This window comes from Pinus tabuliformis, chromosome 3_2, assembly GCF_031772625.1.
Source record: "Pinus tabuliformis cultivar Carrire ecotype Pingquan chromosome 3_2, CPIR1, whole genome shotgun sequence".
In the NCBI taxonomy this organism is placed as follows: domain Eukaryota; kingdom Viridiplantae; phylum Streptophyta; class Pinopsida; order Pinales; family Pinaceae; genus Pinus; species Pinus tabuliformis.
In genome coordinates, this window is record NC_142302.1 from 158,639,818 (window position 1) to 159,793,250 (window position 1,153,433).

Genomic DNA, 1,153,433 nt, shown 5'->3' on the forward strand with positions numbered 1-1,153,433 from the left:
ACCTCCCTCCTGGAGATGCCTGGGCTATCATGGTGAACTCTTGCTCAATCTTCACGACTACAACCTTCATATCATGCTTCTCATCCTTTTCCTTCTTCCTGAGAGGAAATTGTGTAGCGTAGTGATCAAATTCACCACACCTGAAGAATTTAATCTTTGAGGCGTCCTTCTTCTTTCTCCACTGCTCTTGTTGCCCCTTCAATGCAAGGCTTGCATTCTCTTCCTCCTCCTTGGGCCTTGACCCATTGCTGCTACTCCCATCAAGTTTACACTTGACAAGTCTCTCCTCAGCTCTTCCTACTTAAGAGATGCCCACATTCCATCCCAGTCTGGAAAATTCTCTTTGCCAAGGATGCTCTCGACAAAAACTTGCCACTCCTTAGAAACTGAATTCAGGGCCAATCTTACCATCTCATAAGCTTGAGGTGTTGACCCTATAGCTTCCAGCTCATCTCGGGTCTCCTGAAGCTTAGTAAAGAACAAATCAATGTGTTCCCCCTTCTGCATCTACATAGATCTCATCTTCTGCTCCAAGTACATCTTCCACTACTCAAAAGATCCCTGATATAGTGTTGACAAGGCATCCCACATCTCCTTGGCAATGTCTCTTCCAGCGATGTGACAGACTACATGAGCCTTCACTTTGTTAAGGATCATTCTCTTGGCCTTTTCCATTTCTCCCTTGTACTTCTTGAGTGGATCTGGATCCGTGGGCTCAGCTACCACGCTATCAACGTAGATCTTGAGAAAATGCTCATCTAGAAGGCACAACATTCTTGCCTTCCATATCACGTAGTTGGATGCCCCATCCAACATATCCTAATCTCTTAATCCACTGGTTGTCATCTCTGCCAATCGAAAAAGTCGAAATGACCTCCTCTCTCCTACTGCTACTCAACAAATAAGAATTTGAATTCCATGGCTAGGAATTCTCTGAGGAAGAAATTCCCTTAGGTGTCTCTTTTCTTCCTTCTGACGTCTTTCTGCCTAGAAACTGATCGAAGAAACTACGTCACACCAGGAACCCCTCTTCGCTGAAGCTATTGCTGCAATGCTCCCTCTGTCACTGACATATTTTGATCTGGAGATCCTACCTCTCTGTCGACTCACTCAAAGAGAGATTTACCACGAAAATCTACCCCTCCTGGCTTGAACTACATAATCCCTCTAGGGATTCGAATTGCTGCCGCTGCAGGAATTTCTAACTCCCTTCCTCCTTCAGCACTGGGCTCTTCTAGAACTGTTCTATTGTTTCACCTTCAGCTTCGATACCATGTGAAAAATTGAGAAACCCCGAATCACTACTGCAACAACTGATTAAGTTCCTTCTTTGTTGATTACTGAACAAATTATTTATTGTTTCCTACAGTAAACACCGAAACTAATACATTGCAGTCTTCAACAATTAAATTATAAGTGGAAACAAGAAACCGAACAAGAAATAAATACACAACACATCTAATGTTTATTTTTGGACAAATGTCCCCGGAAAAACCCAATGTAGGAAAACCAGTACAACAACTGAGAGTCTGTATTATTAAGCAATAATTTTCTGAATACAATCTTTGGATGCCTTACTGGATACCCAATATAGAGAATCTAGCTGGAAAAATATTAGTGAGAAATACCTCACACTATCACTGGCGATCCGACACTGATCCAGGCCGTGGATGGTTGACCCCACGCTGGCTCCGCATAGCTACTGCGTCAACATACGTAGTTCTACGTCAACCTCTCTACAAATCTACATTCCCAGATCTCCTGTTGTCTGGAGCTTCGTCCCTCTGTCTCTTTGGTCTCACACCCCGGCTTCTGGCTTAGGAAATCAACTTCCCAACTAAATTTCATACTCTCTTTGAAGCTCTGCAGTGCCTTTGTGTGAGCTTACGTTGCTCAATGTGGCCTTTACGCTGCCTCTTATGGATCTCTCTTTGCCTCCTCTGCTATGTATTCCCGGATCATGAAACTCTCCAACCGAAACTATCCATGCCCCTCACTGCAAGAAATCACTTCTAACAACTGTTGCGCTGCCCTCTCTAAGAAATTCGATCTCTTGATCTCTCTCTGATGTGTTCTCCAAGTGCCCCTCAAGCCTCTTCTTATATCTTTCTGTTGGACAATCAATGTCCTAGATTAACTTCTAATCAATGGCTTAGATCATTTTTTCTATATCCTCGTCTTCTTCTAGAAGTTTCACCCACAGTTAGATTAATACCCTTTATTTATTTTAATTTCCTAAGTTTAGACTTAGGGACCCATTAAAAATAATTAATTATTTTAATAAAACTGTCTCCGGGTGGACTTTCCCAAAATGATTTCTCAGTATTGGAGAATGCATGTGTCTAAGCCTCCCTGCAAATTTTGAGACTTAGCGCACATCCGATGCTACTAGAAATCAACATATTTGCACTGGGAACACTTGTTTGAAGTATTTTCCTACTTGAATGGTTAGAATTTATCCATGCCCTATTTGTATATGCCAACTTTATTAGGAATTCAAGATTTCTTGCAATTGATATAGCTCTCTTGGGTTTCATTTAGATCCATTTACATTGTCCCCCCAATTCAAACTCTAGGAAACATTTGTATTCTCTTTTTGATCAGTCTGTGGACCGGATCATAGTGACGTGCATCGAATGATTTTGGATAAATTATAAGAAGATCAAGTTGAAGCCAAAATATGAACCTTTTTAACTCAAGGATGTTCAAAATCTCAAATAATTACCATACTCTACCACGCGTATGGTAAATTTGAATAATGAAGATCAACACATTCAGTCTTTGAATCCTAGAAAGAACTGTGAGCCTAGACTAGGATACCAAAGCCCTTTTAATTAATGATATCAACAACCCACTAACAAGTGATTAAAGTTTCTTTGAAAATTCAAATGTGTGTCCAAATAAAAATCTTCATGAGTTCACTTTTAACTAATAAAGCTTTAACACAAAACAACCTTCAAAAAAGATACTAATTAGTTAGCTCATGCTCCTTGGTTGTAATTTTTTTTCAAAGCACTTCATGTAAAAATAAGGTACCTTCAAAATTGTTGAATGAATTTAAAGAGAAACACTTCTTTGAAAATTTTGATGAGATTTGTAAAGGTGGACTTGGGCTTCCAATTTGTACAGGTCAAGATTCCTTGGTTCTAATTTTCTTTTCAAATCACTTCATGAAAAAATAAATTTACCTTCAAAATTGTTGAATGAATTTAAAGAGAAACACTTCTTTGAAAATTTTGATGGCATTTGTAAAGGTGGACTTAGGCTTCCAATTTGTACAGGTCAAGATTATGAACCACTTCAATGTTCTAACAATATATAATTGACACAAATTTTAAGCTATCATTAGTACTTTGTCTATCCAAAGAGACTAAGCAGTCGTTGATTCATTTAATTGAATGATTAAGCTCCTTCGACTTTTCAACATTCCTACTAACGTTATTACAATGGATCGCTACAGTTCCTTATTCATACAACATTGTAATAGTAATTTTGATTGATAATATCAACTAATACAAATTTGGAAAACATAATCTCTCACATCCAACACTAAATAAGTTACAAGTTAAATTGCATCCCATATCAAAAGAATCACAGATTGACAAGCATGTGCGAAAGTTAATTTTTCAATGCAAGAGATACAAATTGATCAAGTAAAAACAACTCACTGTGAAGTTATATTGATTGATAAAGAAACATTATACAATTCGAGTCAAACTGTAATCCATTTTATACTCTTATCAGGTTTAATTAAAACAATAAAACATGTGATTATTAAAAAAAAAAACGTATCTTGAATCTCTGTAAAAGTTGTTGCTTTAATAAAAAATAAATTGCTGAAGAAAATATGTGCATTTTTATTGTTTTATTACTTTAGGTTTAATAATTTATTCAATAAGAGGAGAGCATATATTTATCCTTCATAGTTTCTCTAAAATAAGTTTCTTATACCAACATGGTTGCATCCACGTTGCCATTATCACTGGTCAATGATTCCACAATATCCTCAGAAATAGAAAATGATTTTTGCTCATCTCCCCATCGATACTTCATAAGTGGAAGCAATGTATTGTTGTTTCTGTTGCAAGACTAAAATGTATTGAAGTCGATGCTCTTAGACATGGATCTCTTCTGGCCAATCTTAGTAGAAGATCCACCCATTGTTTTTGTTTGTGTCGCTCTGTGATTCGTTTCTTATTTGTCTTTTGGCTTTACCTCTGTGAAATCCATGTGGCCGCTATCAGTTGTGAGCATCAGGGAGCTTAGAAACAATAAATCAGAATCTTCGATATCGCTCCATTGATGTTGACACATGACATCAGCCATGAATATACGGTGAGAAAACCAATGAGAGAATTACAGCTTCTTCGCTACCTCTAACGAGAGAATCACAGTTCCTTCGCTGCCTCTAAGATCAGGAGCTCTTCTTTCTCCCACTACTAAAACACCCAATCATAGATCCCACATATTCTGGTAGTCCAGGCTACTAGAAATTGTCTTCCCTTATAAATCTCAACGACTCAGATTCTATTTCCTGGAGTAAATTTTCTCTCTGCACAAAAGGCTTGCAGGAGCTAAGGCCCCCTTTCCTCCATTATGTTGGCTTCTTAGGCAAAAATTGCAGGAAATATGGACCTTTGAATAAGCTTAGAAAGAACACACATTCTAATCCCTCTTTTAAACCTTGCAACACCCCAAATTTGTACACCGGGAGTGTATCTATTACCAAATGCTCAATGCTCAAGTCCCTTAGTGGCAAGATCCCCCATAAGAAACCAACCAACCATGGATTGGGTGGCGATCGACCATGAATCCTCTGCATTATACTCCTCTGTTCTAGCCCACTCCACGCTGCCTGATATACACAATTAGGAGGAACGCAAGCGTGATTAGGGCCATTGGAATAACTAAAGTCCCACCGGAATTTAGTAACTGTCTAGATATGCCTGATGGAGGTACAACGATATTCACACAGAATAGAATAACTAAAGTTAGGTTTAGTAACCACCTAGATATGTCGAGTGATGGAGGTATCAATTTGACGGTAGAAGATAGTTCTATCGTCTAACATAGAGAATGGACAGCAGACAACGGCAGACATTGGTAGCTAGGGGAGTTGTTTTCAAAGGGAAACCCCTTATGGCATAGTTACATACTTTTTTTTATCAATTACAATTTTATTTTTTTTGGGAGAAATATCCATATACTAACAAAAAAACATAAAAAATGGCTTACTAAGATTTCAATATGCAAGAGACTATGCCACATAACTAAATTATAACTTTATTTTATATTTATGCGTAGTTTAACTTATAGACGAAATGACTTTTTTCAAGACCATTTTTCTGGTTAATTTTAATCAAAATCTGATAAAGATTTTTAAAAACTCGAGTTTAAATTGCTTAATCTGCATAATCCAAGTGCTCCACGAGTTTTCAAAGGTGTTGAATCCATTTATGCGCTCAAAAATATATTTTAAACAACAAAAAATCTTGAAATTGTATTGTCGGATTTTGGTGAATTCCGGTGAAAAAGGTTATTTCGTCTATAAGTTAGACTATATATATATATATAACCATCATAAGACCTTATTATGTAAGACTTCATTATACAAGACCTTATATATAATATTTTATTATGTAAAACTTCATTATGCAAGACACTATGCCACATAACTAAATTATAACTTTATTATATATACACACACACACACACACACATTTAACCATCAAAATTCACCCTTGCTTTACCATGAATATTCTTAACTTTAAATATTCTTTGTTATAATTAAAAGTAATGCCATAACGTAAGCTTTATTATAATAAGGGGCTAGACAACAAGGATTTGTATGCGTCTTTAAAGCAAGATATTTCTGCGTACTCTCAGCAAGGAGAAGTTCTTTTGTGGGAGATTTCAATGCTAAAACAACAAATCATCAAGCTAGTTTTCTTTGTTGCAAAGAGGATCACAATCCTATTTGGCTCATTGAAGAGGAGAATCCCTAATGGGTGAGGTGTTCAAAAGAAGACAAAGTTAGCAATCATTTTGGAGAGGAGTTGCTTACACTATGTGGTGCTTTTGACTTAATTATTTGCAATGGTCTAGATAGATGGAAAAGTTTTTGGAACTTCACTTGCAACACATACAACGGGGCAAGTGTCGTTGACTATGTGATTTGTTCACAAAACTTGATAGAAAAGATAGATGAAGTTAAGATTGGAGAGCATATTTGGGACTTAAAATCGCACCTTAACCCAATTTATATAAAGTTACCATTGTTAAAAGAAAGGCAACATAGGAGGAAAACCCAATGCTCTCGGCAATCACTAGCAAGGGGCAAAATTCTTCTAACACAAGAAAATTGTACTATCTTCAAGACAATGTTAGGGAGATTAACTCAGAAGGAGAAAATTGGTTTCAAATGCTTCAATAGGCATGAGTTAACAAATATAATTCAAAGTGCACTTGAGAAGTGCAAAAGAGCAAAAAAATATGAAATCATAATCAAATTGTTTTCCTGTAAATGCTTGGTTTGACAAGGAAGGCAAAATGTGAAGGAGAACCTTGAAAAAGGCAGGCAAGGAGAAGATGGATGTAAAAATATATAAGCAAATACTAAAAAGGAAAAAGTATGAGTTCATGCAAACAAGGTGAGAAGAGTTAATATATCTAAGCAAGAATAACCCAAAGTTTTTTTGGCAGGAAGTTTAACCAAGGAAGAAGCAAAATGAAAATAATATTACAACCAATCAATGGTTTGAATGTGCAAGACAATTCTATGAGAAAGAATGAGAGGCGGAGCCTCCCCCAAGGATCAACAGAACTACCAAGCTCTTCACGTTACAGGAGGTGGAGATTGGAATTAAGAAGCTGAAAACAGGTAAGGCAAAGGATTTGGTTGAACTTCAAGAAAAGTATCTAAAATGTGGAATGAACACTCTTTCACCGCACATCATGGAAATATTCAACAACATCATTCAGCAAGGATTCCCAAGAGACTGTACAACTAGCATATCAATACCCCTTTTAAAAGTGGAGACATTAATAACCTTCCAATTATAGAACCATTATGATCAATCCTCTGTTTGCAAAGCTTTTTGGCAGCATGGTAGAAACTAGAATTAGTAAGTCGGCAGGAGTAAAAGAAAAGAGGGAAAGAGGACAAGCAGGTTTTAGGACGAAACATTCTACAGTGGATCATGGTATCATGTTGAGACACATTGTTGAAAAGGTTTGGGAGGACAAAGAAGAAGTGTTTTGCTGCTTTGTTGACTTCAAAAAGGCATTTGACACAATCCCTAGAGATAAGTTGTGGCGTAGAATGGAAGAACTTGGAATTCCTTAGCATTATAGAGTTGTTGTCCATAGACTTTATGAAGAGGTGAAAGTCAAAATTAGAACCTCAGCGGGTATTTCAGAAAGATTTAGAAGTGACATTGGAGTCAAGCAAGGTTGCCCTCTATCCTCTATTATTTTTTGTTTATATATTGATAAATTGGAAGAGTGGCTAAATATGCAAGGTGGAGATGGTGTTCAGTTGGGGGAGTTTGTGATAAAGCTTCTTTTATATGCTGATGATCTTGTATTGATTTCTAAATCGGCCCATGGATTGTAGATGCACCTATATTCCCTTGAGCATTTTTGTAGAGAAATGGGGATGCAAGTCAATACTAGCAAGACCAAAATAATAATGTTATCTAATAAAAGGAAGAAGAGCCAACATATGTTCTTATTTGAAGGCAACATTCTTGAAGAAGTAAATGAGTACAAGTACCTCGGGATTGATTTCAACAACAAACTTAATTGGGAGGACTGTAAAAAGAAGGGAATTTTAGGAGGGTGGAAAACATTATATGCTCTTTAAAACATATGTAGAGAGGTAGAGTTATGGGATTGGAAAATGATTAAAGTGCTTTTTGGACTCCTAGTTTGTTCAATGATGCTATATGGCTGTGAATTGTGGGCTAGCGGCACCCCTATCTCAAAATGGAAACAAATTGGGAAAATCCAGAAACGCTAGATCATGAACAAGTTCAAAATAAAATGGTTGGTATCTTATGAGATAATGTTGAGTGAAACATGAGCAATTCCCATCAAAGCAATTGCTATGGTGCAACTCATAAGATATATAAAAAGAATTGAGAAAATGGGAGTAGGTAGATGGCCTAATGTTATCTTCAATGAAGGCATGAGTGAAAGAAAGAAAACATGGATGAGACAAAACTACACATGGATGTAAAAATGAAATATATACCTCAATGCCTATCCCACAAATAAAAAGGAGCTAAAGAATTTTGTTATGGAGAAGTTTAGTAAACAGGTATGGGGAAAAGAGTTGGGTAGAAAGAAGAAGTACTACATTGAGGAATTTAACCCTACGTGTGTTCTACAAAAAAAGAGTTCTTTGGAGCTAGCATTTCGTGGAGGGCAAAGGTTCTTATTGCTCAATTAAGAACCAACTCGCATCAACTTTGGTGTGAAACAGGACGGTGGAAAAGGCCTAAAGAAGCTTGGGAAGAACGGGTGTGTAAATTTTGCACGTTTGGGGCAGTGGAATCGGAAAAACGTTTTATTTTGGAATGTGATGCATTCAAAGACATTAGAGAAAGTTATGGGAATATGTTAGCATCAGTTTCTTGGCATTGTCTTTCCAACGAGGGGATTGTTGGAGGTTGGGCCAGCTCATCATCAATTGAATAAGAAAAGGATAGAATTACAAAAGGCGAAAAGCAGGGAACTCACAGTCCCATAAACTATTTTTAGTCTCGTGGATGTTAAAATATCATTTCAGTTCATTTTAATACCATAACATCAATTTCCTTTAAAATTTTAAAATTTAATTAAAAAGTAAAAAAATGCATAACTATCTTTCGAGATAAATTTTTAATCTTCATCTATAGCTGTTATTAAAAATATTTTAATACATTCTCCCCGATGGGGGTGAGGAACATAGAGGAGGATGTTCCCGAGGGAACGCGTGGGTGCCTATGGCAAGCACATGGCTACAGCATGGCAGGTTGACCTCACGACCCTCCCATATTACCTTGTGTGCGAGAGACAATAAATACCGATGTGGTAAACCTCAAGTCACATTAGGTCTTATGAAGGGTGGTGAGCACATTAACGTTATGGAGGGTGGCGGGGGTGTTCGATGGTCATTCTGCAGCGGAGAGAATTTTGGAGCCTGTGTGTGGAGTGTTGGGAGAAGAGGAGGGTGTTGCAGAGGTGCTCTAGGTCGGCCGAAGGGTCGGCATTGATGTAGAAGGTTCCACCCTTGCTGGTGGGTGTGGGTAGTTGTTAATAGCCGAATTGGGCTTGGCAAAAGCAAGTATGCAAGGAACATGGTGTATGTGTGTTTGACAGTGGTGGTATGCTATGGCTTCTGGTTTGTTTAGTGTGGGTTCAGTCCAGGTTGGTTGCGAATTTGCCTTTGGTGGAGCGGGGTTATTGAAGTGCACCTCCCCAACCAGTTCACAGCATCTTGGGCTGTGGGGTGGTTCCATTGGCGAGCTTGTCGTGGGTTTTGGTTTGCTGGAATTGTGAGGGGTCACTTCAGGGGGGGTGTATGTTGTTGGTTCAAGGTGGGAAATAACTTTGTAAGTTGTGGGTGCCCGACGCCGGAGGGAGAGGAGGTTCAGTCGAAGTTGGTGGTCTTGATCCCTGCGTGGATTGTTTGGGAGCTATTGGAAGGGTGGTCTTCATCTCACTTAGGTGGTGTTGGGGTTTCAAGCATGCAGCCAGTTCCTCGCTCAGGGTAGTCCTCAGCCCCAGTGCCACCTAATTCGGGCAAGTTAGGTATGGCTAAGTCCCAACCTCGACTCGAGCTAGTGTTTGGCAGTGATGGAGGGAGTCTCGAAGGTCTAAGTGTAGAGGGTCTGAGTCGTGCAACTTCAAGAGGCAAAGGTGGTGGCTTGTCGGAACGTTCTGGACGTGTGGGGTCAACAACTCAAGGTCGTAGATGCAGAGGCTCAGCGGGGTGATCCAGGTGGATGTTGGTGGCCACCCACCTATCCCATTTGGACCCCCACAACTGTCTCTTTCAGTCTTTTCAGTTTCCTAACTTGTATCACAGTTTACTATTTTTAGCAGTTTTTTGGGTCCTGAACTTCCGGAGCCGTTTTGAGGCCCTAAACGAAGTTTTTTTGGGAATCTGGGGCAAGTGGTAGTACTCGGATAGATCTTTCTAATGAGCTATCGTACGCGTCAAACGGAGATCGTATGCCAAAGTTACGACCCCGGGAAATTGATGTACCAATTTACCCAAACGGGGCCCACAATTTGGCGTTTCATCTTCTAGGGTTAGGTTTTGGGATGTGGAGGGTTTTCTATTGTTTCTCAACAATAAATAGGCCTTCGAGCCTCATTGTAACACAGTTCGGAACAGTTCAGAGGCATGTAGCCACCACATCTCTTCTCAGAGATAAGCTACCATCGCCCTAGCTGGTTTATTTCCATTTCTGGTTGTAAGCATATTTCAGTATTTTCCATTAATGAAATGAAGTATTATTTCCACTGCATATCTATGTTTATGGTTATCTCTGTGTTTTATTGCGTTCCTGTTTAAATCTAGATCAGTGGTATCAGAGCGGTCTGCTTTTTCTCTGTTTTTCTTTGCATGTCCCCAACGAGGTCAGGATATAAGGAGTTAGGGCTTGAACTGGTCGAACCTTTGCAAGACCAGCCTCGCAAATCCCGACAGCCTCCCATGGCGGATGAGAAGAAAGATGAGGGGGCAGGAGATCCTATCAAAATCTTGCTTGAAGAAGCGCTCGAGCGACAAAGGAACGCGATGATGGATAGCTTTGCGCAGATCCTTCAGCGGCTACCCAGAGGTGACGCATCAGCTTCCAACAGCGACTCTGGAAACGCCACACCGTTTAAGGTACAAGTTAATTTTGAAATCCCCATCTTCGAGGGTCAAATAGACGCAGATGCCGTAGATAAATGGTTAAATCTGCTAGATGGGTATTTTTCTGTTCACGAATTTTCAAGTCAGGAGAAGATTGTTTTCGCTCTTCTCAAAGCAGCCCCTCACGTCAAGGACTGGTGGGAAACCTACTGCGAGCAGAAGGATGAAAGTACAGGCTCACTATTTTCAGCCGCACCCACTTGGAATGACTTCCGAGATGCCATCAAGGAGCAGTACTATCTTGTCGGAAGCTATGAGGACAAATACATCAAATGGACCACACTGCGGCAGGGACGAGACCAAGATGTGCTGGAGTTCACAAACATTTTTCATACCCTTCGCACACAGTTGGGTATTAAAGATTCTAGGCTGCATCTAGTACTCAAATACCGCGGCTGCCTACACAGATACATCCAGGAAGAGATGGGGTTCTTGAACATCTCCTCACTCGGCACAGCATACCGCTACGCTGTCAAAATCGAGCAAAAGTTCAAACAGAAGAAGCGAGACTTTGGATCTACAAATCCGAAGCCCAAAGGACAAAGCCAAGGCGGGGTGACCCAAGACAACCCGTCGAAGCCGCAAGAAAAGAACAACACCACGAAGCCGAAGAAGGACACAGGAAAGTGGTGTGAGTTCCACAAGAGTCCCACTCATAACACAAGTGAGTTTCGGACCAAGCAGTCGTTGGTGGCCGAGTTGAAGGCTTCCGAATCAGATGCACGTTCTGACCCTGAGCTAGAACCTGACAAGGGGAATGGCAAGGGAAGCAGATCATTGATGCGGATCCCAGTGCCACTGTTGCCACTGCCAAGATCCAGAAGAATGAACCTGCAGATCCAGAAGAGGGGGACCGTCTTTTCCACTCACAGATGTGGGTGAAGGGTTCGCCGCTGCAATTCATTGTCGACAGTGGCAGCCAAAAGAACCTCATTTCAGCAGAGATCGTGAAGCAGTTGGGCCTACTGACTACACCGCACCCACAACCGTACAGTATCGGGTGGCTTCACGAAGGACGAGATCTGAAAGTTCACCAGCAGTGTCGCCTTCCCTACAACATCAAACCCTTCACAGACGAGGTATTGTGTGATGTTACACCTCTGGATGTTTGTGATGTATTATTAGGCCAGCCATACTTGTGGAGGTGACATGCTGTGTATGAGTCAAGGCCTCGCGCTATCATTATTTCTTTGGGTGATTCATTATACAGGATACCGGAGGTAGCCCCACCTACCGCCACCTCTTTGATCACTGCTAAGAAAGGCAGCAAGCTCATCTCCCAGACCAGGAAATTCATCTGTCTGGCTCACTCCCAAAGTAAGGGGAAGATCGTTGCTACATCCATGACCCCCGCAAAGGGTTCCTCCACGCAGCAGCAGCAGCAAAGGGATACAGTCATGATAGAACATAGGAACAACTTCTCCTCACCCACAGGGTTTCCACACAAGTTTCAGGTGGGCGACAAAGTTTGGTTACATCTGTAGAGAGAGCGTCTTACCAGAACCCATCAGAAACTCAGACCACTTCGACATGGTCCTTACACCAGTACCAAGGCTACGGTCAACAATGCTTCGAAGCACAAAATTCCTCCATTCCTTGGCTTGCACCGAGTGTTCAATGTGGATCGTCGTCGACCATGCTTCCCACCATTTCTGGACACATCAGAGATTGCAGAACAGCTCACCAGAGACCCAGATCAGCAGAAGCTTCCTCATCTCAGGGATGAACTCAACACAATGGAGACCATTGCTTCCTAAGGGGGGGGGGGGAAATGATCCAGGTGGATGTTGGTGGCCACCCACCTATCCCATTTGGACCCCCACAACTGTCTCTTTCAGTCTTTTCAGTTTCCTAACTTGTATCACAGTTTACTATTTTTAGCAGTTTTTCGGGTCCTAAACTTCCGGAGCCGTTTTGAGGCCCTAAACGACGTTTTTTTAGGAATCTGGGGAAACATGATTCCATGGACCCATGTTGCCTCCCAAAGTGGTAGTACTTGGATAGATCTTTCTAACGAGCTATCGTACGCGTCAAACGGAGATTGTATGCCAAAGTTACAACCCCGGGAAATTGATGTACCAATTTACCCAAACGGGGCCCACAATTTGGCGTTTCATCTTCTAGGGTTAGGTTTTGGGATGTGAAGGGTTTTCCATTGTTTCTGAACAATAAATAGGCATTCGAGCCTCATTGTAACACAGTTCGGAACAGTTCAGAGGCATGTAGCCGCCACATCTCTTCTCAGAGATAAGCTACCATCGCCCTAGCTGGTTATAAGCATATTTCAATATTTTCCATTAATGAAATGAAGTATTATTTCCGCTGCATATCTATGTTTATGGTTATCTCTGTGTTTTATTGCGTTCCTGTTTAAATTCAGATCACGGGGAGTCAGGGTTGCCTTGCTCCATCTTTTCTGCAGTGAGGGGGTTATGTTCATCGTGGTGGTTCTAGGCGTCGTGTGCTGGTCCGTCGAGGTGGCCGCGATCAGCGACAAGGTTGTTGCATGGAGCACTTCTAAGATGTGGTTCAGTCAATTCTGGATTGTCTAGAGAATTCAGAGCAGGTTAGACAGGAGGAGCATGCCAAATTGATAACAACTCTGAACAAAATGCATTATTTCCAATGTCATACCCGGGAGTGTGTTGTGGTGGTCTGGCGCGGCTAGAATTTGCTATCAGAGAAGGTCGAGAAACTGGAGGCCTGGATGACCCATTTCGAGGAGCATGTCCAATGCTCCTTTCGTCCTCTGCCACCTCCTAGTACAACTCCGAACAACCCAACCTCCATCACCTCTGATGACTAGCATGGATACATGTTCTTTATATGTTCTGTCTGTTTACTGGAGCCTATGGCCTTTAAAACAGTGGACGATGTCTATCTTTGTTTTTTGGTTTCATTGTCATATGCTTTCGGCAGTAGTCAACAAACCTGGCCAGAGTGAGACTACCTGTGTTTTTCCTCTGACGTATTTCCTTTTGAAACTATGAATAAAAATATAATACATATATTCTATAAAAATTAAATTCTATCATCTACCTAATAATTATTAATTAAAACTAACAAACACATTGATATAATAATTCACTATAATATTTAAAATTACATTTTCTATTTTTAATCTTTACCTATTAAATTCCACCCATTTAAATATTTAATAAAAAATAAATTAATATCCACATACATGGTGTTTAAACATCCTAGACAAAACTAGGTTAATGGAGTTAGTCACTAAACTTCCATGTTTACAACGAAAATTGATCGCCTACAACCACAGCAACCCCACCAATTCATAACGCCCGTCGCTACAAACGTTTGTGATTGTTGGAGTTTTAAGTAAATTTATTCCGCGACTCGACTTAGAATGAGAAAAAGATTATACATATTTCACTGAACACATTTAATTAAATGCCCAAACGTGAGGAGATAGACACTTACCACGTGTTTGACAAACAAGCAAGAAGAGCCTCACGTTTCTTGAATGTATTACAACCTCAGACATCAGCTTCCGATGGAAATCATGAGCTGAACTCTGAATAATTTTGTCGTTAAGGTAATATTCAATATAGAGAGTGTCTACGTGTACGTAATTATCTATCTGTGAATGAGTAGAACAACTTATTTATATGCAGAATAAAGGGCAGGCTGTGCAGGTTCATCCATAGACCAGTTGAGGTGGAAAGAAGGGAAATCAATTGGAATTGAAGGTGACATGGCCATGCCTATGCTTGCCTTTTAAAAGAATCAATCCCTCGTTGTACTTAAACTTGGTGAGTACGGCGAAGAATAAGCTATTAAGTTGCCATGCAGGCTGTTGGAACACTCGTTATGGGTCTGCACCAAGGTCCAATCAACACCTGCATTTCAAGTCCTGCAGGTAGTCTTCCACAATTCAATGTCTTTGTTTAGCTTCGCATTATCTACGCCATCGCTTAATTTCCTTTTATTTTTCGCGAGGCAATGAGAGGACAGATGCAATTGAAGCCAAGGAATTAATGTTATTCTCTATCTCTGCTAGGGATGATCATGCCCATGGCCCAAAGGTATTCAATTATGTTATGAGTTTGTTGTGAACTATATCTTCTCCTTTCCTCTCCTGCCCACCAGTGCTGGTGTTGGCGTCTGAATGGGCTGGCTGGGCTGGGCTCAACTTTATCGATATATTGGCGACTTCTCAGTGCCCATGTGACTTGCAGCTTTCCTGCTAATTATATTTTTTCCGAAAATGTTAGCCTTTTCAACTTCTGATTGCAAACTCGCTTCCCTCTCACTCTGCAATACAATTAAGCAATATAATTAAGCATTTAGGAGTCGTCTATTTTGGAATAGGCTTTCAAAATTTCCATTTAAAAAAAATACAAAAAATTATGGATTTTCCACATTTAATAATCTGATAATATGAAATCGAACCCTCCAGCAAATTTTGGACCTGTCTTGGTACTAGATCTCACTATGCTTTGACCTGTCATCACGGTCATAACCTACACTTGATCAACCAATCCTGCAAGTAGTTTCTGAAGACATACTGCTTCTCAACTCGCTAACCAAGCTGCAATATACTTGGCATTTGTAGTACTGAGTGCGGCAGATGTCTGCTTCCTGCTCATCCAATAAATCATAATGGAGCCCAGACTGAAGCAATATTCTGATGAACTTTGTACTCTCTGCCCAATTTGAAGTTGTGTGTCCATGCAACTGTACTTCACTGTTTGAGACATATCTCAAACCATAATTGGTTGTGCCATAACAGACTGTACCATGTTGGTATTTCAACACACCTTGAGCCACATGCCTGGGCTCAACCATAATTTGATCAGCGACTTTTCAGTTACCCTAACAGAGTGTTCTTTCTGAAACAGATCCTGTTGTGGCAATCTTCGCTGCTTCCTCTGCTATTGAAGCTTTCTAGTTACTGTAGCATATTAGCTATCTAGCCTGAAAATCTCAATGACAGTCCATCATCCCAAAAATCTTTGAGGGATATCAATATTATGCTTCAAGGAGGTAATGCATCAAATCTAGGTCCTTCATATCGAACTCAAAGGTCAACTCCCTCTAAAGCTAAAAAATGCTCCTTGGCTGCTCCCTCTGATACGAGTCCTTCTGCTTCCGTCATAAACAAATCATATAGGATCAACCTTGATCCATCAATCCAAGTCTGAGGTACAATCTTCTATTTGCAAGCAGGAGACTCCTTCATGACCCTCAAAGCCTTGAGGTGGTTCCATGTACACTTCTTCCTCAATTTCTGTCAACTGGAGCAAATGTCTTTTCATGATCATCTCCCTCATTTTGGGATAACCCTCTAGTCTCAAATCTCGCTCTATGTTGCCATCTGCTGCACGCTAAATCTTGTAGATCTATTTGGAAGTCACCACTGACTTCCCTTTGGCACAATCAAGGTATACTTCAAACTTGTTGATTTGCCTGCTCCTATTGAGCTCAGATCTCATCTAGTACAATATCTCTCAACACAAATCACCGATTCTGGGAGAGTCCTCTTGTCACAAGTTTTGCTTTGTTCTTCCACTACTTCCACCTATTGCTAGATCATTTGCAGCGTTCACTATGTACCTGCAATCCTCACTAGGAGGTCATGGAAGAAAAATTATAACCAAGTAAAGATACAAAGACAAGAGACTAACTAATGGTAAAACAATAACAACAATAATCAAGGAAGAGAGATATAAGTTACTTATCTTTTGAGGATTATAGGGAAATGTCATCTTCCTCTTGATCTTAGCTTGGTTTTCTTATTTCAGCGGAAGCATTAATCTAGGTTCATCTCTAGGGTTTTATCCACAAACCCTAGGGCCTTCTAGTCTGCTAGGGTTTAAAAACCCTAGAATTTTCATTTACATCTTTTGAAGGTCCACTAGACTTTGTCATCTGCAAAAACTCTTTTCCATATTCAGATGTTCAACATATATGATGAAATTCATCATGTCATCAACCAAAGGATGTTCCATCTCAATCTAAATAAAATGTGTCAAGATCGGGGATTTTCCAATGAGTTGTCTTCATTAAGAAAAATATGACAAACCCACAACATACTTGGTTATTGCTTCATTACTAGAAATCATATTCTAGCAACCATGTATTCTCAGCTAAACATTGATTTTGATCCTTTTAATCCAAGTATCTTGTACTTCATCATAATAAGAACACTTCTAGTTCTGCAAGTGACTCATTTTTCTCAAGATGACTTCAGTCTCCAATCCTGAAGAGGAACTCGGCCTCTTCTTCATTGTAAGCTTATCATGTCAAAAGTGAAGGTAGTATCTAATGAACTTGCTTCATCAAGGTGTGCTTTCTTCAAGACTTGTCTAGGGTTTACCTATTAGATATTCCAAAAGTGTTTTAATTCTTCTCAGCTCCCTCTGTTTCTGGAGCATCTTTCTTGATTCCAATCAATTTGATCATTTTTAAAGTCTGCAACTTCAAGTTAGTACTTATGCTGATGAACACATATCTTACAATATGATGCAACTTGGGTTCAAACAATGACATTAATACAAATGATCTCTTTCAGGTCTTCAAGAGTTTTACAAAACCCTAAGTTTATCAACTCTTTAAGAATGTGAGAGTTCCTTTAGGCTTATGACAACATATTCAGATCAACCTTCTTTTAGAAAATGTCTTGACACTATTCTTGGTTATGCCTATAGATGGCATCTTGAACAGGATTCAACACAGTCCTTGGAGGTTGTTCAAACAAGTCGAAACGAAAGTCCTTGTCTAGGCTCTAATTTGGTTTCATACAGTCTCATACTCACTCTTAAATATTTCCAAGGCAACATATTACTTTCTGCAATCACAAAAGGTATCCCTCTACACAGGCTTGTACACAAACTTCAACGTAACATTACCTTGTCTTACCTCAATATAAGATCATTAAATTTTTGTACAAATTTCTCCTTGCTGAAGCTGATATGGATAGGACACCATAAGAGGATACAAATGTGATATGGAGATTCATGCATTTGTATTGAAGATTTCATCACATTTATAATGATGAACAAATAAGTCCAAGCGAATGAGTAATGATCCTTTGACAAAATATTGCAAGATTTCCATAAAACTTGTTCCATAAACAATCTTCAATTGAAATCGTTATTCACACGTATTGTCTCAAGCAAGAATTTTAGCAATATAGTTTATGAATACAAGGCATCAATCAGATGACTTACAAGAGTGACTTGTATACTTAATCCTCCTTTTATCAGACTTCACATGGAAAGACTATTTCACTGGAGTTTGGTCCTTTCTCAATCCTTCTTAACTTGCCAGTCTTTTGACTGAGATACTTTGGATTCCTTTTGACTAAGGCATTGAGAAACTTCTTCAATTTATTTTGTGGCCTAGATCTAAGATCCTTCGGTCCTCTACTAAGGTTCTGAGATGTAGCTGGAGAGCAGTTCCCAAGAGGCCGAAGATCCAAAGTCAAACTCAGAGAAATTCCCTTCTGGGTTTTTTCTGAGTTTTGTCCAAGGAGACTAAGGCTAAAAGGGCATAATTTTCTGGGGAGTTTTTGGGCATTTTTCAACAGGCCAAATTCAACAGATCAACAATTTACTGGGACAACGTAGAGCATAGTAGAGCTAGTAGAGCAGCAACTAAACAACCATCTTTCCAGCTATTCTACCACTTGGGTTTGGTCCATCTTGTCCTTGAGACAAGCCCAGGTGCACTACTCCATTTATATATTGTACTCATGCTCTCATATTTCATAATATATGGCTCAACAATTCCAGTATTACAGTGTTTCGTGGGTGTTTGCTAAATGTTTTTAATTTTCCACTGTTGCACTGTTTGTTTAATCGGTTTATCACTTAAATTCCTATTTAGGAACATTACATCGAAAATCACTTGACCGTTTGCTCAAGCTGCTTAACTGAGTCAACTAGCTGCTTAGCCACGAATCTCTCAAGCGGGAGATTCAACCTTACCTTCAAGGGATTTCAAGTGCCACCCTAGGAAGGCAGTTTCATAGCATCTTGAGGAGCACCAGGGAGTATCCATATCCAACACATTCAGCCACCATCCAGTAGTGCATATTTCTGGGACAGCAGAGAAGGGAACATGCAATTGTGCACAGAGCTTCATTGGGCCAACACTAGCCAGAGGAACCGGGAGAGTTCAAGGACATTAGGATATCAACACTTGGGAGGAGTTTTGGAGCAGGTGGGTGCAACAAACAGGTAGTTCGAAACCCAGCCTTGGAGGATAGTGCAGAGGGCCAGTCTGGGCATCACGTGGGTCTTGAGAGAAAGAGCCACATCACCAGAATCACAGTTTGGGAGGAAGGAAATTCATAGGAGGTCTCATCCCAGTGATTTGTAGTTTTGGAGAGCTTTCCCAGCTTCATTTAGGCAGGTCGAGTTTGCTAGTTTCAGAGAAGACGGGCTCCTTGGGGGTCGAATTTCAAAAGTCTGAACTAGGCCCAACCCTTCCTGGGTTTTGGTGGGTTTTGCTGCAGATCTGGGAGCTGAAGTTTTATAATTTTTTGCGCACGGGAAGCAGTGATTCCAGCCATTTTGTTCCAACAGATAGCGTAGTTTTTGGGCAACGCAAATAAGTTCTAGTGCAACAGTTGGGCAGCCTTCAGATCAACATTTTCTCACCTGGGTTTTGTCATGCTTGTCCTTAGAGACAAGCCCAAGTGAACCATTCCATTCACTGTTGTATTTGCCCTTGATGATTTAATAAAATGGCTCGGCAGTTCTCTATTTCTAGCGTTTTCATGGGTGTCTGATGTGTATTTCGCATTTCTAATTGTTGGAGGCAGAATATTACATACAGGAGGCAGAAGTACCAAAGCAGAGAAAGAGAACTGGAGATTACTCCAGACATGGAGGATAGGGGGAAGGCAGTAGTAGCAGTGGAAGACATGGGAGAGCCCAAGAGCAGGGAGGAGATGGCTTTTGACAACCTCTTGAAGGATTTGAATGATCTAGCAAAGGGGCAGAAGGAGATGCTAGAGGAGATTAAAATGCAGAACCGGGAGAGAACCACCCCTAGGGGATTCTTATTTGGGGAAACTTTTGGGGCCTCTCAACAATTTGATCACCCTTCACCTACAGCACAACCTCCATCAGCGAGTGGGCCAACTCGAGCCACACTGCCCTCTTTCGTGCCTGTGGCACAGGTTGAACCAACAGGGACTGAAGACCCTTCACAGATGGGAGAACACTTTAGAATGATAGTCCATGGGTGCAGACTTCAGGGAAGCACTCTCTTTCAGAGATTTCTGCAAGCTCAAGTAGAATGAGAAGAGTAAGGGTCATGGAGTACAGGGCATGCAAAGCTATGAATTGCAGAGGACAATAGGGAGGATGTACTTCCCTACATTCGATGGCACTGCCAAGTGCACTGCTCGGGCCTGGGTTGAGAAGATGGACACGTATTTCCAGCTTAACCGGATGACAGAGCTGGAAGCCATCAAGATGGCCACGCTGCACATGGAGGGGGAAGCCCACGACTGGTGGTTTCATGGCTTGGCCACCTTGGGGCATGCCAATGTGGCTTCATATGAGGATTTCACTAGGAGGGTGGTGGAGCGCTTTGACTATGAAAATTTGTTGCAATAATTGATTTATTTCTCCTACTTATTTATAATAAGTTATTCACTAAAGCTTCAGTAAATACCAAAATAAATTCAGTTGCAGACTTCACAAATTAGAAATTGAAAATTAAGAGGCAAGAGAAACATCAGCATATGAACAATCACATTGACACACTTGTTTTTGGACAATCGTACCCGGAAAAACCCAACGTGGTAAAACCGGTGCAAGAGATCTGAGGATTCTTATTATTGGCAGAAATATCTGAATACAATTTGGATGCCCTAGAGAAAAATGACAATCCACTTAGAGAAGATAATTGAGAATTCTCTCACACTAATTCTGGAGATTTTGCTCTATCCCTAGCCCATTATGCAGTCCCTACGTGATTTTTGCATGTAGGCTCCCTTTGATTGCGTTAGCCTGGATTGCTGCTACTGAACTTTGCTCATCCCCAACACTTCTGCGTCAACCTCCTCCAAATTCTGCATTGACCCTCTGCGTCAATCTCCTTCAGCTGCTGCGTTGTCCCTTCTTGGACCAACGCTGACTCTAATTTCCCTCTCAGTGTATTCACTGGAACATAAATCATTTCCTTCTAGTGTTGCCTTTGATCCTCTCTGCTTGATCATTGGTTTAAATTCCTTAGCAAACCCTGCCCTAGGAAAACCAAACTGACTGATCAACTCTCTGTGTGTTTTCAAGTGAACCCCAAGCCTCCATCTTTTAATTTTCCTGTTGAGTCTTCAATGGCCGAGATTAAGTCTCTAATCAACGGCTAAGATTAAAACATGACTTGATCTACCTTCTAGATCATTCTCACCCATAGTTTGATTAATACCCATTAATATTTTAATTTCCCTAAGTTTAGACTTAAGAACCCCATTAAAAATAATTATTATTTTAATAAAATACAATCTAGGTGGAATTTCACCAAGCGGTTTTTGGGTTATTTAGAACTCATGTGCCTTAGCCTCTCCACCAATTTTCAAGGCCAGATCGCTTCTGATGCTACCAAAAACTAACACTCCCTCTTAGCGAGGAAAGTGCTCTAGCAACAATGTTCACTTGCATGCTGCTCTGTTTTTGAAGCACTTCCTTTCTGCACTGTTGTTGCCACCAACACTGTGCTACTGTTGCTACTATACTGCTGCCCATGACACTGCTATCGTCATTGTTGCACCTGTACGACAACTCCCTCTCAAATGCTGCATCATTCTATTGAAAGGGATTTTCCAACATACCCATTTGTTCCTGAAATTGAACAAACTCTTCTCTTCCTAGAGCCTTGGTAAGTATGTCTACCACCTGATTTCCTATGGGAGTGTATTCCAACTATACCGCTCCACGCTGAACATAGTCTCTGATAAAGTGACACCAAATATCGATGTGTTTGGAGCGATCATGAAATACTGGATTTTTAGAGAGCTTGATACAACTCTAATTATCACAGAAGATCCTTGTCGCTTCCATCCTTCTCTTGAATAGATTTACAAGCAGTTTCCTGAGCCATATAGCTTCACATGTTGCTTTTCTAGTTGCCATGTACTCAACTTCAACAGAGCTCAGAGCTACAAACTTCTGCTTCTTACTGCACCGGAGGTCATCCCAGATCCAATACCGAAGCAATACCCAGTGGTACTTTTCCTGTCTACTGAACTTCCTGCCCAATCTGCATCAGTGAATCCACTCAATTCGATATCATTGCCCTTGGTGTACCTTAATCCAAAATTGACTGTTCCCCGCACATATTTGAGAATGTGCTTTGCTGCTGCCCAGTGCGCCCTTTTTGGTTCCACCATGAATTGACTAAGGGTGTTGACAACATAACACAAGTCTAGCCTGGTGTTGACCAGATACATAAGTGACCCAATGAGTTGTTTGTATAAGGTGGGGTCCACTTCCTTGTCTCTCGAAGCATCTATTTTTGTTGAAGTTTCTAAGTTTACTTAGTTAGAAACCCTCCATGCACTTTATCTGATTTATTCTTACCTACTTTTTATTTTCTTTAACAAGTTATTTACAATGTAAATACTGAAAATAAACACTAGTGCATGCTCAACATATTACAGATCAGAAACTAAAGGAAACAAAAACAATCACACCATATGACACCATTATTTTTGCATTGATGTCCTTGGAAAAACTCAATGTGGGAAAACCGGTGCAGTTATTTGGGTTTTCTTATTAAGCAATATCAGAGTACAATCGGGGTGCCGAAACTAGCCTACCCAACAGAGAATTTCCTTGGCAGTAATACCTCTTAGTTTCTGACAAATCTCCTAGCTGAAACCCCGGATAAACCTTCCAGCAGCTATTCAGCACAAATCTGCCCCAAAAACCCCAGTGTCAACCTCTCTCTGGACTACGTCAGCCCCTCTCTGCCCAGCGCTGGCCCTACGTCACCCCAGATGGGTCTGCTTTAGCCCTAGGAGGCCCTTCATCAGTCCTCTGGCCCTCTGCGTCAGCAACGTTGGCCTCTTTGAGGCTCTGCGCAGCTCCCGACTGCCTCTGCGTGGCCCTGCGTGAGCCCTGGATGGCTCTGCGTCACTCTCCCCGGCTACTGCGCTGCTCTCCCGGCACTATCTCTGCCTCTCTATCTCTTTGTACTCAAATGCCCCTTAGCTACATCTCCCGATCACTAATTCTATCTCTCTTAGCAAACCCCGCTCTAGAGAATAGAATGACTGATCACTCTGGTGTATTCTCCAAGTGACCCTCAAACCTCCTCTTATACTTTTCCTATTGACATATCAACGGTCGAGATTAAGTCCCTAATCAACAGCTAAGATTAGATCTGGCTTGATCCATGTCTTTTGGACCATTCTAACACAGTTTCATATTAATACACATTAATATTTTATTTTCCCTAAGTTTAGACTTAGGGACTCCATTAAAAATATTAATTATTTTAATATCTCCTGAACTGTTTAGAATTTGCCCAAACCCTTTTTGGGTATTGGAGATCTTATGTGCCCCAACCTCTCCACCAAATTTCGTGGCTAGAGCACATCCGATGCTACCCCAAATCAACAATTTTCTTCCAATTGGTAATCATCGACATCGCCATAGGTCAACAATCCTGCATTCTGAATCTTTTTAGAATTTCTGATGCATATCTTCCTTGGCCAAGGAAGATCTGACCATCCTACTGCCAAACTTCCAATCCCAGAAAATAGTGCATTAGCCCCAAATCCTTCATATCAAACTCATTTTTCAGGTTCTTCTTACAATCCTCTATGAGTCTAGATGATCCTGTCAAAAATAGATCATCCACATACAATACCAAGATTAACGGCTCACCTTCTACCAACAGATAATAAAGATTGGGATCAGCATTGCTCTTGATGAATCCCAACTGCTGTAAGTAGCTATCAATTCGACAATACCAGGTGCTTGTTTTAGCCCATACAAGGCTTTCTTCAACCTGCACACATGAGTTCTCTTTTCATGTGTTTCGAAACCTTCTAGTTGTTCGATATGTACCTCTTCTTCTATCACCCCATTCAAGAACACTGTCTTGACATACATTTGGTGAATCTCCCATCCCATCTGAGCTGCAAGGGATATAATGGATCTAATAGAGGTATACCGAGCTACTGGGGCAAAGGTTTCCTCATAGTCTATTCCTTCCTTTTGTGCATATCCTTTTGTGACAAACCTAGCCTTGTACTTGTCTACGCTGCCATCTGCAACATACTTGATCTTGTAGATCCATCTTGAACCTACAACTAATCTATTCTTTGGTCTTGGTACAATTTCCCAGACATCATTTGTCATGATAGAACTGTACTCTTCTACCATGGCATCCACCCATACCTGGTGTTGTATGGCTTCTTGAAAACTAGAGGGTTCTTCGACCTGAGCTACCAATGCTTGGTACCTATCAGGTTGTCTACGCTGCCTTTTCTCGGCTCTAGGAGCTCCAACGAATTCCTCTGCGTCCCTCAGAGTCTGTCGTACTTCTCGGCTAGTTCTTCCATTGGTGGTGGGAGGTTCCATCTATTCCTCTTCCTGTTGTTGTACCTGCTGTGACACTCCTGGCTCCTCTTCTCTTGAGGAGATGCTAGTACTGGTTACTGTGCTTGAAGTTTGAATCAGACCCTTGTCTTCTTGTCAGATTTGATGCCTGTTGCTGGACAAGAGGAGCATCCTCATCCTGTTCTTCAAACGCCATCTCACGAGATTTCCTGAAGGCTCTATCTTCCATGAACTTTGCATCTCGTCTTACTAAAATCTCCCTACTACTTGGAATGTAGATCCGATACACCTTTGAAGTCTCGCTGTAACCTACCAAATACCAACTTCGACAGTCTGCTCTAACTTACTCCGCTGCTCTTGTGGAATATGGCACTAATCTACACTTCCAAATATCCTAGGGTGACTTACTTCTGGCTTCTTTCCTGTGAAAACTCCCTCTGGTGTCTTCTTTGCTAAAGCCCTGTGAGGAGTCCTGTTTTGAATGTGTACAGTTGGGCTGCATGCTTCTGCCCATAAAAACTTGGGTAGATTATGATCATATAGCATCACCTTTGCTACTCCAATAATAGTTTTGTTCTTCCTTTCTGCAACTCCATTCTATTCTGGATTATAGGGTGCTGTCCATTCTCTTCGAATCCATTCTTTTGCACAAAAATCAATGAAGTTCTTATCCATGTATTCTCTGCCATTGTCTGAGCGCAATATCTTGATCTTCCTTCCTGTCTGGTTTTCCACTAGAGCCTTAAATGCTTTAAACCTGATCAAAGACCTCATCCTTGGTTCTTAAAAAATAGATCCAAGTTTTCCTGGAATGGTCATCTATGAAGCCACTGCTGGCCCTTGTAGACATCGGATCGCAAATGTCTGAGTGTATTAACCCCAATACACTCTTAGCTCTTTTGTTGCTTCTGGAATATGCTGCTTTGGCATACTTGCCTAGCACACAACCTCTGCATGTGTCATCATGCTTGGTAGTAAGTACTGGAACCCCCGTAACAGTCTCCTTGAGCATCCGTAACGCCCCATGATGTAAGTGACCCATCCACCTATGCCACAACTCATTTAATTTTTTTCCCCATCGACATTACTGCTTATCAATGCCATTGGAGACTTGAGTTGCAAATTGTATAATTTGTTGCTTCGAGTTCTAATTTGGCCCTCTTTTTCCACTTTGGATGCTTGACATATACTCTATTACCAATGAAGTATACATCATATCCCTTATCTTGTAATTGAGAGACAGAAATCAAATTCATTCCCATACTTGGCACATGCAGTACATTCGTGGCCCGAAGACTATCTCCTGCTGCTATCTGGAATATAATGGTTATGTTAGTGTCAGTGTTTGCATACTGCCATCAGTGATCAAAACTCCTCTTTTCATATTCATATTAGGGTCTTGCTCAAATTTTTTTGTCATTCCACCTAGGTCCTCATTCAAAAATTTACTCACCGATGGTAGCCCTAGTCAAAAAACATCACTCTCCCTTAAATTTCATTACTTGCTGGCACATTGTCATACCTTGCTGAATGTACATCAGTCATGAGGTCAAAGTCATCATGTCATCATATCAGTCATGACACCATCAATTCTGGTCAGTCAAGGTTACCATTAGGTCCTAGGGTTTTCAAGGTCCAATAAAACACCATTTCCATTGCATAATGTCAACAAGTCTCATAGTGATCAAATAACATCTCTTCACTATCTGAGGATGATTTGTAAACAGAAAATCTTGTTTCAGCATGTAATTTTGATTTCAAATGCCAATTTTTTATATTTTCAATATGTAATTTTATGTTATTCAATTTGTAATAAGTTCATGACTCCCAAGCTACCAACTTAGAGTTCCACATGCCAAGCATCAAAATGTCAAATTCAAATGACAACTAGACTGGAAGAGCTTTCCAATGAGCTATTATGAGCTCAATTTGGAGTTGAGGAAGACCTCCAAAAGTTTCCTGCAAGAGCACATTGCATTTTTGCATTTTTTGACTAGTCTTGGGAGAATTGATTTTTGAGGGGTTATACTTTATCATTTTCAGTGCTTGACAGGTCCATTGTGTAGCCAAGAGAGATATCTTTCTAACGAGCTATAATGAGCTCAATTTGGACTTCGGGAAGGCATTCAAAAGTTTATTTGAAGTATGCATTGCGCGCCTGTTCATTGTGTTGCACACCTGTGTTATGCGCTGCGCACCTGGCAGAAGGAGGGCGCACTTGTTCATTGCGCTGCGCACCTGCCTGAATTGCTCACCAAGCTTCAAAACAGAACGCCATCACTCTAAACTTTCAGCAAAGCCTTGTTTCATCATCTTGCAAGTGAGTATGACAAATTTCTTGCCTCCTTGCACTTCTAAACAATGATATCATGGTGTTTTAATGTTCTATGCAAAATTTGGTGTCTTCTTTGCTATAAACTCTAGTTTCATTCCTAATGCTCAAATATACTTCCTAAGACTTTCACAACCCTTCCTACATATCTAAAAACCCTATCCCTACCCTTACACTACCATTCCCTTTCCCCAAAGCCCTTTATCCCCTAAACCCTAAGACCTAGGTAATTCAATTTCCTAGGCTCCCATATCCCTATACCTGTAATAAAATTCCTATTCCCAAATCCCACAACATTTCTACTCCCTATCACCTCCCTCAATTTGATAATCCCTTCCCCCATCTCCCTAATTTTTTCCATCCCATTCCACACTCCCTAAACGTACATTTCACTCCCAATTCATCTCCCTAGGGTTTTAGACACCATGGCAGAAGAAGAGAACATAAATTACAGTGAGGAGGAAGATAGATTGGAGGAGGAAGATAGACAACAGAGAATGACATACAAAGGAGGATGGCAAAACACTATGCCAAGAGAAACAAGATTGCAAGGTCAAAACTTAAGAAAGGCCAATGCAAAAATTGAAACCCTAAAAATGCAAAAAGAGGAAGGGAGGCTTGATATCCTTGCTGAAGCCTCACTCCATGCCTAACCCTCATCATTATTCATCACTCAACAAATTTTGACAAGTTTTGCTGCATTTTGGAAATTTTGTGCATTTCAAGACAGTTTTGTGACAACTAGAATGCGAGGCACGCAACGCGCTTTTGTTTGAGGCACTTTTTGGCCAAATGAAGACCACCAGTAGATGCAAAATGATGAATACATTCCAGAAAACAACTTTTCTAGGCTTGGTTTGCACAACTGGCAGGTGAAAAGGTGAAAAAAAACACAAAAAATCAATGTTCTGCCTCCTTTTTCACCTTGGCGCTGCGCGCTGAGCAGTCTTGGGAGAAACACTTTTTGAAGGGTCAAACCAAGTCTATTCTACAAACTAAAGACATATCTGGAAAGTAGACATGATAAGCTTTCCAATGAGCTATCCTGCACTCAATTTGGACACCGAGAAGGCACTCAAAACTTGGCTGCAACATGTAGAGCACACCTGGCAAAGAGATGGCACGCCTGGCACAAAAATGGCACATTTGACAAATGTCTGATATTTTTCAAATTTTCACTGCATTTTTTACTTCTATCTTGGGAAATGATGATTTCACTTATGTAATTGATGAAGTAAATGTAATTATCATGTTTTTACTGTTACCTATATAGAAATTTCTGTTTTCCCACCCCGGTTTTCAGTTTCACCTTAGTTCTCCCATGTAGTTAAATTCCCTTTCCCATAACCATACATTTAACAAGCTGAAAAAAATAAATATTGCTGAAAACACAAATTCTGGAAATTTTACGGAACACTGGAAATTGCAGAAATAAAAATCAGCAGTAATAAACAGCCATTAAAACACATTTAAACACTGAGATTTTTGGTCAATGTGACCCTAGAAAAACCCCCTACAACTCTCGGGGAAAACCAGTTTGAGAGCTCTTCTTTATTTCTGAAAATGCATTTTTCACAGTGAGAAATATTCAACAAAAAATCAGCAAGCAAATTTACAACTTATCTCTTTTCCCATGCCTCACAGCAAACTGGAAATTACAGCAAACAGGACAGCAATAAATGTTGTACGGCCTCCTCGATTTTCGTGCCCACTTTCAGCATTAAATGCTGCTGTACGGCCAGCATTAAATGCGCTGTACGGACTGCAATAAATGCGCTGTACGACCTGCAATAAATGCGTTGTACGGCCCTCATTTTGCGTGCAGAAAAATCAGCAAACTGCTCCTCGATTTTTGTGCAAACCACTCCTCGAAAATCGTGCCAAAATCTGCCTTTCACTGTGTGCTGAACTAGCTGTACAAATCTGCTCAACTGCTGCCTTGGAATGTGTGCCAAGCTGCTGTCTCCTTCTCCTCCCTGCTCAGAAATCTCTCTTGCTCTCTTGCTTTCCTTCTCCCAATCTGCTCATGAAAGAATGAATGACCTTTTCCTCTTTAATCTAATCCCAAGTGACTTTTGGGTGATCCAAGTGACTTTTGGGTGATCCCTAAATCCAATGGCTGAAATAGATTGAGATCTAAGGCTGAGATTAAATGCTCATTTAAATCTCACTTTTTATTTTTTAATTAACCCCACTTTAATAAAGACCCACTTAGTCATTTATTTCCAAAGTCACTTTTCCTTTCTAATTTTTCATTGACTTTATAAAAGTCACTTTAAAATTAGACTTAGTAACTTTATCACATAAAGTCATTTCTAAATTAGATTTAACTTTATAAAAAAAATTACAAAGTCACTTTAGGAGAAAAATTAAATTCTTTTGGACACTTTTCCCTAGGCCAAAGATCAAAGCCTTAGGGAACCACCTGTCATCTGGTATCAAATTTCAACACTCCCTCTTACCGAGGAAGGTGTTCCTCACCACACCCATCTTGTCTCTGAAGTAGACATGCTTGCCCCGTGGTAAGGCTTTGGTAAGAATATCTGCAACCTGCTCATCAGTGGAAATATACTCAAGCTTCACAGCTCCCTTCTGAACATAGCCTCTGATGAAATGATATCTGATCCCGATATGCTTTGACCTGTCATGAAATACTGGATTCTCCGTGAGTTTAATGCAACTCTGATTAACACAGTAAATCACTGAAGGTCTCAACGGCTGACCAATTAAGCCAAACAACATCTTGCGAAGCCAGATAGCCTCACAACTAGCTAGACTAGCTGCCATATACTCTGCTTCTGCTGAACTCAGTGCTACTGACGGTTGCTTCCGGCTGAACCATGACACTACTGCTGAACCCAACCCAAAACAACACCCTGAAGTGCTCTTCCTATCAGAAGCACAACCTGCCCAATTAGAATCAGTGTATCCTGCCAATCTCACTCCATCTCCCTGCCTGTTGTCCAGACCATAATCCACTGTCCCCTGCAAGTACCGCAAAATGTGTTTTGCAGCCACCCATTGAACCTTCCTAGGCTCACACATAAATTGACTCATCGTGTTGACTACAAAACAGATATCTGGTCTAGTGTTGACCAAATACATCAAGGAACCAATCAGCTGCCTGTACAATGTGGGATCCACCAACTCAGAATCTGAAGCATGAAGCTTCTTCCAGTTGGTGATCATCGATGTCGACATGGGTCTACAATCCTCCATGTGGAATCTGCTAAGGATGTCCACAATATACTTCCCCTGCCCCAGGAAGAAATGCCCCTCCTCCTGCCACACCTCCAAGCCCAAAAAGTAATGCATCAAGCCAATGTCCTTCATCTCAAACTCCGTCGCAAGATCTCTCTTGCAGTGCTCTATGAGTCTCTCTGCACCTGTAATGACCGAGTCATCCACATACAACACCAGAATGAGAGGCTCCTCACCAATCACAATAAAGTAAAGGTTCGGATTTGCCTCACTCTTTGTGAAACCCATCCCCTGCAAATATGTATCTATCCTGGAGTACCAAGCTTTGGGAGCTTGCTTCAGGGCATAAAGGGCCTTCTTCAGTCTGCACACATGGGACTCCTTCCCATGCACCTCAAAGCCCTGTGGCTGCTCAATGTACACCTCCTCCTGTATAAAGCCATTGAGAAATGCGGTCTTCACATCCATCTGGTGGATCTTCCAACCCATCTCTGCTGCTATCGATATAATGGAGCGGATCGAAGTATATCGAGCCACGGGAGCGAAGGTCTCCTCATAATCAACTCCCTCTACCTGGGAGAACCCTCTAGCCACAAACCTTGCTTTGAATTTCTCAATGCTGCCATCTGTAGCATGATTTACCTTGTAAAGCCATCTGGAAGTAACCACGGATTTGCCCTCAGGCCTCGACACCACCTCCCAAACATCATTCTTCATGATAGAAGAATACTCCTTCTGCATGGCCTCTCTCCAGACCTGCTGGCTAGCTGCCTCCTCATAGCTAGAAGGCTCAGAGTCAAGGATGCTGGTAACCATCGCCATATAGCTACAAAACCTCTCAGGTGGTCTACTCTCTCTGACTGGCCTCTTCGGCTCAGCAACAGATGTGGCATCTCTCAAGGTGTCCTGAAGCCACTTGGGCTTTCTCTTCCCTGAGCATGCTTCTCCCATAGGAGAATGAAACTCCTCCTCCTCATCACCATCTGTAGCCTGAACTCCTGACTGTCTGTCTGATGTCCTCCTGCCTGCACCTGAACCTGTAGAAGCTGAGGTACCATGTGAACTGTCCATCAGTGGACTCCCTAGTGAACTGCTCTGTGAACTGCTCGGCATGCTGCCCGGAGCACCACCCCTCTGGTTCGGCAAGCCATTGCTCACTGACGGACCTGACATCCTCATAGATGTACCTCCTGATCCCTGCCCACTGGATCCCTGCGACTGACTCAACTGCTGCTGAGGGTCTGGCTGATCCAGATACTCTAACTCCCGTGACCTCTTGAAGGCCCTGTCCTCCTCGAACTTCACATCCCGTCTGACAACAACTCTCCTCTGTGCAGGAATGTAAATCTGAAAGGCCTTTGAGGTCTCACTGTAGCCCACAAAGATACCCTTCTCTGCGGTGGGCTGTAGTTTGGTCCTCTTCTCCTTGGGTATATAGGAGTATGTAATGCATCCAAAGATATGAAGATGACCAATATCAGGCTTCTTCCCAGAGAAAGCCTCCTCCGGAGTCATGTGCCCCAAGGCACGATGCAGACTCTTGTTCTGCAAGTAAACAACTGTGTTGCAGACCTCTGCCCACAAGAACAATGGCAACCCCTGATCATGTAACATGACTTTGGCAGCCCCTATGATGGATCTGTTCTTCCTCTCTGCAACCCCGTTCTACTGGGGGTTGTAAGGAACAGTGAACTCCCTCCTAATGCCTGCCTCCGCACAATAGTCAACAAACTCTCCAAGGGTGTACTCTCCTCCATTGTCCGACCTCAGGGACTTGATCTTTCGACCTGTCTGTGTCTCCACAAGAGCTCTAAACTCCTGAAACCACTTGAAGACCTCACTCTTGGTCTTCAAAAAATAAATCCAGGTCCACCTGGAGTGATCATCAATGAATAAAACATAGTACTCATATCCACTCAAGGAAACATGAGACATCCGACCGCTCACATCGGAATGAATCAAATCAAGTATCCCAGTCGCTCTGCTGTCACTGCTGGGAAAAGGGGATTTGGCAAACTTCCCCATCGCACAACCTTTGCAAATATCAAAGTGATCAGTACTGAAATCTGGCACACCTGTAGTGATCTCCTGCAATGTCCTCAAGGCTCCATGATACATATGTCCCATCCTGCGGTGCCAAATATCACACAGCTCAGAACTGCTAGCTCTGCTGTCGGTACTACTGCTCAATGCCAAAAGGGGCTGGAATGCAAACTTGTACACCTTTGCATGGCGTACACCTATCACTCTAGCTGAATCAGCTAGAGTGCCCCTGGGATACATCAACACCTGTCCTCCCCTGAACAGTACCTCATATCCTCTGTCCTCCAAAGCTGAGATGGATATGAGGTTCTTCCTCATCCCTGGCACATAAAGAACATCTGACACTTTCAAGGGAGGTTTGGACTCCCTCTGAAATGTCAGTGTCCCCACCCCGACTGCTCTAACAACTCTGTCATCACCGAGTACTACCTCTATATCAGTGCCACTCTCTGAAAGCTCTGAGAAGTACTCACGGACTCCTGTCATGTGACGTGAAGCCCCACTGTCCACATACCAGATACCTGAAGATGCTCTGCTAATCGAGGGAAAAACATGCTCCCTTTGAACCTGTGTAGCAGGGGATCCTGCACTAGAGGACTCACACGTAGTGAACGCAAACTCTCGGTCAAAACGACCTGCAAAGTCCTCAATCTCTGCTGAAGCTGCCACGTCCTGGTTCTTCCCCTTCTTTTTCTTCTTTTTCGGACACACATCTGCATAATGTCCCATCTTTTGACAATTCCAACACTTCACCTTGGAATAGTCCTTCTGTGTGTTACCCTATTTACCTTTACCTTTGCCTTTGCCCCCACCACTGCTTGTGGAAGCCTGCTTCTTCCCTTTGCCTTTCTTGCCTCCTGCCACCAGTGCTACATCCTCATCCTGCTCAACTGGCTTGGCTGCCCCAAGCTGACCTTTCCTGATCTCTGTCTGAATGCAATCATCCCAAAACCTCTCCCATGTGGGAAGGGTCTCACGTGCACAAACCCCATCAGCAAAGTTCAACCATGAACGGGGGAGGCCATTCACTGCAATCCGCACCAACTCAGTGGGTGGAATGGCCTCTCTAATCGCTGCCAACTCATCTCTCACATTAGTAATCTTTGTGAGATATCCAGCTGCACTATCATTACCCATCTTAATGTTCTTCAGCTTCTCCTTCAGGACCATCTTCCGGTTCTCATTAGTACTCTGGTAGAGATTGGACAATGCTGTCCACATCTCATGGGCATTGCTCTTTCCTCTCACATGAGGAATGCAATGGTCTTTGATTCCGTCTAGAATCAGCCTCTTACCTTTGTTGTTCTTTTTATTATAAGCTGTCAACCGAGTAGCATCAGTAGGCACAACAACATGGTTCTGTGTGGTATGCACCATGATATCCCAGACTTCTGCCTCCTCAAAGATACTCTGCATTCTCTCCTTACAAATGCTGTAATTTGTATGCCCATCCAGCCTATCCTCCACCCTCAATCTCAATGACATCCTGCTGTCCTAAAACTGAAAAATAGCACTGCTGTAGTAAAGATAAAACTGCTGTTTATGAAAAAATCAGCTTGCTGAAATTTTCTGAGTGAAAAATCAGCAGCTGTAATTTTTCTTTTCGCTGTCCCAAACTGCCCTTCAGCACTCAAGCTCTGATACCATGTAGAAATTTCTGTTTTTCCACCCCGGTTTTCAGTTTCACCTTAGTTCTCCCATGTAGTTAAATGCCCTTTCCCATAACCATACATTTAACAAGCTGAAAAAAATAAATATTGCTGAAAACACAAATTCTGGAAATTTTACAGAACGCCGGAAATTGCAGAAATAAAAATCAGCAGTAATAAACAACCATTAAAACACATTTAAACACTGAGATTTTTGGTCAATGTGACCCTGGAAAAACCCCCTACAGCTCTCGGGGAAAACCAGTTTGAGAGCTCTTCTTTATTTCTGAAAATGCCTTTTTCACAGTGAGAAATATTCAACAAAAAATCAGCAAGCAAATTTACAACTTATCTCTTTTCCCATGCCTCACAGCAAACTGGAAATTACAGCAAACAGGACAACAATAAATTCTGTACGGCCTCTTCGATTTTCGTGCCCACTTTCAGCGTTAAATGCCGCTGTACAGCCAACATTAAATGCGCTGTACGGACTGCAATAAATGCGCTGTACGACCTGCAATAAATGCGCTGTACGGCCCTCGTTTTGCGTGCAGAAAAATCAGCAAACTGCTCGATTTTTGTGCAAACCACTCCTCGAAAATCGTGCCAAAATCTGCCTTTCACTGTGTGCTGAACCAGCTGTACAAATCTGCTCAACTGCTGCCTTGGAATGTGTGCCAAGCTGCTGTCTCCTTCTCCTCCCTGCTCAGAAATCTCTCTTGCTCTCTTGCTCTCCTTCTCCCAATCTGCTCATGAAAGAATGAATGACCTTTTCCTCCTTTAATCTAACCCCAAGTGACTTTTGGGTGATCCCTAAATCCAATGGCTGAAATAGATTGAGATCTAAGGCTGAGATTAAATGCTCATTTAAATCTCACTTTTTATTTTTTAATTCACCCCACTTTAATAAAGACCCACTTAGTCATTTATTTCCAAAGTCACTTTTCCTTTCTAATTTTTCATTGACTTTATAAAAGTCACTTTAAAATTAGACTTAGTAACTTTATCACTTAAAGTCACTTTTAAATTAGATTTAACTTTATAAAAAAAATTACAAAGTCACTTTAGGAGAAAAATTAAATTCTTTTGGACACTTTTCCCTAGGCCAAAGATCAAAGCCTTAGGGAACCACCTGTCCTTTGGTACCAAATTTCAACAACCTAGGGTAAATACATTAGGTAAATGGACTCAATGAGGTGTAATGAATCAATTTCATTGTAATTAGGGATGAGTCACTTTGACCACCATATACTCTAGCTATCAGTTCAGATTTTTGTGGATCTTTTCCTCAATTGAGGGATTCGACCCCCGAGGATGGGAGAGTTTGTTTGAGGTCTATATCTTGTACTTTTTGACTCATTACACAGGGGGAATCAGTTGGATGTTGGCATATTGATCAGAGACTCTATTGTAATCATTTTGGCAGGAACTTAATAAAGTGTTGCAGCTATTTCTTTGGGATACCTGTGGTATGGTTTTCTAGCATTGTTTTTTCTTCAGTTTCATTTGTATGAATGTATTGTTGGTCCATATTCCATTTCATGTCTATTGTATGATCTCTTTCAAGTTGATAAACATAATTCATCTCACATGCTCTGTTTTGGGGAAGTTTTCATTTTTCTTCAGTTTAGGAAGAATTCATCTTTCACGCTCTTCCTAGCTCCTCACTTGTCTGAATCATCCCATCCCAAGAAACCCTAATGTGCTAGCCTACCTACCTACCTTGCCCCATTGAATGGACTGTAACCCTAATCTTATTTGCCCTGACCTAGCCTCTTTGACCTAATATCCTCATCCAGCAAAAACCCAATCAAATCAAATCAAAACAACCTCTGCACTCATAACTAGCCTAAAACCCTAATTCATCCAGCCCTCTTGGCTGTGATTTTGTGGAGAGAGCCCTCTCCGACTTGGTAGGGCTAGATACCAAGTCAAAAGGTTGGTCTGCGGTTACCTCAGCTGGACTCTTCCTCAGCCTCGGAGATCCGGAGGAGTGATAACAGGTTCTTTTTCCTACTGGGGTGCATTTCGTCCTGTTACCCACTGTGATTTGGAAGTTCATCTTTTCCTCCTGATAGCTCGAGAAATATTCTCGTTCTCTAGTCATATGAGCTGAAGCCCCGCTATCAATGTACCAATCCTCGGCTGATGTAGAACTTGATAAGCAAGCAAACTCCTCTTCCAACCTGGAAGCTAATTCATAAATATTTTGATCCCTATTTTTCTCCATGCCCTTTTTCTTTGCTTCCATCTTGCTTGAACCTCGTTCGGATACCATGTGAAAATTTGCTGCAATAATTGATTTATTTCTCCTACTTATTTATAATAAGTTATTCACCAAAGCTTCAGTAAATACCAAAATAAATTCAGTTGCAGACTTCACAAATTAGGAACTAAAAATTAAGAGGCAAGAGAAACATCAGCATATGAACAATCACATTGACGCACTTGTTTTTGGACAATCATCTCCAGAAAAACCCAATGTGGGAAAACCGGTGCAACAAATCTGAGGATTCTTATTATTGGCAGTAAATTTTTGAATACAATTTAGATGCCGTAGAGAAAAACGACAATCCACTCAGAGAAGATAAATGAGAATTCCCTCACACCGATTCTGGAGATTTTGCTCTGTCCCCAGCGCATTGTGTAACCACTGCGTGAGCCCACACAGGCTCTGCGTGATTTCTGCGTGGAGGCTTCCTCTGACTACGTCAACCTAGACTGCTGCTGCTGAGAAATCGAGATTTCTCCTGCCAATCATCCACTGTGATTCCCAGCACTGAACTCTGCTCATCACCAGCACTTCTACGTCAACCTCCTCCAGATTCTGCGCTGACCCTCTGCGTCAATCTCCTTCAGCTGCTGCGCTGTCTGTTCTTGGACCAACGCTGACTCTAGTATCCTTCTCTGTGTATTCACTGGAACTAGAAATCACTTCCTTCTAGTGCTGCCTTTGATCCTCTTTGCTTAATGACTGGTTCGAATTCCTTAGCAAACCTTACCCTAGGAAAATCAGACTGATTGATCAACTCTCTGTGTGTCTTCAAGTGAACCCCAATCCTCCATCTTATACTTTTCCTGTTGAGTCTTCAATGGCCGAGATTAACTCTCTAATTAACGGTTAAGATTAAAACATGACTTGATCTGCCTTCTAGATCATTCTCACCCATATTTTGATTAATACCCATTAATATTTTAATTTCCCTAAGTTTAGACTTAGGAACCCCATTAAAAATATTAACTATTTTAATAAAATACAATCCGGGTGGAATTTAACCAAACAGTTTCTGCGTTCTTTAGAACTCATGTGCCTTAGCCTCTCCACCAATTTTCAAGGCCAGAGCACTTCCGATGCTACCAAAAACTAACATTGACCAGTGGGATCAGAAGCCTCATTTTAGGGAGTTAACTCAATTTCGCCAAACACGCAACCCAGAGTAGTACATCTCAGAGTTTTTGAGAGTTTCAGTGTTGGTGCCAGACCTATCAGATGCTTGTAGGGTATACATCTTCATAGAGGGCTTACTTGAGCCCTTGCGTGGACTGGTGAAGTCACGCAGACCCTCCACGCTACAGGAAGCAGTTATGTGCACCAGAGATTTGCAGGGGGTCATCCCCAAGACACGAGCACCCTTTCCTGCACGGACCCCTTTTCCTCAGAAGGGGCATGACACTAGACCCCCACCTCAGAGAACCACCCAGGGACGGGGACAGCTGGATGATGAGACATGAAAGGACCTTAGGAGGAGGAAGTTGTGCTTTACTTGTCGGGAGCCCTGGGCACCAGGTCATTGGTGCACTGCTGGCAAAGCACATTACATTGAGGTCTTTTCAGATAGTGACCAAGAGGTGGAGTAGGAGTTTTGTATGGGAGACAGTGAGAGTCCGACAGAGAGGGGACCACCACCACCACCTCCACAAGGAGGGGCATCCTTTGCCCCATGCGGAGGAGTCCTTGCTTCTTTATGCGGGGTCACCAAATTTCTGGCATTAAGGATTAGAGGCACTATACAGGTGCAACAGTTGTTGATCTTAGTTGACAGTGGGGCTACCCACAACTTCATAGATGCCTAGTTGGTTCAGAGGAGGGGCCTCACCACGACCGAGTTTGAGGGCTTTTCAGTCTTGGTACCAGGTGACTGTACCATGCAATGCACTCGGTATGTGCCCGCTTTGACAGTAGTTATGGGGAACTACTCTATGACGAACCATTTCTTTGTGGTCGATGTACTAGACACCAACGTGGTGATGGGTGTCTAGTGGTTGTACTTCCTTGGGCGAGTTACTATTGATTGGAAGAAACTGGAGATGGAGTTCATTGGCCCAGATGGCAAATCAGTGGTCCTTAGAGGCATGCATTCATACCCACCCCAGACAGTCTCAGCTCGTGTGGAAAAAGTCTGCAAAAAATCGGGATTAAATCCTAAAATTGTGATTTTTTCATCAAAACGGTTTTCATCCTCCGATTTTTGCAGACTTTTTCAGAAATGAAAAAATTGTGATTTATTCGTTTTATGCCCGATTTTATTGGGAGTCGACCCAAAAAGTCGGCCGTCCTCCCAGGCCGCAGATAAAGAGGCCTAAAAGGCCGAAAATGATATCATGTTCTTCTGTTTTTTCTCCCATTCGGCACTGTGGAGATTCATAGTTGTTTGCCATTGCCCTAGAGGAGAATATTTGTGAGTTTTGTGGTGGGGATTTGGATATTTGTCCACTACTCATCGTGAGAGATTCAAAGTGCCGAATCGCTGCTGCCAAGTATGTATTTTAATTTCTCTCTTAGTTTTTTTTACACAAATGGCTTCTTAAATCTTTCTATACTTCTCTAAAATTCTATTAGTTTGTTTATATCTTATTTTTGCCTAGAATTTTGAAAGGGAAACATTGTTTAGAATCTAGATTGAAGCAAAACTTCAACTTTCAAGAATAAAATGACAAAAATTCAAACCCTTGTTTACTGAATTTGAGTGTTTTCAAGTGACTGAGAAGAGGCATTTAAAATCTAAAATCAACTATTGCATTTGTGTTTGCTTCTTATGTGATGGGAAATTTTTAATTTGTTTCAAAAAAAAATTGTGCCCAGGTTTAAATTCAAGTTCAAAGTTTAAAACAAAATGCCAAGGCTTTTGGACGCTATGTGGGAATATGGTGAACCTGATACTATACACGAACCTGGGGGGATCAATAGAATGTATTTGACTTTCAAGTTGTGTGGCAGCCTATGTCAAGAGGTATCAACAGATTAAAATTCCATTTGGGGCAAATTTCGAGGCAAAATGTTGACCTTTGCCCAAATACAACTCCAGAAATCATCTGACGGGCCATTCAATCATTGATGGATAAAGAGGAGGGAAAAGACACTAGGACAGCACTAAAATTCCAACTTGTAGGGCTCTCAAGAGTGGGGGGAATTGAGAGTGGCAGTGCTTCTTCAGCATCACCTTCCTGACCTATATGTCCCAACCCCTCATCCATCTCATCTTTTTTTGTTCCTAGAACCACACCTGGTGCACAACCTGGCATCAAATCAGCACTTAAAAAAATCAAATCAGAACTTAAAAGAAAGGAAAAGGCAGAAGCTGATAGGTTGGTCAGTAAGTGTCTTCTATGGAGTGATGTTCCTTTCAACATTGCCAAGACAAACCCATTCTACCAGCTTATGTTTGATGTTGTTGTTGTCGTTGACCCAGGGTACAAAGCCCCCACCTTTGCAGAATTGAGCGGGCCTCTTCTTCAAGATGAAAAGACTGATTGCGCTTCTAGATTGGAGGAGTTTAGGGCATCATGGGATCAAACTGGATGCACAGTCATGTCAGATGGTTGGACTAACCAGAAGGGTAGGACCCTTCTTAACTTCTTAGTTAGTTGTCCCAAGGGAACAATGTTTATGAAATATATTGATGCATCTACACACATTAAAGATGCACGTACATTATGTGAGTTGTTGGACCTCTTCATTTAGGAAGTAGGCCCAAGCAATGTTGTCCAAGTCATATAGGACAACGATGCAAATTATGTTGTAGCTGGCACACTGATTATGGAGAGGTATCCTAACTTGTTTTGGACACCTTGTGTTGCTCATTGCATTGACTTGATGTTGGAGGATATAGGTAAGATTCCTATTGTGAGGGATATTGTTGAATCAGCCAGGACTCAGGAGCATAACAAAATTTATATATAATCATGCATCTGTGCTTAGCTTGATGAGAAAATTCACCAAAAACAAAGAGTTGGTGCGTCTTGCCATTACACGATTTGCCACTACTCTCATATCTCTTCAGTCTCTATTGAATTCTATGTGGGATCTAAAAAGCATGTTTCTTTCACTGGATTGGCGTGCTTTATCTATTAGCCACAAACCACAGAGAGAGGGCATATGAAGACTAGTTTCATATGATCAGAGCTTTTGGGCAAGAGTAGAGGAGGTGTGTGCCATTTCAGAACCTTTGGTAAGGGTTCTTCGGTTGGTTGATGGAGACAAGCCCGCAATGGGCTACTTGTATGAGGCCATGGATAGGGACAAAAATGCCATTCGTGCTTATTATGAAGATAAGGGAGACGAGGGGTTAGAGAAATAACAGGCCATATGGAGAGTGATTGATGAGCGATGGAACAATGCCCTCCATCGCCCCATTCATGCTGCAGGTATCTACCTTAGCCCCGCATTTGCTTACGCCTGTGGTTTCAGATTTGATGCCGAGGTGATGGATGGATTCTTCACTTGTGTTGAGAGGATGGTGTCATCTGAGCAAGAACGTGAAGATATTTATAAAGAAATGGAGGTATATAGAATGGGAGGTGGCACATTTGGTTTTACCATGGCTATTAAGAATAGGACGACCAAAATGCTAGGTAAGCTTCAGTTTGTTTCAAACTTTCAAGTTTAGAGTTTCAATGTTTTTTTTATGTTTCTCATTTTTCTTTTAACTTGTAGATGCTTGGTGGAAAAGATATGGTGCCAGAGTACTCCATCTCCAAAAGCTTGCCATTCGAGTGCTCAACCAAACATGCAGTTCCTCTGGGTGTGAGCGCAACTGGAGTGTATTTGACAAAATACACAACAAAAAGCGCAACAGGTAAAAAAATTTCAAATTAAATTTTTTGAATTCATTTGATTATTTTTAATATTTAAATTTTCTAAGTACTAATTTACAATCTATGACCCTAATACAGATTGGAGTCCCAACGCCTCAATGACATGGTCTACGTCTACTACAATCTTCGATTGTGGGTGAGACAACTTCACACACCTACTGATGTGGAAGCCATCTCATTGGGCAATATTGATACCACCGCTACATGGAGGGTCGAGACCAGTGTTGTTAAAAGCGCGCGTTTTTGACTGAGCCAATTAAAACCCGCGTTTTATACCAAAAAAGCGCCGGTTTTTTTATACTGCTTTTTTCCGAAAAAAGCGCGCTTTTTTCGAAAAAAGCACGCTTTAAACCGAAAAAAGCGTCGAGGGCGCGGGCAGCGGGGTTATAACAATGAAAATTGATTTTTTATTTGTCATTTCTGACTGTCGCCGCGTGGAGGAGGAGGAGAAGCCTTGAGGAGAAGAGCTGAAGGGTTTGGGTCCACTTTGGGAGCGAATCCAAGTGTTTTTAGGAGAAATCCAAGACAAGATCACCAATTTGTCCATAAAAACGGTATGTAGATTAATTTTTTTTTGTTTTCCTTCTTTAAAAACTTTGTTTTTCATTGTTTTTGGTTGGGAAAGTTGGAAACTTCATATGGGCACCATTTTCCTTTTGTTTTCATTGTTTTTAAAGAATTTTTTGTAATTTTTCATTGATTTGGGATGGGTAACTTGGTATGACTATGGGAACCAATTTTTTATTTTATTTTTTCATTTTTTTTAAACATTATTTATCTTTTTTCATTGTTTTTTGGCATTTGCCATTTGGTTGGGTAACTTGGGTTTGGAAATTGGGATTTTGTAAATTTGTAACTTGTAATTTTGTAAATGCTAAATTGTAATTTGTAATCCTAAATTCCTATTTCCTAATCCTTATTTTTCCATAGGTTTGCAAATTCAAAATTCAAAAACAAACATGCCAAGGAAATTGGATCCTTTCTGGGAATATGGTGAACCTTTTGCTCCGAATGATAGACAAAACTTGTATTGCAAGTTGTGTGGAAAGGAGATACGCGGGGGGGTGTACAGGTTGAAGTATCACCTTGCACAAATCCCTGGACGTGATGTGGGGCCCTGTATAAATACAAATCCTGAACTTATCCAAAGAGCCATGAGAGCATTGGGAGAATTAGAGCACACTAGAGAGGCCAAAGAAGAACTTAAAAGGCAACTAAAAAGGTCAGCTGAAGGAAGTGGGCCAAGTGGCACTGGTTCTACTGCAGCGTCAGTCAATCCGGTAGCTGCATCATCATTTTTTGTTCCTCGAACCACACCTGGTTCACAACCAACTATCGGTTCAATGCTAAAAAGAACTGAAAAAGAACAAGCTGATAGGTTGATGGCAAAATTTCTCCTCTGGAGTGATATTCCTTTCAGCATTGTAAGGAATAATCCATTTTTCCAACCTGCTGTTGATGCTATTGCCAGTGTTGGCCCGGGGTACAAAATCCCTTCTTATCATGATTTCAGAGGCCGGATTCTTCAAGATGAAAAGCGTGACTGCACCCAAAGATTGGAGGATTTTAGGGCATCATGGGCACAAACAGGATGCACTGTTATGTCAGATGGTTGGACTGATTAAAAGGGGAGAACCCTTATAAACTTCTTGGTTAGTTGTCCCAAGGGGACTATGTTTATCAAATCTATTGATGCAACTCATCAAATCAAAGATGCAAGAACTTTATGTGATTTGCTGGATGTGTTTATTTTGGAGGTGGGTGTAGAAAATGTTGTCCAAGTCATAACGGACAATGCTGCAAATTATGTTGCTGCTGGTAGAATGCTTATGGACAGGCATCCTACTTTATTTTGGACACCTTGTGCTGCCCATTGTATTGATTTGATGTTAGAGGACATAGGGAAAATTCCCTTTGTCAAAGATATTGTTGACTCATCAAAAAGCATCACAAAATTTATTTACAATCATACATCTGTGCTTAGCTTGATGAGAAAATGCACCAACAACAAAGAGTTGGTGCGCCCCGCCATTACATGGTTTGCGACGAGTTTCATATCTCTTCAATCCCTCTTGAATTCTATGTGGGATTTGAAGAGAATGTTTCTTTCAGAGGAGTGGCGTGCTTCGTCAATGAGCCGCAAACCAGAAGGAGAGGCCGTATGCAGACTAGTTTCATACCAGGAAGACTTCTGGGCGGGAGTGCAGGAGGTGTGCGCCGTTACTGAACCTTTGGTAAAGGTTCTTCGGTTGGTTGATGGTGAGAAGCCCGCAATGGGCTATTTGTATGAAGCCATGGACAGGGCCAAAGAAGCCATTCGGTCCTACTATGATGATAAGGGAGATGATGGGTTTCAGAAACAACTCCTTCTATCGGAAGTGATTGATGAGCGATGGAACAACACACTCCATCGTCCCATTCATGCTGCTGGGCTTTTCCTGAACCCTGCATTTTCTTATGCATGTGGGTTTGATTTTGATGTTGAGATCATGGATGGATTATTATCCTGTGTCCAGAAGATGGTGAGATCTCCAGAACAACGTATAGAGATCTCTAAACAAATTGAGACATATAAGATGTCAGGTGGCACATTTGGCTTTGAGATGGCTGTCACTGATAGGACGATTAAAATGCCAGGTATTTTTTAGTTTGTACTTTGTAACTTTGTTTCAAATTTCATTGTCTCTTTAAATTCCATTTTTTTCTTATGTTTATTTAAAATTTTATTTGTAATTTTGTTGTAGACGCATGGTGGAAGATGTATGGTGGCAGAGTACCCCTTTTGCAAAAGCTTGCCGTACGCATCCTCAGCCAAACATGCAGCTCCTCAGGATGTGAGCGCAATTGGAGTGTATTTGAAAAAATACACAACAAGAAGCGCAATAGGTTAACACTTAAAAATTTAAAATATTGCAAATTTCCAAATAAATTTTTGAATTCATTAAACAATATTTTTTTTATAATATTAATTATTAATTATTATTTCATGAACTTTGTACAGGTTGGAGTCCCATAGACTTAATGACATGGTCTATGTCTACTACAATCTTCGATTGTGGGTGAGGCAACTAGAGAGGACACCTGATATGGATGCCATCTCATTGGATGGGATTGACACCACTGCTGAATGGAGGGTTGAGACCGAGAGGCCTCTCATGGATCCCACTGATGATTGGTTAGTGCAGGATGAGGGGGAGGAGGAGGGGGAGGAGGAGGAGGAGGAGGAGCAGGAGCAGGAGGAGGAGCAGGTGGAGGAGGAGCAGGAGGAGGAGGTGACACCGCCTACCCGGGCTACCACTACCACCAGTAGAGGACGTGGTCTCCGTCTACCTCCTGTAGCTGCTACTACTAGTTCTTCAGCTTCTAGAGCACGTCAGACTCCACTGCCATTTCCACCAGCACAGGCACCAGCTTCTACATCTAGAGGGAAAGAGAAAGCTGTGACATTTTCTCGCAAGAGGGGCAGAGGAAATCAATAGGATTAGACTTTCATTTTATTGTATATGACATTATGACATGATGAGATACATTATCATATTTTTTGTTGATATTTTGAGGCTGAGTTGGGACTCAGGACTTACTATTCAGGACATGATTCAATGTTATGTGTGATTTTAGCGCTAGAAATGATATTAAACATCTTATATATTAGTTTTTTTATCATATTTATGTGTCAATGTATTTATTTTATGTTGTAGATGGTTTAGATATTAAAAAAATTGAAAAAAAATGAAAAAAAATGAATATTTTTGTGCCAAACGCTTTTTTCTGCTTTTTTCCCGCTTTTGCCGATTTTTTCCGCTTTATTCCCGGCGCCGATTTAATCCCGCTCGCGCTTTTAACAACATTGGTCGAGACTGAGAGGCCGATCATGGACTCGATCCCAGATTGGTTAGGTGTGGATCTAGAGGAGGTAGCAGTTGCAGGGGAGGGAGAGCCAGAGGTAGAGGAGGAGGAGCAACATCAGGGTTAGGAGGCAGAGCTGGTTGAGGATGATGAGGAGGAGGTGACACCATCTAGGATGGGCAGCAGCAGCATAGGACAGAGGCCACCTCTTCCATTGGCTTCTAGAGGACGACTGACTCCATTTGTATTTCCAGGGGCTGGGCCTTCTTCCTCTAGAGGAAAAGGAAAAGCCATTCCATATTCCCGTAAAAGGGGAAGAGGATCTTAGTGACTAATTACTTTATGACTTTTAGATGACTCATGATATACATTTATTATATTTTTTGTTGATATTTTGACTCTTGAGAGTTGAGACTCAGACAAGACTCGAGATTCAGGAGTTGATTCACTATTTTGATATGTGATGTAGAACTAGACTTCATATACATATTATATATTAGCTTTCTTTACAAGTTTATGTGGAAATGCATTTATTTGATGTTGTTGATATTCTAGATGAAAAAAAATAAAAAATAGAATGAATATTTTTGTGTTTTTTTAATTTTGCCGACTTTTTCAAAAAACTCCCGACTTTAACGAGTTTTTCAACTTTTGGACCCTTGCCGAATTAATCTTGAATTCGACTTTTTCCACATTGGTCTCAGCGCATAGGATGGAGGTAGATTTGCAACATGGGGACATAGCATGGGTAGTGGAGCTGAGGGTTTCAGAGGTTGGAGGGCAGGCCCAGCCACCACCTCCAGACATACAGGCCTTGTTGGGCAGGTACTCAGTGGTATTTGGAGATATCCCACTAGGGCAACCACTAGATAGGGGATTCAAGCACACCCTCAAGTTGGAGCCGAGTGTACATGCGGTGATCAATACCCCTTATAGGTATCCTAAGGCCTATAAGGATGAGATTGAGAGGGCCATCAAGGAACTGTTGGCATTGGGCCATATCAGGCTGAGTTCCAGTCCTTTTGCTTCTTCAGTGGTGTTGGTGAAGAAGGATGGAATTTTGCGCATGTGCATTAACTACCAGGCTCTCAACAGGAAGACACTGAAAACTGGTACCCAATTCCCCACATCGATGAGTTGATGGATGAGCTTAGAGGAGCCAAATACTTCTCTAAGATAGATCTACCTTCGGGGTACCACTAGATCAGGGTGAGGGATCAGGACATCCCCAAGACAACTTTTCAGTGCCCCTATGGCACTTTGAGTTCTTGGTCATGCCATTTGGGTTGACCAACGCCCCGACTACCTTTCAATCTTGTATGAACCATGTGTTTCGGAGGCAGTTGAGGAGGTTTGTGTTGGTTTTCTTCGACGACATCTTGATTTACAACAGGACTTGGGAGGAGCATCTCCAACACTTGGAGGAGGTGCTGCGTATTTTGGAGGAGCAACAGTTCTATGCCAAGTTGTCCAAGTGTGAGTTTGGCCTGACCAAGATGCTCTACTTGGGGCATATCATTGGCGCAGATGGGGTGAAGGTCCATGAGGAGAAGATACGAGCTATCCGTGATTGGCCAGTACCCAGAGATGTGACAACGTTGAGGGGCTTCTTGGGCATCTGCACCTATTATCAGAAGTTCGTGAAGGGATTTTTGCAGTTGGTAGCTCCCCTCACAGATTTGACCAAGAGAGGGGCTTTCACATGACCAGATGGGGCACATGCCTCTTTTGATCGCCTCAAGGAGGTGATGAGTAATTGTCTAGTTTTGGCACTTCCAGACTTCTCCCAGCCCTTCACTGTGGAGTGTGATGCATCTGGGGAGGGAGTCGGAGCAGTACTATCCCAGGATGGGCATCCCTTTGCTTTCGAGAGTCGGAAGCTCTTACCCCATGAGAGGTCATATTCTATATATGACAAGGAGACACTGTCCATTATGCATGCCTTGGCCAAGTTTCGACAGTATTTGGTGGGAACAGGTTTCAGGTGAATACTGATCACAACAATCTTCGTCACTTCATGGGGCAGCAGGGCCTCAACGACAGACAATAGAGATGGGTCAGCAAGGTACATGCCTATGATTTCGACATAGAGTACATGCCTATGATTTCGACATAGAGTATGTGCGGTGGAAACACAACGTGGTGGCTAATGCCCTATCCCGGAGACCCGAAGACCCACAGGGCTATCACTTATGAACATCTGCCATGATTGGAAGGCCCAGTTATTGGTGGAGTATTATAAGGATAGGAGGGCATGCGAGATTCTAGAGGGTACCCACACAGATGAGCGCTACTAGGTGATGGACGAGGTCATCTACTATAAGGGGCACATATTTTTGGTTCCCAACTTGCAGATGAGGGAGACAATGCTCCAGGCAGCACATGACTCGCCATTGTCAAGGCACCAGGGGTTCAGGAAAATGTACATGGTAGTCAAGGATCGCTTCACATGGAAGGGCCTTAAGGGGGACGTGTTGAGGCACGTACAGGAGTGTGAGGCATGTCAGAGGAACAAAGGGGAGTTTATTCATCCTGCAGGATTACTACAGCCGCTCCCCATCCTCGAGGGGAAATGGGAGAGTATTTCCATGGACTTAATCATGGGGCTCCCCACAATACAAGGCAAGGATTTCATATATGTAGTGGTCGACCGGTTGACCAAGTATGCCCACTTTTTCGCCATCCCTACCAGATATTCGGCTTCACAAGTTGCATAGTTGTTCTTTAGGGAGATCTTCTGGTTACACGGGCTTCCTAAGAACATCGTAGGTGACAGGGATAACAGGTTTATGGGAGGCTTTTGGCAGGAGATCTTCAAGTTGGTTGGTACCGATCTCACCCCTAGCACGAGTTACCACCCCCAAACAGATGGCCAGACTGAGTGAGTTAATCAGTGGCTGGAGGGGTACCTGAGGAACTACGTGACTGGGTAGTAGAGGGCTTGGATTTGGTGGCTGCATTTGGGCGAGTATTGCTACAACACCACCCATCACATGTCCATCGGTATGACTCCTTTCTGTGCCTTGTATGGTTATGATGCATTATCTTTTGCTGATGTTGTTTTTGGAGATAGTCGGGCCCCAAAGGCCAAATATTGGATCCAAGAGAGCCAAGACATCCTCAAGGCTCTCAAGGATAACTTAGTGACAACGCAGAACCAACAGAAGGTGTACGCAAATTGACACCGAATCAGAGACATTTCGAGGAGGGGGATTTGGTGTACCTCTGGTTACAACTATATAAGTAGTCCACACTGAATCAGAAGGGGGCCGAGAAGCTACAACCCCATTTTTATGGGCCATACAAGGTAGTCAGGTGAGTTGGGGAGGTGGCCTACGAGCTGGAGCTACCTCCGGGGAGCAGGATTCACAACATATTCCATGTCTCATGCCTTAAAAAGGTGTTGGGACAACAGGTGACAACAACAGTAGAGTTACCTCTGTTGGATGATGAGGGCCATCTGGTTTTGGAGCCTGAGGCCATTTTGGAGAGGCGGGAGAGGAAGCTGAGGAGCAGGACCATCAGGGAGTTCTTGGTACGCTGGAAGAACTTGCCGGATGAGGATGCCACCTGGGAGGGTGAGCACATTCTGGAGCACCCAACTCTGAAGTTGCTTGAGGGAAAGCAACATTTGGAAGGGGAGGACTGTCATGTCCCTTCCCAAAAGAATTTGTAACAGGTTTTGTCTCTCCACAATTTTGTACAAATTTTGCTAAAGAAAAAGTTCCCAAGCAATTTTGACTTAGGAACTTAGGAGAAATACGGCCAAATTATTTTGCTAGTGGAAGGTGGGGCCACCCACGTGGGAAAGTGTATTGGGCAATTCGAATTGCCTTGGAGGGAATTCGTATGGTTGTTGGAGGGGCCCACATGAGGCAAAGGGAGGCCCACGAAGTCATAAGGAGGAAGAGCTCCTCACTTGGGGATCATTCATTCTTGCATATCGAAAATCACTTGATTGTTTGCTCGAGCTGCTTAGCCGAGTCAACTAGCTGCTTAGCCACGAATCTCTCAAGCGGGAGATTCAACCTTACCTTTGGGGGACTTCGAGTGCCACCCTAGGAAGGCAGTTTCATAGCATCTTGAGGAGCACCAGGGAGTATCCATAGCCAACACATTCAGCCACCATCCAGTAGTGCGTATTTCTGGGCCAACAGAGAAGGGAACACGCAGTTGTGGACAGAGCTTCATTGGGCCAACACTAGCTGGAGGAACCAGGAGAGTTGAAGGACATTAGGAGATCAACACTTGGGAGGAGTTTTGGAGCAGGTGGGTGCAACAAATAGGCAGTTTGAAACCCAGCCTTGGAGGACAGTGTAGAGGGCCAGTCTGGGCGTCACGTTGGTCTTGAGAGAAAGAGCCACAACACTGGTATCATAGTTGGGGAGGAAGGAAATTCATAGGAGGTCTCATCCTAGTGATTTGGAGTAATTTTGGAGAGCTTTCCTAGCTTCATTCAGGCAGGCCGAGTTTTCCAGTTTCAGCAGAGGACAGGTTCCTTGTGTTGATTTGGGGTAGCATCGGATGTGCTCTAGCCACGAAAATTGGTGGAGAGGCTAAAGCACATGAAATCTCCAATACCCAGAAATGGTTTGGGAAGATTCTAAACTGTTTGGGAGATATTAAAATAATTAATATTTTTAATGGAGTCCTTAAGTCTAAACTTAGGGAAAATAAAATATTAATGTGAATTAATATAAAACTGTGTTAGAATGGTCCAAAAGTCATGGATCAAGCCACATCTAATCTTAGCCATTGATTAGGGACTTAATCTCGGCCGTTGATTTGTCAATGAGAAAAGTATAAGAGGAGGCTTCAGGGTCACTTGGAGAACACACCAAGAGATCAAGATTTCGACTTTCTGGGGCTGGGTTTGCTGAGAAAGTTGAGAGAGTGATCAGAGTTGCAGCTGAGGAGCAGTGAATACAAAAGCAGAGAAGTAGAGATAGCACTCGGAGGATCAGCGCAGTAGCCGGAGAGAGGGACGCAGAACCAGCCAAGGGTTCACACAGAGCCATCCAGGGCTCACGTAGAGGCAGCCAGGCGCTGCGCAATGCCTCAAAGGGCCAGCGTGAGTGACGCATAGGGCCAAAAGATTGACGCAGTGCCTCCAGAGGCTGACGCAGGCCAAGCCAAAGTGACGCTGGGCTAACGCTTGGCCAAAGAGAGCTGACGCAGTCCCTAGAGGCTGACGTTGGGGTTTCGTGGGGTAGATTGGAGCTGTGAAGCTGTTGGAGTGATTCTTCGGGCTTTTAGCCAGAATATCTGCTTCCGAGTAGAGAGGTACTATTGTCGAGATTTTTCTCTGTTGGGTGAGCCAAATTTGGCACCTAGATTGTATTCCGAAACTGCTTAATAAATCAAACCCTCAGATAGCTGCACCGGTTTTCCCGCATTGGGTTTTTCCGGGGACATTAGTCCAAAAACAATGGTGTCACTTGTGTGCTTGTTTCTGTTTCCTTCAGTTGATGATCTGTAATGTGTTGAGCATGTACTTGTAGTTATTTCTAGCGTTTACATGGTAAATAACTTGTTAATTAACAGAACAAGTAGGTAGGAATAAATCAGTAAAGTACATGAAGGGTTTCTAATTGGTTAGACTTAGAAATTCCAACACCTTGGGGGTCGAATTTCAGAAGTCTGAATTAGGCCAAACCCTTCCTGGGTTTTGGTGGGTTTTTGTTGAGGATCTGGGAGCTGAAGTTTTATAATTTTCTGAGCACGGGAAGCAATGATTCCAACCATTTTGTTCCAGCAGAGAGCGTAGTTTCTGTGCAGCGCAGATCAGTTCTAGTGCATTAGTTGGGTAACCTTCAGATCAGCATTTGCTCACCTGGGTTTTGTCACGCTTGTCCTTAGAGACAAGCCCGGGTGCACCATTCCATTCACCGTTGTATTTTCCCTTGATGATTTAATAAAATGGCTGAACAATTCTCTATTTCCAACGTTTTCATGGGTGTCTGATGTGTATTTCGCATTTTTGATTGCTGGATTGTTTGCTTGCTTTGTTTATCACTTAATTTCCTATTTAGGAACATTAAATTTAGCCTTCTTTTGGAGTGTTCCTCGAGCTTCATTGTCTAGGACTTTTAGGGCTAGAGACAGAACAAACCCTAGAGTATAATATCTTCTTCTCCAAGGTTTCTCTTTCACCATAGCTTTGAAACCATGTTGATTTTTTATAGGTATTCTAAACTGATAATTACATTTTATGATTTCTTAGGTTAATATTTTCTTGCATTCATATTTATCATAAAGTAATTACATAGAAGATCTCAACAATAGAAATAAAATGCAAGTAGGATCTGTAGCCACACAATCTAGTAGGGGTCCTAAGAGGGGTACCTAAGGGATAACTACTAGACCAAATGACAACAATGGAACAAAGACCCACTATCACCTTGGTTAGTGTCCCCTTCTCTTTATGAACTTTCTTTGATGGGAGGAGTCCTGATATGAGGGAAATCACCAATAATGATAGGAATAATGAAAAGGTATGACGTGATGTCCAAGGCCCATTCAAAGGAGAGGCTCAAATAAGGTCTCAAATGCTTCAAGAGAAGCTAAGGGCTCTCCAAGAAAGATCTATGATGAAGACCAAGACCTGGGGTTAAGGATATTCAATAATGACAAGAATGCCTAAGGTCAAGGCTCCAAAGATGATTAGGACCTCTCAACAACCTTTGCATGATGATTATATGCCTTTAAATAAGCTTTTTCTATTCTTGAGAAACCTAGAATGGGAACACACGATACTTGGGGTTTATGAATAACCCTGGGAAGAGACCCTCCAAGGAGTTCACTAGGTCAAGGTAGTGTAGGGAAAGGGTTTATAATGATTTATTCCACTGAATAGTATGTGGAAAAACCTTCAAGAAGACCTTTCACTATGACGTTCAAGATGGGCATCCAAAGTCTGAGATAGGGCTTGAGTTTTCTCACAAACCGACTGTGGGAATTGTTCCAAAACAGGAGGATCACTAACGGAGACACCAACGTAGAAGTCTATCCAAACGAAATGAAAAGATCACTCCCCTAATCCAATTCGCATGGAGCCCTAGCTACGTCGTCTAGGAGAGAGGCTGAAATTTTAGGAGGAGAAAAAGAGAGGTAAAAGAAGGGTGACCACCAAATTTTCTTGGACTAGTGCCTTACCCTTGGGCTATGGAGTCTATGTGATTTGAAATCCAGACTCTATCTCGAATTCCCGAAAAATCACCTCCCAATAATTTCCCTGCAAGCCCTAGATTTCCACCCTACTTTTAGGGGACCAAAATTTAGAAGGAGAAAATTATGGAGAGAAAGAGATTTGATCACCAAGTGGCTAGGACCAATTCCTTGTCCTTTGGGCCTATTGAGTCCTAGATGCTTTAGATCAGCCAAAATCGTTATTAAGGAGGTCAAGAATTGATGCTCTAGATACCAACCCTCAACAATTTCCAACTCAAGAATTATGGAGTTTTATGAAGACAAACAATATTTCCTCCACTAGGAACATTCATCATTTGCCATACAATGAATAACATATGCAATTGTCAACCAAATAGCTTTCAAAATTATCTTCAATAAATTAGGGCATAATAGCATTAACCTAGTTGTAGCAATTCCATACATTAGACATATTTCAAGAGAAAAAATTCAATACAAAGCACATACAAGATGACAATATGATATATCCATCCACAATCCAAGAGATAGATCCAAAGAAGATCAATATTTCAACTCCAAATATCAAAATGCATCCAAGAACATCCAATAGCCAAAGAAAAAGTGTGAATTTGCTAAGAAGGTCGAAATTCCCAAGTGTGATGATGATGTCTGATACAAATGAGGGTTACTTTATTTACATGAGCCTCTAAGTGTTAGAATGAACTCTAGCTCCATCACCTCGTAGCTTCAAACTTAGAATATCTATCATAGGTGATCATAATCATATCGGGACTCCTCCCATCGATGAAAGTCCATAAAGAGCAGGGGACTTTGGTTGTGGTGACAATGGGTCATTGTCCCATTGTTAGCACTTAAGTCTAGCTCTTCATCCTATAGGTTTTCCCTCCTTAGGGCCCGCTATGTTTTGTGGTAACAGGATCATAAAGAGACAACCAAACAAGAGACACAATAATTTACCCTGGGAAAACCCACATGGGGGAAACGCAACAATCTTTTCCTCAAAGAAATTATTAAGTTCAACAAAGATGCATCTAATTCTTCTAGTAAAATACAAAGTCAAACTGACTAGCAATATAGTCTTGGTCAAACCTGGTCAACTAGCCCTCATGTCAAGTCACCAATCTACCTAATAAACTCAGATTGATCTAATTTGCCTAAGCTGAAATTCGGCCTCCTTCTATGCCTAGAAATTCGGTCCTGCTGCTACTAGAAATTAGGACCTCTACACGGAAACTACTACCCATAAAAATCACACATGCAAAGTTGTTGGAAGAGAGAGAAACAACACGTGCGAGGTCAAAGAGATAGAGAGAAGAAGCTTGAGATGATTTCATCCTTCTTTGTCCTTGTTTTCTTTTTCCTTCACTTGGATGTAGAGAAGATATCTTGCATGTGTGAGATTGAATCGCTGCCTTGAGGAGGAGGAAAAATGCCTTATATATAGACTTCTGTGAGGCTGAATGGTTGTCTCTTCCAACTGGGCCAACTTGACATTAGGAGAACTGACATGACCTTATTTGGAGCCCAAAAGTTCAAATTTAAGAATTCAAAATTTTTCTTTTGAAAATGACATGAAGAACATGTCTTATATTTTTCATTATATATATTTCAAGGGATAAAATATGAAATATGAAGACCGACCATAGCTACAAAATTCAACACTAGGATCATAGGATTTGAAATCAAATGTAGTGATCCGATCATCTTCAAAATGATAAAAATTCAATGAATACAATCCACTTAGAGGAGGTGAACTCCTTTTACAATGAATCCAATACAAAAAACAAGATGATATGATTCTACAACTAGGCATCCTTGGTATATATATAGGAGACAAAGAGTACAATTATAATAAATGGGTACAACATAAGGTTCTGGTAAACATAATTACATAACAATAGAAATGTAATAACTCAATATATGTGGCTTAATTAGGGGTTTTATGTGCTTAACAAGTTGCATCATAAATTTATTTCTTTAGAGTTAGTTGACTAGCCTTTGAGATTGAAAGAAAATCTAAATGGGGGACACAATGTTATTATGAGACTACTTGCATTAAACTGAGTGTGTAGGATGATGTATGCAACAAAGTTACTCATTAACAAGAAACCATATTCAAGCATACAAACAAATGAATGAACCTGAGTTTTCCACAATGTTGAACCCTTCAGTGCTTTGAATGGTGGTATAATCATGATTAAGCCAATCACAATTCTGCTACATTTCAGAGCATGCACCAATTTCATATAATAGTGTGTAACTTGTCTTTTACTTTATTTATATTGTTGAGCTATTGCAAAATTTATCCCAGTATTTATTGACATTATCTCCTATTTTATTCCTGTCCTAATTTCAAGAATCATTTCTTGTTATTAGATATTTTCTTGGTTGAGTTTTGTTTACGTTGCCATTTTCTTTTTGTCATTTTCATTTTTACAATATTCCTCATAATTGGATGGTTGGATACCTCCCAAGCTTCATCTTTTTGGGCAAGGCATGTTTCCATAGCTTGCTTAAGAAATGGTTCCAATCATAAAAATATTTGATGATGTCAATTTTGGCTTAAACAGTGGAGGAAGCTATTTCAACACTGATGATTGATTAGCCCAAGATATTTGTGCCAAAAAGATGGATTCAATGAAGATGATATTTATGCATTTGGAATCTATTTTTGGACTGTTACCCACCATTTTGTGGGTGATATCCCTAGGAGAATTTTTTTCTCCAAGATGGTCCTTAGTCAATAACCAACAACCCCTTGCAGCCACTAGCTAGCTCATTGTGCCATTTCTCTGCCACCTGAGCCAGTCATGTGGTCCCTCTCCCATCTACCGTGATCATATGTTTGAAGGTGGGCCTCCTGAACATAAAGGTATGCCTTGTCTTTTGGAAATTGGGTAGTGTAGTTTGCTTATCATGGACACTTCTGGGCATGGATTAATGGTGGAATTCAGCGGAAAGAACGGGCTAGGTCTATGCTCTTGTCCCCTAGACCCCTTTTAAGTATTAACCTTGGATTCTAGTCCCGTGGGATCTCTTTTATTGACCATTTGGCTCTAGAGATGGTATTTCTTAGGAAACATCGATTTTGGTTGCGTGGTCTCGCTCCCTTTTCCACTTATATTACCCCCTTTCCACTCATTATTACCCCACTCATCATTTCTCCCACATGGGTGCACCAATGTTTTAAAACTCCAACTCCGACTCGGAAACGGTCGAGGGTCGACTTCGACTCCGACTCCGACTCGGCCGGTTTGATTTCAATGACTTGGTCGTTGTAAAAAATACATTAAATATTTATTTTTTTATAGAAAAAACATAATTTTAAAGATTTTCATTCATGTTTCCAAACACAAAGCTTTAGAATATAGATACAAGACAACATATGAACAAAGTAGGCTCATGAATATATCCATATATCAAAATGTCACCCAGTGCACTGTCCAATACATACATGATGATGATATAGAGATCAAAACAAAAACACATAACCAAGGAGGCTAGAAATGACTTTTACAACAAAAGTAAACTATGAAACATCACTAGTCACCACTGACTAGTACTATTGGCTATTGCTAGAGGAGCCAACATCATTTGGCTCAACCTCTGAATCAGAGTCAGACAGGGAAACCCATGGCTGATCCTCATCATCACCTCCAACTGCAACTGTAGTAGTGGTAGCACTAGTAGGTTGTGCAGAAGCTGCACGTTGAGATAGACGAGATATGCGCTTCCATCATGGCTGAGCAGAGGAAGTGCCTGCAACTGGAGGACTTGGGGCTGGTACAAGTGGATCTGCATTCAACTGAACATTTTGTTCAAGTGATGCCACCGCCTGTAAATCCAAATCAAGATCCTCATCAAAATCAAACTCTGCTGGATGACTCTCCACTACCCAATCTGATGTTGGATCAATATCTTCCAACACAATGGGATTTGAATCAGGTTTTTTGTTCAACAATTGGTTGCGTCTGAGCCGGAGGTTGTATTGGACATAGACTAAATCATTTAACCATTTTTTATCCAAATGGTTTCTCTTCTTCGTGTGAATTCTCTCAAAGACAGACCAATTGCACTCACACCCAGTAGCACTGCAAGTTTGACTCAAAATACGAATTGCAAACTTTTGCAATTGAGGACAATTGCTACCAAAAGCCTCCCACCATTATGTTGCAAAAAAAATAGTAGTGTAATGAGATAGGTCAAGTTTCAAGTTTCAACAAATTATATCCAACTTTCAAATTATAAACAATTTAACAAAATAAGTATTAAGTGTTGGAATTTCTAAGTCTAATTGTTAGAAATCCTTCCTGTACTTTCTGATTTATTTCTTCCTACTTGTTCTGTTAATTAACAAGTTATTTACCATGTAAATACTGAAAATAAATACAAGTATAGTCTCAACACATACAGATCATCAACTGAAGGAAAAACAAGCACAAGTGACATTGTTATTTTTGGACTAATGTCCCCGGAAAAACCCAATGCGGGAAAACCGATGCAACTATCTGAGGGTTTTATTATTAAGCAGTTTCAGAATACAATCTGGGTGCCAAAAATGGCTCACCCAATAGAGAATGCCCTCGACAGTAGTACCTCTCAATTGGAGAGATATTAGCCCCAATTTGCCCCACGAAATCTCCCAGCGTCATCTTTTACGGTCTGCATGAGCCTCTTTGGCCTAGTGTCAGCCTATTTGGCCTAACGTCAACCTTTGGAGCCTCTACGTCTCTTACGCTGGCCCTCCTCAGGCTTTGCGTAGCTCCTGGCTGCCTTTGCGTGGCCTCTGGCTACCTCTGCGTGGCCTCTAGCTGGCTTTGCGTCAACCCTCCCCCCGCTTCTGCGCTGATGCTCCCGATACTATCTCTGCCTCTCTGCTACTGTATTCACTGCCCCTTAACTCCAACTCTGATCACTCCTTCGATTTCCTCAGCAAGCCCTGCGCTAGGAAATCGAATTCTTGATCAACTTGGTGTGTTCTCCAAGTGACCCTCAAGCCTCCTCTTATACTTTTCTCGTTGAAATTTCAATGACTGAGATTAAGTCCATAATCAATGGCTAAGATTAGATCTGGCTTGATCTATGACTTTTGTTCCATTCTAACTCAGTTTTATATTAATTCACATTAATATTTTATTTTCCCTAACTTTAGACTTAGGGACTCCATTAAAAATATTAATTATTTTAATATCTTCCAAACTGGTTAGATTCTGCCCAAACCATTTCTAGGTATTGGAGATCTCATGTGCTTTAGCCTCTCCACCAATTTTCGTGGCTAGAGCACATCCGATGCTACCCCAAATCAACACTCCCTCTTAGCAAGGACTGTGCTCTAGTAATACTCCTCACTGAGCATCACCCTGATCATCCAGCATCGGTCCCTGTGCTGATGCTAGGCCTGCTGCCCAACATCCTTTGCACTGCTGCATCATGTACTGCTACCCATGGCCCTGCCACTGCCACTACTGCATATGTACAGAAACTCCCTCTGCATCCGTGCTGCTGCCCATGGCCCTGCCACTGCCACTATTGCATCTACACTGCAACCCCTCTCATCATGTTGCATCATGCTACCCATAGCACTGCCACTGCTAATTGCTGCATTACAACTCAGTTATTGAGAAGTAAGTAACTGATCTCCCAACTCTGACATCTCCGTCAGGCTAGAAACACTCCTGACGCTGATGCTATCTCTGTCACTGACAAGTGCTCCCTCTCTGACCTTTGTGTTGCTACAACAACTCCGTGCATCTCGCACTGCTGCCTCGCGCTGTCCTGGGACTCTTGCACTATAGCTCCCTTTGTTGCTCCATCCACATTCGTCTCTATCAACATTCGCCAGTCCTACTACTCCTATTCGGGGCTCCCGTAGCAAGGTATAATCCAACAGGTTGGGTACCTCGAGGATCCTGCCCCTCATCGCCTATAGTTCATCTGAATACAGCTCGATGTCTCCCTACTTCCTCTCAAGTGGCGTATGAGCACTCATGGCACAATCATCATCTGTCTCCACGTCTTTCTCCGCCCTTGCTGGCGCAGCCTTGGTCTCAGAAGCCTCTTCCTTGCTCTTATTTCTCAGACACTGGCTCGCATAGTGACCCAGTTCCCCACAGTGGAAGCATTTGACCTTGGAGAGGTTCTTTTTCTTCTATTTCTCCTGCTTTCCCTCAGATGCTAGAGCAACATCCTCTTCTTCATCCTTCTTGATTCCGACCCCCTTGCCGCTGCTTCCCGCCTTGGTTAGCCTTATGATCTCTTCTTGACGAAGAGCCACCCACAATTCCTCCCAATCTAGAAGGGTCGACCTGCCCAGTATGCTTTGGACAAATATCTCCCAATCCTCTGAGACTGTGTTCAATGCGGTCCTCACCATCAACTCCTCATCCGGCGTGGCCCCTATGGAAGTCCGCTGATCTTGGATCTCCTTCAATCGACCGAGGAAGGTGTTTATTTGTTCTCCCTTTTGCATCTGGTATGACCGCAGCTAATTTTCTAGTAGCATCTTCCTCTGCACGGAAGTATGCTGATACAATTTCGTCAGGGCCTCCCACATCGCATTTGCCGTGTCCTTTTCGGCAATATGTGGTACTACATGGTCCTTGACCCCGTCAAGGATGATGCTCTTGGCCCTCGCCATTGCCTCCTGGTACTTTTCGTTCTCAGCCGGGTCAACTGGGATCGCTATCATGTTCAAGGCGAAGTGCTTGAGACGATTCCTATCTAGAACGGACAAGATCCTGGCCTTCCAGACTACGAAGTTTGAGGCTCCGTCCAGTCTGTCCTGATCTCTTACCCCATTCACTGCCATTTCGCTGCTCCTCTTTCGACTCTTCCGAGTCTCTCTACTTCCCTCCTGGAAGTTCTCGGTGTGACTCCCTCTGAGCCTCGATTTCCCTCTTGGAAACCCCTCTGCCAATGTCGAGATGCCCCCACTACGATCGTTAGTGTAGCTGCACCACTGATCCAGATTTCTTGGCTAGAAATCCTCGGCAGCAAGTCCCTCCTCCTTGGTCTTGCCCTGTTAGGTACTGTTCTGACCACAGTACCCCACCAGCAACTTACCCACAGCCTCCTATGCCCCAATAAACTGAAGGTTAGAGCCTCTAGGCTTTGCGCAATCCCGACACCAGCAAAATCTGCACCTCCTAGCCACGGGCGTCAATCCTTCCTCATTGAGAAAGATGACAGGGCACTGCGTAGGTTAGGTCTGCTCCTCTTTGCCACTGCGCTGATCCTCTTCCCGGCTCGAACTGATGATGCAAGCACTGCGTCACCCCTTCCTTGCTGTTTTTTCGCTAGGGACAACTTTTGTCACTCGGGACATCTGTTTCTATTGCTGTTGCTCTGCTCGGCTGATGCCCTCAGTTATCCTGTGATCTGCAACCACGCTTTGATACCATGTTGGAATTTCTAATTGTTAGAAATCATTCCTGTACTTTCTGATTTATTTCTTCCTACTTGTTCTGTTAATTAACAAGTTATTTACCATGTAAATACTGAAAATAAATACAAGTACAGTCTCAACACATACAGATCATCAACTGAAGGAAAAACAAGCACACAAGTGACACCGTTATTTTTGGACTAATGTCCCTGGAAAAACCCAATGCAGGAAAATCGGTGCAGCTATCTGAGGGTTTTATTATTAAGCAGTTTCAAAATACAATTTGGGTGCTAGAAATGGCTCACCCAACAGAGAATGCCCTCGACAGTAGTACCTCTCAGTCGGAGACAGATATCAGCCCCAATCCACCCCATGAAATCTCCCAGCGTCAGCGTCGAGGGTCTGCATCAGCCTCTTTGGCCCAGTGTTAGCCTTTGGAGCCTCTGCGTCTCCCACGTTGGCCCTCCTCAGGCTCTGCACACCTCCTGGCTGCCTCTGCGTGGCCTCTGGTTGCTTCTGCCTCTGGTTGCTTCTGCGGGGCCTCTAGCTAGTTGTGCGTCAACCCTCTCCCGACTTCTGCGTTGATGCTTCTAATACTATCTCTGCCTCTCTGCTACTATATTCACTGCCCCTCAGCTGCAACTCTGATCACTCCTTTGATTTCCTCAGCAAGCCCTACCCTAGAAAATTGAATTCTTGATCAACTTGGTGTGTTCTCTAAGTGACCCTGAAGCCTCCTCTTATACTTTTCTTGTTGACATTCCAACGACCGAGATTAAATCCCTAATCAACGGCTAAGATTTTATCTGGCTTGATCCATGACTTTTGGACCATTCTAACTCAGTTTTATATTAATTCACATTAATATTTTATTTTCCCTAAGTTTAGACTTAGGGACTCCATTAAAAATATTAATTATTTTAATATCTCCCAAACTGGTTAGATTCTGCCCAAACCATTTCTAGGTATTGGAGATCTCATGTGCTTTAGCCTCTCCACCAATTTTCGTGGCTAGAGCAGATCCGATGCTACCCCAAATCAACACTCCCTCTTAGCAAGGATTGTGCTCTAGTAATACTCCTCACTGAGCATCACCCTGATCATTTGGCATCGGTCCCTATGCTGATGCTAGGCCTGATGTCCAACATCCTCTGCACTGCTGCATCATGTACTGCTACCCATGGCCCTGCCACTGCCACTGCTACATCTGTACAGCAACTCCCTTTGCATCCGTGTTGTTGCCCATGGCCCTGCCACTACCATTGTTGCATTTGCACTGCAACCCCTCTCATCATGCTGCATCATGCTGCCCATAGCACTGCCACTGTTAACTGCTGCACTGCAACTCAGTTACTGAGAAGTAAGTAACTGATCTCCCAACTCTGACATCTCTGTCAGGCTAGAAACACTCCCGATGCTGAAGCTCCCTCTGTCACTGACAAGTGCTCCCTCTTTGACCTCTGCGCTGCTGCAACAACTCTGTGCATCTTGCACTGCTGCCTCACGTTGTCTTGGGACTCCTGCACTATAGCTCCCTTTGTCGCTCCATCCGCATCCGTCTCTACCGACATTCGCCAGTCCTACTACTCCTCTTCGGGGCTCCCGTAGCAAGGTATAATCCAAGAGGTTGGGTACCTCGAGGATCCTGCCCCTCATCGCCTGTAGTCCGTCTAACTATAGCTCGATGTCTCCCCACTTCCTCTCAAGTGGCGTATGAGCACTCATGGCACAGTCATCATCTGTCTCCACTTCTTTCTCCGCCCTTGCTGGCGCAACCTTGGTCTCAGAAGCCTCTCCCTTGCTCTTCTTCCTCGGACACTGGCTTGCATAGTGACCCAATTCCCCACAGTGGAAGCATTTGACCTTGGAGAGGTTCTTCTTCTTCTGTTTCTCCTGCTTTCTTTTAGATGCTAGGGCAACATCCTCCTCTTCCTCCTTCTTGATTCTAACCCCCTTGTCATTGCTTCCCGCCTTGGTTAGCCTTCTGATCTCTTCTTGACGAAGAGCCGCCCATAGTTCCTCCCAATCTGGAAGGGTCAACCTGCCCAGTATGCTCTGGACAAATACCTCCCAATCCTCTAAGACTGCGTTCAATGCGGTCCTCACCATCATCTCCTCATCCGGCGTGGCCCCTATGGAAGTTCGCTAATCCCAGATCTCCTTCAATCGACAGAGGAAGGTGTCTATCTGTTCTCCCTTCTACATCTGATATGACTGCAGCTGATATTCTAGTAGCATCTTCCTCTGCACAGAAGTATGTTGATACAATTTTGTCAGGGCCTCCCACCTCGCATTGCCGTGTCCTTTTCAACAATATGTGGTACTACATGGTCCTTGACCCCGTCAAGGATGATGCTCTTGCCCCTCGTCATTGCCTCCTGGTACTTTTCGTTTTCAGCCGGGTCAACTGGGATCACTATCGTGTTCAAGGCGAAGTGCTTGAGACGATTCCTGTCTAGAACAGACAAGATCCTGGCCTTCCAAACTACGAAGTTTGAGGCTCCGTCTAGTCTGTCTTGATCTCTTACCCCATTCACTGCCATTTCGCTGCTCCGCTTTTGACTCTTCCGAGTCTCTCTACTTCCCTCATGGAAGTTCTCGGTGTGACTCCCTTTGAGCCTTGATTTCCCTCTTAGAAACCCCTCTGCCAATGTCAAGATGCCCCCACTCCAATCATTAGTGCAGCTGCACCACTGATCTAGATTTCTTGGCTAGAAATCCTCGACAACAACTCCCTCCTCCTTGGTCTTGCCCTGTTAGGCACTGTTTTGACCACAATACCCCACCAACTTCACTCCGCAACTTACCCACAGCGTCCTATGCCCTAGCAAACTGAAGGTTAGAGCCTCTAGGCTTTGCGCAATCCCGACACCAGCAAAATCTGCACCTCTTGGCCACGGGCGTCAATCCTTCCTCACTGAGAAAGATGATCGGGCACTGCGTAGGTCAGGTCTGCTCCTCTCTACCACTGCGCTGATCCTCTTCCCGGCTCGAACTGATGACGTAGGCACTGCGTCACCCCTTCCTTGTTGCTTTTCCGCTAGGAACAACTTCTGTCACTCGGGACAACTATTTCTGCTGCTGCTGCTCTGCTCGGCTGATGCCCTCAGTTATCCTGTGATCTGCAACCACGCTCTGATACCATGTTGGAATTTCTAAGTCTAACTGTTAGAAATCCTTCCTGTACTTTCTGATTTATTTCTTCCTACTTGTTCTGTTAATTAACAAGTTATTTACCATGTAAATACTGAAAATAAATACAAGTACAGTCTCAACACATACAAATCATCAACTGAAGGAAAAACAAGCACACAAGTGACACTGTTATTTTTGGACTAATGTCCACAAAAACCCAATGCGGAAAAATTGGTGCAGCTATCTAAGGGTTTTATTATTAAGCAGTTTCAGAATACAATTTGGGTGCTAGAAATGGCTCACCCAACAGAGAATGCCCTCAACAGTAGTACCTCTTAGTCAAAGACAGATATCAGCCCCAATCTGCCCCACGAAATCTCCCAGCGTCAGCCTCTAGGGTCTGCATCAGCCTCTCTGGCCTAGCGTCAACCTTTGGAGCCTCTGCGTCTCCCACACTGGCCCTCCTCAAGCTCTACGCAACTCCTGGCTGCCTCTACGTGGCCTCTGGCTACCTCTGCATGGCCTCTAGCTGGCTTTGCATCAATCCCCTCCCGACTTCTGCGCTGATGCTCCTGATACTATCTCTGCCTCTCTGCTACTGTATTCACTACCCCTCAGCTGCAACTCTGATCACTCCTTCGATTTCCTCAGCAAGCCTTGCCCTAGAAAATTGAATTCTTGATCAACTCGGTGTGTTCTCCAAGTGACCCTCAAGCTTCCTCTTATACTTTTCTCGTTGACATTTAAACAACTGAGATTAAGTCCCTAATTAACTGCTAAGATTAGATCTGGCTTGATCCATGGCTTTTGGACCATTCTAACTCAGTTTTATATTAATTCACATTAATATTTTATTTTCCCTAAGTTTAGACTTAGGGACTCCATTAAAAATATTAAATATTTTAATATCTCCCAAAGTGGTTAGATTCTGCCCAAACCATTTTTGGGTATTGGAGATCTCATGTGCTTTAGTCTCTCCACCAATTTTCGTGGCTAGAGCACATCCGATGCTACCCCAAATCAACATTAAGAATTTGAAAATTGGAATTTTTGTTTACTTGGCTCATCTGCTTCCCTTGCAATCTTTGCTAGGTTTTTCCCAAAGGTACCTGTGGCTTTGTTGAAGGTTGTGATCTGTTGGTGTATCTCCAGCTGATCACACTCCAATGGGATCATGCGATCAATGCAGTCAATCAATCCATCTCTAACCTCCCCACTCAAAGCTCCTGCCGCCTGAGCTTTATAAAGATATCGTGGGTTCAAAAAATTCCCAGCTTTATGTATAGGGCAATGGAGTTGATTGTTCCATCTTTCCTCAATGATTGTCCAAATGGGACCATACTTAGCCACTTTATTCTTGTATGCCCTCTTTATTTTCTCCTTTTCTTGATCCATAGCCTCATAAATGAAGCCCATAGCCAATCTTTTCCCATCCACCAACAGCAACACCTTAACTAGTGGCTCAACAACCTTCACAATCTCTGCTGCCTTTCTCCAAAATATTTCTTCAATAACTTTCTTTTTCAATTCTTTGCCTTCTTGTTTGTTAGACCACTGGCTTTGATCCATTCATCACTGGAAAATATCTTTTGCAAGTTTCTATGTTGTGAAAGCATAGATTGCAATGTCAAAAAATGAGTTGCAAATCTAGTGATGGCAGGCTTAATAATATCCCTACCCCCTGTGTGTCCATTGTCTCTTCATTAGACTCAAAATCCATGAATGGTTGTAGATAAAAATTTTTATGCTTTTGGCATGATCTACAATGTTTTTGACCCAATCTAATTTGCCAATATCCTCAAGCATGAGGTCTATGCAATGTGCAGCACATGGGGTCCAAAAGATGGTTTTGTGTTTTTCCTCTAACAGTTTACTAGCAAGAACATAGTTAGAGGCATTATTTGTGATGACTTGAACAACATTAGCCACCCCCACCTCCTCAACAATCTCATCCAATAGCTGAAACAACAATTGCCCATCTTTCACCTTATCAGATGGATCAACTGATTTTAGAAACATGGTTCCCTGTGGGCAGAAGATAAGAAAGTTTATGATGGTACGGTTCCTTTGATTAGTGCATCCATCAGACATGATGGTACAACCTGTTCTTTCCCATAAGTCTTTGAAATCTTTCAAATACTCATTAATGGAGGAAATTTCTTTCTACAAATGGTACCCCGTTATCTCATGCATAGTAGGGCCTTTGAAGCCTTTTCCAGCAGCAAATATGGCATCAAACGTAGGCTCATAATATGGTGAACGGGAAGCATTGAAGGGGATATCAGCATCATACCACCATCTACATATGTAATCACAAGCAATCTCCTTCAATTCTTTCTTCCAATGGTCATCTAAAGTTTGATGCAAAGTTCTACTAGCTTTAGGACCATGTGCATCTGATGGAGAGGAGGGTGTGACAGTGAAATAACTTTTGATATTCATATCACCCTTATTTTTCATTTTTCCCTTACCCTTTTCTTGATTAGACTCCAAAGAGGGAGGAACATAGTGGAAGGGGTTGGATGCATCAGTACAAGGGATAGAAGAAGAACCCTCAAAATCAAAATGGGGGTTGGTAGCCATCATTTTTTGTATACTCCTCTTCCTCCCAATTTCAGCCTCTATTTCTTTTTGCCTAGCTTTTTCTTCTTTAATCTTCTCAAAGTTATTTAACAACTCCTTCCTAATCTCCCCAATTTGTGGTGATTCACATGGAGTAATTTGGCCTCTAATCCCTACCAATTGTTGTTTCAACCTATTAATGACCCCAGGACCATCCTTAATTTTTCTATGGCAAAATTTGCAATGCATTTGACTATCAACCATTTCAACATATGCCCAAGCAACATCTTTCACTCTAGGTGCCATTTTTTGACTTGGAAATGAAAGGAAAAATTCTGAAAATGAAAACAAAAAAATAGCATTGCTTCAATGTTCATTTCTTTCACAAAAAACAGTCTTTTCAATTTCCAGATTTGCACAAAAAAATAAATAAGCAAAAACAGATTTTTAGAAGTGAAAAAAAATACCTCTAGGCACAAACTACCTCCTCAAAGTTGCTCCAACAAACCAACTCCTCAATGTTGCTCCAATGGCTGCCCAAGAAGCTCCTCACTCCTGCTCCAATGCTTGCCCAAGACTCCTCACTGCTGCTTCAAAAACAAACTCCACAACTCTTCACAAATTCTCACTCAAATGCAATGAGATGGTTGTGAGGAAATGAGAGGGGTTGGGTAGGTTTTATAGGGTTTGGGAGAGGAAAATGGACCCCAAAGAACCCAAAGGCATATAAGAATGGACGTTGGGGTCCCCAAAAAACCAAAAATAAAAAAAATTGCTTTTTGGTTGCGCCCACCGAGCCGGTTGGTTGTTACTGAACCGAATTGGCCGGTTCGGTAACAACCCGGCCAGCTGAACCGTGCTGGCCAATGAGTCGACTCGGTCATGCTTTGAATCGGTCTAACTCGGCCGTTTCGGAGTCGGTTCGGCCGAATCGTAAAACGTTGGGGTGCACATAGGGTTAGCTTGCCCCTACCCATTGCCCACACCTTGGTTCATGGCCTGGAATGAAGGCCGAAGGTCGATGCAACTAAAAATAAAGATAAAAGTATGTATGGCCACATTCAACAGGAAAATGTACCACAAAATGCAAAAGATGGTCGAGACAAACACATTTAGCACGTGGGCAAAAGCCAATACATGAGCTCTACCCCATCATCATGGCCATCACCCTGGCCATCACCCTTGTTCCTACAAGTTCTACGAGCCTCCTTCATCGTATAGGACCCATGATTGTACCAACCCCTGGTGGGCAATGAACCGCCCCACCTTAAAAGGGGGATATTCACTGCTATATCTTATACATCATGCTCTTACCCCTTTAGCCCTGAGTAGTTAATCAAAGAAAATCATAGAAAGGCAAAAGGCATATAAAGAAGGGTGAAAAAATCAAGGCCGGGACACCTCATGTACCACAATTGCTCATTCCTAGACATTATAAACTCAAGTATGGGCTTCCCTCTTATTAGCTACCCTTGTACCCTAGCATGTGACCTAGGGCTGCCCTTTCTCATCCCTTATTTCATTCACCTATTTTTCACGTGCCACCACCTTTTGAAGGATGTACCTTGAGTATATTATTCCCTTTAGAAGTAGAAACCACCTAATAGGATTATTGGTTAACCCCATTGGGAGTTTAGGAGACATTGGCACATCCCAATGCCCATTATGGAAGAGCAAGCCATGAAATCTCCACTTGTGGTCCATGATTGGTAAGCTCATTTACTCGTTTTCTCTAATGACTTGTACTGGAAGGCTAGGGAAAACATTGGATCTTATGCAAGATTACAGATGGTCTTCACCTTGGATTTGGTCTCCCTATACGGGGTCCTAATCCTCCAAAGGGCTACATTGGCACATGTAAGGCGTGCATTGAGAGCCATGGGCCTCCACAGTAGCAGATAACACTCCATGGATCCCCACAGCTATTTATAGACTGCTCGTGGTTCACTTATTGGACGAGGAAGATGCACCTGATTCATCATGCCCAGCTGGCCCCAGATTTGCACCATACACTTGGCAGATGATTCAGTACTTGCATGATGATGTGGCATCACCTACACCATCATCTTAGCCCTTGCAGGCGATCTACAGGCATCTTCGATTTGTTTGGAGACCCATGAGGACACTTGTGTGCCCCCACATGTCATTTGGAGCACCACATGTTATTACAAGTGGCCACCCCCTTTTCCACTACTTTTGAGGGTCCTACTCTTCATTATGGCACCCATGGACCTCGTTAGGCCTCTTAGAGGGCCCTACGACATGCATAGATTATTATTTGACCTCTTGAGAGGTTTATTCTTTCATTTATGAGCTAGTTTGGTGGGCTTGTCACCAAAAGTTGAATTATTAAAACATTATTTTATTTTTGGGGCTTATGTAGGCCAAGGAGGCTAATTCGAACTCCTAATTTGTGTATAAATACAAGTGAGATGAGTTCATTTGCTCATCATCACTTTGGATTGGATCTCTTCTCTCTCTTGAGAATTTCGCACTTTTTCTAGAGGATGAATTGGAGCTTTATGGATGAATTTTGATGTGTGGATATTGGTCTATCTTATCTTGGAGCTTCTCTTTTGTCAATTGTGGATGGTTGGATATACTCTGTTACATGTAAGTACATGCTTTTAATGTTATTCTTGTTTACTTTGTCATATACATTAGACTGGGATTTTCGCTATTCTAGGGCTAATCGCTGCATGCATTTACTGCTTAAAATTGTGGAATTTTGTCTCTATTATAGCATCTCTCAATGTATGGGCCATGTAATATGAATGAAATCTCCTAGGGGTAATTCTATAAAATAATTCGACCTTGATAAGCCATCTCCTTTGCACATCGAAGTATAAAAGTTGCAAGATTGCTTCTCCTTGACCTAGAAGGCTAGCGAAGTGATCTTGAGGCCTCCTTGACCAAGAATCAAGAATCGTACTCATTATTTCATCATAGACTCCATTCTCCCAAGAATAAGGCGCTAATCTACCAAAAGGTGTTCACCAAAAAAATCACATCCTTTCCCCTTCATTTAGGTCTAACCAAGTTGGGGTACCTAGGGCATCAATTTCCTGACAAGCTAGCCCTCCAAAAAGTTTGATCTCCTAGGGTCTCCTATGCTAGTGTTTTCTCAAGGTCTCCTCCAATTTTGAAGCCATTCCGATGGTGGAGTTGGGAGAAAAGCCAAGCCCTAGATTTGGGATCAAACTTTTCCCTAACATCCTCAAAGGCTAGTACCTTATTGGATTAATTCAAACCTTTAAGTGGATATTCTTTCTTTGATCCATTTCCATACCTTGTCCAGGGACATCATCGGTTGCTATACTCTTCTCCCCTACCCTAGACTGGTTCCACTTGGTCCCGTTCCTTTGAAAAGACAATTCTTCAAGAACCATCCAGGATACCAATTTCAACAAGGATTTTAGGGATTGGGAAATTCCTTCACAAGTCATATCCCATAAACCTAACCCTTAAATCCTCCCTTCCTTTCCCTAGAAGACATTGTACCTTGCTTAGAAAGCAAGCAAGCTCTATCCTTCTAACTCTTCCGGGAAAGGGATTATTTGGGTCACTCCACATCCTTTCATTGACTTATCCTTCATTGGTGACTCCATAATATACCGGGTCTCCTCCCATCGGTGAAAGTCCGTAAATAGAAGGGAGCCTTAGCTGAGGTGACAGTGGGCTAAGTCTCCATTTGTTGCCCTTGGTCTAGCATTTGCCCTTTAGGGATCCCCCTTAGGTCCCCTGCTAGTTTGAGCGGTAACATGGACCAAAGAAATGGTTCTTCAAATTAGTAATTTGATCTTTGACATTGGAATTTCCAGTTTCATCCACTCTTCAAGAAGAAGCAAAAGCATTTTGTAGGCATTTATGAGATTCTTATCGAGTGTCTATTTAGTAAGTTCAAACATGTGGTGTAATAACATATAGTGTATTTTAGCATAAATAAGAAAGAAATAAAGAAATTATATCAATTCCCACTAGTGACCAAAGATAGGTCAATGGGACTTTAAATATACAAAATGTATTAATAGTCAAATGAGGAGTGCTTAGGGCATCTTCTTTGTAGAAAAAAGAAAACATAAATGTGAAATAGGTATAAAACTTAAAAATGAGGGTGAAATCTCAAACATGAAGTAAAAAAACACCCCTGCAAGGAAATACAGAGAGAGAAAACATGGTGATAATGGAGAGAGCAACATTACAATGTTAAGGATTACTCCTAAGAAATTAATTCATAATACAATTTTCCCTTCCAAAGTTAACTAACTGTCAATTGATTAATATTTTATAATGCAAATTCTTTCACTTTTTGATGTAGTGACAATTTCTTTTTTGTATTTTAGTAAATACTCTCATAATGAGTAATTTTGACTGGTGTAGTTATATGCATTTTCCTCACTGCTTCATGAAGTGAAAAGTGGGCATTTTATCAATGGGTTCACTGTAATGATTTTTTTTTCTACTACGTAATCCATGCTTATGTAAGTCATCTCTTCAATTCTAGTAAAATATTGTTGTGTTTTAGACAAACAGGACATGTTTTAGAGTCTTCTGCTCCATACTTACATATCTTCAAGTCATGAGGTCAACATCTCAAAGTGATTTGTAAATAACCACAGGGTATCAAATTGAGCGGGTTGCTCAAATTCATTGGGGAAAAATCAAGCAAAATAATAAATGGATACTAGTATCCGGGTCATCTTCATGCTGCAAAAGTTCCAGGATAAGAGTAGCAAAAGAATGGACAACAATAGATTTTCTAGCTACTTCTCATAATCTTAGTGACACTTTGGGAAAGAAGGTGATAAATTTGAATTCGAACCATGGGAGATCTGACAAATGGGTTAGAAAATGTTTCAGAGGTTTATGGTCTATACCAAGGGTTTCAGGGAAACCTGACTGTTTCCTCTCCTTCAAATCCAGTAATGTGGATCGGACAAAGGTTAGAAAAAGGAAGCTTGATGTTTCCTGTAACATAAAGTCTCAGCATTCCAGAAGTGTTGAAGTAGGTGATGGGAAATTTGATTCTCCTGTGGATATCACAAAGGATGTAGCTACACATCAGATCAAGTTATCGAAATTGGGTGGTGATTCTATGAACTTCAACAACGTATTAGATACTGTTTCACAGGAGGATATAGAAAAGGGAACTTCATGGTGGCAGGAGATTCCAAAACGCTGGGTGATAGTGGGACTTTGTTTCTTTGCTTTTCTTCTGTGCAACATGGATCGTGTAAGTTTTCTGCCCTAATCCCTGTTAAACAATCTGTCAAAATGTCTTCGCTTATACCAGTTTGCAATAGCTCTTTTGAGAAGTTCCTCTTTTCAGGTTTTCTGTTCAATGTCTGTTGAACCATATCTTAGACCATATTCAAAGGAATTTGAACTATAGTCAGCCAAGCCTTGGTGCTGATCAAAGTAAAGATTCATAGTCTATTGTTTTCATTCATATCGATGTTATTTATTTTTTATGAAAATGCTGTGACTTGGCAACTGAGCAAGTTACTTCAGTCTTGACACTAGATTGAATCTGCTTTCTGGCGGACTGCATTATTCATTTATTAAAGTTATTACACAGGAGCTACGGCAGTCAGAATCAGTAGCAGTCAAAACTAGAACTATGCTATCGATGAATTTTGTTAGAAGCTTGAATTGAGTCATGTAATATAGCATTAGCTATAGAGACATAAACCTTTGCTATACTTCATAGGCCAAAACCGCCCCCAAAAAAAATATAGTGCAACCAAGATGGATGGTAAGAATTTAAAAATCAGCTTATGAGACTCTAGAAGCACCAAAGGAATCCTTTTCAAGACAATGATACATTCCAACTTACCTGCACGGAATACAGGTAAATTTGATCAACCCTAAGCATCATAGATTCTCAATATGGGGATCTTAATATAACCGATATGCAGTGGAGGTTGATGCCAAAGATACAGGTGAAATGCTACAATTTAACTTCATAATGGTAGCTGCTGTTTCTTTCCCTGATAAGATCTTCGATAAGAATTTCTATCAATTACCATCGATAAGCAAGACTGTGGTCTATGCCCTCTCATCCATGATTATGCAGCCTGAAATATTCTCTACCAAATCTTAGGTGAATGACAATTGTGGATCAGGATTCTTGATGCAGATCTAAATTTGCAAGTCTGCATGGTTTCCTTTATGAGGCTTCATTTGTTTATGTTTCTCCTTTTTTTCCTTTTTTTGTAGATACTAAAGGTACATCCTTGATTGTATATACCAATCTATAATGTTTCAGTTCCACTAACCACCTTTTAGTCATCTGTGGAAATTGCTATAACATCTTTAGTTTTCTTGGACTTACTAGCTTTATTTTATTAGTTTTGGTAGAGTTCTTGCCAGAAAGGGAATACAAGAAAGAAATGACTAAACAAATATATTATTCCTTTTTACTTTACTATCCAAGCATGTTTTCTTCTAATACATAATCATCTTTTTGACATTTCTAACAGTCAGAGTCCAGGTTCAGGAGCTTTTGAACCAAAGAAACAATTAGGGTCAGTAGTGAGAATCAATCCAGACTTGGTTTCCTTGGACTGTGATTGAGAGTCGTCATTAAGATTTCATTACAATTTAAGTCCATGGAAGTATGTGTTAACGAGAACCATGACCAATACTATAAAAGTAATCTTTGTATGCATAATAAATCAATGTCAGTCCTGCAAGAACTTACGAATGTGTCTTGCTTTATTCTTTGGTACATTCTCTCCAAATGACATTGTTTATGTAACCATTGTGAAACCCATTGTCCTTATTTTTATATTGGTCAGGAATCTGAGGACAGAACTTATCACCAATAGATTGGACTCGAATTCAAAGAGTATGGCTTCTTGTCTTTTCCTAGATCATATGTTGTAATGAGAGTCTTCTGAATGTGGTATTTGGCATTCATCATTTAGCCCTTGAGAGTAAGTTGCAAATCTACTTTGTAAGAACACAAACCGTGAAGGGAGACTAAGGATCAATACTTATCTCTCTGCTCCTAATAAAAACTAGCCACTCAATTCTTTTCCACATGCCTTGTTGGTATATTATTCACTCTTCCTCGTACCAAATGATAAGGATATATGTTGAATTCTAGTTTTCATCTCAGTTTTCTTTGTGTGCACCTTGTTGCTGCACAAACTAGCAGGCTTTGTAAATAGGAAAAATCTAGAGGGCACAACAACACTTGGGACAGAGGCCCACTATGACCACAGCCTAAGCCCCCTACTCTTCTCGAAGTTTTACCGACAGGAGGAGTCCTAGTATGGCTCACTTGTGATAGAAATGTATCTATGGTAAGCGTGAAGTGTGGGAAGGTGGTGTGAGGCCCTAAATTAGGAATTTAACAGGGTGTAACCAGAATTAATGCTCATAATATCTGAATTTATCAATTTGATTATTGAGTACCTACTTGGGGTTTCTGTGGTTGAAGATGCTTCGGATTTTCCATAGCTCTCGCTCTTGGTCCCGTTACTAAATGATCAAAAGCTCCCTGCCAAACTGAGCACAATCTCAGTACTAGCTCCAAAGTACTTCAAATTCGAGGTACTCTGGCCCCCGTGCCCAAAATTTCAAGAACAATGAAAGCCCAATTCCCTCTGTAGTGACTTTGTTAGAAATTCCTCCTCTCTGTAAAAACCCCCCTTCACTTTCTGTCATCTTCGATTTCCTTATATCAATAATTCTTTCACCGCCTCCTCTTCCACCGTCTCAGTATCCCGATTTAAAAAGGGTTTTCTGGTTCAGTTGGTCACAGGTGGAGCGAACTCTCGTGTCTAGGGTGCTCTTTATGAAATTTAGAGGCGGTCAGGAGATTGATGGTGAATATAATATCTATTTTATTTAAGTGGCATTTTAATCCTATTAATATTCACTATTTAATATTCGTACTTAATACTTTATATCAAGTACATACATCACTACCTTTAAGTTATTGTAGTAATATAAGTTACTACTTTTATTAAATTTAAACAATTAATAAATTTATATGATTAATAAATGAATTTGTTTGGATTTAAATTATTAAGTTGTTTATGTTATTTGCCCATTTGAACATATATATATATATATATATTTCAATTTCCTTTTAATTTGCATCATTCATTGTATGTATTAGTTATATATTATGATGATGGTATACATATCAAGTACTCCAATATATATATAATTAGTTAGCATGTATACTAGTGCAGTGCCTGCAATGCATGCATATGTAGCTATCATATGCATGCCTCGTATGCATGCTAATATTTTTATGCTCCCTTGAGACTAGAGATGGGTTATTATAGGTGGCTCATTCAATGGAAAGGTTCAATGAATGTGCGAGCTTTGGGAGAAGCTAGTAAGACTTTCCACGAAAAACCCCTTGAAAAGAAGGCTACACGAGACCTAGGGTTGAGATATTTAGTGAGATATGAGTTCATCCAAGGTCAAGGTAGACAAGAGAAAAGGCGATTAATGATTTACTCCAACGAGTACTAAAGCAAATGCCTTCAAGAAATCCCCAAGTTGAAGGATTAGCTTCTAGGGTTCCCTCTTGGTGTGATAGCTAGGGCATCAAATTTATGGAGATTCCACCATAGGAAATTCACCAAAACTTGAGGATCACTACAGGAGACACCAAGGAAGAGTTTTATCCAGACGGAATTCAAAATCGTCCTCGTTTAACGGATTTCACACCAAGCCCTAGAGAGGCCTCCTTATCCTTAAAGGGATGAGGGAAAGAGGTGAGAGAGAAATGATTTACACGTATAATGTGATCACCAAGGATTTAAGATCAATGCCTAACCCTTTGGGAGAATTGGAGTCAAGGATGACCTTAATATGGCAACTCGCTTTTCAAGGAAACTTAGAGGCAACTTTGCTAGCCCTAATGGAGGCAGCTACATGACACTTCTAGATATTTATACTTCAATGGAAATTGTAAATGGAGTTTCAAGGATGCATATGCAACAAATCCCCTAGGAACATTCATTCATTCATTATCTATGAGTAACACATGCAAAATTTCCCAATAGTTTCAATGTTTAGACAATATTTCATGAATTAGAGCACATTAATAACCATGAGACAATATTCGATCCATTATAGATGAATCAAAATCAGAAATATATCATTAAATATCACTTACAAGACAATGAAGAATATATCAATCCATCACAATGCCAAAAAGAACCTCCAAGAGAAATAGGGAATTTATCCAAACATCAAAATTCATCCAAATTATCCAGATTGCTCCACAAATTGCAGGTCAAAAATCTCTAATGAGCTAGCCATCATCTCTAATGAGATGATGGATATAATGAGACTAGGTCTAATCTATTTATACATGAGCTATGATTTCAAAAATGAAAAGACAAATCCCCTCCAATGCCCAAAATGTCTCATAACCCACCCATGCTTACAAGCCAACCATGATAGCTCAAAAATTAAGTCAAATAAGCCTTCTTAAGCCCATGCAAGTCTGACGTGGAGGTCTAGAAGGGTAGTGTTGAGGCCTCATGTTCTAAGGCTGAGAGCGAGGGCCTAAAAAATGATGAATAAGAGGGGGATGCCCTTTGAATGTTGCAAAACATCTCCAAACCCCTATTTGGGCTTTGTGGGCTCCAAATGGGTCTCCAAGTGGTTCATAATCAAGTCGATGCTCCATTAATAGGGCTAGAAGATGACGCATTCCCTCCCGTGTCTCCCTAGGAAAGACATAACCTCCTCTTGGCCTTGGATCAACTACCAAGTGTCAGGTGCAATGTGTGGTCGGTTGGGCAACGTGGTCCAAGTGCATCATCATCTTTGTATAACTGGGGCATGAGCAAGCAAGTGGTGTTGCTGAAGAAGCCCATGGTGTGGCAGTCAATGCTCTGCAAGGCTAGAGGCCATTGCTGTCAACAGTCACCCTATAAATGCTATTGTGATCCTTTGGAGGGATTGGATCCCATATAGGGAGGCCAAGTCCAAGATGCAAACCCACCTGCAATCCTGTATAAGATCCAATGCGTCTCCTCACCTTCCAATACAATGATTCATTAGTGTAATTGAGTAAATAAACTTGCTAACCAAGAGAAGAAGTGGACACTTCATAGTGGCTTTCCCTTCCAAATTTGGGCTTTGAACATGTACAGGTGTTACCTTCCTTGACAAGAGAGGTTAATGAAGGACCCTATTAGGTGGTTTCAACCTCTAAGGGAATGACATGTCCAATGTACATCCATAAAGTGGTAGGTGTCATGTGAAATATTGATGGAATGGAGAAGGGGCTGTAAAGCCATAACTGTGCAATTTTAAACAGACAATGTAAAGCCTTAACTGTGCAATTTTAACCAGACAGTAACTGGAATTTAAAATTTGCAAGAGAATACCTGGAATTCGGTTGACCGTTGAAGGTGTTTTGGACAGTTGTTGTTCCCACTATTGCAGTTACCAAACCGCCCTTTTCCTTCCAGCCTATCTAGGGTCTACCTATATGTTCCCCATATCCAGAAGACAAGTCTTCTGGCCCCCGTGCCCAAAACCCCAAGAAAAAATAAGCTCAATTTCCCTCACTATTTGTGGCTCTGTTAGAAATTCATGTCTCTGTAAAACTCACAAAATCCTCCCCTGTTATGGTCTCCTCCACTCCCTTATATGCTCAACTCCACGGTCTCCCAACCTCCTTGTTGTCGGCCTACTCCATCCATTGTTTCCCCATTTCTTTTAATTGTCAGCCCCAATCTTCTTGACCCTTCTTTTCCTTTTGGATAGGGGTGGTTTAATTGAAATGAATCCTTGAAATGGTTCATTTATTTAGTTCAAGATTTAATAATATTTTATTAAATTTAATTTCCAATTTAATTAAACTGATTTATTTGTAGATTTAAAACAAATTGATTTATTTTAATATTTAAATAAATAATTTTATTTACTTTAATTAAATAAGTTAATTTATATTTCATTATCTTTATCATATATATATATAGATATGTTTTTTATTTAAAGGATTAATCATATATATATAGGTATATAAGGGTGGTACACATATCAAGGGCCCCACTCAATATATTTATTATAATCTGGTGAGTTAGGAATTTACTTTGATAAACGATTCATTAACCTAAACTTACACATTTTCTAATATTAGCTAGTATGTATACTAGTGCAATGCTTGCAGTTCATGCATATGTCGCTATCATATGGATTCCCCATATGCATGCTAATATTCACATTCTGTTTGTAATTGTAGGTGGGTTATTATAGGGGCAAAGGGGAGGCTCCAAGCCACATGCCATGGTACAAGGGTAGCTATGATGAAGGAGGCCCACACCTTGGGTGTATGAATGTAAGGAGGGAGAAATCGTGGTACATGAAATACATCAGAATTTGTTTTTCCACCCTTCTTCATTTGCCTTTTTCCTTTTATTGATTTTTCTTCATTTTATTGCTCAGGGCTCAAAGGGATGAGAGCATGATGTGTAAGATGTAGCAGTGATTACCCCCTTAAGGTGGGGTGGTTCATTGCCCACCAAGGGTTGGGACATTCATGGGTTCCTTAATGATGCAAGGGGCACACGTAGAGCTCATGCTTGGCTTTTACCCATGTGCTAAATATTATTGTCTTGGCCATCTTTTACATTTTGTCGTACATTTCCTATTGTATATGGCCATATTATGATTTTATCTTTCTTTTTAGTTGCATCAACCTCTGGGGCATCATTCTAGACCCGACCGAAGGTGTGGACAAAGGGAGGGGGACGCTAACACCTTGTGGACCCAATGGACAAATGTGGACCCAGATGGGGAAAATGTGAAAAGGGCTTGTAATGAGTAGAGGGAAGTGAGATATATGGTATCAGGAAGTGGGACCACGCAACCAAAATCAGGGTTTCCCATGTAGTGCCACTCCTAAAGCTAGTAGCCAATAAAGGAGATCCCATAGGATTAGGATACAAGATTAACTGCCCCAGTTGAGGTAAGGGAACAAGGGCACAGTCATGTTGATTTGGGGTAGCATCGGATGTGCTATAAGCCTCAAATTTTGCAGGGAGGCTTGGGCATAGGTATTCCAAAGAACCCAGAAAGTGTTTTGGGAAATTCCAAACAAAAGTGATTTTATTAAAATAATTAATATTTTTAATGGGGTTCCTAAGTCTAAACTTAGGAAAATTAAAATATTAATGGGTATCAATCTAATCACGGGTGAAACTTCTAGAAAAAGCCATGGATCAAGTCAAATCAATCTCAGCCTTTGATTATGTTTTAATCGAGGCCGTTGGTTGCCCAATAGGAAGATAAAAGAAGGGACTTGAGGGTCATTTGGAAAACACAAAGAGATTGAGAAAATCGATTTTCTATAGTGAGAAGTTCTCAGGAGGAAAATCGATTAAGGAGATCTTGCAGCAGAGGGGTAGTGAGAATCCGGGAGAAGGAATTTCCGGAGAGTACGAGGTAGAGGGAGAACAAAAAGACGTCCAGAGGAAGGCTGATGCTGGCCCACACAGTGTTGATGCAGAGGCAGTGCAGTCCTTGAGGGGAAGTCGAGTTCCTGTTGAGGGAAGTCGAAATTCAGTTGCCGGAAGCCAGGGTGTGAGTCTGGGAGGCAGAAAGTCGATTTCTCAGCCAACAGAGGATCCAGAGGAGAGGCAATGTAATACCCAGGAGGGGTGACGTAGAAACTGCCCAGGGTGACGTAGTTCTACGCAGAGGCCATGTAGAGGGTGACGCAGTTCTACGCAGAGGCCATGTAGAGGGTGACGCAGTTCTACGCAGAGGCCATGTAGAGGGTGACGCAGAGCCTCCAGAGAAACAGGATCAATCACTGATTCTCCAGTGACAGGGTGAGATCATTTCAAATTGTACTCAGAATTTTCTCTTGCATAATAATAAACCTTAAGAGCTATTGCATCGGTTTTCCTGCATTGGGTTTTTCTGGGTATTATTTGTCCAAAAATAACTGTAATATTCCTAACCCAGAATATTCCTCAAACGCCAGCAAAAACCCCAACCAAATATATGCAAAGGATATAATAACCCAGAAGTGATAAAATAACGGTGGAACAGCATATAATAATGTAAACCGGAAATATAAGCAGATACACAAGAAATGCAGCGAGAAATGCTAAGCCATTTTACTATACTGAGAAATAAAATGAGTACAAGATGTGATTAGATAGATGGCACCTTGACTTGCACAAGGCAAGTGAAGAAATACTCTCAGAATGACAAGAATGGCCTCTCTGCATGGATGTTGCTGCTATGTTGCTGTTGCTGCTAGAAAACAAATGATGATTTGGGGCTGCTCCCCCCCTCGGAAAAAGATGAAACTCTAGATTCGGGCTCTACTCAAGAAACCTAGAAAAACCCAGGAAGTTTTCCTGGAATGGCCAACCCCTTAAAAACACCCTCTTGGGGTTCTTCGCAGTTCCCTAATGCCCTGCGCTGCCACTGAAGAAAACCCCTCTAAACTCTGCCTGAAACACTGCCTGAAATCCTGCCAAAAATCCTCCAATGAGACAAGAGCTGGACCCCTGCTCAATCTCCCAGCATAACTCCACCTGTAAAACCCCAATCCAGCACTACAACCAGAAAGAACTGTGTCCCTCTCCAAGTGCTGCGCAGTCCTCCAAAATGCTGATGAAACTGCTGCTGAAATGCTGATAGAATTACTGTTGAAATACCGATGGAAATACCTTGCCCGAGCAGGCACTCGAAGTCCCTCGGGGCTAAGGGTGAGATCTCCGAACGGAGACACTCATGCACTAAACAGTGCTGCAGACCAACTAAACAGCCAGCGTGCTCAGAAGTCGAAACGACTAGTTCAAAATGCACATAGCTGAATGATCCAAAATGAGGGGGCTCCTCTCTATTTTATAGCCTCTGCCTCTCACAATCCCTAGGCTCACCTCCTCCTGCATGATTCCCCTCTTGCCATGTGTTCTTCCCTCCTGCGCAGTCCCTCCATGTGTCTGCGTGGGCCCCATTTTTGTGTCCCCCTTTGGCCCCCTTGGCTCCTCCTTAAGTCACAACGTTGTGCTACTAGGAAGTGACTTTTTATTCTTAAAGTGAGTTATGTCCCCCGTCCTCACTTTTTTTTATTTATGAATAACTATAGAAGGCAAAAATTGGGCAAAATTGAATATTTCAATTAGCCACGGCTAATTAGGAATATTACAGTCTCCCCCGGCAAAATGTTGTTTGTCCTCAAGCAACTGAAGTGATGGATGCTGCAAAATCTTCTCACTCTCCCAAGTGGCATCCTCATCCATCACATTCTTCCACCTCACCAAGAATTCCCGGACCGTCCTGCTCCGTAGTTGCCTCTCCCTGGTATCAATGATGGCCTCCAGCTGCAACACCAAATGCCCCTCGTCATCCATGGGTGGTAGCTCATCTGTCACTGTCACCTGCTGCCCCAATGCCTTTTTCAGGCATGATACATGAAAACGTTATGAATCTTGCTACCTTGGGGCAGCTCCAACTCATATGCAACCTGTCCAACCATGCGTATCACCCTGTACGGCCCATAAAAGCGGGGCTTAAGCTTCTCAGCCCCCTTCTGTTTTAGTGACGACTGTCGGTATGGCTGTAACCATAGGTAGACCATGTCCCCTACCTCGAACTGTCTCTCCACTAGCCATGTTATCCTTGAGAGCTCGGAGAATATCCCCACTCTCTTGGATCCATATCTTGGCTCTGGGAGCCTTGCTATCACAAAACATAACGTCAGCAAAAGATAAAGGATGATACCCATATAAAGCATAGAATGGTGACATACCAATGGACATGTGATGTGAAGTATTGTAGCAGTACTCCCCTAGATGCAGCCACTTCAACCATGCTCGCTGCTGCCCACTGACATAGTTACGCAAGTAGCCCTCCAGCCTCTTGTTAACTATCTCTGTCTGCCCATCCGTCTATGGATGATAACTAGTACTCGGTGTCAACTCCGTCCCCACCAACCGAAAAAGCTCCTGCCAAAACCCGCCCATGAAACGGTTGTTCCTATCACTGACGATGGTCTTAGGAAGACCATGTAGCCTGAAGATCTCTCTGAAGAACAGCTCGACCACCTGCGCTGCTGTATACTGTGCGGATATGGCAAAAAATGTGCGTACTTCGTCAGTCGATCAACGACGACAAAGATGCAATCCTTTCCTTGTACCATGGGCAACCCTGTGATGAAGTCCATCAAAATACTCTCCCATTTCCCCTCCGGAATGGGAAGAGGTTGCAATAATCCCGCGGGATGGCTCCTCTCTCCCTTGTTCCTCTGGCAAACATCGCACTCCCTGATATGCTGGAGTACATCCTCCTTGAGGCCCTTCCATGAGAACCTCTCTCTAATGGCCCTGTAGGTTTTGGTAAAACCCTGATGGCCTGCCAATGGTGAATCATGTGATGCCTAGAGTATCTTCTTCTTGAGCTGAGACCCCTCAGTCCAGAAGATCGTAATAGATGATCTCATCGATCACCCTGTACCTGTCATCTGCCATCTGCCCATCCAGAACCTCACACCACAAAAGAAGCAAAAGGACTCGTGCTCAGTCGAATGTGCCCAAGAGCCAGCAACTCCTGGATAGCCCGCTCAATCTCGTCCCGATAGGCCTTGGGGTGCCTATAGCGGGTGGTGATCACTGCCTAGATGCCCTGCTCAGGCTCGATAGTGTGCTCAAACCCCCGATCCGATGGCTGTCCTGGTGGAATCTCTCCAAACACTATGGCATACCGATCAAGGATGGACTGGATCTCTGGATGTACCGTCTGCCCTATAGTCCCTGCCTCTGATGCACGCAACTCCACTGCCCACTCTATGTCTCCCTTCTAGAAGATTGCCTCCATCCGATGAGCCGACACAGTCTGAGGTGGATATGTGTGTTGTCCCCGTATCTTCTCATGCCTCCCTGTCTTCTCATCATCCCACTCCATCTCTAGGGTCTTCCAATCCATCGTGACCTTCCCTAGAGTAATAAGCCACTGAACACCCAGTATCATGTTGGTGTTTGGAATATCGACCACGAAAAAGTGGTCAGTCAATGTGTAGGTGCCCATCGTCACTGAAAGCTCTGGGAAATAACGAGCACACGTCATGGTCTGATCTCCTAGGACCAATACTGAAAACCTATTGAAGCTCTTTGTCGGTATACCTCTCCGCTCAACCATCTGGGCATCAATGAAGTTGTGCGTCACCCCACTGTCCACCAAAACTGATACTCGCTAGCCACATACTGTCCCCTGTACGCATAGCGTCAGATATTTGGGTACTCCTCGCAATGTTGCAAGGGCCCCTTCGGTAGGTGCAAATGATGCACCTCCTGCTGCTGGTGGTGGAGGTGGTAAAGGTCCTTGTATGGCATGGCTATCTCCTGCCTCCCCATCATCCTCGTCATCCTCTTCTCCACTGCTCTCGGAGAAGACCTCAATAAAATGTGCTTTACTAGCAGCACATCTATGTCCCGGTGCCCACGGCTCCTGACATGTGAAGCACAACCGCTTCTTCTTCAGCTCCCTCCTAGCATCATCATCAAGCTGTACTCGTCCTGGATTCCCCTTTGGAGGTGGAATCCTCACGTCCTTCCCCTTAGACTGGAAAGTCTGTCTCTGGGGGTAAGGTGTCTGGGTCCTGGGTAAGACATCCTGTAAGTCCCGGGTCCTGTTGATAGCGTCCTGGAGTGTGGCTGGTCTAGTGGATCGGACTAGACCCCGAAGTGGCTTTGCTAACCCCTCAACATACATATAGACCCTCTGTGCCGTGGATAGGTCTAGCACCATCATGGAGACCCTCAAGAAATCTGCAATGTAGGTCTCTGGGCTCCCTGTCTGTTTGAGCCTCGTCAGCTCAACGAAATGTTGCTCTGGATCCCTCCGATCAAATTGCTCCATCAGTCTCCTGGTAAACTCGGCATATGTCATCATTGTGGAGTGCCCCAGTGTAACCATCCCATGAAACCACCAATCCTGGGCCTGGCCATCCAAATGCAATGTTGCCACCTTGATGGCCTCTGCCTCCGGCATCTGGTTAAGCTGGAAATAAATGTCCAGCTTCTCCACCCAAGACTTTGCCAAACTGTTTGATGACCCATCAAACGTAGGCAAGTGGAATCTACTCGCTGCACAGTGGGTGTCGCCATCATGGTAATGCTGGTACCCTCCGTGATGGTTGCGAGGTCTGCTATCCCGCTGGAGCTGAACAAAATCTCTGAATGAGAGGGCTTCCCTGAACTCTTGCCCATAGGCCTGGTACTCTGCAAAATAATCGCCCATATGTCCGGGCTCTGCCTCCTGCTGGGCTATGGCCCCCGTGTCTGCTCCTAAGAAAGTGGGCATGGTAGAGCGTGTAGGGGCATGTGAGGCCACCTGCTGCGCAGTATCACACTGCTCTGGCAAGTGATGGGATGCACCTGATCCCTCACCAATCTGAAAAACTCGTGGGCTCTCACGCTGTCTGGCCTCAACTGCCGTGAATCTCTGCCCCATCACCTTAATCTGCGTCGACAAATCCTGCACTAATTTGAGGAACATATCCGCAAATCTCTTCCCGTCCTCGTCGGCCATCTGTTCTGCGTCTATCACAGGCTCCACCTGTTCTGCGTCCACCACCAGAACACAGTCTCCCTCCCCATAGGTATTCTCCAACCTACGCCCAGTGTCTCTGTACCTCCTACCTCTGTAACAAATTTAGGGTTTTACCCCTAATGTCATAGATTGCTAGCTCCATAGGCTGAGCCAGATCTATGATCTGATACCACTGTAATATTCCTAACCCAAAATATTCCTCAAACCCCAGCAAAAACCCCAACCACATATATGCAAATGATATAATAACCCAGAAGTGATAAAATAACGGTGGAACAACATATAATAATGTAAATCGGAAATATAAGCAGATACACAAGAAATGCAGCGAGAAATGCTAAGCCATTTTATTATACTCAGTAATAAAATGAGTACAAGAGGTGATTAGACAGATGGCACCTCGACTTGCACAAGGCAAGTGAAGAAATACTCTCAGAATGACAAGAATGGCCTCTCTGCATGGATGCTGTTGTTGCTGCTAGAAAACAAATGATGATTTGGGGCTGCTCCCCCCCTTCGAAAAAAGCTGAAACTCTGGATTCGGGCTCTACTCAAGAAACCCAGGAAGCTTTCCTGGAATGGCCAACCCCCGAAAAACACCCTCTTGGGGTTCTGCGTAGTTCCTCAATGCCCTTCGCTGCCACTGAAGAAAACCCCTCTAAACTCTACGTGAAACACTGCTTGAAATCCTGCCAAAAATCCTCCAATGAGACAAGAGTTGGACCCCTGCTCAATCTCCCAGCATAACTCCACCTACAAAACCCCAATCCAGCACTACAACCAAAAAGAACTGCGTCCCTCTCCAAGTGCTGCGCAGTCCTCCAAAATGTTGATGAAACTGCTGCTGAAATGTTGATAAAACTACTGTTGAAATACCGATGGAAATACCTTGCCCGAGCAGGCACTCGAAGTCCCCCGGGGCTAAGGGTGAGATCTCCGAATGGAGACACTCAATGCACTAAACAGTGCTGTAGACCATCTAAACAACCAACGTGCTGAGAAGTCGAAACAACTAGCTCAAAATGCACATAACTGAATGATCCAAAATGAGGGGGCTCCTCTCTATTTTATAGCCTCTGCCTCTCACAATCCCTAGGCTCACCTCCTCCTGCGTGATTCCCCTCTTGCCATGTGCTCTTCCCTCCTCCGCAGTCCCTCCATGTGTCTGCGTGGGCCCCATTTCTGCGTCCCCCTTTGGCCCCCTTGGCTCCTCCTTAAGTCACAATGTTGTGCTACTAGGAAGTGACTTTTTATTCTTAAAGTCAATTATGTCCCCCGTCCTCACTTTTTTTATTTATAAATAACTATAGAAGGTAAAAATTGGGCAAAATCGAATATTCCAATTAGCCATGGCTAATTAGGAATATTACAATAACTGTGTCCTATGCGTTGCATTGTTCTTTCTTGCTCAGTATTTTGTTTCCGCAAATATATTAATTAAGTGAAGGCTGCAGATGTATTTACTTCAAAATTTACCGTAGAAGACAATAAATAACTTGTATGATTTAATCAAGTAGGAGAAGTAACATCAGTTTGCTGCAGTAGGGATTCCAGTGTAGGAATTTTCACATGGTATCAGAGGTGGTGCAGGTGAGACAAGAAGAGTAGAACCAGAAATCCCAGTGTAGAGCAGAAGGGGAAATCGAAAAGCTGTAGGAGGCAGCAAGTCAAAATCCTAGAGGGTTTGCGTAGTTCCTGCCAGAGGGTTGAAAATCCAAGGGAGTCTCTCTCTGAGTGAGTTGACGGAGAGAAAGAGCTTCCAGTTCGATTTTTGCAGTGGTAGAGGGAGCAGCGCTGAGCCTCAGCGTGAGGAGCAGCTGGTGGATGCAGATTTTTCAGTAGGCAACTTTGCTGGGCTGAAAAAGACATCAGAAGAAAGAAGCAGCAGAGCATAGTGAGGGAATACTTCCTCAGTGATTTCTTGTCGAGGAAATCAACATTTCTCAATTGTTGAGCAACAAAGGAGCAGCAGCTTACCAACTCCATCAAGGAGTGTGTAAGTCAGCCCAGGAGCTACGTAGTAGGGAGAAAGAGGGAGCAGTTCGACAGTTTTCGGAGGAGATGGCAACCAGTGGCTTGAGGGATTAGGAAAAGTTGGGCGGGGCTTCCAACTATGCTATCTGGAAGGCTAGGATGACCTTCCTGCTAGATGAGCATGCCCTCGAGATGTACATTGATAATGTGGTGGCTGAACCTGCGATGTTGTAATGTCCCAAATCAATTTTTTTTGGAACATGCAATTCATATAAAACTATCATGCATTTATCAGAAGATTGCCATGTAAAAATAAGCAAATAAAGCACTGCAATCCCACAACACGATGAACAGGAAAATGCCAGCTTTATTATATTAAATGAACTGGGGTTTACATTATCATACAACCCATATAGCTGAGATAATTTGACCTCAAACAGATCTACAATAATGCTGAAATCGACCTCCAAAAGAAACTGAAAAACAATACACTGCAACCTGTGAACCCTGAATGGATTCACCAAGGGAGGAGATGGTTGCTCGCCCACTCTCACTGAATCACCTGAGGGTTTCTGTCCTAGGGCTACTGCTGAAGTAGAGTACTGGGTTCTCAAACCTCTACACAAGAAACAATATCAAATCCAAGATGTCTCCAAATGATCTCCTCCTCCCCTTTTATAGATCTGATGGATAGATCTCCAAGCCTCCAAAAGCATCTTATTTTATTATTTTATTATTATTCTAGAAGCTCCTCCATTGACTTTATCTTAATTGACCTTTAATTTTATTTTATTTCACTTAAGTCACTTTTGGCCCTTTTTCTCCAATTAATTAATTTTCCTTAATTAAATGACTAATTAAAGTTATTTTTAACTAAGGAAAATGGAAAATCGCCCACCATACTCTCTTCGTCCACTGGAAGTCTCTTCTCAGCATCCCATCTTGTAGATCTTCTCGTTTTGGTTCCAACGAGCTATTACGCTGAGGTGTTTTGTCAATTAATCTCCCCGGAATTCCACCTCAAGCATAATTAATTAAGTTATGCCGATAATAACCCCGTTTTACGGGAATTATCAGAAAGTCACGGAACCAAAAACAAGATGTGCGAAACTGCTCATAATGATGAATATGTCGAGCGAATGCCATTGGAACCCATAAAAACTCCTCAAAACTCCATCGGAATCCCTGATGACATAAACTTGCTCCACTGACCTGGCCATCCCCTGCCTTGGAAATCCACCTTGGCTGTACTATGAAGAAGAATAAAAATGGGGACATTACAGTCCTCCCGCCCCAAGATTTCTTGCCCTCAAGCAATCCAAATCTGTGGACCAATCTGGTGGCCCAACACAATTGAGACCCAATGCCCGGATCCCATACAAACCACTGGTCCACGTCATGCCTCCAAGCTATCGAAACATGACTGGATCCTCCAATACTTGGATCCCATGTCCATCTCTAACTCAACCTACTACTAGTAGATCCACCTGGATCCCAATGCCACCAAGAAGGAGCATCAATGCTCCATGGCTCTTATTGTGCTATAGCTTCGACTGTGAATGTTGCCCCACCAACTGTATACCAGCTCATCACCTCCCTCCAATCCAACCTCAGGCATAGGCCAAGGTCATCCCCACTCTGCTGATGCAGGGCTAATGCTATGGAAACACTGGTGAATTGTTGGTCCACCTCCCACTGCTCACTGAAGCATATAGTAACCTCCTCATCTAAGTGCCCCTGCTGTATTGTGCCCCGAACTAAGGTTGATACTCCATCAAAAGGATAACAACTTATGATCTCCCGCCAATCTAATGTATGGACACGTGTGCAAGGGATACGTCTGCTATGTTGAAATTAGTCCATGCTCAACTCCTGAGGCTCTACCCAGTCAATCAAAACATGTCCGAGAAATTTTGCCTTCCTCCCTCTAGTGGGAAGAAGTGGGCACATTGTGCTGCAAGCCCTATCTATATACTCCTGGAGAGGGCTGCTCCCTGAAAGTCCTGCAGCTCTGCCAGCTGTCTGTGCATCTACCTGCACCTCATTAGTGGGTCGGCCCAAAGATGGATGTACCACCATCTCCAACAGCTCTTGCCATCTACTAGCCTCCTGCAAAACTACCCTATCAATCATCTCCTGGGGGAAAGTGTCTGCAAATACTGCCTCCCTGGAGGTTGCCTACACATCTGTCTGCTCCTCATCAATGGCTGGCCCCAAAGGTGTCTGCTCATCCTCCATCATGGGCTCAACATGAGCCACTAGTTGACTCTCCAACACTGGCTCATCCCGCACACTGTGCATATCATCCTCCTCATGTCCTTGCACCTCTGAGTGATCTTCATGCTGGGCCACCACCAATGGCTCATTTCTCAAATCTTCCTGAGTGTCTTCTCTTGGGCTTTCTTTATGCATGGAATCAAATTGTTGCTCACCATCTACAATCATCAAACATAGAGGCATAGGTAGGTTGCTATCACACAACTGTTCATGCTCCTCAAAGGTGTTTTCATGCAAGTTAAATCATTTTACATGCAGCTCCTGCTCAAACATGGGCCCTTCATTTCTTTGTTGACTTGAGTTTTTTGTCATTCCTCGCTCTTCTTTAGTTTTTGCTTCTTCGTCAGTTTTACATGTGTGATCTGGTGTCCATGCTCCTTGACATGTGAAGCAGATATGCTCTCTCCTCATTTGATTGAGATTGCTTCTGCTTTGGTTCGTCATCCTTCCCAAATCTGAACCCTCCCATAAATATTCTCATAAAATTTCTCCTGGCGATCGGGTCAAGCACTAAGGGCTACACACTGCCTTAGTGACTCATCCATGGGCCAATAAATTTTGAAATTTCAAGTTCCCTTTACTGCTATTGCAAAGGGCCAACAAAATAACCCAAATAATTAATTTGCACTGCCCAAATGTTGTTGCTGTTGAAGATGAACTAGCGTTTTTGCCTTCAATACTACAAAAATTCTAAAAATTTAGCCTAAGGCTCCTCACACCAAACCCATAAAAACCCAGAAATGGTTTAGCTTAAATCCAAGCCAAGATCAAGTTCACCAAGTGGTGTGAATTACCCAATTCACTGATAAAATGAAATGATGAAGGAGCATTGATTTACAACCTGCATACTACCTGGAAAATTCTGAAATTTTAACCACGAACTCTTCTCATAAAACCCAGAAAAACCCAGAAAAAATTTCGGTAGATTCCAGAAGACATAGAAATCCCCGATTTAGTACAAGTTTCCTACTCCACCCCTCTGCACATTGCAATGTCTCTTTTAATAATTTGCGCAAATAATAAAATATTTGGCCTCAAATAAATTTGACAGTTCAATGAAAAACCCTCAAATCATAATAGTTGCAACTAAAAATTGAAAACCCGCAGGTTGAGCCGAGATCAATGCTTCGATACCACTGTAATGTCCCAAATCAAAAAAATTTCGAACATGCACTTCATATAAAATTATCATGCATTTATCAGAAGATTGCCATGTAAAAATAAGCAAATAAAGCACTGCAATCCCACAACACGATGAACAGGAAAATACTCAGCTTTATTATATTAAATGAACTGGGGTTTACATGCACATACAACCCATATAGCTGAGATAATCTGGCCTCAAACAGATCTACAATAATGCCGCAAATCGGCCTCCAAAACAAACTGAAAAACAATACACTGCAACCTGTGAACCCTGAATGGATTCACCAAGGGAAGAGATGGGTGCTCGCCCACTCTCATTGAATCACCCAAGGGTTTCTGTCCTGGGGCTACTGCTGAAGTAGAGAACCGGGTTCTCAAACCTCTACACAAGAAACAATATCAAATCTAAGATGTCTCCAAATGATCTCCTCCTGCCCTTTTATAGATCTAATGGATAGATCTCCAAACCTCTAGAAGCATCTTATTTTATTATTATTCTAGAAGCTCCTCCATTGAATTTATCTTAAGTGACCTTTAATTTTATTTTATTTCACGTAAGTCGCTTTTGACCCTTTTTCTCTAATTAGTTATTATTCCTTAATTAAATGACTAATTAAAGTCATTTTTAACTAAGGAAAATGGCAAATCGCCCATCGTACTCTCTTCGGCCACTGGAAGTCCCTTCTCAGCATCCCATCCTGTAGAGCTTCTTGTTCCGGTTCCAACGAGCTATTACGCTGAGGTGTTCTGTCAGTTAATCTGCCCGAAATGCCACCTCGAGCATAATTAATTAAGTTGTGCCGATAATAACCCCGTTTTACGGGAATTATCTAAAAATCACGGAGCCAAAAACAAGATGTGCAGAACTACTCATAATGATGAATATGCCGAGTGAATGCCATTAGACCCCATAAAAACTCCTCAAAACTCCATCGGAACCCCTGATGACATAAACTTGCTCCACTGACTTGGCCATCCCCTGCCTTGGAAATCCACCCTGGCTGTACTATGAAGAAGAATAAAAATGGGGACTTTACAGATGTAGATTTGCTGAAAACGTAAAAGGCTGAGATGGCTAAGGCGAAGAGGACGATCCTGGATGGAGTCAAGGATCATGTGGTGTGCCACGTTGCTAGCGAAGGGATCACTAAGGAAATGTGGGATGCCTTGGCCACATTGTATCAGGGAAATTTCGAGCAGCGGAAGATGTACTTAGAGCAAAAGCTGAGATCTGCTCAGATGCAAAAGGGGGAGCGAGTGGATCCGTTCCTTACGAAACTGAAGGAGACCCGTGATGAGCTGTCAGTTGTGGGACATACTCCTCAAGACTCGAAGTTAGTGAGACTGGCTCTAAACTCTGTCTCAGATGATTGGTAGATCTTTGTCCAGAGTATCCTGGGTAGGGCAGCATTGCCAAATTGGGACGAGATGTGGGTAGCTTTGAAACAAGAAGAGCTGAGGAGAGACTTGCTCAAGGTAAAACTTGACGGGAGCAACAACAACAGTGGGTCAAAGCCCAATGTAAAGGAGGAGGATAACGCAACCCTTGCATCAAAGGGAAAGCCGGGGCAACAAAGACGTAAGAAGGACGTCTCCAAGGTGAAGTGCTTCAGATGTGGCGAGATGGGCCACTATGTAGCCCAGTGTCCATTGAAGAAAAAGGACAAGGATGAGAAGCATGATCTGAAAGTTGCAGCCGCAAAGATTGACGAGGAGGAGTTCGCCATGATAGCCGAGATACCTCCAGGAGGGAGGTGGGCTGATATAGAGCTGTAGTCGGGAGGACTGTAGATGGGCAGGATCCTTGAGGAGCCCACCTCTTGGATCATCACCTTGCTACGGGAGCCCATGTTCAGGAGTGGCAGGATGGTGGAGTTTTAGTTGGTGCCATGGAGTGTTGATTCGACAGATGTAGTGGCTAGGAGAGCCAGAGACTAAGCAGCGTAGAGCAGAGAGGCAGTAGTGCAAGGAGGCATAGTGCAGAGCTTCAGAAGCATAATGGCTTCAGAGGCAACAGTCAGGATGCCAGCACTGAGGAGTATCCACTAGATACTTGTCCAGTTTTGGGTATTTTCAGTTGCTTCTCTCAGCGATTGAGCTGCAGTACGGATGCAGTGTTAGTAGTGGCAGTGCTAGCAGCATAGCAGATGCAGCGTTTGAGAGGGAGCTGCAGTACAAATGTAGCATTGGCAGTGGCAGTGTCAAAGGTAGCAGTACAGTAGCAGTAGTAGCGCAGTGGTTGGTGGACAGCGGGTCAGACAACAGCGATGCAAAGACGATGCTTCAGAGTCAGAGCATTTTAAAATTGGAAACTAGGGCCAAACTCCACATGGGTCATATTATTTATGAAAGCTGATATTTTTCTTAGATTCCTCTCAGCGAGAGGTGTAGGATTGATCTAAAGATCATCCGATTCCGACATGTACAAATGAAGTTATGAATTTATTTTGATTATGGACAAATTGTCAAGGTTGGCCAGCAAACTTGTGGAGGCTCAGAAGCCCAACAGTCACATCTATTCATCCTCAACATTTGCTATAAATACATGATTCCTTAGCCTCATTTGGACACACTCGTCTTCACACTTCTCTCTTTCTCTCATCTTTGATTGGGTGCGGATTTCTGGGCCTCTCTCTCTCCACACGTCCGAAATTTCAGGAGAGCGAAATTTCAGGAGGTGGAAATATTAGGTGAGAAAAATTTTAGGAGGCCGAAATTTCAGGAGGTCGAAATAAAAGGCCAAAATTTTAGGAGACCGAATTTTTGGACAGTTTGACCAACTGTTGACCAGCATGCGTTTACCTCCTTTGACTACATTTTTGTGAGGGCTATCTCTGTTTGGGCAAGTTGTATTTCTAGGCATAGAAATCGAGGCTAAATGTTGGCTGTTGACCAGTGTTGACTTTTCTGGTTAGGGCTCTTTTGCTGCTGTTATAAATTATCAGATTTGTAAATTGTACTCTCTCTCTCGGCTGAACTATTGAAGACTATAAGAAGATTTGATCAAGGGTTTCCCCACATTGGGGTTTGTCCCTGGCTGGTGCCACATCGTGTCCTCTTGTCTTGGCTTGTCTTCTATTGTTTATGTTTATGTTCTTTTTGCATTTTACTATCATGTTGATGTGATTACTAATCTGAATATTGATACTAGGCTAATAAAGAAATTGAAGTAAAATTGCTCTAAAGCATAGAACATACCATTGTTGCCTAGAATTAACATGGTATTGGAGCTAAGGTGCAGACAAAGCCCAAGCGAGAGTGAAAGAGCAATCGCCAAAGACAGTTAGACAAGGAGAAAAGGTTCAATGGGTTCCTCATCCTACTTCTTGGCTGAAGACAAGACCCATGATAAATCTGACTATCATGGATGGAAGATGTCTCTTGATTTGACCTTTGAAGAAAAAGAAGTGATGGATTATGTGTAGGGTAAAATCCTTGAGCCTCCTTCAAATGCCGGCTGCTGCCAAGACCAAGTAAGATAGTGTTGAAGTCAAAGTGAAGAAGATTATCCAGGATTCCATTGACAAACATCTGGTGGCCTATATCTCTGAATTGAAGACCTCCAAGGAGATCTACGACAAGTTGGTCGGTATGTTCAAGGTTAGTAATGCTAATCAAATTCTATTTTTCAAGAATAAGTTGAAGGATATTAAGAAGGGCAAGGACAAGGACATTCAATCCTATTTCTTGAGGATTACTGAGATCAAGAATGATCTACTCTCGATTGGAGAAGTCATTCTTGACAGGGAACTTACTCTCACCACCCTTGGAGGACTTCCACCCAAGTGGTATGTATTTAGAACCACTATACTCAACAATGATCGAATTCCAGGGTTTGAAGAATTGATGTCGAGATGCATTCGAGAACCTAGAATGGTGGAGCAAGAAATGCCTTCTAAAAGAAGCAACCCCACTGCATTCTCTGCTCATGCCAAGAGGAGGAACAATGCAGGTTCAAAGAAGCAAAGTCAAGGAAGACCGAGATTTAAAAATGGAAGGAAGGGAAGATGCTTTGTTTGCAATAACTTTGGCCACTATGCAAGGGAGTGTCCAAATAGAAGGGACACATCGCATGATGATGATCACAATCATTCCAAGGGAAACTTCAACAACAACGATCAAAGGAATGGCAGGCCCAATGGCAAAGGAAAAGGAAGGCGGGACATCAAGGAAATGGTCGACCCTCCAAGAAATCAAGGAACTCCAGGTATGAAGAATCCAATGTTGTTAACAATAAGCAAAAAGAGTACTATCTTATATCGGCCCTCTCCACTGCCTTTGCGCTAGACACTTTGGGAAATTGGCTGATTGATAGTGGTGCCTCAAGGAACTTCATCGGATACAAGGAAGCTCTTTCTAATCTGATAGAAATGGAGACAAACTTGGAAATTATCCTTGGAGACGATGCCACCTATCCCGTGAAGGGAGTAGGGAATGTTACCCTTCAACTGAATCAAGGTAACACTATTCATTTGCAGGAAGTACTATATGGACCCGATCTCAAGAAGAACTTCGTGTCCATTTCGGCAATGGAAGACAAAGGATTCAAGGTGGCTTTTATCGATGGAAAGGTACGTGTTTGGAAAAGAATTTTTAAAGATGCTTTTACTCTTGGGTTTAGGGTTGACACTTTATATCAAGTTGGAGGAAGTCCATTGGGAGCCATGTCTTGCGACACATCTCTACAATCTGAGCTATGGCACCGGAGGCTTTCCCATCTTCATTATAAGGCCCTACCCGATGTGAGATAGATGGTGACAAGTATGCCCGAGTTCAAAGTAGAGCATGAAGGTGTATGTTTGGGATATGCCGAAGGAAAACTTACAAGGGGACCATTCTCCTCAAGTAATTGCAAGACCACAAACATATTGCAATTGATCCACTCCGACATATCTGGTATGGTGCCCATAAACTCTTTGGGAGGATACTTATATTATCTCACCTTTACGGATGATTATTCTTGCAAGACCTGGATCTACTTCTTGAAAAAGAAGGATGAAGTATTCACTTGGTTCTGACACTTAAGCTTTGATCGAAAACCAATCCGAGAAGAAAATCAAGATATTGAGGACTGATAATGGGACCGAGTACGAATCCAATGAATTCCAAGATTATTGCAGAGAAGCTGGCATTAAGAGGGAGACTACAACGCCATGCACTCCTGAGCAGAATGGTGTGATTGAAAAGAAGAATTGCTCTATTGTAGAAGTTGTCCATGCCATGCTTCATGATCAAGGCCTTCTGAAGTTTCTATGCGCTGAAGCTGCAAATACGGTCGTGTATGTTCAAAATTGGTGCCCTCATTAAGCACTGGACTCCAAGACTCCTGAAGAAATGTTCACTGATAAGAAAACCGATGTGTCTCATTTTAGAATTTTTGGAAGCCCTGTATATTTTCATGTGCCAAAAGAGAAAAGAAGCAAATTTGGTGCATCTGGGAAGAAAGGAATCTTTGTGGGCTATAGTGAAAATTCTAAGGGATATAGGTTGGTCAAAAGGAAGTTGAGATAAGTCATGATGTCACCTTCAACAAAGATATGGCCCTCAGGAAGATCAACAACCTTCCTATCCTAAGGAAGGACAAAGAAACTGACACTGGAAATTAGGGTGAAAAAGAGGATGAAACGATGCCTGATGTTGATGATCCTATGGATCCTATTGATCCTCCTCCTCATGAGCCCTCCTCCTCCAAAAGGAGACCCTCATGGCTTAGGGAGACTCTCGAAGATGCCGAGAGACACATTGCACCAAGGGGGACTTTTCGTGAAAGCAAGAAGCTGAACATGTATCAAGGATATTTGACCGCCATGGGCACTATCATTCAAAATGAGCCTCCATCATTCCAAGAAGTCGTGATGTATAAAGTATGGAAGGATGCTATGAATGAAGAATACGAGTCAATTATGAAGAATGATGTCTGGGATGTGGTCCCTAGACCCCAGGACAAATTGCTTGTCACTTCTAAGTGACTCTATAAAATCAAGCATGGTGCTTGTTGTCGCACAAAGTGTCTAGGCACCGCGACAACACTCAGAGTAAGGGTTGTCACTCTTAATCCTTACTCCGTTTAGACTCTCTCCTAGGCAAGTCAAGGGGGGTAGTCCCTAAGATAAATGGATGAGAAAGCCTGTGGATCACAGGCTCTAGTAGATTTTAATGATGGACAACCTGATGAATCTAAATGAATCTCGATTAATTCAGATGAATATATTAAACGCTAATGTAACCAAGATACGACCACAAGATAGAAACAATTATAAACCAGTGCCTTTATGATCAATTAACTGTAGATTAAGTAAAACAAGCTATCTAGAACAATTTTCCAATATGTGACGAATAATGACAGTCATGAATAATCAATACAAACACCCAAAACTGTAACACACAAGATATTCTAGATTTTAAATGATTTTCATCAACTGCCCAGATCTAGGATTAATTAACCTTTTCCAACAGTCAACATGATTTATCGCACTTTGACCATAGAAGAATCATAAAATTTAAGATTTGGCATTTAACATCAGAAACACCAAAGGACTTTAATTTCGGCAATAAACATTAATGAAGTAAAACAAATCAACGGGTTAAAAAATCGAAATTTTTAATGGGCCATCGGCCACATTAGAAATTTTAATGTTCAAGTGAAAACCCCTTAATTTATTTCATTTTAAATCCTTAATCACAAATTTAAAATTCTTTAGAATTTTTTAAAGATTTTTAAATGTTTAGGATTTTAAAAGTTTTTAGATTTTTATATTTTTAGATTTTTAAAGATTTTTAAATATATTAGATTTTTTTAAGTTTTATAATTTTAAATCAAAAAATAAAAATAAAAAAGGTAAAAAATCAAATGTCAAAAGAATTTTTATATATTTTTTATTTTTTTGAAATATTTTAGGATTTTTTAAATTTTAAAAATTTTTAGATATTTTTAGTGATTTTTTATTTTTATCAAAGTCAAAATAAAACAAAAAATAAAATCTAAATGAAAACAAAAATCGAATTTTGATTTTTAATTAAATCAAACTAAAACACACTTCATAAAAATTTTTAACGCTACCTATCTAAAGAAACTAAACGAAACTAAACCTAAGCTATCCTACCTAACCCCACCCATACACAAATAAAATATAATAAAAGGTAAAGCTTGTGTGTATTGAGTGCAGGTCTGGCAGATGGAGAACAAAGGAGGAGCAGCTCACGTGGAGAGGCCAGATGGACGAAGGATGCAAGGGAGAAAAGACGTAGAGTGAATGTGCATGGAGGATGGAGGGACGCGGACAAGTTCGATGGCAGTGGATGAGGAGATGGAGGCTGCGGGTGAGGAAGGAGGAGCGAGCAGCGGATTGAGGGTGCGTGAGGGTTTTGGAACTTGCAGACTTGGACAACAATGGTGAGAACGACAGGTTAGGAAGAGAAGACGGCATATGGAGCAGAGGGGCTGAGGCAGCGTGAGGGAAGGAGAACAATGGAGGAGACTGCGGGTTGCTGGACTGACGCAGGTGGGAGAATGAGGCAGCGTGGAGAGTGAGGATGAAAGACGTGGAGCTGGGCAGTGATGTTTTCCCTTTTTTTTATCTTATTTTTGTTTGCAAGTTTGGAGCGGTGAGAAAACTGTTGGAGCTGCGGATTTGTGTAAGAGGGGCAGCGTATGGACTACGGGTGAGACTGGCGATTCGAAGGGATGGAGCTGTAGATGGAGATGGGCAGAAACACAGGGAAAGGGAGCATGAAAGGAAATGAGGGTTCACTCTTTGCTTGTTTGCTGTGTATGCAGGTTTGTTGGAGCAGAAGCTTGGACTTGAGCAACCGATTAAATGCAAAAGACAGAGGAAAAACTTGAGGCAAACTGATGCAGGGCTCCCCAGCGTATAACCACACTTAGCCAAACTGATGCTAGGGTTACCCAACATATACCCACTGTATGCATTTAACACAATAATGCATCCACAACTGTCCCAGGTATTTCACTCTACAATGGAGTTAAATCTTCAACAATAAATAGTCAAGTGGCCCTTTTTATCAGTTCCCATGTATAGAAACTTCAATCACCCCGCCTGAAACCTCCTATCGGGAATTAAAACCCTTTAGAACCTTTATAATCCATAATCCATATATATATAACCTTCCCTCTTCTATGACCTTGGTTATATATTAACATATAAACCCCTCATATATATACTTCCTTTTTAAACCCTTTGTTGCGTATGGATTAACACACGAAAACAATATCGACGCTTTTACCCTTATAATCCTTTTATAAAGGAAAACATATGTTTACAAAGGAAAACCTCTACAAACATGCCTTTTCTGCCTACCGTACAGTGTCGCACAGATTTTGAGGTTAAAAACCTCTATCGCAATCGCTATCGGCTATTGGAACTTCCACAGGTCTTACCACATATCACCCCTCCGATTCTGATCCCCGACTATCAGAATCGTTACACCACTTTTGCGTTAAAAGCTCGACTCTATGTAAACTATTTGAATTATGAAACACTCGGAAATACAAAGGAATTCATGCCTGAACTCCATACGCCGGATTTCAAATACTATGCACCCGTATATATAATATCGTCGGTTCTACCCCGACGCTGATCGCCGATAAGTCCGACGCCGATCGTCGATAAGCCCCAACATCGATCACCGATATATCGCTATCGGCGATATCGCAACATTCTGAAACTGCTGACCCTTGGTGCCTCCGATCACTGATATGCGACTAAATCATGGCCGTTGATCTTTGAAGATCCAATGGTTGCTGAGCGTCGATTCTTTACTTCTCCGCTCGTCCCTTTACTTAGAATTTACGCCATTTTCAATGGTTTTTGCGGCTCTTTGGGTTCTTTAAAGGTTTCGGCCTTCTGCTCATTCGCAGCTCAATTCATTCTCGTTTGAGCTTAACTCTGCGGACTCCTTCTATCACTGTCCTTTGGGACTTTAATCGCTCCCTTGAATGGATTCAAAGGTCCGTGATAAGCCTCTGTTTCACTGCTTCTCCAGGGCTTCACTCTGCTGCTTTAATTAGACTCGATGGTCCATTTTGATTCTTATGAATCGATCTCCTTTCCCTCTATGTCCTTCAGAATTCTGTCTGTACCAGTACAGAACCTACGAATTCATAGTAAACTTATACATGGAATACTTCAATATTCTGACACAAATAGGAAATAAACTCTGTATATATATATTAATGTAAAAGCAATGATTACATTCGAGACTCCTCGGTCTCGCCCACACACACAGGCCTGATTCTCAACATTTGTGGCCTATTCCTATTGAACGTACAGGTTCACTTATTTATAAGAATGCATTGGATTGGATCATTGAAGGATCCGATCACTCTTCTAACAAAAGCCCTAAAGCTCTCTGCATGCATACATATGTGGCAGATAAGTCTCCTTGAGACTTTATCCATTCCATCTTTTCCTTTGTTTTAAAACAGAAAAGTCTTCTTATCAGCTTCCCATTTAATGCCTAAAAGCTTTCTCTTGTTCCTAGAATCATGGAACTATTTAAGAGTTGGATTTGACTTCTACCACTCATGTTCTCATTTATTCATTTTGAGATTATCTAATCACACTTAAAAGCCTAAATATTACAATGACTTGAGACTTAGGAAAACTATTTCCTAAAATGCATGACCCCCTATGTCTACTATTTACAATGATTTTCCTTGGGCTGAATGCTCTTGCATCAGACTCCCAAAGTAGAAAATACTCATGATCTCCTGATCATGTGTTTTTTGTTCTTGGTCTTCCTGGATCCCATACTTTGTTCAGTAACTGTCCAGATGCTTTGTTCCTTTGTTGTTGCTGCATTTTTGTTGTCTTATTCTTCTTGTCAATCAGATTCAACTTTTGATTGATCTTGCTTGCTGCTCCTACCATTTTCCTCCATTTGTTCTGCTTCATCATCAGCTCCCATATTTCTTCAATTTCTATGTCTAGCATATCTTTGGGCTGGTCCATATTCTGCTTTGTATTTCTGTCTCTTTCTCTTTGTTTCAGGTTACTGTTCCTTTCTTTTATTTTGTCTCCTCTTTTACTTGCTTCATTCTTTGGTTTACTTGCTTTACTAACTACCTCCCTATCATCCTTACCCTCTTTCATGATTAAATCATGACTGTTCAACATTCTTTCCAACAATTTAACTTCTCTGCTCCATGGATTTAATTCTTCCACAAAATCTCCTTCTTCCATCTCTATTTCGCTGTTCACTTGTGCTAAATCTCCTCCAGCATTTGCAACAAAACCTGCACACTCTAAACACTTGTTAAAATAAAAAACATAAGGCTGTTGTGCCTTATTTCCCTTTGGCAACAATTCAGTTTGTTGCTCAGTTTCTTCCTTCTCCTCTGTTAGCACATCAGTATGTTGATTCGAATTCTCAGCAGAATTCATGAGACTGTCAGTTAGTCTCTCTTTCACACCGTTTGTTCTAATGATGTCTTCCTGCTTGGGTTCACTGTAGTGAACTTCTCCTCTTTTAACCTTCTGCTGGTTATCTTCACTTTGAAATTGTTTGATTCCTACAACCTCGTTACCATATTCAAACAATCTCTGTTCAATCTCTCTGATCACGTACTCATACTCATTCATGCTTTTTAATGAACCTGCAAACAAATTATTGCATATTCCTGTCTCCATGGCTACTTGAGACACATCTTCTTCTTCAGAAACTGTAACTGAAACCTATGTTCTACAGTCAGGTTCTCTCATCAGTTTCTCCAGCAGTTTAATTTCGTCTTCACACTTAGCAAGCACTTCGTCACCATGCTCTCTTCTTCCAGCTTCATCCTTTACATGCTGTGTTACAGTATTAAAATATTGTCTTCCTTTGACCCTTGTACTCTCAAGGTCTTTTTGCTGTAGCAAATCACTACTTCCCTCATTCAAGAGGTCTTCTCCATTATACTCTGTTCTCCTAGAGTACTCCTCCAGACTTTTGACATCTTCAAAAGACTGTCCATCCTCTTCAAAACACTCCTTTGTTAGTGTTCCTTTTCCCAAGGTTAAATCCTTTGCATAGGGTTCCTCCTTCTTAACATCTTTCGATAGATGTCCTTCTTCCCTACTGTCTTTCTCAACAGTTTCCATGGCTATCTCCACTGTGCCTATCATCATAGTGAATTGATGATCCTTTACTATGTTTTCAGCTAACATAGTTTCTTCCTCAAGTTTGCCTTCAGTCCCTTGCTGTTTATCTCCTCTGAAGATATCTTCAAATGGCTGCTTTTCTCCTACAATATTTGCCATAATACACAAACTATCAGTTTTAAAAATATAAGACCCTATGGTCTCACTTGATGGTTCAACCATCATATCTCCTTGCTGTCCTAAATCATTCATATGACTCAAAAATTCTGCGATTGTCTCCTCTTCAATCTCTTCAAACCGTTCACTTGGTTGCTTGATATCTTCCTCCAGCTGTATATGAGATCTATCTATCTCATCTTCTTCCAGAACAGAATTTAGATTCTGTGGTCTTCTTCCTTCTTCATGACAATATCAGCAAATTGTCCTTCACCTGCAAACATACACAAATTGTTAGATTTAAAATCATCAGACCTTTTGGTCTCACTTGAAGTTTCAGTCTTCAAGTCTTCATCTTCACTTTCTCCCAGAAATTTTCCTTGTTCTGGTTCACAAATGGATTCTTCCATTTCTAACTCAACTTCCTTGAGTTTTTCCTTCAGCCAATTCACTTGCTTTTGCTGTAGCCTTCTCTACATCTCATGCCATTCCACTGGCTTCTTCCTCAAGACCCAACCTAGTCTCTGGCTTTCCTCAAGCATTCTCCTTAATGCATTGAGTTGTTCTTTTAATTCAGCAACTTCCTTGTCAATTTCTTCTTGATTCAGTCTCTTGCCATTTTCTTTGGCATCCTCTTTCTTATATCCTCTGTTGTGGCTTCTCTCTGAACGTCTGCTATGACTATCAGTAGTCATCCTCTTCTCTTCTTTCTTCATGAGCTCCTTTTCAACAAGCCTCTGCAACAACTAGTCCTCCTGACTGCAATCTTACCTCACTAAGCTCTCCTCACTCAGTCTTTTGGTAAGCACGGTCCTCTGTCTTGAACCTCTTTTTCTTGAGCAACACCTTTGCTCCTTCTAGGCTTCTGCAATCTCTCACTCTCTCTTGAGAACACTTCAATTGTCCTCTCTGTCCAATCTCTTGTTGGATTCTTCAGGTTCACTGCCACTTCCTTTTTAGAGTATTCTCCTTACTCTGTCTTCAAGAACTCACCTGGTTCTTCTCTCACAGCTTCTCTTGCTATCACCCGTGCAATAGTATAAAAAACACACTTTCTCAATTTAAAACAGAACATATTACCTCACCTTCAAGATCTCAGCATGATCTTGTTTCACCCATTCTTCTGCACTTTGAATGGATTGTCCTCTGTTTGTTTTCCAAGTCCTCTTTCCTTCAGAACTTCCATTAAGCAATCTTGCTTTTTCTTTCCTTTAAGGAATTCTCTGTTCCTGTTTACTCCAAGCCTCTGCTGGAATGCTATAGTCTTCCAAAAACTTCAAAAGTTCTCCTTTTACAAATTACAATCTGCTCTGATACCACTAATGATGCAAGGGTAAAGGTAACACCCGCAACGTATAACCACACTTAGCCAAACTGATGCCAGGGTTACCCAGCATATACCCAGAGTATGCGTTTTAACACAGTAATGTATCCACAACTGTCCCAGGGATTTCACTCTACAATGGAGTTAAATCTTCAGAAGTAAATAGTCAAGTGGCCCTGTTTATCAGTTCCCGTGTATAGGAACTTCAATCACCCCGCCTGAAACCTCCTATCGGGAATTAAAACCCTTTAGAACCTTTATAATCCACAATCCATATATATATAACCTTCCCTCTTCTATGACCTTGGTTATATATTGACACATAAACCCTTCATATATATACTTCCCTTTTAAACCCTTTGTTGCATATGGTTTAACACACGAAAACACTATCGGCGCTTTTAACCTTGTTGTCGCGCAGATTGACACGACAACGCTCAGACCGGGGGCTGTCACTCTGATCCCCGATCCCTCCGTTTAAGCCTGTCTCCCGCGGCTAAGGGGGGTAGACCCTGTGAGATGATGAAGACCAACTGCCAAACAGTTGGTTGGGAGACACGAGACACGATATGAAAAACACTAGATGGATTTGATTAATTTAGCAGACCAGTGCCTTAAGAGATTGTGGTTAAGATGATTACTTGTTAGAAACGTAAATCGTGAACAGCAATCATTTGTCATCGAAAGGTATCAGCTAAATCACATGACCAAAACGACATCCGGCAACTGAAAATTTTGAAGAGATAAATGCCTTAAAACACCACAAGAATCGTAAATCATTAACCAGATATCATATTTCGTATCTCGACTTGAAAATTTTAGATCTCAGCGTGAAAGATATAACATGAAAACAACTGAATCTGGCAAAAATAATTTTCCACAAAAATTTTTCATTTTTCAAAAAAAAAAAAAAAAAAAAAACAAAATAAAACAAAATTTTAAAATCTATTTAAAATCTAATTAAAATTAAATCTAGAACATAAAATTAAATCTAAAAAAACAAAACTATACAAATTTTTATTTATTTATTTTTTTATAAAAAAAGGCAAAATTCTTAAAATTATATTAATATCTAAATAAACTAAAACCTAGCTTAAACTAAAAGAATGAATTAAAATCTAAAGATATGAAATACGTGACTAAAATAAATTGAAATGTAATCTAATTAAAAAACCTACGCACGCTTTTTTTTTTTTTTAAATAAATTTAAAAAATGAAATTTAAAAATTAATCTAAAACTAAAAATAGAACTAAGCCTAAAATCTTTTTTTATTTTTTTGTTTTTAAAAAAAAATGAAAATTCTAAATCTAAACTTAAACTAAAAATTAAATTAAAAAATCTAACAAATCAAAATCTAAACAAAACAAAATCATACTAAAAAAACTTCTTTTTGATTTTTATTTTTTATATTAAAAACAAAAATTAAAACTTCATTAAAATCCAAATAAAACAAACCCTAAGCTAAATTAAAATCGAATTACAAACAATACGCTACCCATTATAATTTAAGAAAATCTTAAGGCAAACGAAAACGAAACTAAAGCAACCAAAGAATACTAAAACAGAATCGACGGCAAATACGCAGACATAAATTTTTTTTACCCTAAATGCGATGGAACATTACCTGCGTGAAAATACGATGGAGTCAATGTTTACCTCTCAGACATCGATCATATGCAAGGAACCAGTTCGCCGGAGGATGACAGTCGCGTGAGTTTCATTTGTGTTCAAACTCTGGCGTGATGGCCTTGATGAACCACGCTATATCCCTCAGCAAAATCCAAAAAAAGACGATTTACGAATTTATGTGTATCACCTGATCACGCTGAAGAATGCCGAGAGGGATTTGACTGAACTGAAATCCTGCTGGTGGCTCGAATGAGGCACGTAAAACTGCAAAGCTCGCTGACTGGTAACGCAGACACGCAAGATGCCCACGAAAAAATTTCTTCACGCTGGTGCAGTCATGTCTGGCGTGATGAAAGTAAATTGCTGGTCATCTTTGAAATATGCAGACGGCAATCACTCATACGCTCAGAAACCAGCATACGATGGCTTGATATCATACGGTGATAGCAGTGACAGGAGTGAAGACGCAAAGATAAATTATGATTTGGAGCTGAAGAATTTCTGTTGAATGACTTCGACTGGATTCAGATTTTACAGGGAACGCTAGCCGTCATATGAAAGTTGCAGGCAAATGGGCAGCTCTTCAACGTAACTGTGATCTCCAGCCCTTGACGGCAGAATGAGCAGGGCATAGGCAGTGGCGGCTTGAAATCATTTGCGTTTGATATCCAACGTCTGCGTAATGAGGAGAAAGGCCAGCGTAAAAAAAAAAAAAAAAATCGTTCCTTTCGTTGGCGGAGAACCTCAAGACCCAACAACCAAAGAATGCATCACGTTGAAATCTGCTGGTTATGCACAGTGTGTCGGCGTATCAACCTCGATGGTGATCCTGCAATTGCAAAAAAGACAAAACCCTAATGAAAACTGCATAAAGCAAAAACTTGAAACCCTAGATCAGCTGATTAATGTACAAACTTGGCCCCTTGACAGCCAGATTCAACAATAAGAACAGAAATATTTTAAAGAATAGAAATTTAAGATTGTCACTGTGAAGAACTTCAGAAAATCTCTTATGCAAATTAGAAAAATAAACCGAATGATAGACCCAGGATCAAATCCAACTGGGCTCAGCAAAAAATGCTTGCGGGAGTTGGCTGGTTCAGCCAAGAACTTCCCCGAACGCCCACAAAATTCCTTCAGAAAATGCTTTCTGCACAACTCAAAACAACCATCAGTAAGAGGGCAAAAATGCTACTAGATCTCAGAGAGTAATGGAGATACCTGCCATTACTTCAGAAACCCTAACAACACCCAAACCCTAGCAAGTGAACAAGATACCTGTGCTCACAATACTCTTAAAAAAGCTATTATCAATGACTGAAAATAAAATATGCAGAAACTAAAACAATCTCACAGCATTTTAAGAGAGTAACACCAGCAAGATATGGACCCCAAAGTCTTCTTTTATTAACCAGAAACAGATTTACAAGAGAGCTTCTTCAGTATCAGACTCACAGATCACATGATCTGAAAATGACCCCTAGCACCCTATTTAAAGGAAATGATCCCAACGGCTAGTTCGAGTGATCCATGTAGAAATGATCTCGACCGTTGATGAGGATCAAGACATCTCTTGATCTCATCCGTCGATTTATTCACTTAAAATATTATTATTTTATTAGTTAGGGTTTTTGCTTTATTTTTTAAATTTTTTTTATTTATTTCATTTTTAAATTTTTATTTATTTTATTATTTTTATTCATTTTTTAATTTCTTAATTCATTTTAAAATGGATCATCGAACTAAGCCTTCGGAAACATCACCTAGGACCTAGGACTTAGGACTCATGAGGGGATTTAAAACATTTTTCGACCCTCATGACACATTATATCATGACTTTTACAATTTACATCTTAAGGGAGAAAACCCCTTTAACATAGACCCTCACAAATCACCCAGTTCTGCGACACAACTATAATCTAGCAGATCAACACACTAGGATTCTCCTCAAATTCCAATGACAAAATCCATCCCGGCTTTGGGGTCAGGTTTGAAGGAAAACTCTGCCGATCCATGGATCGGTGAGACGAAAAACCTTCCGGGACGTAGATTACCACTAGAAAGTTAGGTCCACCTAGGCAATTCACATACATGACTCATATTTGCTAAGATTATTTACAATTAATACATGCAGACTGGGTTTACAATTAGATTGATCAAGCTGCTAATGACTGCTGGATGGCACGGACACGCTGATCAGGTGCTGCCCCTTTCTTGCAAAGAAAAAGGGGGTGTACTGCATGGGTAGTTGACCGGTAGAGGTCAACAAACCTTATAATCCTTTTATAAAGGAAAACATACGTTTACAAAGGAAAACCTCTGCAAACATGCCTTTTCTGCCTACCGTATAGTCTCGCACAGATTCCGAGGTTAAAAACCTCTATCGCAATCACTATTGGCTATCGGAACTTCCACAGGTCTTACCACATATCACCCCTCCGATTCCGATCCACGACTATCAGAATCATTACACCACCTTTGCGTTAAAGGCCTGACTCTATGTAAACTATTGGAATTATGAAACACTCGGAAATACAAAGTAATTCATGCCCGAACTCCATAGGCCGGATTTCAAATACTATCCACCCATATATATAATATCGTCGGTTCCGCCTCGACGCCGATCGCCGATAAGTCCGACGCCGATCGCTGATAAGCCCCGACGCCGATCGCCGATATATCGCTATCTGCGATATCGCAACATTCTTAAACTGCTGACCCTTGGCGCCTCCGATCGCCGATATGCGACTAAATCGTGGCCATTGATCTTTGAAGATCCAACGACTGTTGAGCGTCGATTCTTTACTTCTCCGCTCATCCCTTTACTTAGAATTTACGCCATTTTCAATGGTTTTTGCGGCTCTTTGGGTTATTTAAAGGTTTCGGCCTTCAGCTCATTCGCAGCTCAATTCATTCTCGTTTGAGCTTAACTCTGCAGACTCCTTCTATCACTGTCCTTTAGGACTTTAATCGCTCCCTTGAATGGATTCAAAGGTCTATTATAAGCCTCCGTTTCGCTGCTTCTCCAGGGCTTCACTCTGCTACTTTAATTAGACTCGATGGTCCATTTTGATTCTTATGAATCGATCTCCTCTCGCTCTGCGTCCTTTAGAATTTTGTCTGTACCAGTACAAAACCTACGAATTCATAGTGAACTCATAGATGGAATACTTCAATATTCTGACACGGACAGGAAATAAACTCTATATATATATTAATGTAAAAGCAATGATTACATTCGAGACTCCTCGGTCTCGCTCACACACACAGGCCTGATTCTCAACATTTGTGGCCTTTTCCTATTGAACGCGCAGGTTCACTTATTTATAAGAATGCATTGGATTGGATCATTGAAGGATCCGATCACTCTTCTAACAAAAACCCTAAAGCTCTCTGCATGCATACATATGTGGCAGATAAGTCTCCTTGAGACTTTATCCATTCCATCTTTTCCTCTGTTTTAAAACAGAAAAGTCTTCTTATCAGCTTCTCATTTAATGCCTAAAAGCTCTCTCTTGTTCCTAGAATCATGGAACTGTTTAAGAGTTGGATTTGACTTCTACCACTCATGTTCTCATTTATTTATTTTGAGAGCATTTACATATTCTCCCATTATCTAATCACTCTTAAAAGCCTAAATATTACATTGACTTGAGACGTAGGAAAACTATTTCCTAAAATGCATGACCCCCTATGTCTACTATTTACAATGATTTTCCTTGGGCTGAATGCTCCTACATCACAAACAAAAATTTCTAGATTTAAAAAAAAAAAATTTAAACCCAGATAAAAAAAATTCGAAATTTTTCCAGAAAACCCCTAAGCAGCAAAAAAAATGCATCCAGAAACTTAAAATAAACCCAAGAAAACGAATTTCACACTAATGTGTTTTAATGCCTCAGATTTATGAGTGAAACCCAGGTGAAATTATTTCCAGATTCAAGAAAAGAATTTAAAACCCTGGACTGCAAAATTCTTTTGAATAAAATCCCTACAAAAGGATATTGATGAACCCCAGAGATCCAGATCTTACCCTCCAGGGCCTAGATCTGGACTCTACACGGTTTTCTCCTTCAGATCTGTAGCTGCAATACAACAAGAAACACCCAAACGATATGTACAATGACCCAAAAAACACCCAAGTCAGAAAACTAAAATTAATTACAGATCTATATACATGAATGGAAGATCTATCAGATCTAGGGAGTGTGAGTCCAACTCCGCTCCCAGATCTGATAATCTAAGGCTCTCAACAGCCAAATCTATCGATTTAGCACAAAAATTAAATATTTTGAATTTTAGAGGAGGTACTGAGCTCAAAACCCTTCATGCATTACCCATAAAAATATCTTATAATAAGCATGGGATCAAATTTAAGCTGGGCTCTTCAAAAAACACGGGTCGAGAGTTGGCTGATTCAACCGAGAACTTCCCCGAATGCCCGATGATCTAATAATCAAGGATTTTTCTGCAAAACACAATTCAGCGGTCAACATAGAGCGAGAAAACGATAATAAAATTCAGATTTAATATAGATACCTGCTATTATATTCAAAATTAAATTATCATTCAAACCCCAGTGACTGAGCAAGATACTTGTACTCAAATCACTCTTCAGAAAGCTATCCTCAATGGCTAAAAAGAAATCTATGCATGAAAATGACACATCTTACAGTATTTCCACGAAGAGTAACACCAGCAGAAATTAACCCCAAAGTCTTTCTTTATTGCTCATTAAAAAAAGATTACAAGAGAGCTTTTCGCTTAGTACACAATCAAAAGATCGGATGCACTGACTGACAAATGACCTCCTATTTAAAGATAAATCTTCCAACGGCTAGTTTGAGTGATCCTCATCAAAACAATTTCGACCGTTGATGAGGATTAAAATTTTTTTAATCTTATTCGTTGAAATTTTAAATTATTGAGGAAATTTGAAATTTGAAATTAAATGCATTTAATTAATTCAAAAAATTAAATTTTTGAATTAATTTCCTCAAAATTTTGACTTTGACTTAACCGCAGGGACCAAAGGCTTAAAATTTAGCAACCTTAGTCCCCGGACCTCTTAAACTTTTATTTTTTAAGGACCAATGAATTTTGCCTTTGGAGAATTTAAATTTACCTAGGATCTAGAATTAATCAAATTTCTGGCTTAAGATTTTAATTAATTTTAGCCAGAAAATTTAATTAATTAAACTATGAGGGATAAATTATTTTTTTAACCCTCAAGACACTTTACATCATGATTTTTACATTTTTTACATCTCAAGGGGAAAAACCCATTTGCAAAAGACCCTCACAGACTACCCAGTTCTGCAACACAAAATATAATATAGTGGATCAAGCAATTTGTAATAAAATAACCTAACCAAATAGTTAGGATTATTCCCAAATCACGTTTACATAGACTCGATCTAAAACACTAGGACTCCCCTAAGATCCCAGTGACAAAATCCATTCCGGCTTTGGGGTAAGGCTGAAGGAAAATTCTGTCGACCATCCGAGAATGGATTGGTGAGACAAAAAACCTCTCGGAATGTAGATCGTCACCAGAAAAGTAGATTTACCTAGGTAATTACATACACGACACGGATCTGCTGAGATTATTTACATTATACACATGCAGATTGGGTTTACATTATAAGATGATGATCAAGCTGATGATGATAGCTGGACAGCACGAACACATCGATCAAGCATTATCCCTTTTGCGAAAAAAGGGGGTGTACTGCTGTGGGTCATTGACACGTAGTGGTCAACAGTGCTAATGGAAGTGCAGACCCTCTCATTCACGAATGCGAGAGGGAGTTGGATTTTGAATTTGAGATGAAGGACCTAGGACCGATGCACTATTTCCTAGGGTTGTAGGTCTGGCAAAAGCCAGGTGAAATTTCCCTCTCTCAAGGAAAATATGTTGTGAAGATATTGGAAAGATTTGGGATGGTGGACTGCAAGCCTGTGACTACTCCGATGTAACTTAACTTTAAGAAGTTATGTGGTAGTGCTGTGGACCTGAATTGGGGAATGCTTCTGAGTATTGTCAACTCATAGGAGCGGTGATGTTCTTGGTGAACTCCCTTTCGGACATATGTTTTGCGGTTAACACATTGAGGCAATATATGGTTGGGCCTCATCATATACATTGGATTGGTGCCAAGAATCTTCTGTTATATCTTCAGGGAATAATCTCTCATGGACTGAGATACACTGCCGGAGATGTGAGGCTGCATGGTTATTCTGATGCTGATTGGGCTGGCAGCATGGTGGATCGCAAGAGCACTTTTGGATGTTGTTCTTCTTTGAGTTTTGCTTCGATATCCTGGATGATTAGGAAGCAGAAATCGGTTGCCTTGAGCACCGTCGGGGCCAAATACATCGTTGCTAGTATGGCCTCTTGTGAAGTTGTCTAATTGAGGAAGCTCTTCAGTGAGCTATTTGGACATGTGCTGGATACCACCGTGATCTTTTGCGACAACCAGAGTGGGATCCAATTATTAGAGAATCCCATTTTTCATGATCGCTCCAAGCATATAGATATCATGTACCACTTTATCGGGATATGGTACAACGAGGAGCAATAAGGCTCCATCACATTGTGACTGATGAGCATGTCGCCGATATTCTGATAAAGCCCTTGGGGAAGGTCAAGTTCTTGGCCTTTCGAGAACGACTTGGAGTTGTGGAGAGATCCTCTTATGAGGGTCCTGAGCTCTAGGAGCTCTAGGGGGCTTGGGGTACTTCTTGGAGCGATGAGCAACCATAGGGTGAGTGGTTCAGCCTTCCCCTGTGATACCCCTTGGCGACATGTAGGCAAAATGAGTGGTTCATCCTTGTCCTGCTGAGACATCCTACCCATGCAGTTTGGGACTCATGGGAAGTACCTCTCATCTGGCCAATGAGTAGGGAAATGAGGATAGGGGCCATAGTACTACCGATGGACGCATTGTGTACTACTGTACTCCCTATGCTAGGATGACCGATATTGATCTGGGATTAATGAGAACTAAATTTGGGTTAGTAAGAGTGGTATGAGACACTCTCTTTTGATTGGAACTGACTTCGGGTCAGTAAGAGTGGTATGAGACACTCTCTTTTGATTGGAACTGACTTCGGGTCAGTAAGAGTGGTATGAGACACTCTCTTTTGACTGGGATTGACTTCGGGTCAGTAGAGAATGGTATGATACATTCTCGATCACTTCTTCTTCTTCATAGTTCAGTAGAGGAGAGCAGTATATTGATGGCAAAGAGTACAAATTGGCAGATGGATTAGTAGATGGAGTTCTCCCTAGTTGAGAGGGAGTGTTAAAATTGGCAGCTAGGGCCAAACTCCACACGGGTCATCTTATTTATGACAACTGATATTTTTCTTGGATTCCTCTTTGCAAGAGGTGTAGGATTGATCTAAAGATCACCCGATTCCGACATGTACAAATGAATCTATGAATTTATTTTGATTATTGACAAATTGTCAAGGTCGGCCAACAAACTTATGTAGGCTCAGAAGCCCAACAACCACGTCTATTCATCCTCAACATTTTCTATAAATACGTGATGCCTTAGCCTCATTTGGACACACTCATCTTCACACTTCTCTCTCTTTCTCCTCTTTGATTGGGTACGGATTTCTGGGCCTCTCTCTCTCCACAGTGCCAACAACCAGCGCAAAGCAAGGAGGGCATATTTCTGGGTAGCCAGGAAACATGCAAAGGGAGATTGAGGCTAGCCAAGATCATAATGCTTGTCGGGGAGTTATGGAACTCAGGGAGCAGCACTAGACCAACATTCTTGTTGGGTTTTACAGCTAGGTGAGCCAACATTCCAATAGTTCGAATTGTTGGGTTGAGGGACAGTGCAGTGGCCACTTAGCAGATTTTTGTGGAGCTTGGGAGTAGGTGATTTTGGCCAAGAGCTCATTCGGGAAGTCAGGGGTTGGATAGCAAGGGTGAACTCAACACCTTGGAGGAGTTTTCAAGAGGATTTACAGGCAGTTTCCAGCAGGTCGAGTTTTGCATCTACAGTTGAGGTGAGGCTCCAAGGGGTTCAAAAATCAGAGGTACAAAGTAGTGGAAATCCCTTCTGGGTTTTTCTGGGTTTAGGCCAAGGAGTCCGAGGTTAAAATAATACAATTTTCTGGGCATTATAAGTGCACTTTCCTGTCATTTGAATTTCAATAGAGAAGTAGTTTTCAGGGCAGCGTAGTGCAGATTGGTGTAGCAGCCGGGCAATCTTCAACTCAGCCATTTTCCCACCTGGGTTTGGTCCTGCTTGTCCATTGAGACAAGCCTAGGTGCACAATTTCATCATCTATTATATTTGGCCTTCAGAAAGTTAATGAAATGGCTCAACAGTGCCATATTTGTAGCTTTTTGTATATGCCTAAATGTGAATTTCGTTTTTATAAATTGTTGCACAGTTTATTTGTTTAATATCACTTGTATTCTTATTTAAGATCATTACATCCAATGACCAAGATTAAATCTTAATCGATGGCTATGATTAACTTGAAGTCTATCCATGAGAATTTCTAGAACATTCACACCTTGACTTAATTAATTTTGATTAATTAGTGATATTCCCTAAGTTTAGACTTAGGAAATATTTAAAAACTTACTAATAATATAATTAAGTCATTTCTAGGCGGAATTTCTAGAAACAATTTCTGGGTTTTGGAGATCTACTGTATTCTGGCCTCTCCACAAAATTTCGAGGCTAGAACATATCTGATGCTACAAAAACTAACACTCCCTCTTAGCGAGGAATGTGTTCTAGTGCTCTAGTGCAAATCCCGTGGCAAAACCATGTCTCTACATCATCTCCTGTCACATTGTTGATGTCTAGATTTGTTGCCCACCAACTACTGCACAACTCTGATATGCGCTGCATCTGTGCTGTTGCTGACCCTGCTTCCAACACTGCATCTACATTGCAAGTCCCTCTCATCTGTTGTTGCTGCAACTGCAACAACTGCAACTGAGAAGCATCCTAAATACTGAATCAACTGTGATCAATATGATGCCTCTGTCACCTAAGTCTTTGATTGCTTCTAGTATCTGCATTGTCACTGAGGAATCTGCGCTGCGGCTGACCTATGCATTGTGCCAACTGCACTGTTGCCAACTCTGCACTGCGCTCCCCAACATCTGACTGCTACTAGTTTCTACAATTGTCACTCTGGCATCTGACTGCATCAACTGTCACTAATCCATCCTGCTACTGAATACTGTGGACTCCTCAAGGATCCTGCTCATTTGTAGCGCTCTGGGGCTACAAAACCGAGTCACTCCACCTCACTCTTGGAGGTATGTCAGCAAACATGGCAGAGTCTTCCTCCATCGTAGAGGATAGCTTATTGATCTTTGTTGATGTTGCCTGTTGGTCCTGCTTCTCCTCCTTGTCCTTCTTCCTGAGAAGACACTGGGTACTGTAGTGACCGAGCTCACCACATCTGAAGCACTTGACCTTCGACAGGTTGTTCTTCTTCTTTCTCTTCTCCCCTTGTCCCTGAATGGGACCCTTAGATGCGAAGGCACATTCTCCTCCTCCTTCACCTGCGTCGATTCGCTACTGTTGCCACTGATGGAGCTCTTCAATAGAGCTCGTCTCAACTCCTCCTGCTGCAAATTGGCCCACATCCTGTCCCAACTTGGCAAGGTATCTCTGCCCAAAATACTTTGGATGAATACCTACCACTCCTCGGAGACAGTATTTAGTGCCAATCACACTAGCTTTATGGGTTGAGGCGCTGCCCCAACAACTGACAACTATCTTGGACCTCCTGAATCTTGGTGAGGAAGGGGTCTATGCTTTCCCCTTTCTGCATCCTAATGCATCTCAGCTTCTCCTTTAAGTACGTCTTCCGTTGCTTGGAAGTGCCCTGGTATAGCGTGGAAAGAGTCTCCCACATCTCTCTGGCAATACCTTTGCCAGCTATGTGTGAAACAATGTGATCCTGGAATCCGTCTAGGATCAACCTCTTCGCCCGCACCATCTCCTTTTTGTACTCCTTCATCTGATCTGCATCTTGAGGAACTGCTATCACTGCATCAATATATGTCTTCAGGCCATATTCATCTAGAAGGAAGGACATCCTTACCTTCGAGATGACATAGTTGGAAGCTCTATCCAACCTGTCCTGATCTCGAAGCCCAAGAGTGGCCATCTCAACAATGTTGAAAATATCCTCTTCCTTTTTGCTCAGTTGTTGATTAGCGATTCACACTCTCTTCTGGAGTGAGAAACTCTGCTCACAACTACTGCTGATTTGCAAGGGAAATCAAACTTCTTGAGACTAGAAGTTCCTTGAGGAAAATTTTCCCTCACTGTGTGCTCTCTTTCACCCGATGCTAGCTCTGCGCTAGGAAAATGCTGCAAAACTACTACGTCCAGCTAGAGATCTGGTTTGCGAAAATACTAGCCTGCTCCCTCTACCTTTGGAATCCCTCGATCCGGAGAGATCAAATTTTTCTGTCCGTCACTCAAAAAAATCAAATCTCCTCAAGAAAACCTCCCTCTCAACAAAGTGATTGTGCTGCCTCTGGGGTTTTGATCTGCTGCCCACACTGAACAACGAAACTCCTTCTGTCTTTGCTACTGAGCTCTCCAGATGATCAATTGTGCTCTGATACCATGTGAAAATTTCGAAAGCCGAAATCCTATTACAACGACTGGAAATTATTCTCCTAATTGTTAATTAAATTTAACAAATTATTTTACTGTTTCCTACAACAAATACTGAGTTACTCACATTGCAGCCTACACAAATAAAACTGCGGAAGAATAAACGCTAGAAGAAATGATGGCACACACACATAAAATAACACAGTTATTTTTGGACAAATGTTCCGGAAAAAACCCAACTTGGGAAAATCGGTGCAAAAACTGAGGGTTTTAATATTAAGCAACAGTGAAATAATCTGAGTACAACTGGATGCCGTAACTGACAATCCTATAGATAAATATTGGTAAGAAAAATCTAGCGAGGAAATCTCCTCACTCCACGAGCAAATCCTTGCTCTGACCTCGGCTCAAATTGAGTCGTCCAAACTGGCTCTGCACAGCGACTGTGTCACCCTAACATAGTCAGTTCTGCACTCAATTCGAACTAGATTCTCCTCAAGCCGTCTAGTTTGCTGTTGTCTCGGAAAATGTTTCTCCTGGCCTCTGGAACCTTTGCCCGGCTTCTGGCATTGAAACTCTGCTTTTCACCAATAGAGTCGAAATTGTCTCTAGAGACTACTGTGCTGCTCTGCGTCAGCCTCACTGTGGCTCACTTGCCTCTCTGCAAATGCACTCACTGGAATTGGAATCCTTCCTCCGGCTTCACTATCCTTGCCCTTCTCTCACTACTTTGATCTCTGACTCTCTCCCAGGCAACTCATTGGTGTTACTCAGGAAATCAATCTGCCAAGAAATCAAACTTCTCAAGTGTCTTCTCCAAGTACTCGTTATCTTCTTCTTATAATCCTCTGTTGGGACTCCAACGACCAAGATTAAATCTTAATCGATGGATAGGATTAACTTGAAGTCGATTCATGTGAGTTTTTGAAACATTCACACCTTGACTTAATTAATTATGATTAATTAGTTATATTCCCTAAGTTTAGACTTAGGAAATATTTAAAAACTGACTAATAATCTACTTAAGTCATTTCTAGGCGGAATTTACAATTTCTCGGTTTTGGATATCTCCCGTATTTTAGCCTCTCCACAAAATTTCATGGTTAGAACACATCTGATGCTATAAAAACTAACAGAGGAGTCCCAGTAGCTAGTTGCAAGTCACTGCAGTAGATAGTGAGGATTGGAAGTTGTGGAACTCTAGTATCGTTATGGGATATAGGGATCCAGTTGATTGGTGGGACACTCCATTTCTTAGTGAGTATGGTCAGGATAGCTGATGATCTGGTTCATTCTCAGGCTGACACATGGGAGATCACCGAGGTCTTCATCATATGGCGAGGTAGGTTGTTGCTCAAGATTGGGGCCTGTTGTCGCACAGAGTGTCTAGGCAGCGCAACAACGCTCAGAGTAAGGGCTGTCACTCTTAAATCCTTACTCACTCCGTTTAGATTCTCTCCTAGACAAGTCAAGGGGGTAGTCCCTAGGTAAATGGATGAGGATAGCCTGTAAAAAACAGACTCTAGGAGATTTTAATGACGGACAACTTGATGAATTTAAACGATTAAATCAGATTGATAGATTAAATGCCAATGTAGACAAGACACAACCACAAGATAGAAACAATTATAGACCAGTGCCTTCAATATTTGACTTAACCATCAATAAAACAAGCTATCCAGAACGATTTTCAATATGTGATAAGAAGTGACAATCATAAATATAAATGCCCAACACTGTATCACGCAAAATATTCCAGATTTCAAAATGATTACTGTTAATGACAAGATCTAGAACAACCAATATGGTTTACCACGCCTTGACCATAGAAAAATCATGAGAAATGCATTTAATAACACTAAGGAACTTTAAATTTAAATTTAAATTATTCCTTAGGCAATAATGTTTAATGGTAACTGAAAAACTTAAAATCTTTTAATGCGACGGAAAAATGAATCAAAAGGGGCTAAAAATAAAAATTTCAATGGGCCATAGGCCACATTTAATTTTTTTTTAAACATTAAAGTGCAAATCCCTTTTGATTTATTTTAAAATCCTCAGTCACCAAAATTTTAAAATTTTTTACAATTTTTTTAAATGTTTAGGATTTTAAATATTTTTTAGATTTTTTAATTTTAGAATTTAGAACTTTTTTAATGTTTTTAGATTTTTTAAAATTTCAAATTTTTTTAGGGTTGTTTAAAGTTTTTTAATTTTTTTAATTTTTTAATGTTTAGACTTTTTCATTAAATGACATGAGCTAGCCTAACTATATACAAACTAAATGAAAAGAAAATCAAATAAACTGAAAAGAAACCAAAATCGAAATATTAAAATAAAAAAAAGAAGACATGAGTCTAAAGATCTATATATATATATATATATTTTTAGAATCAGACCTAACTAAAAAAATGAAAATCGAAATTTTTAAATGAACTATCTAAACTCTAAACTAACTGGCATACATAAAAAAAAGGGGAATCGAAACTACGCTTGTGCTTTGCAGGTGTGAAGAAGGGGCGACGGCAGCGGAAGGGAGCCACTGAGATGAGGAAGTAGCTGCGTAGGGAGAAGGATAGCTGCGTGAGGCAAAGGGTTAGCAACAGTTATGGAGGATAGCATAACAACGAGGAGCAGGGATCCGAGGGAGATGAGGGTAGGCAACACGATGGTGAGGATGAGCTGTACGCAGGCTTATAGATAGCGTGAAGGCTGCGATGAGAGATTTGCTACGAGGAGAGGGATGAGCTGCGTAAGGGCTTAGTGAGGAAAGCCACAGGGATTGTGGGCAACAGCATTGAAGGCTGCATGGAATTGAGCTTGCAGGCAAGATTGAGCTTGACAGAAAGCGGAAATGGGAACACTGAGGGTTGACGAGGAAACTTGACAATAGGAAGAGCACGTGGGAGGCTGAGCAAAAGGTGTGGATGGAGTCGTGTATGGATAGCTGAGGAGATGGCTGACTGCGTGAGGATGGGAGAGAAATGACTTGGGAGTGGAGAGGAGACGAACGCAGGAAGGGCAGCATGAGAAATAAAGGCCACGGAAGTGAGAGGTATGCGTGAGGGTCAGGCAGTTGCATGGGAATGGACGCAAGGTTTTTTGGCAACAAAATTCGAAATTTGCAGCAGAAAAGGCCCCAGGCAGTAAACAAAAATTTAAAAAAATTTCCAGAGAAAGAAAAACGCAGCCAAAAGATGGTAAACCCTTAAAATTTTTTCAGAAATTTGCGATTAAAGAGATATTCTTATGCTTCAGGCTGCCAGCGAGGGTTTTGCACAGTTTGCCTTAAAAAATTTAGAAAATTTCCTGTAAAAATGAAACCCCAGGCAGCAGCAGACAGGTGGCTCAGAAAACCCTCAAAATTTCCCAGAAATCTTAAATTTTTTTTAAGTTTTCCTGCTTCAGATTTTCCCTGTAAGGACTGTAAAGCCATTGTAAATACAGTAAAGGGTTTTTCATCATGAGCCTGTGATAAATTCCCTGAAATCTTACAAATTAACTAACAGAATTGATGAGAATACCTACCTGTATTCCTGCGGTTGATGATGCCTCAAGCTACTCTGCTTCAGTTACCAAAAGACCGAAACCACCCAGCCAAACTGAGCAGAACCTAGCTACTCAGTCCAGTAAGCTTCTCAGTTGAAGCAGACTGTTTCCCCTGTGCCCAGAAACCTCAGAACAATCCGCGCTCCTTCTGTTGGTAACTCCAGTTTATGGATATCCTCCCTTCTTCAGTATCCCCTTCCTTCGTTCTTTCTTCTTCCTCCGGATCCCCTCCAAAATTCTTCTCTCTGGTTTATATATTGTTTCTTGGCGGTGGCCGCCCTTCCACCAGCAACCCACCGCTTTGCCTCCTCGTGACACCCTTCCATGTCACGTAATAAATATATTTCTTTTATGATTTAATAAAATACTTCTTTTTAATATAAAGATCCTAAGGTTATACTAAGTACCTTACCTTTAATTAATTAATTATATATATATATATTTAAGCATTCTATTAATTTATTAATATAATTTTATTAATAATCTAAAATATATAATTATATAACCAGGGACCTAAGATATAAAATTTAGCAAAATAATCAACTAACCTTAGTCCCTGGACCAGTGAAGATTTAATTTTTTAAAGCATCCACGAATTTTACCTCTGGAAAATTTAAATTTACCTAGGACCTAGGACCTATGAGGGGATAAATTATTTTTCTAACCCTCAAGACATTTTATATCATGATTTTTTACATTTTTTACATCTCAAGGGGGAAATCCATTCGACTAAGACCCTCACAGACTACCCATTTCCGTGACACAAATATAATCTAGCAGATCATTTGTAATAAAATAACCTAACCAAATAGTTAGGATTATTCCCGAATCACTTTTACATAGACTCAATCTAGCACACTAGAACTCCCCTATCATTTTGGTGACAAAATCCATTCCGGCTTTGGGGTAAAGTTGAAGGAAAACTCTGCCGATCATGGATCGATGAGACAAAAAACCTTCCGGAATGTAGATCGTCATCAAAAAATTAGGTTTACCTAGGCAATTACATACACGACATGGATCTGCTGAGATTATTTACAATTTACACATGCAGAAAGGGTTTACAATATAACATGATCAGGCTGATGATGATAGTCAAACGACACGGACACGTTGATCAAGCGCTATCCCTTTTGCAAAAAAAGGGGGTGTACTGCTATGGGTAGTTGACACGTAGTGGTCAACAGGGCCAACCATGGAGTGAGAGGCTCTAACATTGTTGAGTCGCTTGGGCATAACCTCGATCATCACATAAATTATGGTCGAGAGTTATAGGACAGGAGGCTCTAGTAAGGGCATGTTGGGCAATCAGTCATGATTAGAGTGTTGCAGGGTCAGGAGGACAGTTTCTTCCTGCAATGGGCATGGGACCTTAGCATCACAGTACTTGATAGTTCAACTACCCTTAGGGATGAGATGGTTTCGATATGGGGAGATCATTCTGATCTTCCATTGGATTTTACCGATTCACTGTTTGCGTGGGGGATTTCACCAGCATGGAGGGATGATCAGCAGGAGGAGATCAGGGGAAGCTCATGCGAGCGAGGATTCATCTCCACCGAGGTTGGATTGTATCTTCAGGATTCCACCCTTGGAGTGCATGAGATGGATGACTCAGTAGAGAAACTACATGATGAGTTTTTCAGGAATTTATATTATCATGATGCTCTACTTACTAACAGTATGCAGAGGGTTTTGCACACGTGTACCAGGTTGGACAGTGAATGGAGCAAGGGGTGCTTCACCTTGATTAGGATGGCTTGGAACTTTGGTATCGAGAGATTCCTTCATGACAGGATAGTGTTGGGGATAGGGATGACTTAGTGGCACATTTGGGACCCTGATATCATTTGTAGTAGCCATTTCGGTCAGTTAATAGAGAGAGTGCTTGTTTGTGCATTGCTTGAGGATAAGCAACTTTTGGCGGAGAGGATTGTAATATCCCCAATTTTGTGAGCATGAGAATTTTGCCCAGTTTTGGTAATATGAATTAAAAGGGGCAACTAGTATTTTGGAGAAATGTGGCAAGTATTATTTTATTGCAGATTGGTGGCAAATTATTATTTTATTAAAATGGTGGAAAAAGTAACTAAGTGGAAAAGGGCCCCACCAACAAAATAATATTAAAAGGAGTCTTGAAGGATGGAGAGAAAATATAAAAGGAGGGACTCATTTTGTGCATCATCTTTTGACTATTACACTTAACACTTCATCTTCTCTTGGAGTTGTTTAGCGCAAGGGTAGAGTGTTGTTTAGCACAAGAATTCCAGGGGGGATTCCACCCCATCTTTGGAGGACTTCGAGTGCCTCCCTAGTTGGGAATTCAGAGAGTCCATTGTTGCGCTTTCATTGGGAATTCATAGCAGTATTTCCAGCTCTGCGTATTTTCCAAGTGTAGAGGCAATTCGATTTATTCATTATGGTCCAACATATAGGGAATTGGAGTCTGGGTTATTTGCAGGAGGATTTTCCTAGTTGGAGCCGGGAATTTTGTGGTGATTTTGCAGGGATATAAAGCAACAAATCTGTGGGACGAAATTCTCTTCATTTGGAAGTGCATAGGGGTTTCTGGCTTAGCTTGCACAAGGGAAGAAGGGAGAAGAATTGTGGAGAGATAAGGGCTGGAGATTGGAGGTAAACCTCAAGGGAGAATTTAGCCAGTGGTAGATTTGGGCATAATTCCATAATATCAAACTGTGGGGCGTTTTTTGTCTAGATTTGGTGATTTTGCACTTGTTGGGGGTCGGTGGATTCAGCCCAAACCCTTTCTGGGTTTTTGTGGGTTTGGTGAGAGGAGTCCGGGGTTAATTTTGTAGAATTTTCCGAGCCGGTGTACTTGCAAATCTCTATATATTTCCTCAAGCAAACTTGTTAGACATATGTTGAATCAGATCACCTAAGACAGACCCAAAATATACCAATAGAATGGTCTTATCACCGGCAAATGAAATAACAAACTTATATAAAAAATTTAATACAATATAGGAAAGCACATAACCAGCACGTACCATAGAGCAACAAACAAAGAACACCATGAACTGAACCCAAAAGTCTTCTTATTATGATATCAAACGTTCCCAGCAGATCAATGGATCAATAGCAGCGTTACAAAATTACATAGACCAGAGCCAAAATTTTCATCATCACTTGAGAAGCAAAATGGATTCTAATTTATAGATAAATCCTCTGAAGCAACAAAACTTATAGCTTGTTGTCTTTAATGTAAAAATACACAAGAGGTATTTGTAATAATAATTTATTATATATAAAAATGTACAAGTGATGGTGAATGTTACAATGAGGACCCGCATATATACTAGGCGGGTATCTTTTCGCGATTGAACATGTCTTTGTAGACATGCCTTTTCACTTAACTTAATGAGTATTTAACATAATCAATATTTGATTATTTACATTATTTATATTCACTTTATTTTATGTAATTTATATTCGTAACAATGCCCCTTCCTTCAGAAGCTTTGTCCTCAAAGCTTGTAGCTGATGATTTTCTTCACATCGGTGTAGGTTATCTTCGGCGTGTATAATTCGTCATTAGTACCTTAGCATGTAGAATTCTCTTGTTATGTTGTCTTGAACTAGGTTTTTTTTTTAAATAATAATGTTCTTTTTTTCATTTATTTTTTATAATAATGTTGTTTTTTTTTCATTTTTTATTTTTTATAATAATGTTTTTTTTTTTTTTTTAAATAATAATATTTTTTTAAAGTTTTAATTAAATGATTAAGTTATAATTTAGACTATTCAATTATTAACTTATCCTTATAACTTGTTTATGAACTCGTATGTACCCGTCCACACCGCTGTCTGTCCTTCTTATCTGTCGCAACACTCATCACGTTGATATGTTCCTTGACTTTTCCCAGTTGATAGCGTATCCTTTGCAACATATATAACCTGTGTTACGCCGTTGACGTTTGGAGCCGCTGCTTGGGTCACGACTTCCGGTGGCACGCTACGACGAAACGACGTATCCCCCTGACGTCGGCCTCTTGAAGGGGTCACGTCTGTTTGAAGGGCTGCGGTGGTGGTATGCATAAGTTGGGGCAGAGATTTCCAACAGCGGCACAACAACAACAAAGAAGGGCCAGATATGGACACAGACGGGGAGATGGATGCTAGTCGAGCCAATGGAAATGTATAGTGCGTGGAATGAATGGCTAGTCGAGTGAAGGACAACATAACGGTGACACAGGGCATGAGAGATGAGCTTGAATTCTTGTAATAAAGCTGAGGGGAAAGGGGAAGAGGTTCCATCTTCAGTTCTTCTAACCAAGCCATGTGGCGTTCTATTAGCTCAGTGGTCTCTTTCAACGAAACAAATGCATCCTTTAGACCTTGCAATTGTCCGTTTCAGTTACTTTGTTCATTACATCCATCGCTGTCACTCGGTGGCTCATCATCATTATTAGCATTAATGTATCTCTGGCGCGCCTTGTTCAAGTGGCCATAGAGCACGTCCAACATAGTGGCATTGGAGCTTTGGGCGAGATGTTGATGCCAACATAGGAAGAAATTGTACTTTGTTTTGAGAATAATAGAAAAGGGATTCAGGGGACTTGCAATTGTCTGGTTTTGTTCCTCCTTCATATTGTTATAGTTTCCATTAGTGCATGGAGTTTCAGAAGGAGATGCCATCTTTGAGTGGATGGATATGCTTGCATCAAACTGTTCCAAACTATTGGATATCCATCGGTTCCAAACTGTTGACTTCTATTCAATTTATTTGCCTCCATATTTCCCTTTTTAAATTTTTTTGGTGCCATGCCTCTTCAACATTTCTACAGTGTCAGGCTGCCTCCCAAGCAATTCTGATTGTGCTTCTTCAATCTCATCCGCTGATATTGCCTGCAAAACTGTACGATTCTCTGCATCAATTTCCTCCATATCTGTCATTGGCATGAGGCCTTTTCTTTCTGCACTGTAGTTGTGAGCCCTCTCCACATGATCTTTCAGGACATTTTTCATGGTGCCCAATTCTGTGCTAACCTACAATCTATTTAAATCACTAACTATGCCATCACTCTTCATTGAAGTTGAATGTCCAACGTCTTCCTTTAAGTTAGTTTCTCTAGAGGATGGAACCAATTCACCTGGTTTCTTTGTGTTTCCAGCTAATGATCCTCCTTTCTATTGTTCATTACCTTCCTCCAATGAGGAATCTGGAATTCCTTGCTTTTCTTCTAACACAATGTTCTTGCAAGAAACATTTTCAGCATGCTTCTTGTTTTTTGTACTCTGCAATGGATCTGGCATGTCTTGGATTTTGTCGGGTATATCAACCTCCATCGAAGTGTCTGCAACATATTCTTTAACAGTTTCTCCTAAGCTTGGAATGTCATCTTGATCATTTTCTGCAACCTCTTCTTTTTTAACATTATAATCATCTAATGCTTCACCTTGTTTCGTTTCACCGTCGCTATCATATTCTTTATTATCGATTTCCTTTCGACATGCTTTTACCTCTGCATATGATTTTTCTAATTGCTGAAGTTTTTCTTGAATTTTACTAAATTGCTCAATGCATTCAGGGCGAAAACTTAATGGCATATTGTGCGGCGAACAACGTTCAAAGTCTCGCCTACGTTCAAAGACTTGCATGATTATGTTGTGCGCCATGGCTCTGATACCACTGAAGCAACAAAACTTATAGCTTGTTGTCTTTAATGTAAAAATACACAAGAGGTATTTGTAATAATAATTTATTATATATAAAAATGTACAAGTGATGGTGAATGTAACAATGAGGACCCGCATATATGCTAGGCGGGTATCTTTTCGCGATTGGGCATGTCTTTGTAGACATGCCTTTTCACTTAACTTAATGAGTATTTAACATAATCAATATTTGATTATTTATATTCACTTTATTTTATGTAATTTATATTTGTAACATCCTCCTAGTGGAAAATAATGGCTAGTTGGTTTGATCTCCATTAAAATAATTTCAATTGTTGATAAATATTTGATCACCTTTTAATCTCCGCCATCGAATATTTTTATTTTGAGAAAAATTCGAGATTTTCTTAAAATCCACTATTAATTAATCCAAAAATCAATATTTTGGATTAATTTCCTTAAATTTTCACTGACTTAACCACCACGCACCAAGGGCTTATTTTTCTTAAAAAATCCATTTTTTCCTTGGTGGGGGACTTCCAAAAATTAACTTCTTTTTGAATCACGAATTTTTGGTCATTTTCCATTTGGAGAAATTAATTTCTCTAAAAAAAAAATTTGACTCTAAATTAATTAATTTTTTGGCTTAGGATTTTATTTTATTTTAACTAAAAAAATTAATTGATTAACATAAGAGGGGATTAATTATTTTTTCCACCCTCAAATATTTTAGCTGTGGTCTCTAAGTATGAGAGACCATGCACTAAAATATTTTTTACATAAGATATTACAAATTCAACCCTCAAAATAATTACCCATTTCTTCGACACAATATGATCTAATAGACCAAGTGATCTGTAATAAAATAATTTAGCCAAATAGCTTAAATTATTCCCAAACCACTTTTACAAAGACTCAATATAACACTAGGATTCACCTAAGATCTTGTCAATAAATTCCACCTTAGCTTTGGGGTTTAGAAACACACATAATGCAGTGAGGTTAAAAAACTTCGTAGGATGAAATTCGTTGCCAAAATCAAAGGCTTACCTAGGTGTTGTTACATAAGTAAATGGTCATACTAGTCATTTACATTACAACTTGCAGAATTTGGGTTTACAATGATAAAATAATGTGCTGGCTTATGATTCTGATAGTTGAAAAAAATTGTACACTGCTCCCTCAGACTTGTAACAAAATGGATGCAACAGGTTGTTGTAATCATGTTGTTATCTGATCAACGAAACCTTTTTTCCAGCAACTACTCTAGGGATTCCAGTGCTTATTCAAATTATATTGCTGTTGCCGCTTGAACGAAGAGGATGTAAATGGCATCATATATACCCTTCTTCTTTTTTGTCTTCCCTTAACGTAAATATTTTTTTTGTAAATATCAGTTTTTTTCCAAAAAAGAATAATTTTATTTTTTGATACTCATGGATCCTAGCAGATACATTTCTTGTTATTGTTCCTCAATTGTTGCTATGTTTCTTTTTGGCACCCAGGCAATTATGAGTGTTCATTCTTGCTTGGTTTCTTAGCACAGTTTCTATTATTGCTTGTAATATCTATTTCACAGTTGTAATTGCTTTTCTTTTATTTATTTGCTCTGTCTTGAATGCCAAAAAATAATTACCTGAAAAAGCAGTTGATATAAAATGGTCTCAATTAAATGGAATATCTCATTTTTAGTTTTTCCTCTGCTCTATCCAGTTGTCTGGACCAAGGAAGGTATCTTACATGATCCCTAATATCATTGCTGTGCAGGTGAATATGAGCATTGCTATCCTCCCTATGGCTTCAGAGTTCAACTGGAGCTCCACAACAGTTGGGTTGATACAGTCTTCATTTTTCTGTGGATACCTTCTTACTCAGGTAGGTTGACCATTGGATATTGTGATTATAAGTGATAAGTTCCTCTGAAATAATGCCCATCTGAAGTATTGAATGATGGAAGTTGAGTATGGTGGACACCTCTATTGAGAATATAGATGGAATGGTGTTGTTTGAAGGTCTTATGTTTTTTGAATATTTTGAAATTTGAAGTATAGAGAGCATTGAAATGATACTTCATTAATTCACTGAAACAAAGGGAGCATGACAGCCCCTACCTGTACCCGTACCTACATGATACAGCATAAATACAACATGAGAAAGCAAGCATTCAGTAATGAATGCAAACCTTCTCAAGTCTAGGTGTATGTGATAGCAAAGACAATTTTGCTTGGTTTAATGCATTGTTAAGATTATGAAAGAGGGTCAACTCTAATCCTCCATAAAGGAGCATAACTCACACATAATCAACAGAATTTGATGTTCACTAGCATTGCTTTTGTGGGGGAATGCTCACTTTATGCCCCTAGAATCCACCATTTTTGTGGGCATAAAATGACTTCACTTCGTCACTCTAAAGATACTATGAAAGTGGGTAAGTGTAGCTGGAGGGGAAAAGTTCCATTACCTGGTTTACCACTCAGCATCAAAGCCAACTCCATACTTCATCCTTAGCCGCATCGTGTCACATTTAATAATGCACACAGATTTCAAACAGGGGAACCTGTTGAATAAAATATACTTTTATAAAGTACGATATGATGATTGCTTACAAGGGTCATTTTATGTATAAATATACATTGGAAGATAATTGAAGGAATGCACCTTTTCTTATTAGCTGATTCATATTCATTAATGTAATGTATATTTGTAATATGTATATTATATGTCCTCCCCTTCAAGGATTCCTTGTCCTCAAAGCATTATTAAAAGGAGATGCTACGGATGATTGCATCTTCTCGGAGCATCTTCCTTGGCATTTCTGTATTCAGTTGTGGAAGTTTCTCTTCGTTCCTGATTTGAGTTTGAATATTGGCAAAGCTTGCTTGTAGTATGAACATAATACTTTGAAGTTCTTCTTTCTCCTCTCAATGAGGCATCTTGATGTATGCTAGTATAAGGCTACTTAGATATCGTTGATGTGTGAATGTTTGGTGTTTCCTTGCAGTTTTATTTCTTTACTAACTAGAAAGGATATTCTTTGTGAGACACAGTTTCCAACCCATATAATTTATATTTTTCTCCCTGCCACTTGGATTCAATGATTTTTTCTTAGATATTTGTGGCATAAGTACCCCACTAAACAAACCATTGTACATGTAATATCATATCCATCCCACTAACTAGTAAGTATAAAATCATGTTTATAGTTCCAAATTTTATATTCATACAAAATCCACATGGCATCTTTCTACTCTTTTGGTTACTTGTCTATTTGCAATTGTGATTGTTACCCACCAAAATGCGTAACCCCATTGGAGAAAACGTTTCTCCTACATTTGATAGCCAGTCGGATAGCCAGCCAACCAACAACCCCTGACGACTGCTATTTGATAATGATATGCCATGTGCCTCTTCCCATCTGGCATTACCACTTGGATGAGGGTGGGCTGCTATTCAAAAGGTACTTTGATCATTTTGCAATTGGGTGCTTATGATTGTTTGTTTCGGGCATTAGTATGGATAAAGGGGTGATCTAGAGATTGACTAATCTTGACTGTAAATCTGTTCTCTCACCTTACCAGGGGGGTTAATCTTTAGCCCTAGTCCAATGGGACTTCCCTTGAGGCCTTAGGGTTATAGGAGGGGCACTACTTGGAAAACCCAAATTGAGATAGTGTGTTCATTATCCCTTATACCATACTTGACACTTTCCATCACACATTACAAGCCCCATATACCCCATCCATTCTTTGGGTCTAACTTGTCATTGGTTCTTTTGGATTCAGCACCCTCATGTCCATACTTGTTGAGTAGGGCCAGAAAACTGTAGCCCTGGAGGTTGATGCAACTAAAAGAATGGAAAAACATATCATGGCTGTTAAATTGGCAACTAGGGCCAAACTCCATGTTGGTCAGCTTATTTATGGCAGCTGATATTTTTATTGGATCCCTCTCGTCGAGAGGTGTAGGATTGATCCAAAGATCATCCGATTCCGATATGTATTTATGGAGATATTAATTTATTTAGGTTATGGCTTTATTATCTAGCCGACCAGCATCTTACGTAGGCTCAGAAGCCCAATAGACGTGTCTATTCATCATCTATGTTTTTAGTATAAATAGATGAATATTTGATGTCATTTGAACATGTATTCTTGAGTGATCTCCTCCTCTCCACGTCTTGGGTTTTTGGAGAAGGAGTGAGACACCAAGAGTAACATGCTTATACGTGGATGATGCCCTAGCTATATACGCAGCAAACCTGTTACATGCACAGCATGCCCTATAGTCTACACGCAGACATGCAACACAGCTAATATGGATCTATACGCAGCTATGAAGCCAGCGTAATGAAGCAAAGAATCAGAGTCATATAATATAGATCTATATGCTGGAATAAAGAAGCAGTCCATACGCTGGAATGAAGGCTATATATATATATACGCACAGTATGGTAGAGATTATAGTTGGAATGAAGACGCAGTCTCGTAGACTCCTTATACACAGTAAAAGGCAGCCACAATAATAAAGAGAAGGCTGCAGTCAATCCATAGTCCCGCAGGTATAGATGGTAGCCACAGTAATGAAGAAAAGGCCGCAGTCAAGCCACAGTGAGCCACAGTGATAAAAGGAACAGCCGCAGTCATAAGAAGAAGAGCAGCCGCAGCAAGCCGCAGTCAATGGAGGTTAAGGAGCCACAGATCAGTGGGCTATAGAGAGCCTAGGTATATGAAGCCACAGGGATAGAAGAGCCGCAGTCAGGTACATGGAACCACTGTAAAGACAAGTAGCCACAGTTATCTGCTGTCATGAAGAAGAACTGAAGTTACATGCGGTTATAAAGACATTCATACGCAGCAATGGAAACATATATGCTGATATATGTAGTCACCTATTGCGCTGTAAATGGTAACACCTTATACACAAGCAGAGGAAGGATTGCTGTAGGTAATAGCATGACAAATTAGGTCTGCTGGCAGCATGATGTATGAATGGACTGCATGATGACATGGAAAGCATCTTGAATGAATTAAGGCAGCAGCAATGTCACTTTGATTATCAGTCCCGGATGTCTCTGAGGTACAGTTGTAACCTAACCTAGGAGGTGTGATGAGGACGCTGTAAACAACAGTAATGAGGATTATGTTGGATGTCATCTCAATAAGTTTCAGTGTTTCTCATACCTGTAAAAGGAAACATACAGTCTCAACAGTCATTACTATATTTAGATCTAGTATCAAGATAACAAATCATGGGCAGCATGACAGATGAGATCATGGGCAGCATAATGTATGAGAGCATGGGCAGCATGAAGCAGGATGATTAGTGCAGCGTGGTGCAGTACACTGTAAGGTACAGCAAATGGACGAGATGCGGAATGATGATAGGTGAAGGAGTCACCTTGAGAATCAGTTGAAGCAGAATGTCTTCAACTGATCTCATCATTATACACTATGATCTATGCTAGATCTAGATAAGTCAAAGTGTTGACTTCTGTTGTAAATGTACTCTCTCTCTCTATCTCTTTCTCTGCTGAACTTTGAAGATAAAAGAAGATTTGATCAAAGGGTTTCCCCACACATTGTGGGGTTTGTCCCTGGCTTGCGCCATATCTTGTGTCCTCTTGTCTTGGCTTGTCTTCTGCGTTTTATATCTATGTTCTATCTGCAGTTTATCGTAATGGTGATGTGATTGCTAACTGTGAAAATTTAAATAAATTGCTCTAGCATAGAACATACCAAAAATTAACAATGGCCATAGCAAAATAAAAAGAAGAAAACAAAAATATGGCCAGGGACATAAATTAGCGCATGGGAAAAGACCTAGCATGAATTCTACCCTCCTCATATAGCCATCACCCGGTTCCTAAGCACATGATGCTCCCTCATGAAAAGGAACCCTTGCAAGTCCAAACCTTGACGAGCAATGAACTGTCTCATCTTAAGGGGTAATAAAAATGCTACATCATAAAGAGAAAGCTGTCATCCTTGAGCTATGTGCGGTAATACAAAGCATAATCAAGAACAAGTAAAAGGTGCTCAAGAGGGGTGGAGTAAGTATGACGAGTAGGGTAACTCATGCCTCCACGATTGCTCCCTCCTTTACATTCATACACTCAGGATGTGGACACCCATTAGTTGGTCCCCTTGACCATGGCACTTGGCCATGAAGCCCTTTCCCCTTCATTATCACATATTTACACTAGCACCTCATGATTGAAGGGTTGACCTTGGAAATGTCACTTCCACTTGAGGGTTGGAAACACCTAATAGTGTTGGTCATTAGCCACCTATATCGAGGTAGGGAACATGTTTAGGAGACTTGGTCTAGTTAGATATCGAAAGATGATACTTGTTTGAAGTATTAACATGCCCTTAACATTCAAGTTTGGTTCACTTAGATGCATATATTATCTTAATCTCCGATGGATGGTTGCTTTCACTTGAGTTTATGTTGATTTGTCAAGTGGTCCATTGCAGTCTAGGCCTTGAGGGAACCCACTCCACAAGTACCCAAGACTTTCAGGGAGATATTTGGCTTAGCAGATGCAATGTTGAGAGAGTTTTTTGATTTGGGGTAGCATCAACTGTGCTCTAGCCACGAAATTTGGTGGAGAGGTTGGGGCACATGAGATCTCCAATACCCAGAAAGGGTTTGGGCAGATTCTAAATAGATCGGGAGATATTAAAATAATTAATATTTTTAATGGAGTCCCTAAGTCTAAACTTAGGGAAAATAAAATATTAATTTGTATTAATATGAATCTGTGTTAAAATGGTCCAAAAAACATTGATCAAGCCAGATCTAATCTTAGCCGTTGATTAGGGACTTAATCTCGGTCGTTGATATGTCAACAGGAAAAGTATAAGAGGAGGCTTGAGGGTCACTTGGAGAAAACACCAGAGTGATCAGTTATTCTATTCTCTAGAGTGGGGTTTGCTAAGAGAGATAGAATTAGTGAACTGGAGATGTAGTTGAGGGGCATTCGAGTTTAGAGAGACAGAGAGGTAGAGATAGTGTCGGGAGAGCAGCGCAGTAGCCAAGGAGAGTGATGTAGAGCCAGCCAGGGCTCACGCAGAGGCAGCCGGGAGCTGCGCAGAACCTTAGAGAGGCAAGCGTAGCTGACGCAGAGGGCATCCCAGGGCTGATGTAGACCCATCCGGGGTGACGCAAGGCCAGTGTGAGACAGAGAGGGGCTGACGCAATCCAGAGAGACGTTGACGCTGGGGTGTCTGGGGCAGATTTGTGCTGAGTAGCTGCCGAAAGGATTATCTGGGGTTTTAGCTAGAAAATTTGTCAGAAATTGAGAGGTATTATTGCCAAGGAAATTCTCTGTTGGGTAGGCTAGTTTCGGCACGCAGATTGTACTCTGATATTTCTTAATAAGAAAACCCTCAGATAGCTACACCGGTTTTCCCACATTGGGTTTTTCCGGGGACATTAGTCCAAAAATAATGGAATCATATGGAATTCTATTTCTTTTAGTCGCTGATCTCTAATATGTTGAGTATGCACTAGTGTTTATTTTCAGTATTTACATTGTAAATAATTTGTTAAGGAAAATAACAAGTAGGTAGGAATAAATCAGATAAAGTGCATGGAGGGTTTTCAGATAAAGTGCATGGTATCAGAGCGTGATTTTAGATCACAGGAGGACTAAAGGACATCAGCCGAGCGGAGCAATAGCAGTAGAAAACAGCTGTCCTGAGGTGACAAAAGTTGTTTCTAGCAGAGCAGCAACAAGGAAGGGTGACGCAGTGCCTGCGTCATCAAGGGTGAGCTGGGAAGAGGCAGTAGAGGCTAAGGAAGGCAAAAGAAGCCTCACGCAGAGCCACGCAGTAGCTGGGAGGGCTGACGCAGTTGGCTGAGGAGGCCAGGTTGCTGGTGTTGGGATTGCGCAGAGCCTAGGAGCTCTCACCTTCAGGTTGTTGGGGTTTAGAAGGCTGCGGGAATATTGCAGAGTGGAGTTGGTGAGGTACTGTAGTTAGAATAGTACCTGACAGAGCAAGGCCAGAGGAGTTGCTACCAAGGGTTTCTAGCCGAGGAACTCAGATCAGTGGTGCGGTTGCACAAGACGATCAGAGTAGGGGGCATCTCGATAGCGGCAGAAGGATTTCCAGGAGGGAAATTAGGACTTAGAGGGAGTCTAGAAGAAAACTTCCAGACGGGAAGTAGAGACTCAGAGGAGTCAAACAGAGAACTTCCAGGAGGGAAGTAGAGGAGCATCATGGCACTACACGGAGTAAGAGACTAAGATAGACTGAACGGAGCGTCAAACTTCGCAGTCTAGAAGGCCGGAATCTTATCCGTACTTGACAGAAATCGTGTCGAGAACTTTGCCTTGAGGGTAATAACTATCTTAGTCAACCCCAAATAACGACAAATACGAGGAGGCAATGGTGAGGGCCAAGAGCATCATCCTTGACGAGGTCAAGGATCATGTAGTACCACACTTTGCCGAGAAGGAAACGGCATATGAGATGTGGGAGGATCTCAAGAAATTGTACCATCATACTTTTGTGCAGAGAAGAATGCTACTTGAGAATCAGTTGAGGTCATATCAGATGAAGAAGGGAGAACCGATTGACACCTTCCTCGGAGGACTGAATGAGATTCGAGATCAGTTGACTGCTATAGGGGCTATGCTGGATCAGGAGTTGATGGTGAGGACAACCCTGAATGTTGTCTCAGAAGACTGGGAGGTATTTGTCCAGAGTATGCTGGGCAGAGGGCCTCTCCCACCTTGGGACGAGATGTGGGCGGCTCTTCGCTAGGAAGAGATCAGACGGCAGTCGAAGACGGGTAGCAGCAGCAAGGGGATCAGAATCAAACAGGAGGAGGAAGATGTTTCCCTAGCATCTGAGGGAAAGAAGGAAAAGCGGAAGAAGAAGGATCTCTCCAAGATCAAGTGCTTCCACTGTGGGGCGCTGGGTCATTATGCGACCTAGTGTCCAAGGAAGAAGAGTAAGGGAGAGTCTTTCGAGACTAAGGTAGCGCCAGCACGGGCAGAGAAGGAAGTTTTGATAGACGATGACTATGCCATGAGTGCACATGCGCCACTTGAGCGGAAGTGGGGAGACATTGAGCTGTAGTCAGGTGGACTACAGGCGATGAGGGGCAAGATCCTTGAGGTACCCAACCTCTTGGATTAGACCTTGCTACGGGAGCCCCGAAGAGGAGTAGCAGGACTAGCTGAGTCGGGTAGAGATGGATGCGGATGGAGCGACAGAGAGAGCTACAGTGCAGGAGTCCCGAGACAGCGCGAGGCTAGCAAGCTGCAGTGGTGCGAGAGGCACAGGAGTGTTGCACCAGTGCAGGATGGCACAAAGAGGTGTGCAACGGTGCGAGATGCAGGGAGTTGTTGCAGCAGCGCAGAGGTCAAAGAGGGAGCACTTGTCAGCGACAGAGGGAGCTTCAGCATCAGTGGGTGTCTTTAGCCCAACAGGGAGGTCAGATTGGCAGATTAGTTACTTACTTCTCAGTAACTGAGTTGCAATGCAGCAGTGGGCAACACGATGCAGCATGATGAGAGGAGGTGCAGTGCAGATGCAGCGCTGGGAGAAAGGACCAGTAGCAACACGAATGCAAAAGGAGCTATCATACAGATGCAACAGTGGAAGTGGCAGAACCATGGGCAACATTATAGGATGCAGTAGTGCAGAGGATGTTGGGCAGGAAGGCCTAGCATCAACACAGGTACCAATGCTGGATGGTCAGGGTGATATTCAGTGAGGGGTATTGCTAGAGCATAGTCCTCGCTAAGAGGGAGTGTTGATTTGGGGTAGCATCAGATGTGCTGTAGCCACAAAATTTGGTGGAGAGGTTGGGGCACATGAGATCTCCAATACCCAGAAAGGGTTTGGGCATATTCTAAACAGATCAGGAGATATTAAAATAATTAATATTTTTAATAGAGTCCCTAAGTCTAAACTTAGGGAAAATAAAATATTAATGTGTATTAATATGAATCTGTGTTAGAATGGTCCAAAAGACATAGATCAAGCCAGATCTAATCTTAGCTGTTGATTAGGGACTTAATCTCGGCCGTTGATATGTCAATAGGAAAAGTATAAGAGGAGGCTTGAGGGTCACGTGGAGAAAACACCAAAGTGATAAGTGATTCTATTCTCTAGAGCGGGGTTTGTTAAGAGAGATAGAATTAGTGATTTGGAGATGCAGCTGAGAAGCATTTGAGTTTAGAGAGACAAAGAGGAAAAGATAGCGCCAGGAGAGCAACGCAGTAGCCAAGGAGAGTGACGTAGAGCCAGCAAGGGCTCACACAGGGCCACGCAGAGCCTTAGAGAGGCCAGCATAGCTGACGCAGAGGGCCAAAGGGCTGACACAGGGCATAGTGCCAGGAGAGCAGCACAGTAGCCAAGGAGAGTGACGCAGAGCCAACCAGGGCTCACGCAGAGCCACGCAGAGGCAGCCGGGAGCTGCGTAGAGCCTCAAAGAGGCCAGCGTAGCTGACGCAGAGGGCCAGAGAGCTGACGTAGGGGATCCCAGCGCTGATGCTGACCCATCTGGGGTGACGCAGGGCCAGCATGAGACAGAGAGGGGTTGACGCAGTCCAGAGAGAGGCTGACGCTGGGGTTTCTGGAGAAGATTTGCATTGAGTAGCTGCCAAAAGGATTATCCGGGGTTTCAACCAGAAAAATTGTCAAAAACTTAGAGGTATTACTGTCAAGGAAATTCTCTATTGGGTAGGCTAGTTTCGACACCCAAATTGTACTCTGATATTGGTTAATAAGAAAACCCTCAGATAGCTGCACTAATTTTCCAACATTGGGTTTTCCCGAGGACATTAGTCTAAAAATAATGGTGTCATATGGTGTGTTTGTTTCTGTTTCTTTTAGTTGCTGATCTGTAATATGTTGACCTTGCACTAGTGTTTATTTTCAGTATTTACATTGTAAATAACTTGTTAAGGAAAATAACAAGTAGGTAGGAATAAATCATATAAAGTGCATGGAGGGTTTCTAACTAAGTAAACTTAGAAACTTCAACAGAGTTGAGCCTCATGACAGCATGAGCAAATGTTACATGTCCCAAAGCATCTTTAGCCTTTAGGACTATTAGTTTTTGTAGATTGGATAGGTGTTCTATTCTCTATTGGTGTCTATGAGGCTAAGGAACACAGGAGGATAATTATCTCCAAGACCCAAAAAATGTTTCTAAGGAAAATGTCTTAATTAGATTAATTAGCTAGTTTGTAATTATTTTGCTAAGTCTAACCTAGGAAAAGTGGCTAATTAAATCATATTAATTGACACAAAATCAATTTTGCTGTAGTGAATTCTAGTTAAGTCATGAGAAGGGGTCAAGATGATCTTAGCCATTGATTGGAGTTAGATCATGGTCGTTGATTTGTCAACGAGAGATTATAAGAGAAAATTGATGGGGCACTTGGAGATCACATTCGAGACACAAAATTGCAGTGGCAGCAAGGGCGCAGTGATAGCATGGAGGACACCTACAATGGGGTTTCAACAGAGAAAATGAGGAGATAATTTCTAGAAAAATTCTTCACCGAGATTCTAGTATTCCGAGAAGAGAAAGGAGGATGAATTATTCTGCAGAGAGAAGGTTGAATTAGGTAGTGCGTGTAGCCAGTTCTACCAATGTGAGTAGCCAAACGTTTGATTCAATTGTCAATTGTAGGATATAATTCCAGAGGCAAAGCAAATGGGTTTATCAAGTTGCTGGAGGCAAGATTATACACGAGATTAATTTTCCCCGAGGCAGTATGAGTTTTTGGGTGGCCAGTTTGTACACTTCAGTCAGCGAGTGCAAATTTCTGGAGGAGGTGCAAATAGCTTGGGAGAGGCCATGCAGATTTGCAGAGGGAGACTTTTTTTTTCCAAGTTCGATTTTGCCAGTAGGAGTGGGGAAAAATATTTTCTAAGGCTTTGCTAGTGTTAAGCAAGCAGTGGTTGTAATTCTCAATTTGCTAAAGATTTATTATTAACATAAACCCTCATTTGCAGAACTAATTTTCCCCACACTAGGGCTTTTCCAGGGACTATTTGTAATATCCTTAAGGAAAATTAATAGTAAATATGCAAAGCAAACATAGACAAAAACACCATAAAACAGTGACAAACAATCAGATCACAAATTGGCACCAAAACTACACGTCTGAGCTCTTTTTATTAATGAAAATGGGTGTACAATAAGGTACTGGAATGAGTGCACCTAGGCTTGCTCAAGGCAAGCTAGCAAAGCCCCAAATGACAAATAAGACACCCTCCTCTGATTTGTTGCTATGCTGCTCAAGCTCTGTGCTGAAGATGCCCAGAAATACGCTGCTAGCTGAATGGATTTGTTGCTAGGGCCCTCTCCGGTGCTTAGAAAATTCTGGGAAATTAATCCCAGCCTCTCCACCAAATACCCAGAAATACCCATGAAGGAATTAGCCTTTGCTTGACCCACCTAAAATTTTTTCTGCAAATGGTCTCCAAAATGGCTGCAATTCTCCTCAAAATGTCCCCTAGGCCTTCACTCAAAGTTTCAGCCCAATCCCCAACTCACTCCTCCGCCTCTCGGAGTGCTCCCACAAAAGACTGCGCAGCCCCTGCGCTGTTGTAGTTGCCTCTCTCCCAGAAATTAGATCCTCTTGCTGGTAGTGTGAAAATGGCAAGGTGAAACTCCCTCCTTGGGCAGGCACTCGAAATCCACTGAAGCAAGGGCTGAGAACTCTGCTTGGAGACATTTGTGTGCTAAACAACACTTGCAGCCTTGGATTCAGCTCAAGCGTGCTCTTGTCTTAGACAATTTTGTAAATGATAGATGAATGAGCAAAATGAGTGTCTCTTCCTCCTTTTGTCCAGATGCCTCCAAAATTTCACATGTGGGCCCACATCAAATCCTCACACCAATTCCGCTCCAATGAGAGCCTACTTCCCATGTGGGCCGAAATTCTCTTGTGGTGGCCCCCACGCTCCACCAAAGCCGCAATTTTTCCTCTAGCTCTAATGTTTGAGTGCCTCTTAAGCCAAAAGTCAAATGTGGGACCTCTAAGCCCACTTTTCTTAAGTGCATCCGTGCAATAAACTAAAAATGAGCAAAATTGATATTTACTTAGCAAAATACTAAGTAGGGATATCGCAGTCTTCCCTGCCAAAACATTTCTTGTCCTCAAGCAACTGCAATGACAGATGCTGGAGTATATGCTCCCCCTCCTAGGTGGCATCCTCATTTGGCAGATTCCTCCATCAGATCAGAAACTCCTTAATGATCTTGTTTCTCAAATGCCTCTCCCTAGTATCGAAAACGGCCTTTGCTTCCAACACCAAATGCTCCTCATCGTCCATAGGGGGTAGCTCTTTCATTACTTGAACCTGTTGTCCCAATGCGTTCTTCAAGCAAGACACATGAAATATGTTGTGCACCTGGCTCCTTGAGGGTAGCTCCAGCTCATATGCTAGCTCCCCCACCCTCTGAGTGACACTATATGGTCCATAGAAGTGGGGTTTGAGCTTCTCGTCCCCCTTTTGTTTGAGTGTAGACTGCCAATATGGTTGAAGCCTCGAGAAGACCAAGTCCTTGTGAAAATTCCTACACTCTGAAGAAACCCCTACTACAACAAATCTGAATCTACTTCACCTACTTGATTTTTAATATACATTAACCAAGTTATTCCTCTGAATACTAAAGCAAATTACTTCTGCAGCCTACACTAATTAAATATTTTATTTCATGAAACAGAAAACAGAGCAAAGAACAAGATACATAGGACACTTATTTTGGACACAATAGTCCCCAGAAAAACCCAATGCGAGAAAATTGGTTCAGCAGCTTTGAGGGTTTATTATTATGCAGGAGAAATATCTGAATACAAATCTAGGATGCTTATCTAGGAATCCTTTACAGAGAAATACTAGCGGAAAATCTGAGTGAGTTTTACCTCACTTCACCTGACAGAATTTCGGTTGATCCGGCACAAGACTAGCTAACCCCGACTATTTCTGCGTCACCTCTTCTGCCCTCTACATTAGTTTTCCCGGCTATTCCGGCAGTTCCAGTTGTTCTCGGCAGTTCCGACTTCTGTCTTCTATGTCGGCTTTCCCGACTGTTCTGGGAGTTCCCGGTTGTTCCCGACAATTTCGACTTCTGTCCTCTGCGTTAGCTTTCCCAGCTGTTCTCAGCAGTTCCGGCTTCTGCGTGACAAACAATTTTCTGCTCTGTTGGATCTCTCTGCCTTTTTGTTTGTATTCTCCTTAAAGTCCTTCTCTCGAATTTTCACTGCCCCTCTGCTGCAAAATGATCACTTAATTCGAAATCTTTAGCAAACCCTGCCCTAGGAATCAAATTCTTGATGAATTCATTCTCCCTGTGTGTGTGTCCAAATGAACCCCAAGCCTCCATTTTATACTTTTCCTGTTGAGACTTCAACGACCGAGATTAAGTCTCTAATCAATGGCTAAGATTAAAACATGACTTGATCCACCTTCTAGATCATTCTCACCCATATTTTGATTAATACCCATTAATATTTTAATTTCCATAAGTTTAGACTTAGGAACCCCATTAAAATTATTAATTATTTTAATAAAATACAATCCAGGTGGAATTTCACCAAATGGTTTCTGGGTTCTTTAGAAATCATGTGCCTTAGCCTCTCCACCAATTTTCAAGGATAGATCACTTCCGATGCTACCAAAAATTAACACTCCCTCATAGCGAGGAAAATGCTCTAGCAACAATACCCAACTGCATGTTGCTTTGCTTCGGAAGCACCCCCATTCTGCACTGTTGTTTCCACCAACACTGTGCTGCTTTTGCTACTGTACCGCTGCCCATGACACTGCCACTGCCACGACTTCATTTGTACTACAACCCCTCTCAAACGTTGCATCTACTGTGCTACTAACACTGCCATTGCTAACATTGCATCCGTACTACAACTCAGTTGCTGAGAGAAGCACCTGAAAAACATCCAAAATTAGTTGAACTTAACCGTGTTCAACATAATACAGTGAATGTTGGAATCTGATTGCTGCTGATTTTGACCCTCTCAATCTTCTGCGTTGCGGCTAACTCCTGCATTGTGCCAATTGCACTGCTGCCAACCTTGCTCTGCGCTGACCAATCTCTGGTGCCAAGTTATTGCATATGTCCTCCAAACACTCCACTGCATCATTTGACACTAAGTCCATCTCGCTACTACTGGATCTTGGGCTCCCGTAGCAAGGAATTGATCCAAGAGGTGGACTCCACAAGGATCCTACCCACATGTAGTCCTCCCGACTATAGCTCAATATCGCCCCATCTCCCTCATGGAGATGCATGGGCACTCATGGCAAACTCATCCTCGTCAATATTTGCTGAAGCATCCTTAGGATCATGTTTCTCATCCTTTTCCTTTTTCTTCAAAGGACACTGGGATGCATAGTGGCCCAACTCACCACAACTGAAACATTTCACCTTCGAAATGTCCTTCTTTCACTTCGACTTCTGCTGACCCTTCAATGCCAGAGCTGCATTCTCCTCCTCCTCCTTAATCTTTGTGCCACTTCCACTGTTGCCACTGACGTTGACCTTCACTAGGTCCCTCCTTAACTCCTCCTGTTGAAGAGTCGCCCACATCTCCTCCCATGAAGGTAGTTTCTCCCCGCCCACTAAGCTTTGGACAAAAACTTGCCATTCATCCGAGACTCCATTCTGGGCTATTCTCACCATTGTAGTTGGCTAAGGAGTGGACGCCACTGCAACAAGCTAGTCTCTGGTGTCCTGAAGACGTTGAAGATAGAGGTTCACCCCTTCTCCCTTCTGCATCGAAGTCCGCTGCAACTTCTGCTCCAAATACATCTTTTGCAGTTCGGAAGAGCCTTCATATAGAGAAGACAAGGCTTCCCACATCTGCCGGGCTGTATCCTTGCCCTGTAAGTGTGAGACCACATGATCTCGAACTCTATCGAGAATCATTCTCTTTGCCTTCCCTTTCTTGGCCTTGTACTTCTCTCTTTGATCATTGTCAGCAGGAAAAACTACAACACTTTTGACATAGGCCTCGAGATCATATTCCTCCAGAACAGCGAAAATTATGGTCTTCCATACGACATAGTTGGAAGAACCTTCCAACCTGTCCTGATCTCTGAACCCATGCAATGCCATCTCACCCAACTGTCGAACTGACTCCTCTAGTCACTATTTTGACCACTACATCTCAACGACCCATAGCAGTACACCCATTTTTTCGCAAAAGGGATAGCGCCTGATCGATGTGTTTGTGCCGTCCAGCTATCATCATTAGCCTGATCATCATGTTATAATGTAAACCCATTCTGCATGTGTATAATGTAAATAATCTCAGCAGATCTGTGTCGTGTATGTAATTGCCTAGGTAAACCTACTTTTCTGGTGATGATCTACATTCTGGGAGGTTTTTTGTCTCACTGATCCATTCTCGAATGGTCGGCAGAGTTTTCTTTCAGCCTTACCCCAAAGCTGAAATGGATTTTGTCACTGGGATCTTAGGCGAGTCCTACTTTTATAGATTGAGTCTATGTAAACGTGATTTGGGAATAATCCTAACTATTTGGTTAGGTTATTTTATTACAAATTGCTTGGTCTACTGGATTATATTTGTGTCGCAGAAATGGGTAGTCTATGAGGGTCTTTTTCAAATGGGTTTTCCCCCTTATGATGTAAAAATATGAAAATTATGATATAAAGTGCCTTGAGGGTTGGAAAAAATAATTTATCCCCTCATAGGTTAATTAGTTAAATTTTTAGGCCAAAAAATTAATTAAAATCCTAAGCCAGAAATTTAATTAATTCTAGGTTCTAGGTAAATTTAAATTCTCCAAAGGGAAAATTCATCGGTCCTTAAAATTTAAAAGGTCTCGGAACTAAGGTAAATTAATTATTTTGCTAAATTTTAAGCCTTTGGTCCCTGAGGTTAAGTCAAAGTCAAAATTTTGAGGCAATTAATTCAAAATTTTAATTTTTGAATTAATTAAAATGCATTTAATTGAAACATTTGAATTTCCTCAAGATTTTAAAATTTCGATGGATGAGATTAAAAGAAATTTTGATTCTCATCAACGGTCGAGATTGTTTTGACGAGGATCACTCGAACTATCCGTTGAAGGATTTATCTTTAAATGGGAAGTCGTTTGTCAGTCAATTCATCCGATCTATAGATCGTGTACTAAGCTCTCAAGCTCTCTTGTATACTTTTTTGAATTAATGCAAAGTTTTTGGGGTTTCAACGTGTTGTAGTGTTCCTCTTCATGAATTTATGGTAACATTGTTTTAATTTCTGTTTAATATTATGTGAAAACTATCAATCAATAGCTCTATTAGAATAATTTGAATACAGGTATCTTATTTAGTTTGTTAGATCTAGGGTAACATTTTTAATTTTGATTGAAATAGCAGGTATCTCTATTTCTTCAAAATTTTATTGTTGTTCTATTTCTCTACTTGATTTGATGGTTGATCTAGTGTTTGCAAAAGATCTCTCAGGTTCTCATTGAGCGTTTGGGGATAGTCTTCGGTTGGACCAGCCAACTCTCAACACATTTTTTGAAGAGCCTACTTCGTATAAGCCTCAGGATTTATCTAACAATAATCTTTTTTCTGTAGGGTGTTTTTGGGCTAGTACTTCTCTAAAATCTCAAAATCTTTTAAATATTGTGGGAATTTTGATAGATCTAGCTATTAAGAGCCTTAGATTATCAGATCTGGGAGCGGAGTTGGACTAATACTCCTCAAATGTGATAGATCTATAAATTATTTGTATAGATCTGTAAATTATTTATATAGATCTGTTATTTACTTGTGTAGATCTGAAATTTTGTAACATAATTTTGAATTTTAATGCTTGGGTTTTTGGGATTTCCTATATTTTTGTACATTTGGGTATTGGGTTTTTCTCTTTTCACTTGTACAAGAATAGATCTAAGAAATCAACCAAAATAATCTTCAGATATGAGCTAGGTCTAGACTCTGGAGGGAAAGATCAGGGCTCAAAGATTGTTTGCAGGAATAGATCTGAGAAATCAGCCAAGTAAATCTTTAGATCTGAGATTTTTTCAAGCACATATGGGGGTTTTGAGACAGATCTAGGCCTTGGAGAGCAATATCTTGGCACAAATATTTTTTGCAAGTCTAGCCATTAAAGATTTTGCAATAAATTTGCAGATCTGAAGCAAAATAATTTTTTCAGAACAAGGGTTTCAAGTTTTGGGGCTCCTAAGCCTAGATCTGCCTCTCCTAGCCCAACGTTAGTTCTATTGGGCCTAGTGCTAGCTCTCATTGGCTCTAGATTCCCCTTGCTCCATTTCTGATTTGAATATTTGATTTTCTAAAGCTAATCATTGGTGGTTTTTTGCAGAAAATTTGGTAAAAGATTGTGTTTCAGGTATTGAATTTTTTTTGGAAACTTGGGCAAGTGATCTTCAAGGCCTAGGGCCTAAGGGTTTGATCTCTAAAGCATTTTTTTCCTCACCGTCTGCTATAGCAGTCATATACATTTCTAATAGTGGTGAAAAACACATCGAAGTGGCTTGAAATTAACAAAAAAAATTTGTTAAATACATTAATAAGTCATTTATGTTTGATGTGTCTCAAAAATTTGGCCTAGATATACATTTTGGGTGATTGTTATCTCTGAATAATTCTGTTTCCGAAGTCTGAAATATAACAGTGACAAAATTACATGTGAGTTAGCCTAAAATCAGTTCCTAAGTTGTCTAATACATAAAGGAATTAATTTCTTGAGTTGGGCATTCATCATTAGGCTTATTTCATGTTTTAATTGCTCGCTGTAATGAGTATATCAGATCTGATATAATTTTGGAAATCACATCATAACAGGCTGAATTTTTTTTATAATTCATGTGGGCAAGTTTGGAAAAAAAATCGGTAAATTTTTGGCATAAAGATATCATTGATAGCTTATTGTTTTCATTGTTATATAGCTGTTGTCATAAAGTTTTTCTTACTGTTGTCCTAAAAACTAATTTATGAAAATTAAGTACTCTATCATGGAATTGTGATAAAATGCATTTTTTTTTTTCATAAACTGAATATTTTTTGAGCATCTAATATTAATTTGTGAAAACGCCTTTGTTCTCTTTGAGCTATAGTTGCATTTGAAAGAATCTAGAAGATTTGAAGTAAGCTTGTGGTCTAATTATGATATTTCTATGAAGCTTATCTTTTAATCTTTGTCTAGTGAAATGAACATTCATTTTGACAATTAAGGGCTTTGATATATAACTCTGATTCTAGAAGATTTGAAGTAAGCTTGCGGTCTAATTATGATGTTGCTAAGAAGTTTATCTTTCAATCATTGTCTAGTGAAGTGAATATTCATTTTGACAATTAAGGGCTTTGATATATAACTCTGAATCAGATCATAAGCACTTTTCATCTTTGAATCTAACTTCATCTCATCTTCTAATCATCTCGTGCGTTTGCATATTAAGTTAGTTCTGCATAACTAAAATTTACTTCCAAGCTGGTCGATAGAGAGATAGGTGTCCATCCATCTTTTCTTGAGAAACCTTCTTTTAATAGTACTTAAAACGGTGACCTTGCAGTGGTCATAGCCACAGCTCTCTGCAGCGGGAGGCACCGGGTATGTTAGATTTTCAGGCGAGGTATCGTTAATCACACCTTAGCGTGCTTCACCTTATCTTCTTTCTCACAATTACTACGAAATCAGGCTCAATATAGAAAGGATCGAAGGGTTAAAACTTTGATAGGCATTTAACTAAAATTAACCAAGATTTTTGCATCTCATATTAGCTTTAGGATCTGCACTTTATATAAGATAGTCATTCATCCAAGCAGCCAGCGTGCTCTAAGTCGAAATGACTATCACAAATGCACATCACTGAATGATCAAAGTGAGGGGGCTCCTCTCTCCTTTATAGCCTTTGCCCCTCTCAATCCCAAGGCTCACCTCCTCCTGCGTGATTCTTTTTTTGCCACGTGTTTCTTCCCTCCTGCGCAGTCCCTCCATGTGTTTGCGTGGGCTCCATTTTCTGCGTCCCCCTTTGGCAAAACTTGGCTCCCCTTTAAGTCACAACGTTGTGCTACTAGGAAGTGAATTTTTATTCTAAAGTGAGTTATGTCCCCTTCCCTCACTTTTTATTTACAAATAACTATAAAAGACAAAAATTGAACAAAATCGAATATTCCAATTAGCCATGGCTAATTAGGAATATTACAGTCTCCCCTGGCAAAATGTTGCTTGTTCTCAAGCAACTGAAGTGATGGATGCTGCAAGATCTTCTCACTCTCCCAAGTGGCATCCCCATCCGGCAAATTCTTCCACCTCACCAAGAATTCCTGGACTGTCCTGCTCCGTAGCTGCCTCTCCCTGGTATCAATGATAGCCTCCGACTGTAATACCAAATGCCCCGCATCATCCATGGGTGGTAGCTCATTTGTCACTGTCATCTGTTGCCCCAATGCCTTTTTGAGGCATGATACATGAAAAACGTTATGAATCTTGCTGCCTTGGGGCAGCTCCAACTCATATGCAACCTGTCCAATCCTGCGTATCACCCTGTACGACCCATAAAAGTGGGGCTGTAGCTTCTCAGCTCCCTTCTGCTTCAGTAACGACTGTCGGTATGGCTGTAACCGTAGGTAGACCATGTCCCCTACCTCGAACTGTCTCTCCACCCGACCCCTGTCGGCATACAACTTCTGCGCTGCAACTATGTTATCCTTTAGAGCTTGGAGGATATCCTAACTCTCTTGGACCCAAATCTTGGCTCTAGGAGCCTTGCTATCACCAAACATCATGTCAGCAAAAGATAAAGGATGATACCCATATAAGGCATAGAATGGTGACATACCAATGGACATGTGATGTGAAGTATTGTAGCAGTACTCCCCCAAATGCAGCCACTTCAGCCATGCTTGCTGCTGCCCACTGACATAGTTACGCAAGTAGCCCTCCAGCCACTTGTTAAATATCTTTGTCTGCCCATCCATCTGTGGGTGATAACTAGTACTCGGTGTCAATTCCGTCCCCACCAACCGGAAAAGCTCCTGCCAAAACCTGCCCATGAAATGGCTTCCCCTATCACTGACAATGGTCTTAGGAAGACCATGTAGCCTGAAGATCTCTCTGAAGAATAGTTCGGCCACCTTTGTTGCTGTAGTGTGCGGATATGGCAAGAAAACGTATGTACTTCGTCAGTCGATCAACGACGACAAAGATACAATCCTTGCCCTGTACCATGGGCAACCCTGTGATGAAGTCCATCGAAATACTCTCCCATTTCCCCTTCGGAATGGGAAGAGGTTGCAATAAACCCGCGGGATGGCTCATCTCTCCCTTGTTCCTCTGGCAAACATCGCACTCCCGGATGTGCTGGAGTACGTCCTCCTTGAGGCCCTTCCATGAGAACCTCTCTCTAATGGCCCTGTAGGTTTTGGTAAACCCCTGATGTCCTGCCAATGGTGAATCATGTGATGCCTGGAGTATCTTCTTCTTGAGATGAGACCCCTCAGTCAAGAAGATCTGGTCCCTGTAATAGATGATCTCATCGACCACCCTGTACCTATCATCTGCCACCTACCCATCCAGAACCTCACATGCAAACCTATCCTTGGAGTACTCTACTAAGAGTCGAGCCCTCCAGTCTGTATCCAAGCTCATAAGAGACAACGTGGCTGGTCTATGTGAAAGGGCATCTGCTACCACATTGTTTTGACCCTTGACATACTCAATGTCAAAGTCATAAGCTTGGATCTTATTGATCCACTTCTGCTGCCTCTCCTGTAGCTACTTCTGCTCCAAAAAGAACTTGAGGCTGTTGTGATCAGTCCTCACCCTAAACCTGTTACCCACCAAATACTGTCGGTACTTAGCCAATGCATGCATGATGGCCAGCATCTCCTTGTCGTATATAGAATACAACCTCTTGTGTGGAAGGAGCTTCCGACTCTCAAAGGCTATAGGGTGACCTCCCTGCATCAACACTGCGCCGATCCCCTCTCCCGACGCATCACACTCCAAAACAAATGGCTGCGTAAAATCTGGCAACGCAAGCACTGGGCAGCTGCTCATAACCTCCTTGAGCCTGTCAAAGGCTCGTTGCGCTGTATCTGACCAACTGAATGCCCCCTTCCTCGTCAAATCTGTCAGGGGTGCAGCAAGCTGTGAGAAACCTTTGACGAACTTCCGATAGTAAGTACAAATGCCAATGAATCCTCGAAGTTCCATCACGTTTCTGGACTCCGGCCATTCTCTGATGGCCCTGATCTTCCCCTCGTGGACTCTCACTCCATCCACCCCTATGATGTGTCCCAAATACAACATATTTGTCAACCCAAACTCACACTTGGAGAGTTTGGCATAGAACTGCTGCTCCTGTAAGATACGCAATATTGTCTCAATGTGCTGGAGATGCTCCTCCCAAGTCCTGCTGTAAGTGAGAATATCATCAAAGAATACCAACACAAACTTCCTCAAGTGACTACGGAAGATGTGATTCATGCAGAACTGAAATGTAGCGGGGGTGTTGGTTAGCTCAAAAGGCATCACCAAGAACTCAAAGTGCCCATAGTGACACCTGAAGGCGGTCTTGGGAACGTCCTGCTCCGTCACGCGAATTTGATGGTACCTAGATCTCAAATCAATCTTTGAGAAGAACTATGCTCCTCTCAACTCATCCATCAACTCATCGATCCTGGGTATGGGGTACCTGTTCTTCAGGGTCTTCTTGTTCAGGGCCCTGTAGTCAATGCACATCCTCAATGTACTGTCCTTCTTCACCAACACCACAAAAGAAGCAAAAGGACTCGTGCTCGGTCGAATGTGCCCAAGAGCCAACAACTCTTGGATAGTCCGCTCAATCTCATCCCGATAGGCCTTGGGGTGCCTATAGGGGGTGGTGATCACTGCCTGTATGCCCTGCTCAAGCTCGATGGTGTGCTCAAAACCCCAATCCGGTGGCTGTCCTGGTGGAATCTCCCCAAACACTATGGCATACCGATCAAGGATGGACTGTATCTTCGGATGTACCGTCTGCCCTGTAGTCCCTGCCTCTGATGCACGCAGCTCCACTGCCCACTCTATGTCTCCCTTCCGAAAGACTGCCTCCATCCGATGAGCCAAAACGGTCTGAGGCGGATATGTGTGCTGTCCCCGTATCTTCTCATGCCTCCCGATCTTTTCATCATCCCACTCCATCTCTAGGGTCTTCCAATCCGTCATGACCTTCCCTAGAGTGATAAGCCACTGAACACCTAGTATCATGTTGGTGTCCGGAGTATCAACCACGAAAAAGTGGTCACTCAATGTGTAGGTACCCATCGCCACTGAAAGCTCTGGGACATAACGAGCACATGTCATGGTCTGATCTCCTGGGACCAAGACTAAAAACCCATCAAAGCTCTCTGTATGTATACCTCTCCACTCAACCTTCTATGCATCGATGAAGTTGTGGGTCGCCCCACTGTCAACCAAAACCGATACTCACTGGCCACGTACTTTCCCTCGTACGCGTAGCGTCAGATACTTGGGAACTCCTCGCAATGCTGCAAGGGCCCCTCCAGTGGGTGCAAAAGATGCACCACCTGCTGCTGGCGGTGAAGGTGGCAAAGGTCCCTATACGACATGGCTATCTCCTGCATCCACATCATTCTTGTCATCCTCTTCTCCACTGCTCTCGGAGAAGACCTCAATAAAATGTGCCTTGCCAGCAGCACATCTATGCCCTGGTGCCCACGGCTCCTGACATGTGAAGCACAACCACTTCTTCTTCAGCTCCCTCCTAACATCGTCGTCAATCTGTACTCGTCCTGGATTCCCCTTGGGAGGTGGAATCCTCACATCCTTCCCCTTACACTGGAAAGTCTGTCTCTGGGGGTAAGGTGTCCGGGACCTAGGTAAGACATCTTGTAAGTCCCAGGTCCTGCTGATAGCGTCCTGGAGTGTGGCTGGTCTAGTGGATCGGACTAGACCCCGAAGTGGCTCTACTAACCCCTCAACATACATATAGACCCTTTGTGCCATGGATAGGTCTGCCACCATCATGGAGACCCTCAAGAAATCTTCAATGTAGGTCTCTGGGCTCCCTGTCTATTTGAGCCTCGTCAGCTCAACAAAAAACTGCTCTGGATCCCTCCGATCAAATCGCTCCATCAATCTCCTGGTAAACTCAGCATTTCTCGTCGCTGTAGAGTGCCCGAGTGTAACCATCCCATGAAACCACCAATCCTGGGCCTCACCATCCAAATGCAATGTTGGTACCTTGATGGCCTCTGTCTCCAACATCTGGTTAAGCTGGAAATAAATGTCTAGCTTGTCCACCCAAGACTTTGCTGAACTGTTTGACGAACCATCAAATGTAGGCAAGTGGAATCTACTCACTGCACGGTGGGTGTCACCATCATGGTAACGTCGGTACCCTCTGTGATGGTCGCGGGGTCTGCTATCTCGCTGGAGCTAAACAAAATCTCTAAATGAGAGGGCTTCCCTAAACTCTTGCCCATAGGGTTGGTACTCTGCAAAATAATCGCCCATATGTCCGGGCTCTGCCTCCTGCTGGGCTACGGGCCCCGTGTCTGCTCCTAAGAAAGTGGGCATGGTAGAGCATGTAGGGACATGTGAGGCCACCTGCTGCGCAGTGTCACGCTGCTCTGGCAAATGGTGGGATGTGCCCGATCCCTCACCAACCTGGAAAACTCGTGGGCTCTCACACTGTCTAGCCTCTACTGCCGTAAATCTCTGCCCCATCACCTCAATCTGCCTCGACAGAGCCTGCACCGATTTGAGGAGCATATCCGTAAATCTCTTCCCGTCATCATCTGCCATCGGAGCCTCCTGCTCTGCGTCCACCACAGGCTTCTTCTGTTCTGCGTCCACCATCGAAACACAATCTCCCTCTCTGTAAGTGTTCTCCAACCTACGCCCAGTGTCTCTGTATCTCCGACCTCTGTAACAAATGTAGGGTTTTTCCCCCGGTGTCATAGATTGCTAGCTCCACAGGCTGAGCCAGATCTATGCTTTGATACCACTGTAATATCCCTTATCAGCAATATTCCTCAAACACAAGCAAACTCCAACTAGAGATGGACTAGGAGGGCATTTACCAGATATGTCGCCTTTGAAAAGAGGGCAAGATCCGGAGGCTACCTAGCCCTTTCCAGACTTTGTCTAAGAGTATAGGAGAAAACACACAAGTGGTATAATGGTCGAGAATGCTCAACGAGATAAAAATAACAATGGGCAACATATAACAATATAACCATAACAGATACTCCAGAAATGTAGAGAGAAATGCTAGGCCATTTTATTATACTGAGTAATAGAATGAGTACAGGAGGTGATCGGAAAAATGGCACCTCGACTTGCACAAGGCAAGTGAAGAATTGTCGTGCTGCTGCTGCTGCTAGAAATCAAATGAGGATTAGAGGTTGCTCCCCTCCTCAAAAAAGGCTGAAACTCTGGAATCAGACTCTACTTAGAAAACCCAGAAAATCCCAGAAAGCTTTTCTGAAATGGCCGACCCCCAAAAATCACCCCCTTGGGGTTCTGCACAGTCCCTCAATGCTTTGCGCTGCCACTGAATGAAACCGTCCAGAAATATGCCTGAAACCCCTGCCAAAACTATCCAATATGCAAGGGATGATTCCCTCCTCTATCTCTCAGCACAAATCCTCCTGCAAACCCTCAACCTAGACCCCTGCTAGAAAGAACTGCGTCCCCCTCTCAGAGCTGCGCAATCCTCCAGAACGCTGATGAAACTGCTGCTGAAATCCTGATGAAACTACTGCTGAAATGCCAATGGAAATACCTTGCCCGAGCAGGCACTCGAAGTCCCCCGGGGCTAAGGGTGAGATCTCTTAACAGAGACACTCAATGCACTAAACAGTGCTGTAGACTAGCTAAACAGCCAACGTGCTCTAAATCGAAATGACTATCACAAATGCACATAATTGAATGATCAAAATGAAGGGGCTCCTCTCTCCTTTATAGCCTTTGCCCCTCTCAATCCCAAGGCTCACCTCCTCCTGCGTGATTCCTCTCTTGCCCCGTGTTTCTTCCCTCCTGCGCAGTCCTTCCATGTGTTTGCGTGGGCTCCATTTTTGCATCCCCATTTGGCCCCCTTGGCTCCCCTTTAAGTCACAACGTTTTGCCACTAGGAAGTGACTTTTTATTCTAAAAGTGAGTTGTGTCCCCCTTCTTCATTTTTTATTTACAAATAACTATAGAAGGTAAAAATTGAACAAAATCAAATATTCCAATTAGCCATGGCTAATTAGGAATATTACACAAAATTTCATGTGGGTTAGCCTAAAATCAGTTCCTAAGTTGTCTAATACATTAAGGAATTAATTTCTTGAGTTGGGCATTCATCATTAGGCTTATTTCATGTTTTAATTGCTAGCTGTAATGAGTATATCAAATCTGATATAATTCTGGAAATCACATCATAACAGGCGGAATTTTTTTTTATGATTCATGTGGGCAAGTTTGGAAAAAAATCGGTAAATTTTTGGCATTAAGATATCATTGATAGCTTACTGTTTTCATTGTCATATTGCTGTTGTCATAAATTTTTTCTTACTATTGTCCTAAAAGCTAATTTTTGAAAATTAAGTACTCTGTCATGGAATTGTGTGAAATGCATATCTTTTGTTTCATAAACTGAATATTTTTTGAGTATCTGATATTAATTTGTGAAGACGCCTTTGTTCTATTTGAGCTATAGTTGCATTTGAAAGAATCTAGAAGATTTGAAATAAGCTTGTGGTCTAATTATAATATTGCTAAGAAATTTATCTTTTAATCTTTGTCTAGTGAAGTGAACATTCATTTTGACAATTAAGGGCTTTGATACATAACTCTGATTCTAGAAGATTTGAAGTAAGCTTGTGGTTTAATTATGATATTGCTAAGAAGTTTATCTTTCAATCTTTGTCGAGTGAAGTGAATATAATTAAGGGCTTTGATATATAACTTTGAATTAGATCGTAGCATAAGCACTTTTCATCTTTGAATCTAACTTCATCTCATCTTTTAATCATTTCGTGTGTTTGCATATTAAGTTAGTTCTGCATAACTAAAATTTACTTCCAAGCATAAGCTTGGTTGATAGAGAAATAGGTATCCATCCATCTTTGTTTGAGAAGCCTTCTCTTAATAGTACTTAAAACGGTGACCTTGAGTGGTCAGAGCCACAACTCTCTACAGCCGGAGGCATCGGGTATGTTAGATTTTCAGGAGAGGTATCGTTAATCACACATTAGTGTGCTTCACCCTATCTTCTTTCTGCCAATTACTACGAAATCAGGCTCAATATAGAAAGGATCAAAGGGTTAAAACTTAGATAGACATTTAACTAAAATTAACCAAGATTTTTGCATCTCATATTAGCTTTAGGATCTACACTTCATATAAGATAGTCATTCATCCAAGCAGCAGTTGCAAATCAATTACTTGGTCCTAAATTTTCTAGCAAGATAGTTGACTCCATAAGGCACTGGCATCAATTGTTTAAAATATAATCAAATCCTATAAATCTTGCTAAATCTAAATCATGTACTTGGTACCTTCACTGTGTCTCCTGAGCTGGTTGGTTTCCAACTAGTTCTCTGTCATTCCATTTTCGTAGGGTCCACCCCGTTTAACCTACTGTAGGGAAACAACTTAAACGAAGAGATTGGGGATTAGGGTGACAACCCCTGATCTGAGTTGTTGTCGTGGTTCCTAGACATTCTGTGCGACAACATTTTTTGGCGCCGTTGTCGGGGATATTTTATTCTCAATGCTTCAACGACATTTTATCTTCATTCTCCTCATATCATCTTTATCATTTTTACCAGCAACGCCAACATTTTTTGGTGTTGTTGCTGGGGATTGATTATTCTCGGCATTTCAACGACATTTCCTCATCATTCTTCTCATTTCTCATCTTTTCATCTGAGCCGACAACGACAACATTTCTTGGTGCCGTTGTTGGGGATAGAGTTTTTTCTGTCCTTGGTTTCTTCGACATCATTTTAATCATCTCATCTTTCCTGTCATACATTAGCTCGTCAAGCGGCACAACATTTTTTGGCGTCATTTGATCTTTTCATCGCTTCATCTTTCTTCATCTCATTAATTGTTTCATCTACGCTTTTAGCACCTGGACATATCGGTTCGTTTCTTGTTTGGGTGGAACTCCACTTATTCATCCATTATTTCTCAGACAAGAAGCCCTCCCTTGTATCCAGTTGTTTTTGCCTTTTGAATTCGAGTGCTAGATTCATGTTCAGGTGGTGACTCCACTTCTTTCATTTCTTACAAGAATTTCTACTAGAAGCTTGTTTCTTGTGCATCTGTTTATTTTCTTGAATAGGGGTCTCTCTCTAGCATCCATTTGGTCCCTCATCCCTTAAAGAAATTAATCATGGATGACTTGTTTACCCCATGTCATTTTACTAATTTTTTCCATGATATGTCGGAAGAGGCCATTTATAAATTACCTTTGTTCTCAGGTGGTGATTCAGTCGCTGCTAGAAAACATCTATCCAGGGTTATACAATATATAAACATTGTAGTTCTTCCCAATATAAACATGAAGATGTCAAGATGCGTCTATTTTCCTTTTCTTTAGAGGGTGATGCTTTGAATTGGTTTCATAATTGTCTTGAAGATTCTTTCACTTCTTTACAAGACATCATCAATGCTTTTAAAGATAGATACGGTGATCAAGGTGGCTCGCCTTGTGCCCCTAATACTATGCAACGGAATGAAAGTGATCTTGTAAAGGATCCAATTGTCAGCTAAAGATTTCAAGACAATTCCCCATATCAGAATGTGCCTTCCACTTGTACCATCGTAAGACAAATCCATGACAGTGGAAAAATAGGGACAAGTTGTCAAATCAATGTCGACAATGAAAGGGAAAATGATAAGCATATTATAGAAGAACTAACGCAGCTGGTAAAAAATATGGAGCTTAGTCAAGAAAAATTGATAGCTGATTACGCCAAGGATATGAGAACTTTATACACCTAACTGGAAAAACGTGATAAGGAGATGGAAATCATGAAAATTAAACACTCTGATCACGTAGCCAACGTAGTAGTAAAGTGTGCTCAAAATATGGAGGCTCATCATGAGAAAGAAAGGACTTCCATGCAAAACTATTTACTTGTCATGAGAGAAAAACATGCTAAGGAAATGGAAACCATGAAAGCTAATCAAAAGTAATAAAAGATATGGAAGCTGGTCAAATATGTCTTTAGAATAAGTTATTGACCATGGAGGAAAACCATGCCAAGGAAGTCAGTGCTATGAAGGTTGAACACTCTAACCAGATGGATGCCATAACAATACAGGTACAAAAATTTCAACGTTGGTCAGAGGATGAAAGAAACAAGGAAACATCAACAGATCAGAAGCCTCCTTGTCTATTGCAGTAAGCTCTATCTTATTATGAGTGGGTCATTTGTTCCATTGAAAAGTGGCTAATTGAAGGTGACCCAGATAAAATGGAAATTAATAAGAATCAAGTTGATGCTCACATGGTTAATCCACCAGTCATAAAAGATCAAGCTATAACTCATGACACATATGAGACTAATCCATCATTCTTGACAGAGAAAATGCAGAATGAAGAAAGACATGTCATGCATATTTTACATACTTCATCTGAGAGTTTTGAAGCAGAATGTTCCACATCATTAGTGATACAGCCTACCACAAAGAAAAAGCGCAAGAGAAAGAGAATTAGAAAGTGGTTTGTTGCATCTGATGGTCGCGAGCAGCATGATTTTCGGATAGGAAAAAGTCCTACCGTATGCAGGATTGGACATGGCACCCCTGAGAAACAACCGACAGATTTGCCTGAAAGCAGGCAAATGCTTAGCATGAACTATATTGAACACATCTGATGCCATGGTGCATCTTTTTTTATTGTATTTCTAACCTTATACCCTGTTATTTCACTATTTCATTTTGTAGTTAGATTTGTGTTTTTCATGTTATTAGGATAGTTAATAAATGAAGAGCTTATATCTTTCCTATGCTTAATGTTATATGATGATGTTTTGGATGGACGCTACTTGTGTTATATTTTGTGTTGCGTGGATGCAGATTCTGGATTCTCACATTCCTCCATTGCAGCGACGTGTCCCCAAGTAGAGCCAGATGTTGACCACTACGTATCAACGACCCATAGCAGTACACCCTCTTTTTTTCGGAAAAGGGATAGCGCCTAATCGATGTGTTCGTGCCATCCAGCTATCATCATTAGCCTGATCATTATGTTATAATGTAAACCCATTTTGTATGTGTATAATGTAAATAATCTCAGCAGATCCGTGTCGTGTATGTAATTGCCTAGGTAAACCTACTTTTTTGGTGATGATCTACATTTCAGGAGGTTTTTTGTTTCACCGATCCATTCTCGAATGGTTGACAGAGTTTTCCTTCAGCCTTACCCCAAAGCAAGAATGGATTTTGTCATTAGAATCTTATGCAAGTCCTAGTGTTATAGATCGAGTCTATATAAACGTGATTTGGGAGTAATCCTAATTATTTGGTTAGGTTATTTTATAACAAATTGCTTGGTTTGTTGGATTATATTTGTGTCGCAAAAATAGGTAGTCTGCGAGGGTTTTTTTCAAATGGGTTTTCCTCCTTATGATGTAAAATTATGAAAATTATGATGTAAAGTTTCTTGAGGGTTGGAAAAAATAATTTATCCCCTCATAGGTTAATTAATTAAATTTTCTAGCCAAAAAAATAATTAAAATCCTAAGCCAGAAATTTAATTAATTCTAGGTCCAAGGTAAATTTAAATTCTCCAAAGGGAAAATTCGTCGGTCCTTAAAATTCAAAATTTAAAAGGTCCTGAGACTAAGGTAAATTAATTATTTTGCTAAATTTTAAGCCTTTGGTCCGTGGGGTTAAATCAAAGTCAATATTTTGAGGAAATTAATTCAAAAATTTAATTTTTGAATTAATTAAAATGCATTTAATTGAAAAATTTGAATTTCCTCAAGAGTTTAAAATTTCGACGAATGAGATTAAAAGAAATTTTGATTCTCATCAACAGTCGAGATTGCTTTGACGAGGATCACTCGAACTAGTCGTTGGAGGATTTATCTTTAAATAAGAAGTTGTCAGTCAATTCATCCAATCTCTGGATTGTGTACTAAGCTCTCAAGCTCTCTTGTATACTTTTTTGAATTAATGCAAAAGTCTTTGGGGTTTCAACTTGTTGTAGTGTTCCTCTTCATGAATTTATGGTGACATTGTTTTAATTTCTGCTTAATATTATGTGAAAACTATCAATCAATAGTTCTCTTAGAATAATCTGAATACAGGTATCTTATTGAGTTTGTTGGATCTAGGGTAACATTTTTAATTTTGATTGAAGTAGCAGGTATCTCTATTTCTTCAAAATTTTATTGTTGTTCTATTTCTTTACTTGATTTGATAGTTGATTTAGTCACTAGTGTTTGCAGAAGATCTCTCAGGTTCTCATTGAGCGTTTGGGGATAGTCTTTGGTTGGACCAGCCAACTCTCAACACATATATTTTGAAGAGTCTACTTCATACAAGCCTCAAGATTTATCTAACAATAATTTTTTTTTTTTGTAGGGTGTTTTTGGGCTAGTACCTCTCTAAAATTTCAAAATCTTTTAAATATTTTGTGGAAATTTTGATAGATCTAGCTATTAAGAGCCTTAGATTATCAGATCTAGGAGCGGGATTGGACTCATACTCCTCAGATCTGATTTGTAAATTATTTGTATAGATCTGTAAATTATTTGTATAGATCTATTATTTACTTGTGTAGATCTGAAATTTTGTAACATAATTTTGAATTTTAACACTTGGGTTTCAGGATTTCCTTTACTTTTTTACATATTGGGTATTGGGTTTTTCTCTTTTCACTTGTGCAGGAATAGATCTAAGAAATCAGCCAAGAAAATCTTCATATCTAAGCTAGATCTAGACCCTGGAGGGTAAGATCAGGGCTCAAAGATTGTTTGCAGGAATAGATCTGAGAAATCAGCCAAATAAATTTTCAGATATGAGATTTTTTCAAGCACATCTAGGGGTTTTGAGACAGATCTAGGCCCTGAAGAGCAATATTTTGTTCCAAATATTTTTGCAAGGCCAGCCATTAGAGATTTTGCAATAAATCTGAAGATCTGAAGCAAAATAAATTTTTCAGAACAAGGGTTTCATGTTTTGGGGCTCCTAAGCCCAGATTTGCCTTCTCCTAACCCAATGCTAGTTCTATTGGGCCTAGTGCTAGCTCTCATTGACCCTATATTCCCCTTGCTCCATTTCTGATTTGAATAGTTGATTTTCTGAAGCTAATCATTGGTGGTTTTTTGTAGAAAATTTGGTAAAAAATTTTGTTTCAGGTATTGAAATTTTTTTGGCAACTTGGGCAAGTGATATTCAAGGCCTAGGGCCTAAAGGTTTGATATCTAAACCATCTTTTTCCTCACTGTTTGCTACAACAGTCATATACCTTTCTAATAGTGAGGAAAAACACATCTAAGTGGTTTGAAATTAACTAAAAAAATTGCTAAATACATTAATAAGTCATTTATGTTTGATGTGTATCAAAAAGTTGGCCTAGATATACATTTTGGGTGACTATTATCTTTGAATAAATCTGTTTCTGAAGTCTGAAATATAACAGTGTCAAAATTTCATGTGGGTTAAAATCAGTTCCTAAGTTGTCTAATACATTAAATAATTAATTTCTTGATTTGGGCATTCATCATTAGGCTTATTTCATGTTTTAATTGTTCGCTGTAATAAGTATATCAGATCTGATATAATTCTGGAAATCACATCATAACAGGCTGAATTTTTTTCGATAATTCATGTGGACGAGTTTGGAAAAAATTCGGTAATTTATTGGCATAAAGATCGTAGCATAAGCACTTTTCATCCTTGAATCTAACTTCATCTCATCTTCTAATCATCTTGTGCGTTTGCATATTAAGTTAGTTTTGCATAACTAAAATTTACTTCCAAGCATAAGCTTGGTCGATAGAGAGATAGGTATCCATCCATCTTTGCTTGAGAAGTCTTATTTTAATAGTACTTAAAACGGTGACCTTGCAGTCGTTAGAGCCACAACTCTCTGTAGCGCCGGAGGCACCGGATATGTTAGATTTTCAGGAGAGGTATCGTTAATCACACCTTAGTGTGCTTCACCTTATCTTCTTTCTGCCAATTACTACGAAATCAGGCTCAATATAGAAATGATCGAAGGGTTAAAACTTAGATAGACATTTAACTAAAATTAACCAAGATTCTTGCATCTCATATTAGCTTTAGGATCTGCACTTCATATAAGATAGTCATTCATCTAAGCAGTGGTTGCAAATCAATTATTTGGTCATAAATTTCCTAGCAAGATAGTGTTGAAGTTTCTAAATCGACCAGTTAGAAACCCTCCATGCACTTTACTGATTTATTCCTACCTACTTGTTTCGTTACTTAACAAGTTATTTACAATGTAAATACTGAAAATAAACATTAGTGCATGCTCAACTTATTACACATCATCAACTGAAGGAAACAAAAACAATCACACCAAATGACATCGTTATTTTTCGACCAATGTCCCCGGAAAAACCCAATGCAGGAAAACCGGTGCAACTATCTGAGGGTTTTCTTATTAAGAAATTTCAGAGTACAATCTGGGTGCCAAATCTAGCTTACCCAACAGAGAATTTCCTTGGCAGTAGTACCTCTCAGTCTGAGACAAATGTCCTGACTGAAACCCCAGATAAACCCTCCGGCAGCTCCTCAGCTCCAATCTGCCCCAGAAACCCTAGTGTCTGCCTTTCTGGACTGCGTCAGCCTCTCTCTACCCAGCGCTGGCCCTACGTCACCCTAAATGGGCCTATGTCAGCCTCTGGAGGCCCTGCGTCATCCTTCTGGCCCTTCGCATCAACAACATGGCCTCTCTGAAGCACTGCACAGCTCTTGGCTGCCTCTCCGTGGCCCTGGATGCTACCGCGTCACTCTCTCTAGCTCCTGCATTGCTCTGCCGAAACTATCTCTGCCTGTCTATCTCTCTATACTCAATGCCCTTCAGCTGCAACTCCAATCACTGATTCTATCTCTCTTAGCAAACCCCGCTCTAGAGAATATAATGACTGGTCATCTGGTGTACTCTCCAAGTGACCCTTAATCCCCCCTCTTATACTTTTCTCGTTGACATATCAATGACTGAGGTTAAGTCCTTAATCAATGGCTAAGATTAGATATGGCTTGATCCATGTCTTTTGGACCATTCTAACACAATTTTATATTAATCCACATTAATTAAAAATATTAAATATTTTAATATTTCTCAAACTGTTTAGAATCTGCCCAAACCCTTTCTAGGTATTGGAGATCTCATGTGCCCCAACCTCTCCACGAAATTTTGTGGCTAGAGCACATCCGATGCTACCCCAAATCAACACTCCCTCTTGGCGAGGACTGTGCTCTAGTAATACTCACTGAATATCACCCCGATCATCCGGCATCGGTCCCTGTGTTGATGCTAGGCCTGCTGCCCAACATCCTCTGCACTGCTACATCCTGTATTGCTACCCATGGCCCTGCCACTGCCACTACTGCATCCGTACTGCAACTCCCTCTTCATTCATGCTGCTATTAGTCCTTTTTCCCGACACTGCATCCGCACAACAACTCCTCTCATCATGTTGCATTGTGCTGCTCACTGCTGCACTGCAACTCAGTTACTGAGAAGTAAGTAACTGATCTCCCAACTCTGACCTCTCGGTTGGGCTAGAGACACCCGCTGATGCTGAAGCTCCCTTTGCCGTTGACAAGTGCTCCCTCTCTGACCTCTGCGCTGCTGCAACAAATCCTTGCATCTCGCACCGTTGCACACCTCTCTGTGCCATCCTACATTGGTGCAACACTCCTGTGCCTCTCGCGCTGCTACAGCCTGCTAGCCTCGCGTTGTCTCGAGACTCCTGCATTGTAGCTCTCTCTGCCGGTTCATCTACATCCGTCTCTACCTACATCAGCCAGTCCTGCTACTCCTCTTCGGGGCTCCCATAGCACGGTCTAATCAAAGAGGCTGAGTACCTCGAGGATCCTGCCCCTCATCGCCTGTAGTCTGCCTGACTACAGCTCAGTGTCTCCCCACTTCCGCTCAAGTGGTGCCTGTGCACTCATGGCATAGTCATCGTCTGTCTCCACTTCCTTCTCTGCCCTTGCTGGCGCTGCCTTAGTCTCTTACTCTTCTTCCTTTGGCACTGGGTCGCATAATGACCTAGCTCCCCATAGTGGAGGCACTTGATCTTGGAGAGATCCTTCTTTTTCTGCTTTTCTTGCTTTCCCTCAGATGCTAGGGCAACATCTTCCTCCTCTTCCTTTTTGACTCTGATCCCCTTACTTCTGCTTCCCGCCTTTGACTACCGTTTGATATCTTCTTGGCGAAGAGCCACCCACATCTCATCCCAAGGTGGAAGTGTCCCTCTGCCCAGTGTACTCTGGACAAATACCTCCCAGTCTTCTAAGACTGCATTCAAGGCTGTCCTCACCATCAATTCTTGATCTGGCGTGGCTTCTATGGTAGTCAGTTGATCTCGGATCTCATTCATTACTCTGAGGAAGGTGTTAATTGGTTCTCCCTTCTTCATTTGATATGACCTCAACTGATTTTCTAGTAACATTCTTCTCTGCACAAAAGTATGTTGGTACAATTTCTTTAGGGCCTCCCACATCTCATAAGCCGCTTCCTTCTCGGCAATGTGTGGTACTACATCGTCCTTGACCCCGTCAAGGATGATGCTCTTGGCCCTTGCCATTGCCTCCTCATACTTGTCATTATCAGTTGGGTCAATTGGGATAGCTATCGTCTTCAAGGCAAACTGCTTGACACAATTTCTGTCAAGTACGGATAAGATTCTGGCCTTCTAGACAGCAAAGTTTGATGCTCCGTCCAACCTGTCCTGGTCTCTTACTCCGTGTAGTGCCATGATGCTCTTCTACTTCCCTCCCGAAAGTACTCGATGTGATTCCCTCTGAGTCTTGATTTGCCTCTTGGAAATCCTTTTGGCGATGTTGAGATGCCCCCTACTCTGATCATCTATTCCACTGCATCACTGATCTGAATTTCTCGGCCAAAAACCCTTAGTAGCAACTCCCTCCTCTTAGCCTTGCCCTGTCAGGTATTGTTTTGACTACAGTACCTCACCAGCTCCACTTTGCAACATTCCCGCAGCGTTCTAAACCCCAACAACCCAAAGGTGAGAGCTCCTTGGCTCTGCGCAATCTCGGCACCAACAACTCGGCCTCCTCAGCCAACTACGTCAGCCCTCCTAGCTTCTGCGTGGCTCTGCGTGAGTCTCCCTTTACTTCCCTTAGCCTCTGCGCTGCCTCTTCCTAGCTCACCCTTGATGACGCAGGCACTGCGTCACCCTTTCCTTGTTGTTGCTCTGCTAGAAACAACTTTTGTCACTCGGGTTAGCTGTTTTCTACTGCTATTGCTCCGCTCGGCTGATGTCTTCAGTTCTCCTGTGATCTGCAACCATGCTCTAATACCATGTTGAAGTTATGAAATCTACCTATTAAAAACCCTCCATGCACTTTATTGATTTATTCCTACCTGTTGTCGCACAGATTGTCATGACAATGCTCAGACCGGGGGCTGTCACTCTGATCCCCGATCTCTCCGTTTAAGCCTGTCTCCTGCGGCTAAGGGGGTTAGACCCTATGGGACAATGAATGACCAACTGCGGACCAGTTGGGTTGGGAGACACGGGGGGAAACAAGCACTTAATTGATTTTATTAAGTTAATAGACCAGTGCCTTATAGAGTTAATGACTGAATGATTATTTATCAAATGCTCGCAGAAATATGAACTCATTAACAATCGTTTACCATCAAACAACTCAAACAAAGATTAACTTTTACCAAATGTGAGATAATCAATAAACGCTCAATGGCTTAACAATGCTCTAGCAATTAAATTTGTAAAGATCGAATATATTAAACCACGAAATTTAAATGCTAACCAAGCTCACGAAAAGATTCACCACTTTTCAATAGCTAATCTTTAAATAAACATTTAAGTGCTTTTAGCCATAGAAAAATGGGACATAAATACCACAACAGACTTCAAAAAATGAATTTTCAATTTTTTAGTTAAGATTTTCAATTTTTTTTTTCATATTTTATTTTTTTATTTTCTAAGAATAAAACAAAACTAACTTAAACTAAATGAAGCTTAAAACTTAATTTTAAAAGAACCTTTTTATTTTTTTTTAACCATTTATGAGTTTTTATATTTTTTATATTTTTATATATATATTTTTTAAATTCAAAATGAAACTAAACTTAAAATCTTAAATAAAATCTAATCTAAAAAAAACTAGCAAAACTAAAAAAGGAACCTTTTTATGAATTATTATTATTATTATTTTTAATCAAAACCAAAACAAAACAAAACTTAAAAAAAAAAAAATACCTGAAACCCTAAGCTAAACTATGACCAAAATCCAAAAAAGAACATTTTGATGCATTTTATATATTTTTTAAATGAAACAAGACTCAAAAGAAGAGTAAAATTTTAAACTAAATGAAACTTATAATAAATATAAATATATGCAATTAAACTGAAATTTAAAATTTAATTCTAAACTAAACTAAACTAAACCAAAGGGGTTTTATATATATATATTTTATATATTTTTCGTTATATTTTTTAATTTTTATGATTTTTTTTACTTTAAAATTAAAATGAAACAAAATTAAAATAAAATCTAATCCAAATATAACTAAACGTAAAGTTAACATCTAAGCTAACCTAAATCCAATAAACATAAAGAAGAAATTTAAAATCGATTTTTTTTTCTTTTTTTTTCAAATTTTCATATATTAACAAAAAATAAATAAATACGCTAACCTGAAACTAAACTCAATCTTATTCTAAAGCTAAAAAAAAATGAGAATCGATTTTTTTTTTTCTATATATATATATATATATATATATATATAAATACGCTAAACTAAAGAACAAAATAAAATTCTGAACTAAACATAAACTAAAACAAAAATTTTACTCTAAATCTCACGCTGATACATACGTTACCCTAACCATATAATCGAACCGCAGCATATGTAAAAAAAATTCGAATGTTTGTTTCACTGTTGATAATATCGGCGATATTCGAAAATATCGCGATATTTTCGGCAAAACGATATATCGCCGAGAAAATATCGCGATATTTCAAAATATCGGCAAATATCAGAAAATATCGGCAAAATATCGCGATATTTTGAAAATATCGGCAAAATATCGGCTATATTTAAATATCTGAAAAAATTATTTTTTATGCTTGCCGATATTTTAGCCGATATTGCCGATAAGATATTTTCTGGACCCTCGCCGATATTTTGCCGATACCGATATTTTGGTTGATTGCAGGTCTGCGTGAAGGTTGAAGCTATGGCAGTGGAAATGGCGAGGATTTGTTTTGTAGGTTTTGAAGCAGCGTGGGAAGAGATCGTATGGCAGCGGAAGGAAGAGAAAATGCGTGGGAGCGTATGGAGCAACCAGCGTGCAGGCAGAGAGAGACGGTTACAAATTTCTGGCAGCGTGGATTTGTTGATGGAATCAATGGATTTGCTGACTTGTTGTGTATGCAGGTTGCTGGAGCAGCGTGGATATGGGGAAAGCGCGAGTTTTTTGCAGGTATGGGCTGCAGAAGAGCTAAATGTGGACGAGAATTGCGTGGGAAAAACCACACAGAGGCAGATGGGGATCAAGCTGTAGGTTGAATGCATTGATAGAAGGCTGCGTGAATGAGTGCCGAGCGCTTTCAACAATTGTGAAGACCGCATAGATCAGGCTTGCAATAAAGTTGGGCAGCGTGATAGCAAAATGCCTTTTCCAGGTTTGGAAAATGGAGTCCAAAGGGAAAATGTGATTGCAGCAGCGTTAAGGAAATGAGATAGCTGCATGAGGACCAAAACCCAAGGCAAAATATACCTGAAAATAATTATGGGCAACAAAGAAGATCGTAGCTCAATGAAACCCCCAAAAATTCTAGATTAAATTTGTCTCAGATTTATTTGTGAAATCCTTGCAGACTTTTCTCCAGATAAAAATTTAAAACCCTGGATTGCAAAAACGATGCACCTGCAAAGGCTATTTTCTGGGGCCAGATCTGGCTTCACACACAAAAAAAATTCTTCTCAGACCTGCAACCTGCAATGGGAAAACAAAAATCCAGAAAATATATGCAAGGATTAAAAATAAAACCCTACAAACCAGCTACAAAATTACAGTATTTACAGATCTAAGGCTCTTTAGCAGCCAAATTTCTCAATAATCACAGTAATATTATCAGAATTTAACTTTAATGTGAGATACTTCAGAAAACCCTGCATGCATTCATAAAAAAAATTCAGATGATAAGCCCGGGATTAAAAACTCGCTGGGCTCTTTCAGAAAACACAATTCAGAAGTTGGCTGGTTCAGCCGAGAACTTACCCTAACGCCCGGTAAACTTAAAACTAAGATTTCCTGCATAGCTTAAAATCAACCATTAACATAGAGGGAGAAAACAATAGTAAAACCCAGATTAAATGGAGATACCTGCCATTATATTTCAGAATCTAAACTATCATTCAAACCCCAAAGATTAGACAAGATATCTGTGCCTAAATCAATCTTCATCAAGCTATTATCAATGGTTGAAAATAAAATTATGCAGAAAAATAAAACATCTTACTGCACTTTTAGAAGAGTAATACCAGCAAGATTTTCAACCTCAAAGTCTTTCTTTATTGCACAAAAAATGACTACAAGAGAGCTTTCTTTAGCACCAGACTCTCAGATCCAAATCTCCTCAAATGACCCTTAGCACCCTATTTAAAGGAAAAATTCCCAACAGCTAGTTCGAGTGATCCATGTCAAACTAATCTCAACCATCGATGAGGATCAAGATTTCTTTCAATCTCATCCGTCGAATTTTTAAATGCATTTTAATATATTAAAAAATTAAAATTCTGCATTTATTTACTAAAAAATTTGACTTATTATTATTTTATTATTTTTTTAAATTTTATTTTATTTTTTAATTATTTATTATTTATTTTTTTAATTTTTTAATTTTTTATTTTTGGATCCTTGAACTTAGCTTTTGGAAAAATCACCTAGGACCTAGGACTTAGGACTTATGAGGGGATTAAAACATTTTCTAACCCTCAAGACACTTTACATCATGACTTTTAAAATTTTACATCTCAAGGGGGAAAACCCATTTGACATAGACCCTCATAGACCATCCAGTTCTGCGACCAAATATAATCTAGCAGATCAACACACTAGGATTCCCCTAAGATTCTAATGACAAAATTCATTCCGGCTTTGGGGTTAGGCTGAAGGAAAACTTTGCCGATCATGGATCGATGAGACACAAAACCTTCCGGAACGTAGATTATCACTAGAAATTTAGGTCCACCTAGGCAATTTACATACACGACACAACTCTGCTAAGATTATTTACAATTCACACATGCAGACTGGGTTTACAAAACAATATGATCAGGCTGATGATGATAGGCATGGACACGTTGCTCAAGCGCTATCCCTTTTGCGAAAAAGGGGTTGTACTGCTATGGGAAGTTGACACGCAATGGTCAACATCTGGCTCTACTTGGGGACACATTGCTGCACTGTAGGAATGTGAGAATCCAGAATCTGCATCCACGCAACACACAACAGAAATAAGTAGCATCCATTCAGGAATCATCATATAACATTAAGCACATGAAAAATATAAGCTCTTCATTTATTAACTAATCTAACAACATGAAAAAAAATAAATCTAATACTAAAACAAAAATGAAAATGCTGAAAAACAAGGAGTAGGGTTAGAAATACAATACAAAGGATGCCCCATGGCATCAGATGTGTTCAATATAGTGTATACTGAGCATTTGCCTGCTTTTAGGCGAATTTGTCGGCTGCTTGTCGGATGTGCCATGTCCAATTTTGCATATGGTAGGATTTTTTCCTATCTGAAAATCAAGTTGTTCGCGGCCGTCTGATGCATCAAATCTTCTCATTTTCTTCCTCTTGCGCTTTTTCTTCTTGGCAAGCTGTATCACTGATGACGTGGAACTTTTTGCTTCAAAGCTATCAGATGAAGTATGTAAGATATGCGTGACATGTCTTTCTTCATTCTGCATCTGCCCTGTCAAGGATGATGGATCAATCTCACAAGTGCCATGAGTTCTAACTTGATCTTCAATGGCTAGTGGATTAACCGTGTGAGCGTTAACCTCATTATTAATCTCCCTTTTATCCAGGTCACCTTCAATTATCCACTTTTCAATGGAACAAAGGACCTCATAATAGGATGGAGCTTGCCGTAACGGATAAGGAGGCTCCTGATCTATTGACGTTCCCTGGTTTCCTTCATCCTCTGACCATTGTTGAAATTTTTGAACCTGTATTTTGATGGCATCTATCTGACTAGAGTGTTCAACCTTTATAGCACTGATTTCCCTGGTATGGTCTTCTTCCATGGTCAATAGCTTTTTCTGAAGACATATCTGATTAGCTTCCATATCTTTTATTAATTTATCGTCTTTTTCCTTTATGGTCATCAAGCAATGCTGCATAGAGTTTATCTCTTCCTTATGATTTGCTTGCATGGTAGCCAACTGATTATTATGATCGAATGTCATGATAGTCATTTCTTCATCCATAGTTAATAACTTGTTTTGCATAGAATTAATTTCCCTATCATGATTAGCTTTCATGGTCATCATATTTTCCTCTAAGCCTAACAACTTGCTTTGCATAAAACTAATTTTTGTGTCATGATTAATCTTTATGGCCTCAATTTCCTTAGTATGCTGATTTTGCATGATCTCCATCTCCCTATTACGTTTTTCCAGGTGGGTGCATAAAGTTTTCACATCATTGGCATAATTAGTTTGATTGATCTCCATTTTTTTTACCAGCACATTAGTTCTTGTATAATTTACCTTTGATCTTCCTTTTCATTGTCATTTGTCCCTGCTTTTCCACTATCATGGATTTGATCTGCAATGGTACAGGTGGATGGCACATTCTGATATGAAGAATTGTCTTGAAATCTTTCGTCGACAACTGGACCTTTTATAAGATTACTTTCATTCTTTTCCACAATTTTAGGGGCACAAGGTGAGCTGTCTGGATCACCATATCTATCTTTAAAAGCATTGACAATGTCTTGTAAAGAAGTGAAAGAATCTTTAGGACAATTATTAAACCAATTCAACGCATCACCCTCTAAAGAAAAGACAAAAAGACGCATTTTGACATCTTCATGATTATACTGAGGGGGTCTACAATATATGATCATTATACGAATAAACAAGCCTAGATGCCTTTTAACAGCGACTGAATCACCACTTGAGAACAAAGGTAATTTAGAAATGGCCACTTCTGGAATATCATGGAGATCATCAGTAAAATGACATGGTTTAAACGAATAATCCATGATGAACAATAAGGGATCAAATGGATGATAGAAAGAGATTTCTGCTCAAGAAAATTAAGAAATGAAAGAAGTGGAGTCGCCACTTGAGCAATGAATCTAATTCTAGGATCCAAAAGAAACCAACAAGCAGATATGAGGAAGGCTTCTTGTCTGGGAAAAATAAATGAAAAGAAATGGAGTCGCCACCCAAACAAGAAACGAACTGAAGAGTGATTGCTAATATGATGAAAGATAAGGCGATGAAAAGATCCAAATGATGCCGAAAAATGCTGACTCTGCCAGCTCAAATGAGAGATGAGAAAGATGAAATGATGAATGTCGAATAAACCAAGAACAGAAAAAACTCTGTCCCCGGCAATGGTGCCAAAAAATGTTGACGTTGCTGGGGCAGATGAAAAGATAAGAAATGAGAAGGATGATTGTCGTTGAAATGCCGAGAATAAAATGTCCCCGGCAACGGCGCCAAAAAATGCTCAAACAAATGATAGAAAGATGAACGATGAATGATGAAAAGTCGTTGAAACACCGAGAATAAAGTATCCCCGGCAACGGCGCCAAAAAATGTTGTCGCACAAATTGTCACGACAACGCTCAGACCGGGGGCTATCACTCTGATCCCCGATCTCTCCGTTTAACCCTGTCTCCCGCGGCTAAGGGGGGTAGACCCTATGGGACAATGAATGACCAACTGCAGACCAGTTGGGTTGGGAGACACGGGGGAAAACAAGCACTTAATTGATTTTATTAAGTTAATAGACCAGTGCCTTATAGAGTTAATGACTGAATGATTATTTATCAAGTGCTTGTAGAAATATGAACTCATTAACAATCGTTTACCATCAAGCAACTCAAACAAAGATTAACTTTTACCAAATGTGAGATAATCAATAAATGCTCAATGGCTTAACAATACTCCAACAATTAAATTTGTAAAGGTCGAATACATTAAACCACGAAATTTAAATGCTGAACAAGCTCACGAAAAGATTCACCACTTTTCAATAGCTAATCTTTAAATAAACATTTAAGTGCTTTTAGCCATAGAAAAATGGGACATAAATACCACAAGAGACTCCAAAAAATGAATTTTCAATTTTTTAGTTAAGATTTTCAATTTTTTTTTTTTAATATATATATATATATATATATATATATATTTATTTATTTTTTATTTTTTAAGAATAAAACAAAACTAACTTAAACTAAATCTTAAAAGAACCTTTTTATTTTTTTAACCATTTATGAGTTTTTTATATTTTTATATTTAATTATATATATATATATATATATATATATATATTTTTTTTTTTTTTTAAATTTAAAATGAAACTAAACTTAAAATCTTAAATAAAATCTAATCTAAAAAAACTAGCAAAACTAAAAAAGGGAACCTTTTTATGAATTTTTTTTTTAATTTTTTTTTTTTTTTTCAATCAAAACCAAAACAAAATAAAACTTAAAAAAAAAAATACCTGAAACCCTAAGCTAAACTATGACCAAAATCCAAAAAAGAACTTTTTGATGCATTCTATATATTTTTTAAATGAAACAAGACTAAAAAGAAGAGTAAAATTTTAAACTAAATGAAACTTATAATAAATATAAATATATACAATTAAACTGAAATTTAAAATTTAATTCTAAACTAAACTAAACTAAACCAAAGGGGCTTTTTATATATATTTTCTTATTTTTTTTAATTTTTATATTTTTAGTTATATTTTTTAATTTTTATGATTTTTTTTTTACTTTAAAATTAAAATGAAACAAAATTAAAATAAAATCTAATCCAAATATAACTAAACGTAAAGTTAACATCTAAGCTAACCTAAATCAAATAAACATAAAGAAGAAATTTAAAATCGACTTTTTTTTTTTCAAATTTTCATATATTAACAAACAAACAAAAAATACACTAACCTGAAGCTAAACTCAATCTTATTCTAAAGCTAAAAAAAATGAGAATAGACTTTTTTTTTCCTTCTATATATATATATATATATATATATATATAAATACGCTAAACTAAAGAACAAAATAAAATTCTGAACTAAACATAAACTAAAACAAAAATTTTACTCTAAATCTCACGTTGATACATACGTTACCCTAACCATATAATCGAACTGCAACATATGTAAAAAAAATTCGAATGTTTGTTTGGTTGATTGCAGGTCTGCGTGAAGGTTGAAGATACGACAGCGGAAATGGCGAGGATTTGTTTTGCAGGTTTTGAAGCAGTGTGGGAAGAGATCGTACAGCAGTGGAAAGAAGAGAAACTGCGTGGGAGCGTATGGAGCAACCAGCGTGCAGGCAGAGAGAGACGGTTACAAATTTCTGGCAGCGTGGATTTGCTAAGGGAATCAATGGATTTGCTGACTTGCTGTGTATGCAGGTTGCTGGAGCAGCGTGGATATGGGGAAAGCGCGAGTTTTTTGCAGGTATGGGCTGCAGAAGAGCTGAATGTGGACGAGAAATGCGTGGGAAAAACCACACGCAGGCAGATGGGGATCAAGCTGTAGGTTGAATGCAGTGATAGAAGGCTGCGTGAATGAGTGCCCAGCGCTTTCAGCAATTGTGAAGACCGCATAGATCAGGCTTGCAATAAAGTTGGGCAGCGTGATAGCAAAATGCCTTTTCCAGGCTTGGAGAATGGAGTCCAAAGGGAAAATGTGATTGCAGCAGCGTTGAGGAAATGAGATAGCTGCATGAGGAACAAAACCCAAGGCAAAATAAACCTGAAAATAATTCTGGGCAACAAAGAAGATCGCAGCTCAATGAAACCCCCAAAAATTCCAGATTAAATTTGTCTCAGATTTATTTATGAAATCCTTGCAGACTTTTCTCCAGATAAAAATTTAAAACCCTGGATTGCAAAAACGATGCACCTGCAAAGGCTATTTTCTGGGGCCAGATCTGGCTTCACACACAAAAAAATTTCTTCTCAGACCTGCAACCTGCAATGGGAAAACAAAAACCCAGAAAATATATGCAAGGATTAAAAATAAAACCCTACAAACCAGCTACAAAATTACAGTATTTACAGATATGAGGCTCTTTAGCAGCCAAATTTCTCAATAATCACAGTAATATTATCAAGATTTAATTTTAATGTGAGATACTTCAGAAAACCTTGCATGCATTCATAAAAAAAAATCAGATGATAAGCCCGAGATTAAAAACTAGCTGGGCTCTTTCAGAAAACACAATGTGGAAGTTGGCTGGTTCAGCCGAGAACTTCCCCTAACGCTCTGTAAACTTAAAACTAAGATTTCCTGCATAGCTTAAAATCAACCATTAACATAGAGGGAGAAAACAATAGTAAAACCCAGATCAAATGGAGATACCTGCCATTATATTTCAGAATCTAAACTATCATTCAAACCCCAAAGATTAGACAAGATACCTGTGCCTAAATCAATCTTCATCAAGCTATTATCTATGGCTGAAAATAAAATTATGCAGAAAAATAAAACATCTTACAGTATTTTCAGAAGAGTAACACCAACAAGATTTTCAACCCCAAAGTCTTTCTTTATTGCACAAAAAATGACTACAAGAGAGCTTCCTTTAGCACCAGACTCTCAGATCCAAATCTCCTCAAATGACCCCTAGCACCCTATTTAAAGAAAAAATTCTCAATAGCTAATTCGAGTGATCCATGTAAAACCCCTACTGCAATAAATCTGAATCTACTTGACCTACTTGATTTTTTATATACATTAACCAAGTTATTCTTCTGAATACTGAAGCAAATTACTTCTGCATTCTACACTAATTAAATATTTGATCTCATGAAACAAAAAACATAGCAAAGAACAAGATACATAGGACACACTTATTTTTGGACATAATAGTCCTCGGAAAAACCCAATGCGGGAAAACGGTGCAGCAGCTCTGAGGGTTTATTATTATGCAAGAGAAATATTTGAATACAAATCTAGGATGCTCATCTAGCAATCATTTACAGAGAAAATCCTAGCGGAAAATTTGATTGAGTTTTACCTCGCTTCACCTGGCAGAATTCCGGCTGATCCGACACAAAACTGGCTAACCTCGGCTATTTCTACGTCACCTCTTTTGCCCTCTGCGTCAGCTTTCCCGGCTGTTCTGACAGTTCTGTAATGTTCCCAGGAGGGGATTTAAGTGATATTCTAAACAAATAAACAATACAGCAACATAAAATTAAAAACATGCATTATACCCCCATAAAACACTGTAAATTTGGAACTGCTGAGCCAGATATTATAAAATTTGAGAGCATAGGTACAATATATATGAAGTGGTGCACCTGGGCTTGTCTCAAGGACAAGCTGTTAAAATTGGCAACTCGTGCTAAACTCCATGTGGGTCAGGTTATTTATGGCAGCTGATATTTTTATTGGATCCCTCTCGTCGAGAGGTGTATGATTGATCTAAAGATCATCCAATTCCGATAAGTATTTATGGAGATATGAATTTATTTTGACTATGGAATTATTATCAAGCCGACCAACAACTTATCTAGGCTCAAGAAGCCCAAACGTCATGTCTATTCAACCTATACATTTTTGGTATAAATAGAAGAGGATTTGATGTCATTTGTAACACATATTTTTGAGGTGATCTCCTCCTCTCCACGTCTTGGGTTTTTGGAGGAGTGAGACACCAAGAGTAATACGCTAGCCTAATGGTGATGCCCTAGCTACAGATTGATCTAGACAGCAATCAGAGCTCACTGTTTTGGAGTCTGAGTTGCTGGTAGAGGGGCTGAGGTCTCTTGGAGGAAGGTTGAGTTTGATGGGAAGTATTGTGGATCTGTTTGAGGGCTAGAAGACGGCTGTTTTGGTGCGCTGTTGGAGGGCCACAGCTAGTTGAGATGGGCTGTAGACCTGGCCTCCCAAAACAGGCCTACGTTGAGTTGTTAAGGGCTGCCATATACCTAGAACAACAGCTCACAAGAAAGGCTTTACTCCTTGCCTAGGCCGCAGTAAATTCAAGGCTGATTTGTGGGTTGAATGAAGGGTTGTTGTAGCAAAAACAAGCCCTAACTAGTCACAGTAAAAGACAACAGGTGCAGAAGACTTGGAGGGCAGCGTGTGGAGAAAGCATTGGGTCATAGTTCATGACCAAACTTGGATCAGTTTAATGGGCAGCATAATGATGATGCACATCTGTAAGGGCAGTATAATGATGATGCACATTAGCAAGGGTAGCAACATGATGATGATGCACATTAGTATGGGCAGCATGATAATGGATGAGATCATGGACATGAAGGGCAACATGATGATGGATAAGATCATGGACATGGGCAGCATGATGATAATCATGATTAGTGCAGTATGCAGTGGTGCAGCAAGAGGACCAGATGCAGCATGATGATAGGTGAAGGAGTCACCTTGGAGAATCAATTGAAGCAGAATGTCTTCAACTGATCTCATCGTTATAGGAGATGATCTATGCTCAGATCTAGATAAGTCAAAGTGTTGACTTCTGTTGTAAATGTACTCTCTCTCTCTCTCTTTCTCTGCTAAACTTTGAAGAACATAAAGGAAGAATTGATCAAGGGTTCCCCACATTGGGGTTTGTCCCTGGTTTGCGCCACATCTTGTGTCCTCTTGTCTTGGCTTGTCTTTTGCGATTTATATTTATGTTCTATCTGCAGTTTATCTTAATGCTGATGTGATTGCTAATTGCGAAAATTTAAAAAAATTGCTCTGGCATAGAACATACCTAAAATTAACATGGTATCAGAGCTGAGGTGAAGACAATGCCCAAGCAAGAGTGAAAGAGCAATCACGAAGACAGGTGGGATAGGACAAAAAGATCAATGGGTTCCACATCTCCCTTCACCAAGGGTGAAGTCGAAGCAGAGCATATTATTAGAATGGCGTTTCTGATGGCCCATCTAAAGATCACTTCATTGGGAAGTTCGGATCTAAGGGTGGAAGGAAAGGCGGATGCCTTGGTTTCAATAAGTTCGGCCATTATGCGAAGGAGTGTCCAAATGGCAGAGACACATCTCTTGATGAAGATAACAATCATTCCAGGGACATCTTCAATGATCAAAGGAATGTCACCGATCCCGAAAAGGGTGCAGGGAATGTTACCGCTCATTTGAATGAGGGTAACTCGATTCTTTTTCAGAATCTCTAATCGCAAGAAGAACTTGGTGTCCATTTCAGGAATGGAAGTCGAAGGTTTTAAAGGTGGTGCTCGTCGATGGAAAGGTACGTGTGTGAAAATCAAAAAGAGCATGAAGGTACATGTTTGAGATGTACGGAAGGAAAATCTTATAAGGGGACTATTCCCCTCATGCCACAGGTCCATAGGTTTGGAACAACCCGAGGAGTTTGAGATTCATGATCGGGAATCTCATGTATGCAGGTGGTAGAAAGCCCTCTATGGCTAGAACCAAAACACCCCGGGCATAGTATGAGAGGATCAACAGTTGTCTGATGAAGCTGAGATCCACTAGGAGTGAAATCGATCCAAACCATTACTTGAAGGTTGTGGATGATAGACCTCTCATACCGACACCTTTGTTTGATAGGTGCAGACCCTCTCATTTGTAGGAGACAGAGGGAGTTGGATTCCGAATGTGGAAAAATAAACTGCAAGCTTGTGACTACCTCAAGGATCTTAACTTTCAGAAGTTATATGGTAGTGATGTCAGACCAGATTTGGGAAATGCCATTGAGATCTCGTATGAAGTTGCCTGGTTGTGGAAACTCTTCAATGAGTACACATGATGAATACCACTGTGATTCTCTGTGACAACCAGAGGTGGGATTCGATTATTGAGGAATCCCATATTCAATGATTGCTCTAGTAGATAGACATCAGATACTGCCTTATCTGGGATATGGTAAGTCGATGAGCAAGGAGGCTCCAACGCATTGAGATGATGTATAGGTCGCTAGTTAGAGCCCCGGGGAAATATCAAAATTGTGATTTTCCCGAACAACTTGGAGTCGTCGAGAGACCCTTGTAAAAGGGTCCTGCATGTTGCATACATTGAGCTCTGGGAGCTCTGGGGGCTTGCGGTTCTTACTGGAGCAACATACGACCACAGGTTGACTTACCCTCCCCTGGTGGTGCGCACTGGGACAAGATGATTCGCTCTCTTGCGGGACAGGATGATTCGCTCTCCTGTGGATAGGATGATTCGCTCTCCTGTGGACAGGATGATTTGCTCTCTTGTGGGACAAGATGATTCGCTCTCTTGTGGGACAGGACGATTCACTCTCCTGTGGGACAAGATGATTTGCTCTCTTGTGGGACAAGATGATTCGCTCTCTTGTGGGACATGATGATTCGCTCTCCTGTGTAGTAGGATGATTAGTTCTCCTGTGAGGTCTGGATGATGTGTTCTCCATGACGATTATGTAGCAGGATGATTAGTTCTCCTGTGAGGTTTGGATGATGTGTTCTCCTTGACGATTATGTAGCAGGATGATTAGCTCTCCTGTGAGGCCTGGATGATGTGTTCTCCATGGCGATTGTGTAGCAGTATTATTAATTCTCCTGTGAGGATAGGATTGATTAAGTTCTCCTGTCAAGGCATCCTACCATGCAGTCTGGGACTCATGGGAAGTACCTCTCATCTGATCAAGGAGCAGGGAAATGAGGATAGGGACCATAGTAGTACCGATGGACGCATCGCTATATCTACCGTACTCCCTATGCTAGGATGACCTTCATTGATCTGGGATCAATGATACTGGTCTGGGACCAGTGGTAGGAGTTGTACCTACTATGACGCTGACTTCGGGTTGGTTGAGACTGGTCTAGGACCAATGGTACATACTCTGAGACTAACTTAGGGTCAGTGGAAGACTGGTCTGGGACCAGTGAGAATGGTACATACTATGAAACTGACTTCGGGTCGGTTGAGACTGGTCTGGGACCAGTGGTACATTCTCTGAGACTAATGATACTGGTCTGGGACCAGTAGTAGGGGTGGTACCCACTATGACGCTGACTTTGGGTTGGTTGAGACTGGTCTGGGACTAGTGGTACGCACTCTGAGACTGCCATCGGGTCAGTGGAGAATGGTATGAGACATTCTCGATCAATTCTTCTTCTTCTTGGTTTAGCAGAGCTAAGTTGAGCAAAGCAGAGCCAACAGAGCTGAGTAGAGCAGAGCAGAGCCAGCAGAGCTGAGCAGAGTAGAGCTGAGCAGAGCCAGCAGAGCGAGTAGAGCTAAGCAGAGCAGAGCAGAGCCAACAGAGCTGAGCAGAGCCAGCAGAGCAGAGCTGAGCAGAGCCAGTAGAGTAGAGCTGAGCAGAGCTAGCAGAGCTGAGCAGAGTAGTGCAGGGCACTGATGGTAGAGATAGTATAGTCGGACATATGGATTAGCGGATGGAGTTTTCCCTAGTTGAGAGGGAGTGTTAAAATTGGCAACTAGGGCCAAACTCCATGTGGGTCAGCTTATTTATGGCAGATGATATTTTTATTGGATCCCTCTCGTCGAGAGGTGTAGGATTGATCTAAAGATCATCCGATTCCGATAAGTATTTATGGAGATATGAATTTATTTTGATTATGGAATTATTATCAAGCCGACCAACAACTTATGTAGGCTCAAGAAGCCCAAACGTCATGTCTATTCAACCTATACGTTTTTGGTATAAATAGAAGAGGATTTGATGTCATTTGTAACACATATTCTTGAGGTGATCTCCTCCTCTCCACGTCTTGGGTTTTTGGAGGAGTGAGACACCAAGAGTAATACGCTAGCCTAATGGTGATGCCCTAGCCGCAGGTTGATCTAGGCAGCAATCAGAGCTCACTGTTTTGGAGTCTGAGTTGCTGGTAGAGGGGCCGAGGTCTCTTGGAGGAAGGCTGAGTTTGATGGGAAGTATTGTGGATCTGTTTGAGGGCTAGAAGAGGGCTGTTTTGGTGGGCTGTTGGAGGGCCACAGCCAGTTGAGATAGGCTGCAGACCTAGCCTCCCAAAACAGGGCTGCGTTGAGTTGTTAAGGGCTGCCATATGCCTAGAACAACAGCTCACAAGAAAGGCTTTACTCCTTGCCTAGGCCGCAGTAAATTCAAGGCTGATTTGTGGGTTGAATGAAGGGTTGTTGCAGCAAAAACAAGCCCTAACCAATCACAGTAAAAGACAACAGGTGCAGAAGACTTGGAGGGCAGTGTGTGGAGAAAGCGTTGGGTCATAGTTCATGACTAGACTTGGATCAATTTAATGGGCAGCATAATGATGATGCACATCTGTAAGGGCAGCATAATGATGATGCACATTAGCAAGGGCAACAACATGATGATGATGCACATTAGTATGGGCAGCATGATGATAATCATGATTAGTGCAGCATGGTGCAATATGCAGTGGTGTAGCAAGAGGACTAGATGCAGCACGATGATAGGTGAAGGAGTCACCTTGGAGAATCAGTTGAAGCAGAATGTCTTCAACTGATCTCATCGTTATAGGAGATGATCTATGCTCAAATCTAGATAAGTCAAAGTGTTGACTTCTGTTGTAAATGTACTATCTCTCTCTCTTTCTTTCTCTGCTGAACTTTGAAGAACATAAAGGAAGAATTGATCAAGGGTTTCCCCACATTGGGGTTTGTCCCTAGCTTGCGCCACATCTTGTGTCCTCTTGTCTTGGCTTGTCTTCTGCGATTTATATTTATGTTCTATCTGCAGTTTATCTTAATGTTGATGTGATTGCTAATTGTGAAAATTTAAATAAATTGCTCTAGCATAGAATATACCTAATTAAAATGGACCAAACCCAGGTGATGGAATAGCTGAGGTGATGGTTGCTTAGTTGTTGCACCACTTTGCACTGCGTTGTTCCAGTAAAACTGTTGTTCTGTTGAATTCGACTTGCTGGATTGTGCCCAAAAACCACCCAAAAAATTATGTCCTTTCAGTCCTAGACTCTTTGGACAAAACCCAAAAGGGAATTTCTCTGGTTTTGACTTTGGATTTTCAGCCTCCTTGGAGCCCCTCTTCTGCTGCTACTACCAAATTCGATTTGCAAGAACCAGCCTGCAAATCCAACTGGAAACACTCCTCAAATGCTGGGTTCACCTGTGATCACAAATTCCTTTCCCTCGGGATGATCCTTAGCCCGGATGGCTGCTCTCCTAAGCCCCACGAATTTGCTGTCGGAGGCCTCTGCGCAGTCCCTCTGCCCAGAAATGCATACTACCGTAATCATTGACTGGCTGGCTGCGAAACTCAGAGAAAATGTCCTCAGCTCACTACCTTTCCTGCTTCCATAACTCCCAGCAAGCTAGGGACCTCTCGGTTGGCTCAATCCTCTTCTGCATGTTTCTGGCTGCCCAGAAAGTACGCAGTCTCCTCCTTTGCGTGGTTGGATGGAATGTATGTTGATGTTGGAACTCCTGCAATCTCTGTGGAACAACCTCCCTAGGGCGGGCATGGATAGTCCCCCGAAGTAGAGGTTGAATCTTCCCCGCGGAAAACTCGTGGCTAAATAGTCAGTAGACTCGCTAAGCAGCAGAGCATACAAAGGTAAGTTTGTTTGTTAAATGATCAAAATCTTCCAAAATGAAAGCTCCTTCCTCTTTTATCACTTTGGGTCCCCTTAGCCTCTTGTGGGCCCCTCCTTCCACTAATTCGATTCCCTCCAACGCATTCCTTGGCCAAGTTCGAATTATTCATGTGGGTGGCCCCCACATTCCACTAGCTGCCAGAAATAAAGTCGAATTGCCTATAGTTCCTAAGTTCTGTGTGTGGGGTCCTCCTCCTAAGCCAAAAATGATGCCAAAATTGTGTAGCTGCACCTCGTGACTAATACATTTGAGAAGGGACATGACAATCCTCCCCTCCCAAATGTTGCTTGCCCTCAAGCAACCTCAAAGCCGGGTGCTCCAGTATGTGCTCACCCTCCCAAGTGGCATCCTCATCCGGCAAATTCTTCCAGCGTACCAAGAACTCCTTGATGGTTCTACTCAGTCTCCTCTCCCTGCTCTCCAGAATGGCCTTTGGTTCCAACACCAAATGGCCCTCATCATTCAATGGGGGTAATCAGCTGTCGTGGTCACCTGTTGTTCCAACACCTTTTTCAAGCATGAGACATGAAATACGTTATGGATTCTACTCCCCTGAGGCAACTCTAGCCAATGTTTTAAAACTCTGACTCCGACTCCGACTCTGACTTCGACTCCGACTCCGACTTGATATCGACTCAGTCAGCTCTATTTCAATGACTTGGTCGTTGTAAAAAATACATTAAATATATATATATATATATATATATTTTATAAAAAAACATAATTTTAAAGATTTTCGTTCATGTTTCCAAACACATAGCATTAGAATATAGATAGAAGACAACATATGATCAAAGTAGGCTCGTGAATATTTTCATTATATCTAAATGGCACCCAATGCATTGTCCAATACATACATGATGACGATATAGAGATCAAAACAAAAACACAAAACCAAGGAGGCTAGAAATGGCCTCTACAACAAAAGTAAAATGTGACCAGTACTGCTGGCTACTCCTAGAGGAGCCAAAATCATTTGGCTCATGTTGGAATTTCTAAGTCTAACTGTTAAAAACCCTTCGTGTACTTTCTGATTTATTTTTGCCTACTTGTTCTGATTAATTAACAAGTTATTTACTATGTAAACACTGAAAATAAATGCAAGTACATGCTCAACACATTACAGATTATCAACTGAAGGAAACAAAACAAGCACACAAGTGACACCATTGTTTTTGGACCAATGTCCCCGGAAAAACCCAATGCAGGAAAACCGGTGCAACTATCTAAGGGTTTTATTATTATGCAGTTTCTTAATACAATCTGGGTGCCAAAACCGGTTCACCCGACAGAGAATAATCTCGACAGTAGTACCTCTCAGTCGGAGACAGATGTTCCGGCTGAAACCCCGGATAATCACTCCGGCAACTTCACAGCTCCAATCTGCCCCACGAAACCCCAGCGTCAACCTCTAGGGACAACGTTAGTCCTTTCTGGCCCAGTGTTTGCCCAACGTCACTCTGACTTGGCCTGCATCAGCCTCTGGAGGCACTGCGTCAACCCTCTACGTCACCCACGTTGGCCCTCTGAGGCACTGCGCAGCGCATCGCTGAGTCTACGTGAGCCCTAGCTGGCCCTACGTGAACCATTGGCTGGTTCTGCGTCCCTCTCTCCAGCTATTGCACTGATCTTCCCGATGCTATCTTTGCCTCTTTGCTTCTGTATTCACTGCCCCTCAGCTACAACTCTGATCACTCTCTCAACTTTCTCAACAAACCCAGCCCTAGAAAGTCAAAATTTTGATCTCTTCGGTGTGTTCTCCAACTGACCCTCAAGCCTCCTCTTATACTTTTCCTGTTGTTCCTTCAACGATTGAGATTACATCTCTAATCAATGGCTAAGACTAGATTTGGCTTGATCCATGTCATTTAGAACCTTCTAACCCAGTTTTATAGTAATACCCATTAATATTTTATTTTTCCTAAGTTTAGACTTAGGAATTCCATTAAAAATATTAATTATTTTAATATCTCCTTAACTGAGTAGAATCTGTCCAAACCATTTCTGGGTCTTGGAGGTCTCATGTGCTTTAGCCTCTCCACCAATTTTCATGGCTAGAGAACATTCGATGCTACCCCAAATCAACACTCCCTCTTAGCGAGGACTGTGCTCTAGTAATACTCCACACTGAGCATCACCCTAATTATACAGCATCGGTACCGGTGCTGATGCTAGACCTCCCTGCTCAATATCCTTTGCACTGTTGCACCCTGTATTGCTGCCCATGGCCTTGCCATTGCCACTTCTACATCCGTACGACAACTCCCTCTACATTCGTGCTGTTGCTGGTCATTTCTCCCAACACTGCATCTGCACTGCAACCCCCTCTCATCATGTTGCATCGTGCTATTGCACTGCAACTCAGTGACTGAGAAGTAACTGATCCACCCAACTACTGACATCCCTATCAGGCTAGAAACACTCCTGATGCTTAAGCTCTCTCTACTGCTATCTCGTGCTCCCTCTACTGCCTCTACAATGCTGCAACAACTCTGTGCCTCTCGCACCGCTGCAAACCTCTCTGTACCATCCTGCACTGCTGCAACCTCCTCTGTGCCTCTCGCACTGCTACAACCCTCTCTGCATTGCATGGGACTTCTACACTTCTAGCACTCTCTACCGCTTCATCCTCAACCGTTTCTACCGACATCCGCCATCCTGCGACTCTCACTTCGGGGCTCCCATAGCCAGGTATAATCGAAGAGTTTGGGTGCCTCAAGGATGCTGCCCCTCATTGCCTATAGTCCTCCTGATTACGGCTCGATGTCTCTCCACCTCTTCTCTAGAAGTACATGAACTCTCATGGTACAATCGTCATCCTCCTCTAACTCCTTTTCCGCCTTCGCTGGCGCTGCCTTGGAGTTAGACACCTCTCCCTTATTCTTCTTCCTCGGACACTAGTTCGCATAATGTCCCAGTTTCCCACAGTTGAAGCACTTTATCTTGGAGACGTCCTTTTTCTTCCTCTTCTCCTGCTTCCCTATAGATGCCAGAGCTGCATCCTCTTCCTCTTATGTCTTGACCCGAGCTCCTTTGCTGCTACTTCCCATCTTGGTCAGTCGTCTGATCCCTTCTTGGCAAAGAGTCGCCCACAATTCTTCCCAATCTGGAATATTCGCTCTGCCCAGAATGCTCTGGACGAATGTCTCCCACTCCTTGGAGACTGCATTTAGAGCGGTCCTCTCCGTCAACTCCTGATCTGGCGTGGCTCCTATGGAAGTCAGTTGGTCCTAGATCTCCTTCAACCTGTTGAGGAAGTGATCTATTTTCTCCCCCTTCTGCATTTGGTATGACCGCAGTTGATTCCCTAGCAGCATCTTCCTCTGCACGAAAATGTGTTGATACAATGTCTTCAAGGTGTCCCACATTTCCTTTGCCATCTCCTTCTCGGCAATATGCTGGACCACATGATCCTTGACCCCGTCAAGGATTATGCATTTCGCCTTGGCCATCGCATCCTCATACCTTTCATTTTCAGTTGGGTCAACTGGGATAGCCACGGTTCTCCAGGCAAAGGCCTTGACGCGTTGTCTATCTAGAATGGGCAGGATCTTGGCCTTCCAGATGACAAAGTTGGATGCCCCATCCAACCTGTCCTGATCCCTCAATCCATTCATGGCCATCTCTCTGCTCTTCTTTTCGACGACTCTGAGTCTCTACTTCCTTCTTGGAAGTTCTCTCTTTGACTCCCTCTAAGTCGCTACTTCCCTCTTGGAAGTTCTTTGCTAGAGTCCCTTTGAGTCTTGATTTCCCTCCTGGAAACCCGTCTGCCAACTGTCGAGTCACACCTCTTCGATCTCCTATGCTCCTGCAACACTAATCTGGATTTATTGGCTAGAAATACGCCTAGGTAGCGACTCCCTCTACCTTGGCCTTGCCCTGTTAGGTACTATTCTGAGTACAGTACCCCACCAGCTCCACTTTGCAACTTACCCACAGCCTCCTAAACCCCAACAAACTGAAGCTTAGAGTTCCTAGGCTCCGCGCAATCCCGACACTGGCTGAAGTGCTCCCCTAGTCAACTGCATCAACCCTCCTAGTCTCTGCATGGCTCTGCATGAGACTATTCTTCCCTCCTCAGTCTCTGCGCTGGCCTCTTCTTGGCTCAATCTTAATGACGCAGGCACTGCGTCACCCCTTCCTTGTTGCTACTCTGTTAGGAACAACTTTTGTCACTTGGGACAACTGTTTTCTGCTGCTGCTGCTCTGCTCGGCTGATGTCCTCAGTTCTCTTGTGATCTACAACCATGCCCTAATACCATGTTGGAATTTCTAAGTCTAACTGTTAGAAACCGTTCATGTACTTTCTGATTTATTTCTACCTACTTGTTGTGATTAATTAACAAGTTATTTACCATGTAAATACTGAAAATAAGTACAAGTACATGCCCAACACATTATAGATCATCAACTGAAGGAAACAAAACAAGCACACAAGTGACACCATTGTTTTTGGAGCAATGTCCCCAGGAAAACCCAATGCGGGAAAACCGGTGCAACTATCTGAGGGTTTTATTATTATGCAGTTTTTGAATACAATCTGGGTGCCAAAACTGGCTCACCCAACAGAGAATAATCTTGGCAGTAGTACCTCTCAGTCAGAGACAGATGTTCCGGCTGAAACCCCGGATAATCACTCCGGCAGCTTCACAGCTCCAATCTGCCCCACGAAACCCCAGCGTCAGCCTCTAGGGACAACGTCAGCCCTTTCTGGCCCAACGTCACTCTGGCTTGGCCTGCGTCAGCCTCTGGAGGCACTGCATCACCCTCTGGCGCTCTGTGTCACCCACGTTGGCCCTCTGAGGCACTGCGCAGCTCCTGGCTGCCTCTGCGTGAGCCTTGGCTGGCTTTGCGTGAACCCTTGGCTGGTTCTGCGTCCCTCTCTCTGGCTACTGCGCTGATATTCCCGGTGCTATCTCTGCCTCTCTGCTTCTGTATTCACTGCCTCTCAGCGGCAACTCTGATCACTCTCAACTTTCTCTGCAAACCCAGCCCCAGAAAGTCGAAATCTTGATCTCTTCGGTGTGTTCTCCAACTGACCCTCAAACCTCCTCTTATACTTTTCCTATTGGTCCTTCAACGACCAAGATTACATCTCTAATCAACAGCTAAGATTAGATTTGGCTTGATCCATGTCATTTAGAACCTTCTAACCCAGTTTTATATTAATACCCATTAACATTTATTTTTCTTAAGTTTAGACTTAGGAACTCCATTAAAAATATTAACTATTTTAATATCTCCTTAACTGGGTAGAATCTGCCCAAACAATTTTTGGGTCTTGGAGATCTCATGTGCTTTAGCCTCTCCACCAATTTTCATGGCTAAAGCACATCCGATGCTACCTCAAATAAACAGCTCAACCTCTGGATCAGAGTCAGATAGGCCAACCCATGGCTCCTCCTCATCATCATCTCCAATTGCAACTGTAGAAGTGATAGAACTAGCAGGTTTTGCAGCAGCTGCAAACGGAGATAGACGAGATATGAACTTCTATTGTGGCTGAGCAGAGGAAGCGCCTGCAACTAAAGGACTTAGGGCTGAACCCTGAAGCTGGTACAAGTGGATTGGGATTTGCATTCAACTGAACATCCTGTTTGAGTGATGCAATCGTCTGTAAATCATAATCAAGATCCTCATCAGAATCAAACTCTGCTGGATTACACTCCAATACCCAATCTGATGTTGGATCAATGTCTTCCAACACAATGGGATCTAAATCAGGTCTTTTGTTCAGCAATTGGTTGCGTCTGAGCCGGAGGTTGTATTGGACATAGGCTAGATGATTTAACCGTTTTTGATCCACACAATTTCTCTTCTTCGTATGAATCCTATCAAAGACAGACCAATTGCGCTCACACCGAGTAGCACTGCAAGTTTGACTCAAAACACGAATTACGAATTTCTGCAATTTAGGACAATGGCTACCAAAATCCTCCCACCATTGTGCTGCAAAAAACATAGGAGTGTAATGAGTTAGCTCAACAAAATTACAAATTATATCCAACTTTCAAATTATGAACGATTTAACAAAATAAGTATTAAGAATTTGAAAATTGAAATTTTTGTTCACCTAGCTCATTTCTTCCCTTGCAATCTTTGCTAGGTTCTTCCCAAAGGTACCTGAGGCATTGCTGAAGGTTGTGACTTGTCGGTGTATCTCCAGCTGATCACACTCCAGTGGGATCTGTTATCGCACAGATTGTCACGACAATGCTCAGACCGCGGGCTGTCACTCTGATCCCCAATCCTTCCGTTTAAGCCGTTCCCTGAGGCTAAGGGGGTAGACCCTATGGGATGAAGGAAGACCAACTGAGGACCAGTTGGGTTGGGAGACACATCAAGGCGATACCAATACTTGATTGATTGTAGGAATAATGTACCAGTGCCTTATGGAGTCAATGATTAAATGATTATTTATTACATGTTGCAGAAAATATGAACCTTGTAAAACAATCATTTATCATCAAAAACCCAAGCAATGCAAGATATTCGATAAACGCACAATGATTTAATAGTGATCCAGCAATTAAACTTCAAGAAAAATCAAATACTTTGAGTGATCATAAAATTTAAATGCTGACTAGTTACCACTTTCATATAGCTAACTTTAGACGAACATTTAAGCGCATTTAACTATAAAGAAGTGGAACATAGATACCACAAAAATGAATTTTCAATTTTTTATTAAGATTTTTCAAAATATTTTTTAATTTTTATATATTTTTTTGTTATTTTTTCTTATATCAAAATAGACCAAAACATCTAAATTTAAGCTACATGAAAAATGGAATTTAAATATATACAAATGAAATGGAATTTAAAAATAAAGTCTAAAACTAAGATCTAAATTCTAATTTATATACACAATATAGAATCTAATTTCTAAATAAAACTCAGAAACCTTTTTTTTAAATGATTTTTGATTTGTTCTAAAAATAAAATAAAACTAAACTAAATTTAAAAAAAAAATGAGGACTAAATCTAAATTCTAAAGAAATAAAACTCAGACCTAAAAATAAATCAAATAAAAAAAACTAAACTAGATCTAAAATTTAATCCTAAAAGAAAGCCTAAAGAAACCTTTTTATGCCATTTTTTAATTTTTTTTTATGATTTTTCAATTTTATTTAAAATCAAACTTTAAAAAATTAAATCTAAATTTAAATCTAACTTAAAAGTAATCCTAAAGACTAACCCTTTTTAACCTTTTATTATTATTATTATTATTATTATTATTTTAATTCTAAACTAAGATCCAACACAAAAAAAGAAGGAATTTTTTATTTTTTATTTATTTTTTTATTTTAAGCCATTTATGATTTTTTATATCTTTTATATATATATTTTTAAATAAAACAGAACTAAAATAAATAAAAAATTAGAATCACAAAACTAAACTAAACTAAAGGACCTTTTATGCTTTCTGAGACTTTTTATTTTTTATGATGTTTTTGATATTATTTTTAAAATCAAACTAAAACAAAAATAAACTATAATATATCTGAAGACTATAAAATATGATCTAATATATGCAAAAGGGTAAAATTTATAAAATCTAAAAATTAAACTAACACTTTAACAAAATATGAAGGCTAACTAAATACAATTCAAAACCTAAAAAAATCGATTTTTCTTTTTATTTATTTTTTAAATATTTACATACTTCATATAAAAAAAGAAACATACGTTAACTAAAATACTCTATTCTAAACTTAAGATCAAAGCCCAAAAGAAATAAACTAAAGCTAATGCCTAATCTTAAAAAATGAAAATCGATTCACATAAAAACAATACGCTAACCTGAACTCATACGGCTTACCCAAAATCGATTTTTCTGTTTTGTTTTTTGCTGTTGCGGATGTGCAGGAAGCTTGACGGCGGCAGAAGAACCACTGAACGGAGGAGCTCGATGGTGGAGGGTTCGACACAGGATAGTAGGTTGAGAAGCCGCAACAATGGAGAGGGATGGATTCACGATGGCAGCAGAAGTGATCACGCGGAGAGATGGGCGCAATGCCAGCAAAGGATGGCAGCGTGAAGATTTGAAAAGAAGCGCTGGAGATGAGTGGGGTTTCAAGTTTGCTGGCAGCGGAATGGAGGGACTGCGTAGAGGATGAGGGAGCCGCAGTTGGGGTTCTCTGTGGGAGAAACGTAAGAATAGCAGCGTGGGAATGGCCAGCGAGTGGTTGATGGAATTGTTTAGTAGTGAAGAGAAATGGTTGTGCGAGATTTTGAAAGGACGCAGGTTCACTGCGCATGAATGGGCAGCGTTGAAGGCTGCGTTGAGGAGGAGCTGAGCAAAAATAGCAATGCTGAAACTTGGCACAATCCAGGAGCCTCTCCAAAAAAAATTTCAAAAATTTTCCTACAACCTGAAGACAATGGAAACAAACAGCCAGAACTTGAAAATGCAAAAAATAAATGAAACCCTAAAAACCCTAAAAAACCAGCTAAATAATTACAGTATTTACAGATTGCAGGCTCTAAAATAGCCAGATTTCTCGTTATGCCACATAAATATTTTCAGAATTTTAATTTAATGTGAGATGCTCTAGAAAAACCCTGCATGCATTCATAAAAAATTTCAGATGATAAGCCCGGGATTAAAACTGGCTGGGCTCTTTCAGAAAACGCAATCCAGGAGTTGGCTGGTTCAGCCGAGAACTTCCCCTAACGCCCGGTAAACTCAAAACTAAGATTTCCTGCACAACTTAAAATCAACCATTAACATAGAGGGAGAAAACAATAGTGAAATCCAGATCAAATGGAGATACCTGCCATTATATTTCAGAATCTAAACTATCATTCAAACCCCAGAGATCAGACAAGATACCTGTGCCTGAATCAATCTTCATCAAGCTATAATCGATGACTGAAAATAAAATTATGCAGAAAAAAAAAACAATCTTACAACATTTTCAGAAGAGTAACACCAGCAAGATTTCAACCCCAAAGTCTTTCTTTATTGCACAAAAATGACTACAAGAGAGATTTCTTTAGCACCAGACTCTCAGATCTGATCTGATCTCAAATGACCCCTAGCACCCTATTTAAAGGAAAAATCCCAATAGCTAGTTCGAGTGATCCATGTCAAACTAATCTCGACCGTCGATGAGAATCAAGATTTCTCTTAATTTCATCCGTCGAATTTTTAAATGCATTTTAATATATTAAAAAAATAAAATTCTGCATTTATTTACTAAAAAATTTGACTTATTATTATTTTATTATTTTTTAATAATTTTTTTTTTTTTATTTTATTATTATTTTTATCTTTTTTTTAATCAATTAATTTTTTTAATTTTTATTTTTGGATCCTCGAACTTAGCCTTTGGAAAAATCACCTAGGACCTAGGACTTAGGACTTATGAGGGGATTAAAACATTTTCTAACCCTCAAGACACTTTACATCATGACTTTTACAATTTTACATCTCAAAGGGGAAAACCCATTTGACATAGACCCTCATAGACCACCCAGTTTTGCGACCAAATATAATCTAGCAGATCAACACACTAGGATTCGTTTAAGATTCTAATGACAAAATTCATTCCGGCTTTGGGGTTAGGCTGAAGGAAAACTCTGCCGATCATGGATCGGTGAGACAAAAAACCTTCCGGAACGTAGATTATCACTAGAAAATTAGGTCCACCTAGGAAATTTACATACATGACTCAACTCTGCTAAGATTATTTACAATTCACACATGCAGACTGGGTTTACAACATAAATTGATCAAGTCGACGATGACTATCGAATGGCACGGACACATCAATCAAGCGCTATCCCTTTTGCGAAGAAAAGGGGGTGTACTGCTATGGGAAGTTGACACGTAGTGGTCAACAGGATCATGTGATCAATTTAGTCAATCAATCCATCTATAACCTCCCCCTTCAAAGCTCCTGTCGCCTTAGCTTTGTAATGATACTGTGGGTTCAAAAAATACCCAGCTACATGTATAGGGCGATGGAGTTGATTGTTCCATCTTTCACCAATGATTGCCCAAATGGGCCCATACTTAGCCACTTTATCCTTTTATGCCCTCTTTATTTGCTCCTTTGCTTGATCCATAGCCTCATAAATGAAGCCCATATCCAATCTTTCCCCATCCACCAACCGCAACACCTTAACCAGTGGCTCAGCAAGCTTCACAATCTCTGCTGCCTTTCTCCAAAATATTTCTTCATTAACTTTTTTTTTTCAATTCTTTGCCTTCTTGTTTGTGAGATCACTGGCTTTGATTCCATTCTTCACTGTAAAATATCTTTTTCAAGTTTCTATGTTGTGAAAGCCTAGATTGCAACGTCAAAAAATGAGTAGCAAATCTAGTGATGGCGGGCCTAATAATATACCTGCCCCCTGTGTGTCTCCTCATAAGGTTCAGAATCCATGAATGATTGTAGATAAATTTTGTTATGCTTTTGGCATGGTCTACAGTGTTTTTGACCCAATCTAATTTGCCAGTATCCTCAAGCATGAGGTCTATCCAATGCGCAGCACATGGGATCTAAAAGATGGTTCTGTGTTTTTCTTCTAATAGTTTACCAGCAAGAACATAGTTAGAGGCATTATCTGTGATGACTTGAACAACATTAGCCACCCCCACCTCCTCAACAACCTCATCCAATAGCTGAAACAACAATTGTCCATCTTTTACCTTATCAGATGCATCAATTGATTTTAGAAACATGGTTCCTGTGGGAAGAAGATAAGAAAGTTTGTGATGGTACGGTTCCTTTGATCAGCCCATCCATCTGACATGATGGTACATCCTGGTCTTGCCCATGAGTCCATGAAATCTTTCAAATACTCATTAATGGAGGCAATTTCTTTCGGCAAACGATATCCCCTTATCTCATGCATAGTAGGGCCTTTGAAGCCTTTTCTAGCAGCATGTACGACATCAAAAATAGGCTCATAATATGGTGAACGAGAAGCATTGAAGGGGATATCAACATCATACCACCATCTACATATGTAATCACAAGCAGTCTCCCTCAATTCTTTTTTCCAATTGTCATCTATAGTGGGCTGCAAAGTTATACTAGCTTGAGGACCATGTGCATTTGATGGAGAGGAGGGTGTGACAGTGAAATAACTTTTGATATTCATATCGCCCTTCTTTTTCATTTTACTCTTACCTTTTTCTTGAATAGACTCCAAAGAGGGAGGAACATATCGGAAGGGGTTGGATGCATCAGTACAAGGGATAGAGGAAGAACCCTCAAAATCAAAATGGGGGTTGGTAGCCAACATTTTTTGTATACTCCTCTTCCTCCCAATTTCAGCCTCTAACTCTTTTTGCCTAGCATTTTTGTTAAATTTGGACAACTAGGTCCAAACTCCATGTTCTGATGCTCAGATTAAGAGGCTAATATTTTTGTTGGATTCCTCTTTCTGAGAGGTGTAAAATCCATATAAAAATAGTCTTAATCCGATGAGCAGAACTTATATTTTGAATTTATTATTCTTAATAAATTATATGTGCAAGGTCAGCCAGTTTTGTAATGTAGGCTCACATGCCCAACAGATGTGTCACACACCCTCATTGATGGATATATATACAGGAAAAGTTGGAGAGAATTTCATCACAACAAAACTCACATCTTAGGGTTGTTGTGACACATGCTGGGCTGGCTGACCAAAGGAGACTTTGCTGGTTGAAGCATCCTGTTGACCGCCGAAACGATCACATACATTTTTCTTGTTTCTGATTTGTCTTCTGTAAGATCTGCTTATATGTTCTATCTGCATTTTTCTTATCTACTTGTATGATTGCTGTGAGAAAAGTGAAATTGCTCTTAGCATAGAACATCTACAAAACTTAACATGGAATCAGAGCCAAGTTGAAGACAAACTCTATCTATAACAATCATCTCTTGTGATCTCTCTCTCCACTTGTCTTTGGGTTTTGGTGGTGTGAGAGATCAAAAGGGATACGCTATCCTAAAGGATGCCCTAACTAATACGCGGTCAGGGAGGAAGGTTTCATAGCGCAGCAAGGGAGTGACCTAAACACAGGTCTAATGTTCCGTTGATTGGTTTGCATATCTACTTGTTCGTGGAATATATAAGTTCGCAAGACTGTCTCACATATGATATGACCGCAATCCCTTTTCGCATAAGGTATACCCGTGTATGTCACAATCTCTGGCCCGCATATGGAATAACCGATGACTCGCTGAAAAACACAGTCACGTTATCAAATTGCATTATATATTATCACCACATTGTGTATGGCAGGGTATGGCAAACAACGTATGGCAGACAATGTTTCTTTGACATGGCAGACAATGTCATGGTATGGAAAACATCATGTTGAAACATGATATGGCAAACAGTTCTTTGACATGGCAGACAATGTCATGGTATGGAAAACATCATGTTGAAACATGATATGGCAGACAGTTCTTTGACATGGCAGACAATGTCATGGTATGGAAAACATCATGTTGAAACATGATATGGCAGACAGTTCTTTCATGGTATGGCAAACATCATGTTCAAACATGATATGGCAAACAGTTCTTTGACATGGCAGACAATGTCATGGTATGGAAAACATCATGCTGAAACATGATATGGCAGACAGTTCTTTCATGGTATGGCAAACATCATGTTGAAACATGATATGGCAAACAGTGCTTTGACATGGCAGACAGTGAACAACATATATATACACGGTATGGCTGACAGGATTTTGGTATGGCTAACAATATATATATATATATATATATATGACATGGCAAACATAGTATCCATGACAGGGTAGTCTCCCTAGTGACATGATATAGTGGACGCAGTAATAAAAGGACACAGTCAACCGCAATCTAAATTCCACAGTCCTGAGGTGTAGCTGGAGTTATGTATACGCTGTGCAATTATACGCTGGGCAGTCATGTCATACATTGCAGTTATGGTTATATACATTCGCTGGACAGTCCTGTACACATCACATGAGGATATATATATGCACGCAGAGATCCTGTACACGTCGCAGAAGTCTTGTACGCATTGCAGAGGAGTTATATCAGCCGCAGAAGTTTTATACAATATTATATAGGTCACAGAGGTCCTGTACACATCGCAGAAGTCTTGTATGCATCGCAGGGGAGTGATATTGGCTGCGGAGGTTTTATACAATGTTCCTGTACACATCGCTGAGGTTATATATACACGCAGAAGATGCCAAAGACTTATATATACAAACAGAGTATGCAAATGTCCCTTATGTATATTCGCCGAGGCTGCGGAGGTTTCATACAATTGCATTGGTATATGGTCTCACATTCGTCTCTTTGATGTGGTATGACATTCGCATAATATCCCTGGTTATAATGGCAAATGATATGATCGCGATACTGTGATGATATGTGATATTGCTCTGGTGTGAAAATTGATACAAGATGTATGGCATCAGCGTTATATGACAGGGTCTCGATATATATGATCTTGCTCCAGCAGTATATAGGGTCTTAATATGTATCTGGTCTTGATGTGTATGGTCTTTATATATACGGTAGACTGTACTGACGATGGGCAGTAATCGCTGGACAATATACGCTATAGTACATAAGTTATATATATATGCTGGACATGTATATACACCGGGCAGTCATGATTATATATACACTTGTCATGGTTATTAATACCAGGACCAGAAATACCAGGTATGAGGAGTCTAATGTTGTTGATAAAAGAAATAAGTTCAAAGACTTTTGCAGAGAAGCTGGCATTAAGAGGGAGACTACTACTGCATATACTCCTGAGCAGAATGGTGTTGCTGAACGCAAGAATAGGACTATTGTGGAAGCTGCCCGTGCCATGCTATGTGACCAGGGTCTTCCAAAGTTTCTGTGGGGAGAAGCTGCAAATACTGCTGTGTACATTCAAAACCGATGCCCTCATTCCGCTTTGGACTCCAAAACTCCCGAAGAGGTTTTCTCTGGTAAGAAACCTGACATCTCACATTTTAGAATTTTTGGATGTCCTGTCTATTTTCATGTGCCGAAAGAAAAGAGAAGTAAGCTGGATGCTACTGGGAAGAAAGGAATGTTTGTGGGCTACAGTGAGACTTCTAAGGCATATAGAGTCTATGTACCTGGTCAAAGGGAAGTAGAGATAAGCCATGATGTCACTTTTGACGAAGATGCTTCCCTGAAGAAAGTAGTAGATCTTCATAGATCTGAAGAAAACCATGAAGAAAGACCTGGAAATCTGGAAGAACCCCAGGATGAGACTATGCCTGATGTTGAAGGGCCAATGGATCCTATTGATCCTTCCCCTTCTCTAGGAAAGAGGCCATCATGGCTCAGGGTCACCCTCGAAGATGCTGAGGGTCATGCTGCCCCAAGGGGAACATTTCGAGAAAGCAAGAAGCCGTGTAGATACCAAGGGTATCTAGCTGCCATGAGTACTATTATACAATCTGAACCTGGATCTTTTGAGGAAGCCATCAAGCATCAAATCTGGAAGGATGCTATGCATGAAGAATATGAGGCTATTATGAAGAATGATGTCTGGGATGTGGTCCCGAGACCGAAGGACAAATCTGTTGTCACCGCTAAATGGCTCTACAAGATTAAACATGGATCTGATGGGAGTGCTGAAAAGTTTAAGGCAAGATTTGTTGCCCGTGGCTTCCCTCAAAAGGAAGAAATTGACTATGAAGATATATTTGCACCTGTGGCTCGATATACCACCATCCGATCCATCATAGCCCTTGCTGCTACGCAAGGAGGGAGTCTTCATCAGATGGATGTCAAGACCGCTTTTCTGCATGATGCAATAAAGGAAGAGTTGTATGTAGAACAACCTCTGGGATTTGAAGTTCAAGATCGAGACACTTATGTCTGCAGGTTGAAGAAAACCCTCTATGGGTTAAAGCAAGCACCCAGAGCTTGGTATGAGAGGATGGATAGTTACTTGATGAAGCTGGGCTTCACTCGAAGCAATGCTGATCCAAACCTTTACTTTAAGGTTGTGGAAGGAAAGCCTCTCATTCTAGTGCTGTATGTGGACGACCTCTTCCTGACAGGTGATGACCCTCTCATTCATCAATGTAAGAGGGAGCTTGCTGCTGAGTTCGAGATGAAAGACCTAGGACTGATGCACTATTTCCTAAGCCTGGAGGTCTGGCAGAGACCTGGAGAGATTTTCCTTTCTCAAGGAAAGTATATTGTGAAGCTTCTGGAAAGATTTGGGATGGTGGACTGTAAGTCCGTGTCGACACCAATGGAACTCAACTTTAAGAAGTTGAGTGGCAGCGCTGCAGGGCCTATCTTGGCCAATCCTATTGAGTATCGTCAACTCATAGGAGCTTTGATGTTCTTAGTGAACACCCGTCCGGACATATGTTTTGCAGTGAATACTTTGAGTCAACAGATGGTTGAGCCTCATCATTTTCACTGGGTTGGTGCCAAGAATCTTTTGAGATATCTTCGGGGCACGATAAACCATGGGCTGAGATACACTGCCGGGAGTGTGATACTCCGGGGATATACTGATGCCGATTGGGCTGGCAGTGTGGTGGATCGTAAGAGCACATCTGGATGCTGTTTCAATCTTGGTTCTGCTTCGATCTCATGGATGAGCAGGAAGCAGAAGTCGGTGGCTTTGAGCACCGCGGAGGCCGAATACATTGCTGCTAGTATGGCCTGTTGTGAAGCAGTTTGGTTGAGGAAGCTCTTTAGTGAGCTGTTCCAACATGTGCTAGATACCACTGTAATACTCTGTGATAATCAGAGTGGGATTCGTATGACTGAGAATCCTGTGTTCCACGACCGATCCAAGCATATTGATATCAGGTACCACTTTATCCGGGATATGGTACAGCGAGGCGCCGTAAGGCTCGATCATATAGGAACTGATGAGCAGGTCGCGGATATTCTCACTAAACCCCTGGGGAAGGTCAAGTTCCTAACCTTCCGTGAGAGTCTTGGTGTCGTGGAAAGACCCTATGATGTGGGTCCTGTTGGACGATGAGCTCTGGGAGCTCTGGGGGGCTTTGGGGATAGCTTCTCAGAGCTATAAGCACTCATAATGCTTCTGCCCCACCCTTGTGATTATTGAGCTGGTTCGCCACTCATTTAATCTGTGCCCCGTATGCATCCTACCCATTGAGTTCAGGGCTCATGGGAAGTACCTCTCATTTGGCCAATGAGGTGTGGAAAAGCTAGAGACTATTAGCAAAGACTGATGGACGCATCAGAGATTGCCGTACTCTCTATCTAGGATGGCATGGTCCAACCACTTGATCTGGGATCAAGATTTGTGAGGTCTGGGACCTCTGGACTGATTATGTCAGTCGGGGAATGATGTCTTTGTGACTGACCCACTTCTGTTCTGAAATAAAGAAGCCAGCAAAGCAAGTTTCGGCGGGATGACTCACGATGTTAATTGCACTAATAGATGGAGTTCTCCCTAGTTGAGAGGGAGTGTTAAATTTGGACAACTAGGTCCAAACTCCATGTTCTGATGCTCAGATTAAGAGGCTAATATTTTTGTTGGATTCCTCTTTCTGAGAGGTGTAAAATCCATATAAAAATAGTCTTAATCCGATGAGCAGAACTTATATTTTGAATTTATTATTCTTAATAAATTATATGTGCAAGGTCAGCCAGTTTTGTAATGTAGGCTCACATGCCCAACAGATGTGTCACACACCCTCATTGATAGATATATATACAGGAAAAGTTGGAGAGAATTTCATCACAACAAAACTCACATCTTAGGGTTGTTGTGACACATGCTGGGCTGGCTGACCAAAGGAGACTTTGCTGGTTGAAGCATCCTGTTGACCGCCGAAACGATCACATACATTTTTCTTGTTTCTGATTTGTCTTCTGTAAGATCTGCTTATATGTTCTATCTGCATTTTTCTTATCTACTTGTATGATTGCTGTGAGAAAAGTGAAATTGCTCTTAGCATAGAACATCTACAAAACTTAACAATTTTCTTCTTTAAACTTCTACAAGTTGGCTAACAATTCCTTCCTAATCTCCCCAATTTCATCTGATTCACATGGAGTAATTTGGCCTCTAATCCCCGCCAAGTGTTGTTTCAGCCTATTAATGCCCCCAAGACCTTCCTTAATTTTTCTATGGAAAAATTTGCAATGCATTTGACTATCAACCATTTCAACATATGCCCAAGCAGCGTCTTTCACTCTAGGTTCCATTTTTTGACTTGGAAATGAAAACAAAAAAAATAGCATTGCTTCAATGTTCATTTCTTTCACAAAAAACACTCTTTTCAATTTCCAGATTTGCACATAAAAATTAATAAGCAAAAACAGATTTTTACAAGTGAAAAAAAATACCTCTAGGCACAAACTGCCTCCTCAAGGTTGCTCCAACAAACCAACTCCTCAATGCTGCTCCAAATGGCTGCCCAAGAAGCTCCTCACTCTTACTACAATGCTTGCCCAAGACTCCTCACTGTCGCTCCAAAAACAAACTCCACAACTCCTCACAAACTCTCACTCAAATCCAATGAAATGGCTGTGAGGAAATGAGAGGGGTTGGGTGGGTTTTATAGGGTTTAGGAGAGGGGAATGGACCCCAAAGAGCCTAAAGGCAAATTAGAAATTGATTTGGGGTCCCCAAAAAGCAATTAATAAAGAAATCGTTGTTCTGGCTTTTTCGAGCCGGTTGGATTATTACCGAGCCGGCCGAGTTGTTAGGCAACTCGGTTGGCTCGATAATAACCCGGTCGACCTTTCCGGTTCGAAGGCCGAGTCGACCCGGTGGGGGCATGACTCGGACCAACTCGGCCGAGTCGGTTTCGAGTCAGCCATTTTTCGAAACAGTGGCTCTAGCTCATAAGCCACCTTCCCAGCTTTCCTCGTCACCTGGTAAGGCCCATAGAAGCGTGGCTATAGCTTCTCGGCCCCCTTCTGTTTTAGCGTAGATTGCCTGTAAGGTTGCAATTGGAGGTATACTAGGTCCTCCTCCTCAAAGTGCCTCTCTATCCTGTGTCGATCTTCGTACAGTTTTTGTTGATTTTGGGCTAGCGCTAGATTATCCTTGAGAGCTTTGAGGATATCTTGGCTCTCTTGGAGCTAGTCTTTAGCCGTTGGGGCTCGACTATCTCCGAAAATAACATCAACAAAAGTTAGTGTATCAAAACCATAGAGGGCACGAAAAGGAATCATATCGATCGACATGTGGTGCATTGTGTTGTAGCAGAACTCGCCCAAGTGCAACCACCGAATTCACGTACTCTTCTCACCTGTCACATAATTCCTGAAGTACCCCTAACACCACTGGTTGACCCTCTCCGTCTGGCCGTTCATCTGAGGGTGATAGTTGGTGCTAGGAGTGAGCTCTGTCCCAACCAACCTGAAGAGCTCCTGCCAAAAGCCACCCATAAATATGATGTCTCTGTCGCTCACAATGTTCTTGGGGAGCCCATGTACCCTAAAAAACTCACGGAAGAACAACTCGACAACTTATGCAGCCGTGTATCTAGTGGGGATGGCGAAGAAGTGGGAAAATTTGGTCAACCTGTCAACCACTACATATATGCAATCCTTCCCCTGTACCATGGGGAGCCCAGTGATGAAATCCATCGAAATACTTTCCCATTTCCCCTCCAGAATGGGAAGTGGTTGTAGTAGCCCTGCAGGGTGAGTCAGCTCCCCCTTGTTCCGCTGGCAGGCCTCACACTCCCTTACGTGTTGCAGCACGTCCTCCTTGAGGCCTTTCCACGTGAACCTCTCTCGAACAGCCATGTAAGTCTTCTGGAACCCCAGGTGTCCGCACAGTGGTGAATCGTGAGCTACCTGGAGTACCCTCTCCCTCAACTGCGAGTTGGGCACCAAGTAAATGCATCCCTTGTAATAGATGACCTCATCCATCACACAGTAACGCTCATCTGCATGTGTCCCCTCTAGCACCTCACAGGCCTTCCTGTCCTTGGAGTACTCTACCAACAGCTGAGCCTTCCAATCCTGGCAGATGCTCATGAGAGATAACCCAGCTGGTCTCCTGGATAGAGCATCGGCCACCACATTGTGCTTGCCTCGCACATACTCAATGTCAAAGTCGTAGGCGTGCACCTTGCTAACCCATCTTTGCTGCTTGTCATTGAGGCCTTGCTGCCCCATGGAATGTCGAAGACTGTTGTGATCAGTCTTCACTCAGAATCGGTTGCCAACCAAGTACTGGCGGAACTTGGCCAAGGCATGCATAATGGCCCGCATCTCCTTGTGATATATGGAATATGATAGCTCATGTGGTAGGAGCTTCGGACTCTCAAAAGCTATGCGGTGCCCCTCCTATGACAATATGGCTCCAACTCCTACCCCTGATGCATCACACTCCACCGTGAATGGCTGGGAAAAATCTGAGAACGTCAGAACAGGGCAACTGCTCATCACCTCCTTGAGGCGATCGAAGGTGGCCTGTGCTCCCTCAATCTATGCGAAGGCCCCTTTCTTGGTCAAGTCAGTCAAGGGTGCTGCCAGCTGTGAGAACCCTTTGACAAACTTCCTATTGTAAATGCAAATGCCCAAGAAGCCTCTCAGTGTAGTCACGTCTGGGGGTACTGGCCAATCCCTGATGGCCCAAACTTCTCTTCGTGAACCTTCACCCCGTCTGCTCCAATGATATGTCTGAGATAAAGCATCTCTGCCAATCCAAACTTGCACTTGGAGAACTTGGCATAGAACTGCTGCTCCTCCAAAATGCGCAGTACCTCCTCCGAGTGTTGGAGGGGCTCCTCCCACGTCCTGCTATAGATCAAGATGTCATAAAAAAATACTAGCACGAACCTCCTCAGCTGCCCCCGAAAGATATGGTTCATGCAAGACTGAAATGTGGTAGGAGCGTTGGTCAGCCCAAATGGCATGACCAAAAACTCAAAGTGCCCTTTGTGGCACTGGAATGCTGTCTTTGGGATGTCCTAATCCCAGACTCTGATCTGGTGGTACCCCGAATGCAAATCAATCTTAGAGAAGTACTTGGCTCCTCTAAGCTCATCCATCAGCTCATCAATGCGGGGAATGGGGTACCAGTTCTTGAGGGTCTTCCTGTTAAGGGCTCTATAGTCGATACACATCCTGAGGGTCCCATCCTTCTTCTTCACCAGCACTACGGAAGAAACGAAAGGACTGGAACTAGGCCTGATGTGGCCCAACGCAAACAACTCCTGAATATCCTTCTCTATCTTGTCCTAATAGGCTTTGGGGTGCCTGCAAGGAGTAGTGATCACTGCTTGTATACCTGGCTGTAGCTCAATGGTTTGCTCAAACCCTCTATCTGGTGGCTGCCCTGGTGGAATGTCTCCAAACACTACTGCATACCTGTCCAGTAGAGCCTGTATGTCTGTTGGTGGTGACTGTGCCTGTCCCCCAACCTCTGAGATCCTCAACTCGACTGCCCATGCAATGTCCCCATGCTGAAGATCTGCCTCCATCTTGTGGGCCGAAACTGTCTAAGGCGGATAAGACTGCATACCTCTCAAGACCACCAGTTTGCCAGCTGGCCCCATGAACTCCACCTCAAGTTTCCTCCAATCTGTCGTGACCCGCCCAAGGGAATACAACCATTGGACACCCATCACCACGTTGGTGTTTGGCACCTTGACCACAAAGAAGTGGTCTTCATCGAGTAGTTTCCCATAACTACTATCAAGGAGGGCATGTATCTGGTACACTGGATGGTATGGTCACCCAGTACTAGGAAGGAGAATCCCTCAAACTTTGTTGTGGTGAGGTCCCTCCTCTGGACCAGCTGTGCATCTATGAAGTTGTGGGTAGCCACACTGTCCACAAGTACCAACACCCTCTGTCCGTGTACCTTACCTCTGATCCTGTGTGTCAAAAACTTAGGAATCTTGCATAGAGAAGCAAGGACTCTCCCTGATGAGGTAAGAGATGCCCCTCCTTGTGGAGGTTGTGGTGGTGGTCCTTTGTCCCCCGAACTCTCTCCATCTATCCCACCACAATCGTACTCCACCTCATCCTTCTGGTCACTGTCAGGAAAGACCTCAATGTAATGTGCTCTACCCGCTATGCACCTATGGCCTGGTGCCAAGGGCTCTCTGCATGTGAAGCATAGCTTCCTCCTCTGGAGGTCCTTCCGTGTCTCCTGATCTAGCTGACCCCTCCCCTATGTGGTCCTCGAAGGTGGGGGTCTAGTCTCATGCCCCTTCTGTGGGAAAGGGGTCCATGCAGAAAATGGCGCTTTGGTCTTGGGGATGCCCCCCTGCAAATCTTTGGTGCACACCACTGCTACCTGCAACATAGAGGGTCTGCGTGACTTCATCATTCCATGCAGAGGCTCAAGCAAGCCCTCAATGAAGGTGTATACCCTCCTAGCCTCTGACAGATCCTGGACCATCACTGACACACACAGAAAATTGGAAAAGTACTGCTTTGGGTTGCCTGTCTGGTGCAGTTGTGTCATCTCCCTGAAATATGCCTCTGGTCCCTCTGATCAAATCACTCCACCACCCTCCTGGTGAGGTCCTCATAAGAAACTATCTGGGCATGCCCCAAAGTGGTTAGGTCGTGAAACCACCAGTCATGGGCTTCCCCCTCCAAGTGCAGGGCTACCATCTTAATGGCTTCATGCTCTATCATCTGTTTGAGTTGAAAGTATGTGTCCATCTTTTCAACCCAAGCCCTGGCTGTGCATTTGGCAGTGCCATCAAATGTAGGGAAATACATCCTCCCTATAGTTCTCTGCAGCTCATAGTTTTGGGTCCCTTGTCTTCCGTACCCCTTGTTCCTCTCACTCTGCTTGAGCTTGCAATAATCTTTGAAGGAGAGGGTTTCTTTGAAATCTTCGTCCATCGCCTGCCACTCTGAATTAGTCCCCCATGTGGGGAGTGTCTTCCTCCCTTGCTAGTTCGGTTTGTGTTATTGGCACGAAAGAGGGTAGTGTAGCCCTAGTGGGAACACTCACTGAAGGGCGCTGTGCTGCTAGTGAGGGGTGATCGAAAGGCTGAGAAGCCCCGAAAGTTTCTCCGCACAAAAACCCTCTAGGTGTGGCCCTGTCTCTGTTATGTGATTTGATCTCCTCTAGCATGTCTTTTTACCCCTTGGCCAAGTCACTCAAATCCCTCAAGAGGCTATTGAAATCCATCTCCTCCTTACTCTTGGGCTCTGTCATTTCCTCCTCTTCGGCCACTGCTTTCCCTTTTTCCTCCGTGTCTGGTGTAATTTCTAGCTCCCTTTCTTTGCTCCTGTACCTTTGCCTTCGGTAAGTGATGTTCTCCCGGTCTTCTCCTCTCATAGGAAACCAACCCCACAGCTGAGCCAAGAACTAGGCTCTGATACCACTATAATGTTCCCAGGTGGGGATTTAAGTGACATTCTAAACAAATAAACAGTGTAGTAGCATAAAATTAAAAACATGCATTATACACCCATAAAACACTGTAAATTTGGAACTGTTGAGCTATATATTATAAAATCCGAGAGCATGGGTACAATATAAATGAAGTGGTGCACCTGGGCTTTTCTCAAGGACAAACTAGACCAAACCCAAGTGATTGAATAGTTGAGGTGATGGCTGCTTAGTTGTTGCACCACTCTGCATTGCGTTGTCCTAGTAAAACTGTTGTTCTGTTGACTTTGACTTGCTAGAATGTGCCCAAAAACCGCCCAGAAAATTATGTCCTTTCAGCTTTAGACTCCTTGGACAAAACCCAGAAAAACCCAGAAGGGAATTTCTCTGGTTTTGACTATGGATTTTCGACCTCTTTAGAGCCCCTCTACAGCTGCTATTGCCAAATTCGATTTGCAGGAAACAACCTGCAAATCCACCTAGAAACACCCCTTGAATGCTGGGTTCACTTGTGATAACTGATTCCTTGCTCTCCGGATGATCCTTGGCCTGAATGGCTACTCTCCTAAGCACCACGAATTTGTTGCATGAGGCCTCTGCACAGTCTGTCTGCCCAGAAATGGGTACTGCTGTAATCACTAACTGGCTGGCTGAAAAACTCAGAGAAAATGTCCTCAGCCCACTACGTTTCCTTCTTCCGGAACTCCAAGCAAGCTAGGGACCTCTCAGCTGGCTCAATCCTCTTCTACGTGTTTCTGGTTGCCCAGAAAGTACGCAGTCTCCTCTGCATGGCTGGATGGAATGTATGTCGATGCTGGAACTCCTGCAATCTCTATGGAACAACCTACCTATGGCGGGCACAGATAGTCCCCCGAAGTAGAGGTTGAATCTTCCCTACAGAAGACTCATGGCTAAACAGTCGGTAGACTTGCTAAAACAGCAGAGCGTACAAAGGTAAGTTTGTTTGTCAAATGATCAAAATACTCCAAAACGAGAGCTCCTTCCTCTTTTATCACTTTGTGTCCCCTTAGCCTCTTGTGGGCCCCTCCTTCCACTAATTCGATTCCCTCCAATGCATTCCTTAGCCAAGTTCGAATTATTCATGTAGGTGGCCCCCATATTCCACTAGCTGCCATAAATAAAGTGGAATTGCCTATTGTTCCTAAGTTTTGTGTGTGGGGTCCTCCTCCTAAGCCAAAAATGATGCCAAAATTCTGTAGCTGCACCCCGTGACTAATGCATTTGAGAAGGGACATGACAAGTTGCCTGTAGTTCCTGTTGTTCCCTGCAGTTCTGGCTTCTACCCTTTGCGTCAGTTTTCCGGCTATTCCGGCAGGTCCCGGCAATTTCGGCTTCTGCCCTCTGTGTCAGCTTTCCTGACTGTTCTGGCAGTTCCGATTGTTCCCGGCATTTCCAGCTGTTCCTGGCACTTCCAGATTCTGCCCTCTGTGTCAGCTTTCTCGGCAGTTCCCGATAGTTCCGGCTTCTACGTGACACACAACTTTTCTGCTCTGTTAGCTCTCTCCGCCTCTCTGTCTGTATTCTCCGGAAATTCCTCCCAGATTCTCACTGCCCCTCTGCTTTAGAATGATCACTTAATTTGAAATCCTTAGCAAACCCTGCCCTAGGAATAAAATTCTTGATCATTTCGTTCTCTCCGTGTGTGTTTCCAAATGAAACCCAAGCCTCCATTTTATACTTTTCTTGTTGAGACTTCAACGGCCGAAATTAAGTCTGTAATTAATGGCTAAGATTAAAACATGACTTGATCCGCCTTTTAGATCATTCTCACCCATATTTTGATTAATACCTATTAATATTTTAATTTCCCTAAGTTTAGATTTAGGAACCCCATTAAAAATATTAAATACTTTTAATCAAATATAATCCGGATGGAATTTCACCAAACGGTTTTTGGGTTCTTTAGAACTCATATACCTAAGCCTCTCCACCAATTTTCAAGGCTAGAGCACTTTTGATGCTACCAAAAATTAACAGTCCCCTACTTTGAACTGCTTCTCAACTCTACCCCTGTCTGCATAAAGATTTTGTTGGTTTTGGGCCATCCGCATGTTGTCTTTAAAAGCCCTAAAGATGTCTTGGCTCTCCTGTATCCAGTCCTTGGCCCTTGGGGCCCTGCTGTGTCCAAACATAACATCAGCGAAAGACAATGTATCATAACCATACAAGGCTTGGAATGGTGACATAGCTATGGAGATGTGGTACGTAGTGTTGTAGTAGTATTCACCCAAGTGCAGCCACTATATCCATGCTCTCTACTGTTCTGTCACATAGTTGCGCAAGTAGCCCTCCAGCCACTTGTTAACTATCTCCGTCTGCTCGTCTGTTTGAGGGTGATGGCTAGTACTCGGAGTGAGCTCAGTACCCATCAACCGAAATAGCTCCTGCCAAAATCACCCATGAACCGGCTGTCCCGGTCACTGAGAATGGTCTTTGGGAGACCATGTAGCCCAAACACCTCTCTAAAGAACAATTCGGCCACCTGTGAGGCCAAGTACTGGGCTAAAATGGCGAAGAAATGAGCAAACTTCATCAGGTAGTCCACCACTACGTAAATGCAGTCTTTGCCCTGTATTGTGGGCAATCTGGTAATGAAATCCATCGATATGCTCTCCCATTTCCCCTTCGGAATGGAAAGTGGATGAAATAGGCCTGCGGGGTGTGAACGCTCACCCTTGTTCCGCTGACATGTCTCACACTCTCGGATATGCCTCAGAACATCATCCTTGAGGCCCCACCATGCAAAGCGCTCTCTAATGGCCCTGTATGTCTTCGTGAACCCCTGGTGCCATACTAGTGGCGAGTCGTGGCCAGCCTGTAGAATCTTCTCCCTTAGCTGGGAGTTGGGTACCAAGTAAATCCGATCTCGAAAGTAGATCACCTTGTTCATCACCCTGTATCGGTCATCTGTTACTAACCCATCAAGGACCTCACATGTGAACCGATCCTTGGAGTACTCCACTAGTAGCTACACCCTCCAATCTGGGGCAATGCTCATTAGAGAAAGAGTGACTGGCCTCCTGTACAATGCATCAGCCTCCACGTTGTGCTTCCCTTTGACATAGTCAATGTCAAAGTCATAGGCTTGGAGCTTTCTCACCCACTTTTGCTGCCTCTCCTGCAACTATTTTTGCTCCAAGAAGAATCTGAGGCTATTGTGATCTGTCTTGACTTTAAACCTGTTCCCCACCAAATACTGCCTGAACTTGGCCAACGCATGCATGATGGCCAACATATCTTTATCATATATGGAGTACAGTAGCTCATGGGGCAGTAACTTCTGAATCTTGAAAGCTATGGGGTGCCCTCCTTGCATCAACACGGCCCCAACACCCACTTCTGATGCATCACAGTCCAACACGAAAGGCTGAGTGAAGTGAGGAAGTGCCAACACTAAACAGTTACTCATGACCTCCTTGGGGTGGTCAAAATCCTCCTGCGTTTTAGTGGTCCACTCGAATGCCCCTTTCTTCGTAAAGTCAATGAGGGGTGTTGTGGGTTGGGAGATGCCCTTCACGAACTTCCTGTAATAAGTGCAGATGCCTAAGAAACCTCTTAGCTCGGTCACATTCCAGGGCTCTAGCCAATCCCGGATAGCTCTGATATTCTCCTCATGTACTCTCACACCGTCCACCCCAATGATGTGCTCTAGATAGAGCATCTCAGTCAACCCAATCTCGTACTTGGATAGTTTAGCATAGAACTGTTGCTCCTCCAGAATCCGCAGTACTGTCTCAAGGTGTTGCAAGTGCTCCTCCCATGTTCAACTATAAATCAGTGTGTCATCAAAGAACACTAGCATGAACTTCCTCAACTGCCCACGAAACACGCGATTCATGCATGACTTGAAGGTAGTTGGTGCATTGGTAAGCCTGAAGGGCATAACCAAGAAATCGAAGTGTCCATAATGGCACCGAAATGTTGTCTTCGCGACATCTTGGTCCCTCACCTGGATCTGATGGTACCCCGACTGCAGATCGATCTTTGAAAAGAACTTAGCCCCCTCAACTCATTCATTAGCTCATCTATACGTGGGATGGAGTGGTGGTTCTTCAGTGTCTTCTTGTTGAGGGCCCAGTAATCTATGCACATACGTAAGGACCCATCCTTCTTCTTCACCAGCACAACTATTGAAGCAAAAGGGGTAGAACTAGGCTTGATATGCCCGAGTGCCAATAACTCGTGGATGTGCCTCTCTATCTCATCCCAATATGCCTTGGAATGTCGATAAGGAGTGGTGATGACGGCCAACACTCCTGGCTCAAGCTCAATAGTGTGTTCAAACTCCTGATCAGGTGGTTGACCCGGTGGTATGTCTCCAAATACAACTGGATACCTGTCAAGAAGCCTGTATCTCCAGATGTGGTGTCTTGGGCTTACCCCCAGCCTCTAAGATTCTCAGCTCCATAACCCACTCAATGTCCCCATGTCTCAAATAAGCCTCCATCCTGTGGGCCAAAACAGGTTGTGGTGGGTATGAGTGCATTCCCCGTAGCAACACTAGCTTGCCATCTGGCCCTACAAACTCCATCTCCAACTTCCTCCAGTCGGTTGTGACTCTGCCAAGTGAATAGAGCCATTGGACTCCCAACACCACGTTGGTGTCCGGTACATCTACTACAAAAAATGATCTGTCATGGAGTAGTTCCCCATGGTCACTGTCAATGTTGGCACATAGCGAGTGCACTGCATGATTCTGTCCCCAGGCACAAGAACTGAGAATCCCTCAAACTCCTTAGTTGTGATGCCTCTCCTTTGAACCAACTGAGAATCAATAAAATTGTCGGTAGCCCAGTAGCTCCAGTGTCCAATATACCAATGAGAGAGCACTATCTCCATGTAATGCCCTATCCGGTGGTCTGCCGATGCCACCTCCTCCTATCAGCTCCTGCCAGAGTAGGCTAATCACCCTATGACTCCATGCACAATCAATATGCCAAGACAACTCATGAAATTGGTCTGCTCCCTTGTCAAACCATCTTGTCACTAGTGTTGTCCCAGGCTCTGATGGAGATCTGAAAAAATGTGTGCGCCCACGTTGGATCCATCACGCAGCTACTACCGTCACCTAACAACTCTATGATGTGATGGGAAATCCCACCTAGATCCCAACAATAGTCTGGCCCTCGAGTCCCTATGGTTATCCATGGCCTCTGCTGAAATGTGGCCATGGATGTATCCAACCGCCTAGCCTGCTCCATCGAGTACCAGCTCAGTACCTCTTGCCACCCAATCCCAAAGGAGGGATCGAATGTACAATCCCCTGTGGAAGAAACAAGCCCTCCAAGCTGATGCAGTGTCATACTCAACTCATGTCGCTCAATCCTGCTAACCTGACCGTCCCCTAGGGTATGTCTAGACAATGTTGCCTCCCTCAATCCAATGCATAAGGGTGGGCTAATAACATTGTAGATCTCGTCAATGTGCCTCTGAAATGAACTGTGCTGAAATCCCAATGTGCGGCCTCTATACCGCCCCTCATCAATGGCTAGCCCAAAGGATGGTTGCACATCCTCCTCCATCATGGACTCAACATGAGCCTCCAACTGCTTCTCCATAGACAATCCCACACGCAATACATACTTGCCAATCCGTTGTAGGTGACTGTCGTCTGGTAACTCTCGCATAGATCTAGATGCCTCTGTACCTATTGGCTCCTCATCAATGGTGGAGATGTCTCCCAACACCTCATCAACCTGTGGTGCGCTACTATCACCTGAGTACTCAGTCACAACCCTAGATACCTCATCAATGGATACCTCAACAACAAATGGCACCTCCTCAATGGTGGACACCTCCGTGTCTCGTGGCATCTCGTTAATGGAAGGCCCTATGGGTGTGTGCTCTACTCCCTCCCCCAAGGTGTCAGCCAGAGCTATCAAAGGAATCTCCAACAAGGGTGACTCCTGCGTCACACTGGGGACATTGACATGCTCCTCACGCTCTAATGTGCCCAAAAAAACCTCTTCCTTAGGCTTCTGATATCTAAATCCAGGTCTCCACTAATAAAAGTGCTCCCTGGTCTCATACTCTAACTGTCCCTATCCTGTCTACTCCTTTTGACGAGATATGATGCCATGATTCTGTCGATTTTCCCCACACAATGTAGATGGTTGCACCCCCACAGCCTGCGCACCATTAATGTCTCTGCTATAAGGATGAGAATGGATTTGGTCTGACACCTTCCTCAACTGGGCCAATCTCTCATCGTTCTAATGGATTCCACCCCATAATTCCTACATACTAAATCTTCTTTGAGCCATAAGTTGTCTATGGTTTAACCCGTCACTGTGCATACATGCTCAAATCTTCCATGATCTAGATGGCTACCCCATAGCTGGCCAAGATCATGGCTCTGATACCACTGTAATGATCCTAAACAGGAATGTAAGTGATATACAAAGCATGCAAACAATCCAGTAATCAAAAAAACGAAATATACATTAAGCACCCATGGAAACACTGGAAATAGAGAACTGCTGAGCCATTTTATTACTTCTTGCTAAATTATCGTATGTTCTATGCTTAAGAGCAATTTACTTCAAATTTTCTTATTAGCCCAATATCAATTTCCAGAATTGCAATCATATCATCATGATAGTAAAATGCAAATAGAACATAAATGTAAATAGTAGAAGACAAGCTAAGACAAGAGACACAAGATGTGGCACCAGCCAGGGACAAACCCCAATGCGGGGAAACCCTTGATCAATTCTTCTTATATTCTTCAATAATTTAGCAAAGAGAGATAGATAGTACAATTACACAAATTGTGATTTTATAACAGCAGCAATAAAATCCTAACTAGCAAAGTCAAAGTTGGTCAAATAGGTCAGAAATGACCTCAAGTCAACTCGGCCTCCAACAACAATGATAGGCAGCCCAAAATAGTCCAATAATGATGGTCAAACAACAATCAATGCAGAACCAGCTCTGCAATCAACCCTCAACAGTCAACACTGGTCAAATGTATGGTCAAACAGGTCAATGCTTTGCTGCCCAGAAATGCGGCTAGCCTAGGAGAGGCTGCCCAACCCAAACCACAGTCAAACAGACCTCTTCGCTGGTCAATGCAGTGAAAATACAACCGTGTTCCTCCATGGTCAACCCTAGTCAATGTTGCCCTAGATCAGACCTGCGTCCTTCCTTCTTCCCACGTGTGAGTGCCATGCTCCTCCTACGCATACCCAATTAGACTAGGAGAGAGAAGAATGAGATGATGAGATGAGTGCCATAATGCCACAAGGTATCCTCCTTTTATATGCCACGTTGAGGATGAGCTGGGGGTGTACAACACTTTTGCTTGCTGGTCGACCTTGACAAATTGTCAAGAAATACAAATAAATTCATCTCTATATAAATACATGTCAGAATCGGATGATTGTTAGATCAATCCTACACCTCTCGATGAGAGGAATCCGAGAAAAATATCAGCTGCCATAAATAAGGTGACCCACATGGAGTTTGGCCCTAGCTGCCAATTTTAACACTCCCTTTCAACTAGGGAGAACTCCATCTGCTAATCCATCTGTTTGTCGGTACTATATCTGCCATCAATGCACTGCTCTACTTTGCTCTGCTGAACTATGAAGAAGAAGAAGTGATCGAGAATGTATCATACCATCCTCTACTGACCTGAAGTCAGTCCCAGATAAAAGAGTGTCTAATAGCACTCTTACTGACCCGAAGTCAGTCCCAACAAAGAGAGTGTGTCATACCACTCTTACTAATCTGAAATCAGTTCCAAAAGAGAGTGAGTAATATCACTCTTACTGACCCGAAGTCGATTCCAAATAAAGAGTGTCTCATACCACTCTTACTGACTCGAAGTCAGTTCCAAATAAAGAGAGTGTCTCATACCACTCTCACTAACCTGAAGTCAGTTCCAAATAAAGAGTGTCTCATACCACTCTTACTGACCCGAAGTCAGTTCCTTTTGATCCCAAATCAATGTCATCCTAGCATAGGGAGTGCGGTAGATACACGATGCGTCCATCGGTACTACTATGGTCCCTATCCTCATTTCCCTACTCATTGGCCAGATGAGAGGTACTTCCCATGAGTCTCAGACTACATGGGTAGGATGTCTCAGCAGGAGAAGGATGAACCACTCATCTTGCCTACATGTTGCCATAGGGTATCACAGGGGAAGGTTGAACCATTCACCCTGTACATAGAAAACCATTAGGGGAAGGCTGAACCACTCATCCTATGGTTGCTCATCGCTCCAAGAAGTACCCCAAGGCCCCTGGAGCTCCTAGAGCTCAATGTATGTATCATAAAGGACCCTCATAAGAGAGTCTCTCCATGACTTTTAGTTGTTCTCGAAAAGTCAAGAATTTGACCTTTCCCAGGGGCTTCGTTAGAATGTTGGCGACCTGTTCATCAGTCCCAATATGTTAGAGCCTTATTGCTCCTCGTTTTACCACATCCCGGATAAAGTGGTACCTGATATTGATGTGCTTGGAGCGATCATGAAATACAGGATTCTTTGATAAACGAATCCCACTCTGGTTGTCGCAGAGGATCACGTTAGTATCCAGTGTATGACCAAACAACTCACTAAAGAGCTTCCACAACCAGACAACTTCACAGGAGGCCATACTCGCAACAATGTATTCGGCCTCAGCGGTGCTCAAAGCCACCGACTTCTGCTTCCTGCTCATCCAGGATATTGAAGCAGAACCCAAAGAGAAACAGCACCCGAAAGTGCTCTTTCGGTCCACCACACTGCCTGCCCAATCAGCATTGGAATAACCATGCAACCTCACATCTCCGGCAGTGTATCTCAATCCATGAGTGATTGTGCCCCAAAGATATCTCAGAAGATTCTTGGCACCAATCCAATGTGAGTGATGAGGCTCAACCATATATTGGCTCAACATGTTGACTGCAAAACATATATCCGGATGGGAGTTCACCAAGAACATCAATTCTCCTATGAGTTGACGATACTCAAAAGCATTTCCCAATGCAGGTCCGGTAGCACTACCGCATAACTTCTTGAAGTTAAGCTCCATTGGGGTAGTCACGGGCTTGCAGTCCACCATACCAAATCTCTCCAATATCTTCACCACATATTTTCCTTGAGATAGGAAAATTTCTCCTAGCTTTTGCCAGACCTCCAACGCTAGGAAATAGTGCATCAGTCCTAGGTCCTTCATCTCAAATTCAGAAGCCAAATCCCTCTTACATTTGTGAATGAGAGGGTATGCGCCTATCAGAAAGGGGTCGTCAACATACAACACTAGTATGAGAGGCTTATCATCTTCAACCTTAAAGTAAAGGTTTGGATCGGCTTCACTCCTAGTGAATCCCAGCGTCATCAAGTAGCTATCGATCCTCTCATACCAAGCTCGGGGTGCTTGCTTCATCCCATAGAGAGCTTTCTTCAACCTGCATACTTGAGATTCCCGATTTTGAATCTCAAACTCCTCGGGTTGTTCCACATAGACTTCCTCTTTGATCGAACCATGCAAGAACGCGGTCTTGACATCCATCTGATGTAGGTTCCATCCTTGCGAGGCAACAAGGGCTATGATCGAGTGGATGGTGGTGTATCAGGCAACAGGTGCAAATATCTCATCATAATCTACACCTTCCTTTTGAGAGAAGCCTCGAGCAACAAAGCGAGTGTTATACTTTTCAGCATTCCCATAAGCACCATGCTTGATTTTGTAAAGCCATTTTGAGGTGACCACTGTTTTGTCCTAGGGTCTGGGGACCACATCCCAAACATCATTCTTCATGATGGACTCATATTCTTCATTCATAGCATCCTTCCATACTTGATGCTTCACGGCTTCTTCAAATGATGTAGGCTCGTTTTGAATGATGGTGCTCATAATGGTCAAGTATCCTTGATACCTGGTCGGCTTCTTGCTTTCACGGAAAGTCCCTCTAGGTGCAATATGTCTCTCGGCATCTTCAAGAGTCCCCCTAAGCCATGAGGGCCTCTTCCTAGAGGAGGAAGGGTCTTACGGAGGGGGATCAATAGGATCCGTAGGTCCTTCAACATCGGGCACCATTTAATCTTCCTTCTCATCCGGCTTCCTGGTGTCAGCTTCTTTAGTTTTCCTCAGAATAGGAAGATTGTCAACCTTGCTAAGAGCCATATCTTCGTCAACCAAGGATGAGGTTTTTGGTCTATTCAAAGAGTTCAAGACTCTAGTAGAGAATCTAAGAGGAAAGAAGATAAAAGTGTTGCGCTCAAACAATGGTGGAGAGTACGTTGACAAGGACTTCACTGATTGTTGTGCTAGGGAAGGCATCAGAAGAGAGTGGACAACTCCCTATAATCCAGAGCAGAATGGAGTAGCAGAAAGGAAAAACAGGACTATTGTGGAAGCAGCTAGGGTGATGCTGTATGATCAAGATATGCCCAAATTCCTATTGGCAGAAGTATGCAACACGATAGTTTATGTCCAGAACAGGATTCCACACAGGGAATTGGGCAAGATCACTTCGAAAAGCATCTTCACCAGGAAGACACCTAAAGTCAGTTATTTCAGGATATTTGGGAGTTTGACATATTGTCGTATACCCGAAGAAAAGAGAGAAATTAGATCAAACTGCTGCAAAAGGATATCTTGTGGGATATAGCGAGAATGCTAAGGCATATAGAGTCTATCTTCCAGGGAGTAGGAAGGTAGTAGTTCGGCAGGATGTAAAGTTCATGGAGGACAAAGCTTTTAGGAAATCCCGAGAAATGCCTTCCGAGTGGCAGTGAAAAGATGATCCGTTGGTCCAACCACTTCGATCAGCAGAAACTAGTACCAGCAATTCTCCTAAAGGCAAAGCTTCAGAACAAGAGGAATATCAGGAAGAGGAAGAGTTGATAGATGTACCCACTACCAGTGGAAGCACGAGCCAGGAACTCCGACAGATTCTACAGAATGTAGAGGACTTCATTGGTGCACCCAGGAATGATAAAAGGGAGCGAAGACAGCCAGACAGATACCAGGCCTTAGTAGCTCACGTTGGGGAACCCTCTAGTTTTCAGAAGGTCGTTCAGCATCAAATATGGGTAGATGCTATGGTAGAGGAATACAGTTCTATAATGGTCAATGATGTCTGGGAAGTGGTACCTAGGCCGAAGGACAAGTCAGTGGTAGGTTCAAGATGGATCTACAAAGTCAAATATGCTGCAGAAGACAGTGTGGAGAAATACAAAGACAAGTTTGTGGCTAAGGGGTATGCCCAGAAGGAAGGGATAGACTACGAAGAAACCCTCACCCCAGTAGCCAAGTATAATTTTGTTAGAACCGTGATATCCCTTGCAGCTCAGATGGGGTGGGAGATTCACCAGATGGATGTCAAGACAATGTTCTTGAATGGGGTGATAGAAGAAGAAGTATACATTGAACAACTAGAGGGTTTTGAGACACATGAGAAGAAATATCATGTATGCAGATTAAAGAAAGCCTTGTATGGGCTTAAACAGGCACCTAGAGCATGGTATGGTCGAATAGATGGCTGCTTGCAGAAGATGGGGTTCGTCAAGAGTGACATAGATCTTAATCTCTACTATCTTGTCGTAGAGAATGAGCCTCTAATCCTGGTGTTATATGTGGATGATCTTTTCCTGACAGGATCATCCAGGCTCATCAAAGACTGCAAGAAGAACCTAGCCACAGAATTCGACATGAAGGATTTGGGACAAATGCATTATTTCTTGGGGTTGGAAGTTTGGCAGCAGAAGGGTGAGATCTTCCTTGGACAAGGGAGATATGCTACAAAGATCTTGAAGAGATTCAGGATGCAGGACTATAGACCTATGGCTACTCCAATGATCACCAATTGGAAGAAGATTGATGCATCAGAAGATAAAGATGTTGATCCCACCTTGTACAGGCAGCTTATAGGGTCCCTGATGTATCTGGTCAATACCAGGCTAGACATTTGTTATGCTGTCAACACCCTCAGTCAGTTCATGGTGGAACCCAAGAGGGCACACTAGGCAACAACCAAACATGTTCTCAGGTATATACAAGGAACAGTCGAGCATGGACTATTGTACACCCAAGGCAATGACATCAGGTTGAGTGGGTTCACTGACGCAGATTGGGCTAGAAGTTCAGTAGATCAGAAAAGTACAACTGGGTATTGTTTCAACATTGGATCAGGAATGACCTCCTGGTGTAGTAGAAAACAGAAATCCGTGGCTCTAAGCTTAGTTGAAGCAGAATATATGGCAACTAGTGTTGATAGAGATTGTCATTGATGTCAATATGGCAATATTCTAGGAAGCAAGAAGCGATGAGGAGAAACCAGAGGAAAGCCAAGACAGTCAAGCCATTGGAAAGACTATCAGAGGCAGAGGAATTCATCAAAAGAGGAGTATTGTAGAATATAAAAGCAGAGCATATCGGAGGAGCAAAGCAGAGCTATCGGAGGAGAAAAACAGAGCTATCGGAGGTAATATATGCCACAAAAGAACTATTGGAATCCAAGGGAAGACCGATTAGAGGAGCATAAAGGAAGAGCGGAAGACATAAAGGCTAAAGGCAAAGGCGGAGCAGCGTATAATATATATATATATATATGCAATATACACTATCCGAGGCGGAATATATATATATATATATATATATATATATATATATATATGTAAGTGTTCTGAAGCATGCTTTTCAGTGTATTTAATATATTCTAGCTCTAAGCCTTGCTGCATTAAAACTTGTGAATTGCAACATATATATATATAACTATGATACGTTGCGGACCCGCTGCAATAGTATGAAAGGCTCTATTGTTATATCTCATCCGCCCATTAGAACTCGCATATCGCAATACACAAAGGGCTGTCACCCCTGAAAGCGCCGATTGCGATATATGTTGCGGACCCGATGCAACATTACAGTTTGACTAAATGCTATATCGCATCCGCCATGTCAGAAGTGATCCATTGCAAGTTATAAAGGGATGGCGCTATAAATTGCGATTGCGATTACACACGGACCCGAAGGGGTTATCAATTGCTGCTTAATATCATATCGCATCCACAGGAAATCGGCCATCGGCCATCGACAATGTCATGAGCTCGACTTATAAAAGACCTCTGGAAGCCGCGATTGCCGATTGCGATAATGTTGTGGAGGAGCGGACCCGATGCAGTTATAGATGCGGGTGTAATGATTTTGAAGTCTGCCCTTAAGTGTTTCGGTCGGTTTTTTCCATATATTCCTGTGTATTTCAATATTTGTATTGCCCGAGGTTTTTTAGGCCAAAAGCTTATAATAACGGTTCCGATAGTTCAGTGGGCCTGAATGATGGCGATTGCGATTGCGATGGTGACGTGGCAGGTGGGGCCTCCTGATTGGTACAGTCTCTCCGTAAAACAATAAAGTCCTGTGTATGCCTATTATTATTGAAAAAGGGGCTTTGTTACAGTTTTTAATATGCAACATGTTTTCTTTGTGTATTTCAGTCCTCTCTTATGAATTTACGTGTCCTTGGAGTGTTGGTGAACTCGAAGAGACAGAGGAAGCCGAAGGACAAGCCAGCACAAAGGAAGCCAAAGCGACATGAAGAATCGGGAAGCCGAAGAGGCAAGCAAGCACAAAGGAAGCTGAAGCGAGCGTTGAGGAAGCTGAAGAGCCAGCGGAAACCAACAGTCAGAGGCATTAGGAATACATAAAACAGGGAAAACAAGGAAAGGTGTGTGTGCGTGTGAATAATTAGAGTTAGAGGAAGCCGAAGTTCAGGCAGAGGCGGAAGAAGCAAGAGAACATAAGTGAATCATAAGCTCAGCAGGTTTGGGAGCAGAGAACTACAGCAAAACAAATTCTGACAGTTTACAATAAAGGGTTGGAGATAGTGGGGTTGGAGCCTCAGAACTGAAAGGATTGGAGTCCTTGGGAGTTGGTGCTCCTAAGTCTAGGATTGTTGCCTTGGCAAAACAGAGTTGGTGCTCTAGAGGTTGGAGCCTCACAAAAGTCCAAGTTGGTGCTTGGCAACTGATTGCAACCATTTATATATTGTATCTATTTTATTGCACAGATTATATTAATAAAAGCATTTATTCCAGCTATCTATTTCTGTGTTCCATATATAAATGTTTTTGCTGATAAAAAGAACAATTGAAAAGAAATACTAATTCACCCCCCCCTCAATATTTCCAACAATTGGTATCAGAGCGGGCTTCTTCATATTAGCCTAACAGCTTGAAGAAGGATTCGTAGTCATGATGAGAAATCACGAAGCGTCAGGAAGACCTCCTCTGTTCGACGACACCAATTTTGGTTTCTGGAAAAAGAGAATGTGTTAATTGTAGGTATGTTCTATGCTAGAGAAATTTATTTCAATTTCTTTTCCACATTAGCAATCACATCAGCATAAAGTAAACTGTAGATAGAACATAAATATAAATTGCAAAAGACAAGCCAAGACAAGAGGACACAAGATGTGGCGCTAGCCAGGGACAAACCCCAATGTGGGGAAACCCTTGATCATTTCTTCTTTTATGTTCTTCAAAGTTCAGCAGAGAAAGTGAGAGAGATAGTACATTTACAATAGAAGTCAATCACTTTGACTTTTGATATCGGCATGACATCAGTTGAAGACATATTGCTTCAACTGATTCTCTAAGGTGACTCGTTCACCTCTCATAGTGCTGCATCTCGTCTATTTGCTGCACATTACCGTGTGACACCTTGTTGTACCGTCACATGTGTTGAACCTTGATAACTGAGCTGCTCTCATCTTCATGCTGCTCATCATGCTGCATCTTCCATGGTCTTATTCATCATCAGCTGCCCATATTCATGATCTCATTTATCATTATGCTGCCCATGCTCATATCATCATGCATCATTATGCTTCCCATGCTCATATCATCATGCTGCTTATTATGCTGCCCATGATCTCATACATCATGCTGCCTTCCTTTGGAGACAGATGCTCCCGCTGTTTTGGCAGTTCTCTGTAGTTCTGGCTTTTCCGGCAGTTCCGAATTTTCTGGCAGTTCCGACACTTCTGGCATTCCGGCTTTTCCGGTTTTTTCTGGCTTTTCTGGCTTTTCCGGTATTTCCGGCTTTTCCGACATTTCCAGCTTTTCCGGCAGTTCCAGTAGTTCCGGCTTTTTTGGCAGTTTCGACTTTTCTAGCTTTTCTGGTATTTCTGGCTTTTCTGGCAGTTTCGACTTTTCCAGCTTTTCCGGCAGTTCCGGCTTTTTCGGATTTTCTGGCAGTTCCGGCTATTTCGACTTTTCCAGCTTTTCTGGCTTTTCCTTAGGATCTCTCCTCCTACTAAAACCCAAATACAAGTAGAGAGAGGAAGAGATCCAAGTGTCTGTAGAAATGACTTGAAGTCCTCTTCTATTTATACTAAAATGTAGAGGTTGAATAGACATGACTGTTGGGCTTCTGAGCCTACATAAGTTGTTGGCCGACTTAACAATTTGTCCATAACATAAATAAATTCATAACTTCATAAATACTTATCGGAATCGGAAAATATTTAGATCAATCCTACACCTCTCAATGAGAGGGATCCAATAAAAATATCAGCTACCATAAATAATATGGCCCACATGGAGTTTGGCCCTAGTTGCCAATTTTAACACTCCCACTCAACTAGGGAGAACTCCATCCATTGATCCATATGTCCAACTATACTATCTCTTCTATCAGTGCCCTGTACTGCTCTGCTCATCTCTGCTAGCTCTGCTGGCTCTGCTCTGCTTGGCTGGCTCGGCTGGCTCAGCTCAGCTCTGCTCTGCTCTACTAGCTCTGCTAGATCTGCTATGCTGAACTTAGCTCTGCTGAACCATGAAGAAGAAGAATTGATCGAGAATGTGTCATACCATTCTCCACTGACCCGAAGTCAGTCTCAGAGTGTGTACCACTGGTCCCAGACCAGTCCTCAACCGACCCAAAGTCAGTGTCATAGTAGGTACAACTCCTACCACTGGTCCCAGACCAGTACTCTACTGACTCGAAGTCAGTCTCAGAGTATGTACCACTGGTCCCAGACCAGTCCTCAACCGACCCAAAGTTAGTGTCATAGTAGGTACAACTCCTACCACTGGTCCTAGACCAGTACTCTACTGACTCAAAGTCAGTCTCAGAGTATGTACCACTGGTCCCAGACCAGTCTTCAACCGACCCGAAGTCAGTGTCATAGTGGGTACAACTCCTACCACTAGTCCCAGACCAGTATCATTGATCCCAGATCAATGAAGGTCATCCTAGCATAGGGAGTACGGTAGATACAACGATGCGTCCATCGGTACTACTATGGTCCCTATCCTCATTTCCCTGCTCATTGATCAGATGAGAGGTACTTCCCATGAGTCCCAGACTGCATGGGTAGGATGCCTCGACAGGAGAACTTAATCAATCATGTCCTCACAGGAGAACTAATCATCCTGCTACACAATCGCCATGGAGAACACATCATCTAGACCTCATAGGAGAACTAATCATCCTGCTACACAATCGTCATGGAGAACACATCATCCAGACCTCACAGGAGAACTAATCATCCTGCTACACAATCATCATGGAGAACACATCATCCAGACCTCACAGGAGAATTAATCATCCTGCTACACAATCGTCATGGAGAAAACATGATCCAGACCTCACAGGAGAACTAATCATCATGCTACACAATCGTCATGGAGAACACATCATCCAGACGTCACAGGAGAATTAATCATCTTGCTACACAATCGTCATGGAGAACACATCATCCAGACCTCACGAGAGAATTAATCATCTTGTCCACAGGAGAGCGAATCATCCTGTCCCACAAGAGAGCGAATCATCTTGTCCCACAAGAGAGCGAATCATCTTGTCTACAGGAGAGCGAATCATCCTTTCCCACAAGAGAGGGAATCATCTTGTCCACAGGAGAGCAAATCATCCTGTCCCAGTGCGCACCACCAGGGGAGGGTGAGTCACCCTGTGGTCGTATGTTGCTCTAATAAGAACCTCAAGCCCCCCAAACTCCAAGAGCTCAATGTATACAACATGCAGGACCCTTGTACAAGGGTCTCTTGACGACTCCAAGTCGTTCGGGAAAATCACAGATTTGATCTTTCCCCCGGGGCTTAGACAAAGTGTAGCGACCTGTACATCATCTCATAGCGATGGAGCTTCCTTGCTCATAGACTTACCATATCCCAGATAAGGTAGTATCTGATGTCTATTTGTTGGAGCAATCGTTGAATACGGGATTCCTCAATAATCGAATCCCACCTCTGGTTGTCACAGAGAATCACAATGGTACAAACAGCTCACTTGAAGAGCTTCCCCAACCAGGCAGCTTCATACAAGATCATACTCGTAGATATGTATCCGGTCTTAGCGGTGCTTATAACAACCGACTTCTGCTTCCTGCTCATCCATGATATCGAAGCAGAATCCAAAGAAAAATAGAACTAAGAAGTGCTCTAGTGATCCTCCACACTGCCTGCCCAATCAGCGTTCGAATAATCATGCAGTTTCATATTTCCGACAGTGTATCTCAATCCATGAGAGATTGTGCCCCGAAGACATCTCAGAAGATTCTTGGCACCAATCCAGTGAGGTTCAACCAAATATGAGCTCACCATGCTAACTGCAAAACATATGTCCAGACGGAAGTTCACCAAGAACATCAATGCGAATGAGTTTATGAGATTCAGAGGCATTTCCCAAATCTGGTCCAAAATCACTACCATATAACTTCTGAAAGTTAAGATCCTCGAGGTAGTCACAGGCTTGCAGTTCACCATTCCACATCTGGAATCCAACTCCCTCTTACTTCTGCAAATGAGAGGGTCTGCACTTGTTAGAAGTAAGTCGTCCTCATAAGGTGCTAGTATGAGAGGTCTATCATCCACAACCTTTGGATGGTTTGGATCCGTTTCACTCCTAGTGAATCTCAGCTTTATCAGACAACTATCGATCCTCTCATACTATGCCCGGGGTGTTTTGCTTCAAGCCATAGAGGGCTTTCTTCCACCTGCATATGCGAGATTCCTGATTATCAATCTCAGACCCCTTGGGTTGTTCCATACGTGTGGACCTGCTACGTGAGGGGAATGGTCCCCCTATAAGATTTTCCTTCGGTACATCTCAGACATGTACTTTCATGCTCCTTTTGAATTCAGGCATCCCTGTCACCATCTGACTCACAGACCTTCTGTGCTCCGTGACAATGGACATGGTCCCTAGTGGACTTCCTGCAATTTGATACAACCTTGAACTCAAAAACATCTTTGAAAATTATATTTCCAAACACGTACCTTTCCATCGATGAGTGCCACCCTAAAACCTTTGACTTCCATTTCCGAGATGGACACCAAGTTCTTCTTGCGATCAGGTACATAAAAGTGATTCAGGGTTCCTTGCTTTCTTTGAAGAGTCGACCATTTCCTTGATGACCTGCATTACCTTCGGACACTTCTTTGCATAATGGCCGAAGTTATTGCAACCAAGGCATCCGCCTTTCCTTCCACCCTTAGATCCGAACTTCCCAATGAAGTGATCTTTAGATGGGCCATCAGAAACTTCCGTTATGCCATTCTGATAATATGTTCTTCTTCGAATTCACCCTTTGTGAACTTAGAAGAGAGATGTGGAACCCATTGATCCTTTTGTCTTGTCCCTATTGTCTTTGGTGATTGCTCTTTCACTCTTGCTTGGTCATTGTCTTCACCTTAGCTCTGATACCATGTTAATTTTAGGTATGTTCTATGCTAGAGCAATTTATTTCAATTTCTTTTCCACATTAGCAATCACGTCAGCATAAAGTAAACTGCAGATAGAACATAAATATAAATTGCAGAAGACAAGCCAAGACAAGAGGACACAAGATGTGGCGCTAGCCAGGGACAAACCCCAATGTGGGGAAACCCTTGATCAATTCTTCTTTTATGTTCTTCAAATTTTAGCAAAGAAAGTGAGAGAGATAGTACATTTACAATAGAAGTCAATCACTTTGACTTTTGATATCTGCATGAGATCAGTTGAAGACATATTGCTTCAACTGATTCTCTAAGGTGACTCGTTCACCTATCATAGTGCTGCATCTCGTCTATTTGCTGCACATTACCGTGTGACACCTTGCTATACTGTCACATGTGTTGAGCCTTGATGACTAAGATGCTCTCATCTTCATGCTGCTCATCACGATGCATCTTCCATGGTCTTATTCATCATCAAACTACCCATGCTCATGATCTCATTCATCATTATGCTGCCCATGCTCATATTATGCTGCCCATGCTCATATCATCATGCTTCTTATTATGTTGCCCATGATCTCATACATCATGTTGCCTTCATTCGGAGACAGATGCTCTGGTTGTTTCGGCAGTTCCGGCTTTTCCGGCAGTTCCGACTTTTCCGGATTTTTCGGCTTTTCTGGATTTTCCGGCGTTTCCAAATTTTCCGGCGTTTCCGGCAGTTCCGGCTTTTCTTGCAGTTCTAGCAGTTTCGGCTTTTCTGGCTTTTCCGGTATTTCTGGCTTTTCCGGTAGTTCCAGCTTTTCCAGCTTTTCCGACTTTTCCTTAGGATCTCTCCTCCTACTAAAACCCAAAGACAAGTAGAGAGAGGAAGAGATCCAAGTGTGTGTAGAAATAACTTGAAGTCCTCTTCTATTTATACTAAAACGTAGAGGTTGCATAGACATGACTGTTGGGCTTTTGAGCCTACATAAGTTGCTGCCCGACTTAACAATTTGTCCATAACATAAATAAATTCATAACTTCATAAATACTTATCGGAATCAGATGATCTTTAGATCAATCCTACACCTCTCAATGAGAGGGATCCAATAAAAATATTAGCTGCCATACATAATATGACCCACAAGGAGTTTGGCCCTAGTTGCCAATTTTAACAAAATGACCTACTACTTAATGTCCCTTCGACTTGAAGTCTGGCATTCGGTTCTAAATGAGTACCCAATTCCTTCCACTCTTCCAACAGATCAAGACGAGAGGAAAGCCTACATTGCAAATGCAAAAGTCTTAAACTCCATCACTAGTGGAATCGCTGATTCCGAATTTACAAAAGTCATGAATCGTAACTCTGCCAGAGAAATGTGGGATAAGTTAATTGGCTTATACGATGGGGACTCAAAAGTCAAGAAGGAAAAGCTTCAAACTCATAGAAGGCAATTTGAAAGTCCGAAAATGGATGATGAAAAAGATATTGCATCATACTTTCTTTGAGTAGCTGAAGTGGTCAACTCTCTTAAAGGATGGACGAAAACATTGAAGAAAGTACCATTGTTCAAAGGTCTTAAGATCTCTCCCAGACAGATTTGACTCCAAAATAAGCACCATAGAAGAAATAAAGGATCTAGATACTCTCAAGATGGATGAACTCCATGGAATTCTCACTACCTATGAGATGAGAAAAGGTGGCCCAAGCTCCAAAGATGCAACATTCAAGGCTTCAAAATAAAAAAAGGGGAAATAAAGGAATGTCAGTAGTGATGACTCCGATGTGGAATCCGAATTGGCGCAATTTGTACAAAAGCTGATGAAAGGATCTAAGCTAAAAGGTAAGTACCCTCTTATTAAATGTGGAAAAATAAGTCATTATGCTGCAAAATGTCCTCATAAGCATGATAGTGATGATGAAGAAAATTCTAAAAGAATGGTATACAAAAAGAAAGGGATCAATAAGAAGAACCTCTTCTCTAAGCAAGATGAGTCTGATGAAGATGAATTTATAGTCATTAGAAAGAAATCAGATGAAGAAAGTGACCATGCTGAAAGCCAAGAAACATTATTCATGGCATTCACAAATGATGATGACTCAGGGCTAGAAGGAAATGTAGATGAATTGTTAATAAGTGTCATTGAAGAAAATGAGAAATTACGGAATAAAATCATTTCTCTCAAGGTAGAAAATGAGGAAACAAAAAGAAGGGAAGATCTCTTGGGAACAAAGCTCAAAAAAAAGAAGAAAGTTGCGAAGAACGTGAAGCCGAAATAGTATTTCTGAGGAAGGAATTGGAGCAAGTTAAAAAGGGTTGGAAAAGCTCTCAAATACTTGAGACTATCCTAAATAATCAAAAACCTCAACATGACAAATCTGGAATAGGTTTTAAAGGAGAATCATCAAGCACTAAGAATAGTGCGAAAAGCTATGCCAATGCACTTTCCAGCAACTCAATAGAAGAAAGATTATTTCATCAAAGGCTCATCCTAGATCCAAAGAATGAAGGGAGAATAACTCCAAAGAAGAATGTGGATTCGAATCATGGATATTACAACAGATACAAACCAGTATTCCATCAAAGGCCCATCTCAAATCCAAAGAATGAAGCGGGAGTAATTCCAAGGAAGAATGTTGATTCAAATCATGGCTATTACAACAAGTACAAAACTATCTTTTTTGGACATTGTTTCTATTGTAAAAATTTTGGTCATCAAGCCAGACATTGCATGGCTCGCAAGAATGAAACACCAAAACTAAAGGATCAAATAAACAAACCATATGGCCCCAAAAGGCAGGGACAAATCAAGACCTACAATTCGTTTGATCCCTTGACCAAATTTGATCTGATTTGCTCATTATGCTACAATAATGGACACTATGAACAAAATTGCCCACTCAAAAGAGGAAAAGCAAGAAGTGAGAATCCCAACGCAGATAAATGTGGCCTGGCTCTATATGCTCAAAATAATGAAAATCATTGGTTTGTGGATAGTGGGTGCTCCAGACACATGATGGGGGACAAAAGGAAGTTTGTCTCATTGAGCAAAAAGGAAGGAAATGTATCTTTTGGAAGTGGATTTGCTAGAATTGCTGGAAAAGGAACTGTTACTCTTATCAATGGAAAAGGAAAAGCTCAAAATTCTTTGCTAGTAAACGGTCTTAAGCACAACCTCCTGAGTGTTAGCCAAATCTGTGATCAAGGACATAATGTTGTCTTGTTAAATTGGCAACTAGGGCCAAACTTCATGTGGGTCATCTTATTCATGGCTAATAATATTTTTATTAGATTCCTCTCGTCGAGAGGTGTAGGATTGATCTAAAGATCATCCGATTCCGATAAGTATTTATGGAGATATGAATTTATTTTGAATATGGAATTATTATCAAGATGACTTACAACTCATATAGGCTTAGAAGCCCAACAGTCGCATCTATTCAAACATCAACGATGTGTATAAATACAGGAGGACTTTTCCTCATTTGCACTCACTCATCTCATCACATCTCGTTCTCTCTACTGCGCAGAAAAGGGTCTCTCTCTCACACATGTGGAAGGAAGCTGCTAAACCTGAAGCTGCTACTGCAGATCCAAAGTTTGACTAGCGTGGAGCATCAAACCTCCTCTTCTAAATTGCGTTGTAGGTTCATCTGAACCTCCTCTGAGAACTGCAACTTTTCGTGGTGGAATCAAGCCAATCCGACGATCGGTTTGTGAGATATCGACTGCCCTAGTTTTGATGATGAAGCCGCTAACGCTGATGCTGCTAATCTAGGGTTTGCTACTGCTGATATAAATCAGATTTATTGTACTATTTATCTCTGCTTAATTATTGAAGATAAAAGAAGATTTGATAAAAGGGTTTCCCCACACATTGTGGGGTTTGTCCCTGGCTAGCCGCCACATCTTGTGTCTTTTGTCTTGGCTTGTTTTCTGTCGATCGTTTAATGTTCTATCTGCACTTTACTTTATGTACATATGATTGCTAGAAAAAGAAGTAAATTGTTATAAGCATATGACATACCATAACTTAACATGGAATCAGAGCTGAGGTGAAGACAAAGCCCGAGCAAGAGCAAGAGCAATCACTGAAGAGAAGATTGGCGAGGCTATCCTAAAAGAACAATGGGATCCTCATCACTCTTTCCTGTTGAGGACAAGCTCCGTGAGAACGCTGACTATCACGGATGGAAGATGTCTATCGATCTAACCATAAGAAGATCAAGGAGTGTTGGACCATGTGAGAGGCAATATTGTTGAGCCTCCATCAAATGCATCTGTTGCTGCCAAGAGCAAATGGAAGACCGGAGAAGTTAAAGCAAAGAAGATCATCTGGGACTCTATTGACAAGCGCTTGGTGGCCTACATCTCAGATCTGAACACCTCCAAGGAAATCTACGATAGACTGGTGAGTTTATTTAAAGTTAATGATGCAAATCAAGTTTTGTTTCTTAGAAATAAGCTGAAGGAAATTCATAAGGGTAAAGATGAGAGCATGCAAGCATATTTCTTAAGAATCACCGAGATCAGGAACGATCTCCTATCTATTGGGGAGACTATTACTGATAGGGAAATGACACTCACGACTCTTGGAGGATTACCATCTGAATAGTACGTGTTTAGGACTACTCTTCTGAACAATCATGTAATTCCTAGTTTCAAGGAATTAATGGCTAGATGCATTCTAGAAGAAACAAGGGTAGAAAAGCAAGAAATGCCCTTGCTTAAAGGTCCTCCTGTTGCCTTTTTTTCTCATGCTAAGAAAAGAAATAATTCCGAGTCTAAATCAAAAAGAAAGGCTGGACCTAAGGGTGGAAGAAAAGGATGATGTTACATTTGCAATAAAACAGGTCACTATGCAAGGGAATGCCCTGATAGAAAGGACTCTCACCGTGACGATGATCAAAATCCCTCTCATGGTAATCGAAGGGATGGCAAATTCAATAGCAAAGGTAAAAGGAATGTTGGAAATCAAGGAAGAGGACAACCATTCAAGAAGGCTCGAAATTCCAGGATGTATTAAATGCACTTGATCTCTGAAAGAACCTGGTGTCCATCTCGACAATGGAAGACCAAGGCTACAAGGTAACCTTCAGCAATGGCAAGGTACGTGTATCGAAAAATAATGTTAAAGATGCCTTCACTCTTGGGTTTTGTGTTGATTCATTATATCAGGTCGATGGAAGTCCGCTAGGTGTCATGTGTTATGACACATCTCTTCAATCTGAACTTTGGCATCATAGGTTTGCCCACCTTCATTATAAATCTCTACCTGATGTAAGACAAATGGTGACAGGGATGCCCGAATTCCGAGTAGAGAAAGAAGGTGTATGTCTAGGATGTGCCGAAGGAAAGCTCAAAAAGGGGACCATTCCCCTCAAGCCAAAGCAAGACCTCTAATATATTATAGTTGGTTCACTCAGGCATACTTTAGGCTGGCATTAAGAGGGAGACTACTACACCACATACTCCAGAGCAAAATGGTGTGGCACCGTACGATTGAAGAAGCTGTCTCTATGGGTAGATGATGTAACAATGCCTGATGTGGAAGAATCGATGGATCCTATTTATCCACCTGAGCCTTCCTCTTCCAGGAAGAGGCCTTCATGGCTTAGGGGGATACTTGATGATGCTGAAAGACATGCTGCACCCCGAGGAACCTTCCGTGAAAGTAAGAAACCCAACAGGTATTAGGGATACCTGACCAGTATGAGCACAATCATACAAAATGAGCCTTCATCATTCTCAGATGCTATCAAGCATCAAGTATGGAAGGATGCTATGATCATTATGGAGAATGATGTATAGGAACTAGTTCCCAGACCCCAGGACAAGACAATTGTTACTTCAAAATGGCTTTACAAGATAAAGCTGCAACAGATGGAAGTACGGAATAGCATAAGGCTCGTTTTGTTGCTCATGGTTTCTCCTAGAAAGAAGGTATAGACTATGATGTGATATTTGCACCTATTGCCAAATATACGACCATTCGCTTGATCATAGCCATTGTGGCTTCACAAGGATGGAACCTACATCAGATGGATGTCAAGACCGCGTTCTTGCATGGTTTGATCAAAGAAGAGGTCTATGTGGAGCAACCCGAAGGATTTGAGATTTATGATTGAAAATCTCATGTATGTAGGTTGAAGAAGGCTCTCTATGGGCTGAAGCAAGCACCCCAAGCATGGTATGAGAGGATTGATAGCTACTTGATGAAGTTGGGATTCACTAGGAGTGAAGCCGATCCTAACCTTTACTTTAAGGTTGAAGATAACAAGCCTCTCATACTGGTGTTGTATGTGGATGACCTCTTTCTAACAGGTGCATACCCTCTCATTAACAAATGTAAGAGGGAGTTGGCTTCTGAATTTGAAATGAAGAACCAAGGACTTGAAGTGTGGTAGAAGCCAAGGGAAATTTTCCTATCTCAAGGAAAATATGTGGTGAAGGTTTTGAAAAGATTTGGTATGGTGAACTGCAAGCCTATGACTACCTCGAGGATCTTAACTTTTAGAAGTTATATGGTAGAGATGTCGGAGCAGATTTGGGAAATGCCTCTGAGTTTCAAAAACTTATTCGCACTGATGTTCTTGGTGAACCTCCGTCCGAACATATGTTTTGCAGTTAGCATTGTGAGCTCATATTTGGTTGAGCCTCACTAGATTGGTGCCAAGAATCTTCTGAGATGTCTTCAGGACACAATCTCTCATGGATTGAGATACATTGCCGGAAATATGAAACTGCATGATTATTTGAATGTTGATTAGGCAGGTAGTGTGGAGGATCACTGGAGCACTTTTTAGTGCTGTTTCTCTTTGGATTCTGCTTCGATATAATGGATGAGCAGGAAGCAGAAGTCGGTTGCCATAAGCACCGCCGAGACCGGATACATATCTACGAGTATGATCTCGTATGAAGCTGCCTGGTTGGGGAAGCTCTTCAGTGAGCTGTTTGAACACATACCACTGTGATTCTCTGTAACAACCAGAGGTGGGATTCGATTATTGAGGAATCCCATATTCGTCGATTGCTCCAGCAGATAGACATCATCTGGGATATGATAAGTCAATGAGAAAGGAGGCTCCATTGCATTAAGATGATGTACAGGTCGATACACCTTGTCAAAGCCCCGAGGAAAGATCTAATCTGTGATTTTCCCAAACGACTTGGAGTCGTCAAGAAACCCTTGTACAAGGGTCCTGCATGTTGCATACATTGAGCTTTGGGAGCTTTGAGGGCTTGTGGTTCTTACTGGAGCAACATACGACCACAAGCTGACTCACCCTCCCCTAGTGGTGCGCACCGGAACAAGATGATTCTGTCTATTGTGGGACAAGATGATTCGCTCTCTTGTGGAACAGGATGATTCGCTCTCCTGTGTAGCAGGATGATTAGTTCTCCTGTGAGGCCTGAATTGATGTGTTCTCCATGGCGATTGTAGTAGGATTGATGTGTTCTCTTGTGAGGCCTGGATTGATGTGTTCTCCATGGCGATTGTAGCAGGATTGATGTGTTCTCTTGTGAGGCCTGGATTGATGTTTTCTCCATGGCGATTGTAGCAGGATTTATGTGCTCTTCTGTGAGGCCTGGATTGATGTGTTCTCCATGGCGATTGTAGCAGGATTGATGTGCTCTCCTATGAGGCCTGGATTGATGTGTTCTCCATGGTGATTGTAGCAAGATTGATGTGTTCTCCTGTGAGGACAGGATTGATTAGTTCTCCTGTCGAGGCATCCTACCCATGTAGTGTGGGACTCATGGGAAGTACCTCTCATCTGATCAATGAGCAGGGAAATGAAGTTAGGGACCATAGTAGTACTGATGGACGCATCGCTGTATCTATCGTACTCCCTACGCTAGGATGACCTCCATTGATCTGGGATCAATGATACTGGTTTGGGACCAGTGGTAGGAGTGGTACATTCTATGACACTGACTTCGGGTCAGTTGAGACTGGTCTAGGACTAGTGGTACGCACTCTGAGACTGACTTTGAGTCAGTGGAGGATGTTACTAGTTTGGGACCAGTGGTAGGAGTTGTACATACTATGACACTGATTTCGGGTCAGTTGAGACTGGTCTGGGACTAGTGTTACATACTCTGAGGCTAACTTTAAGTCAATATGATACATCCTCGATCATTTCTTCTTCTTCATAATTCGGACAAAAGGAGAGCAGAACAAAACAAAGCAGAGCAGAGCAGAACAAAACAAAGCAGAGCAGAGCAGAACAAAGCAAAGCAGTATAAATCAGTACAGGGCAAAACAAGACAAAGCAGAACAGGCAGAATAGAGCAGAGTAGGGCAAGGGTCAGGCTATACAGGGCAGTGCATTTGATGGATGAATAATAGCGACCAATACACAGATTGCAGATGAAGTTCTCCCTAGTTGAGAGGGAGTGTTAAATTGGCAACTAGGGTCAAACTTCATGTGGGTCATCTTATTCATGGCTAATAATATTTTTATTAGATTCCTTTTGTCGAGAAGTGTAGGATTGATCTAAAGATCATTCGATTCCGATAAGTATTTATGGAGATGTGAATTTATTTTGATTATGGAATTATTATCAAGCTGACCTACAACTCATGTAGGCTCAGAAGCCCAACAGTCGCATCGATTCAAACATCAGCGTTGTGTATAAATACAAGAGGACTTTTCCTCATTTGCACTCACTCATCTCATCACGTCTCTTTCTCTCTACTGCGCAGAAAAGAGTCTCTTCTCTACTGCACAGAAAAGGGTCTCTCTCTCACACATGTGGAAGGAAGCTACTGAACCTGAAGCTACAACTGCAGATCCAAAGTTTGACCAGCGTGGACCATCAAACCTCTTCTTCTGAACTGTGTTGTAGGTTCATCTGAACCTCCTCTAAAGGCTGCAACTTTTGGTGGTGGAATCAAGCCGATCCGATGGTCAGTTTGTGAGATATCCATTGCCCTAGTTTTGATGATGAAGCTGTTAATGCTGATGCTGCTGATCTAGGGTTTGCTATTGCTGATATAAATAAGATTTATTGTACTATTTCTCTCTGCTGAATTATTGAAGATAAAAGAAGATTCAAAGGGTTTCCCCACACATTGTGGGGTTTGTCCCTGGCTAGCCGCCACATCTTGTGTCTCTTGCCTTGGCTTGTTTTCTGTCGATCGTTTAATGTTCTATCTGCACTTTACTTTATGTACATATGATTGCTAGAAAAAGAAGTAAACTGTTATAAGCATAGAACATATCATAACTTAACATGTCTTTAGCACCAAAGACTGTGAAATAAGGAACTCTTCCTCGGGAGAACTTGTGGCGAAAGGGGTTAGAACACCAGAAAACATTTACATTCTGAACAAGATTCAAGAAGATAAATGCTACTTAAGTCAAACAGATGAAAGTTGGTTGTGGCACAAGCGACTTGGACATACAAGCTTCAAGAACTTGATCAATATCAGCAAGATTAAAGTTGTACGAGACATCCCAAAGTTATTCAAACCAAATCAAGGAATATGTGGTCCATGTCAACATGGAAAGCAAACCAGAACCAGCCACAAGACCAAGGAGTTTTCTACATCAAAGCCTTTGGAGATCATCCATGCTGATTTATGTGGACCAACTAGAAATCCGGCACTCCAAGGAGAAAGGTACTTTGTTTTATTTGTTGATGACTATACTAGAATGATGTGGATATATTTTATAAAATATAAATTTGAAGCATTTGAGTGTTTTAAGAATCTTAAAGCTCTTGTAGAAAACAAAAAAGACTCAAAGATTAAGTGCCTCAGAATAGATAGAGGGGGAGAATTCACATCAAAAGAATTTAATGAGTTCTGTAAAATACATGGAATTAAAAGAGAACTCTTTGCTACCAGCACACCCCAGCAAAATGGGGTAGTTGAAAGAAGGAACCGAACAGTTCGAGAAATGGCAAGAACAATGTTATTAGCAACAGAATTGCAACCAAAATTCTGGAGAGAAGCAGTGGAGACAGCTGTCTATACCTCGAATCAAACTCAATTAAGACCAAATTATGAAAAAAATCCTTATGAACTATGGAAAGGAAGACATGCTTTACTAAAGTACTTCAAGATCTTTGGAAGCAAGTGCTTCATAAAAATCAATGATGGCTCACCATGAAAGTTTGATTCTCGGGTTGATGAAGGGATCTTCCTTGGATACTCTACATGGAGCAAAGCCTACAAGTTCTACAATAATCGACTAAGGAAAATAGTGGAAAGCATTGATGTAAAGATTGATGAAGACCTTCCAGAAAAATAAACCGAAGAACACAAAGTTGATCCTCTCATTGAAGAAGAAGAACCTGAAAAAGAAGAAATAGATCAAGAAGAAGCCAAGGAAAAAGAACCACCTCAAACCCCTTCAAAGATGAAGTTTCTCCAAAAATATCACCCAGAAGAGCAGATTATTGGCAATAGAGATGAAGGAATGCAAACCCAAAGAAGGATGATAAGTACACCAAAGAAAAACGATATCGCTCTTCTATCCATGATAGAACCAGAAACATATACTCAAGCAAGGATCCTCATTGGGTAAAAGCCATGGAAGAAGAAATGTCCCAAATTGAGAAGAATGAGACATGGGAGCTGGTACCTCGTCCAAAGGACAAAAACATAATAGGAACCAAGTGGGTATTCAAAAACAAAATGAATGAAGATGGACAAATCATCAGAAACAAGGCAAGGCTTGTTTGTAAAGGCTATTCACTAATTGAAGGAATGGAATTTGAAGAAACATTTGCACTAGTATCTCATGTGGAAGCTATTAGGATGTTCTTGGCATTTGCTTGCTCAAAAGGATTCAAAATCTATCAAATGGACGTAAAATCAGCATTCCTGAATGGGGAACTCAAGGAAGAAGTCTACATGGAGCAACCAGAAGGGTTTGATCTAACAAAAGGAAAAGACTTAGTCTGTAAGTTGAAAAAGGCATTATATGGGTTGAAACAAGCTCCTAGAGCTTGGTATGCAAGATTGGATCACTATCTACAACAACAAGGCTTCAAGAAGGGAGTGGCAGGAAGTAATCTCTACATAAAGACGGATGAGGGTAAGTTACTAGTCACACTTGTTTATGTTGATGATCTGATTTTTGCTAGCAATAATGATGAGATGAGCCATGAATTTTCTCAAAACATGTCAAAAGAGTTCGAGATGTCGATGATAGGAGAGTTATCTCACTTCCTTGGACTACAAGTATCTCAAACCAGAGCAGGATTGTTTATATCTCAAGCCAAATATCTTAAAGACATGCTTAAAAGATATGGAATGGAAGACTGTGCACCCATGAGCACACCTATGACCACAAATTGCAAATTGAGCAAAAATGATGACTCCTCTCCGGTAGATGCAACTCATTATAGGTCAATAATTGGAGCCCTTCTGTACTTAACAACTACGAGACCCGATATTATGCAGGCAATAGGAATGGTGGGACGATTTCAATTAGCTCCTAAACAATCCCATCTGTTAGGTGTAAAAAGAATTCTTAGATACCTTAAAGGAACTCCTGATTTCGGTCTTTGGTACCCTAAGAGCTCAACTCTTACTGCAACTGCATACATTGACGCTGATTAAGCCGAAAGTGTAGATGATCCAAAAAGTACTAGTGGAAATGCATTCTTCCTGGGAGACTGTTTAGTATCTTGGCTCAGCAAAAAAACAAACATCCATATCATTATCCACAGTCGAAGCCGAGTATATAGCTGCCACAGACTGTTGTACTCAAATACTATGGATGAAGGAAGCTCTAAAAGATGTCAACATAGGTACAGATCAACCAATTACCATCTATTGTGATAACACAAGTGCTATCAGTCTCAGCAAAAATCCAATGATGCACTCAAAGACCAAACATATACCAATCAAGTATCATTTCCTTCGTGAACAAGTAGCTAAACAAAACATCATCTTGGAATATATCAATACTAAGGAGCAGATAGCTAATATTTTCACAAAACCTCTTCCTCGAGAAGCATTTGAACATCTTCGTCAAAAGATGGGAGTTATCTCTTTAGCATCAATTAAGTTCATTCATAAAGATGTTGCAGGACAAGGGGAGCAGTTCGATATGGGGAGTCCTTATGCATTCCTTTGTCATTGATGTCAAAGGGGGAGAGAAGAAGAATATTGCCATCAATAGCAAAGGGTGAGATTGTTGATATAGATTGTCATTGATGTCAATATGGCAATATTCTAGGAAGCAAGAAGCCATGAGGAGAATCCAGAGGAAAGCTAAGACAGTCAAGCCATTGGAAAGACTATCGGAGGTAGAGGAATTCATCAAAAGAGGAGTATTGCATAATATAAAAGCAAGGCATATCGAAGGAGCAAAGCAGAGCTATCGGAGGTAATATATGCCACAGAAGAACTATCGGAATCCAAAGGAAGACCGATCAGAGGAGCATAGAGGAAGAGCGGAAGACATAAAGGCTAATGCCAGAGGTGGAGCAACATATAATATATATATGCAATATACACTATCCGAGGCGGAATATATATATATATATATATATGTAAGTGTTCCGAAGCATGCTTTTCAGTGTATTTAATATATTCTGGCTCTAAGCCTTGCCGCATTAAAACTTGCGAATTGCAACATATATATATATATATATATATATATATAACTGCGATATGTTGCGGACCCGCTGCAACATTATGAAAGGCTCTATTGTTATATCGCATCCGCCCATCGGAACTCGCATATCGCAATACACAAAGGGCTGTCACCCCTAAAAGCGTCGATTGCGATATATGTTGCGGACCCGATGCAACATTACAGTTTGACTAAATGCTATATCACGTGCGCCATGTCGGAAGTAATCCATTGCAAGTTATAAAGGGATGGTGCTATAAACTGCGATTGCGATTACACATGGACCCGAAGGGGTTATCAACTACTGCTTAATATCATATCGCGTCCGCAGGAAAATCAGCCATCGGTTATCAACAGAGAGGCTGAGTTCTGCAGTGCGAGTTGCCTAATTTCTAGAGCGAGTTGCTGAGAGAGGTTCAATTCAGCTGCTAGTGCTTGGATCTAGCACCGGGAGGCCCAACGAATTGTTTCTGGAGGCAGAAACAGGTAGGACGACTCAACTAGCGGGGTTTTCAGGGAAAATCGATTTACTTAGGAGAAACAGCGTATTTCTAGACTGGCTAAGGGAATTTTCCAGGGAGTACGAGTTGCTCAGTGAGGGCCAGGTGGAGTTGGGGAGGGGGAGAAATAATTTTCCCAGTTGAGATAAAAAATTTGGAAATTTTGTTGCATAATAAAATAAACCCTCATTTGGTGCACCGGTTTTCCCTTCATGGTTTTTCTGGCGACATTAGTCCAAAATTTTCTGTGTCAATTTTTGTGTGTGCATTTATTTCTCAGTTCCTGGCTTTTATTTTTTTTCCGATATGGGCGAGGGACCAAGATGTCTCAAAGGTAGGATTTCGGTGCCATTATGGGCACTTCGAGTTCTTGGTTATGCCCTTCGGGTTGACCGACGCACCTGCAACATTCTAGTCATGCATGGACCAGTTGTTTTGTGGGCAGTTGAGGAAGTTCGTGCTGGTGTTCTTTGATGACAGACTAATTTATAGTCGGACGTGGGAAGAGCATTTGCAGCACCTTAAGACAGTACTGCGCGTTCTGGAGTAGCAACAGTTTTATGCCAAACTGTGCAAGTGCGAGTTTCGACTGACCGAGATGCTCTACCTAGGGCACAACATTGGGGGTGATGGTGTCAGAGTACATGAGGAGAAGATCAGGGATATCCAGAGATGTTGGCCATCATGCATGTGTTGGCTAGGTTCAAGCAGTATTTGTTAGGGAACAGGTTTAAGTTCAAGACTGATCACAATAGCCTCAGGTTCTTTTTGGAGCAGAAATAACTACAGGAGAGGCAATAGAAGTGGGTGAGCAAACTAAAGGCATATGACTTTGACGTTGAGTATGTCAAAGGGAAGCACAATGTAGTGGCTGATGCATTGTCTAGGAGGCCAACCATCTTTCCTTGATGAGGATCTCCCCGGACTGGAGGGCCTAGTTACGAGTGGAGTACTCCAAGGACAAGTTTGCATGTGATGTCCTTTATGGGTTAGTGACTGATGATCAGTCTCAAGTGACGAACGAGGTGATCTATTACCGAGACTGGATTTAATTGGTACCCAACTCCCCGCTGAGGGAGAAGATTCTACAGGTTGCTCATGATTCACTATTAGCAGGGCATCAGGGATTCACAAAGACATATCAGATGTCATGTCCCTTCTCAAACACATTTGTAACAGGGTGTGGCTACACAATTTTGCACAATTTTGGCTAATAAAGAGAACCCATCATTTTTTACTTAGGGACTCAGGAGGCAATTTGATTTTATTTGGTTGCTAGTGGAATGTGGGGGCCACCCACATGGGAGTTCGAATTGGCCCATTTGAATAGCTTGGAGGGAAAGTCAAATAGGTGGATGGAGGGGCCCATATGAGGCTAGGGAGACCCAAGGAGTTATAAGGAGGGATCAACTATTATTTCGGATTCATTCTTACACCTTGCAATCAAAATTACTTGACTGTTCGCTCTGTTGTTTAGCTGAGTCAACCGGCTGTTTAGCCACGAATCTCTCAAGCGGGAGATTCAACCTCTACTTCGGGGGACCATCTGTGCCCGCCCTAGAGAGGCAGTTCCATAAGTATTTCAGGAGTTCCGGGAGTGTGTTACAACACTACCATTCAACCACAACAGGGAGTGCGTATTTCTAGCTAGCTGGAGAATACACAAGGGGAGTTTGGAGCTATCAATGATCAAGCATTTGCCGGGAGAGTTAGAGGATTGGGAGAGCAACAAAGGACCAACCTTTCTTGCGATTTTGGAGCCAGTAAAGCCAACATCCCAACAGTTCGATTTTCAGTTACCTGAGCCTGCGCAAAGAGGCATCACTAGGCTCACGCGGGAGTTGGAGGAAGGAATTGTAGAGCTGGAGCTGGCCGGAAGAAGTAGGATATCACTTGGAGGGCCATTTTAGGAGGATTGCTAGAGTTGGGAGAGCAAAGATTGACAGGATCAATCACAACAATAGAATTCGAAATTGGAGGAGGGCCAAGTTGTGAAGGGTCAATATTTGAAGTTTGGAACCAAGGGAAACCCTTTCTAGTTTTTTCTAGGTTTTGGGCAAGGATTACACTCCTAAATTTATAGAATTTTCTGGGCAGATCTAAGAGGTCAAAAAGGGGTCCCAACTTAGCGAAGAGCTAAGAGGAATTTGGGCGAAAATTCTGAGGTCAACATTTGGCCAATTCCTTCGTGGGTTTTTTTGGGTTTAGGCTAAGGAGTAAGGAGCTAAAATATCATAATTTTCTGAGCACGTGAAGCAGTGATTCCAACCCTTCGAAGTCAACAGACAATGTAGTTTTGCAACGTAGTTCAATTTGGTGCAGTAGTTGTAGAAGCCTTCAGTTCAACATTTTCTCACCTGGGTTTTGTCATGCTTACCCATTGAGACAAACCCAGGTTCACCATTCTATTTTACTATTGTATTTTCTCCTGAAGAAGTAATAAAATGGCTCAGCGGTTCTCTATTTCGAGTGTTTTCATGGGTGCTTAATGTATATTTCGTTTTTCTGATTGCTGGATTGTTTGCATGATTTGTATATCACTTACATTCCTGTTTAAGAACATTACAGTGGTATCAAAGCCATAATCTTGGCTCGGCCTGTAGGAAAGATTAGAATCAAACAACATGGCAGTCACCTGGAATGACGTGGTGAGGATACAACAAATGATGATTGACGTGGGGAAGAAGTTGATTCATTCCTTAGTTGGGAATCCGAACATGATTGCAACTGATGTGGAGTTATTGGGGGAAAACTGGAGGGCATACCAATCATTGGGTCATGGCATTTATGCATCCCTCTCTTCTTGGGAATTCTGTGAACTAAGGGGTATGCACAAACCAACGGAGATTCAATGGGATTTTGCAGGGACGATGAGAAGTATTAAGAAAAAGATGAAAGAGTAGTTGAAGGGGCCATGGATGGAAAAGAGATAGTTGAGCATACACCCATTGATGAGGCGTCATCAATTGATGAGGTATTTAGGGTTGTGACTGAGTTCTCAGGTGATAACAATGCACCACAGGTTGGTGAGGTGCCGGAAGACAACTCCACTATTGTTGAGAAGCTGATAGGTATTGAGGCCTCCGGAGCTATGAAGGAGTTGCCAGACGACAATCGCCTACCACTGATTGGTGAGCATATCGTGCATATTGGGTTGTCTATGGAGGAGCAGTGAAAGGCTCATGTTGAACCTGTGATGGAGGAGGATGTGCAACCATCCCTTGGGCTAGCCATTGATGAGGGACAACATAGAGGTCATGCATTGGGTTTTCAGCACAGTTCACTTCAGAGGCCCACTGGCGAGGTCTATAGTGTTATCAACCCACCCTTATGCATTGGATTGAGGGAGGCCAAGTTGTCTAGACATACCCGAGGGGGTGGATAGGTTAGCAAGATTGAGCTGAGCATGATACTACATTAGCTTGGAGGGCTTGTTCCTTCCACAAAGGATTACACATTTGATCTCTCCTTTGGGATTGGATGACGAGAGGTACTGAGCTGGTACTCGATGGAGTAGGTTAGGCAGTTGGATACATCCATGGCCACATGTCAACAGAGGCCATGGATTACCAGAGGGACTCGAGGGCCAGACTATTTTTGGGATCCAGGTGGGATTTTCCATCACATCATAGAGCTAGTAGGTGATGGTAGTAGCTATGGGATGGATTTGACGCTTGAGTGCACCCACATTTTCAGATCTCCATCAGAGCCCCAGTCAACACTAGTGACAGGATGGTTTGACAGGCGAGCAAACAAATTTCATGAGTTGTCTTGGCATATTGACGGTGCGTGGAGTCACAGGGTGACTAGCTTACTCTGGCAGGAGCTGGTAGGAGGAGGTGGCATCGACAAGCTATCAGACAAGGCATTGTATGGAGAGAGTACTCTCTTAAAAGCATATGGGACACAGGGACTACTGAGGATAGGCGCAGTAGTGTCATTTTCGTTAGCATGTGGGGAGTCAGGCTGCTCAGGTCTTTCAGAGCAGATGGGGCGATGAATCCCACATCACGGAGGGCGTGCTAGCAGAGAGGTGGATATTTTGGCCCATGCAGGATTCTGTATGTTACAGTGTGGTATGACAGTGGGTAGTGGTACACAGGACTACACAGAGTTATGTCATAGCATCCAGTGTTATGTAGAGGAATGCAATTTGATGCATACAGACCCAACGTTAGGCCATAGCATCCAGTGGTGTGCGGGGCTATGGAGCGAGGAGCAGGGACCTGCAGAGGAGCATGGAGATGCAGGGTGGTGTGTCATAGTATGCTGGACTGCGCTATGGAGTGGGAGTGCCTCACATCACATTGAGTACATGTGGGGAGTGACAGGTACAATGACACATGCAGGACCCAGGCCAGTACAAGATGGCATAGCCATAGCCGAGGGTATCCAGCGGTGTACAGGGGTAGGCCATGGTGTACAGTGGCATGTCCAGGAGTACTGGGATGATCGGTGGCATGCAGGGGTGTATAGTGCTGCACAACGAGGTCATGGAGTGTTGCCTCCAGGGAGACCTTGGACGAAAACATCAGGCATACCTTTGGGCGTAGTTCACCTAGGATCGACGGGGACATAGATGAGCGATACTTGATGGTATCCGCGGGGACTCACACGCTTGACCCTCTTCTACATCGCTCATGGGCGGAGTCGATTTTACTGTTGACTTTTTGCACTTTGGGCATGAGCCACGAGGAACAAGGAGCTCACCTGAGATATTTGGGTGAGACTCAGCACACTAGGGGGGAGACTTTTCAGCAATGGCATTGGGTTGGTGCATCAGTTGATAGCCACAGGTTGGGGGATGAGGTGGTCATCTGCAGGGGTGGCAGATTGTTCATCACCGAGCCTACGTCTAGGGATCTAGTCCCGAGGAGACATGTGTCACTCTTTTCTCAGGGCATGTCGGGTCCGAGCATGAGCAGAAGATAGTAGTTATGACTGTGGTAGTTTCCCAATATGTGTCCGGGCTCTAGACCTTATATTGGCACATTATCGAGAGGGTGGATGACAGACCCAAGGGAGATGGTTACCAGGGATAGGAGGGATCCACATACCCTGAGTCGATTACGAGTATCGGATACCCATCTTTTGGTTGCATTCAAGGGGTAGCTCTTTGGCACACGTGACTTCTAGTGATCATCCGTACTACATAGTGGCAGGCACAGGGAAGATTAGCATGCATCAGATTAGCCCACGATATATGGAGCCTATATAGTGATCACCTACAGGGACTAGAGACGAAGGCCAGAGGGATTCCATCAGTTGACAAGGCTATGTCGCAGCAGGTCTGGCTATGGGATGTAGGGATTCAATTGATCGATAGATCACTCGTGATGAGCGGAGTCGTGGCAGAGAGTGATATAGTTCGCTCTTGGGATGACACATGGGGGTTCACAAAGGGTTTCATCATATGGGGAGGCAGACATTCTCTGTTGCTGCACAGGTTCGAAGTTAGATTTGGATGGGTAGGCCTGGGTGCCATGGAGATGCCCAGGCAAGATGTGTCTCGCCTCTTTCAGTATTCCACCATCGAGTTCCAGGAGAGGAGGATACTGACTGCACACGATGGGGAGTATGACATAGTCAGAGTAGCGCAACGTCAACATGGTGGCACCACTCTGGGACTAGCAAGGAACTGGGGCATCACAGCTCTTCACAGCTCAATAACCTTTAGGGATGCGCCGACTACTATAGGGGGAGATCATACAGATCTTCCATTGGGCTTTAGCGAGTCACTAATGGAGCAGGGGACTTCTGGTACTTTCACCGGGCAGGATAGTGAGTGGAGTGAGGGGAGCTTCATGTTGGACAGGATTTCCTAGGATCTTGGTATTGAAGGATTCTTCCATATCAGGACAGTGCAGAGTTTAGGCACGATCCAGTGGCACATCTGGGACCATGACACATTTTGCAGTGACATTGGGGAGCAACAGTTAGAGAGGTTGCTTTCTCAGGCACTGCTTGAGGACAAGCGATTTTTGGCGCATTGGAAGAGCTTGCTGGATGAGGATGCCACCTGGGAGGGTAAGCACATTTTGGAGCACCCAACTTTGAGGTTGCTTGAGGGTAAACAACATTTGGGAGGGGAGGACTGTCATGTCCCTTCTCAAACACATTTGTAACGGGGCGTGGCTACACAATTTTGCACAAATTTGGCTAAGAAAGAGAACCCATCATTTTCGACTTTAGGGACTTAGGAGGCAATTCGACTTTATTTGGTTGTTAGTGGAATGTGGGGGCCACCCACATGGGAGTTCAAATTAGTCCATTCCAATAACTTGGACGGAAAGTCGAATAGGTGGATGGAAGGGCCCACATGAGGGTAGGGAGGCCCAAGGAGTTATAAGGAGGGAGTAGCTCGCATTTCGGATTCATTCTTACACCTTGCAATCAAAATTACTTGACTGTTCTCTCTGCTGTTTAGCTGAGTCAACCGGCTGTTTAGCCACGAATCTCTTAAGCGGGAGATTCAACCTCTACTTTGGGGGACCATCTGTTCCCGCCCTAGAGAGGCAGTTCCATAAGTATTTCAGGTGTTCAGCCGCAACAGGGAGTGCGTATTTCTGGCTAGCTGGAGAATACACAAGGGGAGTTTGGAGCTATCAGTGATCAAGCATTTGCCGGGAGAGTTAGAGGATTGGGAGAGGAGCAAAGGGCCAGCCTTTCTTACGAGTTTGGAGCTATCAGAGGCAGCATCTCAGCAGTTCGATTTACAGTTACCTGGGCCTACGCAGAGAGCCATCACTAGGCTCATGTGGGAGTTGGAGGAAGGAATTGTAGAGCTAGAGCTGGCTGGGAGAAGTAGGAGATCACTTGGAGGGCCATTTGAGGAGGATTCTTGGAGTTGGGAGAACAGAGATTGACAGGATCAGTCACAGCAACAAAATTCAAAATTGGAGGAGGGCCAAGCTGTGAAGGGTCAATTTTTGAAGTTTGGAACCAAGGGAAACCCTTTCCGGGTTTTTCTGGGTTTTGGGCAAGGATTACACTCCTAAATTTATAGAATTTTTTGGGCAAATCTAAGGGGTCAAGCAGGGGTCCCAACTCAGCTAGCAGCTAGAGGAGCTAAGAGGAATTTGGGCCAAAATTCCGAGGTCAACATTTGGCCAATTCCTTCTTGGTTTTTTTCTGGGTTTAAGCCAAGGAGCAAGGAGCTGAAATTTCATAATTTTCTGAGCATGGGAAGCAATGATTGTAGCCCTTTGAAGTCAGTAGACAGAGCAGTTTTCTGGGGCATCGCAGTTTAGTTTGGTCCAGCAGTTGTAGCAGCCTCCAGTTCAACATTCTCTCACTTGGGTTTTGTCATGCTTGTCCATTGAGACAAGCCTAGGTGCACCATTCTATTTTACTATTGTATTTTCTCCTGAAGAAGTAATAAAATGGCTCAACAGTTCTCTATTTTGAGTGTTTTTATGGGTGCTTAATGTATATTTCATTTTTTTGATTGTTGGATTGTTTGCTTGCTTTGTATATCACTTACATTCTTGTTTAGGAACATTAGATCAGACCATCAGGGAGCACTTTGCAAGGAAGGGCCTCAAGGATGATGTTCTGAGGCATAAGTGGGAGTGTGACACATGCCAAAGGAACAAGGGAGATCAAACACATCCCGCGGGCCTATTGCAGCCGCTTCCCATTCTGGAGGGGAAATGGGAGAGAATATCGATGGATTTTATTACTTGGCTGCCCACAGTATAGGGCAAAGACTGCATCTATGTAGTGGTGGACCGCTTGATGAAGTATGCTCACTTCTTCGCCCACTTTTTCCTATGTTGGAGCTTTCCTGCTCCTCAAAATTGCAAGTGGGGCCCCTCAACCAACTTTTCCTAAGTAGCCATCCAAAATTTAACAAAATTTGTCAAAAATGATATTTCACTTAGCACCCTTGCTAAGTGGGAATATCACAACTTCCAAGTGCTAGTTTGTGAGGTCACACGAATCAACATAATTAAACTTTGGTTGCATAGAAAGAATGGTTGATGATGAAATGAGGTTTGTGGTATATTTATACTTCTTTGTCCTGATTTTCTAATAAGTCTCAACCAATGTGCAGTTAACTTTGTAGCCTATTTGATGCATCACCAACCAATCCAAATTCCACGCACCTCTCTTAGCCTTCTTGCTAGTGTGCTATTCAGTCATTTAGCATTCCATTGTCTTCTACTTGTGAGATTGACTTGGTACATGAATTTTAGTACTTTTTGTGAACTCTTGATCTTATATCTATGGTTCTAAGGGCTCATCATAATTAAATTATTATTTCATAGACCAAGAATAATTGATGATTAACTGAGAAAATGCATGGGGTGTTTATATAGTTATGTCCCAATGGTATAAATAGCCATAACCAACGTGCCCTTATCCTTGTAACATGTTCAATGCAACTAGAATAATCCATGCACCCTTCTTATCCATCTTGCCAATGTACTATCCAATCATAACACCCATTGTCAAGTGTGTCCAAACACATAGGTTTTGCTACTTTTTGGGAGTAATCTAATTTGTATATGTGTTCCTTAGATCCATATTAATTAAATTATGATTTCATAGACCTTTTTACCAACCCATAGCTAACTATGATCTTTATTTAATGAAAATAAACAACAGAAATCTCATAGGGGTATTCACTATTGTTTTCTATGTTTTAGCTATAACACGATGCCTAAGGACCTGAATCCTAAAGGGATATGTTGTCTCATGGATTGTATAGGCACTGTGACAACGCTCAGGGTGGGGGTTGTCACTCTAATCCTCGCCCACTCCGTTCTAGCTATCTCCCAAGAACAGGCTCTGGCGTAGTCCCTATGGAATGAGATGAAGGAAAACAAGTTGGAAACCAACTTGTTTGGGAGACACGAATGAGTGGCCTAGCCACTTGGTTGAATTTAAGCAAGATTGTTAATTCGATTAGATTTTGAAGTATGGGACCAGTGCCTTAATGGAGTCACAAATTCTTGCTTATAGCAAATTGGAACCAAATAACTAGATGGACACCCACTTCTTGAGATGGTTAACTAATCTAAATTATATGCAAAGCTTATGATCTATGTGTGATGCAGAGGTCTTGGTTATTTTTATTTAAATGCCTAATCGAAGTGTAACCTTCCCCTAACTATTTTGAAGATGGGCTCTGTTATCACTCCTCCAGATCTCCAAGGCTGAGGAAGAGTCTAGTTGAGGTAACCACAGACCAATCTTTTGACTTGGTAGCTAGCCCTACCAAGCTGGAGAGGGCTCTCTCCAAAGGATCATAGCCAGGAGGGCTGGATAGATTAGGGTTTTAGGATAGATATAGTAGCTCAGGGTTTGTTTGATTTGATTTGGTTGGGGTAGTCACTAGATGAGTGAATTAGGTCAGAGAGTGAACTAGGTCAGGGAAAAAGAGAATCAGAATTGTAGACATCTGATGGGGCAAGGTAGGCAAGTTACTTTAACACTTTTTAGTATAGTGATGAAATGGTTTAGACTAGTGAGGTGCTAAAAAGAGCATGAAAATCATGAATTCTTTTTAAACTAAAGAAATGAAACAAATTATGATGATTTTCCCAAAACAGAGAATAGAAGATGAATTCTGCTTATCACACCTTGAAAACCAAACATATTTAGAATTGAAATGGATCATGGAAGATACAAACATTCATACATATGAAAGTGAAGAAGAAACAATATCAAAATACCATGCCACAGGAATCCCACCAAAATAGTTGCAACTCATCCAATATATTCCATGCCAAAGTCTGAAACACTAGTACAACATCCAATGGAGTCCAACCTGTAGAATGACTGAGAAATTACATAATATAAACCTCAAACCAACTCATCCTAGCCTCAGGGGTCGAATCCATGAGAGGAGGAGCAATTGCAACAAAGACTGAACTGATAGCTAGAGTGTAGGGTGGTCAAAGTGACTCATCCCTAACTTAAGCAAACTGATTCATTACAAGTCATAGAGGCCATTTACCTAATGTATTTACCCTAGGTAACAGTAAAAACATAATAATTACATCATCCTTATCAATTACATCAGTAAAACACTAATTTCCCATAGGTAAAAATCAAATTGGAGAGAAACAGTGAAAATCTGGGCTGACTGTCAAACGCACAACGCCATCTTCAAGATGACTTTTACCTGCCTTGTTGATGTCCAAATCTAGCCCAGGATAGCTCATTGGAAAGCTTATCCTGTCTAGTTTCCAAAACTGCCCTTGGTTTTCAAAATGGGCTTGATTTTCCCCTCCAAAATTCCTTTCTCCCAAGACTACTCAAATGCACAACGCCTGGTCCAGAAATGAGGCAGAAACATGATTTTTAGGTGGTTTTTTGCATTTTTCACCCACTAGTTTTGCTTTCTAGCACTGGAAACATGGTTTTCCTGGATGTCTTGGTCCTTCTGAATCCAATGGTGGTGGCCATTCCTCCAAAAAGTTAGGCGCTACGCGTTTGACCAAACTGCTGATATAAAAATTGCCTTAAAAAGACAGGAAAAGCAAGATGACAAAAATTGAGCCAAGGGTCTTCAAAATTGTTCAAGAAGCTGAGGTTTGAGGTGGCTAGGCATGGAGTGAAGCCTCTACAAGTATATCAAGCTTCTTCTTCTCCTCATGGTGAGTTAGGGCTTCAATTCTTTCCCTAGCAGCTTTGAGCTTTACCCTTGCTATTTGGTTTCTTCGGCAATAATACTTTGCCATCTTTCTCTGAATGTCAGTGTATCTTTTGGCATTGTCTAAAAGGCTTTCAAGATGGGTGTTCACCCTCTCAAGCCAATGCTCCTGATTCTCATTTACCATTTTGGCAAATTTCTCATTTAGGGTGAGCTCATTAGCTAGTTCAGCCTCCTTTTGTTTTTCTAGCTCCAAAGCTCTCTTTAGGCCTCTAGTCCTTGGCCTTTTTCTTGGCACCTGTTCCTCCAGTTGGTCACTATATTCTCCATATGCTTCATCAAGTGAGGCCTTAGCCTTTTCAACCTCCCTCTTTGCCTTGATGAGTTGAATTTCCATGAGCTCATGTTTGGTCTCTAACTGCTTGTTTTCCTGCTCATAGTATGTGATGATATATTTTTCCCTCTACAAATTGACCTAGAGTTCCCCTATGAGTGCTTCCTTCTCTTTGATGGAAATGGCTGTGCTCTCATGGTCATCATTTTCACTTAGGTCAACTAAATGAAAATCTTGCTCTGTCTCATGGAGGTCCTCCTCCTGCTGCTAGATCTTTGCCTCTGCTACCTTTTCCTTGCCCTTCTATATCTGCTTTGCTGATGAAGAAGGCAAGGCCCCTCCCACAATCTATGGGGAAAACACTTTCCTATGCCCTCTCTGATAGGTATGTGTCAAGGTACCCAAACCAACCCTTTTAGGCTTGCTGATCTCACCATGTTCAATGTGCTCTTGCTCTTTGCCTTCATCTCTGCTAGGTGAATGAATAGGCTCATGAAATGGTGATGATGGAGGTGATGGTGAGGTTGACTCATCAGATGAGGATGAATGATGTATGGGCTGAGATGGAGGAATGGAGGTGGATGGATGAGATGATGAAGGGATTCTTTGAACATTTTGAGTAGATGCATGAGTGAATATGGGATTAGCTATAAAGGTATTCCATGCAATGTTGAGTTCCTTGAGATGGTAAAGGAATATGATTTTAATGAGGGAATGATGAAACAGGCTCTTCATTTGATCTTTGTAATCCCTCTTTTGGGCAATGTAGGTTGTCTTCTCAACACTCCAGAAAAGATAGTAGGGTATATTAAGCATTTTTACCCTAGTGAAATGCATTAAAAGCCGGATATGATAAGAATAGACCCTGGAAAATCTACCTTCACATGAGAAATATTTCATAATAATCTTCATCATTGGGGCATATCTGTCAAGGAGGTGTGAAAAAGGAAAATAGCCCCTTCTTTCATTTCTATACCTTGGTTTCATGTAAGGCTCATAATAATGCCTCTCCAAATCACCCTGTTTAAACCATTTTTCCCCAACATCTGGAATTCTGGTGGCAGCTGATATATTGGCAGTAGATAAAGTGAAAGTTATACCTGCTAGAGTGACTTGGTTGTCTTGAAGTTTAGAAATGAAGAGCCTAGTCAACTCAAGATGATGTTGGACTGCCTGAACTTGCTCACAGAAATCATAACAGCCTAGCCATTTGAAGGATGTCACAGTCATAGGGGATGCTAAGAGTTCCTTGAGATCTGTGGGCTCAAACCTATGTATCTGGCCTCCTTTGTGTGGCCTCCTCTGTTCCCTGTCTTCTTCTCTATCTATTTCCTCTTCCTCACTATGTGGTCTGTATTCCTCCTCTGCCATGGTGTTTAGTATCAAACCCTAGGGAGGTGTAAGGTAGGGGGAATATAGTTTTTAGGGAATAATAAATGGGGAAGGGTAAATATGAAGATGATGGGTGAAGGGATATATGTATTGGAGAGGGATACAGGGTAGTAGTATGATAGTTTGGGGATGGGGGAAATTGTTTGCAATATAGGGGTTTGGGAGCCTAGGTAGTTGTATCACCTAGGACTTAGGGTTTTGGGACAAAGGGTTAGAGGGTATATGGGATAAAAAGATTTAGGGAAAGGGAAGGAGGGTGGAGGGAAGTGTGCAAAAGGGAATGAGAGTGGAAGGTAGTTTTTGGGGAAGATCTAGGGTTTAGATATAACAATTAAACCAAATTTTCAATGAAACCTTTCAAACACTTAGGAATTGACTTGAGGAGGGGGAAAATCACATCCCTTAGCTACTACTTACTTGTATTGAGGTTGAAAGCATTTTGGAGGAGTTGAGGAGGTAACTGGAGCATTGCTGGACAAACGTGTAGCACCAATGCAGAGTGCGTAGCGCCTCAAGAAAATGTGCAACGCTTTAAGGGAACGCGCAATGCCTTAAGGAAACACGCAGCGCCAGGTAAACGCGCAGTGTCAGAAGGAAACACACAACACCTGCCCTGTTTCTGTTGATTTCGCCCAAAACTGTGAAAAGGCTCTCTTGGGGTTTGCTTAATGAGTGTTAGGAGGCAAATGAAGCTAAGTTTGAAGCCAAGAAGTCCTTTATAGGTGAGTGAATTTGATATTTTTCTTTTCAAACCCACTTTCTAATGTTTCATTTGACCCCTTTTTTAACCTCTTTGATAATTTGCTTTCTGACTTTTTTCTTTGCAGGTGGATGATGCTAAAGGTTTGGCAATGTTCACTTTTGACTTTTTTTTGGATGATATTGGCAATGGAGTTTGAGTAAATAGCTAAAAATAGTGACTTATTACATATGATAAACATAAAATTACATAAATAAATAAAAATTATTACATCTCTCTTTTGAAATAAAAATTACAAACTGGAATGAATTTCTTGCTTAAAATCAAAATTGGAATTTTAGCAACCATGGTTACATGCTTGTAAACCCTTATTTAATTGAAAAGGGGATATTATTTGCTTCTCTCTCATACTTTGCTGGCCTTATGCAGTGAAATGGTGTTTTATTGGACCTTGGAAAATGAAACCTAGTGACCTAATGAGACCTTGAATGACTGAACTCCAGGTGGACTTGACTGACACAAAACATGATGAAATGAGCTTTTATAGTCAATGTATGTTCAACAAGACACATGAAGGTGGGCCAACAAATATAAATTTTTGAGAGGGGATGGGGTTTCAACTTGGGCTACCGTCAGTGAATAAATTTTTACATGATGACCTAGATGGAATGGAAAAATTTCAACATGGGGCACTAATATGATATAAAAGAGGAGTTTTGATCGCTGATGGTAGTATTCAAATACTGACTCTAACAGGCTCCGAAGGTAGGTTGTGGTAAGGAGGCCAATAGGAAGCACGCTAGGGCCTGATTAACAATACCTTCTGTTGTGCTCCTATCACCCGATGCCTACGACGCTGCAAAGACTGTGGCTCCGATGAATGCAAGGTCATTATATTAACCACCGAAGAGTTGTCGAGGCTCCTCAAGCTAAATGAGAAGGGTTGCCCTATATTTGTATCAACCTAGCTTATGCTAGGAGGTAAGTCATTAGTGCAATCTAGACTTAGTATGCTTAATGCAAGATGATGAGTGAAAGCTATCTGGAGTTAAGATTGTGTAAGTTACTTAAGTACTTTAGTGAATTTATCTTAAAGAAAGAGTATTTAACGATATTAAGATACAATCTTAAACAAGATACTGCGAGATGCAGAGGATTTCATCAGTGCACCATGGAACAATAAGAGGGAGCGAAAACAGCCAGATAAATATCAGGCATTAGTAGCTCAGGATGGGGAGCCTACCAGTTTTCAGGAAGCTGCTCAACATTAGGTTTGGTTGGATGCGATGGTAGAGGAATACAACTCCATAATGGTGAACGATGTCTGGGAGGTAGTGCCAAGGCCTCAAGACAGATCGGTGGTAGGTTCGAGATGGATCTACAAGATTAAATACGCTGCAGACGACAGTGTGGAAAAATACAAAGCCAGGTTTGTGGCTAAGGGGTATGCTTAGAAGGAAGGAATTGACTACGAAGAGACCTTTGCCCCAGTAGCCAGGTATACATCTATTAGAACCATGATATCTCTTGCAGCACAAATGGGATGGGAGATTCATCAGATGGATGTCAAAACGACATTTCTGAACGGGGTGATAGAAGAAGAGGTATACATTGAACAGCTAGAAGGCTTTGAGACACATGAGAAGAAGTCTCATGTATGCAGATTGAAGAAAGCCTTGTATGGGCTGAAACAAGCACCTAGAGCATGGTATGGTCGAATTGATGGCTACTTGCAGAAGATGGGATTTGTCAAGAGTGACGCAGATCCAAATCTCTATTATATAGGTGTAGAGAATGAGCCTCTAATCCTAGTATTATATGTGGATGATCTATTTCTGACAGGATCATCCATGCTCATCGAGACTGCAAGAAGAATCTAGCCACAAAATTTGACATGAAGGATTTGGGACAAATGCATTATTTCCTGGGGTTGGAAGTTTGGCAGCAAAAGGGGGAGATTTTCCTTGGGCAAGGGAGATATGCTACAAAAATTCTGAAGAGATTCAGGATGGAGGATTGCAGACCCATGGCTACTCCAATGATCACGAACTGGAAGAAAATTGATGCATCAGAAGACAAGGATGTTGATCCCACTTTATATAGGCAGCTCATAGGGTCCTTGATGTATCTGGTCAATACTAGACAAGACATTTGTTACGTTGTCAGCACCCTCAGTCAGTGCATGGTGGAACCGAAGATGGCGCACTAGGCAGTGAGTAAGCATGTTCTCAGATATATACAGGGAACAGTCGATTATGGACTCTTGTACACCAAGAGTAAGGATATCATATTGAGTGAATTTACTGGTTCAGATTGGGTTGGAAGTTCAGTGGATAAGAAAAGTACCTTTGGGTACTGTTTCAACATTGGATCGCGAATGACCTCCTGGTGCAGTAGGAAACAAAAATTCGTAGCTTTGAGCTCAGCTGAAACAGAATATATGGCTGCAAGCACAACTTCGTGCGTAGCCATATGGCTTAGAAAACTGCCTGTGAACCTATTCATAAGAAAGATGGAGGGGACTAGGATCATGTGTGATAATTAGAGTTGCATCAAGGTCTCTGAGAATCCAGTATTTCATGATCGATCAAAGCATATTGGTATTTGGTGTCACTTTGTCAGAGACTGTGTCCAATGAGAAGCTATACAGTTGAGCTACACCCCTACAGGAGAACAGGTGGCAGACATCCTTACCAAGGCACTTGGGAGAACCAAGTTTGATTATTTTAGGGAGAAGATGGGAATGATAAAGAATCCATTTCAGTAGCAGAAATGGGTATGATGTTGCAGTGCAATAGCAGTTAGTAGTAGCACGATGCAGCATGATGAGGAGTTGCAATGCAAATACAATGTTGGGAAAAAGGACCAGCAGCAACACAGATGCAAAGGGAGTTGCAGATGCAATGTTGGGAAGAAGGACCAACAACAACACGGATGTAGAGGGAGTTGCAGTACAGATATAGCAGTGGGAGTGATAGAGCCATGCGCAACATTATAGGATACAGTAGTGCAGAGGATGTTGGGCGGGGAGGCTCAACATCAACACAGGTACCAGTGCCATATAATCAGAGTGATGCTCAGTGGGGAGTATTACTAAAGCACAATCCTCGCTAAGAGGGAGTGCTGATTTGAGGTAGCATCGGATGTGCTTTAGCCATGAAAATTGGCGGAGAGGCTAAAGCACATGAGATCTCCAAAACCTAGAAATTGTTTTGGAAAAATCCATCCGGATGAGGAGTTATTAAAATAATTAATATTTTTAATGAGTTCCTAAGTCTAAACTCAAGGAAATAAAAATATTAATGGGTATTAATAAAGATAAGGATGAGAAGCTTCCAAAAGATAAGGATCAAGTCAATTTTAATCTTAGCCGTTGATTAGGGACTTAATATCGATTGTTGATTCATCAACAAGAAAAGTATAAAAGGGGACTTGAGGGTCAATTGGAGATACACTGAGGGAGACTATTCAGTTCGATTTCTAGAGCGGGGTTAGCTGAGAAATTCGAACTAGAGGCCTAGAGCACAGTAAGAGGTAGTGGGTACAGAACGGAGAATCAGGGACAACACCAGAAGATCAACGTAGAGGTTAGAGAGGCAGACGCAGAGGCAACAGAACTACGCAGTCATTGGAGGGCCTGCGTGGGTGACGGAGAGAGGCCCAGTGCTGACACAGAGAGGCAGGAGTTGACGCAGAAGGTCTAGGAGCTGTGCAGAGGCCAACAAGCCTGACGCTGAGATTGAGAGAAGTGCTGGAGAATTTTTCTCTGTTGGGTAAGCCAGTTTGGCACCCAATTGTACTAAAGAATTGCTGAATAATAAAATCCTCCTCTGCTGCACTGGTTTTACTGCATTGGGTTTTTCCGGGGACAATTGTCCAAAATATATGTGTTGATGTGTTTGATTCTTGTGCATGTGTTTGTTTTTGTATTATGGTGTGATATTTGCAGCAGAATTTATTTCAATGTTTATTGGAAAATAAGTAGGTAAAATAAATCAGTTGTTGCAGTGATAGAATTTTCACACTAAGTCCCTAAGTTTCCTCAGCGAAAATTGTGCAAAAATGTGTGGAAACACCCTGTTACAAATGTGTTTGAGAAGGGACATGAAATTTCCTCAAAATTTTGACTTTGACTTCACCACCAAGGCAGTGTTCCACGGGGACGCGTCCCCCAAGGTTGGGTGCGCGCACCCCTCGCACCCCATGCACCCGGGACGGGGGGACGTCTGGGGAAACGTTTCCCCACATCCCCCTTTTGGGGAGACGTGGGGAGACGCAGGGGGGGACGTTTCCCCAGTGTGGGGGATGCGATTCCCCAAAAGGGGGACGCCTGGACATTGCCCCTCAAAATGGTCTATGCGTCCCCCCTTAAATTTGCTTGTAAAGAATGATTTATGACAGGGAAAACCTAGTATTTGACCATTTTTCCATCCTAATGCTATGCAATTCATGGTAATTTTAAATTTTTAAAGTAAAAGTGACATTCTCCTTTATCTTTCATTTTCATCCTTTTACTTAAATTTTTAACATTACCATGAAATGACTCAGGATGTTTGAGAGTGGTTCCGACCTCATTGGATTTCATTTGGAGAAAGTAGAATTTTAGATCTCACTCAAAATCCAGCAAACCTAACAGTTTTTCAGGAATTCAGGATTTGATGGATTGCAATGCTTCCATTGCATTTTTTCATGTACAAGGGTATGTAATTAGTCTTTAATCAAGAGCACCAAGCCCTCTGTATATTTTAGAGTGACTTTTAGACTCGTTACTCCATTGTTTTTGAGTTTTAGTTATATCAATTTAATATTTCAGTCTTTAGATTTCAGTATCTATTATAGTCTATTTTGCTTAGTACTAATTAAATTCTAGAATGATAAATGATGAATTTTAATTTTAAATCAATTTAGAATCTAGAATGATGAATTTAATTTTTAAATCAATGTAGATTCTAGAATGGTGAATAATGAATATGGATCATAGTATTTCATTATTGAATCTCATGGTTTATGGATGAATCATGTATGCATTAGTAAGAATGATGAGTATGGATCAATGTATTTCATTATTTAATTCAATTATGTATGTATCATTATATTTATGCTTCCATTATTGAATATGAATTTGATATATATATATATATATATATATATGAAAAAAAAGTTATATTCCCCAACGTCCCCCCGTCCCTCCTAAATTTCAATAAAATTTGAGGGCACTCCCACACGTCCCCCTTGTGCGTCTCCCCGTTCGGGAGTCTTGGTGGAACATTGCACCAAGGTCCAAGGGTCCAAATTTTCTTGAAATATACAATATTCCTTTGGTGGGGGACCTTTAAAAATTGACTCTTTTAATACCCATGAGTTTTTCCATTTGGAGAATTTATTTTCTTAAGACAATTTAAATTTGACTCTAATTAATTAATTTTTTGGCTTAGGATTTAATTTTATTTTGCCAGAAAAATTAATTAATTTACACAAGGGGATTTAATTATTTTTCCAACCCTCTAATACATAAGATTTTACATTTACAAGACTCAAAGAGGGAATACACATTTGGCTTAGACCCTCAAGACACATAACTCATCTGTGACACAATATGATCTAGTAAACCAAGTGATTTATAATAAAATAATTTAGCCAACTAGCTTAAATTATTCCCAAACCACTTTTACATCAGACTCGACTAAAACCACTAGGACCCACCTAATAATTCGACAATAAATTTCACCCTAGCTTTGGGGTTTAAGCTGGAGGGAAAAAACATTTTTGATTAGCCATGTCTAAAAACAAAGGTAATCAGCGAGGTTAAAAAACCTCCTAGGATGGAATTTGTCATCAAATTATAGGCTTACCTAGGTTTTTACATAGACTCAAGGTTTTACTAACATCATTTACATTACATAACTTGCAGAATAGGATAACCATGACACATGGACTGCTGATCTGTGATCCGATCTTGTTGAAAAAAATGGGTACTTCCGCTTCCTTGGAACTTTGACAATTTGAGTGTAACAGGATGCAAACCTTGTTTTGAGTTGTTAGCATTAGCTTTACATTTGAATGAATGAGATATGTGATATCCTTGATTTTTCTAAGAGATTTCAGTAAAGAGTAAAAATTTCCATTTTCATTAATAGGCCATGTTTGTCTTGCTCTCGTTTTTGGGAAGGGGAAAGATCTTTTTTTATTTTTCGTAATAGTGCTTGAACTCTAAAATTCTGGAGGAGGTACCAAGAAGATGGGATACAATGCAAAGATGATTCCATTTATGTTGTTTGTTGCCTTCCATATACTATGGTACATGGATGCTCTAGCCAATTTAGGAGGCAATTGGTCTTGTATAATTTTGACAAATTCAAAAATAATTGTCTTCTTTAGTTGCTTCATAGTATCTAATAATGGTGCCTTGTTTGTCTTGCTCTTGCTTATGGGGAGGGTAAAGATTTTTTTTATTGTAATAGTGCTTGAACCCTCAAATTCTGGAGGAGGTACCAAGAAAATGGATACTATGCAAAGATGATTTCATTTATGTTGTTTGTTGCCATCCATATACTATGGTACATGGATGCTTTAGCCAGTTTAGGACGCATTTGGTCTTGTATAATTTTGACAAATTCAAAAATAATTGTCTTCTCTAGTTGCTTCATAGTATCTAATAATGGTGCTAATATGGGAAGAAATTTGCAGATTGCTGGAGGCATATGGGCGGACAAAGTTGGTGGGAAGCTTGTATTGGGTTTTGGGGTGATATGGTGGTCAATTGCAACTATGCTCACTCCAATAGCTGCAAGCATTGGACTTCCAGCATTGCTTCTAGTGCGTGCTTGTATGGGGATTGGTGAGGTTAGAATATTCAACTGTTATGCATGGTCTGATATAAATTTTTTGGCTCTCAATTCATCCAAATGTCTATGCATCTTAAGAGTAAAGTTCACTAACATTGTCTGGAAGATGTTGGAAGTTGCAGTATCACGTTTACATAGGTTAAGTTCTCATGTAAATTATTGAGACCAGCCTTTGCTTAAGTTTAATCAGCTGATAATTGATGCACATCTTGGGTTTAATATTGTCTCTGTAATTTTACTGTTTAATTGGAGCGGAGGACTAATAAGGAGACTTGGTACATATGGTAAGGTAGGATCCATAGTGCCAAACATAACTAGCCAAAGAGAGGATTATTTTATCTGTGGACCGGTAAGAGAGAAAAACCATGGATATCTCTCCCACAACTACTGCAGTCTTAGCTACCATTTGTTGTTCCTTTTTCATACTGGTTAAGTGTGTTTGAGTGATGAGTCTGATAGAAAATGTAAAAGAAAACTCATCTAAATTGAATGATAAAGACAGGAATTTATCCAATCAAAACATATATCAAATGAATGGCAATCCAGCCAAGACATAAACAATTAGCTATTATTAACTGTGTTAGAATTCCATGCACCCAAGTTCTGGTCTATACTTTAGCTAGAAAAGACAAACACATTGAAAATGCCTAACTTCAAAACTTCTTCACAGTGAAATATACCAGCTATTAGATTAATGTACAATACAAAATAATTATACCCAACACTTGCTTTCTTATTAGTCCATTAACAATAAAATCCACAAGGCTTTCATACCAAGGAAAGTGGACCTTTGCAATCCTGTACAATGACAAAATACAAGACAATACTTACATGTTCCTTTTACACATTGTTACCTACCAAAAGTGGGTACCCCTAGGAGAGTATTTCTCTTAATCATCTTCTTCCGAGGGCTGCTTGAGAGTGGGAGCGGGTGTTGGAAAATCAGAAAGCGCAAAATATTTTCTTACGATGGTAATTACTTGTGATATTCTTGTGTTCTAACTTCTTAATAACTTTCTTATGTTCTTTTATCTTTGTTTCATCAAGCAATTATCAAATACAAAACATGAGGATCATGGACACCAGATGTAGGCAGATAACCAGGGCAAAACCCCTATCTATGGGAAAACCCAATCAACAACTCTTCCTTTAATAGTTTCACAAGATGAGCCAAGACTCCTTTGTTGATTTGGAGTAGCATCGGATGTGCTCTAGCCATGAAAATTAGTGAAGAGGCTAAAGAACATGATATCTCCAAGACCCATAAATGATTTGGATAGATTGTACCCGGTTTGGGAGATATTAAAATAATTAATATTTTTAATGGAGTTACTAAGTCTAAACTTAGGAAAAATAAAATATTAATGGGTATTAATATAAAACTGGGTTAGAAGGTTCCAAAAGTCATGGTTCAAGCCAAAACTAATTTTAGCCGTTGATTAGAGATGTAATCTCGGACATTGAAGGACCAACAGGAAAAGTATAAGAGGAGGCTTGAGGTCAGTGGGAGAATACACCAGAGTGATTAGTCATTCATTTTGCTAAAGCGGGGTTGCTAAGCAAAAGTGAACCGGTGATCAACAGCGAGGGGCAGTGAGTACTGGACAAAGAGGCAGAGACAGTACTGAGAGACCAACGCAGGAGCAAAGAGAGCGAGAGCAACAGCCAGTTCAGGGCACGCAGAGCCCAACAGAGACAACGCAGAGGCCAGAGGGATTGCATCATCCATGCAGAGGCTGTTGGAGTGACGTAGAGGGTCCCAGAGGCTGCGCAGTGCCTCAGAGGGATGACGCAAATAGGTTTGAGGCTGATGCAGGGCAGCATGAGGCTAACGCAGAGGCCAGAAGGGCTAGCGCAGAGCTTCAAAGTCGCTGGAGAGGGTTTTGTGGGATAGGTTTTCTGAATACCTATTTCTGAATAGAGAGGTATTGCTGCCGTGTATTTTTATCTGTCGGGTGAGTCGGTTAGGCACCCAGTTATACTCAAGGAAATACTGCATAATAATAAGCCCTCAGAATAGCTGCACTGGTTTTCCCGTACTGGGTTTTTCCGGGGACATTTGTCCAAAAATAATGGTGTCACTTGTGTGTTTGTTTTCTTTCAGCTGATAATTTGTAGATGTTGTAACTATATTTTGTTTATTTCATTATTTAAATGTTTTAAATAACTTGTTCAGAATTTAAAAGTAGAAGAAATAAACCAGCAGAATACAGATAAAATTTCTAACGGTTAGACTTAGAAATTTCAACATCCTTGACCTAGACACAGACTTCCTCCAATCACCAAGTCAGCCCTTCCTTTCTTCTGCAAATGATGGCCTTCTAGCAACAACTTCGACTTAACACTTCGATCTTGCAGCACCAGAGTTTTGACCTCCCCAATAGAACTTTGACCAAGTGACAAAATTCAGAATTTGGATCCCAGTAGTATCCAAGTAAATTCACATGTGTGAGAGAGAGATAGCCCAAAAATTCGACCTTGTCTTTCCCTGTAATTCTCCTCCTTTTGCAACTTTGCACTTTTTTCTGCTGCACTTTCTTGTGTATCGAACATGTGTGAGAGATTCTCCAAATGAATCAAACTTCACTTCTATATATAGCCTTTTTTGGAGTTCGAATTACCCTCATGTAGGCCGACTTGATCAGGTAAGGGCCGAATTGGTGTGGAGGTGACACATGACTTATTTTATTCCATAATAATTCTTTTTACATGATTCAAAAGCCCAAGAAGGGTCTCATTAAATAGACAATGACTCTAATGAATTAATATAAAACCTAGAAGTCCTCAATGGTGACTTTGACCTAAAACATAATGACCCAAGCATGAAACCCATGCTTTAATAAGTCACAATAATAACAAAAAATTCTTTTTCTTTCTTTTGATAAATACATTTCATTATGACTCAAACACAATTATGAAGACCGAACCTAGTCACATTCTTCAATAATGGGAGTGGGGAGCGACAATTTCAAAAGATCTCGGGGTGGGAGCGAATTTTTATATAATACATATTTTTATATATTTTGATGCATATATGTCAACAAAAACATGTAGAATGATGAATTGGATATAAAAATCATAAAACATGGATTAAACGATATAACATTAATCATCTAGAAGTTATAATCTTCATCAACCACATGTCCACAAGTTACATGTTACAACATATCGAGTCTCATCATTCATGGTTCATCAATCTTAAAGTTTCAAGCTTTCAAAATTCAATATATAACATTTGTCATCACTAAAGTTGTACTTGTAACCATTACCATTACCAAACTATAACAAAGAATATCAAACATGAAATGAAATGTTTCAACTTTCAACTTTCACAAAGCATCATATTCATAATTCATTACCAATGAGTTATAATTGCCAACTTCAAACTTAAATTGTCATATATTGTTTACAAAAAATATCATAATAAATATGAAAGAGTCAACAATTATAAATCTACTAGAAACTAGAAAAGACAAGTAAATCTATTATCTACTGCTTCCTCTAGCTCTTGCCATGAGAAATTTATAATTCCTTTTCTTGTGGGCTATGGGGAGTCTCCTCCCACATAGTCGTATGACCATGTCCAAAACTAGAACCAAAAGGCACATGACCTCCACGTGAGCCTGCAAATGGAGGTGGCGAAAAAGCTTGTGGAACTCGAGCACTGCTATTGGATGGTGGGGGTGGCATGGATGTTGTCATGTCCCTTCCTAAATTATTTTGGAACAAGATTAATTTTTATATTATGGGGCCAATTTTGGATCTAGTGGGTCCCATTCAATTTTATTAGGAGATTAGACTTAGGAAAAGTAATTTGTGTTGTGGTTAAGTTACACATGGGGGCCACCCACACTAGGGAAATACGCACTCCCTAGTTCGATTTGCATGGAGATGGTTAAGTGAGGGCCCACGATGGAGAAATAATTGGAGGAAAAAGCGCTCTACAAAATCTATATAAGGAAGGCAACTCTCGTCATCTCATTCATCTTTTGGCATATCGATTTCTCTTTGGTTGCTCAAGTTGCTTAGCCAAGTCACTTGCTGTTCAGCACGAGTTCTTCAAGCAAAGAGCTCACCCTTTCTTCGGGGGACTTTGAGTGCCACTCTAGGAAGGTTTTTCTTCATTTCTTCAGGAGGAGGATCTCATTGTGATTTCTAGCAATTGCATTCATCTCCAGGTGGTGCGTATTACTGGAGAAATAATTGGAGGAAAAAGTGCTCTACGAAATCTATATAAAGAAGGCAACTCTCCTCATCTCATTCATCTTTTGGCATATCGATTTCTCTTTGGTTGCTCGAGTTGCTTAGCCGAGTCACTTGTTGTTCAGCACGAGTTCTTCAAGCGAAGAGCTCACCCTTTCTTCGGGGGACTTTGAGTGCCACCCTAGGAAGGTTTTTCTTCATTTCTTCAGGAGGAGGACTTCATTGTGATTTTCAGCAATTGCATTCATATCCAATTGGAAATGCCGGAACTGTCGGAACTGTTGGAAAAGCCGAAACTACCGGGAACTACCGAAATAGCCGGAGCATCTGTCTCCGAAGGAAGGCAGCATGATGTATGAGATCATGGGCAGCATAATAAGTAGCATGATGATATGAGCATGGGCAGCATAATGATGCATGATGATATGAGCATGGGCAGCATAATGATGAATGAGATCATGAGCATGGGAAGCTTGATGATGAATAAGGCCATGGAAGATGGAGCATGATGAGCAGCATGAAGATGTGAGCAACTTAGTCATCAAGGTTCAAAACATGTGACAGTACAACAAGGTGTCACACGATAATGTGCAGCAAATAGACGAGATACAACACTATGATAGGTGAACGAGTCACCTTAGAGAATCAGTTGAAGCAATATGTCTTCAACTGATCTCATGCCGATATCAAAAGTCAAAGTGATTGACTTCTATTGTAAATGTACTATCTCTCTCACTTTCTCTACTGAACTTTGAAGAACATAAAAGAAGAATTGATCAAGGGTTTCCCCACATTGGGGTTTGTCCCTGGCTAGTGCCACATCTTGTGTCCTCTTGTCTTGGCTTGTCTTCTGTGATTTATATTTATGTTCTATCTGCAGTTTACTTTATGTTGATGTGATTGCTAATGTGGAAAAGAAATTGAAATAAATTGCTCTAGCATAGAACATACCTAAAATTAACATGGTATCAGAGCTGAGGTGAAGACAATGTCCAAGCAAGAGTGAAAGAGCAATCACCAAAGACAATAGGGACAAGACAAAAGGATTAATGGGTTCCACATTTCTCTTCTAAGTTCACAAAGGGTGAAGTCGAAGTAGAACATATTATTAGAATGGCGTAGAGGAAGTTTCTGATGACCCATCTAAAGATCACTTCATTAGGAAGTTCGGATCTAAGGGTGGAAGGAAAGGCGTATGCCTTGGTTACAATAAGTTTGGCCATTATGCGAAGGAGTGTCCGAAGGTAATGCAGGTCATCAAGGAAATGGTTGACTCTTCAAAAAAAGCAATGAACCCTGAATCACTTTTATGTACTTAATTGCAAGAAGAACCTGGTGTCCATCTCGGAAATGGAAGTCAAAGGTTTCAGGGTGGCACTCATCGATGGAAAGGTACATGTTTGGAAATAGAATTTTCAAAGATGTTTTTGAGTTCAAGGTTGTATCAAATTGCAGGAAGTCCACTGGGGACCATGTCCATTGTCACGTAGCACCGAAGGTCTGTGAGTCAGATGGTGACAGGGATGCCTGAATTCAAAAGGAGCATGAAAGTACATGTCTGAGATGTACCGAAGGAAAATCTTACAAGGGGACCATTCCCCTCATGTAGCAGGTCCACAAGTCTGGAACAACCCAAGGGGTTTGAGATTGATAATCAGGAATCTCGCATATGCAGGTGGAAGAAAGCCCTCTATGGCTTGAAGCAAAACACCCCGGGCATAGTATGAGAGGATCGATAACTGTCTGATAAAGCTGAGATTCACTAGGGGTGAAACGGATCCAAACCATCTGAAAGTTGTGGATGATAGACCTCTCATACCAGCACCTTATGAGGATGACCTACTTCTAACAAGTGCAGACCCTCTCATTTGCAGAAGTAAGAGGGAGTTGGATTCTAGATGTGGAATGGTGAACTGCAAGCCTGTGACTACCTCGAGGATCTTAACTTTCAGAAGTTATATGGTAGTGATGTCGGACCAGATTTGGGAAATGCCTCTGAATCTCATAAACTCATTTGTGTTGATGTTCTTGGTGAACTTCCGTCCAAACATATGTTTTGCAGTTAGCATGGTGAGCTCATATTTGGTTGAACCTCATTGGATTGGTGCCAAGAATCTTCTGAGATGTCTTCGGGGCACAATCTCTCATGGATTGAGATACATTGCCGGAAATATGAAACTGCATGATTATTCAAATGCTGATTGGGCAAGCAGTGTGGAGGATCACTAGAGCACTTCTTAGTGTTGTTTCTCTTTGGATTCTACTTCGATATCATGGATGAGCAGGAAGCAGAAGTCGGTTGTTATAAGCACCGCTGAGACCGGATACATATCTACGAGTATGATCTCGTATGAAGCTGCCTGGTTGGGGAAGCTCTTCAAGTGAGCTATTTGTACCACTGTGATTCTCTGTGACAACCAGAGGTGGGATTCAATTATTGAGGAATCCCGTATTCGACGATTGCTCCAACAGATAGACATCAGATACTACCTTATCTGGGATATGGTAAGTCTATGAGCAAGGAAGCTCCATCGCTATGAGATGATGTACAGGTCGCTACACTTTGTCTAAGCCCCGAGGGAAAGATCAAATCTGTGATTTTCCCATACAACTTGGAGTTGTTAAGAGACCCTTGTACAAGGGTCCTGCATGTTGTATACATTGAGCTCTGGGAGCTCTGGGGGCTTGTGGTTCTTACTGGAGCAACATATGACCACAGGGTGACTCACCCTCCCTTGGTGGTGTGCACTGGGATAGGATGATTCGCTCTCCTGTGGACAAGATGATTCGCTCTCTTGTGGGACAAGATGATTCGCTCTCTTGTGGGACAGGATGATTCGCTCTCTTGTGGACAGGATGATTTGCTCTCCTGTGAACAAGATGATTTGCTCTCTTGTGGGACAAGATGATTCGCTCTCTTGTGGGATAGGATGATTCGCTCTCCTGTGTAGCAGGATGATTAATTCTCCTGTGAGGTCTGGATGATGTGTTCTCCATGACGATTGTGTAGCAGGATGATTAATTCTCATGTGAGGTCTGGATGATGTGTTCTCCATGACGATTGTGTAGCAGGATGATTAATTCTCCTGTGAGGTCTGGATGATGTGTTCTCCATGACGATTGTGTAGCAGGATGATTAGTTCTCCTGTGAGGTCTGGATGATGTGTTCTCCATGACGATTGTGTAGCAGGATGATTAGTTCTCTTGTGAGACCTAGATGATGTGTTCTCCATGGCGATTGTGTAGCAAGATGATTCGTTCTCCTCTGAGGACAGGATTGATTAAGTTCTCCTATCGAGGCATCCTACCCATGCAGTCTGGGACTCATGGGAAGTACCTCTTATCTGATCAATGAGTAGGGAAATGAGGATAGGGACCATAGTAGTACCTATGGACGCGTCGTTGTATCTACCGTACTCCCTATGCTAGGATGACCTTCATTGATCTAGGATCAATGATACTAGTCTGGGACCAGTGGTAGGAGTTGTACCTACTATGACGCTGACTTCGGGTCGGTTGAGACTGGTCTGGGACCAGTGGTACATACTCTGAGACTGACTTAGGGTCAGTGGAAGACTAGTCTGGGACTAGTGAGAGTGGTACATGCTATGACGCTGACTTCGGGTCGGTTGAGACTGGTCTGGGATCAGTGGTACACTCTCTGAGACTGATGATACTGGTCTGGGACCAGTAGTAGGAGTGGTACCCACTATGATGTTGACTTTGGGTCCGTTGAGATTGGTTTGGGACCAGTGGTACGCACTCTGAGACTAACTCTGGGTTAGTGGAGAATGGTATGAGACATTCTCGATCAATTTTTCTTCTTCATGGTTCAGTAGAGCTAAGTTTAGCAGAGCAGAGCAGAGCCAGCAGAGCTGAGCAGAGCTGGGCAGAGCTAAGCAGAGCAGTGCAGGGCACTGATGGCAGAGATAGTACAGTTGGACATATGGATCAGCGGATGGAGTTCTCCCTAGTTGAGAGGGAGTGTTAAAATTGGCAACTAGGGCCAAACTCCATGTGGGTCATATTATTTATGGCAGCTGATATTTTTATTGGATCCCTCTCATTGAGAGGTGTAGGATTGATCTAAAGATCATCCAATTCCGATAAGTATTTATGAATTTATGAATTTATTTATGTTATGGACAAATTGTTAAGTCAGCCAGCAACTTATGTAGGCTCAAAAGCCCAACAGTCATGTCTATTCAACCTCTACGTTTTAGTATAAACAGAAGAGGAATTCAAGTCATTTCTACACACACTTGGATCTCTTCCTCTCTTTACTTGTCTTTGGGTTTTAGTAGGAGGAGAGATCCTAAAGAAAAGCCGGAAAAGCCGGAACTGTCGGAAAAGCCGGAATAGCCGGAACTGTTGGAAAAGCCGGAAAAGCCGGAAAATCCAGAATTGCCAGAAAAGCCGGAATTGCCGAAAAAGCTGGAACTGCCGAAAAGGCCGAAAATGTTGGAAACGCCGGAAAAGCCAGAAATACCGAAAAATCTAGAACTGCCGGAGCTGTCGGAAATACTGAAAAAGCCAAAAAACCAGAAAAGCTGGTGTTAGCGCTTGGAATTCACCTAGGCTGAGATAGACAAACTCTCAAGGCTACATCAAACCATTTCACCTCGTAGCTAGCCCTACGAGGTATGAGAAGGCTCTCTCGGGTCAGATTCGATAGATCTTTCAATATGATTAGGCTGACCAATTAATAATAAAGATTTTAGGCTAGTAAATTGATAAGGGGGTTGATTTAATGATTTTTGGGGTTTTTGGTGGCAATTGGTGGAAGTGCAATTCAAGGTGCGGGGATTGAGCACAGTTTTCACAGGGGGATCTAAGGGCAAGGTAGGAATGAGTGCTGATGCCTTAATCTGAGATGGATGATCAGAGATGATAGAGGAGAAGCTAAAGAGGGAAAACACACAATTCGAATCCTCTCTAGACAGTAGAAAACATTAAAATTGAACAAACTAAAAAGCTGAGCATGTCAAAACATGAGTTCAAACTTTACCACTTCATCTGTCCAATTTAGAAGCATAAGAGAGATGTGAAACACATAAACAAACTTACGAGAAACATGTAGAGAACACACCATCAACAATCAGATCCACAAGAATCCTCAAAGATGTCTGTAAAACCCTGGCTTTCCTTGCCTTCAATTGCAGAAATAGATGCACAATATACAATAAAGCTTCCTTACACAAGAGTCCAACCATGAAAATGAGAAGGAGAGAGCATAATATAGACCATCTAGACCATCTAACTCCTTTCCCCACCTTTAGGGGTCGAGCTCAGCTTCCTAGGAGCAGTTTGAACAAATTCTAAACTAAGAACTAGAAAATAGGCAGCCAAACAACTTGCCTCTATTACTTAGCTAACTCATCCATGCATTAATTTTTCACTTTTTACATCATGGAAGCTTCTAGAAGGGTAAAGAAAGATAAAATCTACCAAAGTGCCATGAAAATATTACATTTATCCATCATCTACAAGTAAAAATAGTCAACCATAGTCAAAACAGTGTTTTTTGACAAAAAATGTGAATTCTGGCAAATCTGGAAGTTCTGGTCGCGCCCCTGGAAGTTCTGGTCGCGCCCCTTCACAGCTGTTTTTGAGTGGGTTCCACTGGTCCAAATCAGGTGCAAGATGGCTCATTGGAAAGCTTGGCCTGTCTAATTTCCATCCCAAGTGGAATTTCTGAATTTGGTGTTGATTTGACCCCTCAAAAACCATTTCTCCCAAGGTCACTTTCTGCAACTCAAAAAGTGGGCAGAAAGTCATTTTTTTGATGTATTTTGAGCTTTTGGAGGCTCAAAACTCAAAACCAGGCTTCTCCCAAGCATTGGTAATTTTTCTTTTTGCATGCCCTTTCCAAAAATGCCAAGTTTTCAAAATTTCGAGCAGTCCTCCAAAATGGTCTCACCCGGGGTAAGACCAAACCGTGGGCAAAACCTGTAATTTTACCAAAAATTTCCAAAATGCTCCAAAATTCTCAAAATTTTCACATTTTGATGCTAGATCAAGGCTAATGAGTACCATGATGAGTGAGGGACGCCTCAGCCAAGATACGGGGATTTGTCCTTTTCTTTTTCCTCATGAGAGCCTCGTTCAACCGCCGTTGAAGGATCTTCATCCTTGCTTTGTAAACATGCATTCTGGCCCAATAATGTGTGTTCATGTTGCGTAGCAGCTCTTTGTCATGATTTGCCTTCTCTAAAAGCCTCTGCTGTGTCTCAACCTCCGTGGAAGAAGACCGGTCATCACCTTGCTCATTAGTCTCATTGGTTGACCTGATGTTATTGAGCAAGGTGGAATCAACAAGTCAAGATGACCGCTGCCCTGCCTGCAAAATGCTGTGAAGTATGCTTTAAAAATTTGAGTGAATTTGAGCGTTTGGGAGAGTTTCAAGGCGGGCAGACTTTTTGGTCGCGCACGCCCTCAGAATGGTCGCGCCCCTTCGTTTGGTCGCGCCCGTGTTATTTAACACTGCGCTTTGGCCTCCGTTTGGTCGCGCGCACCCAGGTGGTCGCGCACCTGTCCAGAATGGTCGCGCACCACTTCTAACCTTGGAACTTGCAGAAACTTGCCCGAATTGCCTCCTTTTGCCTCTAACACAATTTTTTTGACTTTCAAATGCACAATAAGAGTGAATTGAGAGGGAAATTAGCTTTTATAGGGTCACTTTAAAAAAAATTTAACTTTAGAACCCACTTTCTAATGTTTTCAACTTGCTTTGCTTTTTAACACTGTTTAGAGTCTTTTTGTCCTGAAATGAGCTCTCTTGATGCGTTTGACTCCGTTCTTTTTGCAGGTTGACCGCCTGAGGGACTGTAGTGAAGGAACCAGGGTTATTGCCGGCACTTTTACAAATTTTTGAGAATTTCTTTATTTTTTCAAATTCCACATGGCCTTGGACTTAAAAACAGGGTTTTTAAATCCAAGGCATAAAATGAACTGTAGCTGAAGAAAATGATAATGAAACATATGTACAAAACTCCTTCCGGCTTGCTGGGCACTTGCTGACCATGACTCATGACTTTGAAAAGATTTAGACTCAAAACCCTAGACCTAAGACCATGGGACCTCAAGACAAAAACAAAAACAAGTATGACTCAATTACATTGTTGTATGACCTGATCCAGCAAAGCCAAGAAGGGAACAAAGACCAGCTCCTCCATTCAGTGTTATGGCATGCCTAGTGGGATGCAAAACTGACACTGATGAGACACCTATAAATGCATATGCAAAGAGTTATTGATCACTGATGGAGGGCTCAAGACCGACACTAACATTGGCTCCAATGGGGATGGCAGCTCCTTGGAGGTGCCAAGAACCTCAGACCTCTTGGGAGAGCAGACCAGTGCTTTATTCATTGGGCAATGGAGTCATAAACTCAAGCTGAAATGCATGACTGAAAACTGACACAAACTAACTTAACAACAAGACTAAAAATTGACTCATAAAGGACTCATGACTCAACTAAAAACTGACTCGATACTTAAACACAACCGACAAACTGAAAATGATGCTCAAAGTGGAGCTTATTCAACACAACCTACACTAACAGTTTCATTCATCAGCGGATCAAGTGAAATGAAACAACCAGTGCAACCAAGTAAGTATCTCGTCTGTTGTTTGAAACCTCCACACATGTTTGTTTATGAGCAACAAGAGAGAACTACTGAAAGGCAACTCTGATGGCAACTGAGAAACAGATCCGTTGAATGATATGAACTCTCTATCCGCCTCCAAAAACACTGCATAAGGATCTTGAAATTCAAGCTCACTGGAACTTAGCTCATCCAATGGATTACTTCTCTTTTCCTCATACTATGCATGCAAACTTTGATCTGAGCCTTGTGACGAGACCCCTGCTGAAAATGATGAAGAAATTGGCTGCCGGATCAAATTCATATCAGCACATTTTTCAAGCTCACACATAGTAAATGGAGAAAGACTTTGACTGCAAAACTCATCCAAAACATCAGCTATTGGATCATGAAAAACTTGAAAAGACTGCTGCAACCCATTTTCTATTGGTTCCAATGTGACTACATGATTTCTTACATGCTGCTCATCTTGTTCTTTAGGGACAATATGAAAATTCTGCCTTATAAACTGAAATGCCTCGAAATAAAAAGGTATAGAATCTTCCTGCATCATCACATCATGTATTTCATCTTCCACAACTTCATCTATAATCTGACCTTCATCCTCAACATTAAGACTGAGTGACTGTTGATTTGTTATAGGCTTTTCATTTGAAGATGTACTATGCAATCGATCCTTCAAAAACTGAAATGATTCAAAACAGAATGGTACGGAGTCACCTTGAATCATTAAATCATCTGCAATTTGACAATCAATGGCTTTCGGGGGTTGCAAATCTGAATATGAGAAGTCTTGAACAAAGTTTTCATCGCGCTCAAGAGGATCCAAATCAAGACTGGTCAACAACGGATTTGTGATTGCATGGAAGTTGTCTCTGATGAACTGACATGAATCAAAACAAAAAGGCAAAGATCCTTCACTTACTTCAAAATTTGCTGCACTTTCCTCGTCACTGTCATAGCTGATATATGATGGCTGATCATTGTATTCGCGCTGCTGAAAATGAACTTCTTGCTCCCACAAACGAGCTGCTGATTTGTCTGCAAGATTAGCTTCTGTTTGGAGAACATAATCATCATCATACTGATCATACTGAGGCAAATCATCGGTATAAAACACGTCATCAAGCATACATGTCATATCAACAGTTCTTTCTTCTCCAAGATGATCTACAAAACAATCACTATAAGTGCTATGACAACTAGGATGGGAAACAAAATGTTTTGGATCAGCAACTTGTTCTTCTTCAATCAGCGAGCCATGAAAATTATAATCATTCCTTGTGTTGATTCTTTGCATCATCTCCTCCACTGCACTTACCAAAACGTCAAGCTTTACCTCTAGAGATTCGGCTGGATCTATGCTTTTCATCTCTTCTTCTTTCATCCTTGCCCGTCGGATCAGCAGATGCGCTTCTACACTTACTGCACAATTTTGCATCTCGTGAAGTGTTGCAATATCCTTTTCCCTCAGCTGAAACTCCATCTCCGGATCAAAGGCACCCGGATAGTGCAAGAGAGTAGATCTAGGAGTAGGCCTTATATCAGCTGGCATTGAATAATAAACTTGATTAAATCTGGCCGAAAACTGTTGTACTGTCTCCCCTGGCAATCTTTTCAGCTGGTTATACTCTTCTACAATCAAGGAAAGGTTTTGCCCGATCATCCACCTATCGAGAAAAACTTTGACGAACTGCTGGAAATCTGAGATGCTTGCATCAGGCAGGGTTTTGAACCAACTCTTAACTTCAGCTTGCAAAGAAAGAGCAAAAAGCCTCATACTAACATCTTCATCATCAACTTCAAAAAGGTCAAGAAATAACTCAAAATTCTGCACATGTTGCTCAGCGTTGACATTCTTACATTCATCGTCAAACCTCGGCAAGTATAGATCATAATTTTTGGGGAAAGGATGAAGAAAAGAAGGTAAAACAAGAGGCTTATACCGATCTGGAATTCTACAAGGTATAGGGGTATTTACAGCAGATATAAAATCGATCTTGGTCTCTTGGGGCTCATCAATTTGAAGATGATCATTACAAAATTCGGAAAAAGGATCTTGATCAAGCTCAAAGGCATGCAAATCTTTGGTATTCACAATCTTCAAAGGGAAAGAGTCAACTGTAGGCTTGGGATCTCTTCTCAAATACAATATGCTTTGCAAAGCTTTCGTTACATTCTTGGGAAAAGAAAAGAAATAATTTACGACAAAGAACAAAATATCTTAGATGAAATTCCAACTTGAGTACCTGATCTTGCCATATTCTCCTTTCATGTTTCTGCTGGTCGGGATCATCCTCCAGTGGAGTCTTTGGATCTGATCTCGAAAATATTTTAGAGTCGCCAAGTGAATGATTTCAGCCTTGCCAGTGTCTGATCGTTGTTCACCATCAACAATCAGATCTGAACTTGATATATGTACTGGGGTAAAATGCAAATGAAGCGCTATGTTCACAAATCCCACGGAGATAGACTGAAGCAGCGTTTATCTACTTGCGCTGATGTAAAACAAGAGCGTTTTCGAAGGCTTCTGGCGTAACTTCAGGCTCCGTCTAAGACTTATGAAATAACACGACAATGAGCAAACGATTAATATGTTCTCCCCAGTATGGTCGCCACTATGTTAGCGCTTGGAATTCACCTAGGCTGATATAGACAAACTCTCAAGGCTACATCAAACCATTTCACCTCGTAGCTAGCCCTACGAGGTATGAGAAGGCTCTCTCGGGTCAGATTCGATAGATCTTTCAATATGATTAGGCTGACCAATTAATAATAAAGATTTTAGGCTAGTAAATTGATAAGGGGGTTGATTTAATGATTTTTGGGGTTTTTGGTGGCAATTGGTGGAAGTGCAATTCAAGGTGCGGGGATTGAGCACAGTTTTCACAGGGGGATCTAAGGGGCAAGGTAGGAATGAGTGCTGATGCCTTAATCTGAGATGGATGATCAGAGATGATAGAGGAGAAGCTAAAGAGGGCAAACACACAATTCGAATCCTCTCTAGACAGTAGAAAACATTAAAATTGAACAAACTAAAAAGCTGAGCATGTCAAAACATGAGTTCAAACTTTACCACTTCATCTGTCCAATTTAGAAGCATAAGAGAGATGTGAAACACATAAACAAACTTACGAGAAACATGTAGAGAACACACCATCAACAATCAGATCCACAAGAATCCTCAAAGATGTCTGTAAAACCCTGGCTTTCCTTGCCTTCAATTGCAGAAATAGATGCACAATATACAATAAAGCTTCCTTACACAAGAGTCCAACCATGAAAATGAGAAGGAGAGAGCATAATATAGACCATCTAGACCATCTAACTCCTTTCCCCAGCTCTAGGGGTCGAGCTCAGCTTCCTAGGAGCAGTTTGAACAAATTCTAAACTAAGAACTAGAAAATAGGCAGCCAAACAACTTGCCTCTATTACTTAGCTAACTCATCCATGCATTAATTTTTCACTTTTTACATCATGGAAGCTTCTAGAAGGGTAAAGAAAGATAAAATCTACCAAAGTGCCATGAAAATATTACATTTATCCATCATCTACAAGTAAAAATAGTCAACCATAGTCAAAACAGTGTTTTTTGACCAAAAATGTGAATTCTGGCAAATCTGGAAGTTCTGGTCGCGCCCCTGGAAGTTCTGGTCGCGCCCCTTCACAGCTGTTTTTGAGTGGGTTCCACTGGTCCAAATCAGGTTCAAGATGGCTCATTGGAAAGCTTGGCCTGCCTAATTTCCATCCCAAGTGGAATTTCTGAATTTGGTGTTGATTTGACCCCTCAAAAACCATTTCTCCCAAGGTCACTTTCTGCAACTCAAAAAGTGGGCAGAAAGTCATTTTTTTGATGTATTTTGAGCTTTTGGAGGCTCAAAACTCAAAACCAGGCTTCTCCCAAGCATTGGTAATTTTTCTTTTTGCATGCCCTTTCCAAAAATGCCAAGTTTTCAAAATTCCGAGCAGTCCTCCAAAATGGTCTCACCCGGGGTGAGACCAAACCGTGGGCAAAACCTGTAATTTTACCAAAAATTTCCAAAATGCTCCAAAATTCTCAAAATTTTCACATTTTGATGCTAGATCAAGGCTAATGAGTACCATGATGAGTGAGGGACGCCTCAGCCAAGATACGGGGATTTGTCCTTTTCTTTTTCCTCATGAGAGCCTCGTTCAACCGCCGTTGAAGGATCTTCATCCTTGCTTTGTAAACATGCATTCTGGCCCAATAATGTGTGTTCATGTTGCGTAGCAGCTCTTTGTCATGATTTGCCTTCTCTAAAAGCCTCTGCTGTGTCTCAACCTCCGTGGAAGAAGACCGGTCATCACCTTGCTCATTAGTCTCATTGGTTGACCTGATGTTATTGAGCAAGGTGGAATCAACAAGTCAAGATGACCGCTGCCCTGCCTGCAAAATGCTGTGAAGTATGCTTTAAAAATTTGAGTGAATTTGAGCGTTTGGGAGAGTTTCAAGGCGGGTAGACTTTTTGGTCGCGCACGCCCTCAGAATGGTCGCGCCCCTTCGTTTGGTCGCGCCCGTGTTATTTAACACTGCGCTTTGGCCTCCGTTTGGTCGCGCGCACCCAGGTGGTCGCGCACCTGTCCAGAATGGTCGCGCACCACTTCTAACCTTGGAACTTGCAGAAACTTGCCCGAATTGCCTCCTTTTGCCTCTAACACAATTTTTTTGACTTTCAAATGCACAATAAGAGTGAATTGAGAGGGAAATTAGCTTTTATAGGGTCACTTTAAAAAAAATTTAACTTTAGAACCCACTTTCTAATGTTTTCAACTTGCTTTGCTTTTTAACACCGTTTAGAGTCTTTTTGTCCTGAAATGAGCTCTCTTGATGCGTTTGACTCCGTTCTTTTTGCAGGTTGACCGCCTGAGGGACTGTAGTGAAGGAACCAGGGTTATTGCCGGCACTTTTACAAATTTTTGAGAATTTCTTTATTTTTTCAAATTCCACATGGCCTTGGACTTAAAAACAGGGTTTTTAAATCCAAGGCATAAAATGAACTGTAGCTGAAGAAAATGATAATGAAACATATGTACAAAACTCCTTCCAGCTTGCTGGGCACTTGCTGACCATGACTCATGACCTTGAAAAGATTTAGACTCAAAACCCTAGACCTAAGACCATGGGACCTCAAGACAAAAACAAAAACAAGTATGACTCAATTACATTGTTGTATGACCTGATCCAGCAAAGCCAAGAAGGGAACAAAGACCAGCTCCTCCATTCAGTGTTATGGCATGCCTAGTGGGATGCAAAACTGACACTGATGAAACACCTATAAATGCATATGCAAAGAGTTATTGATCACTGATGGAGGGCTCAAGACCGACACTAACATTGGCTCCAATGGGGATGGCAGCTCCTTGGAGGTGCCAAGAACCTCAGACCTCTTGGGAGAGCAGACCAGTGCTTTATTCATTGGGCAATGGAGTCATAAACTCAAGCTGAAATGCATGACTGAAAACTGACACAAACTAACTTAACAACAAGACTAAAAATTGACTCATAAAGGACTCATGACTCAACTAAAAACTGACTCGATACTTAAACACAACCGACAAACTGAAAATGATGCTCAAAGTGGAGCTTATTCAACACAACCTACCCTAACAGTTTCATTCATCAGCGGATCAAGTGAAATGAAACAACCAGTGCAACCAAGTAAGTATCTCGTCTGTTGTTTGAAACCTCCACACATGTTTGTTTATGAGCAACAAGAGAGAACTACTGAAAGGCAACTCTGATGGCAACTGAGAAACAGATCCGTTGAATGATATGAACTCTCTATCCGCCTCCAAAAACACTGCATAAGGATCTTGAAATTCAAGCTCACTGGAACTTAGCTCATCCAATGGATTACTTCTCTTTTCCTCATACCATGCATGCAAACTTTGATCTGAGCCTTGTGACGAGACCCCTGCTGAAAATGATGAAGAAACTGGCTGCCGGATCAAATTCATATCAGCACATTTTTCAAGCTCACACATAGTAAATGGAGAAAGACTTTGACTGCAAAACTCATCCAAAACATCAGCTATTGGATCATGAAAAACTTGAAAAGACTGCTGCAACCCATTTTCTATTGGTTCCAATGTGACTACATGATTTCTTACATGCTGCTCATTCTGTTCTTTAGGGACAATATGAAAATTCTGCCTTATAAACTGAAATGCCTCGAAACAAAAAGGTATAGAATCTTCCTGCATCATCACATCATGTATTTCATCTTCCACAACTTCATCTATAATCTGACCTTCATCCTCAACATTAAGACTGAGTGACTGTTGATTTGTTATAGGCTTTTCATTTGAAGACGTACTATGCAATCGATCCTTCAAAAACTGAAATGATTCAAAACAGAATGGTACGGAGTCACCTTGAATCATTAAATCATCTGCAATTTGACAATCAATGGCTTTCGGGGGTTGCAAATCTGAATATGAGAAGTCTTGAACAAAGTTTTCATCGCGCTCAAGAGGATCCAAATCAAGACTGGTCAACAACGGATTTGTGATTGCATGGAAGTTGTCTCTGATGAACTGACATGAATCAAAACAAAAAGGCAAAGATCCTTCACTTACTTCAAAATTTGCTGCACTTTCCTCGTCACTGTCATAGCTGATATATGATGGCTGATCATTGTATTCGAGCTGCTGAAAATGAACTTCTTCCTCCCACAAACGAGCTGCTGATTTGTCTGCAAGATTAGCTTCTGTTTGGAGAACATAATCATCATCATACTGATCATACTGAGGCAAATCATCGGTATAAAACACGTCATCAAGCATACATGTCATATCAACAGTTCTTTCTTCTCCAAGATGATCTACAAAACAATCACTATAAGTGCTATGACAACTAGGATGGGAAACAAAATGTTTTGGATCAGCAACTTGTTCTTCTTCAATCAGCGAGCCATGAAAATTATAATCATTCCTTGTGTTGATTCTTTGCATCATCTCCTCCACTGCACTTACCAAAACGTCAAGCTTTACCTCTAGAGATTCGGCTGGATCTATGCTTTTCATCTCTTCTTCTTTCATCCTTGCCGTCGGATCAGCAGATGCGCTTCTACACTTACTGCACAATTTTGCATCTCGTGAAGTGTTGCAATATCCTTTTCCCTCAGCTGAAACTCCATCTCCGGATCAAAGGCACCCGGATAGTGCAAGAGAGTAGATCTAGGAGTAGGCCTTATATCAGCTGGCATTGAATAATAAACTTGATTAAATCTGGCCGAAAACTGTTGTACTGTCTCCCCTGGCAATCTTTTCAGCTGGTTATACTCTTCTACAATCAAGGAAAGGTTTTGCCCGATCATCCACCTATCGAGAAAAACTTTGACGAACTGCTGGAAATCTGAGATGCTTGCATCAGGCAGGGTTTTGAACCAACTCTTAACTTCAGCTTGCAAAAAAAGAGCAAAAAGCCTCATACTAACATCTTCATCATCAACTTCAAAAAGGTCAAGAAATAACTCAAAATTCTGCACATGTTGCTCAGCGTTGACATTCTTACATTCATCGTCAAACCTCGGCAAGTATAGATCATAATTTTTGGGGAAAGGATGAAGAAAAGAAGGTAAAACAAGAGGCTTATACCGATCTGGAATTCTACAAGGTATAGGGGTATTTACAGCAGATATAAAATCGATCTTGGTCTCTTGGGGCTCATCAATTTGAAGATGATCATTACAAAATTCGGAAAAAGGATCTTGATCAAGCTCAAAGGCATGCAAATCTTTGGTATTCACAATCTTCAAAGGGAAAGAGTCAACTGTAGGCCTGGGATCTCTTCTCAAATACAATATGCTTTGCAATGCTTTCGTTACATTCTTGGGAAAAGAGAAGAAATAATTTACGACAAAGAACAAAATATCTTGGATGAAATTCCAACTTGAGTACCTGATCTTGCCATATTCTCCTTTCATGTTTCTGCTGGTCGGGATCATCCTCCAGTGGAGTCTTTGGATCTGATCTCGAAAATATTTTAGAGTCGCCAAGTGAATGATTTCAGCCTTGCCAGTGTCTGATCGTTGTTCACCATCAACAATCAGATCTGAACTTGATATATGTACTGGGGTAAAATGCAAATGAAGCGCTATGTTCACAAATCCCACGGAGATAGACTGAAGCAGCGTTTATCTACTTGCGCTGATGTAAAACAAGAGCGTTTTCGAAGGCTTCTGGCGTAACTTCAGGCTCCGTCTAAGACTTATGAAATAACACGACAATGAGCAAACGATTAATATGTTCTCCCCAGTATGGTCGCCACTATGTTAGCGCTTGGAATTCACCTAGGCTGAGATAGACAAACTCTCAAGGCTACATCAAACCATTTCACCTCGTAGCTAGCCCTACGAGGTATGAGAAGGCTCTCTCGGGTCAGATTCGATAGATCTTTCAATATGATTAGGCTGACCAATTAATAATAAAGATTTTAGGCTAGTAAATTGATAAGGGGGTTGATTTAATGATTTTTGGGGTTTTTGGTGGCAATTGGTGGAAGTGCAATTCAAGGTGCGGGGATTGAGCACAGTTTTCACAGGGGGATCTAAGGGGCAAGGTAGGAATGAGTGCTGATGCCTTAATCTGAGATGGATGATCAGAGATGATAGAGGAGAAGCTAAAGAGGGCAAACACACAATTCGAATCCTCTCTAGACAGTAGAAAACATTAAAATTGAACAAACTAAAAAGTTGAGCATGTCAAAACATGAGTTCAAACTTTACCACTTCATCTGTCCAATTTAGAAGCATAAGAGAGATGTGAAACACATAAACAAACTTACGAGAAACATGTAGAGAACACACCATCAACAATCAGATCCACAAGAATCCTCAAAGATGTCTGTAAAACCCTGGCTTTCCTTGCCTTCAATTGCAGAAATAGATGCACAATATACAATAAAGCTTCCTTACACAAGAGTCCAACCATGAAAATGAGAAGGAGAGAGCATAATATAGACCATCTAGACCATCTAACTCCTTTCCCCAGCTCTAGGGGTCGAGCTCAGCTTCCTAGGAGCAGTTTGAACAAATTCTAAACTAAGAACTAGAAAATAGGCAGCCAAACAACTTGCCTCTATTACTTAGCTAACTCATCCATGCATTAATTTTTCACTTTTTACATCATGGAAGCTTCTAGAAGGGTAAAGAAAGATAAAATCTACCAAAGTGCCATGAAAATATTACATTTATCCATCATCTACAAGTAAAAATAGTCAACCATAGTCAAAACAGTGTTTTTTGACCAAAAATGTGAATTCTGGCAAATCTGGAAGTTTTGGTCGCGCCCCTTCACAGCAGTTTTTGAGTGGGTTCCACTGGTCTAAATCAGGTGCAAGATGGCTCATTGGAAAGCTTGGCCTGTCTGCTTTCCATCCCAAGTGGAATTTCTGAATTTGGTGTTGATTTGACCCCTCAAAAACCATTTCTCCCAAGGTCACTTTCTGCAACTCAAAAAGTGGGCAGAAAGTCATTTTTTTGATGTATTTTGAGCTTTTGGAGGCTCAAAACTCAAAACCAGGCTTCTCCCAAGCATTGGTAATTTTTCTTTTTGCATGCCCTTTCCAAAAATGCCAAGTTTTCAAAATTCCGAGCAGTCCTCCAAAATGGTCTCACCCGGGGTGAGACCAAACGTGGGCAAAACCTGTAATCTTACCAAAAATTTCCAAAATGCTCCAAAATTCTCAAAATTTTCACATTTTGATGCTAGATCAAGGCTAATGAGTACCATGATGAGTGAGGGACGCCTCAGCCAAGATACGGGGATTTGTCCTTTTCTTTTTCCTCATGAGAGCCTCGTTCAACCGCCGTTGAAGGATCTTCATCCTTGCTTTGTAAACATGCATTCTGGCCCAATAATGTGTTTTCATGTTGCGTAGCAGCTCTTTGTCATGATTTGCCTTCTCTAAAAGCCTCTGCTGTGTCTCAACCTCCGTGGAAGAAGACCGGTCATCACCTTGCTCATTAGTCTCAGTGGTTGACATGGTGTTATTGAGCAAGGTGGAATAAACAAGTCAAGATGACCGCTGCCCTGCCTGCAAAATGCTGTGAAGTATGCTTTAAAAATTTGAGTGAATTTGAGTGAATTTGAGCGTTTGGGAGAGTTTCAAGGCGGGCAGACTTTTTGGTCGCGCACGCCCTCAGAATGGTCGCGCCCCTTCGTTTGGTCGCGCCCGTGTTATTTAACACTGCGCTTTGGCCTCCGTTTGGTCGCGCGCACCCAGGTGGTCGCGCACCTGTCCAGAATGGTCGCGCACCACTTCTAACCTTGGAACTTGCAGAAACTTGCCCGAATTGCCTCCTTTTGCCTCTAACACAAATTTTTTGACTTTCAAATGCACAATAAGAGTGAATTGAGAGGGAAATTAGCTTTTATAGGGTCACTTTAAAAAAAATTTAACTTTAGAACCCACTTTCTAATGTTTTCAACTTGCTTTGCTTTTTAACACTGTTTAGAGTCTTTTTGTCCTGAAATGAGCTCTCTTGATGCGTTTGACTCCGTTCTTTTTGCAGGTTGACCGCCTGAGGGACTGTAGTGAAGGAACCAGGGTTATTGCCGGCACTTTTACAAATTTTTGAGAATTTCTTTATTTTTTCAAATTCCACATGGCCTTGGACTTAAAAACAGGGTTTTTAAATCCAAGGCATAAAATGAACTGTAGCTGAAGAAAATGATAATGAAACATATGTACAAAACTCCTTCCGGCTTGCTGGGCACTTGCTGACCATGACTCATGACCTTGAAAAGATTTTGACTCAAAACCCTAGACCTAAGACCATGGGACCTCAAGACAAAAACAAAAACAAGTATGACTCAATTACATTGTTGTATGACCTGATCCAGCAAAGCCAAGAAGGGAACAAAGACCAGCGCCTCCATTCAGTGTTATGGCATGCCTAGTGGGATGCAAAACTGACACTGATGAGACACCTATAAATGCATATGCAAAGAGTTATTGATCACTGATGGAGGGCTCAAGACCGACACTAACAGCTGGAAAAGCCGGAAAAGCTGGAAATGCCGGAAAAGCCAGAACTGCCGGAAAAGCCGGAACTACCGGGAACTGCCGAAACAGCCGGAGCATCTGTCTCCGAAGGAAGGCAGCATGATGTATGAGATCATGGACAGCATAATAAGTGGCATGATGATATGAGCATGGGCAGCATAATGATGCATGATGATATGAGCATGGGTAGCATAATGATGAATGAGATCATGAGCATGGGCAGCTTGATGATGAATAAGACCATGGAAGATGCAGCATGATGAGCAGCATGAAGATGAGAGCAGCTCAGTCATCAAGGTTCAACACATGTGACAGTACAACAAGGTGTCACACGGTAATGTATAGCAAATAGACGAGATGCAACACTATGATAGGTGAACGAATCACCTTAGAGAATCAGTTGAAGCAATATGTCTTCAACTGATCTCATGCCGATATCAAAAGTCAAAGTGATTGACTTCTATTGTAAATGTACTATCTCTCTCACTTTCTCTGCTGAACTTTGAAGAACATAAAAGAAGAATTGATCAAGGGTTTCCCCACATTGGGGTTTGTCCCTAGCTAGTGCCACATCTTGTGTCCTCTTGTCTTGGCTTGTCTTCTGCGATTTATATTTATGTTCTATCTGCACTTTACTTTATGCTGATGTGATTGCTAATGTGGAATAGAAATTGAAATAAATTGCTCTAGCATAGAACATACCTAAAATTAACAAGGACGCAGCGAAGAGGAGGCCAAGTTTTCTCGTGGTGTCTTGCAGTGGAGTTTGGGTGAGATATTTTCCGAAGAGGGGGCATAGGAGGATTATTGTCATTTTGGAGAGTTTGGGAGCTGGAGGAGTGTGCTTATTTGTAGGGTGACTTTCGAACTTCCTAGGCCAGCGTAGAGGCAACACTTGGTGCTCATGTGGAGGGTAGAGTATTAGTCTTTGATGCTGAACTTTAACGGGGAGGTTAAGGGAAACATTAGGAGAGGAGATTGCTTCATTTTTAGAGCTTGGAGGTGGATTTTGTTGGTGTTCCTTGTAGGCCATATTTTTTGAGCAATTTGTAGGGCATTGGGCATATTGGAGGCCGAATTTGGGAGGTTGGATTCAGGCCAAACCCTTTCTGGGTTTTGGCCAAGGAGATTGGGGTTAAAGTTTCAGAATTTTCTAAGCAACAAAGACAGGGTTTCTTGCAATTTCTTTCCAGACAACAATGTAGTTTCTAGGGGACAACACAGAGCATTAGAGGAGTAGTCATTTTCTAGCTTTGAGATTATTGTTTATCACCTAGGTTTTGTCAAGCTTGCCCTTGAGGCAAGCCCAGGTGCATTTTCTCCATACTATTGTACTTAATCGATCTCAAAATAAAATGGCTCAGCTCGTTCTCACTTCTGGAGTTTATTGAGCATTTGTTGACTGTTTTAATTTTTAGAGTTATAAATCGATTTTGTTTGCATATCACTGTTTGTTTAAGTTTGGAACATTATAGTGGTATTAGAGCTTAGATTTTGGCTCAACCGTGGGAAAACGTTTCTATGAGTGAGGAGGACCGACAAAGTATTACTTAAAGGAGGCAGAGGTACTGGACCAGGGAAAGGGAGTTGGAGATTACTCCAGACACGGAAGATCGTAGGAAGACTGTGGTAGAAGAAGATATGGGTGAGCCCAAGAGTAGGGAAGAGTTGGCCTTCGATATTCTCTTGAATTCTTTGAGTGATTTGGCAAAAGGGTAGAAGGGGATGCTAGACGAGATCAAGATGTAGAACCGGGAGCGGAGCACTCAATCGGAGTTTGTAGTTGGAGAGACTTTAGGGGCCTCTCAATAGTTCAATCACCTTTCAACTACTACCCAACAGCCATCCTCGAGTGAGCCAACTCGAGCTACTTTATCCTCTTTTATACCTTTGGTGCAGGGTGAAACTAGTGGAGGAGAGGATCCATCGTTGATGGGAGAGCATTTTCAGGAGTGGCATTCAATGGGGGTAGACGTCAAAGAGGCTCTAACCTTCAGAGAAGTTTGCAAGCTCAAACAAAATGAAAAGGGGAAGGGCTATGGCACACAGAACTATGAGCTGCATCGTTCTATTAGGAAAATGTATTTTCCTAACTATGAAGACACTACCAAGTGCACAACATGTGCTTAGGTAGAGAAGTTGGACACATACTTCCAGCTGAACGGGATGACATAGGTAGAGGCCATCAAGATGGCCACACTGCACCTGGAGGGGGAGGCACACGATTGGTGGTTTCATGGTTTGTCCACTCTGGGGCATGCCAGCGTGACCTCCTATGAGGACTTCACAAGGAGAGTAATGGAGTGCATTGATCGGAGGGATCCAGAGACTCGCTTCAAGGAGTTGACCTAGCTCAGACAGAAAGGGGATACAAAGCGTTCTATCTCGGAGTTTTTGAGGGTCAATCATGGTACCTGATTTTTCAGATGCGAGGAGAGTATACACATTTGTAGAGGGGTTGACAGAGCCATTGCGGGGACTGGTGAAGTCATGCAAACCATCTACTCTTCTAGAGGCGGTATCTTGCACTCGAGATTTGCAGGGGGCTATCCCCAAGACCTGAGCTCCACTTCCTTCACGCACTCCCTACCCTCAAAAGGGAAGTGACACTAGAGTGCCCACAGCGTAGAAAGCAGCCCAAGGGCGGGGTCAGTTGGATGACAAGACCAGGAGATACCTCAGGAGGAGGAAGTTGTATTTTACATGCCGAGAGCCTTTGGCACCTAGCCATCGGTGCACAGCAGGCAAAGGCCCATTACATCGAGGTCGTCTCAAACAATGATCAGGAGGATGATGGGGAGTTGTAGTTTGGTGGAGGAGACAACGAGGATCCAGTAGGGAGGGGACCACCACCACCACGACCTCAGGGAGGAACATCTTTCACACTAGCCGGGGGAGTCCTAGCTTCTTTGTGCGGGATTCCCAAATTTTTTACCATGAGGATTAAAGGTATGGTGCAGGGGTAGCATGTCTCAATTTTAGTAGACAGTGGGGCCACCCACAATTTTATTGATGCTCAGATGATCTAGAGGAGGGGCATCACCACTATAGAGTTTGAGGGGTTTTCAGTCCTAATCAGTGATGATAATATTGGCGACATATCGCCGAATATCGGAAATATTGCGATATTTTCGGCGAGCCGAAATATCACCGATAAAATATCGCGATATTTTGGCTCCCGAAAATATCGAGAGACAATAGAAAATATCACCGGGCGTGTTATGCCACGGCTAGAAAAAGGGAAAATCAATTTTTTTTTTTCATTTCTGTTTCTGAGTGTTGGAGAAGGAAGGGGAAGAGTTTTGTGGTGGTTTTCAAGGAGGGTTTGAGGATCAAACAAAGATTATCACTGCCAACTAAGATTTTTTTGTGGATCAAAGATTGAAGAATAGTGAGACAAACTTCTTTTCCTCCATTAACAAGTATGTTCTTAAAAACCCCTGTTGACCACTACGTGTCAACTTCCCATAGCAGTTCACCCCCTTTTTTTCGCAAAAGGGATAGCGCTCCAGCGATGTGTCCGTGTCATTTGACTTCCATCATCAACCTGATCGTGTTATGTTGTAAACCCAGTCTGCATGTGTAAATTGTAAATAATCTTAGCAGAGTTGAGTCATGTATGTAAATTGCCTAGGTGGACGTAATTTTCTAGTGATAATCTACGTTCCGGAAGGTTTTTTTCTCTCACCGATCCATGATCGGCAGAGTTTTCCTTCAGCCTAACCCCAAAGCCAGAATGAATTTTGTCATTAGAATCTTAGGGGAATCCTAGTGCGTTGATCTGCTAGGTTATAGTTGTGTCGCAGAACTGGGTGGTCTATGTCAAATGGGTTTTCTCCCTTGAGATGTAAAATTGTAAAAGTCATGATGTAAAGTGACTTGAGGGTTAGAGAATGTTTTAATCCCCTCATAAGTCCTAAGTCCTAGGTCCTAGGTGATTTTTCCAAAGGCTAGGTTTGAGGATCCATTTAAAAATAAAAACTAAAAACTGAAAAAAAGTAAAAGATAAAAAACAATAAAAAATTAAAAATATAAATAATTGAAAAATTAAAAAAATTAATATATATATATATATAAAATTAAAAAATAAATAAAATCTAAAAATTTAAAAAAATAATTAAAAAATAATAAATAATAATAAAATAATAAAATAAAATAAAAACTTAGAAATAATAAAATAATAATATTTTTGAGTAAATAAATGCAGAATTTCAATTTTTTAATGCATTAAAAAATTCGACGGATGAGATTAAGAGATATCTTGATCCTCATCGACGGTTGAGATCATTTTGACGTGGATCACTCGAACTAGCTGTTGGGAATTTTTCCTTTAAATAGGGTGCTAGGGGTCATTTGAGATCATTGGATCTGTGAGTCTTGTGCTGAAGAAAGCTCTCTTGTAAACTTTTTCTGGTGCAAATAAAGAAAGACTTTGGGGTTGAAATCTTGCTGGTGTTACTCTCCTGAAAGTGTTGTGAGCTATTTTATTTTCTGCATAATTTTATTTTCAGCCATTAGTAATAGCTTGATGTAGAGTATTGTTGAACACAGGTATCTTGTTCACTTACTAGGGTTTGAATGGTATTAGAATTTCTGAAATAATGGCAGGTATCTCCATTGCATCTGGGATCTAGTACTGTTTTTCCTCTCTTTATTGATGGTTGAAGTGAGCTGTGCAGGAAACCCTTATTGAGAAAATCAGTGGGCGTTTGGGGAAGTTCTCGGCTGAACCAGCCAACTCCCGCAAAGCACTCTCTTGTAGAGCCCAACCAGTTTTGATTCTGGGTTTATCATTTAGAGTTTATTTCTGAGTTGCATGAGAGTTTTTCTAAAGCATTTCATAGCAAATCTGAAGTTCTGAAAATATTATTGAAGGTTATTGACAAATCTGGCTGTTGTAAGAGTCACAAAGCTGTAAATATTGTAGCTGGTTTGTAGGGTTTTGGTCTTTATACATATATTCTGGGTGTTTTTCCTTTTCATTTACAGGTTGCAGAGCTTTCTGAAGATTTCCGAGGGTTTGATCAGCCCCTGCTATTGCATCAGAACAATCTCTTGCAGGGGCATTATTTCTGCAATCCAGGGTTTTCAAATTTTATCTGAAGAAGAATCTGCAGGGATTTCATAAATAAATCTGAGGCAATATAATCTGGAATTTTTTGAGGGTCTCAATACTTGTTTTCAAGCTTTGCGTATCACTCACGCAGCTCAAACCTTTCTGCGTCCTTATCTCTCCACGTGTTCTCTATTTGACATTTTTCCTTCCTCCCAGTCCTCTCTCTGTCCTTGCGTTTCTTCTCCATTCTCCACGCAGTCATTTTTTATGCTTTTGCTGCTCATCTGCTCCTAAACGTTGCCACGACTCCTTCCAGTTCCACGCTGCCTGCCGTATCCAAAGCACTTTTCCCTCATTGCATGATCTCCCTCGCTCCTCAGCAGCGCTGCTTCAGCTCTACATTCAGCTGCTATCGGTTTTTCAATTCCACACAGCAAATCACCCTCGCTTTCCACCTTAATCTGCAAAACGAATTGTTAAAAGCTGCAAAGAATCGCTGCATCTCTTCCTTCACGCTGCTGCCATCGTTTCTTGCCTCACCAACGCACTGCAAACCTGCACGCTCGTAGTGTACGCCCCGTGAACCCATCTACGCCTGATCTACGGCTTCCTCTCCAGCAATTTTTTTTACTGCCGTCAAGCAAAAGTCGTTTCTCTCCCTTCCTGCGGCAAATCAATTTTTGTTTTTGCGTTTTGGATATGCATGGGTAGGTTTCGTTTTTTTGTATAGCGTAGATACGATTTCAAGTTTTATTTCAAATTTTTGGTTTCATAGGATGGAAAAATAAAGGGTAGCGTTTAGTTTTCTTTGCCTTTCAGATTTTCATTATAATTAGTTTAGCGTTAGTATTATTAGATTTTAGATTCATAGTTTAAAATTTAATTATTTTTGTTTCGATTTCATTCATATTTTTATTAGTTGTAGATTTCATCTTATTTGTATATATTTCATTTTCATTTAGAATAAAACTTTTTTTTACTTTTTTGCCAGTTTTAGCTTTGGACATATTTAATTTTATTTTTGCTTTGTAGTTTCAATTTTGAATTTGGTTTTATTTAGAATCTTTATCTAAAATCTAGAAAAAGTTAAAAAAAAAAAAATCCTAAAAAGCTATAAAATATAAAAAAATTCTTAAATGTTCTAGCTTACTTTAGAATTTTGGTAAGAGCTTAGTTTTATTAGCTTTGGGTCTGGTTGTATGTAGTTTAGTTTTGACATTTAGAATTTAGTTTTATTTCATAAAAAAAAAAAAAAAAAAAAAAAAAAAAAAAAAAAAAAAAAAAAAACTCTTTTCTCATAGTTTAGATTTCGATTTAGTTTAGTTTGAAGTAAATAAAAATAAAAATGTTTTAATTTAGTTTAGATTTTATTATTATTTAGATTTTTGATTTAAAAGTTTCATTTAGTTTTAAATTTTGTTTTATCTGAAAAATATAAAAAATATTTTGGGGAATTTTTTACCAATTTCAGTCTTGGCTCAGGAATTTCTTATGTTCTATCTTTTCTGCTGAGGCTAAAATTTTGATATGGGAATTAATTTTTAACATGCTTTAATGTTCATTTGAAGATTAACTACATGAATGTGATCTCTGGTTAGCATTTTACGTGGTCGTCCAAAGCGCTTTATCTTTCAAAATTTTAATTGCTGGAGTATCATTAAGCCATTTATTGATTATCTCGCATGTGGTAAAGGTTAATCTTTGTTGTTTGATGGTAAAACGATTGTTAATGAGTTCATATCTTTGCAGCATTTGATAAATAATCGTTTAGTCATTTATTTTATAAGGCACTGGTCTATTAATTTAATAAAATCAATTTAGTGTTGGTTTCCCTTCGTGTCTCCCAACCCAACTGATTCACAGTTGGTCATCCATTTTCCTATAGGGTCTACCCCCCTTAGCCACGGGAGACAGGCTTAAACGGAGAGATCGTGGATCAGGGTGACAGCCCCCAGTCTGAGCGTTGTCATGAAAATCTGTGCGACAACATTTTTTGGCGCCGTTGTCGGGGATCGAGTTTTTTTTGTCCTTGGTCCTTTCATTTCGAGCTTTCTGTGTTTCACTTCCTGTCCGAGTGGTGACTGCACTTCATATATTATCTACAAGAGTGTATACTAGAAGACATCCAAGCAGTCTGTGCAATCCTGCTCCTGATCCTGAAAGGGCTCTCAGGGTACGATTACACAAACTTTCTTCTCGTACACTTCTTGTTAACCTCGGACAAGAAGCCCTCTCTGATATCTATTTACTTTTTACTAGTCCAGTTGAGCATGACATCATGGATATATTCGCCCCATGTAACTTTGCTAACATTCAGGGTTATCCTAATGATACTCCAAAGCATGGAATGGATAAATTGCCTATCTTTCAAGGAGATAACGCAATCAGTGCTAATTCACATCTGAAAGCTTTTAGTTCATGGTTGGGAAAGTACGCAAGGGCCGCTGATTTTAATCATGAAGATGTTAAAATGATCCCTTTTGTTCTGACCTTGGAGGGTGATGCTTTAGATTGGTTTACTGAAAAGCCTCAAAATTCATTTGATTCCTTACAATCGATTGTTAATGCCTTTAAGGAAAAGTATGGAGATAAGAGAGAAGGAAGACACCTTGTGAAAGCTATCAGCATAATCAAAAAGAGAGAAAATGAAACCGTTGAAGAATTTAATAAAAGGTTTAACGATATTATTAAAGAATTACCTCAAGACTATAAACCTACCGACAAATCTCTTCGAGATTTTTACATTGATGCCTTTAGTCCTGAGCCATCTTATGAATTGAGGCGTGCTAGACTTAATGATTATAGGGAGTGCCAGGTTTTAGCTATCGAGCTTGAAAAGGACAAGGCGGCATCTGGGAAGTCTGAGATCCCAGGTTTTGATAGGGCTGCTACGAAACTAAAAGAACCTAAAGGAAAAGCAGTTCAAGAGCCTGAAAGCGAACTTGTTCTCAAATTGCTCCAAAAGATTGAAACCATGGAAATTAATCATAACAAGGAGATAGCCACTTTGCAGAATAGGTTGATTCAAATGGAAAGAACACAAACACAAAACTTCCAACCTCGAAATAATAATAACAGAAATAACAATTGGCAAAATAAGGGTCAGTCTAGTGAGCAGAGACCTCCTAATCTGATAACTAATTTGGTTGATAATGCTTCTCCTTATTGTCGGGTTTGTGATGCTCTTCATGAAGAGGCCACTTTCCCTATCGTTAGAAGAATCTTGGATAATGGAATGTTTGGGACAGGTGATCAAATAAATGTGATAGGTAGCAAGTTTCCTTTGTCTATGGATGATTGGATAGAGGTAAAGGAAAGTAGTCATGATGTTATGAATCCTTCATCAGCTTTTAGTATAAATAACCTAGAAAATGAAGATGACATTTTGGCTAGGTTATATGGTGAAAAACCCTCTTCCGAGCAAATCTTGGAAATTGCAAGAGATAAAGGTTTGACCTATCAGAGAAGGGATAAAGATCAAAGCGGGAATCAAAATCCCCCTCGAACTTTTAACGTTGGTTTAAATTCTGGATTAGATGTCGATTTGGGAAGTTGGTTTAACAATGCAAAAATCTGGGTCCCTGTCTCTGAGATTGCTAAAATCCCCTCCCAAAGAGATAAGTTACTAAAAGCTATCCAAGGTCCTCAAATAAATACTTCTCAAAAGAAGATTCGGGAAGTTGACTATCACGATGCTCCCATATATTTGCAAAGCTTAGATGCAGATAACAAAGATCACCAGCCTTTCTTTATCACCTTGTTAGTTAATGGATATAAATTGAATAATTGCATGTTGGATTCTGGTGCATCAGCTTGTGTAATGACTAAAAGGGTCATGGAACAGCTTAATTTAAGAGTTTCTAGACCCTAGTATAACATATGTGCCATGGATTCTAAGAAAATTGAAGTGCATGGTTTGATCAAAGATTTGCAAGTTCATCTATCAGTTTACCCAGACATCATGATTGTCATGGATATTGTTGTTGTTGATGTGCCTGATGCCTGGGGTATGCTTTTATCCAGAAAGTGGGCCTCTGATCTAGGAGGGAGTATTCAAATGAATTGGTCATATGCTATGATTCCTTCTCCTATGGGTGATGGTTTTGTAAGACTAAATAGAGAGCCCGAAAGAAAATTTCATGTCGAAGATCCTAAGAGGCCTCACAACGAGATAATTAAAGAGCAATCTGACATTGGGAACTATGCCATCATGTCTAATTTCATAGTTTCTCCCAATGATAAGATTAAGGATCTCAATGATAAAGTTTTGTATATGTACTTCGATGGTGCATCGTCTAGGCATGGTAAAGGTGATGGAATAGTGCTTAAATCTTCCCTTGATCACATTTTCAAGTTTGCCTATCGATTAGAATTCGAAGCAACCAACAATGTCGCTGAATATGAGGCTATATTGTTGGGTCTTGAATTAGCAAAATCTTTGAAGATTAAGTTTCTTAGCATTAAGGGGGATTCTGATTTAATTATCATGCAGCTTAAAAATAAATTCACATGCAAAAATCAAAGATTAAGAAATTATCGAAATGCTGTGTGGGATACTATGGAGCACTTTGATGCCCTTGACCTCAAAGCTATCCCAAGAGAGCAAAATAGTTTGGCAGATGAACTTGCCGTAGCTGCTACTACTTTCCAGTTATCGGATGAGCTAATTAATGATAAGATCAAAATGGAAGTAATATTTAGACCATCTGTTCTAGATAACTGAGAGCATTGGCAGGTCTTTAATGATGAAAAATAGGTCATTTCTTAATAGTCTGGATGAGTTTGAAGATTTCCGGATAGATTCTCAGGAGGATGGATCTTTAAATTATGAGCATATCATAAATCCTACTCCTAGGAATGTGGTTGCCTTAGAGCAACATTTTGATCGGCATGATGCCACGAAGTTGAGAGAAGAAAATAAGATGGACCCAGGCGAATATCTCAAGATAAACATTGGTACTTCTGAAAACCCAAAGATTGTTAAAATTGGTAGAGGTACTAGTGTGGAGGAAAGAAAAAGTTAACTAATTTACTTCGCGAATATCGAGATGTTTTAGCTTTTTCTTATGATGAATTAAAGGGCTATAGGGAAGATGTCATGGAACATACTATCCCCTTAAAAGATGAAAATGCTAAACCCTTTCACCAAAAACTTAGGCAAATTAATCCTAAATTAGCCCCTTTGGTTTAGAAAGAGCTAGCGAAAATGCTTGCAGCAGGAATTATCGCTCAAACCAGGCATTCGACATGGTGTTCAAATCTGGTGATTGTTAGGAAAAAGAATGGTACGATAAGGCTTTGTGTCGATTTTCGAAACCTTAATCTAGCATGCAAGAAAGATAATTACCCTTTGCCAAACATGGAGACTTTGTTGCAAAGAGTAACCAGTTCTGGAATGATGTCGCTGCTAGATGGTTTTTCTGGATACAATCAGGTATGGGTTAAAAAGGAAGATTGTCATAAAGCCACATTCACCACACCATGGGGTACCTTTGAATACATCAGAATGCCGTTTGGATTAACAAACGTTGGGGCTACATTCCAAAGGGCTATGGATTATGCCTTCAATGGGTTAATCGGGAAATTTATTGAGATTTACCAAGATGAGCTTACTGTTTTTTCTAAAGATGGTATCAGTCATGTAAATCATCTTAGGCAGGTTTTCGATAGATGTAGAGAATATGGGATTTCTTTGAATCCAGCTAAGTCTATTTTTGGAGTAACAGAAGGGAAATTACTTGGCCATATCATTTCTAAGGATGGAATCAAGATTGATCCTGAAAGAATTGAAGCAATCCAAAAGATTCCTCTTCCTCATAATCTTAAATCCCTTCAGTCTTTCCTTGGAAAGACAAATTTTATTAGAAGGTTTATTCCAAATTACGCAGAAATAGCTAAGCCTATTCAAAGTCTTCTAAAGAAAGATGCAAAATTTGTTTGGCAAGAAGACGGCAAAAAGGCTTTTCAAGAAATCAAATGTGCTATTGCAAGAGCTCCTGTCTTAGTTAGTCCCGATTATTCCAAGGATTTCATGATTTTTTCTTTCGCTTCCGAAGATACCATTGCTGGTGTCCTGCTACAAAAGAATAAAGATGGTCACGAGCAGCCTATCGCTTTCATGAGTAGAGCGCTTCAAAATTCTGAATTGAAGTACAATACCATGGAAAAGCAGGCTTATGCCTTGGTCAAGTCTCTTAAGCACTTCAAAACTTATGTGGGTTATTCTAAAATCATTGCTTTCGTCCCACATTCTGTTGTTAAAGATATATTAACTCAAACTAATTGCTTAGGGACTTGTGCTAGGTGGGTTACTAAAATACAAGAATATGATTTAGAGATCAGACCCACCACGCTAGTCAAAGGCCAAGGTTTGGCTCAGATGTTGACTGAAGGTAACAAAAAGACTCTTGGTTTGTTTTGTCTTAGCGATCTATCTTCATCGGAATTGCAAAGATTAGGAGAGCATGAGTGGTACAAGGACATATGTAGTAATCAAAACTGGAAAACAGGAACCGTAAAAATTTTGATTTTGTACTTACTTGAACTGCTATCTGATCCGGTGAAGTTGATGATGCTGCTGCTGCTTTGCTCCAATTACCCGGGAGACCAATTCCACCCAGCCAGACTGAGCAGAGACTGGCTGCTCAATCCAGTAAGCTTCTCACAGAAGCTCACTGTTCCCCGTGCCCAGAACCTCAGACGGATTAAAGCTCTTCCAATGGCGGACCTCTCTCACTGCTGAATTCCTCCTCCTGGTTTCTAACTCCGTTGTTCCAGCCCCCCCCTCTCGGTTCAGACCTCCGGTTTTTAACTACAGGCTTGGCGGCGGCCGCCCTCCTACCTGCAGCCACTGCCTTCCCTCCTTCTGACACGCCTTCCATGCATTCTACGGCCCTTAGATATTTTTGCCTCTGCTGTCATATGTGCTTTGATATATATATCCCGTTTGGTTTATGCGTCCCCTTTTATATAAGGGTGTTTTCTTTTTTTGATTTTATTTTTATTATAAAGTTTAATTTATATATTTTATAAGGTTTAAAATTTATATTTATAAAGTTTAATCATATTTATTTTAAAGTTTAACTCATATTTGTTTTAAAGTTTATCATATCTGTTTTAATATAAAGTTTAAAACTTTATATTAGTGGATTAGTTTAGATGGGTCGTTACATACACTCCCCCTTCAGAAAACTTCGTCCCGAAGTTAGAGTTTTAGGTTTAAGGTTTTAATGGACATGTCTTTCCCTATCCAGGTTCCCAAGCTATTCTAAAATCATCCTATCCTTCCTAATCTCTTCTGCTCCCATCCTATCCGTCCTCTACTGGAGTATGCCATGGTGTCAGTTTTACTGACCTAACCATTCATAAACTCTAAGGTGACAGCGTCGGCTACACCGACCTGATTCCCAGTAGGCATCCGGCAGTCATCATCACACGTCTAGGGGAGCGTGACTCGCACAGTCCTCCCATGACTCCAGGGTTCGGAGGATAAACGGTGGGCAACACCTCCACCCCTCCTAGTAGAATTTAGGGTTAACACCCTATCATAGAATCACTTGGAGCTTTAATTGTTCTGAGGTTCTGTCATCATGTGGTCATCCCGGTAACTATCTATTACCTGCAATCATACACTTATCCATGCATCCGTAAAATGTGCATCAGCATATTCAAAATAACTCACATATTATTCCCTTATGAATTCATCTATGATACTACAGTACAACATATTTTGCCATATTCCATGCATGTCTTTTGACTTTCATCTAGAATGTATTCACTTCCTGATTTCTATCCCATTGATCATATTGACATGTATAAATAAAGCAGATCTATAATATTTTAATTTCTATCAGATGTAAAATCATTCAACTGTCTTAACTTTACCTTGACAACTATAATTTAGTAAAATGAACCACATATATTGTTTTGGTATCCATGTACCAGCAGGACTTAAACATATATTATGCCACAAAATTTCACGTTTATCTATAATCATTCAAAATGTTTCTGAGTCTCTGATTGTAGTGAAGTAAATATATACTAAACATAGTTTAAAGTTCTTCAAAATGGACATAAATTAGGGTATCTCTGACATATGTTCTCTGTATTTTCCCAAGTTGCTGATCCAGGACTATACTTGTCTCATTGGACCTTAACTTGGTCCACCAGGCGGTTCCTCAGCTGTCGAACTCTACGTTCCAGTATACGTAACGGTTCGACCGTTATGACTCCCTCGTCCGATACCTGCAATTCCTTCCATTGAAGGTTATGAGATAGATCAGCTATATAATGTCTTAATACAGAAACATGAAATACATTATGAATTCTATGCAGGTGAGGTGGCAGGGCAAGACGATAGGCAACAGGTCCCACTCTTTCCACGACTTTAAATGGCCCAATAAATCGGGGTGATAACTTTGTCCCTTTTCCGAATCGAATAGTACTTTTATTTGGTTTGATGCGGATGAAGACCTGATCCCCTACTTCATACCTCCTATCAATTCGGTGAGCATCAGCATAACTCTTTTGTCTATCCTGTGCTTCCTTCAATCGTTGTCTAATTTGTCTTACCTGCGCTTCCATTTCATGGATTAATTCTGGTCCTATTATCACTCGATCTTCTAACCTGTCCCAACTTAACGGTGTTCTGCAAGGTCTGCCATATAAAGCTTCAAATGGAGGCATTCCAATCGAACTGTGGTAACTGTTGTTGTATGCGAATTCGACTAAGGGTAAATACTTTTCCCAGTGTGATTGCTGATCCATCACATACATTCGCAACATGTCTTCAAGTACTTGATTTACTCTTTCAGTTTGCCCATCAGTCTCAGGATGGTAAGCAGTGCTTAAATTTAGCTGAGTACCTAAGGCTGTTTGCATGCAAGTCCAGAATCTAGAAGTGAATCGTGAATCTCTATCGGATATAATCTTTTTAGGTACTCCATGAAATCTGATAATTTCATTTATGAATACTCGAGCTACGTCAGCAACATCGAAAGTATCTCTTACGGGAATGAAATGGGCGCTTTTTGTTAATTTATCCACCACTACCAAAATGGCATTGTGTCTTTGAGAAGTAAGAGGTAGTCCAGTGATAAAATCCATAGAAATGGTCTCCCATTTAGACATAGGAATGTCGTGGGGTTGTAAAAGGCCCGCTGGGTGACAATGATCTGCCTTTACTTGCTGACATTCCAAACATTTTGCAACAAATTGAGTGATATCACGCTTCATGCCTGCCCAAAAGAAGAGTTTCTTGGTATCCGCATACATTTTCCCTACTCCAGGATGAGCACAATATACTGCTCTGTGGGCTTCCCCAAGGATGGTATCTCGAAGATCTTTATCATCAGGAATATACATCCTTCCATGGAATCGTAAGATCCCATCGTTTTCTAATTCATATCCCTCAAATTTAGATTCTTTTGCCCTAATACCTTCAAGACTTGCTCTCACCTTTAGATACCAGCTGTCTTTTATAAGATGATCCAGTACTCGTTGTCTTAAGTCTACTTTAATGGGTATGAGAGAAAATATCCGAGGTCTCCTGCTTAAAGCATCTGCTACTACATTTTCTTTTCCCTTAATGTATGATATTCCGAAGTCATATTCACTTAGGAATTCACTCTATCGCCTTTTCCTGGCATTTAAGTCTCTTTGGGTGAACAAATATTGTAGACTTTGATGGTCGCTTTTAAGTGTAAAACTTCATCCCATTAGATAGTGTCTCCAAATCTTTAAAGCTAGCACTATAGCGGCTAATTCTAAATCGTGAGTAGCATAGAGTTCTTCATGAGGTTTTAACTTTCTGGAAGCATATGCTATCACTCCTCTATCCTGCATCAACACTGCACCCAGCCCTTGTTTGGATGCATCAGTACATACCGTAAAATCTTTGTTCATGTCTGGGACTCTTAGGATTGGTGCACTGGTGAGTAGTCTTTTGAGTTCAGAGAATGCTTTATTACATTCCTCGGTCCATTCATACTTAACACCTTTACGCTGAAGGGTTGTAATTGGCTTTGCGATTTTGGAGAATCCCTCCACAAATCTCCGGTAATAACCGGCTAAACCCATAAAGCTTCGTATCTCATGTGCATTTTTCGGTATTGGCCATTCCATGATCGCTTTTACCTTCTCAGGATCTACTGAAATCCCTTCACCTGATATGATGTGACCCAAATAATGAATCCTTTCCTGAAAGAATGAACACTTGGATAGTTTTCCATATAACTGACGTTCTCTAAGACAGGACAATACTATCCGCAAATGATCTTCATGCTCTTTCTTATTCTTGGAATAGATGAGAATATCATCTAAAAAGACTTGCACAAATTGATCAAGATATTCACGGAAAACACTGTTCATAAGATTCATGAATACGGCTGGCGCATTTGTTAACCCAAATGGTACCACAGTAAATTCATAATGTCCAAAACGTGTCCGGAATGCAGTCTTAGAAATATCATTTTCAGAAATCCTTAGCTGGTGATAGCCTGATCGAAGATCAATTTTTGAAAAGACAGCAGCTCCTTTCATTTGATCGAAAAGATCATCGATTCGAGGCATAGGGTATTGATTCTTTACTGTAGCTCGATTCAAGTCTCGATAATCTATGCATAATCTTAAATATCCATCTTTCTTCTTCACAAAAATTACAGGAGCGCCCCAAGGTGATGTACTGGGCCGAATATGTCCTATATCGAGTAGTTCCTTCAATTGAATTTGCAATTCCTGAAGTTCTGGAGCTGTCATTCTATAAGGCGTTTTAGAGATCGGTTGGGTACCTGGTTTTAATTCAATAGTGAGATCCAATTCTCTTACCGGGGGTAATCCAGGTAGTTCTTTTGGAAATACATCCGGGAATTCGGCTAACACCGGATATTGTTCTAAGGATGGCCCTTTTCCTTGGCTTACTTCTTGAATTACATAAGCCTGACAACCTTTCCTTAAACAACGCTTCATCTGCATTGCTGAAATGTAGCATAAAGAAACTTCCCTCTTGATTCCTTGAATTTGGATTACTTCTCCTTCATCATTTATGCCTAGAATCCTTTTCCCATAACAGTCTACCCAAGCTTGGTGAGCTTCCAACCAATCCATACCTATGATAAGATCATACGTTCCTAAGGCTATGACATAAACTTTTAGTTTAGTCGTACAGACCCCTAGATCGATTTTGCATTGATCCACACTCAAGCCCACAGTTTGGAGTTCTCCTGAGGCCATTTCCACTTGATGGAAATCATTTTGTCTACGAGCTGCCAACCCACATTTGTTTAATGCATATGACGAAATGAAACTATCTGTGGCACCAGTATCAAATAAGATTTTGAGTTTTATACCATTGATAATACCTGAAGATTCCACTACAGTGGATTGATGGGCTGCTTGGTCGTGGTTGACTACTGCATGAATTCTATGATTACCTCGATTGTTTGATATCGGCTCCTTTCCAGTCCTATGCAATATATTCGATGAAGCTTCTGGGCAGTCACGTTGAAAATGCGGTCCCCCACATCCCCAACAATTAAGCTGCGTTGATCCTCTTGAATCAGGACGTGAATTTCTAGAGAACGAGCTTCGTCCTCTCATGTTGATTCCTCTCGAATTTCTTCCTCTACTGGCAGTCCCTCGAGATGTCCATGGACTGGTGTTTGATGATTCCGCGGCTATAGTGTTTACTGCCATGGGAGCTCTTGTCCCTATATTTCTTGGGGTAAACCTGTTACCGTAAGGTGGCCTCGAGCTATCTCCTCTGAAGAAGTTTCGGGGAGTCTTTCCTGGAAATCCTGATTGTAAAGGCCCTGCTGGCCCCATATCTTTTTTGATTCCAAGGTGCTCTTCTGCATAATGACCGCATTCGACTGCCTCGGCTACTGATGATGGTTTCCACATGCTTACCAAGGCTCTGATGCGAGGATTTAACCCAAATATGAAGCGTTCAGCTTGACGTTCATCAGAATCTAAGTAGTGAATGTATTTTACAAGCTCCATAAACCTTATCTCGTACTCTTCCACCGTTTTATTTCCCTGAATTAATGTATGAAAGGCTCTGGCTTGCTGTTGTTGAAAGTATGGAGGTAAATACTTTGCGTGGAACCTTTCCTCAAATAGTTCCCAAGGGACATTATCCGATGTAAGGTGCAACTGCTTTTCCAGATTTCCCCACCAAATCAAGGCACTTTCCTTTAGTTGAAACACGACAATTTTTGTTTTTGCCGAAGAAGAATATTCTCTTAACCTAAAGCGTCTATTCATTCCTTCTAACCATGCTTCAGCGCGCTCACCTGCTCGACCTCCTGAGAATTCTGGGAGTCTAATTTTCTGAAGCTCCCTAGAAATGTCTTCTTTCGATCTTCTGGGCTCAAAATTATTTGGTTCCGCTGAACTGGTGGCTACATGTTGAAATTCCCCTTTGGTTTTGGCCTTAGTTGATTCTTTTAATGTTTCCAATAAGGCTTCCAAAGAATTCATTATCACAGTCAACTCTGGCACTGGGGCGATTGATGTTGATGATGGTCTTGGTGGTGACGATGGTGATGGGGATAATGATGGCGACGGTGGCAGCATTAATGGTGGTGATGCTGCCTGATCACGTCGTCGTCGCTCATACGTCCTTACCATTGTAATGGTTCCTGAACACATAATAAAATTCTATAAAATTTTTGAGGTAGACAACCGAATTTAACACACAATTTTCTTTTGCAACTTCACATTCATAAACGGGTATAGTTTTGCTATTTTTATCCGCTAGGCAGATCTTACTGGTACCAAGGTCAAGGAGGGTGGTCTCGCGACCTCCTTGTCCTAATGCAGGGTATTCTATCCTAATATGAATAATGCAGAAGTGTATGGTTATTAGCTCCTAAGGTAAGACATCCAAAGTTTATTCACCAAATAACATCCACGAAAAAAAAATGTTAAATGTCTCGTTACAATATATGTCGGTAATATACCCGCCATACCTCAATCTAGCTATTACATTTAAGGAAGGTCATACATATTTATATTCTGAATATATTACTTGGATATGGATTAAATCTATAAAAATGAAGGGTTGTTCTGGTTCCATATCAGTTTGACCTTTAGCCGAGAATTTTACCATAGACCTGTCATGATTAAAATCTAGAAGCGATACAGTTCAGCAGTATACCATAAATGTAGGTTGGGATCAAACTGAAGAGTAAATTCAGATCAATAGTCAAGTTGTAAAAATGTAGGTCAATGGCCTACATATTGTAATTGATCAGGCAAGGTAAAAAAAAATTGGTTCTTTTAATGTTTCTATAGTATCCTACTTTGAAATTCAAGTGACCGAGGGCCAAAGGCACTATTTACCAAGTATAGATCCTAAACATTCTTGTCAATATGTAGTGGAGGATGCAGTATTGAGAGGGTTTCATATAATGAAAACCTGCAATTCGACTTTACTTCAGACAGCCCGAGGACTTGCACATTATATATGCTTCACAGAATGATCCTAGATTTTTATAAGAGAGGTCAGACCTCAACCGATACAGCAGAAGAGAGACATGGAGCAACTATTATGTAACCCAATCACGTTAAGTTTGGAATTTTCTAAATGTAAAACAGAAGATCAATTTATTTATGAAGAATAAGGCAATGGCTAGTACATAACAAGATATTTTATCAGTAAGGACAATTTTCAAAAGCATCTGGGTATCAACAAAGCATATTTAGCAGCATTAAACAAAGCATCTGGGCATCATACTGATACAGTATCATGATACTTGCAATGCAAACCCTAGCAGAGGTTCATTGTTGAGGATACTTCAGGGGTTTGTCCTCCACGGCTGTGCCTTCAATCTGCTGATATATCTTCCAGATCATACCTCAGATGTACTGGTATAAGAATGCCACTAAAGATGTCTTCTTTAATGTTCTGCTCAACAACACCAGTACCTTCTAAAGATCTTGACAATCTGTGACAACTGACAGTAATAGAGATGCGAGTATACTGAATTTACTGGAGATGCGAGGATACTGAATTTACTGGGTTCACAAGTCTGTGCTTTAGCAATCTTCAAGCCTTCAATTTAATATTATATTCTTCAGATCAGGGCTGCTAGAAACTATCAGAGTTTTGCTTAGGATTGTAGCACAAACATAGGCTTCAGAACTTTCAAGAACACTGGTTAGGGCTTCTTAAGGAAATCGAGACATACTTCAGACAAGTGCACAAGTGGCTACAGGTGGGCAGCGCATAGCCCTCAGAGAACAAGCACTAAACTATACTGCTGCATGAGAATTTTCAATGTATACGCTGATGAAGTAAAATAGGGTCAATTCACTATAATCTTCAGGGCCAAACTATCCTTTCAGATTGGAACACTAACAAGAAAACCACCAAACATTTGATTTGACAACAGGTCACTGAGATGAAACTAGAAGCTCGACCAACTGAATGACTAATTTTGCATGGTTTACACAGGCTTGCATATGGATTCTATAACACAGTCAACCCTTGTAATAGAGAGGCTGAAACTCAGAAGGCATAGGGCTGGAAACTTAATAAAATATAGCGAACACCATAGCATTTGATCTGGAATCGAATCTTTAGGACGTAGAGACAATATGTAATGTTTAAGCTAGCTTCAGATTCAGTTTTCAAAGGTGCTGAATGGCCATAGATATGCCCAACGAATGCTGCTTCTGATCCTCGAAACTGCTCACTAGGCCGCAGATAATAGATAATCAGACCTTCTTGAATTGCCTCATGGAAATCCCAAATCGTAGGTCTCGTTTCCATCTGTCCATTTCGTATCTAAGTTTCATCCAAATAGAATCGGCCAACAAAAGAAAACAGACACACAAAAAAAAATATAAAATAACAATTAAACTAAAAACAATTACAAATAAAATTTAAAAGGGAAATAGACTGTAATTATAATTTATCCTAAATATAAATAAATGAAAGATGTAAATTTAAAAGCGAACATATGCCATACCCATATATGAAAATTTAATCTGTTTTTAGATCAAATAAATCCCGTGCACGTCCAAAATAGAATGATCACATGAAAGAGTAAAAGCTCCGATATGAAATTTAATTAAAAAGCTATGAATTTAATTTAATTTAAAAACTCCGATATATATATATTTTTTTAAAATGTAAATTTAATCCAAATATTGTAAAATTAATCTATAAGAAATCTCAGGAACGGCAGCAACCTCGGCGCTGTCTATAGTTTGCGTACTATTGGATTTTTCCCTATTTTCACTCTAAAATTTCGAGAAACAACAACAGTCTTGGCTAGGGCAACTTATGGTTCCGTATTATCTATAATTTTCTATTTCCCACCGCTAAAATTAAAGCTGAGACCTTCATATTAATTCTGGCAATGGATAACTGTATAGTCCATACCTGCAGCTACGCGGAGCTGAGGTTGAGGCTGTACCCGCTACCGGTGAAGGTTTACGCATCTAATAAAAATTTGTGTATCTTGCTTCCGCTTTACGATGGGTTCCTCTTCTTGGTGTCCTGTGAGTGCGTTTGATTTGGTGGAACATGGCTATTATATTGACGAACTTTTCATGATTTAAATTTAGGCAAATATACAAATGATATGCTTCGACTGAGTGTTAAATCCACGGCTCGGGTGTGGGGAAGCGCTAACCGTTCAAATGAAAATTAATTTAAAGCGGAATGGATTTCAAATGATGATTTATGCTTTGCATTCAACACGATTTCATTCAACGCGGTTTCATTCGATAACTGGCTATGATTTCATTCCCTGCCGGTTGTGTAGGGCCTGTGAGGTCCCGAAGGGTTTGAACGACAGGCTCTGATACCATGTGTAGTAATCAAAACTGGAAAACAGGAACCGTAAAAATTTTGATTTTGTACTTACCTGAACTGCTATCTGATCCGGTGAAGTTGATGATGTTGCTGCTGCTTTGCTCCAATTACCCGGGAGACCAATTCCACCCAGCCAGACTGAGCAGAGACTGGCTGCTCAATCCAGTAAGCTTCTCACAGAAGCTCACTGTCCCCCGTGCCCAGAACCTCAGACGGATTAAAGCTCTTCCAATGGCGGACCTCTCTCACTGCTGAATTCCTCCTCCTGGTTTCTAACTCCGTTGTTCCAGCCCCCCCTCTCGGTTCAGACCTCCGGTTTTTAACTACGGGCTTGGCGGCGGCCGCCCTCCTACCTGCAGCCACCGCCTTCCCTCCTTCCGACACGCCTTCCATGCATTCTGCGGCCCTTAGATATTTCTGCCTCTGCTGTCATATGTACTTTGTTATATATATCCCGTTTGGTTTATGCGTCCCCTTTTATATAAGGGTGTTTCCTTTTTTTGATTTTATTTTTATTATAAAGTTTAATTTATATATTTTATAAGGTTTAAAATTTATATTTATAAAGTTTAATCATATTTATTTTAAAGTTTAACTCATATTTGTTTTAAAGTTTATCATATCTGTTTTAATATAAAGTTTAAAACTTTATATTAGTGGATTAGTTTAGATGGGTCGTTACAACATAGTTTATTACTTGATGAATCTTGCATGTCCTAACCATTTAGTTGCTCATAAGAGAAGGGCTCTTAGACTAAAAGCCACTAAGTATTGCCTTATAAAGGATGGCCTTGGATGGAGAAATCATGAGGGCATAGTGCTTAGGTGTGTTGATGACATTGAGTCCAAGAAATTAATCTCTGAGTTTCATTCAGGATTTTGTGGTGGTCATTATGCTGCTAGAACTACCGCCCACAAAATCCTAAGAGCTGGTTATTATTAGCCTTCAATTTTTTCTGATGTGCATAAGTTTGTTAGAAATTGTCAAGCCTGTCAACTATTCACTGGGAAACAAAAGCTTGCCGCCCTGCCTCTACAACCTGTCATTGTAGAGGCACCTTTTCAGCATTGGGGTCTGGACTTCATAGGGAAGTTCCATGAAAATTCTAGCAATGGCTACTCATGGATTTTGACTGCTACGGATTATTTCACTAAATGGGTTGAAGCCATTCCTGCTAAGAATGCCACTGAAAAGGTTATTATGGATTTCATTGAAAATAATATCATTACTAGATTTGGTGTCCCTGCTAAAATCACTACTGACAATGCTAAAGCTTTTAGTTCTTCAGAGTTTTCATCTTTCTGTTTCAAATATGGTATTATCTTATCTCATTCATCAAATTACTATCCTCAGGGTAATGGTTTGGCTGAATCAAGTAACAAGAATCTCATAACCATTATCAAGAAGATAGTAGGAGATAATAAGAGGTCATGGGATAGCAAAATCAAGTATGCTTTATGGGCAAATAGAATCACTAAGAAGAAAGCTACTGGTAAATCTCCCTTTGAATTAGTTTATGGCTTGGATGTAACTTTACCTGTGCACCTAAAATTGCCAGCTTATCAGCTCCTATAGAATTTTTCTACTAATAAAGATGTTGTTCAGAATAGAATAGATCAGATTGTGGAGTTAGATGAAGCTCTTAGGACAGCTTTTGATGCTATATGTAAAAATCAATCTAACATTAAGAAAAGCTTTGATAAATTCTCTCGATCTAGATCTTTGCAGGTGGGAGATATGGTACTGCTTTGGGACCGCAAGAATGAAAAACCAGGAAAACATAAGAAGTTTGACAGTTTGTGGCTGGGACCGTACATCATTCGAGACATAGCTGGACCAAACTCATTCCACTTGAGCAGATTGGATGGCGAACCACTTGATCTACCTGCGAATGGCCAAATGCTCAAGCTGTTCTTCAAAGATGATATCTGATGCCATAGGGCATCCTTTGTATTGTATTTCTAACCCTACTCCTTGTTATTTCAACATTTTATTTCTGATTTAGGATTAGATTTACTTTCCTTGTTAATAAACGAAGAGCGTCTATCTTTCATGTGTTTAATGTTATATGATGATTTTTGAATGGACGCTACTTATTTCTATTGTGTGTTGCGTGGATGCAGATTCTAGATTCTCACATTCCTGCAGTGCAGCAACGTGTCCCCAAGTAGAGCCAGATGTTGACCACTACGTGTCAACTTCCCATAGCAGTTCACCCCCTTTTTTTTGCAAAAGGGATAGCGCTCCAGCGATGTGTCCATGTCATTCGACTTCCATCATCAACCTGATCGTGTTATGTTGTAAACCCAGTCTGCATGTGTAAATTGTAAATAATCTTAGTAGAGTTGAGTCATGTATGTAAATTGCCTCGGTGGACCTAATTTTCTAGTGATAATCTACGTTCCGAAAGGTTTTTTGTCTCACCGATCCATGATCGGCAGAGTTTTCCTTCAGCCTAACCCCAAAGCCGGAATGAATTTTGTCATTAGAATCTTAGGGGATTCCTAGTGTGTTGATCTGCTAGGTTATAGTTGTGTCGCAGAACTGGGTGGTCTATGAGGGTCTATGTCAAATGGGTTTTCTCCCTTGAGATGTAAAATTGTAAAAGTCATGATGTAAAGTGACTTGGGGTTAGAGAATGTTTTAATCCCCTCATAAGTCCTAAGTCCTAGGTCCTAGGTGATTTTTCCAAAGGCTAGGTTCGAGGATCCATTTAAAAATAAAAACTAAAAATTGAAAAAAAAATAAAAGATAAAAAACAATAAAAAATAAAAGATATAAATAATTGAAAAATTAAAAAACTTTAAAAAGCATAAAGAGTCTCTTTTCTCATAGTTTAGATTTTGATTTAGTTTAGTTTGAAGTAAATAAAAATAAAAATGTTTTAATTTAGTTTAGATTTTATTATTATTTAGATTTTTGATTTAAAAGTTTCATTTAGTTTTAAATTTTGTTTTATCTGAAAAATATAAAAAATATTTTGGGAAATTTTTTACCAATTTCAGTCTTGGCTCAGGAATTTCTTATGTTTTATCTTTTCTGCTGAGGCTAAAATTTTGATGTGGGAATTAATGTTTAACATGCTTTAATGTTCATTTGAAGATTAACTACATGAATGTGATCTCTGGTTAGCATTTTACGTGGTTGAAGCACTTTATCTTTCGAAATTTTAATTGCTGGAGTATCATTAATCCATTTATAGATTATCTCGCATGTGGTAAAGGTTAATCTTTGTTGTTTGATGGTAAAACAATTGTTAATGAGTTCATATCTTTGCAGCATTTGATAAATAATCGTTTAGTCATTTATTTTATAAGGCACTCGTCTATTAATTTAATAAAATCAATTTAGTGTTGGTTTCCCTTCGTGTCTCCCAACCCAACTGATTTACAGTTCGTCATCCATTTTCCTATAGGGTCTACCACCCTTAGCCGCGGGAGATAGGCTTAAACGGAGAGATCGGGGATCAGGGTGACAGCCCCCGGTCTGAGCGTTGTCGTGACAATCTGTGCGACAACAACCCCTATTTTAATGATTTTTTCATAGATTTAGGGTTATGCTTGCTTGTCTCTTTGCCTACCAACATTTTGTTTCTTTGTTTTTTTCTATTTGCTATGATTTTTATGCCCATGAGCCAATGCAAGGGTTTTCTCCATATTTGGACAACAAGCTTCATTTTTTTTTTCAACTTTCTTATGCACCTGCTTATTGCCATTTTTCTTTTTTTTTTTAACAAGAACGGTTATGGATTGTATTAATGGGTCGGTCTAAATACCAATCTTCTGATTACAGTAGGAGTGGGCACGATCCAATTGGATTCGTCCTTCTGAGACGCTATTAGATTTGCTTTCCACTTCCATCTCCTTTTGGGATCAGCAATTGCGCTTATTTCTACAATTTGCCCCAGTTTAAATATACAAACAAACAGCTTTAGAATTAAGCAAAAAAACATATCTGCTGAAATGATTTAAGGAATTGGGACCCATGCTTCTTCCCCGTCTCTTTTCATTGCCCCGGCCGATAGTTGTGCAGCTTTATTGGCTTCAAGATCTGCCTCCTTGTTGTTGGCTCTCAGCACGTGATAGTATTTCAGATTTTGGAACAGCTTTGCCATGCTTCTGATTCTTTGGATCAGCCTTGCTAATTTTAAATCCCTTGGAGTAGAGTTAGTCACCATGAGTTTGATGATCACTTCGGAATCCCCAAGGATATTAGCCTCCTTGATTTCCAGCTTCAAGAGCTGCTTGAGTCCTTGGTAGAGGGCAAATGCCTCAGCTTGGATGCTGGAATTGATTCCTAGACCCCAGGCAAAGTGGAGGATCTCTGCACCGTCAATGTTTTTAATTACTCCCCCTGCTCCAGCGTTGCCCGGATTACCTTTTGCTGCCCCGTCGAAGAAGAGGGAGTGCACCTTTTGCTTGAGGATCCAGTTTTGAAAATCCTCGCTACCTTTTCCCCTTATTTGCCATTCCTCAGGAGGAGCCATGCTTCTGATATTTTGATGAAAATGCAGGCTCAAGGAGGACCCCCAATCTCTGTCTAGCTGGGTGAGGTTAGAGTCATCTTTATGTTCTCCCAAACATTCTTTTAATTGAATCTTTACCTTGGCCGCCACCGTCTTGGCATTGTGTTGGATGTTCCTGAAGATTCTGCTGTTGCGCTCTAGCCATAGCTGCCAGCAGCAAATTTTAAGCAGTGATGCCCAGGCCGCTTTGATCACTTTATTTTTGGGAGAGGGCCTGGGATAGCAGGTTTTCCAAGTGGCGAACAGATCTATTATGGCGGCAGGAAGCTCGAATCTGGGGTTCCAATAGTCCATCAGTTCTCTCTAGACCTAAATGGAGAACTTGCAATTGAGAATCAGATGTGTGGCGCATTCCTCAGAGTCTTGGCACAAGGAGCACCTGGACGGTCCGTAGAAGCCACGCCTCTGGAGTTTATCTTCGGTTAATATTTTCCTGTGGCATAAAAGCCAACAAAAAAAATCAATTTTTGGCAGCGTGGAGATGCCCCAGACTGTCTTCCACGGGGCCGGGTCTGGAGGCACATTTGGGATTGCAGCAAGGCACGCATATCCCTGGGCAACTGTATATCCGGCCGACTGATCGCCCCAACCTCGCCTATCTTTCCTGTTGATGCGCGTGGGTGCAATTCCGTTCAGTAATTCGCAGAGGTGGATGATCTCTTGGTGGAGGTCTGAAGGTGGATCCGATAGACTCCAGCGTGCCCATTGCGTTCCATTCCATGTGGATATGTCCCACAGCTTAGTTTTCCCGACTGTCGTCAACCATTCTTTCAGCGATTTCACCTTTGGGCAATCTCCTATAGGCTCGCGATCCATGATACGATCATTCCATATGCTTATTTTTTTCCCATTTCCGGGAATCCAGTAGGCTTTGGATTGAATCAACGGGGCAGCTTTGGAGCAGAGGTTGACGAACGGCGAGGCTCCTTGAGGTAAAGGTCCATCTAAACATCTCAATCTCGTGCCTTTGAGGTATTTTCTCCAGAGTGCTGTCTGTGCCCAGCCTGGTTTAGGCGCAATTAATCTCCAGAGGAGCTTGGCTCCCATTGCTATGTTCTGCTGAGGGAGCTTCTTGAAATTGAGCCCACCCTCCATCTTAGGTTTGAGAACAGTCTCCCATTTAACAAGCGGGAATCTTCTCTCATTGTGTTTACCCCCTTTCCAAAAGAAGTTTATGATGTATTGATCCATTTTCTGGAGTATACCAATGGGCGCTAGAAGCACAGAGAACTGGTATAACGGGAGGTTGCTAAGGACGGCTTTAATGAGAACTGTCTTGCCTGCCATATTTAGCCAATTTACTCCCCATGCCTGGAGTTTGCTTTTAAATTTTTCTACCTGCGGCATCCAGTCCCTGCTATAGGCGCGCTTGAGGAAAATAGGTAGACCCAGATACTTGAACGATGTCCATTCTGAGGAAGCTGCAAATCCTAGGCATCTGGTGATGATATTGAGCAAAGAGGGCGGGGTGTTCCAGCAGTAAGTATGGCACTTACCCTTGTTGAGGCTGCTACCAGACTCCATACAGTACTCATCGAGCGTCTCTTTAAATCTTCTGGCTGAGTGGATCGAAGCTGTCCCAAGAAGCAGAGTGTCATCTGCAAATAAGGCGTGATTTATGTTTTGGACCCCCCTCGCTATGGATATCCCTGAAATCTCCTGCTCTTGCATTTTTTTGTTTAGATGGAAACTGAGAACTGAAGCTTGAATAACAAACAACAGAGGAGACATGGGACAACCCTGTCTTAATCCTCTTGTAGCTTTGAAGAAACCTGCAGATCTACCATTGACTAAAGGAGCGATCCATGGTTCCGAGATGCAAGCCCGGATCCAATTGATAAATCTCACCCCAAAACCAAATTTTTTCAACACATTCAAAAGAAAACTATGATTAACTCGGTCAAAGGCATTTGCTAGATCCAGTTTGATAGCCATACCTTGTTCTTTGCGCTGCTGACTTGATAGAATTGCCTCTTGGACTAGTGTGAAGTTGTCCACCAAATGCCTTCCGTGGATGAAGCCTCCTTGGTTCTCTGGAATGATTTTAGGAAGTATATGCTTCAACCTGTTAGCAATAACTTTTGTGATCAGCTTGTAGCCAATGTTACACAGGGATATGGGGCGAAACCTATTGAAGGAGTTGGCTCCCTTTTCCTTGGGAATGAGAGCAAGGAAAGAGGAGTTAGTACTTCCTCCTAGTTTCTGGCAAGCCTGCGATTTTTGAACCATTTTATATAAATCTTTCCCCACTATGTGCCAGCAGGTTTGGAGAAAAGAGGCGGAAAAACCATCAGGGCCTGGGGATTTATCTGGGTTCATGGCATAGAGGGCCCTTTTGACTTCTTCCATTGTGACTTTGTTTTCTAGATGGCGGTTCATCTCAGCAGTTATTGAAGTGGGTACCCCGTCCAGCAAACAAAAGTTCTGATTCATATTCGTCTCTTCACTATACAGGCATTTGAAATGTTGATGGGCTGCATGTTTAATGCTTGCAAAGTCTTTGTGTATGGTTGCAGCTTCCTTAATTTCAGTTATAGAATTGAAACCTTTCCTGGCTTCAGCTTGTTTGTGGAAGAATGAGGTATTTCTGTCGCCTGCCTTTAGCCAAAGACAACGCGATTTGATCCTCCACGTTTCCTCTTCGGCCAGGCAAGATTTATGGTAATGCTGTTGGAGATGAACCTCTTTGTCTAAGATTTCTCTAGATATATATGCCTCTTCAGTGATCAATTGATGGGCTTCAAGCTGGCTTTGGATATTTTTCCTTTCAGCTGCTGGGTTGACAAGAGATTTGGCCCAACACTTTAGGGCTGATTTCAATCTCCTGAGTTTTTCTTCCCAAATATAAAATGGAGATCCACTGACAGGCTGGGACCAGCTTTCTTTGACAATCTGCAAGAAGATGGGTTCCTTGATCCACAAAGGGCTAAACTTGAAGGGAATGGGGCCAAAGTCAGCGTGAGCTCAAAGGATTAGCTTGATTGGCTTATGATCAGAGGTGCTACAAGGGAGAATGTGCATGCTAGCGTCTAGGCCAAGCAGAAGAAAGGAGCTATGCACCAAGAATCTATCCAGCCTTGCTGCAATATGGCCAGGACCTATTCTTTTATTGGACCAAGTGAACTTACCTGAGGCAGGCTTGATATCTAGCAGATCCCAGTCTTGGAGGAGATCCTCTACCCATTCCCTTGCCGGGTCTCACACAATGCAGCCTCCTCGCTTTTCAAAAGAGTGCAGAGTGATGTTCAGGTCACCTGCTATGATGACATTTTCCAGATTGCCCAGATCTGCTTGCTGCCTTAAGGAGTCCCAGCAGATCTTTTTTTCTCCAGCGTTGACCGGAACATAAACGTTGAAAAGACAAAAAAATTCTTTTGTAATTAGATGCTGCATCTTTAACATCGCCCAGTGGGTATTTGATGCCTCTGCCACCAGCGAAAACCTGCTTTCGTTCCAAAGAGTACCCAACCCTCCAGAGGCTCCTCGGGCTGAGACAGCTGTTGCATTACTCTTTTTCCAAAGTTTTTTGCTTACCTGAAGAAAATCTGGCTCCTCCATCTTAGTCTCCTGGAGAAGGAGTATGTCGGGGGCCTCTATTCTTATTAGATTTCGTATAGCCTCTTCTTTGATTTTGCTGCCCATACCCCTACAGTTCCAGGAGATTATCTTCATTATTTACCTTTGCTTGGCTGGGCTCCCTTGGAGCCTTGATGCTGATTTCTTACCATCTTCGGCTTTTTTGCTAACAGCTTCTCCAATGTTGGTTGACTGCCCTGTAGTTTATCTTTGTACGTTTCGTGCTCTCTTTTCTCCCGATCCGTTTTGCGCCCTCTTGTAGATCTCCTTACAGAGGATTGGGATTCTCCTATTTCTCCTTCCTCCTCCGATTCTTCTGATTCTTGATCCTCCTCCTCGACTACATCGGGGGTTCCTTTTGAGCTTTCTGCGGCTCCCGTGTCTTTAAAGTTGGGGGGTTGGGAACCTTTGTCTGGGGACTCTGGCTTTTGAACTACCACTTCATGGGAGTCCTCTGGTTGGGAGCTAAGAGGATCGAACCTGTTCTCTGGGGTGAACTTGGGCTGGGACTGTTGGATCTGCTGAGCTGGATCCTGCTGGGGGCCTTTGCCGGTAGTTCCTCCCGGCTTCTGGGTCTTGGAAGACATTTTGGATCTTTTAACTTGATTCCAGCCGGCCTCCTTCCCTTGAGCTGCTTCATTGACCGTTGGGCAGTTTCTGGCGAAGTGCCCATAAACCTGGCATTTCCGGCATTTGAAGGGCAACTGTTCATAGTCTAGCTTCTGCACATGCGTCCAGCTTCCTACTTTGAGTTTGATGGCCTCCGGAAGCCCCTCCTCCAGATCCACCTCAACGCAGATCCTTGCACAGTCGTATTGATCCTTACTGTTCGCTCGGTCTATGAATTTCCCCAGGGCATTTCCAATATGCATCAAAGAATCCCAGTTCCAGCAATGAACTGGGAGGTTGGGAAGCCTAACCCATACCGGGACAGCTTTGGGTACGTCTACTGCTGGATCGAAGTCAGGAGTCCATTTGTTCAGATACAGACCCTGGGGGCCCATAAAGTAAGGACCATTTCGGAAGATCAACTCTTTATCGTCTTTGGAGGTGAATTCAAAGAGGAAGAATCCTCGTCCCAGAAAATATGAGGTCACACTTTCTTTGATCAGCGGCGACCAGTTTCTTTTGACCCAACTCTCTGTTGACTTGGGAGATGGCCATAGACCAGTAAACTGGCCTATGAGAGCCCGCTCGGACAGGGACAGAGCAACCTGGATCGGGGTTTCCGGAGGTAGAGAGATCTCAGGGATATCGTCGAGCTTCTTGACGAATTTCGCCGCTTCTACATTTTTCTTCTTGGGTAGCCCATCCAGAAGCCGACTGAACGCCTCAGCTGAGGAAATCGTCGACGGAGGAGGAGAGGGAGGGGCCTGGGAGATGCCCAGCACCTCCATGGGCGCTAGATCTGACTTGACAGGCGAAGATCAATCCTCCATGACCAGTGGGCCTCGCTTGGGCAGATCCTCGACTGATCAGTCTCACACGCAGTCAGGAATGCGCAGGGGTCTGAAATCTGGAACGTGGAGCAGCGCACAGATCTGATCGCAGTCTTCGATCACAGATCCTCGACTGATCGGGCTCATGCACTGGGATCTGGAAAGGCCGAAGGGGCCGAGCTGGGGCGGGAGCAGCGCTCAGAGCTGTTCGCTGGAGTTTTCGATTAATGATTGTACCCGCTTATTGCCATTTTTCATTCACATTGCAAAATGCAAATAATGTAGCAATTTTTTTTAAATGATGTGGTTATTACTTATTATTTTTTGTGTTGGAGGGTTTAATGCCAATTTTTTGTTTTTTTTTGTGCCCTAGGTTTGAATTAGTTCACTACAAATGTCAAATATGCCAAAAGCCTTGGACCCATTTTGGGAGTATGGGGAGGCTATTGGTGGGGAAAATCAGGCATATATATCATGCAAATTGTGTGGGGTTACACAATTGAAATACCATCTGGCTAGACTCCCTGCACATGATGCAGATGTAATGCCTTGTATGGTTTCTAGTGCGGAGGTTATACAAAAATCTCTTGAAGCAATTGTTGAACAAGACAGAAAGAAAGCTGCTAGGGAGAGGCCAATGGTCTCAGATAGATAACTGCTAGTTTTATTTGTTTTGCAACTTTTGCTACATATAAGTTTATAACTCATGATGATTAAATACTTTTAAAGTTTTATATATGTGATGTTATTTTGTTTGAGTCCTTGATTAGACAATTATCAAGGATCAACAGGGTATGTGATGTTATTTTGTTTGAATCCTTGATTGGACAATTATCAGGGATCAATAGGATTTGGTATCGACTTTGAAGTTTGATGTATCATTTCTATTTGACATCATATATATCAGTGCTTTCTTCATATTTATGTGCCAATGTGTTTAGTTCATGTTGTTATTGCTTTATATGTTTAGAAATCTGAAAAAAAATGAATATATTATGCATTTTTTATGCTTGCCGATATTTTGCTGATATTTTCGTCAATATTGCCGATAAGATGTTTTCTGGACCCTCGCCGATATTTTGCCGATACCGATATTTTCAACACTAGTCCTAATACTAGGAGATAGGACTATGTAGTGCACTCAATATGTTCATGCTCTGATAGTGACTATGGGGAACTATTCAATGACAGACCACTTTTTCATGGTGGATGTCCCAGACACCAATGTGGTGCTGGGTGTCCAATGGTTGCATTCCCTTGGCCGGGTTACCACCAATTGGAAGCAGCTTGTGATGGAGTTTGTTGCACTGGATGGAAAGTTGGTGGTTCTTTGGGGCATGCATTTGTAACCCCCTCAGACAGTTTTAGCCCACAGGATGGAGGCCGATTTGAGGAATGGAGACATAGCATGGGCAGTAGAGCTGATGATTTCAGAGGTTGGGAGGAAGACCATGCCACCACATCCAGACATACAAGAAGTACTGGATATATATCGGTAGTCTTTAGAGATATACCACTGGGACAACCACCTGACAAGGCATTTGAGCACAATATAGAGTTGGAGCCTGGTGTGCAGGAAGTCATTACTACACCCTGTAAGCATCCCAAGGCCTATAAGGATGACATTGAAAGGGCCATCAGGGAGTTGTTGGCATTGGGTCACATCAGACCAGGTTCTTGTCTGTTTTCTTCTTCGGTTGTGCTGCTGAAGAAGAAGGATAGGACTCTTCACATGTGTATTGACTATAGGGCCCTCAATAAGAAGACGTTGAAGAACAGGTATCCCATTCCGTGCATTGATGAGTTGATGGAAAAACTTAGAGGAGCCAAGTACTTCTCTAAGATAGATTTGCGATCAAGGTATCATCAAATTCGAGTGTGAGAGAAGGACATCCCCAAGACAACTTTCAGATGTCATTATGGGCATTTCAAGTTCCTGGTCATGCCTTTTGGGTTGACCAATGCATCGACTGCTTTTTAGTCGTGCATGAACCATGTGTTCATGTGAAAATTATGGAATCTAACACATCAGAAACCCCTACTACAATTTTTGGTTTACTATCTCCTACTTGTTTTTTACATTAACAAGTTATTTAATTGCATAAACATCGAAGTAAACACAAATGCAGCCTTCATAGATACATGAACATGCACTAAAGTAAACAGAAACAATAACACAAGGGACACCGTTATTTTTAGACAATCGCCCCTGGAAAAACCCAATTCGGGAAAACCGGTGCAGGATATAGAGGGTTTGTATTATTAAGCAGATTCGTGAATACAATTAGGGTGCCAGAAATGGCTCACCCAACAGAGAATATCCTTGGCACTAGTACCTCTTTCCGGAGACAGATATTCTGGCAAATCAGCAACCGAATGATCAACCCCACAGTGACTTTGATTGTTCCTTGTGTTGGACAACGAAAGTTGCTCCAAGCACTGCTCTGTAACTGCGTCACCCTTTAGGAACTGCGTCACCCTCTCTCGGTTGATCTGCTCTCAGTCTGCCCCACAGAATCTCCCCAGTGCTGCCTCCGAAGCCCAGCGTCAGCCTCTACGGCCCTCTGCAATGCCTGCATCAGCCTCTACAGCCTTCTACGTCCTCTGCGTCAGCGCCTGCTACCTCTGTGTCAACCCTTCTAGGGCCTGCGCTGTCTCTCCTGCACTGCGCTACCTCTCTACTATGTATTCTTCAGCTTCGAATGGAAATCCCTTGTTGAACTGCCCCTCGCTACAACTGAAGACTAACTCGATTTCCTAAGCAAACCTCGCCCCAAAAAATCGAATTCTTGATCTCTCTTGGTGTATCTCCAACTGACCCTTAAGCCTCTTCTTATACTTTTCCTATTGACGATTCAAAAACCGAGATTAAGTCCCTAATCAACGGCTAAGATTAGATCTCCCTTGCTCCTCGTCTCTTAGAACTTTCTCACCCATTTTATATTAATACACATTAATATTTTAATTTTCCGAAGTTTAGACTTAGGAACCCCACTAAAAATATTAATTATTTTAATATCTCTTCATTCTGGTGGAATTTCTCCAAACGATCTGGGTCTCGGACATCTCATGTGCCTTAGCCTCTCCACTAATTTTGATGGCTAGATCAAATCCGATGCTACCAAAAATCAACGCTCCCTCTTAGCGAGGAATGTGCTCTAGTAATGCTTCAACATAGAAACATCACACTGATCTTCAGCATCGGTAGCTGTGCTGATGCTTGGCCTGCTGCCTCACATTCCTTGTACTGCCGCTTCCTGTACTGCTTCCCATGACACTGCCACTGCCACCTCTGTACTGCATGTTGAAGTTTCTAACTCTACTTAGCTTAGAAACCCTTCATGCACTGTTTCTGATTTATTCCTACCTACTTGTTATTTTTCTTTAACGAGTTATTTACAAAGTAAATACTAATAAACACCAGTGCATGCTCAACATATTACAGATCAACAACTAAAAGAAACAAGAACAAACACACTTTTGGACCAATGTTCCTGGAAAAACCCAACGTGGAAAAACCGATGCAACTATCTGAGGGTTTTCTTATTAAGCAATATCAGAGTACATTCTGGGTGCCAAAACTGGCCTACCCAACAGAGAATTTCCTTAGCAGTGATACCTCACAGTTTGAGAGAAATCTCCTGGCTGAAACCTGGAAAACCCTTCCGGCATCTCCTCAGCACAAAACTGCTCCTACAACCCCAGCGTCTGCCCAATCTGGACTGCGTCAGTCCTTCTCTGTCTCATGCTGGCCTTGTGTCAGCCTTCAGCCCCAGGAGGCCCTGCGTCAGCTGCGCTAGCCCCTTTGGTGCTCTGCGCAGCGCTTGGTTGCCTTTGTGTGGCCCTGCATGAGCCCTTGCTGGCTCTGCATCACCCTCCTTGGCTGCTGCACTGTTCTCCCGGCACAATCTCTGCCTTCTCTGTTTCTCTATACTCAATGCCCCTCAGTGGCTCTCCCAATCACTAATTCTACCTCTCTTAGCAAACCCTGCTCTAGAGAATAGAATGACTGATCATCTGGTGTGCTTCTCCAAGTGACCCTCAAGCCTCCTCTTATACTTTTCCTGTTGACATCTCAACAGCCGAGATTAAGTCCCTAATCAACGGCTAATATTAGATTTGGCTTGATCCATGTCTTTTGGACCATTCTAACACAGATTCATATTAATACACATTAATATTTTATTTTCCCCAAGTTTAGACTTAGGGACTCCATTAAAATATTAATTATTTTAATATCTTCTGATCTGTTTAGAATCTTCCCAAACGCTTTCTGGGTATTGGAGATCTCATGTGCCTCAACCTCTCCACCAAATTTCGTGGCTAGATCACATCCGATGCTACCCCAAATCAACACTGCAACTCCCTCTCAACATGTTGCATCATGTTGCCCATAGCACTGCCACTGCTAATCACTGCACTGCAACTCAGTTACCGAGAAGTAAGTAATTGACTTCACCAAACACTGACATCTTGGTCAGTCTGGAAGCCTCGTGATGCTGAAGCAACCTCTGCTGCTATCCTGTGCTCCCTCTATTGCCACTGCGTTGTTGCAAACAACTCTATGCGTCTCGCACTGCTGCAACCTCCACTGCGCTGCTACAAACTTCTCAACTCTAGCACTGCCTTGCCGCTCCACCATGCCTTGCTCCACCCGACACCTATCATCATGCTACTGTCATTAAGGGCTCCCATAGTTGTATGTGATTCAAGAGTTTGGGTACCTCAAGGATCCTACCCCCCTTTTGTAGTCGTTTCGATTACAGCTCTATGGCTCCCCACCTCTTCTCTAGAGGAGCATGTGCACTCATGGCACAATCGTCATCAATCTCAACATCCTTCTCTGCCTTTGCTAGAGCAACCTTTGAGTCAGAAGCTTCTCCCTCGCCTTGCTTCCTGGGGCACTGAGAGGCATAATGTCCCAGCTCCCCACAGTGTTGATTTTGGGTAGCATCGGATGTGCTCTAGCCACAAAAATTGGTGGAGAGGCTAAAGCACATGAGATCTACAATACCTAGAAATGGTTTGGGCAGAATCTAACCAGTTTGGGAGATATTAAAATAATTAATATTTTTAATGGAGTCCCTAAGTCTAAACTTAGGGAAAATAAAATATTAATGTCAATTAATATAAAACTGAGTTAGATTGATCCAAAAGTCATGGATCAATCCAGATCTAATCTTATCCATTGATTAGGGACTTAATCTCGGCTGTTGAAATGTCAACGAGAAAAGTATAAGAGGAGGCTTGAGGGTCACTTGGAGAACACACCGAGTTGATCAAGAATTCAATTTTCTGGGGCAGGGCTGCTGAGGAAATCGAAGGAGTGATCTGAGTTGCAGCTAAGAGGCAGTGAATGCAGTAGCAGAGAGGCAGAGATAGTACCGGGAGCATCAGCTCAAAAGCTGGGAGAGGGTTGACGTAGAGCCAGCTCGAGGCCACGCAGAGGCAGCCAAGAGCTACGCAGAGCCTAAGGAGGGCCAGCGTGGGAGACGCAGAGGCTCCAGATCCTGACACAGAGCCCCGAGACGCTGATGCTGGGCCAAATAGGCTGACTCTGGGCCAGAGAGGCTGACGCAGACCTAGAGGCTGACGCTGGGAGATTCGTGGGGCAGATTGGGGCTGATATCCGTCTCCGACTGAGAGGTACTACTGTCGAGGGCATTTTCTAGGGTGATCCATTTTTGGCACCCAGATTGTATTCTGAAACTGCTTAATAATAAAACCCTCAGATAGTTGCACCAGTTTTCCCGCATTGGATTTTTCCAGGGACATTAGTGCAAAAATAACGGTGTCACTTATGTGCTTGTTTTTCCTTCAGTTGATGATCTATATGTGTTGAGACTGTATTTGTATTTATTTTTAGTATTTACATGGTAAATAACTTGTTAATTAACAAAACAAGTAGGAAGAAATAAATCAGAAAGTACAGGAAGGATTTCTAACAGTTAGACTTAGAAATTTCAACATGGTATCAGAGCATGGTTGCAGATTACAAGATAACTGAGGGCATTAGCCGAGTAAAGCAACGGCAACAGAAACAACTGTCCTGAGTGACAGAAGTTGTTCCTAGCGGAAAAGCAACAAGGAAGGGGTGACGCAGTGCCTGCATCATCAATTCGAGCCGAGAAGAGGATCAACAGTGGTAGAGAGGAGAAGACCTGACCTACGCAGTGTCCGGTCATCTTTCTCAGTGAGGAAGGATTTATGCCCTTGGCCAGGAGGTGCAGATTTTGTTGGTGTTGGGATTGCACAGAGCCTAGAGGCTCTAACCTTCAGTTTGCTGGGGCATAGGAGGTTGTGGGTAAGTTGCGGAGTGAAGCTGGTGAGGTACTATTGTCAGAACAATACCTAACAGGGCAAGACCAAGGAGGAGGGAGTTGCTGCTGAGGATTTCTAGCCAAGAAATTTGGATCAGTGGTGCAGTTGCACTAACGATCAGAGTGGGGGCATCTCGACATTGGCAGAGGGGTTTCCAGGTGGGAAAACGCGCCTCAGATGGAGTCACACCGAGAACTTCCAAATGGGAAGTAGAGAGACTCAAAAGAGTCGAAAGAAGAGCAATGAAATGGCAGTGGATGGGGTAAGAGATCAGGATAGATTGGACGGAGCCTCAAACTTCGTAGTCTAGAAGGCTAGGATCTTGTCCATTCTACACAGGAGTCATCTCAAGCACTTCGCCTTGAACACAATAGCGATCCCAGTTGACCCAGATGAGAACGAAAAGTACTAGGAGGCAATGGCGAGGGCCAAGAGCATCATCCTTGACTGGGTCAAGGACCATGTAGTACCACATATTACCAAAAAGGACACGGCAAACGCGATGTGGGAGGCCCTGACGAAATTGTATCAACATACTTTCGTGCAGAGGAAGATGCTACTAGAAAATCAACTGAGGTCATACCAGATGCAGAAGGGAGAACAGATAGACACCTTCCTCGGTCGATTGAAGGAGATCCGGGATTAGCTGACTTTTGTAGGGGCCAAGCCGGATGAGGAGATGATGGTGAGGACCGCATTGAACGCAGTATCAGAGGATTGGGAGGTATTTGTCTAGAGTATACTGGGCAGGTCGACCCTTTCGGATTGGGAGGAACTGTGGGCGACTCTTTGTCAAGAAGAGATTAGAAGGCTAACCAAGGCGGGAAGCAACAGCAAGGGGGTCAGAATCAAGAAGGAGGAAGAGGAGGATGTTACCCTAACATCTGAGGGAAAGCAGGAGAAACAGAAGAAGAAGGACCTCTCCAAGGTCAAAGGCTTCCATTGTGGGGAATTGGGTCACTATGCGAACTAGTGTCCGAAGAAGAAGAGAAAGGGAGAGGCTTCTGAGACCAAGGCAGTGCCAGCGAGGGTGGAAAAAGAAGTGGAGACAGATGATGACTGTGCCATGAGTGCTCATGCACCTCGAGAGAGGCGGTGGGGAGACATTGAGTTGGCATCAGACAAACTACAGGCGATGAGGGGCAAGATCCTTGAGGTGCCCAACCTCTTGGATTAGACCTTGCTACGGGAGCCCCGAAGAGGAGTAGCAGGACTGGCGGATGTCAGTAGAGATGGATGCAGATGGAGCAACAAAGGGATCACTTGTCAGTGAGAGAGGGGGCTTCAGCATCGCGAGTGTCTCTAGCCTTACGAAGATGTCAAAGTTGGGAGATCAATGACTTACTTCTTAGTAACTGAGTTGCAGTGCAGCAGTTAGCAGTGGCAATGCTATAGGCAGCACGATGCAGCATGATGAGAGGGGTTGCAGTACAGATGCAGCAGTGGCAGTTGCAGGGTCATGGGAAACAACACGGATGCAGAGGGAGCTGCCGTATAGATGCAGCAGTGTCAGTGGCAAGGCCATGGGTAGTAGTACATGATGAAGCAGTGCAGAGGATGTTGGGCAGCAGACCTAGCATCGGCACAGGGACTGATGCCGGATGATCAGGGTGATGCTCAATGAGGAGTATTACTAGAGCACAATCCTCGCTAAGAGGGAGTGTTGATTTGGGGTAGCATCGGATGTGATCTAGCCATGAAAATTGGTTGAGAGGCTCAAGCACATGAAATCTCCAATACCTAGAAATGGTTTAGGTAGAATCTAACCAGTTTTGGAGATATTAAAATAATTAATATTTTTAATGGAGTCCCTAAGTCTAAACTTAGGGAAAATAAAATATTAATGTGAATGAATATAAAACTGAGTTAGAATGATCCAAAAGTCATGGATCAAGCCAGATCTAATCTTGGTCGTTGGTTAGGGACTTAATCTCGGCCGTGGAAATGTCAACGAGAAAAGTATAAGAGGAGGCTTGAGGGTCACTTGGAGGACACACTGAGTTGATTAAGAATTCGATTTTCTAGGGCAAGGCTTGCTGAGGAAATTGAAGGGGTGATCTGAGTTGCAGCTGAGGGGTAGTGAATGCAGTAGCAGAGAGGCAGAGATAGTATCGGGAGCATCAGTGCAGAAGCTAGGAGAGGGTTGAGGTAGAGCCAGCTAGAGGCCACGCAGAGGAAGCTAGGAGCTGCGCAGAGCTTGAGGAGGACCAACGTGGGAGACGCAGAGGCTCCAGAAGGTGACGCAGAGCCCCGAGAGGCTGATGTTGGGATGATGCTGGGCTAGAGAGGTTGACGCAGACCTTAGAGGCTGACGCTGGGAGATTTCGTGGGACAGATTGGGATTGATATTTGTCTCCGACTGAGAGGTACTATTGTCGAGGGCATTCTCTATTGGGCGAGCCATTTCTGGCACCCAGTTTGTATTCTGAAATTGCTTAATAATAAAACCCTCAGACAGTTGCACCGGTTTTCCCGCATTGGGTTTTTCCGGGGACATTAGTCCAAAAATAACGGTGTCACTTGTGTGCTTGTTTTTCCTTCAGTTGATGATCTATATGTGTTGAGACTTTACTTGTATTTATTTTCAGTATTTACATGGTAAATAACTTGTTAATTAACAAAACAAGTAGGAAGAAATAAATCAGAAAGTACAGGAAGGATTTCTAACAGAAATTCCAACACGTAGTTGAAGCACTTGAGCTTGGAGATATCTTTCTTCTTCCTCTTCAGAACCCCCTGTTGTCCCGCAGATGCTAGAGCTACATCCTCCTCTTTCTTGGTTCGGGCTCCCTTACCACTACTCCCTGCCTTAGTCAACCTCCTGATCTCTTCCTATCGAAGAGCTGCCCACATCTCCTCCCAACTGGGTAGAGTCACTATGCCCAAAATGCTTTTGACAAAAGTCTCCCAGTCCTTGGAGATTGCATTCAGAGCAGTCCTGACCATAAACTCTGGATCCGGTGTAGATCCCACGAAAGTAGGTCATGAATTCCTTGCAACCTGAGAAGGAATGGATCTATCTCCTCTCCTTTCTACATGGGATATGACTTCAACTGATTCTCTAATAACATCTTCTGCTGCACGGAACAACCCTAGTATAAGGTGGTCAGTGTCTGCCACATCTCCCTTGCTTTGTTCTTCTCAACAATATGTGGTATGACATGATCCTTGACCCCGTCTAGAATCGTGCATTTCGCTTTCGCCTCGGCTTCCTCATACTTCTCATTGCATTCAGGTCAACTGGAACAGCTACAATTTTCAAGGCATAGTCCTTGATGCGATGTTTATCCAGGATTGCCAGGATCCTGGCCTTCCAAATGACAAAATTGGAAGCCCCGTCCAATCTGTCCTGATCCCTCAATCCGTTCACTGCCATCTCTGCTCTTCTTCTTTAGACTCCCTCTGAGTCTCGACTTCCCTCCTGGAAATCCTCCGGCCAACTGTTGAATCACTCCTCTCCAATCCTCCTTTGCCGTTGCAACCCGGATCTAGATTTCTTGGCTAGAAATCTGTCGAGGTAGTGCTTCCCTCTACCTTGGTTCAGTCTCCTTAGACATTGTTATGCACCGACAGAAACAACGCCCCACCAGCTCCTCAAATCAAAATCTACCCAGCTCCCTTAGCCCCAACAATTCGAAGAATCTAAGCCCTTTTGGCTCTACGCAATCAGAATGAGAGTTAGATCAGCTCCTCCTGGCCACATCGTCAATCCTTCCTAGCTGAGAAAGATGACTTAGCACTGTGTAGGCCTGATCCTCCCTCGCTCTGCCTTTGCGCTAGCCTGGACAGTGACACAGCTACTGTGTGGGCTCCTCCCAGCCATTGCGTCTTCCTCTCTTGGCTCAAAATGCTGACGCAGGCACTGCGTGAGCCTCTGCGTCACCTTCTCTGCACTACATCACCCTTCTTTTTGCGTCTCTGGCTCTGGAACAACATTGTCTCTTGGGACAACTGCTTCTCTGTTGCAAACTCTCAGATTTCCCAGTTGGTGCCTTCAGTCTCCTATGATATGCAATCGCTCTGATTCCATGTGAAAATTCCTTAATCTAACACATTAGAAACCCCTACTGCAATTTCTGGTTTACTATCTCCTACTTGTTCTTTACATTAACAAGCTATTTAATTGCATAAACATTGAAGTAAACACAAATGCATCCTTCACAGATACACAGATCATGCACTGAAGTAAATAGAAACAATAACACAAGGGACACCATTGTTTTTGAACAATCGTCCCTGGAAAAACCCAATGCGGGAAAACCAGTGCAACATATAGAGGGTTTGTATTATTAAGCAGATTCATGAATACAACTAGGGTGCCAGAAATGGCTCACGCTACAGAGAATATCCTTGGCAGTAGTACCTCTATCCGGAGACAGAGATTCCAGCAAATCAGCAACCGGATGATCAACCCCACAGTTACGCTGACTATTCCTTGTGCTGGACAACGAACGCTGCTCCAAGCACTGCTCGGAACTCTGTCACCCTCTCCCGGCTGATCTATTCTCAGTCTGACCCACAAAATCTCCCCAGCGCTGCCTCTGAAGCCCAGCGTTAGCCTCTACGACCCTCAGCCTCTACGGCCTTCTGCATCCTCTGCGTCAGCTCCTGCTGTCTCTGCGTCAACCCTTCTAGGGCCTGCCTGTCTCTCCTGCACTGCATTGCCTCTCTGTTATGTATTCTTCAGCCTCATATGGTCGCTGCAACTGAACACTAACTCGATTTCCTCAACAAACCTCGCCCTAGGAAATCGAATTCTTGATCTCTCTTGGTGTATCTCCTCGTCTCTTAGAAGTTTCTCACCCATTTTATATTAATACATATTAATATTTTAATTTTCCTAAGTTTAGACTTAGGAACCCCATTAAAAATATTAATTATTTTAATATCTCTTCATTCGGGTGGAATTTCTCCAAACGATTTCTGGGTCTCGGAGATCTCATGTGCCTTAGCCTCTCCACCAATTTTCATGGCTAGAGCACATCCAATGCTACCAAAACAAAACAGTTCAGAGGCTAGTTGAGGAGGTTTGTACTAGTATTCTTTGATGACATCTTGATCTACAATAGGACATGGGAGGAGCACCTGCAACACTTAGAGATAGTCTTGCATATATTGGAGGAGAAACAGTTTTACGCCAAGATGTCCAAGTGCGAGTTTGAGCTGACAGAGATGCTTTACTTGCGACACATCATAGGTGCAGATGGGGTCAAGGTGCACGAGGAGAAGATTCGGCCATTCAAGATTGGCCAGAGCCTCGAGATGTGACAACGTTGAGAGGATTTTTGGGCATTTGTACCTATTATCGGAAGTTCATGAAGGGCTTCTCACAATTGGCAGCACTCCTTAATAATCTGACTAAGAAGTGGGCTTTTGCGTGGAGAGAAGGAGCTCAGGGATCATTTGATCACCTTAAGGAGGTGATGAGTTGTTGTCCAGTATTAGCACTTCCGGATTTTACTCAACCTTTCCGGATTTGCACAATCTCTCAGAATTTTGGCTTGCTGCTCCCCTTGAATAGCAAAATTCCCTTCTCCGCTTCTGAGCTTCTTGGCTGATCACTCACGCTTAGATACCATGTGAAAATTTCATCTATCACAGCGATTGGAAATTATTCTTCTTATTGTTAATTTATTTAACAATTTATTTGCAGTTTGCTACGACAAATACCAAATAATTCACACTCTAATTTTCACAAATAAAAATTGTGGAAGAAATAGCACTGGAAACTGAGAAAATCTAGCACACGCACACAAATTTGACAACGCTATTTTTGGACCAATGTCCCCGGAAAAACCCAACTTGGTAAAATCGGTGCGGCAGCTGAGGGTTTTATTATTATGTAGCAGTGAAATTCAGAGTACAATCTATGGATGGCTAACTAAAAATTCAAACAACAAGAAAATCTAGCCAAAATTATCTAAGGGAATTTCCCTTCCTCCACAAAGTAACCCCGGCACAATGTTCCTTCTGTAATGTTCCTAAACAGGAATGTAAGTGATATACAAAGCATGCAAACAATCCAGCAATCAGAAAAACGAAATATACATTAATCACCCATGGAAACACTGGAAATAGAGAACTGTTGAGCCATTTTATTACTTCTTCATGAGCAAATACAACAGTAAAATAGAATGGTGCACCTGGGCTTGTCTTAATGGACAAGCATGACAAAAACCAGGTGAGAAAATGTTGAACTGGAGGCTGCTACAACTACTGCACCAAACTGAACTGCACTGCCCCAGAAAACTGCTCTGTCTGTTGACTTCGAAGGGTTGGAATCATTGCTTCCCGTGCTCAGAAAATTGTGAGATTTCAGCTCCTTGCTCCTTGGCCTAAACCCAGAAAAACCCACGAAGTAATTGGCCAAATGTTGATCTCGGAATTTTGGCCCAAATTCCCCTTAGCTCCTCTAGTTGCTCGCTGAGCTGGGACCCTTGTTTGACTTGTTAGATCTACCCAAAAAATTATATAAATTTAGGAGTGTGATCCTTGCCCAAAACTCATAAAAACCTAGAAAGGGTTTCCCTTGGTTCCAATCTTCAAAAATTGACCCTTCACAGCTTGGCCCTCCTCCAATTTCGAATTTTGTTGCTGTGACTGATCTTGTCAATCTCTGCACTCCCAAATCCAACAATCCTCCTCAAATGGCCCTCCAAGTAATCCCCTACTTCTCCTGGCCAGCTCCAGCTCTACAATTCCTTCCTCCAACTCCCACGTGAGCCTAGTGATGGCTCTCTGCGCAGGCCCAGGTAACTGTAAATCGGACTACTAGGATGCTGGCTCTACTGGCTCCAAACTTGCAAGAAAGACTGGCCCTTTTCTGCTCTCCCAATCCTCTAACTCTCCCCCCAAATGCTTGATCACTGATAGCTCCAACCTCCCCTTGCGTATTCTCCAGCTAGCCAGAAAGACACACTCCCTGTTGTGGCTGAATGGTAGTGTTGTAACACACTCTCGGAACTCCTAAAATACTTATGGAACTGCCTCTCTAGGGCAGGCACGGATGGTCCCCCGAAGTAGAGGTTGAATCTCCCACTTGAGAGATTCGTGTCTAAACAGTCAATTGACTCAGATAAACAGCAGAGCAAACAGTGAAGCAATTTTGATTGCAAGGTGTAAGAATGAATCCAAAATGAGAGTTTCTCCCTCCTTATAACTCCTTGGGCGTCCCTAGCCTCATGTGAGCCCCTCCATCCACCTATTTGACTTTCCCTCCAAGCTATTCGAATGGGAAAATTCGAACTCCCATGTGGGTGGCCCCCACATTCCACTAGCAACCAAATAAATTCGAATTGCCTCCTAAGTCCGTAAGTCGAAAATTATGGGTTCTCTTCCTTAGACAAAATTGTGTAGCAGCACCTTGTTACAAATGTGTTTGAGAAGGGACATGACAATCCTCCCCTCCCAAATGTTTCTTGCCCTCAAGAAACCTCATAGCTGGGTGCTCCAAAATGTGCCCACCCTCCCACATGGCATCCTCATCCGGCAAGCTCTTGCAATGCACCAAAAACCGCTTGTCCTCAAGTAATGCCTGAGCAAGCAACCTCTCTAACTATTGCTCCCCACTGTCACTGCAAAATGTGCCAAGGTCCTAGATGTGCTATTAGATCATACCTGACCTCTGCACTGTTTTGATATGGAAGAATCCTTGAATACTAGGATCCCAGACAATCTTGTCCAACATGAAGCTCCCCTCGCTCCACTCACTATCCTGCCCAATGAAAGTACCAGAAGTCGCATGCTCCATCAATGACTTGCTAAATTCCAATGGAAGATTTGTATGATCTCCCCATGCAGTAGTGTTAAAATTGGCAACTAGGGCCAAACTCCATGTGGGTCATCTTATTTATGGCAGCTGATATTTTTCTTGGATCCCTCTCATCGAGAGGTGTAGAATTGATCTAAAATTCATCCGATTCCGATAAGTATTCATGGAGATATGAATTTATTTGTGTTATTGGACAAATCGTCAAGGTCGGCCAACAACCAAATAATCCCCACGTGTGCTCAACGTTTTCGTATAAAAGGAGGTGACTTGAGAGTCATTTGTACACACTTCACTCTTGATTTCTCTCCACTCGCTTTGGGTTTTAGTGGAAGAGAAATCTAGGAGGATGAAGCCCTAGACGCAGGAGGAAAGGAGGCTAAACAAGCTGCCCTAGCCACAGTCCTAAAGAGGATGGTCTAGCCACAGTTCAAGGGAGGAGACCCCTACTTCTATACACTGCCCAACTTGCCCTCTACGCTGCCTAAAGAAGAGATACAGCATGGTGAAGAAGGCCTATGCATGCTGCCCAAATACGTTGGTCTATTCTTCCCTAGCCACAATAAGGAATAAAGACCAGCAAGGGTTTGAAGGGACGTTTTCAGGTGACCGAGTGCTGGAAGGAGGGCCGAGGTACCTTGCTGGAGGGTCGAAATAATTAGGGACTGTTATGGGCTAGAAAACGTAGGGATATTCTCTTGTAACAAGCCGAGTAAAGGGACCTTCCTGTTGTGATTAGTCTGCAGGCCTATAGGTATAATTTTGAGGGTCAAACATCCATGTTGTAGGTGCCTCTTCAAACAGCGAGATCACTTAAATTAGAGAGGAGAGGAGGCCGCATAATTTAAAGTGTGTTTTGGGCATGATTGTTGGGTTGCTGTAGGTTATAGTGGGAGCCCTAACCAGTGACCAAAACATTGCCCATGAATAGAAGTGCATAAGTATGTATTCTTCTCCATTAGTGACTTGTGTTGGGTCATTTCTTTGACTTGTTTTGGATCAGTTTGATAGGAGAGGTCTCTTCAGATATCTTGATGAGAAGAAGCTCCTATATCACACAGATCAATATTGTACATGTTTATGACAGCCTTGTGTGTATCCTAAGCCTGTGGATCATAGTCTATCTTGTTGTTGGTCTAGGCCATAGGCCATAGTCAGCAGCTAAGGCAATGTGGCAGCATGACTAAGGTAGTGTGGCAGCGTGACTAAAGCAGTGTGGCAGCATGATAGAAGTAATGGTGCAACACTAGTACATGGTGCAGCAATAGCAACACTAGTACATAGCAACAATGGTACTTGGTGCAGTAAGTACATGGTGCAACATTGGTATAACAATGGGAACTGCAAGTACAGGGCAACATAGTGCAATGAAGAGCTCAGCAGTACAGTGATGGGTAGAGTCATGATTAGTGAAGCATGATGAGATGCAGCATAGTGATGATGGGTGCAGCATGGTGCAGCATAGTGAGGTGCAACATGATGATGAGGAGCAGCACAATGATAGATGCAACATGGTGATGGAGTCACTTTGGAGAATCAGTTGAAGCAACATGATGATGAGGAGCAACACAATGATAGGTGCAACATGGTGATGGAGTCACTTTGGAGAATCAGTTGAAGCAACATGTCTTCAACTGAGTTCATCTACCTCATGTATCATCTTCTTAGAGATGATCTATGCTCTTATTTAGATAAGTCAAAGTGTTGACTTCTGTTGTAAATGCACTATTTCTCTCTCTCTTTGCTGAACTATTGAAGAACATATAAGAAGAATTGATCAAGGGTTTCCCCACATTGGGGTTTGTCCCTGACTAGCGCCACATATTGTGTCCTCTTGTCTTGGCTTATCCTACGCAATTTATGTTTATGTTCTATCTGCAATTTACTATTATGCTGATGTGATTGTTAATATGGAAAAGCACATCCCTAAAATTAACAAGTAGCCAGCACATCCCTAAAGGTTATTGAGTTGTGAAGAGTTGTGATGCCCCAGTTCCCTGCTAGTCCCAAAGTGGTGCCACCATGTTGACGTTGCGCTACTCTGACTATGTCATACTCCCCATCGTGCGTAGTCAGTATCCTCCTCTCCTGGAACTCGATGGTGGAATACTGAAAGAGGCGAGACACATCCTGCCTGGGCATCTCCATGGCACCCAGGCCTACCCATCCAAATCTAACTCTGAACCTGTGCAACAACAGAGAATGTCTGCCTCCCCATATGATGAAACCCTTTGTGAACCCCCATGTGTCATCCCAAGAGTGAACTATATCACTCTCTGCCACGACTCGCTCATCACGAGTGATCTATCGATCAACTGAATCCCTGCATCCCATAGCCAAACCTGCTGTGGCATAGCCCTGTCAACCGATGGAATCCCTCTGGCCCTCGTCTCTAGTCCCTGCATGTGATCACTATATAGGCTCCATATATTGTGGGCTAATCTGATGCATGCTAATCTGCCCTGTGCCTGCCACTGTGTAGTATCGATGATCGTTGGAAGCCACATGTGCCAAAGAGCTACCCCCTGAATGCAACCAAAAGATGGGTATCCGATACTCGTAATCGACTCAGGGTATGTGGATCCCTCCTGTCCCTGCCAACCATCTCCCCTGGGTCTGCCATCTGCCCTCTCGATAATGTGCCAATATAAGGTCTAGAGCCCAAACACATATTGGGAAACTACCTCAGTCATAACCGTTATCCTCTGCTCATGCTCGGTCCTGACATGCCCTGAGAAAAGAGTGACACATGTCTCCCTCGGGACTATATCACTAGACGTAGGCTCGGTGATGAACAATATGCCACTCCTATAGATGATCACCTCATCCCCCAACCTGTGGCTATCAACTGACACACCAACCCAACGCCACTGCTAAAAAGTCTCCCCTTTAGTGCGTTGAGTCTCACCCAAATATCTCGGGTGAGCTCCTTGTCCCTCGTGGCTCATGCCCAAAGTGTAGAAAGTCGACAACAAAATTCACTGCGCCCATGAGGGATGTAGAAGAGGGTCAGGCGTGTGGGTCCCCGCGGATACCATCAAGTATCGCTCATTTGTGTCCCGTCGATCCTAGGTGAACTATGCCCATAGGTATGCCTGGTGTTTCCGTCCAAGGGTTTCCCTTGAGGCAACACTCCATGACCTCGTTGTGTAGCACTATACACCCCTGCATGCCACCGATCATCCCAGTACTCCTGGACATGCCACTGTACACCATGGCCTACCCCTGTACACCGCTAGATACCCTCGGCTACGGCTATGCCATCCTGTACTAGCATGGGTCTTGCATGTGTCACTGTACTTGTCACTCCCCGCATGTACTCAATGCGATGTGAGGCACTCCCACTCCACAGTGCAATCCAGCATACTATGACAAACCACCCTGCATCTCCATGCTCCTCCGCAGGCCCCTGCTCCTCACTCCATAGCCCCACACACAACTGGATGCTATGGCCTAACGTTGGGTTTATATGCATCAGATTGCATCCCTCTACATAACACTGGACGCTATGACATAACTCTGTGTAGTCCTGTGTACCATTACCCACTGTCGTACCACCCTGTAACATACAGTATCCTGCATGGGCCAAAATATCGACCTCTCTACTAGTACGCCCTCCATGATGTGGGCTACATCCCCCCATCTGCTCTGAAAGACCTACACGGCCTGACTCCCCACATGCTATCAAAAATGACACTACTATGCCTATCCTTAATAGTCCCTGTGTCCCATATGCTAGTAAGAGATCACTCTCTCCATACAATGCCCTGTTTGATAGCCTATCGATGCCACCTCCTCCTACTAGCTCCTGCCAGAGTAAGCTAGTCACCCTGTGACTCCACGCACCATCAATATGCTAAGACAACTCATGAAATCTATCTGCTCCGCTGTCAAACCATCATGTTACTAGTGTTGACTGGGGCTTTGATGGAGATCTGAAAATGTGGCTGCGCTCAAGCGTCAAACCCATCCCATAGCTACTACCATCACCTACTAGCTCTATGATGTGATGGAAAATCCCACCTGGATCCCAAAAATAGTCCTGCCCTCGAGTCCCTCTGGTAATCCATGGCCTCTGCTGACATGTGGCCATGGATGTATCCAACCACCTAACCTGCTCCATCGAATACCAGCTCATTACCTCTTGTTGAAGTTTCTAATTCTACTTAGTTAGAAACCCTCCATGCACTTTATCTGATTTATTCCTACCTAGTTGTTATTTTACTTAACAAGTTATTTACAATGTAAATACTGAAAATAAACACTAGTGCACGCTCAACATATTACAGATCAGCAACTAAAGGAAACAAAAGCAATCACACAATATGACATCATTATTTTCGGACTAATGTCCCCGGAAAAATCCAATGTGGGAAAACTGGTGTAGCTATCTGAGGGTTTTCTTATTAAGCAATATCAAAGTACAATTTGAGTGCTGAAACTGGCCTACCCAACAGAGAATTTCCTTGGCAGTAATACCTCTCTGTTTCTGACAAATCTCCTGGCTGAAACCCCAGATAATCCTTCCAACAGCTACTCAGCACCAATCTACCCCAGAAACCCCAACGTTAGCCTCTCTTTGGACTGCGTCAGCCGCTCTCTGCCCAACGCTGGCCCTGTGTCACCCCGGATGGGTCATCGTCAGCCTTAGGAGGCCCTACGTCAGCCCTCTGGCCCTCTGCGTCAGCAACGCTGGCCTCTCTAAGGCTCTGCGCAGCTCACGGCTACCTCTACGTGGCCCTTCGTGAGCCCTGGCTGGCTTTGCGTCACTCTCCTCGGCTACTACGCTACTCTCCCAGCACTATCTCTGCCTCTCTGTCTCTCTGTACTGAATGCCCCTCAACTGCAACTCCTGATCACTAATTATATCTCTTAGAAAACCCCGCTCTAAAGAATAGAATGACTGATCACTCTGGCGTATTCTCCAAGTGACCCTCAAGCCTCCTCTTATACCTTTCTCATTGACATATCAACGACCGAGATTAAGTCCCTAATCAACGACTAAGATTAGATTTGGCTTGATCCATGTCCTTTCGGACCATTCTAGCACAGTTTCATATTAATACACATTAATATTTTAATTTCCCAAAGTTTAGACTTAGGGACTCCATTAAAAATATTAATTATTTTAATATCTCCTGAACTGTTTAGAATCTGCCCAAACCCTTTCTGGGTATTGGATATCTCATGTGCCCCAGCCTCTCCACCAAATTTCGTGGCTAGAACACATTTGATGCTACCCCAAATCAACACTCGCTCTTAGCGAGAACTGCGCTCTAGCAACACTCCTCACTAAGTATTACTCTGATCATCCAGCGTTGGTCCCTGTGTTGATGCTAGGCTTGCTGCCCACCATCCTCTGCACTGCTATATCCTGTACTGCTGCCCATGGTTCTACCACTGCCACTGTTGCATCTGTACGACAGCTCCCTCTTCATCCTTGTTGCTGCTAGTCCTTTCTCCCAGCACTGCATCCGCACTGCACCTCCTCTCATCATGTTGCATCGTGCTGCCCACTGCTGCACTACAACTCAGTTACTAAGAAGTAAGTAACTGATCTCCCAACCTGACCTCCCTGTTGGGCTAGAGACACCCACTGATGCTGAAGCTCCCTCTGCCACTGACAAGTGCTCCCTCTTTGACCTCTGCGCTGCTGCAACAACTCCTTGCATCTCGCACCGTTGCACACCTCTTTGTGCCATCCTGCACTGGTGCAACACTCCTGTGCCTCTCGCACTGCTGCAGCCTGCTAGCCTCGCGCTGTCTCGAGACTCCTGCACTGTAGCTCTCTCTGCCGCTCCATCCGCATCCGTCTCTACCCACATCAGCCAGTCTTGCTACTCCTCTTCGGGGCTCCCGTAGCAAGGTCTAATCCAAGAGGCTGGGTACCTCAAGGATCCTGCCCGTCATCGCCTGTAGTCTGCCTGACTACAATGTCTCCCCACTTCCGCTCAAGTGATGCGTGTGCACTCACGGCACAATCATCGTATGTCAAAACTTCCTTCTCTGCCCGTGCTGGCACTGCCTTAGTCTCGGAAGATTCTCCCTTACTCTTCTTCCTCGGACACTGGGTCGCATAATGACCTAGCTCCCCACAATGGAAGCACTTAATCTTGGAGAGATCTTTCTTCTTTCGCTTTTGTTGTTTTCCCTCAGATGCTAGGGCAACATCTTCTTGCTCCTGCTTGACTTTGATCCCCTTGCTGCTGCTACCTGTCTTCAATTGTCGTCTGATCTCTTCCTGGTGAATAGCCACCCACATCTCGTCCCAAGGTGGGAGAGTCCCTTTTCCTAGTATACTCTGGACAAATACCTCCCAGTCTTCTGAGACAGCATTCAGGGCTGTCCTCACCATCAACTCCTGATCTGACATGGCTTCTATAGCAGTCCACTGATCTCGGATCTCATTCAGTTCTCCGAGGAAGGTGTCAATCGGTTCTCCCTTCTTCATCCGATACAACCTCAACCGATTCTCAAGTAGCATTCTTCTCTACACAAAAGTATGCTGGTACAATTTCTTGAGAGCCTCCCACGTCTCAAATGTTGTTTCTTTCTCGGCTATGTGTGGTACTACATGATCCTTGACTCTGTCAAGGATGATGCTCTTGGCCCTTGCCATTGCCTCCTCGTACTTGTCGTTATCATTGGGGTCGACTGGGATAGCTATTACTTTCAAGGCAAAGTTCTTGACACGATTTATGTCAAGTACAGATAAGATTCTGGCCTTCCAGACTGCAAAGTTCGATGCTCCGTCCAGTCTATCCTGGTCTCCTACTTCGTGTAGTGCCATGATGCTCCTCTACTTCCCTCCTGGAAGTTCTCAGTTTGACTCCTCTAAGTCTCTACTTCCCATCTGGAAATTCTCTTCTGGGCTCCCTCTGAGTCCTGATTTCCCTCCTAGAAATCCTTCTGCTGCTGTCGAGATGCCCCCTACTTTGATCGTCTTGTGCAACCGCACCGCTGATCTGGGTTCCTCGACTAGAAACCCTCAGTAGCAGCTCCTCTTGGCCTTGCTCTGCCAGGTATTGTTCTGACTACAGTACCTCACCAGCTCCACTCTGCAATATTCCCACAACCTTCTAAACCTCAACAACCTGAAGGTGAGAGCTCCTAGGCTCTGTGCAATCTCGACACCAGCAGCCCGGCCTCCTCAGCCAACTTCGTTAGCCCTCCCAGCTACTGCGTGGCTCTGCGTGAGGCTCCCTTTTCCTTCCTTAGCCTCTGCGCTACCTCTTCCCAGCTCACCCTTGATGATGCAGGCACTACATCACCCTTCCCTTGTTAATGCTTTGCTAGCAACAACTTCTGTCACCTTAGGGCAATTGTTTTTTGTTGTTATTGCTCCGCTCGGCTGATGTCCTTAGTCCTCCTTTGATCTGCAATCATGCTTTGATACCATGTTGAAGTTTCTAAGTCTACTTAGTTAGAAACCCTCCATGCACTTTATCTGATTTATTCCTACCTACTTGTTATTTTACTTAACAAGTTATTTACAATGTAAATACTGAAAATAAACACTAGTGCATGCTCAACATATTATAGATCAGCAACTAAAGGAAACAGAAGCAATCACACCATATGACACCATATTTTCGGACTAACGTTCCCGGAAAAACCCAATGTGGGGAACCGGTGCAACTATCTGAGGGTTCTTATTAAGCAATATCAGAGTACAATCTGGGTACTGAAACTGGCCTACCCAACAGAGAATTTCCTTGGCAGTAATACCTCTCAGTTTCTGACAAATCTTCTGGCTAAAACCCCCGATAATCCTTCCGGCAGCTACTCAGCACCAATATGCCCCAGAAACCCCGGCGTCAACCTCTCTCTAGACTGCGTCAGCCCCTCTCTGCCTAGCACTAGCCCTGCGTCACCCCCGATGGGTCTGCGTCAGCCTTAGGGGGCACTGCGTTAGCCCTCTCGCCCTCTGCGTCAACAACAATGGCCTCTCTAAGGCTTTGCGCAGCTCCCAGCTACCTCTACGTGGCCCTGCGTGAGCCCTAGCTGGCTCTGCGTCACTCTCCCCGGCTACTGCGCTACTCTCCCGGCACTATCTCTGCCTCTCTATCTTTCTGTACTCAATGCCCTTCAGCTGCAACTCCCTTTCACTAGTTCTATTTCTCTTAGCAAACCCCGCTCTAGAGAATAGAATGATTGATCACTCTAGTGTATTCTCCAAGTGACCCTCAAGCCTCCTCTTATACTTTTCTCGTTGACATATCAACGGCCGATATTAAGTCCCTAATCAACTACTAAGATTAGATATGGCTCGATCCATGTCTTTTGGACCATTCTAACACGGTTTCATATTCATACACATTAAGATTTTAATTTCCCTAAGTTTAGACTTAGGGACTCCATTAAAAATATTAATTATTTTAATATCTCCTTAACTGTTTAGAATCTGTCCAAACCCTTTCTGGGTATTGGAGATCTCATGTGCCCCAGCCTCTCCGCCAAATTTTGTGGCTAGAGCACATTCGATTCTACCCCAAATCAACACCTATCGCCATCCAATCCCAAAGAAGAGATCGAATGTGTAATCCTTTGTGGAAGGAACCAACCCTCCAAGCTGATGTGGTATCATGCTCAGCTCAGTCCTGCTAACCTGTCCACCCCCTCGGGTACGTCTAGACAACTCAGCCTCCCTCAATCCAATGCATAAGGGTGGGTTGATAATGCTATAGACCCCGCTAGTGGGCCTCTGAAGTGAACTGTGTTGAAAACCCAACGCGTGACCTCTATGCTACCCCTCATCAATGGCGTACCCAAGGGATGGCTGCACATCCTTCTCCATCACGGGCTCGACATGAGCCTTCGACTGCTCCTCCATAAACAACCCAATATGCACGATATGCTCACCAGTCAGTTGTAGGCGACTGTCGTCTAGCAACTCTGTCATAGATCTGGAGGCCTTTGTACCTATCGGCTCCTCAACAACAGTGAGTTGTCTTCTGACACCTCACCAACCTGTGGTGCATTGTTATCACCTGAGAACTCGGTCACAACCTCGAATACCTCATCAATGGGTGTATGCTGAACTATCTCTTTGCCAAGCATGGCCCTTTCAACTCCTATTTCATCTTTTTTCTTAATACTTCTCATCATCCCTGCAAAATCCCACTGAATCTCCATTGGTTTGTGCATACCCCTTAGTTCACAAAATTCCCAAAAAGAGAGGGATGCCTGAATGCCATGACCTAATGATTGGTATGCCCTCTAGTTTCCCCCCAATAACTCCACATCAATTGCAATCATGTCCGGATTCCCAACTAAGGAATGAATCAACTTCTTCCCCACATCAATCATCATTTGTTGTATCCTCACCACCTCATTCCAGGTGACCGCCATGTTGTTTGATTCTAATCTTTCCCACAGGCTGAGCCAAGATTATGGCTCTGATACCACTGTAATGTTCCTAAACAGGAATGTAAGTGATATACAAAGCATGCAAACAATCCAGCAATCAGAAAAATGAAATATACATTAAGCACCCATGGAAACACTGGAAATAGAGAACTGCTAAGCCATTTTATTACTTCTTCATGAGCAAATACAATAGTAAAATAGAATGGTGCACCTGGGCTTGTCTCAATGGACAATCATGACAAAACCCAGGTGAGAAAATGTTGAACTAAAGGCTGCTACAACTGCTGCATCAAACTGAACTGTGCTGCCCCAGAAAACTGCTTTGTCTGCAGACTTCGAAGAGTTGGAATCACTGCTTCCCATGCTTAGAAAATTATGAGATTTCAGCTCCTTGCTTCTTGGCCTAAACCCAGAAAAAACCCACGAAGGAATTGACCAAATGTTGAGCTCGGAATTTTGGCCCAAATTCCCCTTAGCTCCTCTAGCTGCTGACTGAGTTGGGACCCCTATTTGACTCCTTAGATCTACCTAGAAAATTCTATAAGTTTGTTAGGATATTTAGACACATAGGAAATAGTTAAGTATAACTTGGTCTAGTGTAGAGTTAGGTAAAATGTGTTTCTTTACTATGTACTTTTGTAACTTACAATTCGACGGTCACGATATGTTTTAAAGAAGTGATTCAACGGTTCATTCTCTCCTCGGTATTACCGACACTTGATCCATGGCTTAACACGCAATTGGTCCATGATCTCTATTTAAAGAGCATGGAGGGTCATTTGTAAGGTGACCGTTCATGAGAAAAGGTTATGTAAATTTTCTTTCTTTTACATTAATAAATTGCCTGAAGTGGCCACGTTGGCTCAGGCCATGGACTGTTTCCCTCTTTGAGGGTTTTAACCATGTCAAGAATACTGGTGTACTGATCTGTGATCTATTTGTGAGCGGTGTCCCTTGGTGTTCTATCTAAGGAACTTACCCTGTAAATTCCTACATAGTATCAGAGCTATTTGAGGGCCGCATCCATTGGTGATCCAAATCCGAAGCCGATACAACTACATCTGACTATCATTTCCTAGATCTATTGTTTCTGACCGAGAGGATCACTCTATTGTGCTAGGAGCATCTGTTCTAGTGAGAAACCCCTTTCGTTTCACGCGAAAAGGTTTCTGGTAGCCCTAGCTACGTCATTTTTAAGATCTGGCATTATACAGTCGTTATTTGCAATTTTACTTATTTACTCTCTATTTATTTCAGTTTATTTATCTCTCTGTTTTTTATTACCGGATCTACCTTTCATTTCTGTGTATGCTCTTTGCCCCGCGACTCTGTGTGATCTGAGCAAATCAGAAACCGAAAGGAAGGATTTTTCTTATACGTATGTTCTTTTCCACCACGCCTTAGTGTGATCTCGGAAAATCAGAAACATTGAGGAAAATATTTAGTTTTTGGCGAAAGCTAACTTCAAGCCATAAGGTTTGGTTTTTTTTGCATGTTCGTGTTGGGTTGAGTAGTTTTTTGTTTTGTAGGAAAAAATACCTTTCTCAAGTAAGCACACACTCCAAAGCTTCAGTGACTAAAAAAACCTTCCTCTTTTCCAAAAATTACTAACCTTTTGAACTAACTCACTTGGTCCAAAGTTACTTGATGAGAATAGAGATCTTGAGTTCAAGTCTTTCTTTTTGTTGAGTTACTTTTTCAAAAAGCACATGTAACTTATGTTTTAATGTTACTTTATGTAAAAGTATTCTCACCGATTACAACAATTAAGTCACTTATAATTCTAAAGTCTCTTTATCTTTTATTTAAGTTACAATTTAGTGGGTAGCTCATAAAGTACCATTGTAAAAGTGACTTTCACTTATTTATAAAAGTGGGTCACACAATTTTTTTTTTTAAAGTGAGCTAATTAGATTAAGTTTGGAAAGGGGGGGATTTTCTTTTAAAATATAACATTATCATTCACTTCCACACATTCACGTATTTCGTCAGCATCTTCAACAATTTTTCTTCAAAAAGCCATGACTTCTTCATCCGGAAGTCGTTTTGTTTGAATCGGCCTAATTTTTTAAGATCTTTCCATTTGAACACTTAGTTTCAGCATCTACAGCTTCAGTTTATGTTAAAATGGAAAGTCTATGCCAAGTTATTCTTGACAGCACCAACTACTTCCAATGGGTGTCCTACATGGAGGATTTACTTAGAAGTAAAGGTCTTTATAGAATAGCCTCAGGCCAAGAGTCTAAACCTAAAGATAAAGATAAGCAAGCAAAATGGGAAAATAGGCAAAATCAAGCACGTGGGTTGATAGGGATGTCTATTTCTCTAGATCTTAGATTCCATATTGCAGAACTTGATACCCCTGATGAAGCAATGAAACAACGCAGTAAAGTTTTTGGAATTAAAAATGAAATTAGAGCCCATCAACTCGAAAATGAGTTGCTTACGTTGGACCCTAATAATTTTTCTTCCATTGAAGAGTTTTTGTCCAAGTTCAAGACCCTTAGACTTCTCTTGGAAGGTGTTAAGGTTAAAAAAGAAGATGGTAACCTTATCTATTCCATTCTTACTAAGTTGGGACTAGCCTACTCTATGTTTGTTTCCACCTTCCATTCTACTAGAAAAGCTTTTATTTCTCAAAGACAAGACTACAAGTCCCCCTCTATTGATGCCTTTTGTGAATCTTTAATAAGAGAACACGAAAACTCTTACATCTTGGTCTTCTTAATCTTGGAAACTCTTTTAAGAAAGCCTTATCCACCCAGCAGCAACCAAGTTCAAAGAATCCTAAGAAGTAGCATCCTAAAAAGAATGGTCCTAAACCAACCAAGGGTCCTAAGCACTTTCAGTCTCAAAATGAAAAATCAATTCAACAAAATGATAAGGCAAATAAAAACAAAGGGAAGAAGACTAATAGACATTGCAACTTTTGTAATCGGGATGGCCACTTAGAATCCAAATTCTTTAAGAAGATGGAAGCCTTGGAAGCAGCAATGAAGAAGAATAACATCCATTTGGAGTACTCTTCAACTTCAACTTCATCTTCAGGAATAGTACTTTCTGCATGTGGTTGTCAAGCATCTCGGTCTGGTTATGCACTAAATGTATCTTCTTCTTCTCATTCTCATGAGTGGCTCATTGATTCTGGAGCTTCTGTTATGAAACCAACTCAAGAAAAGATAGAAAAGATAGATCAACGCCTTAGAATTCAGCCTCTTCGAGGGGGCAACCTCCTTTACATTACATAAATGAACAATTCTTGGATGATACAAATGACAAAACCTCCTTTCTATATATAGGAGTCTAAGGAGTCACAATATAATCCAACCGACCTAACAATAATAATATAAAGCCACAAAAATAACAATAGAGGGATTCTATGGGGCACAGAAATAACAATATGGGGGTAATAGGGGCACAACAATATAAATAAGGGGTATAACTACAATAGTAATGGGGTAATCACTAGTATTATAGGGACCCAACATGCCCCTCTCCTTCAAAAAAGTGTTGTCCTCAACGCTTGAGTAGTTCTGGATACTTCTGCATAAAATTCTCATCCTCCCATGTGGAATCTTCAGCGGATAAGTTCTTCCACTTGATAAGATACTCTGAAATTGATCGATTTCGTAGCTGTCGAGTTCTTGTTTCTGTGACTGCTTCCGGTTCCAATATAATTTTTCCTTCCTCGTCAAGTTCTGGCAATATTGTTTGAACTGGGAGCTTGTCGCCTATAACCTTCTTTAAACATGAAACATGGAAAACTGGGTGCAATCGAGAAGCTGCAGGAAGCTCCAATTTGTATGCCATAGTACCAATCTTTTGCAACACCTTGTACGGACCATAATACTTTGGTGATAATTTATTATCCTTCTTAGCTTGCTTTAGGGACATTTGCTTATATGGTTGTAGCCGTAGGAATACCCAATCACCTACATCAAAACTTCTTTCACTGCGATGTTGATCTGCCTGTTGTTTCATTCTATTTTGTGCCAACACGAGGTTATCCTTTAAGAGTTGGAGGACTTGTTGTTGATGTTCGATGTGATGTTCCACTGCCTGAACCTTAGAATTTTCTCTTAAATATGATGTGATGGATGGTGGTTGATACCCATAAAGTGCCATAAATGGGGTCATTTTTGTTGCTGTATGGAAGGAAGTGTTATACCACCATTCAGCCAGAGGCAACCATTTGACCCATTGTGTCTGTTTATCAGATACAAAGCAACGAAGATATCCTTCCAAACATTTGTTTACTATCTCAGTTTGCCCATCAGATTGAGGATGATAAGATGAGCTATGAGCTAACTGAGTACCAAGACAAGAAAATAATTCTGTCCAAAAATTTCCAGTGAAAATGGGATCTCTGTCACTTACAATAATCTTTGGGTTTCCATGTAGCTTTTGAACTGTTTCCATAAATGCAGTAGAAACTGTACTGGCTTTAAATGGATGTGATAATGCACAAAAGTGTGCATACTTGGTAAGTCTGTCAACTACCACCATGATGACACTCTTTCCCTCAGACTTGGGTAAACCTGTGATAAAATCCATTGAAACCTCCTCCCAACGTTGGCTTGGAATGGATAAAGGTTGTAATAGACCCGGTGTCTTAATTGTTTCAACTTTATTTTGTTGGCAAACCAAACATTCCGCCACAAACTTTTGAATATCTGATTTAAGGCCATCCCAAAAAAATTCCTTCTTAACCCTGTGGTAAGTTTTTAAAAATCCTGAGTGCCCTCCTAAGGGAGAAGTGTGCAATTCCATAAGAATCTTTTGTTTTAGCTGGGAATTCTTACAGAGGTATAAGCGATCTTTGTACCATAACGAATCATTTTGCCAGCTAAATGTATCAGAAGTACTGGAATCTTGTTGTAGCTTTCGAATAAGTGCCCACACTTCTTCGTCATTCTTCCATTCCTCCCTTGCTTCGTTTATCCAATCTGGTTGGATAATAGAAATGGCACACAACAATGCTTCCACATCCTCATCCTTTCTTGAGAGTGCATCTGCCACCACATTTTGCTTCCCTTTTTTGTAGATGATTTCAAAGTCATAACCCAACATCTTTGTGACCCACTTTTGTTGCTCTTCAGAGGATAATCTTTGTTCTAAAAAGTATTTAAGGCTATCATGATCCGTTTTTACCTTGAAGTGTCTTCCCATTAGGTAGGGTCGCCATTTCTTAAGTGCATGGAGTATTGCCAACATTTCCTTCTCATAAATAGCTTTGCTTAAAAACTTTCCCTTGATTGGACGACTTTCAAAAGCAATGGGTCTTTCATCTTGCATTAGAACAACACCAATTCCATTTCCTGAAGCATCACATTCCACAATAAAGGTTTTTGTGAAGTCCGGTGTAGCTAAGACCGGTGCTTGGCACATTGCCTCTTTAAGATGTTCAAAGGCCTTTGTTGCTTCCGGAGTCCATGAAAATGAATCTTTCTTCAATAATGTTGTTAGAGGTGCTGCTATTCTCCCATAATTCTTAACAAACTTGCGATAATACCCTGTCAACCCAAGAAATCCTCGCAGATGCTTTATGGATGTGGGGATTTTCCATTCCTTAATGGCTTTAATTTTGCTAGGGTCTACCTTAACTCCTTCATGAGATACAATATGACCCAAATATTCCACCTCCTGGACTCCAAAGAAACATTTGGATCTTTTTGCATATAATTGTTTCTCCTCCAATAGTTGTAGCACCCTGTCAACATGTTCAACATGATCCTTCCAAGACTTGCTGTAGATTAGTATATCATCAAAAAATACTAACACAAATTTTCTAAGGAATGGTTTGAAAATTGAATTCATCAAACCTTGAAGGCCAAAAGGCATGACCAAAAATTCATAATGACCCTCATGAATTCTAAATGCCGTTTTCGGAATGTCTTCAATCTTCATTCTGATTTGATGATATCCCGAACGAAGATCCAACTTGGTGAAGTAAATTGATCCATGCAATTCATCCAGTAATTCATCAATGACAGGAATGGGGAACTTATCTTTAATAGTGAGCTTGTTGAGCTCCCTATAATCCGGACACATGCGCCATGATCCATCCTTCTTGTGCACCAATACTACTGGAGCTGAGAAAGAACTTTGACTCGGTTGAATTATACCAGCCTCTAGCATTTCTGCAACCATACGTTCAATTTCACTTTTTTGGACATAGGGATATCTGTACGGCCTGATGTTTGGAGGAACACTTCCTGGAATCAGATGAATAGCATGATCATGATCACGCATAGGTGGGAGACCTTTGGGAGTCTCAAATACCTTGGAATGATTGTCCAGGACTTTTTGGAGATCTGGAGAAATAGATGATTCCAATGTGGAAACATCTAGCGAACATAATTGTGCAATTACACCTCTTTGCTCCTTTTTTAGAAGCTTTGTCATGCCATTAGAGCTGATTATCTTTCCTGGTTTCCCTGCAATACCCCTTAATTCAACTTCCTTTCCTTCCACAGAAAATTTCATGAAAAGTTCTTGAAAATTAAAAGCTATTGTACCCAAGGATTGTAGCCATTGGACTCCTAGTACAACATCAGCACCTCCCATTGGAATGGAAAGCATTGGGCTAGTCAATACATATTCTCCCATGGATAGCTTGATATTATGGCACTTTCCAGAACAATTTATTGTTCCTCCATTTGCAATCATCACTTGACACTCTGGTGCTGGATATAGGAAGCAATTCAATTCTTTTGCTACCCTACAATGAATAAAATTGTGGGTGCTTCCTGAATCAATCAACACTATTACCTTTTTCTTCTTGATTTGTCCTTCTATCTTGATGGTTTGAGGAGTGGTAATTCCCGCCAATGCATTACAAGATATGGTCGGATTTATTTGTTCTTCATCTAGGCTTTGTTCCTGGAATATATCCTCTTCTTTTGACCTTTCTTGCTCCTTTTCTTCTTCCTCTTCACAATCTATGTAGAATAATTTCTTCTCAGCACACTTATGACCTTTTGTGTATTTGCTATCACAATTGTAACAAAGCCCTTTTGCTCTTTTTTCTTCCAATTGTTGTGGTGTCAACCTTGTAGGTTGTGGAAGACTATGGGCAACAACACTTCCGTCTTTATAGTTGTGAATGGTATGCTTCCTAGTTGCCATAATTTTGCTTTCCATTTTTCTTGCTAACCTGAATGCCTTCTCTAATGAATCAGGTTCCCAAAGGCGCACATCATGTTGGATATTATCCTTTAAAGACCCTATGAACACATCAATCCTATGCTCCTCTGGAATATCTTTTACCCTTATGTTCAATTTTTGGAACTCCTCAATGTGCTCCATTATTGAACCCTTTTGTTTGAGACTTATCAATTGGCTAAAAAAAGTGTTGCTTTTTGTATCCTCATAATGTGCTATCAATTCTTCCGTAAAAATTGCCCAAGTGATAAATTGTTTACGAGAACAAAGCCATTGATACCATACAAACTGATTTGGTTCCAAATATAAAGTTGCCATACGTACCTTTTGTGTGTTTTGCACATTATTGAGATCGAAGAATTGCTCCATCTGTAATATCCATGTGGCGGGATCCTTGCCATCAAACTTCCTCATATCGATTTTTGGAACATGGTGAGTCTTCGATCCAACATTAGAGTCTATGGAATCATGATTAACATTTCTTTTGTTCTCATCATGAGTTTCCTTTACTACCTTTTCACCATTAGTGACCCTTTCTTGTAGCAACTTCTTCAATTCTTCCATGTCTGTCTTCAAATCTATCTTCAAATTTACCATCGAATCCTCCATCTTAGCTTCCATGCCCTTTATCTTAGATTCCACGCCATTTATCTTAGATTCCACGCCACTTATCTTAGCTTCTGTTAGCTTTTGTGAGCGTGACATTTGTTGCACTTGTTCTTGTAATTTTGATATATCATGTAGCATTTCTTCCTCTTCTTCATGAGTCATGCTAGAGCTTTCAGGTTCCTTACTAGGTGTTTGCATTTTCTTTCCTCGGGGCATCAGTTACCGATAATAATGCTTTACTATGCCCTTTGAATTCCGTTAAACCAAGCTTACACAAAAATTAAAAAAAAAACTACACACCTTTTTTCACTTTATAGGAGCCTGATATTGAATCTGATGTATCTCTGTAATTTCGGATCATCCAGTTCTGAAATTGCTACCTGTAGTAGCCTTCTGTGTCCTCTTTCCAATGCCACAAGTCTGAGCCAAATTGGATTCTCCAAGGAAGAGTTATGTGAAATCTCCCACAGTGACTTGCTTTTAGACTGGTTCAGTAGAGCGAACTTGTACGACGTGCCACGAGTCACTGTTTCAACCTTTGAATCTGAAACACACATACAAGAAACTACAGTCCGTCCTCTTTCTGTACCTTTTTACGAAATTTCAATCCGATCCTCAGAGAGAAAGTTATGACGATTTTCCCCAGGTCACCTGTTTTGAATGTAATTCAGGAGTCTGCAAAAAGACCAACTTCCTCAGATCATATCTCCGAAAATATCGCGCGAAAAGCTCTGAAATTCGGACCCAAGGTTCAGCGCCAATTCTTCTCAAATGGGTTTTTTTTGCGACTTCTGAAACGTCACAGAAAAAAAATTATAGCGAAAATGCCACGATGACCTGTTTGGAGCAGCGAAACCCTAGAATCCAAAGCTCTGATACCAAATGTTATGAAACCAGCTCAAGAAAAGATAGAAAAGATAGATCAACGCCTTAGAATTCAGCCTCTTCGAGGGGGAACCTCCTTTACATTACATAAATGAACAATTCTTGGATGATACAAATGACAAAACCTCCTTTCTATATATAGGAGTCTAAGGAGTCACAATATAATCCAGCCGACCTAACAATAATAATATAAAGCCACAAAAATAACAATAGAGGGATTCTATGGGGCACAGAAATAACAATATGGGGGGGTATAACTACAATAGTAATGGGGTAATCACTAGTATTATAGGGACCCAACAACTTCTTATCACATGGCAAAAAACAAAGCCATGTTTTCTTCTTTAAATGATTGTTGTAGGAATTTACAGGGTAAGTTCCACAGAAAGAATACCAAAAGGACACCGCTCACAACCAGATCTCAAATCAATACACCAGTATTTTTGACGTGGTTAAAACCCTCAGAGTGCAAGGAGGGAAACAGTCCACGGCCTATCCCAACGTGGGTACTACAGGCAATTTATTAATCAAAGAATGAAATTTTACATAAGCTTCTCTCATGCACGGATTACCCGAACAATGACCCTCCATGCACTTTAAATAGAACTCATGGACCAATCGGGTGTCAAGCCACGGATCAAGTGTCGGTAATACCGAGGTGAGAGTGAACCGTCGGATCACTACATATCGTGACCGTCGGATTGTAAGTTACAAAATGTACAACGGTAAAGAAACACACTTTACCTAACTCTAACCTAACTCTATACTAGACCAAGTTGAACTTAACTATATCCTATGTGTCGGAATATCCTAACATCCCCCCTTAAGAACAACTTGGGATAGGATTGAAGGATTTACAAAAATGACACAATAGGAGAAGGAAGGAGGCACTAGAGCCTATCCCCCCTTAGTGACAACTTCCTGAACTCCAAGCATATATCGAAGTTTAGTGAACTTCGCCTCTGTGAGAGCCTTTGTGAAGATGTCTGCAACCTGATCATCTGTTGGACAATATTGCACTTCAAGAACATGGTCATGAATGAGCTTTCTGATGAAGTGCATGTGTAGTTCAATGTGTTTGCTGCGCTGATGCTGGACTGGATCTTTGCATAGCTGAATGGCACTTTGATTATCACACCAAAGTGTGGTTGAATGCTGCTGCTCAAAGCCAAACTCTGATAGGATCTGACGAAGCCACAAGGCTTCCTTACTAGCTTCCACGGCACCACGATACTCTGCTTCTGCTGACGAAAGAGAAATGGCAGCCTGTTTCTTACAAGCCCATGTAATAGGTCCTGAACCAAGAGTGAAGACATAGCCGGCAGTAGACTTCTGATCATCATGGTCACCAGCCCAATCAGAATCAGTGAAACCAACTAACAGAGGAGCTGCTTTGGAACTGTAATGAATCCCAAACTGTACTGTACCTCGAACATAACGAAGTATTCTTTTAGCTGCTTTCCAATGACTTTCACGGGGGTTTTGCATAAAACGAGCAACAAGGCCAACAGCAAAGGAAAGATCAGGACGAGTATGGGTTAAATACAAGAGTTTTCCGACAAGTTGACGGTATAAGGTAGCATCAACTTCAGGAGAAGTACAAGAGACTGAAAGTTTGACTCCAGACTGAAAGGGAGAAGGGGCTGGCTTACAGTCTTCCATGTGAAAATGACGAAGAATATCACAAGCATACTTGGACTGGGAAAGGAAAATACCCTCCTGGGATTGCAAGACTTGAAGACCGAGAAAATAGTGTAAGTGTCCTAAGTCTGTCATTTCAAATTTCTTTTTAAGGCTGGACTTCACATGGTTGATAAGGTTGGGATCACTACCAGTAAGAATAAGATCATCAACATAAAGAACAAGGATGATAAGAGAGTTGCCCACTTTCTTGGTGTAGACAGTATTGTCAGAATGACACCTAGAAAAGCCAGATTCTAAAAGAAAGCTATCCATTTTGGCATACCAAGCCCGAGGAGCTTGCTTGAGGCCATAAAGGGATTTCTTAAGTCGACAAACAAGGCTGGAGTCTGTTTGTATGAAGCCAATGGGTTGTTCCATATAGATTTCTTCCTGCAAGTCCTCATGCAAGAAGGCAGATTTAACATCCATCTGATGGACTTCCCATTTTAAAGAGGCAGCAAGGGAAAGAACAAGGCGGATAGAGTTCATTTTGGCAACAGGGGAGAAGGTTTCAGTGTAGTCAATGCCTTCAACCTGTGAAAAGCCCTTAGCAACGAGACGAGCTTTATGTTTATCAACTTTCCCATCTGGTCCATACTTGGTTCTGTAAACCCATTTACATCTAACAAGTTTGCGTCCCTTTGGTAGAGGAACAAGATCCCATGTATCATTTGTCATCAATGAATGATATTCTTCATTCATAGCTGCTTCCCAATGTGGATGGCCTGAAGCTTCTGCAAAAGTGTCAGGATCATGATTTACTGAAGCTTGAGCCAGTAAAGAAGAGGCTCTTTCAAACTGAGAACGTGTACGTCGCTGATCTGTAGGATCACCGGCAAGATCACCTGCTGCATCCCGAGTAGCACGGACCCATCTTGGAAGTTGAGGATCCTGAGAAGGTGGGGGAGGATTATCATCCTCGCTTTCATCATCTGAAGAAGAAATGTTTTCAAAAGTAGAAGAGATAGGAAGAGGTGGCACATCCGCCGGACTAGGCTCGCAGGCCGATTTATTTTCATCAAATTTTACATCTCTTCTAATGATAACATTTTTGGACTTAAATGGAATAAGTCTATAACCTTTTACATCTTCAGAATATCCAACAAAAGTACATTTCTCACTCTTAGGTTCTAAAGCTTTATGCTTTTCATCTGGAATATGGGCCCATGCTTCACTTCCAAACACACGAAAGTGACTTACATCTGGTTTAATGGAACTCCAAGCTTCTTCTGGAGTGATATTCTCTAGAACCTTAGTAGGAGTGCGATTGATTATATAATTTGCACAATTAATTGCTTCGGCCCAAAAACTAAGACTGAGTCCTTTAGATTGCAGCATACAATTAGCCATTTCCTTTAAGGTGCGATTTTTCCTTTCAGCTACACCATTTTGTTGTGGAGTGTATGGAACAGTATGTTGCATTTGAATTCCATTTTCGGTGCAAAAGTTGATGAATGTGTTTTTAACATATTCTCCACCATTATCAGTTCTTAGCTTAAGAATTTGATGTCCAGATTGTTTTTCAACAAAGGCTTTGAAGGCCAAAAAGGTGTTAAATACTTCGCTCTTGAGTTTTAAGAAGTATACCCAAGTGCGTCTGGAGAAATCATCAATGAAAGTTAAGAAGTACTTGCAGCCAGAGAATGAAGCAACAGGAAGAGGACCACATAAATCACTGTGCACAAGCTGTAAAGGGGCTGAGGCGTGCCAAGAGGCACGTTTGTCAAAACTGTCCCGATGATGTTTTCCGAGTACACATCCGAAACAAACACCATCTCTGCAAGATACCATAGGAAGACCTGTCACCATATTTTCTTTACATAGATGCTGAAGGGAGCGATAGTTTAAGTGACCAAATCGCTCATGCCAAAGTTTGCTCACTTCATCATTATGAGCAACAAATACTGAGGGAAGATTTGATGACCCAAAGTTGTGAAACTTATACAACCTTTTGGAATCATCAGCAAGACCAGTAGCTAGAATCTGTTTAGGATCTTTTAGATCCTTGATTACAACATCATGAGGTGAAAATTCAACAATTTTACCTTCACCTGAATGAGTTATCTGATAGACAGATAGAAGGTTGCAGGATAAGGTTGGAACACATAATACATCATTAAACTGACCATTGTCTAGATGAACAGTTCCAGTCCCTACAACATTAAGAGATCTATCATCACCAATATATATATTTTTGGTGTTACAATCATTTAAAGAAGAAAACATGGCTTGGTTTTTGGCCATGTGACAAGAGGCTCCAGAATCAATGAGCCACTCATGAGAATGAGAAGAAGAAGAAGATACATTTAATGCATAACCAGACTGAGATGATTGATAATGACATGCAGAAAGTGCCATTCCGGAAGTTGAAGTTGAAGTAGGCTCCACATGGATGTTATGTTTCTTCATTGCGGCTTCCAAGGCTTCCATCTTCTTAAAGCATTTAGATTCTAAGTGGCCATCTCGATTACAAAAGTTACAATGTCTATCAGTCTTCTTCCATTTGTTTTTATTGGTCTTATCATTTTGCGGAAATGATCTTCATCTTTCATTTTGAGGCTGAGATGGTTTAGGACTATTCTTTTGAGGATATGACTTCTTAGGATTCTTTGAATTTGGTTGCTGCTGGGCGGCTAACGCTTTCGTGGAAGAGTTTCCAAGATTAAGAAGACCAAGGTGTAAGAGTTTTTCTTGTTCTCTTATTAAGGAATCACAAAAGGAGTCAAAGGAAGGGGCCTTGTAGTCTTGTCCTTGACAAATGAAAGCTTCTCTTGTAGAATGGAAAGTGGAAACAAATACAGAGTAGGCTGGCCCCAACTTAGTAAGGATGGAATAAATAAGGTTACCATCTTCTTTCTTAACTTTAACACCTTCCAAGAGATATCTAAGGTTCTTGAATTTGGACAAGAAATCTTCAATGCAAGAAAAATTATTAGGATCCAAAGTAAGCAGCTCATTTTCAAGTTGATGGGCTCTAATTTCATTTTTAATCCCAAAAACTTTAGCAAGTTTTTCTAATGCTTCATGAGGAGTCTCAAGTTCTGCAATGTGGAATCTAAGATCAGGAGAAATAGACATCCCTATCAAACCACGTGCTTGATCTTGTCTATTTTCCCATTTTGCCGCCTTGTCTTCATCTTTTGGTTTCTTCTCTTGGTCTGTGGCTATTCTGAAGAGACCTTTACTTCTAAGTAAATCTTCCATGTAGGCTACCCATTGGAAGTAGTTAGTGCTGTCAAGAATGACTTGGCATGGACTTTCCATTTTTTTAAAAAAACTGAAGCTGAAGATGCTGAAAGTAAGTGTTCCAATGGATAGATCTCGAAAAAATAGGCGGTTTTAAAAAAAACGGCTCTGAAAAAGGCTTCCGGATGAAGAAGTTATGGCTTTTTGAAAAAAAATTGTTGAAGTTGCCGGCAAAGTGCGCGAATGTGCGGGAATGAAAAAAATCCGCCCCCACAAAATGGAGACTTGAACCCAAGACCTCTACTCTCTTAAAATAGCTTTGAACCAATTGATCTATACAAAAAATTTGAGAGAGAGAGAGGGGGGGGGCCGGGCCTTGGTTTGCGTGCTTGCCTTGAGAAACCTCTTTTTTTCCTACAAAACACAAAACACAAAACCCAACACGAATATGCAAAGAAAAACGAACCTTGCGGCTCGAAGTTAGCTTTAGCCAAAAAACTAGAAATTTTAAAAAAAATCTCAAAGTTAGGTTTATTCGAAAAACTAAATATTTTTCTCAATGTTTCTGATTTTCCGAGATCACACTAAGGTGCAGGGAAAAGAGCATACGCATGAGAAAAATCCTTCCTTTCTGTTTCTGATTTGCCCAGATCGCACAGAGTCGCAGGGCAAAGAGCATACGCAGAAATGAAAGGTATAGATCCGGTTTAAAAAAAAGGCTAAATAAACCGAAACCGAAATAAGCAGAGAGAAAATAACAGTAAACTGCAAAAAAAACACTGTATACCTCCCGATCTGAAAAATGACGCAGCTAGGGCTACCGGAAACCTTTTCGCGTGAAACGAAAGGGGTTCCTCACTGGAACAGATGCTCCGAATGCAACAGAGCAGTCCTCTCGGCCCGAAAGCAGTCAGAAACAGCAGATCTAGGAAACGACAGCCGCATGCAGTTCTACCGGCTTCAGATTTGGATCACCAACGGACGCGGCCCTCAAATAGCTCTGATACCATGTAGGAATTTACAGGGTAAGTTCCACAGAAAGAATACCAAAAGGACACCGCTCACAACCAGATCTCAAATCAATACACCAGTATTTTTGACGTGGTTAAAACCCTCAGAGTGCAAGGAGGGAAACAGTCCACGGCCTGTCCCAACGTGGGTACTACAGGCAATTTATTAATCAAAGAATGAAATTTTACATAAGAATTGTAACACCAAAAATACATATGTTGGTGATGATAGATCTCTTAGTGTTGTAGGGGCTGGAACTATTCATCTAGACAATGGTCAATTTAATGATGTATTATGTGTTCCTACCTTATCCTGCAACCTTCTATCTATATATCAGATAACTCATTCAGGTGAAGGTAAAACCGTTGAATTTTCACCTCATGATGTTGTAATTAAGGACCTAAGAGATCCTAGACAGATTTTAGCTACTGCATTGTTGATGATTCTACAAGGTTGTATATGTTTAACAACTTTGGGTCATAAACTCCTCTCTGTATTTGTTGCTCATAATGATGAAGTGAGCAAACTTTGGCATGAGCGATTTGGTCACTTAAACTATCACTCCCTTCAAAATCTATGTAAGGAAAATATGGTGACAGGCCTTCTATGGTATCTTGCAGAGATGGTGTTTGTTTCAGATGTGTACTCGGAAAACATCATTGGGATAGTTTTCAAAAACGTGCCTCTTGTAGCATGCCTCAACCCCTTTACATCTTGTGCACAGTGATTTATGTGGTCCACTTCCAATTGTTTCATTCTCTGGCTACAAGTATTTCTTGACTTTTATTGATGATTTCTCCAAACGCACTTGGGTATATTTCTTAAAACTCAAGAGTGAAGTCTTTAACATGTTCTTGGCCTTTAAGGCCTTTGTTGAGAAACAATCTAGCAAGGCCTGTATGTCTGCCAGTGATGGTTGAGTCTGTCCTCTAGCCTCTGAGATCCTCAACTCAACTGCCCATGCAATGTCCCCGTGTCGTAAATCTGCCTCCATCCTATGGGTCGAAACTATCTGAGATGGGTAAGACTACCAGTTTGCCATCCGGCCCAATGAACTCCATCTCTGGCTTCCTCCAATCCGTCGTGACTCGTCCAAGGGAATACAACCACTAGACACCCATCACCATGTTGGTGTCTGGCACATCGACCACAAAGAAATCGTCTGTCATCGAGTAGTTCCCCATAACTATTGTCAAGGAAGGCATATATCTAATGCACGTATGGTACAGTCACCTGGTACTAGGACTGAGAAGCCCTGGAACTCAGTTGTGGTGAGTCCCCTCCTCTGGACCAATTGGGCATCTATGAAATTTTTCATAGATCCACTCTCAAATAGCATTGAAACCCTTTGTCCCTGTACAGTGCCTCTAATCCTGAGTGTCAAAAACTTGGGAATCTCGCATAAGGAAGCGAGAACTCCCTCTGCTGGGGCGAGGGACGCACCACCCTGTGGAGGTGGTGGTGGTGACATTCTGTCTGTTAAACTCTCGCCATCTGCCCCACCAAAGTCTTGCTCCACCTCGTCCTCCTAGTCACTGTCAGAAAAAACCTCAATGTAGTTTGCTCTCCCAGTAGTGCACCGATGGCGTGGTGCCCAGGGCTCTCTGAATGTGAAGCATAGCTTCCTCCTCCTGAGGTCCTTCCGTGTCTCCTCATCTAACTACCCCCTCCCCTATATGGTCCTCTATTGTGGAGGTCTAGTCTCATGCCCCTTTCGTGGGAAAGGGGTCTGTGCAGGAAATGGTGCTCTAGTCTTGGGGATGGCCCCCTATAGATCTTTGGCACACAAGACTACTTCTTGCAGCATGGAGGGTCTGCATGACTTCACTAGTCCACGCAGAGGCTTAAGCAAGCCCTCAATCAAGGTATACACCCTCCTTGCCTCAGATAGATCCAGGACCATCACTGACACCTGCAGAAAATCTGAGAAGTACTGCTCTGGGTTGCCTGTTTGGCGCAGTTGGGTCAGCTCTCTGAAATGAGCCTCCGGATCCCTCTGATCAAATTGCTCCACCACCCTCCTGGTGAAGTCCTCATAAGAAACTACGTGGGCATGCCCTAGGGTGGTCAAGCCATGAAACCACCAATCATGGGCTTCCCCCTCCATGTGCAGCGTGGCCATCTTAATGGCTTCCTGCTCTATCATCCGGTTGAGTTGGAAGTAGGTGTCCATCTTCTCAACCCAAGCCCTGGCCGTGCACTTGGCAGTGCCATCGAAAGTAGGGAAATACATCCTCCCTATGGTCCTCTGCAGCTCGTAGTTCTGGGTCCCTTGTCCTCCATACCCCTTGTTCTTCTCACTCTGCTTGAGCTTGCAGTAATCTCTGAAGGAGAGGGCTTCTTTAAAGTCTTCATCCATAGACTACCACTCTCTGAAGTAATCTCCCATCTGAGGGGGGTCTTCCTCCCTTGCAGGCTTGATTTGTTCCACTAGCACAAAGGAAGGTAGTGTAGCACGAGTTGGCACAACGGATGAAGGGCGCTACGCTGTTGGTGAGGGATGATCGAATGGCTGAGAGGCCCCAGAAGTTTCCCCAAACAGAAACCCTCTAGGCGTGGTCCTCTCTCTGATCTGCGACTTGATCTCTTCCAGCATGTCTTTTTGACCCATGGCCAAGTCACTTAGGGCTCTTAAAAGGCTGTCAAAAGCCATCTCGTCCCTGCTCTTGGGTTCTGCCATTTCCTCTTCTGCTACTGCTTCCCCCCTGTCCTCCGTATCTAGAGTAATCCCTAACTCCCTTTCTCTGCTCCTATACCTTTGTCTTCGATAGGTGATGTTTTGTTGGTCCTCTTCTTTCATAGGAGACAATCCCCACAACTGAGCCAAGAACTAGGCTTTGATACCACAGTAATGATCCTAAATAGGAATACAAGTGATATTAAACAAATAAACTGTGCAACAATTTATAAAACGAAATTCACATTTAGGCATTCACAAAAAGATGCAAATGTGGAACTTTTGAGCCATTTTATTAATTTTCTGAAGGCCAAATACAATAGATGATGGAAAGGTGCACCTGGGCTTGTCTCAATAGACAAGTAGGACCAAAACCAGGTGGGAAAATAGTTGAGTTGAAGGTTGCCCAACTGCTGCACCAATCTGCACTGCGCTGCCCAAAAACCTGTTGCTTTGTTGAAGTCCGAAAGGCTGGAAAGTGCACTTATACTGCCCGGAAAATTGTATGCTTTTAACCCTGGACTCCTTGGCCTAAACCCAAAAAAACACAAAAGGGATTTTAGCTGGTTTGGACCTCTGATTTTCAATCCCCTTGGAGCCTCACCTCAATTGTAGCTGCAAAACTCGGCCTGCTAGAAACTGCCTGTAAATCCTCCTGAAAACTCCTCCAAAGTGTTGAGTTCACCCTTGCTATCCAACCCCTGACTTCCCGGATGAGCTCTTGGCCAAAATCACCTGCTCCCAAGCTCCACGAAAATCTGCTAAGTGGCCTCTGCACTGTCCCTCAGCCCAACAATTCGGACTGCTAGAATGTTGGCTCAGCTGGCTGTAAAACCCAACAAGAATGTTGGTCTAGTGCTGCTACCTCAACTCCCTAACTCCCTGACAAGCAATATGATCTCTGTTGGCCTCAATCTCCCTCTGCGTGTTTCCTAGCTACCCAGAAATACGCACTTCTTGCTTTGCGCTGGTTGGTGGTACTATGTCACTGCCCGAAACTCTTGAAAATCCTCATGGAACAGCCTCCCTAGGGCAGGGACGGATGGTCCCCCGAAGTAGAGGATGAATAACCCGCTTGAGAAACTCGTGGCTAAACAGTCGGTTGACTCAGCTAAACAACAGAGTGAACAGTTGAGTAGTTGTTTGCAAATGTCAAAGATGAAACCAAAATGAGAGTTGATCTCTCCTTATAACTCCTTGGGCCTCCTTAGCCTCATGTGGGCCCCTCCATCCACCCATTCAATTTTCCCTCCAAGTATATCGAATGGCTAATTCGAACTCCCATGTGGGTGGCCCCCACATTCCACTAGCAACTAAATAAAGTCGATTTGGCCCCTAAGTCCCTAAGTCGAAAGTGTGGGGTCCTCTTCCTTAGTCAAAAATGTCCAAAATTGTGTAGCAGCACCCTGTTACTAATGTGTTTGAGAAAGGACATGACACAAGCGGGAGATTCAACCTTACCTTCGGGGGACTTCGAGTAGCCCCCTAGGAAGGTCGTTCCACAACACTTTGAGGAGTTCCAGGGAGTATCTACTATCTACAACACAATCATTCAACTATCTTCAGGGAGTGTTTCTAGGCCAACAGTGGAGAACATGCAGTAGAGGAAAGAGCTACTTTGGGCCAGCCATTAGCCGAGAAGCCAGGGAATCTGAAGGACATCATTGGGCCAGCATTCAAGAGTTTTGGGGCAAGAGAGGGCAGCAAACGGGCAGTTCGAATTCCAAGCTTGGAGGACAGCACAGAGAGCTAGTCTAGTCAATTCGTGGGTCTTGAGGGGGAGAGCTACAGCCTGGAATCACATCTGCAAAGGAAGGAGATTCATAGGAGGGATCATCTCAATTGTTTGGGGCATTTTCCAAGAGGTTTTACCGCTTCATTCTAGTAGGCCGAGTGTTGCAGTTGCAGTTGAGGTTGGGCTCCTTGGGGGTTGAATTTCAGAAGTTTAAACTAGACCAAACCCTTCCCGGGTTTTTCTGGGTTTTGGCTAAGGAGCAAGGAGCTGAAATCTTATAATTTTCTGAGCACAAGAAGCAGTGATTCCAGCCCTTCGATTTCAGCAGATAGTGTAGTTTCTGGGCAGTGCAGTTCAATTTTGGTGCAGCAGTTGGGGCAGCCTTCAGTTCAGCATTTGCTCGCCTGGTTTTTGTCACGCTTGTCCATAGAGACAATCCCAGGTGCACCATTATATTTTGTCATTGTATTTTTCCTTGAAGAATTAATAAAATGGCTCAGCAGTTCTCTATTTCTAGCGTTTTCATGGGTGCTTGATGTAAATTTTGTTTTTTGATTGCTGGACTGTTTGCATGCTTTGTTTATCACTTAATTTCATGGTTAGGAACATTACACTCTCTTTGTCTCTCCACAAGTTCGCTTTCCTCCAAGGGGTGTGTATTCCTCTTGGGGTGGCCCTCACTTTCCACTAAGAAGTCAATTTGCCTTATTTTCCCTATGTTCAAGCCTTCTCAAGTCAAAAATGTGAAGTGGGGTCCTCCTAACCCACTTTTCCTAAGTCTATGATGACAAAACTTCAAAATTGGCAAAATTGGTAATTACTTAGCAAAAATGCTAATTAGGAACATCACATTTTCATATTTGTGTGTAAAGCGTTGGATTTATATAGAGGTGCGTGAATATATATGTTTTTCTTTAAAATTTGAATATTTTATGTATTTTTTGGTATATCGGTTTTTTTTACTGGTTCTAGTCCAGTTCCAACTGGTCCCTGATCTGGGACCATTTTAATGACCAGTCCGGTTCTGTTATCATTGGATGCTATTTTATTAATATTTGCTTACTCAGTTTTTCCACATTGCATAGGATAGAAGTGTTCACCTATTATATTGATATTGGAGTACACATTTTACACATGCATATACTTGTTACAATGGTTAATATGCTAATGTGTAATGCCATTCTCTCCTTTTCCTTGAGCTGGATATTTTTTATTGGCATAATATACAAGTTACCTGCGTCTTTTCCAAAGAATCTTCGAGATTCAAACATAAGAAATTGCACTCAACATGTCATGTCCCCATTTTTATTCTTCTTCATAGTACAACCAGGGTGGATTTCCAGGGTAGAGGATGGTGAGGTCAATGGAGAAGGTTTATGTCATCGGGGATTTCAATAGAGTTTTGAGGAGTTTTATGGGATCTGTTGGCATTCGCTCGACATATTCCATCATCCGCACAGTTTGCCTCGTTTTGGTGCATTTCGACAACTTTCAAAAAACAGAGTTATTATTGGGTTTGACTTAACTAATTACGCTTAAGGTGGCATTCCGGGAGGAATACTTGACAAAACACCTCAGTGTAATAGCCCGTTGGAATCGGGACGAGAATATATACATGATGGGATGGTTGGATGTGAGTTTCAGTGACATGAGGAGACATGGTGGCCAATTTACCCTTTTCCCACATTAAAAAGAATATTTTAATTAAAATAAAAGAGGGAAAAGTGCTCCATGATTAAAATAATAATAAAATAGGAGGTTCTAGAGGAGTCCATCAGATCTATAAAAGAGGAGGAGCAAGCCATTTGAGGACATCTTGGATTGAGTATTGTTTCTTTTATGAGAACTTGAGAACCCGGTTCTCTACTCCATTGGTAGCCCCAGGATAGAAACCCTCGGGTGATTTAGAGAGATTAGGTGAGCACCCATCTTCCCTTGGTGGATCCATTCAGGGTTCACTGGTTGCAATTATTTGATTTTTAGTGTGATTTGGGAGGCCCATTATGGAATTATTGTAGATCTGTTAAGGCCAACTATCTTAGCTATTTTGTTATTCCAGCATATAAAACACCAGTTTATATATTATAATAAAGCTGAGATTGTTTCTGCTTATTGTGATTATAGAATTGCATGCATTTTATATGTTCTATTTTACACGACAATCTTCTCTTTATGAATATAATTTTTATCTGGAGGATTTTTTAGTTAAAATTCAAGTTGTTCCAAATTTATTTCAATTGGGACATTACAGTGGTATCAGAGCATCGAGCTTGGCTTAGCCTGCAGGTTTTCAATCTTTGATTGTAGTTGTTCGAGGGTTTCAAAGGTGCCAATATTTCTTTTTTTGAAAATCCCAAATTGTCGGATCTTCAATATTAGATCGACAAAATGGCTGAGTCTGGATGAGGGTTGAAAGCATCAGAGAAGACATATCTGCCAGGGTATTATGGATCGTTGGTGAAGATATCTCCAGGCCACATTGATCCAAAAGTCTAGCCAGGTCTATACTTCCATTATCAAATTGTTTCTGGAATAATTACGACCCATTGAAAATGGTCTCATGGATGATCACTGTTTGGCAATTTTAAAGAGGGGATGTGAAAATCATTTTGACAGGTTGTCGTAGGAAAACCTCAAAGGTCGTGATTTAATGTAACGAAGTCCATTATTGCCATGAGTCGAATCTGAGGCAATATTCAGGGACAAATTCAGATGCTGGCTCACGTTAAATAGCCAAGTCCCCTGTCCAAGTGACGGTGACGACATTCGATAATCGTGTGGTCCACGACAAACTTTTTGCCAACATCCTTGGGCCGAATCACACCATGGCTCAATTCGATCTTGGAGACAAATTTGTATTTTGTGTGGGTTCTGTTCTGGAGGAGGTCGCAGTCTAATCTGAGAGGCTGGGATTTAGCCGTCAACGTTTGAACATCGAAGTCGCAGAGTGAAGGGCCGCATCATCATATTTATTGAGAGTCGAAATCGTGGGCATCTTTGTGCCTAGGCTGAAAATTTGAAAAGGGTTGTGAAATTATTGTGAAAGAGCTGCCCTCTATTATTCGCAACAATTTTGGGTGTTTGTCGAGGTTTTTATTGGAAAAATCCAGAAAATCGACGTACCACTCCCATCAGAGGGATCCAAGTTGCATCAACAGAACTCAGGCATTCAAGATCGACAGATGCTTTGACATTAACTGAACATTGGTTAATGTTGGATCGATATGCTATATGAGGAGCACTAGGAATCAAATTTGCGAGCCACGGTATTAAGTGCGTGAGCCCCGTGGCAGATGAAAAGAGCGGCGAGAAAATCGTGTTTGGAGCGACAAAGCTATATTCACAAACCATTTCTGCATGACCTAGCATACCTATGCGTCATCATAAATATATGTGCGCACCAGTGATGATAATATTGGCGAGATATTTCCGATAATCTTAAATATCGCCGAGAAAATATTGCAATATTTTGGCTCCTGAAAATATAGCGATATTTCCGAGATATCACCGATATCTCGACAAAATATCGCGCGACGATAGAAAATATCGCTGGGCAGGCTAGGCCGCGGCTAGAAAAAGGGAAATTTGTCTTTTTTTTTCTTCATTTCTATTTCTGAGTGTTGGAGAAGGAAGGGAAGAGTTTTGTGGTGGTTGTCAAGGAGGGATTGAGGATCAAGCAATGATTATCACCACCAACTAAGATTTTTTTGTGGATCAAAGATTGAAGAACAGTAAGACAAACTTCATTTCTTCCATTAACATGTATGTTCTTAAAAACCCCTATGTTAATGATTTTTTCATAGATTTAGGGTTATGCTTGCTTGCCTCTTTGCCTACCAACATTTTGTTTCTTTGTTTTTTTTTTTTTCCATTTGCTATGATTTTCATGCCCATGAGCCAATGCAAGGGTTTTCTCCATATTTGGATAGCAAGCTTCATTTTTTTTTCAACTTCCTTATGCACCCTCTTATTGCCATTTTTCATTCACATTGCAAAATGCAAATAATGTAGTAATTTTTTTAAATGAGGTGGTTATTACTTATTATTTTTTGTGTTGGGGGTTTAATGCCAATTTTTTGTGCCCTAGGTTTGAATTAGTTCACTACAAATGTCAAATATGCCAAAAGCCTTGGACCCATTTTGGGAGTATGGGGAGGATGTTGGTGGGGCAAATCGGGCATATATATCATGCAAATTGTGTGGAACCAAGATGTCAGGAGGGGTTACACGATTGAAATACCATCTGGCTAGACTCCCTACACATGATGCAGATGTAATGCCTTGTATGGTTTCTAGTGCGGAGGTTATACAAAAAACTCTTGAAGCAATTGCTGAACAAGACAGAAAGATAGCTGCTAGGGAGAGGGAATTGGTTTCAGATAGATAGCTGCTAGTTTGATTTGCTTGGCTACATATACGTTTATAACTCATGATGATGAGATAATTTCATATATGTGATATTATTTTGTTTGAGTCCTTGATTGGACAATTATCAGGGATCAACAGGATTTGGTATCGCCTTTGAAGTTTGATGTATCATTTCTATTTGACATCATATATATCAATGCTTTCTTCATATTTATGTGCCAATGTGTTTAGTTCATGTTATTATTGCTTTATATGTTTAAAAATCTGAAAAAAAATGAATATACTATGCATTTTTTATGCTTGCCGATATTTGTCGATATTTTCGCCGACATTGCCGATAATATGTTTTCTGGACCCTCGCCGATATTTTGCCGATATTGATATTATCAACACTAGTGCGCACTTCCTGTAGAGTGCTATTGCAGAGTTCGTGAGACCAAGGATCAGAGAATTATGCTGACGTTCTTGTAATGCATAGGGATGAACTATTTGTAGGCATGTCAAGGGGGGTCAAATTCATGACAACCAGAAGTCCATTCCAGTCCACAGTTGCTCAGAAAAGGTGGCTGGTCATGCAATAGAGATGACTGTGTTGAAAGGAATTGTAGTGAAGGGGAATCAAATCACCCTTTTTCCAAATTCTGTCTACAAGGGAAGGATCGTATTACTGGAGTATTAATTTCAAGTGACCGTGTTACATTTACCTCTATTGGCCAGATTGGGCAGTTGATGTTGTACTTATACGTAAGCTCAGCGAAAGTTCGCTGGACTAATTCGCACCAGAACTAAAGACTGCTTCTACTGTGCGAATACCCATGCCTAGAGAGCATTTTCTGAGTTGTGTTGGTCTTAAGCTGGTGGGAGTGACATCTTAAGGGACTCATATCAAGGGCTTCTTGCTAGCCTTGTAGTCTAAGCCAGTGGTTACATTTTTGGACAATGTATCTCTGCTTCACATATAGGTGGTGTCTCTTAGGAGAGTTGCAATATATCTTCTGTAGCAGCAACTGCGTACCAACTTATAAAGCGGTAGCAGAACAGGTAACAAAAGGAAATGAAGGGGTTGTTTCTTGAAGAGCACTCCCGCTGATGATATTTAACCATATGCAATCCAGAGATACATATTTCAGACCCAGAATCTCTGAAGACAACTTCATCATCATTACTTAAGAAAGCGCATGGTCCAGATTCTTATAACCACTCCATAAATTCTTCGTATTTTGGTTGTATAATTGACTGTTGTGTATTTTTTTGGGTTTGTATGTTCATAACTGCCATATCAATCTTTTGTTCTAAAGCATCAAATATCATTCTTCACCTTATTGTCAACCTCTATGTATTGATATCAAAGCCATTTCTGAGTTGTGTCATAGGGAGCTCCTGTTTATGTATACTTGCTATCCATTGTAAAGATAAGCAAGGACCAGCTATAGTTGTATGAGTGATGCATGTATTGCTACTAGTTGTTAGCCGGATGTATTGTCTTCATTAAGCTAGACCATGGGGAGGTTCACAAAACTTCTGAATGAATGGAACGACACAAAAATTAATTCCTTGGACCACCATGAATCATTGGACTAGAAACCCAAGCAAAACAACAAACCTTTATCAAGAGGGGTCTATGCCATTATTCAGAGAGAGCAAACAAAGGATGTGTAGGAGGGGTAGGTAAGAGGACACAAGATTTTTTCTCTTGGAACAGATTTGAAGCACACAGGGGACACATGGAAGGTTTTGTTCAAACTTGATGAACTAGATGCCCTCATTTTCAAAGTGAGCCAGTTAGAAGGGAGAAACTAATTTGGGTGCTAAAACCAGCTATGCTTGCTCTCATACAACCCAAGTTCTTGGGGGGAGCCTTGTGAAGGGGTTAGACTTCCAGTTGCATCTTGTCTCAATCACATCATGAGACTAACCGCCCCTAGAGCTCCGTACAATGATGATGTTATGAGGCGAGTTTTCAAGCTGATAGTGGATACTTTTCAGGACTTAGACAATAGTGTGGGTCCTACATTTGGGAAGAAGCTTGAGATTTTAGAAGTTATGGTCGTGACTATGACTTATGAAGTCATGTTTGATTTAGAGTATGATGGAATGATCTTGCAGATGTTCCAATGCTTCTTCAACATTAGGAAACATCATCCTGGCAGAGTCATAGCACGCATGCAATCCATCTTATCTTCATGTATGAGAGGCCGTGATGCCATCTATCGGGAGTTGTAGTCTCGATTGTTGTTTGTTTGGAGGAGAGAGCAGTTGGTCTCACCTGCTGCTTTTGATCTAGCTGAGAGGTTGGTTGAGTAGAACATTGGGCTGTTTAGGAGACAGTTGACCAAGGAGGAGCAGCTCAGGTTTGGGGGCTCATGCAGCAAGAATGAGATGAGGAGGAAGGGACTTTGCTTCATCTGCAAAGGGCATTGGGACCTAACCACTCATGCTTGAGTGACACTGAGGAGATGACAGCAATAGAGAAGGGAGATATTCTTTATGTCTGTCAGGAGGAGGACTCTTCGTTGGATGAGTCCATGGGTTCATACGATGATACTAGAGGAGCACAAGCAGTCATGTGGAGTTGATGACAGTAGCCAAGATATGCATCCATGTGGGGTAGATGAGTATGAGGAGCAGTCGATTGTTCCCATGTGGGAAAGAGATCAAGGAGTAGACGAGCGGCTAATAATTCAACATACAGAGCACATAGAGGAGCATGAGTCATGTCGAGTCATTGACATCAGGACAAATTCATATGATGAGCAGTTCATGGGTCCTAGGAGCGACATTCAAGATAGTGTTTCACTAGTGATGAGTAAGCATGAGCAACATATGATGGAGTGTGAGTCAATTGAGGAGGATGAGGTGCACAGTATGCATGATGAGCCTTCTTGGGAGAGCCAGTTGGAGATTCATATTGAACCCGTGATGGTGGAGGATGAGCAGCGACCCTTGGGGTCAGCCATTGATGAGGAGCAGACAAATGTACAGACAGCTGGCCAAGTGACAGTATTCGCTGACACTTGTCCTCAGGAAATGCTGGAGTATGATAGGACATTTTGGCAGGAGATTGGTGGACAAGAGGAATGTGGAGTTTCCTACTAGGCGAGGGAGATGGCAGTGCATCCATCTTTGGGACTACCCATTGATGAGGTGCAAACAGATGTAGTGGCAGCCAGACGAGTTGCAACATTTTTAGGCAGCAGCCCTCTCTAGGAGTACATAGACGGGGCTTGCAGCACAGTTTGCCCACTTTTTCCCATTAGAGGGAGAGAGGCAGGATTTCTTGGACATGTTTTGATTGTCCAGGTAGAGCATCAGGAGTTGAGCATGGACCAGTTTCAGCATAGCAGACATATCCCTTGCACAGGTGTCCATGCATTGGATTGGCGAGAGATCATGAGATAGTATCCTTTTGATGGAGTATCATTTTTAGTCAGGAGCATTGTATTGCAAGAGCCCTCAAAGGTGAGGGATATCACATGCTTCAATTGGCTGCATGTAGGTTGGCCACTCATTAATATTTCAGCATGACATCAGCATGATGAGATTGACCTTGGTCTATGCCAAGGGTTGGATTGGGGAGAGGTGATGAGTTGGTATGTGGTGGATGGAGCAGCATTAATAGTTGGAGTTGTAGCACAATACGAGCCGTGGAGCATTGATGCTCCTTCTTGTTGGCATTGCGTTCCAGGAGGATTTGTTGATGCCAGCTTCAGTCAGAGACTAGTCTGGGATCTGGGCATTGAAGTGTCCGTTCATGGTGGGCTGACACAGAAACAGAGCATCTCCCAGTGGTTCGTATGGGATCCTGGCATTGGGTCTCAATTGCATTGGGCCACCAGATTGGTCCACAAATTTGAATTGCTTAAGGGCAAGCAATCTTGGGGCCGGAGGACTGTCATGTCCCCAATTTTATTCTTCTTGATAGCGTTGATTTAAGGTAGCATCGGATGTGCTCTTGCGATGAAAATTAGTGGAGAGGCTAAAACACATGAGATCTCCAAGACCCAGAAATGGTTTGGGCAGATTCTAACCGGTTTAGGAGATATTAAAATAATTAATATTTTTAATGGAGTTCCTAAGTCTAAACTTACGAAAAATAAAATATTAATGGGTATTAATATAAACTTGGGTTAGAAGGTTCCAAAAGACATGGATCAAGCCAAATATAATCTTAGCCGTTGATTAGAGATGTAATCTTGACCATTGAAGGACCAACAGGAAAAGTATAAGAGGAGGCTTGAGGGTCAGTTGGAGAACACATCACAGTGATCAGTCATTCGATTTTCTAGAGCGGGGTTTGCTAAGAAAAGTCGAATTAGTGATCAATTTGCAGAGGGGGGTAGTGAGTACTGGACAGAGAGGCAAAGATAGTGTCGAGAGACCAGCGCAGAGGTCAGAGGGCCTGCGTCATCCATGCAGAGGACAACAGGAGTGACGCAAAAGGCCGTAGAGGTTGTGCAGTGCCTCAGAGGGCTGACGTAGAGGCCAGGAGGGCTGACGCACTGCTTCAGTTGTGCTGGAGAGGGTTTTGTGGGGCAGATTTTCTGAATATTTGCTTCCAAATAGAGAGGTATTACTGCCGGTTATTTTTCTCTGTCGGGTGAACCAGTTTGGCACCCAGTTGTACTCAAGGATATACTGCATAATAAATAACCCTTAGAATTGTTGCACCGATTTTCCCAAGTTGGGTTTTTCTGGGGACGAGTCATCCAAAAATAACGATGTGACTTGTGCGTTTGCTATTTCTTTCAGTTGTTGATATGTACATGGTCGAAACCGTATTGTGTTTATTTTGATGTTCATATGTTTAAATAACTTGTTTGTAATTAGCAAGTAGGAGAAATAAACCAGAAGAATACAGATAAAATTTCTAATGGTTAGACTTAGAAATTTCAACATGGTATCAGAGCGTGGTTGTAGATCACAGGAGAGCTGAAGGCATCAGCTGAAACAGAGAATTTGTAGCAGAGACAATTGTCCCGAGTGACATAAGTTGTTCCTAGCAAAAAAGCGGCGAAGAAGGGTTGACGCAAAGGGATTGCGTCATCGGTTCGAGCCAAAGAGAGGTCAGCGTAGAGGATGAGAAGGGCAGAAAAAGGCTCACGAAGAGCCACGCAGAGACCAGGAGGGTTGACGTAGTTGGCTTGGGGAGCATTTCAACCAGCGCCAGGATTGCGCAGAGCCTAGAGGCTCAGTCCTTCGGTTGCTAGGGCTTAGGAAGTTGTGGGCAATTTGCGAGGAGTGAAGCTGGTGGGGTGTTGTTGGAAGAGCAACACCTAATAGGGCAAACCAAGGTAGAGGGAGTCGCTACCGAGGCAGATTTCTAGCCAAGGAATCCAGATCAGTGTTGCAGGTGCATAGGAGATCAGAGAGGTGCGACTTGACGATTGGCAGGCAGATTTCCAGGAGGGAAATCGAGACTCAGAGGGAGTCTAGCAGAGAACTTCTAAACGGAAAGTAGCGACTTAGAGGGAGTCAAAGAGAGAACTTCCAGAGGGAAGTAGAGACTTGGAGGAGCAGAGAGATGGCCATGAATGAACTGAGGGATCAAGACAGGTTGGACGGGGCATCCAACTTTGTGGTCTGAAAGGCCAAGATCCTATCCATTCTAGATAGACATCGCATCAAGGCCTTCGCCTTGAGAACAATGGCTATCCCAGTTGACTCGACTCATAATGAGAAGTACGAGGAGGCAATGGCTAAGGCGAAATGCATCATCCTTGATGGGGTCAAGGATCATGTGGTCCAACATATTGCTAAGAAGGAGACGGCAAAGGAAATGTGGGACGCCTTGAAGAAGTTGTACAAGCATACTTCCTTGCAGAGGAAGATGTTACATGAGAATCAACTGTGGTCATACCAGATGCAGAAGGGGGAGTAGATAGATCACTTCCTCAGGATATTGAAGGAGATCCGGGACCAACTGACTTCAATAGGGGCCACGCCGGATCAGGAGTTGATGGTGAGAACTGCTCTAAACGCAGTCTCCGAGGATTGGAATACATTCGTCCAGAGCATTCCGGGAAGAGAGAATCTTCCAGATTGGGAAGAATTGTGGGCGGCTCTTCGCCAAGAAGAGATCAGACAGTAGAGAAATACGGGAAGTAGCAACAAAGGAGTTCCGATCGAGAAGGAAGAGGAAGAGGATGCAACTCTGGCATCTGTAGAGAAGCAGGAGAAGAGGAAGAAAAAGGACCTCTCCAAGGTCAAATGCTTCAACTGTGGGAAACTGGGTCATTATGCGAACTAGTGTCCAAGGAAGAAGAACAAGGGAGAGGCGTCTGACTCCACGACAACGCAAGTGAAGGCAGAAAAGTAGGTAGAGGAGGATGACGATTGTGCCATGAGTGCTCATGTACCTCTAGAGAAGAGGTGGGGAGACATCGAGCTGTAGTCAGGAGGGCTACAGGTGATGAGGGGCAGGATCCTTGAGGTACCCAACCTCTTGGATTATACCTTGCTACGGGAGCCCCGAAGAGAGAGTAGCAGGACTAGCAAATGTCGGTAGAGATGGATGCGGATGAAGCGACAGAGAGTGCTACAATGCAGTAGTCCTGGGCAACAGAGCTAGCAGACTGCAGCAATGCGAGAAGCACAAAGGAGGTTGCAACAGTGCAGGATGGCACAGAGAGGTTTGTAGCTGTGCGAGAGGCAGTAGAGGGAGCACTTGTTAGTAACAGAGAGAGCTTCAACATCGGGAGTGTTTCTAGCCTGACAGGGATGTCAGTAGTTGGGTGGCTCAGTTACTTACTTCTCAGTGATTGAGTTGTAGTGCAGTAGTAGTTGGTAGTAGCACGATGCAGCATGATGAGAGGCGGTTGTAGTGCAGATGCAGTGTTGGGAGAAAGGACTAGCAGCAGCACGGATGCAGAAGGAGCTACCATACGGATGCAACAGTGGCAGTGGCATAGCCATGGGAAGCGCTACAGGATGCAACAGTGCATAGGATGTTGGGCAGGGAGGCCTAACATCAGCACAAGTACCGATGCCATGTAATCAGAGTGATGCTCAGTGTGGAGTATTACTAGAGCACAGTTCTCGCTAAGAGGGAGTGTTGATTTGGGGTAGCATCGGATGTGCTCTAGCCATGGAAATTGGTGGAGAGGCTAAAGCTCATGAGATCTCCAAGACCCATAAATGGTTTGGGCAGATTCTACCCGGTTTAGGAGATATTAAAATAATTAATATTTTTAATGGAGTTCCTAAGTCTAAACTTATGAAAAATAAAATATTAATGGGTATCAATATAAGATTGGGTTAGAAGGTTCCAAAATACATGGATCAAGCCAAATCTAATCTAGCTGTTGATTAGAGATGTAATCTCGGTCGTTGAAGGACCAATAGGAAAAGTATAAGAGGAGGCTTAAGGGTCAGTTGGAGAACACACCAGAGTGATCAGTCAATCGATTTTCTAGAGCAAGGTTTACTAAGAAAAGTCGAATCAATGATCAGTATGCAGCGAGGGGCAGTGAGTACTGGACAGAGAGGCAGAGATAATGCCAAGAGACCAGTGTAGAGGCAGACGCAGAAGCCAGAGCAGGCCATGCAGAGGCTCGCTGAGACAACGCAGAGGCCAAAGGGCCTATGTCATCCACGCAGAGGGCAGCAAGAGTGACACAGAAGGCTTTAGAGGCTACGCAGTGCCTCAGAGGGCTGACGCAAAGGGTTTTGAGGTTGATGCAGAGGCCAGGAGGGCTGATGCAATGCTTCAGTTGTGTTGGAGAGGGTTTCATGGGGTAGATTTTCTAAATATCTGTTTCCGAATAGAGAGGTATTACTGTCAGTTATTGTCCTCTGTCGGGTGAGCCATTTTGGCACCCAGTTGTACTCAAGGATATACTACATAATAAATCACCCTTAGAATTGCTACACCGGTTTTCCCAAGTTGGGTTTTTTTGGGGACAAGTTGTCCAAAAATAACGGTGTCACTTGTGTGTTTGCTATTTCTTTCAGTTGTTGATCTGTAGATGGTTGAGACTGTATTGTATTTATTTCGATGTTTATATGTTTAAATAACTTGTTTGTAATTAACAAGTAGGAGAAATAAACCAGAAGAATATGGATAAAATTTCTAACAGTTAGACTTAGAAATTTCAATACAGTACAACCAGGGTGGATTTCCACGGGAGGGGATGGTAAGGTCAGTGGAGCATCAGGGATTCCGATGGATTTTTGAGGAGTTTTATGGGATCTGATGGCATTCGCTCGGCATATTCCATCATCCAGACAGTTTTCCTTTCGTTCCGGCGCATTTCGACAAATTTCAGAAAACAAAGTTATTTTAGATATCATTTTTGGGATTCAACTACGTTAAGTAAGTCATTCAAAGTATGACCATTTCCATGAGAGGTAGTCGTAAAGTGACTAATTTCTCATGATTTTTGAATAGTTCACTTAGCACTCATTGCATCGGGTGATGCTCACAGGGGTGAAGAAGTGGGATTGAAACTAGTGAAATGTGGAGAACGAATCACATAGCATCAATCATCACTTCCGGGGCTTGCACCCGGTAACCAGGACTTCCCAGGAGGTCACCCATCCCAGAACTCCTCTGGCTCAAGCGCGCTTAACTGTGGAGTTTTTCCCCACAATCAAGCCCACTTAGCTTGCTACCCCATTTGCAAAACCTTAGCAAGTATTGTGCCTCATGAACCATTCAGGTAGAGATCCCTTGACTCTTTTTGAATTTAAGTATGGGGGATTTTCGCAGTGCATTATATTAGATATCATTTTTGGGATTCAACTGCGTTAAGTAAGTCATTCAAAGTATGACCATTTCCATGAGAGGTAGTCGTAAAGTGACTAATTTCTCATGATTTTTGAATAGTTCACTTAGCACTCATTGCATCGGGTGATGCTCACAGGGGTGAAGAAGTGGGATTGAAACTAGTGAAATGTGGAGAACGAATCACATAGCATCAATCATCACTTCCGGGGCTTGCACCCGGTAACCAGGACTTCCCAGGAGGTCACCCATCCCAGAACTCCTCTGGCTCAAGCGCGCTTAACTGTGGAGTTTTTCCCCACAATCAAGCCCACTTAGCTTGCTACCCCATTTGCAAAACCTTAGCAAGTATTGTGCCTCATGAACCATTCAGGTAGAGATCCCTTGACTCTTTTTGAATTTAAGTATGGGGGATTTTCGCAGTGCATTATATTAGATATCATTTTTGGGATTCAACTGCGTTAAGTAAGTCATTCAAAGTATGACCATTTCCATGAGAGGTAGTCGTAAAGTGACTAATTTCTCATGATTTTTGAATAGTTCACTTAGCACTCATTGCATCGGGTGATGCTCACAAGGGTGAAGAAGTGGGATTGAAACTAGTGAAATGTGGAGAACGAATCACATAGCATCAATCATCACTTCCGGGGCTTGCACCCGGTAACCAGGACTTCCCAGGAGGTCACCCATCCCAGAACTCCTCTGGCTCAAGCGCGCTTAACTGTAGAGTTTTTCCCCACAATCAAGCCCACTTAGCTTGCTACCCCATTTGCAAAACCTTAGCAAGTATTGTGCCTCATGAACCATTCAGGTAGAGATCCCTTGAATCTTTTTGAATTTAAGTATGGGGGATTTTCGCAGTGCATTATATTAGATATCATTTTTGGGATTCAACTGCGTTAAGTAAGTCATTCAAAGTATGACCATTTCCATGAGAGGTAGTCGTAAAGTGACTAATTTCTCATGATTTTTGAATAGTTCACTTAGCACTCATTGCATCGGGTGATGCTCACAGGGGTGAAGAAGTGGGATTGAAACTAGTGAAATGTGGAGAACGAATCACATAGCATCAATCATCACTTCCGGGGCTTGCACCCGGTAACCAGGACTTCCCAGGAGGTCACCCATCCCAGAACTCCTCTGGCTCAAGCGCGCTTAACTGTGGAGTTTTTCCCCACAATCAAGCCCACTTAGCTTGCTACCCCATTTGATTCGTTCTCCACATTTCACTAGTTTCAATCCCACTTCTTCACCCCTGTGAGCATCACCCGATGCAATGAGTGCTAAGTGAACTATTCAAAAATCATGAGAAATTAGTCACTTTACGACTACCTCTCATGGAAATGGTCATACTTTGAATGACTTACTTAACGCAGTTGAATCCCAAAAATAATATCTAATATAATGCACTGCGAAAATCCCCCATACTTAAAAACAAAGTTATTATTGGGTTTGACTGTACTAATTACGCTTAAGGTGGCAGTCCAGGAGGAATACTTGACAGAACACCTTAGTGTAATAGCTCTTTGGAACCGGGAGGAGAAGATCTACATGATGGAATGGTTGGATGTGAGTTTCAGTGACCTTAGGAGACATGGTGGCCAATTTACCCTTTTCCCGCATTAAAAAGAATATTTTAATTAAAATAAAAGAGGGAAAAGTGCTCCATGATTAAAATTATAATAATATAGGAGGTTCTAGAGGAGTCCATCAAATCTATAAAAGAGGAGGAGGAGGCCATTTGAGGACATTTTGGATTGAGTATTGTTTCTCGTATGAGAAGTTGAGAACCCGGTTCTCTACTCCATTGGTAACCCCAAGACGGAAACCCTCAAGTGATTTAGAGAGATTGGGCAAGCACCCATCTTCCCTTGGTGGATCCATTCAGGGTTCACATGCTGCAGTTATTTGATTTTTAGTATGATTTGGGAGGCCCATTGTGGCATTATTGTAGATCTGTTGAGGCCAGCTATCTCAGCTATTTTGTTATTCCAGCATGTAAAACCCCAGTTTATATATTATAATAAAGCTGAGATTGTTTCTGCTTATCGTGATTATAGAATTGCATGCATTTTATATGTTCTATTTTACATGACAATCTTCTGTTTATGAATAGAATTTTTATCTGGAGATTTTTTGAGTTAAAATTTGAGTTGTTCCAAATTTATTTCAATTGGGACATTACACAACGCTAGCCTTTTCAGTAAAACATTGAATTAACTAACTCTGACATTCAACTTTGGAAAATCTCTTGACACTCGTGATGGAATATTTATCACAAAATTTCATAACTCGTCTTTGTTTTGGTATTGAATCAGAAATATTTAACAGATTTGCTATTCTTGTGGTTTGTATCACATTCTCATTTTCCTGTATATGAAAAATGTGCGTGATGTTGACACAGTCAAAGGAAATGTTTGTAGTATACTGATATACTAGAACTTTTACATAATATTTTTGAAGTTACATTACTTCGAAATTATTTCCCTTGCAAGACTTTCTATGGTATATATTTTGGTAGAAGAAGTTTTTTCTATTCATGTCACTCCTAGCACTGACTTATAAATCATTCAATCTTAGATAGAAAATAACCTTCTTCCTGAGACTCTGTGAAGACAGACATTGATGCAGGTTCTCGAGTCCACTACTACCATCATAATTTTTTGCTTGTCTAGTGACCCGGATGTTGGAATGTATCTCACTACAGAGATTTGTTGTTTATCATTTTGGAATCGATTCTTGTCTTTCTTTCATGTGAGTTATTTATATCCATTTTCTAGTATGTGACCTTTACTTATAGTATTCTAATAAGTCTTTTCTATCATGTTGGGATCTTTCTACATTCTAGGGAGTTGCTATGCCTGCTATGAGCAATCTACTGTCTAGGTGGGTTCCTGTTGAAGAAAGGAGCAGATCATTGGCATTTGTGTACAGTGGGATGTATCTTGGTTCAGTGACAGGATTGTCCTTGTCTCCAATGCTCATACACAATTTTAGGTGGTCATCTGTCTTCTTCTCATTTGGCTCCCTTGGTGCTGTTTGGTTTGCGTTGTGGCAGAGAAATGTAAGTATTTTTCCAAACATCCTCGTGTTTTATGGAAAGTTTTAAGAAATTTGTTGATTATGTAGGTAGACATATGTGCATCACCATAATTTATCTTCTTACATTAATTTCTTAGACTGAAATTTTTAATAGGTATAAAATCATAGAAGCAGTTTTTGTCAATCCTACAAAGAAACAGAGAATATTTCTCCCTCCCTTGTTGGAACAGGCTTCCAGGAATAACCTCAAATGATTTATAAATAGGCTTATCGTAATTCTTCTGAAAATGAATTTGTCTACATCCTATGAAATTCGTGTCCCCAAATCAGACATCCATTGAAATAGGATAGAGAGATTCATTAGGCTTAGGGAAAAGGTGAGATCAATGAAGGATGATATAACTTGAAAAAAAAACTTTGGGAAGCTTGAAGAGAGTGGATGGTATGCAGGGATAACACAATAATAAGTAGCTGGGAAGGCCATGAGTGGTTGCGGAAGCTTGCCTATAGGGAAAGAGGGAGTTAAATTCTATTTATAATAGACCGTTAGAGCCCACATCTGTATAGAAATTTTGAATCAGAGAATGAACCACAAGGTTCAGGATGAAGCACAAGTTCATGCAAGGGTAATAGCATATGAGTATCAAAATCACATTGTGTTCCATGTTACCCAATCCACCATCCCCACTTACATATGCCATTAATAATTTAATACATATTGAATACAAAGTCCAGATACATCACAGATATGCAAAAAATTCACCAAGGTTCTGTAATGTCCCTTTCCAATCCATAGTAGTGGAGAGAGTTGGAGTCATAGCCTACCATGATCCCCATAGGTTGTCGACAATAAAAAATGGGTTGCAACAGGTTAATTAGTAGATATTATCTTAATAATTAAATAAAAGGTGGTAAAGTCACCTTAGAAAAAAAAGTGACCCATGGTATTGGTATTGATTACCACCCATGGTTTTCTAAGGGGGAAAATGATTTTAAATAGAAGAAGAGACTCAGGGGGAGAACATGCGAGATTTGATTTGTGAATTGTCGTAGAGCTCGGGTAGCTATTGTGTGAAGGAGAAACCCTTGAGTATTCCCAGTTTCAGTGTGGAAATACACACCCTAGCTGGTGGTGATTGGTTTCGGTGGCTGTGCAACCACCCTAGCTAGTAAAGAAATTGATCACTCCAAAGGAGGATGAATTGATTTTTCAGGGAGGTTGATTTATCAGTCTAGGAGGAGATTGACTTGCCTATCTAGAGAGGCCGAATTTCCAGTTTGCACAAGGTCAAATTCTATTTTATAAAGGCCGAACTTCTTGTGTTGCAGGGGCCGAACTTTCACTTCAAGTAGGAGGCTGAATTATTATCCCTGAGGGCCGAATTATCATTTTAAGGAGGTCAATTTATTATTTGCAGAAAAACTGAGTTATTGTGTTAGGAAGATGAATTGCTAAGAGCTGATGCGCCAGGCATTAAGGAAGGACAATCTGACATTATCATCTTATGCGATGTTCCCACTTAGCAATTTTGCTAAGTAAATACATTTTTGCACAATTTTGGTATTTTGACATGATGGACTTAGGAAAAGTGGGTGTAAGGCAGAAAATTTCACCAACAACATACCAATCAAATTTAAACTAAATTTACCAAATTTAATTGCAGATACATACCTGTATATCCAATTTGACGCCGATTTTGGGATGTCATTTCTCCGCTCCTGCTGCCAAACCAACCATTTCCTCCCAGCCTATCTGGGATCAACCTATCCGGTTCCTAGATCCAGAAGACTTCAAAATTGAGGTCTTCTGGCCCCTGTGCCCAAAACCCCAAGAACAATGCTCAAATCTCGATTTCTCAATCAATTCCACCCTTAGAATGTTTATTTGGGGTAGCATTGGATGTTCTCTAGCCACAAAAATTGGTGGAGAAGCTAAGGCACATGAGATATCCAATACCTAGAAAGGGTTTGGGCAGATTCTAAATGGTTTGGGAGATATTAAATTAATTAATATTTTTAATGGAGTCCCTAAGTATAAACTTAGGGAAAATAAAATATTAATGTGTATTAATATAAATTTGTGTAAGAATGGTCCAAAATTCATGGATCAAGCCAGATCTAATCTTAACCGTTGATTAGGAACTTAATCTCGGTCGTTGATTTGTCAATGAGAAAAGTATAAGAGGAGGCTTGAGGGTCACTTGGAGAAAACACTGAGGGAGACCAGTCAATGCAATTTTTGGAGCGAGGTTAGCTGAGAAATTGAACCAGTGGTTTGGTGAGCAGTCAGGAGGCAGCAAGTATGAAGTAGAGAGGCAGGATCAGCCACTAGAGATAAGTGTTGATGTAATATCCCTTATCAGGAATATTCCTCAAACACAAGCAAACTCCAACCAGAGATGGACTGGGAGGGCATTTACCACATATGTTGCCTCTGAAAAGAGGACGAGATCTAGGGGCTACCTAGCCCTTTCCAGACTCTGTCTAAGAGTATAGGAGAACACACAAGTGGTATAATAGCAGAGAATGCTCAAGAGATGCAAATAACAATGGTGCAACATATACAATATAACCATAAGCAGATACTCAAGAAATGCAGAGAGAAATGCTAAGCCATTTTATTATACTAAGTAATAGAATGAGTACAGGAGGTGATTAGAAAGATGGCATCTCGACTTGCACAAAGCAAGTGAAGATATACACTAAGAATAGCAAAGGAATGGCCCCTCTCTGAACTGCGTCCATGCTGCTGGAGAACTGTCGTGCTGTTGCTGCTGCTAGAAATCAAATAAGGATTTGGGGCTGCTCCCCTCCTCAGAAAAGGCTGAAACTCTGGAATCGGACTCTACTCAAGAAACCCAGAAAAACGCAGAAAGCTCTCTTGGATTGACTGACCCCCGAAAATCACCCCCTTGGGGTTCTGCGCAATCCCTCAATGCTCTGCCTACCACTAAATGATACCCTCCAGAAATCTGCCTAAAACCTCTGCCAAAACTCTCCAATATGCAAGGGCTAATCCCCTACTCTATCTCTCAGCACAAACCCAACTGCAAACCCTTAACTCAGACTCCTGCCAGAAAGAACTGCGTCATCCCTATTAGTGTTGCGCAGCCCTCCAAAACGCTGATGAAACTGCTACTGAAATGCTAATGAAACTACTGCTGAAATGCCAATGGAAATACCTTTCCCGAGCAGGCACTCGAAGTCCCCCGGGGCTAAGGGTGAGATCTTCAAATGGAGACACTCAATGCACTAAACAGTGATGCAGACTAGCTAAACAGCCAACGTGCTCTAAGTCGAAATGACTATCACAAATGCTCATAACTGAATGATCAAAATGAGGGGGCTCCTCTCTCCTTTATAGTCTTTTCCTCTCTCAATCCCAAGGCTCACCTCCTCCTACGTGATTCCTCTCTTGCCACATGTTCCTTCCCTCCTGCGCAGTCCCTCCATGTGTCTGTGTGGGCTCCATTTCTGCGTCCCCCTTTGGCCCCCTTGGCTTCCCTTTAAGTCACAACGTTGTGCTACTAGGAAGTGATTTTTTATTCTAAAAGTGAGTTATGCCCTCCGTCCTCACTTTTTTATTTACAAATAACTATAGAAGGCGAAAATTGAACAAAATCGAATATTCCAATTAGCCATGGCTAATTAGGAATATTACAGTCTCCCACGGAAAAATGTTGCTTGTCCTCAAGCAACTGAAGTGATGGATGTTGCAAGATCTTCTACTCTCTCAAGTGGCATCCTCATCCGGCAAATTCTTCCACCTCACTAAGAATTCCCAGACCGTCCTGCTCCGCAGCTGCCTCTCCCTGGTATCAATGATAGCCTCCGGCTGCAATACCAAATGTCCCTCATCATCCATGGGTGGTAGCTCATCTGTCACTATCACCTGTTGCCCCAATGCCTTTTTCAGGCATGATACATGAAAAACATTATGAATCTTGCTGCCTTGGGGTAGCTCCAACTCATATGCAACCTGTCCAATCCTGTGTATCACCTTGTAGGCCCATAAAAGCGGGGCATGAGCTTTTTAGCCCCCTTCTGCTTCAATGACGACTATCGATATGGTTGTAATCGTAGGTAGACCATGTCCCCTACCTCGAACTGTCTCTCCACCCGACCCTTATCGGCATACAACTTCTGCTGGTTCTGCGCTGTAGCCATGTTATCCTTGAGAGCTCGAAGGATATCCTAACTCTCTTGGATCCAAATCTTGGCTCTAGGAGCCTTGCTATCACCAAACATCACGTCAGGAAAGGATAAAGGATGATACCCATATAAGGCATAGAATGGTGACATACCAATGGACATGTGATGTGAAGTATTGTAGCAGTACTCCCCCAGATGCAACCACTTCAGCCATGCTCATTGCTGCCCACTGACATAGTTACGCAAGTAGCCCTCCAGCCACTTGTTAACTATCTCTGTCTACCCATCCGTCTGTGGGTGATAACTGGTACTCGGTGTCAACTCCATCCCCACCAACCGGAAAAGCTCCTGCCAAAACCTGCCCATGAAACAACTGTCCCTATCACTGACCATGGTCTTAGGAAGACCATGTAACCTGAAGATCTCTCTGAAGAACAGCTCGGCCAACTGTGCTGCTATATAGTGTGCAGATATGGCAAAAAAATGTGCGTACTTCGTCAGTCAATCAACGACGACAAAGATGCAATCCTTGCTCTGTACCATGGGCAACCCTGCGATGAAGTCCATCAAAATACTCTCCCATTTCCCTTCCGGAATGGGAAGAGGCTGCAATAAACCTGTGGGATGGCTCATCTCTCCCTTGTTCCTCTGGCAAACATCGCACTCTCGGATGTGCTGGAGTGCGTCCTCCTTGAGGCCCTTCCATGAGAACCTCTCTCTAATGGCCCTGTAGGTTTCGGTAAACCCCTGATGTCCTGCCAATGGTGAATCATGTGATGCCTGGAGTATCTTCTTCTTGAGCAGAGACCCCTCAGTCAAGAAGATCCGGTCCCTACAATAGATGATCTCATCGACCACCCTATACCTGTCATCTGCCACCTGCCCATCCAGAACCTCACATGCAAACCTGTCCTTGGAGTACTCTACTAAGAGTCGAGCCCTCCAGTCTGTATCCAAGCTCATAAGAGACAATGTGGCTGGTCTACGTGAAAGGGCATATGCTACCACGTTGTTCTTACCCTTGACATACTCAATGTTAAAGTCATATGCTTGGATCTTACTGATCCACTTTTGTTGCCTCTCCTGTAGCTGCTTCTGCTCCAAAAGAACTTGAGGCTATTGTGATCAGTCCTCACCCTGAACCTGTTACCCACCAAATACTGCCGATACTTAGCCAATGCATGCATGATGGCCAGCGTCTCCTTGTCGTATATAGAATACAACCTCTTGTGCGGAAGGAGCTTCCGGCTCTCAAAGGCTATAGGGTGACCTCCCTACATCAACACTGTGCCGATCCCCTCTCCTAATGCATCACACTCCAAAACAAATGGCTGCGTAAAATCTGGCAACGCAAGCACTGGGCAGCTTCTCATAACCTCCTTGAGCCTGTCAAAAGCTCGCTGCGCTGTATTCGACCAACTGAATGCCCCATTCCTCGTCAAATCTGTCAGGGGTGCAGCAAGCTGTGAGAAACCTTTGACGAACTTCCAATAGTAAGTACAAATGCGAATGAATCCTCGAAGTTTCGTCACATTTCTCAGCTCCGGCCATTCTCTGATGGCCCTGATCTTCTCCTCGTGGACTCTCACTCCGTCCACCCCTATGATGTGTCCCAGATACAACATCTCCGTCAACCCAAACTCACACTTGGAGAGTTTGGCATAGAACTGCTGCTCCTGTAAGATACGCAATACTGTCTCAATGTGCTGGAGATGCTCCTCCCAAGTCCTGCTATAAATGAGAATATCATCAAAGAATACCAACACAAACTTCCTCAAGTGACTACGGAAGATGTGATTCATGTAGGACTGAAATGTAGCAAGGGCGTTGATTAGCCCAAAAGGCATCACTAAGAACTCAAAGTGCCCATAGTGACACCTGAAGGCAGTCTTGGGAATGTCCTACTCCCTCACGCAAATCTGATGGTACCCAGATCTCAAATAAATCTTTGAGAAGAACTGTGCTCCTCTCAACTCGTCCATCAAATCATCAATCCTGGGTATGGGATACCTGTTCTTCAAGGTCTTCTTATTCAGGGCCCTGTAGTCAATGCACATCCTCAATGTACCGTCCTTCTTCTTCACCAACACATCACAAGAAGCAAAAGGACTCATGCTCGATCAAATGTGCCCAAGAGCCAACAACTCCTGGATAGCCTGCTCAATCTCATCCCGATAAGCCTTGGGGTGCCTATAGGGGGTGGTGATCACTGCCTGTATGCCCTGCTCAAGCTCGATGGTGTGCTTAAACCACTGATCCGGTGGTTGTCTTGGTGGAATATCCCCAAACACTATGGCATACCGATCAAGGATGGACTGTATCTCTGGATGTACCGTCTGCCCTGTAGTCCCTGCCTCTGATGCACGCAGCTCCACTGCCCACTCTATGTCTCCCTTCCGAAAGACTGCCTCCATTCGATGAGCCGACACAGTCTAAGGCGGATATGTGTGTTGTCGCCGTATCTTCTCATGCCTCCCTATCTTCTCATCATCCCACTCCATCTCTGGGGTCTTCCAATCCGGCGTGACCTTCCCTAGAGTGATAAGCCACTGAACACCCAGTATCATGTTGGTGTCCGGAATATCGACCACAAAAAAGTGGTCAGTCAATGTGTAGGTGCCCATCGTCACTGAAAGCTCTAGGACATAATGAGTACACATCATGGTCTGATCTCTTGGGACCAAGACTAAAAACCCATCGAAGCTCTCTGTCTGTATACCTCTCCGCTCAACCATCTGTGCATCGATGAAGTTGTGGGTCGCCCCACTGTCAACCAAAAATGATACTCGCTGGCCATGTACTGTCCCTCGTACACGTAGCGTCAGATACTTGGGAACTCCTTGCAAGGCTGCAAGGGCCCCTCCGGTGTGTGCAAATAATGCACCACCTACTGCTGGCGGTGGAGGTGGCAAAGGTCCCTGTATGGCATGGCTATCTCCTGCCTCCACATCATCCTCGTCATCCTCTTCTCCACTGCTCTTGAAGAAGACCTCAATAAAATGTGCCTTGCCAGTAGCACATCTATGTCCTGGTGCCCACGGCTCCTGACATGTGAAGCACAACCGCTTCTTCTTCAACTCCCTCCTGACATCGTCGTCAATCTGTACTCGTCCTGGATACCCCTTTGGAGGTGGAATCCTCACATCCTTCCCCTTAGACTGGAAACTCTGTCTCTGGGGGTAAGGTGTCCGGGTCCTGGGTAAGACATCCTATAAGTCCCGGGTCCTGCTGATAGCGTCCTGGAGTGTGGCTGGTCTAGTGGATCGGACTAGACCCCGAAGTGGCTCGACTAACCCCTCAACATACATATAGACCCTCCACGTCGTGGATAGGTCTGGAACCATCACGGTGACCCTCAAGAAATCTTCAATGTAGGTCTCTGGGCTCCCTGTCTGTTTGAGCCTCGTCAGCTCAACAAAATGCTGCTCTGGATCCCTCTGATCAAATCGCTCCATCAATCTCTTGGTAAACTCAGCATATGACGTCACTGTAGAGTGCTCGAGTGTAACCATCCCATGAAACCACCAATCCTGGGCCTCACCATCCAAATGCAATGTTGCCACCTTGATGGCCTCTGTCTCCAACATCTGGTTAAGTTGGAAATAAATGTCTAGCTTCTCCACCCAAGACTTTGCCGAACTGTTTAATGAACCATCAAACGTAGGCAAGTGGAATCTACTTGCTGCATGGTGGGTGTCACCATCATGGTAATGCCGGTATGCTTTGTGATGGTCACGGGGTCTGCTATCCCGCTGGAGCTGAACAAAATCTCTGAATGAGAGGGCCTCCCTGAACTCCTGCCCATAGGCCGGTACTCTGCAAAATAATCGCCCATATGTCCAGGCTCTACCTCCTACTGGGCTACGGCCCCCGTGTCTGCTCCTAAGAAAGTGGGCATGGTAGAGCTTGTAGGGGCATGTGAAGCCACCTGCTGCGCAGTATCACGCTGCTATTTCAAATGGTGGGATGCGCCCGATCCCTCACCAATTTGAAAACTTGTGGGCTCTCACGTTGTCTGGCCTCTACCGCTGTGAATCTCTGCCCCATCACCTCAATTTGCCTCGACAGAGCCTGCACCGATTTGAGGAGCATATCCGCAAATCTCTTCCCGTCATCATCTGCCATCGGAGCCTCCTGCTCTGCGTCCACCACAGGCTCCTTTTGTTCTGCATCCACCACAGGCTCCTCTTATTCTGCGTCCACCACTGGAACACAGTCTCCCTCTCCGTAAGTGTTCTCCAACCTACGCCCAATGTCTTTGTATCTCCGACCTCTGTAACAGATGTAGGGTTTTTCCCTCGGTGTCATAGATTTCTAGCTCCACAGGCTGAGCCAGATCTATGCTCTGATACCACTGTAATATCCCTTATCAGGAATATTCCTCAAACACAAGCAAACTCCAACCAGAGATGGACTGGGAGAGCATTTACTAGATATGTCGCCTTTGAAAGGAGGACAAGATCTGGGGGCTACCTGGCCCTTTCCAGACTCTGTCTAAGAGTATAGGAGAACACACAAGTGGTATAATAGCCGATAATGCTCAAGAGATGCAAATGACAATGGTGCAACATATACAATATAAGCATAAGCAGATACTCGAGAAATGCAAAGAGAAATGCTAAGCCATTTTATTATACTAAGTAATAGAATGAGTACAGGAGGTGATCAGAAAGATGGCACCTCGACTTGCACAAGGCAAGTGAATATATACACTCAGAATAGCAAAGGAATGGCCCCTCTCTGAACTGCGTCCAAGTTGCTGGAGAACTGTCATGCTGCTGCTGCTGCTAGAAATCAAATGAGGATTTGGGGTTGCTCCCCTCTCACATTGGAAAAGCTGGAATCCTATCTTTCCAAGGTGGAACAATCTGATTGGAGTTTAAATTGGGCTCTGGAGCCAGCTATGCTTGCATTGGTACAAGCCAGATTCTTGGAGCATCCAGGTGAGAGAGTCAAGCTTATAATTGCCTCTTGTTTCAGCGATATTTTGAGGATAGTAGCACCCTTTCCTCCCTACAATGATGTCATGAAGATCTTTCAATTGATTGTAGAATGTTATTCAGGGCTGCATGACACTTAGAGCTCAAACTTTGATAAAAGGTGTGTGATCCTAGACACTATGGCCAAAATCAGATCCTACGTAGTCATGCTTGATCTAGAGTAGGATGATTTGATCCTTCAGATGTGTCAGTTCTTCTTCACCAACATCAGAGAGCATCACCCTGAGGAGTTAAAAGCCAACATGCGAGATATCTTATCTTCATTGCTAGTTGAAGGTGATGTCATCCGCAAACAGCTGTAGACAAAATTGTTAGCCATTTGGAGGAAGACACAGGTTGCCTCACCAGCTGCCTATGAGCTAGCCAAAGGGGTGGTTGAGCAAAACATGAGATTCTTCAGAAGACAGCTCACCCAGGAGGAGTTGGCGACGATGTGGGATACAAAGATCCAAACATGTAGCAGGAATGATCTCAAAAGAAAGGGTCTTTGCTTCACTTGCGAGGAAACTTTGGGGCCTAACCACTCATGCTTGAGCAACACAGAGGAGATGACAGAGGGAGATCAGGTGGAGATTCCTTTTGACTTTTTGAATGAGAATTCTCCATCTATAGTAGAGTCCATGGGTTTTTACAAGGATACCTCTAAGGGGCATGAGTAGACAGGTTGTGGTGTTGACAGTAGCCAAGATGTGCAACCATGTTAGACAAAGGTGTATGATGAGTAGTCGATAGACCCCATGAGAGACATTCTGGGAGATGAGTCTATTGATTTGGGGTAGCATCAGATGTGCTCTAGCCATGAAAATTGGTGGAGAGGCTAAAGCACATGAGATCTCCAAGACCCATAAATGTTTTGGGTAGATTCTACCCGGTCAAGGAGATATTAAAATAATTAATATTTTTAATGGAGTTCCTAAGTCTAAACTTAGGAAAAATAAAATATTAATGGGTATTAATATAAAACTGGATAAGGTTCCAAATGACATGGATCAAGCCAAATCTAATCTGAACCGTTGATTAGAGATGTAATCTCGACCGTTGAAGAACCAACAGGAAAAGTATAAGAAGAGGCTTGAGGGTTAGTTGGAGAACATACCAGAGTGATCAATAATTCGATTTTCTAGAGCGGGGTTTGCTAAGAAAAGTCGAATCAGTGATCAGTTTGTAGCGAGGGGCAGTGAGTACGAGACAGAGAGGCAGAGATAGTGTCGAAAGACCAACGCAAAGGCAGAGAGGCAGACGCAGAAGCTAGAGGGAACCACACAGAGGCTAGCAGAGACAACGCAGAGGCTAGGAGGGCCCGCGTCATCCACACAGAGGTTGCTGGATTGACACAGAGAGCCAGAGAAGCTATGCAGAGCCTCAGAGAGCTGATGCAGGGGATTTTCAGGCTAACCCAGAGCACAGGAGGGCTGACGCAGTGCTTCAATTGCGCTGGAGAGGGTTTTGTGGGGCAAATTTTCTGAATATCTGCTTCCGAATAGAGAGGTATAACTGCCGAATTATTTTCTCTATCGGGTGAGTCGGTTTGGCACCCAGTTGTACTCAGATAGACTGCATAATAAAATAACCCTCATAACTATTGCACCGGTTTTTCCAAGTTGTGTTTTTCCAGGGATGAGTTGTCCAAAAATAACGGTGTCGCTTGTGTGTTTGCTATTTCTTTCAGTTGTTGATCTGTAGATGGCTGAGACTGTATTGTGTTTATTTTGATATTTATATGTTTAAATAAGTTGTTCATAATTAACAAGTAGGAGAAATAAACTAGAGAATACAAATAAAATTTATAACGGGTAATACTTAGAAATTTCAACAAAGTCACCCATAGTGATTCAACATGAGCAGCTTATGGTAGGGGACAAGCCAGATGAGGAGGATGATATAAACACGGGGTGTGATGGGCCATTTGTGGAAAGTCAAGTAGTGGCTTATGTTGAGCCCATGATGGAGGAGGATGAGCAGTTGTCCTCTGGGACAGCCTTTGGCGAGGAGCAAACAGATGCACAGGCAACCAGCAGGGTTGTTAACACTTGTCATCAGGTGGTGCTAGAGCCTAACAGGGCAGCTTTGCAAGAGATTGGTACGCTGGAGGAGCACAGAGATTCTAGTCAGATGGTGGGGATATCCTAGGGATGGTGGTGCGTCCATCTATGGGTCCTACCCATTGATGAGGTGCAAATAGGTGCAGTGGCAGCTAGTAGGGTTGTAGTATATATTGGCAACAACCCTCTCGAGGAGTACATATATAGGGCTTGCAAAACCATTTTCCCACCTTTATCCTTCCGAGAGAGAAGGGTAAAGTTTTCCTTGTTGATTGATCGATTGGAGCGACAAGGGTTGAGCATTGACCAGCATCCACCTAGCAGATTTGTTCTATACACAGGTGTCCATTCTTCTCACGAGTTGGATCGACAGGAGATCATGAGTTGGTACCCTACTGATGGGATGATAGTTCTAGTTAGGGACATAGTGCAGCAGGAGCCCTTAGATGTGAGGGATACTGCATGTTTTTGTTGGCAATGGGATGCAAGCCGACAATGTTTCAGCATTCCAGCCCAGCATCAACAGAGTAGGATTGGCGTTTGTTTGTGTCAAGGGTTGGATTAGAGAGAAGTGATGAGTTGGTAGTCGATTGATGGAGCAACATCTACAGCTAGAGATAGGGCACAGTTGGAGCCATGGGATAGGGGTGCTAATGATTGGCCATGGTGGCATTGGGATCCATGAGGATCTGATGATGGCAGGATGAGTTAGAGTTTAGTCTGGGATCCGAGGATTAAGGGATCCGATCATGGTTGGGTGGCACGGAGGCATGGTATCACCTAGTGGTTTGTATGGGATCCAGGTATTGGTTCTCAGCTACAAAAGACTGTCAGGTTGGTCGACAGATATGGATTTCTTGAGGGCAAGCAATCTTGGGACGAGAATATTTGTCATGTTCCTTTTTATGGTTTCCCTTACGGTGTGGTCGGGATGGACTTCCATGGTTGGAGGCAGCGAGGTCACAGGAGTAGGTTTACTCCATCAACGGACCCAAGAGCTTCTGGAGGGGATTTATGGGGTTTTGAGGAGTTTCTTTGGGATCTGATAGCATTTGTTTGGCATACTCCATCATCCGCACAACTTGCCTTTTGTTCTATTGCATTCTGACAACTTTCAGAAAACAAGGTTATTATGGAGCCTGACTCAATTAATTACGCTTCAAGTGGCATTGCAGGAGGAATACTTTGTTGAATTTCCATGACCTTGGGTCTAGGTTAGAGTCTTAAAATCACCAACGCTACCAAACCAAGAATCTCAACCATAAACTACTTTGCAGAGCGGAAATATAAAGCAGTAAATGACATATGCACAATATACACAATTTTTAAACAAAATTGTACAATAATGTATAATCACCAATCTTTGTTATATTAAACCAAATTTGAATAATACACCAGTCTATGGTATACAAGATACAATGACAAACGCCACTGCAGCTTCTATGTCGTATCTTGTCCTGTCGGTCCTTTGCTCTCGTACTGCTCACTAGTAGTGCCTTAGTCCATCAAGGTCACTACACATCGAGATTCCAGGAGGGCTGCCATCTAACAACGCTGCACGTCACTTCTGTTGCAAGTACACAGGCTCATAAATCTGCTCTCTAGGATGGCCAATTCTCGAGCTTCAATATGCCTTCTAGTAGCCTCTTTCATCCATCAAAGAGCTACTCATTAGGCTGCAAACTTCATCCAATCACGCACCAACAATGTACTTCTTGTCTGCTGCTCTAGGGCTACTTTGGGTAGCCAACACGCTGCCCTCCACTCAGCTCTAAGGCACCCAATCAATAATGAATCTACTCCTAATATGACACTTCACCATGTAATGTCCCTTCTGAAATTAAATTGTTACAGGTTTATCTATGCTACAATTTTGACAATTTTGGAGGCCATGGGACCCATTTGATTTTTGGAAAAGACTTAGGAAGGAAAAAGGGGCCGAAATGTTTGTTGGCATAGCATGGGGGCCACCCACATGAGGAAATACGCACCACCTTATTGGGAAGTTCGAATGACTAAGGAGGGAAAGTCAAATTTCTAGTTGGAGAGGGCCCACATGGGAAAAGAGGCCCATGAATTACAAATAGAGAAGGCTCAAACTCTGTCATGTCCCTTCTCAAACACATTTGTAACAGGGAGTTGCTACACAATTTTGCACAATTTTGGCTAAGGAAGAGAACCCATCATTTTCGAATTAGGGACTTAGGAGGCAATTCGACTTAGTTTGGTTGCTAGTGGAATGTGGGGGCCACCCACATGGGAATTCGAATTGGCCCATTCGAATAGCTTGGAGGGAAAGTCGAGTAGGTGGATGGAGGGGCCCACATGAGGCAAGGGAGGCCCAAGGAGTTATAAGGAGGGAGCAGCCCTCATTTTGGGATTCATTCATACATCTTGCAAACAAAATCACTTGACTGTTCACTACATTGTTTAGCTGAGTCAACCGGCTATTTAGCCACAAATCTCTCAAGAGGGAGATTCAACCTCTACTCGAGGGACCATCCGTGCCCACCCTAGAGAGGCAGTTCTACAAGGATTTTAGGAGTTCTGGGGCAGTGACATCACCACCAACCATCGCAGAGCAGGGAGTGCGTATTTCTGGGCAGCCAAAGAATACACAGAGGGAGATAGAGGCTAGCAGAGATCAGATTGTTTGTTGGAGAGTTAGAAAGCTGAGATAGCAGCAATAGACTAGCATTCGTGTTGCGTTTTACAGCCAACAGAGCTAGCATTCCAGCAGTTCGAATCGCTGGGCTAGGGGACAGTGCAGAGGCTACTCAATAATTTTTTGTGGAAGTTATAAGCTAGTGTCTTAGGCCAAGAGCTCACCCAGGAAGTCAGGGATTGGATAGAAAGGATCAACCTAGCACTTTGGGGGCTTTTCCGGGAGGATTTCCAAGCAGTTTCCAACAGGCCGAGTTTTGCAGTTGCAGCTGAGGTTGGGCTCCAAGGGGGTCGAATTTCAAAAGTCTAAACTAGCCAAAATTCTTTCTCAGTTTTTCTGGGTTTTTGACAAGGATCCAAAATTTAAAGTTTCATAATTTTCTGAGCACCGGAGGTGGGGTTTTAAGCCGTGTCTTTGCAGTAGACAATGTGTTGGACACCTAATCCTCAATGGGTTAGTGTGGAAGCCGAATAGACAAAAGGAAGTCCAAGAGACCTTGGGATGTGGAACCCAACGGTCAAACTATGTACTATAAATGTATATCAGTTGTTAATAAAAATTGCACTCTCGTGTTTTATCCTTCATATTCTATTGCTGCCCATGTGTGTTTAACATGGTATCAGAGTAGGCGATTGCTGGTCCTGCTCAAATTTGAGCCACTTGTTTTGTGGTCTCTATATACATGTCAGTTCTGCCTTTCTCCTAATCAGAGTTGATCAGAATTGCCACCTTATTGAGCGTTTTATTCCTCATTCTGCGCCATATTCTTTCCTACGCTTTGTGCGCTCTCTGCCATAACCGTTGTCTACCATTAGCTGCCACCCCTGTCTATCAGGTCTGCTACTTACATGCACCAAGCGGTTTCATCAAATTATCTCTCTGCCATTCTGAATCTGCTCAGTCTTAATAATCTGCTCTCTGCGTGATAATATGGGTAACGCTTGGTATTCCCATCGAATACCTGCTCCTACAGTGCTGTCAGCGTTCCATTGCCTGCGTTCTTATAGAGCTGCCAGCGTTTCGGTGCAGCGTGAGGTTTGACAATGGAAGTCTGCCTCAAGAACGACGTTATTCTGATCGAGGACAACCGGGATAGGAGGCCCCTCTGGATAAGGTTTGTTGAAACGGAGGAGCGATACCGCATAGAAGATATCCTCGTCGGGAGTAACAGCGGACGTGCGAGGATCCCACAAGGTTCTGTTGACAGGATACACGAGCATTAATCCATCCACTCCTTTTATGAGTATCTTTTTGAAGATCTTGGAATCAAATTCTACCATTTTGCTCTTAGGCACGAAGAGATTGAGCCACGCGTGAGGCGCATACCAGATACCGCTCTCTCTCTCTGCTATTTCTTGTAGGTGTACACGATAGAGAAAATAGAAGTATGAAAGGTCAGTGCTGAATTGTAAGCCCTTAATGAAGCCAAGCTTCGAAAGAAAGGATTCGATTATCTTATCGATGTCCATTCCAGGGTTGTAGTAGTGGGCAACTTCAATAGCGTACAGCAGCGGGCCGGCTGTGGATGGAATGAGAGACGTATCGAAGGATTGATTGGGCAGAAAAGGTATGGAAGGCCAGCCATTGACTGAATCATTCGTGCACCAAAATAGAGATCAGGCTGCTTCTGTTCACTGCACGTTATGATATCCCTGTTATCACATTAAAGTCTGGTAGCAGAATTGGGATCGATAGATTCCATGTTTATGGCGACTCTAAAGCATCAATTGATTGGATTAACAAGAAATCCAAAATTTACCCTCCTCTTTTAAGTAACTGGATGCGTCGGATTGAAGTTCTTCAAGCTGGATTTCCAGAAATACATTTTTCGCACATTTGCGGGTCAAAGAATTCAGTGGAAGATAATCTTTCTAAACAGGGTCTACTTTGCAATGTGGGTATAATGCATTTTCAAGTTTTGTTTCGGGATTCAGTGCAAAGCTCTAGCACTTTTTCATTTTTTTGAATTTTAGGCACCATTCTCCAGAACAACTGTGGAGCACTTTTGAATATATTGAAAATATCAGCGTGGACTTCACATTTGAATTAGAACTCATTTTATTAATAGCTGAGTGTTAAAAGAAAAGAAAGAACTGATTCGTAGAATTACTCCCTGGTGTGCTGGTGCACTGCCCCTTGTGTATAATCTGTAGTAAAAAAACAAACAAACAAACAAACGTTCCTGACATTCCAGGTTCCAACAGAGCAAGCCACAAACGTCCTACAGTGTCCACACTGCTTCAGCGAACGAGCTAGATTTCTCCATGTGTGTTTAGATTGACAGAGAACCGCTTCTTGCACCAGAGGAGAGAAGAGCAAAGTTCGATTTGTTGCAGGAGCAGAAGAGAAAAGGAGAAAAGCACGTGGGAAGTGTGAACATGAGCACTGGTGCGGTGAGCTTCTAGTGTTGTTTACGCGATCTGAGGGCACCGTGAATTCCGGAGATTGCCAGAGCCATCACAAAATAAGGAGAATAATTATCGTAGAGCCAACAACGTGAGTAAAGAAGCCAGTGATTCCTATTATTTATAGCCACAATCTATAAAAGTACCATGAGTTAGCGCCATCCATTTGTTGTTGAAGATTTAAAGTTAATTTGTTTACAAAGTCAATCTTACTGCCAAGCAACTTGGGCTCGTTTTTGAGATGACCGGTGAAAAGAAATAGTGCGGTGTTGTGTAAATAAACCTGTGAGTGAGTGACTGCCTTTATTTTTTGCTCTGTTCAAAATTAAGTTTGCACTGGTGACTGCATGCAATAGCTCTGTATTAAAAAAAAATCATTTTCGATTTTATAAAATACTGGAGTAATTTCGGTGGTCAAGACTATTATATGCTGAAGGAGTGATATATGGATTCCATGGGAGATGATGGTGATGTTGTGTGTTTTGGTTATCTGCGATGAGATGAGCTATTGGTTATTGTACGCTGATCCAACCTATATGCTAGTATAATATTGGTCCTTCATATATGATGAGAAGCGTTGAAGCTAGTACGTTGAAGTCTTGCTTTGTGGAGCACCCTTTATTTGATTTTGGGATTGCATTCAATAATATAAATTGTTGGAAAATGGTTGATGGAGTGTTGGAACTACTAAACAATTTAATACATTCTACTGTCGACAACACAATCATGATTGATAAAGTCATTCTCAGAAATATTCAAACCTGTTTGCAAAATGCACAAGAACAGATTGATTTTTTGCAGCTCGAATCTCAGCTACAACAAGAAGAACTAAAACAGAGGAGTCATTATGAACATGTTTCTGTTCAGAACATTGAGATAGCAACCCATCAACATCAAGTCAATAATGTTACAATTCATTCAGATAAAGCAGCAAGGTTACATGCAGATGCAGAGGTTCAGCTTGCACTTCCCAAGCCCATCATCAGACCTTGGGAAGAGCTTGTCCACAACAAGCACAACACTGGTCTTGGATATGACAAGGACTTGTCCTTTCATATTCCAGACTACTCAAAGCCAATTCAATTTCAAACTGCTGGATTTCTTGAGGATGATTCATATCCACCTGTTCTTCATGACAGTTCACCTCCAGCGACCCCAGATTATGCCCCTCTTCCACAGCAGCAACAACAACAACAGATTGTGAAATTCCAACACTATGACCGAGTTGGCCATTTGAAAGATCATTGTTTTGAATCTTGATCTTCATCCATGTAAGCGCTGTCATAAAGCCACCCATTCTTCACACAGATGCTTTAGAAACAAACGTCCTGCAAGAACAAAGATTCATCTTGGATGGATCGCTTCTTGGCAATGGGCATCAACAGCCAAGAAGATATTCCAATCACATGTCAGAACTTGTTCCAGAGTATTGAACAGTCTTGCAGTTGAGTTTTCTCCATCATCTCACCTTGTATCTGACAGGGGGGGAAATGATGGTCATCTACAAGCTTCAAAGCCACATCAAGCAAGCCTGAGCCACAACCTGCCACACCAGTTTCAAAGTTGTAGCCAGAGACAAAGATGCCCCTGAGCATGCCTTCAGTTGGTAATCTAGGACACTTCCTCTAGCAAAAGACTTCAACTTCTTGCCAGTTTCGGAAGAATTCCAGGAATAGAATTGGGGACACTTCCTCTAGCAGAAGACACCAGCTTCTTGCTAGATTTGGAAGAGTTCCAGGAATTGCATTAAGCATTCCAGAGTTGTTGGTCATCCTTAAACCATCACAGGTTGAGACTTCCATTTTCAGGTTGAAGTTCTCCCTTTTATGCGAGGTGAGACCTCCCTTTCATGGTTGAAGGTTTCCCTCTTCAAAACAATAGGAGCACTTCCTCTAGCAGAAGACTTCAGCTTCTTGCCAGTTTTGGAAGAGTTCCGGGAACTGCACTAAGCGTTCCAGTGTTGGTGGTCATCCTTAAACCACTGCCCTTTATACCAACATTTCAGAGAGCACATTCAGCCTAGTGTTGCCATGCATTTTTGCACATTTTGTATTACAGCTCTCTTCTTGGACTCATACATAACCCTTCGGATTAAGGGGGGGAATGTTGGACACCTAATCCTCAATGGGTTAGTGTGGAAGCCGAATAGACAAAAGGAAGTCCAAGAGACCTTGGGATGTGGAACCCAACGGTCAAACTATGTACTATAAATGTATATCAGTTGTTAATAAAAATTGCACTCTCATGTTTTATCCTTCATATTCTATTGCTGCCCATGTGTGTTTAACACAATGTAGAATTGCTGGGGTCCATTTTGGGAAGTCAAAATCAGGCCAAACTATTTCTGGGTTTATGTGGGTTTTTCTCAAGGAGTTTGTGGCTAAAGTTTCATCATTTTCTGAGCATCGCAGGAGGATTTTCTTGCAATCCCTTTCCAAGCAGCAGTGAAGTTTTCTGGGCAGCGTATAGCATTAGAGGAGCAATCATTTCCAGCATTTGAGATCATTGTATTATCACCTGGGTTCTGTCATGCTTGCCATTGAGGCAAGCCCAAGTGCATTCCTCCATACTATTGTACTTGCTCCATTGATTAATAAAATGGATCAACTGGTTCTTAATTCCATAATTTTTATGAGCATTTGCTGATTGTTTAAAATTTTATGGTGTTGTTTTTATTATTTGCTTTGCATAGCACTATTTTTCCTAGTTTGGAACATTATAGTGGTATCAGAGCATGACCTTGGCCCAGCTGTGGGAAATTAGCCAGAAGATCATGGAAGCTTTGGGTATGAGTGCACAGTGACGAGTGAAACCGGAGACAAACCCATGGCTCAAGGGAAATCCAGTAAGCAGAATGTAACGGCCCATCTAAACTAATCCACTATATAAAGTTTCAAACTTTATAATAAAACAAATGTGATGAATTTTAAATAATAAATTTATTTAAGTTTTATAAATATCATTTAAAAAAAAAAAAAAAACTTTATAAAATATAATTCTAAACTTCATAAAATATATATATATTAAACTTTACAAAATATATAAATTAACTTTATAAAATATAATTATAAATTAAACTTTGTAAAATATAAGTTAACTTTATAAAACTAAATTATATAAAACAAGGACCCTTATACAAGGGGGACGTTTAATTCCAACAAGATATATATCAGAGCGCACAAGACAGCAGAGAGAGAACCGCAATGCGTAGAAGGCGTGTCGGGACAAGGGAAGGCGGTGGTTGCATGCTGGAGGGCGGCCACCGCCAGGCCCGTGGTTAAAACCGGGATTATGAACGGAGAGGGGGGGAGAAATTCAGGAGTGAAACCAGAGGAGGAATTCAGCAGTGAGAGAGATTTGCTATTGGAAGAGCTTTAATCCGTCTGAGGTTCTGGGCACGGGGGACAGTGGGCTTCTGTGAGAAGCTTGCTGGATTGAGTAGCCAGCCTCTGCTCAATCAGGCTGGGCGGAATTGGTCTCCCTGGGTAATTGGAGCTCAACATCAACAGTATCGTCAACTGCACGGGAACAGTATCGTCAACTGCACGGGATCAGCTAGCAGTTCAGGTAAGTGCAAATTAAGTTTTTATGCTTCCTGTTTTCCAGTTTATGAGTATTTACATGTTTCCTGTTTTCCAATTTATGGGCTTTACACAGAAATTCTGGGGTAGAATTCATTGGGACAATGAGAGGTTGGCCCAGTTGAGGAGGGTGACGACCAAACCCTTCCTCACCCTTACAACAAAGACATTAGAGGTGAGCAGGCCGTGGGGGTGCAACCATCTACATCGTGTTGGGAAAGTCGACCAGATCAGGGCACCAGATCTCCTGAAAAGGAGCAAACAGGACAAAGACAGTTAGAGGGTGAGACCAGGGAGCACTTTTGCTGGTGGAGACCTGCCTTTAGATACCAGGATCTTGAGGAGGAGGTTGAGCATGACACTTGTTGATCACTACGTGTCAACTACCCATAGCAGTACACCCCCTTTTTTCGCAAAAAGGGATAGCGCTTGATTGATGTGTCCGTGCCATTCGACTTTCGTCATCAACCTGATCGTGTTGTGTTGTAAACCCAGTCTGCATGTGTAAATTGCAAATAATCTTAGCAGATATGAGTCATGTATGTAAATTCCCTAGGTGGACCTAATTTTCTAGTGATAATCTACGTTTCGGAAGGTTTTTTGTTTCATCGATCCATGATCGGCAGAGTTTTCCTTCAGCCTAACCCCAAAGCCAGAATGAATTTTGTCATTGGAATCTTAGGGGAATCTTAGTGCATTGATCTGCTAGGTTATATTTGGTTGCAGAACTGGGTGGTCTATGAGGGTCTATGTCAAATGGGTTTTCCCCCTTGAGATGTAAAATTATAAAAGTCATGATGTAAAGTGTCTTGAGGGTTAGAAAATGTTTTAGTCCCCTCATAAGTCCTAAGTCCTATGTCCTAGGTAATTTTTCCAAAGGCTAAGTTCGAGGATCCAAAAAATAAAAATTAAAGAAATTAAAAAAAAATGAAAAGATAGATAAAAATAATAATAAAAAAATTTAAAAATAAAAATAAAAAAATATTAAATAATAATAATAATAAAATTTTAAAAAAATTAAAAAAAATTAAAAATTAAAAAATAAAAATAATAAAATAAGTCGAAAATTTGAGAAAGCAAATGCAAAATTTTAATTTTTAATTTATTAAAATTTCGACAGATGAGATTAAAAGAAATCTTGATCCTCATCGACGGTCGAGATTAGTTTGACATGGATCACTCGAACTAGCCGTTGGGATTTTTTCCTTTAAATAGGGTGCTAGGGGTCATTGAGATCATTTGATCTGTGAGTCTTGTGCTAAAGAAAGATCTCTTGTAAACTTTTTCTGGTGCAATAAAGAAAGACTTTGGGGTTGAAATCTTGTTGGTGTTACTATCCTGAAGTGCTGTAAGGTGTTTTATTTTTTGCATAATTTTATTTTCAGCCATTAGTAATAGCTTGGTGAAGAGTGATGTCGAACACAGGGATCTTGTTTACTCACTAGGGTTTGAATGGTAATAAACTTTCTGAAAATAATGGCAGGTATCTCCATTAGATTTGGGTTTTAGTACTGTTTTTCCCTCTTTATTAATAGTTGAAGTAAGCTGTGCAGGAAAATCTAACTTGTAAGGATCAACGGGCGTTTGGGGAAGTTTTCGGCTGAACGAGCCAACTCCCGAAAAACATTCTCTTGTAGAGCCCAACCAGTTTCGATCCTGGGTTTATCATTTAAGTTTATCTTGTGAATGCATGAGAGTTTTTCTAAAGTATCTCATAGTAAATCTAAAACTTTGGAAATATTATTGTGCATAATGACAGATCTGGCTGCATAGAGCCTTTAACTTGTGAAAAGCTGTAATTATTTAGTTAAATTTTGGGTTTTGTCCTTGCATATTTTGCCTCTAGTTTTCCTGTTTTTGCAGATTGCAGGAAGAGATTTCTTGTTGGAAGCCAGATCTAGGCCTTGGGGTAAGATCTGGCCTCACAACCAGTTTTTTGCAGGGTTACCATTTTGCTGTCCGAGGGTTTCAAATTTAGTCACTTGCAGATCTGAAAATTAATTGTAGGATTTTCATCAGAATCAAAACGGAGTTAAAAGAAATCCAAGGCTGTCCAAAACCGCAAGCAAATCTGCCTCCATACGCGCAGTTTCCTTCCCACGCGGTTATCAATAAGGAAAATCGATTTTTTTTTTTTTACGTTACTGCCAGAAAACTTTACACCTGCAAATCCTCCTCATGCAGCCTTCTTTCCGTGTGTCCATACCCCAGCTCCAAACTGCATTTTCCAGCGAGCTCCACGCACCTTTTCATTATCTCTCAATCGATCCTCCATTTCCACGCATTAGCTACTCATTCCTCATCACATAGCATCCAAAACGTTGTCCGTAGCATCCTCAGCCTCTGCGCATTTTTCTCTTCCTCGGTTTTTCTTTTGTACGTCGAAGTGTCTCCCAAACTCATCACGCTGTATTTTCTTGCCTTCATCACTCCTGCAATCCTCGATTTCCCACGCTTCTCCCGGTGCTGCCATATCATGCCACGTTCTCCCTGGATCCACAAACCTGCAAGTCAAATCACCCTGTTCTCCAAACCTACGGACCTGCACACACACGACAGCAACATTTCACGATTCAACTTGATAGACCACGCAGCTCAGCTCTTGTGTTTTTGAACGTCCTCGAACCTGCAAAAGAAATTGGCAGCGTGGTGCCATAGCTATCCCCGCAGATTTCTTTCCCCTGCACGCTGCCCCTAAAGCCTACAAACCCTGCGGCATCCTTCCATTGAACCCTCTCCGCCTCCGGCCTAAGCTTCTCACGCTCCTCACGCTGCCATTTATGTGTTATTTCCACGCTCAGCTTGTTGAGTTCTCACCTGCAGAAAACCAGCATGATAAATTTAATTTTTTTTTATTTTAACTTAGGTGCTCTAACGTATGTTTTAGATTTTAGATTTTAGAGTTAAATATTCAAGATTTTAGATTTAAGTTTTAGATTTTAATTTAGATTTTATTTTATTTTTTCTATAGTTTAGGATTTAAATTTAAAAAAAAAAAAAGAAAAAAAGAAAAAAAAAGAATTTCAATCTTCATTTTCTTTGTATAAATAAGACGTTAGGTGCTTTTTTGTTAGCATTAGATTTTAGATTAAAGTTTAAGTTTTATTTTTGGGTTTAGCCGTTAGCTTAGTTCAATTTTAAATTTATTAAATTTTAGGTTTTTGTTTAGCTTTAGACTTTTTTAAATAGAATTAATTTTCGATTTTAATCATAAAAATAAAATAAAAATTCAAAAAAGCATGAAAAATAATCTTTAGACTTTTTATTTGGTTCCATAGTTTAAATTTTTATTTAGATTTAAGTTATTTTACTTAGAATCCAGTTTTTGTTTAGCTTATTCTTGTTTTATTTGAAAATATAATTAAAATAATAATAATAATAATAAAAAAATTAAAAAAATAAAAAAATAAAAAAATCTTGGAAATATTTTGCCAGACTCAGTCTCGGCTCAAGGATTTGTCATGTTTGCGATATATCTTTTTTGCTGAACCTAAAATTTTGATGTGAAATTAATATTTATCATTCTTTTTTTTATGTGGTTAAACATGCTTAAATGTTCATTTGAAGATTAGCTATATGAAAGTGATAACTAGTTAGCATTTAAAATTACGTGGTTATTTAAAGCATTTAATCTTTCGTATTTTAATTGCTGGAATAATGTTAAGCCATTGAACATTTATCGATTATCTTGCATTTGGCAAAAGTTAAACTTTGTTTGAGTTATTTGATGGTAAATGATTGTTAATGAGCTCATATTTCTTCAAGCATTTGATAAATAATCATTCAGTCATTAACTCCACAAGGCACTGGTCTATTAACTTAATAAAATCATATAAGTGCTTGTTTTCCCTCGTGTCTTCCAACCCAACTCGTCCACAGTTGGTCATCCATTGTCCCATAGGGTCTACCCCCCTTAACCGCGGGAGACAGGCTTAAACGGAGAGATCGGGGATCAGGGTGACAGCCCCCGGTTTGAGCGCTGTCGTGACAATCTGTGCGACAACAATGTTGAGAGCCCACAAGATGGTGAGGAGCACATCGATATATCGGTGTGGCGCAGGAGTCACCTTTATTAGAGACCTCTTTGATAGCCCCAGTTGACACCCTGGTGTAGAGGATAGAGCCTACTCGCATAAAGCCATTTGTTGAGGGGGTGCCATCCCTGGACGAGAGGCCAACAGTTGCTGAGGTATTTGGAGTCCTGACCGAGTTTATAGGTGATAGATGCCCACGACAGTTCCATCAGTTTCAAGCCGACCTTCTAGCTTTAAAAAGGAAGGTTGCGTTAGTGCGAGAGGTGATTCTGCAGTAGAACGACGAGCTGGAGGGCATGAGAGCAGTTTGTGCTGAGTCCACGACCAAATTGACTCACGATGGGGAGCACTTGGATTCCCTACTATTGCAGCTAGAGTGCACGTTGCAGGCTGCAGCGTGAGAGAAACCCTCTTCGAGCATACATAGATGGGGCTGGTAGCACTGTTAGGTTACGTTAGCCCATTGGACAAAGGGAGACAGAGCTACGTGGTAAGATTGCATGTATTGACCAGGATAACGAGATGAGACAACTTGAGTTGCACAGCATGCAACACCCACATGTTGGGGTTGTTCTATGTGCAGGAGTTCGTGCATTCGATCCCTCTCTTGGGGTTGGGTGGCGAGCAATTCTGAGTTGGTACTCGATGGAGTGGACTATGGAGATGGTAGTGGACCCAGGTGGAGCACAGTAGCAGTTTCCAGGCACTAGGGATGTTGGAAGCCCCGACTGGCATTGGGATCCAAGAGGGACTACTTATCATTTCCCATTGTTGAAGTTTCTAAGTTTACTTAGTTAGAAAACCTCCATGCACTTTATTTGATTTATTCCTACCTACTTGTTATCTTCCTTAACAAGTTATTTACAATGTAAATAGTGAAAATAAACACTAGTGCATGGTCAACATATTATAGATTAGCAACTAAAAGAAACAAGAACAAACACGCCACATGACACCATTATTTTTGGACTAATGTCCTCGGAAAAACCCAATGTGGGAAAACCAGTGCAGCTATCCGAGGGTTTTCTTATTAAGCAATATCAGAGTACAATCTGGGTGCTGACACTGGCCTACCCAATAGAGAAATTCCTTAGCAGTAATACCTCTCGGTTTTTGACAAATCTACAGGCTGAAAACCCGGATAATCCTTCCAGAAGCTACCCAGCACCAATCTACCCCAGAAACCCCAGCGTCTACCAAAGCTGGAATGCGTCATCCTCTCCTAGCCCAGCGCTGGCACTGCATCAGCCTATCTTGGCCTGCGTCAGCCCCAGGATGCCCCGCGTCAACTCTTCGAGCCTCTGCATTAGCTACGCTGGCCCCTCTGTTGCTCTGTGTCAACTACGCTGGCCCCTCTGGTGCTCTGCGCAGCACTTAGCTGCCTCTAGCATGGCCCTTCGTGAGCACTGGCTGCTCCTGCGTCTCTCTCTCTGGCTGCTCCTGCGTCTCTCTCTCTGGCTGCTCTGCTGCTATCCCAACACTATCTCTGCCTCTCTGTACTCAATGCCCCTCAGCTGCAACTCCCGATCACTAATTCTATCTCTTAGCAACCCCGCTTTAGAGAATAGAATGATTGATCACTCTGGTGTGTTCTCCAAGTGACCCTCAAGTCTCCTCTTATACTTTTCCTGTTGACATCTCAACGGTCGAGATTAAGTCCCTAATCAATGGCTAAGATTAGATCTGGCTTGATCCATGTCTTTTGGACCATTCTAACACAGATTCATATTAATACACATTAATATTTTATTTTCCCTAAGTTTAGACTTAGGGACTCCATTAAAAATATTAATTATTTTAATATCTCCTGATCTGTTTAGAATCTGCCCAAACTCTTTCTGGGCATTGGAGATCTCATGTGCCCCAACCTCTCCACCAAATTTCGTGGCTAGAGCACATCCGATGCTACCCCAAATCAACACTCTCTCTTAGCGAGGACTGTGCTCTAGCAATACTCCTCATTGAGTATCACCATGATCATCCGGCAGCGGTCCCTGTGCTGATGCTAGGCCTGCTGCCCATCATCCTTTGCACCGCTGCATCCTGTACTGCTACCCATGGTTTTGCCACTACCACTGCTGCATTTGTACGACAGCTCCCTCTGCATCCGTGCTGCTGCTGGTCCTTCCTCCCAGCATTGCATCTCCTCTCATCATGCTACATCATGCTGCCCACTACTGCACTACAACTTAGTCGCTGAGACGTAACTAACTGATCTCCCAACTGACCTCCCTGTTGGGCTAGAAACACCCACTGATGCTGAAGCTCCCTCTGTCGCTGACACGTGCTCCCTATCTCTGACCTCTGCGCTGCTGCAACAACTCCTTGCATCTCGCACCGTTGCATACCTCTTTGTGCCTCACTGCACTGGTGCAACACTCCTGTGCTTCACTGCACTGGTGCAACACTCTTGTGCCTCTCGCACTGCTGCACCCTGCTAGCTTTGCGTTGTCTCAGGACTCCTGCACTGTAGCTCTCTCTGCCGCTCCATCCGCATCTGTCTCTACCAACTCAGCCAGTGCTGCTACTCCTTGTTGGGGCTCCCGTAACAAGGTCTAATCCAAGAGGCTTGGTACCTCGAGGATCCTGTCCCTCATCTCCTATAGTCCACCTGACTACAACTCTATGTCTCCCCACTTCCGCTCAAGTGGTGCGTGTGCACTCATGGCACAGTCATCATCTGCCAGAACTTCCTTCTCTGCCCGTGCTGGCACTGCCTTAGTCTCGGAAGACTCTTCCTTACTCTTCTTCCTTGGACACTGGGTCGCATAATGACCCAGCTCCCCACAGTGGAAGCACTTGATCTTAGAGAGATCTTTCTTCTTCCACTTTTCCTACCTTCCCTCAGATGCTAGGGCCACATCCTCCTCCTGTTGCTTGACCTTGATCCCTTTGCTGCTGCTACCTATCTTTGTCTGTCATCTGATCTCTCCCTGGCGAAGAGCTGCCCACATCTCGTCCCAAGGTGGGAGAGTCCCTCTGCCCAGGATACTTTGGACAAATACTTCCCAATCTTCTAAGAAACATTCAGGGTTGTCCTCACCATAAGCTCCTGATCCGGTGTCGCTCCTATAGCAGTCAACTGGTCTCGGATCTCATTCAGTCCTCTGAGGAAGGTGTCAATCGATTGACCCTTTTTCATCTGATATGACCTCATCTAGTTCTCGAGCAACATTCTTCTTTGCACAGAAGTATGCTGGTACAGCTTCTTGAGAGTCTCCCACATCTCATTTGTTGTTTTCTTATGGGCTATATGTGGTACCACATGATCCTTGACCCCCTCAAGGATAATGCACTTGGCCCTCGCCATCGCCTCTTTGTACTTGTCGTTATCATTAGGGTCGGCTAGGATAGCTATTACCTTCAAGGCGAAGTTCTTGACACGGTTCCTGTCAAGCACTGATAAGATTCTTGCCTTCCAGACTACGAAGTTTGATGCTCCGTCCAGTCTATCCTGGTCTCTTACCCCGTGTAGTGCCATGATGCTCCTTTACTTCCCTCCTGGAAGTTCTCTGTTCGACTCCTATGAGTCTCTACTTCCTGTCTGGAATTTCTCTTCTGGACTCCCTCTTAGTGTTGATTTCCCTCCTGGAAATCCTTCTGCCACTTGTCGAGATGCCCCCTACTCTGATCGACTTGTGCAGCTACACTTCTGATCCGGGTTCCTCGGCTAGAAACCCTCGGTAACAACTCCTCTGGTCTTGCTCTGTCAGGTACCGTTCTGACTATAGTACCTCACCAGCTCCACTCTGCAATATTCCTGCAGCCTTCTAGACCCTAGCAACTACCTCTATGTGAACTGCGTCAGCCCCTCTTTGCCTCACGCTGGCTCTGCGTCACCCCAGATGGGTCTGCGTCAGCCCTGAGATGCCCTGCGTCAACCCTCTAGCCCTCTTGTCATCAACGCTGGCCTTTCTGGGGCTTTGCGCAGCTCCTAGCTTCCTCTGCATGGCCCTGGCTGGCTCTGCATCACACTCTTTGGCTTCTGCGTTGCTAGAAACTTCTGTCACCTCGGGAAAGCTGTTTTCTGCTACTATTGCTCCGCTCGGCTAATGTCTTTTAGTCCTCCTATGATCTGCAATCACCCTCTAATACCATGTTGAAGTTTCTAAGTTTACTTAGTTAGAAACCCTCCATGCACTTTATCTGATTTATTCCTACCTACTTGTTATCTTCCTTAACAAGTTATTTACAATGTAAATACTGAAAATAAACACTAGTGCATGCTCAACATATTACAGATCAGCAACTAAAAGAAACAAGAACAAACACACCACATGACACCATTATTTTTGGACTAATGTCCCCGGAAAAACCCAATGTGGGAAAACCGGTGCAGCTATCTGAGGGTTTTCTTATTAAGCAATATCAGAGTACAATCTGGGTGCCGAAACTGGCCTACCCAATAGAGAATTTCCTTAGCAGTAATACCTCTCGGTTTCTGACAAATCTACTGGCTGAAACCCCGAATAATCCTTCCGGAAGCTACTCAGCACCAATCTGCCCCAAAAACCCCAGCGTCTGCCAAATCTGGACTGCGTCATCCTCTCCAAGCCCAGCGTTGGCACTACGTTAGCCCTAGGAGGCCTTGCATCAACTCTCTGACGCTCTGCGTCAACTATGCTGGCCCCTCTAGTGCTTTGCGCAACACTTATTTGCCTTTGCGTGGCCCTATGTGAGCACTGGCTGCTCCTCTGTCTCTCGCTCTAGCTGCTCTGCTACTATCCGGGCACTATCTCTGCCTCTCTGTCTCTCTGTACTCAATGCCCCTCAGTTGCTCTCTCGATCACTGATTCTATCTCTCTTAGCAACCCCACTCTAGAGAATAGAATGACTGATCACTCTGGTGTGTTCTCCAAGTGACCCTCAAGCCTCCTCTTATACTTTTTCTGTTGACAAATCAATGACGAAGATTAGATCTGGCTTGATCCATGTCTTTTGGACCATTCTAACACATATTCATATTAATACTAGTGTGGAAAAAGTCCCGAAAAAATCGGGATTTATTCCTAAAAACGCGATTTTTTCAGCGAAAGGATTAAATTGGCTGATTTTTTGGCGATTTTTTCAAGAACGAAAAAATCACGATTTTTTCGAAATACTCCCGATTAAATCCCGAGTCAATCGAAAAAATCGGTGTGAAATTTTTTTGGCTGATAAAAAGCTGCAAAGGGTTATTAACTCGGTTTAGTTTTTGCCATTTGGTTTATGAGTTTTTCACTGCTCGTTGTGGCTGCTGTGGAGAACGAGAACAAGGGTTTGCATCATGCAAGCGTGGGGAGGAGCCGGATTGATAGCATTGCTGCATTTGCCAAGGTCCACCGTTGAACAATCTGCCATTGAATAACTGTTCCAACTTCCAGTCCAACATTGCTAGTAGCGTACGCCGTAGATCCAATGTTAAATAATATAAATAAATCCTTTCCTGTTTAATATTTATTGATTTTAATTTCTCAATTTTGTGGGTTTGAAACTTTGAAAATTTTCGTTGGAAAGTTGAAACTTAAGTATTTCTGAAAGAGCCTGTGGTCTCACGGTTCACCAAAAAATTTACCTCAGGTCTGCAAAATGAAACCCGATGAGAAATAAGTTAATAACTAATAAATTAATAATTAATTCCTTGGGATTCTGGTTAAAATCGTTAGATGACTAGCTGTTTGAAGCTACAGTGAGTAGGCAATTACATTAATGCATGTTATAATTATTAATTACTAATTAGTTGATGCTCGTCATGAGTAACATGTTACTCTTAGTCTTAATTTGTTGACATCATAATTAACTTATTAAGTATCAAATGATTAGCTAATTCACACCATACATAAGTAGTCAATTACAAAAATTTACTTTCTAAGTTTCTACATACCTAGGTTGGCTCATAATAGTAGTGTTTGTCTGTTTAATAATTAATTAGACAGAACTGATCATGGCAGTTAAATAACCAGTTTTGAACCCACAACTAATTGAAAAAGAACTAGAAGCCTGAAATGGAAGTATTTAAAAAAAAAACAGTTGGATTATTGTCAATGGGTTCATAGTTCAGTGGTGAAGATAGTGGCATGCCAAAGTTAATAACCTCAAAAAAAATTGCAAAAAAAACATTACACTTAAAACCCTTGAAAGAAAATTCAATTAGGAGCAGAGGGTAGCCTTAGAAGGCTTGTGGCTTCCTAGAGAGACTAGGAAAGGTCTGCAGCCCTCAAAAATTCCCAAAAAAAATTGATAACTTAGGCCACAAAGGAGGAGGAGGGCATGCAGCTTTCCCTTTAAAATTTTTATTTGTTTCTCTTCTTATGAGGCCATATCCACCTGTAAAAACTTGTTTAAGAGATCTACACCCTACCCTTCAAATCTGCAAGCAAACAGTGAAGTAAAATCCCAAATATATATTCACAAAATAAATAAAAAATATATACACAAGGGCTGAAAATTGAAATCACAGTGACAGTACCACTTTCTTTGCATTCTTTTCATTGCTACTATTTTAATTTTTGATGGATCATTACTAATTGAATTTTAGATGACTGATTAGTGATTACTTGATGACTTTTAGATGACTCATGATGTACATTTATTATATTTTTTGTTGATATTTTGACTCTTGAGAGTTGAGACTCAGACAGGATTCAAAATTCAGGAGTTGATTCACTATTTTGATATGTGATGTAGCACTAGACTTCATATACATATTATATATTAGCTTTCTTTACATGTTTATGTGGAAATGCATTTATTTGATGTTGTGGATACTCTAGATGTTAAAAAAAAATTTAAAAAATGAATAATTTTGTGTTTTTTAAATTTTGCCGACTTTTTGCCGACTTTTTCGAAAAACTCCCGACTTTGCCGAGTTTTTCAACTTTTGGACCCTTGCCGAATTAATCCCGACTTCGACTTTTTCCACATTGATTAATACACATTAGTATTTTATTTTTCCTAAGTTTAGACTTAGGGACTCCATTAAAAATATTAATTATTTTAATATCTCCTGATCTATTTAGAATCTTCCCAAACCCTTTCTAGGTATTGGAGATCTCATGTGCCCCAACCTCTCCACCAAATTTCGTGGCTAGAGCACATCCGATGCTACCCCAAATCAACACCCATGTATGCCGGTTGGCTACAACCGAGATGGTGTAGTTGACCTAGTAGTTGAGCATGCACATTCGCTAGGGGAGTCTCAGTCAGCACTAGTGGCCGACCAGTTTATGGACAGACGCTTTTGGTTTTCTAGGTATGGCATTTGTACACGGGATCACTGGGTGATCAACATGTCTAGCGAGACTTTGTCAAAGGAGGTGTGTTAAAATTGGCAACTAAGGCAAACTCCATGTGGGTCATCTTATTTATAGCAGCTGATATTTTTCTTGGATCCCTCTCATCGAGAGGTGTAGGATTGATCTAAAGATCACGCGATTCCAATAAGTATTCATGGAATTATTAATTTATTTGTGTTAATAGACAATTCGTCAAGGTCGGCCAGCAACCAAATAAACCCCACATGTGCTCAACGTTTTAGTATAAGAGGAGATGAATTGAGAGTCATCTTACACACACTTCACTCTTGATTTCTCTCCACTTGTTCTGGATTTTAGTGGAAGAGAAATCTAAGAGAGGAAGCCCTAAAACGCAGAAGGTAAAAGAGAGTGTCGTCTGTAGGATCACTCGTGAGCATTTCTGCAGACTTTTGATCATACCCTTTGGGACATACCCGCCCATCATCCTCCAGTGTTGCTTAGAGTCACAGAGTGTTTGGTTGTTGCCTCTTCACACTCTCCATTCAGGTAGCGAGACATGGGAGGCTTACCGTAGACAGTTGGATGAGACACTGCATGTCATGTGCTAAGAGCAGACTCTTCAGTTGAGACACATGGTAGGTGCACAAGTTGTCGAATACTGACTTAGGGATGGCGTGGTTGATGGCCAAGGTAGCATATGTTCCACCCCTGGGCTCACATTTGAGGGAGGGTGGATGGTAGACTTCGTCTACAGGAGGGTACGTAGACTCTGAGTAGTGTCCAGGTGTATCATCAAGAGTTGGGATAGCATATTTCACTATGTGGTCTTGCAGGAGTAGGGCAGGTTCGCATGCGCGAGACATACTCCTGATACTTGGGGCCCACCCAAGGGATACGTATAGGGGTCAGAGATGAGGGCCAGATAGCTCAATAACCTTTAGGGATGCGCTGGCTACTATAGGGGGAGATCATACAGATCTTCCACTGGGATTTAGCGAGTCACTGATGGAGCAAGGGACTTTTGGTACTTGCACTGGGCAGGATAGTGAGTGGAGCGAGGGAAGCTTCATGTTGGACATGATGGCCTGAGATCCTCGTATTGAAGGATTCTTTCATATTAGGACAGTGCAAAGGTCAGGGATGATTCAATGGCACATCTGGGACCCTGGAACATTTTGCAGTGACAGTGGGGAGCAACAGTTAGAGAGGATGCTTCCTCAGGGATTGCTTGAAGACAAGTGATTTTTGGTGCATTGGAGGAACTTGCCAGATGAAGATGCCACTTGGGAGGGTGAACACATATGTGAGCATCCCGTTGAAATTTCTAAGTCTGACACGTCAAAAATCCCTATTGTATTATCTGGTTTATTTTCTCCTACCTTTTTTTCATTAGCAAGTTATTTATAAATATAAATACTGAAAATAAACACAAATGCAGCCTTAACACATATACAAATCAACAACTGAAATCACTGAGACAAGCACACAAGGGACACCGTTATTTTTGGACAATCGTCCCCAGAAAAACCCAATGCAGGAAAACCAGTGCAGTAGATATGAGGGTTTTATTATTATGTAGTTTCTGAATACATCTAGGGTACCAGAAATGGCTCACCCAATAGAGAATGCCTTCGGCAGAAGTACCTCTCCTCAGAGACAGATATTTTGGCTGATCAATCACTGGATGATTGATCCCACAGAAACTACGCCATCTCCTTAGCTAGACATCGAAAGCTACTCCAAGCTTCTCCACTACTCTGCATCACTCTAATAGGGACTGCATCACCTTCTCAGCTCACCAGCACTCGGTCTGCCCCATGAAAATCACCCAACGCTACTTCTTGGCCCTGCGTCAGCTCTGCTAGCCTCTGCACAGCTACTGATGCCTCTGCATCAGCCTCTTGGCTCTCTGCATCAACCCTCTGACCTACGTCACCCACGCTGGCCTCCTCAACCTCTGCGTTAGTCCTAGCTGCCTCTCCGTCAGCCTTCCGAGGCATTGTGTTGTATCTCTCGCACTATCTCTGCCTCTTTGTTATGTATTCTCAGCCTCGTGCCGAACTACCCCTTGCTGCAACAGATCACTGGCTTGATTCTCTCAGCAAACCCCGCTCCAGAAAATCGAACTGACTGATCAATTTGGTGTATCTCCAACTGACCCTCAAGCCTCCTCTTATACTTTTCTTGTTGAGTCTTTAACGGCCGAGATTAAGTCCCTAATCAACGGCTAAGATTAGATTTGGCTTGATCCATGTCTTTTATAACATTCTCACCTAGTTTTATATTAATACTCATTGATATTTTAATTTTCCTAAGTTTATACTTAGGAACCCCATTAAAAATATTAATTATTTTAATATCTCTCCAACCGAGTGAAATTTCCCAAAACCATATCTGGGTCTGGGAGATCTTATGTGCCTTAGCCTCTCCACCAATTTTCATGGCTAGAGCACATCCGATGCTACCACGAATCAACAACATGTCAAGAAATGCGGTGTTACTTGGTGGTATGCAGTGACACATTGTGCAGCGCAGCAAGCTCTTGGAGCGTTTCCTCCAAGGAGGCCTATGGACAGGGGCATTGGGTATACCATTGGATGCAGCTCACCTAGGATTGATGAAGACATTGCTGAGCATTTGGGGACACCATGTTTAGCAGAGACAGGGCTTCGAGGGGGTTATCAGCAGATTCGAGGCAGAGAGAGTGTCGTCCGTAGGATCACTCTTGAGCATTTCGGCAAACTTTTGATCATACCGTTTGAGACATACCCGCCCATCATCCTCCAATGTTGCTTATAGTCACAGAGTGTTTGGTTGTTGCCTCTTCACACTCTCCATTCAGGTAGCGGGACATGGGAGGCTCACCCAAGACAGTTGGATGAGACACCGCGTGTCATGAGCTGGGAGCAGACTCTCTAGTTGAGACACATGGTAGGTGCACAAGTTGTCGAATACTGGATTCAGGATGGTGTGTTTGATGGCCAATGTAGCATATGTTCCACTCCTGGGCTCACATTTGAGGGACAGTGGATGGTAGACTTCGTCTACATGAGGGTACCCAGACTCCAAGCAGTGTCCAGGTGTATCATCAGGAGTGGGGTAGCAGATTTCACTACATGGTCTGGTAGGAGTAGGGCAAGTTCGCATTTGTGAGACATACTCCTGATACTTGGGGTTCATCCAGGGGATACGTATAGGGGTCAGAGATGAGGGCCAAATGGGTTCTAGCAAGTAACAACATTACGCAAAAGCATCCTGTGGAGTGGAAGTTATGATCTCCTCGTATGTTTGGGTGTTAAGTTATGGTATGTTCTATGCTTATAACAGATTACTTCTTTTCCTTATTATATTCCATAGATTAGCAATCACATGTACATAAAGTAAAGTGCAGATAGAACATTAAACGATCGACAGAAAACAAGCCAAGACAAGAGACACAAGATGTGGCGGCTAGCTAGGGACAAACCCCACAATGTGTGGGGAAACCCTTTGATCAAATCCTCTTTTATCTTCAATAATTCAGCAGAGAGAAATAGTACAATAAATCTGATTCATATCAGTAGTAGCAAACTTAGATCAGTAGCATCAACGTTAGCAGCCTCATCATCAAACTAGGGTAGAACGATATCTCACAAACCGACCGTCGGATTGGCTTGATTCCACCACCAAAAGTTGCGGCTTCCAGAGGAGGTTCAAATGAACCTACAGCGCAATTCAGATGAGGAGATCTTCTAGTCCACACAGGTCAAACTTTACTTCTGCAGTTGCAGCTTCAGTTTCGGCAGCTTCCGGCTTCAAACTAGGGCAGTTGATATCTTGCAAACCATCCGTCGGATTGACTTGATTCCACCACCAAAAGTTGCGGCTTTCAAAGGAGGTTCAGATGAACCTACAACATAGTTCAGATGAGGAGATCTTCTAGTCCACGCAGGTCAAACTTTACTTTTGCAGTTGCAGCTTCAGTTTCAGCAGCTTCCAGCTTCACATGTGTGAGGGAGAGACCCTTTTCTGCACAGTAGAGAAAAGACTCTTTTCTACACAGTAGAGAGAGAGAGAGATGTGATGAGATGAGTGAGTCCAAATGAGGAAAAGTCCTCCTGTATTTATACACAATGCTGGTGTTTGAATAGATGCGACTATTGGGCTGTTGAGCCTACATGAGTTGTAGGTCAGCTTCATAATAATTCCATAATCAAAATAAATTCATATCTCCATGAATACTTATCGGAATCGGATGATATTTATATCAATCCTACACCTCTCGACGAGAGGAATCTAATAAAAATATTATCAGCCATGAATAAGATCACCCACATGAAGTTTTGCCCTAGTTGCCAATTTAAACACTCCCTCTCAACTAGGGAGAACTTTATCTGCAATTTGTCTATCGGTCATTATATTCATCCATCAAATGCACTGCCTTGTACAGCCTGCCCCTTGCCTTGCTCTGCTCTATTCTGCCTATTCTGCTTTGTCTTGTTCTGCCCTCTACTGATCTGTATTGTTCTTCTCTGTTCTGCTCTACTCTTGCATTGTTCTGTTATGCTCTACTTTTGTCTGAATTATGAAGAAGAAGAAATGATCGAGGATGTATCATACTGACTCAAAGTCAGTCTCAAAGTATGTACCACTGGTCCCAGACCAGTCTCAACCAACCCGAAGTCAGCGTCATAGTGAGTACAACTCTACTGGTCCCAGACCAGTATCATCCTCCACTGACTCAAAGTCAGTCTCAAAGTGCGTACCACTGGTCCCAGACCAGTCTCAACCGACCCGAAGTCACCTTCATAGTAAGTACCACTCCTACCACTGGTCCCAGACCAGTATCGCAGTCTCAGAGAGTGTACCACTGGTCCCAGACCAGTCTCAACTGACCCGAAGTCAGTGTCATAGTACGTACCACTCTCACTGGTCCCAGACTAGTACTGCACTGACACGAAGTCAGTCTCAAAGTATGTACCACTAGTCCCAGACCAGTCTCAGCCGACCCGAAGTCAGTGTCATAGTATGGTACAACTCCTACCACTGGTCCTAGACCAGTATCATTGATCCCAGATCAATGGAGGTCATCCTAGCATAGGGAGTACGATAGATATAACAATGCGTCCATTGGTACTACTATGGTCCCTAACTTCATTTCCCTGCTCATTGATCAGATGAGAGGTACTTCCATGAGTCCCAGACTGCATGGGTAGGATGCTTCAACAGGAGCACTAATCAATCTTGTCCTCACAGGAGAACACATCAATCCTGCTACAATTGCCATGGAGAACACATCAATCCAGGCCGCCATGGAGAACACATCAATCCAGGCCTCAAAGGAGAACACATCAATCCTGCTACAATCGCCATGGGGAACACATCAATCCAGGCCTCACAGGAGAACTAATCATCCTGCTACACAGGAGAGCGAATCATCCTGTTCCACAAGAGAGCGAATCATCCTGTGCCACAAGAGAGCGAATCATCTTGTTCCAGTGCGCACCACCAAGGGAGGGTCAGTCACCCTATGGTCGTATGTTGCTCCAGTAAGAACCGCAAGCCCTCAGAGCTCCCAGAGCTCAATGTATGCAACATGCAGGACCCTTGTACAAGGGTTTCTTGACTACTCCAAGTCGTTTGGGAAAATCACAGATTAGATCTTTCCTTGGGGTTTTGACAAGGTGTATCGACCTATACATCATCTTAATGCGATGGAGCCTCCTTGCTCATCAACTTACCATATCCTAGATGATGTCTATCTGCTGGAGCAATCGACGAATATGGGATTCCTCAATAATCGAATCCCACCTCTAGTTGTTACAGAGAATCACAATGGTATGTGTTCAAACAACTCACTGAAGAGCTTCCCCAACCAGGCAGCTTCATACGAGATCATACTCGTAGATATGTATCCGGTCTTGACGGTGCTTATGGCAACCGACTTCTTCTTCTTTCTCATCCATTATATCGAAGCAAAATCCAAAGAGAAACAACACTAAAAAGTGCTCCAGTGATCCTCCACACTACCTGCCTAATCAACATCATGCAATTTCATATTTCCGGTAGTGTATCTCAATCCATGAGAGATTGTGTCCTGAAGACATCTCAGAAGATTCTTGGCACCAATCTAGTGAGGTTCAACCAAATATGAGCTCACAATGCTAACTGCAAAACATATGTTCGGACGGAGGTTCACCAAGAACATCAACGCGAATGAGTTTTTGAAACTCAGAGGCATTTCCCAAATCTGGTCCAACATCACTACCATATAACTTCTGAAAGTTAAGATCCTCGAGGTAGTCACAGGCTTGCAGTCCACCATACCAAATTTTTTTAGAATCTTCACCACATATTTTCCTTGAGATAGGAAAATTTCCCTTGGCTTTTGCCACACTTCAAGTCTTTGGTCCTTCATTTCAAATTCAGAAGCCAACTCCCTCTTACATTTTTGAATGAGAGGATGTGCACCTGTTAGAAAGAGGTCATCTACATACAACACTAGTATGAGAGGCTTGTCATCTTCAACCTTAAAGTCAAGGTTAGGATTGGCTTCACTCCTAGTGAATCCTAGCTTCATCAAGTAGCTATCGATCCTCTCATACCATGCTCAGGGTGCTTACTTCAGCCCATAGGGAGCCTTCTTCAACCTGCATACATGAGATTTTCAATCAGAAATCTCAAATCCTTTGGGTTGCTTCACATAGACCTCTTCTTTGATCGAACCATGCAAGAATGCGGTCTTGACATCCATTTGATGTAGGTTCCATCCTTGTGAAGCCACAAGGGCTATGATCGAGCGGATGGTCGTATATCTGGAAACAGGTGCAAATATCACATCATAGTCTATACCTTCCTTCTGGGAGAAATCACGAGCAACAAAACGAGCCTTATACTATTCCGTACTTCCATCTGCTGGAACTTTATCTAAAAAAGCCATTTTGAATTAACAATTGTCTTGTCCTGGGGTCTGGGAACTACTTCCCAGACATCATTCTCCATAATCGTCATAGCATCCTTCCATACTTGATGCTTGACGGCATCTGAGAATGATGAAGGCTCATTTTGTATAATCGTGCTCATGATAGTCAGGTATCCCTGATACCTGTTAAGTTTCTTACTTTCACGGAAGGTTCCTCAGAGTGCAACATGTCCTTCAGCATCATCAAGTATCCCCCTAAGCCATGGAGGCCTCTTCATAGAAGAGGGAGGCTCAGGTGGATAAATAGGATCCAAGGGTACCTTTACATTAGGCATTGTTACATCATCTACCTATAGAGATAGCTTCCACAATTGTATGTTTCTTCCTTTCTGCCACACCATTCTGCTCAGGAGTAAGTGGTGTAGTAGTCTCCCTCTTAATGTCAGCCTCGATATGCTTGAGTGAACCAACTGTAATATATCGGAGGTCTTGCTTTGACTTGAGGGGAATGGTCCCCTTTTGAGCTTTCCTTCGGCACATCCCAAACATACACCTTCTTTCTTTACTCGAAATTTGGGCATCCTTGTCACCATTTGTCTTACACCGAGTAGAGCTTTATAATGAAGGGGGGCAAACCTCTGATGCCAAAGTTTGGACTAAAGAGATGTGTCATAATACATGACACCTAGCGGACATCCATCAACCTGATATAATGAATCAACACGAAACCCAAGAGTAAAGGCATCTTTAACATTATTTTTCCATATACGTACCTTGCCATCGCTGAAGGTTACCTTGTAGCCTTTGTCTTCCATTGCTGAGATGGACACTAGGTTCTTTTTGAGGTCAGGTGCATTTAATACATCCTGGAATTTCTAGCCTTCTTGAATGGTTGTCCTCTTCCTTGATTCCCAACTCTCCTCTTACCTTTGCTATTGAATTTGTCATTCCTTTGATTGCCATCAGAGGGATTTTGATCATCGTCCCGGTGTGAGTCCTTTCTATCAGGGAACTCCCTTGCATAGTGACCTGCTTTATCGCAGATGTAACATCGTCCTTTTCTTCCAGCCTTTCCTTTTGATTTAGTCCGGAATTATTTCTTTTCTTAGCATGAGAAGAAAAGGCAGCAGGAGGACCTTTAGGCAAGGGAATTTCTTACTCTTCTACCCTTGTTTCTTCCTGAATGCATCTAGCCATTAATTCCTCGAAACCAAGAATTACATTATAGTTCAGAAGAGTAGTCTTGAACACGTACCATTCGGATGGTAATCCTCCAAGAGTCGTGAGTGCAATTTCCCTATCAGTAATAGTCTCCCCAATAGATAGGAGATCGTTTTTGATCTCGGTGATTCTTAAGAAGTATGCTTGCATACTCTCATCTTTACCCCTCTTGATTTCCCTCAGCTTATGTCTAAGAAACAAAACTTGATTTGCATCATTAACTTTAAATAAAGTCACCAGTCTATCGTAGATTTCCTTGGAGGTGTCTCGTTTAGAGATGTAGGCCACCAAGCACTTGTTGATAGAGTCTCGGATGATCTTCTTTGCTTTAATTTCTCCATTCTTCCAATTTTTCCTGGCAGCAGGAGGTGCATTTGATGGAGGCTCAACAATATTGCCTCTCACATGATCCAACGCTCCTTGATCCTCAAGGGTTAGATCGATAGACATCTTCCATCCGTGATAGTCAGCTTTCTCACGGAGCTTGTCTTCTACAGGAAATAGTGTTAAGGACCCCATCATTCTTTTAGGATAGCCTTGCCAATCTTCTCTTCGGTGATTGTTCTTGCTCTTGCTCAGGCTTTGTCTTCACCTCAGCTCGGATACCATGTTAAGTTATGGTATGTTCTATGCTTATAACAGTTTACTTCTTTTCCTTATTATATTCCACAGATTAGCAATCACATGTACATAAAGTAAAGTGCAGATAGAACATTAAACGATCGACAGAAAATAAGCCAAGACAAGAGACACAAGATGTGGCAGCTAGCTAGAGACAAACCCTACAATGTGTGGGGAAACCCTTTGATCAAATCCTCTTTTATCTTCAATAATTCAGCAGAGAGAAATAGTACAATAAATCTGATTAATATCAGCAGTAGCAAACCCTAGATTAGCAGCATCAACATTAGCGGCTTCATCATCAAACTAGGGCAGACGATATCTCACAAACTGATCGTCAGATTGGCTTGATTCCACCACCAAAAGTTGTGGCTTCCAGAGGAGGTTCAGATGAACCTACAACACAGTTCAGATGAGATCTTCTAGTCCATGTAGGTCAAACTTTACTTCTGCAGTTGCATCTTCAATTTCGGCAGCTAAAGGCTTCAAACTAGGGCAGTCGATATCTTGCAAACTGTCTGTTGGATTGACTTGATTCCACCACCAAAAGTTGTGGCTTTCAGAGGAGGTTCAAATGAACCTATAGCACAGTTCAGATGAGGAGATCTTCTAGTCCACGCAGGTCAATATTTACTTCTGAAGTTGCAGCTTCAGTTTCAGCAGCTTCCGACTTCACATGTGTGAGGGAGAGACCCTTTCCTGCGCAGTAGAGAAGAGACTCTTTTCTGCGCAGTAGAGAAGAGACTCTTTTCTACGCAGTAGAGAGAGAGGGATGTGATGAGATGAGTGAGTCCAAATGAGGAAAAGTCCTCCTGTATTTATACACAATGTTGTGTTTGAATAGATGCGACTATTGGGCTTCTGAGCCTACATGAGTTGTAGGTCGGCTTCATAATAATTCCATAATCAAAATAAATTCATATCTCCATGAATACTTATCGGAATCGAATGATCTTTATATCAATTCTACGCTTCTCGACGAGAGGAATCTAATAAAAATATTATCAGCCATGAATAAGATGACCCACATGAAGTTTTGCCCTAGTTTCCAATTTAAAAATTGGGAGATCCAAGGATCCGATTGGCGGGTAGATCACTCCACTTTGTGATGGGCAGGGTCATGGTAGAGGATGATCCAGTTCACTTTGGGTTTGACACATGGGGGATCACTGAGACCTCCACTGCATGGCGAGGCATACATGTCCTGTTATGGCTCAGGATTGAGATTGGCAGTGGAGGGTTACATATTGGCATCATCCAGATGCCCGGGCAGGATGAGATTGGCTCTCACTGAATTTTCGCCAATATGCCTTAGGAGGGGAGGATACAGTTCGCGCACGATGGGGAGTATGTCATAGTCAGAGTAGCGCAGCATCAGCATGGTGGCACCACTCTGGGACTAGCAGGGAACTGGAGCATCACGACTCTTCATATCTCAATAACCTTTAGGGATGCGCTGGCTACTATAGGGGGAGATCATAGAGATCTTCCACTGGGCTTTAGCAAGTCACTGATGGAGCAGGGGACTTCTGGTACTTGCACTGGGCAGGATAGTGAGTGGAGCAGGGGAGCTTCACATTGGACAGGACGACTTGAGATCCTGGTATTGAAGGATTCTTTTATATTAGGACAGTGCAGAGGTCAGGGACGATTCAGTGGCACCTCTGGGACCCTAGCACATTTTGCAGTGACAGTGGGGAGCAACAGTTAGATAGGATGCTTGCTCAGGCATTGCTTGAGGACGAGTGATTTTTGGTGTATTAGAGGAACTTGCCGGATGAAGATGCATCCTGTTGAAATTTCTAAGGCCAACACATCAAAAATCCCTACTCTGTTATCTGGTTTATTTTCTCCTACTTGTTCTTTTCGTTAACAAGTTATTTATAAATATAAATACCGAAAATAAACACAAATGCAGCCTTAACACATATACAAATCAACAACTAAAATAACTGAGACAAACACACAAGGGACATCATTATTTTTGGACAATTGTCCCCAGAAAAACCCAATGCGGGAAAACCAGTGCAGCAGATATGAGGGTTTTATTATTATGTATTTTCTGAATACATCTAGGGTGCCAGAAATGGCTCACCACACAGAGAAGCCCTCGACAGAAATACCTCTTCTTGGAGACAGATATTCTCGCTGATTAGTGACCAGATGATTGATCCCACAGAAACTACAACATCTCCTTAGCTGGACAACGAAAGCTGCTCCAAGCATCTCCACTGCTCTGCGTCACTCTAATAGGGACTGTGTCACCTTCTCAACTCACCGCACTCAGTTTGCCCCACGAAAATAACCCTGCGCTGCCTCTTGGCCCTGCGTCAGCTTTGCTAGCCTTTGCGCAGCTACTGATGGCTCGGCGTTAGCCTCTTGGCTCTCTGCGTCAACCCTATGACCTTTTGTGTCACCCATGCTGGCCTCATCAACCTATGCGTCAGTTCCAGCTGCCTCTGCGTCAGCCTTCCCAGGCTCTGTGTTGTCTCTCTGGCACTATCTCTGCGTCTCTGCTATGTATTCTCGGACTCATGCCGAACTGCCCATCGCTGCAATAGATCACTGACTCGATTCTCGCAGCAAACCGTGCTCTAGAAAATCGAATTGACTGATCAATTTGGTGTATCTCCAACTGACGCTCAAGCCTCCTCTTATACTCTTCCTGTTGAGTCTTCAACGACAGAGATTAAGTCCTTAATCAACGGCTAAGATTAGATTTGGCTTGATCCATGTCATTTAGAACATTCTCACCCAATTTTATATTAATACTGATTAATATCTTAATTTTCCTAAGTTTATACTTAGGAACCCCATTAAAAATATTAATTATTTTAATATCTCTCCAATCGAGTGGAATTTCCCAAAACCATTTCCGGATCTCGGGGATCTTATGTGCCTTAGCCTCTCCACCAATTCTCATCGCTAAAGCACATCCAATACTACCACGAATCAACAACCTGTTAAGGAATGTGGTGTTACTTTGTGGTATGTAGTGACACATGGTGCAGTGCAACAGGCTCTTGGAGTGTTGCCTCCAAGGAGGCCTATGGACAGGGGCATTGAGTGTACCATTGGATGCAGCTCACCTAGGATCAATGAGGACATTTCTAAGCATCTGGCGACACCATGTTTAGTTGAGACAGGGCTTCGAGGAGGTTATAGCAGATTCGAGGCAGAGAGAGTGTCGTCTGTAGGATCACCCTTGAGAATTTCGGAAGACTTTTGATCATACCCTTTGGGACATACCTGCCCATCATCCTCTAGTGTTTCTTACAGTCACAAAGTGTTTGGTTGTTTCCTCTTCACACTCTCCATTCAGGTAGCGGGACATGGGAGACTCACCCTAGACAGTTGGATGAGACACCGTGTGTCATGAGCCGGGAACAGACTCTCCAGTTGAGACTGATGGTAGGTGCACAAGTTGTCGAATACTGGCTTCGGGATGGCATGTTTGATGGCCAAGGTAGAATATGTTCCACCCCTGGGCTCACATTTGAAGGACGGTGGATGGTAGACTTCATCTACACGAGGGTACCTAGACTCCGAGCAGTGTCCAGGTGTATCATCAAGAGTTGGGATAGCGGATTTCACTGCATGGTCTAGTAGGAACAGGGTAGGTTCACATGCGTGAGACATACTCTTGATACATGGGGCCCACCCAGGGGATACATATAGGGGTCGGAGATGAGGGCGTGATGGGTTCTAGCAGGTAACAACTTTACGTAGCAACATCCTATGAGGAGTGGAAGTTATGAGCTCCTTGTATGTTTGGGGGATCCAAGTACCTTGTTGGCAGGTGGATCACTCCACTTTGTGATGGGTAGGGTCATGGCAGAGGATGATCCAGTTCACTTTGGGTTTGACACATGGGGGATCACTGAGACCTCCACTGCATGGCGAGGTAGACTTGTCCTGTTATGGCTCAGGATTGAGATTGGCAATGGAGGGGTAGGTATTGGCATCATGGAGATAGCCGGGTAGGATGAGATTGGCTCTCATAGATTTTTCGCCACTATGCCTCAGGAGGGGAGGATACAGTCTGCGCACGATGGGGAGTATGTCATAGTCAGAGCAGCACAACATCAGCATGGTGGCACCACTATGGGACTAGCAGGGAACTAGGGCATAACAGCTCTTCATAGCTCAATAACCTTTAGGGATTTGCTGGCTACGGTAGGGGGAGATTATATAGATCTTCCACTGGGCTTTAGCGAGTCACTGATGGAGCAGGGGATGTAAAACTTGTAAATAATTAAACAGTTAATGTAAAGCTTGTTTTTTAAATTTAACAAAATTTCATATATCAAATTGACTGATTTGATGAGGAGTACCTACCTAGTTTCCTGCAGATGAAGAGGCTTCAGATTTGCTCCAGCTTTCGCTCCCGTTACCAAAAGACCATAACCTCCCAGCCAAACTAAGTACAACCTAGGTACTCAGTCCAGATTGCTTCTCAATTGCTGCAATCTGTTCCCCCGTGCCCAAAAACTTCAGAACAAACAAGGCTCAGTCTTTTCTGTTGAAAAACTCTGTGTTACAAATTTTCCTCCTCCTTTCAACCTCCCCTTCCTCCAACCACCCCTTCCTTCTTATAAGTCTCCGTTCACCGACTTCCTCCATCTCCGTGTCCTAATTTGGATACGTGTTGATTTTATAAACAAAATCTGATTTGATTTGGTGATTTTATTCGAATATCTAAATTTGATTTAATAAAGTTTATTTATTTATTTTAATGATTTAATTTAATTTATTTAATTTATAATTTATAATTTAATTAATTTTATTTAATTTCTTAAATTTTAATTTACAAATTAAAATTTTAAACATTAAAACTAACATTTTCTATTCGCTTGAGGGTTTATTATATATATATAGTGCGTTACATACGGGTCCATGCATACGTAGCTATCATATGGAGGCCTCGTATGTATGCTAATACTTGTATTTTATTTATAGCTATATGTGGGTCATTATAGGGGACTTCTGGTACTTGCAACGGGCAGGATAATGAGTGGAGCAAGGGGAGCTTCATGTTGCACAAGATGGCCTGAGATCTTGGTATTGAAGGATTCTTTTATATTAGGATAGTGCAGAGTTCAGGGACGATTCAGTGGCAAATCTGGGACCCTGGAACATTTTACAGTGACAGTGGGGAGAAACAATTAGAGAGGATGCTTGCTCAGGCATTGCTTGAGGACAAGTGATTTTTGGTGCATTGCAGGAACTTGCTAGATGAAGATACCACTTGGGAGGTGGAACACATACATGAGCATCCTGTTGAAATTTCTAAGTATGACACGTAAGAAATCCCTATTCTATTATCTAGTTTATTTTCTCCTACTTGTTCTTTTCATTAACAAGTTATTTATAAATATAAATACCGAAAATAAACACGAATGCAGCGTTAACACATACAGATCAACAATTGAAATAACTGAGACAAACACACAAGGGAGACCGTTATTTTTGGACAATCGTCGCTGGAAAAACCCATTTCAAGAAAACCATTGCAGCAGATATGAGGGTTTTATTATCATGCAGTTTCTGAATACATCTAGGGTGCCAGAAATGCCTCGCCCAACAGAGAATGCCCTCGGAAGAAGTACCTCTCCTCGGAGACATATATTCCGTCTGATCAGTCACCGGATGATCGATCCCACAGAAATTATGACATCTCCCTAGTTGGATAGCGAAAGCTGCTCCAAGCTTCTCCACTGCTCTGCGTCACTCTGATGGGGACTACGTCACCTTCTCAGCTCACCAGCACTCAGTCTGCCCCACGAAATCACCCAGCGTTGCTTCTTGGCCCTGCGTCAGCTTTGCTAGCCCCTGCGCAGCCACTGATGCCTCAATGTCAGCCTCTTGGCTCTTTGCGTCAGCGCTCTAACCTTCTACGTCACCCACACTCGCCTCCTTAGCCTCTGTGTCAATTCTAGCTGCCTCTCCATCAGCCTTCCCTGGCTTTGTGTTGTCTCTCTGGCACTATCTCTGCATCTCTGCTATGTATTCTCAGCTTCGTGCCGAACTACCCCTCGCTACAACAGATCATTGGCTCGATTCTCTTAGCAAACCTCGCTCCAGAAAATCGAACTGACTGATCAATTTAGTGTATCTCCAACTGACCCTCAAGCCTCCTCTTATACTTTTTTTGTTGAGTCTTCAACGACCGAGATTAAGTTCCTAATCAATGGCTAAGATTAGATTTGGATTGATCCATGCCATTTAGAACATTCTCACCCAATTTTATATTAATACTCATTAATATTTTAATTTTCCTAAGTTTATACTTAGGAACCCCATTAAAAATATTAATTATTTTAATATCTCTCCAACCGAAGTGGAATTTCCCCAAACCATTTTCGGGTCTGGGAGATCTTAAATGCCTTAGCCTCTCCACCCATTTTCATGGCTAGAGCATATCCGATGCTACCACGAATCAACAACATGTCGAGGAACGCAGTGTTATTTGGTGGTATGCAGTGACACATCGTGCAGCGCAACGGGCTCTTGGGGCATTGCCTCCAAGGAGGCCTATGGATAGGGGCATTGGGTGTACCATTGGATGCAGCTCGCCTAGGATCCATGAGGACATTGCTAAGCATCTTGGGACACCATGTTTAGCGGAGACAGGGCTTCGAGGGGGTTATTAGCAGATCCGAGACACAATGAGTGTTGTCCGTAGGATCACTCTTGAGCATTTTGGCAGACTTTTGATCATACCCTTTGGGACATACACGCCCATCATCCTCCAATGTTGCTTACCATCACAGAGTGTTTGGTTGTTGCCTCTTCACACTCTCCATTCAGATAGCGGGACATGGGAGGCTCACCCTAGACAGTTGGATGAGACACCGCTTGTTATGAGCCGGGGGCAGACTCTCCAGTTGAGACACATGGTAGGTGCACAAGTTGTCAAATACTAGCTTAGGGATGGCGTGGTTGATGGCCAAGGTAGCATATGTTCCACCCCTAGGCTCACATTTAAGGGATGGTCGATGGTAGACTTCGTCTACAGGAGGATACCCAAACTCCGAGCAGTGTCTAGGTGTATCATTAGGAGTTGGGATAGCGGATTTCACTACGTGGTCTGGCAGGAGCAGGGCAGGTTTGCATGCGTGAGACATACTCCTGATACTTGGGGCCCACCCAAGGGATACGTACAGGGATCAAAGATGAGGGCCAGATGGGTTCTAGCATGTAACAACGTTACACAACAACATCCTGTGAGGAGTGGAAGTTATGATCTCCCCGTATGTTTGGGGAATCTAATGATCCGGTTGGCCGGTGGATCACTCCACCTTGTAATGGGCAGGGTCATGCAGAGGATGATCCAGTTCACTTTGGGTTTGACACATGGGGGATCACTGAGACCTCCACTGCATGGCAAGGCAGACATGTCCTGTTATGGCTCAAGATTGAGATTGGCAATGGAGGGGTAGGTATTGGCATCATGGAGATGCCCGGGCAGGATGAAATTGGGTCTCACAGATTTTTTGCCAATATGCCTCAGGAGGGGAGGATACAGTCCGCACACGATGGGGAGTATGTCATAGTGAGAGTAGCGCAGCGTCAGCATGGTGGCACCACTCTAGGACTAGCAGGGAACTGGGGCATCACAACTCTTCATACCTCAATAACCTTTAGGGATGCGCTGGCTACTATAGGGTGAGATCATACAAATCTTCCACTGGGCTTTAGCGAGTCACTGATGGAGCAGGGGACTTCTAGTACTTGCATCGGGCAGGATAGTGAGTGTAGCGAGGGGATAGTGAGATCCTGGTATTGAAGGATTCTTTCATATTAGGACAGTACAGAGGTCAGGGACGATTCAGTGGCACATCTGGGACCTTGGCACATTTTGCAGCGACATTGGGGAGCAACAGTTAGAGGATGCTTGCTCAGGCATTGCTTGAGGACAAGTGATTATTGGTGCATTGGAGGAACTTGTCAGATGAAGATGCCACTTGGGAGGGTGAACACATACATGAGCATCCTATTGAAATTTTCAAGTCTGACACGTCAGAAATCCCTACTGTATTATCTGGTTTATTTTCTCCTACTTGTTCTTTTCATTAACAAGTTATTCATAAATATAAATACTGAAAATAAACACAAATGCAGCCTTAACACATATACAGATCAACAACTAAAATAACTAAGACAAACACACAAGGGAGATCATTATTTTTGGACAACCATCCCCGGGAAAACCCAATGCGGGAAAACCAATGTAGCACATATGATAGTTTTATTATTATGCAATTTCTGAATATATCTAGGGTGGCAGAAATGTCTCACCCAACAAAGAATGCCCTCGGTAGAAGTATCTCTCCTCGGAGACGGATATTCCAGTTGATCAGTCACTGGATGATCAATCCCACAAAAACTACGACATCTCCTTAGCTGGACAGCGAAAGCTGCTCCAAGCTTCTCCACTGCTCTGCGTCACTCTGATAGGGACTGCATCACCTTCTCAGCTCACCAGCACTCAGTTTGCCCAATGAAAATAACCTAGCGCTGCCTCTTGGCCCTGCGTGAACTCTGCTAGCCTTTGCGCAACTACTGATGGCTCTGCTTTAGCCTCTTGGCTCCTTGCGTCAGCCCTGTGACCTTCTGCGTCACACACACTGGCCTCCTCAGCCTTTGCGTCAATCCCAACTGCCTCTGCGTCAGCCTTCCCAAGCTCTGTGTTGTCTCTCTGGAAATATCTTTGCCTCTCTGTTATGTATTCTCGGACTCGTGTCGAACTGCCCCTCGCTGCAACAGATCATTGGCTCAATTATCTCAACAAAGCCTGCTCCAAAAAATCAAATTGACTGATCAATTTGGTGTATCTCCAACTGACCCTCAAGCCTCCTCTTATAATTTTCCTGATGAGTCTTCAACGACAGAGATTAAGTCCCTAATCAACGACCAATATTAGATTTGGCTTGATTCATGTCATTTAGAACATTTTCACCCAGTTTTATATTAATACTCATTAATATTTTAATTTTCCTAAGTTTATACTTAGGAACCCTATTAAAAATATTAATTATTTTAATATCTCTCCAACCGAGTGGAATTTCCCCAAAACATTTCTAGATCTGGGAGATCTTATGTGCCTTAGCCTCTCCACCAATTTTCATGGCTAGAGCACATCCGATGCTACCACGAATCAACAACATGTCGAGGAATGCGGTGTTACTTTGTGGTATGTAGTGACACATGGTGCAACGCAGTGGGCTCTTGGAGTGTTGCCTCCAAGGTGGCCTATGGATAGGGGCATTGGGTCTACCATTGGATGCAACTCACCTAGGATCGATGAGGACATTTCTAAGCATCTGGCGACACCATGTTTAGCGGAGACAGGGCTTTGAGGAGGTTATAGCAGATCCGAGGCAGAGAGAGTGTCGTCCGTAGGATCACTCTTGAGAATTTCAGAAGACTTTTGATCTTACCCTTTGGGACATACCCTCCCATCATCCTCCAGTGTTGCTTACAGTCACAAATTGTTTGGTTGTTTCCTCTTCACACTCTCCATTCAAGTAGCGGGACATGGGAGGCTCACCCTAGACAGTTGTATGAGACACCGCGTGTCATGAGCCGGGAGTAGACTCTCGAGTTGAGACACATGGTAGGTGCACAAGCTGTCAAATATTGTCTTAGGGATGGTGTGGTTGATGGCCAAGGTAGCATATGTTCCACCCCTGGGTTCACATTTGAGGGATGGTGGATGGTAGACTTCGTCTACAGGAGGGTACCCAGATTCGTGCATTGTCCAGGTGTATCATCATGAGTTGGGATAGCGGATTTAACTGCGTGGTCTAGCAAGAAGAAGGCAGGTTTGCATGCGTGAGACATACTCCTGATACTTGGGGCCCACCCAGGGGATACTTACAGGGGTTAGAGATGAGGGCCAGATGGGTTCTAGCAGGTAAGATTGTTACGCAGCAACATCCTGTGAGGAGTGGAAGTTATGAACTCCTCGTATGTTTGGGGGATCCAAGGATCGAGTTGGTGGGTGGATCTCTCCAATTTGTGATGGGTAGGGTCATGGCAGAGGATGATCCAGTTCACTTTGGGTTTGACACATGGGGAATCACTGAGACCTCCACTGCATGGCGAGGCAGACATGTCCTGTTATGGCTCAGGATTGAGATTGGCAGTGGAGGGGTAGGTATTGGCATCATGGAGATGCCCGAGCAGGATGAGATTGACTCTCACAGATTTTTCACCACTATGCCTCAAGAGGGGAGGATACAGTCTACGCACGATGGGGAGTATGTCATAGTCAGAGCAGCGCGGCGTCAACATGGTGGCACCACTCTGGGACTAGCATGGAACTGGGGCATCACAACTCTTCATAACTCAATAACCTTTAGGGATGTGTTGGCTAAGATAGGGGGAGATTATACAGATCTTCCACTGGGCTTTAACGAGTCACTAATGGAGCAGGGGACTTCTGGTACTTGCACTAGGCAGGATAGTGAGTGGAGCAAGGGGAGCTTCATGTTGCACAAGATGGCCTGAGATCTTGGTATTGAAGGATTCTTTTATATTAGGATAGTGCAGAGGTCAGGGACGATTCAGTGGCACATCTGGGACCCTGGAACATTTTGCAATGGCAGTGGGGAGCAACAGTTAGAGAGGATGCTTGCTCGGGCATTTCTTGAGGACAAGTGATTTTTGATGCATTGGAGGAACTTGCTGGATGAAGATACCACTTGGGAGGGTGAACACCTAAGTGAGCATCCTGTTGAAGTTTCTAAGTCTGACACGTCAAAAATCCCTACTCTATTATCTGGTTTATTTTCTCCTACTTGTTCTTTTCATTAACAAGTTATTTATAAATATAAATACCGAAAATAAACACAAATGCCGCCTTAACAAATATACAAATCAGCAACTGAAATAACTGAGACAAATACACAAGGGACACCGTTATTTTTGGACAATCGGCACCGAAAAAACCCATTGCAGGAAAACTAGTGCAACAGATATGAGGGTTTTATTATTATGCAATTTGTGAATACATCTAGGGTGCCAGAAATGGCTCACCCAACATAGAATTCCCTCGGCAGAGCTACCTCTCCTCAGAGACATATATTCTGGCTGATCAGTGACCGGATGATCGATCCAACGGAAACGATGACATCTCCTTAGCTAGATAGAGAAAGCTGCTCCAAGCTTCTCCACTTCTCTACATCGCTCTGATAGGGATTGTGTCACCTTCTCAGCTCACCAGCACTCAGTCTGCCCCACAAAAATCACCTAGTGCTGCCTCTTGGCCCTGCGCCAGCTCTACTAGCCTCTACGCAGCTATTGATGCCTCTGCATCAGCCTATTGGCTCTTTGCGCCATCCCTCTAACCTTCTATGTCACCCACGCTCGCCTCCTCAACCTTTGCGTCAATCCCAACTGCCTCTCTGTCAGCCTTCCCAGGCTCTGTGTTGTCTCTCTGGCACTATCTCTGCCTCTCTGCTATGTATTCTCGACCTCGTGCCGAACTGCCCTTGCTACAACAGATCATTGGATCAATTCTCTCAGCAAACCCCGCTCCAGAAAATCGAACTAACTGATCAATTTGGTGTATCTCCAACTGACCCTCAATCCTCTTCTTATACTTTTCCTGTTGAGTCTTCAACGACCGAGATTAAATCCCTAAGCAACGGCTAAGATTAGATTTTGGCTTGATCCATGTCATTTAGAACATTCTCACCCAGTTTTATATTAATACTCATTAATATTTTAATTTTCCTAAGTCTATACTTAGGAACCCCATTAAAAATATTAATTATTTTAATATCTCTCCAACAAGTGGAATTTCCCTAAACCATTTCTGGGTCTGGGAGATCTTATGTGCCTTAGCCTCCCATTTTCATGGCTAGAGCACATCCGATGCTATCACGAATCAACAACATGTCGAGGAATGCGGTGTTATTTGGTGGTATGCAGTGACACATGGTGTAGCGCAGTGGGCTCTTGGAGCGTTGCCTCCAAGGAGGCCTATGGACAGGGGCATTGGGTGTACCATTGGATGCAGCTCACCTAGGATCGATGAGGACATTGCTAAGCATCTGGGGACACCATGTTTGGCGGAGATAGGGCTTCGAGGGGGTTATCAGCAAATCCGAGGCAGAGAGAGTGTCGTCCGTAGGATCACTCTTGAGAATTTCGGTAGACCTTTGATCCTACCCTTTGGGACATACCCGCCCATCATCCTCTAGTGTTTCTTACAGTCACAGATTGTTTGGTTGTTGCCTCTTCGCACTCTCCATTTAGGTAGCAGGACATGGGAGGCTCACCCTAGACAGTTGGATGAGACACCACGTGTCATGAGCCGGGAGCAGACTCTCCAGTTGAGACACATGGTAGGTGCACAAGTTGTCGAATACTGGCTTAGGGATGGCGTGGTTGATGGCCAAGGTAGCATGTATTCCACCCTTGGGCTCACATTTGAGGGATGGTGGATGGGAGACTTTGTCTACAGGAGGGTACCCAAACTTCGAGCAATGGCCAGGTGTATCATCAGGAGTTGCGATAGCAGATTTCACTGCGTGGTTTGGTAGGAGCAGGGCAGGTTTGCATGCGTGAGACATACTCCTAATACTTGGGGCCCACCCAGGGGATACGTATAGGGGTCAGAGACGAGAGCTAGATGGGTTCTAGTAGGTAACAACATTATGCAACAACATCCTGTGAGGAGTGGAAGTTATGAGATCCTCGTATGGTTGAGGGATCCAAGGATCCGGTTGGCGGGAGGATTACTCCACTTTGTGATGGGTAGGGTCATGGCAGAGGATGATCCAGTTCACTTTGGGTTTGACACATGGGGGATCACTGAGACCTCTACTACATGGCGAGGCAGTCGTGTCCTGTTATGGCTCAGGATTGAGATTGGCAAGTGGAGGGGTAGGTATTGGCATCATGGAGATACCTTGGCAAGATGAGATTGGCTCTCACAGATTTTTCGCCACTATGCCTCAGGAGGGGAGGATATAGTCCGCGCATGATGGGGAGTATGTCATAGTCAGAGTAGTGCAGCGTCAGCATGGTGGCACCACTTTGGGACTCGCAGAGAACTGGGGCATCATAGTTCTTCATAGCTCAATAACCTTTAGGGATGTGCTGGCTACTATGGGGGAGATCATACAGATCTTCCACTGGGCTTTGGCGAGTCACTGATGGAGCAGGGGACTTCTGATACTTCCACCGGGCCAGATAGTGAGTGGAGCGAGGGGAGCTTCATGTTGGAGAGGACGACCTGAGATCCTGGTATTGAAGGATTCTTTCATATTAGGATAGCGCAGAGGTCAGGGACGATTCAGTGACACATCTGGAACCCTGGCACATTTTGCAGTGACAATGGGGAGCAATAGTTAGAGAGGATGCTTGCTCAGGCATTGCTTGAGGACAAGTGGTTTTTGGTGCATTGGAGGAACTTGCCGGATGAAGATGCCACTTGGGAGGGTGAACACATATGTGAGCATCCTATTGAAATTTCTAAGTCTGACACGTCAAAAATCCATACTCTATTATCTGGTTTATTTTATCCTACTTGTTCTTTTCATTAACAAGTTATTTATAAATATAAATACCGAAAATAAACAAAATTGCAGCCTTAACACATATACAGATCAACAACTAAAATAATTGAGACAAACACGCAAGGGACACCGTTATTTTTGGATAATCGTCCCTGGAAAAACCCAATGCAAAAAAACCAGTGCAGTAGATATGAGGATTTTATTATTATGCAGTTTCTTAATACATCTAGGGTGCTAGAAATGGCTCACCACACAGAGAATGCCCTTGGCAGAAGTACCTCTCCTCAAAGACAGATATTCCGGCTGATCAGTCACCGAATGATCGATCCCGCAAAAACTACGACATCTCCTTAGCTGGACAGTGAAATCTGCTCCAAGCTTCTCCACTGCTCTGCGTCACTTTGAAAGGGACTGCGTCACCTTCTCAGCTCACCAACTCTCAGTCTACCCCACGAAAATCACCCAACGCTACCTCTTGGCCCTGCGTCAGCTCTACTAGCCTCTGTGAAGCTACTAATGCCTCTGCGCTAGCCTCTTGGCTTTCTGTGTCAACCCTGTGACCTTCTTCGACACCCACGCTGACCTCCTTAACCTTTGCGTCAGCCTTCCTAGGCTCTGTGTTGTCTCTCTGGCACTATCTCTGCCTCTCTGCTATGTATTCTCGGCCTTGTGCCGAACTGCCCCTCACAACAACATATCACTGGCTTGATTCTCTCAACAAACCCTGCTCCAAAAATTGAACCGACTGATCAATTTGGTGCATCTCCAACTGAACCTCAAGCCTCCTCTTATACTTTTCTTGTTGAGTCTTCAACGGCCGAGATTAAGTCCCTAATAACCAGCTAAGATTAGATTTGGCTTGATCCATGTCATTTAGAACATTCTCACGCAGTTTTATATTAATACTCATTAATACTTTAATTTTCCTAAGTTTATACATAGGAACCCCATTAAAAATATTAATTATTTTAATATCTCTCCAACCAAGTTGAATTTCCCAAAACCATTTCTGGGTCTGGGAGATCTTATGTGCCTTGTTGTCGCACAAATTGTCACGACAACGCTCAGATCGGGGGCTGTCACCCTGATCCCCGATCTCTCCGTTTAAGCCTGTCTCCCGCGGCTAAGGGGGGTAGACCCTATGAGGTGATGGAGACCAACTGTCGACCAGTTGGGTTGGGAGACACGATATAACCAGCACTAAATGGATTTAGTTAAGTTAAAAGACCAGTGCCTCGTGGGATTGATGTTTGTTTAAATGATTGTTTACTAAATTTTGCAAAGATGTAAACCATGCACAGCAATCATTTATCATCAAATAACTTGAACGATGCAAGATAACCAGTAAAACCACAAAGTTCTTAAAATGATTAAAGCTCAATAACGATATCCAGTAATTAAAAATTTCGGAAAGATTAATGCTTTAAATAACCGTTTAACCAGATATCATAGTCATGCAACTAATCTTCCAAATATTCAAAATGATAAACATTCATTCCACATCGCAAAAAATTTGAATCTCAGCAGGAAAAAATAAAATGTGATAAGTCTCCGAGACAAAGACTAAATCTAGCAAATTTTTTTTTTTTTTTTGTTATGAATTTTAATTAATAAAATCTAAAAAAAAGTTTAAGCTATTCTAATATCAAAAGCTAACTAAAGCAAACAAAATCTAAAACATGAAAATATAACCTAAGACAAAGAAAATAATAAAAAAAAAAGAAAATCTGATACAAATCAAAAAAACTCTAAAGTATATTGAAATATATATATATATATATATTTTTTAAATCTAAGCCTAAACAAAAATGAATAAATCTAAACTTAAAACTAAAATATAAAATCTAAATATCTGAATCTAAATTTTAAAATTGAAATCCTTTTGTCAAAATTAAAATGGCATTAATCAAGACCTAACTAAAAAAAGAAAAATTCTTTGAACAACGATAAAAATTAACTCTAAAAATCTAAACATGCGAAATTAAAAAAAATTGAAAAGGATTGACTCTAAAAAACTAACGCTATACCTAAGAAAATTTCGATTAATATTCCTGCTTGCGTGAATGAAGATTGACTGCCCTGCGTAGCAACGAATGTTTTACTGGAGCCACGGGAAAGGGAAAAGGAGAACAACAAGATTACTTGACAGTGCACGATGCAGTGAGGACCAAGGATGGCCCAAAAAAAAATGACGGTGTGAAGCTGAATGAAGTGTGCACGTTTCTTTTTGCAGTTCTTTTCTCTTGACGGCGGACAGATGCATGAAGCCACAGCGTGGAAGGACTCACGCAGGCTTTGCAGGCAGCTCGATGTCCTTCACGTGGAAAGCAGGACGAGGATGCGGGAGGAAACAACTTGCAAGTTGAAGGGCGGAAGGATAGCAGTGCGGATAGATTTAGGCGTGCTGATGATACTTCGAGCTCAGAGATACAATGGTCATAACACGCGTTGCCAGCAGAGATCGAAAATTCAACAAACGTTTTAGAGCTTACCTGGGTATTCTCGCAAAATACTATTATTACCTCACGTAAAACAGCTGATCACCTCCCTGTCTCAGAGAGAATACCAACACGTATCTGTGCCCTCGCTGTCCTGTGCAAGGTTCAAATGGCGGAGTGAGGCACGACCTCTTGCTAGATTTTAAATGGCGGATGAGCAGAGGCAAAAACGAAACGCTGCCCTTTTCGAAACTTTCAGCAGATCCCTCAAATTTGGACGCAGGTCACTGCGTGGAAATGGATTTGCAGGTTGGGCAGCTGAAGATGGCAGCAGAAGAGATTAAAATCCAGTAACTTGATCACGAGATTTTCAATCTTCCCGCTCCGGAAACCCCTGCAGAACTTCTCAAAACCCTATACCTGCAATTACAAGAAAAAAAACCCTAATGAATAGTGCGTATAAGGCAAAATTTGAAACCACAGATCAGCTGAGTAATTTAAAGATTTTGGCCATTTTGACAGCCAGATTTAGCAATAAGAGCAGAAATATTTTCAGAAAATCTCAGATTTTCACTATGAAGAACTTCAGAAAATCTCTCATGCAAATTAGAAAAAATAAACTGAATGATAGACCCAGGATCAAAACCAGCTGGGCTCAGCAAGAAAATTGCTTGCGGGAGTTGGCTGGTGTTGACCTCTACCGGTCAACTACCCATGCAGTACACCCCCCTTTTCTTTGCAAGAAAAGGGCAGCACCTTATCAGCGTTTCCGTGCCATCCTGCAGTCATCAGCAGCTTGATCATTTTGATTGTAAACCCAGTCTGCATGTGTGAATTGTAAATAATCTTAGCAGACATGAGTCGTGTATGTGTATTGCCTAGGTGGACCTAACTTTCTAGTGGTAATCTACGTCCCGGAAGGTTTTTCGTCTCACCGATCCATGGATCGGCAGAGTTTTCCTTCAAACCTGACCCCAAAGCCGAGATGGATTTTGTCATTAGAACTTTAGGAGAATCCTAGTATGTTGATCTGCTAGATTATAGTTGTGTCGCAGAACTGGGTGTTTTGTGAGGGTCTGTATTAAGTGGGTTTGTCCCCTTGAGATGTAAATTGTAAAAAGTCATCATGAAATGTGTCTTGAGGGTTGAAAATGTTTTAAATCCCCTCGTGAGTCCTAGGTCCTAGGTGATGTTTCCGAAGGCTTAGTTTGATGATCCATTTAAAAAATGAAATAAAATAATAAAATAATAAAAAATTTAAAAAAATAAAAAAAAAATGAGATAAAAAAAAAATAATAATAATAATAATAAAAATTTTAAAAAAATTAAAAATTTAAAATAAAATAATAAATAATAAAAAATTTAAAAATTTAAAAAATAATAATATTTTAAGTGACTAAATCGACGGATGAGATCAAGAGATGTCTTGATCCTCATCAATGGTCGAGATCATTTCTACATGGATCACTTGAACTAGCCGTTGGGATCATTTCCTTTATATAGGGTCTTAGGTGGTCATTTCAGATCATTCAATCTGTGAGTCTGATACTGAAGAAGCTCTCTTGTAAATCTGTTTCTGGTTAATAAAAGAAGACTTTGGGGTCCATATCTTGCTGGTGTTACTCTCTTGAAATGCTGTGAGATCATTTCATTTTTTGCATATGTTATTTTCAGCCATTAATAATAGCTTTTTGTAGAGTATTGTGAGCACAGGTATCTTGTTCACTTGCTGGGGTTTGAGTGCCGTTAGGGTTTCTGAAGTAATGGCAGGTATCTCCATTACTTTCTGAGATCCAACAACATTTTTGCCCTCTTTATTGACGGTTGTTTTGAGCTGTGCAGAAAACATCATTGAAGGAAATTTTGTGGGCGTTCGGGGAAGTTCTCGGCTGAACCAGCCAACTCCCGCAAGCATTTTTTGCTGAGCCCAGTTGGATTTGATCCTGGGTCTATCATTCGGTTTATTTTTCTAAATTTGCATGAGAGATTTTCTGAAGTTCTTCACAGTGACGATCTGAAATTTCTTTTCTTTAAAATGTTTTTCGTGCTTACTGCTAAATCTGGCTGTGAATGGGCCAAATCTGTACATTAATCAACGGTTTAGGGTTTTAAATTTCTGCTTTATACAGTTTTCATTGGGGTTTTCAGTTCTGATTTTATGTATATATTATTTTTGGATGATCAGGTTTATCTCAGGTTGCAGGATTGTTAAAGTTTTCCGAAAAACCCTCGTCCGTATCCAATTTCGCTAGCAGCTGCAGTCCTTCCGCGCTCAGGGAATCAGGCTTCTTGCAAAAACCTTGCTGCTGATTTCCTTAAAATCGATTTCAAATTTTTTTTTTTGGGCCGTTGACAGACATTGATATCGAAACGCCCTTTTATTCACGTGTCTTGGCTCCTAGCCTTCTGGCGTAGAAAAGAAATCTGTATATTGATGCAGCAAAATGATTCAAATTCGTCTCAAACAAGCAAAAATCAAAACCCTGCAGGCCATCACGCAGTCAGACGAATTCATAGAGTGCTGAGAGCGTAAGGGTCAAATGATTCATGAATCGATCTCAGTGGAAATCCTCAAGTGTCTTCAAATCCGGTTTCAAAATCTCTGTCCGCTGCCAAATCGAAATTTGTTTATCTGCATGGCTCAGCTCATCATAGTCAGGCATTGATCTGAGGTCTTCATCATAAATTCATTGTCGATTTTTCATGGCCCCCTGAGCTGATCCGATCTCAGTCGAAACCATTCCGCTCCAGCTGAAATACACGTCCTAAGGTAAGTTGTTAAACGTTTATTGCTGGCGACGCATTACTGTGATTTCACCTGCACGTCTTTAGAATCGATCCATGCCTCTTCCTTCAAAACGCTGTCATCTGGTGTTTGAAGCGGCAAGGCCTGCGGATCTGGTCATCACGTCAAACCAGGAAGTGGAATTTTCGTTTGGGTCACGGTTCTCTGTTCGAACAACCCATTTCGATTCATGCTGGAAGTCATTCAACAGAAAACTCTTCAGAACTGAAAACCGCAGTGAACGCCAGGTAAATCGAAATTGCCCAGCACGTTTTTGGAATTCCTAAGACGCGATCCGATCAAGCCTTAAGCCTGTTCCACTTCTCAAATCGGCATCCGCAGCATTTCAGGTGAACTGGTTCGAGTTTTTTCCCTGCCGCCGTCGATTTCCAGACGTAGGTTCCGCCTTTCTTTTGATATGCATATCCTTGCGTAGGTTTAGATTAAAAAGAGTTTTAGTTTTGTTTTATAATTAAATTAGTTTTCTTTTAAATTTTTGTAGGGTTATGCGTAGTTTTAATGTTAGATTTACATTTAGATTTAGATCCTAATTAAATTTGAATTAGATTTTTTATTCTTTTTTTATTTTTGACGTAGATTTTAATTTAGTTTAGTTTTAACTTAGACTTTAGTTTATTTCTTTAGTTTAGATTAGTTTCTTTTTTTTTATCTTTAGATTTAAAATTTTGTTTCAATTTGATTTTAACTTAATGTTTTAGATTTAGGATTAAGTTTAGTTTTAGAATTTTAATTTTTTTTTAGATTTTTAATTTTCATTTTTATAATATTAAAAAAAAAAAATTAAAAAAAAAATAAAGATTTTAAAAAAAATTTCGAAAAAATATAAAATTTTTGTGGAAATTTCTCTTCGTCAGATCCAGTCATTTTCGGGAATTGTCGTATCTTTCATGCTGGGATCTAAATTTTCAAGCCGAGATACGAAATTGATATCTGGTTAATGATTTGCGATTTTCGGGGTGTTTTAAGGCATTTATCTCTTCACAATTTTCTGTTGCCGGATATCATTTTGATCATGTGATTTAGCTGATGACAAATGATTGTTGTTCACGGTTGATGTTTCTGTATCATTTAACAAGTAATCATTGTAATAACAATCTTTTAAGGCACTGGTCTGCTCAATTAATTAAATCATTTTAGTGCTTATCTTGATCGTGTCTCGTGTCCCCCAACCAACTGGTCGACAGTTGGTCTCATTATCTCGCAGGGTCTACTCCCCTTAGCCGCGGGAGACAGGCTTAAACGGAGGGATCGGGGATCAGAGTGACAGCCCCCGGTCTGAGCGTTGTCGTGTCAATCTGCGCGACAACATTTTTTGGCGCCGTTGCCGGTGAAATTGTTTTCTCGGCGTTTCAACGACAATCATTTTTCTCATTTCTTATCTTTTCATCTGGCCCGGCAACGCCAACATTTTTTGGCGCCGTTGCCAGGGAAATTGTTTTCTCGGCGTTTCATCATCTTTTCATCATTCATCGTTCGTCTTCCTATCATTCGTTTGAGCCGGCAACGCCAACATTTTTTGGCGCCGTTGCCGGGGATAGAATTTTTTTGTCCTTGGTTTTTCAACATCTTTTCGACATTCATCTTCTCATCTCTCATCTCTCAGTTGAGCTGGCAGATTCAATATTTTTGGCATCTTTTCATCCCATATCAGTAGCACCTCTTGGGTTTGTTTCTTGTTTGGGTGGCGACTCCATCTTCTTATTTTTCCCAGACAAGAAGCCTTTCGTATATCTGCTCGCTGGTACCTTTTTGGATCTTAGAATCAGATTTATTGTTCAAGTGGCGACTCCACCTCTTTCATCTCTTGATTTTCTTGAGCAGAGATCTAGTTCTATCATTCATCTAATCCCTTATCATTCATCATGGATTATTCATTTAAGCCATGTCGTTTTACTGAACGTCTCCATGATTTTCCGGAAGATGCCATTCCTAAGTTACCTATGTTCTCGGGTGGTGATCCAATCGCTGTTAGAAGGCATCTAGTCTTGTTTACTCGCATCATGATCATATACTGTAGATCCCCTCAGTTTAATCATGAAGATATCAAAATGCGCCTATTTGTCATTTCTTTGGAAGATGATGTTTTGAATTGGTTTAACAATTTTCCAAAGGAATCTTTCACTTCTTTAGAAGACATTGTCGATGCTTTTAAAAATAGATATGGTTATCCAAACAGCTTGCCTTCTACCTCTAAAATTGTGCAACAGAATGAAAGTAATTTGATAAGCGGTCCAGCTGAAAGATCCCAAGACGATTCATCATGTCAGAATGTGTCATCCACCGGAAATATTGCAGATCAAGTTCATGATAGTGAAAAATCAGGGACAAATGACAATGAAAAAGAAGGGCAAAAGCAAATTATACGAGACCTAATGATGCTGGTGAGAAATATGGAAATCAATCAAACTAATTATGTCAATGATGTGAAAACTTTATGCACCCATTTGGAAAAACGTAACAGGGAGATTGAGGTCACGCAAAGTCACCATGCTAAAGAAATTGAGGCCATAAAAACTAATTATGAAACAGAAATTAGAATCATGCAAAGCAGGTTGTCAGTTTTAGAGGAAAATATGGTGACCATGAAAGCTGATCATGATAAGGAAATTGACTCTATGCAAAACAAGTTATTAACTATGGATGAGGAAATGACTATCATGACGTTCAATCATAATAATCAAGTGGCTGACATGCAAGCGAATCATAAGGAAGAAATAAATTTTATGCAGCATTGCTTGATGGACATAAAGGAAAAGAATGTTAAAGTAATAAAAGACATGCAAGAACACCATGCCAGACAAATCAGTACTACAAAGGTTGAACACTCTAGTCAGATGGATGCCATTAAAATACAAGTTCAAAGGTTTCAGCAACTGGCAGAGGATAAGAGAAACCAGCAAACATCAACAGATCAGGAGTCTTCTCATTTGCTGCAACAAGATTCATCTTATTATTGGGAGGTTGTTGATTCGATTGAAAGATGGTTGATTGAGGGTGATCCAGACAGACTTAAGAATGATAAAGATCAGATGCAAGATGAAGAAAGACATAGCACGCATATCTTACATACTTCATCTGATAGCTTTGAAACAGAAAGTACCAGGTCATCAGTAATTCAACCAGCCAGAAAGAAAAAGCGCAAGAGAAAGAAGATAAGACGAAGATTTGATACATCAGACGGCCGTGAGCAGCTTGATTTTCGGATAGGAAAAAGTCCTACCATATGCAAAATTGGACATGGCACATCCGACAAGCAGCCGACAGATTTGCCTGAAAGCAGGCAAATGCTCAGTATGCACTATATTGAACACATCTGATGCCATGGGGCATCCTTTGTATCGTATTTCTAACCCTACTCCTTGTCTTTTCCGCAATTTCATTTCTGTTTTAGGATTAGATTTGCTTTTCTAGATTAGTCAATAAATGAAGAGCTTTTATCTTTTCCTGTGCTTAATGTATATGATGATTTTTTGGATGGACACTACTTATTTCTGTGTTGTATGGATGCAGATTCTGGATTCTCACATTCCTGCAAGCAGCAACGTGTCCCCAAGTAGAGCCAGATGTTGACCTCTACCGGTCAACTACCCATGCAGTACACCCCCTTTTCTTTGCAAGAAAAGGGCAGCACCTGATCAACGTTTCCGTGCCATCCTGCAGTCATCAACAGCTTGATCATTTTGATTGTAAACCCAGTCTGCATGTGTGAATTGTAAATAATCTTAGCAGACATGAGTCGTGTATGTGTATTGCCTAGGTGGACCTAACTTTCTAGTGGTAATCTACGTCCCGGAAGGTTTTTCGTCTCACCGATCCATGGATCGGCAGAGTTTTCCTTCAAACCTGACCCCAAAGCCGGGATGGATTTTGTCATTAGAACTTTAGGAGAATCCTAGTATGTTGATCTGCTAGATTATAGTTGTGTCGCAGAACTGGGTGTTTTGTGAGGGTCTGTATTAAGTGGGTTTGTCCCCTTGAGATGTAAATTGTAAAAAGTCATCATGAAATGTGTCTTGAGGGTTGAAAATGTTTTAAATCCCCTCGCGAGTCCTAGGTCCTAGGTGATGTTTCCGAAGGCTTAGTTCGATGATCCATTTAAAAAATGAAATAAAATAATAAAATAATAAAAAATTAAAAATTTTAAAAAAATGAAATAAATAAAAAAAAAATAATAATAATAATAATAAAAATTTTAAAAAATTTAAAAATTTAAAATAAAATAATAAATAATAAAAAATTTAAAAATTTAAAAAATAATAATATTTTAAGTGACTAAATCGACGGATGAGATCAAGAGATGTCTTGATCCTCATCAACGGTCGAGATCATTTCTACATGGATCACTCGAACTAGCCGTTGGGATCATTTCCTTTATATAGGGTCTTAGGTGGTCATTTCAGATCATTCAATCTGTGAGTCTGATACTGAAGAAGCTCTCTTGTAAATCTGTTTCTGGTTAATAAAAGAAGACTTTGGGGTCCATATCTTGCTGGTGTTACTCTCTTGAAATGCTGTGAGATCATTTCATTTTTTGCATATGTTATTTTCAGCCATTAATAATAGCTTTTTGTAGAGTATTGTGAGCACAGGTATCTTGTTCACTTGCTGGGGTTTGAGTGCCGTTAGGGTTTCTGAAGTAATGGCAGGTATCTCCATTACTTTCTGAGATCCAGCAGCATTTTTGCCCTCTTTATTGACGGTTGTTTTGAGCTATGCAGAAAACATCATTGAAGGAAATTTTGTGGGCGTTCGGGGAAGTTCTCGGCTGAACCAGCCAACTCCCGCAAGCATTTTTTGCTGAGCCCAGTTGGATTTGATCCTGGGTCTATCATTCGGTTTATTTTTCTAAATTTGCATGAGAGATTTTCTGAAGTTCTTCACAGTGACGATCTGAAATTTCTTTTCTTTAAAATGTTTTTCGTGCTTACTGCTAAATCTGGCTGTGAATGGGCCAAATCTGTACATTAATCAGCGGTTTAGGGTTTTAAATTTATGCTTTATACAGTTTTCATTGGGGTTTTCAGTTCTGATTTTATGTATATATTATTTTTGGATGATCAGGTTTATCTCAGGTTGCAGGATTGTTAAAGTTTTCCGAAAAACCCTCGTCCGTATCCAATTTCACTAGCAGCTGCAGTCCTTCCGCGCTCAGGGAATCAGGCTTCTTGCAAAACCCTTGCTGCTGATTTCTTTAAAATCGATTTCAAATTTTTTTGGGCCGTTGACAGACATTGATATCGAAACGCCCTTTTATTCACGTGTCTTGGCTCCTAGCCTTCTGGCGTAGAAAAGAAATATGTATATTGATGCAGCAAAATGATTCAAAGCCGTCTCAAACAAGCAAAAATCAAAACCCTGCAGGCCATCACGCAGTCAGACGAATTCATAGAGTGCTGAGAGCGTAAGGGTCAAATGATTCATGAATCGATCTCAGTCGAAATCCTCAGGTGTCTTCAAATCCGGTTTCAAAATCTCTGTCCGCTGCCAAATCGAAATTTTTTTATCTGCGTGGCTCAGCTCATCATAGTCAGGCATTGATCTGAGGTCTTCATCATAAATTCATTGTCGATTTTTCATGGCCACCTGAGCTGATCCGATCTCAGTCGAAACCATTCTGCTCCAGCTGAAATACACGTCCTAAGGTAAGTTGTTAAACGGTTATTGCTGGCGACGCATTACTGTGATTTCACCTGCACGTCTTCAGAATCGATCCATGCCTCTTCCTTCAAAACGCTGTCATCTGGTGTTTGAAGCGGCAAGGCCTGCGGATCTGGTCATCACGTCAAACCAGCAAGTGGAATTTTCGTTTGGGTCACGGTTCTCTGTTCGAACAACCCATTTCGATTCATGCTGGAAGTCATTCAACAGAAAACTCTTCAGAACTGAAAACCGCAGTGAACGCCAGGTAAATCGAAATTGCCCAGCACGTTTTTGGAGTTCCTAAGACGCGATCTGATCAGGCCTTAAGCCTGTTCCACTTCTCAAATCGGCATCCGCAGCATTTCAGGTGAACTGGTTCGAGTTTTTTCCCTGTCGCCGTCGATTTCCAGACGTAGGTTCCGCCTTTCTTTTGATATGCATATCCTTGCGTAGGTTTAGATTAAAAAGAGTTTTAGTTTTGTTTTATAATTAAATTAGTTTTCTTTTAAATTTTTGTAGGGTTATGCGTAGTTTTAATGTTAGATTTACATTTAGATTTAGATCCTAATTAAATTTGAATTAGATTTTTTTATTTATTATTTATTTTTGACGTAGATTTTAATTTAGTTTAGTTTTAACTTAGACTTTAGTTTATTTCTTTAGTTTAGATTAGTTTCATTTTTTTTATCTTTAGATTTAAAATTTTGTTTCAATTTGATTTTAACTTAATGTTTTAGATTTAGGATTAAGTTTAGTTTTAGAATTTTAATTTTTTTTTAGATTTTTAATTTTCATTTTTATAATATTAAAAAATAAAAAATAAAAAATAAAAAATAAAAAATAAAAAAAAGATTTAAAAAATTTTTTCGAAAAAATATAAAAATTTTGTGGAAATTTCTCTTCGTCAGATCCAGTCATTTTCGGGAATTGTCGTATCTTTCATGCTGGGATCTAAATTTTCAAGCCGAGATACGAAATTGATATGGTTAATGATTTGCGATTTTCGGGGTGTTTTAAGGCATTTATCTCTTCACAATTTTCAGTTGCCGGATATCATTTTGATCATGTGATTTAGCTGATGACAAATGATTGTTGTTCACGGTTGATGTTTCTGTATCATTTAACAAGTAATCGTTGTAATAACAATCTTTTAAGGCACTGGTATGCTCAATTAATTAAATCATTTTAGTGCTTATCTTGATCGTGTCTCGTGTCTCCCAACCAACTGGTCGACAGTTGGTCTCATTATCTCGCAGGGTCTACCCCCCTTAGCCGCGGGAGACAGGCTTAAACGGAGGGATCGGGGATCAGAGTGACAGCCCCCGGTCTGAGCGTTGTCGTGTCAATCTGCGCGACAACAGCTGGTTCAGCCGAGAACTTCCCCAAACACCCGCTAATCTTCTTTAATAAGGGTTTCCTGCACAGCTCACTTCAACCATCAGTAAAGAGAGAGAAAATAATACTAGATCTCAAAAAGCAATGGAGATACCTTTCATTACTCCAGAAACCCTAATACCATTCAAACCCTAGCAAGTGAACAAGATACCTATGCTCACAATACTCTACAATAAGCTATTATTAATGGCTGAAAAACAAAATATGCAGAAAATAAAATAGCTCACAGCACTTCCAGAGAGTAACACCAGCAAGATTTGAACCCCAAGTCTTCTTTTATTAACCAGAAACAGATTACAAGAGAGCTTCTTCAGCACAAGACTCACAGATCTTCTGTTCTCAAATGACCCCCTAGGACCCTATTTAAAGGAAAAAAACCCAACGGCTAGTTCAAGTGATCCATGTTGAAATGATCTCGACCGTCGATGAGAATCAAGATATCTCTTAATCTCATCCGTCGAATTAGTTAATTCATTAAAAAATGAAAATTTGCATTTATTTACTCAAAAATATTATTATTTTATTATTTTTAGGGTTTTTGTTTTATTTTATTATTTTATTATTTCTATTTTTATTTATTTATTTATTTGTTTTATTTTATTTTTTTAATTTTTAATTTATTTTTTAAATGGATCCTCGAAGTTAGCCTTTGGAAAAATCACCTAGGACCTAGGACTTAAGACTTATGAGGGGATTAAAACATTTTCTAACCCTCAAGACACCTTACATCATGAATTTTACAACTTTACATCTTAAGGGGGAAAACCCATTTGACATAGACCCTCATAAATCACCCAGTTCTACGACACAACTATAATCTAGCAAATTAACACACTAGGATTCTCCTAAGATTCTAATGACAAAATCCATCCCGGCTTTGGGGTTAGGCTGAAGGAAAACTCTGCCGATCATGGATGGGTGAGACGAAAAACCTTTCGGAACGTAGATTATCACTTAGAAAATTAGGTCCACCTAGGCAATTTACATACATGACTCATATCTGCTAAGATTATTTACAATTTATACATGCAGACTGGGTTTACAACATAGATTGATCAAGCTGTCGATGACTGCAAAATGGCACGGACATGTCGATCAAGTGCTACCCTTTTTGCAAAGAAAAGGGGGTGTACTGCTATGGGCAGTTGACCGGTAGTGGTCAACATCTGGCTCTACTTGGGGACATGTTGCTGCACTGTAGGAATGTGAGAATCTAGAATCTGCACCCATGCAACACACAACAAAATATAAGTAGCGTCCATCCAAAATCATCATATACATTAAGCACAGCAAAGATAAAAGCTCTTCATTTAGTAACTAGTCTAGAAAAGCAAATCTAATCCTAAAACAGAGATGAAAATGCTAAAATGACAAGGAGTAAGGTTAGAAATACAATACAAAGGATGCCCCATGGCATCGGATGTGTTCAATATAGTGTATACTGAGCATTTGCCTGCTTTCAGGCAAATCTGTCGGCTGCTTGTTGGATGTGCCATGTCCAATTCTACATATGGTAGGACTTTTTCCTATCCGAAAATCAAGGTGCTCGCGGTCATCTGATGCATCAAATCTTCTTCTCATTCTCTTTCTCTTGCGCTTTTTCTTTGTGGCAAGCTGTATTACTGATGACATGGAACTTTCTGTTTCAAAGCTATCAGATGAAGTATGTAAGATATGCGTGACATGTCTTTCTTTATCCTGCATCTGATCTTTATCATTTTTAAGTCTATCTAGATCACCTTCAATTAACCATCTTTCAATCGAACCAATGACCTCCTCATAATAAGATGGAACTTGTTGCAACAAATGAGAAGGCTCCTGATATGTTGATGTCCCCTGGTTTCTCTCATCCTCTGACCATTGTTGAAACTTTTGAACCTGTATTTTAATGGCATTTATCTGACTAGAGTGTTCAACCCCTATAGCACTGATTTGCCTGACATGGTCTTCTTCCATATCTTTTATTACTTTATCGTTCTTTTCCTTTATATTCATCAAGCAATACTGCATGGAGTTTATTTCTTCGTTATGATTTGCTTGCATGGTAGCCCACTGATTATTATGATCAAACGTCATGATAGTCATTTCTTCATCCATAGTTAATAACTTGTTTTGCATAGAATTAATTTCCCTATCATGATCAGCTTTCATGGTCGTCATATTTTCCTCTAAGCCTGACATCTTGCTTTGCATGAATCTAATTTCTGTGTCATGATTAGTCTTCATGGCTTCAATTTCCTTACTATGTTGATTTTGCATGATCTCCATCTCCCTATTACGCTTTTCCAGGTGAGTGCATAAAGTTCTCACATCATTGGCGTAATTAGTTTGATTTATCTCCATATTTCTTACCAGTAGCAATAGATCTTGTATAATTTGCTTATGATCTTCCTTTTCATTGTCAACACTACTATGATCTGCAATGGTACAAGTGGATGGCACATTCTGATATGAAGAATGGTCTTGGACAGCTGGACCTTTTACAAGATTACTTTCATTTTGTTGCACAATTTTAGGGGCACAAGGCGAGCTATCTGGATCACCATATCTATCTTTGAAAGCATTGACAACGTCTTGCAAAGAAATGAAGGAATCTTCAGGAAAGCTATTAAACCAGTTCAAAGCATCACCCTTTAAAGAATGGACAAATAGACGCATCTTGAAGTCTTCATGATTATATTGAGGAAGTCTACAATATATGATCATTACACAAGTAAACCTGTTTAAATGCTGTCTAACAGCAACCGAATCACCACCTGAGAACTTAAATAATTTAGAAATGGCCTCTTTCGGAAAATCATGGAGATTATCAGTAAAATGACATGGTTTAAATGAATAATCCATGATGAATAATAAGGGATCAAATGGATGATAGAAAGAGATTTCTGCTCAAGAAAATTAAGAGATGAAAGAAGTGGAGTCGCCACTTGAACAATGAATCTAATTCTAAGATCCAAAAAGCAACCAACAAGTAGATATGAGGGGGGCTTCTTGTCTGGGAAAAATACGAAATTGGAGTCGCCACCCAAACAGAAACAAATCGGAGAGAAGCTGCTGATATGACGAAATATAAGGTGATGAAAGAGATCCAAATGATGCCAAAAAAAATGTTGAATCTACCAGCTCAAACGTGAGATGAGAAAGATGAGAGAATGATGAGAAAAGAGAAGATGAATGTCGTTGAAACTCCAGGAAAAGAAAAACTCTGTCCCCGGCAACGGCGCCAAAAAATGTTGGCGTTGCTGGCTCAAACGAATGATAGAAAGATGAACGATGAATGATGAAAAGTCGTTGAAACACCGAGAATAAAGTATCCCCGGCAATGGCGCCAAAAAATGTTGTCGCACAGATTGTCACGACAACGCTCAGACCGGGGGCTATCACCCTGATCCCCGATCTCTCCGTTTAAGCCTGTCTCCCGCGGCTAAGGGGGGTAGACCCTATGAGGTGATGGAGACCAACTGTCGACCAGTTGGGTTGGGAGACACGATATAACCAACACTAAATGGATTTAGTTAAGTTAAAAGACCAGTGCCTCGTGGGTTTGATGTTTGTATAAATGATTGTTTACTAAATTTTGCAAAGATGTAAACCATGCACAGGAATCATTTATCATCAAATAACTTGAACGATGCAAGATAACCAGTAAAACCACAAGGTTCTTAAAATGATTAAAGCTCAATAACGATATCCAGTAATTAAAAATTTCGGAAAGATAAATGCTTTAAATAACCGTTTAACCAGATATCATAGTCATGCAGCTAATCTTCCAAATATTCAAAATGATAAACATTCATTCCACATCGCAAAAAATTTGAATCTCAGCAGGAAAAAATAATATGTGATAAGTCTCCGAGACAAAGACTAAATCTAGCAATTTTTTTTTTTTTTTGTTATGAATTTTAATTAATAAAATCTAAAAAAAAGTTTAAGCTATTCTAATATCAAAAGCTAACTAAAGCAAACAAAATCTAAAACATGAAAATATAACCTAAGACAAAGAAAATAATAAAAAATAAATAAAATCTGATACAAATAAAAAAAAATCTAAAGTATATCGAAATATATATATATATATATATATATATATCTATTTTATTTTTTTTAAATCTAAGCCTAAACAAAAATGAATAAATCTAAACTTAAAACTAAAATATAAAATCTAAATATCTGAATCTAAATTTTAAAATTGAAATCCTTTTGTCAAAATTAAAATGGCATTAATCAAGACCTAACTAAAAAAAGAAAAATTCTTTGAACAACGATAAAAATTAACTCTAAAAATCTAAACATGCGAAATTAAAAAAAATTGAAAAGGATTGACTCTAAAAAACTAACACTATACCTAAGAAAATTTCGATTAATATTCCTGCTTGCGTGAATGAAGATTGACTGCATTGCGTAGCAACGAATGTTTTACTGGAGCCACGGGCAAGGGAAAAGGAGGACAACAAGATTACTTGACAGTGCACGATGCAGTGAGGACCAAGGACGGCCCAAAAAAAAAATGACGGTGTGACGCTGAATGAAGTGTGCACGTTTCTTTTTGCAGTTCTTTTCTCTTGACGGCGGACAGATGCATGAAGCCACGGCGTGGAAGGACTCACGCAGGCTTTGCAGGCAGCTCGATGTCCTTCACGTGGATAGCAGGACGAGGATGCGGGAGGAAACAACTTGCAGGTTGAAGGGCGGAAGGATAGCAGTGCGGATAGATTTAGGCGTGCTGATGATACTTCGAGCTCAGAGATACGATGGTCATAACACGCGTTGCCAGCAAAGATCGAAAATTCAACAAACGTTTTAGAGCTTACCTGAGTATTCTCGCAAAATACTGTTATTACCTCACGTAAAACAGCTGATCACCTCCCTGTCTCAGAGAGAATACCAACATGTATCTGTGCACTCGCTGTCCTGTGCAAGCTTCAAATGGCGGAGTGAGGCACGACCTCTTGCTAGATTTTAAATGGCGGATGAGCAGAGGCAAAAACGAAACGCTGCCCTTTTCGAAACGTTCAGCAAATCCCTCGAATTTGGACGCAGGTCACTACGTGGAAATGGATTTGCAAGTTGGGCAGCTGAAGATGGCAGCAGAAAAAATCCAGTAACTTGATCACGAGATTTTCAATCTTCCCACTCCAGTAACCCCTGCAGAACTTCTCAAAACCCTATACCTGCAATTACAAGAAAACAAAACCCTAATGAATAGTGTGTATAAGGCAAAATTTGAAACCACAGATCAGCTGAGTAATTTACAGATTTTGGCCCTTTTGACAGCCAGATTTAGCAATAAGAGCAGAAATATTTTCAGAAAATCTCAGATTTTCACTATGAAGAACTTCAGAAAATCTCTCATGCAAATTAGAAAAAATAAACTGAATGATAGACCCAGGATCAAAACCAGCTGGGCTCAACAAGAAAATTGCTTGCGGGAGTTGGCTGGTTCAGCCGAGAACTTCCCCAAACACCTGCTAATCTTCTTTAATAAGGGTTTCCTGCACATCTCACTTCAACCATCAGTAAAGAGAGAGAAAATAATACTAGATCTCAAAAAGCAATGGAGATACCTGCCATTACTCTAGAAACCCTAATACCATTCAAACCCTAGCAAGTGAACAAGATACCTGTGCTCACAATACTCTACAATAAGCTATTATTAATGGCTGAAAAACAAAATATGCAGAAAATAAAATAGCTCACAACACTTCCAGAGAGTAACACCAGCAAGATTTGAACCCCAAAGTCTTCTTTTATTAACCAGAAACAGATTACAAGAGAGCTTCTTCAGCACAAGACTCACAGATCTTCTGTTCTCAAATGACCCCCTAGGACCCTATTTAAAGGAAAAAAACCCAATGGCTAGTTCGAGTGATCCATGTTGAAATGATCTCGACAGTCGATGAGAATCAAGATATCTCTTAATCTCATCCGTCGAATTAGTTAATTCATTAAAAAATGAAAATTTGCATTTATTTACTCAAAAATATTATTTTATTATTTTTAGGGTTTTTGTTTTATTTTATTATTTTTATTTTTATTTTTTATTTTTATTTATTTATTTATTTGTTTTATTTTATTTTTTTAATTTTTTAATTTTTAATTTATTTTTTAAATGGATCCTCGAAGTTAGCCTTTGGAAAAATCACCTAGGACCGAGGACTTAAGACTTTTGAGGGGATTAAAACATTTTCTAACCCTCAAGACACCTTACATCATGACTTTTACAACTTTACATCTTAAGGGGGAAAACCCATTTGACATAGACCCTCATAAATCACCCAGTTCTGCGACACAACTATAATCTAGCATATTAACACACTAGGATTCTCCTAAGATTCTAATGACAAAATCCATCCCGGCTTTGGGGTTAGGCTGAAGGAAAACTCTGCCGATCATGGATCGGTGAGACGAAAAACCTTCCGGAACGTAGATTATCACTTAGAAAATTAGGTCCACCTAAGCAATTTACATACATGACTCATATCTGCTAAGATTATTTACAATTTATACATGCAGACTGGGTTTACAACATAGATTGATCAAGCTGTCGATGACTGCAAAATGGCACGGACATGTCGATCAAGCGCTACCCTTTTTGCAAAGAAAAGGGGGTGTACTGCTATGGGCAGTTGACCGGTAGTGGTCAACATCTGGCTCTACTTGGGGACACGTTGCTGCACTGTAGGAATGTGAGAATCCAGAATCTGCACCCATGCAACACACAACAAAATATAAGTAGCGTCCATCCAAAATCATCATATACATTAAGCACAGGAAAGATAAAAGCTCTTCATTTAGTAACTAGTCTAGAAAAGCAAATCTAATCGTAAAACAGAGATGAAAATGCTAAAATGACAAGGAGTAAGGTTAGAAATACAATACAAAGGATGCCCCATGGCATCGGATGTGTTCAATATAGTGTATACTGAGCATTTGCCTGCTTTCAGGCAAATCTGTCGGCTGCTTGTTGGATGTGCCATGTCCAATTCTACATATGGTAGGACTTTTTCCTATCCGAAAATCAAGCTGCTCGCGGTCGTTTGATGCATCAAATCTTCTTCTAATTCTCTTTCTCTTGCGCTTTTTCTTTGTGGCAGGCTGTATTACTGATGACATGGAACTTTCTGTTTCAAAACTATCAGATGAAGTATGTAAGATATGCGTGACATGTCTTTCTTTATCCTGCATCTGATCTTTATCATTTTTAAGTCTATCTGGGTCACCTTCAATTAACCATCTTTCAATCGAACCAATGACCTCCTCATAATAAGATGGAACTTGTTGCAACAAATGAGAAGGCTCCTGATATGTTGATGTCCCCTGGTTTCTCTCATCCTCTGACCATTGTTGAAACTTTTGAACCTGTATTTTAATGGCATTTATCTGACTAGAGTGTTCAACCCCTATAGCACTGATTTGCCTGACATGGTCTTCTTCCATATCTTTATCACTTTATCGTTCTTTTCCTTTATATTCATCAAGCAATACTGTATGGAGTTTATTTCTTCTTTATGATTTGCTTGCATGGTAGCCCACTGATTATTATAATCAAACGTCATGATAGTCATTTCTTCATCCATAGTTAATAACTTGTTTTTCATAGAATTAATTTCCCTATCATGATCAGCTTTCATGGTCGTCATATTTTCCTCTAAGCCTGACATCTTGCTTTGCATGAATCTAATTTCTGTGTCATGATTAGTCTTCATGGCTTCAATTTCCTTACTATGTTGATTTTGCATGATCTCCATCTCCCTATTACGCTTTTCCAGGTGAGTGCATAAAGTTCTCACATCATTGGCGTAATTAGTTTGATTTATCTCCATATTTCTTACCAGTAGCAATAGATCTTGTATAATTTGCTTATGATCTTCCTTTTCATTGTCAACACTACAATGATCTGCAATGGTACAAGTGGATGGCACATTCTGATATGAAGAATGGTCTTGGACAGCTGGACCTTTTACAAGATTACTTTCATTTTGTTGCACAATTTTAGGGGCACAAGGCGAGCTATCTGGATCACCATATCTATCTTTGAAAGCATTGACAATGTCTTGCAAAGAAATGAAGGAATCTTCAGGAAAGCTATTAAACCAGTTCAAAGCATCACCCTTTAAAGAATGGACAAATAGACGCATCTTGAAGTCTTCATGATTATATTGAGGAAGTCTACAATATATGATCATTACACAAGTAAACCTGTTTAAATGCTGTCTAACAGCGACCGAATCACCACCTGAGAACTTAAATAATTTAGAAATGGCCTCTTTCGGAAAATCATGGAGATTATCAGTAAAATGACATGGTTTAAATGAATAATCCATGATGAATAATAAGGGATCAAATGGATGATAGAAAGAGATTTCTGCTCAAGAAAATTAAGAGATGAAAGAAGTGGAGTCACCACTTGAAAAATGAATCTAATTCTAAGATCCAAAAAGCAACCAACAAGTAGATATGAGGGGGGCTTCTTGTCTGGGAAAAATAAGAAATTGGAGTCGCCACCCAAACAGAAACAAATCGGAGAGAAGCTACTGATATGACGAAATATAAGGTGATGAAAGAGATCCAAATGATGCCAAAAAAAATGTTGAATCTACCAGCTCAAACGTGAGATGAGAAAGATGAGAAAAGAGAAGATGAATGTCGTTGAAATGCCAGGAAAAGAAAAACTCTGTCCCCGGCAACGGCGCCAAAAAATGTTGGCGTTGCCAGCTCAAACGAATGATAGAAAGATGAACGATGAATGATGAAAAGTCGTTGAAACACCGAGAATAAAGTATCCCCGGCAACGGCGCCAAAAAATGTTGTCGCACAGATTGTCACGACAACGCTCAGACCGGGGGCTGTCACCCTGATCCCCGATCTCTCCGTTTAAGCCTGTCTCCCGCGGCTAAGGGGGGTAGAACCTATGAGGTGATGGAGACCAACTGTCGACCAGTTGGGTTGGGAGACACGATATAACCAGCACTAAATGGATTTAGTTAAGTTAAAAGACCAGTGCCTCGTGGGTTTGATGTTTGTTTAAATGATTGTTTACTAAATTTTGCAAAGATGTAAACCATGCACAGGAATCATTTATCATCAAATAACTTGAACGATGCAAGATAACCAGTAAAACCACAAATTTCTTAAAATGATTAAAGCTCAATAACGATATCCAGTAATTAAAAATTTCGGAAAGATAAATGCTTTAAATAACCGTTTAACCAGATATCATAGTCATGCAGCGAATCTTCCAAATATTCAAAATAATAAACATTCATTCCACATCGCAAAAAATTTGAATCTCAGCAGGAAAAAATAAAATGTGATAAGTCTCCGAGACAAAGACTAAATCTAGCAAAATTTATTATTATTATTTTTTTTGTTATGAATTTTAATTAATAAAATCTAAAAAAAAGTTTAAGCTATTCTAATATCAAAAGCTAACTAAAGCAAACAAAATCTAAAACATGAAAATATAACCTAAGACAGAAAAAAAAAAAAAAAAAAAAAAATCTGATACAAATCAAAAAAAATCTAAAGTATATCGAAATATATATATATATATTTTATTTTTTTTAAATCTAAGCCTAAACAAAAATGAATAAATCTAAACTTAAAACTAAAATATAAAATCTAAATATCTGAATCTAAATTTTAAAATTGAAATCCTTTTGTCAAAATTAAAATGGCATTAATCAAGACCTAACTAAAAAAAGAAAAATTCTTTGAACAACGATAAAAATTAACTCTAAAAATCTAAACATGCGAAATTAAAAAAAATTGAAAAGGATTGACTCTAAAAAACTAAAGCTATACCTAAGAAAATTTCGATTAATATTCCTGCTTGCGTGAATGAAGATTGACTGCCCTGCGTAGCAACGAATGTTTTACTGGAGCCACGGGCAAGGGAAAAGGAGGACAACAAGATTACTTGACAGTGCACAATGCAGTGAGGACCAAGGACGGCCCAAAAAAAAAATGACGGTGTGAAGCTGAATGAAGTGTGCACGTTTCTTTTTGCAGTTCTTTTCTCTTGACAGTGGATAGATGCATGAAGCCACGGCGTGGAAGGACTCACGCAGGTTTTGCAGGCAGCTCGATGTCCTTCACGTGGATAGCAGGACGAGGATGCGGGAGGAAACAACTTGTAGGTTGAAGGGCTGAAGGATAGCAGTGCGGATAGATTTAGGCGTGCTGATGATACTTCGAGCTCAGAGATACGATGGTCATAACACGCGTTGCCAGCAGAGATCGAAAATTCAACAAACGTTTTAGAGCTTACCTGAGTATTCTCGCAAAATACTGTTATTACCTCACGTAAAACAGCTGATCACCTCCCTGTCTCAGAGAGAATACCAACACGTATCTGTGCCCTCGCTGTCCTGTGCAAGCTTCAAATGGCGGAGTGAGGCACGACCTCTTGCTAGATTTTAAATGGCGGATGAGCAGAGGCAAAAACGAAACGCTGCCCTTTTCGAAACGTTCAGCAGATCCCTCAAATTTGGACGCAGGTCACTGCGTGGAAATGGATTTGCAGGTTGGGCAGCTGAAGGTGGCAGCAGAAGAGATTAAAATCCAGTAACTTGATCACGAGATTTTCAATCTTCCCGCTCCGGAAACCCCTGCAGAACTTCTCAAAACCCTATACCTGCAATTACAAGAAAACAAAACCCTAATGAATAGTGCGTATATGGCAAAATTTGAAACCACAGATCAGCTGAGTAATTTACAGATTTTGGCCCTTTTGACAGCCAAATTTAGCAATAAGAGCAGAAATATTTTCAGAAAATCTCAGATTTTCACTATGAAGAACTTCAGAAAATCTCTCATGCAAATTAGAAAAAATAAACTGAATGATAGACCCAGGATGAAAACCAGCTGGGCTCAGCAAGAAAATTGCTTGCGGGAGTTGGCTGGTTCAGCCGAGAACTTCCCAAAACACCCGCTAATCTTCTTTAATAAGGGTTTCCTGCACAGCTCACTTCAACCATCAGTAAAGAGAGAGAAAATAATACTAGATCTCAAAAAGCAATGGAGATACCTGTCATTACTCCAGAAACCCTAATACCATTCAAACCCTAGCAAGTGAACAAGATACCTGTGCTCACAATACTCTACAATAAGCTATTATTAATGGCTGAAAAACAAAATATGCAGAAAATAAAATAGCTCACAGCACTTCCAGAGAGTAACACCAGCAAGATTTGAACCCCAAAGTCTTCTTTTATTAACCAGAAACAGATTACAAGAGAGCTTCTTCAGCACAAGACTCACAGATCTTCTGTTCTCAAATGACCCCCTAGGACCCTATTTAAAAGAAAAAAAACCCAACGGCTAGTTCGAGTGATCCATGTTGAAATGATCTCGACCGTCGATGAGAATCAAGATATCTCTTAATCTCATCCATCGAATTAGTTAATTCATTAAAAAATGAAAATTTGCATTTATTTACTCAAAAATATTATTATTTTATTATTTTTAGGGTTTTTGTTTTATTTTATTATTTTATTATTTTTATTTTTATTTATTTATTTATTTGTTTTATTTTATTTTTTTAATTTTTTAATTTTTAATTTATTTTTTAAATGGATCCTCGAACTTAGCCTTTGGAAAAATCACCTAGGACCGAGGACTTAAGACTTTTGAGGGGATTAAAACATTTTCTAACCCTCAAGACACCTTACATCATGACTTTTACAACTTTACATCTTAAGGGGGAAAACCCATTTGACATAGACCCTCATAAATCACCCAGTTTTGCGACACAACTATAATCTAGCAGATTAACACACTAGGATTCTCCTAAGATTCTAATGACAAAATCCATCCCGACTTTGGGGTTAGGCTGAAGGAAAACTCTGCCGATCATGGATCGGTGAGACGAAAAACCTTCCGGAACGCAGATTATCACTTAGAAAATTAGGTCCACCTAGGCAATTTACATACATGACTCATATCTGCTAAGATTATTTACAATTTATACATGCAGACTGGGTTTACAACATAGGTTGATCAAGCTGTCGATGACTGCAAAATGGCACGGACATGTCGATCAAGCGCTACCCTTTTTGCAAAGAAAAGGGGGTGTACTGCTATGGGCAGTTGACCGGTAGTGGTCAACATGCCTTAACCTCTCCACCAATTTTCCTGGCTAGAGCACATCCAATGCTACCACGAATCAACAGCATGTCGAGGAATGCGGTGTTACTTGGTGGTATGCAGTGACACATGGTGCAGTGCAACGGGCTCTTGGAACATTGCCTCCAAGGAGGCCTATGGATAGGGGCATTGGGTGTACCATTGGATGTAGCTCAGCTGGAACTGCGTCACCTCCTCTAGGAGCTATGCCACCCTCCCAGTGAGCCTCCCTTCCTTAGAATTTGATATGATGAACTGTTGTTCTCTCTGCCCCATAGAAAATCTTAGCGCTACCTCTAAGGGTCTTCGTCAGCCCCTCTAGCTTCTGCGTCACCCTCTTTGGAGCTGCGGTGTCTCTCCTGCTACTGCTCTGTCTCTCTATGATGTATCCTTGGCCTTGGACTGAAGTCCCTCTGCCGAACTGCCTCTCTTACTGCAATTCAGATCACTTAGCTCGACTTTCTCAGCAAACCACGCCCCAAAATAATCGAACTCTTTGATCTCTTGGTGTATCTCCAACTGACCTTCAAGCCTCCTCTTATACTTTTCCTATTTATGAATCAACGGTCGTGATTTAATCTCTAATCAACGACTAAGATTAAAATAGGCTTGATCCTCGTCACTTAGAACTTTTTCACCCATATTTTTATTAATACACATTAATATTTCTATTTTCCTCAGTTTAGACTTAGGAACTTATGTGCAAGTCATTTATAGCCCTAAGCAAGTTGTTAAAGGTATGTTCTTCTTTATCCCCCATATATGGCCTTTCAATCTCCGGTGTTTCCTCTATCTCCTTCCCCTTTTCTGGTGTCTCTTCACTCTCTGCGTCTAGAATATCTTCTTCAATAAGGGGAATCGGTTCTTCATAGGTGTGTCTCCTTCTATACATTATCCTTGTATAAGGGTTCTCCTCTGTGTAATGTTCCTAAGTAGGAATATAAGTGATATTCTAAACAAATAAACAGTGCAACAACATTAAATTAAAAACATGCATTATACACCCATAAAACACTGTAAATCTGGAACTACTGAGCCATATATTATAAAATCTGAGAGCATAGGTACAATATAAATGAGATGGTGCACCTGGGCTTGTCTCAAGGACAAGATGGACCAAACCCAGGTGATGGAATAGCTGAGTTGAAGGCTGCCCAGTTGTTGCACCACTCTGCACTGCGCTGTCCCAGTCAATGTTTTAAAACTCCGACTCCGACTCCAACTCCAACTCGGCCAAGGGTTGACTTCCACTCCGACTCCAACTCGGTATCGACTTGGCCGACTCGATTTCAATGACTCGATCCTTGTAAAAAATACATTAAATATTTTTTTATATAAAAAAACATAATTTTAAAGATTTTCATTCATGTTTCCAAACACAGCGTTAGAATATAGATAGAAGACAACATATGATCAAAGTAGGCTCATGAATATATCTATTATATCAAAAATTAAAATGGCACTCAGTGCACTGTCCAATACATACATGATGATGATATAGAGATCAAAACAAAAACACATAACCAAGAAGGCTAGAAATGGCCTCTACAACAAAAGTAAATTGTGACCAGTACTACTAGCTAGTGGCTACTGCTAGAGGAGCCAAGATCATCTAGATCAACCACTAGTAGCATATCTACATGCTTCATATTTTGTAACTCATTTTTAATCTTGTATCCTCATCAATCATTTTAGACCATCTCACCAAGATGGATGTTAATAGATGTATTCATGAGAAGAACTACAAAAGCAATTTGGTGACACAGTCTAGATCAAGATATAGGATCCCTAACGCCAAAACTTCTACATCCACATCTACATGCAGTCATAACAGACCCATCTACACCCCATAGAATATTTTGTGGCTATTCTCTAGTTTTAGGATCCCTTGGGGCACTTCAAGTTTGTTCCCATCAACTTTGTAATATGTATAAAGATAAACTGCCATCTTCCAAGAGAGAATTGCACTTATAAACATTCTAACTAGGACCACATGTCTGATCAGCATTTCAATTTCATGTGCCCTCTTTATTACATGGTTCTCAGATAGTATCATTGTTTACTTAGAAATTCACATTGTTCCTTGAGGAATTTTATACAATGAAGGCAACAGATGTCTTGCTCCATTCTTACAGGAGATTTCATGTTCTTCGCAAAAAGTTCACAACATTAGATCCTATCAAATTGCCAGCGCCAGACTCATCACTTTCTATTTTCAAGCACTAAATGATTCATGCCACAGGAAGCCGAGTAAACAACCTATGAAAATAGTCAGCTAATGTGGAATTCATGTGTCCACCAGCTTTTAACACAAATCTCTTCACCAAAAAGCAAGTAAAAAAAAAAATCGTTGTTTTTTTGAGTTTTCAGGCCACTGTTACCGAGTCGGCCTAGTAGGCTCGGACTCGGCCGAGCCGGCCGAGTTTTTAGACAACTCGGTCGGCTTGGTAATAGCCCGGCCGGCCGAACCGGTTTGATGGCCGAGTCGACCCGGTGAGGGCTTGACTCGGACCAACTCGGCCGAATCGGTTTCGAGCTGGCCGGTTCTTAAAACAGTGGTCCTAGTAAACCTATTGCCCTGCTGAACTTAGACCTACTTGAATGTGTCCAAAAACCGCCCAAAAAATTATATCATTTCAGCTTCAGACTCCTTGGACAAAACTCAAAAGGGAATTTCTCTGGTTTTGACTTTGGATTTTTGGCCTCCTTGGAACCTCTCCCCAGCTGCTGCTGCCAAATTCGACTTGCAGGAAACAACCTGCAAATCCCTCTGAAAACACCCCAAGAATGTTGGGTTCACCTGTAATGACTATCTCCTTTCTCCTCGAATGATCCTTGGCCCGGATGAATGCTCTCCTAAGCACCACGAGTTTGTTGCCAAAGGCCTTTGCGCAATCCCTCTACCCAGAAATTCGTACTGCTGTAACCCCCAGTGTTGCAGGAAGCGCCCCCCCCCCCCCCCCGGATCCTAGGCCGGAATCGCGTCCCGTACGGAAGCGTTCCGGAAGCGCCCTAGGAAGCGCGATTCCATTTTTTCCGAAGCGCGATTCCAAAATTTTAATGCGCTTCCTGGTTTTTGAGAATGCGGATTGCAATGGAGACAGTTCTGTTATGTATTACAGTGACTCAATGTTATTCCTATCACAGTTTCGATGCTACCTTGTTATTCCTATCACAGTTTCGATGCTACCTTGATTTCGATGCTATTACAGTGATCACACTTCGGTGATATTACAGTGATCACACTTCAGTGCAGTGATGCAGTCATAGAAACTCGAATTATCTCTGAAATAAAATTTGGGTACCACAGTAAGGTAATGCAGATTAAAGGTTTTGTGCTACCACAGTCTTGGTGCCTCAAGAGTCAACAGTAAGAACAGTCATCAATAGATTTTGGTATAACTACAGTGATACAAATTTGGTATCACAACAGTGAGAAAGTTTTCATCACAATAAGAAGATCTTGGTACCTAACACAGTCTCAATGATAAGGGTTCGGTGAGAAGGTTTCACTGTCAAAGTCTTGACGCATAACAATGATATTACAAGGATAAGGACTTTGCATCACATACATAGAAATTCGATCAAGGCACTTCAGAGTTTCGATGATATTATGTAATGCTTAAATCAAAATTTTCCCATTTAATTTTACAATTGAATTGCTAAATTCATGTAATGACCAAAACAGAATATAATATCCAAATTAAATTTCGAATTTGTTCTAAAATTTACTAACTACAATTTAAGCAAGAAATTTATCAATTTTAATGCACAGACGCCTACAGTGGCTCACTTGCTAGATAAATCATAATATGCTCTATGTTTTATGTTTTATAATATGCTTAAATGTTTTATGTTTTATAATATGCTTAAAAATTTGATGTATGTTTGTAATAGCTAGAATATAGATGATTGTTGTACATACTAGTAACTACAATGGAATCATGGATGCCATATCTATCTTGATTTATGCAAAAATATGCATGTTTTCATGTCTTCTACAATTAATTTGGTATTTGGGATGTTTGTTTTGAGTATAAATGCAAAAAAATATAAAAAATATATATATATATAGCAGACGCTTCCGCGGACGCTTCGCTTCCTAGATTTTTGGAAAATGACGCTTCCACGCTCCGCGCTTCCGCTTCGCTCCCGCTTCGTGCAACATTGGTAACCCCTGACCGGCTGGCTGCAAAACTCACTAAAATTGTCCTCAACCAACAGCCTTTCCAGCTCCCGCAAACTTCCAGCAAACTATGGACCTCCCAACTGGCTCAATCCCCTTCTGTGTGTTTCTGGCTGCCCAGAAAATACGCAGTCTCCTCCTCTGCGTGGCTGGATGAAGGGTATGTTAATGATGGAACCCCTGAAATCTTTGTGGAACAACCTCCCTAGGGCAGGCACGGATGGTCCCCCGAAGTAGAGGTTGAATCTCCCCTATGGAAGATCCATGGCTAAACAGCCGGTAGACTCGCTAAGCAGCAGAGCGTACAAAGATAAGTTTGTTTGTAAAATGATCAAGAAGGTGCAAAATGAGAGCTTCTTCATCTTTTATCACCTTGGGCCCCCTTAGCCTCTTGTGGGCTCCTCCTTCCACTAATTTGATTCCCTCCAACTCATGCAATGGCCAAGTTCGAATTATTCATGTGGGTGGCCCCACATTCCACTAGCTGCTAGAAATAAAGTCGAATTGCCTATAGTTCCTAAGTTCTGCATGTGAGGTCCTCCTCCTAAGCCAAAAATGATGCCAAAATTGTGTAGATGCACCCCGTGACTAATACATTTTAGAAGGGACATGACACTCTGTCATGAACACTGTCAATCTACAAATGATCCTTCAAAATGCGGCCTTTTAATAATAACCCACGGCTGAGCAAAGACTAAGGCTCTGATACCATTGTAAAATTCCCAAGTCCAGATGGTTGCCAAATGACAAGTAAATTTCTGAGTTTTTACGGATTATCGGTGACTTATTTCTTTGAACAGTTTAATTTCATTTTGCTGTAGGTGTTAATTTATTCTCGCTATCTCAAATACAATTCATAATGATAAAGAAACTCAAAACCAATCATCAAACTAGTCACTGCTCCATGTATTAAACCCAGAAAAATAAATAACCATAGGTACACATCAACACATGGTGGGTTGGCTAGTTCATAAGCTTCAAAACACTTGCATTACAAACTCAGAAATTAGATATAAATCATTCTACTGTCACTATTCTTCAAATCTGATTGGAAAATGTAGTACATAAACAGAGAGAACCTAGTATATAGACGATGGACATATGCTGCTATAGGAGTGCCAATTTCCAGCTAACTAGTGCTCAGCTACAGGAAGGATAGCGCCGAACTTGACTTCGACAACAAGATTGGTCGCATTCCCATTCTTCTCCAAAGTCTCAGCCTTTATGCTTCAACAGTCCACATAGAACCTATCTTTGGGATGGCACACAACTCCAGAAATGAAATAGAAGCAAGAGAAATTGTCTCACATCCAACAGCAAGGAGTATGACTTGGATATGGCAGCGTATGATCTCCAGCAACTAAACGCTCATCCCAACCACTAATACGCAGCCCAGAAATATAAGTTGCAGTGAGGATATTTGAGCTGGCCCTTATCTGGAAATTCGAGCTACTCTAGCACAATGGAAAATCAAACCACCACCTCTCAACTAGACACCAAGGAAGAGAAATCCCTTCAGATATAAACTCGACCCCTGTTCTCTGTCTAGACCCGTCTTCCTCTATGGCATTGATTTGTTCACCTAGTCCCTCTTCTTCTCACAAACACGTTCTCAGAATTTCTGGAAATGTCATAGTCTTTGTGGGTTTCTTCCTTCCTGAAAGATTAGACAGAAAATAGCATGTAAGATAATGAAATCAACTGTTATCACTGGAATACTTCATTATCTCCCAACAATCCATGAAATGCAGTGGTGAAATCTGGATGATTACACTCTCAAGTCCAAACTAGGGTGTCTAGTTTCAACACTAAAGTCTGCTATGGCGGCTAGGGTTCCAAAACCCCAAGTTTCTCCTTCAAACTCCCTTCAAGAGCTCTTTCTCCAAAAACTCACAATGCACGAATGAGGAGAGCTTCCTCATTTTCCTTCTTTTATGAGTTTAGTGTTGCCTTTTCACCTTCCCTTTTTATTAAATTAACTTTTGTAGTCACTTTATGATATTTCACTTTATAAAGTTAAAGTGACTTCTTACTTGCCTACGAAATATCACACTTTCTCCTTTTTGGACTTGATAATGTTTTCCTTAGGCAGTTTAAGTCCCCTTTATCGTTGATTTGGGGTAGCATCAGATGTGCTCTAGCCACGAAATTTGGTGGAGAGATTGAGGCACATGAGATCTCCAATACCCAGAAAGGATTTGGGCAGATTCTAAACAGTTCAATAGATATTAAAATAATTAATATTTTTAATGGAGTCCCCAAGTTTAAACTTAAAAAAATTAAAATATTAATGTGAATTAATATAAAACTGTGTTAGAATGGTCCAAAAGACATGGATCAAGCCAGATCTAATCTTAGCCGTTGATTAGGGACTTAATCTCGGTCGTTGATATGTCAACGAGAAAAGTATAAGAAGGGGCTTGAGGGTCACTTGGAGAGCACACCAGATGATTAGTCATTTTATTCTCTAGAGTGGGGTTCGCTAAGAGAGATAGAATCAGTGATCGGAGTTGCAGCTGAGGGGCATTGAGTACAAAGAGACAGAGAGGCAGAGATAGTACGAGGAGAGCAGTGCAGGAGCCAGAGAGAGTGACACAGTAACAGTCAGGGCTCACGCAGGGCCACACAGAGGCAGCCAGGAGCTATGTAGTGCTTCAGAGAGGCCAACATTGCTGACGCAGAGGGCCAGAAGGTTGACGTAGGCCCATTCAGGGTGACGCAAGGCCAGCACTGGGTAGAGAGAGGCTGAAGCAGTCCTGAAAGGCAGACGTTGGGGTTTCTGGGGCAGAGTGGAGCTGAGGAGCTGCCAAAAGGATTATCCGGGGTTTCAGCCAGGACATTTGTCTCAGACTGAGAGGTACTACTGCCAAGGAAATCCTCTATTGGGTAAGTCAGATTTGGCACCTAGATTGTACTCTAAAATTGCTTAATAAGAAAACCCTCAGGTAGCTGCACCGGTTTTCCCGCATTGGGTTTTTCCGGGGACATTGTCCAAAAATAACGATGTCATTTGGTGTGATTGTTTCTGTTTCCTTCAGTTGATGATTTTTGATATGTTGAGCATGCACTAGTGTTTATTTTCAATATTTACATTGTAAATAACTTGTTAAGTAATGAAACAAGTAGGTAGGAATAAATCAGTAAAATGCATGGAGGGTTTCTAACTAGGAGACTTAGAAACTTCAACATGGTATCAGAGCATGGTCGCAGATCACATGAGAATTGAGGACATCAGCGAAGCAGAGCAATAGCAGCAGAAAATAGTTGTCCCGAGTGACAAAAGTTATTTCTAGCAGAGCAGCAACAAGGGAAGGGTGACGCAGTGCTTGCATCATTAAGGGCGAGCCAGGAAAAGGCAGTGCAGAGGCTAAGGGAGGCAAAGGGATATTCACGCAGAGCCACGCAAAAGCTAGGATGGCTGACCCAGTTGGCTGAGGAGGCTGGGTTGCTGGTGCCGGGATTGCGCAGAGCCTTGGAGCTCTCACCTTCAGGTTACTGGGGTTTAGAAGGCTGTGGGAACATTGCAGAGTGGAGCTAGTGAGGTACTGTAGTTAGAACAATACCTGACAGGGCAAGGCCCAGAGGAAGGAGTTGCTACCGAGGGTTTCTAGCTGAGAAATCTGGATCAGTGGTGCGGTTGCACAGACGATTAGAGTAAGGGGCATCTTGACATCGGCAGAAGGATTTCCAGGAGGGAAATCAAGACTCAAAGGGAGTCACATCGAGAACTTCCAAGAGGGAAGTAGAAGAGCATCATGGCACTACACGGAGTAAGAGACCAGGACAGGCTAGACGGAGCGTCAAACTTCGTAGTCTGGAAGGCCAAAATCTTATCCGTACTTGACAGAAATCGTGTCAAGCACTTTGCCTTGAAGATGATAGCTATCCCAGTCGACCCAACTGATAACGACAAGTACAAGGAGGCAATGGCGAGGGCCAAGAGCATCATCCTTGACGGGGTCAAGGACCATGTAGTACCACACATTACCGAGAAGGAAATGGCATATGAGATGTGGGAGGCCCTAAAGAAATTATATCGGCATACTTCTGTGCAGAGAAGAATGTTACTAGAAAATTAGTTGAGGTCATATCAGATGAAGAAGGGAGAAACGATTGACACCTTCCTCAGAGGACTGAATGAGATCCGAGATCAGTTGACTGCTATAGAAGCCACACCGGATCAAGAATTGATGGTGAGGACAGCCCTGAATGCAGTCTCAGAACACTGGCAGGTATTTGTCCAAAGTATACTGGGCAGAGGGACATTTCCACCTTGGGATGAGATATGGGCGGCTCTTCGCCAAGAAAAGATCAAACGGCAGTCAAAGGCCGGAAGCAGCAGTAAGGGGATCAGAGTCAAAAAGGAAGAGGAAGAAGATGTTGCCCTAGCATCTGAGGGAAAGCAGGAAAAGCGGAAGAAGAAGGATCTCTCCAAGATCAAGTGCTTCCACTATGGGGAGTTGGGTCATTATGCGACCCAGTGTCCAAGGAAGAAGAGTAAGGGAGAGTCTTCCGAGACTAAGGCAGCGCCAGCAAGGGCAGAGAAGGAAGTGGAGACAGACGATGACTGTGCCATGAGTGCACACGCACCACTTGAGAAAAAGTGGGGAGACATCGAGCTGTAGTCAGGCGGACTACAAGCGATGAGGGGCAGGATCCTCGAGGTACCTAGCCTCTTGGATTAGACCTTGCTACGGGAGCCCCGAAGAGGAGTAGCAGGACTGGCTGATGTGGGTAGAGATGGATGCAGATGGAGCAGTAGAGAGAGCTATAATGTAGGAGTCCCGAGACACCATGAGGCTAGCAGGCTGCAGCAGTGCGAGAGGCACAAGAGTGTTGCACCAGTGCAGGATGGCACAGAGAGGTGTGCAACAGTGCAAGATGCAGGGAGTTGTTGCATCAGCGTAGAGGTCTGTAATATTCCTAATTAGCCATGGCTAATTGGAATATTCGATTTTTGCTCAATTTTTGCTTTCTATAGTTATTTATAAATAAAAAGGTGAGGAAGGAGGACATAACTCACTTTTAGAATAAAAGTCACTTCCTAGTAGCACAACGTTGTGACTTAAAGGGGAGCCAAGGGGGCCAAAGGGGGACGCAGAGATGGAGCCCACGCAGACACTTGGAGGGACTGCACAGAAGGGAAGAAACACGTGGCAAGAGGGGAATTACGTTGGAGGAGGTGAGCCTTGGGATTGAGAGAGGCAAAGGCTATAAAAGAGAGAGAAGCCCCCTCATTTTGATCATTCTGTTATGAGCATTTGTGATAGTCATTTCGACTTAGAGCACGTTGGTTGTTTAGCTAGTCTGCAGCACTGTTTAGTGCATTGAGTGTCTCCGTTCGGAGATCTCACCCTTAGCCCCGGGGGACTTCGAGTGCCTGCTCGAGCAAGGTATTTCCATTGGCATTTCAGCAGTAGTTTCATCAGCATTTCAGCATCAGTTTCATCAGCGTTTTGGAGGACTGCGCAGCACTGAGAGGGGTGACACAGTTCTTTCTGGCAGGAGCTCTGGGTTGTGGGTTTGCAGTAGGATTTGTGCTGAGAGATAGAGCAGGGGATCAGCCCTTGCATATTGGAGAGTTTTGGCAGAGGTTTCAGGCAGATTTCTGGAGGGTTTCATTCAGTGGCAGTGCAGAGCATTGAGGGACTGCGCAGAACCCCAAGGGGGTGATTTTCGAGGGTCGGCCATTTCAGAAAATCTTTCTGGGTTTTTCTGGGTTTCTTGAGTAGAGTCCGATTCCAGATTTTCATCATTTTCTGAGGAGGGGAGCAGCCCCAAATCCTCATTTGATTTCTAGCAGCAGCAACAACACGGCAATTCTCCAGCAGCTTGGACGCAATTCAGAGAGGGCCATTCCTTTGCTATTCTGAGTGTATTCCTTCACTTGCCTTGTGCAAGTCGAGGTGCCATCTTTCTGATCACCTCTTGTACTCATTCTATTACTCAGTATAATAAAATGGCTTAGCATTTCTTTTTGCATTTCCTGAGTATCTGCTTATGGTTATATCGTTATATGTTGCACCATTGTTATTTGTATCTCTTTGAGCATTCTTGGCTATTATACCACTTGTGTGTTTTCTCCTTTACTCTTAGACAGAGTCTGGAAAGGGCCAGGTAGCCTCCAGATCTCGTCCTCTTTTTAGAGGCGACATATCTAGTAAATGCCCTCCTAGTCCATCTCTGGTTGGAGTTTGCTTGTGTTTGAGGAATATTTCTGATAAGGGATATTACAGTGGTATTAGACCATAGATCTGGCTCAGGCTATGGAGCTAGCAATCTATGACACCAGGGAAAAACCCTACATCTGTTATAGAGGTCGGAGATACAGAAACACTGGGCGTAGGTTGGAGAATACTTACGGAGAGGGAGACTATGTTCCGGTGGTGGACGCAGAACAGGAGGAGCCTATGGTGGACGCAGAACAGAAGGAGCCTGTGGTGGACGCAGAGCAGGAGGATCCAATGGCAGACGATGACGGGAAGAGATTTGCGGATATGCTCGGATATGCTCTTCAAATCAGTGCAGGATCTGTCGAGGCAGATTGAGGTGATAGGGCAGAGATTCACGACAATAGAGGCCAAACAGCGTGAGAGCCCACGGGTTTTCTAGGTTGGTGAGGGATTGGGCGCATCCCACCATTTGCCAAAGCATCGTGATACTGTGCAGCAGGTGGCCTCACATGCCCCTACACACTCTACCATGCCCACCTTCTTAGGAGCAGACACGGGGGTCATAGCGCAGCAGGAGGCAGAGCCCGGACATATGGGCGATTATTTTGCAGAGTGCCAGGCCTATGGACAGGAGTTCAGGGAAGCCCTCTCATTCAGAGATTTTGTTCAGCTCTAGCGGGATAGTAGACCCTGCGACCATCACAGAGGGTACCGGCATTACCATGATGGTGACACCCACCGTGTAGCAAGTAGATTCCACTTGCCTACGTTTGATGGTTCATCAAACAGTTCGGCAAAGTCTTGGGTGGAGAAGCTGGACATTTATTTCCAGCTTAACCAGATGTCGGAGACAGAAGCCATCAAAGTGGCAACATTGCATTTCGATGGTGAGGCCCAGGATTGGTGGTTTCATGGGATGGTTACACTAGGGCACTCCACAGTGACGACATATGCCGAGTTTACCAAGAGATTGATGGAGCGATTTGATCGGAGGGATCCATAGCAGCATTTTGTTGAGCTGACAAGGCTCAAACAGATAGGGAGCCCAGAGACCTACATTGCATATTTATTGAGGGTCTCCGTGATGGTGCTAGACCTATCCACGACACGAAGGGTCTATATGTATGTTGAGGGGTTAGCAGAGCCACTTTGGGGTTTAGTCCGATCCACTAGACCAACCACACTCCAGGACGTTATCAGCAGGACCCGAGACTTACAGGATGTCTTACCCAGGACCCGGACACCTTACCCCCAGAGACAGACTTTTCAGTCTAAGGGGAAGGATGTGAGGATTCCACCTCCAAAGGGGAATCCAGGACGAGTACAGATTGACGACGATGCCAGGAGGGAGCTGAAGAAGAAGCGGTTGTGCTTCACCTGTCAGGAGCCGTGGGCACTAGGACATAGATGTGCTGCTAGCAAAGCACACTTTATTGAGGTCTTCTTCGAGAGCAGTGGAGAAGAGGATGATGAGGATGATGTGGAGGCAGGAGATAGTCATGTCGTACAGGGACCTTTGCCACCTCCTCCACCAACAGCAGGTGGTGCATCTTTCGCACCCACCAGAGGGGCCCTTGCAGCATTGCAAGGAGTTCCCAAGTATCTGACGCTACGCGTACAGGGGACAGTACGTGGCCAACGAGTATCAGTTTTGGTTGACAGTGGGGCAACCCACAACTTCATCGATGCACAGATGGTTGAGCGAAGAGGTATACAGACAGAGAGCTTTGATGGGTTTTCAGTCTTGGTCCCAGGAGATCAGACCATGATGTGTGCTCGTTATGTTCCTTAGCTTTCAGTGACGATGGGCACCTACACACTGACTGACCACTTTTTCATAGTCGATATTCCGGACACCAACATGATACTGAGTGTTCAGTGGCTTATCACTCTAGGGAAGGTCACAATGGATTGGAATACCCTAGAGATGGAGTGGGATGATGAGAAGACAGGGAGGCATGAGAAGATAGGGGACAGCACACATATGTGCCTTAGACTGTTTCGGCTCATCGGATGGAGGCAATCTTCTAGAAGGGAGACATAGAGTGGGCAGTGGAGCTGCGTGTATCAGAGGTAAAGACTACAGGGCAGACGGTACATCCAAAGATATAGTCCATCCTTGACTGGTATGCCATAGTGTTTGGGGAGATTCCACTAGGAGAGCCACTGGATCGGGGGTTCGAGCACACCATTGAGCATGAGCAGGGCATACAAGCAGTGATTACCACTCCCTATAGGCACCCCAAGGCCTATCAGGATGAGATTGAGCGGGCTATCCAGGAGTTGCTGGCTCTTGGGCACATTCGACCGAGCACGAGTCCTTTTGCTTCTTCCGTGGTGTTGGTGAAGAAGAAGGATAGTACATTGAGGATGTGCATTGACTACAAGGCCCTGAACAAGAAGACCCTGAAGAACAGGTACCCCATACCCAGGATCGATGAGTTGATGGACGAGTTGAGAGGAGCACGGTTCTTCTCAAAGATTGATTTGAGATCTGGGTACCATCAAATTCGCGTGAGGGAGTAGGACATTCCCAAGACCACCTTCAGGTGTCACTATGGGCACTTTGAGTTCTTGGTGATGCTCTTTGGGCTAACCAACGCCCCCGCCACATTTCAGTCCTGCATTAATCACATCTTCCGCAGTCACTTGAGGAAGTTTGTGTTGGTATTCTTTGATGATATTTTCAGTTACAGCAGGACTTGGGAGGAGCATCTCCAGCACATTGAGACAGTATTGCGTATCTTACAGGAGCAGCAGTTCTATGCCAAACTCTCCAAGTGTGAGTTTGGGTTGACGGAGATGTTGTATCTGGGACACATCATAGGGGTGGACGGAGTGAGAGTCCATGAGGAGAAGATCAGGGCCATTAGAGAATGGTTAGAGCTGAGAAACGTGACAGAACTTTGGGGATTCATTGGCATTTGTACTTACTACCGGAAGTTTGTCAAGAGTTTCTCCCAGCTTGCTGCACCCTGATAGATTTGACGAGGAAGGGGGCTTTCAGTTGGTCGGATATAGCGCAGCGAGCCTTTGACAGGCTCAACGAGGTTATGAGCAGCTGCCCAATGCTTGCATTACCAGATTTCACGCAGCCATTTGTTTTGGAGTGTGACACATCGGGAGAGGGGATCGGCGCAGTATTGATGCAGGGAGGTCACCCTATAGCCTATGAGAGTCGGAAGCTCCTTCCGCACGAGAGGTTGTATCCCATATACGACAAGGAGATGCTGGCCATCATGCATGCATTGGCCAAGTTCCGGCAGTATTTGGTAGGTAACAGGTTCAGGGTGAGGACTGATCACAACAGCCTCAGATTCTTTTTGGAGCAGAAGCAGCTACAGGAGAGGCAGCAGAAGTGGATCAGTAAGATCCAAGCATATGACTTTGACATTGAGTATGTCAAGGGTAAGAACAACGTGGTAGCAGATGCCCTTTCACGTAGACCAACCACTTTGTCTCTTATGAGCTTGGATACAGACTTGAGGACTCGACTCTTCGTAGAGTACTCCAAGGACAGGTTTGCATGTGAGGTTCTGAATGGGTAGGTGGCAGATGACAGGTACAGGGTGGTCGATGAGATCATCTATTACAGGGACCAGATCTTCTTGACTATGGGGTCTCAGCTCAAGAAGAAGATATTACAGGTATCACATGATTCACCATTGGCAGGCCATCAGGGGTTTACCAAAACCTACAGGGCCATCAGAGAGAGGTTCTCATGGAAGGGCCTCAAGGAGGACGTACTCCAGCATATCCGGGAGTGCGATGTTTGCCAGAGGAACAAGGGAGAGATGAGCCATCTCGCGGGATTATTGCAGCCTCTTCCCATTCCGGAGGGGAAGTGGGAGAGTATTTCGATGGACTTCATCACAGGGTTGCCCATGGTACAGGGCAAGGATTGTATCTTTGTCATCATTGATCCACTGACGAAGTAAACACATTTTTTTGCCATATCCGCACACTATACAGCAACACAAGTCGCTGAGCTGCTCTTCAGAGAGATCTTCAGGCTACATGGTCTTCTTAAGACCATCGTTAGTGATAGGAACAGTCGTTTCATGGGCGGGTTTTGGCAGGAGCTTTTCCGGTTGGTGGGGACAGAGTTGACACCGAGTACCAGTTATCACCCACAGACGGACGGGCAGACAGAGATAGTTAACAAGTGGTTGGAGGGCTACTTGCGTAACTATGTCAGTGGGCAACAGCGAGCATGGCCGAAGTGGCTGCATCTGGGGAAGTACTGCTACAACACTTCACATCACATGTCCATTGGTATGTCACCATTCTGTGCCTTATATGGGTATCATCCTTTATCCTTTGCTGACGTGATGTTTGGTGACAGCAAGGCTCCTAGAGCCAATATTTGGATCCAAGAGAGTCAGGATATCCTCCAAGCTCTCAAGGATAACATGGCTACAACGCAGAACCAGCAGAAGTTGTATGTCGACAGAGATTGGGTGGAGAGACAGTTTGAGGTAGGGGACATGGTCTACCTACGATTACAGCCATACCGACAATCGTCACTGAAGCTAAAGGGGGCTGAGAAGCTCAAGCCCCGCTTTTATGGGCCATACAGGGTGATAAGCAAAATTGGACAGGTTGCATATGAGTTGGAGCTGCCCCAAGGCAGCAAGATTCATAACGTTTTTCAGGTATCATGCCTGAAGAAGGCATTAGGGCAGCAGGTGACAGTGACAGATGAGTTACCACCCATGGATGATGAGGGGCATTTGGTGTTGCGGCCGGAGGCTTTCATTGATACCAGGGAGAGGCAGCTGCGGAGTAGGACGGAATTCTTGGTGAGGTGGAAGAATTTGCCGGATGAAGATGCCACTTGGGAGAGTGAGAAAATCTTGCAGCATCCATCACTTCAGTTGCTTGAGGACAAGCAACATTTTGCCGAGGGAGACTGTAATATTCCTAATTAGCCATGGCTAATTGGAATATTCGATTTTGCTCAATTTTTGCTTTCTATAGTTATTTATAAATAAAAAGGTGAGGAAGGAGGACATAACTCACTTTTAGAATAAAAGTCACTTCCTAATAGCACAACGTTGTGACTTAAAGGGGAGCCAAGGGGGCCAAAGGGGGACACAGAGATGGAGCCCATGCAGACACTTGGAGGGACTGCGCAGAAGGGAAGAAACACGTGGCAAGAGGGGAATTACGTTGGAGGAGGTGAGCCTTGGGATTGAGAGAGGCAAAGGCTATAAAAGAGAGAGAAGCCCCCTCATTTTGATCATTCTGTTATGAGCATTTGTGATAGTCATTTCGACTTAGAGCACGCTAGCTGTTTAGCTAGTCTGCAGCACTGTTTAGTGCATTGAGTGTCTCCGTTCGAAGATCTCACCCTTAGCCCCGGGGGACTTCGAGTGCCTGCTCGGGCAAGGTATTTCCATTGGCATTTCAGCAGTAGTTTCATCAGTTTCATCAGCGTTTTGGAGGACTGCGTAGCACTGAGAGGGGTGACGTAGTTCTTTCTGGCAGGAGCTCTGGGTTGTGGGTTTGCAGTAGGATTTGTGCTGAGAGATAGAGCAGGGGATCAACCCAATATTGGAGAGTTTTGGCAGAGGTTTTAGGTAGATTTTTGGAGGGTTTCATTTAGTGCCAGCGTAGAGCATTGAGGGACTGCGCAGAACCCCAAGGGGGTGATTTTCGGTGGTCGGCCCTTTCAGAAAAGATTTCTAGGGTTTTCTGGGTTTCTTGAGTAGAGTCCGATTCCAGATTTTCAGCATCTTCTGAGGAGGGGAGCATCCCCAAATCCTCATTTGATTTCTAGCAGCAGCAGTAGCACGGCAGTTCTCCAGCAGCATGGACGTAGTTCAGAGAGGGCCATTCCTTTGCTATTCTAAGTGTATTCCTTCACTTGCCTTGTGCAAGGCGAGGTGCCATCTTTCTGATCACCTCCTGTACTCATTCTATTACTCTGTATAATAAAATGGCTCAGCATTTCTCTCTGCATTTCCTGAGTATCTGCTTATGGTTATATTGTTATATGTTGCACCATTTTTATTTGTATCTCTTTGGGCATTCTCGGCTATTATACCACTTGTGTGTTTTATCCTTTACTCTTAGACAGAGTCTGGAAAGGGCCAGGTAGCCTCCGGATCTCGTCCTCTTTTCAGAGGCGACATATCTAGTAAATGCCCTCCTAGTCCATCTCTGGTTGGAGTTTGCTTGTGTTTGAGGAATATTCCTGATAAGGAATATTACAAGGTTAGAGAAGGGGCACTAGTCAGCGGCAGAGGTAGCTTCAGCATCAAGAGGGTCTATAGCCCAACAAAGAGGTCAGAGTTGGGAGATTAGTTACTTAATTCTCAGTAACTGAGTTGCAGTGCAACAGTGGGCAGCATGATGAGAGGATATGCAGTGCAGATGTGGCAGTGGCAGAGCCATGGGCAGTAGCGCAGATGCAGAGGGAGTTTCAGTACGGATGCAGCAGTGGCAGTGGAAGGGCCATAGGTAGTAGTACAGGATGCAACAGTGCAGAGGATGTTAGGCAACAGGCCTAGCATCAGCACAAGGACCGATGCTAGATGATCAGGGTGATACTCAGTGAGGAGTATTACTAGAGCACAGTCCTCGCTAAGAGGGAGTGTTGATTTGGGGTAACATCGGATGTGCTCTAGCCACGAAATTTGGTGGAGAGGTTGGGGCACATGTGATCTCCAATACCCATAAAGAGTTTGGGCAGATTCTAAACAGTTCAGGAGATATTAAAATAATTAATATTTTTAATGGAGTCCCTAAGTCTAAACATAGGAAAGTTAGAATGGTCCAAAAAACATGGATCAAGCTAGATCTAATCTTAGCTATTGATTAGGGACTTAATCTTGGTCGTTGTTATGTCAACAAGAAAAGTATAAGAAGGGGCTTGAGGGTCACTTGGAGAGCACACCAGATGATCAGTCATTCTATTCTCTAGAGCAGGGTTTGCTAAGAAAGATAGAATCAGTGATCGGAGTTGCAGCTGAGGGGCATTGAGTACAGAGAGACAGAGAGGTAGAGATAGTGTCGAGAGAGCAGCGCAGGAGCTAGAGAGAGTGACGCAGTAGTAGCCAGGGCTCACGCAGGGCCATGCAGAGGTAGCTAGGAGTTGCGCAATGCTTCATAGAGGTCAGCGTCGCTGACGCAGAGGGCCAGAAGGCTGATGCAGGGCCTCCTGAGGCTAACGCAAGCCCATTCAGGGTGATGCAGGGCCAGCGCTGGGTAGAGAGGGGCTGACGCTGTCTAGAAAGGCAGACGATGGGGTTTCTAGGGCAGATTGGAGCTGCCGAAAGGATTATCCGAGGTTTCAGCCGGGACATTTGTCTCAAACTGAGAGGTACTACTGCCATGGAAATCCTTTGTTGGGTAAGCTAGATTTGGCACCCAGATTGTACTCTGAAATTGCTTAGTAAAAAAACTCTCAGATAGCTACACCGGTTTTCCTGCATTGGGTTTTTCTGGGGACATTGGTCCAAAAATAACGGTGTCATTTGGTGTGATTGTTTCTGTTTCCTTCAGTTGATGATCTGTAATATGTTGAGCATGCACTAGTGTTTATTTTCAGTATTTACATTGTAAATAACTTGTTAAGTAACGAAACAAGTAGGTAGGGATAAATCAGTAAAGTGCATGGAGGGTTTCTAACTGGGAGACTTAGAAACTTCAACATTTATTAAATATTTCCCCTCTTTAGCCTATGGGAACCACTTTAGGCTAGCGGACTTCGTCATAAGCTTACTAAGTGGTTGGGGACATTACATTGACTCAAGTCCCCCTGTCTCTTCAGGGCTTATCTTGGGCCTCTCCTTTCTCTCCCTAACTCAACTTCCCCATCCCATAGCCTAGCTCTAGCTTAACTAAAACAAAACAGCTTCACTCTGGACAACACAACTAGGTGGTAACTATGTGAGCGAAATGTCAATGCTGAGATACTACAACTCATCATAAAGTTGAATATTCCAAGTTATTTGCTATTAAAACTTAGGTTATTATAGTTTTCTAAGTGCAATATCATGCATATTCCTTGATGATATTAAGTTTGTAAACAACCAACGTTGTCATCACACATGTTGGATTTGAATAATCTCACAAGAGTAGGCAATATATACAATGTACATATTGTTTAGTCGAAGATGTCAAATGCTCTCATTAGCAGAGTGACTTGTAAGTTTCAAACAAAGGAATGGTTATCCATCATTGTACTCCTTTATGGAAATAACCTCCTTTAGCTTTAATGAAGATAAAATTTCTATCTCCTTGTCTAACAATATTGCCTAGTGGAAATCTTGAGACCCAGAGAAATTGAATACAGATTTTGGAGAATTCTAGGATTGCTTGCTCCAAATCAGTTATTTAATAGAATTCTGCCTAAATCAGGATTTTGATCTTTGCATCTGACATCTTTATTTTAACTTTTCCTTCAGGCATATAGCTCACCAGTTGAAGATCCCTGTCTACGTGCAGAAGAGAGACAGTTGATCCTGGGGAATAGCAAGCCAAAAGAATGTGTTGAATCCATACCATGGAGGTTGCTTCTGTCAAAGCCACCAGTTTGGGCGTTGATAACTTCACACTTTTGCCACAATTGGGGTACTTTCATTCTTCTCACCTGGATGCCAACATATTACAGTCAGGTACGTAATTATTTCAATAACTAATGTAAATCTTCATTATAATCATTATAATATGCATTGTAACTATTTCTTCTGTTCACTATCTATAGTGTATCATATAATGTACAAACGTTTTATACTGGGTTGCAACTCTTTTATTGACATGAAATGCTACTAACGGGTTATCAAAAAAAGGTTAGAATCACTCTGTTACCTGTAAAAAGAAAAGTGATAGTATGATTTAAATTCTACATTCTCCACAGATAAATGTTTCTTATGGTTTTAAGGCTTATAGTTGGATTCTAGGAGTACGTTTTTGAGCCATTATTATTTGTTACAATGGACAGGACTTGAGCAACAAACATTTATGTCTAAGTTTCTCAATTTATATTTCCCATTGTAAACTGTCTATTTGTTGCTTTCTGTCTAGATCAAGTTATGTGCCATAATTTTTTAGAGCTCCCCGTTTTAATTTTTTTGGGTGTCAACAAAGACGTGTTTAGGACAATGACAGCAGTCAGAACACGATTAGGGGATTGGAAGTCTTTAATTTTTTGGCAAAGTTTTCTCTTCACTCAATGTTGGCCCTGATTTTTGAAAGTAAATATGATTAGCACCTTAATAGATCTAAAGCAGGCATAGATTTCTTAAAAACGTAGAACCATTGTAATTTTGGACTAGAAACATTCATATACATCTAAAAAGCTAGAATCTGAAGAATGTAATTTATCAATATTTAAATATATTTCTTATTCCTCAATGTGTTCACCAAGTATTAGAGACTTGATCATGTTACCATGTTGGCAAGAGTTCATGTGGACCCTTCTGCTAGACAATGAGACAATTAGGGGGGGATAATTAGGGGGAATAACAACAAAATGTTCCCAAAATCACCTACTTATCTATCTTCTATACTGGCAATACATAAAATGAAAAAAGACAAAGTGCCAAAATTACTTCCTTCTCTCTTTCTATACTGCTAATACAAAGAATAAAAAAGAAGACAAAACATAGAGATTTATTGTAAAATTGGAAGGTCAGTTTCCTCGGTCAAGAAAAGGGAAAACATGAAAACCACGTTCAAGTCAATATTACTTTGCATGTATCATACGATGGTCCCATGATGTTAATACATTCCCCCGGCTGAAAATGGATTCAGCTTTCGGCCCTTCACAACACAAGCTCTCCAACTCAGTCTTTCTTGCAATAAAAAATTGGCTCCAGCAATAGAATTTGGTATATTCAAAATAAACCCTCGACTTGGCTTTTCAAGATAACCCATGGTTGAGCCAAGATCAAGGCTCTGATACCACTGTAATGTCCCAAATGAAAAAAAATTGGAACAAACCCTTCACATAAAATTATCATCTACTTAATAGAAGATTTCCATGTAAAACCCAAACCATAAATCCATAAATTGTATAAAAATCTCATTAAAAATCACAACATGAAGAACAATGAGAAATGCAGCAACAAAATCCAGCTTTATTATATAGAATATATATGCCAATACAATAGCTGGAAATGACCCTCCAAGATAATAATATTGAAACTGGCCTCCAAACTGAAACAGGAAATCAAATAACTACAACCTGTGAACCTTGAATGGATTCACCAAGGGAAGAGATGGGCACTCTCCCACTCTCATTGAATCACCTGAGGGTTTCCGTCCTGGGGCTACTACTGAAGTAGAGAAACAGGTTCTCAAACATCTCCACAAAAACAATACACAAATCCAAGATGTCCCAAATGATCTTCTCCTCCTCTTTTTATAGATATGATGGATAGATCTCCAATCCTCTAAAAGCATCTTATTTTATTATTTTATTAGTATTCTAGAACCTCCTCCATTGACTTTATCGTAAGTGACCCCTTTTTATTTTATTTTATTTTACTTAAGTTACTTTTGACCCATTTCCTCTAATTAATTATTTTTCCTTAATTAAATGACTAATTAAAGTCATTTTTAACTAAGGAAAATGGTAAATTGCTCACCATACTCTCTTCGGCCATTGGGAGTCACTTCTCAGCATCCCATCTTGTAGATATTCTCATTTCGGTTCCAACGACCTATTACACTGCAGTGTTTTGTCAGTTAATCTCCCCGGAATGCCGCCTCGAGCATAATTAATTAAGTTATGCCAATAATAACCTCATTTTACAGGAATTATCAGAAAGTCACGGAACCAAAAACAAGATGTGTGAAACTCCTCATAATGATGAATATGCCAAGTGAATGCCATTGGACCCCATGAAAGCTCCTCAAACTCGATCGGAACCCCTGATGACATAAACCTGCTCCACTGACTTGGTCATCCCCTGCCCTGGAAATCCACCTTGGTTGTACTATGAAGAAAAATAAAAATGGGGACATTACACAAACAACAAGAAAATATGTGCAAAATACTAAAGGGAATTACTTTTCTCCCACAAGCAATCTATGTCTCAACTTTCCCTATCAAAACTCGACCTCCTGGAGCTCTTCATCGGCATCTGCGCTGCTCTGCATAGCTCGCTGGATGGCTTGCTTCGGACTGGCCTCTGATGAAGTCATTCTGCCTTTGGATGTTGAGTAAATCCCCAGAATATTTGTCTCCAAAGGGGAGGTACTACTGTCGAGATTATTCTCTATTGGGTGAGCCAGTTTTGGCACCCAGATTGTATTTTGAAACTGCTTAATAATTAAAACCCTCAGATAGCTGCACCGGTTTTCCCACATTGGGTTCTTCTGGGGACATTGGTCCAAAAACAATGGTGTCACTTTTGTGCTTGTTTTGTTTCCTTCAGTTGATGATCTGTAATGTGTTGAGCATGTACTTGTATTTATTTTCAGCATTTACATGGTAAATAACTTGTTAATTAATTAGAACAAGTAGGCAGAAATAAATCAAAAAAGTACATGAAGGGTTTCTAGCAGTCAGACTTAGAATTTCCAACATGGTATCAGAGCGTGATTGCAGATCATAGGAGAACTGAGGACATCAGCCGAGCATAGCAGTAGCAATAGAAAATAGCTATCTCGACTGACAGAAGTTGTTCCTAGCAGAGAAGTAGCAAGGAAGGAGTGACACAATGCCTGCATTATCAAATTTGAGTCGAGAAGAGGATCAACGCAGTGGCAGAGGGGAGCAGACTCGACCTACGCAGTGCCCAGTCATCTTTCTCAGTAAGGAAGGATTGACGCCTATGGCCAGGAGGTGCGGATTTTGTTGGTGCTAGGATTGCGCAAAGCCTAGAAGCTCTAACCTTCAGTTTGTTGGGGCTTAAGAGGCTGCGGGTAAGTTGCAGAGTGAAGATGGTGGGGTACTGTAGTCAGAACAGTACCTAACAAGGCAAGACCAAGGAGGAGAGAGTTGCTATCGAGGATTTCTAGCCAAGAAATCTGGATCAGTGGTGCAGCTGCACTAACGATTAGAGTAGGGGCATCTCGACATTGGCAGAAGGGTTTCCAGGAGGGAAATCAAGGCTCAGAGGGAGTTGAACCAAGAACTTCCAGGAGGAAAGTAGAGGAGCAGCGAAATCGCAGTGAACCGGGTAAGAGACCAGGACAGACTGGACAGAGCCTCAAACTTCATAGTCTAAAAGGCCAGAATCTTATATGTTCTAGACAGGAACCGTCTCAAGCAATTCGCCTTGAGGACAATAGCGGTCCCAGTTGACCCGGGTGATAATGATAGGTACAAGTGTAAGGACTGTAAATTCAGAATTTAACAAGGTCTAACAAATTCATGTTCAGTAAACTGTGAAGCCTTTCAATTCGATATTTAACAGAGTTTAACAATATTTCTACTCACAAATATAAAATTTTAATACAAATTATCTATTCTTCTATTGAGTACCAACCTGTCTGCTCTGTCGCGACTCCTGCTCCTGCTGCGTTACCAAAAGACCGAAACCACCCAGCCAAACTGAGTAGAACCTCGTTGCTCAGTCCAGTAAGCTTCTCAGTTGAAGCAGACTGTCCCCCGTGCCCAGAAATCTCAGAACAACCAGCTCTCCTTCCGTAGGTAACTCAAGTTTACTTCTTCTGTATCCCCTTCGTTCTTCCTTCTTCCTTCCGATCCCCCTTCCCAAATTCTTCCTTCTGGTTTATAAACTGATTCTTGGCGGTGACCGTCCTTCCTCTAGCACCCACCGCTTCATTTCCTCATGACACCCTTCCCATGTCGTGTCATGTATATTTCTTTTTAAAACAAAGTATATTGATTTTTAATTAACTTACTTTTTCTGATTTTATTTTAATATAAAGGTTAGACTTATATATAAAAATACTTTATCATTAGTTTATTTTTATTATTTTATTAATTTGATTAATATAATTTATTTATTAAAATTTATTTAATATTATTTTTATAAATAGGTCGTTACATACACCCCCCCTTCAGAAAACTTCGTCCTGAAGTTAGAGTTTTATCTTATATGAATATTCATGATAGCGATTAGTACATTTTTTTTTTTAGGATTATGTATTGAGGTTAAATTCGTACTTAATGTAAGAGCACTACAATTTTGGTGTTTTGAATACTTTAGGTTTATAACTTTAATGATCATGTTTTATTTCATTAGGTTCCCCAGCTATTACAAAATCATCCTATCCTTCCTAATCTCTTCCGCTCCCATCCTATCCGTTCTCTATTGGAGTATGCCATGGCGTCAGTTATACTTACCTAACCATTCAAAAACTCTAAAGATGACAACATCGGCTATACCGACCTGATTCCCAGTAGGCATCCGGCAATCATCATTACACGTCTAAGGGAGCGTGACTCGCACAGTCCTCCCATGACTCCAGGGTTCAAAGGATAAACAGTGGGCAACACCTCCACCCCTCCTAGTAGAATTAGGGTTAATACCCTATCATGAAATCTCTTTGAGTCTTAATTGTTCTGAGGTTTTTGTCATCACATGGTCATTTTGGTAACGGATATTGTCTGCAATCATAAACACTTGTCCATGCATTCATAAAATGTGCATTAACATATTCAAAGACAAATAGCTTATGTATAATTCACACATGTCAACTACAATATAACATACTTTGCGATATTCTATTCATGTCATTAACTTTCATATTAAAATGTAATCATTCTTTGATTTCTACCTCATCAATCATATTGATATGCATAAATGAAACAAAATTATAATATCTTAATTCCCATCAAAAGCAAAATTACTCAAATATTTTAAACTTTACTTTGATAACTATAATTTAGTAAGATCAATAACATATTCCGTCTTGGTATCCATGTACCAGCAGAATTAAACAGATATTATGTCATAAAAATTCATGTTTATATATGATCATTTCAAAATGGTTTTGAGTCTCTGATTTAAGGTAAAGTAAATATATACAAAACATGGTTTAAAGTTCTTCAAAATTGACACGTTCCCATCATTTTCATCAAGTCAATGCTCTCAAACTTTACCACAACAGAAGATAAGGCACATAACCTTCTAATTGGAACCAATTGCATTGCTATGTCAACATCATTTTATATTTCAAACAAATTATCCATTAGGTCCCAATCTTTATCCTTTATTCAAGATATGGGAATTTTTTGAGGAATTTGAATTCAACTTTTACCTATGAATTAAATTATTCTCTCCATAATGTTTTTATTTCTACATATTTATGAATTAATTTGCCACTTAGTTTAATTAGAAGTGTTCTTTTAAGGAAACCTCTCAAGTGTGTTTCTTCATCTGCCAAAGTGTTGCTTTCATACACTGAGGGATCATTAATGTCTTCTCTAACTGTTTCTATAGAAGGGCTGAGAGATTCTCTAGCATCAGAATGTAGATTCTGAAATTCTTTCCCCAAAATACTATTTTGTAAAATCTCAATTCTATGAATGTTAATAGGAGACAATAACCTGCTCTCCCCAGAAATATCAGGAGCACTATCTTCATCTTTTCAACTACCACGTATTGAATTAAAATCACTAGAATTATCCAACTTAGAGTACTACTTTTGCTTTAATTTATGTGTTGCCCATGTAAATAATTGTGTCTTGCACACCAGCTCGGCCATTTCCTGTTCATGAAATTTAAGATTCATGGAATGCTTGATCAAAGAGTTTAGAGACACAATATCATCCTTTATTCTTTCCTTCCTCTCCATGAAATATAATATAATAAGAAACACCTCCCTTCATGCAAATTTTAATTTCTACATAGTTCTATTAATTTTCAGATTAGAAGAGTCTAAATCAACCATTCTTGTCTTTTCTTGATTTCAGTGCTAGGCTCGTCCTGAACAACTTGTTCGATGTATCATTTCTATAGTACCTTAACCCTATTTTTCAAACCTTAAGTAACTTTTCAGTGCCCTAATGTTGTTGGGACACAATTTTTAGATATAGTAGTACATTGCCTAAACTCTTGGGTGATGATGAATCTTAATTAGCAATTCCTTCCATCCAGCTGTTCCCTTGCTAATATCTCAAGTGAATAACACGTTTCAGCATTCTTTATAGCTGTGGATGGTTTCCCAATGAAGCTTTTGATATCCACATCATTTGTCAATTTCTAAGTATCTAAAGTAAATGCAGACAACAGATTTTTATTTTTTTATTTTTGAATTGTCGATGTAATTATTTACATGATATTAGCAGTTTTTCAGGTTCAATAGTAATTTTATTAACGGGGTATATAACTACATAATCCTAGCCTTCTAGAATCAACCATTCCGTTTTACAATAACTCCTATACCATAGCGCCACTAGAAAGTGCTCTGCATTATTGAATATTTCAACTTATATTCCGTATTTCATTCAGCCTTTATTGTGAAGGATTTGTAAATTCACTCAACTGTCTCTGCGGCCGTTTATAATCATACAATCTCATTACTTTCCTTCAAGTTAAATCAGCAAAATATCAAAAGCAGCTGAAAATGATACAAAATATTATTAGTAATAAGATACACATTGACACTCCTTCAAGATATCCTTTCGAATTTAAATCTTTTAGTATCAGCTCTAACAACCCATAACATCATTTTGGAACTAATCTTATATCTATGGTATATGCTTTCATTCCTACATGTTTATTGCTAAACATAGGCATAGCTATTAGTTGTGGAAGTCCAAGGATGTTGTTTGGCAAGTATTGTAACAATTGGAATCCAAGTTCTAAATATTCTACAAGACCTAGATTTAGAGGAAGTAGTGAACAAATAATAACATTGAAAGAAGACAGGAACCACAATATTTGAGGTGTCAAATTAGAATATATATATAAAATCTAGGATATGCATAATTATGTTATAACATATTATTAAGAAACTATATAATTAATCAGATAGAGTTTTACAAAAATATTTGTCCATCTAGTTGAATCTTAACTTCAGTCATTACATTGCTTCCTTTTTCACTTTGAAATTACAATCATTAGGCTGTCCCATTTTGCGCTCCTTTATAGGATCTAGGAAGCTCTTTGACAGGTTGATGGTTTGTCTCTACTAATTCAATGATCTGATTGCTAGAATTTAAGGATGTAGTAAGGCATTTTGGCTCTGTCATTTTGTGGGTCGCATTGTTTGAATAGTTTGGCATTTTTTGCACACTACTTTCTTTCATATCATAAATACATATAAAACTCCTATTGTTAGCTCAGGATTACTTGTGACTGAGTTGTATCGGATTGTTAAGATGAATTTAGTTTGCCAATTTAGATCAGAACAACTTCAATTGTTGCAGGTATTCTGAAGTAGTTGATGCATTAATTTAAAACAGAGGAGAGTTTTGAGAAGGTTGTCCAATTTATTCAAAATTAACCACAATCAAATTGGTTGAAGCTGGAAACAAATCATTTAGAACTTAGAAGTAATCAAACATGCCTCAATATATCTTCCATAGTGTCAAATCAGTTCATTCCCATGTTCTAATTTACTCACTTTTTGCAGTAGACGGGACGTAACTCTTAGTTGAGGTCTTCTATTACATGAATTTAACATGTCACTACATATTTGAGGCTCTGCTTGGGACTTGCCATGGGTGGATTCCAAGATGTGGTAATTAAACTAAATCATCTATCAATCTTTTACAATCTAAAATGAAATTTGCTCTTGTCATAAAAACAGCACATGAATTTTAACTGGCTTACAGTGGATTACCACATTTGATTAGTTTATACTAATCATCAGTTGCTTAATACTAATCATCTATTTTACCTTTTTCCCTTAAATTTTACTCTGAACTAAATTTTGACTCTCAACTACAAAATCAATGCTTTTAGTTAAAGCTTCCTAGGGTGTTGTCCTTCATCTCATTGTTGGATATTAAATCTTTAATAATAATAATTTTTTTTTTTTTTTTTTTTTGTGAAAAGTATCATGTTAATCAAGTCCAGTTTGCACTCTGTTAATTAACATTAGTCAATTTAAATTTTATAGTTGATCTTGTCTTTGGATAGAAATCCATTAAATATTAAGCAAATTAGAATTTCCAAGTTCTCTGTTATTAGAATACTTTTCAAAGATCTATCAAGATGCTTTAAGAAATGCGGATAACTGCATTCACAAGAAAAGGAGTTATTTTGAATAAGTGGATCCAGCAATCTGCCATCTGGCTCTTATAATGGCATAATTGGTTGATGATGATGATTTTGGATTCCTTCATATTTACATTAAGCTGTATCTCAGTAACAGTTATTATTTTTACAGTGATTTGTTTTGAACCAAATATTGATAAATTTGGTTGAAGAAGACTTCTGGTTTCTTTTAATGTTAAACGAAGTGCCATTCTGCACTGAATGTTATGCTTAAGTAAAGATAGATATTCTATTTTTTTCAAGTTTTGATATAATGAATTTTTCAAGTACTACTTTTACACATAGTTTTAGGTTTAAAGATTACAATTTATTCAAACATGCATCCCTTAAGAAAAGGATTTTGTTCTAGCCCTTCAAACAAAGACATGCATTTTTCTAGATTGGACATTCGCAAAGGGTACAAAAGCTCAGACTCTACTTAAGGGGTTGTTCGATGCTAACTTGAAATGCCTCATAAACAATGACATTATTGAACATGTGCAATTCGAACAAAATTGGCTTAAATTGAGGTTACTCTCAAACACACTGAAATCCACTTTTACTTTGAACTTTGTATGATTAGAATTTACCATGTATCAAATTGATTACAGCCTCAGTACATAGGATAATTCTTCATTCAAATCAATTATACTAAAGGTATATAAATACCTTTAAAACTAATAAAGTGACAAATAACACCTCTATATCACAACTATAGCTTTGATGTTAACAATTGTCTTACACTTTAAAATTATAATTACTAAAATATCTTCACATAAATACTTTATTAATAAAGTAATTAGTTAAAATAATGTCCTAGATAATTTTACTAAAAGGAGTTTATGTCCCTTCAAATTTTTTTTTTTTTTGGTTACAACTATACAACCCTCACATAGCCACAAGTTAAAGGCTGTGGCTATCCTTAACCTGCTTAGTAAAACAGTGTAACCTGCTCAGTCAGTGAGTTGAGCACCTTTTTATCACATTAAAAGCCAGGTTAGTAAGTCAGCGAGTTCTGGGCATTACTTTGGAGCAAAATCACAAAGTAGAGATATGTCACCATAATTATTAAAATATTAAGTATTGGGGTTTTCGTGCATTATATTAGATATCATATGTCAACACCTTGCAAAGCCACCTCACACCAGCTTTCGCTGTTGATATTTGTTCAGTAACATTAAAATACAACAGGCAGCAGCAAAAATACTAATTCTAAGATAACGATAATAAAAAAATATGTAGATGTAGCAAAGAATACTTAAAAGAAAGTTACACAGCCACCTAAAAGCAGAGCAACACTGAATGGGCATGCAGAGAGAAGCAGTATAGCTAACCAGACGGCTGAAAATGCAACCCGTCACACACGTCATAAATAGAAAGTGGGTTGCACGTTATAATGCCTTCACACAAAGTGGCTTCACGCGTGGTGAGCTGCTTCTGAAATGTATAACATCTGAATAACAATTGTTTGTAAGACCGAGGACTTCTTAGAAATATGCCGCGGACTTGAAGCGGGTTATAGAAGTTCAGATGGAGAAGGAGACGGAGATTCATCTCCTTCGACATCGATTAAATTTGCAACACGACATGTGGAAGTCTGACAAACTCCTACGAGTCCCTAATTGCAACCAATTACTTTTATTATTTTTTTATAATGGTGGCTACCATTAAAATTTTGATACCATTACATAACTATATATATATGTTTTCATTCTATTGAATATCTCCCACTTAGCCATAATACCCTAGAATTGACTATAATGGTTGCATGGTAAATTCATACCATATCTTGAAACCTTTTCTTACAGGCATACATATATATTACATACCTTGCAACACTAAGTACATATACATATATGTCTATCCTTTTTTTGTTATTCATTTATGCGACGAGTTTGATGTATTGACCTTTATCACATTGGTTCCGAAAACAATGTGGTATAATGTTTGTTAACTCATAACCTTTGATTTTGATATAGTTTATATAACATTATATAAATGAATTTTGGAACCCTCTGCGTAGACACGTGTTGGTCTAAGATACTTCCTCGAAGGGTCTATCCAACCACGTATTGGTCTAAGATACTTCCACGAAGGGTCTATCCAACCTACCAAATCAACGACTGTAATATATTCTTATCAATTCGACAGTGTTAATCTTTTTTTTTTTTTTTAGTGTTTCTCTTAGAACACAAAGACTATTCAGACAGTCAAATCCCGTCCGCTCCACAATACAACCCTTTTTTTTATGACAAAACTTTGGCTATTATAACAAACGCGGCATGGTAACTTCTGTGGTTAATGCACATTTGAATAAGACTAATGATTACGATAATCGTTGGCATATACGGTGGCAAGCACTGGTTACATGGGCGACAAGGGGAGTGTGACGTCTAAGGTAATATGCAGAGTGTGTGTTACGGCTTGTTGATGAGGAATGTACTGGTTCTTGAGAAAGTTAATAGTGTTGTTCATGCGGGGCGTCAAGCATTTTTAAGAATGATTGGGCAGCAAATTGCACAGAAAACCTTGGAAGTGGAGCAAAAGAATCTGGGTCCACAGAAATCCGTAGAAGAATTGGAGAGGAAACATTGTAATGAAATTGTGAAGCTTCAGAGTTATGATTTCCCATTCTGAGCTTGTTTCTCGTTTCTGGTAAGTTGGTCACTTCCCAAAGCTAAGCTTCTTTATTAACGATATAAATTTTCTTATTGCACGCCCAACGGATATATACAGGGCAATTCATACAAGGCAGTTCTGCTAATTCTAGTTAAGATGTCAGAAAAATTTCAACAATTCTATATACAGTCTTCCTCTTTGATAGACATTCCACTGTAATACAGTACGGAAAAATACAAACAAGGAAATGTAGAAGTCACTACATAATTGAATTTCATAAATTAGAAACAAAATAATTGGGGCTGGTTAAAATACAGAAGCTTGAAAACGATATTTAATGGGCCTGTAAGGTCTCACAGGGTTCTAACCTGTGCTCTAATACCAAATGTAAGGACTGTAAATTCAGAATTTAACAAGGTTTAACAAATTCATGTTCAGTAAACTGTGAATCCTTTCAATTCGATATTTAACAGAGTTTAACAATATTTCTACTCACAAATATAAAATTTTAATACAAATTATCTATTCTTCTATTGAGTACCAACCTGTCTGCTCTGTCGCGACTCATGCTCCTGCTGCGTTACCAAAAGACCGAAACCACCTAGCCAAACTGAGCAGAACCTTGTTGCTCAGTCCAGTAAGCTTCTCAATTGAAGCAGACTGTCCCCCATGCCCAGAAATCTCAGAACAACCAGCTCTCCTTCCGTAGGTAACTCAAGTTTACTTCTTCCGTATCCCCTTCATTCTTCCTTTCTTCTTCCAATCCCCCTTCCCAAATTCTTCCTTTTGGTTTATGAACTGATTCTTGGCGGTCACTGTCATTCCTCTAGCACCCACCACTCCATTTTCTCACGACACCCTTCCCATGTCATGTCATGTATATTTCTTTTTAAAACAAAGTATATTGATTTTTAATTAACTTGCTTTTTCTGATTTTATTTTAATATAAAGGTTAGACTTATATATAAAAATACTTTATCATTAGTTTATTTTTAGTTTATTTTTATTATTTTATTAATTTGATTAATATAATTTATTTATTAAAATTTATTTATTATTTTTATAAATAGGTCGTTACAACGAGGATGCAATGGCGAGGGCCAAGAGCATCATCCTTGACGGGGTCAAGGACCATGTAGTACCACAAATTACCGAGGAGAATACGACAAATAGGATGTGGGAGGCCCTAACAAAGTTGTATCAGCATACTTCCGTGCAGAGGAAGATGCTACTAGAAAATCAGCTGCGGTCATACTAGATGCAGAAGGGAGAATAGATGGACACCTTCCTCAGTCGATTGAAGGAGATCCGGGATTAGCTGACTTCCATAGGGGCTAAGCTGGATCAAGAATTGATGGTGAGAATAGCCTTGAACGTATGTAACAACCCATCTCAAATCACGAACAGCATAGCAATATTAGCAAGCATGTGAGGCATGCATATGATAGCTACATATGCATGCATCATATACATTGCACTAGTATATATATATATATATATATATATATATATATATATATATCGATTATTCATGGAGAATGTCTAAATATAAGATAAATGAATTAATTATCAAAAGTGTCAATTAAATACCTAATTCTCGTAAATAGAAGGAATATACATTTAGTAAGAAATATAGTTGAGTTTATTCATATCTTTACCAACTCATATATAACCCAAAATGTATATTAAATAAACAAAACCCATAAACCTTATTATTAAACCTGATATGTTATAAACATAAAATAATATTTAATATTTAAAATCATTATGGTCTTATACTATTTAATAAATTAAAGTACCAATTGTCATAATTAAAAAGTGATATCATTCAATGTTGTAAGGGGATCTGATTCAATTAAAGGCAAGAAGCATGACAAAGCAACCACGGCTTAACAGAAAAATAATATCCTTTCATAAAGGCGGTGAACGGATACGTAGAGGTGAAAGGGACCTCTACTATTTAAAGGGAGGAAGGAGGATTTCAAAGGGGGAAAAAAATATACAGAGGAAGGGGAAAAATAAATCTGTTGGAGGGATGAGCCAGAGGCTGGATTTTGGAACTGAAAATTGGAAAGTCTTCAACTGTTCTTGGAGTTTTGGGCACGGGGGCCAGTGGACTTCCATTTCGAAGTTCTCTGGATCTGGGAACCACAGAGGTTGATCCCAGATAGGCAGGGAGGAATAAGTTGGTTTGGTAATGGAACCAAAAAACTTGGAGCAATGTGATCAACACCAGACAGGAGAATCAGGTACGCAGATGCATTTAATTTGATAGAATTTTACAAAAAAATCTGTCAATCTGATAAAATTTAATATCAGTCTTTACATTTGGTATCAGAGCAAGTTTAAACACTTGGGACCTTAGTGGCTACCATCATATAGCTGGAATTATAATTAACACTAAGAGAGTTCTCCTATTTAACACTAAGTGTTAAGTTTTCAAATTCAAAACTTTTGGCACATTCTGAGCATAACCACATGATTAGGCCGCAACCTGAACTAGACAGTGAAGTATTTTTAAGAGTATAGAAGTATTGTTTTTAAAAGGACCAAGAGGCTAGATTAATAGCCCATTCAAGGTCAAATCCTTTAGTAAAAGGAGTGAAATTCTGGGCATAACTATTAAGATAGCGAAATTCTGGGTATAAATATTAAGATCTGAAATCACCTTTCAAATTAAGAATACTATGTCACCTCAGTAATCCGAAATCTTCAAAAGTCTATGCAGTTTCTGTGGATAGTCACATCAAGGAATAAAGAGACATTTGAAGGCTAGTCAACTAGTAAGTAAAGGATTTAGTGTCGAGTTGATTGGAGGCACAGTAAGTATAATTTAAAAGATCAACTTGAAGCTACAGACACAGAAGACTAAAACCGAACTGTGGAAGGTCTGTTATAGCCACAGTGGATTAGTCCTGGAAGCAATCTTCCAACAAATCAGATTTGAAGTAGCAAGCCCAAAACAGTGACAAACTTAGAAGGAAAAAGGCTCTCATTAACTACTAAATGCATAAAAGGATTAGCAGTGAACTTTAGTAATGGAAAGGATGTATCAGACTTCAATAAATCAGATCAGATTGCTTTAACTATGAGATTAATCCTAGAATGGGCATTAGAGGCCAGAAAACTCAATAAAGATTTAGCCTTTAGTTAATGTGTGTTAACCTCTCACGTGTCTTAGGTTTATAATAGCTAAATTTAGGCTGATTATATCATTGTATGCTTAACTTCAGTTCTGAATGTGATTATGACAGTCAACAAGAATAAGAGAAAGTAAATCTTCAAGGCCAAGAGACCCTAACCCAAAGAGTGAGATGCCTAAAAGACCAAGATATGCTAATGAAAATACCACCGTGAGCTTGAAATCAGACCTCTAGAATTTATATCAGACTACTGCAAACTAAGAATCGGTGACAAGAACGATAAAAGAAAAAAGTGAAAATTAGCACAAGATCAATTATTTGCAATGTTCTTAGAGCTCAATCTTATTCATATTTAGATCTGATATGTGTTAAAAATCTGTAATGAGTGACTGTTGTTAAAGAAAATTTGTCGACCTTTATTCAAGGTAATTACCAATATGCAAGGGACAAATGCACAAGACCAATCTTAATGCCAAGTACAGTGTCCTAGACTTCAGAGATGCCTCAAAACAAACCACTGTAAACTTAATATCAATCACAGTGATTTCAGATCAGACCTCAAAGCAGTCAACAACAGTTCTACTATGGACAGATGAAGCCACCACCTTCCAATCCATCCCATATTTGCAGAAAGCCTTGTAAAATTTTCTAGCTCTTTCTTACTCTACTGAGAGCCTAACATATCTGACAGTGATTTCAGATCAGACCTCAAAGCAGTCAACAACAGTTCTACTATGGACAGATGAAGCCACCTTCTTCCAATCCATCCCATATTTGCAGAAAGCCTTGTAAAATTTTCTAGCTCTTTCTTACTCTACTGAGAGCCTAACATATCTGACAGTTTGCGCTTCCATGGCACGCTTTTAGTTGGTCTCCCTTCTTCATTTTGGTCTAGAGCCTCCCTCTTGTATACCAACGGTGTGTTTCTTCGTTTTCTTACGGAGGCCATTTGTTGCACTGAACCGCAGCTGTTGCCTTGGCGAAAAACCCTCGATTCACCTAATCAAATTAGGACGCTCAACTCAGAGCTTCATCTTGTAGACTGAACCAATTTTATAAGGTTTGCTCAGCCCGTCAATCCCAAGCATTCGAAGCCAAGAAAATCATTTGTCCAGCTTTTCTCGGGCTCGAATCTCACGAGTATCATCGCAGAATACCAAGACACAAAAGACGGCAGATGTATAGTGAGACTGAGTATTGCATGCAACATTGAAACACCACCGACGATAAATTCAGAATAAATCCATGAAAATAGAGGAAACATATGTATTATTAATATCAGAGACGGTCATTGGTTTGAGCTTGAGTTAGCTAGCCAACAAGGCTGAGTTTGTTGCCCACATAGAGACCGAGTTCTCCACAATTTTTAATCACGGATTTGGCAGCCAACATGACACTAGGGTTGAGGGGTCATGTGGCATAGCCACTTGCACTTTCCGCTTGGACTTCCACACTTGGCAGCCCACAGATGATATGCAGCTCTAGCTCTCCTACACTGCGCCCTTCAGCTATACACATATCAGACTTGGCTGCTCCTTCATGAGACACGCAGCACACTTGTTGGCAGCCCACAGATGATATGCAGCTCTATCTCTCCTACACTGCGCCCTTCAGCTATACACATATCAGACTTGGCTGCTCCTTCATGAGACACGCAGCACACTTGGGAACATGTGTGGTTTCCTTGGATGATGTGCTGGACACTTGAAGAGAACTCGAGCTCTTTTGAGAGCCGTCATTCCACACTTACCTTGCTCAGCCACTTGGAGATACACAGCACCCTCATAGCTATGCTGCCCTCTCTTCGCTGCCACACACAACATCTGATTTGCCACTTGGATCAATTCGATCTTCTCTTGAGATTATCATCACTTGGACACCTATTAGATAAAAACTAACAACCCTGCATGCATATAAAAGACACGGTGCTCACACATCGATTTAAACACCTGACGCGTTGAAATTTATTTTAGATGGCAATTAGTGTTAAACGATGAAATTAAGGGTCTAAACCTTTGACGTGTGTCAACCACCGAAGGATAAAGGAACATGCGGTGGTATGACAGTGAGAGCATTCATCAAGAGACAGGTGGCAGTGGAATTGGTGTCGCTTCGGTCTCCACTTTGCTTGAAGCACTTTGTGAGCTCATAAATTCATATACGTGTTCTCACTTTGAGCAGATTTGTATTTGATTCCTGAGGTTTCTGGACTCGATAGCCTGGCTTTTCACTATAACAACCATGGTAGTTTAGTTATGTTAATTGTTTGTTAATTAGTAAATCATCCTAATTATGAAACAAAACAGATCACATATGCCAATGTTATTTGCTCTTTGCAACTGTTAATTTGTATTTGTTCTGTGTTTCACATTCTGGCTATGGCTTATGCTTATGGTTGAGAGGGTTCAATATTATTATTACACCGGATGTTTATTACCCTACATTCCACCCAGTTTGCCACATAAGGAAGCTTTAGGGCCTCAGGGTTCTAAGCACAAAACACATGCAAAGGGCATGCACAGGGAATCACTCAGCGTCATTAAATTTGGTCATTGGGCCATCATGTCCAGGATTCATATATTGCAGACTTGATGCATTCGTGTCCACTCTTCCATTTCAAAACCTCGTTACACCTTGATAGTGTGTTGTTGTAACATATAGATTGGTTATTTCGTTTGATTTTCGTTCCATCTTAACATTTAAATTTATATAAAAATTCCTCGTGGCTACAATGAATCTTTATGCCTCTACTCATTTACTCACGGGTCTGAGAATTATAAAAGGAGTGTCTTATTTAGTCTTTGTTCCCAGAAATTTAGATGGTCATCATGTATTATTTTGTTCGTTTTGTCAATTAGGTCTCGTTGTGGTCTTGTTCTGATTTAATCTGTGAGGCAAAGCAATTTCGTTTTTTTTTGCCTCTTTCACACATATTTTGTGTAAATACCCCATGTGCATGCCAGTGGTTATTCCAAACAAAATCAAAAATGACAAAAGAGGTTTCTATCTCGATTTGGTCATTTAGTTAAAAAAAAAAAAAAAAAAAAAAACCTTACATTTTAAACATGGAACAAGCTTTAGTTGTTCAATTTACTGTGAAAATCTCCTTCCTTACTCCAATATCAAAATATTAGTGGGGATGGCCAATAAAGAGATATTGAGAGCATGGTTTGAAAGTCTAGATGTCCAGGGAACAGGCCAAATCAATGCTTTCAATCTGAAGAAAGCTCTAGCTGCTGGCAATCTCCACTTCTCAGATTCGATTTCCCAATAGATGATAAGACAGAAATGGAATCATGAGCTTTGCAGAATTTGTGGCTCTTGACAAGTTTCTCTCAAATGTACATATCATTTTCAGCTTTCGTTGCCCTTTAAGAACTTCATCAGTGAATGTTAAACCACTTGCAGGTTTTTGAAAATAAAATTTGTTGCAAAGGAAATGTATCATTTATGCCAGTTCTGTTTCAAAGGATTTTTCTTACAAGAGTTCTCTTCTAATAGCCTGCTGTTCACAGTTCATTGGCAATGCTTACGGTAAACCTATAGTAAATCTGTAAACGAGAGCAACTTGAGATAAATACACTTTTTCAAAAAAAAAAGAAAATTTGTTGTCATAATCTTGGCTAACTTATATTCAAGTCTATTACAAGAAGTATAGGATCAACTAATGCAATATGTACTTGAAGAGTGGAAGGCCTCCTTTGATATAGGTGTGGAGAGAGCAATCCTGATCAATCATTTCCTAGAATAAAAGAAAGGAAATTACCAGCCATTTTGAATTAGTCCCGGAATCATTAAGTTATACAACAAGGGATTGGGTAGAACCAGTGTCTACTCGCATGTATGTTTTTTCTTTTTTTTCTAGGATGCTGGGAAGTTCCTAAAACTTAAAACAGAAAAGATGAGCAATGTACTGGTCCCGTTTGCTCAAATGGGTAATCCACTTAGGAAGAATGGGTTTCATAATTTCCCCATATATTGTTCTATGAGAGTGCAATAGGTGACATCATAGGATGAAGCAGACCACCATTGTCACTAAACCAAGTCCCCATTGAAATTCCTGAACTCTGCACACTCCTATATCTTCACACTTCAGAATTTTACCCCTGTTTATTCTCTAATGTGTACTGTCTATATTGTAGAACAAGAAGAATTTTTACAGGATCCTTAGGATGCTCTTTTACTCAGATTTCATAGCTAATTCTGAAGCACTAGGATCACTTTCAGACTAAGCAATTTGGCTTGTAAGCTTTATTATAGTTTCTTATAGTCACCTGGGAGACTCAGGGTTCAAGGTAAACAGAGCACTTTTCGTTCAAGTAAAAGCCTGACCTGTCACTGAAGAACTAACATCCTTACTGCCAAAAGTTCTTAACATAGAGCTCTTGAAACATCAGTGTGCCCAAATACGGGTAGTTAAAAAAAAAACCTCCAGTTTGCGTTTCTGTTCCACATTAAAACTAATCTGTAAATTTTAAGACCCAGAAATTTTGAGGAATGAAAGATATTAGAACACAATCTGAACATTGTACTGTACAGTCTAAAATAAACATGTTTGGATTGGAGGAGAAAGGGATTGGCTGTCATGTACACACCCTGTGAATTGTCCTTGTTAAAGAAAAATCTCGCATTTCTTGAGTTAAAGCTATGAATATTTCTATTTGGCACATCAGAACTATACCATCCATACCTCTCCATCTGAATTCTGTGTTATTGTGTCATGTACCTTCTATAGACAGACATATAATTGAATAAGCATAATACCTCCTATCAATACCATCATGGAATAGGTGACCACTATTCAATATAGAGAAATCTTCATTGACAATTCTTCAATTTTGCAATGGCAAAAACTGTTTTGTGACAGAGCAGTCATGCAATTTACAAGCTCCTCCTAATATTCTTCATAACATCTAAACATTTTTGTCAATGTAAAATAAAAATGATACAGAAATGAGTTTCCTTTTGGTTTGTCGTGGATCTTATCGTCCTTACTGACTGCCAGTATAGATTCTGAAACAATAAATTTTGATCTGTTTGCTTCGAAAGACAGATTCGATAGATTTTCAGTCTGCTTAGAAATCACTCTGATTCAGAATATTCTCCTTGGCAGCTTCCATCTTTGCCTAATTACCGATACTCCTACATAAATAGGCAACAACAACAAAAAAAATCTGTCTTCTGAGGTAGAGTGACACCCCTTTTAAAATTACGAACTCTCTTTATTCTTATTCTCATTAATAGAGAACATGAACGTAGCTTACCCAACCAGAATGCAATTGTACTCCATTTTTAATATAATATTGATGGATAGTTCCTCTTCAACTAAAAACTCTTACCACTATAGGTTACCCTTTGGATACCAGTCAACTTCTCACTTCTGTTAATGGAAATCTAGATATTCCACTCTTATAGTAAATTTCCATTGGAAAAAGAACTTGTGCAAGATCTCTATTCTCATCACGTTAATAAACATACAACTGTACTATATTATGGATCTACTACTATTTCTAGCTTTTCTATTATTTACCACTCCAGATATGCAAATAAGATCAGAAAAGCTGAGAAGAGGCGTATTCAGATGATAGCCTAGTTCTTTCTTATGTAAACAATGACTTAACCCAGGATAACAATTATGATATAAAATTCTACTCTTGAAAAGAAGCAAAAGAAAATTATAAATTGTTGGTTGATGTCCTACTACTGCTGCCTCCTTGATGTCCTTTCCAAGGTTTTCAATGATGAATTTTTCCTCCACATTGTGTACTCGGAGTCATTTCAATATTATTATTCGTTCACTACTTCAACATCATTGGACTTTCACAACTAACAGCTATACCTATGTTTAGCATTAAACATGTAGGAATGAAAACCATAAGTTTCATGCACAATCAATACACGAAAGAATGATTTCCAATTATTATGCTTAACGTTTTTGGTGCGTGGATACTGATGAGCCCCAAATTTGGTAACATTTTGGGCTCATTTGGCCTAACTACCCTTGCTCAATCCTTCATTTTTCATAACTTATGCATCATTTTTTAGTATGTTTATGTCATTTGTACGAATAAGGGCAGTCACTATTCCTAGGTGGCTAACACGTGCTCATTTCAGGTTTTTTGACACATGTGGGAGCAAAACTGAGCAGATAAGGGCTAGGAGACAGCCAAGATGGGGTTGAGAATTCGTAGGAGGGTTGTCCACGGCATTAAATAGCCTTCCTCGGGATCTTCACCCCCAACTCCGAGCTCCAAAAGCCACCACAACCGGATCTAGAAGGCAGCCAAACGGATTTTGAGGAAGCAGCTGTTCACTCCCAGTTTGGTCAGCCAAGTCCCATAGATTTAGGAGGCCAGCTTGGGGCCTCGTGATGTATAAATGATAAGGCTTCAGCCTTCGAAAAGGACTTTTGAAAAACTGTTGCACATTCTGCACTACGAGCTGCCAACTCTGTTTTTGCTCTTTTGTAGCCATCATTGGCAGACCTTTTGACTTATGATTATTATTTTTTAATGAGAAGCAGTCAGATTTGATCTCAGCTCTGAGTTTCTAAAGGAGCCATAGCTCTCGGGGTTGGGCCCAACCTGAGAGCCTAGGGCCTCCTTCTTTTGTATTGATATCTTTCCTTTCAGCAATATGGTTTTCTTTACATGCATTTGAAACGCAGTTTGTTGAGTTAGATTTCGTGGTGTGGTTAAGTAGGTCATTGTTAGAAGATAGAGTTGCTTCAAATGTCTAGAATAGAGTAAAGAGATTAGAATTGATAAGAGTTCCAGAAAAGGGTTGCCTGCACTCTCATTTTCACCTCTTTCTAGGGGCTGGAATTGCAGACAGTGCTACCCAACAAAACACTAGTTTGCGTACTCATGCAATCTTTGGTGCAATATTTTCATTTGTAAAAGTTATCCATGCGCTCAGACCTCTTGGAATGTTTCTTTGCTTCAGTACCATACATGGTTCTCTTTAGAAATAACATTGTTGTTCATTGGTTTCATTAACAGTTAGGATAGATTAGTAATATTTTGATTGTGTGCAGGACATGGATGATTTGGTTCAGTTTACACCGTGCAGTGCATCTCCATCACTCTCTCGTCCATCTAAACTTCGTCCAGGCCAACTGCTCATCTCGAAATTAGACCCCTCGTCTCACAACTACTCTACTGCCCACGTCATCCTACCTTTTTGGCCTTCCATTTCCTCTGCCCTCTTTAAGACAAACTAGTTTTCCACACCCTCTCATCACCTCATCTCTCTGTCACTAAGTCATTACAAACCCCTCTCCTACCTCCCTATCCATCCATGCAACCTCTTCCACTCACCCATCATCCAAAATCCAATTGTAGAACATCCTGTAGGAATTGCTGAACATCCTGTAGAAATTCTGAAACATCCTGTAGAACCCCTGCAGACTTCCTATAGAAGCTCATAAACGTGGTTTCTTGGCAGCCAAACTTTGTGAAACTCTCTGGAAGGATGTTAGGGACTCCTTAGACCCTCTCTGAGCCTTCCCGACCTCTTCCAAGCATTTCTCCTCCATGATCCGCCTCTGCACAGTAAGAAGCCAGTTAAAAGCACATGCATGATAATTATACATAACTTATTCAAAAATACAAAAAGATGTTTTCTTCAGGTAGAAGTAGTCTAGACACATGCATCTTACCTTCATAGAAGTAATGGCATCTCTTTCAGTAGTTTGCATTCCCATCTTTGCATCAGTAGGACTAGCTGGTAGAATTAGGGTTTTCTAGGGTTTGCGTTTCTTGTTGGCTTTCAGTTCCTTTCTGCAAGTAGATTAGCTTCCTTTGAGTTAGCTTTCGTCCATCAGTTAAAAAGAATCCTTTAAGAGCTCATAGAAGTTGGCTTAAGCCCCTAGCGGACTTGTGTCAGCTGACCAAGTGACAGCTGCGGCAAGAGCTAGTACTTGTGCATATAGCACCATCGCTTCCAAGTTTGTTACGAACTACCGGGTTGATAAAAGTAAAGAAGGAAGCTCCAGGAGTTGTAGCATTATTGCTACAATACTGGAGCCCACCATCTTTTTGGCGTCGTTGCCGGGGAAGCGTCAGAGTATTGGTGATTGTTGCTTTTCTTCTATTTTCCTACTCTCGCCTTCTGCTAAGTAGTTTATTTCATTTCCATTCCACAATTTCCTTTCCGCAAAAGTAGCATAGACATTTCCTGCTTTCATAGATTAACATTTCAATTCCGCAATTTCATTTCTGCAAGCGTAGATTAGCATTTCAATTCCGCAAGCGTAGCCTAGCATTTCATTCCTGCAATTTCATTTGAGCAAAATAGATTAATTCTTTCATGTTTTCATTTCAATTTCGCATTTCCATTTCAGCAAGATAGTTAGTTGCAGTTCAATCTGTTTTAAGTTTTGCAGGTACCAGAAAAAAGAACAAAAGCAATCAAAAGTCTTTCCATTTCATGCCTCGTAGAAATCGAGATAAAACAGGCAAATTCTTACCCAACACCCCCACCACGTCACTGAGTCACCCTTCTCTCTTCTTTGGTGACAGTGATCCAGAAGAACCTATAGGCGAGCCTCCTGAGATATACGAAGATCCTATAACAGAAGAAGAGTTAGAGAACACTCCATCTGAAGCTATGGCTGACAATAGGGGAGAAGATGAGAGAATTGAAGGTGCCTTCCCCATCCGAGAGACCAATGGAGACATGAAAATGAAGAACATAAGCCCCTCCGCTTTACCTCACTTCCATGGACTGACTACTGAAGACCCTAATACCTTCCTGTTTGAGTTTGCCGTCCTTTGTCGAACCTATGACTATACCGAAGATGAGCAAAAATTGAAACTCTTCCCCTCTACCTTTGAGGATGCAGCATTACGCTGGTTCATGGGCTTACCTGGGAACAGTATCACCACTTGGGCCCAGATGCAGCAAGCTTTCAATACCAAATACCGGGACTCCTGTAGGTCCAAGGAAGCCAAGGGAGAAATCTTTCGGATGAGCATGGGGAATGATGAGTCCTTAGAAGATTACGAGGAAAGGTTCCAACTTAGCTATAAACGGGCCAGGTGCACACTTGACCCTGAATCTCTCAAGTTGGTCCTGCTCCGAGGAGTCCCTGAGGACCTCTTAGATACCCTTCACATGCTAGCTGGAGGAGATATTTACCAACTACCTTATGAGGATATAAAGACTGTGTTTAGAAACCACTCTAGGGCAGCCCAGAAAAGAGGTAGAGGAAACCTCCTCTCAGCTAGTATTCCTTTCTCCAAACATGAGTTTGCAAATCAATTAGAGGACCTCAAGAGTGAGGTGAGACAGACCATTGCCATGCAACTTGATACATTCCGAATCCAGCAGAAGAAAGAGGAAGCTGAGAGGGCTTTGGCTATCTTCTTCCCTAGGTGTACAAGGAAGCACCCTAAGAACGAGTGCCCATTACATTCGGTTGAGGTATGTTTTGTTTGTGAGGAGGACCACCCCACAAACCAATGTCCAACCTTACCTGGGCTTAAAGCCATGTACCAAGGGACAGAAGCGCCCACTGAACCTCTCTATTTCCTCAACCAAAGGAGGCCACATGGACCTAGACCTTTCCAACAAGGGATGCAAGGGACACCCCGAGCTTATTATAGCCCCAACCAATCTGCTCCTATGCCTTCCTGGGGTCCCCCTGCTCATCCTTCCTGGTCTGTGCCTCCTCCATGGTCTTACCCGCCTCAGTACCATACTCAACCCACTACTCATTCGTTTCACTCACATGCCCAGCCACAGCCTCAATGGAATGCACCTCAACCGGGGTGGAGGCCCCAGTACAATACTCCTCCCGCCATTTTGCCTCCACCACCAGCTCAACCACAACCATTACCTCCTGCTCCTCCAAGGCAACCCCAAATGCCTGCTCAACCGAACCCGCATCCCAACAAACGATAGGCCCAGCAGGTATATACTGGGGAAACATCATGCCCTACCTATGCTGTGGAGATCCAGGAGATCAACCTGCGATCTGGAAAGACTCTTCCGGATCGCCAACCTCCTCCCCCAGAGGACGAGGAAGATAAACAGGAAAGTGAACCAAAAGCCATTCCACCCTTTCCTGAGAGACTAACGGCCACCACACAACCCAACCCAGAGGAGGATGAGCTTCTGGGAGAACTCAAACAGTTGTGTGTGAGAATACCACTTCTCTAAGCCATCAAAGATGTACCGATATACAACAAATTGGTTAAGGAAAAGTGTTTCAGACACCTAGGCAGGCGAACAAGAGACGCTTCAACCATCCATGTCATAGGACAACTGTCTGATCTTATGTTGGGGCAAGTAATCTGCCCAAAGTATTTGGACCCTGGGAGTCCTGTAGTTGATGTCCACATCAATGGCACCATCATACCACACACATTGATTGATCTGGAGGCTGCCATTAATGTGATGACCAGAGATACCATGCTCAAACTCAACCTTCAGGGTTCCTTGAGAAAGACCTCGACAGTCCTGCAACTAGTAGATCGCTCCACCGTGACTCCCGAAGGGATTGTAGAGGATGTCTTGGTCTCTGTTGACTCTTGGGAGTACCCTGCAGACTTCTTGGTTTTGCAACCAAAGGCAAAGCTTACTGGATACCCCCTTATTTTGGGAAGGCCTTGGTTAGCCACTGCAGATGCTTACATAAGCTGCCGTGCAGGAAACATGACCATCAAAAATGGTCCTATGTCCAAGCAGCTAGTCCTGTACCCTCCTGCCCAACCCTTATTAGAGCATGACTTACCACTTTGGTTGGAGGAAGGAGAAGAGGATGAGGTGTACTCAGCACCCTTGTGCACCCTAGACACCACTAGGGGAGGCCCCCCAACCGAGGATGATTTGATTGAGACCTTGATTCAGAATCCACCTCCCAGTGCATTGTCCTTAGAGGAATTGGTGGAGGATGCCCAAGCCAGCACCTTAGTGGACCTTTGTGGGACCAACCCAGTCGCTCCCAAAGTCAAAAATGTGGAGTTCGGCCCCGAGAGAACGTTAAAGATCAGCTCCTCCCTATCTCCTTCCCAGGAAAAGGAGCTGTGTAGTCTGTTGGCCAGTCATCTAGATGCTTTTGCTTGGAGCTATAAGGAGATGAAAGGAGTCCATCCTTCGGTCTGTACCCATCACATCTACATCAAAGAAGATTGTAAACCGGTTAGGCAACCCCAAAGGAGAATGAATCCAGCCCTTAAGGACATCGTCAAGGAAGAATTGCAAAAACTGTTGGATGCCGGATTCATTTACCCCATCTCGGATAGCGAATGGGTGTCCCCTCTGGTGTTGGTTCCCAAGAAAAACGGGAAGTGGAGAATCTGTGTGGACTACCGAGAACTGAACAAAGCCACCAAGAAAGACCACTTTCCTCTACCCTTCATAGATCAAGTGTTGGATGGACTGGCAGGAAAGAAGTTTTTCTCTTTCCTAGATGGGTTTAGCGGGTATAACCAGATCCAAATCAGCCTGGAAGACCAAGATAAGACCACCTTCACTTGTCCTTGGGGTACCTTTGCTTACCGAGTTCTTCCCTTTGGACTATGCAATGCTCCCGCCACCTTCCAGAGAGCCGTCTTGAGCATCTTTTCTGAGCTGGTCCATGATTCGGTGGAAATCTATATGGATGACTTCACTCTTTATGGGTCCAACTTCCAGGAAGCATTGTCCAATCTGGGAAAAGTCCTCACCAAGTGCATTGAGATGAACCTGTCCCTTAGTCCTGAAAAGTGTGAATTCTTGATGACTGAAGGGACCGTGCTAGGACATACCATTTCTCGCCAAGGGTTACAGGTGGATCCTAACAAAATTGCTCTCATCAAGAAAGTTCCACCTCCTCAGAAGGTAAGAGATGTTCGAAGTTTCTTAGGTTTAGCAGGGTATTATAGGAGATTCATTAAAGACTTCAGTAAGCTAGCCTCGCCATTGTTTAGCCTCTTGGCAAAAGATGTTGAGTTTAAATGGACTGACGATTGTCAGAAGGCTCTGAATGAATTAAAGGATAAGTTGGTGTCTGCCCCAATCTTGAGAGGTCCAAATTGGACCCTACCTTTCCACATCCACACTGATGCTTCGAACAAAGCCATAGGGGCAGCCTTAGGACAAGTTGAACAAAAACTTCCATACGCCATATACTTTGTCAGCAAAAACTTATCCAAGGAAAAACTGAATTATACTGTAACTGAGAAAGAATTCTTGGCCGTGGTCCATGCACTGAACAAGTTCCGACATTATATCACTGGCTATCAAACATTTGTACACACTGATCATGCTGCAATTAGATATTTAATGAATAAACCAGATGTGAATGCTCGTATTATTAGATGGTTACTTTTGTTGCAGCAGTTTGATTTGACTATCGTTGACAAACCAGGTAAAGAAAATGTTGTTGCTGACTTTTTGTCTAGATTGGATTTACCTGCAGGTGAGGATGGGACAGTGGATGACCAGATGCCAGATGAACATCTGTTTGCTATCTCAGTACTCTCTCCATGGTTTGCTGATATAGCAAACTACCTTGTCTCAGCACAGTTCCCTCCGCACCTATCCTCAAGAGAGAAGAGCAGAATCGTAAGGAAGAGTGCCTCATTCACTTGGATCGGGGGCAACCTGTTCAAGCTTGGCCCCGATCAGATCTTAAGGCGTTGTGTAAGGGAGGAGGAAGTCTTTGATATCCTCCTAACCTGTCATGACGGGCCTTGTGGAGGACATTTTGCAGCCAAAAGGACTGCCTTCAAAATCCTACAGGCAGGCTACTATTGGCCCACGCTTCATCAAGATGTCAGAAGGTATATTAGCCAATGTGACCGATGCCAAAGGATGGGGAAACCGACTCCAAGGGACGAAATGCCTCTCCAACCTCAAGTGACTCTTGAGCCATTTGAGAAGTGGGGTATGGATTTTGTGGGTCCAATCAATCCTCCTTCGAGGCAAAGGTCTTACATCATTGTGTGCACAGACTACCTGACAAAGTGGGCAGAAACCAAGGCAATCAAAGCAGCGACAGAAGAAAAGGTGGCCGAGTTCTTAAGAGAAAACATCTTCTATAAATTTGGCTACCCAAGAGAGCTAGTCACCGATCAAGGAAGCCAGTTCACCTCCAACTTAATTGAAGACCTACTCGCTCATCACAATATCAAGCATAGGACTTCCACCCCCTATCATCCTCAAGCAAATGGGCAGGTGGAAGTCACCAATAGAGCATTGGAAGGGATCTTGACTAAGGTGGTGAGCAGCAGTAGAAAAGATTGGGCAGATCGCCTGGTTGAGGCCACGTGGGCTTACAACACCACTTGGAAGACCACAACCGGCTTCACACCTTATGAGCTGGTCTATGGGAAGAGAGCTTCGCTGTCAATTGAGTTCGAGTACAACACCTTGAGGATGGCAGCTCAGCTGGACCTAGATCTCAGCCATGCCCAACAAGAAAGGTTATTGCAGCTGAATGGATTGGACGAGCACCGAATGCAGGCCCTTCTTCACTTAGAAGTGGTTCAACTTCAGAGGAAGGTATGGCATGACCAACACCTCAATGACAAGCAATTTCAGCCGGGGGATTGGGCGCTGTTGTACGATTCCAAGCATAAGGATTTCAAGGGGAAGCTGAGAACCAGATGGCTGGGACCATATGCAGTGGAAAAATGTAATGACAATGGATCTGTTCTTATTCGGACCATTGATGAGGAGGCCATCCCCATGCTCGTCAATAGGCATCGACTAAAGATCTACAGAAAACCTCTTTCAAGGCAAGAATTCATCAAAACTGTGGAAAAATCAGTGCTGGTCATAGAGAAGGGTTCTGCCTCTGTTTTGGGCATACCCTGAACATCTCAAAAAAAAAAGAAAAAAAAAAAGATCCTTGGGTGAAAACCTTTCTGAGGCTCCCAAGGTAGATGGTAGGGGTGAAAACCTCATTGAGGCGTCCTTGCTGTCTTCTGAAAATGTTTGAAAAAAGACCCTTGGGTGAAAACCTCTCTGAGGCGCTCAAGGCAGATGGTAAGGGTGAAAACCTCATGGAGGCGCCCCTGCTGTCTTTCAAAAAAAAAAAAAAAAGAAAAAAAAAAAACAAACAAAGAAACAGGGAAAACAGGTTCAAGATTTGACAATTCATGCAGGTTGCAGGTATTACATGCAGGAAAAAAGGTCCCTCAACTCAAGGACAAGGGTCCCTACTATGCTACCAGGTGACCTCACCAGCGCTCCCTCCAGAAACACTCATCTCTTCCAAGGTCTGGGCATGATTTGATCACAGTGTAGCCTTCTACAGGAAGCTACAGGACTTTCTACAGGAAGTTCTATATTTCTACAGGAAACTTCCTGTAGAATCTTTGGACGGCCCAGGACCGACTGTGTGGGAAGATTTGAAGCCCGAGGTCCGACACGGAGGCATGCAAGCCAATGTTTTTCTCCATCACCCACTGCTGTCGCCTCCTTCTACCACCCCTGTTGCCATGCAATGGAAATACCTGCACAGTCAAATCAGAACGTTGGATTCTCAGAAGAAGCAATTCTCAAATGGAATAAAGGATGCAGAGGCCCCATGCGCTACTTATCAAAGCCATCCGAGGACCCTGCGACCGTGACCGTGATGCCACCGTCTCCACCGTTTCGGCATGCACCCGAGGAGGAGAAACGGCTACAGGATATCCTACAGGAATCCTGTAGCAGTTCATCCAGCTAGAGCGTACACCATGAAGGCACCTGCAACACATAGAGCAGGCACATGCACCATCCGCAGCCAGGTAATAAGTTTCGTAACCAGCAGCAGTCGGCAAGAAGGAACCCCCGTGCCTATGCATGAAGCAGCAGCAAGCGGATCTGTCACCCTCGTCCTGAAGCCTGAAAATAACGTCGCGGCCGCACAGGTAAGTGCCTCACCCTTTTTCGTCAAATTACATGAACAATGCTCTAAAATGTTTGCGAGTATGAAAATGAATGGGTTGAGCCGGTCGGGTAGCCATTCAACTGGCCACCACGACCAGTCCGATTGTCTCGTCAAATTCGGAAAGTGTTGGTCGTGTCGAGCAAGACAGGAAATGGACACGTGGGAAGCGTCCAGTCAGGGAGAAGCGACGATCTAACAGAAATGGTGGCTGTAGATATGCAGGGAATGATGCGGCAGTCAGGCAGACTTGCAGTGGAATGAATAGCTGACGTCGTCCAACGGTCCGGCAGGGACAGCTCACCCCCGCGCCACGAGTTCCGCAGGGATTGAAATCCACCGGCTAGATCATGTATGGCACTCCACTCATTTATCATCGACCGCTTTGCAGTCGAGTGAGCGTCCGAAATTCCCTGAAGCCTGTTACTCCGAGTCCTCGGCTTGTTCAAACGTCTGGTGGTTGCACAGAAGGCCCAGAACCACTGACGCGCTCTCCAGAACCCGTGCGCGACTTCTACAGGAAGCTCACCGCTACGGAGGAAATCAATCTATTCACGTCAAAGGTGGCGAATTGGAAGAGGTAAGCCTGAACCTGGTCCTCCCATGCAATTGGTTTGAAGGGTGGCGAAGTCGACGTCCTAAAAAAGTAAAACTACAGTCTGGGCATAAATTTGCAAGCGTCTTCTTCCTTTTGCATGAGAATTGTCGTCGTAGTGTATATGCGGGGTTTTCTACAGGATTTGGTTCGTAATTGAGCCCCTGTCAAGGCTCACCTGTAGATAGCCAAGAATTCACGAACTGTGTGCTTGACAGAGGCGTAATTCTACGCTCTGTCTAAAGAAATCCCAAAGGCCCATCTTTTGATACGCGCCAGCCACCTCCGGCTAACACAACAAGCTTTCACCATGCCGGGTGGGTTCATTAGGAAAGAACCAACAGACTCAAAGAAGCTACGGGAAAACCCTGAGGTGGTAGACCTGTTTTCTCGTGCACGATGGATGTCGTTCTGCGACAAGCTTCAAGGTTATGATGACGAGGTGGCAGAGGAATTCCTGCGAGCTTTGAAGCCAAAATCAAAAACGCTGGCCGTTGTCAATTTCAGGGGTTTGAATCTCAGACTCACCCCACAGTTCATCAGCAGAGTCACTGATCTCCCAATGGGGGTACCGTGGGATAAGGAGGAGAGAAAACTAGGCCAGAAGGCTAAAAAGGAGTTATTTCTGCCGGAGGAGCAATTCTCAGAGGATAAGAACGGGGTTCGCAAAGCTAGCCTACAACCACTCTGGAGTGAGGTCAGCCTCCAAATTATGAAATATATCATGTGCGAAGGACGATTCAGCATCGTATATGGGTACCATTTCCGGCTGCTCACACAACTTAGGCACCAAATCGACCTACCTTCAGAAAACAAGCTAAGCATTCCTTACTTCCTCCTGCAGTCCATGACTGAATGTGCCACCAAATTACGAGAGGGCACGCCAGATCAGGTAGTCCATCATGGGCTCATTAAGCTCCTCGTGGAGGATGCACTCCACACATACACCGTCCCTCTCTCATGGGAAGCCTTTCGAAATTTGACTAAGGATGGCGACATCAAAATGTTGGTCGAGGAGCTCACCTCCTCCAGCAGCGAGGAGAAGGAACCAATACAAACAGAGAAGAAAGGAAAAGGCAAAGAAACCATGGCCAAAGCACCAAAGAAAGAACAAAAGGGGAAACAAGAGAAACACCAAGTTGCCGAAACAGAGGATGACAAACCCACATTGACACCCAGGGAGAAAAGGTTACAAAGTAGGGTGGAAAGGACTGAACAAGTCCACGTCAGTGAAGGCACCTCGAAAGCAGCCTCAGCAAAGTCAAAAGACAAAGCACCCTCAGCCAAACAGGCTAAAACGGTGCCACCTGTTTCTACAGGAAAATAAAAAACGGCTTCTACAGGAAGCCAGAAATCAGCCGCTACAGGGCTTTCTACAGGAAGTCCTGAGAAAGGAAAACCAAAGGAGAAGACAGCCGAAATCCTTGCAAGGGAGGCAGCAGCCGTGTTGGCCACCCTTAGTACCCCTCCCAAGCCGAGGGAAAAACGAAAGAGGGAGATCCCTCTGTATTTCAAAGCAAGGAGAAGTGTGAGGATCAAAACAGGCAGGCCCCAACCTCCATCCAGCAGCCCAATTACCATAGAAGACACCCCTACCTCGCCAAGGGAGAGGTCCCCCTCAAAAATATCAGTCACTTATGAGCGGGGGAGCCCGAAGACAACTGCTTGGAAGGAGAGAATGGACAGGTTGGCTTCAAAAACCCCGCTACAGGATGCTGAGGCCGTTCTACAGGAAACATTGGCCCGGCTCAAGGAGACCGAGAGAATGGAGGGAGAGGCAGCCACATCACCACTGAGGGAAGACGGAGTAGAGCCACCGAGGGAAGAAGAGGTAGAGCATATTCCGGAACCTAGTCCCCAGCCAAGCTTGAGCTCGTATTATAACTTTTTGGAGGCTGGAAAAATTATTCCACAGAAATTCACAATGCCGCTTTTCTTTGCGTTGGAGGAAGAAAGAGTGAGAACCCACACGTGGATGAAGATAGCTAAATCAAAAGGAGTGGCAGATATAGGCCCCTTGGAGGAACAACTCAAGGAGGCACAAAGAGAATTAGCTATGGCCAAACACGTGGGAAATTGCCAGCGGGTATTCCTACAGGAAGAGAATGAGAAACTCAAACTGCAGCTACAGGAACTGAGGAAAGAAAGGGGCACATCATCAGGGGACACTACAGCAGAACCTCAAGGCAAAGAAGGACTGCAAGTTGGTCTTGGGGAGCTAACCTCGCATCTACAGGAAAGGGAACTGCAAGCACAAATCGAGATACAAGCTCTCAAACAGCAGTTGCAGCAAAAAGAGGCACAACTGGCCTGCATGGCCAGTTGGGCCATGGATGCTCTACAATGTAGACAACCGGCCAAATCTTATGGCCTATACCTACGGGACCAGTGGCTGCAATTTCAAATTAATGCATTGGCACAGAGGGGTATCTCCCAAATCCAAGACCCCCAGCAGTTCACATAGTTATGCAATAGCAATTCATCAGAGGAAAATGCCAAACTATCGGAGTTCTATCTCCATAATTTGGCCCTTCCTAATGTGACTTCATGGGATCCCAACACAGTCGTAAGGGATATGCAGTTGATGGCATTTGCCTCATGGTTGAACCATGAAGAAAAGAGAGCAGCAGAGGTCAAAGAGGTCATGAACCGAGAGTTACATGAGCCACTGCTGATTAGAGCAGAGCCAGGGGATCCCACTGCATTGATATCGTTCCACCAACACTTAGCCACCAACCCTCAAACTTTATTGAAATACATGGATCAGCAGGCTCAGGCTATAGCACATTTCGAGGATATGGAGCGACTATTAGGGGACAACTGTGTTCATGCTTGCACCCGCCGATGGAACACATTGTCCCACAGCCTCAAAATCAGAGAATATCACACTCCAACTCGAATGAGGGAAGCTCTAGCACGGGTGCCCCTCTACAAGAAGTCCATACAGAACCTCCAAGCCAGCTGGATTGGCCTCAAGCTAAGCCCACCTTTGCTTTTAGGATTGATGGAAGACAGCACAGAAAAAGACGAGCATAAGCAGTGGGAAGAGGTGGAAAGGAAGGCTGGGTTCCATGCCAGTGAGGAGGATACTACTTCAGAAGCCTGGGATGTGAGAGTGGTGATGAAAGCAATGAAAGACGAGGAGCTGGATTAGTTGCTCAGGGATGAGCAATCATTTTAGCTGGGGGGTGATGATGAGCCCCAAATTTGGTAACATTTTGGGCTCATTTGGCCTAACTACCCTTGCTCAATCCTTCATTTTTCATAACTTATGCATCATTTTTTAGTATGTTTATGTCATTTGTACGAATAAGGGCAGTCACTATTCCTAGGTGGCTAACACGTGCTCATTTCAGGTTTTTTGACACATGTGGGAGCAAAACCGAGCAGATAAGGGCTAGGAGACAGCCAAGATGGGGTTGAGGATTCGTAGGAGGGTTGTCCACGGCATTAAATAGCCTTCCTCGGGATCTTCACCCCAACTCCGAGCTCCAAAAGCCACCACAACCAGATCTAGAAGGCAGCCAAACAGATTTTGAGGAAGCAGTTGTTCACTCTCAGTTTGGTCAGGAAGTCCCATAGATTTAGGAGGCCAGGTTGGGGCCTCGTGATGTATAAATGATAAGGCTTCAGCCTTCGAAAAGGACTTTTGAAAAACTGTTGCACATTCTGCACTATGAGCTGTCAGCTCTGTTTTTGCTCTTTTGTAGCCATCATTGGCAGACCTTTTGACTATGATTATTATTTTTTACTGAGAAGCAGTCAGATTTGATCTCAGCTCTGAGTTTCTAAAGGAGCCATAGCTCTCGGGGTTGGGCCCAACCTGAGAGCCTAGGGCCTCCTTCCTTTGTATTGATATCTTTCCTTTCAGCAATATGGTTTTCTTTACATGCATTTGAAACACAGTTTGTTGAGTTAGATTTCGTGGTGTGGTTAAGTAGGTCATTGTTAGAAGATAGAGTTGCTTCAAATGTCTAGAATAGAGTAAAGAGATTAGAACTGATAAGAGTTCCAGAAAAGGGTTGCCTGCACTCTCATTTTCACCTCTTCCTAGGCGCTGGAATTGCAGACAGTGCTACCCAACAAAACACTAGTTTGCGTACTCATGCAATCTTTGGTGCAATATTTTCATTTGTAAAAGTTATCCATGCGCTCAGACCTCTTGGAATGTTTCTTTGCTTCGGTACCATACATGGTTCTCTTTAGAAATAACGTTGTTGTTCATTGGTTTCATTAACAGTTAGGATAGATTAGTAATATTTTGATTGTGTGCAGGACGTGGATGATTTGGTTCAGTTTACACCGTGCAGTGCATCTCCATCACTCTCTCGTCCATCTAAACTTCGTCCAGGCCAACTGCTCATCTCCAAATTAGACCCCTCGTCTCACAACTACTCTACTGCCCACGTCATCCTACCTTTTTGGCCTTCCATTTCCTCTGCCCTCTTTAAGACAAACTAGTTTTCCACACCCTCTCATCACCTCATCTCTCTGTCACTAAGTCATTACAAACCCCTCTCCTACCTCCCTATCCATCCATGCAGCCTCTTCCACTCACCCATCATCCAAAATCCAATCGTAGAACATCCTGTAGGAATTGCTGAACATCCTGTAGAAATTCTGAAACATCCTGTAGAACCCCTGCAGACTTCCTGTAGAAGCTCATAAACGCAGTTTCTTGGCAGCCAAACTTTGTGAAACTCTCTGGAAGGATGTTAGGGACTCCTTAGACCCTCTCTGAGCCTTCCCGACCTCTTCCAAGCATTTCTCCTCCATGATCTGCCTCTGCACAGTGAGAAGCCAGTTAAAAGCACATGCATGATAATTATACATAACTTATTCAAAAATACAAAAAGATGTTTTCTTCAGGTAGAAGTAGTCTAGACACATGCATCTTACCTTCATAGAAGTAATGGCATCTCTTTCAGTAGTTTGCATTCCCATCTTTGCATCAGTAGGACTAGCTGGTAGAATTTGGGTTTGCTAGGGTTTGCGTTTCTTGTTGGCTTTTAGTTCCTTTCTGCAAGTAGATTAGCTTCCTTTGAGTTAGCTTTCGTCCATCAGTTAAAAAGCTTCTTCTAAGAGCTCATAGAAGTTGGCTTAAGCCCCTAGCGGACTTGTGCCAGCTGACCAAGTGACAGCTGCGACAAGAGCTAGTACTTGTGCATACAGCACCGTCGCTTCCAAGTTTGTTACGAACTACCGGGTTGATAAAAGTAAAGAAGGAAGCTCCAAGAGTTGTAGCATTATTGCTACAAAACTGGAGCCCACCAGATACTTATATAAATCATGACTTATGTTAGAGATGTGATATTTATAATTTTAATTTTATTTTATTTTACATATCAACATGAATGATGAAATGGAAATAAAATAATGAATACACTTGACTACTAGATGTGAAAATGAACTTACAAATATATTGGCTAGACATAGCCAAGTATGTTATATGAACTCAAAGATCAATATCATAGATGAGAGTTTATTAAAATGCATAGAAAATCGTTATCTGAATACAATTGATTTTGAATATATCGATGCATATGTTATAATTTGTGGGCAAGTGTTTACATTGCAGATAGTATCATTACCAAACCGACTACGTGATGACAAAACTCCAAGAACAATTGAAGCTCAATGAGATTCCATGATAGGGTATTGACCCTAATTCTACTAGGAGGGGTGGAGGTGTTGCCCACCGTTTATCCTCCAAAACTTGGAGTCATGGGAGGACTGTGCGAGTCACGCTCCCCTAGATGTGTGATGATGACTGCCAGATGCCTACTGGGAAATCAGGTCGATATCGACGCTGCCATCCTTAGAGTTTATGAATGGTTAGGTCAGTATAACTGACGCCATGGCATACTCCAGTAGAGGACGAATAGGATGGGAGCGGAAGAGATTATGAAGGATAGGATGATTTTAGAATAGCTTGGGAACCTGATTTGCGCAAGGCATGACCATTAAAATTATAAATCTATCAACGTTCAAATCACAAATTTTAAAGTGTTCTCACGATTATAAATGAAAATTCAATCACATAACACAATCCTTACATACCCTAAAAGAATTATTGATATACTTTATAAACCCTTAACTTCGGGACGAAGTTCTTTCTAAAGGAGGGGTGTATGTAACAACCCATCTCAAATCACTAACAACATAGCAATATTAGCATGCATGTGAGGCATGCATATGATAGCTACATATGCATGCATCATATACATTGCACTAGTATATATATATATCGATTATTCATGGAGAATGTCTAAATATAAGATAAATGAATTAATTATCAAAAGTGTTAATTAAATACCTAATTCTCGTAAATAGAAGGAATATACATTTAGTAAGAAATATAGTTGAGTTTATTCATATGTTTACCAGCTCATATATAACCCAAAATGTATATTAAATAAACAAAACCCATAAACCTTATTATTAAACCTAATATGTTATAAACATAAAATAATATTTAAAATTTTAAAATCATTATGGTCTTATACTATTTAATAAATTAAAGTACCAACTGTCATAATTAAAAAGTGATATCATTCAATGTTGTAAGGGGATCTAATTCAATTAAAGGCAAGAAGCATGACAAAGCAACCACCGCTTAACAAAAAAATAATATCCTTTCATAAAGGCGGTGAACAGATACGTAGAGGTGAAGGGACCTCTACTATTTAAAGAGAGGAAGGAGGATTTCAAAGGGGGGAAAAATATACAGAGGAAGGGGAAAAATAAATCTGTTGGAGGGATGAGCTAGAGGCTGGATTTTGGAACTGAAAATTGGAAAGTCTTCAATTGTTCTTGGAGTTTTGGGCATGGGGGCCAGTGGACTTCCAATTCTCTGGATCTGGGAACAGCAGAGGTTGATCCCAGATAGGCAGGGAGGAATAATTTGGTTTGGTAATGGAACCAGAAAACTTGGAGCAATGTGATCAACACCAGATGGGAGAATCAGGTATGCAAAGAATCAGGTACGCAGATGCATTTAATTTGATAGAATTTTACAAAAAATCTATCAATCTGATAAAATTTAATATCAGTCTTTACATTTGATTGAAATGGAATATCAATCTTTACAACATAGTCTCAAAAGACTGGGAGGTGTTTGTCCAAAGCATATTGGGCAGGGTGGCCCTTCCAAATTGGGAGGAAATGTGGGCGGCTCTTCGCCAAGAAGAGATCAGAAAGCTGACCAAGGTAGGAAGTAGCGGCAAGGGGGTCAGAATCAAGAAGGAGGAGGAGGTGGATGCTGCCCTAGCATCTAAGGAAAAGCAGGAGAAACGGAAGAAGAAGGACCTCTCCAAGGTCAAATGCTTCCACTATGGGGAACTGGGTCATTATGCAACCCAGTGTCCAAGGAAAAAGAGTTAGGGAGAGGCTTCCGAGACCAAGGATGCACCAACAAGGACGGAGAGGGAAGTGGAGACAGATGATGATTGTGCCATGAGTGCATACACGCCACTTGAGCGGAAGTGGGGAGACATTGACCTGTAGTCAGACACACTACAGGCAATGAGGAGCAGGGTCCTTGAGGTACCCAACCTCTTGGATTATACCTTTTTATGGGAGCCCCGAAAAGGAGTAGCAGGACTAGCGGATGTCGGTAGAGATGGATGCAGAAGGAGCGACAGAGGGAGCTATAGTGCAGGAGTCCTAGGACAGCGTGAGGCAACAGTGCGAGATGCATAGAGTTGTTGCAGCAACGCAGAGGTCAGAGAGGGAGCACTTGTCAGTGACAAAGGGAGCTTCAGCATCGGAAGTGTTTCTAGCCTGACGGAGATGTCAGAGTTGGGAGATCAGTTACTTACTTCTCAGTAACTGAGTTGCAGTGCAGCAGTTAGCAGTGGCAGTGCTATGGGCAGCACAATGCAACATGATGAGAGGGGTTGTCGTACAGATGCAGTAGTGGCAGCGGTAGGGCCATGGGTTGCAGTACATGATGCAACAGTGCAGAGGATGTTGGGTAGCAGGCCTAGCATCTGCACAGGGACCGATGTTGGATGATCAGGGTGATGCTCAGTGAGGAGTATTACGAGAGCATAGTCCTCGCTAAGAGGGAGTGTTGATTTGGCATAGCATCGGATGTGTGCTCTAGCCAAGAAAATTTGTGGAGAGGCTAAAGCACATGAGATCTCCAATACCCAGAAATGGTTTGAGAAGATTCTAAATAATCTGGGAGATATTAAAATAATTAATATTATTAATGTAGTCCTTAAGTCCAAACTAGGGAAAATAAAATATTAATGTGAATTAATATAAAACTGTGTTAGAAGGGTCCAAAAGTCATGGATCAAGCCAAGGTTAATCTTAGCCATTGATTAGGGACTTAATCTCGGTCGTTGAATTGTCAACGAGAAAAGTATAAGAGGAGGCTTGAGGGTCACTTGGAGAACACACCGAGTTGATCAAGATTTCACTTTTCTGCGGCAGGGTTTGCTGAGAAAGTCGAAAGAGTGATCAGAGTTGGAGCTGAGGCGCAGTGAATATAGAAGCAGAGAGGCAGAGATATCAACAGGAGGATCAGCGCAGAAGCTGGGAGAGAGGGATGCAGAGCCAGCTAGAGGTTCACGTAGAGCCAACTAGGGCTCACGCAAAGGGAGCCAGGAGCTGCGCAGTGCCTAAGAGAGCCAGCGTGGGTGACACGGAGGCTCTAAGGGCTGACGCAGTGCCTCCAGAGGTTGACACAGGGTGAGATAGGGTGACGCTGGGCAGACACTGGGCCAGAAAGGGTTGAGGCAGTCCCTAAAGGCTGACGCTGGGGTTTTCGTGGGGCAGATTGGACCTGGGAGGTGTCGGAGTGTTTATTCGAATTTCGGGGTTTCAACCGAAAAATCTGTCTCCAAAGGAGAGGTACTATTGTTGAGATTATTCTCTGTTGGGTGAGCCGGTTTTGGCACCCAGATTGTATTCTGAAACTGCTTAATAATTAAAACCCTCAGATAGCTGCACCGATTTTCCCGCATTGGGTTTTTCTGGGGACATTGGTCCAGAAACAACGGTGTCACTTGTGTGCTTGTTTTGTTTCCTTTAGTTGATGATCTGTAATGTATTGAGCATGTACTTGTATTTATTTTCAGTATTTACATGGTAAATAACTTGTTAATTAATCAGAACAAGTAGGCAAAAATAAATCAGAAAAGTACATGAAGGGTTTCTAACAGTTAGACTTAGAAATTCCAACAACTCCAAACTCCCCTTATGAATTCTCCAGCTAGCCAGAAATATGCACTCCCTGTTGTGGCTGAATGGTAGTGCTATAACACACTCCTGGAACTCCTGAAATACTTATGGGACTACCTCTCTAGGGCGGGCATAGATGGTCCCTCGAAGTCGAGGTTGAATCTCCCGCTTGAGAGATTTGTGGCTAAACAGTTGATTGACTCAGCTAAATAGCAGAGTGAACAGTCAAGTAATTTTGATTGTAAGGTGTAAGAATGAATCCAAAATGAGAGTTGCTCCTTCCTTATAACTCCTTGGACCTCCCTAGCCTCATGTGGGCCCCTCCATCCACCTGTTCGACTTTCCCTCCAAGCTATTCGAATGGGCCAATTCAAACTCCCATGTGGGTGGCCTCCACATTCTACTAGCAACCAAATAAAGTCGAATTGCCTCGTAAGTCTCTAAGTCGAAAATGATGGGTTCTCTTCCTTAGCCAAAATTGTGCAAAATTGTGTAACAGCACCCTGTTACAAATGTGTTTGAGATGGGACATGACATTTTCTCCAAATTGGTTTTTTCCAAGGACATTTGTCCAAAAATAATTGTGTCAATTTTTATGTGTATGTGCTAGTATTTCCTCAGTTTCGAACGCTATTTTCTTCCACGGTTTATTTGTGAAGGTTGCAATGTGATTTATTCGGTATTTGCAATAGCAAATAAATTTTTAAATTAATTAAAAATTAGAAAAATAAATTCCAGTTACTGCAATAGGATTTTAATTTTGAAATTTTCACATGTAAGTTTATCTTAGAGAAGTTCTTGGATCCTCTAATCTCATCCATCAAATCATCTATGTGCGGGATTGGGTATTGGTTCTTCATGGTCTTTTTGTTCAGATCCCTCTAATGAATACACATGCGAAGGGTCCCATCCTTCTTCTTCACCAACACTACAGATGAAGCGAAGGGACTAGAACTAGGTCTAATGTGCCCCAAAGCCAGCAACTCCTGTATGGTCCGCTCAATCTCATCCCGGTAAGCCTTGGGATGTCTATAAGGCATAGTGATAATTGCATGTACACCTTCTAACTCAATCTTGTGCTCAAACCCTCTGTCTGATGATCAAATTAGGGGAATGTCTCCAAAACCTACTGGGTACCTATCCAATATCACCTGAACATCAAGATGTGGTGGTCATGGATGAACCCCTGCCTTTGAGATCTTGAGCTCCACAACCCACTATACATCACCATGTTGTAAATAAAACTCTATCCTATGTGCTAATACTGTCTGGGGTGGGTACGAGTGCATGCCCCTCAACACCACTATCTTCCCATCTGGTCCTGTGAACTCCATCTCCAACCTCCTCCAGTGGGTGGTGACACACCTAAGGGAGTAGATCCATTGAACACCCATCACCACATTGGTGTCTGGTATGAAAATTCCAAACTGGAAATTATTCTCCTAATTATTAATTTAATTTAACAATTTATTTAGTGTTTGCTACAACAAATACTGAATAAATAACACTGCAATCTACACAAATAAAACTACGGAAGAATAAACGCTGGAAGAAATGCTAGCACACACACATATAAATAACAGTTATTTTTGGACAAAAGTCCCCAGAAAAAACCCAACTTGGGAAAACCAGTGCAAAAGATGAGGGTTTTAATATTATGCAGCACTGAAAAATTTGAGTGCAATTTGGATGCATGAAACTGGAAATCCACAACAAGAAAACCTGGGAAAAATACTGAAGGGAATTTCCTTTCTCCCCAGGCAATCTCTGGCACGACTTGCCTTTAGAAAATTCAACCTCCAAACCCTAGTGTGAGCCTCTCCAGTGTTGTTTCTACGTTATCTGCGACATGTGTGGCTCGAAATTGTCATTGATGAAGTTGTTCTGCCTCTAGCTGCTGAAGGAATCGTCTCTCTGGCCTTCTGGAACCTCTACCCAACCTTTGGAAATAAGAATGATTTTTCCTCACCAGCAAATTGATCTGCCTTCTGAATCTACGGCACAAAGCCTCTATGCTACCTCTCTGGGATAACTCGGCCCTCTTGTTGATGTCTCTCCTGATCTGGAAATATTTCCTCCTGATCACTGTCCCTGCCCCTCTCAGGCTACTTCGATCTCTAGTTCTCTCTCTAGCAACTGACTGCTGCTTCTCTGGAATTCGATCTGCTCATAAATCAAACTTTTCAAGTGTTTTCTCCATCACCACATCGACCTCCTCTTATAATCCTCTGTTGGATTACCAACGACCAAATTAAAACATAATCGATGGCTAGGTTCATCTCTGAATCGATCCATGTGAGTTTCTAGATGATTCTCACCTTGACTTAATCAATATTGATTAATTAACCATATTCCCTAAGTTTAGACTTAGGAAATATTTAAAAACTGGTTAATAATCTAACTAAGTCATTTCTAAGTGGAATTTCCAGAAACAATTTCTAGGTTTTGGAGATCTCATGTATTCTAGCCTCTCTACAAAATTTCAAGGCTAGAACACATCCGATGCTACAAAAACTAACACTCCCTCTTAGCGAGGAATGTGTTCTAGTGCTACTGCACACCCTGTAGCAGCACCCTAAGGCCGATCTTTGCATCATCAACTGTCATGCTGCTAATGTCTGGCCATACTGCCCGCCAACCACTGTACAACTCTAATATATGTTGCATCTGTGTTGCTGCTGACCTTGTTGTATTGCTTCCAACACTGCATCTACTCTACAACTCCCTCTCATTTGTTGTCGCTGCAACTGCAATATCTGCAAATGAAAAGAATCCAAAACACAGAATCAACTGTGTTCAGTATGATGCATTTGTCTCCCGAGTCTCTGATTGCTACTAGCATCTGCACTGTCACTAAAGAATTTGTGTTGCTGTTGACTCTGCACGGTGCCAACTACATTGTTGCTAACTCTGCGCTGTGTTCCCCAACATCTCACTGCTACTAGTCTTTGCATCTATTCTTGATCCATCTTGATATCGAATATTGTGGGCCCTCATAGCAAGGTATTAATCCAAGAGGTGGACTCCTCAAAGATCTTGCCCATATGGCACACTGGATTCTCATACTCCTTCTCCTCCTCCTAGATCTGGTGCCCCACTATCTCCTTTTAAACCTAGTCTCTAGCTCAGACTCTTCTTTTCTTTGCAACCCACACTAGACAACTTGCACTTCCTCCAACAATTAGAAGTCGATATGTTGCCAAAATCTGCATTCTGGCTAACTTGCACGACTTCCTCTGGCAATCTCGTACAGTCATCCCTGCAAAGCTGCAAAATTTGTGAGACTCAAAACTGGAGAAAATAAACCCAAAAATCTCCCTCTTTCCTACTGCTCGGTTGTTGGATCTGCTACTCGCACTCCCTTCTGGAGTGAAAAGATCTGCTCACAACTACTGCCAATTTGCAAATGGAAAAATTAGATCTCTAAAACTCGATATCTCTTGACAGAAATTTCCCCTCTATGTGTGCTCTTCTCTCTTCCACCCTGACATGGATTCTGCTTCTGCAACTTGTAGTAAAACCCTCCGCATCTAGTTAGAGATCTACCCAACGAAAAAATCTGGGTTGCTCCCTCTGCCTCTGGAATCACTCGATCTGGCAAGCTTGAATTTTTCTACCCCTCACTTAGAAAAATCGAACCTCCACAAGTAACTCGCCCAGTGTTACAAGAACCGTCCCCCACCCCCAAGGATCTGGAGGCAGAACTGCGTCCCGTACGGATCCACCATTGATCCTTCGACGGAACCGCAGATCTGAACATCAAATCCGCGATTCCGCCTTTTTTTGGCGATTCCTAGAAATTTGGATCTGTGGAGGCTCGATCCACGGTTCCTGCTACCCGATCCGTAGATCCGGAAAGGATCAAGTGTGAATCTATGGAGGTTCTAGCGTGTATCCACTGCGGATCGCGATCGGATTCGAGAGAAGGTGGACGGTTCGGGGGGCCTTTTTTTTTTTTGTAAATTTCTAACTGTTGTGTGAGGAACCACACTTTCCGAATACTCCCAAGGTGCCCCGTGATGCTCCCTCAACACTTCCTAGATGCTCCCTAATGGTAATGTTAAATTCTTAAAGTAAAAGGGACATTCTCATTTATCATTCATTTCCATCCTTTTACTTAAATTTTTAACATTACCATGAAATGAATAAGGATGTTTGAGAGTGGTTCCAACCTCATCAGACTTCATATGGAGAAAGTAGAATTCCATATCCCATTCAAAATTCAACAGACTTATCAATTTTCAGGATCAATGGGATTGTGGCGTTTCATTGGATTATATCATGTATGAGGGCATGCGATTGACATTTAGTCAAGAGCACCAAGACCTATATGTACCCCAGTGTTGGTGTTGTTGATTGTTGAACTCTTTTGTCATGGCCTTAGCAATTATGTACCCTTCACTCAAGTCAAAATCATTAATCAGGCATGTTAAGCTTTCTCTACCATATTATAACTCTTGGATTAAGCTGTTTGATCAAAATTAAGCAATGTTGACTATTATCCCTAAAGAATTGAAGTAGAGGCAAAGGCTAGACGAGAAAAGATGAATCTAGATTCTAGATGGTTAACACTAGAATAATCAATCATTGATGTATGACGGATGCCATGTCTATCTTGATTTATGTAAAAATATGCATGTTTTCATGTCTTCTACAACTAATTTGGTATTTTGGATGTTTTTTTAATATAAATGCAAAAAAATATAAAATATATATATATATATATAGTAGAAGCTTCCAAGACACTTCGCTTGCTATATTTTTGGGAAATGACGCTTTCGCGTCCCCGCTTCCAAAAAACGTTTGCGCTTTGTGCAACGTTGAACTCGGCCTCTTGGCAGAATGACTGCGCTGCCCTTGGGAATTTCTGCCTAATACCCACAATGAGCAGCGAAATTCCTTATCTCTTCGCCTCTGAGCTCTCCGGCTGATCAATTGTGCTTTGATATTGTGATGTTCCAAACTAGGAAAAATATTGCTATGCAAAGCAAATAATAAAAACAACATAAAATTGAAACATCCAGTGCACACTTATAAAAAGTCCAGGAATATCCAACAACTGAGCCATTTTATTATAATCTGGGAGAAAAGTACAATAATGTGGAAGTGGTGCACTTGGGCTTGCCTCAATGGAAAGCGTGATCAAACTCAGGTGGTAATATGTCAAGCCCAAATGGCACAATAACTGCTGCAATGATGCCCTGCGTTGCCCCTATGAAATTGTGTTGTCTGCTGCAAGGATGTTGCTGGAAACCCAACTCCAGTGCTCAAAAAATTACGGAAAATTAACCCCAACCTCTCCGCCAAATACCCAGAATAACCCACGAAGGAATTGGCCAAATGTTGACCTCTGAATTTTGGTCCAAATTCCCCTTAGCTCCTCTAGCTGCTGGCTGAGTTGAGACCCATGTTTGACACCTTATATCTGCCTAGAAAATTATATAAAATTAGCAGTGTGATCGTTGCCCAAAACCCAGAAATACCCAGATAGGGTTTCCCTTGGTTCCAACCTTCAAAAATTGACCCTTCACAACTTGGCCCTCCAATTTTGAATTCTGTTGCTGTGGCTGATCCTATCAATCTTTGCCCTCCCAACTCTAGCAATCGTCCTCAAATGGCCCTCCAAGTGATCTTCTACTTCTCCCAACCAGCTCCACCTCTACAATTCCTTCCTCCAACTCACACGTGAGCCTAGTGATGGCTCTCTACGCAGGGCCAAGTAACTGTAAATCGAACTGCTCCAATGCAACAACCTCCTTCTCCAAAACTCTCCCGGAAGATTGACCCTCCACTGTAGCTTCAATGCCCAAATTCCCCCGGCAGCTGCTGCCCAGATGAACCCACAAGAAACACTTGCATGTTCCCCTTCTGCGTCCTCCAGAAACACACACTGGCTGAGACAAATGTTGAATAATATGACTATGAAACTCCACCGGCTCTCCTCCAAGGTAGTATGAATTGCCTTCCTAGGGTGGCACTCGAAGTCCATCGAAGCAAGGGTTGAGATATCCGCTTGGAGACACTCGTGTGATAAACAACACAGTAACCCGGCTAAGCAGCTCGAGCAACTAAGGTTGAGTTCAATATGTCAAAAGATAAGATATTGAAATGAGGAGAGTTTCCTTGTATAGATTTCGTGGAGCATTTTTCCCTCCATCGTGGGTCCCTCACTTAACCATTGATTTCTCCTCCATGCAAATCGAACTAGGGAATGCATATTCTCCTAGTGTGGGTGGCCCCCACATGCAAATTAACCACATCGAAATAACTTCTACTAAGTCTAGCCTCCTAATAAAATCGAATGGGCCCTATCACCTCCAAAATCGGCCCCAAAATGTAGAAATTATTCTTGTTCCAAAATAACTTAGGAAGGGACATTATAGATACCATGTGAAAAATCCAAACTGGAATCCTATTGCAACAACTAGAAATTATTCTCCTAATTGTTAATTTAATTTAACAATTTATTTACTATTTGCTACGACAAATTATGAATAAATCACATTGCAATCTACACAAATAAAACTGTGCAAGAATAAGCACTGCAAGAAATGCTAGCACACACACACACACACACACAAAATAACACAGTGATTTTTGGACAAAAGTCCCCGGAAAAACCCAACTTGGGAAAATCGATGCAACAGATGAGGGTTTTAATATTATGCAGCATTGAAAAATATGAGTACAATCTAGATACCTAAAACTGGAAATCGACAACATGAAAATCTAGGCAAAACACTGAAGAGAATTTCCCTTCTCCCACATGCAATCTCTGGCACGACTTGCCTTTAGAAAACTCGGCCTCCAAACCCTAGCGTGAGCCTCTCCAGCGTTGTCTCTGCACTGTCTGCCACACGTGTGGCTCGAAACTGCCACTGATGAAGTCGTTCTATCTCTAGCTGCTGAAGGACTCGTCTCTCCGACCTTCTGGAACATTTGCCCGACCTCTGGAATTGAGAACGATTTTTCCTCACCAGCAAATCGATCTACCTACTGAAGCTACTGCGTAGAGCCTATACACTGCCTCTAGGGGATAAATTGGCCCTCTTGCTGCTGCCTCTTCAGATCTGGAAATCTTTCCTCCAGATCACTGTTCCTGCCCCTCTCACATTGCTTCGATCTCTAGCTTTCTCTCCGGCAACAGACTGTTGCTACTCTGGAAACTGATCTGCTCTGAAATCGAACTTTTCAAGTGTTTTCTCCATCACCACATCGACCTCCTCTTATAATCCTCTTTTGGAGCACCAACGACCAAGATTAAAACATAATCAATGGCTAGGATCATCTCTGGATCGATCCATGTGAGTTTCTAGATGATTCTCACCTTGACTTAATTAATACTGATTAATTAACCATATTCCCTACGTTTAGACTTAGGAAATATTTAAAAATTGGGTAATAATCTAATTAAGTCATTCTAGGCGGAATTTCCAGAAATGATTTCTAGGTTTTTGAGATCTCATGTAGTCTAGCCTCTGCACAAAACTTCAAGGCTAGAACATATCCGATGCTACAAAAACTAACATCTAGAACATCAACTACAAATAAGTGTCTATCATCAAATAGTTCCTCATAACCTGAGTCATTGTAGGGATGTATCTGGTACACTACATGGTCTTGTCTCTAGGCACTAAGACTAAAAATCCTTCAAAAGTCTCAATATGTATCCCTCTCTGCTTCATCACCTGGGCATCAACGAAGTTGTGGGTATCCGCATTGTCCGCCAACATTGATACACGTTGCTCCTGCATCGTGCCTTTAATTCTCAAATTCAAGTACTTTGGCACTCCCTGTAATGTTCCAAAATAGGAAAAACAGTGATATGCAAGCAAATAACAATTTTCACTGCATAAATTTTAAAACAATTTAGTAAACACCTAGAACAATCAGAAATATGGAAGCAGTTGAGCCATTTTATTATAAATTGGTGCAAGAGTACAAAATATGGAAGGAATGCACCTGGGGTTGCCTCAAAGGAAAGCGGAGCAAATCCCAGGTGAAGCAATGACAACCCGAAGCTACAATCAACTGACCAATTGTTGCATTGCATAGTCCCCAACAATTCTGCACTATATGCTGCAAAGATATGGCTGAAAACCCCACCTTTGGTGCTTAGAAAATTTTGAAAATTTATATCTAGGCTACTCAAGCAAAACCCACAAAAACCCAGAAATGGTTTGGCCTGATTTTGACCTCCAAAAATCGATCCCCAGAGGCACTACACAGTCCCCAGCGATTCCGCACTGTTTGTTGCAAAGGTATGGCTAAAAACCCCACCTTTAGCGCTTAGTAAATTGTGCAAATTTATATCTAGGCTCCTCAAGAAAAACCCAGAAATGTTTTGACCTGATTTTGAGTTTCCAAAATCGACCCCCAAAAGCCCCACGTTTTCCAATAGTTGTTGAACCAAGCTTTCTGTCAAGCCACTAGCAAAATCCTCCCCAGACACTCCTAAAATGTAGCAATCAACTCCACCAATACTTCCCTTATATTTCCTTGCAAGCAATAGCCCCAATGGCTGAAACTCTATCTCCCACGTATGCCCAATTTCTCTCTTCTGCACTGGCCACAGAGTCTGCAAAATCACTCTTAAATATTGCTGCCACTTTCAGCCCTCAAACTCACCCAATAGCCAACAAATCTATTGAGCCTTCTTCTCCTAATTTCTCCCGGCAATAGCCCTCCAAAAGAATGCTGCAATGACCACACTAGATCCACTAATGTGTCCTTTAGAAATACGCATTGTTGGGGTGAACTGAATACAAATGCTGGAAATATCTCTACAAATCTCCTCTAGATGATAATGGATGAACCTCTCTAGGGTGGCACTTGAAGTCCCCCGAAGAAAGGGTGAGTTCTCTGCTTGGAAAACTCTTACTAAACAACAAGTGCTTCGGCTAAACAGCTTGAGCAACAGAATCAAATTCGATAAGCCAAGAATGCCAAATGAAGTGTGTTGCCTTCCTTTTATAACTTTCGTGGAGCCTTTCTTCCCACATTTTCTTCCTGCCTTTTCTTCCCTCTCATGCATTTTGAACCATTGGCTTAGGGCATATTTCTTATGTGGGCGGTCCCCACATATCATTAACAAAACAAAATAAAATAAATTTAACTTGCCTCTAACTCCTAAGTCTGCTATCAAAAATAAAATGGGCCCCGTCTTCACCAAAATTGGCCCCCAAAATGTACAAATAAATCTTGTTCCAAAATAATTTAAGAAGGGAAATTATAGTCCTCCCTACCAAAAATTGCTTGTCCTCAAGCAATGCTTAAACAAGTGCCCTCTCTAACTATTAATCACCACTGTAACCACCAATAATACTAGGGTGCCAAATGTACCATTGAGTCATCCCCAATCTCAGCACTGTCCCGACATAAAGGAATCCCTCGATACCAGGCTCCCAAGCCATCCTAACCAATGTGAATCGCACTTTGCTCCACTCGCTATCCTACCAGATATAGGTACCAAAAGCCCTCTGCATACTAGCAATAAGTAGAGGATCATGATAATGTAAGAGTCTACCCAACTCCCCATGAAATTTCCCTACTGAGTAGTCCATCTCATGCACTACAAGAGTAAACTCCTGAAGATGCAATCCAATCCTGGTGGGATTGAACCCTCATCTACTTGGGCCTCCCCTGATCTCCTCTTGTCGATCACCCTGCCACACTGGTGAAGTTCCCCACACCATCAACGAATCACTAAAACCAAATGGAAGATCTGGATGACCCTCCCCTGTAGAAACCAGCTCACCTCTATGGGTAGCTAAACTGCTCAACCCTGTTATGCCAGAATCCTTTGCCCGTCGCAAAAGGAACCTATCTTGCTCGCATCATGAGACTCTGGTCATGACTAACTACCTAGCATGCTCGTACCAGAGCCTTGTCTCCCGTAACTCTTAGCCATAATCTATGCAATGATCGAGGCTAGGCCAATCTTGCCAAAGCAACTCAACAGTGTTGGCGCCTATCACTCCATGGCTAGCCCCAATCCTAAGCAACAATCTGCCTCGTCCTATGGTGAGGGCTTTGGTGATTCCCCATGTGTCTATGTGTGAATGAATCAGTCTTCCTATTATCCCGACCATGCTCACCGAGGAGTGGAGTATCCCACCAATCCACTGGATCCCTAGATGCCATAACCATACTGGAGGTCCATAACCCCCAATCCTCTCTGCTTGTTGTTGTGATATGCTGCTAGTTGTTGGGACCCCTCTATGCCCTATCTCTACCTCCCGTAGGTATCCAATAGGTAGGTACCAAGCATCAAGAACTTGTGCTGCAAATATCCAACTGCTCTGTGCCTGTCAAATCACACAGCGAGATCTGTTATCCCAGCTCCTGATGATGTCCCTAGGTACTGCTGGAAGCCTAGGCATCATCCTGTCAACAAGGAGTACCGTCCTCTGCACCTCATGCTCACCTAACGCCTTGAGTTGTCCAGCTGAAAAAGCACCATGTAACTCACTCTCGATCACCTCCCAAAGTGTGAGCCTAGGGGTGGAACACATGCTACCTCGACAATCAACCATGCCATCCCTAAGAATGTAACTATCATGCCCCTTCTCAAATACATTTTTAATAAGGTGTTGCTACACAATTTTGCACAATTTTGGCTAAGGAAAAGAACCCAGTGTTTTCGACTTAGGGACTTAGGAGGAAATTCGACTTTATTTGGCTGCTAGTGGAATGTGGGGGCCACCCACATGTGAATTCGAACTGGGCCATTCGAATGGCTTGGAGGGAAGTCGAATAGCTGGATGGAGGGGCCCACATGAGGCAAGGAAGGCCCAAGGAGTTAAAAGGAGGAGGAAGCTCTCATTTGGATTCATTCTTACACCTTGCAAACAAAAATTACTTGATTGTTCGCTTTGTTGTTTAGCTGAGTCAACCGGCTGTTTAGCCATGAATCTCTCAAGCAGGAGATTCAACCTTTCCTTGGGGGACCTTCCGTGCCCGCCCTAGGGAGGTAGTTCCATAAGCATTTCAGGAGATCTGAGAGTGTGTTACAGCACTACCATTCAGCCACAAACAGGGAGTGTGTATTTTTGGCTAGTTGGAGAATACACAGGAGGAGTTGGAGCCAACATTGATCAAACATTTGCCGGGAGAGTCGGAGGATTGGGAGAGCAGCAGGAGGCCAACATTTCTTGTGAGTTTTGGAGCCACCAGAGCCAGCGTTCCAACAGTTCGAGTTTTTGGGCTTGGGGACAGCGCAAAGGGCCAGTCCAGCGTTTTCGTGAAGCTTAGGAGCAGGTGCTACAAGTCGGAAGCCCATCCGGGAAGTTAGGGGATTTATAGTAGGGGTCAGCCCAACACTTTGGGACTATTTCCAAGAGGATTTACAGGCAGCGTCCAACAGGCCGAGTTTTGCAGTTGCAGCTGAAGTTGGGCTTCTTGGGGGTCAAATTTTAGAAGTCTAAACCAACTAAATTCGTTCATGGTTTTTTTCGGGTTTAGGCCAAGGAGTCTGGGGTTAAAAGCTCATAATTTTCTGAGCACAGGAAGTGGACTTTCCAACCATTCGAACTTAGCAGAAAAGGCAGTTTTCTGGGCAGCGTAGTGTATATTGGTGCAACAGTTGGAACAGTCATCAGTTCAGCCATTTCTCACCTGGGTTTGGTCATGCTTGTCCACTGAGACAAGCCCAAGTGCACCATTATGTTATCCATTGTATTTTTCCCTCAAAGAAGTAATAAAATGGCTCATCAGTTCTTTATTTGCAGCATTTTCATGGGTGTTTAATGTGTATTTCGTTTTTATATTTTTCTGCACAGATTATTTTCTTTTCATCACTTGTATTCCTATTTAGGAACATTACAGCGGTATCAGAGCCTAGTTCTTGGCTCAATTGTGGGGATTGTCTCCTATGAGAGAAGGGGACCAGCAGAACATCACATACTTAAGGCAAAGGTACCAGAGCAGAGAAAGAGAGTTGGAGATTACTCCAGACATGGAGGATAGAGGGAAAGTAGTGGTAGAAGATGAGGACATGGTGGAACCCAAAAGCAGGGAAGAGATGGCTTTCGACAGCCTCCTGAGAGCCCTGAATGACTTAGCCAAGGGTCAGAAAGATACGCTGGAAGAGATAAAGCTGCAAAATAAAGAGAGGACCACTCCTAGAGGGTTTTTGTTTGGGGAAACTTCTGGAGCTTCTCAGCCATTCGATCACCCCTCACTAGCAACGCAACACCCATTAGCTAGTGGGCCAAATCTTGCCACACAACCTTCTTTTGTACCATTGGCATAAATCGAACTTGCAAGGGGTGAAGGCCCCATTCAGATGGGAGACTATTTTAGAGAGTTGCAGTTTATGGATGCAGACTTCAGGGAAGCACTCTCTTTCAGAGATTTATGCAAGCTCAAGCAAAGTGAGAAGAACAAGGGTTATGGAGGACAGGGAACCTAGAACTATGAGTTGCAAAGGACCAAAGGGAGGATGTACTTCCCTACTTTCGATGGCACTGCCGAGTGCACAACTAGGGCTTGGGTTGAGAAGATGGACACCTACTTCCAACTCAACCGAATGACAGAACAGGAAGCCATCAAGATGGCCATGCTGCACATGGAGGGGGAATCCCACGACTGGTGGTTTCATGGCTTTGCCACCCTAGGGCATGCCAATGTGGCTTCTTATGAGGACTTCACCAGGAAAGTGGTGGAGCGTTTTGACCAGAGAGATCCAGAGCCCTATTTCAAAGCGCTGACCCAACTCCGCTAAATAGCAACTCGGAGCAGTGCATCTCAGTTTTAGTGAGTATCAGTGATGGTTCTAGATCTATCAGAGGCTAGGATGGTGTACACCTTCATTGAGGGCTTACTTGAGCCCCTACGTGGACTGGCACGCAGACCCTCCACGCTGCAGGAGCCAGTTTTGCGCACCAGAGATCTACAGGGGGTCATCCCCAAGACTAGAGCGCTCTTTCCCGCACGAACCCCTTTTCCACAGAAGGGGCATGAGACTAGGCCTCCACCTCAGAGGACCACATAGGGGCGGGGGCAGCTAGATGATGAGACGCAAAAGGACCTCAGGAGAAGGAAGTTGTGCTTCACATGCAGGGAGCCCGAGGCACCAGGCCATCGGTGCACTGCCGGCAGAGCACACTATATTGAGGTTTTTTCAGACAGTGACCAGGAGGACGAGGTGGAGCAGGAGTGTGGTGTGGGAGATGGTGAGAGTTCGATAGATAGAGGTCCACCACCACCACCTCCACAAGGAGGGGCATCCCTTGCCCCATCCGGGGGAGTCCTTGCTTCTTTATGCAGGATTCCCAAATTTTTGACATTGAGGATCAGAGGTACCGTATAGAGGCATAAGGTTTGAGTCCTAGTTGATAGTGGGGCTACCCACAACTTCATAGATACCCAGTTGGTTCAAAGGAGAGACCTCACCACAGCTGAGTTTGAGGGCTTTTCAGTCCTACTACCAGGTGACCGCACCATACATTGCACTCGATATGTGCCTGCCTTGACAGTAGTTATGGGGAACTACTCGATGATGAACCATTTCTTTGTGGTCGATGTGCTAGACACCAACATGGTGATGGGTGTCCAGTGGATGTATTCCCTTGGGCGAGTCACGACAGATTGGAGGAAGCCAGAGATGGAGTTCATTGGGCCGGATGGAAAACCGGTAGTTCGGAGAGGCATGCAATCCTATCCACCTCAGACAGTCTTAGCCCACAGGATGGAGGCAGATCTGTGACATGGGGACATTGCATGAGCAGTAGAGCTGAGGATTTCACAGGTTGGGGGACAAGCCCAGCCACCACCACCAGACATATGGGCTTTACTGGACAGATACGCAGTTGTGTTTGGGGAAAAACCACTAGGGCAGCCACTAGACAGGGGATTCAAGCACACTAATGAGTTGGAGTCAGGTGTGCAGGCAATGATCCGTTGAATTGTGGTAGCATCGGATGTGCTCTAGCCATGAAAATTGGTGGAGAGGCTAAGGCACATAAGATCTCCAAGACCCAGAAATGGTTTGGGGAAATTCTACCCATCTGGAGAGATTAAAATAATTAATATTTTTAATGGGGTTCCTAAGTCTAAACTTAGGAAAATTAAAATATTAATGGGTATTAATATAAAACTAGGTGAGAATGTTCTAAATGACATGGATCAAGCCAAATCTAATCTTAGCCATTGATTAGGGACTTAATCTCGGCCGTTGAAGACTCAACAGGAAAAGTATAAGAGGAGGCTTGAGGGTCTATTGGAGATACACCAAATTGATAAGTCAATTCGATTTTCTGGAGTGGGGTTTGCTGAGATAATCGAACCACTGATCTGTTGCAGCGAGGGGAAGTTCGGCACGAGGCCGAGAATACATAGAAGAGAGGCAGAGATGGTGCAAGAGAGACAGCGCAAAGCCTAAGAAGGTTTACGCAGAGGCGGCAGGGAGCTACGCAAACGTAGCTGGGAGCTATGCAAACGTAGCTGGGAGCTACGCAGAGGCTGAAGAGGCCAGCGTGGGTGACGCAGAGGATCTCAGGGCTGACACAGAGGCTTCAGTAGCTACGCAAAGGCTAGCACAGCTGACGCCGGGCCAAGGGGCAGCGCCGAGAGAATTTTCGTGGGGCAGACTGAGTGTTGGTGAGTCGGGAAGGCTAACGCAATCCCTGCAGAGTGATGTAGAGAAGCTTGGAGTAGCTTTTGCTATCCAGCTAAGGAGTTGCCATTGTTGGTGTGGGATCGTTCATCTGGTGATTGATCAGCCGGAATATCTGTCTCCGAGGAGAGGTACTACTGTCGAGGGCATTCTCTATTGGGTGAGCCATTTCTGTCACCCTAAATGTATTCAGAAACTGCATAGTAATAAAACCCTCATATCTGCTACACCGGTTTTCCCGCATTGGGTATTTTCAAGGATGATTGTTGAAAAAATACTAGTGTGCCTTGTGTGTTTGTCTCAGTTATTTAAGTTGTTGATCTGTATATGAGTTAACGCTGCATTTGTGTTTATTTCAGTATTTATATTTATAAATAACTTGTTAATGGAATAAACAAGTAGGAGAAATTAAACCAGATAATGCAGTAGAGATTTCTAACGTGTCAGACTTAGAAATTTCAACATGATCACCACCTCTTATAGGCATCCCAAGGCCTATAAGGATGAGATAGAGAAGACCATTTAGGAGCTGTTAGCATTGGGCCATATCAGGCCAAGTTCCAGTCCCTTCGCTTCTTCAGTAGTACTGGTGAAGAAGAAGGATGGAACCCTTCGTATGTGCATTGACTACCGGGCCCTCAACCAGAAGACATTGAAGAACCGGTACCCCATTCCCCGCATAGATGAGTTGATGGATGAGCTTAGAGGAGCCAAGTACTTATCTAAGATCGATTTGCGTTTAGGGTACCACCATATCAGGGTGATGGATCAGGATATCCCTAAGACAACTTTCCGGTGCCACTATGGGCACTTCGAGTTCCTGGTCATGCCATTTGGGCTGACCAATGCTCCGACCACTTTCCAGTCATGCATGAACCATGTCTTTCGGGGATAGTTGAGGAGGTTTGTGTTGGTTTTCTTCGATGACATTCTGATTTACAACCAGACGTGGGAGGAGCATCTCCAACACTTGGGGGAGGTACTAGACATCCTTGAGGAGCAACAGTTTTATGCCAAACTATCCATGTGCGATTTTGGCTTGATAGAGATGCTCTACCTAGGGCATATCATCAGTGTTGATGGGATGAAGTTCCATGAGGAGAAGATACAAGCCATCCGAGATTGGTCAGTACCGGGAGATGTGATTGTGTTGAGGGGTTTCTTGGGCATTTGCACCTACTACAGGAAATTTGTCAAGGGGTTCTCACAGCTGGCAGCACCCTTGACCGATTTGACCAAGAGAGGGTCTTTCTCATGGACTGATGGAGCACAGGTTCCCTTTGATCTCCTCAAGGAGGTGATGAGCAGTTGCCCAGTCTTGGCACTTCTAGATTTTTTTGAGCCTTTCACCGTTGAGTGTGATGCATCCGAGGTGGGAGTTGGAGCAGTTTTGTCACAAGATGGGCATCCCATTGCTTTCGAGAGTCGGAAGCTCCTACCACATGAGTTGTCATATTCCATATATGACAAACAGATGTTGGCCATCATGCATGCATTGGCCAAGTTTCAACAGTACTTGTTGGGCAACAGGTTTCAAGTGAACACTGATCACAACAGTCTTTGTCACTTCATGGGGTAGCAGGGCCTCAATGACAGGCAACAGAGATGGATAACATGGTGCAGGCCTATGACTTCGACATAGAGTATGTGCGGGGAAACACAATGTGGTGGCCGATGCTCTATCTCGGAGACCAGTTGGTTTATCCCTCATGATCATCTGCCATGGTTGGAAGGATCAACTATTGGTGGAGTACTCCAAAGATAGGAGGGAATTGTAATGATCCTTAATAGGAATACAAGTGATAACAAGCAAATAATACATGCAGCAAATTACAGAAACGAAATATTCAGCAAACACCTATATTAATGCTGCAAATGGAGAACTTCTGAGCCATTTTATTATATTTCTGCAAGTCAAATACAATAGATGATGGAATGGTGCACCTCGGCTTGTTTGAAAGGACAAGTAGGACCAAACCTAGGTAGGAAAATGGCTAAGCTGAAGGTTGCCCGTACACTGCCCAGAAAGTTGAAACCACTGCTCAATTGAAGTTAGAATGGCTGGAAGGTGCATTGAAACTACCCAAAAATTTATATGCTTTCACAAAAACCCAGAAATGGTTTGTCCTGATTTGGACTTCCCAAAATCGACCCCCAAAGGCATTCTTCAATCCTTAGTAATTCTACACTGTCTCCTGCATAGATACGGCTTAAAACCCCACCTCCGGTGCTCAAAAAAATTTGAATCTTTATATTTGGATCCTTGTCAAAGACCCAAAAAAACCCAGAGAGAATTTTTGCTAGTTTAGATTTCTGATTTTCAACCCCCTTAGAGCCTCACCTCAGCTCTAGCTGCCAATTTCGGCTTGCTGGAAACTGCTTGTAAATCCACCTGAAAACTTCTCCAAAATGTTGAGTTCACCCGTGCTATCCAATCCCTGACTCCCCGGATGATCTCTTGGCCCAACTCAGCTGCTCCCAAGTACCACAAAAATCTGTTATGTGGCCTTTGCGTTGTCCCCAAGCGCAACAGTTCGAATTGCTGGAATGTTGGCTCAGCTAGCTGTACCAGCACGAACGCTGGTCTAATGCCACTACCTAAGCTCCCCAACTCCCGGACAAGCAATTAGATCTCTGCTTGCCTCAATCTCCCTCTGCATGTTTCCTCGCTGCCTAGAAATACACACTCCTTGCTCTGTGTTTGTTGGTGGTGCTATGTCACTTGCCTCGGAACTCCTGAAATCCTTGTAGAACTGCCTCTCTAGGGCGGGCATGGACGGTCCCCCGAAGTAAAGGTTGAATCTCTCGCTTGAGATATTTGTGGCGAAACAGTGGGTTGACTCAGCTAAACAACAGAGTGAATAGTCAAGTGATTTTGTTTGCAAGATGTATGAATGAATCTAAATGAGAGCTCTCTCCTCTTCTTATCTTTGTGGGCCTTGCTTGCCTCATGTGAGCCCCTCCATCAAGCGATTTGAATTCCCTCCAAACCATTCGAATGGCCTAGTTCGAATTCCCACGTGGGTGGCCCCCACCTTCCACTAGCAACCAAATTAAGTCGAATTTCCTCCTAAGTCCCTAAGTCGAAAATGTTGGGTTCTTTCCCTTAGCCAAAATTGTGCAAAAATGTGTGGAAACACCCTGTTACAAATGTGTTTGAGAAGGGACATGACAGTCCTCCCCTCCCAAATGTTGCTTGCCCTCAAGCAACCTCAAAGCTAGGTGCTCCAAAATGTGCTCACCCTCCCAGGTGGCATCCTCATCCGGCAAGCTCCTCCAATGCACCAAAAATCGTCGATGTAAGGCGGAGAAAGAAGTCGAGGAGGATGACAATTGTGCCATGATTGCTCATGTGCCACTTGAGAAGAAGAGGGGAAACATTGAGCTGTAGTCAGGAGGACTACAAGTGATGAGGAGCAAGATCCTTGAGGTACCCAACCTCTTGGATTATACCTTTCTACGGGAACCCCATAGAGGAGTAGCAGGACTGGCGAATGTCAATAGAGACAGATGCAGATGGAGTGGCAGAGAGTGCTACAGTGCAAGAGTCCAGGGACAACGCGAGGCTAGCAGGTTGCAACAGTGTGAGAGGCACGGGAGTATTGCACCAGTGCAGGATGGTACAGTGAAGTGGGCAATAGTGAGAGATGCAGGGAGTTGTTGCAGCAGCTCAAAGGTTAGTAGAGGGAGCACTTGTTAGTGGTAGAGGGAGCTTCAACATCGGGAGTGTTTCTAGCCTGACAGGGATGTCAGAAGTTGGGTGGATCAATTACTTACTTCTCAGTAACTAAGTTGTAGTGCAGTAGTTAGCAGTGGCAGTGCTATGGGCAGCATGATGTAGCATGATGAGAGGGGATGTAGTGCGGACGCAGTGCTGGGAGGATGGACCAGCAGCAACATGGATGCAGAGGGAGTTGTCGTACGGATGCAACAGTGGCAGTGGCAGGGCCATGGGCAGTAGTACAGGTTGCAGCAGTGTAGAGGATGTTGGGCGAGGAAGCCTAGCATCAGCACAGGGACCGATGCGGGATAATCAAAGTGATGCTCAGTGTGGAGTATACTAGAGCACAGTCCTCGCTAACAGGGAGTGTTGATTTTGGGTAGCATCGGATGTGCTCTAGCCATGAAAATTGGTGGAGAGGCTAAATCATATGAGATCTCCAAGACCCAGAAATGGTTTGGGCAGATTCTAACCGGTTTGGGAGATATTAAAATAATTAATATTTTTAATGGAGTTCTAGGTTTAAACTTATGAAAAATAAAATATTAATGGTTATTGATATAAAACTGGGTTAGAAGGTTCCAAAAGTCATGGATCAAGCCAAATCTAATCTTAGCCATTGATTAGAGATTTAATCTCGGTCGTTGATGTACCAACGAGAAAAGTATAAGAGGAGGCTTGAGGGTTAGTTGGATAACACACCAGAGTGATTAGTCATTCTATTCTCTAGAGCGGGGTTTGCTAAGAGAGATAGAATCAGTGATCAACACTGAGGGCAGTGAATACATAGCAGCGAGGCAGAGTTGGTACCAGAGAGACAGTGCAGAGCCGGGAAAGGTTGATGCAGAGGTAACTAGGAGCTGCGCAGAGCTAGGAGAGGCCAGCATGTGTGATGCAGAGGGTCTAAGGGCTGATGCAGAAGCTCCAAAAGTTGGCGCAGGGCAAAGAGGCAGCACTGGGAGGATTTCATGGGACAAACTGGGAACTGGTGAGCTGGGTAGGGTGACATAGTCCCTATCAGAGTGACGCAGAGCAGTGGGAGCTGCAATTGTTGCTGTGGGATCATTCATTCGGTGATTAATCAACCGGAATATATGTCTCCGAGGATAGGTATTTGTTAAATTTGGACAACTAGGTCCAAACTCCATGTTCTGATGCTCAGATTAAGAGGCTAATATTTTTGTTGGATTCCTCTTACTGAGAGGTGTAAAATCCATATAAAAATAGTCTTAATCCGATGAGCAGAACTTATATTGTGAATTTATTATTCTTAATAAATTATATGTGCAAGGTCAGCCAGTTTTGTAATGTAGGCTCACATGCCCAACAGATGTGTCACACACCCTCATTGATGGATATATATACAGGAAAAGTTGGAGAGAATTTTAAGACAACTCAACTCACATCTTCCTCTCTCATCTTAGAGAGTACGCTACCTGGAGGACGAATTTCAGCCACACGTGGGAAGGACGAAGAGGACAGACCGTACGGATTTTCTGCTGCTAGGGTTTCGCAGAAAGTTTGACCAGCGTTGACTTTGGTCAACGCTTGGTCCAATCAAGCTGAAAATTGGTGGAAAGTTCGATTTTTGAAGGCCGTACTATCTGGCACAAAAATCGAGGTCAAAGGGTTGACCGTTTTGCTGCTGCGTTGACTTTTGTAGAATTGACTTGGGTTGACTCATCTACTAGTTGGAGGGATCTTGTGACACATCTGGGCTGGCTGACCAAAGGAGACTTTGCTGGTTGAAGCATCCTGTTGACCGTCAAAACGAACACACACATTTTTCTTGTTTCTGATTTGTCTTCTGTAAGATCTGCTTCTATGTTCTATCTGCATTTTGTTTAACTACTTGTATGATTGCTGTGAGGAAAGTGAAATTGCTCTTAGCATAGAACATCTACAAAACTTTACATGGTATCGGAGCTGAGGAGAAGACAAACTCTATCTATAGCAATCATCATCAAAGGAAATGGATTCCACTAAGCTTGAATTCAGGGAGAATGACAAGCTGACTGGAAGTGATGACTTCCATGCCTGGAAGATGTTATTAGATCTCAAATTGGAAGATCATGATCTCCTAGATCATGTGACAGGGAAGATTCAAGAACCCCCATCAAATGCCTCTGCTGCTGTTAGAAACAAGTATAAGAAGGGAGAAATCAGAGCAAAGCTGCTGATCAGGGAATCCATAAATAAGAGTCTGGTTGCCTACATATCTGAACTAGGCACATCCAAGGAGATGTATGACAAACTGATACTTATGTTCCAAGTAAACAATGTGAACCAAGTGCTATTCCTCAAGAACAAGTTGAAGAATATGAAGAAGGGTCGAGACGAGTCTATTCAAACTTTCTTTATGAAGTTGACCGAAACCAGGAACAATCTGCTAGCTATTGGGGAGACAATAGCTGATCGTGAGATGGTTCTCACCGCACTTGGAGGACTTTCATATGAATGGCAAGTATTCACAACTACCATTCTCAACAATAATACCATCCCTAACTTTGATGAGCTTCTGTCTAGATGTATGCAAGAAGAAACAAGGATGAAGGAATTTGATAATGAAAGAAATGCTGCCTATGTTGCTCATTCCCGAAAGAAGAACTCTGGTGGTTCTAAGGACAAAGGAAGGACTAAGACTCAAGAGAAGAAGGGTAAATGTTTCACCTGCCATAGGACTGGACACTATGCTAGAGAATGCCCCTTCAAGAAGAATTCTCCCGATAGTGACGACAACAACAACAACCGAAGGAATGGGAATCGAAGAAATGACAAATCCAAAGGAAAGAGGAAGGCTCACTTTGAAGGAAACAATCCACCTTCTAAAAAGACCAGAAATACCAGGTATGAGGAGTCTAATGTTGTTGATAAAAGAAATGAGTATATTCTAATATCTGCTCTCTCAGCTGCATCTCCGCCCGACACTATGGATGTCTGGCTAATCGATAGTGGTGCCTCAAGACACATCACCGGATTCAAGGAAGCACTTTCTGACATGGTTGAAAAGGATACTGATTTAGAAATTATCCTTGGGGATAATGCCACTTATCCTGTGAAAGGGACCGGGACTGTGACCCTCCACTTGTCTCAAGGACAAGTCCTCCGTCTACAAGATGTACTCTATGTACCCAAATTGAAGAAGAACCTTGTGTCTGTATCTGCCATGGAAGACAAAGGATTCAATGTAACTTTCTCTGATGGAAAGGTACTCATGTGGAAGAAGAGCTTCAAGGAAGCTATCTCAATTGGTTTTAGAGTTGGTACACTCTACCATGTTGGAGGGAGTCCGTTGGGAGCTATGACTTGTGATACTATCCGTCAAACCGAACTATGGCACCGAAGATTTGGACACCTTCATTACAAGGCTCTCCCCGAAGCAAGGAAGGTGGTGACAGGGATGCCTGATTTTGGAAATAATCATGAAGGTGTATGTAAGGGCTGTGCTGAAGGAAAACATACAAGGGGACCTTTCCCCTCAAGTGTCACAAAGACATCTGAGATATTGCAACTGGTCCATTCTGATCTTTCCGGTATGTTGCCTGTAACATCCCTGGGGGGATATTCTTACTATATGACATTTACTGATGACTTCTCTCGCAAAACCTGGATATACTTCTTGAAGAAGAAGGATGAGGCTTTCATGTGGTTCCGTACCTTCAAAGCCTTGGTGGAAAATATGACCGGAAAGAAGATCAAAATTTTGAGGACTGACAATGGCACTAAATATGAGTCAAATGAGTTCAAAGACTTTTGCAGAGAAGCCGGCATTAAGAGGGAGTCTACCACTGCATATACTCCCGAGCAGAATGGTGTTGCTGAACGCAAGAATAGGACTATTGTGGAAGCTGCCCGTGCCATGCTATGTGACCAGGGTCTACCAAAGTTTCTGTGGGGAGAAGCTGCAAATACTGCTGTGTACATTCAAAACCGATGCCCTCACTCCGCTTTGGACTCCAAAACTCCCGAAGAGGTTTTCTCTGGTAAGAAACCTGATGTCTCACATTTTAGAATTTTTGGATGTCCTGTCTATTTTCATGTGCCGAAAGAAAAGAGAAGTAAGCTGGATGCTACTGGAAAGAAAGGAATGTTTGTGGGCTACAGTGAGACTTCTAAGGCATATAGAGTCTATGTACCTAGTCAAAGGGAAGTAGAGATAAGCCATGATGTCACTTTTGACGAAGATGCTTCCCTGAAGAAAGTAGTAGATCTTCCTAGATCTTAAGAAAATCATGAAGAAAGACCTGGAAATCTGGAAGAACCCCAGGATGAGACTATGCCTGATGTTGAAGGGCCTATGGACCCTATTGATCCTTCCCCTTCTCTAGGAAAGAGGCCATCATGGCTCAGGGACACCCTCGAAGATGCTAAGGGTCATGCTGCCCCAAGGGGGACATTCCGAGAAAGCAAGAAGCCGTGTAGATACCAAAGGTATCTAGCTGCCATGAGTTCTATTATACAATCTGAACCTGGATCTTTTGAGGAAGCCATCAAGCATCAAGTCTAGAAGGATGCTATGCATGAAGAATATGAGGCTATTATGAAGAATGATGTCTGGGATGTGGTCCCGAGACCGAAGGACAAATCTGTTGTCACCTCTAAATGGCTCTACAAGATTAAACATGGACCTGATGGGAGTGCTGAAAAGTTTAAGGCAAGATTTGTTGCCCGTGGCTTCTCTCAAAAGGAAGGAATTGACTATGACGATATATTTGCACCTGTGGCACGATATACCACCATCCGATCCATCATAGCCCTTGCTGCTACGCAAGGATGGAGTCTTCATCAGATGGATGTCAAGACCGCTTTTCTGCATGGTGCAATAAAGGAAGAGGTGTATGTAGAACAACCTCTGGGATTTGAAGTTCTAGATCGAGACACTTATGTCTGCAGGTTGAAGAAAGCCCTCTATGGGTTAAAGCAAGCACCCAGAGCTTGGTATGAGAGGATGGATAGTTACTTGATGAAGCTGGGCTTCACTCGAAGCAATGCTGATCCAAACCTTTACTTTAAGGTTGTGGAAGGAAAGCCTCTCATTCTAGTGCTATATGTGGACGACCTTTTCCTGACAGGTGATGACCCTCTCATTCATCAATGTAAGAGGGAGCTTGCTGCTGAGTTCGAGATGAAAGACCTAGGACTGATGCACTATTTCCTAGGCCTGGAGGTCTGGCAGAGACCTGGAGAGATTTTCCTTTCTCAAGGAAAATATATTGTGAAACTTCTGGAAAGATTTGGGATGGTGGACTGTAAGTCCGTGTCGACACCAATGGAACTCAACTTTAAGAAGTTGAGTGGCAGCGCTGCAGGGCCTATCTTGGCCAATCCTACTGAGTATCGTCAACTCATAGGAGCTTTGATGTTCTTAGTGAACACCCGTCCGGACATATGTTTTGCAGTGAATACTTTGAGTCAACAGATGGTTGAGCCTCATCATTTTCACTGGGTTGGTGCCAAAAATCTTTTGAGATATCTTCGGGGCACGATAAACCATGGGCTGAGATACACTGCCGGGAGTGTGATACTCCGTGGATATACTGATGCCGATTGGGCTGGCAGTGTGGTGGATCGTAAGAGCACATCTGGATGCTGTTTCAATCTTGGTTCTGCTTCGATCTCATGGATGAGCAGGAAGCAGAAGTCGGTGGCTTTGAGCACCGCGGAGGCCGAATACATTGCTGCTAGTATGGCCTGTTGTGAAGCAGTTTGGTTGAGGAAGCTCTTTAGTGAGCTGTTCCATCATGTGCTAGATACCACTGTGATACTCTGTGATAATCAGAGTGGGATTCGTATGACTGAGAATCCTGTGTTCCACGACCGATCCAAGCATATTGATATCAGGTACCACTTTATCCGGGATATGGTACAGCGAGGCGCCGTAAGGCTCGATCATATAGGAACTGATGAGCAGGTCGCGGATATTCTCACTAAGCCCCTGGGGAAGGTCAAGTTCCTAACCTTCCGTGAGAGTCTTGGTGTCGTGGAAAGACCCTATGATGTGGGTCCTGTTGGACGATGAGCTCTGGGAGCTCTGGGGGGCTTTGGGGATAGCTTCTCGGAGCTATAAGCACTCATAATGCTTTTGCCCCACCCTTGTGATTATTGAGTTGGTTCGCCACTCATTTATCTGTGCCCCGTATGCATCCTACCCATTGAGTTCAGGGCTCATGGGAAGTACCTCTCATTTGGCCAATGAGGTGTGGAAAAGTTAGAGACTATTAGCAAAGACTGATGGACGCATCAGAGATTGCCGTACTCTCTATCTAGGATGGCATGGTCCAACCACTTGATCTGGGATCAAGATTTGTGAGGTCTGGGACCTCTGGACTGACTATGTCAGTCGGGGAATGATGTCTTTGTGACTGACCCACTTCTGTTCTGAAATAAAGAAGCCAGCAAAGCAAGTTTCGGCGGGATGACTCACGATGTTGATTGCACTAATAAATGGAGTTCTCCCTAGTTGAGAGGGAGTGTTAAATTTGGACAACTAGGTCCAAACTCCATGTTCTGATGCTCAGATTAAGAGGCTAATATTTTTGTTGGATTCCTCTTACTGAGAGGTGTAAAATCCATATAAAAATAGTCTTAATCCGATGAGCAGAACTTATATTGTGAATTTATTATTCTTAATAAATTATATGTGCAAGGTCAGCCAGTTTTGTAATGTAGGCTCACATGCCCAACAGATGTGTCACACACCCTCATTGATGGATATATATACAGGAAAAGTTGGAGAGAATTTTAAGACAACTCAACTCACATCTTCCTCTCTCATCTTAGAGAGTACGCTACCTGGAGGACGAATTTCAGCCACACGTGGGAAGGACGAAGAGGACAGACCGTACGGATTTTCTGCTGCTAGGGTTTCTGCTGCAAGGGTTTCGCAGAAAGTTTGACCAGCGTTGACTTTGGTCAACGCTTGGTCCAATCAAGCTGAAAATTGGTGGAAAGTTCGATTTTTGAAGGCCGTACTATCTGGCACAAAAATCGAGGTCATAGGGTTGACCATTTTGCTGCTGCGTTGACTTTTAGCTTGCTGCCCCTGCGTTGACTTTTCAGGACAGCGTTGACTTTTGTAGAATTGACTTGGGTTGACTCATCTACTAGTTGGAGGGATCTTGTGACACATCTGGGCTGGCTGACCAAAGGAGACTTTGCTGGTTGAAGCATCCTGTTGACCGCCGAAACGAACACACACATTTTTCTTGTTTCTGATTTGTCTTCTGTAAGATCTGCTTCTATGTTCTATCTGCATTTTGCTTAACTACTTGTATGATTGCTGTGAGGAAAGTGAAATTGCTCTTAGCATAGAACATCTACAAAACTTTACAGTATTACTGCCGAGGGCATTCTCTATTGGGTGAGCCATTTCTGGCACCCTGGTTGTATTCTGAAAACTGCATAATAATAAAACCCTCTAAATAGCAGCATCGGTTTTCCCGCATTGGGTTTTTCCAGGGACATTGGTCCAAAAATAACAGTGTCGCTTGTGTGCTTGTTTTCTTTAGTTGATGATCTATAGATGTTGATACTGTACTTGTGTTTATTTTTAGTATTTACATGGTAAATAACTCATTAAGTAATTAAACAAGTAGGAAGAAATAAACCAGATAGTACAGGAAGAATTTCTAATGGTTTAAACTTCGAAATTCCAACATCCAACCGCCTAGCCTGCTCCATTGGGTACCAGCTCAGTACCTCTCGCCACCAAATCCCAACTGTAGAATCCCCTGTGGAAGAAACAAGCCCTCCAAGCTGATGCAGTGTCATACTCAGCTCATGTCGCTTAGTCCTGCTAACTTGACCATCCCCTAGGGTATGTCTAGACAACGTTGCCTCCCTCAATCCAATGCATAAGGGTAGGCTAATAACGTTGTAGATCTCGTCAATGTGCCTCTAAAATGAACTGTGCTAAAATCCCAACGTGCGGTCTCTATGTTGCCCCTCATCAATGGCTAGCCCAAAGGATGGTTGCACATCCTCCTCCATCATGGACTCAATATGAGCCTCCAACTGCTCCTCCATAGACATTCCAACACGCAAGACATGCTCGCCAGTCAGCTACAGGTGACTGTCGTCTAGTAACTCTAGCATAGATCTAGATGCCTTTGTACCTATCGGCTCCTCATCAATGGTGGAGATGTCTCCCGACACCTCATCAACCTGTGGTACGCTACTATCATCTGAGTACTCAGTCACAACCCCGGATACCTCATCAATGGATACCTTAACAACGGATGGCACCTCGTTAATGGAAGGCCCTGTGGGTGTGTGCTCTACTCTCTCCCCCATGGTGTTAACTAGAGTTATCAAAGGAATCTCCAACTGTTGATTTGGGGTAGCATCAGATGTGCTCTAGCCATGAAAATTGGTGGAGGGCTAAAGCACATGAGATCTCCAAGACCCAGAAATAGTTTGGGAAGATTCTAACCGGTTTGGGAGATATTAAAATAATTAATATTTTTAATGGAGTTCCTAAGTCTAAACTTAGGAAAAATAAAATATTAATGGGTATTAATATAAAACTGGGTTAGAATAGTCCAAAATTCATGGATCAAGCCAAATCTAATCTTAGCTGTTGATTAGAGATTTAATCTTAGCCGTTGATGGACCAACGAGAAAAGTATAAGAGGAGGCTTGAGGGTTAGTTCGAGGACGCACAAGAGAGATCAAGAACTCGAATTTCTAGAGCAGGATTTGCTGAGGAAATTAAGTGAGTGGTCTGAGTTGCAGCTGAGGGGCAGTGAATACATAGCAGAGAGGTAGAGTTAGTACTGGGAGAATCAGCGCAGAAGCTGGGAGAGGTTGACGCAAATCCACGCAGAGGCAACCAAGAGCTGTGCAAAGCCAGTGCGGGCCAGCGTGTGAGACGCAGAGGCTCCAGAGGCTGACGCAGAGCCCAGAGAGGTTGACGCTGGGCTAGAGAGGTTGACGCTAGGCCAGAGAGGTTGACGCAAGACCTAGAGGCAGCACTGGGAGATTTTTCGTGGGACAAACTGGGAGCTGGAGAGCCAGATAGGTTGACGCAGTCCCTATTAGAGTGACGCAGAGCAGCAGAAGCTGCAATTGTTGCTATGGGATCGTTCATCCGATGATTAATTAGCGGGAATATCTATCTCCGAGGAGAGGTACTATTGGGAGATTTTTCGTGGGACAAACTGGGAGCTGGAGAGCCAGATAGGTTGACGCAGTCCCTATCAGAGTGACGCAGAGCAGCAGAAGCTGCAATTGTTGATATGGCATCGTTCATCCGATGATTAATTAGCGGGAATATCTATCTCCAAGGAGATGTACTACTGCTGAGGGCATTCTCTGTTGGGTGAGCCATTTCTGGCACCCTAGTTGTATTCTGAAAACTACATAATAATAACACCCTCTGAATAGTTGCACCGACTTTCCCGCATTGGGATTTTCCGGGGACATTAGTCCAAAAACAACAATGTCACTTGTGTGCTTGTTTACTTTTAGTTGATGATCTGTATGTGTTGATACTGTGCTTGTATTTATTTTCAGTATTTACATGGTAAATAACTTGTTAAGTAATTGAACAAGTAGGAAGAAATAAATCAGATAGCACAGGAAGGGGTGATGCAGAGAGCCTATGTCATCAGTTAGAGCCAGGAGGAGGATCAACGTTGAGGTAGAGAGGAGCAGACCTGACCTACGCAGTGCCCAGTCATCTTTCTTAGTCGGGAAGGATCAACGTTGTGGCCAGGAGGTGCAGATTTTGCCGGTGTCGGTATTGCGCAGAGCCTAGAGGCTCAGACCTTCAGATTGCTGAGGCATAGGAGCCTGTGGGTGAGTTGCGGAGTGAAGCTGGTGGGGCACTATAGTCAGAATAGTACCTAATAGGGCAAGACCAAGGAGGAGGGAGTTGCTGCCGAGGATTTCTAGCCAAGAAATCCGGATCAGTGGTGAAGTTGCACAAACGATCGGAGTGGGGCATCTCGACATTGGCAGAGGGGTTTCCAGAAGGAAATTGAGGCTCAGAGGGAGTCAAACCAAGAAATTCCAGACTGGAAGTTGAGAGACTTAGCAAGGGTCGATTAGAGGACTTCCAGGAGGGAAGTAGAGAGACTCAAAAGAGTCGAAAGAGGAGCAGCGAAATGGCAGTGAATGGGCTGAGAGATCAGGATAGACTGGATGGAGCTTCCAACTTCGTAGTTTGGAAGGCCAAGATCTTGTCCATTCTAGACAAGTATCGCATCAAGCACTTCAACTTGAAAACGACAGCGATCCCAGTTTACCCAGCTGAAAATGAGAAATACGAAGAGGCAACGGCCAGGGCTAAGTTCATCATCCTTGACAGGGTTAAGGATCATGTGGTACCACATATTGCCAAAAAGGCTACGACAAATGAGATGTGGGATGCCCTGAAGAAGTTGTATCAGCATACTTCTGTGCAGAGGAAGATGCTTCTAGAAAATTAATTACGGTCATACCAGATGCAGAGGGGAGAGTAGATAGATATCTTCCTCGGGCGATTGACAGAGATTGGGACCAGCGAACTTCCATAGGGGCCACGCCGGATGAGGAGATGTTGGCGAGGATCGTATTGAACGCAGTCTCAGAGGAATGGGAGGTATTTGTCCAGAGCTTACTGGGCAGGTCGAACCTTCCAGATTGGGAGGAACTATGGGCGACTCTTCGTCAAGAAGAGATCAGACGACTAACCAATGTAGGGAGTAGCAGTAAGGAGGTCAGAATCAAGAAAGAGGAAGAGGAGGATGCTGCTCTAGCATCTACAGGAAAGCAGGAAAAACAGAAGAAGGACCTCTCCAAGGTCAAGTGCTTCCACCGTGGGGAACTAGGTCACTATGCGAACCAATGTCCAAGGAAGAAGAGAAAGGGAGAGGCTTCTGAGACCAAGGCAGCGCCAACGAGGGTGGAGAAAGAAGTGGAGATAGATGACGACTGTGCCATGAGTTCTCATGCGCTACTCGAGAGGAAGTGGGGAGACATCGAGCTGTAGTCAGATGGATTACAAGCGATGAGGGGCAGGATCCTTGAGGTACCCAACCTCTTGGATTATACCTTGCTACAAGAACCCCAAAGAGGAGTAGCAGGACTGACAGATGTCGATAGAGACGAATCTGGATGGAGCAACAAAGAGTGCTACAGTGTAGGAATCCCGGGATAGCATGAGGCAACAGTGCGACATGCATGGACTTGTTGCAGTAGTGTAGAGGTCAGTAGAGGGAGCACTTGTCAACGACAGAGGGAGCTTCAGCATCGAGAGTGTTTCTAGCCTAACAGAGATGTCAAAGTTGGGAGGATCAGTTACTTCCTTCTTAGTAGCTAGGTTGCAGTGCAACAGTTAGTAGTGGCAGTGCTATGGGCAGCACGATGCAGCGTGAGGAGAAGGAGATGCAGTGCAGATGCAGCAGTGGTAGTGGCAGGGCCATGGGCAGCAACACGAATGCAGAGGGAGCTACCGTACAGATGCAGCAGTGGCAGTGGCAGGGCCATGGGCAGCAGTACAGGATGCAGTAGTGCAGAGGATGTGGGCAGGGAGGCGTAGGATCAGCACAGGTACCGGTGCTAGATAATTAGAGTAATGCTCAGCGAGGAGTATTACTAGAGCACAATCCTCGCTAAGAGGAAGCCTTGATTTGGGGTGGCATTTAATGTGATCTAGCCATGAAAATTGGTGGAGAGGCTAAAGCACACGAGATCTCTAAGACCCAGAAATGGTTTGGGCAAATTCTAACTGGTTTGGGAGATATTAAAATAATTAATATTTTTAATGGAGTTCCCCACTTGGGAAAAATAAAATATTAATGCGTATTAATATAAAACTGGGTTAGAATGGTCCAAAAGTCATGGATCAAGCCAAATTTAGTCTTAGCCATTGATTAGAGATTTAATCTCAGTTGTTGATGGACCAAACGGAGAGAGTCGAGATTAGTGTGACGGTCCCTTCTTTGAGTTCCTTGCCACCAACCACACCTTGTGGGGTTGAAGGATTTTCTCACTGACTTGTAGGTAGGTGTAGGCAGCAGAGTCAACAGGGCCCACATGGGGAAAAGGGAGGCCCACGAAGTCATAAGGAGGAAGAGATCCTCGCTTGGGGATGGATTCATACTTGCATATTGAAATCACTTGACTATTTGCTCAAGTTGTTTAGCCAAGTTAACTAGCTTCTTAGCCACAAATCTCTCAAGCAGGAGATTCAACCTTAGCTTCGGGGGACTACGAGTGCCACCCTAGGAAGGCATTTTCCGACCACCTTGAGGAGCATCACGGAAGATTCATAGCCAACACACTCAGCCACAAACCAGCAGTGCATATTTCTGGGCCAGCAGAGAAGGGAACACGCAGTTGTGATCAGAGCTTTATTGGGCCAGCACTTGTTGGAGAAACTTGCAGAGTTCAAGGATATCAGAAGGTCAGCCTTGGGGAGGAGTTTTGGAGCTGGTGGATGCAGCAATTGGGCAGTTTGAAACCCAACCTTGGAGAACTACGCAGAGGACCAGATTGGGCATCACGTGGGCATTGAGGGAGAGAGCCACAACACCAGGATCACATCCAGGAAGGAAGGAAATTCATAAGGGATCACATCCTGGTGATTTGAGGCAGTTTTGGAGAGCTTTCCCAACATCACTCAGACAGGCCGAGTTTGTTAGCTTGAGCAGGAGGACGTGCTCCTTGGGGGGCGAATTTCAGGAGTTTGAACTAGGCCAAGCCCTTCCTGGGTTTTGGTGGGTTTTTGCTGAGGATCAGGGAGCTAAAGTTTCGTAATTTTCTGAGCACGGGAAGCAGTGATTCCAACATTTCCTTTCCAACAAACAACAGTTTATGGGCAGCGTAGATCAGTTTCTAGAGCAGCAGTTGGGCAGCCCTCAGACAATTATTTGCTCACCTAGGTTTTGTCACGCTTGTCCTTGGAGACAAGCCCAGGTGCACCATTCCATTCACTGTTGTATTTGTCCATGATGATTTAATAAAATGTCTCAGAAGTTCTCTATTTCCAACGTTTTCATGGGTGTATGATGATTGTTTCTCATTTCTGATTGTTGGTTTGTCTGCTTGCTTTGTTTGTCACTTAATTTCCTAGTTAGGAACATTACAACTTCAAGCTGATTTTGGGGACGCGTTCAGTGAGAAATGGGGACAAGTTTCTCTTGCTATAGAGGGTCGAAGTTTTGAACCTAACTGAGGTCGGGTTTACCAGTTTTGAGGGCCGAGTTTGCTGTAGCTTGTGGCCAAGTTTTGCTGGTTGTTGGATCAAGTTCCTCACTGTGGGAAAGAGGTCCAGTTTTCCCTCTTATTATTGGCTGATCTTACCACGTCAAGGGCTGAACTTATTATTCTATGCTGGCCGAATACCTTTTATTATGGCTGAGAAGTAGAACTGTGTATCAACAAAAGGGGGCCAAGTTCAGTGTTTTCTAAGAGCCAAGTCTATCCTGGTATGTTGAACATGAGTTGGAGGAGACCATAGTTTAGAGGTTGAGGGTATATCAAGTGCATAGAGATTATATTGGCCACAAAAACCATGGGTTCATCATTGTTGGACTGACCATTGTTGGATAACGTGTTTTTGTACCCAATGTTATCAGAACCTGACCGAAACTGGTAAAAGAATCAGACCAAAAAACCGGTCAACCAAAAACACATAAAATATTCAAATTTTAAAGAAAAATATATATATATATATATATATATATATATATATATATTCATGTGCATCCGTATGAATCCAAACCATCTATACACAAATAAGCAGAAGTTCTCATTTATATAGCATGTAAGGATGCACATAACCAAAATAACACCAAGTGCAATCCATCTCTGAATCAAAAATACATCAAAAAATAGGCCCTAGATGGCCTCTAGCCTCCAAAGAATATCATGCTACTATAGATACCTACATATCATCGAAATATTTGCCTATATTGGGATCTTCATCATCAATATCACCCTCTAAGCATTAAAATAAGATAGAAAATGCTTAGCATGTCAATTCAAGATTTTGTTTGAGTGATGGGTACATTTTTAGTAGGATCATGATAGAGGAGTTTGACAACCAATGGCACTAACATCAAGGTACATAGAGGGCTTGGTGCTCTTGATTAAATAGTAGTTCCATACCCTCGTACAAGACAAAATCCATTGGAATGTTGCAATTCCTCCAAACCTGAAATCCTGAAAAACTGTGAAGTCTACTTTATTTTGAGTGAGATCTAAAATTCTACTTTCTCCATATGAAATCCAATGAGTTTGGAACCACTCTCAAACATCCTGAGTCATTTCATGGTAATGTTAAAAATTTAAGTAAAAGGATTTTCATCTTTTTACTTCAAGAATTTAACATTAACATGAATGACATAGCAATAGAAGGGCCATAGGCTTGAATATTGGGCACCTACTGTGGGCCAATAGCCAACTAAGAGAAAAAATAAAAATAAAAGCAGCAAAATAAGCCTCACGTGCTGCATTGTACGCAGCTTTACCAATTGGACCGGTTCAAAATAGTTGAGGAGGCCAGTTCGAACCAGTTTTGCCCTCCAACCAGTCAGAACGGCCAGTTCAGACCAGTTCTGATAACACTGGTTGTACCTGTATATCATTTACTGGAGGTTCCTGGGTATTTGGAGGTGAAATATATATAAATTATGTCTCTGCTGGAAAGTGCTTTGTATTGTTGATATTATTATTCTAACGAGTGGCCTTCACACATAGTCATATCTCTTTCATCTGCTCAATGCTATTTCTCAGTTTGTTCCTCTCTTATTGGCTGGAATTGTATTATCAGTGGTATGTGTGCCTTTTAATTTAAATGCAAAGTGGGTATTCGCTGTCTTGAAGTTTTGTTATCATGTGAGTGTGGTACTGTCCATGTTGTATTGAAGTTTCATTTTGGCATATGTGATCACTGTACATGTTCATTTGGAAACAAATCTCAAAAAGTCACCTACAACACCTTGTTTGCAAAATGTTAGTTAAAATACCACAGTGAACTTGACAAGACCGTAAAAACAGGTGTAAAAACAGTAAAGGAGATTTTATGCTGAACCTGTAATTATGTTCCTGAACTCTTACAAAATTAATTAATAGATTATCTAACAGAACTGTTGAGGGTACCTACCTGTGCCCTTGCGGTTGATGATGACTCCAACTCCCTGCTTCGGTTACCAAAAGACCGAATCCACCCAGCCAAACTGAGCAGAACCTGGCTGCTCAATCCAGTAAGCTTCTTAGTAGAAGCCGACTGTTCCCCCGTGCCCAGAACCTCAGAACAACTCAGGCTCTTCCTGTGGATGATTTCCGTAGATGATGTTCCTCCTCCTTCAGATTTTCTTCCCTCCGTCCCCCGTAAACTTCTGCTTGGTGGCCTTTATCTGATTTCTTGGCGGTGGCCGCTCTTCCACCAGCAGGCCACCGCTTAGTCTCCTGGTGACACCCTCCCATGTCACGTATCACCTTCTCTTATCTCTTTTATGGTCACGTATAAATATATATATATATATATACTTTATGATTTAATAAATGGCATTTCTATATGTTTTTATTAAAGTACTTTATTTTTAAATATTAAAATTATAACATTGTTTTAAGTACCCTTTTAATTAATTTCATATATATATTTTAATCATTTTATTAATTTATTAATATAATTTTTATTAATAATCTGAGATATATAATTTATTAGCCCTCTTTTAATATTTACCCATACATTACGCAATATGGGTGTTGATGGATGAGTAGAACCTCTATTCGAAGAAGTGTCATGGTATTTAGTACTTATAGTTAATTTAGTATATAAATACTAGTGCGGTGTATGCGACACATGCATATGTAGCTATCCTATGCATGCATCGTATGCCTGCTATTATTCTTGCATTCTCTATATTTAAAGATAGGTTGTTACAGAACCACACCATATAAACCCAAAATTTTCGTGGGTATTCAAAGATATTCCGGGAGTGGTATCTTACAGAAAACCGCAGAGCTTCAGCATGCATTCACTGATACTTACCATTGCCCCTAACTACCTAGCACACACGTAATGTGTCTAGCACCATGTGTTGATCACTCCAGTTTAAAAAAAAAATATTATCAACCCATATTTCTACTCTTCTTTGTGCATCTTCTTCTAAAAATTCTATACTTTTTCCATCCCAGATCGTTATTTATAAGATGAACTATGTTTCTGTCGTTGACATTTTGTGTTGACAGAATTTTGATTACATACATAAATGAACAAGAGGATGGATATAGAAACGTCTGGCTACTATTTATATGGCATACATGTAATTCCACCAAATTATTTTGTCAGAAGACTATAATTAAAAAGGGGTCTATCTATTCTTTGGAAAAATGGTACTTGATCCTTTCAGCAGAAACACTGTTCTCTTTTCACTTACATTAAATATACATGTTAAAATTATTTTCTTCGATTGGAGAGTGATCATTCCTTTGTTTTACACCCTAAGTCTTACTATTTAACATAATATCTTCAGCGCATGTCATCCATATAGGTTCTCAAGTTTCTTTTGTAACGGGACCTTTAGCTGCCTATTTGGCGAATGTTCTAAATCCATGTTCTTAGAGGCACATATCATATTTTGTTTCCTGTTGATAGTTTTGGTTTGGTCTCATCTTCATGTGATTGTTGATGATTTTTCATTTTTGAAACTACTGGACTTTGAATATTTTCAGTTCATGATTCTATGCATTTCTTTTGGTTTAATGTAGTTTGCATTTGTATTTTCTAAGTATGAGACCAGAAGAACTTACATTGAGTAAATATTATTCATTGGTATTGGTAACAGGTTTTGAAGCTCAACCTCACTGAGTCTGGACTCTTCTGTGTTCTTCCCTGGCTTACTATGGCTGTGTCTGCTAATCTAGGAGGATGGATTGCCGATACACTAGTCAAAAGAGGCACATCAATTACAATTGTTCGCAAGGTAAGTGATCTTATTGAATATACACAAAATACTTATTTTTTTATGATTATCTTGCATCTGCCATTGGTCTTTATTTAGGACTACATGGAAATATAGCTATTTGGTTGGCACTTTAGTGATTTCTTATTCAAATGTTGTAGAGATACTTTTCTTTTCCTAGTATCTTGACTTGACCTGGAGTCATACCAATAACTTGGAGGAATATTCATGATGAAAAGCAAATAAGAACTGACATGATTCCTGTATAATTATTTTCATTAATATTACATGGTTAGATATAGCAGTGACTTCCACCAATGGGGGTCCTATGTGATGTTTCCACTTAGCAAATGTTGCTAAGTGAGAATACAATTTTGTACAATTTTGATCATTTTGGGTTTTCAGCTTAGGAAAAGTGGGTTGGAGGACCCCACTTTCAATTTCTGGCTAAGGCTCCAACATAGGGGAAAGAGGCAAATCGAACACTTGGCGGATGGTGGAGCCACCCCAAGAGGGAAATACACACCCCTTGGGAAATTCGCACTTTTTGGAGGGAGAAAGTCAAGAGGGGGTCGATGCATGCGACCCACATGGAGAGAATGAAGCCCAAGGATAAATAGGGGAAGCATACTTCATTTTGGGACTTTTGAACCTTTGGCAAACTCATTCACCTAGCACACTTGAGTTGTTGAGCCAAGTTTGCAACTGTTGTTCAACACAAGAGGTTTCGAAGGAGAAATCTTAACTCTTCTATAGTGGACTCCAAGCACCATCCTAGTAGAGCCATTGTTGTGTGGTGGAGCTATTCCAGATGTCTTTCTATAGGCAAATTCATGACTTTCGTGAAAATTCCAAACCGGAATCCTATTGCAGCAACTGGAAATTATTCTCCTAATTGTTAATTCTATTTAACAATTTTAAATTTATTTGTTGTTTGCTACAAAAAATACTGAATAAATCACATTGCAACCTTCACAAATAAAATACTGCGGAAAAATAAAACGCTAGAAGCTAAGAAATGCTAGCCCACATACATAAAATTAACACAATTATTTTTGGACAATTGTCCCCGAAAAACCCAACTTGGGAAAACCGGTGTAGTAGATGAGGGTTTTCTTATTAAACAACAGTAATAAATTCTGAGTACAACTGGATGCCGAAACCTGGAAATCCTACAGAGAAAAATACCGGCAAAAATCTAGTGAGGAATTTCCTCACCCACAAGAAAAACCCCGACACAACTTGCCTTCAGAAACTCAGCCCTTTGACCCTCTGCATTAGCCTCTGCGTTATCTTCTTGACGTCAAGCCTCTGACTGGTCTCTGATGAAGTCGTTCTACCCTCTGCTGCCTGGAAAAATGCTTCTTCGACACTCTAGGGCTCCTTCTCGTCCTCTAGCATTAAAGATGTCTTTCCCTCTTAGCAAATCGAACTTGCCTCTAGAAGCTATTGCATAGCCCCTGCGTTAGCTTCTTTGTGGCTCTTCTGCCTCTCTGCAAATTGTTGAAATTTATAAGTATTACCCGTTAGAAATTTTATCTGTATTCTTCTGGTTTATTTCTCCTACTTGTTAATTACAAACAAGTTATTTAAACATATAAATATCGCAATAAACACAATACAATCTCAACCATCTATAGATCAACAGCTGAAAGAAATGGCAAACACACAAGGGACACCGTTATTTTTGGACAACTTGTCCCCGAAAAACCCAATGCGGGAAAATCGGTGCAGCAATTCTAAGGGTTATATTATTATGTTGTCTTTCCTTGAGTACAACTGGGTGCCAAACTAGCTCACCCGACATAGAAAATAATCCGACAGTAATACCTCTCTATTCAGAAGTAGATATTCATAAAACCTACCCCACGAAACCCTCTCCAGCAACCTCTGAATCTCAACGTCAACCCACCTAGCCTCAACGTCAACACGAAACCCTTTGCGTCAGCCCTCTGAGGAACTGCACAGCATCTACGACCCTTTGCGTCACTCCTGCTGCCCTCTGCGTGGATGACGCAAGCCCTTCTGGCCTCTGTGTTGTCTCTGTTGGGCTCTGTGTGTTCCCTCTGGCTCAGTGTCTGCCTCTCTCTGCTTCTACGCTGGTCTCTCAGCACTATCTCTGCCTCTCTATCTCGTACTCACTGCCCCTCGCTGCAATTGAGCACCTTAGCAAACCCTGCTCTAAAAAAACGAATCATTGATCACTCTGGTGTCTCCTCCAACTAACTCTCAAGCCTCCTCTTATACTTTTCCTGTTGGTCCTTCAGCGGTCGAGATTACATCTCTAATCAACGGCTAAGATTAGATTTGGCTTGATCCATGCCTTTTGGTACCTTCTAACCCAGTTTTATATTAATACCCATTAATATTTTATTTTTCCTAAGTTTAGACTTAGGAACTCCATTAAAAATATTAATTATTTTAATATCTCCTAGACCGGTTAAAATCTGCCTAAACCATTTCTGGGTCTTGGAGATCTCATGTGCTTTAGCCTCTCCACCAATTTTCATGGCTAGAGCACATCCGATGCTACCCCAAATCAACACTCCCTCTTAGCGAGGACTGTGCTCTAGTAATACTCCATTGAGCATCACTCTGATTATATGGCACCGGTACCTGTGCTGATGCTAGGCCTCCCCACCCAACATCCTCTGCACTGCTGCATCCTGTACTACTGCCCATGGCCCTGCCACTGCCACTGTTGCATCCGTACGGCAACTCCCTCTGCATCCATGTTGTTGCTGGTCCTTTCTCCCAACACTGCATCTGCACTGCAACCCCCTCTCATCATGTTGCATCGCGCTACTCCCAATTGCTACCGCACTACAAATCAGTTACTAAGAAGTAAGTAACTGATCCATCCAACTACTGACATCCCTGTCAAGCTAGAAACACTCCCGATGCTGAAGCTCTCTTTGCCGCTAAGACGTGCTCCCTCTACTGCCTCTATGTTGCTGCAACAACTCCTTGCCTCTCGCACTCCTGCAAACCTCTATGTGCATCTTACATTGTTGCAACCTCCTTTGTGCCTCTCACATTACTGTAGCCTGCTAGCTCTGCACTGCCCGGGACTCCTGCACTATAGCACTCTCTGCTGCTTCATCCGCATTCATTTCTACCAACATCGCCAGTCCTGCTACTCTCTCTTTGGGGCTCCCGTAGCAAGGATTTGATCCAAGAGTTTGGGTACCTCAAGGATCCTGCCCTCATCGCCTTTAGTCTTCCTGACTAAAACTCGATCTCTCCCCACCTCTTCTCTAGAGGTACATGAGCACTCATGGCACAATCGTCATTTGCCATCCCCGCTCTTCCTTTCGACTCCTCTGAGTCTCTACTTCCCTCCGGAAATTCTCTCTTCGACTCCCTCTGAGTTTCTACTTCCCGTCTGGAAGTTCTCTGCTAGACTCCCTCTAAGTCTCAATTTCCCTCCTGGAAATCCGTCCGCCAACTGTCGAGTCGCACCTCTCCGATCTCCTATGAACCTGCAACACTGATCCGGATTGCTTGGCTAGAAATCCGCCTCAGTAGCGACTCCCTCTACCTTGGTTTTGCCCGTTAGGTACTGTTCTGTCTTGGCAACAATAACACCCCACCAGCTTCACTCCCCGCAATCTGCCCATAGCTTCCTAAGCCCGAGCAACCGAAGGACTGAGCCTCTAGGCTCTGCACAATCCCGGCACTGGCTGAAATGCTCCACTAGCCAACCTCGCTCTGATACCATGTTTAAATTTCTAAGTATTACCCGTTAGAAATTTTATCTGTATTCTTCTGGTTTATTTCTCCTACTTGTTAATTAAGAACAAGTTATTTAAACATATAAATATTGAAATAAACACAATACAGTGTCAACCATCTACAGATCAACAACTGAAAGAAATAGCAAACACATAAGTGACACTGTTATTTTTAGACAACTCATCCCCGGAAAAACCTAATGCGGGAAAACCGGTGCAGCAATTTTGAGGGTTATATTATTATGCAGTCTTTCCTTGAGTACAACTCGGTGCCAAACTAGCTCACCCAACAGAGAAAATAATCCGGCAGTAATACCTCTCTATTCGGAAGCAGATATTTAGAAAATTTGTCCCACGAAACCCTTTCCAGCAACCTCTGAAGCTCAGCGTCAACCCACCTGGCCTCAGCGTCAGCCCTCTAAGGAATTTCGCGGCCTCTACGGCCCTCTCCGTCACTCCTGCTACCCTCTGCGTGGATGACGCAGGCCCTTTTGGCCTCTGCATTGTCTCTGTTGGACTCTTCATGTTCCCTTTGGCTCAACGTCTGCCTCTCTCTGCTTCTGCGCTGGTCTCGCTACACTATCTCAGCCTCTCTATCTCATACTCACTGCCCCTCGCTACAACTGATCATTGATTCGGCTTTTATTAGCAAACCTTGCTCTAAAAAATTGAATGACTAATCACTCTAGTGTCTCCTCCAACTGACCCTCAAGCCTCCTCTTATACTTTTCCTGTTGGTCCTTCAGCAGCCGAAATTACATCTCTAATCAACGGCTAAGATTAGATTTGGATTGATCCATGCATTTTGGTACCTTCTAACCTAGTTTTATATTAATACCCATTAATATTTTATTTTTCCTAAGTTTAGACTTAGGAACTGCATTAAAAATATTAATTATTTTAATATCTCCTAAACCAGTTAGAATCTGCCCAAACCATTTCTAGGTCTTGGAGATCTCATGTGCTTTAGCCTCTCCACCAATTTCATGGCTAGAGTACATCCGATGCTACCCCAAATCAACACAAATGCACTCACTGGATCTGGAATACTTCCTCCAACCTCACTGTCTCTGCCCCTCACACACTACTTCGATCTTTGGCTCTCTCCGGCAACTGACTGCTGCTACTCTAGAAATCGATCTGCCAAGAAATCGAACTGCTAAAGTGTCCTCCCCATCACCACATCGACCTCCTCTTATAATCCTCAGTTGGAGGACCAACGACCAAGATTAAAACATAATAGATGGCTAGGATCATCTGTAGATTGATCTATGTGATTTTCGAGATGATTCTCGCCTTGACTTAATTAATATTGATTAATTAACCATATTCCCTAAGTTTAGACTTAGGAAATATTTAAAAACTAGTTAATAATCTAATTAAGTCATTTCTAGGCGGAATTTCCAAAAATGATTTCTGGGATTTGGAGATCTCATGTATTCTGGCCTCTCCACCAAATTTTGTGGTTAGAACACATCCGATGATACAAAAACTAACACTCCCTCTTAGTGAGGAATGTGTTCTAATGCTGCACTCCCTGCCACAACACCCGATGTCTGCATCATTTCCTATCCTGTTGTTGATGTATAGCCATACTGACCACCAACCACTGTGCAACTTTGATGTACGTTGCATCTGTGTTGCTACTGACGCTGCCATACTGCTGCCAACACTGCAACTCCCTCCCATCTGTTGTTGTTGCAACTGCGACATTTGAAACTGAAAAGCATCCAAAATACTAAATCAAATTTGATCAGTATGATGCATCTGTCTCCCGAATCTTTGACTGCTACTAGCATTTGCACTGTCACTGAAGGATCTGCGTTGCTGCTGACTCTGCACTGCACTCCCCAACATCTGACTGTTTCTACTCTCTACAACTGTCGCTCAGTCTCTGACTGCTTCAACTTCCACTGATCCATCCTGCTACATAATAATGTGGGTCCCTGTAGCTAGGTACTGATCCAAGAGGTGGACTCCTCAAGGATCCTGCCCAACTATAGCTCTTTGGGGCTACAACGCCAAGTCACCCCACCTTAGTCTTGGAGGTATATCGGCAAAGATAGCAAAGTCTTCCTCCAGCCTGGAGGAAAGCCTATCAATCTCTGCAGAAGTTGCCTGCTGGTCCTGCTTCTCCTCCTTGTCCTTCTTCCTGAGAGGACACTGGGTACTATAGTGACCAAGCTCACCACATCTGAAACACTTGACCTTTGACAGGTCCTTCTTCTTCTTTCTCTGCACCCCCTGTCCCTCACTGGGACCCTTTGATGCGAGGGCCACATTCTCCTCCTTCACCGTCTTCGATCCGCTACTGCTGCCACTGATGGAGATATTTAATAGATCTCGTCTCACCTCCTCCTGTTGCAAACTGGCCCACATTCTATCCCAGTCTAGTAGCCTATTTCTGCCCAATATGCTTTGGATAAACACCTTCCACTCCTCTGAGACACTGTTGAGTGCCCATCGCACTAGCTTCGTCGATTGAGGTGCTGCCCCAACAACTAACAACTGGTCTCGGACCTCCTGAATCCTAGTGAGGAAGGTGTCTATGCCTTCCCCTCTCTGCATCCGGATGAGTCTCAACTTCTCCTTTAGGTACATATGTTATTTTTGGTAGGATCGGAAGTGCTCTAGCCTTGAAAATTGGTGGAGAGGCTAAGGCACATGAGTTCTAAAGAACGCAGAAACTATTTGGTGAAATTCCACTTGGATTGTATTTTATTAAAATAATTAATATTTTTAATGGAGTTCTTAAGTCTAAACTTAGGGAAATTAAAATATTAATGGGTATTAATCAAAATATGGGTGAGAGTGATCTAGAAGGCAGATCAAGTCATGTTTTAATCTTAGTTGTTGACTAGAGACTTAATCTCGGACGTTGAAGACTCAATAGGAAAAGTATAAGATGGCGGCTTGGGGTTCATTTGAAAACACACAGGGAGAAAACTAATTGATCTAGAGTTCAATTTCTAGGGCTAGGAAGCTGAGAAATTGGAACTAAGTGATCATTCTACAGCAGAGGTACAGTGAGAATCCAGGAGAAGGACTTTCTGGAGAATACTAACAGAGAGGTGGAGAGAGCCTACAGAGAGGCAGCGCAGTAGCCGAGAGAGCTGACGTTGGGCCAATTTAGGCCCACACAATCTTGACACAGCCAAAAAGGCCAACGCAGATGAGAAAGTTGTCTGTCACGCAAAAGTTGAAACAGACGAGATAGCTGACGCAGAGGGAAGAAGAGCTAACGCAGAGCCTGAAAGGCCGACGCAGGGCCAACGCAGAAGTAGTCAGGGTTAGCCAGTCTTGTTTCTGAATCAGCTGGAATTCTGCCAAGTGAAGTGAGGTAAAACTCACTCAGATTTTCCGCCAGTATTTTTCTCTGTAAAGGATTGCTAGATGAGCATCCTAGATTTTTATTCAGATATTTCTCCTGCATAATAATAAATCCTCAGGGATGCTGCACTGGTTTTCCCACATTGGGTTTTTCCGGGGACTATTGTGTCCAAAAATAAGTGTGTCCTATGTATATTGTTTTTTGCTCTATTTTCTGTTTCATGAGATCAAATATTAAATTAGTGTATCCTGCAGAAGTAATTTGCTTCAGTATTCAAAAGAATAACTTGATGAATGTAATTTAAAATCAAGTAGTTGAAGTAGATTCAGATTTGTTGTAGCAGGGGTTCCTTCAGTGTTGGAATTTTCACAAGGTATAGAAGCATTGATTTTGAAACAATAATGTTAGTTTTTGGTAGCATTGGAAGTGATCTAGCCCTGAAAATTGGTTGTAAGGTCTGTAAAGCCATTGTAAATACAGTAAAGGGTTTTTCATCATGAGCCTATGATTAATTTCCTGAAATTTTACAAATTAACTAACAGCATTGATGAGGGTACCTACCTGTGCACTTGCGGTTGATGATGCCTCAAGCTACTCTGCTTCGATTACCAAAAGACCGAAACCACCCAGCCTAACTGAGCAGAACCTCACTACTCAATCCAGTAAGCTTCTTAGTTGAAGCAGATTGTTCCCCCGTGCCCAGAAACCTCAGAACAATCCGCGCTCCTTCTGTTGGTAACTCCAGTTTATGGATATCCTCCCTTCTTCAGTATCCCCTTCCTTCGTTCTTTTTCTTCCTCCCCGCGCCCCTCCAAAATTCTTCTCTGTGGTTTATATCTTGTTTCTTGGCGGTGGCCGCCCTCCCACCAGCAGCCCACCGCTTTGCCTCCTCGTGACACCCTTCCATGTCACGTAATTAATATATTTCTTTTATGATTTAATAAAATACTTCTTTTAATATAAAGATCCTAAGGTTATACTAAGTACCCTTTCTTTAATTAATTTATTATTTATATTTTTTAATCATTTTATTAATTTATTAATATAATTTTATTAATAATCTAAAATATATAATTATATAGCCATCTTTTAGGATTTAGCTTAATTTTTAACATCTATCTTTTATAGTTATGTTTACGTTATACATTTTAAATTTAGTATTTACCCATTAATCATGATACATTAAGCAATATGGGTGTTGATGGGTGAGTAGAACTTCTATTCGAAGAAGTGTCATGATATTTAATACTTATAGTTAATTTAGTATATAAATACTAGTGCGGTGTATGCGACACATGCATATGTAGCTATCATATGCATGCATTGTATGCCTGCTATTATTCTTGTGTTCTCTATATTTATAGATAGGTCGTTACATTGGTGGAGGCTAAGGCACATGAGTTCTAAAGAACCCAGAAACTGTTTGGTGAAATTCCACCCGAATTATATTTTAGTAAAATAATTAATATTTTTAATGGAGTTCCTAAGTCTAAGCTCAGGGAAATTAAAATATTAATGGGTATTAATCAAAATATGGGTGAGAATGATCTAGAAGGCGGATCATGTCATGTTTTAATCTTAACCATTGATTAGAGACTTAATCTCGGTTGTTGAAGACTCAACAGGAAAAGTATAAAATGGAGGCTTGGGGTTCATTTGGAAAACACATAGAGAGATTGAGGAAATCAATTTTCTGAGGTGAGAAGTTCTCAGGAGGAAAATCGATTAGGGAGATCTTGTAGCTGAGGGGCAAGGAGAATCCGGGAGAAGGACCTTCTAGAAAATACAAAACAGAGAGGTGGAGAGAGCTTGCAGAAAAGCAGTGCAGTAGCTGGGAGAGTTGATGTTGGGCCCACGCAGTTTTGACGCAGAGCAAGAAGGGCCAACACAGAGCATAAAAGTTGCCTATCACGTAGAATCCAGAACTGTCTGGAAATGCCAGAATTGCCGAGAACTGCTGAAACTTTCGGAAGTGCTGAGAACTACCAGAACTGTTGGGAACTGTCGGAACTACCAGGAGAGCTAACGCAGATGGCAGAGAAGGTGACCCTGAGCCAGCGCAGAAATAGCCGAGGTTAGTCAGTCTTGTGCCGAATCAGCCAGAATTCTGCCGGGTGAAGTGAGGTAAAACTCACTCAGATTTTTCGCGAGTATTTTCTTTGTAAAGGATTTCTAGATGAGAATTCTAGATTGTATTCAGATATTCACTGCCAATAATAAGAATCCTCAGATCTGTTGCACTGGTTTTCCCACATTGGGTTTTTTTGGGGACGATTGTCCAAAAACAAGTGTGTCAATGTGATTGTTCATATGATGATGTTTCTCTTGCCGTTTAATTTTCAGTTATAGTTTGTAAAGTTTGCAACTGAATTTATTTTGGTATTTACTGAAGTATTCATAAATAACTTATCATAAATAAGTAGGAGAAATAAATCAATTATTGCAACAAATTTTCACATGGTATCAGAGAAAGGTTCAGGCAAGATGGAAGCAATGAAAAAGGGCATGGAGAACAATAAGGATCATAATATTTCCGAATTATCTTCCAAGGTGGAAGAGGAGTTTTCTTGCCTATGAATTTTTGCATCAGCTGAGGACTGGTACATTGATAGCAGGGCCTCAGCTCATATGACTAGAGAACGAGAATATTTCACGAGCTATCAGGAGGATTAGGTGAACTTTAAAATCACAATGGGTAACAGGAGGAAGTGCACCCCAGTAGGAAAATGAACCATTATATTCTAGACAACAGCAGGAGATAGTCTTCGAGCCACGAATGTACTGCATGTGCCAGGTATGGGAATGAATTTGATTTCTGTCTCTCAATTACAAAATAAGGGATATGATGTATACTTCATTGGTAATAGAGTATATGCCAAGCATCCAAGGTGGAAAAAGAGGGCCCAAATTGGAACTCGAAGCAACATATTATACAAGTTGCAATTCGAGTCTCCTATGGCACTGATAAGCAGTAATGTCGATGGAGAAAAAGAATTAAATGAGTTGTGGCATAGGAGGATGGGACACTTACATCATGGGGCATTACGGATGCTCAAGGAAACTGTTACGGGTGTTCCAGTGCTTACTACCAAGCATGATGATACTGTAATATTCCTAACCCAGAATATTCCTCAAACCCCAGCAAAAACTCCAACCAAATATGTGCAAATGATATAATAACCTAGAAGTGATAAAATAACAGTGGAACGGCATATAATAATGTAAACCGGAAATATAAGCAGATACACAAGAAATTCAGCGAGAAATGCTAAGCCATTTTATTATACTGAGCAATAAAATGAGTACAATAGGTGATTAGACAAATGGCACCTCGACTTGCACAAGGCAAGTGAAGAAATACTCTCATAATGACAAGAATGGCCTCTTTGCGTGGATGTTGCTGTTGTGCTGCTGCTGCTACTAGAAAACAAATGACGATTTGGGGCTGCTCCCCTCCTCGGAAAAAGCTGAAACTCTGGATTCGAGCTCTATTCAAGAAACCCAGAAAGCTTTCCTGGAATGGCCAACCCCCGAAAAACACCCTCTTGGGGTTCTGCGCAGTTCCTCAATGCCCTGTGCTGCCACTGAAGAAAACCCCTCTAAACTCTGCCTGAAACACTACCTAAAACCCTGCCAAAAATCCTCCAATGAGACAAGAGCTGGACCCCTGCTCAATCTCCCAGCATAACTCCACTTGCAAAACCCCAATCCAGCACTACAACCAAAAAGAACTGCGTCCCTCTCCAAGTGCTGCGCAGTCCTCCAAAATGCTGATGAAACTGCTACTGAAATGCTGATAAAACTACTGCTGAAATACCGATGGAAATACCTTGCCCGAGCAGGCACTCGAAGTCCCCTGGGGCTAAGGGTGAGATCTCCGAATGGAGACACTCAATGCACTAAACAGTGCTGCAAACTAGCTAAACAGCCAGCATGCTCAGAAGTTGAAACGACTAGCTCAAAAATGCACATAACTGAATGATCCAAAATGAGGGGGCTCCTCTCTATTTTATAGACTCTCCCTCTCATAATCCCTAGGCTCACCTCCTCCTGCGTGATTCCCCTCTTGCCATGTGTTCTTCCCTCCTGCGCAGTCCCTCCATGTGTCTACGTGGGCCCCATTTCTACGTCCCCCTTTGGCCCCCTTGGCTCCTCCTTAAGTCACAACGTTGTGCTACTAGGAAGTAACTTTTTATTCTTAAAGTGAGTTTTGTCCCCCATCCTCACTTTTTTATTTATAAATAACTATAGAAAGCAAAAAAATTGGGCAAAATTGAATATTCCAATTAGCCATGGCTAATTAGGAATATTACAGTCTCCCCCGGCAAAATGTTGCTTGTCCTCAAGCAACTGAAGTGATGCATGCTGTAAAATCTTCTCACTCTCCCAAGTGGCATCCTCATCCAGCAAATTCTTCCACCTCACCAAGAATTCCCGGACCGTCCTGCTCCGCAACTGCCTCTCCCTGGTATCAATGATGGCCTCCGGCTGCAATACCAAATGCCCCTCGTCATCCATGGGTGGTAGCTCATCTGTCACTGTCACCTGCTGCCCCAATGCCTTTTCAAGCATGATACATGGAAAATGTTATGAATCTTGCTGCCTTGGGGCAGCTCCAACTCATATGCAACCTGTCCAACCCTGCGTATCACCCTGTACGGCCCATAAAAGCAGGGCTTAAGCTTCTCAACCCCCTTTTGTTTTAGTGACGACTGTCGGTATGGCTGTAACCGTAGGTAGACCATGTCCCCTACCTCGAACTGTCTCTCCACCCGATCCCTGTCGGCATACAGCTTCTACTGGTTTTGTGTTGTAGCCATGTTATCCTTGAGAGCTCGGAGAATATCCTGACTCTCTTAGATCCATATCTTGGCTCTGGGAGCCTTGCTATCACCAAACATCACGTCAGCAAAAGATAAAAGATGATACCCATATAAAGCATAGAATGGTGACATACCAATGGACATGTGATGTGAAGTATTGTAGCAGTACTCCCCTAGATGCAGCCACCTCAACCATGCTCGCTGCTGCCCAATGACATAGTTACACAAGTAGCCCTCTAGCCACTTGTTAACTATCTCTGTCTACCCATCCGTTTGTGGGTGATAACTGGTACTCGGTGTCAACTCCATCCCCACCAACCGGAAAAGCTCCTGCCAAAACCTGCCCATGAAACGGCTGTCCCTATCACTGACGATGGTCTTAGGAAGACCATGTAGCCTGAAGATATCTCTAAAGCACAGTTCAGCCACCTGTGCGGCTATGGAAAAAAAGTGTGTACTTTGTCAGTGGGTCAACGATGACAAAGATGCAATCCTTTCCCTGTACCATGGCCAACCCTGTGATGAAGTCCATCGAAATACTCTCCCATTTCCCCTCCGGAATGGGAAGAGGCTGCAATAATCCTGCAGGATGGCTCATCTCTCCCTTGTTCCTCTGGCAAACATCGCACTATCGAATGTGCCAGAGTACGTCCTCCTTGAGGCCCTTCCATGAGAACCTCTCCCTAATGGCCCTGTAGGTTTTGGTAAACCCCTGATGTCTTGCCAACGGTGAATCATGTGATGCCTAGAGTATCTTCTTCTTGAGCTGAGACCCCTCAGTCAAGAAGATCCGATCCCTGTAATAGATGATCTCATCAACCACCCTGTACCTATCATCTGCCACCTGCCCATCCAGAACCTCACATGCAAACCTGTCCTTGGAGTACTCTACTAAGAGTCGAGCCCTCCAGTCTATATCCAAGCTCATAAGAGACAACGTGGCTGGTCTATGTGAAAGGGCATCTGCTACCACATTGTTCTTACCCTTGACATACTCAATGTCAAAGTCATATGCTTGGATCTTGCTGATCCACTTCTGCTGCCTCTCCTGTAGCTGCTTCTGCTCCAAAAAGAACTTGAGGCTGTTGTGATCAGTCCTCACCCTGAACCTATTACCCACCAGATACTGCCGGTACTTAGCCAATGCATGCATGATGGCCAGCATCTCCTTGTCGTATATAGAGTACAACCTCTCGTGTGGAAGGAGCTTTTGGCTCTCAAAGGCTATAGGGTGACCTCCCTGCATCAACACTGCGCCAATCCCCTCTCCCGACGCATCACACTCCAAAACAAAAGCTGCGTAAAATCTGGCAACGCAAGCACTGGGCAGCTGCTCATAACCTCCTTGAGCCTGTCAAAGGCTCGCTGCGCTATATCTGACCAACTGAAAGCCCCCTTCCTCGTCAAATCTGTCAGGGGTGCAGCAAGCTGTGAGAAACCTTTGACGAACTTCTGGTAGTAAGTACAAATGCCAATGAATCCTCGAAGTTCCGTCACATTTCTCGGCTCCGGCCATTCTCTGATGGCCCTGATCTTCTCCTCGTGGACTCTCACTCCGTCCACTCCTATGATGTGTCCCAGATACAACATCTCCGTCAACCCAAACTCACACTTGGAGAGTTTGGCATAGAACTGCTGCTCTTGTAAGATACGCAATACTGTCTCGATGTGCTGGAGATGTTGCTCCCAAGTCCTGCTGTAAATGAGAATATCATCGAAGAATACCAACACAAACTTCCTCAAGTGACTACGGAAGATGTGATTCATGCAGGACTGAAATGTAGCTGGGGCATTGGTTAGCCCAAAAGGCATAACCAAGAACTCAAAGTGCCCATAGTGACACCTGAAGGCGGTCTTGGGAGTGTCTTGCTCCCTCACGCGAATCTAATGATACCCCGATCTCAAATCAATCTATGAGAAGAAACGTGCCCCTCTCAACTCGTCCATCAACTCATCGATCCTGGGTATGGGGTACCTGTTCTTCAGGGTCTTCTTGTTCAGGGCCTTGTAGTCAATGCACATCCTCAATGTACTGTCCTTCTACTTCACCAACACCACGGAAGAAGCAAAAGGACTCGTGCTCGGTCGAATGTTCCCAAGAGCCAGCAACTCCTGGATAGCCCGCTCAATCTCATCCTGATAGGCCTTGGGGTGCCTATAGGGAGTGGTAATCACTGCTTGTATGCCCTGCTCATGCTCAATGGTGTGCTCGAACCCCCGATCCAGTGGCTCTCCTAGTGGAATCTCCCCAAACACTATGGCATACCAGTCAAGGATGGACTATATCTTTGGATGTACTGTCTGCCCTGTAGTCTTTACCTCTGATACACGCAGCTCCACTGCCCACTCTATGTCTCCCTTCTAGAAGATTGCCTCCATCCGATGAGCCGAAACAGTCTAAGGCACATATGTGTGTTGTCCCCTATCTTCTCATGCCTCCCTGTCTTCTCATCATCCCACTCCATCTCTAGGGTATTCCAATCCATTGTGACCTTCCCTAGAGTGATAAGCCACTGAACACTCAGTATCATGTTGGTGTCCGGAATATCGACCATGAAAAAGTGGTCAGTCAGTGTGTAGGTGCCCATCGTCACTGAAAGCTAAGGAACATAACGAGCACACATCATGGTCTGATCTCCTGGGACCAACACTGAAAACCCATCGAAGCTCTCTGTCTGAATACCTCTCCTTTCAACCATTTGTGCATCGATGAAGTTGTGGGTTGCCCCACTGTCAACCAAAATTGATACGCACTGGCCACGTACTGTCCCTCGTATGCGTAGCGTCAGATACTTGGGGACTCCTCGCAACGCTGCAAGGGCCCCTCCGGTGGGTGCAAAAGATACACCACCTGCTGCTAGTGGTGGAGGTGGCAAAGGCCCCTGTATGGCATGGCTATCTCCTGCCTCCACATCCTCCTCGTCATCCTCTTCTCCACTGCTCTCGGAGAAGACCTCAATAAAATGTGCTTTGCCAGTAGCACATCTATGTCCTGGTGCCCATGGTTCCTGACAGGTGAAGCACAACCGCTTCTTCTTCAGCTCCCTCCTGGCATCATCAAGCTGTACTCGTCCTGGATTCCCCTTTGGAGGAGGAATCCTCACATCCTTCCCCTTAGACTGAAAATTTTGTCTCTGGGGGTAAGGTGTCCAAGCCCTAGGTAAAACATCCTGTAAGTCCCGGATCCTACTGATAGTGTCCTGGAGTGTGTCTAGTTTAGTGGATCGGACTAAACCCCGAAGTGGCTCTGCTAACCCCTCAACATACATATAGACCCTCCACACCGTGGATAGGTCTGGCACCATCATGGAGACCCTCAAGAAATCTGCAATGTAGGTCTTTGGGCTCCCTATCTATTTGAGCCTTGTCAGCTCAACAAAATGCTGCTCTGGATCCCTCCGGTCAAATCGCTCCATCAATCTCCTGGTAAACTCAGCATATGTCGTCACTGTAGAGTGCCCGAGTGTAACCATCCCATGAAACCACCAATCCTGGGCCTCACCATCCAAATGCAATGTTGCCACCTTGATGGCCTCTGCCTCCGACATCTGGTTAAGCCGGAAATAAATGTCCATCTTCTCCACCCAAGACTTTGGCGAACTGTTTGATGAGCCATCAAACGTAGGCAAGTGGAATCAACTCGCTGCACGATGGGTGTCGCCATCATGGTAATGCCGATATCTCTTGTGATGGTCATGGGGTCTGCTATCCCGCTGGCGCTGAACAAAATCTCTGAATGAGAGGGATTCCCTGAACTCCTGCCCATAGGCCTGGTACTCTGCAAAATAATTGCCCATATGTCCGAGCTCTGCCTCCTACTGGGCTACGGCCCCCGTGTTTGCTCCTAAGAAAGTGGGCATGGTAGAGCGTGTAGGGGCATGTGAGGCCACCTGCTGCGCATTATCACGCTGCTCTGGCAAGTGATGGGATGCACCTGATCCCTCACCAACCTGAAAAACTCGTGGGCTCTCATGCTATCTGGCATCTACTGCCGTGAATCTCTGCCTCATCACCTCAATCTACCTCGACAGATCCTGCACTGATTTGAGGAGCATATCCGCAAATCTCTTCCCGTCCTCGTCGACCATCTGTTCTGTGTCCACTACTGGCTCTCTCTGTTCTGCGTCTACCACAGGCTCCACCTATTCTACATCCACCACAGGAACACAATCCCCTTCCCCGTAGGTATTCTCCAGCCTACGTCCAGTGTCTCTGTACCTCCTACCTCTACAACAAATGTAGGGTTTTTTCCCTGGTGTCGCAAATTGCTAGCTCCACAGGCTGAGCCAGATCTATGCTCTGATACCACTGTAATATTCCTAACCCAGAATATTCCTCAAACCCCAGCAAAAACTCCAACCAAATATGTGCAAATGATATAATAACCCAGAAGTGATAAAATAACAGTGGAACAACATATAATAATGTAAACTGGAAATATAAGTAGATACACAAGAAATGCAGCGAGAAATGCTAAGCCATTTTATTATACTGAGCAATAAAATGAGTACAAGAGGTGATTAGATAGATGGCACCTCGACTTGCACAAGGCAAGTGAAGAAATACTCTCAGAATGACAAGAATGGCCTCTCTGTGTGGATGTTGCTGTTGTGCTACTGCTGCTGCTAGAAAACAAATGATGATTTGGGGCTACTCCCCTCCTCGGAAAAAGTTGAAACTCTGGATTCAGGCTCTACTCAAGAAACCCAGAAAGCTTTCCTGGAATGACTGACCCCCGAAGAACACCCTCTTGGGGTTCTGCGCAGTTCCTCAATGCCCTGCGCTGCCACTGAAGAAAACCCCTCTAAACTCTGCCTGAAACACTGCCTAAAACCCTGCCAAAAATCCTCCAATGAGACAAGAGCTAGACCCCTGCTCAATCTCCCAGCATAACTCCACCTGCAAAACCCCAATCTAGCACTACAACCAAAAAGAACTGCGTCCCTCTCCAAGTGTTGCGCAGTCCTCCAAAATGCTGATAAAACTGCTACTGAAATGTTGATAAAACTACTGCTGAAATACCGATGGAAATACCTTGCCCGAGCAGACACTCGAAGTCCCCCCGGGCTAAGGGTGAGATCTCCGAACGGAGACACTCAATGCACTAAACAGTGTTGTAGACCAGCTAAACAGCCAACATGCTCAGAAGTCGAAACGACTAGCTCAAAAATGCACATAACTGAATGATCCAAAATGAGGGGGCTCCTCTCTATTTTATAGCCTCCGCCTGTCACAATCCCTAGGCTCACCTCCTCCTGCATGATTCCCCTCTTGCCATGTGTTCCTCCCTCCTGCGCAGTCTCTCCATGTGTCTGCTTGGACCCCATTTCTGTGTCCCCCTTTGGCCCCCTTGGCTCCTCCTTAAGTCACAACATTGTGCTACTAGGAAGTGACATTTTATTCTTAAAGTGAGTTATGTCCCCCGTCCTCACTTTTTTTATTTATAAATAACTATAGAAAGCAAAAAAATTGGGCAAAATCAAATATTCCAACTAGCCATGGCTAATTAGGAATATTACAGATACATGCAGAGTGTCATGTCCCTTCTCAAATGTATTAGTCACGGGGTGCAACACCACATTTTTGGCATCATTTTTGGCTTAGGAGGAGGACCCCACATGCAGAACTTAGGAACTATAGGGAATTCGACTTTATTTCTGGCAGCTAGTGGAATGTGGGGACCACCCACATGAATAATTTGAACTTGGCCATTGCATGAGCTTGGAGGGAATCAAATTAGTGGAAGGAGGGGCCCACATGAGGCTAAGGGGGCCCAAGGTGATAAAAGAGGAAGGAGCTCTCATTTTGCAGCATCTTGATCATTTTACAAACAAACTCATCTTTGTATGCTCTACTACTTAGCGAGTCTACCGACTGTTTAGCCACGAATCTTCCAAGCGGGAGATTCAACCTCTACTTTGGGGGACCATCCATGCCCGCCCTAGGGAGGCTATTCCACAGGGATTTCGGAGGTTCCAGCATAGTCATACACTTCATCCAGCCACGCAGAGAAGGAGACTGCGTATTTCCTGGGCAGCCAGAAATACGCAGGAGGAGATTGAGCCAGCAAGGAGGTCCATAGCTTGCTGGGAGTTCCGAGAGCTGGAAAGGCTATTGGTTGAGGACATTTTCGCTGGGTTTTGCAGCCAGCTCGACAGGTGTTTCAGCAGTACGATTTTCTGGCAGGAGGGATTGCGCAGAGACCTCTTGCAGCAAATTTGTGGTGCTTGGGAGAGCAACCATCCAAGCCAAGAATCATCTGGGCAGCAAGGAGTCAGTTAGCACAGGTGAACCCAGAATTCTAGGGGTGTTTTCAAAGGGATTTCCAGGCTGTTTCCTGCAAGTCGAATTTGGCAGTAGCAACTGGGGAGGGGCTCCAAGGAGGCCGAAATTCCAAAGTCAAAACCAGAGAAATTACCTTCTGGGTTTTTCTGGGTTTTGTCCAAGGATTCTGAGGCTGAAAGAATATAAATTGCTAGGCAGTTTTTGGGCACTTTCCAGCAGGTCGAAGTTCAGCAGGGCAGTGGTTTTACTGGGACAACGCAGTGCAGAGTGGGGCAGCAACTCGACAGCCTTCAACTCAGCTATTCCATCACCTAGGTTTTGTCAAGCTTGTCCTTCAGACAAGCCTAGGTGCACCATTCCATTTTATATTGTACCTATGCTCTCAGATTTTATGATATATGGCTCAATAGTTCTAGTTTTACAGTGTTTTCATGGATGTATAATGCATGTTTTTAATTTTATGTTGTTGCACTATTTATTTGTTTAAATATCACTCATATTCCTACATAGGAACATTACAGTGGTATCAAAGCCTAGTTCTTGGCTCAGCTGTGGGGTTTGTTTCCTATGAGAGGAGAAGACCAGCAGAACATCACTTACCGGAGGCAGAGGTACAGGAGCATAGAAAGGGAGTTAGAAATTATGCCAAATACGGAGGAAAGAGGGAAAGCAGTGGACGAAGAGGAGGAAATGTCAGAGCCTAAGGGCAGGGAGGAGATGGCTTTCGATAGCCTCCTGAGGGCCTTGAGTGACTTGGCCAAGGGGCAAAAAGACATGTTGGAGGAGATCAAGTCACAAAACAGAGACAGGACCACACCTAGAGGGTTTTTATGTGGAGAAACTTCCGGGGCCTCTCAGCCTTTCCATCACCCCTCACCAGCAGCGCAACGCCCTTCAGTTAGTGTGCCAACAAGGGCTGCACTACCCTCTTTCATGCCAGTGGCAAAAATCGAACCAGCAAGGGAGGAAGACACCTCTCAGATGGTGGATTACTTAAGAGAGTGGCAGGTGATGGACGAAGACTTCAAAGAAGCCCTCTCATTCTCCAAGTCACAACTGATCCACTGAGTGGCCTGACTCGCAGCAAACATTGTGAAATCCCAGCGCAATAACTACTTGGGCCAACGTCTTACCTCTAGGGGACTGCATCACCCCTTCTGTTGGATTGATTTGTTGGAGGAAGACTGTTGTTCAGCACTCCCGGCTCTAAACCTCACTTCTCCGGCAAAATCTCGGACTTCTGACGAATACTCTCCATTGCCACTACAAGAGACCCTCCTAGCCTGCGTCAGCACGGTGTGAACCCCTTCCTGGGTTGCGTATGCCTCTGCGCTGCCTCTCTGCCACGTACTCTTTGGCTCGAAACTCTTTTCTGATCCAAATCTCTTCTTCTACCCCCTCACTGCAACTTAGATCATTTGTTCGATTTTCTCAACAAACCTCACCCCAAAAAAATCGAACCAACTAATCAACTTGGTGTCTATCCAACTGACCCTAAAGCCTCGTCTTATACTTTTCCTATTGATGAATCAACAGCCAAGAGTAAGTCCCTAATCAACGGCTAAGATTAAAACAGACTTGATCATCGCCTCTTAGAAGCTTCTCACCCATATTTTTATTAATACCTATTAATATTTTTTTTTTCCTAAGTTTAGACTTAGGAACCTGTTGACCACTACATGTCAATGACCCATAGCAGTACACCCCCTTTTTTCGCAAAAGGGATAACGCCTGATCGACGTGGCCATGCCATTCAAGTATCATCATCAGCTTGATCATCATCTTATAATGTAAACCCAGTCAGCATGTGTATAATGTAAATAATCTCAGCAGATTCGTATCGTATATATAATCACCCAGATAAACCTACTTTTCTGGTGACGATCTACATTCCAGGAGGTTTTTTGTCTCACCGATCCATTCTGGAATGGTTGACAGAGTTTTCCTTCAACCTTACCCCAAAACCGGAATGGATTTTGTCACTGAGATCTTAGGGGAGTCATAGTGTTCTAGATCGAGTCAATGTAAAAGTGATTTGGGAATAATCCTAACTATTTAATTAGGTTATTTTATTACAAATTGTTTGATCTGCTAGATTATATTTGTGTCGTAAAATTTGGTACTCTGTGAGAGTCTTTTGCAGATAGATTCTCCCCCTTGAGATGTAAAAACTATAAAAATCATGATGTAGAGTGCCTTGAGGGTTAGAAAAATAATTTATCCCCTCATAGCTTGATTAGTTAAATTTTCTGGCCAAAATTAATTAAAATCCTAAGCCAAAAATTTAATTAATTCTAGGTCCTATGTAAATTTAAATTCTCCGAAGGCAAAATTCGTTGGTCCTTAAAAAATTAAATTTTAAGAGGTCCAAGGACTAAGGTAAATTAATTATTTTGCTAAATTTTAAGCCCTTGGTCCTTGGGGTTAAGTCAAAGTCAAAATTTTGAGGAAATTCATTCAAAAATTTAATTTTTGAATTAATTAAAATTCATTTAATTGAAAAATTCGAATTTCCTCAAGAATTTAAAATTTCGACGGACGAGATCAAAAGAAATTTTGATCCTCATCAACGGTCGAGATTGCTTTGACGTAGATCACTCGAACTAGCCGTTGGAGGATTTATCTTTAAATAGGAGGTCATTTTTTCAGTCAGGATCATCCGATCTCTGGATCGTGTACTAAGCTCTCAAGCTCTCCTGTATACTTTTTTGAATTAATGCAAAAGTCTTTGGGGTTTCAACGTGCTGTAGTGTTCCTCTTCATGAATTTATGGTAACATTGTTTTAATTTTTGCTTAATATTATGTGAAAACTATCAATTAATAGCTCTCTTAGAATAATCTGAATACAAGTATCTTATTCAGTTTGTTGGATCTAAGGTAACATTTTTAATTTTGATTGAAGTAGCAAGTATCTCTATTTCTTCATAATTTTATTGTTGTTCTATTTCTCTACTTGATTTGATGGTTGATCTAGTGTTTGCAGAAGGTCTCTTAGGTTCTCATTGAGCGTTTGAGGATAGTCTTCGGTTGGACGAGCCAACTCTCAACACATATTTTTTGAAGAGCCTACTTCATATAAGTCTCAGTATTTATCTAACGATAATCTTTTTTTCTGCAGGGTGTTTTTGGGCTAGTACCTCTCTAAAATTTCAAAATCTTTTAAATATTTTGTGGAAATTTTGATAGATCTGGCTATTAAGAGCCTTAGATTATCAATTCTGGGAGCGGAGTTGGACTCATACTCCTCAGATCCGATAGATCTGTAAATTATTTGTATAGATCTGTTATTTACTTGTATAGATCTGAAATTTTGTAACATAATTTTGAATTTTAACTCTTGGGTTTTTGGGATTTTCTCTATTTTTGTACATATTGGGTATTGGGTTTTTTCTCTTTTCACTTGTGCAGGAATAGATCTGAGAAATCAGCCAAGAAATTTTTTTGATCTGAGCTAGATCTAGACCTTGGAGGGCAAGATCTAGGCTCACAAATTGTTTGCAGGAATAGATCTGGGAAATCAGCCAAGTAAATCTTCAGATCTGAGCTAGATCTAGACTCTGGAGGGCAAGATCTGGGCTCACAGATTTTTTGCAGGGATAGATCTAGGAAATCAGCCAAGTAAATCTTCAGATCTGAGATTTTTTTCAAACAGCGCTAGGCGTTTTGAGACAGATCTAGGCCGTAGAGGGCAATATCTTGTCCCAAATATTTTTGCAAGGCCAACCATTAAAGATTTTGCAATAAATATGAAGATCTTAAGCAAAATAATTTGTTTTAGAACAAGGGTTTCAAGTTTTGGGGCTCCTAATCTCAGATTTGCCTTCTCCTAGCCCAACGCTAGTTCTATTGGGCCTAGTGCTAGCTCTCATTGGCCCTAGATTCCCTTACTACATTTCTAATTTGAATATTTGATTTTCTGTAGCTAAACTTGGTGGGCTTTTGCAGAAAATTTGGTAAAAATTTGTGTTTCAGATATTGAATTTTTTTTGGCAACTTGGGAAAGTGATCTTCAAAGCCCAGGGCCTAAGGGTTTGATTTCTAAACCATAATTTTTCTCACTGTTTGCTACAGCAGTCATATACCTTTCTAATAGTGGTGAAAAACACATAAGTGGTTTGAAACTAACTAAAAAATTGTTAAATACATTAATAAGTCATTTATGTTTGATGTATATCAAGAATTTGGCCTAGATCTACATTTTGGGTCACTGTTATCTTTGAATAATTCTGTTTCTGAAGTCTGAAATATAATAGTGGAAAAATTTCATGTGGGTTAGCTAAAATCAGTTCCTAAGTTGTCTAATACATTAAGGAATTAATTTCTTGAGTTGGGCATTCATCATAGGCTTATTTCATGTTTTAATTGTTGGCTGTAATAAATATATCAGATCTGATATAATTCTAGAAATCACATCATAACAGAATGAAAATTTTTTATAATTCATGTGGGCAAGTTTGGAAAAATTTCGGTAAATTTTTGGCATAAAGATATCATTGATAGCTTACTGTTTTCATTGTCATATTGCTACTGTCATAAAGTTTTTCTTACTGCTGTCCTAAAAATTAATTTATGAAAATTAAGTACTCTGTCATGGAATTGTGATAAAATGCATATCCTTTGTTTCATAAACTAAGTATTTTTTGAGCATCTGTTGATATTAATTGCAAAGAATTTTTTGTTTTCTTTGAGCTATCTCTGTATCAAAAAGATTTGAAATAAGCTTGTGTTCTAATTGTAATATCTTCAAGGGTTTAATTTTGAGTCTTCATTTAATAAAGCGAACTTTCATTTGGGTATTGAAAGTTTCTGCGACATAAGCATCTTTTCATCCTTGAATCTAACTTCATCTCATATTCTCATCATCTAGTGCATTTGCATATAAGTTAGTTTTGCATAAATAAAATTTACTTCCAAGCATAAGCTTGGTCAATAGAGAGATAGGTATCCATCCATCTTTGCTTAAGTAGCCTGCTTTTAATAGTACTTAAAATGGTGACCTTGCAGTCGTCAGAGCCACAGCTCTCTGCAGTGCCGGAGGGGTATGTTAGATTTTCAGGAGTGGTATCGTTAATCACACCTTAGTGTGCTTCACCTTATCTTCTTTTTGCCAATTACTACGAAATCAGGCTCAATATAGAAAGGATCGTAGGGTTAAAACTTAGATAAGCATTTAACTAAGATTAACCAAGATTCTTGCATCTCACATTACTTTTAAAGTCTGCATTTCATATAAGATAGTTATTCATCTAAGCAGCAATTGCTAATCGATTACCTGGTCTTCATTTCGCTAGCAAGATCGTTGACTCCATAAGGCACTGGTATCAATCGTTTAAAATCTAATCAAATCCTATAAGTCTTGCTAAATCTTAATCAAGTACTTGATCGCTTCACTGTGTCTCCCAAACTGGTTGGTTCCCAACTAGTTCTTCTTCATTCCATTTTTCCATAGGGTCTACCCCCCTTAGCCTGCTATAGGGAGACAACTTAAATGGAGAGATTGGGGATCAGGGTGACAGCCCCCAATCTGAGCCGTTGTCGCGGTGCCTAGACATTTTGTGCGACAACATTTTTTGGCGCCATTGCCGGGGATATTTTATTCTCGACGCTTCAACGACATCTTATCTTCATTCTCCTCATATCATCTTTATCATTTTTACCTGAAATTCCAACATTTTTTGGCGTCGTTGCCAAGGATATTTTATTCTCGGCATTTCAACGACTTTTCATTTCTCATCTTTTCATTTGGGCCGGCAACGACAACATTTTTTGGCGTCGTTGCCGGGGACCGATTTATTGGGCCTTGGCTCTTCGACATTCATCTTTCATCTTTTTCATCTCTCATTCAAGCCGACAAAGTCAACACTCCTTGGCATTGCCACCGAGGACAGAGTTTTTTATGTCTTTGGTTTCTTCGACATCGTTTTAATCATCTCATCTTTTCCGCCATTCATTAGCCTGTCAAGCGGCACAACATTTTCTGGCGTCATTTGATCTTTTCATTGCCCTATCTTTCGTCATCTCATTAATCGTTTCATCTGCACCTTTAACACCTGGACATTTCAGTTTGTTTCTTGTTTGGGTGGCGACTCCACTTCTTCCATTTATTATTTCTTAGACAAGAAGCCCTCCCTTATATCCAGTTGTTTGTTGCCTTTTGGATCCTAGAGTTAGATTCATGTTCAAATGGCAACTCCACTTCTTTCATTTCTTACAAGAATTTCTACTAGAAGCGAGCTTCTAGTGGATCTCTTGATTTTCTTGAGTAGAGGTCTCTCTCTAGCATCCATTTGGTCCCTCATTATTCCTTCAGACAATTCATCATGGATGATTCATTTACCCCGTGTCATTTTACTGATATTCTCCATGATATTCCAGAAGTGGCCATTCATAAATTGTCTTTGTTCTCGAGTGGTGATTCAGTCGCTGTTACAAAGCATCTATGTAGGTTTACTCATACAATACTCAAATATTGTAGTTCTCCCCAGTATGATCATGAAGATGTCAAAATGCGTCTATTTGCCTTTTCTTTAGAGGGTGATGCTTTGAATTGGTTTAATAATTGTCATGAAGATTCTTTCGCTTCTTTACAAGACATCGTCAATGCTTTTACAGATAGATATGGTTATCAAGGTAGCTCGCCTTGTGCCCCTAAAATTATGCAGCAGAATGAAAGTGATCTTGTAAAGGATCCAGTTGTCAATGAAAGATTTCAAGACAATTCTCCACATCAGAATGTGTCATCCACTTGTGTTGTTGCAATTCAAATCCATGACAGTGGAAAAACAGGGACAAGTCGTCAAATTAGTGTCGACAATGAAAGGCAAAATGATAAACAAATTATAGAAGAACTAAAGCAGTGGGTTAAAAACAAGCAGTTCAGTCAAATGCAGCTGGTAAAAAATATGGAGCTTAATCAAGAGAAATTTGTGACTGATTACGTCAAGGATATGAAAACTTTATACAGTCAACTAGAAAAATGTGATGAGGAGATGGAAATCATGAAAATTAAACACTCCGATCACGTAACCACCATAGTAGAAAAGTGTGCTCAGAATATGGATGATATGAGGACCGACATGCAGAAGAAAATGGAAACCATGAAAGCTAATCATGGCAGAGAAATTAATTCTATGCAAAGCAAATTATTAACTATGGATGAAGAAATGACCATCATGAGATTCAATTATAATAATCAGTTAGCTACCATGCAAGCAAATCATAAGAAAGAGATAAACTATATGCAAAATTGTTTCATGGGCATGAAAGCAAAGAATGAAAAAGTAATAAAAGATGTGGAAGCTGGTCAGATATGTCTTCAAAATAAGTTATTGACCATGGAGGAAAACCATGCCAAGGAAGTCAGTGCTATGAAGGTTGAATGCTCCAGCCAAATGGATGCCATAACAATACAAGTACAGAAATTTCAACATCGGTCAGAGGATGAAAGAAACAAGGAGACATCAACAGATCAGAAGCCTCCTTATGTGCTGCAGCAAGCTCCATCTTATTATGAGGAGGTTATTTGTTCCATTGAAAAGTGGTTAATTGAAGGTGACCCGGATGAAATTGAAATTGATAAGAATCAGGTTGGCGCTCACATGGTTAACCCACCAGTCATAGAAGATCAAGTTATAACTCGTGACACCTATGAGACTGATCCATCATTCTTGACAGAGCAGATGTAGAATGAAGAGAGACATGTCATGCATATCTTACATACTTCATCTGAGAGTTTTAAAGCAGAATGTTCCACATCATCAGTGATACAGCTTGCCACAAAGAAAAAGCACAAGAAAAAAAGAATGAGAAAGCAATTTGATGCATCAAATGGTCGTGAGCAGCTTGATTTTCGAATAGGAAAAAGTCCTACCATATGCAGAATTGGACAAGGCACATCCGGGAAACAGCCGACAGATTTGCCTGAAAGCAGGCAAATGCTCAGTATGCACTATATTGAACGCATCTTATGCCATGGGGCATCTTTGTATTGTATTTCTAACTTTATGCCCTGTTGACCTCTACCGGTCAACTACCCATGCAGTACACCCCCTTTTTCTTTGCAAGAAAGGGGCAGCACCTGATCAGCGTGTCCGTGCCATCCAGCAGTCATCAGCAGCTTGATCAATCTAATTGTAAACCCAATCTGCATGTATTAATTGTAAATAATCTTAGCAGATATGAGTCGTGTATGTGAATTGCCTAGGTGGACCTAACTTTCTAGTGGTAATCTACGTCCCAGAAGGTTTTTCGTCTCACCGATCCATGGATCGGCAGAGTTTTCCTTCAAACCTGACCCCAAAGACGGGATGGATTTTGTCATTGGAATTTTAGGAGAATCCTAGTGTGTTGATCTGCTAGATTATAGTTGTGTCGCAGAACTGGGTGATTTGTGAGGGTCTATGTTAAAGGGGTTTTCTCCCTTAAGATGTAAATTGTAAAAGTTATGATGTAATGTGTCCTGAGGGTCGAAAAATGTTTTAAATCCCCTCATGAGTCCTAAGTCCTAGGTCCTAGGTGATGTTTCCGAAGGCTTAGTTCGATGATCCATTTTAAAATGAATTAAGAAATTAAAAAATGAATAAAAATAATAAAATAATAAAATAAATAAAAATTAAAAAATGAAATAAATAAAAAATTAAAAAAATAAAGCAAAAACCCTAACTAATAAAATAATAATATTTTAAGTGAATAAATCGACGGATGAGATCAAGAGATGTCTTGATCCTCATCAACGGTCGAGATCATTTCTACATGGATCACTCGAACTAGCCGTTGGGATCATTTCCTTTAAATAGGGTGCTAGGGGTCATTTTCAGATATTCGATCTGTGAGTCTGATACTGAAGAAGCTCTCTTGTAAATCTGTTTCTGGTTAATAAAAGAAGACTTTGGGGTCCATATCTTGCTGGTGTTACTCTCTTAAAATGCTGTGAGATTGTTTTAGTTTCTGCATATTTTATTTTCAGTCATTGATAATAGCTTTTTTAAGAGTATTGTGAGCACAAGTATCTTGTTCACTTGCTAGGGTTTGGGTGTTGTTAGGGTTTCTGAAGTAATGGCAGGTATCTCCATTACTTTCTGAGATCTAGCAACATTTTTGCCCTCTTTACTGATGGTTGTTCTGAGCTGTGTAGAAAAAACCCTTATTGAAGAAGATTTGGTGGGCGTTAGGGGAAGTTCTCGACTGAACCAGCCAACTCCCACAAGCATTTTTTGCTGAGCCCAGTTGGATTTATCCTGGGTTTATCATTCAGTTTATTTTGTTTATTTGCATGAGAGATTTTCTGAAGTTCTTCACAGTGAAAATCTGAAATCTTTATTTCTTCAAAATATTTTTGTGTTTATTGTTGAATCTGGCTGTTAAGGGGCCAAATCTGTAAATTAATTAAGTTGTTTTAGGGTTTTAAATTTTTTTGGATCTAGGGTTTCAAATTTTTTACAGTTTTCATTAAGGTTTTCAGTTTTGGTTTTATGCAGAAAGGCGATATAAACACGCTGCCCTGCAAATGCAAAATTCTGTCTTGAGAAATAATTTTAACGCAGCCACTTTCCTATCATTCAAGAAAAAAGAAACGCGCCATCAGTAAACAAGTCACTCATTAATCATCTCTTCATTTTGCACTTTTGGTCTGAGGCCGCAAGTCTGGGCAATCATTTTACGCGGCGGTGCATTGGTTGGACAAAACGTTGGATGAGTATGTTACAAAACTCAGACTCATTACTATTAAAGTCGGATTGCTCAGGTATCGATCCGTAAGAAGCCGCGTATTATCGTTTGTCTGGTGTGTGTCTTCCAACCGATTCCACTCTGCCGCAAGGATTGCAGTAAGATTTTTCGGGTGCATTCACGAGTTTTGGCTTAAGCTCAGTCCTCAGCATACATTTTTGGGTCTCATCGTATCTCCAGACAGCAGCCACGTCCCGCCCTTTGCACCTGCAATTCCACCTGCGTATTTTTACATCTCCGCCGACAGAAGAAACTGCTGAACGTATTTGAAAGGGAGCACGTTCAATCGCTTTCTTTTCTCAGGTGATACGCACGAGTCAGGGAGATCAGCTATGGTGGTATTACTGCAAACCCATTTCTTGTTTACCTGCACAACACATATTCATTTTCACTGTCAGCTTCGATCCCATTGAATCATGTCTACGCACCCAGTCATCGAGCTCTGCAGGATTACCATCCGGACATTCTAGTCGCCACAGGTATCGTTCCAATTAACGCATATTCAATTGTTTTCTGGACGTTTGTGTGGTTGCGTTTTAGCCTAGGGTTTTGCTAATAGTTTCGATTTTTATTTCTTTAGATTTTAATTGTATTTTAAATAGTTTTCTTTTAGGACTTTAATTTAATATGAACTCATAAAAAATTGAAAAACATTTATCTTTGATTTAATTTTTATTTTAAATTTTTTATATTTTCATTTGTATAATATGAAAAATAAAAATATCAAAAAAAAAAAAAGGATTTATTTATAAAAATTTTAGCCTTAGTTTTTTTTTTTATTATAATTAGATTTTAGAACTTAGACTTGGTTAGATTAATTTTATTTTATGTTTTAGACTTTAATGTTTTATAGTTAGATTTGGATTTTTTTTGAATTAGATTTTAAGTTTAAAAATTATTTTAGATTTTTTAGATTTTATTTAAAAAAAAAAAAAAAAAATTCGAAAAAAAATATAAAAATTTTGTGGAAAATTATTTTTGCCAGTTTCAGTGGTTTTCATGTTATATCTTTCATGCTGAGATCTAAATTTTCAAATCGAGATACGAAATTGATATCTAGTTAATGATTTACGATTCTCGTGGTGTTTTAAGACATTCATCTTTTCAAAATTTTCAGTTGTTGGATATCGTTTTGGTCATTTTAAGAGCATTGTGATTTAGCTGATGACAAATGATTGCTGTTCACGGTTTATGTTTCTATATCATCTAACAAGTAATCGTTTTAATAACAATCTCTTAAGGCACTGGTCTGCTAAATTAATCAAATCATTTTAGTGCTTATTTTAATCTTGTCTCGTGTCTCCCAACCAACTGCTTGGCAGTTGGCCTTCATCATCTCACAGGGTCTACCCCCCTTAGCCGTGGGAGACAGGCTTAAACGGAGGGATCGGGGATCAGAGTGACAACCCCCGGTCTGAGCGTTGTCGTGCCAATCCGCGCGACAACATTTTTTGGCGCCGTTGCCGGGGAATACTTTTTCTCGGTGTTTCATCGACATTCACCTTCTCATCTTTCTCATCTCTCATTTTGAGCTGCCAAATTCAACCTTTTGGGTTATCATTTGGGTCTTTTATTGCCTTATTTTTCGTCATATCAGCAGTATCTCTTTGGTTTGTTTCTTGTTTGGGTGGCGACTCCACTTTCTCATTCTTCCCAGACAAGAAGCTTTCCTCATATCTGCTTGTGGTTACTTTTTGGATCCTAGAATTAGATTCATTGTTCAAGTGGCGACTCAACTTCTTTCATTTCTTAATTTTCTTGAGCGGAAATCTCTTTCTATCATCCATTTGATCCCTTATTGTTCATCATGGATTATTCATTTAAGCCATGTCATTTTACTGATAATCTCCATGATCTTCTGAAAGAGGCCATTTCTAAATTATTTAAGTTCTCGGGTGGTGATTCGGTCGCTGTTGGAAAGCATTTAAACATGTTTACTTGTGTAATGATCTTATATTGTAGATTTCCTCAATATAATCATGAAGATTTCAAGATGTGTCTATTTGTCCATTCTTTAGAGGGTGATGCCTTGAATTGGTTTAATAATTTTCCTAATGATTTTTTCACTTCTTTACAAGACATTCTCAATGCTTGTAAAGATAGATATGATAGTCCAAACAGCTTGCCTTCTACCTCTAAAATTGTGCAAAAGAAAGAAAGTAATCTTATAAAAAAAAATCCAGCTGTTGAAGAAAGTTTTCAAGATCAGAATGTGTCATCCACCGAAAATATCGCAGACCAAGTTCATGGTAGTGAAAAATCAGGGACAAATAATAGTGAAAGGGAAGAACAAAAGCAAATTATACAAGATCTAATGATGCTGGTAAGAAATATGGAAAGCAATCAAACTAGTCTTATCAATGATGTTAAAACTTTATGCACCCATCTGGAAAAACGTAATAGGGAGTTGGAGGTCACACAAAATCAGCATGCTAAGGAAATTGAGGCCATGAAAATTTAATATGAAACAGAAATTAGAAGCATGCAAAGCAAGATGTCAGTCTTAGAGGAAAATATGGTGACCATGAAAGCTGATCATGATAGGGAAATTGACTCTATGACGTTCAATCATAACAATCAGTTGGTTGACATGCAAGCGAATCATAAAGAAGAAATAAATTTCATGCAACATTGCTTGATGGACATAAAGGAAAAGAATGATAAAGTAATAAAACACATGCAAGAACACCATGCCATACAAATCAGTACTATAAGGGATGAATGCTCTAGTCAGATGGATGCCATTAGAATACAAGTTCAAAAGATTCAACAATGGTCAGATGATAAGAGAAACCAGGAGCCTTCTCATTTGTTGCAACAAGTTCCATCTTATTATGAGGAGGTCATTAGGTGGTTAATTGAAGGTGATCCAGATAAGCTTAAAAACGATAAAAATCAGATGCAAGACACAAAAAGACTTAGCATGCATATCTTACACATTTCATCTGATAGTTTCGAAACAGAAAGTTCCAGGTCATCAGTAATTCGACTTGCCAGAAAGAAAAAGCGCAAGAGAAAGAAAATAAGAAGAAGATTTGACTCATCAGACAGCCGCGAGCAGCTTGATTTTCGGATAGGAAAAAGTCCTACCATATGCAAAATTGGACATGGCACATCCGACAAGCAGCCAACAGATTTGCCTGAAAGCAGGCAAATGCTCAGTATGCACTTTATTGAACACATCTGATGCCATGGGGCATCTTTTGTATCGTATTTCTAACCCTACTCTTTGTTTTTTCGCATTTTCATTTCTGCTTTAGATAGTTAATAAATGAAAATCTTTTTTCTTTCCTATGCTTAATGTATATGCTGATTTTTGGATGGACGCTACTTATTTTTGTGTTGTATGGATGCAGATTCTGGATTCTCACATTCCTGCAAGCAGCAACGTGTCCCCAAGTAGAGCCAGATGTTGACCTCTACCGGTCAACTACCCATGCAGTACACCCCCTTTTTCTTTGCAAGAAAGGGGCAGCACCTGATCAGCGTGTCCGTGCCATCCAGCAGTCATCAGCAGCTTGATCAATCTAATTGTAAACCCAGTCTGCATGTATTAATTGTAAATAATCTTAGCAGATATGAGTCGTGTATGTGAATTGCCTAGGTGGACCTAACTTTCTAGTGGTAATCTACGTCCCGGAAGGTTTTTCGTCTCACCAATCCATGGATCGGCAGAGTTTTCCTTCAAACCTGACCCCAAAGCCGGGATGGATTTTGTCATTGGAATTTTAGGAGAATCCTAGTGTGTTGATCTGCTAGATTATAGTTGTGTCGCAGAACTAGGTGATTTGTGAGGGTCTATGTTAAAGGGGTTTTCTCCCTTAAGATGTAAATTGTAAAAGTCATGATGTAATGTGTCCTGAGGGTCGAAAAATGTTTTAAATCCCCTCATGAGTCCTAAGTCTTAGGTCCTAGGTGATGTTTCCGAAGGCTTAGTTCGATGATCCATTTTAAAATGAATTAAGAAATTAAAAAATGAATAAAAATAATAAAATAAATAAAAATTAAAAAATGAAATAAATAAAAAATTAAAAAAATAAAGCAAAAACCCTAACTAATAAAATAATAATATTTTAAGTGAATAAATCGACGAATGAGATCAAAAGATGTCTTGATCCTCATCAACGGTCGAGATCATTTCTACATGGATCACTCGAACTAGCCGTTGGGATCATTTCCTTTAAATAGGGTGCTAGGGGTCATTTTCAGATATTCGATCTGTGAGTCTGATACTGAAGAAGCTCTCTTGTAAATCTGTTTCTGGTTAATAAAAGAAGACTTTGGGGTCCATATCTTGCTGGTGTTACTCTCTTAAAATGCTGTGAGATTGTTTTAGTTTCCGCATATTTTATTTTTAGTCATTGATAATAGCTTTTTTAAGAGTATTGTGAGCACAGGTATCTTGTTCACTTGCTAGGGTTTGGGTGTTGTTAGGGTTTCTGAAGTAATGGCAGGTATCTCCATTACTTTCTGAGATCTAGCAGCATTTTTTCCCTCTTTACTGATGGTTGTTTTGAGCTGTGCAGAAAAAACCCTTATTGAAGAAGATTTGGTGGGCGTTAGGGGAAGTTCTCGGCTGAACCAGCCAACTCCCACAAGCATTTTTTGCTGAGCCCAGTTGTATTTGATCCTGGGTTTATCATTCAGTTTATTTTGTTTATTTGCATGAGAGATTTTCTGAAGTTCTTCACAGTGAAAATCTGAAATCTTTATTTCTTCAAAATATTTCTGTGTTTATTGTTGAATCTGGCTGTTAAGGGGCCAAATCTGTAAATTAATTAAGTTGTTTTAGGGTTTTAAATTTTTTTTGGATCTAGGGTTTCAAATTTTTTACAGTTTTCATTAAGGTTTTCAATTTTGGTTTTATTGAGAAAGGCGATATAAACACGCTGCCCTGAAAATGCAAAATTCTGTCTTGAGAAATCATTTTAACGCAGCCACTTTCCTATAATTCAAGAAAAAAGAAACGCGCCATCAGCAAACAAGTCACTCATTAATCATCTCTTCATTTTGCACTTCTGGTCTGAGGCCGCAAGTCTGGGCAATCATTTTACGCGGCGGTGCATTGGTTGGACAAAACGTTGGATGAGTATGTTACAAAACTCAGACTCATTACTATTAAAGTCGGATTGCTCAGGTATCGATCCGTAAGAAGCCGTGTATTATCGTTTGTCTGGTGTGTGTCTTCCAACCGATTCCACTCCGCCGCAAGGATTGCAGTAAGATTTTTCGGGTGCATTCACGAGTTTTGGCTTAAGCTCAGTCCTCAGCATACATTTTTGGGTCTCATCGTATCTCCAGACAGCAGCCACGTCCCGCCCTTTGCACCTGCAATTCCACCTGCGTATTTTTACATCTCCGCCGACAGAAGAAACTGCTGAACGTATTTGAAAGGGAGCACATTCAATCGCTTTCTTTTCTCAGGTGATACGCACGAGTCAGGGAGATCAACTGTGGTGGTATTACTGCAAACCCATTTCTTGTTTACCTGCACAACACGTATTCATTTTCACCGTCAGCTTCGATCCCATTGAATCGTGTCTACGCACCCAGTCATCGAGCTCTGCAGGATTACCATCCGGACATTCTAGTCGCCACAGGTATCGTTCCAATTAACGCATATTCAATTGTTTTCTGGACGTTTGTGTGGTTGCGTTTTAGTCTAGGGTTTTGCTAATAGTTTCGATTTTTATTTCTTTAGATTTTAATTGTATTTTAAATAGTTTTCTTTTTAGGACTTTAATTTAATATGAACTCATAAAAAATCGAAAAACATTTATCTTTGATTTAATTTTTATTTTAAATTTTTTATATTTTCATTTGTATAATATGAAAAATAAAAATATCAAAAAAAAAAAAGGATTTATTTATAAAAATTTTAGCCTTAGTTTTTTTTTTTTATTATAATTAGATTTTAGAGCTTAGACTTGGTTAGATTAATTTTATTTTATGTTTTAGACTTTAATGTTTTATAGTTAGATTTGGATTTTTTTTGAATTAGATTTTAAGTTTAAAAATTATTTTAGATTTTTTAGATTTTATTTAAAAAAAAAAAAAAAATCGAAAAAAATATAAAAATTTTGTGGAAAATTATTTTTGCCAGTTTCAGTGGTTTTCATGTTATATCTTTCATGTTGAGATCTAAATTTTCAAATCGAGATACGAAATTGATATCTAGTTAATGATTTACGATTCTCATGGTGTTTTAAGGCATTCATCTTTTCAAAATTTTCAGTTGTTGGATATCGTTTTGGTCATTTTAAGAGCATTGTGATTTAGCTGATGACAAATGATTGTTGTTCACGGTTTTTGTTTCTATATCATCTAACAAGTAATCGTTTTAATAACAATCTCTTAAGGCACTGGTCTGCTAAATTAATCAAATCATTTTAGTGTTTATTTTAATCGTGTCTTATGTCTCCCAACCAACTGCTTGGCAGTTGGCCTTCATCATCTCACAGGGTCTACCCCCTTAGCCGTGGGAGACAGGCTTAAACGGAGGGATCGGAGATCAGAGTGACAGCCCCCGGTCTGAGCGTTGTCGTGCCAATCCGCGCGACAACATGCCCTATTATTTTAGCATTTCATTTTGTAGTTACATTTGTGTTTTTCATGTTGTTAGACCAGTTAATAAATGAAGAGCTTATATCTTCCTTGTGCATAACGTTATATGATGATTTTTGGATGGACGCTACTTATGTTATGTTGTGTGTTGCGTGGATACAGATTATGGATCCTCACATTCCTCCATTGCAGCAATGTGTCCCCAAGTAGATCCAGATGTTGACCACTACGTGTCAACGACCCATAGCAGTACACCCCCTTTTTTCGCAAAAAGGATAATGCCTAATCGACGTGTTTGTGCCGTTCAAGTATCATCATCAGCTTGATCATCATCTTATAATGTAAACCCAGTGAGCATGTGTATAATGTAGATAATCTCAGCAGATCCATGTCGTATATGTAATCACCCAGGTAAACCTACTTTTCTGGTGACGATCTACATTCCGGGAGGTTTTTTGTCTCACCAATCCATTCTCAGATGGTTGACAGAGTTTTTCTTCAGGGTTACCCCAAAGCCGAATGGGATTTGTCACTAGGATCTTAGGGGAGTCCTAGTGTTCTAGATCGAGTCTATGTAAAAGTGATTTGGGAATAATCCTAACTATTTGGTTACGTTATTTTATTACAAATTGCTTGATCTGCTAGATTATATTTGTGTTGCAAAACTGGGTAGTCTGTGAGGGTATTTTGCAAATGGATTCTCCCCCTTGAGATGTAAAAAATGTAAAAATCATGATGTAGAGTGCCTTGAGGGTTAGAAAAATAATTTATCCCCTCATAGGTTGATTAATTAAATTTTCTGGCCAAAATTAATTAAAATCATAAGCCAAAAATTTAATTAATTTTGTGTCCTAGGTAAATTTAAATTCTCCGAAGGCAAAATTCGTTGGTCCTTAAAAAATTAAATTTTAAGAAGTCCAGGGACTAAGGTAAATTAATTATTTTGCTAAATTTTAAGCTCTTAGTCCCTGGGGTTAAGTCAAAGTCAAAATTTTGAGGAAATTAATTCAAAAATTTAATTTTTGAATTAATTAAAATTCATTTAATTGGAAAATTCGAATTTCCTCAAGAATTCAAAATTTCGACGGATGAGATCAAAAGAAATTTTGATCCTCATCAATGGTCGAGATTGCTTTGACGTGGATCACTCGAACTAGCCGTTGGAGGATTTATCTTTAAATAGGAGGTCATTTTTTCATTCAGGATCATCCGATCTCTGGATCGTGTACTAAGCTCTCAAGCTCTCTTGTATGTTTTTTTGAATTAATCCAAAAGTCTTTGGGGTTTCAACGTGTTGTAGTGTTCTTCTTCATGAATTTATGGTAACATTGTTTTAATTTCTGCTTAATATTATGTGAAAACTATCAATCAATAGCTCTCTTAGGATAATCTGAATACAGGTATCTTATTCAGTTTGTTGGATCTAGGGTAACATTTTTATTTTTGATTGAAGTAGCAAGTATCTCTATTTCTTCATAATTTTATTGTTATTCTATTTCTCTACTTGATTTGATGGTTGATCTAGTGTTTGCAGAAGGTCTCTCAGGTTCTCATTGAGCATTTGGGGATAGTCTTCGGTTGAACGAGCCAACTCTCAACACATATTTTCTGAAGAGCCTACTTCATATAAGTCTCAGGATTTATCTAATGATAATCTTTTTTTCTGCAGGGCGTTTTTGAGCTAGTACCTCTCTAAAATTTCAAAATCTTTTTAATATTTTGTGGAAATTTTGATATATCTGGCTATTAAGAGCCTTAGATTATCAGATCTGGGAGCGGAGTTGGATTCATACTCCTTAAATCTGATAGATCTATAAATTATTTCTATAGATCTATAAATTATTTGTATAGATTTGTTATTTACGTGTGTAGATCTGAAATTTTGTAACATAATTTTGAATTTTAACACTTAGGTTTTCGGGATTTTCTCTATTTTTGTACATATTAGGTATTGGGTTTTTTCTCTTTTCACTTCTGCAGGAATATATCTGAGAAATCAGCCAAGACAATCTTCAAATCTGAGCTAGATCTAGACCCTAGAGGGCAAGATCTGGGCTCACAGATCGTTTGCAAGAATAGATCTAGGATTCAACCAAGTAAATCTTCAGATCTGAGCTAGATCTAGACCCTGGAGGGCAAGATTTGGGCTCACAGATTGTTTGCAGGAATAGATCTAGGAAATCAGGCAAGTAAATCTTCATATCTGAGTTTTTTTCGAACAGCTCTGGGGGTTTTGAGACAGATCTAGGCCCTGGAGGGCAATATCTTGTCCCAAATATTTTTTCAAGGCCAACCATTAAAGATTTTAAGCAAAATAATTTTTTTCAGAACAAGGGTTTCAAGTTTTGGGGCTCCTAAGCCCGGGTCTGCCTTCTCCTAGCCCAACGCTAGTTCTATTGGGCCTAGTGCTAGATCTCATTGGCCCTAGATTCCCTTGCTCCATTTCTGATTTGAATATTCGATTTTCTAAAGCTAATCATTCGTGGGTTTTTGCAGAAAATTTGGTAAAAATTTGTGTTTTAGATATTGAAATCTTTTTGGCAACTTGGGCAAGTGATCTTCAAGGCCTAGGGCCTAAGGGTTTGATCTCTAAACCATCTTTTTCCTCACTGTTTGCTACAACAGTCATATACCTTTCTAATAGTGGTGAAAAACACATCTAAGTGGTTTGAAATTAACTAAAAAATTGTTAAATACATTAATAAGTCATTTATGTTTGATGTGTATCAAGAATTTGGCCTAGATCTACATTTTGGGTCACTGTTATCTCTGAATAATTCTGTTTCTGAAGTCTGAAATATAACAGTGGAAAAATTTCATGTGGGTTAGCCTAAAATCAGTTCCTAAGTTGTCTAATACATTAAGGAATTAATTTCTTGAGTTGGGCATTCATCATTAGGCTTATTTCATGTTTTAATTGTTCACTGTAATAAGTATATCAGATCTGATATAATTTCGGAAATCACATCATAACAGGCTAAAATTTTTTGATAATTCACGTGGGCAAGTTTGGAAAATTTTCGGTAAATTTTTGGCATAAAGATATCATTGATAGCAGTGTTGTTAAAAGCGCGATTTAATCGCGTTTTTTTTCAAAAAAGCGCGCGTTTTTGACTGAGCTGATTAAAACCCGCGTTTTATACCAAAAAAGCGTTGGTTTTTTTATACTGTTTTTTTCAAAAAAAGCGCGCTTTAAACCGAAAAAAGCGCCGAGGGCGCGGGCAGCGGGGTTATAACAATGAAAATCGATTTTTTATTTGTCATTTCTGACTGTCGCCGCGCGGAGGAGGAGGAGAAGCCTTGAGGAGAAGAGCTGAAGGGTTTGGGTCCACTTTGGGAGCGAATCCAAGTGTTTTTAGGAGAAATCCAAGACAAGATCACCAATTTGTCCATAAAAATGGTATGTAGATTAATTTTTTTTGTTTTCCTTCTTTAAAAACTTTGTTTTTCATTGTTTTTGGTTGGGAAAGTTGGAAACTTCATATGGGCACCATTTTCCTTTTGTTTTCATTGTTTTTAAAGAATTTTTTGTAATTTTTCATTGATTTGGGATGGGTAACTTGGTATGACTATGGGAACCAATTTTTTATTTTTTTTTTCATTTTTTTTAAACATTGTTTATGTTTTTTCATTGTTTTTTGGCATTTGCCATTTGGTTGGGTAACTTGGGTTTGGAAATTGGGATTTCGTAAATTTGTAACTTGTAATTTTGTAAATGCTAAATTGTAATTTGTAATCCTAAATTCCTATTTCCTAATCCTTATTTTTCCATAGGTTTGCAAATTCAAAAACAAACATGCCAAGGAAATTGGATCCTTTCTGGGAATATGGTGAACCTTTTGCTCCGAATGATAGACAAAACTTGTATTGCAAGTTGTGTGGAAAGGAGATACGCGGGGGGGTGTACAGGTTGAAGTATCACCTTGCACAAATCCCTGGACGTGATGTGGGGCCCTGTATAAATACAAATCCTGAACTTATCCAAAGAGCCATGAGAGCATTGGGAGAATTAGAGCACACTAGAGAGGCCAAAGAAGAACTCAAAAGGCAACTAAAAAGGTCAGCTGAAGGAAGTGGGCCAAGTGGCACTGGTTCTACTGCAGCGTCAGTCAATCCGGTAGCTGCATCATCATTTTTTGTTCCTCGAACCACACCTGGTTCACAACCAACTATGGGTTCAATGCTAAAAAGAACTGAAAAAGAACAAGCTGATAGGTTGATGGCAAAATTTCTCCTCTGGAGTGATATTCCTTTCAGCATTGTAAGGAATAATCCATTTTTCCAACCTGCTGTTGATGCTATTGCCAGTGTTGGCCCGGGGTACAAAATCCCTTCTTATCATGATTTCAGAGGCCGGATTCTTCAAGATGAAAAGCGTGACTGCACCCAAATATTGGAGGATTTTAGGGCATCATGGGCACAAACAGGATGCACTGTTATGTCAGATGGTTGGACTGACCAAAAGGGGAGAACCCTTATAAACTTCTTGGTTAGTTGTCCCAAGGGGACTATGTTTATCAAATCTATTGATGCAACTCATCAAATCAAAGATGCAAGAACTTTATGTGATTTGCTGGATGTGTTTATTTTGGAGGTGGGTGCAGAAAATGTTGTCCAAGTCATAACGGACAATGCTGCAAATTATGTTGTTGCTGGTAGAATGCTTATGGACAGGCATCCTACTTTATTTTGGACACCTTGTGCTGCCCATTGTATTGATTTGATGTTAGAGGACATAGAGAAAATTCCCTTTGTCAAAGATATTGTTGACTCATCAAAAAGCATCACAAAATTTATTTACAATCATACATCTTTGCTTAGCTTGATGAGAAAATGCACCAACAACAAAGAGTTGGTGCGCCCCGCCATTACACGGTTTGCGACGAGTTTCATATCTCTTCAATCCCTCTTGAATTCTATGTGGGATTTGAAGAGAATGTTTCTTTCAGAGGAGTGGCGCGCTTCGTCAATGAGCCGCAAACCAGAAGGAGAGGCCGTATGCAGACTAGTTTCATACCAGGAAGACTTCTGGGCGGGAGTGCAGGAGGTGTGCGCCGTTACTGAACCTTTGGTAAAGGTTCTTCGGTTGGTTGATGGTGAGAAGCCCGCAATGGGCTATTTGTATGAAGCCATGGACAGGGCCAAAGAAGCCATTCGGTCCTACTATGATGATAAGGGAGATGATGGGTTTCAGAAACAACTCCTTCTATGGGAAGTGATTGATGAGCGATGGAACAACACACTCCATCGTCCCATTCATGCTGCTGGGCTTTTCCTGAACCCTGCATTTTCTTATGCATGTGGGTTTGATTTTGATGCTGAGATCATGGATGGATTATTATCCTATGTCCAGAAGATGGTGAGATCTCCAGAACAACGTATAGAGATCTCTAAACAAATTGAGACATATAAGATGTCAGGTGGCACATTTGGCTTTGAGATGGCTGTCACTGATAGGACGATTAAAATGCCAGGTATTTTTTAGTTTGTATTTTGTAACTTTGTTTCAAATTTCATTGTCTCTTCAAATTCCATTTTTTTCTTATGTTTATTTAAAATTTTATTTGTAATTTTGTTGTAGACGCATGGTGGAAGATGTATGGTGGCAGAGTACCCCTTTTGCAAAAGCTTGCCGTACGCATCCTCAGCCAAACATGCAGCTCCTCAGGATGTGAGCGCAATTGGAGTGTATTTGAAAAAATACACAACAAGAAGCGCAATAGGTTAACACTTAAACATTTAAAATATTGCAAATTTCCAAATAAATTTTTGAATTCATTAAACAATATTTTTTTTATAATATTAATTATTAATTATTATTTCATGAACTTTGTACAGGTTGGAGTCCCATAGACTTAATGACATGGTCTATGTCTACTACAATCTTCGATTGTGGGTGAGGCAACTAGAGAGGACACCTGATATGGATGCCATCTCATTGGATGGGATTGACACCACTGCTGAATGGAAGGTTGAGACCGAGAGGCCTCTCATGGATCCCACTGATGATTGGTTAGTGCAGGATGAGGGGGAAGAGGAGGGGGAGGAGGAGCAGGAGGAGGAGGAGGAGCAGGAGGAGGAGGTGACACCGCCTACCCGGGCTACCACTACCACCAGTAGAGGACGTGGTCTCCGTCTACCTCCTGTAGCTGCTACTACTAGTTCTTCAGCTTCTAGAGCACGTCAGACTCCACTGCCATTTCCACCAGCACAGGCACCAGCTTCTACATCTAGAGGGAAAGAGAAAGCTGTGAAATTTTCTCACAAGAGGGGCAGAGGAAATCAATAGGATTAGACTTTCATTTTATTGTATATGACATTATGACATGATGAGATACATTATCATATTTTTTGTTGATATTTTGAGGCTGAGTTGGGACTCAGGACTTACTATTCAGGACATGATTCAATGTTATGTGTGATTTTAGCGCTAGAAATGATATTAAACATCTTATATATTAGTTTTTTTATCATATTTATGTGTCAATGTATTTATTTTATGTTGTAGATGGTTTAGATATTAAAAAAATTGAAAAAAAATGAATATTTTTGTGCCAAACGCTTTTTTCCCGCTTTTGCCGATTTTTTCCGCTTTATTCCCCGCGCCGATTTAATCCCGCTCGCGCTTTTAACAACATTGATTGATAGCTTACTGTTTTCATTGTTGTATTGCTGCTGTCATAAAGTTTTTCTTACTGCTATCGTAAAAATTAATTTCTGAAAATTAAGTACTCTGTCATGGAATTGTGATAAAATGCATATCCTTTGTTTCATAAACTGTGTATTTTTTGAGCATTTGTTGATATTAATTGCAAAGAAGTTTTTGTTCTCTTTGAGCTATAACTGTATCAGAAAGATTTGAAATAAGCTTGTGTTCTAATTGTAATATCTTCAGGGGTTTAATTTTGAGTCTTCATTTAATAAAGCGAACATTTCGTTTGGGTGTTGGAAGTTTCTGCGACATAAGCATCTTTTCGTCCTTGAATCTAACTTCATCTCATCTTCTCATCATCTGGTGCATTTGCATATAAGTTAGTTTTGCATAAATAAAATTTACTTCCAAGCATAAGCTTGGTCAATAGAGAGATAGGTATCCATCCATCTTTGCTTGAGTAGCCTGCTTTTAATAGTACTTAAAATGGTGACCTTGCAGTCGTCAGAGCCACAGCTCTCTGCAGCGGCGGAGGCACCGGGTATGTTAGATTTTCGGGAGAGGTATTGTTAATCACACCTTAGTGTGGTTCAGCTTATCTTCTTTCTACCAATTACTACGAAATTAGGCTCAATATAGAAAGGATTGAAGGGTTAAAACTTAGATAGGCATTTAACTAAAGTTAACCAAGATTATTGCATCTCAAATTAATTTTAGGGTCTGCATTTCATATAAGATAGTCATTCATCTAGGCAGTAGTTTCTAATCGATTACTTGGTCTTCATTTCCCTAGCAAGATCATTGACTCCATAAGGCACTGGTATCAATCGTTTAAAATCTAATCAAATCCTATAAGTCTTGATAAATCTTAATCAAGTACCTGATCGCTTCACTGTGTCTCCTGAACTGGTTGGTTCCCAACTAGTTCTTTTTCATTCCATTCTTTCATAGGGTCTACCCCCCTTAGCCTACTGTAGGGAGACAGCTTAAACAGAGAGATTGGGGATCAGGTTGACAGCCCCTGATCTGAGCCGTTGTCGCAGTGCCTAGACATTCTATGCAACAACATTTTTTGGCGCCATTGCCGGGGATATTTTATTCTCGGCGCTTCAATGACATTTTATCTTCATTCTCCTCATATCATCTTTATCATTTTTACCGGCAACACCAACATTTTTTGGCGTCGTTGCCGAGGATATTTTATTCTCGGCATTTCAACGACTTTTCATTTCTCATCTTTTCATTTGGGCCGGCAACGACAACATTTTTTGGCGCCGTTGTCGGGGACCAATTTATTGGGCCTTGGCTCTTCGACATTCATCTTTCATCTTTCTCATCTCTCATTCGAGCCGGCAAAGTCAACACTCCTTGGCATTGCCACCAGGGACAGAGTTTTTTATGTCCTTGGTTTCTTCGACATCGTTTTAATCATCTCATCTTTTCCGCCATTCATTAGCTTGTCAAGCGGCACAACATTTCCTGGCGTCATTTGATCTTTTCATCGCCCTATCTTTCGTCATCTCATTAATCGTTTCATCTGCACTTTTAACACTTGGACATTTCGGTTCGTTTCTTGTTTGGGTGGTGACTCCACTTCTTCCATTTATTATTTCTCAGACAAGAAGCCCTCCCTTATATCCGGTTGTTTGTTGCCTTTTGGATCCTAGAGTTAGATTCATGTTCAAGTGGCGACTCCACTTCTTTCATTTCTTACAAGAATTTCTACTAGAAGCTCACTTCTAGTGGATCTCTTGATTTTCTTGAGCAAAGGTCTCTCTCTAGCATCCATTTGGTCCCTCATTATTCCTTCAGGCAAGTCATCATGGATGATTCATTTACCCCATGTCATTTTACTGATGTTCTCCATGATATTCTAGAAGTGGCCATTCATAAATTGCCTTTGTTCTCAGGTGGTGATTCAGTCGCTGTTAGAAAGCATCTATGCAAGTTTACTCATACAATACTCAGATATTGTAGTTCTCCCCAGTATGATCATGAAGATGTCAAAATGCGTCTATTTGCCTTTTCTTTAGAGGGTGATGCTTTGAATTGGTTTAATAATTTTCCTGAAGATTCTTTCGCTTCTTTACAAGACATCATCAATGCTTTTACAGATAGATATGGTTATCAAGGTAGCTCGCCTTGTGCCCCTAAAATTATGCAGCAGAATGAAAGTGATCTTGTAAAGGATCCAACTGTCAATGAAAGATTTCAAAACAATTCTCCATATCAGAATGCGCCATCCACTTGTACTGTTGCAAGTCAAATCCATGACAGTGGAAAAACAGGGACAAGTTGTCAAATCAATGTCGACAATGAAAGGCAAAATGATAAGCAAATTATAGAAGAACTAAAGCAGTTGGTTAAAGACGTGTAGTTCAGTCAAACGCAGTTGGTAAAAAATATGGAGCTTAATCAAGAGAAATTTGTGACTGATTACGTCAAGGATATGAGAACTTTATACACTCAACTGGAAAAACGTGATGAGGAGATGGAAATCATGAAAATTAAACACTCCGATCACGTAACCACCGTAGTAGAAAAGTGTGCTCAGAATATGGAGGATATGAGGACCAACATGCAGAAGGAAATGGAAACCATGAAAGCTAATCATGGCAGAGAAATTAATTCTATGCAAAGCAAATTATTAACTATGGATGAAGAAATGACCATCATGAGATTCAATTATAATAATCAATTAGCTACCATGCAAGCAAATCATAAGAAAGAGATAAATTATATGCAAAACGGTTTCATGGGCATGAAAGCAAAGAATGAAAAAGTAATAAAAGATGTGGAAGCTGGTCAGATATGTCTTCAGAATAAGTTATTGACCATGGAGGAAAACCATGCCAAGGAAGTCAGTGCTATGAAGGTTGAACACTCTAGCCAGATGGATGCCATAACAATATAGGTACAGAAATTTCAGCATCGGTCAGAGGATGAAAGAAACAAGGAGACGTCAACAGATCAAAATCCTCCTTATCTGCTGTAGCAAGCTCCATCTTATTATGAGGAGTTCATTTGTTACATTGAAAAGTGGTTAATTGAAGTTGACCCGGATAAATTGACATTGATAAGAATCAGATTGACACTCATATGGTTAATCCACCAGTCATAGAAGATCAAGTTATAACTCATGACACCTGTGAGACTGATCCATCATTCTTGATAGAGCAGATGCAGAATGAAGAGAGACATGTCATGCATATCTTACATACTTCATCTGAGAGTTTTGAAGCAGAATGTTCCACATCATTAGTGATACAGCTTACCACAAAGAAAAAGCGCAAGAGAAAGAGAATGAGAAAGCGATTTGATGCATCAGATGGCCGCGAGCAGCTTGATTTTCGGATAGGAAAAAGTCCTACCGTATGCAGAATTGGACAAGGCACATCTAGGAAACAGCCGACAGATTTGCCTGAAAGCAGCAAAATGCTCAGTATGCACTATATTGAACGCATCTGATGCCATGGGGCATCTTTGTATTGTATTTCTAACCTTATGCCCTATTATTTCAGTATTCATTTTGTAGGTACATTTGTGTTTTTCATATTGTTAGACTAGTTAATAAATGAATAGCTTATATCTTTCATGTGCTTAACGTTATATGATGATTTTTGGATGGACACTACTTATGTTATGTTGTGTGTTGCATGGATGCAGATTCTAGATTCTCACATTCCTCCAGTGCAGCAATGTGTCCCCAAGTAGAGCCAGATGTTGACCACTACGTGTTAATGACCCCTAGCAATACACCCCCTTTTTTCGCAAAAGGAATAATGCCCAACCAACGTGTCCGTGTCGTTCAAGTATCATCATCAGCTTGATCATCATCTTATAATGTAAACCCAGTCAGCATGTGTATAATGTAGATAATCTCAGCAGACCCGTGTCATATATGTAATCACCTAGGTAAACCTACTTTTCTGGTGACGATGTACATTTCGGGAGGTTTTTTGTCTCACCAATCCATTCTCGGATGGTCAGCAGAGTTTTCCTTTAGGGTTACACCAAAGCCGAATGGATTTTGTTACTAGGATCTTAGAGGAGTCCTAGTGTTATAGATCGAGTCTATGTAAAAGTGATTTGGGAATAATCCTAACTATTTGGTTAGGTTATTTTATTACAAATTGCTTGATCTGCTAGATTATATTTGTGTTGCAAAACTGGGTAGTCTGTGAGGGTCTTTTGCAAATGGATTCTCCCCCTTGAGATGTAAAAAATGTAAAAATCATGATGTAGAGTGCCTTGAGGGTTAGAAAAATAATTTATCCCCTCATAGGTTGATTAATTAGATTTTCTGGCCAAAATTAATTAAAATACTAAGCCAAAAATTTAATTAATTCTAGGTCCTAGGTAAATTTAAATTCTCTGAAGGCAAAATTCGTTGGTCCTTAAAAAATTAAATTTTAAGAGGTCCGTGCAGGAAAAGGTGCTCTGGTCTTGGGGATAGCCCCCTGCAGATCTCTAGTGCACATAACTACCTCTTGCAACATGGAGGGTCTGCGTGACTTCAGCAGTCCACGCAGGGGCTCAAGTAAGCCCTCTATGAAGTTGTATACCCTCTGAGCATCTGATAGGTACGGGACCATCACTGAAACTCGCAGAAACTCTGAAATGTACTGCTCTGGGTTGCCTGTCTGGCGCAGTTGGGTTAGCTCCCAGAAATGGGCCTCCAGATCCCTCTAATCAAAGCATTCCACCACGCTCCTGGTGAAATCCTCATATGAAGCCACATTGCCATGCCCCAGGGTGGTCAAACCATGAAACCACCAGTCATGGGCTTCCCCCTCCATGTGCAGCGTGGCCATCTTGATCGCTTCCAACTATGTCATCTGGTTGAGCTGGAAATATGTATCCATCTTCTCAACCCAAGCCCAAGAAGTGCACTTGGCAGTGCCATCAAATGTAGGGAAGTACATCCTCCTTGTGGTCCTTTGTAGCTCATAGCTTTGCGTGCCTTGTCCTCCATATCCCTTGCTCTTCTCATTCTGCTTGAGCTTGCAGAAATCTCTGAAAGAGAGTGCTTCTCTGAAGTTTGCACCCATAGATTGCCACTCTCTAAAGTGTTCTCCCATCTGTGAGGGGTCTTCACCTCCTGCTAGTTCGATCTATGACATGGGCACGAAAGAGGGCAGTGTGGCTTGAACTGGCCCACTGGGTGATGGGGGTTGTGCTACTGGTGAAGGGTGATCGAATTGCTGGGAGGCTCCAGAAGTTTCCCCAAATAAGAATCCTCTAGGGGTGGTTCTCTCTCGGTTCTGCATTTTTATCTCCTCCAGCATCTCTTTCTGGCCCTTTGCTAAATCATTCAAAGCCTTCAAGAGGCTGTCAAAAGCCATCTCCTCCTTGCTCTTGGGCTCTACCATATCTTCCTCTGCTACCACTGCTTTCCCCCTGTCCTCTATGTCTGGAGTGATTTCCAGCTCTCTTTCTCTGCTCCAGTACCTCTGCCTCCTATATGTGATGTTCTGTTGGTCCCCTTCTCTCATAGGAGAAAATCCCCACAGTTGAGCCAAGACCTAGGCTCTGATACCACTGTAATGTTCCTAAACAGGAAATTAAGTGATAAACAAAGCATGCAAACAGTCCAGCAATCAGAAAAACGAAATTTACATCAAGCACCCATGAAAACGCTGGAAATAGAGAACTGTTGAGCCATTTTATTAATTCTTCAAGGGAAAATACAATGACAAAATAGAATGGTGCACATAGGCTTGTCTCAATGGACAAGCGTGACAAAACCCAGGTGAGAAAATAATGAACTAAAGGCTGCCCCAACTGCTGCACCAAAACTGAACTGCGCTGCCCAGAAACTGCACTGTTTGCTGAAATCGAAGGGTTGAAATCACTACTTCCTATTCTCCAAAAATTATGAGATTTCAGCTCCTTGCTCCTTAGCCTAATCCCAGAAAAACCCAGGAATGGTTTGGTCTGATTCAGACTTCTAAAATTCGACCCCCAAGGAGCCCAACCTCAGCTACAACTGCAAAACTCGGCCTGTTGGAATGAAGCTGTAAATCCTCCTGGAAAATGCCCCAAATCACTAAGATGATCCCTCCTATGAATCCCCTTCCTTCCCAGCTGAGATTCTGGGTTGTATCTCTTCCCCTCAAGACCCACGAATTGACTGAACTGGCCCTCTACGTTGTCCTCCAAGCTTGGAATTGGAATTGCTGGTTTGTTACCTTCTCTTGCCCCAAAACTCCTTCTGAATGTTGGCCCAATGATGTCCTTCAGATTCCTTGGCTTCTCCGGCTAATGGCTGGCCCAAGATAGCTCTCTCCCCCACTGCGTGTTCTCAACTGCTGGCCCAAGATAGCTCTCTCCCCCACTGCGTGTTCTCAACTACTGGCCCAGAAATACGCACTCGCTGAAGATAGTTGAATGACTGTGTTGTAGATACTCCCGGGAACTCCTTGAAATGCTTTGGAATTGCCTTCCTAGGGTGGCACTCAGAGTCCCCCGAAGGTAAGGTTGAATCTCTTGCTTGAGAGATTCGTGGTTGAATAGTCAATTGACTCGGCTAAGCAGCTCGAGAAAACAGTCAAGTAAAATTCTATATACAAGAGTGAATGAATGACCAAGTGAGATGCTCCTTCTCCTTATGACTTCGTGGCCTTCCTTTACCTTCTGTGGGCCCCTCCAACAGCTATACGAATTCCCTCCAACCAATTCGAATTGCCTAGTTCGAATTCCCACGCGGGTGGCCCCCACCTTCCACTAGCAAACTAATATGGCCAAAATTTCTCCTAAGTCCCTAAGTCGAAACTACTTGGGTCCTTTCCCTTGGCAAAATTGTGGAAAATTGTGTAGAGATAAGCCTGTTACAAATGTTTTTGGGAAGGGGCATGACACAATCTCTCTTGATAGATCATATCTCAGGAGTAATTCCATTGAATAAAATCATGATATTGTGTCTTCACTACACATCCATTGTTGAAGATGTCTTCCACTTGATCACAAGGCAACAATCTTTCTTGTCTTAAAGCAAAAAGAAGAGCTAGAGGAGTTTATGTAGGCAGGCGGAGTTGGTTGATCAAATGAAGAAATGAAAACATCATCTACCTCATCCATTTCCATGAAAGTATGCAAAGGCTTAGGGGGAGCAAGTCCATTAAAGAAAAGCATAATGACAGAGGGAATTTCAAAGAACAACATAACGAGAAGGAGCACTATGACAAGGGGAGCAGCATGTCAAGAAGTAACTTGATAGGGGGAGTACTTGGACACCCCATTTGCCATTGATGTCAAAGGGGGAGAGAATGTTGAAAGGGCGAGAATATTGCCATCAATGACAAAGGGGGAGATTGTTGGTCAAAGTTGTCATGGATGTCAATATGTTAGATGCATTGTTGAGAAAACCCTCAAACCCTAATTAAAGAACAATGAAACCCTAATTGTATTGTAGTTAACCCTAATACACACATGAAACCTAGCTATGATGATAAAACCCTAATGCCAAAATGCATTGCTAAAACCTAAATGATGAAGCCTTACGACAACATGCCATTAAAGTCCTAACTCTAATCCCCATGTTTGACTATAATACCTAGTTCCAATAAAAGTCACATGAACTTAAAATAGCTTTAGCTCTCTAATCTAGGGTTGCGAGCACTCCCCCCCCCACGCCCCTGTTGCCAATTCACGCTCCGCGCAGGAGCGAGTCCAAAGCACACTCCCGGCAAAAAAAAACGCTTACTGGTTTTGCCATAGCGTTTTGGGGAGTGTTCGAGTGTTCGCTCCTTGACCGCTCTTGTACGCTTCGGGTGTAATCACCCACTTAGAGTAAAGTAATATTTATGAAAATTAAATAAAATTAATTAAATTCAAAATTAAAAAAATAAAATTTAATTCAAAATTAAGATATGCAGATAAAATCAAATCAGATTTGATTTATAAAAATCGACACGTATCATAATTGAGACACGATGATGGAGGATGTCGGTAATGGAAATTTATAAGAAGGAAGCAACGGTTGGAGGCAAAGGGGGAGGAAGGAGGAGGAGAAAAACTGATAGACAGAGTATGTTTATGATCAGGAAGACCTGACTTGTTCTGAGGTTTCTGGGCACGGGGGAAACAGTCTGCTTCGCTTGAGAAGTTTACTGGACTGAGTAGCAAGGTTCTGCTCAGTTTGGTTGGGTGGTTTCGGTCTTTTGGTAACTGAAGCAAGAATAGTTGAGGCTTCATCGACCGTAAGACTACAGGTAAGTACTTTCATTGGTTCTGTTAATTAAATTTGTAAAATTTAGGAAATTTTATTACAGGATCATGATCTGTAATTTTGAAAACTTTACTGTCTCTGCATCTATTCTTTTCTTATTCTGTTCATAAGGAAAAGTTATTAAAATAATTCACAGTTATTACATTGGGAGCATTTTTTCAGAGGGGGAGCGATCGCTCCACCTCTAAAAAACACTCTCAGCCGATAGAAAAAAGGGTTGCGCGGCTAAGAGGGAGGGTGACATCGATGGCGAAGAGGAGATAGGTAAGGGAGGGAAAGGGGAGAGGAGAGAGGAAAGGGAGGGAAAGGGGAGGGAGGAAAAATAAATAGACCCTCTCCCCTCCCATTATTCACTTCATCCATTGAGAGCAAGAGAAGCAAGAGAATGTTTGAAGCTTGGAGAGAAGATCTTGGTGAGAGAGGAGCTTGGAGGAGCTTGAGGAGCTTCCAAGGGGAGATTGGAGCTTGGGATTGAAGGCCAAAGAGGTAGGATCTACACTCTAATCTAACTTTTTTTTTATGTTCATTGCTAAATAAATAAATATTTTTTTTCTCTATTTCCCATTCTCATTCCTCCATTTTTTTTCAGATTCAAAACTTCAAATTTCAAACATCATGGTTATACGACTTGGAATTTTCTTCTTCTCGGTTCCTTTTTTGGTTATTATGGTGTTGGATAGTAGAAGAAGAAGGGTTGATCATGAAGAAGTGGGTTATAGTGGATTTGATGAAAACCCCAGAGAGGAGTACCTTGGTGAGGAGGAAGAGAGTGAACATGATTCAGCCCAAAAAACTAAACAAGACCAAACCCCATTGTGGAAATATGTTTCTAGGCCTGAAGCAGGGAAGGGGGTGGAACCACTAAATTTGACTGCTCCCATTGCAACAAAACTTACGCAGGTTCATATACCTGTGCCAGAAATCACCTCTATGGGAAAAGTCCATGGGATGAAGATAAAGCAATAGGAATCAAAACTTGTGCAAGTGTGTCAGCAACAGATAGAGCCAAATACATAAGGGAAGAGGAGAAAGCCCAATACAAATCTAAAAAATCAAAGGGTTTCTTTGAACCAAGCTCACAATCACATCAATATGCACAAAGAACTCCTTGAGCATCCTCCCATGGTAATGGATATGGAGGCACAAGGTCACCAAACATCTCTTTAAGGCATAGAACCATATCAGATTTCCTTGATGAAGGGTGTAGGAATGATCTGGATTCAAAAGTTTACCAGTTTCTCTATGCATGTGGGATACCATTCAATGTTCTCCACTCACCTTATTGGCATGAAATGGTTTCTGCTATAAATGATATTCCTAAAGGATACAAGAGCCCTGGGTATGACAAGGCTAGAATTGTGGGACTTGATCATGAAAAAGCAAAAATATCACATTCTTTGAGTAGAATGACAAATTCTTGGACTAAGCATGGGGTGTCCATTGTATCTGATGGATGGACAAATGTAAAAGGCAAGCCATTGATAAGTGTTCTTGTTGTGTCTGTTAGTGGTGCCATCTTTCTTTCAACATATGATTACTCAAAGAAGTTCAAGACCGGCATCAACATTGCAGAACCATTACTTGAAACAATTGAACATATTGGGCCATACAATGTCATCCAAGTCATCACTGATAATGCTACTAATTGTAAGGCAGCGGGAGCAATTATTGAGGATAAATACCCCAACATATTTTGGTCTGGGTGTTTGGTTCACACAATGAACCTTTTGATGCATGATATTATTAAGAACAAAAACCAACAATACAAATGGATTGGTGATTTGTACAAGAGAGGCAAACAAATGATAAAATTTATTACAAATCATAGCAATACCCATGGGCTTTTCTGCAGTCACTCAAAATTGGAGTTGTTGATTGTGAAGACTAGATTTTCTAGCTATTACCTCACCTTTAGGCACCTTTTCAAGGTATAAGAGTTATTGGCTAGCATGGTATCAAGTCCACACTGGCAAGTATTAAAGGAAAGGGCTACAAAAGCAGCTAACAAGCAGGGGTTTGAACAGGTGGAGGAGACCGCTCTTGATGGTCAATTTTGGCATGTGTGAGGCAAGTATTGGAATTCACCAAGCCCATTTATCACATGATTCGTTTTGCATATACAGATAAACCAGTGATTGGGGTGGTGTATGAGTAGATGGATACCATGTTGGGGCAAATAAAAGATATTGTTCAAAAAGACAATCCCAACTTGTATACACTGATTCACAATTGTGTGTGTACACAGTGAAATAAACTTAATGCTCCACTACATGCCTTGGCGTATATCCTTATGCCAAAATACTACTCTCCATAGTGGTTGGGCCAACCTGCACCTGGGGGTGGGGTTAGGGTCAAACCCCATATAGATCTAGAGGTATCTATAGGATATATGCAAGCATTAGACAAGTTGGTCCCTGACAGGGAGGAGTGTGCTAATCTACGTCTTAAGTTAGGCAAATACTTCAGTTGCATTGTTTTGTTTGGTTCTTTGCATGCAATGGAAGATAGAGACAAATTTGATGCTCTCACATGGTGGGAAGCATATGGCAGCATGGGACTTTTGCCAAAATTGGCAAAAAAAAATCTCTCATAGATTGTAAATACTTCTTCTACAAAGAGGTGTTGGAGCACCTACAACTTCATACATAATGTGAGAAGAAACAAACTCAATGAAAATCGGGCAGAAAGCTTGGTTTATGTGCACTACAACTTGAGGTTGTTGAGTCATTACTCTGATCGGGCTTATGAGGATAAAACATATAAAATTTGGGACAACCACATAGAGGATGATAATTTGGAGGATGGCACTATACATCTTGAAGAACTAGAAACAAAACTTATGAGAGATGAAGATGAAGAAACAACAAGCATGCCACCCCCACCATCTAGCAGTAGTGCTCAAGTTCCAAGTCTTGTTCCTTTGTTGTCGCCACCTCCATGTAAATCCACACATGGAGGGCATTTTCCTTCTAGTTCTAGTCATAGTATTTTGCAAGAGGAGACTCCTAGAAGACATTATTTGTGGCAGCAAGAGGAAGCTGTAAATGATAGATTTACTTGTCTTTTCTAGTTTCTAGTAGTTTTAACTTTTAATAATTGTTGACTCTTTCATATTTATTATGATATTTTTTATAGACAATATATGACGATTTAAGTTTGAAGTTTGAAGTTGGCAATTATAACTCATTGGTAATGAATTATGAATATGATGCTTCATGAAAGTTGAAAGTTGTTTCATTTTATGTTAGATATTCTTTGTTGTAATGGTTACACTTAGCTTACAAGTACAACTTTGGTGATCAATTATGATAAATGTTATATATTGAATTTGAAAGCTTGAAACTTTAATATTGATGAATCATGAGACTCGATATGTTGTGTGTTAATAACTTGTGGACGTGGTTGATGAAGATTATAACTTCTAGATGATTGTTGTTATATGGTTCAATCTATGTTTTTTATATCCAATTCATCATTCTACATGTGTTTGTTGACGTATATGCATCAAAATATAATATATATATATATATATAGATATTATATAAAAAACGCTCCCGTAATCACTCCCAAACTGGGAGCTTCTAAAAATGTTGCCCCTGCGCCCACTCCCAAGTAACCTTGCTCTAATCCTTGAAATCCTAATTTCTAATAAATTATAATTCTATATACATAAATTATTAACCATCACTACGGTCCCCACACACCCATGTCATACTACAATGGTCCCAACTCTTTATTAAACATATATATTTCATGCAATCCCTACTATGGTGGTTCCCTTCCTCAATAATTCAACATGCCTCAGCACCAAAGTATATCGTTGTGGTCCCTATGGTCCCTACCTAACCAGCGTTTTGTCATCCAATTAAATAAAAAACAAAAATCTATACAAATGCCACTAGTTGGCTTCAAAAAAAGTGGGCTTATTAAGTCCATTGTCATGACTGTCTGCACATTCCAACTACTATATATTGGGCATAATGATATCCGTTCATTATCCATTAAAAATAAAATCGAAGAGAACTTAAAAAAGGTTCACACCTTGTGAATTAATAAAAGAATTCAGACTTCAGAGGAATATCATTGGAGACTTAACGATTAGACCTGTTGAAGATTAACGTTCGAACTTCGAACCTGTTGTGAAGATTAAAGCTTAGAACTTTGGAAGGATATCTAAAGAAGCTCGGATCAGTGATTGGAGGGCTCGGGCCAGTGACAGGTGGTTGACAACTATTTTTGGAGCTCATCTATTGGACCAAACCTCATTTGTGGAGCTCAGACTAGTGAAAAGTCACATAGAAGGCTCGGAATTGACCTTTTGTAGCTCGGATCTCTCTCAGCATGGACCTGTGGCACTGCCAAACCCTCGGACCTCGAGCCAGTGAACTTGTGATAACTTCGGATTAGTGGCTGTGGAGCTCAAAACTATATGTGAACATTCTCTTGTGGAGGATCGAGGATCAGAACTATAAACCTATGGTCAGTCACTTGTGTAGATATTAAGACCTGTGTTTAGTGGAGACCTCAAATAGCTCGGAGCTGTGACATCATACTATTGATTAGTGGTAGCATCGGATGTTCTCTAGCCATGAAAATTGGTGGAGAGGCTAAGGTACATAAGATCTCCAAAACCCAGAAATCGTTTTGGGAAATTCCCTCCAATTGGAGAGATATTAAAATAATTAATATTTTTAATGGAGTTCCTAAGTCTAAACTTAGGAAAATTAAAATATTAATGGGTATTAATATAAAACTAGGTGAGAAGGTTCTAAATGACGAGGATCAAGCCAAATTGAATCTTATTCGTTGATTAGGGACTTAATCTCGGCCGTTGAAGACTCAACAAGAAAATTATAAGAGGAGGCTTGAGGGTCAGTTGGAGATACACAAGCAGATACCCAGTATCCCAAGGAAAATCGATTCTCAAAGAGAAGGAGATCGATTTTAAAGGGAGAGTTGCAGGGTGGAGGAAGAGGGCGGATTAGCAGCAGTCAGGGAGCTCAGAAGAAGTGACGCAGGGACTCTGAGAGACAGCGCAGAGGGAGATGCAGATCAAAGAGACGCAAAGAGGGACCAGAGTTGTACAAAGCCACGCAGAATGACGCAGTAGAGAAGGAAGCTCTTCAGGGTATCAAAAAGTCTCGGATAAAAGTCTCAGGTGTTTTCTCCCAATGTCTATGTAAATTTTTCTGTAAAAGTGATTGTTGCTGAAGATTAATAAAACCCTCCTCTGCTGCACCAGTTTTCCCGCATTGGGTTTTCTCCAAGGACAATTGTCCAAAAATAACTATGTTGATGTGATTGATTCTTGTGCATATATTTGTTTCTGTATAATGGTGTGATATCTGCAGTAGAATTTATTTTAATATTTACTGAAGGGATTTCATAAATAACTTATTGGGAATAATAAGTAGGTGAAATAAATCAGTTGCTGCAGTAATAGAATTTCTGTTTAGAAATTTTCACATGGTATGAGAGCAAAGATTTGGCGACAAGAAGGGAAAATCAATTATGGGTCAATAGCATGATGCAGAAACATCCACTCAAGGAGACTCGTGTAGATTTTCAAAAGAACGCATAAGAGACAGAAATTACACTTATTCTATGTTGGCTTCCAGATTGGAAGAAGAAGTTGCTTACGTAGCAAGATCTGCCTCCTCGGAGGTTTGGTATATAGATCAGTGTGGAAAAATTCGGGGAAAAATTGCAATTAAATCCCCAAAATGCTATTTTTTTGGTTGGCCGATTAAATCAGCCGATTTTTTTGCCGATTTTATCCCAGTTGAAAAGTCGGGATTAAATCGGAACTTTTTCCAAAAAATCGTGAATGAAGTAGTTTCTTTAACGATTTTCTTTTTTCTTTTTTTTGAAAAAATCGGGATTTTATTGAAAAAGTCAGGTTTTTTTTTAAATTAATATTTTTGTATTTTTTTTAATTTTGCCGACTTTTTCAAAATACTCCCAACTTTAACGACTTTTTCAACTTCTGGACCCTTGCCAATTTAATCCCGACTTCAACTTTTTCCACATTGATATAGATAGTGGAGCTTCCTGGCATATGACAGGAATCCGAGAATTTTTTTTCAGATTATCAAGAAGAAAGAATGAATTTTCAGATCACCATGGGGAATAAGGCAAAGTGTACTCTAGTAGGGAAAGGTACTATAGTTTTCAAACAGAAACAGTAGAGCGGTTCCGAGCTACCAATGAGCTGCATGTGTCAAGATTGGGGATGAACTTACTTTCCGTATCTCAACTTCAAAACAAGGGCTATGATGTTTTATTCATTAGGAAGAAAGTATACGTCAAACACCAGAGTTGGAAAAAGAAGGTCTAGATCGGAATCAGAAGTACCAGGTTGTACAAGTTGCAACTAGAATCACCAATGGCACTGATAGGTAGTGATGGAGACAAGGATTTGAATGAACTATGGCACAGAAAGATGGGACATTTTCAACATGGGACTCTGAGAATTCTCACGAAAACTGTAATAGGATTTTCAGATCTTAGTACTAAATGAGATGATGTATGCAGAGGGTGTGCTTTAGGCAAGTATGCCAAAGAAGCGTTTCCAAGAAGTAACAATAGGGCCAAGAGTGTACTAGGATTGATACACTCAGACATCTACGAACCGATATCCACAAAAGCTCTTAGTGGTGCCGAATACTTCATTCCAGGAAGACTTGGATCTACTTTCTGAAAACCAAAGATGAGGTTCTCGGTCGATTCAAAGAGTTCAAGGCTCTAGTGGAGAATCTGACAGGAAAGAAGACAAAAGTGTTGCGCTCAGACAATGGTGGAAAGTATGTTTACAAGTACTTCACCAATTTTTGCGCTAGGGAGGGCATCATAAGAGAGTGGACATTTCCCTACAATCCGGAGCAGAATGGAGTAGTAGATAGGAAGAATAGGGCTATTGTGGAAGCAGCTAGGGCAATGATGTATGATCAGGATATGCCAAAATTCTTGTGGGTAGAAGCATGCAGCATGACAGTCTATGTCCAGAATAGAACTCCTCATAGAGCATTGGGCAAGATTACTCAAGAGAAGGTCTTCACTGGGAAGACACCTGAAGTTAGTCATTTCAGGATATTTGGGAGTTTAGCATATTGTCGTATATCCGAGGAGAAGAGGAAGAAAATAGATCAAACTGCAGAGAAAGGATATCTTGTGGGATATAGCAAGAATGCTAAGGCATATAGAGTCTATCTTCCAGCAAGCAGGAAGGTAGTATTTCGGCGAGATGTAAAGTTCATGGAGGATAGAGCTTTCAGAAAATCTCGAGAAATGCCTTCCGAGGAGCAGTCAAAAGATGAGTCGTTGGTCAAACCACTTCAACCAGCGGAAGCTAGTACCAGAAATTCTCCTTCAGAATAGGAGGAATCACAGGAAGAGGAAGAACTGACAGATGCACTTACTACCAGAGGAAGAACGAGCCGAGAACTTCGACAGATTCTATGGGATGCAGAAGAATTCATTAGTGCACCCAAGAACAATAAAAGGGAGTGAAGACAGCCAGACAGATACTAGGCCTTAGTAGCTCAGGTTGGGGAACACTCTAGTTTTCAGGAGGTCGTTCAACATCAAGTATGGGTGGATGCGATGGTGGAGGAATACAACTCTATAATGGTGAATGATGTCTGGGAAGTGGTGCCTAGGCCTCAGGACAAATCAGTGGTAGGTTCGATATGGATCTACAAGATCAAATATGCTGCAGACAGCAGTGTGGAGAAATACAAAGCTAGGTTTGTGGCAAAGGGGTATGCTCAGAAGGAAGGAATAGGTTGCGAAGAAACCTTCGCCCCAGTATCCAGGTATACATCTATTAGAACCGTGATATCTCTTGCAACACAGATGGGGTGGGAGATTCATCAAATGGATGTCAAGACGACATTCTTGAACGGGGTAATAGAAGAGGAAGTATACATTGAACAGTCAGAAGGCTTTGAGACACATGAGAAGAAACCTCATGTATGCAGATTAAAGAAAGCCTTGTATGGGCTTTAAACAGGCACCTAAAGCATGGTATGGTCAAATTGGTGGCTACTTGCAGAAGATTGGGTTCGTCAAGAGTGATGCAGATCCCAATCTCTACTATCTGGTTGTAGAGAATGAGCCTCTAGTCCTAGTATTATATGTGGATGATCTCTTCCTGACAGGATCATCCAGACTCATCAAGGACTGCAAGAAGAATCTAGCCACAGAATTCGACATGAAGGATTTGGGACAGATGCATTATTTCCTGGGGTTGGAAATTTGGCAACAGAAGGGTGAGATCTTCCTTGGACAAGGGAGATATGCTACAGAAATCCTGAAGAGATTCAGTATTTCATGATCGATCGAAACACATTGATATCAGGTGTCACTTTGTCAGAGACTGTGTCCAACAAGGAACAGTACAGTTGAGCTACAATCCTACAGGAGAACAGGTGACAGACATCCTCACCAAGGCCCTAGGAAGAAAAAGTTCATTTATTTCAGGGAGAAGATGGGGATGGTAAAGAATCCATTTCAGTAGCAGAAATGGATAAGTGTCAGGTGTTGCAGTGCAGCAGTTAGCAGTGCTAGGGGCAGCATGGGCAGCATATTGAGAGGGAGCTCAAGTACAGATGTGGCAGTGATAGTGGAAGTGTCATGGGCAGCAGTACAGGGAGCAATAGTGCAGATGATGTGAGGCAGCAGGCCAAGCATCATCACAAGTACCAGTGCGAAGGATCATTGTGATGTTTTAGTGGTGGAGCATTACTAGGCATATTCCTCGCTAAGAGGGAGTGTTGATTTGTGGTAGCATCGGATGTGCTCTAGCCATGAAAATTGGTGGAGAGGCTACAACACATAAGATCTCCAAAACTCAGAAATCGTTTTGGGAAATTCCATCCGGTCAGAGAGATATTAAAATAATTAATATTTTTAATGGAGTTCCTAAGTCTAAACTCAGGAAAATTAAAATATTAATGGGTAGTAATATAAAATTGGGTGAGAAGGTTCTAAATAATGAGGATCAAGCCAAATATAATCTTAGCCATTGATTAGGGACTTAATCTCGATCGTTGAAGACTCAACAAGAAAAGTATAGGAGGAGGCTTGAGGTTTAGTTGGAGATACACCAGCAAATACTCAGTATCCCAAGGAAAATCGATCCTCAAAGAGAAGGAGATCAATTTCAGAGGGAGAGTTGCAGGGTGGAGGAAGAGGGGGGAGGATTAGCAGTGATCAGGGAGCTCAGAAGAAGTGATGCAGGGAATCTGAGAGACAACGCAGAGGGAGACACAGATCAAAGAGACACAGGGATGACACAGAGAGAGTCCTGAGTTGTGCAGAGTCATGCAAAATGACGCAGGGCTAATGCAGTAGAGAAAGGAAGCTCTCTAGTGTGTCAGAAAGTCTCGGAGAAAAGTCTCAAGTGTTTTGTCCCAGTGTCTATGTAAATTTTTCTATAAAAGTGATTGTTGCTGAAGATTAATAAAACCCTCTTCTGCTGCACCGGTTTTCTCGCATTAGGTTTTTCCGGGGATAATTGTCCAAAAATAACTGTGTTGATGTGATTGATTCTTGTGCATATATTTGTTTCTGTATAATGGTGTGATATCTGCAGTAGAATTTATTTTAATATTTACTGAAGGGATTTCATAAATAACTTATTTGGAATAATAAGTAGGTGAAATAAATCAGTTGTTGTAGTAATAGAATTTTTGTTCAGAAATTTTCACACAGACTTGTTAGTAGATCACTTCAAACCTGTGAAAATTGGTTTAACTACAAAACTTGGAATGTTGGAAGGCCTTGTGACATTTGGACAGCCCAAGCATTTGAAAGTAGCATATTGAGGACCTTGGGTTTGAACAGGTTTGAATTACTCTGGAAGGAGAATTGATTTTCAAGATCTCTTTGGAGCGTATTGAAGATTCTTAAGCATACAACCTTGGCTACTTGCAAAGCATTGTTGAAGTTATTCTTGAAACTTTGAAACATTTGAATACTTGTTTGTAGAGTTCCTTGAAGACCTTGTTGAATAACCCATTAGAGCAGTTATTGAAGAACCATTGCAGACCTCCTTGAAAACATTGTGAAGTACTTGAAGAATTGTTCGGTGCAGACCTTGAGTAACTTATTGAAGAATGTTGGAGATCATGTTGAAGCCCTCATGATGTGACCTTGAGGAATCTTGTTTGGGTAACATGAAGAGTTGTGGAGACACCTTCTGAGAAGATAAAGTTGTGATTGATGAGCTAAGTGCTTTGGAGATTGATTGAGGGCATTGTTGAAGGTGAGAGATTTTCAGGGCTTGTTGCAGAAGATATTGGAAACCTTGAAGAATCATTGACCTTATCTTGAAGAATTGGAGCATAAGGTTGGAGCCCTAGAGGATAGGAGTCCTCAAGAAAATTAGGTTGGAGCCTGTACCAATGAGAGGGTTGGAGCCCTAGAGGTTGGTGCCTCATAGAAACAAGGTTGGAGCCTTGTGAAGTCCAACTCGATGCTTGGAAAAGTACAGGTTGGAGCCTAGTGGACTGAAGATTGGTGTCTTCATCTAGGGTTGGAGCCCTAAGCATTCTTGTACCTAGTATATTGTAAAAAAGAGGATTGGAGTCCTCGTCATTTCTAATTAATAAAATCATTTATTCTATATTGTTCATTTCGTGTTCTGGTTATAAGTGATCTAAAAATTGGTAAAATAACACTTGTAAAAAAAATACTGATTCACCTCCCCCAGTATTTCCAACAAACCAACTCTGATACCACTATAGTATCCCTTTTTATTTTAATTAAGATTTTTGAGGAAAATGCTTCAAGAAAATTTGCCACAATTTCTTAAGTGAAATAGCCCAATTTTGTACAATAAATACTGACATAAATGACATTGCAAATATAAACCTAGAAATGCTACAACACAAAATACACGAGAAATAGGTACAAACTCAGCTAAATTCAGCCCTATTATATTATATGGGGTTCTGAGAACCTATTACAAACAATTAAAAATGGTTGACAATAGCTCCTCAAATCAATGGAAATGAAGCCCAAGTTGGAGATTTGGATGATCCCCACTCCAATCCGCATATATGTTCCAAATCTTCTCACCAGCTAATGTCGATGAAGCTCAATGAGATTTTTGAATGAAACCTCCAAAATAGTGAGTTGGGGTTTCATCCAACACACACAAAAAACCAAGGGTTGCCGTCCTAGGCTCTATGATCTTGAAAACCAAGTTCTCAAAAGAACTCTCCAAGAAATTACTTCAATCCAAGATTATCCCAGATAACTTGCTTTCCCTCCTTTTAAAGATCTGGTGGATCTCTCTCCAACCTTCTAGAAGCACTTTAATTTTATTATTTTATTTCCATTCTAGAAGCTTCTCCCTTTAATTTTATTTAAGTGACTTTTATTTTATTTTAAGTCACTTTTCCCCTTTTTGGCATTTTTTCTCCAATTAAGCATTTTCCCCTCTTTTATTTAATAAAGTGACTAATTAAAGTCACTTTTAATCCCTGGAAACCCATCCTAACCGCATCATAAGGGAAACCAAAAAGTGGCATATTACAAAGTTGAGCATCCCACAACTCCTTTCTTCAGACACTATATAAGCATTTTAACATTGCTCTGCCATCCTAATCTTCATTCAATTCCTTTTATCAGTTTACGAATAAGTTTGAATTAACCTTGGTCACTATAGGTATTAGGCTTGAATATAGTTATGGCATTGTGTAATTTGTTGATGCAACTTTACATTATATGAAAAACTATAAACAAGCTTTTTAATATTACTCTCTTACCATAATGTAAACTTTTCCCATAATTTTCAAGTAATAGTTTCTCTAATTTTATGTGTGAAAGACATGAACTTAATATTTTGTTTTCTTACTTTATAGTAGTGGAGATTTAACTGGACCTTTATACTTACAAGAAAATTTGTTCATTCTGCAGGTTATGCAATCAGTGGGCTTTCTTGGCCCTGCATTTTTCTTGACCCAGCTAAGCCATGTGAACTCTCCAGAAATGGCAGTTCTGTGCATGACATGCAGCCAAGTATGTGATTCATGTAGAGCAGAATCCTATGTCTGAAATTGCATTATATCAATAGAGGGAGAGAGAGGATATATGTGCTTCTAGGTTAGAAATATTCTAGTTATTCTTATGCTTTTAGTTTTCACCATTCTCCATGACAGATATGAGCTTGGTCTTTTCTGCAGGGATGTGATGCCTTTTCTCAGTCTGGGCTTTATTCCAATCATCAAGATATTGGCCCACGATATTCTGTGAGTATGCATTGGTTATTAAGAACCCTAGCTATATCAATACTGGTTTTGACCAGGAATAAAAATGACCTACCAAACAGCTAGATAATAATAAATTATCTGACTACTTGGCATTTCTAAAGTTTTCCGGCTATAAAAAACAAAAAATCATATTAGACTGATCTTAGAACCTGATTCGATTCTGGAGAATATATAGGGGTATGTCATGAATTTTTACTAAGTATTGTCTTTTTCCAGGGTTTACCTTTTGGTTCATTCTTTCTCATGTTTTTTTCCTTTTTTGGTTGAAAATGGTTCATATATTATTTCAGAGAGCAAATAATTACATCATGATTCAGAGTGATTACAATATATGGACAACAGGCATATTTTACTTTTGTTATACTTTTCAATTTTTAGAATTTAGTTGTTATCTTGGCACTCCCACTTTCTGATGTTTACTGACTGTATTTTATAGTCTCATTTGACTTATCCATTGGTCATTAATGCATATATATAACATTATTTTATCATGTCCTATATCAACATCTTACTAGTAGAATTAATATGTAATGTTCCGAAATAGGAAAAATAGTGATATGCAAAGAAAATAACAAATACAACACTGGAAATTTCAAACATTCAGCAAACACCCATGTAAACTCCAGAAATAAGAACCAACTGAGCCATTTTATTAATGAAATGGAGCAAGTACAATAATATAGAGAAATGCACCCGGGCTTGCCTTATGGGCAAGCTTGACAAGACCCAGGTGATAAAACAATAATCTCAAAGCTAGAAATGACTGCTCCTCTATTGCTTTGTGCTGCCCCCAGATGGCAGAAACTACACTGCTGGCTGGAAAAGAACTGCAAGAAACCCCGTCTCTGGTGCTCAGAAAATGCTGAAACTTTATATCTGGGATCCTTGTCAAAAACCCAGAAATGGTTTGGGCTGAATCCAACCTCCCAAATTCGGCCTCCAATATGCCCTACGCAATCCCCAACAATTCTGCAATGTCTGCTGCAAAGATACAGCCGAAAACCCCACCTCCGGTGCTTAGAAAATTATGAAACTTTATATCTGGGATCCTTGTCGAAAACCCAAAAATGGTTTGGCCAGATTTTAAACTTTCAAAATCGACTTCCAATATGCCCTACGCTCTCCATGCTGCTCCAGAAAACAACCTCAAATAAACCCCAATAAAATGCTCCTCCAATCTCATGAAAATGCAGCAATCACTTCTCCAAATATTTTCCTTAACCTCCATGATAAAGTTCAACCTCAAAGACTGATACTCTACCCTCCACGTGAACACCCAGTGTTGCCTCTGCGTTGGCCCAGGAAGTGCGAAAATCACCCTGCGAAGTAGCACACTCCTCCAGCTCCAAAACTTCTCCCAAATTCCAACAATCCTCCTATGCTGTCATGTCCCTTTTCAAACACATTTGTAACAGGGTGTTTCCACACATTTTTTGCACAATTTTGGCTAAGGGAAAGAACCCAGCATTTTCGACTTAGGGACTTAGGAGGAAATTCGACTTAATTTGGTTGCTAGTGGAAGTTGGGGGCCACCCACGTGGGAATTCGAGCTAGGCCATTTGAATGGCTTGGAGGGAATTCGAAGTGCTGGATGGAGGGGCCCACATAAGGCAAGGAAGACCCACACAGATAAAAGGAGGGAGCTCTCATTTGGATTCATTCTTATACCTTGCAATCAAAATTACTTGACTGTTCGCTCTACTATTTAGCTAAGTCAACCGACTGTTTAGCCACGAATCTCTCAAGCGGGAGATTCAACCTCTACTTTAGGGGACCATCCATGCCCGCCCTAGAGAAGCAGTGCCATAAGTATTTCAGGAGTTCTGAGAGTGTGTTACAACACTACCATTCACCCACAACAGGGAGTGTGTATTTCTGGCTAGATGGAGAATATGCAGGGGGAGTTTGGAGCTCTCAATGATCAAGCATTTGCTGGGAGAGTTAGAAGATTGGGAGAGCAGCAAAGGGCCAACCTTTCTTGTGAGTTTTGGAGCCAGAGCCAATATCCCAACAATTCGAATTATTGGGCTTGGGGCAGTGTAGAGCGCCAGTCCAACAATTTCGTGGAGCTAAGGAGCAGGTGCCATAGGCTGGAAGCCCATCTGGGAAGTTAGGGGATTGATAGCAGAGGTTAGCCCAACACTTTGGGTCCATTTCCTAGGAGGATTTACAGGCAGATTCCAACAGGTCAAGTTTTGCAGTTGTAGTTGAAGTTGGGCTCCAAGGGGGTCGAATTTCAAAAGTCTAAACCAGCCAAATTCCTTCGTGGGTTTTTCTGGGTTTTCTGAGAGGAGTCGTGGTTAAAATTTCAGAATTTTCCGGATGTTATTCAGGCCTGAAATCCTAATTCTTATAATAGGGCGAATTGCTAGTTAGCTGGGGAATTCACACCATTTTGTGGGTTCGACTTTGGCTCAGAGATAGGCCAAACCCTTTCTGGGTTTTTGTGGGTTTTGGTCAAGGAGCTTGAGGTTAAATTTGTAGCATTTTTTGAGCATCGAAGGTGGAGTTTCTTGCAGTCCCTTTCCAGCCAGCAGTGTAGTTTTCTGGGCAGCGTAGAGCAGTAGAGGAGCAGTCATTTCCAGCATTTGAGATCATTGTATTATCACCTGGGTTCTGTCAAACTTGCCATTGAGGCAAGCCCAGGTTCATTCCCGCATACTATTGTACTTGCTCCATTGATTAATAAAATGGCTCAACTAGTTCTTACTTCTGGAGTTTTTATGAGCATTTGCGGATTGTTTAAAATTTATGTGATGTAAATTGTTTTTGCTTTGCATATCATTGTTTATTTAAGTTTGGAACATTACAGTGGTATCAGAGCATGATCCTAGCTCGGCTATGGGAAACGAGCCAGAAGATCATGGAAGCTTTGGGTATGAGTGCACAGTGACAGGGGAAACCTGAGACAAACCCATGGCTCAAGGGAAGCCCAGTATGCAGAAATTATGGGGTAGAATTCATTGGGACGATGACAGGTTGGCCCAGTTGAGGAGGGTGCCTAGTTGAGGAGGGTGACAGACCAAACCTATCCTCACCCTTACAGTAGAGACGTGAGGGGTGTGCAGGCCGTGGGGGTGCAACCATCTACATCATGTGGGGAAAGTCGACCAGATCAAGGCACCAAATCTCCTGAAAGGGAGCAGGCAGGACAAAGACACTTAGAGGGTGAGACCAGGGGGCGCTTTTGCTGGTGGATACCTGGCTTCAGATATCAAGAGCCGAAGGAGGAGGTTGAGCATGATGTTGAGAGCCCACAGGATGGTGAGGAGCGCATCGATATACACGATGTGGCACATGACTCACCTTTATTAGAGACCTCTTTGATAACCCCAATTGACACCTTGGTGGACAAGATAGAGCCTACACACATAGATCCATCTATTGAGGAGGAGCCACCCATGGACGAGATGTCAATAGTTGTTGAGGTATCTGGAGTTGTGACCAAGTTTACAGGTGATAGATGCCCACGACATTTCCACCAAATTTAGGTCAACCTTCTAGCATTAAAAAGGAAGGTCGCATTAGTGCGTGAGGCTATTCTGCAACAGAACAAGGAGCTGGAGGGCATGAGAGCAATTTGTGCTGAGTCCACAGCCAAATTGACTCATGTTGGGTAGCAGTTGGATTCGCTAATGGTGCAGCTTGAGTGCACGTTGGAGCGTGAGAGCAGCCCTCTTCGGGCATACATAGACAAGGTTTCCAGCACTGTTAGGTTACCTTGGCCCATTGGACAGAGGGAGACAGAGCTACCTAGTCAGATTGTATGTATGGACCAGGATAGCAAGATGAGACAACCTGAGTTGCACACGGTGCAACACCCGCATGCTGGGGTTGTTCTATGTGCTGGAGTTCGTGCATTCGATCCCTCTCTTGGGGTTGGGTGGCGAGAGATTCTGAGTTGGTACCCGGTAGAGTGGACTATGGAGATGGTAGTGGACCCAGGTGGAGTTCAACACGAGTTTCCGGGCACTAGGGATGCTGGAAGCCCCGACTGGCATGGGGATCATTTACATTAACAAGCTATTTAATAATATAAACACCGAAATAAACACAATTGCAGCCTTCACAAACATACAGATCAACAACTGAAATAAACTGAGACAACACAAGGGACACCGTTATTTTTGGACAATCATCCCCAGAAAAATCCAATGTAGGAAAACCGGTGCAACATATAGAGGGTTTTATTATTAAGCAGATTTTGAATACAACTAGGGTGCCAAAAATGGCTCACCCTTCAAAGAATTTCCTTGGAAGCAATACTTCTATCCGGAGACAAATATTCTGGTTGATCAGCAACCGGATGAAAGATCCCACAGTGACGCTGACTATTCCTTGTGCTGGACAGCGAAATCTGCTCCACGCACTCTTTGGAACTGTGTCACCCCCTTAGGGACCGCGTCACCCTCTCTGGCTCTGCGTCAGCTAATCAACTCTCAATTTGTCCCACTGAATCACCTCAGTGCAGCCTCTGAAGCCCTCTACGTCAACTTTGTTAGCCTCTACGGCCTTTGCGTTAGCCTCTTGGCCTTGTGCGTCCTCTGCGCTGGCCTCCTTAGCCTCTGCGCCAACCCTTGTTGCCTCTGTGTCTGCCCTCCAAGGCTTTGCAGTGCCTCTTTTGACACTGTTGTCTCTCTGATATGTATTCCTCAACCTCCTTCTGAGCTGTCCCTCACTGCGAATGATCACTTATTTGATTTCCTCAGCAAACCTCGCTCCAAAAAATCGAACTAACTAATCTCTCTTGGTGTCTTGGTGTATCTCGAACTAACCCTCAATCCTCCTCTTATAATTTTCCTGTTGATGATTCAATGGTCGAGATTAAGTCCCTAATCAACGGCTAAGATTAGATCTGGCTTGATCCTCGTTATTTAGAACTTTCTCACCCATATTATATTAATACACATTAATATTTTAATTTTCCTAAATTTATACTTAGGGTCTCATTAAAAATATTAGTCATTTTAATATCTCTCCATCTGGGTGGAATTTCCCCAAATGATTCTGGGTCTTGGAGATCTCATGTGCCTTAGCCTCTCCAACAATTTTCATGGCTAGAGAACATCCGATGCTACCAAAAATCAACACTCTCTCTTAGCGAGGAATGTGCTCTAGTAATGCTTCACCACAAAAACATCACACTAATCCTCCACATCAGTACCTGTGTTGATGCTTGGCCTGCTACCTCACATCCTCTGCACTGCTTCTTCCTGTACTGCTGCCCATGACACTGCCACTGCCACTACTACATCTGTACTGCAACTCCCTCTCAACATGCTACATCATGTTGCCCATAGCACTGCCACTGCTAACTGTTGCACTACAACTCAGTTACCGAGAAGTAAGTAACTAACTTCTCCCAACCATTGACATCCTAGTTAGTCTAGAGGCCTCATGCTGCTGAAGCTAATTCTGCTGCTAACCCATGCTCCCTCTGTTACCACTGCGTTGCTGCAACCTCTTCTTTTCCTCTCGCACTACTGCAACCTCTACTGTGTTGTTACAAAACTCTGCACTCTAGCCCTGCCTTGCTTCTCCACCACACTTCACTCCACCCAACACCTGTCATCATGCTATTGTCGTTAAGGGCTCCCATAGCCGGATGTCAATAGTTTAGGCACCTCAAGGATCCTGTCCCTACATGTAGTCCTCTTGACTACAACTCGGTGTCTCCCCACCTCTTCTCTATAGGCGCATGAGCACTCATGGCACAATCGTCATCAGTCTCGACATCCTTCTTCACCTTAGCTGGAGTTGCCTTTGAATCAGAAGCTTCTCCCTTGCCTTTCTTCCTGGGGCACTGAGATGCATAATGTCCCAGCTCCCCACAGTTGAAGCACTTGACCTTGGAGATGTCCTTCTTCTTCCTCTTCCCTTGTTGTCCCGCAGATGCTAGAGCTGCATCCTCCTCCTCCTCTTTCTTGACTCGAACTCCCTTACCACTACTCCCCACCTTGGTCATCCTCCTGATCTCTTCTTGTCGAAGAGCTTCCCACATCTCCTCCCAACTGGGGAGAGTCGCTCTGCCTAAGATGCTTTGGACAAATGTCTCCCAGTCCTTGGAGACTGTATTCAGAGTACTCCTGACCATAAACTCTGGATCCGGTGTAGACCCCACAGAAGTAAGCTGGTCTCGAATTTCTTGCAACCTGAGGAGGAAGGGATCTATCTCCTCTCCATTCTGCATCTAATATGACCTTAGTTGATTCTCCAATAGCATCTTCCGCTGCACGGAAGAGCCTAGGTATAAGGTGGTCAAGGTGTCCCACATCTCCTTTATTGTGTTCTTCTCAGCAATATGTGCTATGACATGATCTCTGACCCCGTTTAGGATCATCCACTTCGCCCTCGCCTTAGCCTCCTCATACTTCTCATTCTCAGTTGGGTCAACTGGGATAGCTACTACTTTCAAGGCATAGTCCTTAATGCGATGTCTATCCAGGACTTCTAGGATCCTGGCCTTCCAGATGACAAAATTGGAAGCTCCGTTCAATCTATCTTGATCCCTTAGTCCGTTCACTGCCATCTCTGCTCCTCTTCAGGACTCCCTCTGAGTCCTGATTTCCCTCCTGGAAATCCTCTGGCCAACTGTCGAACCACTCCTCTCCAATCCTCCTTTGCGACTGTAACTCGGACTTGGATTCCTTCGCTAGAAATCCGTCAAGGTAGTGATTCCCTCTACCTTGATTCTGTCTCCTTAGACATTGTTCTGCACAGACAGAAATAGTGTCCCACCGGCTCCTCAAATCATAATCTGCATAGCTCCCTTAGCCCCGACAACTAAAAAATTTGAGCCCTTCAGGCTCTGTGCAATCACGGCGAAGGCTGAATCTGCTCTTCCAGCCAACTGCGTCAATCCTACTTGGCTTAGAAGGATGATGTGGCTCTGTGTGAGCCTCTTCTACCTCTCTTTGCCTCTGTGTTGGCCCTTCCCTTGGCTCAAAATTGCTGACGCAAGCTCTGCGTGAGCCTCTGGGTCACCCTCTAAGCACTACGTCACCTCTTCTCTTGTCGCTTCAGCTCTAGAACAACATTGTCTCTCGGGATAGCTGCTTCTGCTGCAAATTTTTCAGATTTCTTCTGCTAGTGTCTTCAATCCTACTATGATCTGCAATCCCTCTGATACCATGTGAAAATTTTTTAATCTAACACATCATAAACCCCTATTGCAATATTTGGTTTATTATCTCCTACTTGTCATTTACATTAACAAGTTATTTAAAAATATAAACATCAAAATAAACACAATTGCAGCCTTCACAAACATACAGATCAGCAACTGAAATAAATTGAGACAACACAAGGGACACCGTTATTTTTGGACAATCGTCCCTGGAAAAACCCAATGCGGGAAAACCGACGCAACATATAGAGGGTTTTATTATTAAGCAGATTTTGAATACAACTAGGGTGCCAGAAATGGCTCACCCTTCAAAGAAGTTCCTTGGCTACAATAACTCTATGTTAAGTTTAGGTATGTTCTATGCTAGAGCAATTTATTTAATTTCTTTTCCATATGAGCAATCACATCAGCATAAAGTTAACTGCAGATAGAACATAAATATAAATTGCAGAAGACAAGCCAAGAGAATAGGACACAAGATGTGGCACAAGCCAAGGACAAACCCCACCATGTGTGGGGAACCCTTTGATCAAATCTTCTTTTATCTTCAAAGTTCAGTAGAGAAAGAGAGAGAGAGTACATTTACAACAGAAGTCAACACTTTGACTTATCTAGATCTAGCATAGATCATTTCGTATAACGATGAGATCAGTTGAAGACATTCTGCTTCAACTGATTCTCAAGGTGACTCCTGTTGACCCTGCCGCCTACACCTACCTACAGGTCAGTGAGAAAAGCCTTCAACCCCACAAGGTGTGGTTGGTGGCAGGGAACTCAGAGAAGGGGCTGTCACACTAATCCCAACTCTCTCTGTTTGAGCTATCTCCTAGGTTAGCTAAGGGGGGCGGTCCCTAATGGAAAGTTAAGTTAAAAACAAAGATGTGAGTTTCTAGGAGAATTGTTAGAGCTAAATAGATTATTTATTTAAGATTTATAAGCAAACCTGATATGAGCAATAACCATAAACACATAAGATAAGCATGAGATACATAAACAACCAGTGCCTTCAAAGTATTGCTATTTGAGAAATGAAATTTTTTATTTTATTTTTTGCTTAGAATGAAGTCAAATGCTTTCAAATGAAAGCCCAAATAACCTTTCACTTGGGTTTCCCAACGGAAAAGGGTTACTTAGCTTATGCTTTAGCTTTCTTCTTTAAACTTGAATTGCTTCCAGGAACACCTGTAGGAAAGCAAGCAAAAGAGTTAGCGTGCAAAATAAAAAATAACATAAAAAATACAGCCTCAAATGCTAGATAAAACCAATATACACACAAATGAAAGAAGAAAATATGGGATAATTTTTCAAGATAGAAAATAAGCAAAGGGCTCAGGAAACCCCCTCTTAAGTAAATCTTTTGATGTCTTATAAGATTGTTGGCTTGAACAACTTGTGGGACCTTTGATATCCTTGGAGGTGACTATTCCAACCGAAGAAGTCCTCACACTCCAATAGAGTTGGCAACCTATCCTTTGAAACACAAAAATGCCTGCAAACCAATTGTTAGCGCAAAAGAGACTTGGCATATAGTGACCAAGTTGAGTTTGTCATTCAACCGAAAATGACAAACTACAACAAGAGCAAAAAATATACCAAGCCCAAAGGAGATTTGAGATAGCTGCAAATCTCTCCTCCCTAGACAATAATGCCTTCAGGCAAATGCACAAAAAAAAAAACAACTAGATAGCAATGTATAATCGAATGAATAATAACATTAAATGACACAGGGATACCTCATCAACCAAAGAATGCACCACAAGAGAAGCTAGTAACCCCAAAGACTTTTATTTATTTATATAAAAGTTGAGTACAAAATCCAGCAGAGTCTTCGCAAGCCCAACAGCTCATTCTATCGATCACAAATGAGAGCTCAAGACTCATATAAATAAGAAAATGGGAGATGATCCCAAGGAAAATTCCAATGACAAGTGGAGATGGATTGACAATCCCAATGTAGAAAATCAAATCACAAGTGGCAAGCTGACTGGCTGTAGGCTGCCAATGAACTGCTGTAGATCTCCATCAAAAATTTCTTTAAGCTGCCAGCGTATCCCCTTAACTGATATACACATTACTTTGATTAGAAAATCATGAAACTTAGTGGGAGTAAGTAGGAAAAATATCCCACTCAACTAGCTGTTAACTCAAACATATGAAACGGTGATAAACACGTGTTAAATCTGGCTGCCTATAGGCTGGAGTAGACTGCTGCGTATCATCCTTTTTGGCTGGCAGCAACATATCCCTGCGCTGATCCCATTGGCTGATATGTATGTGAGTGGGAGACAAGTGAGAGTAAGTGGGGGACAAGAACTGTCCCATGTGGCAGTTCTGTCCCCACTCAAACTTTTCCAAATCCGTGAGCTGTAAAATATGCATAAACTGCTGCGTATAAACTTCATTGCTCCATGATTTTTAGTGGGGGACAAGTGGGAGACAAAGTCTGTCCCATGTGGCAGTTCTGTCCCCACTCAAACTTTTCCAAATCTGTGAACTATTTCATATACCTTTACGAGTTCTTTTAAACTGAATTTTACACCTGCTGAGTGGATAATTCGAAACTCTTTTGACTGGCTGTTGACTTTGTCTTTCTAATGTGGCTGCCATGTCACTGTTTCCCCCACAAACTTTAATTTGCACCAATAAATAAAATTATTTGAACTTTAGTCATACGTAATATTTCAACGTTGCCTCTTTAAGTTAACGTTGGACCATTTGACTTGCCACTTGGAACTTTCACTGACTTTCCTCCATGTGGTGGGCCCCACATTGCTACTACATCACCTTTGATATTCCTTTAACTTTCCATGTCAAAATTTGATTTATTTTGACTATGGAAAAATTTCTAAATTTTTCCAATTATTCAATTTTTTGATTTTTTTTTCTCATTTTTGCCACTGTCATTTGAAAAAATCGGCTTTTGAGGGGCTCTAAGTCATTTTTTGACCCCGAAAGTGGGTCTTAGGATAATGCTGGGCCTCTGAGGATGAATTTCGAGTAGTCATACACCCCAGACATTTCCTAAGGCCACTTATTTACACCATTACATAGAAAATAATTAAAAAATCCCGTTTTGTGGGAAATTTTTAATTATTAAAAAATCCCACTTAGACCTAGCCAAATTCCACGAAACATCTTGTGTGATCTAGTATGGTAATATACATCGACTCTAGACACCAAGATGTGTCAGGGGCTCAATCTTCAAACCGTCACCCCGGCTTTGGGGTAAAACATGAGTGAAAAAATCCAGAAAATTATCCGCCTCTGAAAAAGAAGGGATAATTAATCGGATAAAAAAAACACTCCAAGGTGTACTCGTTTGCTGATCGAGTCCCAACATCCTAAGCCTGTTACAAATTCAAAACTCATCATAACTAGTATCACTTATTACAATTCCCCGTAGGGTGTGGAATCTAGGTACAAGAAAGATGATGAGAAGATAGAAGTAGAGTTAAAAAACTCTGTTGACTGATGATATCTGATGGTACAAGTGTCCTCTGGATCATCCTTGGGCATGGAGTCTTCACATAATCATCAGGTGCCACTCCAGTGGTCAACATTTGGCTCCATATGGGGATGCATGCTAGATATGAAGTGATAGTGTGCAAGAACCTGGAATCTGCATCCACTGACAAAAGACATATATCAGCAGTATCCATTCAAAATATCATCAAATGAAATAAAGTATAGAAACGAAGAAGTGGAAATTTATTCTAAGAGCATAAATGACAATTTCTTCATGAAATAAAACTACTTAAACAAAAATGACACAAGATAAGGTTAGAAATATGATACAAAAAGATGCCCCATGGCATCAGATAATTTCTTTGTAGAACAATTTGAGCAGTTGGCCGTTCACAGGTAACTCGAGTGGTTCTCCATCCAAAGTGCTCAAATGGTAGGAATTTTGTCCAACTGCTTCCCTGATAATGTATGGTCCAAGCCACAAACTGTCAAACTTACCATGATTTCCTGGCTTTTCATTCCTGCGATCCCATAGCAAAACCATATCATTGTTAGAAAACATTCTGTTCCTAGATGATTTGTCAAAATTTCTTTTTACTTTCGATTGATTTTTACAACAATGCTCAAATGCTCTTCTTCTGGTTTCATCCAATTCTACAATTTGGTCAATCCTGCATTGCACAAAATCTTTATTAGATGTAAAATTTTGTAGCAATTGGTAAGCTGGTAACCTCAAATGCACAGGAAGGGTGACATCCAAGCCATAAACTAACTCAAAGGGACTCTTCCCAGTAGAACTCTTCTTTGTAATCCTATCAGCCCACAAAGCATATTTAATTTTACTATCCCATGCCCGTTTGTTATCCCCTACTATCTTCTTGATTATGGTTATCAAATTCTTATTACTAGACTCTGCTAAGCCATTACCTTGAGGATAGTAGTTTGATGAATGGGATAAAACAATGCCATACTTAAAGAAAAATGATGAGAATTCAGCAGAGCTAAAAGCCTTGGCATTGTCGGTGGTTATTTTGCCAGGGACACCAAAACGAGTGATAATCTTATCTTCAAGAAAATCTATCACTACTTTTTCGGTGGCGTGTTTTGTAGGGATGGCCTCTACCCATTTAGTAAAATAATCAGTGGCAGTTATAATCCATGAGTAGCCATTACTCGAATTTTCATTAAATTTCCCTATAAAATCCAGCCCCCAATGTTGAAAGGGAGCCTCCACGACCACAGGCTGAAGAGGCAAAGTGGCTAACTTCTGCTTCCCAGTGAATAGTTGACAAGCTTGGCAACCTCTAACATACTTGTGCACATCAGCAAAAATAGATGGCCAAAAATAACCAGCCCTCAAGATTTTGTGGGTAGTAGTCTTAGCAGCATAATGCCCTCCACAAAATCCTGAATGAAACTCAGATAGAAGCTTTTTGGCTTCAACTTCATCAACACACCTAAGTATTACCCCCTCCGGATTTCTCCAACCCAGACCATCCTTCATAATGCAATATTTAGTTGCTCTAAGCCTTAATGCTCTTCTCTTATGGCTAACTAAATGGTTAGGACATGATAAATTTTGCAAATAATAAATAATGTCTTTATACCATTCAAGTTGACCCAATTTTTGAAGTTTTGATGAAGTTAATTCCAAATCATTTTGACAAATCATTCCTATCGCTTTCTCATTTCCTTCAGTCAAGATTTTGGCCAATCCTTGGCCTTTCACAAGCTTGGTAGGTCTAATATCCAAATCGTACTCCTGAATCTTCGAGACCCACCTAGCTCGAGTTCCTAAGCAATCAGCTTGGACTAAAATATCCTTTACAGCGGAGTGGGGAACAAATGCAATTATCCTAGAATACCCTACATAAACTCTGAACTGTTTAAGAGACTTGACTAAAGCATAAGCTTGTTTCTCCATGGTGCTATACTTCAACTCAGACCCTTGGAGGGACCTACTCATAAAAGCAATAGGCTGCTCATGCCCTTCATTATTCTTTTGAAGCAACACCCCAGCAATAGTATCTTCGGATGCAAAAGAGAAAATCAAAAACTCCTTTGAATAATCAGGGCTTATTAGAACAGGTGCTTTGACAATAGAATCCTTTATTTCCCGAAAACCTTTTCTACCCTCATTTCCCCAAACAAACTTAACATCTTTCTTTAAGAGGGTTTGGATGGGTTTGACAATCTCAGCATAATTTGGAATGAACCTTCTAAGAAAATTAATCTTTCCTAAGAAGGATTGAAGAGTTTTAATATTATGAGGCAAAGGAATCTTTTGAATAGCCTCAACTCTTTCAGGGTCAATCTTGATCCCATCCTTTGAAATGATGTGACCAAGCAACTTCCCTTCAGTCACTCCAAAAATAGATTTAGCAGGATTTAAGGATATTCCATACTCTCTACACCTATCAAAAATTTGCCTTAGGTGGCTTATATGGGAAATTCCATTTTTAGAAAAAACAGTTAAATCATCTTGATAGATCTCAAGAAATTTCCCAATTAAACCCTTAAAGGCATAGTCCATAGCCCTTTGAAAAGTTGCTCCAGCGTTCATTAATCCAAAAGGCATCCTTAAATATTCAAAAGTACCCCATGGTGTGGTGAATGTTGTCTTATGCCTATCCTCCTTTTTCACCAAGACTTGGTTGTATCCTGAAAATCCATCTAACAAAGACATCATTCCAGATCCTATTACCCTTTGCAATAATGTTTCCATATTAGGTAAAGGGTAATTATCTTTTTTACATGCTAAATTAACATTTCGAAAGTCTACACATAGCCTGATTGATCCATTCTTCTTCCTCACAATAACCAAATTTGAACACCATGTGGAATGCCTAGTGTGAGCAATAATACCAGCCTGAAGCATCTTTTGCAATTCCTTTTGTACCAAGGGGGCTAACTTAGGATTGATTTGCCTAAGTTTCTGCCTAAAGGGTTTGGCATTTTCGTCCTTAAGAGGGATAGTATGTTCCATAACATCTTCCCTATAACCTTTCAACTCATCATATGAAAAAGCCAAAACATCTCTATATTCATGAAGTAAATTTATCAAATTCTTCCTTTCTTGCTCATTGGTACCCTTGCCTATTTTAATAACCTTTGGGTCATGAGGGGTACCAATATTCACTTCAATGAATTCCCCTGGGCCAATTTTCTTATCATCTTTTCTCTTTGATGCATCATGTCTGTCAAACACTTGCTCCAAGGCTACACGTTCCCTAGGAGTAGGATTTGTCACCACATTACACTCCTCATAATCACATCCTTCCTCTTTGTAGCCAGCCTTAAATTCAGAAAATTCCTCCATGTTATTTAAAAAACGAACCACCTGGCTTTCATCATTAAAGATTTGCCAATGCTCTAGATTGTCAGGAACTGATGGCCTAAAGATAATTTCCATCTTAATTTTATCATCCACCAATTTCTCTCCAAGCTGTAATGTAGATGCAACAACAGCCAGCTCATCAGCTTGTTTATTTCCTTCCCTAGGAATTGCTTGAAGGTCTAATGCATCAAAATATTCCATATTATCCCAAACAACATTTCGATACTTCTTTAATCTATCATTCTTGCATGCAAATTGATTCTTAGTTTGAAGAATGACTAGATCAGAATCCCCCTTGATACTAAGCAACTTTATCCTCAAGTCTTTTGCCAACTCAAGACCCAACAATAGAGCCTCATACTCTGCTACATTGTTGGTCGCATCGAATTCCAGTCTATAGGCAAACCTGAATATGTGACCAAGAGGGGAGGTAAGGACAATTCCAGCACCCTTACCATACCTAGAATGGGCACCATCAAAATTCATGTGCCAAACTCCATCTTTTTTACAATCAACCTCCTCCTCCAAAGGAGGAAAAGAATTAGCCAGAATAGCATAGTTTCCCAAGTTATCAGATTCATACACAATTTCATTATGAGGCTCCCTGGGATTTTCTATATGAAACTTTCTCTCCAATTCCCTATCCAATCTAACCATGATGCCCTCACTATTAGGGATGGTAGCATAACTTAAATCCATTTGCAAACTACCCCCAATATTAGCTCCCCACTTTCTAGACAATAACATCCCCCAAGCATCAGGCACATCAATCACCACGATATCCATGGTGATCATAATGTCAGGATGTACAGCTAGGTGGACTTGAAGATCTTTTATCAAACCACACACTTTAATGATCTTTGAATCCATTGCACAAATGTTGTGGTAGGGTCTAGAAATCCTCAAATTTAACTGATTCATGACTTTCTTAGTCATGACACAAGATGATGCCCCAGAGTCAAACATACAATTGTGTAAAAGCATTCCATTGACCAACATAGTTATGAAAAAAGGTTGGTGGTCTCTGTTATCTCTACACATATCACTACTTTGCAGAGTGATAGGGGCATCCTCATATCTATCCTTAGAAAAATTAGACATTTCTTTTCCATTGGGAGCATCAATGGCTTTCAACAATTTATATCTTTGGGAGGGAATCTTCATGATTTCAGTGACAGGAACTAAAATCTTAGCATTATTAATCCATCCTCCCAAGTCAATATTCAACTTCGATGTGGGTGGAGTGAAAGTTTTACTATGATTTCTTTCTTTATTCTTGGCTATCTCTAAAATTTGAGTTGATGAAGGCTTCTCTCCATATAATTCAGTGATCCTATCCAAATCCTCAAAATTATTTATACTATAGGAGGATGGAGTCTTTTTATTTACCTTCTGACTACTCTCCATAACTCCCATCCAATTTTCCAAGGACAAATGATGCTCTTTTCCAACTACATTGATTTGTTCACTTGTTCCCATCATATCTCCTTCTTGGATCCTTCTTGCATAAGGACAATTGAGTTCATCATGTATGTCATCGCAAGGTCTACAATAAGGCATGGAATCATCAACTAAGTTTGTAGACTCGAGTGGATTAGGTGGCCTATGGTCATTGGGAGGTCCTCTTTTTTGCCATCTATCATTTACTCTATTTGGGAATCTCCCACCTTGATTTCTTTCCATGGCCACTAATCGATTTTGGATAGCATTCATTTGACTGGTGTGATTTGCCTCCATACTCTTGATGAGTTGGGTTAACTCCTTAATAGGATCATGCGTAGTCTCTTCTTTGGACTTGCCTATGGAATCGTTTGGTTTCGATGGCCCTCTATTGAAACCAGGAATTTCAGATTTTCCTGATTGCTTTCTAGCCCTTTCTATCTTTAAGGCTTCAGATTGAGCTACACTCAGATTCGTAGGCTCCTTCCTCCTCAACTCATAGGCAGTGTCAACCCCAAAAGCATCTAGATATGAGCATAAAAGAAATTCATCAGGAGGTTTAACAGTAGCAGGCATGCTTTTTACTAATTCATTGAATCTCTTGTTAAACTCCTCCATGGTCTCATTCTCATTTTTCTTCATGTTGCTAATGGCATTGATCAAATGCCTATTTTCCTTCTTCTCTCCAAACTTATTTAAAAATGCAGTCAGAATGGCTTGTAAAGAGTTATATGAGTTAGCAGGTTGCTCAGTGAGCCAATCAAGAGCATCCTCTTCTAAAGATAAAACAAAAAGCCTCATCTTCACATCCTCATAATTAGCAGTGTTACACCATTTAAAGATACAAACATTAAAGTTTTTCACATGTGATGTAGCACTAATGGCATTGTTACCTTGAAAGGAAGGCAACTTTTCAATAGCCTTGTCAGGGATATTGTGAGGATAGCCATTTATGTTAGTGAAGTCACAAGGAGCAAAAAGATCATTCATGATGCTAGGCTCTACTTGTTCTTGAAAAAGCAAATGAATATTAGAAATAGCCTCTTGCCCAAGACTAGCAAGAGCTCTACTACGAGAAAGTCTATTCAACCTCTCTCTAAAAACCCTTTCAGGATCAGGAGAGGGGCTAACTAGACCACTTGAATTTCTCCTAGTAGAGACTCTTGCAAAATTTGGATTGAGTGGAGTCGCCACTTGAGCAAGAATCTAAATCTAAAGTTCAAAATGCTGAAACCAAAAGGTTAGTCGATTTCCCAGGTACAAGAAAGCTTGTCCCCGGCAACGGCGCCAAAGATGTTGACCCTGCCGCCTACACCTACCTACAGGTCAGTGAGAAAAGCCTTCAACCCCACAAGGTGTGGTTGGTGGCAGGGAACTCAGAGAAGGGGTTGTCACACTAATCCCAACTCTCTCTGTTTGAGCTATCTCCTAGGTTAGCTAAGGGGGGCGGTCCCTAATGGAAAGTTAAGTTAAAAACAAAGATGTGAGTTTCTAGGAGAATTGTTAGAGCTAAATAGATTATTTATTTAAGATTTATAAGCAAACCTGATATGAGCAATAACCATAAACACATAAGATAAGCATGAGATACATAAACAACCAGTGCCTTCAAAGTATTGCTATTTGAGAAATGAAATTTTTTATTTTTTTTTTGCTTAGAATGAAGTCAAATGCTTTCAAATGAAAGCCCAAATAACCTTTCACTTGGGTTTCCCAACGGAAAAGGGTTACTTAGCTTATGCTTTAGCTTTCTTCTTTAAACTTGAATTGCTTCCAGGAACACCTGTAGGAAAGCAAGCAAAAGAGTTAGCGTGCAAAATAAAAAATAACATAAAAAATACAGCCTCAAATGCTAGATAAAACCAATATACACACAAATGAAAGAAGAAAATATGGGATAATTTTTCAAGATAGAAAATAAGCAAAGGGCTAAGGAAACCCCCTCTTAAGTAAATCTTTTGATGTCTTATAAGATTGTTGGCTTGAACAACTTGTGGGACCTTTGATATCCTTGGAGGTGACTATTCCAACCGAAGAAGTCCTCACACTCCAATAGAGTTGGCAACCTATCCTTTGAAACACAAAAATGCCTGCAAACCAATTGTTAGCGCAAAAGAGACTTGGCATATAGAGACCAAGTTGAGTTTGTCATTCAACCGAAAATGACAAACTACAACAAGAGCACAAAATATACCAAGCCCAAAGGAGATTTGAGATAGCTGCAAATCTCTCCTCCCTAGACAATAATGCCTTCAGGCAAATGCACAAAAAAAAAACAACTAGATAGCAATGTATAATCGAATGAATAATAACATTAAATGACACAGGGATACCTCATCAACCAAAGAATGCACCACAAGAGAAGCTAGTAACCCCAAAGACTTTTATTTATTTATATAAAAGTTGAGTACAAAATCCAGCAGAGTCTCCGCAAGCCCAACAGCTCATTCTATCGATCACAAATGAGAGCTCAAGACTCATATAAATAAGAAAATGGGAGATGATCCCAAGGAAAATTCCAATGACAAGTGGAGATGGATTGACAATCCCAATGTAGAAAATCAAATCACAAGTGGCAAGCTGACTGGCTGTAGGCTGCCAATGAACTGCTGTAGATCTCCATCAAAAATTTCTTTAAGCTGCCAGCGTATCCCCTTAACTGATATACGCATTACTTTGATTAGAAAATCATGAAACTTAGTGGGAGTAAGTAGGAAAAATATCCCACTCAACTAGCTGTTAACTCAAACATATGAAACGGTGATAAACACGTGTTAAATCTGGCTGCCTATAGGCTGGAGTAGACTGCTGCGTATCATCCTTTTTGGCTGGCAGCAACATATCCCTGCGCTGATCCCATTGGCTGATATGTATGTGAGTGGGAGACAAGTGAGAGTAAGTGGGGGACAAGAACTGTCCCATGTGGCAGTTCTGTCCCCACTCAAACTTTTCCAAATCCGTGAGCTGTAAAATATGCATAAACTGCTGCGTATAAACTTCATTGCTCCATGATTTTTAGTGGGGGACAAGTGGGAGACAAAGTCTGTCCCATGTGGCAGTTCTGTCCCCACTCAAACTTTTCCAAATCTGTGAACTATTTCATATACCTTTATGAGTTCTTTTAAACTGAATTTTACACCTGCTGAGTGGATAATTCGAAACTCTTTTGACTGGCTGTTGACTTTGTCTTTCTAATGTGGCTGCCATGTCACTGTTTCCCCCACAAACTTTAATTTGCACCAATAAATAAAATTATTTGAACTTTAGTCATATGTAATATTTCAACGTTGCCTCTTTAAGTTAACGTTGGACCATTTGACTTGCCACTTGGAACTTTCACTGACTTTCCTCCATGTGGTGGGCCCCACATTGCTACTACATCACCTTTGATATTCCTTTAACTTTCCATGTCAAAATTTGATTTATTTTGACTATGGAAAAATTTCTAAATTTTTCCAATTATTCAATTTTTTGATTTTTTTTTTCTCATTTTTGCCACTGTCATTTGAAAAAATCGGCTTTTGAGGGGCTCTAAGTCATTTTTTGACCCCGAAAGTGGGTCTCAGGATAATGCTGGGCCTCTGAGGATGAATTTCGAGTAGTCATACACCCCAGACATTTCCTAAGGCCACTTATTTACACCATTACATAGAAAATAATTAAAAAATCCCGTTTTGCGGGAAATTTTTAATTTATTAAAAAATCCCACTTAGACCTAGCCAAATTCTACGAAACATCTTGTGTGATCTAGTATGGTAATATACATCGACTCTAGACACCAAGATGTGTCAGGGGCTCAATCTTCAAACCGTCACCCCGGCTTTGGGGTAAAACATGAGTGAAAAAATCCTGAAAATTATCCGCCTCTGAAAAAGAAGGGATAATTAACCGGATAAAAAAAACACTCCAAGGTGTACTCGTTTGCTGATCGAGTCCCAACATCCTAGGCCTGTTACAAATTCAAAACTCATCATAACTAGTATCACTTATTACAATTCCCCGTAGGGTGTGGAATCTGGGTACAAGAAAGATGATGAGAAGATAGAAGTAGAGTTAAAAAACTCTGTTGACTGATGATATCTGATGGTACAAGTGTCCTCTGGATCATCCTTGGGCATGGAGTCTTCACATAATCATCAGGTGCCACTCCAGTGGTCAACAACTCCTTCAACTATCATCGTGCTACATTTGGTCCTCTAGTTGCACCACTGCATACTGCACCATGCTGTACTAATCATGATTATCATCATGCTGCCCATGTCCATGATCTTATCCATCATCATGCTGCTCAAACTAATGTGCATCATCATCATGCTGTTACCTCTGCTCCATGTATCGTTGTGTTGCCCATGTCCATGATCTTATCCATCATCATGCTGCTCAAACTAATGTGCATCATCATCATGCTGCTGCCTCTGCTCCATGTATCGTTGTGCTGCCCATGCACATATCATCATGTTGTGCTGCACCCAAATATCACTGAGTTTTTCTCAACATCATGGATCTGCACCCATCTGATGTATACTCAATGACTGTTATGCTGCTCTCATCATACAGCATTATATTGCTACCCCAAATATGCTGAGAATGACAAATCCGGTCTTCTCATTGTAATATACTCCTATGCTGAGTTAGTACTGTTGTAGGGTTTCATAAATCTTCTTTGTCACAGGAATACGTTGATTACATGTGCCAAGAATTTCCTCATCGAATCCTTATCTCATCATAGAGTCATAGCAAGACAATAATACTTGATGCCCTTAGACAAGTTCTGTTGTCTTCTTCCAGCAGCTTCAAGCTTTGACTGCGGCTCAATGTCTGTGGTCTCATTACAACGATTCCCCTTTAGTGAAATTTCAGAACCACCTGAATATTTTCATGCGTGAGATCTATGCTTTTATGGCTGCGTGAACAAATCTTCTGGACAGCGTATGAGAGCTCCCGTGACTGCATTCATAACTGTTCCATTGACTGCGTGTTATGACCCTTGACTACGTTCACAACATGACTGCGTGTTTTGGGCAGCATATGACCGTGTCTCATATATGACTGCGTGAATACAGTGTATCACATTCACACGTTGACTGTGTCTCATATATGACTGCGTGAATACAGTGTATCACATTCACACGTTGACCTGCGTGAATATGACAACGTATAACCCACACGTTGACCTGCGTATATCATATGTGACTGCGTGAACCCAGCGTTAACATCCACACGTTGACTGCGATGATGCATTCCACAAGCAACATTTATCATTGACTGCACTGCATTGATGCGTTCATTGCCTGCACAGCGTATAGGGTTTCCATAGTTGTGCGTATATTGTTTTCATGACAGCGTGTAATCCATTTGTGAACTGTGTTGCGTTCCTCTCATGTACAGCGTGTAAGTCTCCATCATGTTCTGCGTATAAATGGTCTCCATTAACTAAGGTCCAGCATATAAGGTCTCAGCGTGCATCCTCATAAGCCTGCGGCTTATTGCGGCTAGGGTATTACAGCAGTTAGGGCATCATAGTGGTTAGGGCATCATCTTTAGTCCAGCGTATCTTTTGGTTCTCTCCTTCCAAAAACCCAGACGTGGAGAGGAGATCACCTCAAGAATACATGTCCAAATGACTTCAAATCCTCACCAATTTATACTAAAATGTGGATGATGAATAGACACGTCTATTGGGCTTTTGAGCCTACTCAAGTGTTGGTCGGCTTGATAATAATTACATAATCAAAATAAATTCATATCTCCATAAATACTTATCGAAATCGGATGATCTTAGGATCAATCCTACACCTCTCGACGAGAGGGATCCAATAAAAATATCAGCGGCCATAAATAAGCTAACCCACATGGAGTTTGGCCCTAGTTGCCAATTTTAACACTCCCTCTCAACTAGGGAGAACTCCATCCGCTGATCCATATGTTCGACTGTACTATCTCTGTCATTAGTGCCTTACACTACTCTGCCTAGCTCTGCTCAGCTTTGCTCAGCGCAGCTCTGCTCTACTGAACTATGAAGAAGAAGAATTGATCGAGAATGTCTCATACCATTCTCCATTGACCCGAAGTCAGTCTCAGAGTGCGTACCACTGGTCCCAGACCAGTCTCAACTGACCCAAAGTCAGCGTCATAGTGGGTACCACTCCTACCACTGGTCCCAGACCAGTATCGCAGTCTTACCACTGGTACCAGACTAGTCTTAGCCGATCCGAAGTCAGCGTCATAGTATGTACCACTCTTACTAGTCCCAGACCAGTACTGCACTGACACGAAGTTAGTCTCAGAGTATGTACCACTGGTCCCAGACCAGTCTCAACCAACCTGAAGTCAGTGTCATAGTAGGTACCACTCCTACCACTGGTCCCAAACCAGTATCGCAGTCTCAAAGAGTGTACCACTGGTCCCAGACCAGTCTCAGCCGACCCGAAGTCAGCGTCATAGTATGTACCACTCTCACTGGTCCCAGACCAGTACTGTACTGACACGAAGTCAGTCTCAGAGCATGTACCACTGGTCCCAGACCAGTCTCAACCGACTCGAAGTCAGCGTCATAGTAGGTACCACTCTTACCACTGGTCCCAGACCAGTATCATTGATCCCAGATCAATGGAGGTCATCCTAGTGTAGGGAGTACGGTAGATACAACGATGCGTCCATCGGTACTACTATGGTCCCTAACTTCATTTCCCTACTCATTGATCAGATGAGAGGTACTTCCCGTGAGTCCCAGATTGCATGGGTAGGATGCTTGACAGGAGAACTAATCAATCCTGTCCTCACAGGAGAACACATCAATCCTGCTACAATTGCCATGGAGAACACATCAATCCAGGCCTCACAGGAGAACACATCAGTCCTGCTACAATCGCCATGGAGAACACATCAATCCAGGCCTCACAGGAGAACACATCAATCCTGCTACAATCGCCATGGAGAACACATCAATCCAAGCCTCACAAGAGAAATAATCATCCTACTACACAGGAGAGCGAATCATCCTGTTCCACAAGAGAGCGAGTCATATTGTCTCACAAGAGAGCGAATCATCTTGTCCCAGTGCGCACCACCAGGGGAGGGTGAGTCACCTTGTGGTCGTACATTGCTCCAGTAAGAACTGCAAGCCCCCAGAGCTCCCAGAGCTCAATGTATGCAATATGCAGGACCCTTCTACAAGGGTCTCTTGACGACTCCAAGTCATTCGGGAAAATCATAGATTTGATCTTCCCCCCCGGGGCTTTAGCGACCTGTACATCATCTCAGTGCGATGGAGCCTCCTTGCTCATCGACTTACCATATACTCGATAAGGTAGTATCTGATGTCTATTTGTTGGAGCAATCGTCGAATACGGGATTCCTCAATAATCGAATCCCACCTCTGGTTGTCACAGAGAATCACAGTGGTATTCATCATGTGTACAAACAGCTCACTGAAGAGCTTCCGTAACCAGACTGCCTCTCAGGTAGCCATGCTAGCAGCAATATACTCTGCCTCAGTGGTGCTCAAAGCCACCGACTTCTGCTTCCTGCTCAACCAGGATATCAAAGCAGATCCCAAGGAGGACCAGCACTGAGAAGTGCTCTAGTGATCCTCTACACTGCCTGCCCACTCAACATTTGAAATATTTCGGCAGTGTATCTCAATCCATGAGAGATTGTGCCCTAAAGATATCTCATAAGATTCTAGGCACCAATCCAGTGAAGCTCAACCAAATATGAGCTCACCATACTAACTGCAAAACATATGTCCGGACGGAGGTTCACCAAGAAACTCAACGCGAATGAGTTTATGAAACTCAGAGGCATTTCCCAAATCTGGTCCGACATCATTACCATATAACTTCTGAAAGTTAAGATCCTCGACGTAGTCACAGGCTTGCAGTTTATCTTTCCACATTCGGAATCCAACTCCCTCTGTCTTCTACAAATGAGAGGGTCTGCACCTGTCAGACATAGGTGCTGGTATGAGAGGACTGTCATCCACAACCTTCGGATGGTTTGGATTGATGAATCTCGGCTTCATCAGACAGCTGTTGATCCTCTCATACTATGCCCGGGGTGTTTTGCTTCAAGCCATAGAGGGCTTTCTACCACCTACATATGTGAGATTCCCGATCATGAATCTCAAACTCCCCGGGTTGTTTCAAACCTGTGGACCTGTGGCATGAGGGGAATGGTCCCCTTATAAGATTTTCCTTCGGTACATCTCAGACATGCACCTTCATGTTCTTTTTGAATTCAGGCATCCTGGTCACAATCTGACTCACAGACCTCCAATGCTGAGTCAATGGGCATGGTCCCCAGTGGACTTGATACAACCCTGAACTTTAAAATATCTTTGAAAAATCTATTTTCAAACACGTACCTTTCCATCAATGAATGCCACCTTAAAACCTTCGACTTCCATTCCTAGGATTCCTTGCTTCCATGAAGGGTCGGCCGTGTCCTTGATGACCTGCATCTCTGCCATTCGGACACTACTATGCATAAGGGCCGAATTTATAACCAAGGCATCTGCCTTTCCTTCCACCCTTAGATCTGAACTTCCCAATGAAGTGATCTTTAGGTAGGCCATTAGAAATTCCGCTGCGCCATTCTGATAATATTATCTGCTTCGACTTCACCCTTAGTGAAATAGAAGAGGGAGGAGGAACGCATTGATCCTTTTGTCTTGTCCCAACTGTCTTTGGTGATTGCTCTTTCACTCTTGCTCGGGCATTGTCTTCACCTCAGCTCTGATCCCATGTTAAGTTTAGGTATGTTCTATGCTAGAGCAATTTATTTAATTTCTTTTCCATATGAGCAATCACATCAGTATAAAGTAAATTGTAGATAGAACATAAATATAAATCGCAGAAGACAAGCCAAGACAAGAGGACACAAGATGTGGCTCAAGCCAAGGACAAACCCCACCATGTGTGGGGAAACCCTTTGATCAAATCTTCTTTTATATTCAAAGTTCAGCAAAGAAAGAGAGAGAGAGTACATTTACAACAGAAGTCAACACTTTGACTTATCTAGATCTAGCATAGATCATTTTGTATAACAATGAGATCAGTTGAAGACATTCTGCTTCAACTGATTCTCAAGGTGACTCCTTCACCTATCATCGTGTTGCATTTGGTCCTCTAGTTGCACCACTGCATACTGCACCATGCTGTACTTAATCATGATTATCATCATGCTGCCCATGTCCATGATCTTATCCATCATCGTGCTACTCAAACTAATGTGCATCATCATCATGCTGCTGCCTTTGCTCCATGTATCATTGTGTTGCCCATGTCCATGATCTTATCCATCATCATGCTGCTCAAACTAATGTGCATCATCATCATGCGGTTGCCTCTGCTCCATGTATCGTTGTGCTGCCCATGCACATATCATCATGCTGTGTTGCACCCAAATATCACTGAGTTGTTCTCAACATCATGGATCTGCACCCATCTGATGTATACTCAATGACTGTTATGCTGCTCTCATCATACAACATTACATTGCTACCCCAAATATGCTGAGAATGACAGATCCGGTCTTCTCATTGTAATATACTCCTATGCTGAGTTAGTACTGTTGTAGGGTTTCATAAATCTTCTTTGTCACAGGAATACGTTGATTACATGTGCCAAGAATTTCCTCATCGAATCCTTATCTCATCATAGAGTCATAGCAAGACAGTAATACTTGATGCCCTTAGACAAGTTCTGTTGTCTTCTTCCAGCAGCTTCAAGCTTTGACTGCGGCTCGATGTCTGCGGTCTCATTACAACGATTCCCCTTCAGTGAAATTTCAGAACCACTCGAATATTTTCATGCATGAGATCTATGCTTTTATGGCTGTGTGAACAGATCTTCTAGACAGCGTATGAGAGCTCCCGTGACTGCATTCATAACTATTCCATTGACTGTGTGTTATGACCCTTGACTACATTCAAAACATGACTGAGTGTTCTGGGCAGTGTATGACTGTGTCTCATATATCACTGCGTGAATACAGTGCATCACATTCACATGTTGACTGTGTCAGTTAGTTCAGCCTGTCACCAGTGATCAAATATGCTCTTACAAGGTGTTGTTAGGGTGTGAAGTCAATTTTTTGTCATTTCAGTGAGTCTTCAAATAAAAATTTGGTCACTAGTTGTTGTGTCTAGGTCACTGTTGCTCCCTTCACTTACTCATGGTCTTCATCACTTATCATGGTCATTGTCTTCTTCGCGGTATCATATCTTCATTTAAATGTCTTGGGTCATGAAATGGTTAAATTCCTCATTTTAGGTCATAGTCTAGGGTTTCACTCCATGTGTCGTCATGATACCATATGTCAAAACAAAACATGTCCATCATGTAATTCAATGGGTAAAGGGAGTTAGCAGCTTAGGGAAAGAAAAATAAAGGTAAAGGTAATGTTTTATTTCAAATAAGACAATGTTGCAGTACACTACCTCACCTCATCATTTCTCATAGGGATATGTTTGCTTCAAAATATGTTTGTGACAAAATGGAGAATAATTTTACAAAAGGGAAAGAGGTTTTTGTCCACTATAGTCCAAGGAACAAAAACCTCCTTCAGTTTATGCACAAGTGTTATGATTTGAAAGAAATTCCCAAAATACACTTGCTATGGGAGAGTTAATGCACTTCTGGACAGCTTGACTTCAAGACAGTTTTTCAGGGGTTTGGAGCAGGTGTTGGTAGTTCTTAAGGACTCTATTGTGTAGCAGACATCCTAAGATTTCCAATGGTACCTTTAGATCATGATTTGGATTAGTGGAAGGCATCCAAAAGTGCTTTGCAAGTTGGAGCTTCTCTTTTGTCAAAGAAACCCTAAGTTTTTGGAGTGACCTTGGGAAAATCAATTTTTCTCCCTCATGGAGTGTCCAAATTACATGCTTGAGGTGTCCATCTTATAGCAGACTTCAAGAGCTTTCCAACGAGCTATCAAGCTCTCAATTTGGAGCAGTTTAAGGCCTCCAAAAGTGGTTTGGAAGATGGCGTTGTGCTTCTGTGAATTGCGCTGCGCGTAGGAACACTGCGCTGCGCGCAGGACAGAGTGCCCAGAAATCCTTCAAAACTCTCCCAAATCTCAATTTTTCACTTGAAGCTTGATTTTATTGACTTCTAAGCCAAGGGACAAGTAAGTACACCATCATTATCCCTCTTTTGCTTTTCCAAATTCATCTCATGTCAATGATTCTTCAAGTTAGGGTTTGTAGTGAAATTTGCATGGGAAATGATAGGGTGAAAATGGCCATCTTTATTTTTGGTTTCTAAAACATGTAAAATGATATCCTACACCTGCATACATGTTTAATGAGCCATTTTGACCATTTTACCCACCTCAAAACAAAGTTTAAACACTCAAAAAGCAAAACCCTAGCTCATTCCTAGAGGTTTTTTGGCAAATTTCATCATAAACCCTCTTGTTTCCACCTGCAAGCAGATCAATCTTCCATTGTTTCTTCACTCATTTTCATCAGCTTCCAAAGTTCATATCCACCTTTTTCAAACCTCCTCTATCATTTTGTCAAAATCCACCTTCACATCACTTCATTTTCATTCATACCTCACAGTTTATTTTTCATTCAAATGGAGGTGGGGTCCTCTAGCAAAACAGTGGAGAAGACTCAGCTACCCAAACCTGAGGTGACTAAAGTGTATAAGAAAGGGCAGAGGCTTGTGTTTTCTTCTCACAAAGAGAAAGGGGCCAAGCCTTCTTCATCGACAAAGCAGGAATCAGCAACAAAGGATAAAGACACAGTTGAACATGAGTTTGAACTAATTGATCTAGAGACTGAGGATCAGACCACAAACATGAGACAGACTATCAGGGATAAGGAATACCAAATCAAGGAGTTGGCGATCAATTTGGAAAGGGAAAAGTATGTTATATCATTCCTTGAACAGGAAAACAGTCAACTCAAAGCAAAGGAGTTGATACTAGAAAAGGAAAAAGCTAAGTTAATGCAGCAAATTGGCAAAGGTAAGGAGATCATGACATCAAGCGAGCCTGAAGCATCAGAGGTGAGAGGAAAAAGGAAAAGACCAAGAACAAGAGGCCTCAAGAAAGCTTTGCAAGAGGAACAAGAACAAATTCTGCTTAATGAGGACCTTGACCTAGAAGAAAGGATTGCCCTAGAGGTTCATCAAGATAAGGAATATTGGCTTAATAGGGTGAATGAACACTTGGAGAAGCTCCTTGAGAAGGAAAACAGAGACAATCAATTGCTCAGACACATGGCGCATCACTATCAAGCTCAAAACATGATCGCTAATGTCAAAGTGAAACAACTTGAAAACAAGCTCAAGGAGGCCAAAAAAGACCAAAAGGATGAGGGAAACTTGGAGATGCTTGCTAAAGCATCCATGAAGCTATAACAAACCTATTTTTACACCTTCCCTCCAATTTTGAGCAAATTTTGAGCATTTTGAGTTTTTTGAGAATTTTTGGTCTAAGTTCAGAAATTCAGCTGCTCCAGAAGCGCAACACTTTGGCATTGCGCTTTTTCCTCAGGCCTCCATTTGAGGAAAGGTCTACATTTTTGGAAAGGTCTTGCCATCCTCTAAAAACCCATTTGCCCAGATTTTGCAGAGGTGGCTTAGTTTTGGAGAAAAAGGCAAAAAACTAGCATTCTAGACCATTTTTTGACAGGCGCTGTGATTCTGGAGTGACCTTGGGAGAATGCATTTTTGAAGGTCTTACCGTGCTCCAAATTCTGAAATTCAAACTGTTCTGGAAACTAGACTTAAAGGGCTAGTTGACCGTTCTCTCATATTTGCATTTTTACCCTTGGAAGGCACCTGAAAATCAGCTCAAAGTTGGCACTGCGCTTCTGCACTTTCTGTGTTTTTATTTGGAAAATTTCACTATGTAAAATTTCTAGTTTTTAGTTTGACTTGGTCAAAGTCAAGATTCTCTATGTAATGGCACTAGTTACGAGGCTAGGTGATGTAGGCATGAATAAATGTACATCATAGTTTGTTTTTGATGTTTATTAGGCCTCATTAAAGAAGCAAACTCTTAAACAAACTCTTCATGCAGTGTTTGAGTTGCACCTTCTCACTCTCACCTGTTGGTTGAGAGAATCTTGGAGTCAATTCCTCCACCAAGGAATTTGACTCCTGAAGGTGGGTAAGTGGTCTAGGAGAGTCTATAAGTATCATTTCTCCTCAAGAGAAGAGGGTTGAACTTTTTGTGAAGGAGGCTTGCATTGTAATCATCTTTCAGCTAATACAAATACAGGTTGCAGCTATTTTCAAGGAACTCTAACCCAGTGAGTTCATGGTACTTGTACTCCATTCTTTTTGTCTTCTCATGGTCTAAACATCTTTATTTACATTATATCTCTTCTTTCTATGAATGCCTTGTGATAAAATACTCAGAATTCTTGTTTTTCAAGCTCTGTTATCTCGTTTTCATAGTTATGTGTTTTGTCTTCCTAAGCTAACGAAATCATGTTTAATTTATGCTCATTAGTTTCTTCCACACTATATCCTTTATACTACACTAACAAATAGTCAATTTACACCATGGCTTCTGACATCTAGCTCCTCCTTATGTTTGCTCCTGCATTCCCACAGCCTAGACCTACTTGTGGCTCCAAACCCTAAGTTCAGCAAATCCTTAAAAAAACAAATTTTCGCAAACAAACAAACAAATACACATATCTAGCCTAAAATTCATTTGCTTTAAAGTCATATCACTTATAAGAGACTTAGAGAGATCCCTCTCATGCTCAGTAGGGCTAGCTACTGCGCTGAAGTGGTTTGAGGTTACCCTTGTTGATTTTCTCTTCAGCCTAGGAGATTGTAAGCACTAACAAACCCTACGGAAGTAAGTTGGTCCCCGATTTCTTGCAACTTGACGAGGAAGGGATCTATCTCCTCTCCCTTCTGCATCTGATATGACCTTAGTTGATTCTCCAATATCATCTTCCACTGCACGGAAGAGCCCTAGTATAAGGTGGTCAGGGTGTCCCACATCTCCTTTGTTGTGTTCTTCTCAACAATATGTGCTATGACATTATCTTTGACCCCGTATAGGATCATGCACTTCACCCTCGCCTGAGCCTCCTCATACTTCTCATTCTCAAATGGGTCAACTGGGATAGCTACTAATTTCAAGGCATAGTCCTTGATGCAATGTCTATCTAGGACTGCCAGGATCCTGGCCTTCCAAATGAAAAATTGGAAGCTTCATCCAATATGTCCTGATCCCTTAGTCCGTTCACTGCCATCTCTTCTCCTCTTTGGGACTCCCTCTGAGTCCTAATTTCCCTTTTGGAAATCCTCTCGCCAACTGTCGAACCGCTCCTCTCTAATCCTCCTCTGCGACTGCAACTCAGATCTGGATTCCTTGGCTAGAAATCCGTCGAGGTAGTGATTCCCTCTACCTTGGTTCCGTCTCCTTAGACATTGTTCTGTATAGACAGAAACAGCGTCTGACCATCTCCTCAAATCACAATCTGCACAACTCCCTTAGCCCCGACAACTGAAAAATCTAAGCCCTTCAGGCTCTACGCAATCACGGTGAAGGCTGAATCTACTCCTCCTGCCAACTTCGTCAATCCCACCTGGCTGAGAAGGATGACATGGCTCTGCGTGAGCATGTTCTGCCTCTCTCTGCCTCTGCGTTGGCCCTTCCCTTGGCTCGAAATGCTAACACAGGCTCTGCGTGAGCCTCTGCATCACCCTCTAAGTACTGTGTCACCTCTTCTCTTGTCGCTTCAGCTCTGGAACAATGTTGTCTCTCGGGACAGTTGCTTCTATTGCAAATTTTTCAGATTTCTCCTGCTGGCGTCTTTAGCCCCCCTGTGATCTGCAATCCCTCTGATACCATGTGAAAATTTATGAATCTAACACATTAGAAACCCCTACTGCAATATCTGGTTTATTATCTCCTACTTCTTCTTTACATTAACAAGTTATCTATATGCATAAATATTGAAATAAACACAATTGCAACCTTCACAAACATATAGACCAGCGACTGAAATAAATTGAGATGACACAAGGGACACCGTTATTTTTGGACAATCATCCCCGGAAACACTTAATGCGGGAATATAGGTGCAACATATAGAGGGTTTTATTATTAAGCAAATTTTGAATACAACTAGGGTGCCAGAAATGGCTCACCCTTCAAAGAATTTCCTTGGTAGCAATACCTCTATCCGGAGACAGGTATTTCTGCTGATCAACAACCAGATGAATGATCCCACAGCAACTCCGACTATTCCTTGTGTTGGACAGCAAAAGCTGCTCCACACACTCTCTGGAACCGCGTCACCCTCTTAGGGACTACGTCACCCTCTCTGGCTCAGCGTCAGCCAATTAACTCTCAGTATGTCCCACTGGATCACCTCAGCGCAGCCTCTGAAGTCCTCTACATCAACTACGTCAGCCTCTACAGCTTTTGCGTCTGCCTCTTGGCCCTCATGCGTCCTCTGCGCTGGCCTCCTCAACTTCTGCTTCAACCCTTGCTACCTCTGTGTCAGCCGTCCTAGGCTTCACGCTGCCTCTCTAATATGTATTCCTCGACCTCTTGCCGAGTTGCCCCTCACTGCAACTGATCACTTGTTCGATTTTCTCAGCAAACCATGCCCTAAAAAATCGAACTAACTGATCTCTCAAGTTTCTTGGTGTGTCTCTAACTAACCCTCAAGCCTCCTCTTATACTTTTCTTGTTGACAATTCAACGAACAAGATTAAGTCCCTAATCAACGACTAAGATTATATTTGGCTTGATCCTCATTATTTAGAAATTTCTCACCCATATTATATTAATACAGATTAATATTTTGATTTTCCTAAGTTTAGATTTAGGGTCTCATTAAAAATATTAATTATTTTAATATCTCTCCATCCGGGTGGAATTTCCCCAAACGGTTTATGGGTCTTGGAGATCTCATGTGCCTTAGTTTCTCCACTAATTTTCATGGCTAGATCACATCCAATGCTACCAAAAATCAACATTCTACCACTGCTTTCCCTCTGTCCTTCGTGTCTAGAGTAATCTCCAACTCTCTTTCTCTACTACGGTACCTCTGTCTTCTGTATGTGATGTTTTGCTGGTCCCCTTCTCTCATAGGGGAAAATCTCCACAGCTGAGCCAAGAAATACGCTCTGATACCACTGTAATGTTCCTAAGTAGGAATACAAGTGATATATGAGCATACAATCAGTTCAGCAAATAGAAAAACGAAATAGACATTAAACACCCATGGAAATGCTGGAAATAAGGAACTGCTGAGCCATTTTATTACTTCTGCAAGAGAAAAATACAATAGTAAATAGAATGGTGCATTTGGGCTTGTCTCAAGGGACAAGCATAACCAAACTCAGGTCAACAAATAGTTGGACTGAAAGCTGCTACAACTCCTGCACCAATCCGCATTGCGCAGCCCAGAAAATTATTCTTTCTGCTGACTTTGAATGGCTAGAAACGCCACTTCTCGTACTCAGAAAATTATGAGATTCGAGCTCCTGACTCCTTGGCATAAACCCAAAAAAACCCACGAAGGAATTTAGCTGGTTCAAACTTCTGAAATTCGACCCCCAAGGAGCCCAACTTCAGCTGCAACTGCAAAACTCGGCCTGCTGGATTCTGACTGTAAAACCTCCTGGAAAGTGTCCAAAAATGTTGGGTTGATCCCTCCTACAAATCTCCTGACTTCCTGGATGAGTTTCCGGGCTGTAGCACTTGCCCCCAAGTCCCACGAAATTGTTGGACTAGCCCTCTGCGTTGTCTCCCAGGCCTGGAATTCGAACTGTTGGGTTGCTGGCTTCTTTGGCTCCAAAACTCTCAAGAAATGTTGGCCTAATGTTGTCCTTCAGATTCCTTGGCTCTCCCAACAAATGGTTGATCTATTGTGGCTCAATCTCCTTCTGCGTATTCTCTTGGTGGCCCAAAAATACGCATTTCCTGTGTGTGGCTGAATGATGGTGCTGTAGAAAACTCCCAGATCTCCTGAAAACGCTGATGGAACTGCCTTCCTAGGGCGGGCACTCAAGGTCCCCCGAAGGTAAGGTTGAATCTCCCACTTGAGAGATTCGTGGCTGAACAGCCAGTTGACTCGGCTAAGCAGTTGAGCAAACAATCAAGTAAATTTGATTTGCAAGGTGAATGAATGATGCAAATGAGAGCCTCCTCCTCCTTTTGTCTTCGTGGGCCTTCCTTGCCTCATGTGGGCCCCTCCATTCAACATTTTGAATTCCCTCCAAGCCATTCGAATGGCCTAGTTTGAATTCCCACGTGGGTGGCCCCCACCTTCCACTAGCAACCAAATTAAACTGAAATTTCTCCTAAGTCCCTAAGTCGAAATTGTTGGGTCCTTTTCCTTAGCCAAAAATGTGCAAAAATGTGTAGAGACACCCTGTTACAAATGTGTTTGAGAAGGGACATGACATTGATGAAAAATTGTTTGAAGCATTGAAACTATTGGGAATTTACTTTTAGCATGTGTTACTCATAAGATAATGAATGAATGAATGTTCCTAGAGGATTAATTACATTTGCATCCTTGAAAGTCCATAACTAGTGTCATCGAAGTGTAAAAGTGTAGAGTAGCCGTGTAGTTGCATCTATAAGGATAGCGAAGCTGCTTTTTTAGGCCTCCTTGAAGAGCGAGTTTCCATTTCTTGGTTTATTCTTGACTCTAATTCTCCCAATAGGCAAGCACTAGGTCTAGATCCTTGGTGATCACATCTTACTCAAAAATCATTTTTCTTTCACCTTCTTTTCACCTCTTTTCATCGTCCCTTTAAGGATAGGGAGGCCTCTCTAGGGCTTGGTGTGAATTCCATTTGAGGAGTGTGTTTTCAATTCCACTTGGATAGATCTCTTCCTTAGTGTCTCCTCTAGTGATCCTCACATATTGATGCAATTCCTACAGTGGGATCTCTGGAAATTTGATGCCCTAGCCATCACACCAAGTGGGAACCCTGAAATCTAATCCTTCAACTTGGGGATTTCTTCAATGCTTGTACTTTAGTACTTGTTGAAGGATATCATTCATAGCCTTTTCTCTTATCTACCCTGACCTTGGATATCATCAAATATCTCAACCCTAGGTCTCGTGTAGTCTTTCTTTCAAGGGGTTTTTCTTGGAAAGTCTTCCTAGCTTCTCCCAAAGCTCGCACATTTATTGAACCTTTCCATTGAATGAGCCACCTTGCCTCACTTCAAGCCTATTATAGACATATCTATCACAAGTGAGGAATACTGGGACTCCTCCTGTCGGTGAAAATCCAAGAAGAGAAGGGGACTTAGGTTGTGGTGACAGTGGGCCTTTGTCCCAGGGTGTTGTTGTGCCCTCTAGCTTTTGCCTCTCTACAAGGTCTGCTAGTTTGTGCAGCAACATGCCCATGGGCTAACTATAATTAATAATTATTATCATTATTATTTTATTTTATTTTTTTAAGAATTTATTTTTATTTTTATGTAATTTGGCCAAGTCAAAATGTTTAATAGGACAGAACATGACATTACAACATCTCTTCCATATTGGGCTAGAGAGCGCCTCTCAATGAAATTTAATTTGGCACCAAGGTCTGGATTCTCTATGGCAATAATTCGGCCATCTGGTAATTCAATCCTGGCAAGATTCTCAGACTCCTTGATTTATTTGGCTCCTGGAGGTGCACTCAGCCCACAAGTAAAAATTCGTCCTCTGCTCCGGATGAAGATTCCGACCCTCAAAACCCAGAAACTTGACCCTCTTCCCCAGTGTAATTCGATCGTCCTTATAAATTCGGCCTCCTTTAGTGATATGCTTTGATAGAAACCTAGCCTTCTATTTTTCTCTAATGAGTTCCACTGAAGAACCTGAAGTGTTTCTTCAGTGGTCCTTCCTCCCCACTAGCTAGGGTGAATGTTACACCACCAAAACTAATGTTGATCCCTAGGGAGGATAGTTTCATTCCCGAAGAAGATCTACACTAGGATTACAAAACCTCACACACAGCTCAACAAACCCACAAAAACAGTTAACCAAATCACCCAATCATGTCTCCAAATGAGCTCCTCTTTTCCTTTTATTGAGATGGCTATCTGAATACCATGGCCCATATTTTTCTTTTAATAAAGTGATTTTATAGTAATTTTTTTACTTGGTCACTTTTAAATTAATTATTACCTGATATTTAGCCACCAGTTTCAACTGTGGCCTAGGGGAATTGGCTAGGCTATTGGGATGATCTCCGTTACTGTCACTCAGAAAAATGGACCTTACAATTTTCTTGGAATTAGATTTTAATGCCTTGTAACTTTGGAAGCTCTGTGCTGCACAACTACATGGTTATTGCCCCCCGTGTTATTTCATTTATGGGATACCTTTCCATGTTTACTGCAATATATGAGCAGGTGTTACTAGTGCTAGTCATGGAAGCTTTGCAACCTATAATGATGCTACGTTAATATAAATATCTATATGCAGGGGGTATTGCTAGGCTTGTCAAACACTGCAGGAGTTCTAGCTGGTGTTGTTGGTACTGCAGTAACTGGATATATTCTACAGCACGGTTTGTATTTTATTGTGATTAACACTTTTAGACATCAGTGATGAATTTCCAAATGAACGACTTTGGTCATAATTAAGATGAAACAACATGCACATGTTTCTTGACTGTAAAACCTAGCAAACTTTTTTTCTGTGTAACTGCTATGCTTTTTAAATTTCAACTGTTCATGTTTCGGCTGTGCAGGTTCTTGGGATGATGTATTCAGAGTGGCAGTTATCTTGTACCTAGTTGGCACTGTAATATGGAATACCTTCTCTACAGGAGAGCAAATCTTTGACTAGCAGAGTCCTGAAAAGTGTTCATATAACATTCATTAGGAAACAAAGGTATTGTCAATCTTACGTGATAGTCTTTCTCATCATTGTGTAGATTCTATAATTTTAATTGTGCAGGAGTCCGTCTGTTTCAATTCTTGTATTTTCGATCCTTTTTCCTTCACAGAATACAGTAAGAAAATTGGTTACCAAATAACTACATTTCTTTATCTTTAATAAAAATGACAGTTCCCAAGGTGTAGTCCAACACTGAAGTCATGGACACAGATTGCTTTAAGCAGATTCGGAGGTGTTGCAACTCTTACGGGGACATTAACCCTACGGTGTAGTTATTATATGATATTAACCCGTGATTGACAATTATTCATACAGCATCTTATTCCATGGAATTATGAGCACGTTAAACCAGAGAAGGAATGTGGATACAGCCAAACGCAACTATGCGAACAGGGATTGTAAAGTTTGACTGACCGGTGTATAGCCCAAGATCAACTATCAACAGCCAAGGCTCTCAACAGAAGCATGTCAGCTCTTCAGAAAATTTCATCTTTGTTTGTAGTTTCATTATTACTAACATGTTGTAAATTGTAACATTTTATTAGAAACCTATTTTCCTGGCAATATATTTAAGGGAGTGCTGTTGATGTTTTATGATGGTAGAAAGCATCTCATGATGTAATCTGTTTGAATACAAAATAATAATCCAATATTGTATGTTATGCTCAACATCTTAATGTGGTGCATTCATCATTGCTCAATGCTGCAACCTTTGCAAAAAAGAGATATCTTACCAACTCTTATCGACATAATGAAGGAGGATTCAGGTTTTCTTCTTAATGTGGCATGAAGCAAAATGGATGTCATTCAATGTTTACCATGGGTGTTGGGGGTTGATAAACATATATAATGATACAAAAGGATAAATGACACAAATAAGAGTCAATCCCTCATATAAGATATTGTGCTAAAGGGAAATCCTTTTCCTATATCACAATAAGCTTTTATAAATGTATATAGTATATACACATCATAATAGTATAGAGAATGATGTGTGCCTAATATGATTAATAATGTTGTAGTCCTTACAACTAAGGATTTAACTGAGGGTAGGCTATGTATGTGCAAAAATTATGTACCACTTTCTCACCTATCTCATTGTGCATTAGAAGAACATTTACAAAATATTGATGCATCATACATGATACAACTAGTGATTACATCAATGTCAAATGACAAACACAAAACAAATTAGAACCATAAACAACAATTTTCTCATTAAGTCATCAAAATCAAAATATATCACATAGAAACTAAGCTACTAATATTATAGGAGGGAATGCAAATGAAAAACACAAAATAGGGTAGATACTATGATTTATGTGGAATGAGTTAAAAAAAATGTTGTTATTGGGAAAAAAAGAAATATGATTTTCTAATCCACCTTGACAGCGCCGGAAATCCCATCAAATCTTGATTTTGCCCTTCATCTATACACTAAGAGACTGTGAAAGCTTCTTTTAGTTGTTGAAAATGGTAAAAACTCAAAAAGAAAATGAAAAGTCGTTTTTAGAGACCCCATAAGTCTGTAATATTCCCAATGGAAAATTAACAGTGATAAACAAGCACTCAGATGTACATGCAATACAAAAACCACACATAAAATTAAACATCCATAAATGCACCAAAATTGCGCCAAGTTGAGCCATTTTATTATAAATCAATGGGGGTACACATAAGTATGAAGTGAGTGCACCTGGGCTTGCCCAAGGCAAGCTAAACAAGTCCCAAGTGGAGAAGACAAATGCTCGAATGCTGGAAAGTCAATCCCCTCTGAGTTCTGTGTTGGCCCTGGAAAATCGAAACTGCTGGCTAATGTAGAACTATTGTTTGACCCACTTCTGGTGCTCAGAAAATTATGGGAAATTAACCCTGGTCTCCTCTCAAATAACCCACCAAAACCCAGAACGGTTTGGCCTAGTTCTGACCCCCAAAATTACCCCAAATGTTCACGTATTCCTCCAACTACTAGGTAATTCGACCCACCTAGAAATATTGTTATTCACCACCTCCAAAAATGTTGAGTATTCTTCCTAAATTTCTCCTTGAGTCCCCAAACCAACTCAGCCCCAAAATCACTAACCAAGCCCCCACAATGAGTGACCTCCACCAAGGACTGCGCAGGCCCCAAACCAGTCACTTTTGCGCTAGCCCAAAAGAGGAGAATTCGCCCTGAAGAGTGGCCTCTCCAAAACCAAGCAAACCTCTACAAAATCGCTACTAATTCCCAATGGAAATGACTCCTCAAAGCCCGGAAGGAATGCTGCAATGCAACTCGCTCTCCCCAGGAAAGTGTAGCTCCTATCTGTGCCCACACTGCTCCAGAAAACCATGAATTTGCCTGAGAAAACACCTTTGGAACAGCTCCACCACACAACAATGGCTCTCCTAGGATGGCACTCGAAGTCCACCGAAGAAGAGTTGAGATTTCTCCCTGGAAACCTCTTGTGCTGAACAACACTTGCAGACTTGGCTCAACAGCTCAAGCGTGCTAGGTGAGTGAGTTTGTCAACAGTTCAAAAGTCCCAAAATGATGTATGCTTCCCCTATTTATCCTTGAGCTTCATTCTCTCCATGTGGGTCCCATGCATCGACTTCCTCCCTCCAAAAAGTACGAACTGCCCAAGGGGTACATATTTCCCTCTTGGGGTGTCCCGCACCATCCACCAAGTGTTCGATTTGCCTCATTTCCCCTAGGTGGGAACCTTCCTTAGCCAAAAATTGAAAGTGGGGTCCTCCAACCCACTTTTCCTAAGTGGAAATCCAAAATTGAACAAAGTTGTATTCTCACCTAGCAACATTTGCTAAGTGGGAATATCACAATCCTCCCCTACCAAATGTTGTTTGTCCCCAAGAAATTGTAATGTCGAATGCTGTAAAACGTGCCCACCCTCCCATGTGGCATCCTCATCTGGCAAGTTCTTCCACTGGACCAAATACTCCCTGATAATTTTGCTCCTCAATCTCCTCTCCCTCGCCTCCAAAATGGCCTCTAGTTCAAGTACTAAATGCCCCTCATCATCTGATGGGGGTAGCTCAGTAGTTGTTGTCACATGCTGCCCCAATACCTTCTTGAGGCATGAGACATGGAAAATGTTATGAACCTTGCTTCCAAGCGGAAAATCCAACTCATTTGCCACCTCTCCAATCCGTCTGACCACCCTGTAGGGCCCATAAAAATGTGATTGTAACTTCTTAGCCCCCTTCTGCTTCAGTGTGGACTGTCTATATGGATGGAGACGCAAAAAGGCCAAATCTCCTACCTCAAAATGCCTCTCAACTCTGTGTCTATCTATGTACATTTTTTGTTGATTCTAGGTGGTTTGAAGGTTGTCTTTGGGAGCCTTAATAATATCCTGGCTCTCTTGAATCCAATCCTTGGCCCTGTTGTCTCCAAAAGCAAGGTCAACAAAAGATAAAGCATCGTACCTATATAAAGCATGAAAATGTGACATACCGATGGACATATGATAGGTAGAGTTGTAATAATGCTCCCCCAAGTGTAACCACCTCATCCAAGCTCGTTGATGTCCTGTCACGTAGTTCCTCAAGTACCCCTCCAGCCACTTGTTGACTATCTCGGTCTGCCCATCCATTTGAGGGTGGTAGTTGGTATTGGGAGTGAGCTCAGTTCCCACCAACCTGAAGAGCTCCTACCAAAATGCCCTCATGAAGCAGTTGTCCTTGTCACTGACTATGGTCTTGGGAAGACCATGCAAACAGAAGACCTCTCTAAAAATAGCTCTGCAACTTGCGAAGCAGAGTACCTGGTGGGGATAGTAAAGAAATGGGCGTACTTTGTTAAATTGTCCAACTTCGCGTATATGCAGTCACGACCTTCCACCATGGGAAGTCTTGTGATCAAGTCCATCGAGATGCTCTCCCATTTCCCCTCCGGAATGGGAAGAGGTTGCAGTAACCCAACAAGATGGGTCAACTCCCCCTTGCTCCTTTGGCAGGCCTCACACTCCTGTACATGCCTCAACACATCCCCCTTGAGGCCCATCCACATGAAACCTTCTTTGACCGTACGGTAAGTCTTCATGAACCCCTGGTACCCAGACAGTGGTGAATCATGTGTTGCATGGAGAATCCTCTCCCTCAACAGTGAACCAGGCACCAAATATATGTGCCCCTTGTGATAATGACATCAACCATCACCCGGTAACACTCATCTCCATGAGCACCCTCCAAGATATCACACAGCCATTGATCCTTGGAGTACTCCACCAAAATTTGTGCCTTCCAATCATGGTAGATGCTCATGAGTGAAAGTATCATAGGCCTCCTGGATAGGGAATATGCTACCACATTATTCTTGCCCTTGACATACTCTATGTCAAAGTCGTGGCGCTAGATCCTATTAACCCACTTATGTTGTCTATCATTGAGTCCCTTTTGCCCCAAAAAGTGGTGAAGACTTGTGTGATCAGTCTTCACTTTGAACCTGTTTCCCACCAAGTATTGTCGAAATTTCGCCAATGCATGCATGATGGCCAGTATCTCCTTGTCATAGATCGAGTACATCCTCTCATGACTAAGGAGCTTCCGACTCTCGAAAGCTATCGGGTAGCCTCCCTGTGACAATACAGGGCCAATGCCTTCACTTGATGCATCGCATTCCAAGGTGAACGACTATGTAAAATCAGGTGGTGCCAACACCGGACAACTACTCATCACCTATTTGAGGTGCTCAAATGATACCTGTGCCCTGTCCATCCATGTAAATGCCCCCTTCTTGGTCAAATCTGTGAGGGGTGTTGCTAGTTGTGAGAAGCCCTAAATGAACTTCCAGTAATACGTGCAAATGCCCACAAATACCATCAGCTTCTGAGGAAATAGCCAATCTCGAATGGCTCTAATCTTCTCCTCATGCACCCTCACTCCATCCTCTCCAATAATATGCCCCAAGTAGAGCATCTCTATCAGCCCAAACTCGCACTTGGACAGCTCTGCATAGAGTTGTTTCCCCTCCAAAATACTAAGCACCTCCTCTGGATGTTGTAGGTTCTCCTCCCATGTCTTGTTGTAGATCAATATATCGTCGAAGAACACCAACAAAAATCTGCGCAATTGCTTGCGGAACACGTGGTTCATGCAAGACTGGAAGGTAGCAGGAGCATTGGTCAGCCCAAAGGACATAACCAAGAACTCAAAGTGACCTTAGTGACATTTGAATGTTGTCTTGGGGATATCTTGATCCCTCACCCGAATCTGGTGGTACCCCAACTGTATATCTATCTTAGAGAAGTATTTGGCTCCTCTAAGCTCATCCATCAACTCATTTATATGGGGAATGGGGTATCGGTTCTTCAATGTCTTCTTATTGAGGGCTATGTATTCAATGCACATCCTCGGCATACCATCCTTCTTCTTCACCAAGACAACTGATGAAGCGAAGGGGCTAGAGTTGGGCCTGATGTGCCCCAATGCCAGCAACTCCTGAATGTCTCACTCAATCTCATCCTGATAGGCCTTGAGATGTTTGTAGGGCATTGTGATGACTACCTGTACCCCTGGCTCTAGATCTATGGTGTGCTCAAACCCTATGTCAGGTGACCGTCCTAGTGGGATGTCTCCAAACAATGTGGGGTATCTATCTAGGATGGCTTGAATATCTAGATGTGGTGGTTGGATATGGCCCCCAGCCTTTGACATCCTCAACTCCACAGCCCAATCAATGTCCCCATGCCTCAGATCAGCCTCTATTCAATGTGCCGAGACTGTCTATTGTGGGTATGAGTGCATGCCCCTCAAGACAACCAACTTCCCATCTGGTCCCATGAACTCCATCTCTAGCTTCTACCAATCTGTGGTCACTTTCCCAAGAGAATAGAGCCACTGGACACCCATCACCACATTGGTGTTTGGTACATCCACCACAAAGAAGTGGTTAGTCACTGAGTAATTCCCCATGGTCACTGTCAAAGAGGGGACATATCGGGTGCACTGCATGGTCCTATCCCCTGGCACAAGGACAAAAAACCCTCAAACTCCTCCATAGTGATACCCCTCCTATGTACCATCTATGCATTAATGAAGTTGTGGGTGGCCCCACTGTCTACCAAAATTGAGCCACGTTGCCCCTGCACTATGCCTCAGATCCTCAGGGTCAAATATCTAGGGACCCCATGCAATGAAGCAAGTACTCCCCCAGCAAGTGCGAAAGGTGCTACCCCTGGTGGTAGTGATGGAGATGGCCCCCCTACTACATGTCGCTCACTGTCACCCACATCTACCTCTTGCTCTACGTCATCCTTCTAGTCACTATCAGAGAAGACCTCAATATAATGGGCCTTGCCCATGGTGCATTTGTGGCCTAGTGCCCAAGGCTCCTGGCAGGTGAAACACAACTTCCTCCTTCGGAGATCTCTCCTAGTTTTCTCATCTAGCTGTCCACGCCCCTGGTTAGCTCTCGGTGGTGGGGCCCTGGTGTCAAGAAACTTGGGAGGAAAAGGAGCTTGTTGTGGAATTGGTGCCCTAGCCTTGGGAATTGTGTCCTGCAAATCCTTGGCACAAGTCACGACCTCCTACAATTTGGTTGGTCTGTGAGATCTCACCAACCCACGTAAAGGCTCAAACAAACCCTCCACAAAATTGTAGACCCGCCTGGCATCAGATAGGTCTAGTGCCATCACGGATACCCTCAAAAAATGTTATATGTAATGCTCAGGGTTGTCCATCTATTAGAGCTGTGTAATCTCCCTAAAGTGTCTCTGGGTCCCTTATGTCAAAACGCTCCACAACCCTCCATGTGAAGTCCTCATAATAAGTGACATTGGCATGCCCAAGCATGGTCAGCCCATGGAACCACCAATCGTGGTCCTTCCCCTATAATGTAATGTAGTCATCTTGATGGCCTCCATCTCTGTCATCCGGCTGAACTGGAAATATGTGTCCAGCTTCTCCACCCAATCCCTAGTCGTACACTTCGAAGACCCATCAAATGTGGGGAGGTACATCCTCCCTATGGTACGTTGTATCTCTGAGTTCTGTGTGTTGAACCTTGTTTGCCCCTACCCTTCTCGTTCTTCTTGAGCTACCAAAAGTCTCAGAAAGATAACACAACTCTAAAAGCATCCCTCACAGACTGCCACTCCCGGAAATAGTCCCCCATGGGTATCTCGTCCTGTCCACCCTGCTCACCTGATCCTGAGGGAAAAAATGTGAGCAATGTGGTTCTGGTTGGCCCACTGAAATCATGTGGGTGAGTCACTAGTGAATGGTGGTCCTACTGGTGGGAAGCCCCCAAAGTTTCCCCAAAAAGGAAATCTCGGTGAATGTCCTTGTCCCGGTTATGCTGCTTAATTTATTCCAACATCTCCTTTTTGTGAAATTTTATCTATTGCAGCTACTGGAAATTATTCTTCTAACTCAAAATCTAAATATGTAGTTTATTTGCTACGACAAATAACGAATAAAATCATAGCTGCAATTTTCACCATCAAAATAATGTGGAAAATAAAATACTAGAAATTGAGAAATTCTAGCACACACAATAATTTCGACACAATTATTTTTGGACAATTGTCCCCGGAAAAACCCAAATTGGGAAAACTGGTGCAGCAAATGAGGGTTTTATTATTAATATTCAACAGCAATTATGAGTACAATAATTTAGATGCCCAACTAGTAATCTAATATGAGGAAAATAATGGAAAAAATATCGTGAGAATTTTTTTCACCCCACAGTTATTTTCTGCCTCCGAAATTGCTTCCCCAGCCACTGCGTTGAACTCACTGCATCACTCTCTACGCGGAGCTTATGCTGTCCCTCTAGAGATTTTGACCTTCCTTCCTTTGCATCTTCTGGGAACTTTATATCTTCCTCTCGGAATGTTATTGCGCTCCTCTTCCACCTGCTACTCACCCTCTGGCTCTATCTTCTCTGCTGAGTTGTTGCTTCTAAGAAAATCGTACTGCATGGGAAACTGAGTATCTGCACTAGATGATTTCTCCATCACCGCATCGACTTCCTTTTATAATCCACTGTTGGAGTGCCAACAACCAATATTAAAACTTAATCAATGGTTAGGATCATCTCTGGATCGATTTGTGTGAGTTTCTAGATGATTCTCACCTTATCTCAATTAATACTTATTAATTGACCATATTCCTTAAGTTTATTAGACTTATGAAATATTAAAAAAAAACAGTGAATAATCTAATTAAGACACTTCTAGGCGGAATTTCCATAAATGATTTATGGGTTTTGGAGATCTCATGTATTCTAGCCTCTTGTAATGTTCCTAAGTAGGAATACAAGTGATATAAAGCATACAATATATTCAGCAAATATAAAAATGAAATATATATTAAGCACACATGGAAATGCTGGAAATAATGAATTGTTGAGCCATTTTATTACTTCTTTGAGGGAAAAATACAATAGATAATAGAGTGGTCCACCTGCGATTCTCTCAATGGACAAGCATGACCAAACCCAGACGAGAAATGGTTGAACCGATGGCTGCCCCAACTGTTTCACCAATCTACACTGCCCTGCCCTGCCCAGAAAACTGCCCTTTCTGCTAATTCCGAATGGCTGAAAACACTACTTCCCGTGCTCAAAAAATTATAATATTTGAGCTCCTAAATCCTTGGCCTAAACCCAGAAAAACCCACGAAGGAATTTAGCTAGTTTAGATTTCTAAAATTCGACCCCCAAGGAGCCCAACTTCAACTGCAACTGCAAAACTCAGCCTGTTGGATTCAGCCTGTAAATCCTCCTGGAAAATGTCCCAAAGTGATGGGTTGATCCCTACTGCAAATCCCCTAACTTCCTGGATGAGATTCCGGGCTATAGCACTTGCTCCTAAGCCCCACAAAAACACTGCACTGGCCCTCTATGTTGTCCCTAGGTCCAAGAATTTGAACTATTGGGTTGTTGGCTCTGCTGGCTCCAAAAGTCTCAAGAATTGTTGGCCTATTGTTGCTCCCCAAGTTCTCTAACTCTCCCGGCAAATAACTAATCAATGGTGGCACAAACTCCTCCTAGGTATTCTTCTGGTGGCCAAGAAATATGCATTCCTCGTGAATGACTGAGTGGTAGTGTTGTGACAAACTCCCGGATCTCTTGAAATGTTGATGGAACTGCCTTTCTAGGGCAGGCACCCAAGGTCACCCGAAGGTAAGGTTGAATCTTCCGCTTGAGAGATTTGTGGCTAAACAGTCAGTTGACTCGACTAAACAGCAAAGCGAACAATCTTCTCCTCCTTTTATCTCCGTGGGCCTTCCCTACCTCATGTAGTCCACTCCATCTAGCACTTTGAATTCACTCCAAGCCATTTGAATGGCCTAGTCCGAATCCCCACGTGGGTGGCCCCCACATTCCACTGGCAACCAAATAAAGTCGAATTTCCTCCTAAGTCCCTAAGTCAAAAATGCTAGGTTCTTTTCCTTAGCCAAAATTGTGTAAAAATGTCTTAAAAAACCCTGTTGCAAAGGTGTTTGGGAAGGGGCATGACACCTCTCCACAAAATTTCAAGGCTAGAACACATCCAATGCTACAAAAACTAACAATCCATCTTAGTGAGGAATGTGTTCTAGTGTTACTGCACACCCTGTTTATGCATCACCTCCTGCCACACTGTTAATGTCTGGTCATACTGCCCACCAACCACTATGCAACTATGATATACGTTGCATCTGTGCTGCTGCTGACACTGCAACTCCCTCTTCATTTTTTGTTGTTGCAACTGCAACACCTGCAACTGAAGAGCATCCAAAATAGCATGTCCCTACTACTGAAGTGGGTTCTCCACCATACCCATATGTTCTCTAAAATAGATGAACTTAGCTCTCCCTAGAGCTTTCGTGAGCATATATGCAACCTGCTATTCTGTGGCAACATACTGTAGTTGGACTACTCCACGTTGTACACAATATCTAATGAAGTGACATCAAATATCGATGTGCTTCGACCTATCATGAAACATTGGATTCTCAGATAGCTTTATGAAACTCTGATTATCATAATAGACATTGGTCACCTCCATCCTTTGCCTGAACAAACTTACTATTCCAAATCCATATAGCTTCGCATGTAGCTGTGCTAGATGCCATGAACTCTACTTTGGTAGAGCTCAGCGCTACTGACTTCTGCTTCATGCTAAACCAAGAAATCATCCCTGATCCAACACTGATGCGGTACCCAGAGGTACTTTTCCTGTCCACTGGACTATCTGCCCAATCTGCATCTATGTACCCATAAAGACTGATGTCATCCCCTCGAGTATATCTCAATCCATACCCGATTGTGTTGCGAAAATACTTCAGAATATGCCTCGCTGCTGCCCAATGTACCCTCTTCAGCTCTACCATGAACTGACTAAGGGTATTGACTATGAAGCAAATATCTAGCCTAGTGATGACCAAATACATGAGAGACCCAATAAGTTGTCTATACAAGGTGGGGTCGACATCCTTGTCATCTAATGCATCTATCTTCTTCCAATTGGAGATCATGGGCATGGACATGGATCTACAATCCTACATTCTGAACCTCTTCAAAATATCTGTAGTGTATCTTCCTTGCCCAAGGAAGATCTCCCCATCCTTCTGCCACACTTCCAATCCTAGGAAATAGTGCATCAACCCCAAATCCTTCATGTCAAATTTTGTTGCCAGGTTCCTCTTGCAATCCTCTATGAGCCCTGATGATCTTGTCAAAAAGAGATCATCCACATACAAAACTAGAATAAGTGGCTCACCCTCTACCATCAAAGAGAAAAGGTTGGGATCTACGTCATTCTTGACGAGTCCCATCTTTTGCAAGTAGTTGTCAATTCTACCATACCATGCCTTGGGAGCCTGCTTGAGCCCGTATAGAGCTTTCTTCAATTTGCACACGTGTGTTCCTCTCATGGGTCTCAAAGCCATTTGGGTGTTCCATCTACACTTCTTCCTCTATAGCCTCGTTCAATAAGGTTGTCTTAACGTCCATCTGGTGAATCTGCCATTCCAATTTATCTACTAGATATGTAACTGACCAGATAGAAGTGTATCTGGCAACTAGGGAGAAGGTATCCTCATAAAACCAACCCTTCTTTTTGTGCATACCCCTTTGCCATGAACCTCGCCTTGTACTTTTTCAAATTGTCTTCTACCACATATTTGATCTTATAGATTTGTCTTGAACCTACAACTAATATGTCTTCCAGCCTTGGCACTACCTCCCAAACATTATTTGTCATGATAGAGCTATATTATTCTACCATGGCATCTACCCACACCTGATGTCGTGCAGCCTCCTAAAAGCGGGAAGTCTTCTGTAACCTGAGCCACCAATGCTTGGTACCTATCAAGTTGTCTGCACTATCTCTTGCTCGTCCTAGGAGTTCCACTAAAGTCCTTTGCATCTCTTAATGTCTGACGAACCTCTCTGTTGGCTCGACCACTAGTCGTGGGAGGCTCTGCCAACTCTTCCTCATCATGCCTCTGTTGCACCATTTGTTGAGAACTCCCCAGATTTCCTACACCTGAGGAAACACTGGTGTTGGTCATAGTACTTGACCCTTGTGATTGTCCTCCTGCATGTCCCATTGGTTGCCTCTATGGCTGCCCTTTCTGCTAGACTAAAGGAGCTTTTGCTGACTGATTCTGATCTGCAGGCATTTCACGAGATCTCCTGAAAGCTCGGTTCTCCATGAACTTCACGTATCGCCTTACTATTATCTTCCTAATGCTAGGAAAGTAGATTTTGAATGCCTTTGAGGTTTCATTGTACCCAACAAAGAACCCCTTCTTTGTAATTTGAACCAGTTTGGTTTATTTATCATCTAGCACATGGCAATAAGGAATGTTGCCAAAAATTCTGAAGTGGCTAACTTATGGCTTCTTCCCTATGAAGACTTCTTCTAATGTTTTCTTCCCCAATGCTCTATGACGAGTCATGTTCTGAATATACATTTTCGTGTTACATGCTTCTCCCCATAGAAATCTAGGTAGATCCTGGTCATATAACATAACCTTTGCAGCCCCAACAATGGTTCTGTTTTTCCCCTTCGCTACACCATTCTGCTGAGGATTAAATGGCGTTGTCCATTCTCTCTTGATGTCTTCCTTCGCATAGAAATTTGTGAAGTCTTTATCAATATATTCTCCACCATTATCTGAGCGAAGCACCTTGATCTTCTTCCATGTGCCTAATATGATTAATAATGTTGTAATCCATACAACTAAGGATTTAACTGAGGGTCGGCTATGTATGTGCAAAAATTATGTACCACTTTCTCACCTATCTCATTGTGCATTAGAAGAACATTTACAAAATATTGATGCATCATACATGATACAACAGTGATTACGTCAATGTCAAATGACAAACACAAAACAAATTAGAACCATAAACAACAATTTTCTCATTAAGTCATCAAAATCAAATATATCACATAGAAACTAAGCTACTAATATTATAGGTGGGAATGCAAATGAAAAACACAAAATAGGGTAGATACTATGATTTATGTGGAATGAGTTTAAAAAATGTTGTAATTGGGAAAAAAGAAATATGATTTCCTAATCCACCTTGAAAGCACCGGAAATCCCATCAAATCTTGATTTTACCCTTCGTCTACACACTAAGAGACCATGAAAGCTCCTTTTAGTTGTTGAAAATGATAAAAGCTTAAAAAGAAAATGAAAAGTCACTTTTAGAGACCCCATAATTCTGTAATATTCCTAATGGAAAATTAACAGTGATAAACAAGCACTCAGATGTACATGCAATACAAAAGACCACACATAAAATTAAACATCCATAAATGCACCAAAAATTGCGCCAAGTTGAGCCATTTTATTATAAATCATTGGGGGCACACATATGAAGTGAGTACACTTGGGCATGCCCAGGGCAAGCTAAACAAGTCCCAAGTGGAGAAGACAAATGCTCGAATGCTGAAAAGTCAATCCCCTCTGAGTCCTGTGTTGGCCCTGGAAAAACTAAACTGATGGCTAATGTATAATTTTTGTTTGACCCACTCCTGGTGCTCAAAATATTATGGGAAATTAACCATGGTCTCCTCTCAAATAACCCACCAAAACCCAGAAAAGGTTTGGCCTAGTTCTGACCCCCGAAATTACCCCAAAATTCCACGTATTCCTCCTACTACTAGGTAATTTGACCCACCTAGAAATATTGTTATTCAACCCCTCCAAAAATGTTGAGTATTCTTCATAAATTTCTCCTTGAGTCCCCAAACCAACTTAACCCCAAAATCACTAACCAAGCCCCCACGATGAGTGACCTCCACCAAGAACTGTGCAGGCCCCAAACCAGTCACTTTTGTGCTAGCCCAAAAGAGGAGAATTCGCCCTGAAGAGTGGCCCCTCCAAAACCCAAAAAACCTCTAAAAAATTGCTACTAATCCCTAATGGAAATGACTCCTCAAAGCCCGAAAGGTGTAGAAATTTTGAATAATATGACACTTATTCACAGAGATTATCCTGATTATACACTATTGCGGAATGCATGCATAATACATAACCTCCTCTACTATTGATCATCAATTTGCAGTATTCAAAAACAATTGCATGCGCACATTGAAGCATCAATCACACATATCAACACAGTATATCACAGGGAAAGCATACAGCTGAAAAACCCCAACTATCTGTATATTATATTGATTGAGAACATGTAACAATACATAGTACAATACTCCTCACAATTACTCAGTACTATCTCCACCTGTTACACACAAACTAGCTCAGATCTGAATCAATCACAAGTTCAAATCTCATATGTTGTCTGCCTGCCTCCACTGCGCAAAGCTGCATGAGAATAGATGAGAATTTCTAATCCAAACTCGTATTTCCCTTGGTTGAACCACGCAATCCTCATTGGCAATACTCAATCCATTGATTGTGCAAATCTCATGCACAACTATAGTCACAACTGACAGCTATCTTGCCCTTTCACTCACCTCTAACACTTGTCTCCACTGAACTGTCCATGCACTGAGTTAACCGATGTATTATTTAGTTGCTTTATGAGTTAATAATTAGTTAATTAATTAATAATTAATTCACATCACTCATCACTAGTGTATTCTGCAGTTAGACTAAATACAACTAGTTCAACTAAGTCAAACTGAACACAACTCCATCAACTCCTCAATCAACTCCACCAAACTCAATCACTTGAGTTCTAACTGAAGTCCATCATGCAATAGCTCAACTAACCCATAAGAAAAACGTATTTTCTTCTGACAGTTGCATGTGCCACATCCGTAGCTCGAATTGAAGTGCTCCAAGAGGATAAGATAATGTTTATAGTCCAAATATTATTAAGAGCTAATAATATTCGACTGTTCTATTTTTAGCCTGGCAGTCTAAAAATAGACTCCGCCCATATGTCTAAAAATAGAAGTCCATCTATTTTTACCAACATGACCAATCATCCACAAATAGCATCCTGCAACTCATAGACCATGATCCATATGTCTAAAAATAGACATAGTCTAAAAATAGAATTTGCACCAAAAATAGCCTATGGGCCCACTTAGTGAAGGCGACTCCTTTCCACTAAGCTCCATCATCTTGTTGCATTTTCAACACTCCCTCTCAACAAGATATGGATTATCTGCAACCCCTATCCTGCAACTCTGGAATGTTCTGCCTGATCCACTTGCTCCAACAACACTTGGAACAAAAACACTCCCAACTGACCACTCTGTTGGGCTAGGAACATACTCTGATGCTGAAGCTCTACCTGCTGCTGACAAGTGCTCCCTCTTTGACATCTGCGCTACTGCAACATCTTCATGCATCTCGCACCATTGCACACCTCTCTGTGCCACCTAGCACTGTGCAAAACACTTGTGCCACTCACATTGCTGCAGCCTACTAGCTATGCGTTGTCCTAGGATTCCCTACACTGTCGGTCTCTCTGCTGCTCCATCCGCATCTGTCTCTACCCAATCAGTCAGTTCCTGCTAGTCCACATCGGGGCTCTTGTAGCAAGGTCTCATCCAAGAGGTTGGGTACCTCAAGGATCCTTCCCCTCCTCCTTGGGACGATCACTCTATATCGCCCCACCTCCTACCTGGAGGTATGGATGCATGTGATCCCTCAGCCCACCTGGCTTGAAGTTTCCCCCTACTGGAGGTCTCTGCATGAGTAGATGTCTCTACTTGATCTCCTCTCAGCTTCCCTTGTTGTGGCTGCTCCACAACCTCCTGAAGCTGCTGCACCAATCGTGGCTCCTCCACAATCGTCTGAGACTTCTTCTGGCTCTGCATGTTGAGAGGTAATATACGCTCCCTCTCAACCACCAAGTCTCCATCAGTTGCCTCGCTGCTCAAGGCTTTGCATGCATCTTGAACCTCAATAGCATACAGGTTCTTGACCCATGAACCAATCTGCTTCACCTGTCTAGTGATGATGTGTCTAAGGAAAACCTTTCCCTTACTGAAGACTACATCATAGCCTCTGTCTTGCAGCATCGCGATTGACACCAAGTTTCTCTTCAGTCTTGGTACATACTTGACATCGGTCAAGGTAAGGCGAGTTCCATGCTCCCTCTGAAAAATAACCGTGCCTACACCTGAGACACTATACTTCTCATCATTACCCATCTCTATGAGTATCTAGAGATCTTTCTCCTCCAAAGTACTGAACAAACTCTTGTCAATGGCCATGTGGAAAGAAGCTCCACTGTCAAGAAACCAACCACTTCCCACCATGGATGAAACTATGCATGCGAAGAGTGTGAAATCCAACTCAAACTGTGAAGCAAGTGCCTCACCTTCAGATCCTTCCACGGATCCCTTCTTGGATTTCCTCCGTGGACAATTTACAGCATAATGGCCCACCTCATGACAACGAAAGCATCGCATTTTCGATTTTTCAACCTTCTTCCCATCATTGGAAGCACTGGATTCGGAAAGAGAACCCTTCTCCTTCCCCTTCTTTTCTTTGGCAGCCAAAGCGCAATTTTCTTCATCAGATGCCTTTGATGAAGATCCGTCCCTAGTATTCCGCCTGATCTCCTCTTGCACAAGATCTGACCAAAGTCTCTCCCATCCTGGCAATTTCTCCCGACCATTGACAGAGTCCTGATAGGAATGCCAACTCTTCGGAATACCAAGGAGAGACAAGCTCACCAAGTCCTCATCATCGACAATCACCCCCACACTTCCCAACTCATCCCGGCATTGGGTGAACTTTGTGAGATACCTAGGCATACTATCTCCATTCTCACACTTAATGTTTTTGAGTTTATCCTTGAGCGCCAACTTCCTCTGGTCGCTCTTGCTTTGGAATAAATCTATCAACGCTTTCCACATCAAGTATGGAGAAGCCTTTCCATGCACGCTGGACACAATGTGATCCTTCATGCCCTCCAACAGAATCCTTCGACACTTTGCTGTCTTCTTTTGCCAAACCTCAACGTGAGCAGCATCAGTAGGCTTTGGGACCTCAGCCTCTATGAACTCCTTCAGCCCATTGTCATCTAACACCGCCTACATCCTGTCTTTCCATGCAATATAATTTGAGCTGCCTTCAAGAGCATACTCCAATCGCAATCCATTGAAAGACATTTCAACTTTGACACCAAGAAAACACTGCTGCAAATTCGAATTCCACTAGCTCAAAACTCAACCGCTTATGATCTAAAATTTGTGAGAACAAGGTATTTCTCGTACAGAGATTGACTGTATGGGATTTTACCGGATATCTCACCTTCCAAAAGAAGGATGAATCTAGAGGCTACCTGGCCCGATTACAGACTCTGCCTGAAGAAATAAAATGTAATCACTTTTCTGAATAATAGATCTGATGATCAACTCTGCTTTGATACCATGTAGAAATTTTGAATAATATGACACTTATTCACAGAGATTATCCTGATTATACACTATTGCGGAATGCATGCATAATACATAAGCTCCTCTACTATTGATCATCAATTTGCAGTATTCAAAAACAATCGCATGCACACATTGAAGCATCAATCACACATTTCAACACAGTATATCATGGGGCAAGCATACAGCTGAAAACCCCCAACTATCTGTATATTATATTGATTGAGAACATGTAACAATACATAGTACAATACTCCTCACAAGTACTCAGTACTATCTCCACCTGTTACACACAAACTAGCTCAGATCTGAATCAATCACAGGTTCAAATCTCCTCCACTGTCTGCCTGCCTCCACTGCGCAATCCTGCATGAGAATGGATGAGAATGGCTGATCCAAACTCGTATTTCCCTTGGCTGAACCACACAATCCTCATTGGCAATACTCAATCCATTGATTGTGCAAATCTCATGCACAACTATAGTCACAACTGACAGTTGTCTTGCCCTTTCACTCACCTCTAACACTTGTCTCCACTGAACTATCCATGCACTGAGTTAACTGATGTATTCTTTAGTTGCTTTATGAGCTAATAATTAGTGAATTAATTAATAATTAATTCACTTCACTCATCACTAGTGTATTCTGCATTTAAAGTAAATACAACTAGTTCAACTAAGTCAAACTGAACACAACTCCATCAACTCCTCAATCAACTCCACCAAACTCAATCACTTGAGTTCTAACTGAAGTCCATCATGCAATAGCTCAACTGACCCATAAGAAAAGCGTATTTCCTTCTGACAGTTGCATGTGCCACATTCGTAGCTCGAACTGAAGTGCTCCAAGAGGATAAGATAATGTTTATAGTCCAAATATTATTAAGAGCTAATAATATTCGACTGTTCTATTTTTAGCCTGGCAGTCTAAAAATAGACTCCGCCCATATGTCTAAAAATAGAAGTCCATCTATTTTTACCAACATGACCAATCATCCACAAATAGCATCCTGCAACTCATAGACCATGATCCATATGTCTAAAAATAGGCATAGTCTAAAAATAGACTTTGCGCCAAAAATAGCCTGCGGGCCCACTTAGTGAAGGCGACTCCTTTCCACTAAGCTCCATCATCTTGTTGCATTTTCAACAGAAGGAATGTTGCAATGCAACTCGCTCTCCCTAGGAAAGCGTAGCTCCTATTTGCACCCACACTGCTCCAGAAAACCATGAATTTGCCTGAGAAAACACCTTTGGAACAGCTCCACCACACAACAATGGCTCTCTTAGGATGGCACTCGAAGTCCACCGAAGAAGAGTTGAGATTTATCCCTAGAAACCTCTTGTGTTGAACAACACTTGTAGACTTGGCTCAACAACTCAAGCGTGCTAGGTGAGTGAGTTTGTCAAAGGTTCAAAAGTCCCAAAATGATGTATGCTTCCCCTATTTATCCTTGAGCTTCATTCTCTCCATGTGGGTCCCATGCATCGACTTCCTCCCTCCAAAAAGTACGAATTTCCCAAGGGGTGCATATTTCCCTCTTGGGGTGGCCCCCACCATCCACCAAGTTTTCAATTTGCCTCATTTCCCCTAGGTGGGAACCTTCCTTAGCCAAAAATTGAAAGTGGGGTCCTCCAACCCACTTTTCCTAAGTGGAAATCCAAAATTGAACAAAACTATATTCTCACCTAACAACATTTGCTATGTGGGAATATCACAATCCTCCCCTACCAAATGTTGTTTGTCCCCAAGCAATTGTAATGTCGAATGTTGTAAAATGTGCTCACCCTCCCATATGGCATCCTCATCTGGCAAGTTCTTCCACTGGACTAAATACTCCCTGATAATTCTGCTCCTCAATCTCCTCTCACTCGCCTCCAAAATGGCCTCTCGTTCAAGTACTAAATTCCCCTCATCATCTGATGGGGATAGCTCAGTAGTTGTTGTCACATGCTGCCCCAATACCTGCTTGAGGCATGAGACATGGAAAATGTTATGAACCTTGCTTCCGGGCGGAAACTCCAACTCATTTGCCACCTCTCCAATCCGTCTAACCACCTTGTAGGGCCCATAAAAGTGTGGTTGTAACTTCTTGTCCCTCTTCTGCTTAAGTGTGGACTGTCTATATGGCTAGAGACGCAAAAAGGGCAGGTTTCCTACCTCAAAATGCCTCTCGACTATGTGTCTGTTTGCATACATTTTCTATTGATTCTAGGTGGTCTAAAGGTTGTCTTTGAGAGCCTTTAGAATGTCCTGGCTCTCTTGAATCCAATCCTTGGCCCTTGGGGCCCGGTTGTCTCAAAAAGCAAGGTCAGCAAAAGATAAACCATTGTACCCATATAAAGCACGAAAATGTGACATACCGATGGACATATGGTAGGTAGAGTTATAACAATTCTCCCGCAAGTGTAACCACCTCATCCAAGCACGTTTATGTCCTGTCACATAGTTCCTCAAGTACCCCTCCAACCACTTGTTGACTATCTCAGTCTGCCCATCCGTCTGAGGGTGGTAGCTGGTATTGGGAATGAGCTCAGTTCCTAGCAACCTGAAGAGCTCCTATCAAAACGCCCTCATGAAGTGGTTGTCCCTGTCACTGATTATGGTCTTGGGAAGACCATGCAAACAGAAGACCTCTCTAAAAAATAGCTTTGCAAATTGCGAATCAGAGTGCCTCGTGGGGATAGTAAAGAAATGGATGTACTTCGTTAACTTGTCCACCTCCTCGTATAAGCAATCACGACCTTGCACCATGGGAAGTCTTGTGATGAAGTCCATCGAGATGCTCTCCCATTTCCCCTCCGGAATGGGAAGAGGCTGCAGTAACCCAACAAGATGGGTCAACTCCCCCTTGCTCCTTTAGTAGGCCTCACACTCCTGCACATGCCTCAACACATCCCCCTTGAGGCCCTTCCACGTGAAACGCTCTCTGACTGTCCGGTATGTCTTCAGGAACCCCTAGTGCCCAAACAGTGGTGAATCATGTGTTGCATGGAGAATCCTCTCCCTCAACAGTGAACTGGGCACCAAAACTATGTGCCCCTTACAGTAATGACATCGACCATCACCCAGTAACACTCATCTCGATGAGTACCCTCCAAAATATCACACAATCGCTGATCCTTGGAGTACTCCACCAAAATTTGTGCCTTCCAATCATGGTAGATGCTCATGAGCGAAAGTATCATAGGCCTACTGGAGAGGGAATATGCCACCACGTTATTCTTGCCCTTGACATACTCTATGTCAAAGTCGTGGGCCTGGATTCTGTTAACCCACTTATGTTGTCTATCATTGAGTCCCTTTTGCCCCAAAAAGTGGTGAAGACTTGTGTGATCAGTCTTCACTCTAAACGTGTTTCCCACCAAGAATTGTCGGAATTTCGCTAATACATGCATGATGGCCAACATCTCCTTGTCATAGATTGAGTACATCCTCTCATGACTAAGGAGCTTCCGACTCTCGAAAGCTATCGGGTGGCCTCCCTGCGACAATACAGGGCCAATGCCTTCACTTGATGCATCACACTCCAAGGTGAACGACTATGTAAAATCAGGGGGTGCCAACATCGGAAAACTACTCATCACCTACTTGAGGTGCTCAAATGATACCTGTGCCCTGTCCATCCACGTAAATCCCCCCTTCTTGGTCAAATATATGAGGGGTGTTGCTAGTTATGAGAATCCCTTAATGAACTTCCCGTAATACATGCAAATGCCCAAAAGTACCCTCAGCATACGAGGAACTAGCTAATCTCGGATGGCTCTAATCTTCTCCTCTCCAATAATATGCCCCAAGTAGAGCATCTTCGTCAACCCAAACTCGCACTTGGACAGCTCCACATAGAGTTGTTTCCCCTCCAAAAAACTAAGCACCTCCTCTAGTTGTTGCAGGTGCTCCTCTCATGTCCTGTTGTAGATCAATATATCGTCGAAGAACACCAACACAAATCTGCGCAATTTCTTGTGGAACATGTGGTTCATGCAAGACTGATTGGTAGCAGGAGTGTTGGTCAGCCCAATGGGCATAACCGAGAACTCAAAGTGACCTTAGTGACATTCGAATGTTGTCTTGGGGATATCTTGATCCCTCGCCCGAATCTGGTGGTACCCCGACTGTAGATCTATCTTAGAGAAGTACTTGGCTCCTCTAATCTCATCCATCAACTCATTTATATGTGGAATGGGGTACCGGTTCTTCAGTGTCTTCTTATTGAGGGCTCTTTATTCAATGCACATCCTTGGTGTACCATCCTTCTTCCTCATGAGGACAATTGATGAAGCAAAGGGACTGGAGTTGGGCCTGATGTGCCCCAATGCCAGCAACTCCTGAATCGCTCACTCTGTCTCATCCTGATAGGCCTTGAGATGTTTGTAGGGGGTTGTGATGATTGATTGTACCCTTGGCTCTAGATCTATGGTGTGCTCAAACCCTCTGTCAGGTGACCATCTTGGTGGGATGTCTCCAAATAATGTGGGGTATTTGTCTAAGATGGCTTGAATAGATGTGGTGGTTGGATCTGGCCCCCAGCCTCCGAAATCCTCAAATCCACAGCCCAATCAATGTCCCCATGCCTTAGGTCAGCCTCTATTCAGTGTGTCGAGACTGTCTGTGGTGGGTATGAGCGCATGCCCCTCAAGACAACCAGCTTCCCATTTGGCCCCATGAACTCCATCTCTAGCTTCCGCCAATCCGTGGTCACTTTCCCAAGAGAATAGAGCCACTGAACACTCACCACATTAGTGTCTGGTACATCCAACACAAATAAGTGGTCAGTCACTCAGTAATTCCCCATGGTCATTGTTAGAGAGGGGACATATCGGGTGCACTGCATGGTCCTATCCCCTAGCACAAGGACAAAAAAACCCTCAAACTCCTCCAAAGTGATACCCCTCCTATGTACCATCTGTGCATCAATGAAGTTGTGGGTGGCCCCACTGTCTACCAAAATTAACCCACGCTGCCCCTGCACTGTGCCTCAGATCCTCAGGTCAAATATATTGGGACCCCATGCAATGAAACAAGTACTTCCCCAACAGGTGCAAAAGGTGCTCCCCTAGGTGGTGGTGGTGGAGATGGTCCCCCTGCTACATGTGGCTCACTATCACCCACATCTACCTCCTGCTCTATGTCATCCTCCTAGTCGCTATGAGAGAAGACCTCAATATAATGGGCCTTGCCCATGGTGCATTTGTGGCCTAGTGCCCAAGGCTCCTGGAAGGTGAAGCACAACTTCCTCCTTTGAATATCTCTCCTATTCTTCTCATCCAACTGTCCACGCCTCTGGTCAGCTCTCGGTGGTGGGGCCCTAGTGTCACAACACCTGGGAGGGAAAGGAGATCGTGGTGGAATTGGTTCCCTAGTCTTGGGAATTGTGTCCTGCAAATCCCTGGCACAAGTCATGACCTCCTACAACAAGGTTGGTCTGCGAGATCTCACCAACCCATGTAAAGGCTCAAGCAAACCCTCCACAAAATTGTAGACCCTCCTGGCATCAGATAGGTCTGGCGCCATCACAGATACCCTCAAAAAATGTTGTATGTAATGCTTAGGGTTGTCCATCTGTTTGAGTTGTGTAATCTCCCTAAAGTGTCTCTGAGTCCCTTCTGTCAAAACACTCCACAACCCTCCATGTGAAGTCCTCATAAGAAATGATGTTGGCATGCCCAAGCGTGGTCAGCCCGTGGAACCACCAATCGTGGTCCTTCCCCTCCAATGTAATGTATCCATCTTGATGGCCTCCACCTCTGTCATCCAGTTGAACTGGAAATATGTGTCCAACTTCTCCACCCAAGCCCTAGTTATGCACTTGGAAGACACATCAAATGTGGGGAGGTACATCCTCCCTATGGTACGTTGTATCTCTGAGTTTTGTGTGCTTGAACCTTGTTTTCCCCTGCCCTCGTAGACTACCACTCCCTGAAATAGTCCCACAAGGGCATCTCGTCTTGTCCACCCTACTCACCTGATCCTGAGGGAAAAAACGTGGGCAATGTGGTTCTGGTTGGCCCACTGAAATCATGTGGGTGAGTCACTGGTGAATGGTGGTCCTACTAGTGGGAAGCCCCCAAAGTTTCCCCAAACAAGAAATCTTTATGAATGCCCTTGTCTCGGTTATGCTACTTAATTTATTCCAACATCTCCTTTTTGTGAAATTTTATCTATTGTAGCTACTGGAAATTATTATTCTAACTCAAAATCTAATTATGTAGTTTATTTGCTACGACAAATAACAAATAAAATCACAGTTGCAATTTTCACCATCAAAATAATGCGGAAAATAAAATACTGGAAATTGAGAAATTCTAACACACACAATAATTTTGACACAATTATTTTTGGACAATTGTCCCTAGAAAAACCCAACTTGGGAAAACTGGTGCAACAAATGAGGGTTTTATTATTAATATTCAGTAGCATCACTCTCTACGCAGAGCTTACGCTGGCCCTCTAGAGATTTTGACCTTCCTTCCTTTGCATCTTCTTGGAACTGGAGATCTTCCTCCTAGAATGCTACTACCCTCCTCTTCCACCCGCTACTCACCCTCTAGCTCTGTCTTCTCTGCTGAGTTGCTGCTTCTAAGAAAATCGAACTGCATGGGCAACTGAGTATCTACACTGGATGATTTCTCCATCACCACATCGACTTCCTTTTATAATACACTGTTGGAGTGCCAACAACCAATATTAAAAACTTAATCAATGGCTAGGATCATCTCTGGATCGATTCGTGTGAGTTTCTAGATGATTCTCACCTTATCTCAATTAATACTTCTTAATTGACCATATTCCTTAAGTTTAGACTTATGAAATATTAAAAAAAACAGTTAATAATCTAATTGAAACACTTTTAGGCATAATTTCCATAAACAATTTATGGGTTTTGGAGATCTCATGTATTCTATCCTCTTGTAATGTTCCTAAGTAGGAATACAAGTGATATAAAGCATACAATCTGTTTAGCAAATATAAAAATGAAATATATATTAAGCACACATAGAAATGTTGGAAATAATGAACTGTTGAGCCATTTTATTACTTTTTTGAGGGCAAAATACAATAGATAATAGAGTGGTCCACCTGGGATTCTCTCAATGGACAAGCATGACCAAACCCAGACGAGAAATGGTTGAATCGATGGTTGCCCCAATTGTTGCACCAATCTGCACTGCACGCCGAGAAAACTGCCATTTCTGCTAACTTCGAATGGCTGGAAACACCACTTCCTATGCTTAGAGAATTATAATATTTGAGCTCCTGACTCCTTGGCCTAGACCCCGAAAAACCCACGAAGGAATTTAGCTGGTTTAGATTTCTGAAATTCGACCCCCACGGAGCTCAACTTCAGCTACAACTGCAAAACTCGGCCTGTTGGATTCTGCCTGTAAATCCTCCTGGAAAATGTCCCAAAGTGTTGGGACATGTATTGATCCCTACTGCAAATCCCCTGACTTCCTGGATGAGCTTCCGTACTGTAGCACTTGCTCCTAAGCCCCACGAAAATGTTGAAGTGGCCCTCTGCGCTGTCCCCAGGTCCAAGAATTTGAACTATTGGGTTGTTGGCTCTCGTGGCTCCAAAAGTTTTAAGAATTGTTGGCCTACTTCTGCTCTCCAAGTCCTCTAACACTCTCGGAAAATGACTGATCAATGGTGGCACAAACTCCTCCTCTGTATTCTTCTGGTGGCCCACAAATATGCATTCCCGGTGAATGACTGAGTGGTGGTGTTGTGACAAACTCTCGGATATCATGAAATGCTGATGGAACTGCCTTCCTAGGGCAGGCACTCAAGGTCACCCGAAGGTAAAGTTTAATGTCCTGCTTGAGAGATTCGTGGCTAAATAGCAGAGCAAACAGTCAAGTAATTTCGATTTGCAAGGTGAATGAATGAATCCAAATGAGAGCCTTCTCCTCCTTTTATCTTTGTGGGTATTCCTTACCTCATGTGGAACCCTCCATCCAACACTTTGAATTCCCTCCAAACATTTCGAATGGCCTAGTTTGAATCCCCACGTGGGTGGCCCCCACATTCCACTAGCAACCAAATAAAGTCGAATTTCATCCTAAGTCCCTAAGTCGAAAATGTTGGGTTCTTTTTCTCAGCCAAAATTGTGAAAAAATGTGTAAGAAACCCTGTTACAAATGTGTTTGGGAAGGGACATGACACCTCTCCACAAACTTTCAAGGCTAGAATACATACGATGCTACAAAAACTAACAATCCATCTTAGCGAGGAATGTGTTCTAGTGTCACTGCAAACCCTGTTTCTGCATCACCTCCTGGCACACTGCTGATGTCTGGTCATACTACCAACCAACCACTGTGCAACTATGATATACATTGCATCTGTGCTGCTGCTGGCACTTCCTTTGCACTGCAACTCCCTCTTCATTTGTTGTTGTTCCAACTGCAACACCTGCAACTAAAGAGCATCCAAAATAGCCTATGCCTACTACTGAAGCGGGTTCTCCACCATACCCATATGTTCTCTAAAATATATGAACTTAGCTCTCCCTAGAGCTTTCGTGAGCATATATACAACCTGCTCTTCTGTGGAAACATATTGTGGTTGCACTGCTCCACGTTGTACACAATCTCTAATGAAGTGACATCGAATATCGATGTGCTTCGACCTGTCATGAAACATTGGCTTCTCAGATAGCTCTATGAATCTCTAATTATCACAATAGACATTGGTCACCTCCATCCTTTGCCTGAACAAACTTATTATTCCAAATCCATATAGCTTCGTATGTCGCTGTGCTAAATGCCATAAACTCTACTTCTGCAGAGCTCAATGCTACTGACATCTGCTTCCTACTAAACCATGAAATCATCCCTTATCCAACACTGATGCAGTATCCAGAGGTACTTTTTCTATCCACTAAACCATCTGCCCAATCTGCATCTATGTACCCACAAAGTCTGATGTCATCCCCTCGAATATATCTCAATCCATACCCGACTTTGCCACAAACATACTTCAAAATATGCCTCGTTGCTGCCTAATGTACCCTCTTCGTCTCTACCATGAACTGACTAAGGGTATTGACTACGAAGCAGATATCTAGCCTAGTGGTGACCAAATACATGAGAGACCCAATAAGTTGTCTATACAAGGTGGGGTCGACATCCTTGTCAACTAATGCATCTATCTTCTTCCAATTTTAGATCATGGGCATGGACATGGGTCTACAATCCTACATTCTGAACATCTTCAGAATATTTGTAGTGTATCTTCCTTGCCCAAGGAAGACCTCCCCATCCTTCTGCCACACTTCCAATCCTAGGAAATAGTGCATCAACCCCAAATCCTTCATTTCAAATTTTGCTCCCACGTTCCTCTTGCAATCCTCTATGAGCCTGATGATCCTGTCAAAAATGATCATCCACATACAAAACTAGAATAAGTGGCTCACCCTCTACCATCAAAGAAAAAAGGTTGGGATCTACGTCATTCTTGACGAATCCCATCTGTTGCAAGTTGTTTTCAATTCTACCATACCATGCCCTGGGAGCCTACTTGAGCCCATATAGAGCTTTCTTCAATTTGCACACATGTGTGTGCCTCTCATGGGTCTCAAAGCCCTTTTGTTGTTCCATCTACACTTCTTCCTCTATAGCCCCATTTAATATGGTTGTCTTGACGTCCATGTGGTGAATCTGCCATCCCATCTTATCTGCTAGATATATAACTGACCGGATAGAAGTGTGTCTGGCAACTGGGGCGAAGGTCTCCTCATAAACTATCCCTTCTTTTTGTGCATACCCCTTTGCCACAAACCTAGCCTTGTTCTTTTCCAAACTGTCGTCTACCACATATTTGATCGTATAGATCTGTCTTGAACCTACAACTAATATGTCTTTCAGCCTTGGCACTACGTCCCAAACATTATTTGTCATGATAGAACTATATTCTTCTACCATGGCATCTACCCACACCTGATGTCATGTGGCCTCCTAAAAGCTAGAAGGTTCTATAACCTGAGCCACCAATGCTTTGCACCTATCAAGTTGTCTGCACTATCTCTTGCTCGTCCTAGGAGTTCCACTAAACTCCTTTGCATCTCTTAATTTCTGATGAACCTCTCTGCTGGCTCGACCACTAGTCATGGGAGGTTCTGTCAGCTCTTCCTCATCATGTCTCTGTTGCTCCATCTGTTGATAACTCTCTGGATTTCCTACACCTGAGGAAATACTGGTGTTGGTCACAATACTTGACCCTTGTGACTATCCTCCTGCCTATCCTACTGGTTGCCCCTATGGCTACCCTTGCTGCTAGACTAAAGGAGCTTTCGCTGACTGATTCTGATTTGCAGGCATTTCACAAGATCTCTTGAAAGATCAATTCTCCATGAACTTCACGTCTTGCCTTACTACTATCTTCCTAGTACTAGGAATGTAGATTTTGAATACCTTTGAGGTTTCGTTGTACCCAACGAAGAACCCCTTCTCTATAGTTTGATCCAGTTTGGTTTGTTTATCATCTGGCACATGGAAATAAGCATTGCTGCCAAAAATTCTGAAGTAGCTAACTTATGGCTTCTTCCCTTTGGAGACTCCTTCTAACGTTTTTTCCCCAATGCTCTATGAGGAGTCTTGTTCTGAATATACATTGTCATGTTACATGTTTTTGCCCATAGAAATTTGGGTAGATCCTGGTCATATAACATAGCCTTTGCAACCCCAACAATGGTTTTGTTTTTCCACTCCGCTGCACCATTCTGTTGAAGATTAAATGGAGTTGTCCATTCTCTCTTTATGTCTTCCTTCGCATAGAAATTTGTGAAGTCTTTATCAATATATTCTCCACCATTATCTGAGCGAAGCACCTTGATCTTCTTCCATGTCGCATTCTCCACGAGAGCTTTAAACTCTCTGAAACGATCAAAGACCTCATCCTTGGTCTTCAAGAAGTAGATCAAGTTTCCCTAGAATGAACATCAATAAAGGTGATGAAATATTCGGCACCGCTGAGAGATCTAGTGGACATCTGGCCACAAATATCTGAGTGCATGAGTCCTAACACGCCACCAACTCAATTGTCACTTCTTGAAAACACTGCCTTAGCATACTTCCCAAGCATGCATCCTCTGCACACATCATCGTCATGCTCGATGCTAAGTTCTATAACCCCTGTTACCATTTATTTGAGCATCCTGAGTGCTCCATGGTGTAGATGTCCCATTCTCCTGTCCCATAACTCATTCAACTCCTTCCCACTACTACTGTCACTGTCTATTAGTTCCATTGGAGAATCGATTTATAATTGATACAATATGTTACTTCGAGCTCCAATTTGTCTTACCTTTTTCCATCTCGGGTGTTTGACATACACTTTCTTCCCTATGAAGTGAATATCATGTGAAAATTCCTGAATCTAACACATTAGAAACCCCTGTTGCAATTACTGGTTTCCACTCTCCTACTTGTTCTTTACATTAACAAGTTATTTAATTGCATAAACATTGAAGTAAACACTATTGCATCCTTCACAGATATACAAATCATGCATTAGCATAAACAGAAACAATATCACAAGGGACGTTGTTATTTTTGGACAATCGTCCCCGGAAAAACCCAATTCGAGAAAACCTGTGCAGCATATAGAGAGTTTGTATTATTAAGCAGATTTCATGAATACAACTAGGGTGTCAGAAATGGATCACCCAACGGAGAATATCCTTTGTTGTAGTACCTCTATCCGGAGATAGATATTCCGGAAAATCAACAACCGGACGATCAAACCCCACAGCGACTTCGACTATTTCCTATACTGGACAACAAAAGTTGCTCCAAGCACTACTCAGGAACTATGTCACCCTATCCCGACTCAGAATCTGTTGATCTACTCAAAGTCTTTCCCACAGAATCTCCCCAGGGCTGCCTCTGATTCCCTCTACGACTTCTGTGTCAACCTCTACGGCTTCTGTGTCAGCCTCAATGGCCCTTTGTGTCCTCTGCATCAGCTCCTACGACCTTTGTGTCAGCCCTTCTAGGGCTTTCGTTGTCTCTTCCGGCACTGCGCTGCCTCTCTGCTATGTATTCTTCGGCCTTGGATGAAAATCCCTTGCTGAACTGCCCCTCACCACAATTGATCACTAACTTGATTTCCTCAGCAAACCTCGCCCCAGAAAATCGAATTCTTGATCTCTCTTGGTGTATCTCCATCTGACCCTCAAGCCTCTTCTTATACTTTTCCTGTTGATGAATCAACCACTGAGATTAAGTCCCTAATAAACGGCTAAGATTAGAACTAGCTTGGTCCTCATCACTTGGAACTTTTTCACCCATATTTTATTAATACACATTAATATTTTTATTTTCCTAAGTTTAGACTTAGGAACCCATTAAAAATATTAATTATTTTAATAACTCCTCATCCAAGTGGAATTTCTCCAAACAATTTTTGGGTCTTAGAGATCTCATGTGCCTTAGCCTCTCCACCAATTTTCAAAGCTAGAGCACATCCAATGCTACCCAAAATTAACACTCCCTCTTAGTGAGGAATGTGCTCTAGTAATGCTTCACCATAGAAGTATCACACTGATCCTCTGCATCGGTCCTCCGTGATGATGCTTGGCGTGCTGCCCCACATCCACTGTATTGTTGCTTCCTGTATTGTTGCCCATGACACTACCACTGCCACTGCCACTACTACATATGTACTGCAGCTCCCTCTCAACATGTTGCATCATGCTGCCCATAGCACTGCCACTGCTAACTGCTACACTGCAACTCAGTTACCGAGAAGTAAGTAACTGAATTCACCCAAACATTGACATCCTGGTTAGTCTGAAAGCTTCGTGATGTTGCAGTGACCTCTATTGCTATCATGTGCTCCCTTTACTGCCACTGCATTGTTGCAACCTCTTTTGTGCTTCTCGCATTGTTGCAACCTCCACTGCGCTGCTACAGACTTCTGCGCTCTAGCCAACCTTCCTTAGCTAAAAATTGAAAGTGGGGGTCCTCCAACCCACTTTTCCTAATTGAAAATCCAAAATTATCAAAATTGAACAAAATTCTATTCTCACCTAGCAACATTTTCTAAGTGGAAATATCACAGTCATTTTCCACAACACTTGTCAGACATGTCTAGGGCACATGTTTGGCACATCTCTAGTTTTGACACGTCTCGCACAAGTAAGATATGGACATAGTACCCCTGGGGCTATGTTGTTAGTTTTTTGGTAGCATCGAAAGTGTTGTAGCCTTGAAAATTGGTGGATAGGCTAAGGCACATGAGTTTTAAAGGACTCAGAAATCGTTTGGTTAAATTCCACCCGAATTGTATTTTATTAAAATAATTAATATTTTTAATGGAGTTCCTAAGTCTAAACTTAGGGAAATTAAAATATTAATGGATATTAATCAAATATGGGTGAGAATGATCTAGAAGGCGGATCAAGTCATGTTTTAATCTTAGTCGTTGATTAGAGACTTAATCTCGACCGTTGAAGACTCAACATGAAAAGTATAAAATGGAGGCTTGGGGTTCATTTAAAACACACACACAAAGATAGAATTGATCTGGAGTTTGATTTTTGGGGCTAGGACGCTGAGAAATTCGAATTAAATGATCATTCAACAACAGAGGGGCAATGAGAATCCAGGAGAAGGACTGGAGAATACTGACAGAGAGGCGAAGAGAGCTTGCAGAGAGGCAGTGCAATAGCTGCAAGAGCTGACGTTGGGCCAGTCTGGGCCCACGCAATCCTGACGCAGATCTAGAAGGGCCAGCGCAGAGTAGAAAAGTTTCCTGTCACGCAGAATCCAGAACTGTCGGGGACAGATGGCACTGTCGGGATCTTCCAAAACAGCGGAGATAGCTTACGCAGAGGGTAGAAGAGGTGACGCAAATCCTATGCAGGGCCAGCGTAGAAATAGAAAAGGTTAGCTAGTCTTGTGCCAGATCAGCCAGAATTTTGCTAGGTGAAGTGACGTAAAACTCACTCAGATTTTCTGCCAGTATTTTCCTCTGTAAATGATTGCTAGTTGAGCATCATAGATTTGTATTCAGATATTTCCCCTGCATAATAATAAACCGTCGGAGTTGTTGCACCGTTTTTCCCGCATTGGGTTTTTCCTCGGACTATTGTGTCCAAAAATACATGTGTCCTATGTATCTTGTTCTTTGCAGTGTTTTATGTTTCATGAGATCAAATATTTAATTAGTGTAGGCTGCAGAAGTAACTTTATTTAGTATTCAGAAGAATAACTTGATGAATGTAATTTAAAAATCAAGTAGGTGAAGTAGATTCAGATTTGCTATAGTAGGGGTTCCTTTAAGTCTAGGAATTTTCACATGGTATCAGAGTGTTGATTTTGAAACAGGAAGAGCAGATCAAGTGCTGAGCAGTGAGGCCGAAAGCTGCACTTGGCAGCAATTCGAAGCCTCTTGAAGGGATTGTGCTATCCTTGCTAGCAAGTAGATCTAAGGAAATATCTCTCCGAGTGAGATGACACAGAGGTACGATTTCCAGTTCATGAGTTTGCAGAGGCAGAGGGAATGACGCAGAGCCTCAGCGTAGTGCTTGAAGGGCACAGTTTCTGCCGGGGAAAAAATCTGCTGGAAAAGAACGAAGACACGTAGAAGGGGAATTTTCTCCTCATAGAACTTTCCACCAGAAAGTTTGAATTTCTCACTTGATGAGTAGCTGAGCAGTGCTAGGCATTGACTAGAGGATTTAGTTCGACAATAGGGTGATATGGCATCACATGGGCTCAAAGATCAGGACAGATTGGAAGGTTCTTCCAACTATGTCATATGGAAGACCAGAATCTTAGTTGTTCTGGAGGAATATGATCTAGAGGCCTGCGTCAATAGTGTTGTAGTTGTTCCTGTTGATAGTGATCAAAAGAAGAAGTACAAGGTCGAGCAGGGGAAGGCAAAGAGGCTCATTCTCAATGGAGTTTGGGATCATGTGGTCTCACACTTGTAGGGAAAGGATATGGCCTGAGAGATGTAGAGAAGCCTTGTCTTCTCTGTATGAAGGCTCTTCCAAACAGCAGAAGATGTATTTGGAGCAGAAGTTGTAGCGGACTTTGATGCAGAAAGGAGAAGGGGCGAACCTCTATATTCAGCGTCTTGAGGACACTAGAGACCAACTTGCTGCAATGAGGTCCAGTCCTCATCCAACCGCAATGGGGAGGATAGCCCTGAATGGAGTCTCGGATGAATGGCAATTTTTTGTCCAAAGCATATTGGGCAGAGAAAAACTACCTTCATGGGAGGAGATGTGGGCGTCTCTTCAACAGGAGGAGTTAAGGAGGGACCTAGTGAAGTTCAACCTCAGTGGTAGTAGTGGGAGTGGCACAAAGACAAAGGAGGAGGAGGAGAACGCAGCTTTGGCATCGAAGGGACAACAGAAGCTGAAGTGAAAGGACATTTCGAAGATGAAATATTTCAGTTGTGGCGAGATGGGCCACTATACATCCCAATGTCCTTTGAAGAAAACTGACAAGGATGACAAACATGATCCTAAGGCTGCTTCAACAAAAATTGACGAGGATGAGTTTGCCATGACTGCCCACGCATCTCCAGATGGGAGATGGGGCAATATTGAGCTGTAGTCAGGAGGACTGCATGTGGGTAGGACCCTTGAGGAGTCCACCTTTTGGATCAATTCCTTGCTACGAGAGCCCAAGATTCTATAGTAGCGAGATGGAATTAGAGTCAAATGATGCAGTGGAGTGTTTGGAGGACAGATGCAGTCGCTGGGGACCAGAGACTGATCAGCGCGGAGAAAGGTTGGCAGGAGTGCAATTGCCACAATGTAGGATTCAACAACAGCGCAAAAGATTCAGGGGGTCAGAATTAGCAGTAGTCAGATTCCAACATTCACTGTGTTATGTTGAACATAGTTAAGTTCAACTAATTTTGGATGTTTTTCAGTTGCTTCTCTCAGCAACTAAGCTGCAGTACAGATGCAGTGTCTTCTGTGGCAGTGTTAGTAGCATAGCAGATGCAATGTTTGAGAGGGAGCTATAGTAAGGATGCAGTTGTGGTAGTGGTACTGTCATGGGCAGCAGTACAGTAGCAGCGACTACCCAGTGTTGGTTGCAGCAGCAATGCAGAAAGGAGGTGCTTAAGAAATAGAGCAACATGCAAGTGGAAATTGTTGCTAAAGCACTTTCCTCGCTAAGAGGGAGTGTTAGTTTTTTTGTAGCATCAAAAGTGATCTAGACTTGAAAATTGGTGGAGAGGCTAAGGCAAATGAGTTCTAGAGAACCCAGAAACCATTTGGTGAAATTCCACATGGATTGTATTTTATTAAAATAATTAATATTTTTAATGGATTTCCTAAGTCTAAACTTAGGGAAATTAAAATATTAATGGGTATTAATGAAAATATGGGTGAGAATGATCTAGAAGGTGGATCAAGTCATGTTTTAATCTTAGTCGTTGATTGGAGACTTAATCTCAGTTGTTCAAGACTTAATAGGAAAAGTATAAAATGGAGGCTTGGGATTCATTTAAAAATATCCAGAGAGAGCGAATTGATCTGGAGTTTGATTTATGGGGATAGGAAGTTGAGAAATTCGAACTAAGTGATCATTCGGCAGTAGAGGGGTAGTGAGAATCCGGGAAAAGGGATTTCTATAGAATACTAACAGAGAGGCGGAGAGAGCTTGCAGAGAGGTAGCGTAGTAGCTGGGAGAGCTGACGTTGGGCCAGTCTGGGCCCACATAGTCCTGACGCAAAGCCAGAAGGGCCAGCGTAGAACAGAAAAGTTGCCTATCACGCAGAATCTAGAACATTCAAGGGCAGCTAGAACTGCCGGGATCTACCAAAACAGCCAGCATAGCTGACATAGAGCATATGCAGGACCAACGTAGAAATAGTCGGGGTTAACCAGTCTTGTGTCGGATCAGCCAGAATTCTGTAGGGTGAAGTGAAGTAAAACTAACTCAGAATTTCTGCCAGTATTTTTCTTTGTAAAGGATTGCTAGATGAGCACCCTAGATTTGTATTCAGATATTTCTCCCGCATAATAATAAACCCTCAGAGTTATTGCGTTTTTTCCGGGGACTATTGTGTCCAAAAATAAGTGTCTCCTATGTATCTTGTTCTTTGCTCTATTTTCTGTTTCATGAGATCAAATATTTAATTAGTGTAGGTTGCAGAAGTAATTTGCTTCAGTATTCAGAAGAATAACTTGATGAATGTAATTTAAAAATCAAGTAGGTGAAGTAGATTCAAATTTGTTGCAGTAGGGGTTCCTTCGCGTCTAGGAATTTACACATATTTATGGTTACTTACCCCACCATTGACCACTCAAACCCTCAAACATCCGTTGGTTTTGAGCTTTAATCTCTTAAAACATAAAACAAACCATTCATTTTAGATCTACCATAACCATGCTCCTTTGCAAATTGGTGTTGTAAATCCCTTCCAATTTCTTTAAATGTATTTAAGTTGCTTTTGAACTTTAATCTCTTAAAACATAAAACAAATCATTCATTTTAGATCTTCCATAGTCATGCTCTTCTGCAAATTGGTGTTGTAAATCCATGTTGTTATATTTCAATTTTAATTACATATTAGGAGACATTGGAAATATCCCTCAAATTGCATTGTTATACCTTATAACATTTTATAAATGTAAATACACGTGATAATGATGATGGTAGTGATAGATGATGATTAACATCCATGAAGACCAATATGGTCATCAGATATCAAAAGGTAGGAGATTACTCGGAATGCTTTAGCATTTTATTTCTATGCTCAAAAAGCATTAAGATAAGTGTTCCAATATCACCATAGTTTTGTTGACTTAAAAGGTCAAAAATGTAGGTAATGTGACAAATATTTTGAAAATTAGATCAAAATGTGAGTATAAGATGGATAATCTAAGAAAAAATATTATTCATCTTCAACCATCTTAATGTCGCAAAGGTGATAGGCTCTTTTATCCCATGGTTTTTCAGGGAATCGACCAATGCCTAGTTTCATTCTAGAAATTATAGAGAAGACACTACAAACTTAGATCCTTTTATTTTATAAATTGGAAGGAAATTACATCAATTAATCCAGAAGGAAAATTGATGGACATATTTCAAAAACCCTTGGCTTGACTCTTTAGCTTTGAAACTCTTCCTCCATAGGGAATTCGACCCTCCTAGAAAATGCAATCGAACCCTAGCAATGTGGCCCTCTTAAATAATATATACTCAACCCTCTGAGAGACAGTTATTTCAATCCTTCTAGTTAATTCGATTTTGACTCCAATGGAAATTTGACTCCTTCCAATTCGATCCTTAGGAACTAACAAATCGATCTACCACGAGATAGGCAACTCATCCCTCCTACACCAATTAATTTTGTCCTCATTTAGAATATCATTTCGGACCTCACAGGCATTAATTCGGCCTCCAACTTGTAGAAAAAACTCAGCCTCTACAACAAAAGAGAAACTTAGCCCAGCAACACCACAAATTTGGCCCTCTATAAAATATGCAATTCAACCTCTTCTGCAAATGATAATTTATTGATTAGCTAGGGTGGCCTAGCAACCACTGAAACCAATCACCAACAACAAGGGTGTGTATTTCAACACCGAAGCTAGGAATACTTGAGGGTTTTCCCTCTCACAAGCTATTCGATCTTTTTGTCAATTTACCAATCAAATCTCACACATACCCTTTTCCTCAAGTCTCCTCTTCTTTATAATCTTTCCCTTTCTATAATACCATGGGTAACTTATTTTTCTAAAGTGACTTTACCACCTTTTATTTTATAATTAGTATAATATTGTAATATTCTTAATGGAAATATACAATGTTAAATAAAGCAAACATAGCAGAAACAGGTACAAAAATTTACAGCACATTTAACAACCAGAAATCTCCATGAACAACGTTGATTCCAACCATTTTATTAATAAATAAGAGAGTACAATGTGATGCTGGAAAAAGTTCACCTGTGCTTGCTCAAGGAAAGCTAGCTAAGCCCAAGTGAACAATAAGAAATCTCTCTCAAATCTGTTGCTGCTCTCTCCTGGCTCTGTGTTGAAACAACCTAGAAAATATGTTGCTGGATGCAAAGAACTGTTGTTAGGGCCTCCTAGGATGCTCACAAAATTCTGAGAAATTATCCCCGAGCTCTCCACAAATAACCCACAAATGCCCACGAAGGAATTGGCCAAATGTTGACCTTGGAATTTCGGCCCAATTTTCCCCTAGGGAATGTAGTTGTTGGTTGCGTTGGGGCCCTTGTTTGACCCCTCAAATCTGCTTAGAAAATTATGCCTAATCAATCTTGGTCTCTTCTCAATAAACCCAAAAAAACCCAGAAAGGGTTTGTCCTAGTTATGACGCTCCAAAATTGACCCCCAAATGCTTGGCACTTCTCCACAAGCAGAAGACCTAATCTATAACAAATTTTGAGTTTGGTGCTCTTCCAAAATGCTGGAAAAACCCCCACAATACTTCCCCAGACTCCACCTCAAGTTTCAACACCTAACTCCCTTCACTCCACAACCTCTAAGCGTGCCTCCTCTAAGAACTATGCAGTCCCTGTGTTGTTGCTGCCAATCCTTTACATAAACTCGCACTCCCTATTGTTGGTATGAACTAGTATAGGTAGGAATCCCTCCTTGGGCTGGCACTCGAAGTCCACCAAAGCAAGGGTTGAGATCTCTACTCGGAGACACTCATGTGCTAAACAACACTGCAGACTTGGTTTCATCTCAAACGTGCTATGTCAAAGACACAACTTTAGAATAGATGAATGAATGACCAAAATGAGTGCCTCTTGCTCTATTTATCAAAAAGCCTCCAAGATGCCCATGTGGAACGAACTTGAATTCCCCCCACCAACTTCACTCCAATGAGAGTGTACTCCACATGTGGGCCGTAATTCTCCATGGGTTGGCCCCCACTCTCCACTAGAGCTGCAATATTTCCCTTCCTTCCTAATGTTTAGGCCCCCACTTAATCCCAAAATTCATGTGGGACCTCTAAACCCACATCTCCTAAGTGCAAACATGAAATAAGACAAAATTGGGCAAGATTGATATTTCCCTTAGCAACATTGCTAAACAAGAATATCACAGTCCTCCCCGCCAAAATGTTTCTTGTCCTCAAGAAACTGTCGAACAAGCGCTCTCTCCATGCTGACCCAATTACCACTGTGAGAAATACTGGGGTCCCAATTATGCCACTAAGCCACTCCCGATCCCATTGTTGACCTATCATAAAGGAGTCCCAATGGCAGATTTGGATGACCTCCCCCTGTGGGAACACTCTCCCCAATCCGTAACCCAACTGCTCAACCCTGTAGCTCTCGGGTCCAAAACTAATCTCAAAGTGAGCCCATCATGTGGATGTTGCCCCGGCTTGGTCATAATTGCGACCCACTCGTGCTCCTGCAAAGTCATCCACTCTGGTAAACCTCCACTACACACCCAATAAGGGAAAACTCCACTGCACATAGGTCTATCTGGCCAGGGCACCCCGCCAAGGTTACCATCTCCCGATGCACGCCCAAACTCTTGTCGAAATAATAGTGACAAGGGCCTTCCTTGCCCTGTAGTGATTATCCTGATGGTCTCTGGCCTGTCATCCGAAGAAATATGCCATCCTATCTTTGTCATCCCCGTGGTCTTCCCAAAATAAGGTAGTTCTCTCACTGAATGGATCCTTGGATCCCACAACCAGATTAGAGGCCCATCGCTCCCAATTTTGGGTTCCTACCATTGAGTAGTGCCAATGACCACCAAAACCCATACGTGCCAATCATATTTTCATACTAGCATAGTGCCCCAAGTCATCAACGAATCTCTAGGGGAAAAACTACTCTTCGTACAACTGAAACCCAATGTAAGACTTGTACGATCTTCCATTGTAGAAACTAGCACATCCCTGAATGTGGCTCAACTGTCAAGCCTTGAGAGGTTGAGATCCCATGTTGATCATGAAATGAAACTACCATGCTGACGTTGCGGCTCTCTAGTCATAATTGTCGGTGCAACATGCTCACACTGCCCACTGTGTGTAGACTGTATCCTCCTCTCCTAATCCCTAGTGGAAAAAAATATGTGAGATCCAAGCTCATCCTCTCTGGGCATCTCCATGATGTCGATATCTATGCCTCTATTGCCAACCTCGACCCCGAGCAACAACAGGAAAAGTTTGCCTTGCCATGCAGTGGAGATCTCAGTGATCCCCCATGTGTCAAGCCCAAGGTGAACTAGATCACCCTCTACCATGACCCTGCTCATCACCAAGGGGAGTGATCCACCCACCAACCGGATCCCTGGATCCCCCAACCATACTGGGATCTCATAACTCTCACTCCTCGCGGAGCGCCATTGCATAGCGCTGCTACCTCCTAAAACCCATCTGGCCCTCATCTCTAATCCTTGTATGTATCCCATGGTGGACCCTAGGTATTAGGAGTATGTCGCATGCATGCCAACCTACCATGTTCCTGCCAAACCACGCAGTGAATTCCGCTATCCCAACTCCTAATGATACATCTGGATACTTCTCGGAGTATGGGTGCCCTCCTGTAGATAAAGTCTACCATCCATCGTCCCTCAGGTTCTCGTGACACCTCATACTGTCTCATCCGAAGTGCATCATGGAGATCCCTCCCAATCGACTCCCCCCTGTGTGAGCCCAAGAGTGGAACCTATGCTACCTCCGTAATAAACCAAGCCATCCCTAAGCCTGGATCCTTCATCTCGTGCCTCCACCAAACGCCTCAACTAGAGAGCCATGGGTGGGTAGGTCCCCAAGGGCAGGATCAAGAATCTGCTGGGGTACTGAAGAATAACCCTATGGGAGCCCCTCTCTCAGTCTCAGATCTGCTGATAAACAAAGAGAAGGCATGTCTATTTACACCACAGGATATCCCCGGCTACCGCGATACCACCATGTACCATCCTGTGCCTTATCTGTGTCAAGGCGCTAGTCACTCCCCACGTGTACTCAATGTGATGTAAGACACTTCTACTCCACAATGCAATCCAACACACTACAATACACCACCATGCACCTCCATGTCCACCGGTAGTCCATTTCTCAACGCTAGATGCTCCCACACATCCCTGGATGTGATGGCCTATAACTGTGCTTCTATGTGTCGGGCCACACCTTATCAGTATCATCACCTCCACTATCACATCACTATACCTACCGAAGAATGGATCTTCTCTCCAAATCACGCCTGAGGGATCCGAGAATTGAATCTCCCTATGTGTCAGCGATGATGCCACCATTGCTTTGCTCCTCTGTGCCCTCTGTGTTGTTGTTAGGTCAACTGTACCATCTAGGTTGTAGTCAACCGGCATACTTGGGAACTGATAGGTAGTCCCACCCAGATCCCAATGCCAGTTTGGGCTTCTGGTATCCCCAGTGCCTGAAAGCTCCTGTTGAGCTACACCCAGATCCACCACCATCTCCAAGAGCACTCCACAAGGTACCAACTCAGAATCTCTCGCCATCAAACCCAAAGAGAGGGATAGAATGCACGAACACCTGCACATACAACAAACTCAACATGCGGATGCTACACCCTGTGCAACTCCAATCGTCTCATCCCAGTACATAGGTCAATGCATGAGATCTGACTAGGTAGCTTTGTATCTCTCTCTCCAATGGGGAAAGGTGACCCAACAATGCTGCTTACCTGGTCATACCCTCTGGTATGCCTAGACAACTTCGCCTCTCTCAATCCAATGCATAGGGATGGGTTGATAACGCGGTAGACCCTATCAGTGCGCCTCTGAAGCGAACTGTGTTGGAATCCCAACATGTGGTATCTATGCTGCCCCTCATCAATGGTTAGCCCAAACGATGGTTTCACATCCTCCTCCATCACAGGCTCGACATGAGCCTCTAACTGCTCCTCCAAAGACAACCCAACATGGACAATATTCTCACTAGTCAGATGTAGGTGACCGTCATCCGAAAACTCTGTCATAGATTTAGATGCCCCTATACCTATTAGCTCCTCATAAACATTGGAGATCTCCTTCGGTACCTCATCAATGGATACCTTAATTACGGATGGCATCTCATCAACGGGTTTATGTTCAATTATCTCCTTGCCAACCATGGCTCCTTTAACTACTCTCTCGTCTTCTTCCTTAATCCTCCTCATCATTCCCGCAAAATTCCGCTAAAACTCAATTGGTTTGTGCATGTCTCTTAGTTCACAGAACTCCCAAAAAGAGAGGGACATCTAAATGCATGACCCAATGATTGGTATGCCCTCCAGTTTTCTCCCAATAACTCCACGTCAGTTGCAATCATGTATGGATTCCCAATTGTGGAATGAATCAACTTCTCCCCCACCTCAATCATCAATTGATGCATCCTAATCACCTCATTCAAGGTTACCTCCATGTTGTTTGATTCTAATATTTCTTTGGATCCCATGATTTCTTAGCTTTTTTATTCTGGTGTTGTCATAGAACAAAGGGTTTCCCACAAGTTGAGCCAAGATTATGCTCTGATAGCATTGTAATATTCCTAATGGAAATATACAATGTTAAACAAAGAAAACATAGCAGAAACACATACAAAAATTTACGGCACATTTAACAACCAAAACTCTCCATGAACAGCGCTGATTTGAGCCATTTTATTAATAAATAAGAGGGACAATGTGATGTTGGAAAAAATGCACCTAGGCTTGCTCAAGGCAATCTAGTTAAGCCCAAATGAATAATAAGAAATCCCTCTCAAATCTGTTGTTGCTCTCTCCTGGCTCTACGTTGAAACTACGTAGAAAATATGTTGTTGGCTGCAAATAACTGCTACTAGGGCCTCCTCGAATGCTCAAAAAATTCTGGGAAATTATGCTTGGGCTCTCCACCAATAACATACAAAAACCCATGAAGGAATTGACCAAATGTTGACCTTGGAATTTCAACACAATTTTTCCCTAGGGAATGTAGCTGCTAGCTAAGTTGGGGCCCCTATTTGACCTCTCAAATCTACTTAGAAAATTCTGCTAAATTAATCTTGGCCTCTTCTCAATAAACCTAGAAAAACCGAGAAAGGGTTTGTCCTAGTTTTGACACTCCAAAATTGACCCCCAAATGCTTGGCCCTCCTCTACAAGAAGAAGATGTAACTTGTAGAAAATGTTGTGTTTGCTTCTCCGCCAAAATGCTGGAAAATCCCCCACAACACTTCCACGGACTCCACCTCAAGTTTTAGCCCCTAACTCCCTTCACTCCACAACCTCCGAGTGTTTCTCCTCCAATAACTACGCAGTCCCTGTGTTGTTGTTGATAGTGCTCTCCACAAAATTGCACTCCCTATTGTTGGTACGAACTATTATAGGTAGGACTCCCTCCTTGGGCTGGCACTCGAAGTCCACCGAAACAAGGGTTGATATCTCTGCTCAAAGACACTCGTGTGCTAAACAACACTGCAGACTTGGATTCAGCTCAAGCATGCTATATCAAAGACATAATTTCTGAATAGATGAATGAATTACCAAGATGAGTGCCTCTTACTCTATTTATCAAAGAGCCTCCAAGATGCCCATGTGGGCCCAGCTTGACTTTCCCCCACCAACTTCGCTCCAATGAGAGCGTACTCCACATGTGGGTTGTAATTCTCCATGGGGTTGGACCCACGCTCCACTAGAGTTGCAATATTTCCCTTCCTTCCTAATGTTTGGGCCCCCACTTAATCTCAAAATTCATGTGGGACCTCTAAATCCACATCTCCTAAGTGAAAACATGAAATAAGACAAAATTGGGCAAGATTGATATTTCCCTTAGCAACATTGTTGAGCAGGAATATCACAGTCCTCCCCACCAACCTCAAGCAACTGTCGAACAAGTGCTCTCTCCATGCTGACCCAATTACCACTACAAGAAATACCAGGGTCCTAATTATGCCACTGAGCCACTCCTTATCCCTTTGTTGATCTGCCATAAAGGAGTCCAAATGGCAGATATGGGTGACCTCCCCCTGTGGGAACCCACTCTCCCCAATCTGTAACTCAACTGCTTAGCCCTGTAATTCTCGTGTCCCAAACTAATCTCAAAGTGAGTCCATCAAGTGGATGTTGCCCCGACCTGGTCATAACTGCGACCCACTCATGCTCCTGCAAAGTCATCCACTCTGGTAAACCTCCACTACATATCCAATTAGGGAAAACTCCACTGTGCGTAGGTCTATCTGGCCAGGGTAGCCCGCCAAGGTTACAATCTACCGATGAACACCTAGACACTTGTCAAAATAATAGCAAGAAGGGCCTTCCTCACTCCATAGTGATCATCCTGATGGTCTTTGACTTGTTCTCCGGAGGAGGATACAATCTTGTCTCTGTCATCCCCATGATCCTCCCAAAACAAGGTAGTTCTCTCACCCAATGGATCCCTGGATCCCACAACCAAATTGGAGGCCCATCGCTCCCAATTTTGGGTGCCTGCCATTGAGTAGTTCCAATGAACGCCAAAAACCATATGTGCCAATCATCTCGCCATACTAGCGTAGTGCCCCAAGTCATCAACGAATCTCCAGGGGGAAAACTACTCTCCATGCAATTGAAACCCAATGAAAGACTTATATGATCTTCTCCTGTAGAAAATAACACATCCCTGAATGTGGCTGAATTATCAAGCCTTGAGAGGCAAAGATCCTGTGCCATGCTAACGCTGCAACTCTCTAGTCATAACCAGCGGTGCAACATGCTCATATTGCCCACTCTATGCAGATTGTATCCTCATTTCATGATGCCTAGTGGCGAAAAAATTGTGAAAGCCAATTTCATCATGTCTGAGCATCTCCATGATGTCGATATCTACACCTCTACTGCCAACCTCAACCCTGAGAAACAACAGTATAAGTCTGCCTTGTCATGCAGTGGAGATCTCAGTGATCCCCCATGTGTCAAGCCCAAGGTGAACTAGATCACCCTCTTCCATGACCCTACTCATCACCAAGGGGAGTGATCCACCCACTAACCGGATCCCTGGATCCCCCAACCATACTGGGATCTCATATCTCCCACTTCTAGCAGGGTCTTGCTGCCTAGCCCTGCTACTTGCTAGAACCCATCTGGCCCTCATTTATGATCCCTGTATGTATCTCATGAGTGGACCCGGTATCATGAGTTTGTCCCGTGAAAGCCAACCTACACTGCTCCCGCCAAACCACACAGTGAAGTCCGTTATCCCAACTGTTGACAATACATCTGGATATTGCTCGGAATATGGGTGCCTCTTGCAAACAAAGTCTACCATCCACCGTCCCTCAGGCTCCTGCGACACCTCATATTGTCTCGCCCGAAGTGCATCATCCAGCTCCCTCGCAATCGAATCCCCCTTGTGTGAGTCCAGGAGTGGAACCTATTCTACCTCCGCAACCGTCAACCCGTTCCTCCACCAAACACCTCAACTAGAGAGTCATGGGTGGGTAGGGCCCCAAGGGTAGGATCAAGAATTTTATGGGGTACTGAAGAATAACCCTATGGGAGCCCCTCTCTTTATCTCGGATCTGCTGATAAACCAGGTGAAAACCTATCTCTGTACACCACAGGATATCCCCTGCTACAACAATACCACCCTATACCATCCCATGCCCTGCCTATGTTAAGGCGCCAGTCACTCCCTGCATGTACTCAATGTGATGTAAGACACTCCTACTCCACAACGCATTCCAACACACTACGGTACACCACCATGCACCTCCATGTCCACCGGTAGTCCACTGCTCAATGCTAGATGCTCCCACACATCCGTGGATGTGATGGCCTATAGTTGTGTCTCTACGTGTCGGGCCACACCTTATCGGTATCATCACCTCCACCATCGCATCACTATACATGCCGATGAATGGATCTTCTCTCCAAATCCCCCCTGAGGGATCCAAGAAGTGAATCTCCCTATGTGTTAGCAGTGATGCTACCACTGCTCTACTCCTCTGCGCCCTCTGTATTGCTGCTATGTCAATTGTACCATCCAGGTTGAAATCAAATGACATACCTAGAAAATGATAGGTGGTCCCACCCAGATCCCAATACCAGTATGGGATTCTAGTATCCCTAGTGGCTGGAAGCTCCTTCTGAGCTACACCCAGGTCCACCACCATCTCCATAGCCCACTCCACAGGGTACCAACTCAGAATCTCTCGCCGTCCAAACCCAAGAAAAGGATCGAATGCAAGAACTCTTGCACATAGAACAACCCCAACATGCGGATGTTGCACCCTATGCAACTCTGATCGTCTCATCTAGGTACATAGGTCAATGCATGAGATCTGACTAGGCATCTTTGTCTCTCTCTCTCCAATCGGCAAAGGTGACCCAACAGTGTTGCTAACCTAGTCATCCCCTCTAGTATGCCTAAACAAATCCGCCTCTCTCAATCCAATGCGTAGTGATGGGCTGATAACGCGGTAGACCCTATCAGTGCGCCTATGAAGCAAATTGTGTTGGAATCTCAATGTGTGGTCTCTATGTTGCCCCTAATCAATGGCTAGCCCAAATGATGGTTGCACATCCTCCTCCATCACGGGCTCGACATGAGCCTCCAACTGCTCCCCCATAGACAAACCAACATGCACGATATGCTCACCTGTCAGTTGTAGGTGACTGTCGTCTGGAAACTCTGTCATAGATCTAGATGCCCTTGCACCTATTCGCTCCTCATCAATGGTGGAGATTGTTGATTTCTGGTAGCATGGGATGTTCTCTAAGCCTCAAAATTTGCAGGGAAGCTATGACACATGTATTCACAATACCCAGAAATCATTTTTGGACATTCCACCTGGAGACAATTTTATTAAAATAATTAATTATTTTTAATGGGTGCCTAAGTCTAAACTTAGGAAATTAAAATAAGTAAAGGGTATTAATCAAACTGAGGGTGAAACTTCTAAAAGAAGACGGAGATCGAGTCCAAATTATATGAGCCATTGATTATAATATAATCTGGGTCGTTGATTACTCAACTAGAGGATTATAATAAGGACTTCAATGGCCATTTGGACAACATATCGAAGAGAGATCAAGAGATCGAATTTCTCAGAGAGGGCAGCGCAATAATTGCTAGAGAGAAGATCGAAGTGATTTCTTGCAGTGAGGGGTAGGGATAGTTCTGGTTGGAGAGTTTCTTGATCCAGGAATACATCGCATAGGAGGTAGAGAGAGATCCAGAAGAGGCAGCACAGAGGCCACGTTGCGCAGCGTAGGGCCACGTAAAGGCAACACAAAGCCTCAAAGAGAGTTTGAAATTTAGCTGGGAAGTTGAGTTCCAGATCCAGAAGATGGGGTGTGAGACCAGAGAGCCAAAGGAACGAAGCTCCAGACAGCAGGAGATCCAAGAAGAGGTGACACAGATCCTAAGAGAGGTTGACGCAAAATTGCATAGGCTGACGCAGTAGCTACGCAAAGCCAATGTGGGGCCAGCCATCCAGGGCCTGAATCAATGTCAGATTTCCAGTGATAGTGTGAGGTATCTCTCACTTATATTCTACCTGTTATATTTTTTGTATTGGATAGCCAGTAAGGCATCCAAAGATTTTATTCAGAAAACTATTGCTTAATAATACAAACCCTCATCAGTTGCACTAGTTTTCCCGCATTGGGTTTTTCCTGGGACATTTGTCCAAAAATAACGGTGTCATGTGTTGTGTATTTATTTCTTTCTCAGTTTCTTGTTTCCGCATATAATTTTAATTGGTGAAGGCTGCAGTGTATTAGTTTCGGTATTTTCTTAAGGATGCGGTAAATAATTTGTTCAATAATTTAACAAATAGAAGAAACTTAATCAGTTGTTGCAGTAGAAATTTGGGTCTCCAAATTTTCACATGGTATCAGAGCGCAGGTGAAGTAAGAGAGCAGACCGAAAGAGCCCAGCGCTGAAGAGAAGGAGGGAGATTGAAGTGATGCATAGGAATAAAATCGAATCCCCGGAGGGATTACGTAGTCCAGGCCAGAAGGGCAAAATTTTCGTGGAAAATCTCTCTTTGAGTGAATCGACATAGAGAAAGATCTCCTGGTCGAAGTTTTCCAGTGTCAGAAGGAGCAGCACAGAGAAGTTTTTTGCAGTAGTTGTTGGGGAAGAAAAGCGTGAGAAGGAAGCAGACACTAGGAGACATTGTTGAGGAAATTTCTTCCTTAGAGAATTCCTAGCCAGGGAATTTGATTTCTCTATTGTTGAGCAGTAGCAAAGAGGAGCAGACTAACTCCAACAGGGAGTGCATAGGCTAGCCTAGTGTTGCGCAGAGGAGAGAGGAGGCAATTCGACATTGCGTTGGTAGGGATGGTAGCTAGTGGGTTAAGAGGTCATAATCGGTTTGATGGTGCATCCAACTATGTGATATGGAAGGCAAGGATCGCATGCCTTCTGGATGAGCATGATCTCAAAACCTATGTCGACAGTGTGGTAGCTATACCTGCGGATCCAGATCCGCTCAAGAAGTACAAGGGTGAAATGGAAAAGGCCAAGCAATTGGTCCTCGATGGAGTGAGATATCACGTAGTGTGTCACATCGTCAACAAGGATGTTGCCCAGAATATGTGGGAAGCATTGGCTACGCCATACGAAGGACCTTCTAAGCAGCGAAAGATGTACTTGGAGCAGAATATGATATCCACGTAGATGCAGAAGGGGGAACGCATTGATCCGTTCCTAATGAAGCTTCAGGAAATCTGAGACTTGTTGGCAGCGGTGGGGTCAACACGTTAGTCTACTGAGATGGTGAGGCTAGCCTTGAATTCTGTTTCAGAAGAATGACAATTATTTGTCCATAGAATCCTTGGCAGAGAGAGATTGTCGGACTGGGAAGGAATGTGGGCCACTCTTCAGCAGGGAAGAGATGAGGGGAGACTTAGTCAAGTGAAAACTTGATAACAGTAGTAGCAGTGGGACGAAGTTCAAGGAGGAGGAAGAGAATGCAGCCTTTGCATCTACGGGGCAACAGAAGAAGGAAGTCTTGAAGATCAGGTGTTTCAGGTGTGGTGAATTTGGTCACTGTGCTACACAGTCTCCTCTCAAGAAGAAGGACAAGGATGAGAAGCATGATTCGAAGGCTACATCCGTAAAGATCGAGGAGGAGTAGTTTGCCATGGTTGCTCAAATACCTCCAGGGGAGAGGTGGGATGATCTAGTATTGTAGTTTGAAAGAATTGCAGATGGGAAGGATCCTTGAGCAGTCCACCTCTCGGATAAATACTTTGCTACGGGATCCCGTATCAGAAGTAGCAAGATGGACCAGGATCAGTTGATGCAGAGGAGTGTCGGAGTGACAGTTGCAGTGGCTAGGACCGGGAGAGATTAAGCAGCGCAAAGCAGAGTTGGCAGCAATGCAATTGGCACAGTGTAGAGTTAGCAGCAGCGCAGGGGCTTTAGAGGGTCAGCCTAGAGACTAGCAACAATTAGAACTCCAGCAACAAGATGCATCGTATTGAACACATGTTTAGTAATTTTGGATGTTTTTTCGTTGTTGATGTAGTAGCAGTGACAGTTGGAGAAGTTTGCAGTGCAGATGCAGTGTTAGCAGTGGAAGTGCTAGCAGCAGCACAGATGCAGAATTTATGAGGGTTGTAGTACAGATGTAGTGTTGGCAGTCACAGGGTCAGCAGAAGTACAAATGCAACATTTGCACAGTAGTTGGTGGGCAGCGATGTCAGACATCAACATCATAGAGGGAGATGTTACAAAGAAGGGTGATGCTTCAACAGGTTGCATTACTATAGCACATTCCTCGCTAAGAGAGAGTGTTTATTTATGGTAGCATCAGATGTGCTCTAAGCCTCAAAATTGTAGGGAGGCTAGGACACATGTATTCCACAATACCTAGAAATTGTTTTGGGAAATTCCACCCGAGATAGTTTTATTAAAATAATTAATTATTTTTAATGGGTGCCTAAGTCTAAACTTAAGAAATTAAAATAATTAAAGGGTATTAATCAAACTGAGGGTGAAACTTCTAGAAGAAGACGGAGATCGAGTCCAAATGATTTGAGCCATTGATTAGAATCTAATATGGGTCGTTGATTACTCAATTGGAGGATTATAAGAAGGACTTCGATGGGAATTTGGAAAACACATCGGTGAGAGATCAAGAGATCGAATTTCTCAGAGAGGGCAGCGCAACAGTTGCTAGAGAGAAGATCGAAGTGATTTCTTGCAGTGAGGGGAAGCGATAGTTCCAGTTGGAGAGTTTACTGATCTAGGAATACATCACAGAGGAGGCAGAGAGAGATCCAGAAGAGGCAGCGCAGAGGCCACGCTTGGCAGTGTAGGGCCACGCAGAGGCAGCACAAGCTTCAGAGGGAGTCTGAAATTCAGCTGGGAAGTCAAGTTCTAGAGCCAGAAGCTAAGGTATGAGAGCGGAGAGCCAGAGGAACGAAGCTCCAGACAATAGGAGATCCAGGAAGAGGTGACGCAAATCCCCAGCAAGGTTGACACGAAACTGCATAGGCTGACGCAGTAGTTGCGCAGAGCCAGCGTGGGGCCAGCCATCTAGGGCTTGAATCATTGTCAGATCGCCAGTGATAGTGTGAGTTATTTCTCACTAATATTTTTCCATTCAGATTCTTTGTATTGCATAGCTTGTAAGGCATCCAAAGATTGTATTAAGAAAACTACTGCTTAATAATACAAACCCTCAACTGTTGCACTGGTTTTCCCGCATTGGGTTTTTCCATGGACATTTGTCCAAAAATAATGGTGTCATGTGTTGTGTATTTATTTCTTGCTCAGTTTCAATTTTCTGCATATAATTTTAATTGGTGAAGGTTGCAGTGTATTAGTTTCGGTATTTGTGGAAGGATGCAATAAATAATACATTCAGTAATTTAACAAATAGAAGAAACTTAATCAGTTGTTGCAGTAGAAATTTGGGTCTCCAAATTTTCACACGGTATCAGACCGCAGGTGAAACAAGAGAGCAAACTGGAAGATCCCAACATTGAAGAGAAGGAGGGCGATCGAAGTGCTGCGTAGGTAGAAAATCGAATCCCTAGAGGGATTGCGTAGTACAGGCTAGGAGGGCAAAATTTTCATGGGAAAATCTCTCTTTGAGTGAGTCGACAAAGAGAGAGATTTCCATATCGAAGTTTGTCAGTGTCAGAGGGAGAAGCATAGACCATTTTCCTGGTAAGATGTAGTTTTCTGCAGCAGTTGTTGGGGCAGAAAAGTGTCAGAAGGAAGAAGGAGACACTGTTGAGGGAATTCCTTCCTCAGAGAATTCCTAGCAGATCTACTAACTCCAACAGGGAGTGTGTAGGCTAGCCTAGTGCTACGCAGAGATGGAAACTAGTGGGTTAAGAGATCAAGATCAGTTGGATGGTGCATCCAACTATGTGATATAGAAGGAAAGGATCTCATTCCTTCTGGATGAGCACGATCTCAAAACCTATGTCGACAATGTGATAGTTGTACCCACAAATCCAGATCCACTCAAGAAGTACAAGGGTGAAATGGCAAAGGCCAAGCGATTGATCCTCGATGGAGTGAGAGATCACGTAGTGTGTCACATTGTCAGCAAGGATACTGCCCGGAAGATGTCGAAAGCATTGGCTACGCTATACGAAGGATCTTCCAAGCAATGAAGATGTACTTGGAGCAGAAGATGAGATCCACGCAGAGGCAGAAGGGGGGACACATTGATCAGTTCCTTATAAAGATTCAGGAAATTTGAGGCTCATTGCAGCTGTGGGGTCAACACCTCAGCCTACCGAGATGGTGAGGCTAGCCCTGAATTCTGTTTCAGAAGAATGGCAAGTATTTATCCAGAGCATCCTGGGCAGAGAGAGATTGTCGGATTGGGAAGGAATGTGGGCCGATCTTCCGCAGGAAGAGATGAGGAGAGACTTAGTCAAGTGCAAACTTGATAGCAGTAGCAGCAGTGGGATGAAGCCAAAGGAGGAGGAAGAGAATGTAGCCCTTGCATCTAAGGGGCAAAAAGATCAGCAGAGGCGGAAGAAGGATGTCTCAAAGATCAAGTGTTTCTAGTGTGGTGAATTTGGTCACTACACTACACAATGTCCTCTCAAGAAGAAGGACAAGGACAAGAAGTATGATCTGAAGGCTGCATCCATAAAGATCGAGGAGGAGGAGTTTGCCATTGTTACCCAGATAACTCCAGGGGAGAGGTGGGGTGATCTAGTACTGTATTTTGAAAGCACTGCAGATGGGCAAGATCCTTGAGGAGTCCACCTCTCGGATCAATACCTTGCTACGGGAGCCCATATCAGAAGTAGCAAGATGGACTAGGATCAATTGAGTTTCGGAGTAATAGTTGCAGTGGCTAGGAGCGCCAGAGACCGAGTAGTGAAGAGCAGAGTTTGCAGCAGTGTAGTTGGCACAGTGCAGAGTTAGCAACAACATAGAGGCTTTAGAGGGCTAGCGCAAAGACTAGCAGCAGTCAAAAATCCATCAACAAGATGCATCATACTGAACACTTTTTCAGTAATTTTGGATGCTTTTCCGTTGCTTATGTAGTTGGAGAAGGTTGCAGTGCATATGTAGTGTTGGCAGTGGTAGAGCTAGTAGCAACACAGATGCATAACTTATGAGGGTTGCAGTACAAATGCAGTGTTAGCAATGGTAGGGTCAACTGCAGTATAGATGCAACATTTGCGTAGTAGTTGGTGAGCAACGATGCCAGACATCATCAGCGCAAAGGGAGATGTTACAGAGAAAAGTGATGCTTCAGCAGGTTGCATTACTAGAGCACATTCCTCGCTAAGAGGGAGTGTTGATTTCTGGAATATCGAATGTGTTCTAAGCCTCAAAATTGCAGGGAGGCTAGGACACATGTATTTCACAATACCAATAAATCGTTTTGGGAAATTCTACCTGGAGACAGTTTTATTAAAATAATTAATTATTTTTAATGGGTACCTAATTCTAAACTTAGGAAATTAAAATAATTAAAGGGTATTAATCAAACTGAGGGTGAAACTTCTAGAAGAAGATGGAGATCAAGTCCAAATGATCTGAGCCATTGATTAGAATCTAATCTGGGTCGTTGATTACTCAACCGGAGGATTATAAGGACTTTAATGTGCATTTGGAAAACATATCGGTGAGAGATCAAGAGATCGAATTTCTCAGAGAGCGCAACGCAGCAGTTGCTAGAGAGAAGATCGAAGTGATTTCTTGTAGTGAGGGGCAAGGATAGTTCCAGTTGGAGAGTTTCCTGATCCAGAATACATCATAGAGGTAGCGCAAAGGCCACATTGGGTAGCGTAGGGCCACGCAAAGGCATCCATGAGCTTCAGAGGGAGTCTGAAATTCAGCTGAGAAGTCGAGTTCCAGAGCCAGAAGTCGGGGTGTGAGACTGGAGAGCCAGAGGAACGAAGCTCCAGACAACAGGAGATCTGAGAAGAGGTGACGCAAATCCCCAGAGAGGTTGACGCAAAACTGAATAGGCTGACGCAGTAGCTGCATAGAGCCAGCGTGGGGCCAGTCATCCAGGGCCTGAATCAGTGTCAGATCGCCAATGATAGTGTGAGGTATTTCTCAATAATCTTATGCTAATCAGATTCTCTGTATTGGATAGCCAGTAAGGCATCCAAAGATTGTATTTAGAAAACTACTGCTTAATAATACAAACCCTCATTCGTTGCACCAGTTTTCTCGCATTGGGTTTTTTCGGGGACATTTGTCCAAAAATAACGGTGTCATGTGTTGTGCATTTCTTTCTTGCTCAATTTCTTGTTTCCACATATAATTTTAATTGATGAAGGTTGCAGTGTATTAGTTTCGGTATTTGTTGAAGGATGCAGTAAATAATTTGTTCAGTAATTTAACAAATAGAAGAAACTTAATCAATTGCAGCAGTAGAAATTTGGGTCTCCAAATTTTCACAGAGATCTCTCCCAACACCTCATCAATGAATACCTCAAAAACGAATGGCATCTCATCAATGGGTGTATGCTCAACTGTCTCCTTGCCAACCATGGTTCCTAGAAATACTCTCTCGTCTTCTTCCTTAATCCTCCTCATCATTTCCGCAAAATTCCACTAAATCTCCATTGGTTTGTGCATGCCTCTCAGTTCACAAAACTCCCAAAAAGAGAGGGATGCTTGAATTCCATGACCCAATGATTGGTATGCCCTCCAGTTTGCTCCCAATAACTCCACATCAGTTGAAATCATGTCTAGATTCCTAATTGTAGAATGAGTCAACCTCTTCCCCACCTCAATCATCATTTGTTGCATCCTAATCACCTCATATAAGGTTATCGCCATGTTGTTTGATTCTAATATTTCTTTGGATCATGTGATTTCTTAGCTTTTTTATTTTGGTCTTGTCATAAAATGAAGAGTTTCCCATAGGTTGAGCCAAGATTATGCTATGGTACCACTATAATATTCCTAATAGAAATATACAATGTTAAACAAAGCAAAATTAACATAAACACACAAAAATTTACAGCACATTTAACAACCAAAAATCTCCATGACAACGTTGATCTGAGCCATTTTATTAATAAGTAAGAGGGACAATGTGATGCTGGAAAAAGTGCACCTGGGCTTGCTCAAGGTAAGCTAGCTAAGCCCAAATGAACAACAAGAAATCCCTCTCAAATCTGTTGCTACTCTCTCCTAAATTTGCGTTGAAACTACTTAAAAAATATGTTGTTGGCTGCAAAGAACTGTTTTTAGGGCCTCCTCAGATGCTCAGAAAATTCCGTGCAATTATCCTCGAGCTCTCCACCAATAACCCACAAAAACCCATGAAGGAATTGACCAAATGTTGACCTTGGAATTTTGGCCCAATTTTCCCTTAGAGAATGTAACTGCTCGCTGAGTTAGGGCCCCTGTTTGACCCCTCAAATCTGCCTAGAAAATTCTGCCAAATTAATCTTGGTCTCTTCTCAATAAACCCAGAAAGGATTTGTCCTAGTTTTGACGCTCCAAAATTGACCCTCAAATGCTTGCCCCTCCTCCACAAGCAGAAGATGTAACCTATAGCAAATGTTGTGTTTGTTGCTCCACCAAAATGCTGGAAAAGCCCCACAACACTTCTACAGACTTCACCTCAACTTTCAGCCCCTAACTCCCTTCACTCCACAACCTACAAGTGTGCCTCCTCCAAGAATGGCGCAGTCCCTATGTTGTTGCTGCCAATCCTCTCCGCAAACTCGCACTCCTTGCTACCAACTAGTATAGGTAGGACTCCCTCCTTGGGTTGGTAGTCGAAGTCCACCGAATCAAGGGTTGAGATCTTCGGTCAAAGACACTTGTTTCTAAACAACACTGCATACTTGGGTTCAGCTCAAGCGTGCTTTTTCAAAGGCACAATTTCTGAATAGATAAATCACTGACCAAAATGAGTGTCTCTTGCTCTATTTATCAAAAGCCCCCAAGATTCCCATGTGGGCCCAACTCAACTTTCCCCCCACCAACTTCGCTCCAATAAGAGCGTACTCTACATGTGGGTCGTAATTCTCCATGAGGTAGCCCCATGCTCCACTAGAGCCGCAATATTTCCCTTCTTTCCTAATATTTGGACTCCACTTAATCCCAAAATTCATGTAAGACCTCTACACCCACATATCCTAAATACAAATATGAAATAAAACAAAATTAAGCAAGATTGATATTTCCCTTAGCAACATTACTAAACATTACTAAACAAGAGTATCACAAATATCTACTTATCAATCTACAAAAATCATAATAAATTATCACTTCATTTTTCTCTTCCAAAGAAACATTACACCATTTTTATCCACAAAATACCATCAAAACTTTCTATCTTATGAAACACATTATTTACCTAAAACTATCCTGAACACTTTCTATTTTTTGAAACATAATATTGGAACTTTCTACTTTTACCCATGCTTTGGCGGTGTTGGCTAGCAATGGGATGTGAGTCTTCGGTTCGCTATATTCTAATATATATCAGCGGCAACTCCACCTCATTCAATTTGTCTTTAATATGTCTTTATTATGTTAAGACAAACTATGAAAACTTTCTACGTTCTACGTTTGGTATTATATTTTGGTATGTCCGGGTAGTGGATAATGCATCATGTTTCCTGATGCCAATTCTAATGTTATTTTATTTTTAAAAGTTAAATGGTTATGTGGAGTTTGTTCTAGTTCCTCATATCAATAAATATGAAAAAGTGATTGTTTAGATTTGAACTAAGGCTACTTTTAGCAGCTGAAACTTAGTTGTATATTCAAATTTAACATTCAATTTTATTTATTATTGCTAATCATTAAAATAGATAGTGTATCATCATAATCAATTTTCTTCACTTAATTCTCTTTTTAATTTTCTTAATTTTATTTCTTTATAATTTGAGTTTACAGTGATATCACTTATGAATTTTTCCACTAACAAAGTAGGATTTGTTATTATAAATGGTACAATGAAATTTTGTTTGAATAGACCAATTATGGTGCGCATAATTTTACATGGTTACAATGCTATTTTCTAATTACGTTTTTTTCTTATGGTATCAATTGATAATAAAATTTGTCATTTTTCTTTTAAATGTTTAAATTTTGAATTTTGTGTTGGATTTAGATTTTCCTGAATTATTGTATGTGTAATCATTTTAACTTCCTTCTCCATTTTTCCTTCCTAGAACAACTCTTCCATAGAAACATTTCCCCATTTATCTTGAGCATGCCAACATAAAAGCTAATCCATCTCTTCCATCATTTTTTCTTGGAGTTATTGATTATGATTTTTCCTACTAATTTGGTGTGTTATTATTACTCCAGAGTACATGTTCTATTTCTTCTCACCATTATTATTTAGTCAACAACACTTTTTCTCACATGTAACAGTTAATTGTTTATAAATAGCCTTCCAACTACTTATATGTTTCTTTTATTAAATCCGTTAGGGTGGCAAGTGAGGGGGGATGGGGGGGTAGTATCTTCAACCCCCGAAGGATTTCTTTAAATATACCATATGTGGAGATTCAGAGAGATAACACCAATTAAGCAACGTCATTTTCTCTTTTTCAATGTCTTATCTTGCTCTAAGCCATGGGAAACGAGGTAATAATCTTTTGTGACTCCTCACTCATTAATGGCCAAGTTAGAAAAGATAATATTGATAACACTTCCCTATTTCCATAATTAAAATGAGAATCAAAGGACTCCTCCAACAAATTGAATCTTTTGAATTGTTCCATATCCTTAGGACTTGTAATCATCAAGTAGATGAAATGGAAAACAAAACAATTTTTTGGGGGAAGGGTGCATTGTCCAAAAATGGGGTTGACCCTATGACTAATTTAATTCCATGAAACTCCACTTAATAAGTAATATATTATTCTTCTCGCATGAACATAGCCAGAGCACTTGGCATGTGGCAAAAATCAAGGTTGGGAGAGATTCTATTTCATCTCCTCCTTTTGTACTCTCCTCATACTCCAACTGTGGTTGAAGTGAGAGTTTAATTGTCAACCTAAAGAATGTTAATACAAGTGGGACAATAAATGTGAAATATTATGGTTTGTTAGAATTAATATGAATGTTTTTTTATTTGGGAAACATATGTTTGGCTTCTCTATGATAAATTTCACTAAATTTTTTTGGGTAGTATATCCTACAATGGCCAAGGTAGTTGTTATTGCTCAATTTTTATTAGTGGTGGAGACATAATAAACCCTGTGTTACGATAGGTCCCCCTTCAAATCAGTGAGCTCATGGATGATCAAATTCATTCTAGTAGGTGTGTAAATCGTGGGGTAAGGGTATTACGGAGGGTCAAAAGGTCTTTCTCCATATGGATTTGTACTAGAGCATGGAAATTCATATGGAGGTTCAATTGGGATGAAATGTAGTCATGAGAATTAAAATTGAAGCCCATAATTAACTAATAGATAAACTCTTAGAGGATTTAGATATGCATTATAAATGATACTTCATTTTTCTCATAGTTTCTAGTCGCTTATGCTCATCCATATAAACTCCATAAACTTAGTCAAATAGAACTATATGGAAGGAACCATGTTCCATCAAGCTCCAGCATGAACAAGGGAGCTCCATCATGAAAAAGAGAGGAACCATAAGCACAATTGACCAGAAGGACCTAGCAGAATGTAAAAGAAATAATTGAAGAAGCCCATAGTGGGAATGAACCTTTGTATATAGCCCAAGTTTTCTTATATTTTCTTAAATTATATTTTTGAGTGGATGGTTCATCAAAATTTATATACGCTAACATCATAGAAGACTCATAAAAAAGAAAGAATAGATTCCATTATATAGTCTTATTCTTCACAAAATTGGAGTCTTTGTCTCTACTAATGAAAATACTCAAAATTTTTGTAATGTTTTGTTCAATGATTTTACCATAGATTTCATATATCAATACAATGCTATCCATTTTTTATTTTGTTTTTTAAGCCATGGTTCTTCTTTATTCTTCTATCAACTATTTAGTGACTCAATGGCTTCAAATGTACTTGATTTTTTTACTACTTTTTCAATCTCCAAAATTAGCAACTTTTAAGATTTTGTTATGTAATTTACTCCTTCAAATGTAGAAATTCCCTTATTTCTCATTATCATACAATTAATGGTGGGAGTACTCTCTACATTAATTGAGTTGGCAACTTATTTTTATCTTAACTTTAATAGACTTGTGTGTTTATTATAGTTTATCCATCAATGGTTAGGTTGTCAAACACTCTTTCTAAGAACATGGTTTAATTTAGTGTAGGTTTTTTCACTCAATTTTTAGTTAGTGTTATTTCCATAAAAAAAATGTGGTAAATCATGATCTTGTCATTGGATATGTTTCCGACAAAGACATAGTCAGTGAAAGCAAGGAGGTTCATTGGTAGAAGCTCTAATAACCACTTTCTTGTCATCTTGGAATTCAACAATAAATGTCCCTTCAGTGTGATCCTCATTAATTCACTTCCTATCAATGTGTTTCTCATGAAATAAATTTTCATTGATATGCTTCTCTTTCACTAAATTATTTTTGCTCCTTCCTATATCAATATTATTTTTATTGGCCTCCCTTGTTTTGATTTTCTTTCCATTGTCCAAGTTTCTTTTGTTAGCCTTTATATTGATTTCTTAGTTGTTGATGGTTATTTTTGTAGTTTAAATCTATTCAACTTAAATTATGTCAACCCATTTTTTTTGCAAAAGAGCCCAATGCCTTTTCTTTCCATCTATGTAACCTAATTATTGTCATATGTATGTGTGTGTGTGTGTGTGTGTTCAAGGGAATCTAAGTATTCATCCTCATAGTTGAGAACTTTGATCAATTCATTTTGCCGTAATTATTTTTTGCAACACTCTAACCTATTGATTTCTTCTCGATTGATTGTCTAGATATTGATGATGTTTCTTTGTCTCATTCTTTGACTATTGTGAGAGCTCCTATCTTTTGTTCTTTTTTTCTCTATTGGAATTCAATGTAAATTTCTAAGTCATGTCTTCTTATTTTTCAGTTCTTGCATTTTACTTTTCTAGTTTTCTTTCCTTCTAACTACCTTCTTATTTCAATGTAATTGGTTCTCTATTCTTCATTGCTTAATTTTTGCATGGAAGCTAGGTCTTATAATTATTGGTTTGGTTGTTATAGAAAATTTTTTCTTTCTTGAAAACATTTCCTTTTTTATTGACCAATTAATTCTTGTTCTTCTTTTGGTAGATTTGTTGTCTTAATGAGCTACATTTTGCAGAACATAATCAGGGATTTGATAAATTAACAAAAAATATATCAGTATTGTTAGACTATGAGCCTAGTGACAATCACAAAGTCTAATACCACATTTTCAACCTTCTCTTTAATGAGGTTTTGTCATGATCTAATTATGAGTTTTGAATGAGATCTAGATGTAGAATGGCCAATTTCATGTATTATACATTGATATCATGAGGTGCTAGGACTGATAAATTTGACAGTTTTGTTGATTATATGTTGTTTATTTCCTAATTCATTTTTAGTCTATTTGATGGCTTGTTTTGTATTGTAAACTAGGTTTTATTAATCTCCCATTATTTCGAAAGAATTCCACATGCTTGAAATTTCAATAACAATCTAAACCCATAAAATATGCCTTGCTTCGATCATGGCTCTTGTACCTACTAGTTGATTTTGTAGTTTCTCCTTTTCCTTTTGAAGTCTTGCCTTTAAGACCTAGTCAATGTGTATGGTTGTATTCCTGAAAGATACATGTTCCTTTAAAATACTAATTTCTTCATTTTTTATTGAAATTGTCCTAAGATTTTCAATCTCCACATATTTCAAGTTGAAATCAAAATTAGTCTTAGCCAAATTTTTAGATGGATATAAAGGGGTTGATGGTGCTAATGAGGATCCTAAAGAACATGCTCAGGCCTTTATTTTGATAGGATTTCAATCCATTTTGTGTAATTTTCCATCTTCTTATTCATCTCAATCATGATTGTCAATATTTGTTTTGTTTTCCTTCTGCACTACATGCAACTCAGGTGTTGGCACATGCTCTATGTTGGGGATTTTTAATCTCCTAAATGCTTGAATATCTAAATCTCTATATTTAATTAGAGATTGTATTGAGGTTGCATCCTTTGGGTATACCTCTATCTTGATGATCCACTACTCTAACTTATCTATTTTCATTTGTTTAGTCCTTGTAGCAATATTCTCCTCCTTGATTTGATTACTAATTTTTGATACCATATTTTCTACCTTTGATACATTTAATGCAGTTTTTGTAAGAGTTTTGAATATCATCTCACTTGTTTTCCTATGTAGTTCCGTCTGGTCTACCAAGTGTATCTTCTTCAAGTCTATTGTGAGTTTCATTGCTTTATAAATATTTTATTATTCTAATGACTTGAGTCTTTGGCTCTAATATAACCATTTTTAACTATCCTTTTTCATAGTCTAAAGCATATAACAGCCCTGTAGGAGATTATCTTCACCCTTGTTTCCAAGGCTCTGAATATAAATCTTGTTTTGATGTTTTTGTTCTTAATTTCCATGAATTGTGAATATGTGTTATGTTTCCTTCCTAGGGTGAAGAGTGACATTCCCGCTTGGTTTTATTGATTTGTAGATGCTAATGCTAAAAAATCCCAACTGAAAGAATGCTCATATGATGTTTCTTCCTCTACACTATACACTGATAATGTTGCTTCTCCTTCTTCTTGTGTTTATTATCTCTTTCCAAATTGTTGATCATATTCCTCTGTCTCATAAATTGTTTGAATACTTTGTGAATAAGTTCTTTCCAAACTCTTCTCCTTTGATTGAGTAGTTTTCAAAACAAGAGGTTGACAGCATTTCCGAACTTCTACAAATTGCTCTGTACTATAAGTTTTCTCCATTTTCCAAGTATTGTTGTTGGCCAATCTTTCAATGTTTGGTTTGGCCACTTGTATATTGGGTGTAGAGCCATGTTTGATACTTAGATATAATGTGATTTTATGAGGATCATAAGGCTAGTACTCTCCCTGAGGGAAATTCATATGTTTAATCATTTCCTTCACCTCCATGAGAGCATCTCTGGTGTTAACAAGGAATGGGCCCGCCTCTTTCTCTAATTTGAACAAATCTTTATGTTTCTTAAAGATAGAATGTAGTTGATATAAGCTCAAACTTTGTCCAATATATTCCATAGCAGAAATCCTCAAAGGTAGGAAAATTGGAAGTTGATAAGGAGGAAGTTCACAACCATATATCATGATCTCTATTTAATCTTTAAATAAAAACCAATCTAAAAGTCTGGTGTCCGGGCTAAGCTGAAGAATTTTTTTATATCAAGAAAAATTCTAGGAGGATATTCTTTATACATGATAGAATATGCAATTAACGTGAATTTTTTAATATAATCAGGAAATATTGATTTTTGAGGTTGCTTTCTAACAGTAGAAGTCCAATAAATGACAAAACTTTGATTTCCACTTTCATCTTGAAGGCATAAATGTAGATTGTAGAATCTTTCAACTTGAAAGTAGAGAAATAAATTAAGAAGGATTCATACCTAAAATACTTAATCAAATTATACTAAGGCAAATTAAAGTTGATGGCATTTGCAATATATTGAGTGGAATGGAACCTAACAAAAAAAAATTAACGGGGGAAATGGATGTTAATAACCCTAAGATTGTTTCATCAAAATATTGATCATGATCATACCTTAATAAAAAATAAACCATGGATATGATTTGTCTAGATAATTCAAGGAAAATATTAGAAGGGTATGGGGGTCAGTTTTTCTGGTAATGGATCATTCAAAGGAAACATGACTCGCAAAGTTGTCTTGTCTTTTGGAGTTAATTCACAGTAGTTAAGACTTAATAGTGTTTTCATCCAAGGGTTGAGTTTCACTCAACATAACTAGCCTAAGAATTTCTTGAATTCTTTGAAGGTTTATAGGAAATAAAATTACTCCATTCCTAGATATAACTATTTTTTTACTTGGAAAGTAGTGATCAGTGTGCCATGTTACAAACTCGAGGAAATTGGGGAATAGTGAATTGGGTCAAATATGATTCCCAAACCAAAGAAATATCCCACACGTTCATAAAATGTTGATAAGCCCATTCTCTCAACTCGTAAAGTTCAAAATCACAATGGGTATCGTGAACATCACCTTCCTATTCAACTATGGGTAATTCTTCGAAATTTATAGGTTAGGAACCCTCCACAAATTTGGGATTAATTTTCTTTACAATATTTTGAAATAAAAAATGACAAATATTGCATTTTACCTAGGAAGTAGCTGATAGGAAGTCTTGATAAATATCCAACTTTCACTAGTTTGATTGTACTAGTGGTCCACTGGTTGTCCTTGTTTTTCAATAGCTGTGAATGGGGAAAATTATCACTTTTCCCATTTTATGGTTGAGCCATATATTTTTGGACATGCAACAGCTTCCAATCAGGTGAAACCCTACTTCTCAAACTTTGATGACATCATGCTTACATATATTACATGTAGGCTAAAAATTGATTGCCACTTGCATGTTATGTCAGTCGGTATTGCTTGTCTGTCAATTCCACCAATCACATCAACCTAAGATAGTTTTCGAGGGGCAATGATAGTGCTTTTGGAAATTGGGAGAGGGGCCCCGAACTTAATTATCTGACAGGCACTACCTTTTACATCATATGCTTATGCATATACAACATTTAATTTCTATATATCAATGAAAATTATGTTTTTTTCCAAAGGGAAAATAATAATAATAAAAAAATTGTTAAAGCTTCAAAATTTAAACAACTACATGCCAAAAAAAATATTAAATGTTTTTTGCCACAACATGAACTCCCTCTAGGGATAGTGTCTCTTTGTGGGACATTAACTATAGAACAATGCATTCACCTTGGGCTATGGATTCATATGTTGTGACGAAATTGTAACACCTTCCAATGTAAATCCAATCTACATTGACATATACAATGTGAACAATGACCTGAACCACTCTGTTTCTCAAAATTGAATAAAATGTTTAAGGTATTGCCCATTCATAGCTAGTGCAAGTATCTCTCCATCAATATTCCAAATAATGAAGGTATTGTTTCCTTTGAAATCTGCTATCTTAAAGGGGTCAAACCACAAGCTACCAAATTTCCCATGTTTGCCTTTGTCTTGTCATCAAGCATCCCATCCTCATACTAGATCTCTAGGAATAAATTCTCTTTCTTTGGCTCTTCTGTCAAATATATTCTTAATTTTTGTCTTGGTAAGTCTCTTTTACCTTTTCTCTATATTGTTGTAATTATGTAATTGATTTATTCTCCTTATAAGATCATTAGGTTCTTCATATGAGTCCTATCAGATCTTCATTATTGGAAAAACAAGCTGAGTAGGAAAAATGGCATCAATTCCATATATCAATTGAAATGGAGTTTTAGTTGTACACCTTTTGGTTGAGACCTTATTTTCCCAAAGTGCATATTTAATATTTGCATCCCAATTTCTCATGCTTTTTTGTAAAACCTTTCTAATCATTCTCATTAAACTCTTGTTTGAATATTTTGGTAGCCTATTTACTTGACAATAATAGGTTGTTGAATGATTAAGAATGATATTATACTTCTAATATAAATTGATGTTGTTCATTTATTTGAAATCTTGGACATTATCTATGATAATCTTTCACGGGAAATCGAACCTAGATAAAATATTTTCTTCTAAAAAATTGGTCACAACTGCATCTGTTGCAATCTTGGTTAGGAATGCTTCCACCCACGTGGTGAAGTAATATGTGGTTATGAGTATCCATTTATCCTAGTTGCTAAAGGGTGGATGGATCTCCCATATAAAATCAAGGCCCCATCGTGTAAATGGTGCTTCTACCAAAACTAGAATCAATGGAAATGGAGGGAGCTTCTGTTTACCTACAAATTTTTGACATTGTACACAAAATCAAACTCTAGAATTCACTTCTGCAAACAACTTGGGTTAAAAAAAATATTCTCTCAACATCTTGTGGGCTATTGCTCTCAAAGCATAGTGTCCTCCACAAACACCCTTGTCAAATTCATCAATGATTCCATTCCTTTCTTCCACAATAAAACATAACAAAAGAACACCTAATGGATCCTTCTAATACATTTGTTCATTTAAAATGCAAAACTTTATAGCTTGAATTTTTAGAGAGATCATTTTGGCCTTATTTAATTGTAGTGGACATTCCAAATTCTGCAAATAAAACACAATATCCTTGTACCATATTAACAAAGAGAATTTTTATTTTACCCTCAAGAAATGTTCTTATGTATTCTTCTTATTGGGATCTATTAAAGAATTCTCTTATGGATTCTTCCTATTGGGTTCCATCAAAGAAGGTTCTTGTGGATTCTTCTCCGTAAGTCTATCTGAAAGAGACTCTGAAATCTACATGATGGAATTTATTCCTAATACTCTACAATTTAATTCTACTAACATTTTAGTTGGTTCTTGTCATTTAATTTACTTTGTAGGTTTAATCTCCATTTCAAATTGTTGGGATTTTGCAATACACTTTCTTCTTTTTCCATCACTATATGAGTTAAAATAGTTTTGATAGTACTATTAGGAACATAAGTTGTTATTTTGGAATGAAAAACATATGTGCTGAATGATTTTAAGGCTTTAACTAATGCATAAGAATGTTTCTACAGAATAGCATACTTTAACTCATCATCTCTCAGAGTTTTTCTAAAGAAAGCAATAGGTTTTTCATAATTATGTTCATTCTTTTGTAACAAGTTGTTGCAATGGTAGAATATGAAGCAAAGGAGAATATAATAAATGGCTTGCTATAATATGGAATGGGGAAAACATGAGCTTCACCTAGTTCTTTCTTGATCTAGTAGAAATAAGTTTGTGCTTGAGGTGACCACTTAATATCATGATCTCTTTTAACCATATCAGTCACATCTTTAACTATCTCTAAATAATTAAGAACAAACCTCCTTAAGAATTTGATCTTACATAAAAATGACTAAGTTTCCTTTTTATTCCAAGGAAAAATCAATAACTTTAATTGTCAATACTCTTCCATGGTCAACTCAAACACCTTCTCTTGAAACAATATGGCCCAATAATTTTCCCTCCTTCATAACCAAATGAGATTTCTTTGGATTGAAGGAAATGGTAAATTTTCTACATTTCTAAAATTTTGTTGAAGACGCTTCAAATGCTCTAAATATGAATTTGGAAAATTTATATATATATAATCTAAATAAATTATAGTGAAACTATATATCTCCAACAAATGTGAGATCCATGGCCCTTTGGAAAGTTGCACATGCATTCATTAAGCGAAAATGAATTTTAGCATACATGAATGTACCCCATGGCATAGTAAAAGTTGTTTTACTTTAGTCTTCAACCTATACTTCTATCTGATTATAACCTAAATATTGATCAATCATTGAAATCATTTCTGCTCCAATCACTCACTACAAGATATGATCCATTCTTAGGAGTGGATAATCATTTTTCATAGACACATTATTCAAGTTCTTGACGTCTACACAAAGTTTGATCTCACAATTTTCCTTTCTCACAGGAACCAAATTTTTCTATCCACTTATAATATGAGTCAAGGGCACTATGATCTTAACATCTAGAAATTGATTTACTTGCTTTTCCATCTTTGGTAGCAAAGGACGATTCACTAATCTAAGTTTCTTCCTGAATGGATTAGAACCTAATTTTAATGGAATCTTATGTTGAATTTTTGAGGCATCGTAAGTTTTAAAATCCTCATATTTCCATGTGAACACATCTATATATTGCTATAAAATATTCACATGCTCTTTGTTTTTTTTGTTTTTTTTTTTTTTTTTTTTTTTTTTTAACAGTGGAATCAGCAACAGGGGCAGCCTCGCGACTTGCGTTACACAGGATTGATTCTGACCGCTACCTCTATAACCACTGGGAGCTGCGACCGCCCCTCTATACAGCTCCAGGGTAAGTTTGAGGGATTTGAACTCGTGACCTTCAATACGGAGCCCGTGTTTCTAATGAACTTCACCGCATTGTGATTACCAACTCGCCTACCCCCGTGGGGCTTTCACATACCTTTTATTCACTTCATGAGGCAAAGATGTTTAATAAACTTTGGTTCTTATTCTATTCCAACATTACAGTGTTTTTTCTCCTCTGGTTATTATTTTGTAGTTGATTTGACAAGTTTATGATTATAGTCAAATAATCTTTCTAATGGTAGCAATCCCTTTCGAATAAAATTATTATTTTTAGTTGCATGATCTTGTGATCTACTATCACATTTACCCTTTCAAGTTTCGAATTTGTTATTTCAATTACATCATCTTGCTCTAATTCTTGATCAATATGAGTGGTAAATAATTCATCCACCATTTCTAGGAACCTTTTCATTTAATGATCATCCCCAAAAACTTTTTGGTTCCTGATGTTATCAAGGATGGAGGGCCAATCCTAATTTCTACTTCATAAAGTAATTGAGGGTTTATTAGAGTTATAAAAATGCTTGTTTCTACCATTGAAATAATTTTCCATCTATTTATGTTACCTTGGGATTATATCAATATTGAAAACTTGAAAGAAATTTTCTACCATATCCAAAACTTATTTCCTATAAGGCATGAAATCTAGGATGCTTTGTCTAACATATATTTTTACATGTTTGGTCACCAACTATGAATCTTTTAAAGCAACAAGATTTAAAATCTTGAGTTTCTTTGCAACTCCTAACCTCAAAATCAACATGTTGTATTTAGCTACATTATTTGTAGCTTCAAATTCCATTTTAAAAGAGAGAGTAATGATCTCCTTTGAAGGAGAGATTAAGATATTCCCTGCTCCTTAGCCTTCTCCAGTGGAAGCTCCAAAAATATATCTTACATACTACATCTATTGAATAATTAGTATTTCCAACAAATCTATCTATAGCATTAGATAAATCAACGTCACTATTTATAACTAAAACATAGAAACCTAAATCTTGCTCTATGGTATATACAAGAAAATAGTTAGGATTATTCGCATCACTAACTGGCTAGGTGAACTTTTCCTCCCTATATAATCTCATATTTTCTCCCACAAAAACAGGAATTGTAGCATAGTTCATGTCTAATTGAAGACATCCTCCCAATTTTACACCCCATAACCTTGTCAACAATAGCATTCCAAATTTAGCTGGTATGTCTACAACTACAACATCCATAACCATGCTCTTTGAAATAATTTGAGATAATGACAAAACCAAATCTTTGATAATACCAATACACTTGACCATTTTCAAGTCAAAAGAATATAAATCTTGGTATTATGCTCTAGTAACCTACAAATATAACATATTCATTAAAGATTTTGGCATTAAATCATGAGAAGCTCTAGAGTCAAGCATGTTGAAAATCATAATTACTTGTGAATGTTTGTTGGTTTTTTATTAAATTTATGTTTTTATTCTTCATCAAGCAATTACCAAAAGTACAAAACATGAAGATCACAAAAGACGGAAAACACAAAGTTGTAGGCTCAAATCCTAGGAAAAACCCCACAATGGCGAAAACCCAAGAAACCATCTTCTTATTGAATCGGATCAAAGTGATATATCCAACACTAAAAGACCAACACCAAGACTGTCACAATGAACCCAAGTCAACCCATCTCCAAGTCTCTTTCACCAAGTCAAAGTCAACATTAGTCAAATCTCTAACTTCTAGTTATCCCTAAAATTTCGGGCCTTGAAATCTCGGCGCTATAACAGCTTCTAAAAAACCGTAGGTACTTCACATGTGTGGACAGAATTAGGGCAAAACAGTTCGCTTTTTCTCTTCTTATATCTTCTCCTTACTTCGTTAGTTTTTTTCTCTAATTCTTGGACAAAACTCGATGTGATGTCGAAATGTAGAACACATGTGCCAATATACAGTTGTTTGACCATATGAAGTGACACAACTTATGGGATGGCCAACTTGTCCATATGGAGGGTCGACTTGGTCTTGTGAAGACACATTGACTCAAAAATAAATTTCTTTTCTTTTCTTTCAAAAAGTCTAAAATGCGAATTTGACTCAATGACTCATAATAAATTTTCTTTTTAACTCAAATGATCCTATAAGCACGAAGAACATGCTTTGACTAGAAAATAATTATTATTATTATTATTATTTTCTTATTTTTTCTTTTACATGAAATACATATTGATACAAGTACAATGATAATCATGAAGACCATACCTAGTTACATTCTCAACACTCCCTCTTAACTAGGGAGGTATTCACAATGACACAATAGGATACCAGGATAAATTGAAATATTCTCATAAGACGAGTTTGGATTGATAAGCATCATCATAACCAACATTGTCAATTACAAAATAGCAAGGCCTTGACTGACAAGCTATATCTCTCCATTATATCAAACCATAATGTTGGTAGGCATACACTTGGACACCACCACCACCTCTCAAGGAACATAATTTGAATGTTCACCAGGTATGTCCTTACAAGACTATTCTTATTTTGGATATCTCCCCCATCCTCAAAGAATATTGGTCCTTGGGACTACTCTTATCTTGGATTCACAATCCTCAATGAGTATTGATCCTCAAGACTACCACTATACTCGATACCATTCCTCAAGGAGTATTGGTCCCAGGTGCTTATCCAATCCTCCATTATCCATGTCAATGCCTTCATTAGGCTTACGGTTGTTAGTCTTGGCCATAATGCATGACATAGGGAGAATACGGTGTCCCTTGTCAGTCCCTCTCAAGAAAGGAGGAACAACCACAATACTCATCAAAGCATAGACTACACTTACTTCTGAGGATATCTTTTGTAGATGTTGCGCTCCTATCTTGCATCATATCATAAAGAGCTTCGACCTACCTAGACATTTTTCAATCTTCACATAGTTCTAACATGTCATCAAATAGTTCTTATGGAGCCAAACTCTTTAAATATTGATCACACAAGCCTTCACATACTATTTCTTCGTGACATGGTTTTTCCTTCATCCCTTTTTCAAGAAATTATATCTTCTTCCATAAAGCATTAGTAATATCTCTATCAATAATAGCACCTGTCAAACTAATTAGTGTAGAGCCAATTATAGCTCCCTCTTTTCAACTGAGGAGGATGAACTTCTTCTAGACTAGTATCAAACCCATCATATCATCAAGTGATCAACAAACTATCTCATGACTTCTTGTATCAATTTGTTTCCTTTCCTACCTTTATAGTGTACACACTTCTGCTATATACTCTTCCTAGAAATCATATCATATCCTAAACATTATGATTTCATTCCTCATTATCAAAGTTGTCAAAACAATTAATGTTGCTCCAAATTGTAAGATCATTCAAGTATTTTTCTACTTATAGCTCCCTTGGAAGTCATCATTACTTCCTTTTCTAACTTTACACTCTTCAAGAAATAATGACCAATCAAAAGTCCTACCAATGATGCGTTCTTGCTTCCACATGTTAAAATATCCATCTAGGAGAGTCTTGACTTTCCTTTCAACATTTTACCAAGACATATGATGCTTTTTCTATCCAAGTACATTTTTGAATCATGTTCTTCCTTCAAATCCCTCAAAAACTCTTTTAAGGTAAGTGTACATATTCCTTCCAAGTTTCCATCAAACTGCTTCTTTAATCTTCTTTGAAGATGATGACCATTGATGATTAGGTTCCTTCTTTGTGATGAGAAGTGCCACATTTATGCTTCCAAGTTTCTTCTAGATTTTTTTGCATACTTTCATACTTCTAGAATGCTTCAATGTTGCTTAGTAGAATATACGTATGCTACATACTCTTGATTCTTCCATTCAAAAGCTAGACTTTGGTAGTATCATCATACCGGTACTTGAAACAAAATATAATATAGGAAAGGCTTTTATATTGCTGCATAATGACCTTGATTATGTTATGTATTGCTACTAATAGATCTTGCTTGCTAATGGTGATAATGACTACTTCCAAATGTTTATGATGAGATGCAACTGAGTGTTCCTTCTAAGTATACTTTTCTAGTTCTTCTTCTTGATCTTCATAATTATTTTGTGAATCCAAAAATATTCTACACTTTAAATGCAACTATAGCTACTACTTTAACTATTATAAGAAATAAAACACATTTGCTTGCATACTTCAATAATAGATATCCTTGAGGACTTCAGCTTTAAGTTTCTTTTTAGGTCCTTCATATTCTATTACATGTGCCGGTATCACAGAGATAATCTTCAAATATTAGTGTCATAGTTATTCCATAGAGATGCAACGTCTCGGTCTAGATTCCTTTGGTTTGGTAATTTTATCTTGGCATTATTGATACGTTGGATTCATTATGTAATTCATTCTTCTATTATGTATAGGAAAGGAGTCTTGGTAGTTGCTTCATATATCACAGTCCTTCTATAGGGATATATAACACTACCTATTACATTGATAAGTATGCTCTTTACAAATTTTTGGTCTATAACTTTAGATATGATCTATTACATATCATAGCAAGGTGACATGTCCCAGTTCTTGCTCTTCGTATATAGACCTTGTCCATTGTATATATTGTATTCATGACAAACTATTGCATGTTGCATATAGCATAAATTCCTTTGTGTCCTACACATATTGGACTAGAATGTATCTTGGACTTATATTATCCCTCTAGGGCTCGGCTTAGAAACCAACTTCAAAATGTGAAGGAAAACAAGCACTTGGATGATTGAACTATTTCATCTAGATCTAGAATGGCAATAAGAGTATTAATTTCAAACTTTTGTAGAGCTTGGAGAATGAGCATACGTTGGATTTTAACATGGTACTTCATTCAAGATGCCTTCATAAATTTCGGTCTAGTATTCCACTCAAGCGAGGAACAATTCGAACCTCTGATATTTGTGTTAGCACAAAGAATGATGTCAAAGAGATTTATATAATGAAGAGAGATATGTGCCACTTGACTTGGATGCCACATAGTTATAATACCATAAGGATTTCAAGACTTGTATGTCACACAGTGTCATAAAAGATTCAGATGCCACCATATAAGTCACATGTTTGGATATGTTATATATGCTTCTTGTCTTTGTCATTTCTTGAGAATGGATGTAGATTGTCCACATAAAATTATAGTGTTGTAGAAGACTCAAATATCGTATATAGATGTTTAGGGTGTCAAAGGTATGAAGCTCGAATTGTCAAGTAGTTTAGATGCACTTTTATTAAATTTTGATGAGTGCCACAGTGAGCTCGGCTACATAGAAGAGAGTGTCTCTTGGAGAGATATGTCACATAAACTTGTATTGCAAAGATATACTTCTTCATAGAGGCTTACATTACAGAGATACCACAGGAATTTTGTATGAATATGTGCTTTTGTTTTAGGTTTACCACAGTTAACAACAACTTATGTGTTCTTATTTTCCAACCCTGAACTTATCAGTGCAACATAGTGAGTAAATTTTGATCCTTATTTCAGATGTATTACAAGTCTCCTTTCTTAATAGTTTCAGTCCTCCTAGTTATAGTACATAGATCTCCTATCATGCAAGGATATAATCCTTCCTTTACAAATGAGCTATGCTTAGTAAACATTCTCACAACCCATAAAGTAACCTTGATGCCTTCTACCTTGGTATGAATTTTGGATAAGAGTATAAACTTCATGTAGAATCCATAACTTCATATTTGAAGAAAAGAGTATATGTCACAGAGATTGTCATTTGGCTAGGACGATGGAGTGTGGAAGAGTACTTACTTGTCAAAGGACATGACGTTGTTATTAGGATGATGATATTCAATTCTAGCTACTACAAGAGGGTCTTTAAATATGCCAACAAGATGTGATATTCAAACTATCTTCCTTCACCTTAGCTCTGATACCATGTTGAGAAATCATAATTACGATAGATTCCTCTTACATCCTAATTACTTTTGAATGTTTTGTTAGAAATTATATATTACAGTGCAATGGAACACCTAAAATATTGCAGAAACACAAACACATAAAATGCATAAAACAAGAGAGACACAGATGTGGTTCACCTAATTTAGGTTACATCCACAGAGAAACAGCCAACCTTTCCTTTATATTATCCAGCAAAATGAAGAGATACAACCGACAGCAAATTCGATGTAATTTCCTCTTCGCTCTCGCATAGTCTCCTCACTCTTTCTCACTTAGAATACACATATACATACATATAGACACAATACAATTCCGTCGTATAAATCGAGGGGTTTCCTTATAGGGAAAAAAAAAACCCTAAATTAAACATAACTTCTGCTGTCAAATCATCTTCCTAATGTACGACCCATATTGACTACGAAATTACAATATTTTACAAGGCAAGTTTTCATCTATTTTTAGCTTCGGGGGCATTGCCCCCAAACCCCCACCAGGGGGGGCTCATAAAATTGTTGTTTCCCCCCATGGACCCCCCTGATGGTGATTAAACGGGCGACGTTGCCACCTTGTTAGGAATTGGGGTCCAATATGTCGATTCCTCTAAATAAAGAAGATACTCAGGTTCCAAACCCAACATGTTTGTTGGATTCTTATTAAATTTATGTTTTTCTTCTTCATCAAACAATTACCAAAAGTACAAAACGTGAAGATCACAAAAGACATAGAACACAAATATGTAGGCTCCAAGCTAAGGAAAAACCCCACAATGGCGAAAACCAAAGAAATCCTCTTCTTATAGAATTAGATCAAAGTGAGATATCTAACACCCAAGACCAGGACCAAGACCAAGACTATCACAATGAAAAAGTCGGCCATCCTCCAAGTATCTTTCACCAAATCAAAGTCAACGCTGGTAAAATCTCTAAATTCTGGTCATCCCTAAAAATTTGGCCCCTGAAATCTCGGCCCTATAATAGCTTCTGAAAACCCAAAGGTACTTCACATGTGTGTATAGAATTAGGGAAAAACGGTTTGTTTTTTCTTTTCTTATATCTTCTCCTTACTTTGCTAGTATTTTCTCTCTTTCTTCAATAGAAATTGATGTGATGTCAAAATGTGAACACAGGTGCCAATATATAGTTGTTCGACAATATGAAGAGACACAAATTAAGGGTTGGTTGCCTTGTCCATTTGGAGGGCGACTTGGCCTTGTGAAGACACATTGACTCAAAAAATAAATTTATTTTCTTTTCTTTCAAAAATTCCAAATGGGACTTTGACTCAATGACTCATAATAAATTTTCTTTTTAACTCAAATGACCCATGAACATGCTTTGACTAGAAAATAATAATAATAATAAAATTATGTTTTCTTCTTTTTGCTTTTACATGAAATACATATTGATACAAGAACAAAGATAATTATGAAGACCAAACCTAGTCACATTCTCAACATAGCATAAAATTATGGAGTAGAAAGTCATGGATATTCAATGTAATATATAATGGAGCTTCAACATTAGTATGTTCCTCCATATTTGGCCCAAACATAACAATAGGATTTTCATCTTTCAAGTTAATGATATCGTGTTGAGTAGTTGTTGTTGTAAGTTAGATTACTTTGGCCATTTGTTGTTGATAAACTGGATTTCTGGCAAATTCAATTAAGGGAATAGGAATTTTTACATTTTCTAACTCCTTTCCTAAACTGAAGGGAACTGGAGAATTTTTTATCCTTAATTGTTCCTCATTATCCTTGCTCTGCCTTTAAAGAGTTTTAGAAGATGCAGGACCTTGTTCTTTTTCTTTACCCTTACTTTGATCAATTGTAACTTTCTTATTTTGGTCATCTTGTTGAATTGGATTTGTTATAGGCCTTAAATCATATTTTTTATGCAATTCAACTTGAAGATGATCAAAGAAAATTTTGTATTTAGAAGAGACATTTGGATCCATGCCTTTTAACAACTCAAAAAAAATATCAATGAAAGTTTAATGATCATAATCAAGTTGTGTGATATAATTCAAGGAATATTGATCTTTAAAATCATTTATCTCATCATTTGGTTGTGCATGATCACCTTCAACTTGATCATAAATGACCAATGGGGTTTGAATGGGTTGTCCCACATTTCTCCTTTCTCTTTGCTATATTTGTGGATTGAATAGTCTTCAAAACTGATTTGGATTTCTATGTGCTAGTTCTTGACCCTATCTTGGAGGATTTATACCTTCTAACTCCATTATAGCTATTTTGTTTGATAGGTTTGATCATCCTTGTCATCTCATCTATCTTTTACTCTTCTTTATCTTTGATCACACCTAAAGAACCAAAATCTTCTTTTACCTTTTTATTTTCTCCATGAATTTCTTTCACTCTAATTTATGAGAATTAGTCATATTGGCATCTAATTCTATGGAATCATCTTGCATTTCTAATAATATTGCAGATATTCTTTACCTAAGAATCAAGGAAAAATATAAATCAAAGGCATCAACAAATATAACCGTTGTTATTGGAGGAGATGGTTTAATGTCTGCAATAATCTTATAATATAGCTTATTAAATATTTTAGTGAACTCAAGGATTGACTCCCCACTTATTTCTTTTTATAGCACCGAATTTTGTAAAATAATACAAATGGTCTCTTTTTTCACCCCATTTATTTAAGAAAAATTCTTCTGAGGTTTTCCATGAAGGAATTGAATTAGCTTCCAATTGTCTAAACCACTTTCTTACGTCTCCTTCTAGCTATTGGAAAAACAACCTGGTGTACACATCATCAACTTCTATGCTATTGTTGTCAACAAAATTAAGGAAAGTTGCCACATATTATTTTGTAGTTACTTCACCTTCCTCATTAAAATTAGGTACATGCTTCAAATAAACTTGTGGAAAATCATGAAAATACTAGGATAATTGTAATGGGGCATATATGGTAGCCACTAAGTTTGCTACTCCAACATTTGATGTTGTTGTATATTTTGCTACTATAAAGGTTGTTGTTATAAGACTTGTACTTCAGGTGCAAGAGGATTGATATAAAATTTTAACTCCTTATCTTTCTCAGGGAATGTAAAGGGAATAGAATGAGAAAAGAGTCAAAAAGGTTATTAATTTTTAACTACAAATGGTTTAGCTTCAATAGAGGTAGGAGATAACTCTTCTGGGGCTTCAAGCTGCTCAACAAGAATATCAATTTGTAAAGAAACTCTTTTTCAATGAGGGAAAATTTCAGGAAGTTGAATATGAGGTTTATCTTTTGAATACTTAGGGAAAGAAATAAACTCTTGAGAAATACCTAAAGAATCATATTCATATTTTGCCCTCAAATTCCTTTTAGAAATCAACTTTTATGGATCTAACAATATAGGGATTTCCTCCAAATCAGAATTGATCCTTGTGAACTTTCTATGAGATGTTAATAATTCGTGCAGCATAGTTCTCTAGTTGAAAAACATAGCCAATCTATTCTTTTTTCACCAACATGGAATGGTAATAGCCATTCTCCCAGCGAAAAATATCTTCATCGCTTCGATCCCCAGCAACGACGACAATTTGATGTTGTTCCTTGATATCATTCCTGGCTAGGGAACTGTGTGAAGGCACCAACCTATTTGTTTTTAATAAATGATTCCATATAGATTGCATTGTATTCTCGAAAATGTGAGATAATAGGTTTTATAGACTAGTCAACAAGATAATTTCCAACCAAAACATACACCTGTGTATAAAAAGGGAAGAGATGGTAAATGAGAAATATAAACTGAAAGACTTAAAACATTAAATTAATGCTCAAATCTCTCAATGAGGAAGGCATATTGAAAAAATATTCCAATAATAATACAATTTAATAGACAATAATTATGTGAAATACTCAACATATGTTCTCACCAAGAAGAGATACAATAGAAACACATTGAATCTAGCATAAATCTCTTTACTTATGAAGATGTTGCAATTGACCAAAGGAAAATTCGATGCTCAAATTTAGCCTTTCAAAGAGTAATTCATATAACTTCAAACTATCATGTAGATGTAAAAAATATGATTCATAAGAAATAGATTAAAGCATAACAAAAATGTAGACTACAAATATCTAAAAAGATAATATACTATCACTAATCATAAAAATATTGTCCACATACTTAATACAAAATATAATACAATTCGGTCTCTCAAAATCCAACCGTTGTTCAGATTTTCTTTCCTACACTTATACAAAATCAATACAACAAAAATTCATTGCAAATGCAAATTTGTATAGATAATTTACAAAATAACAAAACGGTTAACATTTTCCATTGATGCCTCAATTCAACTACATCATGTTGATGTAATTACATAATATTTATGGATCAAACTAGGACAACCTGTCCCACTACACTCTAACTGGATAATTGAATGTTGTCATCTTTCTATAAGTGATGTCTACCTCAGTGTATTTATGATAATTGGAAACAATTGGAAAAATATTTTTTACCTAGGATAGGAGGTGAAAGTCATCATTCAACTTGTCAACAATGTATTTCCCTTTCAAAATTCCTAAAATATGTGAAAATTTATAATCGTTACTCCTTTCTCTCAGCAAAAATTATCTATATGCATCTAAATATATCAAACTTTCATTCTAATCCCAGCGGGATGGAAGACCCATTTCCATCAAGGTATTAGATATATTATTGAATGTGTCTACACTATTTTTCATTATTCTACATTTGTCTTGGACCTATTGGACTAGATTTATTTTGGTAAAACCCCTATTAGTTTCCATTGTTATTGAAGTTCTATCTTGAACTCCCAAAGAATGCAATTGTTCCCAGGTCTTGGAATTAAGAAATCTGACCTTTTTTTGGGCTATCTGTGGTTTATTTCTGATTCTATTTGATTCTATTAGATACCTTGTTCTGTATTGTAAACTAGGTTTGATCCATCTCCCATTATTCTAAAAGAATTCCACATGCTTGAAATTTTAGTGAAAATCTCAACCCATAAAATACACCTTGCTTCAGTCAAGGCTCTTGTACCTACTAGTTGATTTTGTAGTTGCTCCTTTCCTGTTGAATTCTTGCCTTTAAGTCTTGATCAATGTGTATGGTCATATTCCTATCAGATACATGTTCCTTTAAAAATACATGTTTCTTCATTTTTTTATTGAAATTATCCTTCCAAGATTTTCAATATCCACACCTTTCAAGCTCAAATCAAAAATAGTCTCATCCAAATTTTTAGATGGATCTACAAGGGTTGATGGTGCTAATGAGGCTCCTAGGAAAACGTGTTCATTCCTTTATCTTAATAGGATTTCAATATGTTTTTCATAATTTTCCATCTTCTTATTCATCTTAATCAATATTGTTAATAATTGTCTTTTTCTTTATGCATTTCCTATAACTTGGGTGTATGCACATGTCCTTTGTTGGGGATAAATGCTTGAATATATGTATCTCTTTATTTAATCAAAGCTTGTATTTATATTGCATCATTTGGGTATGTTCCTAGCTTGATGATCCACTCCTCTAACTCGTCTATTTTCATTTGTTTAGTCCTATTAGCAATATTCTCCTACTTGAGTTGATTGCTAACTTTTGAGACCATATTTTCTACCTTGGATACATTTAATACAATGTTTTTAAGGTTTATGAATACCATCTCACCAGTTTTCCTATGTAGGTTCATTTGGTTTACCAAGTATCTTCTTCAAGTATATTTTGAGTTTCACTGCTTTATAATCTTCTTCTATTTTGATCACTTGAGTCTTTGGCTCTAATACAACCATGTTTAACTATCTTTTTTTGTAATTTAAGCTAGGTAAAAACCTTGTCTAAGATCTTGAGTCTTGTTTCCAAATCTATAAATATGAATCTTGTTTGATTTTATTTTTTTATTCTTAATTTCCATGAATTGGGAATATATGTTATCTTGCCTTCCTAGGGATAAAGGCGACATTCCTATTTGGTTTTCTTGACTTGTAGATGCTAATGGAAAAACTTCCCAATTGAAAGTAGTTTCACTTGATGTTGATTCCTCTGCACTCTGCACTGATATTTTGCTTCTCCTTCTTCTTCTATTTTTTATCTCTTTCCATATTGTTAATCCTCTTCCTCTGTCTCAAAAACTATTTAAATAATTTGTGTATAATTTATTTCAAACTCTGAATCATTCTTCGGTTGAGGATTTTCCAAAAAAATATGCTGAGAGGATTGCTCAACTTTTGAAATTTTCTTTGTACTATGAGTTTGCTCCATTTCCCAAGTATCATTGTTGGTTAGTCTTTCAATGTCTAATTTAGCCACGTGTATATAGCGTACAAATCTCTACTTGGTTCTTCTTTAAGATATGATTATATGAGGATTATAAGATTAGGCCTATCATTGAGGGAACTTCACATGTTTAATCATTTCCTTCACCTCTATGAGAGTAGATATGGTGTTAACAAGGAGCAGGCCCACATCTTTCTTTAATTTGACCATAGCTTGGTGTTTCTTGGAGATAAAATGTAGTTGATTTGAATTCAAACTTTGTCTTATATATTCTAAAACAACGTAAACTTTGAAACGGGAACTGATACTGTTACCCGTTTCGTAGAGATAGCAAAAAATTGACCCGATTTTCAAAAGGGGCAATGCAGAACACATATTTTTTTTAGAACATAGTTTTTGGCACTTTAAATAACCGATACGATTACCCGTTTCGTAGGGGAAGTAAAAACGTGACCCGATTTTGAAAAGTGGTGACGCAAAATACAATTCTTTTTTTTTAGCATATTTTTGACAATTTAAATTTTCTTATGTATTAAATATAAATATTTGATTTAAAATGTTAGTGATTTTCATACTGATTTTGAAACATGTTGATGCAGCATACCTTTTTTTTAGAGGACTTATTTTTCACACTTTAAAATTTATTATGTCCAATTTTTTTTTTAAATTATGATTACTTAACGAATTTTCAAATTTTTTTATTTTTTTTTTTTAAATATTGAGTACTTAAAAAAAAAATAAAAAATCTCATAAACCATAAAAGAATTTGGAAAAAACAAAAAACAAAAACAAAACAAAACAAAATTAAATTTAAATATATATATATATATATATAAGTAAAAAAAAAAAAAAAAAAACATTAACAAACAAAAAAAATTAAAAACAAACTAATTAAAAAAATAGAAAATTAACAAACAAGTAAAATTAATATTAAAAACATTTGAAAAAATCTAAAATAAACTCAAATTATATATATCTTTTCAAAAAAAAATTAATAAAGAAACATGTATTTTTTGATTTTATATATATATATATATATATATGATTATACTTACATTTTTTATTTAAAAAAATAATAATAATTAAACAAATTTTTTATTTAAAAAAAATAAATATTAAAAAATTAATTAAAAAAATAAATAAAAATTAAACCATTTTGTTTAAAAAAAAAAAAACAAGTTTTTTTTTAACAAAAATATTATTTAAAAAAATAAACAAAAAAAAAAAAATAAAAATAAAAATAAAAAATAAAAAATTAACTCCTCCAGCCTCCCGTGGTGGCGTGGCCTTGGGCGGAGGGTCTACATGCAGGCCCTCCGCCCACCTAGTCGCTCGTGGTGGTGCGGCCCTCTGTGGAGGGCCTGCATGTAGACCCTCTGCCCAAGGGCGATCAGAGGAGTTTTAAATTTTTTTTCAATAAATTTTTTTTAAAGCATTTTAATAATTTGTTAAAAAAAACAAAAAACAAAAAAAAAAAACAAAAAACAAAAAATAATAATAATAATTAAAAAAATTGTTTTAATTTTTTTTAATAATATTTTTGTTTAAAAAAATAAATAAATAAATAAACTTGTTTAAAAAAAAAAATTAAAATTTTTCGATAATTTTTTTTGTTTAAAAAAAATGTTTTTTTAATATTAAAAAAATAAAAATTAATTAATTAAAATTTTGATAAATATATATAAATATATATATATATATAATATATATATATATATATATATATTAAAATTAAAAAAATTTAATTTTTTGTTTTTAAATAAAAAAAAGTAAGTTTAATAAAAAAATATTTGTTTTTTTCTTCTTCTTCTCTCAAAAATACATATTTTACATATATATTTTTAAAATTTTCATTTTTTTTTTTTTTTTTAATAATTTGAATTTATTTTTGTTTTTTAGTTTTTTTTTTAAATGTTTTAATATTAATTTTACTAGTTTTTTAAATTTTTTTTTTAATATAAAATTTTGTTTTTTTTTTTTTTTTTTTTTTTTTCAATTTTTTTAATGGTTTATGAGATAATTTTTTTTAACTTTTTTTTGTCTTTTAATATTTGTTTTTCTAAGTAATCAACATTTTAATTTTAATTTTAGTAGTTTTTAATTTTTTTTGTTAATTTTCTATTTTTTTTTTTAAATCTAGTTTGTTTTTAATTTTCTTTTTTTTTTTTGTTTTTTGTTAATGTTTTTTAAATTTTTCTATTTTTACCTACTTAATTTTATAGTTTATTTTATTTTTATTTTTATTTTTTTTCTTTTCCATATTTTTGTTTTTCTTTTCTTTTCTTTTGCCAAATTTTTTTTTTTAATGGTTTACTTTTTTTCTTTTTCTTTTTTACATTTTTATGCTTGATTTGATTTATATATATATATTTTGTCTTTTTTTATTTATTTGAATTATTATTATTATTATTAAACTCTTTTTTGTTTTGTGTTTTTTCATTGTTTTAATTTTTTTTTATGTTTTTATTTTTTTTGAAATTTTAATGTTTTTCAGAGTCATGATAAAATATTTTACGCATTATTTCGAAATGTTGAAATTTTACTCTTGAAAAAAAAAAAAAAAAAAAAATGTTATCCCAATGTCAACACTTTTCGTTTTGAAGGTGTTTTTTGCAGAAAATTTATCCAAAAAAAAATGAGGTGTTATTCGAGCATCAACACTTTTCGTTTTGAGGGTGTTTTTTGGACAATTTTTACACAAAAAAATTGGTTTCCACCGCCATTTTTAAAACATGTTGAAAATTTACCCTAAAAAAAAAAAAGAAAAAAAGAAAGAAAGAAGAAGAAGAAGAAGTTGTTATTCCAGCATCAACACTTTTCATTTTTAGCATTGTTTTTTATGCTTTGACGGGGTTTTTTTGCCAAAGTTCTCGTTCAAAGTTTACATTGTTCTAATATAAAAATCCTCATAGGCTGGGAAGTTGGAAGTTGATAAGGAGGAAGCTCACAACCATATATCTTGATCTCTATGAAATCTTTAAATAAAAACCAATCTCCAATTCTGGTGTCTAGATTAAGCTGAAAATTTTTCCTTATCTTAAGAAAAATTATGCAAGGAGATTCTTCATATATCGTAGAATATACAAGTGACATGAATTTATTAATATAACTAGAAAATGTAGAGTTTTGAGGTTGCCTTCTAACAATGGAAGTCCAATATAAATAGTGCTTGGATTTTCACTTTGATCTTGAAGTTGTAAATGTAGACTGGAAAATCTTTCAACTTGAAAGTATAGAAACAAATAGACTAAAAAGGATTGATACCTAAAATACTTAGTCAAATTATACTAAGACAACTAAAATTTGATGGAATCTACAATATATTGATTGAAATGGAACCTAATAAAAGATTCTTTAATAGGGGAAATGGATGCTAAGAACACTAAGGTTGTTTCATCAACAGATTGATCATGACCATACCCTAATAAACAGAAAACCATGGATATTATTTTTCTAGATAATTTAGGGAAAATGCTAGAAAGGTATGGAGGTACAGTTTATAGTAATGGAACATTCATAGGAAAATATGACTCAACTAAAGTCGTCTTCTCTTCTAAAGTTAATTCATGGTAGTTGAAACATAGAGTATTTTAGTAAAGGGATCAGGTTTCAATTGGCATAACTATACTAAGCATTTCTTGGATTCCTTAAGGTTTTACAGAAAATAAAATTACTCCATTCTTGGATATAACAACTTATTTATTTAACAAGTAGTTACCAATGGACCATGTTACAGGCTTTCCAAAAGGGTGAGTTTGCGAAAAAGTGAATTCGTCCAAAGACGATTCTTGAACCAAAGAAATATCTTCCAGTTCCGTAAAAAATTGATACGCCCATTTGCTTAATTTGTAAAGGTCAAAATCAAATTGGGTACCATGAACATCCTTCCCCGATCAATTATTGGTCATGCTTCAAAAATTAAAAGTCAAGAACCCTCAGTGGATTCAAGTTTAGTTTCTTGCCCTTCATTCTGAAAGAGAACAAGACGAAGACTGAATTTCATCCAGCGAATAACTGATAAGAAATGTTGATAAACATCCACCAGTCACTGGTTTGATTGTACTAGTGGTTCCTTGGTCGTCCTTGTTCTTCAATAGCCATTTATGGGACAAATGATCACTTTTTCCCCTTTTGCAGTCGAGCCATCAGTTTTCGGACACTCAACACCCTTCATTTGGTAGAAACCATGTGAAAACATGTTCCCCAACTATTTTTCAAACTTTGATGGCATCATTCTTACATGGTTTACATGTAGGTTGATAGCTTATTTCCACCTAGATTCCCTCAGCTAGCATTACTTGGTTTTTCGGTCCACCGGTCATGTCACCCCTAAACATTTTTCGAGGAGGAGTGATAGTGGTTTTCGAAATTGGAGGAGGGGGGCCTAAAACACTTCATTGATCAACACGTAGCCTTAGCGATATTCAAAAAAAAGTACAACACCCTAAAGGCCACCCTTTAGATTCATTTCCATGAAAGAAACCAACAAGGAAGTCATTTCCCAGAATAATATTATGTATTCCATTTGTCTGGGGTGGTCCTTGTTTATTTTTGTTTGATACACCTGATCTCTTCTTGATTGATCACTGACTGATAGCTTATCTCTATCCCCAATCCCCCTAGTAATAATAAGGAGTCCTGAAATGACTGGTAGCCATGGATCTATCTACGTTGAATATGCACTCTTTGAGCTACTCAAAATTTATCATATGTTGTGGAATGGTAGAAATTCATCCAACTTCCAAACTTTATTTAAAAAATAAATAAATTTCCTAACTTGTAAAGGCTTCAAAATTTAAATTGTTGTACGCCAAAAAAAATAATATTAAATGTTTTGTGCTTCAATAGGTATTGTCCATGCCTCAATGGGGGAACACATTGATGAAAAGATACTCTCCTACATATTAATGGATGGAGTGAAGATGGTTAGTAGTAGACAAAAACCACCACATTGTTCAAATCAAATGGTAACTAGCCATCTAAAACCACCACAAGTGAAAATGGTCGTGTATCCCTTCAATAAATTTCTCACCTTGCACTTGATAAGGGGGAATATTAGAAATCAGTGATGATAATCAAGCTTCAAGTTTCAAATACTTGTCACAATCAAAACACATTCAATATTTGGGAATTTCAACATACCATCTAGTCTCCTCAAATCAATCAAATCAACTATTGGGATGATAATAGAAGAATTTCAATTGTTCACTTCTAGTTGAATTATTCAACATCCAAATATTGGTAATTTTTCAGCCATATCTTCATCGAAACTTCATCCAACAATTTCATATTTAATATTATACAAGTTATTGTTAATGGTACAATTATTCAAAATTGTGATTAATGAAGTATTAATGTTAGACTATGAGTCCCTAGACAATCACAAAATTCAAAACCACATTGCCATCATTCTCTTCGATGAAGTACTGGTATGATCAATTGATGAGTTTTCAATGAGAAATAGATCTATAATGGTCAAATTCATGTAATATAAATTGAGATCATGAGGCCAATTCAAGCAGAAAAGGCCTAGCATAAATCCTTTTTTGACAAATTTTATTCTTGTCTCACTTTTGCTAATTATTAACAAGTATAGCTTTAATCTCCATATATTTTGTGGGATATTGTGGTCTTCATGGGATTACTCTTTCAATATTTGCACCATTAATCCTTTAAGGCAATAAAACCCCTAAAGAAATTTTAATTGAATGGTTATAGTATCTCTAATATCCTCCACAATATTAGGTCTAAGCCACATTATTTCTAGATTTTTACCCTACCCTTGATTTTGGTATCATATAACAACACCAAGTTCCATGTGTGAAGCTCTTCCTTTGGATCTATAAATTCTCTTATTTTATTAGTTATTTTCGCATTAAATTTTTTTCACAAGGTTTAGACATCCTTTTTATTATTAAGGCTAAGGTTTATTTTAGTTCTCTAATTTTGGTTGTGTATACATGTATTTTATGACTGGAGACAACTCTTGTGGATTTATTCCATCTTTATAATCCATACTTATACGATTGTGTCACCTCTTCTTGTTTTCAACTACTTGTACTTATACAATTGTGCCACCTCTTATTGATATCAACTTCTTATCTTGAAGATAGATCTGGCTGAGAGATTTTAAACATTGATGATCAATATGAACACAGTGGATCCTCCCATAAATTTTGAAAACTCACACCACAAAAACCACAAAATGCAAAACAAACCATCTTTATATTTTACTCGGTGCTCAAGATAATGACCAAGAATTTCAAGGCATGGCGTTTGGTGTAGCCTTCATGAATGGGTTCACTAACAAGTAGTGTGTGAACTTGTTAAAAGTGAATATCATGGCGAACCCTTCTGTTTCAATGGTTGAATAGTTCCTCCCAATCAAGTAAAGTTTCAAATTACATAATAGAATAGATTATCTATATTTTCTTCTCTATAATATCTTCATCCAATATGGAAAACTTAAAATAGGTGCTCTTACCATTTTCTTCTGTAAGAGATCCAAATACCCCTATAATACTTTAGACCATACAAATTATATGTCCTTGAAAAATTCATCCATGGGGAAAGTGATGTTGAAGTTTTACTCGTTGAATTTGTGATATTATCCCATATGACCTAGTGCAATCCTGACTTGCTTCTAACTATTCAAATGCCTCAAATTCACATTTATATTCATCTTAGTAATGTATACCTTCAATCCATCTTTATATGCAATACGACCAGGAAGGATACCTAAAACTGTATAAAAAAATACACTTACTAATATTCAAAGATAATATAATTTATTGATATATTTCAGCATCAACCTTAGATCATGAACATGGTATTTCAAATGTTGTATATGGTACAATAATATAAATAAACAAACATGGCGTCATATAGGAATTCATAAAAAGACTTGACAATATTCGTAGAGAATAATCATACAAGTAAACTACCTAGGTGTTATATAGGAATTCACAAAAATTCTTGACAATAATCTTAAATAATATTGCATGTGTGATTTTCAATATGGATAAAATAACCTTATATGTGTAGCATACCACCTAATAATCCCAGCCCCAAAAAGGTTAGCAAGAATTGGTTACTATGTTGACCCGACTCCCATAGTCACGTCATGGAAATGGGGTCTAAATTTTTTGACCTCTTGCAACTTCAAAAATAGGAAATAAATAGCATCGTTGTGGTCATCTCGTGGAGACCATTCCAATGATGTAAAATTGTCCTCAATCTGACTCCCAAATTGCAAGATATGGCCATCCATGTATTATCCATTTAATTAGCACCACCTCACCAACCTACCATGTGGCAATATCAGTCGACCTCTCTCTGCCATATGGATGTACTACAATAGTTTTTGACCTGTGCATGCACGTTGAACCCCATTACGAGGACCAACACACAACGTACATATAATATATGTGCATATGTATAATACATAATCATTGGCCCCTCTCCCTGCCACATCATCCCGGAACAACCATCTTGGAAGTTTATCTCCTGCCCCTCACCTTATCTTCTAAGGATGACCCTTTGGGGATTACATGGAACCCTAGTGGTCCCCTCTCCCACCATGTCCTTGCTTCATTGGCAGCGTCTTTGCACATTTGGTCCCACTCCTACCATATCCTCTTAGAGATCAAATCACGAGATTTATCCTTAGTGCCCCACTTGAAATCTCTAGGGTTTGAGACCTGGGGTGATGTATACTACCCCAGGTCCCACCTAGTCCTCTGAGGCACAATACACCCGCTTCCTGCATTACAATTGCTTTGGGGTTTTCCTTCGTGACGAATTTCCAATGCATGACCACCAGACCCACTACCATGTCCGCTCAACTCTTCTATCTAGACAAAATTTTCCTTGCCTCCCTTTAAATTCTTTGACGATGAAGTTTTGGGGCATGTGGACTGTGCTCATGCTTCCTCTTCCCTGCGGCTCAGATATCTCTGCCTTCACACTCAGTTGTATCTCTCTGTCACTTGACCTACTGGGCTTGGGTCTCCCAATTCTTTTGATCCCTACACTTTTGAATCCATGGCTTAAGTAATATAAGGATTACCTTGGCCCTTCCACCCTCAGAACTCAGTCCAGGTGGATCTATTACTTGAGGGCCTATGATGGCTTAGTGCCTGAGCCCTTATTCCATTGTGTCTAAGCCTCGGCCTGATACTTGTGCACATATATATACTCATGGCTTGAACTTGGTGGACTTAGTCCAAGTATTAGCTATGGAGGCTCTGATAAAGATGGAACCTAAGGCCAATATCGGTCTAGCATATACATGGGTTCGAAAGCTCCTCAGTCTACATCCTGCAAGGTATATATATTTATCCAAATGTTATTTCTCAGAAGCTTAAAATAAACTAATTAACAGAGGTATTCTACCTCTTCATACGCAGACAATAGACCAACCAATAGACAGGATAATTTCATAAATAAACCATTCATGAAGGTGGATATTCTAGAGCATTTCAACACAGGAATGTTGCATTCCTCATTTATGCAAGAGACAACACTCGTCGGTAATTAGTATAACAGTAATTTGATACAATAGTCATAGATGTAATACATAATGGTCAAAGATGTAATATTAACAAGAACATAACATAAGAGTGTACATATCTTATAAGAGATCTGGAAATTGAGAGTGGGACTCTAACACTCCACCCAACCATAGACAAGCTACAACCATTATTACTTGTAGTTGTCACCCCCTATCCAAATTTGAGTGCTTGAGGTGGAGTGCTTGGAGAGAAGTTTTAACCGAAAACGTAGCTGAAACAAGATGCACAAGGCCACGCTACCATCATCCACGAACTACACAAACCTTCACCTAGTGTTACCTAACTTTACAGACATGATTTACCTTCATGTCAGGATATTGCAATACAGATATTATAGATCACACTTAAAAGAAGAGAGTTCACTTCAGAGGTAGGTTCCTCTGGTTTTAGGAAATCCATTATTCTCTCTCTATAATTTTCACCCAATGAGCCTTCTCAGGGTTCCTCAGCTAATTAACTCTGCAGATATTTCACCTACTCTCTACCCTCTTACCTACGCTTCTCTATAGGAGATTTATTTTCTCCCTCCTACTCGAGCACATGTGTCTGCCAACAAACCAACCATCTCCCTACATGATAGTGGGAGAGTGTCTATTTTCCTCTTCCTATCTATATATGCAAGGTTGTGTGGGAATTCTTGCCCCCAAACAAACTAATATTTTGTCCTCATCCTAGCTTCATGCCAGTCAACCCTCTAGGACAATGTAGCCCATGTTGCCTTTAATATTTTGTCCTTTTCCTTTCTTATAGTTGGAGCTAATGGACACCTAGTCCTACCCTCATTTCTTCAGTTAAATTTATTGCACATTCATCCCATTAAACTTTCATCCAACCAAGACTATTATTTAAAACAACAATTCCCTCAAGCAATCTCCTTCCTGAAACAATCTCCCTCCTCAAGCAACTGGAATATGTGTCCCTTTCTCTCAGCCCTTTAATTAATTACAATTTATTTGTAATGAAGGAATCTTGAACAGAGGATGTCACAATCCCCTCCCCCTTGGGGGAACATCATCCTCGATGTTCAATAACCATATACAACAAAACATGTTTTAGACCAAACAATGTTGATTGTGGAGCTTTATATATGCAGTTCATTACAACTTTTACAACACATCTTATATGCACAGTGGCTTACCCATCCACTAGGTAATCATTAATTCATTAATTCAGCCATCTCCCAATGGCCCTTTTTGCATTCTTTGGTTCTTCCATTGTGCTCAATACAACTTGGATTTGTTCCTTTTCTATGGAGCGTTGCCTGCCTCCACTGTCCAGCATTATTATCCTTGTTCTTCGTGTTCCTTCAGTAAATAGTTCTCGACTCATTATTTTCAGCCACACCCCCAATTTGCTTCTAATTTCAATCATCCATGCGCATGACCCTTTAAAACAAATTTCTCGACCTTCCCTTCTCTTCTTCCTAGTCCCTCGAGCAATCTAGTCACCCCCTTCTGTGCAATCACACACCTTCCATGTGCAGGTATCCCCTTCTCTACTTCCCAACCCCTTGGGAGATCCACTCCTTGAAAATGTTTCCTTACATCAGAAGAGTCTCATAACCAAGGCAAGTCCCTACCTCAATGCTTTCATACCGGTCATAGCATGCTTCATGACAATCAATTGGCACCATTAGGTGCCAATGTCCCACAATGTACTTATTCCTAAAATATTTTAATCAGCATGTCATTGTGCACTATGATATCTTAAAGTTGTTGTTATTCACTTTGAATCCAAGTCCATTCACCCAATCGGGCAATTTCCATGCTTTCCTACATCAAGGCACACAATTCTCCATGACAATCATCATAAGAAATTGCAATAATTTAAATCATACCTCATTAACAACTTATTAATGAGGTGACATTTGCAATTCTATTTTGGTTCCTGTTATCACTCAGGTTGTTCCCCAAAGTTGTAAGAAAGGGAATACGGTCAAGGTAACCACAGACCAATCTTTTAGATACAGATTCTAGCCAATCTGCATCCAGAGAGGGCTCTCTCTTTATAATTTAGCTTTGTTTTGAATTATGTTAGGCTAGTTATGAAGTGCAAGGGTTTTGTTTGGAGTTTGGTTGGAGGGATGGAAATTCAATAGAACAGTGAGGTAAAACTGAAAAGTTTCAGTCCATTGGGCATGATGGAGTCAAAGAAGGATAGCTTTCTGGATTTGGTTTTTCAACAAAGGATGGTATCACAGAGCAAGGTAATCAAACATGGAACAATTCATAGGCTGGAATCAGGTGGAATGGAGTCAATGGGTGAAGGGAAATTAAGAATCCTTCATCATGTTGACAGAGGGAAAATGGCTGACTACTGTTAAGGAGCAGTTAAGAATTCCTTAGCAAATATTCAAGATGGAAGAACCAGGGGAAACAGGAGCAATTAAGAATTCACTATTTATTCTAATTTTGAAGAAAACATTAATAATAACAAAGACTGAACACAGAGTGCAATCAAGCAAATTCTGAGTTATTCTTTTTCTCTATTATTTAGATCATGAAACATAGATGATATAGTAAACACAAAAACTGTAAAACACAAGTTAGAAGGGACTTATTGATCCATAAAACGATTCAAGAATTCTGTAACAGGTCCTTAGCATCAATTCCTCATCCAGTGAGCTCGACAAAAATGGTTCCAACAGCTTTTTATTCCAAAATTCTTCAGTATTACAGTCAAAACTATGAACATCCACCACCAACCAACCCCAAATACTTCATCTGGGGGGGTATTTATACAAAAATGTCAAAATATCTTACAAAATATCTGATAGAAATAATATCTGATGACAATTAATGCTTCTTTTGCAAGAGATAGAGACGAACAGTCTCGAAAACAGGGGAACAATAAATTGATGTAATAAATTTGATGTTGTGTTGGTTGTTCCGTCTTTATGGGATGTACCATAGGTAGGTTCTGCGAGTCGGTTTGTGGCTGCCATCCACTGATATTCCGCGCTGGCTATTACACCTTGGCTAGACTTTCTTTGACCTTGATGTGATGCGCTTTGACCCGCATGACTCTGATTCATTTCTGTTCTCCGCATTATAGTAGATGGTCCAAAATTTTCAATTGACCAAGGATACCAAAGATAAGTTTATAGAATTTCTAACATACTTTGCCACCACTCTGGTCCTGGTAATTTATGTCTCTGAAGCTTCCTCAAAGTTTCGTCAGTCTCTGTGTACCTGAAGAAATTAGGTGGGATGGTGAACAGATGCTTCACCTCGTGCTCTATGTAGAACAGATTTTCTAGGCTGTCATAAAGGGCTTGGCCAGATGGAAGTGCCTTCTCTCCTGAAGTACTTGATGATGTATTAATTTGGTCAACAGCATATGTATTCAATTTAAGTGCATAGTCTTTGTGTTTCATCAGACGATCATTACTTCCCAAAGGACTTGGCAAACCTTTTTGATGCAAGACTGTAAAATTTTCTGTGAAAGAATTAACCTCTACCTGCATGTCCTGGCATCTTCTTTCCAAATTTTGCATTAGAGTTCTCATGGTTAGAACTCTCTTGATGTCTAGAATGGTGCCTGTTCTGTCTCTGATTTCCAGTGCTTCCAGTTCTTCGCTGGTCTTGGTGTTCAAAAAATGTATCAGTCGGTTAGCTTGTTCAGGCATCTGTCCCAATAAAGCTCTTGTTTTTTGAATCTCCACTTGGGCCACTCTTATTAAGTCAATCTGCTCATAAATGATTTGGATAGACCTCCACACATCACTAAGGGATTGATTGATGTTGGTCCACAAAATTCCTCTGATTTCTACTAGAGGTTTATCCAGAGAGAGATCCTTTTCTAATGCTCTCACCTTGTTCTCCAATGTTTTGATTTCCCTTGTTTTCTCTGCCACATTCATTTTGGATTTATCATTAATTCTTTCCACCTATGCTAATTGCTCTTTGACCAGTTTCAGTTCTGATACTTGTAGCTTTAATTCTTCCATGGCTTTTATGAGTTGTTCTGTAGTCATAGTAGTACTGCTGCCTAGTGCTATTGCTGTTGCTGAGGTACCTGTGGTGATCTCTACTGTTGATGCCAGGACAGTGGGAGGCACTGTTGTTATAAGTGTGGAGGGGGCAGTAGTGACTGTTGGGACTACTTCAGGTGGCTGGGAGGTCGACTCTCCCTACTTTTCTTGTAGAGCTTTCTCCAATGCCTGCTCTGTCTCACTCAATCTCTCATTCAGTCTCATGAGTAGGTCCATCATGTCTTCTTCTGATTTCTGTTGTACAACATCTGCAGTCTGTGGATGCATAGAAGGAGGCATTTTAAGTTGTTTTCTGAGGGCAACAATGTCCTCTTCTTTCTTCTTCATTAGTGCCTTTATGCCTTTGGCATCTTTGGGATCATGTCCCAGTTCAATGATGATTTCCTCCAAAGACTTTATCCTGTTGTCCTTAGCAAGAGAAGAGGCTTTCTCCAAATCTAACTGAGCAGAGGTATTATTCAAGGAGTTTTGTAATTTATGAGCCAGCATAGCTTTATCAGCTAGTGTGGAGTAGACCATCTCTCCAGTCTGTTTATGCAGCTCAATCTGGTCGATTGGATGAATATCCTTGGCCAAGACCTCCAGATTTGTCCTGATGTAATCAGCTGCTGATTGTGGTTGCTGCACCTTGGGCTTGAAATAACTCATGATCATTTTTCCCTCCTTAATGTCATAGGTAGACATCAATCTTTGTTGTTTTGTGGGGGCCATCTTAAGATATTGGTTGTAAATCTGCAGCCTTAGTGGGTCGTTTCTAGCCTTTATCTCTTTGAATGTTCTTTTGATGTCAGAGGTCTACTTACTTGGTGGCCTAGTGGATGAAACTTCCACACTATGCTGCCTTTCTAGCTCTTGCCTATGTGAGCTAGTTGATGTGTCCACCACTGGGGAAGTCTGCTGGGTAACCCTCTCACCTCTTAAACTTTCAGTTGTTTCTTCAATGATTTCCTCTTCTGACAGAGGATCCAATCTTTGCCTCTTTGTGCTTGGTTGCTCAGCAGGTCCACTGATAGGTGTGGCCTCTTCTCTGTCTCTTTTCTTGCCTTTTTCCTCATTTAGAGGAGTTTGTAATGCAGGAATCTCTGCTGCTTTGGTTTGGACCGGAGGAATTTGCCCCTGCTGATCAGTCATTGCTTGTTGCTCCATGTCTGCCACTTCCTTGCCCTTAGAAGACCCTGTAACTGGTGTGCTGGTTTCTTGTACAGGTTGCTGTGAAGTTCCAGCAGAGGATGTACCCACTCCGGTTTGCTGAGGCAGCTTGAAGGATACTTGTCCAAAAGAGTCCAGGTCAAGGGTTTTTTCTAAATATTTCATAGCTTTTTCCATCTTCTCTTGTTCAGTAATTTCTTCTACTAATGTACCCTCTACCCACTCATCCTGATTAGCAAACTGTTCAATTTCAGGGATCCTATGATGTATATAAGTCGACAGCCTATTTCTTACTTTTTTGTCACTTATAAAGCTATTTGGGTCATATGGAACCCACCATAAACTTTTCTTCAATTTAAGGTCTTCCCCTAATATCTTATCAGCATCTTCCCATGCCTCCCTCTTATGGATGATAAAAGGGCCTAACTGGGTTTTTATTCTCAGTTGAGCCTTTTTCTTTACATTGCAAAAGTGGGTTAAATCTACATTGATAAGCTGCCTGAAATACTCCAGTGCAAATAGCCTCATAGGCACATACCTAGGCAACTTGTAAGGGCACAGTTCACAGCCATATATTCTAATTTCAGTGTGATTCTGGTAGAGGTACCAGTCACCTATCCTGTACTGTTTGGACAGCTGTAAAATTTTCCTCATATCACCAGAAATTCTAGGAGGAGGAGCTCCTATCAACAGGGTGGAGGTTGGATGTACAAACAAGTCAATGAATTCACAGTAAGTATAAGGGGATTCACAAACATTGTGGAAGACAGAGGTCCAAAAGATCACAGACCTCCTTTCTCCTTTGGAATCCAATTTCCTGATGGGAAATGAAAAGTTGTCTGTCTGATAATATAGCAGAAGGTGGTATATGAATGAGGTGTACTTGAAGACTCCTTCTCTTTCCAGATTTATGAATTTCTCATTGATTTTATTGGCAATGAAAGAGGCATAATCATATTTGACAGCAGGGGGTTGTCCTGGAGTAAACATTGACAACATAACTAAGATGGTCTCATCAACAAATTCACTGGTTTTGAATCCCAAGATAAAGGATATCATGTCAAGAATAAGCTTGCCTGTTTCAGTGAACCAGGAATGCACATAGGGAGGTGGGCCTTGGGGCTGGCAATCTGGTTTCATGAATAATTGAGCAATCCAGGTTATTTCTGAATTGGGCAATTAAGAGCCTTGCTCAAGCAAAAATCCCATGGAAAGAGGAGCAAGGGGCTGAGTGGGATGGAAGTGTAACATCTCATTGATAGATTCAGCAGTTATGTAAAAGAGAACAATTTGGGATGGGGTCATTACTACTTTACTGACAAGGTCATAGTTGGCACAGCATTGGTGAATAATATCTGGGAACACATTGACTGAGAGAAGGTAATACCTGGGGAGATTAGATTCCCATATTCCATAGATATCAGAGTTGCTCAGATGACTATTCCTAATTCGGAAAAAATCCTGGAGATGGTTCATGTCACCAGATAACTCTTTTATTTGAAAATCCCTGTCAGCCAAGGGTAACCAATCCAGGTCTTTATAAGGCGCATTGAGGGGCGCCACGTTCAGGGCCACGGGAGCTTCCATGCTTGATTCTTGTGTTTTCAAACTGGAGGTCGGGCTTCTGGGGAGACAATGGCCTAAACAACAGTTCTGGGTGTATTTTTATGAGAGCTACAAACTGATTCTGCTTGAATTTGGCTTTCTTGGGTAAAATTCACAGAGGAAGAAACGAAATTACAGGTTTGGGAAGTGAATTGGGGTAAATACCTGTGTTTAGGCGAAAAATAGTGCGTTTCGTAGGTTGACCGACGAGTTGCAGAGCATGACACTGTAATTTCTTGGCCGAGTGGCAGACTGGGTGCTCGAGCAATCAACGAACGTAATGTGCATGGAAACAGTTCGCAGCAAAAATGAATGAAAATGACATTTTATCGTGGTTTTTAACAAAATTTGGCTTTGGCGAGGCTTTTTGGCATTTATTGCATGGATGACGTCAACATGAGTCAGTGTGATGGGACTTCTTGTCGTGTAGTGGGGGGTACGAGAGGGTGACGTGACGATGATGCGGTAGTGATGTCAGCATGAGGGCCAGCGGGGGGGCGGTAAGCAGTTTTGGCCCACACCGCTTATGGGCTAGAGTGGTTTGGGGCGGAGAGGCAGTGAGCACGGCGGGAGCGCGCCACGCGTCCACGGTACGGGAGCAAAACCACAGTTCCCCGTGCTTTAAACATCGGATGGAAGGGGGGGCGCGATATAGATCTCCGCCGTCGGATGGAGGGTCGCTGATCGGACGGCTGGCGCTTTATGAACAAGGCAGGGAGTCAACACTGTGGGCCTGACCCTTATAAAATCATATTTTAATGTTATCGGGGGTATTTCTATTGGCTGGGGCTTGGTTATTAATCAACCTGAATGGTGATTAATCCCTTTAATGTGGCTCGGGGGAAGTTTATTAACAAGTTCATTGATTTCTTTGAACAACAGTGATATGGTCGTATTCGACCGGGGTGGGGATATTAAGTATTTAGGGGTTTTTAGTATATTAACAATATATGGGAAAGGGGAATTTATACAAGGGATTTATATAATGAAGTTAGCAGTTAATATGAATATGGTTTATGAACTGGGAAGCACTGAGTCTAATGTTTGAGAAACTTAGGCTAAGGGAATGAAAAGGGTTTTACACAAGAAATGTGGCTTCTTTGCCTAAAGTAAGAATGTGGTTTTACTTAGGCCTTTTTCATGAAATGAGATGGAGTGATTTAGTGATATTAAGCAGATCTTAATATCCTTGGGGGGAGGTTAGTAAGTGATTTTGGGAGAAGTGTGAAGGGAAGTTAGTCATGCCTCACTTGATTTGTAACCAAACAGTTGCCATGGTACTTATGATAACAATAAGATGAACATCTTGAGAGACAAAATTAATCATAAGCATGCTTCTGCAACACCAAAACTGCCTACCCAGCCTATTATACCTAACATTTTTTGTTCTTCTTCCATGGGTGCACTTGGACTAGCAAACCCCTACAAATTTTCTTTTCTTTACATGATAAACCTATCTAAATCTACACTTATTTCTTCCAAGGGCTTAGATTGAACAGTTGAGTTCCTTTGCTTCTCTACCTATCTACTTATCTACCAAGATTGAACAGTTTGGATAGATTTTATTCTCTATTACTAAAACAAGTAAATTCGGACATGAACTAGCCAAGGTTGAGCTGTTTGGCCATTCATTAAATACAGCATAAAGTTGAACAAAACTGCACATGATAAAAAAGTGAAGTAGTAGTGGCATTTGGACTTGCACACTTTCCTGGTCCTTTCATTTGGGGTTCATTTCTTTCATTTTTCTTTTGACCATTTATCTTTTGACCCTTTGATTTTTCTTTTAGGGTATAACCTCTTTTCATTTTTAAATTTTTTGATTCTTTTAAAAATATGGAAAACCTTTGCAGCAAGAAAAGGTATGAACATATTGCAGAGCTAATTCAGTCAATCATGAAATATGACACCTATTGGTATAGGAGCATAACAGTGCCTATCACAACAAGTCAACTTAGCTCATAGATCATATCATCATGAATAAGAATATCACATCCGATGAGCTGAAAACCCAAAATATCGTAAATCATAGTACTATATTCATATTCATAATTTAAAAGTTTATAAATCAATGAAATATCGATACTTATCTTTGAATTTATCTTTGCTCCTTTATTTACACACACCGGATCAGTTTCCCATTCCATAAAGCATCCAATGGCCTTTTCTCTTCCCATAAACACACTGGATCGATTTTCAAACTCGACAAGCACCTAATGCCTTCTCTTCTCTTCAACCTTGTACACACATTGGATTAGTTGTTGAACCTGGAAAGAACCCAGCGCCTTCTCTTCTCTTCTCTTCAACCTTAATTTTACTAAGTGGTTCATCGGCCCCAAGGCAAGCACTTAGTAAGAGATAAATATAAATAAGCCCAATTTATACCCCATGAATATGGGCACTACCAATCTTGGTAGTCTTATGTCAACAAAAATATAGGTGTATCCCACACCTTCATAAGCATAGGTAACCCCCATTTTGGGCATTCTGCCTATCCTAATCAACACAAGCCGAGGCAGTCCCATACCTTTCTGTCCTAAACACATTACACAACACAAGGGCCCAAACAATCCCATACCTACATGTCCCAAAACATTGCACAACACATGCATGTATAGATAGTTTAAAATACAACACATACACATGGTACAACACAACACGTACATAATACACATGGTACAACACAACATGTACACAATGCACATGGCACAATAAAACATGTACAAATAAGTTTGAAAATCCAAATACCACACCGTCTCTATCCACAGACACTAGGTAGCAAGGCCTCTAATGTCTTTACCACGTTTCACCACGTGCATCCACAACCCAAATCTGGGGTTTGTGGCTTCTTCAATTATCCATGTTATTCCCAACATGTTGCAGATCACACTGTTTTCATTATGCTGATATATCCCTCAGCATTCCATGTTCATAATATAAACATGGGTATAATATAAGAAACATCTTCACATGATATTAGAATCATATATCATCTAAGGCTACTCTTGCCCACTTGATTCCTCACACAACCGGGAATCTTACATGTCATGCACATTTGCATTAAATGAATATAAACAATCATTCTTCCACAAAATTCTTCAACTATACACAACATGTATAGAATTTTCAACAACAATTTCCAATGTGGCCAAGAAATTATTTTAACCGAATTCCTCCCTTTCCCTTTTCACCTTGTTGTTATTACCAATGTTTCTAGTTCTTATTTTCTACTAGCAATGTTTGCACAGTTAAATTCCATCCATGCACATTTCTCCCTTTATGATTTTTGTCACATTTAGGAACAACGCTCCAAGGTATTACAGTGATGGCTTGTTTCAGCCCATCTACCCAACATTAGCATGTTTTTATCCATGCCAGCCATGTATTTCCCATTCCCATCCTTCCTCATTTTCCTTATGTGTAGGCCTCTTTCTCTAGTCACATTCTCTGTTAGGATCCACTCCTCTCTTACGAGAGCATCGTGGCTTCACTTCCATTCCAAACAAGTTTCCTCGAGCCCTAAGCATAACATTTAAAAGGAAAAAATTAAAAAGAAAGGGGAGGCCAACAATAAAAGTCACGACATAAATATAAAACTGTAAACAAAGGTAGCATGGCCATGCAGTCAATTCATCAATCAAAGAAATAAAAATAAATCATGAAGTCAACAATCAAGAACATATTATGCAAGAATTTAAAAATATCTCATAATAACTCAGCTTTGTGAGTCCATCACTTAGAGTGTCCTTCATCACCATGTGTGTGTGTGTGAATATATATATATATATATATATATATATATGTGAATATATATATATATACACACACACAAAAATCAGTCTAAGGATTTTCCACGGTTTATGGCAACCTTGAAGTATCACATCCCTCAATAGTTCATAAGGGATATTTTCAACACATATATGTATATATATCAAGGAGCTTGAGGGAATGCCCCCTCCTCCTTCTCAACACCCTGCATCGTTGATTCTTGTCCTTGTGGCTCACAAGGGCTATTTTATTTTATTTTTGCCTGTGGAGACATTCCTTTCTCGTATACTTTTCTCTACAACACCAACAGGAAAATATCCTCTTCTCGTTTTCATCCTTACAAGGCATCTTTCTGCCAACACAACTTCCCTCTTTTGAGGGGAAATCCGATTGTGTCAATTCTTGCAAACATTCTTGCAACTTTGAGTTCATCTTAGCGAGACTTTACTACTTCCTAGCAAGATTCAAAAAAAATTCCTTGCAAATCTTCAGTTTGTCCTTCAAGCTCCTGAGTTCAGCCTTCAAGTTCTTGAAGGTTCTTATTCCTTGATGGGATTGGTCCATATATGTTATACCCTACCACGATAAAAGCTTCTATTTTATACCACTAAGTCTTGCTATGTGCTACCACCTACACTCAGATGTTAGTGTATTAATCGAAAAGACATATTGGTTGTTGCCCTGCCATGTTATACCATGCATGTTGTCCTACCCTCATTTTTTTTTCAATCACATGTCTCAAACCAAGACACCATTAACAACTGCATTAGCTTGATTTCAAAATTCAAAATTATATCCATATATATATATATATATATATATATATATATATATCAAAAGGTTTACTATCTTGTTCTTACAAGTTTTAAAAATCGGTCCTTAATCAAGCCCATAAGCAGTAATTTAAATACAACCATCATTATTAGTTTTCAATGTTATTTTTTTGTTAAACCCTGCAATAACCATTGTGTTCAACCTCTTTTCCAAGGTCAGTTATCATGGCATATGCAACCTCAAAGGGGTTAACTATAAAACCACATGTCACTTCACCATCTGCCATCTTGTTATGCATGCAATCAAATCATGATCATTCCATTACAATGCTACACCCAACATTCACTTGCATAAGAAAACAATCAAAATGGAAGCCATGATCATAGTGCTATAACTACCACCTACACAAGCAATTATCAGCCACTTAATTCTCTAATAGAGTTAAAAACACTATGCCCTCATCCCATCCAGGTTCTCTGTCATATGACATACAAACCGTGGGATCTTCCCATCCAATCGGTGGGTACATAATACAAGCAACAAGTGGATTTCCCCAATCTCTCATATCATATGAGCATTCACATGCGCCTTCATCCAAAGTGTGTAACAACACACCACTTAAACAATCATGCACAAACCATGCAGGTAGTTCTGCATAACTAAGTACATAACAAGCATCCATGGTCACAGTAATAGACCGTCTAGACCTTCAAGATGCTTAAATAAAACACATGCAATACCATTGTATTTTCCAATAAAATCAATCATACAATATCATCCTTGCAACCATGATATAAGTCACAATCAAATGCGATAAATAGCATGCAATCATATCCATAATCAACTACAACACTCAAATCTAGAGCTCCATCCTAGCTCCAAAGGTACAAACACTAGATCTATCACTATGTTAAGTTGTAACAGGGCACTATTTAATCCTCGAAGGACTAGAGTTGAAACAATTATCTACATTCCTTCAGTGACAGAGCTCATCCAGTCTAAGTGTTGAACCCGGAATCTTTGATAAAACTTTGTAACATACCCCCTACTAAACCCAGCCCCAACAAGGCTAGCAGGATTTGGTTACTATGTTGACTCGACTCCCATATTCATGTCATGGAAATGGGGTCTAAATTTTTTTACCTCTTGCAACTTCATCAAAAATAAGAAATAAATAGCATCGTTGTGTTCATCTCATCGAGACCATTCAAAAGATTTAAAATTTTCCTCAATTTGACTCCCGGGCTCCAAGATGATGCAAGACTAACCACTAATCAATGATAAGCCCGCTTATATGTGCCCAAGGCCACATTACTGGCTTAGGTGTTTCCTTCCATCCCATGGTACTTTTAAAATCCCATTTCCAACAATTGTAGACCCATTCATACATCAACCCCAAAGGTTTGGCTTAAATTTGAATCTTTTGTGTTGTTCCAAGAAAAATTTCCAACTCATTCATGCTACTAGAGTGAAATGTCGAGCTCTCAAACCCAATTTCCAATCATGACTAAAGATCGGTGTTCTTCTCAGATCCAAAAACTCATCTCAACGCAAGCTCAAACTTTTTCCTTATTCCTTAAACCAGAACCACCACAACATAAACATTATTAGCAGAACCACCGAAGTCAATCTTGGTATAATAGCCACCGAGACCAAGCATGCACATATATTAGCTCTCAATGCTTAATATGTTCTTCTTGTCTCACACAACATGACCACAGCACAAGACCTAGTCTTTCTTCTTTAGTTTTGTTGGTGTGTACGTGTCAACCTGGGCCCTTATGTTGATGCACAATTCTTTTATTGCTAAGACATGTCATCCCATCGTTTACATCACCCCAGCCTCTACAACTATGCTTGTAAAGGGAAACCTCTAAGAGACAGATTTCGGGAGTTTCCCATCAAGTGTTGATCCCAGCTCCTGTTAACTATCATTCTTGGCACCTTTTTCAATGCGTGTGATACTTTTTCTTTCGGGCAGAGTCAGAAACAATCATGGGCCCACTTTACTCCGTTAATTTCACACAAATACTTCCACGTCATCCCATCTCTTTCCTTATAGGCCAACCTCACACATCAACCCAGCATCCAATCAACTTGGCTATTCTCATAGACACTCCTCTTTTTTACCTTTTAGGATAGAATCTTCTAGCTTGGCACTATCAAGTGTTGGCTTTTCCTAACATAACTCAAGTTTCATCTCCTAGCATTATTAATTGACAGACTCTCATCAAATTCTAAAGAAAATTAAGTGTTGGTTGCCCGCCTCTATAGTTCACCTTCAACTCTATTAATTCTCTTCGATGCTCCTTGGTCACTCTCGAAACCTCTCACTCATGCAGTCATAATACAACTTAGTTGCTCTTTCTCTAGTTACGGGAATTTATACAAGTTTAGGCATTATATGGATCCTCTCCATGCTTTTGTTACGCTTACTCTAATCACCTCCACTGCACGACTCTGATCACTTTGGATCGTTGATCCTATATACTGATCAATGATAAATAAGATATTTCTTTCACTATAAAAAGACTCTTGACCTTATATTCATAAATCATTCTCCCTCTTGAACTTTAGTAGATTCCCTTGTTATCTTTGTTGATCCACTACAGGCCATTGTACACGATATCTCCTGAGATTAACTTTGTCTGGCATGCATCACACTTGTATATGGAAATAAAATTCAAATTGACATTATCACAACCAATAGACAAGAACTCGTTTACACAGACTTCAAACACTCTAATAGAGTTTCTCCATAAATGTACACACATACAGGGATTTACAAAGGCCTCTCTTGGCCTAATTTACATTAATTTGACACTCATAGCCTCGTGGCCTTACTTTGCCTCTAAGCTTCTCAACTCTCTCTCTCTTTTATCACTCTTCTCTATCACACACTCATTCTTTTTGGATACAGAATTATACAAAGGATCCTAAACTGAATTATGGTTCAGATCCACAATTTCCTCAACAGACTAACCACTATATCTCCTAGATATATTTTTCCCCAAGAGATCTAACTAACCCTATGATCTCTCTAACTCTCTCAAATATTCTCGAGACTTATCCTATTTACAATATTCATCACTTATATACATTTTCTCATGAAAACATAGGAAAATACAATTAAGTAAGAAATTAGGGAACAACTCCCTTGGTAAATGAAAGACCCTTATCTCTAGTCAAAATGTATTTTGACTTGGAGGTAAGATGCTCCTGCATCATACTCCCAAGGCAGAAAAATTTCATGGTCTCCTGACCATGTGCTGATATGGACTGATAAAAATCCTCCTGGATCCCAAATTTTATGTTGTAGTTGATCATTTGCTTTGTCATGTTATTGTTGCTCTTTTGTTGTCTTCTTCATTCTTCCAAGCTTCCATACTTTATGTTGCAATTCTCCTCCTTCCTTGTTGATGTAGACTCGCTTAGTCATCTGCAACCTGTTGTCATCCATTCTTCTCTATCTAAAATACCTCCTCTGAGGCCCTTTCAGCATCAACTTCCTCATTTCTTCAATTTCGATGTCCAATTTTTCCTCTGACTAGTACAAGTCATCGATTCCATGCTAAATTTTGTTGTTGTTGTTCTTTACTACCACTGAAGCATCCTTGGTCACCACTTGTGTTCCTTCATCCTTTCCAAAGATATCATATTTTTGTTGGTACTTATTATCGTTGTTGTCCACTAGTTGTATTTCCTCCATGGAAAACTTGCCCTTATCTTCCTTTGAACTGTTGCAATCCACCATAATTTCATTTATTTCGTACTCCATCTTCGGATCATTCAACCAGTCTTCTAAAATTTCAGTTATGATGCAACATTTTCCATATCTACATCTAATCCTTTTATTCAATGGTCCTTTTTCATTTCATCTGCACCATTACTTTCTTTCACAACAAATTTCATTATTTGTCCATCTTTGACATCTTTAGGAAAAAAATTCTTCCTTTAGCAGCTTCATTTCTTTACCAATTTGTTGTCCATCATCTTTGCACACAACAAAGTTAATATTTTGTTTATCATCAACAACAAGTCTTGCATCCACACACCAATTATCAGATTTAAAATCAATATGGCATTTATCTTCCATCAATTATTTAGCCATCATATGTTGATCCTCTAAATAATACGTAAAATTATCAAATGGTTTCTCCTCATCATCTTCATCACTATCACTCTCTTTAATGATTGATCCTTATTTTGGTGCACAAATATGTCCTACCTCTTCCTCATATTTAGTTGTTTTGAGATTCATTAAGAAGGTTTTGATCAAATTCCTCATCTTTTTCCTCTCTTTCCTCCCATACAATTTCTTCAGTGGCCATTGTATTGGTTTCCTCCTTAATATCCATCCATAACTCTACTCTCTTTCTCTGTCTTGAAACCACTGCTTTATCCTGTTAAACTCTACTCTTATCTCATCCATTTCCATTTCTTGTTTAATCCTTTTCTTTCAAATTACCTTGGCATTCTTTTTCTGATTGTGACCTTCCTCTGAATCCTTCAAATAACTACCAACAATGGTCTTCATTTTTCTTTCAGTGAACTCTCTCCTTGTCCACTTGTGAGCTGCAATAACCCTTCTCCATCTATGTAAAAATTATGTTACTTTTCACCAATACCAAGCCCTCGTCCTCCTTCTTGGTATCCTCTGCTTTCTTCTCTTCCCTTGGAAATTCTACCCATACTCACTACGAAATTTCCTTTCGAAATTTCTACCCAACTTTTTCTATTGGAAGTTGTCCTCTTTCTGGTCCTTTGTAATATAACCTTGTCTCTAGCACTCCTTCTCCTTAGCTTTCAAATCTATTAGGCTTCTTATTCTTCGATTGATCACTTCATTTTTTGACTACTTATGTTGTCCTCTCTCCTTTTGCAATTCAATTTGCTACTGGGGTTCTGTCACAATTCCTCTTCTCCTGAGAGATATTCCTACTCCCTCTTTCTCTTTTAGAACATTGTTGGTTGTTTATCTAATGTCAACTTTAGTTGTTGATGTCTGCTTTACCCTGCAAACATATTCTTAATCCAAAGTTATCATTAAAACATTAATGTTAGCTACAGTCCTTTTAAGACTTTTCCCTTTGAAATTCTTATGCCTCCTCCTCGTATACTCTTCTATCCATATTCTTCCTCTTAAATAACAACTCAATTTGTTCTAAAACTTCTTTGCAATCTCTATTTACGAACTTCTTCCTAAAATTTCCACTTCTACAAATCTATTCTTCATCTTAAAGAAAAAAATTTCCAACCTTTCTTGCAAAATTCTCTCAAACCTCTGCAAAAGAAAAGAAAAAATTACCTTTGTATTTCAAAACTCTTCATCCACTGGTCTTCCTCTATAAGTTTCCTTACTACTACCTGGGTCTTTTATTCCTCTTCCAAAATTTATCATTTTTTAGTTTCATGGTTCAGAGCTTTTAAAAGCTCGGATACTAATTGATGTAGGCCTAACCACTTAGCAGTGATAAGCTCGCTTATTTGTGCCTACGGTCGCTTTATCGAGGCTTAGGTGTTTCCTTCCATCCCATTGTTCATTTGAGGCTTATTTCCAATAGTTTTCGACCAGTTCCTACATCAAACCCAAAGTTTTGGCTTAAATCCCAATCTTTTAGGTTGTTCTAAGAAAATTTGTCAATTCGTTCATACTGCAAGTGTGAAATGTTAGGTTCTAAAACCCAATTTCCAATCATGACTAAGGACCAGTGTTCTTCTTAGATCCCAAAAAACGTCTCAACACAGGCTCAAACTTTTTCCTTAAAGAATATTAGCAGAACCACCACATTCGATCTTGGTATAATAGCCACCAAGACCAAGTGCGCATGTATATTAGCTATCGGCACTTAATATTTTCTCCCCTCTTCACACAACACAATCACACCATAATACCTACTCCTACTTATTTATTTTTTCGGGTTGTACATGTCGGCTCAAGCCCTTTCGTCCATGCACAGTTCTTTTATCCATCAGGACACATCATCCTAATGCTTATGTCACCCGAACCTCTCCAATTATGCGTGCAAAGGGAAACCTTTGGAAGATAGACTTTGAGATTTTTCGTCAAGTGTCAATTGTGGCTATTGCTAACTGTTGTTTTCAACCCATTTTTCAACATGTGTGAGCCTTTTGCTTCTAGGTAGAATCAACAACAATCATAGGCCCACTTTACTCTGTTAATTTCACACATAGACTTCCACATCATCCCAACTCTTTCTTATTGGCCAACCTCGCACATTAGTCAGGCGTCCATTCAGCCTAGTTGTTCTCGTAAACGCTCCTCGTTTCGACCTTTCAGGATAGAATCTTCTGGCCCAACGCTATCACGTGTCATATTTTCCTGACATAACTCAAGTTTCATCTCCTAGCACTATTAATTGATGAACTCTCATCAAATTTTAAAGAAAACAAAGTGTTGGTCGCCTACCTCTGTACTATGGCTTCAACTATGTTAATGTTATTCGACACCCCTCTGTCACTCCTACAACCTCTGACTCATGCAGTCATAATACAATTTAGTTACTTTGTCTCTGGTTACAGGAATTTATACAATTTTGGGCATGATCTGGATCCTCTCCATGCTTTCATTACGTTTACTCGAATCACCTTTGTTGCATGACTCTGATCTCTTTGGATCGTTGATCTTGTATATTGATCAATGACCAATAATAGCTTCCCTTCCATTGTAAAGAGACTCTTGGCCTTATCTGCATAAATTTTTCTCCCTCCTGAACTTTAGTTGATTCCCTCGTTGTCTTTGTTGATCCACTACAGTTCAGTGTGCACGATCTCTCTAGAGCTTCATTTTTATTGGCCTGCATCACTCTTGTATAAAGCAATAAAATGCAAATACACATTATCCAAACCAATATAGAAGAACTCATTTATACCAACTTCAAACACTCGATCAGATCTTATCCATAAATATACACATATACAAGGATTTGCAAAGACCTCTCTTGGCCTAATTTACATTAATTTGTCCCTTCTTGTCCTCGTGGCCTTACTTGGCCTCTAAGCCTCTCGACTCTCTCTCTCTCCTATCACTCTTTTCTATCACACTCTCATTCTTTTTGGCTACATAATTATAAAAAGGATCCTAAACTAAATTCTGGTTCAGATCCACAATCTCCTCAACAGTCTAACCATTATACCTCCTAGATCTATTTTTTCCCAAGGGATCTAACTAACACTATGAAGTCTCTAACTCTCTCAAATATTCTCAATACTTCTCCTATTTACACTATTCATCGCTTATATACATTTTCTCATGAAAACATAGGAAAATACGATTAAGCAAGCATTCAGGGAACCAACTCCCTTGGTAAATGAAAGACCCCTATCTCTAGTCAAGGTGTATTTTGACTTGGAGGTAAGATGCTCCTGCATCACAAGATATGGCCTTCCATAGATTAACCATTTAATTAATGTTACCTCACCAACCTGCCATGTGGCACCCATGTGGCAATCTCAGTCAGTCTCTATGCCATATGGTTATACTACCATAGTTTTCGACCCATGCATACACGTTGAACCCCCTTATGAGGCCCAATGCACAATGCACATATAATATATGTGCATACTTCTAATACATATTCATGGGCCCCTCTCCCTACCACCTCATCCTGGAACAACCGTCTTGGAAGTTTATCTTGTCGTCCCTTGCCTTATCTTCTAAGGACGACCCTTATGGGATTACATGGAACCCTGGCAGTCCCCTCTCCCACCATGTCCTCACTTCATTGGCAACTTCTTTGCACATTTAGTCCCACTCTTGCCACATCCTCCCGGAGATAAAATCATGGGAGTTCTCCTCAGTGCCCCATTTTAAACCTCTAAGGTCTAAGGTCTAGGGTGACATCTACTAATCTTGGTCCAACCTAGTCCTTTGAGGCATGATGCACCCGCATCCCGCATTATAAATGCTTTGGGGTTTTTCACCACGACAAATTGGCAATGAATGACAACCAATCCCACTGCCATGCTTTCTCAGCTCTTTTATCCCACTGGAAATTTCCGCACCTCCCTTTGAATTCTCTAGGGATGAAGTTCTGAGGCACATGGATTGTTCTCATGCTTCCTCTTCCCTACAACCAAGATCTCTTTGCTTCACACTCAATTATAGCTCCTGGCCACTTGGCCTATCGGGCTTGGGTCTCCCAATTCTTCCAAGCCCTAAACTTCTAACTCCACAACATAACTAATATAAGGATTACTTGGGCCCTTCCACCCTCATAAATCAGTGAATGTGGATCTATTACACAAGGGCCTGTTACGGCTTAGTTCCTGATCCCTTATTTCCATTGAGTCTCAGCCCCCGCCTGATGCATGTGTGCATAGATATACTCAGGGATTGAACCCAATGGTTTTTCAAAGGACTTAGTCCAAGTCTTGGCTATGTAGGCTCTGATAAAACTAGAACATGAGGCCAATATCTAGCACGTCATATACATGGGCTTGAAAGCTCCTCGACCTGCAACCTACAAGGTATGCATGCATATATATATATATATATATATATATATATATATATATATATATATATATATATATATATCAAACTTTTATTTCTCCTCAACTTAAATGCAACTAATTAATAGAGGTGTTCTACCTCTTCATACATATATCACATAGGAAACCAATAGACTCAAGATAATTTCATAAATAAACTATTCATGAAGGTGGATATTCTATAGCATTTCAACATAGGAATGTTACATTCCTCATTTATGCAAGAGACAACACTCCTCAAGAATTAATATAGCAGTAATTTGATACAACAGACATAGATGTAATATTAACAAGCACAGAACATAAGAGTGTACTTATCTTATAAGAGATCTAGAAACTGAGAGTGGGACTCTAACTCTCCACCCAACCATAGGAAATTTACAGTCATTGTTACTTGTGGTTGTCACCCCCAAGCCATATCCCATTGCTTGAGGGGGAGTGCTTAGAGAAGAGTTTTAAATGACACCACAACTGAAATAGGATGCACAGGGTGAAACTACCTTCATCCACCAGCTACACATGCCTTCACCTAGCGTTACCTGACTTTACAAGCATGGTTTGCCTTCATGCTAGGATATTGCAATATAGAGATTACAACTCATTGTCAAAAGAAGAGAGTTCTCTTCAGGGGGAGGTTCCTCCACTTTTAGGCAAGCCACTACTCTCTCTATAATGTTCACCTAGCGATCCTTCTCAGGGTTCCTCAGTTTATTAACTCTGTAGAGATTTCACCTGCTCTATGTCCTCTTACTTGCGTTTCTCTAGAGGATATTTATTTTCTCCCTCTTGCTCGAGCACATGTGTCTGCCCACAAACCAACTGTCTCCCTGCATGAGAGCGTGAGAGCGTATATTTGCCTCTATCTATCTCTATATGCATGCTCGTGTGGGAATTCTTCCCCCAAATAAACTAATCATTTGTCCACATCCCAGCTCCACGCCAGTCAACCATCTAACATAGTGCAACCCATGTTATCTTTATTATTTTATCCTTTTCCTTGCTTATGGTTTGAGCTAAAGGAAACCTAGGTTTGTCCTCATTTATTCAGTTAAACGTGTTACACAGTCAGCTCATTAAACTTCTCAGCTAACCAGGGTTGTTATTTAAAACAACAATTCCCTCAAGAAATCTCCCTCCTAAAGCAACTAGAATTTGTGTCCCTTTCTATCGTCCCTTTAATTAAATACAATTTATTTGTAATGAAGGAATATTAACCAGGGGATGTCACATTATGCATATGAACCAAATTCCACTACAAATGTATTATTTGGCTTCTTTCATGGTAGGCATACGATTATATCCAAAATACTATTTGTAAAGGAGTAGCATCCCTTCCCTAATACCTCATTCAAGATATCATCCATGAATGAAGTGGGGAAAGGATATGTCATTGTTGCCTTATTTAAGCCCCTAATTTTATATGTATTATTAAAAATTTTGGTTCCTTATTTGGTTGATACCCATTGCTCTTAACCATTGTCATTTATCCAATGGACTAATAAAGTAGCATCCAACATGCTTTTAATCTCTTGTTTCATTATCTCTTCATCATCCAACATGTTTTTATTTTCTTGTTTCATTATCTCCTTATATTTGCAAACCATTTTAGTGATTTTTCATTGATCATTTTGTCACCTAGTATAAGTTCAACCGTGATATCTCCCATCTCCACATCAAGGTATTTCAAATATATTTAATCTAGGATAACCACATCTTAATATTCTTTTAGTAGGTTCATGATTTCATGTCTCCTTTCCACTCCAATAATCGATGATTGAGACCATTTTTAGTTGATTGTTGGTTAAAATATCACTATTTTGTTTTAATTTGTGCATCCACCAACAAGGTCGATATAGTGTTGAGAAAATTTGATCATGTGATTTTTACCTATAAGTACTTTATGTTTTTTTTTTGTGTTCCTTCTAATTTATACAATATTTTAAGTGATTTTTACTTCTACATAGTTTTACTTCCAACAAAAGCATTTTCAACCATACCAAGACTCAATATAGAATTGAGAAAAATCAATCATGCAATCTTCACCTATAGATGCTTTATGTTTTTCTTTTCTTTTTTCCTTTTACTCTATATAATGCTTTTAGTGATTTGTGTTTCCACATGTTTTGCTTCCAACAAAAACATTTTCCATGTAATATTCCATCTCATCCACTATGTCTTAATGATATTTCTTCAACTCCCAACTTCCCTTTTTGGTTTAGGTCATTTTTTATCGATTATTCAATTTACTTCTTCATGTTCTCCACCATTCGCACAAATATACAAGTTTTCATTTGAAATAAAAACATTTTTATTAAAATTGTTTCATAATACCTTCTAGTCACATGTTTTCTCTTTATCTTCCTCAATTGTCTACCATTATTACTAGCTAAACTGATGTTGTGAGTGTTTGTGTCATTGGATGCTTTGTCATGGAATAGATGGTTTTAATATTCACATCAAACCTTCAAATAAAGTTATGAGTTACAATTTTGTATATCTATAATCACCCGACGTGGATTCCATCAACGAGTTTCTTTCCCTATAAAGGTCACTAACAACAGTTGAAGTCTTCCATGAATATGTGTGTGTTTCGTAACCATGCCTGTTTCATAACCATGTCTAGATGCACTATAGTTGAATGTGCTCCATAAACCTCCTAGAAAAAATAGTAGGTTGGCTCAACCTTGTGGGATAAAAGTTTGACTTATAAAATTTGCCTTACCCTCGGTGCTATTCTAAGAACAAATAGATTTTAGGAAATATTTTAATGTTTAAGTAATTTTTAATTCTTCAGTAATTTTTGTTTACTAGGTTTTGAATTCATTGTGAATGGATGTATTGTTATGGCATTTCTTGTGAAAGGTCATCACTGTGAATAGTCCCACCTACCTAACCTTACCAAGAAAAAAATTACTCCACTAATTCTTAAACCTCTGTTTCATTATTTTCTTGTTTCCAATCCCCCTCGCCAAGAGAGAATGGACTCTTTAATTCCAACTATGCACTTAATTAGATTCATACTACACGTATTTCGAGTGCATAACTTGGTACATATTAGTTATCAATTCTGGAAAGACTCATCCAAGTTTTCTGAACAATGTTTTTTCGTAGTCCGCTCTATAGAAACAATGATTTTTTGTATCCCCTCTTGTCGTTTTTCTATCTTTCAACAAGGATATGGTGACCTTCATTTTAGGATTTTCCTCCATCCACCAAAATATAATCTCTATTATCTTGGTCTACACACCTTTGAAAACTCCAATTGGTTCTACAAAAAATTGGTATGAAAATTTCAAATTCTTTCTAGAGTTCATTGAATTCAGATGACCTATGGCAACCATGGGGTCTTCATTAGTGAACATGTATTATAGTAGAATACCTCTTTTTTCGCTATTGATTAAAAAGTCTCAAAATCTTTTTATTGAACTCCCCTCCCAATATATCTTTCTAATAAAAATAACCTCTATTTTTAATAAGTATCCCTTATTTTTACCAAATATCCCTTTTTATATCCCCAATACCTATAAATCTTCCTTATATGACATCTCCAACCCTATATTTTCAATATATCGACTTTATCATTCACAATTTTAAAATCTCTTTTATAAATAAACTAGGTAAGATATTGATCCACAAGATGAAGCCTCATGATTACAACCAAAGCCTTTTTGACAAAATGTAAAAAACACCATTCCAACATTTAAACGAATTTGCAGGTCTTGATAGTTGATCAATCCATCAACATGCATCAATCTCCAAATGCTTTATTTGTGTCTTTTAGTTGAATCCTTTAGTAGCATTGTGTCTTTCGAGAGACGTTTAACCAATTCCTCAATGAATTTATCCCTCCTTTCTAAATAAGGTGACTTGATTCTATACTTCATCCACTTTATTTGCAATCTCCTTGAACATCCTTTATTATCATTGAATAATCTTCATTGTTACGTCGGTCCTAACCACACAATGGCATTTTCTTTTGCTATCTTTTAATGATTGTAAGAGGAGATTTGTTTAATGGTGAGTCACCACATTCAGATTCTTGAATGCATGCACTTATGTTCAAAGTGAAAACGACAACGTATTGGTTGTCAAGTTCTATTTGATCTTCTAAAGCATGATGGAGCATTCATCAATGAAGTGTTTTTCAATGCTACAACAATTGCAAATTTTTAAGCAGGGTTATCTTTCCAGTAGCACTGTAAGTTCAGGTGGTTAGTTTTGTAGCATATAGATTATAAGGGTTTCAAATTCCTCGGGGACATCTCTTTGTCCCATTATAATAAGGCTCAAGGTGTAGGCTCTCCCATCCTCATGGGTTCCTTATTGTTAAGTCATAAATTACTTGTATTTCTGGCTATTGGGTTGCTAGATATACTCTTGGTGTTATAGTGCAGCCCCTAGGTTTGATCTTGGGCATTGCTCAAATTACTTTAACAAATTACCAATTCACCATGATAAAAAATCAAAAATCAAAAATCAAAAAATCATATAAAAAATAATATTTTCCAACTACCACCTTTAGTTTATCATTTTAGTGATAAACTCTTCAAATCAATTTAATATAACAAATTGTTTTAATATTAAAAATTTTATGTAATAATAATTACAATCTAATTTAAAATATAGCTAAATTAAATATCAAATTGATATATGAAATTCCTTATAAAATTAACTTCAGAAATGATATACCATTTCTTTTTATTTTTGAAGTTGTGAAAAATGCTCAGGAAGGTGGTTCCCCAGACATTCGCTCACAGCAGCATTGTGATCCATTTTCAGTGCATGTTTTGTAGCTGTACAGGTCAAAACGAAAGGTATCCCCTGTATGGCCAATCGAAGCATGCTTGGTGTCCCATAATTTCTCTCTTCTTGATTACGGTGACGTTTCTTGTCGTAATTCGAACTTTTGCTCCAGTGAATAATTTGATGTGCTCTCTACCGAATCCTAGTTCCTCTCCAGCTGTATCTTCTTTAAGTTATTTTTCATATAATTTCGCATCGTCCTCACTGAGTGGAATTCTAGTTTTAGGAACGAGTCTTGGAATGAATAATAGCAACAAGTCTTGACCTATACTTTTTTCCATTCGACTCAATAGGTTCTTAAATTCCATTAGGAATTTCCTACATACTCATGTTGCTGATGTCTAATATATTCGAACTTCATGCAAGGTGCTTTTTAAACTGTTTTAAAGCAGAAGCCAAAAATAGTTTTTTACGAAGTTATTATTTCCTCTGTAGATGCGATATATTACATATTTTTTTCGATGACCTAGTAATTCGTGTTGATTGTTTCTCATTTTATGATTTGTTTGTGTCTTACTTTATGATCTTGTAAACAAACCAATGTCTTATTGGATATCCATTCACCTCCCAGTATGGGTAATGTTAAATAATATAATTGTTCTATATATGTTTAGTGGTGTTGTAGATGGTGCATTTCAACTTGTAATCTTCTAATTTTAGGTTAGTTTCTTCCTGGAAAAGTTTTGATTTCATTTAGGTTAATTTGACAACATACATCTATTATCTTTATAAAAGTAGTATATTTTATTATTAGTTTATTGTTTGTTTTTATGATGTCCTTATCCAAGATTTCTATTATCATTACTTTTTCATTTAGTGAATTCAACTAGAGAAGTACTTTGCAAAATTTTGGATAGATTATTATTTTTTCATCCCTATATTTTGTTGATATACTCTAGACCATTGTGGATCATATAGAGGTAACTAGAACATGATCTGATTATAAAATTGGTCATTGTTGTCCAATCCACTCCAACTCATTATTATATCAAATTCTATGTTTAGTCTTCGTTAAATAATGTCAATTGGTCTTCTTTGTTAGGCCTCATCAAAAGCTTCCTCTATTCTCATGTACACTACAAATGAATTTATATCAACTATTCCCCTCTTCTGATTATTGTTATTATTGATGTCAAGCACCTCAAACCTAAGCATTGAGGTTCCATGCTCCAACTCATACATCAATGTTTCAGTTTTTCCATGTTGACCATCTCTCAGTGAGTCTTCATGTGCCTCATCAAGTTCGTTGATAGGAACAAAAGGCAAAACATTATTTTTCACTCATCAAGTCAACATGTCATGGTCAACATTGATGTACTCAATTGGTTATCAAATGAAAAATGGACCTCTACTAATGTACTCCCTCTAGTTCTTTGTGTAAACACAATCTTCAAGGGTTCTCTTTGTTCACTTCTCTTTGTCAAGTTTTTTAACATTGAGGTATGATTTATATGGTCTTTTTTATTGCTTTTATCTTCTTTTATATTCATCATTCATCAAGGGTTTTTCTCCTTTCGCAAGTCCATTCTTCTATCCTCATTTACAATGAATCTCATTTGAATCCTTGCACTATTGAGCATTCAACGACGAGGTGACAAGGATGTGCAAACATTTGTGTATCAAAATGTCCTTAGGTTCATTGTATTCAATGCATTGTCGAACAAAAGGTTGCGTTGGTTCCTTCTATGCAATCAAAAAATGTAGTTTCCGTAATGGAATTCCATTCTCCACATTGTGGTCAACACCCCTCTCAATTAAAAGTTTAAACAATGATGTTAATATAGTACAAAATAATTTAGTATATATACAAAAGAAAACTTCATACAAATTCATGTAAAAATTTCGTGTAATGTCATTTATCGATGTTCTCTCCTCAATATTGATCTTCACAATATTCTTTCAAAATTTACTCCTCAATGTTGATCTTTGCAATATTCTTCCAAAATTTCCTCCTCAACATTGATCTTCACAATATTCTTTCAAAATTTCCTCAACATCAATCTTCACAATATTCTTTCAAATTTTCCTCAAACCACTCATAGATATTTCTCCACCCATAATCAATTAGGCGTGATTTTAGCTCGTATTCCTCTAACGTATTCATTTAGCATTAACATTCAACAATTTCTTGATTTCCTCTAGATTTGATTCAAGGAATTTCTAATGGATTCATGAAAGAATTTTTCTCTAGCATGTCCAAGAGATATTATTTTTGTGTGAGATAAGTTTTATATAATTTTCAACTTTTTTATTCCATTACTCTTCATCTCTCTTTCACCACATATATAAATATATACATGTTTTCTCTTATTCTTTTCCAAAATTATCTTCAAATAATCTCATATATACCAACAGTTGAACCAATATTTTAATTGTATAAAATCCAAAGAGAACTAAACATCAATAATATAAATGATTATCTATTATACAATATCATACACAACTACATTCAATGCACATAGAATGCGCAGAGCAAGATAGATACAGCGATGAATTGCAACATTGTCGTATCAACCCCAATATTAAAAGAATATCCTCTAAGTATGAACATATGTGAATATTTATAGTGAAGAACATGAACATTGACCAAGTCATTTGTCAATGTTGCTCATAGCAACCATCCTTACAAGGGGACATGTCAATGAGAAGGCTATAGATAAAATATGACACTAGTTATAAATTTAGGACCATATTGGTGAAATGTGGTTGTAATTTATTTATATAATATATAACTATTTGAATCCACGTTGACCCACTTGGATGTTGATGTGTATCAAAATTGCATCAATGATATTTTTCCTTCTAAGTAAGTAAAATGGCTTCCAAGTTGGAAAGAATGGAAGTTGGAGAACAAATCAAACTATAACACAATTTTCCACAAATAAATATGACATGATACACAAAACAAGTCATAAGTCATAATCCTTGACTTTTTGATGGTGTTAACAATGTAAACTTTGAAAGAGAAATTGATAATGTTACCTGTTTTGTAGAGATAGCAAAAAAGTGACCCGATTTTGAAAAAGGGTGATGCAGAACACACATGTTTTTTTAGAGCATAGTTTTTGGCACTATAAAAAAAATTTATGCACATTGCGTTTTAGAATGGTAGTGATTTTGATGTTGATTTTAAAAAGTGGTGATTCTACACCGGGCCCTTTTTAAAAAGGTTTTTTTTTTTTTTTTACTTTTGATTTTTTAATATATAAAATGTAAATAATTATTTTGTAAATTTAATCATTTTTGAAGTGGTCTTCTTCATATTTTCTTGTTTTTATTTTAATTTTTTTCTTTGTAGTGAGGTTTTTATTGTTTTGCATATTTAAAGAAGAATGTCGATATTTTGAATTTTCGATATTCTACATGTTTATACATTGTTAATTAATTTTTCAATCCACATGAAATAATTGTCTCTCAAAAATAATATTTTTTAGCAATTGACATAAAAATAACCATTTTTAACATAAATATAACTAAAAAACTACACGTTTTGATAATATTTTGCTAGAAATGACATGTCAAAATCAGAATTTTATAGGAAATTTTTAACTAAAAATGGTTAAATAATAGTTTTTTTTTTTATGAATTTCATGTCAACAAAATAATAATAATCATTTTTTTCAAAAAATAATGATTAACTTAAAAATTAATGCGAAAATCACATAATACAAATATTGAACGCATAACAACCTTAATTGAGTGTATATTCTTCTCATAAAATGTGAAAGTCAGAACATTACAAGTATAACTAATTAATAGTTACAAAAAATGAGCTTGATTTCCAAGAGTAACTTAAATTTAATCAACAATGTCACGTAATCCAAACTCTTCGTCCTCTAGAGTTTCATCATTGTCTTCTTCCACAATATTTTCTATTTCATTTTGCTCATTTTCCTCTTCTAATAGATCTTTGATATCTACGAATCTCCCAATGTATGCCTTTCCAATCATTCCGTGTAATGGTGGTTGGGGTTCCTTTGCCTTTTTTGCCACACGTGATTCACTAAAGTCCCCTTTATTCAACCCAATTTCTTGCATTGCATCTGGAAGAAATTGAAGAGCATTAATTCTTTGCTGAACGAAATTGCACAATATTGGATCTTTTTCAATTGCAATGCAATTTTTTCTTTTTTGAAGGCAGCATGCTAGTGTTGTACATAATTATCAAGCACAAAGGAAATAATGAAGTAAATTAGTACAATGACATATTAATTAAGAAATAACATATTGGAATTCAATTCCATATAATAAAACTTACCTGAGTCAGAAAATAAATCCAGAACCCAATCTCCTTCATTTGAACATATGTCTATAAGATAGTTAATCAATAACTGTGGTTTTTAATAAATGTTAACTATCTCGTCTTTTGCTTCTTTGTCTTCATATGTTAATTTTCTCACAACAGCATCATAAGCTAGTATTTGGCTATGACTCTTTCCATCTACCCGATTAAAAATCATAGACATATAGCTATCATCTTTTTCCCAACCATCAATATGGATGAACTCACAATCATTTATAAATAGTTGATCTTCACGGTTAAGAAGATTTTACTTTTGCCTGTAACATGAAATAGTAAAAGTTCAATTAACTTGTACATAAATGAATTTTTCAACATTAATCAAATATACATTTTAAACGTCTTATCATGTAAGCTGCATCCTTGAATTTGTTTTCCCCTTGAAGCTTGACAATAACATTGTCAATTGTGTGTCTGAATGAAATGTCATAAATCTCCATAATGGTGATGACGTGACTTCTAGAAACCCCGCAACCACTTTACTAAGAGCTTGATAAATATAAGGGTCACTATCATAGTCAATGTTTGGAATATTGAAACCATGGCAAATATCTGCAATAACTAGGGAAAATCCCTTTTAGGTATGAGATTAGCAGTGTCTTCACAATCACCTTGTATTACTTGATATTGAATAGTGTCTAGCCCATTCCAAATGAAATGAGTAAGAGTTGGATCAAGTTCAACATTATTAATATGTTGCTTCTTCAGTCTTTCGATCTTTATTTTTTCAATAAAGGTTCTGAAACTATCTGGTGCTCCATTATCATTTTTCTTCATTTTTTATAAAATAAACAAATATATGTGTAAGTTATAAATTAAAAATAGTACACAAATGAATAAAAATGAATGTATAAATCAACATACCATTTTAAATGCAAGATAAAAAAAACTTTTAATGTTGATATAGAACTTGAATCTGGATAGTTGTGTATAACATCATCCCAACTATCTTCATTCAACAATTTAACCATTTGTTCTTGAATTTTCATGTAAACTTTGTGACTGCATAGATAAAGTAAAAAAAGTTAATATAATGATATGTATAACAAATACTACCAAGAACAATATGTTATATTTAAAAGAAAATTATAATCTAGAAATAAATAAAAATAATTCAATAAACTTACTTTTGAAATTCCTCAGACATTTCCTCCAATGATAATTCCCTAGACCTCACACGAGATAATATTGCTTTGACAATTTTTTCATCCTTCACTCCTTGTAATGCTCTCCAATGTGTGATAGTCATATCTTCTGGAAGTTGCTTCATTTCAAGACCTGATTTACTGTTGCTACATATCAATGGCTTAGACTTTTTGACCTTCTGGTTTTTAATGCCAATGTTTTCCCACATGCTAAAAATCGCATTAATCAACTCCCATATCTCTCTAGTTCTAAATGCCAATTGGAAAATGTTATCAACACCTCTAAACAAATCACTAAATTTGCTGCCTTTTTCACCTTTTGAATTGATTTTTCTTCAATTGGATAGCCTATTTCCATACAACATTCCTTTCGGAAATCTATAGTAACATTTATCCTATCCCCACCACATTTTTCTTCAAATTCACTATGAATAAATCTAACCCTCTAGATGAAAGTCATAGACATACTATATTCATTATCTAAATTATGATCCCATGCTACTAACTTTTCTTCTGTATCTAATAAAACAACATAAATGATACATTTCATTGTTTCAAAGCGTGGCTTATTGGGATATTCCTCCATCAATTGTCTTTGAGCTTCTACAGAATGGTTCCCCCCAAGCACATAATAATTGTATTCAAAACATTTTGACTTATCAAATGCTTCTTTGCTGGGAACTTGAACTGGATCAATAAGAAGCACATAACTAACCACATGAGCATATGGATTGTACCTCATCAATGTCTTCAAGTTGTGAACATGTAGATGATGTGGCTTTCTGATTTGATATTGACATTGTCATTCACTTGCCTTATAGATTTGTCTGACATTAAGCTGAAATGTACGACCACCCTCAATTAAGTTTCTCTTTGTCAAATTTTTTCGAATGGCATTTTGTTTTGTTTTGATAATTCCATCCTCTAAATCAGCTCCTGGTGTAATGATTTCTCTACTTTTTTTTGAAGTTTCACTAGGTTCTTAACTGTTGGTAATGACTACTTCAAAATCTTCAACTTTACTTTTCTTCTTCATAACATTCTCATCATTAACTGTAATATATTTATTCTTGGGAATTGTTACTTTTGGTCTTTTACGGCTCTTCTCAGTTCCAATGTTATCTTCAGTAACAACAACATATTCTTCACTTTCAGTTTAAACTTCATCGTCTTCAAAAGTAACTTGTCTACCCTTGCTAGATTTATCCATTAGAGGCTTTTTTTTCTGATCCCTTGGATGTAGTTTTGTAGCATCATCAATTACTACATTTTACTTGTTTTCCATATCTTCTTCTGACACTAAGTAGAAACTGCTGACAACTTTCATAATATCATGCTCTATGAAATGAATGCCTCCCAACCTAATTGAACAACTTTCAACAAAATTCTACCAAACAAAATATCATATGTCAATAAAAACAAAGTTAAAAAATATAATGAGACAGTTACAAGAACGCAAAACACAAATATAAATAACAATACTTATGATATTTTGTTTCATCTCATTTACAATTTGTTTACACAACTTTGTAGATACCTCTCTCGTGTCATACAATGAATATGATAACTAGTATTTAATCCTTTCATGTGACTTGGGCGGTTTTGTAAGTATGTAAACAACTTCACTATCCGGTACCAAACACATGTCTATGACTCTTCTCATTACGTCATAAATTCCATTATCATTCGGTATATCAATATATAGATATATATTCACATTTTGGCTTTCTCTTTCTTTCATATACCAGAATCTTGATGGAAGTTTCATTTCTTTTGATTTCTTCCAGTATGAAATCATCTTCTTATCATTTGAGGCACTTGAAAGATTTGTAGCCATCAGCTCAGATGGAGTTCGTTCACCAATGTTTTTTGAAGATCGACCTTTATGAGTCTTTGGTCCAGAAAGATTCACAGAAATCTTCTTTGATGTCATTTTCCTGAAAAAAAAGAAACACATAAATTATTAAATGACGAAAACATATTAACTTAAATTAACAATGAAAATGATAAATGATAATTAATTTTATAAATCATAACAATTTTGAAATAAAAAATAAAAAATAAAAAAATACATCGTCCTGCCGCCGCACCTTGAAAATCGGTCGGCCAACCGAGCTAGTCATTGGGTCCGGCCCCTAACCCACCATAGCGGCCCAACCACTGCCCTCCGCCCAACCCCTCCCGTGCCATCCAGGCGGCGCACCCGCCCACCCCGCTGGCCGTCGTGGTGGCGCGAGGGGCAGCCCCCCCCCTTCGCCACCCCGCGGGCGGACGAGTGTCCGGGGTGGCGCTGGGGGGCTGCCACAGACTCCCCTTGTGCCACCCCAGTGGCCCACCCGCCCTCGGGGTGGCGAGTCGACTATTGAGTTGCCCCGCCACCCCGCGGGCAGGCAGGTCGACTGTTCAGTCGCCCCGCAACCCCGTGGGCGGGCGGGCCGTTGCTGTGGCACGGCGGGGGTTGCGGTAGCCTCCGCCCGCGCCACCCCAGCGGTCCGCCCGCCCACCGCAACCCCCGCCGCGCCACCCCAGCGGTCCGCCCGCCCACCGCAACCCCCGCCGCGCCACCCCAGCGGTCCGCCCGCCCACCGCAACCCCCGCCGCGCCACCCCCCGGGCGGGCGGGTCGACTCAACAGTCACCCCGCCACCCCGCTGGCAGGCGGGTCGCCGGGGTGGCGAGATGGGAGGCTGCAGCAGCACCCCCACGCCCCCCCCGCGCCATTCTGGCGGGCAGGTCGTCGGGGTGGTGTGGGGAGGGGGGGGTGATGCTGCCCCGCGGGCAGGCGGGTCGCTGGGGTGGCGCGATGGGAGGCTGCAGCAGCCCCCCCCCCCAAGCGCCATTCTGGCGGGCGGGTCGTCGGGGTGGTGTGGGGGGGGATGCTGCCCCGTGAGCAGGCGGGTCGCTGGGGTCGCGTGATGGGAGGCTGCAGCAGCACCCCCCCCCCCCCCTCCGCGCCATTCCGCAGCCCGCCCACCACCTCACGGGCAGGCGGACCGCCAGGGTGGCGCTGGGCGAGGCTACGACAGCTCTCCCCCCGCACAACACCACCCCGGCAGCCCGCCCACCCGCAGGGTGGCGGGGCGATTCTGAGAATTGCTCTGCCACCTTGCGGGCAGGCGAGCCAGCCATACTCATCACCCCTAACCTATGGGCCTGTTTGGCCGTCGTGAGCATTACCGGGCCCGTTTGGTTGACGTGAGCTTTACTGAGCCCACCATGCTCACAGCGGACGTAGTAGGTAAATTTGACACGCAAAAAGTTAAAAAATAATAATAATAAAATAAAAATAAAAATTATATATATATATATATATATAATTCTACTTCATTAAACTTATTTAATATTAAAATTTGCAAGGAAAAAAAATTTAACTAACCTTTCAATTGCGAGAATTCTCCGTTGAATATGTTGTTGATAGCAATGTAGCTGCTCCACAAATTCGCTCCAAGTCTTTCAACGAACCTCAGAAAACCTTGATGTGATGTGAGTAATAGTGATAATGGAATTTATTATATAGGTGAAATTACGGAGATGTTTTACCGTACGGTTAATGTGGGATTAATTTGTTTTAAAAAAATTAACATGTTAATTTTTTTATGCCGATATAGGAAATTATGATAAAGCGAATATTATAGAGTCGTTTTACAGCGAGGTGAATGTGGGATTAATTTATTTTAGAATATATTATAAAAACTTAAAAAAACATTCAGTTGTTTAGTAAATATTATATGCTTTAATTATTAAAATAATTTAAGTAAAAGTTGTAGTTTACAATTTTAACTTTAAATATTTGTTTCATAAAAAAATAGTTTACATTTTTCAATAAATTGTAGAATAAAATAATGAAGGGAAATAAAAGTAACAAAATTTTTGGAGGGAAATATTTTGGCGAAACTTTTTGGAGGGAAACTTTTTGGAGCGAAAATTACATTCTCTAAGCTATATAATATCTTTAGGAGACTCTGCATTTGTATCATTCAACCTCTTCTATTTGAAATGGATGAATTCTCCTGATAGTGAAGTTTCGCTTTGTACAGCATCAATATCTTCATCGTGTAACAACTCTATTCATATTGATGAATATAACGGGAATTCTTCCACTATGAATAGAAATTCAATTCTTCCACTTAGTCCTAATCCTAAGGACTATGAGAGCAGTACTGATGAAAGAGGGGATGGAGAATTTCAAATAAATAAAGAGTCACGGATTCCACTTAGTCCTAATTCTAAGGACTATGAGAGCAGCAATTATGAAGAGCATGATGACGAATTTCAAAAGAATGGAGTGTCACGGTGTCCACTCAGTCCTAATCCTATGGACTATGAGAGTAGCAGTGATGAAGATCATGATGATGAATTTCAAAAGAATGGAGTGTCATGGTGTCTGCTTAGTCCTAATTCTAAGGACTATGAGAGCAGCAATGATGATGAAGTTCAAAAGAATGGAGTGTCATGGTGTCCACTTAGTCCTAATTCTAAGGACTATGAGAGCAGCAGTGATGAAGAGCATGATGACGAATTTCAAAAGAATGGAGTGTCATGGTGTCCACTTAGTCCTAATTCTAAGGACTATGAGAGCAGCAGTGATGAAGAGCGTGATGACGAATTTCAAAAGAATGGAGTGTCACGGTGTCCACTTAGTCCTAATTCTAAGGACTATGAGAGCAGCAATGATGAAGAGTGTGATGACGAATTTCAAAAGAATGGAGCGTCACAATGTCCACTTAGTCCTAATTCTAAGGATGACGAAGTTCAAAAGAATGGAGTGTCATGGTGTCCACTTAGTCCTAATTCTAAGAACTATGAGAGCAGTAGTGATGAAGAGCGTGATGACGAAGTTCAAAAGAATAATGTCACGATGTCCTCATAGTCCTAATTCTAAGGACTATGAGAGCAGCAGTGATGAAGAGCGTGATGAAAAATTTCAAAAGAATGGAGTGTCACGGTGTCCTCTTAATCCTAATCCAATGGACTATGAGACCAGCAGTGCTAAAGAGAATGATGACAAATTTCAAAAGAATGGAGTGTCACAGTGTCCACTTAGTCCTAATTCTAAGGACTATGAGAGCAACAGTGATGAAGAGCATGATGATGAATTTCAAAAGAATGGAGTGTCACGGTGTCCTCTTAGTCCTAATTCTAAGGACTATGAGAGCAGCAGTGATGAAGAGCATGATGATGAATTTCAAAAGAATGGAGTGTCACGGTGTCCTCTTAGTCCTAATTCTAAGGACTATGAGAGCAGCAGTGATGAAGAGCGTGATGAAAAATTTCAAAAGAATGGAGTGTCATGGTGTCCTCTTAGTCCTAATCCAATGGACTATGAGACCAGTAGTGCTAAAGAGCATGATGACAAATTTCAAAAGAATGGAGTGTCACGGTGTCCACTTAGTCCTAATTCTAAGGACTATGAGAGCAGCAGTGATGAAGAGTGTGATGATGAATTTCAAAAGAATGGAGTGTCACGGTGTCCACTTAGTCATAATTCTAAGACTATGAGAGCAACAGTGATGAAGAGCGTGATGATGAATTTCAAAAGAATAGAGTGTCACGGTGTCCTCTTAGTCCTAATTCTAAGGACTATGAGAGCAGTAGTGATGAAGAGCGTGATGATGAATTTCAAAAGAATGGAGTGTCACGGTGTCCTCTTAGTCCTAATTCTAAGGACTATGAGAGCAGCAGTGATGAAAAGTGTGATGATGAATTTCAAAAGAATGGAGTGTCACGGTGTTCTCTTAGTCCTAATTCTAAGGACTATGAGAGCAGCAGTGATGAAGGACAGGATGATGCACTTAGTCCTAATTCTAATGACTATAAAGGTAGCAGTGAAAAAGGACAAGATGTAGCATTTTCAATAAGTAAACAGTCACATTTTCAACGTAGTCCTAATTCTATGGACTATGAGAGCAGCACTAACAATGCACATGAGGAAGAATATCCAATAAACATTGAGCCAAATTTCCCATTCAGTCTGAATTCTAAGGACTATGACAGTAGCACTAAAGAAGGGGAAGATGAAGAATATACTCCAAGTCAGTGTTTGAAAAGCACAGCTAATCATAGTGTGGATAACATTCCTCTTAATGATGATGAAAACCCTTATACAAATGATGATCCAATGATGGAGATGTTGCCAAGAAATATTGTATCAAGGAGTAGGAGCAGACCTTTTCGTATCAATGCTAGTTATACAAGGGGTAGAGCAGAATATCTGACGAGAAGAAGTTCTATCAGCGCTCTCATTTCAAGTGAATGTTGTCAAAAAGATTGCTTGAAACATATGGATTTCAAATTTGCATTAGAGAGTAGGAAGAGATATTTGTCAATGAATAAAAGCATGCAAAATTCACATTTAGTTGGGTGCATGCAATCTACATTGTCAGGTTATGATTATCATATTGGATCTTTATTTATCTGTAGAAAGGCTTTCAAAATGTTTCATTCAATTGGGAATTTTCGTCTCTTGAGAATTCAAGAAAATTTGGAAAATGATCCCACATTTTATTCAGAAGTACGTCATAAAAGACAGTTTGAGCCATTATCAAATACTGCAATGTCATGGATGAAAGATTTCTTTTCAAAGCATGGAGAGTGTATACCAAATAGAGAGACAATACATATTCCAGATAATTTTTCAAGACGAGAAATCTACAACTTATATAAAGAATATGCAGAAGGTGCTGAGGGACATGGCCGGTTTATTGAATATCAATATTTTGTGAAGGTATGGAAGAAAGAATTCAACAATGTCCGTATTCCTAAGAAGACAAGGATGGGGATTTGCAGTACATGTGCTTCTCTTAAATCAAAAAGGGAAAAATGTGAAGGGTCAGAAAGAAGTAAACATTCATAAGTTTAACTTTTAAAATTGTATAGTCATCAAGTATGAAAACATATTTCTTAATGGCTTTCTTTTATGTTGTGTAGATTCAATTGTCAAAGAACTTCAGGAGCAATGCGAACAACAAACAAGTGAAAGGAAAAAGTTGTACAAGCATCGAAAGAAGTGTTATGATAATCCAAATAAATATTTGGGTTTGATAATTGGTGGTATGGACCAGAATAAAACACTTTTACCACGTTTTGTTTGCATACCCAAAAATTTACAGGAGGAAAATTTTATTCAGTATCACTTGGAAAATTTTATTCAATATCACTTGGTATTTTGTATGGCCTTCAATGGGAAAATGTTGCCAAGGGTGTACTTCACAGCTCCAAATATTCATAATGACACAAATCTGACCATAACCATAATTCATGATGTGCTTTCTCATTGGTCTGGTAATCTTCCTAAAGTTTTGTATCTACAATTGGACAACACTTGCTGTGAAAACAAAAATCAGGTTGTTTTTTGATATCTAAACATGCTTGTTGAATTGAGAATTTTTCAGAAGGTAAAGGTTGTTTTCCTTCTTGTTAGGCACACTCATGACCATATTGATCAAATGTTCAATCGTTTTTCAGTCATATTGAGGAGGAAGGAAGTTGGGAGCTTGCCATCATTAATCGAATGTATTAAGAAATCATACATGTCGGACCTACTTTTGATGTGTTAGAAGAAACTGTTGACATGCGAAGGTTTATTTTGGGATCACATGGTGAGGGGAAATGCATTGAACAACTTAATGACATTATCTTCCAACATCAATTTCGTATCAAAAAAAATTGATGGGAAAACACTAATATGGGGCAAGAAGTATTCAACTACTGCAGAATGGGCACCGTCATCAGGTTTGGAATTTTTGAAGTTCATTCCAGATCATCCAATATTTGCATCAAAAATATTGCTATTACAATCAGTTGGTGAAGTTCATAATGCACGCAGACAGAATAGAGATATAAATTATTCTGATTGCCTATAAGAAATTAAAAAATGTATTAGATATACATATGAGTATTTTGGCATTGCTGATTCAATTTGGTGGGAGTCATTTTTCAATAATCAAAGTGATATCATTTCAACAACAACAAATGAAGATATACCTTTGAAAAATCCATTTATTTGGCCACAAAATGTATCGAATGAACATGAGGAAATAAACATTGTTGAACAGCAACAATCTCAAGGTATTATTAATTCTTCACAGGCAGAGGAAAGAGAGATGTATATTGGTTCCAAAAGATCTCGTGCACAACGTGAATCCATGTAAGACCTTTACAGGGGTTCGGTACAGGATATTAAGGAGGGTTACATGATCACAGTGCTAGCAGATGGAGATCCCAAAAGCTATCCATTCTGGGTTGCTAAAGTTATAAAGGTGTTTACAGAAAATGAGGATGTTACAGGTGTTGAAGTACATTGGTATGCCACAAATACACACCCATTCAATGGTGTGTATAAGCCAGAGATGGTAGTTGACAAAAAAAATGGCGGAAAGAGAAAAAGAAAGGGTACAAATATAAATTGTCGCCGCACAGACATATTAAAATTGGAGGATGTTGACATACTTGTTTATGACTTCAATTTAACAAAGAGAGGAACTCTTCGCTTCAAGACGATAGAGATTCTGAAAAGGTTGTTACCAAAAGGAACAGTGTTGAGATGGGAGTCTGCTGAAACCAGTCGTAGATCTAGAAGAATTTTGAAACCTGAAATGGTGGGCATGCATGTGGACTCAGATGGGGCACTAGTTGATGAAAGAGAAGAATATGGAACATCTTCGTCAGCATCCAGTCATTCATCTGAAGATGTGAATTCTAATGGTGTGCAAGAAAATATGAGTGATTTTGAATAATTGTTTAATACAGTTTATATAACTGATGTTTGCATCGTCTCTTGAAATAAAATTTTTGATTTCCATGTGGTGTTAAATGAGAAGTTATGAGTCATTTTTATGTTGTTGGATTATATGTCTTAATTATGATCATTTTTATTGTTTAGAATATCTACAATGCAACATTAAATTAGAGATATAATGTATGTTTCATGCAATATACAAATAATGACATTTGAATTCATTTAGTCATGTAATTTGTTCATAATGTCATGGTTTTTTAATTTTATGGTTGAAAAAATTCCAATTTCTTTTGTATCTAGCATGTTATGGTTGAAAACATGTTGAATTTATACTTAGGAAAGAAAAATATTATTCTACCAAAAACATTAGTGTGTTTTTTTTCTCATAAACAATTTTTTTTGACCAATAAAAAATTCGGTTTTACTAGCATTTTTTAAAAATGTTGAAAATTGAACCTAAAAAAATCATCGTTCCAGTGTCATCACTTTTTCGTTTTCAAGGTGTTTTTTGAACGAAAATTTCGCTTTCACTGCTATTTTTAAAACATGTTCAAAATTGACCCTAAAAAAAACCATCGTTCCAGTATACACACCTTTCGTTTTTAGCACAGTTTTTGATGGTTTTTCGGGGTTTTTTTGCCAGAGTTCCCATTTTGAATTTATAATTCTCGTTTCAAAATTTAAATTGTTTATTGTTTTCTTCAAATATTTTATGAATTTAAAATAAAATTAATTAGAATGAAGATCAAATACCCTTAACCTCCCATTAAGACACGGGGGCACAATTCAAACACTATATGCACTAAACTTAACCCACAATGAATTTTCAATACATAAAAAACATCTTGTATGTGTAAAATATTTGTGATTATACAAAATAAATAAATATGTGAAATTGAAAACCTTTTAAGAAATGGGAAGCTTTATTACACCGTAACACAATTTAAAAGGTTTGGAAGCTATGTTTGTCCCACAATTAATTTTGATTGTAGAAACATCTTGTATTTGCAATAAAAATGTGCTTAAAAAATGCAGTTGAAACTTTTTAAAAAGTGGTAGGTTTCAATACTAAAGGTTTTATAAAACTAGTTCTTGCTACACCATTGAAAACACTCATCCACCTATAAGTAATAGCATTATTGGGCTAGTTTTCAAAATTGTAAAGATAATATTGTAAAAATATGCAAATTAATAAGACGTCACTTATAACATATACGCTAGTGACATGAAAAATGATAAAATTTTAGGTCAATGATGGTTACATGAATTATTATACTTAATTAGTTAGCATAAATTTAGTAATACTTGATTCATTGTGTTGGTATTCTTAGGAGTTTTCATGTTCTTCTCTTTCCTTCTTTTTCATATTTGTTATGTATTTAAATAATTTTTTATTTTAACTTATTTAGATTTTACAATTCCAATATACTCGAGAGCATTATCTATCAATAAAAGTAAGATTCAAACTCAATTCATTTATTCTAAAACAAGTATAATTTAATCAAAATTGCAAAAATTTATCATGTTTACATATTATATCAAGTTAGATATCTCAATGGAACTTGCATGAAAGGTAGATAAGTGTAATAAAGCAATAGCTTCCCTTTAATGACATGGACTTCAATAAGAGACCTAAGTATATACATTTCATATTAAAGAATTTTTTATGGCTATAGATATTAGGTTTGTTTGTTTGAAAAAGTAAAAAAAATAATATTAGGATCATGTGCACTTTGGTTATCAATGATAAGAAGATTAATATTAATTGTGTTTGAAACCACCTCTATATATAGGCAATCTCTAGACTTCAAAGTATTCCAATTTTCTATGAAATGGCAACAAGGACAAAGTCATTCCCCAAATAAATTGGAGAAGATTCACCAAACCCAAAGCATTAGGGGAAATCCAAACTATGGAAATTTATGGCGATCACCTAAAATTCCAAATTTCTAGAAATTGGTCATTAAATCACAATATATTTATTTGCTATGTGTTGAAAATTGGATTAGGCGAAGGACTAAATATTATTAAAATGCTTTCATTATAAGGAAGGTTTTATTTCAGGTCTTTCCCTTGGATGTCATTCCCTTATCATTTGGCATGTTGTCAAGCCAATCATCCAAGTGGCTTGATGCATTGTTAAGGGATGTACTCGAATAAAGGTGTCTTCACTGTTATTGTCCACACTTCTTTTGCTATGCACTTTCCTAACTGCTATTCTGAATGTGACATAATAGAACTGAGGTCAAGTTCTACTTAATGCCTTCTGTGGGAGCGTTGCTCCTTCGTATTCTCTGATCTCTGATCTGCACTTCATCGGCCATCGGAGTATCGGCCCATCGCAAATCAACACATCCATTCCCTACCAGCTCTCTGTTCCGACAGTCCAAACTTCATCGCATTTCCCTGTGCCGCTCTGATCTCTGCCGTCCATTACTCCATCGGATCTAACTCTCCGTCGTTGATCTGATTTTAGATCCGACGGTAGTGACTTCACCCGGTCAACAAAATGTTCGGCGTTCCTCCACCGTTGATCATCACCACTGGATCTAACGATTGACAGTAATTTCAGGTGGACAACTTGCACAATGGTTACCTGCCCAAAAAGTTGTTTTTTCCTCTCTCCTCCATTGCTACATGTCAAACAATTAATGGAATCGGGTGCCCAACCCGAATTACCACTTACTACTTTTTGCTTGCCCGAAATACCATTTCCTATATGAAAACCACCTTTTCATTGGCTATCTTCTGCATGCCTTCCCCATGCGATGATCGTTAGATCTGTCGATCTATTGATCGAACGGCTCTCGCTCCCCTTCAACAATCAGTGAATGTGATATGAATACTCCGCTCCAAGCCATTGATCTGATTTTAGATCCGATGGTAGTGACTTCACCCGATCAACAAAATGATCGACGATCCTCCACCGTTGATCATCACCACTGGATCCAATGGCTGACAGTGATTTCGGGTGGACCACTTGCACGGTGGTTACCCGCCCGAAAAGTTGTTTTTTCCTCTCTCCTCCACTGCTATGTGTCGAGCAGTTAATGGAATCGGGTGCCCAACCCGAATTACCACTTACTACTTTTTGCTCGCCCAAAATACCATTTCCTGTAGGAAAACCACCTTTTCGCTGGCTATCTTCCGCGTGCCTTCCCCTTGCGATGACCGTTAGATCTGTCGATCTATCGATCGGATGACTCTCGTTCCCAAACTCCGCTCCATGCGAATTAATTCACAGAGAGGCAGGGAAGGTAATAGATTTGCGCGAAGGGCTTGGAGAGGGCGACGGCCCTGATCGCTGAACTGGGGAGCAAAGAAACTCTAAGTGAGCACAAATTTGCATGAAACGCTTGCTTGAAATATTTGATTTCCTTCTGCTTTTATAGCATTTCTGAGCACTCCAGTGACTGCCTCCAATGGGATGGTCTACAGCCCGATTCTCGTGACCAAGAGTGTAATATTGTTGCCTTCCTATACTCATGCAAATTTCTGAACTACTGAGTTGTTTCCATTGCGTTCTCATGACTTTCTGCCTTTGTCTGCAACGAAGTGTCCTTTGATGATTTTTTACTATCGATTTATTTTTTGTTTCTTTTATCCTTGAGCTTTGTTCCTTATTTTTGAGGATCCTCATACTTATGATCTTTTGTTGATTATTATGGGACTGAGTTGTGATATTCCTCTTCATTTTCACAAATATTCCCTTCAATTTTTTCCACTGATGATTTGCAAAATAATCCGCCTGTTGATTATGTGTTCTCAAGACATGTCTAAAGATTACATCGCCAGAGTCTTCAAGGTTCTTCTTGATTCTTCTGAGAATTCTGTTCATGAACTCATTACTTGGGCTTTTATTTCGTGCCATTGCCTCTATTATTATGGTTGAATCTCCTATTATTATAGGATTTTGTATTTCTCTTTTTTTATCATTCTTGATCCCATCAACAGGCTGTATGCTTCAGCCTTATTATTTGAGATTTGTCCAAGTCCCCATTCATATGTGACAATTTCTCTCCCATTAGGATCAAGGATTAATCCCCCTGCCCCTGCCTTTCCCGGATTATGCTTTGAGGCCCCATCAAAGTAGAGGCAGTATCTGTTCTGATTTTTTTTCCATATTTCTAGTTCCTCTTCACTCATTCTTATTTTCCAAATATTTCCTGAGTTTGCTTTCCTCTGTCCTTTTTGTCCATTGTTATTTATTATGGCTTTGCTGAGCCAATCTCGCTCTTCTTGTTGTAGAATGTTGTGATCTGTTGGTGTTGTTCCTTTAACATTGAGGATTTCAAAAGTTAATCCCCACGTTTTTTATAGAGTTTTCCCTATTCTTGGAGTTTGGTTTTTGAAGATGCACTTATTTCTTGTCAACCAAATTTGCTAGCATAGTACTACTGGGATGCATTTCCATATTCTTTGAATTGTGACTTTCTTCTTTGTTGTATATGGATAGGCCTTCTCTAGTGTTTGTAGAAAATTCGGCAACGACTTTTCAAAATTTATTCTTATTTCCAAGGGGCTTATAAGTTGTTGCCAACATTCTTTGGCAAAAATGCATTCTTGAAAAAAATGTTGAATGTTTTCTTCAGCGTGTTGACATAATGGACATCTTGATGGACCTTGGAAACCTTTTTTTTTAAGTTTTCACTGGTTAATACCTTCCCTTTTAAAAGAGTCCAGATGAACATTTTGATCTTAGGAAAGCTTTCAGATTTCCAAGTTATTTTCCAAGGGTCCCAATCTTGTTGGTTTGGTTGCTCTTGTAGGATGTTGCATCATGTCTTGACTGTGTAATGCCCACCACTAGGATCCCAGAGGTATCCATCTTCTTCATCATAGTTGATTGGTGTTGCCGCTTTTAGGAGCTGTCTGATTTTGCTCCATTGCCCTTCTAAATTTGCAGGTATTGTTGAGAGTTTCCAATCTTTCCAATCCTTTTGGTTCCATAGAGAAATTGAGAATAGAGTGTTAATACCTTTTCCTTTCATCCACTCTTGGATGCCTTCTATTTCTGGATGAGTCTTTAGTGGTTCTTTTCCCATGATTCTGTCCTCCCATATCGATATTGTTTTTCCATTGCCTACGGTTTTAGAAATGTAGCTACTCATTAGAGGAATTGTTTTTCTTACTAGCTTCCAAGCTTGAGTACATTGTCTTGTTGGGATATTTCCATTAAGCAATCTCTCCTTTGAACCATCCATGTATTTTGAGATGAGAGTTTTTTCCACCAGCTCTCTTTTCCTGTGATTAATATCCATACTATCTTCATTCCCAGGGCTGCGTTCATGAGTCCAGGTATCCGAATAGAAAGGCCTCCTTGTTCGTATGGTAGCACTACTTGCTCCCACCTCACCAGACTGAATTTTTTGTTTTCTTGTTTCCCCCCTACCATAGAAAGTTTCTTAAGATTAACTCCATCTGTTTGTGTGTGTTGGCATTATGGTTCAGGTGTTGTCCTTGATGGCAACCCATTCAGGTGGTAAATCACTGTTCTTCATGTCAGCAGCAAAGGTTGATGATCAGCTCTCAATTTATTGAAAAATTAAGAAGGACGCAGGAAATCAGTTCAGAAGGTGCGTACCCGCAGGTGAACCATGCAGAAGCCGCGTCCAGAGACGCAGGCCAGCCGTTCAGAAGGTGCGTCCACCCAGTGCACACTTTTCAAGGCAGAGAAAAGCACACGTGGGGGTTTCTTGTGATTTACTCTTGGTATCTAGCCGACGGTATTGTGTTATTAAGGTGTCGGCTCGTGGTATTGTTCCATGATTTAAGGAGGAGCTTGCCTATATAAAGCAAAGGAGATCATTTGGCTTGTATATGTCTTTGGTTGAATATCTTTTTGGGCGAGATCTGGTCTAGATCTAAAGAAGGCGAATCTACTGAAGGACTGAGATCTCTTTGGCGCATGATCAGATCTGTAGATCTGACTGGTTGGGTTACACTTGAAGTCTTGAAATCATTCATACCCGAAGGTACGCAGGTACAGTGAAAGGCAAGTGCGCCGGGACGCAGTGCAGTAGAAAGAGACCTGCGTGGGGACGCAGGGCAGAGTGAGTTTCAGGTGCGTCCAGGACGCAGTACAGTAACAGGCGCACTGCGTGGGGACGCAGAGCAGAATAAGGCTCAGGTGCGTCTCTGCAGCAAAAAGACGCGGCGCGATAGTATCTCTGGGCGCGTCCCTTCAGCAACAGGTCGCGGCGCGATAGTGTCTTTGGGTGCGTCCCTGCAGCAAAAAGACGCAGAGCAGTTGAAGGAACAGTGCGTGGGCACGCAGCGCAGCGCAAGGATCTCTGCGGGTGGACGCAGGAGAGCAGAAGGTGAACTGCGTCGCGACGCAGGCCACAGAAGGGAAAACTGCGTCTCTGTCTTAAGATGTTCTGTTGATTGAATTTCTCTGTTGATAAAGTGTTCTGGGTTAGTTCTGTGATTACTGATCTGATAACTGTAGTGGACTGTAACTGTTATATACTTGATGATCATTTGATGCTTTATGAAAAGAAGTAGGGGGTTGTAGCTCCCTTCCAGGAGAAGACTGGAAAACGAGAGAGAGTTGTAGCTCTCTGCAGGTTGCAGCCTGTGTACTGGTAAAGGACTGCACGAGTACAAAATCATTGTAAAAGGAATTTCTAATTTGAAAGAAGATAGAGACATATTGCAGCAGGTGGTTTTCACCCACATTGGGTTTCCACCTTACATCTTGTGTTCTTTGGTGTGACTATCTGTTTTCTTGTTCATGCTCATTATTTTTATGGTACTGACATGCAAAAATAATTCAAAGATCAAATAAGGAAGATTTATTAAAAGAATTAGATAATACTGATTCACCCCTCCTCTCAGTATTATTTTCAACAGTGTGCACTTTTTGGGGCCATGATTATTGCATATTGGTAGATAGGTAGTGTTGCAAGGAGTGCTTTGATTAAAATAACCCTTCCTGCCATATTTAACCACATCATACCCCAGCTCTGAATTTTGTTTTTCATTTTTTCAATTTGCTTAGTCCATATTTCTGCCTTCATGTTCTCTTTTGAGATTGGAAGTCCCAAGTAAAAGAAATGGGTCCATTTTTCCTGTACTAGGATTTCTAATATTTGTGAAATCCTTTTCATGATTCGGGGGGGGGTGTTCCATCCATATATTCTACATTTTGTGTTATTTAGAAGCCCACCTATAACCTCTAAAAAATCATCTAAATTTTTTTTGAACCTTCTTGCTATTATTGTTGATGCCCTTCCCAGCAGCAGGTTGTCATCCGTAAAAAGTGAGTGGTAGATTGTTTTTACTCTTTTTGCTATTCTGAGCCCTGTAATGTTTCTTTCTTTTCTTTGTTTTTCCAAAGCTCTACTTAAGTTTCAACGATTATAATATATAGGAAGGGTGAGAAAGGGCATCCTTCCCTGAGTCCTCTGTGCTTTGAAAAAATTCACTTGGCCTTCCATTTATGAGGGGGGCAATCCAAGGGGTGGAGATGCATGCGTGGATGACTTCTATTATTTCTCTTGAGAAACCCAGCACCAGAATAACAACCATGAGATATGGATCGCTGACCCTGTCAAATGCATTTGCCATATCTAATTTAATTATTATGCATTTTTCTTGCCTTAGCATACTAGAGTGTACAACTTCCTGTACAATAATTACATTATCTATGATTTGCCTATTGGGCACAAATCCTCCTTGATTTTCAGATATGATTATTGGTAGCACTGCCTTGATTTTATTTGCAATTATTTTTGTTATTATCTTATAAGAGGAATTGCACATAGATATAGGGCGATACCTGTTGAAGGTGGAGGGATTTGACTCCTTTGGGACTAGAGCGAGGTAGGAGGATTTTGTGTTTCTTACTATTTTTTTTAAACATTCTTCACCATTCTTACGAAATCTTTCTAATTGTATACCAATGAGATCTAAAGAATGCTATTGTAAATCCATCGGGCCCTGGGGCTCTATCCGAATGTAGGCTCCATATAGCCACCACTACCTCTTCTTTTGTGATTTCTTTACACATTTCTGTGTTTTGATCTCTTTTTATTTATTTTTTTGTGTGCTGAAGGAAGTCTTCATATTCAGCCACTTTATTATTTCGCTGACAGTAAATTTTTATAAGTGCTTGTGGGCTGCTTTTTTTATTTCCTCTGCACCTTTTACCTCTTGATTTTCCACTTGGATTTTTTCTATATGATTTCTTTCTCTTCTAATCTTCATTGAGTTATGGAAAAAAGATGTACTTTTATCCCCTGCCTTGAGCCACAGGCTTCTAAATTTCAGTGTAAGCTCTTCTTCTTCTTTCCTGTTTTCCCTGTATATTTCCCAAAAGATTTCCTTTTCTCTTAGATAATCTTGTTTGCCTTCTTCTCTGCCTTCGTTTTCAATTTGCATGCTGTCAATTCTCTGTTGTAATTCTTTTTTCTTTTCTTTTTTTTTTAAATTTCATTTGCTTTTGCCCATTCCTTAAACTTGATTCTTGCATTTTTCAATTTTGTCTCTCAAATATATTGTGGTGACCCTAATACTCTTGGCTCCCATGCTTCCTTAATTCATTGATTTATGTATTGTTGTCCCAAATTGAGTTGTATCTAAATGGGAGCGGTCCTTGATTTTCCATTTTGCCCATGACTATTGCCACCGGTTTATGGTCGGATGCCGTGGTGTGGAAAATTTTTGTTTTAATAGCACTGTACACTGCTGCTATGTTTTCTTGTATCAGGATTCTATCCAACCTTTCTTTTATGTTGCTTTTGCCCACTATTTTATTGCTCCAGGTGTATTTCCCGTTGCTTGGGGGGGTGTCTAAAAGATTGTGTTGTTCCATTATTTCTTCTAGTGCATCCCTGGATGGGTCTGTGTGATATGTGCCTCCAAACTTTTCTTCTATACTTCTTACCAAATTTTAGTCTCCTAGAATTATTTTTCTTATTTGCGTTTCTTTTAGTTCTTCCTTTATGGTAGCCCAACATTGCTCTTTTTCCTTGTAGTGGTTTGGGGCATATATATTGATGACACTATACTTCTCTTTTGTACTGATTTGCATCAAATCTGTTTGTATCCAATGCTGATCTTTTTTGTGGTGTATTAATTCCCCTATTCCTTTCTTCCATATTGTGCAAATACCACCTAATGCTCCTATTGCATGTATTGCTTCACCTTCATAATTTCTGAAATTTTTTTTTTATATTTTCAGTTTCTTGTCTATTTGTTTTTGTCTCCTGAATCATAAGGATGTCTAGGTTTTCTTTTGCCACACTATCTCTTGTGGCATTTTCTTTAACAGATGATCCCAATCCTTGGGAATTCTAGGAGACCACTATCATTATTTGCTTGTTGGGTGGTGCATGGCTCATTTCCCTCTTTGTTGGTTTTTTTCGTTGTTTCTTGTGTTCCTTCCTAAAAAGGTTTCCATAGGTCGCTGCGTCCCTAATGCCATTTCCTTTGCTACGGATTCATCCCTCAGCGCTTTGTTTGTCTTTCTTCCTGCTTTTTTTTTATTTTCTACATTTGGGAGAGCTTCCTTTGACTGCTTTCTAGTTAGGATTTTGTCCACTAAGGAAGGGGGTGAGATTTGGGTGGTTGGGGCCAGAGGGGATGGGGGGGAGGGAGTGTGGTGAGGGGATCTAGATCTGGATTTGGATCTGTGTCCGAGGGATGGGGGGACAGAGGGATCCAGTGGATCAAAAGGGTTGAGGCTAGCAAGAGAATTGTCGTTAGCTTTTGGTGATGGAGGATGGAGATTAGAGGATATGGAGGGTTGCGTAGAAGAAAGATTTGGTTGTTTATGGACTGCCTCCTTTCTTTTGACCTGTTCCCAGTTGTTTTCTAAGTCTTCAATCTTTTCGTTTTCATTATCTTTTTTTTTGTACATCTATTAGCAAAATGACCATATTCATGACATACTTTGCATTTGAAGGGGATTTGTTCATAATCCAACTATTATATATGCGTCCACTGATCCACTTTGATTTTGATGTCTTCTGGAAACCCTTTTCCTAGATCCACCTCTACACAGATTCTAGCACATGCATGCATGTTTTCCTTTGGCTCACACCTGTCTATGTATTTCCCAGCGACATTTCCTATGGCTTTAACTGAATCGTCTCCCCAACAGTGGAGGGGAAGATGCGGCAATCTGACCCAAACAGGGACGACATTGGGTATATCCATTTCTGGGTCGAAATCTGGCGTCCATCTGTTTAGATACAAACCCCTTGTATTCATAAAGTACGAGCCATTCCTAAATGTTAGATCTCAATCCTCCTTTGTTTCAAAGTGGAAGGTGTAGTATCCTCTTCCACATAACCTGATTGAGATTTTTCCGTTTATTGTTGCAGACCAGTTCCTTTCTACCCATTTTTGGACCGTTTTGGGCGATGGCCATAACCCTGTAAACTACCCAACTAATCCACGTTCCGCCAGGGAGAGTGTTGCTTTACGAGGAAGAGCTGGAGGGAGTGATATTTCCAGGATGTCTTCCAATCTTTTAACAAACTTGGTGACTGATGGTCGGTTCTTTGTCGGACCCATTGCAGAAATGAGAGAAGCGAAAGCTTTTGTTGTTCCTTCATTTTCTCGCTGGTTATCTGAGGGAGGCTCTTCGTCCTCTGATGATTCCATGTTGATCATTCCTCAGCAGCAGGAGGCCACTGAGGGCAGCTGCGTGCTGCTGCATGAGCTCGATGCGATTAGGCCTGATACGAGCTGCTGCGAACCCTAACACTATATTACCCTAAATTTAAATAAAATAAAATTACTTTATTATTTATTTATAATCACCTTATTTTTATTAATGTTACATTTTCATATCATTGCATACTATAATAATCCCCAAAAATTAATATATATTATTTAAAGATTGTATCAATTTTCCCTTACTTCAATATTTATTTATAATCACCGTATTTTTTAATGTTTTGTTTTCATATCATTAATTTGTACATAACTTTGCAAATTACAATAATCATCCTAAATGCATTATTCATTTATAGCTTTAAATTCTTAAAAATTGGACTAATTTTATTTATCAAGAGAAAACATTTTTTCCAATTTGTGAAACTTAAAAACCCATCACATTATTATTGTTATATCAACGTGGAGAGATGTCAAACAAAAACATAAAAATGTCAAACAAACACAAAAATACACACATTGTGTTTACTTCTATACTCACTAAAATTCAAACTTAAGTTGTTTTCATAATAACATACCATCTAAACCACAATGCAATCATTTCAATCACTTATATACAATGAAATAACTCTTACAACATAATCAAAACGGAAATCTAACCATCTCAATCACTTACCCACATTAGAATGGCACTTACAATTTGATCACTTTTTATGAGATAATACAAAGAAAAATATTGTTAAAAACTTGTATACAATGAAATAAATCTTACAACATGATCAAAACCACAATCCAATCCATCTCAGTGACTTACAATAGAATAGCACTTACAATTTGACATTTTTCATGAGATAATTGTAAAGAAAAATAATATTGTAAAAAATCTATATACAATGAAATAAGTCTTCCAACAATCCAACCATTTCAATCACTTCCCCACAATAAAATAACCATTATAATTTTATCACTTTCTATAAAATAATCAAAAAGGAAAACAATATTGTAAAAAATTTAAACCTATTGTTCTATATTCATCATTGATATACATGTATTTTTCATGTTGTTATACCATTACTTTGATTTCCTCTTCCAACAATCCAACCATTTCAGTCACTTCCCCACAATAAAATAACCATTATAATTTTATCACTTTCTATAAAATAATAAAAAAAGAAAACAATATTGTAAAGATTTTAAACCTATTGTTCTATATTGATCATTGATCATTGATGTACATATTTTTTTCATGTTGTTATACCATTACTTTGATTTCTATATACATCATTCATGTACATATATTGAATTATACCACTATTTTGAAGTATACCATTGTTTTGACTTCTTGTTTGAATGGTTATCCTTGCTCATTGTTTGAATTGTTATCCCAGTAATTATGATATAGTTTGATAAGGATATTAAATATTATTGATTTTGGCTTGTTAATTTAAATAATAATTAAATTTTTAATTTGGTAAAGATATCAAATATTATTAATTTTGGCTTGTTAATTTAAATAATAATTTAATTCTTAATTTGATATCAAATATTATTAATTTTGGCTTGTAATTCATGTTTGAATTGTTATCTGAGTAATTATGGTATAGTTTGATAAGGATATTAAATATTATTGATTTTGGCTTGTTAATTTAAATAATAATTGAATTTTTAATTTGGTAAAGATATCAAATATTATTAATTTTGGCTTGTTAATTTAAATAATAATTTAATTCTTAATTTGATATCAAATATTATTAATTTTGGCTTGTTAATTTAAATAATAGTTAAATTTTTTTGATTTCATTTGTTTTTTTTAATATTAATTTTGGATTGTTAATTTAAATAATAATCAAAAAAATTGATCTTTATTTCATTTGTATTTCTTTTTTTCTTTATCTATAAAATAGGGAAAAATATATTTGAGTTATACCATTGTTTTGACTTCTTGTTTGAATCTTTATCCTTACTCATTGCTTTGATTTTCCGAGACTTTATGTTTGCATTTGAGTTATACCATTGTTTTGTTTTGACTTCTTGTTTGAATCTTTATCCTTACTCATTGCTTTGACTTTTTGAGACTTCATGTTTGCGTTTTCAGTATAATTTGGTAAGGATATCAAATATTGTTTGAATCTTTATCCTTACTCATTGCTTTGACTTTCCGAGACTTTATGTTTGCATTTGAGTTATACCATTGTTTTGACTTCTGGTTTGAATCTTTATCCTTACTCATTGTTTTGACTTTCCGAGACTTCATGTTTGCGTTTTCAGTATAATTTGGTAAGGATATCAAATATGTTTGCGTTTTCAGTATAATTTGGTAAGGATATCAAATATTATTAGGTTTGACTTGTTAATTTAAATAGTATTAAATAGGGAAAAATATATTTCAGTTATACCAATTTTGCCTTCTTTGACTATTTGTTTGAATCGTTATCCTTACTCACTAACTTCTTTGACTATTTGTTTGAATCGTTATCCTTATTCATTGCTTTGACTTTATGTGACTTTATGCTTGCATTCTCAGTATATGACTTCTGGTTTGAATCGTTATCCTTACTCATTGCTTTGACTTTATGTGACTTTATGTTTGCATTCTCAGTATAATTTGATAAGGATATCCAATATTATTAGTGGAGTGCTTTTGAACTTTATATTATTTATAAAATAAAAATAATTCTCTATTATAATAAGATATATATATATATATGTGTGTTTTTATTATAATATATGTATATATATCTATGTTTTATAACCAGACTTTATAAATTGTTATGAATTAATTTTATTTATATAAAATAAAAATTTATGAATTAATTTTATTTATATAAAATAAAAATATTTGTTTGTGACCTAAAATACAAAATAATAATAATAATAATAATTTTATTTTTATAAAAAAATATATTCCCAATAATAATAATAATTCTCTATATAAGAAAAATATATTTTTTTATAATTTTATAAGTACACGTGATTAAGACCTACAATTGTGCAACATAAAAAGAAAATGACAACGTAAATAATAATAATAACAACGCACATAATAATAATAATAAGAGCGACAACATAAATAATAACAACGCAAATAATTACAACGTAAATAATAATAATAATAACAACGCAAATAATAATAATAAGAGCGACAACATAAATAATAACAACGCAAATAATAATAATAATAAGAGCGACAACATAAATAATAATAATAAGAGGAAGTAAAGCAGATTTTAAAAAAGCAAAACCAATAAATAATAATAATGACCACGCAAAAAAAAATAATAATAATAATAATAATAACTACTATGACACAAATAATAATAATATAATAATAATAAAAAGTAAAGCAGATTTGAAAAAAGCAAAACCAATAATATGAAAAAACGCAAAACCAATAATATGAAAACCTCACTTAAAAATTTTAAAAATAAGAAGATTTCAAAAAATAACAGGAATAAAAGATTTAAAAATAATTAGAAAAAAAGAAAATGAGAAGTAGTTCAAAAGGTAATAAGAAAAAGAAAAAAAATGATAAAATATATAAAACTGTTTTAAAATTGCTTTTGTTTGGTTGAGAATAGGTTAACGGCCTAGAGACAACTAGCTTTGGGCCTTACAGAACACCAGCAGGTAATTCTAGGTGGTGTTTTTTTTCTTGAATAACAGCGATGAGTCACCAATGATCACTATCTCCACTGTTAATTTGACAACTAAGTTATGATAAGCTTTTCACTGTTTAAAAAAAAATGTCTCACTAATAACAGCAAGTGATCACTATCTCCACTGCTAATTTGACAACTAATGACAAAATATATAAAAAACTGTTTTAAAATTGCTTTTGTTTGGTTGAGAATAGGTTAAAAGACCCAGAGACATCTAGCAAGAGCAAAAGTCTATGCTTTACAGAACACCAGCAGGTAATTCCAGGTGGTCTTATTTTTCTTGAATAACAGTAATGAGTCACCCTGAATTCACTAATAACAGCGAGTGATCACTATCTCCACTGTTAATTTGACAACTAGGTGACAACTAAATTATGATAAGCTTTTCACTGTTTTAAAAAAAATCTATAAAACAAATGAAAATATACCATACAAATAGTGTGACAAAATATATATATCATTGCTTTCCTCTCTTCATCCATGCTCCTTTCATCAAGTGACCTCAGACCAGATTCTGGTCTGTATGCTTTTCTTTCTCCATCATTAATCACTCAGACCAGATTCTGTTCTGTATGCTTTTCTTTCTCCATCAGTAATCACCCCGACCTCAGATTCTGGCCCGTATGCTTTCTTTCTCCATCATTAATCACCCTTCAGCTTTTATACCCAGCATCGGATTAAATTTACCTCCTTGCTCGTATCAGCATCCCATTAGCGTGTATCAGAACCTCTGCCGATGACAGGCAACTATAGCAGCCAAACCAATGTCTCCGAACTGACAGGCAACTATAGCAGCCAAACCAATGTCTCCGAACTGGGTTTTGCTAGACATTTTATCTTTCCTAATGAGGCCCCATTGTAGAAATGATTTCCTTCTCGATGTGAAGAAAAATCTACGGCTTCATATTGCTACTTCACCCAAAACTGGGGATTCTCACACCTGGACTCACGCGGCGAATGCCTTGAGAGAAATGTTTAGTGATCTTGTGGTTTTCGGGCTACGAGAGCTTTGCCTCCACATGGTGGTAGCGCTAATCTCAGAAATTTGGTCTAGCAGAAAGTCGTAAGAAATCTTGTTTGTTTCGCTCAGCCTCTAAACGCATCACCCCGCTTGCCGCCCAGTCCAATTCCTACTGCAGGAGGCGGGGGAAGACTCTCCATATGAGCTACCACTAGGTATCAGTTCATGTCCATGTTTCCTCTAGCCTTCTCCAGGCTTCTTTCGAGGGCTAAAATCTATTGTCATTCAAATATCCTAACTGGGTATTGACTGATACGAGGCAAATTTCATATAAAAACAGTGCTGGTTAGAAATATGTGGCTCATATCGTGTGCTATAGCTATCAGTAACATAGAAAAAAAGGTAATAAACTTTATCGTGACCGTAACTACCAAGATATTATTTACTTCAATAACCATATACAATTGATCTGAAAAGGTAGGCAGATAAGACATTCGTGAAAGTGTTTTAGTATCAGAGAACAGAATCAGTGGGGTTTATGCCGAACATTATCATGGCCAACCCTGTCAGCCAATCACACTGATACCCAAATTCTAAGGGCTAGTTTGCATTTAGTGTTCCTGTCAGATATGGTGTCTCATCCAGATAGTTATAAGTTAAAACTGTCTTCACTCATTTATCACATCATATATACAGATGAAACGATAGCTTATCCACCAGCAAGCTCTTCTGCGCACTAACTTCACTGGGCTAAACATTAAAAGTAGGAACTTCACCGAAAACATACTTTTGAAGAAATACACTGGTCTATGACCTTTCTTATTACTCCTAAAAGTTTAAAAAACTCTTCAGAGGGAGTATCGTATTCGTACCTCATACAATACTTGCTTTATCTACTCAATGTCTGTTAAATTAGAATAACAATACCAGTTTAGTACTATGTAGCACATTAACTACTGTTAACAAAGTCCGCAGGTCCAATTAAAAAGACCCATCTCAGATTGATAAATTAATTGCTAAAGAACCATAATCGCCAAAAACGATCCCTAACATACACTGCATTGGAGTGTATAGCACTTTCCACTAAGTGTGACATGCAGTTTTCCACAAATATGACATGCAGCATTCCAGAACCACTCCACACTTTTTGGTCAGTACACTTTACTGCCGTAATTCTGGCCTTACATAATCCGCATTGGCTGTGACTGCTATGTCAACAGTCGGGCGTAGTTTTGCACATTGTTCTATAGCATTGTGCACAGGGTCAGAAAGAAAGTTACTTATGAGATCTCTGTTAATGGGTGAGCCCGCATCGATAGCCACAAAAGCCTACAAAGCCAACTTCTTGTCAGCACTACACAAAAACAGCAATCATACAATGATGCAACTACCAAAAAAAAAATGGAAATGAAATGTGCATGCTTACAACCATAAAAAGGTAAAGAAACTGACTTGTTGAGTTAAAATATAATCAAATCGAGGGGCCCATTTTCTTGACCCAAGCCGTGCTGTTGTTGAGCAGTTGTCAACCATGAAGGAAACACCCCGTGCATGCATGAAAGGATTTAAAGAGTCCACGGCTTCAATCACACTCTCATTAATTATCTCCGAGTATGAATGGCCCTTCTTCCTCAAGATCTCAATCTGCAACCACAGATTCAATTGATGGTTAGTCTCTGTGAAGTTAGATACAAAACAACACAGAAAAATGAATGACAATTGTAAATTAAATTAACACCTAAATTATTTCTTTCCACGTAATTACTTTTGACCAAGGACAACAGATAAAATTCAGATTAAAGACATTCTCGTATATAACTAAAAATGAAGTTTTCATTTGAGATGTACTATATACACATTTAATTTGAAAAACGAATGCCAATGTCAGCGAAACACAGAAAAGCTAACAAAAGTAAGTAATGCTCAGCAAGTCATAGCAAAGAAAATAAAAACATAAAAACAGCTGCCCAGGATAAGATAATGGATGTGATATTACATGTCAAGGATAGATAAGTATTGTAGTGTATGTTTCGTAGTGGGTAATGTGGTAAGAGTACTAGTAACAGTCGTAGCTGAAGTGAGCCGGTGGAAGACAAGAAACTATCAAAGAGAAGAAGCTATGCCAGTCGTAGCTAGTCCCCATAGTATCATAGAGTCATCATAGTCTCAGAGTGAGATGAGGATAGTCTCATAGTGATCTACGGAATTGACAGTTGGTGGCTCATGAGGTTCAAATCCTATTCATCACATGTAGGTCACATCTTCAAAGTTGCAGCTTCCTGCCGTGACAATCAATATCAAACTCTTAGACTTCACTTTACTCCTAGACTTAGACTTTCCTAATTATCAACCTATTTAGAAATACATAGTAAAGGCCTTTCTTTCAGAGGCAGGCATAAAAAGATTTCTTGTCTATTTTGGACACAGAGGCACAAAACAGTTTCTAAGCCTAGGCTTTTGGGCCGCCTCCATCCACAGGAGGGCTGCTCCCGTAAGGAGGCAGCTTCGATCAATCTGGTCCACTTGGTTAATAACCTGGAAATCCTTGTATATCTTTATTGCATGCCATGATCTGTCAAACCTAAGTGCTCCCTAAGCGCTGGACCGTATCAATAATTAGCAACCTACTAGGGGAATCAAGTTATTGTTGATGAGAGTAGCTCTGAATTAAAGGAATTGACTTGTATAAGATACAAGAGAGTTGATCTAATCAAATGCAAAGGTTATCTACATTAATAAGTTAGATAAATCTCAACTGTTGATCGCCAGTGATGTTGATATCTAATCGCAACCATCAATCAATTTGAAGATTAAGGCTGTGGATTCGGTCAATAACTCAAACTTACAAAAGGAAGGCTAGGCTAAGGAAGAAAACACAACAATACATCTTGAGCACAAAATATAGTGAGAGTGAGATCTTAGTGATTTGTGGCAAAAGGACTTACATTCAAGTATGCAAGGTTCAAGGAAAGTGCAAGAGGTGGCAAGTGTGATCCATATCAGTCGAGCAAGATCCAAAGACAGATCTAGTGCTTGATCAGTTGGATCAGTTCTAGGTTCTTGTTGTATGTATTTTGTTTAGTGGGCCATTATCCTATGAAGCGGAGTCCACTGTTGTAATTGTTAAAATCCTAGCTGTGCTTTTATTCAGTAGATCTGCATAATAATTGTTTTACTGCAAGGAGATCTGCTAGGTCATAAACTGCCAGGCTGCTAGAGTTAGAAAATTAACAGTTATGTGAATGATTCCATATGCAAAAGACGTAAGTATGCCCATATGGATTCCTAGCGCATACATATACATATATATATATATATATATATATATAAGATGCATTTATAAGGATCACATGTTAGGCTTAAGATTTATAATCATACATGTTGAAATATATATACATATATAAAGGTCGAAGGCTATGTGAGAAAAGTACCCCATATCTATGAGTCCAGTGGAAGGTAACAGGGTAGGGAGTCCAGTGGAAGGTAACAGGGGAGGGAGTCCAGTGGAGATTATTTCTTAATTTTTGTTATGTTCTATGCTTAAGAGCAATTTACTTCAATTTTCTTATTAGCTCAATATCAATATCCAGATTAGCAATCACATCAGCGTGATAGTAAAATGCAAATAGAACATAAACATAAACAGTAGAAGACCACCCAAGACAAGAGGACACAAGATGTGGCACCAGCTAGGGACAAACCCCAATGTGGGGAAACCCTTGATCAATTCTTCTTATATTCTTCAATAGTTCAAAAAAGAGATAATACAAACATACAAATCTGATATTTTATGACAGCAGCAGTAAAGCCTTGACCAGAGAAGTCAATGATCTGAAAATCACCCTATAAGTGATCTCAGTTAAAGAATTATTAAATGAAGGTATTACAGACTCGTGCTGGTGTATGTCTATATTTTAGGCAACGGATCGATCAAATTGCAAAATACACAGACACTGAAAAATGGAAAACAGCAGAGAAACACAGTAAGCAAATACAAGAACACAACAATTAATATGGAGTTCACCCTATCCTCCAGAGCTACATCTCCGGTCCAGCTTTCAGTGGTGGCCTTCTTTTATTGTGTCTTTAAAGCAAAGAATTACAATGAAGGAGCTCAGTATGAGTCTCTTGAAACAGAATTTGCTTGGCATGGTGGTTCTTGGATTCCCCAAGCCACTAGAGTGCACAGACTCTTTTCCTTACCAGCTCTTTGACCCCTCTGGTCTTTAATGGAAGGAACCCAATGTGGTGCTCAGTCCTAACAGATCCTCTCAGGGATGGCTTGAATCTCTCAAGCTCTCTGGTGCTCGACGCTGCCTTTGGTCAGCTCGGCCCTCCGTCTTCTTTCTGATTTTTGCTTCACTGTCTTCTTTGCTTTTGCTCTCTCTGTCATGTGTTTTCTACTTGTTTGTTCATGGCTTTAAAGCCATTCGATCTCATGGCTGTTCAATTCCCCTTCCAACTTCGTCGGATTGCCTGCTACAACTTCGCTTGGAGTTCCCTGTCTTGGCGTCATCACCAGGCTCACAGAGAGTGGCTACTTGTCCTCCTACCAACTGCGCTAGCTTGCTTCGTCGGTTCAGTTTTTCAGTTACGTCGTGGAATGAGTCATCTGGCACCTTGGCGGTCAAACCGAACCTCAAATTCTTATAGATCGCGGCTTAATCCCCTGTCAATTTTGGTTTCCCCATCGAGCACAATCTCAGTTGTTAGATCTGGAGCCCCCAGATCCAACGCCATTTGCTCATTTCGCGCGATTCACTCGCTCGACTGTTAGCGCGCGATGACCGGCGCTTTTCTCTCTCCTCCGCTTGCCACGCGTCAAGCGCTGAGTGGAATCGCTCCGTTTCGCCAAATTTGCTTACCGCCCAAGGGTGCCCCCAATAAATACCGCCGATTTTTGGAGCGCAGGTCCCGCCCTAGCCTTTAGCCTTCTCCCACGGTTTTCCCGGCTCTCATGCGACTGAGCACTCGGGGCCTCTCCTTGTCAAGGGGTTTTGCCCAACGATGCGCAATTAGCACTAAGCGCATCAAACACTGCCTCCTTTTCCCGATCCGGGCTTCCCAGGGGCTAGTTTCGCCTCCTGTGCAGTCTCCATGGGCCTCCGTCAGCGCGCTTTGACCGAGGTCCTCGTCGTTCCACACTGGCTGCCAATTGCCATTGTTCAAAGGTGCTTCTAATCGTTGTTCTTAATTCTTTGAACTCTGTCCCAATCTGATACCGTCACGGTTCTCTGATAACTCTTCATGGATCCAATTCAGATCAGTCAATGCTGGTCAAATAGGACAGAATCTTCCTTTGAAGATCATCCATATTGCACCAACAAGATGTTCATTAAACTGAGCCAAACATGGTCAAACCTTGACCCAATACATCTCCCAGAACTTCGATGTCTTCATATTGCACTAGTTGTCACTGCTTCATGAGATAGGGGCATCAACCTTCAGTCCTCATTCTCCACACAGTCAATAAAGCAGGCCTTCTAAGGCTGCCAGTGTACCAAGGAGTGTACCAAGGAGAGACTCCAACACTCCCGACTGTCCAAGTCTGGTTTGGCAACCCTTGGAACAGCCTTCGCTGCTGGCTATGGCCTGCGGCCTAGCCCAGCAGCAAGTTCGGCCTACGATCCTTCATCAACCAGAGTCTAAACACCATCAACACAGCAATATTTTATCCTACAAGAACTTGACTTTGTTGTCGGCACACTTTCTAGCACCCAACTGTATACATACGTTGATCTATAGGGCAGATCTCTTCAACGCACTACTTTACTTTATGACTCTGGCTTACCAACCTTGCAAAAAGTCCTCAAGGCATGCCTAGGAACAGGCTCTATCACTGTGTTGTCACCTACAACGACCCGAAATTCTCATGCTTCTTTCACTCTGTCAACAAGATTTTTCTTGTTGCGTTAGGGCTCCCTTTGCTGCTGCTAGGGTCTCCTTTAGCTGCAGCTGAGGCTCCTCTTCTTGCTACGACTTAGGGTCTCTCCTTTAACTGCATATTAGGGCTCCTTAGATCTACGACTAGATCTACTTCATCATGATTGCGGCTAGGGCTCTCTTAGATGACTCTTTCCACTACGTCCTCCTTGAGAGAAGACAAACCCAAACAAGTGGAGGGAGATCATGAGATGTTGTGTGCCTCAAATGACTTGAGGTCTCCTCTATTTAAATGCAACGTTGAAGTTGAGTTGGGGATAATTTGCTTGTTGGCCAACCTTGACAAATTGTCAATAATACAAATAAATTCATATCTTTGTAAATACATGTCAGAATCGGATGATCTTTAGATCAATCCCACATTGTTGGCTGACCTTGACAAATTGTCAATAATACAAATAAATTCATATCTCTGTAAATACATGTCAGAATCGGATGATCTTTAGATCAATCCTACACCTCTCAGAGAGAGGAATCCAAGAAAAATATCAACTGCCATAAATAAAGTGACCCACATGGAGTTTGGCCCTAGTTGCCAATTTTAACATTATTAATCCTCGCAATCTGTGTCTCTTAACCTTGCCTTATTGTAATTTCCATGCACTTATACTAAAACCCCACTCTTTTAGTGATTGATGATAATTACTCAAGATTTGCTTAGTTTAATGGAAAGCATAAAAGTGGAGGAGGTGAGGAGTGGAAAGACTCCATGCTTATTGGAGAACCTAACCACTACCTGCATTCATGCAATCAAGAGGAGTTCGAACAGGACTCTTTATTTTCCCTCTCATGACACATGAGAAAGAAAAAGAAAACAATTTGAATAGAAAAAAGAGAAGGCTAGGAGGATGTACTCCATTAGGTAAGAGAACCTATTATCCATGAAAGAGACTAGTAAAACCTTAAGGTAACAGCAGAATGACGAGGAGAATCACAGAGATAAAAACCAAGCTGAGTAGAGAAAACTCATCTCCATACCAAGTAGCTTGCCATCCATAAAATGTTCAAAGAGACAAAACTCTACTAGAATCTGATATGACAGTAAACAATGAATTGGACTCATGATCACCATCCTTAAGAGCACTGAAAAGAAGAGCAGTCCTGAGGGACTGAGCAACAGACAAGGGAGTATTTCCCTATGCTGTATGGAGAAACAGAATTATGCAGGGACTTTATTCACTGAATTTGGAAGCATTTTGAGTTGAAGCGAGCACCCAGAGTTTTAAACTATTTTTCTTCACCCTGGTGGTTTTATAGCCCCGCTAGGGGGTGGCATCCACAGCAGATTGCTTATTGCTCACACTCAGTTAGTTGCTTATACCAAACTGATGCAGGAGCATTTAATTTCCAAGTTGAAACTCTTTTTGACTGGGACCTAGGGGTTTCATTTACCAAGGGAATTGGTTTCCTAATTGAGTGAAATTCTTTAATTTAAATGTATTTTCCTATGTTTTTAGAAGAATTATACGTAAGTGATGACAGAGAGGAATATTATAATCAAATCTACTCATTAGGAAAGATCTCGAAAATGTTTGAGCAAGTTAGAGATATTTTAGAGTTGGTTAGATCTCTTGAAGGATATGTAGATCTAGAGGATCTAGAAATAGGAATAGTTGAGTGATTAGTGAATCTGAACCAGATTATGGTTTCAGAAACCTTTTGTATAATTATGTAACCAAAAGCATGTAATGTGTAGGTAAGAAGTCTGGAGAGGAAGGTCAAGAGCAAAGGAGTGAGGCCAAGTGGGCCAAAGAGGCCAAAAAGGGGCCAATTCATTGTAAATCAGTGCTAAGGGAGGCATCAAGGCCTATATAAGTATCTGTATATAATATGAGAAAACATTGTTCGATGGGAACCATTCACCAGTGTATTTGATAGAGTCGGACTGAAAGGCGCGCGGAGATAGGGTTTTTCCTACTGCCCTTGCCGCCGCCGTTGGGAAGAGGCAGCAGGGCCGCCCCTGGTTCTGGCGGCCCTTCTTGACGCCTTTGTTTGAACATCGTCACCATTGCCGAGCTGCCGGAGGTCTAATCGGTTTTCGCAGTTTTCAGTTGGGGATTTGAACGACTATCGGTTCCTGCTCAGCCTGAGGCAGAGCTTCATCTTTCGGCCCCTGCCTTCCCCATTCCTGCTGACCTGAATCCTTTTCCTCGGCTTCGACTCTGAGATTCCAGTTTGGAGGCCCGCTCGTCTTGGGCTCTAAACGGAAGAGGTACGGGGCACCTTGCATCGCTACTGTCGAGCGGTTGAGGCGAGACTCAATGCCTTGAAGACTTCGGCGGCCCCTGCTCGAACCTTCCGTGCGGCACTGCTTGGCGGTCAAGCAAAGGAGCAGATTCTTTTGGTGTTTTTGACTGCGCGGCGGAGCGAGAGCGAGATTTTATTTTGGTCTTCAGATCACTCTTCGTGGGGGCGAGGTGGCTGCCCTAGCCGCCTCTGCCCCTGGACCTGCCTCTGCTCTGGCAAGGACCAGATGGGTTCCTCTGCTATGGCAGTTGGTGCTTTTTTGATGGCTCGCTAGCATTCCATTGCGGTTTTTTGAAGCGTTGAGGGAACAGGGGTGTGGAGGTGTATTTCTCTGCATTGTTTCGTGCCGCATCATCATAGCCGTTTTATTTGCTGGGGTTTCTGCAAGCGGCTGAGGAAGTTTGGGCAGTTTGGTCTCTACCTCTGGTTTCGTCGGCTTCAGGAGGAGAGTTTTGAGGGGGCGGGGGAGGAGTGGCTACCATGGCTGCACTTTCCTCATTTCGTGCCTCTCCTACTTGCTTGGGCAGCCAAATTTAGATGTTTTACTGTTTCATTTTCTACCACAGAAGCTATGTTTTTGCTTTATTTGTTGTTTTTGCTGTGACAGGTATGGGTATCCTCCACAGTTCTGTTTTCTACAGACTGGTTTGGGGTTTACATACCCTTTACTTGCTGCCCAGTTTGTGGGCTTTTCTGGAATACTTCTCTTGAAGTATTGTTATTGTATGTGGCTTTGCCCACACATCTGCATATGCGTTAAGCATCTACAACATGTAATTTTCTGAAATTAATGGAAATTACGGATTTTCTCCTAGGAAAAGAGAAAACATTGTTCGAATTTTTGGAATACGTGTGTGCCAAGCTTTTCTCTGTTATTATATAGAATTGTATTTATGTTGTTAAGCATGAGTGTGTGTTGCAGGATTGTAGCAAACGAGCTTAGGTGTGTGCCAAGCTTTTGTCTGTTATTATACAGAATTGTGTTTATATTGTTAAGCATGGGTGTGTGTTGCAGGATTGTAGCAGACGAGCTTAGGTGGGAGAGCGTCTCAAGAATGCATATCAGAGTTAATTCAAAGGAGGCCGAAACTCTTTTAAAACAGAGTTGAACCCTTCCCTTTATAGTTAGACCAATTAAGACTGTAATCATTGATCAACAGCATGATCAATGATCGAGAGTCAATAAAGAACCAAAGAGGAGCGCAAGTCTACAATAGAGATGTGACAAAGATGGTAACCCTTGTGATAGAGCCAGTTGGAGAAAAAAATCAGAGTGGCACGGCGGAAACAATGGAATCCAAAATCCAGAAGACAGAGATATGAGTGCAAGACTTGAGTGGAGCTTGCAGACAAAAGGCCAAGGTCCAAGTATAAAGGGACATGGACCAAGAAAGGGAAAAGACTTAGTTTTATTAAGCCTTCGTCGAGAGTATGTTAATTAACGAACGCCGAGGAGACAGAACTGAGTTCTGCCAGAATAATTTTGATGGTGTCGGGGTGACATGTTCCAAAGGATCTACCCCGGGAGATTAAGAGACAAGCGCACAAGGAGAGTTGGGATGACTATGTGCAAGGCGGACGTGGCAATCAACCAATGAGAAAAGCGTCGGGGTGACATGGCTTGCGTGTGTCGGCAAGTTGTTAAAAGATGGAGACAAGAATTTTCTCGCTCCCCAGGTTCTGTTTCCCGGAGGTTAAGTCCTCGCGCAACATTGGAAAAGGTCTGGAGGATGAGGACCGGGATGACATGTTAAAACCAATGATATGGAATAGGTCGGGGTGAAGTGGAGTCCTTTCATTGGGGCGAAAACTGATAAAAGGCCACGGAAGAGTGTTGACTCTTCCCGGAGGTAGAAGGGTGTGCATACTTCGATAAAGGTTGCCATCCACTTTAACGGAGATTTGGAGTGCGACAGGTAACGGGAAATTTCACTTCCCGGAGTTTGTGTCCCAAAAAGGAAAGCCTTGCACGCCGTTTGGAAGTGTCAGTGAAGCAATCACGTGGAAAGGCGGGAATGAACACCAATAGAAAACAAGGAAAGCAGGCCATGTCCGTAGAGCGTGCGACAACTGCTGAGCTGTCCCGGGCAATTGGAAGTTGCACTCATAACAAAGGTCGAGGAATCTTGCTCATAACAATGGTCGGGGAATCCAAGGTTTGGTTATATGTTGCAGTCGCGAGGCAGATATTACAAAGGAGCTTCAACGAAGGTAAAGGGGCTTTACATTATATCTCCCCGCTATTATATAGTGGAAGTTGAGGCTACAGTGGTTCTGCCTATGGTTTGGGCCCAAGCATATATATATATATATATATATATATATATAACTCTTGGCTCCGGTGGCCAGTGGTTTTGTATTACCCGTGAGGCTCCTAACACTTAATTTTAAACGAAGCTTTTAAAAAAATGGATTTACCTCCCTAATTTGGGTTAAAGGAAGCACCTTTGACCAGAAAGTTTGGTACTGTGGGATTTTATGCCGGCCTAATTGGCACAGCCAGCATTAGCTCGGCATCACAAACTATTGATAAGAAAAGTGGTTTATCCCCCCTCTGGAACTTCTCTGTATTTCCTGTATGTTTTGATGCTTAATCTATATTTGCTGTCTGTTCGTTTGGAAATATTCTTTGTATTAGTCAAATTATATTAGCCTTCTTATAACAAAGGAAATGAATAGTTGACAGTTATAAATGGTGGAACTGCACTAGTTTAAATTGATTGATAGGGAATGTGTATCACTCCTATGTAGCATATGTACTCAGCATTGTTACTGTTCCATTTTGATCTCCGGTTGACAGGAAGCCAACTCACCAACGCGACTTCATGATTGTCATTTCAAGTGTCCCTAGGATTGACTGTTTGATTCAAACGTTAATCCGGTTCTTTGAAGTTAAAAGCATTAATTCTGGAAACTCAATCTGGTCGAACTCACACTCAGGGAGTCGCAGTGTGTTCCCTTCCGAATAAGCCTTTGCTCACTCTCTTTTTGGTCTGAATTGTTTATTTCTAAGTGCTGGTCCGGATAACCCCTTAACAAACCTGAGTTCTGCATTTTGGAAAAAAAATAGGGCATGCTTGGCGGCCCCATATTTTCTGGACTTTGTATAATAATATCCATTGGCCGAAATGAGAATAGATTCTAGAGTACTCATCTGGTGTGTTATCAACTGCATGTCTAAGTTTTTGAGGGTTCTGCAAATTTTATTTGTGAATCAAAATCATGAAGTGACAACATGCAAGGGTATTAATCAATAGCACGTTTGAGGCTGCAGTGGCAGGTTTTCATATAAGACTCTGCTCTTTGCCTCTGCATCAAAGAAAAATATGGCTCAGAAAACTGGTATGAGGATGTTTCTCTTATAGACAATCTGTGAAAGACACTTTGAAGTTGTCACTGATCAAATTGCTGAACAATTTGCTGAGTAAAAATTGAAACACAAATTCATCATTTCGATTTGCTTTGGTTTACAAGCATATGGAAGCATCATTAGAACTTGACTTTCTTCACAAAGGAAAATAATCTAAAACAAAGAAAAGGAGGGAAAATTCTGCAATTCATAATGGTAACCTTGCACCAATCAATGTGCAAGGATAACAGCCAAAGCTGGTGAATCTTTTGCAGCAGTTCAGCACACTCTGAATTCCATGTCACAAGATAATTTTGCTAAAAAGAATGAATGTTCTCCAAAGAAGCTTTATGAACCATGCCAAATTACATCTCTATGCTATCAGACATCCATATACATTTGTAAAGAGATACTTGAAGGCAGAGGATCCCAGTCATGTCCAAATTTTTTGCTATAGGTTGAATGAGGAAGGAATTCCTACTACAGTTGTGTGTTTTCATATAATGTTCAAAAAGATCTTGCTTTTCTTAGTTTGTTGCATAACAATTCATTGAGTCCCTATAAATGATGTCACTCTTAAATCAATATTGGCCCATTGGACCCTGTATGGTGGGTAGCTGCAGGAAGCACATTACAATGGACATTCATAAAGTTTCAAAAACCCTATGTTTCAGACAGTGAAATGCGCCTCGAGATACATATACTGTTGACCCAAAATAGATGATAATTCCATACAGAAGTTTTATAACCATTTAACATAAATCCAGGTCAGTTTTGAAAAGTTAAATATATACTTTTTCTGAGAAGTACAATACATGTAAGAAGCTTTCTATTTGCTACATATTCTAAGGAAAAAAGTATTTCTACCTGTGCCATCATTAATGCCACATAAACACCTGCAGTAAATGGATAAAGAGGACCCAAGTCCCCAGCAGGCCGCACTGCACGAACACGTTCGCCAACTTTCCACATTCGTGTCTGGTCAATCTTACCCATGGGAAATGCTGGTAGCCCATCCTTCTCCTGTGGGTGGAACATAAGCAATTAAGTCGTCTGATTCAATATATAGATTTGCTCAAGCAAATTAACAGACCTAAATACCATTGACATAGACCAACGAACATCAATAAAGTTACAGCCAAGCAAAGAGCAGAGCTTACAACAAACCGACGCCCTGCCAATACAACACTCCGAATCTCGTTGCCAGAAGCTACATCCTCATAGCACTCGTACAAAATTTCCATGGAAGGGTAATATGAAGCACTGTATGCCATCTCAAAATCCCTCTTTTCTTCTTCGTTCAGAGAATTGTATATAGATAGCATTCCCTTAAAATGGCCATCAGAAATTCAAACAGTTTCAAGGGCAATAAAGATGAATAATACAGCTTATAACAAATTGAAAATGTTCAATGTTCCACAATTCAGAATGGCATCCTATAACCATTCTATGAACAATGAACAGAGAGCCCTAAAATTTGGTTTTAGATTGACCAAAATCAGAAAATACCTTTGTTGAGATAGTTTTTGATATGATCCCAGTTACCCCTTCCACTGTATTTTTGTAAGCAAGTTCTTCATCCATTCCACCTTCAGTATATCGTCTGAACAATGCTTCAACAATACCATGTACAGCTCCCAATAAGATCCCTGTAAATCATCAAAACACTGAGTCAATAGAATACAAGCATGCCCAACTATAAAGAGAATGGCACAAAATGTCCTCAAAAACATATACTTACCACGTTCCCCAAAAATATCACTCTTGTATTCATCCTCCAGAGTAGTTGCAAATGTAAATGGTGAACCCAAAGCAACTGACCATCCCAAAGCAACATCTGTTGCTCTCCCATCAACATCCTGGATAACATCACAGAAGAAAATCCATAATTGAAAGAGCTATGAATTGGATTTCATTAAAAGCTACAGCAAAGAACTTTTTGAAGCAAATCACCAATAAGATATTTTAAGGCACAAACACCTGATGAACAGCAAAACTAGAGTTTATTCCTGCACCATTAATCTGCTTGCCCTGGACATACAAGCGCCTCACAGATGGCCCCATGCCCTTCGGACACACAGCTATCACACTAATGTTCTTTGGGAAGTCATCCCCACAGGACTGCAAATGTCCCAGTAAAAATCCATGAGAGAGACCAAGAATGCTGTTTGGTTTCATGGCGGAAAATATTTTTGTGTAATTGTCTGCCTGCAAGACCAGAAATCAAATTAGAAGACTTGGTATAATTTTACAGACTGCCCATCAATCAATAGCATTCACAATAATTGCCAGTGCGGTATTATCTCTGAAATGAAAAGATTCTATACAACATGTTCCACTGTAACAATAAATACTGTGCTGACCTGTGCAGCATCAGATATCAGGAGTAATACAAGGTCACTGCCAGATACAGTCTCTATAATTTCACCAAGAGTTCCATTTTCTTCTGAAAATCCTGCTGCACGTGCCTCAGCGAAGGATTTGGAGCCTTTCCTCAAGCCAATCTGGATACAAACAAAGCCCTAGACTGAGATATCTGGCAACACCAAACTTACAGGGAAAGATTGCAAATACAAGATGAATTCAATCAAAGTAATATTGTAAATGCTAATCCAACTGACATGCATTCCAGTTATATAATATTAGAACAAACCTATGATTCATAAGAATCCTATCAATGGTCCAAGCAATCACAAGTTCATTGCATGGAATCAGGTTAAGTCAACCTAACTAATGAGGTCATAGTTCGAAACAATAAATGCATTTTCAAGCAGATTCTTAAAAGCTAAGTTTCATCAAATTATATCACCTAAGTAGCCGGGGTTAGTGGGTGCAGGGTTGGGGACGAGTAGAAGTGCAGGTATGGGGATGCTATTTTTGAAATTTGATACACAGGGATGCATCAGGGTGTAGTGGGGGTGCATCACAAATATAAACATAGACCCTGTAAACTGTACTGTAAAACAAAAATCTATGCCACTGATGAACAGAGCTCTTTAAATTATATGGCTCTGCCAAAACGTGGAGGAATGCTACACAGTTGTGGAAAGTGTCAATCTTGAGGAATGTAAGTAGGTACACAGTCTATATTTTAGCACTAGCCCAATGGAATGGGTCTCTGTAAACTGTTGCCAAGCAATAGAAAACATAAATCCTACATTTGTAAGCTGCTGGAAACAGAGACAGATTAAATCTCTATATCAGCTAACTGGGCAAGAAATATGCAAGTCACACTCTTCAAATAGTTCACTGGACAGATTCATGTATCAGATCCTAGTGCGTGGAAAATGCTAATCATACATCAAATTGGCCTTTTGGGCATGGAAGATGTTTGGGCGTGGAAGATGTTTGGGCGTGAGATTAGCCCATACAACATAGAATTTTTGAATTGTTTCAAGAGGACATGCCTCGTGTTTGGGTGGGGACATTGTCTGGCACCCAAGATGTGAGAAGCATCTCCTAGGGCCAGGATGTCTCCTCTGGGAACTAAGTTTACCACACATACCAAATACCAAGGCCTAACAACTAGAAAAAAATGTGCTGAACTTCCAATAATTTCACACAAATATATTTTAGTTGCTGAAGGCACTTGTTCCCAGTCTTCTCACAAATTAATAGCCATTTCATATTTTTAACTTAATGCACTAAAACAACTTGTGTATTGAAGTTCATTTCAACTGCATTGTCTAGCTCCAAATGAAAAGATGATCCCTGCACCTGCAAAGACCTGTGCATGGCATGTTCAATAGAACAATACTTTTACATCATAGCCACTGCCATTTAATGAGTTCAATGAAGATGCAAAATTGCACAGTCAAATCAAAGAAATACGACATCAATGGAAGCCAACACTTATCAGACTACCTTGCTATTACCTACGCAAGAATAGAATGATGGAGCAACAAGCAAAGTTTATCCCAATTGTCGATCCATGAGCTCAATGAAGCAACCGGGGACATAAGCAACCATGATCCATGAAGGGCATTAATGAAAAAGATTGCTTCATGTTGCAACCAGGGACACAAGCAGACATCAACATTGAGTCACAGGAAAAGACATTAATGAAAAAGAAAGTATGATTCAATAAAGCATCACCCACAATCATGTCTATTCGAAGTAATAGGTTTAGACCGGCCAACCAATCAAAGAACTTGAAATCATCTAGGTGCACCGATTACATCCAAAGCCTAAGCCAATGGGCATTAAGCCACAATCAGCGAAGCCTTTCAAGAAAATTCAAGGGACACGACGATTATAGGATTAAGCCAGTGGATACCTCAATAGACCCTGTTCCTAAACCATAGTCTTAAACAATATTGATCCTTCTTCAGACTGGGTTGTGGAGACATAGCAAGCAGCATTTCACAAAGAAAACCGACCTTCAATGGACTTGGACCAACTTCCATGGCAAGAGATCTACACATTCGTGTTGGACCTTTAGGCCTAGGGAAATTGAGTCACAATCATGCATCTACCAACAAAAATGTGTAGAGGAAGAAGATTTAGATAAAAGTATCATATATTTACACTACAGACTTTGGAGTCTAAAATATAGCTATCAGTATGCTTATTTTTGCGCTCTTCGGACTGGGTTGTGGAGACATAGCAAACCGCATTTCACAAAGAAAACCAACCTTCAATGGACTTGGACCAACTTCCATGGAAAGAGACCTACACATTTGTGTTGGACCTTTAGGCCTAGGGGAATTGAGTCATGATCATGTGTCTACCAACGAAAATGATGTAGAGGATGAAGATTTAGATAAAAGTGTCATATAATTACACCACAGACTTTGGAGTCTAAACTATAGTTATTAGTATGCTTATTTTTGCACTTTAGGCCATTTAGAACCTCTATCTTTATATGTTTTAGTTCAAATATGGATTGCACTCAGCATTATTTTAGTTAGATACATGAGAAAACTTTGCATGTTTGTCTAATGGTTTGGATTTGCACTGATGCACATGAATATATATTTTTGAATCAAAATTTGATATTTTGATGAAGTTTTTGGATCAAAATTTGATATTTTGATGAAATTTTTGGTCAAACAGTTCTGGGTTGTCCGATATTTTAACCAGATCCAATTTTTAGGGTTGACTAGTTTGGCCCTAATAACATTAATAAACTACCAATCTCAAAATGAATAGTACTATGCAAAAACTTGGTAGAAACATGGAACACACCATCCATAATCATTGTAGAAAAAACAAATCCACAACTAGTAAAAACAATAAAAACTCATCTTTTCAATAGCTAAACATGAGGCCCTCATTGTCTATTATTCGTAACCATTATACACAAGAAGCCATCCTTGTTCAACATTGTTATGCAATATGTCTAGGATTTCTTTGGAATCAAAAGAGAAAGCTTTGCCCTTCTGTATTAATTATTCCTAGATGATAAAGGTGAAGATATATGCATGCATAGAATACAGGGAAAAGAAACAAATGCATAGTGAAATCGCTAAATGATCAAGTTGTCCATAAAAATCCCATAAACCTTGCTCTAAAGTAGCCTTTAGCATATGTAATAATTTAGGATTTTTAAAACCACATGATGATGAAACCCCTTTATTCTTCTTATTGCAATGATTTAGTAATTACTAATTATTCAAACATTTTTATTCAAGTGCATTCACATTAGTTTAGACTTTGAAGCTTTGCTCAAAGGACATCAGTATGGTCAAAATCAACCAACCTCTCTTCAAACTTGGTCACTTTGTGCCAATCTAACTTTCATGGCAGTGGTCACACCCGATACAGAAACACAGAAATGCATTTGGCAATTTTTGTTTCTTTTATTTTCCTTTTCCATCCTTTACTTGATTTTTTAACATTACCATTAATTGTTCTAGGATTCCAACTTCATATGACACTTTTTACATTACCACTTCAGATGACACTTTTTACATTACCACCAGCCTAGATCCATCTTAACTCCGGATCTACCAAGCGCCGAGAGGGAATCAAATTGAAATTTCTTTTCACTCTAAAAGAGGTATTTCAAGATATTTGATCCCTCTCAATCTTTGGTAGATCCGGAGTTAAGATGGATCTAGGTTGGTATAATTATTAATTATAATTATAATTATTAATTTTATGTTTTCTATATTTTATGAAGAATTTCAACCCCCACTCTGGTTATCAGTTTTCCTTATCAATCCATGCATTTATTTTTAAATCCAAACATGATAAAAAAATTCTAAAATCTGGAAATGACAATATTTTCTGAAAACACAAATTTAAAGATTTCACAACTGCTGAAATTGCAGAAATAAAACACAACAAAATTATGACAGCGACACAGAAAATAACATAGTGATTTTTTGTCAATGTGACCCTAGAAAAACCCCCTACAACTCTTGGGGAAAACCAGCTTGAGAGCTCTTCTTTATTTCTGAAAAATGCTTTTACTGATAAACTGAAAATTAAGTCACCTGACACGGGGATTCGGGACACGTAGGATTCGGGATTCGTGGTGTCGGATTCGGGACACGCTGACCCCCCGGAACAGGACACGTTAGGACACGTTATATATTATTTTATTAAAAAAAATATATATATATATATAATATATATTTCAAAATATATATATATATATATTAAAAATTAGATATTATCATATTTCTTACACAAATTTTAATTAATGATACAAATTTATTGATTTCAAACATAGATCTTGATTCTTCATCTATAGCTATGCCTATTAGTAATTACTAATTAGCATGCATAGTACACACAAAATTCAAATAAATGTCAGTGGTACTGGTCACATAAATGATAAATTTATTAAAAATTTAAATCATGATTCATAATTCATAACCGAAAGACAACTTACAACTAGATTTCACCATTTTTTTAAATGGTGCAACCCTTTCAAAAGAACCAGATAAAAACTGAATCAATCAAGGTGGCACATCATGCTTGTTTGACCTCTAAATATCAACAATAATATTTGACCACTTTTTTCTCTGTAAATAACGCTGTTCCCTCCAAGCAAACCAGATTCAAGATGAAAAGATATAATGTTGTCCAGACTCCAAACCTTAGGGTTATATATCTCACATCTATACTCAGGAAAAACTGAAAGCAACCACTTCGTCAAATGCTTGCTTTGATATTAAAATATTGAACTCCATGCCAATCTCAAGCAAGGAATCTCAGTGAACCAAATCCCATTTATTACAGCAGCATTCCTTTAGCAGCATTTAGCATCTCAGTGAAGCAAGGGTTGTTCAAATTTGGCTCTTGAATATGCAACTACATTCAAGACAGAGGCCATATTTCATTAGAAAATCATCCAATCAATCAAAGAATAAAACCACCATTTCACACAGTTAGGATATGGAAGATACTAGAATAGGCCTTTCTTTTCTGGCAACTTATAATCGATTCATTAATCGCCAATCTTATGAACAGTACAAAAGAATGCTGAAAACTCTGGCTTGACACGTCCCAAAAATCGCGACACGCACTGCAAATTCGGGACACGTTATAGGACACGACGTGTCATAAAAGGACACGACGTGTCCTGAAGTTTGGACACGAATCCGCAGAGAATCGTGTCGGATTCGCGATTCGACAGGGCTTTTGGACGAATCCGGTATCTTAGACTGAAATACACAGTAAAAATTCCAGCAACCACATATTACAATTTATCTCGATTTTCGTGCTTGAACTCCATCTTGAAAATCATGCCAATCAGCGAACAGCCAAATCAGAAATTTTCCAGCAATAAAATAGCGTTAAATGTTGTACGGCCTGCCTCAAAAAACATGCCCAAAACTTGTTGTACAGACTGTACAAATTTGAACAGTATGGTTGCCTTGAAAATCGTGCCCAAATCTGCCTCAAAATTCATGTCATCGCTGTTGTCCCTCTTCCTGGATTTCTGTGCCTTTCTCCTGTTGTACAATTTTGCCTTGGGATGCGTTCCAATAAATGTTGCTGCCCAGATTTGTTGAAATGTCTTCTCGTTGCTCTCCTTCACTTCCTAACTGCTCAAAAAATTTCTCCTTGCTCTCTCTTCTCTCTCTCAAATGCTCATGAAAAATGAATTGATTTTTTTCTCTTCTCTTCTCCTTTTACTCTCTAAATGACCTTTTGGGTTACCCTAAGATCTAATGGCTGAGATTCATTTAAATCTAGGGATGAGAATAAATGTGCATTTAATTTTCACTTTCTATTTTTTAACTCACCCACTTAAATAAAGACCCACCTAGCATTTTATTTCCATAGTCCCTTTTTACTTTCTAATTCTTCATTGACTTTAATAAAATCACTTTTAAATTAAAATGTAACTTTACCACTTATAAAGTCACTTTTAAATTAGATTGTAACTTTACCACTCGTAAAGTCACTTTTAAATTAAATTGACTATACCAGTTATAAGGTCACTTTAGGAGAAAAGTACAAATAAATTTGGACACTTTTCCCTAGGCCAAAGATCAAATCCTTAGGGAACCACTTGTCCTCTGGTACCCAAATTTTAACACCCCCTCTTACCAAGGAAAGTGTTCCTCACCACTCCCATCTTGTCTCTGAAGTAGACATGCTTGCCCCATGGTAAGGCTTTGGTGAAAATGTCTACTACCTATTCATTTGAGGCAATGTACTCAAGCTTGACAGCTACCTTTTGGACATAGTCTCTAATGAAGTGATACTTGATCTCAATATGCTTTCACCTGTGATGAAAAACTGGATTCTCTGTGGGTTTTATGCAACTCTGATTATCACAGTAAATTATTGAAGGTCTCAATCCCTGAGCAAATGGACCAAACAACATCTTGAGAAGCCATATGGCCTCACAACTAGCCAAACTAGAAGCCATATACTCTGCCTCAACTGAGCTCAATGCAACTAATTGTTCTTTCCGGCTGATCCACGACAAAACCGCCGAACCCAACCCAAAGCAGCACCCAAAAGTACTCTTCCTATCTGAAGCACAACCTACCCAATCTAAATCCGTGTACCCTGCTAGTCATACTCCATTACCCTATCTATAATCCAAACCAAAATCCACAATCCCTTGCAAGTAACTAAGAATGTGTTTCGCAGCCACCCAGTGCACTCTCCTGCCTGGGCTCACACATGAACTGACTCATAGTGTTAACTACAAAACATATATTTGGTTGAGTGTTGACCAAATACATCAATTTACCAATCAGTTATCTGTATAGAGTAGAATCCACCAACTCGGAATCAGAAGCGTGAAGCTTCTTCCAGTTAGTGATCATAGGTGTAGACATGGGTTTGCAGTCCTCCATGTGAAATCTGCTAAGAATATCCACAATGTACTTCCCTTGTCCCAAGAAGAAATGCCCCTCCTGCCACACCTCCAATCCCAAAAAATAATGCATGAAGTCGATATCCTTCATCTCAAACTCTAAAGCAAGATCTCTCTTGCAACCCTCAACAAGTCTCTGTGCATCAGCCTCACTCTTTGTGAAACCCAACTGCTGCAAGTATGTATCAATCGTCGAGTACCAAACTCTAGGAGCTTGCTTCAGGCCATAGAGTGCCTTTTTCAATCTGCACACATGGGACTCCTTCCCATGCACCTAAAAGCCCTGCGGTTGCTCAATATAAAGTACCTCCCCCCCGAATGAAGCCATTGAGAAATGTGGTCTTCACATCCATCCGGTGGATCTTCCAACCCATCTCTGCTGTAATTGATATAATGGAGCGACTAGATGTATACCGAGCTACGAGATCGAAGGTCTCCTCATAGTCAACTCCCTCTACCTGTGAGAACCCTCTCGCCACAAATCGAGCCTTGAACTTCTCGATGCTACCATCTATAGCATGCTTTATCTTGTAGAGCCATCTAGAAGTAACAACTGATTTACCTTCAAGCCTCGGCACAACCTCCCAAACATCGTTCTTCATAATAGAAGAATACTCCTCCATCATGGCCTCTCTCCAAACATGCTAGTTGGTTGCCTCCTCATAACTAGAAGGCTCGAAGTCAACAATGCTTGTTACCAATGCCACGTAACTACAGAATCGCTCAGGTGGTTTACTCTCTCTAACTTGTCTCTTTGGCCCAGCAACTGATGTGGCCTCGCGCAAGGTATCTTGAAGCCACTTGGGCCTCCTCTTCCCTGAGCATACTTCTCCCACCAGAGTGAAAAAATCCTCATCATCATCAGAACCCTAAAGGCCTGACAACTGACCTCATGCCTAAATTTGTGCCTGTAGATGTTGAAGTACCATGCGAACTGTCCATTAGTGGACTGTGAACTGCTCTGTAGACTGTCATTCATGTTGCCCGAAGAACCACCCACCTGACTCTGAGAGCCACTGCTCACTGATGGATCTGACACTGTAATCGATGTACCTCCTAATCCCTAACCATTGGATCCTTGTGACTGACTAGGTTGCTCCTCAGGATCTGGTGACTCTAGATACTCTAACTCTCGTGACCTCCTGAAAGCTCTCTCCTCCTCGAACTTCACAACCTGCCTACCAACCACTTTCCTCTACACAAGAATATAAATCCGATAAGTTTTCGAGGTCTTGCTATAACCCACAAAGATGCCCTTATCTGCAGTGGGCTCTAGCTTGGTCTTGTTCTCCTTGGGGACATAGGAATATGTAAGGCACCCAAAGATATGAAAGTGCCTAACATCAGGCTTCTTCCCAGAAAAAGCCTCCTCCAGAGTCACAATCCCCAAGGCACGATGTGGACTTCTATTCTACAAGTACACAAGAGTGTTGCAAGCCTCTACCCACAAAAATAAACGTAACCCCTGATCATGAAGTATGGTTTTGGCAGCCCCTACAATGGATTTGTTTTTCCTCTCCGCAACCCCATTCCGCTAGGGGTTGTAAGGAACTGTGAACTCCCTCCTAATGCCTGCCTCATCACAAAAATTAACTCACAAAGGGTATACTCCCCTCCATTGTCTGACCTGAGGACCTTGATCTTCCTACCTATCTGGGTCTCCCCAAGAACTTTGAACTCTTGACCTTCAAGAAATAAATCTAGGTCTTCCTGGAGTGGTCATCAATGAATAAAACATAGTACTCATAGCCACTCAAGAATACATGAGACATCCGATCACTCATATAGGTATGAATCAAGTCAAGGATCCCAGTCTCTCTTTTGTCACTGCTAGGAAAGGGGATCTGGAAAACTTCCCCATAGCACATCCTCTGCATACATCAAGGTGATCAGAACTAAAATCTGGCACACCAGTGGTGATCTCCCGCAATGTACTCAAGGCCCCATGATACATGTGCCCCATCCTGCGGTGCCAAATCTCACACAACTTTGAACTGCTAGATCTATTGTCGGTCCTATCTCGGGTGTTGCTACTTAATGCCATCAGGGGTTGGAATGAGAACTTGTACACCTTGGCATGGCACACACTCATCACTCTAGCTGAAGAAGTTGGAGTTCCCCTAGGATATCTAAGCACCTGCCCTCTGTTGAATAACACATCATGCCCTCTGTCCTCAAGTGCTGAGACAGATATCAGGTTGTTATTCAATCCAAACACATATAGAACATCTGACACTTTCAACGGCGATTTGGGTCCCTTATCAAATGTCAATGTCGCCACACTGACTGCTCTAACAATGTTGTGATCACCAAATACTACCTCCATTTCAGTATCATCCTCTGAAAGCTCTGAGAAGTACTCTCTGACTCCTGTTGAGAAGCGCCACTATCAACATACCAAATGGTAGAAGATGCTCTACTAGTAGCGGGGAATGCACACTCCCTCTGAACCTGTATGGCAGGTGATCTTGCACTAGTGGCTTCACAAGCTATGAACCCAAACTCCCGATCAAAGCTCTTTGAGAAGCTCTCTATCTCTGTAGAAGTTGCCATGGGTTTGTCTCTCCCTTTCTTGTTCTTCTTCTCCAGACACACAACAACATAGTGTCCCAACTTTTGACAATTCCAACATTTGACTTTGGAATAGTCACTCTCCTTGTTCTGTTGTTTGCCTTTACCTTTGCCTTTGCCTCCACTGTTGGAAGCTTGCTTCTTTTCTCTACCCTTCTTGCCTCTTGCTAGCAATGCCACATTGTCATCATCCTCCACTTGTTTGGCTACCCCACAATGGTTCTTTCTGATCTCATTCTGAATGCAATCATCCCACAACCTCTCCCAATCGAGAAGGTTTTCTCGTGGAACAATGCCATCCACAAAATTCTCTCAAGTCTTGGGAAGACCATTCAAATCAATCCTCACCAACTCAGTGGGTGCAATGATCTCACCTACCACTGCCAACTCATCTCTCACTGAAGTGATCTTTGTGAGGTATGTTGTAGCACTATCAGTCTTAGCCATTTTAATGGCCTTCAGTTTTTCCTTTAGGACGATTTTTCTGTTTTCATTTGAGCTCTGGTAAAGACTGGTCAAAGTTGTCCACATCTCATGTGCATAAGTCTTTCCTCTCACATGAGGAATGATATGATCTTTGATTCCTTCTAGAATCAATCTTTTTGCCTTAGCATTCTTTTTGTTAAACTCTGTCAACTGTACAAGGTCAGTAGGTACTACCACTGGGTTCTGTGCGGTATTTACCATAATGCCCCAGACTTCTACTTCCTCAAAGATGCTCTCGATTCTCTCCTTCCATGCTCTGTAGTTGTTCTGCCCATCCAACCTGCCTTCCACTCTCAAACCCAAAGACATGTTTCACTATCCTACCAAACTGAAATTTTCAAATCTATGGTAAAGGTTTATGTTTTCTGTGTAAAAATCAACGTGCTGTGATTTTCACTTTGCTATCCCAAACTGCACTTTTCAGCCAACCAAGCTTTGATACCATGAAGAATTTCAACCCCCACTCTGGTTAAGAGTTTTCCTTATCACTCCATGCATTTAGTTTTAAATCAAAGCATGATAAAAAAATTCTAAAATCTAGAAATGACAATATTTTTTTAAAACACAAATTTAGAGACTTCACAGCCGCTGAAATCGCAGAAATAAAACACAGCAAAATTATGGCAGCCACACAAAGAAAATAACACAGTGATTTTTGGTCAATGTAACCTTAGAAAACCGCCCTAAATGCTAGGGAAAACAAGTTTGAGAGGCTCTTCTTTATTTCTAAAAAATGCTTTTACAGAGAAACTGAAATACACAATAAAAATTCCAACAACCACAAATTACAACTTATCTCGATTTTTGTGCTTGAACTCCACCTCAAAAATCATGCCAATCAGCAAACAGCCAAAGCAGAAGTTTTCCAACAATAAAACAACATTAAATGCTCTATGGCCTGATTCTCGAAAAACATGCCCAAAACTTGTACAAACCATATAGATTTTAGCAGTATGTTTGCCTCGAAAATCGTGCCCAAATCTACCTCAAAATTTGTGCCCTTGATGCTATCCCTCTTCCTTGATTTTTGTGTATTTCTTCTGTTGTACGATTTTGTCTTGGGATGAGTGCCAATTAATGTTGCTACCCAGATTTGTTGAAATGTTTTTTTGTTGCTCTCCTTCACTTCCTCACTGCTCAGAAATTTTCTCCTTGCGAGCCCTTCTCTTTCTCTCAAATGCTCAATGAAATAATGAATTGATCTTTTTCTCTTCTCTTCGCCTTTTACTCTCTAAATCACCTTTTGAGTTACCCTAAAATCTAATGGTTGAGATTCATTTAGATATAGGGATGAAAATAAATGTACATTGAATTCTCACTTTCTATTTTTTAGCTCACCCACTTAAATAAAAATCCACTTAGCCATTTATTTCCATAGTCACTTTTCACTTTCTAATTCTTCATTGACTTTAATAAAGTCACTTTTAAATTAGAATGTAACTTTACCACTTATAAAGTCACTTTTAAATTAGAATGTATCTTTACCACTTATAAAATCACTTTTAAATTAAATTGACTTTACCACTTATAAAGTCACTTTAGGAGAAAAGTACAAATAAATTTGGATACTTTTTCCTAGGCCAAAAGATCAAAGCCTTAGGGAACCACTTCTCCTCTGGTACCCAAATTTTAACATTTTATTTTTAGTTTTTAATGTAATTTGACTGAGTCAAAATGTTTAAATAACATAACAACATCTCTTCCATACTAGGTTGGAGAGCGCCTCTCAGCGCATTTAATTGTTTTATAGGATATTTGAGAGTGATTCCAACCTCATCCAAGCTCATATTGAGAAAGTAGAATTTCTTATCTCATTCACAATTTAACAAACTTTAACAGTTTTCAAGATTTCAAGATCGATTGCTTCATTCTCATTGGATTTTATAAGTATGAGGGTCTGGGATTAGTATTTAATCGGATCACCAAGCCCTTTATGTAGCCCGAAGTTGGTGGCTCTAATTGTTGAACTCCTATGTCATACATAGCCTTAGCAAAAACATACCCTTCACTCAAGCCAAAATCATTGATTACGCATGTTGAGCTTTTTCTACCATATTTCAAGGCTTGGATTAGGCTATTTCATCAAGATTGGATGGTGTTGACTGATGTCCTTAGAGGATCAAGGTAGAGGCAAAGGCTAAGCCAAGAGGTAGAGGATCATACTAATTATGACAATCCCAATATAAGTGATGGTAGAACATTACTTGTGATTTAAAGGCTCTTAATCATTTATACATGTAACATAATGTTTTCTTGCAAAGTTCCAACATAATATGCTATTTATAAAATCGCACATTATTATTATTATTATTATTTCACTTTTCAGTGTTTCCAAATTTTTGAGGGGTCACATTTCCAACACGTTTATGTTTCAGAAGCTCATACTCATTTCCCCATATCATGCAACTTAGGCACCAATGCATATCTGATTTTACCAATTAAGTACTAGACTAGATTTTCAAATTTCCATATTTGAGTTCCATGAATCTCAAATCTTGCATCTACTTTCAGATATAATCATTAGCATATACATAGCAACTTCAAATATATTCACCATACGAAAACAAAACAAAATAATTGTACAAATATTGTTTCCATATTTTAAGTATTCTAGAAATGAGTTACCCTTGTATACACCATTCTCCGTTGGCACTAACTACCTATTGAGTGGTCTCACATTAGTGAATAGGTTGCATCATATTCACATCATATTTTATTAGTTAGTCATTGGACTGCATTTTCAATTTTCTATATTTGAGTTCCACGAATCTCAAATCTTGCATTTACTTTCAATCTTTCAAAAGACAATTTCCAAGTTGTGTATATAGCAACTACAAATATATTCATTGTGTATTCTATATTCATAAAAATAGCTCAAATGATGCTAGAGTATTGTAGGAGTGGGTTAACCTTGTACGCCCATTCTTCGTGACCCCCTTCATTGGAAAGGAGTCATCTTAGAGAATTTATGTATGATCAAATAGTTTGTCAGAGGTATATAGAACAACAAAGATTCGAAAGCATCTTTGTTTTTTATAGAAAAGGAAAATGCATGCAACCTTTAGTTAAGACACTTTCACCTTTCATTTGGGTACGATCTCAGCTTTTAAATCAAAGTTATAAGTCCCAATTTCCGCAGAGATGACATTGTTAGAATAATGTTGACTCTCTTAAAATTTGGAGCCCAAGCAGCGACATTAACACTTATTGCCTATTGATGGAGGAGCATTATATATAAATATATCTTGGACCAATTAATGCATTCTTCTTGTCGTCTCTTTATTTTTTAGCACTGAAATATAAGATGCATTTTCAAGGAAAACAATGTATTTTCATAATGCTTGCCAACCCTCAAAATAGAAGACAAATGCTATTCAAGAAAAGGCAAGAGAAACATACAAATGACACTAGTGCAACAAAAGATAAAGCAGAGATGACATTGTTAGAATAATGTTGACTCTCTTAAAATTTGGAGCCCAAGCAGCCACATTAACACTTATAGCCTATTGAGGGAGAAGCATTCTATATAAATATATCTTGGACCAATTAATGCATTCTTCTTGTTGTCTCTTTATTTTTTAGCACTGAAATATAAGATGCATTTTCAAGGAAAACAATGTATTTTCATAATGCTTGCCAACGCTCAAAATAGAAGACAAATGCTATTCAGGAAAAGGCAAGAGAAACATACAAATGACACCAATGCAACAATAGATGCTATGTCATACATTCCCATTGGATAAAGGAAATTGACCTTACTCATGCAACATAAATTTTGATGAACTTATGAGTTATGGAAAATTAGTCTGCAGCTCTCCTCAACATAAAACAAATGCAAATTGCATGCAAAAACCCCTGAAATCCTACTACTAGGAGGGTTGCTTGACACCTTGATGACGAAAGTAGTCGTATGAGTATTGTTGATCCAAGCATAGAAACAAATAGTTATGCGCAGACCACCTCAGCAACTCTGTTTAAGATAATGTTGACTCTCTTGAGATTTAGGGCCAAGGCAGACATGATGGCACTCGTTGCTTATTATAGAGGGAGGAGTATTAAATATAATTACAGCTTGGCCCAATGATGCATTCTTCTGAATGTCACTTTATTTTTAGTAATGAAATATAGGATATATTTTCAAGGAGAAGAACATAGTTTCATAACGCTTATTGAACTTCAAAATAGAAGACAAATGTTATTCAGGGAAAGGCCCAGACAAACATACCAATGCCGCTAGTGCAATAATGGATGATATGTCATACATTTACATGGGGAAAAAATCAACCCTACTCAAATTAATAGCAAAGTGCATGCAAAAACCACTGCAACCCCATTACTAAGAGTGGTTACTTGGAGCCCTAGCTAGCCAAAATGATCATGTGACTAACATTAATCATGTGACTAACAATGATCATGCACAGAGTCCATAGCTCTCGTAGATATAAACAGGTGCAAAGTGCATGCAAAAACCACTACAACCCCACTACTAGGAGGGTTACTTGAACCCTGGCTAGCCAAAATGATAATGTGACTTGCATAGTGACCCATCTCACCACACATAAAGCATTTTATCTTCGAGACGTCCTTCTTTCGCCTCCGTTGCTCCTATTGCCCCTTCGATGCAAGGGTTGCATTTTCGAGAAGAACATAGTTTCATAACGCTTGTTGAACTTCAAAATAGAAGACAAATGCTATTCAGGCAAAGGCCCAGACAAACATACAAATGTCGCTAGTGCAATAATGGATGATATGTCATACATCTACATGGGGAAAAAAACCGACCCTACACAAATTAATAGCAAAGTGCATGCAAAAACCACTGCAACCCCACTACTAAAAGTGGTTACTTGGAACCCTAGCTAGCCAAAATGATCATGTGACTAACATTAATCACGTGACTAACAATGATCATGCCCAAAGTCCATAGCTCTCGTAGATATAAACAGATGCAAAGTGCATGCAAAAACCACTGCGACCCCACTACTAGGAGGGTTACTTGAACACTAGCTAGCAAAAATGATCATGTGACTTGCTTAGTGACCCATCTCACCACACCTAAAGCATTTTATCTTCAAGACGTCCTCCTTCCGCCTCTGCTGCTCTTGTTGCCCCTTCGATGCAAGGGTTGCATTCTCATCCTCCTCCTTGGGCTTCGACCCCCTGTTGTTGCTTCCGTCAAACTTGCACTTGACTAGATGTCTCCTCAACTCTTCCTGCTTGAGAACTGCCCACATATTATCCCAGTCGGGCAAAGCTGCCCTGCCCAGGATGCTCTGGACAAAGACTTGCCACTCTTCTGAGACTAAGTTTAGGGCAAGTCTCACCATCTTGAAAACTTGAGGTGTAGACCCCACAGTTGCTAACTCATCCCGAGTCTCCTGAAGCTTTGTGGGGAACAGATCTATGTGCTCCCCCTTCTGCATCGGTGCAGATCTCAATTTCTGCTCTAAGTACATCTTCCGCTGCTCAAAAGACCCTTGATATACCGTAGACAACGCATCACACATCTCCTTAGCAATCCCTCTGCTAGCTATGTGACAGACTACATTATCCTTCACTCTGTCGAGGATCATTCTCTTTGCCTTCGTCATTTCTTACTTGTAATTCTTCAGCGGATCTGGATCTCCAGGCTCAGCCACCACATTTTCGACATATGTCTTGAGGGAATGCTCATCTAGAAGGAATGACATGCTTGCCTTCCAGATGACATAGTTGGATGCTTCGTCCAATCTATCTAGATCCCTCAAACCACTAGTTGCCATCACTGCCATGAAAATTGTCGAACTGCTCCCCTTTGCTTCTCACTGTTGTTGCTTAGCCAATAAGAACACGGACTTCTTGGCGGGAAGTCAAATAAGGAAAAATTCCCTCACTATGCTTCTCTTCTCTCTTCTCATGTCTTTCTGCCCAGCAAAACGACCTGCAGAAAAACTGCGTCCCACCTGCTCTTCCTTACAATGAGGCTCAACATTGCTCCCTCTGCCACAGCAAGGTTTCAATGTGGAAGCCCTTCTATCTGTCAACTCAGTCAGAGAGAGATTGCCTCAAAATTCAGCCCTCCAGCTTGGACTGCGCAAAACCCTATGGGGATTCGAACTGTTGCCTCCTGCAACTATTTCGATCTCCTTCTCTGCTCAGCGTTGGGTTCTCTGGCACTGTTCTTCTTGCTTCACCTGCACTCCTCTAATACCATGTGAAAATTCCTTAAACCCAGGAATTCCTACTGCAACACTGATGATATTTCTTCTACTTGTTAGATTTACATGAACAAGTTATTTGCAGTTTCCTACAGCAAACATCGAAATACATACATTGCAGCCTACACCATTTAATTAATATGCCAAAACAAGAAACCGAACAATAGAGAAAGATATACACAAATGACAGTTGTTTTTGGACAAATGTCCCCGGACAAAACCCAATGTAGGAAAATCAGCGCAGCAGATCTAAGGGTTTTTATTATTAAGCTGAAGTATTTCTGAATACAACTACTAGATGCCTCCTCAGCAATCCAGTTACAGAGAAAATCACTTAGCAGAAGAGACTGGTGAGAATACCTCACTCTACACTACAAGTCTCAGTTAATCCAGCAGTTGAACCAACGAGTTCCCCGGCTACTTTTGCGTTGCCCCTGTGTGGGCCTTGCGTCAGCCTCCAAAGCCTTGTGTCAGTTCAACTGAGAATCGATTTGCTCTCATAAGCCTTTTCCAGCCCTCCCGGCTTAGAAACGTTAGCCTCCTCAGCAAACTCAGACTTCTGCGTTGGAGGCCTCTACATTGCTCTGTGTGGGGACTGATTGCCCTTCCTGTCTTTGTGTCACCCTCTCTGCCCTCTGTGTTGCCTCCTTTGTGTGTCTCTCTGCCTCCCTGTTGAGTATTCTTGGCTCCGGAGAAGATCCTCCAGCCAAAACTCAGTCCGCCCCTCTCTACGTGATCACTACAAATCACTGCATTGCTTATAGCTTCAACAATTCGATCTCACTGATCAACTCTCTATGTCTCTTCCAAATGACCCTCTAGCCTCCTTAAATAATCTTCTCGTTCACATTCAACAACCCAGATTAGAAGCTAATCAATGGCTTAAGATCATTTCTACTTGATCCTCGTCTTCTTCTAGAAGTTACACCCACAGTTCAATTAATACCCATTAATTATTTTATTTTCTTAAGTTTAGACTTAGGGTCCCATTAAAAATAATTAATTATTTTAATAAAAAAAATTCTGGGTGGAATTTTCCAAAACGCTTTATGGGTTCTTTGGAATACATGTGCCTAAGCCTCCCTACAAAATTTGAAACTTAGAGCACATCCGATGCTACTAGAAATCAATGAATTTATCCTGATAAGCCACACCTTTTGCACATCGAAGTATAAAAGTTGCAAGATTGCCTCTCTTTGACCTAGAAGGCTAGCGAAGCAGTATTGAGGCCTCCTTGACCAAGAACCAAAGGTCGTCAACCTTATTCATCATAGACTCCATTCTCCCAAGGCTAACGCACTGATCTACCAAAAGGTGGTCACCTTAAACCAACTTCTTTCACCTTTTCCTAGGTCTAGCCAAATTTGGTCACCTACGACATCATTTTCCTGATGAACTATCCCTCCAAAAAGTTTGATCTCCAAGCCCCTCCTGCATTGGTGTTTCTGCAAGACCTCCTCCAAATTTGAGGCCATTCCGACAGTGGAGCTGTGAGAAAAGACAAGCCCTAGCTATGAGATTAAACTTTGTCCTAACATCCCCAACGCTAGCACTTTATTGCATCAATTCAACACCTTTAAGTGAAAATTCTTTATTTGATCCTTTCCCCCATCTTGTCTAAGGTAAGAACATCATTGGTTGCCATACTCTTTCCTCCTACCCTAGGCAGAGTCCACTCAGTCATGTGTGGTCTCGTTCCTTTAAAAAGACAATTCTTCAAGAACCATCAGGGTTACCAATTTCAATAAGGATTTTAGGGATTAGGAAACTCTTTCACAAATTATATCCCCTAAACCTGAAGCCTCAAATCCTCTCATTCCTCTCCTAGAAGTCATTGTACCTTGCTTAGAAAGCAAGCAAGCTCCATCTTTCAAGCTCTTCTGGAAAGGGAATTATTTGGGTCACTCCATATCCATTCATTGACTTATCCTTCATCGGTGACTCCATAATATATCAAGTCTCCTCTCATCAATGAAAGTTCGTAAATAGTAGGGAGCCTTAGCTAAGGTGACAGTGGGCTACGTATCCATTTGTTGCCCCTGGTCTAGCATTTGCCCTTTATGGATCCCCTTTAGGTCCCTTGCTAGTTTGAGCCATAACATCTTGGCGTTGTTGCCGAGGACATAGAACGTGTGTTTTGTTCCCTATACGACATGTTGACATATCATTATTGGCGACTCCATTGGAAGAACAAAGCCCTAATTCTTCATTGAACTTTAAGGTCAATGCTTGCAGGGTGAAGCAAGCATTTTTCTAGACATCTTTAATTCACCCTAACGACTCCTACATATTTTTCATCCATACCTAAAATAGGTTGTCTTTCTTTGATAAATTTCCTGCTTTGGACATTGTTAGCATCCCCGGGCATCCTAATCATGTCGCGAGAAGGATGGTACATGGGGTGCCTGTGTTTGATGGTGATCCACTCTCCGCAGTTGACCACAGAAATATTTAATGTGCATGCTTCAAGAGAGAAGGTTGTCCACCAAGATGTCCTTATGTTATTGTTCATGGGATATCTTGGTGGCCATAACTCATGGTTGCATGATAATGAACCTAAGAGCATCTCATCTATTCAAGAGCTCATTGATGGCTTTCTTAGACATTTTCAAGTACATCCTGCATTAAGCATCCAAGAGAAAGACTTCATCGAGCATCACCAAGACATTAAGAATCTAGGTAATAAGCAAGAAGACGAGTCCTCTTTGGCTCTACATGATGAAACTAATGACTTTGAGGACACGTGTTGGAAAGGATGAATTTATGAAAAGTGAAATTGAGACCAACCTCACATTTTCAAGGATATTACTCCCGATGAATCATGTTTTGAAAACCCTAAGAAAGATGATCCCATTAGCCCCTTGGATCATCTAGATTCTGTTGTTGACATCTTTATATTTTGGTTGCAACATAAGATCTCATGGACTAGATTACATTCTTTTCTTACCTCTTCTCACATAATCATCCATGTGAGGGAATCATATTTTCCCACCTCCCACCCACAGCACCTTCCATGTGTTTGGGTTTTGCATTCGCTTTGGGATTTGCTATATGAGTAATCATATAGGCAGCATATTTATATTGACTTTAGGTTGCACTACCTTTAAGATTACACTTAATAATGGCTTTGTCATATGCATGTTAGGGTAGGATGCATTGCATGCTCATTTTTGCATTAGAACTAGCGTCATATGATTTTTCTCATGGTAGATAGCTGCATATTTGCATATTTTCTTTTCTTTTTATTTTATGGCCTAACATGTATCGGAAGCATGTTGCCCCGTTTTCTTCCATATATTAGATGTGCAAGTGACAGGTCTACGGTGACCAAGAGATTGCTGGAGTTCTCGTGACCTCCCATTCGAGTAGGTTTGCCCACTTTTACGAGAGATCACATCCCAGTTGGAGCCAAATGTTACCCACCATTTTCTAGGTGATATCCCTAAGAGAAAAAATTTTTGTCCAAGATGGTCCTCAGTTAGCAACCCTTTGCAGCCACCAGCTAACTCATTGTACCATTTCTCTGCCACCTGAGCCAACCATGTAGTCCCTCGCCCATCTGACATGATCATATGTTCGAATGTGGGCCTCTCGAACCTAAAAGGTCCTTGTCATTTGGTAATTGAGTATTGTAGTTTACTTATCATGGACACTTCTGGGCATGGATTATTGGGAGCATTCAGTGGAAAGAATGGATTAGGTCTGTACCCTTGTCCCCTAGACCCCTTTGGATATTAACCTTGCATTCTAGTCCCATGGGATCTCTTTTACTGACCATTTAGCTTTAGGGATGGTATTTCATGGGCAACCCCGACTTTGGTTGCATGGTCCCGCTCCCTTATCTGCTCATATTATCCCCTTTCCACTCATTATTACCCTATTCATCATTTCTCCCGCATGGGTCCACATTTCTCTACTGGGTCCACATAAGGTTAGCTCGTCCCTTCCCCTTGCCCACACCTTGGGTCATGGCCTTTAATGAAGCCCGAAGGTTGTTGCAGCTAAAAGAAAGATAAACGCATATTTGGCCACATTCAACAAGAAAATGTACCACAAAATGCAAAAGATGGTCGGGACAAACACATTTAGCACGTGGGCAGAAGCTAATACATGAGTTCTACCCCATTATCATGGCCACCACCCTGGTTCCTGGAGGTTCTATGAACCTCCTTAATCATATAGGAACCCATGATTGTCCCAAACTCTAGTGGGCAATGAACCGCCCTACCTTTAAAGGGGATATTCACTGTTATATCTTATACATCATGCTATTACCCCTTGAGCCCCGAGGAGTTAATCAAAGAAAATCATAAAAAAGCATATAAAGAAGGGTGGAAAAATCAAGATCGGGTCACCTCATGTACCATGATTTCTCCCTCCTATAAATTATAAACCCAAGTGTGGGATTCCCTCTTATTAGCTACTTTTGTACCCCAGCATGTGACCCAAGGTTGCCCCTTTTCATCACCCTACTTCATTCACCTATCTGTCACATGCCACCACCTTTTGAAGAATGTACCTTAAACATATTATCCCCTTTAGAAGTAGAAACTACCTAATAAGATACTTGGTTAACCCCATTTGGAATTTAGGAGACACTGACACATCCTGAAGCCCACTATGGAAGGGCAGGCCATTATGAAGTCCCCACCTGTGGTCCATGATTGGTAAGCTCATTTACTCGATTTCTCTAATGACTTGTTGCACTAGGGGGCGCATTGGATCTTATACAGGATTGCAAATGGTCTCCATCTTGGGTTTGGTTTAAGGTGACCACCCTCAAATCCTCTCATCTCTCTCCTAGAAGTCATTGTGCCTTGCTTAGAAAGCAAGCTCGCTCCATATTTCAAGCTCTTCTAGAAAGAGAATTATTTGGGTCACTCCATATCCATTCATTGGCTTATCCTTCATCGGTGACTCCATAATATATTGGGTCTCCTCGCATCAGTGAAAGTATGTAAATAGTAGGGAGCCTTAGCTAAGGTGACAGTGGGCAAGTGTTCATATGTTGCCCTTGGTCTAGCATTTGCCATGCTCTGCCATACTTCAATGGGTTGAAGTTAAGGGTTATAAGACTGAGTTCCTTCAGCCAAATGGACTGCACACTCAGTTTATTTGAGGTCAAAGTTCCATTCAAAAGAGTACGAGTTTCCTTCTACCTAAAGGGCCGAGTCACTATCCTTTCTCTTGACCAACTTCAGACTATTAAAGGGCCGAGTTTTTACTGTTTGGGGAGCGCACTTTTTCCTGTACGTTGCTGGCTGAACGTATTTCATAAGGGACTGAGTTTAAAGTTCTTTCTTGGCTCAGTTAGACGCAGAGACCAAGACACCCATTCCTGTGCATATTTATCAGTCCACAGGTTACACATTTTCCAGGAGTGTTGAGTTTCATGGAGACATTGTACAACTGCTTCTTCACATAAAGATATAACGCTGATGGGATCACTCTCTTGGAGCATTCACTACTGATAATGCTCAGAGATTCAGCTTATTCTGAAGAATGCCTAGCTGAGCCATTTATACCAGGTTCCACTGTTATTTTTCGAAGTTGTAATTCTGTCATGTATTTAATGAAAGTCTGAATATTGTTGGACCTGTGTTGTATGAATCTGGGCTGATATTTAATAAAGGAAAAGTGATTTTTATATGCTGTCATGTGGTGTTAATCTCTCCTGAGTTGTTTGCTGTTATTCACTGTAGTTTGGAACCCTCATTTGGAAAACAGTTATTATTGTGTACGACTGTTTGGGAATAAGAATTTTTCAAATACACCTACAGCAGTATGCTCACAACATGTTTGACAATATTTCTCACTGAAAAGGTTCATTAAAATCTCAGAAAATTTAGTGGTCATTTTGGGGCATTTCCAAGTGGGAATTTTACAATCATTCACCCAAGCTAATCTCATGAAGTTGATGAGCCTAGAACAACAAGCAGTTTGATGCAGGCATTCTATTTAGAAGAGATGACATGAAGACAATAAAAAAATAGAGTTATGATACGCTATTCCCTTGTTACAATACAAAAAAACATAAATTGATTGAGACTCACATCAAAACCTTTAAGAATTAGAATTATATATTTTATTACTGGTCTAAATAAGTACATTACCTTCACTACAATGTCTGATTTTGCTTCTACCAAAGAATCCCTCAAATTTTGAGCTTGGGCGGGACCCTGCCATTAAAAACATATAGGTCATGCAATGCAGAAGTTAAAAAGATACACTTGAATACATCATCCTGCATGAAAAAGAATATATGGAATATAAAGATGCTTGAAAGTTTAACCCCTTACCATCATACAAAGTTCAAACATAAAAGAATAAAATTCTAATAGATTTTAGAATATTTATTTGGAGAATAGTGAAAATATATATGACAGAAACGTTTGCAATTATAAAAGAAAACTTATATTCCTAGAATGCTAGTTAGAGACCAATAGCCAACAAAGTTCACCTTTTCTACTCGTTTTCATAATCTTCTTCGTTTCTTCCATATGCACAATTTAAATTTCACTCGTGACCTCTTGAAAATTGTTATGTTTTTATCGTTAACTCATCCACTAAAATTATTTACTGCCTAAACGTGATCCATTATTAGCATTTATATTCTTCATTTATTGCAGATACGTTATCTTTATATTCTAATCAAAAAAAGAATTTATAAGCACACATCATATTTATCATGTGCATTTCGGCTATCATGTTCTTAAAAAAAACACTAATTTTAGTAACTACGTTTGAGTGCAATGGAGAAGCATTTACTTAAAATATCAACAGCCTTTTTAATGTTTGCTAGTCATAACCATACAGTCTCATGTGTTCCTTTAGTGGCCATATAATCACAAATCTGTATTTAATAGTCTTACAATATTATCAACCACTTGACCATTCCAACTTGACATACTTGATATTCAATTTCATACTACACATACTCAACAATGTGGAAAAGTGTAAGAAAAGTACAAGACTTTATCATCAATTACTCAAGCTGCATGATTATGCACAAAAGCAAAGGATGGAGAATGCTCTAAATACTCACAAGAACAATGAGTATTAATTGCCAAACACCAGTCAAACAAGTTTTTTTAAAAAAGGATCCAAGTGTGTGGCCAAATGCTATACTCAACATACTTGCCAGTCATTCACTGATATGGTCATTGGTGATTATGTTTTGATATGGTATCACAGCCTCAAAAAGTAGCCAATGGATAGAAATTTTTAATATTGTTGTTTTACACAACAAACATCTATACACAAGACCAAACCACCTAAGGCCTATACTTGGCGACAAATTTTGATTTCCACAATTATATATAGCTTTCAAAAGTGTCATATAATACAATTGTGATCCATGTAAGCATTATGTCCATAGAAACTTTCAATATTGTTGTTTTACAAGAAAAACATCTATACCCAAGACCAAACCACCTAAGGCCTATACTTGGCAACAAATTTTGATTTCCACAATTATATGATATATCTAGCTTTCAAGAGTGTCAGAATACAATTGTGATCCATGTAAGCATTATGTCTTGCCTTACCTTATCTAGTTTGTTTAAGTACGGAGCCAAGTTATTCTCACCAGTAGCTATGTTTTTAAGACGGTAAGATAGCATCAGAAATAGCCAAAGGATAGAAACTATTGATAACTATGGCTTTACTGCACAAACATTTATACCTAGGACCAACCACACATAACCTGTAAGGGGTGACTTCAACAATTATCTCTACCTTCTTAGATGGTCCTAGAATATAAATATGTTCTATGAGCATAATGCCCTGTTTTAGAACTAAATCACTCAATGACTTCATGATTTCTCTCATGTACTCTACTCTTTTTTTCCTGCCAAACATGGCTAACAGCATATTCCAAAATCCCTTACCTGATTACAATATTACCTAAATGGGAAAAATATCAAATGCTCCTCTCTATCAAATTATTCAAGCATAGATCTAGCATATGATTGTGATCTATATAATCATGGCGTCTTGTATTAGACCTAAATCCCAAAGTGACTTTACAGCCTCTCTCATGCATTCTTCTCTATATCCATGTTTACACCTACATCCGCCCTCTACAAAGTACCCTAGCAGCCCTTCATTCTAGTCGTATCCCCCCCAATCATGTCACATTCAATATCAGGCAAGCAATTCAGGAGTTGAATACCAACAAGGCCACAAAAAAGGAGTGATTATGGGTCAAATTCTTCAAACATGGCTTACATTCTCCTGTTGATGACACTACTAACTTATTTAACCATGTTGCTTGCTCCGGGTTTCTACTAACATGGTCCCAACTCCCACTGTACCATTCACCCAATTCACAAATCATAGTTCAGTGCTCATTTGAACAATTACCAGATGATCATGGTAAGCCACACATTCTATAAGCTCCATGCCAATGGCCCTCATCTACAATTATCAAAAAGCCTAGAGAGGACACATCTTTAAGCCAATGGATAGGCAAGCTTCCAACCAAAGCCCAAAGCCCGAATCATGTTCACACCCTTTGAGCCCTCATTGAGCAGGCGAGACATCACTCTTCAAAATTCTTATGTTGTTTTCTTATCATTCAAAAGGCATTTGACTCGATTTTGAAGGAGATATTATTCCCGTGGCTTAGGGGCATTGGGGCCTTGGAGATTTTTATCACAACTATCAGATGTCTCCAATAGACCTCCTTGGCTACCTCCCCATAACAAATTAAGTGTCAAATTTTATCAATAACAGCATTCAGGTGCAGCAAGGGTATCGTCTTACCCCTACATTATTTCCCATCAACACAGATGAGCTAGTCTCTTCCCTTCATGAGCATATCTAGCCAAATTGTCTCCTTCACCGGGTATTGATCTCCATTATCCTTTTGCAAATGCAGTGGTCCACTTGGCCTCCACCACAAAGGCTTTGCAAACACATTTCGATAGCTTATCCTGCTTTTGTGATCTTCAATTGTTAATGGCAACTTGGGTAAAACCAAGGTTATGATCTACAAATTGAAGGAGGTCCTCTGAAACAACCACTTCTTTCAAGGAATGGAGATTAAGATAACCACAGCTTACACATACTTGGGGTTCAATTCTCAAGACCTAAATCTGATTTGAGGAAGGCACTCCAACTACCAATCAACAAGGGCTACAAGTCCCTCACTCTTGTAGAGAGATAGGACAAGATAATTTTATTTATGTCCAGCAAGTGGATCCAAGGGACTCTGTTGGCAGCAGTGCCAAAAGGTCTCCCATAAAAGGCAAGATGCAAAATGCAGAGTCTGGTAGAATAGAAAATGAGATCTAAGCCAAGGCATGAGCAACCCTCGATCTCAAACCCAAAAACCTACATCAAAGTGGAGATGCATAGGGGAAGAAGATTCAAGGACAAGGAGAACCCAAAGTAAGGAGGTAGGTCTGTCATGGAGTAGACCCATCTCTCCTAAAGTCCAAGGTCGAATTAAGGAAGCTCAAAATAGTAAGATGTCCAAAAGGAAATATGGTGGGTTGTTTGGACCATCTACTGCGCTACTATCTAGAAAAGGTAGCTCGTTGCTAAGGCCTAGGGGATCTCATCCATCTCCTAGGAAGGGATCTAATCCAATCATGTTGCTAAAATCTCATGAGACAAGGCAAGGCCGCACGAGTCCACATTGGTCTGGAATTTAAAGTTATGCTCATAGCAGGGTATCTCTTAGTGCCCCCATAGAAGGGCAGCACTGTAAAGAAAGAATTGATCTATTATGTAGAGTTTGGTCAAATAGGGAGCTAAAGAATATGGGCTCAGAGCTTGATGGTCCCCTATATGTATAAGGATAAGCATCGTTGTTCAAAGAATCTAAAGAAACTAATGAGGGTCTAGGTCCCATGAATAGGCAATGGAACCTCCCCTTGATATCATGATATATGGGCAAATGGAAGATGAAGTGCTCCTCCGTCTTGACCTCCTAGCATATAGCTAGCAAACCCTGACAAATCGATTAATCTGTTGGTCCATCTCTACCCAAAGCTTATGACAACCCACTCTTAACTAGCTAAAGGGAATGCAAAGAGAATGCACCCAATGGTGGAGTGTATATTATGGTCAAACTATGAGTCGTTCTCTAAGCTCCAAGAAGTGCTCAGTGTAGAAAACTATCTTTGGGCATAGAAAACTATCTTTGGGCATAACCCACCATGAGGGTTAACCCAAGCGATCTAGATAAACTATGTGTAAGTGTCATCCCTAATGATCATTTTCAACTCTTGTCTAGTGAGAGCAGGTGGCCAGGTGCATCCAAGGAATATCTAAACAAAGGGAGATAGTCCATCTGAATGTCCACTAACTTTAAAAGATCTTAAATCCCTGCCAACCAACCTCAAGCTCAACCCAAGGGCTAGAGAGAGCGATGGTCTCCAAAGAGAAATAGGCCAAGTATGGATATCGATCTTGCCATTTCATTGAGTTAGTTAAGCTCCAAATCCAATGCAGAAATGAGACCAATCTGAACATTGTCTCAAGTTAGAAGGGTCGAGCCCAAAACTTTGCTAGGATGATGTGTTGAGGGATTGTGTGCTTGCAACTAATGATGCATCGAAGGAGAAGGGTCTTGACTCTATCAGTTGAGGCCCAACCAAACTAAAGTAAGAAGGTCCCCAAATCTCTAAGCCATAGAGACCAGCGGGTCAAATAAGAGAACCCATGAGGGGCATCTTTGATGAGATGTCTTCAAAATGGTGTTGAAATCATTGCCTCTTGAGGAGGGCTAAGGATCCGTAATTTTTACTGATCCAACGTCGAAGAGACAGTCTCAAACTAAAGCAAGATCCTAAGAATTGCATAACAAAGTATGTGTACTAGTTGGTGTTCCCTATCTCCTCCCCTCTTAAGAAAGGATGAAGGTCCTAAATCTTCTTCAACCTGTTGAAGATCATAACCTTGGTTCTACCCAAGTTGACCATCAACTACCAAAGGTCACAAAAGAAAGAGAGAGTGTTTTCAAGTTAACCATCAACTACTGAAGGTCACAAAAGAGAGAGTGTTTTCAAAACCATTACTAACATAACAAAGACAGACATCATGGACAACATTCTAAAGCCCACAACTCTTTATGGTATCGAGGTTTGGGATGTAGTCTAGTAGTGTGGGACTAGGCCTTGACAAAGAGCGTTTAGGTCCTCATTCTCCACTAAATCATCAAAAGTAGTGTTGTGAACATCTCGATAACATCCTAATTTTATCTCGAATTTTTTGGCCTAGCTGATGTTTGTCGATCTTTAAAGATATTTTTATGGTATTTTAATTTTGTCGATGTATGCCGATTTTTTATCGATATTTTCCCAATTTTTACGATTTTTTGGTTTTCCAGACCCTTGCCAGTTTTTTTCCCGATGCTGATATTTGCAACATTCATCAAAAGCAAGAAAACAATTCCCCAACCTACCATTCAAGTAGAGTTCATGACACACCCTTTTAGTAATGAGACCATTTTCTGATAAGTTTCACTCTTGTACCATGTCCAAATATTTGCTAACTCAATTGTTGACAGGGATTGTTATATATGTTATGAAAACCGAACCATTCACCAAATCAATCCACCCCCATAAACCAAAATCAAACAAAATCTGGAAACATAATCAAACCACGACCAACCAAACATAAAATACAAAAAATATCCATGTTCATTCATGCTAATCCAAATCATTATACACAAACATGCAAATTTTCTCACGTACATAGCAAGGGTGCATATACCCAAAATAGCATTGAGTGCAATCCATATCTAAACCAAAATACATCAACAAAGAGGCTCTAAATGGCCCAAGAAACTTAGCTCAAAAATTCCAAAATCCAAATTGCTCAAATGAATTGTTAGAGTACAATGGAGGGTGGGGACCTCTTTAATAAGTATTGGGTGAGCCTAGTGTCAAGTTTAATGTTTTAATTTCTCTATGTTATTGATCTTTTTTAAATTAAGTTCAAGTAATCCCCATCATTGATCATACAATTATCGACAAAACTAGTTAGTTTCAACATTAATGACGAATTCTAGTACAAAACCAACCTTTTCTAATTCAGAACATTTAAATAAAGTAGCACAACCCTAGAACCAATCAAACTTGCCAATTTTTCCAAAATCAGTCCAATTTTGTTAACATTGATCATTATCATTATCTTGTCACTATTTCTAAATAGTCATTGCTTCGACAAACCCTCTCCAGTGAGTTCACTACTAGTTCACAAAGGCCACATCTCAACTATAGTCCATTGATATATCGATGCACTACCCCCATGGCCAACTCCTATTAGGATTATTTGAGAGGATATCTGCAACCGATAAAATCAGATACATGAATCATTCCCCAATTGATTTGAGTCCAATATGGCCACTTCATGGAGTTGAGGGAAAGTCGCATTGTTCAAACTCCGTACACACTTCCTCATTGAATAGATGCTCTTAGGATTATTGAGACCAGTTTCAAGTTGGATATCACTTGCTTCAACTCAAGGTCAATCATCACATCACCATAAATATGCTATCTTCAAGGGGCGAAGATCAAGTTGCACTTCATCATTCCCTACCCCATCTACTATGATATTCGGTGATGGCTTTCATAGTAACACTTTTTAAGGGGGTTGCAGAACTTCCTCTCCACCTTCTTCTAGTATCCAAACCAACTATGTTTGGCCTTGCTCACGAGGGAGGACCTTGGACTCTATTCTTACTCACTCCAACCACCCCTTTAATAAGATACTACCAGGATGATTACATCTTTCTTTAAGGTGATCCCAACAAATAAGAGTACCAAGAAGTAGGGAAGTGCCACCACCATAATAGCAACCAAATATATGACAAGACACAAGGCCCTCAACACTCTACTAGAGAGACTCCTCCTGCAATGTTGTTCCATTCTAAGACATTTCTCCAATTACCAAAAAGAAGTTAACTTCATATATCAACTATTGATTGCATCCTCTAGAAAGCAAAACATCATCTTCCTATCAAAAATTTCCTATCTACAACTTTGGATGTTAAGAGAGATCAATTAATGAGATTTCTACCCAAGGAAGAAGTTGTCCGTCCTTATCATCCTCAAGCGATGGCAACAAGGAGTCTTGAGATTGCCTTCCATGTTTCCCAATGCAAGGCATTCTTCCTATGTTTTTGGCTCTCAGCATTGCTAGAACATTTGTATTCCACTATTTGCTTATAGATCCTAGATCTTTTAGATTAGATATCATTTCATCTTGCTTTCTTAGAGCAACCTTTGCCCTCCCACTTTGTATCAACATTAATGTTCTTAGCAGTCTCGTTAACATCTTTTGGTCATTTGTTAGACATTGAATAAAATTATCTTATTGTATCTTATCTCTCAAATGATTCAAGTATGGGCTTACAATACTTGCATGGAGTCAACAAGTTCCATAGAGCATACCACTAAGGACATGTTCCTTTGCTTGAATTCTACCTTAACTTATAATGTGCTTCAATTTCATGGGATAAAATATCACCTATTATTTGCAACACATGGATGATAGAAGCCATGGTTGTTAATCAACTCCTTGAACTACCTGTAACGCTTGCCAATTAAAGCATTGTATATTGATGTCTTGCCTCTAACTCATTACGACTATGCTATAATCACATTAGACTAAAGTTTGCCTCACATTATTATCAAGCCTCAAAGACTACCAAACTTGCCTTGGTTTCAATATAAGTGCAGAAAGATCGTTTTTCTAGCCTTTTCCCCACCTCGGAATACAATGGTGTTGTTTTATTTTCAAAAACACGCAATGTGTTGTTTTATTTTTACAGGCAATCTTACTATGACGACATTAGCATGTGTTCATCGTTCCCATTCCAAGGAAATTAGATAACAATGTCTTCTTCAAAGGGTATGCTAGAAAACAAGGGATCTCTTTGTAGGGAAATTTTCTAACCCCTATTGCCAACAAGCTACCCATGCAAAACCCTTGAGGGATATTAATAATTCACACTACTTAATACACTAATAATTGTTACATGCATAAACTATGAATAAAGACAATTTACATTAATAAGTAATACTAATAATTTATCACAAAATATTGTAATCATTCAATCTCAAGGCCAGTCAATGAGTACTTATGAGGTATACCATCACAAGTGTTCTCATAAAAAGTCACATTCATCATTGCAAATTTATACATATATATTTTCTCTCAAATTGATTTCCTTCCCCTCTCTTATTTGGATTGGATGCTTATATAGTTATTAAATAAGGTTGATCATAATGGTGATATAATAGCGATTTTCACTCGAGAATCAAACTTCTATTAAGAGTCATAATAATAATAATAATAATAATGATGATGATGATGATAATGATAATAATTAATCACCAAGAGTCATAACCCATCAATCTCTTGACCAATTAATGAGTACTTAAACAACCAAGAGAGCTCTTATAAATAATCACATTCATTGTTACAAATATATATTTTCTCTTATATGACATAAGACCTAAAGGTCTAAGGTAAATTAGGTGAAGTAACTTCATGCCTAGGTTCAATTTTCATTGAGGTTAGATACTATGGGATAGGATATTGGATTCCCTCACATATCCAAGGTCATTACCCACAATAACATGTAACAAGATAGGTAAGCTACCAACACTCTATTTTTGCTCAAGCATGTAGGGTGGGGCATGATTGTTGCCAACACTTAAGCTCAAACAATTAGTTCAATTGGTAGATGATTTTGTGTCAAAGTTCACAAAGATCTGAAGATCAAATTGATCAAATGTCAGTTGACTAAGAGTTTATTATCCTCTATCTGAAAAATTGGGGAAGAGAGGGTGAATCTGTGGGTGACTAGCAAAGCACCATTGTCCTCATTTTGAACAAATATTACACAAGCAAGCAAGGGACTATATTTCTATGGAAAAAAATATATAATTGCTCTCCTTCTTTCCTTCTCTCTCCAAGTAGACCCAATATTCACTTAGGTGAGAAGGATCCTCGAACCAATATCCACTACAATGAGGAAGATCCTCAAGCCTTACTATCCCACCTTTACTAGACACCTCCCTCTATACCGAATTTTTGTCTCTTGAGTTGGCCTCTACTAAATATGCTCAACTTTCCTCGGCCATTTGGGAGGCAACCTTTAAATCTACTCTCGCCTCACATGGTCCCCCTTCCACAAGCTCGATTACTATTTTGTGTGTGGATGCAATCACAACGGCTATAAGGCCCTCCATAGCCAACTTGAATATGCCTTCACTCATGCTTACACTTCTTATCCCCTTCTCAATAAATCCTAATGTCGATTCCTTTGCCACAAGAAATCCTATTGTTGACTCCATCACCACAAGAAATGTCTTTTCATCTCACAGTGGAGACCTAAATTACGCAAACCTTTAACATTCTCCCAAAACCATCTAGTGCATCCTTTTTCCTTGCCACTCCCATGCCCCCCCAACTTTATCCCAACCCTAACTTTATCCCAAGATCTCCATGCTCTCTCCACATAATTGTACTCAACAATTCCATTAACCTAATTTTGTGGTATTTTGTTGGACATTGATAGAATTATCATATCTTATCTCATACATCCACTACTATGATACCTTTGGGCAACTCCTAAGCCAGGTCATCTCTTTACCCACCTCTTACTATTTACTCAAACATGAAGATATCTAAGAGGCAATTAGAGAACTGAATATCAGCAAAGTAACAAATGGGGAGGGGTTTCCCATTAAGTTCTTCAAAGATAGCCTTTAACCTCTTGATTGTCACATTGTTGATCTACTTAATCATGTTGTCAGCAAAGTGTTTCAAAATACAATCTCATCACACCACCCACCTAACCCACAAATTTGTTCAAGTGCTAATCCTAACAATTATAGAACAATCATGGGTTCGTCACACGCTCTCGAAGCTCTATGCTATTACCCTCCATATGAAGATATTTTAACATCTTGAGGGAGATGCATTCAAGCTAAACGACAAGTTGCATTCCAACCTAGGCTTATGATCAATGATCATATCCTTGCACTCTAAACCATTATTGAGGAGATGGTAAATCAATCTTGAAAGTTTCTTATTGTTCATAAACTTTAAAAAAGTGTTTGACTTAGTCTCGCAAGAGACCTTGTGCCAAAGGGTCAAAGACACTGACATTTCTTAGACCCTCCTCACCACTATCATGCATTTCTTGAACACAACACATAGGATGTTAAATTTTATTGAGAGCATTATTAGGGTCACATAAGGGTGTTGATGTCCCCCACCTTGTTTAGGATTTTACACCAATGAGATAGAGTCCTTCCTTCATAAGCATATCAAAGACAATGATGGGTGCCTTCTCCACTAGATTCTAATATATATTCTACTTTTTGTTGATAATTTGATTCTCTTAACCTCATTCCTAGAGGACCTACGACTAGATGCATTGGCCCTTATCTGTGATCTTCCAAAACTAATGATCAACCTAAGTAAAAGTTTAAAACCAAGGTTATGATCTTCAATGGGTCAAAAAATATCCTCACAAATCATCATTATTCTACAAAGGGGAGGTGATTGAGATCACCAATGCCTATACATACTTGGGGATACAATTTTAACAATCCCAACAAGCCCTATGAGTCCTTAGCCCAACTCCAGAGATCGTGTGTCCAACACCATGCTGAGACATCTAATCCAATATGTCTCTCATGGACAACACATTCCATTCCAACTGGCAATTCTTTACACTTCGAAGGTTTAAGGGCCTTACCTATTAAGCTATGACTAAGCTATAGCTCAATGAGTTCAAAGCCTAATCCTTCAATGCATTAGCAAATGTACACAAACAGTTCCTCCACTAATCATTTTTGTAAATTTTGGTAGCTTAAAACTATGTTCAACAGAATCTAACTCCTACATCGTGCTCAAAGTTTTGTTCACTCAACAACAAGTCTACAAACTCTGCACTAACATCCATACCTAACCTATTGCTCTTCAAAGTACATTGCTTTGGATAGCCACCCCCCCAAAGGCAGCACATTGTTGATTTGTGAGGGCCTTGGATCTTTTGAGGTCTATGAGTATTTCAATAGACAAACCCCCTCTACTCAAATACTTCCTTAATGCACTTGGCCACTTCTTACGTACTAAGCAAGGGTTGAACAAGGTCACCCAAGAAGACATATACAAGCCACTTGGAAAACCCCAATGAGCAAGCTACATCCAAAAATGTTTTGTGTAACTAATCAAAATTTAAGTAATATCTTTATAGTACAGTCATATTTGTACAAGAGACCTTGTCTATATAATAAAGGGCTAGCCATGTGGCACAAAGATAAGGTTGGGGTTTATGCATCTTATTGTTATAAATTGAGATTCCTCCCTATCTTATGTATCTTTATCTTTACCAATATAATAACCAACATCAGATTGTTATTCATAGATATGTCTTCCTCCATTTATCCAATTTTGCAAGGACTATCTAACCCTCAAGAATGTAGGTACCCCCATTGTTAGTATTTATATGTTTTATTATTTCCATTCATTAGTAAGTGTTGTTCCATTTAGTATTTAGGGATGCAACATGTAGTAAGGCGTCAGCCAACCTTTGCTAGTGGTGTGCTCAAGATCGTTTTTTTCAAGAAAAAAGAAAAGCAAAAGAGAGAAAATGCAAGAAGTCATTCTCAGTTTGTAACTGAGGTTGAGTTCGAAGAGTGCTTCAAAATCTTCCCTAGTAAAATAAAAGAGATGTAGTGATTGCAATTAGTGTAGAAAATTAAGGATCTGCACCCCAACCCCAGTTTACAATTTTGCAAGTGTTTATTTGACCCAACCCACATGTTTAGTCATGCTAATATAATTTTCAATATGCATTCATCGTAAACATTTAATGTGTGCTTCTACTATTTTTCACATTTCCTATCAGCTGTAATTAAATTAAAATTTATAAAACCATTCAAGCATGAAAGAAATTTTTTGGGCAAGGTGACCCCGGAAAAACCCCACAGCGTTTTGGGGAAAACCGGTCTTCAAAGGATGATTTTATTGCTTAAGAAAAAGTAGTCTAAGTACATAAAATTAACCACAACACTTTTCTCCTTCAACTGAAGCATTTAATTCAATTTCTGGAAATTTGTGCCCACTAAAAATAATTTACAAATTTCATGCCCATAAATTTTGCCTTGATATTAGTGCCAAATCTGTCTCGAAAATAGTGCAAAACTCAACCTTGAAAATTGTGTTGTAGATGCCTCAAAATTTGTGCATAAAGGTGCCTTAATTTTTGCGTTGGAGGTGACTATTGTCCCTCAATTTTCGTGTCAAGAAACTACTTTGAAATCAACATTGCCTGTAGTAGCAAACCCGAGATTTTTGCCTCAAATTTTGGGCCCAAACAATGGAGGAATAGTCCTCGAATTTTGTGCACATCAACCTTGAAACTCGTGCCTCTGCCGTCGATTTTTGTGTTGTTGCTTCCTTCAACTGTGTACCAATTGTCCCCTCGATTTTTGTGCTTGTCTCCTTGAAAATTGTGATTCTCAATCGCTGCCTCCTCCTAGTGCCAAATCTGTCTCAAAAATAGTGCAAAACTCAACCTTGAAATCTGTGTTGTAGATGCCTCAAAATTCATGCCTAAAGGTGCTTTAATTTTTGCGCTAGAGGTGACTGTTGTCCCTCAATTTTCATGCCAAGAAACTACTTCGAAATCAATGTTCCCTGTAGTAGCAAACCTGAGATTTTTGCCTCAAAATTTGGGCCCAAACAATGGAGGAACAATCCTCGAATTTTGTGCACATCAACCTTGAAACTTGTGCCTTTGCCCTCGATTTTTGTGTTGTTGCTTCCTTCAACTGTGTGGCAATTGTCCCCTTGATTTTTGTGCTTGCCTCCTTGAAAATTGTGCTTCTCAATGGCTGCCTCCTCCTAGAAATGCGTGCTTCCTTTCTCTAGCTGCAAACCCTCCTTGAAGATCTCATTTTCTCCTCTCCTCTTGCTCTCTCAATAATCTCATGAGTGAATAATGAAGAATGAGCTCTCCCTTTTCCTTTTATCTCTTAGAAAAGATTGAATCCCTAAACCTAAGATTCAATGGTTGAGATTTAATCTCCAAATCTCAAGATGTGTGGTTGAGATCACTTTTCCCAAATGACCCCCCTCATACATTGGCCCCATTACTTAAAAGCCTCCTAGTACCTTTTTCAAGTTGTATACATTTTTCTAATTTTCTCATAAAGTGATTTTCTCAACTCACTTTAATATTAGAAAAGTGAACTTAGTACTTTACACATAAAGTCACTTTATAAAGTGCAAGTGACTTTAATATTAGAAAAGTACACTTAGTACTTTACACATAAAGTCACTTTATAAAGTGCAAGTGACTTTAATATTAGAAAAGTACATGGTACACCACTTTTAAGTATCTCTTCCATCCATGACATTAATATAACTCATAAATGTCACCAAGATAAAAGTCATTAATGTGTCTACTAGGCTAAAAGGGATAAATGCCTAGTAACACCTCTCCTTGGTATTATTTTCAACACTCCCTCTTACCAAGGAAGGTGTTGCTCACCACTCCCATCTTGTCTTTGAAAAAGACATGCTTGCCTCTTGGCAAAGACTTGGTGAGAATGTCTGCTACCTGCTCATTAGTAGATATATACTCAAGCTTCACAGCCCCTCGCTGAACCCAGTCTCTGATGAAGTGGTCTCTATATGTTTTGACCGATCATGAACTACTGGATTCTTAGAGAGTTTAATACAACTCTGATTGTCACAGTAAATCATAGTTGGTCTTAGCGTTTGACCAAATAGTCCATGAAGCGTCTTGTTAAGCCATAATGCCTCACATCCTACCTGACTAGCTGCCATGTACTCTGCCTCTGTGCTGCTCAACGTCGTGACTTTTTTTTCCTACTGAACCATGACACAACTGTCGAGCCCAATGAGAAACAACATCCAGAAGTGCTCTACTTCTGGTCACTGACCCTACCAGCCCAATCTGACTTTGTGTAACCAATCAATCTGACCCCATCACATCTGACATAATCCCGCCCATAATCCATTGTACCTTGCATGTATCTCAACACATATTTTGCAGCCACCTAGTGTACTCTCCTGGGCTCCATCATATACTAACTCAATGTATTGACTGCAAAACAAATATCTGGTCTAGTGTTGACCAGGTACATCAATGAACCGATAAGCTGATGATACAAGGTGGGATCCACTAACTCGAAATCAACATCATGCAGCTTCTTCTAGTTGGTGATCATAGGAGCAGCCATAGACTTGCAACCATCCATATGGAACCTCCTCAAGATATCTCCTGCATATCTGACCTGGCCCACAAAGATGTGCCCATCCTCCTGCCAAACCTCCATTCCCAAGTAGTAATGAATCAGCCCCATATCAGTCATATCAAACTTTGAAGCAAGACCTCTCTTGCAATGTTGGATGAGACTATCCTCCCCTGTAATAAACAAGCCATCCACCCACATATAGTACCAGAATGAGTGGATCGTCACGTACCAAAATAAAGTATAGATTCGGATCTACATCACTCTTCTAGAAACCCAGTTGCTGCAAGTAGGCATCTATCCTCTTGTACCATGCCCTCAATTCCTGCTTCAATCCATACAAGACTTTCTTTAGCCTACATACATGAGAATCACTCCCATACAACTCAAATCCCTCTGGCTCCTCAATGGGTACACCTCCTCTTGTATAGCACCGTTGAGAAAGGCGGTCTTCACATCCATCCGGTGAATCTGCCATCACATCTCAGCTGCTATAGATATAACTGCTCTAATGGAAATATAACGAGCAATTGGTGCAAAGGTCTCCTCATAGTCAACTCCCTCTACCTGTGAGACCTCTCGCGCCACAAACCGAGCTTTGGACTTCTCAATGATGCCACCTGTAGCATGCTTGATCTTGTAGAGCCACCTGGAAGTCACAACTGACTTCCCATCAGGACGTGGCACTACCTCCGAGACATCATTCTTCATGATAGAAGAATATTCCTCCATCATGGCATCCCTCCAGACCTGTTGTCTAGCGGCCTCCTCAAAACAAGTTGGCTCTATCTCTACAACCTCTGCCACGACGCCACCCAACCTCTCTAGAGGATTGCTCTCCCTCACTCACCACTTGGGTCTCCCCACTGCCTCCTGAGCCTCCTTTAGGGTCTCCCAAAGCCATCTTGGCTTTCTCTAATATGGACATTTAAATATTTTACAAAATATGTTTTGTTATTAATATATTTTTGTTTTAAATATCACATGTAAACTAATTGTAGAAAGAATTGCACATCATGTAATATCAATAACACTATTTCATGTCATCTCCATATTAAGTACCGAAGAAATTACATTTCTTCCTTGTAAAAAGTAATACTTCTTTTTACTCATCTCCATATTAAGTAGTGAAAAAATTACATTTCTTCTTCATACTAAAAGGTAAATTATTTTATTTTACTTTCGGTTACTTTATATCTCTATACAAAGTTATGTAAAATTAAGGTGTCAATTTAAATATTTTAATTATGGCCTACATTAATTTCTTTTATTGTTATTTTTAATTTGTTAATTTAAATTATTATTTTAATATTTTTAAATGTAACGTTACGTGACAACATCTCTCCCATACTAGGTTGTAGAGCGCCTCTCGACGCAATAAGCATTCTCCCTATAATAAGGGTTCTCCCCATCTTTTATATATATATAACAACTACCTTCAAGCATTTAATCGCAGAGATGTCTTTCTCCATCATCCAGATTAGCAAGTGTTACCCAACACTCAAGTGTGAAGATGCCCCAATTGATATTATTTATGTTCTATCATTTCCATTTATTTGTAAGTGTCATCCCATTTAGCAATTACAAATGCAACATGAGGGAATTGAAGGGTACCCTCATTGTCTAACCTACATACATGCATCATCACTAATGTATATTCTTCATATTCCTCTAGACCATTTCAAAATGGGTTCACATCAACTTCAAGTGGAAACTAAGCACCAAATCGACCACTTTCTCATCTGTTGCCCCATTTATTACAAGATCCAAGAGCAGTTCCACTATTTAATCAAGAAGTCGTAGACACTCTCCAATTTCTTCCAATATACAACCCAAGAAGTTTGGCTTTAAACTTAGAGGAGGGCCTTGGCCTTCATTCACAAAATCTATAGCCTCCACCTAAACTTAAGGGATGCCCTAGGCCTTCATTCATAGAATATCTAAATTCCCCCCTAAACCATTGTCCATAGAACAATTATTCCTTTCTTCCAACACTCCAATTTATGAAGGGTATCAAAAGACAAACTGATTCCAAATCAATGAGGGCCAAGGGGCATCTCTACATCCTTAGCAATCAAAAATGTTCATTGAGGACTTAGCAACAAGCTACCTCTTCCAAGTAGCAATGCATTGCCTAGATTAAACTTGATCTTGACCAATTGTTGACTACCCCAAACTTGGTTTGATATTTCTTTATTCTATTTTAGTGCAATCCACTTATCAATCTAATCAAGAATTATGACTTAGTGCAATCCACCTATCAATCTAATTAAGGATTATGACTAATCACTTAAGATTTAGGGAAAAGAATCAAACACTTATAAAAGCTTCTAGTAGGGGGACTTCACTAATGGAAATCCACACAATAATATGATCCATGTTTAGTAGTGATAGGCCAGAGACCAATTTGACAAAATAGAATACCCTAACCAAAGATATGCTTAATTCGTCGTTGAAAAACCCCTACGCGAGTTTATACTAGATAGTTGCCTTGGACCCACAATTGGATTTCCTCCTTCGTATAACCTGTTATTGTATCTTCACACTAACTTTGAGTCTGCTACAAGATCTGAACTTCAAGAGTCTTCAAAATGGGTTCACATAAACTTCAAGTGGAAGCTAAGCACCAAATCGACCACTTTCTCATCTGTTGCCCTATTTATTACAAGATCCAATAGCAGTTTCACTATTTAATCAAGAAGTCTTAGACACGCTCCAATTTCTTCCAATATACAACCAAGGAAGTTTGGTTTTAAACTTAGGGGAGGGCCTTGGCCTTCATTCACAAAATCTCTAGCCTCCCCCCCAAACTTAGGGGACGCCATAGGCCTTCATTCACAGAATCTCTAAATTCCCCCTAAACCAATGTCCATAGAACGATTATTCCTTTCTTCCAACACTCCAATTTATGAAGGGTATCAAAAGACAAAAGGATTCCAAATCAATGAGGGCCAAGTGGCATCTCTACATCCTTAGCAATCAAAACAGTTCACTGAGGACTTAGCAACAAGTTACCTCTTCCAAGTAGTAATGCATTACCTAGATTAAACTTGATCTCGACCAATTGTTGACTACCCCAAACTTGGTTTGATATTTCTTTATTCTATTTTAGTGCAATCCACTTATTAATCTAATCAAGAAATATGACTTAGTGCAATCCACCTATCAATCTAATTAAGAATTATGGCTAATCACTTAGGATTTAGGGAAAAGAATCAAACACTTATAAAAGGTTCTAGTAGGGGGGCTTCACTAATGGAAATCCACACAATAATATGATCCATGTTTAGTAGTGATACGCTAGAGACCAATTTGACAAAATAGAATACCCTAACCAAAGATATGCTTAAATCGTAGCTGAAAAACCCCTACACGAGTTCATAGTGGACAATTGCCTCAAACCCGCAACTGGATTTCCTCCTTCGTATAACTTGTTATTATATCTTCACACTAACTTTGAGTCTACTACAAGATCTGAACTTCAAGAGTCTTCATCCTGTTACGGCTCAAACTAGCAAGGTACCTAAGGGGGATCCCTAAAGGGAAAATGTTAGGCCAAGGGCAGGAAATGGAGACTTAGCCCACTGTCACCTCAACTAAGGCTTCCTTCTATTTACGGACTTTCACTGATGGAAGGAAACCCAATATGTATGGAGTCATGAATGAATGATAATTCAATGCATATGAGTGACCCAAACAAACCCTTTCTCAAAAAAGTTTGAAAGATGGAGCTTGCTTGCTCACTAAGTAAGGCATTATGTATTCTAGGGAAAGGATGGGAGGATTTTGAGGATTAGGTTTATGGGAATAGGCTTGTGAAATAGTTCCCCAATCCCTAAAATCCTTGTTAGAATTAGTATCCCGAATGGTTCTTGAGGAACGATCTTTTAAAGCAAAGGGACCACACGGGGCCAAGTGGACCCGATCTAGGGTATGAGTAAAGTATGAAGCAACCAATAATATTCTTACCCTAGACAACGTGGGAAAGGATCAAGGAAATAATTTCACTTGAAGATATTGTCTTGACCCTATGAGGCACTAGCCTTGGGGATGGCAAGGCAAGTTTTGATCATGAAGCTAGGGCTTGACTTTTCTCCCAACTCCATTGTCGAAATGACTTCAAAATTGGAGGAGAGCTAGAGGAAAATCCAGCACAGGAGACCCTAGGAGATCAAATTTTTTTAATGGCTAGTTTGTCAGAAAATTGATGCCCTAGCTACCCTAATGTGGCTAGGTCAAGAGGAAGCAACCTTGCAGCTTTATACTTCGATGTGCAAGAGGAATGGCTAGTCAAGATCAAATTTTACCCCTAAGAGATTTCGCTCACATTACATGGCCCATACATTGAAGGAATGTTATAATAGAGACAAATTCCACGATATTACGCAGTAAATGCATGCAGCAATTAGCCCTAGAACAGCAAAAATCCCAGTCCAACATATATGACATAAGTAAACAAGAATAACATCAAAGGTACGTACTTACATGTAATAGAGTATATCTAGCCATTCATAATTGACAATAAAGAAGCTCTAAGAGAAGATTAGGACCCCATATAGGGAGACCAAATCCAAAATGGAAACCATCTGCAATCCTGCATAAGATCCAATGATGCATCCCCTAGCCTTCCAGTCCAACAAGTCATTAGAGAAATCGAGTAAATGAGCTTACTTAATCATGGACCACAGGGGGGGACTTCATAATAGCCTGCCCTTCCATAATGGGCTTCGGGATGTGCCAATGTCTCCTAAAGCTCCAAATGGGGTTAACCAAAGTATCCTAATAGGTGGTTTCTACTTCTAAAAGGGATAATATTCAAGTTACATCCTTCAAAAGGTGGTGGCATGTGACAAATATGGTGAATGAAGTAGGGGATGAAAAGGGGCAGCCCTAGGTCACGTGTTGGGGTACAAGGGTAGCTAATAAGAGGGAAGCACACACTTGGGTTTATAATGTGTAGGAGGGAGCAATCATGGTACATGAAGTGCCCCGACCCCTATTTTTCCACCCTTCTTTTATGCCTTTTGCTTTTTTTATGATTTTCTTTGATTAACTACTCGGGACTCAAAGGGGTTAGAGCATGATGTATAAGATATAGCAGTGAATTCCCCCTTTTAAGGTGGGACCGTTCATCGCCCACCAGGGGTTGGGACAATCATGGGTTCATATATGATGAAGGAGACTCATAGAACCTATAGGAACCAAGGTGATGGCCATGATGATTGGGTAGAGCTCATGTATTGGCTTTTGCCCAGGTGCTTAAATGATTTTGTCCCAACCATCTTTTGCATTTTGTGGTACATTTTCCTGTTGAATGTGGCCATATATGCTTTTAACTTTCTTTTCAACTGCATCAATCGTTGGGCTTCATTCCAGGCCATGACCCAAGTTGTGGGCAAGGCGAAGGGACAGGCTAGCCCTATCTGGACCTAACGGAGGAATGTAGACCCAGGGGGGGAAATGATGGATGGGGTAATAATGAATCGAAAGAGGATAATATAAGCGGATAAGGGAGCACAACCACGTAACCAAAATCAAGGTTTCTTGTGAAATACCATCCCTAGAACCAAATGATCAGTAAAAGAGATCCCACGAGACTAGAATCTAACGTTAATTCCTAAAAGGGGTCTAGGGGACAGAAGCACAGACCTAAGGAAAAATGATGGATAGGGTAATAATGAATGGAAAGAGGGTAATATAAGTGGATAAGGGAGCACATCAATGCAACCAAAAACAGCGTTTCTCGTGAAATACCATCCCTAGAACCAAATGATCAATAAAAGAGATCCCATGGGACTATAATCCAAGGTTAATTCCTAAAAGGGGTCTAGGGGACAGAAGCACAGACCTAGCCCATTCTTTCCACCGAATCCCCCCATTAATCCATGCCCAAAAGTGTCCATGATAAGCAAACTATACAGTGTTGAATTTCCAAATGATAAGGCATACCTTTAGATTCGGGAGGCCCACCTTCAAACATACAATCATGGCAGATGGGCGAGCGACCACATGGTTGGCTCAGGTGGCAGAGAAGATGGCACAATGAGCTAGTTGATGGCTGCAAGGGGCTGTTGGTTACCATATGAGGACCATCTCAGAGAAAAAAAAATCTCCTAGGGATATTACCCACAAAATGGTGGGTAACACATCCTATAGAAGGACACTTTGCATCTCTCACATGATTGTACAAGAAGTCATTTCTTCACAGAAGATAAATTTGTTTTGCCCTGAATGTCACAATGTCAGCTTCGGGAGGTCTCACCTGGCCTTAGAACTTGGACTACCTAGCCACAGACCCTCATTTGGTGACTACAGACATTGCTTTTAAGCGACAAAGGACCTCAACTGCCCAAAAGGTCCATTAGTATGCCGCAAAGAATTATTGGAATTCTCTGCCCTGCTTCTGTTACGTACTAGAAATTTTTGAAAATGCTTCAAGATAAGAATACGGCCTCGATACAAGGGTATATTTGTACTTTATCAGTCTCAAACCAACTCCACAAAGAACTTTGAGTAGTCTTCCTCAGACTTGGGTTTGTTACCACAAAATATCTCAGTTATCTCAAGCAACCTTCCCAATCCACTACAGAATGCTCAAGATTGTTTTCCATAGATGACTTCACTTGTACCTCAAGCTTAGGTTTGTGTTATAGGAGGCCTCGACTACTTCAAAATGAACCACAATTCTAGCCTAGGGTAAATTTCATCCAGTTCAAAGAAGCTAGCCTTTCTTTCCCACAGAATCTTTCCACAAATTGATCTTGATGTTCCTTATGTAGAGAAATTCTTGTGCCAAGACAAGATAAAAACAAATAAAAGATGAAAAGAAATTTATCCATTGGAGTGGAATCTTTCACCACCGAAATTGATAGGAGGAAAGGAATCTTAAAACCCTCAGAGCCTCGAGCTCAAAGACAAAAAGAGATGAACATTCCAATTCAATGATGATTCAAACAACATTGCATGAAGTGGGGACATTTTTTGGAACCAAGGATGCAAAAGCGTCATTTCTAAAAAATATAGGAAGCAAAGCATCTCCGAAGCGTCTACTATATATATATATTAAAAAAAATCCCAAATACCAAATTAGTTGTAGAAGACATTAAAACATCCATATTTTTACATAAATCAAGATAGATATGGCATCCATGATTCCATTGTACATCAATGATTAATTATTCGAGCATCAACCATCTAGATTCTAGCAATTACAAACATACATCAAATTTTTAAGCATATCATAAAACATAAAACATTTAGAAGATAAAATCATCAAACATTCAAGTAACTTATCTAGCAAGTGAGCAATTGTCAACATGAGTCATATCCAAAATTCAAATAATAATGTTTACAAAATAGGGCAATAGGCCACCACCAAGACTCAAGTACACACTAAACTAGGAAGAGTAAGACCAAAAAAAGTTCAAATTCACAACAAGACTCCAAGTCTAATCTATAACAAAAGTAGTAAATTGTGAATATATCAAATAATCTCTCCTACTTCCACCACAAAGGGGATGTGAGCCTCCACGTGGTGGCAATGAAGAAGACAGTGGCTCTGGAAGTTGTGGCAATAGAACTGATGAAGATGAAGCCCATGTTGTTCGTGTTGAAGCATGGAACCTAGGAACCAAGGGATCAAATGGGGGTTGCATCTTGACTTGATCATCATCATCTTAGATAAGAGCATCCTCCAACTGCTATAATCGCAACACTCCATCCTCCAAATTGGGCTCCTTTGGATTTTTGTCCCAAACCTTAAGGTTTTTATTTATTAGTCTTTGAATCATCACAATAATGGGACAACAATCACAAGTTGTAGAGAACATAAACCAATCTCTTTGCCCAGTCTAAACTCAACATGCTCCTTTTAACACAGTGGATGAAATAATAAGAGTTTCAACACCTCTCTATAGAAGAAGTTGTTGGACAACTGATCCTCAATGGGTTAGTGTGGAAGCCGAATAGACAAAAGCAGTCCAAGAGACCTTGGGATGTGAAACCCAATGGTCACAACATGTACTATAAATGTAAATCATTTGTTAATAAAAATTGTACTCTCATGTTTTATCTTTCATATTTCTCTTGCTGCCCATGTGTGTTTAACATGGTATCAGAGCAAGCGTATTCCTGCCCTGCATAATTTCTTTGAGCCAATTGTTTTATGGCCTTTATGTGCAGATCATTTCTGCCATCTCTTATGAATATTTTCTCCCCAAAATTCTAGCTGCCACCTCTGTCTATCAGATCTGCTACTTACATGCACCAAGCCGTTTCATCTAATTATGTCTCTGCCATTCTGAATCTGCTCAGTGGTAATAATCTGCTCTCTGAGTGATAATATGGGTAACGCTTGGTATTCCCATCGAATACCTGCTCCTACAGTGTTGTCAGCGTTCCATTAGCGTTCCTTTGCCAGCTACTCTACTCAACGTCTCTCTGACTTCTGTTGCTCGGACAACACCAAAATTCTCCTTGCCACCCTAACGTATCTGACAGTTCTCCCTGATTCTCTCTGTGTCAAATTAAAACCCATTTTTGCATTGAGCGCACTTCAAAGATGTAGCAACACCCTTTCAGGTTTACTCTTGTTCCAGAAGAATCAAGAGAACAATTGGTACTCGAGAAGCAGCACTACTTGGCCAGTGATTTCAGAGAATTTTGATTCTGTAATGATCGAAAAAGGCTCTCACCGTGATTATAATATTGTTGCTGAAGAAAATGGCAATCCTCTCGTTGTGAGCATGCTGCCACCGCCATTGCCCAAGTCTCCTACTGATTCATGGCTCCAACGTGCAATGCCTTTAGTCATTGCCTCTAATTCCATGAATCATCGCAATTAAATCGAGGACTTCGCTGAGCAACAAAAACACGTCCAGATGAAGTCGACACCACATGGGAAGCCATGCGATATATCAAAATATCACAGCATGGAAGATTTTTGCATTTAAGAAAAAACAAATCAAAGATTGCAAAGATAATTGAAGCCTAGTCGTTTTCTACTTCCTGGACATTGTATCGATTCTACAGAAAATTGGACCATTATCGCATGCGTTCGAAAGCTTACAATCGGCCTCCAAAGATTGTGAGGAGTTAAGAGCGTTTAAGGAATTTTATTGGGAATGCAATGAAGATGTCACAGTTCGATGGTAAGAGACCTTTAGAATATTCATTATGTGCTTGATTTTCATTTATTATCTGATGTGCTTGGAATGTAAGGTTACGGCAATATGTATTTCAATACAAATATACCAGTTTCCACTATTTCAGAAATTTACCTGGATTTAACCACCTGCGGGGAAATTGGGTTTGAATAAATCAATAAGATCTGCAATGTATCAACAATTTGTTTATTAGAGATACCATTGAAGAAATTTACCTTCTCTATCGTGGGCAAATGGGTTTAAACCAAATCAAAATGGTCTGCAATGTGTCAATTAACTAGAATTAGGCTCTAAGAGCTGAGGTTGGCTGGGAATTAACCACAGTCAGTGTCGAAGGAAGGAAGGAAGTAGGCGTGTGAAGAGAACGTCTAGTCTGGCTCTCACCCTTCGCTTCTTCCTTTCTAGGTTTCATTTGTGAAGCAGAAAACTCCATGGATTCCGATTCGAATTCCTCCAAGGCAATGGTTCGACATTGACATTGAGAAAAGCTACTGACATTCGTTTCTTGTGTGTGGTTATAAATTATCATGATGACTGGAAGATATTTACGCATTATGCTGATTAAAAGAAAAATGAACATCAGTGAATGATCCTCTTGTCCTAAGTCGCACAAGCTGCATTTTCAGATCACTGATTCAGTTGTCCAAACAATATAAATCACATTGACAGATGTCTTGAATGTTTGCTCCAGTTGTATAAGTCATTTACGTTAGGCGGCTTCCCTGTAGGCTAGTCAGTTTCCACTTTCGGGCAAAGCAGTTACCTTTTGGGATTAGACAATGACCCATAAGGCTCTGAAAGCATCGTAATAACGTTAGCCATTAATGGGCGAAGATTTACATCGGTTTGTGTACAGAAAACCAACATGAATGCATCTAGTGGCTTCCTCCATATCGCATGATTGAATTACTGTTGGATTGAGGACAGATTGATGAAGGTTTTGTGGCTATAATAATCTTGTGTATTGATGCCATGAAAAGGCACGGTTTCTCAAGAACAGAAATGCCACATATATATTGATGATGTCTAGTTACAATAATTAAGGAATAATCAGGTTGTATTGGTACAGTAAGCAAGGTTTCACAGTTGCATTTCCTTGTCACTGTGTTCTTGTAGCAGTACACTATAACTCTGTCATTGGAACAATCACTTCACCTTTGATACAGTGTTTTAGCATTCAACAGTGATATCAAATACTCATATATTGTACTGATCATTATCAAATACACAATTTCAGTGATATCATCATAGCATCAAATTTAAGGTCTTCAATAGTAACGTAGCTTCATCATCTTATTTTTTATATGGATTGTAATTGGTGCTTGCTGGTTGCACACTGATCATTTGTTGCACATTTATAAAGGATATTGCTAGTGGGTGTTACTTTTTTGCATTGAGTAGTAGTTGTGATCAGTTTTTAAGGTGTAATTCTGACATTAAAGAAAAAATGGCCAAAATCAATTAAGTATTAGAGTTCATCAAAACTCTGATATTGTCTACTACTCATGATACATTAAAAATCAACAAAGTTTCTCTCATAGACATTCAGGTCTGTCTACAAAATGCACAAGAGAAAATTGATTTTTTGCAGCTCGAATCTCAGCTACAGCAAGAAGAATTAAAACAAAGGAATCATTTTGAACATGTTTTTGTTCAGAACATTGAGACTGCAACCCATCAGAAGCAAGTCAATAATGTTACAGCTGGTTCAGATTTAGTACCCAAGAAAGCAGCAATTGTACATGCAGATGCAGAAACTCAGTCTGCACTTCCCAAGCCCATCATCAGACCTTGGGAACAGCTTGTCCACAACAAGCACAGAATTAGTCTTGGATATGACAAGGACTTGTCCCTTCATATTCCAGACTACTCAAAGCCCATTTAGTTTCAGAGTGCTGGATTCCTTCATGACAGTTCACATCCAGCTGTTCCAGATGCCCCTCTTCCACAGCAACAACAACAACAACAGATTGTGAAATGCCAACATTGTGACCGAGTTGGCCATTTGAAAGATAACTGTTTTGATCTTCATCCATGTAATCACTGTCATAAAACCACCCATTCTTCACACAGATGCTTCAGAAACAAACGTCCTGCAAGAACAAATATTCATCTTGGATGGATCGCTTCTTGGCAATGGGCATCAACAGCCAAGAAGATATTCCAATCACATGTCAGAACTTGTTCCAAAGTATTGAACAGTCTTGCAGTTGAATTTTCTCCATCATCTCACCGTGTATCTAACAGGGGGGGAAATGATGGTCATCTACAAGCTTCAAAGCCACATCAAGCGAGCCTGAGCCACAACCTGCCACACCAGTTTCAGAGTTGTAGCCAGAAACAAAGATGCCCCTGAGCATGCCTCCAGTTGGTAATCTGGGACACTTCCTCTAGCAGAAGACTTCAGCTTCTTGCCAGTTTCGGAAGAATTCCAGGAACAAAATTGAGAACACTTCCTCTAGTAGAAGACTTCAACTTCTTGCCAGTTTTGGAAGAGTTCCAGGAATTGCATTAAGCATTCCAGAGTTGTTGGTCATCCTTAAACCATCACAGGTTGAGACTTCCCTTTTCAGGTTGAAGTTTTCCCTTTTATGCGGGGTGAGACCTCCCTTTTATGGTTGAAGGTTTCCCTCTTCAAAACAATAGGATCACTTCCTCTAGCAGAAGACTTCAGCTACTTGCCAGTTTTGGAAGAGTTCTGAAAACTACACTAAGCGTTCCAGTGTTGGTGGTCATCCTTAAACCACCGCCCTTTATACCAACATTTCAAAGAGCACATTCAGCCTAGTGCTGCCATGCATTTTTGCACATTTTGTATTACAACTCTCTTCTTGGACTAATACATAACCCTTCGGATTAAGGGGGGAATGTTGGACACCTAATCCTCAATGGGTTAGTGTGGAAGCCGAATAGACAAAAGCAGTCCAAGAGACCTTGGGATGCAAAACCTAAAGGTTACAACATGTACTATAAATGTAAATCATTTGCTAATAAAAATTGTACTCTCATGTCTTATCTTTCATATTTCTCTTGCTACCCATGTGTGTTTAACATAAGTGTTTACCACCTATGATAGCACCCGCAATGCCAAAGTTTGTAGAAGTGGAGTAGCACCTCCATGCATGTTCCACCACTCAAGAAAAGAAAAATTCTTTCGATCTCTAATTGTATGCATGCTCCCAAATGGACCAATGCTAAGTGTATAGTTGCTCAAATGTTTCCGTAGCATGGTAGACTCCTCATTAGGAACTAATTTATCCAATGTTTTCGTATAACTATTTAGAACCTATGGATCTAAGTGTGGTTTTCTCGTGCTCCCTCCCCAAGTGTTGGTGCTGGTGTTGAAAACCATGATGGATGATACTATTTAGGTGCCAGAACATATACTAAGGCATGCAATGGAATGTTTAGCATATCCCATCGTTTTTCCACGTCTACATGAATATAATTGCCCAAGGTGATATCTCTAGGATCAACAACGTCTTTAATCTACCCCAACATGCTATCCAATTGCTCATACACCTCCCCAATTATTGGCCGATTTGAATCTGCAAACTTGATCATGTAATAAATTGGTTTAATGAATTTCAAAGCATATTTAATCTGTGACCAAAAGTAATTGCCAAGAATAGTGTCCTTAGCTACATTAGCACCATCTCTATCAGTGTTAATTTCCTCCCATGATTCAGAGGTCACCATATTAGTTAAAGTTTGGCTCACCTTCACCAGCCGCCTAAAGGTGAGGTAATAACTTGCAATTCTTGCTTTTGCAAGTTTAAGCAACTACAACTTGGAGTTTCGAGTAAGTGCCATAAAAGCAGTTCACCCTTGTATGCCCTATGATAAATTTAATGAGTTGATACCCTCTCTTATAAAGCTCATTAATCCATCCACATCCTTTTTGCTTCACAATATCATGAATCAAAAAGCTCAATGTGTGCACCAAACACCTGAACCAAAAGATGTGTGGACGAGTACGCTCAATAATTTTTCCTGTTGCCTTACAATTTGTTGCATTATTAGTGATCACTTGGACCGCATTATTAGGACCAACATCTTTGATTGATTGCAATAAGAGAGCTGCAATGTTTTGGGAAGTTGCACTAATGGAAGAGTCGTGACATGTAATAAACACTGCACCACTAGTAGAAACACCACAAAAAGTTAGATTCTAACGTTTGTCCACCCATCTAATACAGTGGATACCCCCAAAATCCACCCACTCATTTGTAAAACTTGTCAAAGCTCTTTGAACCTTTGCTTTTTCTATTTCTAATAACTTTGTTCTCATAGTTGGGGCTGTTGTATCCTTTTGGGGATTCATTGATGGCCTTAACCATATCATGCTAATAGGGAGAGCGAAGCACATTTGCAAGCACAAAGAAATTGGACTATCTTTCCATCCACATCATCCCTCCCAGCAGCATTCAAGAAATCCCCTATTGTTCTTCTACTTCCAGAGGTTGAAGAAGTACCATGAGGAGATGAGCTATCAAATCTAGAGGTTGCACTTGATTCAAAATGAATTTTTTGTTTCTTGTATTTCTATTATGCAACCTCCTCTATTTGGATGTATTTTCTTCTTTGTTCAACAAGAACCTATGGGCAAATTGTTATCCCCACGGCACACTTTTTGTCATCATTGTCCAACACCCCACAAAGATGCCTCCTCACATGGGTATATGAACCACTATATGGTTTTCCTCCATGACAACCATGAGGGCACAAAAACTTGTAGCTTCCACCACCTTTTTCCCCTTCAAGTTTGGTCACAAAATCCCACAAGGGTGTCAATGCAGCGTTCCTCTCTAGCATTTCAGTTATCTTCATCCCCTTCCTCTTAAAACCGTTCCTCCTCATCATGCATTGGGTCACTCATATGGGGACCACTATCCTCTTGTTCTTCTTCCCTTCTATTCCTACTCCCCCTTGCCATCATGAAAACCAAAAGTGGAATGATACATAGAAGCCAAAAGAGCACCATTTTGGAATATGAATATAGATGGGCAACCTGCAATGAAATGAGCAAGAAGAAAGAATGGGAAAGAGTAGGAGAGGGAGGAGAAAAAATACAAACAACAACAGAAAAATGAGGGATTGGGGTTTGCACTTACCTCTTTATCTCTTGTAGATGGAAGCCCTTCTTTACTCCTCCAAGCTCCTCCTCCTCCGCTACTCCTAGTTCCTTCTCCTTCACTCCTCCAAGCTCTCATCGAGCTTCTCTTCTCCAAGCTCTCTTCTCCTCTCTTCTCCAAGCTCTCCAAAAATAGAAGAGTGATGAAATGAGAGGAGGAAATAAGTGGGGAAAATAAGCTTATCCCCATCTATCATTTCCCTAACTCAAACTAAATCCGCCCCAAACTTAATTTAGACCCAAAAAACGGGTAAACCATGCGGCACTGCCTGTCGACCATCAAATCCGCTCCTCTAGATTCCCTCGAGGGGATGTTCTCCTTAATTAATCGAGATTCACATCAAAGCCCAACTTTGGGTTTTTTTTGCCCCAACTACCCCAAACTTGCCAAAACATTGGGTATTTTGAGGGTTTTCCCTTTTATCGAAAACTATAGTCTACGAGGATCGATGGGTTACTTCATCCCTATTAGCCCATCAACTTTTAGGGAACATTACAAATATGCAATTGAGGGGCATTGTTAGACACCCTTGTCAAGTCATTTATAGAAAGCTACTAGACAACCGGATTCGTCCTAGAGGCCCCTTGAATCCCAAATCCAGCATGTCCGACGAGATTCTGCCCTGATTCGTGTCCAAATCCAATGACACGTCATGTCCTTTCCTGACTCGTCAAATCTGAGGCCATGTCCCGATTTTCATCTGCGTGTCACGATTTTGGGAATCGTGTCCTGTTTCCAAGACTCGCTAAGCTCAAAAAGTGACCTACGCGGGTATGAAAAGGCCGCATTTGGTCATTATAGCCACGCATATTTTCATTTGGCAAGCGTTTTAGCAGCTTCATGATCAAGTCTAGGCCCTAGTATTGAAATGTCATTCATGGTAATGTTAAATTCTTAAAGTAAAAGGATGAAAATGAAGATTAAGGAGAATAATCTTCATTTTCATCCTTTTACTAAAATTTTTAACATTACCATGAAATGACTCAGGATGTTTGAGAGTGGTTCCGGCCTCATTGGATTTCATATGGAGAAAGTAGAATTTTTAATTTCATTCAAAATCCAACAGACTTATCAGGTTTTCAGGATTTTAGGATTGGGGGATTGCAATGTTTCCATTGAATTTTGTCATGTATTAGGGTAGGGAACTCGTATTTAATCAAGAGCACCAAACCAAGAGGTTTTGAAAATGTCGCTCCCGCTCCTCGCTTTCGCTCCTGCTCCCAAGTAACACTATTCCTGATGATATGGGTCTGGACACCAGTGTTGAGTTGGCATTGGCCAACATGGATCTCAATTATCCAGTGCTAGAGCCTGTTAGATTTGATGACTTAGAGGGGTCATCCTCCACACCAGCAGATGCAGAGGCGACTATGGATACAGGGGAGGAGGAGGATGCAGAGGAGAGCAGTGGGGACCATGATGATGAGGACATTGATGCTGATTCTGATGCTGATTGATGCCTTGAGGCTTGTATACCTGTAGTTGTTTTATATTTTCTATTTCTATTTGCCATTGGCATTGCACCAGCACTACCTATGTAACACATTTTGATTTGATGACTTAATGAGAAAACTACAGTTGTCAGTGTGTTTATCTTACTATCTTGTAGTTGTAAGTTGTCTTTCAGTTATGAATTATGAATCATGATTTAAATTTTTAATAGATTTATCATTTATATAACTAGTACCACTGACATTTATTTGAATTTTGTATGTACTAAGCATGCTAATAGCTATAGATGAAGATCTATGTTTGAAATCAATAAATTTGTATCATTAATTAAAATTTGTGTAAGAAATATCTAATTTTTAATATATATATATATATATATATATATTAATAAAATAATATATAACGAATCCTACGTGTCCTGTTCCGAGGGGTCAACGTGTCTGAATCCGACACCACGAATCTCGAATCCTACGTGTCCCGAATCCCCATGTCAGGTGACTTAGGAAAGCTATGTCACCTTCTTTACTTTTTTTATTTTAGTGTAATCCACCAATAAATCTAATTGTGAATTATAACTAATTGCTTTAAGAGTTTGAGCAAAGAATCAAATACTTATAAAGTTATTTTTCCTTCCTTTAGGCCATTAGCATTGAAGGAATTATTTTCCTCTCAAACACTTGTTTTAATTACCAATATTGTTTGTACTTGCAAGTGCCCATTATGCAAATGTAATCAACTCCTGTGATCACTTACGACTTCACATGGTATAGCATTGATGTTACAAAATATAAATAGAATGCTTGTTGCATCAATAGAAGTGAGGTGCATTCCACTGCATTAAAGTTAACATATGTTGGGGCGATATAAAAAAATACAAAAACTAAAAATATAATAATACTAAATCTAATGTGGGCTCTCAATAACACTCATTCACAGAACTTTATGTTGCCAAGAAACGTGTGTTGGGGTACGAGTGCGAGGATGGGTGCGTCACTTTTTGAAACAAGGTACATGGGTTCATTGCCCCAACTACCCCAATCTTGCCAAAACATTGGGTATTTTGAGGGTTTTCCCTTTTATCAAAGACTATAATCTACGAGGATCGATGGGTTACTTCATCCCTATTAGCCCATCAATTTTTAGGGAACATCACAAATATGCAATTGAGGGGCATTGTTAGACACCCTTGCCAAGTCATTTATAGAAAGCTATGTCACCTTCTTTACTTTTTTTATTTTAGTGTAATCCACCAATAAATCTAATTATGAATTATAACTAATTGCTTTAAGATTTTGAGCAAAGAATCAAATACTTATAAAGTTATTTTTCCTTCCTTTAGGCCATTATTTTCCTCTCAAACACTTGTTTTAATTACCAATATTGTTTGTACTTGCAAGTGACCATTATGCAAATGTAATCAACTCCTTGTGATCACTTATGACTTCACATGGTATAGCATTGATGTTACAAAAGATAAATAGAATGCTTGTTGCATCAATAGAAGTGAGGTGCATTCCACTGCATTAAAGTTAACATATGTTGGGGCGATATAAAAAAAATACAAAAACTAAAAATATAATAATACTAAATCTAATGTGGGCTCTCAATAACACTCATTCACAGAACTCTATGTTGCCAAGAAACGTGTGTTGGGGTACGAGTGCGGGGATGGGTGCGTCACTTTTTGAAACAAGGTACATGGGTTCATCAAGGGTATATTATAATTTATATATATTATATATTATAAACTATAATATATATGAATTTTGAAATCTTCCAACTTACAACAACAAAAAATAAATCTTTTAAAGACTTAAACATAACATTCACCTTGAAATTTCAAATTTGATATCAAGTGGAAATTGCAATTTACATATTGAAATGAAGACAATAACTCCCTTCAACAAGAAAACCAAAGTAGATTATAAAATTAATATATTTGTTTAAGAACTTTACACCATAAAAACACATTCCTCGTATATGGATACTACTAAATAAATAAAGAACTTAATGTCAAAGTGTTGTGTTGAATGTGATGAAACATTTATATTACATGGGTATTCACATTGTGGAGAAATTTATCAAAGCAGAAGAAAAGCAAGGAAATTAGCAAACACTTAAGATAGCAAAACGTATTTTTTAAGTGCATATATCCTTCAGATGACTTGTACTTAATGGTATTTCTACATTTTTTTAAATGCATATATCCTTCTTAAGATGACTTGTACTCAATGGTATTTTTGTAAAAGGATGTCGTATTTCAATTAGAGGCATGCATTACTAATTAGTAATTATATCATTAAGAAATAAAATCCAAGAACTAATTCATGGCAAAGAAATTTTAAAAACATGTACTTTTGAAATGATGGGACTTTAAGACCTCAAAACTTTAGATTTGAAATGTTTTACTAAGATAGGAATTTTGATAAAAATCATGGCAAAGAAATTAAAAAACCTATACTTCTTTCGAAATGATGCGACTTTAAGACCTCAAAACTTTAAATTTGAGAGGTTTTACTAAGACAAAATTTTCTTTTTCTTGCCCAACACCACATAAGAACCCATCACGCACCCATTTTTGGGGTTCACACACCCATTTTCAAGGTTCGATGAATCCATTTAAGCAAAGGAACCCAGGCCACAAGTATTGAGTATTGGGTTCCTATGGGAAGAACTTAATTTGTATGGGTGCATCTGGGAAGTACCCACTTCAACACCCAATTTGTGGGGACGAAAACTCGAGATGGGTTCACAAACCCCACCCCCAGGTTTGCGAACCCGTGCTTCACAAACAAAACTATATATACATAAAAATAACTCTAGAAAAAACTAAAGCATATCAACTATTGGAAGAAGAGGACTCATGAGTTTGTTTGGCATCATTCCTGACTATTGTTTATCAACACATTATAAACTGTGAGCTGCATGATACAAAACAAATATATATATATATAAAGCACATAGATCTAGAGTTAAGTTGGACCTTGAACTAATGCCAAATTACCAACTTCTTGAGGCAAGATGGTTTAAATATGTGCATATTGCAACTTCAATATAGCTCGCGTTTTAGTCGGGAGTGAGAAGCCCCAAAAATAGATCATTTTTTATAACGAGCCAATAATACATCTAAAACACCAGACTCTGCCACAATTTGGTTTCTAATGTGCAAAATGTGAAGCCCCATAAACCAAACTCTTGAATAAATCTGCCATTTAATTTCCTAACCCTCGCATATGCGGTTGATTGCTTGGACTTTGTGGACTTTGTGACACTCTGCAAGACTATGGATTCCCTTGGTATAGGAAGGCAAGGATGCAGTCTCAAGGTGTCGATTCTCGAATTGCATACTACAAAGGGGTTTTGGAGCACCAGACTCAAAAGTTCGTTTTAGCTAAGAGCAACCTTTTAGCACTTAGAAAATGGGAAAGATGGCAGATCTTTCAAAATGCGACAATTGGACAGTTGGAAAGGGTTGACTAATTAAAATAACAAAACCCTTTGTTATGCCTTCGCGTAACGGAACCTGGCCGTGACGCAAAGCCTGTAAAGAGTTTCCTGGGTTTAACTACCAAATGATATGATCAGCTACATCTTTTACACAAATAGGTAGACGGGTGTCAGTGAGTGAGTGGATGTGTGTTGTGAAGGGGGTACGCTGGAAAATTGAGGAAAAACTACCTGAGAACCCCAGCCAATGACTCCGATCTGTTTGATGCCTTTGAAAGCCTTGGGGAGCAGCTCGAACAGATCTCTCCCTCCTCTCACAATATACTGTGCACACACAACAATATACAGAGCAACGACCACATTATATATAGAAAATATATCCGTAGAAAATTATATAGAAGCTATCAAACATAACTTTGTTTAGATGTTAACAGCAATACCTCATCTTGGCCAGCAAGCGTGACCTTCTCTTTCTTGAAAACATCGGTTTGGAAATCGATGCGCGAAGGCGTTTTGGTGAGAGGGGCGGCCACCATGTGAGCACCCAGGGCTCCCCCTCTGCCGCGGCCCCTGGTATTTAACCCCCAGTTTAACTTAGTGGGGATTTGCACTCCCTTTAACGACTGTGAACAAAACCCCAAATTACAGGGGCCGTTGCGCTTCTCGGCCTGGGCGCTGCCATTGCCATTAGTCACAGCAGCAGCGCTGCCGATCGATGCACCCACTGTCACAGCCGCCATCACCACTGCACACTATCTCCCAGCGAACAAAAAGACAAGCACGCTCCCTTCAAAGTGGCAGAAGAAATGAGGGAAGAGAAAAGAAGAGTTCCGCTCCTTTCTGTGAGTCCTTGTATAGATCACGATTGCCCTCCTTTCTCTCCGGTCACCTTTGGGTAGCGACGGGACGGAAGGTCTAGGGTTTAGGCTTTCCTCCTTTGACAAACACAAGTTCCAAAACGCTCATCCTTATCCTTGCCAACATATATATGGTGTTATGAAAATATTTGTAAAATTCTTATACATGTGTAGTGTTCTAAAAAATATTAGTAAAATTCTTATAATAGAACAACCGACGCTTCAAAACACCTATCCGGTTAACTACACGTTTCCAATCACTTTGCCATACTGATTTGCACGTCACTCCATACATTTATTTATAACGTATAAACCAGGAGAGGAAATCGGAAAAAATTAACTCTTCCACAAGGGACGAGCCAAGCAAATTGTTTTCCAAAACACATAAATTATTCATGGGCCCCTCATTGTATGGAAGAAGAGTGCAATCATGCTTAAGTCTCTTGTTAGAGCCAAGCAATTTGTTTTACGAAAACACACATAACTTATTCATGGGCCCCCCATTGTCTGGAGGAAGAGTGCAATCCTGCTTAAGTCTCTTGTTTTCAACTATTAGCATTTATCTTAAGCCTACACTCTTTGTATACACGTTTTCACATGACGGAGAAACTCAAGGTTTTACAATGGTGTAACGAAAATAATTATTATTTAAATGATTTTTAAAAATAAAATGTTTGATATTTAATTAAATAATAAATATAAATTTAGGTGGGGTTATGCAAGTGTGTAAATATTAATGGGGTTTTTACCGAAATTATAAGGAAAATGTTGAAGAAAATATGGAGAAGAAAATTTTGAAAACTTATAGACTTTGGTGAAAGCATTTTTTGGGGGATGTGGAATTGATGTTGCTTTTGAATGTAATGGTTCTGGCCAGAATCCAAATTCTTTAATAGAAATATCAATGTTCTTTTTAAAAATATATATATATATAAACATAGGTAGATGAACAAGCAGGAGAAATCCTTAATCCATTGTACCAAAATATTTAGTTGGTTAATTTTCAATGCACAAGTCGTGAGGGTCAAAATGACATACTTCCCTTTGAAGATGTTTTGACACGGAAAAAATTTAATCATGGAGGAAGAGGTTGCATCAAAAGAGGAAGAGGTATTTCATTCCCCTAGAAACACCAATAATTATCAGGGATCTTTGGTTTATGGATCTATGAACAAAAAATCAAAGTGTGAAAAGGTAATTCATGAAAAACCACATAAGAAAGTAGGTCGTCGCACTAATAGAGATGTTAGAAGAGCACAAGCAAAGAAGGATAAAGAGTTAGGCTCTCAAAGGTTAATGGAAGTGGCCTTTCAAACAAACCCAAGACAAGACTCAATAAATCATCCATAAATCTCTCATGTTTTTTCAAAGTAGATTTGCTTTTGCTTTATGTACAAAATATCACCTATTCGACCCACTCGGAAGATGGAGCGAACTTTCTGCTCTGAAACCCTAGCTGAGAAGGGTTAGGGCACTCCCTTTGCTACAAACGATCTGTTAGCATCGCCTTCCTACGTCGAGATTATCGCTATGGATGACAGCCTACCTCGTCACCTCATCTCCTGCGTTGTCAACCCGATTCCCTGCCTTCTCGTGTCGTCGTTGTTGGTTGTCTACCGAGTGTCGGCAATGGATGTCGACGTGGTTGAGTATTCAGAGGATCCGCACACCAAAGGGTCCATCTGGACTATCCCGAGGTTTTCATCGGTGAGGACGGATAACAGAACACCAGGCACAGTCGCTCCATCTCTGCAGTATCTCTCTTGTAGTCGTTACAACCCTGGACCCTCCTCGCTTCCTATTCCGTCCGCCGATTTTTCCTTAGGTTCGTCGGGTCTCAACTGCCCTCCCCTCTCGCCGGCAACCCTAACCTATCTCGTATCTTGCATTCCCTCGTCTCCTACTTTTGATTTCGTCCTCACGAACTTTCCTCATCTGAATACCCCCTCCACAAACCCTCATGCGGTCGGACCTTCCTCTGGATTCGTTACTCCCCTGCAATAGGTTGCGCCACACCTTTTGTCTCACTCCTTGGTTACTCCTAGCCTCTCCTCATCCTCATCCAAGTGCTTTGAATCCCCTACTATTAACCCTCAAACCGACACCCCTTTATCTCGAAGGCATAATACGGGTTCACAAGACCTTCTATAGGCTCATCCGACTGCTCCGCAAACACGGAAAAAAACAAAAGTGTGTAAAGGAAACACATAAGAAATTGGAGCTCAGCTTTGGGGTGGATGTGCACATGGCGGAGGTGGTGGATACTGCTAACTTGGTGCTGGTTAGAAGGGTTCGAGGGCATGCTTACACAGTTGGTCGTCTACGCTAATGGGTCATGGAGATTTGGGTACATATCATGACGGAACTCCCATTTGTAACCACCTTGGCTTGAGGATGGTTCGCGCTGAGTTTCGCTACAAAAGAATAGACAACTTGGGTCCTGTCATGACACTGGCATATAGAGATGGCACCAGTCCTGCTCAAGCGATGGAGCCCACTTTTCGACCCTTAGCATGAACAGGTGGGAGTTGGACCAATTTGGGTCAAGCTTCCGGGCCTACCCCTGCTTTTTTGGTCCGAAGATGTATTTTCGCGCATCGGGAATGCACTGGCACATATCTAGATTTTGACAAGTCTTATGAATCCTCGACCAACAAGTATATGGCTTGAATTTTGGTTTATTTGGATATTAGGGAAGGATTGGAGGCTCAGATCACTCTGCATTGGCGAAGATTTACTAGAATTCAACTCCTGGATTATGAAGGTGTTCCCTTCCGTTTCTGAAGGTGCCATAAAGTGGGGCATTTATTCAAAGACTGTCCTTTGGTTAACCTTGTCAGATCTTCGACCAAAGAACCAGATGCAGCGGCTACAGGAGTTCCATCAACTGCAGAAGAGTCGATCTCTCGATCTCAAGGACCAACTCTCACAGGATGCGACGATGCTTAGATCCCTATTCAGATTGCTCCCAGGCCTCCTTCACCACCCATGACGAGATCTAGGGCTACAGCTGCAGCTGCGGCTGCTCGATCATCGGGTACTACTTCTCCCCTCTACTCTACATCTCCTATTATTTCTTATGTTTCTGTTTTGCATCATCATGTTGCATTTGCATCCATTCTCGGCATCTCATCGTCCCCGTTATCTTGCCCATTGGACTAGAACCCTCAGACCATCGCCACCACTCCGCCTTCCATACCTGATCTACCCTCTGATCCCCTCCTGGAGGTTCCTACCTCTTCGGGGCTCTCACACTCTTACAATCTCCGGTCTCGTACATCCCTCCCACCTGAACTACCTGGGATCAAGCTGATTTCCCCTCCCATATCCACCAAGTCCACCAGAGGCAGACATTCTTTCATCTCCAAGGCAATCATACAAGTTGGGGTTGACGTTGTTATGGGCAAGCAATCCACACTCGACAGGTTTCTTAGAGCATCGAACACCCTACATCGGTTTTTGACATGAAATGGTTATCTTTCAACTGCAAGGGCCTGGCAAGCCCTGCCAAAAAATCTACCCTCTGAAGACTGTTGGAATCTGAGACCTTCGACATCCTTTATCTGCAAGAGACTCTGGCCAATGCATACCAGATTGTCCCTGTACTTCAATCACTGAAACCTTGTTGGATCTTCCATGCTCACGATGCTATTAGACGATCTGGTGGTATTGCTTTGGGGATTAATCCTCGCACCATTAAGACTCTCTCCATTTGGGGGGGAGTTGGATTCATTAGTATGGACATCTTCTCCTCTGAATTAGGTCTGGAGATTAGAATTTTGAATATCTGTGCCCCTTGCCTCAACCAAGTTGAATTTTGGACTCATCTACTTAACCTATCCCTTGTCAATTACAACAATCTCATCATAGGAGGGGACTTTAATTTCTCTATTGGATTTGGGGAATCCTGGGGCAGTAATGCACAGATTGATCCTCTTTCAGACACCATGACTCAACTTATGGAGCAACACCATCTTATCGATGTTTCTATGCACAAACTGATCCCTACTTGGTGCAACAGAAGAACTGGGGATGCTGCATTAGCCAGGCGATTGGATCGATTTCTCATTAAAGAACATTTGATTCAGGCTCTTCCTAATTATCGACAATGGGTTGGTATGGGTGGAATCTCAGACCACTCTCCTATCTACCTTGAGATCTTAGGGCCCTTCCCTAAACCTAGGGCTCCTTTCAAATTCAATTCCTCTTGGTTAATGAATCTAGACTACATTAAGTTAATCACTGATTATTGGCTTTCCCACCCACCTTCTAGGGGGAGAACCATAACTGAGGGCTTCTGTCAGAATCTTCTCGAGATCAAAAGCCTCACTATAAAATGGGCCAAGGAAAAAAGAGACAGGGATGAAGCAGCCCTCACATCCATTGAACTTCAGATGGCGGACCTACTGGATGAGCATGGCAGAGGTTTCTTATCGGATGAGGCAAAAACTCACCTCACTGGATTAGAGTCACACAGAGCAAGATTCTAAAAGACCGTGAGGAAACTTGGCGCCTCAAGAGTAGAGCCATTTGGCTAAAAGTCAACAATGATAATACAAGATTTTTCCACACTTTTGCCAAAGGCAGGAGGGCCAGCAACACTATTTGGAGTATGCCCACTAAAGATGGTCAGCCTGCCACTTCATTTCATCAGCTTGCACACCTTGGGAAATCACACTTCCGGAAGCTATTCAAGGCCCCCCAAGAGCATCCTTGGCTAAAATTATTCGCATAGCAGGGTTATTCCCTCGATATGTGGATCATGAAGACTCTGAGGAGCTTGTCAAACCTGTTTCCATGAGCGAATTAGAGGGCACTATAAAATGTTTCAAGAAAGATAAGAGCCCTGGGTCGGATGGGTGGACAATTGAATCCTATATTGCGTTTTTTTACATCATTAGACAGGATCTGCTCAATCTGGTGGAGGAATGTAGACTCACTAGTCATCTATATGAGGCCATCAACTCCACCTTCATCGCCCTTATCCCTAAGGTGGACTTGCCCAGTTCCTTAGATGACTTCAGGCCCATCTCTCTATGCAACTATCTCTACAAAATCATTGCTAAGATTATTGCCAGTCGCCTTAAACCCATACTGTTTAATCACTTTCTCCCTGAGCAGTTTGCCTTCCTTCATAATCGACAAATCCATGAGGCTGTGGGCACTACTCAAGAGGCCCTCCACTCTATCAAGTTGAAGAAGCTCAAAGGAACCTTCCTCAAGATTGATTTATCTAAGGCATTTGACAGGGTTAGCTGGTTATACATCAGAATGCTCCTCACCCACTTGGGCTTCCCGGTATCCTTCATCACCTGGACCATGTGCTGCATTACATCTGCATCTTTCAATGTTCTTATAAATGGCTCTACCTCCTACTTCTTTCATACAGAACATGGGTTGAGGTGAGGATGCCCTTTGTCCCCTCTCCTCTTTCTACTTGTCATGGAGGGCCTTAGTAGACTCATGCACCAAGCCAAAAGGGAAGGGAGAATTATGGGGATAAAGATCACTGAACAATTCATCATCACCCACCTCCTATTTGTGGATGATGTGATTATATTTTTAATAGGATGAAGTCCACAATCACTTTCTCTGCTTGCTCAATTCAGGAAATGCAGTCAGCCTCTCAAAACTTTCCCTATCAGCACCTACAATTGGAGTTTGGACTTAAATACCTAGGATTTCGGATCAAACCCCACGGGTACAAGATTGTTGATTGGACATGGTTGGTAGCCAAGATTGAAAGGAGGTTGCACAATTGGAACCATAGATTCCTATCAAAGGCAGGGAGACTAGTCCTCATCAAATCAATTCTGGAGGCAACGTCGGTGTACTGGATGTCATTAGCATGGATTCCTAAAGGCATCCTAGCCCGGATCCAAAAATTATGTTGCAGATTCCTTTGGAGCGGATATAAGGAAGGGAAACCCTTTGCATGGGTGGGATGGACCCAAATCACACTACCAAAGAAGTGGGGGGTTTGGGGACTTAAAGATCTATCAGCTTTTGCCCATTCTCTTGCTGCAAAAATGGGTTGGCTCATCCTCACATCTAACAGTCTATGGAAGGAGGTAGTGCATTACAAATACATCTAGCCATTACCAATCATGGACTAGATCCGGCTTCCTACTTGGAATAAATCAGACATATCATCAATTTGGAGAGTTGTCCTCCATTCTCTACCTATTGGCAGAAATGGTCTAATATGGCACATCAGTGATGGTCAATTAGTAAGGTTAGGCATTGATCTATGGACTGGATGTGGGAACCTATATCAACTCCCCCATGATATCATCTTGCATCTTAAACAAAATGAAATTCACAGGATTGTGGACATAGCATACATGGATAACTCCACCATTTTCACTCAAGCATGGAGATCAGCTGGGGATTTAGGCATCCATGCTCATTGGCATTAGGCATGGGATGATTATTTAAAGGCTTTATTAGAATCCCACATCCGCATCAAAGAAGGGATAGATGAACTCATTTGGGCGCATGATGGGTATGGTATATATACACCAAAAGATGGTTACCCTATTATACAAGCTGCACATACACCTCCTGTACTCACTAATTGGTGGCAACATATTTGGAAACTCAAAGCCCCACCTCGAACCAGATTACTCATGTGGAACATCTTGAAGAACAAAACACCTACTAGAGTCAATCTCATGCACAGGTCATACCATGGTCCTTCCAGATGTGTTTTATGCAAGCAAGCAGAAGAATCAAACGACCACCTTTTCCTTCACTGCGGCTCGGTTATTGAGTTATGGAATCAGGTCCTCACTGCACTTGCTATCACTGCCCGATGGGTCGGGACTCACGTAGTGGATGCCTAGAATCATTGGTGATTGGGGACCACGAATAAAAAGCAACATTGTATTCCATTAATCATTTGTTGGTCTGTATGGCTGAACTGAAACAGGGTTATCTTTCGTGACAAGGCTATCAACTAGCCTTTGGCTATCGCCTGAATTATATCTGCATATCATGACATTCCAGAGGACGATAACATAGCCCTGTACGTACAGTGATTGTCGAGGTCATAAATCGGGGTATATCATGGGCCTACTTTAATGTCACCGCTCAGGAACAGGGCTATGGTGGGGGAATTTTGTTGCACAAATCTGAAACTCACACTTTCCATATTCAAATGGGACTGGGCACAGGCACAAATAATTTCGCTGAATTAATCACTCTCTGTCACTTGCTCCACTTTGCACTTGCACATGACTGCAAACAGATACAAATCTTTAGGGATTCAAAAATCATCATAAACTGGTTCAACAATGCATCCATTTGTCATATGCACTCACTCAGAAACATTTTGGATGAGGCATGGGTTTTTAAATAACAATTTGAATTTATTTCTTGCCATCATATTTACAGGGAGTGCAACCTGGTTGCCGACAAATTATCCAAGGAGGCGACCAGCCCAAGGGAATTGGATCATAAAGGAACAATAGGGGGGATGAGCATTCCATTATTATCATCATCCGTACATAGAACACCATATGAGGGCCAACAGGCCCTAATTTTGTAGTAAAATTTTTGACACAGTTTTTGATATAGACCTATGATGTATATATGACATAGACCTATGATGTATATATTTTTTACAGCACTGATTACAGTCCACCCTTTCAAGTTTTTTTTGTACACTTATTTGATGCCCACGGGCCCAACTTTTTGCATATGCCACTCAGACATCTACAACATGTAATTTTCTTTATATATAATAGAAAATTGCAATTTTTCCCAGGGAAAAAAAACCCAAGACAAGGACTCAGGGGCAACAAAATAAGTCACACCTGCAAAAAAGGAGAAAAAGAAGGAAGGTGATATTGCCCCTACAAAAAGGGAGAAAAAGAACAAAGATGATATTGCACCTTCAAAAAAGGCTAAAGGCGACAATGCATCCTCCTCTCCATCATTTTCAAAAGTTTTAAAGAAAAATGATGTCACTTCCCTCCTTTGATAAGAGGTAAGAAAGATCACAAAGAAAGAAAATCCAACTCCCATAAATCTCCAAGCTTCTTGGATTTGCTGGGAGTGTCTTTTCATAATTCTTAATCATGTTTTTTTTTGTATCATTTGTGTAAAGGGCCTATCAATTAGTATGTGTTGTAAATTTTGTCAACTTTTGCAAGTATTTTGGTGTATTTATGCATATAGGCATAATGGTTTAGATATCAAGAAAATTAAACTTTTTTATCCACAATGAATGGACAATTTTAGAGGTTAATATCGCAAGTGGGCTAATTTTCCATGTTTAAAAAAAAAAACCCATTAATTTCCATTTTTCCTAAAAATTATTCACCCAAATTTTATAATATGAAATTATTTTACTTTAAAAATCGCAAAAAAAATATAAAGACAATGTAAAAAATCATTAGAAGTTTAAATGTTTTACAAAAATATCACCAAACATTTTACAGTTTGCATATTAGGGACTAATAGGATTTGCTAAAGTTTCTAAACTTTAAAATAAATTTATATCGTTAAAATTTTCTCTGCCACTAAGCATCATAAATAGTGGCGTGTATAAGTCAAATAACTCAAATAATTACCCAGTAAGGCATTCCCCTATAATAACAACTCCCCTCTCGCCTTTCTGTCCTCCATATGCGTTGTTTGATTCTTTGTTAAATGATTCAATGATTCTCAATCGTTGATTTGATGGCAGTTGTGACTGGCTAGGCCGTTTCTATTTTTCCTGATTCTTTGTTAGACGATTCAACGATGCTCAGATGGCAGTTGTGACTAGCTCGACCGTTTCTGTTTTTCCTTTGTGCAGATGTAACTACACCAAACTTGTTTCTTTACCTTTAATTTCTAAAAGATGGTTTGATTCAGTAGACCATATTCACGGTGTAGGGTTTCTGTATTAAACAAAGAAGTTAGGGTTTCTTTCCCATTTAGATCGATTCCAGATCACCCTGCTAGGGTTTTTTTTTCAAATTTTGATCGATTTCAGTGCACCCAGTTAACAATAGTTGGTTATGAGGCAACCAGTTTTGATAATTATAGTTTCGAACTGAAATGTATAAGCCATTAAAAGATGAAAATAATGAATTATTGGTTTGATATTTTGGATGTCCGATTAATTGTTTGGGTGAGTCCTTTTTTGTTCTCCCATGCTCCCACTAAAAACTGTGAAGTCTCTGGTGAGACTTGAATAAGGATGGATTCGCTAGCTTCCGTGCATCTTTCTCAAACAATTATAATAACCCAAATTTGTTGTGACTTGTATTTCATTTTCTGGTGAGCCATTAAAAATTGTTCAATTTGTATATACATGATGAAGCACAGGTGCATGGTTTATCACAACATTTTGAAAACCATTATTAAGTATATATGTTTTAACTCCCATGCAGCTGTGGTGCCTTCCTTTTTAAGTAACTTGATGGGGAAATTCTTCGTTTTATTGTTAATTCAAATTTGACGGATTTTCGAAAAACACAGAGATATAATTTAGTGTATTGCCGCCAATTTTTTCTTTTGTTTTAGAACGCATTTTGAAGAATCTTCTTTAGATCTTTTTGTTAGACTCGGTCCTGTCAGTCCCTTGTCAGAATCAAATTCTCCAAGGTTCATTTCTCGTCATTCATTGATGTTACTGTGGTCCAGAAAAGAGTCATTTCAGAGTCAAGGTTTTATAGTTGGTCTTCAAACTTGTCAAATGATTCCTACAGGCTAGAAGAAGGTTCAGTGAGTTTATATTTCAAGATGGTTATCAATGCAAGACAGGGTTTTTGAAGAAGAAATCGTTAAATGTGTTTTCAAATATGTAATTATTGAAATTTTTCGATAGAAAGCATGATGTTTTTCAGAGCAGATTTAAGGACAGTGCTATCCATGCCAATGATGAGAATGATTCCTTTACACCTGAGGAACTTCGGCAGCAGGCCCAGGAGGAGAAAAAGAAATATCATACTCTTAAGAAAGAAGGAAAAGGTGAGGAAGCATTACAGGCATTTAAACGAGGCAAGGAGCTCGAACGCCGTTCTGAAACTTTAGAGCTTTCTTTGAGAAAGAGCATGAGAAGGGCTGTCATCATTGCTTGATGAAGTTGCTTTCAGTTTCAATGGTGGGAAGGACTCTACGGTTTTGCTGCATCTTCTACGGGCAGGATATGCTCCTGTTGAAATGGGAGAACCTGGAGGTAGTGAACATGTATGCTCTAAATTGAAGCATCCAATAAGGACAATCTATTTTGAAAATCCAGGGGCATTCCGAGAAATCAATGCGTTCACATATGAGACGGCAGAAACCTATGACTTGCAGATGGAGATTATTCGGCTTGGTTTTAAGTCTGGTTTAGAGGCACTGCTAAAGGAAAAGCCTGTTAAAGCAATCTTCCTTGGTACCCGTATAGGCGACCCTAATGCGGTATATTAGCACAGGCGAGGGAATGAAAATTTTTAGAATACATATCTTGGGTTGGTCAAGAACAATTCTACCCAAGCTCAGAAGGATGGCCACCTTTCATGAGAGTGAATCTCATCTTGGATTGGTCATACAGAGATGTATGGGCTTTTATTCTTGCATGCAAAGTTCCATATTGCACGCTTTATGATCAAGGATATACTTCAATTGGAAGCATTCATGATACAGTACCAAATGGGTTGCTGTGTATTAACAATTTATCTGGTGATAAAGAAAAATTCAGATATTCCATAGGCTGGGCAGTCACTCATCGGGCAGTAATTCCTAATGATATTGATGCTATCTCTGAAACAGTTGAACAGCAGTGGCATGGTGTTTATCTTTGGCAGCGTTGGACCTATTCATTTAGATGTTTCGTTGGCTGGAGTTGCGAAAGTCTTTGGTGTGCGCTTGGCTCCTGATGAAGAATTTGAGGAATATCTGAGACAGTTCATAGGAGAAGAGTGCTCTGGTTTTTAGAATGAGATGGCTTGGCTACCTGAGGGAGATCTGTTCAGTAAACCATATAATTCCAAAAAGACTCGTAAATATTCCCTCAAATTTGTGCATGAAAATTTTATTACTTCAAGGTAAGCTGCAATTCTCATTTGTAACGTGACGCTGAGAAATATGATTGAAAATTGGACGAGCTAATTAAGCTCGTTTTCAAAATTGGAAACTGGAAGGTGCGCTACGCGTTGGAGGTGTGCGCTACGCACTGGGATAGCGCGCTACGCACTCAATCCAGCACAAATTTTGTTTGTATTCATGCGACCAGATCGTGTCTAATCGCCTCCAAAGCTTACACGCAATTCGATTATATATACTTCTCTGCTTAGCCACCCAGGTGAAAGGGATTGAATCCCCGCCCTTCAAAAATGGTGAAGTTAGAATCTCATGAACTGTTTGAAGCTTTGAATCTGAAAGTTTATGGCTGTGGCCAGCGGATATTAGTTCTCTCACACGGCTTTGGAGGCGACCAATCGATGTGGAAATATATTTTTCCATACCTGGTGCCTGATTTCAGGGTCATAGTATTCGATATGATATTCTCTGGCGGTGTCAATCCCAACCATTTTGACTTCGAATGATATACTGGTTCACTCTCTGCTTATGCGAATGACCTCCTCGCCATTTTAGATGAGTTTAAAGTAGATCAGTGTGTGTACGTAGGTCATTCAGTTTCTGCTATGGTGGGTTGTCTTGCCTCCATCAAAAGTCCAAGTACAGGATTGTTTGAAAGATTAATATTACTATGCGGTTCCCCAAGGTATTTAAACGATGAATCCTATGAGGGAGGATTCGAATGTGGAGACATCGATGGAATCTTTAGTGCAATGAAATCCAACTATTCAGTATGGGTTTCAGGATTTGTTCCTCTACTAATTGGCATGGATGAACCATCTCTGGTACAGGAATTCAGTAGTAAATTGATAAATATGAAGCCGGAAATCGAACTTGTGTTGCAAAAGCCATTTTCCAGAGTGATATGCGATGTGAAGACCCCGTGGGACATAACGGTTCCATTGAGCGTGCCATATTACATGCAGTGCAGCCTTGGAGGAGAGAAGAATTTGGCGCACATCCTTGACACCTGGCCCTTCACTTCATAATATCTTGCGAGCGAAGTTGTTAAATTTCCTCCTTGTAATAATAAAAGGGCGAAGGAAGGTGAAAAGTCAGAACACTAAAGCCAAGAATAAACAAAGACATCTGTCACAGCAGAAGAATAGGATTCGTATTCCTATTTATGACTTCAGTTAGTAATACAAATGGGGTCTGCGCTCCAATTTTTAGTCTTTTTGGTTAGTCATTAGAGAATTTCGAGGAGAAGGTTGTTCTCTGTTCTATTTTTGTAACTTCAGGTGAAACAGCGCCCTTGTTTTGGGTCGTTCTGTTTTCTTCTAATATAGTTTATTTATTGTATGGAAAATGATTTGTAGGGGTTGGGTTAGAGTTCTGAGAGCTGGTGTAGGAGAAAAACAGAGCTTCTATTGTACAGTTTGACAGAGATTTTAATAAAAAATGCAGCTCTGACCCCTGAGATTCCTGTGGTATGAAATTTAACATTTGTCTCATCCTTTGTTTCATATGTAATCTGTTGTGTTCCATTTCATTTCATTTCTAAATGAATACTTTTAAGTGAGAAAGGCAGAATTCAAATTATTTGCTCTGTCTTGAGGAAGTGTTCATATTAAATGTTTTCTTCTGTTTGACAAGGATTCATCTTCTATGCCCTTGTCAACCTCTCAATAGTTCACCCACTCCACATTATTTCAAATTTGATGTTAAACTTCTTGCCTATCTTGCCTCAGGAGATAATCTGTGTTTTTGATTATATTTCTCTGTTTCAAGCTGTTCTTTGCCCATGCAGCCCAAAAAACCCAATCATTTATTGAAAACCCCTTTCTATCAATTTACTAGCCTAAAATCAGTATTCCTTATCGGTCATCTCAGCCCCTTTGAAAACTTGTCTGCCGAGATAGACCCGGAGAGAGCCCTCTCCTGTCCTCGTAGGGCTAGCTACGAGGTTGAGCTTGGTTTGATGTTGCCTTGAGTTTTGCCTTCCTCAGCCTGGGGAAAATTCGAGCGTTAACACTTTTGATAGTTTTTTATTTTATTTTAGACTTTTAATGTGTTTTTACCCCATATATATTTTGGGTTTTTTAGGATTTTCAAGAAACGCAGATATATAATTTGAGAAATTGCACCCCAAATTTTTCCATTTTAAAACATTTTTTAAGAATTTTCTCCACACCTTTTGACGATTTTTTCATTTTATGTCTTTTAATGTGTTTTTACCTGTATTTTTCATGGTAATGTAAATCAAATCTTTCCATTTTCAAGTTCTCCACTATGTTTTTTTAAATGAAACGAACAACTCTCATTTACGTGTGTTTTTTAAATATTGTAAATAAATATTTTGGGAAGTCCTCTTCTAATTTTAGATTTTCATTTTAAAACTCTTTTGAAGAACTCTTTTGAAGAGTGTCTTCTAACCTTATGGATGGATTTAATATTTCACAATTTTGGTTTTTTAAAGGTAATATAATAATTTTATGTGTTGTTTCTTTCCAAGCATAATGGCCTCCACATTAATGTTAAAATGCAACACGGAAAAGGTGAGGTCTTGAGCTAAGCTCCCGCGCGACCGCACTGGTCTCTGTGCCCTCCCGGCCCCTGCCTGGCAGCCCCGCTGCTAGGTCTTCTTTGCGCCCCCCCTGGGCTCCCCTCCGCCTGCTGCTTTCCCTCAGGCCTCCTGCCCGGCCCTAGCTCTGGGGTCCATCCCTACAGCTCTCGTTCTCTTCCCGGATCGACTGCGCCCTGGCTCTTCTCTAATTTCCAATGGCTGGGACTGAGCCATCGTCCCCAGAACCGGAAGACTATGAGAAACTGTTCGCATCTCTTATCCCTGAGAATGCATCAACAAGAATCCGTCCATCTGCGACAAAGTTCGTCAAGAAACTTGATGAAATCCCTGAAGTATCTCTTCCCCCCACCCTCCCGAGGAAGGCAGCAATCGCTTTAGCTGAAAGAGGCCTCGTAGGCCAGTTCACCGGCCTCTGGCCTTCGCCCAGAGCAGTTCAAAAATGGGTGGAACGCAACTGGAATGCAATAATACAAGGAAAAATAGCCATTAGATTCTGTGGAAGGGGCTTCTACACCTTTCTGTTCGAATCAAAAGAGGACATGAACCTTATCTTTATAAACGAGCCCTATTTCATGGACTCTCGAGGCCTCTACCTGAACAGATGGTCTCCTGACTTCGACCCGGAAATGGACATTCCAAATGTTGTCCCGGTTTGGGTCCGCCTACCCCATCTGCCGCTACACTGTTGGGGAGACGAATCAGTAAAGGCTATTGGGAACGCAGTCGGTAAATACATTGACAGATTTGAGCCAAAGGAGAACATGCATGCATGCGCAAGGATTTGCGTTGAAGTCGACCTTGGGAAAGGCCTGCCGGAAGCCATCAAGATCAAAGTAGATCAATGGACACACATCCAACAGCTAGACTACGAGCAGCTACCCTTCAAATGCAAGGTATGTCACGAATATGGACATTTCACAAACAGGTGTAGCAAGTTAAAATTAAATGAGTCTAATGGAAATGCTGAAACCTCCGAAGGCTCTTGGGAACAAGTAAAAAAGAAAAAATCTACCCCCTCACAAGGTCCTAGCGCCAAGCCTTCCCCGGAATCCCCTATTGCTCCTCCTCCCCCCCCCTCCAGTTCAGCCCCTCCCTTCCCCTCATCCTCCAACCCTTTCGAATCCCTGTCAGTGGAAGATCCCATATCTCCCCCCTCATCTCCCCGAGACACTGCCCTTGCAGTCATCCCCTCCCCCTCGCTGCCCCCGTCCTCTCCTCCCCCAACCATTGAGCGAATCCTTACCAGAAACAAACTGAAAGAAGCTAGCCTCTCCTCTGACCCTCCGAAAAAAGCAGGCAGGAAGTCAAACAAGGAAATCAGAGATGAAACAGCAGCGAAAGAAATGGCCACTGGAACTCAGCAACCAATGGACACATACCTAAACAAACAAAAAGGAAATGGGGAAAAGACAAAGGAGAGGAGCGGGACTCACTCAAAAATTGGTAAATGATGATATTGGTCTCTTGGAATTGCAGGGGGATGGGCTCCTCCCTAAAAGCAAACGCAGTCCGGGATATAATCAATCAACAGCAACCAGACCTCCTCCTTATCCAGAAGACCAAAATATCTGAACAAGACTTCCAAAAACATACCAAAAGATACAAAAGCTTTACAGGTACAACAATAGGCGCAGCAGGTGCCTCAGGAGGTATAGGAACTCTATGGAACAAGAACAAATGGGACCTCACCAATCAACATTCTTGCAATTGGTGGGTAAGAAGAGACCTTAAAAACAAAGTCTCAAAAGAAGAATGCATTGTCTATAACATCTATGCCCCGAACCACTACAGGGGCAAAGCTCTCTCCTAGGAGTCAATAACTTCAGATTTGCAGGCCGCTCAAGATAGGAACATTTTCTTGGGTGGAGATTTGAATCTAATAAGGAATGTTGAGGAAAAACTAGGCGAGAACTTCCTCGTGGACCCTTCAAGAGACTCGCTGGAAGCAATAATCCAAACTCACAACCTTATCGACATCCCTCCTCATAACGGGAAATTTACTTGGAGCAACAAAAGAATTGGCATCCACAACATCAAAGAGAGACTTGATAGAATCCTTGTACATGAAAGAATTGTAGCAGGCTTTTCCTTAATAAAAAACAAAATCATCCACGCCTCTGCCTCAGACCATAAGCCCGTGGTCATGACTTTGGACAAGGGAAGAAATCTGGGGCCCCTCCCCTTTAAATACAACAAAGTCTGGGACTCCAAAGATGACTTCCGCACTCTTATAAAAGATAAGTGGGCTAAGGAAGTCACTGGCTCGCCCCACTACATTTGGGAAACAAAATTAAAGTCTCTAAGAACAGCTATAAAACAGTGGGCAAGAACAAACGCAGAAATGGAAAACAAAAACAGAGCAGATCTTCATAAGCAGTTGGACCAGTGGAACCAGGACAAAGAGAACATCCAATACACAAAGGAGGACCAAATCCAAGAAAACGAAATATACAAGGAACTCTACAGGCAAAATAGAATAGAGGAAGAAGAACAACGTCAGAAATCAAGGTGTCTCTGGCTTAGAGCTGGAGACAAAAACCTTCCTTCCTCCACAACAGCATAAAGCTCAGACGGGCCGGAAACCAAATCGACAAAATTTTGGCAGAAGGGAATGAGATCAACGACCAAGAAGGTATCAAAGAGGCAACGCACAGACATTTTAAAGCTATTTTATCAGCAGTTCCTCACTCCTCGGACAGCACGGATTTCCTTAGACCTGTTGAGAGTAAAATCTTTGATTCGCAAAATAGAGAACTGGACCTCGATGTCTCAGAGGAGGAGATCAGGTTGGCGGTCTTCAGCATGCAGCTGGACAAGGCCCCGGGACCTGATGGTTTCACTGTCGCCTTCTTCAGAAATCACTGGGACACAATAAAAAAAGACTTCGTAAGGATGGTAAAAAATGTTTTCAAAAAATTCAAAATGGGGGAAAATACTAAATCCTCACACCTTGCCCTCATCCCCAAGGACCTTAATCCCCTTTCCTTCGACCGTTTCAGGCCTATTTCTCTATGGAATGTCTCTTACAAGATAGTCACTAAAATCCTAGCCAATAGGCTTAAAAAGCTTCTTCCCTATCTCATTTCAGAGAATCAAGGAGGATTTGTCCCTCACAGACAAATCACGGACAACGTCATTTTGATACAAGAAGCAATTCACAGTAGCATCAACAGAAAAGAAAGAGACATGATCATCAAATTAGACATGGCAAATGCCTTTGATAGGGTTGACCATCACTTCTTGACAGAAGTCCTCAAAAAATTCGGGATCTCCAACAAATTCATAAGTATCATCATGGAGTGCATCTCTAATCCCTGGACCGCCCCCCTGATCAATGGTCGACCAAGCAGTTACTTTAGAAGCTCTAGGGGTCTGAGACAAGGCTGCCCCCTCTCACCTTTTTTGTTCATCATAATGGCGGAAACCTTGAGCATCCACTTGGAAAAACTTCGCAAACAAAAGGAGATCACTGGGATCAGTATAGAAAGAGGGACCAAAGAAATCAATCATTCGCTCTTTGCGGATGACACCCTTCTAGTCGGGGGAGCCTCAAGTCTGATGGCAAAAAGGTTCAAGAAAATTCTGGACTCATTCCTAGCAGCCTCAGGGGGAAAGCTAAACAATAAAAAATGCAAGATATACACCTGGAATGTCTCTTCTCAAATCATGCAAAGAATCTCCTCGATACTGAACATTCCAGTGCAAAGAAACTGGAGCTATTTCTCATATTTGGGTCTGCCCTTAGCAAAAGATACAGTCAAGTCCGAAATTTGGGTAAAGCACATAGAAAAAATGAGAGGTCTTCTCCAAAGCTGGGGGTTGTCTTGGCTAAATTTGGCTGGCAGAACTACCCTCATCAAGGCTATCCTTTCAGCCCTCCCCATCTATCAATATGCAGTAACCTTGGCTCCCGCCAGCACCCACAAGCATATGGAACTAATTATGAGAAGCTTCCTCTGGCAGGGAGGGAAGCAAGATTCAAAAAAATTCAGCCTTGTCAGATGGGACCAAGTTATTCTTCCATTCGAAAAAGGGGGCCTAGCCATCAAAATCCCAAGTCTCTCCAATAGAGCTATGGGATTCAAACTTTGAAAAGAAAGTATCTCAACGGTCCAAATTCTAATGTCCTCTATGAATCAATTGTTGAAAGACCGTGCACTTCTGTATGGAAGCTCATCAAAAAAGTCCTCCCTCAATTCAGAAACCACATATCAAAAGTGCCTGGCAATGGTAAGGAAACAAATATCTGGTCAGACAGAATCATGGGAGCAAAGCCAAGAAACCTACTCCAGAACTTCAGACCCCTACAAACTTGGATGGAAGCAAAACATTTGATATCTCTATATGACATCTCCCTTTGGGATCATAATAGTTGGCTTGATTGGAAGGGCCTCCCTCTCCCAAATGATCTCAGGGATCTTTGGACCGACCTTAAGACCTCTCTCTCAGGATTTGCCCCCACAAACAAAGTGGCTGATGACAGGTACATATGGGACCCCAATAGAGGAAACTTCACAGTCAAAGAGGGGTACAAACTTCTACAGGCAAACACAGCAACAGGTAAATGGAACCTCTGTATAGCAGTGTGGAAATCAGAGTACTTGCCAAAGATCAAGTTCTTTAACTGGACCCTTCTCAAAGGCAAGATACTCACAGTTGAGAACCTTAAAAAAAGAGGTATATTTGGCCCTTCAATATGTTGCCTTTGCCGTGCAGAGGAGGAAAGCAGCCAGCAGCTCTTTTTCGACTATCCCTATGCCCAAAGCTGCTGGAATCAGCTAATCAGTCCTCTGAAAATAGGAGAGACCTTTGACCAGCTTCCCTCTCTATACAAAAATTGGGAGAAATGCTACCCCTGTCCCAAGAAAAACAAGGCCCCTATCCTTCGCCTGTGGAAATGCATCCCCTCAATGATCAGCTGGCAACTCTGGCTCACCCGGAACCATTGTATCTTCAACAACCAGAAGCCAAACCCAGGCCGCACCTTGGCAAAAACTATGGCTCTTATCTCTGATACAATAAGCGCCAACTCTGTCTCTCAACCAGACCGATCCAGTTGGCACAAAGATGAGAACGATTGGTTCAACAAGTTCTGTCTCAGCTACGACAAGAACAAGCAATCCCACTCCAAAGCAGACAAGAGAATGAACAATTGGAAACTTAGAGGTACCAAGGAGGACATAAGTCAATGGCTTCTAGCACAAAATCGAATCACTCTCCAGTTTGATGGAGCCTCCAAAAATAATCCGGGGAAATCTGGTGCAGGGGGAATTATAAAGGATCAGTATGGCAAAGCTCTTCTAACATATGAATGGAGTCTGGGTCAAATTTCAAACAACATGGCCGAGGCTTACAGCCTCCTCCTAGGCACAACCATTCTGAAACAGATGAGAATCCAGAACCCAATCATCCTGGGAGACTCGGCAATAGTAATCGCAGCTATGGCTACAGGGGGAGAATTCAAAAAAGCGGCTCTCAGCAATCTAAAACTAAGGATCATGGACAACATCAGTCAATTGGGGGACACCACCTTCAAGCATGTCTTGAGGGACAATAATAAAGAAGCTGATACATTCGCCACCAGGGCAACCAACAGACCCATCAGTCAAATCAGAGAAAATGACACCACCTATGACAAGCCAATCCCGTAGCCCGATCCTCCATTCTCCAAACTCTCTGAATATTGGTCACCTCGGTAATCATTATACTCCTCCTGTTGTCTACCCGAAGCTTGTCAAGCCGCCCGCAGCCTTCATCCTCCCTGACACTGACCCCCTCCTCACCTTGAATGACGCAAATGAAATCTTTGTCGCCAATATGAACAGGTACGGGCTCAAGATATCTCAGAACCCCCGTGACATTCCCAATCAGGAGTTAGGCGCTTGTCGCATCAAAATCTTCATTGACTGCAACAAAAATCCAAGGCCTGTTCTCAAGACCAGCCAAATCCCTGCGCATCAATCAACTGACCCGGTCGATCAGCCTCTCCTTCCGCTTTATATGCACCAGAGAACCTCTCTCCTTGCACAGCATAGAGCTTCAGCTCCTCTAGTGCAAAAGCGCAAAGGCTCGACTTATCTCAGAAAGTTTCCGGAGCTCTTCAATTTCAGAGGCTGCATCACGATCAGCGTCGACAGGAGGCTGCCTTCATCCATTTACAGTGGTAATTTTTGTGCTCTTAAGTTCTTGTTATATTTTAATTCTAACCAGAGATCTGTTTGCTTGAACCAGTGCCCTCTCCCTTCAGTGTTCTCCCGCTTTCTGGTCTCATCTGCCCCGCTGCTCTTCTTTCCCCCTTCCTTCCCCCGCATCGCTGCTCTCGATCCTCCTCAGATCCGCGTCCTCTGCCTGTTCTCTCCTTCATCCTTTCCCCTTCCCCCTTCTTCCTTCTGCTCCCCCTGTTTCTTCCCTCTGTATCATCTTCTCCAAATTTCCCTCAACAGAGGCTCTGAAATGGCCGAGAATCCAACAGACCGTGAGCCAGCTGAGAACCCCTTGGAGCGTGTAATCACCAACAGTAGCTGTACTTTATGCAAAGCTCACTGTTTCATGATAGCAAGATTTGTAAAGCACTTCAACGAACTCAAGGAGGAATTCCAAGCGGACAGCAAATCAAAAAGAAAAAAGCTAGAGAAGCAGAAAGCGGAGATTGAAGGCCTCAAGGAAAAATGCAACCATATGGAAGAAGCCATCGCTCACATCAAAGCAATAACCCAGAGCATGCAAGCAGAGGCCTCGACAAGGGCCAGCGCAAAAAAGGAGCCACAGCCCGATGACTCTGTCAACCAGCAGCTGTAAATTGATATATGTCTTGTAAATTTTGTTTTCTAGCAGGCTTGTTTGTACGGCAATATAGTCGTTATCTTTTTCAAACTACATTCCACAAGTCCACCAACAAGGATCAAGGGTCTGCGTGCCCATTTTGGATCCTCCCCTCTCTGCTCCCGCTATCATATGTAACAGGATTTATTCCTTGAAGTTTTTATAATACATAAGTAACCAATTGTGTTAAAAAAAGAAAGTAATATAAACACAAATTTTACCCATTTTCCAACTCTCTAATATATGTGTTTTTAAAGTAATGTGCTTTGTTTATGTATTTTTTACGTAATGCTTATTATATTTTATTGGTTTGTGGTTTGTGAATTTTTTTATTTGAAATGTTAAATTTACATTAATTTAGAAAAATAGTCCACTTAGGGGAGGGTGGTGGAGTTCATCCACATGTTACAGTTGTAGATATTAAAAATAATATTAATAATAATTAAATGAACTTTATTTTTAATAATAATGCAAATAAATATTTTAAAATATTTTCTTATATTTAAAAATATATATATATAAATAAATATTCTATTTTTTTATATAAAAAATTTTGTTCTAAAATATTTAATTTTAATAATTAAAAAAACAATGTAATAAAATTTTAGAGGGAAAATTAGATTTATAAATTCTATTAAAAATAATATATATATATATATATATATATATATTAGTTTATTATGTAGTAAGGGGTTTCATGTGAGAACAACTCTCTTCTCACTTTTTTGTCATCCATATGCCTTTTTGTCCTCCATATGCGTCATTCGATTCGGATTCGTGGTTGTGACTTGCTTGGTCGTTTCTGTTTTCCCTTTATGTAACTGCACCGAAGGTGTTTCTTTACCTTTCATTTCTAATCCTCCATATGCGTCATTCGATTCGGATTCGCGGTTGTGACTTGCTTGGTCGTTTCTGTTTTCCCTTTATGTAACTGCACCGAAGGTGTTTCTTTACCTTTCATTTCTAAAGGATGGTTTGATTCACTCGACCATATTCATGGTGTATGCTCAACAGTTGATTTGATGGTGGTTATGGCGGTTGTGACTCGCTTGGTCGTTGTTGTTTTTCCTTTGTGTAGACCATATTCATGGTGTATGCTCAACAGTTGATTTGATGGTGGTTATGGCGATTGTGACTAGCTCGGTTGTTGTTGTTTTTCCTTTGTGTAGATGTAACTGCACCAAACATGTTTAAACAAGTTAAATGGATTTAATAATGTTGGTCTTAAAAGACTTTTATCATGCTTGATTTAATAATGTTTATACATTGTTTTATTATATACAATGTGAGAATTCTCTCTATATGATACCATGTATATATGATTATAATTTCATTAGAAAATATTTTGGATTTAAACTAGTTAAATGGATTTAATAATGTTTGTCTTAATAGACTTCTACTGTGTGTTTGATTTTAATAATGTCAATACATTGTTTTATTATATACACTATGAGAATTCTCTATATATGATACCATTTATATATGATTATAATTTTATTAGAAAATATTTTGGTTGGCGGAGGTAAAGTATTTATGGAATTGTTAGCGTATGTTATTTATGGAAAGATAACATGTTGCATGTGTTGGTATATATGTGTTGTTTAGGTATAGTTTTAATGAAAATTGATATTTTTAATTTGTTAGGTGGCCATTTGTTTAATTAGTTAATTTAAAATCTATTTATAAAGTGTGTATGAATGAATATGATAATTGTTAATTATTTGTTAATAAAGCAATGACAGATAATGTAGTTGAAAACAAAGTGAGTTTTTCATTTTGTTTAATAGAATCCATATATAAGAAAACCATTGCTAACATCATTAGAGATGATAAAGGAAATAGACACATGTAGTAGTGACTTATTGTTTTATTTTTATTTTGTAGAGCATGTATGGGCATGGAGGGTGCTAACTCTATGCCTCAATTTCTCAGCAACTATGGTTCGTTGCCAACTATATTGGCCCATGGACTTAAGGGATGGACATCACATGGGTTGTGTGCTCCAATCTTGAACTAATATACTCAACCTTAACCTATTAAAGTAGTCTAAATAAAAAAGGTTGGCAACAAGAAAAATACTTTTTATGATTTCTCACATCAAGTTTTAAGAATCCATAATTATATTCAAATTGTTTACTAAATAATAAATAAAAAAAATTAATTAATAATACATTTATATAATTTCCTTACTATAAATATGTGATGACATTTTAGAAAAAAATATTTTGTTTAAAGTAGAGTGTAAATACCCATATTATAGTACATCATTTTGATACTTATGATATACATATTAAATATTATACATCATGTAAGAGTAATTTCTTTTATTTTGTATATATTTAAAATGTGTAATAACATATTAGTGACTATTTAAAGTCAAGATTCCCCTGTAATAATACATTTATATAATTTCCTTACTATAAATATGTGATGACATTTTAGAAAAAAATATTTTGTTTAAAGTAGAGTGTAAATACCCATATTATAGTACATCATTTTGATACTTATGACATACATATTAAATATTATACATCATGTATATATTTAACTTGTGTAATAACATATTAGTGATTATTTAAAGTCAAGATTCCCATGTAATAACATGACATGTGATGGGTTAGAGATGTTGATGTCAAAAAATTATTTTGATGAATACTATGTAATTCAAATGTAAAAGCCAAAATTGTTTTCTTGTTGATATCAATAATTACAAGTTAGTAATGCAATATCACATATTTGTCATATAATTAAACATGTGAATAAGAAAAGTGCATAAAGGATCTACCTTAATATAAAGTACAACAACATTTTTAAAATCTCTTTCTTATTATTTTTTGTCATAAGAATAAAAATATGAATTAAGAATCTATATAAATAAATGTTAAAAAATAAGAATTAATTTAACGCATTTACTTTAGTTAAATTCAAGTGAATTTATGCGTTAATGATAGGAAAAAAATAAAATTTATTTGTAATGTTTAACTTCATTAATGAATTATTATCACACCTTTATAACACATTCCACCTTTATTGCAGAACCTTTTCCCATGAACCTAGCTTTATGCTTGTAAAGTGAGCCATTTACTTTATACTTGTTCTTGAAGACCCACTTGCAACCAATCGATTTGATTTGGTTCCCAACGGAGGGTCCACCATCTTCCACGTTCCATTCTTTATCAGAGCATCATACTCTTTTTGCATTGCTTCTTTCCATTCATCATGAGAAGCAACTTCTTTGAAGGAATTTGGATTGAAATTTATAGACAAATTTAATTCAAAATCATAAGAAACATCCATATCAATAGTTGAATTAGAATTGTCTACATGACCTTCATTATGTCTAGTAGAGCTTCTTGTTTCTGTCTTTGTAATCTCATCAGGATGAACACTTTCAAGTGTCTTAGTGAGCCATTTTGGAGGACCTTTTTGAGACGGCCCAAGCGATTCAATGGATTGAGATGGGGCTGAATCAAGAGTTAGGCTTTAAATTCTCTCAATCATATCACTCAAAGTGTCTTCTTGATTAGTGGCTCAAGCTTCATGAAGGGGAGAGAGTGCTTCAAAAGGAGATTCCACAGATTGATCCATAATAGGGATCCCTACTTCAGTAAGTGCAATCTTATTATCAAATTCCTAAAAATATTTTGCATGCCCGAATTTGTCCAAGCGATCAAGCTGTCGCTCAACAACATTTTTAGACAATATAAACTTCTTATTTACTTCATGATAGAGATGATATGCTTTGGAGGTATTCGAGTAACCTATGAAGACACATTTTCAACTCCTTGCAAAAGTTTGTTTCTTTGTTCCTTAGGTATCAAGGCATAACAGGTGGAACCAAAAACCCTAAGATGCCTCATCGAAGGAATGTGGCCATACCACGTTTCATAGGGAGTCTTGTTTTTTTAGAGCATGAGATGGACACCTATTCTTAATATACAATGCACATAGAATTGCATTAACCTAGAACATTAACTTAACATTTTTTAAAAACATCATTGAACGTACCATATTTAAGATTGTCCTGTTCATTCTTTCAACTGCACCATTTTGTTGAGGATTATAGGGCACAATTTTTTGATGTTGGATCCCATAACGGAAGAGATAGTTTTTAAATTCATTTGAAGTATATTCTTTTCCATTTTCAGTAAAAATAGAGCCAATATGAGATTGTGTATTGTTTTCAATCCATGCATGAATGTTTTTGAAAGTTTCAAAAGCTTCAGATTTGTTCTTCAATAGATATACCCAACATATTCTGGTTTAATCATCAATAAAAGTCATCATGTATTTATTCCCATTTGCAGAAGGAACATGAATAGGGCCACACAAGTCAAAGTGAATCAGTTCAAGCTTTCTATGTGCTTTGGAATGAGAATCATGAAATGATTGTTTGTTATGTTTTCCTTAGAGACAAGCATCACATTGCTTAAGATTCCTAGGAATGGTGGGAAAACCAGTAACACTATTTCTCTTCAATAAATGAATATTTCCATAGTTCAAGAATCCAAATCTAACATGCCATAAGAGACTCGATGATAGTGGACCTTCATCATATTGAGAACTGAATCGAAATTTATGTGCACGAGCAGAGGTTTCTTGCAACTTCAAGAGTCTTTCTTCTTCTATCCGAGTCATGACAAGTGAGTTATCTGATGCTTTTATCACCTCAACCTTGTTGGGATTGTAGTATTGGAATTGATGTCAATAGGGTCATGTTTTTGCTTTTCATATGCCTTATGACAATCTGATGATGTTGGTAGTCCTCCTCAGGATGACTGTGATGAGTGTTGGGTTGTAGTAGTGGTCAGTTTGTTGGTCTTGTTGGTTGCCATTGATGTCAACTTGGTTGTGGAATGACTTAGTGCAAGATTTGGAGGCTGAGTAGAGATGGTTGCAGGGCATGTTATGATGGCTTGTTACAAGTTTATGTTGCTACAAGTATTGGAGGTGCCTCCACAAGTGTTGGAGGCAATTGGATGACTTGAAAACTATTGGGGGTAAACAAACCCAAGGATACTCTAGATTTCAAAGCAGCTGCATGCATTTTCAGGTTTAATGGACATGGCACGCCACCTTCTTCAAGATGTGGATAACCCATCTATGACATTCAATCAACCCAACGCACATGGTTTAAAATAAGTGTTCACAATTCCCTTGAAGCCAAATTAATATGTTTGTTTGTAATAACTATGTATAAATGTGTACACAAACTTATTGACAATAATGCCATTGCAGTAAAATAATTAGAATTAAATAATATCCACCTAGCAACATTGTACAATGGGTGCATATGGTTGGTCTTTTACATTTCAAGAACCAATATGCATCCATCAACATTATACATTTAATGTGTTGTTATTAATGTAAGCTAGTTTGAAATTTCAACTTTATTTGGGTCCACATGTTATTTATTTATTTATTTTGTTTTATTTCATTTTATTCTTATTATAATTATTTGGTAATTGGTTATTATAGTTATTTTCTAATTGCTTACGGTATATCCAATAGCACATAAGCTCAATATACTAGGAACTTACTACTTAGCAAGAGTTGAGCTTCCACAAGGGTGGGGGAGTCTTACCACAAGAATTTATGACTTACCAAGAGCAATGGCTCCAAGTGGGCAGGGAATTTGAAACCGAGTTGAGATTCATCCCATCAGTGGACAAATTTTAGTGAAAATGATAGCTATGGGATTTGAAACAATTGAGGGAGTTGTTTTAGTGGCCATATGATATAGGGCACTCAAGATGACAATTTCTTGATTACCATAATTTTTTTGTGGGCATTGGTTAAAATTGACAGTAATGCTTCCCCTTATTTGGTTCAAAAATTTTGCAAAAAAAAAAACATTTATTATGTTTCTCAATGTTTTTGAATCACAACATTTTAAAATATATTTTGTGAAAATTCACAATATATTAATGTACAAGAAGAAAGTACCGAAGAACTAGATTTATTAGTGAAATTGTGATAAAAAAACAACTTTCTTTCATGCAACCTCCCTTGCATTTATTTCTTAGAAGCTAAGGTAATGAAAAAAATAATCACAATTATGGAAAAAAAATATGAGGCTTCAACAAATCCTTAGTTTTGGAATAGTGTCCATTGACCTTTGAGGCTATTAAACCTGTAATTTAACTAGTCAATAATTTCTAATTTGATAAATCAATTGTTTACATATCAAATTTATAGTTTCAATTTGTTTTTATCCCTAACTAGTCAACAATTTATAATTATATAAATTAAACCTTTACATGTCAAGTTTAAAATCGAGTACGTTTCACAAAACATCAAATTCCATCAAACATCAAATTCGAGCAAGGAATCAAAATATGTTTGTATAAATTTTTATTTAAAATATACTGAATGTATAAAGAGATTTAGTTATCTCAAAAATATTTCATTGTTTGATTGCAGGTTCTTTTCCATGTCAGTAAAAAAAAAAAGAGAGGTAAACTTCCACAACCATTAGATGTCAAGTACAAGAATATTAATAATTATACTTGTTCTTTGTTCACTAGGCTTTGAGAATGCTATTGAATGTAATTATACTTGTTACTCATACACTGGGTTTTGAGAATGGTATTGAATTTAGTACCACGTGGATTTTCATTTTGGACATGAAGGTTGTTGTTATAATATCTTCCGTTGTTGTTTTTGATGTGAGGATTTCTATTCATTTTGATAAATGCAATGATAATTAGCTATTAATGAGTATTTTTAGAAGGTGATGTGTTTTTGTATACCATAGAAGTTTAAGTTTATCATGAATCTATGGCAGTTTGAGCATAAACTTTATTTTCTTTGTCATGGTCATGGTTTGGGTTATGTTGGTGATGTTAAGAATGTAGTATCTATGTCTTGTTTAAATTGGTTATGTGAACATCTGGGTGAATAACTGGTGAATATTTTCTTATCATGCTTATTACTACCAGTACGTCATCCATGTGTTTTTAGATGCGTCGTTTCTTTTGTGTTTAGTGATTTATCCAGATATTTTGTATCAATTTTTGTTATGATTATATTATGGTGAGGTAGTAATTTAGTTATTTATCCAGATATTTTGTATCAATTTTTGTTATGATTCTATTATGATCAGGTAGTAAAGGCTTTATAGTTTAGTTTGTTGCCATTTTAATTAAGTTTGGAAGATTGACCACCAAGGAAACAATTTAAGATGTATCAAAAGCACATACATTCTAGAGTCAACTAGATTAATGGTAGCAAGGGATGAGAACCACTGAACACAAAATGAAACCATAACCAAACCAACCATAGTCTACAAATAACAAACTTCATACTTCTTACTGTCAAATTTGGATAAACTTCACATTTCCTTAATTGTCAAATTTAGGCAAAGGCCTAATAAAATATCAAACTTCATTACAGTTTAAGCTCCAAATTCCATAGTAGGCCCAAGATGGAATCAACACATCAAGAAAACAACTAGCATAACTTCGTGAAAGATAATGTAAAGAAACAAAATTTCATAAAAGTTTTACTTCTTTCTTCTATACTATTATTTTCCTATGTTATCGCTTTACGACGTTTCTTTTGCAACATGTGATGCAATAGGTATATCCCAACACAAATTTTTATAATATTCTCATTCCAGTATATATATATATATATAAATTTAGTGAAATTACTTTATGATATTGCAATAATATTATATTATTTAAATTTTAAAAAATTGTAAAGTGTATAATATTTTTATTACTATAATTATTAGATTGGAGAATTAGTAACAAGATAAATTCTCGTAATTCTATCACTTAATCAAAGTTAACAACATTAATCTATACCACTTAAACTATCTATCTCAAATTATTTTAATACTATCTTATTTAATAAATTAATTTACCAATAAAATACGCCTAAAACATAAACAAACCTTTCTCCACTTCATACCTAAAACAACCCCAATATTTGAAGTTTCGGACTTCTTCTCCCCACCCACATAGTGTTTTGCAAATACACACTTGTGGTGTCTCCTTCATCATTCATGTATGGATATGGATATATCCACTCTTATTTAGTTCTATTAGGAGAAAGCCTTGAGATAAGTAAAAAGTATTAAACATTCTTGTAGAGAGAGAAGCTGGACGAATTGGAATTTTATTTATTGGCAAAGGTTTGTTTTTTTATTTGCAAAGGTTGTCGTGTAATGTTTTTATTTCTTTTTCCCTGAGGAGGAAAGCTTACACCAGAATTATTTAAGCTTGTTTTTAGTTTCTCAATTTTGGTGGTATTGTTTTTATATTTTTTGAGATAGAAGAAGATAAGATATTTTTTTGTCTTCATAAGATTTATTGAGCTATATATTTTTTGGGTTGATATGAAATTATTTTTGGGTTGATATGAAATTTTTTAATAAAATAAATAAATGTGTAATTTGTTTTTAATTATAAAATATGTTTTTAATAAAAAAAATATTAAACATTTAAAAAATAATAATAATGATATATATGATATTATTTTTTTAAGAAAAAGAAAATATAGATTGTTTTTTGCTTTTCAAATTAAAAAGAGACTTTAACCTATCTCCTATGTTATAATAATCTTCATCAGAAGTCTCGTATATGATATTTGTTCTTACAAACCCACTAAGAACAAAAATCACGACTCGTAGTTAAAAAATTTTATATCACTATGGTTGTTGGTGTATCTACATATTAAAAGAAAATGATAAATTTAAAACTACAACATCATTTTTATTAAAATTTTATATATTGATTTATGTGGTATCATTTTTATATATTGATTTATATGGTGTTATGTTAATGTTGGTTTTTTTCCTTAGTTAGTGCTTTCTAGTAGTGCTTAAGAAATCTTGAGGCTCCCCTATGGAAATTTTTTGTGTACAACCATGGTGAATGATGGTTCTATGTTGACAAGAGAGTTAGAGACGTATTGGAGAGGTAGGACATTGATGAGGAATTTGGACAAATAAAGATTGGCCAACTTTGATTAGGTTTGATCGTTGCTCATTAAAGACAAAGTGCAATGTAGCCACAACAACAAAGTTTAGGGCATACCAAAGGCTTCATTGTGAAATTTATTGGAGATAATTATCCTAAAATCATGTTTACATGTCGAATACAAAATCTAGGGGTTCTCTTTCAAAATGATTCACCTGCAATAATATTGCCATATCAATTGGAATAATTGGACCAGGAAAGGATCCAATGTGTGATCAGAAAGGTTCTCCCCTCCTATGAAAGAGTTTTAGTCGTTGATAATAGCGGTCACTTCGCTTTGGCAAAAGGTTGGTCTATGTTTATTCACAACACTTTCCATTAATAGATGTTCGGGGGTTTTAATTGTCTCCCATCCTCGCCACATTGAAGGCTCAATATCATCTAATGCCCACATCTTATGATGCTCAATGATGGCATTTTTTTGTGATCATATGCTTAATATTTAGCTCATAATTCAAAGTTCTCATATTGGCTCGAAAATTGTATGGCTGCGTCTGTTTCATAAAGATGATCGCAATGCAATTTGTTTCACTAAAAACGGAGTCCAGATGAAGGAGAAAAGGCCTGGTGTTCGTTTTCCTAAACAACTAAAAAAAATGCAAAATGGGACAGAATGATAACATGGCAATGCAGTCAACAAGAGGAACCTTCTTCAGTTTTCGCCCAATGGGGTTGTGACAAGTGTCACCTCCAGATTCGCCAGTGTGATTGTGTGAAAGGGAAATTGCCTAATTGTCTCCAAGGTGGAAATTATATATATATATATATATAAAATATGATTTTATTTTATTTTATTTTTTAATATAATTATTATATATTATATACTTATTAAATATTAATTAACAAACATTATAACAAATCCACATAAATTATGGTGCATTATATACAAGGTGTGTGTAATATTTGAAAGGCTAAAAGTTTAATGTTATAATGTGTTTGGGGCGGTAAAAGTACATGGGATGGGTGAAGGCGGGTTTTGAACACATGACCTCCCCCACCCGAATACCAGGTCATACCAATGAACCACTACCCAAGATTTGAAAAGCATTGCCACGTTTTTTATTTAACCGCATATGAAGGCCGCCAACCTGTGCCCTTAAAACGCGCTTAGTGCGCTAAAACAAGATTAATTGGCGGTTAATGTAATTAAGAGTGGCATTTAGTTTGGCAGACCTCCCAATTCGATAGGAACTCCAAAAATGGCGGATCTAACTGGAGTTATTTCAAAATTAGAGGAGGTTTTCTAGGAAAAATTGTTTGATCCATAATTTGCTAAAGTTTCGATCAAATTGAGATCAGAAAGAAGTGTTCTTGGCTAAATTTGGACCTCTTGAACACATTGGTGCAGGTATCAGGAGCCATAGAGCTTTGTAAATATCATTCTTTCCACATTGATTTAATATAGAGGCCCAAGCCATGGATGTTGGACCAAGGAGATGTAGCCCAGGAGGGGTGAACTTCTTCATCAAAACATTGTGTTAATGTGTCTCTTTGATGGTTTGCTGCACTGTACATGTTTGTTGTTCATTATTCATTTTTGAAGCTATTTTACTAATGAATGTCTTGTTTAACTTAAAGAAATTTACCTATTTGTAAGCACCAACAATTAAGGAAACCTCAGCACAAAAAGTAAGAAGCAAGCACATGTTTATAAATCTGTAATTGTTATTAGCACAGCAAAACTAAACATACAAAAACAGATCAAGTTGGTATCAAAGTACAATGTTGAATTGCCTGCTTGCTTGAGTTTGTGCAATTAGGGTTTTAATGGTTGCAAAACTGTGATGCTTACAAGGATAAAGTTGCAGAGAAGAAAAGGGAAGTTATTGGTTGCAACTCCTAAGGTAATGCCCAGAAGAAGGAGAGCCACAAGGCCACAATCTCCACCACCCAAAGTTCCAATTCCAGCTGCACTTGAAACTCCTCAAGTTTTGCCTTCAATTGAGATTGAAGAGGTACAATCAGTACAAATTTCTGAGCCTGAATCCATAGCCATTATGTCTGGAGAAAGAGAGCCTGAAGGTCCCTCTTCAGAAGAGGAAGAATTCAAGAAAGCTTTCTACACTTTGACTGAGATGGTTAAAGTCCTCTATGAAGAGAGGAACACCAGAATGGTTAGAGAGAGTTCTAAACCTCCACATGGAGAAGGAAGCTCAGAGGACAAAAAAGACGAGAAGAAGGATTCCAAAGGGAATGGTGGAAAGCCACCTCCATCTCCACTATCCTCATCATCTTTACCATCTCATACATGATCATCTTACACTACCACCACTGCAACTGCCCATACTCATTCCAAAACCCCAAAAGGAAAAACTCCATTACTGAAATTGGACATAAAATTCAAACTTCCCATGTACAATGGAGAAGTGAATGCAGAAAAGTTAAACAATTGGATTTGACAGTTAGAGGTATAATGCAGAATTCAAAACCTTAAGAAGACGACATAAAGATCCAGTTGGCTTCACTGAGGCTAAAAGGAGTTGCACTAGTTTGGTGGGAAGCAAAGACTCAAGAGGAAATGAGAATCCATGGTAAGATATCCATCACTTGGGTTGAATTTGATTCTGCAATTAAAATACAATTTTATCCTTTAGCCTATATGCAAAAATCCATTATGAGTTGGCAGAATTGTAGGTAGCTTAAAGGCCAAACAGTCCAAGATTATACACAGGAGTTTAGAAAAAGGGCTTTGTTATTAGGAGTGAACTTGAATTCTCAAGATACACTGCTGAATATATTGGGGGTTTACATTCCTATCTTAAACACACTATTTTTATGTTTAATCAAAACAATTTAGATGAAGTATGTGTGCAAGCCACACACCTTGAATCTAGAGGAAAGAACACTTATGAAGAGGATAGTAATAAAAAGCTACCTAAAGGTAACGAGAAAGAGAAAGGAAGAAAATGGAAGGGAAAAAAGAATGCAAGTGTGAAGAAAGAAGGGGAGAAAATCACATGCAAACACTATTCCAAAGAGGGGCATGATGAAGCCCACTGCTGGAAATTGCATCCAGAAATGAGACCAAATAAGTTCAACAATAAAGGGAAATAGAAAATCACTGCTATCACTAAAGAAGATTTAGGTTCTAAATCAGGTGATGAAAATAAAATCACTATCATGGGAATCAAAGGAAAACAAGATATTGCAAGCACTAGTTCACAAAACTGTAACACTACTATTACTCCAGATGAAAAGAGACGAATTGAGTTATTTCATGTTAGGGTCATACCTAAACACACCAAGATTGACACACTCCTCGATAGTGGGTCACAAGCAAATCTAATCTCTAAAGACTTAGTCAATAGATTGAATCTTGAAACTGTACCTCACCATAAACCATACCCTTTGGGATGGATAACAAGAGACACAAGTTTACAGGTTACAAGAAAATGTTTGTTTAAGTTTGCAATCACTGCAAATTTTGTTGACGAAGTAGAGTTAGATGTGGTACCGCTTGATATTTCAGGTGTGGTGTTGGGTAGTCCATATTTGTATGACCGGAAAGCAGTCTTTTACCGCCATGAAAACAAGTATCACTTGTTCAAGGATGGTGTGGAGTACATAGTGAGAGCCCATCGCAAAAAGTTGAACATTTCTTTGGTTAATGCAGGGGAGGAAAAAAGACTAGTGAATTCAAGTAAAAGTTTAGTACTTCTCATGTTCAAGCCAAATGATGATATTGTTTATGAAAATGTTGTTGCATGTAATGCAAGTTTCAATTCTAATTTGGTTGGTTTAGTTCATCAGAGTGATGAAGTATTTCAGGTTGTGAAAGAATTGTCCTTCAAGGAGAAAGAAACTTCACATGAAATATCTTTGCAGCAAGAGGTTTCTCTTTGTGATGTTAGCATGCAAAGGTTGGAAAAATTGCAAAGTGTAGAGACACCAATGCAATGCAAAATTTTGTTGAACAATGGGCTCATTCAATCATCCCTTACACCATGTTGTGCATCGATGGTTATGGTGCCAAAGAAGAATGGTAAGTATTTCAAGAAAGAGGACAAAAGGAGTAGTTTTCGCCAAAGAAAAGTTGTAAGAAAAGGTCAGTGCAAGAATATACATACCACTAAAAAAGAATGGTTTGTATGCCTTTTAATGTTGTATGTTCTTTGTAGCACTTATACTATATACAAGTATTTGAATTATGGTAAAAAAGAGTCATTTCTTGAAGAAATTGTCCACTTGGGTGACATAAACATGTTGAGAAAGTTTTTTTAATCACATGTCATGTATGAAGAAAAATTGTTTGATGTTTTGAAGATATCAAAGTACAAGTTGGGTTTCACTTCTTTGATGCATTTCGGCCATGATGTTGGAGGAGGTAAGTTTAAGACAAGCATCTCCAAGTTGGATGCCATTTTTGATTGATCAACGCCCAAGATCGTCATTTTGATAAGAGGTTTGTTGGGAGCAGCCCAATGTTGGAGGAGAGTTGTTGTTGACATTTCTTCTTTCAAAGCTCCTTGGCATGCATTGTCATGTGTGTGCAAAGTCTTCCAATGGGGAGGCAAACAACAAGAGGCATGTGTTGCTTCAAACCAAAATATCAGTTCAATTCTTTTTTATGCTCTTTCAAACTTGAAAGGTTCATTTTAGTTTCAGGTTTATGCAAGCAACTTCACCATCTTATTTCATTCAGAAGATTTCCATGGTGTAAAGATTAAGTTGCAGCGATCCATGCACTTTCATTGGATGGATACTTGTCAAAAATTTCACTTGGTTCGAAGGTACAAAAGAGGTATAAGTAGCAAATTCATTGTTATGCATTTTAGGCCTATTGGTTATGTAACTGTTGTATTAAAGCACCATTATGTTTTACATGAAAGTTATGTTCAAAAAATTTCATACTTTCAAGATGTACAATCGGGCTTGAGTCATGTAAACCAAGTAGTGAAATTTGTCATCCATTTGCATTATATTTTGTTATGTCATCTTGGTAAGAAGGATGTTGCTTTTGATGGTGACATGGACAAAACCATGAGTTTCTATGAACAACTGAAAATAGTGCAACAAACAGTGCAAGATCAGCTTGAAAAGAGAAAAGACAAGTACACGTATAGAACGGGGTCCTCAAGGCAACTGAATGTTGATTTCCTTAGAAAGGAGCTCAAGGAAACACATTCGTCAAAAGCCAATTGGATCAAGCTTGAAAAGGTGAGGGGGTTGTACCCTCATCTACTTGTCAGGGAATAGTATCTTTTGGGGTCCAAAAGGCTTCTAATGGGGATGAATGATTAGGTGTTCAGTGTTTAGCTCAAAATTAAAATTCTCATATTGGCTCAAAAACTGTAGGGTTGCGTCTGTCTCGTCAAGACGATCGTAACACAATTCGTTTCACTGAAAGCGGAGTCTGGATGAAGGAGAAAAGGCATGCTGTTTGTTTTCCTAAACAACTAAAAAAATTGCAGAATGAGACAGAATGATGACATGGCAGTCTAGTCAGCAAGGGGAATCTTCTTCAGTTTTCCCCCAATGGGGTTGTGACAAGTTCACCTCTGGATTCGCGAGTGTGGTTGTGTGAAAGGGAAATTGCCTAGTTGGCTTTAAAGTGGAAATTATGTTTTGTTATATATATATATATATATATATATATATATATTATAATATAATTATTATATATTATATATTAAATATTAATTAAAAAACATTATAACAAATCCACATAAATACAAACCATCCAAAGTTCTGAATTATGGTGCATTAAATACAAGGTGCGTGTAATATTTAAAGGCTCAAAGTTTAATGTTATAATGTTTTTGCGGCGGTAAAAGAATATGGGATGGGTAGAGGCGGGTTTTGAACACGTGACTCCCCCCACCCGAACTCCATAACATACTAATGAACCACTGCCCAAGATTTGAAAATCATTGCCACGTTTGTTTATTTCATTGCATATGAAGGTCACCAACCTAACCGCGCCCATAAAACACGCTTAGTGCGCTAAAACAAGATTAATCCGTGGTTAATGTAATTAATTGCACAATTAAGAGTGGTGCTTAGTTTGGCAGACCTCCCAATTCGGCGGGAACTCCAAAAATGGTGGAGCTAACTAGAGTTATTCCAAAATTAGAGGAGCTTTTCTAGGAAAAATTGTTTGAGACATAATTTGCTCAATTTTCGATCAAATTGAGATCAGAAAGAAGTGTTCTTGGCTAATTTGAACCTCCTGAACACATTGGTCCAGGGATCAGGAACCATAGAGCTTTGTAAATAGAATTTTTGCCACATTGATCTAATACAGAGGCCCAAGACATGGAAGATGGACCAAGGAGATGTAGCCCAAGAGGGGTGAACTCCATCAAAACACTCTGTTAATGTGTCTCTTTGATGGTTTGCTGCACTGTACATGTTTGTTGTTCACTATTCATCTTTGAAGCTATTTTTCTCATGAATGACTTGTTTAACTTAAGTAAATTTATATGTTTGTAAGCACCAACAACTAAGGAAACCTCTACACAAAAAGCAAGAAGCAAGCACATGTTTATAAACTTGTAATTGTTATTAGCACAACAAAACTAATCATACAAAAATAGATCAAGTTGGTATTAGAGCACAAGGTTGAATTGCTTGCTTGCTTGAGTTTGTGCAATTAGTGTTTTAATGGTTGCAAAACTGTGATGCTTACAAGGTTAAAGTTGAAGAGAGGAAAAGGAAAGTTTTTGGTTGCAACTCCTGAGGTAATGCCCAGAAGAAGGAGAGCCACAAGGCCACAATCTCCACCACCCAAAGTTCCAATTCCAGCTGCGCTTGAAACTCCTCAAGTTTTTCCTTCAATTGAGATTGAAGAGGTACAATCAATACAAATTTATGAGCCTATATCCATAGCCATTATGTCTGAAGAAAGAGAGCCTGAAGGTCTCTCTTTAGAAGAGGAAGAATTCAAGAAAGCTTTCTACACTTTGACTGAGATGGTTAAAGTCCTCTACGAAGAGAGGAACACCAGAATGGTTGGAGAGAGTTATAAACCTCCACATGGAGAAGGAAGCTCAGAGGACGAAAAAGATGAGATGAAGGATTCCAAAGGGAATGGGGGAAAGCCACCTCCATCTCCACCATCCTCATAATCTTCACCATCTCACACATCATCATCTTCCACTACCACCACTGCAACTGCCCATACTCATTCCAAAACCCCAAAAGGAAAAACTCCATTATGAAATTGGGCATAAAATTCAAACTTCCCATGTAGAATGGAGAAGTGACTGCAGAAAAGTTAGACAATTGGATTCAAGAGTTGGAGGTATACTGCAGAATTCAGAACCTTCAAGAAGACAACATAAAGATTCAATTGACTTCATTAAGGCTAGAAGGAGTTGCACTAGTTTGGTAGGAAGCAAAGACTCAAGAGGAAATGAGAATCCATGGTAAGATATCCATCACTTGGGTTGAATTTGTTTCTGCAATTAAAATACAGTTTTATCCTTTAGCCTATATTTAAAAAGTCATTATGAATTGGCAAAATTTTAGGCAACTTAAAGGCCAAAATGTCCAAGATTATACATAGGAATTTAGAAAAAGGGATTTATTATTAGGAGTGAATTTGAATTCTCAAGATACACTGCTGAAATATATTGGGGGTTTACATTCCTATCTTAAACATACTATTCTTATGTTTAATCCAAATAATTTAGATGAAGTATGTGTGCAAGCCACACACCTTGAATCTAGAGGAAAGAACACTTATGAAGAGGATAGTAATAAAAAGCCACCTAAGGGTAAGGAGAAAGAGAAAGGAGGAAAATGGAAGGGAAAGAAGAATGCAAGTGTGAAGAAAGAAGGGGAGAAAATCACATGTAAACACTATTCCAAAGAGGGGCATGATGAAGCCCACTGCTGGAAATTGCATCCAGAAATGAGACCAAATAAGTTCAACAATAAAGGGAAACAGAAAACCACTGCTATCACTCAAGAAGATTTAGGTTCTGAATCAGGTGATGAAAATAAAATCACTGTCATGGGAATCAAAGGAAAACAAGATATTGCAAGCATTAGTTCACAAAACTGTAACACTACTACTACTCCATATGAAAAGAGACGAATTTAGTTATTTCATGTTAGGGTCATATCTAAACATGTCAAGAATAACACATTCTTCGATAGTGGGTCACAAGCAACTCTAATCTCTGAAGACTTAGTCAACAGATTGAATCTTGAAATTGTGCCTCACCATAAACCATACCCTTTGGGATGGATAACAAGAGACATAAGTTTACAGGTTACAAGAAAATGTTTGTTTAAGTTTGCAATCACTGCAAATTTTATTCGTGAAGTAGAGTTAGATGTGGTACCGCTTGATATTTCAGGTGTGGTGTTGGGTAGTCCATATTTGTATGATCGGAAAGCAGTCTTTTATTGCCATGAAAACAAGTATCACTTGTTTAAGGATGGTGTGGAGTACATAGTGAGAGCCCATCGAAAAAGCTGAACATTTATTTGGTTAATACAAGGGAGGCAAAAAGACTAGTGAATTCAAGTAAACGTTTATTTCTTCTCATGTTCAAGCCAAATGATGATATTGTTTATGAAAATGTTGTTGCATGTAATGCAAGTTTCAATTCTGATTTGGTTGGTTCAGTTCATCAAAGTGATGAAGTATTTCAGGTTGTGAAAGAATCGTCCTTCAAGGAGAAAGAAACTTCACATGAAATATCTTTGCAGCAAGAGGTTTCTCTTTGTGATGTTAGCATGCAAGGGTTGGAAAAATTGCAAAGTGTAGAGACACCAATGCAATGCAAAAGTTTGTTGAACAATGGGCTCATTCAATCATCCCTTACACCATGTTGTGCACCGATGGTTATGGTTCCAAAGAGGAATGGTAAGTATTTCAAGAAAGAGGACAAAAGGAGTAGTTTTCGCCAAAGCAAAGTTGTAAGAAGAGGTCAGTGCAAGAACATACATACCACCAAACAAGAATGGTTTGTATGGCTTTTAATGTTGTATGTTCTTTGTAGCATTTCTACTACATACATGTATTTGAATTATGGAAAAAAAAAGAGTCATTTATTGAAGAAATTGTCCACTTGGGTGACATTAACATGTTGAGAAAGTTTTCTTATTCACATATAACCTATGAAGGAAAATTGTTTGATGTTTTGAAGATATCAAAGTACAAGTTGGGTTTCACTTCTTTGATGCATTTGGGCCATGATGTTGGAGGAGGTAAGTTGAAGGCAAGCCTCTCCAAGGATGCCATTGTTGATTGGTCAACGCCCAAGATCGTCATTTTTGATAAGAGATTTGTTGGAAGCAGCCCAATGTTGGAGGAGAGTTGTTGTTGACATTTCTTCTTTCGAAGCTCCTTGGCATGCATTGTTATGTGTGTGCAAAGTCTTCCAGCGGGGAGGCAAACAACAAGAGGCATGTGTTGCTTCAAAACAATAGATCAGTTCAATTCTTTTTTATGCTCTTTCAAACTTGAAAGGTTCATTTGAGTTTCAAGGTTATGAAAGCAACTTCACCATCTTATTTCATTCAGAATATTTCCATGGTGTAAAGATTAAGTTGCAATGGTCCATGCACTTTCATTGGATGGATACTTGTAAAAAATTTCACTTGGTTCGAAGGTACAAAAGAGGTATAAGGAACAAGTTCATTGTTATGCCTTTTAGGCCTATTGGTTATGTAACTGTTGTATTCAAGTGTCATTATGTTTTACATGAAAGTTATGTTCAGAAAATTTCATACTTTCAAGAAGTAAAATCGAGCTTGAGTCATGTAAACCAAATAGTGAAATTTGTTATCCATTTGCATTATATTTTGTTATGTCATCTTGGTAAGAAGGATGTTGCTTTTGATGGCGACATGGACAAAACCATGAGTTTATATGAGAGACTAAAAATGATTCAACAAATAGTGCAAGATCAGCTTGAAAGGGAAAAGACAAGTATAGGTATAGAATAGGGTCCTCAAGGCAAGTGAATGTTGATTTCCTTAGAGAGGATCTCGAGGAAACAAATTCGTCAAAAGCCAATTGAATCAAGCTTGAAAAGGTGAGGGGGTTGTACTCTCATCTACTTGTCTGATAATAGTATCTTTTGTGGTCCAAAAGGCTTCTATTGGGGAGGGATGATCAGGTGTTCAATATTTAGCTCAAAATTCAAACTTCTCAGATTGGATCAAAAAATGTATGATTGCGTTCGTTTCATCAAGATGATCGCAACGCAATTTGCTTCACTAAAAACAGAGTAAGGATGAAAGAGAAGAGGCCTGCTGTTCGTTTTCCTAAACACCTAAAAAAATTGCAGAATGGGACAGAATGATGACATGGCAGTTCAGTCAGCAAGGGGAATCTTCTTTAGTTTTCTCCCAATGGGGCTGTGACAAGTGTCACCTCCAGATTCGCCAGTATGGTTGTGTGAAAGGGAAATTGCCTAGTTGGCTCTAAGGTGGAAATTATGTTTTGTTATATATATATATATCTATATATATATATATATATATATATATATATAATATCGTTTTTTAAATTATATTTATAATATAATTATTATATACTATATATATTAAATATTAATAAGCAAACATTATAACAAATGCACATAAATACAAACCATCCAAAGTTTTGAATTATGGTGCATTAAATACAAGGTGTGTGTAATATTTGAAAGGTTGGGGCGGTAAAAGTATATGGGATGGAAGAAGGCTAGTTTTGAACCCATGACCTCCCCCACCCGAACTCCATACCATACCAACGAACAACTGCCCAAGATTTGAAAATCATTGCCACAGTTTTTTATTTAACCGCATATGAAGGCCGCCAACCAAACCACGCCCATAAAATGTGTTTAGTGCACTAAAACAAGGTTAATCCACGGTTAATGTAATTAATTGCACAATTAAGAGTGGCAGTTAGTTTGGTGGACCTCTCAATTCAGCGGGAACTCTAAAAATGCTGGAGTTAACTGGAGTTATTTCAGAATTAGAGGAGCTTTTATAGGAAAAACTATTTGAGCCATAATTTGCTTAATTTTCGTTCAAATTGAGATCAGAAAGAAGTGTTCTTGGCTAATTTGGACCTTCTAAACACATTGGTGCAGGTGTCAGGAGCCATAGAGATTTGTAAACATCATTTTTGCCACATTGAGCTAATGCAAAGACCCAAGCCATGGAAGCTGGACCAAGGAGATGTAGCCGAGGAGGGGTGAACTCCTTCATCAAAACATTGTGTTAATGTGTCTCTTTGATGGTTTGTTGCACTGTACATGTTTGTTGTTCATTATTCATTTTTGAAGTGATTTTTCTCGTGAATGTCGTGTTTAACTTAAGGAAATTTACCTGTTTGTAAGCACCGACAACTAAGGAAACCTCAGCACAAAAAGCAAGAAGCAAGCACATGTTTATAAATCTGTAATTATTATTAGCACAACAAAACTAATCATACAAAAACAGATCATTTTGTCTCCTATGAAATCCCCTCTTGTCATTTGTTTGAAATCCATCTGTCGATATTTACTTAGTGAGCGACCCCTTTTTCATAAAGGTTTTGTGGTGAGTTATTTCCTTATACATCAAATTCAAAGTGCTCAAAACTAGATGAAAATAGTGCCATGTTGAAGAGCTCGATGAGACCTTTCAATTGCAACTTGAACAGGGAAAAACTAACTTCGTACATGAAAGTTGTCGTGTTTCGAAGTTTGCAAGAAATAGGCAAAAGTTGGACAAAGGTACCACACAACAACGCTGTGAGGCACCATGTTGCATGCTGACATGGCAAAGGAAGATGGCATGTCATCCGATTATTGTTATCGTGTCATCCAAGTTAACACTGATATGACAAGGCTCAAAGATGAAAGGTGGCAAGTCGATGTGCTAATAGGTCGCAGGCACAAGTAAGGACATATGGCGTAGCTGATAGGTGAGTTATTTCCTTATAAGTTTTTTATGGAAGTATGTAATTCCTTATATGTGTATGTGAGAGAGAGATCATTAGGGGAATTTTAAGGTCTAAAATGGGCCTCCTAAGGAAATTATAAAATAATAATGGAAAGAATAAAATAAGATTAGATTACATCATCAAATTTTAGAGGGAAAAAAAATCAACTCGTATTTTCAACTTATCTCCCTAAGGTTTTACCCAAATTTCAAGCAGGAGTACTCGTTGGATGCAAAATTTAATTCCTCATCCAAGAAGTACCTATGTTGCATACTTTCGATGGACCTTGCTACGTGAAAAATTAGAAATACATGAAAAACGTGATTGCAATCACATTTTTTCATGTATTCCTCATATCTCGTGTAGCAGGTTCCATTGAAAGTATGCAACATGGGTACTCCTTGGATGAGGAATTAAATTTTGCATCCAACGAGTTCTTCCACTTGAAATTTGGGTAAAACCTTAGGGAGATAAGTTGAAAATACGAGTTGAAAAAGTAGTTTTATTATTTTACTATTTTTTAATCTTTTTACTTTTTTAATCCAAAAATGGTGAATAATCCCCCCATGGTTGACATCATCATCTTGAATCCTATTGGTTCTTATAAAGTTTATTTTGGTTGTACATTTTTCTTAGGAGGCCCATTTTAGACCTCAAAATTCCCCTAATGCCAGGAGGATCCAAAAATACCTAAAATTAAAAGTGCTCAAACTCGATGAAAATAGTGTCACGTTTAAAGAGCTCAATGAGACCTTTTTAATGCAACTTAAACAGGCAAAAATGAACACCGTACACGGAAGTTGTCGTGTTTTGAAGTTTGTAAGAAATAAGCAAAAGTTGGGCAGAGCTACCACATGACAACACCATGAGGTGCCACATGTCATGTTGATGTGGAAATGGAAGATGACGTGTTATCCGAGCTAGTATTGGTGTGTCATCTAAGATGGCACTGACATGGCAAGGCTCAAAGATGACAGGTGGCAAGCTGAGATGCCAACACGTGGAAAGTTGAGATGTTAACTAGTGGGAGGGCGACATGCTGACATGTGGCAGGTCGAGACACTAACAGGTGGTAGGCACAAGTAAAGACACATGGCAAAGCAAATAAGTGAATTTGGCAGGATCATGTGGCAAGCGGGTTGACAGAAAGGCACGTCGCCCAATCATGGAGTGCCACATGGTAGCTCTGAATGGCAAAAGAAGGTTCCAAAACCAACGATCGTAAATGGATGGGTCAAGGGAATCAAACCTCTCGTCAATCATATTTCTTTACCACTAATATGTCGTAGGAATCACATTGCAGATAGCACAAAAACTTAACCAATTTGTTCCATGATTTCAACCAACAAACTATAAGTGGAGGCCTACGAGTCTGACACTGGGACATCCCACTTAACATGACAAGCACTCCAACTAATGTGCTAGAGACTCGCATTCAATTGGGTTGGGTTACAAAATTGTTGTTAAAGTTCGACAATTTTTATTTATTTATTTCAACTAAGTGTTAAATGTGGGAGATCGCGGGGATTGACTACGGGACCCCGACCCTAAATTAAGCAACGATGATATCTGCTAGCCAATGTGTTAGTCAGTATAACTTGTAAAAGGATGACAACCATATTATTCTTTATTTGTATAGTATTGTGGGGTTGCAAATCATAACATCTCACAGGGGATTTGACCTTAGGCCAGTTGTAACTCAAGTTTTAAATATTATTTTTTTTCTTTCCATCATGCTATAGGTGTGTGTTTTTGAACTATTTAGAGAGTCAAAACCTTTATTTCATTTTATGCATGTAACACTTTTGTAAAACAATGTTTGGAGCTTGATTTTGGCAACAACCAAGGAGGATTTTGAATGCTAATTTGAAACCACTTTTTGGTAGCCGAGGAGCTCGTTTTGTTGCAGGCTTTGGAAGTCTTTGTGTTGATCTAATTACAATTTTTGGGAGCTTAATAAAAGAGGCCACTCCCTTAGAGGCAAGGCCCAGAGACGTAGTCCATATTAGATGAACTTCATTATCACATGGGTTTCATTTTTGTTTCTTTCTCTTCTCTATATTTATCAATTGCAACTTCATTAATTTCCCTTCATCTTAGTTTAAAATTACCCATTCACATTTGAACATTTTTGCAAACCAAGTCACGTTAAGGATCCTAGATCAATTGGTATCAGAGCATGATTGATATTGGTTTGTGAGTGTGCATGATAGCTAAGAGAAAACTTAAGCAAGGTGGAGGATCACTCGTAGAAGGCAATCCAAAGATGGGTTCAAGGCTTATCCCAAAGAAAGGAGATCAATTCACCACTCGAGGGAAATCCATTTAACTTTGAGACATAGTTTTTTGAAGCGTTTAATGCAGTGAAGACCATGGTAGAAGAACTGTATTGGGAAGGGAAGAAGCCTAGAGAAGGTAGCTTGTTAACGAAATTCAAAGATGAAGGAAATGATGGCGATTCGAAAATTACTCCTCCTCCTTATCCTCCTCTGAGTCCTCATTCTTCTCATTCTCCTCCTTATTCTCCACCTCCATCTCCTCAAGGAAAGACTGCTTCAAAGAAGTCATTATTGAAGTTGGATGTCAAATTTGACTTGCCAATGTATGATGGTGAGCTCAATGTTGAAAGACTTGATAATTGGATTTACCAAATGGAAGTCTATTACCATGTGCAGCAATTTGTCGAAGACGAGATAAAAAATTATTTGGCCACTCTTTGATTGGAAGGTATTGCACTAATTTTGTTGGAAACTAGGCTTTTGGAAGGTAAGACTCTTTCCTCGTGGTTTGAATTCACGTCATCATTAAAAAAATAGTTTTATCCATTGACATATAACTAGAAGACAATTATAAAATGACAAACTCTATGGCAGCATAAATGCCAAACTGTGTAAATCTTTACTGAGCAATTTTTGAAAAAGGGCTTGACTTTAAACATTCCACTATATATCCAGGAGACTCTCCTAAAATGCATTGGTAGCTTGCATGGTTATATTTGCAATAATAATTTTTTTTAAGCCATCTAACGTGGATGAGGTATGTATGCAAGCGACCTACACCGAGACAAGTAAACAAGATGGTGGAGTCTCCATGGAATCCATTGAGTGGAAAGAAGACAAGAAACCAAGGAGGACAACTTCTGTGAAGAAAGGCGATGAAAATGTTCTTATTACCATTACAAAAAAGAGGGGCACGATGATGATCATTTTTGGAGACTGCATCTGGAGCTTAGGCCCAAGTGGTTTCGAGTTTGGAAGGGCAAGCAAAAGGTGGTTGCGATAGTCCAACAAGAATTGGGTTCAGACTCCATAGATGAGACACAAGTCACAACTATGGGTTGAAAGGTATATCTTCTTCTCATGATGGTTCTAGTTCTTCCATTTCGCCTCTTATTTCTTAAAATAAGAGAAATGAACATTTTCATATAAGTGTTATAACCAAACATACAAAATTTGACATCTTGTTTGACTTTGGTTCTCAAGCCAATATGATATTCGAAGCAGTTGTTAAGAAGCTAAAATTGAAAACAACACTGCTTCCTAAACGTTATTCTCTTGGATGGGTATGTAATAATGCTAAGCTACAAGTAATTGGACAAGGTAGGCTTAGGTTTATGATCACATCCAAATTTGTTGATGAGGTTGAACTTGATGTGGTTCCGTTGGATATTTGTGGAATTGTGCTTGGAAGTCCTTACTTATTTAACAGGAAAGCAATCTACTTCGAAATGGATAAAAATTATCACCTTTTCAAGGATGGGATCAAGCTCATCACATGAAAGATGATCTCTCTCTGGTAACGATAGGGAAGTTTAAGAGGCTCGTGAAAGTGGCCTTTTCACTCATGTTTCCAAAGGCAGATACAGTATGTGGTTTGAAGCATGGGAAGGAAATAGTTGCATGTGAATCTAATTATAATGTGTTTTAGGAAACATTAGCGCTACAACATGAGAATTTGTCATGTGAACCTATTAAGAGGATTAAAAATGTTGTTATTTCATTTTAATTAGCATCTTTTTATTCATTATTTTTTTTAATGTGTTGTGCGTGGACAATGATTGGAGTAATGAATGTAGATATATGTGGGGAAATGGGAATGATTAACAAGATGGTTTAAGTTATCATAGTTGTTATGTAATTTATTGTGATGATCTAGGTGCACAAAACACGGTGGAAAGATATCGGGCAAGTGGGGAAGCAATACCATCACTTGGTCTCTAAGTAAAAACCTTTTGGAGGTCCAAAAGCTTCTCAATGGGGAGGAATGATCTAGGAGGATGCAAAAAATGCCTCAAATTCAAAGTGTTGAAAACCTAATGAAAATAGTGCAATGTTGAAGAGTTCAACGAGACATTTCCAATGCAACTTGAACGGGCCAAATTGGACTTCGTACACAAAATTTATCGTGTTTAGAGGTTTGCGAGAAATAGGTAAAAGTTGGATAGGGTTGCCACATGGGAACACCAAGAGGCACCATATGGCATGCTGACATGTCATCCGAGCTAGCATTGATGTGGCATCCAAGATGGCGCTAACATGGAAAGGGTGGGAGATGAGAGGTAGCATGCTGAGATGTTGACACGTGGCAGACCAATTGCTAACACGTAGAAGGCGCAAGTAAGGACACATGGCACAGTGGGCACGTGATGTTGGCAGGATGATGTGACAGGCAAGTTGACATGAAGGCATGTAACCCAATCAAGGAGTGCCACATGACACCTTCAAAGGGCTAATGAAGGTTCCAAAACCATCGATATGAAATGGATGGGCAAGGGCAATCAAACCTTCGACCTCCTTTCAATCATAGTGCTCCACCACCAATACACTACGAGAACCACAATGTAGATAGCAACAAAATTTAATTGATTTGTTCCACGGGTTTGACACCGAGACCTCCCACTTAACATAACAAACACTCCAACTTATGCGCTACGGGCTTGCATTTAATTAGGTCTCAAAATTGTTTTTAAAGTCCGACCAAAAAAATGATTTTTTTCAACTAGGTGTTAAATGTGGGAGCCCACAGGGATTGACCACAAGACCCTTGCCCCCAACTTAACCAACAGTTATATCCACTATCCAATGTGTTGGTCGATATACCTTTTAAAAGGTCGATAACCAAGTTCTTCCTTATTTAATATTATAATGGGGTCGTAAATCATAATATTTCGCAAGGAATTTGACCTCGGGTTGGTTGTAACCCAATTTTTAAATATTAAAATATTTGTCATCCCAGCATAGGTGTGTGTGTTTGGAGATATGTATAGAGTTGAGAGCTTTATTATAGTTTATGCTTATACAACCTTTTTGTAAAACAAAGTTATGGAACTCGATTTTGGCAGCAACCAAGGAGGACTTTGAGTGGTATTTTGAAACCACTTTCTGGTAGCAGAGGAGCTCATTTTTGTTGGAGATTTTGAGAGGATTTATGTTGATGTAATTGCAATTTTTGGGAGCTTAATAAAAGAGTCGACTCCCTTGGAGGCAGGACCCGGAGACGTAGTCCACATTGGACGAACTCTGCTATCACATGGGTGTCATTCTTGTTTCTTTCTCTTCTCTACATTTCTTTCAATTGCAGCTTCATTAATGTCCTTTAAGCTCAGTTTAAAATAAATCATCCATGCTTGAATATTTTTGCAAACCAAATCACTTTAAAGAGCTTGGATCTCTCTCTCTCTCTCTCTCTCTATATATATATATATATATAGAGAGAGAGAGAGAGAGAGAGAGAGAGAGATAGATATACATACATACATACATATATATATATATATATGTATATATATATATATATATATGTATATATATATATATATATATGTATAGATATATATATATATATATGTATATATATATATATATATATATATATATGTATGTATGTATATCTATCTCTCTCTCTCTCTCTCTCTCTATATATATATATATATATATATATATGTATGTATGTATATCTATCTCTCTCTCTCTCTCTATATATATATATATATGTATGTATGTATGTATATCTATCTCTCTCTCTCTCTCTCTCTATTATATATAGAGAGAGAGAGAGAGAGAGAGAGAGAGAGAGAGAGAGAGAGAGAGTCCTTTGCTTATAAAAAATTAAAAAGCATTTTTACATGGTAGTTCTTATTTCTTTTATAGAGATATTTAGGGAAGGTTTTTATAGTATTTTAGGGCAAGGATTATTCTTTGTCAAAAGTTAAAAACCTCTATAAATGATGCTCGTTGAAAAATGACCATATACACATTTGGTTGAAATTGTAAGTACTTGGTGTCCTTGTGGTTGGTGGTTATGATAGGTTGCTTGTTGGGTGGTCATGAAAACCCAAGTAGGCTAGTTGATTTGTGTGGTGATTAAAAATGCAAAGTTGTTGCTATTGTCATCTCCATGGGTTATGTTCATATTGAAGGTGGCCTTATCGACACTCATTGAGTCCATTTTCCAACTAGGTGTTATCAAGATGGGTAAAATATTGTAGAAACTTCATAAGAAGAAGAAAGTGAATAGCTTCGTAACGAGGTTCTTAATTTGCAGTTTGTAATTGTTATATTGCAAGTAGAAAATGCAAGATTCAAGAATCGGTTCCAAACTACAATGAATCATAAAATTAAGTGTCGATGATATGGATTCAACCATGAGAAAATATTTATAGAATCTTACAAATGAATTGTAGACCAAGATTGACCTTCTTGATGATTTGAAGAAGGAGGTTGAGTCTTTGTTTGACTTGGAAAATGCTTTCTTAAATAATCAAATTTGCAAATTGGAGGAAGAAATTTCCCATAAGACTAAAGAGGTTGCTTATTTAAAATCCTTCATGGAGATTCTTCACGGAGAAGTTGGCCATATTCAAGAAAAGAACAATAAATTGTTTGATCAATATTACACTTTGAAAGAAGATCAGGATGCCTTGTTACTACAATTGACTAATAAAAATGAGATTATTCATGGTTTGCAAGAGTGTAAGAAAAACCTTGAGTTAGAATTCAATCGACTTCAAAATGCTAAGAGGAAGACTATTGTTATTAAGTTACCAGGTTCACATTTCTCCACCTTCATAATCTTGATTGTAGCAAGATTGATGTTGATGATTGTACCTCATCACATGCCTTTGTGTCACCTAGTTTTGAAAAACATACTACCGGTATTGGCTCCCAAATATTGAGAAAAATAAAATATATCAAAGGAGGACTTGGAAAGAATGGAAAAGGTATCATTATCCCAAATTTCCTTGAAGTGCATACATCTCTAGAGAAAGTATTAGATATGTTGTTACTATTGCTTCCCTGCTAATTATGTTGCACAAATTGATGAAATGGCTAAAAATGTTGTTGTAGATGACAAAGTTTTTGATGCAGAGGGTTTCCATCATGTTGATGCACATAGATTTGAGCTTACAAAACAAAATTCTAAGCCTTCATCTCATAGTAGTTTACTTAGGAACCAGAAACCCGATACTTATGCATTTCGATTGTTGTAGAAACAATGTGAAAAAACAAATTGCAGACTAGTGTCGACCATCAGGATTGATTGTGGTTGGATTGATGGATGGTCATGGCATCATTTGAATATTTTTTTGTGAATTTCATATAATTGTGTACCAATGGGCATACAATCATACAACGTTCCTATTATATGTTGGTTATTGTTGGTTCTCCCTTAGTTGTGGTTCGGGGTGGGGGGGGATTTATGATGACAAAATTTGTTGTTGTTGCTTTGTTATTTAGTCAGTAAATCGACTAGACCTTGTTATCTTGTTTTTTTTTTTTTTGACAGAAACGGTTAGAATGATATATTGATTCTTGGCTGGAATGCCTCAATTCAGATTACAAAGAGGTAGGGAGAGCTCAGATTTCGCCTCGACCAGGAACCATATGACTTTCCCACTAATGAGCCTGCGAATTTTGCATACTATATTACTTGCAAATTTCTCTATCTTTCCTAATTTGCAGATGCAAACAAACTGCTCCAATATTAGACAGTAAAACATTTTTATCAGACAATTAGGGAATGGGATCCCAGCCTTCGTCTCCGTCTCTTAGAAGAACTCCGAGGGGGAGAAGAACCGCTTTATTGGCTTTGGCATCGGCTTCTTTGTTGTTGTCTCTCTTTACGTGAAGGAATTCCAGACTCTGAAAGGAATTTGTCAGGGATTTAATTCTGCTCAGCAATCTTGATAGTCTTAAATCTGAAGGAGAGGAATTGTCCACAATGGCCTTTATAATAGACTGGGAATCCCCAAATACAACTGCATCTTTGATACCCAGGAAAATGAGCAGCTTGAGCCCCTGGAGAAGAGCTAGTGCTTCAGCTTGAATGCTGGTGTTAAAGCCCACTCCCCAAGCGTATCTAGATTCAATTCTGCCCTCTGCGCTTTTAATAACACCACCTGCTCCGGAAATACCTGGATTGCCTTTTGCTGCACCGTAAAAAAAGAGAACTTTTCTTGCCTTCTTGATGCAAAACTCAGCAAATTCTGCATCCTTAAGACGGATTTGCCAATGTTTTAGCGGAGGGGGGAGCCTGACTCTATCAGTGAAATGGAGATCAAGAGAGGCGCCCCATACAATTTCTTGTTCACTGAGATCTGCCCTGTCTAGCTGGTCTCCCAAACAGTCTTTTAGGTGGCTTTTAATTTTTACCCAGGTCATCTTGGGAACGCTCTCACTACAACAAAACCAGCGATTTGCGCCAGATTTAGCGCCAGATTTTAGTGCATTTTTTTTGTAATTGTGATGAGCAACCTGGCGCTAAATCTGGCTCTATTGTACAATTTTTAAAGCGTCCTTTTTTGCACCTGATTTTGCATCCTTTTTCACGCTAGATTTTGCATCATTTTTTACACCAAACTATGCATCATTTTTTGCGTCAAATTTTGAACCAAGATTTGCATCTTATTTTATGACAGGTTTTGCTTCTAGTTTTGTGTCATTTTTTGCATCTATTTTTCATTCTCTTTTGCTTCCTATTTTGTGTCATTCTTTGCTTCCATTTTTGCACCATCATTTGCATCAAGTTTACACTGTATTTTGAATCCAATTTAACGTCTTTTTATGCATCCATTTTGTGTCAGTTTTTGCATCTAGTCTTACGCCAAGTTTTGTATCTAGTCTTACACTAGTTTTTGCTTCTATTTTTGCACCAGCTTTGGTGCCTATCTTTGCACCATGTGTTGAATTTGATTTAGCACCAAATTTTGCATCCATTTTTGTGCCCATTTTTGCATCTTTTTTTGGACCATTTTTTACATCCACATTTACGTTTGATTTGTCTCCATTTTTCCCATCTCATTTTGCACCATATTTTGCGTCATTTGTTTCATCCAATTTTGCATCATTTTTAACACCATCTCTTGCATCTAATGTTACATCATTTTGAGCATCCAAATTTGCATTTATATTTGCATCTTATGTTGAGTCATGTGTTGTGTCCACCTTTGCATCTTATTTTGTGTCTAATGGTACATTCAATTTAGAGCCATTTTTTACGTCTACTTTTGTATTTGTTTTTGCACCAAGTTTTGCATCCAATTTTAAGCTATTTTATGCCCCTTTTTGCACCATTTTTTTGTGTCTACTTGTGTCCAATGTTGCACCATTATTTACACCGACTTTTTCATCCAATTTTGCATTTTTTTGGTGTCTAGTTTTACATCGTTTTCACCATCCAAATTTGCATCTTTTTTTGCCTCATTTTGTGTCCACATTTGCATATAATTTTGTGTCTGAGTTCGAGCCTAAATTTGCATGTGATTAGGAATCATTTTTTACATCCAATATGGCATCCTTGGTTTCACCTTTTTTCAGCCCCATTTTGCATCTTGGTTTATGTCTTTTCTTACATCTTTTTTTTTTCCTTTTTTGCACCCAAGTTTGGATCCCAAATTTACACCATTATTTGCATCATCATTTGGCATATTAATTTGTAACGTTTTTTGCTTCTTTTTAACGCTCAACTTTGCATCTTATTTTACATCTAGTTGTTGTCTTTTTTTGCATCTAATTTGGTGCCCATTTATGTGTCCTTGTTTTTGCCCAATTTGATATCTTTTTGTATGCCATGTTTTGTTCCCTTCTTTGTGTCAATTATTGCACAATTTTTCACTTCTAATTTAAAACACTTTGTATGTCAATTGTTTGCATTTTGTATTAATTTCTAGTTTAACATCCAATTTTACTTTCAATTTTGCATCCATGGTTACATCCGCATTTGACTTCTTATATAGAGTATATTTTTCTTTACATATATGACCCCCTTTATAGATTCATAGTGAAATATATGATAGTTTCTAAATATCATTAAAGCAGATATCACAATTCAAAATCATTTGTAAAGAAATTTAAGAGAAATTGACAACATCCATCCAAAAAAATAACAATGTGTCATTAACAATTTTCAAAACATGTATAAAATAGCAACATAATACTAATAGAATCAGTATTATTTTTAATCAAAACAAGTAAAATTCAAATATGATTAACAAATCAAAATATTTCATGAATATCGTTATTCTACGATAAATTAACAACTTACATAAATCAAACTCATCGTATGATTACAAAATCAAAATGTCTCATTGATATAGGGTAAATTCACAACACCCATCTAAACATAACAATGTCATTCTACACAATAATTTCTTCATAAAAAACAATGCATGTGCATGCCTAGCTACCACCACCAAGATCATCCTCATGATCATCTTGACCATCCTCATTACTCTGATCCACATCATCACCAACACCGCAACTATCATCATCATCTCCTCCTTCACCACCATCATCCTCATCCTCATCCTCATCATCTCCTGATATATGTTGAACATAATTTGGATCATCGTCTTGGCAATCATTACCTATAGCATTCTGACAAAAAAAAATCAATATTACATGTTAGTATTAATTACATAACACAACACATGTTTTTGTTATACAATGTTAACCATAAAATGAGGTAAGATATAATATCTAATAGTACTAAAAAATAAAATGAAAATATGGTTTAAAAGTATATTGGAAATCCAACTAAGATTACATACCATAGAGTCCATCCAAACAACAAATTCAACCCATCTCTTTTGCTGCAGCACCTCCTTTTCCAAATGATTTGGAGGTCTTCCATATTTTAGTTCCTATCAATCAGTAAATAGGGAGAAATTAGATAACAATGACTTTCTTCTAGTACAAAATTTATTAAAAAAATATCACATGTTTAATATACTTACAAAGGTTGTTATCAGTGCTTTTAAACCTTTCTGGCCACTACGATGAGTGACTTTTGTCTTGGTTAACCTCGCCTTGGATGCCTTGTCCTTAAACATAAACCAATTCAATTTATTTTCACACAAATACTTATAAGTATTAATACATTCTAAATAATGTTTAATGAAAAATTCAATACCTGAATTTTTATTTCATATATCTTATTTATAACATTTTAATGATTACAATAATACTCTTGTTACCAGATATTGTCAGAAGAAATCTTACAAGACCGCTACCTAAGAACATTGGACAGTTGAATGCATTAGTTAACATGTTTGAAGAATTCTATCTTCAAATCTAGATCCATCTCATGTGATTCCCGTATGTGGTATAAATTGTCTTGAAGGTACCTGCATCATTCGACACAAAGCTATTCAGCACAATCGTTAACAAAAAACATCACAACTGCACAATATGAACGGTGCATCAAAATTGGCATTCACACGTCTAAGGTCTTTTTGGCATATCTGGTGTGGGTATAAAAGGTTTCCATTAAATCTCGTAAGCCTTTTTAACTATTATAAATAAACCACTAAAGTAAAACAAACAAATCAGTTATAAGAACTGAAAAGAAAGCTTGAAAAAAAATTAACATTTTCTAAAAGGCAAACACTAGAACACACTTCCAAATACTTTTCCTAAAATACTTCTTCAACCTGGCATCAAATTTGAAGGGCATGGTCATATTTCAATATGAAGTCATACTATATTTTCAACCCTTCTATGTTGGCAAGTTAAAACTAATGTTCCACCAAGACTTCGGGATAGGGAGATGCATCTCTGGGGTGATGCACAGGGGGGGCGTGTGAGAGTACCCTCAAATTTTAGGTAAAATTAGGGGGCAGGGGGATATGGGGGTATATAATTTTTTTAATATATATATATATATATATATATATATATATTTTCAATAATGAAAGCATAAATACATTGATCCGTACATGATTGAATTAAATAATGAAATACAATGATCCATACTCATCATTCATACTAATACATACATCATTCATTCATACACCACGAGATTCAATAATGAACTAGATTGATCCATATTCATCATTCATTATTCAACATTCTAGAATCTAAATTGATTTAAAAATTAAATTCATCATTCATCATTCTAGATTCTAAATTGATTTAAAATTTAAATTCGTGATTCTAGAATCTAATTAGTACTAACCAAAATAGACTATAGTAGATACTTAAGCCTGAAGATTGGAATAGTAAATTGATATAACTCAAACTCAAAAAAAGTAAAGAGTGAAAGTCAAAGAATCAGTCTAAGGTCATCCATATCTAAAGTCAAGACTCGAAAGTTAAAACTGACGATTAAAAATGGCCAATGAGCATTTTAGGAGTGCCATGGAGGAGGAGGTGCAACAGTTAACTGGTAAGTCAAATAGTGCTGCGCAGCAAGCTGAGTAGACATAAGCTTGGTAACTCGAATGAGTGAGTTAGAGATTGCAAATTAGTTTAGGTTTTGATATTTGTTATGTGTTGTTCTTTTTAATTTTAATTTTTTTTATGGTTGTTTTATAATTTTTTTTAATTTCTATATTACAACAGTTACTAGAAAAAAAATTAAGCAGAACATGGGAAGGGGCAGAATTTAAAAACTATTCTAATCCATCAAAACAATCTGCTGCTCAATCTAATATTATCGGGTTAATCCTAATCATCAAGTTTAGCATCTAATGCTTATCACTATGTAGCAAAGTTGCCAGACTTGGTTGGGCTGGGACTTGGCAAGACTCAACGACTCAGCACAGACCCAGCAAAGAGAAAAAAACTCAAAACATGGTAAATTTTGAGCACAAACCAATCCATATAAGTTATAAAACCACAATCTATGCAGAATTTCAAAAGATTATCTCATAAAATACGATGACACAACATTTGACACTCGATATTTGTATGCAAAATAGTGAACTGAAATTCCACGATCAAATTCACAAATAGTACTCCATTCAGCTACATAACTCATAGTTTCATAACATAATTAGATAATCAAGGTAGACAATGTCTCCAAGTCCAATCTCAAGCCTCATTCATGACTACAAAGATGCCAAGAATAAGCCCTCAAGGAGTTAGCCAAAATCTCTAGACTGAAGCAATAATTGTGGTGCAAACGTATTTGGTGTTTCCATTAGAGATAATGAAACACTAAAGAGACCCTGAGTCTCTTCATCAAGCCTGTAGGATGACATCCCATCCTACAGGCCTACTAGTATAAACTTTAAAAAAAATGCAAGTTGATAAACTAAACAGTAAAACCTGAATGTGTAATTGCCCACTTACATGAACTTTGAATGCTGAGAGGGTGAGACGACTTTACTCAGCAGCTAGTGATCATTGATGATGCTAAAGCCTCCTTCAATTTCCCTCATAAATGATGATGTACTCAACCCGCTCACAGTGACAGCACACAACACTCTTCTAAGGAAGAAATGGCTCTTAAAAATATATGGAATGATAAAGAATAAGGGGAGAAATGTCTTTATAAAGACTTCCTGCCCTCTCAAACACTTCATTTCCCTCCTAAAAATCACAAGTGTGGGGTATTTTTGGTCACTGTCATTGGGTCAGCTAAGCCTGGGTCAGACTCCCGAATCTAGCAAGTCTGGCAAGACTCCGCTAAGCCAAAGGGGAGCCTGCCAGGGGAGTCGCTGGGGAATACTCGGTCCAGAGCTGACTTGGCAAGACTCAGCCAGACTCAGGAGACTGGGAAGAGTATGAAGCACTGCTATGTAGCCAAAGGATATATGCATTTTATGGTACTTGTCTACAACTAGATAAGCAAAATTGTTGGGCAATCCAAATAGAAGTCTTCTACATTTGCATAAATCTATAGGACATAACAAAGAGGACTGAACCATCTATCCAAAATGAACCAAGTAAAATACAAAACTTTGAGTCGACTCAGCCAATGCAACAATTTCATTATTTTGTAGATTCTTTTACTTTTACATAAAAAAAACTAGTTTGCATTGTTGTTTTTTTTTCTATGTGGTTCATGAACCCCGGAGATCGATGACCGCTACATCCCCAAAATATTTGTACCAGGCAGATCCATCTGAAGTGACCACTTACTGCCTGCGCAACCACGGAGCCTAGCCTCGAGAGTGTTGACAGCATCGAACCCATGCCCTCTCAATAACAAAGCTGCTTTATTGACAAGACTCGACCAATTGAGCTAACCCTAGGGGCTTAGTTTGTATTGTTGTTACAGTAAGAAACAAAAATATTTATCACTTTCTGTGATTATATTACCAATTTTTTGCAACCAAAATATTGATGATGGTGCACAAAGCAGTTTTTGTAAACTATGAAGTTAAGTTTAGTTGTGCAAAAGTTTGTAAAGAGCCTCTCAGAAGCCAATCCCTGCGAGCTGGAATCAACCAGGGCATTATCAAACTCATTCCTATGGCAAAAGACCTAGTGCTAAACACCACCTGGAGACCCATAACTCTTTTAAACACCTTTTAAAAAATCTTGGCCAAGGCATCTGCCTTGTGCATCAAGCATATTCTTCCAAAGAGCATTCGCCTAGAACAAACAAGGTCTATTTGTGGGCAATATATCCTTGACAATTTCAATGCAGTCTTTAAAGGCATAGAATGTGCCCATCATACTAGCCTCAATGGCTTGTTTGTCAAAATAGACTTTGAGAAAACTTATGACCGGGTGAAGTGGTCCTTCATTCAGCAACAAGTGACAGCAAGGAGGCAATCAATCAGCAGCTCCACTGAAGGTTGAGCTGAGGAAGATAGCTCTTAATTGCCCAAAGCAGAACATGGCCCCCCTCAAAAGGGGTGCTTTTGGGCTTGGTGCTCTTGATTAAATGGTAGTTCCAAACCCTTATATATAATAGAGCCCAATGGAAACATCGCAATTCGCTCATTCCTGAAATCCTAAAAATTGTTATGTCTGATGCATTTTGAGTGGAATCTGAAATTTACTTTCTCCATATGAAATAAAATGAGGTCAGAACCACTCTCAAACATCCTAAGTCAATTAATAGGGCCCTAGGGTTGAATGTTGAGCTTTCCCACTCATAAATTATTGTTTCAAGCAAAATTAAGGGGGAGCACCTAGCCCTTTTTTAGGGGAGCTGCCCAGAAGCACCCCTTTTGGGGAAACACATCCCCACAGTAGGGAAACGTTTCCCCTGCGTCTCCCTGTGTCTCCCTAAAAGGGGGCGTGGGGAAACGTGTCCCTAACTTTCTAGGAAGCTAGGAGGATCATGTTGTTGACAAATAAAAGCAAGGAGATCTAGATGTGGTGTAAAAGGTAACCATTGCCTTTTTGCATGTGCTTCCTAAGAGAGGACTACAACTCATCAATGCAGATCCCAAAGAGAGTTTATGAGAGGTGACAGGAATGCTTGAACCCAATGGTGCTCCTAATGAAGTCCGAGAAGTTGTGAAGAGTGAAATTGACCAAGTATCAACTCATATAGTCTCATGATGGTGACTAGAAGGGTCTCTTAAATACTAATGTCACAAAGCCTTTGGAATAGGGTTCTCTCAAAAGTTCACAAAGAAACATAAGAATTTCAAACAACAATGTCAAGACCCAAGTCTCCTTAAATAATTGCCTGTAGAGTGATGATGCAGTCAACAGGCTAGTATGTTTCACTAAATCTTGCCCTGTCCTTTGGCCTTGAGGTGCCTCTTATCTACGTCAATTTGCCTCTGCTGTCCTTCAGGGGCCTCCTCTATAGTTCAATGTATAACCACATATGAAGTACCATGCCATTGATCCTGGCGAAAGTGTGTTCAACCATGACAGTTTTGTAATTGTTGTGGTTTGAAGTAATCCCTGATATGGCGGAACCAAGATAGAAACAACATGATTAAACATATCAACAATGTGAAATTTGAGAGAGTGAATACCATGTTTGAGGAACTCAGACTGAAATCTCATCAGCGGCCTTGGTGCTGCCAATGAATTTGATGACTCCTGATGTCACCATGGGAAAACATATGCCAAGAAGAGGGAGGAGAAGCAATGTGGACTGGGGGCTCCCCAAGGACACCATAAAGAGAGGAAGCATGTGAGAACAAGCATTGGTGATCCAAGTTCGTTAGGAAAAGGACATCTGAGAAGGCTTTTGGTGAACAAAAAGGGCTTGGAGAAAAAATACTTTTGATCTCATGTTAAGTTGCAAATTAGAGGGCAACTTAAGCAATGGAAGAACAGGAAAGAGAAGAGGCTTAGCTACATGCCTATCGTACATTCTATGCTTAGAATTATATATCAGTTATAGACTATCCATTTAGTTTTGTACCTGTCATTTGTTGTTTATCTCCTGCTGCACCATGAGCTTCTACTGGCATGCAAGGGCAACAATACTGCTGATTATTAGCATTCCTGGCATTTGCAGGTTGCAAAAAAGTGGATGTACAATCTGTTGAAATGGGTGCATACATGTTGCTAAAGTGTGTATCTGTGCCCAGTTAGGAACTTGGCGCACATAGTAGGAATTCAGTGACCAAATTTTATAGAAGTTTTGTGGGAGGCTGGCAGGGGCGCTGCCGCTTGAACCCTGTGGATGGTCTCGGGCAAGTGGACATAGACACTGGAAGTGCGAGTTTGTCAAGATGGAGGATCCTGGTACAGAGGTTGGGTGGTTCTTGACCTGTGTGATGCTGGTTGTGCTCAGATCAACTTTGTACTGGGAATAGAGAACATTCATGATCTTGATTGCTTTGACACATCTGCCTACTCCAATGGTACTTTTCTAAATTTTTATGTGCCTTGCAAAATTGCAGCTTCTCATTTTTTGTGCATGTCAGTGCATGAATTGCCCCAAGTTCACCTTTCCCTGTCCTTCAACTTAAATCTGAACTGGAAAGTTGGTTGTAATTCCGTGGAGGCATTGATTCAGTGGGAGTTATTTTGACGGTATGGACTTTTGTTTTGAGACCGTGTGGAGTAAATAAACTTTATGTTAAACATTTTTGATTATTTTCTGTTGAATTCGCTGGTGTTGCTCCTGGAAAATTTGGAAGATGCCAATCCGGTCATAATATGTTGTGCACAGGGGATTCTTTTGTTTTGATTTTAGTCTCCATGTAAATGCTTCAATCATTTCAAAACATTTCCCAAGTCAATTTTGTTATTGTCTTGCATATCTCAACAAACGTGTTCCCACTGATTGGCACTAAGACTTGTGTTCTTTTTGCAGGTTTGTTCCATATAGGCTTTGGCCAATCTTAAGAAGGGTTGGGTGGTTCCCTGTGTATTTCCATGGCATTTGAATGCCAGAAGGGATGGCAGGTATCTTCTGGTTCAGCTAATGATGCTTGGAATGAAGAGATGGTGTCCTGCCCGGAGCTTCCCAGTCCTCATTCCTTACGAGTAAATGAAGTAGAGATTCAAACTAAGACTAGCAGCAAAGCAGAGAGATCAACTTATGCATTAACAGATATTGATCACAATGGCCATTGCTCATTTCTTGAACTTCCTCCTGTACTAATATCGGAGATCCTCAATCATCTCAATGCAAGAGAACTCAGCATTGTTTCCTGTGTATGTGTTCTTTTCCGGAGGATTTCCTCAGATAGCCATGGATGGAAGGAATTCTATTGTGAGAGATGGGGGCTTCCTGCACATCGAAAACCTTCTGAAACATCTGCCATACCACCAGAAAAATCATGGAGAGAGCTCTACCTTGAGAGAGAAGCTCGTAGCAAGGCTTTTCTAGGCCGATTTAAAATAGATGTTTTCCATGGCCATACTGAACCCATACGGTCTGTTTGTCTTCTGGCATTTGCAAATCTCATTTTTACTGCAGGATATGATACAATGATCAGAATGTGGAACATGGAGGAAGGTTTTCTGATTGAACAGTCACGGCCACTTCGTAGCACTATACGAGCCATAGCAGCAGATATGGAGATGTTGGTTGTGGGTGGAACTGAGGCTTTTGTGAGAGGTTGGCGAGCAATTCCTGAGCTCCCTCATTTGTTTGACATTTCGGGAATTACAGGTCAGAACACTGAATTTTGCCTTCGTGGACATGTTGGACCCATTACATGCCTGGGTCTTGACTCTGCCAGAATTTATAGTGGCTCTTGGGATATGAGCATTCGTGTCTGGGATCGAGCTTCTTTGAAGTGTCTGAAGATTTTCAAGCATGGAGATTGGGTGTGGTCACTGGTTGTGAGAGGCCCTCAACTTATGAGCGCTGCAGGCAGTGACATTTACACATGGGATATTGAAACAGGACACCAGATGAGGGTGAGGCTAAATGTCCATGTTGGCAATGCATACTCTTTGGTATGCAGTCGATCTGGCCATTTGCTGTTTACTGGAGGTGAGGATGGAGCTATTCATATGTTTGAGGACCGATCTCCCCGTCATCACACTAGTCATTCTGATGATGATGTTATAGTTAATGATAAACCAGTTGCTTCATGGGTTCCTCATTCCTGCCCAGTTTATTCACTTGCATTTGAGGATCCATGGCTTGTCTCTGCATCTGGGGATGGCAAGCTTGCCATGATGGATGTCAGGAAGCTGCTAAAGTCAAGCAGTAATTTCAAGTCTGAAAAAGCTGCTAATAGTCGTCAGTGGAAGAACACTGCAATTGTAACATTGCAAAATGTGGAGCCACCTCAACGGTTGCTGCATGGTTTCTATCAAAACTTGTATTCTGTAGACATTGGTGCTGAGAGAATTGTATGTGGAGGTGAGGAGGGAGTTCTGCGGATGTGGGACTTCACCCAGGCTTTGGAGATTGAACGCAGAGTGCAGGCCTCAAGGAATGTGCGTTTGGAGAATAGGTCAAGGAGGAAAAAGGCAAATGCAGAAAATGATAGCAAAGCTAAGCAGGTGGATCCTTGCTCCATTGCAGCTAAAAGCTGTGAGAGACATGGCGGGGGAAACAGGGTTTGGAAAAGGCGCAATGAGACTGGCAAAGTCCAGGCTTAGATTCAGTTTAAAAGCTACTTGGGGGCAATTTACCCTTTATTAGCTTAGGCTTAGATTAATTATGAAAGCTATTCGGGGTTCTTTGCCCTTAGTTTGCTGAAAGAATAGGCTTCTAATTTTCACAATGTCCAGTTAAATGTTACATTCAGGTTAGAATATTGCATTTAATCTCTGGCAGATTATCCGAAAGCTCTTATCATAAAGTATGTGTGGTTTGGAGTGAGGAGACCACAAGATTTTATCTATCAGTTCCTTCTAATTGAGGAAGTGTTACTCAATAATCATGGAGGCTACAACACATTCCAGCCACAAAGCTGGAAAGAGCACAATAAAAATAAAAGCAAACATTGAATCTTATCACTGTTGTGGATTTTGTCCTTAGAATGACATGAGACATTCCAAATATGATGCCCAATCTGATATGTTGGCTCTTCTAGCATGGATGCAAAGAGAAAGCAATTACAGTACTTGATCTGTTTTTTATAATATAAGACTATATTTTGCTAAGAAAACAAAGGTATACAAAAAAGCCCACATGCATTACATATCGAATATCATTCCTTCGGGAAATCCCTAAAAGCCAAGTGTATGTGGAGACTAATATCAAAAGAGGACCTCTGGAATCAGATTCACATTCAGAGATATATTGAGCCCAATTCAGCAGAAGACTGGATTGGAAACCCAAACAAGTCAATCAACAATGCATCCATATTATTGAAAGTACTGACTATAACATTCCCTTTAATAGGCAGATTGCTGGCATGGAAGGTTTGCAATGAGGCTAAGGCGAAGATCAGTATAGACCCATGGATAAGCAGTGGAGCTGAGTACAAGCTGCCAGAAGCAGTGATAAACTCTCTTCAATCTAGACCAGGCAGCTGGACCAGGAAACTCCTCCATTTTCCAGCAGGATTGGAATAGCGCTGAACAGAGAGACGACTCAAAGGCCAAGAAAATATTCAATCAAAAGGATTTATAAACAAATCAAAAGTGTGCCATGCCTATATAAAAGACTCTGATGATGAACATGTCTGGTCTAAAATCCAGCCTTGGGGATTTACACTCCAAAGTTAGGATAAGAATCGTGTACCCTGGACAGACCAGAATGCACACTCTCATGGTGGAAGCGCATCTGGATAAGAACCTTTCAAAAGTTCATTATTTACATGCAGTTGGCAATCTTAAATAGAGCACCCACATAGGAAGTTCTTAAGAGAAGAAATGGATCAAGTCCAAGCAAATGTATCATGTGTAAAAGAGTTGAAAAGAACATAGACCACTTACTGATATTCTGTCCTTAATAAAGGAAATCTGGATGGTTTGACAAGGATAAAGGACTGTGGACAAGGAGGTTATGCTGAAGAGTGCTCTAAAAAGTGGTAGCAAAACTCAGTCCTCAAAGGCCTTCCTCTAATAGTATCATGGGGAATCTAGAAAGATAGAAATGTTGAAATCTTTGAAGACAGGTATATAACTCTTTCAATGTGCCTTCCAAGGTCAGTCAATCTTCTCAAACTTCAAAGCTTTTTCATCAACCCCAACACAGAAAAAGTTGATTCGTGCTCCTATGGACAAATCTGGAACATGGGGATTACTTTGATGGAGCTAGTCAAGGTACCCCCCAAAAAAGGGAAGCCATACGTGTTCTCTATCTCAATAACTCTCACTGTATCAGATTTAACACAGATTTAGGTGAGGATCAAATAACTACACCGAGCTTATTTCCCTAACAATACTCTAAAAGCTAGCAGCCCACAGTGGCATTTAAAAAAATACCAGTGTTTGTTGGCTCATTGTTGTTAGATAGTGTACCCCAGATCATCTTCTACTAGGTTGGAGCACACATAGCAGATCTGGGCACCTTATATTACAGCAGCATTACACAAATCCATGCAGCATTAAATTCCAAACAGCATAATGATCTGTTGGTGAGAATGCAGCAATAAATAGATAGTAGGAGCACATCACAAATTTTACTATTCCAGCAATAAGGGCACACACACGCATGTATGGACCAGCCATAAAAAGAATAAGATAATTTTATCATTATACTTCAGGTTAAAGATAAAGTGCTAAAGTTAGATGAGTCAGTTCTGTTTTATTTTTCAGTCTTTCTGAATTCATTTTTTATCAGTTAGATAGAGCACAGATCCAGAGATCTAAGTAATATATCTATTTTTATAAACCCTAGGTGTCACTTATAAGAAAGAGTGAGAGTATGGATCTGTAATAGGGTTAGTTTCAGTTCTTACACAAAATCCTTTCTAGCAGATTTTTATTCAGCAGTATTGGAATAGCAGTAACAGCTGTTTTTGACATTGATCTGTGTGTTCCAATGTATGTATTCCAACTGTGTTTGTAGATTTTAGTGAGATTCAGATTGCAGTTTTGATTAGCCTTTAAATTTAGACAGTGTTAGTTTCCACTAGAAGAAGAATCTGTTTACAATGAGTTAGACAAAAATTCATAATGGTATCAGAGAAAGGTTTGTTGAAACATTCTAAAAATCCTTGAATAGATAGTAGCACTGCTACCCATGAAAGGGAGCTGTCAGGAGGCTCCAGGGATCGGATGCTGTGATCCATGCTTGAGAAAAGCACAGTGAAGTTTCAAGTTGTCGGGTTCTTTGTTAGGCTGCTGATCTGTCTTAACTTTCGTTTAGGCGATATTCCAATGCAGTAGTATGGCTACAGTCAATCTCAAATACATGGACAGATTGGAAGGTCCCTCTTAACTTCATCCCAGGGAAGTCTCAGGTAACCAGCCTGCATCCATCTTAACTACAGATCTTCCAAGCATTTGGCGGGATCAAATTTCTTTTCACTCTAAAAGAGGTTTGCACCTCAATAGATTTGATCCCTCTCGACACTCGATAGATCTGGAGTTAAGATGGATCTAGAGTGAGAAATTATTCTTACATAAGAATACCATTAGCAAAACCATGGGTTGTCAAAACCACCAACAATAAATTGACTATTTTACCTCAAGTTTATTTTAATTATTAATTTTTTTATTTTTTTATTTTTTTATTTTTTTTTTTAAATTTTATTTCATTTCCATTTTATGCAATTTGACTAAGTCAAAATGTTTACATATCAAGACACGACATTACAACATCTCTTCCATACCAGGCTGGTGAGCGCCTCTAGGCACAAAGATATTGTTGGAGTAGGATTTGTCTAACTTCATTGAGAAACTGGTTGTAGAGCCTCCCAAACCTGTGTAATTAGTAAATCATAAAAAGAAGATGGCCAAGGTCAAGTGAGTCATACTTGAATCTATGAAGGATCATTAGATCCCTCACATCACCAAAAAGACCACAATAAAGTACATGTTTGATGCTCTAGTCACTCTATCAGAGTGAGAACAACAAACAGAAGACATTCCTAAGAAATAAGCTTAATCCCTGCAAATGAGTAAAAGGATATTGTAGTTTCCTACTTAATGAAGATTATTGATCTCCATGATCAGCTTGCAGCAATTGAGAGGAGGTGAAGGGTGAAAAGCTAGTACTCATTGCATTAAATAGGTCCTGTTCTTTTTGGAAACTTTTTGGCTATGACATCTAGGCCAAAAAAAAGTTAAAACTTCCCATTTTGAAGAGGCTATGGAATGACTTCAACTAGAAGGAGCAGAATGTTGTCCCCATTAGTAAGACGAAGAAGGGCAACAAGAAAAGAGGAACTAAGAAGGGTTAAAAAGGGAAGAAAAGAAGCCAGGTTCTTGTAACCAGGGAAGGAAGGACTTGAGCCACATCAAGTGCTTCAAGTGTCAAATGTTTGGGCACTTCGCTTCCAATGTCATCAAAAGAAGGGGAAGGGAAAGAAACTTGTAAAGAGTACAAAAGCATCAGCTCAAGTGGATGAGCTTTCATCCAATCTCGAGATACACTTCTCAATGGTCTCATGCCTGTCATCTGACATCATGTCTGATGTGGACTGGTATGTGGACAGTGGAGCCTGCAAACATACAACCTCTAACAAGAGTACCTTTAGTAGAACTTGGTGATGATGCCACATATCCAGTTGCAAGAGTGGGATCCATCAAGTGATATCCTTAAGCTTACTAAGTTAATGATGTTTTGTATGTACGTAGCTTAACTAAAAATCTCTTTCCAATTTCAGTGATGATAGATCCTACATATATGGCTAACTTTGAAGATCAACAAGTCCTCATCCTAAATTGCAAGGGAATCCTATAAGAACTTTAGGGTATGATAGTGACAACATGTGTGAGCTTTGACAAAAGAGACTAGGTCACTTGCACTAGTGAATGTTGCCAATCTTGAAAAACATGGTGTGGGCATTGCCAATCTTCAAGGCTGAGAAGAAAGGAGTGTGCAAAGGTTGTGCACTTGGCCAGCATGTAAAGGATGTTTTCCTGGCAGTAAACATAGGTCAAGAGGGGTTTCTGACCTAATCAACTCAAATGTATGTGGGCCCATCTCTTCAACTTCCTTATCAAGTAACATTTACTATGAATATTTTATTGATGATTCTTCTAGGAAGTCCTAGACTTAATTCACAAAAACCAAAGGAGTTTGATACCTTTTGCATGAAATCAAGAATCAAGAAAATGTTGATAGTTCCCTACAACCCTCAGTAGTTTGGGGCCTTGATTCATGATCTAGTTCTGCTCATGTGTCTCTGTGTATACACATGTCTCATCATTGTCTATATTTTCAATAGGTATCCTCACAGAATTTTGAAGGATAAGACTGGAGGAATTCAGAAGCCTCAAGTAACACATCTTTGAGTTTTTCAGTTGTCCTATCTACATTCATATTCCAGATGGGAAAAGGACCAAGTTGGAACCTTCTAGTTTGAAGGGCATTTTTGTAGGTTAGAGTGAAACCTCAAAAGCTTATAGAATATACATTCCATCTCAACATAAAGTAGTTGTGAGCAGAGATACCAAGTTTGAAGAAAATGCATGGTCCTCTAAGTCTCAAGAACCTCCAATAGTGACCATGGAGGCAGAAGAGCTTGGTATCCCAAAAACAGATCTGCAGAAATAAAAAAGATCATGAAACGCACACTTAGATCAGCAAGCTTTTGGAACTGCAAGGGGTGCCTCTTTACCTTCAAGTTCAGCTAGAAAGCCTAGATGGCTAATCTAGACATTAAAAGAGGCAACAGAGTAAGTTGGTGCTCCAACTACTTCCCTTCAAATAAGCCACCCTCCTAAAAAGTTCCCTAGTTATGTTACACTGATATCTTTCATTATTGAAACAAAACCTTCTAGTAACGGCAGTAAGGAAGCAAGTACTGCAAAATGCCATGATGGAGGAATACATCTCCTCCTAAAGAATGATGGGTAGGAGATAGTGCCTAGACTAGTGGAGAAGTCAGTATTTGACTCTAGTTTTTCTTACAACAATCATGCATGGTTAAGCATGCACCAGATAGCAGCATATAAAACTGCAAAGCTCGGTTTGTGGCTGGACGGTTCTCCCATTAAAAAGGAGTTGACTATGAGGAGACTTTTGCTCTTGTTACTAAATATACCTCTATCAGATTTACTATGTCTTTCACAACAATCTTCCATTGGATTTTATATCAAATTTATGTAAAGACAACATTTCTTAATAGGTTGATTAAGGAGTTATATGAATAAACCAACCAAGAGGCTTTTAGGTGAATAGGCTTGAGACCCATGTTTACAAGTTGAAGTAGGCCCTTTATGAGTTGAAACAGGCACCATTTGCATGGCACTCCAAGATCGATGAGTAACTTTCAGATTTGGGTTTCACTGAGACAGATGCAGATTCTAATTTTTACAATTTGGTAGATCATTCTAATCTGCTTGTTTTAGTCCCATATGTAGACAATCTTACACTCACAGGAAGTTAAAAGGAATCCACAAACTGGTGCAGGGCAAAATTGGCAAGAGAATTTGTCATGACTTGAAGCACTACTTGCTGGCTCTAGGGGTGTAGCAAAGTGCAGGTGAAGTGTTCCTTGGACAGAAAAGGTATGTAATTGAAATTCTTAGAAGATTTCAAATGATGGACTGCAAACCCATGGCTACTCCAGTGTATGCAATTGAAATTCTGATGAGATTTCAAATGATGTACTGCAAACCCATGGCTACTCCCCTGTGGTAGTAAATCCATTGTACTTTGCTGATTCTAATTCAGATTTGATGAACATCTGTATACAGGGAATTGATAGGTTTCCTCATGTACTTATTTAACACAAGGCCTAACATTTGTTTTGCAGTCAACACTTTCAGTACATGGTGCAGCCTAGGCAAGTTCATCAGGTTGCCACAAAACACAAGTTCTAATACTTGGAAGGGGGCAGTACATTTTACACTGAGATATGTTAGTGATGCAGCTTTTTATTCAATGATAATGGAATAGCATTAACAGGGGTTCTCGACAGTGATCTACATGTTCTGTGCATGTTTTCTAACAGTGTCCGTTTATAGGCTCAAACGACATTCAGATTACAGTTTCGATTAGCCTTTAAATTCAGACTGTGCTACTTTCCTGTAGGAGAAGAATCTGTTAAACAAGTGTTACTAAATTCATCAGTTGTTAGTAATTAATTGGATGAATGGCAGTAGTAGAAGATGAAATCAAACGTTCTGTCCGTTTTTATTTCAGAGTGCTTTGAACATGTCTACAAAGAATTAAATGGTGAAGCAGACACCTTGAGGAAGGAAGGACTACAGTTGGCTGAGGGTTCAAGGTTATGAAGTGAAATCAAGGATTGTCATATCTTACACGAACATATTTCTGCATCCTCGAATGGGGATTCTTATGACAGTCAGTATTCTGAAGATGATCCAAGTGCCTCAAAAGAATAATTCTGAATTTTAGAGAAGTCACATGACCCTTCAATCAATATCAATGCCTTCTTCAGGCTTAGCAAAGAATGTATATTTTCGTTCTGATATTTCTCGAAGCTTAAAGCATTTACAGAATGTATCTCTTTATACTCAGATGAAATAAAAGATTAGAAAAATTGAGGGAAAATATATCAATATCAATCGATATGTAAGCCAATAAATGCACCAAAAAAAACACAGATTGAAAAAATATGCCTGCTGTGAGTCTGTGAAAGCAAATATAAGCAGCACCTCTTCTGGAAAATGTGAAGCGGAAATACAAAACAAAAAAGACATCGTGATAAGAGAATATGGGTTGAGAGGGACAAAAGAAATCAAGGCTTAGACTCACCTCTATCCGATTGCATATGAGGATCTGAACCAGCCGCATCGGTTATCCAAAAATGCACCTTTGTCCGTGCACCGATCAAGTCAATCCGCCGCCTGGAAAGAAAAATAGCACAATGCAAATATTTGCAAATGCGTCTACCTGAAAAGGGGGCGCGGCGTAAGAGGCCCTCCTGAAACCCCTCGGAGAAGGATATATCTGCGGACCTGAAACCATATAACAACCCATTTTAAGATATAAATGTTTTAAAAAGTTAAAGAGCATTTTTGCCGACCCTAAAACCCTACATCGTATATAGAACTAGCATTTGCACAAACCGGTGCAACGTCATAGAAGTAGTGGGATATGGAAGTACGTTTGTGCAACGTCATAGAAGTAGTGGGATATGGAAGTAAGTAAAAGTAATATTTTAGTAAAATGTTAAATATGTGTTGTATGAATTAATAATTTTATTATATAATTAATAAAAGAATTAATAGAGAAGGGTTATTATTTTAAAATTTAGGATATAATTATAAAAAAAATAAAATTGAGAGGAAATATTAGTTTTAAGATCAAAAAAATTAATTAAAAAGAGCAATAGATTTTAGGTTTAATTCTAAAGCCTCAATGCGAAAGGATTATATTAGAACATCCTAAAAAGTCTTTTAAGAAAAATGGCGATTAAAACCTTTTCCAAATAAATTTTAAAGGTTTAAAGCATAAATATAATAAAAGCCGGCATATATATGTAAATAGTAATAAAGAGGTCGACCCCATAAAACTACCACGTTGCATATTGGGATCTCGCGAGTGGCGTTTTTGTTTTATTGTCCATGACCAAACTTCCGAAGCCTCTAACTTGCGACTTTATTTACACCATATCCATTCAATTTAATTATTTACACCATAACCATTGCAACTTTTAATGTCCATGACCAGACACACGTCTTTAAAACTTGTGATATGAAAGGCGTGACATGGCAACTGTGATATTATATTAAGGTGTGCTATGATGGAGCAGTCGAGTCTGCAACACGTATTGCAATCAGAGGTTTCAAAGTGACAAGGCTTCAAAAGTTGAGATATGGCGGATGCGATATTAATGGCCAAATGTGGAGAATTAATGGTTTTCGATAGAATAAACGCATTCATTATTACTAACGGTTTCTTGAGATTTCGCTCATAAAAGTCTTGGATTATTATGTAATCGGTTATTTGCTAAGTTATTCGCTCTGAATGTTAGTTACTCTCACCCTTGTGTTTCTCTTGACAAGTCAGTCCCAACAAGCATAATTCAACAAAAATGTCTTGGTCGACCAAACCCATGAAGAAACCTATTGTTCAACAACAATCAGTTGCTCTTCCCCCTGAGTTTGCAGAATTGCTTGCATTATTTACCGATACCACATGCACCTCAAACACCGGAACATCTACCTGGGAGGCCACATATCAACTTTTCGAAGATGAAGAGCCGAGAGTCACAGAAAGAGTAGTCATAGCCGAAGATTCATACCCGGTTTCTGATACTACATATAGTGATTCGGCCAATTCATTCCTCCACAGAATTGTTGCTCAGCTGAACATCCTTCCTTACATGGATATGATCACATGTGTTGTTGACCATCTAAACATCGCTGACAGAAACTTTATGACCAAGAGGAACACAATCATCGGCTCTTTCACCAACAAAGATTCGACTCGAATGTACCAGTTGTCGGCAGCTCAGAAGAAATATGATATGACTTCATTGAGAAATTCATGAAGGAAAATCAGGATCAATCTGAAGTCATCAAAGGATGGAGAAGAGATGCTAGCAAGCACAAGCGAGAAAATAAGGGTATGCATTCTATAGCTTCTCTTGTCGGTCCATATTGTTATGTTGCCACTATGATATGTAGATTATTTGGTTATGTCAATACCCAAAAGTTTTCAGACCAGTGGGTACCCTTGATTGATGCAGCTATGTTATGGACTGGGGGACTGTTCTATCTAATAATTTAAGTATCCAAATCCTAGATTATAGGAAGAACTGTAGTTTTTTTATTCTAGAAAACATTGTTCCCCCATTTTACATGAGTGCCTATGTAATGGATGTTATTTTATTTACTTCTGATTTCCCATCCATGGGATGTAAATGGACCATACAGGACCCTATGTCTATCCACGTTTATCATAGTATTCTCTGGGAGTCAAAATATAGGAAAAAGAGCATCATTCCTTTGTTAATTCTCATACAGAATACAAATTAGATGCATGGTGTGAAGGAAAATGAAATTTACAGGTTTGTGGTTGAAATTTATTGGTGTATCTATACGTGTATCTATAAGTTGTATTTTCATAGTCCAGGGGTTGGGAATACACAATTCCCATCCACTTGAGCTCAATTTTATCTCGCAAAACTTCATTGGGATCTACCTAAACACATATGCAAACATAGGTGAAAATGCCTTTCAAAAGTCTTTCCCTGTCTACTTTGACGAATCTTCCAATAAAATTGCCCACTTTTTCTAAGAGATCTAGATGGGTAAAGTGAATGGGAAAACTGGGAATCTTACCCATACTAGAGTAGTCATCGGCAACATAGTGAGAGGATTGAAGTTGGGAAACCATGGCTTCACTAGAAGACCAACTCATCCCCAAAACCATGGACCTTGGTTAAGGATTTTTTTCTTATCCTCAAGACATTTGAAGATCACCACAAAAAAACATGGGTCTACATCCACCCAAACCGACGTTCATCCAATCCTATCATAATCGAACAGAAAAACGCTACTTTTTCAATAGAAAATGGGGAATAAAAGTATCACCCAAGGATAATGACCATCGCATCAAGCGCTCAATCATAGGGGAGGAGCAATAATTTGACAATCACACGTCCTTGATTTCTATTGATTTAACTCTGAACGCTCACGTAATATTCTCTTGCTTGGCGAATTAAACACCACTGCATGGAATGGACGAGGATTGAGCCGAACCTTGGATGAAGCCCACTTCATTCTCATCTAAACACAAAACTATATATACGTCAAAGCTATTACAATAGATTCTGACTGTCAACACCTCGAGGTTCTGTTTATATGTGGCTACCTTTTATGGTTACTATTGAATGTGTGATTGGCAATAGTAATGGCAACTTAGGGCTGCCAAATTTCCTTCGATTCCCTCACTACATCCTAACGCAAATAGTTGTTCAATGCCTTGGTTGTCTTTCAAAACTGGTAGGCAGCGCCTTCTTTGATATTTCTCGATGGTTTTAATTCCACTACAATCACAACTTTCATTTACATAAACTTCGTGTTTTCGCACGAGCGACGATTGTTCAAGGTGAAATGTCACTTGGATGGTTTCAATGTTGTTGACCCATCATAACTAACTAACGGATATGCCCATTACAATTTTATACCACCCCATTATCAATATCAATTATGCATGGGAACCAATTAAAGCAACTTTTCACATTAATTTTATATGAGCATGAGAACATGTGTTAACAAGCAGCCCATAAAGCCTCATTTTGAATGCCATAGTCACTTAGAAGGAATTCCTCTTGTAGTAGCATCCTCCCTACTAAACTTTGCTAGTGCTAACATTAGAACCACCATTACAACAAGATATCTTTCTAGTGTTGACAACACCATTATAGTAAGATACCTCAAGAGAGACAGAAAATTTAAAAAGTATGATAGTAATACGTATCCAGAAGATGGTATTGAAACTAGTAATTGTTCACGAATCCATAAGATTGTAAGGTCATTCTCATTATCATAATCATTGTCATCATCATCACCATCATCCTTGTCATTGTTATTGCCATCATTACATTATCATCATAATCACCATTCATGCCATCATCATCATCATTATGGACATTGTTTGCAATTGTTCATAATTGTAGATGTTGTAAGAAATATCATCAACCCAAAAAATGTGCTCAGTGCTAGAAAAGGGTTGTTTAGGACACATTGATATACGTAAGAGAAATAACAACTCTATTTTTGACAGATGATCGATGATGATCATCATCACCACCATTATCATCGTCATTGTCATTTTTATCATCCCCATCATCATCATTAATGTAATTTCTATCGACATTGTTGTAATCATGCATCATCATCATTCATGCCATTATTGTTTTTGATGATGACCTAGATGAAAATCATGATCATGACACCAAAGATAATGCTTATGATTATGACAATGACAACATCTAAAATTGGGAAGATTCGCCAACGTCATTAGCATCGTCATCATCATAATCATTTCCATTATCATCATTGTCATTGTAACCACTATCATCTTTATCATCATAATCACAATTCATGTCATCGCCATCATCTTCATTTTCATCATTGTCAATATTATTGACATTGTCATCAATTGTTCATAATTGTCAATGCCATAAGGAATATCATCAATGCAGAAAATATGATGAGTGTTGGAAAAGGGATGCGAAAGCGAACATAGAAATGGGGGCAACAATAGAAGTAAAATTGGATGAAAAGTGGATACAACATAAGTAGATGCACAACAACATGAAAAACCTGACACAAAAGTGGATGCAAAAGTAGATGCAGTTGTCAATGCAAACTTGGATGCAAACATGAAGGCAAAAGTGGAAGCAAACATGGGTCCAATGGTAGGTGTAAAACTTGGCACAAATTGTGGTGAAACAAATGTGGATGCAACAACGGAAACAAAAGTATATGCAAAAATGGATGAAACAAAAGTGGATGCAATAGGGGATGCAAACGTGGAAGCAAATGTGGTTGCAATGGTAGGCGCAAGATATGGTGCAACAAAAGTGGATGTAACAATAGACAAAAAAAATATGCAAAATAAGATGCAAAAATGGATGTAAAAGTGGAAGCAAACATTGATGCAACAGGCAAAACAAAATTGGATGCAAAAAATGGATATAATGTAAGTAGATGCAAAAGTAGATACAAAACGAAATGCAAAACCCAATGCATAAACCTGACATAAAAGTGGATGCAGAAATAGATGCAAAAGAGGATATGAACATGGATGCAAAATTGGAAGCAAACGTGGATACAACAGTGAGTGCAAATTGTGGCATAACAAAAGTGGATGTAATGATAGATGCAAAAAAAGAATCAAAGTATGATGCAAATGAAGATGTAAAAAGGGATGCAAAAAGTGAAATTTAAAATGGGTGCAACAGTGGATGCAAAATTGTGTGCAAAAGTGGATGCAATAGAAGTCGATGCAAAAGTAGATGCAAAACGAGACACAAAACCCGATGCAAATCCCGGTCCAAAATTGGATACAAAAAGGGATGCAAAAATAGATGTAGTAGTTGATGAAAACCTAGACGCAATTGAGGATGCAAACGTGGATGCAAAATTATAATCAAAAGTGGGTGCAAAAGGAGGTGCCAAACTAGGCGCTAATTGTGGCACAAAAATATTATATGCAATAGTGGGTACAATAATAGATGCAAAAGAGGATGTAAATATGGATGCCAAACAAGAGGGAAAAGTGGATGCAACAAAAGTAGATGCAACATTTTATGCAAAACTAGACACAAAACACGATGTAAAACTTGGCGCAAAAGGGATGCACAAATAGATGAAAAAATGGATGCAAAAAATGATTTAAAAAAGGATGCAAAAAAGGATGCAAAAGTTGATGCAAGTGTAGGTGCAAAAAGTGGATGCAAATGAGGATGCAAAAGTATGTCAAACAAAATTAGGTGCCAAACTTGATGCAAAACCTGGAACAAAACCTGGTGTAAAGGATGACACAAAACTTGGCATAAAATTTGGTGCAAAACTTGGTGCAAAACCTATTGCAATACCTGGTGCTAAACTTGGTGTAAGATTTGGTGCAAAACTTGATGCAAATTTGTGTCAAGTTTTGCACCATATTTGATAAATGGATGCAAATAGCACCAAAAATGGGCTCTAGATGCAAAAAAAGAAGTAAAAAGGGACGCTAATCGCTGGTTTTGTTGTAGTGTCTTCTTGTCTTTGAATATCCTTTGGTTTCTTTCCAGCCATATGTGCCAGCAGATTAATTTGGGAAGGGCGAGCCAAGCTTCTTTGATATGGGGATTCTGAGCAGTGCCACCAGGGTACATACGCTTCCAGTTTGAGAACAGATCTGAGCAGTGATTAGGGGGAGCGAAGTCAATGCTCCATGGGCTTAAAGCCTCCTTCCAAAGGTCTGCAGCAAATTTACAGAAGAGCATCATATGGGAGGCATTTTCTTCATGTTCCCCACACAGCGAGCAGCGAGAGGGTCCTATAAAGCCTCTTTTCCGGAGCCTATCCTCTGTCAAAATTCTGTGGTGGCAAAGAAGCCAACAAAAGGAGTCGATTTTGGGGAACGTTGTCTGAGACCAGATCCCCTGCCAGGGCTTCGGATCAGGCGGGACATTAGGATGCCGAGAGAGCTGTCTATAGCCCTGCGAAACTGTATAACTCCCAGGGATCGGACCCCATCCCCGAATGTCTGCTTTCCTGCTATTCAAAGGGGCTTTGCCTTTTAGGTGGGAGAGGAAGGTAGCATAATCTTTGGAAAGATTCAACGACACCTCTAAATTTTTCCATCTCTGCCAGTCGTCATTCTCCCAGTGTGATAAATCCCACAGCGTTTTAATACCAGCTCTGTCCATCCACTCTTTCAATAAGACCAGAGAGCGATCATCAGCAAGGGGGTCGCTGCCCATAATGCGATCCTCCCAAATTTGGATGTGCTTTCCATTTCCAGGAATCCAGTGCGCATGAAGTTTAATTAAGGCGGAGGCTTTTTCACACAGTTTATGAATCATCGTTCCAGTGGTTATCTTAGGATTGTCCAGGCAGCGTGTTCTCTGCCCACGGAAGTATTTTTTCCACAACGCTAGTTGAGCCCAACCCGGCTTTGGGGCAATTATCCTCCATAACAATTTTGCGCCCATTGCGATATTTTGCTGGCTGAGATTTTTAAGGTTCAATCCACCTTCCATTCTGGGTAAAGAGATTATGTCCCAGCTTAATAAGGAAATTCTCTTCTCATTAGCTTTGCCGCCTTTCTAGAAGAATTTTCTTATATAATCCTCCATTTTCCCTGTGATGCCAATAGGAGCCATCATAACTGCTGCCTGATAAATGGGAAGGCTGTTCAAGACAACTTTTATTAGCACTGTCTTACCTACTAGATTGAGCCAGTTGTATCCCCAGGATTGAATTTTAGATTTGAATTTTTCCAACAGAGGCAACCAACCTCTGCTGAGAGCCCTTTTTTGGAAGATAGGGGGCCCCCGGTACTGGCTTGGAGCAATCTGGCTGAGGCATTCCAGCAGAAGACATGACATTTGCCTTTATTGAGGCTGCTTCCTGAGTCTTCACAATAGGCATCCACCACATCTTTAAATCTTTTAGCCAAGGCCAAGGAGGCAGCACCCAGCAAGAGAGAGTCATCCGCGAAAAGCGCATGATTTATGCTTTTGACACCTCTTGCGATGTTCAATCCCATTATTTCTTGTTCTGACTGCTTTTTATTCAAGAGGAAGCTGAGAACTGAAGCTTGGAGGACAAAGAGCAAGGGGGAGAGAGGGCACCCTTGCCTCAGCCCTCTAGAGGCTTTGAAGAAGTCAGTGGCCCTCCCATTCACCAAAGGGGCAATCCATGGCTCACTGATACAAGCCTTGATCCATTTGATAAATTTGAGGCCAAACCCAAATTTGTGCAGGACATCCAACAGAAATCTATGTCTCACCCTGTCAAAGGCGCTTTCAAGATCTAATTTGACGACCATTCCTTTCTCTTTCCGGGCCAAGCTTGAGTGAATCGCCTCTTGGACCAGAATAAAGTTGTCCACTATCTGTCTTCCCTGAATAAAACCCCCCTGATTCTCAGGGATAATGTCAGGGAGGATAGTTTTCAGCCTGTTTGCGATCACTTTTGTTATCAGTTTGTAGCCTATATTGCAAAGGGAGATAGGACGAAATCTGGAGAATGAGTTGGCGCCTTTTTCCTTAGGGATAAGGGCCAGGAAAGTCGAATTGGTGCTTCCCCCTATTTTCTGACAAGCTTGAGATTTCCGGACCATTCTGCATAAATCTTTTCCCACTATTTGCCAACAGTTCTGCAAGAATCTGGCAGTAAAGCCATCTGGGCCCGGGGCCTTATCAGGCTCCATAGCAAAGAGGGCAGTTTTGATTTCATTGTTAGTGACTTCTGCTTCCAAAAACTGGTTCTTTCTGGTAGAAATCAGAGTGGGAACCTCATTTATTGAAGTTGAAGTATGCCCCTGACCCTCTTTTTCACTATACAGATTTTTGAAATGAAGGAAGGCAGCGTTTTTTATACTTTGAATATCTCTGTGGTTGATGTTCTCTTCCTTGATTTCGGAGATGGAATTGAAATTTTTCCGAGCTTGGGCTTGCTTGTGAAAGAAGGATGAGTTCCTATCTCCTGCCTTGAGCCAAACCCTACGAGATTTGATCCTCCAGTACTCTTCCTCGGCCGAGCTTGCTTTGAGAAGTTTTTGCTGAAGGTCCGCCTCCTTTTCGAGAACTTCTTTTGTGATCTCTTCATTTTCCGAGTTCAGGTGATGGATCTCGAGACATTCTTGTAACTTTTTCCTTTCCACTGCTGGGTTGGGAAGAGATTTTACCCAGTTTTTCAATGCAGCTTTCACTCTCCTGAGCTTTTCCTCCCAAACAAAGAAGGCAGAGCCATTGACTGGTTGCTTCCAAGTATCTTTTACTAATTGCATAAAGGACTGTTCCTTGACCCAAAGGGGATTGAATTTAAAAGGAATGGGGCCTTGATCCATGTGAGCCAAAAGATCAAGTTTGATGGGCCTGTGATCAGATACACTACAAGGGAGAATATGCATTCTAGATTCTAAACCAAGAAGAAGAAAAGTACTTTGAACAAGAAATCTGTCTAACCTTGCAGCAATATGACCTGGACCGAGTCTTTTATTGGACCAAGTATACTTGCCCGACGAAGGTTTGATGTCGATCATGTCCCAATCCTGGAGCAGATCCTCAACCCATTCTCGCGCTGGATCCCTTACAATGCTTCCTCCACGTTTTTCAGCCAAAGTTAATGTGAGGTTTAGATCCCCGGCAATGATGATGTTTGCTAAATCATCAGAGTCTGCCAATCCTCTAATAGAATCCCAGCAGATCTTTTTTTCTCCTGCGCTGACTGGAGCATACACGTTAAAGAGACAGAGGGTCTCAATGAGTGTTGGCGATCTCTTTAACCCTTGAAAATTTGTTTGCATTCCAGAGGGTGCCCAGGCCTCCTGAGGCACCCCGGGCTGAGACAGCTTGCCCTTCACTTCTCTTCCACAGATTTTTGCCGATATGGAGGAAGGCCTTGTCCTCCATTTTAGTCTCCTGGATGAGGAGTATATCAGGAGATTCGGATCTTATCAGACTTTTGACGGCTTCTTCTTTTATTTTGCTCCCCATACCCCTACAGTTCCAGGAGACGATCTTCATCACTTGCATTTGGAATGGAGAGCTCCTTTAGAGCTCTGGGGCTGGTTTCTGGTCATCTTCGGAGTTTTAGCCAAGAGTTTCTCGAGGGTAGGTTGGCTTCCTTGCAGTTTGTCTTTATAGGTCTCCTGCTCTCTTTTTTCACGGGCAGATTTTCGGCCTCTCAATGATCTTCTAGCCGAGGTTTGCGATTCTCCTATTTCACCTTCTTCTTCTGAGTCCTCCGAGCCTTGCACTTCCTCAGCCTCTTCTGAGGGTATCTCTTCCGTTCTGTCTGCATTACTTTCGGCTTGCTTTGGTCCCGGGGGGGCTCTTTGTGGGGCGATCCTTCATTTTGTATCTCTATTTCTTGGGTATCCTCTAATGCTGAGCTTAGCTGTATAAATTTATTTCCTTGTTCTTCCATGTGAGGTGTTTGAAGCCCTGAGCCTGCTTGGGGAGCTTTACCATTGATATTTCCAGTTCTAGGGGCTTTGTTTTTGGTCCTTTTAACCTGCGTCCATCCTTCCTCCTTGCCTTTCTCCGCTTCACTATTTTTTGGGCATCCTCTAGCAAAATGGCCGTAGACCTGGCATTTCCTGCACTTGAACAGAAGCTGCTCATAATCCAGCTTTTGAACATGCGTCCAGCTTCCAACCCTAATCTTTATTGCCTCAGGCAGACCGACCTCAAGGTCAACTTCAACACAGATTCTAGCACAATCGTATTGATCTTTACTGTTTGCTCGATCAATGAATTTACCCAAGGTGTTTCCGATGTGCTTAAGGGACTCCCAGTTCCAACAATGCATTGGCAGATTGGGCAATCTAACCCACACAGGGACGGCTGTGGGGACGTCAACTGCTGGATCAAAGTCAGGCGTCCACTTATTGAGATACAGCCCCTGAGGGCCCATGAAATAGGGTCCATTACGGAATATCAGATCCTTATCTTCCTTTTCAGAGAATTCAAACAGGAAGAATCCCTTCCCCAGAAAATACGAAGTGACTTTGCCTTTTATCAGCGGCGCCCAGTTCCTTGCGACCCAGCTCTCTGTGGTTTTGGGGGAGGGCCAGAGTCCGGTGAACTGTCCCACCAAAGCACGCTCAGCCAAAGAAAGGGCGACCTGAATCGGTTTCTCAGGAGGAAGCGAGATCTCTGGGATATCATCCAAGCGTTTCACAAATTTCGCAGCCTCAGTTGTTTTCTTTTTTGGAAGAGAGTTCAGCAGTTTGATAAAGGCCTCGGCTTCAGAAAGGGGGGGCGCTGATGACTCCATTGAAGAAGCCTTAGCTCGATCAGATCGAGCTCACCCAAACCCCAACGGGCATAGTCCTTCAAGTCTACTCAGAGAAGATGCCTTTGGAGATCCGTCAGATAACAAAGGGGCGAAGCACCGCAGGGTAAGACCAGATCGCCTCGCAGATCGAAGTGCCTCGCGAGAGAAAGTCCTCCGAAACGGCCACAGGGCCGAGGCGACGGCCTCAGTCGCAGGGGATCAGCTGCAGAGCGGCGTTCAAGCGCGGAAAAAATAGACCTTGTTATCTTGTTATTACTACCTTGATAACATTTAATTTCTTGTGTTTGATTAGTGTGACGATGACAATGTTCAAACATCTTCACGAGTGTTGTTATACCTTGTTTGAGTTGAGTTTGCCATACTTACAAGCCTCATTGTTTGTTTGCTAGTTGATGGTGTTGCTTCTGTTTGAATATTTTTTCTTGGTTCTTTACCATCACCTATTTTCTCTGAAGCATTTACGAGGAGTTTATCATTGTGTGTCTTTTTTGTGTCTTTGCAACATCTTTTATTTTAGAGTTCAACCGAGTTCATTGAGGTTTTTTGGTTCTCATCTTCCTGTTTTTGGTACTTCCTGATTGGAGCGACCTTCTTTTCTATCCATTTCTTGGATCATCGTGGGATCTATAGTTTCAACTCCATACTTATCTTAGCACTACCATCTAAGTCTCCTTTGGAGAGAAGTTTTTTCCCTAAATGTTTTTCTCCTTTTCCCCACTTATGAAAGTTTGTACTTGGGTACCTAATTCAACCTTATTGCCATGACCCAATATTTTTTATGTTTACTTCCTACATTTTGCTTAAGGGGGGGTTTCAATGTTGGTATTTTCAATGTTCCTTTTCCCAATAAGCCGACTATAATCAGTTGTAAGTTCATGTCGTAGTTTTATCCACCTAGTTGTCATAACTACTTTTAGCTAACCCTAGCTCTCTCCCATTCTTATAAATGGAAGGCATTTCCGTGTATTTTACTTATAATGCGAGTATACAAAACTCTTATAATGTTATTGATTTCTTCTTTTAAATCATGTATAAAAAATGTTCAATATAAATAAAAATATTGAAACTAAACTTAAAATCTTAGCATTGATTGAAATTAAACATAAATTTTCAAGATTGATTATTGATTATACTGAGTCACAAATATCAATCCTATTACACATTACAATGTTATGCACTATTTTTTCTTTAAATATTAACAAAATGTGTTAATTTGACAAGAGAAATGCAATTTGAATATTGAAAACGACCAATGTTTTCTTATAGTTGGGAAATCAAGAGTAATTACGCCGAGAGGCACATTCATTAGCCCAGTACAAGGGCCATGTGTAATTTGGTTCGTGCTCAAACTAGAGTTGACATGTGTTCCTTTTAAAATAAAAATCAATTATTCTCTAAATTACAAAAACAATGTATGTTATATTTAAAAAAAATAAATACATATGGTTGGTTACTTTTAATTAAAAGTATTTGAAAACCCACAATCAAAGGCTTGTGGTAAAAATATTTTACTTTTACTCTTAGCCATAATTAAAAAATTTTGATATTCATATGAAGTAACATATTTTTACTCTAACTTTAAAGATATAAAGTAATTAAAAGTAAAAATATATTATAGTTCACTTTTGAGTGTGTGGAAGATGTATCATTCTTATACTTTTAAAAAAAATTCAATATATAATTTAAAAGTGCTACACATTTAAATATACCTAAATTAAAGTAAAAAACATTAAAGCTTTGTTGATGAATACATGGATAAACTGGAAACAATACTATTTTTTTTTTGTAACATTTTAAAATTTCAACGAATGATGATGTAGGACCATGCAGAGATATTTACTATAAAATGTGAAAAGATGAAAAACATAAGTTTTTAAATGTTTTTGTTTATTTATTAATATAATTATAAGTTTTTCATAAAATTATTAAACTTAAAATATTCAATAAAAACAACTAAATTTATTAAATACTAATGGTATAATTTATTTAATGTTTTTGTTACTATCATAAATTTTTGTTCAAGCAGATATACTATAACACTTAGATCTGAATTGTATATAGTCTTTATTATTAGCGTAAAATAAATAATCATCAAAATTATTGATGATGATGATGGTGGTTAACGTCCACTCAGACCAAACTTTGGTTTATTGGACGTGAAGAAAGACATTATTTAGTTTGATTTAAGATTTTATTCCTAAGCTCAAAAAGATAAGCCTCCCGAGTTCACTATAATTTTCACATCCTAAAAGGCTAGGAAATAATTTTTACATCCTAAAAAGCTAGGGAGATCAGTATTGCAACAAAGATTATGAAACTGAGATCTAATGTGGTTGTACGCGGGGCACTATAAGAAGAAGTGATTTTCATCCTATATAAAAAAAATATTATTAATTTTCATAAATTATAAAATATACATATATTATAAAATATATTATTTTTCTAATAAAATTAATAAAAATAATAATTACAATATAACTTTTGAAAAATTACCTTTAATTTTAAATTTAATCTCATCTAGCTTTAAATTTAATAGAATCTCCGCTTGTTAAGAAAAAATGACTCTAATAGGATCTCCACTCGTTAAGAAAAAGTTTATGAGTTATATAATATTTTAAAATAGAAAAAGTCCATGAGTTGAATAATATTTTAAAATCTATATGCATTAGGACGTTCAGTCTTTCACCTAACCTTTTCATTACTTCCCCGTAAGTTTACGTTTATATTAATTATTATGGTTATCTTGTAACATGAATTATATCACGAATTACGAGGTATGGGATTATAAGACGTTGAAAATTACACTAATTAATTTAGTTATATATATATATATATATATATATATTAAATTAATTAATTATATATATATATATTTGAATATGAATAATCTTTAATATTTATGTAATTTTATATTCAAGTTATATAGGGAGTTATATATATTATTTATATATTTATTTATTATTATTATTTTTTCATTAATTAATTTCCCTTAATTTTTTGGTAAATTTTTTTTCTATTTTTTATCTTATTCATTATGAGTATATTATATAGTTTTATAATGTTGACTATCTAATATTATTTAATAATTATATGAATAAGATTAAAATATTAATACTTTTAGAATATCATTTATTGATAGTATCCAATTTATGACTGTTAAAATTATTTTTTAATATTATATTAATTAATTTAGTTATAAGGGGTTATTATTTTTTCTAAATTATAACTGTTTACATCATTAATTTATTCAAAAATAAGTAAATAATAATAAGAATAATAATAATTGTTTAATTTCTTTCCCTACCTTTTTGGTCATTAACTTTTTCTATTTCTTACCCTCAGTCAAACTAGTTATTATCCCTAACGGCTAGTTAGCAACTCTTTACATCTATTTATCTAAATGCTTGGATCAGATTCCTCATCTTGTCTTGAAGATGAAACACACTAGCTGGTTCGAAACGCGTCGATAAGAATCTCTCTTATGTGATTCTTCTGAAAGATGTTAAGATAATTCCAAATAAATGTTAATAAAAAAAATTACAATAAATAAAAAATAAATTTCAAAGTTTTAATTTAAAAAATGGAAAATTATTTAGTAAGTTTGACCAAAATAATGCATGGTCCACCTAAAACCAATGCATAATACCTGAAGCCCAGGTATAATAAGATATTTTAATGTCCATGTTAACTAGTTTGTTTTAATGTCAACTTTATATAATAAATTCCAAAGTTTTACTTATTAAATGGAAAATTATTTAATAAGTTTGACCAAATAATGCATGGTCCACCATTCCGCACACCCATCGGGCTATTTCGATACCCCTGTTATTAGGGTTAGGTTGGGGGAGCCTTCCTCAGCATCAAAAAATCCAGCGGATCCATTACAAGACCATCCTACTGCGCCACGAACAGGGAAGAAGAAATCCAAGTGCATCAGAGCATCCGGGAAAGATTTCACTATTAAATTTGGCGAAGGTCTCACCATGGGGGATATCGCCGACAGAGCAAGCAAAGTACTGGTGGGTAGGGTTTGTGGCAGAACCTATACAGCGGATCGATTAGGGCAATGGGTGAAAGAGATTTGGGGGCAGATCTTCCTTCAGCTACCGGAGGTTCAAACTCTGCCTCGTGGGTGGTTTACGCTTCACTTTGCACTCGAAGAATACACGAACATGGCCCTGGCTCGATTTTGGCACATAGAGATGGCGTCGGTTTTGCTCAAAAGATGGAGCCCTCTTTTCGATCCTGAAAGAGAGCAGATCGGAGCAGGGCCTCTCTGGGTGAGGTTGCCAGGATTACCTCTACAATACTGGTCAGAAGAGGTGTTTATCAAAATAGGGAATACCCTAGGTACGTTTCTGGATTACGACAAATCCATTGTCCAATCCAAAAACCGAACATTAGCCCATATTTTAGTGCATCTAGACACTCGGGAGGGACTGGAAGAAAGGATAACCCTACAATGGAGGAATTTCACCCGGGTACAGATCTTGGACTATGAGGGTGTGCCATTTAGATGCTGAAGATGTCATAAGGTTGGGCATCTATTCAAAGAATGCCCCCTGGTAGTGAAAGCCCAGGAGACAACAGCAGGACAAGAAGCTGGCATCGACAAAGGAACTCCTGTCATCAGTAGGAAGCATCCAGAGGCTGGCCCAGAACCTCCCCGGAAGGCGACCTCATCCAAGCCAGTGCAGCACGAATCAGGAACACCTTCGGGACCACCATCCCCTCCTCTGACTCGAGCTCGGGCAGCTGCAGAAGCGGCTCGTTCAGCGGGTATTCCTCTTCCCTCATCCCCTAATCTATCTTATGTAAATGCATCTTCTGCACAGCATATGCATACTGCACCGATTTCACATTGTTTCATCTCCCTTGCCTCCATCACCTGCACACCTCTCCCTCATCACTTGGTTGATTCCACCACCCCCCCCATTACCCACCCGGTGAAATCCCCCTCACTCCCTCCATCTCCCTCGGCACCCCCTCATCCCTATAACCTTCGTTCGCGAACTCCCATTGGGGACTCTCATCTTTTCAACACAGGCCTTGGCCTGACACTACCTGCATCCTCTGCTAAACCACTTCGAGGGCGCAAATCATACCTCTCACATGCTATCCTTCGCGCTGGGGTAGAGGTGATCTTGAGAAGACAATCCTCTTTAGATCGGGTTCTTAGAGAAAAGAAAACCCTAGACATGGTTCCCCCATGAAATGCCTCTCCTTTAACTGCAGGGGTTTGGCTAGTTCACCCAAAAAACTAGCCTTTCATAGACTCTTCACTGCAGAACCGGTCGACCTAATCCTCCTTCAAGAAACCCTAGGGGAAGCACATCATACTACAAAGATTCTGCCGGCTCTATGCCCTGGGTGGGTTTTCACTACTCTGGATGCCATGGGTCAATCTAGTGGTCTGGCTATGGGATACAATCCCCATTCCATAAATCCCATATCGACCTGGGGAGGAAAGGGTTACATGGGTATTGATTTTTTCTCAGCAAAATTGGGAATGGATTTCAGGGTCATGAATGTTTATGGGCCGTGCCAAGGAAGGGAGGCCTTCTGGAACCACCTCCTCAATCTATCCTTGTCCTCTGCTGACAACTTCATTTTGGGAGGGGATCTTAACTTTTCTATTGGCTTTAGTGAGTCCTGGGGCTCATCGACTCAGATTGATCCACTCTCAGATACTATGGAAAACCTCCTAGATCAGGCCCAGCTCATAAATGTCCCTATGATAAAGCCCTTACCTACTTGAAGGAATAAAAGGGTTGGGGAGGCTGCCCTTGCCAGAAGACTAGACCGGTTTGTCATCAAGAATCAGTTGTTGCAACGTTTGTCTCATTATCGGCAGTGGGTTGGGTTAGGAGGCATAACTGACCACTCACCTATCTACCTGGAAGTCCCCTAACAAACCTCAAGGCCCCCCATTCAAGTTCAACTCTGTATGGCTACAAGATCCCTCCTTCATTGAGCTGGTCACTAATCATTGGACACAAAACCCACCCTCTCGGTATCATTCATGGGCTGAAGGCTTTTGTCAAAACCTTCTTCAGCTCAAGAAGCTCACTATCAAGTGGGCCAAAGAAAAACATCAGAAGGATAACCATATCCTCTCATCTGTGGAAGCAGCCCTGGTGGACCTTATCGATGATAACAATAGGGGATTCATGAGTGCTGAAGCCAAATCCTATCTGATTGAACTGGAAAACAAAAGAGCAAAGATCTTGAAGGAACGGGAGGAATCTTGGAGACTCAAGAGCTGTGCTATCTAGCTCAAAGCAGGGGATGAGAACACTAGGTACTTCCAAAACTATGCCAAAGGAAGAAAAGCCTCCAATACTATCTGGCAATTGCCCACCCTTGACAGAGAAATTGCTAAAACTTTCCACCAGCTCTCACAGCTGGGCATATCACACTTCCAACAACTTTTCAAGGAACCTCCTGTCTCAAACCTGGCTGAGATCATCCGAGTAGCAGGGCATTTTCCTAGATTTGTCAACCAGGATACAGCCGATGAGATCACTGCACCTATCACCAGAGAAGAACTGGAAGGGACTCTAAAATGGTTCCAGAAAGACAAAAGCCCTGGGCCGGACGGTTGGCCTATTGAATTTTACTTAGCATTCTTTGAAATCATCGGGAACGACCTTCTCAATGTAGTCGAAGAGTGCAGGACATCTGGGAGAATGTATGAGGCCATCAATACCACTTTCATTGCTCTTATCCCGAAATCGGACTCCCAAGTATCCTTCAATGATTTCCGTCCAATCTCTCTCTGCAATACCATTTACAAAATAATTGCTAAGATCATAGCAAATCGGCTTCAACCCATACTATCCCATCACATCTCCCCTAAGCAATTTGCTTTCCTCCATAATAGGCAGATCCATGAAGCCATTGGCACAGCCCAGGAAGCCATTCACTCTATCAAATCTAAGAATCTGAAAAGCATAATTCTCAAGATTGATCTTGCCAAGGCCTTTGATTGTGTAAGCTGGCTCTTCATTAAGATGATTCTTATCCACTTAGGATTCCCTATAGTTTTCATAAACTGGATTATCTGCTGCATAAACACAGTCTCCTACAACATCCTGATTAATGGCTCGACATCCCATTTCTTTCATGCCGACCGAGGGCTGAGGCAGGGATGTCCCCTATCACCTCTACTATTCCTTTTAGTGATGGAAGGTCTCAGTAGGCTCATTGCCTCTGCAAAAAGGGAGGGCAGACTAAAAGGCCTGAGAATGAATGATCTCTACCATCTCACACACCTGCTCTTTGTAGATGATGTCTTGATATTCCTAGATGGCAGCATTAGGGACTCAGCCTCCTTCCATGAGATTCTCACCCTCTTTGAAAAAGCCACTGGAATGATTGCAAATCAATAAAAATCTTCGATCACCCTGACCCATACTACCCCTCAAGAGGTCAGAGCAACGCAAATGTACTTTCATTACATCCCCCACAACCTCTCGGATGGGCTCAAATATTTGGGTTTCCGGATAAAACCCAAAAACTATAGGATTGTTGACTGGATCTGGTTAGTGATCAAACTGGAGAAGAGGTTGAAAATTTGGAACCATAGATTGCTCTCAAGAGCAGGGAGACTTGTCCTGATTAAATCTGTTCTAGAAGCCACCCCGGTATATTGGATGTCTCTTGCCTGGATCCCATGGGGAATCCTCAGTCGTATACAACAGATATGCTGCCGATATCTATGGAATGGGCATAAGGAAGGTAAAACATTTGCTTGGGTAAGCTAGAAGAACATCGCTCTGCCAAAGAATTGGGGGGGGGGTGGGGGTTAAAAGATCTGTCTTATTTTGCCCAAGCTCTCGCAGCAAAGATGAGCTGGTCTCTTCTCACTGCAAACAACCTCTGGATGACAGTGACATACCATAAATACATCTGGCCTCATCAGATCCTGGACTGGGTACGTCAACATGATTGGCCACGTGGGGGAATATCCATTGTTTGGAAATCTATATTACAGACAATGCCTTTCATCAGAGCAGATTTGGCATGGCGCATAAACAATGGTTCCTTTGTGAGAATTGGTATCGACCCCTAGATAGGTGGGGGTAACAGATACCTTCTTGCACCGGACCTCGGGGGTAACAGATACCTTCTTCCACCAGACCTCTTACAATATCTTAATCACAGGGATATCAAGACGATTGCCCAGATTGCTGATCAAGAACACAATTCCATTCTTAGACAGCGTTGGCGAACAGTTCAAGAGCTGAACATTCCTGTACAGTGGCAGCACACTTGGGAAACATACCTCCGGGCTCTGTCCGAAGCGCATATAACCCTCAAATAAGACCCTGATGTTTTAGTTTGAACTCCTGCTGATCACGGGAAATACAGTCCAAAACAAGGATATTTACATCTTCTACAGCCCCGAAAGCCTAACCACGCTAATGAATGGTGGCAGCAGCTATGGAGACTAAAAGCTCCCCCTCGGGCCCATCTCTTTATGTGGTGTGTATTAAGTAACAAAACCCCCACAGGAGAGGCACTTATGCACAGATCCATCTTCGGGCCGAGCTGGTGCGTTCTTTGTAAAAAAGCAACCGAATCAAATGAGCACCTGTTCTTGCTCTGCTCATCCGTTACCCAATTCTGGAAATCAATAACACAACATCTCTCAATGAGAAATGCTTGGTAGGGCCCTACTATTCTGCAAGCTTGGAATAATTGGAACACAACGCACCTGAGGAAAAAAACACAATGCTTACCTCTTATAATCTGCTGGACCATATGGCTTGCCCGAAACCGCCTTATTTTTAAGAATGAGCCTGTTTGTTGGCCCCTGCTCATCGCTAAGGTAGTGGCAGTCTATCATGACATTCCGGATGAAGAACCATCACACACCCGTAAAATATCGGGACCTGGTAACATTGAGAAAACTCGGTCGTGGGCCTTTTTCGACGGGGCTGCACAACCTCAAGGCTATGGGGGGGGGGTTTCTATCTATACATCTCAGATCAACATCATTTCAAAGTCAAATTAGGACTGGGGGAAGGAACAAATAACTTTGTTGAGCTTATCAATCTCAGACATTTGGTTCACTTTACACTTGCACATAATTGCACTTCCTTATAGATCTTTGGAGACTCACAAATAATCATCAACTGGTTCAATACAAAAAATCATTGTCATGCTATACCTCTTCAAAACATTCTAGATGATGTATACAATCTCAAAACATGATTTAATATGGTCTCTTGTCAACATATACACATGGAATACAATGAAGATGTTGACAAGCTTTCCAAGGACGGCTCGCTACTTCCCCGAGGCATGTGGATAATCGTTGAACAACTGGGCACAAAGGTCTATCAATATCATGATAGACCATATATAGACCAGGATTACTATAGGGTGGAAAGACCCTAAATATATTAGTATCCTTCTTGCTGTCATATATTTTGAGTAACTGCATAGACCTAACAATATGCATATATTTATATTTTTGCTGAAAAAAGAGACAATTTCGATACTGGAAATGGCAAGGCCATATTTTTGTTACAGCAAATTATTGTACAAAGATCTATATTGATCTTCAAATACAGCATATGCCAACAGGCATCTACTACATGTAATTTTTCCCTCATAATGAAAGATTACGATTTTTTCTTTGGAAAAAAAAATGCATGGTCCACCTAAAACCAATGCATAATACTTGTCGCAACAACATGTATAATAAGTTATTTCAATGTCCATGTTAACTAATTTGTTTCAATATCATCTATATATATATATAGATATATAATGTTAACCATTATAAAATATATCACTGTTCAAATAGAATAAGTAATTGAAAGTAAAAAAATTAGTTACTTTCCATAAAAGAGATGTGTAATTCATTCAATTCTCGATATAAAATTAATATTTAATATTTAAATATTTTTAGTTCAAAAAAATTCGATGTGTGATAATATATATGTGTATATATATATATATATATATATTTCAATGTAGCGGGTAGCAATTTTCATTAATAAAGCTAGAAATGGGTTAGGTCCCTTACAGTCATGGAGAGCTTAGTCTCAGAATTGTGCAAGTAAACAAGCAAAGAGACCCTATTGCTACCTATCTTATTCATATATATACTCTTAACTTCTATCAGACTATATATCTTCCAAAAAACTCCACATAATTCTACTATTCGACAAAACATAAGATTATGTATATAAAAAGAATCTACTACCCACGTCTTCTAGGCTCGCAATCTTCTCGGGCCTCTTTAGTATGCATCCACGGTTCCGTGCTCGAACGAGCACCATGGTCCAGTTCACGATTCACAGTGCTAGCATTTCCTTTAGCTAAGGGAGCAGTGCCATCACAAATTCCAAAGACCTCCTTTAGAACGCCCATGGTGGCTGTCTCCACCTGCAATTCGATGTTCTCCACCTTATGTCTCAGGTTCAACACTCCAATATTCAGTTGTTCCATTGTTTTTTGGAGCACCTCCATGTCCTTCCGAGGCCAAATAATTGAGCAAACACAACAACCATATTATCATTAATTTCCTTGACTATTTCTTTAATGACTTGCTTACACGAGTTGTCAACAATTTCCCCAAAACTCCCATTGTGCCCAGACTCCTCAGTGTCATTGCCACTACCATTACTCGCAGAAGCCATTTTCCTTGTTATTCTCCCCTGCACCAGAGAAATCTGATGGTTGATATGCTTTAACCAACAACTATAAATAAGCGCCTAATTCTTTCCAACATTCCTTCCCATCTTATCACGCATAAATGCATTTTGATTCTGCAACATTGCTAAGTCGCTTTCCTCCCTCTCCATCACTGTTGGTTTCCACTTGAATCAATTCGTAATGGTACACAACTTGCGCTCTCATGGTCTTTTATTTATTAACCAAATGAATACCCACTTGTCGTATGTCACAACCACCTTTCTACCACGCGCCCACTTGTGCTTTAAATTCCAGCTACTGTTTCCTTCTCCCGAGACTCTCCATGGTATCCTCGGTATGTTTTCCTTCTTAAATGCCTGCACTTCCATATTAAATCCCGAGCTCCAACTGTAATCCAAAAGGATTACGACAAATGAATTTTTTATGGGATATGACATATATCACTATGTTGGTTTATAAGCAAGGAACCTTGCTCTAAATCCACTCCAATATTGGCTTGTGCATCCGCCACTTTATTGTTAGCTCTTTTAACATGGAAGAATTTGAATTTTTCAATTTTTCTAAGGAGATACACAATCCTAATGTATAAAGGAGAGGTCTCAGAATCAATAAGGTCTTCACTTCTGGAAAGGCTCATACATTTTTGGATAACCACCATTGAATCCCCAACAATAATCAGATTCTTGAAGCCCTTGGCGATGTAGATCTTTAGTCCTTGTGAGAGAGAGAGCATTTCGGCTTGATTGTTCGTGGATTTCCGAAGGCCTCAAGCAAACTTTATTTCTCATTTTTCTTCTAAACCACCACTGGATCCCCAACAATAATCAGATTCCTGATGCCCTTGGTGATGCAGATCTTCAATCCTTGCCAGAGAGAGAGCGTTTCAGCTTGATTGTTCGTGGCTTTCCCAAGGCCCCAAGCAAACTTTATTTCTTCGAGGTTTAGAAGTACCCCTCCTTGTATATCATTATATCATTATATGAATATTTCATGTTAACCATTATATATATATATATATATATATATATATATATATATATATATATATATATATATAACCATTATAAAATATTTTACTATTTAAATAAAATAAGTAATTGAAAGTAAAACAAATTAGTTACTTTTCATAAGAGAGATGTGTAATGCATTCAATTCTCGATATAAAATTAATATGTAATATTTAAATATTTTTAATAATAATAAAAAATTCAATGTGTGGTAAATAAAACATTGAATATGCAAGATTAAGTAATATTGATATGCATTTAAAAATATAATAATAATAATAATAAAACATTTTAATATTAAAAATGTGGTCCATTAACTCTTAATGTTATTTTTAAATTTTAAATATGGGCGAAACTATGAAAACCCTTGTGGCGGCTAGGATTTTGCCTTAGCCTACTGATCTATGCTTAGATCACGTGGATTTCTTTCTGGATCATTGCGGTAATCTAATCGATGGTGAAATACAAACATTTAAGTGTTCAAATAAAATAAGTAATTGAAAGTAAAAAAAATTCAATTACTTTTCATAAGAGAGATGTGTAATTCATTGAATTCTCGATATAAAATAATATGTAATATTTAGATAATTTTAATAATAAAAAATTCAATGTGTGATAAATAAAATATTGAATATGCAAGATTAAGTAATATTGATATGTATTTAAAAATATATTAATAATAATAAAACATTTTAAAATTAAAAATGTGGTCCATAAATGCTTAATGTTATTTTTAAATTTTAAATAATCATGGGCGAAGCTCTTAAAACTGTTGTGGTGACTAGGATTTTGCCTTAGCCGACCAATCTATGCTTAGATCACGTGGGTTTCTTTGTGGATCATTGTTTGATATTGGTTCTTAATCCAATATGATATCTGAAGCAGTGGTTAAGAAGCTGAAATTGGAAACAACATTGTGTCTCAAACCTTATTCTCTTGGATGGGTATGTAATAATGCTAAGCTACAAGTAATTCAACAATGTTGGCTTAGGTTTATGATCACATCTGAATTTGTTGATGAGGTTGAACTAGATGTGGTTCCGTTAGATATTTGTGGAATTGTGCTTGGAAGTCCTTACTTATTTAACAGGAAAGAAATCTACTGCAAAATGGAGAACATGTATCACCTTTTCAAGAACGGGATCAAGCACAACGTCCAAGTTCATCACATGAAAAATGATCTCTCTCGGGTAATGATAGGGAAGTTGAAGAGGCTCGTGAAAGTGAGAAAAACCTTTCCACTCATGTTTGCAAAGGCGGATACAATATGTGATTTGAAGAATGTGAATCTAATTATAATGTGTTTTAGGAAACATGAACGCTACAACATGAGAATTTTTCATGTGAATCTGTTAAGAGGATTAAAAATGTTGTTAGTTCATTTTAATTAGCATCTTTTTATTCATTATTTCTGTTAATGTGTTATGCGTGGACAATGGTTGGAGTAAAGAATGTAGATATATGTGGGGAAATGGGAGTGATTAACAATATGGTTTAAGTTATCATAGTTGTTATGTAATTTGTTGTGATGATCTAGGTGCACAAAACATGGTGGAAAGATATCATGAAAGTGGGGAGGTAGTACCATCACTTGGTCTCTGAGTAAAAACCATTTGGAGGTCCAAAAGCTTCTCAATGGGGAGAAATGATCTAGGAGGATCCAAAAAATGCCTCAGATTCAAAGTGTTATAAACCTAATGAAAATAGTGCAATGTTGAAGAGTTCAATGAGACATTTCCAATGCAACTTGAACGGGAAAAATTGGACTTCGTATGCAAAATTTATCGTGTTTAGAGGTTTGCGAGAAATAGGAAAAAGTTGGATAGGGTTTCCACATGGCAACACCAAGAGGCACCATACGTCATGTTTATGTGTCATCCGAGCTAGCATTGATGTGGAATCCAAGATGACGCTAACGTGGAAAGGGTGGGATATGAGAGGTAGCAAGCTAAGATTATGACATGTGGCAAACTAGTTGCTAACATGTGGTAGGCGCAGGTAAGGACACATGGCACAATTGGCAGGTGATGTTGACAGGATGATGTGACAAGTGGGTTTACATGAAGGCACATCACTCGATCAAGGAGTGACACATGGCACCTTCAAAGGGCTAAATAAGGTTCCAAAACCATCAATTCAAAATGGATGGGCAAGGGGAATCAAACCTTCGACCTCCTGTCAATCATAGTTCTCCACCACCAATACGCCACAGGAAACTCATTGTAGTTGGCACCAAAATTTAACTATTTTGTTCCATGATTTCAACCAACAAACTATAAGTGGAGGGCCACGGGTTTGACCCGAGGACCTCCCCACTTAACATAACAAGCACTCCAACCAATGCACCACGGGCTTGCATTTCATTAGGTCACATTACAAAATTGTTATTAAAGTCTGACAAAAAAAATGATATGTTTCAACTAGCTGTTAAATGTGGGATCCCATGGGGATTGACCACAAGACCCTTGCCCCCAACTTAAAAAACAATTATATCTGCTAGCCAATGTGTTGGTCACTATACCTTTTAAAATGTCGATAATCATATTCTTCTTTATTTTATATTATTGTTGGGTCACAAATCATAATATTTCGTAGGGGATTTGACCTTGAGTTGGTTGTAACTCAATTTTAAAATATTAAAATATTTGTCATCCCAACATAGGTGTGTGTGTTTGGAAATATGTATAGAGCTGAGAACTTTATTATAGTTTATGCTTATACAACCTTTTTGTAAAACAAAGTTATGGAACTCGATTTTGGTAGCAACCAAGGAGGATTTTGAGTGGTATTTTGAAACCACTTTTTGGTAGTAGAGGAGTTCATTTTTCTTGCAGATTTTGGGAGGATTTATGTTGATGTAATTGAAAATTTTGGGATCTTAATAAAAGAGGCCACTGCCTTGGAGGCAGGACCCAGAGACATAGTCCACATTGGACGAACTATGTTATCACATGAGTGTCATTCTTGTTTCTTTCCCTTCTCTATATTGCTTTCAATTGTAGCTTCATTAATGTCCTTTATGCTCAGTTTAAAATTAATCATTCACACTTGAATATTTTTACAAACCAAATCACTTTAAAGAGCCTCTCTCTCTCTCTCTCTCTCTCTATATATATATATATATATATATAGAGAGAGAGAGAGAGAGAGAGAGAGAGAGAGAGAGAGAGAGAGAGCCCTTTGTTTATAAAAAAATTAAAAAGTATTTTTAGACGATAGTCAATATTTTTTTATAGAGATACTTAGGGAATGTTTTTATAGTATTTTAGGCAAGGATTATTCTTTGTCAAAAGTTAAAAGCCTCTATAAATGATGCCCGATGAACACTGACCATATACACATTTGGTTAACATTGTAAGTACTTGGTGTCCTTGTGGTTGGCGGTTATGATAGCTTTCTTGTTGGGTGGTCATGAAAACCAAAGTAGGCTAGTTTGATTTGTGTGGTGATTAAAAATGCAAATTTGTTGTTAATGTCATCTCCATGGGTTATGTTCATATTGAAGGTGGCCTAGTCGACACTCGTTGTGTCCATTTGCCAACTAGGTGTTATCAACATGGGTAAAAGATTGAAGAAACTTCATAAGAAGAAGGAAGTGAATAGCTTTGTAACGAGGTTCTTAAGTTGCAGTTTGTCATTGTTGTATTGCAAGTAGAAAATACAACATTCGAGAATTGGTTCCAAACTACAATGACTCATAAAATCAAAGGTTGATGATATGGAGTCAACCATGAAAAAATATTTCTAGAATATTACAAATGAATTGTAGACCAAGATTGACCTTCTTGATGATTTGAAGAAGGAGGTTGAGTCTTTGTATGACTTCGAAATTGATTTCTTAAAGAATAAAATTTGAAAATTGGAGGAACAATGTTCCCATCAGACTAAAGAGGTTGCTGATTTAAAATCCTTTATGGAAATTCTTCACGAAGACGCTAACCCTATTCAAGAAAATAACAATAAATTGTTTGATCAATATTGGACTTTAAAAGAATATCATGATGCCTTGTTACTGCAATTTGCTAATAAAAATGAGATTATTCATGGTTTGCAAGAGTGTAAACAAAACCTTGAGCTAGAATTCAATCGACTACAGAATGCTAAGAGGAAGACCGTTATTATTGAGATACCAGGCTCACCTTTTTCCACCTTCACAATCTTGATTGTAGCAAGATTGATTTTGATGATTTTACCTCATCACATGTAGAAACTCTCAATGTAGATTAACCTGATTATGCAATATAACTAAAGCAAAATACTTAATCTACTTCTACAATCAAACTTGTGGAAGCTAAATCAATTTGAGCAAGATCAAGCAGAACACATATAACAGAGAAGAAAAATCAATACACATGAAACATAGAAGAATACTCTGGGGAAAGCCTCAGCTAAAAACCCTACTATCTGTATTATCATACAAGGTGGAAATACATCAAGATTACACAAAGCTTTAACTCTCACAGCTAACCAGCTCTTAGTACAATCCCCCTGGATGCTCACAAGCAAACAAAGCTTCTCACAAGCCTTCTTCTCTGCCCTCCAAGGCTCCTATTTCCTTGCACTGTTTCTCCTGGGTGATCCTACTGTTACCAAGTGTAACACTGATCACTCACACTGATCTCACATCCTGTAAAAATGCACAATCCTCAAGGAACCTTCTCCTTCTGCATGGATGAGTTTCCTTTATAGGAAAATACCTCCAACTGATAGTACAATGTCCCCGTCTTTAATCTCAATTAGGTCTTTCTCTGAATAGATATGCATGAGTTATTTATGAGAGAATCTTTATTTATCTGCAGTACACTAGTTTGATGCATGCATGCATTAACTGACTGAACTCACAATTAGTTCCTCAAACAGTTTGGAACTAATTTAACTGGACATAACTCAGTTAACTGAGCTAACTAATTACAACTCAAATACAACTCATCCTTATCTCCTTAATTAAGGGATAATCTCCTTAATTTAAGGGATAACTATTGCATGACTTCACAAAGACTTATAGCTTGAATTTCTCCAACTAATTAACTCAATATGAATTAATTAATTATTTTTCAAGCAGCTGGTGAGACTAAATTCGAATTTTAATTCTCAATTTTAATTCAAGGACAAATCAAATTGGAATATCCTGAATGCTATTTTTAGCATTTCTTGTTGTTATTTTCAACACTCCCTCTCAACAAGAAAGGAATTCAACTCGATCCCGATCTTGAACCTTTGGAATGTTTTGCATGCAACACTTCTCTCTAGTGTTGTTGCTCTAGCAACTCCAGAAAAAAAAACATCCAACCTGAATCAGAATGATGCCTTTGTCATCAAAGTCTTTGACTACTATTGCCTTTGTTGACTGAAAACTCCGCGCTTCTGCTGACTTAGACTTTCTGCACTGTTGTTAATCCTTCTCTGCGCTCTTCAGTATTTGACTGCTCTAACCTCTATCACTTTGATCTCCGACTGCATCAATCCCATTGATTCCTCCCGCTACTATATACTTTGGGCTCCTGTAGCAAGTTACGGTCCATGAGATAAAACCTCTCAATGAACCCTGCCCAATTTCAACCTTCTTGGGACTATCACTTCATGTCACCCCACCTCACACCTGGAGGTATGGCTGCAAGTGCTCCCTCTGCCCACTTGGCCCGAAATTCCCCCTACTGGAGGTCTCTATTTAAGTGGATGCCTCCACTCAGTCTCCTCTCAACATCTCCAATTGTGGCTCCTCCACAATTGTCTAAGACTTCTTCTGGGGCTACATGTTGAGAGGTAATTTACTCTCCCTCTCAACCACCAAGTCTATAACACTGGCCTTGCTCCTCAAGGCTTTGCATGCATCTTGAAGCTCAAGAGCATTCAGGTTCTATACCTGTGAACCGATATATTTCACCTGTCCTGTGGTGATGTGTCCAAGGAAAACCTTTCCCTTACATACAACATCGTAGCCTTTGTCCTCTAACATCACAATCGATACCAAGTTCTTCTTCAGTCCAGGCACATACTTCACATCTGTCAAGGTGATATAAGCTCCATGCTCCCTCTGAAAAGCAATTGTGCCCACTCCTGAAACATTATACTTTTCATCGTCACCCATCTCTATGAGTATCTTGAGGTCTTTCTCCTCCAAGGTACTGAATAAAATTTTTATCTCCGGTTATGTGGAATGAGGCTCCACTGTCAAGAAACCAACCATAACCCATCATCGAAGACACCATGTATGCGATGAGGGTGAAGTCCATTTCGAACTGAGAAGCCAGTGCCTCACCTTTAGATCCATCCAAGGATCCCTTCTTGGACTTGTTCGATGGGCAATTAATCGCATAATGATCCATCTCGTGACAATTAAAGCATCTCACTTTAGATTTGTCACCCTTCTTCCCTCCATGAGAAGAATTCGATTTGGGATGAGAATCCTTCTCCTTCCCTTTCCTTGCCTTACTCGCTAAGGCCAGATTTTCTTCATCCTCCTTGGATGAAGAACCATCTCGTGTGCTCCTCCTGATCTCCTCCTACATGAGATCCGACCACAATCATTCCCAATCCAGCAGTTTCTCCCTTCCATTCACAGAGTCCTGGTAGCTATGCCAACTCTTAGGAAGACCGAGGAGGGCAAGGATCACCATATCATGATCGGCAGTAGTTATTCCCACACTTCCAAGTTCATCTCTACAGGTGGTGAGCTTGTTCAGATATGTGGAAATACTATCACCGTTCTCCATCTTGATTCTTCGAAGCTTGTCCTTGAGCGCCAATTTACTCTGGTTGCTACTGTTCTTGTAGAGGTCCTTCAATGTCTTCCACATTGAATATGGAGTATCCTTCCCATGGAGACTCGAGACAATATGGTCTCAAACTCCCTCTAGGATGATCCATCTTGCCCTCGCCACACACTTCTTCCATTCAGCCAACTCTTGTGCATTAGTTGAACATGGCTTTGGGATTTCTTGATCAATGAAATCATTCAAACCATTTTCTTCTAATATAGCTTCCATGCAATCTTTCCATGCTATGTAATTTGGGCTGCCATCCAAGGCATACTCGAGTCTCAAGCCGTAGAACGCCATCGACCAACCTGAAGTATGAGATGAATTCTATTTGTACCTGCAATCCCGAACTTCAAACTTCGAATTCTCTTCTCAGTATACTGTTCATAGCTTCGATCACCTTTGCTCTAATACCATGTAGAATTTCTTGCAAATTCTCTACAAATCTACCTATGAGATCTATGTAGAAAATCTGACTGTAAATTGATAATGCAATATACCAAAGAAAAATACTATAATCTACTTCTACTATCAAACTTGCGGAAGCTTAAAGATCAAGTTGAATTAGAGCTGAACACATATAACCATAAGAAGAATCAATACACATGAAAAACAGAAGAATACTCTAGGGAAAGCCTCAGCTAAAAACCCCGCTATCTGTATTATCATACAAGGGTGAAATACATTAAGATTACACAAACCTTTAGCTCTCACAGTTAACCAGCTCTGAGTACAATCCTCCTGGATGCTCACAGGCAAACAAAGCTTCTCAAAAGCCTTATCCTCTGCCCTCCAAGCCTCCTATTTCCTTGTGTTGTTTCTCCTGGTGATCCTACTGTTACCAAGTGTAACATTGATCACTCACATTGATCTCACACCCTGTAAAACTGCACAATCCTCAAGGAACCTTCTCCTTCTGCATGGATGAGTTTCCTTTATAGGAAAATTCCTCCAACTGATAGTAAAATGTCCCTGTCTTTAATCTCAACTGGGTCTTTCTTTGAATAGACATGCAAGAGTTATTTATGAGAGAATCTTCAGTTATCTGGAGTACACTAGTTTGATGCATGCATGCATTAACTGACTGAACTCACAATTAGTTCCTCAAACATGTTGGAACTAATTTAACTGGACATAACTCAGTTAACTGAGCTAACTAATTACAACTCAAATAAAACTCATCCTTATCTCCTTAATTTAAGGGATAACTGTTGCATGACTTCACAAAGACTTCTAGCTTGAATTTCTCCAACTAATTAACTCAAGATGAATTAATTAATTATTTTTCAAGCCGCTGGTGAGACTAAATTCGAATTTTAATTCTCAATTTTAATTCAAGGACAAATCAAAATTGGAATATCCTGAATGCTACTTTTAGCATTTCTTGTTGCTATTTTCAACATCACATGCTTTTGTGTCACCTAGTTTTGAAAAACATACTATCGGTTTTGGCTCCCAAATATTGAGCAAAATGAGATATATCAAAGGAGGACTTAGAAAGAATGGAAAATGTATCATTATCCCAAACTCCCTTGAAGTGCATACATCTCTAAAGCAAGTATTGGACTTGTTGTTACTATCGCTTTACTGTCGACATCTAACCCTATTTAAGCTCAAAAGGTGTCTTTTGTTGCAAGTGGAGTTTAGATTGCATTGTGGAAAGAGAACCCCCCTACTAATTATGTTGCAAAAATTGATGAGATGGCTAAAATGTTGTTGTAGATGACAGAGTTTTCGATGTACAGGGTTTCCCTCATGTTGATGCACATATATTTGAGCTTACAAAACAAAAATCTAAGCCTTCATCTCATAGTAGTTTACCTAGGAATAAAAAACCCAATACTTATGCATTTAGATTGTTGTAGAAACAATGTGAAAGAACAAATTGCAGAATAGTTCCAACCATTAGGATTGATTGTGGTTGGATTGATGGATGGTTATGGCATCATTTGAATAATTGTTTGTGAACTTCATATCGTTGTGTACTAATGGCCATACAATCATACAACATTCCTATTATATGTTGGTTATTGTTAGTTCTCCCTTAGTTGTGGTTCGGGGGAGATTTTATGGTTTCAAAAATTGTTGTTGTTTCTTTGTTATGTAGTCATTAAATCGACTAGACCTTGTTATCTTGTTTTTACTACCTTGATAACATCTAATTTCTTGTGTTTGATTAGTGTGATGGTGAAAGTGTTCAAACATCTTCTTGAGTGTTGTTGTACCTTTCTTGAGTTGAGTTTGTCATACTTACAAGCCTCATTGTTCGTTTGCTAGTTGATGGTGTTTCTTCTGTTTGAATCCTTTTTCTTGGTTCTCTATCGTCACCTATTTTCTCTGAAGCATTTACGAGGAGTTAATCATTGTGTCTTTTTTTTGTGCCCTTGCAACATATTCTATTTCAGAGTTCAACCAATTTCATTGAGGTTTTTGGCTCTCATCTTCATATTTTTGGTACTTCCTGATTGGAGCGGCCTTCTTTTCTTGCCATTCAGTGGATCATTGTGGGATCTACAATTTCAAATCCATACTTATCTCAGCACTACCATCTTGCTCTCATTTAGAGAGGATTTTTTTCCCTAAAGGTTTTTCTCCTTTTCTCTACTTATGAGAGTTTGTACTTAGGTAACTAATTCGACCTTATTGCGAGGACCCAATATTTTTTATGTTTACTTCCTATGTTTTGCTTGAGGGGGAGTTTCAATGTTGCTATTTCCAATGCTCCTTTTCCCAATAAGCCTACTATAATCAGTTGTAAGTTCACGTCATAGTTTTATCCACCTAGTTGTCATAGCTACTTTTAGCTAACTCTAGGCCTCTCCCATTGTTATAAATGAAAGACATTTCCATATATTTTTCATATAATGTGAGTATACAAAACTCTTATAATGTTATTGATTTCTTCTTCGAAACCATGTATAAAAAATGTTCAATATAAATAAAATTATTGAAATTAAATATAAAATTTTAGCATTGATTAAAATTAAACATAAAATTTCAACATCGATTATTGATTATGCTCATTCACAAATATCAAATCCTATTGCACATTACAATGTTATGAACAATTTTGTCTTTAAATATAAAACATCTAATCATGTAACAAAATGTGTTAATTTGACAAGAGAAATTCAATTTGAATATTGAAAATGACCAATGTTTTCTTATAGTTGGGAAATCATGAGTAATTATGCCGAGACATTCAACAACCCTGTATGAGCGTGATGTGTAATTTCGTTTGTGCTCAACCTAGAGTTGACATGTGTTCCTTTTAAAATAAAAAACAATTATTCTCTAAATTACAAAAACAATGTTCTCTATAATAAAAAAAAATGAATACATATGGTTGGTTATTTTTCATTAAATGTATTTGAAAACCCACAATCAAAGAGTTGTGGTAAAAATATTTCAATTTTACTCTTAGCCTTGATATTCATATGAAGTAACATAATTTTATACCAACTTTAAAGATATAAAGTAATTAAAAGTAAAAAATATTATATTTCACTTTTGGGTGTGGGGAAGATGTATTGTTCTTATACTTTTAAATTTTTTTCAATACATAAGTTAAATAAGCTATTTCAATGTCCGTGTTAACTAATTTGTCTCAATACATATATAATGTTAACCATTATAAAATATTTAACTCTTCAAATAAAATAAAATAAGTAATTGAAAGTAAAAAAATTAAGTTATTTTCATAAGGGAGGTGTGTAATTCATTCAATTCTGGACATAAAATCAAGATGTAATATTTTATCTATTTTTAGCAATAATAAAAAATTCAATGTGTCATAAATAAAATATTGAATATGCAAGATTAAGTAATATTGATATGCATTTTGAATAATAAAACATTTTAATATTAAAAATGTGGTCCATAAACGCTTAATGCTATTTTTAAATTTTAAATAATCATGGGTGAAGCTCTGAAAACCCTTGTGGTGGCTAGGGTTTTTCCTTAGCCGACCGATCAATGCTTAGATCACTTGGATTTCTTTGTGGATCATTGCGGTAATATGATCAATGGAGAAATACCAACATTTAACTATTCAAATAAAATAAGTAATTCAGAGTAACAAAATTTAGTTACTTTTCATAAGATAGATGTGTAATTCATTCAATTCTAGATATAAAATTAATATGTAATACTCAAATATTTTTAATAATAATAAAAAATTCAATGTGCGATAAATAAAATATTGAATATGCAAGATTAAGTAATATTCATATGTATTTAGAAATATATTATTAATAATAAAACATTTTAATATTAAAAATGTGGTCCATAAATGCTTAGTGTTATTTTTAAATTTTACATAATCATGGGCGAAGTTCTGAAAACCCTTGTGGCAGCTAGGGTTTTGCCTTAGCCGACCGACCTATGCTTAGATCATGTGGATTTCTTTATGGATCATTGTTTGATATTGGTTTTAAAGCCAATATGATATCTGAAGCAGTTGTTAAGAAGCTAAAATTGGAAACAACACTAAATCTCAAACCTTATTCCCTTGGATGGGTGTTTAATAATGCTAAGCTACATGTAACTAAAAAATGCAGGCTTAGGTTTATGATCACATCCAAATTTGTTGATGAGGTTGAACTAGATGTGGTTCCGTTGGATATTCGTGGAATTGTGCTTGGAAGTCCTTACTTGTTTAACATGAAAGAAATCTACTTCAAAATGGAGAACATGTATCATCTTTTCAAGGACGGGATCAAGCACAACGTCCAAGCTCATCACATGAAAGATGATCTCTCTCTGGTAACAATAAGGAAGTTGAAGAGGCTCGTGAAAGTGAGAACAACCTTTTCACTCATGTCTACAAGGGCATATACAATATGTGATTTGAAGCATGTGAATGAAATAGTTGCATGTGAATCTAATTATAATGTGTTTTAGGAAACATCAATGATACAACATGAGAATTTGTCATGTGAAACTATTAAGAGGGCTAAAAATGTTGTTAGTTCATTTCCATTACCATATTTTTATTCGTTATTTCTGTTAATGTGTTGTGCGTGGACAATGGTTGGAGTAGTGCATGTAGATATATGTGGGGAAATGGGAGTGATTAACAATATGGTTTAAGTTGTCATAGTTGTTATGTAATTTGTTGTGATGATCTAGGTGCACAAAACACAGTGGAAAGATATCAGGCAAGTGGGGAGGTAGTACCATCACTGGGTCCTTGAGTAAAAACCTTTTGCAGGTAAAAAAGCTCCTCAATGGGGAGTAATGATCTAGGAGGATCCAAAAAACTCCTCAAATTCAAAGTGTTATAAACCTAATGAAAATAGTGCAATGTTGAAGAGTTCAACGAGACATTTCCAATACAACTTGAACGTGCAAAATTGGACTTCGTATGCAAAATTTATCGTGTTTAGAGGTTTGCGAGAAATAGGAAAAAGTTGGATAGGGTTTCCACATGGCAATAACAGGAGGCACCACATGGCATGCTGATGTGTCATTCGAGCTAGCATTGATGTGGCACCCAAGATGGCGCTAACGTGGAAAGGGTGGGAGATTAGAGGTAGTAAGCTGAGATGTTGACACGTGGCAGACTGATTGCTAACTAGTGGCAGGCGCAAGTAAGGCCACATGGTACAGTTGGGAAGTGATGTTGGCAGGATGATGTGACAGGAAGGTTGACATGAAGGCACGTCACCCAATCAAGGAGTGCCGCATGACACCTTCAAAGGGCTAAAGAAGGTTCCAAAACCATTGATCCGAAATGGATGGGCAAGGGGAATCAAACCTTCGACCTCCTATCAATCATAGAGCTCCTAGACCACCAATACGCCACGGGAACCACACTGTAGATAGCACCAAAATTTATTTGTTTTGTTCCATGATTTCAACCAACAAACTATAAGTGGAGGCCCACGGGTTTGACCCCAAGACCTCCCACTTAACATAACAAGCACTCCAACCAATGCGCCACGGGTTTGCATTTAATTAGGTCACATTACACAATTGGTGTTAAAGTCTGACAAAAGAAATGATTTGTTTCAACTAGGTGTTAAATGTGGAATCCCACGGGGATTGACTACAAGACCGTTGCACCCAACTTAACCAACAGTTATATCCGCTAGCCATTGTGTTGGTCGATATAACTTTTAAAGGTCGATAACCATATTCTTCTTTATTTTATATTATTGTGGGGTCACAAATCATAATATTCCACATGGGATTTGACCTCAGGTTAGTTGTAACTCAATTTTTAAATATTAAAATATTTTTCATCCCAACATAGGTGTGTGCGTTTGGAAATATGTATGAAGCTCAGAACTTTATTCTAGTTTATGCTTATACAAACTTTTTATAAAACATAGTTGTAGAACTTGATTGTGGCAACAACCAAGGAGGATTTTGAGTGGTATTTTGAAACCACGTTTTGGTAGCAGAGAAGCTCATTGTTGCAGATTTTGGGAGGATTTATGTTAATGTAATTTCAATTTTTGGGAGCTTAATAAAAGAGGCCTCTCCCTTGGAGTCAAGACCCAGAGACGTAGTCCACATTGGAAAAACTCTGTTAACACATGGGTGTCATTCTTGTTTCTTTCTCTTTGCTATATTTCTTTCAATTGTAGCTCCATTAATGTCTTTAAGCTCAGTTTAAAATGAATCGTTCATGCTTGAATATTTTTGCAAACTAAATCACTTTAAAGAGTTTGGATCTCTCTCTCTCTCTCTTTCTCTGATATATCTATATATATATATATATATATATATATATGAGAGAGAGAGAGAGAGAGAGAGAGTCCTTTGTTTATAAAATATTAAAATGTATTTTTACATGGTAGTCATTTTTTTTAATAGAGATATTTAGGGAAGGTTTTTGTAGTATTTTAGGGCAAAGATTATTCTTTGTCAAAAGTTAAAAGTCTCTATAAATGATGCTTGTTGAAAAATGACCATACACACATTTGGTTGACATTGTAAGTACTTGGTATCCTTGTGGTTGACAGTTATGATAGGTTTCTTGTTGGGTGGTCATGAAAACCCAAGTAGGCTAGTTTGATTTGTTTAATGAGTGTCGATTAGCCCACCTTTAATGTTAAAATAACCCATGGAGTTGACAATAGAAACAAATCAAACTAGGTGTTATCAAGATGGGTAAAAGATTGCAGAAACTTCATAAGAAGAAGGAAGTGAATAGCTACGTAACGAGGTTTTTAGTTGCAGTTTGTCATTTTTGTATTGCAAGTAGAAAATGAAACATTTAAGAATCGGTTCCAAACTACAATGACTCATAAAAGCAAGGGTTGATAATATGGAGTCAACCATGAGAAAATATTTCTAGAATTTTACAAATGAATTGTAGACGAGGATTGACCTTCTTGATGATCTGAAGAAGGAGGTTGATTCTCTATCTGACTTGAAAAATGCTTTCTTAAAGAATCAAATTTGCAAATTGGAGGAAGAAATTTCCCATAAGACTAAAGAGGTTGCTTATTTAAAGTCCTTCATGGAAATTCTTCACGAAGAAGTTGGCCCTATTCAAGAAGATAACAATAATGTTGGGTGTGTGTGATATTATTTCCATGACTACCCCATGCGTAGGGGGAGGTAGCCCTACCTATACGTTGCGTTGGGCATAGCAAGGGGGCGGTTGCCCCCTTGCATGGGGTCCGGGCAGCGTCCCCGTTTTTTTTTTTGGACCCTATATTAGGTGGGTGGACCTACCTATGGTTTTGTGCATGGATTTCGCACATGGTTTTGGGCATGGTGGTTTTTTGTCCATGGTATTTGTTGTAGCATTTTTGGTATTGATAAGATAGAATAAATTAATAAAAAAAAAAAAAACATTTTTTTTTTTTGAAAAAATGTTAAGTTAGGATATGGACATAACAATATTGAATAAAATGTTTTTGAAAATAGCTTGATGATGATGTCCATATCAAAGAAAATGTTAGGTTAGATGTCCTAAAAAAATCAAGACAAAAAGAAAATGTTAGGTTAGAAAGAAAAGAAAACAAATAAACTCTGAAAGTGAGCAAGTCTAAATGCCACTACAATTTTTTCGCAAAATAATGGTTGTGTGCAGCTTGTCATAAATGCCACAACGCATGACAGTCAAACAATTTAATCTTGACTGCTTCATGCTTTAAATTTGATGTTGTAATTAGAGAATAAAGATATGGCCAAACCGTTTAATCTTGGCAGATCAATAGTTAGGTAGAGAATAATAAGGTGCTCATTAGTTTACTCCGAGCCCTTGGATGTTATAAAGTTAGAATTAGATAGTTTGCCTTTTGAAAAAAAATAAAAAGAAAGGAAAAGGGTTTGCTAGCTTAAATGCACCCATTAAGTGAAGAAAAAATGATAGGATAAGCAAAGGGTAAGTAGAAGAAAGGTTGCAGAAGTATGATGATTGATTGGACAAAATGTACATTTATCATGTTTTACCATATGTTTCTATGTCCATGAGGCAATTACACAAAGCAAATGAAGGTCTACAAGATCAATTAATTAACTTCCCTCATCCCCATTCATCCCTATATTTACTAATTTCCCCTTCCCACCTTCATACAGTTCATATTCATTCATTTTCCATAAAAAATCCCTTTTCCTAAGGTTAAAATCCTTTTTGCCTAGGAAAAGTGAAAACCCCATGTTAAATCCCCTTTTACCCAAAAACCCACAAAAAGATGTTTAGCCTAAGTATTGATGTATATATGTGAAAAGCAAATAACTCATGAAAAAGCATTATACTTAGTGTATTTCCCCTTTCCGCTCATGTTTCATATTAATGCTAACTTATAGTATTAAACCCCTAAAAGTCCCCTTTCCCGTATATTATTAACTCCCTTTACTAAATATCCCGAAACCATAAGTTTTATTATAAAACTATGTATTCCATAACACATCGCATATTGGCAGATCGCAAACTTTTCAACGTGCATGCACTCTCCTTTGCATTGCGATATGCGATGTGCGATGGACCCGGACCCGACGCAAATATATTTCAATATTCATTGCCCATTTCGCATCTGCTCTTCATCGCAAGTCTCCGCTGAAACATATACCCTCCACCATTGCGATCTCCGATATGTGATGGGAACCTGGACCCAATTGCAATATTTTCCATGATTTATTTTCCACATCGCGTCCGGACCCTATCGCATTCCTTTGTGATGGGCCTTCCTTCGCTAAACTGCAATTGTGATATGCGATGAACCCGGACTCAACATCATTTATCTACCTGAATTCATACTATTTCAAGTCCTCCATACCTTGTTTTGCAAAGGATTTCTTTGTTAAAATGTTTTTATGATTTAAACGAAGAACCAACTTAAACCTCTATTTAACCATAAAACCTTGCTAATCTTAGTTTTTAACCCATAATAAAGCCCATACCGCCATGATTAATCGTTGGGCCCCTTCGTTTCTCTTTCCTCTTACCTCCACGTTGCTCTTTCGCTCCACCACCATTCGATCAAATCCATTCAAATCCAATGACCCTTAGCGATTTTGGGTTGGCTCTCTGTCCGAGCATTACCCGCCTGAAAAAGCAGTATTCCACTAACCTCCCCTTGGTACGTGTCAGGCTCTAAACTATATCGGGTGACCTCTCCCAAAAAACGCCCGCGCCACATAAGCAGTACGATGAAAACCAAAACCACCTCCCGCATAACGACAAAATGGCCACTGTCCACTTTGCTCCATAGTTCAAAAAGTACACTGTTTTTCCATTTAAAGCCTAAAAATCACCATTTTGCTTTGTTTCACCTGTTTACATAGTAAAACCTCCATAAACCTTTGCGACCAATAAAACCATTGTTTTACCTTCCAATACACTCTAGACTCCTTCCAATATCCTTTTGAGCTCAATAAATCCATTGACAACCTTCTCTTTCATCTATGTTTTTCTTAAACAATTTCTGTGTTTTGCAGGTAAAAATCCCTGTTCCAAGCTGTTGGAAATAATACTGAGAGGGGGGGGGGGGTGAATCAGTATTATCTAATCAATTGAACTTTTTCAATTTCATACTTAGATTCATATACGCTACTTCAGTTAACTATACCCGCGTATATACGCGACTGTGTCTATTGCAACTAGCGTATAACCATTAAACTCATGATTCAGTTATGTGATCTTCAATGGATGCATCAGAACATTATTAGCCATATTAACAGTCAACAGTAGCAGTAAAATAGATAGATCAACACACATAAGCAACACACATGAACACCATGATATAAGGTGGAAACCCAATGTGGGTGAAAACCACCTACTGCAATTCGTTTCTATCTTCCTTTATTAAGAAACTTCTTTTACAATGTACTGGTGCAGTCCTTTACCAACGCGCAGGCTACAACCTGTAGAAGGTTACAACCTTCTCTCGTTCTCCAGACTCTCCTGGAAGGGAGCTCCAACCCCCTTTGCTCTTGTACTAGCTAAGATACTAGTACGTAGGCGCCGGCCTACAATCTTCTCTCCTCCAGGTACCACGTTTCATACATTTTCAGACTGGATACTCCTGAAGCACAACACTATAACCCGAAAGGCCACGTTTCATCAAATTTTCATACTGGACCCATAAATATCATTGAAGCACAAAACAATCAATACTAGCATCATCAATCTCTGTATCACTGAAATACTTAAACCCTGTCAACACAGTCACCAGAACACAAAGCAGAACTCTGCAATGACAATCAGAACCAACTGTACCATCAAAATCATGCATCGGAGTGCATACGCTACTTGGAAGTGCCAAACCTGCGTGTATACGCAACTTCATCAAGATGAACCAATGTATATGTCATTAATCACTTATTCATAACTTTGCTGCACTTCCTGACTTCAGACATAACCAGATCATTACATGTACAAGGATAATATATGTGTTAGCACCCAGATCTAGTCCATCAGATCACATAAATATGAGTCATTATGAACATGATCCTTATTGGTTCTCATCCATCAATACACAATCAACCAACCAAGATATGCAGAATACCGACACTATTAAACTGTCATCAGAACTCATCAACAGTCAGAACCACCTGTGACTTCAAACATCATAGCTCAAATGGTATACGCTACTATGATGAATCAAACCCGCGTACATACGTGCTTTTTCCAAGGTCAACCCGCGTACAGATCTAAAAATATTTTCTTATAATTTTGCAGCTGTACCAGACATCAGTCATACTCATAACATTTATATTACATGCATCAATATGCAGATCTAGAATAAGCATAATCAACCATATAAAGATAGTTCATTTCAAACCATTTGATTCCGATCTCTCCTTAGATCTTGTTCTCCATCACCCGGTGAGATCCCTCCTTAGCTCAGATCAGGCAATGCATTATCAACCCATAACCTGCATACTGGATCTCATACTTCATCAGATATTCAAGACTTTCAGAATGCAATTGCCTAATGATCTTCCTCTCCTTTTATAGTCTTAGGCCTTGCTCAATACTACGGACCAAAACCATAATAAAACAATACCATCGACCCAATACTTGGGATCAACACTTATGGGTGGAATACCAGGACCAAAACCATCGGTCTAAATACCACAGACCCAAAAATAAGCTTTCCGACATGTACGCGCTTTTCCGCTCATGAAACTGCGTGTATACCCTACTTGGTATATAGCGAACTTGCGTATACGCGACTTGGTATATAGTGAACTTGCGTATACCTGTGTGTATACCCTACTTGGTATATAGCAAACCTGCGTATACGCGACTTGGTACATAGTGAACCTGCGTGTATACCCTACTTGGTATATAGTGAACCTGCGTATATACTCTTATTTCTTCATTCTTTGTAGTCTGATCATCAATTCTTTGCTACTGACCTGCTGCACTATAATCTGTCATCTTGCCATCAAGGACAACACTTGTATCATAATGCCAACAATCTCCCCCTTTGGACTTGATGGCAAAGCTAACTTGTCATACTGAGATCTGTCATCTGATTCCTTTGAGTTGTCCTGCATCCCATGTATTTTGTCACATCTGATATCTCTTCTGTAGATTCATCTAGTTGTATATAAGTGAGTTGTTCTTCTACGAGTGGGTTGCCATCAAGTACAACATATGCATCATAATGCCAACAATCTCCCCCTTTGGACTTGATGGCAACAACACCAAATCACTCTCCCCCTTTGACATCAAGGGCAAAGGGCGGACCAAGATATTCTCTTTCCTTGACAATCATTCCGCTGACCATACTCCCCCTGAGTACCTGCTGAAATCTCTGAATGAGCTCCCCCTTTGTATATGCCAAGGTGTACCAATCTGCCCATGCTCCCCCTGAGTACATGTCGAGTCTCTGTACTGCTGAAGTGTGCTGTTCATGCTCTTCCTGGCTGTAGGCAAGATCTGCAAAAAGATGTTCTTCAAGAAGAACCATGACTTATACATCATAAAAGACCTTCCTATCACCAAAAGACCTTCGTATCATACATCCATTTCCCAACTAAGTGGGGATATACTAGAATTGACTCATTCCCAAGGATAAAGCCATCTGGTTGCTCTATGTATACTTCTTCTTCTAAGTCTCCATTCAGAAAGGCTGATTTTACGTCCATTTGAAATACTTTGAACTTCTGGAAGCTAGAGAGAGCAAGGAACATTCTGATGGCCTCAAGTCTAGCAACGGGAGCAAAAGTTTCTTCAAAGTCTATTCCTTCCTGTTGAGCATACCCTTTACAAACAAGTCTGACCTTGTTTCTAATCACTTCCCCATTTTCATTCAACTTATTTTTGAAGATCCATTTTGTTCCTATGACATTTTTGTCTTTTGGTCTAGGAACCAACTCCCAAGTGTTATTCTTTTCGATCTGCTCAAGCTCTTCATCCATTGCCTTAACCCAACACTCATCTTTGCATGCTTATTTTACATTTTGCGGTTCAGTGGAAGAGAGAAATTCCAAATAGCTTGAAGCTTCTGCTATTGTTCTTCTTGTTTGTATACCTGCTTCTTTCTGCCCCAAAATTTGAGATTCTGGATGATTCTTCAAGATCTTCCTTTAGCGAGCGGTTCGTGGCTTCAAGACTTTCATAGTAACTGGATCTATCTCTGAGTTTCTTGATGGTTGTGCTTCTTTCATTGACTTCATCTCTTAGTGATGTTGCTTCATCCTGCAACTTTTGATATTTGTCCTTGAATAACTTCCTTACCTTGTTTCCTTCCTCTAGTTGGGCCTTTAGTTTGGTAGCTTCTTCTTTGAAGTCACATTCCCTTTTGTTCAATAGATCTTGTTGATCTCTGATTTTATCTGAAAGCCTTTTAAATTCTGCCTCTATTTGATATCTTTCTTGTTCACCCATAAGAGCAAATTCAGTTGTTTCGCTATCACTTTCATCTTTTCCAAATGGATAGATAGCCGGGACATCAGAGGATAGCAAATTCATACCTGATAGTTCATCTTCATTCTGAAATGATTCTGAATCTGAAGAGCTTCTTATACCTAATCCCCAATCAATTCTCCCACTGTCATAGTTCTTCTGAGATGTCTTCTTCTTCTTAGGTGCTTTCTTCTTAAGCTTCTTTCCCATAGTTCCACGGATCTCCTTCAAGCGATCAAGCTTCTACCAAAGGACCTGCTCTGATACCAATTGTTGGAAATAATACTGAGAGGGGGGGGGGGGGGTGAATCAATATTATCTAATCAATTGAACTTTTTCAATTTCATACTCAGATTCATATACGCTACTTCAGTTAACTATACCCGCGTATATACGCGACTGTGTCTATTGCAACTAGCGTATAACCATTAAACTCATGATTCAGTTATGTGATCTTCAATGGATGCATCAGAACATTATTAGCCATATTAACAGTCAACAATAGCAGTAAAACAGATAGATCAACACACATAAGAAACACACATGAACACCATGATATAAGGTGGAAACCCAATGTGGGTGAAAACCACCTGCTGCAATTCGTTTCTATCTTCCTTTATTAAGAAACTTCTTTTACAATGTACTGGTGCAGTCCTTTACCAACGTGCAGGCTATAACCTGCAGAAGATTACAACCTTCTCTCGTTCTCCAGACTCTCCTGGAAGGGAGCTCCAACCCCCTTTTCTCTTGTACTAGCTAAGATACTAGTACGTAGGCGCCGGCCTACAATCTTCTCTCCTCCAGGTACCACGTTTCATACATTTTCAGACTGGATACTCCTGAAGCACAACACTATACTCTGAAAGGCCACGTTTCATCAAATTTTCATACTGGACCCATAAATATCATTGAAGCACAAAACAATCAATACTAGCATCATCAATATCTGTATCACTGAAATACTGAAACCCTGTCAACACTGTTGGAGAGGTAAATCCCCTCTACGGATAGAGGCGATCCCTACTAGCCCAATAGGGGTCTAGCAACAATCACACAATGCTGCCACGCATGTTCCTAGTTACAATTAAACAAGAAGTAAAGAGCACCTACTTGGATTCCTGCGCTGTCGTTGGACGAAGAGATGTCTCCTTCGCTCCTTCGCTTCGGCTGGTCACAGTCCTCCGCGATCCCCGCGAACGGACACCTGCACACACGAAGAGAGGGCAAACGTAAGCGTGAAATCTAGTAAAAGTAACTATATGCCAGTCAGAAAAGACATAATTCACATTTATCCATTGCATAAACAAACGAGAATGGAACAATAATAGCAGTCATCTATTATTAATCAGAATAGAGAAGAGTACAACCAAATGTTCTGACGTCGATAAACTTCTCAGGAGGGATCAGTCAGCATGTATCTCAAGCATTCACCTTTGAGGATGGTTCTCCCAAGACGAACAACTCTCTCTCTCTCACACAAATGTCACAAACAAACTTCCCCAAGCAATCAATCACTTCCACTCCTAACACACCAAACCTATAGCAGCAATCTGAGCACTACAAGCTCTGTACAATCCAAGCTAAGTCTAGCTAGTTCCCACTAGTTTCTAACTAGCTGCTCATGGTAATGGTGGAAGTTTATATAGGAGAAGGAGTCTCCTAAAAAGGTGGAAGGATGAGCTTATCTTCAAGGGGAGTAGTTGCAAAGGGTCGAACAAACATGCCATAGAAAGGAGTCGATATTCACAAAGCTAACAACCAAGCCTGGAGAGATCTGGAAGGCTGGTTGTTTGAACAAATTCGCCCAAATTGGATCAGCGCGGATTATATGGAGACTGCCGCGCTGTCAGCACATAACAATAACTGAACAAGTCATGTCAGCGCGGAAGAACACGGGAAAGCCGCGCTGTGCGTCATCGCGGAAAAGTGATGTTCTTCCGCGATGGCAGCGCACGAAATACACTGTGAGGCGCTGGTCATCGCGGTTATTTTAGGAACAGACGCGCTGATGCACAAAACTTTGGAAAAATGGGTTTTTAAGCCAGTTCAGGGATCAAACACTTAGTGATTGTGACTTCTGGACACAGCAGGGTGACTGACAGGAAGGCAGTGATAAATTACTGTGTAACAGATGCCCCCTAAAGCATGAAGACCGAGAGAGTGGGAGGGGTGAAATGCTTTACAACACACGCCGAACTGGAATACCGCCAGGAAGTACCGAAAAATCTTTGACAATCATATACATGCAGTCTAGGCATGGGCGCAGCCATCCAAAAGACATGCGAGACTGGTCTATGGTATGGACGCAGCCACCCAGCTAAAGAGACCATAATAATGACAAGGTATGGTCGCAGCCATCCATGAAGACTCAGGTATGGGCGCAGCCATCCATCAATGAGTCATGTAATGATTATCCACAAAATCGCAACCTGGACCACAGTGAGCAAGGATCCAGGGTCTTGCGCTCCATCTCGACCCGAACAGAGTACAAGTCCACACATGTGAATACAGGGGTTGGAGTCGAACATGCATGAACATCGTCTGATTACCGGCCAATGATGAGAACCGTTAACAGACGCGAGAGGTACCACCAATAATGACAATGGCCCTCAAGGTACTATAGGTACAATCCGTGGCGTGTGAACCAATGAGCTGGTGTCGAACACCCACGGAATCATTCGATCGTAGGTCAATGATGTAAACCTTGCGTCGAACACGAGGAACCTGCCATTGAGGCATGCAGGCTCCAAGGCACCTGGAAGGAGTCTCTAAGTCACTTTCTCGGATAATGAGTTGAAGTCGACGAGAAGTGGCCTTGATTGAAGGTGGGCCATGATGATTCCCACATCATCGACATGAGACAGAGGTATAATAATTTGTGATGAGATAGCGAACGAGGTTGCATTGTGGTAGAGGACAACTTCTCTTGAACATATAACGGCACTGTAACGGATTTGGCAGTACTTGACATCAAATGAGCAGCGGATAGGATGATGACGGCAATGAACAGATGAGAGGTCAAATAGGATATCCCAAACCCATGGAGGCTAGTGAAAACGAGATGAGATGACCCCACCCAGACACGAAACAGCGGAGTGCCATGTTCAAGAGTGACGTACTGCCGAGACGACTGTAATCAAAGTTCCATTTTCCCCACCTTTGCAGGCAGGTACCCCGATTATTTTTGGATGACAAGCTTGACGGGGGTAACATATGCTTGATGTGTGTCATGTTGACAATATCCGATGTCATTGAGTGTTTAACGAGCCTGACAAAGGAAAAACTCGGCGTCTTTTCTTGTTTCGAGAGTCTGAAAAGAATGCGGAAAAGGAGACTCCAGGGGGGTCCTTTTTCGTACAGTTGTGTCTCTCGAGCCCGAAAAAGTATAAAACTGTGCTCGAAAGAACCGCCCGGTCATTACAACCGAGGAGTACTTTTCATGAATAGTGTTTCCGACCGGAAAAAGTAAAAAAGTGGTCGAAGACACGTCGTTTTAGAGCCAATATCGAGTGCGAAACGACAAACACCCGGCGATCTTTTTGGTTTAACGGTCGGAAAAAGAGCTTAAAAACGACCGCCTTTCGTTCCCTTTAACGAGCTGAAAGGGAGCTCGGCCATCTTCTCTTGTTTAACGTCGGAAAAGAGCTTAGAGACGACACTTTGGGAATCACATGAATTGTGGACTGTCATGACCAAGCTGCGATACCTGTACCTGCACAAGGGCACTACCCGCATAAATCCATTCGATATATGTAAAAAACATATTGAAACATGCTTGAAAACAGAACCAAGGCTAGTTTTATGGCTAAAAATGGTAAAAACCCAAAAAATATGGTAATTTAGGAGTTTTTACTATAAATAGGGGGGGTAATAAGTCATTTTTACCATTTTACTATTTGGAGTGCGAAGAACGTGGAGAAGCTAAAAAGTTGACGGAGCGATTCCCAGCCCATCCGGAGACCATTTTCAGATCTGCTTCTTCCAGGTAGGTTCTCATTCCTTTGCCCTGCATTCTGGTTCATTTTAGGAGTTTTTTAACGGTTGAATGGGCCCAATTGGGCATTTTTTATTTGCATGGGTGCGCCCTCGGTCAGCGCGGAAATTGCCCACGGGGTCGCGCTGACCGAAAAATAGCCAATGTAACCAACTTCGGGTCAGCGCGGAAAAGGCGTGTTCTTCCGCGCTGACCTCGCATTTTTTACACAGAGCCGCCATTGTCATCGCGGCTGTCCCTAAAACAGCCGCGATGGCGCGGAAAAGCTTTGTTTTTTTAATAAATGAACGTAAATTTCTCCATGAAAACAATTCTGATCGGTTTTTATTGTTCATGCAGGACATCATGGCCTTTCAATGGCAAGAGAGAGTTCACGATGTAGAGGATGTGGCTGCTTGGGGAGACGTGAATTGCTGCAACGCCATGCGGGCGTGCGGATTCATGAAATTCTTCCTTACGCCGCGTCTGAGGGCCCAACATGATCTGCTGGAGCTGCTGATCAGGGCATGGAACCCGGTGGACCAAAAATTCACCATCCGTGGTCACGACATTGAGTTTGACCACATGGATATCTTTTTCTTGACTGGGTTGTCGCGCCGAGGTGCGAGGCCCATCTTGGAGGGGCAGCGACCTAGCGGCGGTACTCTGGATGACCTGATGGCTGAGGTTTGCCCGGGGGCGGTGAAAACGCGGAGTGGGAAGTGCTCGATCCCCACAGTGAGAGACATAGTGCTGCGCACCATCCTGTTCATGGTGACCCGGGCGGCAGGTAGCATGGTGAATCACGAGGCGTCCAAGACCCATCTCCTACTAGCTCTCGAGTGCCTCGAGCCTACCGTGTTTGATTGGTGCACGGCAGTGGCCAACAACATGAAGAGGCAATTGAGCAACTGCCGTCGTGGGGAGACGAAGCAGTTCGGCTATGGATCGATCCTGGTCCCGCTCATTCTGGAGCGAGTACCAGCCATGCGACTGCAGTCTATGGCTGTGGATGCCCCCAGAGATCCTCGAGAGACGAGGGCCTCACGATGGGCTCGGATTATGCCACGTGGGGGTGGCGGCCGACCACATAGCTGGGGGGCATTTTTCAGAGACTGGTTGGACCAGCAGGAGATCTTCGTACAGGATTGGCCATATGCGGGGATGGATTTCCGCAATGATCCTGACTTGGTGCTGCCTCCGGGTGAACAGTGGGATGATGCAGGTATGACACTTTTTGTCTTTTGAGTTTTGTATTGTTTTTAAATTTTTTATGTACATGTCCTAATAAATGTCTTGTCATGCAGATGTGGGGCCTACTAGACCGATTGGCCTGGCTGCCACGGCACGGAGAGAGGGCCCGGGAGCCGGAGCTTTGGCCTTAGCCCCTCCAGGGGCCAACACACCAGAGATTGTGGCTCGCAACCTTGAGGGGTTGCTGGAGGGGGTGCCGGACTTCCAGGGGGTTGAGGAGGTTCCTGTGGAGCATCAGATCCACACAGTGGGTGTGGAACCCAGAGTGCACCGCCTTCTGAGGCGGGTGGCACGAGCGGCTGTGTACTACAGAGAGCACCATCCAGCCGATTAGTCACCTAGGTTTTATTTCCACTGTTTATTTTGAGACATTATGACTCAGATGTATTGAGATTTTGGGACATGTACTTCTATTTTTGAGCGCCTCAGTGCGCCACACGATATATATATATATACATACCGATTTTTGGATGAGTCGTTGTTACATGTGATGATGTGTTATCTTGTGTTATGCGTTTGTTCAGTACAATTTGTGATCTTATGTATGAATTTGCACGACACTCGACTCATGGATTTTATATGTTTAATGCAAGCTTAAAAACACACACGTGCAAACTATGCTTGAAATGATTTATTTACATATGCTTATGGTCTTACTATGCTGTTCTTTCCTTCCTTGTATGATGTTTATCTGTTTCGCAAATGTCTATCTAATACACGATTTGCCAATGCATCAGTCAACGTATTTAATCGTCTCGGAATATGCTGATAAGTAATGTAATCGAAATTCCGTTCTAACAATCTTACACGTAGGTACAACCTTAATATGCGCTGGTCTCTGACGGAATATCGCCTGTTGAGTTGATGGACAACCAGCTGGGAGTCCAGGTTCACCACTAGCTCTCGGATGCCGAGGTCAACTGCTTCGGCAAGTAATTCTATTACAGCACTGTACTCGGCAACGTTGTTAGTGGTACGACCTAGGCATGCACCCTGCAGGTTTATCAACTCCCCGTGAGGATCGTAGATCACCCACGCTGCCGAAGACAAATTACAAGTACTACGGCAGGCACCATCAGCGAAACCAACATAAGGAGTACGAGACATCTGCGCAGGAAAGAGAAAGCATAATAAGGGGCAAAAACACGCCTTCACACCAAAGCAAAAGAAACTCATGCAGTAAAAAACTCAAAAACACACGTATATACAAAGTGATTGTGAGCAGCTATGCATAGTACTTCTTCAGATACAGCCCATTTCGGGGCTTGTCAAGAGGATTTCCTTCATAATCAATCAACTCATATGCGCCCTTTTGTAAAACACGTTTCACGATGTAGGGACCTAACCACATGGATTCGAGTTTTCCTGCCCCCAGCTTATCCTTAGCTTGATCGTAGAGCAGTACTAAATCTCCCTCAACAAAGGAACGAGGATGAATATTCTGATCGAAGTGAGCTTTGACTCTCTTCTTCTGCGCTTCGATAGCCAGAGAGGCCAAACGACGAGTCTCGTCTAACCGTTCTAGGTAAAGAAGCCGTTCCTCCACCGGAGTGGTGTTGGGAAGCAACTCGACAGCTAATTTTAATGAAGGAATTTCACATTCGACGGGAAGGGTAGCCTCCAGTCCATAGACCAGTTGAAACGGGGTGAAACCGGTGGCATCCTTCACAGAAGTCCGGTAGGCCCACAAGGCTGGGAAAAGCATTAGATGCCAGTTTGACTTGTGTGTATTGACGGTGCGTTGAAGCATGGTGATCAAAACTTTGTTCACGGCTTCAACTTGACCGTTAGATTGAGGATAGTACGGTGACGAACTATCTTGACGCAAGCCTAACTGGCTCGTTAACTCTGTCATCATATGATTTCGGAAATGCTTTCCATGATCTGTAACAATAGCCTGAGGGACTCCGAAGCGAGTGATGATATGATTGAATAAAAACTGCGCCGCTGTGTGACCGTCTTCGTTTAATGTAGGCATTGCTTCGGCCCACTTGGTGAAATAATCCACGGCAACGATAATGTACCCATGCCCCCCGGCCGAACGAGGGTTACAGGACATATAATCGATGCCCCATTTGGCAAATGGACCTACGGTTACGACAGGGTGCAGTGGTGCAACAGGTGCACGCATCTTCCGGTGGTAAACCTGGCATTCATGGCATGCGCGTACAGCAAGGATGCAATCCTTGAATATAGAAGGCCAGAAATAACCAGCGCGGAGGATCTTTTGAGCGGTAGCGTATCCGGACATATGGCCGCCACAAGCGCCGGAGTGGCAGTCATTCATGACTCGCTCAGCTTCCTCGAGAGTTAAGCATCGGCGAAGAATAGAATCGACGCCGAGGCGGTACAGGGTGTCGCCTAAAATGCGATACGGTTGAGCCTGATGACGTATCCGTCGTCGAGCTTCCTTTGATGTATTGGGACGAAACGAAGACGTTTGTAAATATACAATGATGTCCCCGTACCATGGGTCGAGAGTGCTGATGAGAAAGAGCGTTTCATCCGGAATTTGCTCCTCTGAATGAGATGGTGCAGACTGAGATGGTAAGGAACAGAGCAGTTCAGCAAAGACCAGTGATTTCTTAGACTTGGCGGCAGTAAATTCCAAGTCGAACTCTTGGAGGATTACGATCCACTTCGAGTATTTGCCCCCCAGCAACTGACGTGACAAAATATAGGTCATGGGGTTGCAGTCAGAGATCACGGTCGTTGTGCGCAACAGGATGTAATGACGGAAACGTTGGACGGCACAGACAGCGGCCAATGCCAACTTTTCGACATATGCATAGCGAGTCTCCGTATCGAGGAGGTTGCGACTAAGATAGTATACAACGTGCTCCGAGCCATCGTCGTCGTCTTGCACTAAAACCATGCCGATGGTGGTATCGGCAGCGGCCAGATAAAGGGTGTAGTCACGGTGGTAATTTGGAGGTCTTAGGAGCGGAGCTGAGACCAGAAGGTCTTTAAGACGCTCAAAAGATTGCTGAGCGATAGCGTCCCAATGAAAGGGCGTGTCTCGCTTTAGTAATCGCGTGAAACCCTTGGCCACCTCGGCATAATTTGGGATGAATCGTCTGAGAAAATTGGCTTTTCCCTGCAAGCTTTGTAATTGCTGTAGAGTGGCAGGGGGAGGAAGATTCACAATGGCCTCGACTTTAAGGGGATCCAAGCGGATGCCCTCTCGGGAGACGATAAACCCGAGTAGTCGGCCAGATTCCACGCAGAAGACACACTTATGCGGATTGAGTCGAATACGGTAGTGTCGACAGCGAAGGAAGATTTCGCGTAAATGAGATGGATGGTCTTGACGTTTAGCTGAATGAGCGGGTAGGTCATCCAGGTAAGGTTGTACGATGTGTCGGATATCATGAAAAGCATACGACATCGCACGTTGGAAAGTGGCGCCGGCATTTTTGAGACCGAAAGGTAGCTTCTTGTAAGCGAAGGTGCCCCAAGGACAAATGAAAGCAGTCTTGTGCTGGTCTGCGGGGGCTATGTTGATCTGGTTGTAACCAGAGAAGCCGTCCATGAACGAATAAATTTCGCTTCCTGCGCAATCATCGATAAGCTGATCAATAAAAGGCGTAGGAAAGTTATCTTTTGGACAGGCGCGATTGATATCGCGATAGTCAACACAAACCCGAATAGTGCCCTGTTTTTTATTGACAGGAACTATATTAGATACCCATTCCGTGAGGGGAATGGCATAAATGAAACCAGCTCGAAAAAGCTTTTCAACTTCGGCCTTGATGGCTGCAGCCTTTCGAGGGTGCACTGGGCGTAAACGCTGACGAACAGGCTTAGCCCCAGGATAGGTAGGGATTTCGTGCTCCACGATACTGGGGTCAATGCCGGGCATTTCTTCGTAAGACCATGCGAAAACATCACGAAATTCACGAAATAGATCTTTGTAGATTTGAATTTCCTCAGGAGTACATGTGACTCCAATATGAATATTTTCGACAACCCCTGTTTTGACAGAGATGTCGATAGCCAAAGTCTGCGTAATGTTACCCATGTTCCCTTCCGAAGACACTTGATATAACTGGATAGGTGTTTGGAGAGGGATATGTGGGAGACATGAAGCAAACTTTCCGAGACACGTGGCCATTTCCGAATGAGGAGGGAGGAACGAAGAGCGATGGTGGTGATCTGACCAAGGGAGCTCTTCGGGAGACATAGTCTCGATAATAGCCTCGTCGGATGGGAATGATTCCTTCAGGGGGTCCGAAGTGGCCTTCTCTCCCAACCAAGGGAAGGTTTCAGGTGAATCGGGAACGCTGCCTGGAATAGCAGGTTCGGAGGTTGAAGCCGATGCAGCAACTATTTCGATGTAGTTGAGCTCGGCTGGGCTCAACGGCATCATCTCGCCCCAGGAGTCTTCTTGATTCACGGGAGGGAGAACCCATGGATCAGAATGCGTTGTGATCATGTTAACGGAGGCGAGATTTGGAGGTGGGAGGGGAAAGACTCCCATCAAGGAGGGATCTTTAAATAATCCGGCACCCACACTCTCGAGCGATTTGAAGGTATGCTCCACGAATGGTACATTCCCTTCAGAAGAGGAAGCAAAAAAGGACAGCTGGTCCACCGTGACGATTTTTCCTTGATGGGGAAAACGAACGACACGGAATAAGGAGGAAGCCACGGCTTGCATGGCATAAGTCCAGCTCCGTCCTAGAAGGAGGTTGTAAGTGAGATTAGCGTCAACGACTTCAACCTCGACTTCTACAGTTTTCCCTTCTAAAGAGATAGGTAAACGCGGGAGGATACCAAGTGGACGAGATTCTCTTCCATCGAACGCCTCTAGGGTGGTGGGAGACTGGCTCAGAGCAGGCGAACCAATAGCCTTCCAACAAGCAACCGACATGATGCAGGTTGAGGCTCCTTCATCAATGACAGTACGGTGAATCGTCTTGCCTTTGATGAGAACTTGTATAAGGAAGGCCACCTGATGAGGCAATCTCTGCGTGAAACCTTCGAGGTCAAAAGAAATTAGATCCGAATCTGCCGGGTCGATGCCACCAATTGCTGATAGCAGGGACTTCCTCTGGGAGGGGCAGCTCTGGAGGACTTCTAACGCGGACATAGCAGACGGAGCCTGAGCTAAGTCCTCGACAATGCTATAATGCTGAGCGGCACGAGCATTGGGGTTATAAGATGACTTCCTGAGTACACCTTTGGGAGGGGGTCGGGGGATCGTCTCGGTGCTGGGCCGTTCAATGTGAAGAGGGCCAGAACTAGACGTGGGAGCGCTGGAGGGGACCTCCGGCTCCTTCCCGGCTGAAGATGGATATTCTTTCGTTCGAGTCGTAACGTGGACGGGGATGGTTCCCGCCATGAATACTTGAGAACCGAACGAGGAAGAGGATTGAGAAGGGTCTGCCACCTGATGCGTCTGCTGGGATGGGAAAGGCTCTTTAAGCACGGCGGGGGACCCTGAAGCACCTTTTAAAAGCCGACTAACCTCGGACCGCCTGGGGCAGTCCTTGGTGTAGTGATCCTCCTCACAAATGAGGCAGGGATACTTAGGCTTCCGCTTGGCTCCTTCCTCGGCGGGAGGATTAGGAGGATTCTGCTTAGGTTGTCCGGATTTTTCTTTGGCCTTTCCTTTCTTTTTGCCTTTCGAGGATTTGTCTGCCGCGGTGGACTGAACGGCATTTACCTCGGAGGTATTCCCAGGAATAGATGGGCTCTGAGAAGCATTCTCGTTAGAGGCGTTTTGTTTCTGCTTCCCAGAGTTTGCGGTTGATTTCTTACTTGATGAATTCACGGAGCCAATAACTCCATCAACAGACGGTTTCGGTGGAGCTTTGGTTTGTCCGTGCCTCGGGGCATCTGGCAAATAGTCATACAAAGTACCTGACTGAGAATATACTAAGTCGAGGTATTGAGCTCGCGCAATCGCTTGCTCTTCAGTTACACACGCCCCCATTGCAATATCTTTGGCAATTTTAGGGACAAAGGACGTGGTAAACCAGTCGGTCAGGAGTTGATCGGGAATCCAAAATTTAATCAAACGACGGCGCCTTCTCCATTCATGTATATGATCAGAGATGTGCGTTGCCGTATCCTGTTTCAGAGACGTGAGCAAATGGGTCCCAGTCTCGTACCGAATGGGTAACTGAAAATGAGTAAGAAAGGCCATAGCCAACGAGTTAAAGTCTGAAAACATACCGCGATTAAGTTCGATGTACCATTTTGCGGCTGAACCAGTGAGGGTCCTCTGGAAGAGGCGCAGTCGGATAGAATCATCAAGCCATGAGTTAGATGAACACCAAAGGTGATATGTCATTACGTGGGCTTGAGGATCCTCTCCGGCTTTGCCGTCGAACTTTGGACAGTCACCTGGTATTTTGGTCGGAACCGGTGGCCAATATGAGTTATGCAAAATAGGATCGTTTGTTAACTTGGACACATCGGGTAGTTCCAACGTAGCCAAAAATGGTAGCTGCGGGTTGAAGGACATCTGTGGCTGAGGGTTCGAGGCGGTATTAGGGTTCCACCCAGATTGGGGTTGCCCCCACGAACTTTGTCCAGACGGACCTGGCCCGAAAGGACCGGCCGCATAGGAATTTTGTCCCGATGGACCTGGTCCGAAAGGACCTGGCACATAGGGAGTTTGTCCGTAGGAGTTTTGTCCGTGTGCGGACGACTGTCCCTGTGTTTGCCCCCCAGCTCCCCATGAATTAGCAGCTTGCCCGCCAGGTTGACCATATTGATAATTTTGATAGGGAGTGACCTGTGGTTGCTGATAATTTTGGTAAGGAGCATACTGATTTTGCCCCTGGGGTTGCTGGTAGCCATGTGACTGCTGGGTCGCATACGGAGCCTGGTAGGCAGGCTGCGTTTGATATGGAGGTTGATAACCTGTTTGAGTCTGAGGCCCAGAGTACTGTCCTTGAACCGGTTGAGGTTGGACCACACGTCCCGAAGGTTGACTTGGTCGGATTCGAGATGGACCTGGTTGGCCAGCAGGATAGCCTTGCTGAACGCCAGGTTGTCCATGTGCCACCAAGGGTTGTCTTCGCGGAGCGGGTGGTCGAATTGGTTGGATAGTTGGTTGACGCCGAGGCTGGCCAGCTTGTCCAGGTTGACGATGAGGGTAGACCCCGGGTTGATTTGGCTGTATAGACGGTTGGCCCGTTTGTCCCCCACCGTAACCGGGTTGGGAAGAGGGTTGGGCTTGCTGTACGGCAGGCTGCCCTCTTTGGTATATAGGCTGGGCAGAGGGTTGCCCCCCTTGCCCAGAAGGATTTGCGATTCGAGGGGTAGGTGGGCCCTGTTGAACATAGGGTTGTCCACCCTGGCCATAGGGATACCCTTGCTGGACGGCTGGTTGATTTGAAGGATTGTAAACTGAGCCAGTTTGTCCAGAGGGGTACCCTGGCTGGAAACCAAGCTGGTCTTGAAAAGACGGTTGCTCTGGCTGCCCAGTAGGTTGATTCTGATATGGGTATGGCGGACCTCCCATGTCCATAGGTTGTTCCTGGTAAGGTTGACCTTGAGGATGCCCAGATTGTCCTGGGTCAGGCAGGCCATACAATGGTTGCCCTTGAGGGGGCTGCACGTAGAATGACGGGTCCTGATTGGGTGGTCCTATGGGCTGCCGAGGAGGGTCTCGGTTTCCAAAGTACTTAGTAGTGTGGTCATACATGACATTCAAAGATTCCTCGTTCTCTTCGAAAGGGCGACGAGGGAGACCTGAGATTTCCTCAAGGAACTCACCATTTGCATCGAAGAAGAAAACAGGACCATCGTAATCTGGGTCCGTTATAGGTTCCCCATAAGCATCATACGGTCCTGATCCTGGAATGCCTCCAACAAAAGAACCAGCTTGAGGAACTTCAGACGAGGGAATCGGTACAGCACTGACGACCGGAGTCGAACGTGCTACACAAACAGTAGGTTGAGCGGGAACTGAGGTGACGGGCGGGTTGAGTTCTGACGTGAGGGGTGGGAAAAGAGGCTGCGAAACAAAAGGGCCGATCGAGGCAGCGAGAGTAGGATCCCATATAGTGGTAGAAGTTGTTCTAGCATCATACCTATCCCTTAGCGATTGATATCGTGGAGGGAGGGGAGATGAAGACGGGATCGGGGTCTCAATGTCTGTGACCGCGGGTGTCTCGATGTCTGTGACTGTGGGTGTCTCACCCGTGCTGGAAGCTGCCCCCTCCATCGGAGATGACATACCTAAAGGGGTACGGGGGGTTTGGGGGGTATCCCAATCTTCTTCCCAGACGGGATTCCAATCCTCCAAGTAATCTGGGTTGCCTGGGGACCGTGCGTTGATAGGCTGGATACTCGGAACAATGGGAAGAGTACCGCCTACAACTGGTACCTCGGGAGCAACAGAGGATTGAGAACCTTGGTCACTTATACCGGAAATTGATGGGTCAGCCAGGATGACCAGACCCCTTAGAACTCTTAAAGGAAACTATCGATAAAAGCCTACTGAAAACTATCGCACACAAGACCTAGAAAAGGTGATGTTATCGTGGCCAAATTAATTTTAAGACGCAAGGACCAAACTTGACCTTTTCATATTTCAGGAGTCGAGAAAAGGACAAAGATGACTCCAGTCTCCTTCGAATGTTTAATGAGCACGAAGTGACAAGACGCTCACAGGCACCTTTTCGTTTAGGGAGTCCGAAAAGGATCAAAAGCGACTGCTCTGGAACTCTAGGTAGAGGGTGTGCCAAACTCTTCGCAAAACCACAGAATACTTTTTAGGGTACGGGTGGTCAATCTTCGTGAATGCTGTGTTCACTGCATTGCGAATTGTAGGGCGGCCGACTCGGCTTCCTATGGATAAAGGATAAAAGCCTAGTGGGGTCTCCCTATATACTCGACGGTACGTGGGAGCGCAGTCCGTATTAGACCACTATCGAGTCACAGAAGGAGGAATCACCCAACCTAATGTGAAACAACAGTGACTATGTTTTAAGACGCCGGAACACGTCTCTAACCTAGACCTCTAAATATTTGCGTTTAGTTCCAATGCGTTTTTAGATTCATTTGGTTCATTTTATAGTTGATCTTGAGATTAAGTTTCGATTTCAAGCTCTATCGTATGTTCGCTCACAATTACTTAGATGCAATCTATATGCAAAAGAATTTCGTTTCGTTCGATGAATTCTAGCTACGAGAGAGCAAAGAATTTTTTAAACAAAACGAATACAAACAAACAAGCAGCTAAATGCAACTAAAGCGAGGAAAGGAAACTTTTCTTTTGAAAATGCAAATCAATGAAATGTTCTTTTCCTTTTCGAATTTTAAAGCAAGCTACTAATTCGTTTTCTTTTCAGTGACATAAAACACCTAAAGGAATTTGGAGGAACCTGAACACCAAGTAAACTACTTAATGAGAGCACACAAAGTTCCCAAAAACACTCAACCGAAGTCTCGAAATCAAAAGGAAACAAGGCAATGCACGAGCTATGTGATCTAAGCTCTGCAAAACAAGCAAGGATCGCAAGCAAGGAGGAAGCGAAAAAGACCACTTGGAAGCACAATCCAATACACTCTGACAATCACTGAAAAAATGCGAAAACGAGTCTAGAACGAGCTGGTCAATCAAGCAAACAGGGATCCTCACGGGAGGCTTGACACACACACGGCCACTAGATGTCCTAGGGTTCAGAGTGCGCAATCAATAGAGAAAAGCAAACATCCGACGGACCAGAGTCGCAACCAGTCAATTAGAGACCCAACACAATCCAGTAATCGCAAAAGTAAGGATGAAAACACGAACCAAGCAGCGAGAAGGGAAGTTGTTTGCAAACTCAAAACCAAGCAAAACGAAACCCTATGGAGTTGAGCTCCGTAATCAAACAGTTCAAAGTTCAGAGAGTGAAAAACAAGTCATCAGACAAGTGGGGAGAAGAAGGGAAAGTCACAGCAAGAGGTTTAGGAGGTCAATTTGGACAAAAATGAGTTTTTCAGGCTCAGCGCGGGTAGCCTTCAGCAACTTGGCGCTGACAGGGGGAGGCCTTCAGCAACTTTGCGACGTCAGCGCGGAAAGTCAGGGAAAAGGCGCGCTGCCCTAGAAGAAACGAGGTCAGCGCGGATATAAGGCACACAGACGCGACGACCAAAATCACAAAGAAGAGTGGGCGCGATGTCAGCGCGGAAGAACACGAATAAAGCGCGCTGCCCTTGAAAACGAGGTCAGCGCGGCTGTTAGACGTACAGGCGCGATGAAGAGAAAACCAAAGAACAGAGTCGCGATGTCAGCGCGACTGTTCCGAAATAAAACGCGCTGAGAGCAAAAAACAAGGAAAACCGAAATAAAACTTCCCAAACCAAAGGCAGGAGCTTTTCAATGATAAAAATGCTTCCCAGAAACGCCCAGAAAGTTCATAAGCAAAAAGACAATCCCAAAAACTCGAAAAGAGATCAATCAAAGCCAAACACAAAAGTGGACTCAAGAGACAAAAAGGCTGATCCCCAGCGGAGTCGCCAAATTGTTGGAGAGGTAAATCCCCTCTACGGATAGAGGCGATCCCTACTAGCCCAATAGGGGTCTAGCAACAATCACACAATGCTGCCACGCATGTTCCTAGTTACAATTAAACAAGAAGTAAAGAGCACCTACTTGGATTCCTGCGCTGTCGTTGGACGAAGAGATGTCTCCTTCGCTCCTTCGCTTCGGCTGGTCACAGTCCTCCGCGATCCCCGCGAACGGACACCTGCACACACGAAGAGAGGGCAAACGCAAGCGTGAAATCTAGTAAAAGTAACTATATGCCAGTCAGAAAAGACATAATTCACATTTATCCATTGCATAAACAAACGAGAATGGAACAATAATAGCAGTCATCTATTATTAATCAGAATAGAGAAGAGTACAACCAAATGTTCTGACGTCGATAAACTTCTCAGGAGGGATCAGTCAGCATGTATCTCAAGCATTCACCTTTGAGGATGGTTCTCCCAAGACGAACAACTCTCTCTCTCTCACACAAATGTCACAAACAAACTTCCCCAAGCAATCAATCACTTCCACTCCTAACACACCAAACCTATAACAGCAATCTGAGCACTACAAGCTCTGTACAATCCAAGCTAAGTCTAGCTAGTTCCCACTAGTTTCTAACTAGCTGCTCATGGTAATGGTGGAAGTTTATATAGGAGAAGGAGTCTCCTAAAAAGGTGGAAGGATGAGCTTATCTTCAAGGGGAGTAGTTGCAAAGGGTCGAACAGACATGCCATAGAAAGGAGTCGATATTCACAAAGCTAACAACCAAGCCTGGAGAGATCTGGAAGGCTGGTTGTTTGAACAAATTCGCCCAAACTGGATCAGCGCGGATTATATGGAGACTGCCGCGCTGTCAGCACATAACAATAACTGAACAAGTCATGTCAGCGCGGAAGAACACGGGAAAGCCGCGCTGTGCGTCATCGCGGAAAAGTGATGTTCTTCCGCGATGGCAGCGCACGAAATACACTGTGAGGCGCTGGTCATCGCGGTTATTTTAGGAACAGACGCGCTGATGCACAAAACTTTGGAAAAATGGGTTTTTAAGCCAGTTCAGGGATCAAACACTTAGTGATTGTGACTTCTGGACACAGCAGGGTGACTGACAGGAAGGCAGTGATAAATTACTGTGTAACAAACACAGTCACCATAACACAGAGCAGAACTCTGCAATGACAATCAGAACCAACTGTACCATCAAAATCATGCATCAGAATGCATACGCTACTTGGAAGTGCCAAACCTGCGTGTATACGCAACTTCATCAAGATGAACCAGTGTATATGTCATTAATCACTTATTCATAACTTTGCTGCACTTCTTGACTTCAGACATAACCAGATCATTACATGTACAAGGATAATATATGTGTTAGCACCCAGATCTAGTCCATCAGATCACATAAATATGAGTCATTATGAACCTGATCCTTATTGGTTCTCGTCCATCAATACACAATCAACCAACCAAGATATGCAAAATACTGACACTTCATCAACAGTCAGAACCACCTGTGACTTTAAACATCATAGCTCAAATGGTATACGCTACTATGATGAATCAAACCCGCGTACATACGTGCTTTTTCCAAGGCCAACCCGCGTACAGATCTCAAAAATATTTTCTTATAATTTTGCAGCTGTACCAGACATCAGTCATACTCATAACATTTATATTACATGCGTCAGTATGCAGATCTAGAATAAGCATAATCAACCATATAAAGATAGTTCATTTCAAACCATTTGATTCCGATCTCTCCTTAGATCTTGTTCTCCATCACTCGATCAGATCCTTCCTTAGCTCAGATCAGGCAATGCATTATCAACCCATAACCTGCATACTGGATCTCATACTTCATTAGATATTCAAGACTTTCAGAACGCAATTGCCTAATGATCTTCCTCTCCTTTTATAGTCTTAGGCCTTGCTCAATACTACGGACCAAAACCATAATAAAACAATACCATCGACCCAATACTTGGGATCAACACTTATGGGTGGAATACCACGGACTAAAACCATAGGTCTAAATACCACGGACCCAAAAATAAGCTTTCCGACATGTACGCGCTTTTCCGCGCATGAAACTGCGTGTATACCCTACTTGGTATATAACGAACCTGCGTATACGCGACTTGGTATATAGTGAACCTGCGTATACCTGTGTGTATACCCTACTTGGTATATAGCGAACCTGCGTATACGCGACTTGGTACATAGTGAACCTGCGTGTATACCCTACTTGGTATATAGTGAACCTGCATATATACTCTTCTTTCTTCATTCTTTGTACTCTGATCATCAATTCTTTGCTACTGACCTGCTGCACTATAATCTATCATCTTGCCATCAAGGATAATACTTGTATCATAATGCCAACAATCTCCCCCTTTGGACTTGATGGCAAAGCTAACTTGTCATACTGAGATCTGTCATCTGATTCCTTTGAGTTGTCCTGCATCCCATGTATTTTGTCACATCTAATATCTCTTCTGTAGATTCATCTAGTTGTATATAAGTGAGTTGTTCTTCTACGAGTGGGTTGCCATCAAGTACAAGATATGCATCATAATGCCAACACAAGCTTATAAAGAAAAAAGCCTGCATAAAGTTAGAAGACAAATATGAAGATCATATCAAATCACTTTACCCTGTAACATAAAATTCAAAATGATTTACTGTTGAAAAACACAGTAAAAACCTGAAATGGACAGTGAAGGTAAAAAGAACACATTAAAGGCTACTCAGCAGGGTCAAAGGATATTCACAGATATTCACAGAGTTTAAAGAGTATCAGATGAAAGATCAAATGGAGGAATCAACCAGCATAAAGGATACAAACAATCAAGCAGCTTAAAGGGCAAAATATCAAATAGCAAAGCCAGCACAACTTGAATAAAAGGGACAGCAAGAAGTAGTTCAATAACTACCCCTATCTTCTTGCATGAAGATCTTTCCTTTCCTAGAATAAATGTTAATCAGTTTTAGGATATTTTCTTAGTTTCATTATTGTATAAATAACTCTCTTCTTGAGTTGTTAAAGGTTCAAGGTTCATTGTTCATTGTTTGTTAAGTCGTGACTGTTCATTCTACTTTGAACCTGGTTGCACCTTTGAAGGAAGCTTTTCTAGACACTTGATGTACTCAGTCTTTCTGGAACCTTAATACAAAGCAGAGGATTCTGAATTTGGTTTTACACAGTTTGTGTTATCCTGTAAGTTTTTCCAGTTATCAATCATTATGTTTTTCTTCATATGCTTATGACTTATAGAGATATCTAGGTAGGAATAATTGTGTCTCAATTTATTCCTATAAACTCCTGAAGTGATCATCTATTAAGAGAATGGATTAATGGACTGTCTATTTAGCTAATCCCCTCTAATCAATAAATCATTAGTATCTTTTGTAAGCTTAAGTATACTGCCTTGAATCTTTGGAACGTAGTTTAGAAGGTTTTCATACTTATGATTGTTCTGTTTTACAGTCTGGAAACTGTGATAATCATATTATTTTCTGTCTTCTTCTCACCACTATTTGATCTATATCACTGTGTAAATCTTTATAGCAGCCCTTTGCTGAGATATTAATATTATCCAAAGGATTAAGTATTTCAATTCTACATCTGTCTTCATTCATTGGTCTTCCAAACTAAAACCAAAAATCCCAAAACAATTATTTTAGATGCTCTGGCATTGGTAGCTGACCTACTACTATCTCAGAGGTACAACTCAGACTGCAACCATTGCCAGGGATTCGAATTTCTTTTAAGATTCCCTTGGGACAACTATATTCATTCATTCTTTTCCTTTAAGGTGATTAAAGGGTTTAGAAAGGTTAAAATCATTCACCTAGGCGACTCCACAATCCCAAGTTGGTACCTTTTAAACATACCAGATCTTGTTCAGAAGCTGACATAGTTAGTCCTTTGTCAGATCCTGAAAGTATTTTGAGAAAAGCCAGTTCTAAAAGGGGACGCCAACCATCTTCTTCTTCCTCTTCAGTCCTACTATCTGAAGAATTAGAATCATTTGACCCCTGTAGTAATATCCCATCTGATCCCGATTACTCCCATTTATCACCCAGGGTTGTTGAACTTCTAGATAAAGGAGTTGATTTTAAGTTAGCCTACCTTATTAATTCATTAGAATCTCATCCAATATCCACACTACCACCAATATCACCTAAAAATGAATCTGATTTGGGTGTTAATTTACCAGAATATAAACCCACAAATTTCATATCCCCTACCACCTATCATTTTCCTTCCATTTTGACCGACCTGAAGCTTCTTCTTCTGAACAACCCGAGGAGACCTTCTCTATATATTCCAATCCTCTCTTTGAAACAAAACAAGGTATTCCTTTACAGGTCCTAAAGCTAGTTCTTGAGACTCCTTTGAAGTCTTTCAGGAGATCTCCTCCTCCTTCACCTCCAACTAGTTCATCAACCCTTGAATCACCATCTTCTTCCTCTACTACTTCTTCATCCTCTACATCCACACAAACACCACATACTCCACCTGGACAACCTCATACGCCTCAAGCACCTCATACACCACCTGCTTTCATGGCTTTCCGACCTACTGTATAGGCTAGATATGCTGCCTTAGTCTTACGTAATAACCTTGATGCATTCCCAGCTGGATACTGAAAATACATTCCCAAGTACAATGGAGAAACTGGTCACTCAGCTGAGGACCATCTCAAGCTTTCCTAGACTTTGCAAACAACATGAATATTGAACAAGAAAACGTTTATATGAGATTGTTTGTACAGTCACTTGAAGGAAATGTGAGGATTTGGTTTAGGCAGTTACCAACAGCTTCCATTAGAAATTGGGAAGAGCTTACAACCATATTTAAAAATCAATGGGGTGTGAAAAAGGATCCTCTTTACTTCCTCACAGAATTTGAAGAGCTTAAAAGGAACTTCGGTGAACCAGTATCAAATTTTATCAAAAGATTCAATAAACTCTATCACAAAATGCCTGCTGATTGTAAGCCCCCTGTAGCAGCAGCTAAGTCTAGATTTTCTAAAGATTTTGATGATGACTTTGCTGTTATGCTACGAGAGAGAACTTCAAGAACTCTTGAAGATATGCAAACAAACGCTATAGAAGTAGAAGCAAATAGGGCAGCCTCAACTTCTTTAAAACTTAAGGAAGAAAAGGCCCAAAGAAAACTCAAATCTGTTCAAGAAGCCTCTAGTTCCTCTAAGACTAAATCAGAAGACTAAAAAATAGATGAAATAACATCTCTTCTTAGAAACCTATCAAATAGGATTTCAAAGATTGAGACCCAACCTAGGACAATACAACAAACAGTTACTAGACCCCAAAACCAAAATCAAGGTCAGTATAAAAGAAATCCACCACTACAAATTCTTCAGAGACCTAGCAATGATCAACAGGTTCCTACTCCTCTATTGATAGATGACCAACAACTTGATGATAATACTATGACAATTACTGAAGATATTAATAGTATGGATTCTTCTTCCAATCAAACAGTCATCATTCCTCTCTCACAACAAAATCAGGTTCAAGAAGATCAGGAAGCTTCACAGGTCTCTAAATATCACGCTTTCTCTAAATTTTTAATTGCAGAGTTAAACAAGAGGTATGATCTTAGGCCTAGGCCTGGTCCTGGGAGACCTCCAAAGGAAACTCCAATAATTGAACCACGTACCAAAACTGTTGAAGCTCAAACAACTCTTATTCAGCCCTTAGATCAGTTAATTGATACTACCCAAACTGGTAAAAACATTTTGACTACATTTAATGTTGAAAAAGAATTAGAGAGGGTTAAGATCCCAATTCCACTATCAGAACTTTCTAAAAATCCTGGTTACAAAGGCCAAGTCACAAAATGGATACGAAATACCTCGGTTGATGCTGAAGGTGATGTCATAAGTCTGCAAGATGAAAAACTAGCAGTAGTTTTTGGCCCTAGTTCAGACATGATAGATGAGATAGTGCCTTCTTCCTATGTAACTCTTAAAACAAATGATTCCATGTTGTATAATCGTATGCTTGATTAAGGAGCATCACACAACCTTATGCCAAAATCTATCATGGACCATTTGAAACTCGACATAACTAGATCCTACCATGACCTGTACAACTTTGATTCTAAAAGGGTGCCCTGTTTGGGATTGATCAAGGATCTAGTGGTTACCCATGCCCAAATTCCAGTGAAAAGTGTAGTACTTGATATTGTTGTCACAGATATCCCTCCCAAGTTTGGAATGCTCCTTTCTAGGTCTTGCTGTGCCAAATTAGGGGGGACTCTACAGATGGATATGTCATATGCTAATATTCCTATTTATGGAGGAGAAAAATGAAGATTGTATAGAGAGGTAAGATTTGTACATACTGTTTGTAAGACCGACTAGCAAAGGAACCATCCAATTTATGCAATAGATCAAGACTTTGGTTGTTTTCAACTCACTTCAAACCAACATAAAACTCAAGTCAAAATTGAAGAGGTAGTTGAAAGTCCTGAACCAAACCAAACTGATATTTGGAAACTGTTCTTTGATGGCTTTTGCACGAAAGATGGGGCAAGAGACGGAGTAGTTTTAATTTCACCTGAAAAGAAAATATAACCCAATAATGTAAATTAGACTTCGAAGTTACAAATAATGTGGCTGAATATGAAGCTTTCCTTTTAGGATTGCAATTAGCCAAAAGCTTAAAAGTTCAAAACTTAAGTGTTTTTATTGATTCAGAACTTATTGTTAAGCAAGTAAGAAATGTTTGTCAGACCAAGCACCCTAGACTTAGGTCCTACCAAAATGAAGTAAGGGATTTAGTTGAAAACTTCTTTGATGCTTTTAATTTGACTCATATTCCCAGAGATCAGAATATTCATGCAGATGCCTTAGCTGTCTCTGCTAGCTCTTTTAAAATTCCTGACTATACTGATGTACTCTATCAGATACAAGTCAAATATAGGCTGTCTATCCCAGATAATTTGAAACATTGGCAAATATTCAAAGATGATGAACATTTGAAATCATTTCTGCAGGTAATAGATGATTTTTCATTTCTACAAATTGATGAAGATAGAACTGAAATAAATGAAAACACAGATGGAAATGATACTTCAGATTTTAAAACCTAAATTGCTAATCATGACATTATTCAATTATCTTATTAATTTTATTCCAAAAGGACTCATTCCTTTAGAAAAGTTGTTTGATCAAAATGATGTTCTCCGAAACCCTCAGTCCATTTCTTTAGAAGATGACATAGAAGCGATTAATATTGGAACTGATGAAGATATCAAAAACATCAAAATATGTGCATCTCTAGACCCTGATATCAAAGCTCAATATCTTAAGTTACTGCAAAATTATAAGGATGTTTTTGCTTGGACTTATGCTGATCTAAAGACCTATGATACTTCATTAATACAACATAAGATTCCTTTGAAGCCATAAGCAAAACCTTATCAATAGAAACTTAGAAGGATAAACCCAGCCCTTCTACCGACTGCAGAAAGGGAGATTAAGAAAATGCTAGATGCTCAGATCATCCTCCCTCTTAGATATTCTAATTGGGTTGCAAATCTAGTTCCTGTTAGAAAGAAAAATGGAGAAATAAGATTGTGTGTGGATTTTAAAAATTTGAACAAGGCATCATTAAAAGATAATTATCCTTTGCCCAAAATGGATCAGTTACTTCAAATGGTTTCAGAAGCACAAAGACTTTCTATGCTTGATGGTTTTTCAAGTTACAATAAGGTGAATGTTGATACAGTAGACAGAGAGAAGACATCCTTTACTACACCCTGGGGTACATTCATGTACGCTAGGATGCCATTTGGCTTAACCAATGTTGGAGAAACATTTTAGAGAGCTACGGACATAGTTTTTATGGGTCAGGTAAATAAATTTGTGGTTATTTATCTTGATGACATAATTGTTTTTTCTAAGTCTGATCAGAAACATCTAAAGCACTTGATGAAGGTTTTGGACAGGTGTAAAAATTTGGAATATCATTGAACCCTAACAAGTCCTTATTTGCTGTCAAAGAAGGAAAATTGTTGGGCCATATAATTTCAAAGGAGGGAGTAGTAATTGACCCCAAACGAGTATCTGCCATTGAAACATTGACCTTACCTAGAAACAAGAAGGAGATTCAAGCTTTTCTAGGCAAGATTATTTTTCTAAGGAGATTTATTCCAAATTATGTAGAGATTGTAAAAGATATAACAGACATGCTCCGAAAGGACCATGAAGTCAAATGGACTGCCTCTTCTAGGCATGCATTTGAACAAATAAAAAGGGCTATCTCTGAAGCTCCCACCTTAGCTAGCCCTGATTATACTAAGCCATTTAGTATTTTCTCTTTTGCCTCTAAAACAACCCTTGCTGCCATTCTATTACAAAAAAATGAAGATTCCCATGACCAACCCATAGCCTTTTTCAGCAAGGTTATGAGAGATGTTGAGCTTAAGTATGACATCATTGAGAAGCAAGCCTATGCCCTTATTCAAGCCCTAAAATCATTCAGAATGTATGTCTTACATTCACCTATTACTGCTTATGTCCCTAATAGTGTTGTGAAAATTGTCCTAACCCAACTAGACATTGATGGGAAAAGAGGTAGATGGATCACTCAAATTCTGGAGTTTGATCTAACTATCAAGACTACCAAGCTAGTAAAAGGTCAAGGATTAGCCAAGCTTCTAGTTGAATCCAACTGCAAAGTACTTGGAATCAATTCTGTTTTAGAAATACAAGGGAAGAATACACAAGAACCTTCTGTCCTTGCAGAAGGGGAGAATCCACAAGAACCTTCCCTTCATCCTAAAGAAAAGAACCCACAAGAACCTCTACCTTCAGAGTAGATCAATCCTATACGGATTGATGAAAAATTCTTGTTGTCAAACTGGTACCAAGATATTGTAAATTTCTTGATCCATTTTGAGTGTCCAACATTGTTCTCCAAAACCTAGTGTAAAACCCTTAAGTTAAAATCAGTCAAGTACTGCATTATAAATGCAAATTTATATTGGAAAGATCCATTGAACATTTTGTTATTATGTTTAACAGAATCAGAAACTGAAGGAATCATTGATCAGTTTCATATAGGATTTTGTGGGGGACATTATGGTTGGAGAGCAACATCATACAAGATTATGAGGGGAGGATTTTATTGGCCCACATTGTTCTTACAAGTAGGGGCAAAGGTCAGAGGTTGTGTTCCTTGTCAAATGTTTGCTGGTAAACAAAAATTAGCGGCTCTTCCACTCGTTCCATTAATAATTTCAGCACCTTTTTCTCAATGGGGATTAGATTTTGTTGGAGAGATTCACCCCACTTCAAGTAATCAACATAGATGGATCCTCACTGCAACAGACTACTTTACTAAATGGGTGGAAGCAATTCCAGTCAGAAATGCTACTGATTCAGTAGTAATTAAGTTTATTGAGGAGAATATCTTATCTAGATTTGGTTTCCCAACTCAAATTGTCACTGATAATGCAACAACTTTTTCTAGTGTTAAAATGATTGACTTTTGCCAAAAATATCAGATTCTGTTACATCATTCAACTCCATACTACCCTCAAGGTAATGGCCTTGCAGAGTCATCAAACAAAAGTTTGGTAAAGGTAATAAAAAAGACTCTAGCTGATCATAAAAAGAGTTGGGATTCACATTTGATTTATGCAGTATGGGCAAACAAAATTACTCCAAAGAGATCAACTGGAAAATCTCCATTTCAATTAGTCTATGGGAAATATGCAATCTTCCATACCAATTTGGCATTCCCTGTTTTAAAATTCCTGTAGGATTCAATAGATGAACCTGATGATTTTTCAGGAAGAATAAATCAGATTATTGAACTTAATGAAAACAGAGATGAAGTTCAACACCAGTTGAAGAAATATTAGAATAAGATGAAGGCCCTGTTTGACAGAAGAGCCAGGGAAAGGGAATTTAAGGAAGGCGATCTAGTTCTAAGGTGGAATGCCAGGAGAGAAGAGAAAAGAAAGCATGGAAAATTTGACAATCTATGGTTTGGACCTTTAGCAATTGCTGAAGTGAAGGGTTACAACACTTTTGTGCTGCAGAATCTTGAGGGGCTATACTCCATCATGTAAATGGAAGGTTTCTCAAACATTACATTTAGTACTAAGAAGTTGAAATAGTTTTCATTGTAAATACTTTGGTTTTCTTTTACTTTTCAAGATGTCAGTGTGATCTTTTTTACAGCAAGGACTCCATAGCCCGAGGAGAAGGCACATGGATCTGTAGGTTATCTACATTCTACAGGAGAAATAAGTCCCTAGATGGAGCCAATGTTGTAGCATTTTTTGGTTTTGATAAGATAGAATAAATTAATAAAAAAAAGTATTTTGAAAAAAATGTTAAGTTAGGATATGGACATAACAAGATTGAATAAAATGCTGGACTCATCATCTCTAAAAATAGGAAACTGGAGATCCATAATAGAAAAGATCATGAGAAGACTAGAAAATTGGTCTTTCCGCACCCTGAATCTTGCTGCAAGAGTCGTACTGCTCAAATCAACCATACAGGCGATCCCAATATATCCACTATCAGTAATGGCAGCACCAAAAGGGATATGCAACAAGTTGATAGAGATTTATAGAAAATTCCTATGAGGAGGGCCTAAGCAAAAAAAGAAACGGGCACTTTGCTCCTGGGATAGCCTAACTAAACCAAAAGAAAAAGGCGGATTAGGTCTAAGGGACCCGTCTGTACTAAATCAAGTTCTAGCAGCAAAACTAAGATGGAGATGGATGCAAGGAGGAAAGGACCTTTGGAAAGAAATATGGACAACAAAATATAATATGCCATCAACACCTGAAGAAATATTAAGGAAACAAGAAATACCAAGAGGATCAGCTATATGGGAATTGGCCAATCAAAACAGAGAAATAGTAGATGGAAATATATTTTGGGAAATCAAAGGGGGCCAGACAGCGAGATTTTGGGAAGAAGCGTGGCAACAAAGGGAGAAAATGGTGAATATACAGGGAATGCAGGATATTTACAGAATAGGGATAGACAAAGGACTCATCTCGGTCAAAGATTATTGGATAGAAGGAAGAGAAAATGAAGAATGGAGAGAATGGAAAAAAATAGAAGATTGGAACAGGAATTCAACGGAGGACCAAAAAATCTTGTTTAGTAAGGAATTAGAATCCAGGAAAATAAAAATCAGAGGAGGTAATGATATCCTACGATGGGGAAAAGAAACTAAAGGAACTTTCACTATTAAGGAAGCATATAATACAAAAGTCCAACAAGACCAGAGGGAAGAGGAGCAGAAATGGAGAAAACTTTGGAAAAATAAATGGTGGCCGAAGATAAAGATGTTCGTGTGGTTGGTAGGAAGGAAACGTATTCTAACATGGGACCAAATCCAAAAAAGAGGATTTTCAGGCCCATCAAGATGCTGTCTCTGCAACCAAGATGGAGAAGACTAGGAACATTTACTAAATGGTTGCAGAGTAGCACAATACCAATGGGATAAGACTAGAGATCTCTTTTCAAAAACTGAACGAAATCCACAAGATATCATACAAACTCTGTGTAATTGGGGAGAAGGAAAATTTAAAAGCACGGTGGTAAGAAGAGCCTGGAACATGGTGGCAGGATTCAATGTGTGGAATATTTGGAAAGAAAGAAATGGAAGAATTTTCCAAAAGAAAATATCAAATCCGGAAGAAGTTTGGCAAAGGACCCTGAGACAAATCAGAGAATCAATTCTTGCAGAAGTATGGACAGAGGAAGATTGGAAAACCTCTGAAGAAGAAGCAGAAATCCTAAGAAGGTTGAACTTGGAACAAGGGATGGTCTTTCAACAAAAAACAAAGCAACAACAACCTATTGTTACCCAAAGTCTCGCAGTCTTCCGAAGGCCACAGGAAGGGTTTATCAAGCTCAACTTCGACGGAGCGGCAAAGGGGAATCCAGGTCCAGTAGGATACGGAGGAATTTTTAGAGACAGTCAAGGAAATACAGAATGGATTTATGCAGAACATGGAGGAACTATGAGTAATAATGAAGCGGAATTCATGGCAGCTTACCAGGGCCTCAAAATTGCGATAAGAAATGGATATAGGAAGGTAGAGATCGAAGGCGACTCAGCCTTGGTTATAAGCACCATAAAAAAACTAATACAAGGGAAATAATGGGAGCAAGTAGTCGAAAGCTGGAGAACGGCGAGCCTGGTCCAAGAAATTAAAGAAATACTGAAAGGTATAGAATACAAGACCACCTCTCACGTAAAACGAGAAGGAAATAAACCCGCGGATTTCTTGGCCAATTGGGGAAGCAAGGAATTAATAGGGAAAGTGGATGATAGTTGGACAAACCAAATGGAGATGACAAGATGGGAAAGTTTAAGACAACTCATAGATCACGATACCCATGAAACAATATAATTGCAATCAAAAAACCGAGGAGCTCCTGAGCGGGATGACAAGGCAAGAGCATTCAGCAGCAAAGACAGGACAGAAGGACGGCGGCCACACTCCCCTGACCACAGTAATTAATGATAATTCAGAGCAGCAGGTACGGAAATCAAATCAAAACTCGAGAAACATCACAGAGAGTATCATGCAAGTAATAAGGGAGAAAGGAAATGGAGGACAAACGCATCATAAACAGAAAGGTGGCGATAAAACTATAAGGCGGAACAAGAGAAGGATGACAGACAGCAAGACGTTGAAGAAGGTGGCAAGGAAAGGAGAGACCTGGCAGAGGAATAATAACCAACGACTTAAGCGAGTTAAGATGGCAGCGAGCTGGGATAAAGAAGTTCAGTCAGAGCGGGAAGATTACAGAGACAGACAATTCGATCGGAGCAGAATCAAAATTGAGGTCGAAAGCTCAGAAGACATGGAGATTAACCAGGATGAGGGTTTCCTGAGGGGGACTTTTGAAATAGGACAGAGCAGTAAAAATGTTAAACGAGGCAGAACAGGCGGAAGAGGGAGAGGACGCGGACGAAGAGGTAAGGGCCGACCTCGGCAAGAAAACAATGGAGAGGAGGGAAACCCAACACGGGGAAAACAAAAAAGGGGGAGGAAATCTATCCGTAGGGTGGCTCATGAGGCAGAGCAGGCTTACAATCAAGAAACAAATGAAGACATCCGAAAAATCATAGACGTCATGGAAAACAGAGTCCTGGAAGAACCGTCAGACCCTGAGATGGAAGAGTGGAAATCTCAGATGCCAGATCCAGGCAATACCAGGGGTAGACTAACCCTATACCGTCAAGCTCTCCACATTTACTGGGTCCTGAAGCACCTTTTGGCCAAGGCAATGGAACAGGTCGCTGTAGAAATGGTGGAGATGGCCCAGGAATCGCAGGCAGCAAGAAAGGAGATGGCTAATGTCGAAGTTATAATGCGTCAACAGAATGAGCAGATCAAGGAGATACAGGGGATGCTGAAGGAACTGATAAAAACCAAGGACAATAACGAAACCAAAAAGGGAAGCGCGGAGGCTTGAGAGGCTAGTTAACTCTCTCTTTTTGATTTTTGTTGCTACAGATCTGTTTTGGGAATTTGATTGCATGTTACAACAATCAGTAGTGAAGATAGGTCTTTGAGTAGATCTTAGAAAAAACAGTCTCTGAAAACAATCTGATTATGAAGGTTTAATGTCTTGTAAGTTTTTTTCTGACGGTATGATAAAAGAAAAACAGTACCGAATGCATGATGAAGAGGAACCAACAGATCCGGTTTCCCATATGGGCGGATTGAGGTTCCTTAATATGTAATTTTCAGTCTTTTGTAGATAATAGAAATTCCTTAGCTTACAAAAAAAAAAATATTGAATAAAATGTTTTTGAAAATATCTTGATGATGATGTCCATATCAAAGAAAATGCTAGGTTAGATGTCCTAAAAAAATAAAGATAAAAAGAAAATGTTAGGTTAGAAAGAAAAGAAAACAAATAAACTTTGAAAGTGAGCAAGTCTAAATGCCACTACTATTTTTTCCGCAAAATAATGGTTGTGTGCAGCTTGTCATAAATGCCACAACCCATGACAATTAAATAGTTTAATCTTGACTACTTCATGCTTTAAATTTGATGTTATAATTAGAGAATAAAGATCTGGCCAAACTGTTTAATCTTGGCAGATCAGTGGTTAGGTAGAGAATAATAAGGTGCTCATCAGTTTAATTTGAGCCCTTGGATGTTATAAGGTTAGAATTATATGGTTTGCTTTAAAAAAGAAAAGAAAAGAAAGGAAAATGGTTTGCTAGCTTAAATGCACCCATTAAGTGAAGAAAAATGATAGGATAAGCAAAGGGTAAGTAGAAGAAAGGTTGCAGAAGTATGATGATTGATTGGACAAAATGTACATTTATCATGTTTTACCATATGTTTCTATGTCCATGAGGCAATTACACAAAGCAAATGAAGGTCTACAAGATCAATTAATTAACTTCCCTCATCCCCATTCATCCCTATATTTACTAATTTCCCCTTCCCACCTTCATACAGTTCATATTCATTCATTTTCCATAAAAAACCCCTTTTCCTAAGGTTAAAATCCTTTTTGCCTAGGAAAAGTGAAAACCCCATGTTAAATCCCCTTTTACCCAAAAACCCACAAAAAGATGTTTAGCCTAAGTATTGATGTATATATGTGAAAAGCAAATAACTCATGAAAAAGCATTATACTTAGTGTATTTCCCCTTTCCGCTCATGTTTCATATTAATGCTAAATTATAGTATTAAACCCCTAAAAGTCCCCTTTCTTGTATATTATTAACTCCCTTTACTAAATATCCCGAAACCATAAGTTTTATTATAAAACTATGTATTCCATAACACATCGCATATTGGCGGATCACAAACTTTTTAGTGTGTATGCACTGTCCTCCGCATTGCGATATGCCATGCGTAATGGACCCGGACCCAACGCAAATATATTTCAATATTCACTGCCCATTTCGCATCCGCTCTTCATCGCAAGTCCCGGCTGAAACATATACCCTTTGCCATTGCGATCTCCGATATGCGATGGGAACCCAGACCTGATCACAGTATTATCCATGATTTATTTTCCACATCGCGTTCGACCCCTATCGCATTCCTTTGCGATGGGCCTTCCTTCGCTAAACTGCGATTGTGATATGTGATGAACCCGGACCCGACATCATTTATTCGCCCGAATTCATACTATTTCAAGTCCGCCATACCTTGTTTTGCAAAGGATTTCTTTGTTAAAATGTTTTTATGATTTAAAATGAAGAACCAACTTAAACCTCTATTTAATGATAAAAACTTGCTAATATCAGTTTTTAACCCATAATAAAGCCCATACCGCCATGATTAATCATTGGGCCCCTCCATTGCTCTTTCCTCTTACCTCCGCGCTGCTCTTTCACTCCACCACCATTCGATCAAATCCATTCAAATCCAATGACCCTCAGCAATTTCGGGTTGGCTCTCTGTCTGAGCATTACCCGCCCGAAAAAGTAGTATTCCACCGACCTCCCCTTGCTACGTGTCAGGCTCTAAACTATATCGGGTGACCTCTCCCAAAAAACGCCCGCGCCTCATAAGCGGTGCGATGAAAACCAAAACCACCTCCCGCATAACGACAAAATGGCCACTATCCACTTTGCGCCATAATTCAAAAAGTAAACTGTTTTTCCGTTTAAAGCCTATAAATCACCATTTTGCTTTGTTTTGCCTGTTTACACAGTGAAACCTCTATAAACATCTGCAACCAATAAAACCATTGCTTTACCTTCCGATATGCTCTGGACTCCTTCCAATATCCTTTTGAGCTTAATAAAGCCATTGACAACCTTCTCTGTCACCTTGTTTTTCTTAAACAATTTCTGTGTTTTGCAGGTAAAAATCCCTGTTCCAGGCTTATAAAGAAAAAATCCTTTATACAGTTAGAAGACAAATACGAAGATCATATCAAATCACTTTACCCTGTAACATAAAAGTTAAAACGATTTACTATTGAAAAACACAGTAAAACCCTGAAATGCACAGTAAAGGTAAAAAGAACACAGTAAAGGCTACTTAGCAGGGTCAAAGGATATTCACAGAGTTTAAAGAGTATTAGATGAAAGATCAAATGAAGGAATCAATTGGCGTAAAGGATACAAAAAATCAAGAAGATTAAAGGGCAAAATATCAAACAACAAAACTAGCACAACCTGAATAAAAGGGACAACAAGAAGCAGTTCAATAGCCGCCCCTATCTTCTTGCATGAAGATCTTCCTTTCCTAGAATAAATGTTAATCAATTTTAGGATATTCTGTTAGTTTCATTATTGTATAAATAACTCTCTTCTCGAGTTTTTAAAGGTTCAAGGTTCATTGTTTGTTAAGTCGTGACCATTCATTCTACTTTGAACCTGGTTGCACCTTTAAAGGAAGCTTTTCTAGACACTTGATGTACTCAGTCTTTCTGGAACCTTAATACAAAGTAGAGGATTCTGAATTTGGTTTTACATAGTTTGTGTTATCCTGTAAGTTTTTCCAGTTATCAATCATTATGTTTTTCTTCATATGCTTATGACTTATAGAGATATCTAGGTAGGAATAATTGTGTCTCAATTTATTCCTATAAACTCCTGAAGTGATCATCTATTAAGAGAATGGATTAATGAACTGTTTGTTTAGCTAATCCCCTCTAATCAATAAATCATCGGTATCTTTTGTAAGCTTAAGTATACTGCCTTGAATCTTTGGAACGTAGTTTAGAAGGTTTTCATACTTATGATTGTTCTGTTTTATAGTCTGGAAACTGTGATAATCATATTATTTTCTGTCTTCTTCTCACCACTATTTGATCTATATCATTGTGTAAAGCTTTATAGCAGCCCTTTGCTGAGATATTAATATTATCCAAAGGATTAAATATTTCAATTCTACATTTGTCTTCATTCATTGGTCTTCCAAAACTAAAACCAAAAACCCCAAAACAATTATTTTAGATGCTCTGGCATTGGTAGCTGACATACTACTATCTCAGAGGTACAACAATATTTTGTAGATCCGGTCAAGGGAACTACGATTATGTTCTAATCCATGGTTAATGGATTGGTGTTTATGGATATTTCGGCATGTATATATATGTATTGTGACATTTAAAGGAATATAATCAAAAATCAATATGGTAATCCCGGTTTTGGGATCCAGGGGAAAATCTCTGTGTATATTTGTTTTATGTTTTATGCTCTCGCCATTGTTTATTTTCTGTTTTTTAGAATTTATATGTAGGTAATTTCTGTAAGGGGTTAAAACCTACAAATAAATTGTTTGATCAATATTGTACTTTGAAAGAAGATCATGATGCATTGTTACTGCAATTGAATACTAAAAATGAGATTATTCATGGTTTGCAAGAGTGTAAGCAAAACCTTGAGCTAGAAGTCAATTGACTGTAGAATGATAAGAGGAAGACTATTATTATTGAGATACTAGGCTCACCTCTTTCCACCTTCATAATCTTGATTGTAGCAAGATTGATGTTGATGATTGTACCTCATCACATGCCTTTATGTCACATAGTTTTGAAAAACATACTACCGGTATTGGCTCCCAAATATTGAGCAAAATGAGATATACCAAAGGAGGACTTGGAAAGAATGGAAAAGGTATGATTATCCCAAATTCCCTTGAAGTGCATACATCTCTAGAGAAAGTATTGGATATGTTGTTACTATTGCTTAACTGCCTACATCTAATCCCATTGAATCTCAATAGGTTTAATTTGTTGCAAGTGGAGTTTAAACTACATTGTGGAAAGAGCAACCCCATGCTAACTGTGTTGCGCAAATTGATGAGATGGCTATAAATGTTGTTGTATATGGCAGAGTTTTCGATGGACAAGGTTTCCCTCATGTTGATGCACATAGATTTGAGCTTACAAAACAAAATTCTAAGGCTTCATCTCATAGTAGTTTATCTAGGAATCAGAAACTCGATACTTATGCATTTACATTGTTGTAGAAACAATGTGAAAGAACAAATTGGAGAGTAGTTCCGACCTTGAGGATTGATTGTGGTTGGATTGATGGATGGTCATGGCATCATTTGAATAATTGTTTGTGAACTTCATTTCGTTGTGTACCAATGGCCATACAATCATTCAACGTTCCTATTATATGTTGGTTATTGTTTATTCCCCCTTAGTTGTGGTTCGGGTGGGGGGGGGGGCGTGTTATTATGACAAAAAATGTTGTTGTTGCTTTGTTATTTAGTTATTAAATCGACTAGACCTTGTTATCTTGTTGTTACTACCTTGATAACATTTCATTTCTTGTGTTTGATTAGTGCGATGGTGTTATAGACATTTTTGTGCCCTACAACCCCAAGCATGAAATGTCCATAAACCAAGGGCTCCTAAGTCCCTAAAAGTGTTGTTCTAACCCCTAAAGGAACAAGGTCAACAGATTACAGCTTCTCCCAGAAGTTCTCCATGAGAAACTACTCAAAATTGGTCAAAACAGGATCATTGCAGCTGCTCCACTGGCTAAGTGCGTTGCATCTCACCTAAATACACTGTGAGGGTGCGTTGCATTTCAAAAGTCCCTTCTGTGGGGTGCGATGGGCGAGAAATGACAAATGGCAGTGTCATTCCGTGAGGTGGAGAGGCAATGGAAGCTTCCAGAATCTTCTCCTGTGACACTTGCCTCACTGAATTCGACCAAGGATGAGTAAGAGGCCCTCAGTCTCCAAGTGGAAGCAAGAACTATCAGAGAGAAGACACTAATCAAATCACACGCTGACTCATCCCCCTTACAGATATCTATATATGGATCCCTCATCCCAGAGATCCAAGAGGCTAGAATTTTGCATATTGTAAGGAATTGCTGTTGGTTTCTAGAGACAAACATCAGATTGTTGGGTGATCTAAGCTTTGTTTGAGGTGAAGAGGGGCTTCTTTGCTGGGAGGTTGATGATGGGTCGGAACAACTGGTTGTAACTCCTCCTGGATCTTTTCTTGTTTATCAATAAAAGCTATTTGAGTTTTTCCTCCATGCTTTTGTATCATTGATGCTTGTTACATTTGTATGGTCAATTTACATCTGATCCTAGATTGTTTATGATTATAGATCCATGTCTTTGTATAGTGCTATGCTTCTGTGATCTTACAGGTACTTTGTGAAGCTGGGCGTGCAAGGGAGCAGGTAGCTGAGGACTATCAAAGAAGAGAGGGATCGAATCGAAGGATTAGCGCAAGACAGAGGTTGGTCTTTCTGTTCCTCTCTATCTATAATTCATAAAGGAAAAACAAAAGTAGTTTTTCTCTGTTTGTTTCTAAGGCAGCTGTCACACCTTAGTGGGATAGAGCAGTTCTAAATAGACACTTTTCCCTGTAACAGATGGTGATGGTGTTCAAACATCTTTATGAGTGTTGTTGTACCTTGTTTGAGTTGAGTTTGCCATACTTACAAGCCTCATTGTTCGTTTGCTGGTTGATGGTGTTGCTTTTGTTTGAATCCTTTTTCTTTGTTCTTTACCATCACTTATTTTCTCTGAAGCATTTACGAGGAGCTTATCAATGTGTGTCTTTTTTGTGCCTTTGCAACATATTCTATTTCAAAGTTCAACCAAGTTCATTGAGGTTTTTTGGCTCTCATCTTCATGTTTTTGGTACTCCTTGATTGAAGCGGCCTTCTTTTATCGCCATTCAGTGGATCATTGTGGGATTTATAGTTTCAACTCCATACTTATCTGAGCACTACCATCTTGTTCTCCTTTGGAGAGGAGTTCTTCCCCTAAAGGTTTCTCTCCTTTTCTCCACTTATGAGAGTTTGTACTTGGGTAAATAATTCGACCTTATTGTCAGGGCCTAACATTTTTTATGTTTACTTCCTATGTTTTGCTTAAGGGGGGGTTTCAATGTTGGTATTTTCAATGCTCCTTTTCCCAATAAGCAGACTATTATCAGTTGTAAGTTCATGTTGTAGTTTTATCCATCTAGTTGTCATAACTACTTTTAGCTAACTCTAGGCCTCTCCCATTGTTATAAATGGAAGAAATTTCCATGCATTTTTCATATAATGTAAGTATACAAAACTCTTATAATGTTATTGGTTTCTTCTTTAAAACCATGTATAAAATTGTTCAATATAAACAAAAATATTGAAATTAAAAATAAAATTTTAGCATTGATTGAAATTAAACATAAAATTTTTAGCATTGATTATTGATTATAGTGAGTCACAAATATCAATCCTATTGCACATTACAATGTTATGAAAAATTTTGTCTTTAAATATAAAACATCCAATCGTGTAGCAAAAGGTGTGAATTTGACAAGAGAAATGCAATTTGAATATAAAAAACAACCAATATTTTCTTATAGTTGTGAAATCAAGAGTAATTGCCCCGAGAGGCACATTTGACAACCCAATATGAGGGCGATGCGTAATTTCATTCGGAAAACAAAGAGAAAAATTATATCCTTCTTTCAAATTGATTTTCACACGTGATTCGGAGAAATAATTTCGTGATTTGTAACAATAATACTATTGTTTGGTATTCAAGTATCCATATATGGTACAAAGATTGATGATCTATTCTGTTGTACTTATAATCAGGATTCCGGAGATTACGTAATGCTTACTCTTAAGCTGTTCGTTTACGCAGTAGTGGTATTTTTCATTTCTCTTTTTATCTTTGGATTTCTATCGAACGATCCAGGACGTAATCCCGGACGTAAAGAATAGTGAAAAAAGTCTCTAGGTTAATGGGCCTTTTCCGTTCCGTAGAAAGATTCGGGGTTATTCGTTTTCAGGATCAATAGTGGACGAACGGAGAGAGAGGGATTCGAACCCTCGGTACGGATGATCCGTACTACGGATTAGCAATGTGCTCAACCTAGTGTTGACATGTGTTCCTTTTAAAATAAAAATCAATTATTCTCTAAATTACAGAAACAATGTACGCTATAATTTAAAAAACAAAAATGAATACATATGGTTGGTTATTTTTCATTAAATGTGTTTGAAAACCCACAGTCAAGAGTTGTGGTAAAATATTTAACTTTTACTCTTAGCCATAAGTAAAATATTTTGATACTCATATGAAGTAACATAATTTTATACCAACTTTAAAGATATAAAGCAATTGAAAATAAAAAAAATATTATATTTCACTTTTGAGTGTGGGGAAGATGTATCATTCTTATAATTTTAAAAAATTCAATACATAATAAGTTATTTCAATGTCCATGTTAACTAATTTATTTCAATATCGACTTCATATATATATAAAATATTAACCATTATAAAATATTTAACTATTCAAATAAAATAAGTAACTGAAAGTAAAAAAGTCCAGTTACTTTTCATAAGAGAGATGTGTAATTCATTCAATTCTCCATATAAAATTAATATGTAATATTTAAATATTTTTAATAATAATAAAAAATTCAATATATGATAAGTACAATATTGAATATACAAGATTAAGTAATATTGATATGTATTTAAAAATATATTATATTAATAAAACATTTTAATATTAAAAATGTGGTCCTTAAACGCTTAATGTTTTTTTTTAAATGTTAAATAATCATGGGCCAAGCTCTGAAAACCCTTGTGGTGGCTAGAGTTTTGCCTTAGTCGACCGATCTATGCTTAGATCACATGGATTTCTTTGTGGATCGTTACGGTAATATGATCAATGGCGAACCTTAGTGATTCAGTGAGGAAGACAATTCTTTTACAGGAATGGTTGTCGGAAAAACAAGTTGTTCTTTATTTTCACATAGTTCCATTTTCAAATCCAGATTTGGCCTCTTGGTAATTCAAGAAGTTGCTTCCCTCAATTTTCCTTTGGACATGGAAGCTTTCAGCCATGTGAAGTTTTTTTAAGAGCAAAGTTTGGTTTGCAGGTTTAATGGATTTCAGTTGCGGCTGAAAATCTACATAAATAGATCTCTAATGCATGGAAACATCGTTTAATGGATGATCTAAATATTCATCCAATGGCTTGGGGTTCTTTTGTTATCATTTTTGACAAATTTGAGGAGAAGAAGGCCATTTGCGAATCCAGGCTATGGTTCTTGGGTAGTGTTGGTCTCTTCATGTAGCTCTAGTCTCTCACCTTTGATATGGTAATGACATCAATCTCAACAACTCCAATTTGGGTAAGGCTTCCGAACCTACCCTTACATCTTTGGAATATCCAATTATTATCCTCTATTGGGAATGCTCTTGGAAAGTTTTGTTGTTGCAGCCCAGATACAAGAAATTATTATAAAACTACTTATGCTCAAATTTATGTGGAGATGGACTTCAATAAGGGTTTTCCCACTGAGATCAATTTAATGACCCCAAATTATGTATGGGTCCAAAAGCTTGACTACGAAAATATTTCATTCTAGTGTAGAGCATGTTATGAAACATGACATGTAATAAAAAAATTCCCCAAGCGACAGAGCGACAAAGATTAGAAAAAATATCAAAGGTTTAATTGGTGAGAAGGAACTTAGGGTAAGCACTATATGGCATACAAAGAGGAAGAGTCTTAGGATAAGAAAGAACTAGAAGATGAACCAGAAACTGATACTACCAAAGAAAATGCATCAAAGGAAACAAATGTCAATCAAGGAAAATTGTATGCCAATGAAGATTCTTTGGACTCAGTGAAAGTGGAAAAGCAACAAATCCTCGTGGAAAATGGACCCCCTCCTGAAACCCTAAGGAATAATGATGGAAAGGCAACTTCTTGGGCAGATTAGGTTGATTAGGAAGACTTCTAGAATAAAATTGTGCACTCGCTGAAGAATGACCCATTGAAATCTGTAGAAAACACAAGTTGGACACATGTTGGAAAGAAAGGAATGAGTATTTCTCCAAGAAAAACAAGAATCCTTACTAAATTAAAACAAAAACAATGAATAATGGAATGTGAATGTGTTTGGATATTGGGGTTTTTTGGAAAAAAAATTAGTTGGGAAGGAAGTGAATTTTTTGTGTCATGGAGAACTCACTTGAGGGTTTGGATTGAGCCTCCATGCTCAATTTTAAACCCTCAAGGAAGATTGGAATATGTAAAGGTTTTGGCCCTGTAATCCATTTTTTTAAAATAATACAAACTGTAATCCATTTTTTTTTAAATAATACAAATCTCTAACCATTTTGCTTAAAAAAATGTGGTCCATAAACGAATTATTCTAATGCGTGCGCACACACACATATCACCAATATAGATCCATCTTAACCACCGATCTTTTAAGGATAGAGAGAGAAAATCTCTTGATGTTCAAATATTTTTTAATGTTTTGAAATCTAAAAAAGATTTGCAGCTCAATATATTTAATCCCTCTCTTTACTTGCTAAATCCATGATTAAGATAGATTTATATTGATATAAATGGTTCTATATATTTATAACAAACCAGCTATGAAAAATGATGAAATGTTAAAAGCTAAAAAAAAATGATATTTGTAACTATTTTACCATTACATTATTATGCCTGTCACAAGCATATAAGGCATTCAGTAATGCGTTGACTTTCCTATTAATCCCAAATTAACTAAAAATTAAACAAACAATATATAAAATTCACATTAGGAAAACATAAATATTTTATTTTTATAAAAAAAATAATTGCATTGTGGTTGGTGCAGAGGGCTCGACATAAAGAATTCGTTGGGATGAGATCAAACTCCAAGCATCTCAATGCTTGGCAACCAAAGAAGTTGATGGCGAACTTTGGATGCAACAGAAAGGCCGTAGTTGCGCGAACATTTTTTTGCGGGATGCATATTTGTTAGGGGTACTTTTTTCTTGTTGCATGAAACCTGTAAATGAAATCTATACACGTGGTCAATTTTCATTAATCACAAGAGTTAAAAACATATTCTAATAATAATTGTACAATATTATATATTATAATAATAATTTTTATAATATTTAAAAAGACTCATTTTTAGTTGTTTATTTAGGATTGCTCAATTGGTAATGATTATGGAAATGAAGTTTTATTAAATTGAAAGTCTTGAGTTCAAATCTTGTATTATGTATTTTTTAATTAATATTAAAATACAACACAATAATTTTCAATTTTTTAGATTAGAAAACTACATCACACAGTAAGGAAATATAATAATACAATCTAACTTGTTCACAAAAATTTATTAATGTACCATATATACAACATTAAATATTCTCATTTACTATAATAGATTGTAAGCCAATTCAAGGATATTCCTGGACAATTTAAATTTTTTTAAAAATTCATTTTAATTTTATATTTAAAAATATTATGAATTAACACATGAGGTAAAACAATTTGTAATTGTATTGCCTATTAATTTCTATCACTGCTTTTAACTAACTGCATTTAAATAAAAGCCAATATACTCATTTTCCTGTTACAAATTTTCTTTTAGGAAACCTAAAGCTGAAGTATCACGCATATCACTTTAAAGTTACGGGGATTAAATAAAGTTAACGTACTCTATTTTTTTTAAATTTTTTTTGTTATAATTATAAGATATTTACAATGTAATTGTGATTTAAATGTGGTTGTTGGTTCATATTTTCAAAGTTCAATAATTAAATTACGTGGCATGGAATATTAGTTATATTGTGTTGTTTTAAATCTCAATATATTTTAAAACAATATATACTGTGTTGTTTTAAATCTCAATATATTTTAAAACAACAAAGAATATTATAGTCAATCATATAATCATTGGTTCAGAATCGATATACGAAATAAACATCTAAAAGTATGATAAAAATTATAAGCCACACAACTTTTTTTTTTATAGATTTTTTTAATGTTGAATTTTATTTTTTTTGGATGTATATAGTCAATGGTCTTATGATATCACTTTTAAAAATCTGATATATAGTTTCTTGAAACCATAATTTTGATGTTAAACTATAATTTTGATGTTGTGTAAATGAAATCTAAATACAATATAACTTTCTGAAAATATTTTGAAATAATACATATTTTTAAGAAATACTTTAATGATATAGGTTGTTACAAATTTAGCAATAACTTCAAGACAATATTTTGTACAACATATAATTTCCTTTAATTTTATCAAAAAATAACAAAGAATTTATTGTGAAGAGATAAAATAATAAATTAAAAAGGACAACCGAGTACCATAAAATGCGACAGCCAAGTAACATGGCATGCCCTTATTTCATATTTCATATGGGTTTCTCTTAAGTTCTCACTCACTTTTATGGTCATATTCCCAAGGAACAACGAGATATCATGGAGGAAAAGTATATGCATAGTAGTGGTAGAATGGAGCAATCACTTTCCTTAGAAATGGTTTTGATCTATTTGCTCTTGTTTTGGGTCAATGGAATTTTTATTATGTCACTTGCAAGTGACCTTTAGTGATGGTGTTGGTGTTGGGACAAATTTTTTTAAATGTATTGCTTAATTTTCCTGGGTTTCTATAGTTGAGCCATGGTTTCCAGTTTTTTTGGGAGTTTGAAACATTGTGTTGCTGTATTCAAACAAAAAACCTCCATTAATCGGCGTAACTGTTGTCATACCCACCATCAACGCAGTTCCGTAGGATCAATTTATTTCAATGGAAATTAATAATACTTTCGTGCAAACATTTTATTTGCTGACAAAACATGTTGAAGGTTCAATGACTAGTACACTGTATAGTTCGTCACGAAAAGGAATTGTCTAGTAAGTTAAAATTCAATTAGAAATTCAGATTTATTTTAATGACCAGCGCAATCAGTAACGAGCCGGCTCTCTAGGTGTAACCGCAACGCCGTTAAAAGCATGATGAATAAGTAAGTCGTTTGAATCTTATGACTGTGTGGACGACGAATAAGTGAGTCGAGGTTTGGCTGTCTAGGTGTAACCGCACCGCCGATGAATAAGTAAGTCGAGGTTTGAATCTATGACGAGTAAGTAAGTCGAGGTTTGAATTTATGACTGTGTGCATCACTAATAAGTAAGTTGAGATCTGGCTTTCTAGGTGTAATCGCACGGTCCTTAAGTAAATAAGTTTTCTGGGTGTAACCATAGTTACCAAGTTTAAATTTTAATATAAAAAATCACCATTCTAAATTTATTTATGAAGCATTTGTCAAAATAGAAATATATTTAAAAAAAATAGTAATAATCTATTTTTAACTTTTTTATTCTTATTTTTTTCATTTTTTTACTTTTCTATTTTCCAAAGCAAGAGTCTAGTTAAAAAATATAAATTTTCCAATTTCACAATTATTTCTATTTTTCTTCTTTTTCTATGCTTTTCTAAATACCTATATTTATCATTAATGTTAAGACTTTAACATTATACCCACAAACCAAAAGAGAAAGTATATTTATCAGTTTCATCTTCTAATAAAAAATGAAAAAAATGAAAAAAATGCAAGTATATTTATTAGTTTCATCTTCTGATCAGAGAAGCAACCATCAACAAAACTCATTGGGTTTGCGTCAGAACCCACTTCAAGCCCAATTTCTGCCTCGGATGGCACACTTCACTAGCACAAGATCTAAATTTGTACCAACAACATAACCGGTAACAAAATAAGCAACTTAACCAACTAAATAATCAAATTTTAATAGTAAGTAAAAAAATCAATAAATATATCAAAACCATAAAAAATTGAAAATATTTTTCTTATATTTATAAAACATTCTCTCTTACAATTGGCCCATAACTTCAACCTAATCCATCACTATAACCAATTTTCAACATTAAATTTATGATTCGATTTTGCAAACACAAAAACACGGCCCAGGAAATGTATGTATCTAAATTTTGTCGCAAAAACTAAAAACACAACGTGAGAGGAAAAGTCAAAGTTCATACCCACCAACCAACGAATCGAGTTGCATCAAACTATTCGCTTTTCAATAGAATTGGCGAATTTTCGAATTTGTTTGCGTCGATATGGATGAATTTGGTAGCTAGGGGAGTAACGAATCGAGTTGCATCAAACTGTTCGCTCTTCGAATCGAATTGGCGAATTTTCAAATTTTTTGTGTTTATATGGATGAATTTGGTAACGGTTCTGATCTTATCGAATTGGCGAATTTTCGAATTTTTTGTGTTGATATGGATAAATTTGGTAACTGTTCTGATCTTATGATCCTATGACAGTATTTGATTTCTGAATATCTCTGATTTCTGAATATCTCCTATGATCCTATGACACTATCTGATTTCTGAATATGACTTTTATATTCTCTTAATATAAATCATGAAGAGAGAAAAAAAAATGGATGAATTTGGTAGCCAAGGGTGTAACGAATCGAGTTGCATCAAACTATTTGCTCTTCGAATCGAATTGGTGAATTTTCGAATTTTTTGCGTCGATAGGGATGGATTTGTAGGTAGGGGTGTAACCACACCGCCATTGAGTAAGTACGACGAATATAAGCCGGCACGACGAATTAAGTACGACCAATATAAGCAAGCACGATGAATAAGTAAGTCGAACTTATGACTTGTGCAAACATGACAAATAAGTAAGTCTGAGATTTGAACCTATGATTGGCACAAAACGAACTCCTTAATTATATATATATTTTTTTGTTTTTGCTGGGTAATAAATCGCACCTATTAAAACAGTTTCCATATTTATGAATACGGTTCATAGTTTATTAAACACTGAAATATTATAGTCATAGTCATGTTGATCAAGCATGTTATGAAATACTAATTAAAGAAAGAAAAAGAGAGAGAAAGTATTTTATGTCCACAAGGCTAAAGATAGTTTATGGGACAGATTGCTTCTTCATCTGCTTGATGTATTCGGCCCCTTTTCTGTGAAGCTTCACAATAAATGCTCCCAGCTTCTCGGCAAACCCCTCACTAAATAGAGTATCCCTAGAGCTCGTCGCTAGCATATCTGCATAACTTTCCTTGTTGTCTTTGAAGGCCTCACATTCTAAAATGAATTGTTTTTCTGTTTCCACTTTTCAGGAAGAACAAAAAATGCATACTCTTTCCTCCCACACTTCCTTTGGCCTTTTCGAGCTCCGTGTTTCACAAGGGAGTTGATAAGAATTAGTTCTTAACTGAGCAATAAGAATTTTGACTCTCCAAGAGATATTCACCTCTATGTATGCTTTTGGTTGATGATTATGAGTGGGATTAAACACTTCAATATAATAATTTTTCTTTCTTCCTAGCTCCTTATCCCAAGTAAGTTTGTGGAACTTTTCCATAACAAAAGCTTTTATGTATTCCCTGTTTATGGGACATGCGTTCAAGCAAATACCCCATTTACTAAACCATTTGTTATTTTGCTGCATCCAATTTTTTTTGCTCTTGCACAATCTATCATTAAAGACAACCTTAGGCCATCTACCCTCTTCCATTTGCTCAATTTTTTTTAAATACCTTATGACTCGCACCATAGCAATTGCTTCAATAGGAGCAGTGCGTGTTTCACTTAACAAGATATCATAAGGAATTACACTTTTAATCTTAAATTTGTTTGTAATCAAATGCTTCTGAATTTTCTGAATTTGTCTCCATTGCATGTTGGAGGTACTGCTAGCCCATAGTTCACAACCATAGAGAATCACCGGAATCACTAGAAGCCCAAAAAGAGTTTGAGTGGTCTTCCAGTCCCACCAGTCCCATAACTCTGTCTCTCTACACCTATTTTGAAAAGCATAAAATGCTTTCCAACCCCCCAAAGTTCTTTTCTTTCTACAACCATTCCAACTTAGATTTTTGTTGAAGTCAATCCCCCGGTATTTGTAATCCGCAACTTCTTCCAGAATGTTTAGGTTATGTTTTCTTCTCTTAGAGAAGACCACTACTTTAGTTTTGATGATATTAACTAGCATCCCCACACTTCTACAAAAATGCTCAAGAAATAGTAAATGCTTTTCCAAACCAAAAACCGATTTAGAAACCCATGTATTTACACTATTCCAAAAATTTGCTTACCCTCTTACCTTGTCTTTTGGTTTCTGCATTAAATGGCGTCCTTAAAGAATAAAATTTAAAAACCCATGTATTTAAAATGTTCCAAAAATTTACTTATCCTCTTACCTTGTTTTTTGGTTTCTGCATTGAATGGCGTCCTTAAAGAATTTGCTAAAGATGGTGTTGTCACACCCACCATTGATGCAGGAGCATCGACATTAGCCAACAAAATGGAGGATTGTCCACATGTTGTGGCTAATCACAGTTAAATTCATTTACTGTTACCGAGAAGGATGACTTCTCAAATTGTTAGTTATTGTAATAAATAAGACATTGTTTTATTTAGATTAGGGATAAGATTTGTCAGCTTAGGTGTGCATGAGAGCTAAGAGATAGAAGATTGCTGTTAGATATCTTAGAAATAGAATATTATTGTTAGAAGTTTGTTAGAGAAATTATTGAGTTAGAAAAAGGAAGAAGAAATGTGATGAGTGGCGGGGAGAGAGTGAGGCTTGGTGTGGAGCGAAAAGCTCAAAGTGTATTTTGGATTGTATCAAAACAGAGGTCATCATTACAGTGTAAATCTGGCAATGCCGAGACCCTGTATTTTATATATGAAATAGTCCAGTATTCTGTGCAGTGCTTTGTTTATTCGTCCCGTGGAGGCCTTGTGTGTTTGATTGCCTTTTTAACTTTATGCAGTTTCGATCTGTCTGGGTTTTATTCATAAACATAAGAATGCTTGTGCTTAAGGCAAGTCTGGCATAACTAAAGTTCGTAAACGGAAAAGTCCATTTACATAGAGAATCGGCGCCAAAACCCCTTAGCAGAGCACTGAACGGACTTGAAATAATATTAAGGTTTCCTTTGGAACTCATCGGGTCCATGTAGTTCCATCACATCGGAACTTCGGCGAAATCCCATCGCATCGGAGCATCGACGGAACGATATCGCATCAGAAACCTTAGAAATGAAAGTGGACGCGATATTTTATATATCGGGTTGAATTCCCAAGTCGGGTCCGGTTCTATATCGGCGAATGCATATATGTGTATAGCGCATCGAGCGATCGCCGATCGCGACGAATTACCTTTGGGTGGAGGCGGATGCGATAGAAATATCAACTGTGGTGAATTGTAGATCGGGTCCGCAACCTCATCGGGGGTCATCGGGTTCGCGGTATAATGTTTATGGTGGTGACGGCCGATATCGGACTTGCCGAAAATTGCAAAGGTATATATATATATAAATTGAAGTCCGGTATTTTGATTAGAGTGGGTTTTGTATTGTCCCCATATATTTATATATGTATGTGGGCGCGGTTATAAAATGGGGGTTTTATATATATATGATTCCCATGTATTTATGATGGGTCATTCCCGATTCATGTAATATGGTGCTTGTGAGCTTTAGAGCTCGGGTGGTGGCTTTCGATGGGTGATTAAGAGCGCCGAAAAAAAGGTGGCTTTGATTCCTCATATGTCCATGGTCATAAAAGGCTTAAAGCCTTAAGCGCTTCCGATAAAGCCTGTAGGTTGTTACCACAGGTCAAGGGCCGATTTTTATTTGAAAAGGGGATTTTGGGTAATATCCAAGACTTCCTTTTCATCAATTTTTGGTATCAGAGCTGAAGAGATAGTGTTTACAGTAAAGATGCCGCCAAGGAGAGGAATTGGTCGAGGGAGACCAGAACCAAATGTAGTTTTGATAGAAGAAGTGCGGAGTTTGCGTGCACGAATGGAGGCAATGGAGACAGCCCAAAGAAGAGCGCCTGACGAGGGAGCTGAGAGTCCTGCAGAAGAATCTGATACAGATGTGGAAGCAGAAGACGAGAATGAAAATATCAAAATCCTGAAGATGTTGGCAAAGGTTGGAGGCAAACCTAAAATGGAGATTCCTATGTATGAAGGGAGTCTGAATGCCGAGGAGCTCATGGATTGGATCAGATCCATAGATCAGTACTTCGATTATGAAGAGGTTGAAGAGAACAAGAAGGTAAAATTTGCAGTAACTAGATTGAAAGGTCATGCAGCCATCTGGTGGGACGAGGTACAGACATCAAGAACGAGAAAAGGGAAATCTAAGATCAAGCAGTGGGATAAAATGGTAAGTAAACTGAAAGCCAAGTTTTTGCCGAAAGATTATCATTTGAATTTTTTTAAGCAGATGCAAAATCTGAAACAAAAAGGAATGTCTGTTAAAGAATATACTGAAGAATTTTACAGATTAAGTATCAGAACAGGGCATGTAGAGGATGATTTGGAAAAAGTAGCTAGATATGTTAATGGGCTAAGGTATGAGATCCAAGATGAGATTGGTCTGTTAAGTTTGAAAACTGTTGAGGATGCCTATCAAGCATGATTGAAGGCAGAAGAGAAGATATTAAGAAAACAAAGTCAAAGGAACAGAGGAAAGAGCTCAGCAAGAGGTAGAGGAGCTGACCGATCTAGAGGAACACAACATCAAATTGACAGAGGGAGTTCAAGAAGCAGATCACCACAGATGGGTGAATCTAGTAGACAGAGATTCACGCCCAGAGGAAGAGGGTGAGGAAGAGATGTTAGGTGTTATACCTGTGGAGAATGGGGACATATGTCACGAGACTGTCCTCGTAACAAGTCAGCAAGCCAGAGGGGTGCAAATGTGGCTGAGGCAGAGCCGGAACCACCTCGACTTGTAGAAGAACCACCGGAAGAAGGTGAAGCATTGATGCTTAGAAGAACTTTGTTAAGATCAGAAAAGGAGATTGGAGAACCTGCGCAAAGGAAGAACTTGTTCAGGACTACGTGCAAGTCAAAGGGTAAGTGCTGTAAAGTTATAATTGATAGCGGGAGTACTGATAATCTTGTGTCTACAGAGATGGTGGAAAAGCTCGGATTAACAAGGAAAGCGCATCCTGCACCTTACAAAGTATCTTGGCTACAGAAGGGTCATCAAGTCATTGTGACGGAGCAGTGTAATGTGGAAATTTAGATCGGCACATACAAAGACGTAATCTTATGTGACATAATGCCCATGGATGTATGTCATGTGTTATTGGGAAGACCGTGGCAATTTGACAAGAAGGCGATTCATGATGGGAGAAGGAATACATATACCATAGAGAAGGACGGAGTTAAACATACGTTGCTGCCAGTAAAGAATGATGTTGACAAAGAGCTGCCTGAAAATAGTATTATGTTGATGAGTGGCAAGGAACTGCTACAAGAGGTTGATAAAAGCGAAGAGGTGCATTTCGCTATCGTAGGAAGGCCAAAGGTAATTTTAACCTCCACCAATTTAAATGATTTGCCTAAAGAAATTCAATCTGTGTTAAATAGTTACATGGATATCATTGTGGATGAATTGCCGAATGAATTACCACCGATTAGGAGTATAAGTCACCATATCGACTTAATACCAGGAGCAAGTCTACCTAATAAAGCTGCATATAGATTAACTCCTCAGGAAAATGCAGAGGTTGCAAGACAGGTTCAAGAGTTAATGGACAAGGGACTGATCCGAGAAAGTCTGAGTCCGTGTGCTGTGCCAACGGTGCTTAGTCCGAAAAAGGGAGGAGAATGGCGCATGTGCACCGATTCCAGAGCTATCAATAAGATAACAGTCAGGTATAGATTTCCTTTGCCCAGAATGGATGATTTAATGGACTGTTTAAGTGGATCCAGGTATTTTACAAAGATAGATTTAAAAAGCGGGTATCATCAGATTAGAATTCGGGAAGGCGATGAATGGAAGACAGCGTTCAAAACTAATAGTGGACTGTATGAGTGGTTAGTGATGCCTTTTGGGCTCACTAATGCGCCCATCACATTCATGAGACTAATGAACGAGGTCCTGAAAGAATATACATGTAAATTTGTTGTTGTTTACCTTGATGATATTCTGGTTTTCAGCAAAAGTAAAGAGGAACATTTGGAACATTTGAAGTTAGTCTTGAAAACACTGTAGAAGGAAAAACTACTAATTAATTTGAAGAAATGTAGTTTCATGAAAGAGGAGCTAGTATATTTGGGGTTTGTGATTTCCAGAGAAGGTTTAAAAATGGATCCGGAAAAGGTACAAGCAATCAGAAACTGGCCTACTCCCAGGAGTGTATTCGAGGTAAGAAGTTTCCATGGACTTGCTAATTTTTACAGGAAGTTTATAAAAGGGTTCAGTCAAGTTTGTGCACCAATCCTTGAGACAATCAGGGAGGTCAATCAGCCATTTCAATGGACAAAAGCAGCCGACAGGAATTTTAATTTGTTGAAAAGAAAGATAACAAAAAAGCCTATTCTAGCATTGCCAAATTTCGAGAAAGTCTTTCAAGTGGAAACTGATGCAAGTGGAGAAGCAATTGGGGCGGTGTTGAGCCAAGAGCAAAGACTGATAGCGTATTACAGCGAGAAATTAAATGATGCGAAAAGGAGATATTCTTCATATGACAAAGAATTCTACGCTATTGTGCAGGCGTTGAAAAAGTGGAGGCATTACTTATTGCCAAAGGAATTCATTTTATATTCAGATAATCATGCTTTGCAGTTCATTAATAATCAGCCAAAGTTAAATCAGAAGCATGCCAAGTGGGTGGAATTTCTACAAGGTTTCACTTTTGTAATAAAGCACAAAAGCGGTAAGTCTAATAAAGTGGCAGATGGGTTGAGCAGGGTAAGTTTTCTTTTGCAAGAATTTAAAGTGGGTGTTGTAGGTTTTGATGAAATGATAGAAATGTACAAGGAAGATGAGGATTTTAGAGATATCTACACAACAGTGCAGAATCCAGTGAGCCATAACAGAAGTCAGTGGATGGACTACCTTATTCAAGGAGGCCTGTTATTCAAAAACAACAAATTATGCATTCCTAAATGTTCAATGAGAGAAAACATCATTAAAGAAAAGCACAGTGGAGGATTGTCTGGTCATTTTGGACAAGACAAAACCTTCACTCAGGTGAATGCTTTTTATTATTGGCCCAAAATGCAAACTGATGTTAAAAAGTTTGTTGAGAAATGCAGGGTATGTCAGTATGCCAAAGGAAGGAGTCAAAATACAGGTCTATATCAGCCGTTGCCCATACCAGATCGACCATGGGATGCAGTGAGTATGGACTTTGTTCTAGGTTTACCAAAAACTCAGAGAGGAAATGATTCTATATATGTTGTTGTAGACAGATTTTCAAAAATGACCCATTTTATTGCTTGTAAGAAGACTAGTGATGCCACACACATAGCCAATTTGTTCTTTTCTGAGATTGTAAGATTGCATGGTTTACCTGTGAGCATTGTATCAGATCGGGATACAAAATTTGTAGGGCATTTCTGGAGAACACTTTGGAAGAAGCTGGGAACTAAACTTAGTTTTAGTTCAGCCTACCATCCTCAGACCGATGGACAAACTGAAGTTGTGAACAGAAGCTTGGGAAATATATTAAGACCTCTGGTTCATCAGAATCCCAAACAGTGGGATTTGGCATTAGCTCAAGCTGAATTTGCTTACAATGATACACCAAACAGAAGCACATGAATGAGTCCATTCCAGATTGTCTTTGGGATGCATCCGAGAGGAGTATATGAGCTCAGAGATTTGGGAAAACAGGAAGCCAGAAGTGCAAGTGCTGAAGATTTTGCTGAACAAATGCAAAAGCTACAAGAAGAAGTCAAAGATAAATTACAGGAAAGCAGCAGAAGATATAAACAGAGAGCAGATTTGAAAAGGAGAGAAAAAGAACTTCAAGTAGGAGATTTAGTCATGGCATATTTGAGGAAGGAGAGATTTCCTACAAGGACTTATAATAAACTGAAACTGAAGAAAATAGGACCCTGTAAAATCAAAAGGAAATTTTCAGCTAATGCATATGAGATTGAGCTATCAGAAGGGATCAGAATATCCCCCATTTTTAATATCGGAGACTTGTATCCATTCAGAGGGGCAGAAACAGAGTTGCAGAAAGAAGTCATAGGTGATGAAATTCAAACTGTGGATTGGGAGGAACAAGTACCAAAAGCATCTCAAAAAGAAGTTGAAGCGATTTTAGACCGAAGAGTATCTAAGAAAACCAGAGGGCAGACATATTTCCAATATCTAGTCAAGTGGAAGGAGCAGCCAGTGGAAGATTCTAGTTGGTTGACAACAGCTGAACTACAAAAATATGGAGTGAGTCCTGAAGGTTTGAAGGACAAATGTTTTCTTCCCCGGGAGTCTGATGCAGGAGCATCGACATTAGCCAGCAATGTGGAGGATTGTCCACATGTTGTGGCTAATCACAATTAAATTCATTTACTGTTACCGAGAAGGATGACTTCTCAAATTGTTAGTTATTGTAATAAATAAGACATTGTTTTATTTAGATTAGGGATAAGATTTGTTAGCTTAGGTGTGCATGAGAGCTAAGAGATAGAAGATTGCTATTAGATCTCTTAGAAATAGAATATTATTGTTAGAAGTTTGTTAGAGAAATTATTGAGTTAGAAAAAGGAAGAAGAAATGTGATGAGTGGCGGGGAGAGAGTGAGGCTTGGTGTGGAGCGAAAAGCTCAAAGTGTATTTTGGATTGTATCAAAACAGAGGTCATCATTACAGTGTAAATCTGGCAAGGTCGAGACCCTGTATTTTATATATGAAATAATCCAATATTCTGTGCAGTGCTTTGTTTATTCGGCCCGTGGAGGCCTTGTGTGTTTGGTTGCCTTTTTAACTTTATGCAGTTTCGATCTGTCTGGGTTTTATTCATAAACATAAGAATGCTTGTGCTTAAGGCAAGTCTGGCATAACTAAAGTTCGTAAACGGAAAAGTCCATTTACATAGAGAATCGGCGCCAAAACCCCTTAGCGGAGCACTGAATGGACTTGAAATAATATTAAGGTTACCTTCGGAACTCATCAGGTCCGTGTAGTTCCATCGCATCGGAACTTCGGCGAAATCCCATCGCATCGGAGCATCAGCGGAACGATATCGCATCAGAAACCTTAGAAATGAAAGTGGACGTGATATTTTATATATCGGGTTGAATTCCCAAGCCGGGTCCGGTTCTATATCGGCGGATGCATATATGTGTATAGCGCATCGAGCGATCGCCGATCGCGACGAATTACCTTTGGGCGGAGGCGGATGCGATAGAAATATCAACTGTGGTGAATTGTAGATCGGGTCCGCAACCTCATCGGGGGTCATCGGGTCCGCGGTATAATGTTTATGGTGGTGACGGCCGATATCGGACTTGCCGAAAATTGCAAAGATATATATATATATAAATTGAAGTCCGGTATTTTGATTAGAGTGGGTTTTGTATTGTCCCTATATATTTATATATGTATGTGGGCGCGGTTATAAAACGGGGGTTTTATATATATGATTCCCATGTATTTATGATGGGTCATTCCCGAGTTATGTAATATGGTGCTTGCGAGCTTTAGAGCTCGGGTGGTGGCTTCCGATGGGTGATTAAGAGAGCCGACAAAAAGGTGGCTTTGATTCCTCATATGTCCATGGTCATAAAAGGCTTAAAGCCTTAAGCGCTTCCGATAAAGCCTGTAGGTTGTTACCACAGGTCAAGGGCTAATTTTTATGTGAAAAGGGGATTTTGGGTAATATCCAAGACTTCCTTTTCATCAACCATTAACGCAATGGCCTACAAATCCTTGGAAGTGGATTACATAATAAAAAAAACTTTGAGATTGGAACAGGTATAACCGCCTGCAATTTGATGCATTCGACATTAGCATTAGAAAAAAAATTATGGGCCAGGATTTGTGAACATTAGCATTATCGTACATGGAGCGCGATGGATTGTAGTGAACATTGAATATTGGCATTCATTTTGAAACAAATGCCTGGATAGATGAGATGTTGGTGCCATACTTATTTTTCTTTTTGCTTTCCTGTGACATAATATCCAGTTGTCACAGTGATCCTGCTTTCATTTACTGTCTGCTTGGTTTGAATCAAGAAGAGCTCATTCTATCTAGATTCGGGCATTGAGTAATTGCGTGTGTTTGTTTTTAAATCTTTCAAGCTTTTGAGATCGCCAGTTAAATATCCTGCGAGGTTTTCTTTTTGCAGCTACTGCTCCTTTAATCGGCAGTTTTCATAGAAAAATATTGATTCACTGCAGGAATATCTCAAGCAAGAACTGGAAAAGACAAATTGGTAGACAAAAATCAGAACGATTCTAGAACTATTGTTTTGGGTACGCACCGGGAACTAGCTATTGTAATGCAGATTTGCTATTTAAATTAGCGGGTTAAAATTCTCTATCTTTGGAGGTGGTATTTCTCTATGTTTTTAGTTTCGTCTTTGAAATTGTGATTGATTTCCATGTTCTCCGGAAAATGGACGTAGCAGCGTACAGGAAGGTTGGGTCAAATGATTTTTATTTCATGCCAGAAACAATGTTAAGCATTTAAAGTTTGTGTATAAGATATTTGGTTGGGAAACAGCAAAGCATAAACAAGTAAGAATCTAAAATTTCCCCCATCCCAAAATTGCCCGACGACCTATCTATCACGAAAACTTAAAAATGCAGCAGTTCAGTGGAAGGAATTTAAAAATTTGTTTTAACAACAACATTCACAAAAAAGTATGGCTTGCTTGCACTATTTTGCTATTTGTGACTTCAATATTATTTTCAGGCAGATTGATGCCTTACTCTCCGTTGATTACATCGTTGTGAAGGTTGCAACGCTGAGCCCTCCTACGTTTTCATACGATATTACCATACCCTTAAGTAATGCCTATACTCGATCATGTCAGAACTGACGTCGTTTGAGGTTTAAATCAAATTTTCACCTATGGCGTCATATCAGGCGTATTTATTTGATTTACATGATTTAATATTCAAATTGCATTATCTACAATATGCAATCTTTCTTACCCGGATGCGGGTGTTAATAAATGATAATTATGAGGGGCCGCGCAAGGCAGGCAACTGGCCCTGCACCTGGCTGGCGGACGACCTCCATGGCATGCATATTTGGCTGGCGGACAATTTCCATGGCATGCGTATTTAATCATCTGCAGAACGGAATGTTGGTCGCACAAATCGGCATTTATGAGCGCCTGGTTCAAGAGCTCTTGCTTAAGGTTTTATGTATGGATCCATATCTGATTCACGCCATTGTCACTGGTTCGTTTTACCTCCGCTCGTGGTTCTTCCCGCACCCCTGCCTGGCTCAACTTGTTTGGAAGCTCGCCTGGTTAACTGGTGTTGTTGGGCTCCTCTATGCTCAGATTCTCTCCCATCAGTTCCGCCATCTTCCCTTTCTCAGTTGGTCTGTCATTTTGAGAATGCCTCGCCGTCGAGGAGTCCCGCGCCGAGGAGGTAACACTAGGAACAGAGGAAGAACCTCTCGGCCTGCTCCGCAGAATGTCATACCCATTGCTTCGGCCTCCCCATCCTCACCGCCCTCTGGTCAAGCTGGGCCTCTTCCGCACAATTCCTTTCAGACTACCAGGTTCACCTTCTACAGTAGGCTCAACAGGCCTGTGTTGTCTGCTAGCATCACAGTCATTCTTGCTGAGGAAGAGAGTAATCTTACCAGCTCGGCCCACACTACCCCCTCGCAATCTCAGGAAGATAGTGTCCTTCAGGGGGAAATGGCTGGGGTGGTGTCTAACGCTGACAACATGCAGGATGACACCCCTGTTTCTGAAGCGCCTCTGCATCCGGCCGACTCAACACAGAACGAGATTCTTGCCTGTGGACCGACTCATCGTGCAGGCAGCATTCTCAACCTGGTAACTACTCCTGAAGGCGGCATTGAAGGAATTGATGACAATGGTTTCGTCACTTGGGTCGCTTCGTCTAGCCAGGGGGATAAGGACATGCCCTACTCTCCGCAGCATGCAGACTAAGGCTAGTTCATCACCGACGGGTGGCATTCTTGCCTTTGCTCTGTGTATTTTTTGCTATGTGTCTTCGTTTCTAGGTCTCTGGTCCTGTGTCTGGTTTAAGTTCTTGTTTAAGCTCTTGGCGCTAGCCAACTCGTTCTCTGTTTGCAGCCACAACTATGGGTTTGATGGGTACTATTTTGTCTTTTTTGTTCATGGCGGGCATGATAGCATGCGTCTTAGTAAAGCCTATGAAGGTGTTAGCTATGTCATGTTAAAATCAGAACATAAATATTTCAGTGGGTCATGGTCTAACACAAAATCTTTTGAAGTCTGTAATCTGGAAACGGCAGAAAACATGAAATGTATGTCTCTGAATCTCTCGCTGAGGGCTGGCATCTGCCCCCTCTGAGGTCTCGACTTCCATGTACATAATTTTCTCTTTTTAATAGAATTAGTATTTACGCAGAGAAAAAAAAATATGCAATCTTCCTTCTAACCTTTTTGTTTGGTATTATTTTTGTATAGAAAGTGTTAGTGTTTTTTGTTTTTTCTGTTTGTTTTTGTTGTTTTTTTTTGGATATGATTATATTTCTTTATAAAATATATATTCTTGTTCTATGTGAAACTTCTAGATTGCTTTTTCCGTACATTTCTTGTTTCTTGTTTCATTTTTGATTTCTTGTTTTTGGTAACTTAGGGTAATTGAGATTTACTCTAATTTTTGTTTTTCCTTAAAAAAAAAAATAAACATTTTATATGTGATATGTACAATTCATAAGATTCATATTATATATTGTCCGTAGGATTGTCTTTAAAATAAAACCCTTGTATTTTTGAGGCCTATATATTCTCATTTAACAACATAGCAAAAAAACAAGTTTCTCCCAACATTCTTTTGAAATACGTACCTAAAGAATGTTAATACTATTCGCAAATTTTCTAAATTGCATAGTCAAGCATATTCAAATTAGAAATGTTCTCGCAAACTTAGAAATCAACCCAAAAAAAGACCCATGTCAAGGCACTCAACCTCTTTGAAAACATCAACAATATAGAAACTATTATGCCCCCAAACACTAGCCATGTCCATTCACATTAAAATTGCGATCTATGAATCTCTTGATTATCCCTGAGAAATTCTCCAGCAATAGTCCCTTTTTAGATAAGACATCTGCTATTGAGTTTGACTCTTGATAAATATGATGGAAAGAGATTATGTGAAAGGGTGTTACCATTATTGGTATTTTATGTCATTTGTAATAAGAGCTCATAGGTTGATCTCGTTGACACTGTTATTGTTCATGCATAGAATTGTGCTTAAAATTCTCTATGCAATTTTGAGTCTTTTTAGCCCCTCAACTGATTAAGGCCAACCTTATCATTCAATTTGAATGGCCCCTGTCACCTGGGGGACTATTTCTCCATCCTTTAAAACTCCTCACGAGAGTTCATCGGGATCCTATTGTTAGAACCTATTCCTAGCCCTACTGTGCACAAAATAAGTATAAATTAAGTTGCCTTATGGAATTCATGTGCCCAAAAAATCAAGTCCCTGCTTCTGCATCATTAAAATATATTGGCTATATGAGCAAATTGACCCTGTTCAGTCTATGTCAATTCACAAGAGAATGTGAGTAGACAACCTCTGTTCTCCTGTATTAGATCATAATCATGACGCATCAGCGCTTGAATGTTGCATTATCCATAATTGAAGAGTGCATAGAAATATCATAGAAAACCACATATGGCTTGACACATCGCATTACGATCATTGCTATTTGAATTATTCAATGTATCCTCAAATTCATTTAGTCCTTAGACTAGGACCACGTGTTTCTAGAAGTAACACTTGCAAATTAGTTGAAAATCAAGACTTGTTTCCTTTTGCTATTTGCTTGATGTAATGTCCTTGAAAATATTTTGCCATTTGAGAAATTAATTGTTCACTATGGTTGTGCATTTTTTACATTGCAATATCAAGATTCCCATTTGCATTGTTCATTGTATTAATAAAACATTTTCTCAGTTCAAAGACTTTAATCACACAAATTAGTTGTGTGTTGTTTAAGAGAATAATGTTTACACTCAATTTTTGGTGCTTTGTTTCCCTTGATAGTTGTTTGATGTAATTTGTTCAATCTTTTGTCAATAGAGGGATTAGTTACTTGAGGTAACAATGATTTTGCATTTTACCATACCATGAATTGCATTCAGATTCTTTGATGTGGTTTTAGAATTTTCAGTGCATTCATGGAGCAATTTTCCACAATCATAACATTTATCTCTCTATTTGCATTTTGAAATTACATTCACACAAAAGACACTTTCTTTGATTGCACTGCCTTATCGCATCATTTGACGCACATTTTATTGAATTGCTTTGGGTCCTTGAAAACACATTGGCATATAAGGCACTTGCATTTGCCTACTCTGCCTCAACAAACTTGACAGAGATCCTATTCAACTGCTTTCTGGCGTGGGCTAATAGATCACATTCATGATTCAACCAATGAATAGATACATTACATGATAGTTCAGAGCATACATCACACACAACAAATTTATACTCAGAGACGTAGACGGCGATAGCAAAGAATAATTTCAGAGACAGACAAATGGAGAAACAACAAGATTACTCAATCAAAAACAACGGAATAGATAAAACAATCACTGGAGAACAGAAATCACTTAGCATTACGAAACAGGGCTGGACCTTGGCTTGCATTCCTTGGCAAGAGAAATTACAAATTTATAGAGGCTGAAGAAAGGATCTAGAATCTAGCATGTGACTTAGAATGTGATTTAGATGGAGATATAGAAGCTAATGGCGGTGTAGAAGGATCTAGAATCCTGCATGTGATTTAGATGGATATCTAGAAACTAATGGTGGTGTAGAAAGATCTAGAATCCTGCATGAATTTGGATTCACACTTAACATTCCCCCACTCGAAGCCAAATAAGAGTCATGAATCAAGTCACACCGAGTCCTACCATGCCTCTACATAACTCATGTTTATTTCGTGGTAGAATCTTAGTGAGCATATCAGCAGGGTTCCTATCTGTATGGATCTTTTCCAAGGATAATTGTTCTTCCTCCAACACATGCCGGATCCAATGGTACCTTAAATCAATGTGCTTGGTTTTTGAATGAAATGCTGGGTTTTTCGCCAAGTGAATGGCACTCTAACTATCACAATATAACACATACTTGTCCTGCTTTATTCCTATCTCGCCTAGGAATTGCTGCATCCATAACATCTCTTTACAAGCTTCTGTTGCAGCTATGTACTTTGCTTCTATTGTAAAGAGGGCTACTATTCTTTGTAGCCTTGACACCCAAGATACCACTGCACCTCAATAGGTTGAACTCTTTGCAAAGAGTTCATTTCTTCTTCCATTGCTTTCTTCCATTCTTCACTATGCTCAACTTTACAAGCTTCTTGAAAACAATTAGGCTCACCTTCATCAGTCAACAAAATATAGTTTGAAGGAGGATACCTTTGTGAAGGCTTATGAGGCCCAGAAGATCTACGAACCAACTGTGGTGGCACATTATCAGGTTGAATCTCCTGTAAGGGATCCCGCAAGATTCCTTTTTCTTGTTGTTCATCATTTTCCACTTGTTGTTCTTCATGGTCCTGAATTTGCTGTTCATTTTCTTGTATTGGTGGTATGTTTTCCTGCTGCTCTTCAAACCTGTCAATAACCTTCTTGACCTCCAACTCACCTACAATCCTCTTGAACATTTCTGACTCATTAAATATAACATCCCTTCTTCTAATAATTTTATGTTTGACTGGATCCCATAGACGATAACCAAAATCTTCATCCGCATATCCCAAAAAAATGCATTTCATAAATTTATTATCTAGCTTAGTTCTATTTTCTTTGGGAATATGTACAAATGCTTCACATCCAAAGATTTTCAAGTGAGAATAATTCAAATTCTTACCAGTCCAAACTTCTTCAGGGATACCACCATCCAAGGCTGTAGTTGGAGATCTATTTATGAGGTAGCAAGTGGTCTTGATTGCTTTAGCCCAAAAATTCTTCTCCAAACGGGAATTGGACAACATACTTCACACCTTTTCCATAATGGTGCGATTCATCCTTTCTCCAACACCATTCTGTTGAGGAGTACCAGGGACAGTCTTCTCATGCTTTATGCCAAGCCTGTTACAATATTCCTTACATGCATTTGAACAATATTCTCCACCATTATCTGTTCTTAAACACTTGAGCAATTTGTTAGTCTCTCTTTCAACAACAACATGAAATTTTTGAAATATTTCAAACACTTCACTTTTACTTTTCATAGGATATGCCCAAACCTTCTTAGATGCATCATCTATAAATGTTACAAAATATGATGCTCCTCCTAATGATTTGATGTTAATAGGCCCAAACACATCTGAGTGTACCAATTCTAACACGTTTTTCTTTCTTTCATGGCCACCTCTAAGGAATGAAACCCTTCTTTGTCTACCATATATACAATGCTCACAAAGATCAAGATTGTAGGATTTCAAACCTGGCAATAAATTTTTACCAACAAGGATTTTTAAGCCCTTCTCGCTCATGTGATCCAAACGCTTATGCCACAGATCTGCTGAATTTCCTTCTTTTGTGACAACAACCAAATCTGATTTTTCTATCAGTGTCTTCAATGTGTATAATGTTCCTGTCTTGGGTCCTTTGGCCACGACCAATGCTCCTTTGCTAATTTTCCAGCCTCCTTTTGCAAAGCTTGTGGAATAGACTTCATCATCCAGTCGTCCCGTAGAGATTAAACTCATGCGTATTTCTGGTACATGCCTGACCTGTTTCAACAATATATCTTGTGCATCTTTCATCTTGATCTAGACATCTCCCACTCCAATAATACTGCAAAAATGATTATTCCCCAAATGCACTCTACCATAATCACCAGGATTATATGAAACAAAACTATCTTTGCATGGGGTTACATTGTGAGATGCCCAGAGTCAAGGATCCAATCAAAGCTATTGCTAGATGTATATACACATGCATCCTCTATTGAAACAGTAAACAACACATCACCATCTGTGGCTATAGCAGTAGTCTCACCTTCATTTGTGCTGGATGACTTGTGATTTGTACTGGACAGTCTCTGATCCTTTTGTCCTTTCTTCTAGAATCGACATTCTTTCTTCATGTGACCGGGTTTGCCACAATGAAAGCAGATGATCCTTCCTCTCCTTGATTTTGATTGGCCTCTCGATCTTGATCGCCCTTGCTGGCCTCAATCCATTCTCCTACCACGATCAGCTAGAGCTAGAGCTTCTCCTCCCTGGTTTTCCGCAATTGACTTGCATCGCAGTTCCTCATTCATTAAACTGCTGCTGACATCATCAAACTTCAGGGTCCCTGCAGTTGTTGAAGTGCTCATAGCTACAATTAAATTTTCCCAGCTGTTTGGCATAGAAAACATTAGCAAAATAGCTCTAATTTCATCATCTAAAATGATTTTAACAAAGGGAAGCTGATTAGTGATAATATTAAATGCATTCAAGTGCTCAACAACTGAAGAACCCTTCTTCATTTGGATATTATAAAGCTTCTTCATCAAGAACACTTTGTTTGATGCCGTGTTCTTCTCATATAGATCATGGAGCTTCTTCCATAATCCTTCAGCCATCTTTTCTCCGGACACATTTAAATACACATTCTTTGCTAGATATTGGTGGATTGTTGCAATCGCCTTTCTATTTACTTATTCCATTTTTCATTTGTCATCGATGAGGGTTTCTTTGTTGTGCCCTCAATCAACAAATACTGATCCTTCAAAATCAGTATATCATCCATTTGTGATTTCCATAGGGAAAAATTAGCCCCTCTCAACTTCTCCATATCTGTAACTGCTATCTCCATTTTCAATATATTGATGTCTAGAAACAAAAATTCCACTTAAAAATAAAACTTTAATTCTTACTCTTTAAAATTTAGTAATAATGACCTTCCTCCTTTTAAAATACCATTTTCAAAATTCCTACTCCTTTTTAAAATATACTTTTCAAAATTCCAACATATAATTATATAAATATAAAAAGCATATATAATGTTTTAACCTTTTCACATTTCACACATACATATGTTGGTTTGTATACGTGCAAGCTTGATGAAAAAATTACGAACTCCACGTAAAGCACTTACGCACTCCACGTTTTAGGCTTCATGGCACGTTTCACCATATGCCCATGGCCTTTTTATTTCTTGCAACAACTATCTTAACGTTCCTCAGCTATTTCTTGAACATATCTTTTTCCTGGACTCTCTTCTTTACAACGATTTCCAATTTTTGGACAGATCTTTCAACAGCTCCAGAGGTAACAACCAACTTTTTAATGAACGATGCCAGAATAAGGCGATGGCACTAAGCAGCTTGTACAATGGATATTTGAACCAAGCTCTGATACCAGTTGATAGTTCAGAGCATACATCACACACAACATATTTATACTCAGAGACTTAGACGGCAATAGCAAAGAATAATTTCAGAGACAGACAAATGGAGAAACAACAAGATTACTCAATCAGAAACAACGGAATAGATAAAACAATCACTGGAGAACATAAATCACTTAGCATTACGAAATAGGCCTGGACCTTGGCTTGCATTCCTTGGCCAGAGAAATTACAAATTTATAGAGGCTGAAGAAGGATCTAGAATCCTGCATGTGATTTAGATGGAGATCTAGAAGCTAATGGCGGTGTAGAAGGATCTAGAATCCTGCATGAATTTGGCTTCACACTTAACATTACACAGATCACTGAGTCACTCCAAGGCATCAACCACACTTTTTAGTTGTGCCATGCCTCCCATTTTTTTCCAAATAGTGCAGTCTGGTCAATTACCGCACTCTATCATTTCAAAGTTATAAAAGTTGACTTGAATCTGTTCACGAGCCACTCGACTTGGTAACGATTTTAATCTGAATGTTACTTCCCTTGTCGTATTGTTTCACAACTCTTACATTGGCATTTGTTTCCAATATTCCTGTATTGTTTCCCTAACATATCACGCGTGTCCAGTTTTTGAAAATCTCAATACTGGAACTTCTAACTTCAGAGATATCTATTGTAGTTTCCACTTCATAATGGATTATTTCATAATTGATTATTTCATTTTTAGACATAATTTCAAATTGAAACTTCAAAACTCTCTACAGTAAGCAATGGCATTTGTTAGAGTTGGCCATTATCTAATTGCTTTTCTCTTTTGTAAATTGAAAACAATTTCAACTCTCGAAATTATATGTTAGAAATATTGTATTTGCCCCTAATACACGTTAAATTTTTCGAGTTCATTGTAGAACTAGTGTTCTCTCATATGTTTATCATAAGCTTCACTCGAGTTAAATTTTATATATTTACTAACAACAAAATCTTTTTACTCTAAAATGTTAGACAATATTTCATTTTTTTTGGTACATTTAATCCTTATTGCCATTTTGTATATACCTTAATAGGATTTTTTAACTTTCAATTATCTATATATATAGAAGATAAATGCATTGTGCAAACTTGTCACTGCAAACATTTTTTAACTTTCAATTATCCATATACATAGAAGATAAATGCATTGTGCAACCCTGTCAGTGCAAGAATATAATAGGTGTAGCTATTGTCTTATGAAAAATCTGGGTCTCTAAGCATAAGCTAAAAGTGCATAGATTATGTCCCTAAATTCGCATAAGCTAAAAGTGCATAGACTATGTTCCTAATTCAAAAGTCAAGTCTTCTCATTCATGAAATTATCTCTAATCTCATGTTCTCTTTCAATGTTTGTTTTGGCGCTTTTTGCAATATTGTAAAAAAAACAACAACAATGTTAACATTTACCTCTCAATTATATATATGTTATTTTATTAAAATATTTTGTAATATTATTTTTTAAACAAAAACCACGGGGTAGAAATGTCCACATTTACCTTTCAATTTTATATATATATATATATATATATGCTATTTCATTAAAATATTTTGTAATATTATTTTTTAAATAAAAACCACGTGGTAGAAATGTCCAAAAAAACAAGGACAATGACATTGCCACCACGTGACTCTTATTAATAACACTAGAAAAAAAACTTAATAATAAGATATTTATTATTGATATCGAAAATTTCAATAATGGAACACTTATTGTTGGTATTAAAAACCTCAATAATAGGATATTGAGGTTGGTATTAATAATAAACACAAAGAACAAAGATGTATGAATTTACAAGGTAAGAGATTTTGCATATTTCTTGAAAAAGGAGCTTACACATGTGTCAAGCCCCTTCATTAGATTGATAGGCATGCTGATTTATACCCCAACCCACTTTGTATTTTTATTATTACTACCCTGGTTGAGGATATAACATTTGAAAAATGTTTCATTCTTATTAATCTCATCGTTAACCAAAAATATATCACAACTTACCCGAAGTTTAAATAAATCCAAGTCACTCTCTTGCTAGGGAGAAAAGAAAAAATGAACTCTTCGTAAGGAGGAGAGAGCTAGTTGGAACAAGAGACAGCTAGTTGGAACTTGATAGCAACAAAACTAAAACAAATACTACTACTATGTGAGCTAAGCTAACCAAATGCAAGCGAGACAAAAACTATATGATTAAACATTAAAAACATTAGCCATCATGTTGTGGGTTTCGAATATGATACTGGTATCAGGATTGGAGTTGTTGGGTCATCTAAGTTCTGCTCGGCTATAGTGGGAAGGCTAAGGTGTTGCTTGAGCCACTCCATTCTTTTGTCCAACTTGAATAAATTATTATGGATATGCTCGATAGAGTGTAGGATATCAAGTAATTATTATGGATATGCTCGAGGAGTGTAGGATATCAAATATGACAAACTAGAATGGTACTACCCATGAGAAATTTCATTTACCAATATAGATCGATAGCTTACATGCACTGGTTGTATCTTCATGTGCGTTGCTGATATCTAGAACCTAATTAGCCCATTCGAAAAAAGACTTCAATGTCTTCGAAAAAGACTTCAACGTCATAAATAGATGACCAGGAATAGATTACTTGTGAGAGGAAAATTCCTCCTCCATGCTTGTGATCTCATCTTGAACATAAGGAGGTGTGAGTTCCCTGAAGCAAGAAGAGGATGCTTGAATTCTATAGTGCATGCAAGTTCTTCCCAATAAACTCGCTCCTCGTATGAGGTAACCCCTCATCTAAATCTACCTCGTTGTTGCAACATGGGGAAGATGTCTAGCAAGACCTATACTGACCACTAGTGGGAATATATCTAATGTCCCTAGAGGGAGAGAGATAGGGCGATAAAAAATAGAACTAGAGTCAATTGATATGATACGTGTAGGAATTACTAAAGCTAACCAACAGAGAAAACAATACAATTATGTAATTGTTAAATGCCTTAAGTGCATGAAGCTTCCTGTCCATATAGGATTGTACTATTTTCCTTAGCCATGGGAGGAGGACAGAACCACAGTGGAAGGGAAACAAAAATAATAGTCTCACTGCCCAAAATTATTGGGAAAGGCCAACTTTGGTTCTAAACCTGTAGACCCTCCTTGCTGCTTTATGCCATTAGGGCTTTGAAATACTTTACCTAAAAACAAACAACCAAACCGAAATCCCAACTACAAGACCAAACAAGAGGGTGGATGAATTTACCTTTAGAGTCCATGTCATTGGTGGAGAGAAAGCACTACATGAAATGAGCAAATGAGTTAGTAGTAGAAATTCATAGAACATAGTCATGAGTGCAAGGTAACCAGTAGTCTTTACTTCTAGAAAAATATAGTGAAACAAATCATCGTCAACCCTTTTTATCTAGTAGCTTTTAGAGCACCGATGAAGCATCCAATATCCAACCTGAGATTTCCGTCGAGCATGCAATGATAAAATACTGGAGATGTCCCCCCACTATTAAAAATACACCAAACTGTCTTTCATGTAGAGAAACCTCCCAGAAATCCAGTCGAGGAAAAAAGCACCAACCATGAAGGAGTTGAAAGGGAAATAAAATTACAACAACTAAAGCTCAGGACCCCGATAGAGCAACAATTTACAGTTGATGGAAATTGGAAATTAACGCATACTAGAAATTCAAATGGATATGGAAATGGTCCCTGTTGCCCCCCAAATCTATGGACTGTGAGGATTATGAAATGGATAACCTGGATATAACAACCTGCACGCTTCCTTCGCTGACTTGCCTGGAGAGTTTCCCTAGAAACCTCCTCTTCAAAAATTGAAATAAATTAAGATCATCAGAACAAGGAGCATGTAATTCTTGAGCCACCCACCCAAATCAGAGCATCGTCCGATCCTCTGTTCCCACGAGGTGAAGTGACTTTTCACACAAGGTTACATTAATAGTTGTGGGGGGTGTGTTGCCACTGCCTCCTGCATAATCGCTAGGTGGAGCAGTGGTAACCCACCCCCTTCTTGGCAGGCACTTGTCACCATAGATTCATCCTATGGATCCATATCCTTATCAATTAGTCTTCTATAGTCTTCTGTTAGGGGGGGAGTCATTCATATAGATCCACTGAGAAGAAATTGGATTTTGGGACTCTTTTTATCCATGATTAGCCAACAAATCAACCACTTTATTCCTCGTGTAGTGAACATGAGAAGGAATGGTAATATGGAGTATATTCATGGGGGAGGAGGCTTGACATATTATATCCTCCAATCACTAGCTTATTGATATTTTAGAAACAGAGGTGACATTCTATTTTATTTTAGCATGTTAATAATTAATTGAGATTATCCCTCCACCACAAGATTAGTGAGTATTTTAAGCCTAGCTAATTGTAGCCCTGCAACCAAACCATAAACTTCGCAACATTATTGTTATTTATGCCCAAGGAGCTGCAAAGAGGTGAGGGGGGAATCCATGGTTATCTTTGATTATACCATTATAGCCAGAACGACCTGGGTTTCCATTTGATGCAAATATAAAAATGTTTTATTTATTTACCATACCTCTAATTTATTTATATTTTTATTAATTTACCATACCTCTTTTATAAATATGGTATTTGGCCCATAGGATTCACTTAAATAAAACCTATTCTTGAAAATTAGGGCGAATGGAAGGTTGTAACTCCTAATTTCAAGGGCTAAATTTACCTTTTTTACCCTCTCCCTTAAAATAAGGCGGGCTATTTGAGGTGATTTGTAGAAATGTACTATGATACAAAATATTCGCCCACTAAAAATTTAAAACCCCTTAATTTCGCCAAAGGGCGAACATTCACCCCTAAAATTTTCCATGTTCTCTATCTTGAGTGACTGTCATTCGAATTATCATTTTCCCATTAGCACATCCAATGGAAGTTGCTTCGCTCTCTAATATTCATTGCTTAACATCTCTCTCTTCATATTTTCTTCAAACAATTGAGGCACTTCAGCCTTTGCTAATGGTTATGGCAGGTCCTCGCTGTCTTGGCATGACCGTCGAGGATGATTAGATCTATTTTTGTTGACAAGATTCCCATTATTTGTGATCTCATCTTGAACATAAGGAGGTGTGAGTTCCCTGAAGCAAGAAGAGGATGCTTGAATTCTATAGTGCATGCAAGTTCTTCCCAATAAACTCGCTCCTCGTATGAGGTAACCCCTCATCTAAATCTACCTCGTTGTTGCAACATGGGGAAGATGTCTAGCAAGACCTATACTGACCACTAGTGGGAATATATCTAATGTCCCTAGAGGGAGAGAGATAGGGCGATAAAAAATAGAACTAGAGTCAATTGATATGATACGTGTAGGAATTACTAAAGCTAACCAACAGAGAAAACAATACAATTATGTAATTGTTAAATGCCTTAAGTGCATGAAGCTTCCTGTCCATATAGGATTGTACTATTTTCCTTAGCCATGGGAGGAGGACAGAACCACAGTGGAAGGGAAACAAAAATAATAGTCTCACTGCCCAAAATTATTGGGAAAGGCCAACTTTGGTTCTAAACCTGTAGACCCTCCTTGCTGCTTTATGCCATTAGGGCTTTGAAATACTTTACCTAAAAACAAACAACCAAACCGAAATCCCAACTACAAGACCAAACAAGAGGGTGGATGAATTTACCTTTAGAGTCCATGTCATTGGTGGAGAGAAAGCACTACATGAAATGAGCAAATGAGTTAGTAGTAGAAATTCATAGAACATAGTCATGAGTGCAAGGTAACCAGTAGTCTTTACTTCTAGAAAAATATAGTGAAACAAATCATCGTCAACCCTTTTTATCTAGTAGCTTTTAGAGCACCGATGAAGCATCCAATATCCAACCTGAGATTTCCGTCGAGCATGCAATGATAAAATACTGGAGATGTCCCCCCACTATTAAAAATACACCAAACTGTCTTTCATGTAGAGAAACCTCCCAGAAATCCAGTCGAGGAAAAAAGCACCAACCATGAAGGAGTTGAAAGGGAAATAAAATTACAACAACTAAAGCTCAGGACCCCGATAGAGCAACAATTTACAGTTGATGGAAATTGGAAATTAACGCATACTAGAAATTCAAATGGATATGGAAATGGTCCCTGTTGCCCCCCAAATCTATGGACTGTGAGGATTATGAAATGGATAACCTGGATATAACAACCTGCACGCTTCCTTCGCTGACTTGCCTGGAGAGTTTCCCTAGAAACCTCCTCTTCAAAAATTGAAATAAATTAAGATCATCAGAACAAGGAGCATGTAATTCTTGAGCCACCCACCCAAATCAGAGCATCGTCCGATCCTCTGTTCCCACGAGGTGAAGTGACTTTTCACACAAGGTTACATTAATAGTTGTGGGGGGTGTGTTGCCACTGCCTCCTGCATAATCGCTAGGTGGAGCAGTGGTAACCCACCCCCTTCTTGGCAGGCACTTGTCACCATAGATTCATCCTATGGATCCATATCCTTATCAATTAGTCTTCTATAGTCTTCTGTTAGGGGGGGAGTCATTCATATAGATCCACTGAGAAGAAATTGGATTTTGGGACTCTTTTTATCCATGATTAGCCAACAAATCAACCACTTTATTCCTCGTGTAGTGAACATGAGAAGGAATGGTAATATGGAGTATATTCATGGGGGAGGAGGCTTGACATATTATATCCTCCAATCACTAGCTTATTGATATTTTAGAAACAGAGGTGACATTCTATTTTATTTTAGCATGTTAATAATTAATTGAGATTATCCCTCCACCACAAGATTAGTGAGTATTTTAAGCCTAGCTAATTGTAGCCCTGCAACCAAACCATAAACTTCGCAACATTATTGTTATTTATACCCAAGGAGCTGCAAAGAGGTGAGGGGGGAATCCATGGTTATCTTTGATTATACCATTATAGCCAGAACGACCTGGGTTTCCATTTGATGCACAGTTGAAGTTGAGCTTTAAGAAATATGGAGGAGGGGACCAATGATATGGGTTGATGGCATCGAGGGAAGGGGAGAAGGGAGGAAGCGGGAGAAGAGAGACAGGATTAAGGTGCCAACATTGCCAAGAATAACAGTTTCAGAACCCTGAGCTTGGCAATCGGATAAAGACCACGATGAAGCAATAATTCATTCCTTGATATTAGTCTAGATGAGAGTTCGAGAGCATCTTTTGACAGAGAGGAATTTTTAAAAACCTGAAAATTCCTTTCTTTCCATACAACCTAAAAGGGGAATCTAGGAGAACGAATCCAAATGTGATTTAAAATAGGATTGGAAAATACACCTTTATGATAATTTTCTATAGTATTAGGGATGCTAAGATGGTCTTTGTCAGAGTTTGATAGGGTTAGGCCAAGGCAATGCCATATCTCAAGGGAATAGGAGTAGTTGTTGAAAAGGTGTTCCGTATCCTCCAAGTGTTGGAGACATAAGGGACAGTGGGAAGGACCTAAAAAATTTCTTTTGATAAGATTGTCCTAATTCAGGGTTTTATTTTGAAAGAGCAACCAGAGGAAGAAAGCTACCTTTGGTCATGCATGCTGCTTCCAAATTTTAACCCATACTTTGTAACAACCTTGGTCAAAATTCCATATAATAAAGTTAATAAAGGAAAAATAATAACCAAGGTCATGGGACACATATTCCAAGATGAATGTTGGGCAAAACATCCTAGTGTGGGTGTTCATTTGGTTTATTATGGCTAAGGAAATTGGTAAAGGCTTTGGAAAGACATGAGGCATTACTTAGCATTTAATTTAAGAAAATAATGGAAATTAGGAGAAAGGGAAGGTGATAGGTCATAGGTTGCATGTGAGGAGGAAAATTAAGGAAAATAATTGAAAATTGAAGAAAATAGAGGCCTCATTAATAAAAAGGCTTATGAGGATTAGTTGGTACTTTTTTTATTTGTTCAGTTTAGTTTTGGAGCTCTCTCTATTCTCTATCTCTCACACTCTTTGACACTTAGAACATTCTTCACACAAGGGTACATTAGTAGTTGTTGGGAGTGTGTTGCCACTGCCTCCTGCATAATCTCTAGGTGGAGCACTGGCAACCCACCCCCTTCTTGGAAGCACATGTCACCAAAGATTCATCCTAGAGATCCATATCCTTATTGATTAGTCTTCTGTAGTATTTTGTTAGCGGGGGAGTCACTCATACAGATCCATTGAGAAAAAATTGGCATTTGGGACTCTTCGTATCCATGATTAGCCAACAAATCAACCACTTTATTCCTCGTGCAGTGAACATGAGAAGGAATGGTAATATGGAGTATATTCGTGGGGGAGGAGGCTTGACATATTAGATCCTCCAATCACTAGCTTATTGATATTTTAGAAACAAAGGTTTCATTCTAAATTTTGTTGAGCATGTTAATAATTAATTGAGATTATCCCTCCACCACAAAATTAGTGAGTTTTTGAGGCCTAACTAATTGTAGCCCTGCAACCAAACCATAAAATTTGCAACATTATTGTTATTTATGCCCAAGGGTTTTATTCTGAAAGAGCAACCAGAGGAAGAAAGCTACATTTGGCCATACATGCTGCTTCTAAATTTTAACCCATACTTTGTAACAACCTTGGTCAAAATTCCATGTAATAAAGTTAATAAAGGAAAAATAATAACCAAGGTCATGGGACACGTATTCCAAGCTGAATGTTGGGAAAAAATCCTAGTGTGGGTGTTCATTTGGTTTGTTATGGCTAAGGAAATTGGCAAAGGATTTGGAAAGGCATGAGGCATTAATTGGCATTTTATTTAAGAAAATAATGGAAAATAGGAGAAAGGGAAGGTGATAGGTCATAAGTTGCATGTGAGGAGGAAAATGAAGGAAAATAATGGAAAATTGAAGAAAATAAAGGCCTAATTAATAAAAAGGCTTATGAGGATCAGTTGGTGCCCTTTTTTCAGTTCAATTTGGAGCTCTCTTTATTCTCTTTCTCTCTCACACTCTTGGCCACTTAGAACATTCTCAGAGCACTCTAGCATTGGATCTAGGAAAGCAAAGGAAGGACAAAGAAAGCAAAGGGAAACAAAGATCAAGCAAGGAAAAGCAGGATCAAGCGACGATAGCAGGATTACTTGCAGGTATCGATTTTCATGTGTGATTTCCTTTTCCTAGATTTGGCATGCATGGTACATGCATATGTGTATTTGGTTCTCTTTTTGTCATTGGTAGGGGTTTTTCGAGCTGTGACAATGATTTTCAAACTTGCTTTTCCATTTCTGGATAGCCATGGCGTGATGGGTTCTGTTTTATTTGGTTAAGTTGGATTGTCAGATGGTTCCGAAACTGAGTGAGGTGGTCTCTAAAGAAGTACACAAGGCCTAGGAATCCCTAGACCGGAGAAGGCGAGATTGTGGTAAAGTCGGATTTTGTGTACCTTGGTGGGCCTAAGAATCCCCGAATGGTTAATGGCGGGATATACAGTAAATCCTATAGTTGTGTACCATCGATCAGGCCTAGGAATCCTCAATTAGTGAATGGCCGAATATATGGTAAAGCCTGGAGGATGGAGTCTTGATTAGGCCTAGGAATCCTCGGTTGGTGAATGTTGGGATATACAATAAATCATAGAGACTAGGAGATAGGAAAATTCCTCACGGTGTAGGTGGAGAGATCCAGAGGCATCCATGCTTGTTTAGGGCCTAGTGATCTGGTGGGGATTGCGGTAAAGCCTGAGGAAACCTAGATTGGTCTTGTTGTGAGTCCCACATTCATGCTTGGAATATGGCACGAGGGTGATTGGATGAGATTTGGTTTAGCCCAATCTACGGTCAAGTGGTTTGTGGAAGTCCCAGACCTCGTTAGCTTATGCATTCATTAATAAGAGCTCCTTCTCCTTGGTATTTCATGTGTAAATGTACTGGTTCATATGTCGTTTTTATGGATTTTGTAGCCCTGTTATTTTTGTTGGTTATGTGTTGGTTATGAGTATGTTTTATGACATACTTGATGTATGGCTCTCATCGTGTTTTGATTAGAAAATGAATGTACAATGAATACATGACCTAATAGAAGATAATGCAACTATTGTGATAAGGCAAGAATGTTTCTTTACGAATCTCATATAATTATGACACCCCTATGCTCAAATTTGTTATTATGACCTGTAGATTACATATTTGTGACATGTTTGACGAAATGCCTGTCATGGCTAGTAGGGGTCAAATCAAATAATTGTACCAGTGATTGCATTAGTAGCCTTATTCCATTGTTATTTATCATTTCTTAAAGTTTCATGATGTTATGGTAGTGGCATGAGACCTAACACTAAAAAAGTGGCTCATAATTCGGGGTCGCTAGCATAGAACTGCCTGAAAAAGTCCACATTCATGGCATGCCTTCCTATGGGAGTGAATGGAAGGCCTCATTTGTTATGGGAGCAACTGAGGGTCCATATAAGTGAAATGTCAAGTTGTCTCAGGGGTTGGTCACCTTGAAGGGTTGGTTGCCTCCTGAAGGTTATCTAGCATGTGTGGATGGTCATAATGGTTTTGTTTTGTCGGATCCACTTCCTTAACTGTACATGGGGAGTTGAATCACATCATAGTAGCCCCTCATCACATGTTTACCCTAGTGGAGCAGTTAGCTTGGGTAAAAGTGGGAGGAGGGTGTTACAAAGTTGTATTAGAGCGTGGTTCACCCCTTGGACTGAATGGGCAATGTGTTGTTCATGCATACATGCCAGTTGCATATGTGTTTTTTATACTTGTTGTCTATGTGCTTGTGGTGTATGCATGGTGTTGGTCATGGTCACAGTCGTGGTGCCATGTGAAAGTTGATGGTGTTGCTATTGGGTGTGTTTGTCGTGAGTGTGTGTCGGTTATGCATGTCCATGTCTATATTTTGTTATGCATACATTGACATGGTTATAATTGTCATGCATGAGATCATGGTATGTGGTTGGTATGGTAAGGCATGGTAATTGGATGATGGTTGAAATGATGTTTATGTATTGATATGACTATGTTTATACATGAATTGCACTAATCTGGTTAATCTTGCAAACAAGATGTCCTCCCGTGAACTATACTGAGGTATGTTGATTATGTTATGTTTTGGTTTAAGATTGTGTGGTATACTTGTAGGAAGAAGATCAAAGATGACTAACAAGATGGTAGACTATAGTTCACGAGACTCTTACTATGGATCAAATGAGCAATGTGGTGTTGGTGGGCACTCTTCTATAACTCAGAAAACACATTGATAAGCTTGAAGGTAGAAATAAGAAGTTGTAGAGTAGATAATGACAAAATCATTTAGGCACAGGAGAAACAAGCAGAAGTTAATGCAATCATTCTTCAAAGCTTGTCAAAATTGAAAATATAGGGACCACTTAGGATCAACCATGGACAAGAGGACAAGACTAATGGGGCATATGTTAGTAGATCTCATAGTGGGCACAAGTCGGATAGGGATGACATGATCTAAGATGACAGGCTCTTAGATACTCTGGATTAGAGAGGTGATGGATACAAGTTCTATTATAGTTCTGATTCTAACAGTCACTGTGATTGTCATTATTATCATCCATATAGGACGAGTGACAGGGGATATGTTCCAGATGAGTTCAAGAAAGCCAAGCCACCTACCTTTGATGGGGATTTGAAGAAGCCAGAGGATGTAGAGGCATGGCTAATTGGGATGAAGAAGTTATTTGAGTTGCATGATTACATGAAGAACATGAAGGCCAAAATAATTATCTTCAGCCTCAAAGGGAAAGCAGAGATCTGGTAGGAAGATGTGAAGCGGGTTAGAGACATCAGGATAGAAGAGTTGAGTTGGCATGAATTCAAGAGACTTTTCAGGAAGAAGTACTTGTCAGAGAGGTAATACGAAAACAAAGCCAAGGAATTCTAGGAGCTAAAGATGGGAACAATGACAGATGAGGAGTACACGACTAATTTCCTGGAGTTATTGAGGTATGTATCGTATCTTAAGGATGAGAAGGCCAAAGTTCAAAGATTTGTCAGTTGATTGCCATTAGGATTAGAGATCGGTTTGAGTATGATGAACATTGGTCACTTGAATAAGTCATTGGGAAATTGAAGCATTGTTATGAGCAATCAAAGTGCAAGAAAAAATACCAACAAGGTTTGATAGGGAAAGATAAAGCTAAAGGTAAATGGTAGTTGAAAAGAACAAGTCTTCAGTATGCATGTGAGAAAGAAAATGTTGCACCTTACAAGAATTTTAATGGGTCACAACATAGAGGGCAGAAGAATAAAGGTGATGGTATAGGAGGGTTGCAATGTTGGACATGTGGTAAGGATCATCTTAAGAGGGATTGTCTGCAAAATCAGGGTGGTAGGCCTCAGATCTACAATGCACAGGAGGCGTAGACAGTTGGGGATGTTGGGTATATCATTCCTCATATCTATGCAACATTGGATAACAGGAAGGGAAATCACCATACATCTATTATCGAGATGGACGGTAAGCTTTGTGATCAAGTTGTTTCTATTTTGATTGACCCTGGATCTAATTATAGTTATGTTAGTCCTGACATGGTGGATAAATATGATTTGAATAAGAAAGTGCATGCAAAATCTTGGTTAGTGTAGTTGGCTACATGTACAAAGAAATGAGTTCATCATTGGGTAAGAGCTTATGCATTCAAGCTTAATGGTATGCCAACATTGGCACATTTGAATGTGTTATCGTTGGGATGATATAATATGATTTTGGTTATGGACTGGTTGTATCTTCATAGGACTAAGGTGGATTGTTATGACAAATCTATTGAGTGTTTGGATGACATTGGAGAATAGAGGATCTTTCAGGGTAAGAAGAAGGCAACATCAGTTAGAATGGTGACACCTATGCAGGAAAAACACGATCGCAGGAAAGGGTGTGTGTTATTTGCGCTGCATATTTCTAGTGATAAAGGTTAGAATGTTGAGGATGCAGAGGTATTAAGCAGGTACCTGATCTTACAACAGTTTTAGGATGTGTGTCCCGTAGGGATTTCATAGTTTCCGCTTCACAGAGAAGTGGACTTTTCCATTGACTTGGTACCAGGGGAAACACTTGCATTGAAGGTACCATATAGGATGATCACTCAAGTGTTAGTAGAGCTGAAGTTGCAGTTGAAGGAAATGTTTGACAAAGGATAAATTAGGTCAAGTGTATCACCTTTGGGGTGCACCAATGTTGTTTGTAAATAAGAAGGATAATATGCTTAGGCCATGCATTGATTACATGCAGTTGAACAAGGTAACCAACAAGAACAAGTATCTGTTGTCGAGGATTGATGACTTGGGTGTGTTGAATTTCCATGATCTTGGGTATAGGATAGAATCTTAATATCTCTAATGCTACCAAACCAAGAATCTCAACGATACTAATTTTCACAGCGGAATATAAACAACTGTAAATCACAGATGCATATAATATAGACAATTTTTTACAATTTTGTATAGTAACCCAACTTCTTATATTAATCCACTTGATATAATACAACAGTCTAGGGCTCCCGTACCAAAGATAATGGCCCTCATACATCCACTAGTACAAGATACAAAATTGGGGTTTGGTGTCAGTCCATCGACAACAAATCTTCCCTCAACAAGATACTCTGACCATCTAGCTGTTGCATGATCTCTCAGATCCTCTCATTCGTACCCTGTACCTGCTTAGTCTTTCGGCTCCCGATTTGCATCACTTGCCTCTATCGATGCTCCAAGTCCATTTGGCCACTGATTCTCGACTGTCAATCTGCTCTCTGGTTGTGCTTTAGTCCATTAAGGCCACAACACATTGAGACTCCTGTCGAGTTGTTCACAAATCCACTTGTGAACAACTCTTAATCTATCCACTGCTGCTCCTCAACTACTCAGGGACTTCAACCCACTATGGTCTTCCTACGCTGCTCCGATGAAGACTGACATAGGGCCTGAAGGGCTACCACCTATAATTGTAAGATGTCCATATCCCACAATGAACACGAGCTAGGAGTACTTCCCATTATTTGTTGTAGAATTCATTCTCCACATACAATTCTCAAGCTCCACAAACTTCTCCTCTGGCTCATCAACCCTTGAGCTCGACAACTGTCACTCTAGAAGCTACCTTTGTCCACAAGGTGTTGTACACTGGGTTCCAAATTGGACACTATCACGTTGTCCTCCAACAGACCATAAGTGCCCAATCACATCCACACTTGGTCAACTCTCACGTTGCCCTACAATAGTCCACGACTGACAAAGTCCACGCTATAGCATCTGCTCCTAGTTTGGGCATCCTCACACCTAGGAGACCCTTACACATGACTGCCCACAGACTTCTCCACATCTGCCCTTTGTTCTGTAATAGAGGAGCTATTGCACAAATTTAGGCTCCAAACTTCACTGTGAAACTGCCCATTGGTTAGGGTTTCTAACATGCCACGTCAACCCTACCTCCTTGGCTTCCACAAGTTGCAAAAACTCTGTCCACACTAGGATACCTACATCACTCCATAGTGGGATCTACTACTAGTTGGAGTTCCTTCATGCCCAAGGCAACTCCAAAAAATGACTCTCAACAACTTACAATGTAGACTAATCCAAATTGATCCTTCAAACATGGATCCAACACCAACAAGATGCATCAACATGCATACCTACAGCTCACCGTTTGCAGTCTGATTTTTCTGTAGTCCTTCTAGGCCTAGTTAGGGCAACTTTACAGTCATTACGACCCTTCAATGCTACCCATATTTATTCCTTAAGGACTGTGGTTGTCCTTCAATAGGAGCCTGCTCCTTCACGTTGCAAGTTTAGAGTATTTTCAAACCCTTAACACGAACTTGACCTCCCTTAGTTACAATGACATCCGACAGGACTTTAGACAAGCTTGTGACAACCCCGTGACAACCCATTTTGAGGATTGTCCACCCTCAACAAGACCCTCAAAAAAGTCCTCCATTTCTTGGCTGTATTGCAAAGTCCCACGACCCTCTAACACAACCTCGGCCTCCTAAAATAAGCTTCAGACAACCCTATTTCTCCACATTGGTCTATACTTCTTTGCTGCGGCCCAAGATAATGATCTTCTTCCTCCAACAAGCTATCCTTCTTGTGTATGTGTTGCACAATGGATGATCAAATGAATGTTCCCTCACCTTGTATTTATACCAAATCCAATGGCTCGTCATTACGACCCTTCAATGCTACCCATATTTCTTCCTTAAGGACTGTGGTTGTCCTTCAATAGGAGCCTGCTCCTTCACGTTGCAAGTTTAGGGTAGTTTCAAACCCTTAACACGAACCTGACCTCCCTTAGTTACAATGACATCCTACAGGACTTTAGACAAGCTTGTGACAACCCCGTGACAACCCCTTTTGAGGATTGTCCACCCTCAACAAGACCCTCAAATAAGTCCTCCATTTCTTGGTTGTATTGCAAAGTCCCACGACCCTCTAACACAACCTCAGCCTCCTAAAATAAGCTTCAGACAACCCTATTTCTCCACATTGGTCTATACTTCTTTGCTGCGGCCCAAGATAATGATCTTCTTCCTCCAACAAGCTATCCTTCTTGTGTATGTGTTGCACAATGGATGATCAAATGAATGCTCCCTCACCTTGTATTTATACCAAATCCAAGGGCTCGTCATTACGACCCTTCAATGCTACCCATATTTCTTCCTTAAGGACTGTGGTTGTCCTTCAATAGGAGCCTGCTCCTTCACGTTGCAAGTTTAGGGTAGTTTCAAAACCTTAACACGAACCTGACCTCCCTTAGTTACAATGACATCCTACAGGACTTTAGACAAGCTTGTGACAACCCCTTTCGAGGATTGTCCACCCTCAACTAGACCCTCAAACAAGTCCTCCATTTCTTGGCTGTATTGCAAAGTCCCACGACCCTCTAACACAACCTCGACCTCCTAAAATAAGCTTCAGACAACCCTATTTCTCCACATTGGTCTATACTTCTTTGCTGCGACCCAAGATAATGATCTTCTTCCTGCAACAAGCTATCCTTCTTGTGTATGTGTTGCACAATGGATGATCAAATGAATGCTCCCTCACCTTGTATTTATACCAAATCCAAGGGCTCCAATGAGTTCCTTGAAGAGACATGTCTCTTGGACAAAGCGTACATGGCTTGACTATCCATAATTAATTGTCAACTTCAAAAATTCATATCTCAAGTTCTAGAGTTCCAATTTGGGTGATATTTGAAGCGTTGGAATTAACACGCCAAGTTATATCAAAATTTTCTTATGCTCAAATTATTCATGGCTTTGGCCTAAATCCCAATGGGTGAAAAACCCCATGCTTGGGTTCCAAGCCCACAAGCCTACTTGGTGGTGCTTTTCCCTCCAAACCATGAACACTAGGGCTTGGAGTACCTCCCAAGCTACAAAAAAAATCAACATTCCCTCTTAGTGAGGGAGGTACTTCCAAGACTAGGAAGTAACCATCATCGTCCAACGACACTAGCCCATTTAGCATCCATCACTGCAACATGCCTTGTAGAATGAACCCGAAAATATCGGTAGTGCCTCTGCCTTATCACATCCGAACCTAAAGATTCCGAACCTCCATAGGGCTACTCCCTCTGAGGCCAGACTCCCTCTAAGGCTACACAATCTTCACTTGCTTAGTCCTGCAAGTATTCATCCTCTTGGATCAAATACACTTGTGAAAATCCCTCCAATCTAGGATATGCAACATCATGATCTGATGAAGACTCTAGTCTGCCAACTTGTATTCCATCACATGAAACCATCTCGATCAACTTGATCTCTTCCGAGCTAAAGAAACCCTCGAGTTGTCCCAACCATCCATGGAAAATCAACAGAAGTCCATAATCAACAATCTGCCCTACAACAAATTGTTGTTCTCTAGGCTCACCACCAATCCAACAGAACTCCCAACCAATCTCGCTACCAAGACAATCAAGACCACATCTCCATGTCTTCAACTGAACCCTTTGTTCCATGATCTAAACACCCACAACTCCATCTGAGTTTCTTCGCTGTGCACAGTCTGATTCACTAAATTTCCATGATCTTGGGTCTATGATAGAATCTTAAAATATCTGATGCTACCAAACCAAGAATATCAATGATACTACTTTTCACAACAGAATATAAACAACAGTAAATCACACGTGCACAAAATATCGACAACTTTTTACAATTTTGTAGAATAACCCAACTTCCCTATATTAATCGAACTGATATAATACAATATTCTAGGGCTCATGTACTAGATAATTGCCCTCATACATCCACTAGTACAAGATACAAAACTAGGGCTTGGTTTCAGTCCATCGAAAACCAATCTGACCTCAACAAGATACTATTACCATCTAGCTATTTCATGCTCTCTCAACTCCTCTTGGTTGTACCATGTACCTTCTCAGTCCTTCGGCTCTCGGTCTACAACACTTGCCTCTATCAATGCTCCAAGCCCATTTGGCCAATGAATCTCGACTATCAATCTACTCTCTACTTGTGCCTCAGTCCATCAAGGCCATGACACATTGCGACTCCTGTTGAGTTGTTCACAAGCAACTCCACTTGTGAACAACTCTTAATCTACCCACTGTTGCTCCTCAGTTACTCAGGGACTTCAACCCACTATGGTCTTCTTGCGCTACTTTGATGAAGACCAACACAGGGCCCAAAGGGCTTCCACCTATCACTGCAAGATGTCCATCTCCCACAATGAACATGGGCTAGGAGGACTACCCATCATCTGTTGTAGAAGTCCTTCTCCACACACAAGTCTCGGGCTCCATAAACTGCTTCTTTGGTTTTTCAACCCTTGAGATCGACAACTGCCACTCTAGAAACTACCTTTGTCCACTAAGGTGTTTCACATCGAGTTCCAACTTAGACACTATCAGGATGTCTTCTAGTAGAACATAAGTGCCCAATCACGTCCACCCTTGGTCCACTCTCACGCTTCCCTCCAACAATCCACGAGTGACCAAGTCCATGTTGTAGCATCTACTCCTAGTTAGGGCATCCTTAGACCAAGGATACCCTTATGCACGACTTCCCAAAAAATTCTCCACATACACCCTTTGCTATGAAATAGAGGAGCTATTACACAAATTTAGGCTCCAAACTTCACTGTGAAACTACCCATTGGTTAGGGCTTCTAACATGTCACGTCAACCCTACCTCCTTGGATTCCATAGGTTGCAATAATTCTATCCACATTAGGACACCTACATCACTCCATAACAGGAAATACTCCTAATTGGAGTTCCTTCATGCCCAAGGCAACTCCAACAAATGGCTCACAACAACCTGCAATGTAGATTGATCCAAATTAATCCTTCAAACACGGATCCAACATCCACAAGATGCATCAACATGCATACCTCTAGCTCAACGTTTGAGGTCTGATTTTTCTGTAGTCCTTATAGCCTTGGTTAGGGCAACTTTATAGTCATTAAGACCCTCCAATAATGCCCATATTTATTCCTTAAGGACCGCAGTTGTCCTTCAACAGGAGGTTCCCCCTTCACATTGCAAGTTTAGGGCAAGTTTAGGACTGTCCATCTTCAACAAGACCCTCAAACAAATCCTACCTGTCTTAGTCCTCTTGCAAAGTCCCACGACCCTCTAACACAACCCTGACCTCCTGAAATAGGCTCTAGAAAACCCTATTTATCCACGGTAGTCTGTACTTCTTTTTTGCGGCCCAAGACATTGATCTTCATCCTCCACCAAGCTAGTATTCTTGTTTATGTGTTGCACAATGGATGATCAAATCTATGCTCCCTCACCTTGTATTCATACCAAATCCAAGGGATTTGTTGTAGCGATTGCAACACCCTCCAAAGTTTTGGCCTATACTTAAATTTCACAGCCTACTTTGGGTCTTGTGACTAGTCTTTCCTTAGTCACTTATTGGTAAGCTAATGATCTCAAGCTCCCCTCTTTGATCGTAAGAGTTGTTCACGCTTTTATCTTTATATAGTACATGTCATGTTTGGGCATGAGGATTATCGCCTGTCATGCAAAGGGAAGTTTTTATTGCTTCAATAGGTTAGTTTTGTGAGAATGTGTTGTCCTCACCACATAGACATGTTTCACACTCATTTCACACACTCTTGCACAAGTGTCACCTTTATCCTCTTAAAGTCTATCATCAGAGCCACACTTATCGTAAGCTACCACAAATGTTGTTGAATTAACTGAATTATGTGTTATATGTTCCGGATGGTCTATGTTGTATCACTAATATTTCAAGTGTGCGATCATAGTCAAGTTCTATCACTGTTCACATCAGTTCCACTAATCCCACAATTAGCCAAATTGTGGAGTTTCCTTAGCAACCTAGCCTCATCCAGCTTTCTTGAATTGCTCACTTCACATCTGCAACCCTCAAACTTTTCCCTTGCCTGTTGGAACTGTGCAATGTGCAGAAAGCTAAACCTCCCTTAGCATTCAAAACTACGCAGTGGTTTCCTCTAGTGTCCTTCCCTCTGTCGGAACCCAGTGTCTCCAAAAACTGCGCAGCTTTGTCCCTTAGTTTCCCAGTCTACCTTGCATCCTGAAACTGTGCATATGTGTCCTCCAAAGGCCTCATCTCACAACAATCCCTTGCATCCTAAAACTTGTAGTTTTTCCCTTAGCTACCCAGTGTACTTTTCATCTTGAAGCTGCGTAGATGTGTCCTCCCAAGGTCTCATCCCGCAACAATCATTACACGCTAAAACTGTGCAATTGTGTCTCTCGGGGTCCACAAAGAAGGATGGCATGCTATATGACTCTCAAGGAGCTAAGGATAAAGCTAAGCATTCCAAGGAACCCAAGGTATGATGGAAGATCAAAACTGCATGAAGACCCCATCTGATGCATTACCCTTTGGAGGGTAGGTATGAAAAAAAAAGCACATATTTTGAAATACACCTCTTAGTGTAGCTTGAAGGACTGCTTCTCATTGTCATATCATTTTGTCTTCAATGAGATGCATGGTTGTACGCACTGCAAGTTATTGGAAATGTTTTTCCTCTACGTGTCTTGCTCCCTTTCACTTGTTGGATCAAGTGTCATCTTTTGACATGTTTGGTTGTTATATCATGTTTGCGAGCCGTTTGGTGACCTTGAAGGTTGGTATTTGTGTATACAAGTTTTCCTAGCCATGTAAACACCTATCACACTCATACACAAAGATGTAAGCACTGTCACACAAGTGACGTCACGATCATCCAAAGGTCTATCCCAAGTGTCGTACTTGTCGCTTTTAACTCTAGACAATATCACAGAGTGAAATGCTTTGTCTTGTTGTCTCGGTGGTCTATGTTGTCATGTTGTTGAAGTGTGTGATCAGAATGTCGAGTTCTCACATTTTCACTTGCCTCCCACATTTAGCCATTTTCCTGAAAAATCCTTCTGACTAAACAACTCCATTTCACTGGACCCCGACTAAGCTTCACTGCATAGTATTAGCCCTCAATGATGTTTTTCTGCTACCTGGAAATGCGCAATGTTTGAGGTTGTCCCCCCAGGATAGTTTCATTGCGAAATCCCAGAGGGGAGCAGTCTGCCTTCCTTCCTAGAATTGCGCAAAAACTGCCTCAAAGCCCGACCTGAACTGCGTAATTCACAAGTTTTTTCGTTAAGCCTCCTCCCTGCCTTCTGGAACTATGTAATGCAAAGAAACCCGATCCTTATTTTCCTCCTAGAACTATGCAGAGACATCCTCCCAATGACCTCCCGTAGCCGGGACTCACTGCTCCCAGAAACTGCGCAAAACTATCCTATCTGGTCCCTTTGTTGCTCTGTCTTGTCTTCCCTCATAAAAATGCATAGAGGTGCCTCCTAGGGTCCCACCTTGCAGTTGTCACTCGTGAGCTCAACTGCGAAATCCTGCTTCCCGGTGGCCACTGTACAGTTTTCCCCGATAATGAAGATTGTGCCCCGAAGTTCCTCAACCAAGCCTGAGTTTCACATTGCGCAATATCAGTGACCAATATTCCTCCATGTCACCTGGAACTGCTCAATGCATAGTTACTGATACCTCTTCCCAACCTGTCATCTGTCCCAGGCCTAGTCCATGGAAAACAATGCATCATCTTAGACTAGGAGGTTTTGGATTTGATGTCGTCTCGTCATGCGTGAATTGTAGGAACAAGTACACTAACAGATCATAGTGAGATGACGAACGGGATAAAGAAGGAGCGAACATGCTAGAAGGCTCACTTGCAATTGGATGGACGAAAGAAGCTCAAGCTAGAGCGAAAGGAACACGTGCATGTAACCATCTTAGAAGACCAATACCATTAGAGACCTTGCAACATCAAGCCATGCAGAGGTGAAGACAAAGCACATCCAAGAACAAATCCATCACTCAACAACAACAATAGCTTGACATTTCCACCACAGTCAGCCAGTCCATGTCTACAGTTTCATGTCAAGTTGTGTAATGAGTTGTCAAGGCCACATCACTACTATGGGCCATATCTGTTGTAACTGAATGTAATGTAAAGTGAAATTCCAACGGACACACAATGAAGATGAAGAGTCATGTCAATTGAAAAGTCATAGGAAGTTGAACGGTCATGAGGGTACTCCAATAGTCGTAAGGGTCAAGCATCACCCTTGGTTATTTATGGCCTTCCCATTGTATGAGCAAGGAATTTTCACCTTGGCTCCTCCCACGAAGCATAGAGAGTTTTCAATCATTTCTTTGAGAAGCGAGGAGTGGTTCCAATGTCCCACTAGTGGGGCTAGTGATGTATGATGTACATTTGTATCTTGGAACTTTTTCTTAATTCAGAAGTTTGTTTAGGCCAACATGTTTTCATGCATGTTTTGTAGATATTTGTGAGACTATTCTTTCAACATTTGTAATTCATGTTTGTTTCACATGTACTAAGATATTTGAACTATTTTGGTTATTTTATACTCACCTTGTTGGGAATGTGTTGTATTGGTTACCACTACCGTCTCATCCTTATGGACTACTCCACAGGATATTAGACAACCCTTCCTCACTTACAGGTTATAATGACCGTCACATTCGTTGTGGACTACTCTATTGGATGGTGGATGGGTCTTCCCTTGCACTTTGGTTTTAATGACTGCCACGTCTGCTGTGGACTATTCTGCTGGATGCTGGACAGACCAGTCCTGGTTCACGTGTGTCTCTTCGTGGGTAGTACTATTACCTCTCACTTAGAGGCTCACTTTTCTCCCCCGTTTGCAGTTAGAGAACCTTGACACAGTTATGTTATGCACTCACTAGGTACACTTACCTTGCTATTTGAAGATCTCAGTGTAATACTCTCATGTGCTGACAGCTAGAGCCAAGGCAGATCTTTGAGTATTTGGCGATTGGGCCTTTATATCGGATGGGACTCCTACACCAAACAATGTGAGGTCTAGTTGGGAATTCATATCAGGGAGATCCCGTTGGTTGATGGATTTCCATCACCGTCAACAAAATGGCACTAAAAGGAGGGCTAGGCGATAAGCGGTGCCCGTAGAGTCTGGTTTGAATCTCTTATTTAAAATGGCTCTTCCTAAAATCATAATCCCGAGATGTTTTTCTAAAAATCCTAACTGTACCATCCATGCGAAAGTTATTCATGACCTGTCCAAGTTGAAGTTCAATGGTGAGGGTGAAACATCTTTTCGTGTGCATGTGCTTCAAGTTATGACTCTTTTCCATCGTCACCAAATAAAGTCTAAAGATGTCTGGGATATATTACTCACCCTCACATTCAAAGGTCATGTTGAACGTTGGTGTCATACATTACCCATTGCTTCTATCGATTCATTCAGTCAGCTTGCCGAGATGATGATGAAATATTTTGATAAGTATATCCACTAGGATGTCTGTGAAAAAATTGTTGTTTAAGAATGGACCATGACGAAACAGTTGAGGACTTTGTTTATCGGTTCCTTCACCTTTGTTGCGAAATTCTTGACAAACTTTTGAACTTAGATTTCTTAAGATAAGTGTTTAGACGCTTGGTTCATGTCTCCCAATACGGTGAAACTCCTTCTTTCCATTCCTCCCCAACTCTTGCGGATCATGACACACCTCAGGTTGCAGAGGAGGATCCCACTACCCCATTTCTTCCTTGTCCTCCTCCTTTTCTCTTCTCGATGTGGGTACCCCCTTGTGGTGATCATGAAGATGAGAAGTATGCGCATCAAGTCCCCAACCCATATTCTCATCCATCTCTTACTTCAATGGAGGAAATTCCAGAATGGCTCATGAATCCTACTATGAAGACTCACTCCTCCATTTCGCAAGAGGACGTCACCATTCATAACTCAAGTCTCAAATCTGATTTGCATCTCTGCCATCCTCTATCATCTACAAGCCATGACTCCTTTTACCATGACTTGCTTGATCAATCTGCTTCACCAGGTAGTTGTTTGCATTCTTTTGATTCTCAAGCTGCTAGCTGAAATTGCGATAAGGTGCAAGGCAGTCACATTACACAGGTAGAGGAGAAGAAAGGTGAGGACACTATCAATCTTCCCTCTCCATTTCAAAAGTGTCCGCATTAAAACAATGAGCTTAAATTATTTAACGATTCTCAATTTACTAATCTCGGTGAAACATCCTATATAATCAATTCTTTCGATTAACCCCTAGTCTTGGGTAGTAATCACTCCCATGCTTCCATATGTCGTGACGAAAGCCCAAGCATATCATGTGTTCTTCTGGTTTCTCATGAAGATTCTAATTGAGATCTAGAATGTGCTTCGTTCAAATAAGACGTCCATATCGAAACTTCCTCTTCACCTCACTTTCCCTTGTGTCCTACTGTTCGCAACGCATCTACATGTGGTGGAGACACTCCATATTCTCTTTCTTGTTCATCCGATGAGTTATCTCCTCGATTGACAAAAGGCGGTGAGGTTATCCATGATAAAATTGAAAAAAATATAATTGCACAGGACTCTTCCCACCCCTTGTTGTCTCTCCTTTTGCGCGAAGACAACTCATCAAATCAGCTTGCTCATGCAATCTCACCAATTCATTTATCTTTGGATGTACCATCAAAGAGTGTCTTCAATTGAGAAATCTGATTGTTGTTGAAGCTGAAAAATCTGGTGAAATCTATAACAAAGATGGTTGCCATTTGGAGAGCAGTTTTGAAATTAGCAGCAACAACCACCCTCAAGCCATGCATGATCTAGTTCAAGATTCAAAATGTGATTCTGTAATTCTGGAAAGTTCAGGGGTCTGCCAGGGAGTCAAGGTAGTTCAACGCCCATTGATGGTTATGTTAGGACTTCGCGACTCTAATAAGCCCCCTGAACCAAATCAGAACTAATTTCTCACACACAATCCGTCTATCTGCATGGCTGCACTCGATGTGAATTCATGTGTAAAAAATGTTTGTTATTCCGAGTGTGATCTCTCAAATTTTCATTTATGATCGAATTCATGAATATGTTACAACAAATTTGTCTTCATGCACACCTCTCACATCAAACTTGGGTGGGGAATGTTCATCTCTCACGAAGTCATGGAATCGTGAAGTTGATCATCTCAAAGAATATCTTTGCCTGCAATCATACTTATCGAATTTCAACCTTCATGGTCAGTTCCTCGGTCTTCTTACAAATCTTGTACTGCAAATATGTCCACTCATCACACTAGAAATCTCCTTGGGTGATGATGAACGCACAAGCTTTCATACGAATCAAGTTCCTCTCCACTCACCATGCTTCAACTGGTTTCACACATTCACAGTGCTAGCATCCTTTTAAAATTCCTGTGATGACTATGATGCTTGCGTAATTGGTCACCAGTTGCTGGAAGGTAGTCTGTCATATCTATCTCACAACGAACTTGGTTCGATTATTCAGAGTGTTCACAAGATTTTTCAAATGGGTTTTTCTTTGTTCATTACAAACTGGGAATATTACGTCTCAACTAGCTCATCTAATCATTTCTCTATCAAGGAAAATTTGAAGAACCCCTGCTAAATTTATATGTATAATAAATGGGCGAATCTCCATGGTATATAGGAAAAATGGAAGGCGATTTTATCAATAATATAATATGTATATATAATATTTTGGTGAATCTCTCACCAAGCATGGCGAATATTTTACTCAATTATAAAATCTTGTAAGATCTTGGCGAGTCTTTCACTAAATAATAAAACTTTGTAAAGTCCTAGTGAATCTTAGCATTGTGAACTCTTAGAGAATTTTTTGAAAAAGTATAAAACCATATATGACAAGAGCCACATGGTGGCAATATCACTGTTTTTTTTTCACATTTCCACGACATGGAACTTGTTTATAAAATTATAAAAAAGCCAACCAAGTCCCTTATAATATGCAGGTAAGCTTATAACAGAGTCTGATACCTTTACTATGCTTGTCTTCATTCAAGTGTCATAGCTGCTATACTTAACACTGTGAATCACAACTCTCTCAGAACTCAACTCTATATTGTAATTAAAACCTTTGGAAATTGAATCTGACAACTCTATAAAAAGGATTAGTGAAATAGAATCTTTTGTGAATGAGCCCACTAACTATCACTACTAAACAATCAATCTAGACTATGAAGTCTTCCATCTTGATCACAATCGTGCTCACGATCAAGGGAGTGCGACCACCTGCGCTGACATAATGGCCATCATAGCTTCCAATAATCAACAACCACCTTGCAAGGACATCCTAGCTCATGTCTCATGAATTTTATTCATCAATCTTAACTGATATAAGTATTATAAAGATAATATTAGAATCCTCTCCAGATTCATTGTTAATACAAGGGTAAAGGAAATTTTCTAGCACAAGGCACTAGCCAATACCAACTTTGGTATTTGTGACCCCTTTGTGGGGATGCACCTACCCTGCCCCATTGGGTTTCTGCCTTGTAACATAGTTCAAGGATCACATGACTTTCCAATCTTCCTACTCCATTAGACACACTTTATATGCTATACATAGTGAATGGAAAAGAAGCATTATAGAACACACAATTTCACATAAGGAAGAAAAATCTTAGCCAGTTCAATATCAAAATCTTAACCACTATTTAATAAAGAATAACAAGTAGTGTAAAGAATTGTTCCGAATTATTTATTTACAAGCTATAAAGAATGTAGTGGAATGGAAAATATTACTTAGGTAACCCTTCAATTTTTTCTATTAATATGTCTGTGCATGTACATATGAAATTAAGAGCATTGTTGAATACAAAGTTTCCTTTTCTCTTGCCTCCATTTTGACAAATCAGTGTGAAATCAATGTCACTTTGAATCTCCTTTCCTGTGTGGATGTTTTGACAAATCAATGTCAAATCAAAGTCACTTTGAATTTCCTTTCCTGCGAGGGATCACATCCACATTTGATTAGTAAAAGATACTCTACTATATATTATGTTCAAGAAACTGACTGCAATCTACAGTGGAAACGAGACCTCAATTCTTATTCTGAATTTGAATATCTTAGGACAACATAAGAGATAAAACTGCATATGGCCTTAGTAGCTAGAAAACAATCACTCCATCATTACATGACCACCTAGATTTTGGCACTTAATCTAAATAATGGCACTAGTTGCAATGCTTATTTGCATTAACACCATGGAAAAGCAACAACAATGTTTCAAAGCATACTTACTGGAAAAATTGTAACGTTTAGAGAATATTTAATGATAGCATCTGAACCTCGTAGCTATGGTGGGGAAACTAGGGAACCCAAATCTTGGAAGATATCTCATACCAAATCTGAGAAAAAAATAAAAAAAGGGAAAAATCAAAATATATAAATCAAGCAATGAATTGTTTACAAATAAAATACAATTCCTTTAACTAACAGTTAAATTGTGGTGATATATTTAAATATTTAGTAAGAGGGGAACTTCAAACCATGGAATATTACCTTTGTCATTACTGTCATCCCTCAGTGACTGAGATTACAAATCAACACTTATGGAAAGATTGTAAGAAATTTTGTGAAATAGTAAAGCATAACCTCTATTTTCAAGCAACAAAATCAAGACATTGTTACATCAAGAGCCATAATTGATACATAATCAATGAATCAAGTCCTTGTATGGCACAAGCTTGTTTCACAACCTCTATTTTCTCAATAACAAAATCAAGACATTGTATGTGGTTATTGCCAAAAGGAAACTGCGTTCTAATTTGGAAGAGGATCTTATCAAAATACATGGATTTATTCAAAGCTACAAAGCCTAATGGGTTACTGAAAAATAAGTTGGAATATGGGATCATGATACTTAAATTGAAAAAATATGCTTTCCTTTTAGAAACATTACAGTTATACAATGTTTTTTGAAAGCATTAGAATTTGAAATTGGGCCTTTCTATCAAGACAAATTTTCATTAACAGAATGTACTTTCCTACCTGAAACATTGTAGATATCCAAGAAAAACTTGAAAAGCATAAGAGAACTTAGCATAATGTACTTTCTTTCCTTCCTTAACATTCTTAAAGAGTTGAGGTTCCCCAAGTCATCAGGTAACTTTCAAAGGAAATGACAGTTAGTAATAGTCCAATTCACAACTAAAGATGTGTCACAAATACAAGGGGGCATCTCCTCCAAATCACAAAAGTGCTCCAGGTTAAAATCTAGCATTATTGGAAGCTTAATGCTCGACCGGGTGTTATTGAACCCAGAAATTTTTCCAATCTTCACTAAAATCTTAAAGAGAGCTTCTCTAAGTTCTACATGACTTTACTATGCTCTTGAAGTGGGGGCACATGCAACCTCTCCAAGTGAATAGTCTTAAACTAAGTGAAGATAAGGCCGATAGATGATTCAGTGTGGATCTCTTTAACCCATACTTGAATACTATGTCTCTCTTGAACCCATAATTGAATACTATTAGGACTTTCAAATTTTTCATGGAACTCAAAAATGTTGGAAGAAAGTATTTGCTTCCAGAAAAGAATAAAACTAAAGCCTCTGCTTGAGGACAATTGATGTCACACCACTAATACTTCTCCATGGAATCTGTATAGGTAAACCACAAATTCAAAATTCCATTAAAATATTGTGTTTGTTGAATACACAAATGAAATCATTGCATTTCTTTAAAATATCTTTTGAAATCAAAATTACCGAAATTACATATCGATAACCTAGTGGGTGTAGGATAAAATTCACCTGTGTCATTCACAGAAAGCATGAGAAAAAACCTAATACTATATATAAAACCAAGAAAAATTCAAATTCATCACTTCTAGGGACCTCGTAACCACCCTGCTAATACACAAGTATGTTCCTGTTTGCAGTTAGAAAAATTACCCAAATTACAATATGTTTACTCGAGCCTATGTTGGAAAGTTATAGAAGGATGACTTGTGCAATCAATCCATTCCTTTTAGCCCTGGATTTGTTTCAGTTTAAAACAGAAGTATACAAATATACTTGTCCAATGTCTATGCTTTAACCATTCACCTTAAGATGTTTTTACAATATAATTTCGTAAGTCTATTTAATATCTTCATTATCATAAAAACCAACCTATATCCATCTTAACTCCACATCTACCACTCTTAGGGGGATGAAATCTATTTATCCCTCTGAGCACTTGGTAGACCCGGAATTAAGATGCATCTAAGATGATAGAATTTCCCCTCTAAATAGTCTATGCTCACATGAATACCATGGTATTACCATGGGTCAATACCATGGGTTATCATAACCCTGGAGCTTAAAAATTACTATTAGTAATTTATAAAAATTAATAAAATTAATAGTTGATTTTTATTTTATTTTTTATTTTAACCAAGCTAAAATGTTTAACATACATTAAATTACAACATCCATTTTTACTCTTGATCCACTAAGCCCCGAGAGAGATCAAATATTTTTTCACTCTATGATAGTTTGCATATCACGATATTTGATACCTCTCGGGGTTAGTAGATCCAGAGTAAAGATGGATCTATGCTGGTTTAATTCCCCCATTTAAATAGGCTACATTCCACGTGAATACCATGGGTCAATACCATGTTCCATTTTGGTGAATACCATGGGTCAATACCATGTGCCATTTTTATTTTTATTAATACTAATATTAGGGTTAATAATGTTTTTTGGATGGTATTAATAATAATCTAGCCCATGGTATTTGTCCCATAGTATTTTGCCCATAGGTTTCACCTAAATATAACGCATTTTTTGAGTGTTAGTAAATATAAGGTGACTTATGGAGTAAATATAAAAAAATGTTTTATTTGTTTACCATACCTCTCGTTTATTTATATTTTTATTAATTTACAATACCTCTTTTACAAATATGGTATTTGGCCCATAGGATTCACTTAAATAAAACCTCTTTTTTGAGCCTTCATAAATAAAACGAGGGTTATGGACTAAATATAAAAAGAGGTTTTATTTATTTACCATACGCCTAGTTTATTTATATTTATATTTATTTACCATACCTTTTGAGTAAGTATAAAAATACGTTTTATTTATTTACCATACCTCCACTTTACTTATATTTTTATTTGTTTACACCCTTGCATGTATATAAGGTGACTTATGGAGTAAATATAAAAATGTTTTATTTATTTACCATACCTCTAATTTATTTATATTTTTATTAATTTACCATACCTCTTTTATAAATATGGTATTTGGCCCATAGGATTCACTTAAATAAAACCTATTCTTGAAAATTAGGGCGAATGGAAGGTTGTAACTCCTAATTTCAAGGGCTAAATTTACCTTTTTTACCCTCTCCCTTAAAATAAGGCGGGCTATTTGAGGTGATTTGTAGAAATGTACTATGATACAAAATATTCGCCCACTAAAAATTTAAAACCCCTTAATTTCGCCAAAGGGCGAACATTCACCCCTAAAATTTTCCATGTTCTCTATCTTGAGTGACTGTCATTCGAATTATCATTTTCCCATTAGCACATCCAATGGAAGTTGCTTCGCTCTCTAATATTCATTGCTTAACATCTCTCTCTTCATATTTTCTTCAAACAATTGAGGCACTTCAGCCTTTGCTAATGGTTATGGCAGGTCCTCGCTGTCTTGGCATGACCGTCGAGGATGATTAGATCTATTTTTGTTGACAAGATTCCCATTATGATCCTACTTCTCGAATAAAAAATTCATCTTTTTAGAGATCACGAGGCTTTCAAGATGATCGTCATGAATTTTACAATCCAATCGCTGAATGATTGGAACAATCTTACCTGGAAAGCTCTATTACAGGCAACAAGTTTAAATCCTTCCTCACTCTTGTTAAGAAGCTCCGTGTAGATGAAGACACACTCGTAAGAGGCTTCCAAGTCTTGTTGAAAAGTGGTATCTATCAAACAGGTAAGCATGTGGATTGGGTAAAAGTAGTGGCTGTGACACATCTTTCTGCCCACAGGCAAAACCTTCCTTCCCATGTGCAAGTTTTTCAAGTTTTTGTATTTTCTATTGCACATCACTTTTTATCTGTTTTAATCGTTCATATCTTTGTGGATGCAAGTCGGGAACGACTACGGTGGTTTCACTGGAAATTTCATTTTACGTAACCCCGACTATCTAGATATTAGGATAGGAGTAGCATTAGTTGCATCTTAGTTTTCCTTTCCTTGCACTCATCTTGCACTCGTTCTCGGTAGTTCTTCTTGGTTTTCTTATTCTAATTTTATATCATGTTTGATTTAGTTATTTTTTTATCTTGTATTTCGATTTTGGTTTCTTGGTTATGTTCTTTATTTCTTTTGCTTTGTTTCCTTCCTTGTCTAGTTTTCTGTTTGTTTTCACTATGCGAATAAGTGTTGTGCCTGGACCTGTTGTGGCTTCTGAGTGTGTATGTGGCTGAGCTTCAAAGAGTCTTGTGACACTTCAACATTTGACCAGTCCTGTGTCCAGATTCCTTGTAATTGGTTGTAACTTTTGGCCGATGAAGTCTTGACGAAAAATACGATCCATCCATAAGGAGAGCTTTGGTCCAACCATGAACCTGTGTCTAGTTTGGGAACCTTATGCATGTACTCAATTTTCTGCTTTGGTGTGTTCAAGCTTATCCAACTAGTAGAAATGGAGAAGGGTAAAAATTTAAATGAGCAAACCTAAATCAGGGGTCTTTATATGCTTCTCTGAAGGAACAACCTCCTCTGCTCTCAATAAGTCGACATCCATCTTCCGCCCCAAAAATAAATAAGTGCCTATGCACAATTCTCTTTCAAAGATAACAAATACGAAAGAAGAGAAAGGCTTCCTACGTAGAGACGTGAAGTAGACAACTCCACAGGGGTACTGTCCAGGCTCGCTAGCAGTGGAGAAATGATTGTGTTCTTGCGTGACTCCACTGGGGTATTGTCTAGGTCTATTGTTAGCGAAGAAAAACCAAAGATGAAAAAATATACTCTGAAAATCTTAAGCTCGCGAGCCAAACTACCCTTCCTAGTTCAAAACACTGTGATCTGGCTGAATCTCATGTGCTCAACCAAGTAGGTACAAAGGGGACCTTTTCTACCCATGGGGTAAGTGGGTAAGCCAAATCAATCTGAAAGATGAATCAATACTCTCTAATGGAACACGACCATGCACTAAAATGAACAAAGACAGAGAAGCTGGACTTCTACCATTGTGTCGCCAAGTGTTGTAGCGACTGCGACACCCTCCAAAATTTTGGCCTGTAGTCAAATTTCAGAGCCTAATGTGGATCCTGTTACCAATTGTTCCTTAGTCATTTATTGGTAAGATGATGATCTCAAGCTACCCTCTTCGATATTAAGATTCGTTCACACTTTTATCTTTATATAGTACGTGTCATCTTTAGGTTTGAGGGTTATCGCCTGTCACACAAAGGGAAGTTTATCTTGCTTCAAGGGGAAAGTTTTGTGAGAATGGGTTGTCCTCACCACATAGACATGTTTTGCACTCATTTCACATACTCTTGCACAAGCGTCCCCTTTATTCTCTTAAAGTCTATCATTAGAGCCACACTTGTCGTAATCTGCCACAAAGGTTGTTGCATTAAGCGAAGTATGTGTTATATGTTCTGGATGGTCTATGTTGTATTACTAAGTGTTCAAGTGTGTGATCGTAGTCAATTTCTATCACTATTCACATCAGTTTCACTGATCCCACACTTAGCCCAATTTTGGAGTTTCCTTAGCAACCTAGCCTCATCCAGATTTCTTGAACTACGCACTTTGCATCTACAACCCTCAAACTTTTCCCTTGCCTGTTGGAACTACGCAATGCGTAGAAAGCCCAAAATCCCGTAGCATTCAAAATTGCGCAATGGTTTCCTCTAGTGTCCTTCCCTCAGCTGGAACCCAATGTCTCCAGAAAATGTGCAGTTTTGTCCCTCAAATGACCAGTCTGCCTTGCATCTTGAAACTGCACAAATGTGTCCTCCCAGGGCCTCATCCCGCAACAGTACCATGCATCCTAAAACTATGTAGTTTTGTCCCTCAACTGCCCAGTCTGCTTTACATCCCAAAACAACACAGATGTGTCCTCCTAGGGTCTCATCCCGTAGAAGTCGCTGCCTGCTGAAACTGCGCAATTGTGTCTATCAGGGGCCACAAAGAAGGATGACATGTTAGATGACTCTCAAGGAGTTGATGAGAAAGATAAGCAGACCGAGGAACCCAAGGTATGATGGAAAATCGGGATCGCATGAAGATTCCATCTGATGCATAACCCTTTGGAAGATAGGTATGGAAAACAAAGCACATCTTTTGAAATACACCTCTTAGTGTAGCTTGAAGGACTTCTTATCATTGTCATATCATTCCGTCTTCGATGACATGGTTTGCAAGCACTGAAAGTTATTCCATTTTTTCATCTACGTGTGTTGCTCCCTTTCGCTTGTTGGATAAAGTTTCGTATTTTGACATGTTTGGTTGTTATCTCATGTTTTCAAACCATTATGGTGACCTTGAAGGTTGGTATTTGTGTATACAAGTTGTCCTAGCCATGTAAACACCTATCACACTCATACACAAAGTTGTAAGCACTATCGCACAAGTGTCGTCACAATCGTCCAAAGGTCTATCCCAAGTGTTGCACTTGTCGCTTTTAACTCTAGACAGTCTCACAGAGGGAAATGATTTGTCTTGTTGTCTTGGTGGTCTATGTTGTCATGTTGTCGAAGTATTCTAAGTGTGTGATCACAATGTCGAGTTCTCATAAGTTCACTTGCCTCCAAAACTTAGCCATTTTCTTGAAAATCCTTTTGACTGAACAACTCCACTTCACCGGACCCCAACTGAGCTGCATTGCACAGTCTTAGCCCTCAGTGATTCTGCTCTGCTGCTTGGAACTGCACATTGTTTGAGGTTGTACCCCCAGGATAGTTGCACTGCGCAATCCTAGAGGGGAGTAGTCTGCCTTCCTTCCCAGAATTGCGCAGAAATTGCCTCAAAGCCAGACTTGAACTGCGCACTTTGCAACTTTAGTCACCAAGCCTCGTCCCTACCTTTTGGAACCCCGAAATGCACAGAGATCTGAGCCTAATTTTCCTCCCAAAATTGTGCAGAGATGTCCTCCTAGTGACCTCCCACAGCCGGGACTCACTGCTCCTAGAAACTGCGCAGAACTATCCTCTCTAGTCCCTCTACTGCCCTATCTTGCCTTCCCTCATAAAATTGTGCAGAGGTGCCTCCCATGGCCCCACCTTGTAGCTGCCACTGGTGACCTCAACTATGCAATCATTCCTCCCAGTTGTCACTGTACAATTTTCCCCGAAAGTGAAGACTGTGCCCCATAGATCCTCAACCAAGCTTGAGCTGTGCACTGCGCAGTCTCAGTGACCAGTCTCCCTCCATGTCACCTGGAATTGCACAATGCGTAGTTTCTGGACCCTCTTCCTAGCCTGTCATATGTCCTAGGCCCGGTCCATGGTGAATAATGAATCATCTTAGTTTAGGAAGTTTTGGATTTGATTTCATCCTTTCATGAGTGAATTGCAAGAACATGTACACTAACAGATCATGGCGAGATGACGAACAGGATGAAGGAGCGAACATGCTAGAAGACTTACTTACAGTTGGATGGACGAAAGAAGCTCAAGTGAAAGGAACACATGCATGTAACCATCTTACAAGACCAAGACCATTGAAGACCCCGTAGCATCAAGCCATGCAGAGGTGAAGACAAAGCACATCCAAGAACACATCCATCACTCAACAACAACAACAACTTGACATTGCCACCACAACCAACCAGTCCATGTCAGCAGTGTCATGTCAAGTTGTGTCATGAGTTGTCAAGGCCACATCACTACTATGGGCCATATCTGTTGTAACCAAATGTAATGTAAAGTGAAAGTCCAATGGACACACAATGAAGATGAAGAGTCATGTCAGTTGAAAAGTCATAGGAAGTTGAACGATCATGAGGGTAGTCAAAGAGTCACAAGGAGTAAGCATCACCTTTGGCTATATATACCCCACCCATTGTATGAGAAAGGACTTTCTATCTTGGCTCCTCCCACGAATCATAGAGAGTTTTCAGTCAGTTCTTTGAGGAGCAAGGAGTGGCTCCAATTTCCCACTATTTGGGCTAGTGATGTATGATGTACATAAGTGTCTTGGAACTTTTGCTTAATTCAGAATCCTATTCAGGCCAACACGTTTTTATGCATGTTTTGTAGATGTTTCTAAGGCTATTATTTTGGCATTTGTAATTCATGTTAGTTTCATATGTATTAAGATAGTTGAACTATTTCGGTCGTTTTAATACTTACCTTGTTTGGAATGTGTTGTATTGGTTATCACTATTGTCTCATCCTTATAGACCACTCCACAAGATATTAGACATATATTGCTCGCCTACTAGTTATAACGACTGTCACATCCATTGTGGACTAATCCAATGGATGGTGGATGAGTCTTCCCTTGTACTTTGGTTTTAATGACTATTGCGTCTATTGTGGACTATTCTGCTAGATGCTGGACAAACCATTCCTTGTTCACGTGTCTCTTCTTGGGTAGTACTATTACCTCTCACTAGAGGCTCACTTTTCTCCCCCCTTTTGCAGTAAGAGAACCTTGACATAGTTATGTCACGCTCTCACTAGGCACACTTACCTTGTTGTTTGAAGATACCAACGTAATATTGTCAAGTGCTGACAGCTAGATCCAAGGTAGATATTTGAGTGTTTGGCAACCGAGCCTTTATATCGGATGGGACTCCTACACCAAACAATGTGAGGTCTAGTTGGGACTTCATATCGGGGAGATCTCCTTGGTTGATGGATTTCTAACATCATCGACAAGATCCAACGAATTCCTTGAAGAGACATGTCTCTTGGACCAAGCGTACATGACTTGGCTATCCATAATTAATTGTCAACTTCAGAAATTCATATCTCAAGTTCTATAGCTCTAATTTGGGTGATTTTTGCAACGTTGGAATTGGCACACCAAGCTCTATCACCTCAAATTTTCTCATGCTCAAATTATTCATGGTTTTGGCCCAAATCCTTTTCTCATGCTCAAATTATTCATGGTTTTGGCCCAAATCCTGATGGGTGCAAAACCCCATGCTTGGGTTCCAATCCCACAAGCCTACTTGGTGGCGATTTTCACTCCAAACCCCCAACACTAGTGCTTGGAGTACCTCCTGAGCTACACAAAAAATCAACAATCCCTCTTAGCGAGGGAGGTACTTGAAATACTAGGAAGTAACCATCATCATCTGACAACACTAGCCCATCTGACATCCATCACTATAACATACCCTGTAGAATGAACTCAGCTATCTCGGTAGTGCCTCTGCTTAATCACATCCAAACCTGAAGATTATAAACCTCCATAGGGCTGCTCCCTTTGAAGCTAGACTCCCTCTGAGCCTACATAATATTCAATGGTTGAGTCCTGCAAGTATTCATCCTCTTGGATCAAATATCACTCATGCAAATCCCTCCAATCTCGGATATGAAACATCACGATCCGATGAAGACTCTAGCCTACCAGCCTGTAGTCCATCACATGAAGCCATCTCGATCAACCTAATCTCTTCCAAGCCAAAGAAACCCTCGAGCTGTCCCAACCATCCATGGAAAATCAACGGAAGTCCATGATCAACAATCTACCCTACAACAAACAATTTTTCTCTAGGCTCACCACCAATCCACTAGAACTCCCAACGAATCTCGCCGCGAAGCCAGTCAAGACCAGATCTCCATGTCTTTAACTGAACCCTCTGCTCCATGATCTAGACACCCACAACTCCATCTGAGTTACTTCCCTGTGCACACTTTGACTCACTGTCCCTCAAAGTAGCTCAGATACGCTATGATACCATGTTGAATTTCCACAATATTGGGTTTAAGATAGAATCTTAAAATCTCTGACGCTACCAAACCAAGAATCTCAATGATACTACTTTGCAGAATGGAATATAAACAATAGAAAATCACACATGCACATAATATAGACAAGTTTTTACAATTTTGTAAAATACCCCAACTTCGTTATATTAATCCAACTGATATAATACAACAGTCTAGGGATCCCGTACCAGGGATAATGGCCCTCATACATCCACTAGTACAAGATACAAAACTAGGGCTTGGTATCAGTCCATCGACAACTAATCTGCCCTCAATAAGATAATCTGACCATCTGGTTGTCGCATTCTCTCTCATCTCCTCTAAGTCGTACCTTGTACCTGCCTTATCCTTCGGCTATCGATCTGCAACACTTGCCTCTATGAATTATCCAATTCCATCTGGCCATTGAATCTCGTCTATCAATCTGCTCCCTAGTTGTGCCTTAGTCTGTCAAGGCCACAACACATCGAGTCTCCTTTCGAGTAGTTCACATCTCCACTTTGGAACAACTCTAATTCCACCCACTGCTACTCCTTAGCTATTCAGGGACTTCAACCCACTATGGTCTTCGTGTGCTGCTCCAATGAAGACCAACATAGGGCCCAAAGGGTTACCACCTATTGCTGCAAGATGTCCATCTCCCACAATGAATACAGGCTAGGAGGAATTCTCATCATCTACTGTAGAAGTGCTTCTCCACACACAAGTCTCGGGATCCACAAACTTTTCCTTTGGTTCGTCAACCGTTGAGCTGGACAACTGCCACTCTAGCAACTACCTTTGTCCACCAAGTTGTTGAACACCAGGTTCTAACTTGGACACTATCACGCTATCCTCCAACAAACCATAAGTGCCCAATCACATCCACACTTGGTCCACTCTCACGCTGCCCTCCAATAGTCCACAAGTGACCAAGTCCATGTTGTAGCATCTGCTCCTAGTTAGGACATCCTCACACCTATGAGACCCTTACACATGGTTTCCCACAGAATCATCTACGTCCACCTTTTGCTATGTAATAGAGAAGTTATTGCACAAATTTAGGCTCCAAAATTCACTATGAAAATGCCCATTGGTTTTTTATTCTAACATGCCACGTCATCCCTACCTCCTTGGCTTCCATAGGCTGCAACAACTCTGTCCACACTAGGACACCTACATCACTCCATAGCGGGATATGCTCCTAGTTGGATTTCATCCATGCCTAAGGAAACTCCAATAAATGGCTCCCAACAACCAACAATGTAGACTGATCCAAACTGATCCTTCAAACATAGATCCAACACCAATAAGATGCATCAACATGCATACCTCCAACTCACTGTTTGAGGTCTAATTTTTTTGCAGTCCTTCTAGGCCTCATTAGGGAAACTTTACAATCATTATGACCCTCCAATACTGCCCAGATTTCTTCCTTAAGCACTGTGGTTGTCCTTCAACATGAGTCTTCCACTTCACGCTGCAAGTTTAGGGCACTTTCAAGCATTTAACATAGACCTGACCTCCCTTAGTTACAATGGCACCCTACAGGACTTTAGACAAGCCTGCAACAACCCCTTTTGAGGGTTCTCCACACTCAACAAGACCCTCAAGCAAGTACTCTCTGTCTTGGTCCTCTTGCAAAGTCCCACGACCCTCTAACGCAACCTCAACCTCCTGAAATAGGCTTCAGACAACCTTATTTCTCCACGCTGGTCTGTACTTCTTTGTTGTGGCTCAGTACAGTGATCTTCCTCCTCCAATGAGCTAGTCTTCTTGTGTATGTGTTGCACAATGGACGATAAAATTAATGCTCCCTCACCTTGTTTTTATACCATATCCAAGGGCTCCAACGAATTCCTTAAAGAGACATGTCTCTTGGACCAAGCCTACAAGACTTGACTGTCCATAATTAATTGTCGACTTCAAAAATTCATATCTCAAGTTTTGGATCTCTGATTTGGGTTATTTTGGAAGCGTTGGAATCAACACGCCAAGCTCTATCACCTCAAATTTTTTCATGCTCAAATTCTTCATGGTTTGGCTCAAATCCCGATGGGTGCAAATACCTATGCTTGGGTTCAAAGCCCACAAGCCTACTTGTGGCGCTTTGCCCTCCAAATCCCAAACACTAGGGCTTGGAGTACCTCCCAAGCTACAGAAAAAATCAACAGTTTGATCAGTTGAAGGGAGTAGCGGTGTTTTCAAAGACTGATCTGAGATCAGGATACCATTAGGTACACATTAAAGAATAGGACATCTACAAGACTAATTTCAGGACCAGGTATGGGCATTATGAGTTTGTTGTAGTTCCATTTGGTTTGACTAATGCTCAAGCTACTTTTATGTGCTTGATGAATAGTGTATTGCGTCTTTATCTGGGAAATTTTCTTATTGTATTTATTGATGACATATTGATATATTACAGAAATGAGGAAGAGCATGTCGAGCACTTAGAAGCAATGTTCAGATTACTAAGAGAGCATTAGTTTTATGTAAAGCTTAGGAAATTCATTTTACTTCAAACAAAGGTACATTACTTGGGACATGTTGTTTCCAAGGAAGGCATAATAGTAGATCTAGAGAAGATAAGGACTATCATGGAGTGGGAAACTTCAAAGAATGTGGATGAGGTAAGGTAATTCATTGGGTTAGCAAGTTACTATAGGAGGTTCATCAGGAATTTCTCTCGAATTGCATATTCTATTACATCACAACAAAGGCAAGGTAATAAATTTGAATGGATAGAGGAAAGTGCAACAAGTTTTGAGCAATTGAAGAAGTTGTTGATAAATTCTCTAGTCTTAAAGATTGGAGATCCATTTTTTTTGGTGTGTACAAATGTCTACAAGAAAGGATTTGGTGGAGTCTTAATGTAGGAAGGACATGCAGTGTACTATGAGTCATGGAAATTAAATGAGCATGAGAAGAATTATCCGACACATGATCTTGATTTGGCAACGATCACCCATGCATTGCAGATGTGGAGACACTGTATTCTTGGCAGGAGGTTTACATTGATGAGTGATGACAGTGGATTGAGGTATCTATTTGACCAACCAAATTTGAATTTCAGACAAGCCAGATGGTTGGCCACGATTAGTGAGTTTGACTTTGAGATCAAGTACATCAAGGGTAAGGAGAACAGGGTTGTAGATGCTCTTAATAGGAGGGTATAGGTGAATCACATAACAACTATGAGTGATTATGGGACAAACTTACAAGATCGTATCTTACAGGTAGGACAATAGGATGACAAGTGCATGGAGCTTATGCACATGTTACAGTAGGGTACAGGTGATTAGGATGTGGACTATTGTCTTACAATAGATGGTTTGGTCAGATTTAGGGACATGATCTATGTGTCAAATGAGAGTGATCTCAAGAAGAATATATTGCGATAATTTCATGCTAAATCGTATTTAGGTCACCCAGGATACCATAAGACATTGACAACAATGAAGAAGTTTTATCACTGGCCGAATCTGAAAAAGGAAGTGGCATAGTTTGTGGCTAGATGCTTAAACTATTAGTAGGTGAAAGCATAGTATAAGCATCGAGGTGGACTACTACAACCTATTCCGATTCCAGAGTGGAAGTGGGTGGTCATTTCCATGGAGTTCATCATAGGTTTGTCAAGGACATCTAAACAACATGATTCCATCATGGTTGTGGTGGACATGTTGACAAAGGTAGCGCACTTCATTCCCGTGAAGTCTACTTATTTAGATAATGATTTAGCATAGGTATTCATTAAAGATGTAGTGAGGTTGCATGGTGTTCCAAGGAATATTGTGTCAGACAAGGATGCTAAGTTAACTTCCAAGTTTTGGAAGGAGCTGTTTGTTGGTTTGGGGGTAGAGTTGGCCTTTACACAGCTTATCATTCACAGACAGATGAACAGACAGAGAGGGTCCACAGGATATTGGAGGACATGTTGAGGATGTATGTGATGAGATGGGATGAGTAACTTTCATTGGTTGAGTTTGCTTATAATAATGGGTATCAGAAGTAACTGAAGATGAGTCCATCTGAGGCACTATATGGGCGGATTGTAATACTCCCATCAGTTGTAGTGATCTAGTGAACATGGTATTGATAGGACTGGACATGTTGGCAGAGATGGAACAAGAAATGTAGGTCATAAAGAAGAATCTAAAGGCATCACTGGACAAACAGAAAATTTATGCAGATCAGAACAAGTTGTTTAAGGAGTTTCAAGTTGGGGAACATGTGTACTTGCGCATCAAGCTGAAGAAGAGCTCCTTTAGGATTTGATGGAATCTGCCAAGCTGTCACCTCGATATCGTGGACCTTTCAAGATTATTAAAAGGATTGGACCAGTAGACTATCGACTCACACTACCTCCGATAATGAAATTCCATGATGTTTTCCATGTGCATTGCTTAAGAGGTATGTTAAATATGTTGATCACGTGATTGACTGGATTGTATTGTAGGTGGATCCAGATGGAGAATTCTAGTTATAACCCCAATGTATATTGCAGAAAAATATACTCAAGCTTTAGAACCGAGCAATCGAGAAGGGTAAAGTGACGTTAAATCAGTTTGGGCTCGATGAAGCTACATGGGAGATGGCAGATCAGATGCGGGCTATGTCTCCTTCTCTATTCGTTGGGTGAGTGAATGTTTTGGTATATGTATTGTTAGCCTTGTTGGCATTTGCCCCAAAAAATGGATCCAAAATACTCTTGAAGTCTTCAAGAGTTGACTAAGATCCTCCCAAGATCGAAGCAATCATATGCCAAAATCCCTCAGAAGGGCGGAAAGACGTTATCGAGAGGCTAAAATACTCCAAAACAGTGAAAAAAGTAGAATCAACCTAGATCTAACCAGCTAAATCGCAATCAGCCAAGCTGAAGGGACAGTTAATCGGTGAGTCACATCGACAGTCGTGGTGGTGGAGAGCATAATCTATAAAGCCCCGACGTTGAGTGATTAGCGATTGCGATCGGATCGCATCGCTACATTGCAACGCAACATTACGAAGGGCCGGGGGGCCCACATCGCATTGTAGGTTCGCAATCGGCAGGAACATACACCGTGTTATATGAAGACCGTTGGCTAGAGCGATATGCAATCACGATTAGATCGCATCGCAAGATCGCATTAGAGTATTGCAAAGGAGTAGGGCCTCTATGTAGGTGGTAACACTGATTGCGATGAGTCCCGGACCCGAAAGGGTTTGGGAATGAAATCCATAAGATTTGAAGTCTGGAGGGAGGCCAATTTTCATGTATTTCCTGTGTTTTTAAGTATTTCAAAATACAAGGGGAACAAAGGGACCAGGCCAGCTGCAATAGATGACAGTGACCCAAGGGGCGGAACCAATGAGAGAATAGGCCATGTTTAAGGAATTTTGAGGTCTGAAAAGAACAGAGAAGGGCGGGATTTACATAGTTGCAGCGTTTTATGTATGAAATAGAAAAAATTCATGGTTATCATTTGAAAGGGACTATTGCAGGGATTTCATAGGCTCGATAGCCACTCCATTTGCAAGATCAGGTGGCCAACCATCCTTAGAAGTGTTGTGCAGAAATGTTTACATGCCAGAAGAAGGATTCGGTCGGGATACAACGGCCGACGGACAAATCCCGGAAAGGGAAAGAGAGGGGCCACAACATGCTGCAACCCAAATCAAATGAGATCATGGAGCATCGACGGTCTTTCCAGTGTAGCAGCCATCATAACAAACATTATGGGGCATCTCTAGCACGGGAGAGCTCCCAGGCATCACAACAGGCTGCCCAAAATATCTGAATATGGTTATTCCTCTGTCAGGAAAGGAAAACCATCGAGCCATGCCTGCCAATTGAGGGAATCAAACGGTTAAGGGACATGTCAGACAATATTAAGACTCTGAGCCTTCTAGAGAGCTTAGGAGCATTGTAAAGGGCCTATAAAAGGCATAAAACTAGATGTAACAAGGGTTCAACTTTTGGATATTATTCCTCCTCTGTTCCTTCAAGCTTCTCATTTGCATTCTTTAGTAGTACAAGCTTATTTTGCTGTTATATGTTCAATGTCCATTTCTCTTCTGTTTTATGCTTGCACTTGAACAATTTGTTCAGGTTTTCTTTGTGTTTAAGGCTAGATAACTGTCATCTTATCTCTGCTTTGATATATTATATTTGCAAGCTTCTTTGTTGCCTGTAGCTAGCCATTTATATGTGTTATTATATATGCATCTGCCAGTATAGTCAGTAAGTTCATTTGCTTCCTGTAGCTAGCCATTCATATATGTTCATGTATGCAATCTGCTAGTATTGTCAGCATTCACCATCTATCCATTAAATCTAAAAACTATTGAGCATTTGTGGTCTAAAGCCTTGTGTTATTAGGGTGTTCATGCATGTCTTGAGTGAGAGTAGAGCTGACATGGTTATCTGACTTGATCCAAACCATCATTTATTCCTATAGTTCAGAGAACAATATTGAAGATTACATGTTACTAGGCATATCCAATCTACAACCTAGGAGAGTTTCCTGGAGTGATAACATAATTAGCGCCGCTGCTGGGGAGAGGAAACTGAAGCTCAGCTTCCCTAGGAAATGACACAGACCCAGCTTTGATGATAGACAAATTCTGGGCACATTTTTGGTTGTAATAATCTATCTGACGACTCTACTGGAGGCCGAACCTCTTGGCGACTCCACTTCATAGTTCTGGCTTAGTTTGTGAGGCACACTCGGAGAAATCCTTAGAAATCACAAGCTGATCCAATACCTGACCCTGGAAAGACCTTCAAAGAAAGAAAGACATTGCAGAAAGGAGCATTAGGTTTAGGTAAACCTAAACAATGTTCTATATCTCTTCAAGGAAATCCTGCAATAGAACAAATACATGTTGAGAGTACAGATTCTAATACTAGCAGTGAAGAAAAACTCTCAGAAATTCATAAAGCTCCTTATTCTTTAGTTTCTCCTTTTGTTGTCAGCCCAAAGGGAACCTCACTTCCTATCCATCATACTCCTTTGGTCTCATCAGTCACTCCTCAGCCTTCTGTCATTCAGACTTCTAGCACTCTTTTAGTCACCACAGTTATGGCAGGTCCACAAGCACCCACAAAAATGGAAAGAATCATAGCTGCTAGGTATGGACATCTAATACTGCCCACTCCTTTGAATGCTATGCTCACTGGAGAATATCATAAGTATATGCCTAAGTTCACTGGGACCGAAGGTGTTACCGCTGAAGAACACCTTGAGTCATTTTATAGCTATGTTGATAATCTAGACATCAGTGAAAATGATTTGTGGATGAGAGTCTTTGTCCAAAGCTTAGATGGTGAGGCTAGAAAATGTTTCAGAGAACAAGCCCCAAGATCTATAGTAGATATCAAAGCATTAGATGATGTATTCCTAAAACATTTGGCGGATAAGAAGGATCTCCTCTACTACCACACTGAGTTTGGAAACTTGAAGAGGGAAAATGGGGAGCTACTGTCCAATTTTAATAAGAGATTTAACCGTATGTACAACAAGATTCTAGCGGAAGTAAAACCCACTAATACCTCTGCTAAACTCACCTATGCTAATGCTTTTGATTCTGACTTCTGCCTACTGTTGAGAGAGAGGCGATGTGCTACTTTGGCTGACATGCAGGATGCAGCCTTGGAAGTAGAATCAAACATCATGGCTGCAGAAAAACTCAAGGGAAATGCTAATAGAAGAAGACAAAGGGGCGAGTCTTCATCATCCTCTAATCCTAAGATAGATAAAATGACCAAAATGATCGAGTCATTAGCCTTTGAAATTTCCAAATTAAAGGTTGAACAACACCCTGGGAAAGGGAGGGTTCCCAATACCTTTGCTCTTAGAAATCCAAATCCATATAGAAGAGCTAATGAACAGTTGTAGATATTGCAAAGAAGCAAAGATGCCAATGAAGACCAAAGGGTGAAGACCCCTTTCCAGAATGTAGTCATGGAGGAAGAGCAGTTCGAAGAAGATGATGAGATCCATTGCCTTGAAGACAAAGGCAATGCTTCCTTTTTGACCGTAGCTGCCTATGAAAAGTCATTATGCAATGACCAGACTAACCAAGAATGGGATGATGAAGCTATCCTACAAACTGAAGATCAGCGCAGATATAATCTGCGATCAAAGATGAATAATGCCAAGGAAACTCCTGTTCAAAGAACTGTTGCCCCTGCATCACAGCAAGATTATAAGCAGAAATAGTCGGCAGTTGATCCTATCATCCTCAAAGCTCCATCTCATGAGGTAAGAGGCCTTGACAAGTTCCCTTCTCCTTTCAATTTTCAATTAGAAATTCAAAAGCTAAGAATACCTACACCTTTGATTGAACTAGTGAAAAGTGAGTCCTTCAAAAGATCCATCCCGAAGCCCTTGAGCCTAAAGCCATCCAAGCCTCCACCGACTGTGTAAATCTACAAGATGACAAGCCATCTGTTATCCTCAACCCAATCATTGAAAATGGTGAGGAAAGCTCCCCATCATTCTATGTCTCTCTGAACATTCATGAGAAAATCCTCCACAACTACCTTTTGGACACTGGAGCTAGCCATAACTTAATGCCCAAGGTTGTCATGGACGAGTTGGGTCTCGACATCACTAAGCCTTATCATGACTTGTTCTCTTTTGACTCTAGAAAAGTGAAATGTCTAGGATTAATCAAGGACCTAGCCATCACTTTGTCTCAGCTGCCCATGAAAAGCATGATGATTTACTACTACTAGATGCATGGCTATCTCTATCTTCAAGTGATTCACATGAACATCTAGATAATGAATGACCTATTTCTTTACATTCATCACAAGGAAATAACTTACCTTCAGAGCAGTCTAGTCTCTCCTCTACTTTTTCATCATCATCCCAAGAGTGATGAGAAGCAACTTTACCATTAATAAGAAGATCTTTTATCTTCTCAGCAACTCTTTTCTAGGATGCTTTGTTCTTCCTTCTTCCTTCTCTTCTTCTATTTATCATTTCCAACACCAACATCTTCATGTTCTGGTTCACTGATTGAGAAAAAAGGCTCTTCAGCCTTCTCTTGATCCACCTGGCCATCTCCTCCACACAGACATTGCAGTATCTCTATCATTTCCCTCGCTATCTCACAATTCCTTACTTTATCAGCATCCGTCTTAGACATCCCTTCCATGATAACCTCCTTGTCTTTCTCATTCTTCTCACTCTTTTTTCCATTCAATACAGAGTGCCATATATCAACATCTAAAGTTGTTAAACAGGTTTCCATTCTAACCTTCCAGAGTACATAGTTTGACGTGTTTAAAAATGGAACTCCTACTACTGTTAGCCAAAATCAATTAGCCATTGTTTCCCTTTGATCTACCTTCTAGCGATTAAGCTATTCTTGAAGGAACCGTCTATGATACCAATTGTTAGAAACGATGTTATCACTGAGAGGGGGGTGAATAAGTATTAAGGCTAATTTTAACTTTATGCCAATCTATATTTATTCATTCGAAATTGGCATCCATTATATGTGAGAAACCATTAACAACCATAACAACAGCCATATCACAACACAGTCATGCACATCATGAGCAAAAAACACATGAACACAAAGTTTTTATGTGGAAACCCTTTCAGGAAAAAACCACCAAAGCTTGTTGTTGTTATTGATGTAAAATAAGAGCACCTACTCTATTTCATCAATATGCTTTGTGGGCCACCACTAACAGGAAACACCAACTCCCTTTGATTGTTTGCTAGCACCCACTAGCAAGAAGCACCAACTCCCTTCATTTATAGACACTTGTCCAGCTTACCAGAAGCACCATGTGAAGCACCAAACTCACGGATTTGTTGTAAGCACCAACTTGTAGGAGGCACCAACCCCCAAGCCTTCTCAAGCACACACTAGAGATGGAAGCACCAACTCCCTGTTTGCAGGCTCCAACCCACATTCAACTAGGAACTCAATGTTCATTATTATTGACAGCCACTCTGCCTAATATCAGCTCTGTTCTCTTCAGCCCTTTGCCCATGTAGGACTTTGTCTCAGCTTGTAACAACTCTGGTCAAAATTCCATATAATAAAAGTAAATAAAGGAAAAATAATAACCATGGATGAGGGGACACTTATTCCAAGCTAAATGTTGGGCAAAATACTAGTGATGGGGATCACTTGTGATTGCTTATGGCTAAGGAAATTGGCAAAGGCATGGCTAAGGATTTGGAAAGGCAAAATGGAATTTTTTGAACATTTATTTATGAAAATAATGGAAATTAGGAGAAAATGGAGGTGAAAGGTCACAGGTTGCATGTGAAGAGGAAAATGAAGAAAATAGAGGCCTCATTCATAAAAAGGCTTCTGAGGATAAGATGGTAACATTTTGTCACTTCAATTTTGGAGCTCTCTCATTATTCTCTCTCTCTCATACTCTTGGAGACTTAGAGTTTTCTTGGAGCACTCTTGGTGGGTGTGGCATACTTGGATTCTTGGAGCAAGAAGGAAAAGGAAGAGTAGGAAAGCGCAAGAAGGCATCGGTATCAGCAACTACATTAGATTTTCTTGCAGGTACCGAGTTACATGTATGTTTCCTTCACTAGTTTTGGCATGGATGGCACATGCATGTGGTTTCTTTGTTGTGATTTGTCATTGGCATGGAGGACTGCCTGGATTGACAGTGGATTGCCTAGCCTTGCCATTTCCTATATAGCCATGGTGATTTCGAGTTTAATTTCATTTTTTTTCTTGGTTGGCTCTCATGTTTCCTTAGCTTGGGTTGATTTATTAGTTTTTGGAAGCCCTGGTTGGACAAGCGCTCTAGAAGCCCTGTAACAACTTGGGTTGAGTTACTAGTCCTAGAAGCCTTGGTTGGAAAAATGCTCTGGAATCCCTTGGTGGGTTTAGTTACTAGTCCTGCAAGCCTTGGTTGTACAACTTCTCTAGAAGCCCGACAACAGCTGTGGGTTGATTTACTAGTCCTGCAAGCCTTGGTTGGAACAAACGCTCTAGAAGCCCTGGAAGGCTTGGATGGAGACAAATCTGATGATGGTTTTGTGATGTCTGACCATAAGGTGGAATCATTGCTTGATGGGTTGAGGTGGATGGCCTCTAGAAGCCTTGGATGAGTTTTGATTGATGTGTTCTATGATATCCCACATTCATGCTTGGAATATGGCACGAGGCTGAATGGCCGAAGAGAGATTTGGTTCAACCATTTTATGGTCGGGTGGAATGTGGAAGTCCCATCCCGGGTTTGGATTTGGATCATTAATGGAAGGTTATTTCTCCTTGTATTTCTATGAGAATTTTGATGGATTATATGTGGTCTATATGAATGTACTTTCATGAGTATTTTATGTTGCTATTATGCTGGTTATGTATGTGTTTTATGATAGCAACCATGTGTGGCTCTCATCATGTTTTTACTTGTAATTGAATGATCAATGTATCTATGACCTAATGGATGGAATGGTAGTTGATGTGTTGAGGCATCAATGGTTCTTAGCAATTCTCAGCTAAGTATGAGACCCCTATGCTCAGAACTGTTATTTACAGCTGTAGATTACTATTTGTGATATGTTTGACTAAATGCTTGTTGTGGCTAGTAGGGGTCCAGTCAAGGTCTTGAACAAGTATTTGCTTTAGTACTATAATTTCCATGTTACTTTATTGATTTGAAGAGATGGTTCAATTATGCATAGTGACCTGGGCTCTAGGCCTGAAAAATTGGCTCAAATCCCAGAGTCGTTGGCATAGCACTGACATTTTTGGTCTCTTGTCGCTGCAGGTAAGCCTGTGAGAGCGACTTTGGGTTTCTGGTCGCCCTCATGCTGATAGCATGGGAGCGACTGAGGCTTAAGTTGTTCAAAATTTCAGTGGTACGCCAAGGCAAGTTGTCTAAAGTATTGGACTTGTTCTTGAGGGTCATGTAGTTGATAAATAATGTCTGTATGGTGTGTTTCTGTCGGTTCCACTTCCTTAACGTGAGTTAGGAGGTCAAATCATATCGTAGTGGCCTCTCGTTGCATGTTTACCCCAGCTAGCCGATTGCTTGGGTAGGTGTGGGAGGAGGGTGTTCAAAGTGGTATCAGAGCATGGTTCACCCCTTGGACTAGATGGGCTATGCATTGGTAATGCATGCATGTCAGTTGCTTGTGTGCCTCTCACACTTTCATTCCATGTGCTTGTTGAATTTGCATGATGTTGTTCATGGTTGTAGTGGTGTCGTCATGTGAAACTTGAGGTTGTTGTGGTGGAATGGAGCGTTGTGAGTGTATGGCTAGTTACATGTCGATTTATGTCGCTTCCATGTATCATTGTAGTATTTTGATTGCAATCTTGCTTGATTGGTTACATTTTGGTATGCTTGGTTGCATGTATCATTCTTGCAGGTTTGATTTCAAGTATCGTTCATTCACGCTTGATCATACATGCTTATGCATATGTGTGGATGGTTATGCATCACTTATTCATGTTCATGGTTGCATGTGGTCAATTGTATAGTGACGTAATGATGGTGGTTGTCATGTATGAGGTTGTGGTGTGTGTTATTATTGAGGTCATGCATTGATGACTAGACCCTAGCTAGTATGACGATTACATGGTCATATTCTTATGTTTTATGTTTCATGTTTCTATATGCTATCATGATTATGTTATACATGTATCGTTCTGATTTGTTGATCTTGCAGACAAGGTCCCCGAGATATACTAAGGTACACTGGTTTATTGTGATTTGGTTAGCTGACGTGATATACCTTGCAGGGAGAAATATAAAATCCCTATGAATCTGAAGAGCAGTATGGTGTTGGGAACCCTTCCGATTTGGTAGTTACACTGAGAATCTTAAAGGAAGAAATAAGTAGTTATAAGGAAGATAATGACAGAATTGTACAAGCACATGAGAAACAAGCAGAGGTAAATGTAGTAATACTTCAGAGTTTGTCAGATTTGCAATGACATGGACCACGTCGGTTTAGCTATGAGCAGGAGGATAAAACTAATGGGGCATATGGTATGCAGTCGCATGGTGGGTCACAGGTCAGATAGAGATGACACAATTAGAGATGGCAGATGGTTGGACACTCTGGATAGGAGAAGGGATAGACACATGTATGATTCTAGTTTTGATTCAGATAAGCACCATGATCGTCATCGGTATCATCCTTACAAGAGAAGTGATATGGGATATTTTTCGGATGAGTTTAAGAAAGCGAAGCCACCAACATTTGATGGAGAGATGATGAAACCACAGGATGTAGAGGCATGGTTGCTTCGCATGAGGATATTGCTCAAGTTGCATGACTATTCAGAGAACATGAAAGCTAGAGTGGCTACATTTAGTCTCAAAGGTAAAGAAAACATTTGGTGGGAATATGTGAAGAATTGTAGATGTATTCATGAGGAGGATTTGACTTATAGTGAGTTTGAGTAGCTATTCAAGAAGAAGCACTTGTTAGAGAGATACTTCGATGACAGAGCAAAATAATTTTATGAGCTAAAGATGGGTTCCATGACAGATGATGAGTACACTAGAAGGTTCTTAGAGTTACTAAGGTATGTGTCTTATCTCACAGAGGAAAAGGCCAAGATTCAGAGGTTCATTAATTGGTTAGAGTTTGTAGGTTTATGTGGTGAGGATTTTGAGGTTATCGATTGCATTTAAAGATAGAATTGAGTTCGATGAGCCTAGATCATTGGAGGAGGCCATTTGGAAGCTAAGGCATTTCTATGAACAATCGAAGCACACAACCAAGACTAAGCCAGAATGGAGAGGTAATGCAAAGAACAAATGTAAATGGGACAAAAAAAGAGCAAGACCTCAAGATATGGGTAACACAGAGAATGTCACACCACCTAAGAAGCTCAATGCATTATATAGAGGACAGGGATTCCGATCAGGAGAACAAAACGAGGAGATAGGCTGGAAGCCTATAGAGTGTTGGATTTGTGGCAAGGATCATCGTAGGAGAGATTGCCCGCAGAATCAGGGTGGCATACCTCAAATATATAGTGCACAGGAGGCACATACTATTGGGGACGTTGGTCATAGTATTCTGCATATCTATGCAGCATTGGATAACAAACAGGCAGAGCATCAGGTATCTATCATTGAGATGGATGGTAAGATTTGTGATCAAGTTATTTCTATTTTGATTGACCATGGATCTAATTATAGCTATGTTAGTCCTAACTTGGTGGAAAAGTGTGGTTTGAGTAAGGAATTGCATGCAGAGCCTTGGTTAGTACAGTTGGCTACAGGTACAAATAAACGAGTTCATCATTGGGTAAGAGCTTATGAATTTGATTTGAATGGTATGCCTACTGCAGCACATTTGAATGTATTACCGTTGGGTTCATACAGTATGTTGTTGGGCATGGACTGGATGTATCTTCATAGAACCAAGGTAGACTATTATGATAAAGCCAATGAGTGTGTTGATGACAATGGAGAACCAAGAGTCTTATAGGGTAAGAAGAAAGGTACATCAGTTAGGATGGTGAAAACTATGAAAGCAAAGCGTAGTCACTGGAAAGGGTGAAAGTTATTCACAATGCACATTTCTAGTGATAAGGGTAAGGAAGTTGAGGATATAGATGTGTTGAGAAGGTACCTAGTTTTATAGCAGTTCAAGTATGTATTTCCTAAGGACATTACAGAGTTTCCACGTCACAGGGAAGTAGAATTTTCGATTGAGTTAGTGCCAGGGGTATCTTCGGCATCAAAAGCACATTATAGGATGAGCACAGCTGAGTTGGTTGGGTTAAAGTTGCAGTTGAAGGAAATGTCGGACAAGGGATACATTAGGTCGAGTGTATCACCATGGGGCGCGTCGGTCTTGTTTGTGAAGAAGAAAGATGGAACCCTCAGATTATGCATTGACTACAGGTAGTTGAACAGAGTGACTATTAAGAACAGGTATCCTTTGTCGAGGATTGATGACTTGTTCGATCAGCTAAAGGGAGCAACAATGTTCTCGAAGATTGACTTGAGATCCAAATATCATCAGGTACGCATCAAAGAGGAAGACATTTACATGACCGCTTTTCGGACCAAGTACAAGCATTATGAGTTTGTCGTTGTTCCATTTGGCTTAACTAATGCTCCAACTACATTTATGTGTTTGATGAATAATGTGTTGCGTCCATATTTTGATAAGTTTGTTATTGTGTCCATTGATGATATACTGGTATATTCTAAAAATGCAAAAGAGCATGCCAAACATTTAGTAGTAGTGTTGATGTTGTTGAGAGAGAATCAGTTGTACGCTAAGCTCAACAAGTGTAGTTTCTTTCAGACTGAGGTACACTACTTGGGGCATGTTGTCTCCAAGGAGGGAATTGTAGTAGATCCAGAGAAGATAAGGGCCATCATGGAGTGGGTAACTCCTAAGAGTGTGGATGAGATGATATATTTCATGGGTTTGGTAGGCTACTATAGGAGGTTCATCAGGAACTTCTCACACATTGCTTATCCTATCACATCATTGCAAAGGAAAGGTAAGAAGTTCAAATAGACTAAGGAGTGTGAGGCTAACTTTGAGCAACTTAAGCAGTTGTTTACACATGCACCAGTGCTACAAAAAATTTCAGATCCGGACAAAGAGTTTGTGGTATGCACATATGCTTGTAAGAGAGGACTTGGTGGATTCCTTATGCAGGATGGACATGTGGTATGTTATGAGTACTGGAAACTAAACGAGCACGAGCAGAACTACCCGACACATGATTTAGAGTTAGCAACAATCATACATGCATTGAAGATGTAGAGACACTATCTTGTTGGCAGAATGTTTGTACTTATGAGTGATCACATTGGGTTGAGGTATTTGTTTGACTAGACGAATCTGAATGCTAGGTAGGCTAGATGGTTGGCCATGATCAGTGAGTTTTATTTTGAGTTCAGTTACATCAAAGGTAAAGAGAACAAGGTGGCAGATGCTCTTAGAAGTCGGTACAAGTAAATCACTTGGTAGCTATGAGATCATATGGGACAAACTTACAGGATACGATCTTGCAGTAAGGTCAGCAAGATGTCAGATACATGGATATTGTGCACAGGTTGCGACAGGATGCAGGTATAGGTGATGGTACATGTACAAGTACAGGTAGTGGTACAGGTGTAGGTACACAAGGTATGGATTATTGTCTTACAATAGATGGGATGGTCAGGTTCTGAGACAGGATATATGTATCGGATAACAGTGAGCTCAAGAAGGTGATTTTGAGGGAGTTTCATGTGAAACTTTATTCAGGTCACCTAGGTTATCAGAATACATTAACTACAGTGAAGAGATTTTACTATTGGTCAAATTTGAAGAGGGATGTGGCTAGATGTTTTTATTTTCAGTGAATGAAAGTAGAATGTAAGCATCTGGGTGAACTACTATAGAAAATTGTGATTCTACAGTGGAAATGGGAAGTCATTTCCATGGACATCATCACAGGGTTGCCGAAGACAGTGAGACAACATTATTCCATTATGGTTATTATGGACAGGTTGACGAAGGCTGCAAATTTCATTTTGGTGAAGTCCACATTCTTAGCTAGAGATGTAGCACAGGTATTCATCTGAGATGTGGTCATACTACATGGTGTTCCGAAGAATATTGGGTCAGACAAGGATGTAAAGTTCACTTCTAAGTTTTGGAAGGAGTTGTTTGCAGGTTTGGGCATAAAGTTGGTCTTCAGTACAACTTATCATTCGCATACAAATGGACAGATAGAGAGGGTCAATAGGATATTGGAGGACATGTTGAGGATGTATGTGATGCATCAGCAGTGAAAGTGGGAAGAGTATCTTCCATTTGTAGAGTTTGTTTACAACAACGAGTATCAGGAAAATTTGAAGATGAGTCTGTTTGAGGCATTGTATGGGCAGAGTTGCAATATTCCTATCAGTTGGAGTGATCCGATTAACAGGGTGTTGATTGGACCAGACATGTTGGCAGACATGGAACAGGAAATGCAGGCTATAAATAAGAATATAAAGGTAGCACAGGATAGGAAAAAGAGTTATGTATATAGGAATAGGTTGTTCAAGGAGTTCCAAGTTGGGGAATAGTTGTACTTCCGCATCAAACCGAAGAAGAGCTCCTTACGGATTGGATCATGTGCCAAGTTGGCACCACGGTTTTTTGGACCCTTCAGCATCGTCGAGAGGATTGGGCTATTATCCTATCGACTTGCACTGCCTCCGACAGTGAAATTCCATGATGCTTTCCATGTATATTTTCTTAAGAAGTATGTTAAGGATGTTTATCATGTGATTGATTGGTATATATTGCAGGTGGAACCAGATGGAGAATTCCAGCTAGCGCCTTAGTGTATATTGCAGAGAAAAGTTGCTCGTTCTTCGAAACCGAGCAATCGAGAAAGTTAAGGTGCAGTGGAAGCACTTTGGGCCTGATGAAGCTACATGGGAGATGGCGGACCAGATGCGGTCTATGTATCCTTCCTTGTTTGTCGATTGAGGCAAAGCAGTTTTGTCTTAGTGTTTTGGTATATGTTTTGATGATGTTGGTTTATGTACATATGTATAAGGATGTAAATACCACCATGAGATATGTTATAAATATCCACTATGCAGTATGATGTTATGATGTCATGTTATTATGTTGGTTTGCTTTTCAGTAGGTTGATCATTGTAAATATTGCATCGAGCTAAGTTATAAAGCTCCATTGGAAGTATATATTTTGTTTACAACATTTTTGTGGTTATAGGTGTTGTTGAACACCGAGGACGGTGTTCCCCCAAGGGGGGAGGGTTCTGTAACAATCCCAGTGCAAATTTCATATAATAAAAGTAAATAAAGGCAAAATAATAACCACGGATGATGGGACACTTATTCCAAGTTGAATGTTGGGAAGAATCCTAGTGATGGGGATCACTTGTGATTTTTATGGCTAAGGAAACTAGCAAAGGCATGGATAAGGATTTGGAAAGGCAAAATGGAATTTTTGGCACATTTATTTATGAAAATGATGGAAATTAGGAGAAAAGGGAGGTGAAAGGTCACAGGTTGCATGTGGGGAGGAAAATGAAGGAAATAATGGAAAATGAACAAATAGAGGCCTCATTCATAAAAAGGCTTCTGAGGATCAGTTGGTAACCTTTTGTCAGTTCAGTTTTCGAGCTATCTCATTCTTCTCTCTCTCATACTCTTGGAGAGTTAGAGTTTTCTTGGAGCACTCTTGGTGGGTATGGCATACTTGGATTCTTAGGGAAAGAAGGCAAAGGAAGTGTTGGAAATCGCAAGAAGGCATCAGTATCAACAACTACATCAGATTTGCTTACAGGTACCGAGTTGCATGTATGTTTCCTTCACTAGATTTGGCATGCATGGCACATGCATGTCATTTCTTCATTGTGATCTATCATTGGCATGGAGGATTGCATGGATTGACAGTGGATTGCTTAGCCTTGCCATTTCCTAGATAAATATGGTGATTATGGGTTTACTTTCATTGTTTGTTTTTGGTTGGTTCTCATGTTTCCATAGCTTGGGTTGAGTTATTAGTTCCTGGAAGCCCTGGTTGGACAAACGCTCTAGAATCCCTGTAACAACTTGGGTTGAGTTACTAGTCCTGGAAGCCATGGTTGGAAAAATTTTCTAGAAGCCCTTGGTGGGTTGAGTTACTAGTCCTGGAAGCCTTGGTTGTACAAACGCTTTGGAAGCCTGACGGCAGTTGTGGGTTGAGTTACTAGTCCTGGAAGCCTTGGTTGTACAAACGCTTTAGAAGCCCGACGACAGCTGTGGGTTGAGTTACTAGTCCTGGAAGCCTTGGCTGGAACAAATACTTTAGAAGCCCTGGAAGGCTTGGATGGAGACCAATCTGATGATGGTTTTGTGATGTCCGACCATGAGGTGGAATCATTTCTTAATGGGTTGAGGTGGATGGCCTTTGGAAGCCATGGATGAGTTTTGATTGATGTGTTCTATGAGATCCCACATTCATGCTTGGAATATGGCACAATGGTGAATGGCTGAAGAGAGATTTGGTTAAGCCATTCTACGATCGAGTGGAACGTGGAAGTCCCATCCCGGGTTGGGATTTTGCATCATTAATGAAATGTTATTTCTCCTTGTATTTCTATGATAATTTTGATGGATTATATGCGGTCTATATGAGTGTACTTTCATGAGTATCTTTTGTTGTTATTATGTTGGTTATGTATGTGTTTTATGACAGCAGCCATGTGTGGCTCTCATCATGTTTTTACTTGTAATTGAATGATCAGTGTATCTATGACCTAATGGATGGAATGGTAGTTTATGTGTTGAGGAATCAATGGTTCTTAGCGATTCTTAGCTAAGTATAAGACCCCTATGCTCAGAACTTTTATTTACACCTGTAGATTACATATTCGTGATATGTTTGACAAAATGCCTTTTGTGGCTAGTAGGGGTCTAGTTAAGGTCCTGAACAAGTATTTTCTTTAGTACTATCATTTCCATGTTATTTTACTGATTTGAAGAGATAGTTCAATTATGGGCAGTGACCTAGGCTCTCGGCCTGAAAAATTGGCTCAAATCCCAGAGTCACTAGCATAACACTGATAGTTTTGGTCTCTGGTCGTTGGCAAGAAATCCTATGAGAGTGACTTTGGGTTTCTGGCCGCCCTCATGCCTATAGCATAGAGCGAATGAGGCTTAAGTTGTCCAAAAGTTCAATGGGACCCCAAGGAAAGTTGTCTAAAGTATTGGGCTAGTTCCTGAGGGTCTTGTAGCTAATAATTAATGTATGTATGGTGTGTTTCCATCTGTTCCACTTCCTTAACATGACTTACGAGGTCGAATCATATCATAGTAGTCTCTCATCATATGTTTACACATGCTAGTCGGTTGTTTGGGTAGATGTGGGAGGAGGGCGTTACACTACCCACTCTTCTCACCCTACAACAGCCTATTGTCACCACCACAACATCATACTGCTCTCAGCCCTCTGTCCACTGCACACAACATCACACTCTTCTCTTCCTTCTTCCTCTGCAGAGTCACCTTCGGCCTTTCGTACAGTAGCACAAGATCTCTCTCGAGGTCTCTTTCTTCTACTTAGGCACTCTCAACACAGAGCTCTCCACATGAATCTTCTCTACACAATGCTACTTTCCCCCACTTTTCTCATCTGATCTCCTAAGTTGTGTTCCTCTGTTGCACTAAACTCGATGTTCCCTCTGCTGCCAGTTTCCACACTGCCCGAGTTTACCTTTGCATGGAACTCCATCCTATTGTTGCATCTGAATTTGTCTCTTCAAATGCATTAAACATGAGGAATGGGCTCCAGAGCATTCTCCTTACTTGAGAATTAAATCTTTAGTCCATCTGCACACTCCAATGAGAGTAATCATGAAGTTTGTCTGCACACATAACATGGCTCTCCATCCTTCTTAACTGCTCACAGAGATCAGGGTGTACTTCTGGCATGGTTCTCCTGTACTGTGATCAACACTTCTACACTTAGCCATATTTTACATTTAATTCTTCATTAACATGCCAAAAAGCTCAAGCATGGTTGTTCTAGAGTCAACTGATACCTCTACAAATCATGGTCCTCTTTGTCTTGACCCAACGATTTCTGTAGCCGCCATTACTCCGGCGACACAAACATTCTGTAATAATTTACTTAGTTGTCAACCCATTCATCCCCATATGCCTTCATATACCTTTGTACAAAATATCAAAGCTTTTCATTTCGTAAATTATTAGTAAAAAGATCCTACAAAATCTCACAGTTTTAATGCCTATAGCCCCTTAGTGCTTAGCCTCCTTATTTTTTTCTTTCTCATATGGCCACTGCCTATGACCACCAGTATAGCCCTTAGGTGCTACAATATCGAAGCTCCTACATGCCATAAATTTCATTATAATGATCTTCCGAAATCGGGAGCTTTTGATTTTACATTTAGCTCCTTTTGCTCAACTCCTTCTTGTTTTACACCATGGAACTGAGAGATGTGACCACCGGCTTACTGCTAAGGTGCTAAGGCCTTCAGATCCTATCAGGGGCCTATCTTCCTTTGTTTGCTTCTCTTGCTCTTGGCTCTTTTGTGTTTCTATGTCCAGATGCCAACATATATTGGAGCTCCCTGTATCGAAACTTCCTTCTTATTTCAATTTTGGGGGCGTTCTGAAATTCTGACCTCCGAAATACTTCATAGCACTTGGGTGCTAGACCTGTTCCATGTCCTTGGTTCTTTAAACACCATGACAAAGTTCCAATACGACATCAGAGCCCCTAGTATCGGAACTTTTCTTCAAATGCAATTGCGAGGGAGATACGAAAACTACAACGTATGAATTTCTGACCTCTGAGATGACAACATGCTTATGTCATCAAATCCACATGGCATCTCCTTAGTGGTGACATGTGTCACCTGTATTTTCCCTATTAAACCACCCAATTTTTTCGAATCTAACTACCACGTGTCCATATCAAAGTCATGTCATGCTGATGTCATATGCCTCGGTAGCTTCTAAGGACCAATCAACTGCAACAATTTCCTTTGTAATTATTATTCTCCGCATCCTCAATGCTTTTTAAAGAATTGCATTCACAAGAAATTATGAGGTTCCAAAAACCTGAAGTTTCGAACCTTCGAGATTCTACTTCCCTCATGCCATTTCAAGTCCTTTTTTAAAAAATAAACCGTTGAGGTCCCAAGGTTCTGAAATGATGCCATATGTCCTGTCTTGCCGAGGTTTTGATGTGCATAACCTACCAAAAATTGTCTCTGATATTCATCCCAATGTTTTGTGCTTCCAAGGCTCCAGCCTGCTCCGACTCAATTTTGACCTCTGATATTTCTGCCTCCCGAAACTCTGAGGTTTCGATATGACCATCCTTCCAGAATTTAAGGTATGAAATTCAACCTGTTGAGGACTTGAAGACCCTAACTTCGACACTCAATAAATTTTGATCCCGATGGCCATTCATGGACTTCCACATATTGTTGAAAATATCTTTCAAAGAAATTTATAGTGAAGAAGGTCTAATGCAGTCTTTGGGCCCATCTACTACCTGAAAATGGCTGCAAACTCTCTGCCATTATTTCCACCTTGGCTCTTCTTTTGTTGCATAGAACCTGCTCTTCGAAGGCATTTTGCAAGGTTCCACATACTATTGGAGAGATATTTCAAAGCATTAACCCACTCTACAACTCCAAGAATATCTGAGCTGATCTCTTGAGGCAAAACCTCCTCCAAAGTATGGGACTCCCAGACATCATAGTCATCTTTTTATTGCTTCTCCAATGTCTTATATTGTGATGATTCTCTACAAGAGACTGCAGCAACCATGGGATGGATTCTAAACCACCATAGTCATCATTTTATCGCTTCTCCAATAAGCCAGCTACTATGATGATTCTCTACAAAGAACTACAACAAACATGGGACTCCCCCTAAGCTTGACACATCAAGCACATCAAACTAGCCCAATTACCATCACAACTAGGCTAGGGAACATCAAAGCCAACATCTGTTGCCACAAACATCCATGCTATTTGGTTGACATCAATGCCAACAGTTGGATAATGCCAACTTCCCAACACATCTCCCAGTAGGATTGTTGACATCAATATCAACACACTTACAACCACTAGCCATCGATATAATGCTAACTGTCCAAAATTTTTATCAATTTTATCATTATATATTAGGAAACCTAAATCCCTCTTTAAATCCTTTAAGAAGAGATCTATTTTATTTTTGTTAAAATGAGTGTGCCTTTGACTCTCACAATTCTTTTATATGTGGCTGGTGTGCATGATAAGATTTAGAGTTAAGGAAAAAGGTTTGTGGTCAGAGTCAAGCTTGTGTTCATATAGGAGTTCAAAATTTGCAATATGGTTGAGAACATGGGTGTCAGATATTGCATAATCCACAACACTACAGCCCAGCCCATGAATACAATTCATCTAGCTAGAGGTAAGCCACTTATTAATTCCATTACATAATATCAGGTCTTGGGAACTACAAAGCTTGAGAGGATCCGTACCAAATAGGTTCTTGGTTATGTCTTCAGAATTTATTTTGAATCTATTAGCTAAGTCACCGTCCTCATCTAGCCATAGTAGTTATTACGTAGGAGAGTAGTTTGGTTAGTAGAAGTTCTAGAGTTGAATTCCCCAAGCAAATGGATATTACCTGCATTCCTTAGGTTGTGGATGTCATGTTCTAAGGTATTAAAGGGGTTGTTCTTATCCAAGTTTTTTTTCTTATAGGAGGTAGAGTTGATAGGAGTGAAATAAAAAATTGCAAGAAAAATTATATTGGTATTAAAGTCAAATATTTCAATCTAAATTCATTGATTGAGGGAGTCAATTTTATGAAGCCAAATGTGAGAAGAAACTTTATTCTTTATATAACAAATTATACCACCAAAACCTCTACGAGAGGATTTCTTGTTCTAAGCTGACTAGAGAATGAAACCGTCAATGTGGGGGACCCTAGATTCATCATGATCCCATATTTCAACTAAGAAGATAAGATCAATATCACTCAAGGTACAACTTAACATACGACCTTTAAACCATGGAAAATCATGAAAATTTCAAAAAAGGATTTGGAGTGATCCTAACTCCTATTTATCACTCTTATTTTGGACTCTATCTCTAATAATGGATTTCCTATTCCTAATTATTTCTCATTTCCCTTCCTTTCCTGCCTCCTTGAACTTTTGGACCTCTTTCCTTAGTTCAACTCGGTCTTCTAGAATAAGACATTAATGTAGGTTTTAACACCGTACAGAAATTACCTACATTCGAATTCTAAAACACAGAAAATAAGCAATGCGAGAGCATAACATATAAAACACATATACACAGAGATTTTCCCCTAGATCCCAAAACCAGGACTACCAGATTGATTTTTCATTATGTTCCTTTCAATGTTACAATACATATATATACGTGTCGAAGCATCCAATACCATGGACAAAAAAACCATCGCGTCCAAACCATGCAGAAAACCATAGGTAGGTCAGCCCAACCTAATATAAGGTCCAAAAAAATATTCCCCGGGTGCTGCCCCGCCCCCCTCAAACCCCCTGTGAACCCCCCGCTGCGCAATCGGTGCAACAAAGGGGGGGGAGCCAATCATGGAAAGAATATAACACAACCCAACATTCTCCCACTTGTTGTTTTCTTTCCATAGGGGGCCACAAGAGAGTTTAGTCATTTATCCAACCCTGCAATGCCCATTGTTTCTCTACACTAAGAGAACTTCTCAAAGCTTACATATTTTGTCAATGCATCTGCAGTATTCTTCAAAATGTCCACCTTTACTAGCAACACCTTTTTGTCTTCTTTCATATCCCTCATAAAGTGATATTGAACATCAATGTGCTTTGTCTTTGAATGGTAAGCAGGGTTCTTTGCCAAGAAAATTGCACTTTAGCTATCACATTCTATCCTTATAGCTCCCTGTACTAACCCCATACTTGAACACGATCTCTGTAACCAAACTGCTTCCTTGCTTGCATGAGTGGCTGCCATGTATTCTGCCTGTGTAGTTGATAGTGCCACTACAGATTGTTTCTTACTCATCCAACTGACTACACCTCCAAATAGGTTAAACACATACCCACTTGTAGATCTTCTCTGATCTAGATCTCCAGCCCAGTCTACATCAACAAAGCCACAAATATCCAAAACTTTGTCCAATCCTGGTCTTCCTTGGTAGCACAAACCATAATCACTAGTGCCACGCAAATACCTAAAGACCTGCTTCACTGTTGTCCATTGCTCCTTCCCTGATTTTGACATAAACCTGCTCAATACTCCCACTGCATGTGCAATGTCTAGTCTAGTACAGACCATCGCATACATAAGGCTACCAACTGCACTTGCATATGGAACACGGGACATGTCCTCTTCCTCTTCTTGTGTCTTGGGACATTGTTCAACAAATAACTTTACACCTACAGGAATAGGAACCTTCACCAGTTTACTATCCTGCATATTAAACCTCTACAGTATCATCTCGACATACTTCCTCTGGTTTAACCAGAGCTTCCTCTTTGCCCGATCTATTTTAATTTCCATGCCCAAAATATAGCTTGCAGCACCAAGATATTTCATGTCGAATTTGGAAGACAATTGGGTCTTCAAATCCTGGATAATTTCTTTTTCATTTCCAACCAATAATATATCATCCACATACAAGACTACATAGATAACATGGTCACCATTTAATTTAAAATACACACAGTGATCTTCTTTGCTTCTGGTGAAGCCAGGTCCTCGTATAAATGTATCAAATTTTTGATACCACATCCTTGGTGATTGTTTTAACCCATACATGGACTTCTTTAACTTGCATACTAGTTATTTCTTACCCTTCACCGCAAAGCCTTTAGGTTGCTTCATGTAGATCTCCTCTTCCAGATCCCCGTGAAGAAATTTTGTCTTCACATCCATCTGTTCTACCTCAAAATCAAAATCAGCAGCAACAGATAACAGTAATCTAATAGAAGCTACCTTGGCAACAGGAGAAAAATATCACCAAAATCAATTCCCGACACCTGGGAATAACCTTTTGCTACCAGCCGAGCTTTGTATTTCTCCTCCTTTCCTTCTGCATTTGTCTTCTTCTTGAACACCCATTTGTTGCCAATGGGTTTCCTTCTAGCCGGCAACTCCACCAGATCCCAAGCCTCATTTTTGTGCAAAGATGACATTTCATCAACCATGGCCTCTTTCCAGAGTTTTCCATCCTCTGAATCTACTGCTTCCTTCACAATTCTGGGATCATCATTAGTAATAGATAAAGCAAAATTTGAATAGAAAGCAGATGGACTATACATTTCTGGATGCCTTCTTTCTCGAATTGATCTTCTCATGACCGGAGTTTGTTTCTCTTCATCTTCTGATTCCTCTTCTGTTGTAGAGTCTGATTCTTCCTCCTTAAGCTCAAACTCTATCTTCTCAAGTTCCTTTAATGGGACTTCATGTTTAATAACATCTTTCACCTCTATGAACACCACATCTCGACTATACACAACCTTCTTTGTTATTGGGTTCCAAAGCTTATAACCCTTTAAACCATCCTTATACCCAACAAAGATGCACTTTTCAGATTTACTATCCAACTTTATTCTTTTCTCCTTTGGAACATGTACATATGCATCACATCCAAATACCCTCAGATGTGAAAGAGAGGGTTTCTTACCAGTCCATACCTCTTGTGGAGTCTTATCCTCCAACGCTGATGAAGGTGACCTGTTGACCAAGTAACATGTTGTCTCCACCACCTCTGCCCAGAATTAATGTCCTAACGCGACACCACTAAGCATGCTTCTTGCCCTTTCCATCAATGTCTTGTTCATTCTTTCTGCATCTCCATTTTTCTCAGGTGTGTATGGAGTATTCTTCTGTCGTGCTATACCACACTTCTTACAGAATTCTTCAAATTCCTTCCTGCAAAACTCTCCATCGTTATCTATCCTCAGCACCTTTATCTTCTTCTCTATCTGGTTTTCCACCAGAGCCTTAAATTCTTTAAACCTGTCAAGGACTTTAGATTTCTTCTTGAGGAAATATATCCATGTATTCCTTGAGAAGTCATCTATAATTGATACATAGTACACAAACTTACCCAGTGAAGGAACCTTCATAGGTCCAAACACATCACTATTCACAAGCTCTAATATTTGTTTCGCCCTCTTACCACTAGAGGGTAAACCCACCCGATTTTGCTTCCCATATACACACTTTTCACAGAAATCAAAATCCAGAGAGCTATTAGTCATACCTTCTACCATACCTTTACCATGAAGTATTCGAAGGCCCTTCTCTCCAATATGTCCAAGCCTTTGATGCCATAGGATGGTCTTTTCTCCAGATACCGCTAGATTTTTTGTTCCATTTTCAAGAACCACAGAACTATTGCACCCATCAATAACAGTGCTACCTTGCAGCTTGTACAGAGTTCCAATCTGAACTCCCCGCATCAATACTAGTGCTCATCGAACCATCTTGCAGGTATCTTTCTTGAACACTATTTTTACACCTGCATCATCCAGCTTGCTTACAGAAATCAAATTTTTGGCCAATGCAAGAATATGCAAAACACCCGGAAGTGTTCTAACCCTTCCACCTTTCAACTTCATCTTCACTTTTCCGCGACCAATGATTCTAGCCTTCCTATCATCCCCTACGAAGACATCACCACCATCATATTTCTCATACTCGCAGAACCACTCTCTATGGGGAGTAAAGTGAAAGGATGCACCTAAGTCAGTCAACCATGCCTCATGATCTACATGTGTACTTGAAGAAGCCAAGTATACATCCCCACTTTCATCTAAGGTGGTTTTTGCCTCTGTAGAAGGAGCATCATCAGATCCCTTTCCTTTGTCAGGAGCTTTAGATTTACAGTCCCTTTTGTAGTGCCCTTCCTTTCCGCATTTCCAGCACACCACCTTTACAGGTTTTCCTGGAGATTTAGATCTCCCTCTAGATTTAGATCTCCCACTCGATGACTTATTTTTGTTTCTGTTTGGGACCATCCTCGTACAGACAAGGCATCACCATTCTGGCTCTCCATATTTTTCCGTCTCATCTCCTCCGTCAGCAAGGATGAGACTTTCATCAAACAACAAGGCATTTGCATTGCTACCTATTGCAATAACCAGACTATCCCACAAATCTGGTAGAGAACACAACAAACTGATGCACTTATCTTCATCTGAAATTTTAATATCAACAGATAATAACTTACTTACCACAGTATTAAATGTGTTCAGATGCTCTGTCACCGAGTCTCCATCTTTCATCCTCGGGTTATACAACTTTTCCGTAGGAACAGTTTATTCACCAGAGACTTAGATTGGTACAAAGTCCCTAACTTGTCCCACAAAGCCTTCGTCATAACTTCCCCTGATACATTCAGTAATACTGAATCTGATACACACAATCGTATTGTGCTCTTTCCCTTTTGATCCAACTTCTTCCATTCTTCATCAGACACTCTTGTTGGTTTAGTACTCAAATTTACTGTGATCCATTGATCTTTATCTACCAACAGATCCTCCATCTTGAGTTTCCATAACTCAAAACTCTGACCATTAAATTTCTCGATCTCTATCTTTCCACTACTCAGCATCTTCTTTCACCACCAGAATCGATCCCACAGATCTTCCACTAAACAGGGTCTACCACAGGCCCGAGCGAAACCCCTCAGCAACAAAGGCGTCCCCTTGAAGCCAAAACAACTCTGATACCAAATGTAGGTTTTAACCACATACAATAATTACTTGCATATGAATTCTAAAACACAGAAAATAAACAATGCTAGAGCATAACACATAAAACACATATACACAAAGATTTTCCCCTGGACCCCAAAACCGTGACTACCAGATTGATTTTTCAATATGTTCCTTTCAATGTTACAATACATATATATACATGCCGAAGCATCCAATATCATGGACCGAAAAAACATCACGTCCAAAACCATGTGCGAAAACCATGCACAAAACCATAGGTAGGTCCGCCCAACCTAATATAGGGTCCAAAAAAATTTCCCCGGGGCACTTCCCTGGACCCCATAGAGGGGGGCTACATGCCCCCCTCAAACCCCCTGGATAGGGGGCCTGCTGCCCCCCCCGCTGCGCAATCGGCACAATGAAGGGGGGGCTCCACTCCACCCCCCTCTAACCCCTCGGTTAACTAGGGGAGCTAGTTGTGGAAAGAATATAACACAACCCAACAATTAATTTATAAATATTCCTTACCCTTTTAGGCTTGGGGATTCCTAAGTATATCTAATTTATGGTCATTACAACTTACCTTAACACAAATTAGTCTTTGTTTATGTTCAAGTATCTTTTCCACCCTTTTTACTTCTTTGAGATAAGTTGCTTGAATTTATGACTATTTTCAATTGTTCTTTTACTATTTCTATTGTGTCCTCATCATCTTGCTCTTCTATACTAACGATTATAAGGTTCAAGGGTCTTTTGTGGTGCTCATGATCTAGTTTAATTAGTTTGTTAATTTCCTCTTTTATGAGTTTGATATATAATTTATTCTCTATGCTATTTAGCGCTAAGTTATTATTTAGTTGTTCTTTTAGATCTTTAATTTCATCTCTTAAGGTGTAATTTAATTTAGAGCTGAGATATTAATCTCTAAGTTTGCAGAGGCTAGCTGTACAGATATATGTATTAAAACTATGAGTTCGCAGAGATGAGCCGCCACGGTTCGATATTGCTATATATTAATCCTCGGAGTTGAGAGATGAACCTCAGAGTTGCAGTATATATTAATCCTTTAGTGAGAGACAAATTTTAGAGTTGCAGTACTATATTAAAAGTCCATCAATACCATAACGTATAATCTATAATGAGATGTTGCAGACAAAAGAGTTCTAGACACAGAGATGAAGTATATATATTAAAAACCCACTAAGGCTCAGTAATAATGGTCGCAGAGTACTTGTGGGAATAATAATACAAAGATGAAATAAATTAATGTCATATTCAAATATATGACATTATCTCACTTTCATAGCCTTGTTTCAACTTCCTCCCAAAAACAAGGATGGGTTTACTGAAAATTGTCACACAACAACATCGACTACCTTCATTGCATAATAATGTGAACATGTAACCATACAAATTGATTACACTTATGGTAATATTGTAACATTTTGAATTGTATTTGAAGTTCAGTGAGAGGACCAGAATCTTAACAATAGCTACTCTCCCTGTTTGAAATGTAAACTTTACCAAATAGTTATCGGGATAGAAGAATGGATAATCCAAATCAGTTTTACAAAAGATCCAACTATTGTCATCCTAATATGGATCAGAGTGATTGCGATCTTATCGAAATAGAAGTTGTGGATAAAGTATGTTTAAAAAAAATATTTATACATATAAAACATACACATGGATTTTTGGGTTTCCATTTAGAAGGTAAAGGAAGATGTGAAATGTGTGGGCCATTGGATATACTTCATTTCATTTTTATTGATATGCTTTATGATAGAAACTACTGAATGCATTAAATTTTATTTCAAGTATGTGAAAATAGCAGTGTTGTTTAAAGAAAGTGATATTTTGGGTTTATGATATTAGATAAAAATATTAAATGAAATAAAATATATAAATATGTTAGTCATAGTTTGGGCCAAGTGGTATTAGTTAAACGAGATAAAGTATATAAATATGTTAGGAGTGTTCATTTGTAATTGAAGAGTATAGTGAATATGTGAGGGGTGAAAAAATTTATGTAGAGTTGAGGTGAAACTTATGTATTTAACTATTACATCAAAGAAATTAATGTCATGTATTATTGGTATCTTTTATCATTTATTCTCTTTTATTTTGAATTTATATTTTCTTATGCTACTTTTATTATTAACAATTGTGTTCGAGCCATAGGTTCTTGTTGTTATTGTATAAGCTATGTATAAGCTATGTGTGTTAAGTTGTATGGGAACAACTGCAATGACTGTTATGGATAAGTTGAATGGAGTCAATTTCGCCCTATGGAAATCATAATGGAGGATATACTAATTTTGAAGTATCAATATTTGCCAATTGAGGGAGTGGCCAAGAAACCCTCATTGATGATAGATGAAGCCTAAAAATCACTAGACAAAAAGTTCATTGCTACAATCTGATAATACCTAGCAAAGAATGTGTACTTCGATGTGGCTAGTAATAAGACATCAAAAGGACTATAGAAAAAGTTGCATGATTTGTATGAAGAAAACACAACATCAAACAAAGTTTTCTTGATGAAAAAACTATATAATCTAAAGATGAAGGAGGATGTTTTAGTTGTAGAGCATTTAAATGAATTAATATGATTCCATTCGATTTCTCTCTATTAAAATCCCTCTATATGATGAAATTGGACCCATTCTACTCATGAGCTCCATGCCAAACAATTGGTAGAATTTGATAATAGCTGTGAGCACTACAACACTTGTAGGGAACGTAAAGTTTGATGACGTTAGCAAAAATTTAATGAATGAGGAGTTGTGGTACAAGTCAATTACAAAAACCTTGGGAGGAAAAGCTCTAGCCTTAAGTAATCATGGAAGGAAAATTGAATATAATAGACAAGGCGGTTCAAGAACAAGAGATAGATCAAAATCAAGAACAAGAAGACTTACTTGTTTTCACTGAGGAAAACTAGCACACAAGAAAATAGATTGTTTGGTTTAGAAGAAATAACAAAAGGAACAAAATTAGACTAGAACGAATAAAAAATCAAGTAGCATAACGAAGGTGAGACTATTGTTGTGGTTTCAAAAGGTGATGTTTTATCTACTATTTCATTAGAAGAGGCCTGTTTATATACTTCTAGATAGAGAAATGATTGGTACTTGACTCTGGGGCATCTTACCATGTAACTCCACGCAAAAACAATTTTGCTGCATATGAAGCATGTGATGATCATAGAGTACATTTGGGAAACAATCACTTATGTAATATAATGGAGTGGGAGATGTTTGAATCAAGACATAGGATGGAAAAAGATATTTTGCTAAAACAAGTTAAACATGTCTTGAAATGTGTATGATCTTGATCTCTATGAGACGATTAGATGATGAAGGTTGCTCCACAAGCTTTGGTGAAGATGGTTGGAAAATTAGTAAAGGGTCATTGGTCATGGCTAGAGGATTCAAGACAAAAACCTTGTATACATTGAGGGAAACAAGAGAAATATTAGATGTGGTTTTTGTTTCAAAAGAAGGAAACTTGATGGATTTATGGCATAAGTATTTGGGTCACATGAGAAAAAAGGGTCTAAAAATTCTTGTTGGTAAAAGTTTGCTTCCAAATTTGAAATCCTGTGATCTTGACTTGTGAACTTTGTATATGTTATAGGCAATGAAGAGTTTAATTTATGAAAGGTGGTCATGAAAGGAAAGAAAAAAAATCTATTAGAATTGATACACTCTAATGTGTTTGGGCTAGTTGCTATTAAGTCTTTAGGAGGAGATCCATATTTTGTCAAATTCATAAATGTTGCACTCAAAGGTTTGGGCCTACCCCATGAAAATAAAAGGTGAGGTGTTTGAGATATTTGAAAGGTTTCATGTTGTTATTGAAAGAGAAATTGTTAGTTGTTTGAAGACAAATAACGATGGAGAGTATTTCTCAAATGCATTCAAGGAATATTGTAATAAGTTTGGCATAAAACATGTGAAGACTATCCTTGGTACTCCTCAACAGAATGGTACTACAAAAAGGATGAATCAAATTATCATGGTGAAGGTGAGGATTCTGTTGTCAAATTCCTAATTGGAGAAACATTTTTTAGGAGAAGCAGTAGAGATAACTTGTTACCTCATTAATTGATCACCTACTACAACCCTGGATGATGGCGTTCCTAAAGAAGTTTGGACTGATAAGAAGGTAAACTGTTCTCACCTAAAAATTTTCGAATGTGAAACATTTATGCATATTCCCAAAGAACATAAAATGAAATTAGATGATAAATTCATGAAATGTAATTTTATAATATATGTGGATAATAAATTTGGTTACCGTCTATGGGATCCAGATAAAAATAACATTGGTAGAAACAAGGATGTTATATTTTATGAAATAGATATATAACAGGTCTATAGGTAATATGGAGGTGAAGAAAATTGTTGACATGTTTGTAAAAAAACAATAAAATATCCTACCATTGCAAGAAACTAGGTAGCCAATTCAAGTACATGATGGACAATAAGTGGAAAATGATGGACATTAGGAAAAGGAAACATTGTAGTAGTTGCTACAAGAGATCTAAATGAAAAACACACCAATATAATTGGTTCGCAGGTCTATTATTCCTCATAAGTCCTCACAAAGGTATCCACCCTTGAATTATATTATGTTCATCGATGAAGGTGAACGTCATTGTCTTTATGAGGCTTGTAAAGTGGAGACTAGCAAAGGGTGGAATAAACCAATGGAGCAAGAAATGGACTCCTTCTTAAAAATAAGAATTGGGAGTTGGTAAGGCTTACAAAAGGAATAAATCCCTACAAAACAAATGGGAATACAAGATTAAACATGATGTGAAGGGAAGAAGGAAATATACAAGGCAATATTGGTGGTGAAGGGATTTCCCCAAAAGAAATGCATTGATGTCACTAAAAAATTTCACCTGTTGTTAAGATGTCATTCATAAGAGTTATTCTTGGTCTTCATGTTGCTTTAGATTTGTAATGTGAATTGTTAGAAGTAAAGATATCCTTCCTTCACCAAAAATTGAAGGAGGATATTTATATGGAGCAATTTAAAGAATCAAAGTAAAACGTAAGGGAACATGGCTTAAGGATTGAAGAAGAACATGTATGGGTTGAAACAAGCACACTTCCAATGGTATAAGAAATTTGATTAATTTATGTTTGAGCGTGATTTTAAAAGACTAGAGGTTGATCATTGTGTCTACATCAGGAAGTGTGATGAAGAAAAGTATATTATGCTACTATTATATGTGGATGACATGTTAATTGTCGGGCATGATAAGAACATTGATCAATAGGTTAAAAAAGGATTTGGGTAGTCAATTTGCAATGAAATATTTGGGTCCAACCCAACAAATATTAGGCATGAGGATCATACACGACAAAAAGAACAAAAAAAATGCAACCATCACAATAAAATATATTGAGAAGGCGTTAAACATGATATTCAACATGAAGGATGCCAAACCAGTTGGTACACCCCTAGCATCCTACTTCAAACTTAGTGTTGATTTGTTCCCTTGTTATGACAAAAAGGAGGAGGAATCATTGATACACCATGGTACATCTCAATTAGATATTGCACACATAGTGGGCATTGTGAGCAGATTTTGTGCAAATCCATATAAACAACATTGAGAAGTAGTAAAGTGGATTTCAAGATATGTGACGAGAACTAGCCATTATTGTTTATGTTTTGGTAATAATAATGTTACGCTTAAAGGTTATACAGATGTAAGTATGGTTGGAGATGTAGAGACTAAAAGGTCCACCACTAGTTATTTGTATACTATTGCAGGTGCAACAATGTCTTGGGTGTCTAGGTTGCAAAAAGTAGTATCCCTCTCCACAATAATGACATAATACATAGCTAATATAGAATCCTACACAGAAATGTTGTGGATGTAATGATTCTTAGGATAATTGTAAATAAAACAAGACAAAATATGTGTTAGATTGTGATAATGGGAGCACCATTCATTTAGCAAAAAACCCAACATATCATTATGAGACAAAGAACATTGATGTGAGATATCATTGGATTTGCCAAGTGCTAGATGATGGGCTACTACATTTAGAGAAAATACACACTAAAGATAATCCAATTGATATGTTAACAAATATCTTTCCAAGCTATAATTAAGAGTTTTGCGTAACCTTAATTAGGCTAATGAAAATGTGATGAAAGACATCTTAAAAAAGAATCAATAGTAAAGAGATAGGAACAATAGAAAAATACCCACTAAACATAAAAGTAATAAAAGTAATATTGTTACATGCAAGACCATATAATTATGCTCGTAGGCATTTTATTGTGAGGTTCTTGTTGGTGACACTGTTGAGATTCGTCCTCCTCAACAAGTTTTGCGAATCTCAACAATGTCGTCCCCTCCTTTTTGATCAACGTCAAACTTCGCCCCCTACTTTCTGATCGATGTCAAACTTCAAATCATTCCTGTTATATATATTCATGGTGCCTGTAGAAATTTCGCCTGTAGAACAAACCGATATATGCAATGTCCTAAAGCGTAATACTTGTTCTACTTCTACAAAATATTAAGCGGAAGCATAATCGAATTCATGAGCAACATCAAGTAGAAACATGCATAACTGATCAGGAGAAATAATCACACATAACACAAGATATATCCAGGGGAAAGCACCAGCATAAAACCCCAACCATGTATTATCAATCAAGTGGAAATCCTCTTCACAATACAAAAAGAATTAGCTCTCAAGCTATTCAGTTCTCAATGAACTATGAAGATATGAAGATATATCTCATGAACCAACCAAGCCCTGTTTATATAGGCTTTACCTATGGTCCTTGCGTAGTTTGCTTAGGAAATAATAGCAAAAGCATATGCTATTAATTCAAAACATACCAAATTAACCAATGGTCCAACTACGCAATCCTTTAGGACACTAGTTCCTCAACCATGCAAAAACTACTTACTAGAAATAGTCGAGCATCCGATAGTACATTGTCCCACATCTGATCTCAACTGGGTCTCTGACAGAACTGACATGCAACACTTATCCATGAGTGAATCCTCAGTTATCTAAAATAATGTTGTCACATGCATGCAAGCATTAACAAACTATATTTTATTATTTTAACAACTTGTTAAAATAATCTAACTGGACTTGACTAGTTAGAACTAAGTCAACTGATTATCTCATTATAGAACTCATACTTATTGCCTTAATCAGTGGAGGAAATTAAGGATAAATTCCTCCATCAGTGGGACAACTCATGTGCATGCTCACAAAGACTTCAAATTCGAATTTCCTTAACTAATTAACTCAAATGAATTAATTAATTAATATTTCCAACTGCTGTTAAGACCAAAATTAATTTTACTTCCTATAGATAGACTAGGTACTGCTATAAATAGGAAGGGACCCAAAAATGCTATTTTTAGAACTTTCTATTTTTAGCAGTTTCACCTCTCACCCAATGTGGCCAATGACCTCACTGGCCAAACTGCTATTTTTAGCAGGTCTATTTTTAGCACATTCTAAATTTAACATTTCTTGTTGCACATTTTTCAACACTCCCTCTCAACAAGAAAGGCTTCCTCTCGAACCCGATCCTGTAACTCTGGAATGTTCTGCATGCAACACATCTACCCAGTCCACTTGCTCCAACAACACTTGGAACAAAAACACTCCCAACTGACCACTCTATTGGGCTAGGAACATACTCTGATGCTGAAGCTCTACCTGCTGCTGACAAGTGCTCCCTCTCTGACATCTGCGCTACTGCAACAACTCCATGCATCTCGCACCATTGCACACCTCTTTGTGCCACCTAGCACTATGCAAAACACTTGTGCCTCTCGCATTGCTAGAGCCTGCTAGCTATGCACTACCCTGGATTCCCTTCACTATCGCTCTCTCTGCCACTCTATTTGCATCTGTCTCTACCCAGTCAATCAATTCCTGCTACTCCACATCAGGGCTCCCGTAGCAAGGTCTCATCCAAGAGGTTGGGTACCTCAAGGATCCTACCCCTCCTCCTTGGGACGATCACTCTATATCGCCCCACCTCCTACCTGGAGGTATGGCTACATGTGATCCCTCAACCCACCTGGCTCGAAGTTTCCCCCTACTGGAGGTCTCTGCATGAGTAGATGTCTCTACTCGATCTCCTCTCAGCTTCCCCTGTTGTGGCTGCTCCACAACCTCCTGAAGTTGCTGCACCAATTGTGGCTCCTCCACAATCGTCTGAGACTTCTTCTGGCTCTGCATGTTGAGAAGTAATATACCCTCCCTCTCAACCACCAAGTCTCCATCAGTTGCCTTGCTGCTCAAGGCTTTGCATGCATCTTGAACCTCAAGAGCATACAGGTTCTTGACCCGTGAACCAATCTACTTCACCTATCTAGTGGTGATGTGTCTAAGGAAAACCTTTCCCTTACTGAAGACTACACCATAGCCTCTGTCTTCCAACATCGCGATCGACACCAAGTTTCTCTTCAATCCTGGTACATACTTGACATCAGTCAAGGTAAGGCGAGCTCCATGCTCCCTCTGAAAAATAACCATGCCTACACCTGAGACATTATACTTCTCATCATTACCCATCACTATGAGTATCTGGAGATCTTTCTCCTCCAAAGTACTGAACAAACTCTTGTCGCCGGTCATGTGGAAAGAAGCTCCACTGTCAAGAAACCAACCACTTCCTACCATGGATGAAACCATGCATGCGAAGAGTGTGAAATCCAACTCAAACTATGAAGCAAGTGCCTCACCTTCAGATCCTTCCCCGGATCTCTTCTTGGATTTCCTCCGTGGACAATTTTCAGCATAATGGCCCACCTCATGACAACGAAAGCATCGCACTTTCGATTTGTCAACCTTATTCCCATCATTGGAAGAACTGGATTCGAAAAGAGAAACCTTCTCCTTCCCCTTCTTTGCCTTACTCACTAAGGCACAGTTCTCCTCATCATGCATGGATGAAGAACTGTCTCTGGTGCTCTGTCTGATCTCCTCCTGCATCAAATCTGACCATAGTCGTTCCCAATCTAGCAATTTCTCCTTTCCATTCACCGAGTCCTGGTAGCTATGCCAGCTCTTAGGAAGGCCAAGGAGTGCTAGACTCACCATATCCTCATCCGATGTCACAACCCCTACACTTGCAAGCTCATCCCTGCATGTGATGAGCTTGGTTAGATACATATAGATCGTCTCATCCCTTTCACACTTTATCTTTCGAAGTTTGTCCTTCAGTGCCAACTTCCTCTAATCACTACTATTCTGATATAAATCTTTCAATGTTTTCCACATTGCATGCGGAGTCTCCTTCCCATGGAGGCTTGAGACAATGTGATCTCGCACTCCCTCCAAGAGAATTCTCCTAGCTCTAGCCACACACTTCCTCCATTCCACCTGCTCAATCTTGTCATTAGGCTTAGGGATTTGTTGATCAAAGAAATCCTTAAGGCCATTATCTTCCAAAATTGCCTCCATGCGATCCTTCCAAGCTATATAGTTTGAGCTGCCATCAAGGGCATACTCAAGCCTCAAACCATAGAATGCCATCGATGAAATAGATGTGATAAGAACTTGAGATCTATATCCCGAATAATAAACTTCGAATTTATCCTGCTAGTATATTGTTCTTGCTTGATCACCTGTGCTCTGATACCATGTAGAAATTTCACCTGTAGAACAAACCAATATATGCAATGTCCTAAACCATAATACTTGTTCTAATTCTACAAAACATTAAGCGGAAGCATAATCGAATTCATGAGCAACATCAAGTAGAAACATGCATAACTGATCAAGAGAAATAATCACACATAACACAAGATATATCCAGGGGAAAGCACCAGCATAAAACCCCAACCATGTATTATCAATCAAGTGGAAATCCTCTTCACAATACAAAAAGAATTAGCTCTCAAGCTATTCAGTTCTCAATGAACTATGAAGATATGAAGATATATCTCATGAACCAACCAAGCCCTGTTTATATAGGCTTTACCTATGGTCCTTGCGTAGTTTTCTTAGGAAATAATAGCAAAAGCATATGCTATTAATTCCAAACATACCAAATTAACCAATGGTCCAACTACGCAATCCTTGAGGACACTAGTTCCTCAACCATGCAAAAACTACTTACTAGAAATAGTCAAGCATCTGATAGTACACTGTCCCACATCTGATCTCAACTGGGTCTCTGACAGAACTGACATGCAACAGTTATCCATGAGTGAATCCTCAGTTATCTAAAATAATAGTTGTCACATGCATGCAAACATTAACAAACTATATTTTATTATTTTAACAACTTGTTAAAATAATCTAACTGGACTTGACTAGTTAGAACTAAGTCAACTAATTCTCTCATTATAGAACTCATACTTATTCCCTCAATTAGTGGAGGAAATTAAGGATAAATTCCTCAATCAGTGGGACAACTCATGTGCATGCTCACAAAGACTTCAAATTCGAATTTCCTTAACTAATTAACTCAACTGAATTAATTAATTAATATTTACAACTGCTATTAAGACCAAAATTAATTTTACTTCCTATAGATAGACTAGGGATTGTTATAAATAGGAAGGGACCCAGAAATGCTATTTTTAGAACTTTCTATTTTTAGCAGTTTCACCTCTCACCCAATGTGGCAAATGACCTCACTGGCCAAACTACTATTTTTATACATGCTATTTTTAGCAGGTCTATTTTTAGCACATTCTAAATTTAACATTTCTTTTTGCACATTTTTCAACAGTGCCAAAAGCCTCACTAAACCCTGAAGATCAGTCCTCTCAACTGTCTGCCCACTCTAAGTTCCACAACAACAACATATACTCATTTCACTTCATAAATTCCTTCAAGTTAAAAGGATTGGCTGGAATCCATCTGCAATCTTCCTCAGGGGGGATAACAATAGTGTCGGCCATTGAAAGGCCAGTGCACTTCAGTTATCAGAGCCCTTAGAGGTAAGGATGACGTTTCACGGTCAATTCTCACTTTCTTCAACTCTCTTGGAAAAACGCAGCTGATTACATCTCATCCCACCTCTGCCCCTGCAATTCCTCAACCTATGCAGTCATCCCATCAATCCACACAGTTACATGTGTTCATTCATATTTTCTTCTCAGGTGACCTTTCGAAGCTCGAGATGGAAATGGCCAGAAAAGGATGACGGTACAAAGCTTCCCTCTGTTACTAATGAATATAATAAAGACGACCACCTTGGGGTAAATCTTAAGGATCCCCCTATCACTGCTAAAACTATGTTTGGAAAATTTCCCCTCTGCTACTGCTAAGCCTGTGTCCAATGATATCGATGAATATAATGACAACAAAATCTTAGGGGCGATTTCTAAGGTTCCTAAACCATGAGAAGGACCATCGTTGTTTTTGCATGCCCTCTCCATACATAACTCCTTCACGTGCATCAATAGTTGGGGTGCCCCACTGAAGGAGGAGAAGAAAGGATATGCCTAGGTTCACCCATTTAAGAGCCAGTCTCGTAGTGATCAGAGGGGATAAGACACCCATTGCTTTTTCTTTCTTCGTTACTGTGAAGGATAGATAGATATTTGGAGCAGGAGTGTGAAGGTGGGAAGACGACGTGGATCCTAATGTTGTCTTTATGGAAGCATGGGGAAGAAGTATCCTTGTACAAACATAAAAGTACATAACAACACAACACGAAGAAGAGTTTGAGTGTTGAGACGAACACATGTAGCGCATGCTTGATCAGGTGCTCAAAATTATGCTCAAAAATCAAAGTGTCATAATTTTGTTAAACTTATCTTCAGATCGAAGAGCTCGTCATTCTAAATCCAACAGTGTGAACGTCACTCAAATCCGAGCTCGTATGTAGAAGTTAGGGCAAGTCAAAGTTTAAGTTTGACTTGCTCACATGGCAGGATTGGATGATGTGGCAAGGCCCTTCAGCGAATGAGGAGGTGCCAAGTGGTCGGCCACCATTGGCCCCTGCACACTGCAAATTGCAAGTTGTAAGCAGAACATGTTAAAGAATCGGCCCCCAAGCAGAGAAGGGTTGCGATGAAATAAATCGAAATCGCACTTCGTAAAAGATAGGTGGAAAGGTGTTAAAGAATCAGCCTCGACAGGTACTAGGTTGCGAAGTGATCACACATCGCATATCGTACGACACTATAAAATCAGCCCCGGTAGGTTCGGGTTGAGATGCGATATCACAATCGCCAATGGCAATAGGGCAAAGTCCCGCAGACCTTAAGACCACCGGAACTCCGCTGAGTGCGATATCCCAGATGCGATAAAGTTATGAGCCGCAATTTAATTTCCCCTCGGGTCCACCAATATCACAATCGTACATCACTCGCTTTTTTCACAGACCGTAAGCTCAATGGACCTCACCGATTGCGATTTGCGATAAGACTCAGCCGACAGAATATGGCTCGCCGTGCGGCGAAATTTTCACCCAGTTACCGCGTGTTTGGGGCTAATTTGTAGGATCATGCCAGTAATGGGGAAATTTGTGGAGTGAATACTGGGAAAACTAGGAAGAGTCATAACTTCTTCAATTTTCCACCAAATTGGCTGCAAAAAGAGGCTAGATAGCCATTTTTTAGTATTTTGGATTGATTGGAGCAATTTTTAGAAGCATTTGAGCATTGTAAACACATATTTTTACACTTTTGAGCATAATAGAGAGGCCCAAGCCATTGGAAGTTGGACCAAGGAGACATAGCCCAGGAGGGGTGAACTCCTTTATCATGTGCTTGTTGTAATGTGTTTTTGATGATGTTCTGTACATGTTTATGTTGTTTTTCAATTTCTGATTTATGTTAAATTACTCATAAAATTAACATAAAAACTCTTCACAAGCATCTTCATTTATCAGGTGCTTAGTATTTAGATCAAAAATCAAAGTTCTCAAAATGGCTCGAAACCTGAACAACCACGTCCATCTTAGAAAAACAATCCTAACAAAACTTGTTTTTCCGAAAACCGAGTTCATATGAGAAATTTATTGTATTTTGATTGATTTGCTAAACACGCAAAATTTGCAAAAAAAAAGCCCAGTCACTGCACAGTGAGCAATCCGTACTTCTAACGTGACAAGTGACTAGGCAAGGTCAATGGTGGTCAATGACGAATCACAGATGGACAAGTGGCATCATTTCATTGGGTTTCAAGTGGTGCGTTGGGATGATTCTATTGGTTCATTTTTGGGCCAATAAAAGAATGCCACGTGGAAAGCCTGGAGGTCGCCATGTGGCACCTCCCAACAGCCTAGTCTCAACAGTGGAGCAAAATTATTATGGAGGCGTTGGGGCTCGACCCCGCAACCTCCCCTCCGCAGTCCAAGCCACATACCAACTCTGCTACATTATGTTTCTTACCATATGTAGTTCTCTGCATTATTTTGAAGGCTAATGGTTAGGAGTTTGGTGGTTAGGGGAGGGCCAACCTACAGGCTAGCCCTCCCCGTGTGAACACGCTACAACTTAACCGCAAACAGTTATATATACCGACACATTCCAAAACCGCAAGGTAACCACAACATGTGAACGCGCTCTACCACCGGCGGTTACCGTTAGTGTTATCCCCAGTGGATAAGTTCAAAAATCGTTAACATTTAATATGGCATGTGACCAATACACCGAAACCGTTGGGTTTTTGGTTAATGAAACCGTGGGATTAACGCTAATTGCGGATTTATCGTTACTCAATCAAGATTAACTTAATTAACATTATGTTTAAAATGGAGGAAGTTTGGTGGTGCCCCCAAATTCGGGCCTGCCTCCACATTTAGCGGCGGTAACTAGAGCTTCTCTAGATTTGGAGGAGAAATTGTAGGAAAATACTATCTAAGTCATAGAGAAGGCAATTCTCAACCAAAATGAGCTCAGGAAGAGGTGTTCTTAGCTAATTTGGACATTATGAACACATTGGTGCAAGTATCATGAACCATAGAGCTTTGTAAAACAACATTTTTCCATATTGAGCTAATACAGAGGCCCAAGCCATGGAAGCTGGACCAAGGAGATGTAGCCCAGGAGGGGTGAACTCCTTCATCAAAACTCTGTGTTAAAGTGTCTCTTTGATGGTTTGTTGTACTTTGAATGGTTGTTGTTCAGTATTTGTTTTTGAATCTATTTTGCTCGTGAATGTCATTTATAACTTAAGGAAATTTACCTAATTACATACACAAACAGCTAATGAAACCTCGGTACAAGAAGCAATAAGAAAGAACAATTTTGTAAATCTGTAATTGATATTAGCACAAGAAATACTAACAATAAAAAACAGACCATTCACACTCTTCCACTAATACAACCCTTACTCATACTCATCATCATTCTTCGAAGGAATTAGTAAATCACCTTTTTTAAAACTTGATGTTGAATTTGAGTTTCCCATGTATAATGGTGAAGTGAATGCAGAAAATATTGATAATTCGATTCGTCAATTGGAGGTCTATTGCAGGATTCAAAACCTTCAAGAGGATGACATAACCTTCAAGAGGATGACATAAATATTCAGTTAGCTTCCTTGAGAATGGAGGGTGCAACACTTGTATGGTGGGAATCAAAGACCCAAAAGGAGAATAAAAAAACACGCTAATATCTCAATTCCTTGGAATGATTTCATTGTTGCAATTAAAAGACAATTCTACTCTCTAGCTTATATGCAGAAAGCCATTATGAATTGGTTAAACTTTAGACAACTTAAAGGTCAAAATGTGCAAGATTACACCCAAGAATTTAGAAAAAGTTCTCTGATGTTAGATGTAGATTTGCAGTCACATGACACTTTGTTGAAGTACATAGGAAGTTTACACAATTACCTTAGGCATACTATCTTAATGTTTAATCCCAATAATCTAGATGATGTGTGTGTGCAAGCCACTCATCTTGAGGCAAGAGGGAAAAAAAACCTCAGAAGAAGATAGTAAAAAGTCGTTTAAGGGTAAAGAGAAAGAAAAGGGTTTCAAGGGAAAGAAAAGTGCATCCGTTAAAAAGGAAGGAAAGAAAACAATTTGTAAACATTGTTCTAGAGAGGGTCATGATGAATCTCATTGTTGGAAGCTTCATCCCGAAATGAAACCAAATAAATTCAACAACAAAGGAAAAGAAAAGACAGTTGCAATCACTCAAGAAGAGGATTTGGGATCCGAATCGGGTGATGAAACAAAATCCACAGCCATGGGGTTTCAAGGGAAGGAATCCATTGCCAACACTAGTTCTTCAAACTCACATCATGAAACTCCAAAAGAAAAGAGGAGAATAGAATTGTTTCACATAAGGGTGATATGGAAACATAACAAGATTGATACGTTGTTTGATAGCGGCTCTCAAGCCAATCTTATCTCAGAAAACATTGTCAAGAGTTTAATCTGGAAACTGTTCCACATCATAAACTGTATCCACTTGGATGGGTATGTGACAATGCGCAATTGCAGGTTACTTGAAAGTGTAAGCTAAGATTCACAATCACTGCGAAATTCATAGATGAAGTGGAGCTTGATGTTGTGGGGTTAGATATCTGTGGCATCGTTTGGGCAGCCAATAACTTTATGACAGAAAAGCTATTTTCCATCGACATGAAAACAAATATCACATATTCAAAAATGGAGCAGAATATATTGTGAGAGCTCATAACAAGAAAACAAATCTTTCGCTTGTTAATGCAGGGCACATGAAAATACTAGTGAATTCGAGCAAGAATTTTATGCTTCTCATGATCAAACCTAGGAATGATATTGATTATGAAGCATTTGATGGTTGTAATTCGAATTTGAAAACTGATTTGGTTGATGTTGTTAACCAATCTGATGAAATGTTTCAGGAATCAAAGGGATTACTTCCCAAGAGGGGAATCCAACCTGAGTTACAGTTGTAGCAAAAGTGTCTTCTTCCTAACATTGGCATGTACAGGATGTCAGTGATGGAAAGCGCAGAAATTAAGATGCAAATCCAGGGATTGTTGAATAAAAGGATCATTCGACCTACTCCTTTACCATGGTGCACCTCTTGTTTTAGCGCCTGAGAAGAATGGTAAGAATTTCCTTGAATGGGATTCAAAGAGTGGTTTTCATCACAGTAGAGTTGTTGAAGGAGACATAGGGAAGACGAAATTCAAAACCATGAAAGGTCTTTTTGAATGGCTTGTTATTATTTTCGGTCTTTGCCATGCTCCTACTACTTTTACACATATGAACAAAGATGTGTTAAAGCCATTTCTAGACAGGATAGTATATTTGGATGACATTTTCATTTTCATAAAATTTCATTGACATGTCATGTGTGAGAAAAAAATACTTGATGTTGTATGTCAAGAACATTTGTTTATGAAGATGTCAAAGTATATGTTGGATAAAACTTCTTTGATGTACTTGAGCCGTGAAATTGGTTCTTCCAAGCGTGTTCAGGTTCCCAAAGGATTTTTGGCAGTCTGCGTGGGACGTGGAGAAGGTGAGATGAAGCTAGACCTCTCCAAGATTGATGTTATAACAGTCTATGGTGGTATTGACTCCATTCCTACAGACACAGATGAAAGAATCATACATCCCCGTGAAGCCGTAGACGCCTTTGCTCTGCTCGCAATTTATGCAGGTAGGCTCAAGATAGTCATTTGCATAAGAGGTTTTTTTGGAGCAGCCCAATGTTGGAGGAGATATTTTTTTATTTTTTCTTCTATTGTAGTTCATTTGCATTTGTTGGCAGTTGTGAAAAAGGTATTCCAATGGGGAGGCAAACAAAGAGAGGCATTTGATGTTTTAAAACAAAATATCATTATAGCTCCAATACTTTATTTTCCATACTTGAGACAATCATTGAAGTTTCAGGTTGTTGTATGTGACGATGCCATGGGCAAAATCTTTTTGAAATGTGGTAAGCCCATTTCTTTTCATTCAGAAAATTTTCAATGATAAAGTGTTTAAGTTGCAGCGACAAAGGCACTTCCATTGGATGGGTTTTCTTCTTCTATTCCACTCAATCAAAAGGTATAAGAAAGGTATAAGCGACAAGTTTGTTGATGTACTTTATAGGCATATAGTTTGTATAACTACTTTTCTCAAGCATCATTTTGTTTTACATGAAAGTTATGTTCAGAAAAATACATACTTTCAAGATGTATATTCAAGCTTGAGTCAAAGGAATCGAGTGGAGGAATTTGTTTACCATTTGCATCATAATGTATTGTATCATTTTGGTAAGAAGGATGTTGCTACTGATAGTAACATGGACAATGCCAAAGAGTTCATTGAATGACTCCAAATGGTACATCAAATAGTGAAAGAATAACTTGAAAAGCTTAAAGGCAAGTACATAGAAAGGCACAATAAGAATTGTGGAGATCACAAGTTCCAATTTAGTGATCAATGGATCGATGTTGGAAAGGTGAGGGAATTGTACTGTTGGGCAGCGAATCCCCCCCATAGCATGTTTTTGGGGCTTGAAGCCCGAATTTTGGTCAATTATAATGTAAAGACCCCACGAAATGCAGGTGCGGAGCGCAAAGTAAATGGTCAAGTCAAAGAGTTGTCTGCCCTTGAAAATATAAATTAATATATTGTAAGGTCGGCCTACCCATGGTCCACGAACCATGGGAAATTATAAATAGATTGCAGCTCTAAGATGTAAGAGATATGTTTTTCTTGGATGATGATGTTGAGAATGCAACAAGATGATGGAGCTTAGTGAAAAGAAGTCGCCTTTACTAAGTGGGCCCGTAGGCTATTTTTGGCGCAAAATCTATTTTTAGACTATGTCTATTTTTAGACATATGGATCATGGTCTATGAGTTGCAGGATGCTATTTGTGGATGATTGGTCATGTTGGTAAAAATAGATGGACTTATATTTTTAGACATATGGGTAGTTTCTATTTTTAGACTGCCAGGCTAAAAATAGAACAGTCGAATATTATTAGCTCATAATATTATTTGGACTATAAACATTATCTTATCCTCTTGGAGCACTTCATTTTGAGCTACGGATGTGGCACATGCAGCTGTCAGAAGGAAATACGCTTTTCTTATGGGTCAGTTGAGCTATTGCATGATGGACTTTAGTTAGAACTCAAGTGGTTGAGTTTGGTGGAGTTGATTAAGGAGTTGATGGAGTTGTGTTCAGTTTGACTTGGTTGAACTAGTTGTATTTAGTCTAACTGCAGAATACACTAGTGATGAGTCATGTGAATTAATTATTAATTAATTCACTAATTATTAACTCATAAAGCAACTAAAGAATACATCAGTTAACTCAGTGCATGGACAGTTCAGTGGAGACAGGTGTTAGAGGTTGAGATTGCTATCAGTTGTGACTATAGTTGTGCATGAGATTTGCACAAATCAATGGATTGAGTAATGCCAATGAGGATTGCGTGGTTCAGCCAAGGAAATATGAGTTTGGATCAGCCATTCTCATCTATTCTCATGCAGGATTGCGCAGTGGAGGCAGGCAAGCAGCAGAGGAGATTTGAACCTGTGATTGATTCAGATCTGAGCTAGTTTGTGTGTAACAGGTGGAGATAGTACTGAGTACTTGTGAGGAGTATTGTACTATGTATTGTTACATGTTCTCAATCATTATAATATACAGATAGTTGGGGGTTTTCAGCTGTATGCTTTCCCCAGTTACATATTGTGTTAATGTGTGCATGCGATTGATGTTTCATTGTTTTTAATTCCGCAAAATTGATGATCAACGTAGAGGAGGTTATGTATTATGCATGCATTCCACAATAGTGTATAATCAAGATAATCTCTGTGAATAAGTTTCATATTATTCAAAATTTCTACATGGTATCAGAGCAGAGTTGATCATCAGATCTATTATTCAGAAGGTGTTTACATTTTTTTTCTTCAGGCAGAGTCTGTAATCGGGCCAAGTAGCCTTTGGATTCATCCTTCCTTTGGAAGGTGATATATCCTGTAAAATCCAATATAGTCAATATCTGTATGAGAAATACTTTGTTCTCACGAATTTTAGATCAGAAGCGGTTGAGTTTTGATCTGGTGGAATTCGAATTTGCAGCAGTGTTTTCTTGGTGTCAAAGTTGAAATGTCTTTCAACAGATTGCGATTGGAGTATGCTCTTGAGGGCAGCTCGAATTATTTTGCATGGAAAGACAGGATGGAGGTGGTGTTAGATGATAATGGGCTAAAGGAGTTCATAGAGGCTGAGGTCCCAAAGCCTACTGATACTGCTCAAGTTGAGGCTTGGCAAAAGAAGACAGCAAAGTGTCGAAGGATTCTGTTGGAGGGCGTGAAGGATCACATTGTGTCCAGCCTGCATGGAAAGGCTTCTCCATACTTGATGTGGAAAGCATTGACAGATCTATTCCAAAGCAAGAGCGACCAGAGGAAGTTGGCGCTCAAGGATAAACTCAGAAACATTAAGTGTGAGAAAGGAGACAGTATGCCCAAGTATCTCACGAAGTTCACTCAATGTCGGGATGAGCTGGGAAGTGTGGGGGTGACTGTCGATGATGAGGACTTGGTGAGCTTGGCTCTCCTTGGTCTTCCGAAGAGTTGGCATTCCTATCAGGACTCTGCCAATGGTCAGGAGAAATTGCCATGATGGGAGAGACTTTGGTCAAATCTTGTGCAGGAGGAGATCAGGCAGAATACCAGGGAAGGATCTTCATCAAAGGCAACTGATGAAGAAAATTTTGCTTTGGCTGCCAAAGCAAAGAAGGGGAAGAACAAGAAAGCTTCTCATTCTGGTGCGAAAGGCAAGAAGCAAGACATGTCCAAGGTGAAGTGCTTTCACTGTCACCAGCACGGACACTATGCCACAAATTGTCCGCAGAAGAAGAAAAATAAGCAAGCTGTTGGATCTGCAGCAGGAGAGGCCTTAGCCTCGCAGTTTGAGCTTGATTTTTCGTTGATCGCATGCTTGGTATCAAGTGTGATGGGATCGGTTTGGTTCTTGGACAGTGGTGCGTCTTTTCACATGACAGGAGATCGAGATTTGTTTTCTGATCTGGAGGAGAAAGATCTTGGAGTGCACATCGAGATGGGCGATGATGGTAGATACAGTGCGACTGGTATCGGTACCATTTCCTTTGAGAGGGAGTCTGGTAAACCCTTCGTATTGAAGGAAGTGATGCATGTTCCAAGATTGAAGAAGAATCTTATCTCTGTGGCGATGTTAGAAGACAAGGGATATGATGTTGTTTTCAGCGAGGGAAAGGCTTTCCTGCGCAGTAAGACAACTAGAGAAACCCGGAAGATAGGGGTTCGAGTCAGGAACCTTTATCAGTTGCATGTAGATGGCTGTGCAGCAATGGCATGCAAGGTAGAAGGATTGGTGAGCCGAGATGATGGCGAGATGTGGCACAGGAGATTGGGCCACCTTCACCATGTAGCCTTGAAGATACTGCAGCAGATTACTACTGGGCTTCCTAAAGGCACTCTTGCGCAGTCAGATCAGTGCAAGGGGTGTACTTTGGGAAAATTTGTGAAAGCCACCTTTCACGAGAAGGATAGTCACGCCACGACGATCCTTGAGAGAATTCACACAGACGTGTGTGGACCTTTCTCAGTAGCTTCAACAGCAAAGCACAGGTACTACGTGATCTTTGTTGATGATTTCTCTCGGAAGTGTTGGATCTTCTTCATGCAGAAGAAGAGTGAGACATACTCAAAGTTCTGTGAGTTCAAAGCACTGGTGGAGAAGGAATCGGGGAAGAAGGTGAAGGCTCTTAGGAGCGACAATGGTGGTGAATTTATCTCTAGCGAGTTCAAGGATTTTTGCAGCGCAAAAGGGATTTGAACAGAGCTCATAGCTCCCCATAACCCACAGTAGAACGGGGTTGCTGAGCAGAAGAACAGAACGATCGTGGGTGCTGCACGGGCGATGTTGCATGATTAGGGCCTACCCCTTCACTTGTGGGCGGAAGCATGCAATACTGCAGTATATGTGCAGAACCATTGTCCTCACAGGATACTTGGCATGAGTACACCCGAGGAGGCTTATTCTGGTAAGAGGCCTGATATTTCTCATTTGAGGATTTTTGGTTCTAATGTTTACATGCATGTGACGAAGGATGCCAGGAAGAAGCTGGAGCCGACCGCAGAGGTTGGGATATTTGTGGGGTACACTGATACGCCCCACAACTATCGTGTGTATTTGCCAGACAGTCGCAAGACTGTTGTGCGATGGGATATAAAATTTCAAGAGGAGAAAGCCATGAAGTGTTCGCTTGAGAGGGAGCCACACTTGCATGCAGATGAGGAGCTATTAGTTCCTAAGGATGAGCTTCAGGACGTGGATCAGCCACAGGACAAAGTTCATGGAGTGGAAGAGACCACTCATGCAGCGCCAACCATCAGAGGGCGAAAGCGCATTACAGAAGCTGAGCGACTGGCTCAAGATGCAGAGAAGGTTGTAGGACCACCTACAGCTCAACGTAGACAGAGACAGTCACCTGATCGGTACACTGGATACATGGCTCTTGTGAGAAAATGTGTTGTGACTGAGCGATCCTCTTTCGAGGAAGCTGTGAGGATCCCACATGGGTAGATGCCATGGTGGAAGAGTATGATTCGATTGTCAAAACAGTGCATGGGAGATTGTCCCAAGACCGGAGGTGAAATCAGTGGTGGGTTTGAGATGGATCTACAAAGTGAAGCAGGTAGCTGACGGGAGTGTGGAAAAGTACAAGGCAAGATTTGTTGCCCGAGGCTTTTCGCAGATAGAAGGGATCGATTATGAGGAGAACTTTGCACCTATTGCAAGGTATTCTTCCATACGGACGATTCTTGCTCTCTCAGCGCAGATGGGGTGGCACATTCATCAGATGGATGTGAAGACTGCGTTCCTCAAAGGAGTCATTGAGGAGGAGGTGTACATAGAGCAGCCCAAAGGTTTCAAGATCTTTAGCAATGAGTCGCATGTGTGCAGGCTCAAGAGAGCGTTGTATGGGTTGAAACAAGCACCACATGCTTGGTACACACGGATAGACAGTTATTTCACCAGACTTGGATTCTACAAGAGTGAGGCGGATCCTAACCTATACCAGATTGTGGTGGAGGGTAAGTTGCTTATCATTGTACTTTATGTAGATGATTTGATTCTAACAGGTGATGAGCTGTTAATACTTTCATGCAAGGATGATCTTGCTAAGGAGTTTGAGATGAAGGACTTGGGCCTCCTTTATTATTTCCTAGGATTGGAAATATGGCAGCGCAGTGATGGACTATTTGTTTCTCAGGGTAAGTATGCTCAGGAGATACTGGAGAATTTCAACATGCATGGCTGCAAGCCTGTTGATACTCCTCTTCCTGGAGGTTGGAGGAAGGAGGATGCTACTTCAGCGAAGGTAGTGGATGCCACTGTTTATCGACAGTTGGTGGGGTCGCTTATGTATCTGGTCAATACATGACCCGATATATGCTATGCTGTTAACCAGCTTTCACAAGCTACGGTTAAGCCAACCAAGCTCTTCTGGAAGGCAGGCAAGCATGTATTGCGTTATCTCAGAGGCACATCAGGATATGGTTTGTGGTACAGACAGGAGGATGAGGTGAAGCTATGTGGCTTCACGGATGCAGATTGGGCAGGGAGCCCAACGGACAGAAAGAGCACATCAGGAGGGGTCTTCAGTATCGGGTCGACAGCAGTTTCTTGGTACAACAGGAAGCAGAGATCCATGGCACTGAGTTCAGCAGAGGCCGAGTATATGGCAGCAAGTTTGGCTGCATGCGAGGCTATATGGATGAGGAAGAACCTAGTCGGGTTGTTCAATTCATACTTGGAGCCTACAGTGATTTATTGTGATAACCAGAGTTGCATTAAACTCTCGGCTAATCCAGTATTTCATGATAGATCCAATCACATTGACATCAGGTACCATCATATCAGAGATTGTGTGCAGCAGAGAATCATGTTACTTTCATACATTCCAACGGAGGATCAGGATGCTGATATCTTGACGAAGGCGCTCACCAGGAGAAAATTCGAATACCACCGAGGCAGGATATGGGTTGCTAATAATCCATATCTTGTTGAGAGGGAGTGTTGAGAATGCAACAAGATGATGGAGCTAAGTAGGCCCGCAAGCTATTTTTGGTGCAAAGTCTATTTTTAGACTATGTCTATTCTTAGACATATGGATCATGGTCTATGAGTTGCAGGATGCTATTTGTGGATGATTGGTCATGTTGGTAAAAATAGATGGACTTCTATTTTTAGACATATGGGCAGTTTCTATTTTTAGACTGCCAGGCTAAAAATAGAACAGTCGAATATTATTAGCTCATAATAATATTTGGACTATAAACATTATCTTATCCTCTTGGAGCACTTCAGTTTGAGCTACAGATGTGGCACATGCAGCTGTCAGGAGGAAATACGCTTTTATTATGGGTCAGTTGAGCTATTACATGATGGACTTCAGTTATAACTCAAGTGGTTGAGTTTGGTGGAGTTGATTGAGGCGTTGATGGAGTTGTGTTCAGTTTGACTTGGTTGAACTAGTTGTATTTAGTCTAACTGCATAATACACTAGTGATGAGTGATGTGAATTAATTATTAAACTCATAAAGCAACTAAAGAATACATCAGTTAACTCAGTGCATGGACAGTTCAGTGGAGACAGGTGTTAGAGGTTGAGATTGCTATCAGTTGTGACTATAGTTGTGCACGAGATTTGCACAAATCAATGGATTGAGTAATGCCAATGAGGTTTGCGTGGTTCAGCCAAGGAAATATGAGTTTGGATCAGCGATTCTCATCTATTCTCATGCAGGATTGCGCAGTGGAGGCAGGCAAGCAGCAGAGGAGATTTGAACCTGTGATTGATTTAGATCTGAGCTAGTTTGTGTGTAACAGGTGGAGATAGTACTGAGTACTTGTGAGGAGTATTGTACTATGTATAGTTACATGTTCTCAATCATTATAATATACAAATAGTTGGGGGTTTTCAGCTGTATGCTTTCCCCGGTTACATACTGTGTTAATGTGCGCATGTGATTGATGTTTCATTGTTTTTAATTCCGCAAAATTGATGATCAATGTAGAGGAGGTTATGTATTATGCATGCATTCCGCAATAGTGTATAATCAGGATAATCTCTGTGAATAAGTGTCATATTATTCAAAATTTCTACAGATGAATTAGCTCTGAGTTTTTCAGTCCAAGTCTGGGGTTGTAGTAGTAGGAAGAGGCTCTGCAGCTGAGTGCACAGAGGCCTGGTAGAGTCCACAGCTGTGTGCGCGAACCCCTACAGCTGAGTGCGCAGGGCGAAGTTTGGATTGTACTTTGACAAAGAATTAATAAAATATAAGTTGATTCTGAAATATTGTGTATCTATGCTTCTGTTACATTTATGCATCTCTTTACAATTTTATGATTGCGCGCACTTGTTATGAACGTTAAATGATTAATGAGAACATTGGGCCCACACAATTAAGTTAAGATCTATAATAATAGCGCAGTAAGAATAAAGGATCTAGACAGCACCTCTTCGCGCTCTTTACAAAGCTGCGCAGAAACAGTTGCGAAGGACAGACGGTTGTGCGAAGCAGCACAAGTGCACAAGTTTGGGTTTGCGAACTTTCTAGACTTCATCAAGACATCCCTAAGGTGCGGAAACCTGGTTCCTGTTATCACCCCAAGAAACTCTCCTAGGTTGTATCTCAGAGATGCTCGGGAACATTACAAACTCAACAAAAATGTTGGAAATGGGTGGATGAATGGAAGGAATGATGCATATTCAAGCCAGATAACCACTTCTACTATGCTTAACTCCAGACATGGGTGAACACCCCCAGACTACAAGGCTTTAGACCACCAATCACTCACAGTTTAAGGAATAGGTGAAGATGGAGAATACTGACCACACCAGCAGATGCACAAGACCATGTGATGGCTGGCTGCAACCAGTAAAAAGGTCTGCAAATCTATTTCCTAATGCACAGACAGGATGACAGCTCTCTGGCACTAAAATAACAGAAACCTACATAACACATTCAATGATACATACTAGATTCTAACACAGAGGTGGGATGACAACCCCTCAAATGCTAAATATCAAGAGCACATGAAAAATGCATAACAGGCACAGCCTAGAACAGAGAAGAAGTGGAAAGTGAGCAATTAATAGCAAAAGAAGCTTGTATTAGCTGAAAATGAAGACCAGACGCTGCAAGTATCAAAGTAGTTACAGTCTCCAGAAGTTGAACCTTACATCAAAACAACAACCATCAACCCTGATTACATCTGTGTTCTGGGTATATATAGAGTTTGTTTACAAAGATATTCTGTTGTTCTATGCATGGAGGGGTCATAATGGGCCACCAACCACATTAACTGTCTAAAATGGGCCTCTACTATGATTTGCTTCTTCAATGAATGAATTTGACATTCTCTGGTACTCTGTTGTACTCCTCGAGCAGGTGGAATTTCGTATGGAAGAAGTTCCATAACTGGTAAATGTGTTTATCTGCTCGGGGTTGTCCTTCTCGTCCTTCGGCCATACTGATCTTGAATGCAGAGGTTGAGGATTAACTACGCAGAGTGCTGAATACTAGCCGCCTTCTTCCTTCAGATGCACGGGACAAGCCAAAGACACGAAAACTGCATGGGGAATGAATGGAGGGCAGGGAATAAATGTTAGCCGTTGGATCACATGGATGGACGGTGGAGATCTATCGGCGGGAGACATTGGGAGGAAGCAGGGCGAAGTGATTATGAGCCGTCGGATCACATGGATGGACGGCGGAGATTGATTTGCAGGAGCTACCGGGAGATACGGGAGCGGGACGATCACAGGCCGTTGGATCTCGGGTGGGAAGATCCAACGGTGATCGGGCGGAGGACGTGCACGAGGGTTAGCGAGCGGGGAGGGCAGTTTTGGCAGTGAGCGGTATTCCCCGCACCGCTTTCGGAGGATGGTGGTAAAGGTACAACGGTCAGTGATCACATTCATTGCGTGACACATGGCAGATGTGACAGGGGGAAAACCGCTTTCCCCGCGGGTTAACGAGTGGTTAGGTTATGGCAGCAGGAGGTGCGAATGCCGTTGGATCTTACAGCAGATGATAGAACGATGGAGGAAGTAAACGGGGGTTATCAGCCGAGGAAAGCTATGCAATATGGCAAAAACACTATCGGCGGTGGAAGGCGGACTTGAAAATATATACATCATGCTTCTTAAACCCATCGGGTCTGAGTCTTATTGCATTGCGCACATATATGTGTAAAGGTTGTGCCCCTTAGTTTCCCCGATTACGATATAGTGATGCGTTGTGGGCCGTCGATCCGCGCGTGCGATCGATGGTCCACATTGCATCGCTGATCGCAATCGCAATGCTCCTTCTATCCACGTCGATTACTACTGCCTGCTTGTGCCGATTGCGATCCGCCGATTAGATCTGGACCATTGATCGACCAGATCAAACAGCTGTCATGCATTGGACTGTTAAGCTTGAGATTTTGGTTTTTTCCTGGTTTTGGAATGTTTTTGGCTCCCGATAGTGTATTGCCGACCTTCCAAGGGCTTTCCAACTGCAACTATTTCAGTTGACAGATGACCCTTTGCCAAAAATTGGAGATTTTAATAGCATGAATGGATCCCTTGGCATGATTTCAAGCAGATTTGCAGACTTCGGGAGTGTTTTGGTTCCATTTTTTATTCTTTTGTGCACCACCAAGAAGACCAAGCCTGTCTCTGACCATAAATAATCCTCGTTGTATAGCAGAGCTAACACTGGCTCCTTCTGGGGATGAGATCCTCCTTGTGAGGTCTCAAGAACTTGCAGATCAATGCCTTTCCTGTGAAAAACAAATTAGCAAAATTTCCTAGTATTCCATTGGGCATGGAGTCTACTTTGCTTACACTAAACTGATACAACAAAATATTTACAACTTTAAGGCCAAAAGACCTTAAACAACATAAATTTTCAGAAAATGCCCATTAACTGGGCCATCAAAAACTGCCTCTCCTCCCATATTTTTCAGGATGAAGGTGTTGTTCCCTTGAATTTGAGAAATGATAAAAGGCCCTATCCAAAAAGCATCAAACTTCCCATGATTGCCTTTCTTTTCCTTTAGTGCATCCCACTTCAGAACCAAGTCTCCAACCTAAAAATTATCTGCTTTTGTCTTCCTATCAAAAGCATCCCTGATCTTTTTCTGATGTGCTACAGCCTTTTCAACCAACTGTTCCCTGACTTGGTGTACCTCTGCCAAATCGGTGATCCTTTTTGTCATGTCTTCTTCCTCATTTTGTTCTTGTTCAATCAGAGGAAGGGGCAGAGGGTTTATTGGCCTCAGCTTCTGTTTGAAAGGGATGGTGTCTTTCTGCAAAGGAATTTTGTGCGGGATGATTTTCTTCTCATACGTTTTCAGGTCACTATATTCCCAGGCAAAGACATCAGCAAACTGCCTCATTAAATTGCAGTATTCAGAACATTGGTCAGCAGACAGATGAGTGGACAGATTTACGTATCTAGGCTGACCGGGACTCCCTATATCATGCTTACAGACTGCAGACTGATCTTCATTTTGGGCAGCTTTATAAGGCACGTCATTCTGGTCAAACAGTCTTTCAAGAGAAATTAAACCCTTAGGTATATGATTGCTGGGAAGCTGGACAATACTATCTTTGCCAATTTTGTTTCTAAGCTGGAATTGGGGGTCTTCTTCTAAAGCTTCATTTTCTTGGTCAATTTGCATTTCAGAGAACTCATCAATGACTTGAAGAAACCTATTCACTTCATCATCATCATCAATCTGCTCCTCCTCAGCCTGAACAATTGGTTTCTTGAGCTGCAACGAGGCCTTCTGAGACGCTTCAATTTGGAGGACACGTGCTCCAAAATCAGTGTCCACAGCATAAATAGGATGATTAGAAGGATTCTTCTCATCACTGATGATGTGTGCCAGCTGTGCTTCTCTGTATAATCTCCTGCTTTCTCCTCCAAAAACTGGGACAGTGGCATAAGATAAATCATTTTGTAATGTCCCACCTAGTCTTTTAATCCATCCTCTTGACAACAACATGCCAAATTTGGGAGGGACATCTGCTACCACAATGTCCATCACCATGCTCTTCATGGGCAGCTGGGTTAGGGTAATGGCTAAATCTTTGATCAATCCTAGACACTTTACTTTCCTTGAATCAAATGAGAATAGATCATGGTATGGTCTGGTGATATCAAGGCCTAACTCTTCCATGACAGCTTTTGGCATCAGATTGTGGCTAGCCCCTGTGTCTAGCAGGAAATTGTGGAGGATTTTGTCATGAATAGTCAAGGAGACATAAAAGGATGGAGAATTATCATCAGCAGGTTCAGTCATTGGGCTAAGCACAACTGCAGGCTTATCATCTTGCAAATTGACAGAGTCAGTGGAGGTTTGTGTGGCTTTTAGCTCAAGAGCTTCAAGGATAGGCTTTCTAAACACTTCACTCTTTACAAGTTCTAACAGAGGCACAGATATTTTTAACTTCTGGACTTCTGCTTCAAAGCTAAAAGGGGAAGGTGACTTGTCAGGACCTCTTACCTCTTGAGCTGGAGCTTTAAGGATGACTGGATCAGCTGCCGGCCCTTTCTTTCCAGTATTCTATGACTCTGTTTGGACAACAGCTCTTTGGGCAGGATTCTCCTTGACATTGTTTGCTTTTGACCTCAGATTGTATCTTTGTTGTGCCTCAGTTTGTAGAACAGCCTCTCTGTCCCACCTTTGACTGTCTTGTTCCTGCAGCAAAGATTCTTTGTATGCAGCCAAAGTCAAAAAGGGAACACTACCTTTATCTTCTATACAATGAAATTCATCCTCATCTTCAATCTATTCCTCCTCCATGACTACATTCTGGAAAGGAGCTTTAACTTTCTGTTCTTCAATTGTTTCTTTACCCCTCTGAATTATTTGTAACTGTTCATTTGCTCTTTTGAATGGATTTGGATTTCTTGGAGCAAATGTGTTCTGCTGCCTTGTCTTTCCTGAATTCTGCTCAACCTTCAGCTTAGATATTTCTGCAGCCAATGACTCTATCATTCTAGTCATTTTATCTAATTTAGGCTCTGAAGATGAGGCAGAGGAAGAAGAAGCCTCACCTCTCTGCCTCCTTCTATCAGCATGACTTTTAAGCTTTTCTGCAGCCATAATATTAGATTCCACCTCTAGTGTTGCATCCTGCATGTCAGCTAGAGTGGCACATCTTCTTTCTCTCAACAACAGGCAGAAATCAAAGTCAAAAGCATTGGCATAAGTGAGTTTGGCAGAAGTGGGGGTAGGCTTTACCTCAGCTGGTATCTTACTATACATACGGTTAAATCTTTTATTAAAATCAGGCAAAGATTCCCCATTCTCCCTCTTTAGGTTTCCAAACTCTGTATGGTAGTAAAGCAGATCCTTTCTATCTCCCCATTGCTTCAAAAATGCATCATCCAATGCTTCAATGTCGGTTATGGACCTCTGGGGTAACTCTCTGAACCACTTCCTAGCCTCACCATCAAGGCTCTGAACAAAAACTCTCATCCACACATCATCTTCACTGATATCTAGGTTATCAGCATAACTATAAAAAGCTTCAAGGTGTTCTTCAGCTGTTACCCCCTCTGTACCAGTGAATTTAGGCATATATTTCTGATATTCTCCAGCAGGCATGGCATTCAAAGGAACAGGCAAAACTAACGGCCCATACCTAGCGGCTATGATTCTTTCCATCTTGGTGGGAGCTTGTTGGCCTGCCATGACTGGGATATGTGGGAGAATACTAGCAGATTCAACGGTGGGAAACAACGGAACAGATGACAAAGACACAAGGATATGATGGACTGTATGGGAGAATTTCTTTGGACTGAGATCCAAAGGGGAACTAACTGAACAAGGGGTTGTATTAATCTCTGAAGGAATTTCCTTACTAACAGTGTTGGACTCTAAATCTTCAAACAATATATCTTCAGCTATAACTTTATCTTTCAGAGATGCATGAGTTTTCTTAGGCTTACCTGATCCTAATGCCCCTTTCTGTGATGTTTTCTTTGGTTTAACAATCCTCTCAGGGTCAGGCACTAGAACAACTGGTGATTTCTGAGGATTTCTTCGAGAATGCCTCACAAATTGAGCCAGGACTATATTGTGGAGTTGCCAAAGGTTGGTCTTCCTCCAGTGGAGTCACCAGATAGATGATTATAACCAAAAATGTGTCTAGGCCTTTTCTATCATCAAAACTTAGAACTGTGTCGTTCTCCCAGTGAAGCTGAGCTTCAATCTCCTCTCCCCGGCAACAGCACCAATTAATGTTATCAAAATCTGGAAACTCTCCTAGGTTGTATCTCAGAGATGCTCAGGAACATTACAAACTCAACAAAAATGTTGGAAATGGGTGGATGAATGGAAGGAATGACGCATATTCAAGCCAGATAACCACTTCTCCTATGCTTAAATTCAGACATGGGTGAACACCCCCAGACTACAAGGCTTTAGACCACCAATCACTCACAGTTTAAGGAATAGGTGAAGATGGAGAATACTGACCACACCAGTAGATGCACAAGACCATGTGATGGTCGGCTGCAACTAGTAAAAAGGTCTGCAAATCTATTTCCTAATGCACAGACAGGATGATAGCTCTCTGGCACTAAAATAACAGAAACCTGCATAACACATTCAATGATACATACTAGATTCTAACACAGAGGTGGGATGACAGCCCCTCAAATGCTAAATATCAAGAGCACATGAAAAATGCATAACAGGCACAGCCTAGAACAAAGAAGAAGTGGAAAGTGAGCAATTAACAGCAAAAGAAGCTTGTATTAGCTGAAAATGAAGACCAGACGCTGCAAGTATCAAAGTAGTTACAGTCTCCAGAAGTTGAACCTTACATCAAAACAACAACCATCAACCCTGATTACACTTGTGTTCTGGGTATATATATAGAGTTTGTTTACAAAGATATTTTGTTGTTCTATGCATGGAGGGGTCATAATGGGCCACCAACCACATTAACTATCTAAAATGGGCCTCTGTTATGATTTGTTGCTTCAATGAATGAATTTGACATTCTCTGGTACTCTATTGTACTCCTCGAGGAGGTGGAATGCCGTATGGAAGAAGTTCCATAACTGGTAAATGTGTTTATCTGCTCGAGGCTATCCTTCTCGTCCTTCGGCCATACTGCTCTTGAATGCAGAGGTTGAGGATTAACTGCACAGAGTGCCAAATACTGGCCGCCTTCTTCCTTCAAATGCACGGGACAAGCCAAAGACACGAAAACTACATGGGGAATGAATGGAGGGCAGGGAATAAATGTTAGCCGTTGGATCACATGGATGGACGGCGGAGATTGATTTGCAGGAGCTACCGGGAGATACGGGAGTGGGACGATCACAGGCCGTTGGATCTCAGGTGGGAAGATCCAATGGTGATCGGGCGGAGGACATGCACGAGGGTTAGCGAGCGGGGAGGGCAGTTTTGGCAGTGAGCGGTATTCCCTGCACTGCTTTCGGAGGATGGCGGTAAAGGTACAACGGTCAGTGATCACAGTCATTGCGCGACACGTGGCGGATGTGACAGGGGGGAACCGCTTTCCCCGTGGGTTAACGAGTGGTTAGGTTATGGCAGCGGGAGGTGCGAATGCCGTTGGATCTTACGGCAGATGATAGAACGATGGAGGAAGTAAACGGGGGTTATCGGCCAGGGAAAGCTATGCAATATGGCAAAAAACACTATCGGCAGTGGAAGGTGGACTTGAAAATATATACATCATGCTTTTGAAACCCATCAGGTCTGGGTCTTATCGCATTGCGCACATATATGTGTAAAGGTTGTGCCCCTTGGTTTCCCCGATTGCGATATAGCAATGCGTTGTGGGCCATCGATCCGTGCACGCGATCGACGGTCCACATTGCATTGCTGATCGCAATCGCAATGCTCCTTCTATCCGCGCCGATTACTACTGCCTACCTGTGCCGATTGTGATCCGCCGATTAGATCTGGACCATTGATCAGCCAGATCGAATGACTGTCATGCATTGGACTGTTAAGCTTGAGATTTTGGTTTTTTCCTGGTTTTGGAGTGTTTTTGCCTCCTGATAGTGTATTGCCGACCTTCCAAGGGCTTTCCAGCTGCAACTATTTCAGTCAACGAATGACCCTTTTCCAAAAATTGGAGATTTCAATAGCATGAATGGATCCCTTGGCATGATTTTAAGCAGATCTGCAGACTTCAGGAGTGTTTTGGATCCATTTTTTATCCTTTTGTGCACCACCAAGCAGACCAAGCCTGTCTTTGACCATAGAGAATCCTCGTTTTATAGCAGAGCTAACAGTTCCAACGCCCTCCCATACTACCTCGGGTGAGACCTCAGTCCGCCCACCGCGGAATGTTGCCGAAAGGGTCAGTAGCTTCAGGATTTGTTTGGCTAAATCACTTTTGAACCTGGGTCAGGCCCTAACAAGCCAACAAATGGTTCTGTTGCCAGGACCGGGATTTGCCTAAGGGATGTCTGATGTCGTGCCACTGGAACTCAACAAAGAAGGAAATTGAAGAGTGGTTGGACAAGAAGATTCATGAGTTCGTGACACAGGAAAACAGAACTCCGCAGGTATCCAAGAAAAGGTGGCTGGATCGCTACGTATATACGGAAATCCACGAGATCTTCTTCACGTCCTTTCCTTTTGAACTGTATGAGTGGATCGTAAGGTTAGTCGATAGCCAGGGAAGGTGCAAGCTCGACCAACCGATAGTGTGGACTCTGGAATTAGTGCACAGACTAGAGGCATCAGAAGATAAGATTGTGCGAGCTGTGGACCATTGGTTTGACCGAATAATAGGGGGATTTATCACTGAGTTTGCGATAGACACGACCATGAGCTACAGCGAAGCAGAACGACGGTTTCTCAAGGGACCACAAGGTAAGTACATTAAATCTATGAATACCTGGATTAAGATGTTGTTATGTGAAAAGCGGGTTATGCGAATACATTAATGTTTGGAACGACATGGATCGGAAAGATCTACAAAGGTAGCGGGGAAGTAGGAAACAGTCCCTTAATTTCACCTTCGCGAGAGAGCGAGGAAGAGCTTGCTCGGGTCTCTCCGAGAAGTGTGGCCTGTTTGATAAGGCAGCACATTTCGCAGTTACCACCTCTGCCCACGCCACCACCCATTTCACCTCCTTCACCTCCATCTCCACCCACTCCACCTCCACCAACCCCGCAGTTCAGCATGGCGATCGCAATCAAGCTACCCGTATTCAGATGAGTAGGGAATGAGGATCCGGAACAATTCTAGTTTGTGGTAAGAGCAGTGTGGGAAGCACAAGGGGTCACGGATGATAACATTAAGAAGGCCACATTGGTGAGCACACTGCAGGATCGCGCATTGACATGGTATATCAAGCACTCCAATGACCACCCTAATGCAGGGATAGCAAAGATCCATAATGCGTTGAACAGAGAATTTAGCTGGCCAAAATCAGAGACATAGTCAATCACCAGATTTAAAGAGATCGTGATGCTTCCAGGCGAGACCCCTTGGGATCTGGATCAGCGGCTAAAGAGTATGATCCGTGAGGCTAATATGACGCTAATGGATACGCATCACCGCGCATGGTTTGTGGCGTCTTTGACACCACACCTGAGGACAACGCTATCACAACAGAAGCTTTTAACCCAGGCAGAAGCATTGGAAATGGCGATGAGGTTGCATGAAACACCGATAAAAGATCCGGGGTTGGGATTTCAACAAATCCACATGCAACTACAGAATCTCTACTTGGAAATACAGAGCTTGAAGTATGATAAGGCACTGCGGCCATAGGCATGCGAGGAAGTATGGTGCGTAAAATGCAAAGGCCAGGGCCATGACAAGGATCACTGTCCAGTATTCGCGAACTACTTGGCATGAGGGGGACTAATGCCGTTGAGACCAGAGGCACAGGTAGGGCTGAGTGAGACAACTGCGCTATGGTGCGCGATCTGTCAGATAGGAGGAAACCACATGACGGATAATTATCATTTGTTGCAGAAGTATACACAGACTCCCAAGCAGTTATTTTGTAATTTCTGTAGGTCAGTGGGCCACGACGAGTATACTTGTCGCAGTTATGAGTTAATGATGGATCGGACCCCAGCCTATAGGATGCAGACAAAAACGTGAGCCCTCAACCCAGCTGCAGGGATGGCGCGCGCTGGATTTCAGGGGCGAGGCCGAGGACGAGGAGGAATGGGGCCAAGAAAGGGCCGCGGACAGTTAATTTGTTACAATTGTGGAGGACCAAGGCACTACGCCCGCGATTGTAGCAACCCGACAAGAATATCCTGTTCATATTGTGCTCAGTTTGATAATGAAATGATAGATTGTCCTACGTTGATCTCACATATGTGCGAGAAAGAGGTACTCCAGCCTCCACTGATGCAGAATATCCAAATGATGAGGTCTGAACCGCGCGAAGAAGACCCAAATGTGAACATGATGCTCAGAAGCAGTGCGACCACAGGGGAGGATAAGGGGAAGCAGCCTAAGGAAGATACATGGGTTCGCAAGGCTCCTACAAAGGAACCTGAGTTTGATTTATAACGTGCAAAGGAAACGTTCATGGAAGCTGAGAAGAGCTTCGCGGAGGCCTCTACTTTAGGTAGTAAGGATCAACCAGAGCCAGGGATGGATCCTTCTATGCTTACTACATTTTTGGAGACATGCATGAAACTGTTGTGCGAAAATAAGGCAGTTAAGGGACTACAGGAGTTGATCACCAGGTGCACGGGGTCAACGGCACTGCGTCTAGTCCGGAAATTGGGGAAGCATACATTGTGCATCGAGAGGGAAATGAGATTGACGGCGCAGATTGACGAGTATGAAATGGAACAGATAATCATAGACCTGGGTTCAGACGCAAATGTATTACCGAAGTAGACATGGGAACGCATGGGTAGGTCCACGTTACAGTGGTACCCTATTCAATTACGAATGGCGAACCAATAGAAGATTTTTCCCATGGGGAGGTTGCAAGGGGTAATAGTTGATATCGAAGGCGCGAGCACACAAACGAACTTTGAAGTAATAGAGATTGTCGATGATAACAATCCTTATCCCGCGTTGCTAGGAATAGACTGGGCCACTGATATGAATGGAGTCATTAACCTGAAGAAGTGGAAGATGATATTCGAGAAAAAGTCCCTACACGTAGTAGTTCTGTTAGACCCAGCTGAGGGAGTGCATTACACTGAACCAGTGCGCGACGATGAGCTAGATTGTATTTACTAGATAACGGCATGAGACCAGGATCAGGTGAACCTGACTGCAAATAGGAGAATCTCATGGGAGAGCAACAATTCCTATACGTCGAGTTCAGACGAAGAAGTAGAACGCTGGCAAAACCAGTTGCACGAAGTGACAAAGCTAAATTACAACATGATGATTAGATCACTGCATCGCATGACGACAGAGGCAAGGGAACTACCAACCTATGATGGGGTGACGACGGTGGATGACTTCTTGGAAAATTTTGAAAGCAAAATACCGAAACAGCAGCGGTACGGTGCACTGGAATGGGCGTTGCACACAACACCCGCACGATGGTGGAGTACACATCAAAAGACCATTATAAACTAGCGCGAATGTAAGAGGTGGATGCGCTTACGGTTTGGAAACCCCCAGCAGCGAATGAGAGCCAGGCAGCCAGGACGAATCAGCTTATGCACCCACCAGTGTCGATGGGTGCAGACAAGTGTTGTGCAAGCACGCCCCAGACTAACGATTGAAAATCAAAACCAGACACGGCAGCAGGAAAAGCGATGTGCACCACAAATATTCCACGTCGGAGCATTCAAAAAGATATGCGGAATCATGAACATAGTTTACCAGGCGAGACGAACTGACTAGGACCTGCACGTACCAGCGGTTTGATGGGCCTACAGGGCCATAAGCGAAAACTGGAGCGTGGAAGTGATCCCAACACTGACAAGAAGAGATGAAACCATAAGAGCAGAGAAGAATCCCCCTAAAACAGCTCCCACAGTTGGGACAGTACGCGAGGACCCAGGTAAAGGAATTATGCAGTTATAGGAAGCCATTCGGCGAGGGAACTTGAAACTTCGCGAACTCGAAGACGATTGGCTACGGCTAAGAAAGAACAACATGATGTTCGACAAAGAAATCAGCACACTAGAAACCAAAGTCCCCCAAGCATGTTGCGCCAAGAAACTAAGCACGATGGGGCAAGGTATAGCTAGCCATACTACTGCATTAGAAGAATCTGTGACCCTGCTACCATGGCTACAACCGCACCTTACTAGACAAAGTAAACAGGGGAGCGCACCATACAAGGAAGAATGCGATGCACTGAAATATGCGAGGGAAATTGAGGGATGCCCGCGGACCGGGCTAGCAGGTAAATTGAAGCCTCGCATCGGTGGTGCGACCACCTGACTATCTGTAGGAAGCACAATCTCAGCGCTCCAAGCAGTTGAAAGAGAGCACAAGACTTTAAAAGAGTCTATATGGGAGCTGCATGACAAGGAGGTTGTGTGCAGGATCAGTATGTCACAGGGGTCACGGCCACACATAGGCGGTTGCGCTGCTGCGCAGGTAGGCTAGGAGGTGACCGTTGATGTCACTATTCATGACAAGAGGTCCACTTTAAGGCAAAAAGGAGCAGGCGGCGGGCAATTAAGACACGAATTAAGACCTAGATTTGGGACGATTTGCCTCCAAGAAAGCATTAATGATGCAGAAGTGGGGGGGAAGGTCGAATTCAAACTCAAAAGACGCTATAAAACCCCCAGGGCTAGCTCCAAGGCAACACTTGGTTGTTTGAGAATTAAGCAAGTACAAAGCATTGAGCGCCACGTACTCTTACCATCCTCAAGTGTAGACACAATGATAGCTGTTAGAATAAGAGTGCAATTCGCCGAAGTTACCGCAGAGCTGCGTATGACCCATGAGGAGCCTGGAGAGGCAGAAGCTATGCTAGAAGTTCCAAAATCACCACGCACGCCGCAGCCACAGAAATATAAGCAAACAATGGGGCCCGTCCGTGTATCCCCAAGAAACCCACGGTTTGGAAAATTGTCAATGGGGGAGAAGGGAAAAGTCGTCACCATTGAAACAGAGGAGGAGGAGGAAGACTTGTAGGCCCTGATCGCCCAAATTGAGGCGCAAGGTGATGAGGCAGAGGATGCCTCCCAAAGCATTCCGCAACAAAGTTACCTCCCTACATCCCCCCTGTGGAAGGGGAAAGCCAAGGTACCAAAGGACCTGGAGGCCACGAAGAGTGCACTCCAAACCCCGCTCCTCCCTGATGATATAAGGTTTGAAGGTCCGCCATTGGGACAAATACCTATTATGAAGTTCAAATATTGGGACCTCGCAGATAGTGAGAAGTTCCCATAGTTGGCCGCAAAGAAGTTAATAAAGCAGAAATGGTTGCACGGCGTGGAGAAGGTTGGGTTACTCTATCTGCGATGGATACCCCACTACCATCGCGCGCCCATCACCATTTTGTCATCAGGCAGCTGTTGTGCCTGGCACATGATGGGTATCTCTGGTTGGAGGAACCTATTCCAATCTCGGCCAATTTGATTCATCGAATTTCTCGACTGCCAGTCAAAGGAAATGACCCCGTGGCCATAGCAGGAAAAAGCAGTGACTTGGCCCTCGCAGAAGCTATGAAGACCAAGTATAAACTATAAAAGAGAAATCGGGGGTACGTAATAGCAAGTATTAAAGAGCAAGGGGTGCACCTAGCCACCCAGTTGTTGGCCGACAAGCTAATGAGAAAATGTCGCATCGACGAAGTACGAACGTCTGTGATTGCATTGGTAAAGAAATGCAGAGAGGGGGTCAGTTCAACTGGGCGCAGTTCCTATGTGACGAATTCTTGACGACCTGCAGGGAGGCCCAAGAGCAAGTTAAGACCTTCCACTATGCGTGGTTGCTCTTATCCATCTTATTGGTTGCAGGGGAGCTGTCGACGGACAGCCAATTTCCCACTACTAAGGGTGACCTGCCCGAAGCCACGAGGTACACCTCACTCTGGGCTACAAGAGACGTGAACAGGATTCACGAGATAAAGGTGTTCTGGGTGTTCGTGGATGCGAGCCTCCGAACATGGCTCAACTGTAGGCCGTGCTTGTCCCCTACAATTCATAACAGCTTGCAAAGTGCGGCAGAATTCATGGCGGATATGCATAAATTGTATATCAGGGCGCGCAAAGATCCAACACGAAAATGGGTGAAGCTTCCGTTCATTGCAATGGATGATGCGATCTTCGTCGTGATGGAGTCATGGCCTCCAGAGTGGCACGCCCCGGACTTGGCGGAAATGGAGAAGATCGCAGCTCAGCGACGAAAGGAGGACACCAAGCTGTGCCTCGCGTAACTGGCTGAGAGGAAGCGCTAGGAATAGGAAGCAGCTACACGGCAGAAGGTGGCCGATGCAGCAGCAGCAGCACAGATGGTAGAGACCACAGCCGCGCCAACCCGAGAGACCGAGGAAGGTCAAGAGATGTCCTCGGGGCAGCAAACCGGGGAAGTGGACAAGGAGGAGGACCGCGCAGACCCCAGTACAACATCAACACAACTCAAGCGGCCGCGCGACTCAGAGAAAACCGTCCCCAGTGTAGAAATTTTGAATAATATGACACATATTCAACAGAGATTATCCTGATCATACAATTTAAGCGGAACATGTATAATACATAATCTCCTCTACGTTGGTCATCAAATTACAGAAGCAGAAACATCCACAGGCACACATAGAAGCATCAATCAAACTCATAAACATAGTATGTATCCCGGGGAAAGCATCTCGCTAAAAACCCCACACTATCTGTATATTATATTGATTGAATCATGTAACAATACAAAGCATAATACTTCTCACAAGTATCTCCACCTGTTACACACAATACAGCTCAGATTTGATCTCCAAATCTCTCCCGCTGCTTGCCTGCCTCCACTGCTCAAACCTGCTCGAGAACTGATGAGAATTGCTTCCCAAACTCGATTTTACACTGCAAAATAGTCACCCACACTATGTTGGACGTGAGCAACAGCTATAATATCATGAAGATACGTGAGCAAACTCATTGGCATACTCAATCCTTTGATTGTGCAAATCATCATGCACAGCTATAGTCACAACTGATAGCAATCTGATCCTCTAACACCTGTCCCTGCTGAACTGAACATGCACTGACATGCAACTGAGTTAACTGATGTATTCTATAGTTGCATTATGAGTTAATAACTTGTGAATTAATTAATAACTAATTCACCCAACTCATCTTTAGTCTATTGATCAGTTAGACTAAATACAACCAGTTTAACAAAGCTAAACTGAACACAACTCCATCAACTGTACCTCCAGTCCACTAAACTCAACTCACTTGAGTTCTAACTCAAGTCATGCATGCAACAACTCCACTGACTCATAAGAAAAACGAATTTCCTTCTGACAGCTGCATGTGCCACTTCCGTAGCTCAAACTGAAGTGCTCCAAGAGAATAAGATTAAGTTTATAGTCCAAATATTATTGTGAGATAATAATATTTGACTTTTCTATTTTTGACTTTGATCACTCACACTGTGATCACTCACACTGTAATCACTCACACTGTGATCACTCACACTTTCATCAAAAATAGAAGTCCATCTATTTTTCCCAACTTGATCAATCATCCATAGACATGATCCATATGTCTAAAAATAGACATAGTCTAAAAATAGACTTGCGCCAAAAATAGCCTGCGGGCCCACTTAGTGAAGGCGACTCTTTTCACTAAGCTCCATCATCTTGTTGCACTCTCAACAAGCATTTCTTGTTGCACACTTTTCAACACCCAGGAAGAAAGGGAAAGCCACAAAGACATCCGAAAACCCAATCATGCTCACAGAAGGTGATCTATTGGATATTAGCAAAACGATTCGGGAAGTCGCGAAGAGCACACTCTAGGGATTACGGATGGAGCAGAACATTGTGTTAGGGGTGCTAAGCATGCAGCTACAAGGTTTACAGGTACAACACCCCCAAACAGGCACAATGGGTTAGTATGTCACAGCAGGAACCGTTGAGGCCGAACAGTCGTTGCACGCCCGTATGGGTAACACTTTCATCTTGCCTGAAGGTGGGTTAGCAGCAACAAGCAAGGATGACTGAGCTGTGATGAGTAGCATGAAAGGTATCAGCTTGAACTTGGCCGTCCTGCCACGCAAAATACTGTACCAACTGCAAGATGGGGTCATCACTGAACTCCACGCCCGAGAAGGCCGAGCGATCCAGGTCCTAAATGAGCAAAAAATCAACATGGACCAGCTCAGCATCCAGAGGGATGCGTTGGTTGCACAGGCTAGCGGATTGGAGCAAGCCATAGAGGATGCATGCAGGAGCGTTCCAGATTTGGCCATGCTGACAAAACTACCAGCAGTAGAGTGGGTCCATAGATTGGCGGCCGAAGTCTGCGAGGCCCGGGAGGAAACGACAAAGGTTCAGTTGGAGCTGAACCTACAAATCGCCGAGCTGCAATTAAAGGCGCAACCCTCCACACCCCCAGAAGTCAGAGAGCAGCGCGCCCACGCTATCCAGATGGGGTTGGAACAAATTGGCCAGGTGACACAGGGGTGCACCGGGATGTTGGAGCAAGCACTCACCATACTTACACATCTGCAGGAAGACCCGAACCTATAATGCTTAGAGACAAAGGTGCGCGAGTTGCAGCAGGAGTACGATAGTGTCTGGGGCACCGTGTAGATGGTTTCCCTTACTCAACGACTCGCCAGACTACAGTAGGCAAGGGCACTGAAGGACCAATTAGACATCACGCACCAAAAGGAAGCCCTGTTTAAAGCACGCATCCAGCCATGGATCGATGAAGCATTCACAATCACAGCTACCATTGAAGGGAAGCTGGCACAAATGCAGGAATTGTACATGGTTGGACAAGAATGTGACCTGGCACACAAAAGTTCAGAGATACGCGCGTAACAAGTACAACAAGCGGCAGAATAGTGTGTTGCAGACACCCAAGCTGCGCAAGACGTGCTGCATGGACTTCGCGAAAAAATCGTTGCACCAGCAGAGTGACTCAGGACGAGTCACAATGATTGTGTTGGGGGCCTGTTGGGTAGCGGATCCCCCCCATAACATGTTTTTGGGGCTTGAAGCCCGAATTTTGGTCAAGTATAATGTAAAGACCCCGTGAAATGCGGACGCGAAGCGCCAAGTAAATGGTCAAGTCAAAGGGTTGTCCGCCCTTGAAAATATAAATTAATATATTGTAAGGTCAGCCTACCCATGGTCCGCGAACCATGGGATTATATAAATAGAGCGCGGCTCTAAGATGTAAGAGATATGTTTTTCTTGGATGATGAATTAGCTCTGAGTCTTTAAGTCCGAGTCTTGGGTTGTAGTAGTAGGAAGAGGCTCTGCAACTGAGTGCACAGAGGCCTGGTAGAGTCCGCAGTTGTGTGCGCAGACCCCTGCAGCTGAGTGCGCAGGGCGGAGTTGGGATTGTACTTGGACAAAGAATTAATAAAAGATAAGTTGATTCTGAAATATTGTGTATCTATGCTTCTGTTACATTTATGCATCTCTTTACAGTTTTATGATTGCGCGCACTTGTTATGAACGTTAAATGATTAATGAGAACATTGGGCCCACACAATTAAGTTAAGATCTATAATAATAGCAAAGTAAGGATAAAGGATCTAGACAGCACCTCTTCGCTCTCTTTACAGAGCTGCGCGGAAACAGTCGCACAAGTTGCGAAGGATAGACGGCTACACGAAGTAGTACAAGCGTGCAGGGTTGGGTTCGTGAACTTCCTAGACTTCATCAAGACATCCCTAGGGTGTAGAAACCTAGTTCCAGCACCCTCCCATACTATCTCGGGTGAGACCTTAGTCCGCGCACCGTAGACTATTGCCGAAAGGGCCTGTAGCTTTGGGATTTGTTTGGCTAAATCACTTCTGAACTTGGGTCAAGCCCCAAAAGCTTCTAGGCCTATAGTTTGTATAACTACTTTTCTCAAGTATCACTTTGTTTTACATGAAAATTATGTTCAGAAAAATCCATACTTTCAAGATGTATATTCAAGCTTGAGTCAAAGGAATCGAGTGGAGGAATTTGTTTACCATTTGCATCATAATGTATTATATCATTTTTGTAAGAAGGATGTTGCTACTGATAGTAACATGGACAACGCCAAAGAGTTCGTTGAATGACTCCAAATGGTACATCAAACAGTGAAAGAATAACTTGAAAAGGTTAAAGGCAAGTACACAGAAAGGCACGATAAGAATTGTGGAGATCACAAGTTCCAATTCAGTGATCAATGGATCGATGTTGGAAAGGTGAGGGAACTATACCCTCACCTACTAAATAATTGAAAGTGATCCTTTTGGGGTCCAAAAGGTTTCCAGTGGGGAGGAGTGATCAAGTGCTCAAATTTATGCTCAAAAATCAAGTGTCAGAATTTTGTTAAACTTAGCTTCAGATCAAAGAGCTTGTCATTCTGAATCCAAATTAGAGCAAGTCAAAGTTTAGGTTTGACCTACTCACATGGGAGGATTGGATGATGTGGCAAGGCCCTTCAACGAATGAGGCGACGCCAAGTGGCCCCTACATATTGCAAATCATAAGTCGCAGGCGGATCACGTTAAAGAATCGGTCCCCGAGCAGGGAAGGGTTGCAATGCGATAAATCGCAATCGCACTTCGCAAAAGATAGGCAGAAAGGTGTTAAAGAATCGGCCCCGGCAGGTACTGGGTTGCGATGTGATCACACATCGCATATCACACGGCACTATAAAATCGGCCTTGGCAGGTTCGGGTTGCGATTCGATATCGCAATCGCCAATCGCAATAGGGTAGAGTCACGCATACCTTAAGACCATAGGAACTCTATCGATTGCGATATCCTAGATGCGATAAAGTTATGAGCCGCAGTTTAATTTCCCGTCGGGTCCGCTGATATCGCAATCGCACATCCCCTGCTTTTTTCACAGACCGTAAGCCCGATGGACCTCGCTGATTGCGATTTGTGATAAGACTTGGCCAAATAATATGGTCCGCCGCACGGCGAAATTTTCGCCCAGTTAGCGCGTTTTTGGGGCTATTTTGTAGAATCATGTCGGTAATGGGGCAATTTGTGGAGCGAATAGTGGGAAATCTAGGAGAAGCCATAACTTCTTCAGTTTTCCACCAAATTGGTTTCAAAAGAGGCTAGATAGCCATTTTTTAGTATTCTGGACTAATTGGAGTAGTTTTCAAAAGCATTTGAGCATTGTAAACATAGATTTTTACACTTTTGAGCATAATAGAGAGGCCAAAGCCATTGGAAGCTGGACCAAGGAGACGTAGCCCATGAGGGGTGAACTCCTTTATCATGTGCTTGTTGTAATGTGTATTTTGATGATGTTCTGTACATGTTTATGCTGTTGTTCAATTTCTGATTTATGTTAAATTACTCATAAAATTTAACATAAATACTCTTCATTTTATTTGCAAAAAATTGATGAATCCTTAAGCACAATGAAAGCATTTTGCTTATAATCTGAGGAAGATCTTAACACTACAAACTAATATTCTAAATCAAACCAATGCCCCATTTCACACTCCACATCCCAAATCAACTAATAAAAATATCTAACGTCTACCTCTATTTCCAATTATCTGTCTTTCATTTCAGTTCAATTAATTCTAAGAAAAGAATAATTTTCCAGGTGTGTAGAATCTCTGAGTGCGCAAAGAACACTACCAGCAATGTGACATACAAAAGATTATCGCAATTTAGAAAATTTAAACTCGGTCATGAGAAACTGCCTTAATCTAAGGGTATTGATTTTTCACATTGAAATCGGTGGCTAACACCGTCAAGGTTAACACAACCACCCTCCTCCGACGTCGTGCGCTTAATCATGAAAAGTTCCAAACATTAGAAGCTTTATTAACAATGACATGCGAAAATATTCCCTACCGAGTGAATCAGTCACTATGAATTTATATTGCAATATAGGTTTCTTAGCAAAGATGAATTAGACTAAAAGAATGGTATCACGCCCTTGTCCTTTTGGAGTTATTGTAGAATTTCCCACTGTAGATCACCTGATAATGCAATATACTAAAGCAAAATACTTGATCTAATTCTACAAACAAACTTGTGGAAGCTTAATCAATTTTTGAGCAAGATCAATTAGAACACATATAACAAAGAATGAGAAATCAATCAAACATGAACACAGAAGAATACTCTGGGGAAAGCCTCAGCTAAAAGCCCTGATATTTGTATTATCATACAAGTGGAAATATCTCTGGATTACATAAAGCTTTAGCTCACAAGATATCCAACTCTCAGTAAAATCCCTCAATGATGCTCATAGACTGAATAGACACAACATATGCCTTCCTCCAGTCCTCCAAGCCTCCTATTTCCTTGCGCAGTTTCTCCTAGGTCCTCTAGTTGCCACCTGTGTGAATTCACCTCTCACACAACTCACCAAACTCAGAAGTAACTGCGCAATCTCCAAGGAATGAATTCCTTCTGCATGCAAGAGATATCCTCAATGGAATATTCTTGCAACTGATAGTACACTGTTCCATCATCTGATCTCAACTAGGTCTCTGATTGAACTAACATGCATGAATTATTTATGAGAGAATATTCAATTATCTGAAGTACAGTAGTTACATGCATGCATGCATTAACTAACTGAACTCACAATCAGTTCCACAAACTATTGGAACTAATCTAACTAGACTTAACTCAGTTAACTGAGCTAACTAATTACAACTCAAAGTACAACTCATCCTGATCACTTTAATTAAGGGATAACTTCCTCAATCAAAGGGAAAATTGTTGCATGTCTTCACAGATTTCATGTTTGATTTTCTCCAACTAATTAACTCAAGATGAATTAATTAATTATTTTTCAAACAGCTGCTAAAATCAAATTCAAATTTTAATTCTCAATTTTAGTTCAGGGACTAACTAAAATTGGAATTTATCCTGAAATGCTATTTATAGCAATGCTATTTTTAGCACTTCTATATTTAGCATTTCTTGTTGCTATTTCAATAGTTATAAAACCGAACACACGAGAAGATATGGAACAACGTAATATATTTTCATTAATGGTCAATGTTGTTTTCTAGAAGTGAAATGTATAAATACTATTACAATTAAAGATGTACATACATTTTATGTTTTGAAGTAATTATGTTATCTACATGTACCCATTTTTTCCATTCAAAAATGCTATATTAATTTATAACATTAAGAGCATGTGTTTCCTCGTAAGAGGTCACAAGTTCAAAACGAGAGGGGAGTAGAGTATGTATGTCTTCGTAGACTTAGCAGTGAAATCATTGCGGAAAGGTGGGTCCCTCCCACAAACAAGGGGGTCTCATACACCAATTTGGTATCTGGCTTGACCATGACCTTAAAATTAGATAATAATAACAATAATAACATTATTAATTAGAAAAAACGCGCGCGCTCTGTAATGCGTTCTGCTAGGTCTGCGTCCAGCTGCCGCCGCCATGGCTGCTCCAGGGGGTGCGGAGCCCTCTCCCACCCCTCCGATTTCGCCAGCAGAAGCCTTCAGGAAGATACTTTCGCAGAGAGGAAAAAAACGAATGCAGCCTGAAGCCCCGAAGTTTATCAAAAAACTAGAAGAAATCCCAGAAATTGCTCTGCCAGAAGACCAAACAATCAAAATCGCCCTTGCCCTGGCTGACAGAGGTTTAGTAGGGCAGTTTATGGGTCGATGGCCAACAACAAAATCGACTGATGAATGGGTGCAAAGAAACTGGAGACCCCTGCTTCCAAACAATGTGATCAGCTACGCGGTTGGAAGGGGCTATTTCATCTTTGAATTCACTACCAAGGAAGACCGAGATCTGGTGTTCAGAAATGGCCCATATTTCATGGGAAACCAAGGTCTCTTTCTGAATAAATGGACACCCGACTTTGACCCCTCAGTCGATGTCCCAAAGGAGGTCCCTGTTTGGGTTCGGCTCCCCAATCTGCCAATACACTGTTGGAGCTATCAAGCACTGCAAAAGATAGGAAATGGACTGGGAAGATTCATCGACAAAGCTGATAACAAGGGCCAATACACCTGCGCCAGAATATGCGTGGAAGTTGATCTAGAAGCTGGACTACCGGAAGCTATCAAGCTGTCAGTGGGAGATTGGCACCACTACCAGAAGCTGGACTACGAGCAACTTCCATTTAAATGCAGGATCTGCCATGAACACGGCCATTTTCAACGAAACTGCCCTAAAGCACCATCAGGGGACAAAGAGGAAGAAGAAGGATGGAAGGAAATAAAAAAGGGAAAGGTAGTCTCAAAGCCAAACGAGAAGAAGCAGACAGGACCAAAGGGAAATCCCCAGCCCAACGACAAAACCAAACCAGTCTCAAACGAAGGCCCACCCACAGCTGAAAAGGGGGAGGCCTCAGAGAAACATGAAGAAACTGAAGGTCAGCCGAAGAAAAGGAAAGATTCCGAAGAAGAATCAAATGCCCAACTAGCCAAGGCAGATCAAGGGGGAAAAGCAGGCAATGACGAGCACATTAGTCTTGCCTCTGACTCAGGAGAAGAATCAGAAGAAAGAGAATCCGAATCAGACAGTTCACAAATCTCCCCTATCAAATCAACCAGGGGCCGAAAATCCAAGAAGAAACAAAGAGAGGAGAAAACCTACATGGATGTTCTCCAAGGTTCCCAGAAAACCCTCAAGGGAATGATGAATACCAGATCCGGGCGCAAGAATAACAAGGCTCCAAAAGGAGCCACTCCCCCCCACTCCAGTAAATAATGAAATACGTCTCCTGGAATTGCAGAGGATTAGGTAGCAGGCTGAAAGAAGAGGCCCTGAAAGACATTGTAAGGTTGCATATGCCTGAAATCTTTCTCATCCAGGAGACAAAGATGGAGGACACTCTTCTCCTCCAAACCAGCAAAACATTATGGCGCAAAGGCCCTGGTAGAGCTGTCAGTGCTAGAGGTGCCTCTGGTGGGATCGCCTCCTTCTGGGACAGCTCCAAATACGACTTGATTCAAGAAGAAAGTTGCCAGCACTGGATTTTCACTCAGCTCCTTCACAAAGACTCTGGTCAACAAGTAAGTTTATTTAACCTTTATGCTCCAGTCTTGCCATCGGAGAAAAAAATTTGCTGGGACTCGCTCCAGTCCTTTCTTGTTTTGCACAATCCAGAAAATATCATTATTGCAGGGGATCTGAACGTTACTCTAGCTGCTGAAGAGAAAAAAGGTGGTTCACCTGTAAGGGACCCTGCCAGAGAATGGGTAGAAGACATCATGATCGGCTGGGATTTGGAGGACATCAAACCTTCAGCTGGGAAATACACTTGGTCTAATAAAAGATTAGGCCCCAGCCATATAGCTGCTCGCTTGGACAGATTCCTTGTCCAAACCTCCTTCCTCACTAGCGGACTAATGACCTCATCCAAAATTCTGCCCAACTGCACCTCTGATCACAAACCCATAAGTCTCGAGCTCTCCATGGATGGTTTTCTTGGACCCATTCCATTTAGATTTAGCCCATTATGGATTCAGCAAGAGGGGTTCAATGAGGTGGTTGCTGAAGTCTGGAACCGGAAAATTCAGGGATCCCCTTTCTTCGTGTGGGAAGAAAAGTTGCGGGCTCTTAAGAGAAGGCTCAAGGAGTGGGCTAAAGCTTTGAAAACACCTGCTGCCAAGAGAAAAGAGTCTATAGAAAATCTTGCTGCCCTCCAATCTTCAATGGAGAATTCAGTTATTACCCAAAGTCTGCTCCAAAAAGAAGTTGAGTTACAAAAAGCCCTTCATAAAGCCAGTAGGGACGAAGAAGAGTATTGGAGACAAAAATCTAGAAATTTATGGTTACAAGCCGGCGACAAAAATACTAGTTTCTTCCACAAGCATGCCGAAGCTCGAAAGCAATACAAAAATGTTTCAGAAATCCGATTCCAAGATACAGTGGTTAATGATTTTGAAGGCAACAAGAGAGCAGCATTCTCCTTTTTTAAAGATCTCTATTCAGCTCCTAATGACCAGCCTATAGATCCCCAAGCACATCCGTATAATCTAATCCCCTTCTGTGTGCATGACCCTGTCAATAATATGCTGACTGCCCCGATTAGCATAGACGAGCTCAAGAAAGCCTTGGATTGCATGGAACCGGATAAAGAGCCAGGGCCTGATGGGTTCACTGCTAGGTTCTTTCAGTCTTGCTGGTCAATTATCAACAAAGACCTTCTGAGAATGGTAAGGAAGTCCCAATTATGCGCTAAGATAGGAGGCAGCACCAATTCAGCCTTCCTGGAATTGCTTCCGAAAGAGAAAGGAGCTTCAGATTTCAGTAGATTTCGCCCCATCTCGTTGTGCAATACTAGCTATAAACTGATTACCAAAATAATATCCATCCGCCTCAAGAATATTTTACCGGACATCATACCGGAGAACCAAGGAGGCTTCATCAAAGGGAGAAAGATACTGGATAATATTGTGCTGGTTCAAGAGGCAGTTCATTCAAGTGGCCAGAGAAAAGAGAAAGGAATGGTAATAAAACTCGATTTGGCTAATGCCTTTGATAGGGTGAGGCATGACTTCCTGTTTGTTGTTATGACAAAAATGGGCTTCTCAACAAAATTCACAAATTGGGTGAAAGCCTGCATTGCCTCTCCTTGGATTGCCCCGCTGGTAAATGGAAGATCAACTGAATTTTTTACAGCTTCCAGGGGATTAAGACAAGGATGTCCGCTGTCCCCTCTTCTCTATGCTATACAAGCCTCAGTGCTGAGTTTCCAGCTCGACTACTGTCAGCAAATCCAAATTCTGCCAGGTCTCAGAATGGTGCAAAATGTCAAAGAAATAAACCATGCTCAATTTGCCGACGATACTCTGCTTCTAGGTGGAGCGAGCATTAATTCGGCCAGTTCTTTCAAAAAGGAACTGGACATCTATAAGGAAGCATCCGGCAGCAAGATTAACTATTCAAAAAGCACAATCTATGGCTGGAATTGCTCAGCTAAAAATCTTGCTGACATAGCTAGGCTACTTGAAATGAAAATCTGTCAGGACTGGGAATCATTCAAATATCTTGGGATCCCAATTTTCAGATCCATCCCCAAAGTTTCCCATTGGATGCCCCTTTTGGACAAGCTTAAACTCAGAATTCATGCCTGGGGAGCCTCCTGGCTGAACACTGCTGGGAAAATTATCCTTATAAAATCTGTCTTAACAAGCATGCCTCTGTTTCAGCACTCCATTCTCCTTGCTCCCAAAACCTTTCTCAGTAAAATGGATGGTATGCTGAGGAGATTCCTGTGGGAAGGGGGGAAAAACAATGAAAGAAGGCTTCATTTAGTAAATTGGGATACCATTAAGAGACCATTCATAGAAGGAGGTCTGCAAATGAGAGACTTGGCTGCCCAAAATCTCGCTCTTGGCTCAAAAATTTTGTGGAATATTGTGGCAGGGAAAATAAGCTGGAGCAAGAAAGTGTTGTGGAAGAAATACTTTCAAGGTCAACGTTTGAGATGTTTGGATCTTCCTCCAAAAAACTCCAAAGGTTCCCCAATATCCAAGCTTTGTATCGCGGCTCTGGACAACTTCAGCCCCAACCTCTACTGGATCCCAGGTAATGGGAAAAAAATAAGAATTTGGAATGATCAGATTCTTGGAGACCAGCCACTACATCATATAAAAGGCCTGGCAAATATTAAACTATGGCTGCATTCCAACAACAAGGAAACACTTTGGGACATATCCAACTGGACGGAGGATGCTGACAGAAGATGGGACAGCTGGAATCTTGGAGAGGTACCACACCATTTGCAATCTGAAGCTTCTTTACTGTTAGACAATCTGCAAGGAAAATCCCCATTGTCAGCAACAGCCAAGGACAAAAGAGGGTGGGGCTCCCATACTGGTTCCTTCTCGGTTGCTGAAGGATACAAAAGTTTAATTGCTGTCCCGAATGTTCCTCCAGACCCAACGCAATGGAAATTCATATGGAGCTTTCCTTCTCTCCCAAAAATAGACTTCTTCTGCTGGACGCTTGCTCATAACAGTATTCTCACAGGAGACAACCTGAGAAAACGGGGAATGGAAGGGCCTTCCAGATGCCCATTATGTATTTCAGAGGAAGAAACAGCTGATCACCTGTTGCTGTTGTGCCCCTTTGCCAAGGCAGTCTGGAAAGGGGTTCTGAGTTCAAGGGCGGACAAGATTGAGCTACCAAGAAATGTGCCATCCCTGCTCCACGAGTGGGCCAAGCTATCTTCACACTGCACCAATAAAAAAAACCTTCTTAAGACTGCTTGGATGTGGACCCCTAAATACATCTACTGGAAGTTATGGCTGGAAAGGAATAACAGAATCTTCAGAGGAGAAATATGCACTTCAAACAACGTTGTATCCAAAACTAAAGCTTTATTGGGAGAGACTTTGGAAGCTAAGCCAGCCTTAAGGAATGAAGCAAAGCTGGACAATGAGGAGGAGCTGTGGCTGAAAGATATCGCTCCGAATAATCAACCCATCCCTACTACTCCAACCACTTGCCATGCTAAGTGGGAAATTCGCCTGGAAGAACAGGAATTTCTAAAGTGGAGATCGGCACTAGATGACCATTGTCTATTCTTCGACGGGGCCTCTAAAGGCAATCCAGGAGCTGCGGGTGGAGGTGGAGTTCTGCTGAATCCCGATGGTTCTACTTTACTCAAGTATCATTGGGGTCTGGGAATCGAATCAAATAATAGAGCTGAGGCTCTAGCTTTGTGGCAGGGGCTGACTCTGGCTCTAAAACGGAATATTCAAACACTGACGGTCTTCGGAGACTCTCGGCTCATCATTCAAGCAATGAACTCTCCCTCGAATCCGTTGCAGATCCACTTAGGCCGAATTCTCAAGAAAATAAGACCCATGCTGGCTAAGTTTCGGAAAATCTCCTTCTTCCACATTATGAGGCAGCTAAATTCTCAAGCTGATTCGGAAGCCAATCTTGGCTCAGCCAGAAGCCAAAGAACCCTATCAGTCAACTTGGAGGAATCTCTCTGCATCATCCCATAATTGGATTAACCAGGAATTCTGTTATTTATGATGTTTTGGGGATCAGCTACTGAACCAGCTATCTCGGAAACCATTCAGGCTCCTTTAGGCTTTCGCTGTTCTAGTTACAGGAATCAGTTACACCAAGCTCCAAGGACAGGCAACTAAGAAATGTTAGATGCATTGGATTCTCTGTTTCTGGCTGCCCTATACACTCTGTGCCAAGCAGGATCCAGCTTGAGCGCTGTGTGTTTGATTGGATGATTGCTCTGTACAGGTGTGTTTAAGGTAGAAATAAAAGAGTTTTCACTGGTTCCCCAACCTCATTTCTGAAGTAAACCAAGAATGACAGCAAAAAGTCTGGACCTTTTCCGTCTTTTAACTCTCAAGCTTGTGGAGACTGGTAGCAGCATAACCCTTTCTAGGCGCTTCGTTTAACTACAGAAAGATGATCTAGTGTCAGGCTACTCCATACCCATCGGTGCCATCGACTCGCTCCTTCAAAGGGAAATATGAAATTAGCATTAGCGCAAGCTGATCCTTGCATTGTACCTGTTAGTGCACCGATTTTTGTTAACGACAGCAAGTTGTTATCCCAGGGAAAAGGCAAAAATCGTCCTTAACCTGTGGATTACAGTTGAAAACCATAGTTGGAAAATCAAGGCGCTGGAAGGTTTAGATTGAAGATCAGAGATGGAAGACGGCATTCAAATCCCCAAGTTGAAATAGCTCAGATCCGAAATGTCCCACTGGCAACAGAGATAGAGGACGACTTCTCACTTCCCAGGTTGAAGAAAGGCAAACTCAGATTTCTACCAGAGACAACAGGTAAAATCCAAAGTTTGTGAGGACAAACGATCCGCAATCGATGTAAAGAACCTTTAGGCAGAGACTCTGCGTTTCTACTCCACAAAAGGCGACTCTGTGTCAAAGAATGCCCATGGATCCATTGGGTAACATGAACTCAGAGAGAAAAGAAATTGAGGAATTTATTCCACTGTAAAAAGCATGCGGTAGCTGTTTTGCCGCCTTTTAAAAAAAAAAAAACTAACCGTTAAAGTAAAAAAAAAAAACATTATTAATTAGATATTAATTCATAATACTATTAATTAGCCCAAATAAATATTTTAAATGGCTTATAATAAATATTTTAAATGGCTTATATCAAAGAGCTTTAGAACAGTTGGTGAAGGAGCGCGTTGTTAAGGCGCTCCCTATGCAAAGGTCACCAGTTCTAGTCTCGCCGATACCAAAAAATCCAGCATGGTTTCCACTGGTGCGGCTCAGGCCGGGTGCGATCCCCGGGTGACTTTGATGGTTTAGATGCCCCTGAGTCGTGGCCTCTCAGCCACAGGGTAAGAGTGATTTTCAGGATTCACCCACTTATCAACAAAAAAAATAATTTAAATGGCTTATGATATATCTTACCTAATCAAGATTTTAATTTTTTAATTTTTAAAAATGATCAAAATTAACTAAATTATTGCATCACGTGGTAATATATGACTCGACATCCTTCCTCCTTTTTGAATCAAAACGATTTCTCTCTTAAACAACTATTTACCGTGGGGATTGACCAGTGTATGGTAAGATGGTAAAAGTAAGATTCCAAAAATTTTAGCGCGGGGTTTATTGGGTAATTTCAAAAACAATTTCGTAATTTCGAAAACCATTCCGATGATAAAAAAATCGGCGATCATTTTAGATATCCGGGATATACCGTATTTAATTGAATGCAAGTGTTGTAATGTTTAAATTTTCGCTTATTATTACGACTCTGCTGGAATTGGTAAAATGTCTGTCGAATTCAAGGTAGGTTTATTTAGAGATAATAAATAAATAAAAGTGTTTTAGGAAAATGTATGAATTGTAGTTGGTTGATTTTTTTGGGTTGGCTTGACTCATTACATAATACTAACACTGCCAATTACACTGTCTTTTGTGGATTTTATTTAAATATATTATTTAAATAAATAAACATGAACTTTTTATTTAAATATATTGGTTAAATAAATAAAAATGATTTTTTGATAATTAAAAAAAATTATTATTACTTTTTATGATAATTATTAAAAATAAAATGATAAATATAATTATAAATTACAAATAATATTATAAGATAATTTTTTTGGTAAATCATTTTTTTTTTCTATCAAAATCACTATATGTGATTAATCAACCTAGAGGAAAATAATAAAATTTGAGAACTTAACGTTCCAATTAATTTTTTTTTCAATGTAATTAATTTTTGTTATTGTTTTATATATATATATATATATATATATGAAATTTTCTTAATTATAGAGATTTATTAATAGATTTTAATTTATAGTACTATGGATTAATATCATAGTTTACTAATACCATATGCCCAAAAACTCATAACTTATTTTCATATAACATTGTCTGGAATATGGATTCTCTTATGGCAAATTTGAACTCTTTATTTGCATGACATTTTCTTTTTAGTTAAACAATTTAATAAAAATGGTAGAAAGAGCATAGCTATTTTTATAGAAGACTTCTTATTTTAACTTAAGGTGGATGAGGATCTCTTGACTTTTTATTTTTATTTTTTAATTGAGGGCCTAGATTGATTATTAAGGGAACATGCTCAACATATGCTTAGTCTTAATGCTTATCAATGGTAGTAGTGTATTACAAAGTTTGTTAGGTTGCGTTCGCTTTTAATAAATTAAAAAAAAATAGATTCATGCCATGTGGCTCCCCGCCCACCAATTCCCTAGGGATTTGAGATTAGTCCAATTCTAATAAGTTGCTCCATGATAAGATTCTCATTATGTAATTTGCTCACATGGTTTGTGTGAGAAAATGGAAGAAGTTTTGGTTGGAGATAAGCTGTGGGATTTGAAATCAGATCACAAGCCAATTTATTTATGTTTCTCTTGGATTGGAAAAAAACAATTAGAGTAAAAAATTTAGCATGTCCAACAAAATCTCCCACAGGGCAGAATTCTTTTGACCCCAGAAAATTGTAATACCTTCAAAATGACGCTAAAGAGGCTCTTTGAGAAGGAGAAAATTACAATTCATAGCCTTCATAGTCATGAATTAACACATTTAATTCATTGCGCACTTGCAAAGTGCAAAAGAACAAAAATTAAGAAGTCTCAAACAAATTGCTTTCCAGTTAATGCTTGGTTTGACGAGGAATGCAAAAAGGCAAGGAGAATGTGGAAAGAGTCAAGCAAGGATAACATAAAGCTCAAATCGTACAAGCAGTTATTAAGCAAGAAAAAGGTTGATTTCATGGTTTCAAGGAGGGAAGAACTAACCTTCCTTGGGAAAAATAATCCCAAATTATTTTGGAAGGAGCTCCAACCGAAAAAAGATACAAATTGGAAATAATATTACAGCTTATAAATGGTTTGACTATGCAAGACAACTCCATGAGCAGATTCCCAAGGTTGACCCTCCCCCCTTGGTCAACATTGATACTGAACTCTTCACGGTACAAGAGGTAGAGATGGATATCAAGAAGTTGGGTGTTGGAAAAGCAAAAGACTTAGCTGAACTCCAAGCAGAATATCTAACTGGGGCTCAAATATTCTTGCACCTCACATTACAAAAATCTTCAACAACATCATACAACAAGGCCTCCCCACAATTTGGTCAACTAGTCTAACAATACCTCTTTTCAAGAGCGGTGACGTCAATAATCCCTCCAATTATAGGACCATCATGATAAAGTCTTTGTTTGCAAAGCTATTTGGAAGCATGCTAGAAAACAAAATTAGCAAGTGGGCGGAAGAAAGAGATAAGCATGCTAAAGGGCAAGCAAGTTTTAGACCTAAACATTCCACAGTTGATCATTGCATAACTTTAAGGCACGTCATTGAAAAAGTTAGGGAGAAAAAGGAAGAAGTCTTGTGTTGCTTTGTTGATTTCAGAAAAGCGTTTGACTCAGTGCCTAGGGATAAACTTTGGCAGAGAATGGAGGAACGTGGGGTTCCTAAACATTTGAGACCAGCGGTGCATAGGCTGTATGAAGATGTGAAAGTCAAAATTAGAACTTTAGTAGGCATTTCTGAAAGTGTTAGAAGCGATATCGGGGTCAAACAAGGTTGCCCACTGTCTCCTACCCTTTTTGGTTTATATATTGACAAGCTTGAGGAGTGGTTAAATTCGCAAGGGGGTGATGGTATCTATTTGTGCAAGTTTGTTATAAGGCTTGTTTTGTATGTAGATGACCTTATTGTGATTGCTAAATCGACTCTTGGTTTGCAAGAGCACTTACTATCCCTTGAGCATTTTTGTAGAAGTGTGGGGATGCAAGTCAATATCAGCAAAACGAAAGTAGTGGTCTTCTCTAAGAAAAGAAAACATAACCAGCATAAGTTCTACTTTGAAGGCAACATTCTGGAAGAAGTGGATTACAAATACCTCGGGATTGACTTCAACAAAAATCTAAGCTGGAATGGTTGTAGAAAGAAAATAACTCTGGGGGGTTGGAAATCATTTTATGTTTTTCAAAATAGGTGTAGAGAGGCAAAGTTATGGGACTGGAAGACCACTCAGACTCTTTTTGGGCTTCTAGTGATTCTGGTGATTCTCTATGGTTGTGAACTGTGGGCTAGCAGTACCTCCGACATGTAGTGGAGACAAATTGAGAAAATTCAGAAGCGTTTGATTACAAACAAATTTAAGATTAAAAGTGCAGTTCCTTATGATATCTTGTTAAGTGAAACAGGGATTGCTCCTATTGAAGCAATTGATATGGTGCGAGTCATAAGGTAAATGGAAGAGGGTAGATGGCCTAAGGTTGTATTTAATGATAGATTGTGCAAGAGCAAAAAAACTTGGATGCAGCAAAATAAAAAATGGTTTAGTAATTGGGGTATTTGCTTGAACGCGTGTCCCATAAGCAGCAAAGAGATAAAAGCTTTTGTTATGTAAAAGTTCCACAAACGTACTTGGGATAAGGAGCTAGGAAGAAAGAAAAATTACTATATTGAAGTGTTTAATCCCACTCATAATCATCAACCAAAAGCATACATAGAGTCCAATATCTCTTGGAGAGCCAAAATTCTTATTGCTCAGTTAAGGACTAATTCTCATCAACTTCGTTATGAAACAGGGCACTGGAAAAGCCCAAAGGAAGTGTGGGAGGAAAGGGTATGCATTTTTTGTTCTTCTGGAAAAGTGGAAATAGAAAATCATTTCATTTTAGAATGTGAGGCCTTCAAAGACAACAGGCAAAGTTATGCAGATATGTTGGCAGCTAGCTCTTGGGATAATCTATTTAGCGAGGGGTTTGTCGAGAAGCTAGGAGCATTTATTGTGAAGCTTCACAGAAAAAGGGCCGAATACATCAAGCAAATGAAGAAGCAATTTGTCCCATAGGCTATCTTTAGCCTCATGGTAATTTCTTTTTTTCTTTTTTCTTTCTTATTATTTATAACATTCATTTATATATAAACAAATTTTATTTAGCAAAATGGTCCATTACTTTTAATAAATTTAAAAAATTAGATTCGTGCCACTTGGCTCCCGCCCACCAATTTCCTAGGTATTTGAGATTAGTCCAATTCTAATAAGTTCCTTGATGATAAGTTTCTCATTATTATTTATAACATGTCCACCAATTTCCTATGTATTTGAGATTAGTCCAATTCTAATAAGTTCCTTGATGATAAGTTTCTCATTATTATTTATAACATTCATTTATATATAAGCAAATTTTATTTAGCAAAATGGTTTATTTTACAATAAGATGTGTAATTCCTTTTTTTCTTCACGTAAAGTTGACCCATAACCTTTTTATACATGGTTAATTAGGAAATGTGTGCATTATTAAAGCATTCTTCCTGTTGCAATAGTATTTTTGGTTATATTCATGAAGCAACTATATCAACCACATTAATATTTTTAATGTGGTTGTACTAGTTAAAATAAATCTCAACCTTTGATTTGTGACTACTATTAAGAATACTCTAGAATACTCCATGGAGACTAAATCCATACCATCCACCTAATAATTATTGAAAAATAGATTAATATTCAACTGTAAAAACAATAATAATAGTAATAAATTATTTTTAGTATAGAAATATGATTGTTAAAAGTAATAATTATTATGGTTAGTCATATTTGATTATGTTTATTTAAGCCCTTCAACATCTTTTATAATGGTTGATTGCACTTGAGAATGACACATAATAGTTTACTATGGTTAACCATGTTTAACGATGATTGACTATGATTTAATATGGATTATTGTGATTGACTATGGTTGACCATGTTTGACCATTCCTAATCATGGTTGATGTAACCACCCTTTCACCCCTTCAGATACCTAATTGTGGAAGGAGTTACTCATTTGACTCAATGGTGTAGCGTGGCATTGTCTCTTCTTTTCCTTCAAAAAAAACCCAAAAAAAAAACTTCAAAAGAGTTTTTTCCTTCCCACTTTAGGTGCAATCCCTTTTTGACCTCTTTTTCTTTTTTTATAAAATAAAACAAATATTAATTATATGTCTACACTCCTATCGACATGTCTTTGCACTTTTTGATATAAATACTATCAACATATCTTTACACTTTTTTTATACAACATTAATATATTATTCATAAAATTGACCCATAATCAAACAAAATCCATAAATATGTTGGCATTCATCTTCCCCACTCCTTTTTTTGGACACGGAAAGAATAATAGTATAGCAGTAAGTTGGACAATATCACCACCATACGAGTAGCTTGGATATGGACAGCTGTCTCGTCCATGTGCAGATCAAAAGAGCATTTTGCACAAATATTCCAAAAGCCATGATCCTGAGATCTGAATCGTACAACACCCCTTCAGTCTTTTTACGTTGATAAACGTACTTCCTGTCAAATACATTTTGTGCTTTATGGCATTATCCCTGAGATGGAAGAGTCAATAGGAACGCTGTCAAGATCTCATGGAGCGTTCGTTTCCAACAGAGCTTCGGCCTTGTAGAATGGTATCATATTACACAGTGGTTTCACCCTCCAAAATGCTGCAACCACTGATGCTGCCAAAGGATTCCACTGGGCCATCAAACATCCATTCAATGGCAAATGAGGTTGCGACAATTCACACCCGTACCAGATCCAATGAACCCACCGAGCGTTCATTTTCTAGTCAGTGGTTTCATCCTCAAAATCGCTGCAACCACTGATACTCCCTAAAGTTCCTACTGGATCATGTCATTCCTACTGGACCATCTGACATCCTTTCAATAGAAAATGAAGCCATCCTTGGTGTCAGGTTTAGTGTCATGAGAATTCCAAAATTTATGATACCAAGTCCTGTAGCGACACCATTGAAAACACTAAGATAGCAAGCTCAAGGATAGACATCTATTTCAAATCAAGTGACTCATTGTCTTCTGTTCACTGCAAATTAGTTGGTTTGTGTTTTTTGAAAAATGGGTCACAGCAAGAAAGTACTAGCCTCTAATTCCTCTAGTTCTCAGATACCTTTTGATTTAGTTTATGATGTCTTTAACCTCCCAATTAAAATTGAAACACCTTATTAGCTTAGATAACAGTTTATGGTAGAGTTAAAGATTAAGAACATGTAGACTTCTATAGTCCATAATCGTAATAATGATATTTATGGAGATTGTTACTGTGTGAATGGTATAAAGATAATTTTTAGAAATAGCATTACTAGAGTTAGAGGATAAAAATTATATTTCTTTAATTTGATTTTATCTTGATTGCAAATTCTAACATGAAATAAGCATGGAGCAAAATCAACTTAATTAAAATCAATTTAATTGATTCTTGTCACACAGAACAAAAGATTGAAATTAAATTATTTTTTAACATTAAACAAATGCATAATCTATAGAGGGAGAAGATTTCATCACTAGCATCATAACTTTATGCTAAAATTGGATATATGTAGGTAGCTAAAAATTGAAAAGAAAATCGAAACTCTAGCCCTCTTTTAAAACCAAGTTGTTTTCTAAATTTTCAAGGAAAAATCATATCAATGTTTTCACTCATATTATTATAGGACCACAATTAGATAGTGGATGTGTGTATTCTAGTTATGATGGAAAGCATTTCTCCTACAAAGTTATCTTACTTTTAATTTAATATGTTACCAACATCTAATTACTAACACATAAGACATGCATTTTTTTATATTAGGTGTGTAGTTTTCATCATGTCTTGTTTTTATGTATTTTTTCCTTTGGGGCATGTACTTTTCACCATGTGGTGTGCACAATTTATTTCAAAGATTGTGTGTTTCATAAGCTTATATATTCCTAATATCATCATACCAATTTCACCATTGGGCACGCATTTCCCTCAAGGTGAAGTGCATTTTAACAAGGTCACTTTAAACAATTTGACCTTTTTGTTTTACAAGACACTTTTTAGCTTTTATGTTGAGAGCCTTTAGCATTTAGAGCATGCATTTTTCACCATGGGGTGTGCATAATTTATTTCAAGAATTGCATCTCATATGGCTATATATTATTGATATCATCTTACTAATTTCACCACTGGGTGTGCATTTTCTCTCAAGTTGAATTGCATTTTAACAAGGTCACTTTAAACAATTTGACCATTTTGTTTTACAAGGCAATTTTTAGCCTTTATGTGCATATCTTTATAGCCTTTAAATATAGAGCTTTATGTTCTTCCAAGACACTGTGAGTATGGCTTTTACTCAAAGGTTCCATGTAAAGCAAGTTGGTCATACATTGTTAGATATGATATGAGAGGAAACCCTGTAAAATATAATGTAGCAAAAGAAGATGATATTGAAGAAGTTGATGGTAAAGGAGCAGATAAATGTGTTAGATGAATAAGTTAAAGAGTTGAGATAGATGTAGATGGCAATGTTCTTAATGATGATATCGACGATGGAATTATCGAAAATGACATTGATGATGATATTGTTATAGCCAATGTTGTCAATGATGATTATGAACTGGATGATATAATGTGGAGTTGGATGAAGAAGAAAACTAATGATATTGAATTGTTGAAATGTAGGAGGTATGTAATTATACATTTTATATGATTTATTCTGAAGTATTTTTATATGGGTTAATTATGTGATGTTAAGTTTTATGCCATTTTGTATATGTCATTGGTTGGTTAGAAGTCATTAACCTTGATTTCTTGAAATGCCCACTACCTTATTTTATTGTGCTACATTAGGTTGTTAACCTAATCGCTTTGATATTCCTTGATGTGATAGACCCTGTTAGTGTTATTAGTATACATACAAGGTATGCTTATGCTAACTACATACCCACACTTCACATGAATACACTAGTATTCTATAGCTTATTATGTTATGATTAATTAGTGCTTAATCTTGATTAATGATCAAGCTTATGATTAGCCTTAAGCTTGATTAGTGATTAATTAATTGATTAACCCTTAATCTTGATTTCTAATTAATTAATTATATTTTATCGTGGTTTAATTAATATTTTAGGATCCTTATAAATTTGTAGGTTTGACTAACATTAAAATATATTAAATTTGTATTCATTAATGAAGGGTAGTTGGGTGAATAGACCACTGAGGTTATAATTAAGGGGCAAAGGAGTAGGTGGAGAGATAAGGGGGTGTGTGGTTCAAGAATGGTGTGGGGGGGATTTGAATGACAAAAGGGGATAAGGGGGCTTGGCATGGAGAAGAGAGAGGGTTTTTTTTTTCACAAAGAAGTGGGGGGTCTCATTTGTGAAGGGAGAGTCGAGGGAAGGTGAGAGGGAACTTAGATAGTGAAGGAGGATATTTCAAAGTTGGGATGGTGTTGGAACCAAGGTCTTGGACACACTTTGACTACGCTTTGGACTTGGGCTCTGAGGGCTAGGTAACATGTAGAGGTTTTCTTATGTAGGAAGCCACATAGGTTTTTCCTAGTTGGTAGTGTAGTATATTCAATCGGGTGATCCTAAGAGGAGCACCACAACTAAACCACCATATCCATGTGTTTCTCTTATTATGTATCAAAATTATATTAACTGCTCGTGTAATAGCCCCGGGTTAAAAGTTCATGTAATAAAGTTAATAAAGGAAAAATAAGACCAAGGTCATGGGACACATATTCCAAGATGAATGTTGGGCAAAACATCCTAGTGGGTGTTCATTTTAGTTTATTATGGCTAAGGAAATTGGCAAAGGCTTTGAAAAGGAAAAGTGGCATTAATTGGTATTTTATTTATGAAAATAAAGGAAAATAGGAGAAAAGGAAGGTGAAAGGTCACAAAATTTGCATGAGGAGGAAATTGAAGGGAAAATAGAGGAAATTGAAGAAAATAGAGGCCTCAATAATAAAAAGACTTCTGAGAATCAGTTGGTAACTTTTTTTCAGTTCAGTTTTGGGAGCTCTCACTATTCTCTCATATTATTCCACACTTAGAGCATTCTTGGAGTACTCTAGCATTGGAGAAAGGAAAGCAAAGGAAGTACAAAGAAAGCAAGGGACAAGAAAGGAAAAGTTGGATCAAGCAACTTCAACAGGAATACTTGCAGGTGACAGGTTGCATGTATGATTTTCTTGTTGGTTTGTGAATGCATGGTACATACATGTGAGTATTTGGTTCTCTTGCTATCTTTGGCATGGGTTTTTCTAGGGAGTGGTTTTAACCTTGCCTTTCCATTTCTGGATAGTCATGGTGTGATGTGGTTCTTTCATTTAGTTGAGATTTATATTTCCAGATGGTTTTGGAATCGGGTGAGGTGGTCTCAGGAAAATTCCCAAGGGCCTAGGAATCCATTCATCGATTTTGGTGGGATTTCGATAAATCTTGAGGGTGAAGATGGGAAAATTCCTCTAGGTATTGGTGAAGAAATTCTGAGACATCCAAGCTTTTTTAGGGCCTAGTGTTTCCTTAACTGGTTTTGGCAGGATTGTAGTAAAGCCTAATGGTTTATGTTCTTGTTTAGGACCTAGTGATCACTTGACCGATTTTGGCGGGATTGCAATAAATCCTAGTGGTTTATGTTCCTTTTTAGGGCTTAGTGATCCCTTGACTAGTTTTGGTGGGATTGTGATAAATCCTAGTTGTTTAGGTGCTTGCTTTGGGCCTAAGAATCCCTTGACCAATTTTGGCTAGATTGTGGTAAAGCCTAAGGGTGGACGTGGTTTAAACTCCGGGAAGCCCTGGGATTTTTTTGTCTTGAGTCCCACATTCATGCTTGGAATATGGCACAGGGGTGATTGGATGAAAGAAAGATTTGATTCAGCTCAATCTATGGTCGAGTGGTATGTGGAAGTCCCTAACTTGGCTGCATTTTGCATATGTTTATAAGAGCTCTTTTCCTCTTGTGTTTCATGAGTACTTATACTTGTCATTATGTGGCTTTGATGGTTGTTCTATCATCATTATTATTTTGGTTATATGATGGTTATAAGCATGATTTCATAAGAGGTTCTAGTTATGGCTCTTGACATGTTTGATTAATTGATGAATGGTTGATGAATGCATGAGCTAAAAAATGTTATTGCAACTATTATGAGAGGGCATTAGACCTTCTTGATGATTCTCAGATAAGTATTAAACCCCTATGTTTAGATATGCATTCATGACTTGTAGATTTGACGAAATGATTGTCATGGTCAGGCTTGGTTAGGTCAAGGCTTTGATCAAGTTTTGTATGAATAGCTTTGTCTTGATGTCATTATTGATTCTGGAAAGTCTCATCGAGTTTTGGGCAGCGTTCTAAAGGCTGACCTAGAATTTACGCTTAGAATATGGAACCATACTCTCTGGCCCAAGGAATTTAGGTCACAGCCGCTACCTGGTAGGCTTACGCATGCGGTTGGAAGCCCTCAACCACATGGAGGTCTTGTCATGCATGCAATTGGGAGCCCAAGTCAGTAAAAGGGCATTTCAACTCAGGGTTTGGGCACTGGGAGTGGTTGTTTGGCTCCTGGGTTCCCTATAGGTCCTGAGGAAGGTCAGTAAGGTTCTAGTTTGTGAATTCCACTTCCATAGCTGTACTTAGGAGTTTGATTCATGTCATAGTAGCCCTTAGCTCATGTCTACCTTGGCGAGCCAATTAAAGTGGGTAAATGTGGGAGGGGTGGTTACATATTGATATCAGAGCATGGTTCAATACTTGGATTGAATGGTCCGAATGTGTTTGTTATGTATGCATGTCAGTTGTCTATATGTTTGTTATGCATGCATTGTATCTAGTCGGTGTTATAGTTTGTGACATCATGCATGGTAACTGGGATGATGATTGAGATGATGTCAATATGTTTATATGATTACGTATATACATGTATCATGCTAATCTAAATTTATTTTGCAGACGAGATAGCCTCCCCTAAACTTCACTGAGGTATGTTGATTATGTTTATATTTGGTTTATCTAACATGGTATGTTTGCAGGAAGAAGAAGATCAAAGATGACTAGCAAAATGGTGGATTATATTTCACGAGACTCCCATTATAGATCAAATGAGCAACCAAGAGATGATTACTCTCCAGACATAACAGACATATTGATAAGTTTAAAGGCATAAATCAAAAGTTTCAAAGTAGATAATGGCAGGATCATTTAGTCACAAGAGAGACTTTCCAGGGCACAGGAGAAAAAAGTAGAGGTTAATGTAGTTATCCTTCAGAGTTTGTCAGAATTTCAAAGATATGGACAACCATACATTAGTTATGGACAAGAGCATAAGACTAATGGGGCATATTGCAGTAGGTCTAATGGTGGTCACAGGCCCGATAGGGATGACATGGTCAAAGATGGCAGGTTCTTGGATACACCTGATAGGAGGGGCAGTGGACATGGGTTCTACTCTAGTTTTGGTTCAAACCCGTATCATGGTCATCATCACTATCATCCTTACACAAGGAGTGACAAGGGATACATACCATATGACTTCAAGAAAGCCAAGCCACCTACATTTGATGGAGAGTTGAAGAAATTGGAAGATGCAAAGGCATGGTTACTTGGGATGAAGAAGTAATTTGAGCTACATGACTACACAGATAACATGAAGACCAAAATATATATTTTCAGTCTTAAAGGGAAAGTAGACATCTGGTGGGAACAAGTGAAGCGTGTCAACGACATCATGATAGAGGAGTTGAGTTGGCATGAATTCAAGAAACTTTTCAGGAAGAAGTACTTTTCAAAGAGATATTATGATGGAAAAGATAAGGAGTTATACAAGCTAAAGATGGAGTCGATGATAGATGAGGAGTACATGACTAAGTTCCTGGAGTTATTGAAGCATGTATCGTATCTTAAGGATGAGAAAACCAAATTTCAAATATTTATCAGTGGAGTACCATTAACATTTAAGGATCAGATTGAGTATGATGAGCCTCGGTCGTTGGAAGAAGCCATTGGAAAGTTGAAACATTGTTATGAGCAATCGAAGCATAAGACCAAATCTAAACAGGGTTAGAAAATGAATGACAATACTAAAGGTAAATGGCCACCAAAGCGAACAAGACCTGAGGATGTAGGTGAGAAAGATAATGTTGCTCCTTATAAGAAGTTTAATGAAGTCAAGAAGGGACATGGGTCTCGACCTGGAGAGCAGCAGAGTGGAGGTGATGATAGGACATAGTTGTAGTGTTGGATATGTGGCAAGGAGCATATCAAGAAGGATTTTCCATCATATTAGGGTGGTAGGCCTAAGATCTACACTACTCAGGATGCGCATGCAGTTCTATGCAGCATTGGATAACAAGCAGGCGGATGACCGGGCATCTATTATTGAAATGGAAGTTAGTTATAGGTACTAATAAAAGAGTTCATCACTGGGTAAGATCTTGTGCATTTGAGCTGAATGGTATGCCTACATTAGTGCATCTAAATGTACTTTCGTTGGGATCGTACAATATGCTTCTAGGTATGGATTGGTTGTACCTTCACAGAACTAAGGTGGATTATTATGAAAATGCTATTAAGTGCTTGGATGATAATGGAGAATAAAGAATCTTGCAGGGTAAGAAGAAGGCAACATCAGTTAGAATTGTTACAACAATGTAGGAAAAGTGCAGTCACAAGAAAGGGTGTGTATTATTTGCAGCGCATGTTTCTAGTGATAAAGCTAAGGATGTTGAGGATGCATAAGTATTGAAGAGGTATCCAATTTTATAGCAGTTTTAGGATGTATTTCTAGTAGATATTTGAGAGTTACTGCCTCGTAGGGAAGTGGAATTTTCTATTGAGTTAGTACCAGCAGCAACATCAGCATCAAAGGCACCGTACAAGATGAGAACTCCAGAGTTAGTGGAGTTGAATTCGCAGTTGAATGAGCACTAGGCCAAGTGTATCATCGTGGAGTGCACCAGTGTTGTTTGTGAAGAAGAAGGATGGTACTCTCAGGTTATGCATTGATTATAGGCAGTTGAACAAGGTGACGATTAAGAACATATATCCATTGCCAAGGATCAATGATTTGTTTGACCAATTGAAGGTAGAAAAAATATTCTTGAAGATTGATTTGAGATTAGGATATCATCAGGTATGCTTCAAAGTAGAGGACATCTACAAGACTACTTTTTGTACCAAGTATGGGCATTATGAGTTTGTTGTGGTTCCTTTTGGTTTGAATAATGTTCCAACTACTTTCATGTGTTTGATGAATAGTTTGTTGTGCCCTTATTTGGACAAGTTTGTGATTGTATTCATTGACAATATATTGATATTTTCTAAGAATGAGGAAGAGCATGCAGAACACTTAGCAACAATATTGATATTGCTAAGAGAGCATCAGTTGTATGTCAATCTTAGTAAATGCATTTTCTTTCAGAAACAGGTACATTACTTGGGACATGTTGTTTCCAAGAAAGGCATAGTAGTGGATCCAGAAAATATCAGAGTTATCATGGAATGGGTATCTCCTAGGAATGTGGATGAGGTCAGATCATTCATGGGGTTAGCATGTTATTATAGGAGGTTCATCAATAACTTTTCACGGATTGCATATACTATCACATCTTTGCAGCGAAAGGGAAATAAATTTGAATAGACAGAGGAATGTGCAACTAATTTTGAGGAGTTGAAACAATTGCTTACAAATTCCCTCTTCCTCAATCATACCATTGAGGAATGTTGTCTTCACATCCATCTAATATATCTTCCATCCCATCTAAGCTGATAGTGCTAGAATAGATTTGATTGAAGAGTACCTTGCTACTGGAGAAAAAGTCTCATCGTAATCAATTCCCTCCACCTAAGAGAATCCTCTGGCCACAAATATGGCCTTGTGTTTCTCCACACTCCCATATTTTTCTTGCTTTACCTTGTAAATCCATCTGGAACTCACCACTGACTTGTCTGTTGGTCTTGTGACCACTTCCCAAACATTGTTTTTGATAATGGAGTCACGCTCCTCAACCATGGCATTAACCCACACTTGTTATTGCACTGCTTCCTTGAATGAGGATGGCTTAACCTCTACACTCTCACTCATCAGAGCCATGTAGCCAGTGTATTGATTTGGTGACCTCCTCTGCCTGCGCTGTGATGTGGGTGCTCCCACATTCTCTCTAGCATCATGCATCAATATTTCAGCCTCTCTGGTGTGCTTCCTTCCATCTCTGGAAGTCTCTGCATGAGTGGGTGCTTCCACTCTCTACTCCTCTGCATGTGGCTGCTCCACATCATCCTGAGGTTCCTCCTTTGGAGCTAAAATATCCTCATCTACATGTAACTAAATCTCCCTCTCAAGGTAACATATCATGGGCTTCTCTTCATTGAAATTCACATCTCTATGAACCACTGTCATCATGTTGGATGGCAGGTACACCCAATAGTTGTGAGGTGCATCAGTGTAGCCCACAAATATGCCCAACTCAACTATTGGCTCGAGATTTTTTTGTGCATCCTTGGTAACATGACAATAGACTGATGAACCAAAGATCCTAAAGTGTGCCACATCTGGTTTCTTACCTGAAAAAGCTTCTTCTGGTGTACTCATCCCCAGAATTCAATGAGGGCTTATGTTATGAAATAAACTGTTGTGTTGCATACTTCATCCCACAAGTGTAACGATAGGCCCTGATCGTGTAACATCACCCATGTAGCTCCCACAATACTTTTGTTCTTCCTTTCAGCCACCACATCCTGATGTGGGTTATGAGATGTTATTAATTCCATCTAATGTCTTTTGATGCATAGAAGTTCTTGAGTTCATTCGACACATATTCTCCACCATTATCACTTCTGAGAGCTTTAACTTTCCTGCTAATATCTTTCTCGACAAGTGCTTTAAATTCACAAAATTTAGCGAACATCTGATCTTTCTTCTACATGAAGAAAATCCAACACTTACGAGAAAAATCATAAACAAATATTACATAATAAATGTGCTTGGCTATGGATGCTGTCGAGAATGGTCCACACACATCTGAGTGAACTCTATGAAGGATCGCTCGCGCTCGACTGTATTTATCATAAAAGGAAGCTTTGGTGTACTTCCCCAATGTACACTCATTGCATGTGTCTCTATACTGTAGTGTACCCTTGGGAAGTCTTATAGAAATTTGTTGCATGATCTTCGAAGCTTCATGGTGCAAGTGACCCAATCTTTTATGCCAAAACTCACTAATGTCTCGACTCTGCACCTTCTCTACTTCTGTGCTCAAAGAAGCACAGTCTTCTACATCCAATTTGTAGAGATTCTTCAACCAAACCCCAATCCGCTTCACCTGTTCTGAGGCTATGTGACGAAGGAAAGCCTTTCCCTTACTAAATATCACATCCTAGCCACGATCCTCCTACATGGAAACTGAAACCAAATTCTTCCTCAAACCCAGAACATACATGATATCTTTTAATGTGAGAGGAGAACCAAACTCCCTCTAAAATGTAACTGTACCAATGTCAGTCATGCTATACCTCCCATCATTTCCCATCTTGATGTGCATCTAGAGGTCCTTCTCCTCCAATTCATTGAAGAACTCTTTGTTGTCAGTCATATGGAATGAGGCTCCACTATCCAAGTACCACACACTACCCATCACCAATGTCACCATGCAAGCGATGAGGGTGAAATCTAGTTCGAATTGTGAAGCAAGAGCTTCACCTGCCGCTCCTTCTGAAGGGTTCTTATCAGCCTTCTTGTGTAGACACTTTATGGCATAGTGTCCCAACTCATGACAGTGAAAACATTTAATCTTCGACATGTCCTTCTTCTTGCCGCCCTGACTAGAATTTGATTTGGAATAGCATGACATCGCATTCCCTTTCTTCACCTTTCCGGCTAAGGCATAATTCTCCTCATCATCATGCTTGGATGAGGATTCATCTCTAGTGTTCTGCCAAATCTCTTCTTGCACCAAGTCAGACCACAATCGCTCCCACTCCGATAGCTTCTCCCTCCCATTAACTGAGTCTTGGTAGCTATGCTAGCTCTTGGGAAGTCCTAGAAGTGCTAGGTTCACCAAATCGTCTTCAGCAACTATAACACCGACACTTCCATGCTCATCCTGACATTGGGTGAACTTGGTCAACTACTTCAGTATTGAGTTTCCCTTCTCCATCTTGATCTTTATGAGCTTGTCCTTCAGTGCCAACTTCCTATGGTCACTACTGTTTTGAAACAGGTATGTTAAAGCCTTCCACATTGCAAACGAAGTTTCCTTACAGTGGAGGTCCGAGACAATCCTTCTAGGATAATCCTTCTCGCCTTTGCCACACACTTTCTCCACTCTCCCAAATCCTTAGCATCAGTTGGATTAGGAATATCTTTGTCTATGGATTCCTTAAGACTGTTGTCTTCCAACATTGCCTCCATCCTGTCCTTCCAAGCAACATAGTTTAAACTACCCTCAAGGGCATATTCAAGCCTCAATCTGTAGAACGACATCCTACTGGCTCTGAAATATGATACTGCAAATTCAATTTCTCCTGCAAAAGACAGACTCGTATTCTCATCTTTTATAGTGATTTCAACTCTAATACCATGTAGAAATTCTTGTAGATTCAAACTGCAGATTGCAATATGCTAAACCAATTGATTTGAATCTACTCTACTCATCAGCGAAAACAATAAACATTCGATGAAATCACAAAGCATAAAAGAGAAAGAATTTAATCACACATGACACAATAATTTTTTGGGGAAAGCCACAACTAAAAACCCCTGGTATCTATATATTGCGTTAATAAGAAAATATGAGAAGATTACAATGTTTTTCTCAAACCCGAGAAACCTCTGCACTATCTCTATCTATCTCACTGCTTCACAAAGCAGCTCAAGCCAATACTTAGCCAATTCTGTTGCCTGCCAAGCTCTTATTTCCTTGCGTTGTTCCTTTGGGAATTATCCCATATTTAATTTGGAAATTCCAAAAATATGAATTGCACAATCCTCATAGGCCTTCCTTTGATTGCATGCACCACCTATACAATCATTAGGGGAATTTTGAGGTCTAAAATGGGCCTCCTAAGAAAAATGTACAACCAAAATAAACTTTATAAGAACCAATAGGATTCAAGATGATGATGTCAACCATGGGGGATGATTCACCATTTTTTGAGTAAAAAAGTAAAAAGATTAAAAAATAATAAAATAATAAAACTATTTTTTCAACTCATATTTTTAACTTATCTCCTTAAGGTTTTACTCAAATTTTGAGCGGGAGTACTCGTTGGATGCAAAATTCAATTCCTCATCCAAGGAGTACCCATGTTGCATACTTTTGATGGACCCTGCTACAAGAAAAATGAGAAATACATGAAAAAACATGATTGCAATAATGTTTTTTCATGTATTTCCCATTTTTCTTTTTTCTTGTAGCAGGGTCCATCAAAAGTATGCAACATGGGTACTCATTTTTCTTGTAGCAGGGTCCATCAAAAGTATGCAACATGGGTACTCCTGCAATCATGTTTTTTCATGTATTTCCCATTTTTCTTGTAGCAGGGTCCATCAAAAGTATGCAACATGGGTACTCCTTGGATGAGGAATCAAATTTTGCATCCAACGAGTGTTTCTGCTTGAAATTTGAGTAAACCCATAGGGAGATAAGTTGAAAAAATAGTTTTTTTTTTTTTTTTTCCTCTAAAATTTGATGATGTAATCAAATCTTATTTTATTATTTCCACTATTATTTTATAATTTCCTTAGGAGGCCCATTTTAGACCTCAAAATTCCCCTAATGTCAGATTATTATACAACTGATAGTACATGGTCCCTGAACTCCAATATCAACCAGGGTTTTCTTTGATTTGACATGCATGAGTTAATTATGAGTGAATCTTTAGTTTACTTGTTGATCAATGTTGGTTACACCCCACTACTGGATCTCCCACTAATTCATCCATCAGTTGGAACTAGTTTAACTGAATTAAATAATCACAACTCAAAATAAACTCAATAGGGCTCCTAAAAAATAGGAGACACTTTGCATCACTCTAGTTAGACTCCCAACTCGAATTAACTGAGCCAACTAAATCAAATTAACTTAGTTAACTATTACAAGTTGTTATGAGAATTGGAATTACAATTTAATTCCTAATTTAATTTTGTCATTGTTGCATTTTTAACACATCCAAGGGAAGCTCTCCTTTTTGCAAATAACATTTTTATAGCCATGATTTGAACTGTCAATGTCTCTTGCCAAATAGGTTAGTTAAGGAAAACTTGTGTAATCTTAAGAAGCTCTATACATCTTTTTGAGCTGGTTTCCCAACAGGGCGACCCATAACACCAGGAAAAACACTTTGTATATTTTTGACACCATAATTTAAGGTCGAACCTTTACACAAAAAATTGAATAAAATATATATTTTGTATGATTATAAATTTTATTTTTGAAAATTTTAATTTAATTAAAAGAAAATAAAAAAATCCTAAAATTTTGAAGAAGAAAGAGAAAACACACCACTTTAACCTCCAAAACACATGAGTGTTTGACGTGATAATTATACCTCGCCGTAGTCTACCCAACCTTCAAATTTGCCCGGAAAATTATGGAAATTCTAGCGAGATTTTGATAAAATCCAGCAATTTTTTTTGTAAATCCAGGTTACGACTGTCAAACTTTAAGATTTTGGGTGCTCTAGGGGTTTTTGATGGTGTTGAATCCATTTCCACCATTAAAAATTCGATTCAAACATTCCTACTATGAAATTTAATTTTTTTTCCCCGGATTCCGACCATTTTTTGTTGTTCGAGAAAATTTGAAGGTTGGGTAGACGATGACTTACACCTTTATTAAATAGTAAAAAACAACAACAAAAAACAATAATAAACAAAATCCACACGGTGGCAATGTGAAAAAAAAGAAGTGACATTGCCACCATGTGACTCATGTTTTATTTTCATCAATATATTTATAAATTTTAGGTTTTTAAATATTTGTATTTTTTAAAAATGATATTTTAAAAAATATTTATATTTTTAAAAATATTTATAATTTTTAAAAATAATTCTCTTTCTTTTTTTGTTAATTAGAGTTTCTATTGCCTTAAAATATCATTTTACAAAACCAAAGATCATTGTTTACACTGAGTCATGTCATAGTCTACCACAAGGAAAACTAGAACTGCTGACAACTGACAAAGGTCTAGGTCTATCAAAATATAAACACTTGTGACTGCGAAATACATAACTATTGAAATAAATTATTCTACTAAAAGTAAAAGGCATAAGCCAAGAGACTGAATGAAATATCAAGTATCTGATAAAGTGATTAGGGCCAAATCCAAGGCACCTGTACCTATTGGGGTTAGAGGCTTCAGGACACATTCAATATGGCCCTCTATGTGGGCTAAATGTGCATCCAGATCGATGAGATATGAGCGTTGGTGGCATTGGACTCATTGAATTTCATTCATAAAGGAGATGATATTGTTACGATCCTCGTGATTTTCCTTCAAGATCCTTCCTAGGAGTGTCTTCATTTGTTAGTGAAGGTAAAAAAATTAAGATATTGGCCCCATCATCCCCTGGGATGTCTGGGGTCAAGGACCCAATTGACTACTTCAACTTGGATTTCAGAATTAGAGCATGCTTGGTGGTCATCAGTAGTCAAGGCTTCTAATTGGTAGAATTCCTCTTGGATCTTCGAGGAATGGAAGAATATAATATGGTCATAGTGTTATGAGCTTGGGATTGAGCTCATGACTAGGCTTGAGGGCCTTTGCCTCCATACCCCTAATGATAATGCATTCACTAGTGGGACATGGTATTATGGGATACAAAAAGCTAAATTGAGGACGACCCCTAATGGATAGAGAAACCAATAAAACAAGATGAAAGGATTCTTAGTAAAATGGACACAAATTTAACACTCAACTACTAGGAAAGTCTATAGCGAACTCTAGCAAGTTGTAACAAAGGAAAAATAGAGAGGGAAGAACTCTAGGAAGAGTCTTACAACCATAGGAATCCAATGACACAAATAATAGTGCATACCACCAAGGCACTTTATAAACTATGAACTAATGTCCACCATGCAAAAATTATCGAACTGAAAGAGTTGTAGAAGTTGGACATAGAACGAATTACCGAGAAATGACCACCCTACAAGGCATGGAAATGCTTTAGAATGAGGACAAGACTTTGTTGGTCGACTCTCACCCATGTTCTAGCTTCTGTTGTTGTCGTTGCCAATGTCCCAGAGGTCACCTCTTTGACTGTTGTCACCTTACTCCTCATGCGAAAAGTCGACACTAGGTGTATGCGCTAAAGGCTATTGTTCCAGGTGTTAAAGCCACCATGTAATACAATTCTCTCAGAACTAGTAACATGGAAGAGATCCTCCCCCTATACCAGAGATGAGCCATAAGGAAAGCTGTAGCTCACGAAGCTGTGACAGGCAGATTTAGACTCCACAAAGCTAACGTCACAAGGGAAATTTCCCACCTGTGGTGGGGGAATGTCACAAGAGCTACATAAGAACACAGAGCTAAGGTTACCCAACCAAGATCTCGTAGACAGAATACAAACTTCCATTTTAATGTGGAGAGAATGAATGCTAACATGTGTGGTTGCATGGGGTGGGGTAGCCACACCATCCCCCCTCTTAAATGCGATGGGAGGTGGTAGGCTTCCCCCTTCCTCTGTTGACACAACTTCCAACACCCCGATTGGGGATTTTAAAATAATTCTTTATTTAAAAAAAAAACTCTCTTTAATTTTCAAAACTCCAATTAAAAACAATTAACTTACCATACTTGAAATAAAAGGCTCCAATTAAAAAATAGTTAACATATCTTGATGAACTCGAATGATTCAACCAAAAAACAATTATAACTTATCACCATGAAGCAAAACGCTTTAACTAAAAAACAATTAGTTATAATTTATATTTTTTTTTAATATATTTTTTCAGTTTTGTCTAAAATTTGATGGAATTTTTAGGAATCATTCGTTTTAAGTTGTTTTATTTATATATCACCAAATTCTAGCAATTTTTTTTATTAATTTATTAACATCTAAACACTTACTTCATGATACATCCCACATTGCCAAAATTAAAAAAAAAAAAATCATAATAATTAACTAAATTATAACTTTAACTAAAATTATTATTATTATTATTATAAAAAAATTAATATATGAGCTAAACCTCGTATATACATTTTAAAAAACATGTAATAAGATTTTTAACCATGGAGATTCACACTACTTTATCATGGAGATTCTAAACTTCTAAATAAACTTTGTTACAATATTGTGGACCAATAACATGGCAAACTAATATCACATGCCCAAAAGTCATAATTCATAATCATAAGACAATTTTTTTAATTAATCAATTTAATTAAAAATGATAGAAAAAACATAACTACTTTTGAGATAAATTGAACCTTTGATTTGAGACTACTATTAATATTAACTCCTTACCTTCCACCTAATAATTATTGATAACTAAATTAAATTTTTGGAAGCCTTACACCAAAATAGACAATCAGACCAAAGTTAATGCCTTTATCTCAAATGTCCATACACTAATCGGATATATACGCAAAGTTTTATTGAACAATACTTCATTATGCAGTACATGATGCCATAATAATAGTAAATTCTTATTAGATCATATGGTCTGATAATGTATTATGCTATTATATCTCCTTAATATAATATCATGTCGATTTTCTCTCTGAAAAAAAAAATAGTAAATTCCAAGTGAAGTAGAAAGCCCAAAGTTAATGTCTTTATCCCAAATGTCCATATACTAATCGGATATATACAAAAAAATTTATTGAACAATACTTCATTATGCAATACATTATGCGATAATAATAGTAAATTCCAAGTGAAGTAGAAAAACCTAATAAGTTAACTGAAACCATCAAGAGAATGCAGAAATATCAATAGCACATAGAATGACTAAATTGACTAGAGGTGCAAGATTCATTTTCTTCCACCCAAACGAGGTAAATGCATATATGTTTTGCTCATATAAATTCTTTTATAATTAAAGGTTTTGGGTAAAGGATTAAATTTTGCCTTAGCCCCTAAGAAGATTCCAGTAGGTGATATTATTTGTGACATAGAGTTTGGGATTAGAGGTTTACCTAATAGGATTAAGAACACTATTAGGCAAGATTGTGTCGTTGTCTTAAGAAATGCAAAGCCCCCTAAGAGCAACCTTAGCAGGGATGAATCTTTAGCCCTCAGATCCTTAAACCAGAACAAAGATATCATTGTTCTAAAAGCTGAGAAAGGTGGAGCTGTCGTCATTCTTAACAGAGTAGATTACCGCAATAAGATGTTGGATCATCTTCATAATAGTGGAAGCTATAAAAAGCTTCCCAAAAACCCATTAAAAAAGATTTCTAGGAATGTGGCTCTTGCCATTAAATCCAGTAGCTCAATGAGTTCCCTGCATCATAAACTCATTGAGAGCAACCCCATCACTCCTAGGATCTATGGGCTCCCTAAAATTCACAAGGAAGGAGCTCCCCTAAGGCCCATTGTCAACACCATTGGAGGTCCTACCTACCTTCTTGCAAAGTTCCTTGCGTTAAGGCTTAAGCCCTTAGTTGGTCGTACGAAGTCCTTCGTCAAAGACTCTGCTTCCTTTATTGAGGAGCTCAAGGACATTAAGCTTGACTCTGGGGACATTCTTGTTAGTTTTGATGTAGTTTCCCTGTACACTTGCATCCCTATAAATGAGGCCATGGAGGTAATCAACCGCCTAACAGATCCTGATACTGCTCGGTTAGTTGAGATCTACCTCACTTCCACCTTTTTCAGTTTTGAAGGAGAGTTCTTTGAGCAAACCTGTGGGGTTGCCATGGGCTCACCCCTATCCCCTGTCGTTGCAAATCTTTTTATGGAAGATTTTGAATCCAAGGCTCTAAACTCAGCCCGCCTCCTGCCTAAGCTTTGGAAAAGGTATGTAGATGACACCAATGTCATCTGGTCTCACGGCCAAGAGGAGTTATATCTCTTCTTCGATCATCTCAACAATCAATCCTTAGCCATTAAGTTCACTAAGGAATAAGAAGTCAATGGTTGCCTCCCTTTCCTTGATATTCTTATTTCTAAGAATAGTGATGGTTCCCTCTCCCACCAGGTGTTTCGAAAGAAAACACATATGGAGCAGTATCTTCATGCTAGTTCCCACCATTTCCCGGCTCAGAAGATGGGTGTTCTCAACACCCTTGCTACTCGTGCCCTAAGGATATCTGATGAAAAGAGCTTCGAGAGGGAGAAATCCCATCTCCTTAATGTCTTTGTTGAGAATGGTTATAGTAGATACATGGGTCAGAAAGCTTTCCTCAAAACTGCCAATAATTCGTTATCTAAAAGAGAACCGAAGGAGTGGATTCCAGGTGTCCATCTTCCGTTTGTTCAGGGGACCACTGATAAGATTGCGAGGATTCTTAAGAAGCATAATGTCCCCGTGACCTTTAGGCCCCTTAACACCATTCGTAAGTCCCTCAGATTAGTGAAGGATCCTATCGACCCTAAGGACATGAAAGGGGTATATATTATCCCTTGTTCCTGTGGGACCCCCTATATTGGTGAGACTAGTCGCTCCATTAATCAAAGGATTAGTGAGCACGCAACTGACCTTAAACATAGGAGAACCAAGTCTTCTACTTTAGCAGAGCATGCGGAGAAAACCAAACATCATGTTTGTATTGAGGAGGCTAGTGTTATTGCTAGAGTTTCGCAGTTCCATCATCGGAAATTTAGGGAAGCCCTTGAGATTGAAAAAAGGCCGAGCAATCTCAATAGAGAGGATGGCTGAAAGATTAGTAGTTGTTGGGTCTCAGCACTCTCTTCCTAGTCATTTTCTTCCCTTCCTCCTCTCCCTCATTTATAGCTTATTCTTGTTATCCCGTATCCTCTGGCCTTTGTTCTTTGTTGAGTTGTTGATATAGTATGAGGTTTTTTAATAACATTTAGTTTATGCTTTTAGTTATATACTAATAATTTTAACTAACAATTAGATATACAATTAATTAAATCTGAATATTTAAAATATTATAGTTTTATTCTTTCTAACACTTGAATTATTCTAATATTTATATTTTTATATATATTTATTAAATAGTTAATACCTTTTATAACTAACTATTAATTTAATAGTCATTTAAATTAAATATATATATATTAATATATATATATATGATTAAATTTTATAAAATAGTTAAAACCTCTATGTAAATTCATATGTCCCTTTGACTTTTAATTTAATAATAATATAACTAACTATCAATTTAATAATCAATTAAATTAACTTATTTTTATGCCTCAGGTCCAGTCCAACTAACTGTTTCCCAGTCAAATTTAGCTGTTAGTCAATATAGCCGTTGCCTGGTCAAGAATTATAGCCGTTGGAGGTTCTGCTCTGACTATTTAACATGCAAAGCTGGATCTGATTCTTCAACTTGTCCTGACGATGAACCACACTGGTTGGTTCGAAACGCATCGACAAAAGAAATATCATGTGATTTACGCTGAAAAATCTCTCATAAACTTGATATGGATCACAGAAGCCTCAATTCAACGATAATAATAATGTTATAATTTAAATATTTTTTATGATTTATTTTATTTTATTTTTGCAATGTAAGATGTATTAAGTATTTTGATGTCTATTGAAATTTACCAACCATTTAATTTATATAAATACACTAATAACTAACATGATTACAAGACACTTCACCTTCTTAATATTACACTTTATTTTAATGCAAAGAAATGACACTTTTTGTTTTGCTAATCTGCTAGGAAATTACACTTTGTTTAAGTGATCTCTTGCATTCCATTGATATTCATTTATTGGTCATCCTTGAAGATACAATTATGATTTATTATTTTTTTCAATTGTTATCCATGCCGCAGTGAGAGATAATGCAATGGATCATCCCTTTCATCATCAATTATTTTTATATTTGACTAAAAATTAGATTGTATTCTATAAAATTAACATTACAAATAGGTCAAATGAACTTAGCTTGAGTGGTATGACACATGTTTCATGTCCCCTACTGCATGGGTTCAAAGCTTTAGATACATGCTACCCCTATTTGTTGTTCTACTTGGTGAAATAGTGGCAAGAGTGTATACTAAGTTACTTGGTGAAATAGTGGCAGGAGTGTATACGAAGTTACTGATTCGGTCGAAGCAAAATGTACTCATTCCTAAAAAAAATAAAAATATTTTTTAAAATATTTTAGTTATGTTTTTCATGCATTTGATTAGGTGTGGTCTTATTGTATAATGATTACTTTTAGTTAATGTAGTAGATATGATTTCCTTTCTATCATTTTGAAGACCAAAATGCAGAGAATGATGTGGGTACCATACCAGTTTCCCTCTTTTTGAGTTTCGATTTGCCATCTCAATTTCGATTCCATGCTCCACTAATGGGTTTGTGTTGTGTTCCTCATTGAATTGAATTCATGGGGTGTTGTCTACCAAGTCCACAATTTCGCCGAGACGACGAAATTCTGGTTAGATTCTAAGAGTATTTGAATCATTTTTTACGGGGAAATAGATTCAACACCATCAAAAACTCTCACGACACCCAAAATCTTGAAACTTAACAACTGTAACCAGATTTCCAAAAAATTCTACTAAAATTTTTATTATTTCAGTGACTTATTACTACACATTGAACTTTACTTTAATTGAGCACAATAAGTATCCTATAATGAACATTGGTATGCACATTTCCTTTCACTTCGTCGTCTTCACTCACAATGCCATAATGAACATCTGTTGTGACTTCGAGCGTCGTCTTCACTCACAATGCCATAATGAACATCTGTTGTGACTTCGAGTGTTGTCGAATTTCCCAAATTGAAGTCCTTCTACGCGATGGTCTCCTAGACTGACCCAAAATGTTACATGTCTCACTGCAATCACAAAAACCGTTTCTTCCTTCTCGCCGGGTTCACTTGTATCTTCAAGTCTATTTTTGGGTGGAGGGAATAAAATGGCCTTGCGCTAGTTTTAATTACAATTTTACTATTTATAGTTTGGTTTTGTTGGACTTAATCTATAAAAACAAACAAAAATTTAAATAAAAAGTTTTATAAGATTTTATAATGTTTAAGTATTTATAGTATATTTAACATCAACCTTTTTTAAGTTTAAAGTTATATATATAACTAATATATTAAAATATTCATAATATAAAAATAAATAAACAACTTTATAACTTTTTTTTTAGTATATCATGATTATAATAATGCTACTTTGTATAATTAATCTTTATTTTTTAATAATTTTATTCATTATCTTTATTTTTGACAAATTTTTAATTATTATATATCAATATACTAAATATTTGGTATGTTTATTTTTTCAAATGTAATAGTCATTGTTTCTTCACTCACGATGTGTAGACCAATTGATTTGTGTGGGTTTAGTCTAAGAACAAAGTTTTAACATTTCACTTTATATTTGATATTTAAATAATAAACATTAAATATTTTATTTATTTATTTTCAATTTATAAATATTTTTTTAATATAAAGTTATTTATTTTTTTGTGAATTGGTAATCGGGCACTAGCATTTTCATGGTACTTGTCAATGGTGTTGTGCTCCTCGTTAATGGCGGTGTTGATCCAACACTCACGTGTGTTTTGTGGCATATGCTTAACACTAACGATGTGTCTGTTTACTAACACCTGTGGGTTTTGGTGTAACGACAATCGTGACTCCAACAAGTGGTATCAGAGCCAAAGGTCTCGAGTTTGAAACACACCTGGCTCGTTGAGGGGGGAGATTGTTGCGCTCCCCGTTAATGGCGGTGTTGATCCAACACTCCCGTGTTTTCGTGGATCCGTTAACTCTAGTGATGTGTTTGTTTACTAATAATTGCGGGTTTTGGTGTAACGGTTATAACAAATGGAGCTCTGATAGGAGTTGTAGTTATTTAATACTTACAGGTATCATATATTGCATTGATTTTTGTATTGACTAAGTGCTACTTTCCCTTTGACCAAAAAAAAATGAAGCTTATCTAAGTTTAACATTATCAATTGAACTTTCTTATTATTTTTAAATAATATTTAAATTCAGTTATCTATAATACTATTGGTTCAAAGCTTGCACTTCTTATTTTGTAATGATGCCCCTGAGGCCTTTTTTTTACTGGAATCTATATTTTTTTCTTCAAAAAATCAAGATAATTAACAACCATATGATAATTAATTAAAATATATCGCACATGATACTATTTATTATACGAAGTGTAAATAATAATTAAACAAATTAACAATAATAGATTTTTTTAATATACATGAATTAAAACATAATAAACACAAGATAATTAATTAAAACATAGTAATGATAGGAATTTTAACCATAATTAGAAGATAAAAAATAATTAGAACATAACAATTATAAAAATTATTGAACACAATTTTCACATTCTCACAAAATATTACTTATTAAAGAAAGTGTAAATTTTTTGTATTAAAAAAATTAAAATCACTAAAAAAATTTAACATAAATTAATTAAAACATAACAACCACAAGATTACTAACTATAATTACAAGATTATCTTTCATATCAAGGCCAAACATTTAAGAAAACTCATACATATCACATTAAAGTATTTTAAAAGGGTCTCATGAAAGAGTCAAAGTTGAAGCATACAAATCTCATAAGAATTTAACATTAATAAGTTTTTATTATTAACTAGATTAAAAACACTAGAAAACTTCATTATAAATTAGTAAAATATAACAACAATAAGATAGTAAATTAGAATATAATAATCATAGAATTATTGCCCATAATTTAGGATATAAAAATAATTAAAAGATATAATTATGTAATTATTGATCACAATTTTCACATAATATTACTTACTATAGAAAGTATAAAAATAGTTATAAAAGAAATTAAAAGCAGAAAAAACTTTCAACATTAATTAATTATAGCATAACAACCATGCAATCATTAACCATACTATATCATCTTCTA

At 40.3% G+C, this 1,153,433-nt stretch overlaps 5 protein-coding genes and 3 pseudogenes across 11 annotated transcripts; 6 read left to right on the top strand and 2 right to left on the bottom strand.

Annotated features, from left to right (window-relative positions):
* The first annotated feature begins 14,451 nt into the window (after window positions 1-14,451).
* LOC149180289 (sodium-dependent phosphate transport protein 1, chloroplastic-like) lies at window positions 14,452-629,149 on the top strand. 5 transcript variants are annotated; one of them, XM_089416006.1, is made up of 12 exons: window positions 14,464-14,786; window positions 69,490-70,103; window positions 123,608-123,715; window positions 248,639-248,794; window positions 360,405-360,620; window positions 457,166-457,375; window positions 531,412-531,549; window positions 592,800-592,901; window positions 593,066-593,131; window positions 627,953-628,037; window positions 628,221-628,363; window positions 628,541-629,149. In XM_089416006.1, exons 1-11 carry the CDS (start codon window positions 14,714-14,716, stop codon window positions 628,316-628,318), a joined length of 1,866 nt encoding a protein of 621 aa, XP_089272132.1. In that variant the 5' UTR covers window positions 14,464-14,713; the 3' UTR covers window positions 628,319-628,363; window positions 628,541-629,149. The 5 variants fall into 5 exon arrangements, with proteins under 5 accessions (XP_089272136.1, XP_089272132.1, XP_089272133.1 ...); XM_089416007.1 differs by having other exon boundaries at window positions 628,685-629,149; XM_089416008.1 differs by having other exon boundaries at window positions 14,466-14,616; window positions 14,720-14,786; window positions 628,221-629,149.
* LOC149180290 (uncharacterized) lies at window positions 43,518-44,391 on the top strand. The gene is made up of 2 exons (XM_089418154.1): window positions 43,518-43,659; window positions 43,775-44,391. The coding sequence occupies exons 1-2, from the start codon at window positions 43,532-43,534 to the stop codon at window positions 44,250-44,252; spliced, it is 606 nt and encodes a 201-aa protein (XP_089274280.1). The 5' UTR covers window positions 43,518-43,531; the 3' UTR covers window positions 44,253-44,391.
* A 139,774-nt stretch (window positions 629,150-768,923) lies between the features above and the next one.
* LOC149180291 (ketol-acid reductoisomerase, chloroplastic-like) lies at window positions 768,924-837,799 on the bottom strand (annotated as a pseudogene). The gene is made up of 10 exons (XR_016256908.1): window positions 837,288-837,799; window positions 837,079-837,171; window positions 803,505-803,570; window positions 781,212-781,352; window positions 780,829-781,056; window positions 780,590-780,707; window positions 780,358-780,497; window positions 780,009-780,176; window positions 779,716-779,871; window positions 768,924-768,953 (listed from the first exon to the last, which is right to left on the bottom strand). The product of XR_016256908.1 is annotated as a ketol-acid reductoisomerase, chloroplastic-like (transcript).
* Window positions 837,800-841,651: 3,852 nt separating this feature from the next.
* Window positions 841,652-848,732, top strand: LOC149180292 (bifunctional cytosolic FAD synthase/FAD diphosphatase-like; annotated as a pseudogene).
* Window positions 848,733-849,016: 284 nt separating this feature from the next.
* On the top strand, window positions 849,017-849,751 carry LOC149180293 (strigolactone esterase D14 pseudogene; annotated as a pseudogene).
* A 39,737-nt stretch (window positions 849,752-889,488) lies between these two features.
* Window positions 889,489-905,575, bottom strand: LOC149180294 (uncharacterized). Of its 2 annotated transcripts, XM_089418155.1 has the most exons (5): window positions 905,371-905,575; window positions 890,472-890,596; window positions 890,207-890,293; window positions 890,021-890,113; window positions 889,489-889,847 (listed from the first exon to the last, which is right to left on the bottom strand). In XM_089418155.1, the coding sequence occupies exons 2-5, from the start codon at window positions 890,517-890,519 to the stop codon at window positions 889,650-889,652; spliced, it is 426 nt and encodes a 141-aa protein (XP_089274281.1). In that variant the 5' UTR covers window positions 890,520-890,596; window positions 905,371-905,575; the 3' UTR covers window positions 889,489-889,649. The 2 variants fall into 2 exon arrangements, with proteins under 2 accessions (XP_089274281.1, XP_089274282.1); XM_089418156.1 differs by lacking the exon at window positions 890,472-890,596.
* LOC149180295 (F-box/WD-40 repeat-containing protein At5g21040-like) lies at window positions 895,591-898,432 on the top strand. Its single transcript, XM_089416011.1, has 2 exons — window positions 895,591-895,981; window positions 896,437-898,432. Exon 2 carries the CDS (start codon window positions 896,499-896,501, stop codon window positions 898,182-898,184), a length of 1,686 nt encoding a protein of 561 aa, XP_089272137.1. The 5' UTR covers window positions 895,591-895,981; window positions 896,437-896,498; the 3' UTR covers window positions 898,185-898,432.
* Window positions 905,576-952,257: 46,682 nt separating the features above from the next.
* On the top strand, window positions 952,258-953,516 carry LOC149180296 (uncharacterized). The gene is made up of 2 exons (XM_089418157.1): window positions 952,258-953,046; window positions 953,129-953,516. Exons 1-2 carry the CDS (start codon window positions 952,266-952,268, stop codon window positions 953,407-953,409), a joined length of 1,062 nt encoding a protein of 353 aa, XP_089274283.1. The 5' UTR covers window positions 952,258-952,265; the 3' UTR covers window positions 953,410-953,516.
* Window positions 953,517-1,153,433: the final 199,917 nt, after the last annotated feature.

Excerpts from the sequence above, each read along its gene's own strand:
- LOC149180295 (XM_089416011.1), top strand. The coding sequence starts at position 896,499 with ATGGCATTTGAATGCCAGAAGGGATGGCAGGTATCTTCTGGTTCAGCT.
- LOC149180294 (XM_089418155.1), bottom strand. The coding sequence starts at position 890,519 with ATGTTAACTAATGCATTCAACTGTCCAATGTTCTTAGGTAGCGGTCTT. Across the intron at positions 890,294-890,471 it reads TGTTCTTAGGTAGCGGTCTT|GACAAGGCATCCAAGGCGAG; the intron begins GTAAGATTTCTT and ends TTTATGTTTAAG. Across the intron at positions 890,114-890,206 it reads AAGCACTGATAACAACCTTT|GAACTAAAATATGGAAGACC; the intron begins GTAAGTATATTA and ends ACTGATTGATAG.
- LOC149180296 (XM_089418157.1), top strand. The coding sequence starts at position 952,266 with ATGCGGGCGTGCGGATTCATGAAATTCTTCCTTACGCCGCGTCTGAGG. Across the intron at positions 953,047-953,128 it reads TGAACAGTGGGATGATGCAG|ATGTGGGGCCTACTAGACCG; the intron begins GTATGACACTTT and ends CTTGTCATGCAG.
- LOC149180290 (XM_089418154.1), top strand. The coding sequence starts at position 43,532 with ATGTATGGTGGCAGAGTACCCCTTTTGCAAAAGCTTGCCGTACGCATC. Across the intron at positions 43,660-43,774 it reads CACAACAAGAAGCGCAATAG|GTTGGAGTCCCATAGACTTA; the intron begins GTTAACACTTAA and ends AACTTTGTACAG.
- LOC149180289 (XM_089416005.1), top strand. The coding sequence starts at position 14,714 with ATGCAGGCTGTTGGAACACTCGTTATGGGTCTGCACCAAGGTCCAATC. Across the intron at positions 592,902-593,065 it reads TGTGCATGACATGCAGCCAA|GGATGTGATGCCTTTTCTCA; the intron begins GTATGTGATTCA and ends TCTTTTCTGCAG. Across the intron at positions 628,038-628,220 it reads TGGATATATTCTACAGCACG|GTTCTTGGGATGATGTATTC; the intron begins GTTTGTATTTTA and ends TCGGCTGTGCAG.